Here is a 1,153,433-nt window from a genome sequence, read left to right on the forward strand (position 1 = left end):
AAACTATTATAGGAACATACTATGAGCAACTCTATGCCAATAAATTTGACAATCTGGAAGAAATGGATGCATTCCTAGAAACATATAAACTACCACAACTGAACCAGGAAGAAATAAAAAGCCTGAACAGACCCATAACCAGTAAGGAGATTGAAACAGTCATTAAAAATCTCCAAACAAACAAAAGCCCAGGGCTAGACGGCTTCCCTGGGGAATTCTACCAAACATTTAAAGAAGAACTAATTCCTATTCTCCTGAAACTGTTCCAGAAAATAGAAATGGAAGGAAAACTTCCAAACTCATTTTATGAGGCCAGCATCACCTTGATCCCAAAATCAGACAAGGGTCACACCAAAAAATAGAGCTATAGACCAATATCCTTGATCAACACTGATGTGAAAATACTCAACAAAATACTAGCTAATAGGATTCAACAGTACATTAAAAAGATTATTCACCACGACCAAGTGGGATTTATTCCAGGGCTGCAAGGTTGGTTCAACATCCGCAAATCAGTCAATGTGATACAACACATCAATAAAAGAAAGAACAAGAGCCATATGATACTCTCAATAGATGCTGAAAAAGCATTTGACAAAGTACAGCATCCCTTCCTGATCAAAACTCTTCAAAGTTTAGGGATAGAAGGCACATACCTCAATATCATCAAAGCCATCTATGAAAAACCCACTGCAAATATCATTCTCAATGGAGAAATACTTAAAGCTTTTGCACTAAGGTCAGGAACACGGCAGGGATGTCTATTATCACCACTGCTATTCAACATAGTACTAGAGGTCCTAGCCTCAGCAATCAGACAACAAAAGGAAATTAAAGGCATCCAAATCGGCAAAGAAGAAGTCAAATTATCACTCTTCGCAGATGATATGATACTATATGCGGAAAACCCAAAAGACTCCACTCCAAAACTGCTAGAACTTGTACAGGAATTCAGTAAAGTGTCAGGATATAAAATCAATGCACAGAAATCAGTTGCATTTCTCTACACCAACAGCAAGACAGATGCAAGAGAAATTAAGGAGTCAATCCCATTTTCAATTGCACCCAAAACCATAAGATACCTAGGAATAAACCTAACCAAAGAGGCACAGAATCTATACTCAGAAAACTATAAAGTACTCATGAAAGAAATCGAGGAAGACACAAAGAAATGGAAAAATGTTCCATGCTCCTGGATTGGAAGAATAAATATTGTGAAAATGTCTATGCTACCTAAAGCAATCTACACAGTTAATGCAATTCCTATCAAAGTACCATCCATCTTTTTCAAAGAAATGGAACAAATAATTCTAAAATTTATATGGAACCAGAAAAGACCTCGAATAGCCAAAGGGATATTGAAAAAGAAAGCCAACGTTGGTGGCATCACAATTCCGGACTTCAAGCTCTATTACAAAGCTGTCATCATCAAGACATCATGGTACTGGCACTAAAACAGACACATAGATCAATGGAACAGAATAAAGAGCCCAGAAATAGACCCTCAACTTTACAGTCAACTAATCTTCGACAAAGCAGGAATGAATGTCCAATGGAAAAAAGACAGCCTTTTCAATAAATGGTGCTGGGAAAATTGGACAGCCACATGCAGAAAAATGAAATTGGACCATTTCCTTACACCAAACACAAAAATAGACTCAAAATGGATGAAGGACCTCCATGTGCGAAATGAATCCATCAAATACCTTGAGGAGAACACAGGCAGCAACCTCTTTGACCTCAGCCGCAGCAACATCTTCCTAGGAACAACGCCAAAGGCAAGGGAAGCAAGGGCAAAAATGAACTATTGGAATTTCATCAAGATCAAAAGCTTTTGCACAGCAAAGGAAACAGTTAACAAAATCAAAAGACAACTGACAGAATGGGAGAAGATATTTGCAAACGACATATTAGATAAAGGACTAGTGTCCAGAATCTATAAAGAACTTAGCAAACTCAACACCCAAAGAACAAATAATCCAATCAAGAAATGGGCAGAGGACATGAACAGACATTTCTGCAAAGAAGACATCCAGATGGCCAACAGACACATGAAAAAGTGCTCCATATCACTCGGCATCAGGGAAATACAAATCAAAACCACAATGAGATATCACCTCACACCAGTCAGAATGGCTAAAATCAACAAGTCAGTAAATGACAGATGCTGGCGTGGATGCGGAGAAAGGGGAACCCTCCTACACTGTTGGTGGGAATGCAAGCTGGTGCAGCCACTCTGGAAAACAGCATGGAGATTCCTCAAAATGTTGAAAATAGAACTGCCCTATGACCCAGCAATTGCACTACTGGGTGTTTATCCTAAAGATACAAACGTAGTGATCCAAAGGGGCACGTGCACCCGAATGTTTATAGCAGCAATGTCCACAATAGCCAAACTATGGAAAGAACCTAGATGTCCATCAACAGATGAATGGATCAAGAAGATGTGGTATATATACAGAATGGAATACTATGCAGCCATCAAAAGAAATGAAATCTTGCCATTTGCGACAACATGGATGGAACTAGAACGTATCATGCTTAGCGAAATAAGTCAAGCAGAGAAAGACAACTATCATATGATCTCCCTGATATGAGGAAGTGGTGATGCAACATGGGGGCTTAAGTGGGTAGGAGAAGAATAAATGAAACAAGACGGGATTGGGAGGGAGACAAACCATAAGTGACTCTTAATCTCACAAAACAAACTGAGGGTTGCTAAGGGGAGAGGGTTTGGTTGAAGAGGGTGGGATTATGGACAGTGGGGAGGGTATGTGCTTTGTTGAGTGCTGTGAAGTGTGTAAACCTGGTGATTCACACACCTGTACCCCTGGGGATAAAAATATATGTTTATAAAAAAATAAAAAATTAAAAATAAGTCTGTTTGTAGCAGACTGACTGTTAAGGGAATTATTATTTGGTCTAACTCCTCAAAATTTGGTCTGAGCATCAGGGTGAAGGCAAGGAATTCCTTAGGGTCGTTTCATGGACAGAGACGACGTCAGTCGCAAAGAGGAAAGGTATCCTCAGTTCCTTCAGTTCCATTGTGCAAACAGTCACCCAAATGATGCAGGTGTTTGGGCATTAAGGGAAAGATGAGTTATGAGTGAGCAAACTAAAGCAGATGTGGCAGACAGTGGTGGCACCACCACAGGGAAAGCGAGGGGATTAGTTTATGAAACCTGTGTAAGAAGCACATTTGGAAGCAAGCCTTAGGGAATGGTTGAAGTGTGGTGATGCTTTCATTCCTGAAGCTATCATTTATTCTGTTAGGGATTCTTTTCTTAAGATTTCAGGCCTGTCTGTGCAATTCCAGGATTTATATATCTATACCTGATTTGTAAGATGCATTTTCAGCTGCATAATAACTGCTCTACCTGTATGACCTACTTGCACCTTGAAATCAGCATGAGCAATCCCAAATTTATTACTCCAGGTCCAAAAGCAGCAACTCCTGGTGACCTGCATGTTTTGATTAATGGCACACGCAGTCTCCAACTTACCCAGAATGAAACCTCAGAGACATCTCTGACTCTTTCTTATATCTCCTTGATAAGTTGAAAAATCCTCAGTTACCTCCAAAGCGCCTTTTACTTCTGGATGCTGCTTTCTATTTTCACTTCTACTACCTCCTTTTATTTAATGCCATTGACAATGACAGTAGCTGTGATTATTTGCTAAATGGTTCCTTATTAGGTGTCACCAGAGCACCAGGACCTTTCACAATTTACCTTATGCAATCCTCAACAAATCTAAAAAGAAGAAACTACTTGTAGTTTCTGTTTTCTGGATGGAGATAATGATCCCCAAAGAGATTTAATTATTTGCCTAATGTCACCAAACTAATAAACAATGGAGTCAGGAGTAGAGCTACAGCCTAGCTCCACAGCCTAAAATGTTCCACATGTGCTCATCTGGCTTCCATGGAGACGTGTGGCTTTCTAAAGCACAATTTAAACAGACTCCTGCCTGAATCTTGTCCTCCAACATACTTGCTCTTAACACTGATTTATCCTAAACATTGGTGTCAGAAAAGTTTTGTGATAGTGTGAAACTCCATTTATGTCAGCCTCTCATAAAACCTTCAATGGCTGTCCATATCTACTGAGACTGGTAAAACATTTCTCTCTGCAACTCCGGAAATTTAATGGTTTGGCCATAATCTACAGTTTTCTCCTTCTTACTGTCTATTTTTCCTGCATAACAGTTCCTGTGCAATCTCTGTAATTTTTCTGATATTATAGATCAGTGCCTAAAGTTCCTTCTGCCTTAGTTGCCATCCTATTGATTTCCTACTTGGTCTTCAGAGAGATTTTGAAATAAAGTCTTGATGATGAATATGTTTTTGAGATAATCTTGTAGAGGGCATTGTGTCTGCTGGGCTTCTATTTTTAGTGATGTCTGTACATCACTAGAAACCCTTAACTTCCTTTCGTGCACTTGCGTGGAAACTATTCAATTTATTGGAGAATAAATTCTCCTGGCATTGGACCTTGGCCTCTTTATTCATTTCCGTTTTTATTTTACACATTGATTCATTAATTATCTAACTAATTGTACACTGAAGCACACTGAGCTGACAGACAGGTAAAGGGAAGGTGTTTGATGTGGGAAATAACTGAGCAGAGGTGAAGAACATCAGGGGCTCGGGAAATGGAAACATTTAAAGGGGGGTGAAGTCATAAGTCGCATATGTACTCCAAAGTGGGAAGAGATAGATCAGGAATGCAGTCCTGTCCTGGTAGAGTTTGGGGCAATGTCAATTGTAGACTGGAGCTTGAATTAACTTGAATTAATGGGTGAAGCTACCAGGATGTTTTATCACAGTACAAAGAGTGTGGGACCAAGATATTTTGAGAGGAAAATGAAATACATGAGATTCACACTGGATGGCCCAATTTTATAAATGAATTGCCAACAAAGCCACCATCTTCTGGGGTTAAGGAAGAAAGAGCAAGTTGATGACTAAAAGAGAAAGGAACAAGTTTATCGTATCATATCCTGTGGGGAAGGAGAAAAGAACCCAACAAAAATGGGTGAAAATATTCATCTGCAGCAATAAGAACTAAAGGAAGGTATGGAAAATTCTAGCGAACCCAGTGAGCACGATTTTACTTTAAACCATAATGTTGAGATATTGAAACAATTAAGAAACATTAAGTTATGATATAACACCTTAAAAATTGTATAGAGACAGTTAATTTGGAATGTAAATTTTAAATGAGTACTGCGTTTTGTGTATGTGTGTGTTACACAGAGCCAGTTGTGGTACTATGTATATATTAGTTCTATGAAATATATTTTATAGAAGACAGGTGTATATATTTATAGATATATTAATTAAATATATAATATAATTAAATTATGTATTTTAATTAAACATAAGACATGCATATACATATGCATATTAAATGACAAATTACAGATGGGAGGATAAAGTAATAAAATGACACCTTTTCTAAAAACATTATGTGAATGCAGCTATTTATAATGAAAATGAGTATATATGACTAGGAAGATAATTCAGGCTTTTCTAGAATTAAACTTTTCTAGAATTAAAAGTTATCTTTTATCTTTTTTATTTACCTTTTTTATTTATTTGAGAGAGAGAGACAGAGAAGACATGAGCAGGGAGAGGGAAGGAGGCCGACTCAGGACTTACCCCCAGGACCTTGGGATCATAACCTGAGCCAAAAGTAGACGTTTAACCAAAAGAGTTACCCAGGCACCCCTAAAAAGCTATCTTCTTTTTTAATGATGATTATTTCCACCTGAAGGTGGACCTTGTTCATTTTTTTATTCTAAAGTCTTTCTCTCTTTCAACTTTACATCTAATATTTGTATGTACTTTCCTTTCATAAAACTATTTTTCTATATTATGTGGTTATAGCATTTTCCTAAATAACACTCACCATGCATATAATGGGCACTAATGAGAAGGTACCATTGAGCACTTCTCTGCACCCTTATTCCATATCATTTATAAAAGGTCATTTATGCTTGAAATGGACTTCCAGGCTCTCAGTCCTTGTCCTGTTCTTTATCATGGCTCTAATCAGGTATAACACTGCTTTATACCATTCTCTTTTTAAGTACACAAATTAAGAAGTGCTCAGTAAATCAGTCTTAAGTCTGCCCTATATTAATCTTACTCTGACTTTGGGCCTAAATTAGCTAAATCTGTCTTATTGCTTATGACTCATTCTTTGACTTTTATTACTTTTTTCAGTCCTTCAGTCATATCTGTTGGTATGTGCCACATGATAACCACTGAACTAAGCCCTCATGAGACAAAGATATATAGGATCCCCTGCCTTGAGGAACAAATAGGAAAAACTATCTCCTAGTTTTTGCAGGGCCCAATACTTGCCTTTATGTTATAAATGTGCTTGCTCTGTTTCCTTCTCAACCCAAGTACCAGAATTTTGACAGTTCTAAATTTATAACCAAGGTTCCACAATCCATTCATTACATAACCCCACCACTGGTTGGCCTCAATGCACTTACACAATGTACACTGGTAGTCCTTATTGGAATCCTTATTCCGGGGGTGCCTGGGTGGCTCAGTTGGCTAATAGTATGACTTCAGCTCAGGTCATGATCTCAGGGTCCTGGAAATGAGCCCCATGTCCAGCTCCCTTCTCCACGGGGAGTCTGCTTATCCCTCTGCCTCTCCCCCCTGTTCATCCTCTCTCTCTCTCAAATAAATAAAATCTTCAAAAAAAAAAAAAAGAGGAAACTTCATTCTAGATATTTATCCTTGACCACCTGACATCATCACCTTGCTCTCTCCATATCCACAAGGGGTCAGATCCCCAGCACTTTTCCAAAACTCCTCCAGAAATATCTAATAATCCTGCAGTTTTTTAGGGCTATCTCTCCAAGTCTGATTTACTGGTATATCCTTTTCTATCCTTTTAATTTTAAACAATTTCTTTGAACATGAAGCATATTACTTGTAGAAAGCATGCAGTTGATAATCTCATACTCTCTGCCTTTGGTCAGAATGTTAAATCTATTCATTTTTAATGTTACTATGGATATGTTTGGATTTACATCTGCTGTTTTGTGTTACATTTACATAACACAAAACATGTCACAAAACATGTGACATGTTATGCGTCTCATGAGTTTAGTTCCTCTGAGCCTCCTGTTATGCCTTCTTTTGTGTTAAGTGGGTGTTTTTTTAGTGGAATATTTTAATTCCTTTTGTGGCTTTTTGATTATATTTTTGAATTATTTTTCTTAGTGGTTGCTCTAGGGATCACAATATACATCTCAACTTATCAGATGTTTTTCAGACTCATACTTGGGTGTAAAAAGATATAGAAACTTTACTCCTATAATTCTAATTCTTCTCAACCATTTTATGTTATTCCTTTGATACAAATGTTTTATATGTGTTTCAAAATCCATGCATAGTTTTAATGATTACCTTATAAAACCTTACTGTCTTTAAAGATATTGGAAAAAAGAAAAAGAGTAAGAGCATATTTATAAAGTTTGTTATATTAAGAAACTTACTTATCAGGTCCCATATTTTGCTATTTCTTCCAAATACAGAAAAATTATTTTCAAATATTTTATTATTGTTAATAGAAAACACATCCAGAAACCTAATAAAAAGAGGAAATAAACACAAGACTTCTTTTGGCCTCGTTTGCCTACCTTCTATTTCATGTTATTCTTCATGGGGCTCTGAAGACTTTTTAGTCTCCAAAAAGTTCATTATTTAAATAGCAATTTTCTATTACTTTATGTCATAACTAAGGAAACTGTCTATGTAGATAATCATATTCTCCTAGAATTTCTTTTAAAGTATTTATCATCTAATTTTGCCAAATTATTTTGCCTACAAATAGAACCCAGTTATGACACTTATTCTTACGTTCATATGATGAGAATTATTTAATTAAAAGCTGTCTGTTGCCTCTAGTTATGGAATAAATAGGTCATGGGAAAAAAAAGTACAGCATAGGAAATATAGTCAATGATATTGTAATAGTGCTGTATAGTGGCATGTCAGCTATACTCAAGTTAAAATAATTTTTAAAAACAAACAAAAAATAAAAGCTATTATGTTTTTATTGACTTCCTATTGTACCTATAATTCTCTACAATCTTCACAATCTTTAGGTCTGCTAGTGATACAATGTTTATACTTTTTGTTTGCTTCTTATCTGTTTTCATCTAAAAATGTCTGAAATTTATCTTCATTTATGCTATTTATGCTAAATAATAAAATTCTGGATTCAAATTATTTTTTTTCTTCCCCTACCACTTTGAAGATGTCATCTCATGACTATTGGCATCCATAATTTCTTTTGTCGCTTATTTGGAGTAATGAGTATTTTTCACCTAGCTATGTGTTCACATTTTCAGCAATGTGAATATGATGTGCCTAAGGGGGTATGTGAATGTGTGTTTTTTAACCTCATATTGATTTGTGGAATACTTGGATCTGGGAATTGATACTTTTCTTCCTGTAGATTTGAATATTTTTACAATTATTTCTTCAGATATGGCTTTCATCCCAAAGCACTTGGGGTGGCTCAGTCAGTTAAGCACCCTATTTTTTATTTCAGCTCAAGTCATGATCTCATGGCCAGGAGATCAAGCCCTGCATGGGGCTCTGAACTGGGCATATAACCTGCTTAACAGTCTCTCTCTCCCTCTACCCTTTACCTGTGCTCTTACTCTATCACTAAAAAAAAAAAAAAAAAAAAAAAAGGCTTCCCTCTTATTCCATCCTATTTCTTTTCACTTTTCCCCTTTGGGATTCCAGTTATATATATCCTAGATACTATGATCATATCCTGTGTGTCTTTTATATTTTGTTTTGTGTCTTTTATGACCATGTCCCATATGTTTCTTATAATTCATTTTTTTTTCTTTTGGTGTTTTTCTGTTGCTCTATCTTCATGTTCATTAATCTTGTCTTCTGCTCTATAAAGTCTACAGTTTATCCCACCATATGATGTTTTTAGTTCTGAAATTGTATTTTTAGTTTTAGAATTTCTATTTTCTATTCATTATTCAACTCTGATGAAACTTCCCCCCTCATATATTTGATCCATATTTTCTTTAATTGTTCCTTTATTTTGTCTAATTATAACACACATATTTACTTTGAAAATGTTGTTCACTAAATCCAGTATCTGGATTGTCTTTGGGTCTGTTTTATCTCTCCAAAATTGAATAATGTTTTCCTGCTTCCTTATATACCTAGTTATTTTTATTATATGCTGGATATTTTAGAAAATACTTTGAAGAGTTCTTGGGTTATTTTAATATCCTCTAAATAGTATTAAGTTTTGTTCTGGGGTCTACTTACATTACCATTGGATCACACTAATTTGATCAAGGATTGCTCTAAAGCTTTATTAGAGAGGAGAGTTCTGGTTTGCCCATACTGGTTTGCCCTACTTTAATGGCATAGTCCTTATTTGTGTGATATGTCCTTTCTTCAATTTCTACCGAAAGCCTAAGTTGTTCATAAGGTGTCTCTGTTCCAGAAGGACCCAAAATCCCGTCTGTATCTCTTCACTATTTTGTACACTAAGAATTTCTTCTCTGCTCTCTAATCCTTGGTAGCTATTCTCTCCTAGTTTTCCAGAGATCCAACCATGTACTCACAGATTAAACGCCATCTAAAAGCAAAAGCTCTGAAAAAATTTTCCAGAGATTTTTAGGGTCAACATTCTGGGACCTCTGATTCCTGCCCCCAACTTTCTTAGTATCCCTGAACCGCAATCTCTGTTTTTTCCCTCCAGGGAAACTTACTGTTTAATTGGGTTCTGTTTTCCTTAGCTGGAATGTGCAAAAAATCCTTACAAAGAAATCTGTTAAACTTATGTTTTTCCTTGCTTTTAGGATCAGAACCTTTCATTGGTTACTGGATAACTCCCCGAAATTGCTGTTGTACATTTGTAAAATATGTAGCTTGAATATTACTTTAGCATGGAGGGTATCAATGCCATCTAACCCACCATAGCTATAAATGGAAGTGTTACCCCATTTTTTCTGAAGTCTCTTGCTCATTTACTCCATTCCCCCCAAGGATTTTACCCCATACCTCATACTAGTTATGGAGCACGCATGCTATTTATTGCCTATTGCCAGACTCACTGATGCTATTAGCTACATTTGTTTCCAGTAAATGAAAAATCTTGTCTTGATCTCTTCTTTTTCCATTGTTCTGTTGTCTCACATTATCATTCCTCATCCTACTTACAGTGTCTGTCTAAGTATCAGATCCTTTTTCTCTGAATCTCTGTAATACATTATTTAAAGATTTTCTATGTCTGCCTTACAGTGAAAGCTTTATCATTTTTAAAACTTAACTTCCTAGGAGGGATGAACTTGCTTTATATTGAATTTGAATTGGTTTGTATTGTTTCCAGGGAATAAGTTAAATACAACTATATATATATGTATATATATATATATATATATATATATTTTTTTTTTTTTTAATAATCTCTACATGCCCAATATGGGACTCAAACTCCCTACTACCTTGAGATCAAGAGTCACATGTTCTACTGACTGAGCCAGCCAGGCGCCCCTGATGCAACATATATTTTAACTTAATTGGTAACAACCATTTAAGTGAAATGTAGGAAGTAGAGAACAGTTTGCTGAGGAATGAGAAATGAGTAGGAAATGAAAATAGATGTAGATGTTGGTCTGTGAAGCATTGGCAGGAAATAGGTCGATAGCTAAAGCATTCAGTGCTCAAATGATTAATTTATGATTTTTCCATTCCTTAATTTAATTATTATTTATTGAGTACCTACTATATATTAGACACTGAGATGTGATAAAAAAGAAAATGAACACAAGAACTTATCCTCATGGAACATGTTTGAGTGGCATGTTTACAGTCAAACAAATATTTGAAGATATCTAAATGCTGGTAAGAAAGAACAAGTAACAAGGGAGAAATTGAAGGTGCTGGAAAAATAAGATAATTGAGAAAGTGAAGTCTTCGATGAGATGTAAATTGATGGGGAGCAGTAGTGCAAATCAGGTTTACTGTTGGCCTTAGGAAGGAGGAGACAGAGTAAGCATTTATACCTGATTTCATAATAATAATAACACTTGTAGATTGTTCCTATATTCCAAACATTGTTCTAAGCATTTTGATGCATTAATTCAGTTATTCCTCACAAAATTGCCCTAAAGTAGAAGTTATTATTCACATTTCACAGATGAGGAAACAGATCCCAAGAGAAACATGTCAAAGGCCACAGATAGTAAGTGGTAGAATCAGATGAAGATTCAGACAGTTCAGAAATGATTAAACTTTTGAGAGAATGTAATATAAAGATAAGTAATGTTGTAAAGAATTAAATTTTAGTGAAGAAGGAACTATAATGAAAAGCTCGGAGCTAGGAGCTAGGCCTTGTAAGTGCACATCAAATTTTTTCATTATTGTTCACCAAGTTATATGTTCCTTTCTAAACACGGCAAACAACTTCTATGGTTGTAGACTGATTTAGATAAATGAAGTGTCATTTGAACAATATTTCTGTGTATTTATTTGAGATTTAAAAAATGGTTCAAATATATTCTCTGCAACCAAGATTTTAAAATGTTAAGATACTATATAAACTGTTTCCTTGAGCACATAAAATAAAAATTGGATTAGAAACTGAATTAATTGATAGTTCACTAAGCAATAAAGTGAATTAAATATTGATCCTGAATACTTTAAGCATGAGAAACTAATTTGCATCTGAAGTTGATACAAGGTATGTCTTACATAAAAATCAGTCTTTTATTAAGAGAAATAATATAAAGATTAATAGAAGTAATTCTTAGTTTAATGAGTGCTAAAGAGGCATCAGTTGGTTGAGATAAGAAGCTAGTTCAGCACTGTGGGGAAAAGGTAACCTAGTAATAACTATAATGAGAGATTGATGACATTTGAAGGATTAGGAGAATAGGAGTTTTTGAGAGAAATTTATGAAAAACAGCCAGCTTTATATTTTGTATTTTATTATGTCTTCCTCTTGCTTCAGATGGTGACAATGGTAGAATCCAGAAAATGGGTCATCTTGAAATCCCCACTGAAATGTTTGAATCATGGGAAAATATAAAGTTGTGAAATGATGTGATCAGGCCTGAATTAAAAAGAAAGAAAAATCAATCCCATTATTTCTAAAGAATAGATGGACTGAAGAGGGGGATTAAAACTGGAAGGCCAAGAAAGTATTTAAGAGGTTATGGCAAAGTGCACTGGAACATAGTGATAACATTCATTAAAACAGTAGTGACAGTAGTAAGTTGGAGAGGAAGCAATAAATATGTAACTGATTGAAAAGTAGAATCTACAGAATCTGTGGCCAGTTGGAATGGGGCCATGGGGGACATGAAAGAATCAAACATGATTTACCAGGGTTTACACAACTGCATGCATAAAAGCATGCCAAAAATTATCTTGTGCTAGGTATTTTCCATTTCCTTTGCAAATACACCTTGCTCTGCTTTGAGAAGCTGACCTATGCAAGCTATTCTATACTCTTTCTTGCCTTTGACTTCTAATTTAGATTAAGTTCATGGGAAAAAGAAAGGACAATAGAAGAGAGTGATGTTAGTATATTTCTCTGGCTCCTCCTTTCAGTTTTACCTTAGGTCTCACATTTTATTTTTTCTAAAGATTCTATTTATTCACTTGACAGAGAGAGATAGCGAGAGAGGGAACACAAACAGGTGGAGTGGGAGAGGGAGAAGCAAGCTTTCCACCAAGCAAGGGACTCGATCCCAGGATTCTGGGATCATGACCTTAGCTGAAGGCAGGCACTTAATGACTAAGTCACCCAGGTCACGCATTTTTTCAAGGAAGGCGTCTTAACTTGATCTCCTTCTGAGGTCTAGTAAATACCTTATGTCCTAGGTCCAAAGGGACCAGGGTTAGTAACAGCTCTGTTGCTATTAGCCTAGGATGGTTATACTGTTTATTGTGGCTTCTCAGTGTGCAACCAAATCTCCATGAATAACCCCTCTGAATATAAGCATTCTTTAAATTTTACTAATTTTTTTTGCCATGCACTTCTGTTTGGGATCCAGACTGAAACGAGTATGATCTGGCTTCTATTTTAAAATTGTAATTGTAGAATTTTGCATTGCACCGAGATAGAGAAACAGGGACTTGATTTGTTCACTTGAAAAAATAAAAAATGGTAGACATCAGGTAATGATGGACAATGATCTCCAAGAAACTGAAAACAAAAAAGGAGAGCTCTATGCTTACTCCATCGCTTTGACTGCTGAGAGAGAGATTCCAAGCTAAGGTACAGGGAGAGCACTCAGCTGGAGGTAGAGGTGACAGTGCCGAGAGATTAAGGCAACTTGTGTTCACAGGACAGAGTACCAAAGAGGAGACAGCTGTATAGAAAAAGAACTCCAGCGAGTTCCCTACAGAGGGTCTCTCTCAAGTGTTTAATAAAAACAAAATGACTAGCTCATGGGTGTGAAGATACCCAGGACGTGAAGAAAGAACTATCTGGAAGCATTAAAGAGAACAGTGTCTAGCATCCAAGATGGCTAATGTAATGCAGTTGGTATGGGAATCCGATATCTCTTCAATGTAGAGATGTTATTGCCTTTGGAAAAATACCTAGAAGTAGGATTGCTGGATCATATGGTAGTTCCACTTTTAATTTTGAAGGGAAGATCATATTGTTTTCCATTGTAGCAGTACAAATTTACATTTCCATCATCACTGCATGAGGGTTCTCTTTTCTCCACATCCTCACCCATGCTTGTTATTTCTTGTTTGTGTGATAATAGCCATTCTAATAAGTATGAAGTGATAGCTCATTGTGGTTTTCATTTACGTTGTCCTGATGATTAGTGATGTTGAGTATCTCATCATCACCAATGACTGAGCAGAGTTCATAAAGAAGGAAATAAAAATGTTTCATAAGATATGAAATGCTCAATCTCTTTCATAATAAAATAAATGCAAATTTAAACAACACTGCTAATGTGTTTCATCTATGATCAAATTAACAAAAACTCCAAAAGTCTGACAGCACACTATCTTTATGAAAATATGAAGAAATGGGGACTTGATAACATTACTGATGGGAGCATAAATCAGTAAAAAAGGAATAGAGGCACTTACCAGAACAAAATAAGGACACAAATCTAGAACACTGACAACACCAAATGCTGGTGAGAATGTGGAGTAACAGGAATCCTCACTCATTGCTGGTAGGAATTTAAAATGGTACAGCTACTTTGGAAGATGGTTTAGTGGTTTCGGAGAAAACTAAACACACTCTTACATACGATCCAGCAATCATGTTCCTTGGTATTTACCCACAGGGGCTGAAAACACATCAGTACAAAAACCTGCACACAGATGTTTCTAACAGCTTTGTTCATAATTGCTGAAACTTATAAGCAACCAAGATGCTTTCAGTAGGTGAATAGATAAGTAAACTGTGGTACATCTACATGATGAAATATTATTCATCACTAAAAAGAAGTGAGCTATCAAGCTATGAAAAGACATGAAGGAAACTTAAATGCATATTATTAAGTGAAAGAAGCCAATCTGGAAAGGCTTCATAATAATATTATTCCAACTATATGGCATTCTGGAAAAGGCAAAACTGTGGAGACAGTAAAAAGATCAGTGGTTGCTAAGAGGTGGGTGGAGGAGATGAATAAGTAGAGTACAGAGGATTTTTAGGGCAGTGAACACACTATATGATAGCACAATGATGGGTACATGCCCTTAAACATTTTCCCAAACCCATGGAATATGCAACACGAAGACTGAACCCATAATGTAAACTACGTGCTTTGGGTGATAATGATGTGTTAATGTATGCTCATCCATTGTAATTAATGTACCGCTCTGGTGGGTTGATGCTAATGGGACAGGCCATGTATGTGTGGGATCAGGGGGCATATGGGAAATCTCTATACTGTCATCTTAATTTTGCTATGAACCTAAAACTTCTCTTACAAAAATCTTTACTTAGGAAAAAAAAGGATTGGAGGCTAATTAGGAAATACCCTTCAATATATTAAATATCTATATTATGCTTGTAAAAAATATCTTAGAGATATGTTCATATACAAGAAAAATGACATAACTTACCCTGTTTATATTATTAAGATATTGAAAACATCTCAACATTTGCATTAGTAGATGTGTGGTGGAGACACTCATATGGGCTCACCAGTATTATCTTATTTTTCTCTTTGTTACATTGCATTTATCATTCTGCCTATTTTTAGGGGGAACCAAGTGACTGAGTTCTGTGGGTCAAAAGAATGTGGTTAGAAATGATGTGCCTGATTTCTCAATTCTCCCTCAAAATCCTCTATTCTTCTATCTATACATAGTTTTTAAAATGTAGTGCCCTATGAGCAGAGGAGGTAGATGATTGAGAGTATTGGAATCAATAAGAATGAGTATAATATTATACTAATTATATTTTACAAATCATTAGTTTAAGCTCTATATTCTCTCTCAGCTTATGTTAATTAATCATCTTCCTATTGTTTTTTAAGTTTTCAGTAATAGGTATTGAATTTTATGGGATGTCTTTTCAGCTTATCCTTATGTTTATTAGAAAATGATATATTGTGTTGAATTATTAATAGTTTTTCTGATAAATATATTAACAATTACTACTAATATTACTCCTCCTCCTACTACTACTACCAGCTAGCAAATATTGAACTCTTGCAATTTTCTTTCTTTTTTTTTTTAACTCAGGCTTATGAAAATTTATTATTATCACTTTTTTGCTATCAAAATTTATGATCTTCGTCTTTCCTTCTTGCCTTTGTATAAGGCCAAAAGAGAGACATTGGCTACTTTTGATAACCTTAAAGCAAACTCCAGGAATGTCACTGACAGCATAACCTTTGTGACCAAATCCAGCAACCAGAACCTCATCATTTTCCTCATAAAAATCAAACAACCATCCTTGGGTACAAAGGCTGTGATTTTTTTGCCATTCTTGATCAGCTGGACCCTGACACACTTCCTGATGGCAGAATTTGGCTGCTTGGCTTCAACCCCTACTTTTTCCAACACAATTCCTTTTGCCTGGGACGTGCCTCCAAAAGGGCTGGCCTTCAGGGCTGTGCCCACAAGGGCTTTCTTGTACGGTTTATCATGCCACTTCTGATCTCGTCGGTGGCTGTGGAGCTTCCTGTCAGTAAGGAGACTGCGACACTTGCCCATCCTGCCGGCCCCACGGGCCTGAGCAAAAGAGTGAACTCTTGCAATCTTCCAGACACTATCTTAAGTGTTTTACAGCATTAATCAACCTAAATCTTCACAGCACTTGTTTGAGATACGTAACACTAGCCCTATATTATGAATAAAGAAAGGGAGTCATGTCAAGTTCAGCAACTTGACAGAATTAAATGTCCAGTAAGTGGCTGAGTTAGTCTTCAAATCTTCCCTTAAACATAGATTTATATTCATAAATTTATTAAATTACCTTGCATTCCTGAGAACTAATCTCACCTATGACTAAAAACTATTTTAATATACTGGTGAGCATATTTGCTTATATTTAACTTGTGATTTTTACATTTTTATCTATAATTGGAATTGGAATGTTAAAAAAATAAAATTTTGGTTCACTTATATTAGCTTCTTTAAATGATGGCAATAACTACTTTCTTACTCTGAAACATATGGTATAGACTAAGACTAAGTCTGCACCAGTAAATTTGAATTGAATTCGACTATATGACACTCTTAGATTGGAGATTTCAAGAGGTAATTTTCGTTGTCTTACCTGACCATAATCCATTCAGACTGTAAAATTTTCTTATGCCACATTTGGTAAAATATATTTTCCCATAGAATTATTCTAAACCTATATTCTTTTAACTAAAAAAAGTAGAATTTGTTTGTCAATAATATAGAAACTTTTCTTTTAAAAAATAATTTTTATCTAACTTGTAATTTGACATTTGCTTATTTAAATGGATATCCAGAGTGAGACTAGCATGTTCTGCTTTAAGAAAGCTTTCATTTGCCTTCATGGAGTAAAAATAATTAGTTTATACACAGAAGCCTTCCAGAATATCTGCTTTTCGTGTTCTTTATTAACACATAAAGAAATATTACTATCAGTCTACTGTATTAAAATTTTAACTTTAAAACTGTATATGTGAAACAAATTTAGTTTTAAATTAAAAGTTGATTTTATTGAGTTTTTGAAATGAGTTTTTTGAATTTTTATTTCTATATTTACAATTAGACATTTCTTGGCACTAGAAGGAAAATATACTCAAATGTTAGACAATTACAAAAAATGTTTAAAACATCTGTTGACCTTAAATTGCCATCATACTTAAAAGAAATGCTCATGTACACTAATTTCATTTTTACAGAAGTCTTTTAAAATTTCTTTCTTTTCCCAAAACATTAAAATACACTAAAAATAGCAGTGGCTCTATTTACTTGAAAAAGTATTATAATTTCTGTTTTGATCGTAATGAGTGCCTGTAAGGTATACTTTTTTAAGAAAAAAATACCTGATTCATCAGGTATCAGATCTGTTGGCACCTTCATCTTTGACTTCCAGCCTCTAGAACTGAGAAACAAACGCTTACTGTTGGGGGGGGGGTATTAATAAGATACATTAGTAGAAAAAGTGGGAAAGTTAGAGAAAAGTCTATATTAAGAAAAAGATATAATGAGGACTATATTTTTTAATGTAAAATTTCATCAAACAGTAATGTAACTTCAAATATACCAAAAGAAAATCTCTACCTGAAAGTTTGGGGGCAAGACTGGATGAATCAGGGGTTAAACTTGGGAGAGGGCTGGGGATGCTAACTTCTGGAAATGTGGCAACCCCAAGGTGGGAAGCCATTGACCTGCCTTATTTAACACCAGAGGGAGCCAAGACAGGAACTCATAAAGTGATTTGGACACAGCACAGAGGACTGCAGATGAAAAGTGTCTTTCTGTCACTGAAAGTGTATATAGTTTCCTGATTTAACAGAGAGGATAGACTAGGAGCAGGGTGGCCTGATGGGAGCCCAAAGTAAGTTAGGAAACATCACTGAGAAGGAAAAGTACTGAATGAGGAGGAGGAGTAAAGTGTTCTTTTTTTTTTCCCCAGGATTTTATTTATTTATTTGTCAGAGAGAGCGAGCACAGGCAGACAGAGAGGCAGGCACAGGCAGAGGGAAAAGCAGGCTCCCTGCTGAGCAAGGAGCCCAACGCAGGATTCGATCCCAGTACGCTGGGATCATGACCTGAGCCGAAGGAAGCTGCTTAACCAACTGAGCCACCCAAGTGTCCCTAACGTGTTGGGACAATTAGAAAATTGTTCAGCAATCAGCTGGAAAGTCTTCATTTAAAGCTAGAACTGATTGGGTAGTCAATATCCAAGGTTCAAATACGCCAAGTGAGTGAAAACTGAAGATCACTTACAAAGATACATTTATTTGTGTATCTGTATATTAAATTATGTTTATTACTCTCACAAACCATTAGCAGTAATATAAGTTCATGAGCAGTCAAGCTTGTCTTATTGACTTAGAAATTTAGCATACACATAATGAGAGCCTTTACTTAAATATGGTTATATGCAGACACACACACACACACACACTTACACACTTGTGTATGTATATTGTTTTCACAAGGAGGTGAACTCCTTGAGGTAAGAAATCACTAATTTCTCTTTTGTATCTATTATCACTTAATGTGTATCCTTTCATATAATGAGTTCATGATGACTGTATGCATGATACAGTTTGTTTTTATATAACCTCCGTACATTTGATTCTAGTATTTAGTACAAGCAATTTGCATGATGGTTTATACTATGTAGATAGTAAAATCACTGAACTCCAGGACACTGAATAATTGTTATACTAAAGAAAAGCAGGGTAGTATAAAAAGAAGGAATCTAGGGGAAAGAACTATTCATATCGCTAAGTTATTATTTTTTCTATAAAAATATATTCCAGTCTTTTCCTTAGTGGATACACTGTAATTTCTCCTGGCTAGAATTGGCAGTGCCCTTTTATTTACTCCTCTTACTTCTCATTTAAATATCACGCACTAGACTATCATTCTTGATTTTACTACTTTTTACTGCCTATGGGCTTTTCTTTCAACTCATTTAAAAGGCATTATGCTTTGATAATGGACTGTCTGAAGATGGAACTAAATTATAATTTTTTTAACTTCAATTTAATCAATGCCAGAGGCGACCAAGAGATATAGGGTTTCTCATGAAAAGTTCTACTCTCGTTGAACTCTTTATATATTGTTCTGTATTGGAAGACTTTCAGAGTCTATATACATAACTATGTGTGGACAAATATGTGAATATATTTGCAAAAGTAATTCTCTTCATTATAATTAATTAGCATTAAGACAATATCTTTGAATTTGTTTGGCTTTATTTATAGGATGAACATACAAGAAAGAAGCAATATTTAACAGTAAGAACACAGACCTCGGGATGTGGTAGATTAGCTTCAAATTCTTGTTCTGCTTTATTCTAGCTTGTAACCCTGGTGACATTTTTTTAACTTCTCTAAGTTACCCATCTGGAAAATGATGATGACAAGCTCTACAACTGAAGTTTGAATTAGATAACATTGTAAATCACTAGTCTTCAAAAACATTAGTATTCTCCTTAGAGAAAAAAGAGAGAAGCTGATGCTTTAAATAGAGGTCCTGTTTGGGTGCTTTTTCCCTCTAGAATACATAACAACCACAAGAAAATGGCATGTTTGCACAGCAACTTCATCTACTTATGAGTAACGTAAAGGGGAAGAGAAAAAAAAAAAGAAACAACTCAGGTTCAGTGAGAATTCCTAAACCCACTATAGGGTTATAGATCTTCTGATGACATTCTAATTAACTATGAATTTTTTAATGAATTTAACAATTACAGTCATTTCTGAAAGTATATATCCATTGCTTGATAGATTTAGCACAGATTTTAAACAAATATGATAGAGGGATTTAGTATTTCTGAGATGCATCCAAAGTGAAGTCTTTATTTTTCCTCAAATCTTGCCTCTTCAGTTTATCCCCAATTCAGTAATGATGACACCTTCTATCAAACTGTTGTTCAAGCCACTTATCTTGGATTAATTTTTGACATTTCTATTTCCCTCACCCTGCCATGTCCAATCTACTGTTAAGTCCTTTGGTTTCTCCTTTTAAAATAGAGCTTGAATGTGTCTTTTTCTCTCTATGCTGCCTCTCATTTGATCTGTTACATCAGCATCCTGCATTAGGTATTGGCTGCAATAATAGAAACCCCCAAAGTAACCATTGCTTTTAAAAGTTTGTTGTTTCCTTCTTGAAAATAAAAGAAACATAGAGTTAAGTAATCCAGAGTTGGCATGTTCATTCTATGAAGCTGTTGGAGAACCAGAGTCCTTCCTCTTCACCATTTGGTGTGATTCTCAAACTCATGGTCCATGATGACTGCAAGAGCTCCAGCCATCACAACCAGTAGTATGGAGGAAAGAGGGCAGAAGCATGTATTTCCTCTCTTTAAAGAAAGGAGAAAAAAGTGCACACAACACATCAGTTTGCATATCTTTGGCCAGAAATGAATTCCATGGCCTACTAGTTATAAGAGATTCTGTAAAATATCTTTAAGTCAAAATGACCAGCTAAAATTTAGGATTCTGTTTTTATCTGGTTCTTGTCTGCCTTTCCATGTAACATTGCAGCAAACTCCTAGTATGCCTTCATATATGTAAGTATATACTAAACTTTCACCACTGCATGGTCTTAGCCTGAACTATGTTCTCTGCCTAAAGGGTTCTAACTCCATTCCTCCCCTGGATAACTCCTTATCATTGAGGTTTTAGGATAACTCCTTATCTTTCAGGTTTTACTTTTTTTTTTTTTTAAGATTTTATTTATTTATTCAACAGAGATCACAAGTAGGCAGAGAGGCAGACAGTGAGAAAGATGAAAGTAGGCTTCCTGCTGAGCAGAGAGCCCGACGCCCGGGCTTGATCCCAGGACCCTGGGACCATGACCTGAGCTGAAGGCAGAGGCTTTAACCCACTGAGCCACCCAGGTGGCCCCAGGTTTTACTTTAATATCATTTCTTTGGATACATCTTCCCTGATAATCCAATCAAAATTGCCTCCTTCCATCAACCAATTTTTTTTTTTCCCTCGGAGGACTCCATTATTATCATAACACTAATTGCCAATGACATTTATCTGATTTTTTTTTTCTTGTTTGATTTCTACCTGCTTACTTTATCCACCACTCTAAAAGGCCTATGAAGGTGAGGACCGTATTTCTTTTTTCTCAGTGTGCAATGCCTAGACATAGTGATACTCAATGAGCATGAGGGGGGAAAAAAGGAAAAGGAATGAAACAAGGGAAAGATTAAGGAAAGAAGATAAGAAATATAAATTCTTTTGAAAACCCGGAGATGCTAATACCTTTATGGAATGATTGGTGGTTTGGTTTTAATCTTCTTATTAGTCATTTCTTCCCTTTTTCTTGTCTCAATTACAGTTCCCAAAAACGTACATTTAATTCAACAAATATCCATTGAGTTCACATTTATCTTAAATATGAAAACAATCAGAATTGTTTTTAAAGTGTTCTGCTTTGAAATAATGCTGATTTTCCAGATTCAGCTCTCCAGGTGAAGATAAAATGGATTGAATCCCAAAGTTTTCCTGCATGTTTAGACATTGCCTCCTAAGAAAAGAATCTGAATAGTTTTGGAGTCACGTTTATGGATTAAAGACTTGCAAATCTCTCTCTGCAAGTCCAGACACAAAAATACGAGGATTAAACTCCTGAATACCTTACAAAGTGCCCCATCTCCTGCTGTAATTGTTTGTAAGGAAATAAAAATACATTAAAAGGCCTTTTGCCTGTATGGTAATGTGTATGAAAGTGTTCTACTGAATATAAAATCACATATTTTCCCTCAAAATCAATCCAATTGGATTGAGTGTCCCTGAATACCTTATGAAAGTTTGTCAATCCTAAACATGTCTCTTAAACTTGCTTTGTGTTTAATTGTCAATAGTAATGTCTTATTTTGCCTTTCCCTGAATGACACTTTTACCTTCAGTAATGAATATAGAAAACTAATTGAAATCAATGTTTATCTTGAATAACATTAGGTTATTCTCAGAGCTCTTAGCTATTCTAGTCTGTACTTTGATTAGTTTTATTTAAAGATTTTTCTGTCATATGATGTTGGTGTACCATTTGGATTTTTCTCTATTTTTTTTCATCATTGATCTGGTTTTACTGTTCTTTTGGTTTGCCTTGTAGGAAATTAAAATTTCCTCTCATTTTACTTTCTACAAGCCATCTTTGAGACTGTAGAACATTTTTTTTAACTTATGCCAAAGAACACTTCATAAACATTGGTGAAACAGTGCACTGCCAATACTTTTAGCTGAGCTGTATTTTATTTTTAATGAAAGGATGTATTAGTATTCATGGGAGAGTATTATATATTTTGAACTCAGTCACATTTCCATTTGGCTGCTTTATAGAAATAATTTTTCTTTTTATGGGGGATTTATCAGAGAATTTTAAGAAAGGAAAAAGCCTTTGAAAACTAGTACCCTGCCACCCATACATTTTGAAGTAAGGGACATCATCGTACATGAAAGTTATTTTCACTTAAATAGAAGACAATTCTTCATTCACTAATATAATTACGAGAATGCATACTTAGTAATTCATGTGCCTAAAAATATAGATGCTATAGTAGGCAGAATAATGGCCTCCATAAATGTCGACATCCTAATTTCACAATCCTGTGAATATGTTAGGATTGTATTGTATTAGTTTTCTATGGCTGTTGTAACAAAATACCACAAACTTAGTAGCTCAAAACAATACAGTTTTATTATTTTATAGTTCTGGAGGTCAGAGGTGTAAAATGAGCCCACAGGGCTGCATTTCTTTGAAGGCTCTAAGGCAAAATCATTTCCAATCTTTCTTGGCTCACGGTTCCTTCCTCCATCTTCAGAATAACAGTTACAAATTTCTTTCTCTCTCACTCATTCTCTCACTCTCTTTTTCTTGCTTCCTTTATCTCCCTTTCTGTTGGTTTCTTTCCCTCTTCTCCTTCTCCTTCTCTATGTCTATCTCTCTGTCTCTATCTCTCCCTCTCTCTTTTTCTCTCAGACCCTCAAACCCTTACCTCCATTTTATAAGGACCCCTGTGATGACACTGGGTCCCCACCTGGGTAAATCAGAACGAGCTTCCCTTTCTGAGATCCTCCATTTGTAAAGTCTCCTTTGCTATGTAAGGTAACAGACTCACAAGTCCTGGGAATGAGGATGTGGATGGACATTTGGGAGGAGGCATGATTCAGCCTACCACAACTGCAGGTGGAGCTAAGATTGCTAATCAGCTGACCTTAAACTAGGGAGATGATTCTGGATTATAGAAGTGGGCTCAATGAAATGAAAAGGGACCTTGAAAGGAGAGAGGTAACCTGAAGAGTAGGTCAGTGTGATGCAACGTGAGGAGGATACAATCTGCTATTGCGGTCTTTGAAGAAAGGGATCTGGGTCCATGAGCTAAGGAATTCAAGGAGCCTGAAGAAGCTGGAAAAGACAAACCTTCCACAAAGCAGGACAAAGACAACCTTGACCACACACATAGATTTTAGCCCAATGAGACCCATGTGAAACTTCTGACCTATAAAACTGTAAGAAAACAACTTTTTGTTGTATAAGCCACTGAAACTGTGGTAATCGGAGACATTTGGCCAGCAGCTATGTTGGATGAGTCCTATATATCTTAGCCAAGCCTTTATATGACTACAGCATTAAGCAAAATTTTTGACTGCAACCTCATGAGAGATCTTATGCCAGAACTACCCAGCTAAATTAACCCCAGATTCCTGAACATCAGAAACTGTGTAATTATAATCAATATTTATTCTTATAAGCTGCTAAATTCTCGATTTGTTGCACAGTAGATAAATAATATAAAAATTGATAGAGGCCTGGCATATGGTAAGAATTATATATGAATGACTGGCATTGATGTTCTTCTCTTGAGGGCAAATGAATATATGTGTCTTATCTCCTCTACCCATCCCTAAGGGAATTCCAACAATCAGGAACGATGAAGAGTCAAATCTAGTTACTCTAGAATGATGAGCCTTCTTGCTCACACAGGCTCATTAGTGTCTCTGGTATTTCCTTAGGGCTCTGCTCACTTCTTAGAAGTGTCAGGATTACATTCCAGAAATGAGAAAAATGGAAAGTGGACATTTGAGGCCAACAGAAAGCTGCCTGGAGAAACTCACAATTAGCAAGTGAGAAGGGTAAAGTATGTGTGTGCGTGCATGTGTGTATGTGTAGACAGTGAGTGAGTGCATCAAGGATTCAACATGTTGTGGCGAATTGGATTACTTAATTAGTACTCAGGGTAAAAGAATTTGAGACTCTGTTAATTAAATAGGAAAGCAGGTTCAGGTCCAACCAAAAATTATAGAATGTCTAATTGTGGCGAAGTCTATTTGAAAAATTCTTCATTGTTATACTGTTATGCTGAAAAGAAATAAAAAATTTAAAAAAAGAAAGAAAAATTCTTCATTGTTGATCTGCTGAATAAGTAACTTTTGATTAGTTAGGTTTCTAAGGAACTAGTATTTAATAAATACTATGGGCCCAAGTTATTTGTGTATTCTAAATTTTGAGCAAATTAGGATTAAATTTGAAAGTACCAATAGCCTTTATTTTAGTTATTTTTCATTTACATAATGCTGCTCCTGAAAGTCTCAAGTTACTTAGTCTCCAGTGAACACAAGATTGATGTCATTCCTTTAAGATTCCAACTCCCTGGGCGGTTTAACCAGATTATGCTGCCATCCTATTTGCTTTTCTATTATATATTTTAAGAAATACCTGAAAATTTCCAAGCCCTATCAGCAGGCGTAACTTCATGTCATGAATGGGTAAAGTTAAGTCCTTTATTCCCTGCGTGAATGTGTGCGTGCATGCACGCGCCTGGCATACACACATGTACACACACACGCATAAATCTCTGTCAACTAAGTAAAACTCACATTCTGCTATATCATTATGTAATGACTCTGAGAAAATAATTAAATGAAAGGTAGAGAACAGCGACTTAACCCGATAAAAAAATCAGTATATGGGGGCCTTATTAGCCCTGGAATCCCTTTCAATAAGTCAAATAAAGATGCATTCTGCATATTTCCAAGCTTGAGGTCCTACAGCAGCATTTTCTGCTTCTAAACTTGCTTTTAAAAATTTGTTCTATATTTTTATTTTATTTAGGTGAAGTTCACATAACATAAAATTAGTCACTTTAAAGTGAACAAATTCAGTGACATTTAGTAGATTCACAGTGTTTTGTAGCCACCACTTCCATCCAGTTACAAGACATTTTTCTCATTCCAGAAGTAAACCCATTCTCATTAAGCAGTCACTCGCCATTTTCACCGCCCCTCAAATCCTGGCATCTCTCTCAGTCTGCGTTCTGTCTCTATGGATTTATTTGTTGTGGCTATTTCAAGTAAATGGATTCATACAATATATGAATTTTTGCATTTGTCTTTATTTAGTATGTTGGTTTCAGTTGATCTGCATTGTAACATGCATCAGTGCCTTATTCCTTTTGTGGCTGGATAATATTCCATTCTATGACTATATCACATTTTGTTTATCCATCCAATGACTGACAAAATTTGGGCTTTTGACTATTGTGAATAGTGCTGCAATAAATACATGAGTATATGCATTTGCTAGAGTACCCGTTTTCTATTCCTTTACATATATACTCAGATCATATGGTAATTTTATGCTTACTTTTTGAGAAACCATCAAACTGTTACACCGTCAGCAATGTATGAAAATTCCAGTATCTCCACATCACTGCAAAAACTTTTTTTTCTTTTTTTTAAAATAGTGGCCATTGTAGTGGGTATGAAGTTGTACCTCATTGTGATTTTGCTTTTCATTTTTCTGATGATTAATGAAGTTGAGCATCTTTTCATATGCTTGTTGGCGATTTATATATCTCCTTTGGAGAAATGTTTATTCAAGTTCTTTGCCAGTATTCTAAATTGGGTTGTCTTTTTGTTGTTGAGTTCTGAGAGTTCTTTATACATTCTGGATATAGGCCTTTATTAGATAGTTGATTTGTAAATATCCCCTCCCATTCTATAAGTTGTCTTTTCATTTTTGGATAACCAAAATGTACTTTTATGCACAAAAGTTTTTAACTTGAATGAAGTCCAGTTTATTTATTTTGTTGTTGTTGTTACATGTGCCTTTGGTGTCATATCTAAGAATCCATTGCCAAGCCAAGGTCATGAAGATTTACCCCTTTATTTTCTTCTAAGAGTTTCATAGCTTTAGATCTTATACTTAAGCTGTTGCTCCATTTTGGGGTAATTTTTATATATAGTGTGAGAAGGGGGTCCAACTTAATTCTTTTGCATTTGGATATCCAGTTGTCCCAGCACCATTTTTTGTAGAGATTATCCTTTCCCTTTTGAATGGTCTTGTCATCGTCTTTGAAAATCAATTTGCCTTAGATGGCTTCCTTTCCTTTGGACTCTCAATTTTATCCTACTATCTATATGTCTATACTTAATCAAGTACACCCTTTCTTAATTGCTGTAGCTTGGTAGCAAGTTTTGAAATCAAGAAATATGAGTCCTCCAACTCTATTCTTCTTTTTCAATATTGGTTTGGGTATTTGGGGTCCTTTGCATATCTTGGCCTTCCCTCCTAATATTTGTGAGGATTCAGAAGAGCAGTATTCAAACACAAGAGTAGGCTTTCTACATATATCACTTCCTTTCTCTCTGTTTCTCTTCTGCTGTCCTTTAATTATACACTTGTGTCAGCTTAAATCCAATATGCTAATTTGAAAGCTTCTCAATCAGAAAATACCCCCCCACACACACACACTGTATAGAGATAGGCCAGATTTGAGTGCTGAGTTTTCATTTTGTGCTGTGGCATATTAGCATATAGTATGCATTCTGGCTCTGGAAAAATTACATATAAAAGATTTCTCACTGCTCATGCTACTACTGCTAAAGTTTCTTGCACAGACAAGTCTCCATTCCCTTCTTCCTTTCTTGAAACCCTAAAATATATCATGAAAGTGAGAAAGAAAACTGGAACTACTTTCAGTTGTCTAGTTAGTGAAACTAAAACAAGTAGAAATATTAAACCAGCACCTTTTATGTAATGAGCTCTGCCGGAGTCTTCAGTAGATGAAAATATGTCAGTCTTTTACTATACTCTGTCCAAGGTACCAAAGCATTAGAAAGCTTAGAAATATTAATACCTTAAGTCTCTATTATCATTACATAAATTATTGGATTGCTGTAATTTTACTAACCTATGATTCTCATTTTAAGTAGCTTCTATTAAATTCTCAAAGAAGTAGTTAGGCTAGTGAAGTATCCCTAAAGTTGATGAGAACTCTGAAATAGAAACTGTGTGTTTTATTTAATAATACTGGTTGGGCACTTTTTATTAGTCTGCAAAAATAAGCCTGATTAAATGCCCTTTAGCTTGGCCTTTCTTATAAGGGTTTGTGAAAGTGTTGAATACACAGTCTGTGCATTAACTGCAGGACACATTCTATAGCACATACCTTATTCATCCTTCCAAACCAAATTTAGTTGGTGCAAAATTTTCCATAATATCCTATTGTAAAAATAATAGTGCAGGAAATGAAATACCATTAAAGAAACTTTTCAGGACTAGAATTCATATTTAAAATGATATAAATATCTAAGATATACAAATCAATTTAGTGTTAATTTTGGTTATTTACACCATTAGAAGAAGAGGTGGGCTTACAAATTACAGTAATTACAGTAATTACAAATTACAGTAGATATAATTTGTTCATGTATAGGCACATAATACTCTATTCAACAATCACCTATAGAAGGCTAAACATCTATGTTTACTAAATGTTTACATTAATAAGGTTATCCACTAAATAATTGTGGTATCTATAAAATATTAATATGTGAAATAAATGGAGAACACAGTGACAGAGTCATCTATTTAAAACACATATATCTCATGCTGGATAAACTTCTGCATAAGGTACTTGAAAAGTTTGCTTTTATTCAGCCATATCCTATTTGGAAACAGACAATATTTTACAAGTCAGTTCTGAAGCATACTAATTTTTAAGAGTCAATACAATGTGTATGTTTTTATTTTATGATGTCCATCATGTGCTAACACATTTGTGTTATCATCTTAAAGATTAGGTTAGCATTCATTAAAAATTTTTTTAAAGGTACATTAATACATTTTATTTCTGTTAGAATGCCTTTTAGGCATTTGCTGAGAGTTTACCTGGGAAAATAAAATTATAAATTGTGTTTGATAATAACTAGGAAAAGTAAAAGTTGGCTAGTTTTTCATATTTATAATTATCTGAATATCCAGAGATACTGTATAATAAAATCAGCCCTTGGACACTCTCCATGGTACCTTCTCACTGCCCCTTTAATCATAGTAAGAAACCTGTGAATAGATAATGTAATTGTTGTTGCTGAACATAACAAGAGCTACTGCATCTTTTTGACTCATTGAACTGGGTCTATGCATGTCCCCATCAATGCCATATACTTTTAATCTCTTGGTATGCTACAAAGCAAAATGCAATTGTAATTATTGCACAATAATTTCTCTAATTTATACTCATTCCAAAATGTTTACAATTTAATAGCTGTGGTTGGCATCTTATCTACTCTCCATTGCTATTGCATTCCTGTCCACCTCTCTGAAGACTGGTGGCACATTTTCCCTTCATATCTCTGTAGCAAATCAAGTGCAGAATGTACAACCCTTCAACTACTAAGCATCCTACCCACATTCACCTAAAATGGCAAGTTTTAGCCATTTTTAGCCATTTAGGTAGCCATCCTACCCACATTCACCTAAAATGGCAAGTTATAGAGAGCAAGCTCTCTATAAATATCCTCCATTTTACATCGTAACTTCTTTGAAAATAAGAACCAAAAGAAATCATTTGAGAAGCAAATGCAAACAGCATGAAGACAATCCTTTGTGGTTCCCCTAACACACATAATGAAATCTGAATTATTTTCCAACCACCATCCCTCACCTTTAATATTTGTCTTTTGTCTTCCACAGCATTGCAGTCACATTGACTCCAGTCAGTTCTGGGAATGGGCAAGCTCTTTCTGGTCACATGGCTTTTGCATGGGCAAGTTCACCTGCCCAGAATGCTTTTCTCTTCATCTTACACAGATAGATTCTTCTTTTTCCATTAGGTTTTTCTTTAAAAGTCAACTCCCTAGCAAGACTAGAAGTTAACTTTGGGGGGGAAAATGTTCTTTTCTTTGCATTACCTTTCTTAACTCCTTGTTTGGTCCCCTCTTGGGCTTTTTTGCAGGCAGCAATTACCAGTTCTCTTGTGTATTCAGTTTTATTGGCCTTTCTTCATTAGAAAACAATCTTTATGATGATAGGCTAGGTTCTTTTCGATATTCAATAAATGTTTATTGAATGCAGACATACATAAATAAATTAAATATTTAACATACAAAAAAGTAGGCTAAAGCAGTACAATCTCGAGCTAAATGGTGCTAAATACACTTGAATTTTAATCTCAACTTTATGACTAACTAGCTACAAGACTTAAAATTTTTTTTCTTGCAGGGGTGCCTGGGGGACTCAGTTATGCGGCTGCCTTTAGCTCAGGTCATGATGCCTGAGTCTCAGGATCAAGTCCTGCATCAGGCTTCCCACTCAGCAGGGGGTGTGCTTCTCCTCAGATCCTCTCCCCTCTCCTCCTCTCACTTTCTCTCTCAAATAAATAAATAAAATTTTTATTTTTTTTAAGATCTATCCTTTACCAACTGTATCATTAACTGTAGTCGCTCTACTATATACTACATCCCAGGACTTATTTATTTTATATTATTTATTTTATAATAAAGTTTGTACCTTTATAATAAAAAATACTTTTTAATAAAGTTTTTACCTTTTGACAACCTTCGTGCATTTGCCCATCCCTCTATCACAAGATACCTTTATAAGCCTAGAGAAACATTATTGGGAGCACAGATTATTTTAAGGTGTTAGGTTTTTGTTTTGTTTTGTTTTTATTAAAGATTTGCATTATTTATTTGACAGAGAGAGAGACCACCAGGAGGCAGAGTGGTAGACAGAGGGAGAGGGAGAAGCAGACTCCCTGCTGAGCAGGGAGCCCTGGGATCATGACCAGAGCCAAAGGCAGACCCATAACCAACTGAGACACCCAGGCACCCCAAGGTGTTAGGTTTTTACATAGGAAAGCTCTTGATTAAAAAAAAAAAAAAATCCTAAAGAAATGTGACATTTTTTCCTATTGTTAAAACTCCAAATTATCAAAGAGTCATGGTTCTCACAGCTTATTTCATGAACTTTTAGCAGTCCTATCACATTTGTTAGCCACATATCCCCTCATCATTGGCTCCTATGTAGTATACACTCAGCTTTTGGGTGGGATGAACATGGCTGGTGCCAAAAGAGATCATATTTGTTAGTTCTGGATCACTGAACTTCTCTATCTTTGCCTTCATTTCCATACCTATGAAACAGAGAAAGCAATACCCATGCCACGTTTTTCAGAGTGCTTCTGTGAAGTCAAGTTGAGGTAATGGATATGAAGACGCATTGACATTTTCAAAATTATACAATAAAAAATGTATCATGCTAAGTACAAAATGTAGATTCTGGGGGAAAAATAAAAATAAAAGCTTAAGTTTCTAAAAACAAAAAATAAAATAAAATAAAATAAAAAATTATATAAGTAAAAGATACTTCTCCAACCTCATCTTGAAAAATAATGACAAGATTTGAATACAGGAAGAGAACTTGGAAAAGTTTTAGCACGAATTGTAGGAAAATTAGTCCCCATTCTTCTACAATGAAAACAGTAGTGGAGAGGCAGATTGGAAAATGATTGTTCATGAAAAGAGACGGTGGGAAGATTGTTTTATAACACTTAAAGCATACAAGCTGCATTTTCAGGCCCCATTACTAAGAGAAGGATGGGCACTGCTTCCAGTGTTGGTGATACCTGGAGGATTTAACTCTCCTTTAAATAGAGGTGGGATAGATACAAAGTAGCTCAGCGACAGCACCAGGTGAAACACACTGTCACATCTAAAATAAAGAGAAAGGGGGAAATTAGAGCAACCTATTTTCTAGTTTCTTCCTTCTTCCACTTCCTTCCCAATTCCTTCACAAACTGTAGCTAACTGATTATACTGCTCTTTAGTTTTAAAATTCAGCCCCCTCCCAGAACCTCTCCTATCGATAAGGATTGGGGGAGCAGGGGATGGACAGGAGGAAAACCAGAACTAAGTCAATACCATAATGATTGTACACTGGAAGCATGTTGCTGTACAATATCGCCAGAGCCGCTTTGTTTATCAATGAACATCCTACTGCGTCCCCGAGATGTAGGTCAGGCTCATTGGAAAATATCAGCCGCCGATCGCATGCAGTCTTCATGATATTTCCAGACCGGGTGCGCTGCTGATTCTTGCACACTGGAGTGCGTCTGAGCTGCGTGATGGAGAGGGGACACCTGTACCTTAGGGACGCAGGTGAAGTCCGGTCTACCTTCCTGGTACTTTTCCTGGCGCTTCCTCATTCCCTCAGCCTCTCACTCTTCATCTCCATCTCCCCTGCTGTCTTGGACCCAAGCTCCTCTGCTAAACGGTGCTTTTCCCGCTCTCTCCTTTCTCCGCACCTCAGCCGAAGACAGAGTGCTCCACACAACTGGGCATGCCTAATAACCAGGGAAAGCTTGGGCTGCAAGAAGAAAGCGCTTGCACCTTCGGAGCGGCCCTCCCCTCTGCAGCTGCCTCCTGCCAGTCAGGCGATCCGACGTGCAGCGAGGCCCAATGAGAGTCCGCAGCCTTCGCGGGGGCCCGGCCTCTCCGGGCGCCACCACCAATGAATGGTTGGCGGAGGTGGGACGCGCCCTGTTCCCGCCTCTCCAGTTAAGGCCGCCGGTGTGAGCCGGGGCTCAGCGCGAGAGAGGGACGGCGGAAGAGACCGGCAGGTGTGGGCGCGGGGCTGAGCAGCCCGACGGCGGGAGTCGCAGTCGCTCGGTGCATGGGCCAGTGAGGACGCGCGGAGATCTCCTCGCCGCGGCGGAGGCGGACAGCGCCAGAGCAAGGCGCTGCCCGGCGACCCTGCGTCCGAGCGAGCGGAACCTTGCGCTTCGGCAGGGGACGGTCCGAAGTCCGCGCTATGGAAGAGGAGAAATATTTGCCTGAGCTGATGGCAGAGAAAGATAGCCTGGATCCATCTTTTGTGCATGCATCGCGCCTTTTGGCGGAAGGTAGGACTTGCCCCCACAGATGGGCGCAAACCACTGGCCGCTCTTCTCACCCGCGGCTTGGTTAGGGGAGTGAAGTTGGGGAGGGACGCCTGTCTCCTTCGCAGACACTGTCCCCCTGAAGATGCTCGCTTCAGAGCTCGGGCGGACCGAGCCCGTTCTTGGGGCGGGCAGCAGTGCTCCTTCTCTACGTCTTAATTTGGGGAAGACCAAAGCTACGAGACGTAATGGCAGTAGTGATGTGACCTGTTAGGGTCATTGATGGAGAAACCATAAAGTGTGGCGTGGTCAACAGGGATATTTTCACTTTGCAGAGGAAAGGGAAATCAGTTTGGGAGTAAATGGTAATCCGTGTGGTTTTCTAACAGCTTCTTAGCAACAAATCGGCATATATATATATATTTTTCCTTTCTTTCTTTCTTTCTTTCTTTCTTTTTTCTTTTTCTTTTCTTTTCTTTTTTTCTTTTTGCTGCATTTCGGAAGTGATTGTGATACCCTTTATCTAATTACAGCCGTTCCTATGGAAAGTCTTAGAATTAACCTAGATTAAAACTATGCATGTTCCTAAATGTTTGTGAATGTGGCAAAGGCTAAAGTGCTTATCAATTTATTTCAAGTGTGATGATTGGGTACTCTGAGAGATACTGGCCCCTGAGAACACTTCACAAGTGATCAACTGTTTTACCAAGTGTGCATTTTCTTTTGTGTTCCTGTAATGTTAAAGGAGATTTCATTCCCAGAGGAACATGTATATCATATTTTGCGTTGCTTTGAAAGATTGTTTAAACACACACACACAAACTTCTGTATGACAGAAATATTAGTTACTCTATTCATCTTGAAATAATGCCATCTATCTGGTAAAGATACAATATGTGTAGTTATCTACACATGCCTTTTTAAAAACAACTCCAGATTTTTTTTTGATGAATCTTTCATTAATAATGAATTGCTTTATCATCAAATTGACTACAATGCAGTTTTGTAGCTTAGGTTGTTATGGACTTACCTATACCAAAACTAAAAGTGACAACTTCCTCTTCCTTGGCCCTTCTGTATTAAAAGAAATGTTTTCTTTTTTGAGACCTAGTTGTACATGGAAGGAAAAATTGTAATCCTCCATGTAGAATTCAAATAACCACTTGGTTTGCTTAAAATTTTCATTTATAGAGTATTTATAGCACAATGAAATCCAAGTTATCTTTTTTCTTTTTGCATACTAAACAATTAAGATTTATAATCAAAATCTTGAACATGTGAAATGGCTAAACTGCTGCAAGGAGCAGGTTGGCTTTCCAGAGGATCTGGTAAGGTGAAAAGCAATTATGCCGACTACTATCGTGGTTACTGAATGAAAATAATAGAAATTAAGTTGAAAAGTAAAGTCAATTTAAAAATGAAGTTCTCCCTCTACTTTATTGAAAATAAGGATAAATGCATAAAAGTAATAGGAATATTGACAATTAATGAGTTAATAAATGCTTAAGGTTGTTCAAAATGATTTAAAATGCAATTAAGCTTTCTGAAATCTTTTATTTCAATATATCTTACAGAAGCATCTTTATTACGCTAATAATGTCTTTAAAATGAAAAAAAAAGTTACGAATTGATTATTTTCTCTGATCTGCTAATTGGAGTTCTCTTTGGGACAGTAGGCTCAATTCATCAGTCATTGATGGGAAGTTAGTGGAGTTGGTATATGTTTCAAAACCACCACACTAAAGAAATGCATATGAGAAACTCTTAGCAGAGTGTCTAAGTATTTCTGTGGTGGATGAAACAGTCAGAAAAGGCTGTGCCTTTGATTCTTTAACATTCTATCATTCCCAGAAACTTGATTTCTTGATACTTAGGAACATGTTTGAATGTACCTTGTAATTTAATTTTTTCCCAGTAGGGGGAAGCATGTCCTGCTTTTGTAAAGAATTAGGAGGCAAAAGCTCCTAAATAGAAAAACATCTAAGTAAGAAACAAAGAGAGGTGTTCAAATTTCAGAGAAATCATAATGAGGAAAAGAGAACAGAGGAGGTGATGATTATAATCATGGAGTATATAAAAATATATGCAAAAAATGCATAAGTTTTACATTAATTCTTTATTTCTACCTTAAGTTCTTTGTATGTACTTACTAAAGAGTATAAGGTGAGTGTCCTTTGGAATCTCTAATAAATCTTAACGTACATTTTACATTGTAGATCTTTCATTGTTTTTTCAAAGGCCATTTGCCAAAATTTCCAGATTTTGTTTCAGATCTCTATAGGAGAATATGTTGAGATGATTTTATTTCTCTTACCTGGAAATGCACTGATTGAAGGCAGTGGCTATAAATAAACCTGACATAGATATTCATTTGGAGAGAAGGTGCACACTGAAGTACATTTCAGTCAGTACTGTGCAGACAGTCTCAAGACTGAGTGAGCAATAAAAATGATCCAGATGATTCAGTTCTTCAGAATGATTTTCTGGAAGCATATATATATATATATATATATATATATATATAAAAGGTCAGTGATGTAAAGCAATGAGCTTTCACAGTGATTTATTTTGCATTTTTGATTGGTGATAAATGCAAGTCAGTGCTCGATTGCAACTACTTCGTAAGGCCATGGGGTTAAACATACTAGTTTCTTGATTATTTTGTTATTTTTATTGTAATTTGTTTTATTTCACTTGTTTCTGCTATGTGTTTTCATTAGGTATGAGTCTGTGAAAGCTAATGGGAGAACCCATACATTTTATGTATTTGATTGTTGCTTAGAAAAGATCTTGAATAATATGGTTTGAAGAGTGCTTATAATATATTTGATTAATTAAAATAATTTTCCTCCTGTGATTATAATATTGTTTAATTATCCATTTGTTATGGAAGGTGCTTTTGAATATGATAAAACAGCAAACTCAGCATGATCCTTAAAGTTCCACTCAGCCTCTGAATTTGCTTGCCAGATGAAATTAGATGAGGTTATTTATATCTACACTGCTTCTGGGAAGTGCACTAAACTGAATCCAGATACCTGGATTTTAATTCCACTTTTGCCTAAACAGAATGTTGATAAACTTCCCTTCCCCCAGGCCCTAGGCCTTGTCTCTGAAATTAAGGAGTTGGACTAAATGATGTTTGGGTTTCTTTGTAGTCCCAGTCTTAATTAGAATTATAAAGTTCTCCAGTCTGCAAGATTTCCTAACCTGACTTCTTCACAAATATTGGTAGATTCATCATTGTTTTGGTTGACTGATCAAATAAGGAAGTCAAATATTGCCAAATATCCCAATAGTTAATTAATTTTTTTTTTTAACATTAGGTGGTATTTTAAAATTTAGGTGAAGAGCATGGCCTTCCATCTAGGATTGGCTTTTGTGTTTGTAGGTATAGAAAAACTTTTAAAGCTATGAGAGAAACAGGAAATAATATTTATCACAAACGCTGACTGGTGGTGACTTAACTACATGTAGATTCTCAGTAAGGATCATTATTTAATTAGGTTGTATTCCTCAAAATTCTTTCCACAAAGAATAGAGAGTTCTTACATTAAAGAAAGGCATTGGTATAATGTCTAAAACTAGCATCTGATAAAAAAAATAGTATTCACGTGACTTTCCTTTTGATTAGTGTAACCCATTTTTTCTCCCTGTACATTTGGGATAATCTGGTTTGTTTCTTAAATAAAAAATAAAAATTAGTGAAAAAATAAATTTCAAGGTATTTTTGATTTTCAATTGAGACATAATTATGATATAGTGCAGAAACTTTGCTTTAGCAAACAAAACACTTCGGACAGAGTGTTGACACTTGTGTCTACCATGAAATATGGGATATGTCATTTATCTCTTCTCTGATTCTCCGTTTCTTCATCTGGAAAACAGAAAAAGTTGTATCTACCACCCCATGGTTATTTTAAGTTTAAAAAATTCTGTTTGTGATAATATAAGCAGTATTTTATACAAACATGTGTAGTATAGATCTTGTATACAAATATAACATAAACAAATTACACAAATATAAAATGATGCTTTTAAGATTTTCTTTAACATTTTAATGGTCTTGTGGACTTGACCTCAACTTGAAGCTTGGCTTTGTAAGAAAATGAGTACTGCCTTTACTCTTTGGATCATTGCTGAGTGAATTTTGAACTTACAGACCAAATTATGAAATAAATTGTCTTATGAAAAATTATTCCAATCAGGGTTTTTAAAACATCGTGTTCTGTTATGTTCCCAATGCTCACTTTCAGTGTTTTACTTGAGCTTAATTAGCCCTTGTCCCATCCATGTCTTTCCAGGGTAATTCCAAATCTCCTCAGGCCTCCTCATAAACCCACACATCCTTCACTCTTGGCAGCTGATTTCATCCTCTGTTTTAGTAGGAAATGAATATATCTCTTCTGATATTTTTCAACCTCCCCTCATCTAAAGACCTGCATAGTCCTTCTTATTCTCCTTCATTCCCAGAATGTGCTATGTTTCTTTTTTGTTCTAGGCTGACTTGTGCACCAGTATCCTAGATCCTAATGCTTATCGTGTCCTCCAGACTCATTCCATAGTTCTGTCCCTTCTGCAGTATCTCCAACTCCCTCTCCGCTCTTTTATAGTAGTAGCCTGTAATTGATCCAATTTGAATAACTTAAAAAAAATATTTTTTTTCACTTGCCAAAAGTAACCCAAATTTTCTCTCTCCATACTCCTTGTTTCCTTCAAGTTTCCAGTAATATTAGGCTTTACTTAGCTGCCTCACTTTCTCAGTTAACCTCTTCAAAGCTCTTCATTCTGGCTTCTGTCTTCTTCATTGTCCTAAAACCAGTGACCACGAGACAGAGTCGTCTCCGAATTGCCAAATCCAATAAAATCTTTCTGACCTCTCATCAGGTCTCTTGGCTGCAGTTTCCACGGTTGGCCTTTTTCCAGTTTCTTGGCTTTCCCCTTGGCTTTTAGGCACTACCATATTCTTGATTTCCTCTTCTCTGTTTCTTGTCCTCACCATCCTTTATCTGTCTTCTCCCCTCCCCAGCTATGCTTGCCAGAGTGATTCATTCAAAGTCAAAGTTTGACTGTGTCACACTTTTTAATATTCTCTTTGGGCAAGCCTCCTCTAACACCATGCCAGCAGCAGGAGAGGGGACATTACCTTAACACCTGCAGGTGGAGGTGAAAGTCCATGTTCCCCACTAGGGACCCATTGACACCATTCTGGCCAGAAAGAGGGAGGTGCACTCTGTTCCTGCTTCCTACTTGGGACTCCAGGGTCACCAGTAGGGTTGGGGAGGCCTCACTCCTGTTGGAGCATGATGAAAATTCCAGCAGAATGAGACCTCCGATACCACCCTGGCTTGGAGGGAGAAGGGCATCTTGTTACTCTTTGTAAGATGGAAGGCCAAGGTTTCTCCATGGCCTCCACTTCAGGACACATACTTACTGTGGGTGGAAATGAAGTCCCTGTTCCTCATCTAGTCTTTTCTGATTCCAGCCAGAGAGGAAAAATATGTCTCTTTACATTTGGGTGAGGTTAGAAGTCTAGGCTCCTCTATTTAACCTTTTTTGACAGAGGTGAGCACGAGATGCTGTTTTGTTTTCTTCTTTCTTTCTGTATTATTTGGCTAGAGAAGGATGTTTGTCTAAAAGTTTTCTATCTCTCTAGGTTGCTCTCTTTCTAGTCCTTTGGCTAGCAGGCTTCTCTTAAGGCTTTTTTTCCTCCTTTCTGTCTGCTTCTGTTGACTTTTCTGGTTTGCCAGCTTTTCTCGTACTCACTTTGATGCATCTGCAGCTCAAGAAAAATTAAGGAAATGACTCCCATCTCATTCTTGGGTCTTGTGATACCTCGCCAGCCAGCTTTCTTTTTTCTTCCTTTTGTTACCGAACCCAGAAGTCAGATCTGTGTGTCTGATGCACAGTAAGGCAATCTCTAAGTCACCAGGTTTAAAGCAGTAAAGGTTTATTCTCAAAAGAGCAGCCCAAGGAGAAGGCAGGGATTTGGTCAGAAATCTGCCTTGTCTTTGTTGAGCCTAAGGACTATGGAGCTAGCAAGGTATGTGGGAGTTAGGGCAGGTACTGGATGGGCCTTGAAACTTATTTACAAGGAGAGGCTCAAAATTTTTGAGATTGTGTGCTGTTTTGGACATCCAGGCTCCATTCTAGGACCCTGGTGCTTTATATTTGTGTCTGCAGAACAGGTGTTACCAAGTAGCCTCCTTCCCGGGTTCTTGCAGGTAGTATTGGAAAAAAATAACAAAGAACAAGGTTGATAATTTTTGCATGGCTATGGAGGAATGTGCCTATGTGCATCATTGAGATTATAATGAAGGAAAAGCCTAGAGTGGGTTGACATGAATAAAGAAGTGGGAGCCCAGACTTCACAGTGTTTTCTATGTTTATTTCATATGTAATATTCAGTCCCTACTTATTTGTGTATTGTAATTTCTTTCTTTTTTCTTTCTTTCTTTTTATTTTTTAAGATTTTATTTATTTATTTAACAGAGAGAGAGAGAGAGGAGAGAGAGATCGCAAGCAGGCAGAGAGGCAGGCAGAGAGAGAGGGTGAAGCAGGCTCCCTGCCGAACAGAGAGCCCGATGCGGGGCTCGATTCCAAGACCCGAGACCATGACCTGAGCCGAAGGCAGAGGCTTAACCCACTGAGCCACCCAGGAGCCCCTGTAATTTATTTCTTTAAAAATTTTCCTGTGAGAGGCACTTGGGTGGCATAATAAAGTACGTTGGACTCTTGGTTTCAGCTCAGGTTGATGAGATCAAGCCTGGATTGGGCTCTGAGCTCAGTGCAAAGTTTGCTTAATATTCTCATTCCTTGGGTGCCTGGGTGGCTCAGTTGGTTAAGTGACTGCCTTCAGCTCAGGTCATGATCCTGAAGTACCAGGATCGAGTCCCGCATCGGGCTCCCAGCTCTATGGGGAGTCTGCTTCTCCCTCTGACCTTCTCCCATCTCATGCTCTCTCTCACTCTTTCTCTCTCTCTCAAATAAATAAATAAAATCTTAAAAAAATATATTAAAAAAATTTAAAAAACCTCTCTCTCCCTCTGCCCCTCCCCTTCCTTACCTGGCTCTGGAGCGTGCTCTTTCTCTCTCTAATTCTCTCTCTCTTAAATAAATAAATAAATCTTAATATTTTTTTTTTCTTATAAATGCGTGTTAGGCATTGTACGTTCATATTTCATTAACTGGTTATATATGAATGAGAATGAGCAGGATAAACCCATCTGGATAACGGGCGCAATATCTTATTTCAAAGATGCTTTGAGACAGTTTCTGAAACTGAGATCAAAGTGATGTCTGGTCATTATTCTTAGTTTTTCTGTTTAAGTATACAATCTAGATTGAAGCTCTTTGTTTCCATAGCAGCTGAAGGGAAAGAAGTTTTAGATGTAGTTTTTGGAAACCCTTGGAAATAATTCTATAGTATTGCCCACTTTTCTTATAACCTCATTTGTTTGACACCTGATTTGATCTTTTTCTTTTTTGTCTGAATATATAAGAGATGTGTCTTAATTGGAATTATATTCTGATAACAGTTTATTTTTAAAAGCTGTAAACAGTGAAAGATTTAATAAATTCAGAGACTGAAATATGATTCTTTTTCTCACAAAATGGTTAATTTAATAAAATAAGTGTGATATGGAAATTGATTTATTTAAAATAATGGCATACAAGTTGATAACCGATTTGCCAAATTGTTAGCAAATACCTATGCTGTATGATGTCTTCATGTTCTCAATATTTTATATTTTGTTAATGAACATGATTGCATCTTTTATTTGGTAAAAACTTGAGAAGGCATAGCCAAGCATCCTGTTGCTCAACTATTATTAACTACTTTGGGAAATAAGTCATTTGTAGCATATCCTCCTTTGTCTCTTGCACACTATTTCCAAGCAGATCTTGCAGTAGTGAGGTAAGGAACATTTGAGAACACCAGAATGACAAATTTTTAGGCTGTTTACTATAGATACCCTGATAGTTTAGCTACAGTTTGGGATCGGATTAGGATTCTACTACATTGAACTATGTAATCACACATGCACTTTGATGTGTGTTGGTACCATTTGTCTGCAACATGTGCTGTTGGTATTTAAAGAGGTAGTAGATGTTTAGTATGTTGTTTTCTGAATAATCTGTGGGAGATTCAGTATATACATAAGCTACAAATAGCAGTGCATGGGAAGATCTGCTAGGTTTTACAGACCAATGATATCATGGGGATTCATGATTCTTGTTGGTCATGGTTTCCATAGATTCTTCTTCATTGTTGTCATTGCTGTCAACATTTATTGGGAGATTACTCTTTTGTCAGATGCCTTACTAGAGGTTTTGCATGCATTACCACAATTAACTCATCCATCAACCCTGTGTGATAGTTATTACCATCATCCTTGTTTTACAAATGGGAAAAATGAAAAATTAGGGAAGTCCATTTATCTCAAGTCACACAACAAATAAATTGTAAATCTGAACCCCAGGCTGTCTTGTCCAGAGATCACATGTAACCATTGCAGGGTACTGTTTCTGGTGAAAGAGACATAGTTTTAGTGAGGCTTTAAAAGAAGGGCCAATATTAATATGCAAAGTATGCCTAGGAGTTCAGCGTGGCTGTTGCCATTAATTTCTGAAATAGGTTCCTGAATGCAAGTATTGGATGAAATTACTTCACAATATTGTTACATAATTATAGCATATAAAAGGTTGGTGAATTTATAAGTGGGGAAATTTTCCTAAGTACAGAATTGGGTTAAAGATTATTCAGATAGCCTAAATTTTCCGAATGTCCTCTATTGTCAGTGGTCTCTGAGGGAGTTTGGTGATGAGGTGGCAAGGGACAAGAGAACATTTTCCACTTTTTTTTTTCTTTTTGTATCCCAAAAAGTGATTGGAGAACTTTGTGTGATTTGCTGAGGCATTTTTCTTTCCGTGTTTATTAGGAAATTACTTATATTTGCCGAATTCTTCTAGGGAAGGGCAGCTTTAGGTCCTCTCTTTGTGTCTTGAGGCAGTGTTGGTTTTGTTTAAAATTTGGAAGTGGGCAAATTTCACATGTGGTCAGAAGCAGATAGCTCAGCAACATGGCTTGATTAAAATGTTATCTGTAGGTTCTGCGGTTTTAGGATTTAATAACTTTGAAATGGAATGGTTGGTATTATTACACTGTTATCAGAAATGGCACAATTGATGCCTATTTCCTTTAAAATATTAAAGATTAGATTTTACTCTTCTAATAGAAAAAGCAGAATGAATGTGTTTTCTCTAGAGTGTAGATATTTTTAGCAGGTTTATAGAATTGTGTGTCAGAAAATGATGGGCCCTGGCTACAACTCAGAAAAAGGAGCCTCTGTGACAGAAACTCAGTAAAGAGGCTGAAGGAGAAGAAATTTGTTAATTTGACAATAGAGGGATGGCTAAAGTAATAGCTTCTTTTATTGAACTTAGGCTCAGGTCCTTGCATTATATCCCAAAGGTAGGTAATGCTTCACCTATATATGGGAGAAGATAAAGAGGCAGATTAGAGAGTAGCATACTCAATTTGGTTTTTTTAAGCAGTAAGTCAGAGGTTATATAGATGTTCAATTATAATATAAAAGACTGTCAAAAAGCAACTATCAAACATTAAACACTATTGAGTATTACTGGTTTAGGGGAATACGAAGAACATGGCTTAGATAAGTTTTAGAGGAGTTAAATATACCTGTAACTATAGAATTTATTGCTTCTTTTAAAATAATCTTCTCCAGGGCGCCTGGGTGGCTCAGTGGGTTAAGCCGCTGCCTTCGGCTCAGGTCATGATCTCAGGGTCCTGAGATCGAGGCCCGCATCGGGCTCTCTGCTCAGCAGGAGCCTGCTTCCCTCTCTCTCTCTCTGCCTGCCTCTGTCTGCTTGTGATCTCTCTCTGTCAAATAAATAAATAAAATCTTTAAAAAAAAATAATAATCTTCTCCAGCAAATTTAAGGAATTTGATACACATGCAGCAATACATTCATTGTGTGAAAGAACACTATAAAATGCAAATAGTGGATGAATGAATACATAATAGAAGAAGTTTCTTATATGTTTTTAGGCTTGTAAATATTACTTAAGTGGGAAATTTAAGTGAGTGTTAAGTTGAATTAGGTACCATTCATGTCTCCAGATAGTTTAAGTTTTTCTTTCTGGAAGGGAAAAAAAAAACCCAACCAAAAACAAAACAAAAACAAAAACAAAAAACAAAAAAAAAACCCAAAACTAGAAACTGTTTTTTTATCCATCCAAGAGCTGGTGGAAGAAGAGGCCCTTAAGGAATTGTGTGAAGATGAAAGAACATTTGATGTGCTGAGGCAGATGGCATTTTATTATATGATTCTGTTTTGGAATGGACTGGGATGATAGATGGCTGTGCTTTAAGCTAGTATTCTGAAATTGGTGAAAGATTGGAAATTATATCATATCCACATAAGGAAAATCAAGTAGAATAAAGCATTGCTATAATTAAAGGCCACTTAATGGAATTAGATGGAAGTGTTAAGTGTTTGAAATAAGTTGCAGTAAGCCAAATGGTTTTCTTTGAGTAGAATAAGTGTGTGTGTGTGTGTATGTGTTAAGCATATACTGGACATAGGTAATGAATGAAAAACAGTGCAGACTTGGTTCACTGTTTTTTATTATCTGTGCTCTACATTGCCATTGGAGACTTAACTTTAGATTGGGGAGGTAACAAGAGTTTTAGGCAATTAAATAAGGACACCTAGGTGGCTCAGTCTGTTAAACATCTGCCTTCGGCTCAGATCTGGGATTGAGCCCTGCAATGGGCTCTCTGCTCCACCGGAAACTTCCTTCTCCCTCTGCCTCTGCCTCTCTCTCTGTCTCTCATGAATAAATAATAGAAAAAAAAAAGAGTTATAGGCAACTAAATAATTCCCATAGCATCTGCAAAATGCAATCATAAAGTAAATAGATGATGCTTTAGGAGTGCTGGCTAGGGCACCTAAAGGAGTCTACGTGTAAGGGCCTATTCAGCCAGTGCGGCCCCACCCTGGTTGAACTGACATTTTGCTGTAAAACTTAAATTGACTGCCACCTGCCCAGGGGAACTTACTTAAAAACAAGTCCCAGAAACCAGTCCCAGGTAATAAAGGCCACATTCAAGGGTGGGTCAGGCCAGGTGGAGGTATTCAACAGTGGGGGCGCATACTGTCTCCTAGCTACCAAGAAATATGGGCCCTGCCCTTTGGGCACATTTTGAGTGCCAATTCTGAACTAGGTAATAGTATGGTTCAAATATCTACTAGGGTAAATTGTAATTCAGTTGGTCACCTAGCATCACTGTGGAGTTTCCCGTGTGTATTACAATCTCATTGGCCACCTGTGTGTGGCCAGGCCCAACCACATGACTTTTGCTCTATAAAAGTTAGTCTGGAAAGCAGGGAGGAGTCATCCTCTCTGTAGGGGTGGCCCCGACCAGTCTGTTTGATGGTCGGTCTGATTCCTGATGCTTGGCGTGAAATAAAGCTTTGCTTGGCTTTCATTTTGTATCAGTCTCGCTCCTTTAATCATGGACCCATTATTGGGGTACCCAATTTTGGGGGGACCCAACATACAGAAGTCATGGTTGTCTTCAGTAGGAAGGGGCATGTTAGTTGAGGTCTAACAAATAAGTGGTATATGGCCAAGATTCGGGGAAGAAAGATCTAGAAGTATACAGGGCTATAGCAAACAACACCTCCAAAGCCTGAAAAAAGAACATTTATTTGAATAAGTATAAGTTAAATGGGATATTGTGTTTTATAATAAGAAATACATACTCGGTTTTTCTTCTGTGTTCCTGTCAGAGGTCCTAAAACTTTTGGAATTTCCTGAGTACAGCCATTAAGGTCTTTTGTTATGTTAATGAAGTGATTTTTCAAATTTACTAAGGATGGGAGCTGTTTGTCAGGAAACTAACCCTGTGATTAGATGGCTATAACTTTCTCTTCCACTCCCACTGACCTTCCGGAAGGGAAAGGGGGCTGTGGAATCCATTGCCAGTGGCCATTGATTTAAGCATGTAATTCAGTCTCCATAAAAACTCTGAAGGACTAGGTTAAAGAGCTTCCTGGTTGGTGAACTCAAGGAAATTTGGGAGAGCACTGAGCTCAGGGAGAACATGGAAGCTCCTCAACCTTTCCCAGTACGTTACCCTGTGCATCTCTTCTGTCTGGCTCTACCTGAGTTATCTCCTTTGGGATAAACTGGTAATCTAACAACTATGATATTTTTGTGAGTTCTGTGAGCTGCTCTAGCAAATTAATTGAACTCAAGGAGGCTATGAAACTTCTGCTGACAGCCAGTTTGTTAGACGTGCAGGTAGCAACCTAGATTTGCAACTGGCATCTTCTGTCCAAGGAAGGGAGGATTGGAATCCCCAGCCTATAACTGGTCAGTCAGAAGTACGGGTAACAACCTGGGCCTGCAGTTGGTGTTTGAAGTGGAGAGGGCGCTGTCTTGTAGGATTAAACCCCTAACCTGTGGTATCTGATATTATCTCTGGTTACAGTGTCAGAATTGCTTGTGCTGTGTGGGAGGGAACTCCTACACCCACCCTACCCCACCCCCCAACTTTGGAATTGGGTCAAGAGATCCAAAAGATTAAGTATGTTTGGAAAATACAGTAAAAGAGAAAGCATCAAGAAAAGTGGGTGTAGGGGCGCCTGGGTGGCTCAGTGCGTTAAAGCCTCTGCTTTCAGCTCAGGTCATGATCTCAGGGTCCTGGGATCGAGCCTCGCATCGGGCTCTCTGCTTGGTGGGGAGCCTGCTTCCCCCTCTCTCTCTGCCTGCCTCTCTGCCTACTTGTGATCTCTCTGTGTCAAATAAATAAAATAAAATAATCTAAGAAAAAAAAAAGTGGGTGTAATGAGAATAGTAGTGGCTTAGTACACATATCCTGTAAACTACTGTGTTAAGTTTGGATTAATGCGAAAAGCAATAGTAAATCATTTAAAGGTTTTTAAAGGGGCAGATAGGACATCAGAGTTTCATTTAAAGCATAGCGTGGCTGCAGTGTTGGAGAATGGAATCAACAGATAAAAGACATAGGCAGGTCTTTGGATAGCTAAAGCAGCAATCCGGGAGAGAAGTTATGGTGACCTGAATTCAGATAATGAGAGACATGAAATGGACATAACTAATAGAAATTTAGCAAGTAAAAGATAAAGGTTAAGAATGGATAAAGGGTTTGAAAAATAAAGGGTGGTCAAGGCTGTTGTCTGGGTTGTTCCTTTGAAATAGTGGACTGGTTTGAAGGTGGTATCAATTATTAAGCTAGAAATTAAAGGAGGTTAATGCTGAGTTCAGGTGGATATACATACATAAACGTGAAAACGCACTTGAAGTGTAGGGTTTGGAGTAAGATATGTGCTACCTGTAATGGTTTCATTAGCATGTAGGTGATAACTGACTTTGGAAGTTAGAAGAGCTCACCTAGGGGGAGAGGATATGGAGTACAACAGACAGGAGATTTAGGATAAAACCCTGAGGAATGTCTGCATGTAAGAAGAGAAAAGAAAAGTCTGCAAAATTGACTAAAAGGACTTTCCTAGAATATAGGTAGGAAAGATCAAGTAAGTTCAGTGTCAGATAGAGTATTGGGATGATGAAGGATTTGGTTAATATTTTCAAGTGCTGCAGATAGGCCAATTAAAACAAAGATTATACATTTCTTTTTTTTAATATTTAATTTTAATTAATATATAGTGCATTATTAGTTTCAGGAGTAGAATTTAGTGATTTGTCAGGTGCATGTAACACCCAGAGCTCATAACATCACATGCCCTTCTTAATGCCTGTCACCTAGTTACCCCATCCCCCATCCCTCTCCTCTCCAGCAGCCCTCAGCTTGTTCCCCATAGTTACAAGTCTCTTATGGTTTACTTCCCCTCTGTTTTTATCTTATTTTATTTTTCCTTCCCTTACCCTATGTTCATCTGTTTTGTTTCTTAAATTCCCCATATGAGTAAAATCATATGGTATTTTTCTTCTCTGACTGGCCTATTTTGCTTAGCAGTAATACACTCTAGTTCCATCCATGTCATTGCAAATCACAAAATTGCATTTTTGATGGCTGAATAATATTCCACTGCACTACTTTTTAAAATATACTTATATATATTATATATTTTATATATTCATATATGTAAATTTTATTTTACATAGTATATATGTATAATTTTAATTTTCTTAAGTGCCTTTTGAAAGGCAGAAGTATACACACACCACATCTTCCCTATCCATTCATCCGTCTATGGATATCTGGGCTCTTTCCATATTTTGGCTATTGTGGACATTGCTGCTATATACATTTCTTCTAATGGATTTGGCAAAGAAGAACAAATCAACAGAGGTGATGAAGAAAATCTCAAATTTCTTCAACCTGAGGAGTGAATAGTAAGGCTATGAGAGAATGAGGTTGGAAAACTCTTTGAGAAATTTCAGCTTCATAGAGGACAAGAACTAGGAGTAATTTGTCAAACTATAAAAAATAAAAAATATTCAAATATTTTCACCTAAAAATAGCAATTTTGTACGGTTTAATATATGTGGGGGAGAGAGAGGCATTTAAGGGTAGTGGTTAACAGCATAGGTGCTGGAACTAGACTCCCCAAGTTCCAATTTTATTCTTATAATTAAAGCTCTGTATTATTTTGGGTGAGTTACTTTCACCTCTATATGCCTTTTTTCCTCATGTGTAAAATACACGAATAGTTCTAGGCTAACAAGACAATGACAGCCAAGTATTATTGTTTCTTTTGCTTACTTTAAATTACAATGTGATTCCTAGACTGCTCCATCATCTCTGTTTCCCATTCCCTCTGCTTCCACCTTGCTCCTTTTCTTAGCTTTACCTGGACCATCCTAATACAAAACTACATCTCATATCAAAAAATTGTCAGTTTAATCCCTACTCTTTTCCCCAGACTGTCTTTGAACTTGAGTCTTTCCTTACCCAAATCCATTGCATGCACCTGTTGTTTCGTTTGACTGTTCTTATTGACTTGCTGGCATATACAACTTCGTTGACCATTGCCCCTTTCTAGATATACTTTCCCCCTTGAATATGTGATTCTACCATCAATAGAGGAATTTACCACTTTCGTTCTAATCAGTGAAGCTGTGATGCACCATGAGCATAAGATGGGTGCCAAATCTATGATACTTCCCTTAAAACTTGTACTATGAGCATTTTTCCACACTGAGTAACATTATAATGTGAAAAGATACATGAGTTCATTTTAGGACCGGAGGAAATACTATGTTGGTCCTGAAAGAAAACATGTGCTTATGCAAAATTTTAATTATACATTTCAAGGTTAAACATTCCTTTTGAAACATTTATTGTGTGTGTGTGTGTGTGTGTGTGTGTGTGTGTGTGTATGGTTATTTCTTAGTCTGGAATGTGGTAAAACAGGTTTGAGTACTATTATAGCAGAAAGAACACATCAAGTGAAGTCAAAATACTAGTGTTTGAGTCCCAGATCTGCTATCTCTTTGCTTTGTGACTGTGAGCAAATTTCTAAATCTCTTGAACCTGTATTTCCTAATTTATCAAACAGGCAGGCTCTTATTGGCTATATCATAGCTCAACCAATCATCTCATGAATCCTATGCAAGGGTACATTTAGTACATATCCAATGGCAGAAATCAGTAAAGATTCTTATCTCTACTCCACTTTGCCTGGTTTGCTTACTTTAAAGATATTGAGGCAAATTTTATAAACAGTGAAATATGGTTTTTAGGTATACAATTTGATGACTTTTGATAATTATATAATCTTGTGTAAGTAATACTCTTGGCATAGTGGAGAACATTTCTTTCCCTCAGCCCAGAGACTTTCCTTACGACCCCTTCCCATTAATCTTCATTTCCTTTGCCGGCCACTATCGTGTTTTCTACTGTTTTAGATTACTTTGACTCTTCTTCAACTTTATGTAAATGGAATAATAGACTGCGTACACTTCCTTCTTAAGATCAGTGTTATTTTTGAAGTCATCCATAAGTGTTTTTGCACTTATCAATAATTTTTTTTTCTTGCTGAGTAGTGTTCCATTGTATAAGTATGTCATAATTTGTTTATCCAATCCCTTGTGGGTGGACATTTGGGCTATTTTTGGTGTTACTGTATTATAAATAAGCTGCTACGAATGTTTCTGTGCACTATTTTGTTGAACAAATGTTCTCTTTACTTGGAGTGGGATTTCACGGTCTTAGAATGTCTATGTGTAGTTAGCCTTATTTTATAAGGTATTGCCAAATATTGCTTTAAATCTATTGAAATATTTCACCTTCCATCAGTGATGTATGAAGACTCTAGCTGTTCCACTTCCTGGCCAACATTTGAAGTTCTGTCTTTTTAACAACAGTTATTCTAGTGGTTTCAAGTGCTAACTTAACCTTGGTGTTCGTTCGCATTTCCTTGATGATTGATGATGCTGAGCATATTTTCATGTACTTTTTGACCATTTGTATGTATTCTCTTATTTGAAATAATTCATTGGAATGTTGACAAATTTTATTTGGATTATTGATCTTTTTATTGTTGTGGGAGTTATTGATATGTTTTGGATTTTCATCCTTTGTTAGAGATATGTACTGCAAATATTTTCTCCCAGTATGTGGTTTAGCTTTTAATTTTATGAAGTGTCTTTGGAAAGGAAGAGTTATTAATTTTTCCTGAAGTCCAATATTATTTTTTTCTTTATGCTTAGTGTTGTTTGTATTCCCTCAAAGAAACTTTTGCCTACCTCAAGGTACCAAAGATCTCAATATTTTCTCTAGAAGCTTTATGGTTTTAACCTGTAAGTAGAAATAGAAGTGGTTTTTCTAGTTCATGTCAAGTAGGGTCACAGTGCTTCCTTTTCTTTTAAGATTTCGATACCCAGTTGTTTTAGAATCATTTGATGAAAAGCTTTAACTTTGCTCATTATTGTGTTTAAATGTTGGAAGATAGAATGCAAATAGGATGACTGTATAGTGCTTAAATGCATGAAATATAGGAAAAGATCATAATGTTTAAGTATGTGAACTGCCTTACAATATTCGCCCTCCCAAAAGGAAATGACTACCTTAGAATTATTAAGCATGATATGGGTTTATACTGTGCTTTTAAATTATGTATAACTTTGGTGCCTGGGTGGCTCAGTGGGTTAAGCCTCTGTCTTCAGCCCAGGTCATGATCTCAGGTCCTGGGATCGAGTCCCGCATCGGGCTCTCTGCTCAGCAGGAGCCTGCTTCCCCCTCTCTCTCTGCCTGCCTCTCTGCCTACTGGTGATGTCTCTCTCTCTGTGTCAAATAAATAAATAAATAAATAAAATCTTTTTAAAAACAAAATAAAATTATGTGTAACTTTATGAAATGTTTGCCTTTTCCTCATAATTTAGAACATGATCCTTGAAGAAATATGAATATGCTTTTCTTATTATTATTGAGAAGACAACTAGCTAGCCATCTTAGAGGCCTTGGTGTTTACTGAATCTGACAAGTATAGTGTTCTACCAATAAAGATGGAAGGTATTTGCTGCTTATGAGCAGTAGTGATGGCTATTAAAACTTGAACAGTTGCACAGTCTTGAGTTGCAGCGTAGGTTCTAGTATCACAAAACAGTAGGGTCTAGTGTACACATTAAATATTTCATTTAAAAAGGCCTTATAGTTTTAGATAATAGGTTATATGCCTTTCCTATTTTTTCAAGAAAAAAGCATGTTGTACTGAAACAATATATTGTGCAGAATTGACAACCTTACCCTGGGTGAGAAAGGTAGAAAGGTATACTGGTAGACGAACAGTGGAGACCTACATCTACATCCACAGTGATAGCCCATTTATTATCTCTTGATCTTCAATGGCCTAGTAACTGCCAGCATTGCTATCACCCTGAAATGTGACATAAAGTTTTTGAAATTGCCCAAGGGCGTAAGTGCCTGGTGACTTTACATTAATCCCTAAAGCTTAGGTACCAAACCACTATCATTTTGTAAACACGTAGGTACTCATCATGTCAACACTAATAACCAAAAGGAAGATTTAACAATGATCCAGACTGACAGACTAGAACAATGCTGGCATCTGACAAGGTAATTCTTGGGGGAGTGTGTTTATATGGGCAAGAAAGCAACTCCCTGAAGGAAAATGATAACGTTGTGGGGTTTAGAGATGCAGTGGACAATTTCTGTTTGCATTTGGACAGGAATAAAAATGGATTTAGATTCTATCAAGTGATATAGCATTGTGAAGTACCAAAATGTGTTCCCATGGGGGTATTTAGAACCTCCTATAGAAAGTTGTGAGAAAAATGGGGCTCCTGGGTGGCTCAGTAGGTTAAGCCTCTGCCTTTGGCTCGGGTCATGATCTCAGGATTTGGAATCGAGCCCCACATCGGGCTCTCTGCTCAGCGGGGAGCCTGCTTCCCCCTCTCTCTGCTGCCTCTCTGCCTACTTGTGATCTCTCTCTCTCTGTCAAATAAATAAATAAAATCTTTTTTTAGAAAAAGGAAAGTTATGACAAAAGGAAAAAAAATTATTGTTTTCCTCAAAGGATATAGATTGATATGTCCTTGGAAATGGAGATTTTGGTTGGATGACCCATGAATATTCATTTTATCTTATATTTTAAAAATTTCATCATGTTAGACAATTACTCCTTATGTTACCATAAAGAAAAATGGTTTTTGAAATTTATCTTAATAGTGTGTTAGAGTGTATGATTTATGTTAACAGTATAAAAACTTACTAACAGTGTCTAAGCAGTATATTAACAAAGAGATATAAACTCTCTTTCTATATATGTATCAAACTTTTACAGCATTAGTCAGTTTAAGATTCACAGTGAGTGAATAGGAGAGAATAAAGTCTCTGATGCATCTAATGTTTAGCATTAGTAGCTCATTTTGACCACTCACAATTAGAAATGAAAAAACAAGTACAACTTTCTTAGATGTAATTTGCTTTCTAGTCCCTAATACCAAATAATATATTGATGTTTTGGAATCTTCTCTAAAATTGTTTTGACCCCTGTTCTCTTAAAACCCCAGTCCCTTTCTTAGTGCTCTGTGTTACAGACCCTTGTTCACCTGGCTGCAACCAAATGGATAAGAGTGGCTACCTAACTCTTTCTGGTAAGAAATTGGCATTAAAACTGGGAAAAAGCCAACAAGTTTGGACTGGTTCCTAGTACAGAGGAAATGTAAACTCTGGAATTGTATGTCTAATCTTCCGACAGAGCAAAACAGATGTACAGAGTGAGGCCAATATGAGAGATAAGTTCCTGAATTTCCTTTCTGAGAATGTCAAGGGGCCCAGCTGTCCTTGTTTCCTTGAGACACTCCAGAATTTGTCCAAGATACACACTTTTCTGATAATTATTTAAGATAGCTCCAATTGCAACTAAAATAACTTGGACTAAGGGAAAATAGAACGGGTCCGAGTATAATAGCAATCTCTTGGGATGTTTTAGTTTGGGTTCCCATAAAAGCAGATCCTGAGATGAGGATTTGAACATAGGAACTTACTTTTACTAGATAATTGTCAGCATTGAAATGGATTAAAATGCCAGAGCAACTTTTTTAGTCTCTAAAGAGTTAGGATTTTTCTTTGTTTGTTTGAATGCTGGTAAGTCTAATTATAATTTTATGTAAGTTAAAATGCCTATATAATATACACTATTATTTAAAGTGTTTATTTTTAAAAACCTATTAATCCTAAGAAATGGAAATAAAGACAAAGAACACAGTTATTAGTTTGTCCTATGCTCTGTTGACATCTTCATTGTTAATGGTATGTTAGAATAAATATGCATTTTGGATTTGCTCTGTATTCCTTTTTGGGTGAAGTTAAGTCCAAACTTATTTACCAATAGTTGTGTGCATAATGTCTTACAATTTTCTCCAGAAATAGACCTTGAAAAAATATTAGAGTTCAAGTAATTTATTTTGGAGCTGCTCTCAAGAAATGGGGAAGTTAGACATGAAGGAAGCAGCCAAAAAAAAAAGGTTTGTTTTTTAAAGCAAATTATTAGTTGAGGCAACTGATGCTTAATCACACCAGGAAATTTTGGAAGCCAGCGTAAACTATATCCACACTGAGGGATGAAGGAGCTCTAGCTCTAGCTCTAACTCCTTCATCCAAATTTGATTTCACACCGAATCCTATTAGTTATTGGTTGAAAGTAGCTCCTCGGCAGCATTATTTCTTGATGTATCATTCTTGTCACTTGGGGCCCAAAAGCGGGCCCTTAATAGCCAGTGCTAGTCCTTAGGCAGGAAATTTATAGACCCTTGCTATTGGACGTTCAGCAGGTGTGCCTTGATATTGAAAGGATGAGGGAAATTAGGCGAGCACAGACTCTACCATGCCTCGGTTGCTATAATGTAATGGATGGTTACTTAATCCACTTTTTATCAGTTTAAGACAGACAAAACATGCAAGAATCCCTTGTGCGTCAGAAAAGAGTTGGCTAAATAAGGAGGCAGAAGGTTTGTCTACCCAACCTCTTCCTGCCCCCCGCAAAACAACACACTGATCGACACGAATGAGGTTTGAAGAGTGCCTCCTCTGAAATGTTTCTATATGAATGAACTTTAGAATAATGCTGCTCTTTATTGAACTGAGGCAAAATATTTTAGCTGCCTGATAACAGCCTGCCATATTACAAATCACCAAGGTTACAAGGTTACACAAGGTACCTGTAGAAAAAGCTAAATGAATTACTTCAAATAGTATGTTTGTATTCAAAGGGAAAAGCTGCAAATTTGGTAGTGACAGTCTTTTCTGTTGATTTCAAAAGGCCCATTGCCACACTTTGCCTTTCCATTTGCTGCTGGGGGTCGAAAGCCTGCCGTGAGCAGGTAAATAGAAGATACTCCTAATTGAGAAAGAAAATAAGAAAAGAATTTTTGTGAAACAGTCACAAGGTCTCTCATCTGACTATTGTAATATTTATAGACTCTCAGTTTGGTTAAACAAAGTGCAATTGAAAATATAACATTTAACTATAATTCGTTTTCTTAACCCCTCCTCAATTAATTTTCTTATTAGAAAAAAAATCCCATACTATTTGATCCTTTTTTATGTGTTAAATCTAGAAGAGTCTATCTAATTTAACTGCTAATGATATGCCTCAAAAAAGGCACACATAAACACATGTCTGTATACACGCAGATGGCATTAGGGGAGGGATACGGACACACACATATACACACATGTTACAGTAGTGCTGGTGTTTATTCCTATCAAGGTGGAAGCATAAGTTGGCTTGTAGCTGGGAGGAGACAGCTGCCCGTTCGGCCAGGGTGGTATGCAGGGGACAACTTTTTCAGTGGTTTGTTTTACCCTTACCTTGTGTCATTCTGATGGCTTACCTTATGGGCAAGATCAATTAAGTTCATTTTCTGTCTAAATACTGTTTTAGTGTATATTGTACCACAAATACTTTCAAGGACACCTCTCTTGGTTTACTTAACAGTGTTTCAGGTAAAACTTTTAGCTTATTGCTTCTCTGGTAGTTTGTGAACCCCAGCTCATTAAAAAATACCCTTCTTTTTACCGATACTAGCCAAAGTGCAAACTTCCTGTTATTATTCCATTGGGTCTATTGTGTTTAGAGTTTATTTTCATATTAAGTAGTTGAAATTGTTGGTCAGATTAGTGAGTAGGAGTAGGGACCTTGAAATACTTGCTATTTATTCAGTTCTTTGTCATGAGAAATTAGATTTGTGGGATCTCTGGAAAGACAGTACAACCTTGGATGACACTTTATCTTTGAGTTCCTTTTCAACTCAAAGATTCAGTTTTTCTAATAAGGAACAGGAAAAAAGATAGGCTCAGTAAATTGGATGATAAAGGAAATAATGAACTAAAAATGTAGATTAAAAAAAGAAAGAGGAAAAGGCAAGGTGACCAATCAGTAAAGTTAGAATTATGTGGTTATAAACTTCTACTATAATTATCTCAGTAATTACAAAGCCAATCCACTATCACATTTCACAGTGAGAAAAAGATAACTTGAAAGCTGAGAACAGTTCTGTGTGGGTTCTTGCAAAAAGGTCTGTAGGAATATGTAAGGCTGGAGAATGTAAAGGAATGTAAAGGAAGGTAAAGGAAGAGAATAGCCTACCTGTGTGTGATCTTTTGTAGTGTCAGAACCTTAAGGGTAGCTTCAGGAAGCCAACAAGTTAAATGTGTGAATCACTGTTTCTTCTGAAATGAATATAACAACTATAATATAGTGCATGGTAAAAAAATACTGATATATGTCTTTGGATCTTAGAGTATTTGATGACAGGAATGGGTAATGAGCATTTTTTGGTATGACATGTCCCTACCAAGAGAGCAGGTCCCTGAAAAACTGTTAATCGTTATTTTTTAAAACTGGCATTAAAGGGGTGCCTGGGTGTCTCAGTGGGTTAAGCCTCTGCCTTCGGCTCAGGTCATGATCTCCGGGTCCGGGGATCGAATCCCACATCGGGCTCTCTGCTCAGCAGGGAGCCTGCTTCCTCCTCTGTCTCTGCCTGCCTCTCTGCCTACTTGTGATCTCTCTCTCTGTCAAATAAATAAATAAAATCTTTAAAAAAAAAAAACTGGCATTAAAATCTCGGATGTAAAGGCAGCATAGTAAAGTTTCCAGCTAATATTTTTTCAGCAAGCGATATGACTCAATCACTTCTTATATATAACTCTTTTTTTTAAATTACCTGATTTTAGCTGATTATGAAGAGTATATATTGTTAATATCCTTTCATTTATTTGGCTAGATGCCCACTTAAGTTGTCGTATTAAGTCAGACTTAATTTATTTTTTTTAAAAGATTTATTTATGTATTTTAGAGAGAGAGAGTGAGAGAGAAAGAGCAAGAGCGAGTAGGGAGAAGCGCAGAGGGAGAGAAAGAATCCTGAAGCAGTCTCCCTGCTGAGCACAGAGCCTGATGCTGGGCTAGATCTAGGACCCTGAGATCATGGCCTGAGCCAAAATCAAGAGTTGTTTGCTTAACCAACTGAGCCACCCAGGTGTCCCTCAGATTTCCTTTAAATGAGAAATAATACATTGTTGGGTTTTCTTCTTTTTATTGCATTATGTATGTAGCTGTGTATTCAACCGTACTTTTTGAGAAAAAAAGCTTCCCTTCGTTCTTTTATTTGCTAATAGGACAGTGATGTCCTATGATTTTCATCCTGAGGGCTCAGATTTTATCTCTGAAATTAAAGCAGTTTCTGACTTGCACAATTGTGAATAACTTGTCTTAGTGCATGAATTAATTGTAAATACTACTCTGTGGGCACAGATATAAGAACAATGACTAGAGAGGTCATTTAAACCTAAGGCGTGGTGCACATTTTTGTAAAGTATTGAATATGAAGCAGTAACTAAGAGAATCTAGGAGATAGATAGGTGTTATTACTTAAAGATGCCTGATTTCATAAGTAGAAGAAATGTTAGCTACATAGCTTGTGAAGAGATTCTCAAATTTTTGTGTTCTAGAATGTAGTTGGGAAAAATATGTGTATGTTTGCAGTGGTCTTAGTGATGCAGTAATATTTTAGAATGGCAAAATGTGAAAACAATTGATATTAATTATTCCAGCTGGAATTAAGATATTATCACCCTGTTAGGCAAAAATAACATATTGTTTTCACTGCAGTGGACCTGAATCATGTGTGGATAATATTTGGTTGCAACAATATGCAGCAACTCATATTTTTAAAAATACTTAAAAATAGTATAGTTGATAATTTGTGTAATGGAAAAAAATGAGTTGGTATTACAACAGAGGATCCTGCTGGATCCTCAAAATGCCTAAAAAAGAAGCTGGGTCTTTAGTTATGAAAAACATTCCACATCTTATGCTGAATTATACATTTATAAAAATAATTTATGAAATTTCTCCAGAAAGTAAATGCGATAGTTTTATTATGAAAATTTTATACCACTGCATGTGCTTTTGAAAATTAGGTTGAACAAAATATATTTACTACAGCTGATGTAGAAAATGCAAATATGAAATTCTAAGTTACTAATGAAAACTTTCTTGGAAAATTCAGTGAGTGGCAGTGTATGAATATCAGGTTTGTTTCATACAAGTTTTATGTTTATACTTAAACTTTGATCTCTTGCTTTTTGTTTGTCTGCCTGCAAGTTTTAAAGGTAGGCATGATGAAATGTCAGTGTGACATAGGTAAAGCAGACTAAGGCACCAGTTTTATGTATATTTGATTTTAGAGAACATTTTCTCTCTAGAGAAAGTTCTTAATCTATTTTTTATATATTGTGGCTTATTTTTCTACTGAGGTTCATTCATTTACTTATAGTTACTTTTGTATATTACATATACATATAGGTGCTTTTGTATATTAAATATATGCTAATAATCTAACTTAGCAGGTATTTATCAAGTGTAACTATGATGCAAGCACTGGGCTAGATTTTAATACACCAAGGTGATAAAACAATTCCGGCTAAAAATAAACTCTTCAAACCCCATGAAATTAGAATTTCAGAATTTCACATATGGTGTTGGATTAGATTCCAATTGAGGTTTCATGAAGTTTTGTACATTTTATTAAAAGCTGTATTTCAAGAATTTAATTTTTAACTTTATTTCTACTTTTATTGTTTAAATATATAAATTAACATAAAATGTTTGATTTTGCTGATAGTGATAGGTTAGCCCAGTGACAGAACCTCAGATGGTATGGCTGATAGATGTGTTTTAATGTAATTTCAGTGGAAGTTCATGTGTCTGGTTATAACAAAACGGGAATTACTTTTAAGATTTAATTGATCTAAGTGATAGAAATGCACAGTGGAGTTCTGAGTCCTCACTTCTGATGTCTTGTACTAGAAGAGTACTGTATTTCCAGAGCTATCCAGATATTCATAGCTAAATACTGAGTATGCCTCCTGCCACTTCTTGATAGAATTAACAAAATAAATGAGGGGATTTTAATTTTTTTTTCAGTTTTTAAATAATTATATCAAAGCTTCAGTGAAAAACACTAGTACGTGCCCATGCCTTTAATTAGCTATTTATGGGGACTTGGGATAGAGAAAAATCTCATTGTTACCTGTTTTCAGAATATCCTCCAATTCATGGGCTATTTAATGCCACCAAATACAAAATAAAGATAGTAGTCATGAGCTTAGAATTAATGTTTGTTGGATTAAAATGAATAAATTCCACAAATTAATATATTTTTAGTCTATTACTTGTGGACCAGATGGATAATATATGATTTTAAACATTTTTGTTTATTGTTTATTTGAGAAAGAAAGTGTGTTCATGGGGGAGGAGGGAGGGACAGAGGGAGAGACTCTCAGACTCCAAACTGAACCTGGGCTGTCTCTCTGACCCTGAGATCATGACCTGAGCCAAAACCAAGAGTTGCTCACTTAACCAACTGAGCCACCCAGGCACCCCAATAATGTATGATTTTAAAAGTTCTTTCTTGCTGTGTAACTTACTTTGAATGGTAAGGAAAGATATTGCTTGTTTTCTGCTTTAAGAACACTTTGCTGGCTAACTCTGCCACTAATGGAAAATGGTTTATTTGTCTTCTATTCAAAGGTCTCTTTATTATATTAAGAGGACTGTAAGAACATACATACATCTCTTTAGTTTTAAGTCATTGTGTATAATGATTTCGGGCACAATTTTAGCAAGTAGTAATACATTTCTTATAAAATGGGAGTCACCAAATTAGTTGCAACTCACTGATACTGGTACACTTTTGCCAGTATGAAAAACACTGATGATCCTTTTGCTTATTCAGATCTAGCTCAGAACTGGTAAGCAGTTCCATGGAACTAAACACATGAAACAGTTGAGACTAGAAAAATTTACAAGGACAAATTCATGAAGGAAGTTAAGCCCTAATGAGTTGAATATTTATTCTTTTGGTAAAAAGAAATTATAGATCTTAGATAAAGAGTGAAATTATTGTAGTGGTTTAAATCTACTTAAACACTATTACTTAAACAATCATAGCACATTCATTTAGAATCTCTTATATTTTTTATAAAGCTATCATTATGGATTAATAAAAGCAAGTAGATCTGTTTAGTAGCCTAGAATTAGATGTATTGCTGGTGACTATGTTTCAGGAGGAGAAAATTCTGCATGTGAGAAAAGAAAATAAATTCCTTGAAACAGGACACTGGAAAGCAAAGGCTACACTAGCTATTGTGAATTGTTACTAATTCCTTTTCTTTTTTTAAAGAAAAAATATTTCTAGGGATGCCCAAGTGGTTCAGTTGGTTAGGTGTCAGCTCAGGTCATGATCTCAGAGTCCTGGGATCCAGCCCCATTTTGGGTTCTCTGCTCAGTGAGGAGCCTCTTGTCCCCCTCCACCTCCCCCTGCTCCTGTGCTCGCTCTCTCTCTCAAATAGATAAATAAAATCTTTTTAAAAATATTTCTTAATTTTGTCTGGTTCTTAAAAAATTACTTAAGTATTATGTTTGCTCATTATAATTAGAATAAAGGTGATAAAGCAATAGAAATGGAAATGGTTAGACCTGATACTTGAGGAAAACTTTTTAAACCGCCACAAAGGGATTGAAACTGTTCTGAAAGTGATCTTCCTGTAGAATATAGCTTCAAAGGCTGATACATTTATCTACAAGTATCAGTCTTAAAAGAGGTCACTGGGCATTTCAGGTAAAAAGGCCAGATGGCTTTTCTTTGGACAGGAGAAGAGAAGTAGAGATCAAGGACTGTGTGGATAACTGCTTGAGAATAGAGTCAAATTGTTACTTTCTCTGAAGCTCTGAGGGGTGACACACGTAAGAGTAGTACGGTTTAGGAGGAGTCAAAGATGGCTGCCACTGTGTTCCATTCAATCAAAGACACATAGTTTAACTCGGACTTCTGTGATAATCAGATTTTGTTAATGGGACCAAAATTATATCTGATGAGAAGTCCATTCCTTGCTTTTATCTAGAAGCCCAATGTATGTTAAATCTGAATTTCTATAGAATTAAGGTTCATGTAACTTCATTGGAGCCTCAAACAGAGGTAAAAGGATACATTGTATTTGCATCTTACTGATAAGAGAGCCAAGGTGCATGCAGCCAGAGCCATGCCAAACTGGGCTTGAATCCCAACCTTACTGACAGCAAAGCCTCAGTTCCGTGTGCAGCACCGTGAGGACTTTTGGACAGGTGCTGAGTAGCCTAATCATGTACTCACACTGACATGTAACAAATTACACTCTGTATAATGTTGACTGCTTAGAGCTACCTTGAAAACTGGGACTTTGTGCACAATACAATCCTGACATATATATTAGAATTCTGGAATTATCTATGATTGTCTTCATTGTGTTTTTAGTAATCCCAAGATTTTCTACAATGACATTTATTTCTCTTAGAATCAGAAAAATATTCCTAAAAGAAAACTACTATGTTTTGGGTTGAAGCTTTTAGTAGGCATAATTATTTGTCTATTGAAATGCATCCATTTTCCTTTCTTCATCTGTTAGAGCATAAGGTTGGTTTCTCTCCTTCAGTAACTGGGACCTTGAGAAGGGATCCATTGCCTCATTTCTCATTTTCTCCTCTGCGAAAAGGAGGCACTGCACCTAATACCTGAGATTCATTTCTGCACTAACACTGGGCATTCTTCAGAATGCTCTCTTATCTGAGAGGTCATCCCGATGTTGCCATGGCCAGAACTGGAGCCCCCCTGCCAAGGCACCCCAGTAGGAACACCACTCATTTCCATGAATTGTTAACTAACTAAACCTTCTTCAGGCTTGCGGGCACACTGGGTCATCCCAGGGATTGCAGAGCAAAAATGTTTCTTGTAATTAGGGGAATATTAAGAGATGGATGTGAGTTTATCTTTCTGGGAAAAAACCAGGGTGCTTGCTCTGTAATTTTTGTGTTTCTAAACAAGAAACCAAAAAAACCACAAACTTATTAGAGACCAGGTGAGTGAGAGGTTTATAAAGTCTTGAAGTAGGTCAGGAGGAGAGGGAAATGAGAGTAAATGGCTAAATTTACCTATTCAACTAATAAGCAAGCAAAATATAGACTTGCTTTTACTCAGTGGAGGAAATAAGCCAAGGATACAGGAAGATAAACTGCCTGAGGGTTTTTTGACACTAACTTAATAATGGGTTATTAAAGACAAATAAGAATTAGTAGTAAGTCAGTTGTCTCTTATTGGGGGGTTAATTGCCTCACAGTACTGTAAAATTAATCTACTTTCATATATCCTCATCTTTGATAGTTTTAATAAATGCAAACAGATAATATACCACTTGTGCAACAGAGAAGGCAATTAGTATTCGTTATGAAGCATTGGTTATATGCTAGTCAATGTTCTGGTGCTTTCCATCTTAAATCCATCTAATAACTCAGTAATAGAGTTGATGATAGAGATGACAATGGTAATTGTAACAGTGGCATTTTATTTATTTATTTATTTATTTATTTATTTTTGAGATTTTTATTTTTTTAAAGATTTTTATTTATTTATTTAACAGACAGAGATCACAAGCAGGCAGAGAAAGAAGGAGAGGAAGCAGGCTCCCTGCTGAGCAGAGAGCCCGGTATGGGGCATGATCCCAGCACCCTGGGATCATGACCTGAGCTGGAGGCAGAGGCTTTAACCCACTGAGCCACCCAGGTGCCCCAACAGTGGCATTTTATTGTTTACATTGTGTCCAGGAGAATGCTAAACTTTGTGATTGAGGTTGAGACCGAGGACCTAGACTCCCAGTAACAACACTTGCACTCTATGTTGTCTTGGGAAAAGTTTTTATCATTCTGTACACCTCCTTTTCTTTTCTGTAAAATGAATACAGTATTGGCCTAACATAGTAGCTTTGAGGGTAAATCCATATGACTCACTGATAAAGTTCATGACATACAGGAAAGGCTTAGTGAAATCATTGCTGCTTCTCCTGCCCCACGACCTTATTATCATTTATCTGCACAACATTGTGAGGGTGATATTTTTTAAGCCTCATTTGGGGAAACTGAGGATCAAAAAGCATAAATAACTGACCCCAAATCACACTGTTTATGTGAATGAATCCAAGATTCTCTTTTGCATCCTGAATGCACAGAAATGACTGCTTCGGTTCCCTGACCCTGACTACTACCTTATCATTGCTGCCCCTCTGACTGTTCTTGAGAAGAAAACAACTTAAATTCTTCAAAAGTAGTTGCGAGTGAGAAACTGGGCCAAACAGTAACAGGTGACAAGCTTTCCTGGGATTACAGAAGTCAGGTATCTGGACAGGTGCCCCGGTAGCTGCTGCTTGAAGTCCAAACTTCTTCCCTAGTCCTGAGTCGAAGGAGGTTTTTGGGTTGGTTTTTCAATTTGTGTCAATGCAGAATTTTACTAAAGATTCAGTTGCTCAACTTACCATGTCCTGTAAAAGTATGTAGGTTGGTTTTACCTGGGTATTATATTAGGATACCCTGTATTCATCTGTCATACTCCTGTATTAGGAGACAGAGCATTATGTACTAGTAAGTTCCGAAAGAGCTTGATCAAGATTCACAGGCAAAATCACAGGATTCACATTACTATTTCTCTGGGATTTCTTTCTTTCTTTCTTTTTTAAAGCATGAGGAGTAAGAGTAAGTACAGTTAACTTGGTTGTTAAGAGGGTTTAAGAGAAAGCAAGCTTGGTTTGAATTGCCTGGATTTGACTCCCTGCTCTGCAAACTACTGAAAGCAGGAGCTAGTTAACCTGAGGTTCTTGGTGTTTCATCCGCACCATGGAGACACCCATTCTATGTACTTCCTGATGTTGCAATGGGCTTAGCATTATGCTGGTACTGGTTTAGCATCCAGTCAACGGTAGCAGTTGTCCATTTTCTCTTATGTACCATATGGACCCCTGTTTGTCAAACTCAAGCTGTAGAATGAGTATTATTAACACATTGTAGAGTACATAGAACTTGCTGGGAAAAAAATAGTGGACATTTTTCTTTTTTTTTTCTGAGAAGCATGTGCTTTAGATTTCCAGTTATGGAGACATGAAAGAACTTCAGGAAGACCCATTTATAAACTGGAAACTGCCTGTTTATTTTTCTCACTTTATAAACTGCCACCATATGCAGTGATTACAGTTGCGTGGCCTTGAGTGGAGTTCACCTTAGCTGGAGTCTCAGGATTAGGTTACGGTTAGGTTATAACTCACTATCCAGATTTCAGGATCCATGGGAAAAAAACAACAGTAAATTTTTTATCACTAACACTCATTTAGTACTTATAATATGCCATATATTTTGTTAGCACTACATTATATATACACTGCAATTTACAAATCACTTTCCTTTTTAACTTTTTTAGCAAATAACATTATTATAGTATTATTATTATTATTATTATTATCCTTTTATTATTTTTTCATATTTTTGTTCCAGTAGCTTTTGTTTTGTTTTGTTTTTGAGTTTTTATTTACATTCCAGTTAGTTAACAGATAGTGTGATAATAGTTTCAGGAGTAGAATTGAGTGATCATCACTTAAATATAATACCAAATGCTCATGACGGCAAGTGGCTTCCTTAATAACCATCACCCGTTTAGCCCATCCCCTACCCACCTCCCCTCCATCAACCTTCGTATGTTCTCTGTAGTTAAGAGTCTCTTATGATTTGCCTCCCTCTTTTTTTCCTTCTCCTATATTCATCTGTTTTGTTTTTTAAATTCCCCATGAATGAAATCATACAGTATTTGTCTTTCTGATTTCACTTAGTATAATACACTTTAGCTCCATCCACATCATTGCAAATGGCAAGATTTCAATCTTTTTTATGGCTGAGTAATATTGCATTATATATCATTATACACACACACACAATATTGTGTGTGTGTGTATGTGTATATATATATATATATATGTGTATGTGTATATATGTGTATATATATATATACACATACACACACCACCTCTTTATCCATTCATCAGTCAGTGGATATTTGGCTCTTTCCATAATTTGGCTATTGTTGATGATGCTGCTATAAACTATTATTATCTTTTTAGAAACCCTCATAATCTATTCCTTCAGCTGCTTTCAGGAGTGCTAGAGCCTGCTGTCAACCTTCTCTAACCCTAACTGCCCATTGCAGTAGAATGAATTACAGTGTCTAAATCATGGCCTATTCAGTTCCCCCTTCTCTAGCCTTGTCTACCTTTCTCATCTAATTTCACACCACTTACATTCCATTGTTCACTTTGTTCCAACAGCACTGGTTTCCTTTTTCTTTCTTGACCATTGGTCATTTCCTGTGTTAGGTCCCTTGTACCATTTACTTTTCTGGGAAAGTTTCACCCCCAGAATTTTGCGTGGCTGATTCCATTTTATTGTTCTTGCCGCAGCCCAGAGTGGCCTTCCATGGCCAGTTTAAATCAAATGGTCTCTTTCCTCACCCTTCTCGGTCCCATTATCATCTTTTCTTTTATTGAAAACATTTGTCATAAACTTAAATTTGTTTACTTACGTGTATCCTTATCTCCTTTACACATTGTACATTACATAAGGGCAAAATCTTTTGTCTCTCTGATTCTCTATACCTAGAAAAGTACTTGGCATATATTAAGCATTCAAATATTTGTTGAATGAATGGATGCAGTTAAGAAAGGTTACGAAATGTGTCTATCATCTTGGAGCTAGTGAGGTGACAGGATTCAGTTTATTTGAATACAAGCCTATTGCTCTCTAAGGCATGGGGACATATAAAATGCATGAGCATCAATGGAGCAAAACCATAAATGTTATGATGTAATAGTTTTTTGACATTTGTTTTATTTTGTCAACCTTTTTGCAAGGAAGAAATGCCATACTTTACTTCCTATTGTACTGTTACTTCCCATGTGTATGAATTTCTGTCAAAGCTGATGTTCTGGGGCAGTCATATCAGTCTCTGTTAAAAGTTGGAATGCTTTCCTGTGCCAGTCTGCATGGCTGCTGACTAATGGGTGAATTCCCTACATGAACGAAGAACTCTGGTATATGATCCCTAGGGTTAGGTGTGTGGAGGAGGAAAAAGTTCCCTCACAGTTGTACCAGAAATAGAAAAGTTTTATTTCAGAAAAATAATGCTAATTGCAGTAGTTTGTAAGTCCAACATTCAAGTCATTTTGGTAAGGAAAAGTAGGAGGGCATTTGTATGTCGGGATTGGGTGAAAATATGGAGTCTAGTTACACAAACTTACTGTAATAATTATTACAGTGATTATAAATTATTACAGAATATTTTTATAAGAATCACTAGAAATATATTACAGTGATAATAGGATGATTTTTCTCTTCTTCATCCTCTTCCTTGTCCTTCTTCTGCGCATCAGCTTTATTCTTATTATAGATAATTATTAATTTATTTTTATTTATTTCTTATAGATAATTTCTTAGAGGAAATGGAACCTGAATGTTAAACAGCTTCCAAATTGTACATCTTGCAGTTTTATTAGAGAAAAAGAGGGGCACCTAAGTGGCTCAGTTGGCTAAGCATCTGCCTTCAGCTCTGGTCATGATCCTGGAGTCCTGGGATCCAGCCCTGCCCCTGTTGGGCTCCCTGCTCAGCAGGGACCCTGCTTCTCCCTCTGCCACTCCCTCTGCTCATGCTTTCTCTTTCACTCATCCTCTTTCTTAAAAAAAAAAAAAGAAATTAAAATCTTTAAAAAAAAATAGAAAAAGAAAGAGAGAGAAAGAAAGAAATGGCAAGAGAGAGAGGAGGTGAGAGGGAGGGGGGGAAAGAGAAAGAGATTGATTGCCTTAATGACTTTTCTGATCCTCAGGACTAAAAAATCCCAGAGAAGGGTCTCATAGACCCAACTTTGGTTAAGCTAAATCTTTTCTGAGGGAGGGGCAAGAGAACAAGGTTAATATCCTATGGGTATCCATAGTGTGAGTGTGCATAAATTATGTATAATTCATGTGTCAATATACATAAGGCAAAGAAACCTCACCTGATTAAAATGTGAAGACTATCTTGATACTCGAAAGCAGTACTGTGAGTCAAACACCTCACTAGAAATGGCATCAGGGAAATAAAAGTAGAAAATACTCACTGGTCTCAAAAATCTCATAATGAAATTTGGAGTACATAAAACAAACAATAATTTTAAAGGCAGAATGATGTTTTATATGCCCTTTATGGGATATATACGTATATTTGGGGGAGGAGCAGGAAGCCATGGTAGATTTTAAACAAGGGGAAAACCACCCAGCATTCCACTCTGAGGCTATTACTGATAATACATCAGTATGATATATATATCATATATAAGGCATTTATATACGCCATTCACGTTGTTTTATATTATAATTTGGTTTTTCAAAGTCATGATGATATTTTATATATGCCTTCTGGGTTGTTGTGATTACTTAACATTTTAAGTACAAATTTGTGATTCAGATTCAAACTATGAGTACATTAACCAGGTGAAGGCAAGGGACAAGTTGAAAATTTTTTGAAGTCTTCCTTTGAACTGGATTTTTAAGAAATTGAATATTTCAACTAGAGAGAAGAGAAGGAGCATTCATGCTATTTGTTTTCCCTTAAGTAATCACAAGTAATGTCAAACAAGATTTAAAGACATTTTAACTGTATGAAACTTCAGGAAAAATTAAAAATAAAATCAGTAGTAAATATTGAATTGATTCAACCAGAGGCCATTAAGCATTATGATTAATATAAAGATATTTTACACAGTCCCTTGTCTCAAGGAGATTATAATCAGTTTGATTAGAAATGAAAGAACTGGTAAACAAACAAAAATCCAGTTCTATAATAAGTTTTGAGTAAGTGTTCAAAGTAATGAGAAGGCATACCAGAAGTTGGTATTTATGGGTAAATGAATTAAAACATTTGAATCTGAAATAAGAAAAGTTTTAGACAAAGAGGTGAGATAAAATTGTTTTTAAGGGATCAGTAGAGAAGAGCAGTCATGTAAATTCTGGCTGGCAGGATGGTGGAATGAAACCATAGAGGAGGCCTTTACAGGTAGGAAGCTTTGCTGTAAACCCAGCAACCATGAAATGTTTCCTAGAGTAAATCTAGCACTCATAATACTGAGTGCTGTCATCAAGCAATGAATATTATCATTATTGTTTGTCAAAGCCTATTAAAAATATAAAAACCTTAGGGAAAGAACACATTTCTAAGACATTTATTATACTTTTCTTATAAATTCAGTCAATAAATATTATTATGTGAATTGTTATGCCAAGAATACTCACCTCCTTGGTAATAAATAGGTAGGCTACTCATTCATGTTCACAAATGTCCCACTGTGAGACATTACAAATGGTAATGGAACTGGATTTTAAATTACTCTGAGCATTTAGTCTTTCATACAATTCTTATTTTTCTTACAACTTTAAATATTATTTATTCTCTTTAAAACTATATTTACTGCTTTCTTTCTTAGTAATTGTGAATTCGAAGTAAAAGATGATAACATTTGTGGGTGCAAGAAACATCATCTATTTTTTGTTGTTTTTGAAAATTATTTCCACAGTGTGTAATTACACGAAAAGTAGAGTGTTAAGTATGTATATAGAGTTTTAGTATCTGGATTTGTTGGTAAGTTGACATCCTCTAACCCATTTGTGAGGATAACTGTACTACCTCATTGTTGTTTTCATTTATTAAAATCCCTGAGCCTCCTTGGCTGTTTCCACCAACTTGATAGATACTCTGTTTATTTAAGGAACTTTGAAAAATTGTCATAAGAGGCACTTTGGACTTAGGCTGTCTGGGTTTGAATCTTGGCTCTGTCAGTTATGAAATACGTGATTTGGGGCCAGTTGTAAACCTCTTTGCCTTCGTTTCCTTAGTTGTGAAGAAGAGGGTGCACATCTCAAAGGTGCTTCTTAAAAATTAAATGAGTGGTGATAAAGTTATTCATACATCACATGGTACATGTTTTGAGGTTTGTTTAAAAAAAAAAAAAAGAAATTCAAAGGTGCTAAAAGTGCCATTCCACCTGCCACACATTTTTGAACATTTTATTTTAAAATAATTTCTAACTTACAGGGAAGTTGTAAAAATGAAAATAGTACAAAGAACAAAGAACACCGGTATACCCTTTATCCAGATTCACACGTTTTTAAACATACATCATGTCTCTTTACCCCTAAGTATTTTAGCAGGGACATTATCTAAGATTAGGAATACTCTGTTCCATAATTACTGTTCAGTTGTCAACCTCAGTAACTTTGATGCAATGCTTTTATGTAATCTATCATTCCTAATACACCTGTATCTGCTGACACAATAATGTCCTCAACATTTCCTTCTCCAGTGTGGGATTCAGCTTAGGATAAGATATTCTGCTGAAGAGTTATGTCTCTTTAGCCTGTTGGATCTAGAACATTTTCATAGCCTGTCTTTATCTTTAATGACATTTTTGATGCATACAGTACCACAATCTTCCCCCCCTTTTAAAATACAACCTCTATTATTTATCATCTAATTCCTCTCTCCTTTGCATCCAATAAGCAATCTGTGGTGAGACACTCCAAGATCCCTCTAGATTTAGCATCCATGGATAATTCATGCCTGATACGATATGTACTATTATGATTAAACAATGATATTTTCAACTCTGGCACTCCCTCCACATTTACCAGGCAGCTTTCAGTATTCCACTGAAAACTCGAGCCCTCTTTTTTCTTTCCTTATTTCCCTCTTTCCTCCCTCCCTCCTATTCTTCCTTCATTTCTATATGAGCTCTGTTTTTCCACATTTGAAATCAAAATTTATATACATTTCCTAAATTAGGTTATAGAAATTTCTCATTAGAAGTTACCTATTTAAACACAATTGTAAGACACTCCAATTACCCTTACATAAATCAAAGCTAGTTGTATTCTCAGACTTGTATCTTATGGTATTTTTTACCGGGAATATCAAGAAAGGATATTATGCACATGTATAAATAAGTCTAAGGGGCACCTGGGTGGCTCAGTGGGTTAAGCTGCTGCCTTCGGCTCAGGTCATGATCTCAGGGTCCTGGGATCGAGTCCCGCATCGGGTTCTCTGCTCAGCAGGGAACCTGCTTCCTCCTCTCTCTCTGCCTGCCTCTCTGCCTACTTGTGATCTCTCTCTGTCAAATAAACAAATAAAAAAAAAAAACTTTAAATAAGTCTAAGCATGCTTTATAATTATAGTGTTCCATCAACAATGGCTGATCTAGAGGAAACTGTTTGTTTACTCTCATAACTAAGCCTTTATTCATCTGACAGGAGAGTCAGTGTGCTTCTGTATTCCCTAGGATAGACTTTTGAAGGTTTTCTGGGTAGCAGACTGACTACTGCCTGGGGAACTATTTCCATTTCCATTTAAGTGATAATAAAAGTGTTTTCTTCTAATTTGAATCTAGTCTTGAGTGCAAGAACAGAGCACTAGAGTTAATAAAAAGATAATTAAGAGACAACATGTGGGTAAAATTGGTGCCTCAGTGGAACTTCTGAACATACGAGGAAGCTGTCTTTTTAAATGTCAACTTCAATTAAATAAATTTATCATATTAGTTATCTGAGGCAAGACTTATTTTATGGAACTGTGCAGCATGGACTTAGTCATTAGAGAGTGGAAGGTCATGTTCTTTTCATAAACATGAAGGCCACTTTTCTGAATTATTCTACATGAAAATATGCCCTTGATAGAGAAATTGAACATATGTAATGTAACATAATGTATTGGATTGCACAGGGCAGCAAGATGGCAGTTTTCCATTTGGGTTAAATGGAAGCTTGTATTTCATAAACTATAATGGTGAAATGAAAATTAAATATTTTTTTGGTCTTATTTTAGTTTATTTTAGAATATATTTCCCATATAAGTAGTTGTCATATATTCTTTATTCTATAAAATATTGATAAATTGAGGGAAGAGAAAATTAGACATATTGATGTTGCTCCATTGTTGCTTGGCTTTGTTTGAGAAGAGTAGATGTTAACCATATAACTATCCAAATGAGATTTTGGTCCACTAATATATTTGATTCATGACAAATATCTTGTAATGTTTAATATACTACCTTAGAAATTGATGTTTAAAACTAACTTTCAGATTAAGGTAAGCACTCTATACTTTTCAAAATGTATGCAGAATCTACCAAAGAATCTACCAAAGAAGACATAGGTTGAGATCTTCCTTAATGATAAATGGATTTTTCTATATTTTTGATCATTGGGACTATAAATAAATGTGTAATGTCACATACATATATAAATAATTGTGGTAGTTAAGCAATAGTGGAATACTTTCCCTGAGAAATTTTATACATTTAGCCTATCAGTCACTTTAGAAAATTTTTATAGAAATGGCTGAATGAACATGTTTAAACCATCTTTTAAAACCTTTTTTTCAACACGAAGTTATAAAAGTTGATGAGACTTTTTTCTGCAGACATTTTTGCTAAATGTACAAGGTCAAAATCTAAAGGATTATTTATTCAAAATATTACATTTATAAAGAATGATAGCATTTAAATTAGTCTTGATTTGTCTTTTCTTTCTATCCCAAGTCTGTAGATGTCCTCATTCTCTTTTGAATATAGTCTTTATGCATTCATTTTAGTAGTCTTTAATTCCCCCATTGTGTCTTCCCCTGTTTGCAGTTGCGCTGGTACAACATGCTTACTTTTCAGTTATTTTCTAATGTCTTTTGCCTTTTGGGGTTTTCCTCTAAAATCAGGCAATTTAGTTGAGCTCTGCATCAGTCTTTCAAAGTTGAAGACATAATGCCATCAATAAAAAGGAGACTGCATCAAACATCCTGATGGGTCCAGATTAAAAAAAAAGAATCCCTTCTTTGTATTGACAGTTTTATCTAATTCTGTTAATTACTCATGCTCTTATTTAAGTAATTACCTCTTTTTTGTTTTTTTTGTTTTATTTTGTGAATCCTAGAAATAATGGAAGCTAGCATGGGCATAACCATGATTTATGGTAATTTGATTAAATTCATCATGTGACTACAAATCAGCTATAGAGTTAACAGATCTAGTGTAGGCCAATAACTACACTAGAATTATTAATTTATGTGTAACTTATTTCCCAGTTAGCATCTATCTGAAAATAATTTAGAGACTGAGATTTGCAATGGTATCTTTGTTTCAGGATAGCATTACATTAAAGAAAGCATAAAGGAAGACCATTTTTATTTTAAACTTTATTTTTTCAATGTTCCAAGATTCATTGTTTATGAATCACACCCAGTGCTTCATATAATACATGTCCTCCTTAATACCCACCCACCAGGCTCACCCATTCCCCCACCCTACACCCCTCCAAAACCCCGTTTGTTTCTCAGGGGCCACAGTCTCTCATGGTTCGTATCCCCTTTCAATTTCCCCCAACACTCTTCTCCTCTCCTTCTCCCAGTGTCCTTCGTGTTATTCCTTATGCTCCACAAGTAAGTGAAACCATATGATCCTTGACTCTCTCTGCTTGATTTATTTCACTCAGCATAATCTCCTCCAGTCCCATCCATGTTGATGCAAAAGTTGGGTATTCATCCTTTCTGATGGAGGCATAATACTCCATTGTATATATGGACCATATCTTCTTTAACCATTCATCTGTTGAAGGACATCTTGGTTCTTTCCACAGTTTGGCGACTGTGGCCATTGCTGCTAAGAACATTGGGGTACAGACAGCCCTTCTTTTCTCTACATCTGTATCTTTGGGGTAAATATCCAGTAGTGCAATTGCAGGGTCATAGGATAGTTTTATTTTTAAATTTTTGAGGAATCTCCACACTGTTTTCCAAAGTGGCTGCACCAACTTGCATTCCCACCAATAGTGTAAGAGGGTTCCCTGTTCTCCACATCCTCTCCAACATTTGTTTACTGTTTTGTTGATTTTGACCATTCTAACTGGTGTAAAGGTGGTATCTCAATGTGGTTTTGATTTGAATCTACCTGATGGCTAATGATGGTGAACATTAAGGAAGACCATTTTCTAACACTGTAGAAAAACTCTTCTTCATCCCCAGTGAAACTTCATTGAGTTTGAAAAATGGAGCTATTTTCCATAGAGACCTTCAAACAAGAAATTAATACCTACCTACAGCCTTCTTATTGACAGAGAAATGATGGTATTCTAATTGACTACAATTATTTAGTAGTACTAGTAGCTGCAATTTTTTTTTTTTTTTAAAGATTCTACTTATTTATTTGACAGACAGAGATCACAAGTAGGCAGAGAGGCAGGCAGAGAGAGAGAGAAGAGGAAGCAAGCTCCCTGCTGAGCAGAGAGCCCGATGTGGGACTCGATCCCAGGACCCTGAGATCATGACCTGAGCCGAAGGCAGCGGCTTAACCCACTGAGCCACCCAGGCACGCCCAGTAGCTGCAATTTTTAAAGCACTTTTTGTTCCTGTTACTATGCAAGTCACTTAAACCTTTTGTCTCTTTTCATAATGGGGATTGGTCTGTGAAGTAGGAATTATCTCTATTTTCTCTTACCAATGAACACTCTGAGGCTTAGAGAACCTAAGATAAAAGAGTTAGTGAGTGGAATAGCAAGGTCTAGAATCCAGGTTGGCCAAACCCCAAAAGCTTTTGTTACGCATGAGGTTTGCAAATAATGCAGCTGATTTCTTAAATTATGATAGTCCATATTATTTTATGCAAAATAAAAGAATTCTACAAAATCTCTTTTTCTTTTAAAGATAGAAATTCCTCATTAGTGTTAAAAGACTTCCAATGTAAGCATATGTTCTTTTGGTGTAATCTGTACTATAGTAGCAATAGAAATAGAATGTAAACTTAATAGTGGAGTTGTGGCCCTAGTGGCTAGATTAAAAATGTACCAGAAATGTGAACCACAATAGTGCTGTTTACCAGAAGAGTTAGGACAGAGAGGGTTGCTGTTTTCTTCAGCTTTTGGAGGAAGTTTCTCTCCCTTCTCTCTCAGGAGACAGTTTGTATGTAATGAATGTGTTTAGTATTGATCAGACAGCCTTCATCTTTATAAGGTATTGTTGATAAAATTATTTCAACTTAATCTTTTGTCCTAGGACTCAGTGATCTACAAATTTCCTCAGAAAAACTTAAAATAATTCACTGTCAGGTAATTATTCAGTGTTGTCATTTTTCATGTTTTTGACTGATAAATTCAGTTTCTTTTATTAAAATAATGCTTTCTATTTGATTCATATATTTGTTTGAAATTGAACTCAATTGAAAGGGGCATGGCAGTATAATATTTTGCTTTACCAAATTAGGGAAAATATTTTTAAAATCAGAAATCACTAAGGTATGTATAGATATATTTCCCTGAAAGCTTCATTAAAGATACATGAGGGTTCATTTTTCTTTTCCTACTTTGTCAGCATTTGAAAATGGCTCTATATTTTTCTTCTGAAAGCTGACTTTGATTAAATGCCCTGTATACTACGCACTGAAAATTTCTTACTTCTTTTATTTTGTAAAGCAGGATATTTAAAGTTGTATGCTGTAGATTGCAAAGAACAAGAAAAGAATTCCTGTTACATATCCTTCCAGGATCACTGATAAGAAAATCTGGAAAACCTCACTTGAAAAAGGAACTGTTAGCAGTAGAGAAGAGAGGGGAGTGGAAGTTTTTTTTTTTTTTTTTACAAAGTTATCTCAGGTTTATCTCAGTTGAGGAAATATGTTTTCTTTCTTTTTTTTAAAGATTTAAAAACAAATTATTTGACAGACAGAGATCACGAGTAGATAGATAGCCGGGGGTGGGGGGATGGGGGGGGCGGCGGGGTGGGGGTGGCCAGGAAGAGGCTCCCTGCTGAGCAGAGAGCCTGATGCCTAGTGATGCAGAGGATCAGATCCTAGGAGCCTGGGATCATGACCTGAGCCAAAGGCAGAGGCTTTTACCCACTGAGCCACCCAGGCACCCCATTAGGATTTTTTTTTTTTTTTTGACAGACAGAGATCACAAGTAGATAGATAGGCAGAGAGGGGGGGGAAATATGTTTTCTAAGGTGCAAAATCATGTAACTCCAGCTAGCTAATATAACTTGCTGAATAATCAAAAAAGATCTTTCTTGTTCATTTCTTGGAACTCCTGAGCCTGGCTGATTCTTTATCCTGGTTCTCTGGCTGTTAATCCTCCCTTATATACTTTTGGAGACAGGTCACTATAACAAAAACCCCTTACTTTAATATACATTCCTCCACTTTGATGAAATTCTTCCTTACATTGAACAAGATTAATACTAGCTTATGGGGGGATAATTTTAACAGTGATTTTTATGTACCAAATAATTACATTAAGATTTATAAATTCTCCATTTAGAACACATTATTTGGCACAAGTCCACATATGTATGTATAGGTGTGTGTGTGAAAGTCGTGACTGTCAAATTTTAGAAATTCTCAATAGACTGATATTGGCACATCATTTCTATTTTGTATTTAAAATACAGATTCTTTTAGAGATGCAGACAGACTTGTTTGAGCTGATTCTTGCCTGTAGTTATTTCAATAATCACATACATTGAGGCTAGAGCTTTGCTTTCAACTGGAAGTGCTTAAAGTAGTAACAGACATAAAATAAAATGTAATTATTTGATTTTAATTTTCAAAAGATTTTAGCCACTCTTTTCAATTTAGAGGAACTGCAATTAAAACAATATTCAGGAAAGTTTCATTTAGAGTAGTGAAGGTAAGATTTTCTTTGTGTAGTCTGCACAGGTTTGAAACATTCAATTAGAATTTCCTTTTTCAGATAGCTGGGCTACAGAGATGATATTGAGATTAAAATGCTAGAAAAGCAACCAGAAAATATGTATCTAAAAGTAGCAGAGAATACCAAGAACAAAGAGAATGCAGCATACCTTCTTAAGCATTAACAGGAAAAGAACATTTCCGAATTGCACTTTCCACCTTGTGTTCAGATATTTAGTATCAGTCTTCAAAACCCCTTCCAGATGGATGAATATGTTGGCTATATTTTTAGTGTTCTGGTGTATGAGCATCTTGGGAATAAGCCCTAGAACTCATAAAATGCCAGAATTCCCCTCTTCTCCTAGGCAGAAAGTGACCTTTCTTGGTGTAAGCAAGGGTTGAGCTTGTGGCTGTGTTGCTCGGATGACCATAGCCCTGAGGTCGTGGGGTGCAGGTACTTATCTGGCTGGCTTTGCCCAATATTCCACTTCATAATCACCGGAGGCTGCAGAAACAAGTGCTGAAACATGACAAGGCAAACCCAAACTGCTGTGTTCAGTAGAGATTACATTCTAAAGACATGAGATTTAGATGCAAATAGGCATAGTTCAGAGATCTGTAATGGAGATCTTTAGAAACAGATGTATTGTTTAATCTGTTTATACTTATCAGTTTACAGCTGGACTCTGGATTAATGCCATAGTGACGCAGTTCATTTACCTGCATCGATAAGAATATTGGATATCAGGAAAAAAACCCATTTCTTTCTTATATCTGAGCTTTATGCTTCCCCTGAGGCCCAGCCCATTGTCTTTAATTTATTCTCAAAATAGTCTTTTAATTGCCATTTGACAATGCCTATGTTTCCTTTGTTTACCTCATAATGTCTGTATTTGTCACACTTCTCCTCATTCTCCACCTTTTTTGTTTTTTAAGGTAACTTGAGACCATAGGAGACATTATAGACAGATGGATTTCAACTTCCTTTACATTCTTTTTTAAAATAACATTTGCCTAACAATGGAAGGAGCTATTTAGAACTAGGCAAATCCTATTCAGCTTTCCTCGACCTTAAGCTCTTTATGATATATAAAGACTTCCCTAACATAGAAAAATATGGAAATATTCCAACCTGTGTTTTTGATAGTCAGCAAAACCCAACATAAGGCACTGATAAAGCAAACAAAGCAAAAAGAGAATAATTACATGCATACATTTAGATGGAAAACCCTAAATACATTGTTAGGAATTTGGTCTTTTTTAAAAGTAGCAGATGACAGGAACAAGTAATGTTTTGTTTCGTTCCAGGAATGACCGGATGATTCAATAATTGGAAATGTGATTCATATAACTTATCAGTAATTGATAAAAAGGGAAAAGAAGATGTAAGATGCTCTTGAAAACTATGGAAAAAAGCTTTTAAAATATTCTATTAGATTCTTAATACACCGTGGTAGGACACTTCCTTTAGCTGTTAAAGATTCATGTCTACCATTTAGTGAACGTCTATTGTGTCCAGCTCTTGGCTTGCCATTTTATATACCTCTTAACCCATCCTTTCAGGAGTTAGACAAGGTAAGAAATGATAGTTTTTGTTTATCTATTTGAGAGAAACGGAGAGAGAGAGAAAGTGCACATGTGATTCAGAGAGGCGGAGGGAGAGAATCTCAAGCAGACTCCACTGCTCAGAGCTGAGCCCAATCCAGGGCTTGATCTCAGAACCCTGAGATCATGACCTGAGCTGAAAACAAGAGTTGGATGCTTAACTGACTGAGCCACCCAGGCACCTCACCAATGATATCTTTATATACAAAGATACAAAAGATTATGAGATGTAGGTTTGAACCCACCGAGTCTGACTCCAAAGTCCATACTTTTCCATTAGCCCCTTGTACAGCACTTCTGTTTCCTTATAAATTTTTTTCTTGTCCATTCGAATGAGATTTCTTTTTCCTTCTATTTCTCAGGTAGTTATTATGTCTTTTTTTTTTTTTTAAGTGAACTCCATGCCCAGTGTGGGTTTTAAACTCACCACCCCATGATTAAGAGTCATGTGCTCTACCATCTGAGTCAGTTAGGCACCTCTTATGTCTTATTTTGAAGTCTTCTGAACACATTGCTTTTACTTTACATTTGAAAGTAAAAGTAAAATGCAAGAAAACCACCCTGGAGGGTAGACATCTCAATATAATCAGTCCCTTTACATGTCTTCACTTGGTTTACAAACCTGACCAGCAGTGTGATTGTTTTCATTTTAGGTTTCTGTGTTGAGGCCACTGAACCTTAGTGTATGTGCTATCCTGGAGTACTGTTTATATTATAAATTTCAAATTGATCCACAAGACCAAATAACTACATCATGCCAATCTTTATGAAGAGATTCCCTGACCATTGTAGAAGACATTAGAAACTGAGTGTGTCTGGGCGACCTGGGTGGTGTGGTCCTTTGAGCCACTGGCTCTTGGTCTCAGCTCAGATTATGATCTCAGGGTTGTGAGATTGAGCCCTGCACTGGATTCTGTACTGAGCTTAAGTTTCTCTCTCCTCCTCCCTTTGCCATTCCTGCCACGTGCTCTCTCTTTCTCTCTCTCTCTCAAATAAATAAATAAAATCTTAAAATCTTAAAAAAGAAGAAGAACAACAACAGTAAGAAGAAACTGAGTGTTTCTGCCTCAGAAAACACTAGAATTTTCAAAACAAATTAACCTATTAAGGTGTGTATCCACAGGTATTTCTAAAGTAACTTAACGTTGTGCTCAAACGGGGCATTGCGTCTTGTACGTTGGACCCTGTGTCCCTTTAATTTCAGACTCAGAGACTAAACTGATGCAAAGCTCACAGGATGGGAAGGTGTTTCTGAAAAAATGATCTCAGTACAGACGCTGCTTCTCCCATACGTTTTGTCATTCTGTGAGGGTTATGGTTGTGGCACCTGACAAAGTGTACAAAAGCAAAGAGGCATGTCCTGCAGGTATAACATGAAGGCCAGCTTTGGATTGGGTTTTAAATCGTGTCAGTGCCATAAGGGCAGATGTCTTTAAAGAAACAAGAAAAGCGTTGGTTCTGAGAGAGAATACATTGTTCAGTTCTCTACTTGTGAGGACGTAATTTATAAAAGAGATGTGTGTCTTTCTTTCTTCTTTTTTTTTTTTTCTTTTTTCAGTGCTATCAAGTTTGACTTGTTTTGGAATAAAATTTGAGCCAGTTAACTCCTGGGGGAAAGAAAAAAGCTTTTTAAAACTAAGCCTTGATTTTGCTGTACTGTCAAAAGTTCTCTTATTTACGTTTAGTAAATACCATTCCCCTAAAGTTTTGGCTCTTGACCAGGACGGCAGTCTCCCTTGGGCACATTGGCAATGCCTGGAGACTTTTTGCTTGTCACAACAGAGTTATAAATTATAAAGTAGAAGTTTTCAGTTGTCGTGTCCAAGTCTGTAAGTTAGGATCATCTAAACTCCCTCATGTTGAAATACTACACACTGACATTTGGGAGATCCTTGAAACTCTTCCAACAAAATAACTCCTTTCTTAGAGAATAGAAGACCAATCTAGCAGAGCAGTATTTTCAGTTTATTATATATATATACACACCCATTTGTTCTTCTACTATACTTAGCTCACAATCTGATATTCTGCATAGTCATGATAACGATTGCTAACATGTTTTGAGCCATAACTGTGTATCAGGCACTCTATCAGTATTTTGTCATCCCCATTTGCAAATAAAAATTAAGCATACTGTATTTCAGTAGTTTATCTAAAGTGACATTTGTATTAATGGTGGAGCTGAGATTCAAACCATGTGGTTCCCACGGTTGCCTGCTGCCTCTCTGGTTCATTGCAAATACCTGTCTTCACCATTCTTCTGCAGGATAACTGAACACTGTTGGAAAAACAATCACACAGAGCTCATGGCCTAGTACGAGTGTGAATGTATTTTCCAACCTCAGCTAGTTTACTGGTAATTTATCTGTTATTTCCTTGTATTTTCAAATAAACTATTCAGCACCCTTCAGCACTTTCCTAAAGCTTATCCAGAGCTTCTTACCTCAATTGTATGACCTTATTTTTTTATCTTTTGTTATAGGAAAAAAAAAGGAGAAAAAAGATAGTCCAGGGTTTTCTATTAATTCTTGATGAGCACCTTCCTTTGTATCCTTGTATGTATCCAGCCTCATAATCTTTACTATTTCCTCTTAAGGTTACCATGAAGATACCAAAAAGTTAATCAAGCTTAAGCTTCAGGGTCTTTCTTTTATATGTTCTCTTCAAAGGCAGTCGAAAGGCTCCTAGCAATGTCTTTTCGTGGTTTTTTATGATGTTATAAATTTGCCAAAATAGGATGATTTTACCTTATTTTTTCAACAGGTTTTTTATTTTTTCATTTTGAAATACTTCAAACATGTAGAAAAGATAGAGCAAGAAAAACACCCATGCAGGAGAAAAAAGACGTTGATCTTAGTAACTTTGGGAATGAGCGCAGTCTGTATGATCAAAGGCAAAAGGCATTGCCCATAAGCACTGTATTCTACAGATAAAGTTGTGTCCCAAGGAGGTAACAGTCAGTAGTTCTGAAACTACTATATATATAGTGTACTGGAGTTGAACAAGGAGGTGAATGTACGGTGGATGGGAGGTGCCCCATTTCTCATTGCTGGAACAAGTGGCTGCATACAAGCAAGGAGAGAAGACTAGAAAGATCCTTGTAATGAATTTAGGTTAAAGACATCTGTATGAACTCATGGTTATCATAACGTGTGTTATGTACTGGCTAGAGACATTGTATGTTATATATTCATGATTAATATACACAGATGTGTATATTGCTGTGTTCTGAGAGAGCCTAAAGCAGTGACCATCGACGAGCAATAGCATACCCAGCAGTCAGATCTTGCTTTTCAGTAAGCTTCGACCTATTATAAAAGAAACCAGGGTCTTTGGGAAATCATTGATTGTAGGACAGGGGCAGGATATATACAAGGTGAGCCTGAGCGTCTTGTAGTGCTGGAAAGCAAGGGGAATTCTTTTTAAAAAAAACTCACAATAATGGAAATAGGTCAGAAGGACACAAGAACCACTGAAAGAACTCCCAGAGGCAACTATGGAGCAGTTCGAGTTAAAAATAAATAAATAAATAAACAAACCAGTCTTGGATGTTAATCCAAAATTTGAGATGATTCCACGCTACAATAAATAAATAAATAAATAAATAAATAAATAATTTATAAATAAAGAAATGGGAAAAACACAACCAAATCCTGTGCAAGAGAAATCCAAATAGTTAATGCAGATACTTTGTCCTCAAGAAGGAAGGAGTTGAAGCATAACTCCTCTTTTCTGAAGTAAGGGCTGTTCATAGTAACTTTCTCATGAAGAATATAGTATGGAAAGGGAGGAAAGTAACTTTACCGTGGGGATCCCTGAGAGATGCTACCTCACTCAGTTAGGCAATCCAGGTAAACATCAGTTGTGAGGTCACATTCATAATATGTATTCCTGTTATAATGTAGCAAGAATGTCATTTTAACTGTGTGGTATTTGTCCCCAAAACACATTACCCCGATCTAATCGTGAGAAAACTATCGGGCAAATGCCCATTGAGGGATATTCCACAAAATACTTGATCAGTACTCCTCAGAACTGTCAAGGTCATTAAGAACAAAGAAATCTGAGAAAATATCATAGCCAAGAAAAGCCTAAGGGGATTGACAACTAAATGGGATTTTATTATCCTGGATGGGATCATGAAACAAAGGACACTAGACCAAAATTAATCTATGTGTGTGTGTTTGCATGCATTCACGTATCTATGTAAGCATGCGTGTGTGGTTTTGTGTGTTTGTGTGTGTGTGTGTGTGTTTAAATAATCAGGTCATTTTCATACTTGTAATTCAAATCTAGCAATTCAGAGTTCTTCCCCACCTTCCCCCATTTCATATCACTATCTGCCTTCTTCCATAGTGAAAATTCTGGTTCCCCAAATATTGGTGTTTTTACTCATTTGCTCTGTACTTAGGTATATATGAATTAGTTGCAGAATTTCCATACTGATAACACTATCTGCAAATTTAAAAGGCTCTACTAATTAAAATTGAGATTGTTTGGCATTTCTTTTTATTCCTATGGAATATTTAATAAAGTTGTATAATCAAAGTACTCTAAAGTAGCTTGATTTATTGTATGTGTGTGGTTATAGTTATGTTATTAATTTGATACACATAAGGCATATTCCACTTTATATATGATTTTAGAACTTTTATTTTTTAATTTATTTGAACCATGTAAAAAACAGTCCTTTAGTTCCGTATTTTCCAGAATGTCATCTAAATTGAATCATACAACAGTAGCTTTTGGGTTCTGGTTTCTTTCACTTAGAAAAATGTGTTTGAAGTTCCACCCACATTTTGCATGAACAGATAGATTGTTCCTTTTTATTGCTGAGTTGTATTCCATGATAGGGATGTACCACAGCTTGTTTATTCATTCATCTAAGTTGTTTTGTGTTTTTTGGCAATTATGAGTAAATCTACTCTAGGTGTTTATTTTACATATTTGTGTCACTTCACTTGGCTAAGTTTTCTAGAGACTGATGACTGTGTAGTGTAGTAACTATATTTTTAACTCTAGAAGAAACTAACAGACTCCAGATAAGATGTTTTTTGGGGTGTTTGATGTAATCACCTTATTCGTTTTGTTCCTTTCTAGATGATGACCTAAAAATTTATGTTTAATAAAATGCTTTTCTTTTTATAAAATGAGACTATATTTTCTGAGAAAATATGTAAGAACTGAAATAAAGGCAGAATAAATGACTTACTTTTTTTGGAGTAGGTTGAAAATAATTCTACTGACATATTCACTTGGGACTTACAACACAAAAAAGCTTTGTTCTCTTTTTTCAAAAGGCAAACCTATGGCTTTTTAATTTATTTTTAATTTAAATTTTTTAAATTAAAAAAAATTTTTTTTAAAGATTTTATTCATTTATTTGACAGAGACAGAGGGATCACAAGTAGACAGAGCAGCCCAGGCAGAGAGAGAGGAGGAAGCAAGCTCCTGCTGAGCAGAGAGCCCGATGCGGGGCTCGATGCCAGGACCCTGGGATCATGACCTGAGCCGAAGGCAGAGACTTTTAACTCACTGAGCCATAATGTAGTATTAGCCCCAGGGGTACATGTCTGTGAATCGCCAGGTTTACACACTTCACAGCACTAACCATAGCACATACCTCCCCTATTTTATTTAATTTTTTAAAAAGATTTTATTTATGTATTTATTTGAGAGAGAGAAGAGGGAAAGCAAGCTGGGTGAGGAGCAGAGGGAGAGGGACAAGCAGACTCCACCCTGAGCCCGGAGCTCAATGCCCAGAGCCTAGAGCCGAGAGCCTCATCAGGACATTTAACTGACTGAGGCATCCAGGCTCCCCATACCTGTAACTTTTTAAAAGTGAGAAATGCTCCCAGAAAGATAAAACAAAATGAGAGAAAGAGATACATTCTGACAATAGGCAATTTTAACATTTCTACATAAAATTGGTGCTTTAGATGCCATGTTAGACAGAGGTAGAAGAAAGAGGTGAGTTACGTGGAAACAGTCAGATTTGATTTAAATGTGTACCTTTATGGGAAATAGTAATGCTTGTTTTGGTTACACTTTCTTACCTTCACTAACCGCATACACAAATAATTTCAGCCTGAAGATATTTTCATTTGCTGCACTTTATCTTTTCATTTTTTTTATTTCTAAAGACAGATTTACTTTTGGGATTATGGCATAGACGAACGGTGGCAGTTCATCGTAAATGCAAATTTAAGTGTCCCCTCAGTGGGTGGGATGGGGACAACAACAGCCAAACTAACACAAATTTAAACAGTATGATGAACATTAATCTAGCATAAGCTAGTATATGAGGTGTGAATTGGGTCTGTCTGTGCACCTAAGGCCTCTTGTAGAATGAATGCCTAGCAGTACTGAGTGAGATCCTGGAGCATAAAGAGGCTTATTTTTCTTCATTCATGGGTATTGCTGAACTCATATGCAACATGATGTATACCAGCATTACTGGCATGCAAATTATTCTATACAGATTGGTGTATGGAACTCACATTTTAAAAATTCAGATAGTTCTTAATGACATTTTCACCTTATATGCTAGCTTTTTGTCCTACTCATTGTATCTTGAGTCTTTTTTTCCCCAAATTTAATTATTAATGGTGAATGCATATAAAATGCATAATTACCAATGCTTTTGCTAATTTATGATTGGTATACAATATTTGCTAAGTTTTGAGTGTAAATTTGGTACTTCAGTTTTTTTGTTTGTTTGTTTGTTTTTTTACTTTACTGAAAAAAACCTTTGTCACTTTCTTGAAGAAGTCAGCCTATGATATGTCTTCAAACCATGTTGGAACAATGAGTACTTAGGGTAATGACTACTTTAAAGTAATGTAAGTTCTATTTAATACATGGAAGGGTTGACTGCACCAGTAAGTTAATAGAATAGTCTAGTTGAAGAACTTAACTGTTTTTTTTTAACAAAGGAAAACTTCTTCTCTAATATAGTAGAACTCACTACTTAGATTATATGCTATTTCAAAATGTAAACACACGCACGCATATATATGTATTTACATATATATATATATATATATATATATATATATATGAACTTTTTATGTATTTATATATCCCTGGGAAATGTAGTAAGGTCTATATTTTTTGCATTGTAGAAATCCCAAGCATTTTGAAACTACATAAATATTTGTCAGTAGTGACAAGTGACTTTCTTTTTAGTATCTATACAACAAATCCAAAATCAAATACATTGGCTATTTGTTCATAATATACTTTTTTTTTTTAAAGATTTTATTTATTTATTTGACAGACAGAGATCACAAGTAGGCAGAGAGGCAGGCAGAGAGAGAGGGAGAGAGAGAGGGAAGCAGGCTCCCTGCGGAGCAGAGAGCCCGATGCGGGGCTCAATCCCAGGACCCTGAGATCATGACCCGAGCCAAAGGCAGCAGCCCAACCCACTGAGCCACCCAGGCGCCCCCATAATATACTTTGTAAGACAGCTTTGATTGAACTGAAGATAGGATCTGTGACTCTCCTTTGTGTCTTTCCCTTCTGAAAAGTGTGTCCTCAAGGCTATTTTGTTGGAAATGCATGATCTTAAAGCTCTTTTTACTGATTTTTTTGACAAAAACATTAGATCCTTTAATCATACTCTTAAATTTTTATCATGATAAAACTGAGGTTCAGAGAGTTTTAATGATTTGTCCAAGGCCATGCAGTTGGGTATTGTTAGGACAAAGATAAAGCTAACTTATCTTGATGCCCATGACTACTCTTACATTAGATTAGGCTGTGACTTAGTTCTCTATGATATCTTAAAGATACGGGGTCTCTAAAAAGTGAGTGTAAAGATATGTTCATACATAAACATATATTTACATAAAGATATATTCATTAGCCTAAAGTCTCAGGTGTGATAGTGGAAAGTATCAACTGTTTTATGTATCTACCTATCTACTGTTGGATCAATTAATCAATTGATTTTACTCAAGTACCATAAGTAAAACCTATTTTGTTTCAGGGAAAAAAAAAAAAAAAAGCAGAGTGTTAGGCAAACTAAGTAAATTGGTATTATAAAATTTAAGTCAAAATTTATATACTCTTATCTCTAATTATTTTCCAAACTCAGATAATATTAAGCTTCTTAATAGTTAAGGATCATTTAAATATTTTTCTTCATATTCTACTTCCACTCTTTTCTTCACTTTCTCATAGATTTTTATGGCTAATAAATTCATAGACCAAGTTCTTAGAAACCTCCAAGTTTTCATCTTTTTAATATCATTCCTATTTAATGATTTTTGGTTTTTGTGAAAGTCTGATTTAGATCTTACCAAGATACTGCACTAACACTTCCATTGTAATTAGATGGAACAGTGATGGAATGTTTCCTCTTAGTGACAACAATTGGTGTAAGTTTTTTACCGCCTTTTATCACCTTGTGTGTATTATGAGTGAATTATTTTAATGATCTTCCCCTTTAGCAAGGAAATTACTTATTACAATAAGTAATTTCTACAGAATTCTCTCTCTTTCTCTCTCTCACACACATGTATTTGTTATGGTAGGTCAAAAAATAATTAGTAATAGAGAATTCTTTTGTAAATGAGTTAGTTGCTTATGCCAAGACAGTGAACAATTTTGATGATTACTGCCTTTAAGCCAGTTCTACAAACAAAAAGGGATGATGGAAAGGCCTTAAAAGTGATCTAATATTCTTCCTCTGAAATAAAAAATGGTAGTCTAAATAGGCCCTGTGACTTAGTCAAGATTATAATATTAGTTTAAAAAATCCAAGGAAAATCAGAATGTTTGAACTGTCATTTCTGTAGGTTCACAAAATTAGATTCAAAGTAATTAACAGGTTTCACATTTTATAAATCTCTGAGATACCCCATAGAAGAGTCTTGATATGTTGTTTGTTTTGGGGAAGTAGTTAGTGGTGAGGGAAAGAAATACTTCACTGATCTTGCCATTTGTTTGGATAAGTTTTAAATGGGATGAGAATGGTTTTCTATTATAATCTTTTAAACAAGTGTCCCTTAAAATGTTGTATTATTCAATCAAATTCTCAGGGTGGCTTCCTGGGAAAGTCATTTGGACTCTTCAGTGAGAAAACACAATAAGAGTATACATAATATCTGATCCCAGAGGAAATAAATGCAATTCTGGGACAAGAAGATAAAATTTAAAAATAAATTCTCTGTGATAATTATCCTAAGAAAGATATGAAAAGATAATGTGACTTCCAGTTTCAAGGTTGGTAAAATAGAGGCAGAATGTAGGCTGGTAAATAGGTGAGTTGGGGTGGATGGCAGGTTGTGGTACTAGTTGACTGAACATTATGATCCAAACAGTTTAAGAATATCAGGAAGCAATGGGAGAGAAACATAAAACAGAGATAAAAGGGAAGTGTGAATTAGAAGGTAGAAAAAGAGCAGCATGGGTAACATTTCTTTAATGATTTATCACCAGAATATTAAATATATGATCATTTTTTAATTAGGCGCTTAAGATAGATCGTGTAAGCAATTAGTCCAATGGTTTGTTGTTTTGAACTGGCTTAAAAAAAATAAAACAAAAAGAAAAAACAAAACAAAACAAAAAAACCTCAAAGCTAAAATAAGTGGAAACATCCTCAGTTTGTACCATAATAAGCATTCTATAATCTACGTTAAATCTTTTATTAAGTGTTCATCATTACCAACCAAACCATTTACAAACGAAATATTCTAATGTTTTTAAAATAACCATTTTATAGTTGATATTTTTGTTTTAGTTGGGTTTTGGTGCAGAAGGGAAATGGGACTGTACCCTGACCCAGGAGCTCACCTGTAATCTTTGTCAAATCTGTCTTGGCCGTTAGAGATGAGTAGATATATGATAGATAATGATTTTGCGATGGGGCTGGAAGCTGTGCTGGAGGATTTATTTTCAAGCACTTCTGTGAACTGGTCGCCACTCATTGCCCAAGTCAGAGAATGGGGCAGTTGGCAACAAAGGAACATTAAGGATTTTGATGACATTAATGACTATTCTTTCTAATAAACTTGTTCTCATTACTTTGTGGTTATTGAGTTAGACTTTCCAAACTCGCATTTTCCACTTTAACAGAGTATTTTTAAAACGGTATTTTATTTTATGTATTTTTCAAGATTTTATTTATTTGTTTGTTTGTTTGTTTGAGAGAAAGAGAGAGCATGCAATGCAAGTCGGGGGAGTAGATTAAGAGGGAGAGAGCATCCGAGGCAGACTCAGCACTGAGCATGGAGCCTGTAGCAGGGCTTGATCTCACCACTACAAGATAATGACCTGAGCTGAAACCAACAGTCAGACACTTGCTTAATCAACTGAGCCACCTGGGCATCCCAACAGTATTTTATTTTTTGAGTTTCAGATTGAGATATGAGAGGAGCATAGGATAAAATGTAATGCTTCTTGTCTTTTTCTTTGTATCCCCAGGACCTGGGATATAAAAAGTACTCAGTAAATATTTTTTGACTGAATTAATAAATTAGCTGACTATATTGCATTGGCCCTTCCATATGGAAGTTACATAATCTTCACAGCAAAAGTGTATTGTGGTTAGTAATAAAACCCCATTTCACAGAGAGAGAGGGCTTGTAGGAGCTTAGATGATTTATCTAAGGTTGCCTCCTCATAGTAGCAAACTGAGACTCAAATCCAGTTTGTATCTGGTACTCTTTTTCTCCAAACTATAGGTGCTAGTTTAGGGGATTGGTGGTTAGAGTTCTAGTGTTAATGTTGCTTATTATCAGTCAAACTGTTTTGAGCCATGCATTTAACTTAACTGCATTTTGTGTGTTGTTTCATATTCATAAATTTGGAAATTTAGAATACGTGCATAATTTCTTAAAAAAAACCTGCCTCTAAAATTATATAATTCTACAACACTAAACCCATGTTCAATTATTCCACAGTGCTTACATGTATATGGTGTGAGTTATGATAAAATCCTCTATTTAGAGTCTTATAAGACACTTACTCCAACTTAACTTTTTATCCTGAGATTTTTGCATAACAGTATGTACTGACAGTAGAGAACAATTTCCCCCCACTCTTGTAGTTTGCTTCCTGACATGATGATCTGTTGCTATAACCCTGGTCCTCTTGTGGATTCTGCCCCAGAAATGGACTGATATGACTGATTAATAAATTTGTGAATGCTCACTTCAGCCCCACCTGCTTTATTCTGGGAGACAAGAGCAAGAGAATTAGGAGAGAGCACACCGCTAGATCTGTTTCCCCAGAGGGCAGATCTTTGTGAGGCTCCATGTGGATTAATGAACACATTTAGTTTACAGACTTAACCTACATTCTCCAGCCTGGCCCCTATCGGCAATAACAGCAATATTTGACCCTCATTTGCAGTATTTATTTTAGTTCTCATTTTGATCTTAACTGAGCATGGGAGAAAGGTGCTATTTTTTGAGGATCCCATAGAGATCCTAACAGGACTTGATTTCATGGTTATTGTAGGCAGTTAACAAGGTGAAACCTAGTTTTCTGATCATGTCTCACTTTTATTGACTAGACCTTTGAAAACTATGCTATTCTTAAAGATACCATATATTAAATTTCTTTTCAATGTTAGGGGCTACTGGGTGGCTCAGTTGGTTAAACGTCCAATTCTTGATTTCAGCTCTGGTCTCAGTCTCGGGGTTATATGAGTTTGAGCCCCTCATTGGGCTCCATACTGGGTGTGGAACATACTTAAAAAAAAAAAAAAGATTCTTTAAAATGTTTAAGCTCAAGAATTAGCTGTACTGGTAGGCTATGAAAAATTGAATATTCAGTTTTGTGATGTTGATAGCTTTTGGAGGAAACTATTGAATTTCCATTTCATACTTGCACGAGGCTAGAAACGCTGAGATAGTAATGGAATGGAGGGACTGAGAAGGAGACTGTTGGATGTGTATAATGCCCACTTACCCATTATGCTTTCTTCCTTTCCAGTAGAAGCCAAATTTTGCTCTGCGCTCTGAATCTCCTTCACCCAGCTTGTGCTGAGGAAGCTATCCTTCTCACTGGTGTTTAGGGTGGGCCCAATTAGATCAATCATCACATGACTTTTTTTTTTAGCAACTGTGGGCAACCTAATGTAGTCCAGTAAAACGAAAAGGAATGACTAACGTCGTGGTTCCAAGAATGGTTTCTTTTTCTTCATGTAAAATGTGGTTAAGGAACCATGATTCTTTTTTTTTTTTTTTTTTTTTTTTTTAAGAACCATGATTCTTAAGTGCTTCTCTTTGGTGGGGTGACAGAGCAGGGGAAATAGGGTTCTCTGTGACCTAGTTTTACTTTGCTGGTGGGCTTTAGTTCTCTTGTTGGTTTGCTTTAATTTTAGGCTGTTTAATATGTCAAGTTATCAATTTCTTTATTAAAACCCATTTTATTGTTCTAAAACCAACCTCGTGAATTCTTGTAAGACATTTTGACAGAAAAAAGTTTCAGGAGAGAATATAATGGCCACAAGAAGATAGGAATCTATTTACCTGGCTCAGTCTGTGGAGGTGTGTTTAAATAAAGTCTTAAACACAGTACAGTCAGTAAGTTTTAGGAGTGTGTGTTTCAGGTATGTGGGTGTGTTTCAAATAAGTGTGAGCAGGTTTTAGATTCATGCGTGCATGTATTTATTTCAAGTGTGTGTTTTGTTTCTTAGGGAAAGTAACTGGTACTGTTCCTGTTTTAGAATTGCTTTCCTCAGAGGAATTTTACTCTGAGGTCAATGGCTTGGTCAAAGAACAGAATTTCATTTGACACATGTTGGGATTGCATAGGATGAAAATCATTCTCACTTGCAGAAAAGACTTATTTATTTGTTCAGCAGGTATTTATAAAGTGGCAATATTTACCACGTACTATTTTGAGCACTGGAACTAGAGGTCTTAAGCAAGACAGATAGTTTTTTTCTTCATGGATTCGTAGTCAAGATATGACAAATTCTCTGGTGCTACAGTGTTAGACTATCTGTACAGTTCAGGTCAATCTGAAATCTGTGAAAATATTAAAATGTTCTCTCCCTTCTAAGAATAATTACTTGTCCCAATAATAAATCCTTTTTTTTCATAACTAAAAATGATAGTGTAACCTAGATTCAATAGTGTAACTGCCCTCATGGAAGTATAGAACATGAACACATTAGAAAGGCAGATTATTTAAAAACACAGTAATCTAGGAAACTCTGTATCAGTTCATTACTGTACAATATGACAAATTAATATCTATAAGAAACATTTATAAGAATCCGTCAGGAGGCAATCAAGACAGATTGGTGTCTTGAGCATCCATCATAACTAGGTAGACCATGTATTGCACCTTATCTCAAACACTGGGAGTAAATGCCTCCAGAGAAAGCACATTCACCAGAAAGCAAAAACAAAGGAAAAATGAAAGATAATAAAAATGTTCTTTGGAAATTAAGGTGTACTACAAACAATATTTTATAATTTTTGCCAATTAGTTCTCAGCTGTCCCTAGATATGCATAATGTATTAGGCTTGATGCAGAGTACTGTTGGTGATTTTATTTTCCATACTGTTGAATATTCTTGGCATGTGCGGTTTTACTGGGGAAATTTTACATTTGTACTTACATGTGGACCTCTAAAACAGTGATTGGATTATGAGGCATGACCATATGAGGCGTGGACTCTTGTATGACCCAGAATAGCATTATGCATTTGCTTTGACATAAGTCCCAGTCAGTTATAGTCATCATGCATTTATAGGAGCTGCTGATCATAGGGTGATTGATTTGGGTCCTGGACTATTCAGGAAGAGCAAAATAATCAAACCAGTCAGATTCTTAACACATGTAGTTGTTAAATTCTTGATGATAGCAATATCATCTGATTTAGTCAAGCTGAAACATCATAGTTTGGGTTTTTCACTGACCTCCGAATTCGGAATTGATTTTTCTTTTTCCTTACTTTCAAAAGCTTTTGGAAGGTAGTGAATTGGGTAAATACACTTGACGTTAGCCAAAAGACCAAGAAGCACTTATGAATTGGGTAAATACGTAATAACATTTAAGCATTAAAATATAATGATTAAAAATTTCTTCTAAGTGCTAGGAACTATTTTAATTGCTTTCCACATGTGAAATTCTCTTAACTTGATGTAAACTAGCAGGGCTAGGATTTGATCACTAGCATGTGGTTCTAAATTTGGTGATAGCTACCACTGTATTAGATTGCTACAGTCTGCACAGAACAGTCTTTCTAAGGGAAAAGATTATTGTCCTATTACAAACTTGGAATTCCAGCTGAATCTTTGAGTTTTACTAATAGTTTACATAGATTCTAATTCTAACAGCTTCTTATCAATTTAGAGTCTGTGAGTCACTTAATGATGTAAGTACTGCAGAGATTTCATTTTGGGGCTTCTTCTGTCATTGTGTTTGTCATTTAATTTCCTGCTAAATTTACTCCCAAACTAAACAGAAACTGTTTTGTGACATTTTAATGAAACTTTTTTTTTTTTTTTGCTTTACTAATTTATGAACTTGCAGAAAATGAACAAAAGGGTGTTGAAAAAATGTAAAATATGCAGATAAGGCAAACTGGCCTTTTCCAGGTCTGCATATTGTATATGGGAGGACATAATACATTTGGATTTTCAGCAAACAATGAGTTTGTCTTCCACCAACACACCAATTTCAGAATCGTGGTCTCTAGGTATACATAGAGGGGATCTCCAGATTTCATGAAGATCATTGCGTTTCTCATGCCAGCGTGTAAAATAGGAAATAATTTAAACACTTAAATTTTTATTTAAATGGACACACCCCAAGCTGGTACAGTAATCCTCTCTTATACTTGTTACAATATATGATTAAAAGGCTCTTTCATGAAAGTGTGAATAGGTAAAATTATATTGAGTTTACAGAAGATGACATTAAGTATATCCTATTCTTCACAGCTTAGAGTTTTTCTAATATTAATTTTTAAATTCCTTATTCTAAGGGTGCTTTTTTGTCCAATCTAGAAAATATGAAAGAAAACAACACAAAATTACTATCACACGAAAATCAGAGGGATAAGAAAACCCTCCCAGACTGATCAGATTAGACGAGGGTTTCCCAACATGGCACCATTGACATTTTGGCCTAGGTAATTCACTCTTGCAAAGGACTGTTTTGCATATTGTAGGCTGTTTGACTGGTTCACAGACTTCTAGCTGCCATATTCTGGTAACATCTCCTTCAGTTATAAATTAAAAAAAAAAAAAATCCACATAGTATCAGATGTCCCCTTGGGGTAAAAAAATAACACGCAATTGAGAATTGACAAATTAGCCAGTATTAGAGGGAATATTGAAACCGAGAAAAACCCAATTTGAAGAGTAGACAAAACACTAGGAAATGTGTTTTGTTGTTTTTGTTTGTTTGTTTGTTTTATGTTGACATATCAGATATGGGTATCTTTGAGCATGCAACTTTTCTTTCTATATTTGGACCGTGAGTCATTTAATCCTTTTATTTGATGGCAGTGTAACTCAGAAAGTCACAAAATGGCATATAAAAGATTTTTACTTAACTAATTTCTAGACAGTAATGGTAGAAATTTAAATTATGCTTCCATTCCTAAACACTGCACTCTTAAACACTTCATATAAAATTTTGAAGATGGATTGGACTGACACCTGTTTAAATATTACATATACATAAATTCTAAACTCAGCACATAAGGAGAAAATTGTGTATGTCAAAGTAATTGTTGAAATCTATAGGATGGTGCCAGGTTGAAAAATGATATTCTGCCTGTTAGTAAGTCCTGAATAACTAGTGTTTCCAAAAATGTTAGGAAAGTTTAGCCATTTCTTCATCTGAATACCAGATGAAAGGGTTATGTTTAGGGAGTCATAGTCACGTGTATATCCACACCCTTCTCTTTCTCTCACACACACATGTGCACATATGCATGTGTTACACACGAGAATGAGCACACTCGTATACACACTGCATCCCATGGAGATTTGCAAAATACTAATACTGAGAGAAGCACACCCAATCCATTTCTACTACCTCTTACACAATTTCAAATTTTCCTTTGTTTTACTACTCAGTTTAAAACATTTTCTAATTTCCATTGTGATATCTTTCATCAATGTTTTATGAAGTATATTTCTTGATTTCCAGGTGTGCAGGGATTTCTAATTATTTTACCATTTTTAAATTTGTTTCTAACTAAATTTTATTATGGTAATAAACCACAGACTCTGTATTATTTCAGTTTGTTAAAATTTGTAAAAATTAGTTTTTGGCCCAGTAAAAGGTCAATTTTGTAAATTTGTGAACTTTCAGATGTGCTTGAATAGACTATTTTGCTAACATCAATAAAAATTAGTTGTCTACCTATTCATAAATTTAGGTTTCAAATTATTTTGCTCAAAATACTGATTCCCTTTTTTTCTTATCATTCTATCAATTTTTGAAAGGATCAAGTTTAATTCTAACTGTGATGGTGGATTTTTAAATTTTCTCTTATATATAGCACTATCAGTTTTTGCTTCATATACTGATAGTGCTATATATAAGAGAAAAAAGAGACCATGCAATTGTTTATTAATTTAGAGGTTTTATATCTTCCTGATAAATTAAATCTTTCATCAAATGAAGCAACTCTTTTAATCTAGTTTTTTGTGTGTGCCTTTTTGATACTAATATGACCATTCCAGCTTTCTTTTCTTTTAGTATATACATACTGTATCTTTGTATATCCTTTATTTCCACAGTTCTATTTCCTTAATATATAGGTTTTTTTTATAAACAGCAAACTATTAAGTATCTCTTTCTTTTTTTTTTTTTAAATTTTAAAGGTTTTATTTATTTACTTGACTGAGAGAGATCACAAGTAGGCAGAGAGGCAGGCAGAGAGAGGAGGAAGCAGGCTCCCCGCAGAGCAGAGAGCCCGATGCGGGGCTCAATTCCAGGACCCTGAGATTACGATCCGAGCCGAAGTCAGAGGCGTTAACCCACTGAGCCACCCAGGCGCCCCCAAGTATCTCTTTCTAATAAAACAATCTTTTTCTTTAAATTGGAGCTTTAATTTCATTTCCATTCAAAATAATCACCTATATATTTGCTTTTAAATCTGTCATAGTCTAAGTGCTTTCTATATGTCTTGTTTAGTGTCACTATACTTTTTCTTGCATTTTTTTAAATTTTATTATTCCATTTTTACTGTATTATGAAGTTATGTATTCTTACGCCATTCATTCATCTATTGCCCTAGAAATTATATAATAGCTAATGAGTGTGATGATAGTCTAATGGTAATTGCTAATTCCACTCTTCTCCTTAGAACACTTTAATTTCCCTTACTCCTGATATCCTTAATATATGATCTATTCACATAAATGTGTGCACGTGTGTATACATATAATTATATACAAATATGTACACTTAATATGTGTACCTGTGTATTTAAGTGTGTATATATATATTGTGTGTTTATATATGTTGCATATATATATTGCCCAGTAAAATCCTGTTATCATTAAAATTTATAAAGGTGATAAGCCATTTAGATTTCCCCATGTCGATAGTATTTCCATTGTTCTGCTTTCCCTTTGTGTGTTTGTGCTTTCATCTGGTAGCATTCTTCTATTGAGGAACCCTCTTAATATTTCATTTGCTTAAGCTTGTTGGTAGCAAATTCTGTCACCTTGGTTTTGGCTGATTGGCATTTATTTCTCTTTTTAAAAATACCTTTATTTGGTATAGAATTCTAGGTTGCCAGTTACTTTCTTTTCCAGTATTTGAAGGCTATTCTCTTGTCTTTAGGCTCGTATTGCTGTTACTGAGAACTTTTCTGTCAGCCTCATTCTCCTCTCGTCTTCTTTCCACTGACTAGTTATCATATATTCTCTTTATCTTTAATTTTTGCTATTTTATGCTGACATAGTCAGACAGGAATTTGTGTACACTGTCAACAGTAATTAATTTTAACACTTCATTTACTTGAATTACTTGAACTTTCAACACTCTACATTTTGGTGTTTTATGTTACCATAATTTTTCCTTTGGCTTTTAAAAACTAACCCCCATTATTAAAAAAGCAAATTATATTTCCATGTTATGTATTTAAGACAATTTGGCACATTTCCTTAGGCTCAAACTGTTCTAATCAAGATATCAGTTGGTTACTCTTCTAGAAAATATAGCATAGGGCGCCTGGCTGACTCTGCCTGTTATGCATCTGACTCTTGGTTTCTGCTCAGGTCCTGATTTTCAGGTGGTGAGATGGAGCCCCACCTCCAGCTCTGTGATCAGCAGGGAGTCTGCTTCTCTCTCTCTGACCCCATCCCAAAGGCTTGCATCCTCGCTCTCCCTCTCTAAAATAAATAAATTAATTTAAAAAATGTAGTTTAAATGTCCTTTTACTTATGAGCCAATCTCCAGTATTCTAGCTAATTTTCCACTCTGCACCCCCTTGGTACTTTACTAATTCTTATCACATTGACCACACTGTATTACCAATCACACATTTTGAAACAGCTCTTCAGTAATAAGGATTGAGTATCATTACTGTTTATATCCACAGTGCCTACCAACAGCATCTGGAATTTAGTAAGTCCACAGTAAATGCTTAAATGAATTAAAAACTTTTGCTACTCAGAATTGTTAATTGAGCATAATCAATGAAGTGGCATTGAAATATACCCCTTGAAAACAAAACCGTAAACCAGTTGTTAAAGGCTCTGTTTGTATTTTCAGCTTTATTTATTTGTTTATTTAGGAAGATAGTGTTGATTGATCAGGAATAATCTCATTCTGATTTTAGTGTGTGATTTCAGTTTGTGAGAGACTCAACTTCTTTTTGAATAAAAGCATAGAGATGTTTCTCCTGCATTATTTAATAACATGTATTATTCTCTTTGAACTGATATAGTGTTCAGAATAAAAATGTAGTAGAGATGTCAATGATAACAAGAACATAGTCTCAAATTTTGTTCTTTGACACTTTATTTTTTTAATTAGATCATCTTCTTTTGAGAGGATATTTCAGCCACACAATTTATTTTTTTAATTTAATTAATTTATTTACTTTAATACACATATAACGTATTTTTATCCCCAGGCGTACAGGTCTGTGAATCGCCAGGTTTACACATTTCACAGCACTCATCATAGCACATACCCTCCGCAATGTCCATATCCCCACCACACCCTCTCCTGTCCCCCCTTCCCCCAGCAACCCTCAGTCTGTTCTTTGAGATTGAGTCTTTTATGTATTGTCTCCCTCCCAATCCCATCTTCTTTCATTTTTTCTTTTCCTACCCCTCAATCCCTCCACATTGCATCTCCACTTCCTCCTATCAGGGAGATCATATGATAGTTGTCTTTCTCCAATTGACTTATTTCGCTAAGCATGATACCCTCTAGTTCCATCCACCTCGTCGCAAATGGCAAGATTTCATTTCTTTTGATGGCTGCATAGTATTCCATTGTGTATATATACCACATCTTTATCCATTCATCTGCTGATGGACATCTAGGTTCTTTCCATAGTTTGGCTATTGTTGGCCACACAATTTCTATAGTCGGTTAGTTCACCTCCTCTTGATTCCAACCCCTAAAACCACTGTTAACAGGTCTTGAGTTCATTTCAATAATAGTGCTTGGTTCTCCAGAGAATGAAAATCAAACATTTCTGGAAAAGTTTGTCCATGTACAAACTTCAGGCTCCTGATATCCAGCCAAGATTTAGGGATTCAGGCTTTTCCTCTTCCGTTCTGCTGTTCTGCTTGAAACTTGCTCTTCTAACATTGGGAGAAAAACTACAAACACTGAATAAGAAAACAGAAGAAGGAAGAAAAAGAAGTATGTTCAAATTATTTGAAGAAAGTGAAGCTAACCTTAGTTACACGACTTTTTTGCTTTGCTTCCTAAGCCCACCACCATTGCCATGCATCATTATAATGAATCCTATAGAACACCAGTCTCTCAGAGACCCTTAGAATAAATGTATTTTAAATGCTGAGGGTGTCTTACTCAGTCCATTTAGACCCCTAACCTTTAAATAGTTTATTGCTTTTATGGCATATAAACACCTCTGTATATTTCATAAGAATTTGCAGGTTCCAGGTCTAAAGCAGATTTGATATGCTCTGCTGAGAGATTTTAAAGGTCCACAGAACAAATCATTGTGTCACTAGTTTTATTTAGAGTTATCACTCAGCCTTATTCTTAATCACAGTAGTCAACATTTTGTCAAATGATTCCAAGTTGTCATAGGACATTTTTTGTAGCAGTATGAAGTGTTAATGTATGGTGATTCTAGTACTTGAAAATCACTTTTATTGAGTGTTCTGGAGATTTAAAAGTAAAATCCAAAAGGAGTCTTAAATAAAAATTTCTATAATTGATGTACAAGTCCTATAATTTATGACTAAACAAAAATTAAAATGTTGAGTCCAGTCAACATGTGATCAGCTCAACATGGATAAAAATACTAATATGTCCACAGTGCTTAAAATTAAAAAAAGATACATTGTGAAAATTTTTTAGTGTTATTTCTAAATGAGATTAAAGAAAAAAAAAAAGCCCTTGTGAAGATACAGTTCATGGCTTATGAAAGACCGTAAAATTGAAACTGAAACATAAAACTGAATTTACAGGGCAATAAGCCTGAGTAATATACATTGTTTAGATATTATCTGTGGTTTGAAGAAGACCCAATTTAAAGAAGATGAACCCAAACTATAAAAATGTCATATGTTTATTCTGGTAGGTTGGGGAGATTATGCTGAAATCTGTGAACTCAGAATGGCTTAAATTACTAAAAAGACTTTATTTTCTAATGTAAATACTATATATATTATTTTTGAAAAGATATTTTTTTCTTACTGTGCTTGGGGATGACATCTTGCCAGGACCTAGTATTTCTTTTCATGTGTAAGAATCGCCAATGATTTAGCACACCGGAATGCTCTCTATTTCCTCAGTCACTTCTGTCTAGGAGGAGGAGGAGTGGTTTAACATGGTTGAAGAAAGTACCGAGTGATCATAACCCAGCCTCTATTTCCTTCCTTTACAGAAAGTTTCCTTCCCATAGGAAATTTGTGTTTTTCTCTGTTCCTCTGTGCCCTAGAATTTAATGGGCAGCATTCCCCACCCTAGCGAGATGAGATAGCACTGCAGGTGATTAGGTGAGGAAAGAAGGTATATCGATTATAGGAATCAGAAATAGAAAATTCACTTGTTTGTGTAGCTAAGTTACATTTTTGAATTTCTACTTTATCAGTAATAACATGGTATTTTGCTCTTTGTAGTTCCTTACTTTTATTTCTCAACTGGTTCTGAATTTCCCTAGGGAAAAAGGATGCTATAAGAATCCTGTTTGCTTTCCAGGAGAACAATGACAAGTTCAGTGAACTTGTTTACATTTTTGTATATTTTAAGTTTATTTTCTTCCACTTATGTCTTGATGTGCATGTATATCTCTTTCCTTAAATTAACTGAATGAATAAATATTGTCAGTAACAAATGAAGAAAAAGTATATTTTGGGGGGCATTGATGAATGTGATTAAAGCTTTCAGCCAAGTTTGGGAGGAATGGAACTGAATGGAAATAAGAGGAAATTGATTATTGTGATCTGTTAAGAGCGGGGAGGGGAGAGAAAATATATGTGGGAAGTACTTATTGTCCAGCTAAATTCTGCTACTATAGGTAACATTTTATGTGGCACAGTCTTGCCAGATGCTGCTGAGCCAATTTTCTCTTTCTGGGTACTCAGAATAAAGAAGAAGAAACAGAAGAAGAAGAAGAAAAACTACCTTTCAAATAAGCTGCAGTTGTGTGAAAGAGTTTTGATCATGGGCATGAGTGAAAAGGATGTCATCGATTTCTAGGCATGCTTCTATTCCTTTTTTAATGACTTCAGTTAGCTGTTTTTCTTCTTTATGTCCAGGATTTAGTTTTTGTTATCTGAGGGAGAATTAGTCTGGCAAGATCTTACTCAGCCAGTAACACCAGTTAACTTCTAAATGGGTTTATAGTTCATCTAAGTTATTATTTCTGGGAAATTTTATTCTATAAATTTCATATTATTACAGCTTTCCAGGGTTACAGTTCTGTTTAGCATTAAAAGAAGTTCATAATATATCAATATTTCATACCTGCATTTATATAATCATGAACAGTGGTTCTAATATGATATATAATCCTTTCTTGCATATGGTAGAATGGTATAAAGTGTGTATAGTGGAGTTCAAAAAAATAAAAGGTATCAGCAGTTACACCAGTAATTTATTTTGCACAAGAAAATTTTGCCGTGGATGCATTTTCTGCAATATAAATCAAATCTCAAAAGTAAACAAGTGAAGGATCAAAAGGCATAAAACAGGATTTGAGCATACAGATAGAAAGATCTGCAAGGGACAGAAGACAAGGCTGTTCAATTTGCCATGGACAAAATCTTGGAGTTTGTTAGTTATTTTCTAAATACATTTTGTACTTAAATTAAATGCCAACATGTTTTATCATCCTGTTTGTCTCTTGGCATAAAACCTATTTGAGAAAACAAACACATATATATTAGAATTAGAAGTTTAAGTTATTCTTTTTCTTTTCCATTACAAGGATGGATATTATATTATTTCCCAGACTTGTTTTATCTCTGAAATCTTATAACTACAATCTGACTTCTTTATTTTCCCCCTTTGAGTTTACAAAATCTATTCTATGGAGGGCCAATTCCCTTGATAATTTTATTTATATAGTGTTTTCTTTTAAACAAATTTAATGTTCCAGGATGATACTTGATAAGGACTACACATTAACTCTTTGGCAAAGACTAGCTGATCTTTACAAGAACTCAGATGCTTAATCTATGACATGTTTATTTTTCAGAGATATCCCAGTACAAGAGATAAAAGAGGGGAACTCTTCGAACTCTGTGTGTGTGTGTGTCTGTATATTTAGAGAAAGAAAAAGAGAAAGAATTAGGTGGTGTTTGCAAAGCTCTATTTATTAGTTTGAATTTTCATTAGAGATGAAACTTTTTCGTACATTAGAGTGTTATTAAGAAAAGTTTTTGGCTGGTGATCTATATGTGGGGTTTTCTCTTCTATCCTTTTTTTCTTTTCTTTTAAAATTATTTTTTATTTTTTTATTTTCTTTTCAGTGTCCCAGAATTCATTGTTTATGCACCACATCCAGTGCTCCATGCAATACGTGCTCTCCATAATACCCACCACCAGGCTCACCTAACTTCCCACCCACTGCCCCTTCAGAACCCTCAGGTTGTTTTTCAGAGTCCATAGTCTCTCATGGTTCACCTCCTCTTCCAATTTCCCTCAACTCCCTTCTCCTCTCCATCTCTCAATTTCCTCCGTGCTATTTCTTATGCTCCACAGATAAGTGAAACGATATGATAATTGACTCTTTCTGCTTGACTTATTTCACCCAACATAATGTCTTCCAGTCCTGTCCATGTAGATAACAAAAGTTGGGTATTCATCCTTTCTGATGGAGGCATAATACTCCATAGTGTATGTGGACTACATCTTCCTTCTCCATTCGTCCGTTGAAGGGCATCTTGGTTCTTTTCACAGTTTGGTGACTGTGGCCATTGCTGCTATGAACATTGGGGTACAGGTGGCCATTCTTTTCACTATATCTGTATCTTTGGGGTAAATACCCAGGAGTGCAATTGCAGAGTCTTAGGGAAGCTCTGTTTTTAATTTCTTAAGGAATCTCCACAGTGTTCTCCAAAGTGGCTGCACCAACCTGCATTCCCACCAACAGTGTAAGAGGGTTCCTCTTTCTCCACATCCTCTCCAACACATGTTGTTTTCTGTCTTGTTAATTTTGGCCATTCTAACTGGTGTAAGGTGGTTTCTTAATGTGGTTTTGATTTGCATCTCCCTGATAGTGATGATGAACATTTTTTCATGTGTCTGATAGCCATTTGTATGTCTTCATTGGAGAAGTGTCTGTTCATGTCTTCTGCCCATTTTTTGACATGATTATTTGTTTCGTGTGTGTTGAGTTTGAGAAGTTCTTTATAGATCCTGGGTATAAGGCTTTTGTATGTGGGGTTTTCTCTTCTATCTTTATTTTAGAGAATAACTCAGATAGGTTCTTAACTTCATCTTTAAAGTCCACTGAAATAAAATCAGTGATTTTTATTGTTAATTGAATCAGTGTTAATTGAACCATTCATGTTCAGGTTTCTCTAATAAAGTAATTTGTCAATAACTCTTAATTGGAAACACATGAAGAAATATGACTTCTCTAAAAAGAGGTAATCTATTTGCTGATGACTTTTAAGAATACTAATATAATTGCTTTTAATTTTTCTATTGTGACTAGCATGTGCTTAGTGTTCATCAGGAATTTATTATTTAACCAGAGAATTCTTAAGAACACCATCTCTACTTTCTACCATTCTGTCCAGTAAAAGTAGATGATCTGATCTGCGATTCTTTGATGATAATTGTTCTTAACTGATAAATAGAACAAACTATTTGCAAAATTTCTTGCCTGTGTGATATGAGTCCTAAACTTTATGTAGTCTTCTCAATATCTAACAGTAATATGGTTAGAGAATGTGTGTCTATGTGCACATGTGTTCCGTGCTGTGCATGGGTACACATTTTTTGTACATGGGGTATGTAAGACTTTATACAATATGTACTTTGAGGAATGGTCTGTAAAGCACCAAGAATGAAGCTTATCCACTCTCACAGAATAATATGATGCCTCTATCTTACTCTGTCTTTGATTTCCTCTCTTCATATCTCCTTCCCCTTTGACTTACATTTCTTACATACCAGAAAGAAGAATGGTAGGAGATGTTGAGAAGTGCCTTTTGCTTTTTATATCATCCTTTTCTAAAGAATCATCTACTACTTCCTCCTCTCAGAAATCCAGTCCCTTTAAAATAATCTTTGAGTGAATGCTAGAGATGTAGAGATGACATTTTGATTAACTATATGATAATCAATTGGGGTGACAGATGTCAAAGACAGCTTACCTTCATATAATAATGTTTAGATAACAACAAAGTGTTTTGTGGATTCCTTTTAAATTTCTTTAGTTTTGTTTTTTGTTTTTTTTTGTACATCTTTTTTGTTGTTGTTGCAAAGCATCCTTCATATTTAAAATCCACCTTCCCATGGATTTTCATTTTGGCTTCAGGCAGTTTGGGAGATAAATTGGTCCAGTTGTTATTCACTCATCTTCCTGGCTAAAAAGGTATGAGGTTTTGTAATGTAAGGATGATGGTTCCAGTTTCTTTCAGTTCTGAGATTAAGCTGGTCGGTAGGACTAGCAGTCTTACTAATCATATAAACTAAATAGGCCCTGGAGTTTGTGGCTAAAACAGACATTTATAACACATATTGGAATACATCTCTGGGTAACAAATTATCCCATTTATTTTTTTTTTCATTTATTTATTTTCAGCATAACAGTATCATTATTTTTTCACCACACCCAGTGCTCCATGCAATTCGTGCCCTCTCTAATACCCACCACCTGGTACCCTGACCTCCCATCCCCCCACCACTTCAAACCCCTCAGATTGTTTTTCAGAGTCCATAGTCACTCATGATTCACCTCCCCTTCCAATTTACCCCAACCCCCTTCTCTCTAACTCCCCATGTCCTCCATGCTTTTTGTTATGCTCCACAAATAAGTGAAACCATATGATAATTGACTCTCTCTGCTTGACTTATTTCACTCAGCATAATCTCTTCCAGTCCCATCCATGTTGCTACAAAAGTTGGGTATTCGTCATTTCTGATGGAGGCATAATACTCCATAGCATATATGGACCACATCTTCCTTATCCATTCATCCGTTGAAGGGCATCTTGGTTCTTTCCACAGTTTGGCGACCGTGGCCATTGCTGCTATAAACATTGGGGTACAGATGGCCCTTCTTTTCACTACATCTGTATCTTTGGGGTAAATACCCAGGAGTGCAATGGCAGGGTCATAGGGAAGTTCTATTTTTAATTTCTTCAGGAATCTCCACACTGTTCTCCAAAGAGGCTGCACCAACTTGCATTCCCACCAACAGTGTAAGAGGGTTCCCCTTTCTCCACATCCTCTCCAACACATGTTGTTTCCTGTCTTGCTAATTTTGGCCATTCTAACTCTGGTATAAGGTGATATCTCAATGTAGTTTTAATTTGAATCTCCCTGATGGCTAGTGATGATGAACATTTTTTTCATGTGTCTGATAGCCATTTGTATGTCTTTATTGAAGAAGTGTCTGTCCATATCTTCTGCCCATTTTTTGATATGATTGTCTGTTTTGTGTGTGTTGAGTTTGAGGAGTTCATTATAGATCCTGGATATCAGCCTTTTGTCTGTACTGTCATTTGCAAGTATCTTCTCCCATTCTGTGGGTTGCCTCTTTGTTTTCTTGACTGTTTCCTTTGCTGTGCAGAAGCTTTTGATTTTGATGAAGTCCCAAAAATTCATCTTCGCTTTTGCTTCCTTTGTCTTTGGAGACATATCTTGAAAGAAGTTGCTGTGGCTGATATCGAAGAGATTACTGCCTATGTTCTCCTCTAGGATTCTGATGGATTCCTGTCTCACATTGAGGTTATTATCCCATTTAAATTATCCCATTTAAAATGATTAGATTTGATGTTATTAATGTGTTCATTTATATGTGTATATATGTGATACTTCAGTTTTTATATTATGGTTTTCATAGTTAAAAATTTTTTGTTTACTGATGTGTCCCAATCATCTTGAACAATGCCTGCCACATGATAGACAATAGTTTGTTGAATATACACAGTTTCTGAAATATGGATGCATAGATCCAAGTTTAACAATAGTAACTGTGGGATTATTTAAACTTTTCTGTTCTGCTCTTTGCTTTCTCATAGGTTATTCTTTTTCTGCCAATAACATTTGTATTGCAACTATAAGTGTTTTATGTATGTGTGGGTGGGTAGGTAGCTAGAAAAATAAATATTGTTAGGTGATAGTTTTAGACTTCATTGTTAAATGATGCATACTGCCTTAGCATTGCTTTGGTGACTGAACATGGAGAAGACAGATCAATAGCAATGTGTCTACACATGAAATGAGAACACTCAAAAAGTCAGTAGGGGGAAAATGACTTTCAACCACTTACCCATGCATCCATCTCTGTCTCTGTATCTAGGTGTGCATCTATCAATCGTCTACCTTTTCTATAACTTTGTATGTATTATATAGCACAACTTCTTTTTTAAAATTTTTTATTAATATATAATGTATTATTAGCCCCAGGGGGGTACAGATCTGTAAATTACCAGGTTTACACACTTCGCAGCGCTCACCATAGCATATACCTTCCCCACTGTCCATAACCCCACCATCCTTTCCCTAACCCCCTACCCCCAGCAACCCTCAGTTTGTTTTGTGAGATTAGGAGTCTCTTATGGTTTTTCTCCCTCCCAATACCATCTTGTTTCATTTATTCTTTTCCTACCCCCAAACACCCCACGTTGCATCTCCACTTCCTTATATCAGGGAGATCATATGATAGTTGTCTTTCTCCAATTGACTTATTTCGTATATAGCATAACTTCTTAATTTGTACTCGAATATGGATATATAATGTAAGTATGCATGTATATATGTATTTGTATCCCAAAAGCATTTAAAAAGGAAACCGGAAGGATTTGAGTAATGTTTTCAGTATAGTAGGATAGATAGAAAAGGTCAGGGGAGTTGCCAGGCTTCTGTGTTTTTGAGGTACTGACAAATAACAATGTTGAGTTGGGAGGTCAGTTATTAGTCAAAGTAGGTGTGAGAGTCTGAAGAACACAGTTTCTGAACATTTAACAGCACAATTCCTGTTCACTGATTATAAAATTGAGGAAATGGTATAGCTTTGTTATAAAATACTATTTCTAACTACAATAGAATGTGTATACTATTAGGAGTGTATAACCAGAATAAATACAAGCTTTATACTTAGTGTCGATTTCTTTTTAAGTGAGGTTATTTTCACATACTGCTTGGAAACTGCATTTTAAAAAAACAAATATTTATTGCATGTGCATTTAACTATGTAGAGTTTTTGACCCTAAGGGTTATTTAAACTTTTTAGATAGCCACAAGAAAAAAATATTTCTGAAATTAAGGAGATAAAAAACACATCCCCAAAATATTTAATTTTTGAAATTTAATTTTTGAAAGTGCACAACTTTGAAATGTGTAAACATTGACATTGCTGAACATTAGCTATCTTTTATAGAAAGAGTCTCCTCCCTACTAGTTTAAGTCATTATGCACAAATGACTTACAGTAGTGACTAATGGTTTAAGGTCATAGGACAGAATATTTTATTCTTCTCATCCATTTGTCCAAAGCAAAAGTGAAAGTTTGCTTCACAAATTAATTTAGTTTGGTTAGATGCATGTATTTACCCATGTCCCTGTCTTCTATTATTTATACCAGCCAGATGTCATTTATGTGAGGTCTTAAACTATCTTGGACATTTTAATATGAACTGTACACTATTGTTCCAAGCACCTTTAAAGATTCACAGCCCTTTCTGACAACTTTCAAAATGTCTTTCAAATGTCTGCCACATTTGCCACATTTTAATTACACCTATTCTGTTCTATTTTTATATAAGCTTCTTTCATCTGTTTATATAAGCTTTAAAATTCTTATCCCTACTCTAAAATCTGTATTTATAAATTCATGGACTTTGTCTCTACTAGACACACTAGAGGGCTTTTGTGTTTATTAGTCTGAAAGACTGGGCTCAAGAAAGCTCATTTTTAATGCTTAGTGTGATAAATACTTGAATTGGCAAGTACGTGGCTTACTAGAAGAGTAAACTCCTTTAGGACCCATTATTCTTAGAAGCAGTGTTCTTAGAGTAATCTTAAGGAACAGTTTCTGTAAATGATTGGTGATGTATTACATATGATGCTAGTTAGAATTTATACCGATTTGATTGTACCACAGCTTTCCCTCAGTAAAATACAGGTTTTCAGAAATACTATTTGATCTATGTTTACAATTGAGTTTGCAAGTTTTAACTTGATATTATGGTACATATCTTTATCACATTTTTCTCAGGTTGTGATGAAATTGTAGGGAAAATGTTAAGACTGTTAAATCTGCTTGCCTATCCAAGGGGCTTTGAAATTACATATACATGATAGATTTTTTTTATTATTATAATCTAATACTTCATTTTTTGAGGGAAAATTTCATGTTCTGAATCCTTATTCTAATTTTTTTTCCAGAGGATTAAAAGCTTATGTAGTTGCTCTAATTATCATACGAATTATTTTGTCCTTGGGATTTTTATCTTAAAGATTTTATTTATTTATTTGTTCGAGCGCCTATAAGTGGGGGCGGGGGGGGGAGCGGCGGCAGCAGGCAGAGGGAGAAGCAGCTTCCCACTGAGTAGGGAGCCTGATGTAGGATTCCATATCAAGACCCTGGGATCATGACCTGAGCTGAAGCAGACACATAACCAACTAAGCTATCCAGGTGTCCTGGAATTTTTTATCTTGTTTCATAAAATGCAAAAGAACAAAGTAGATTATAGAGTGACCAGCATGGTACCATCCTCACCAGACATGGGCCCGTGTTCTGAGCAATTTGCTTTATGGAAAACCCTGTTGTTCTCCTCTGGCTGTGCCTTCCCCATGAGGAAGGAGTCCAATAGGACCAAGCAAAATTTCTCTGCTAGAAAATTAGACTCCATTCATTTCTACATTCATTCAATGAAAATTTTTTGAGTGTCTAATAACCAATGACAGGATGCTATTATTATTTCACAGTATTCAAGTCAGTTGTACTACAACAACAACAAAAGAATAAGCTCTGCTTTATAACAAATGTGTTTATTTTTTAGGGGAAATTTTGTTGTGCCCATGTAGAGTCACAGCCCCTATCCCCATTTTCTAAAATATAGGTCTGAAATCCTCAAATCCCTGCCCACTTGACCTAAACCCACTTCTTGGACCTATTTAAGTTTATTCCTCAAGTCCGTCTTTCTGAGGGCAGACCTCATTGCTAGTGTATGAATATCTAGCCTGAAGGTTTCCAAGGAATTGGCTATATGCAGGGGATGTGTGACTGAAGCTTGGGCTGAGTGTCCCATCTTCCTGTGGACAGACCACATCAGCTTGGGCTGAGTGTCCCATCTTTCTGTGGACAGACCACATCAGCTTGGGCTGAGTGTCCCATCTTCCTGTGGACAGACCACATCATAGGTATGCATACCCTGAGCTGCTTCTAAAGTGTGGGTGATATATGGGTGGAATATGTGGTGTGGCCTGGATATCCATCTTTTCAAGGATAGACCACACACAGATGTGCCCACCCAGGGCCTAAGAATTCTAAGACATGGTTCTCTGCCAAGATGGAGTTTGGTGGTGGGATGGATGTCCACACAGATGTGTGAATGGCCTTTTTCAGTACTAGTTAGAGCTGAGAGTGAATCTGGCTCTTCCTATACCATTCTGTTTGGGCAGAGAACTTGGAAAAGTTCTGGACATCTAAATCTAATAAGGCAGTTAACCTAACTGGAAGTATATTTATCAGAGAGTAGTGTATACCAGCACAGCATTGAGTAGAGTTTGTCATATTAAAAGAATAGAACTTGGAGCGCCTGGGTGGCTCAGTGGGTTAAGCCTTTGCCTTCCGCTCAGGTTATGATCCCAGGGTCCTGTGATTGAGTCCCACATTGGGCTCTCTGCTCAGCGGGGAGCCTGCTTCCTCCTCTCTCACTCTGCCTGCCTCTTTGCATAATTGTGATCTGTCAAATAAATAAGTAAATAAATAAAGTCTTAAAAAAATAGAACTTATTTTATTGAAACTTTGTTAACTTGATTTATAACTTACAAATATTTAGATTTATGATATAGGACCTTCTTTTTGTATTGCTACCCCAGGCCCTACAAGTGATAGGAGCTGGTCTAAACAGTGGTTCCAAATTCTATTTTCTAAATACAATATTCACTTTTTATTAAAGTTTCGAGTTCTTTTTATTTATAGAATTGTAGATCCTACAGGGAATGTTGAAGTCCTTTGGTCCACGTCCTCCCCAAGATTAGAAAATCACTTTGTAGGATCATTTTTTACTATGCCTCTGTTTTAATATGTTTAGACATGGGCATCTTAACAACTTATGAAGCGGTGCTCCCAATTATTTCTTTAATTTAAATTAAAAAAATAATTTTTAAGATTAATCATGTTCTTATTTCCCTCCATTTGTTCAGTTGAAATAGGGCTCAGTGTCCCTATTGTCCAGCCTAAGCCAAGACTCAGTGCTGGAGCCATCTTGTCTACATGGAGACTTTCCTCTGGGGATGAGAATTTACTGATTATTCTTAGTTAGACTGTGCACAATTTATGTATCTTTATACACACCATTCATTTTCACATTCATTCTATGAAGATTTATTGAGTGTCTAACATCCAAGGACTTTTTTCATTCCTTAGCTTAGAAAAGATTCTCAGAATGTCATTATTTCACAGCATCAATTTCATTTCAGTTTTACCAGGAAAAAAAAAAAAAAAAAAGCTGTGCTTTATAAAAATGTTATTTATTTTTCTAAGGGAGGAAGTTTGTTTAATGACTAAGAAATTTCTCATTCAGTCATTGTGTCTTCCTCAAACTTATTTTATTAAGAACTTTGCTGATTTGGAAGAATAATGTAGGAATACTCTCTCTTTCAAAGAACTTATGGGGGGATTGGTAGATAGATTGTTAAGAGAATGCAAGTGCCAAAATGTAATTGACATAGAAAACCCTGAGAGATCTACACAAAAAATATTAGAACTAGTAACTAAAAAATATACAAAGGTTGCAAGATACAAGATTATCCAAAAATAAACTTATTTCTATATCAAAGGTGAAGGATCAAAAAATGAGTTAAGAGAATAATTCCATTTACAGTACATAAAAGGGAATAAAATACTTAAGAATGAATTTAACAAAATGTGAGGATTGCATGTTGAAAATTACAAAATTTTGTTGAAAGACATTTAATACCTAAATAAATGGAAATGCATCCCACATTCATGATTTGAAAGAGAAATTTTATTAAGATGACAAAGTTGCCTTATTGACCTATAAACTTAATGCAATCCCTATCAAAATCTAGCTGCTTTCATGCTTGTATAAACAGGCAAGCTAATCCAGGAATTCACATGAAAATCCAAGGGATCCAAATAGTCAAACCAATCATGAAAAAGAGGAACAGATTTGGAGAATTCATACTTCCTGATTTCAAAACTTATATACAAAGCTACAGTAATGAAGACAGTGTGGTATTGATGTAAGAATACATTGAAAGATCAGTGTAATAGATTTGAAAGTCCAGAAATATGTCTTCACATTATAGTCAATTGATTTTTGGCAAGGGTGCCAAGAATATATAGTGTGGGACAGATAATCTTGTTAAAAAAATGGTGTTGGTCCTAGGAAGATGTTGCTGCAGCTGAGGTCGAAGAGGTTGCTGCCTGTGTTCTCCTCAAGGATTTTGATGGATTCCTTTCGCACATTGAGGTCCTTCATCCATTTTGAGTCTATTTTTGTGTGTGGTGTAAGGAAATGGTCCAATTTCATTTTTCTGCATGTGGCTGTCCAGTTTTCCCAGCACCATTTATTGAAGAGAATAAATGAAACAAGATGGGATTGGGAGGGACACAAACCATAAGTGACTCTTAATCTCACAAAACAAACTGAGGGTTGCTGGAAGGAGGGGTTTGGGAGAAGGGGGTGGGATTATGGACATTGGGGAGGGTATGTGCTTTGGTGAGTGCTGTGACGTGTGTAAACCTGGTGATTCACAGACCTGTACCCCTGGGGATAAAAATATATGTTTATAAAAAAAAATGGTGTTGGAACATCTGGATATCCACTTGCAAAAGAATAAAGTTGGACTTCTATTTCACACCATACCCCAAAATAAAAATAAAATAAAAATTAACTCAACATGGGACAAAGACCTAAATTTAAGGGCTGAAATTATAAAATTTTTATGGGAAGTAATTTTTGTGACCATGAATTAGGCACTGGATTCTTACATATGTTACAAAACTTAGATGACCAAAAAAAAAAAAAGGATGTATTGGACTAAATCAAAATTAAAACTTGGGTGGAAATGATGCCATCAAGAAAGTAAAGAGAAAATATAGAGATTAGGAGAAAATTACTTGTCTGATAAGGAACTTATATCCAAGAACGTAAAGAACATTTACAACTCAATAATAAAAAGACAATCCAATTAAAAATGTGCAAAGGGTTTTAGACATTCCTTCATAGAATATATGCAAATTACAAGTGATCATATTAAAAGATGTTCAACATAATTAGTTATTAAAAAGCAAATGAAATTCATAATGAGATACAGCCTCACACACAGTAGGATGGCTAAAATAATGATAGACAATAACATGTGTTAATAAAGATGTGGAGAAATTGGAACCCTCATGCATTGCTGGTGAGATTTTAAAATGATACGGTAACTTTGGAAAACAGTTCTGTGGGTCCTCAAATGTTAAGCAGATAGCTACTGGAGGACTGAATAATTCTAGGAATCTATCCAAGAGAACTGAGCCCATATATCCACACAAAAACTTGTACACAGATGCTCAAAACAGCATTATTTATTTTATCAAACCAGTAGAAACAACCCAGATGCCCTTCACTCATATCCATACAATTTAATATCATTTGGCCTTTAAAAGGGCTGGTACATGCTACAAAATGATCTTGAAAATATAGTAAGTGAAAGAAGCCAGGCCTAACAGAGTACATATTGCATGAGTCCATTTTTATGCAAAGCTTAGAATAGACAAATCCATAGAGAATAGAACGTAGATTAGTGGTTGCCAGCAGCTGCCGCCAGAGGAAAATAAATAGTGACTGCTAATGGGCATAGGGTTTTATATATATATTTATTTATTTGGTGAATGAATTGTTTCAAAATTTGATAGTGGTGATTGTTTCACAGTGCTGTCAATATATTTAAAAAACCACACTGAATTACAACTTTAAAAGGGTCAATTTTATGGTGTGTGAACTCTATCTGATGCTTTTAAATGGAGAGATATAGATATAGATTTATGAATATATAGATATCTCTCTTGGCACCTGGGTGGCTTAGTCGTTTAGTGTCTGTCTGCCCTTGGCTCAGGTCATGATCCCAGGGTCCTAGAATCAAGCCCCGCATCAGGCTCCCTGATTGGCGGGAAGTCTGCTTCTCCCTTTCCCACTCTTCCTTTCTTGTGTTCCCTCTCTCACTGTCTCTCTCTGTCAACTAAATAAATAAAAAAATCTTCTAAAAAATATATAGATTTCTCTATATATCTAATATACATCTAATGTCTGTCTAGCTAATATCTATATCTACATCTATATCTAGATATACCTCCTACCAGAAAGGTAATTCACAGAATCCTGTCTAACTCACCTGTCTTGTTTTGAAGATACAAAACAACTTTCATCTGTAAAATATTTTTCGACACAGAAATACTTCCTCTTTTACCACAGCTGAGATTTCCGGATGAAGATACTGTGGTCAGCTAACTAAACAGGTTAAATCTGTGAATAATTAACAAATACGTGCTGTGTAAGACAGAGTGCCTTAGGCTCTCCCTTATCTTGTTGACTTTTCCTTCCTTTAGCTATACTTCTGAGGAGTCTCCAGTTTGAGACCATAATGTAAGCATGGTGCTTTTTCCTACAGGTAGATTCATGGACATCAAGAATCATAAAAACAGCAATAAAAGTATATCAAGTAATATTCTAAGCAATTTAGTTGTTATCACCATTAACACCAAGACAACAGCGTGAAGTAAGAATATTGTTATCTCCATTTGATAGATGAGGAAAATAGGGTCCTGTTTCTTAGGTTACTCTTAACAATTATAATATAGGATGTGAGCGATAGTGAAATTGCAGTAAAAATGAAGAAGAGATGAAGTAACAAAAAGAGAAAATATTTCAAATCAAGTTAACCTCAAGCTTTTTAAATCAAGGACCAAATAATTATGTTGAACCTGTCTACCCTACAGACATCACAGTCTATTTTTGCATGATAAAGTTAGACTCAACACGTAGCAGAATTGGAAGAACCCTTCTGATTTGTTAACGAGAAAAAAATATCATTTGCTGATAATGACACTTCAAACTAAAAGTGTAAATGGACTTGCACAAGGTCAAGTAATGGAGTAATGGTACATGTTAATAATAATAGTGGTGGTAATTCCAAGTTTCTAGTCCTATGAGTATGATAAAATGGATATATTTTAGCTACTTATGTTTGGCATGGGAATTGTAATGAAACATGGGCTTCATGTTCTAGGATATTGTCAAATGATAATGTGTGACAAAGAGAAATTAGAAGCTTTTCAACTGTTATTTATGTCTTCATATATTTGAAAACGAAAATGTCTCTCTGACAATGTGACAGGGGAAATGCAATACAGTGACAAAATAGAAGGAAAACAGCAGTTACACCATGGGTTCCTTCTGAGTAGCTCTGAGTGTCTGTTAAGGAGATAGATCTCAAGATCCCGGTTTCCAAGTCTACAGTCAGCCACCTGTTCCCACTGCATGTTCCTGAATGACCAATGAAAAGAGATTGTTTCCTGGCACGTTGCCACAGAACACATTCTGCTTTATCATATGATAACCTGTTGCATTTGTGAGACCTATGGAATCTATGGCAATTAAATTCAGACTGCGTGCCGACCAGACGTTGGTACCTTTTCCTCAGCAACAGAGAATTCATTTCTCAAGGATTTACTGCTTCATTGGTGAGGAGAAGCAGAGGAAGGCAGACTCAAAGAAAATAAAGCATTTCTCACTATATCTAAAGATATAGTTGAAGACAGACCCTGAGTGTGTATTTTGTTCAGGACCACACCATGGTGGTAAGAGGCCCATTCATAAGATGATACCAGTCTATTTTATCATATCATTTGCATGGGAATAACTAAAAAGAGGAATAGGAAGAACAAATGGAAAGTAGATCATCTTAAGCACTATAGAAACTTTGTTTTTAATATGGCCCCTCATTGTTTGACCTGATTTAGCAGAGGAATTTCTCTCTTTAGAATTGGTTAAAGATGATTGGGGTAAAGGGAAAAGGTTGGTAAATTTAGAGAATAGAAATTACCACAAACACCGAGTTCATAAATTATATCCTGTCCAATTTTTAAAACAGCCCAACAAAGTAGGAAGATATATATAGATATTATCTATATATATCAATCATATGTTATATGTCATATAATATAAACACATATGTATATATATGTATGTATTAATATACACAGACATATATATTTGGAATCTCTTAATTGCTTCTATATACTTATGTCATAATTGGATAACTGCATATATCAAATTCAGCAGTAACATTGATGCTCTAAGGAAGAGGGCTTCCAACTTATATTTATGACATTTGTATATACTGCATATAAATTTAGCAAATTCAATTTGCCTTTGATAGTTTGACTTACTGAAATACACAAATAAGAAATTAGGCATGATCTGAATAAGAATAAAATATTGTTTCACTGTGATACTTGCAATTATTGGTCACTAGATAATTAACATTTGAAGATAGGATGTTACTTCGCTTTTTCTTCTTCCCAATAACTTACACACAATATGACATTCTTTGTAACGTTTGCTGAGTGTACAAAAGTATTGGACGAAGTAATTGTGCCCTGGAACATGATGAATGTGAAGCAGGTCATATTCAGTTCTATTTAAATACCTTCTGCTTTGGCATATTAGGAATTTTTAACTCCAGTGAATAATAGCTCACCTTTATTCAATTCAGGAAAATTGATTTTCAAACACAAGGAATACCTAATGTAATTAGACTTTTGAACATCTTGAAAATAAATTAATACAAATTCAAGCACATCTGGGTGTAGTATTTCTGTAAAATTAGTCTAAATGGTGAATAAGTGCTGATTTAGATAATTATCACAGTAAAAGTAGACTCAGGAAAAGGTCTTTTAATATGAACTGAACCAATGCTGATTTAATTTTTTTTTTATTAATATAGTGTATCTACAGGCAAAAGTATATCTTTGGCAAAAGTGAAGTCTCCTTTTTTCCCAACACACACACACACACACACACACACACACATATGTTCTACTCATGCTTTAGAATAAAAATAGTTGAATATGAATATGAGAAAATCAGAAATATCAGTAATGACTGCAGTCTGTGCCCACTTAACACTAGTAATACATTAAAAAAATAAAATTAATTGAATAAAAAATACTGACACCTTATTTTTCCATATTTTACATGAGAATATTATAATGCATAACATATCAACTCAAAAGCTTTAACCAAGGGCGCCTGGGTGGTTCAGTGGGTTAAGGCCTCTGCCTTCGGCTCAGGTCATGATCCTAGGGTCCTGGGATCGAGCCCCGCATCGGGCTCTCTGCTCGGCGGGGAGCCTGCTTCCTCCTCTCTCTCTGCCTGCCTCTCTGCCTACTTGTGATCTCTGTCTGTCAAATAAATAAATAAAATCTTAAAAAAAAAAAAAAAAAGCTTTAACCAGTTTTCTAAAATAGAACCCAAATTACAGCTAAATAGCAATATATAAGTAACAATAACTCATATTTGATTGCAACATGCTTAAAATATCATATCCCACCTGGTCTCTGTCTCACAACTGGTCTCCCTGCCTCCTCTGGCTCTTCTACATAAGACTGCAGAATAGTCTTTTAAAAACACAAATCAGATCCAGAATCTATAAAGAACTTAGCAAACTCAACACCCAAAGAACAAATAATCCAATCAAGAAATGGGCAGAGGACATGAACAGACATTTCTGCAAAGAAGACATCCAGATGGCCAACAGACACATGAAAAAGTGCTCCATATCACTCGGCACCAGGGAAATACAAATCAAAACCACAATGCGATATCACCTCACACCAGTCAGAATGGCTAAAATCAACAAGTCAGGAAATGACAGATGCTGGCGAGGATGCGGAGAAAGGGGAACCCTCCTACACTGTTGGTGGGAATGCAAGCTGGTGCAACCTCTCTGGAAAACAGCATGGAGATTCCTCAAAATGTTGAAAATAGAACTGCCCTATGACCCAGCAATTGCACTATTGGGTATTTACCCTAAAGATACAAACGTAGTGATCCAAAGGGGCACGTGTACCCGAATGTTTATAGCAGCAATGTCCACAATAGCCAAACTATGGAAAGAACCTAGATGTCCATCAACAGATGAATGGATCAAGAAGATGTGGTATATATACAGAATGGAATACTATGCAGCCATCAAAAGAAATGAAATCTTGCCATTTGCGACAACATGGATGGAACTAGAGCGTATCATGCTTAGCGAAATAAGTCAAGCGGTGAAAGACAACTATCATATGATCTCCCTGATATGAGGAAGTGGTGATGCAACATGGGGGCTTAAGTGGGTACGAGAAGAATAAATGAAAGAAAATGGGATTGGGAGGGAGACAAACCATAAGTGACTCTTAATCTCACAAAACAAACTGAGGGTTGCTGGGGGGAGGGGGTTTGGGAGAATGGGGTGGGATTATGGACATTGGGGAGGGTATGTGCTTTGGTGAGTGCTGTAAAGTGTGTAAACCTGGTGATTCACAGACCTGTACCCCTGGGGATAAAAATATATGTTTATAAAAAATAAAAAATTATAAAAAAAAAAAAACACAAATCAGATCAAAGCCACGGTAAAATTCTTTGAACTCTTTGCATCACACTTAAAATAAAAATTCAGTATCATGGTGTATCATCTGTTGTTTCATAATAAATGACCTAAAAACATAGCAGCTTAAAATGACCAACATTTATTATCTCACAGTTTCTGTAGGTAAGGAATTTGTGTGAAGCTTGGATGGGTGGTTCTAGCTTAGGGTCTCAGAAGAAATTGCACTCATCTGAAAGTTTTCCTAGGAACAGAGTGTCTGCTTCCAAGATGTCTCCTGTGTATTACTATTAGCTGCAGGCATCTAGAATGTGGGACTCTACCTAGCGCTAGTTGAGTGTCTTCTCCATGACAGGGCAGTTATTTCCTCTAGACAAATGATCCAAGAAAACACGGAGGAAACCATAGAGTTTTTCATGATGTAGTCTCCAAAGTCATACACCATCACTTCTGCCATGTTTTATTCATTAAAATTGTGTTACTTCATCCACACACAGGCTACAAGTCCTTCATATTACTCCTTCTAACTCTCTCACCTTATCTAAACTGTCCTTGTGATAGTTGTCAAGAACGCCAAATTCTTTGCAGTCTTAGATGCTTTGGACTTGCTGTTCCCTCTGCCTAGAAAACTCTTCCTAGATGTTGATGAATTTAACCCCTCATTTAATTCAGGTCTCTGATCAAGTATTAGTGTATCCAGGAGACATTTCCTAATCATCTCTATCAAATTTCACACCCCTCCCACCATTTTCTGTCATTATGTTTCTTTGAAACATTTATACCCACTCAGATTCTGTCATAATTTACTTACTCACTTACTTTCTACTTCAATTCTATAAGATCCAAGGGGGCAGGGATTCTGTCTGTCTGCATTACCATAGTTTTTTGCATTACTGGAATGGAGCATGCTGCACAATAGGCTCTCAGTAAATATTTATTGAATGAAAGAGTTAATGGGTGAGAAGATGAATGATTCATTTCATGGCTAAGAACCAGCAAGCATAAATATGTATTCTGCTTTTGTTTTGTTGAGTGCAACTTCGTGTGTGTGTAACCTAGCAAGAACTAAAATAAAAACATTGAATGCATCCAAAGAAGGGCAAACCCAAGATTGTGCATGGATATATTTGGAATGAGTAGCGATAAAATATTCTATTCCTTTTAAAAGGCATTAATGTTAAACCTTAAGACTTTGTGTCTGGCAGTTAACTAGGTTGAGAAATAAAAACTTGACCTCTTGCCTTTTGTGAAGTACCACGGCTTAGTGTTAGGTGACAACACTATCCCAAAAACACATTTTTGATGAGGTCTCAACAAATTAATTCTATACCTGTTCTTACTATCACTGTGGGATTATGTTTCTCATACTTTGTCATTTTGTCCTATTTCTCATTTAAATCAATGCCTATGACATTTTAAACATGTACATAATGGTACTAGTCTGGTAAAGGAAACAAATATAAATACTGGATGTGCACTCAATAATTAATAATCTGCCTAAAGACTAGGTGTAAGCCTGTGGTAGTGTTGTCTGTCATGATGTCTTCTTTTTTTTTTTTTTTTAAGATTTTATTTATTTATTCAACAAAGAGAGAGAGATCACAAGTAGGCAGAGAGGCAGGCAGAGAGAGAGGGGGAAGCTGTGCAGAAAGCCTGATGCGGGGCTTGATCCCAGGACCCTGAGACCATGAGCCGAAGAGGTTTAACCCACTGAACCACCCAGATGCTCCATGATCTTTTTTTAATAAAGATTTTATTTATTTATCTTAGAGAGAGATTATAAGTTTGGGGGCGGGATGGGCAGGAAATGAGAGAGAGGAATAAGCAGACTCTGCCTGACCAGGGTTCAGTCTCACATGATCTGAACTAAAACCAAGACTTGGACGGTTAGCTGACTGAGCCACCCAGGCACCCCATCATGATCTTTTAATGATGGAAAAGAAAAGAGTTCAGTGAAACCTTATGTCCAGCCATCAAAGACAAGTAATAAAATTATAAGAGCTAATAATAATAACTCTTATTATGTATCAGGTATTATAACAAATTATTTTGGATAAACTTCTTTGACTCATTTAATCCTTACAGCAGTTTTATGAAGATATTATACCATTTTACAAGCAAACAGTGTGGCACAAAATTTCTAAGTAAACTAAGTGAACTCAACTAGTCCATGTATAGGATCATTGCCTATCACATAGAAAATTCTTAGAAAGGAATAGGTATCATCACTCTTGATGCTGAGTGTTCTACAACAAATAAGTAACAGATACAATTCTATATTATGAAGTTATGATCTTGAGAATATACTAGAATGTGCTTCCTAAGAGTTGTTTGCATTTTAAGGTAGGTTGGAGGGTGGATAGGAGGGAACAGATGAAGCCCAGAATGCTTTTACATGACTTGTCCAAAGCCATAGAGTTAGGGTGTGGCCTTGTGTTAGGACTGAAAGGTAGTTCTGATTGAACTACCTTTGAACATGTAGTACATGATTTGAATCATAGGAGTTCACAAAGAGAGAAATCCCTTTAAGATACTCTGTACTCCATGGGGAAGAGGAAATGTGAGCTGAGGCTTAACAGTGGTTGGAATTTAGATAAGTAGCCAGGAGAGGGCAGCAGGTAGCTATCAGTAGTTTCACAATTTTAGTGACTTCAGGGTATTAAAATGAATTAGTAGTTAAAATAGTTTGTAGTCTTATGGTTACTCTTGTTGAAAACAAGTAGTTGCATTATTTATTTATTTATTTATTTATTTATAAGTAGGCTCCACACTGGGCATGGAGCCCAGCACAGGACTTGAACACAGGACCCTGAAACCAAGACCTGAGCTGAGACACTTAATTGACTTAATTGACTGAGTCACCCAGGCACCCTTGGGTTGTTTTTAAATCAAGTTTTACAGTTTCTGTTTCTGTTTCAATTATCAAATTACTTTTGTAGGTACTTAAATTATTTGCAGAACTTTACTACTGATTTATCATTAGTAAATCGGAAATAATTGTTCATGCCTTCAATAAAAAGGAAAATATTATGCCATGTTTTGCAATATCCTCTCATCCCTTAAGACCTTTTGGAATTCGACTACTATTTACTCCCTCTGCTGATCTTGATTCTGAGAGATCCATTATTTGCAGCATCTCTTTTGCTAGCATCATTATGCACACATAAAGTTCCCTTCTTATTATTTAAGCTTTGTTTTGTAAGAAATAGCCCATTTCATTTTACCTTGGTGGGAAACACATATTTAGGACATAATTTCTTCTTTTATCTAGTTAGTCATTGGACTAAGTTCACAGATGTGAAAACGAGTAAAATAAATCTGCTCAGACGTTAAAATATAGAGGGAGACAGATTTGAAACATTATAATATCAAAAAATCATAGTTATTGCCTAATTCCCATAATGTCATTTGATAGATTTGCTTTCCTTTAAAAAAAAAGGAAATTTTGCTTAAGATTGTGTAGCTAGCAGGTGACAGACCTGCTTTTAGCATTCAGAGTTAACTCCAAAGACCAAAAAGAGAGCTTACAGAAATTTTGCATTAGTAGAGACTGTTGGCTTAATAATTAATTTTTAATACTGAATATTAATTTTAAAATAAAATGGTACTTATCACTTATTTCTGAGGTGGATTTGAGGCAGCTTATAATAAAGCATGTACAAAATAAGGGTAAAAATGCTATCACAAATTTAATAATCAAAAAGTTGTAAAGAGGGTGAAAAGGAAGAAGAATTACACAAGAAATCTTTATCCTAGGCTAGTTAGAAGAAGGTAAGTTTTCTTTAAAGACAACTCAGCTCTGAGCTTCCTAGAAGCAGGTGAGACAAGACATGAACCTTAGTTACCCACTCCAGAAGATATTTTATATAAGAACAAGTTGCTACATGGTATTTTTTAAAAGATTTATTTATTTATTTTAGAGAGATATAGAGAGAGAAAAAGAGAGAGAGAGAGAGAAAGAGAGAAAGCACGAGCAGGAGGGGCAGAGGGAGAGAGAGAGAGAGAGCGAGACAGAATTTCAAGGTCAATGTAGGGCTCTATTTCATGACCCTGAGATCATGACCTGAGCCAAAACCAAGAGTTGGATGCTTAACCAACTGAGCCACCAAGGTGCCCATGATAAATGATACTTTTAAGCAAAGTCTGGCTCTTTTTAAAAAAAATCATTTTTGTTTGCATTATTAAATAAAAGACTACACTGAGAACTGCTCTTCTTGAATTTTTATTTATTTTTTATTTTTTTTAAAGATTTTATTTATTCATTTGACAGACAGAGATCACAAGTAGGCCGAGAAGCAGGCAGAGAGAGAGGAAGGCAAGCAGGCTCCCTGCTGAGCAGATAGCTCGATGTGGGGCTCGATCCCAGGACCCTGAGATGATGACCTGAGCTGAAGGCAGAGGCTTTAACACACTGAGCCACCCAGGCGCCCTCTTCTTGAATTTTCAAATCCCCCCTTTTTCCTATTGTTCTCCTTCTTGTATTTATAGTATATATTACATTAGCTCTTTGAACTCCTGTTTGTTTATTTATTTGAAAAGGGAGATAATTGTTACCCCATGGAGTTATGCTGCTAAAAAAAATTACATATGTCAAAGTAACATTGATATTTCCTCACCCTTTCTTTGGGACTGAGATTTGAAAGTATATATATATCTTTCTGATCAATAGCAACAAAGCAAATTTTGTGCCAAATCATTTCCTCAGATTCTTTTATAGTTAATGTTAAGTTTATGTTTCACAACAAACAGTTGTTATTTATGGTCTATTTAGCCCTTCATTCTAGACTTAGATCTTTAGAATTTTAAAATGCAGGAATCCTACTGCATTATAGAATGCTGATGTCTAAGATTTTACATGGGGATTCTAAAGGACGATGGAAATTACTCTATATTTCACTCTTGTATTCTATTACATTAATTGATAAAAGCTTGGTTCTGCATTCAAATACAAACAGCAGAAAACATTTCTGCTTAGCAACTTAAAGGGTATAATTTGAAGGTGAAATAAGTAGGATAACCTTTGCTCAGTTTTATAACGTAAGTGTAAGTTGTTCATGCCTCATTTATAATAAGGACTTCTAATCACTAGGCAGTTGAACATTATTTGTATTATAAAGTCTTTTTGGAAAATACCCATAAATAAAAGAATTTTTTACAGCCTCTTATTGACTTTTGGTTTTAGACAAAGCACAAATTTCAAAATAACTCAATACTGGCATCATTCCCCATTGTTATATTTAAAGGTCATTTGTATTTTATTGGCAATAACTTGTTTTCCTCCCAGGCTAATTCTATGTTCTTTGCTTCAATATATAATACAATTATACCTTGCATGTAAATGTTCTTTTCTCTCATATTGCATTAAAAATTATTTTCAAAGTCTAACTGGAAAGTAAATGTATCTTGATTCTTTAAAATATCACTAGAGCTAGAAGTTATTTGAATTTTAGAACTTTTAAGTACTTGGAAGAGCATGTATTTCACTCATGAAAACATTTAGGCACACAAAATAAGTTAAGTATAACCATGTTCTTTGTAATTTGTTTGACTAAGAACATTTATTATTATTTAGTATATAGTTTTAACAAGATTGGTTATATGATTTCTTGGTGAAATAAATCAGCACGTGTGTGTACACTCACGCACACGATCAATGTTGTTGCTAAGATCACTTATTTAGGGACTGTCATTTATTTTTCCCTCTCTCCCTTCATTTCTTACCTATAGTTAGGAGAATATATCTTGCTTTCAGGATTTATCCTAAGTCTCATCACTAGTGACTTTTCAACCTCACTCATGTATACTAAGTCTCCCTCATTATTTCATGGATTTTACTCTTTTCCTTCTCTACTTAACCCTCCATATACTCTGTGAGGTAGACTATAATTCAAGAGTATTTATTCCCCAATGGACATTGGGGATGGTATGTGCTTTGGTGGGTGCTGTGAAGTGTGTAAACCTGGTGATTCACAGACCTGTACCCCTGGGGATAAAAATATATGTTTATAAAAAATAAAAAATTTTAAAAAAAGAGTATTTATTCAATTAATGAAAGACTAAATTCATTGCTCACATTGATTAGCTTTGATAGAATAATTCACATTCATCATAAAGTCCCTGGATCATGCAAAGCATATTCCTTGAAATGTCTGGGAAGTAATGAATTTATTTTAGAAAGATCACTTAAAATATGCAACTGCCCAATTTTTAAATATGGTTTTAAGAGAAAAGCTCATTTATGTTAAATAACTGATTTTTCATGAAACAAGATAATTGTGATTTCCCTGTTATTGTGTAATTATATGTCATTTTGTTTAAAAATATGAATCTCTATAATGTGCCAGTTACAAAAATAAGTTTAACCACAATAAAATATCTTGTAGAAAGCATTGCTATATAGACACAGCCTAGCACATCAATTTTATGGCTACTGATTTTTCTAAAATCTTAAGCCAGCTGTATTCTGGAGGTCAGAAAAATGCTATGTAGAAGTATATGGGAAACCACTGTTAAATACTCAACACCCAGTTTAGAAAGTATGAGTTATGGGCGCACCTGGGTAGTTCAGTTGGTTGAGTGATGGACTCTTGGTTTTGGCTTAGGTCATGATCTCATGGATGGTAAAATCCAGTCTAGCCTGGGTTCCATGCTCAATGGGAGTCTGCTGAGGGATTCCCTCCCTTAGCCCCTCTCACTATTGGGGTGTGTGTGTGTGTGTGTGTGCGCGCGCGCGCATGCGTGCACGCACACACGCACCCACATGGTCTCCCTCAAAGTGGACACATAAATATTTTTAAAAAGAAACTGTGAATTATGACTTCAGAAGAAATCATATATTATTAAGAAAGTGACTGGAATGTGGAGGTATGAATTCACACGTTCAGATAGAATCCCCTTCATTGAAATTTTATTCATATTTTCAGGATGAGTTTAATCTAAACTTTAAAGGATTTGACATTGTTTATACTTGCAGCTATAGAATATAATAAACTACAAATATAGGGCAGATACTAAAAATATTTTTAAAACATTAGCAAAATGAAAAGCCTTTCCCTTTTTTTTTTTTTTTTTAAGATTTTATTTATTTGACAGACAGAGATCACAAGCAGGCAGAGAGAGAGAGAGAGGTGAAAGCAGGCTCTTGAGGAGCAGATAGCCTGATGTGGGGCTCGATCCCAGGACCCTGGGATCATGACCTGAGCCGAAGAGAGGCTTTATCCCACTGAGCCACCCAGGTGCCCCAAAGCCTTTCTTGATACATAAGAATTACACAATATAATTCTTCAGTCCAGCAAGTTGCTTTCCCTCTTTCTCTGTAATGCTTTCTTAACCTGGAAATCAGTTTCTAGATCCCTCTTCGGTGAAATTTTGCCTTATGGCTCTAGTGCAAACATTGCTTTGGTCCTTTTAAATTTATTATATAATAATGAGAATAATAATAAAAACAACAATGCTTTTGACAGACACCTAAGCACCTTGCTCATATTAATTTAGTTAATTCTTACAATACACCAAAGATTCTTTCCTAATTTCTGTTATGCCCCAATAATGGGTCCATGATTAAAGGAGCGAGATTGACACAAAGCAAAGGTCAAGCAAAGCTTTATTTTGCACCAAGCATCAAGAATCAGACCCATGGTCAAACAGACCCGTTGGGGCTGCCCTTTACAGAGAGGACGACCCCTCCCTGCTTTCCCGACTAACTTTTATAGCGCAAAGGCCATGTGGTTTGGCCTGACCTCACATAGGTGGCTAATTGAATTACAATTCACCCCATGGTAGCCATAGAAACTAGCCCATCACCTTGGTAGCTATTAGACAGTGTGCGCCCCCACTGATCAGATATCTCCATCTGGCTTGACCCATCCTTGTATTTGAGCTTTATTACCTGAGGCTGGTTTCTGGGACTTATTTTTAAGTAAGTCCCCTGGGGGAAGGGGAGCAGGGACAGTTTAAGTGTTAAAAAACAATGTTATTGTTTAACCTCAATGGAAGCCTCTGGCTAAAATATAAAAATATAAAATAGGTCCTTATATTTTCCAGGTGTCAAACTGAGGCAGACATTTACTGCTCATATTTTAAAACAGTGTTTTGTCTTCTTGCTTTCTGTGTGTGTGTTTGTTTTTTCAAAGATTTTATTGATTTATTTGACAGAGACAGAGAGAGATCACAACTAGGTAGAGAGGCAGGCAGAGAGAGAGGGGGAAGCAGGCTCCCTGTTGAGCAGAGAGCCCGATGCAGGGCTGGATCCCAGGACCCTGAGATCATGACCTGAGTTGATGGCAGAGGCTTAACCCACTGAGCCACCCAGGCGCCCTGTTTGTTTTTTAAGCCCGAGTTTTAACCACTGTCTGAAACTAATTTTGTAGCAATTACTTCTCGTCCATTAAATCTTGCATTATTGTTTATACCTCTCAGCCTCAAAATCGATCTCTCTCCTTCTCTTTTCCACCCCTTTTCCCTCTACCTCGCTTCCTCTTTCTGCCTATCCCTCTCCCTCGGATCAGCACATTGAGCTAGTCACAGTCCTCAGTTCATGTGACATTATCATACAGTTCTTTTATGAAACAGTTTCTTGAATTGTAGTTTTTAGTGTTTCTTCAGTTTTATTGCTTTAGTTTTCAACTTCTCAGAGCTCCAGGTATATACACCTTGGTCATTACCTGTCTTTTATATCTTTCATGTTCTCTCACATCTTTTTAACTTTCTGATTTGATAGTGGTGCTTAATTCTTTCCTCTGATTTTATTTCTTTTCTTTTGACCATTTAGTCTTTTTTTATTTCTAGTTTTTCACTTATGAATTAAACTCTTTCTCTCTCGTTCACTCCTGAGCTTTGATAGCTCTTTATACATGTTCCTCTAATTTATTGGTTCTTACATAATACATTTCTATTTCTGATACATATGCCTCTTTTATTACTTTTGTACATTCCGTATCTTCCCCTCATTTAATATATATTTTCTACTTTGTTATGTTTCTCTCCTGCTTTCACGTTCTGTCAATATATTATTTAGTTCATTTTCCTTTTTTGTTTTCTTATATAATATACTTGTATGAGGTTCAACACAAACTGTTTCTCTTTTTAATGTTTAAATGAGAAAGTTTTGCCTGTGTTTTTAGGAGATTTCTCTTGGAATAGTCTCTTCAGCTGGGGTGTCATCCTTGCCTTATGCTCCTTGAGGACTTTGCTTGAAACAATTTTTCCCTCTCAGGAAGGGACTTATTCTTGAAGAAGAACATTTTTGTTTTCTGAGATTCTGAAGTGCTTGTGCTACTATAGTACTGCCAGCTTTTTCCTCAAGCATTGTATAGTCTCCATTGTTTAGGTTTTCCTCATGCGTTATATGGTCTCCATTGTTTACTTCACAATCACTCATCATTTAGAGCTTGTGTGGTCTTGTCCCAGTTTTTTGTTTTTCTTTCTTACTTTTCAGATCACAGAGAATTCTACATTACAGGTCATCTCTTCTTTTGAGGATAAGTACTTGCTTGAAATTTCTGTGTTCCAGGGCTCTTGGAGCTATCTAAATTTTCTTTTTTTTTCACACTCTACCTTATACAGGACCTAGTAGAGTTCCTACTATTTTCGGTTTTTTCAGAAACCCACTTTTTGATAGGGTTCTTATAGATTGTCTGGATTGTGAGGATGTTTTCAGAGTTTAAGGTTTTTTGGTTTTGTTTGTTTGTTTTTCTTATTTTATCCTCGGCATTTGTCTTGTTTCTATCTGTCGCGAGCAAAACCCCTGCGTCCGGCCAGGAGGTCGCAACGTGTAAAGAAGAGATAGAGAGATGGATATGATGTAACTCACTTGATCTTTATTGGGACGAGGTCCGCACCACTATCGTGGCCCGGTCATGGTCTGCTGACGTTGTTACAGAGAAGGAGACGTCACCTCACAATCTAGACAGAGAGGTCATAGCAGAAGTTGAGACTGAGAACCAGCGAGTGGTTGGCAATGAAACTGTCGGGGGGTGTCGGTAGCACCGGCGATGATGTTCTCCCGACAGGGAACTCGCTTCACCTCAGTCCAACCCGATGCCTCTTTATATACTGTGCTAAGTCTCCTTCATAACATATTACATCACCTATTTTTCTCATGCTTACACACCAAAAACATACACACGTCGTAAACATGTTTTGGTTTACGATATTTCGCACAAGTTAAAATATTTACAACTTGTTACTCCGCGCTAATCTTATCACTACACGCATATGGTCTAGGCTTACTTGCTATGTGGTTAGTTTGTATTTTGCCTGTTTTTCATTTTTGCCTGTTTTTCATTTAGTAGGGGTTTGCACTTACTACATATTATTTATTTATTTATTCATTTATTTATTACACTTTATTTATTAAAGGTTCGTACTCACTACACTATAGGAGAATTAGGTGAGGTTAAAAATCTAAGCCATTGGGGATGCCTAGGTGGCTTAGTTCGTTGAGCATCCAACTTTTGATTTCAGCTCAGTCATCATCTCAGGGTTGTGAGATCGAGCCTTTCATGAGGCTCCTCGCTCTGTGAGGATATCTGGTTGAGAGTCTCTCTCTCCCTCTTCCTCTTTCCTACCCATGCACTCTCTCACTCTCTCTCAAAAAAATGGAATGAATAAATATTTTTAAAAATATAGGAGCAGTTGGGTGGCTCATTTGGTTAAATATCTACTTTCAGCTCAGGTGAAAGTAGGTGATCTTGGGGTCCTTGGATCAAGCCCTGCGTTGGGCTCCCTGCTCAGTGGGAAGCCTGCTTTTCTTTCTTTCTCTGCCTCTTCCCCTGCATGTGTACTTTCATTCTCTCTCTCAGTCAAGTAAAATAAAATAAAACAAAAATTAAATAAAAAATCTAGGTCATTGGAGGGAAATGGAAGTCATAGAAATACATCTTTTCTGTTTGTGGGAATGTTCCTACCATATTTTATGGAACAAAACAGTAGAGTTTGGTCAAATTAAGTATGTGCATAATTTAGGAACCAAAATTCCACTTATACACATATTACAAAGAAATTCTTGCACACTTCTTTCATTCCAAGTTGAGCCCAGTGTAGGAAAAAGATCACATTGATTTACAGCTAACTTTCAACCCAACAGTAAAGAATATATACCCATTCCTGGTAATGTTTATAAGCCCTGACCAAAAATTTACCCACTAAGAATTCCTTCATTGAAGTCTAAAATTTAGGGGCACCTGGGTGGCTCAGTGGGTTAAAGCCTCTGCCTTCGGCTCAAGGATCCTGGGATCAAGTCCTGCATCCGGCTCTCTGCTCAGCAGGGAGCCTGCTTCCTCTCTATCTGCCTGCCTCTCTGCCTGCTTGTGATCTGTCCATCAAATAAATAAATAAAGTATTTTTAAAAAATCTAAAATATAGAAGTAATACTAACAATGCAATTAAAAAAAAAAAAGAGATTAGGGATGCCTGGGTGGCTCAGTCAGTTAAGCATCTGCCTTTGGCTTAGATCATAATCCCAGGGTCCTGGGATCAAGTCCCACATTGGGCTCCTTGCTCAGCACAGAGCCTGCTTCTCCCTCTTGCTGCCACTCCCCTTGCTTGTGCTCTTGTCCCTCTCTCTCTGCCTAATAATAAAGTATTTTAAAAAAAGAAATTAATATCAAAGTAGACTGGCTTTGGACATTTGGACATTTTTCTTATTTTATTTCTTTTCAGTGTTCCAGAATTCACTGTTTATGCACCACACCCAGTGCTTCATGCAATACGTGCTCTCCATAATACCCACCACCAAGCTCACCCAGCCTCTCACCTCCCTCCCCTCCAAAACCCTCAGTTTGTTCCTCAGAGTCCACAGTTTGTCGTGGTGTGCATCTGGACATTTTTAAAAGTGGTATTAAACACTAAACAACATTTTGAGAGTAACAAAATGAAATTGCCAAAATTCTGCAAAGATATTATTATTGAAACACAACTAATCAGAATAGACAGGTATAGCTGAAGAAGTTTTCTAAAGAAAATTCATAGCATTAAATACATTAATCAATAAAAATATAAAAAAGAAAATGAATTAATATGCAAATTAAAAAGTTTTATAAAATAAAATAAACCAAGAAGAGACAATTAAGAAATTATATGCCCAACAAAAATGAGGGAAATGTGAAACAAAGCAGAATTAAAAATTCCCTTCAAAGTATCTTCTTACCTGAAATCTACAAAAATCACTAACCAATATGAAGGAAGATACAAATAAGAAGAAGAAATCCTGTGTTTGTGAATTGGAAGACTTAATATTGATAAGATGTCCATAATACCCTAAGAAACCTACAGATTCAGTGCAATCCCTATTACATCTCAATTATTTATTTTTTTTATTTTTTGCAGAAATAGAAAAAAATTCTGAAACATGTATAGGATCTCAAGAGACTCCAAATAGCCAAAATAATTTTGAAAACAAAAGACAAATTTCAAGTGTCACACATCCTGTTTTCAAAATATGAGACATTGTAAAAAAATTGTATATTATGTGTAATACATTACACACACACACACACACACCCCACATCTTTATTCATCAGTCCATGGACATTTGGGTTGTTTTTATAATTTGGCTATTGTAAGTAATTCTGCTGTAAATATCAGGGTGCATGTATCCCTTCAAAATAGTATTTTTGTATTCTTTGGGTAAATACCTAGTAGTGCAACTGCTGGATTATAGGGTACTTCTATTTTCAACCTTTTGTGGAACTTCCATACAGTTTTCCAGAGTGGTTACACCAGTTTGTATCCCCACCAACAGTGTAAGAGGTGGGGGGGGGGGAGAGAGAGAGAGAGAGAGAGAGAGTCAAATCAAGAAATAGACTCTTAACCATAGAGAATAAACTGATGGGTATCAGAGGGGATGTGGGTTCAGGCATGGGTTAATTAGGTGATGAGGATTAAGAAGTGTGCTTCTGATGAGCACTGGATATTGTATGGAAGTATTGAATCACTGTATTGACACCTGAAACTAATATTGCACTGTACGTTAACTAACTGGAATTGAAATAAAAACTTTAAAAAAAAATCCAAAACTGAAACAATATATCTGTATGTATGTGTGTGTGTGTGTGTATTATATGATGTAACCCTAATGATGACCGTGTGATACTGACATGAAGACAGAAATATAGACCATTGGAACAAAATACAGGGCCCAGAAATAAACCCTTGTGTATATAGTCTAATGTTCTTCAACAAGGGTGCCAAGAACATACAATGAGGGAAGGACAGTCTTTTCAACAAATAGTGTTGGGAAAACTGGATCTCCACATGCAAAAGAATCAAGTTGGAGTCTTGTCTTAACACCATACATAGAACCTAACCCCAAATGGATTAAAGACCTAAAACTATAAAACTCCTAGAAGAAAACATAGGGGGAAAGCTTCAGGACATTAGATTTATCAGTGATTTCTTGGATATAGCCATTATCAAAAGAACAGAAAATATCAAGTATTGGCAAGAATGCAGAGAAATTGGAACTCTTGTGCACTTTTGTTCTGAATATAAAATGGTGCAATCATGGAAAATAGTATGGAGGTTTCTCAAAACATTAAAATGGGATTGCTATGTGATCCAACAGTCCCACTTCTGCATATATATCCAAAATAATTCAAAGAAAGAGCTCAAAGAGATACTTCCATCCCCACATTCATCAAAGCACTATACACTGTAGCTAAAAAGAGGGAGCATCTCAGATGTCTATTGATGGATGAATGGATAAAGAAAATGTACTATGTATCTACAATGGAATGTTATACAGACTTTAAGAAGGAGGAAATCCTGACACATGCTACAACATGGATAAACCTTGAGGATATTATGCTAATTGAAATAAGTCAGTCGTTAAAGAGCAAATACTGTGCTATTCTACTCATAAGAAGTATCTAATGTGGTCAGGCATAGAAACAGATAGTGAAAAGCTGGTTGCCAAGGCCTGTGGGAAGGGTATGGAAAATGAGAGTTCAATGAGTCTAGAATTTCAGTTTTGCAAGAGGAAAACATTCCAAAGATATGTTGCATAACAACATAGTAGACTTATCACTATTCAACTGTACTCCTAAAATGATTAAAATGGTGAGTCCTGTCATGTTTTTTTTATTATAATAAAAAAATATTTTCTCACTATAGCTTCTAGCTGACTAAAATGCCAGTGGATGCAAGGTGAATACACCCATGACCAAAAGTTAACTCTGTGGTAATGTCATACTTTTAGTACTATGGAGAGAGCCCCTAAAAATAAGACCATGAATGCTTTAAAAAATTCTTGAACGAATATGGACATTAACAGATAAAACATGAAAGGAGAACAGAAAATACTAAAATATGTGTAGTTTGACATTTAACATAAGCTCACCCTAATGTAGAATATGTTTTCCCAATAATATGAAGCTAAATTTTAAGAGAGACCATATAAACAAGTATAAAACAATTGTTCAACTCCTCTGCACAAAACTGTTTAGTTATTGCTAGATGATAATGGGTGCCTTTAAATTTTTATTGATACCTGTCCCACAAAAAATGTGCATTAATGATGAAGTAAAGAATTATTTTAAACTAAAATTTAGAAAGGAAAGGTGTTGTATACATTGTTTTCTCTGGTTTTAAATCAGGCAAATTTGGCTTATACCATCCTATGACTATGCATTTGACAAATATAATTACTGAGCTATTAGTCATGTAGATATGTCAAGAAAGACAAGATAACTCCTTGAAAGTATCAGAAGGGCAAAAAGATGTATCAACATTTCTAAAAGGAAAGTGTAGAAATGAGCAGAAAAAGCGTTGAAATGGTATTTTATTCAGCACCATTTCTTGATGGAAAATTTATTGGAATTAATCACTGATTGATAAAATTACAAACATCTGAAAATGCCAAGGGTAGTAGTTTTGTAGACAACAAATAATGACAAACAAATTCAGTTTATTTTATGGCAGAGTGACAAGGGGAAACCATACGTTTAGTAGAGTGGGGATTGAGTTGGTCTCTTCTGTGTGCCTCACATTACAATCGCCTCAGCAAAACTAGGAAGTATAGTATGAGATAGGATCATTTACGCAGAGGGCAGTGATCAGAAGTTCACTGTCAGTATCAGAAGACAGAATGAATATTCTTTCTTTGCAGTTGTCAGAGTTCTGTATGTAATAATTATATAAGGGATTGAAAAGCCTGAATAGAGAATGCTGCTTGTTTGAAAAAGACAGTCAGTTAAAGTGGCTTGTTAATAATCTGGAACAGAAAAGTAAGAATCTGATGCCATTGTTCTTAGTAGAAATTAGAGACATACTGCCTATAGCTTCTTTTCAAGCAGTACAGTTTAAGATAATTGTCTTTAGGAAAATTACAGCATATACCTGAAAAAAGTGATTGTAAATGACTTTGTGCAAACAAGGCAGTGTGGCATTCATTCCGCCAATCTGAGGAAGCAATGTAATCTTACTTCAGAAAGATTTTTAACAATTCCACATGAGCCAAATAAATAGTATGCTAAAAGATTTCCGTTCGGAAAGTTATAGGGATTTTATGTAAGGTATGTGAAATCATTTTGGAAAAGATGCTAATTACAAATAAAATAGCAAAGAACAAAGCTGTTAGATGCAATACAGTATTCCTTTTACCTCCAGAAGTAGTCAGATCTGTAAAAAATAATTGTTCAAAATGCAATATAAATTAGCATGAATTGAGAATTTCCATACTTAATGGGTATCATCACCTTTCTTTTACTCCAAAATTACAGAAACAGAATGCTTTTGCCCTATATCTAATAAAACTAAAAAAACAAGCAAAAAAATCCTGTCTTAATAGCTTTATTTATTCTTTATCCCCACACATAAATATGCATGTGTATGTTTTTATATATATATATATGTGTGTGTGTGTGTTCATTTTCTAATTTCTCATTTTTTGCATCAGAATATAGATTCCATGAAAACAGAGACTTTTTTGTTTTCTGTTTTGTCTGTGGTACCCACAGTAGCGGTTTAAGAATCTTTTTGGAATAAACTAATTTTAAAAAGAGAGAGTAGATAAGTATTGTACATTTGCTCAGAAAATATCCATTTTGGGAATAGTCTCATAAGGCAATAGTAGTGATTCATTTTAAACATACGGACAGATAATTTCATAATGATGAATATGAATGATAGCATTTACAGATTTAATCCTTCGAAAGACTTTGCTGTGACCCCCTTTTTAATTGCCTTTAAGTTTTGTTAGAATATAAAATAACATGCTATTTATCTTTACTATCCAATTAGATAATGGATGATTACTATTTTCCAAACTTTTTGTAGGAATAATCCCGAGTAAAAATGAAACATGTAACCTTAAAATATATTTTATTCTATTTATTGTCCCTAGGAAAGTTATGTTCATTTAGATTTTTTTTTATTGTTAAAGGGCATATATTTTTCCTTGTGTTTTGTTTGAAGATGCTAAAAATTAACTTCTTCATGGAAGACAGTCGCATCTTCAGTGCTAATTTTTTAGTTTAAGTTGACAGAGGACATTTTTTTTTTAAGATTTTTATTTATTTATTTGACAGAGAGAGACACAGCTAGAGAAGGAACACAGCTGAGGAAGTAGGAAAGGGTAAAGCAGTCCCCACCCCCCACACACACACCAACACACTGTGGAGCAGGGAACCAGATGCGGGGCTTGATCCCAGGACCCTGGGATCATGACCTGAGCTGAAGGCAGATGCCCAACAACTGAGCGACCCAGGTGCCCCCCCCCTTTTTTTAAAGATTATATTTATTTACCTGTCAGAAAGTGCACAAGCAGGGGGAAGTGGCAGGCAGAAGGAGAACAGGCTCCCCGCCGAGCAAGGAGCTGGATGTGGGACCAGATCCCAGGACACTGGGATCCTGACCGGAGCCAAAGGCAGATGCTCAAGGACTGAGCCACCCAGGTGTCCCAAAAGAGGTCATGTTATGTATGGTAGCAGCACGTCCATAGCTGTTAACAGATGTTTCAAGTCTATCAAGGGTCTTCAAAATCTCTTTTTAAGAAGTCAAGTAATAAGAATACTCATATTTATGATGACTACTCCTTTTGCTTACTGTTTTTTCTTTTTTTTTTTTCAGAAATTGAAAAATTTCAAGGTTCTGATGGAAAAAAGGAAGATGAAGAAAAGAAATATCTTGATGTCATCAGCAACAAAAACATAAAGCTCTCAGAAAGAGTATTGATTCCTGTCAAGCAATATCCAAAGGTACTGCAATATATGCTCTGTTCTCATGGAATTAAGAAAAAAATGATAAACATATGACCTGATGTTTTATTCATTGTCTTTCATGAATTAAATATTTAAAATTTCATTATATTAATATACACAAATATATGATACTGATACAGAGTAAAGAGAAGTCTTTGAAAGTACACCGATATGAACCGTTTTCACCTAAAGACCGTAGCACTTTTATTCCATGAATATGGGAAGCATAAATAGATATTTAATTATTATTTAACATGTAAATTGTTCAACAATTTGTCCAAATATACATACTCACTTGATTATGTTTTGGTTCATGTTACAATATATATTCCTACTATAAAAAAGAATAGAAGTAATGATACCAAATATACAGCATTAGCCAATCCACAGGAAATTATAACCAGGAAAGTAATCTAGTCTGTATTAAATCCTTAAATTATAACCTCTAATCTTCTGTAGTCAGGGTTCATTTATAAAAATAATTATCATACTGTTGTCTTGAGAGTACTTTTTCACTAGGCATTTGCTTTTCCTACAAGATTTCTATCACCAGAATCCTGACATAGCATTCAATGGCAAGGTTTCATCACTTACACTCATAGATTCCAATGGGTAACCAGAGTTTCTTTGTTAAATAAATTAAGTATGCTAACAATGGAAACTCAGATTTAAGCTGGTAATTTACTTTCTGAAGAATGAATTTGAAACAAGGACCATGTAATTATCTTAATAATAAAAATTACAGAAATAAATGCTTTAGTTTACCATTGTCTTCTAATATGATAAATTTTAGTAAATATTATTAAGTAGAATGTTGTGTTTATAATTATTTCAATAGGAATAAATTGTTACAGCCCACCAAACCGTAAAATTTAACTTTCAGATGAGGTTTTTGGGCATGCAACTGTTTTGTTTTTTGTGTTTTGTTTTTTTTTTTAAGCTATATTTACTCTATTGCAAGAAAGGTGCATTCAGTAGATTTATATTTTACAATTAAATTTTTAAATTTATTTCATAATCATGTGTTTATGAATATTAAATTAGGCATAGAAATGGACATGAAATGTTTATTTAGTAATGAAATGTGGGAGAAATGTGGGTATGAAGAACAATGTCTTTTTAAAGGAATTTGATTAATCCATTATGAAGTACAAGATTCTCTAAGTCATCTATTTAAATATTTATATAACTTGATACTGTTCCTCAGAAGAACACTTGTCTATTCTCTCGATATGGGAAAGCCAATGACAGGCTCAGTATCTCTTTCTCAATAAAATGCAGCTCTGTATTTCTGACCAACTCAGGTTAGCCAGGTGTGAAAGGCATTTCAAGCCCTGGTGGTTCTTCAAGTGACAGCATGAGTGATTTTATAGTGAAGATTGCCATAGTCTATATTTGATGCATAATGATGAATATTGAAACAAGAACACTGTATATTGTCTAATTTTTGCGTGAGATTTAATTTCACAATTTATGGGAAGATGATCAAATATCAAAACTATTTGTATTAAAACAGACCATATCTCACTAGCAAGTTATTGTACCTGCTTGAATATTTAGAATCACAGAATGTTTAAGCTGGGACTAATTTTTGAAATCACAGAATATATAAAACTTTTATTTTCCAAATGAGGTAACTGGGAAATCAAGAATTACTCAAAGACATATCTTCATTTTGCAGATGGAGATAGCGAGCTTGCTGTTATTATAGAGTCTTCACTTTTTTGGGGACCCATTACATTTTTTAACTTGATAAGTAATGCTCACATTTTTTATTACTTATTCATGTAAAATATGGAAGAATGTGAGGAATGAGGGCTCCTAATGATTAGGACTTTTATGGAATATTATCAAGTAACAATTTATGCCTTAGAAAATTTGCCATTTTTAATTGATGAATAGAATACTAAATCACTTTAAATTATTTCTAAAGGGATGTGCATTTCATACATCAGTTATCACAGTGAGAGAAGTCTTAGAGCCCTTTTACAGAAAAAGGTACTGAGAAACGGAATGGAACAGAATCATCTATCAAGTTGACCTACATTTGTTTTCGTTTGCTTTTAGAGTATAGCAAATTAAAACCAACATTCTGAAAACCATGTTTTATTTCAAAACTGGTGATTCCCTCCCGCTGAGTAATTATTGCCCACCTCTCACAAAAATAGTGGTGGGGTTAAGATTACAGTCACTGTGCTTGCGTCGTATTGGATGGACTTTTGGGAGCTGTAAAGTATGTGGTGTGGTGTGATGCTGTGAACTGTTGAGCAGAGCACAACAGTATTTATGGATTTAGAGTTTAATCTTTTATAATAAAAAGTGATTTATCCCTCAGGGGGGTATATTGGAGAAAGACCCACTTTTCACAACTTCTCTCAGAGCCTTCTCTCCCCTTGATGCCTGCTGTCTGTTTGATCCGGTAATTAGTGTGGGAATGACACAGTCCCCTCCAACAAAGGGCAATAAATAACTATGGGACTTCTTGAGGAAATGACCTTATCCTGACTTTACTACATGACCTTTTTGGATAGATTGGACTTCAGTTAGTCTCCAGTATCAAGTTAATTTGCTGACTTAATTGAGTAACACAAGGAATTGAAAGACATTTAAGATTTTGAATTACAGAAAATAGAAAAATACTGTCAAACACTTTAAGAATGATTTATCTAGCTCTCCTGCTTACATTTAATCACTCAATTTGGGGAAAATATGTCATATCAAATTATTATAATAAACAGCTTTTCTTATTTGTTTTTAATTTTTTCGTTTGCAACAGGATTAGTCAAGAAATAGACTATACACATCTATTGTTTACATTCGCAGATGTTTCAGAATCGGTGCAATTATTTCTTGATAGTCAAGTCTCCAAGGAGACATGTGGCATTATGTCCCTCTGTAATCATAAGAGACTCACACAGAAGATCCTGGAGAGATTTAGGCAGAAAACTCATCATCGTTAATGTGAATTCTTTCTTCTTAAATCCACACATACTATATTTCATAGTCTAATACACACTTACTTTTTAAAAATTTTACCATTTCCAACTGGTATGTATATTAGAATCATTTTACAGTCTCTGTCGGGCAAGCAGTGGTCATAACTCATAACGAGTTGTCTATAAATTCGGTCCAAGTAAATTTGGCCATGCCTTCTTGCATCTAGTTGTTTATTGTATTGGAAAAATGCAGATTGAGTTTCATCACTATTTAAAATGACTCCAAAGATTGCGTTATGATTTAGTGTTGACATGCAGAGCTATATGACATATCCAAGAAAAGAATAGAACTGTAGCTAGAGTACAAATTTGGTACGAAGACAATATTTATCGTTGGAAGTAAGAAAAATTACATGATTTTATGGTCCTCCACCAACAAGTGCCTTATAGGACCTAAGAAACAAAGATACATGTAAGTGGCTAAGGCTGTATTCTGTTTTATTACCGCTAGACATGCAAAAGGACAGCGTCTCACAAGCGTGGGCCATGAGTGGATGGGATATGCTGGTTGCTTGCAACTATACCTATTTAGCAATCGAACCTCTCAACGACTTTTAAAAGTATCTTTTGATGTTTCCTTCAGAATCCTCTGAAATGCATCAGACCTTTCCTTCAATTAATTTTGCCTCGAGGCCCACTTTTTATTTCCCAACTTGAGTTGCTGCCAACTTTTTAAAGCAGTAGATCTCCAGGAGTGTAAATCGGCCCCAAATTTGGCCCCTTTTAAGATCAAACGCAGCTACGTTACTGAGTGCTGCTTTTCAAATCAATTCCTTATGTAGATTAATGCAGAAAATTAAAGTTCCAAAGATGTTCAAAAGCACCACACTTGCCCTATATTTTGGTTACCCTGCTCAGTCCCAGGGAGAGGGGCTGCCTTTGTGCCTGGCTGGAACCAGTCTCTGAAACCTGGCATGTCTTCTCACAGAGCTTGTTTCTTTCTTTGTGCTCCAAAAGATGAAACCCAAATCCAAATTCTTGATGAGTGTTATTTTTTCTAACTTCATAAGTAATTATCAGATAACTTTAAGAAGAGGAAACCCGGTATTACTAGCTGTGGAAACTATGACCGAATATCAGAGCCAATATCACATCCTACAATCTGGGAAACACCTCTCTATTTTTCTAAGCAATGTGGTTTTCCAAAAGCCACTCAGTAGCTTACATCTTAAAGCTGTTTTATCTTTACCAGACAGAGACTATTGCATCGCATTGCTTTTTTACTTTTCTAAAGGAAATGGAAGAGAGGATTTGATGCGGACTTTGTGATTTCAATTTCATTCATATCAGTTACCTAGTCTCTCACCTGTGAATGTAAATCTCAATTGGAAAATAACATGACAGTCAGATTCACATTTTCTATGAAAAAGAAAAACGTTCCAAAATGCTATGGACTGCATTCTCTCTAGTAGAATGGCACCTGAAATAACTCTGTTTTTTGCAAAATTTAGAAATTTGCAGTAATATTATGTCTAGTCCTCATCTTTTCCAAGAACTCTTTCTTTTAACTAATGTACATCCCATGTATTTCAATATTATTTTCCATTTGGTACTTAAAGTTTTTTTCATCTCCGTGTTACACTGATCCGTGTGTTCCTAATCCTGAATTATGTTCTTCTCTCCACATCCTTTTTAATGGGTTCAGCACAGCCTCACAAAATATGTCCTCATACTTCTCGAAATAATCTCTCCTTTCTAGATCTGTCTAGATCTCTTAGAGGATCATTAGTCTGTTTTCCTCTGTTGTTTCATTTCTGCCAGGTTATTTCACATTTACCTTCAACTGGAAAACTGAAAACTACTTCAGAAGGATCATTAAAATGCAAGTGCCTTTGGAAATATGTGTAAACCTATATCCTGACTCAAGGGCTCCTGGAGAGTGAAAAGATCTTCCACCTCACGACCCTCTCTATAATCTTACCATTCTTCATTCACTTCCTTGTTCATTTGTTTAATTCAGCAAGCCTTCAGTGAGTTTCTGCACACCCATAGAACACAGATGACTCTTCTGTCATTTCTTTCATTGTCGCAGTAGAAGGGGCTTCTCATATAGATAGACCTTTAAAGGACTAGAGAAGAAAGATCACTTAAAATCAAAAGGGACTACATTAGCAGTCTAATGGATTCCCATATTATTATTAGTTTTGAAGGAATTATTGACATATGGAAGCAAGTGAATTTGATGTGAAATCAAACACTCTATATGTTGAGATTCTGCCTGCCGCTCTCTGCCTGCCTCTCTGCCTACTTGTGACCTCTCTCTCTTTGTGTCAAATAAGTAAATAAAATCTTTTAAAAATTATGTAACACAATTTAGATTTCTATCATTTTATAAGTAATTTCCTTAAATATATATGGATTTCACAAGGATATCACAAAAAAATAAAACATTGCAAGAATTGAGTTTGAGTATCAATGCAGGAGCTTTAAGACATTACCAAATGTTGTGTGCCCGTGTTCATAGCCTCGTTATTTACGATGGCTGAGAAGCAGAAACAATCCAAATATCCTCAGAAGCTAAATGGATAAACAAAATGTGGGGTGTGTGTGTGTGTGTGTGTGTGTGTATACAACAGAATATTACCCAACTTTAAAGAGCAATGAAATTCAGATACCTGTTATAACTTGGATGAACACTGAAAACATGCTAAGTAAAATAATCCAGACACAGAATAAATACTATATGATTCCACTTATATGAGGTACTTCATACACATGGAAAGTGGAATAGGTGTTACCAGGGGCTGTGGAGAGGGAAAAATGAAGAGTTACTGTTTAATGGATACAAAATTTGTCTTTGGGATGATGAAAAAGTTCTGGAAATGGATGTGGTGATGGTTGCACAACACTGTGAATATACTTAATGCCACTGAATTGTACATTTAAAAATAGTTAAAATAGTAAATTTTATGTTATATAAATGTATCATAATAAATTAATGTCACAAAAATACCAGTAAATGTATTTTAGTGCACAGTACAAGCAGAATAAATTACACCCAAATGTATTTTATTTCAGGGATGTAAGAGTGGCTGAATATTTAAACATACTTTTAAAAATTTAATGAATTTTAAAATAGGATCAAACATGATAAAGTTTTACAATAGGATCAAACTTGATAGGATCAAAATTGATAAAACAGATTTCTCAGCCTTCATGAAATGTAGACATATATCCTAGAGTAAGTATATATTTGTAATCAGAGTGAAAAAAATCCTTTATTCAATAAATATTGGAAAAGTAACTAGTGAAGCATTTAGAGGCAAAAGAAAAGAAAGACTAAATCTCTTGCTCATCTTTTCCACCAATATCAGTCTCAACTGGTCTAAGATTAAATGCAAAAAAAAAAAGTAGAATATATTATAGGAAATTTATTTAATGGGTTTCTAAGAAAGATGGAAAAATACTAAAGCCATAAGTCAACAATTAAAATATTTTATGACATAAAACTTCTGTACAAGCAAAACTGATAATGATGATTACCAAAATTAAAGATCACAATTAAAATGCCAAACTGGTATAACTATTTGAGAAATATTTGAAAAACAAATGATAGAATGTTCATTTCCGTCAGATGTAAGGGACTCAATTTTTCTAATTGCACAAGAAGTTGATGATACCAACAGATTGCTATCACACACGTACTGTTTAATTGAAATGATTCTGTTTTCTATCAGACTGACAAGTTTGATTATAACCAAAAATGATGTTAGGGTATGGGGCAAAAAATACTCCATAACCTGTTGTTCAGAACATTGAGATTCAGACATTTGGAGAAGCAGTTTTGCAAGATCAGTGAAAATCACAAAGGCACAGACTTTCAGAAGCAGTTGGGTATCTAGCAATTTATTTAAGAATTATATATTTACAAACATAAGTACTGTTAAGTAAAAGTATAAAAGATGATAATTTATTCCTCTTGAGTATAAAAGGAATATATTTACATTTATATTTGTATATATATATATATATATATATATATATATGATGCTAGATTATAAGTAAAAGGAAGGAGGCCCTTTTTTACTGCAGTCTGGTTGTGCTGTTTGAATTAGTGTTAATATGTTATTTTCCTAATAAAGATATTTTAAAAATAGTTTGAGCTAATGACAACATATTAAAATAAAAACAATTCTGTTTAGAATTTTTTCCTAGAACAGAGGAACAAATAATAAAAGCTAAGGATCACTGACTTTTTTTTTAATAAATGAAACACTTTATTTTGTAGTTTTTACATAGTTAACTCATTGTAAAAGTTTTAATAATTCATTCCTTCCCATCTTATAGACAAGGAAAATGAGACTCAGAGGAACTTACTTGCCAAAATCACATTACCAGGAAATGACCAATTCAGGATTTATATCCAGCTACTCTAATTTCACAGCTTCTTGTGAAATTAGAATACATTTCAATTAGGGGCACCTGGATGGCTCAGTTGGTTAAGTGTCTGCCTTTAGCTGAGGTCATGATCCCAGGGTCCTGGGCTGGACCCACATTGTGCTCCCTGCTCCCTGGAGAGCCTGCTTCTCCCTCTCCCTCTCCCTGCCACTCCCCCAGCTTGTGCTTGTACTCTCACTCTCTCTCTGTCAAATGAATAGGTAATGATACAAAAAATTCTTTAAAGAATATCTTTCAATCATTATAATGTAAGCAAATGACATCTTGAAACGTACAGTAGAAAATTTGACTCCAAACATGACTCCTCAAAATTTACTATGATCTTCAAAACCAAATAAAAATTTTGTCTTGATGAAAAAAAATCATATATTTCTTTTTCTGGTTTATCAGTAAGAGTGTTGCTTAAATGAAGCATGTTTTCTAGAACTCAAGTTTGCAGGAGCAGCTAACTTTAAAACATGAAAATAGTCTTTAAATCTGGGACCTCCCACTTAGAGAATTAAGGTTTTTTTTTTTTAAGAATCCAGTGCATATCAAACACTGCGCAAAGCACAGTGAGCTATTTTATTTCTTTAAGAATACTATAAAAGTCTGAAGAAGAAACCAAGTTTAAAAATATTTAAGGAGCTTTCATAAAGCCACGCAATGTATTAGTGATAGTATTAACATTGAAATTCATGTGTGTTTGTACTGAAGCTTCTCTTCTTTGCATTAAGCCATTGTTATAATTCACTTTTTTATAATATGAGGAGGCATTGAGATAACTCTGGACACAGACTGCTCAGATTGCAAAGGCCCACAGATGGAAAAGCAGATGTATTTCTCCTCTGGTGTTAAGTGAGGCAGAAATAATAGACTCATTAGTTGGAGTGTATCTCATAGGTCGTATGGTCTAATCTACCCAATTAGGAATCATTTCTAGAATATCTGTGATACTCATCAGCCTGTCTGTGAATACCTTTAGTGATTAAAAAGAAAGTTCAATATATTATAAAACAGCTGGATCTAATAATGAATAGATGTTGCTGTTTGAATTTTTTTTCTCATTGAAATATGATTTTTATCCTTGTAAGTTGCCATTAGTCCTGGTTCTGGCTTCTGCATCATAAAAAAAATCTCACTTAAAACACTTGATTCACAGTCTTAATTGAAGTATCACTGATAGACTGTCTTCTTTTGCCTTCTGGACACCAGATTTATTTTTATCTCCTGTTATAAAACTGGTTTCATTTCTCAGCCGCCTGCTCTTTCTCCTCTTCCACAACTTAATGCGGAAGTTTCCCAGGGATTCGCCGTGGTACTCTTCTCTATGTGCATTCACACTCCCTCGGTCATCTCACCTATGACATGGCTTTACATACCTTATAAACTGATGAACCAGTCAAGACCTGTGCTCAAGACTTAGATACACGGAGCCATCTACTTGACATCACCATGTAGATGTCTGGACGCCTCATATTCAAAAGATATTCTTCTGACCCCACGTGTCTCACTGGTTGGCAGTACCATTTATTTATTTGGTCAGAACAGAAACCATGGGCCCTCCTTGATGCCTTTCTTGCTCCCACACATCCTATCCAACCTGTCAGGCAAATCTGGGAGTCTTATCTTCAGAATACATAAAGAATCCAATAGCTCTCACCACTTCCACCATTACTTCCCTGGCCCAAGTCATCATTTTCTTTTACCTGGATCACTCTGATGGTCTCAGCCTCTATGTGCCTACAAGTTCCTTCATCTATCCCAATGCAAGTACTCATATTCCCTTTACCCTTCTCTAGTTTTTCTTTTTTCCATAGCAGGTATCACCTTCTAATTTACTTGATATTTTTATGGTTTCTCCACATTTGTATGTAAATGAAAAAATGCCAAGTCTCCTTGTCTTTCTCGATCACATAGAATAATGCCTAGCACATAATTAGGTGGTTTATAAATAATGGCTGAATGAATGTAGTGTAACTTCATAGCCTCTTTCCTAGGACACTCTCTCTGGAGGAAATACAGCCGACCCAGAACAAGGATCTCCCTATTCTCACCTCTTGCCTCTTCTTACAGAATTTTCAGGGGACCTATCACACTTGTAGGAGTGACATCACAGTTTCTCTCAAGGAGACCCAAGTATTGCTGTCTTCATTGAAGCCCCAGTGCTGTTCTAATCTTGCCAGAGAGAACCCAAGTACAAGAAGAAGGCAATAAGAGGGAAAATTTTACTCAAGTCTAATGCCTAGATAATCGGTTATTTTACTTAACCAAATTTTCTAGTTAAAATGAAGTTAAAGGTTAACTCAGAAATTAATTTCAAGTCATTTCTGAATATCATGTTACAGTTTTATTATTTAATTATCCATTTTTAGTAAGTGCAGTATATTGAACATCATTTGACCTTTTTCAAAAGAGCTTACGAGGCTTCCATATCATAATTCTGAATATTAATTCCAGTTCATTCATTCATTCAGGAGATATTTATTGAAACTGTATAGCGGTCACTTGGAATTTATCTTGTAAATGTGAAAATTAAAAAGATGCCTTTATGGATCTCAGGATGTCTTATAGTAGTTTTAAACAATTGTCCCAATATGGCTTTGTACTGGGATAGATCCTAAAGCTTGGGGACTGTATTAGTTTAAATGTAAACCTGAGGTCAGATTGTCTTTAAGAGTTTCCCTTTGAAAAGGAGACAGAGATATGAGAAAATAGGCCTTATTTGAAAACAAACAAACAAACATAGCAGGTAAGAGAAGGAGGGATAGGGTATTTGGAATGGAGGGTTGAGAGGAGCAAAGATCAGAGGAATGTTTATTTTACTGTCAAGTCCTCTCAATAGAGAAGCTTTACTTTATATGGAGATTTTTGCAACCTGGTAATTTTTAGGTCTGGCCTCTTTGTTTCTGGAAAGAAATCTGTAAGAATATATTAAGATGTAGCATTTTTGAGAGGCTAAAGAGAGCTGTGAAGAGGCAGTATAATGTACTGGGAAAATAATAGAATCTTGGACCAGATAGACCTAACTAAGTGTGAGTCACAGCTCCACCTTCATTCAGCTATGGCAGTGGAAAGTTCCATAACACCTTCGTCCTCAATGTTTTTCAGCTGCAACATGACTATAATGATATGCCATGAAGTTTCACCCGGGATGCTTGAGAATATATCTATATATTTGGCTTGTATCAGTACATGGTATAAGCTTGCAAAAGTATCATCACTAAGAAAAAATTAGTTTCTTCTCTTTTTTTTTCCACTCAGTAACAATCTTTTGGGTGGGGAAGCATTTACTCTGTAATAGGCTCTGTATATGTGTGACACAAATAATTGGAATTTTTCCCTGAGAATTCTGTAATACCATTCCTGAAAGGGAGGCATTAAGACATTCATAAAAATAGGGAGAAAGTGAATGAAAGGGGATAATGATTAAATTGAGGGTAATAAAAGTTTTATTTGTTGACTACTGTGTATCAAGCAATTTTATCTGTGATTTTATAGTACTACCTGATTTAATCCACTTAGTGTCTCTGTGGAATATGTACTATACAGAGAAAGAAATTAAGGCACATGGGCGCGTGGGTGGCTTAGTCGATTAAGTGCCTGCCTTCAGCTCAGTCATGATCTCAGGGTCCTGAGATGGAGCCCCGCATTGGACTTCCTGCTCCCCGGGGGATCTGCTTCTCCTGTGAAGCTCCCCCTGGTTGTGCTCTCTTGCTCTTTCCCTCCTCTCTCTGTCAAATGAATAAATAAAATCTTTAAAAAATTGATGCACAGATAATTAAACTGTTTAAAGTCACATAGACATTTAATCAGATTGAAGAAGAGAAAAAAACTTGTGCATAAATGTTATCTACAATGTTCATTTACAAACTAAATTTTATCCTTATTTATTTAAATAGAACTGTAAAGCATTGCTCACATACTCTCTCCACCTCCTTGTTCAAATGTTTAGAATTTGAGATTTAAATTTGTGGACTGTCATAGATTGACATTCATTCATTAAAAATGAATATTTGGCATGTGACATTAAATTATGAAATGAAGTTTATGTAACTATGTTGCTATAATTGAATTTTTACAGATTAAATCTGTGACTCATTGTGTACACCAGTTTGTGTTAAAATATGAGTACAAACTCTGACAGTGTATTTTGTTTACTTCCTATGTTCCCATCTGAAGACACATCTCTTAGAGGTAGAAATTGATGCTGCTGCTAGTTTATTTTTAACTATGTGTACTAACTAAGTGAGAGTGAAATGTTTTGTGTTTCACTTACTTGGATATCTGTTAACCAACAAATATTGAAGTTTCACAGAATTTTTCATTATCACTTGTGCCAAGAATAACTGCTCATTTATATGAAAGCCCGTGTAATGTGAAATTAGAAATCATAACCCATGGGCTTAGCTTGCATCACTTTTATTTTCTTCTTTTAGAGTAAGACATTATACTTAAAGTAATGGAAAAATTATTAAGTTTATGGTGTCATAAAAAGCTACAAAATTAACTTTTTAGAGTTAAAATCTAAATGCCAGAAAAATTTAATGATATACTTTTTTTGTTTTATAATTTGAGCAATAGAATCTAACAAAAAGCTGAGGAGAGTATTTCCTTCTCTGTACTCTTTTTTGTTGCAATTCAGGTAGAATACTAATGTTAGATTCAAAATAGAATTTAAATTTTAAGGTAAAATTGTAATGAGGAAAATTAAATTTCTGAAATGGTCAATGCCCTTCTGAATTTTCATCAAATTAAGAAAAAACTCAAGTTAATGAGCACTTTTGATAGTTTGGTTATCTGCTGGGATCTAGTTTCAAAGTTTTCAAATAATTTTTTATTTTATAGTTTCATACTAACTATGCAGTTGTCTTTATTACCAACATTTGATCATGTAACCAACCTATTACTCCATTTTGCTTTAGGTCAATCTAAATCTAATGAATTAGTCAAAGAAATATTTTATTGTAAGACTTAATGTAGTCCTCAAAAATTCTCTATGAAATCGACTGTTTAAAATGTAACTTCTCAGTTGATAAAAAAATAAATAGTACAAGACACACAAAAATGTACATAGTTTTGTGGAACTTGGGGAACATTTTTCACATGTTTATCATTTTTATATTTGCCTCACAGATGGTTTGAAATTATTAAAAGCTTCTTTACACACAGTGATTCTGAACCTAAGCTATCAGATATAATTGGATTGATTGCATTACTAAGAATCTTTTGTATTTCTGGTATGGATAGAATTGTTTCTGACTACACACTGGGAAATGTGTGGGGAAATGCATTAAGTTAACATACACAATTCTTCTGCCAGACAATATGTTGTCTAACTAGACAGAGAAATTGCTGCAACTGCATTTCACACATGTGATAAAGGAGTGAGCCCATTATGTACTCCGAAATTATGATGGGATTTTTTCCCCCAAGACACACCAGTGGGATAGAACACTCCAATTTTCACAAAAATGGAAAGATTATGCAGAAACTATCACTTTCCCCCTATTTCCATTCTTCTTGCAAATGACTTATGTGAACTCTTGTATTTTTGTAAACTGCGGAAGACAGATCTGGGAATAGCTTACTCTGTGCATTCTAAAAACAACCATATGAGAGGAAAATTGTTTTAGATTATATGAATAGTAATTTTACATTAAAGAAAAAAAATAATAGCCTAGCAATAAAGTTGAATAAAATGAATGCATGTGCATTTTGCTACTCTGGGTATTGTTGAGAGGAGAGCAAACCTACTGGCCTTAAAGTCTGCATATGAGGCAGAAGGTACATGCATTATGGTCTTTGGCCAGGTCCCTTATGTTTGCTCTATACCAGTCCCTGGCAATTCCCTCTCCTGCTGTGATCCTTAGAGCAATGTATTTGTTAATGACTTTTAAAGTCCAAATCTTTAGCTGATATTTTTTTTTTTTACTTCCAGATTTATTCAGTAACTTAGTTGACATCCTCACCTGAATGTCCCCAAGGCTGCTCAAACTCAGCAAGATCAAAACCAAATTACTTCCCTTTTCAATAGAGTTTTTTACTCTTCTCCTATTTCAGTGAAAGGCACATCATCGTCTTTGTTGAAGAGAGAGATTTGGGTATCATTTTTGACTCTTAATTTGACTTTATAATTGCCAGAGCCTGTACATTCTTACCTTCTAAGCACGGTTGAAGTCCATTCGTATTTCTCTAGCCCCACTCCTACCCCTCCTCCTCTAGGCTACCAACATTCTTGACATACATTTTTGCAGTAGCCTGCTGACATGTTTTGCAGAATTCAGTCTTCCTCCTTCTGATGTATTCTTCATAAAGGATCTTGAGTAAGTAGTTGTACATGTTGTTCTCCTGCATAAAACCCCTTAGTGTTTCCCCACTGCCTGAATCCAATCTTCATGATACTTCTTGTCTTATTTGAATGGTCTCACTGTTCCTTGAATCCCGTCATCAATTGCTTCTGTCTTTTGGTATATTTGTGCATGACTGATCCTTAAAATTCAAAGCTTTGTGTGGTTATAAGCTCAAATCTAAAGAAAATAAAGGTGTGTGGTGTTATATTCTTAAAACAGTGACCCTTCACTTGACATTCTTCTCTTCAGCATCATTTGTGATACTCTTTCAATTTTATCTTTTTTGTTTACACGATCTTTTTTTTTTTTACCACTTTATTAACTCTTAATTTTTTTCCCTACTTTTTCTTTTCGAGAGGGAAGAGGAGGGGCAAATGGAGAGGGATCGAGAGAGAGAGAATCTTCAGCAGGTTCCATGCCCAGTGGAACATGGAACTCAATCTCACGACCCTGAGATCATGACCTGAGCCAAAATCAAGGGTCAGACATTCAACAAACTGAGCCACTTGGACAGTGACTTCTCTCGCCTCTTAAGACGGATAGAAAAAATGGAAGCAATGCTAAGAAATGAATCCTTCCACAAAGAGATGTTAGCAGAGATTGAGAGAGCATATACATTGGAACCCTGCTTCTTTCTTCCATATATAGCTTAAATAGCAGAGCTTATATTATTTGCTATTTCTTAATTAAAATTTGATATATTCTTGAAGTATCTGGCTAGAAGTCCCATTAAGTTACTAAATAGTGAAATAATTTCAGAGCTTTTCATTCCTTTTTTCTTCTATTCAAATCTAGGTTAGAAAGTCATGCAACAGATGAAATAAGGCAGAGGAAACTAGAAATATAAGAGGGAGATCTTAAGAGAGAACATGAACAGAAGCCCAGTGACACCTGAGTGGTGTGTCCCGGGGGCCCACGTGTTTTTGTTCTACCTCTGTGCCTACATTTTCTGAACAAGCACTTGATCATGCTAAAGCCTTCTCTGATGCAGCCTCTCATTATGCTCCATCAGTACCTTGCTTGGCTTCCTCCATTTTGTCTTGTCCAGGAGGTATTGTGGTCATTTTAGTACAAAGATGATAATCCAGTGATAAAAGAGCTTCTGCTAGTGAAAAAAAGAAAGCAAATGCCTAGGATTCTAGTACCCCCAACTCCTTAAGAAAGATGTGTTTCGTGACTTCAGGGGAGGCGGGTGTGTAATGATTAAGTAGGATGTCTAGGACAAGACGTTTGAGATTCTTACCTTTGAAGTCATACTATCAGCGCTTTAGGCAAAGTCTGGGTGGAAGACTTCTGGTGGTTGCAAAAGAATCTCCCTTAGCTTATACTCATGATTCAAGAGAACGGAGTATAATTATGCCAGACATTTTCTAAAAAGCAAAAGAATATTCTTCATTAGGTTTAGTGAACAAAAAAATTGGGCATGAAAGAGGATTGAGTGAATTTGACAGTAGCTATTCTGCCATTTTGCCCATACATCAAGATGTACCTGTGGCCTTGGGAAATGCTGATCCTATTTTATAGTTTTCTCTCCATGTTTTACAAAAATAAATATTGGAATGAATATTTATATCATTTAACTTTAAATGCACACTTGAAAAGGGAAACCTTTTAAACCATTTTGCTTAGTTATTATTCTGTGCTTTTTTAAAAACAGTATAAAGACTGACATCTCTTATCTTTTCTTTCCTTTTTTTTCCCTCTTATCTTGGGGGCCATGCATTATGCTTTTTATCTTAACACCAGTCATAGCTCCCTGTAAAAGAAAGTGCTTCTGTGCTATTTGAGATGAAATATTAATGAATTCTGAAAATCTGACTCAGTACTCATCTTTGTTTTTCTTTATTAATAACCAGATTTTACTTTGCAATAAACAAGCCTTCAGGACCTTCGTCATTTGCTCAGCCTTAGAATTGTACAAGCACATTTGGATTTGGAATTTTTGCAGCATGTCCTGCTTAAAACACTAAACAAGTTATTCCCTAATGCTCAATTCATTCATAGTTTATGCTAATGAATTTAAGTCTTGGAAGAGAGTGAAACTAATCCTTGAGATATGACCTTAAAATGTGAAGTTTAATGTTTATCCCATTGAGCAAGCTACAAACTGTGAAATACTGTTTCACAATCCAGGGTTTCCCCTCCAAGCCCTTTATTCACATACATAATCACCAGTGTGCCTCACATGGGCCCAGCTCCGATGCTATCAGGTGGATCCAAAGTTCCATAGCTTTACCCTGCTGTGTTCTTGGTCTCTAAATATGCAATTTAGAAAGCTTGTAACAGGCTGAAGATATTAGTTTGTTTACTTCAGATCTGAGTTCTATTCCCTGAGTTACTTGTCATGCACAAGTTACTTCTGAGTCATTCCTTAGGAGTGATGTGTGTATGTGAATGACAGCCACAGAGCACACTCTTCCCGTGTATGCCATCCGTCTCTTCAGAGCAAGCAGGTGGTAAAGCCATAAATGAACCACAAAGAGGAATTTAGCCAGGTCAAGATTTGAATATAGATTTTCCATCATCATCTTCAAGACATTTTGGACAGTCTCCTACAAAAAGTCTGCATTTTTAAATTTTTAATAACTTGATTAAATGAGTGCTAGTACCCCACTCTAAGAGTCCTTCATGTCAATCATGTATTTTCTCAAGAGTCAATAGATTATTAAGTAAATAAAGTAATGCCTTTTCTAAAGCAAATGACTCAACCCCATTTGTCTTAGTATGCATAAGAATAAACAGTTAATGAATTCTTCCTGAGTGGCAGGCACTGTGTTTTTTATTTGTATTATCTCAGTTAAGCCTCACATAAGCCCCATGTGCTAAATATCATTATTTCCTTTTAACAGATGAAGACACTAATTTATAGAGAAGAAAAGTATATTGCCTAGTCTCATGCCTATCCATATATGGATATTTAAGATTCAACCCAGGCAGTTGGCTCCAGATGACATACTTAATATTCACTGCACTATTCTGGCGTATCTATTTTCCCTTCTTGTTAAAAATTTTGCCCATGTGATTAACATATATATCTCTTTCTGCAGATACAGCCTTTTTGTTCCATATGTTATGTGCCATCTTTATTCGAGATTAACACCAGTGCTGGATCTTAGTTAGGATAGCCTGCTGACATTTCTTACTTACGCTGTGCTATTGGAAAGTGTGTATATGTGTGTATATGTGTGTGTATGTGTGTGTGTGTGTACATGTACACATACCTGCCTGAATAACCTTTCTTTTTCTTATACTTGCAGCGACTTTAGTTCACCACCCACAAGCTTAAATATCTTGCTGCCACTTCCTTCAGTGTTTAGTTAATTTGCACCTCCAAGATACGTGTCATGGTCCATCTTAGATTATACAAGCCTGGAGAAGACTAAACTGCATTTTTTCTTCCTATACTCTTAGATATCTTCTTCTTGGTTAAGATTAAGGAAAGCTCTATTCCTCACTGAAGGGAAAAATCTTAAATCTAAAAGCAATCCTATTGTTTAATTTTCAAGAAAGCAGCATTTCAGGAATACTCCCAGAGAGAAGAAGATTAATACTGGGACTATGATTGTGAAGTGTAGAAAAAGATGGGTTTTATGTGACAGTATGTGAACTCAATTTGTTTTTTGAGCTAGAAGGAAGGAAGAGTAGTATCTATTGATTATACAATAAGGAGGAAGTTCTGATACAGTAGTTCTTATATCCAGTTTAGAGATGAGGAAACCAAGGCTAACAGAAATTAATTAAATACCTCAGTATTACATCAACAGTGTGTTGCTAAGGCAGGATTTGATGGTATGAGCCCCGAGTCCACATATGCTCCCTGTCTCTCTACTGCTGCCCTGTAACAAAGATGCAGGTAAAATCTCTTGGGAGGGTGGGGGATGAAAGTGACAAAGTGAAGCTGAAAGGAAGATTGTTCAGGGAGAATTGAGATTAAATTAAGATCAAGCATGAATTATAAAGGATTATCTTTGGCTTTTGAACCTGTGTAAGAACAAGATAAGAGCTGTCAGTTGCTTACAGAACTATACATTAAAATCGTTACCACATTGATTTGATGTCTTCCTTATAAATATTCACTGGGTTCTGGGAGTATAAAGATTTCTGTGGCACAGCCCTAGACCCTAAAGGATCAACAGACTCCTTGTGGGGAAATGGCGTTTACATTGAAGCAAAATATCTAAATAGGTGAAGACAGAGGAACCAACATTTTTTATTTGGGTGCTTTGAAAAATGTTTGTTTGGATCAAATTTTTTAAAAAAATAATTCATGTTTCAATCTTCAGTGGAACACCATTTAGAAAAAAAGGGGAACATTATGTTTTGGTGTTTAGGCATGAAAAAATGGGACTGCTCTTGATCAGAAATATTCCTGTACTACTTATTACTAGCAATGGGTGCGACCAAGGGACTGTCTTTCCCATATCTGTGATCGGTGGCCATCTCTATCACAGGGATACATGTAGTACCAACCCCCCAGGGTTTTCTTTTCTTTCTTTTTAAAGAATTAAATAGAGATAATGCATATAAGATACCCAACACACCTTCCAAACCATGGCAAGCAAGCTTCCAATGTATGCTAGAGTTTAAAATAAATATTTTACATATATATATATGGGGGGGCCATATATATATATATATATATATATTTTTTTTTTTTTTTAATAAACTCTCAAGAATGATCCCTGTCTCGACTCCCACCAACCACATGGTGGCAGCAAAAATATTATCAAGGCCATTACTTAAGAGGTGGACATTTATTCCCCCAAATGGTGAGATTGGAATGTGGTAATAAAGGAACCAGCACAACATAGCTGGGTTAAATGTAGTGTTTCCTTTTGGCTGTATGACTTTCTCAGAAAACCCCCTGCTCCTAGTGCTGATCTGGTTTGCCATGGATTTAGAGTGGAGAAAGGAAGATTATTATGAATTCAAGATGTACTACATGCCAGCCACAGAGCTAAATGCTTCACATCTGTTATTTCATTTAATCCTTTTTAACAATTTATGATGTAGACAGTATAACTTCACATGAGAAAAAGAAAAATTGAGTTCAGTTGGGTTAAATAGCTCACTTACCAATCAGTGCTAGTATATGTTAGATGGAAAAGGTTAGAACACAGCTTTGTTCAACTACATAGGTCTATATGGATGAAAAGATTTTTGATAGGTATCCTTCTGTAACCATGAATACCTTTAATGGGTTATTTCCTGAAAAAATTTTTTATGTGACTAATTCAGTAAGTTCTTACATGCTGAACCATATTATACTTGGCTTTTTGTTGAATTCTTAGAAAGTGCTTTATTTGTATCATATCAGTTAATCATCATCTACAGGCTCTGTAAGTTAATTTAATAAATATTTGTTGAACAAATTACTCTTGCACTATGCTAAGTAGCAGAACTAAAAACACCTGTAATAGTACTTGTTTTTGAAATGCTCACTTTTCCTTAAAAGACCTTTTAGCTTGGGAAGAAAACAAGCAAGCAGACACTACAGTGCCATGTGCATAGACCCTGTGAGGTAAACTGCACAGTGGTTTGGAAGCATGCCACTACCCAAAACTCCAGAATAAGGAAAAGCTCCTCAGAGGATCTGAAAGGTGATTTAAGACATTGAGGAATTACACATATAAAGAGGGAAGGAAAAGGGCAGTGGGGAAGGGGTAAGATTCTTCTAGGTATTTAAAGTGATTACCCAAAACCCTTTCTGTTTTTGTTGCATTGTTCTAAGTAACTTTGAGTGCAAATGAGAGAATTTTGGGTGCTCACTTTTTTTTCTCGCTTGTTTTAGTTCTTATAAGTTCTTGTGCTTACTTACATCATCATGCTTACCACATTGCGAGTCTCTGTTAATGTACTGAATCTTGTCTCCAAGACTGTGGGCTTCTTGGAGCTAAGAGCTGCCTTTTATGTCCTTGTTCTTAGTGCCAGGCTCAGCGCCCTGCTTGTAAATGGCAGTCAATAAATGCCTTGGCAGATTAACTAATTTATGTCCGTATTACAGACCTTGTTCTTTATAACTGTAAAGAGTAAGTACTAGAGGTTTTAGTCTATGGTTAAGAAAATAGACTGTTTAAAAAAGGATACCAAGGGGGCACCTGGATGGCTCAGTTGGTTAAGCAACTGCCTTCGGCTCAGGTCGTGGTTCCAGAGTCCTGGGATCGAGTCCCGCATCGGGCTCCCAACTCCATGAGGAGTCTGCTTCTCCTTCTGACCTTCTCTGCTCTCATGCTCTTTCTCACTCTCTCTCTCTCAAATAAATAAATAAAATCTTTAAAAAAAAAAAAAAGGATACCAGGACTTTGCTTTTATTTGTATATTGGCTATAATTGGTTTAAAAAGTATGACCAAAGATAATGCAGTTACAGGCAACTTTTTATTAATTTTCAAATTTTTGAGGTCAGTCCATTCAGGAAATGTTCAGATAAAAATGTATGCTAACCCATCAGCTATGAGTAGTACTGATGATTCCAATTTGCTTGTTTCAGAGCCTTGCAAAGTTTTACTTTATCCTGCGGAGCGTTTGTGTCCTTTTTTTATTTGCTCCTGGCTCTGAAATGGATAACATTTGTAAGAGCTTTGTGTTATCCTTTCATATGTAGACTTTTGGTGCTGAAATAAATTATTTAGTCCCTGGCTATTTGACCTCTTCAGGCCATGGGTTTAGGGAAAAGCAAAGAACCCTTGGTGTAAAGAAAAGAGATGTTATCAGCATTATCATGTACATACACACCCTTTCTTAACAAGACACTGTAAGTGGTTTAATGATTACATTTATCATCCCCTCCAGCCACTAAGCTTTCCATATTACCCCAAGGAAATCTATCAGAAATATTGGCAATTTCCAGGGTTTAATTTGAGTTCTTTGTTATTACACATCCTTCTTCTCACATATTATTTCTGTAAAAGTTCTTTGAATAGCAGCTTTTTCTTTTTCTTTCATGTGTGCGTGCATGCATTCTACAAGAGTCACAGGGCAGCTGCAGCCTAACTTGATTTTGGAAAAAAGAAAAGAAAAGACAATCCATTATGGAACCAAACAAGGTGAAATTAAGAAGTGTCCAATGACCAGTGACTTATGGGAAATAAGCTATTTTCTCTTTCTTTCTCTCTATAAAAGAAATATTGATAATGCAATTTGTAAAATCAGAGAATCCTAGCTTACTAAACATATTGCTGTTATTTGACAGATTTAAGGAAAATCTTCTGCTTAGTAGAGTGTTTCTGGGAAGAGGTAGGGAAAAAAAACTTGCTTACTTCAGTTTGGGCCATCTCCAAAGTCTTTGAATTCCTTAGATTGATTGCCCTAGGAGAATTGAAGCAACATACAGCAAACTTCTTTCCTCATGGGATTAGTGAACTCCATGAGCAAGAATAACTGAGACACCCAAAATGTAATTTCTGAAGAGGAACCAGTCTGAGGGCTAATAACTGTGTGTTTGTGTGATCATGTGTTCTTATGTTGATCTTATATAAGATCAATGCTCTTATGTTGTGAGCATTTTTAACAGTAAGAAAGCTAAATAACTGATTGTAAATACTGTTGGGGGTGGGACTTGGGCATAAAAGTACAGTCTTTAACAGCGGGAACTGCTCATCCCAAGATTCACCAGGTCAAAAGGTTAGAGCCTCCTACCAGTGGAGGAGCCTATGCAGATATTTTTGTATCTGCAAATAAATGTTTCTGCCAATGTTTCAAAAGTTAGCATTTTCATTGATGTATACATGTATATATTTCTTAACACTTGAATTGGGTCTGATGCAGAAGAGATACTTCATCTTTGCTGTTGGGGCTTAGTGCTGGGATTAGTCCTATACATAATTGTAATCAATTTAGAAATACTTTAGAAAGGTATAATTATGGGCACCTGGGTGGCTCAGTGGGTTAAGCCACTGCCTTCGGCTCAGGTCATGATCTCAGGGTCCTGGAATCGAGTCCCGCATCGGGCTCTCTGCTCAGCAGGGAGCCTGCTTCCTCCTCTCTCTCTCTCTGCCTGCCTCTCTACCTGCTTGTGATCTCTGTCTGTCAAATAAATAAATAAAATCTTAAAAAAAAAAAAAGAAAGGTATAATTATGATTTAGGAGACAGCTTTCTTTTGGTCACTTTATACATGTTGGCACATAGAGTTTTTGTGCATGTGCTCCTTTTATTTATCTTTTAGGGAAAATAATTTATTACTCTGTGGCTAAGAGATGTTGGCAGTAAAGCGAAGGCCTTGTAGTAGAGAATATATTGTATAGGAATGGGGATCAAATCTGTAGAGACTCTTGTAAAGACCATACTTCCAAGGTGAAATGTATAGAAAGAAATTTTAAACTTTTTAATTTTCTTCTTTTAAAATCCATCTATACAGTAGTTACTTAAAGGCAGGACAGTGAGGTCAGAAATAGCTGAGAAAAGGGATAGCAGTGAATGATTTCTTAAAATATTTTCTTTTGTTTAGGTGATTGAGACACTGGTCATCCAACATATAGTCAGTGGGGAGAGATTATGGAAACAGGGAGATAGTAAGAAAAATTTTAAAACTTTAGGGGACATTTTTTCTGTTTCTGAGGTAGTAAATAATAATAATTTATTAATAATTCATAATAATAAATGATATTCTGAGTGTAGTAGTGGACAGTTTTGCCTTATGGGTAGAATAAAGGAGAAATTACATGATAATTCTCAAGTAAAGAGATATCCATATGGAATCTGAGAACAGAGAGCTGGCAAAGACCCAGAAAAAACAGGCAGTGGTTTCATTATTTCATCAACACAATTACCAAACCCCATTTGAGAATCCTTTGCCTACTTCCAAGTTTGGAAGCTGAAGGGAAGATGAGTTTCTGAGTAGAATGAAAGAAAGAATGCAAAATAGAATCCAAGAATCAAAAGCAGTACAGTGGGAGGAAGTTTCATGCCCAGATGTGAGAGGCTGGACAAGGAGAAGACTAAGTTAGGAAGGGGGAAAGAGAGAACACTACACCACAAAAGCCTGCCTGATAAATAGGAGGGCGTTCACTCAAAGAAAATAAGATCCCTTCCTGTGGCCTGAATTGCATCCTCCCCCAAACTGATATGTTGAAACCCTAACCCTCATTACCTCAGATTTGACCGTAAGGGGAGACAAGGCCCTTAAAGAAGTGATTAAATTAAAATCAGGCCATTAGGGTGGGCCCTAATCCAATCTGGTGTTTTTATAAGAGGAAATTTGGATTGTGCAAGAGGGTGGCCGTTTGCAAGCAAAGAAGGGAGGTTTTTGAAGAAATCAGTCCTGACAACCCCTTGGTCTTAGACTTCTAGTATCCAGAACTGTGAGGAAATGAGTTTCTGTTGTTTAAGCCACTCAGTCTATGGTAGTTTGTTATGGAAGCCCTAACGAATACATCTGCCTCTCACAAAGCAATTGCATTGGAGAATGAGGAGTGGGGTGCTGAGATAAAAAAGGGAAGGAGATGGCAATGTTTGCACACGTCTTTCAATGTGCTAGAAATTACTGAATTGTACCTATAAAATGGATGGTATGTAAATATACCTCAAACCTAGTTGAAAACTTTATAATAAGGGTAACTAAGACTATAATTTCTTTCAGAGGATCAAAGAGAGAAAACTTCCTAACTCATTCTGTGAGGCCAGTCTGACTTAATACCAAAACCAGACAAAGACACTGCAAAAAAACTGCAGACCCATTACCTCTCTTGAGCATAGATGCACAATCCTCAACAAATTATTAGCAAATCAAATCCAAAATACCATGAAAGGAATTAGATACACACTACCACCAAGTGGAATTTATCCTAGCCATGCAAGGCTGGTTCAGCATTTGGAAAAGCAATTAATGTAATACATTGCATTAATAGGCTAAAAACAACAACAACAAAATCACATGATCATATCAATAGATGTAAAAAAAGTATTTGACATTCAATAACCCTTCATTAGAAAATTCTCAATAAACTAGATAGAGAGGGAAACTGCCTTAATTTGGTTAAAATAAATCTACAAAAACTCCACAGCTAATATACCTAATGGTGGGAAATTCAAAGCTTTCCTACTGAGATCAGGTACAAGGCAAGAATGTGAGAATGTCTCCTCTTACCACTCCTTTTTTAACACTGTGCTGGAAGTCCGTGTTAATACAGTAAGTCAAGGAAGGGAATAGAAGTCATACAGATTGGAGGCACCTTGGTGGCTCAGTGGGTAAAGCCTCTGCCTTCAGCTCAGGTCATGATCTCAGGGTCCCGGAATCAAGCCCCACATCAGGGTCCCTGCTCAGTGGGGAGCCTGCTTCCCCTCCCCTCTGCCTGATTCTCTGCTTACTTGTGAGCAGTCTGTCAAATAAATAAATAAAATCTTTAAAAAAAATAAAAATAAAATTAAAAATGTATTATCATTTAGATTACAACACCAAAATGAAATACTTAGGTATAAATTTAACAAAACACATACAAGGTCTCTATGAGGAAGACTACAAAACTCTGATGAATGAAATCATGGATAGGAAGAATCAATATTGTCAAGATGTCAGTTCATTCCAACTTGATCTGTAGATCTGACGTGATCTCAGTCAAAATCCCAGCAAGTCATTTTACAAATATCAACAAATATTTTCTAAAGTTTGTTCCAAGAGGCGTAAGATTCAGAATTGCCAACATGATACTGAAGAAGAACAAAATTGGTGGACTGATACTACCCAACTTCAAAACTTACTACAAAACTATAATAATCAGGACGGTTGGGTGCTGACAAAAGAATAGACAAATAAACCAATGGAACAGAAGAGAGGACCCAAATAGATCCCCATAAATAGAGTCAAGTGATCTTGCCAAAGGAACAAAGGCAATACAATGGAGTGAAGTTATTCTCTTCAATAAATGGTTCTGGGACAACTGGACATCCACATTTTAGAAAATGAATTTAGATGTAGACTGTTCACTTTTCATAAAATTTAACTCAAAATGGATTATAGACCTAAATGTAAAATACAGAATTATAAAATACTTAAAAGATAACATAGAAGAAAACCTAGATGATATTGGGTATGGTTATGACTTTTTAGAAAGGACAGCAAAGGCATGATTCACGGAATAAATAATTGATAAGCTGGACTCTTAAAATTTAAAACTTCTGCTCTGCACGGTATTAGAAGACAAGCCACAAAGTGGGAGAAAATATTGTAAAGGACACATCTGATAATGGACCTTTAATCAAAATACAAAACAAAACAAAAACATTCAAAAGTCAACAATAAGGGCACCTGGATGGCTCAGTCAATTAGGCATCTGCCTTCTGCTCAGGTCATGGTGCCAGAAATCTGGGATCAAGCCCCGCATCAGGCTCCTTGCTCAGGAGGGAGCCTGCTTCTCCCTCTGCCTGCTGTTCCCCCTGCTTATGCTCTCTTCCTCTTTCTCTCTGTCAAATAGATAAATAAAACCTTGGGAAAGAAACCTCAATAATAAGAAAACACATAAGCCAATTAATATATGGTCCAAAATCTTAACAGATATCCCACCAGAGAAAATCTACAGATGGCAAATAAACATATGAAAAGATGCTCCCCATCATGTTTCATCAGTGAAATACAAATTAAAACAATGAGATACCACTACATACCTATTGATTGTATGTATGATTGAATGGCCCAATCAGTCGTAGTATCACTGAGAACGCCCAATGCTGGAGATAATGTGGAGCAGCAAGAATTCTCACACCTTGCTGAGAATATAAAATGATGCACTCACTTTGGAACACAGCTTGGCGGTTTCTTGCAAAACTAAATATAGTCTTGAGATACGATCCACTAATTGTTCTCCTTGATATTTACCCAAAGGGGTTGAAAACATGTCCACACATGAACCTGCACAGAAATGTTTATAGCAGCTTTACTCATAATTGCCAGTTACCACTTTGGTGGGGGATGCTGATAGGGAGAGGCTACATGTGTGGGGGGAGAGGGCATATGGGAAATCTCTGTATCCTTCTCTTAATTTTGCTTTGAACCTAAAACTTCTCTGAAAACCACAGCGTATTTAAAAAAAGGGAATGAAGTTTTATTTGGAAATATCTCAGAATTTTAAATATCTGTGCTCTGCATGTGGGAAATTATCTTAGAGATGTGTTCATGTTCACAAAAAGTGATATAACTTGTTTATATTCATACAATATTGAAAAAGTCCTAAGTGTGTATCAGTAAATATGTGACAGAGACACTTATATGTGCTTACTAATATTATTTTGTTTCTTCCTTGGCCACACTATATTTATTATTCCCCCAGTTATTAGGTAGAACCATGTGGCCAAATTTTGTGACCCTGAAAACATTTTGCATGATATTGTAATGATGGAAATATATCATTATACATCCGTCCAAACCCATAGAATGTACAATACCAGTAATGAACCTCAAAGGTTACTATGGACTTTTGGTGATCCATGTAGGTTCATCCTTGGTAAGAAAAAATAAAAAAGTACTATTCTGGTGAGTGATATTGATAATGGGGGAACCTATGCATGTGTAAGTGGGGGTGTATATGGGAAATCTCTGTATCTTCTCAGTTTTATTATAAACCTAATACTGCTCTAAAAATAGTTTTAAAAACGTCCAAAATCTATGATGCTTTTTTCACATATTGATGGCTCAGTCTAAAAAGTGGAGAAATAAGTCCAAGTATGTGTGAAATTTATGATGTAAAAATTGGGCTTCTCAGATCATTTGTAAGAGATATTTTACTCAATAAATGACGCCATTGTAGTAAAATTACTTTGTCTCATAGTTTATCCCAATATAACTCAGTGTATTGAAAATTTAAATATATATTTTATAGTTCTAGACTGAAAATTTTGATAAAGTGAAGGTCTTTCAAAGAATTTTCTTAAGGTCATCTCATAATGAAAAAAATGATTTGAGAATTTTTGCATTAAAATTATAATGGCAAGGGCACCTAGGTGGCTTAGTCAATTAAGTATCTGTCTTTGGCTCAGGTCATGATCCCAAGGTTCTGGGACTGAGGCCCACATCAGACTCCCTACCCAGCGGGGAGCCTTCTGATCCCTCTCTGCCCCTGCTTGCTCTCTCTCTCTCTCTCTTTCTCTTTTGCTCTCTAAAGTAAATAAATAAATAAAATCTTTAAAAAAGTAAATAAATGAAATAAAACTGTAGGTCTGTATTTGTTGACAGAGAAAGATGTATTTTTAACTATTAACCGGAAGTTGCATAATAGCTCACACGGAATTTTTTTTTTTTAAGATTTATTTATTTATTTGACAGAGATTATAAGTAGGCAGAGAGGCAGGCAGAGAGAGAGAGGAGGAAGCAGGCTCCCTGCTGAGCGGAGAGCCCGATGTGGGGTTCGATCCCAGGACCCTGGGATCATGACATGAACAGAAGGCAGAGAGAGGTTTTAACCCACTGAGCCACCCAGGTGCCCCCCACATGGAATATTTGTAAGCACTCAGCCGACCACACTATGGTGTTTAGACTATACCAGTAGGCACCAAAGAAATGCTGATTTTTATTCTGTTATTTTATAATGTATGTGTTTTAATATTTAGCATTAATATATCATTAAAATATTATAATTAATGATGTAATTAATGTACATTTACTATAATTATAGTAAATCATTCAGTGTAATCAAACACCCCTATTAAACTCCCTGCACATCATCTTTTCAGTCCATGCATGCTCTCTCCAACGTGTCATATTATGTTTATTATGATGGCCAAAAATACCACTTCCATAGACAATGGACACAAGAAAAATTGATTCCGTCGTTCACTTCTCATCTTTTTTGGTCAATTTCTTGGTCATCTCCGACATAATGTAGACAACACAGGACTATGCAAATATTCTTCCTCTAGATTTATTCTTATTTCTAATTATGGCACTTGTGTCATTTCAGTTGCTTGCTCTAGTATTTGGATTTTATTCTTGACACCCTCTTCTTTCTTGAACCTCACAATAATTATAGTCCCTCAATGTAGTTGAGTTTGTCCATTTCTCTCCACCTATTTTGAGAAGTAGCAGCTGGGCTCCCAGCTTCCAGTCTTGTCCTTCATTCTCGTACAGTTTTCAGACAGCAGGCAGGTAATCATTTAAGAAAGATGAGTCCAATCATGAATACTGCTTGAAACAATTTGATAGCTTCCCAATGCACTAAAGAAATATCCTTAATGTTTGACAAGGTCTATCACATGGTTTCCCTCCCTAACTTCATGGACATGCTACTGTCTTCCATATACATGATTCTTCTTCATACGTTCTGTCACATGCAATCTTATCTCAGCCTTTACATTACCTTGCATCTTCTTTCTGGGGTATTCTTTTCACTCTACTTATCTACCCTCAAAATGCTTCTCCCTGAGATACTAGGTTAATGTTATTTTTGCAAAGGAGCCTTTCTCACATCCTTCAAACTACAGTAGGTAGGGCTGTCATCCATAAATGACAATGAATGTTGACTGGTAAGATGAAAGTGAGACCCAAATAAATGAATAAAATTGTGAAGGGCATGTAGCTATTCCACATGAACTTGGGTCCCCTAGAACATAGAAATTTCCATATCCAGGTATAAAGGAGCTTACAGATAAGATCATTGAGCCACTGTCAGAGTTTGCTGAAGAATAGAAACATGTATTCAGAGGAGCTCTGAGAGACCCAGTTTGGGGAAATGCCTGCTAATTTTTATAAAGCGTTAGAGGATAGAATTTATGAATCACTGACTGGTTGACTTGCTATCAATCCTGAATGCTATCTTCAAAGACTTTATTTAAAAAAATATATATATATATGTAAATAGTTAACATTTAAAACAGGGGAAAAAATGTGTGATTAGAAATAACTAGCATGGGTCTCTAAATGTAGATTATACCAAACTAGCTTTTTTGGCAATAAAATATAGTAGACTTAACAATCTTTTCCTTATTAAGGCATTTTATTAATTCCTTCATGATATAATAAAGAAATATGGGGTATAGGTAAAACTAATTGAGGAGACTAGTGCCTGGTTTTAATTTTCAGGTTTGATAGACATGTTTATTTGAGTGCTATGAGATACCTTCACTACTTTTGTGACTAGTTTAAATGAGGTGCCAAGAGTAGGCTTATCACACTTTGTTGTTGTTTCAAACTGCAAAGAATGCCTGTTATATTGAATAACTGAATTAAGATATGTTTTGTATCTTAAAAAGGGATAGATTTCAAAAGAGATAAATACAGGAACATGTATTTTTTTCCCAAACGTGTCATAATTCTTATCTATATAAATCCATAGTATACCACGGTTTTAAGAGCAGCATGGTATTCAGAATAAGTGAATCAGTAATCCTATTCTGTATTACTCAGGCTCTTAGTATATTACCTTCTGCTCTAAACCTGACACTCTAAAATACAGAGAGAAAAACTACCCTGAGACTTACCAAAAGGAATTACCATTATATGATTCAGAGTTGCTCAAAATCACCTATTATGAAGAAGAGTACATAGAACTGGAAATTTACTGTGTGAAAGAGAGGATTGCAGGGGGAAAAAATGTAGCAGTCTTTAAACTTTTGTGGTTGATACCTGAACATGGAACAAATGGGTGTTAAACACAGAGAGGCATTTCAGCCCCATATAAATAATGTGAATGATATTGACCATTGTCTTTAAACTGTTTAATATATACATTAAAATAACTTTATCAACGTTAAAATAGCTTATGTCTTATAATATAAAAACAGCAGGCTGTATGTATGCATGAGTTTAGCATAATAAAAAAGTGTGAGTAGTTTTTCAGAAAAAGAAAACTTTTGTGGGAAGTGTACAGTGAGTTAGGAATTACACCCATTAGCTTAATCACAATAAATTTGTATTACAGTGGTATCACATAAATCTTGTTATAAGGTGAATGAAACATCAAGTTTATGCAGAAACTTTGCTAAAGGCTTGGGATACATTTTCTCCTAGTTTTCAAGCCAGAGTGAGTCATTTATGTGACAGTTAGCTTTAAGGTAAACCTATTTTTGAACTTAAGGTTTTGTAGATGCTAAAGAGGTGATTTTAAAACTCAGTAATTAATACAAACTTAATATCTGTGTTTTCCAAAAAATCTAAAACCCTATTAATTTAGATGTTGAGGAAGGAAAATCAATTGTATATATACATATCAATATATTTGTATGTGTGTATATATATATGTATATTTGTGTGTGTGTGTGTGTGTGTGTATAAATTGATCTCTATCTATTTATAATGTATAATGTGTAAATGTTTTCCTGGATATATTTCACCACCTGCTTGTTTCTAATATGTAGATATTTAATTATAGGACTTAAGAATACAATTCTTTAAAAAAAATGTATAGCTTATATCAGCTTTAACATTTGTCTGTTCCTTCTTGAATTTATACACATAATATATCTTGACTTAGGATAGTCCTATTTCCTCGTTGACATGGAATTTCCTCTAATACTCATGTTGCTTATTCCATTGTGGTATTCTAGATGTTTACTTAAGTTTACAGTGTTACTGATGTTTACTTAAGAATAATTACATTGATTACATTTTTAGATGGAAAATAAACCTATAGTTACATATAAAACATGTTGCTTAGGTACTTAGAAGAGGTACTCATGTTTAAGGACAATAGTCTTAAAGAGTTCACTTTACCAAATATTTCTTTGGAATGAGGCTACATCCTGAGATCTGTGTTCTTTAAAAATAATCTGGGATCGGGCGCCTGGGTGGCTCAGTGGGTTAAGCCACTGCCTTCGGCTCAGGTCATGATCTCGGGGTCCTGGGATCAAGTCCCGCATCGGGTTCTCTGCTCAGCGAGGAGCCTGCTTCCCTCTCTCTCTCTGCCTGCCTCTCTGCCTGCTTGTGATCTCTGCCTGTCAAATAGATAAATAAATAAAATCTTAAAAAAAAATAATCTGGGTTCTTGTAGTGCATATGTAGTCTCTGGGTGTCAGTTTAGTTTATTAGAACCTAAATCAAATCATAATTTCAGATCAATAGGAACAGATATGTTCAGAGACATACTTTCTTTGGATGTTTTAAAATACAAATGGAATTGCCTTTGTAATCTGGGGAATGACGAGATCTACATTTTGAAATTTATGTTTCAAGCAAAACTTACCTTACTCCATACAATAGTAATAATAGTAATAAAATAGGATCACTACCCACTCTGCAAAGGTGTGAGTCTTCACTTGTCTTTTCCCAGAAGGAATATATTTTCATGTTTTGAAAACTGAATCTACATAATATTTATAGTTTAAAAAAAAAATCTTATCTGTAGGGAAAGCTGCACCAAATAGACTATAGCATCAGCTTTTGACTACCAAAAGTGACATGAGTATAAATAGAATGGAAAAGTATAAGAATCAGATCATCATACTTAATGTACAACACCAAATCTTTTGGACATATGACCATCCAAGTGTGCATGAGTAAAACAGCAGCTTATCGAAACCAGCTACAGGAGGCACTAATTGTACTCTGTCCAGAATGTGTCAAGTGTCCTACGTGAAGTACCTTCAAGTGGCAAGTTGAGGGCTTCTTCTCAGTCCAAACACAGATCGTGTCAGATGTACCAAGAATTAGTTACTTTGGGCATAGCCCTTGGCCAATGACAGATGACAGTTGGGGTTTCTTTACTTCTTAGGTGGATAACCTGAGGGATGTTCTCTGCTGTCTCACGGAGGTCCCCAGTGATACTGAGCCACAGCTGCTCTTAGCAATAACCTGATGATTAGTAGGCTTTCTTTCATTCTTTTTCTCACTTACTCCCTTCCCCAGTGCTCCCTAGAATCCCCTCCCAAATAAACTAGTCACACTAAAGCCTTTGTCTCAGTCTGCACATAGAGCGATCCAACCCAAGACAACTGCTTATTGACCCTTTCGGGTGTTCTCATTGACATTCATGTTAATATACCCGAGGAGATACAAGGTTGGAGAATTTTACACTGAGGGAATATTAGGCAGCAATCTTTCAGGGTACAAGACACATTTCTACCCATCAAAATAGAAATAGAAACCTAAAACAATAACAACAATTAGACAGGAAGAAGGCAGTGGTTTTTCATCCCATTCCTATTTTGTATCCTTGTGTGGACTTTGGTCTTTGACCTCCAAAAAACTGGCTAGAGTTTACCCACTGCTATTTTACCATTATCTTGACAGACTGATCTTACTTACCTGCCCTCATGAGTATCTTCTTCCTATAATTCCCACAAATTGAGTATAACCAGTCGAAAAGTGTAGAAATTCACTGGAGGAAGCAGTAGTAGATACAAAGAGTCCTAGGACTGTTGATTGTCATTTTTCTTTCTCACTTCTCATTTTTAAAATATTTTTTTTAATATTTTTTAATGTTTCGGGTTTTTCTGTATATTTTAGTTAGTTAACAAATAGTGTAGTATTAGTTTCAAGAGTAGAATTTAGTGATTCATCCCTTACATGTATCACCCAGTGCTTATCACAACAAGTGCCTCCTTAATACTCATCACCCAGCTAGCCCATCTCCCACCCACCTTTCTCCATCAGACCCCAGCTTGTTTTCTGTTATTAAGAGTCTCTTATCGTTTGTTTCCCTCTCCCCCGTTTCCCTCATGTTCTTCTGTTTTATTTCTTAAATTCCACATATGGTATTTGTCTTTCTCTGACTGACCCACTTTGCTTAACATAATACAGTGTAGTCTTTCTCTACTTTTGGTGAGTTAAAATGTATGGACTATTTAAAACCACTCAGGGATATTTCCCACTCCATATATTGTTTGACAAAGCATATTAGGAAAGGTAAAATTTTTAGCCCAGGGAAATCACACTAGAAAATATGCTTTAGATACAATACATTTAATTAAAAGTTCTGTAGATCAGCTTCTTTTCTAACTTAAGATCTAAGGGTACAGTTATTTTAGCAATCATGTAAATGAAAGGCACAAGAGGAAATCTGCCTACCTTATATGTTAATATGTGCCAGAGTAACGTGTGGCATAGAGTAAGTACTCAGAAAAACAAATAAATAACTAAATAAAACTTCATATACTCCATACATATATCAATACTGGCTATATAAAAATATTATTATTATAGAGCCTATGATGTAATCCTTAAAAAAAAACAAAAAAAAATTCATCTCATTTAAAAACTAAGCATTGTATTCATTATGCACAGGAAAGAGATATTTTGAAAAAAAGATTTGTTACTGTAAACAGAAGAAAAATGAGAAAAGCATCTGCTGCACTGAATTTAAACTTTATTTTGTTGAGAAAATTGAGGCCAACAGGCATGATCTCTTTCATCTGCCCTATCTCTAAAACCTAAGGACTGCTCCTTCATCTGTCACATAGAATGAAGTTTCCTCTGTATGCTTAATTTCAAGTCACTTTTCTTTTTCTTTTTGCTTGTCAATTCTCACATTATCTTCTCACAATCTTCTCTAGAGCCCTGTTTTATTAATATTGTTTGCCAACATCACCATTCTACAGACTTTCTTCTTAGTCAAAGTAAATATCTAAACCTCTTCCATTCAGAAAAGGAAGTATATATATCTAGCTGCTATCTAATATCTTTTCCCTCTTTAATTTTAGCTTTACAAAATAATTCTGTTCTCACTGTGGTCACCTCTACACTGCTGTTAAATTCCAAGTTCACCCTGTTCTGGCTTTCATGCTTATTTCTTCCTTATTCAAAGCTATTACACATTTTTTGAAAATGTTTAGCATCCCCCAATCCTGTGAATTAGATTTCAGTAGTTGTGACAATCAGAAAACCCTTCATATATTTTCAAATGCCCCCGCTCCAGGTGTAATGGTATCTTCACTGATTGTAAATCACTGTTCTTTCAAAACTGTCCTCTTTAAGCACTTTAGTGGTATTCTAGTTGTAATCACCATAGAATTTCTTTCTATGCAAGACTTCCATACTAAATTGTACACAGTTAATCCTGTCCTCCTTTTTAAAGCTTTATATTTCCTTTGATTGTAAAGCAGTGCATTTGCCACGTTCTCCTACTTCTCTAGTTATCCTCTTTGCCTTTTTCCCCCTCTCTTGGTCCCTTAATTATCAATGTTTCTCAGAGTTTCATTCATTGCATGTAACACTACATGAGTGATCCTTAGTGCTTTTGGTTTTTTCCTCTCTGAAAGTCTATTGACAGCTGTGGTCTTTTTAAGGGGGATGAGTGGTGGTAACATGCATATCACAAGCACAAGACATTATATCTATATTTCAGAAGGCTTAGAAATTCTCTGAAGCCCATTAGTGGACTTTTGATTTAAACTTTTGATCATCGATTGTCATTAACTATCCATTGATAACCCCAAAGTTTATATTATTTATTTCCATGTTTATTACAGAAGTCTCCCAACTGTTCCAGCCTCTAGTCTTGCCCCCAACGAATGCATCCTCCATTCAGCTGCCAGAAGTGTCTAAAATGGAAATCTGTTTGTTGGTTTGTTTAAATATCATGTAAAAGGATGCTTCCCATTCTTTGTACACTACCTGTCTCTCCTGCCATATCTCTTGTTATCTCTTGCACGTAAATACTTCTCATGGTGTGCATGCTATGGGCCAGAAACTATATCAATTATTTTGCCTTGTGTGTCTCAATAAGTTGTCTTGTTAAAGCCTTGCTAAGAGATTTGGAACTCTTTATGGAAACTACAAAAAGCTAGGAACTTAAGAGGAATTATGGGAGAAAAGTAATTATGAAGGAAAAGGTTTCCTGGGAAGTTTGTATCTTTAAAATTATGGAGTGAGATTAGTAGACCATAGGGTTCGGGTTATTTTTTATTCATATCCAGATATTTTAAATATTCTACATGGATATTTGAAAGTAAACAAGATGGGCAGAGTAGAAGGAAAACAGCTGAGAATGTGAAATCTCACATGGCAAATTTGAAAAGTGGAAGAGGCATTAGGGGGCAGTAGCAGAGCATAAACCGTCGGCAGAGAAGCTGGGTTGATTACTGCTAGCAGCCCTTATGGTTGATTGTCATTTAGTGAATGATTTGACTTTTGTCATGTTACTCTAATGGTTTAGAAGTCGGTGACCTTCCCATTATTCTCATAGAATCAAGTAGCTCTGATTAAGTGTATGGTGTATTGATAAAGGGTCTGTATAATGAGAACTACGTGGGTTGAATCAATATCTAGAAATGGGGTAATAAATGGTTGTCTTAATATATTTTCGTGTTCTTCTAGATTTTCATTATATATCAGTGATTTTTAAACTCAAACTAAAAAAGTCATTTTAATAAAATAATATATATTTCCACTTTTGCCTTTCCATTGACATCTACTGAGAACTTTTTCTCCCCCCTGACAATTTTTGCTCTTGGAAAAGTAATAAAACCTTAAACCAAAGGTTCCAAAATACTATGTTTTCAGATTGTTTTTCATCTTAAAAAAAAATCTGGGGGCACCTGAGTGGCTCGGTGGGTTAAGCCTCTGCCTTCGGCTCGGGTCATGGTCCCAGAGTCCTGGGATCGAGCCCCGCATCGGGCTCTCTGCTCAGCAGGGATCCTGCTTCCTCCTCTCACTGTCTCTGCCTGCCTCTCTGCCTACTTGTGATGTCTGTCTGTCAAATGAATAAATAAAATCTTTAAAAAAAAAAAAAAAAAAATCTGTTGTTTTCAGCACTGCCCATTACAGGATAAAAGGGAAGCATTGTTTTTGCTAAGAGAAAAGTGCATAGAAAAAATTACTTATGACTTCCCAGTACCCATTTTATGCACCGCCTAGGAATAATTTAAAATATCCAATTTTACACTCTTCCTGTAAAAACATACTGGCAGTTTGATAAGATAAAACATTAAAGAGGCAGGCTTGTTTATATTTAACTTTACACTTAGTTATAATGGCAACACATATAGTTTTTGGTGATATTTCTCTATTTTCCTTAAATCTTTCTTGAGGGAGTAATCTGTTTAAGTCATATCTGCAAAATATAATAGGTCTGGAAATTCTAGTTCACAGTCAGTTTCACACAGAACCATTTCTAGGTTTAATCCACCTCCTTGATGGTCTTGACAAGCTTCAGTTATTTGTTACTCTCTTTGTTTTGGCAACAGACTACTATATTAGGATTAAGTGAAAATGCTATATGAGCAACTCATTGTAGAATCACTTTTTTATTAGCTTCTGAATTGGTCACAGTAGTAAGAGATAACATTTTTGGTTAGGTTTTGCATAAGTAGAAATTTAGAGGCCTACTTGCTTTACAAATAACAAGAATTTCACATAAATCACAATTGATAGTATAATATTCTCCTGAAATATGGATCCTTTAAAATACAAAACGACTCTTATCAATATTGGTTTTATTGCAGAAGTGGCATTGCATCTTCAAGTGATCTGATTCGTCAAAAGTGCAAATGCATTCCAAGGGCACAAATGTTGAAAAACAGGTGCAATTACAGAATAATTGAAACTTGTCAAGATCACCTAGATGCCCGAGGAGGAGCATATGATAATCTTTATGCATACAATATTTGGAATCAAGAAGACAGAAGGTTATTGAGAGCCTTTGCATGCTATTGCATTGACTCCAAGTCTTACTCAGAATATAGTGATCAATCATGGTTGTGTTCCTAGAGCAGAGAAGAGTTAGCCCACAAGTTTAACATCTGTCGACTGTAGACCCAGGCAAAGAGGGAATAGGAAATGTGCACGTAAATGCAGCAGCAGAACAAACATACAGAGCTGCAGCCATCACAAGGTTGCAGGTTGTGAAATTTCTCATGTAATTTGAAGATCCCAACTAAATAGATCTCACTGAACAATAATTAAACCACTAGGAGGAAATGTCGTTCATTTAACTTTGGAAACATTAAGACATGAACTCAAAGATTTTAAATAATTTAAAGTAATTGAAAACTTAGGGACACCTGGGGGGCTCAGTGGGTTAAAGCCTCTGCCTTCGGCTCAGGTCGTGATCCCGGGATCCTGGGATTGAGCCCCGCATCGGGTTCGCTGACCAGCTTCGCCCCCTTTTTCTGCCTGCCTCTCTGCCTACTTGTGATCTCTGTCTGTCAAATAAATAAATAAATAAATATCTTTTAAAAAACTAATTAAAAACTTAAGTCAGAGATTCTAAAGTAGGAGCCTATGAAGTGTGTTCAATCTTCACAGTATTTAAGGAACAGTAATTACTGGACAGCATTTAAAACCTGAGTATTTTACATAGAGAATCTGTTTCAAAATATTGCTTTAAAAAAAAGTGGAAAAGAGGGTAATACTGACTTTTATAGCCTAACGTAATTAATCAGGTGGTGAAGTAGTGAGTCTTTCCTTCTGGTAGGTTATAACCCCCTTTTGTGTGCTCAAGCCTCCACCACACCCTATTGTTCACTGGCACAGAAGACAATTACCAGTTGTAACTTAATATGTCTTGCAGTGCTTTTTCATTTATATCTGGAATTTGCTCTCATTATTTTTAACCTGAATTACCTCTGAAGACTTTGAGATTGTAATTCTGCTCTAATTAAACTGATTTTGAAATTATATACCTCATATAGTTTATCCCCAGGAGACTGTCTACTTTAGCATCGAGAAATCTAGAAGATGAAACAAGCAGTCTCAGAATCTGAGAATTACACAGATTTAAGAAAGAGCTAGAAACCACTCAAATGAGATTTGGCATCTAGGGGCTCAGACCAAAGAATAGGAGATGGGGAAGAGACCAGGCCAACTTTGCAAGTACAGTTTATGAATTCTTACATATGTTACTGAAGAACTATGTGCTTTGCCTCAGAGAATAGAAGAAAAGACTGTGTGTCTCAATTGCTGTACTTTTAAAGTGCTTGGTGAGCACTTGGCAGGCAAAAGCCAGATATCTCCTACGATTGTGACTGTTTGCTGTGGTAGAGAGGCCGAACTAACAACTCACACTGACAATTTAACATTAGTGATAATCTTACATTATTATTGTTTTTCTAATGTTTTTTTCATAAGGGAGGAAGAAAACTCAATGCCTTAACATCATAAAATATGATTTCAAGAAACCAAATCTATCATCTAAGTAAAAGCAAACACTATTCTATTTGTGATAGTCATACAAAATTAAGATAATCTTGAATAAACTATAATGCATAAAAACATTTATATAATAATGGAATGCTGCTGAATCTTTAGCTTTAACGAGTTCCTCGTATTTAAAGGACTATGTCTCCTGATTGGAATCATTTACTGAAACTGCCTCTTCTAAGCTACGTATGATTTGGGGGGAAAAAAATCCATCTTCCTTAGTTCCTTTTTTCATGTCTAAAGTGGTTGTCCTCAGATTCCTTAGTTCACAAGAGTTGAAACAATGATGGCCTATGGATCAGATCCTTGACACATTTTGGTAAAGTGTTTTTTTAGACTCCTTTGATTATGTATTATCTATAGCTAATTTGTTTTATGTCATAGCCGAGTAGTTCCAAGAGAACATATGATCTGAAATCTCCAAAATATTTACTATCTAATCCCACGACTTAGATATTCAACTAATTTTTATGAATAAATCAGATCGAAGTAGACCCTGCTAATCTGGTTCAAAACTATCTGCAACTTGTATTAAGATGCATGATTTCTGGTCTTGGTGCTGGAATTCGTGGGAATTTTCTAAAATCCATGAGAAGGAAAGAAAGTAAGAGACCTGATCCTTTTTAAACACATTACAGTTGGTGGCGTAATGAACATCGTATTAGCATATTATATGTTTCTACCAGGTATCCTTCTGGAATGATCATAATGATCAGAAGGTTAACATGGTGACAAATTTATCATTTTAAGTCGGGATAAAACTGTAGAAAAGTTTCAATCAGTAGATTTTGATTCCTTCCAGATACTCAGGTTTCAGCTATATTGGCTGCCTGCAGTGGATTACAGATAATCCATTAAAGGAGTAGTGGTCAAACTATGGTTGCCTCAGGATCACAGGAAGGGCTTGTATAGACACAGATTCCTGGGCTCCACTTTTAGTATTTGTGACTCATTGGGGCTGGGAGAGCGGCAATTATTTGTATTTCTAACAAGTTTCCAGATGGTACTGATTCAGCAGCTTGGTCAAGTGACCACACTTTGAAAATCACATTAAGGTGTTCATTCAGTGATAAGAAAACAAGGAATATTCTACATGACATACTCGTCTGTACATTTTAAGGAAGATATTAGGTGACTCAGTAGTTTCCCTTTATCTGCAGGGGCATACATTTCAAGACCGCCCTTGGATGCCTGAAGCCCCAGATAGTACTGAATCATGTATACCATGTTTTTCCCTATACATACATACATACATTTGATAAAACTTAATTTATAAATTAGACACAGTAAGCGATTAACAACAGTAATAGAACAGTGGTAACAATATATAGTAATAAAAGGTACATGAATATGGTCTCTCTCTTGAAATATCTCATTGTACTGTACTCTTCTTCTGGTGATTATGTGAGATAATAAAATGCCTATGTGACAAGATCAAGTGAGGTGAATGCCTTAGACGTTGTGACATAGCATTAGGCCACTACTGACCTTCTGATGATAAGTCAAAAGGAGGATTATTTGTTTCCAGACTGTGGTTGACCATGTGTAACTGAAACCATGGAAAGCAAAGCCACAGATGAGACTACTATAGATTAATAATTTAAACAAAGGACAGAAACTTTAAAGCAATAGTAAAGACCTGGATCTGAGACTGGCTCTTTCTTGTATTTATCAGCCAATTAAAATCTCAATTTTCGGGGCACCTGCTTGGCTCTGTAGGTTAAAGCCTCTGCCTTCAGCTCGGGTCATGATCTCAGGGTCCTGGGATGGAGCCCTGCATTGGGCTCTCTGCTCAACAGGGAGCCTGCTTCTCCCTCTTTTTCTCTCTGCCTGCCTTTCTGCCTACTTGTGATCTCTGTCTGTCAAATAAATAAATAAAATCTTAAAAAAAAATCTCAGTTTTCTTTTATTAAATACTGGAGATGAATTTCAGTTTCTACCTATCTTATAGATGGTTTTATAGTATTATTGACTGCTTGACAATTTGAAAATTACTGTTAAAATGTAAGACATTTACAAACATTTTAAGACTATTAACTAGTTCCTAGCAATGTCATTCATTAAAATAAACTAGATCGTTTTGCTGATATCTATCCATAACTATCTACTTCACCTTATTCTCAATGTCTTGTTAATGCAGCTGTGATCTGCATCATTAGAAATTTTTATGTAGTCATTTGGAACACAGTCCACCATAAAGATAACAAACCATTCATTGAAAATGAGAAGTACTAGACACCTAATGTGTATGACGTACATCTCCCATTTACTTCTCCATTCCAGCTCCTGACTGCTGTCCTCCCTATTTTCTGCTATAGTCATGATATACATGGACTACATCAATAGGCTAATAGAGACTCTGGCTTCCCATTGGGTTTTATCAGTTAGGACCCCAGCAGGAAATTAGGGAGGAAGATAATGGAGAATGAGGTGAGGATATTTATTCCCCTGGTTCTTCTCTGATATTTCTCAAGATGGCTATGTTTCATCAGAGTCATTGTTCCTCTCGTGGAACCTGCTCTGTGGCACCTCTCTGCTAACCTCTGCTCCTTCCTCTCTTCAGACGTGGTGAAGGCACAGCTTGATGTTACAAGCTCCACATGAAGACTTACCTGGGTGACCCTTAGATACTACTTTTACCTGTCTAAATATACCTTTTAGAGTAAAGCCCTCTGAATTATTGCAATTTTAGTGGCTCTTGTTGCGATCCTAACTAATAATAACCCCTTACAGTGAAATTCTGAAATAAATATTATTCTACCATTTACAGATGAGGAAGCTAAGTCTCCAAGAAGTGTCTCTATTCAAACTCAATCCCAATGCTCAAGTATACAGTGTTTCTGCTACCAAATTTTCTTAAATGTTGGTACATAAAACAATTTCTTGCAGAGTTTGTGATACATATTTATTAGTAAGCTCCATCAACAAAAATTGTGAATTTTGGTAAATATGATTCATTTTAGAAGGGCACACTTTAGAAACACAGTTTTTCTTGGACATAATAATGTTAATAGCAATCTCATTACCTTTACGAATACTACCATTAATTAACATTTCTTATGTTCCCTATTAGGTAATATCTTTAAAAAATCATAAGGAAAAATATACCATTCTTACCTTTTTATAGACGAAGAAACTGATGAATACAGAATTTAAGAAACTTGCCTAAGGTTATATACCACAGAGCAGTGGCTCAGGTATCTGATTACCAGCCCATGCTCTTGTATACCCCACTATATATTAGACTTTTGGGACATTTTTTTTTTTAAGATTTTATTTATTCATTTGAGACAGAGCACAAGCTGGGGAGAGGGACAGAGGAAAAGGAGAAGCAGAATCCCTGAAGAGCAGAGACCTCTGATACCGGGCTCCATTCCAGGACCCTTGGATCATGACCTGAGCCAAAGGCAGATGCTTAACCAATGGAACCAACCAAGGCTCCCCCTTTGAGCCATTTTTAGGGAATTGCTACAAGCTACCAGTAGGTCCCCAACTTTACGGCCTCTCAATTTTCTCACCTTATTACATGTCTTTATTTATTATTCTAAGTGAATGATTCTATCATCATTATAATCCTAGTATCTCTAATTTACTTATGCCAAGGACTATGAAAGCAATAATACCACCTGCTTTGTTTGTTTGTTTGTTTTTCTTTGTTAATTTCATTAGACAGAATTACATCTCTACTAAGGATCTTGGAATCTATTTATTTATTTATTTATTTATTTATTTTTAAGATTTTGTTTATTTATTTAACAGAGGGAGAGAGATCACAAGTAGGCAGCGTAGTAGGCAGAGAGAGGAGGGGAAGCAGGCTCCCTGCTGGGCAGACAGACTGATGTGGGGCTCGGTCCCAGGACCCTGAGATCATGATCTGTCTGAAGGCAGAGGCTTAACCCACTGAACCACCCAGGCCCCCTGGAATTTTTTTTTTGAAATCTGGTTTTAGTAGTTACATACAGATAACATGTCCAGTATTAAAATGCATGGATGTTTTTTCAGCTGATCATTTACAAAGAATCTTGTCTCATTTTTTTGTTTTGAAATATTGTATATAAAATCTAGAACATTGGCTTTAGGTGATAATAACAACTTCATTCCATATTCCTGAATCTGAAGAGTAGTGTTTTCTTAATACTCTAGAATACTATTCTTTAACAGAACTTTCTATGATGATAGACATTTTCTCTCTGCATTGTCTAATGTATTACTCACAAGCCACATGTGGCTTTTGAAACCTTGAAATATGGCTAGTGTGACTGAGAAACTGAATTTTTAATGCTACTCAATTTCAATTAATTTAAATTAAAATAGTCATATGTGACTAGTGGCCATCATACTAAAGAACACAGTTCTAGAAAGCACATTAAACAGCAGTCTTTGGTCACTGACTCTTTAGTTGACATATTTAAAACAAATTTTAAATCTATTTTTTTTTTAAACTTGGAAGCGGCTAAGATATTTAAGTCATTAAAAGGTTTAGATCTTTTTCATCAATGGTTTTATTTCTATTGCTATTTAAATTTAACCAAGTGTATCAAAAATATATAGTTGGTTTGTGTATTCTATGTCTAATGACTTATTCTTTTTTTTTGTCCCTTTGTTATATGTTTTATGAGTGCATTTTTTGCACTTTGGAACTTTATTTTCTGTAGTCATGATGGATGTTGTCGGAGTACTCCAATATTTGAACAGTCCCCCATGAAATCATGACAGTTACCTATAAGAATGCAATTCAGTGTGTCTTCCATAAATCTTTAATCAAGTATATAACTTGTTGTGAGGTTTTAATAAAGTTGTAAACATAGGAAATTTAAAGCCATCATTTCACACTGTTTTAATCCATAAAACTTAGAAAAGTGGTTGTTATTTTATCTATCTGCAGCAAAATAGAGTGATTTTAACAAGCCTTGGAATAAATACATTGAATATGATACACATTTTTCAGTTGAATCTGACATCCAACCTCATGAATAAAAAAGGTCCTATTTATCATGCAGTGATATTCCTACACATCATATTTATCATGTCTATAAGGGAATAAGTTATTTCCTGAAACTCTCTTCTGTTACTACATAGTAATTATGTAATATAATTATAATCATGTTAAGTATATAAGCAGAATATAACTGCTTTGAATTTGTTTTTAATTTTATATTAATCTGTGTATTGGCTGGGATGTGGTTTTAAAATGTCGACATTCTTAATGTGTTCTTATAACAATTTTCATCTCGAGGAAGTTATTAATTCTGTCATGCCTATGAATATCTACATTAAAATATATTTAGAAAGGTATAAATCTTAAATTTATCAAGCTGAATGAAAATAGATAATGAGTTCATTCATCGGACAGATTTGAAAGGCAGTTATTAGTTTAAAAGACTGTGATACTTTCAATTTCTTTATAACATAATATTTAAGAGAAATTTGGAGTCTTTCATTTAAATAACGTTTATCCTAAAAATCATCTTTCCTACATTTCCACTAAAATATTATTAAAATACATTCTTAAGGAGAAAATCTTACACAGTGAATATTTGAATTCACAATTCACCTATATCCAGAATCACAGAGATCTATTCACCAACTATAAAACCAAAGGAAGTAGACTGTAAAATTCGGTAATAAGAATCATCTCAACCCTATGAAGTAGCTACTGATAATATCCCCAATTGCCAGCTGGGGAAATAGGAGCATCAAGTAATTTGCCCAAGGTCTTACAGGCAGTAAGGGGCAGAGTCTATTCTGGCTCCTGAGTGCGGGCTCCTAACCACAATTCTGTGTAAATACTTAACTGTCCCTGCCCCGGGGAAAACTATAGACTAATAGAGGGGCATAGGTTTATAAGCTTTTAAATGCAGGAAAGTTACTGGTTGTAGGTAGACTCATTGTAAGCTCATATAAAAGAAGAGAAGGAAATATTACTTCTATAAAAGGTGAGAAAGATAATAAGAGAGAAACCTTTTTTTTTAAATATTTTATAAACATATAATATATTTTTATCCCCAGGGTACAGGTCTGTGGATCGCCAGGTTTACACACTTCACAGTACTCACCATAGCACATATCCTCCCCAATGTCCATAACCCCACCCCTCCTCCCAACCCCCCTCCCCCCAGCAACCCTCAGTTTGTTTTGTGAGATTAAGAGTCACTTCTGGTTTGTCTCCCTCCCAATCCCGTCTTGTTTCATTTATTCTTCTCCTAAACCTTAACCCCCCATGTTGCATCTCCACTTCCTCATATCAGGGAGATCATATGATAGTTGTCTTTCTCCGATTGACTTATTTCGCTAAACATGATACCCTCTATTTCCACCCACGTCATCGCAAATGGCAAGATTTCATTTCTTTTGATGGCTGCATAGTAGTCCATTGTGTATATATACCACATCTTCTTGATCCATTCATCTGTTGATGGACATCTAGGTTCTTTCCATAGTTTGGCTATTGTGGACATTGTTGCTATAAACATTCAGGTACACGTGCCCCTTCGGATCACTACGTTTGTTTGTATCTTTAGGGTAAATACCCAGTAGTGCAATTGCTGGGTCATAGTGTAGTTCTATTTTCAACATTTTGAGGAACCTCCATGCTATTTTCTAGAGTGGCTGCACCAGCTTGCATTCCCACTAACAGTGTAGGAGGGTTCCCCTTTCTCCGCATCCTCGCCAGCATCTGTCATTTCCTGACTTGTTGATTTTAGCCATTCTGACTGGTGTGAGGTGATATCTCACTGTGGTTTTGATTTGTATTTCCCTGATGCCAAGTGATATGGAGCACTTTTTCATGTGTCTGTTGGCCATCTGGATGTCTTCTTTGCAGAAATGTCTGTTCATGTCCTCTGACCATTTCTTGATTGGATTATTTGTTCTTTGGGTGTTGAGTTTGCTAAGTTCTTTATAGATTTTGGACACTAGCCCTTTATCTGATATGTTGTTTGCAAATATCTTCTCCCATTGTGTTAGTTGTCTTTTGGTTTTGTTAACTGTTCCCTTTGCTGTGCAAAAGCTTTTGATCTTGATAAAATCCCAATAATTCATGTTTGCCCTTGCTTCCCTTGCCTTTGGCGATATTCCTAGGAAGATGTTGCTGTGGCTGAGGTCGAAGAGGTTACTGCCTGTGTTCTCCTCAAGGATTTTGATGGATTCCTTTCTCACATTGAGGTCCTTCATCCATTTGGAGTCTATGTTCGTGTGTGGTGTAAGGAAATGTTTCAATTTCATTTTTCTGCATGTGGCTGTCCAATTTTCCCAACACCATTTATTAAAGAGGCTGTCATTTTTCCATTGGACTTTCTTTCCTGCTTTTTCGAAGATTAGTTGACCATAGAGTTGAGGATCTATTTCTGGGCTCTCTATTCTGTTCCATTGATCTATGTGTCTGTTTTTGTGCCAGTACTATGCTGTCTTGATGATGACAGCTTTGTAATAGAGATTAAAGGAATTGTGATGCTACCAACTTTGGCTTTGTTTTTCAATATTCCTTTGGCTATTTGAGGTCTTTTCTGGTTCCATATAAATTTTAGGATCATTTGTTCCATTTCTTTGAAAATGATGGATGGTACTTTGATAGGAATTGCATTAAATGTGTAGATTGCTTTAGGTAGCATAGACATTTTCACAATATTTATTCTTCCAATCCAGGAGCATGGAACATTTTTCCATTTCTTTGTGTCTTCCTCAATTTCTTTCATGAGTACTTTATAGTTTTCTGAGTATAGATTCTTTGCCTCTTTGGTTAGGTTTATTCCTAGGTATCTTATAGTTTTGGGTGCAAATGTAAATGGGATGGACTCCTTAATTTCTCTTTCTTCTGTCTTGTTGTTGTTGTAGAGAAATGCAACTGATTTCTGTGCATTGATTTTATATCCTGACACTTTACTGAATTCCTGTACAAGTTCTAGCAGTTTTGGAGTGGAGTCTTTTTGGTTTTCCGCATATAGTATCATATCATCTGTGAATAGTGATAGTTTGACTTCTTCTTTGCCAATTTGGATGCCTTTCATTTACTTTTGTCTGATTGCTGAGGCTAGGACTGCTAGTACTATGTTGAGTAGCAGTGGTGATAATGGACATCCCTGCCATGTTCCTGACCTTAGCGGGAAAGCTTTCAGTTTTTCTCCATTGAGAATGATATTTGCGGTGAGTTTTTCATAGATAGCTTTGATGATATTGAGGTATGTGCCCTCTATCCCTACACTTTGAAGAGTTTTGATCAGGAAAGGGTGCTGTAATTTGTCAATTGCTTTTTCAGCATCTATTGAGAGTATCATATGTTTCTTGTTCTTTCTTTTATCAATGTGCTGTAGCACATTGATTGATTTGTGGATGTTGAACCAACCTTGCAGCCCTGGAATAAATCCCACTTGGTCTTGGTGAATGATCCTTTTAATGTACTGTTGAATCCTATTGGCTAGTATTTTGGTGAGAATTTTCGCATCTGTGTTCATCATGGATATTGGTCTGTAGTTCTCTTTTTTGATGGGATCCTTGTCTGGTTTTGGATCAAGGTGATGCTGGCCTCATAAAATGAGTTTGGAAGTTTTCCTTCCATTTCCATTTTTTGGAACAGTTTCAGGAGAATAGGAATTATCTCTTTTTTAAATGTTTGGTAGAATTTCTCCGGGAAGCCGTCTGACCCTGGGCTTTGGTTTGTTTGGAGATATTTGATGACTGTTTCAATCTCTTTACTGGTTATGGGTCTGTTCAGGTTTTGTATTTCTTCCTGGTTCAATGTGGAGGTTTATATGTCTCTAGGAATGCATCCATTTCTTCCAGATTGTTAAATTTATTGGCCTAGAGTTACACATAGTATGTTCTTATAATTGTTTGTATTTCTTTGGTGTTAGTTTGATCTCTCCTCTTTCATTCATGATTTTATTTATTTGGGTCCTTTCTTTTTTCTTTTTGATAAGTCTGGCTAGGGGTTTATCAATTTTATTAATTCTTTCACAGAACCAGCTTCTAGTTTCGTTGATTTGTTCTATTGCTTTTTTAAATTTATTTATTTATTTTTTTGTTTTCTATTTCATTGATTTCTGCTCTGATCTTATTAATTCTCTTCTCCTGCTGGGTTTAGGGTTTCTTTCTTGTTCTTTCTCCAGCTCCTTTAGGTGTAGGGTTAGGTTGTGTATTTGAGACCTTTCTTGTTTCTTGAGAAAGGCTTGTACTGCTATATATTTTCCTCTCATGACTGCCTTTGCTGTGTCCCACAGATTTTGAACAATTGTGTTTTCATTATTGTTTGTTTCCATGAGTTTCTTCAATTCTTCTTTAATTGCCTGGTTGACCCATTTATTCTTTAGAAGGATGCTGTTTAGTCTCCATGTTTTTTGTTCTTTCCAAATTTCCTCTTGTGATTGAGTTCTAGCTTCAGAAGATTGTGGTCTGGAAATATGCAGGGAATGATCCCAGTCTTTTGATACCGATTGAGTCCTGATTTAGGACCAAGGAACATTCTGGAGAATGTTCCATGTGCACTAGAGAAGAATGTGTATTCTGTTGCTTTGGGATGGAATGTTCTGAATATATCTGTGATGTCCATCTGATCCAGTGTGTCATTTAAGGCCTTTATTTTCTTGTTGATCTTTTGCTTGGATGAGTTGTCCATTTCAGTGAGGAGTGTGTTAAAGACCCCTCCTATTATTGCATTATTGTTGATGTATTTCTTTGATTTTGTTATTAATTGGTTTATATAGTTGGCTGCTCCCACGTTAGGGGCATAGATATTTAAAATTGTTAGATCTTCTTGTTGGGCAGACCCTTTGAATATGATATAATGTCCTTCCTCATCTCTTATTATAGTCTTTTGCTTACAATCTAATTGATCTAAGGATTGCCACCACAGCTTTCTTCTGATGTCCACTAGCATGGTAAATTCTTTTCCACCCCCTCACTTTAAATCTGGAGGTGTCTTCGGGTCGAAAATGAGTTTCTTATAGGCAACATATTGATGGGTTTTATTTTTTTTTTTATCCATTCTGATTCCCTGTGTCCTTTGATTGGGGCATTTAGCCCATTAACATTCAGGGTAATTATTGAGAGATATGAATTCAGTGCCATTGTATTGCCTGGAAAGTGACTGTTATTGTGTATTGTCTCCATTCCTTTCTGATCTACTACTTTTAGGCTCTTTCTTTGCTTAGAGGACCCCTTTCAATATTTTCTGTAGAGCTGGTTGGGGTTTGTAAATTCTTTCAGCTTTTGTTTGTCCTGGAAGCTTTTTATCTCTCCTTCTATTTTCAATGATAGCCTAGCTGTATATAGTATTCTTGGATGCATGTTTTTCTCGTTTAGTGCTCTGAATATATCATGCCAGTTCTTTCTGCCCTGCCAGGTCTCTGTGGATAAGTCTGCTGCCAATCTAATATTTTTACCATTTTATGTTACTGACTTCTTTTCCCAGGCTGCTTTCAGGATTTTCTCTTTGTCACTAAGATGTAAATTTTACTATTAGGTGACGGGGTGTGAACCTATTCTTGTTGATTTTAAGGGGGGTTCTCTGCACCTCCTGGATTTTGATGCTTGTTCCCTTTGACATATTAGGGAAATTCTTTCCAATAATTCTCTCCAATATACCTTATGCTCCCCTCTTTCTTCTTCTTCTGGAATCTGAATTATTCTAATGTTGTTTCGTCTTAAGGTTGTCACTTATTTCTTGAATTCTACCCTCGTGGTCCACTAGCTGTTTGTCCCTCTTTTGCTCAGCTTTTTCATTCTCTGTCATTTGGTCTTCTATATCGCTAATTCTTTCTTCTGCCTCATTTATCCTAGCAGTGAGAGCCTCCATTTTTGATTGCACCTCATTAATAGCTTTTTTGATTTTTAACTTGGTTAGATTTTAGTTCTTTTATTTCTCCAGAAAAGGCTTTTATCTCTCCAGAGAGTGTTTCTCTAATATCTTCCATGCCTTTTTCAAGCCCGGCTTGAACCTTGAGAATCATCATTCTGAACTCTAGATCTGACGTATTACCAATGTCTGTATTGATTAGGTCCTTAACCTTCCGTACTGCCTCTTGTTCCTTTTTTCTGTGGTGAATTTTTCTGCCTTGTGTTTTTGTCCAGCTAAGAGTATATGAAGGAGCAAGTAAAATACTAAAATGATGGCAGAGAGCCCAGGAAAATATGCTTTAACCAAATCAGAAGACATCCCAAATTGTTGGGGAGGGGGGGAGAAATGGATAAAAAGAGCAAAAAAAAAAAAAAAAAGAAACAAGAAAAGAAAACGATTAAAGAAAAAATATATATATTAGATATACTAGTTAAAAAACTTTAAAAAAGAAAAGGGTAAAAGTTAAAAAAAATTTAGCAGAAGAAGAAGAAAAAAAATTTGAAAAAGAAAAAAAAGTTAAATTAACTGCAAGACTAAAGAATCATGGGGAGAAAACCATGAGTTCCGTGCTTTGCTTTCTCCTCCTCTGGAATTCTGCTGCTCCCCTTGGTATTGAACCTGCACTCCTTGGTAGGTGAACTTGGTCTTGGCTGGATTTCTTGTTGATCTTCTGAGGGAGGGGCCTGTTGTAGTGATTCTCAAGTGTCTTTGCCCCAGGCGGAATTGCACCGCCCTTACCAGGGCCCGGGCTGAGTAATCAGCTCAGGTTTGCTTTCAGGAGCTTTTGTTCCCTGAGCGTCTTACGTAGAGTTCCGGAGGACGGGAATGAAAATGGCGACCTCCCAGTCTCTGGCCCGGAGGAGCCGAGAGCTTAGGGAACCTCTCAGTGCGCCCTCAGAGACAAGCGCCCAATGCTCCAATCTCCCTGGCCTCCGGCCACACTCCGAGCTCACCGAGCCTGCGACCTCTTCAAGGTAACCTTGAGCTGAGAGCTCACTTCTCATCTCTGTCTCTGTTGCCGGCTCCCCGTTCTAATACCTGTAAGCTCTGCGACACGCGGACACCCCCAATCCTTCTGTGACCCTGCGGGACCTGAGGCTACGCTGACCCTGCATGGGCTTCACCCCGGTTTAGCCTCTGGAGCGATGTCCCTCAGCGGAACAGAAGTAAATGTCCTTATTTTGTGCTCCGTTGCTAATGGCTTGCAGGGAGCCGGCCCCTCCCCCCTGAAGTGTATCTTCCCATCGCTTTGGATTCACTTCTCTGCCAGTCCTACCTTTCAGAAAGTGGTTGATATTCTGTTTCCAGAATTTCTGTTCTTCTCTTCGATCTCTTGTTGGATTTGTAGGTGTTTACAATATTTAGATAAGCTATCTAGCTGATCTCCTGCTACCTGAAGTTGTCTCAGCCTGCTACTTCTCCGCCATCTTGACTCCTCCCCCAATAGAAACTTTTTTTAATGTGTATTTTCAGTGGCTTCTCAGCACAACCCTTGGTGCCTGGAAAACTCTAGGTGTGAAATAATTGCCTGGTTGAATAAATGAATTAATCAGTCAGTGAATGGATCATTTAGTGAATGAGAAACTGTACAGAAAATCATAATCAGAGTGTTCAAGGGGTCTTGAAATATTATAAGGAAACTAGAAATATTAGGCTTGAATGGTAAAGATAGCCTCTGTATTAGTAAAAATTTTTCAGATATAAAAAAAATTTTTCAGATATTAAAGACTAAGTATATTTGTCCTATATGACTCCATAGGGCAGAAGTAGGGAAAATTAGTAAAAATTTAAGCATAGTAAATTTTGACATGAAGTAAGAAAGAATTATCTAAAAGTTGTTCCCATTTATATCTTAATTTATGAAATGTATGAAATTCATTTCATATAAGTGAAATATCTTAGTATAATAAAATACTTAGTATAATAAAAACTTCAAGTAGCATATATTAGTTTGTAACCTATTATTTTTTTTATTACTAATTGTTGCAGTAAGAATTTTTTAAAACATTGATCTCCTATTTTCTTAATTATTAAAGTTTAACTAACATTCAGTGTTGTATTAATTTGAGGTGTACAACATATTGATTGCGACAATTCTGTACTTTCCTTAATGCTCACCACAGCGTCATCTGTCACCATACAACTTTATTACAGTATTATTAACTATATTCCCAATACTATACTTTTCATCTCTGTGGTGTATTTATTTTATAAATGAAAGTTTGTTCCGCTTAATCCCATTGTTTTCACTCACCACCCCACCCACATCCCTCTGGCAACCACCAGTTTATCTACTCTATTTGAGAGTCTGTTCATTTGATTTGTATTTTAGATTCCACATATAAATAAAATCATATGGTATTTGTCTAGAGTAAGACTTTTTTATTTGACCAAATCAGTGATAAAGTTGGCCAGTTTAGGTGCTGCATTTGTCTCTCAAAAGCTTAATTACTTTTATATGAAGAGGGAGTTTAATAATATTAGAGAATTCCCATCACTGTGGAAGCCAGTTTGGCAATTTCTTATGAAACTAAACAAACTCTCAACATATAATCCAGCAATCATACATTTTAGTACTTACCTAAAGGGGTTAAAAATTTATATCCACACAAATACTTACATACAGATGTTTATAATAGCTTTATTCATAATTACCAAAACTTGGAAGCAACCAAGATGTCCTTCAGTCGGTGAATGGATAAATAAACTGTGATACTTCTAGACGATATTTCTCAGCATTAAAAAGAAATGAACTGGGGCACCTGGGTGGCTCAGTGGGTTGAAGCCTCTGCTTTCGCCTTGGGTCATGATCTCAGGGTCCTGGGATTGGGCCCCGCATCGGGCTCTCTGCTCAGTGGGGAGCCTGCCTCCTCCTCTCTCTGCCTCCCTGTGATCTCTGTCAAGTAAATAAATAAAATCTTTATAAATAAATAAATAAATAAATGAGCTATCAAACCATGAAAAAAACATGGAGGAAGCTTAAATATATATTACAAGGTAAAGGAAGCCAATCCAAAATCCATATAATTCCAATTATATGACATTCTAAAAAGACAAAACTATGGAGACAAAAGAAAATCAATGGTTGCTAAGAGTTGTGGAAGAGAGAGGCAGGTGGAGCACTGATTTTTAGGACAGTGAAAATACTCCAAATGATATTATAAAAATGCATATATTTTATTATATATTTGTCCAAACTTTCAGAATGTACAAGATCCTACATAACCAAAACAGTCTTAAGAAAGAAGATAGCTAGAGGCATCACACTTCCTCATTTCAAGTTATATTACAAAGCTCTAATAGTCAAAATAATATAGTATTGGCGTAAAAACAGACACACAGTTCAGTGGAACAGAATAAAGATCCCAGAAATAAATGCATGAATATATGACCAATTAATTTATGACAAAGAGACCAAGAATTTATAATGGGGAAAGGATAGTCCCTTCAATAAATGATGTTGGGAAAACTAGGTAATCACATGCAAAAGAATGAAACTAGACCGCATCTCACACCATACACAAGATCGACTTAAATAGATTAAAGGTGTGAATGTATGACCTGAAACCATAAAACTCCTAGAGGAAAAGTAAGTTGTAAACAACTTGACATCTGTCTTGGCAATGACTTTTTGGGATTTGACACCCAAAGCATAGGCAACAAGGGCAGAAATAAACAAGTGGGACTACATTAAACTAAAAACCTACATAGCAGGATAAAAATAGAAAAAAAAAATGAAAAACAAAAACAAACTAGTCAGAGGCTCTGAATAGACATCTTTCCAAAGAAGACATACAAATGGCCAATAGATACATGAAAAGATGTTCAACATCTTTTAATCATCAGAGAAACAAATAAAAACCACAGTAAGATATAATCTCATACCCATTAGAATGGCTATTATCAAGAAGATAAGGGATACCAGACAGTGCCTGGGTAGCTTAGTCAGGTAAGTGTCTTCTTGGGAAGGAGGGAGGATATGCCAGAGATCTACAAATAGGGATTGGTTCATTAAGGTACCATGCATGATTGTTGTTAAGAAACTATGAATATAAAATTCATGAGTCAGAGAAGAGGAGGGATGCAAAAGAAACCATAAAGACAAATGGCATTTATAGGTAGCAGGCAAGACTTCCACAAAGGCATTTTTAACCAAACCAAATTCTTTATGGATAATATAACTTGTGTGGGTATCACTGTTTAGAAGACTCAATTATCAGTGCTGAAATTAACCACAGTGGAAATTATTTTTTTGAATTACTAAACATCTACATGTAATATTAAACTACATGATCTGATGAACAAAACATCCAGTTCTTGAACTTAGAGAGTTGCTAGCTTTAAAACACGGGGTCCCCATGGAAACTTCCATATGCAATCCAAGATGATGGCTTCAGGGTCACACAGGAGAGTGTGGTGAGGAAGAGGGTTCAGGAAAGATGTGATAATAGAACTGATTCTGAAATTCAGCAAATTTTCATTGAATTAAGGAGGAGATTCCAGGAAAAAGGAGAGATAAAATATGTAAATAGGGCATGAAACTGGTTTGTGAATAAGAAACCCTGAAGGGTTTTGTGGCCCAGGGCACAAAGTTCAGAGTGGCATAAGTTGAGTGGAGCACTTGAGAGAGTGTGGATGACCACCAAGTCACTCAAGAGCCATGTATTCAAGGAAAGGCAAGGCAGGGTGAGGCAACCTTGGACTTTAGATGTTGTCAGGGACTACATCTATCGTGGAGGAAGTTAGAAGTTGAAAATTGCTTGAGGTTGGTGCTCAAGATTGACTTTCCAAGTAAACATTTACTTTATGACACCTGAAGCCAAAGAATAGACATCTTTCCAAAGATGTCTTCCATCCATGAAGCCAAAGAGGTGAAAAGGGCCCTTAGGCAAGAGCAGAAGGCCATGCTCAGATCCTTGGGGATGCCAATATTTAGAACCTTCAACTCCAAACAACAGATAAGTAACATGAGAACAGAAAAGTGTCCATCAAATTTAGCAGTTTGGAAATACTCATAACTTTGCCAAAGCCGTTTAAACACACACTGAGAAGGACACATACAGGGGGGAAAATAATCAATGTGATATTGTTTTATCTACCCACATCTTATCAGGCCTCAAAGGACAGTTTTACAAAGGACATAGGACATTTGTTTGTATTTTAAATGATAAATGAGAATCTGCCCAAAACAAAACAAAATAACAATAACAGAAGGAATAGTGTTCATAAGTGTCCACAGGATTGAGACTACTTCTACCTGATGTTGTCAAATAGCATTATAGGATTTGCACATCTGAACACAAGCATACAGAATGCATCACATTGAAAGGGATTATCAGTGGATAAGGTTTAAACATTTTCTTTTGTGGCCTAATGCTTCTTAAAAAACTAAATTCAACTTTGAACAAATGTAATTTATTATGCAATATAAAAGTTATGGATGGGGCCTCTGGGTGGCTCAGTCAGTTAAACACCTGCCTTTGGGTCAGGTCATGATCCCAGGATCCTGGTTTCAAGCCCCACATAGAGCTCACTTCTCATCGGGAAGGCTGCTTCTTTTCCCTTTCCCTCTGCCTCTCCCCCCACCCAATTTGTGCTTTCTCTTTCTCAAATAAATAAATAAAATCTTTGCAAAATATATAAAAATTATAGCATTAATAATTCTAAGGCTTTGGAGATTTGGCTATGTTGTTTGAAAAACAGAAGATACAATTTAAGGGTTCAAGATAAATTTGTAACGTGTTTTAGAAAACTTTAAAAAATATGATTGGAGTTTATCCTCAAGTAATTTGATGATGCTGATGAAGCTGACTTTGTTTAAATGGTCTTGCCATTCATCTGTAGTGGACACTCATGTTTAAGAGAATGCAGAGAGGACAGATTTACTGTGTATCATTAAAGCATGGAAATAGCCTCACAAAATAAGAAATTTGCTCATTAGAAAAAATTTTTTTCTGGAGTTTTGGAAGTTGGTATGCCTTTATCAGCTGCTTACATGAAGCAAGCCATTAACACACGCATAACCAAATTATTTTCCTCCAATTGATTCTGTCATTCTATTTTTAGTGAAATATCATCTCACCACCATAAGCCCAAGTGCATCCAGAAGCTTAAGACTTAGGAGTTTGGGGGCGCCTGGATGGCTCAGTGGGTTAAAGCCTCTGCCTTTGGCTCAGGTCATGATCTTAGGGTTCTGGGATCAAGCCCCACATTGAGCTCTCTGCTCAGCGGGGAGCCTGCTTCGCTTCCTCTCTCTCTGCCTGCCTCTCTGCCTACTTGTGATCTCTCTCTGTCAAATAAATAAATAAAAATCTTAAAAAAAAAAAAGTCTGTTTTAAGACTTGGGAGTTGGCTTTCATCTTACCTTTGCCATTTGTCTTTCTTCCCTTTGAAAAGTTACTTGCCCTCTCAAAGCTTTGATAAATCTTTATTTGTAAAATACTGAGTAATGAGATAATGGTAGCAACTCCATCCAGCAGCACATTCTAATTCTGACTTCAGGAGCAGTAATACTGGGGTGAGCTGGACCCTTAGTATCCTGCAAACTATAAACATGTCACCCTTTGACTGTCTTCTTCAAGACCTCATGTTGTGCATAACCTTAATATAAAATTAATTGTATAAATAAAAAAAGTTATGGTTTATATTCAAACTTGTTCTTTTGGGAGTAAAATAGACTTCTGAAATAGATCACAATAGGAACAGTAATTTTGAGAATGGAGAATTTACATCTATTTGTGGATATTTTTAAAAGAAGAGAGAAATTCAGAATCATTTCATCATACAGAATCAGAACCAACTGAACCACTCCTAAATTAAATAATTGCAAATGAAAGGGCAAGTGAGAAATAGTTTCAAAGGGCAGATGTGAATTCCTTCCATTAAATATTTATGCCAGTAAAAGAGTTCATTGACCCGGAATTATTAGATATTGAATGTGAGGTTTCTTTAATATTTGGACTCTTCAAGTTTTGACTTTTTTTAAAAAAATTAATGTAATTGTATATTGCAATCAACATGTACTTACTGTGGGTTTTGTTTATTTGATTAGGATTAAGTTGAGAATTTAGACTCTGGAACCAATGTGTGCTAGATTCCCCTTCAATTCCCCTGATTCATTGTAAAATGGGCATAGTAAGACTTTTAATGAGTTACTATAGATAAAATGCTACAACGATACCTAGTATATGATAATGTATATTAAATGTAAGCTGTCATTGTTGATAATACAGTTTCTGTCACTTAGATCATAATATAATTAGGTGATGAATAATACACAGAGTCATAGGCTTTTTTAAAACATATTTTATTTATCTATTTACTTATTTATTTATTTATCTGAGAGGGCAAGAGAGAGTGAAAGAGAGAGAAGGAGCAGGGGGAGGGCAGAGGGGAAGTGAGAAGCAACTCCCTCCTGAGCAGGGAGCCCAGCGTGGGACTGGATCCCAGGACCCTGGGATCATGATCCGAGCCGAAGGCAGAAGCTTAACCAACTGAGTCACCCAGGTGCCCAGAGTTGTAGGTTTTAAAATCTTCTACATTGTATTTCATTTAGTACTTTTTGTGGCTGATATTACTGCCATCCTATTTCTCAAATAAGGAAAACGGCTCAGAAAGGACTAGTCACCTGTTCAAGATCTCAAAACTATTCTATTGCAGAATTAAGTCACTAAAACATGCTCCTTTTCCCTTTTGTCAACTCACAATTGAAGAGAGGAGCCCTACTATTATTATTTATTTTCATTTATTTTTTTTTAAAGATTTTATTTATTTATTTGACAGAGAGAAATCACAAGTAGATGGAGAGGCAGGCAGAGAGAGAGAGAGAGGGAAGCAGGCTCCCTGCTGAGCAGAGAGCCCGATGCGGGACTCGATCCCAGGACCCTGAGATCATGACCTGAGCCGAAGGCAGCGTCTTAACCCACTGAGCCACCCAGGCGCCCATATTTATTTTAATTTATTGAAAGCAAATGTTTCTTGCAAGTGACATTTGATTTGGTCACTGAAGCTTTTTATTGCCTCTCATTAATTTCACAGAGTAGGAATCATTAATTTTTATTTTCTGTTGCATGTGGTTCTTCCAACTTTATTGACAAATAATTGACATGTCATTATAAAAGTTTAAGATGTACAATATTTTGACTTGATAGACTTATATTTTGTGAAGTGATTACTACAGTAGTGTTAGTTAACACTTCCATCACCTCACGTAATTTCATTTTGTGGTGAGAACATTTAAGATCTATCCTCTCAGCAACTGTGAAGTATGTAATACAGTACTGTTAACTATAATCCCCATGATATACATTAAATCTCTGGAGCTCGTTAGTCTTATGAGTGGAAGTTCGTGTCTTTTGACTGGCATCTTCCCATTTCCCCAGCTCCCTAGTCCCTGGCAACCACCATTCTGCTGTTCTCTTTTTTTTAATATGTTCAGCTTTTTTAGATTCCACACATAAGTAATATCATATAGTCATTCATTGTCTTTCTCTGTCTCACTTATTTCACTTAGCATAATGCCCTCAAGGTCTATTCACATTGTCACATGGCAGAAATTTCTTCTTTCCCATGGCTGAATAATATTCAACAATATGTATGACATAAATATGTAACTGTGTATGTATGTTTATCTGTATACCTATTTATAGATGTATGTCTGTCTCATACCTTCTATATTTAGTACAAATTGTTTCTATATCTTTGCTGTTGTGAATAATGCTGCAGTGATTATGGGAGTGCAGATGTCTCTTCAATATCTTATTTTTATTTCCTTTGTATACATAACCAGAATGAGATTTCTGAATTATATGGTAGGTCATTTTTAATTTTTTGAGGAAATTTTATACTGTTTTCCTTAGTGGATGAACCAATTTATATCCGTCAGCAGTGCACAGGTGTTGCCTTTTCTCCACATGCTCACCAACATTTATTATCTCCTTTTTCATGATAGCCATTTTAACAGGCATGAGATGATATTCCATTGTGGTTTTTATTTGCATTTTGCTGATGATTAGTGATGTTGAGCATATTTTCATGTACTTGTTGGCCATTTGTATGTTTTCCTTGGAAAATAATTTGTTTGGATCCTTTGCCAATTTTATTAATTGGGTTGTTTGTTCTGTTACCTATGAACTTGTATTAGTTTTATATATTTTGGATATTAACCTCTTATCAGATATATGATTTGCAAATATTTTTTCCCATTCTGTAAGTTTCCATTTTGTCTTGTTCATTATTTCTTTGGCTATATGGAAGCTTTTTAGTTTGATATAGTCCAACTTTGTTAATTTTTGCTTTTGTTTCCTTTGCTTTTGTTGCCAAATCCAAAATCTCATTACCAAGACCAAAATCGAGCTGCTTATCCCATATGTTTTCTTTTAGGAGTTTACGGTTTTAGAGCTTATGTTTGAGCCTTCAATTTTGAGTTCATTTTTTGTGTAGTATAAGGTGGAAGTCCAATTTTATTCTTTTACATATGATTATACAGTTTTCCCAGCACCTTCTATATGAAAAGACTATCCTTGCCCCATTGATTATTTTTGGCTTCCTTGTTAAATATTATTTTATATTATATGCAAGGTTTTCTTACTGGGCTTTCAATTCTGTCCCATTGGTCTGTGTGTGTACATTTATACCAGTACCATATTTTCATTACTATAGCATTATAGTATTGCTTGAGATATGGGTTGTGATGCCTCCAAATTTGTTTTTCTTTGTCAGGATTGTCTTGGTATTTGAGGGTATTTTGTGGTTCTGGATAAATTTTAGGATTGTTTTTCCATTTCTATGAAAAATGCCATCAAATTTTGAGTAGGGTTACATTGATTACTCAGTATGTAGTACAGACATTTTAACAGTATTAATTCTGATCCTTAAAGAGAGGGTATATTTCCACTTATTTGCATTTTCAACAATTTCTTTCATTAAAGTCTTACAGACTTTGGTATAAAAATCTTTTACCTTCTGGGTTAAATTTATTCCTCTGCATTTATTATTTTTGAATTATTATAAATGGATTTATTTCTTTTTCAAATATTTTATTGTTAGCATGTAAAAACTCAACTAATCTGTCTGTTAATTTTGTTTTCAGCAACTTTGCTGAATTTGTTGATTACTTCTGTTTTTTGGTAGAGTCTTTAGGATTTTCTGATATATATGATCATATTAGCTTCAAATGAAGAAAGATTTCTTTATTTTTGTTTTTAAATATTTTCTATTTATTCATTTGAGAGAGTTAGTGAGAGCATGAGCAGTGGGAACAGTTAGAGGGAGATGGAGAAGCAGACTCCCCACTGAGTAGGGAGCCCAACTCAGGGCTCAATCCCAGGCCCCCAGGATCATGACCCAAGCTGTGAAGGCAGACACTTAACTGAGCCATCCAGGTGCCCCATGTAGACAGTTTGAATTTTTCCTTTCCAACATAGATACATTCATTTCATTGTCTTGCCTAATTGCTTTGTCTAGGAATCAAGGACTTTGTTGACTAAAAGTAGTGAGATTAGGAAACCTTGTCTTGTTCCTGATCTCCACAACTTTGCTGAATATGATGTTAGCTGTGTACTTGTCATATATCCCTTTTATTATATTGAGGTATGTTCCCTCTTTACCAATTTCATTGAGATTTTTTATCATGAGTGGATGTTGGGTTTTTTTTCCAAATGATTTTGTCTTTATCTATTGAGATAATTATATGATTTTTATCTTTTATTTCCATGCTATGTTGTATAGCATGGATTGATTTGTGTATGTTGAACCACCTTTGTATAACAGGAATAAATCCTGCTTGACCATGGTGTGTGATCTTTTTAATGTAGTGAACTCAGTTTTCTAATATTGAGAATTTTTGAATTTATATTCATCAGTTGTTTTCTTTTCTATAGTTTTCTTTTCCTATAATGTCTTTATCTATCTTTGGTATCAGGGAATGCTGGCTTTATGAAATAAGTTTGGAAGTGTACCCTCTTCAAATTTTTCAAAGAATTAGATTAGGATTGGTGTTAGTTCTTTTTAAAATGCATAGTGACATTTTCAGATAAACCATCTATTAGGAGGTTTTTCATTACTGATTCAATCTCCATATTAGTAATTTGTCTGTTCAGATTTTCTATTTTTTCATGATTTAATTTTGATAGTTTGTTTCTAGGAATTTATTTATTTCTTCTAGTTTACCTCTTTTGTTGGTATATCACTGTTCATAGTAGCCTTTTATGGCTACTGTGTTTATGTGTTTATAGTCACTGTATTTATGTGATATAAATTCTAATATTTCTTCTTTCATATCTGTTTTTGTTTATTTCTGCCTTTGCTCTTTTTTTTAGACCAGCTAAAAGTTTGTCAATTTTGTTTACCTTTTCAAAATATAGCTCTTAATTTCATTGCTCTTTTCTATTATTTTTTTTATCTCTATATTTTTTTTAAATTTCTGCTCTGAACTTTGCTATTTCTTTTGCTGAATTTGGGCATCTTTTTTGTTCTTTTTCTAGTTTCTTGAGTTATAAATTTAGGATTTTTTAATCTTTTTTTTAGTGTAAGAGTTTATTGCTATTTTTTAAACTTTACTCTTTGAGCTGATTTTGCTGCATCCCATACATTTGATATGTTGCATTTTTCATTGTCATTTGTTTCAAGGTATTTTTAATTCCTTTTAATTTTTTCTTTTAGTCATTGGTTTTTCAGGAGTATGTTGTGTGGTATTACTTTTTTTAATTTTTTATTTATTTTTTTTATTTTTTTTTAAAGATTTTATTTATTTATCAGAGAGAGCGAGGGGAAAGAGCGAGCACAGGCAGACAGAATGGCAGGCAGAGGCAGAGGGAGAAGCAAGCTCCCCGCCGAGCAAGGAGCCTGATGTGGGACTCGATCCCAGGACGCTGGGATCATGACCCAAGCCGAAGGCAGCTGCCCAACCAACTGAGCCACCCAGGCATCCCACTTTTTTTTTTAAAGTAGTCTTCACACCCAACATAAGGCTTGAAGTCATGACCCTGAGATCAAGACCTGAGATGATATCAAGAGTCGGACACTTGACTGACTGAGCTACCTAGACACCCTGTGTGTTGTTACTTTTCACTTTTGTGAATTTGCTAACTTTACTTTTGTTAATGATTTCTCGTTTATATCATTGTGGTCAAAAAAGATACTTGGTATGATTTCAGTCTTCTTAAATTTGTTAAGACTTGTTTTTTGCTCTCTCACATGATTTAACTTGGAGAATGTTCCAGGTGTATTTGTGAAGAATGTGTGTTTTGCTTCTGTTGAATGGAATGTTCTGTCTATGTCTCTTAGGTCCATTTAGTAAAATATGGTTCAAGTCCATTGTTTCTTTATTGTTTTTGTCTGGATAATCTGTGCATTTTCCAAAGTGGGATATTTGAAGTCCTCTACTATTATTATATTGTCTCTTTCTCCCTCAGATCTGTTAGTATTTGATTAATATGTTTAAATAAATCCATGTTGGTTGCATTATATTCATAGTTGTCATAGCTTCTTGATGATTGAACTCATTTTCACTATATAATGACCTTTGTTTTTTGTTACTGTTTTTGGCTTAAAGTCTATTTTATATGATGTAATAGTAGGTACTCTCATTCTCTTTTTCTTTCTATTTGCATAGAACATCTTTTTCCATCCCTTCACTTTGATCTTATATCCCTTCCTTAAAATTGAAGTGAGTCAATTTTATGGATGCCTCTAGGTCAGCTGAGAAGATGGTGGAGTAGGAGGACCTTAAGCTTGCCTCCTCCCAGGAACACAGCTAGATACACCCATATCACCATAAATAGCCTTGGAAATGACTAATGGACTGGCAGGATAAACTCCACAACTAGAGGCAGGTAAGAAAATAGAAGAAGGTAGAAAGGCAAAGATGTGGCTTGGGAGCACATGAGAGATGTGGACTTTGACTGTCCACTGTGTGGAGGGAGCCTGTGGTACAAATATTGGAAAACAGACTTTCACACTGGGGAGCCCATGAACAGAAATAAGAATCTCCATAATATTTGCCTTTGAAATTGAGAGGGGCTGCATTTCATGAGTTCTTAATTTCAAGACCTACTGGTCTTAAACCCTGGACTTTTAAAAATCAGTGGGCTTGCCTTTGGGAGAGCATGGATGGCATTAAGAAGCAGAGTCCCTGCCCTTAAAGAGACACCAGTACAAACAACTTAGAACAAGCTGTTCAAAAAACACCTGCAGCAGATGCAAGGGAGAGTGATTTGCTTAACTCAGAATCAACCTGGAGAGAAAGATTCACAGGGACTGGGAGACCCCATGAAGAACAAAGGAGCTAGCAGGTACCATTGTTCTCCCCTGTCCCCAGAGTAAACAACAGCCACCTGTCAGAGACAGCCTAGCACCAGCACTCCTTATCTAACTTCCTTTCACCAAGCCCTGCCCCCGTGCTTTGGGGGAATCCACTTTTCCTGGTTGGGCTGGCTTCAGTCCAGGTGCATCAGGTACCTCCACCAGAAGACCAGTGCAAATCCTTTTGACAACGTATCTCCTGACCCACGTGTTCTGTGGGACCTTAGTTCTAGCGATGATAGGGGCAGGTCTCATTTCATAGGCAGACCACCACATACCTCGCTGCCCACAACAGGTAAAGAGAACATCTGCAAACAACAGGACTGAAGGAAAAAGAGGCAAATACCCAATAGCAAAGGACATGCAACACTCATAGGAGACACTACATAAAGTGCCAGACCCAGGGAACAGGCAACACTGCACTACAAGACACTACATGGCACCACAAAAAGAAAATAATGCAAATTGAGAATAGTCTCAGAGGACTCAGTGATTCTATCAAGCATAACATTTGCACTATAGGAATCTCAGAAGAAGAGAGATGAAAGCACAGAAAATTTATTTGAAGAAATAATAGTTGAAAACTTTCTTAATCTGGGGAAGGAAATAGATATCCTGATCCAGGAGGCACAGAGATCTGCCCAAAAATTCAACCCAAGGAGGACTATACAAGACACATGGTAATTAAAATGGCAAAAAGTAGTGGTAAAGAAAAATTTAAAGCAGCAAGAAAAAAGACCATTACATACAAGGAATAATCCATAAGGCTATCATCAGATTTTTAAGCAGAAACTCTGCAGGCTACAACAAAGTGGCATAATACAAAGTGCTGAAAGGAAAAAATCTCCAGCTAAGCATACTGTATCCATCAAGTCTGTCGTTCAGAATAGGAGAGATAAAAGAGTTTCCCAGAGGGGCGCCTGGGTGGCTCAATGTGTTGGAGCCTCTGCCTTTGGCTTGGGTCACGATCCCAGGGTCCTGGGATCGAGCCCCGCATGGGGCTCTCTGCTCTGCGGGGAGCCTGCTAACTCCTCTCTCTCTCTCTGCCTGCCTCTCTGCCTACTTGTGATCTCTGTCTGTCAAATAAATAAATAAAATCTTAAAAAAAAAAAAAAGAGTTTCCCAGACATACAAAAACTAAAGGAGTTCATGATCACTAAACCAGCTTTGGAAGAAACATTAGAGGGGACACTTTGAGTGTAAAGGAAGATGATTGGTAAGCGTCTAAAAATTTAAAAACACACACGCACACAAAAGGAGTACAAATAAATATTTCTGTAAAAATTAGTCAAGGGATTGATAAAAGCACGTAAAATATGACATCATCTACCTAAAATATGGGGAGGGAGAGTAGTAAAGAATGGGCTGAAACCATGGGGCGCCTGGGTGGCTCAGTGGGTTAAGCCTCTACCTTCGGCTCAGGTCATGATCCCAGGGGCCTGGGATCAAGTCCCGCATGGGGCTCCCTGCTGAGCAGAGAGCCTGCTTCTCCTCATCTCTCTCTCTGTCTGTCTCTCTGCCTATTTGTGATCTCTCTCTCTGTCAAATAAATAAATAAAATCTTTAAAAAAAAAAAAAAAAGAATGGGCTGAAACCTAAGCAGCTATGAACTTAATATAGACTGCTGTATGCAGAAGATGTTATATGCAAACTTAACAGTAATGATAAAACCAAACCAAATAAAAAAAAAAGTAATAGATATGCAAAGAATATCATTAAAGAAAGCCAATAAGCAATAAAAGAAAGCAAAAGAAAAAGGAGAAAAAGGTTAAAGAATGCCTGTAGAAGCCAGAAAACAACAAAAAGTCAGGAACAAGACAGGGATGTCCACTCTCATCACTTTTATTCAGGATAGTACTGCAAGACCTAACCACTGCAATTAGATAAACCAAAGAAGTCAAAAGCAACCAAATCAGTAAGGAAGAAGTACAAGTCTTACTATATGCAGATTGCATGATACTATATATAGAAAACCCTAATTACTCTACCAAAAAACTACTAAAGCTGATAAATGAAATCAGTAAAGTCACAAAATACAAAATCAATGTATAGAAATCTGTTGCATGTCTATACAGTAGTAATGAAGCAGCAGAAAGTGAAATTAAGAAAATAATTTCACTTACAGTTGCATTAAAAACAATAAACTATCTAGGAATAAACTTAACCAAGGTGGTGAAAAATACTCTGTACTCTGAAAAGTATAACACTAATAAAAGAAATTCAACACAACACAAAGAAATGGAAAGACTATTCCATGCTTATGGGTTGGAAGGACAAGTATTGTTAAGATATCTATACCACTCAAAGAAGTATATAGATTTAATGCAATCCCTATCAAAATACCAATAGCATTTTTCACAGAGCTAGAAAAAATAATTCTAAAATTTGTATGGAACCACAAAAGACTTCAAATAACCAAAATAATCTTGAAAAAGAAAAACAAAACTAGCAGTATCACAATTCCAGATTTCAAGTTAAAATAATTAAATCTGTACAATACTGACATAAAAAGAGGACACATAGATCAATGAACTAGAATAGAAGACCCAGAAACCCACAATTCTATGGTCAGTTAATCTTTGACAAAGAAAAAATGAATATACAATCAGGAAAAACACAGTTTTTTTTTCAAGAAATAGTGTTGGGAAAACTGGACAGCCACATGCAAAATAATGAAACTGGACCACTTCCTTTCATCATATACAAAAATAAACCCAAAATGAATTAAAGACCTAAATGTGAGACCTGAAACCATAAAAATCCTTGAAAAGAGCTCAGACAGCAATCTCTGATACTAGCTTTAGCAACATTCTTCTGTATATACCTTCTCAGGCAAGCGAAATAAAAGCAAAAATAACCTATTGGGACTGCATCAAAATAAAAAGTTTCGGGACGCCTGGGTGGCTCAGTTGGTTGGACGATTTCCTTTGGCTCAGGTCATGATCCCAGAGTCCCGGGATCGAGTCCCGCATCGGGCTCCCAGTTCCATGGGGAGTCTGCTTCTCCCTCTGACCTTCTCCTCGCTCATGCTCTCTCTCACTGTCACTCTCTCTCAAATAAATAAATAAAATCTTTTAAAAAAATTAAAAAATAAAAAAAATAAAAAATAAAAAGATTCTGCACAGTGAAGGAAACAAAAGGCAACCTACTGAATGGGAGAAGATATTTGCAAATTACATATCTAATAAAGGGTTAGTATCCAAAATACGTAAAGAACTTATTAAAAAAATACCCCCCAGATCTTGATAATTCAATTAAAAATAGGAGAAGACATGAACAGACATTTCTCCAAAGAAGACGTATAGCTGATCAGGAAGAGATGCTCAACATCACTCATCATTAGGGAGATGCAAATCAAAACCACAATGAAAAATCACCTCACATCTGTTAGAATGACTAAAATAAAAAACATGAGACGCAAGTGTGGGTGAGAATGTGAAGAAATGGGAACCCTCTTGCACTGTTGGTGGGAATACAAATTGGTGCAGCTATTGTGGAAAACAGTATGGAGTTTCCTCAAAACATTAAAAAATAGAACTGCCCTACAATCCAGGATTCCAGTACTTGGCATTTACCTAAAAATACAAAAACAATTCAAAGGGATACATGCACTCCTGTGTTTATTGCAGCATTATTTACAAGAGCTAAAGTGTGGAGTCATGGAAGCACCCCAGGTGTCCATCGACAGATGAATGGATGAAAATGTGTATACACATACACACACACACCCTGGAATATTATTCTGCCATAAAAAGAATGAAAATCTTGCCATTTGCAACAACATGAATGGAGCTGTAGTGTATAAAACTAAGAAATAAGTCAGAGAGAGACAAATAGCATATGATTTCACTCATATATGGAATTTAAGAAACAAAACAAATGAACAATGAAAAAAAAAAAGCCAGGAAATAGACTCTTAACCATAGAGAACAAACTGATGGTTGCTAGAGGGGAGGTGGATGAGAGAATGAGTGAAATAGATGATATGGATTAAAGAGTACACTTACTATGATAAAAAAAATAAAATCAAATTTAAGAAAGTATAAAAAAACAGTTTTCTTTAAAAAATGAAGTGAGTTTCTTGTAAGGAGCATATAGTTGTGTCTTGTTTTCATTTTTGTTTTTTGTCCATCCATCCACTCCATGTCCTTTGATTAGAGAATTCAATCCATTTACATTCAGAGTAATTATTGATGTGTAAAGACTTGGGAATGCCATCTTTTCCCCTCCCCCTGGTTATTTTGTAGTTCTTTTGGTCCTTCCTCTCTTGCTGCGTTTCTTTGTGAATTGATAGTATTTGTAGTGGTATGCTTGGATTACCTTCTTTTAATTATTGTGTATCTACTCTAGATTTTTGCTTGTAGTTACCATAAAACATCTTATAGATACAAGTCTATTTTAATACTGGTAACAAATTAGAAGGCATACAAAAACTCTTCTCTTTTATTCTCCTGTTAGGTTTTTATGTCACAATTTATCTTTTTTAATATTGTGTATTCATTAGCTGATTTTTATAGCTATATTTATTTTTAATACTTTTTTTACTGTAATCTTAATACTAAATTTAGATGGTTAATACCACCATATCATGCTATAGAGTATTCTGAATTTAACTTCTTACTTACCTTTATTAGTGTGTTGTGTATTTTCCTGTTTCCTCTGTTTTACTTGCAAATTACAGTCATTTAATTTCATCTTAAGAAACCTATTTCAGCACTTTTTGTAGTGCACATCTTAGGGGTGCTGAATTTTCTCAGCTTCTCTTTTCTTGGGAGAGTATTTATCTCTCCTATATTTCTGAAGGATAACTTTGCTAGTTAGAGTGTTCTTGATTGTCAATTTTTTCTTTCAGCACTTTAAATATATTATCCCCACATTCTCCTGGTCTGTAAGGTTTTTGTTGAAAAATTCACTGATAGCTTTATGTGGGTTTCTTTGTATGCTATAAGTTTCTTTTCTCTTGCTTTTTTCAGAATCTCTCTCCATCTCTGATTTTTGATAGTTTTGTTTTAATGTTTCTTACAGAGGATCTCTTTAAGTTGAATTTTTTTAGTGACATATAAGCTTCATGAACTTGGATATCTGAATCTCTTTCCAGATTTGGGAAATTCTGTCATTATTTCTTTGAATATTTGTTCTGCCTCCCTCTCCCTCTCTCCTCCTTCTGGAAGTCTAACAGTTCATAAGTTGTTGCTATGCTATAATTCATGCAGTCTTTCTTATTGTCTTTCAGTATTATTCCTTTATTCTGCTCTGAATGGATAATTTCAAAGCGCCTGCATTCTGAGTCACAGATTCTTTCTTCCATTTGATCCATTCTGATGTTGTTGCTTTCCATTGAATTTTAAAAATTTCATTCATTGTATTCTTCAGCTCTAGAATTTGTTTGCTTCTTTTTTTTTTATGATTTCTGTTAAACTTTTCATTTTGTTTGTGTATTATTTTCCGGATTTCTTCAATTGTCTTTCTATGCTTTGTGCTAATTCTTCGAGTTTCTGTGAATAGCTATTTTGAATTTTTTTACCAGGTATATTGCAGATCTTAAGTCTTTCAGATCAGTTACTGGGAAACTTGGTTTTTTGGTGGTGTCATGTTTCCTCAACTTTTCATCTTCTTTCAAGTTTTGTATTGCTGGCTTTGCATTTAAAATTGCAGTCACCTCTTCGAGTCTTTATTAACTACCTTTGGGAAAGAAATATCATCCATAAATCCTGCTAGTTCTCCTATTAGATACATTTTTTTTTCTTCTTTCTCCCTTTTGTGGCAGAATTCTTTAGCTTGTTTGCCTTCTCTTCATCCTACAACATGCCAGACCAGATGCTGACAGCTTCCTTTTTGTTTTCCCACAAGTGGTACTAAAGTTCAAGTTTGTGGTCTCTCCTTGGCCTACAGATTCAGGCCAGCTTTCTGTACATGTTTACTAGCTGTCAGCCAAAGCTCTCACCACCACCATAGGGAGTGGGTATAGAGAGCTAGTCATGGGTTAGGGGTGTGTGTAAGTAAGTCCTGCAGAGGGGGAGGTGGTGAAAGGGGGGTATGCAAACAAGGCATCCCCAGCAGTTTGAGGGATGACTCTCTCTCACTCTCTCTCTTTTTTTTAATTTATTCATTTGACGGAGAGAGAGAGAGATAACAACTAGCCAGGCAGAGAAAGAACAGGAAGCAGGATAGCTCTCTGCTGAGTAGAGAGCCCAATGCGGGGCTCGATCCTAGGACCCTGAGATCATGACCTGAGCTGAAGGCAGAGGCTTAACCCACTGATCCACCCAGGTGCCCCTGTGGGCTGTCTCTTGATGGAGTCCATGGCACATTCAGTAGTATTAATGCCCCTTTAATGCCCTCCTAAAGTCCTATCCATAGTCTCTTCTTGCCCCCAATTATTGGGAGTATTATGCAGTACTCTGAATATGGCAGGGGAGAAATGGGCTTTTGGCAGCATCCTGCATATCTGGAATAGTGGATGCTCATTCACATGCTGTCATTTTTCCCCCATGGGAGAAATCATGGGGTAAGAAGTTCTCTCTTGGTGCTGAGCTGTGCTGCCTTGGAGGAGTAATGCAGGTAAAATCAGTTTCTTCTACCCTCTCCAGTGCAACAAAATTGTGTATTTTTTTCTTCAATGATATGTTTGAACTTCTCTGCTGAAAAACCTGGACTTCCACAAAGGCTCTTTCATCTCTGGGTGATTGTCTAAGACAACATTTTTCAGAGGATCCTGGACCATGGCTCAAATTGGTAGGAGTCAGCTCACAGGCTCCTTCAGAATTCACAGCTGGAACTGAGGTTTTTGCCTGTACATGGGTGGGCAAGACCCCTGGGTTCCTTGGCATGTGGCACTGGATCACACAACTCCCACAAAGGCACTTTTGTCCATGGATGGATTGTTGTTAAGGGGGAAATATGATGAGAGATGTCTTTTTCAGCCATTAAGATCCACAGATGGGAATATTGCCATCTTGCTAGCTCCTGAGAGTCATTACTAATTGTATAAATTGTGATTATGTTAAGGTTTGGGATTTGCAAATTCTCTGTTAGTGAATATATTTTGTCAAATCTCTGATTCTTCCTGCTGATTTATCAGATAGCCCTCCTCAACTGATGTATTTTATTTATTTATTTATATTTTAAATAAAAAGTCTCTTGGGGGAGTTGAATGTCCATAATACTGTTGTTATGAGCATAGAAGCTGTGTAATTTTTTGAAAACAGCATTTGGAGAAACATGAAAGGATGATAAGGTTTGTTATCTCTACATAAAAATGACTTGCCATAATTCTTTGAAAGCGGTTATACCAAAACAAAGCAATATTTTAATTATATTTTTCTATATTTAATACTAAACCTAAAGGTACATTTCTAAAACCATTTTTCCAAATTAACATCTTATCATTCATATTGTCTCAGTGAAAAAATATATTTTCAGGACATGAAAAATTATATTCTCATCTGTCACCAGCAATTCAAACCTGGACTTTAACACTGTTTGCTCTTTTTTTCTTAATTTTAGGTTTTGCTTACTATGAGCTTAGATAGCAGTCAGTATGTCCCACGAAGCATTTGTTCAGACAGAGTGTGAGTCTTGTGACATAATGCATGCATGAAGAACATTAACCCTCGGGATGCCTGGGTGGCTCAGTTGGTTAGATGACTGCCTTCGCCTCAGGTCATGATCCTGGAGACTGCGGATAGAGTTCCGCGTTGCCGGGAGTCTGCTTCTCCCTCTGACCTTATCCTCGCACATGCTCTCTCTCACTGTCTCTCTCTCTCAAATAAATAAATAAATAAAATCTTAAAAAAAAAAAGAATATTAACTCTCAATTTGTTGATTTTTCTAGGTTTTAATATGTAATATACCACTCCTATAATGTTATAGTTTCCTTACATTAAATCCCATTAAATGAGATATTTGAGTCAGTACATCCCCCTGGACAGCTTCATTGGTTTAACCAAATAATGTCAACATATTTTGGATGCCACCAATTAAAAATAAATGGTACTTAAAAGGAAATGATAGCTAATTACATAGAAACGTGGGTGGTTGGGGGGGTGGATGAATGGATGGATGGATGGGTATAGAGATAGACATCACAATTTTGGTGAATGTTTTAGTTTTTCTGTGAAATATTTCCACTTACATGAAAATTCCAGGGAAAATATCCAGTTAAAGGTGATTTTGATGCATTGGCTGCTCTGTTATTCCAAGAATGTTTGTAATGCCCTCTTCGCAGAAGGCATGGTTTCTGTTGAAATTTTTGAATAGTCATTCTGGTTTGTCACCACACAATAGTTTATATAAGTGTGATAAAAATACACAGGAAGCTTACACAGTAATTTAGCATCTTTATTAGGTTTCCTACCGCCCTTCATTATATAACACTTTTCATTTTTGGAAAGGATTATTGTATAAGATATGGGGTTGATTTTATTACCTTTTTCTATTTAAGTTCCAGGCTTCTGTTTCACTCTCCTCATGAGAACTCAGTGAACAGATTTGCTGGTGTATAAATCCCAGTGGAGATGCCCTATTTATTCAGTGTTGCCTAAATCTTTTGTGCCCAAAAGATTTCTTCTGGTTTTATTGCTCCACTGTGATATTTTAATATTCTCAGGGTAGAGAGATAGATAACTTGAGCCAAAAGAATGCTCAAATATGCAGTAATCATTTGCCTTATCAAAGTTGCTATAGTATGTCTCTCCCATTAACTGAAGAAGTTGGTCAGATTTGGGGTTCACAGAATTTTATCCCAATTCTGTTAAGAAATATTGCAATTGTAAATGCCATACACAGGAGTGCTGATTCAGTTTAACTACAGACTTTCACATTTGTAATCATGATATAATATATGAAGTGAGATTTAAAGTGAATAAAAGGTGTTTCCTATTTTTTTTTATTGAGGTACCTTACCTTTATTACTCCCCAGATTTAAACTCTATTTTTTAATTAGTCACAATTATACAGTTATTTCTAACATATCAGTGATTCACAAAGAATGATTCCTGGGCCAGCAGTATCAGCTTCACTTGGAAACTTACTCGAACTACAAATATCCTATACCAGCTCAGACATCCTGAGAAACTCTGTGGTTGGCATTCAGCAATCTATTTCTTTCTTTTTTTTTTTTTTTAAAGATTTTATTTATTTATCAGAGAGGGGGGGGGAGAGCGAGCACAGGCAGACAGAATGGCTGGCAGAGGCAGAGAGAGAAGCAGGCTCCCTTCCGAGCAAGGAGCCCGATGTGGGACTCGATCCCAGGACGCTGGGATCATGACCTGAGCCGAAGGCAGCTGCTTAACCAACTGAGCCACCCAGGCGTCCCACAGCAATCTATTTCTTAACACTCTCTCTAGTTGAATCAGATACAGCTACAGTTTGAGAACTGCTGTAATAAATCATCTAACTTACCACAGGAAATTAAGTATGATAGCTGAAGCTTACAAATTTCCTAAACATACTGTCCAATTTCACAACATACTTACGGGACTTCACCATCAAATAATTTTATATAAGGTATGCTTTAACAGAGGCAACACATAGAATGGGCATTCAGAAATATTTGTTGAATGAATAAATGAATTCTGTGTAGACCTAGTTCATTTAGGCTCTATAATAGTATACCAGTTTTAGAATTTGAAAAAAATGACCCAATAGGCAGCATATTTGAATGCCATTATTTATATTTCAGGGAAGTCTTAATACATCACACATTTTTTTTCCCTACAATAGTAATAAACATAGATCTAGCTATGAATTCTAAGTACAAATGTGGATGCATTAACTTCCAAAAGAATCATAAAATATCTAAAGTAAATTTCATGAAAATATAGTAGAATTGATTTGCAACAACACATCTAGTATTGAACTGTGCTGTCACAAGTTATAAGCATTTGCTGGGGTTCTTTAGCTATCTATCACAGAAGAATAAAATAGTCACTTTATATATTTAATGGCATTATTACAAAGATCCATTATACTTAGAAGCAAGTTCTAAATTTTAACACACAAATATATTAGCTGAATAGGCTGTCAAAATGTACTTTACATTTTTTTCTGTTATTTTTAACAGGTTTTTTGAGTTAAAATTGATATACATGCAATATACTGTGCATATGTAACCTATACAAGTTTTTACATATATGTACACCAGAGAAACCATCATTAAAATCAAGATAATGACCTTCATGGCCCCAATTTTCCTGTCCCAAAAGATTCCATCATAGTCCCTCACTCTTACCCTTACTAATTCATTTTATTCATAGGCAACTTCTGTTCTGCCTTAGATTCGTTTGCATACCATTGAATTTGCATAGATTCGTTTGCATAGATTAGTTTGCATACCATTGAAATTTATATAAATGGAACCTTACAGTATGTGGGGCTCCTTTTGAGGGCAAGGGCTTGTTTTTTGTTTCTTTCATCCTGAATAATTAGAAGATTTGAATGGCAGGATTATATATTAAGTGTATGTTGGCATTTTAAGAAACTGTCAAATTGTTTTTCAAAGTGGTTGTATCATTTTATGTTTCCATAAAATCATTACCATCTCTTCCACATCATCACCAGAACTTGATGTGGTCAGTCTTTTTAAGTTTAGCCATTCTACTCAGTAGGTAATAGTGGCACACTGTGGCTTTAATTTGAAATCCCTTAACGTGTAATGATATAGAACATCTTTTCATATGCTTATTTTCCATCTGTACATCTTTTTGATGACTGTCCAGATCTTTTTTGCCTGTTTTTTTAAATTGAATTTCTTTTTTATTATTGAATTTTGAATTTGCCGTATGTATTCTGGATACAAATCCTTGATTACATATATATCTTGAAAATATTTTCTTCTAATCTGGCACTTTTCTTTTTATTCTCTTACACTAGTGTCTTCTGAAGAGCAGAATTTTAATTTTGATGAAGTCCAGTTTACCAGTGTATCACCCCTTTTATGAAACTTGTTTTTGGCTTCATATCTAAGAAATCTTTTCCTAACCCAAGGTCGTAAAGTTTTCTCATACGCTTTCTTCCAAAAGTTTTAAAGTATTAGGTTTTATATTAAGGCATATAACCCATTTTTAGTAAATTTCTATATGCAATTTAAAATTTAGATAGAAATTATTCTTTTCTTTCTTATCCTCCCTCCTTTCCTTCCTTCCTTTCTTTTTTTCCTCCCCTCACCTTCTCCTCCTCTTCTACTTGTCCTCCTTCTCCTTTTTTTTTGCGTGTAGATATCAAGTGTTTCCTCCACTAAGCTGACTTTAAACCCTTTGTTGTAAAATCAGTTGTCCATATATGTGTAGATTTATTCCTGGGCTCCGTTTTGTTCTACTGACTTGTCTGTCTTTATAATAAGACCCTGATAAGTAGTTTTACTCCTTCAACTTTGTTCTTCTTCTTTAAAGTTGTTTTGGATATTCTGGTTCCTTTGAATCTAGTTCCTTTGAATTTCTATATGAATTTTAAAATCCAGTTGTTAATTTCTATTTTAAAAAAAGCCTGCTGGGATTTTGATTGGGATTACATTGAATCAGTAAATGAATGTAGATGATGTAGATTTGGGAAAAATTGACATCTTAAAAATACTGTTTTCTGATTCTTGAGCACAGTGTATCTTTTCATTTACTTAAACCCTGTTTAATTTCCTTAGGAATATTTTGTAGTTTTTTACATATTTTGTCAAATTAACATCTAAGCACTTCTTATTTCTGGTATTTTAAATGGTTATTTTGAATGTCAGTTTTATAATATTCATCACCACTATACAAATACAATTTCTTTTGTATATTTATCTCAATATCCTGTTACCTTGCTGATCTCACCTATTGGTAGCTATTTTGTAGATTGCATTGGATTTTCTATGTAATTAGTCACATTATCTCTAAATAGAGTTTTACTTCTATTTCAATTCTGGATGCCTGTGTTTTCTTTTTCTTTCCTCATCTCATCAGCTAAACTTATAGGGTAAGTGAGTAGAAGTGATGAAACTAAACATCCGTGTACAATATTTTTTCCTCCAGTATAGTATTAGCTGCAGGATTGTAGAAAATGTCCTTTATACAACTGAGAAATTTTCCTCCTCTTCAAATTTGGTGAACATTTTTGAATAGGAATGGATGTTGGGATTTTCTCAAATATTTTTTTCATTATCCGGATGGAGTGATTATATTTCTCTTTTTCAGCTTATTAAGGTGATGGATGTATTGATTAATTTTCAAATGTTTAAGATAATCTTGCATTTTTGGAAAACAGACCTTGGTAATCCTTTTTATATATCATTCATTTCTATTAACTAAAATATTGTTAATAATTTTTGAATTTATATTCTTGAGGGATATTGATCTGTACTTTCCTTATATATTTTTTGTTTATGGTGTTGGGGTAATGCTGGCCTGATTGAAAAGGTTTGGAATTATTTGCCCTTCTGTAATTTTTTGGAAGACTTTATATATAATTAATATTATGTCTCCTATAAGTGTTTGATAGAATTCATCAGTGAAGCCATCTGGACTTTTATTTGTAGAAGTTTAACTAAAAAATACATTTTAAAAATTCATGTAGAGCTATACAATTTATCACTTTTTTGATGAGACATGGTAGTGTGTTTTCAAGTAATTTGTCCATTTCTTCTATGTTGTCAAATTTATAGGCATATCATTATTTATGTTTCATTTTTTTAAATATCTCTAGATTCTTTAATGAAGTCACTGCTTTTATCATGTCATTGATATTTTGTATTTTTTCCTCTTTTTTCACAACCAATTTGTCTGAATATTTATCACTTTTATTTATCTTCAGCAAGAACAACCCATATGTTCCATTGACTTTTCTTTATTATTATGACTTTTTGTTTTCTACTTCATTTATTTTCACTTGAGTTTTTTGTTTGTTTGTTTTGAAATTTTTATTTACTTGTTTGACAGACAGAGATCACAATTGGCAGAGAGGCAGGCAGAGAGAGAGGAGGAAGCAGGCTCCCCACTGAGCAGAAAACCCAATGTGGTGCTGGATCCCAAGACCCCAGACTATGACTGAGCTGAAGGCAGAGGCTTTAACCCACTGAGCCACCCAGGCGCCCCTTCACTCGAGTTTTTTTTTTTTTTCCCCCTTTTCTTAGTTTGGATTTAATTTGTTCTTCTTTTACCAGTTACTTAAGTTTGAACCTGGGGTTATAGATTTTGAGACCTTTTTCTCTTAATATAGAAACATATTGACATCAGTTTCACTTAAGGAGTCTTTTGGTGAGACTGTGCAGGTATTGATTTGTTGAATTTTTATTTTTATTCAGTTTGGAGTACTTTCTTATTTCTCTTTGGGTTATATTTTGACTCCTATGCTATTAAGAAGTGAATTATTTACTTTCAAAATATTTGGAGATAATTAAGGTGTCTATTACTAATATACAGTTTAATTCTATCGTGGTTACAGAACATATTTGAATGAGTTTAATCTGATTTGAAAAAATGGTCAGAGTGTGCGCTATTTTGGTAAATACTATGTGTACACTTGGAAAGAATGTGTATGGGCTATTGTTGGGTAAAGTGTTCTGAACCTTCAGTTACCTCGAAATGGTTGGTAGTCCTGTTAAAGCCTTCTATTGCCTCACTGATTGTCTGTCTTGTTAGTATTTTTGTTTAAACAATAAATTTGCCTTTCAAAGTGATTTTAAAAATGAATAGCTGATATATTTTCCTATATGCTTACTATTTCCAGTGTTCTTTGTTCTTTATATAGTTTCATATTTCCTCATGGTGTCATTTTTCTTTTGCTTGAAGAGCATGTTATATATTTCTGGTAATAAAGATCTACTGTTGATGAATATTTTTAGTTTGTCTGAAATTACTTTCTTCCACCTACATTTTTTTTTAATTTTATCTATTTATTTGACAGACAGAGATCACAAGTAGGCAGAGAGGCAGGCAGAGAGAGAGGAGGAAGCAGGCTCCCTGCCCCTCCACCTACATTTTTAAGAGATATTTTACCTTGTATAGGATTCAGAATTGAGTTTTTGTTTCTTTCAATACTTTTGAAAGTCTTGCTTCACTTTCTTCTCACTTGAATTATTTCTGATGAAAAATGTGCTGTATCCCTTTTGTTTGTTTCAACATATCTTTATTCTCTGGCTGCTCTTCAAGTTTTCTCTTCACCACTGGTTTCAGCAATTCAGTTATGTTGTGCTTTGGTGTATTGTTCATGTTTCTGGTGTTTGGTAAATGATGACCTTCATGCATTTGGGGTTTATGGTTTTAACAGATTGGAAAAAATCTTCAAAAAAAATTGGGGGGCACCTGGGTGGCTCAGTGGGTTAAGCCTCTGACTTTGGCTCAGGTCATGATCTCAGAGTTCTGGGATTGAGTCTTGGGGCTCTCTGCTGAGTGGGGAGCCTGCCCCCCCACCTCTGCCTGCCTCTCTGCCTACTTGTGATCTCTCTCTGTCAAATAAATAAATAAAATCTTATAAAAAATTTTTTTTGTCCACTTTTTGTACTTCAATTACATGAATATTTAGGCTCATGAAGTTGTCCCATGGTTCACTAATACTCTTTTAATCTATTTAAATTTTTTTTCTTATTGTGTTTCATTTTAGATAGTTTCTATCTGTATTTCTACCTATATAGCTATATCTTTGAGTTCACTAATTCCTTGCTTGGCAATGTTTAGTCTCTTTCTTACCCTATGCAGTCTATTTTTTATCCAACGTATTTTAGCTTTCATCTCTTGACTTATCTGGGTCTTCTAAAAATCTGTATCTCTAACTTTTTGAATATATGGAACACAGTATGATAACTGTTTTCATGTCCTTGCCTGTTAACTTTATCATCTGTATTAGTTTATTATCTGTATTATCCATTTCATTTGACTTTATCATCTGTATTAGTTTATGATCTGTATTATCCATTTCATCTGATTGATAATTCTCTAAATAATGGCTCATACTTATTGCTTTTTTACATGTTTGGCAATTTGGGTCAATTTTTGGTTGGATGCCAAATTATAAATTTAACATTGTTGGGTGTTGGATACTTTTGCATTCTTACAAATATTTCTGTGATTATGAGTTTTTTTTTTTTCGTTTTTGTTTTGTTTTGTTATGTTTTTGTCTGAACTGCAGTTGAGTTATTTGGAGATAGTTTGATTCTTTTAGTCTTGCTTTTTTTTTTTTAATTTTTAATTTTTTATAAACATGTATTTTTATCCCCAGGGGTACAGGTCTGTGAATCAGCACTCACCAAAGCATATACCCTCCCCAATGTCCATAATCCCACCCCCCCTTCTCCTAATCCCCCTCCCCCCAGCAACCCTCAGTTTGTTTTGTAAGGTTAAGAGTCACTTATGGTTTGTCTCCCTCCCAATCCCATCTTGTTTCATTGATTCTTCTCCTACCCACTTAGTCTTGCTTTAATAGAATGCTAGGCAGTCTTGGAGCAGTATTCAGTCTAGAGCTAATTATCCTCCATTACTAAGACACAGTCTTCCATATAGTATTGGTACTATATCCAGTATAGTATCTTTCTCAGGTGACTGTTTTCTTGGCCTCAGATAATTTCCTCACATTCATCTACTAACCAGTGTTATGCTGAATACTTGAGGAGAACCGTGGCTATTACAGATACTCTCATGTGAACTCCAGCTGCCTTGGTCTCTCTGGACTCTCAGCCTTGCCTCTTAAATTCAGGGAATGTAATGCATCTGCCAGGGATTTCCCTCCCTATCTCACTCCCTGGAAACTGTCAAGCAGTAAACTGGGGTAGACTTAGGCTTCACCTCATTTATTTTCTATTTCTCAGGGAGCTTTCCTTCATTACTTGATGAGCAGTATGTACCTGATAAGCACTATCTTGAAAAGTGTTCCCTTTGCCCTATTCATATATTTATATACACATATATGTATGTATATAATAATATGTACATATATGTATATACATATGTATATATTTTCCCCCCTGATTTATTTTTGGTAAATCCAATCCTGGTTTCTCTGTCTTGCCTATAACTTGAAAAGCTACCTGTCTTCTGGTTTTTCACTGGTAATTTTTTTCAGGATGTAAGAAAACCTGTATTTGAGGTACTAAAAATGTGTATCATTTTCATGTTTTATTTGCATAACTTTTTTGGTATACCTTATGCAACAGCTCAGTATTTGCCCAAAGGTGTATCTCAACATACACTCAATGGGATATCTCAAAATTACATTTCTTTCAACTATAGGCAGGGAGAAGTTTCATTTTTACTTGTAGAAAAGTAGAAAATATTATTGTTAATCTATCTCTGTACACAACCTCATTAAATTATACTAGAAAAGGTTATGGGACAACTGGGTGACTCAGTCAGTTCAGCATCTGAATCTTGGTTTTGGTTTTCCCAGGTCATCATCTCAGAGTCATGATATCAAATCCCATGGCGGGCTGAGTTCATCGCTGAGTCTGCTTGAGATTCTTTCCTTCTGCCCCTCCACCCCCCTGCTTGCACACTCTCTCTTAAACAAATAAATAAATAAGTAAGAATTATACTGGAAAAAGCTAGAATTATTGACTGAATAATTTTAGTGCAAATGGGCAAGTAGTTTTTTGCACTTGTGTTATCCCTGCCCTTCTTTTTAAGATTCTATTTATTTATTTGTTAGAGAGAGACAGAGAGAGAACACAAACACAGGGAGAGTGGCAAACAGAGGGGAAAGCAGCCTCTCTGCTAAGTAAGGAGCCCCATGCAGAACTCGATCCTAGGACCCTGGGATCATGACCCGAGCTGAAGGCAGATGCCCAACCGACTGAGCCACCCAGGCTTCCCTTATCCTGGCTTTTGCGTTTGGCTGTTATTCTGTTAACTAACATCCATTAGATTATTATTTGTTTCAAGTATTATTCTAGTGGTTGCTGATTATGTGGGGAAAAATTTGAATCAAAACAATTTACATTTATTTTTAAATTACCTATTTTTAATGATATAATTTCTAAAAATTAAATAGGCACATATATATTAGCCACTCTGTTATAAACATTTAAATAATTGCAGTCTGTTTTTGAGAATCCCTCAGATTATGTTCAAAGTTTGTGGATTTCTTAATTAATAAGGTTAAAGGATCCTGCATTTTAGAACCTACTAAATAATTACTGTAGAATATAGTGTTTTATCATTATTTATAACTCTAAAAATAAACATAGGCAAATAACTTGATTTAGTTATTCTAATTAAAGAATTTTGCTGAGTACCTGAAACAATGATATAACTAGTATATTTGCTTACATTTCAAGTCTTACAGACTCTGGGAAAAAGTTCTATTAATATGTGTAAACTTCATAATAGAGTTGTAATGCTTGTGTGTGCCTCTTGAAGAGTGTAAGATCATCTTATGTTAATTTGCTTGTTTCTTTGAGTTTCTGAAGATTTGTGGGGGAAAAAAATAATACAGAAAAGAAAAAGAAGAAAAGTTAAATGCGCTTGCATTGAATTTCAGGCCCATAATGATGAACTTTCATATATCAAAATAAACATCCTCTTAGTATGTCCAAAACTGAATTCCTGATTATCTACCCTCCCCACAAATTTCCTTTACTTTTAATTCTTCTATTTGCTCAGACCAAAACAACTTTGATTACTCTTTGTCCCAGACCCCATATTCATCAGTCAAGAAGTCTACGAACTCCACCTTTAGTATATATCAAGAATGTTTTTCGCTATGGTAGCCTTGTCTGAGCCTCTGTTATTTTCTTGCCAGGACCATTGCAATGACCTCATTTCCTTCCTTCTTGCTTTGTATGCATGCTTACATCTATTCACAGCAAAGCCGTCCAAGTGATTTTTTTTTTAAAGATTTTATTTATTTGACAGAGAGAGATCACAAGTAGGCAGAGAGGCAGGCAGAGAGAGAGAGGAGGAAGCAGGCTCCCTGCTGAGCAAAGAGCCCAATGCGGGACTCCATCCCAGGAGCCTGAGATCATGACCTGAGCCGAAGGCAGCGGCGTAACCCACTGAGCCACCCAGGCTCCCCCCAAGTGATCTTTTATTTTTTTTTTATTTTTTTTTTTTAAGATTTTTTTTATTTATTTATCAGAGAGAGAGAGGGGGAGAGAGCGAGCACAGGCAGACAGAATGGCAGGCAGAGGCAGAGGGAGAAGCAGGCTCCCTGCTGAGCAAGGAGCCCGATGTGGGACTCGATCCCAGGACGCTGGGATCATGACCTGAGCCGAAGGCAGCTGCTTAACCAACTGAGCCACCCAGGCGTCCCCCAAGTGATTTTTTAAAGTGGACAGTTACTTTCCTCTGCTCAAAACCTGTGGAGGTACCTGTTTCATTCCATAAAAACCCAGAACCCAGCAGTTGCCTGGAAAGTCTGTTTTACCCACTCTCCCCTCCTGAATCAGTTGCATCAAAAATGTGCTTGTTGACTTTTTTGGTATAACCTGAGATTGGCTGCTGCATCTAGGTAGAATGGTATCTTTTAGAACAGGATTACCTTTGGTAAAATTTTAATTTTTTTTTTGATTCTTGAAGCCTAAGTTTTCATACCTTGCATGTGTTTTATTTCTCCCACATTATAAATAAAAAATGAACTACCTGATCAACTACCTGAAGATTTTAAGCTCAAGGCTACATTATGAATGAGCTTTACTTCCTCTTCTGTAAAAATGATTTTTAAAATTCATGCTCTTTCAGGCACTAGAGATAGATTTTCTGCCCATGTACTTACAAGAAGACTGCTTGGATTGGTAAGTTTTCATTCTCATCAATTTACTAGTCTTTATAAAAATCTGCAACTGTGACACAATAGCTTTCATCTCTTTCTTTAATCTAAAGATTCTTACTTTGTGGCTCTTACCCAACAGGGTCTGAACTTGAGGCTGGCTGAGCAAAATAAACAAAAGTCCTGCTCCCAGATAGTTTACATTCTTGCACGTGATAATGACCGTAGCTAAATAGTTATGGAAATATTTAGTTATGGTAGTTTTGATGGCTTTTATCACAGGGACCCAGTCTCATCTAGAAAGTCACATATAACTTCCCTGAGGAAGTAAGATTTGAACTGAAATCTGAAATGTGCAAAGAATATATATTTGCAAATTCTAAGAAGGTTGAGGTAGATAGATAGATTTGTCAGGGAAGTCCTGAAGCAGGAAGATGTATAGAAGCTGGATAAATGTTGGCGTGTCTGGAGAATAAAGAACAATGAAGGGGGTGGTGCAAGAAGAGGTTGGAAACAGATAGAAGATGGAGACTGAATACCTAATAGATTGTTTCAAGTATTTACGTCTTCATTCTAATCATACTCTTGAAGACTTTTACTATGGGAGTAATATTTACCATTTAAAAAGTGGTCACACTGAAAGCCATGTGTATTGCAGATTTAAAAAAGTGAAGAATGAATGTGATACAACTCATTAGGAGGACAATCCAGTGTGCCAGCCAAGAGATGGTGGTTCTTGGGTTAGGGTGGTGACAATGGAGATGGAGAAAAGTAAAAGAAGGCTAGAAGTATTCAAGAGATAAAAACAGCAGGTTTGAATAGTGCTGCAAAACATAGCACTGTATCAGTGAAGACTTGTAGGTTTGAACTTTCACAACTACATAGAGTGTGGAGTGTAAGACATTTTACTACATTAGGGAATGTTGGCAAAGAATCCTGTTCACCGGATTGTGAGTTCTAACTTCGGGATATTGAGTTTAGGTGCTCGGAGATGAAACTTGGAGATGGCCATTGACAACTGGAAGTCCATATGTGGAGTTTAGAATAGATGCCTCTTCTAAAGATATGAATGTGACATCATCAGCACATAGACAGTCATTCAACCACGGGCATAGATGAAATAACATATCACTGAGTGAAAAAAGAGTGTCCATACTATAGTGTATCCTATTTTTAAGTATAAAAACTCTCTAAACTGCCCTTCTTTCAATTTAGGGTCTTGTTATAATAATTTATATTCCATTTTAAGAGTGTGAACTTTTTCTCTCAGTTGTTTGTAAATCTGACCTTTCAAGAAAATATTCTTTGGAAGGAACAGGCAGGCACTGGGCACGTTTGCTCTGTTATTGACTGGTGTCATTCTCATGATAACCCCAAAGAGAAAATCTTTTAAGAAAAACATAGGCTTGTTTGTGATATTCACTGGATTTTCATAGACTTTTTTTTTATGAATAGGAATTAGTATTGGACTAAGATGTGTAAACTGCATATAAACACCTGCTTTTTTAGAATCTTAAATAATTCTCTTCAAGTGGCAATGGTCTGTATGAGCAATTTGGTATTTTGTTTTGGAGTGGGGAAGGAGTGGTACACGTAAAATTATAACTTTCAAAGTGGCAAAACAAAAGTGTGTTTTACCATATCTCCTTTTGAATTTGAGTCTTAATGAGTTGACCCTAGTTTCTGATCTGAATGAGTACCCTGTATCCCTCCCATTACCCACATTCATTATAGATAGCAGATTCATATGTTTTTTCTTGTATTTATATTATACCTTTGTTATTTTGTTGATATAAATTTAATAGGTGCCTTGATAGATAACTGTATAATTGGTCCAATTCTCTCCCAGCAGAAAGAGTCCTGGAAATAACAATTGTTCCTTTTATGTCTCCTTTTCATCCATAGAGGTAGCTGTTGGACCTTCTAGAAAACCAGAGCTCTATGGCCTAGAATTTAAGACTATCAGTCACTCTGTTTTGAAATGGATTTAGAATCTTCGCAATATGCTTGAATAATTCCTTCCTCCGTCTATTTTTATACAGAAGTATATGGTCATCTCTGCAGTCTTGGGTCCTTATTAGAGTATTTTTTTTTCTTTAATAGGAGAATGTCAATCTTATTCTCAGCCATTAACCCTGTTTAAAAAATGTCAATCTTACCTTGATCAGCAACCTAGACTATCTGAATTCTAGACATTTGTCAGTATAACCTCAAACTTACTGGTTTTTAATACCTATAAAAAGCTTAGTTGGGGGAAATGACATCTACAGAGAATTTCCTAAAGCTTGTTCATTCATGTAGAAATTCTGAATTTTACCCTTGGACTGGCAGAAGCCACCCGAGACTTGTGTTTTGCATGCTACTCTTTCTTTTGACTTTATCTTACTTTACCTAAGGTCAGAGCAGTTTCTCCATTTCCTTATTCCTTATTCTATTTTATAATATATATTGTTGAAAGTTGCCTTATGTGTTTTTGACTAGTTTGTGCCTAATTTACTGAATAAAAAATGGAGGACCTTAATCTGTCAGTTGTTCATAGCTGAATATGAAATACAAATATTTAAACATCTCCTTATGCAAAAGATAAATGCTGTAAAAGGGCTTACCCTTCCATTGATTTCTCAATATTAAATGAACCAATAGTATAAAACTCTCCAAATCTTGCCATCAGCCCTTTCAGAATTAACCTGTCTGGTATTCCATAGTGGTTTTATCTAAATCAACCCCTGAATGGAAGCTAGAGGCTAGACAATAGATATATCCTATTTTATACTTTTCTAACATTCATATGCCTTACAAATTCACTGATAATTGATCATCAAAGTATAATTCCTTTTTCTGCAACAAAAATTAAATGATTATCTTGGCTTTTCATTGTTCCAATGCATTTTTCACTTTTACCTATAAATTAGAGTCAGAGAAGAGTGATTAATATAAAAGTCATTTATAAATTCATCTCTATTCCAGAGAAAGAAGGTTTTAGGAAAATTTGTAACAGGAGAGGCAGAAATATAATGAAATATTATGTTACCTTTGATCAGGTAGGTAATTTTTTTTTAATTAATAAACTTTATTTTTTGAGTCACAGTAAAATTGAGCAGAAAGTAGAGAGTTCTTGTATACCCCCATTAGGAAGGTGATTTCGATTAGTATGAAAATATCTGTTTTTCCCATAGGCAGAGGCGAGAGGGGAATAGAATAACATACATTAGTTCTCAACCATTCCAGCTTTAGAGGAAACTTTTTTAAACACAGAGTAAAGTTGCTCTGTGTAATGTTTGACTCGGGGGTGCCAATACTTTCTGATGTCAATGGGAGCTGAGAGAAAACATTTGAAACTGATCACCTATTTGGAAATGTTTATTTCCATAAAGTTATTACCTATTTCCAGGTTAGGTTCATTAAATCATTCTCAAGAATGTGATTTCATTGGCCTCTTTGTGATTATTGCAGCTCAATAAATGCCATGTAGATGACTTATGCAGTGAGATGTTGGGGCCAAACTCCAAATCCACAGAATCTGACTGGGGAATGAATACGGGGACTTGGATGGCTGCAGCCTATAAAAGACCATTGGAAACAGAATGGCAGAGGGAGCAAAAAAAAAAAAACAAAAAACCCTGGAGAACACATGAAGCAGGACTTTAGGAGATGTATCATTGGATGTGACAAGGCCTAGTTGTCAAGTAGGGTAATACTCCACTGTCTTTGCAGTTTGCTTCCTATAATAGCCCCACCCTGTGCATCCACCTAGAGGCTCCTTGATCTACCGAGGTTTCACTTAACCCAGAACCTGGTTAATAGTTATAATTGATAATTAGCATATAGTGAGCTTTGGTGGGCACTAGTCTTGATGTCTTATATGTAATCCTTAGAACAAGCCTTACCATTATTATCAACCTCGCTTTATAGGTAGAGAAATGGTGGTATAGGAATGTTCATTAATTTTTTTCAAGGACTCAAGAAGCAGAGCAAGAACAGGGCCAAAGTCAGCTGGCTCCAGTATCTGTAGTTTTTAACTCTGTACTTTACTTCCTGATGATCATGTGATGATGTGGAAATGGTACTTTTTCTGGTGAAAAATTAGTATCTATTATTATTATTAATTGGGAATTCTGACAACACACTTGCAACCATGAATGGCAAGCACATGGGCTATCAATGTAATTACAGAAAAACGCAATTTCCTGGAAAGAAATTGTAAAATGTCAACAACTTTCATTAGTGTGGAATGAGTAACTTACTTAAGTGAATTAATTTCCTAACTTTCTATTAAATGCCAATGGAATTACAGTTTCAGATGACTATTACTTTTATTTTCCTCATGAGTAGCACCAAGGTAATTAAATACTGATATTTCATGCTAAAATTATTAGAAAATTATCATTCTTTATGTATGTTATACAACCTAACTAGAAAAAATGTTGAGTATACTGATACAATTACATGATTAGCTTATGTGTATGATGTCAGTGACCCTTAGGACCAATTCTAGCTTTAAGGTTTTATGAATGTGCTCATCAGGTCCCCACCCTGGAGTATAACTTAAATGTACTGTTCAGTGATATCAGGGCATGGCAATGCTGTCCTTTTAGAAGAGTGCTGTGCTTTTAGTCGTCCAAACAGGCACCCAGATAGTACTACAGCTGTGTTCCCCATGTCAGAGCTGCCGCTGGGTTGCAGTGAAGGATGTGACACATTCTGCCATTCCCAGTTACCGTGTCACCCATACGTTGTAGGAATAGCATTATGCCTGTGGTATCTCTGTTTCTCATAGAAGCACCTGCCATTCTAACCCTACTAAGTGGTATTTAAGGTGCGTATTGGTCAGTATTCTTTGTGACATTTGCTAAAATCATGTACCTAAATGTACCTCAATCAGTGATGTTTCCACCTTCGATTTACCTGAGTTTGAAATAAAATTGACATCAGGAACATAGAATTCTGAGTTCCTTGGAGAAATTTTCCACTTAAATATAAGCTAGCATTTGTAGTGTGTATTTTCATCTTAGTAACTTCTATTTATTTTAAAATCAAACTGTTGGATAATAGAAATGGTATCTCTGTTCTCCCTGGCACATAAACATATTCAGGTCTCTTTGGATCATCATGCATGACTGGTGCTCAGTAAATGTTAAACAGAACCCTTTCTGTATCCTCTGGGGGTTATTGGCAGATACAGCACTGCTCCGTTATACAATTTATGCCCCAGAAGGGAACTGGCTTTGTTTGCCAATATATGGAGCTTAGAGTGCTGAGTACAGAACTGTTGACTACTACATATCATTGACAGTGATTGTTAATTTCTTTTGCTTTCTTGATATAAACGAATATTATCTATCTTTGGAGGCAATCACTCCTGGGGACTTAAAACTGTGAGAAGAGCCTATGAAAAATTCTAGACTCTTTCAAGGGTTAATTTCTTGGGTACAGTTAAGGAGTTCTTTCTTTCTTTCTTTCTTTTTTAAGATTTTATTTATTTATTTGACAGACAGAGATCACAAGTAGGCAGAGAGGCAGGCAGAGAGAGAGAGGGGAGGAAGCAGGCTCCCTGCTGAGCAGAGAGTCCGACGCAGGGCTCGATCCCAGGACCCTGGGATCATGACCTGAGCGGAAGGCAGAAGCTTTAACCCACTGAGCCACCCAGGCGCCCCTAGACCCAGAAACTTTATCAGACTTAGGATTAAGCCTTTTGGCAAGACGATGCCTACTGTATAGCCTTGTTTTTACGCTATCGGCGGTTGTTGATACCCAGTGCCTGAATCTGTTAGTTCATTGGGAGATGCAAATTGATAATTTGTGAAATCTTTCATTGCTTTTCATTTAATAGCTGAAATAACATTATAAATAAATGCTTGTACTCATCTACCATTTGGCAGAATAAGTGCTTGATTCTTTTACTTTACATACCTGTTTTCAAGGTAATAAATTGACTCCCTATCATTTTTCAAAGTTGGCAAATCCATTTTCTATAAAATGTCTTTATGAACTGGGATTAAACTATATTTGAGGGGCTTGAGTGTATTATAGTTTTCACACCTTTTGGAACTCAAATTATTCCATTTTGCACCAGTGGGAATTTTGCTCAGTTGATTTTTGAGTTCTTTTGACATCACTTCAGTATAATAGTCTTTGGTAATTTTTTCATTATCTGCTATGACCACAATTCCAGGTACCTTGTTGATTCTTCCACCCTCATTATGCTTTTCGTCCAATAAACTCTGATTTATCGTAGTGGAAAGCTGTACACAAAACTGCAGTCTTTGTGCTAGGAGTACGTATATGTTTGTCATTGTTTCTGGGACTTTTCAGGAGACAAGCACTGGGCATAGGAAAGGGCACAGAATTCTGTGGTGTAAGCATCATACGAGTTCTCACTGACACTCCCAGTGAAGGACTATGTGGGTTTTTTACTTACCTTTTTAAATATTATATCTATATAATATCCATACCACAAATGCTGGTTCTCCAGGTGTATCCCTTATGGTAGAAGGGATTTAACGTGACCCCCAGTGACCCCACTTCTGTTATTCAACCTCTGATAATCCTTTTTTCTTAACCACAAGACTTGTTTCTAATAGACAGAATATGGCAAAGGTGATGAGATGTCACTTCTGTGATTATATTATGGAACCTAAGTACTGTCTTGTGGGAAGACATACTGTAGAGATTCTTACGGGTTTGATTAAATAAGTGACCATATTGAGGAAGGCACAGGGCAAGGAACTTCTGATGGCTTCTAGGAACTGCAGGCAGTCTCTAGATGCTGAGCTTGGCCTCTCAGCCACAAAACCTGAAGTCACCGGTTTTATTCAGCTGTGAAGAACTGAACGCTGCTGACAGCCATTACTGTGTAAGAGGATCTTTCCCTGGTCAAGCCTTCAAAATCAAAATCCAGCTATGGCCAACCTCTTAACTGCAACTCTACACTCATACAACAAAACGCTAGACTCATGCCTGGACTTTTGATCTGTAGAAGCTGAGATAATGTGTGCTCTTTTAAGCCCCGGCACTTTCGCACTAATTGGTTATGCAACAATAGAAAACAAATAACATGGCCATACTTACTGACTGGCTTTATGCCATTTACATAAGCAGTAGTCTTAGAATATCAATTTTAATGCTACCCACCAGTGTGATCATTGCAAACAGTAAGTAAGTAAATAAATAAATAAATATCACATGTTCTTCCCTTTTCCACACATAATCTTTAATAACTGTATGGCATGTACATTATCAAAGCACACAGCTGTTTCTACAGTATACTTTTTTACCTTCAACTCTTATAAGCTCCAGGTCTGCACATTACTGTTTAATCCTTACTACCATTTCCTATTTCAAGGACTCATTACTTACTTGGGTTATCCCAAACTACTTCTCTGTGGGATTCTTCAGCAGGTGCTCACATGTTGAGTTCTTATGTGTTGAGATGAGTTTGATTATGGCATTTTTATGCTTGAAAAACCTGGTGGAGAAGAAATCCCTGGCTCAGGCTTTCCTGAGTATCTTGAGGATATTACTGCATTTTGTTTTTCTGTTATAGTGTTGCTGTTGAAAAGCCTGGTGGTAATCTCATTTTTTTCCCCTTATGAGTCACTTTTGAATAGATTTCAAAGAACTTTTTCTCTTAATTTGAAGTCCTGTAATTTTAACAGACATATTTTTTAATGTTGATTGGTGTCAGTATTTTCCTGTACATGGTATGTACTTTCAATATGTTGTAGCTTCTTTTTAATTTCAGAAAATTTTTCTAGAATTATAACTTTTAATATTTTGTTATTAAAAAATTCTGTTATGTTGCTTTTATTCTGTTATGTTGCTTTTGCTTTCTTGTTCAGGGAACCCTGTTTTTCCATTTGGATCTTCTTTATATATTTTCAGTACTCACTTTCTTTTTTTATTTTTTTCCATTTTATTTTATTTTATTTCTTTTCATTCTTCCAGCTGTACTCACTTTCTATTAAACTTTATATCATCTCATTTTTTTTCATTTATTTCTGACCTACTTTAAACATTTTTTCTTCTATTTTTCTTATCATTATCTATTATATTAATTTGCCTTTTTTTCTTTCCAAATTTGTCTAAATTTATTAAATGATTTTCTTTTTCTTTTATTTCTAATTTTTTCTTCAGTTAAAATAAATTATTTTTGAATTCCCTAATTCTGATTTATCTTTAGACCTAATATAAATTTGTTAATGTCTTTAAGGTTATTTGAAAGAATAAAGTACAATTTTGATATGTTTTGTGGCCATATATTTCTGGCATGTTTTTTATGTTTGTAGGAATCATACATGGTCTATATTCTGTTTTGAGTTATAATAACTGCATAAAATTTGACTTTGATCCTTTTCTGGTGCTCATTCATAAAATTCATGTTTTCTAAACTTTTAGAAGGAGGCATGGTTCATATGGGGTTTTTTAATTCACATAGTTCTCTATTTCTTTTTTTTTTAATTTGGTAAACTATTTGATATATTGTTTTTGTTACTTCTTGGCTTTCAAACCTTCTCTCTTATGTTTACTTTTCTCTCTTTGTTTATATTGTCACTTTTCTGTTCTAATTTTGATTCTACTTTTGGTAATTTTTCCTTGGTGTGACAGTCATCTCTGAAAAGAATTTTTGGTCAATTTTGAGAGAGTACTCCTCTTCAGAATTTACAGTGAATGCTCTGTACCCACCAGCTACTAGATTAGAAAGATACTCTTCTTTTTTTTTTTTAATTATTATTTTTAAATTTAAGTTCAATTAATTAACATAAAATTATTATTAGTTTCAGAGGTAGAAGTCACTGATTCATCAGTCTTATATAATACCCAATGCTCATTACATCATGGGCCCCCCCCATAATGTCCATCACCCAGTTACCCTAACCCTCTACCCCTGTCCCCTCCAGCAACCCTCAGTTTGTTTCCTATGATTAAGTCTCTTATGGTTTGTCTCCCTCTCTGGTTTGGTCTTGTTTTATTCTTTCCACTCTTCCCTTATGATCCTCTGTTTTGTTTCTTAAATTCTACATATGAGTGAGATCATATGAGCACTGTCTTTCCTGATTGACTTATTTCGCTTAGCATAACACCGTCTAGTTCCATCCGCGTCATTGCAAATGGCAAGATTTCTTTTTTCTCTTTTCTTCTTCTTCTTTTTTTTGATGGCTGAATACTCTCATTTTCAACTGTTGATCTCAAATTGGCCTGTCATGTTTTCCAGTGAATACCATTTAAATGTTTTGGGGTTCTCCTATTTTCAGATTTGTCACATACCCCATTGCTTTTCTCCTCTTCATGTGAACAATGTGCTGAAACAGATGCAGGCCACCAACATTTATGTTTTGTGGTTCTTGGAGAATCCTTGTGACCTAGTTTTGTTATGAGTCTTTCCTAGTGGTTTGGATTTGCTATTTAGTTGCCCAGTTTGTATTTGTCAGAACATTCAAGATTTCAATGCTATCACCACTCCCTCTACCTTCCAAAAATTCTCTGTTCTATGTGTTGCATCAGAAACCCAAATTTCTTAGTTTTCTCCTACACATTCTCTATAACTATTTGAGTCCACTAAACATACACCAAACCTTCAAGTCCTTCCACTCTTCTCTATTGCTCATGTTTCTGAATCCTTTCCTACGCAGTCAGAATCCTAGGATTAATTAATCACTTTGAAATAATCAATAGTGCTGTCATTTCCCTAGTTTCTTGTTTTTTCCTAAACAATTCCTGTCAATTACCTTTTTGTATTTTAAGCTGACTTTAATGCTTTTTAAATTTTTATATGTATATATTTATTCATATATATTTTATATATATATATATATATCAAACATCACCCAAAATTGAGAGTTGATAGATGCAATTAGACACATAATTTATAAGCTCTTTCAAACGTTAAGGACTAGTTTTTAATGTGCACTGGCAATCCTTTTTTTGTCTTTACTTAGCACTTACTCAGATTTTTCGTAGCAATCTAAATCACCACCAGTCTTCAGAAGCCCTCTAGTCTCCCCTTTCAGCTATTAACAGATTATATTTTTCACAAATTCTGAAGGAAAATAGACTCTATCATACAATCTCTTTTTCTTATTTCTAACACTAACTTTATTCATGCTAATTCTTTTAAAAATTTCCTTGCCATCCTTTCTTTTCAGTACCCCCGTGCACGCATTTTCAATGTATAATAACATTCCATGACCATGCAACCCCACAGTTAACCCTAACCCTAGCTGTAACCGTACCCCTCATTTTCTGTTTGTTTCTCAATACATTGTCATAAGGACTTAATCTCTCATCATTCTGCTGAAAATACATTCCCTAGTATCTCCCTTAGTTTCCTAAGAAATAAGTTCTATGGACTTTGTTCCTTCACAACACTTTGTTTGTATTTAATACAAGGGTTTATTTCACTTATCAAATTCAATTCTTTACTTCTGTATATTTCTGTATATTCAGTACTTTAATTGTGTGTTAAATAAAAAGGAGCAGAGATCTTCTGTAGCACGTTTTTCCATTAATTATTCTTTTTTTTAAAACTTTCTTTGCTTCCTTAGCAGTAATCTTCTCCATTTTTTTTTTAATTGAGAGAGCACAACAGAAGAGTGTGAGAGAGAGAGAGAGAGACCATGAGCAAGAGGAGGGAGGCAGGAAGTGGATGTGGAGGCGAAGAAGCAGACTACCTGTGGAGCAGGGAACCCAATGTGGGGCTCAAACCCAGGACCCCAGGATTGTGATCTGAGCCAAAGACAGCCACTTAACCTACTGAGGCACCTAGTCCCCTTACACATTCTTTTTTTTTTTTTTAAGATTTTATTTAATTATTTGACAGACAGATATCACAAGTAGGCAGAGAGGCAGGCAGAGAGAAAGAGAGGATGAAGCAGGCTCCCCGCTGAGCAGAGAGCCCGACACAGGGCTCGATCCCAGGCCCCTGGGATCATGACCTGGGCCGGAAGCAGAGGCTTTAACCCACTGAGCCACCCAGGCGCCCCCCCCCCGCATTCTTTTTAAATTCCTTTTGATGCTCTCTCTCTTCCATTTTTATCCCCACTCCCAGACTTTGCTGATCCTCAGCTGTCTTTCCAGTCGTTTTTATATTCTTATTTTACAGAGTCTTCCTCTTTCATGCATTGAATTTTGCCTTCTTTTCCATGTACATTCTTCATTGCCTTAATTCGGAACTTCATCTTATCTGGCTAACACTGTTTTACCTAGCAACCCTTGTAACCTTTGTATCTCAGTTAAATAATGTGATTATTTCTTCAGCACCTTCATATTCTAATATATCAAATATAATATCAGAATGAGTAGGTACTGAAGAGTATTTCTTTGGAATTCTTAAGTATAGAGTAGCATCTACATGTTAATTTCTAGAAACTTAATATGCAGATAATTTTATGATGCTGTTTCATTGTCAGATGTTTGAGCTTCACTTGTATGTACTTTAAATGTTTTGTTCTAATGATTTTTATAGACACATTAATTTACATGTGATGTAAGAATTTGGAATATACTGAATCATGTATCTTTCTTGAAGAAAAAATAATAGTTGTAATTTAATTTGTCATGAAAATCATGTTTCTGTAATGGGTGAAATAAGTTTAATGAACTATTTAATGGGAGAGCTTTTCTCAGCTAAAGCATATTTTGAGAAATGTGAGAAACCATTATTATAAATCCACATAATACTTCATTAAGACTATTAACAGAAAACACATTTTTCATCTTTAATGATGCAACATGAATAATTTCATCTATTTTTTCTTTAATCTTTGTTATTAGTTCAGAATAATTGTGTTGATTCCAGAGAAACCTCTAGGAGAATATTATTACTTCCTCTACTTGTCATTTAATCACGCCTTGGAGATATCTACTTAAACATCTTCTATATTTTCAGAAGTGGATTCTGAGTTCATATCTTTATATTCTCCTGGCTACCCATTGTTCTTCTGGGAAAATGCTGATCTCCACAGAGTTCTTACTCCTTGGTACATATATCATGGCCTTTTCTCTTTACTGAACCCTGCATGGGAGCTCTACTTTATTTCACCAAGAAATGGGAAAAATGTCTGCATTAACTGGGCCCTTATCAGCAGAGCTCTCCAGCATCATTGGATAATGTGGAATCCCCAAATATCTCTTTGGCTTTTGTAATGGTCTCTTGTTCTTCAGAAGCTAAAAGCCAATACTTGAAGGTGAGCAGGGGCAGACCTTAAATCACCCCCTTCAGCTGGATATTATGCAGATAGATACCAGAGGTAGATAAAAGCCTTTGCAATTTCCATTTTTTTTTCTTTATCTCTTTTGAGTTGCACCTGATAGGACTATATGAATACAAAGAAACCTATACTAATAGAAGGAGTACAAGAAAGGAATGACAAAATATTCGGTTTATAACCTTTTCTGATGTATGAAAATTAGAAATATGTTCTGTTTACAATGGAATTTGGTCCATGGTTACATCTTTTTTTTTTTTTTTTTGGTTACATCTTTCTTGATGATATTCATTTTTATCTCCGTAATTGTTTCCATAAGCTAATATTAAATTTGACAAACAACTGATATGGTTAGGTACTTTTGTGTAGCCTATCACTAGCCTATAAAATAGAACCCTCTCTATATAGTTTACCACTGAATCTACATTTTTCAGGATTCTTTTGATTACAAGTGACAGAAATTCAAACTGTGCTAGCTTAATCATAGAGAGATTTAAAAGGAGGATTTAAAGAGTATCCCATATGCTTAAAGGAAGGATCGAACATTCAAGTTTTGGGACATGAAGGGATCAAGCTGGGCTCAGCACAACTAGTAGACAAGACTCAAAGAGCATGAGAACTCTGTTTATCTCCTCTCTATTTTTCTCCAAGTTTTAGTTCTATTCTCTCCTATATATACCTACTTCATACATATGGCTGGAATAAAGGGTGCTTTGAGCTCTGAGTTTCCTATTTAGAGTTCATTCCAGAGGTTATACACTCTTGTCCAGTTTTCTAAAAATTGCCAAGAAGAACAATGACTTACATTGGCTAGGTCATGTGTCTATCCCTATACAAGTTAAATGTGCAAAGGTAGATGTGGTAGTGAGAAAATATGAAGTAGTTCCCCTAAATGGAAAAGTCCAACACAGAATATATTCACTGGACATTCTTAATGTTTATCCTTTAAATTCCCTTTTTCTCAACCCAGACCAAGACACAACATGCTTTATATTAATAAATATGTAAAATCTCCCCAATCATGTTTCTATAATACACAGTAGTATTGTGTCTTAGCTTCTTCAATAAACTAAGCGTTGTTTTTTTGCCCTTTTCCTTGTCAGAAGACTGCTTTTAATAATCTTTAGTGATTTGTTGATTGGGCCAGAATCCAGCTCCAGTTCTGGAATTCCATTAGCTCCCTCTTAAGGGATGAGTCCAACTTTGACTCAGTTACCTCCTAAAGTAGCTGTTTGAATGATAAATTTTCAGTTCCCATTGGCTGTAAAACAATTTTTTTTTCATTTTAAATCAACAGATGAATACCCTCAGTTGTTCTTGATTTATTGCAGTTCTGAGATTTAATTTTTTGAATTATTTCCAATAATAGCAATAACATTTCTATTTACCCTTAATATTTTGCTTAAATTAGATATTTACACCTGATTCTACATACATAAAGGAGAGGAAAAGTAACTTTAAATGCATGTAATTTTTAAAATTTTTCCCTCAAAAGTGTGTGAAAAGTTATAAACATCTGAATTTGGCAATAAAAAACCCTGAAACTAGCTACAAATAAGAAGAGACAAATAAAGAAACAAAGGAACAATTTAATTGTATAGTTTTACATTATTAGTAATGAAGATACTTAAAAGATAAATAAAGATAACTCAAAATTAAATAACTTGTTGAAAAGCTTTACCATTATATATGTTTAACTGATTTGGGAAGGTCCCTCCCTTCCTTCATCTGCTTTAACAGAGCACTTTATTTCATTTTATGTGTTATTCAGTTTTAGTTTTACACAGTTCCATTTAAGACACTTTGGTAAATTATTGTTCCCCCAAATATCTCTCTTTTATAGCATATTTTTCAACCTTTTCAAATTCACTGTTTAGGTACAATTTCAATACACAAGAAAAATCTCTTGCCCATTTTATATTAAGAAAATATTTTAATCCTCTTTATTCTTCAAAGATGAAGCCTAACTTTTCTCTAGAAGATTTTCCAACTAAGTTCTTCTACAACACCAGGGAACTCTATTTTTACATCCCTTTTTCATAATTATACATTCCTCAGTATACCTCTGGGTAAATGTGACATGGCTAGCTATTAGGTAAAAATTAGCTATTAGGCATAAGTTTAAAAAATACATCACCTTAACATTTGGTCTTCATGACTGTATTTGGTCAGTGTCTCAAAAGGAAAAAAGAGCACAATCAAAGGTAATGATTAACAGATGTTCATTGAAGAGGATTACACAGTATGGTCAGTGTTAAGGGAAACAAGGAACAATGAGATGTCCAGGGACAGTAATAATGAGGAGCCTTACTACTCCTGAGTCCAAAAGGCCAAGGGAAGAGAGAGAGAGAGACTTTGAGTTGTGGAAGATGGTTGCCAGACAAGAGCTGTGTCCTATGATAGAGGAACATAGCGCCAAATGAATGTGCAGCTAGGAGGGAGCCCAGAAAATACACGCTCTGGTTTCTCTGTCCTGTTCTCCAGTTATTTCAGTTGTCTCTCATTGGCTAAATCCAATCAGAAACCGAAAGGAAAGAACACGGAGACCTCAGGTTCCAGACTTACACAGAGAATCTCAGGGCACAGACCAGGACAAAGAAAAATTTTTAGGGTATCTGAATGGACAAATGGAGACTATCCAGAACAATAGTTAATATACAACATTTCAGTCCAGTTTGTTATCATAAAATATAACCACTAACATGAGGTCACTGCTTGAGTTTCATCACATATTTGTTTGAGGAAAACAGAATCTTTGATGCTGCCTATTTGGCTCATTTAAACATCTATAAAAATCTATAGGTTTTCTCTTCATTAATCCTCATGGTTATAGAGACCATTTTCTTCAATCCTTGTGCCTAATATAATAACTGCCCTTGATACGTTCTTTGATGTTATTCCATCAAAACTTTGATTCCATCAAAGGGTATATCATAGGTTTGGCTTAAGAATGAAATAAGATAATGGATATAAGACATTTAGCATGGTTATTGGCACATCACAAATAATCAGTAAATATTCATGTTTTTGGCTTTCCTTGAAGAATGCTACAGTCAATTGCATTATAAAACATGTCTCTGAAGGTATTGCTGTATGGACTTGAGAATCTTTCTGTGTAGTGCCATAAAAAGTTAATTTCACATGTTTTTATGTATTTTATAGTACTTGTGAATCTATTTATTGTAAATATATGCTTTTTTCATATTAGGAATATTACAAATTTTAACATCATCTTTCAATTAGCTTTGGCCACAAGAAAGCTCATTGTCGAACATGCTAGATCAGAAAACTTTTGGTGTCTCTGTGGTTGGCACATCTATAGGCACTAATTTTTAACCTACTTTGTAGTGTTTCATACAGCATTTTATTGTATGATTTTATTTGTAAAAGTTCCCTTTGTAAAATTAAAGGAGATTTTTGAACATATCAATGAATACACTTTCCTGAGACTCAGGTTTTAGTTATGTGCAGACTTCAGAAGATGTCTGTCTTGCTTCCATCCATCTTAGTATAAGCATTTAATACAATTAATACTTACCAAATTGGAAAGATCCTCAACTATTGTAGCTATTTTTCTAAATTTATGCATTCAACATTAGATTTTTCTTGGAACTTTCTGCAGTGACAAATATTAAGAGACAATTTAAAATTTTTGAATTCTTGATAAATGTTAATACATGAGTCCAGGCTGTATTTGATAAGACTAGATATGTAATAGCTGCCCACAGGATTTCTAACTTGTATTCTGGTGATTGTTAGTTAAAATAAAGCATCCTTTTTTTTTTTTTTAAGATTTTATTTATTTACTTGACAGACAGAGATTACAAGTAGACAGAAAGGCAGGCAGAGAGAGAGGAGGAAGCAGGCTCCATGGCTGAGCAGAGAGTCTGATGTGGGGCTCTATCCCAGGATCCCGGGATCATGACCTGAGCTGAAGGCAGAGGCTTAACCCACTGAGCCACCCAAGCGCCCCAAAGCATCCTTTTTTAATGATCATATCTTACAAGAATGGTTAATAGGACAGGATATTAAATTCATAGAAAAATCATTTTTCATTTAAAATGTGATATTAAAAAAGCCATAGCATACTAAAAAACATGGTGAAATGTATATCCTCATACAGAGAAATCCAAGACCTACTCAATTCACAGTGGACAGACAGTTATGGATCATGGTGAATAATTGTTTCTGCTTAGTTCATGGTGCAAAGCAATTGTTTTTAAATATGCTGCACAGAATTTAAGGGTAGACTTTGCCACAATGATTATCATCCTTTTGCAAGTTAGTGGGGAATAAAGTTTGCCTATGGAGAAGTAAGATATTAATGGGAAAGATTTTGAGAAGACATCAGTTAAAAATATAGCTGACTTGTTCTCTATGAGCAAGTCTCCCAACAATGACATACAAAAATGTTCCCTTTTAGTAGTAAATGCAAAAAATATTGATTTTCTCTAAAGCATGTCATTTGCCATTTTGCTTCAAAGCACTTTAAAACCTTTTAACACCACGGAAGTAGAAACTAGGGTACATTAAGTGTATTTTCTGTGGTGTAATTTTCTTCAGAATATTAGATCTTATGTATAGAATAATTATTACATTTCATGCACACTTTCATGAATTTAGTAAATTTTTCTTTCAATTCCTGTCATGACTTTTGTGGTATAAATAATCACAAAGAAGTTGTCCTATTTCCCTTCTTCTGATAAAGAGTAAATTATAAATTTAAAGTATTTGCTTTTAAAAGATCATTAGCGATTTCATCTTTATTTTGAGGAAAAGTGTTAAAACTTCTGTAGGTACCAGAGATGAAGTCATATTTGATGGTTTTAAAGCTTGATAATTTAAATAATCAAACCTGCTTAACATAAATGATAACATAAGTATTTTTAAATCTCTGATAAATCTGTGCACCTCTGATAAATATGTTAAGAACCTCCATAAAATATAAGCTTTTATAAATATAAATATTTATTTATATTTTACTCCTCAAATATGTTTATTTTATACTATTGTTCATTACTTATATGTTATACTATTGTTCATTACTTATATGTTCATTACTTATATGCAATCTCTTGTGATATTGGTCATAAGATTCTAAATCTATCACTTGGAATTCCCGTTACAGCTGTATTATGTTCATAAAATATGCCAAGGTGTTATGTGGTCATAATGAATTACAAAACTGCTGAAGACTACTTTAGGTGATTTTGCAAAAAGGTGTCATGCAAATATTCTTAGCAGCATTTATGAAGTCACTTTGCTGAAGACACCTAAAAATGGCATTGTAATTATGTTATATAGGTATCTTCAAATGTGTGTAAGATGTATTTTTCCTCATGTTTTAGACATTTAGAAAGATAAATGTCATATTTCTTAATTTTTTTAATGAGGGAGACACCGTGCCTGTTGATGTACATTTGTTATGTATTCGATTTGTGCACCAAGCTCATATTGCTTTATGACCTTTCTCTTACTAGACTGTCACATATTCATTCGTCAATGCATTCCTTCTGTCAGTTAATTAATAGAGCACCTACTCTGTGTTGAGCTGCCAAGTGTCAAGGTCGTTAATTAGGACAGTAAGTCAGAAGGTAACATTTATATTTTTATTCACTTATTATGACAGTGCAATCAAGGGGCCAAAAATGGTGCCAGCCACTTTTCTCCACAGAATAACACTGTAGGAAGATTAAGTGGATGCAACACAGATGATGTTGTTGTGTTCACACGAAGGAACCCCAACAAAAACTCCTGACTTTGTGGAAGCGGAGGCCTGGGTAGGGAGTGAGGAAGATGGAGAAAGGCCAGAAGTGGAAACTACTGAATCAAAACTGGGAAAATACTCATTGAAGACCCCAGAAAAGTAATTATTTGTCAAGATGCCTGAGACTAGAAATGCAGGTGTGTGTGGAGGAGCATGACTGGCCAGGTGGGCCTTAGTCCTTGACTGCAACTTCTTCCAATAAACTGCAATTCAGTAGCTGTGTACCAGCTCTGGTGTGGGAATGGCAGCTTCTCCATTGACATGAAACCTGCCAGGAGAAGACTTGTACTTGCCCATGGTCAGGCCTCAAAGATCATACATAAGATTTTAACCCGAAGCTAGACTTCTTGCTATGTGATGTGCACTAATAAGAATAAAAGGACATACTTGCCCTTCAGAAAATGAAATTTTGTCAGATATAACATTTTTTTTAAAACCAAAAATGCATTCTTTGGTAATAAATTCTATAACTGATACAAGATGTCCCACAAGACCTTGATGTAAATCTTCACTTGCTTATTTATTTATTTGTTCACTCAGCAAGTACTATTAAACACCTCCTTTATTTTAGTCACCCTGTCAGGCCCTGGAGATGCTACTGAACATAATAGACTTGCTGTCTGGACATACACCATTAAGTTTCTGTTATTTACAGAATTACGTTAAGATCCTTTAATCTAAAGCATTTGAATCTCTTAATTGTATGACCCCAAACTAATTCTCTACTGAAAGGACTTCTAAATGAACACCTGGCGTAAAACCCTTCCCCACACTTCACCACAACCAACACAACCTATTGATCTTTTAATACAAATTAGTGATTCGTTTCATGTGCCTTGACTTCCTAGAACCTTTCATGAACATCTCCTTAACTCCCAACCTCACCATCTGGCAACATCTCTCCATCTTCACGTAACTCTTGTTATTCCTTATCATAATGTGTATTGTATTAATTATTCCTTCATCTTCTTACTGTATAGAATCCTAGATCTGTTGAGATTAGACTGGTTCTGCCTTTTGGAATCTTGTTACAGCATGTTTGTCAGTGCTGTGTGTATACTAAGAACACAATATATATCAGTGTAATTTAATTCAGTCTAGTTTTTTAGCAGAAAAGAACACTCATTTAACCAAAAAGTTAGTTTGCAGTACATGAGGGCTAACAAATATAGGGGGTTTAGATGAACATAGATATTCTAAATTAATTTCATTAATAAAACATATTGAGATGTTGGACAGGAACCATGCACACATGGACTATGTACACACAGAAATGAGAACTAAAGTACACAATTACAACAAAAAAGTCCACATACAAAACTGATCAAAGATAAAGAAAAATCTCTCATTGCTCTGAAAAGAGAGAAATTAGTTATTGCTAGGCCACTGGGATGGTGTTATGTGTAAGTCAGAGCATGTGTATAGCCTTCTGGGTCTGGAAACTGAACGCAGGGGCTCTATTACCTACAGAAAGGCAATAGATTACCTTAATCAAGTCTTTCTTAATATGCCCATTGGCCGATATGGAATTGTATAAAGCATAAATTGCATAAATCCTGGGACAAGAAGAGTTACCAGCTAGGAAGGTGGGATCAGAAAAATCATGCCATTCAGGCAAGAAAGATTTTAAGCCTTATAGGAGTTAGGGTGGAGGAAAATCCACCTATATGAAATTGAAACCCCAATCCTGTGCTAAAAAAGTTGAGATTTAGATATATATTCATATGGTACATGAACCATAAACCATTAACATCATCATAAAATGTAAATATTTATAAATATTTGTATAGTATAGTATAAAAATGTCTGACTCTCACTTTCTCTCAGTCTCTCTCGCTGCCATTTTTTCTCTCTTACACACACACACAAGCTCATTTTAAATGATTACAGGAAGAAAATATGTAATCAAAATAATAATTTAAAATAAGTATGGAGGGGCACCTGAGTGGCTCAGTCGTTAAGCAGCCATCTTCCTCTCAGGTCATAATCTCAGGGTCCTGGGATCGAGCCCTGCATCTGGCTCTCCTCTCAGTCTGTGGTGAATCTGCTTCTCCCTCTCCCTGTGTGATCTCTCTTGCTTTCTCTCTCTCAAAGAGGTAAATTTAAAATTTAAAAAAAAAAAAAAACCAAAAAAAAAAACCTTTAGCTTGGACAGGGTCCATTGGCTTAAAAGAATCAAGTCCAAGCAGAAGAATCATTGAGTTTAATATATTGTGTTCTGCTTCTGGTATAAGAAGTTTCCTTTCAAATATATACTTCCTTTTACATTTTCTAATACAATTAAGTGGGTATGAAGAAGGACTTGAAATTTGAATTTCCTGTTTTCTTTTCTAACAGATCCATGTCTGTTTCACAGTTGAGGATTTCAGAACAGTAGGTAGGAATACTACCTATAGTCAGTTGAAAAGTAACCTGAGGAGTCTGCTTAAAGGACCCAATCTTTTAACCTATGTTCATCAGATTAATGCTATTTAAGTGAGCTAATCAAATTAACTTTCTTCTTAGTCTACTGCTGAATTAATATCTACCCTTAGGGAATTAAGACATATCCTTCTAGAATGATTAGGACTTTCCATATTATATACAGGAAAATACGAAACAATACAACAGTTTTTTTTTTAAATATTTTATTTATTTATTTGACACAGTGAGAGAGGAAACACAAGCAGGTTGGGTGGGAGAGGGAGAAGCCTGAAGGGAGCCCGATGCGGGGCTCAATTCCAGGACCTTGGGATCATGATCTGAGCTGAAGGCATACACTTAACGACTCTACCGAGGTGCCCCCAATAGTTGATTTTTTTTCTTACCTTGAAATTATAAATTTATTTAAATTTCTTAATGATCAAAGAATTATATTTTTAAGTCTGTAAAAACTGTAAGAAAGTTACAGCAAATTTTTTTGAGCAAAAATTTTACCATTTTTAAAAATTTTTTAAAAATTTTTTAATTTTTTATAAACATATATTTTTATCCCCAGGGGTACAGGTCTGTGAATCACTAGGTTTACACACACACTTCACAGCACTCACCATAGCACATACCCTCCCCAATGTCCATAACCCCACCCCCCTTCTCCCAAACCCCCTCCCCCCAGCAACCCTCAGTTTGTTTTGTGAGATTAAGAGTCACTTATGGTTTGTCTCCCTCCCAATCCCATCTTGTTTCATTTATTCTTCTCCTACCCCCTTAACCCTCCATGTTGTGTCTCCACTTCCTCATATCAGGGAGATCATATGATAGTTGTCATGAAGGACCTCAATGTGAGACAGGAATCCATCAAAATCCTTGAGGAGAACACACGCAGCAACATGTTCGACCTCAGCCGCAGCAACATCTTCCTAGGAACATCACCAAAGGCAAGGGAAGCAAGGGCAAAAATGAACTATTGGGATTTTATCAAGATCAAAAGCTTTTGCACAGCAAAGGAAACAGTTAACAAAACCAAAAGACAACTGACAGAATGGGAGAAGATATTTGCAAACAACATATCAGATAAATGGCTAGTGTCCAAAATCTATAAAGAACTTAGCAAACTCAACACCCAAAGAACAAATAATCCAATCAAGAAATTCACAGAAGACATGAACAGACATTTCTGCAAAGAAGACATCCAGATGGCCAACAGACACATGAAAAAGTGCTCCATATCACTCGGCATCAGGGAAATACAAATCAAAACCACAGTGAGATATCACCTCACACCAGTCAGAATGGCTAAAATTAACAAGTTAGGAAATGACAGATGCTGGCAAGGATGCGGAGAAAGGGGAACCCTCCTACACTGTTGGTGGGAATGCAAGCTGGTGCAACCACTCTGGAAAACAGCATGGAGGGTCCTCAAAATGTTGAAAATAGAGCTACCCTACGACCCAGCAATTGCACTACTGGGTATTTACCCTAAAGATACAAACGTAGTGATCCAAATGGGCACATGTACCCGAATGTTTATAGCAGCAATGTCCACAATAGCCAAACTATGGAAAGAACCTAGATGTCCATCAACAGATGAATGGATAAAGAAGAAGTGGTATATATACACAATAGACTACTATGCAGCCATCAAAAGAAATGAAATCTTGCCATTTGCAACAACACCAATAGTTGATTTTTAAGCTGCTGGAGCCTTGAGAAAACTAGATAACATCTAGGAAGCAGAAAAGCAATTAGCTGTTTTAAGCTGGAAATAAATGTATGCCTGTTTGTTTGTCTGTTTGTTTTAAAGATTTTATTTTTAAGTAATCTCCACACCCAACATGGGGTTTGAATTTACAAACCGGAGGTCAAGATGCACATATTCTACCAAGTGAGGCAGCCAGGTGCCCCTAAATGTGTATTGAGAATGTAGGTCACTGGGGTCAAAGAACTTTGTTTCATGTGCTTCGCTATCTCCAGTGTCTAGAACAGTGGCTGGCACATAGGAAATACTCTATAAGCAGTTCTCGAATGATTATGTCCTTACCAAGCATAAGCTCATATATTGATTTCATGACATGGTATAGAGAGGAACAAGTCCTATAAAGAACAAACATCTGTAGTTTAGACATATAAACACAGCTTACAAGAGATTTACATGACATTTAAATAAAAGATTTGCTTTAGAAATTCAGGATTCTATGTGATAGCACCATTTTGGTTTATTTAAGATTTTTAAAAAATTCTAAAGTATAAGAATATGGCTGACTTAAAGTGTTAGTTTCGTGATTATTCAAAAAAGCCAAAGAACTATCTTCTAAGTAAAAGCAGCAGATTAAAAAAAAAAAAAAAGTTATCTTCCTACATGTCACTATACTGAGTAAATAATCATCTACCTTTACAAATGACTATATGATCTTATCCTGTAGTACTCTAGAAACTTTTATTCAGACAGCCATACGTGCGGAGCAAGTTAGTGTTTGGGTTTGAACTGTGGATATAATTCAAATTAGGGCTGTTTGGTAATGATACTTTTCACTTAATGATGGTGATTTAAATGTATCTTTCCAAATCAAAATAACTTGAATTTGGAGAATGATGCCCTAGAGTTGTATAAATATGACAAAGACATGGATCAGGAAACATTTAAGGATGGTCCACACAGGATGAAAAACATTTAAAACACGACCAAAGGCTCTTTAGTTGTCTGTGAAAGGAGAATATGATTTACACACATAAATGCTGAAACATAGTGAAGAATTATTTGTAGCAGAACAAATGGGACATGTATATGTGTTTAAAATTATTAAATTATTTACATTGCTAAAATTATTAAAATTTAAAATTGTTAAATTATTTATGTTACTAAAATTCACATCTAATCATTTTTATCAGTATATTCTCAAGTTTCTTTGCTGTGTCTATAAAACATGGACTATCCTGTAAAATGGTAAAATGTTGGGTGATTTTTAACCTAAACCATGTTATTTGGATACTTTCAGAGACCAATATTGATTAAGCACAAAGTATACCAAATCACCACATTTTAAGGGACTCACATTTTTTACTTGTTATAAATCTTCTCTAACTATGTATGCTTTCTTCAAATTCATATACTTCCCTCTAAAGAAAGTGATCCCCAGTGGGATTTGGGGATCTTGTGGCAAGCAAGAGTAACTGCTCCTTACACTTGTGGTAAGCCTTTTTATTTAAACTGTTCTAGTTCATGTATGTGTTGGCATTTACTATTGTATTTTGAAATGTATAAATTCTGAGATAAAATCTACTGGTAATGATTGGTATTTTAACACAGAATCAAAATTCTTCCTAATTGCCCAATCCAATGAATGGTTTGTTTTTCTCAAAGTCTGGGCTACCTCTGTCTGTAACCTCTGCTAAAATGATCGCTTCCTCATTTCTCCATCTCTTGACTTACTCCTTCCATTCCTCACATCTCAGTCAGCAAGATGCCTTGAGAGTAAAAGCAGGTCATGCCACAGTTCACTTCCCCTATCCTCCACCCATTGCAAGTTTAGACGGTTCAAAATACCTTCCACTGCTTTTACCTCAGACCAAAATTCTCAACAGCGTCATGAGTACCTAAATATTTTTTCCGCGTTTGTCTCCCTTCCAGCTGCATTTCTTACACTTCCGAAGGGAATTTCTTGCTATTTATCAAACTTGTCATGCTCTTGGGGTTTCCTCATTTGTCATTCTTTCTGCCTGCAAAGTCTCCATAGAACTCTCTCACCTTCCGCCCCTGCCCCAGCTCCCCATACATCCCATCTCTGTTTCAAGCTAGGGCCCAGGAAGAGTTTTCTAAAGACCCCAGTTTCAGATTTCCATGGAATCCTAAACTTCTCCTAGCACGATTCTTGGTGTATAATCGTCATTTGATATGTATTTGGGGATTAAGCGATTTATTTTTTAAAAATCTAGCTTTCTTTTGTTTTTCCCGAAACTCGTCCTTTGTCTTCCTTCTTTTCTCTTCTAAATATAAGTGCTCCTCAGACTTCTCTTCTGGGCTTTTTTTTTTTTCCCCCTTAACCTTCTCCCTTAGTAATTTCTTGACTCTAAGTAGCACTTCTATGTAGAAAATTGCTGGAGCTGTATTTTCATATGTGTCTCTCGGTGTCTATATATGCTTGGCTACTAGATTTCTCCATTTGGAGGGCATCTGAAATAGAATATACAACAAATTTCCCTCTAAAACTTTTGCTTCTGTCTTCCACAGTTTTATTAATGATACAATATATTTTCAACCCTCTGGATGTATACTATATTTTGATTACTAATTCACGTTCCTTTCTTCATATTCCCCCAGCTGAGTAATTTTCCAGGTCTTAATGTGGATACCACCCAGTCTCTCTTTCACTTCCTCTCTGCTTCTATCTTTGTGACCACCATTTTACTTTATGTTCCACTATTATTTATCAAGGTTACACCAACTTCCAATGGGCTCCTTCATCTTTAGTTTTTCCCCACTCCACTACATCTTTCCCAATCTCCCCTGTTGAGCTTTTTTATGTCCCTGTCTTCTTTCCATGCCCAGCTTCTTCCTCCCTGTTCAAGATTCAGCAAAAACATCAAACCTCCTTAATTTCCCAATATGGAAACAATTTCTTCTTCCTTTGAATTCTTGTAACACTTAATATACTTCTGTTATGGCGTTTGCCAGTTTCTTTTAAAAAGTTTAACAGCCGGGAGGCCTGAGTGGCTCAGTGGTTTAAGCTCCAGTCATGACCTATGATCCTGGAATTGAGTCCCGCTTAGGGCTTCTTGCTCAGCGAGGAGCCTGCTTCTCTCTCTGCCTCTGCCTGCCACTCTGCCTGCTTGTGCGGTCTCTCTCTCTCACAAATAAATAAATAAAACCATTAAATAAATAAATATATATATATATATATATATATATATATTAGAAAAATAAAAAGTATAACAGTTTATGTACACTCCCTTTTCCCCATATAAGTTTCCTGAGGAAGTACTTATATCTGGGGTTCACTTTGTATCCCCCATACATTTCACAAGTTCTATGTGCTAACAATGTGTTTAGTAAGTAAATGAATTGATTTCATCCTGATTTTACATAAATATGTTTTTGAATGGCATTTAGCTTATGACAACATATTGATATTACAGTTAATGGTTAATTCTAAAACACTCTCTCCCCACCACTGTTTTCTTGAATACTCATCATTGTCTGTTTTGTTAAATTGAAAGTGGTCTTCTTTGATAGAGTTCTCTGTAAATTACAAATGGTATTATTTAATTCTACAGACATAGCTTGATATTTTTATGGTTGAATATAGCTCTGTTCCCTTGCTCACCACTGTCCTTTGATGATTGCTGAAATGAGTACCTGAAGTGTTGTCTTTTCCTGTCTGTTTATACAGGAAGAATATTTTTTGATCTGCAACTGTGGTCTCTCCCTGTGCAATCTGCCCAAATTTGTTTAACTTTATTTTAATGGCGACAAACACAAGAGTAGAATACTAAAGAATGACTTAATACTGAATTCCCAAACGCAGAACAGCAAGCAGCTCTATGAATTCCTACTGATTAAGAAGGGGATTCGTACTCAAGTCAGGAATAGGATGGAGATGAAAATAGTAGTCAAATGCAAACATAAAGAGATGTGAGGACAAGAGTAATTTGAGGATCAAGAAACGAGGGAGTTCAGACCCAGTTGTGGCATATGAAAGTAGAAAAATATGCAGGGACTAGTCGTTCAGAGATTCCTCACAAGTGGCCCTGGTGATCGGCCCTGCCCTTTTATCTTCACAAAGCAGATGTAATCTTAGTGCCCACAAAAAGAGAACTAAGGCGAGGTGAATTGCCCATTCTATTTAAGAACCAGAGCTGCTAGAATTAGTTTACAAACATTTCATTAGAAAAATAACGTTTTTTTTTTAAGATTTTATGTATTTATTTGACAGAAATCACAAGTAGGTGGAGAGGCAGGCAGAGAGAGAGAGAGGGAAGCAGGCTCCCTGCTGAGCAGAGAGCCCCATGCGGGACTCGATCCCAGGACCCGAGATCAGGACCTGAGCCAAGAGCAGCGGCTTAACCCACTGAGCCACCCAGGCACCCCACGTTTGTTTTTTTTTTTAAACAAGATTTATTTCATGCAAGTACTGATGAAGTATTATTAATCATGAAGAAACACATTAATAGAGAGGAAAGGATATAAAGGAAGACTGTAGCTTCTGGTGTATTCTATACTTAGAGGATGAATTGATAAACTTTGAAATAAATATGCCCAATATTATTGAAGTTTATTTTCACCTAATTTTAAACTGTTCTTGGGTTTACTCTGTTAAAAATGTCCCTGGGAAACCTGGATGGCTCAGTCGGTTAAGAGTCTGCCTTTGGCTCGGGTCATGATCCCCAGGTCCTGGAATCGATCCCACGTCGGGCTCCCTGGTGAGCAGGGAGCCTGCTTCTCCCTCTACTCTCCACTTGTGCTCTCTCTCTCTCTCTTACCATCTCTGTCCCTCTCAAATAAATAAATAAAATCTTTTTTTAAAAAGTCCCTAAAATAGGGGCGCCTGGGTGGCTCAGTGGGTTAAAGCCACTGCCTTTGGCTCGGGTCATGATCCCAGGGTCCTGGGATCCAGCCCCGAGTCAGGCTCCCTGCAGGGAGCCTGCTTCCTCCTCTCTCTCTGCCTACTTGTGATCTCTGCCTGTCAAATAAATAAATAAGATCTTAAAAAAAAAAATGGTCCCTAAAATATTTTTCTTAAAATGTCCCCAGTTTTATGAAAAGCACTTGCTTTGCCACAAATTATATTTTATAAGTTTACAAATCCAAATCCATTGAAATGTTTTCTGTTGGTTGATATTACTTGACATAATTTTAACATTTCCTTTTAGAAAAAAATTAAAAATCTGATTAAAATTGCTCAAAAGGTTTTTTGAGTTTAAAAGTTATTGCAAAGCAACTGTTCAGCGACTTAGCATAAATGAATTTGACATACACAAATATAATTTTCTTAAAACACATGTGGATAAAATACCTACAAACTATTTGAAGATATTTAACATACTGAAAACACAGCTGTGTTCACTCTATTAAGCCTTAAGAATCTTAGAGGTTCCCAATTTACTAAATTATTTTAAAGACACTGTTGTATAATATTTGAGTTATTTTCTGTGTTTAAGAGAGATTTTGTTTAAGGAAAAAAGGTTAGAACTAACTGTTTTCAATGAACTGATAATTCACCTGTCATGATTATGTCACTTGACTTTGGTTGAAGGTGGACTGAATATTGGATGAAAGCAGAGAGGGAAAAAATGTCTTATTAGAACAACTTTTTTATTGGCTATTTTCAGAATTTATGTTAAAATACATTTCCAAAAAACTAAGCACAATATAAAAAATATGTACCAGCTTCATTATTACATCTTATGTATTAAAATCTCAAAAAGAAGTGCTCTCCACTCTTTGGATGGAAGTACCTGCCTTTACACTAGAGGCGGCCATGTGAGCAAGGGTTTGTAAACATTTCTTCTCTCTACCACACTTATTGTGACATCATCCATGTAGAGGACTTGGTGCCCAGCACACAGTGAGCCTTTGAAAAATGTTAATTGTAACAAGTAATCGCACCCAATAATCATAAAAATCACAGTATATATAATAACTACAAAAATAAAAGTAATAATATAGAAATAAAAGAATGAGGGTTACTCACTATTTCAGTATAGGTGTCAGATACTCTTACAATTTGCTGAAAAAAATATTTAATAATAGCAACATACTTCATAAAACTGAAGTATAATTAACATACAGTGTTATATTAGTTATAGTTTTACAACATAATGATTCAACAATTCCATACATTATTCAGTGTTCATCATGATGAAGGTAGTTACCATCTGTCGCTTGAGAAAGTTATGACAATATTATTGACTATATTCCTTAAGCGGTACTTCTCATCTTTATTTATTTATTTATTTATTTATTTTTAAACAACTGGGAGTTTGTACTTCTTAAGCCCATTCATTACCCCTGTCCTTCCTCACCTCCTCTCTGGCAGCCACCGGTCTGCTCTCTGTATTTAAGGGTCTGTTAATTTGTTTTCTTGCAACCCAGTCACACTTGGGTTGCTTCCATATCTTTGCTATTATAAATAATATCTTTCAAATTGTTGATTTTGCTTTCTTCGAACAGCCCACATTTATTGAGCAATATTGTCTTGTATTACTATCTTTATTCTCCCCATTTACAGATAAGAAACTAAGGAACAGTTAAGTAATTTAGCCAAATTTACATAGCTAGTGAATTTCCAAGCCCATGTAATCTGGCTTCAGAGCCATGCTCTTAAGCATTATGCTCTACTTACTAACTGATGTTCGGGCATTTTACTTATCCAAATAATAATCAGGGGAAAAAAAGTTTTCTGAGTCATTCCTCGTACTTTGTTCCAAATGCAGATATTGGGGAAGTAATAAAATAATATAAGCAAACTTAAAGTATGGTAAATAAATACTTATTTGCAAAAGCAAATGGTGATTGTATATTTACAAATTTTAGAAAAACATTAGAAGGACTTCATGCTTAAAATGCCATGTAATTAATGTTACTCATAAAATATACTTTCTATCACTTTAAGTTAAATCTCTCATTATACAACACCTTCATTCTGTTGGATGTATGTGTTCTACTTCAAAAGGTAGAGTTTGTGAAAGAATTAAAAGGGATATCTCCCTTACAGTTTCAGAATTGGCTTCAAATTGGTCATTGGTTAGAAATGAAGCTACTGTACTGAAATAGAAGTGTTGGGAAATGTGTCACAATAATCAAGGTAAGAACAGAAACTTCTCAAGAGTATGGCCCACGTAATGTATTTTGTCAATAACCTGTCCTCTGCCAGGAAGGCATGACATGTTATGTCTTCCTTTCAGTCATAAGCATTCCCAAGGGAGACATCACTTTGAGTGATTTGTATTTTTCCATTTGATGTTTTACTACTACCAGTAAAGAGGCAAAAAGGTTCTGTAACAGAGTATTGAAGAGTTCAGTCAAATTTGTTTAACTGGGGGCACCTGGTGGCCCAGTGGGTTAAAGCCTCTGCCTTCGGCCCAGGTCACGTCCCAGGATCCTAGGATGGAGCCTGTTTCTTCCTCTCTCTCTCTGCCTGCCTCTCTGTCTACTTGTGATCTATCAAATAAATAAATAAAATCTTAAAAAAAATTATTTAACTGGAATTGATCTGATTTTTAAAGTTATATAATATTAATACATTCGAAGACTGTAATTTTCAAGTAGAGCCTAAAACAAAATAAAATGGGGACTCATGAACTCCTAAGTTAAAGTCTCAAATATTACCTGTTACTTTGGCAGCACCTGTATGTTTCCCTTTCATCTTTCCTATCCATTCCCAGAGGTTACCAAGACCTTGAATTTTTGTGTTTATTATTACACCTGTTATTTGAGGACTAGATTAACTACCTAAGCATTTATTCATAAATAAAAACATTAATTTTGCTTATCGGGTTTTATAAAAATAGTGTCATATATTTAGAGCTTGAATTTTTCACTAACATTTTATTTCTAGGATTTAATAATAGAATTTCATGTAGTTATGGGCAATTTATGTTCACTGCTGTAAATATTCCACTATCAATATGTCACAGTTTACTTAATGATTTGTACCATCGTGGTTTGGGGAGGAAAATAAGATCTACTCTCTATGTAATATTATAATCTATAATTTAGAACTAGCATGATGTTGGAAGAGATGAGGGATGGGACCTTAGGAAAATTGCCAGCCATAGGCAGTGAAGACTTGAGCCTGAAGCTTGCCAGAACTTAGAACCGGAAGCTTAGAGAGATCTGTGGGGCTCCTGTCTCCACACAGTGGGAGCTCATGTAGAGGTCCGTAAAACTGCGATGCTGAGCACCATGATTTGCCAAGAATAATGGACTCCAATTCATGTTAACCTTCTGTATCTCATGCAAATTCCTGTTATTGACGAAATCCACAAAAGGAAGTCTATGGGGGAGGGGGGTTTGAGGAAACACAGACGTGACGTATTGGTGTGGGGTTAAGTTCACCCCGTATCAAGCATACCATTCTTGAACTGATGGCTTTTCCCCAATTATTTTTACTCTTATAAGCTTTGAGACTTAACATTCTTGTACATGTGCTAAGACTTCTCCACAGAATATAGTAGGAATGGAATTGCTGAGACACCGGTTAAATACATTTATAGATGTATAAGACAATGCCAAAATGGTTATATCTTTTACATTCTTATATGAGTCTTTGTGGCTCCACATTCTGACCCATGTTTGGTTTCTGACTTCTTCATTTCTACCATCACAGTGTGTATAAAATGATGTCTCATTGTCATCTTAATTTTAAGTTCTAATGAGGTTGAAGTTTTCATGTATTTTTCTTTTACAATTCTTTCTTCAATAACATTCATGATTTTATCTTTTATCTATTAAGGTGTCTGTCTTTTCCTTACTGCTTATACTTGTTTTTGTAACCTAATACTTTATTGGTAACATGTACTGTAAATAGTTATCAAATTTGTGACATGTTTTCCTCTGCTTTGTGGTATATTTTAATAAGCACATATTTTTAATTTTAATCAAAATTTTATTTTTTAGTTAGCATATTTTTATGTCTTGTTTTAGAACTCTTAGGCATTATTTCCCTATATTTTTCTGTTAGAAATTCTAAAATTTTGCCTGTCACTCTCAATCTATAATCCATCTATATTTCTTTATTTTTTTTATTATGGTGTAGGAAGCAATTTCATTATTCTTATTATGAATAGCCAATCATGCTCTGTATTAGATAGTCCCTTCTTGGCTTAGTATATTAGATTCCTATTATTTCTTTAATAGCACAACAACTCAGTGGCTTAAAACAGATTTGTTGTTTTATAGTTATGTAGGTCAGAAGTCTAAAGTGGTTCTCATGGGCTGAAATTCAGGTGTCACTAAGACTGCATTCCTTCTGGAGGCTTTGAGGGAGAATCTGTTCCTTAACTCTTACAGCCTGGAGAAGCTACCCTTAATCTTTGTTCATGCTCCCTTCCATCTTCAAAGCCAGCACTTGCATCACTCCAACCTCTGACTTTGTTGCCTTCTTATTTAATTTATAAGGACATTGGGCACACCTGGATAATCCAGGATAATCTCTTCATCTCAAGATTCCTAATTTTGTCACAGTTGCAAAGTCCCTTTTGTAGGAGAACTTATTTACAGATCTTAGGTATTAGGGCATGGGCATCTTTAAGGGGACTTTAGTTAGTGATCTGTACTGCCCCTGTATCATATATCATTTAACATAAATAAGAGTCTGTTTCTGGATTCTGGATTCCATTGCTCTATTTTCTATCTGTGTTCCAGGACTATACATAATCATACTAACATAATTAATGATAGTGATTCTTTAAAATGACTCCTTGTATGTGATAGACATAGTCCTTAACTTGCTCTTCTGCTTCTGAATGTTTTGGCTGTTTTTGGACTTCGACCTTTTCATACAAACTGTACAACTAATTGGTAAATTAATCCAAATCCTATTGTGATTTTTATTAGAACTGTATAGAACCTATAGATATTGAAAATACTAGAAAATGAGACTTACTGTCCATGAATATAATCTGTCTCTCAATCTATTTATATCCATTTGACAGCTTTATGAATATTTTTATACATTCTTTAAAGGTTTTAATTATAAACAAATATATTCTTAGAAAATCTTAGTTATTTTATAATGATGCCATAAATGGTCTCTCTCTCTTTTTTAAATTACTAATTATACGTTGCTGATGTACAAAAACACAATTGATTTTTTTAAAATTGATTTTGTATAAAACACCTTGCTAAGCTCTTTCACTGATTCTAATGACTTTTCTGAAATTACTTTGAGCTTTTTAATGTATATAAATTATATAAACCTTGACTGGTATTTTGTTTCTTACTTTCTGACCCTTATAACATTTATCTTATTAGGTGACTTAAATCGTCAGTAGGGAATAAAACAAGAATGTGCGCCTTTACCTTTTTTTTGGTATTATTTTACTATGAAATATACAATTCTTATTGGGTTTTAATAGAAAGCTTCTATTGGGTTAAGAAAGTTTCCTTCGTTCTTCAGATGATGTGAGTTTATAATGATTGAAATTGAATTTCATAAAATTATTTTTCTTTTGAAATAAAATGTTAGCCTTTTTTCTGTCCAAATAAAATATTCACCTCGTTTTCTCCATTGTTAGTAGGTTAGTTACAATTAAGGGTTATAAATCTTAACCTACCCATGTAACTGTGATAAACATGACTCAATCATTATATATTTTTTGTATATACAGCAGGCCTTGATTGTGCTGCTATTTTGTTAAGTGGGTTTTGTTTCATGAGTGGATTTGCTCTTTAAATTTTCTTTTCTGGTTTGCTTTTACTATCAAGGTTATATTAGCCTGCTAACTGAGTAGAGGGATATTTCCCCATATCTTTCTCTGAATAGTCTGCTATTAGCTCACAACCTCAGGAATTTCCTGGGTGAATTTCAGACCTAGCCCCCATAAACAGAGGGTAAGAACAAACTGAGGAAAGAGGCAGGCCACTCCAGATTGATGGCTGAAAGGCTTAAAAGCAAGGGAACTTATAGAGGAGTCTCATCTTGGGCAGTTGCAAAATGAGTAGATCTCAGGACCTGCCCACCAGTATCTAGAGATTATATAGGGACCTTAATGAGGTTCAATCATGTACACAGTCCAGACGGTTCCATAACACATCACTCTTTCTCAAGGCTGAGTCATTGAAGTGGATCCCACTGTGGGATCAGTGGGCAGAATATAAATTCCAAGGAAAAGCCGGGGCGTAAAGAGCCTCTGGTTGCCGAAATCAAGGTGGTGGGGTCAATCGGCAATCACATCTTCTCGGTGACTCCTCCAACATCTGCCTAGACTGGAATGATATATTTCCTAAAGGTCTGTGATATTTCTTTGTACGACTACCTGGGATTAGTATTTACTTGTAGGACATTTCATTATGATATTATTTTTAAAATATTTATATGTTTTCATCCTTCTGATTTTTTTTTAAAGATTTTATTTATTTATCTGACAGAGAGAGATCACAAGTAGGCAGAGAGGCAGGCAGAGAGAGAGGAGGAAGCAGGCTCCCTGCCGAGCAGAGAGCCCGATGTGGGACTCGATCCCAGGACCTGAGATCATGACCTGAGCCGAAGGCAGCGGCTTAACCCACTGAGCCACCCAGGCGCCCCTTCTGATTTTTTTAATTGAAGTACAATTTACATACTGTGAAATGTACAGGTTTTAGTTCATGATTTGAGGAGTTTTGACAAAAATTTACCTATACTTTCAGTAAAATAGAGAACAATTCTAACATCCTAGTTGATTCCTTCATGCCACTTTCCAGCCAGTCCAGTTCTGGCCTTCTATTTTCCACAAGTGGCCACTCTTAGGAATTCTAACAGCATATATTATTTTGGCCTCTAGAATTTTGTAACAGTGGAATCTAACAGGATACATTTTTTTGTATCTGGCATCTTTTACTCAACATAATTGTGAGATACATCCATGCTGTTATGTTAATCAATGACTAATTCTTTCAATTTATATATAAACCTATTGATTTTTTCCCCTTGGATGGGAATTGGTTTATTTCTAGTTTAATGGTTATTGTGAGTAAAGACATTCTTGTATAAGTCATTTTGTGAACATATGCTTTTATATCCCTTAGTTAAATACCCAAATAGAATTTCTGGGTCATAGTGGAGCTCAATATTTAACTTTATAAATAATTGTCAATCTTTCCAAGACAGTTACTTTATTTTATTTTTTTATTTAAAGATTTTATTTATTTATTTGACAGACAGAGATCACAAGTAGGCAGAGGCAGGCAGAGAGAAAGAAGGGAAGCAGGCTCCCCGCTGAGCAGAGAGCCTGATGCGGGGCTCTATCCCAGGACACCGGGATCATGACCTGAGCTGAAGGCAGAGGCTTTAACCCACTGAGCCACCCAGGCGCCCCCAGTTATATTGTTTTAAACTGCTAATAGTGGCTGCTGTATTAGTTCCACATCCTCATCATTTGGTCTTTTTTGTTTTGTTTTGTTTTAGTAATATACTGACTTGATAGAGTTTTTTATAGATATAGATACTAATCATTTTAAAAAAATTTTAATTCCAATTAGTTAACATACAGTGTTATATTTAAGATACTAATCATTTTTTAGATGTATGCGTGGGGAGTATATTCTCTCAGTCTGTGGCTTATCTATTTAATTTCTTAATGGTTTTTGGATCAGCAAAAGTTTTAGTGAATGCTGTTTGAATGCTGTTTGCATACTATTAAGTAAATTTTCTCAGTTTAAAATTTGCAAAGGCATTCTTGTATGCTTTCTAACTAGCATTCTTAACATTTTGTTTTTATGTTCGGATCTTTGATAGATCTCAAGATAAAGTTTGCCTAAATGTGAGGTAGGACAGAAAAGGTTTTTTAGTGTTTGTTTTGTTTTGGGCTTTTGTTTGTTGCATATAAATTTCCAATTGTTCTAGATTCATTTACTAAAAAGATTTGCATTTCAGATTTTATTACTTATGCACTTTTGTTGAAAATCAATTTACCTTCTCAGTGTATAGTCTTTCTGACCTTTATAATATTCCATTTATCTATTTGCCTATAGGTAAGTAATCTACACTTCAGTACAATATTAAATAAATGTCGTGACAGCAGACATCCTTGAATTTATCCTAGATTTAGAGGAAAAGCAATTAGTCTTCAACCATTCAGTATGGTGTATTTCTTACTACAGGACTATAGATTTAAAATATGTATATAGAAAACCTCTGATTTAGAAGGCAGCAACTTAATTTTATTTATCTTTGTTTTTCATTTACCCAACACAGCTTTTGGTGCATTCTATAAGCCCTTTGTATTTTTTAAATTAATCAGTGAATGATTATCCAAGTTGTTTGTTGTGGTAGTGTTCCATTCAGTAGCTGACAACATACTCTCATAACTGCTCTTATTTCACCTGTTTTTTTTTTTTAAAGATTTTATTTATTTATTTGACAGAGAGAGATCACAAGTAGGCAGAGAGAGAGGAGGAAGCAGGCTCCCTGCTGAGCAGAGAGCCCGATGCGGGACTCGATCCCAGGACCCTGAGATCATGACCTGAGCCGAAGGCAGCGGCTTAACCCACTGAGCCACCCAGAGGCCCATTTCACCTGTTTTTAACCATGTTTCAGGATGAATGAACAAACTGAAAAACCTCCCAGAATTCCCCATTTAGAGAAGCTGTTTTGTATTATGTGGTATCAGTAGTGTTTTGAAGTTTTCCGTATATGGGATCGCATCTTTTGTTGTATATGCGATCACATCTTTTATTTGCTGATCCTTAGAACAACTCTTTTACATAGAGAATGTAAGATTGAAGAATAATTGAATCGCTTTATGTCTAATCATGAAATTTGGGATATAATGTTACAGGCACTGATAATACTTAATAAAAATGAATATTAACTTTTATTTTAAAAATCTATTTAAGGTACACCTTGGTGACTCAGTCAACCGACTGTCTCCTTTGGCTCAGGTCATTATCCTAGAGTCCTGGGATCTAGTACCACATCGGGCTGCCTGCTCACTGGGGAGTCTCTTTCTGTCTCTCACTCAATCTCTCTTGCAAAAATAAATAAATGAAATCTTTTAAAAATCTATTTAAAATTAACCTTTGCAATTTTGGAGGTGCATAGTCTAACATAATTGGTGTGTGTGTGTGTGTGTGTGTGTGTGCGTGTCTGTGTGTTTTCAGAAATCTGGAGAGAAAAAGCCTTTAGCAATTTTGTAAACCATAGTTCTCCCTGATTTCTCTCTTACAAGTGATTTATTTATTTGATTATGTAAGTAACATATATGACATGTTCAACATATTATTGATCTTGGCAATCCTATAGGAAGAGTCCTCCTTTTTAAAAATCCTAGATTAGAGGTCTGAAATAGTTTCATGCTTGTGTCTGTTGTGTGAATGGCATAACTCACTTCTGCATGGTAAAGTTTGAAAAGCCCATTACCCATCATTTATTTTGGGTGCAAATTATTACTTTTTCCCACTCTAAAACAATATTCTATTGATTTTGTTTCCTAGTTCAATTTTGTGGGGAAATTGCTCGGACCGAGAGGCAACTCCTTGAAGAGACTACAGGAAGAAACAGGTGCTAAAATGTCTATCCTGGGCAAAGGATCAATGAGAGATAAAGCAAAGGTACTGAACTTTGATTTTGATTTTTAACACATACAGAAGGTTACCTGTAACAGTCAGGGCCAAATTTACAAGCACATCTGCGCTGTTCTCCCATTGTTTCCCACGATTTTCACCTTCTGGGGCCACCTTGTTGCACTCTCAGTCAATTCCTCTATTTTCATAAAAATCAATTACCCCTTCTTCCCCCCCCCCCAGAAGATGTAATTTTGTATCTTTATTCTCTTTAGTCCTTTGTGTAGGTTGTTGACAACTCTCCTTACTTTTTCTGTGTCCTCTGTAGAATATTTCTATATGTCTATGCTCATTTTCTTTAATTCCCTGTCTCATCCCTTTTCTCTCTTCAACTATGTCACCTAATCACATCCATTGTATCATTCTCTCTTTTTATCTCTATGCTCCATTTCACTCTGACTTCCTACCCAAAGCAATTTCAAATACTTATCTGCAAATCTAAGAGAATTCCACTTATTTTCTGAAATGTTTCAGTGATGTTTAACCATTCACCTGACCTCAAAAGAACAAATAAGCCAAGAAAGATATGAAGTTTGATGTTTGAAATGATTTATTTCACATCTGAACTACATCATTCTCCCATTTTATAAAGTGATAGCAATTTTCTCTGTGTTAGAATTCATTGTTTTGGAAAATACCAACCATTTTTAGATATGTATTCATAAAGGACTTTTAAAATTCATTGAGAAAGGGTGGATATATTGAGGTGGTCCTATTTGACCAGGCCATGCTTTTCTGATTCAATATGTTACCACTGAAAATAAAATATTCAAACATTTATTTCTGACTATGGGAATCACATAGGAAATTGTTTAGATATTCTCTCTTTTAACTATTAATGTGAAATCTTAAAGAAAATTACAGTGGGAAATGTCACTGAACAGATATCTCATAGTATTATACTGCGCACTTCATACTGTATTTTTTTTTCTTTTTCTACACACCTTTTTAAGATTTAGATCAGGCATCATCTCCCCAACGGGTCTTTTCTGAAACTCCTGTGATAGGTTAATACTCCCATCACTTAACATAGTTTGTTGAAATTTTCTGTTTCTCTCATTAAACTGTAAACTCCTACCAGCCAGAGAAATAAAGTATTGAGTTTCACATACCCAGAGCATCTGTATAGGCACTCCCATATCTTCCAAAGCAAATGGGTGTTTATTGTTTATTCCCATATATTTGGAATTTTTTTTTCTGTTCACAGAACTTTACATTGGATTTCTTTTTCCTTGTGAGCATGTTAGGAAGCAGCATAAGTATTTGAAAATCTGGTTGGAAACAAATTTAGTTCTATTTAGTTTCCATTAGGTTTAATTTAGTGATATTAGCTGTTACTTAAACTCCAGTTTCTCATTGATTACTTTTTGGGCGATCAATCAGTTTGTCTTTGCTTCAAGCATTTTCACTGTTCCTTTACAAAATGAAAGAAAATGAAAACAACAATAATAATAATAATAATAATGTATTGTACTATAAACTACATTTTATAGAATCTAAATAAGACCTTACCTGCCAAGGGTGGTGGGCATGCAACTGAAATAAAGCCACAGACATGAATATGCAAAAGTCTACCTTAGGAAACATTTGATTAAAATAAAAATAAATCCTTGGTAAAATATTGATCACTGAGCTGCTATTTCACCTCTTCTGCATGATCTGATCAGGAAGGAAGATTTTATATGTGATTTTGTTCTTCTAACAAATAAATAGCTTATCTCATTCTTCAGTGGCGGCACATACGTATTTGTACAGCCACACAGGAATATATTCATGCATTAATTGCAGGAGTATTTGTTGCTGTGTTACACTGTGTCACCTGTAGTTCTGGTTTATGGTAATGAATAGGACAAAAATTTTTCTTCTCCTAGAGTTTATAACCCAATGGGAAAGATAGACAATAAATAAGTGAATAAACACATTTTAATAATTTTTATGTATTAAAATAATACAGATTGTTTTTCTGTGTTGTCTCTGCTATTACGATCTTTGTTTCATGATAAATAGGAGACATTTGGGTAGTTATCTAAATCAGGATGAAATAACTATGCAAAAGCCTTTCTTACACATCTGCTGTGTGCTCAACTGGAGATTACATATTATGCTATGTAGAAAATAAGTATTGGACAGGAGTTGATCCCTCACAAAACTTATAATTTAATTAGACATACTGATCTGTTTAATGCTTTCTTTAAAAAGAAGAGTAAAGAGTGACATTCTCATTGAATTTTAGTTTTACAAATCTAATAAGAATTTTTCAACCTTAGAAAAGCTTGAAGTTTTAGGATTTGTTGTAAGATCATTATAAAATTGCATAATACAGAAAATAGTTCTAGTGGTTTGGTGTATTAAGAAGATTCTAACAAGTTCAATGTTTTTATTTGTCTTATTTTGGTTTTGGTGTGTTTGGGGGAAACCTTCCTTTTCTTTTAGCTACACCTAGGCAGTAACTCTGTGAGCAGAGAGAGAAAACAAAAGCCAAAACAAAATGAGATGTAGTGATATTCAAGGGAATACCAGTAGCAAAATCCTACCTTATATTTAATATTTTAGTCCCATACTGGTCAGATCACTGAGTATGTGAACCCACATTTTACTTAGAACCATCCAGGAATGCTTGAACAGAAGCTAACTTTTACATAATGATGATAAAGATATTAATAGAGAAAATTAGAAAGTAATATATACAGTATATTTACAATATTTCAAAATATCTCTGGAAATTAACTGGTAGTTCAGAAATTTCTTTAAAGTCTGAGTCCCTCATACACCATATGGCCAACCAGTTCTAAATAACCACACAGCTGCCTGCTTCTCTAGCAGTTGCTTCCCCCCAAGCATTTGCTTCTGAGCAATCTTCAGGGGTAACTTACTGAAGCTTCGGATAGAGTGTTGCTATTTTTAGTGATGCTGATGGCAGAGATTAGTGAGCAAGAACAGAGGAAGCAGTGGTCTATAGGCTTATCTTTGAAAAGAGTGAGAAACAAACATATTATCTTGGAGAAAAAGGGTTTGAGAGGTTAGAGAAGACCAGACAAAAGCTGAGCACACCCAGAGAGAGGAAACAGCAGGAAAGGTTTAAAGCAAATTTCTTGCCTACCTTCATTGTCCTTAAATGGAAATCACAAATAGACATGTTGCAAGTCAATTATGTTGTAATGACAGGTGTTCTGGCATTTCTATTAATAAGCTTGGTTGAAATTATGGAACGCAATCTTAGAACATGCTGGTGACTATATATTAAATATAAAGTGCTGTTTGGTGGAGTTTTATTTGAAAATGTGTGATAATTCTCTAGGCTAGCTTCTCTCTCTTTGATGTGCTAATATCATGTGCAGTTTCTATTTTATAATCTATCTTCTGTATTTGGTGATGGCTACTTTAGTAAATCCTTTCTAATTTCATGGCAATTTGATTTTCATCAACAAAAAAATCAACTGAAAACCTTCAAAGTGATGCTGCTGCCTGGTGGGTGTGAACCCCATACCAATCATCCTTCTCTCATTTGGCTTCTGGGCTATGCCTCACATCAAACAGCACAGTTAGTCTCTCAAATCCTGAAGGAGCGAGGCCATGCTCACTGCTTGTCAGTCAGGCTGGGATCGGTTAGGTGGACTCCTGTTTCAACTTTTTAATATCCCCAACAACAAAGCAATCTGTAATCCCACAAAATCAAGAGCCCAGATTCTCTGATGCACCCTAAGACACTGCACCAGAGATCAACGTTTGCTTCTCCATTTTGCTCTGCAGGAGAGTGTGCCTAGCCCATTGTTACTTCCAACCAGAGAGAAAGGAATAAGCATTTTTTTTTTTAAGATTTTATTTATTTATTTCACAGAGAGAGAGAGAGAGAAGTAGAGGGAGCAGCAGAGGGAGAGGGAGAAGCAGGCTCCTCGCCGAGCAAGGAGACCGATGCGGGGCTCCACCTTAGAACCCTGGGATCATGCTTGACCTGAGCTGAAGGCAAATGCTTAACCAACTGAGCCACCCAGGCACCCCGGAATAAATGTTATTTTTGTTTAAGTATCACTTGAGTTTCTGAAGGACAAAAAGAGTAGATGAGAAATTACAGATAGGTGGGAATTTATTTTTGATTTATTCACTGCATTCTTCTGTTTCTTGGATCTGCATGTTGAGAAATCAGAGTAACAGACTGAGCGGTCCCACCTGAAGGGTAGCGCAGTAGCGCATGCGATATAGAAATAGTATGCTGCAAATACGTGTTTTGTGAGAAAACAAGGAAACTAGTTTCAATGATAGACCAACACAAGGGTGTTTCAACCTATGATCTATTTCAGCTATAGGGGACCAAACAATGAAAATAGGTTTGAGTTGAAGAGTGAAATAGATCATGATACTAGTGCGAAATCATCTCTTACATTAACATCTTCAACCCTCTTAGGTACAGTTTGTCATTCATTTTAGTGGATGACAAAGAATGAAAAGGGAAAAAAAATGCCACAAACCTGTCCGGGCTCAGTTCTTCATAAGCTTCAATGACAAAGCGTGAGCTGGCAATGTTTTGTATGTTGTGAATCAAAGTTACGTGTTACCTTAAATCATTACTTTCCTCTAGTTTGATTTTATTTACAATTTGAATTTATTTACAATTACACAAATTTATAATGGTTCTTGTCATTGAAGCCTGCTGTTAGAAAACTTCCAAGGACCTAACGTCTCGGCCATAAACCAAGGATACTGTACAAAAAATATATCTTTTAAAGTTACTAGTATAATAGTTTTTCCTTCATTGCCACTTGTCACTCATTATTTGGCCTGTACCCGTGTTTCCAGTAAGAAGTGAAATAAGGGAATCGCAGAATCAAGATCTCTCACACCACAGTGTGGGAAATTTTTATTTATTAAGCTGTTAAATAGAATGTAGGAAGGAACATTTCTAGACATTTTAAATTTTATAAGTCTATTGTATTAGTATACATTTGTAATAGTATATTTCCTTTCTGCCACTGAGAAAGCCTGTCCCGTTTTCCTCTGAGATGTACTGTCCACCTCAAAATACTGCAACCAAAATTCAAATGAGGTATCTCCAGTATAGAAAGGGACTGAGGATGTCTTAGAAATATTTTAAATAACATATTCTGTGGTAGTTTGAAACATGGCTGCAAATTCTTTGACATTTCTTTTAGAGAAAGATGAGTAGGGTCTAATTCTCTTCCTCTTGAATCTGTATAGTTTGAGTGGCTTGCTAGTAACAGAAAGACTGCGAGGAGGGGGTCACTTCAGGATTTCTGAGGGTAGGTGGGAAAACACAGAGCACCTTCTGCCTCATTTACAAGAACTCTGTCTTTTTTGGGAACTCTGAATTGCCTTGTTAAGGATTCTGACAATCTTACGACTGCCCCCTACCTCCCACTGTGAGGAAGCCAGAGTGTCACAGAGAGGAAGTCCCTGGGTAGGTACCAGTGGGAAATTCCAATGGAGCCCACCTTTGAGTCATCCCAGGCTAGGCGTTACACCTGAAAGTAAAGAATTCTCCAGATGATACCAGCTTCTAGCGATCTGAGTGACCACAGGCTGTTTGATTCTTCCTATCTGCAGCCCCAGGCTCTGGGAGCCAAACAAATTATCCCCATTGTACTCTGTCTAAATGTCTCACCTACAGAATCCATGCACATCGTCATAGTAACAACATGGTTGTTATTTTAGGCAACTAAATTTGGCATGGTTATTTATCTAACACTGGACAGCTGGAACACATTCCTACAATTTTATTTGTAAAATGCAAAGATTCTCAACATTGTGAACCATTGTCCAAATACTGGATTTGATCTCTTCTTGTGTTTCTACTGCCCTCTCATGGCAATTACTAAAGACTTTTAAGAATTCTGCGGTTTTGTGGGGATTTTTGTATTTGGTGTTTTGATATTTTTGTTATTTACTTACACTTTATTTTGAAGCATATGCCAAAGTTCTATCTCCAAGTTGCCAGTAAGGGAAGAGACTTCCAAGAAAGCAATGCAAAGATTTCCAGAACGTTTGACCTAAAAGGTATTAGGCTAGTCGGAAGGCTGGACTTAGAAGTCCTTGGTACCTTCGAATGTCTGCTTTAGTTACATGAGACTCAAGGTTAATTGGGCAAGTAATTCTAATTTCTCTGTTAAGCTTCTTAACTTTATTACAACCTGACAAAGCGAGTGCTCCAGCATTTTATCGGGGATGTTAGATAGATCCTAGAAGGAGATAGAAATGCAGCATACAGCAACTATTGCCCCAAACCAAGATTAGGACAGTTTTCTTTCTTAGTCTCTCTTTTTGACCAAGTCAGATGGCTAAAGATTTGTCTTAGCCAAGAAAAGGAGGACCATACAGCATTTTTGTTCTGAGAACATTAACTGAGCTTGTTGCTTCATCATTCTTTTCTTACATTTCTTATAGATGGTGGAAAATACATAAGGGATCAAGTTATAAAATATACCACCATGAAGATTACCTGCCGTCTATATAGGGACCCATTGACATTCTTTTCTTTCTTTACCAGTTTCCTATGTTAGGGAAAAATTTCTAAGAAGAATGCTAATGTGATTCCACACTGATACACATTTACATATTATGAATGTATTTTGTATTAGTGCTAAATATATGCTTAGTTGACCTCTCTCTATACACACACACACACACACACACACACATATACATATATATGTATATATAAATATTTTAAGTATTAATGCTGCTTTGTGTTTTTAAATTGGACCCAACCTTTGCTTTGCCTACACATTGCAAATTCCAGTAGACACATGAATAACCAAATCAATAGACCCATATGAATAGACAATGAATATTTTGGGTCTATATAATAGGCCAAATAAATACTTGGGTCCAATAGACCCATATGACTATACCATTGCTTTCACAGAGTTGGATATTAGAAAGAAAAATTCCTAAATAACTTTATTTTGCTCATTGTGAAAAATAATGCATTTTTCATTTTATGGATAATTTTAATGCCAAACCAAGTAAGAATGGTTATCCAAAAAAATGTTTTAAATAATGATATTTATACTCATAAAAAAGCCTTTGATAAAAAAAAGGGGTATTATTTATACATTTTTAGAAACATGGTGTGTTAAATGTTTGTTTTAAATGGTTAGAATTTGACCCCAGTATAAGCCTTGTTCTCTGAGGAGAAGCTTGGACTACTTGTTCTAGCACAGTGTGGGGAATTCGGAGATACAGTTAAGAGGATAATGGGCCCAGAGTGGGAATGTTACAATGAAAAATCCCGCACTTAACTCAAGTACACTATCAGCACTAATTCAGATTCTGAATTTCTTTAGTTGCGGTGATGTTTTTGACTTTGTATTCTGTTTTCTCTTTATTGTTTTTCTTTTAATTTCATAATTCATTCAGAAGTTGAATAGTACTCTAGTTTTATCAGTCATAAATATCTGAGTCATTCTTAGTTCAGTAGTGTTGTTGTGAATACTCGAAAATTTGTTTGAGCTCTTAACATCCCCTGATAAAAAGTAGAGAGATGTATTTTCTGGTTACAGTTCATGATGCTGCACAGAGCCCAAAGAAGGACAAAGTAGGCAAACTCCTTCCTAATGGATTATGTTCCTGAGTTCACGTTTGCTTTCTGTGTGTACTGGTTCATCAAAAGTAAAATCAAAAAGACTGAGGAAAAATGAAAAACCCAGGATACAAAAGAAATTTTATATATTTTGCTATGAACACAGTCAGTTGCACCAGTTGACTTATAGTAGCTGGGACAAAGTTTTGAATACTTCCAGGGATGCCATTCACAAGGCATTCTCTTGTGAACTGCACCTCTAATTGTCTGATACTGTTTTTCACCAGCACCAAAGCTAGTTACCAGAGTAAGCACACCAACTGTCTATATAGGAAACAATTCCATGTATGTTTTTCTTACTACCTAAATAACAGAAATCACCTCGACTTCTTATAAATATATTTAGTTTTACAATGTTATCTGCAAAGATATATATTGGTTTGTATATTTTTTGTGTAAACGGCACTTGTTTTTGATAATATTAACATCTAAATTTTTTTGCTTTTTGAGGTCAGGATTTTGAGATAAACTGTGAACGTATGCCAGTATTCTGCATGTGGTTTATCCCAGATAAGCCATGCCTAATGTATAGGTAGGTATATAATTGCTAACATCTACAATTCTAGCATCACTATGGGGTTAAAAAAAAAAAAAAAGGGCAAACAAAATGTAGCGATTCATTTAGAGAATTTGGAGTGTCTCCACAAGCTTTCATATTCACATTTCTAAGCTTTCTATACACTGCTTGCTGTTTCCTCTTTCTCAATAGTAGGCTGTTTTCTCTTCCTTTTGTATGTTTTGACAAATTTTTTTATTTCAATTATTTGGCATTTTTAGGAAATGTTTTCCCCAGTCATTCTTAATTTTCTTCCTTTCACCTGTCTACCTTAAAAAATAATTTTAAAACTAAAATAATTTAAAGTCAGAAAAAATTTTCCAGTGTTTGAATGTGGGGTAGCTCTCATTTCGAAAGGTGTGAGAGATATTTATTTCCTCAGCAGCACCACCAATATCATATTTACTTAAATCAAACCAAGTCAACAGTCACTACTACCAAACCAGGAGCATAAACAATAAAAAATAAAATAGTAAGACCATCAACTGAACAGACATAGTCTACCTTGTGCTGAGTTAATATTTCCAGGATCTCAATTCTATACCATTTTAGATTAAAAGTGATATCCACATTTAAAAAATAATAATAACAATAATAATCTTAAAGCATGCAGAAACTTTTATTTTGATTATTATATATCTTTTTTTCCATTTTTTTTTCTTTTCTTTATTATGTTCAATCCATCATTGATCTTTTTTAAAGATTTTATTTTATTTAAAATTAAAGATTTTAAATAAAATCTTTAAAAAGATTTAAAAAGACACTGAGAAAGAGAGAGAGCACATGAGCCAGGAGAGGGGCAGAGAAGCAGATTTCCTGCTGAGTAGGAAGCCCAATGTGGGACTCAATCCCAAAATTCTGGGATCATGACCTGAGCTGAAGGCTCAGGCACCTTGATTATAACTTGTCTTAAGGAAGATTTCATAATATATGGACTTTTTTTGAAGGCCTATAAAAATACTATTTATTGTCTTATTAGTGACTAAATGAAGAGACTTTTACAACTGAAAAGTCTCTCTAGAAAAGGAAAATACTTTTTGAGGGCTGACCCCTCAACTTGCCTAAGGCCATATGGTCATGGCTCACGGTTCAAACGTAACATGTACCTGGGGTGGGGGAGCACAACATCGTTCTGGAAGTCCCCAGATAAGGCAAAACTATGTTTGTTAGCAGCTCTGTATCTTTGGCATAATAAGTTGCTGGAACATAGAAATTAAACTTGAGTAATCCTTAATTTATTAAGGTGACTGTAGGGTTGTCTTAATTTTCACTGAACTGATTGGAGGTGTAGCATATGTGCTTTTATAGCATACATGTACCCACGCATATATATATTGGCTTATATAATCTTAGAGTTGGCAGAGAAGGTAAAGATGCTAGTTTAACTCATTAATTTTTATAACCAAAATATATTGTTCCCCAAGAGACAGTAATTTGCTTGAGATTCCTGGGAAATTACTAGGAAATATTTAATTATTAGAGGTAAAAAGGAAAACATAAAGATGAGGACCAGTTTTCATGAAAGTATCTTGCTTACGTATCTTGCTTAACTAGCAAATTAATTTCAAGGAACCATAACACTGAGAGGAATAGAACTTACTAAGTTTTCTCTTACTGTTTCATAAACTGTTACATCCAAGATAAGAAGAGAACAGACCCAAATTACTTTAAATAACATAAAATTACCTACAGGATGTAAGATTGAGTTGACCATGATTCTTCATCATGATCTAGCCTCTATAAAACTGAGTAGTTTAGATACAACTGATTTGTGAAAATGTTTTTATCTATCTTCTGTAGTGTTTATATTACATGCAGTGTGTACCCTGGATGGATGGAAAAAGGGAAGGGAGCACCCTTTGCTCAGCATGCCTGAGTTAGCAGGCTCTATGTTGGGGTTTAACAGCTGTCTGCATTTGTGAGAACTCGTGCAGAGAAGTGAGGGAATCACTTTGCCAGTCTAGTCCCATCCTTGGGAGAAGAGTAGAAACAGCATGGGCACTTTTGGGAAATCTTCCTGTCTTAAGAGCCCAGTTTCCCTTTTAGGAGGAAGGAGTTTTTCTCACTCCTTCATCCCTCTATAGTTTTAGAAGTCAAGAAATTGATGACAATATATTTAGCAGCACGTGTAATACCTTCTTCCACGTTGCTGTGAATTCTTGTTACAGTTATAAGCCAAACGTCGTTTTAGTGCAGGTATTTTTCCTCTAACCATTGTTTTATTTTGTTTTTTAAATCACCAAGCCTGGATCATATTTTTTTGCCTTGCTTTTATTCGGGTATAATTTACATATGTGAAAATCTACCCTTTTTTTTTTTTTTAAAGATTTATTTATTTATTTATTTGACAGAGAGAGAGATCACAAGTAGGCATAGAGGCAGGCAGAGAGAGAGAGAGGAGGAAGCAGGCTCCCTGCTGAGCAGAGAGCCCGACGTGGGACTCGATCCCAGGACCCTGAGATCATTACCCGAGCCGAAGGCAGCGGCTTAATCCACTGAGCCACCCAGGCACCCCAAAATCTACCCTTTTTAAGTGTACAAATGTGTATAGTCATGTTTGTATCATTACCATCCAGATAAAGAATACGTCTGTCACACCAAAAATTTCCTCTGGGCCTCATTTCATACACTGGTCCCTGAAGACCACTGATCTGCTCTCTGTTATCATCCTTCACTTTTTCCTAGAATTTCATAAATTGATTTATACTGCATACAGTCTTGCTTCTGAGTTGTTTCACTTAACATAACGATTTTGAGGATAATCGTGTTGTTGAATGTATCAGTAGTTTGTGTTTTTACATCACGGAGACATTTTCCATTTGTGGCTATACCAAAACTTGTTTATCCATTTATTGTATGGTAATTTAGATAGATTATTATGACTAAGGCTGCTCTGAAGATTCATATATGTCTTTGTATGGAGCTACGATTTCACAATAGAGAATCTGGGAATTATTCATTGAAAGTTAAAGCAGTAGGACATTTAAATAATCTTTTTCATTAATGTATTTGTCACAGGACTATATATTTTTAAGAAAGTCAGAAAGAAGTACTCCGAAAATCTTGGTTGTATATTTACTCTCCAATTTTTGGTATGGTTTACTTGACATTTGTAACATCTATTAGTTCTATGAAAGACTGTTTTATTAGTTATTCATTTTTCATTCTGCAAATAATCATTTCTAAATTAAGGTTTAGAGAATTTTTTTTTTCCAGCAGTACCCTAAATTAGGATACCAGAGTTCAGATGCAAACTGGAGATTCTGATTCCCTAGTCAGAGAGATGAGATTTGTTAGATAAATGAAGCCATCTGCATCAATTTAAATAGTTCTACCAAATTGATTCATGAAGTGTCTAATATTTCCATGTAATTAGCAGTGGCATTTTCAAATCTCTATAACTGAGAGGAAAATTTAACCTTCTCTGAAGAATTGCACACTCTAGGGTTGATACTTTAGGAAATTATATTGTTCTAAGGGAATACTCACCAAAGAATTACATCAGATTTTGAACAGATGCTGCAAGAACCCTGTTTTATTGCCGGTGCACAAGAGTGGTGATATTAAAAGTCTTCATCTCCTCCCTCGCATCTGATGTTAAAACAGATTTCCCATTTCTCAACTCTGACAGTTTAGTGGTGAATCTCTTGTGGCTCTTCCAAAAAAAAATTCTGCTTTCTCTTCTTTTCTCCTCTACTGTAAAATTAAACTCTAGTCATTAAGTTCAATGTATCTCTTTTTGTTGGGACTCTAAGGAATCTTTCCTCTAAGGGAAGATGGAGGGTTTATTTCTAAAGATAATATCTGTTTTTCTCTCACTCAAAGAATTTAATTTTTTAGTACAGAATTTTACATCTACATATACATTTTCACTTAAAATTAAATAAATGTGCAAAATCCATATATAATAATGATAGAATTTTATCTATAATTATATTAAATATCTATAAATATAGATGGTATTATCCATGAGCTTCACATCATATCTCATATAATTGCTTTACCAGGGGAAATCTTAGAGATTGATTAATTATAAAAATCCACAAGTCTGTTAAGATGCCATATTCCTGTTTCATCTTTGCTGTTAGATTTCTGATCTTTTTCTTCTTTGTGCTGCATTGATGGTACTGAATGCAGATGAGCCACCCTGCTATTTTATGTTATAGAAGATAGACATACTTAGATAATTAATCTGGAGAATGTTTGTCTCTCATGGCCTATTGCATGGGAGTTACAAATTAATTTCTAAAACTAGTTATGTTTTTTCATAATGTTAAGATATTCATAATTTTTTTAGACATTATAGTAGATGATAAGTATAGTTTACTCAGAAAATGTTGATTCATTCTGTGAAATAGTTTAATAAGAAGGATGTTAGATAAATTAGGCATGTATTGTAAATTCTCTGAAGGTTTTCTTCAGGGCTATACATCATCCATATTAAAAAACAAAAACAAAACAAAAACTCTTCTTTCCCAAATGTGAAGTAATAAATGCCAATGGGTTGACATTAATATGTCAACCTATTAATGTTGACAAAAACTATTATTGCTATCCCAAATATTTTATTGTACCTGCTAACTAAAACTTAGTTATGAGGTTTTTTTTTTTTTACATATTAACATTTTTAAAGTATGTGCTATCAAAAATAAGATTTGGATAATTATTATATGATTTCTAAACTACAAGGCATTATTACCCATACTTAGTGGAATTATAATATAGTTCATGACCATGGCTAACTTATTGGAGGATTGTTAACTGTTTAGTTTTAGGATATAGTTTCCCAAAATCCACCTGTGCATAATATGTTACCATTTTTATTGTTTGTCCAAATACTTTGACAGAATTCTAGATGTAGACTAGAACAAGTAACAACAAGACACAGAGAAAAATTAAAATTCTGACTTCTCAATCTTGGTTATCTTGAAGATATGTGTTACTACCTGAAAGCAGAGGATCTTGTGAATTTTCCCATGTGTCGACAAGCAAATTTTCACATTCTGCCAAAGTGATTAGTTAAGAGTTGAACACCTATTTATTTTATTTATTTTTTGACTTTTTTTTAGTTTTGAGTTTTTAAATTCTAGTTAATGTACAGTGTAATATTAGTTCAGAAGTACATTTTGGGGTTCATCACTTACTATATAATACCCAGTGCTCATCACAACAAATGCCCTCCTCAATACCCATCATCCATTTAGCCCATCATGCCCCCCATTTCCCCTCTAGCAACCCTCAGTTGAATATTAATTTATTTAGGCAGGTTATTTACTAATGTCTTTAAGGAAACAAGTTTCCAGGGGTGCTTGGGTGGCTCAGTGGGTTAAAGTCTCTGCCTTTGGCTCAGGTCATGATCTCAGGGTCCTGGGATTGAGCCCTGCATCAGGCTATCTGCTCGGTGGGGAGCCTGCTTCCCCTTCTCTCTCTCTGCCTGCCTCTCCGCCTACTTGTGATCTCTGTCTGTCAAATAAATAAATAAAATCTTTTAAAAAAATATAAAAAAAGATAAGTTTCCAGTAAGCATTACTAGTCTAATGTTGCACATACATACCCATATGCAAGCACACATGTCCTGATACTTTAAAAAGTACAATAAAAATATATCACTGAAAGCTCTGACAAAAGATGATGATAAATATAATAGATATATGATAAATATAATGTAAGTAATATATGAAGAGAGAAAATAAATAAAAACAATATAAATAAGATATAGAAACCAAAATACTCACAAATAAATCAGTATCTGTACCAAAACTATACAGTTATCCTCCACAAACCCCAAAATGCAGGTGGGTAGAGATAAAGTAATGAAAGCTACGAGAGCCATGTGATATCAGCATTTGTGGGGGAAAAGCAGAAAAAACCAATGTGGTGTCTGATGACACAAAAAAAGGAATATCCCCAAGTAACAGTATTTTGTCAGGTGAATCTAAGATTAGAAGCTGAACCTCGAGAGGTGTTTTTATACCTGGATTCATGGGTGAAGTCATTGAATCTACTTGAAGATCTGAAGATACTAGAAAAATCTAGGTTCTATGAACTCTTGAAATTCTAAGACAGAGCCACACAATGAGAAGCTGCAAGAATAGCCCCAGACAGAGCAAGGAAGAAAAGAGCAAAATAAATGGAGTATTTAAATTAAATGGATCGTTGAGTAGAGAAGGTAGATTTCAGAAAGCAAGAGGCTGTAATTTTTATCCCTTTGGAAAAGGAACAAAAGAGGGGGTGGTAGTGTTTACTCCACATACTAAACAGTAAAGAAAATCTCTCCTCACTTAAAAATGAGCAACAGAAAAGGATTTTGGCTACATTTCATTCATAGGGAGCTATTTTAAGAAATAGATGATGAAGCCTCAAAATGAAAATAAAAACAGACATGCACACAAAATAAGTAAAACATGTAATCACATATTTAATAGCAAACTAAAAAAAAAAAAAAGAGAGAGAGAAGTGTTGAATAATACCAGAATTATTTAATTGGGGAAAAGAGAGTTTCATAAAGAGAGATGATAGGACTGATGAAATTATTTTAATAAAAGTAAAACAAATTTCAGAAATAGAGTAAATTAAAAAAAACAAAACAATAGAATCATCAGTAAGATTATTAAATCACTGTGCTGTCGACCTGAAACTAATATAACATTTTATATCAACTACACTTTTAAAAATTCTAAAAAGAGTAACAAAAGAGCAACTAATAATTTCTTAAATTCGAATGTAAGTGGAGAAGGAGCTGATCAGAATTTGAGGGGTGATGTACATAGAATACAAGTGAAGAATTCTGCCATATGTACAGTAGGAGTTCTCAAAAAAGAAAAGTTAAGCAAAGGAACAGAATAAAAAGCCATAATAGAATGAAATTTTCCTGTAACTAAAATTAAGACTTGTAACTATGTACAGAAAGTGTTCACCGTGTACTTTGGGAAACTGGCCATAAGGTATTAGATAAAGCCTAATAAAAATAATTAGACTTAAAAAAAAAAAAGTCTTTGTTCATGAAAGCAAAAATACTAAGTCACTTATATGAGGTGAGAAAAAATTAGACTATCTCAACAATGGTTTCTGCCAGAGATAATCAACTAACATATATCAGATGTTTAAGGAAAGATAACGTGAACCAGGAATTTTTATTCAGCCATACTAACATTTTATACATAAAATGCTAAAATTTTTAGTAATGCACAACAACTAATGAAATATTGTTGCCATAAGTCCTTTCTGAGTAATTTACTGTAGAGAACAAATGTAATGGGTTTACTGGGTTATCCTTTTGATATATGGGTAAGTGACCAAAGCACAGCCAAGAAAATTATATATACAATTCTATTATTTGTGTAAGAAATGGGAAATATAAATATAACATAAACATAAGTAGGTAAATATAAACTTTGAGTTTGAAACATCTTGTCATAATAGAAATTAGGATATCTGTTTATTTCAGGTTTAGGTACAGAGAGTCTTAGAAGCCAACTCAAAATGGCTCCCTCTGTTAAAGACAGGACAATTTGAACATCAATAAGGACAATATATTTTTCATTTCGTGATAGAAGCATACAATTCCACCTATGAAAAATACTTGATTGGGGCACCTGGGTGGCTCAGTGGGTTAAAGCCTCTGCCTTCCGCTCAGGTCATGATCCAGGGTCCTGGGATCGAGCCCCGCATCGGGCTTTCTGCTCGGCAGGGAGCCTGCCTCCTTGCCTCTCTCTGCCTGCCTCTCTGCCTACTTTGATCTCTGTCAAATAAATAAATAAAATCTTTAAAAAAAATACTTGATTTTTATCAAGCCATTAGATCTAGTTAAAAATTTATATAAGGCATAGGAGAGGGAGGAACATGTTAAGCAACATAACGTTAATATAATAAGCAAAGGCTCATCTGTCCCAACAGTACCAGGGAAAAGGGTCTTGGTATCTTCTAAAGAAAAAGACGTGAGGAAGTGAGACAGTTTGAGAGACAACATAGAAATATATTAAAAAAAAATAAAAAAACTTAGGAAACATTGTGTCTGATCACAATATGTGTACCTAATTTCAATTCTCAAAATAAGAAACAAAAATGTAAAAAAATTACAAATGAATGAGTGAACACTAAATTGATACTATTGAAATTAAAGTTTTATTGTTGATTTTTATAGGTGATGATGGCATTGTAGTTATTTTATTTTTAAGTCTCCATCCTTTAGAAATGCATACTAAATAGAGATACACTTTTTGAGAGAATAAATGTAGATATGTGGAAGAACAGTTTTTTTAATCCAAAAATAAGATTATAAAATGCTTTTCTGAAGGTAAAAAGTGGTAATTGGTAATTATAAAATACTCTTCCCATAGATGGAAAGACACCAATATCTTTAAAGGTTCTTTCATGTAATATTAAAAGTTAGGAAGAGGAACTTGTAAGCAATTATAGTAGTAAAGTTGAGATAAATGATTAAGGGAAACATGCCAATTTAAAAGTGATTTCTGAAACAATAAAATTTAAATCATCATTAGCATAGACTTTTAGAAGAATTGTATACCATTGCCAGACTATCTCTAGAGTATGAAACTGCATAGGGACAAAATTAAATTTCAAAATTAAATTTTAGTTTTATTTAGTACATGAATTTGACAATATTGGCAAATTTAGAGAAATTTACCCCTCAATTTTATTTTTATTTTAGATATGAAAATGATTAATTTTTAATATTTTATTGATTTTTGTAAAATAAATTCTTATTTTATTCTGTAGTTTAATTGTTATTCTGGCTTTTTTACATATAGACAAATGGAGAGAGGTTTTTTTTTTTTTTAATTGTTTGTACGGATTATGTATCCCAGGTTTATATTTGAGTATTATTGGTATTTGTGAGGATCATGATAAATACTTTTAATATACTCTAATGGGTTACTGTTACAGGAAATTTTGCATTGCCACAATGGAGAGAGCATTTACATTAAATTACATTACAGGGCTACAATTAAATAGAATGATGAAAAAATAAAAGCTCAAAAGTTCAGAGAAATTAGATTCCTTGATAATCAATTCAAAAAATATGACAAACATAGTTTAAATAATGAAAAAAATGATTATGTTTGTAATATAACTAGTAAAGATTAATGACCTCTCATTTAGAAAGATGGATGTCTATAAATTATTTTACCTTGATAAATTGCTGCAGTAATATATTTTGCCTTCAAAATGTATCTGTGCTAAGTCATTTCAATTTTGAAGTTATGACTTTAAGTAGGTTTAAATATGGCAAAACTTCAGTAATTTATGGTTTCCTTAAAAAAATTATTTAAAGGAATTTTCATAGTGTGCTTCAGTTTCCTTGCATGTAGGCATACAGACCTTAAGAGTTACACAAGGGGCGCCTGGGTGGCTAAGAGGGTTAAGCCTCTGCCTTCAGCTCGGGTCATGATCTCAGGGTCCTGGGATCGAGCCCCGCATCCGGCTCTCTGCTTGGTAGGGAGCCTGCTTCTCTCTCTCTGCCTGCCTCTCTGCCTACTTGTGATCTCTCTCTCTGTCAATAAATCAATAAAATCTTTGAAAAAAAAAAAAAAGAGTTACACAAGATTGGGGTGCCCCGGTAACTCAGTTGGTTAAGTTTCTGACTCTTGATCTGAGCTCAGGTCTTGATCTCAGGGATGAGTTCAAGCCCCATGCTGGGCTCCATGCTGGGTATGGATCCTACTTAAGAAAAAAAAATAGAGAGTTCCACAAGATGATCAATGGGTGGAGTGGAAAGTAAATATTATAAGGCTTTTTAAAAACTTTTTAGAATGATATTAATATTACTTCAATAATATGTTAATTGAATTATATACATGTATCTCATCTATGTGTTTTTTATTTTATTTTTTATTTTTTAAAAAGATTTTATCTATTTATTTGTCAGACATCACAAGCAGGCAGAGTGGCAGGCGGCAGGGGGCGGAGGAAGCAGGCTCCCTGTTGATCAGAGAGCCTGATGTGGGGGCTCGATCCCAAGGACCCTGAGATCATGACCCAAGCCGAAGGCAGAAGCTTAACCTACTGAGCCACCCAGGTGCCCCTTTGTGTCTTTTTTAATATAAGATGTGCATGTTCAACAAATTATTTTGGTAAAAGTATATAGTCAATAAACTCAAATAATAATCTAGTGCTTTAAAGGTGCAAATAACTAAATAGATTCTAAAAACCTAATGGTGTAATTTTAAAGAACAACGGAATATAAGGTTAAAAAATATTGGTCTTTGGTCTTTGAGGCAGCTGACTGGCTCTGTGGGTTAAGCCTCTGCTTTCTGCTCAGGTCATGATCTCAGGGTCCTGGGAATGAGCCCCACATCCGACTCTCTGCTTGGCAGGGAGCCTGCTTCCCCTTCTCTCTCTGCCTGCCTCTCTGCCTACTTGTGATCTCTCTCTCTCTATCAAATAAATAAATAAAATCTTTAAAAAAAATTGATCTTTGGTTTTTGTAGCAATATTTACATTTTACAGCACGAATTCTTTGCATTCGTAAGTAATTTTAAGATTTACTTAGATATGCAAAGAATACTATTGATAATATAAAATATTCTCAAATTTATTATGTTTATAGTCTTACTCTAACTTCATTCATATTATAAATATATTGCTGACTGAAAATTTATTTTACATAATGGTACAAAATGTTGTGGAAACAATAAATTTATTTCCTTTGATGGTTTTTGTTGTTACCTTACTTTAGCGGTAAATGTATGATAATAAACATAATTTTTCCTTAATATCTAAAATTATCATATCTTTACCTATTTAATCGTTTCAAAAATAATAGTCACAAAATTAATAATTTTTGAGTAAATTTTTTTTCAAATAAAGTGCTGTTTAAGGCACATTTTTACAGCTAAACAAGAAACAAAAGTGTGGATAATGTCAATTAATAATGAAAAACAAATACTGGGAAGCAAAGTGGTCTTTGTGATCAATTAAGATTTTATAAAGAACATCTGTTCCAGAGCCAACATTAACTGAAGACCATTTGACATGAATCTGCTATAAGTGTTCTTACCATCAGACTTCATCATTTTGTATCAATTCCACAAAGATATATAAATATATGCCCACATTATTTCCTGAAGTAGACAAAAGTTGCCTGGCAAATTAATATTGTTTGACAATCTGACACACATTTCAATGTACTCAAGTTTTTATGAATCTTTCTTACACACACACTAGAAAGTAATTTTTAAAAATACATTCTCCCAATCCTTCTTAGATCTCCAGTTTAAGATAAAATGCAACACATTGTTTTGAAGGTACTGATGATACTGCATATTTATTGTTTCCCATATCCCATGTAGAGCTTCCTCCAGTATTTCTAAGACCATAGAAGCCTACCCTCTTGACCAGGCTTTTAAAATGTCTTTCTTGGAAATTAATTATAATGATGGCTTTATGCTACTTCATTGCAAAAGCTGTTGCCAGCATTCTGAGAGCTAACATATAATTTTTTTGCTACAATATAACAGGACAAATTATTGCAGAAAAAGAACAAAAATAAAGAACTTGAATTCTGAATAAAGCAAATATTATCTGATAGAAAAATATGTATACCATGCATACACTATAGAAAGATTATGTTGATTAAATGAGAATCCAGAAATTTAAGTGGACTTTGTTATTGATTGTTGCCTCAAAGCTGAGGTAATAATCCAAAGAAGACAATAAGTTTAGTCAAAATGAAACGAAATGGAAAAAAATCTAATGAAAAATTACAAATTATAATAAAGACAGCAATATATAAATTATAATTGTTCCTATCATTTTTTTTAATATACAGCACAAAATAATTTGCCCAGAATTTTATCTTTCTAGTAAGTTGACCAATATGATATATTTAATGTGTGGTTACCTAGGAATTGAAACATAATGGTATACACATTTTCTAGATTTATTGTTTTGATACAGATAGATTGGTTCACTCAGAGTCCTATAGTCTTAGCAAACCTGAGGATATTTAGAATATGATAAATTCCTACTGAAGTTGGCTAATTAAACATTTTCATTTCATGAAGAGAAATTTATTTTCCAATCTTATAGGTAATCCCTTTCCAAGGTGAAATCCTAATAACTGATTAAGAGTTTTTCTAATATTTGATGTAGCACATGAATAAATTCTCCTTTCCTTCATACAGTGCATACTAACTCTTTTCCCAAATATCATTTAGCTGTTTCCTTCAAGGGCCCATTCTCTTTCAGAAGATTTTGTTGTTATTTCCATTTTCTTCATTACAAAAGTTTCCTTTCCCTTCCACAGACTCACATTTTGTTTCTGTACTATGAATAGGACTAAAATTACACTTGAAGGGATTATATGATGTACTGTGTTAATCCATTTTAGAATTTCACTTCTTACACCTACATTTTAACCTTCAAGATGAAAATGTAGTATATTAATACATTTGGGGTGACATCATTTTGGTGACATTAAGAAGTATAAATGTGCATTTGGTTGGCAAGTAGATGACTGCTATTGGTCATGACTCATTATCCTGTCACAGACATGCTATTTCAATAGATTGGAAACTTACTCCCTCTACATATTCAGTCCAAATCATAAATTCTTCAGTACTGCATTTTATTTTCTTATAAGGTTCAGGGTGTTATTTTTTATAGCTAAATTATGATTTATACAAACTGTACTACATAGTTCTTCCTATTCAGGTGTTAGCAAGGTGCATTATTACATTCCAAATTAGGCTCTTTTAAAGTACTTGGTAATATTGAGGTGAATTGTATATATTTTTTAGTATCCTTGTTCTCCTTAATGTTTATATACTTTTTCAGTTTTGAGAAAGAATTAGATTTCTTTACAGATTAGTCTCAGAAGTCAGTGGAAAATATGCAATATAAAGGTTTTCTTTTATAAAGAGGGAGTTTGCAAAAATAAAAGATAATCCTTTAATATTCACATGACTTTAGTCATAAATCTAAATTTGTCTACACCATCAAAATATCTTTGTATTTCCTGGGCAAATTGGAAGGGATAAATTTAATTTTAAGAATGTGATTAAAAACCAACATAAGCAAATGGTTATCTTGATGACTATAAAGAGTGTTCTAAATTAAACACTAAATAAGCTTTGACCCAAGGGCTTCATTACCTTCCAGGAAGGAGAAAAAGTAAATTCTATTAAGTCACCTGGACATAGCTGATGGCAGTTTAACTGAAATAACTTTTAAATGTATAAAGAGGATTTATGAAAGTGCAAGGATATATCTGACCACTTAGGCTTATGCAGTGAGTAGTCATGAAATTGATTTAAACAAAAATCAATTTATCTTCACATTTAAAATATGCAGATCTTTGGATTATGTCCTACACTTTCAGCCATGTAAATGAACAGTTCTATATTTATTTGAATTGACAGTACACTCATATATTTATATACACTAGTAAGACCATAACTAAAAAAGAGAATATATATGTATACAGAGAGAGAAAGAGAGAGAGGGAGTATCATTCAGTAAACTTTTTAGTCCAGTGAACCAAAGTAATGAAAAAAGATTTGCAAGGCAAAATATAATCCTATGATCATTTATATACCACAACATCAATTTTATATTGGTATTTTGTCTTTTAGGAATTCATCTTCCGATTGTATACACCTACTCAGCTTCAGTCTACTTCAGACTGGATAACAAAATCCAAGGATTAGGTGAAAATTTTAGATCCACAGATATTAAAAGGAAAATAAGAAAATGTTAAAGCAACTTATGTCAATGAACTCTACAACTTCAGTGTAAAAGAAATATTCTTTGAAAGATATAAGCTGCCAAAGTTTCATTCAGGTTCATTAAAAAATAGGTAGCCTGATAGCCCTTTATCAACTAACAATTGAATTTGTTCTTAAAGGCCTTCCCTAAAAACTCAATGCCCAAGCTGCTTCACGGGTAAATCCTATCAATCAAATAAGGAAAGTATAATACCAATTCTGCATAAAATATAACTAAATATTGAGGAGGAGGAACTATTTTCCAAGTCATTCAATGAGGCTAGCATTGCCCTGATACCAAAATAAGAAAAAACAATGGGGGCGCCTGGGTGGCTCAGTGGGTTAAAGCTTCTGCCTTTGGCTCAGGTCATGATCCTAGGGTCCTGGGATTGAGCCCCGCATCGGGCTCTCTGCTCAGCAGGGAGCCTGCTTCCTCCTTTCTCTGTCTGCTCTCTACCTACTTGTGATCTCTGTCTGTCAAATAAATAACTTTTTTAAAAATAAGAAAAGACATTAACAAGACAGAATAAGAATGAAAACCCATATGATAATCTCAGTAGATGGCATTAAAACGATCTGTGAATATCTTAACACCATTTCTAATAAATATATAGTAAACTTGGGGGCACCTAGGTGGCTCAGTTGGTTAAGCGTCTACCTTTGGCTCAGGTCATGAGCCCAGGGTCCTGGGATGGAGCCCCACATCGGGCTCTTTGCTCAGCAAGGAGTCTGCTTATCACTCTCCCTCTGGGGCTCCCCCTGCTTTGCTTTCTCTCTCTCTGTCAAATACATTAAAAAAATACAGTAAACTTGGAATAGAAACAGACTTTTTCAATCATACAAAGTGCATCAGTAAAAAACCTGGAGGTAACATTATATTTAATCCTGAAAGACTGTATCCTTTCTCCCCCCAGGTTTAAGAACAAGATACCATGTCTGCTGCTACCATTTCCATTCAACATTTTACAGAAATTTCTAGCCAATGCAGTAGGGCAATACTATTTAAGGCCTCCAGATTGGAAAGTAGTAAAAGGGCCCTTAGACACAGATAACATGATTGGCTATTGAGAAACTCTATTGGGATGTTAAAAGAAGAAAAAAACAAAGAAAAACAAAAAACAAGAGCTAATAAGTGAGATAATGAGATTGCAAGATACACGGGTGCCTGGGTAGCTCAGTCTGTTAAGCATCTGTCTTCAGCTCAGGTGATTCCAGAGTCCTGAAATCTAGCCCCATGTCAAGCTTCTTGCTCAGAGAGAAGCCTGCTTCTCCCTCCGCTTTTGCCTGCCACTCTTCCTGCTTTTGCTCTCTTTTTTTCTCTCTCTGTCAAATAAATAAGTGAAATCTTTTTTAAAAAAATTGCAAGATACACATTCAACATACAAAAATCATTTTCTAAATTCTTGCAAAAAACAATTCAAAAATTTAAATTAAGAAACCGTACTATTTACACTACCAGAATAAATGAGAAATATTTAGGACTAAATATAATTAAAAATTTGAAAGAGCTATATATTAAAAATTACATTGATGAAAAAAAATTACATTGATGAAATTAAGGAAAACATAAATAATATGCCATGGCTGTGGGTAGACAGATTCATTAAGAGGTCAATGTCCCCAGTCTACATTTTCAACACTATCCCAAAGTTCCAGAATTCTTCAATGGTAAACTGATTCTGAAATTCATATGGAAATGCAAAGAACCTAAAACAGGCAAAACATATTTAGAAAAAAAAAAATAGAAGAGGGGTAAATACTATGTGATTCCAAAACATATAAATTACAGTAATAAAGACAATGTGGTTTGGGTGTTGAGATTTGACAAATAGATCATATTTACTATGCAATGTCAAGAAGGCCCAACCCTGAATTTTGTTTTTTTTTTTTAATTCAATTAATTAACATATGGTATATTATTGGTTTCAGAGATAGAGGTCTGTTATTCATCACTTATATAATACCCAGTGCCTATTACATCATGTGCCCCCCATGATGTCCATCACCCAGTGACCCAATCCCCCTGACACTGTCCCCTCCAGCAATTCTCAATTTGTTTCCTATAATTAATAGTCTCTTACGTTTTTTTTCTCCCTCTCTGGTTTTGTCTTGTTTTATTTTTTTTTCTATTCCCTTATGATCTGTTTTGTTTCTTAAATTCACATATGAATGGATAATGTGATAATTGTCTTTCTCTGTTTTATTTTGCTTAGCATAATACCCTCTAGTTACATCCATGTCATTGCAAATGGCAAGATTTCATTTTTTTGATGACGGAATAGTATTCCATTGTGTATATATACCGCATGTTCTTTATACATTAATCTGTCAATGGACATCTGGACTCTTTCCATAGTTTGGCTGTTGTGGACATTGGTGCTATAAACATTGGGGTACAAGTGCCCCTTCAGACCACTACAGTTGTATCTTTGGGTAAAGACCCAGTAGTGCAATTGCTGGGTTGTAGGGTAGCACTATTTTTCAACTTTTTGAGGAACCTCCACACTGTGTTCCAGAGTGGGTATATGAGCTTACATTTCCACTAACTGTGTAAGAGGGTTCCTGTTTCTCTGCATCCTCACCAACATCTGTCATTTCATGACTTGTTAATTTTAGCCATTCTGACTGCTGTGAGGTGGTATCTCATTGTGGTTTTGATTTGAATTTCTATGATGCCAAGTGATGTAGAGCATTTTTTCATGTGTCTGCTGGCCATTTGTAGGTCTTTGGATAAATGTCTATTCATGTCTTCTGCCCATTTCTTAACTGCATTCTTTGTTTTTTGGGTGTTGAGTTTGTTAAGTTGTTTATAGGTCTTGGATACTAGCTTTTTATGGGATACATTATTTACAAATATCTTCTCCCATTCCACTGGTTGCCTTTTGGTTTTGCTGACTGTTTCCCTTGCTGTGCAAAAGCTTTTGATCTTGATGAAGTCCCAATTGTCCATTTTTGCTTTTGTTTCCCTTGCCTTTGAGGATGTGTCTAGCAAGAAGTTGCTATGGCCAAAATCAAAGAGGTTGCTGCCTGTGTTCTACTCTAGAATCTTTTTTTTTTTTGTTTTTATATTTAAAGATTTTTATTTATTTATTTGACAGAGAGATTACAAGTAGGCAGAGAGAGAGAGGAGGAAGCAGGCTCCCTGCTGAGCAGAGAGCCCGATGCGGGACTCGATCCCAGGACCCTGAGATCATGACCTGAGCCGAAGGCAGCGGCTTAACCCACTGAGCCACCCAGGCGCCCTCTACTCTAGAATCTTGATGGATTCCTGTCTCACATTGAGGTCTTTCATCCACTTAGAGTTTATCTTTGTGTATGGTGTAAGAAAATAGTCCAGTTACATTATTCTACATCTGGCTGTCCAACTTTCCCAATACCATTTGTTGGAGAGACTGTATTTTTTCCATCAGATATTCTTTCCTGGTCTATCAAAGATTAGTTGATTGTAGAGTTGAGGGTCCATTTCTGGGTTCTCTATTCTGATCCACTGATATATGTGTCTGTTTTTGTTCCAGTACCATACTATCTTGATGATTACAGAATTTGTAATAGAGCTTGAAGTCTGGAATTGTGATGCCACCAGTTTTGGTTTCTTTTTTCAACATTGTTTTTGATATTTGGGGTCTTTTACTATTTCATACAAATCTTAGGCTTTGTTCCAGCTCTGTGAGAAAAGTTGATGGTATTTTGATAGGGATTGCACTGATTGCTCTAGGTAGCAAACACTTTTTCACAATATTTGTTCTTCCAATCCATGAGCATGGAATGTTTTTCCATTTCTTTGTATCTTCCTCAATTTCTTTGATGAGTGTTCTATAGTTTTCTGAGTATAGATCCTTTGCCTCTTTGGTTAGGTTTGTTTCCTAGGTATCTTAAGGTTTTGAGGACAATTGTAAATGAGATCAGCTCCTTAATTTTTCTTTCTTCTGTGCTATTGTTAGTGTATAGAAATGGAACTAAATTCTGTGCATTGATTTTATATTCTGCCATTTTGATGAATTTCTGGATGAGTTTTAGCAATTTTGGGGTGGAGTCTTTTATTCTTTCCACATAGAGTATCATGTCATCTGCAAAGAGGGAGAGTTTGACTTCTACTTTGCTGATTTGGGTGCCTTTTATATTTTTTTGTTATTGTTGAATTGCTGAGGGTAGGACATCTACTATGTGAACAACATTGGTGATAGTGGACATCCCTGCCGTGTTCCTGAACTTAGGAGAAAAGTTCTCAGTTTTTTCCAATTGAGAATGATATTCACTGTGGGCTTTTCGTAGATGGCTTTTATGTTAAGGTGTGTTCCCTCTATCTCTATGCTGTGAAGAGTTTTGATCAAGAAAGAATATGTACTTAGTCAAATGCTTTTTTTCTGCATCTATTGAGAGGATCGTGTTTTTCTTGTCCTTTCTTTTCTTTTCATTTTTTTTTAAGATTTTATTTATTTATCGGGGGGGAGCACAAAAGGGAGAGTATCAGGTAGAGGGAGAACCAGGATGCCCACTGAGCTAGGAGCCTGTTGTGGGACTCAATCCCAGGGCCCTGGGATCATGACACAAGCCAAAGCCAGACATTTCACTGACTGAGCCACCCAGGCATCCTTCCCTTTCTTTTATTTATGTATTGTATCCCATTGATTGATTTGTGGATCTTAAACCACCCTTGTAGTCCAGGAATAAATCTCACTTGGTCTTGGTGAATAATCCTTTTAATGTACTGTTGGACTCTATTGGCTAATGTTTCAGTGAGAATTTTTACATTCATGTTCATCAGGGATTTTGATCTGTAATTCTCCTTTTTGATGGGGCCTTTGTCTGGCTTGGGGATGTAGGTAATGCTGGCCTCATAGAAAGAGTTCGGACGTTTTCCTTTCATTTCTATTTTTTGAAACAGCTTCAGAAGAGTCAATATTCATTCTTCTTGAAATGTTTGCTAGAATTCCCCTGGGAAGCCATCTGGCCCTGGACTCTTGTCTTTGGGTGATTTTGATTAAGGCTTCAATTTCCTTGCTGGTTATGGGTCTCTTCAAGTTTTCTAGTTCTTCCTGTTTCATTTTTGGTTATTTATATGTCTCTAGAAATGCATCCATATCTTCCAGATTGCCTAATTTATTGGCACCTAGTTGCTTATAATATAATCTTGGAATTGTTTAGATTTCTACAATTGATGGTTGTGATCACTTTCATTCATGATTTTATTTACGTGGGTCCTTTCTCTTTTTTTGATACATCTGGCTAAGCTTTTATCAATCTTTTTATTCTTTCAAACAAACAGCTCCTAGTTTCATTGATCTGTCCAACTGTTCTTTTGATTTCTATTTCATTAATTTCTAATAGAATATTTATTATTTCTCTTCTCCTGTTGGATTTAGGCTTTATTTGTTGTTCTTTCTCCAACTTCTTTAGGTATAAGGTTAGATTGTGTATTTGAGATCTTTCTTGTTTCTTGAGAAAGGCTTGTATTGCTATATACTTCCCTAGGACTGCCTTGGCTGCATCCCAAAGGTTTTGAAGTTATTTTCATTTTCATTTGTTTTAATAGATTTTTAAAAAAAATATTTAATTTCCTTGTTGACCCATTCATTCTTTAGTAGGATGCTCTTTGGCCTCCATATATTTGAGTTCTTTCCCAATTTTCTCTTTGATTGAGTTCCAGTTTCAAATCATCTTGGTCTAAAAACATGCAGGGAATGATTACAGTCTTTTTATACCAGTTGAGACCTGATTTGTGACCCTGTTATGGACCCTGTTGTGATCTGTTCTGGAGAATGTTCCATGTGTACTCAAGAAGAATAGGTATTCTGTTGCTTTAGTATGGAATGATCTGCAAGTATTTGTTAATTCCTTCTAGTCCAGTGTTATTTAAAGCTCTTGTTGCCTTGTTAATATTCTGCTTAGATGATCTGTTCATTGTAGTGGGTGGGGTTAAAGTCCCCTACTATTATTGTATTATTATTGCTGTGTTTCTTTAATTTCATTATTAATTGGCTTATATAATTAGCTGCTCCCTTGTTAGGGGCATAAATATTTGCAATTGTTAGATCTTCTTGTTGGACAGACCTTTTGATTATGATATAGTGTCCTTCCTCTCTCTTATTACAGTCTTTGACTTAACATCTAGTTTGTCTGATATAAGGGTTGGCACGCCAGCTTTCTTTTAATGTCCATCAGCATGATAAATGGATTTCCACCCCCTTAATTTCAATCTGGAGGTTCTTTGATTCTAAAATGTGTCTCTTGCAGACAGCATATCAATAGGTTTTGCTTCTTTATCCAATCTTATACCCTGTGTCTTTTGACTGGGACATGTAGCCCATTTACATTCAGAGTAGCTATTAAAAGATATGAATTTAGTGCCATTGTATTACCTGTAAAGTCACTGTTTCTGTATATTGTCTCTGTTCTTTTCTGGTCTGTGTTACTTTTGGGCTCTCTCTTTGCTCCAAAGATCCCTTATAATAATTCTTGTAGGGGCAGTTCTGTGATCACAGATTCTTTCCATTTCTTTTTGTCCTGAAAGCTTTTTATCTCTCCTATTTTGAATGACATCCCAGCTGGAAAACATATTTTTCTCATTTAGCACACTGAATATATCATGCCACTCCTTTCTGACCTGATGGGTCTGTGTCCTGCCAGTCAAATGTTTCTACCCTTGTCAGTTATGGACCTCTTGCCCCAAGCTGTTTTCAGGATTTTCTCTTTGTGTCTGAAATTTGCAAGTCTCACAATTATATGTCAGGGTGTTGACCTCTTTTTATTGATTTTGAGGGGGGTTCCTTGTACCTCCTGGACTTGGATGCCTGTTTCTTCTCCCAGATTAGGGAAGAGCTCCACTATAATTTGCTCCAATATACCTTCTGTTCCTCTCTCCCTCTGTTTCCTCTTCTTCTGGGATCCAAATTATTTTAATATTGTTTCATTTCATTCATTCTCTCAAATTTTCACTTCATGATCCAGTAGTTGTTTATCTCTCCTTTTCTCAGCTTCTTTATTCTCCATCATTTTGTCTTCTATATCACTCATTCTCTCTTCTGCCTCATGTATCCTAGCAATTTGAACCTCCATTTTTTATATCATCTCACTAATAGCCTTTTTAAATTTCAACTTGATTAGATATTGTCTCTTTTGTTTCTCCAGAAAGAGATTCCCTAGTGTCGTCTATGCTTTCTTCAAGTCCAGTTTGTGTATTTATAATCATTATTCTGAATCCTAGTTCTGACATCTTACTTACTTCCATACTGATTAGGTCCCTGGCAATCAGTACTGCTTCTTTTTCTTCTTTTTTGATATGTGTTTTTCCATCTAGTCATTCTTACAGAAAGTGGTCACTTTTCTCTTTCTTTCTTTCTTTCTTTCTTTCTTTCTTTCTTTCTTTCTTTCTTTCATCTTCCTAAGATTTTATTTATTTAGGACAGAGAAAGAGAGAGAGCATGCATGAGAAGGGGGTAGGGGCAGAAGTAGGCTCCCTATTGAGCAGGGAGCCCAGGTCCCTGGTATTAAGACCTGAGCTGAAGGCAACCATTCAATCAACTGAGCCACCCATGTACCTCCAAATGGTCGCTTTTCTATTTGTAGAGTTGCAGCTATTTTTTTCTTAGAATTATGGCTGAGTTCACAGGTGTTCTGGAAGATTTGATAGCTATGTAGCTGAATTCCTGGGACCAGATGAAACTAAGATCTCCTACTCCTTTGTCATCTTGGACTCTCTCCCAACCCTGAGTGTTAGACTTAATTTCTAAGACACAGCAAATTAGCAAAACTGGATTACTATAGTACTATGTTAGCACACTCTCTAGAATTAAGCTATCTGACTCATTCCAGATCACTCACTGACAGTTGTTGTAGCTAGGCTAGTCACCAAAACTTTCGGGGCATCAGTTTTTTCATTTGTAAAATGGTTTTAGAAATAGAAGTATTCTGAGATGCCTGGAAGGCTTAGTCAGTTCAGCCTCGAACTTTTGGTTTCAGCCACAGTCATGATCTCAGGGTCATGGGATTGAGCCCTGTGTCTAGCTTCATGTTTAGTGTGGAATCTGCCTGAGATTCTTCCCCCTATCCTCACCCTTCTCCTCTGTTTCTCCCCTGCCCACATTCCCTCTCTCTCTAAAATAAATAAATAAAATCTTGAAAAGGGTAATAAATGATAGAACTAATCAGAGGGACCTGGGTGGCTCAATCAGTTGATGCTCTGACTCTTGATCTCAGGGTGGTGTTCAAACCCCTGGTTGGGCTCCATGCTGGGTGTGAAGGCTACTTAAAAATAATAATGATGATAGTGATGATGATGATGATGATCATAATAGAACTAACCTAATAGAGTTAGTGGACATATAAAATGAGTTAATGTGTGCAAAGCATTTGGAAAAGTAGTTGACAGTAGTTGACATGTGGTAACCTTTATATAAGTATTAGCTTATCTTTTTATTACTATATTATAATTACTGTTATTTTTATGTTCAGGAAAAAAGAAGCCATATTCTCCAGGGTACCAGGATACTGAATGGACATAATTAGTCAGACAGGAAAAAATCAGTTATTAACTTAATTTGAGATTATATAAAGTCTTTCTATTTTAGAAAAATATTTTCACATTATTCACTAATTTACTTATTCAATAGTACAGGTTAAAATATATATGTTAATATTAACTTAAATTGTTATGCTCTATTATTTTAATAATATAGTTTGTCAGACTACTGAGTTATAATTTTTTGACACATGTAAATTATTTTTCTAATGTCAGTTATATATGTTTTTTCCTAAAATTGAAAAGAATTTTATCTCTGACACTACTGAATATTGAGTCCAAATACACAATAAGCTAATTTATATTAAATAGGCAGTAGCAAAAAGCCCATTTCAATGTAAATCACATTTTGGTCATGGTAGATGCTGATCCATAATGGCATTAATTTTCAGTTGTTATAATGACGTTTCTAGTGGAACTGAGCACTAGAATTTTAGATAGATTTATTTTTAGGATTAATAAGTGCTGGAATAAAATCACACTTTTTATAATTTGCAGTGGGGAGTGAAGTTTTTATATCACATTTACAAGAAGCAAACTGATGTATTAAAAAAATAGCTATGAGTTTGCCCTCTATTATTATATAACTCAAATCACATTAATGTTCTGAACATGTTTAAACTTGGGAAATGTTTGCTATTTTGACAGTTTTCTTGTAGAAGGAAAAAGGCTATAATGTGAGTTGCTTCCAAATTGCTCTTCTAAACTAAGTTTATAGAAAATATATATATATATATTTATATATTATAAGTATTTATATGTTTGTGTTTATGTTATTTTATAATATTTTTGTATGAAATTTCCTTTCATAAGATAAGTTTCTATTTCATCATTTTGAAGAGGTAGCTCAGAGACAGTAAACTGGTATTTTCCCCCTCACATACAATTTGTTTGAATTCTCAGTATTGATGAAAAAGATTAAACATTTTTCATTTCTGATTTACATTTCTTTTATGAAATTTTGTGTTCTGAGTTAAAATTTTATGACACATGTTCTTTTTGTGATTCTTTTTATATTATTTTATAATGTTTTTCTGGACAAGTGTGATTAATCTACTTTGTCATTTAATCAGTTTCTATCTAAAGCAGATCTTACCTTCCTTTAAGGATTCCAAGATGCTACTGAAAATCACCTTCTCATGTTACTTGCAGTACAACTTCTTATAATTAAAGAATGAAAATTATTTGATAGAAAAAAAAACAAATAAATTGATTCCACTAATATATAGTTGTTTTCACTTGATTGTTTTGTTATGATTTGTTTAGTATCTCTTATTGGGACTTAATTCTTTCAAGTAGTAAAATTTGAGTGTGAGGAACTACAGCTTTATTCTGATTTCATATAATGTTAAATTGGGACACACTACCTTAGAAGTGGTAAAATTATGCTAAGGCAAAATTAAATAAGAAACACAGTTATGGCCACTGTCTCTGGCCACAATCTACTTGGACTGCTCAGGGTTGAAGAATATACATACACATATACATATACATATATATATATATATATATATCCTTCTTACCTGAGTACTTTACTTAATTAGATTTTTGCCAAAGCTATCAGTTATCAAGTATTTTCCTTTTTTTAAATTGATACACAATTGGCATACAATGTTATATTGGTTTCAGGTGTACAACATAATTATTTGACAATTCTATACATTAAACTATATTCACCACAATAAGTGTAATTGCAATTTGCTACCATATATTATTATGGCATTATTGTCTATATTCCCCATCCTATATAGTTTTCATTCCATGACTTTTTTATTTTTGTAACTGGAAGTTTGTAACTATTTATCTCCTTCACCTATTTTGCAGAGTCCCCCAAGCCATCCATTCTGGCAGCTACCAGTTTCTTCTCTGTATTTATTATTTTATTTGTTTTTTGTTTGTTTTGTTTCTTAGATTCCATATATAAATGAAATCTTATGGTATTTTCCTTCTCTGGCTGATTTATTTTACTCAGCCTACCTTCTAAGCCCATCTATGTCACAAATGGCAAGATCCTTTTTTATGGCTGAGTAATATTCCATTATATATACACCATTCCATTATACATACACCATGGCTTTGCTATCCATTCATGTATCACTAGACATTTAGGTTGCTGTTATAAATTGGCTGTTGTAAATAATGCTGCAGTATTAAACATATGGGTGTATATATGTTTTCAAATTAGTGTTTTCATTGTATTTGAGTAAATATCCAATAGTTGAATTACTGGATTATACGGTATGATGGTTCTATTTTTAATTTTTTGACGCCTCTCCATACATTTTCCACAGTTGACTGCACCAACAGTGCACAAGTGTTCCCTTTTCTCCACATATTCATTAACACTTGTTATTTCTTACCCTTTTTATATTAGCCATTTGGACAAGTATAATGTGATAATCTCATTATGGTTTTGATGTACATTTCCCTAATTATTAGTGAGCATTTTTTTAATGAGTCTATTGGCCATCTGTATGTCTTCTGTAGAATAATGTCTGTTCAGGCCTTCTGCCCATTTTTAATCAGATTATTTGTGTTTTTATTTGGTTTGATTTGGTGTTGAGTTGTGCAAGTTCTTTATATATTAGGTCTGAAGTATTTTTCTGAACACATATAAAGACAACAAAATGTTCAGTGCTTTTGTATTTCTCCCAATATGACCAGAACTCAATTTTCTACACTAATACATGAATGCAAATGACAGAGACTCTCGAGTTATTTGCAGAAATTACTGATGTGATGAAGCTTTTAAGGATGCTTGAATGTTATCATCCTGCCTCATTCTACCATTAAATATATTCTTGGGTTAAAAGTTGAAATTCCCAAGTATAAGTTGATAGGATCCCTGGAAAATGTGTGTGTGTGTGTGTGTGTGTGTGTGTGTGTGTGTATTCTTTTTTTTCCCCACTCTCTGGATCTGGCTATTTAAATTAATGATGAATTTAAAAACATATCAGAAAGTCTCAACCTGGGTGAAGGAAAACCAATTTGAGGGAGTTCAGAAAAAAGACTAATTACTCAGCCCAAATGGCCCCATCTACCTTCCTTGACAGTGGAGTGAAATTACTGAAGTCATCAGAGCAAGGAGGAAAATCCTCAAACAATTTAGCCTTTGTGATTCAAGAGGGGATGCTAACTGTACCTACCCTATGAGAAATTTAGAAATGGCATTAAATTTACCTAATTTTCTGATCTCGGGATAACAGTTCTGGCTGTCATTAGTAGGATTGGAAAATATAAAGGCTTTCTCTGTGTTTTTCAAACATTTTAAACCTAGAATGAACTGCTGTTTTTGTCATCTGCGTGGGCTCTTCTGTCTATTTCTCGTACCTGACCATGAAGCTGGCAGTGGAGGTGGTGAGTGGGAACACAAAGCACTTCACACTTTTGTCTGGAGCTCTGGAAATTGTCACTGCACAGGAGGATCACAGGAATTTTGAATGAAAGACTGGTCATGACAAGATGATTCTGACAAGGTGTTTCTATTAGAAGAAGGTAGACTGTAGTCTACTGACTAAGATGAATCATGGCAGAGTGTGAAAATACTACAGTAGACACAATTCATGCACCGCTGTCTCCCCAACTTTTACTACATCTTGCAAAGCTGAGTGGGCCAGGACATGGGATTGAGTCTGGGCTCTTGATGTTTCAACTAGGTGACCTTCCACAAAAGGTTTTCACACCACGAAGCCTCAGTTTCGTTATCTATAAAAGTCAAATTGCATAGATAGTAGATTCTTCTAACTCTATAATGTTGTCATATGCATTCTACTTGTGTATTAATCTATAATTTTAGCAGCTCTAAATACCATTGTACTAACAGTATAACTATTATTTAATTATGTAAGTTTGAGAGATGCAAAAAACAGGAAAGAATCACTTTTAAATGTGCCCCTGGCTGTGCTCATGTCATGCACATCCGACCCTGAACACATTTCATGATTATGATTTGTCATCATAAATGTTTCAAGTCTTCCTTGAATACATGCTAGGTGTGTTTTGCCAAAATGAAAAACTCACAGTAAGAAAACCAAGGCTGGGAAACTAAAGGAGATTAAATTTATCTTTGTTAATTAAGAATCATCCTAAATGAAATTAGATTCTTATTGTTTTCTTATAGAATGTGATTTATACATTTCATTAAATATATGACAGTTTTATGACCAGCTATCCAAAAAAATTACATTCAAATAAAAATATTTCATGTGTTGTATGACTAGACAGAAGTAAAATCTAAGATTTCTCAGTTCAGGAAAGAAGTAATTTTAGAATCCAAATTAAGTGTTGAATATTCGTTAAGAATGAGAGATTATTCAGTTAATCTTTGTTACTCTAGTAAAGGCAGTTAGATCTCTTACTGCTTAAATTACAATTTTAGGTCTTGCATTACCATATGAATTAAATTATCTTTTTTCCCTTTTTCTTTCTGTCACTCATACTCTGTGTAGCCAATAATATTATAAAATGTTTTAAAAGAATTAGATACAATTTGTTATGTCTAGACTGCCAGGTAACTTAACTGTTATTTAGATATTCACAGAACAATTTGGAGCTTGCATTTTGACAAGTTGTTGGACTCTTTTTTTTTTTTTTAAGATTTTATTTATTTATTTGACAGAGAGATCACAAGTAGGCAGAGAGGCAGGCAGAGAGAGAGAGGGGGAAGCAGGCTCCCTGCTGAGCAGAGAGTCCGATGCAGTGCCTGATCCCAGGACCCTGAGATTGTGACCTGAGCTGAAGGCAGAGGCTTAACTCACTGAGCCAAGCAGGCACCCCTGGACTCTCTTGATTAAACTAAAACTTTAATTAAAAAACTGAATACAAAACAAACAAATAAAATAACAAAAAACAAAAACAGAAAACAGGCTAGGAGAGACAAACAAACACACATATACAAAAAAGAAAAAGAAAACAATACCCCCCCAAGCCTTTCTGTCCCTAGGAAGACCGGAAGCAAGATCTCCTAGCATATTTATACTTTATTTATGAGGAACTATAAGAAAGAAACGCAAGTACGATTGATTCTTACCCAACAAATTTGGAACTAATATTTTATAGACTGAAAAAAATGTGTAGAACCCATTAAGAGTAATGATATAACCTAAGATTTACGTGGGGAAATAAGTAATATGTCTTTTGTTTAAATTATTTAAATATGTGTATAATTAGTACAGACACCACACACTTAATACTATGCTTTAATAATATTTTCTTAGAAATTTTAATCATTAGTGTCATTCATATCTCATTGCAACAACCCACTATGGTTTTCAGATTTTCAGTCAAAACTCAGTGGTATATACATAGCTTTGATACCCAGCAACAAACACCCTGCAGAACCAGGAGTGGGAAATACTACTTCCCTCTTTTCCATGGTCCCTAGTGCTAGCTATCTAACCTAGGCTGCTTCTCTGGGTGCTCCTCTGGGAGCTCCTTGCTCTGCCACTTGCTGTATCAGTGTGTTTTGGTGAAGTCTTTAGTATGTTTGTGCTCATAAAGATGGAAGTATTGCTAGCAAAGTGATACCATACAAATGGTGCCTGTGTTGGGCAGTGTACCCCAGCAGATACAGCAGATAGTACCAGCTTCACTGAATCATTATAAGGTGTTGACAGGATGAAATTTGTAAAAGTACATGGAACAGTGTTTGTTTGAGGGTCAGTTCATGTTAAAAGTTATGTCATTACTGTTGACAAGTTTGGACACAGGAAATTGCACAAGGCATCATCAGGGATGAGGTAAAAATGACCTCAGCTTGATTGGCAACTTTGAATGGAAAGAAAGATGTGTTAGAAATGCGATGTGTCTCTTGACTCCCTCAGAAATATTTTGGTGAGGAAAGAAAATGTTTTACTTGAGGAGACCAAGGTATCACGTAGGTGTTAACTGTAGGAAAAGTAGAGATTTTGTCTTCTTACAGTAAATATTAAGATTTTTCAAAAATGCAGGCTGGGGAAACATGGCTAAGAGCATATATTTATATTGTCTCACTCTACACCCATTTCAAGTCCCCTCTGCTTGAGGCTGAAGAGCTAACCTGTTCTCTGCAGGCTCCCTTACAGCCTGTGAGCCTGCCTCTTCCATTCAGACATCTCAGAAGCTCGGAGTCCAGATGGCTGTAGGCATGGAGGCTGCTTGTTCTTGCAAGAGTGGTGGTGACAGGTCTTATTTCAGGGATTGGCTGTGGAGGGGCTTTTGGCAACCCTTTGTGAGTGTGGTCAAGGCTAAACGGTGGACTGCGGTGGCAGTTTCACCAGAATAGTCCTGCGGTGCAGCCGGGGCGTTATTTCTCTCTGTGGGCTCCTCACTGGTTCTTTGGACATTTTAGAGAGCCATAGCTTTACCTAACAACTGTTTGTGAATACCCTTGTCACTACACCACCTGAAACTCTGATAATGAAGTCTGGTGAAATTTGTTCTCTCTCTCTCTGTCTCTTTTCTGTATAGGTATAGATATGGCTATGTTGACAATTTAAAATTAAGATACTTGTGTGATAAAAGTAATTTTCAACCCAAATTGACACCTGATTCTATTAGGGTTTCACTTAACTGAGTTTCATATTGATATTTATTGTATGTGACTATAGGTTTTTAATTAAATTTAAAGCCAAAATCCTGTCCCCAAACAAGCAATACGATATGTTAAGAAAAATAATTTCAGGGGCACCTGGGTGGCTCAGTCGTAAGCATCTGCCTTCAGCTCAGGCCATGATCCCAGGGTCCTGATATGAGGTCTGCATCAGGTTCCCTGCTCAGCAGGAAGTCTGCTTCTCCCTCTCTCACTCCCCCTGCTTGTGTTCCTTCTCTAGCTGTGTCTGTCTCTGTGAAATAAATAAATAAAGACTCTTTAGGGGCGCCTGGGTGGCTCAGTGGGTTAAGCCACTGCCTTCGGCTCAGGTCATGATCTCGGGGTCCTGGGATCAAGTCCCGCATGGGGCTCTCTGCTCAGCAGGGGGCCTGCTTCCCTTCCTCTCTCTCTGCCTGCCTCTCTGCCTGCTTGTGATCTCTCTCTCTGTCAAAGAAATAAATAAAATCTTTAAAAAAATAAATAAATAAAAATAAAAACTCTTTAAAAAAGAAAAAGAATTTCAGTGGCTGAATGTTTAGAACATGTTTTTATTTCTGCTTTAAATAGTTATATTATGAAATGAATGTTTTTAGTCCAAATTATCCAGATTCTTCAAATCGTTATTTTGATTTGTTAACTAATGTTATCTTCAAATAAAAGTAATTCATTTTTAAGATATAGTTTTCTTTGGCCTCCAATTTTGCTTTCTCTCATTGTTTCCCTAATATATTTCCAAACTGTCCCCCCAATCCTAAACCTCATTCCTATTCCACCATTACTACACTTGCTTTGGTTCTCTCTACATCTATGCAAATCTTATTTTCAGCTTTAGTCCACTAATATTCATCCAGTGTTTCATTTGTGCCTTTTAATCAGTTCCTTCTAAAATTATATTAATATTTTTGACCACTGGGTGAAGTATGGAAATATTGAATCACTATATTATACATATGAAACTGTGTGTTAACTAATTGGAAGTTAAAAAAAAAAAAACTAGGGTGCCTGGGTGGCTCAGTGGTTTAAGCCTCTGCCTTTGGCTCAAGTGTCCTGGGATCGAGGTCTGCATCAGGCTCTCTGCTTAGCAGGGAGCCTGATTCCCCTCTCTCTGCCTGCCTCTCTGCCTACTTGTGTCCTCTCTCGCTGTCAAATAAATTAAAAAACCTAAAAAAAATCTTAAAAAGCCAAAAAAATGTTCTATTTTTTTAAAAACTAGTTTTTTATGTTAATTAAAAAACTATTCTTTAAGTAATGCAATAATAATGGTAACTAACATTTATTACATGGTTGTTATTTGTCAGGTACTGTGCTAATAAATTTGTGTGTGTAATCTACTTTAGCCCTCACAACCTTATACCAAAAGTTCCTATTCTATACATGTGAAAACCGAGCCTTAGAAAGTTTAAGAAAGTTAACCAGGGCCACCAACTAGTAAATGGTAAAACAAATATGGGAACCTGAGCAGTATGCTTTAGAACTTTTGTCCTATACTGTTTCAATTTTATAGTAATAATAATAATAATACAGATAGATAGACTTTGCTAGGATTTTAAATGATACTAAGTATATCACTTTGGGATAATATGATGACAATAATTTTTTTTTTTAAGATTTATTTATTTATTTATTTGACAGAGAGAAATCACAAGTAGACAGAGAGGCAGCCAGAGAGAGAGAGGGAAGCAGGCTCCCTGCTGAGCAGAGAGCCCCATGCGGGACTCGATCCCAGGACTCTAAGATCATGACCTGAGCCGAAGGCAGCGGCGTAATCCGCTGAGCCACCCAGGTGCCCCAAGCCACACAGGCGCCCCTGATGACAATAATTTTGATAAAATTTTACTCTTTTCTGTTTTTAAAATTGTTATTTAATAAATAGGTTAAAATGTAGAGAGTGTAAAATGAAATTTTGTCGGGGTGTCTGAGTGGTTCAGTTCATTAAGCAGCCGACTCTTGGTTTCAGCTCAGGTTGTGATCTCAGGGTCTGGGATCGAGCCCTGTGTTATGCTCTGTGCTCTGCAGGGTGTCTGCTTCATATTCTCTCTCCCCACCACCCTCCCTCCAGCTCATGTTCTCCCTTTCTCTCTCTCAAATAAATAAACAAAATCCTTAAATATTTTTTTCTTTCCACTACCGTTTGGTCACACTATACCAATAAATTATGAATAATGCATTTAGGGTCTAATGTATTTGAAATAATTTAACCAGATTATCACTTACAAAATGAGAAGTACTCATTCTGTAATTTCTGTTCATTTTTACTACTAGGTAAAAATCATATTTGCTAAGTTTATTTGTGCCTCCTAGCTCTCCCAATTGGCCTTGTGGTCTGAATAAAATGCTTATAACCTTCCACCCAATGAAAAGGCCTTAGAAGCTTTGCCTTAGAAACTTTATCAGTAAGATGTGTTCCATAAGGCTCTCCTTCAAATTCCAAAGAATTTTGGTTCTGCAACCAGAATTTTCTAAAATGAAGAAGCTATTGAACTGCTAGGAGCAACTTCTTGATGTGATCCTCCCTCTTGGAATCCTCTCAGTTCCCTGTCCTTCCGTAATACCATCAATTCATTTCTTCAGCCAATATTTATTGAGGACTTACCGTATTCCACTAATAGTCTAGAATCTAGACACAAGAGCTATCACTTAAACAAGATAAATATTTTCTCTACTTTCATTTAATAGGCTAATTTCATTTAATTCTATATAGGGGTGTAGTAGAAACGAAAGAAAGCAGACAAGCAAGCAGACGAGAAAGCCTGTCAGGTTGTGGTAAATGCTGTGTAGGTAACTGAAATAGAGTGATGTGATCAGAATGCTTGGTTGACTCTCTAGATTGAATCGTCAAGAAAGACCTCTCTGAGAGAGTGACATTGAAGTTGAGATAATAAGCTGACTATGAAGAGCCAGCCAGGGTCGGAGGAAGAACATTACAGAAGGAAAAGCAAATGCAAAGACCAGAAGGAAGATATTTACTTGTGTATGAGACTTAAAGAAATTTGGCTAGAACCTTGTGGGTAAGGAAGAAATGTCGCAGGGTCAAGGACATTAGCAAGGATTGAGATCAAGTAAGATGTTCAAGCCAGAAAGAACAGTTTGAGTTTTACACTTAGTGAAAAAGGAAGAAGTTGAAATGAATCTGATTTGTATTCAAAACTCTGTTTAGTGAACAAGAGTGGTAAAAGAATTGCTGGTTAGAAACAGTACTGCTGGGGCGCCTGGGTGGCTCAGTGGGTTAAGCCGCTGCCTTCGGCTCAGGTCATGATCTCAGGGTCCTGGGATCGAGTCCCACATCGGGCTCTCTGATCAGCAGGGGGCCTGCAAAAAAAAAAAAAAAGAAAAAAGAAAAAAAAAATAAGAAACAGTACTGCTGTGGCCAGACAATGTACATAGTGGCGAGATGGAATGAGAGACCAGGAGAGAGGGAAGTTCGTGGCTTTTGAATCTGCAGGTCTAATTATTTACAAATGACGTAGTGAAGAAGACTGAATACCAAAAATAACCCATGGACTCTTGGGGTAATATAAGTAACTGTTGTCAATAGCGCTGTACTCATGATTAGTTGTAGGTGCCTTGCAGACATTAACATGCTCATGTCAAGAAGACAGTTGCTATGTGAGTTTAAAAGATCTGGGGAGAAGGCAATTCCTTGGTTCAGGTCAGGGAACATCTTAGATGCCATTTTCTTATTGCTTATTTTGTATGAACACCTCCTGCCACTTCTTTTTTGTTTATGTAAATATTGCCTTAAATCTGTTTCTAGGTCATTAAAAATCTATACTTCTCTTAGAAACAGTTTTAGCAACTCTGTATTTGCTGAACTCATTTTTTCATGGTAGATTTGAGAAAGTTTATAATAAAGGGAATGCAAATAGTAAACTAAAACAAATAGTAATAATGATGCATAGCTCACATTTATTGAGCACTTAGTATGTGTATATGTGTCAGGCCTTGCTACATGGGCTTAGAGAGGTCTGTTATCAAAAATAATAGTTGCAACAGCCCAGATAAGTAATTTCTAATAAAAAATGGGAAATCAAGACCATGAAGGAGCAAATGTTCCAGCCAATAGTATTAATAGTATCACTGTCATTGAACCCCATGAGAAACTAAGTGTCCTATAGTATATTTAGCATAATTCTTGTGGTTGCAAAGGAGAAAACATACTCGTTCTGCAAGGGAGGTAAGTATTTTCCTAGTACTCTACAATAGTTATCCCCCATGGAGTATTACTTAAGGAGTGTTATTTTGCCATATTTCATTGATTTTTAGCACACATATTTTTAATATTTTCACATCTCTGAAATTGGGGTGAATATTATGATTATGAAAAAACAAGAAGCAGTTGCAATACAGTTATCATTGTTTATGGGCTTCAAAACTTGAAGACTGTTTGGAAGAAAGCCCTGGGGATAATGATGAGCCATTCTGTTAAGAAATGCTGATTCATCGGGACTCCTGGGTGGCTCAGTACATTAAGCATCTGCCTTCTGCTCATGTCATGATCCCAGGGGTCCTTGTTCAATGGGAAGCCTGCTTCTCCCTCTGTCTGCTGTTCCCCCCTGCTTGTGCACTATCTCTCTGATAAATAAATAAAATCTTAAAAAAAAAAAAGAAAGAAATGCTAATTCATCAAATATTCCTGATGGCACAAAGATCATATCATGTTGTGTGATAGACTGCATTGATGATCCTAGTTATTCACTCTTCTCTATATTAATTTCTTTACAATGTAACTTCATAGCACCACCCATGTTGGGAGTATGTCAGCCTGCTTCGTACTTTGGCACTGGATCCCCATTTTGACCAAAGATGAATTAGTTTACATGGTGTTAACAGAGGCTTGAAAAGGAGATTGTTCTCTTGTATGTATGTCAAAAACATGAGAACTTTCTTAGAGTCAGCCTGATGGAAGTTGGGACATGTGGCTAAAACCAACCTCCACCACCCAGCCAATAGCCAGCCAGCTAACCCTCAAACAACTAAGTAAATTTAATCAATATCAGCAAATCCAACACCCAGCCGACTTCAGATATGTGAGCTAAATAAATGTTTATTGCTTTATGCCATTGAGTTTTGAGCAGCTTGTTACTCAGAAAAAACTGATACCTATAGAAGAAAACAGCCATCAATGATTTTGAGTTGAAAAATGACAGAAAATTCATGCTCTGAGTGTGAAAAAGTTTTAGGAATAACTGAACCAGTTTATTTTGCTAAAATTTTAATTTTTTGCATTTATATAAAGAGTTCTTTCAATAATATAAAATAAAAATTATAAGGGAGGAAGTATTTTAATATATATATATTTTTTAAGATTTTATTTATTTATTTGACAGACAGAGATCACAAGTAGGAGAGAGGCAGGCAGAGAGAGAGAGGAGGAAGCAGGCTTCCCGTGGAGCAGAGAGCCCGATGCGGGGCTCGATCCCAGGAAGCTGTGATCATGACCCAAGCCGAAGGCAGAGGCTTTAACCCATTGAGCCACCCAGGCGCCCAGAAAGCAGTATTTTAAAGTTAAATTGAGTATTTCTTCTTTTTCGTGTTGTGCATTAAATACAGGTCAGTCTTACAATAGATAGTACTCTTACATTGCATGTAGGTACCTGATTGTACCATTTCCTTGTTTATTTCTTACACTGAAGAAGCAAGGACTACCTCATATGTATCATTGGATTAATTAGACTTAGCCTTTTGGCTTGCACATCATTAAGTCAATAACTACTATTTCTATACAGCAAAATTATTAACTATTAAATAATTAGCATGTTTTCCTCACTATCACTGTCTCTTTTAACATGATTGGATAGGCTTCAGTGTTTAAAAAGTTGTTAATTATTTTACCAACTTTTTTTTTAAATTTTTTAATTAACATATAAGTATTAATAGCCCAAGAGGTACAGGTCTGTAATTCGCCAGGTTTACACACTTCACAGCACTCACCATAGCACATACCCTCCCCAATGTCTATAACCCAACCACCCTCCCACCTCCCTACCCCCCACCCCCAGCAACCCTCAGTTTGTTTTGTGAGATTAAGTCTCTTATGGTTTGTCTCCCTCTTGATTCCATCTTGTTTCATTTATTCCTTTCCTACTACCCAACCCTCCCATGTTGCCTCTCAACTTCCTCATATCAGGGAAATCATATGATAATTGTGTTTCTCTGATTGACTTATTTCACTCAGCATCATACCCTCTAGCTCCATCCACGACGTCACAAATAGCAAGATTTCATTTCTTTTGATGGCTGCATAGTACTCCATTGTATATATACCCCACTTCTTCTTTATCCATTAATTTGCTGATGGACATCTAGGTTCTTTCCATAGTTTGGCTATTGTGGACATTGCTACTATAAACATTTGGGTGCACGTGACACTTGGGATCACTACATTTGTATCTTTAGGGTAAATACCCAGTAGTGCAATTGCTGGGTAATAGGGTAGCTCTGTTTTCAACTTTTTGAGGAACCTCCATGCTGTTTTCCAGAGTGGTTGCACCAACTTGTATTCCCACCAACAGTGTAGGAGGATTCCCCTTTCTCCTCATCCTTTTTTTTTTTCTTTTTTCAAAGATTTTATTTATTTATTTGTCAGAGAGAGTGAGAGCAAGCACAGGCAGACAGAGTGGAAGGCAGAGGCAGAGGGAGAAGCAGGCTCCCTGCGGAGCAAGGAGCCAGGTGTGGGAGCCAGGACGCTGGGATCATGACCTGAGCCGAAGGCAGCTGCTTAACCAACTGAGCCACCCAGGCGTCCCTTTCTCCTCATCCTTGCCAGCATCTGTCATTTCCTGACTTGTTAATTTTAGCCATTCTGACTAGTGTGAGGTGGTTATCTCATTGTCCTTTGGATTTGTATTTCCCTAATGCCGACTGAGGTGGAGCACTTTTTCATGTGTCTGTTGGCCACCTGGATGTCTTCTTTGCAGAAATGTCTGTTCATGACCACTGCCCATTTCTTGATTGGATTATTTGTTCTTTGGGTGTTGAGTTTGCTAAGTTCTTTCTAGATTTTAGATACTAGACCTTTATCTGGTATGTCATTTGCAAATATCTTCTTCCATTCTGTCAGTTGTCTTTTGGTTTTGTTAACTGTTTCCTTTGCTGTGCAAAAGCTTTTGATCTTGATGAAATCCCAATAGTTCATTTTGCCCTTGCTTCTGTTGCCTTTGGCAATGTTCCTAGGAAGTCTTTGCTGCAGCTGAGGTCGAAGAGGTTGCTGCCTGTGCTGTCCTCAAGGATTTTGATGGATTCCTTTCTCACGTTGAGGTCCTTCATCCATTTTGAGTCTATATTCATGGTTGGTATAAGAGAATGGTCCAGTTTCATTTTTCTGCATGTGGCTGTCCAATTTTCCCAACACCATTTGTTGAAGGTACTGCCTTTTTGTCATTGGACATTCTTTCCTGCTTTGTCGAAGATTAATTGACCATAGAGTTGAAGGTTTATTTCTGGGCTGTCTATTCTGTTCCATTGATTGATGTGTCTGTTTTTGTGCCACTACCATACTGTCTTGATGATGACAGCTTTGTAATAGAGCTTGAAGTCTGGAATTGTGATGCTATCAACTTTGGCTTTTTTAACTTTCCTCTGGCTATTTGAGGTGTTTTCTGGTTCCATATAAATTTTAGTATTATTTATTCCATTTCCTTGAAAAAATTGATGGTATTTTGATAGGGATTGCATTAAATGTGTATATTGCTTTAGATAGCATAGACATTTTCACAATATTTGTTCAATATCTGTTCTTCCAATCCATAAGCATGGCACATTTTTCCATTTCTGTCTGTCTTCCTCAATTTCTTTCATGAGTACTTTATAGTTTTCTGAGAAGCAAGATTACTTGCCTCTTTGGTTGGTTTATTCCTAGTTATCTTATGGTTTGGGGTGCAATTGTAAATGGGATTGACTCTTTAATTTCTCTTTCTTCTGTCTTGTTGTTAATGTCTAGAAATGCAACTGATTTCTGTGCACTGATTTTATATCCTGACACTTTGCTGAATTCCTGTACAAGTTCTAGCAGATTTCGAGTGGAGTCTTTTGGGTTTTCCACATAAAGTATCATATCATCTGCAAAGAGTGATAGTTTGACTTCTTCTTTGCCAGTTCGGATGCTTTTAATTCTTTTTGTTGTCTGATTGCTATGGCTAGGACTTCTAGTACTATGTTGAATAGCAGTGGTGATAAAGGATATCCTTGCCGTATTCCTGACCTTAGAGAAAAAGCTCTCAGTTTTTCTCCATTGAGAATGATATTTGCTGGGTGTTCATAGATGGCTTTGATGATATTGAGGTATGTACCCTCTATCCCTACACTTTGAAGAGTTTTGATCAGGAAAGGATGCTGCACTTTGTAAAATGTTTCTTCAGTATCTATTGAGAGTATCATATGGTTCTTGTTCTTTCTTTTATTAATGTGTTGTATCACATTGATTGACTTGCAGATATTGAACCAACCTTGCAGCCCTGGAATAAATCCCAGTTGGTTGCAGTGAATAATGCCTTTAATATGCTATTGGATCCTATTGGCTACTATTTTGGTGAGAATTTTCACATCTGTGTTCATCAAGGATATTGGTCTGTAGTTCTCTTTTTTGATGGGATCTTTGTCTGGTTTTGGGATCAAGGTATTGCTCGCCTCATAAAATGGATTTGGAAATTTTCCTTCAATTTCTATTTTTTGGAACAGTTTCAGGAGAATAGGAATTAATTCTTCTTTAATGCTTGGTTGAATTCCCCTGGGAAGCCATCTGGCCCTGGGCTCTTGTTTGTTGGGAGATTTTTGATGACTGATTCAATCTCTTTACTGGTTATGGGTCTGTTCAGGTTTTCTATTTTGTCCTGGTTCAGGTGGTAGTTAATATGTCTCCAGGAATGTATCCATGTCTTCCAGATTGTCTGCTTCCAGATTTGCTGCTCTATAGTTGCTCATAATACATTCTTATAATTGTTTGTATTTCTTTGGTGTTGATTTTGATCTCTCCTCTTTCATACATGATTTTATTAATTTGTGTCCTTTCTGTTTTCTTTTTATAAGTCTGGGCAGGGGTTTATCAATCTTATTAATTCTTTCAAAGAACAAGCTCCAAGTTTCGTTGATTTGTTCTATTGTTCTTTTGGTTTCTGTTTCATTGATTTCTGTTCTGATCTTTATTATTTCTCTTCTCCTGCTGGGTTTAGGCTTTCTTTGTTGTTCTTTCTCCAGCTCCTTTAGGTGTAGGGTTAGGTTGCATATTTGAGAAATTTCTTGTTTCTTGAGAAAAGCTTGTACTGCTAAATATTTTCATCTCAGGACTGCCTTTGCTGTGTCCCACAGATTTTGAACCATTGTGTTTTCATTATCATTTGTTTCCATGAATTTTTTCAATTCTTTTTTAATTTCCTGGTTGACCCATTCATTCTTTAGAAGGATGCTGTTTAGTCTCCATGTATTTGGGTTCTTTCCAACTTTCTTCTTGTGATTGAGTTCTAGCTTCAGATCATTGTGGTCTGAAAATATGCAGGGAATGATCCCAATCATCTGGTACCAGTTGAGACGTGATTTGTGACCCAGAATGTGATCTATTCTGGAGAATGCTCCATGTGTATTAGAGAAGAATGTGTATTCTGTCCCTTTGGGATGAAATATTCTGAATATATCTGTGATGTCCATCTGGTCCAGTGTATCATTTAAGGTCTTTATTTCCTTGTTGATCTTTAGTTTGGATAACCTGTCCATTTCAGTGAGAGGGGTATTAAAATCTCCTACCGTTATTACATTATTGTTGATGTGTTTCTTTTATTTTTTATTAATTGTTTTATATAGTTGGCTGCTTTCATGTTGGGGGCATAGATATTTAAAATTGTTAGATCTTCTTGTTGGACAGACCCTTTCAGTATGATATAGTGTCCTTCCTCATCACTTATTACAGTCTTTGGCTTAAAGTCTAATTGATCTGATATAAGGATTGCCACCCCCAGCTTTCTTTTGATGTCCATTAGCATGGTAAATTGTTTTCCACCCCCTCACTTTATTTATTTATTTATTTATTTTTAAGTTTTATTTATTTATTTGACAGATGGAGATCACAAGTAGGCAGAGAGGCAGGCAGAGAGAGACAGAGAATCAGGCTCCCTGCTGAGCAGAGAGACTGATGCGGGACTCCATCCCAGGACCCTGGGATCATGACCTGAGCCAAAGGCAGAGGCTTTAACCCACTGAGCCACCCAGATGCCCCACCCCCTCACTTTAAATCTGGAGGTGTCTTTGTGTTTAAAATGAGTTTCTTGTAGAGAACATATTGATGCGTTTTTTTATCCATTCTGATACCCTGTGTCTTTTGATTGGGGCATTTAGCCCATTTATATTCAGAGTAACTATTGAGAGATATGAATTTAGTACCATTGTATTGCCTGGAAGGTGACTGTTACTGTATATTGTGTCTGTTCCTTTCTTGTCTACTACTTTTAGGCTCTCTCTTTGCTTAGAGGACCCCTTTCAGTATTTCCTGTAGAGCTGGTTTGGTGTGTACAAATTCTTTTAGTTTTTGTTTGAACTGGAAGCTTTTTATCTCTCCTTCTATTTTCAGTGATAGCTTAGATGAATATAGTATTCCTGGGTGCATCTTTTTCTGTTTAGTGCTCTGAATATATCATGCAAGTTCTTTCTGGCCTGCCAGATCTCTGTGGATAAGTCTGCTGTCAATCTATTATTTTTACCATTGTATGTTAAAGACTTCTTGTCCTGGGCTGCTTTCAGGATTTTCTCTTTGTCACTGAGACTTATCAGTTTTACTATTAGATGACGGGTGTGGACCTACTCTTTTTATTTTGAGGGGGGTTCTCTGCACCTCCTGGATTTTGATGCTACTTTCCTTTGCCATAATAGGGAAATTCTCTACAATAATTCTCTCCAATATACCTTCTGCCCCTCCCCTTTCTTCTTCTGGAATCCCAATTATTCTAATGTTTTTTCATCTTATGGTATCACTTATAGCTCGAATTCTCTCCTTGTGGTCCAGTAGTTGTTGGTCTTTCTTTTGCTCAGCTTCTTTATTCTCCATCATTTGGTCTTCTGAAACACTAATTCTCTCTTCTGCCTCATTTATCCTATCAGTAAGAGCCTCCATTTTATATTGCATCTCATTAATAGCTTTTTAGATTTTAGCTTGGTTAGATATTAGTTTTTATTTTCTCCAGAAAGGGCTTTTATTTATTTCTCCAAACAGGGTTTCTCTAATATCTTCCATGCCTTTTTCGAGCCCAGCTATCACCTTGAGAATCGTCATTCTGAATTCTGTATCTGACATTACCAACGTCCATATTGATTAGGTCCCTAGCCTTCTGTACTGACTCTTGTTCTTTTTTTTTTTTTGTGGTGACTTTTTCCATGTTGTCATTTTATCCAGATAAGAATATATGAATGAGATAATAAAATACTAAAAGGTTGGCAAAGACCCCAGAAAAATGTGTGTTAAGCAGATCAGAAGAGACCCCAAATCGTGGGGAGAAGGAAGGGGGTAAAAAGAAATTTTTAAAAAAGAAAATATATATATTTGAGTGATGAGTAGAACAGAGCTAACCACTTGATTTTGGGAGTATTTTGGTTTCTTAAAAGAAACTACCTCCCAAAATTTTAAAGAATGATATATATATATATATATATATATATGCACACACACACACAAATAAGGGTAAACATGATGGAAGATGGAATATAAATGTAAAGATGAAATTTTAAAAATTCTAAAACAGGAGTTGATAAGATAAGTTGGTTGGGAAAAGAAAGAAAAATAAAGTGGAGGGAATTTGCTCATGCTGGAGACTAGAACAAACCCTGTACTAAAATTAGGGTATATTTTGATCTATTAGAAGAGGTTGTATCCCAAAATTTTTTAGAAGAAAAAGTCCTATGTGTATAAGAAAGATAAAGTTAGATACAATGAAGGATAAAAAATGACTATAATAATAAAGGCTCAATAAGATTTGTTTTAAGAAAGGTATTGTTAAGATAAACTAGTTCAAAAACGTTAAAAGAGGAAAGAGTAAAAGTTATAAAAAAATTAGAATAAGAAAAAAAATTTTAAAAATTTAATTAACTTTACAGGACTAAAGAACCATGCGGAGAAAGCCATGAATTCCATGCTTTGCTTTCCCCTTCTCTGGAATTCCACTGTTCTCCTTGACCAGTGAGCTTGGTCTTGGCTGGATGTTCCTGCTGATCTTCTGGGGGAGGGGCCTGTTATAGTGTTTCTCCAGTGTCTTTGCAGGAGGTGGAAAAGGGGCCAGGCTGAGTAATCTGCTTCAGTTTGCTCTCAGGAGCTTTTGTTCCCTAAATGCTTTTCGTAGAGCTCTGGAGGATGGGAATGAAAATTGTGGCCTCCCAATCTCCAACCTGGAGGAGCCGAGAGCTTGGGGTCCTCTCCTCAATGTGCCCTCGGAAAAAGCGTGAATCACTCCCATCTCCCTGGTCTCCAGCCACACTCCGAGCTCACTGGGCCTGTGACAAAGCAGAAGAAACATTTCTGTTTCTGGCACACAGCCTGTTTGGATCTCCAAACCCAGCAGATTCCTGCAACTCTTCCAGGAGGGTTTCCCTGGATCTGCCACTTGTGGGGTCCCTGCTCAAAGAGCTTCCCCACTCTGATACCTGAGAGCTCTGCTACACTCAGACACCACTGATCCTTCCATGTCCCTGTGGGATCTGAGACCACGCTGTCCCAGTGAGGGCTCCAGCCTGCTTAGCCTCTGTAGTGATGTCCCTCAGTGGAGCAGACTTATAAAAGTTCTGATTTTGTGCTCTGTTGCTCTGCTGCTTGCTGGGAGCCAGCCCCTGCCCCTGTGGTCTACCTTCCCATTGCTTCAGATTCACCTCTCCACAGGTCCTACCTTTCAGAAAGTGGCTGATTTTCTGTTTCTAGAATTGGTGTTCTTCTCTTCGATCTCCTTTTGGATTTGTACGTGTTCAGAGTGGTTTGATAAATCCTCTAGCTGGTCTCCTGCTACCTAATATCATCTTAGCCTGCTACTCTTTCGCCATCCTGAATCCTCCCCCTCTTTTACCAACTTTTAAATATAGCAAGATATATGAAGAATAGCAAGAATTTTTGAGGTTGGCTGAGAAATTCATTTTAATTTTTTAAGATATTATTTATTAGACACTCCGTTTTAATATGAATAGAAATAAGTTTACTTTGCATCTCAAAAATCATTAGTTAAAATGCATTCTCTCTATCATGAGATGTTTGTTATTGGTTGAATGTCACTTAGCTGCATAATTATTGCTTTGTGTGTTTTTATTTTCATACGCATTGTTATTGCTTTGTAATGTTGATTCTAATACAGTGTTCATGTTTGTAAATAGTATCATTTTATTTTTCATGATGGTTTTTTCAGCATTACAGGAAGAATTATGGAAACCATTTCTACCTGATTCATTCTGCATTCTAGGTGCTCCATGAGTTTGGCATTTGTGATTCTAAACAGATGGCAAAATCCTGTAAAGTTCACTTTTAATAATTTCCTTCATACTAGCCTGGTTGTACTTTTTGTTTTGTTTTGTTTTGTTTTTTTGCTACTGAATTTTCCGCTTTATTTTTTTTTATATAATTTTTTATTTTTTATAAACATATATTTTTATCCCCAGGGGTACAGGTCTGTGAATCACCAGGTTTACACACTTCACAGCACTCACCAAAGCACATACCCTCCCCAATGTCCAGAATCCCACCCCCTTCTCCCAAACCCCCTCCCCCCAGCAACCCTCAGTTTGTTTTGTGAGATTAAGAGTCACTTATGGTTTGTCTCCCTCCCAATCCCATTTTCTTTCATTTATTCTCGTACCCACTTAAGCCCCCATGGAACTAGAGCGTATCATGCTTAGCGAAATAAGTCAAGCGGAGAAAGACAACTATCATATGATCTCCCTGATATGAGGAAGTGGTGATGCAACTGGTTGTACATTTTTAGGGGATAGCACAAGTTATCAAAATGTTACTGTCCTTATATGCCTGCTCATTACTTAATAATGAGCTCTTCATTAGAAACCACAAAGTGAAGACCTGTGTGGGTAAAGGAAAAAAATGTACAGCACTTTAAAGTGATATCTGTACTAAAAGAGACAGATGTGTTTGTTTTTGGAAAACTGGAGATGAGGTATGGAGGTCTTAGTTTTCTTTGCTGCAGATTTTTTTTCCTGATTTTTAAGAAGGTGAATTTTAAAAAAGCAAACATTTTGGACTTGCACTGTGTAATTTACAGTTAAACAAAGATCCATTTAATAATACATCAATGAAAACTAAAATCATCTTTGTCCTTTGTCACATTTTCCTGTGTTTTCAACAAAACACAGGATTCATGTTATATTTGTATATATATTTGTATATATGTATTTGTATATATCTCTTGTAATTCTACAATTAGCAATCAAATTTTAATTATACATTTTTGTTGTACTTTTTTCAATAAAACATTTCACATATAAGCTCAAGAATCAGCTATATTAGAAAAGTTGTTTTAACTTTAAAGAAAGATTTTGACTACTTTATAAGTAGATCTCTTATAAGAGGTCCAGAAATTGCTAAATTTTATATAAAGCTCACTGCACAGAAGATTAAAAACCTCTACTTTCTTATTATGTGAAATCATGACTTTTATTTTAATGCACAGTGATTGATAGTTTATCTGAACTACTTTTGAGAAAAAATTATGTAAAGGCAGAAGTGTCCAAAATGACAGGTTTTCAAGTGAGAGTTTATGAACTGATGCCTCTTGATCTCCATGCCTCCTGCTCTGTGCCACTGTATAACATTCTTAAACTACTGCAGTTTCTAATGTCTCCATTAAGCCTTGTCCAACATGGTTCCTGTCCTGATTTTTAGCTTCTATACATTTTTGTTCACTTACAGACATTGTCACATAGTTTCCATGTTACAATTTTATTTTGCCACTCAGTTATTCTTTGGGATTTTTAAGGTAAAGCTATAAGTTTCTAGATGACTGAAGTTATACTTTAAATGTAGCAATTCACCCAAAACAAAAAGCTGTATTTCAAGGGTGCCTGGGTGGCTCAGTGGTTTAAAGCCTCTGCTTTTGGCTCAGGTCATGGTCCCAAGGTCCTGGGATCGAGCCCCACATTGGGCTCTCTGCTTAGCAGGGAGCCTGCTTCCTCCTCTCTCTCTCTCTGCCTGCCTCTCTGCCTACTTGTGATCTCTGTCAAATAAATAAATAAAGTTTAAAAAAAAAAAGCTGTATTTCATCTATGTAGGAAGAGAGAGAAATCCCCTTCTACAGGCTTGGTGTTATAGGGCAGGGGGTTGCTAGTGAGAGAATGTTGACTCTGCAGTTTTATTCAGAGGCCTGCTATCTTTATCTGTTTTCTGAGGTTGAGAGTAATTATGATGACAACAGTAATGATTGTACTTAAGTAACTGATAGGCCATGGCCTTTACACCTTAGGAGAAGGCTCTGAAGGAGAAATCCTCGCCCTATTGCACAGAGGAAGAATCTGAGGCTTGTGAAACACTGAACAGTTTGTCAAATGTCAAGTCATAACTACCAGATGGCAGATGCGGGACTTAATATCAGATGTGTTCCCCTCGGCAGAGCTTGTGTTCTTCATCTGCTATCGTGCCATTAGAAGAGCCCTCGGTACAGAAATCGTTATTTATTACTTTAAACTGGGAAATTTTAATTTTTCAAATGATGTTTCTCCGATGCACTATTATCCTATAAAAACTTTATGTTTCATTAGTGTGGTTTTCAATATTGCTTTTCATGCATTCTGAAATTGAATTTGAGGGAAAACAAAAGTCTTTAGCAAAATACTCCTTCAAATGTAGGCTAATTTTTATCAGTTTTGGCTTTAGAGGGTTAACATTTGATGCTAATCATCCACTAAATCAGACACTGTACACTACGTAGATGTGGAATTCTCTGTATTGATTTAATTAAAATTTACAGACTTGTAATAAAGATAATAACCATAATAGTTAACTGTTGAACACTGTGGTCCATTCTGTGCATGTGTCTTTAGATGATTTAGGCTTAAAACAATTGCTCTTAGTTGATAAAAAACCCCAAGCATGTGATACGTTTTATTATACATTGCTGAGACAGGTTATACCCAGCTAAAAATGTTTACTTATTTGCTTTTGGTGACCTTGAATGAAAGTGATATTGTGTCCTAAATGAGAACTTTTATGATGAAGCAAAGAGTAAAATTCTGTGATATTTCAATCAAAAGATGTTACTTTTTTAACTTTTATTTTCCATATCTATATATGATCAGTGCTTGACATATTTTAACATAGAAAATTAGGAATTCATTTCTCTCTGATATATTTCTTTACTTTTGCAGATCTCTTCTACTCAATTTTGCCATTAAACAGTGGAGCTAGCACATGTATATTCTAATTTTATTCTTTCTCTAATGTCAAAAATGCCTTTAAAGGTATGACAAATGTATGAAGACAGCAGCTTTCTGGGTTTTGTTTTGTTTTGTTTTTTAAACATATGATTGAAGGTTTGACTTAAAGAAAAGCTTTAAGGGGATTCTGCATCCCCTTTTCAGTTACAAACTTACTTGCAGTGAATTTTAGTTGCTATACCTTAAAGAGTGAAAGATGTGGTGTGAGTTTGTTCCTTGTTAACATACCTCTATGTTTTAATGGTTTTATTCAGAATGTTAATTACACTCTACGTTTCACTTTCTATTTTTGATAGGTAATAATTAATTCAACAAATTAAAATTGCATGAGAATATAAGCATAAATAAAATGTGGTCTGTGGCATCAATTATCATACATCTGATGAGTTGAGCAGAGAAGTAAGTACACGCATAAATTTTAAAAAACAGATAAAGGATGCACATGTCAAAAAACAAAACAAAAAACAAAACAAAAATAAATTTTAAAACCCCACAAAAATGTAAAAAAGCTTTGAACAGCAAGTTTTTCTCTGGCATGTTGAGGAATGGTGGCAGAGTTGAGTGGTCATGAGGACTGTCCCACAGGTATAATTATAAAATCTGGACAAAATAATAAAAACGAAATTATTTAAAGGCACTTGGAGCTTTGTAAAAATAAGCTGCAGGATAATTAATTCTCAAAATCTGCAACTATAAGGGAAAAGAACTGTTGTATTAGTAGCTCTCTTATTGAGAAGGGTCCTAGCTCCCATGGCTAAAGGGAATGGTGGCAGAAAACTGCAGTATCATGTCAAGGAAGCAACTCGTTTTTGTTTTTTGTTTTTTTTAACTTACATAAATTTTATTGTGGTTAATATTGTCTGTCATCACTTTTTCCATTTCTTTTTCTTTTTTTTTTTTTTTTTTTTTTTTTTTTTTTTTAAAGATTTTATTTATTTATTTGACAGAGAGAAATCACAAGTAGATGGATAGGCAGGCAGAGAGAGAGAGAGAGAGAGAAGGGAAGCAGGCTCCCTGCCGAGCAGAGAGCCCGATGCGGGACTCAATCCCAGGACCCTGAGATCATGACCTGAGCCAAAGGCAGCGGCTTAACCCACTGAGCCACCCAGGTGCCCCTCCATTTCTTTTTCTTTCAATGTTGTCATATCCTTGTGTTTTGGTTGGGTTTCTTATAAGGGTCATGTTAGGGTAGCCAATGACATGGGTGGCAAAGAATTGCACAAAGAATAGAACTAGCAGGACAGAGTTTATTCACTCTCCAAGGGAGGCATCAAGAGAGATGTCTGTTAAGATGAGCCTTTTAAGGGGTTTTGAAGGACATGGGAGGGTTGCATCTGTGTGCATGAGGAGGGGAAAGGTCTACTCTGGCCAAGAGAGCAGGAGGTGGCAGGTTTTGGGGGTGGGGGGCTCTGTTTGAGACTTGGGAATGTGGATTGGGGTCAGGCTAGAGAAGAGTATGTTTTGTAGTTGGGAATCTACTTTTTGAGAAAGTAGGGCACCGTGGCCTAGGAAAACTAAGAGTTAGGGCCAAGCACTGACACCTGTGAGTTTTATCTGAAAGCTTGGCTGGGGAGGGAGCTTTTTAAACAGATTCTTTTCATATCACAAAGCTGGATTTTTTTTTTTTTAACTCAATCTGACAACTTCTGCCTTGTAATTTAGGATCTATATTATATTTATTGATAGATTTATACTAGTTTCCTTGTTAGTTATCTTGATTTGTTTTACTTTACTCCATTTCTTTCTTTTTTGTTTTCTTTGAAATTTCAATTAGAATTTTTTTATTTAGTTTTTCCAAAATATGTTTGAAAATTATATATTCTATATCAAGCTTTGTTACCTTTGAAATATTTACCATGCCCATTTACAGGATAAAGTTACTATTTTAACTCCACCAATAAGCATAGAAGGAATTAAAAACACCTCAATAATCCCTCCTAAATCTAAATTTTAGTTCTCTGCATGTATGCATGTGTTTGTATGGGCACACATGCTGTATTCCAAGCCATAATTTAGGCATTATTATTGTTGCTGTTGTTATTTTTATATAGTCTGTGTCTGATAGATTTGCCAGTGTGCTTACTTTGCCAGTATGCTTACTTCTTTCACTGCTCATTTCTCTTTGCATTTCTAGCCTTCATTTTGAGATAATTTCCTCCTTGAAGTATAATTTTAGCAATTTCTTTGGGAAAAATATTGAACACTTAGTTTTCAGTAACCTGAAAATATTTAACTTGTGTTTCTTCATGCAAGGTAATTTTTTGCAGATATAATTTTAGATGGACAGTTTTCCACTCTCAATCTCAGAGTCATCATTGAACACCTTTCTGGACTCCCCTGTTACCTTGAGGAAGTCTGTATCAGTCTCACTGTCCTTCGTACGGAAGTGGTAATCTTTCATTCCACTCTGGCTGCTTTTTCAGGTTCTTTTTTTTCTTTTTATTTCTCTTTTTTTCTTTTTTTGCTCTTTTACAATTTCACTACTATATATTCAGGATGGACTTCTATTATTTATCCCACATGTGATTCGTATCATTTCCTGGAGATTCTCAACCTTTAGAATATTTCTTCTTCCTCACTATTTTCTCCTGTGGACCCTGCAGTTGGACATAAGCGAGGCTGTCTCAGTCTATATTTCTCTTAATCTTGTTCTCAAATTTTTCATCTCCTTGTATCTATGTGTTATATTTGGTATAATTCCTCCAGTGTTTCATATCACATTATCTCTTAAGCTGTGTTTCATTTTTTAAAATTGACATATGACTAACATACAATATTGCATTAGTTTCAGGGGTACAACATGATGATGCTATATTTGTATATATCACAAGATGATCACCACAATGAATCTCATTAACATTGTCAGCATATATAGTTCCACAGAGTTGTTTCTTCCTGTGATGGAAACTAAGACCTATTTTTTTTTTTTTAAGATTATTTATTTATTTATTTATCTGATAGAGATCACAAGTAGGCAGAGTCAGGCAGAGAGAGAGAGAGGAGGAAGCAAGCTCCCTGCTGAGCAGAGAGCCCAATTTGGGGCTCCATCCCAGGATCCTGGGATCATGACCTGAGCCGAAGGCAGAGGCTTTAACCCACTGAGTCACCCAAACGCCCCTAAGATCTACTTTCTTGCCAACTTTCAAATGTGAAATACAGTATTATTAACTAAAGTCACTATGCTGTACCTTACATCCTAATGACTTATTTCATAACTGGAAGTTTGTAGCTTTTGACTCCCTTCACCCGTTTGGCTCAACTACTGTCCCAGTCTGTTCTCCGTTTGACAACCATCAATCTGTTCTGTTTCCATGAGCTTGGTTTTTGTTGTTGCTGTTTCTATTGTTTTAGATTCCACATATGGATGAGATCATATGGTATTTGTTTTTCTCTTTCTGACTTATTTCATTTGCCATAATGTCCTCAGGGTCCACCCATATTGTCACAGATGACAAGATTTCATTCCTTTTTTTAAATGCTTGAAAAATATCCTATTATATACATGTACCACACTTTCTTTATCCATTCGTCAATTGCTGGACACTTAAGCTGTTTCCATATCTTAGCTATTGTAAATAATGCTGCAGTGAACATGGGGTACATATATCTTTCAACTTAGTGTTTTCACTTTCTTCAGATCAAAATTCAGAAGCAGGATTACTGGATCATATGGTAGATCTATTTTTAATTTTTTAAGGAAGTTCTGTACTGCTTACCACAGAGTGCACCAATTACAATCTCACCAACAGTGCATGGGGTTCTTTTTTTTCTCCACATCCTCACTTGTTATTTCTTGTCTTTTTAATAGTAGCTTTTCTAAAGTTGTGATCTCTCATTTGGTAGTGATTTCCATTTCCTTAAAGATTAGTGACGTTGAGCATCTTTTCATGTATTGGTCATCTGTATGTCTTCTTTCACAAAAATGTCTGTTAAGATCCTCTGCCCATTTATCAATTGGATAAATAGACTTTTGTCACTGAGTTATATGAGTCCTTTATGTTTTTGGATATTAATCCATTGTTTTATATATGTCTTACAGATAGTTTCTCTGACGGTATGTTGCCTTTTCATTTTGTTGATGGTTTGCTGTGCAGAAGCTTCTGAGTTTGATGTAGTTCAACTTGTTTATTTTGGCATTTATTGCCTCTCCTTTTGGAGTCCTTCCAAAAAATCATCATCAAAACCAGTGTTAAGTAGCTTACTGCTTGTTCCTTTTAGAAACTTTATGGTTTCAGGTGCTATGTTCAAATCCTTAATCCATTCTGAGTTCGTTTTTGTGCATGGTTTAAAATAGTGTTCTAGTTTCCCAGTTTTGCATGAGGCTGTCAAGTTTTCCTAACATTATTTCTTGAAAACTGTTCCTTCCACATTGCATATATAGGCATACCTCAGAGATATTGTCAGTTCGGTTCTAGACTACTGCAATAAGGCAAATATCACAGTAAAGTGACATGAATTTTTCAGTTCCCCAGTGCATATACAAGTTCTGTTTACACTATAGTGTAGTCTATAGTGTGCAATAGCATTATGTCTAAAAAATAATGCACATATCTTATTTAAAAATACTTTATTGATAAAAAGTGCTAACTACCACCTAAACTTTAGGAGAGTCACGATGTTTTTGCTGGTAGAGCATCTTGCCTGTATGTTCATGGCTACTTACCAGTCAGGGTGGTATGTGCTGAAGGTTGGGGTGGAGGTGGCAATTTCCTAAAATAAGACAATAATGAAATTTGCCATATCAATTGATTCATCCTTTCATGAACAGTTCTCTGTAGCATGTGATGGTTTTTGACAGCATTTGCCCACAGCAGAACTTCCTTCAAAACTGGAGTCAGTTCTCTCAAACTGTGCTGGTGCTTTACCAACTAAGTTTATGTGATAGTCTAAATACTTTGTTGCTAACAATCTTCACAGCATCTTCACCAGAAGTACATTCCATCTCAAGAAACCACTTTCTTTGCTCATTCTTAAGAAGCAACTCTTCATCCATTCAGGTTTGATCATGAGATTGCAGCAACTCAGGCACATTGTCAGGCTCCACTTCTAGTTCTGGTTCTCCTGCTGCTTCCACCCCATCTGCACTTACTTCCTTTCTCTTTCTCTTAAGAGGCCACCTTAACTGACCTAATTTTAACATTGCTGGGTTTCAGAGAATAAGGAGCCCCAAGGAGAGGGGAAAAGCCTGGATTGGCTCGGCAATGGAGCAGTCAGAACACATACAGCATTTATTGATCAAGTTTGCCATCTTGATATGGACATGGTTCATGGTGCTCCAAAACAATTAAAATAGTAACACCAAAGATCACTGATCACAGATCACCATAAAAAATGTAATCAAAATGTAACACAGAAACACAGAATGAACTAAAGATCTTGGGAAAATGGCCCCAATAGGCTTTCTGAATGCAGAGTTACCACAGACCTTCAATTTGTTTAAACACACACACACACACACACACACAAGAAACAGAGTGTCTGTGACGCATAATAAAACAAGGTTTTAAATCAATGTTCTCCATTATGTTTATTGCCATAGTTACATGAAAAACTAATTTATATATATTTTTTTTATAAAAAAGGTTAAGTCAGAGGAGAATAGGGCTAGTACCATGAATGTTGTATTATATAATCAATACTAATAAATATAAATGCTAGCTTGGTGAAGAATGCTTATTATTTTATTCCCTGACCACATCTGGATGAAATTATTCTCTCTAGGGTGGAGTTTTAGCTTAAATTAATATGTTACTCTTCATTTCATAGAAGTTAGTAAATTTCTAACCTCCAAATATTATTTGAAATGATAATATGTTGGATAAGATTAGTCACCTAGTAAAATTACTGGGTAATTTCTGGGGAACCTGGGTGGCTCAGTTGCTTAAGCAGCTGACTCTTGATTTTAGTTCAGGTTGTGATGTTAGGGTCATGAGATCAAGCCCCATGTTGGGCTTTACACTGAGGATGGAGCCTGCTTAAGATTTTCTCTCTCCCTGTCCCTCTGCTACTCCCTCTCCCGCCACCCCCCCAAAAAAAACTATTGGGTAATTTCTTTTTAAATGTAATTTTGTTTTACTGTTATTGTCTTTATATTTAAATCTATTTGATAAATTTTTAAAAAATATTTCACAAATATTGTGAAATACTGTGAAATTTGAAGGAAGCTACCACTTGGAGATAGTAATTTTAGGATAGACAAGGACTCTTGCCTTAATTTGAATAATGAATACATGCAAAGGAAAAGAAGTTGGAAAATCAGTTGAAAAATATGTGTAATTTAGCCAAAACGTAAAGGGATAATATTTTATATACATTAGGTTTATCAATGAAAATTTCTGCATGTAAGCAGATGGTGGGATGTAGTGAATACACTAAATTCTCAGAATGATTTTGTAAAGTGCAGTAGTTGCCTTAGTTTTCCAACTTGTGTAAGAGTTATTGTCTTAAAATTACGTTATAGAATCTCATGTTTCAATTTAATATATAGAATAGAAAATTAATATAAAATTAAATTGTAAGAAATTTTACCTTTACTCTATCTCCTTTCTGTTACGACATTTGTGACTAAAGTGTAATTATAGAAAAAGAACATAAATTAAATGGGTCTTTTATGATAGCTGTTTCTATTACATTCTTTGTAATTTTATTGAATCAGTGAATTTTAAAATTTTATTGACTTTTATATTGATGAATTATATAATTTAAATTTTCAGATAACTTATTTTACAACAAAAAAAATAAACGTCATATATAATAGCTTAAACCAGAAAGATGCTTTTATAAAAGAGGAAAGTATGATTTGATTTTATATTATTAATATAATTATTCTAGATAGAAATGGTAAGAAAGATTAGTATTATGATATTTCATTAGTAGATTTTAAGAGGCATCAGAAAAGTCCCCCAACACCAAGTGAATAATAGATGTTAAAAAAAAAAAAAAGCTTAGCTCTTTCTTTATCCCTAATTTTTAGCAATAGCAATGTACCAAGAAAAGCACTCACATCCCATATAATCCTATTGCCTTTCACACATGATCCATCTTTAATAATAGAAAATTTTGGAGACTCATGAGGAAAAATATCAAACACCTTCATTTGAATTAAAAGAAAAAAACTGCTGGTTCGTAAAGCCCATAAGGGAAACTTAATAGCAAAATGGAATGGTTTCAATAGCCTTCCCTGCCTGAAAAAGGAAAATGCTCTAACTATTTGGTAAACGCCTTACAGAGATCAGGGAGCATTACATCTCCTGTGCTTCATCTAAAGTGACTACAGTGCCATAACGTGCTCAAATTTAATTTTCTCTTTGATCTGCTTTGCAAGTTCACTAGCTTCTTTCAAATAATTTCTCAAATAACCTTCTTTCAGGAAAAGCCTTGCCCGATAATCCACCTCTCTTCAAACTCAGTATGAAATAGACGTGTCAGTAGTAAGCACAAAGACGTTTGAAACAAAATCCAATAACTTTTCACTCCTGAGATTTGTTCACCCCGGTGTCATTTTAGTTCATCTTCTGTGTATGTCATTCATGTTTGTACAGATTGTCTTGGTCGTTTCTTGTCCAAAGGCCAAATTATTCCCCTGATATTCAACACACTGAATAAGTAATGCAAACAAAATCTATGAATGACTTGCATTAACATTCAAAAGTCAGTGTGTTTACCAACTGTCAAAATTTAATCTAATTAAGACTGTGATCCATTCTACCTCCCCTGAAGCTTGCTTTGTTGCTGTTTTTGTAAATCTTGGCTTTCTGTAATTTTTTTTTCCAACCTGGGCAATTTCACGTTTGCATTTTTACACTACTTTTTCAAAAGGAATGCTATTTTGCAAAATATTTTAATTTTTCCAATATATTCAGTGTTTCTAACCAGAGCAGCACAGTAAGTAGAGCCCCAATATGTAAAACAAAACAAAACAAAAGACAAATGATTGTGAGACTCTCAATTTTATACCATCAGCTTAAGAAATAGATTTCCTTAGTGATCCTCCATTCCCGGAAAATAGCATGTAACCTATTTGATAAAACTCTGGGTATACTTGATGGTGTTTAAACTTTAAACCAGAGACTACTGACCCATTAACTCCACTAATTAGGCTGAAACCTAATTTGCGTGTTCTTTAAGGACTTTGCCCTTGAGTTGCTCATCTGCTTTTACATTTCACTAACCATTTAAATTGTCCTTCTCAAGTAAGGTGACCAAAACACAATAAGCTACTCCAATAATATTGTGACTAATGCAAAAAAGAAGGCCTGCTTCTCAAATTCTCAAACACCATACATCATTCTTCATACATAAATGTTGTTACTTTTCCAACCAATATTCCTGGTGATAATTTGTTTAAGTTGTATTTCTCTGTATGTCAATTGAACATGTTTCTGCAGAACTTAAGACAATGTAGCAGTTTTTAGTAGTCATCAAACTCATTTTTTATTTTTGCCATTGAAGCACCATGCTTTCCCAATTTTGGATCATTTGAAAATTGTTAAGTCTGTAATTGAACATTTACAAAGACACTGATTAAATATCACAAATCTGTATGATGCTTGATTTGATACTTTTATCTCTTTTTCCTGTCCTCTCATTCCATACCAGGTATTTAAGTTCTCTTCCAGTTTAATTAGTGCATCTGCTGTTGCTTATTCTTTTAACAACAGTGTGATTATGAGGAATGGTTAAAAGGTTGCACGTATATTCCAAATCTAATTAACTGATATTTTGTTGGAATCAGTGTTGAGAAGGATTCTGAGGTTGCATTTGAGCTTAGAAGAAAAAAAAATCTAAGATCAAGGAGTGATGTTTACTGCGCCCTGTAACTAGGAAGATGGTAACATTTTTGCTACATGTGTGCTTTCACTGGATCTAAAGGAGGTTTTCTGATGTTCTTAAGCTAGAACTCACAGTAAGGAGTATGTTTTACATTATGACTCAGTGCACATGCACACGCATGCAACCACACACACACACTTCTGAAGATGTCCCTATCTAAATCCTGCAACCTGTAGGGATGTTACCTTATTGACCTTGTAGTAAAGGAGATTTTGCAGATGTAATTAAATTAAGGATCTTAAGAGAGAAAGAATATGCTGCATATCCCAATCTAATCACAAGTATCTTTCTAAGAAGTAGATAGGAGAATCAGAGTTAGAAAAAGTGAAGGTAAAGATGAAATGAGGAGATGTTAAGGTAGAATCAGAGGTTGGAGATCAGTTTTGTAAAGGAGGAAGGAGGAGCCACAAGTCAAGGAATACAAGCATCCTTTAGAAATTGGAAAAGCAAAAAACAAAAACAAAAAAACATTCCTCAACTGAAGTGTCCAGAAGGAATAGAGCCCTGCTAACATGCTACTTTAGATTTATGAGCTCAACAACTATAAGAGAATAAATTTATATTGTTTTAAGCCAGTAAATTTGTGGTAATATGTTAGATCAGTAATAGGAAACTAATACAATAATGTATAATTGAAACAAAAGTTTTACTGGATAGTTCTTACTACGTGTGTGTGTGCCTGTGTGTACCTCCTTATTCAAACATTAATATAGGACATGTTCTTTGATATTAGTATTCTACTGTATTTATTCTATTTCACTTTTTAAAGTGTCAGTTGAAACTCAATAAAATAAGGTCACTTACCCGTAATGGGTCTCTACCTGCAGTTTGACAAGCCAATGACCAAAGACCTGCACTTTAAAAACATTGGCTCACATTTATTTTATTTTCATTTTTGTGACAAATCCTACAGAATCTAAAGATTTATTATATATCCTAAGTTCTTTATTACAAATCCATAAATTCTACCACTTTTAAAAAATAGCACCACTTATTCAATGTTTAATTCTTGGCATTCAGTATTTCTGCTTATAAAACTGGACTTTCAAAATTGCATATCTCACTTTCAAAGCGTATCTACTATAAATGCAAATTATTATAAATCAAATCATTAGGTCCAAATGATGCATTTACTTATTAAAAGATAGCTTAAAGTATTCATTTGCACAGAAACCATGCTACACAATAACTTGGTAGTACCGAACAAAATTATTATAAACCTTAGAATCATATATATTTTTAGTGAGAGTTAAAAACTACTTCCTTTCTAGATATTTTAATTCTTTCTAGCCTTAGTTTGTATTTTGCCTGTACTACAATTTACATCAGCTATTTGGGCTCAGCTATAGTTTTATCAATGCTTATCTTGTTTCTGTCTTTGTCATTAATGAGAAAATAATTTGTTTAATATCCTTTGATTTCCACCATAATATAAAGAGCATTTAATCTTTAATTTTGTTTTTGCTTTTAATAATAAAAATATGATGTTTTCTATTTTATTAATATAAAGATTTTGTCAACTAGACACCATAACAAGTTTGAAGGGCAGAAAAAACTAAAAAAAAAAAAAAAAAAAAACCACCATAACTTTACATGATTTAATAGGCATATTGTCTTTAAGTGGCTTTAAAATTCAGTTTGTTTTAATATTACCAAAACCCTTTTGGGATAAAGATTTCTTTTCATTTTCTTTCTTTCTTTTTTTTTTTTTAAGATTTTATTTATTTATTTGACAGAGAGAGATCACAAGTAGGCAGAGAGGCAGACAGAAAGAGAGGTGGAAGCAGGCTCCCTGCTGAGCAGAGAGCCCGATGCGGGGCTCTATCCTAGGACCCTAAGAGCATGACCTGAGCTGAAGGCAGAGGCCTAACCCACTGAGCCACCTAGGCACCCCAAGATTTATTTTCTTATTTGAGTTGTTGTCTGAAATCAATGCAACATGCAGAGTTTAAAAAAAAAAAAAAAGTAATTTAAGCACTTTAGAAACTCATTGTGAGATTTAAGGAGGGTGGTCATTCTTTGGGGCAGATAAAAACAACATGTGCCTGAAGAACAGGAAAGGGGTATGGGGAAAATATCTTTAAGTTATGTCAACATTTTTGTTTATAATACTAATGCTTGTTCACTCACGGTAATGTGAATGAGTCCAGTCATGTTCTAGGTGTATTTTAAGTTTAGTGTGTTTTTTTTTAATTAATGAATACTTTCAAATTGATCTATAATTTGTCTTAGTGCAAAACAGAATTTTAGTCAGTACAGATGCATAAATGTAAGAAGTTCAGAAAGAAAATAAATGAGATATAGTCAAAGAAACGTAGATTTTGGGATGCCTGGGTGGCCCAATCAGTTAAGCTTCTGCCTTAGGCTCAAGTCATGATCCCAGGATCCTGGGATCCAGCCCCACATCGGCCTTGCTCAGTAGGGAGTCTGCTTTTCACCCTCCCTCTGCTGCTGTTTGTGCTCTCTCTGTCCAATAAATAAATTAAATTTAAAAAAAGAAAAAGAAAAAAGAAACATGGCTTTTGGAAATATGACTAAGTCTAAAGCTGGTTATATATAGTTAAAAAAATAAGTATGTACATACATGTTTATATCTAAAGATAGGAAAAAATTATACTTACATGAATAAACAGCAATTGGTATGATTTTGAGGTGAGTTTTTGGGGTAGGAGATGTCAAGAGGAAGAAAAGGATGCCGATTTACCCTGTAGTCTACAGATTAATTTCAAGGGGCATCGAAGTTTTTATTTCCTTTAGAACCAAGGTGGCCTGTTTAGTTCTTGGCATGAATTTGGAAAGCACAAGACAAAAGATAAGACACACAAACCAAATGTATTTAACAATATGCCAGTAAAGATGAGCAAAACAATGTTTTCTGGAACTTCTATAAATGTAATTTGGTTTAATACAATCACCTCAAGAAATAAAAGTCATCAAAGAAATTAAATTTCCACTCGGGGAAAGAAACCTCTTGTCAAATTGGCAAGTGTGGCCCACTTGTTTTTATTCATAAAATATGCAGGAAATTAAGCATTATTTAAAACAAAAATATATTTTTGCTTGAGGGAATTGGGTGCGTTCCAGAAACTTTTGACTAGACTCTTTCAGGAGCATAAGGAACAGCAACAAATATATTATGGGTAAAATTTTGTCAATGAAGTATGATTACAAAATAGTTGTTTGAAATACTCATTCACTGAATTAATCCAATTGCTTTTCACTCATTAAAATTGCCTCAGTGAAACTGCTTTAATGAATTTTTACTTCAATCACGGTCTTTTAGAATGCTTTAAACTTCAATGGGTCTCCTTCATTCAGGTTTTGAATTTAATATATTGAAGAGAAAATATACTTTATTTCAATAGTGCCACTGTAACCATATTAATTACGCTGATGTTAATCTACACCATAATTCAGTTTTAAAATTAATTGTGATTACTATAGCTTCAAACAATTTGAGTTACTTTGTCAAACATTAGTAAACCAAACATATTGATTCTAGTTGATCTGATTCTCCAATTTCTGTGTCCAAAGCATTTTTCACAGGCATTTTCAAGAACACCTAATGCCTCCTGAATGTGCTCTGGTCATTTGTCTGCTCTCTAATACTATGCATGTCTTGTGGGAAAGTACTCTTCATCTTTGGAGCATGGCAAGTGAATGTCATTAGAGCTTAGGAAAAGAACATATAACCTGGGTTGTGAGTTAGCTGGGAGAAAGCCCTGAGGGAACATCCTACAGACTCAGTGATAGATGTTGTGTCTAATTATACCCTAAAGAGCTTGATTGAAGATTAGGAGGATTCACAGCTAGTTGAACCCTCAGAGTGCTACTTTAACAGATTGGTGTTAAATTGGAGGAAGGTCCTAAATTGAGGCAAGATAATTTTACCACTGGACTTAGATGGGAATGTCAATATTGCGCTCACAAAATCTGCAAGAAAGAGAGCTTGGATGAAATGTTTGGGACAAACAGGTATAGATACACTTGAATGAGGTTCTGCAGTTGACTGATTCTTTCAATCAAATATTTTTAACAAATTTCAAAATGTCAGTGATGTTACTTCTGAACATTCGGCAGTACATGCGAGGTGTGCATCAACTACCGGTTCAAGAAGGGTTAACGGTGGGTCGGCCTATGTTGGCCAGTATTTATGATCTTTTCACCCAGGACCAATAGGATGATAATTAGTTTCTTTCTACTGTGATTAAAAAAAAAAAAAAAAGGTAGAGAATTTTAAAAGCTACATTTTTTTTAAGATTTTTTTTTTTATTTATTTGACAGAGATCACAGGTAGGCAGAGAGACGGGCAGAGAGAGAGAAGGAGGGAAGCAGGCTCCCCGCTGAACAGAGAGCCCCATGCGGGGCTCCATCCTAGGACCTTGAGATTATGACCCGCCCGAAGGCAGAAGCTTAACCCACTGAGCCACCCAGTCGCCCCTAAAAGCTACATTTTAAAAGGAATATTAGCAAACTAGAATTCATCAGAATGAATCCAGGATAGCAACAGGGGTAAAAACATGGTTCAACTTAGAAAACAAATGATGGAAATGTTTTAGGTTAAAAATATGTGTGTGCTGAGGCGCCCGAGTGGCTCTGTCAGTTAAGCATCTAACTCTTGATCCCTGCTCTGCTCATGATCTCAGGATGGTGAGATTGAGCCCCACATTCAGCTCCAGGCAGAGAGCAGATGGCAGGGTGCAGGAATAGGTGAGCAGACAGGGAGGGAGAAAGAGAATCTTAAGCAGGCTCCATGCCCAGCCTCAGTCTGATGTGGGACTTGGTCTCACCACCCTGAAATCATGACCTGAGCTGAAATCAAGATTCAGTTGCTTAACGGACTCAGGTGCCCTGATGAGATACTAAGGTTCTATGTGACTCAAGAGAGTAAAAGTAAGTAGTGGATGGAAGTTTAATTTCTAGATTTCAACTCAATTTAGAGAACTCTGTAAGAAATAAAGGTTCCTTGCATTGGAAAAAGTTACTTTTTCAAAGGGAAAACATTTCCATTTTGTGGTCTACCAACCATTCTTTGATATACTACAATTCAAAATATAGAGAATAGTTTTCTAATAAGAAGTGACGGGGGCTGGTGTATGGAGATTTTTAGCAAACTTGATTATAAAGACATTTAGGAAAATAGATACGACAGCCAAATATCCACTTATAGCAGAAAACTAAATTGGATATAGCGATATTTAAATAGTGATTTTTTTTCCTACTCATTTCAAATATATAGTGTCTTCATCAGAGTCCTGACATCAGTGTCTTCACTAGCCAATTTGGGGATCATCTAAAGCTTTCCCTAGCACCTCATTTTCATTCTCATGTTCAGCACTTTCTGAACCTCTAATTAAAAATTTCATCCCAAATCACAGATACCATTTTATAAGGCATTAAAACATTTTTAACATCTGTCCTGTAAGCAGATTAAACATGATAGCATTGCTTTTGAAAATGATCTTTTAAAAAGTGTTTACATAGCCAATTGAGGTGTCATATCCCCAGAAACAATTACACTTGTGCTCAATTCCTTTGTCTCCTTTCTTTTTTAACCAATATTATTAGGCAGCCTCTAAGTATCTTAAGCTAGTATGCATTGATTGAAGTCTTTACAGACTAATGTACCTTTCACAAACAGCAGGGTTTTTTTGTTGTTGTTGTTTTGTTTTGTTTTTCAAATGAAGCAATTGCTAAAGTCCCAAGTAGGAGAGTTTGAAAGACATGGGTTTAAGGCATCTCTCCATTAACAGACAGAAAACTGATAGGGAAAGTGGTGATGAGTCAACTTAACAGGAGACAGATACAGAATTTTGTAAATTGCCTGCTGATTTCTTTCCTTGGCACCATGGTGCTAATTAGCATTACCCTCCTCACGCACCCACAGGTCTCCCTCCCTAGGTTAGAGAATTACAGTCCAATTCCCCATTGAGTTTTACAGGGCCTCTACACTCAGATTCCACCCGCTTCTTCCACCTGAGATCATGTTGCACTTTTCACACACCCGCCTTGGACCGCAAACCTGCCTGGCAGGAGTTTTTGCCGTTCCTGACAGAAATGCACGCTTTCCTACTTCCGTACCTATAATGGTGGTAATTAAGGCTGGCCATCTACGTTGCTGTCCAAACCCGAACACTTTTGACATGAAAGTACTTACTAGGGGCGCCTGGGTGGCTCAGTGGGTTAAAGCCTCTGCCTTCAGTTCAGGTCATGATCTCAGGGTCCTAGGATCGAGTCCCGCATCGGGCTCTCTGCTCAGCGGGGAGCCTGCTTCCTCCTTTGTCTCTGCCTGCCTCTCTGCCTACTTGTGATCTCTGTCTGTCAAATAAATATAAAAAATCTTTAAAAAAAAAAAGTACTTAATATTAGCTATTAGGCAAAGGCAATAGTGCAAACCTGGACTCTCCCAGGGCAAACAGGGAAATGAGATTGCTGTGGTAGTAGTGCTTCTTCTCCATCTACTCCCGGGCATTTGCAAATCCCAGCCATCCTTAAAGCCCAGCTGATTCAACACCGCTTCCATAATACTTTGTAAATTATGAAAGTAGACATTAAATGTATTGAAAAGTAAAGCAAAAATAGTCACTTCAAGTTTGAATTACTCGTTTTCTAATATTTTAAGATAGTAGCAATTTTATCCTTTGAAAATTGAACAATGACCACCATTCTAATCTTCCTTCTCAATTAATTGTACCTTTTGCATTACATCTGACTACTTTCACAAAATTCAAGGACAAAGCCTCTCTTCCCCCAAAGAGACAACATGTCCCTGTGCACTTCAAAAATCTCTCTCATGCTTTCAGTCTTTACAGTACTCTGAAAAGCCTGATGTTGTTTGTCTATTGTCTTCCACTTCACATCTCATTTGCCTCCACTTTGCACTTTATTCTCTATGTTTAAGCAACACTGGCTTGCTTTCTGCTTCACACATGCCAAATTTTTCCTGCCTGGAGGAATTTTCTTTTATTCTTGACTTTGCCCACAATACTGCCTTCCTCTCTCTTCAGCTCTGTATAGGCAAGCACCGTATCATTATTCAGCACTACGCTCGGAGAAGCCCCTTGACTCCACCCTATCCAAATAATACTCTGCCCATCCTGGTTCTCCCACCCTTGTCTTTTGTTTTCCTTTATTGCACTTATAATATAATATATATTGCAGTAATTATATATGTGTGTATAATATATAATGTAACATATATAGTATATACAACGTATGTGTGTGTATATATATGTGTGTGTATGCCTGTGTCTGTGTATGTGTGTGTGTGTGTATGTAATTCTTATATCCTTTTGTTATTTCACTTCTTCCACTAAAATGTAAGCTCAGTGAGCAGACAGGCCTTGGATCCCGCTGAGTCTGTATATTGGAACTGTGCTCCTACAGCAGAGGGGCTCAGGAAATATTGCTGAATGCATACATATGCCCAGGAATAAAGTCACATAACTTTTCTTCCGACTTCTATCACTTACCGGAATTATTTTGTAGAGATGCTTCATCTGTCCCTGTAAGTAATGAGCTCTCTATGGTCAGAGTCTACCCAGAAAACTCATTTAGCAGTGTCTTCTCATGAAGATGCATTTTAAATGTTTAATAGGTAAATTAACATATATGTTAGTAATTATTTAGAGCACAACCATCAGTGCAATCTTCCGAAATACTTATTTTTCAGAAAAAAATCAGTTTGTTTCAAGAGGAGAATGATTAGATTTCCTTTTACCAGAGGCAGCCTCTAGAATAAAAGTAATTCACTGTCAATGCCTTGTCATAAAGTCCTGAACAGGAGCCTTAAGACAGGGGTGGCTAAAGCCTTGGAAACTCCTCTTTGAAGAATTAAGAATTCTTGAAAATTAAGGCCTCATTAGAAGTCCTTATTAGAAGGTCTTATTAATATTCTTGTGAACGCTCAGAGTGGGAACTTGTGACTTACCTGGTAATTTTCTTTCAGCATGCTGAGAAGTTTCTGGTTTCCGGAAAGCCATTGCCTTTCCACTAGCTTGTTCCTCCAGTAACAGGCTGTGAGGTAAACAGCAAAATATCCCACAGCTCAGAATCCAGCCTCAGGCTTGCCTTACTTCTTGTTGTGATACGGGATAAGATAGGATTATCAGTGTGGGCTTAACAGTTACCATTGAGCCAAATGTTTGAGTCAGTTGATTCCCTTAGATTTTGTCTGGCTTATTCAAAGTATTCAAAGAATCCTTTGTTTCCTTAAAAGTCAAAATGCAGATAATGTTAACCCATTGTGAGGTTTAAATAGATCTTAGGTGAGTGAATCACTAGTATACTTCCAGCACATTGTGGATAGTCAAGGTATGTTCTCCTCCGCCCCGCCCCCCCCCCCGCCCCCAGCAGAGTCTAAGTAGCAATGTTAGCACCAGAACAGCAAGACAATTGAATATATACCCTCACTTCAGAAAATGATGCATGTGGTTTTTTGTAGTTGGAGGACTGGAGGACAATTATAGCCCTCCCATCCTTGACCTGTGTTCTCCAGATGGATCTACCATTGCTGAGTGCCACCACCAGGGACACATGGGCTATTGGAGTAGCAATGGCAGGAGGAGGGCCATGCTAATGATGAAGTCTTAGAATATAAGTGAGGTTCAGTGGGGTGAGGTCCAGAGCTGATGACCAAGAAAGAATTCTTGAGACATCTTTGGTGTAAAAAGGTGGTTTATTAAAGCATGGGGACAGGACCCATGGGCAGAGAGAGCTGCTGCCCCGGGGCTGTGAGGAGTGGTCCATTATATGCTTGCAAGTTGGGAGGGGGTTAGGGATGGTGTAAGTCTCTAAGGAATTTGGGAAGGAAGATTTCCAGGACCTTGAGCTGCTAGCTATTGTTGGAAAAAGGTTATTCATTAATGGTAATAAAACCTTATGTGGGACCCTTTAGATATGTATCAGTGGGCCATATACTTGGGAATGTTTGTCACCCTGGATCTTGGAGGGTTTAGAGATAAAGTTTCTGTAGGAATTGTTAAAGTAGACTTACAGGATCCTGGTTGGGGTTAGGGGTTGGTCAGGGTAGGATTGCCCTTTGCCTTTAGCAAAGCCTCCAGGTGGAGGTAGTTGAGTCCCTAGAGGAATGTCACCCCACCCTTCTCAAGGGCTTGTTAGTGGGTAAGGAAATTCAATAATTTTTCTTCTGCCTCTGTTTCCCATATCACTAAGAAGAGACTTGATTGAAACTTCACAAAGTCTCTTAATATTTTTCTGTATATTTTCAGTGTTACAGGACAAACCCTCATTCTTTGAACTACTATGATTCCACTTTTCCCGTCTGTTTATGCAGCATGCAAAGATGTTTGCTGGCATGGGGTGAAAAAAGACTGAATCTAAACCTCCTTTAAACATAGGTAGGTGGTGATAAAATATTTTCAGATAATGACATGAAAATAACCCTCGTAAGTATTAGTAAGAGAGGAGTTCCTCTCCTGGAAAAGCTCTTTTCTGGGTGAAATGAGACAAGAGATGCACCAGCAAATAAAAAGTGGTATGAGGAGCCCACTCCAGATCCATAGCTCTTCCTTTCATACATTTTCTCCCAAAAAAATTGTTTCACAAATTAAAAAAAAAAAAAAAATTGCAGTAGGGCTTTGCACAATTTTGAATTGGCTTTGGTATTGAGGCAGATAGAGACTCACGGCTCCAGCCCCTTTCCATCCATGGCTCCCCTTTGCTCCAGCTGAGGCCAAGGAAAGACCAAATAGCCATCCCATTTGATAAGGAGTCCTTGCTCCTGCTGAGACAAAGAAGGGGACCAGTTGCCCAGTCCTGTTTGAATAAGATAAGAAAGAGAAACAGCCCCCTAGCTGATTTAGCACTCTCCTGACCTACCTTCACATAGATGATACTTCCAAGTGAAAGGGCCATTTGGCCTTGAGAGACTGGGAAAGCATCTGGTCCTTGAAAGACCTTGGTAACACCCTGTTAGCGTCCCCCATTGCCTGTAACCATAAAAACTCACTCCTAACCCTGTCCGGTGCTCAGTCTTTGGGAACGATCCCACTGAGCCCGCTGGCATTGATAAAGCTGTGTTCTCCCATCTCTCCGGGTGCTATTTGGATTTCCTCGGTCACCTCAGATTTTCCACAACAGTATCACATGTCCGAGTTCAGATTCTTGGTAAACAATCATGCTTGAAAGTTAGTTACAGAAGGGCTGAAGGGCGAGAGGACGCCCTTCCTTCCGTGTGCTCTAACCCTTACATGTTTTGAGTGTCTCTGGCTCTGGATTTGTATTTTCCAGCACTGATAGAACATTCCATCAGTCTGTAAAACAAAGCAGAGATGAACTCTTCAGAAAAAAATGTTTATAAAATTAGCATTCACTCACTACCACTTTCCTCTGAGACATTATCAAATTTTATTTTTCTAAGACAGAGTGAGGGACAGAACGGGAAAATGATCATGTGATAAGATAATTGCAATATCCAGAAGATCAAGTTCCTGTCCCCCATTCCCCCTGGGAAGTAGTTGTTATCTGTGCAACAGAAAGTATAAGTGTTCATTTGATTAAAACAATTAATACAAAAGTATATAGAGATTACATATCTTATTAACATTTAGATAGGATTTAAGAAGCATCACTTAAGTATATGCTGCTCTCATCTACCCATGCCCCTCCTATCTCTCTCTCTCTGTCTCTCTCACACACACACAGATGCATACAGAAAAACATACTCCATGTTTAAAAGATCCACGGATCAAAATATTCTGATGGGGGTTTCAGTCAATATTATAATATAATACCAAATATTTACAATATAATATTATTGAGATGTTACTGTTGAGAATCTGTGGAGCATTGAATCGTCTCTGCATTGCTGGTTGTGTGGAGTCTGACCCGAACCTTGCAAGAAAAACACAGGTCCACAGGGCTTTGAAAGAGGATGATGATTTCAGAGAAAGGTGAGGAGGGTTTTTTAGTGATTGGAAAATAATGTCTGCAAAAAGGATGCCCGAAGATGAAACATGAGCTAAGCCAGTGCCGGATTAGAAAGGTCTGCAGTGCCTTGTTGCAATTGTTGAATTTTAGGTAACTAGGGTATCAGCAGAAGGTTGTAAGCAGGAACTAATATGATCTGGAAACCCTTTCTTCAGAAAGCTAAAAGTGGCAACAATAAATATTCTTCTGTTGTGGCATTTATTGACCTTGAATCTATGCTATAAATTTGGATGCCCTTTCACACTGATACCAGGTATATTCTAGTCAGTGGTTAGCCACTTTATGGGTCCTAATGGTGTTTGCTTCTCAGTCTGGTCGCTTGATGAACAGCATAATGCATTTGTTCAAAGAAAAGCCTTCCATAGCATATCTTCAAAGGCCAAATTGATCCATCTGCTGCCATTGCATTACCAGTGGACAGCGTCTGCACAACTCCACGGGAACTTCTTCCACAACTTTTATGGCCTTTTTGTTGTCATTCTTGTTTTCTCTTCTCTGGCTATAGTCACTCCAGCATCCTAGGTCAAAACTGTTTTGGTATCTCTTTGTCGTATTCTCTACAGACACATCTGGTTGCACAAGATGTCTTCCCCAAAACTGATAGTCCATCTCTAAATTTTCTTTCAGAACCAAGCAGTTGGCCTGTTGCTCCCTGCCAACTGGGCTCTACCCTAGTATTTGGTTCTCTATTACTGGTTGGTGGTGACGACTTGTCCTTTCAGGATCATGAGGCTTGGAAACAACTCTGGCAATATCTTGCTGGGTAAAGATGGCTTTGCTGAGGTCACCTTGTCTAACTCACTAGTTGTCTTCACTTCTTCATTGGTTCATGGGCTTCTTTTCAGCGCACCTTTCCTCCTGGGTCCCATTCTAAATTCAAATGATGCCAGTCTTGGGCTTCAGTAAGCCTTTTTATCTTTGAGGCACCTGGGTGGCTCAGTGGGTTAAAGCCTCTGCCTTCTGCTCAGGTCATGATCTCAGGGTCCTGGGATCGAGCCCCAAGTCAGGCTCTCAGCTCAGCAGGGAGCCTGCTTCCTCCTCTCTCTCTGCCTGCCTCTCTGCCTACTTGTGATCTTTGTCTTTCAAAAAATAAATAAATAAAATATTAAAAAAAAAAAGCCTTTTTATCTTTAAGAATGCCTCTTCTTGAAATGGAAAACAGAATATAGGTACACTGAGAGTCAGCATACTAAATAACGTGATTTATGAAATATTCTCCATCTTTACCCACGTTCGTGCCAAACAACTTTTGTTTCACTTATTGCTCTTTTTAAAAAATATATTTTATTTATTTGAGAAAGAAAGAAAGAACAAGAGAGAGCAGAAAACATAAACAGGGAGGTGGGGGAGGGAAGGGCAGAAGCAGACTCCTCACTGAGCAGGGTCCTGAACCCAGGACGCCAGGATCATGACCTGAGCCAAAGACAGACACTTAACCATCCAGGGGCCCCTTGCTTATTGCTTTAATTGGAATATACTCAGAATTTTTATTTATATATTTGGTTTTTTTTTAAAAAAAAAGATTTTATTTATGTATTTGACAGAAAGAGAGAGAGAGATCACAAGTAGGCAGAGAGGCAGGCAGAGAGAGAGGGGGAAGCAGGATCCCCACTGAGCAGAGAGCCCAACACAGGGCTGGATCCTACTACCCTGAGACCATGACCTGAGTTGAAGGCAGAGGCTTAACCCACTGAGCCACCCAGGCGCCCCATATTCGGAACTTATTAAGTCCAATTCTAGACTAATGAGTCCTCTTGAAAATAAGCCTTGCCTTTTTGCATTAATGATAATCTTTCAGTGGACTTAATTCCAGGTAGTCTAAACATTGTATTTCTTGGAAAAGCATAAGAAGTGCTATAATTTATACCAAAATATTTAAAATAATAATCATCACCTTTTAAATCATGAGCATCCATGGCCCTGGGAACTTTGCAGTCATATCTTTTCTCAGTGTTGAAGAAGGGTTATTGAATACTCTCATTTCTGGAGTAGTAAATAAAATTATATATATGAAACACTTAACATAGGGCAAGGTTACCATATAACCTTGAGTTATGGATAAACATGTCCTTATTTCTAAAATCAAAATTTTAAAAATGAGAAGTCTACTGCCAATCATATTTTTCCCCTTTGTAAAACTAGTTCTAAAGGCTTTAAGAGTTTTTGTTTGTTTGCTTACTTTTGTTTTCATTTAAGTTCAGGGGTTTTACTTCAATGTACTCCTTAGATGTAGGTCTTTTTCTTTTCAATCCAGGATAGAATTAGGTAAGCCTTCATCATCTTTAAACTATGAAAATTTACTTCTATTATGTATTTGTTTGTTTTTGCCCTTCCTTGTGCTCTGTTTGTGGAATTCCTGCTAATTAACAGAGTAGTGTTGGGTCCAAGGTCAAAGGAATGAGACTGATACAAAGCGAAGGTCAAGCAAAGCTTTATTTCCCACCAAGCACTGAGAATCAAACTGACCAGCCAGGGCTGTTCCTTGCGAAGAGGCAACCTCTCTCTGCCTTACAGACTAGCTTTTAAGGGCAAAGGCCATATGGTTGGGCCTGGCCATGCACAGGTGGCCAATGAGATTGTAACACAGAGAAAGCTGCACAGTCATGCTAGGTCCCACACGGATGGCCAATTGAATTACAAATTACCCTATAGTAGGTATTTGAACTAGCCTATTACCCTGGTCAGAATTGGCGCCCAAAAGGCACCCAAAGGGTGGGGCCCATACTCCTTGGTAACTAGGGAGACAGTATAGGCCCCCACTGATTGAATACCTCCACCTGGCCTGACCCACCCTTGTATTTGGGCTTTGGTACCTGGGACTGGGTTCCAGGCCTTGTTTTTAAGGAAGTCCCTTGGGGGGGGGGGTTGGGGGCAGGGTCAGTTTAAGTTTTACTGCATAAACAACAAAATCACTGTTTAACCGGATGGCATCACTCTGGCTAAATAGGCCCTTACAGTAGCTTTCCTGGATCTGTCCTTCATTTCTGTTTTTCCTTCATGATCTTTATCTATTCATGTACTTTTTTGGCATTTAATTTGGCATTTAATAAATCCTGAGTTCAATCACCCTCTCTCTCCTTCATGGAATGTGCTGAATTGTTATTTGGGTCTGAGTTCCCTTAGAAAAGATAGTGTGTCAAGATTAGTTACCTGATATTTATTTGGAAAGAGATGTCTCTGGGAATCCTCACAAGGGAGCGAGGAAGTAAAATAAGAAAACGGAAGAAACCTGTATAACGTGCATTCTCAAACAAGTTCAGCCTGTGAGCTTATTTCATTGAGGTACTCTGAGAAAAGAGAACCTACAGATTACCTTGTCTAAGGATAAAGCAAGCTTGATTCTTTAGAAGCCAACTCTCCTAGTCACTAGTTGAGAGCTGCTCCTAGAGGGGGTTGATTCCCTGCCATTTCTTTCCTGCTAAATACATAAGTGGGGCTATCTCTCCCGTCCAGAGCAAGCCCTCTGGCAAAAATGATGAAGTTCTAGAACCTAGGTGAGGTTCCGTGGGCTGAGGTCCGGAGCCGATGACCAAGAAAGAATTCTTGAGACATCTTTGGTGCAAAATGGTGGTTTATTAAAGCACGGGGACAGGACCTGTGGGCAGGAAGAGCTGATGCTGCCTGGGGCTGTGAGGGATGGCAGGTGTAGTACCCTGCGGTTGGGGGAAGGTGAGGGAAAGGAAGGTTTCAAAGGAGTTTTCATATGCTAAAGAGGGCCTACAAGGTGCCGGGATTCGGAGGTCTCCGGGCTGGATCACTGTCTTTTAGCAAGCCATTAACATGAAGATAGTTGGGAGATTCCTGTCTTGTAGGATTGTGATCTCTGCAAGTTAACTATTTGTTTCTCGTTTAGGGCAGTCAGGGGTCAGGGGTGCCTGAGGAATGTTACACATATTACCGAGGGGAGCGGGTGGAGAGGGGGTGCAAGGTGCCAGCTTTTGCTTTGTCCTCAGCCAGCCTCCTGCTCCCTCATCAAAAAGGTGAATAAATCCTGGATGCGGGAAGGTAAGAGGAGGATATGGGCAGAGTAGCCACAGCATGGGTTACTATTTCAGTGGGTGATGCGGAAATATAATTAAAGCAAAATCTTTTCCCAGCCCAGAAATCCTTTCCACATAGCAGTAAAGAAAGTACTTTCATTACTGAATAAGCATTAAGGCACAATGCAGTGGACATCACAGGCAATCCACTGAGAGACGGCAAAGACAGAAAGAAATCTCACTCTTCCATGTATCCCAGGAGACAGAAACCATTACATACTGTTCTCAACATAAACAATAACTCCTCCTCAAGTAAGAAGTCTTGAAAGGACCCTTTGTCATAGAGTTCATCTTAACTTTATGTGGTTCATGGGGTGATTAGTGTTAGCCAGTCGGCTTCATCCCAGGGAAAAAAAAAACTTACTCCATCTTCATGATGGGAGGTGATTTTGCCCCTTGGAGCAAGGCAGCCCTGGAAGTTAGGCTTCTCAGTCCCACAGAAACTGGGAGACCATGGTGTTATCTATCCTGATGCTTACATTTCAAAGAAATGACTCCAAGTCCTTGAGAAATCAACTTCTAGGTAATAAAGTTAACAATAGGCCTATCTGGTCTTCAAAAGGATTTATGTCCATTTCAAAGAGAAGAGGATTTACAATCACAAGTTTTCTAAAGTAAGTGCTGTGAGAAAAAGGAGGGAAGGAACTCTCTTATTTTCAACAGGGAGAAGTCAGCCTCTTAAAAGCCTTTTTTAAAAATTTTTTTTTAAAGATTTTATTTATTTATTTGACAGAGAGAGATCACAAGTAGACTGAGAGACAGGCAGAGATGTGGGGGCGGGTGTGGGTAGGAGAGCAGAGACCCTGATGCTGGGCCCAGTCCTAGTGATGAGGGAACAGAAGGCTGGCTGAGGACAAAGCAAAAGCTGACACCCTGCAACCTTCCCCCACCCCCACTCCTGGGTGGGACATATGTGACATTCTTTGGGAATCTCCCAACTATGTTAATGTTAATAGCTTGCTAAAAAGGGAAAAAAAATGACCTTGACAATGGCAAGACCTCTGGTATCCAGATTCTTGTCCTCTTTAGCATATGAAAGTTCTATTGAAACTCTCAGAGAGAGAGAGAGAGAGAGAGAGAGAGAGAGGGAGGAGGAAACAGGCTCCCTTTTCCTTACCTCCCCAACCCCATCTTATAAAACCTTACACCCCTCACAAGACAGGGGCAGCAGCTCTTTCTGCCCACGGGTCCAGTCCCAGTTCTTTAGTAAACCACCGTTTGCACCAAAGATGTCTCAAGAATTCTTTCTTGGTCATTGGCTCCGGACTCTACCCCACCAAACCTACTTACATTCTAAAACTTCATCACTAGGACCCTGAGACCATGACCCAAGCCAAAGATAAAGGCTCAACCCACTGAGCCACCCAGGAAGCCCCAAAATCCTTTTATTTTTAATTTGCATTTGTTCTTACATTAGAAGTCATATCTTTTAAAACCATAAATTTTCTTTTTTTTTAAAGATTATTTATTTATTTATTTGACAGACAGAGATCACAAGTAGGCAGAGAGGCGGGCAGAGAGAGAGAGAGAGGAGGAAACAGGCTCCTGGCTGAGCAGAGAGCTCGATGTGAGGCTTGATCCTGGGACCCTGGGATCATGACCTGAGCCGAAGGCAGAGGCTGCAACCCACTGAGCCACCCAGGCTCCCCACAGCCATAAAATTTTTGTGTCTGCATTTTTATCTCCTTCACTGCTTCCTAAAATGTGTTTATTCAAGTGTTCATCTTTCTCCTTCTGCCATTCAATTGGCATGTGTTCAAATGGCATATGTTGAGATGTTCTGCCTGATTTTCTTGTCTATGGCTGCTAGTATTATATGCTATTTTTATTTGTCAACTTAGATGTGGTTGTTGAAATCAATTACTGCTGACATTCTTTAAATAGTGAGTGGAAGACACAGGGATTCCCACCCTAGTGGGCCTCTGATCCCAGTTTTCTTGGTTTCTCCTAGTCTCAAAGGCAGGGCAGGCTTTTTGGTTGCCTCTCAGCTCCTGAGGTCAGGGAGAACCATGACACTCCCATGTCCTTCCCCCATGAAGTGCACAGATCTCTGAGGACAGACTCTTCCCAGGATCCACTCCCTTTATCCGTTTCTCTCCACTGGGCTCCAACACTGCTTTCCAAGTGCATTCACTTCCCCTTCTCAATTCCCTCTGCTGAACCTGAATGGAGCCCATTTACATCCAGCTGGATATGGAAAAGAAGAGGCTAGAGAAGCATATTTAGAAAATTGTGTTCCCAAATGGTTCTATTCCACAAATGTTTGTGAGGATCTTAATTACTAAGCAAGTGACTTTTTACAAATATTTTTTAAAAAATTTTTAAAGATTTTATTTATTTATTTGACAGACAGAGATTACAAGTAGGCAGAGAGGTAAGCAGAGAGAGAGGACAAAGCAGGCTCCCCATTGAGCAGAGAGTCCCATGTGGAGCTCAATCCCAGGACCCTGGGATCATGACCTGAGATGAGCCAAAGGCAGAGGCTTTAACCCACTGAGCCACCCAGGCTCCCCTAAGCAAGTGACTTTTAAATAAAATGAGGGGATACAAGTCTTTCATATGTTAATTCAAGATGAAGACCTTGACCATTTGGTCAAGACCAATGACTTTCTTTTTCTTGAATAGTGAAGAGCCCTTTTATTGTATCTAGACACTCCATTCACTGTTTCAAACAACACACCTTCTAGTTTGAGAAGTTAGACCATTCTTGATTAATGTAGAATGTATGATTTGATGGTCTTGAATTGAGGTTTATACCCTCTAGTACCACTCAGCTACCAAACTCAACCATAAGGAATATTCTGGCACTATCCACTAATATGGTTTTAAAATCCTGACCTACTTTAGAAAATACCATCTTTGATTCCACTATGTCTGGTACTTCACCCTTCATGAAACTAGAATGGGTGTGGTGAGAAAAGATTCCCCATAGCTGAGAGCTATAACCTGGAAGAGCTCTTGCCACTTTGAATTCGAGGGGGCAGGAATTTGCAAGTGACAAACTGACAAAAACCTGAGGTGCTCTTCAGGATCAAGCCATTGCTTCTCTACCATGTATTTATGTGCATCCATTTGTATAAAAACACTTTGTGTGGATAAATTTTTGGACCACTAATTTGTACTGTCATAAAAGAATTTCCACATATGTGTATTTAAAAATGCTTTTAAATTGACAATTCAGACAAATCCTATTCAAGCCAAGGTATAAATAATAAATGTGTGTTTATTTGAACTTCTTAATGGAGAAAGCTGTGCAGACAATAGACTTATTTATTTCTAAAGAAGATTTATGTTAAAAGAAAATTCCCTGGGGCATTAAGAAGAAAAAGCCTGCAAAAAGCACTCTAGTAAATTATAACTCTGAGGATAAAATATGACAAAAATAATTGCTAAAGCAAAAACCACAGCATAAAACTTGCATGTACTCTATATCATATGTTTTCAACTTTTTTTTTTTTTTTAAATTCCTGTCACTGAAAGAACTACTCCTGGGAGAATAATTGGGATTTTCCAATATGTTAACTCTCTCAATTTATATAGAATTTTGAATATTGTTTTGAATTCTGTATATTTAGCATAATGATATTTAGTGATAGTCATATTAGATTAGTGCTTATTATTTTATTACTATCTTCATTTTATAAGGAGGAATTCAAAATCTGGAATAGTAAGGTCACTTGCCCACGTTTTATGCCATTAATTGGAAGAGCTGGGATAAGCTCTTCCAATTAGGAAGAGCTCTTCCAAAATGAAGACCTGACATGAGCAGAACCTGGTCTGTTACCTATCATGATATATGGTCTTTCAATGGTATATGATCCATGTGACATACTGTAGACAATAAATTTGTGAGTCATTTGAAAGTTAAAATTCAAGGAAATACATGGGGTGATGTTAATTTTTCCTTATCTTTCTACGACATGTGAGCTCTCTGGTTTAGAGTAATTTTCAAATATACATTCTCTTAAAGTTATACATTTAAATTAACTTAATAGGTAAACCAGCATTCAACCGATGTACTCTTACATCGAACCAACAGTTAATTTGAAACTTTTATAATTATATTTTTTCAAGTGAATTTAATGTTCATTAAAAACACCCATTAACATAAGAGTGCACTTTAGAGTTAGGCCTGCTAAATTCAAATCTCTTATTCACTGAATAATTGCAACCAAGTTACTTAGCTTCTCTGAGAAAAAAACCTTTAACTTTTTCTGAGGGTTTATAATGTGCCAGACACTGTACTTGGGATTTACGTCCATTATCTCATTTCATCTTTACATGAGAGACTTAGAGTTTCCTTATTTTGTAGATGAAGAAACCCAATCTCAAAAGAATATAGTACCTTTCTATAATAAGTATCAGGGCTATTAATTCAAATTGAGGTATTTCTAACTCCAAAATCTTTTTTTTTTTTTTTCACTTTTCATTACCCTCAGCTTCTTCCAATACCCCCCTAAGGGTTCTATAAAATTAAATGACATAATGTGTGTAAAATACACAGTAGCAGCCTCATTGTAGGTGCTTAAAGAGTAACATGAATAGTTTCTATTTTTAATTTTTAATTTTCCAAGTAATATATCCTAGTAGATACTCTGCTTGGAAAGTGGCATATTCTACTACCAAAGTCCTCAGTAGCTGTGAAGGAGAGTCATATGGTGAGTCATGAAATGTTGAAGATGTGAGAAAGCTTAAGTATCATCATATCTAACATTGTCTATTATTTTTTGTTTAGTGAACTTGTGGAACAATATCCTCTTACCCCAAACTGTTATATATAAACAGGTTTAAGTTGAGTTGATATGGTTGAGTGGGATGGAAAAAAATCCTCGTTTTGTATCCATGTGGTCCATGAGACACACCTTTCTGGAACCCTCAGGGCTCCACAAAGCACCATTTGAAAATTCCCTCTCTGTAACTTTCTCTTTTCTTGCATATGAAGAAGGCCACAACAGCAAAATATCTGATAAAATTTGCAGTTAGTAGAGGAGCTACGGCAAGAAGAGATATTACACTTGGTGCTTTCTATGTCCTGCTCCAATGCACTTTCCTGGACTCGGAGCTACATAAAAGTGTCTGCAGAAAAGCAGTTGTTTGGGGGCAGCTGGTTGGTTCTGTTGGTGAACCATCTGACTCTTGATTTCTGGCTCAGGTCATGATCTCAGGGTTGTGAGATCAAGCCCCGACCTGGGCTTGTGAGTGAAGCATGGATGCTGCTTAAGATTCTCTCTTTCTCTCCTTCTAAAAAGAAAGAAAGAAAGCGGTGGTTGGTATTTGTAGGATTTTTGAAATATTTGTTCCTATACATAGAAAGCAATACAAAAAATTATTTCAGTCTCTAAGATTATAACAGTTGTCGATAAGGTATTACTATAAATTTTGCATCACTGGGAACTTTCTGGATGCTAAAGTTTGCTGAGATTGATTTCTGGGAGCAAAGAGTAAGCACTGTACTTATATAGAAATTGATTCTCCTGAAATCGGAATGATCTAGTAAGGACTGATCCATCTGCCAATTCCTGAGGCACCTGGCTGGCTCAGTCAGAAGAGCATGTGACTCTTGATCTCGAGGTTGTGAGTTCGAGCCTCGTGTTGGGGTATAGAGATTACCAGCTGCCAATGCCATTATGCAATAAGGTATCAAGCCAAGGAAGGTCTAGAGAGGAGGGGCTATGGTAAAAAATTTGCTTATTCTAACTTGTTTAGGAGTAACACCACAATACTCTCTTGAGTTACAACCTTCTGTTGTTTTACTCACTTACACAGACTATATGCTTGTAATAACAGAACAAATACTTGATGTGGTGTAAACTGCAATTGCATAATTATTTGCTTACAAAATAAAATATCATTGAATATACATAGTTAAGACCTATACATTGTTATTCATTTAATCAGAGACATACTAAATATAATAATAATTTGGACATATTTTTCCTAAGCTCAAAATAAAGTCATACTAGTAAATATAGATCACTCCATTCCAAGGTTTCGGGACAATAAATGGTTGAGCATTTAAAGAAAACCTTAGCCTGAGGGGTACTTGGGTGGCTCAGTTGTTAAGTGCCTGCGTTCTGTTCAGTCTTCTTCCCAAGGTCCTGGGATTGAGCCCTGCATTGGGCTCCCTGCTCTCTGGGAGACCTGTTTCTCCTTCTCCCACACCCCTGGCTTCTGTTCCCTCTCTCACTGTCTCTTTCTCCCTCTCTCTCTGTCAAATAAATAAAGAAAGAAAAAATTAAAAAAAGAAAAAAGAAAAAGAAAAGAAAACTTAGCATGAGCAATAGAGTAAAGATTTCTTTTTGATAAAAGAAAACTGCAGCATGATTTTTACCCCTAAGTAATTAATTCAACAAGAATTTATTGAATATCTTCCTCATATTCTATCAGATACACTTATATATGAAGCATAATTTGGGAGATAAGAAAATGATGAAACAGATGTGTGTAAAGATAAATTATGAAATAGAATAATGATGCTGTAATCTAGGAACAAAATATTGTGCAAAAATCACAACTAATTAATGTAATTACAGAAGCAATTTTGAAACAGTAAAATCTCCCTTAACCTATATGTTTTTGGTTTGAAAGTTTTTTGATAATTTTTAAAAAGTTGAAAGGGGAATTATAAAAATATAATAAAATACAATAACAATAACAAATACAATAGGTATAAACAAGTTTGGGAACTAATGCCACTGACTCATGGTTTATAAAGTTTAGGCAGTAGGATCTTAACAATCAGATTATCATGGACATTTGGTTAACTATTTTATGGGGGAATAAATATTTGGCAATTGTGGTGAGTTGGTTAAGTGGTTCAGAGTAAAGACTACTTCTGTAATTAAATATTTAAGAGAAGAAAATATAACATATATATGATATCACATATATACATCTAGGTGAATACATAGGTGTTTAAAAAAATGATGGCTTGGGAGCGCCTGGGTGGCTCAGTTGGTTGGATGACCGCCTTCGGCTCAGGTCATGATCCTGGAGTCCCGGGATCGAGTCCCACATCGGGCTTCCAGCTCCATGGGGAGTCTGCTTCTCCCTCTGACCTTCTCCTTGCTCATGTTCTCTCTCACTGTCTCTCTCTCAAATAAATAAATAAAATTTTTAAAAACAAAAAAAAAAATGATGGCTGGGACATCAACAGAGTTACTCAGGTGTCCTCTCTGCTGGTAATGTGTGCTTTTTCCGGAGACACTGGAGAGACAAAATAACCCAAAATCTGGAGTAACACAAAGGAGGAATACATGATTTACATCATATTGAGAGCAATTTATAACATTTTTTTTTTTAGAAAATTGCCCAAAGCAAGTGAACACTCTTCTTAACAAAATGGAAACATTTTCTTTAACTAGAGTCCCACTTTAAAGAGCATTCTATTTGCATGTGTGTGTGAGAGATAAAAAGAGAGGTGGACAGAGACAGAGACAGATTCCAAAGGGTCATCCCAAGTAGCAAATGATGATCACCACTGTGACTTTTAACTGGTATGCCCTTTATTTCACTGAGCTCCAGTAAGTTGGACTTGCAAGCTTGGGAATTAGCCCTCAATAACTAAATTACTCTCTCTAATAGAGGTGAAAATAATTTGAAATTTCCTAGGAAATTCCAAGTGGGAGGAAAGAGTAATACAAACATTAGACACAGGAAAGAAAAAAAAAATAGAATTGTGTAATGAAGCAGGGAAGAACTTGTGACAAGAGAATGAGAATTTTTTGAGTTGCTGTAATGAGGTTATCAATGTGACCTCTTTGCTTTGTGCCCCTCTGATATTTTAAATGAAGTCTCTGTCACCCATAAATGATTCTTAACTGTGGATATTCTAAGGTACTTTAAGACATTTTGAGTTTTACATTACAACTAAAAGTTGGCAAATCCAGGGAGCATAAGGCTGGACTCAGGCTCACAACATAAGGGAACATCTAATCCTGTGTCCTCTTTGGGGGAGTTTGCCTTGAGTCATCTGAACTAAGATGAAATACCCAGTTGTAAGCTGACTGAAGTCTTTACTCCAGAATGGAATGTGGGTTCAGAGGGTCCCAAAGACCCTGCCCCTCTGTTGGACAAACTGTGCAGGAAAATAGAGAATGACCCTTCATGAGGTACATTTGTTTGAGGAATACAGCATGAGTATCCATGAGAAATTGTGCAAACTAATCTGAGCTCCACCTTAAATACTTTGGATAAATGCCTTGTTTGGAATGATGGTCCAAACAGAGGGTTAGGCATAAACAATGTGACGTGAGATCACTAGCATTTTTAGGTAAAGTCCTTCATAAAATAGGAGATGAGTAGTGAGAACCTTGAAAATAATAGAAAATAGCACTGATAAGCATACAGCTTCCTAGGAATCAGAACCTTTTAGGAGGGGAGAAGAAATTCGTATCATATGGGCTAAGTACATAAGCACCTGTTATCTCCTGTAGGATACCCTGGACAGCTCAGGGCTACATGGGACTGAATACCAGGAAATTGCTGAGAGACCACTAGCTATGATATTCCATAAACTACGCAGATACATCTATGGGGAAATCTGGACTTAGAAAATGTTTATTTACATTTATCATACCTATATCAGTACATACCAGTGTGATTAACCACTAGACCTGGTGTGAGATTACCTGAGTTCTAACCCAACTCCATGATTTATAGTCTCTGTAATCCTGGACAATTTTCTCTCTGTGTACCAGTCCCCTCATCAGTAGAATGAAGGAAGTAACATTATGTAGAATAAAGTATAGTTGTACATACAAAATTAGATAGCCTATGGAAAGTACTTTGCATACCCATGACCTAAGAAGCAATATTAAAATTATGATTTCAATTTCATTGCTATTACTGTAAAAAGATACTTGAAGAAGATACACTGAAAATGCTAATAGTGTGTCTTAAATTGTGTGGTTGTTGATATTTTTTAAGATATTTGTAGTTTGGGGGATTTTTTTCAAGTTTTCTTCAATGAACATGCTATTTTGAATTAAGAGGAAACTTTTCTAATTGTCAAATTATTTCCAAATCAGAAGCATTCTTTTGTGGAAGCTAAAATACAAGTGATAATTCCTAAGAGAAAGTTTTCTTTAAAATCCTTTTAACGATTTAACACACGAATGCAATTCAAATTAGACTCTCTTTCCTGTGATGCTATTCTCTGTAAAACAACCAGTAAAAAACTGATATGTTTTACTTATATTTTACCTTAGGGTACAACATGGGTGTAGAATGTTTGGGGATATGTAAAACTAGATTCAATATTTGTAATGACTTTGTTTTGAATTTCTCATGTTTAGCAGCTAATAATTGCGCTTGAAATAATTAGCTCGTGATTCCTTTGTAATAGCTGAACACCATAAATCGTGTTCTGAAGGTCAGCGGCTTAAGTAAATATCCTCAGTGGAATAAATGTACCTTTTTCATGGAAGATTAAATAATATCAACCGAATGTGCAGTCTTTTAAGCAGAATTCTAAATGACGTCATGCTGATTCACCTTCTAATATGTGCATCTTACATTCTTTTGATTTAGTCCCTGTGCCCTTTTCTGTGCTTTCATTAGATGGAGAACCAGTCTTCTGTACTGGTAACTTCGGACCAGTTCATGTCAATTTATACCCAAGATTTTTCGCTACCATTTCTAATTCCTTTTTTTTTTTTAAGATTTTATTTATTTATTTGACAGCGATCACAAGTAGGCAGAGAGGCAGGCAGGTGGGGCAGTGCGAGAAGCAGGCTTCCCACTGAGCAGAGAGCCCATGCTTCGGGGTTCCATCCCAGGACCCTGAGATCATGACCTGAGCCGAAGACAGAGACTTAACTCACTGAACCACGTTGGTGTCCCTACCATTTCTAATTTCTTAATCTTTTTCTTTACTTTTCTTGCTGTTATGTCCTCCTTTCTATCTAGTGCAACCTGCCACAATACTATGATCTTTGTTACAAAACACACAAAAAGATAATTGGGCAGAAACATAAAAACACTACTTACTGCCTCATTCATAATCAACTTATCAAATAATGAATTTACTACAAAGATAAACTTTTTTTTTCCCTCAAAATACATTTGGAACTCTTGTTTAAGAAATACCTCATGAGATTTTATTAAATTACCTTAAATGTACTTACTGGTTTCTGGACATTGGTGCGATTTGGAATGGCTGTGGTGTCTGCCCAGAGACAGACTTGGAGGTTCATGTTACAAATCCACTGGGGGTATAGTCTTGGCTTTTTTTTGTTTGTTTGTTTGTTTGTTTTTTCTTTTTTGTTTTTTGTTTTTAAAGATTTTTTTTATTTATTTGAAAGACAAAGATCACAAGCTGGCAGAGAGAGAGGAGGAAACAGGCTCCCCGCTAAGCAGAGAGCCCAATGTGGGGCTTGATCCCAGGACCCTGGGACCATGACCTGAGCCGAAAGCAGAGGCTTTAACCCACTGAGCCACCCAGGCGCCCTTGTCGTCTTGTTTTTGAAAATAAAATCTGGACGTTCTGGCAGACAATGGCTAGCTATTCACAAAATTAGATTTAATGAATAGGTATGATTTTAACTAGCCCTAAATGAAGACTGGGTGCAAAGATGGCTTGTTGTCATCCAGTCTCCATTCTCACTTGTTTCTGTCATAAATGAAACCCTCACACTGAGTCTCATGGCTGCTCAGTCTGAAACCACATTTATAGCTTCCATTGCATCGGGCCACCATGTGACTACACTTTTACCAAAGAGATGAAGAGCAGAGATGATGTATGAAACCTCTGGCATGTGTCCCTGACATAAGCTTTTTGCTGCTACATTTTCTTTCCATGGCCCCTGGAGCAGAATTTAGAAGTGATGGTAGACAGCCTCCTTCGTCAACAAACATGAGAATGATGTCCTCGGGGCCACTAGAGTTAAGAGAGGGGGAACCAGGATCCCTGGATAAGACCGCAGACAAGAACCACCTGCTCTTCCAGTTACTCACCGCTTAGACGTCTACTTCAGAAAGAAAACTCTTCTTCGCATTTGAGATACATTTATTTTGGTCTCTCTTGAAACAGCGCAGCAATATTTTAAAATACTACTTGAGAATGTAAGAAATAATACTTATTACTGTAAGAAATATGTGTAGCAGTTTTAGATTATAAAATGTCCTTCACTTTTCTCAAAATCCACAAAATCCTGGGGCCTCACTATTATTATCGAAGTTTGACAGGAAGAAGCAAAGGCCTGGGAACGTTTGCTCTGTCAAAAGTTACGCCAATATGTGAGTTCCAATATAACACACCTTTGAAGATACGCAATTTAGTTTTGAGAATAACCAGTAGTAGCTCACGATTGCTTCTGCTGTGTTAACTTTTATCCTTTGAAATCTTTATCACTGCTAACACCTACTTTACTGGGTCCTGGCTGAAATCCTGACCCACATGTGACCTCCAGGAAGTTTTTTAATAGCCAAAGACCTCAGTTTCCTCATCTGCTTATATAAAAGATGATGGGGGAGGGGAGAGGCAAATATTTTTTTAAATAGCAAGCTGCATTTTATTCATGAACATCAGCCTAGTGGCCCGACTGGAGAGTATCTAGTCAGGCTCATTATATTTGAGAACCTTTAAAATGAGTATTATTATTCATATTTGAATGCCATACCTCACGGCATGCAGACACTATAAAATCTGGCTAGCAAGAAGCCCTTGATAACCAGCGGGAAATCAGTTCAGGAAGTATGGAGAAGGAGGCAGTGTGAAGACTCCTGATTTAACCACCTGAACACTTAGGTGCAAGTGAAGCCGACCCCAGAGAAAAGGACCAGCTTGCCTTGCAGCAGAACCCCAAGAGGAAAGAAATGTTTACTACACTCTGTAAGTGCATAGTCATTGAGGCAAGTGCTTCTTCTTCCTAAAATGAGAAATGGGCGTTAAGAAAACCCTTTTAAGTAAAAATCCCTACGTAGAGATGGAAAGTAGGCTTAGGGATGAAGAGTGGACTACCAGGCTAAAAGGTGTTGCTGTTGGAGACTTTTGATTAGATGGGGGATGGACAGAAAAGCAAGCACACCTTCCCATCTCTTTCATGGATCCTTCATGTATTGAAATGATGGACATTTCTTCAGCTAAGCACACTAATATGGTTCATATAGTTAAGTTGTAAGAGATCAATAGCAAATTTGCTTTCTTTTATCTAGTTAAGGTTTACTCATGTTACTTTTCTAGTCAGTCCCCACATAAAACTAAAAATTATTTTGTCATTCAGGTTTTTTTAAAAGATTTTTTATTTATTTATATGACAGAGAGAGAGATCACAAGTAGGCAGGCAGAGAGGCAGGCAGAGAGAGAGAGGAGAAAGCAGGCTCCCCGCTGAGCAGAGAGCCTGATGCGGGGCTCGATCCCAGGACCCTGAGATCATGACCTGAGCCAAAGGCAGTGGCTTAACCCACTGAGCCACCCAGGCGCCCTTTGTCCATTCAGTTTTTATCCTTTGAAATTTAGTGGAACAACTACAAGTTTACTGGGGAGGGGAGTCAGGAAGAGTAAAACATAACATAAAACATTATGTTACTATTTTAAATGAATTTTGCTTCCATGAATATCCTAGACAAATGCAAATCTGGTTGCAAAATGAACTGGGTTTGAATCCCAACTTTGCTGAAGCAACTTGAGGTTTTTGAAACTCAGTTTCCTAGTCTCAGTTGTGAATAATGTGCAAGGTTATTGTGAGATTAAGAGATGTTAGGCATCAACTTCCTGGCACTCATTAGCAAAGTGTATAGATCAGGTACTGATTGGCTCTGCTTCTGTGTTGAATTAATCAGGCCACAGTAGTCGCTTGGGTACAGTACTACAAAAAATCTGATCTAACAGTACCATGTTGTTGGTTAAGCTGAGGAGATATAGCTCATGCAGAATGAATGCCAACATAATGCTTAGCTGCCATCCCTTTAATGGACTTCTGTTGACTAAAATGAGGCAGCAAATGACAGAGAAAATGCAGGTACAAAGGCAGATGACAGCCTGGGCCAGTGGGCACATAGGCTGGGAGATACGCCCTGGTTTTGCATACATTAATGGAGAACAGGTAACCTTTACACTGTTTCTCAAAAAATAGCTAGAAAGTGCTTGTTTTCTTTTCTTTTTTTTTTTTTTAAGATTTTGTTTATTTGAGAGAGATCTAGAGAGAGAAAGCATGCACAAGCTGGGGGAAAGGGACAGAGAAAGAGCGTGAGAGAAGCAGACTCCCCACCGATCAGGAAGCCCAGTGGGGAACTCGATCCCAGGACCCTGGGATCATGACCTGAGCCGAAGGCAGATGCTTAACAGACTGAACCACCCAGGTGTCCCGAAAGTTCTTGTTTTCTTAAAGAAGAGTGATAATCTTTCTTTTATTATCTGCAAAATATTACTCATCAGACACAAAAACAATCCTTTTCTTCCTCAATATAGTAGTGTATACTCAAACTTTAAGGCATTTCTGTAACTTATTTTCAGGGGTTTAGCATTTTCATTTAGCTGATTAAAATCCATTGTAGATGATAATTATGCCAGCTTTTTAGAAAAATCATTCAAACACAAAAATGATTTTAAAATCTTTAAATGGCTTGTACCAGATTTTTATTTCTCAAAGGGTTTCTACTTATGGAAAATTTGCTTAGATTATGCCCTTTTGTCACAATCTCAGTAAATGTTAAGTCAATGCAAAATGGGTGGATTTGTATTTCTAAAAATAACCTCTTTCACAGGAAGAAGAATTAAGGAAGAGTGGGGAAGCCAAATATGCCCACTTGAGTGATGAACTTCATGTATTAATTGAAGTGTTTGCTCCACCTGGGGAAGCTTATTCACGAATGAGTCACGCATTGGAAGAGATTAAAAAATTCCTGGTTCCCGTAAGTGTCTTTCATTTTTCACAAAGATGTTTCTCATAACTATTTTTTTAAGTGCACCTTTGATCGTCACTGACTTTTTAGATAGAGAGTCATGTGGCAAACTAGTTATTTGTGGAGTTGATAAGAAGGTAAAATAAAATAGGTTACATCAAACGATTAGCACAGGACCTGGCATGTTGCCACATACCCAAGGTTTGACCGTGTCCTCCATACATCACTAGTTCACAGTCAGGAAGAAAACGACACATAAACACATTGACACATAAACACAAATATGTAATTGAAGTAGTGTGCTTTTCTCTTGTGTCTGAATCACTTGGTAGTTGACATGTATTCTTGGTAATTATTCATTAATAAAGAAAGCATTTGCAGGTACAATGGGAGGGGGAAAGAGATTAGATATGTAATATTTGCAACAAGACAATAACGTTACTTGAAAATATCAAATGTACTGTTATGTGACATTATGCCAGGTGCAGGCTCATTATAAAACATAATGTAAAATAATCAATATTAATAGAGCCAGACAATTGTTGACATCAAACAAAAATTGGAAAAATAAACTCTTAGCACTCTATGAGAGCAACAGAGATCGTTCATTTAGTAATGCAGCAAATTCAGGGCCGCATATTGGGTAGAATTCTCTACTGATTTTCTAAGAAATAGAGGAAGGTTAAATGAATGAAGCTTTTATAACAGTTGACAATTTAGCATTCTAGGAAGAGGTCATTCAAACAGAATTGGCGCTGGGGCTTAGAGCTGGGAATAAGATAATTGGAAGAGAATGCTGAGTCTGGTTTTCTGGAGTGCCTGGGCAGAGGAGCAAGAGAGTAGCTAAGATTAATCTGTTCAATGAAGAAACACTGTAGATTTCTAAAGTAAGCAATAAACTCAGAGGAAATGGTAGGTAAGATTCATTGATTGGCAATGATTTTGAGAATGGGAAAAGGAAAAACAAAACAAAACAGAATTTCAGAACATAAAAGCATCAAAATCTAGCCACATAATGTATTGATGTGCCCAGCTTTAAAATTTCTGTCAAGACAAGGTTATGGAGCAGTCCCATACCACACTGATTATTTCCTAACTTTATATGCACACGGAATTTCTGCACAATTTATTTTTTGGTGCTTATCAGAACACCTTCCTAAATAGATCCAATATTTCATAAGCGTGAGGATGTTATATTCTCTCTTCCTTTTGCCTCCAAACTAAATGCCTCGTGCTGTTGGGTAAGCAGTTTTACTATACTTAGATCAGGCCTCTAGTGATATAGGTGGTGTAGAAAAAGACTAGGACTACCTACATTACTAATTCATTTCATGCCTGTAGACAAATAAGTTCTCAGGGCTTCAGCTTCTTTAAAAAGAAGATAATTATAACTGATTGACCTCTGTCACAGTTATTGTGAATATTAAATAGCATAATGTATATGAAAGGACATAGAAAATTATCAAGCAATACTTAAATGGATGCTTTTAATCTATTTTATTGTTATAGTAGATAGAATCTTGGATAGAATCTTGAGGTTAAATATGTATACTATATGTACACTATATAATTGCTACATATATATTGGATCTAAGTTGTGGGCTAGGTTAATCCCATTTTATTATAAATGCCAGTGATACATCTCCCCTATTTCTAGACCTTGTAATACGTGTAATTATTTCATGAGTAACTTCTCCACGGAACTATAGACCCCATGAGGACAGAGCTGGCAGTGCCTCTTGTATTCCCATCATTTAGCATCGTGCATGGCGCAATAATTATTTGTTTGGGAGTCTGACTGATGGAATGGTAGATTAATAGGCACCAAGAGTGATGCAGAGATATAACACCGCTACTTGGGTCAAGTTGAAAGCATAGTATCCCAAAATTAAGATGCTTTATATATACCCATCTGGCTGAGAAAGGAAAATCTCACATTGACCCATATAACCTGTTCCTGCCCACCTCTGGGAATCTTCTTTCTACCTGACCCACTACTCCCCCTCTCTGCTCCAGACATGCGGCTTTTCTGCTCATCTCGCACTCCAGACTCTCCAGGCTCACTTCTCACTGAGGGTCTTTAAAGATTCTTCGCCGAAACACTGACAGCTGTCATTTAGGTTGCTGCTCATGTTAGCAATGCAGGAAATTCCTCCCTGATCACACCGTCTAAAATCACCTCCCTACATTTGTACAAGCCTATTGTATTTTGCTCACAATATCACTGGCCCCTTAATTAACACTCCAGTTTACTGTCTTCTCATGCTTTGGCCCTCTTCACTTACTTAATTTTCCTCATAGCTTTTATAACCTGTTCTATATCTACACACATAAAATATATATTACTTATTCATTTATTGTTGGTTTTCCTGCTAAAATATAATGTCATGAGGGTGAGCATTATTGTCTAGTTTTACTGCTTGATTCCTTGTTTTGAACTATGCCAGACACATGGGAACATATAATAAATATTTTTTGTATGGGTGAATAAATGATTGAATGAATAAGTTTTTGTTCTCTTTTTAAAATTTTTTTAAAGATTTATTTATTTTGGTGAGAGAGGGAGCATACCAGTGTGGAGAGGGGCAGGGGAAAAGGGGGGAAAGAGAGAAGTCCTCTCACTGAGCCTGGAGCCCAAGGCAGATCTTGATCTCACAACCCTGAGATCTCAACCTGAGCCAGAACAGAGAGTCAGACTGACTTAACCATGCAGATGCCCCTGAATAAGCTTTTTAAAAAATAAATAGGGGCACCTGGGTTGCACAGTCAGTTAAACCTCCAACTCTTAGTTTCAGCTCATGTTGTGATCTCAGGGTTGTGAGATCAAGCCCCAGGTTGGGCTAAGTGTGGAGTCTGCTTAAGAATCTCTCTCCCTGGGGCACCTGGGTGGCTCAGTGGGTTAAGCCTCTGCCTTCTGCTCAGGTCATGATCCCAGCATCCTGGGATCTAGCCCCGCATCGGGCTCTCTGCTCAGCAGGGAGCCTGCTTCCCCCCCCTCTCTCTGCCTGCCTCTCTGCCTACTTGTGATCTCTCTCTCTGTCAAATAAATAAATAAAATCTTAAAAAAAAAAAAAGATTCTCTTTCCCTCCCCCTCTGCCCTCCCCACCCATGATCCACCCCCCAACTCATGCTTTCACTCTCAATAAATCAGTAAACAAATAATTAAAGAAATATCCTGATATCTCTCAATGTTGTATTGGCTAATTATACAATCGGTAGAAGTCCTACTTGATAAATTTTTCCCATTTGCCTTATTTGCCTCAGCACCAAGCAAAGGATGGCAACTGTCTACTTCATCTTTCTCTGGAACCACAGGGAGCAAACATGAACTGCCAGTTCTTCTTTTATTATGAAAAATTACTTGGTGATCCAAGTTTCTTTTGACATTCAATATTAAAGTCTATAGAAACGCTAACATATCAGGACATTAAAATTTACAAATACGATAGGTGAAGAATTATAGCCAGTAAGAGGTATGCTAGAATGATATAGAAAGCTAATGGAGAATAAGACTACCATCTACCATCTACAAAACAGAGTGTCTTTCCATGGTCACAGTTTTTATCCAGCATGTATCCAATGTGCCCTATGTCTGGAGGTTGTAGTTGTTTGAGACTGCTAACTTCGGAACATACAACATGTCATGAAATGTCTGAATGCTGTAAGCTGTTGGAAAGCAACACTGTTTTAGTACTTTGAATGAATTGTTAAGGGCAAAAGAATTATTATTACCTAGGGAGAAAATTTCTAACTTGCTGGTCTCTCCATCCAGTTACTACGGTCTTATCAAAACAAGTAGGGTGGCATGTCAATAAAACATCAATACATTGAATTCTCCTAATTTTTAATCTCTAATAGTTAGAGCAGATTCTCTATTAAAGTTTTCATTTATTGCTAATTTGTCTTACAAATACAGATTAAGCCTATTAAATCATTTGACAAATAGTGACAAAAAGGATTTAAAATCCAAAACTAATATATGTTTAGATAATGGTAAAGGCTTTCACTTTCCTTTATCGTCTGTAAAGGAGTAAACAAATGTCATTATTATCATTATTATATTTTATAATACTCCTTTCTCTTATAGTTCAGGCACTAAGCATGCCATCTATGGTTGCGCAGATCGCCTCCTACACAATGCTAGGGAACAACATTTACATTGTAGTTTATGAATGAGACCCCCTGGGATCCCTGAGTACAACTTCCCTTTTTCCAAACCCTTGTCAGCAGATTACTTTAAAATAATGACACTGTATTTCATATTTCTACGGGCTAACTCTCACCTTCAATTAGGTTGAGCTAGTAAATTATATGAATGCTTAATAATTAGCTCATGATCGAAGCACAATACGCTGTCTCAGAATTTATGAGTTAGTTGTTGACAGAATTAAGAGATTACAGTACTCATTTCTACCAAGCCCTGTCATGGCCCCAGAATCTTTCTCATCATAGTATGCTACACAGAACTAGAATATTATCAGAGTTGACAGAATCTGAAAAGTGCTTGTCATACCGGGATAGGTCTCTAATGATCATCGCTAGAGGCTTTAGCACTTAAAGAAAAGGCATTTTATATATATACACATAGGTAATATTCAACATAGAATACAGCATATTGTACATTAGTAAGAGAATACAATACATTAACATAACTCAACACAGAAAAAAAAGCATCAATCTATATTATTTCTTTCCTACATCAGATTGGATGTGCGTCTTGGTGACAGCAGTGATGCTTGAAATGGGGCAATTAGGGCATATTATATCATTTCAGGTTTGGGATTAGAAACCTGTTTAGGAAACCTCTCAGGAGTGTGCTATGGAAGAAAAGTAAATGCTTTTCCTCTTTAGAGTAAAAGCAAAGAGAGGACATTCTTGCCTTCTCTTTCTCAAAGACTGTCATCCTAGCTCTGAAATGGGAAAATGACATGATCATTATTAGCAATCACACAGGGAAGTAGATACAAGGAAAATAGAAAAGGAAAGCAGAGTATTTTCAGTCTAGGAGATGGAATATCTAGACTTTCATACACTGAAAAAATTTTTTATAAAGTTTTGAAAGATTATAAATATAAGAACATATTCCTGAAATTCATGTTATAATTTGATAAGAAGTAAAAATTCGGTCAGAGCACTTTTTGCAAGTGAATATGTAGGGAAAACAATGTATTAAATAAAAACCCCACCAGCCAGCAAAAGTAATGATAATTGGTGCAAGACCTATAGACAAGGTGGAGAATGCAGATACATTCTGGGGAGCAGGTGGCCGGAGTTCAGCATGTACGGCAACAGCATCTTACAGGCAAGGTAATGATCAGCAATAGCATAAAAAAAATAAAGTTCAATGTAGAGAGAGAAACAGAATCCATAACCTGGATATCATTCCCTCACTGCTGTGGTTGTTGTTAAAATGTTGCCAAGAGTTTCCTCAGATTGCTTCCTTCAAAACAATTGATTCTCTTTTCTTTCTCATAATTAACCATATTCTAATGGTGTGGTAACTAATAGCACTAAGCAAAAAGCCACATGTATTCATGTAATTATTACTTGCTCAGAAATGCTTCCTGCATTGCTATAGTTCTAGGATAATATTCTGAGTGTATTTGGAGACATTTGTAATCAACTCACATTGAGTATTTCTTCTTATCTGATAAGTTGTAATAGATAATACAGACCTATGACTTAGGAAATAATTACAATTATTACTTATTCTTAGAAAATAGCTAATAATAATGATTATCATAATTAATTAGAATAACATTAATTATAATAATATATAATTAATTAGAATACCACTGTAATAATATAATTTTTATTATTGTTGTTGAGATAAAGCCACTTTAGTGACCTTAGTGACTGACTTCACCTGGAAAGCAGATAAAAAAAGAAATGGATAACTACTGAGTTTGATTTCGTACACTCCTCATAGTACAAATAATCAAATGTTCACTTTATGAATCTAGGGCCAGGATGTGATCATCTCTTTTCTGTTTTAAGAAACAATTTTATCACTAATGATTTCTGGGCTCATTTGACGTCAGGAATCCCAATTCTTCAAGGCCACTCTTTTCAGGAGTTTTTATTGCTTTTTAGTTACCCAGTATCTTTCTCCTGTTTCTTTCACCATCTGGATTTCATCTTGATGATTTACTTCTTCCCCATTAACTGGCATTAAATCACAAGAACTGCTTTTGCAATACCAAATGTAGTCATTAGCATGAAGGTTTAGCATCATTCCTAAGGTTATCTGTATTTTTAAAGATCTGTGGTTCTTAAGGATACAGGTTTGATCTTCCAGGCAAAAATCTTCACCTCTTGGAGCACCTGGCTGGCTTAGTGGAGTGTGCAATTCTTGATCTCAGGGTTGTGCTTTCAAGCTCCATGTTGGGGGTAGAGATTACTTAAAAAATAAAAATATCTTTAAAAAAATCTTCACCTCTTAATGTCTTCTGATTCAAGTATAATGGAATTCGTAGAGGATCAAATAGAAATTTTATATTGTATTCAGAACATTTACTAAATGCTAATCCTGCACTTGTACACAGGTACATAACAAACATATGCCAATACTGACCTGAAAATACTTTTATAGCTGGATGCAACTTAAGAAGACTCATGATTTGGTACATAAAAAGAATTTGGTACAAAAAAAAAATGAATCACAGCAGAAAAATAACTCAATGATCAGAATCTGTTAAATAAACGTATAATTTTAACCAAGTCAATAATTTAAGTAAGTAGTATCAATGGTCTAAATAATGCAAGGCAGAAGATTTGTTTATATTCAAGTCAACAAATATTTCTAAACATCAAATATATGCTAGGTATGATTCTAGGAATTTGTGTTACATGCCACTGCTTGTGTATTTAATAACCTGAGAACTATCTTCAAGATTTAAAAAATAAATATTATGGAGACAGATTTAAGAGAGAAAGGGAAATGAGAGACCAGATTAGATAGTAAGGACAATATGGACAGTAGTATGACGGACCAGACAATTTTGATCAAACGGAAAGTGTTAATTCTAGAGTCAGCAAAATCTTGTCTCCTAAGAGGGGTTCAAGGTGGCAGTGTAGGAAGATCCTGAGCTCACAACCTCCTATGGACACAAAAAATTTACCACCACATGTGGAATAATTTCCTCAGGAAAAAAAAAATCTGAAACCTGGATGACTAAGCCTTCACAGCAAAGAAGAAAAAGACTGTGTCAAAATAGACAGAAGAAGCAGAGGCAATCCTCAACAAAATATTAGCAAACCATGGTCTTCCCAGGAAAATCCCCTTCCCCTGCCTAGGCACAGCAATCCACAGTTGGGATCTCAAAAATGCAACTCTTTTCCCTGAAAAGGGAGGGGTTTATGCTCCACATCAGGTACCCAACCCTAGATTCTGATCAGGACAGATGAGCCCCCAAGAAGCCTGGCTTTGAAAATCACTAGCAATTATATCCAAGAAAACCATAGAACTGTAGGAAATGTGAGAACTCACTCTTAAAGGGCTTACACATAAACTAACTTGTCCCACAACTTAGCTTATAAACACCAGTTGGATAAGCACTTGGACCATGTGTGAAGGAGACCCACTTACTTACTAATTTTGGGTGTCTGCTGGAGAAGCAGGAACTTGTTGGGATTCTCTCTGGGACAGAGACACTAACATTTGCCATTTTTGTGATCTCATTCTGACTTGCTAATACTAGCACTGTCAAACACTATTTTGGAAATTTCCTCTAGCCTGTTAGTGCTAAGAGACATGGTACTTTGAAATATAAACAAAATTGGCAAACTTTTAGTTAGACTCACTAAGTCACTAGATAAAATAGAGAGGACTCAAGTAAATAAAATCAGAAGTGAAAGAGGAAAATTACCACTCATACCATCATGTTGATACCAAAACTAGATGAGGGCACAACAACAAAAAAAAAAAAAAGAAAAGAAAATTATAGACCAGTATCCCTGATGAACATAGATGTGAAAATCCTCAACAAAATATTAGCAAACCAAATTCAGTAATACATTAAAGGGATCATACACCATGATCAAATGGGATTTATTCTAGGGATGCAAGGATGTTTCAACATCTGTAAATCAATCCACATGATACACCACATTAACGACAAGAAAGATAAAAATCAAAAGACAATTCAGTGTATGCAGAAAGCACATTTATAAAATCTAACCTCCATTTACAATAAAAACTCTTAACAAAGTGGGTATAGAGGAAAAGTACATAAACATATAATATAGGCCATATATGACAAACCCACCGCTAACATCATACTCAATGGTTGAAAAACTGAAAGATTTTCCTCTAAGATCAGGAACAAGACAAGCATACCCATTCTTGCCACTTTTATTCAACATAGTATTGGAAGCTGTACCCAGAGTAATAAGATAAGAAAGTGAAATAAGAGCTATTCAAGACAAAAAGGAAAGGTAAAACTGTTACTATTTGCAAATGACATGGTACTATATATAGAATACCCTAAAGTCTTCCCCCAAAAAAGGTGTTAGAATAAGTGAATTCAGTAAAATTGTGGGATACAAATTAAATAAACAGAAATCTGGCAGCTCTATACACTAGTAACAAACTATCAGAAAGAGAAATGAAGAAAGCAAGAAATGAAGAAATGAAGAAATCCCACTAACAGTTGCATTATAAAGAATAAATCTCCCAAACCCCCTCCCCCCGGCAACCCTCAGTTTGTTTTGTGAGGGGGTTTGGGAGAAGGGGGTGGGATTATGGACATTGGGGAGGGTATGTGATTTGGTGAGTGCTGTGAAGTGTGTAAACCTGGTGATTCACAGACCTGTACCCCTGGGGATAAAAATATATGTTTATAAAAAATAAAAAATTAAAAAAAAAAGAATAAATCTTAGGGTTAATTTAAACAAGAAGGTGAAAGACTATAAGACAAAGTTGAAATAAAATGAAGACACAATAAATGGAAAGATAATCTGTGCTCATGGATTAGAAGAATTAATATTGTTAAAATGTCCATGCTACCTAAAGCAATATACAGATTCAGTGCAATCCTTGTCAAAATTCCAGTTGAGTTTTTCACACAAGTAGAAAGAATTCTAAAATTTGTATGGAACCACAGAAGATTCCAATACCCAATGCAATCTTGAGAAAAAAGAACAAAGCTAGAGATATCACAGACTCCTTGATACTACAAAAGGTGTCATACTCTCTAGACTACAAAGCTAAAATAATCAAAGCAGTATGGTATTGGCATAAAAATAGATAGATCAGTGAAATAGAATTAAGAGCCCTGAAGAAAACCCACAAATGTATGGGCAATTAATTTATAACAAAAGAGCCAAGAACGTCTAATGGTGAAAAGATGATCTCTTCAACAAGTGGTACTTGGAAGACTGGACAGTCACATGCAAAAGAATGAAACTAAGTCACTGTCTTACACCATAGGCAAAAATGGATGAAAGACTTGAATATAAGACCTGCATACCTAAAATTCCTAGAAGAAAAAATAGTGATAAGCTTCTTGACATCAGTCTAAGCAATGTGGATCTGATTCCAAAGGCAAGGCTAACAGATATAAAAGTAAATGAATGGCACCGCTTCAAACTAAAAATAAAACTTACCCGCAGAAAAGGAAACCATTGTCAAAATAAAAAATCTACTAGATATTTGCAAACCATACATCTGATAAGGAGCTAATCTCCAAAGTGTGAAAGGAACTCATACAACAACAACAAAAACCCAAACAACCCTATTAAAAAACAGATGATCTGAACAGACTTTTTTCCAAAGAAGACATACTAATGGCCAGTTGACACATTAAAAGATGTCCAACATCAATAATTCTTAGGAAATTTCAAATCAAAACCATATTGAGATATGCCCTCATACCTGTTAAAATGACTATTATGAAACAGACAAGAAATAACAAATGTTGGAGAGGATGTGGAGAACAGTGAACCCTTATACACTGTTATTGGAATGTAAATTGGTGCAGCCCCTATGGAAAACAGTAGGGAGATGTATCAAAATGTTAAGAATAGATCTACCATATGATCCAGTTACTCCACTTCTGAGTGTTTATCTAAAGAATATGAAAATACTAATTGAAAAGATATATGCACCCCCTATGTTTATTGCAACATTATTTACAATAGCGAAGGCATGGAAGTAACTTAAGTATTCATCCATGGGTGAATGGATAAAGAGAATGTGTTATATGTATATACAATGGGATATTATTCAACCATAAAGAAAAAAAAATCTTGCCTTTTGCAAAAGCATGAATAGACCTAAAGGGTATAATGCTAAGTGAAGTAAGGCAGATGGAGAAAGACAAATACCATATGATTTCACTCATGTGTGAAATCTAGAAAACAAAACAAATGAATAAATAAAATCATGCAAAAACTCACAGGTAGAACAGATTGATGGTTACCAGAGTGAAAGGACTTTGTTAGGTGGGCAAAACGTGTGAAGGAAAGAGGTCAGTTGTATGGTGATGGGTGGTAATTACACTTTGGTGGTGATCACTTTGTAACATATACAAATGTCAAATTACAGTGTTATACATCTGAAACTTACATAACATTATAGGCCAATTTTATCTCAATTAAAAAAAAAAAAAAGAAAGGAAAAATCAATTGCTGATACCACCACCATACAGATAAGAGTCAGTTATGCAGCCAGGTGGAGAAAGTTCGAAAGATAAAGGTAGAACAGGAGATCAAGGTGAAGGGGCTGTGGAGTAAAAGAGAGTGTGTTTTGATTAGTTTCTTGAAGGTGTTGATAACCCCCAGTTAAAGAGTCTACCTCATAACAATTATCTTTTAAGAAATACAAGAAAAATGTAGGGAATGGCATATTCTAAAACTGGTTATTTTTGCAAAATTATGTATTCCTGAAATATATCTTCAACTTCTGTTCTAGCAATTAGTTTTTATTTTTCAAACAGCTTATTTTGCAGCTACGTAAGATACAACGTAAGCTTATTTTTGAATTGCTCTTCTTTGATTAACTGATCTCATTTTACTTTCAGCAAGTTGCAATGGGAAATATATTGACAGTTTTCAAACCAGATATCCAAGGGACTTGGAAGGATCCCTACTCTTCTAAGAAATATATCTTCTATCTCATCTCTAATCTTTTTTCTTTTTTTTTTCCTGGGCCCTTTCTCTGTTGCACCCAGCCTCTCCACAAAGCGTGTGTAAGGATGCATATACAGGTGACCCTTGTACAATGTAGGAGTATGGACGTCAACCCCACCCTGTGTACTTGAAATTCTGTGTATACCTTATAACTCCCCCAAAACTCAATTACTAACAGCCTACTACTATTGAAAAGAAGCCATTTCATGAGGTAGTCAATTAACACATATTTTGTATGTTTTGTATATTATATACTACATTTACAATAAAGTAAGCTAGAGAAGAGAAAAAGTTAAGAATCATAAGAAGATTAAGAATTGTTAAGAAAATCATAAAGAAGAAAAAAAATTTACAACACTGTGTCGAAAAATGCATATATAAGTGGGTTCAAACCCATGTTGTTCCAGGGTCACCTGTATAATTCCTTAAAATACAAATAGAAGTGGCTTACTGGATGGCCTGTACTGGATATGGTACAAATAGGAATTGGTTTTATTTTTCTGTCATTAGTGTTGTTCTCCCTTTCTATTCATTACCAACAGCGTGAGCAAATCACATAGCTTTCCATTCATTCTCCTATTAGAATCTTAATTTACGTAATTCAGATTTTAAGTCCAGTTATTTCCAAATTATGATTTCAATTTCAATTCCAGTTCAAACCTCCTCCCCAAATTTACAGTTTGGGGAGTAGCAGTGGGGGAAGGAGGCACGGTCTGCTCATCCATCTCCTCCTACTTTTCCATATTCCAGCTTCTAGCGCTCCCGCTCCCAGAGCTTGTGAATGGTCTTGGCAGGTGAGTTAGGAGGTGATAAGAAATTAGAGAAATGTGGGTTCTAAAACTGGTCCTGTGGTAATCTGGTTAATTTGAAACTATTTCAGTTATTTTCCTCAGATGGGATTTATGGATAACAGACTAGAGGAATTCCTGCTGTTCCTCAAGTACCTTGTTTTCTCCCTTTCACCCGAGGGAAGTCTGGGAGGAGGTGTGTTTTCACATGCAGTCCTTTCTCTCCGTGGTGTCTTGATGGTATTCTACCATCTTCTTGCTTCCAGGGCTTCAGGTGGGCTATGTCCTGTGTACCTAATTTCTCCTTTCTCTCTGAGAGCTAGAAGGATTATTTTACCTTGTCTTGGAGTTGAAGAATTGTACCAAAATATGCAGAGGTTGGGCCCTTTTCTTATCAACCCCGTCTGGAAATCAGTAAGCTCTTTCAATTGGCCGTGGCATTAGGTCTTCCTTTCAACAAAATGATCTCCTTGTTATTTATATATTTTCTTCTCTCTGTATTTTTCCTTTCTCTTCGTTTGAAACTCCTATGGCGCATAGCAAGTCTCCTGAAATTTTTTTTCTTCAATTGTCTTTTTCTATCAATTTGCATCCTCTCACCATTTTGCTCCTGTGTCCCAGGGGATACCTCCTCCATGGTCTTTTAAGCTACAAACGCAAAATTTAGCAGTGACGATGCTATCTTCCAGTCCCTTGAATTGTTTAGACGGAATCATGTAGATATTGTGCTTATTTTTTTGTTTTGTTTTCCATCTTCAGAAAATACTGGAACTGTATTGTCTTAGGTATTTCTTCTGCTTTTCTGTTTAGGTTTATTTCTATCCTCTCTAACAGTTTTATTTCACTGGGCAGGTTTTCTGACTGCTCTTGCTCTCTCCAGATGTTCTTTCCATTTTTTTCTTTCTTTCTTTCTATCTTGATTAGGTAATAGCACCAGTCAGAAAGTCAACCAGTCTTCCCCACATGGACCAAAAATGTAGAACTATGCAGGCCAGAAACACTTTCCTGTTCTCCTATCTCCTTTTCACCTTCCCAGATTTGAGGGCTCAGTCATTCTGAGTCATTCTAAAGTTTTCCGTAGCTTCTCGCTGACTAGGGATTATTGGCCTCTTCAGGTGAGTCTCTGTGGCAACTTCACACTTGGATGAAGTACAGATCTTTGCAACCCATAGTCTTTCTCAAATATTCACTCTACCATTGCCCTGCTGGGGTTTCCCTGCACTGGATTTCATGTACTGTCTCAACCCACACACAGTAAAGGCCTATACCAGTTCGTCTCTTAGCTAGGTCTCTCGGAGAACTCAAAGTCTGACCTGCACATGAACTTCTGAGCGTCTCCGTCTTTATTTCAGCCAAACTGCGCTACTGTGTTACAGCTGATAAAGAAGAAGAAAGCTGTATTAAGGTCACTACCTTCCTAGGATTACTAAGGTCTTCCACAATTAGTTTAATGAGTTTTCTTTATGTTCAACATATGGAGGAAAGCATCTAAAGTAACTTTATAGGTGCCAAAGATTTTAAGTTTGAACTCTGTACATCATGCGACACTTAAAAGATGAGTATTTTATTCTGTAATAAATCAGAAATTATGTATTTAAAATACAATAAAATTAAATATTTCACAAGAGAAAAAAATAATATTTCATGCATATGTACCCCTCTGAAAACTAGATAAACAGTAGTTTCCATGTTTTATATACAGATGTTGTTGAATTAATATGCACAAATATCAGTGAAGGCCTTGCCTTAATGGCAGAAATATTCAAGTAAACCTAGCTGGGAATTCAGAGCATTCATGTAAGTGATAAATGTGCCAGTAACAATTCCTATGTGCCATTAATAGCCAATCATGAGTGTAATATTAATTTTACTATGTTTTTCAATACAAACACTAAAATGCTAGTAGCATATTTCTACTCTTTTTGTTTAACTTTTGCCTGGGATTTTCTGTAAGGAAGAGATAGTGACATTTATTTAAATTCTACGACCTGCTAGGCATTCTTGTGAGTAGCTTATCGACATCATCTTTTGTTATCCTCCTAACAAGCCAGTGAATGTGTAATGCTTATTCTATAGATGAGGAGGTTGAGGTTGGGCAGGATGGCATAGCTACGTAAATAGCATGAGTAGCCTGGCGTAGCAAACCCTACCTGACTTTGAAGCCCTAGTTTTCTCACAGCAGTGCATCATTTCCACATTAGACAATAAAAGAGTGGAATGTCTAAGATTGGATCCAGTCAGACATCTGTATTTAGTTACAAAACTGTTGATAAGTGACAAACTAGATATGAATAAAACATAGAAAATATCACCTTTGTATAGCTCCATTTGGTTTTTACCATCGGATGTTTTGGGATTCTAATTCTGTATGTGTGTATGTATATACGTGTATAAAATAATCCCTTATGGTGTTTCTATGTATAGAACCAATGTGGAAATTTGTTCCTTTCCAGGGCAAACTTCTTTTGAGATTCCTGAAAATCCATTTACTCTTAGATTGCCGGCATGTTCCTGATGACCTTTGTTCCTTCACTTTCTCCTGAAGTTTGCAGTTTTAGGGCTTGGCTGCTATAATATGGAACTTTCAGTTACTCTATTAGAACAAGAATGATAGACTCTTAGAATTTTAGGAGATTCTGTTGTTTTGACTCCATCTTTGATGCAGGAGTCCACATTCTCCAACCAGTATTTATCTTTGTTTAGGTCAAAATAAATTTTGAGCACACAGATTCTTGTAATAATTTTATCCAACCTTACTGGTCCTATTGCCTGGGGCACATTGAAGGTGATACCAACCACCACCTGGTATTAGCACTCTTCTGCAAGATGAGTTACATTTTATCTTCTCTTCTCTTCCCTTCCTCGTACTAATCTACGTCTCATTTGAGAAAGTTGAAAAGCTTTAGAAAGTCATATTATAAGCAAGGGTAGATAACAGAATCAGAGTGTCATTCTTCTAAAAGTGAAAAAAGGACCTCCTACAATTAGGAGGTAGATTACAATTAGCAGGTACTCTCCTTAAACCCATAAAGAAACAAGCTATAGGCAAGATGAGGTTTCAGCTAAAATTAGTCCTCATGCAAAGTACAGACATCATCTTATCCCAAACACATTTTTTATTTTTTTAAATGTATTTCTTAATTTAAATTCCAGTTAGATAACATACAGCGTAATATTAGTTTCAGTACAATATAGTAATTCGACCATTCCATACAATATGCAGTGCTCATCACAGCAAGTGCCTTCGTTAATCCCCATTACCTAATCCATCCCCCACTCACCCCCCTCCCCCAGTCACCCATCAATTTGTTCTATATAGTTAAGGGTCTGTTTCTTGGTTTTCTTCTCTTTTTTTCCCCTAGGATTGCTGTTTTGCTTCTTAAATTCCACATAAGAATGAAATCATGTAATATTTGTCTTTCTCTGACTGACTTTTTCAATTAGCATAATACTCTCTAGTCCCATCCATGTCATTGCAAATGACAAAATTTCTTTCTTTTTTATGGCTGAGTAATATTTCATTGTGTAGACCACTTCTACATCCATTCATCAGTTGGATCCTTGGTCTCTTTCCATAATTTGACTATTTTTTAAAGATTTTATTTATTTATTTGAGAGAGAGAGAGCACAAGCAGGGAGAGCAACAGGCAGAAGGAGAGGGAGAAGCAGTCTTCCCACTGAGCAGGGAGCCTGATGCAGGGCTTCATCCCAAGACCTTGGGATCATGACCTGAACCAACGACAGACACTTAGCTGACTGAGCCACCCAGGTGCCCCTTGACTATTGTTTTTAATGCTGCTGTAAACATTGGGGTGTATATATTCCTTCAAATTAGTATTTTTTTTTTATTCTTTGGCTAAATACCTCTTAGTACAATTCTTAGATCATAAAGTAGTTCCATTTTCTAATTTTTTTTTTAACCATGGCTGGATATTTGTATTTTACTTTCTTTTCTTTTCTTTTCTTTCTTCTTCTTCTTTTTTTTTTTTATACATTTCTAGAGCTGCAGAACAACACAAATAGTGAAACAAGTACCTATATTCCTATTATCCAGATTTAAAACTTCTAACATTTTATCTTACCTACTTTCCTTTGTTTTTGTTTTTATTTCTTTCTTTCTTTTTTTTTTTTTTCTGGTAGTTATTTTTAAGAAATATAATATTACCAGCCTCCCATGGAACAACTCAAAAACACATTTAACTTTTTGAGGAATCTCCATACTGCCAAATACATTTTTAAGTATGAAACATACCTACTGTGTAAGAAATAAATAAAAGACCATGTGTAAGAAATATTCTTCACTTAGAGAAGTATACTGAATTATTAGAATTAACACTAAGCTAGTAATTGCACAAGTTTCTGATACAAGGAGAGCAACCCTTTAGAACTTAGATGCCCTAACAACAATACAACAAAACACAGGTCATACCCATACGAATGATAATGTCAATATTAAGTCAAAGAATCAACTTGAAGTTCGATGAGCAAAGATATTCTTTTTCCAAAAATTCAACCTTGTTACCCTGGAATTAAACCCAACCCATTTTGTCACAGGAAACATTTTCTGTGTTAAAGCGTTTATCCCCATGCCTATATAGACAAATTTTTAAAATTATAGATCTGTAAGGAGTTTTTAATCTCAGGGCAATTAATAAGTTTCCAAGGCAATTTAAATTTTGATGGTTATGAAGAAAATAATTGAAAATACTTCATTTTTGCCGATTCCCTAAAGCATTCTCAAAGCTGTGGGGTTCCAAAGAGGGTAGTTTGAAAATTACTGGTGTAATCCAACTCTCATTTTACCAATGAGAATACCAAAGACCAGCATGATTACCTGAGTTATCCAAGGTCAGGCAGGAAAAGATGAATAGGTCAGATGCCTCCTTATCAGGAAAATTATCAAAATAAGAAGGCCCAACTGCTAAAGATCTCTGATGTTCTGTTGAGGATGAAATAAGTCATGTACAGATGATGATCGTTGTGTGGTTAACATTAGGCTTTTCGATGTAGTGAACTCTGGACTTACTACCTTTCAGTAAGCATTTACCAACATTATTTTTAATGGCATGGCAGGCATAGTTTTCCCTTCCCATTCTTAGATACTCACTAATTCGGTAGTATCTTCATAAGTCTATTCTACTTGGGGACCTCTTCCTTGCTTTCACTTTCTTATTTTTATGGCACAAATGCATTATACTCTTAGTGAAAGAATTTGCTGTTGTTTTTAAACATAGGTAAAGAACTGTGACAGAGCTTTTATGGTAGGACTAGAAACATTAAAATAACATATTTTGAAATTATACATTGCCAGACACTCTAAGAAATATTCTTTCATCTAAGAGCAAGCTGATGCCTCCTTACATTATAATGTGGTCATTCTCACAGTTAGTAGTAATGGTTAATAAGGCAACATATTAAGATATATTTAGAAAGTACACTGCAAAAGGAAAACAAAAAAAGGACTGACACAATAATGAATATATGGTATTGGCTATTCTCAGAAATAAAAGCAAAATACCATTGGAAATTACCTCTTTGGAACTTCAGGGTCCTCTTGCTTGGGTAATGAGGTTATAGGTTTAAGTAATATTCCGTACACTGTGGAGAGAATGGTTCTACTTTAGTTAGACCCTTCTGGTTAAAGTGAAAAGTGATTTACTCAGATGAGATTTTATATATACACATAAGTGGAGGGAAGGGGTGTCATAATAAAATATCATATATATTTTTAATATTCATATTGTATTATAATAATTATTATGTTAACTAGCTATACACACACATCTCTGTGTGTCTGTTCACTTCTCAACTTCTTCCCAACTGCCGCTCTCCTTGTTTTCCTGTATATCACAACTTCTATTCAGTCATGGCTTGTGACTCCTTCGAACTTTGTTTTGCCATCAGAGCTTCACTTCATCTTGCTCCTGGCCCTTTAGATCTCTCCTTTGGGGCATAGCTCCCAGGGCCGCCCTTTGTTCTCCTTCTTGTATCAATCTGCGATTATAGATTCAAGGTGAACAGCTTGGAAAATTGGCTTAAATATCAGAACACTCAAATAAATGTAATTCTCTGCCCCAAATCTCATTGATATGGTGTTATATTTTTATAATTTTTAAATTTTATATTTTATAAATATATTTTACATTTTTATAAATATATTTTATATTTTTAAATTTTATAATTTATATGATTTTTATATAATTTCTTCACTTTTTTCCTTCCTTCCTTCATTCCTTTCTTCCTTTGTTTTCTTTTCCTATCCTCCTTACATTTCAGTGGAGGCATTTGTCTATTTTTTGTAGACATAGGGAAAGAAATCCTACTCTAGTCTAATAATTCAAACATAACACAATACTATAGTCGTAACTTCAGATGTATTGCTACATTTGTATGACTTTAACAACTAAAATTTTTTAAATTTTAGAAGAAAATAACGTGAATCCTCTTCTCCTTTAAAATGTATACCAATTAAAGTACATAATTTTTAATAGATCTTAGTTCCTAACACTACTCCATCCAATTAAAAAATACATATTAGGAATTGTTTGATAAATAGCCCTCATAAATTCTTAATGTTGCTTAAATTAGCTTGATATTTAGAAATTAGAAACATATTGATGAGTAAATGTCTGATAGTGCTACTATTTAGGGAGATGTTTTCTTTACATACAGGATAGGGAAAGGCAAAAAAAAAAAAAAAAAAAAGCAATGTCTGAACCAGGAACACCAGCCTTATTCCAGTAGTTTTAGGTACTCTCGGATCTCTTGAAGTCCACCTTCAACAGATGACATCAGGGTTGGAATAGTTATGCAGTGCTCATGCAGTTGGGGACAGTATTGAGAATTTGGAGGGAAAAAAGATAAATACGTGAGATGATGGATGTGTTAATTAACTTGCTTGGGGGGATCCTTTCACAATGTGTACATATCACATAATTGACTAAATATCTTACAGTTTTGTCAAGTATACCTCAATAAAGCTGAAAAACATAAACTATATGTTATTTATAAGACAAAAAAATAGAGAGAATTGGACTGTCACATCATGTGACATCAAACGGATTTTGGCTTCTTAGGATACTGTGTCATTCTTATTTTCTCCTGCCAGATAGATCCCTGATCACTCTGAGATGACTTTAAAATCAGATGAAACCTCCAGGTACTTTGCCCAGAAAAATGCACAGGCACATTAATATTTTACACAAAAGTCTGGGGGATTCACATTCACGGATCCAAGATTAAGGGGATCACACTAGAAACTGTCAAACTCTTGCTATAGAAGAAAATATAAAAATGCATGACTAAAACTGTATTAAAATGCTAAACTTATTAATATTAGAAAATTAAGAGAACTATATTGAAAAACACAGGTCAAAATTGCCTCAAACTACCTGAAGATAATTATAATAGAAAAGCAGTTTTTCCTATAGTTATCTTCTTAAATGAATGAATATTTTATCGTACAATGAGGTAATTTCATCACCAAACTGTAATTCACCATCTTTCTCCCTTCCAAATTTCATTTTAAGCAGAATACGAATGTCATATCACTTACAGTGCATTAGAATATATTTCATCCAGAGGTTTCTTCCCCCTAATATCAATCAAAAGATTTTGTCTGATTGAGCAGGAATAGGATTCTGTATACACTGAATAAATATGAGGTTCTACTGCCTATTGCCAATTGACCCTAAACTTCTTATTTAAATAACAAAATCAGGAAATGTAGCTCATTATAAAAAAATAGACAAAGTGGCAAAGAAACTTGACTATAGGTTATTTATTACATTTTAGATTAATTTATTGCCGTCACTCAAACTGCCACTTCCAGTTGCAGTGATGCTCTAAACATTATCCATCAGAGTATCAGTAGTCCCATGGCTTTCTAGTCTCCCTTACAAGAAAATGCCTTTATTCTCTAATCTCGAAAAGCTTTCCCACAGTCCAGAATATCTATATCTGTAAATTGTACCTATGATTCATTTCTGATGGGGGGGATAAAAATAATTGTATAATATTATAATGGAAGACGTGTTGCCTCGTATTGGTGACCCAGGTGATTGTTTTTAGGGTGTCAGCTTTCCCCCGGCCCCACATCCAGCCAGTCTGGAAAATATCAGTCCTCTTTCACTTTGTGCCCTCCATTTGCATACATTGGACCTGGGGTTATAGGGAGGAAAAGACCTGAAGGGAAAAATGTTAACCTGAAAACCAAGCATCTCCTCAGATCCCCCTTGACTTTTATTATCTGAATTTAAATAGTCAGAGATCGAGAAAGGGCAGGAAGCCTAATGTCCTTTCTTTCTCCCAGGTCTGGTGCTTGGCCATGACTGTAGCAGTCCAGAATCTGGGCCCTCTTGCCTCTTTGCTAGGCCTTCAAGATTTCACACCCGTAAGGGCTACGATTGGTTTTGGGGGCAGATGTTTCAAGCACCCTGAAATTGGCCACTGACACATGGCAAACCCTAAGCCCTCACAGGAGAGTAGGGAAAAACCCCATGAGCCCCTGTCATTTCATCTTAACGTTTCTTCTTTACATTTTCATCTCAATTTTAGAAAGTCAACATGAGAACCCTTTTCCAAACAGCATCAAAATTTAACTAACCCTCCTCTTCATCCAAGTGCCTAAGATTAATAAATTCTCCAAAATATACATTGAGGGACATCTGGGTGGCTCAGTTGGTTAAGCATCTGCCTTTGGCTCAGGTCATGATCCCAGGGTGCTGGGATTGAGGCCTGCATCAGGTTCCATGCTCAGCGGGGAACCTGTTTCTCCCTCTGCATCTCCCCTTGCTTATGTTGTCTCTCTCTCTGTTAAATAAATAAATAAAATATTTAAAAATATATATTTATACGTTGATATTCATAAATCATACATTTAATTCAATATACAAAATATCTAAATATTTCTGGGTATCCAGATGTTTACCCATGTGCAGAACAAAATGTACACATATTTGACTAAGGATTTTTTAATCCTGTTGACAGACTCTATTTTTGCCTAAACACCTGTGTGGAAATCTGCTTAAGTGGTTTTCTTTTGAAGCACATTTCTGCCACCGCTGTTTGGCTCATTCATCTGTTATTTATGTTACAACTCGAATGTCAGAATCACTTGAAAGCTAGACCAAGACAATGATTGCTTAATTAATTTTTTTAGATAACTCAAAGTCTTAAAACCACATTGGCTAATTAAATTCCTCAGAGTCTATTTTTAAAAAAATTCAAAAATCCAATCATGACTTGTAATAATAGGCGGTTAATTTCAGGAAGGGGAAAAAAAAGGTTAGCTTTCAGAAAGAGTCCGTCTATTTTCAGAAATTATAATTTGATTGATCAGATTGCTAGTGCAGTGCTAATATGCTGGAGAGGAGTATGAATTGACAGTGAAGGTGCTGTTTGCACACGTATCTATCCACTTTTCTCCTTGAAACCCAGCTCTCTGAAGTCAGAAATCAGAGCTGGATTATACGTTATAGGCGCATGCTGCCTGATCTGACTACATACACTGTTGGCCTCAATAAACATCGATTAGTGGAAGTAGCCTCTTACAGTGTGACAAGGTTAAAAATGTTAAACTAGATTTTTACATTTGCCAGATATTCTTCTACAATAATAAGTGTATATGATACGTGTGGGCTTTTATTTTTTTAAGATTTTATTTATTTATTTGACAGACACAAGTAGGCAGAGAGGCAGGCAAAGAGAGGGGGGGAAGCAGGCTCCCCACTGAATAAAGAGCCTGATGTGGGGCTCCATCCCAGGGCCCCGAGATCATGACCTGAGCCGAAGGCAGAGGCTTAACCCACTGAGCCACCCAGGTGCCCCGTAATGTGTGGGTTTCTAAAGAGCAATGTTATCCCGCTATAGCACCAAATTTGATACAGTGAACCATAAATGATAAACCTTTAGAATCATTCTGGATTTTTTCTCTGAATGAATCCATATGGTAGCGGGCTGCTGTCCAAGTGGGTCTGATACTTGGTATTGCAGTATCTACAGAGGGAAGGAGTGCATTTATGTACCTATAACCTGTCTTGAGATATCGTTACATTTCTTTTAGTCAACTGGAAAACAGAATTAAAATTGGCCATCCACAGGGCACAGTATGAGATTCGTAAAAGGTGTATTAATTTATGGAAAAGCCTATATAGTTAGGGATAAAGGAAGAAACAGAATTTCTGCAGGCTTAGTTTTTAGGATCTTGCTAAGATTATTATTCCAATATAAATCCCAGCAGTGGTTATCAAGAAGACCTTTGTCTTGGATTTATCAGGGCCCATACACAGCCTTTTACCTCGGTATGGAGGTGGAAGGGAAGACCTGTAAGATTCTGCAGGCTGTATGCTTCAAGCAGACTGAGTTAGGGAACTTCCTTAATTTAGACCTGGTTAGAACATCATTTCCCAAAATATTCTGTGGAACATTCATTCTACACAGTGGTCTGTGGGAAAAGAAGAAGTTAGAGGGTCCCTGTGGTCAAGTAAATTTAGAAAATGCTGTTGTCTTTATATCCTTTTCAGAGATTCATAGTCCAAATTACCATTTTAAAGGCTCTGAGTGGTCTGAAGTAAAGAAGTTGAACCAGCTGAGAGCAGTGTCATTTAGGGGGTGCCTGGGTGGCTCAGTCAGTTAAGCATCAGACTCTTGATTTCGTCTCAGGTCATGATCTCAGGGTCCTGAGATGGAGCCCCACATCAGGCTTTGTGCTCACTGGGGAGACTGCTTGGGATTCTTTTCCTCTCCCTTCCTCTCTGCCCCAGCCCCCACTCATGCTCCCTCTTGCTCTGTCTCTCAAGTAAATAAATAAAATCTTTTTAAAAAATGGCCTTTACCTCATCCTAAATTTTCTATATTCTCAGGTGTTCTCTTAGATTACTAAAATGCCATTGTTCATTTTTTCATAACCTAACACGTAAATCTGAATGCCATAATTTATAATTACCTAAACTGTGGCTTCACTTCATGCTCCATCCATAGGTAACCAGATTGCCATGGAACTTTCTCTGCTTTTGCATGTATTTGACAGCACCAGTGCCCTGTCCAAGCATGTTTATGGCCATTTTTTATTTCACTAATAAATAATAACCAACTCAAGGGATACTTGATAACCAACAAATTGCTGTTACCTATGTGAGAAATAAGAACAGAATGATTAACATGCTTAACTCGAGTCATTTCTTTTTAATCATATCTGGTTCCAGAAGAACAGACTTAAATTCACATATGTGATATCACATTAAAAATGTAAATTAGTTTCCCTTTTGATAAGCTGGAAATTTGGCCTTCAGAGTCAGTATTCTTTTTTTTTTTTAAGATTTTATTTATTTATTTGACAGAGAGAGAGAGAGAGATCATAAGTAGGCAGAGAGGCAGGCAGAGAGAGGAGGGGAAGCAGGCTCCCTGCTGAGCAGAGAGCCCGATGTGGGGCTTGATCCCAGGACCGTGAGGTTATAACCTGAGCCAAAGGCAGAGGCTTAACCCACTGAGCCACCCAGGCGCTCCCAGAGCCAGTTTTCTATATAGAGAGCAGGTGGGATATAGGTTGCATGTCTGATTTGTATAAAATGGGCATATTATCCTATTATCACAACCCAAGAGTTACCTGGCTGAGGTAACTTGGGTTGCTGTCTAATTGTCACAAAGCAGTTTAATAGTGATGGATGGTAACTAGACTTTTATTGGTGATCATTTTGTAGTGCATATAGTTGTTGAATTATAATGTTGTACACAGGAAATCTTTTCATTAAAGATTTTACTTATTTGTCAGAGAGAGAGAGTGTAAGCAGGAGGGGCAGTGCAGCAGGCAGAGGAAGAAGCAGACAGAGGAAGAAGCAGGCTCTCGGCTGAGCAAGGAGCCTGGTGCAGGACTCAATCCTAGGACCCTGGGATCATGACCTGAGCCAAAGACAGCCACTTAACCCACTGAGCCACCCGGGCATCCCCACCTGAAACTTAGATGATGTTTTATACCAAATTTATCTCAATTAAAACAAAAATGAGTCACCCTTGTAAGAAAGGAATCACTTTTTAATTAAAGGGAGATTTTAAAGCAAAAAAGAAAAAAAAATTACAATTGATGAAAACCATCATTTTGGGCATACATCCTCCAAATGTATTTATCATAATTTACCGATTGTCTTCTAACTAGAAAAAGATATAAACAAATTATAAGCATGTTCAGTGTTAGGAAGTTTAATGAATCTTCCACAACATTGTAGCTATACTTTCTATATTAATGAAAGGTAACATTCACTTGCAAAAGCAGATCAATAGACAATTTTGTGAAACCTTAACACTGCCCCCCACAAATGACTCCCTAACATCTGCAGCCCCTGAATTGGGAGCCAGTGCAATGGAACACAGAATTGGGGGCCACACATGTTATTTTATCTATGTTAGAATACTAGTTTCCTGAGAATAGTCTTGGATATGCCCACAGTTACTGCCTCATCTCAAGCTGATGGTAATGTTTCCTCCTACCAAGACAGGGATCCTAGAGAGACCCTTTATTGATTTTTATTGACGTTTATCATCCCTACCCATTCTTTTGTAAATCAGTGATAACCAAAACTATCTCTGTGTCAGTCAGTCCAAAGACTAGCTCTTTTGAACTTAACCACACACTTTCAAAGCATAGAGTTACACATTTGATTGGCAACACAAGAGACCTGCCCTTCAGATCCTGCCAGAGATTACAAACTCAAATGCTCAGCTGCCCAATTCCTATCAAAGCTTGGTTGTGAGACATAATGTTTATTGCAGATTGCCTGTAAGATAGGCTTGCCTTCAGATCATAAATAAATTCATGAATTACATTTCCTAGAGTATTTTCCATGGATCAGAGGTCCTAGAGGGTTCTGGCAAAGAACACACACAAACACACACACACATTTCTGCATAATCACAGTGCCCTGCAGACTAACATTTTATTTTTTTTTAAAAAAGATTTTATTTATTTATTTGACAGAGATCATAAGTAGGCAGTGAGGCAGGCAGAAAGAGAGGCGGAAGCAGTCTCCCTGCTGAGCAGAGAACCCCATGTGGGGCTTGATCCCAGGACCCTGGGATCATGACCTGAGCTGAGGCTTTAGCCCACTGAGCCACCCTGGTGCCCCCTAATATTTTATAAGATAGCCCTAGAAAATGTGCTATTGTATTTATTCCACGGCCTTCACATAGTCTTTTTACAACATGGCAGCCAGAATAATCCATTTTAAACTAAACCAGGTAATATTAATCCTGTGCTCAAAGCCCTTTGGCTCTGAGGCTCTTTCCTTCATGATGACTAAAACTTAAAGAATTTATGATGGCCTTTAAGATACTACCTGAGTTGCTCACCCATAGTTTCTCTTCAACCTCACATTTTGTGAGTCCCCTCTGCTTCTTCTGCTCTAGCCACTCTAACCTTTTCATCTCACCTAAAGCAAGTCAGGCTTGTTCCTAGTTCAGAGCCTTTGAACAGGCTTTTCCTCTGTATGAAACCCACTCCCCTTGATTCAGCATTGAAGACTTCCTCACCTTTTGCAAATCTTTGTTCAGATGTCATTTTTTCCCAATGAGTCCTTCCCCAAACCCAAAGCCCTTGAAACTTCCTCTTGCTTCCCTGACAGCACTCCTGATTTCCCTTACCCGGCCGCATTTATTGGCTTATCTTTTTACATAGTGCTCACCACGTTCTAAACCACCATGTAATTTGCTTAATTATTAGGTCTCTTGTTTGCTGTCTGTCTCTTTCTGGTACAATGTAAGATCCAGTGATCTCTATCTGGTTTATTTATTGAGAATCACCAGAACTAAGAAAAATGCCTGGCTCACAGTAAATGCTCAGTAAATTATTATTGGTTGAATCAGTGAATGAAAGTTTATTGTAGGTTGTTGTCCCAGCATAATGTAACGCTCACCTGGTTGCAAACTCAGGGAGAATTTCTCTTAGGTTTCTCTTTATCCAATGCCCACTTCCAAGTTATGAACTGATGTGAGTCCAATGGACAAAAAGCAGTGAACTCCCCACGAGGTTCAGTATTGTTTCAAATTATTGTTTTCTTCCTCTATCTGCATGATACATTTTAGAGTCCTCAAATAATGACTTCATCCATTCACGGGGAGAACAGTGTGGAGGGTGCTTATTACATCTTTCCCTGAGCTGGAGTCTCTCCAATTTCTTCTGCTTTTCTTCAGAATTTCTCCAGAATCTTTTCCAGTGTGACTCTTTACCTCATTAAGATTAAGGCTCTGGGCTCAAAATTTGGTCACAAATGTTTATAATTCCTTTCAAAAACAAATTTGTGTAGAGGAAAGAGCATTGGTTATTTTCAGAGGACACATTTCTTTGAGGTGCTTAGAGGAGTTTAGCTGTAGCTGAATTTCATTTATTTTAATGGAGACATACTGCTTCTTGTTGACGTGTTGCAAACTTGACTTTTCTTATTTATTTTATAAAACCCATCTGCGTAAGCTACTCATGTCTTTATTGATCTGAGGTTCAGTGTGTCTATTGCTTCTGAATTATCCCACTTTATTTGACCACAGTATTGTGGAAAACATCAAACCACACATAATTGTGATTATTAACAATCAGTTAGTCGAGTACAAAAACTCCCTGCTTGAGTGTATTTTTTTTCCTCCGTGTCGCTTCACAGATATAAATTAGGATAGCATTTTTATTTTCTTATTTGTAAATGTTCTAAAAAAATGGTAGAAGGCGATCGATACTTATGAGATTTTTAATATCCTTTAAACATCTATGCTTTAATATTTTTATTATACTGAACCACAGCCAACTTCCAGAGATCTACTTTTCTTTTTGTACAGTGCTCTCTCAGGACATAAAATTATCATATTGCTTCAGTTTGATTTTTCAAGAAACATTGGCTCATAAAGATCTCAAGGTTTTTTAGCAAGTGTAAATCTAAATTAAATACTTGTTTTTAAAACTACATATTCAGTGGGAGTTTATGCACATTATTTTAACTCTGAATTTGACTTATATAAAAGTTAAAATACTTTCAAAATAGGCACTCCTGATTTTGGCTCAAGCCACAATCTTAGGGTTGTGAAATCGAGCCTCACCATGTTGGGCTTACATGCTGGGTGTGGACCCTGCATAAGATTCTCTCTCTCTCTTCCTCACCCTCTGTCCTTACCTGCCCCTCAGAAATTATGAAAATAATCTCCAGGAATGCTGTCCAATATTATATATCCAATGTGTATATTAGCATATTCTTCTTCCATAAATTTTTTCAGCATGAAATAACACTTAGCAAATTAATAGAGTTATTTACTATTAATAACATTTATGTGAATATATGTATCATTTGCCTTAAGCTCTGTGTGGATTGCAATTCAAAATATGTGAAAATGTTGATTGAATCTAGATTCTATCTGTGCGATTAAAAGGGGAAGTAAAATATAGTTTTAGTATCCTGGAAATTTAATGACTTAATACAAGGAAATTGATTAAGCTAGGCTTCTACAAAACAAAAAGTGTGATTCTAAGTTACAGATTTTTTATTTTACCCTTAAGTTGTATCTCCTGATTGTTTTGGACTATAACAAAAGTATTTGGAAGGACTGCGAAGCTTTTGTTAGCTGTCTCATATCAGTAGAAAGATATGAGTCTAAAGAGACCAGGGACAGAGGACCTGGAAGTTGTCCGGGGTTTATAGAGTGAAGGCCAGATTGGGAAGATTTTTAGACTAAGTGAAAGCAGATAGGTTCTCTAAACCCAGGCAGGGAAAGAGACTTCAGTATACTGGAGATCAGCTCCAGGAAAAAAAATAAATAGGAGATCTAAAGGGGGACATCTCCTGAGCCCTGGGAATCACCACAGAGAGCTGTGAAGCCAAAGCTAGGTGCCTGAATATTGCAGAGAAACATTTAGCAACAAAGCTAAGTAAATTAAGACTGATTATAGTTTAGATTTTGTCCTCCAGTCTTGATTATTTCCAAGTCAAGGGATCATTACTTTTTTTAATGAAATCAGAATCAAGTTTTGAGCCAATTGAAAAGGAAAAACATTGGGGCGCCTGGGTGTCTCAGTGGGTTAAAGCCTCTGCCTTCGGCTCTGGTCATGATCCCAGGGTCCTGGGATGGAGCCCACATCGGGCTCTCTGTTCAGCAGGGAGCCTGCTTGCCTGCTTCCTCCTCTCTCTCTGCCTGCCTCTCTGCCTCCTTGTGATTTCTGTCTGTCAAATAAATAAATGAATCTTTAAAAAAAAAAAAAAGAAAGAAAGAAAGAAAAGGAAAAACATATATGTGGCTGGTATCTAGAAGCACAGAGGCAGGGAGTCAAGAAATAACAATGGTGGCATTTAAGCATGTTTAATTTTTTATTATAAAGCTAATGTTTACATTATTAGAATTTGTCTGCTAATATGGTTGCCATTGAATGCACACTTGACTTCCCTGTCAAATCTAAAACTGTATTTCATCTTACCTAACCCGTAACTGTCTTCATAGTTTTGCTTACACTTGGCAGAGTCTACTTTCTGTTACATTTTATATTTTATTTTTAGTCCTGTTATATAATTAAGAATAGTGGAAGCATCAAGAAACCAGACCGTATCATCTCATGAAACCCTTAACTGACTTTTCTATTAACTTTTCCAGTTTCCCTGCAGAAATGGTTTCTATCGATATTTTAATTTCATGTGAGTCAAATGACAGGAAGTAAAGTGATTTCAGCAGATGGTTGCTACAAACTACACACTACATTTCAGAATTGGTCTACAAAACTCTGCAGCTTGGCAGTGTGTGGTGGATCATTTTACTGTCTGTTAATGCCAAAAGAAATCTGGTGGAAACGTGTGTGCTTTTCCATTTAATTTATTCTCTGACTTTATTAAGAGCTACCAGACTTGATTTACTTGTGTCTGACGTATCCATAAAATTAAAATTCAAGAAGTTTCGCAAGTCAGTGTTTCCCATTTGCATTAACTGAAATTTCACGACATCTAAGATTAAATCTTTAAAGGAACTACTGATAGCTTTAAATAGAGCTTTAAATATTCTTTTCAGTGGGCATTCCTTTAATGTAGGTAGTTGAAAACATTGACTGTTGATGTGGTAACTAAGAGTATGCCCTTATATTTTTAGCCCAAATCAATATTTCCATTCTTAAAAATCTCAGCCAACAACTTTCTGTGAAGTAGGAGGCAGTGTTATCTGCTAAATGTCAGGATGGAGATGCTGGTCCAAGGCTAAGGAGACGTAAAAAAGTTTTAAATTGTTGTGGACAATGCTAGCTTCGGCAGCATATATACTAAATTGTTGTGGACAATAAGAGAGATTAGGCGAAGTCTAAAATGTTTGAAGAACCAGATGCTGTTGAAGTGGCATCAGTTGAGGTTATAATAGTGCCATTGACATTGGAGTGCATTTTCCTGCAAAATTGTCTGTCCCTCAGCTGTCCACAGTAACGTTCATGTGGATGGATACCAAGAGACAGAAATTTCGATGGACCCACAGTTGGGTTTGGGTCATGTGGGTTTGATGTAGTGGCAAGAGTTGAGAAAATTAAAAGCATTGTCAAGGGCATAGTTTGAATTCTAGATCATGGGGTCAAAGCTAAACAGAGGAGGGAGTAAAAACAGAAGACAGGATGACTATGAAAAGAAAATTAGAAAAGAAATTAGACTACTGTATTACATTAAAAAAAAGTGTTATAGAAATAAGAACACCTAAAATAGAATAGGAACAAAGTTGTAAATATGGATGGTGGTGCTTAAATGGAAAATCCAAGAGATTAAGCAATTCTAAGTAGTGCAAACCGAAGAGTATGACCAATAGAACAAGTCACGGGGGGTGCCTGGGTGGCTCAGTCGTTAAGCGTCTGCCTTTGGCTCGGGTCATGATCTCAGGGTCCTGGAATTGAGCTCAGCGGGGCTCCCTGCTCGGCAGGAAGCCTGCCTTTCCCTCTCTCAGTCCCCCTGCTTATGTTCCTGTTCTCACTCTCTCCCTCTCTCTCTCTCTGTCAAATAAATAAATAAAATCTTAAAAAAAAAAAAAAGAAAGAAAGAAAGAACCAATCATTAAAGTGGAATAGAAGTATAAATACCACTATGGCAAGAGCTAGGAAAATGGATAGGTCTCTATATGGCTATGTGAAATCTTTATATTAATGAATGGTTTGTTAGAAAAAAAAAAAAAAAGCATAGATTTTAAGGTCACAAATAAATAAGGGTATATGTAGATGGCTTACAGACAGCAGTGTGTGAAGAAGGGTGGCCACACGCCTTCACTTCAAGAGCACAGGTTTTTTTTTTTTTTAACCTGCCAAATAGGAATTTAATCAGTGGAAGCAACACTGATGAAGATGGAAGAAATGCACTTCTCTTTGTGATCTGGACAGATGCGCGAGGGACAGAAACAGCATATGCTAACTGGATTGCAGAGAAAGGAGAGCAGGCTCTAGTTAAGAAAATGTGGACTCTGTCCACCTAGAGATGGAGAATATATAAGATATTGTGTTCTGTTGTGTCTTTTGTTATATCACAAAAGTTGAAACAGAAAACAGAATTAAATGGTTTAGGTATGAATAGAGAGGTCAGAGGTTGGCTCAGGGCCTAGAATCATGAGAACATTTATGAATGAGAGTGAGGGGATAAAGGTAGATTATAGTCATGATGATGACATCAACAGCTGATGACTGTTGAGTGCTTGCATTTATAAGGTGCTGTTTTAATTGACTCACCTCAAACTTCAGATTAATCAGATCATGTACTATTGTTTTGAACTGAGGTACAGAGAGTTCTAGAGACTTTCGGCACACAGCTGAAATGTGAAGCCGGGAAAGATTGATGGAGTGTACCTTTATCTGCAATCAAGGTATAGGGATGTGTGGAGAATGGTGAATTTTCTTGGTCCTTTAAAAAAAAAAAATCACTAGCCTTAGTAACCCCTCGACTTTTCTCTCTTTTCTCTGTGTGAAGAAGGTGGGAGGGGGTTGGTGGAGTTCTGAGATCTGTTCCCGGAGTGCTGCCTGTGGCTCCGGTGTGGTGGCTGTGGTGGTTAGCAGCCTGGAGAAGCAGCAGACAATACACTGTTGGAAAGTGTTTGAGGTGTCGAAGGAAGAATGCCGTGACGGTGACCCAAAAATTCAAGGAGACAGAAGAGACAGTCCGTTTTCATTGGTGAACCATAGGACGTTCAGCAGTTTACGCTGTGAAAATTAATAAAGGGAAACCTCACTAACGTAGCCTAGGGAGTCTAGGAAGGGGAGCCTACCACTCAACATCAATTATAGGAAGGAGAGCCAATTACAGACTCTAGTGAGGTTTCCCTTTATTAATTTTCACAATATCCTGTGATGGCCTCTCAGTGCACTGGTTGATACTACATGGCAAAAGTCATTAACATAGATTTATGAGAATCAGAATTACATGTAATGGAAAAATTACATATATCGGTATATTATGCTTTGAATCTATAATAAGAGCTGTGTTTGGAGCATGAACTCTAGAGCCAGACTGCCTGCGTTCAAAGCCTCACTCCTTTGTTCACAAGCAATGACTTATGGGCAGAGTTAACTGTTCTGTGCATAGCAACATCATCGGTAAATTGAGGATAATTTTAGTGCCGTTCTCTTAGGATCTTTCTGGGTATTTAGATAGGTGATTGGCACTTAAAAGTACTCAGTAAATACTAACGATTATTATTTATAGGAGTATGTTTTTATCTATCTATCATCTACCTATCAATCATCTGTCTAATCTAATCTATACGCGCATGCACATACACACAGGACCCTATGGACTCCGTTCTGGACTAAGAAAGATAGGTGCTGAGGACTGTGGCAGGTGCTTCCGAAAACGACATACCACTGAAGCGTGCTTCTCAGTGCTGTGCCTGGTGGCACTCTGCGATGCCGGTGGCGCATCCCTCTGCCAGAATTTCTCTGGTACTATGTGACAGTCCTTGATTCTGTGGCAACTTTGTCCTGATGCCTGTTTATTCACTGTGGTGTTTCCATTGCCATCTGTTTCCTTTCCTGGTCCATTTTCTTTTTCCCTTTTTTGTTTCCCCCAGTTTAGAAACTTGTCGTAGGTCTTCTTTAAGTGAGTTGCTTACAGTGTTCTCTCATCTCTGCTAGCTGCAAAGTTAACCGTGGTGTCTTGCTTGTGTTTTATTTGCTTGTGGCCCCTGCCCTTCCACTCAGTCTTTCTGAGTCAGCATCTAAATTTGTTCTGTCTCAAGCTGCCCTTGTATCTTTGGAGAAGGCAGAGAGGTCGGGGCGCTCTATCTCTCCAACAGTATCAGCAAATTGTTTCGATTTCTTGAGCATGGGTGGGTCACACACTTTTTGCTTTCCTGTAGAATGGATTTCATGAACAGGACGAGAGAGGTTCATTTTTTACAATTTTATGGCTGAGAGCAGTACTTAATCGTTCGAGTACCTTGCTTTTTCAGTTGGTGGCTGAAGGGCATCATTGTCGCAGACAAGAGAGCAGCAGTGCCATAATGCCAGCAGTATTAAGTGAAGTTCTGCCCCTTTTGTCAAAGCTGAGTTGGTGTAACAAGAATTTCCCTCAGAGCGCTTTAGGAATTGTGATGATATTCCCAGATTCCAATTGACCTTTCTTTAAGTGGTTGTAATTCGGCATATGTTAATGCCTATATGGAAGAGGGATTGGAACAATTGCAAAAATACTTGTGGCTCTGGGGCACCTGGGTGGCTCATTCAGTTAAGCTTCCAACTGTGGCTTAGGTGATGATCTCAGGGTCTTGCCATCCAGCCCCCTCTGGGTCTTTGCCCTTAGTGGGGAGTCCGCTTGTCCCTCCTCCATTCCCCCTCCCCACCACTTGTGCTCACTGCGCACACTCTCTCTCTCTCACACACACTCAAATAAATGAATAAAATCTTTAAAAAAAGACTTGATGTTCCAATCTTTATTTTTCTAACGCTTATCAATATGTATACTAAGGACTTAGATGGTTTTCAAAATGCGTAGCATTGTTTGAAACATCATGCTGGATTGGTCAGAGTCAGAGTGTGTGGAGTCTTAAGCCATGATTCCCTCATCCTTAAAATAAGTAACAATAGCTTCCCTGCCTTTCGCTGGGCCATTGTGAGTCTCCAGGTACCTAATATATGTGAAAGTGTTTTGAATATCCTAGCTAAATTGTAAGATTTCACATTTAATGAACTATATAACACATTTTGGGAGTTTTCTAAGTTGAACCAGGTATAAACAGTTTGTTCAAAAAACTTTGAGTCAGTGTCATTATTCACAGTTTTTACAAATATAACAGAAAAAAAAAATCACCTCTAAAGTATACATTCCAGAGTAGACACGATAACCATATGGTTGCAACACAGGCCCCAGGGCAGTAGTGGCATGGAGAAGGAACATCCACACAGGTGATGTGAATTGAAATGGGGCCAAATGTTGAGTAGGGAGACTAAGCTGTTTGATGTATTTGTTTTATTTCATTTTATTAATGACAGTTGCAAGTCATGGCAACACTTTAGGAACATGTGTAATGCACTTGACACAACAGGCTGCAGTGAGCATTCTATATTCTCCAGTTCTCTTTGAAGTATACTGATAGGAAAGAATGACTGTACTTGTTTTGAGGATATTGTGTGTAGAAGAAGAGAAACAGATGTGAGTCATGGGATAATCTATGAACTTATTAAAAAACATGTTTAAATGGTAATTGTTCAGTGTGTGAATTTATGTTCAGTGCACTCAGTGAATAGTCTTAAAAGTCCAAACTGAAGAATAAAAATTATTATGGCAAGATGATGGCAAAAAGATCAGGTGGAAGATCCAGAAATGGTTTGTGATTCCAGCCAGTCTTTAGTGTGTGGGCACCCAAGCGAGTGGTCCTAGTCGGGTCACCCTTATTGTGCTTCTTGTTTATGTATCTTCAAGTTTGTCTTCTCGATATAAAGTTTGTAACTGAAAAGCTATCTCAGTCAGTACTTTAAAGATAATTAAAGTTATCAGTCAAAGTGAAAAAATGGAGCAAAGTTCTCTGCTATGTGTTATGATCAGTTGTTAATGAAAATGAACTAGAAAATGTTTATGGAACCTTTTGAATGTTGCTGCATGATCATCAAAAACATGCAGGATCATCGATGGCAATTACATCATTATTCTCCAATACAGTGTTTTGGGTATAATTATAGAATTCTCGTAAACAGAATTGGTCTGAGGAGTGGTTTCCTTTGATTGTACAGATAATGTTTGACTTCACTTTAGCAAGGCTATTTGAATTGCAAAAACTATAATTATAGAACCTTTCTAATGTGCTTTCTGAACTTCTCTGACAGTATGCCCCTCCCCACCCACCAAAAAAATCCTCAACAAGAGAATGAGGGATTACTTATGCAGACACTGATGTGATAAACACCTTTTATTCACTTCAGGTTAAATTGTGCATTTTAAACATGGCTGGAAATAGCTCTTTCAAGGTCACTTTATGGCCACTAACCCAAGATTGGTGCATCCTGTAAAAGTAGTCACTAATTTACACTGTATGCTGATTTTCTAATCCTGCCTTTGAATGTCTTCAAGTACCTCACTGTCAGGCTAATACATTTAAAGGAACTGGATGAGTGGGCAATCAAGAGGTATTAGCATGGCAGGATGTTGTACAAGTGTCCTATATTCTTGACCATGATGTTGGAAGGCAAGTTTTCAAGCCTCTTCTAAGAAAGGCTTGTGGGGGAGAAAATGGGGCAATACTAGACTATTTCTGGGACAGTACTGGTACAGAAAAAAAAAGTTGATTTTTTAAAAACTAAAATGTGCTGTTTTGCATGGTAGAAAAAGTAATTAGTAGATTGATAACTATAGATTATGCAGTCACTCCCCTCCTCTCCCCAATATTTTTGAAAGCCACTCCAAAGCCTTCTTTTCTAAAGGAGTTTACTCCCTATTTTCACCTGGAGCTGTTTGTCAATTTCAAGGCTACGGTTTTTCGAACAGCAAAAACACTTTGTCTACAGCAATTGTCTTTGAAAAACCTGCTTCTAATACAGATTCATTGATATCAAAGTTTTTCTCTTATTCTTTTCCATTTTTGAATGATGATTACTGTTTTGAAGCTTCAGATGAAAGAACCATAGAACAGAGCAGAAAATAGCATGAATTTGCCATCAGTCTCCATGACACATTATGCCTCCTGCTTCTCTAGGGGAAAACTCCGGAAGTTATGGAAAGCTTACCTTTCAGGTTTTGTGTATGCCTGTGATAGTTTTGAGTTCAGTCACCCCACATTTGGGCCTGGTAAATATTCAATAATCAGGAAAATAATATTAGTGAAATTTCATCACTATCAACATCACTAGAATTAATCTGAATACACGGCATAGTTAAGCTTGTTACATACTTATTAACAACAATAAACACACACACACACACACACACAACCACATGAAAAAAATGGTAGTGGAACTCAAATTCCTTCCCTTCTCCAAGGGGAAGTTTGACATTTAGCCTTACCTCAAGCAAGATCAACTTAAAGCAAATATCACTTAAAACCCTCAAGGGATATCATGTCTTACACATTTTAAGTCTTGTAAAGACAAATAATCCTACTCCAGGGAGGGCAATAAACCAAAAGCTAGCATAGTTGAAATAAGTAAGTTAAGGGAATTTCATAGAAAATACACTTTCCTAAGACTCCATGTAGCCTATATTAACACAAAATCCAGAATTACATCAACATCACTGATTGATGGGGAAACAGACGGTAGATCTATCTACATGCAGAAAAAAAAATCTAGGATTAAGAGAGTATTGCAACATCTGGAATGTTAACTTTTAGTGAGCATTTCAACACTCAACTCTCTTAATTCAGGAAATTCATTTCCTAGCATCTGTTTCAGAAGGAAATTGGTGATATCAGTAGTGATTACTATAAGCTCATTTACACCAGAGTAATATATTGAATTTTCAACATCAGCACTTACTGTTAAATAGCAAGCCAGTCAACTCTTGGAGATGTACTGTATCCAAGGGAAGAGCATTAAGACACAACCTAAAACAATTTTCAGACTGAGAAGCTATTCCAATAGTATATCAGCTGTCATCCAGTAAGCTTGCCAAAGACAGATGTTTCGTAAGATAAAGGAAATTTCAGCCACCCACCTTCCTGTTGATTCTGTTATTAGGCCTTTCTTTCTTTCTTTCTTTCTTTCTTTCTTTCTTTCTTTCTTTCTTTCTTTTTGAGAGAGAGAGAAATGACAGCTTTCACAGCAGCTAGTGTATTTCATTCCTTTCAGAACTTTCAACTGTAATAAAACACCATATTTTTGTTTTGAATATTGTGCTGATAAACTTTCTGCCAACTAAAGAAAAACATTTCATTTTTTAACAGTTAAACTAGCTATAGATAATATTATGTCTTTCTATTTCAAATTTACAACATGAGATAATAGAATTCTAGATAAAACAAGTTGTAGGTGTTTTTGCCTTTAGGAAGTTATTTTTAAATCTGGAAAATATTTGTATCTGAGAATATAAATAAATTGTTGGGTATGGGTTATTCTTTTAAAATTTAGTCTCAATAATTTTATATAAATATATAAAACAGTCTATCGTGCCTGTAAATATAAATCTATGAATAAAATTACAATGTTAGAATAAATGGAAATAGTCCCATTTGAGTTACAGAGTACACACAGAATGCCTGAGTGTGTGTGTATGCACGTGCATATACACACACAGACACACACACACATGCACTGATAGAACATTAATGTGATTTATAATGGCAGATTTACCAGTTCTTTATTTACCTGGATCGTGGCATTCTGTGTGCGATCTTAGTCCTTGCCTAAGTGAAAAGGCATTTCAGTATGAGTAACTAGTTACTATTATGGACCATAAATGGATTTCATGTATCCATGTAACTGTTCACAAATCCTGTCTTACAATGTTTCTTTCCTGTTTTTGCTTGGTAGTATCAATTCTTTTTATTTACACCTAATTCATTTCTTTTTATTTTGAGCTGTCTTATTTGACTTAATTTCACGTGGAAGTAATAGAAAGAAGATTAAAATAAAGGAAGGACATTCAAAACTAAATCCACAGAAATTCAGGCTACAGGGAACAGATAGTAACGCGTTACCAAAAAAATGTTTCTAAATAAATAAAACTTTACATGTAGATATCTCTGTGTGCACTTGGGTATCAAATTCAGGCAAAAATAAAGATGTGATTCAAGTGATACTTTTGTATCTTGCTACCAAAAACAAGTTTGCAGGAATGGAGAAAGAAGAAAAAAAGAAGTGGTAATACCTTGTGCCTTCTGGCTGTGCTAAACACATTTTTTTAGCACAATAAATAATTAAGTATTTTTATTTCCTTATTGTAATATTTTTACTATATTTCCTTATTGTAATATATTTCCTTATTATAATAATTCCTTTATTATAATATTTTATCTTCCAAAAATATGACAATCCTATCTTATTTTCATAAAATTTACTCATCTTAAAAATATGGTTTTAAAGTATTGAGATGTTTAGTGATAGTTTTTTATAATTAACAAAATATTAATTTTTAATAAAATGAATTTTAGCAAGACAAGTCTTCTTTTTTTTTTAAGATTTTATTTATTTATTTGACAGACAGAGATCACAAGTAAGCAGAGAGGCAGGAAGAGAGAGAGGGGGAAGCAGGCTCCCTGCTGAGGAGAGAGCCTGATGCGGGGCTCCATCCCAAGACCCTGAGATCATAACTTAAGCTGAAGGCAGTGGCTTAACTCACTGAGCCACCCAGGTGCCCCAAGACAAGTATTCTTATGTGTATTTCTAGGGTCTATATTGTTCATGTAGGTTGTTTAATAAGGGTACTACATTAAATTTTTTGGAGCATTCATTTGCCAGTACACATTATCAAAGACCTTCCTATTACATTTTTATTGATACATCAACCATTTTCATTGGTATTTGTTATCTTTACTTCTGATGAACAATGGAGTTACTATTATTTACCTCAAGACTTATAAATTAAAATAAGAATAGAGATTTTTGCCAATAATGTTGGCAAATGCTATGAATTTTTCTTTTTTTTTTTGACTTAATATCATTATGAATAGTATCACTTATGATTAAGAATATTGGTGGGGCACCTGGGTGGCTCAGTGGGTTAAGCCGCTGCCTTTGGCTCAGGTCATGATCTCACGGTCCTGGGATCGAGTCCCGCATCAGGCTCTCTGCTCAGCAGGGAGCCTGCTTCCTTCTCTCTCTCTCTGCCTGCCTCTCAGTGTACTTGTAATTTCTCTCTGTCAAATAAATAAATAAAATCTTAAAAAAAAAAAAAGAATATTGGTTCAGGAGCTCCTGGCTAGCTAGTCAATAGAGTTTGTGACTCTTGCTCTCCGGCTTGTGAGTTCAAGCCCCATGTTGAGGGTAGAGCTTACTTAAAAAAATATAGATAGATAGATATTGAGAGAATGTGCCAAGGGAAGAAAGAGATGGACTTGACTCTGAGTTGAATGTTAGGGGAACAAAACATTTTGCTATCACATCTTTCCTAGGAAAGTACTAGAATACTTCCACATGGATAGAACATCCTCTACATAGTCTGTGACAGCTGTTGTCTTTCTTTCACTATTTAATGAACCAGTATGTCCACTGGTTTCTTCCCAGTGTCTTACAATCAGCATGGAATTCTGTCCATCACATTGGTTCTTCAAAGAAAGGAGGGTCTTAGAGTCTAAAATCTAGATTCATTTCAAAGTATAAAGAACCAAATAGGATGTGGGGAAGATAACTTATGGTCATACCTACTCTCCTTTCTTCTAAGTATTTCAGTCTTTAAATTTCAATAGCATTGATTAAACCATTAGAAATCTGTATATTTTTAACCAGCTTCATTCAATCATTCATGAAAAAGGTGCTTATTAAGATTCTACTCTGTACCAAGCACTGGTGATGGAAATGTCAGTGTACAAAAGCTTGTAAAGATTCCTAAATGGATGGAGCTTATGTCCAAGCGATTGCTGGAGGTTAAGCAGGTGATAAATATGAAGTAAGTAATTTTGAATTCCACAGGAAAGCAAGCGATTTTGATTTTGGTAAATACAATGGAAAGTAGAGCAGGTTGTAGTGGACTGCATATGATAGAACTATGGTTAACATTTCAGACTCACTGGATACCTGCATGTGTTTACACAAAAATGACCAGCTTAATCCTACTGAGTTTTAAAATCTCAGCACCACTGACATTTTGAACCAGAGAATTCTTTGTTGCAGGGGCCAGCCTGTGTGTTGGAAGTCAGTTAGCAGCGTCCTTCAGCTGTAACCACTAGATGGCAGTAGCACACCCTCCTCCTCACTCAATATGACCGTGAAAAATGTCTCCAGACCATGATAGATGTCTTTTAGGGAGCAAAATAATACCCAAATGAAAACCACTAGAAAACATGAATGAGAGGTTTTTTGTTTTTTGTTTTTTTCAGAAGTTGTATCTAGAAAAAAACGTCGGCCTCTCTTGAGAAGGCACATTTCCATATACGCACTGCCGGCCGGAAACCAGTGCCGTAGAGCAACGATTTTGCCTTTTTTGTCTTTATAACATCCTCCCTTATATTTCTAGTTCGTCTTTTTGTATTTTCTCAAAGAGACACTAAATCCTTTGTAGAAAATAGTGGGTGTAAATACATTAAACTGCCTTTGTCAGTTCTCCCTTTCCTTTCCACTTCCCTTACCAATCTACTCGTCTGAGCTTTTATCCTTCTACAGTGGAATCACCCACGGCCTTCCTGCCTCTGTTCCCCATGCCCTGAGAGACGACACTGAGGATTAGCCTCCTCAGAGCAACAGTTTCAAACGGAACATTCCAACTTAAAATATCTTCAGTAAAGAACATTCAAACTCTCAAAATCTCTCCTAGGTCTTCTGATCTCTCATCTAATTAGTCTGCTCAAGGGAAGGCAGCAGTGATTATTACCTCACAATATACTTGGCACATTCTCACCTCCATAGCTTATCTTATTGCTTTTGACTAGAAATACTTCCCCTAACTTTTTAAATTTTCTAAACTTGTGGGTTTTTTATGTTACTTATTTAGAACAGTCTTAGGCCCACCACAAAATTGAAAAATGGTACAGAGAATTCTCATACACTCCACACCCACACCTACCCCCAATACCAAGTATTGATATTGGATAACCTCACCCCTACCCCCAATATCAAGTATCATTCACCAGAGTGGTACATGATTACCATTGACACATCATAATCAACCAAAATCTGTAGTTTACCTTAGGGTTCATTCTTGATATTGTATCTCCTTTGGGTAAATACCAAGAAGTGTGATTGCTGGATTGTATGGTAAATGTATGTTTAGTTTTGTTTAGTTAGGCAAGAAACTGCCAACTCTCTCCCCAAAGTGTTTGTACCATTTTACATTCCGATTAGTAATGCATAAGAGTTCCTATTGCTTCATATCATAGTCAGCCAGTGTTCCAGATTTTCACCTAAAAGGTGTGAAGTAGTATCTCTTGTTTTAATTTGAGTTTCCCTGATGCATTATGATGTGGAGCATCTTTTCATATGCTTATTTGCCATCTGTCCATCTTTTTTTTGAGGTATTAAGATCACTGGCCTAGTTTTTTTTTCTGTATTTCACATGAGTACCTTTTATCAGATTTGTCTTTTGCAAATGTTTTTTCCTAGTCTGTGGCTTATCTTTTATTCTCTTAAATTTGTCTTTTGCAAAACAAAAGTTTTCTTTTTATTTTATTGAAGTCCAGCTTTAATTACTTCTTTCATGGCTCAAATCTAGTGTTGTATCTAAAAAGGCATCATCATACCCAAGGTCATGTAGGTTTTCTCCAGGGTTTTCTTCTAGGAGTTCGATTGTTTCATATTTTACACTTCATCTCTGATCCATTTTGAGTTCATTTTTGCAAAGGATTAACGTCTGTATCTAGATTTAGTTGTTTGTGGGTTTTTTAGTTTGTTTTTGTTTGCTTGCATGAGGATGTCAGATTGTTCCAATACCATTTGTTGAAAAGACTGTCTTTGTTCCCTTGCTGTAATTTTAATTGAGGTTGCATTAAACTTATAAATCAAATGGGAAGAACTGACCTCTTGACAATATTGAGTCTTCCTATCCATGAAATGGACTATCTCTGCATTTATTTAATGATTCATTGACTTCTTTCATCAGTTTTGTAGTCTTCATATGACTCTTGTACAATATGTTGTTATATTTATACAGTAAGAATTTTAACTTTAGGGGATTCTAATATAAATACTACTGTGTTTTTAATTTCAAATTCCACTTGTTCATTGCTTATATACAGGAAAGCATTGACTTTTGTATATTTTTTTTAAAAGATTTTATTTATTTAACAGAAAGAGAGAGAGCATGAGTGGTGGGAGGAGCAAGGGAAGAGGAAGAAACAGACTTCCTTGCTGAGCAGGGGGCCTGATGCGGGACTCCATCCCAGGACCCAGGATCATGACCTGAGCTGAAGGCAGACACTTAACTGCCTGGGCCACCCAGGCACCCTTGACTTTTGTGTATTAATTTTATATCCTGCAACTTTGTTATAATTGCATCTAGGAAATTTTTTGTCAATTTTTTTGGATATTTTACATAGATGAATATGTCATCTGTGAATAAATAGAATTTTATTTTTTCTTTCCCAATTTGTGTATCTTTTGTTTCCTTATTGCAGTAAGTACATGTATCAATTACAGTGTTGAAAAGAAGTGGTTAGAAAACTCATGCTTGCCTTGTACCTGATTTTAGTGGAAAAGTTGTGAGTGTCTCACCATTAAGTGTGATGTTAGCTGTAGGGTTTTTTAAAGATAGTCTTTACCAAGTTCAGCATATTCCCCTTCTCTTAGTTTCTTGAGGTGTTTTGTTTTGCTTTTTTTGTTTTGTTTTGTTTTTTAATCATGAGTGGCTGACGGATTTTATAAATTGCTTTTTCTTTTTTTTTTTAAGATTTTATTTATTTATTTGACAGAGAGAGATCACAAGTAGGCAGAGAAGCAGGCAGAGAGAGAGGAGGAAGCAGGCTCCCCCTGAGCAGAGAACACGATGTGGGGCTTGATCCCAGGACCCTGGGATCATGACCTGAGCTGAAGGCAGAGGCTTTAACTCACTGAGCCGAAGGCAGACGCTTTAACTCACTGAGCCATCCAGGCGCCCCTAAATTGCTTTTTCTTAATCTATTAATGTGATCATGTGATTTTTAAAAAATCATCTGTTTATGTGATATGTTACATTAATTAATTGATTTTCAAATGATCAATCAGCTTTGCATAAATCCCAGTTGTTGATCCTACATAATTCTTTTTATATACTGTTGGATTCAATTTGTCTGTATTTTATGAAGGATTTTTGCATGAGAAATAACGATCTGCAGTTTTCTTTTTTTTTGGTAATATCTTTTTGTGGTTTGGTATCAGGATCACTTGGCTTTATAGAATGAGTTAGGAAGTATTTCCTCTGCTTCTATCTTCTAAAAAAGGCTGTAGAGAATTGGTATAATTTCTTCCTTAAATATTTTGTATTTGCCGCTCCCACTGCTTGTGCTCTCTCTCTCTCTCTCCCTGACAAACAAACTAATTAATTAAAAAGAGAATGCTTTGCAAAAGACCCAGGTATAAATTCTAGACAATAAAATAAACAGATTAAAATTAAGAAAAACTCAATGGGATGGGTAAAAAGGGTGGACCAAATACAACTGAAAAGAATCTGAGTGTATATAAAGGTGGATTTGAGGTGGTTATTCAGAAGGCAACGTCATGAGATGAAAAGAAAATCATGCTGGAAGGAATAAGTAGTTCCTACCGTGTTTAGTCAAAGTTCAGAATGGATCAAGAAAATGGATCAGATACACTGTTTGAAATACATTTTCTGAGAATTTTTCAAAACCCAAAACGAAATTAATTCTGAAAATATAAGCAAAAGTCCTGGAAATGATGTTAGACATATTTGTCATCTATAATGTATTAAATAAAAATTTCTAAAAAATAAAGTTTTTTAGGAAACTTCATCACCAAAACTAGATACAGAGCATAAAAGAATAATATTTTCAACCACTGACAGAAAATAATTATGATCAATTTTCAGTTCAATTAGAGGCTAAATTGTCATTCAAGTCAGAAGACAATAATGATATTTTCAGACATATAAACAAGTTTACCAGCTGCAGACCTTCACTGAAAGAGCTACAAAAGGTATCCTTCAGCCCAAAGGAAAACTGACATAAAAGAAAATGATGGAATGCAAGACACAAAGATGAGTCCAATATCGAGAAAGTATAATGCTCAAATCTAGAAAATTATTGACTTGAAATGATAAGAAGAAGAATATATGGGGGAATGGGGATGGTTAAAATAACACAGACTCAAATATAGGCTAACATTAAAACGAAAACTGAAAATGAGGTGGCAGTTCACGCTGAAGTACAAACATTTTCATGAGGAGGGAGAACTATGGAGGAGTGCCTGTGGGGTGGGCTACTGGTTTTGACGAATGTTCCACTGTATTGGAATATTCTGAAGTCATTTTGCATACTTAAAATGTATAATAGAAAAACATCTAGTTTTCAGATTACTACAGAGGAAATATGTGCATACTATAATTATATGTGCCCATAGATATTTATAGGTATTTATTTATATAGATAGATACTTATTTAAAAACAATCTTGACTGGAAACCAGTTGCCACAAGATTAGCAGAGTATACATCACTTTTTGTTTATGAGTGCATAGAGAGATGATAGAATAAGGAAAGTTTAAAAATTTACTACCACAAATTGGAAAGAATACACACCAAACAACTAGAAGCCATAAAATGGAATTGGGAAATTGGAAATGTTCACTTTAACATTGTTAATGTATAACCTATGCTGACATCTATATGATAAGATTGTTATTTTCTGAAGTTCTCTGTAGTTAAATATTCAAAATATCATTCTCTGAAATTCCCTGTGGTTAAATTTTGTTTCTAAAAATAAAGATGGGGTGAGCAGTCCTGCATTCTTGCTCTATCTTTGGCCTCAAGTAAATGTTTTTTTTTTTTTATTTGTTTGTTTGTTTTACCTTACTGGCCCTCAAATTTCATTAATTTCAAAATGAGTGAGTTGCACTAAATTGTCTCATTCATTTCCCCCCCCCCTTTGGAGGGGTAGAGGAAGAGGGAGAGAAAAATCTCAAGCAGGCTGCACACGCAGTGTGGAGCACAATGCAAGGTTTGATCTCATAGCCCTGAGATCACAATCTGAGCCGAAATCAAGAGTCAGATGCTTAACTGAACTGAGCCACCCAGATACCCCTCTGTCATTCAACCTTAATACATTGTGCAGAATGTGAATAATACTGAGGATTTAGCATCGTTGAGCCAATCAATTTCACTCAGGGGAATTTGCTTCCCTTTTGCAGCACAGTGTGCACAATTTCTTGTATAGTATTATAAAACCTCAGATAATATCCTCTATGACTGTAATTACCTAGGTGATAAACTATTAAGTATTCATACCTATTCTGACAGTCTCCAACACAATGTGTTGTGCGGGAATGACCTCTGAAGAACTCCCTGCTTGGATACATATATAATCTCCCTTTCTCCAGTTGCCTCTGCACTTGCATTTACTTTTTCTCTGCCTGATCCCCACGGAGTCATCCTTTTGCTGCTTCACACCTGTCATCTCCCTTTCTGCCTGTCCTATTGCTAGTCAAGGACAGCATGGACAGGGGTGACACTGACAATGGCAAAGGGAAAAAGAAGGATAAGTAAACTTTATATGCATTTTTCATTCAAAAATCCACTAACTTCTGCTAAATTCCAGGGATGATAACTCTCAGACCACATTTAGTGTCTCATGCCCTCTCTTTTTTTTTTTTTAAAGATTTTATTTATTTATTTGTCAGAGAGAGCGAACACAGGCAGACAGAGTGGCAGGCAGAGGCAGAGGGAGAAGCAGGCTCCCCGCTGAGCAAGGAGCCCGATGGGGGACTCGATCCCAGGACTCCAGGATCATGATTCGAGCCGAAGGCAGCTGCTTAACCAGCTGAGCCACACAGGCATCCCTCTCATGCCCTCTCTATAGAGGTCTATTCCTCAAGCCCAATCCTCAAGGTCTACCTGAATTCCTTTAATGAAATACTAAAGTCTTATGGAATAAGAAAAGAAGATATATGATAGCCCATGAGTTTACTAAATCTTCTATCCATTTCTATATCTTTTGAGTCTCTGCCCAAGTAAATCTGAGAGAATTCTTGAATTCCAAGTTTCTATCACTCAATTTGGAATTCTGATTGCACTTTCCCATTCAAAAAAAAAAAAAAAAGTAATACAACCTTTGGTAATGTTCTTAGATTTCTTTCAGTTTCTAAGACAATAAATTCTGGCATTCTCAACCAGTTTTCTGCTAAGAAAACTGATCTTTTAAAGTTAAAGGTAAATTTCAGTAAGTAGAAGCTACACAGGATTGCACAATTTGTAGAAAAAAGAGAATCTGCCTCTTTAATTAGATGGTACTTATTGGACATGTTTCTCTATGTTCTAGAGAGGAAATAGTGACCAGTGTTTACTTAATAATGCAAGAATTGCTTTGTCTGCAATGCCCTCTCAGAAGTATAAAACTATAATATTTAAAATGATTACCAAAAGTAGCAAACATATAAAGCTTCTTAAAATAACTTCTATGATTTTAGATAAACATATATATATATACATATATGTATATATATGTATATATGTATATATATATACATACTTAAAATTTCAAATAAAAATTTTTAAGTCCAATATTCAGATTTTTTTGTTTCTCTTTTGGTAATATTATTCTTTTAGCTTTTATAAACTTCCAAACTTTTATAATAGGTTCAGTTACTTGAAGGTTTCAGCAAGTATTTGACCATCAGAGGTATACAGATCCATGATCATACACTCATAATCAACTTTCTTTACCCTTTATTATATAACAATATACAAAGGAATCAGACCATATTTTCTTGTAGTGATTTTCATATGAGTGAAAAAGCTTTTTCCTTTTTTTATTAAAATTCACTTTTGCCCATTAGACAGATATATAGAAAATATTTTATTGTGTGTAGTCTGAATTCTTTGTTGATTCCTATTATTATGTAAAACTGGGAATGTTTATTTCAAATATATAAAAAAGTTGTTCATTTGAAACAAAAACAAATTATTTCTACTCACCTGAGTGGAAACATTGCATGTGTTAAGTTTGAATGATCTTCCTTTTAGTACAGAGTGTGTTGCTAGGTTTGGACGGTTAAATGAACTTAAACTCTACTGAAGTCTGGTACTTAGCTTCCTCCAGACAACTCATAAACTAACTTGCTTGAGTTAGCTCCCCCTTTACTTGCTTTAATTATGATTCTTTTTCCTTTTCTGTGTATATTCTCATTAAATTTATAGTCACTACCCTTCTGTCTTTAGGAGATTTATGGAGTCCATTGTCACCTGCCAGTTCATTTACAAAGTCTACCATTGGCACACAATGGTGCAAGTTAGTCTCCTTGAACATTTTCTGTGAGAATGCCAGTTCTAAAAGGTTAGCCATTTCTCAACCCTTCTGTTTTAATTATCTTATAAATAGACATGGCAAGCCATGGGATGGGTTTGGGAAGGAGGGGATTAAGTAATTGAATAATCCTGATCTTTTATTTACTGGATGAGAAAAACCAAGTAAACCCAGAGAGAGGACATGTTTAAGTTCATGCAAAAAGTGAATACAAACAAGCTTCATCCAGCAATTTTGAAGATATTATATATTTATAGTAAATATATTTAGAGTAACTTTCCTCTGTGCAAACATTTGTTAAAGGATAGTTATATCCTTTTAGCTTGTTAGTTTTCTGCTTATCAAATTTGTATCTACAGTACAGTTTCGTCATATTTCATGATAATGTTCAAGAACTTAATAACATCAAGGAGTCTAGCTAAATTAATCCATTTTGAGTAAGCAGTTTTATCTCTCCCTGTGATACATTCCAAATTGCTTAAATCTTCTCTGTATCTGGATTTTTCTCCCCACTTCTGAGTAAGTTGAGTGTGAATGATTGAAAAGGTCATAATAACCTATAGGTATTCAGATGGTAGAAAATGGCCTTTGGGCATTTTATATTGCAGACGCATATTATATTGCTATTAAGATGACTAAGTGATGGAAACGAGATACTTTAAAAATGTTCCCTAAGTCAAATTCATGCAGGTTAAAAAGAAAAAAAAAAACAACTGATGGCAGCTTTTGATTTTGGCCTACACCCACACATGTTAAAGACAGCTATGATGAATCAATCTGAAGAATTTGCTTTTAAGGTATAACTATCAGTAAAATTAGAATCTTCTTCCAAAGTTGTTTTTCTGATAATTACCTAAAAGAAAAAGACTTACAGTCATCTGATTCAGATAGAATATGACATCAATTAGGTACATTTCTTTTCACATGTATGATTGCTTTGAAAACTTAGTTTTAACACTTTTAAAAAATACCAAACAAAATTAGGTATTGAAAAATGATCTATAAGGCCTCCAAACGGAAATGGAAACAAAATGTCACTGGCACTTAGAATTTGCATCACTTTTTGGAAGTCTGATTTTTGCCAAGATGGCCAAAATACTATTATTCTAGAATATTTTAAAAATAAATATCTTCTCGAAATAACTGAACAAATGAAAAATGTTGGCCAGTCCTTTCGGATTGAGTATTTAAGCAGAACTACTACAACATTGTATAAGAAGACATTACCTTTCACTAAGGTATAATTTGATGAAACAGGGGGATAGCTGTTACACACTCCAGCATAGAAAGGGCACGTGTTATTCTAATGAAATGATAAACTCCTGGTGGCACCTGGCTGGCTCAGTCAGTAGAGCACGAGACTCTTGATCTTGGGGTTGTAAATTAGAGCCCCACATAGGTGTAGAGATTGCTAAAAAAAATTTTTAAAAACCTTAAAAAATATGACAAAGTTCTGAATTCTAATTTCTGATCCTCCAAGATTATTTTCTTTATGGCTTCCCACATTAGCACTTCTTTCCACTCTATTTTATGGCAACTGGACAACCACAAGGAGTATAACCACACTGTAGTCAGTGTTCCTAGAGACCTAAATTATCCTTCTTTGCTCAGTTTGGATTCTTTTTTGGCCTCCTTTAGAAGAAGAAAATTTGCTTATAGCAGTCTTAAAATTTTTGTCTAATTATATATGTAAATATGTAAATTAAAGCATGATATTTTGTAATCAGTAATAATATTTACTTTCGAATTTCACTTCCAAAGAGCCGCTATTTGTCTTTAAAAATAGTGGCAACAATGGAAAAGAGAATCAGACAAAAGATAAATTTTAAGGCCTAACACCTAGTTTTGTAATCTTTCCAAAGCATCCTGAAATCTGTTTTTCAGCTATAAATGTGATATAGATCATTAATTAATTTTGTCTTAAAAATGTAGGTGGAAAAGATATATAGTAGAAATACCAGGCATGATAAAACCTAGGAAAACATAGGTGACACATATGAATACTTGCTCTTCCTATAGCACAAAAATATAATGACCTGCATACAGTCCTCTTTTAAATCCATGTCATATAGTGCACCCCCGTAAAATGGGCATTTGTTATGTTTACATGATCTTAAAATACACTGGAAAGCATATTGAGAAAGCTTAAATAGAATGAATGAAGTAATTGCTTGAGATATTTGATCATTGTGAATAACAGTATGAATAATTTGGAACTTAAAATACTTTTGCCTCAACAGAATGGGCATTGTACAAATAGCAGACTCATATTTCCTCTTCACTAACCTGTTTCCACATAGCAGTTTTATGATTTTATCATGAAAACAGTGTTTTTCTCCTCTGGAGAGTTGAGAGTTGTAAATAAGGAGGAAAAAGCAATGATTTCCTCTAGAACTCATTCAGGTTTGCTTAGCACTGTATACTAAATAAGTTCCAGGGACTACAATTACTAAAGACGTATAAATTTGAATGTAGAAGCTGGAAAGAATTGCTGTATTATACACTGAATTTGAATAGGCAATCAAGATGTGAATTGATAACAATCACATTGTTTTCTATAGGAAACTTCCATTTTTCTTCGGCAATCTTAACAGTTATATGATGAGGTAAACACAAGAACATGGTTTGCTCACCAATCAAGCAGGGAGTAGCGCTTAGCCAGTATTTCTTCTGACACCAGAAAGCATTCCAAGTGTAGGGTGTATCCAAGATTGGGCAGCACTCACCAACAACAGTCAACAGTGTCAGTCTCTTCATCTGTGAAATAAATCCCAATAATTATCTGCTCTCATAGCCTACTTTATTTGTAGATCCAGAACTATCACACATTACAATTTTGTAGCTGATTGAAAAACAGCTGTAAGATTTAAAATAAGTATCTTATGCTTGTGTTTTTCCCATTTCTGTACAACAGATGTACATTATACAGTATTATGCATTGAAGCATATTTTTAACTATTTATTGTGAATTGAATCAACCAGCATTTTAAAAGTGATAGATTATGAATGTAGTCATACATTATGAATTTGGGCCACCAAATTGTTAGGGTGTTCAAGGGAGATTGGGAGTTTGGACAATCAATTCTTTACCTTCAGCATTTAAGGAATTTTTTACTTTTATTTAAAAAGATGTGATAGTCCCAGAGGGTTGACTTGGAGACCTAATGGAAGATATTTTCTCTTCTCTGTAATGCTCCGAGTAATAAGCACCACTCTTGAAGTTGTCAGTACCTGAAAGAGAGTAGTTCTCAAATTTTAATGAATAATACAGATATGAGTTCCTTTATGTTTTGTAGGGCAGCTTATAATGGAGATTGTTATGTCTCTTATGGGTAAAAACGGTGACTTGCTCATAATAATAACCCTGATTTAACATACAGTAGTTATTCTAATTGTTGGTAAAATAAGTCTACAAATCTATCATATGCCAGCCTACCTCTCTACATTTATTGTCAATCATCCCATCAATAAGGTAGAAAATATTTTTACTATTTTTATTATTGTTATTTTTATTGTTATTATTGTCTCTGAAAATTTAAACGTTTTTTTCACTCAGCTGTTCATTGACAAAGTCAGTAATCTAAAAAATCTAAAAAGTAAATCTAAAAAGTCTGTCCTAAGGGGCGCCTGGGTGGCTCAGTCTGTTAAGCAGCCAACTCTTGATCTGAGCACAGGTTGTGATCTTGGGGTCCTGAAATTGAGCTCCATACTTAGGGCAGAGTCTGCTTGCAACTGTCGCTCTCGCTCTCCCTCTGCCTCCCCACCGCTGTTGCTCACGTGCGCTCTCTCTCTCTCAACAAACAAAAACAAAAACAAATAAACAAAAAGCCCCACAAAAAACAAACAAACAAACAAACAAAACTCTACCCTATTCCAAATTTTAGGCAGTATTTTCCTATACTGGAGCTATACTGTGTTCAGCAGACACTGCTCCTTCCCAAAGAACTAGATGGTGGATGAGTGCTAAGCGTGATGGTGGTAGGGAATGAAGTCAGAAATCCAGAGACTTATTTGAAACCCTTTATCACAGTATTCATTTCTGTGGAAATGGGAGATCATTAAAATATGTATATATTTAAGAATCCAGGAAAATCCTGGTTAGCCTGTGGCCCATTTGTTTCTCCCAAGCTTTTGTTTCTAGATGACATGCTTCGCGTTCTTAGCTTTGACCCCCTCCGCCTACTTGCTGACAACCCCAAAAAGTCCTGCTTCAGATTCTCTCCTGACTTAGTTCCCATCCTACCTGATACCAAGAACTTCCCTGATCAATGATGCCAGGGTTCCCTGCTGCCTCATGGGACACCCTCCCTTGAAGACCCAGGTCGCTCTCCGGTTTGCTGCAGCTCCTCGACCACAGTGATTTGGATTTGAGCATGGGAAGCACCACTCTTGCCTGGGTTGGTGTCCAAATCTGTCCTCTGAACTTCCACTGGCGTGCTGTCCATCTCATCTCCCAGCATGTATACAGTTAGTACATCAGGATGGGCTTCTACACCTTCTTAGTCCATTGTCCTATGTAGCACTTGTACTCTACTTAAAAACAGTACAAAACAAAAAATGAGAGAACAAACAAACAAAATCCTCAGGGACTCTTTTGCCTATAGGATCAACTTTATATTCCTAAGAAGGACATTTTCACAATCTATTTCCGGACTAGTTTACCAAGCTCATTCCTTGCTCCATTTAAGCCCACCCACTCCCACACCACCAATGGTGTCCAGCAATGATTAGTACATTGCTAGTCCAGCAATGATTAGTACTTCTTACACAGTTCTTTAAAAAACCATAATACATTGTACCTTTGGACAGGCAGCTCCATGATGCTCTTTGCATCTTTTCGGTCACATAGAATCCAGCCCACGTGTCACTTTCTTCCTCAGCTATAATTCCTGCATACCCTTGGACCTCACCCTATAAACCCATTGTACTTTTATGTAACACCCAAACACTTTTCACAATTATTTTTACATAAATAGCTACATTTTAAGAATTATTAATAATTCCTAAGTAATTATAGACATATCATTTAATCTAAGTATCAGTTTTCTCATTTTTAAAATGTCAAAATATTATTACCTACTTTATAGGTTTGTGAAGATTGGAGATGTAATACATGCAAAACAAGTCTAGTACACAGTAAGTGCTCAGTGAATGTTCCAAGTAACATAATGTGCTTACCTCTATTAAAAATTTTATTACTCCAGGGGCACCTGTGTGGCTCACTGGGTTAAGCCTCTGCCTTTGGTTCAGGTCATGATCTTGGGGTCCTGGGATCGGACTGAGCCCTGCATCGGACTCTCTGCTCAGCAGGGAGCCTGCTTCCCCCTCTCTCTCTGTTTGCCTCTCTGCCTACTCGTGATCTCTCTAATAAATAAAATCTTAAAAAAAAAATTACTACTCCACAAAACTGACTTTCTTGGAGAAAAGAATATTTATCTTTGTAACTGCAAGAAATATCTTCATCCTGGCATGTAGTATGTACTCAGTACATTCTTACAAATTATTAAATTATTAATCCTTAATGTTTCTATGTCATTCCTTTTAAACCTGGTGTTGTTTTCTTTTCTTTCTTTCTTTTTTTTTTTTTTAGAAAGTTTGGATTATACAAATATCAATAGTAAATTGGATGATATAATTACTAAGCACTGATTTCAAACACTTTGGACTCCACTGCACATGATGTATACCTATAAAATAGCATCCACTCAACTATTCCGCCTTTTGTTAGAAATCTTAGTGATTACTCTTCTAGCAAGTTAATTTTGCAAGTACTAATGCAACCAATTCAATTAAAAGCCTACGTGTTGTTAGAGTCACCACATTACAAAAAAAGTTGCTCATTTAAGTGAAAGAATTAAATAGCCTAACATTACTAATAACAGTTTTAAACCCAATCCCGCAGTATTGCCTTTGGTTTAATTAATCAACTCTATTAATGGTTGACCACTTTACTCCCTTTACCCATACGGACTTAAGGAATGTGGTCTAATTTCAGCAACAGAAAAACAATGAGTGGTTATTAAATACATAGAAAGGGTTCTTCTCCCCCTTTATTTCTGAGCTTGATCTATCCGTCTGGATACCATGTTATTAGGCTACAATAAACGGGTTATTGCCTCATAACTGCTCTCCTCCTTCTGCCATGGTTTCCATCCTCCACACGGCCTACTCTCCATGATCCTTTTAAAGCTTCTGTCATATCGCATTTCTCCTCCATTTAAAACTTTCCAGTGATTCCTATTGCACTGGGGGTAAGGCCAAAAGCTGCTCCAGCCATACTCCATGATGTTCCATAAACATCACAGGCCTATTCCCACTGCCAGGCCTCTGTCTCCATGTTTCTGCTCCCATAAAGCTCTTCACCCAGATCTCTTCGTTTGCCACCTTGAAACTTTTTTTTTAATTAAATTTATTTATTTTTTTAAATAAACATATAATGTATTTTTATCTTCAGGGGTACAGGTCTGTGAATCGTCAGGTTTACACATTTCACAGCACTCATCATAGCACATACCCTCCCCAATGTCCATATCCCACCACCCTCTCCCATCCCCCATCCCCCCCAGTAACCCTCAGTCTGTTTTTTGAGATTGAATCTTTTATGGTTTGTCTCCCTCCCAATCCCACCTTCTTTCATTTTTTTCTTTTCCTATCCCCCAACCCACCCACATTGCATCTCCACTTCCTCATATCAGGGAGATCATATGATAGTTGTCTTTCTTCGATTGACTTATTTCACTAAGCATGATACCCTCCAGTTCCATCCATGTCATCACAAATGGCAAGAATTCATTTCTTTTGATGGCTGCATAGTATTCCATTGTGTATATATACCACATCTTTATCTATTCATCTGTTGATGGACATGTAGGTTCTTTCCATAGTTTGGCTGTTGTGGACATTGCTGCTATAAACATTTGGGTGCACATGCCCCTTCGGAGCACCACATTTGTATCTTTAGGATATATACCCAGTAGTGCAATCACTGGGTCATAGAGTAGCTCTATTTTCAGTTTTGAGGAACCTCCATGCTGTTTTCCAGAGTGGTTGCACCAGCTTGCATTCCCACCAGCAGTGTAGGAGGGTTCCCCTCTCTCCGCATCCTCACCAGCATCTGTCATTTCTTGACTTGTTAATTTTAGCCATTCTGACTGGTGTGAGGTGGTATCTCATTGTGGTTTTGATTTGTATTTCCCTGATGCCGAGTGATGTGGAGCATTTTTTCATGTGTCTGTTGGCCATCTGGATGTCTTCTTTGCAGAAATGTCTGTTCATGTCCTCTGCCCATTTCTTGACTGGATTATTTGTTCTTTGGGTGTTGAGTTTGCTAAGCTCTTTATAGATTTTGGATACTAGCCCTTTATCTGATATGTTGTTTGCAAATATCTTCTCCCATTCTGTCAGTTGTCTTTGGGTTTCCTTAACTGTTTCCTTTGATGTGCAAAAGCTTTTGATCTTGTTGAAATCCCAGTAGTTCATTTTTGCCCTTGCTTCCCTTGCCTTTGGCGATGTTCCTAGGGAGAAGTTACTGCGGCTGAGGTCGAAGAGGTTGCTGCCTGTGTTCTCCTCAAGGATTTTGATGGATTCCTTTCTCACATTGAGGTCCTTAATCCATTTGGAGTCTATTTTTGTGTGTGGTGTAAGGAAATAGTCCAATTTTATTTTTCTGCATGTGGCTGTCCAATTTTCCCAGCACCATTTGTTGAAAAGTCTGTCTTTTTAACCATTGGACATTCCTTCCTGCTTTGTTGAAGATTAGTTGAACATAGAGTGGAGGGTCTATTTCTGGGCTCTCTTTTCTGTTCCATTGATCTATGTGTCTGTTTTTGTGCCATCTTGAATCTTAGCTCACATGTGGCCTCATGAGGCCTTTCCTGAGTTGAGCCTATTTAAAAATTGAAATCACTACAACCTTCTTCAGAATTATCTATTTCCCTTCCCTGTTACATTTTTAAATATAGCACACATATCACATCCTTAATATTTAATATTGTACATGTCATCACACATTACTTACTTTACTTTTTTATTTGTCTATCGCTATTCCACCACAAAAATTTTAGCTCCCATCAGGCAAGGATTTTTGTCAATTCAGTTCACTTCAGTACTCCTGTGCTGATAATGTTACAGGGAGTCAGTAAATACTGATGAATGATCAATCAATCAATAAATAAAATGCAAGAATAATTTTGTTTTAATTTAATTTGATTTTTTCAGTGTTCCAAGATTCACTGTTTATGCTCCACACCCAGTGATCCATGCAATAGGTGCCCTCCTTAATACTCACCACCAGGCTCACCCAACCCCTCACCTCCCTCCGCTCCAAAATCCTGTTTGTTTCTCAGAGTCCACAGTCTCTCATGGTTTATCTCCCCCTCTGATTTCCCCCAACACTCTTCTCCTCTCCTTCTCCCAGTGTCCTCCGTGTTATTCCTTATGCTCCACAAGTAAGTGAAACCATACAATGATTGACTCTCTGCTTAACTTATTTCACTCAGCATAATCTCTTCCAGTTCCATCCATGCTGCCCTCTTCTTTTCACTACATCTGTATCTTTGGGTTAAATACCCAGTAGTGCAATTGCAGGGTCATAGGGTAGCTCTACTTTTAATTTCTCAAGGAATCTCCACACTGTTTTCCAAAGTGACTGCACCAACTTGCATTTCCGCTATTGGTGGAAGAGCATTCCTCTTTCTCCACATCCTCTCCAACACTTGTTTACTGTATTGTTAATTTTGGTCATTCTAACTGGTGTAACGTGGTATCTCAATGTGGTTTTGATTTGAATCTCCCTGATGGCTAATGATGATGAACATTTTTTCATGTGTCTGTAAGCCATTTGTATGTCTTCTCTGGAGAAGTGTCTGTTCATGTCTTCTGCCCATTTTCTGACGTGACTGTCTGTTTTTGAGTGTTGAGTTTGAGGAGTTCTTTATAGATATTGGATATCAGTGTTTTGTCTATAGTGCCATTGTGAATATCTTCTCCCATTCTGTGGGTTGCCTCTTTGTTTCCTTTGAAAATGTTAGGATAATTAAGCTAAATTATCATGTTCCAAGTTTTAAGTTATCATCTATTTTTATTAATGTATAATAATTAACATCATTTCTACTTAGAATTGAATTAATGAATAATCAATAATAAGTTGAATGAAATCTTTGGATAGATGTAATATTAAATAGCATATTTGGGGTCCCCTGGGTGGCTCAGTGGGTTAAAACCTCTGCCTTCAGCTCAAGTCCTGATCCCAGGGTCCTGGGATCGAGCCCCACGTCGGATCTCTGCTCTGGTGGGGAGCCTGCTTCCTCCTCTCTCTCTGCTTGCCTCTCTGCCTACTGTGATCTCTGTCAAATAAATAAATAAAATATTTTTAAAAAATAGTATATTTACATAACCTTAGTTTTCGTTAAATTTCTAAAAAGATTTATTTGTTTATTCATTTATTTATTTGAGAAAAGAGAAAGCAGAGTGGGAGGAATGGAAGGGCCGAGGGAGAGGGAGAGAGAATCCCAGGCAGACTCCTCCCTGAGCAAGGAGCCCAAGGAAGGCTAGATCCCAGGACCCTGACATCATGACCTGAGCCGAAATCAAGAGTTGGTTGCTTAACTGACTAAGCCATCCAGGTGCCCCAGTTTTTGTTAATATTTTAATGCAATCCAAGAGTCCCAGTTTTTATAAGTTAAAGACTTAAGAATGTTTATCTGACTAGACATATTTATCTATATAAGAAGAAAAACAAGTAGAGTAAAAGATATTAACAAAATCTTAAGATCAGTGTTAAACTTCAAAAATTCTAATGCTTGAGGGCACCTGGGTGGCTCAGTGGGTTAAACCTCTGCCTTCAGCTCAGGTCAGGATCTCAGGGTCCTGGGATCAAGCCCCACAACAGGCTCTCCACTCAGCAGAAAGCCTGCTTCCCCCTCTCTCTCTGCCTGCCTCTCTGCCTACTTGTGATCTCTGTCAAGTGAATAAATAAAATCTTTTTTAAAAAAGACTCATTTAAATTAAAAAAAATAAAATTATAATGCTTATTACAGTTTAAGGGTGAACAATAAAAAGGGTTATCTAAAATTTTTATTAGATTTATTATAAGTGATAAAAACTTGAACCTATTTAAAGTAGACAGTTTGACGTTTTAGCATATGCCTACATCTATGAAACAGTCACTAACTCAAAACAGAATACCTTCAACACCCACAAAAATTTTCTTATGGCCTTTTGTAAAAATCCCTTCCTCCTATAGCTCTCTTACCAGGGATCACATTATAGATTTGATTGAATTAAATAAATAAACCAATTTGAGGAGAATAGCCTAGTTATCAATATTGAGTCTTCCAACCCATATCTTAGCATATCTCTCTATTTATTTCGGTTTTCTTTAATTTCTTTCAACAAAGTTTTATAAATTTCACATATTTCACAAGGTTATTTCTTTCATATATTTTGTTCTGTTGTAAAGGATATATTTTTATATTTTCAATTTCTAATTGCTCATTTAATACACAAAATGCAATTTTATATGTATTTTATATCTTACAGCATTGCTAACTTTACCCATTAATGGCTCCTTTAACTTTTTAGTAAATTACATTGCATTCCTTACATAGACAAATATGTCATCTTCAAACAAAAGCTCTTTAACTTTTTTTCATTCCAATTTGAATGCCTTTTCTTCTCCTTGCCCTATTCCATTAGCCAGAGCCTACAGTATAACATTGAGTAGAAGTGGTGTGAACAGACTTGCCTTTTCCCTGATCTTAAGGAGAGTAATTAATTCAGTTTTAATCATTAATATGAAATTATTTGAAGTTTTTCATATATAATTTTTACCATGTTAAGCAAGTTTTCTTCTATTCCTGTTTTGTTGAACTTTTTGTTTTATTTTATTATATTTTATTTTATTTTATTTTATTGGTCTGAAAAGTGTCCCATGCTCTTCATAGTTCTGAAAGAGTTTGTGGAGAGTGAGCATTTCTTTGTAATTGGTAAATTTCATCAGTGAAGACATCTGAGCTTGAATTTTTCTTTTTGAGAAGGTTTTTAATCTATAAATTCAATGTCTTTAATAGATAAAATGATATTTGAGCTATTAAAATATGTAGTCTCCATGGAACTTTGGTAGCTTTTGTCTTTAAAAGAATTTGTCCATTTCATACAAGTTGTTGGCTTTGTTGGCATAGAGTTGGCTATAATATATTTTATTAAACTTTCAACATCTATAGAATCTACAGTGATCTTACTTCTCTTGGTTCCAGTATTAGTAACTCATGTCTTCTCTTTTTCTCTTCATTTTATTTTTCTAATTCTTCATTATTTCTGTTCATTTTGGATAATTTCTGTTGCTGTGTCTTCAAGTTTGCCATCTTTTCTTCTGTGGTGTTTAATCTGTCTTTTCTAGTACATTTTTCATTTCACAAATTGTAATTTTCATCTCTAGAAATTCAATTTTCAGTCTTTTATTTCCTTTGTGTCTACTTAACTATTTTATTAAATGGAATATAATTCATAGCAACTATCTTAATACTTTTGTAACATTTACATAAATTCTGCATCAGTTTCAAGTCATTTATTTTTCCTGATTATTGATCATATTTTACTGCTCCTTTGCTTGACTGGTAATTCTTAATTGATTGTTAGACATTATGAATCTCATCATAATAAATGCTGGATTTTTTTTTAATTTTTTATTTTTTATAAACATATATTTTTATCCCCAGGGGTACAGGTCTGTGAATCACCAGGTTTACACACTTCACAGCACTCACCAAAGCACATACCCTCCCCAATGTCCATAATCCCACCCCCTTCTCCCAACCTCCCTCCCCCCAGCAACCTTCAGTTTGTTTTGTGAGATTAAGAGTCACTTATGGTTTGTCTCCCTCCCAATTCCATCTTGTTTCATTGATTCTTCTTCTACCCACTTAAGCCCCCATGTAATGCTGGATATTTTTAATTACTGTAAATATTCTTGAACTTTATTCTGGAATGGTCTTAAGTTACTTGTAAACTGATCCTGCTGTGTCCTGCTTTTGAAGGTTTATTAGGGAAGACCAAAACACTGTTTAATCTAGGGCTAATTATTCCCCACTACTGAAAAAAAACCCTTTTGAGCTCCCTACCCAATATCCTGTGAACTGAGTGTTTTAGTGTGGTTTGTCAGCCTCCACTTCTGGTTCCATATGAGCAATACATACTGTTCCCAGTAGTCTTTTCTTGTGGCTGTTTTCTTGGCCCCAGATAGTTTCCATTCACACAGGCACTGTAAAGAACTCTGTTGAATACCCAAAAGGGATTCTCCTCGGATTTTCAAAGTTGTCTGTTTTTGTAGCTCTTCATTACTCTTTCCTGGGAATTCTAGACTCCTTGGTCTCCCTGAACTCTTAATAGTGTCTCTATAACTCAGGGAGTTTCTGGACTTTGCTCAGATTATTTACTCCTCTCTGTGCCTTGGCATGGATACTTTCTCAAGACAATATACTCTAGAGCTTACCCCATTTGTTTCTCATCACTCAGGGATCACTATTCTAAATTACCTGAAGTCCAGTGTTTTGAAACTGTTGGGTTTTTTATATCTATCTACCTATCTATCTATTTCTACTTTTGTTTTTTTTTTGTTTGTTTGTTTTGTTTTCAGATGGGGAGGTAATTCTGTTTTCAGTTACCCCATCTTGGTTTGAATCAGAAGTTTCTACAAATAGATTCTTAAAAATTATAAACAATAGAATAATGAATAGGCTGTTCAGAAAAGAGGTGTTCATATAAATATTCACTGTGAGATACAATTTTTTACCCATATAGGTGGCAAATAAAAAAAAAAGATGGTAACAAGTATTATTAGTAAAGTTGCAGAAAATGAGCATTTAATATCCTGTTGCTAGATAGTTGTGTGAATAATACAAGCCATTTTGAAAAGCCTGGCTGTGTGCATTAAAATTTTCTTAAAAATAACACATAATTTGACACAATGGTTCCTTTTCAGAGAATTTAAACTAGGAATGAAAAGAAACCATGTAATAAAATGATAATCATAGCATTGTAGTGACAAAACAGTAGAAAAACTTAAACATCCATAAATAGGAGAATGATTCAAATGTATTAATAAATCACATGTATGCTATGAAAACTTATGGAAGACTAATTAGCTACTCTACAAACATTGAGTTCTTTCATTGGCCCTGAGAAATTGCTATGTTCAGTTAAAAGAGAAACTTGCCAAGCAATATGAATAATAATATAATAATAGTAATAATATTTTTAAATAGAAAAAAAATTAAAGAACCATAGAAATATAAGTGAAAGGATAAACCCTATCCTATTTATTTTGACCTTCAGGAGGATGTGTTGAAGAGGTGTCATGGAAAGGTTATTAACTTTGTAAAAAAATTATTAATATTTTTATCATATTACTTGCTACACTAAATATTCTTTTAAAAAATAAAAACAACAATTTAAGAATCCCAAGAATGTTACCAACCACTGTCCAATATAATTGCTGAAATACACAGATACAATTGAAAGAAAATCAATAAAGAAGGCCACTTTAATGTGTATGTAATGAAATGCAAGAATTTAACAGAAATATTTTATTTGTCTAAGATCACAAGAGAAGTTACCTCGTTAAATGAATGAGATAAGAACACTCGCTGAGAGGTACCATTTAACATTTATTATAAAAACAAGGCACTGGAAATGAAAGGGATATTTGATAGTACTTTAACATATCCCATAGCTTTGGCCTGTGTTGCTCATTGCCCAAGGATATTGCCATGCAGTTTAAGATGAGACTAGTGATTGGAACTAATAATCTGGTACTTTATGTCTTTCTTGTTTATTCATCTTTCCTAAATGAATCAAATTTAAAATTTTTGTCTTGAAAATTTATTTCTTTTAAACTTTTCTTTGTCATTTGAGCTTTTTTTTTTTTTTTTTTAAAATATATCTGGCTTGGAAATAGGTAATGCCACTGCCATCCTTCTCCACCCCCACACCTCCCCCCCACCACCAAAAAAAAAAAAAAAAAACCCATTTGAATTTATGTTGACATTTTATTAATTTTTCCTTTAATGGAATAATTTGCATGAGTATCCTCTTTCGTTGTAAGTGTTTCATTTTACTTTTCTTCCAGCTTCATTTATACAAAAACTTTTTTTAAAAAGATTTTGTTATTTTAAAGAGAGAGAGAATGTCAGCATAAGTGGAAATGGCAGGGAAAGGGAGAAAGAAGCTCAGGCAGACTCTGCACTGAGCACAGAGCCCCGATACAGGGCTGGATTGCATGACCTTGAGATCCTGACTTGAATGGAAACCAAGTCAGATGCTTAACCGACTGCACCATGCAAGGGCCCCATGCAAAACCTTTTAGTCACTTTCTGTTGTTATTTTATTGGTCTTACCTAGACTCAATTTCATGCTGATGATATCATGTTCACCAAGTCTAAATAAACTAGCTCTGGCTGTGGACTCTTTAAGGATTGGAGCTTTTCCAGATATTCAGTTAAGAATAAGCTGCAGACTTGGTTGTTGGCTAAATGTACTTAAAAAGAAGCAGCCTGAAACTGACTCATGGCTATGAATCTTCCTGACTTTGTCAAATCTGGGTTTGCCTACATGTTCTCCCCCAAGGCCTTAACCTTCCAAGGATAAATGTAGTCAAAACCAGATTTATTGTATTTCATAATTTACTGTAGTCCTAAGATTCTCTACCACTTTAGAAAAATAAAGGATAAAATGTATTCACATACAATCAACACCTGAGGATTTCTTTTTACCTAAAATTCTCCTAAGAAATAAAATGATATAACAGACTTGCCTTATCATTTCAAATACATGGTACATCAGAATAGGGCATCCTGTAACCTGCATGGGAAAAATAATAGCTAACATTTATCACATGCTCAGTGTGTGCTAGACACCATCTTAAGCAATTTACATATGTTTATTTATTTAACCCTCCCAACAGCCATACTATTTTGTTTATTACTGTTATTAATCTCATTTTATAGATTGAACATTTAGGCCCCGAAAGGCTTAGCATTTACATTAAGCCACACAGATAATAAATGTTATTGCCTGAATCTGACCCAGGCAGTAGGACCACCCAGTCACATTCATAATTGCTACATGATGTTGTCTCTCCAGAGTCCAATAAAGACCATTTTATTTTTTGCTCATAGTTTTAAAACTTAATTCTTCTAAATATTGGCATGGCACCTAAAAATATCATGAAATCAAACAACTAAATGCTACCACTGTACAGTAATGCTACAATCATGTTTTTGTCTCCTTTAAGCTCTTTGGGTCTTGTATCATTTTTTTTTTAAGTAGAAATTGATTTTTGTTCCAACTCAAAATACATAAAAATAGATTTTTTTTCACACCACTGTTAGAATTGTGAAAGGGGAGAGAAAGATACTGAAGTGATATTTCACCCATACAACCCTCTGAAACACACAGTGATGGGATCCACACGGAAAATACCAGTCTTACAGCCCCCGGAGAGAGGGAAGGTCTTTTCTTAGTTCTCAGGCAGGCCGTAGTTTTCAAAGTTTGGAAAGGTGTGATGGTTTAGTAGTTACTCGTTTTAGATCTTAAACCACAGTGAACAGGACCAGAAATCATTCATAACAAGGAAATTAGACCAAAAAAACAACCTTTTGGAAGAGAAGACTAAATGAAAGATCACATCGTAGTCATATTTCTACAAATAGATGTTATGTAAAAACTAACCAGTACATCAGAGCTAGGGAAAAAAAGTGTGTGTCGGGGGGTCTTATGAATTGGCTGGTTTACATGAATAATTCTGACATAACAGTTTCATCTAATCACACTGTGAATTTAGATCTCATCAAGCAGTCAATTTCCAACATACCGACAAATGACTATACTGTCATTTATTGCCCATATTGTTATAATGCAAGCTACTCAACCCCATTTCTCCATGCCCTGAGTCACACTTCTGCTGCTCTTGCTAACCCTTTCCTGACTTCTTTAGCTATCTTTTGTATTTCTAAACATTTTTGCACAATCGCATATTTTATGTAAACCTCGGGCTGCTATGTGTTCTGCTTTTCTATTTACTGGTCCTTGCCCTCGGTTTTCATTGTCTTTGTAAGTGCCTACGGTCATGTACACATAAATGCACACTGTACAGATACACAAGCATGTAAATGAACATGTGTAAGAATAACATGTAGTTACCTAGACACTCCCAGTATCAGTTGAGTTGTCTTCACATCTGCAGAAATGGAGTCAGGTTTTAAGTCCATTTGGAGATAAGAAAATAGATAGTTGAGGGGCACCTGGGTGGCTCAGTTGTTAAGTGGCTGCCTTCGGCTCAGGTCATGATCCCAGGGTCCTGGGATCGAGCCCCACATTGGGCTCCCTGCTGAGCTCCCTGCTTCTCCCTCTCCTGCTCCTCCTGCTTGTGTTCCCTCTCTTGCTATCTCTCTCTGGCAAATAAATTAAAAAAAAAAAAAAAAAGAAAAAAGATAGTTGAGAGAAGAAAGGTGACTTAGCCAAACTAGAGCTCAGAATTCCTATTTCCAGGCCCAGAAAGTATCCTATCCAATTTATACATTTATTTATATCACCTGCTAGCTAGTAGCAATTTATTAGTCAAACAGCTGCCGTACACGTTTTACAGAATTGTCAAACACACACGTCCTCCACCACCCGTAACACCACCACCAGCAGCAGCAATAATACCAGCTTGGCAACAAGGGCAATGTCACATCCTTGGATTTCTTTTTCTGTTTTCAGAAATAACACAGGGGGGTTCCTGGGATGCCTCAATCAATTGAGCGTCTGGCTTCTGCTCAGGTCATAATCCCAGGGTGGTGGGATTGAACCCCACGTCAAGCTCTTTGCTCAAATCTCCCCACTCTGCCCATCTCGCTGTTCATTCTCTCTCTCTCTCTCAAATAACTAAATAAAATCTTAAAAAAAAAAAAAACCCACAATGATTCAGAAGGACGGCCCCCATACACCCCATGATAATGTGGAGATCAAAGGACTTGGAGCTCTGATTCAGAAATCTATGGTCTTTTGACTGCAACGTGCTTAATTTCTAGAATAGGTCCAGGCTGACAGGTTCTCAGACCTGGAAGAAACTAAAAAAGGAATAATTTAACTGGGATAAAGATGAGGGATGTAAGGCATTTAAAATGTTTTTACCACGAAATCCTGGTTGTGATTTGCCTCACATTCATCATTTAACCTCTGAGTCTGCAAATGGGGGTAATAATCCTCCAACCCTCCATCATTCACCGAGGTGCCATAAAGATGAATTTGGTCTGCTCCTGATGCACTTACGGCCCCTGACAGATTGGCAGTGCATAACAGAGGAGCTTTCAGTAGAGTAGCCTCCTACCTCTTGTGATGAGCAAAGAAATAATTGGGTAGCACCATGATTTTTGAAGCTTGCATAAATTGTTTCACCTTGATGAATATTGTCTTTATTTCCTAGCATCATGCTATCAAAATAATACCCTGATTGGTTTTTTAATAAACTTGATTCTGAGAGCAGTTTTAGGTTCACAACAAAATTGAGCAGAAAGTGCAAAGAGTTCTCTTTTATCCCCCGGCCCCACATATGCGTAGCTTCCCCCACTGTCCACCTCCGTTACTGGAGTAGCATATTTGTCACAACTGATGAACCGACATCGACATGTTATTGTCCCCTAAAGTCTATCGTTTACATTAGGGTTCACACTTGGTGGTGTACATTCTATGGCTTCTGATACGTGTATAACAGAGTATTGCTATACATGAAATGTTTACCCTCCCCGCCCCCAAATTCATATGTTGAAAACCTAACCCCAAGATGATGGTGTTGGGAGGTGGGACCTTTGGGAGGTGATTAGATTATAGTGGTGGAAGCCGCGGGAATGGGATTAGTGTCTTTGTAGAAGAGACTCCAAGGAAAAAAGATGGTCTGTAAACTAGAGAAGGTAGGCCCTCACCAGACACTTAATCTGCTGGCACCTCGTTCTTTTCACTATTCTATAAAATAGTCTGACTGCCTTAAAAATACTCTGTGTTAGTGTCCCCTGGGTAGCTCAGTTGCTTAAGCAACTGCCTTTGGTTCAGGTCATGATCCCGGAGTCCTGGGATCGAGTCCCACATTTGGAGTCCCACATTTGGAGTCCCGGGATCAAGTCCCACATCAGGCTCCCAGCTCCATGGGGAGTCTGCTTCTCCCTCTGACCTCTCCTCTCATGCTCTCTCACTCTGTCTCTCTCTCTCTCAAATAAATAAAATCTTTAAAAAAAAAATCCTCTGTGCTCCACCCAGTCACCCCTTCCTCCCCTTTCTACCCCTGGGAACTACTGATCCTTTTATTATCTCCATAGTTTGCGTTTTCCGGAATGCCATATAGTCGGAATCAGATAGTATGTAGTCTAAAGCTGCTACAAGCATGTGTGCAGGCTTTTGGGCTGACCTAAGTTTTCAAATCCTTTTGTAAATACCAAGGAACAGGATGGCTGGATGGTATGGTAAATGTATATTTGCTTTCATAAGAAACTTCCAAACTGTCTTCCAAAGCAGCCGTACCATTAAGTATTCCCCCCAGCTATAAATAAAGGTTCTTATTGCTCCACATCCTTGTCAGAATTTAGTGTTATCAGTGTTTTGAATTTTTGTCGTTTTAATAGGTACATGGCCAAAAATTGTTTAAACTAAGAATTACCTACTGGTATATGATGCTGACCCTGCTTTCATATGCTTGTTTCTAATCTGCATTGTCTATTCATATTTTTTGTTTATTTTTTAATCAAGTTGCTTATTTTCTTATGATTGAGTTTTGAAGACCCACTGTGTATTTTGGATAACAGTCCTTTATCAGATGTGCTTTTGCAAATATTTTTTCCCAACCTGACTTGTTTTCTCTTTGTCTCAAAATCCTGATTGATTTTTTTAAATTTACCCTGCATTATTTTTCAGATTATTTATTAGCTTTCAAATCAGTATTTGCATTTGATTCCGATCACAAAACTTCTTTGTAGGGGCCCCTGGGTGGCTCAGTCAGTTAAACGTTCTAGTCTTGATTTCAGCTCAGGTCACGATCTCGGGATCTTTGAAAAGAAGGCATCTGCTTGTCCTTTTCCCTCTGCTCCTCCACCACTCTCTCTTTCTCCCTCTCAAATAAATAAATAAATTCTTTAAAAAAAAAACAAAACAAAACTTTCTTTGTAAAGCTTAGTTAAGCAGGAGTTGGCAATTCTTCCAGTATTTATTTGTATATGTAAATACAATTACATTCTAAATAGGATAAAACAGAAGATGAGATAGCTAGGAAGTTTGCTGGCATCCCAGAACTTCAGTTGTGTTGCAAATAATTTAGAGAAATAGCAAAAGCAATTTGGTGAGAGTTGAATTCCCTGCTTTCACACGCACACCTTCACTTATACACACATCAATACTTTAGAACAATAAAGGTCTTTAAAATAATAAAGTTATACAAGTATTGTTTAAGCATTGTAGAAGAAGATTGTATGAGAATCCCTCATATCAAAGTCTAAACTTCAATATGGCTGACTTGCAAGGATCAGGCTAATTAAGTTGAGAATTAAGTGTATTTTAGAAACCCATGAAAATCAAACCTCTTGGAAGAATGTTTTTGTTCGTTATAAAATCAAGATTTGGTTATGTATTTCTAATCTATAAATTGTCTGGAGGGTGATAAAGGAAAGAGAACCATAGATCTGCTCTGTACTTACTGATGCTTTGGAAGCAATATCCGTGATAGTGCAGAAGACAGCCAATTAATGGCTTTTGTGGTTTGCTAAATGCCTGAGTAAAGTTGAGGTGTTTAATAACCACAAAAGCCCTTTACTGCCACTAGAGTCCTAAGATTCCAGTAGCAATTCATATTCTTGACCAGCATTAAAGCTGGTACAACAAACCAGAGTGTAAATCTCTTTTTAAAGCATTTTCTTTCTCCCTCCAGAGGAGTGGTTGGTACTATTTTTTAATTTCTTTTTGTTTCAATGACTTTGCAGTAAAGAGGTACATGAAATGAGAAGGTTTGCAAAGCAAAGTATCATTTGAATATGTGTTTTGTGAAGAAATTATTACATAAAGAGACAAAAATACAGCTACATTTCCTTGTGCACACAGCACCCGAATCATCTGTATTTCGATCCTGCAGTAGGAAAGTAAAAATTGAGTAGTCTGTCCTCCTTTTGAGATCCATGGCAGACTTCTTCATGAGGAAGTCTTGTGGAGATAGCTCGGGCATTATTTAACTGAATTATTTTGACCACTTTTTTATTTTCTACAGAAATAGAGCCAGAAATGACTTGTTCAAAGGCCCGAATCTAGTTTAAGAGCAAAACTTGAATTCTGCCCTTATTCCAACCTTCATTGTCTCAGGTCCAGATGGCTCTAAAAGTCCCCTCCAGTAACTGAATTTCTGTAGAAGAAGTGAATGACATTCCCCTGACTTCAGTCCCTCATCCACATTCCTGAGTGATCCTTCCAAAATCTGTCCATGCGGATGCCATTCTGTGAGTACTCATTATCCTGAGACACAAACCTCCGCTCTTCCAACCTGCACTCTCCACACACCCTTCTACTGTCTACCTCAGACATGAGGCTTTAGGGAAATTGCTTTATTGACTATTCTACCCCATCACTTTTTTTCGTCACTTTTCATGACTTCATATGTTCTAATCTTCCTGGATCGTTCTTTTTCACCTCTACCAAATTTCCACCTTTCTTTCTGATCCCTAAATGACGTCATGTAAGGACATTTATGTTTCCTCTTATGAGAAACAGATCATGTCTTTTGCATTTATTTATTTATTTATTTATTTATTTATTTATTTAGTAAGCAGGGTTTTTAAAGACAAGCTATCCGTATGGGATAGAATCACATCACACTTTTAAAAAAATCCCAATTTAGAAGGGCTTCTTGGGGCACCTGGGTGGTTTAGTGGGTTAAAGCCTCTGCCTTCAGCTCAGGTCATGATCCCAGGGTCCTGGAATCGAGTCCTGCTTCAGGCTTTCTGCTCAGCAGGGAGCCTGCTTCCTCCTCTCTCTCTCTGCCTGCCTCTATGCCTACTTGTGATCTCTGCCTGTCAAATAAATAAATAAAATCTTTAAATAATAATAATAATAAATGAATGAATAAATAAAAATAAAAAGTCTCCTTGTTTACAAATAACATTTGCTTTCCTTTTTTAAGAATAGAGAGAGATGAGGGAAACACATCCACTATCTTTCTCATGCTGTCTCTTTAATAAATCTTTAAAAAAAGACAAACTACCAGTTATTTCACTTCCATTTAAAAACTATTCTATTATACTAAGAATAAAGCCAAGAAGAGCCAGCATGGTCTGCCTTCCGCCTACTTACCAGACCTCTCTCATGCTCACTAAATTCTTGACATATGTGTGCCAGAATTCTGTCCATTCCTTAAGGAGACTCAGCTTCTTCCTGGCTCATGGCCTTTGCTTTCCAGCCACCTGAGAGACTAGTGATTCAGATCCTTCTCTATAAGGCTTCTTTACACTCAGGTCTCAGTTCGTAGTATATCTCTTCAGGAAGGCTTTGCCTGACATCCCATCTAAACCAACCTTTCCAAGCAGCCCTCGGTCATGTTGCCCTCTCCCTTTTTATCATAGCATATTACCATCTGAAATGAGCTCACATTTTCCTGGTTCATTTTTTTGTGGTCTGTTTTCCCATTTTAGAAGATAAGTTCAAGGAGGGCCATTTTGTTCACTATATTTGCAGCACCTAGAACAAATATATAAACAAATAAGCATATTTTCTATATTAATACTGTAGTGGTACTATATTTAATAATAATATACTTTTCATGGAAGAATGCAATAGTCCCAGATGCTCCCTTCCTGGCTCCTGGCCTTGTAGGTTTGTACAAGTTCCGTAGAAATCCTGCTTTCTGTCCTTACCTGTGAGAGGTATGAGTCTGTGCTGATGGTAACCGAGGCAAAGGACAGAAGCATTGTAGATAGTATGAGGATGTTGTTTGATGCTGCAATTCATAGGAAATAAAGCAAAACTGAAGTTCCTTTGGCCGGTCTCCACCTCTTGAGAGCCCATAATGTCTCCCATTGGGATGAAAACAAACCCAAGCATAACCTTCATTACAGAACATAGAACTAATGTTGTTGGATCCCAGAGCATGTTCTTTATAGAACAATTAAATGGTTGCCTTCTTTCAATCAAAGTTTGCAGAATAAATCTTAAAAGAGAGTGAGAAAGGGATGAGGGAAAGTTATTTATTTTAGGATTTTATTTATTTACTTATGAGAGAAAAAGCATGAGTGGGGGGAGAGGTGGAAGAAGATGGAGAAACAGGCTCCCTACGGAACAGGAAGCTGGACGTGGGGCTTGATCCCAGCCCCCTGGGATCACAACCTGAACCCAAGGCATACACCTAACCGACAGAACCGCCCAGGCTCCCCATGAATGCTAATTCTTAATACTACTACACCCTTGGTTTTGATGAAAGGGCTTGACAGACACGAGTAATTTGGTAGGGAAACCGAATGGTCTTGAAGTACCTGATATTGGACGTGATTCCAAGAAAGCAGGCATTACCTTTCCTCTTTCAGATGCAGGGTTAGAGATGGAAGAGATCCAAGAAATATTCCTGAAAGGAGCCCTGGAAATGGCCCATCAGTCCCATGTTTTTTGAGAGGATCTAGTGGCTTCCAGCAGCGAATCCTTTCTACAAAAAGATTGGTTCAGACAACCTGTGGTATATGTTCATTGTGTGGAGAAGGAGAGGGGGCTGCCTGACTTAGTGGATTCCAGTGCCCCTGAGGAGCACCATGTAGATGGCAGGTGGGATTAGGGAATCTTGGGAGAAGTTTGAGAACAGAGAGGTGTGCTGTCCCCCTTCAGAGGAGAAGCCAGCATGCTGGCTGCTCTGCACGGGCCCATGGCAACAGAGAACCCAAGTCATCGTTGCTCGACAATCTGCCCAACACAGAGAGGATGCAACTCAAGACCCATTCAGAGGCAGAACAAACCCACCCACAGATTAGTGAATACATCTTAGAGTCCATTAAAGAGCCTTAGTCAGTTGAGGAAGAGAAATCCAGCCAAACAATTCAACAGAGGTTTTTTTATTGATGCAGAAGCAGTGGAAGCAAGGAAAGGAAGAAAGGACGTGCACCTCACTCCTCTAACTCTAAACCCGTGTTCTTTTACACCTTGCAATTCTAATTTACTTCATGAGGATATGTGAGAACTTTCACATCATATTTTGATGCATCTTCCAATACTCCTTCATTGTATTGCACTCATATATCACAAGTCAATTCTTCAGATACTGACCAGGGAGCTAAAGTCTTTCATCAGGTGTGTGTTGGCTTCCTCTCCCGAGTACTTGGTAGCGGAGCTTCCAATACAGCGTTTGGAAAAGCAGCACTTTAATTATTTGTAAAGACTACTCTACTGTAATACCATTACATATTCAGGAAGGATACCATGGCAAGGATTTTTTAAAGGATTAAATGTGGAAGGAACTGGTAGCTGCAAGCCAAACAAAAGGATAACTTTAAACAAAAGAAAAAAGGGGGCATGTACAGCATATTTTATACTCAAAAAAGCTTCAAAAAAGTTGCCATGGCTGAGTAGGATGTTGTTTTCCTGGTTAAAAAACACAGAAGAAATCATTACAGTATTTTCATTTGGAGAAAAACAAAAAAATACTTCTAGGAGAGATTTTTCTCATGAGCCACCTATATACTCTTCTTAGTTAATACTTTTCTATCTAAAACAGAAATGTAAGGGCACCTGGATGGCTCAGTCAGTTAAGCGTTTGACTCTCAATTTTGGCTCAGGTCAGGATCTCAGGGTCATGGGATAGAGCCCCTTGTCGGGCTCTGTGCTCGGTACAGAGTCTGCTGGACATTCTCTCCCTCTCTCTCTGTCTGATGCTCCGCCTACTTGTGATCTCTCTGTCAAATAAATAAATCAATCTTAAAAATAAATAAGTAAATAAAACAGAAATGTAGAATTCGACATTCTACATAAAAAGGTGGCAGCTACTAAAAACATTTTTATAATATCAGGAATAAATTATTATTTAAGTCAACAAAAAGAAAAATGAATTGAGCATACACTGATTCAGAGCATATTAAGGAGGCTTCTCTCCTTGCCTAGAAAGAACGTTTCATGAACAGGTGCAGAGATCTACTCATCTGGAGGGATTTAGGCCTGTGGTTCAGGGACGTTTTTCCACTGTGTCTCCAACACCAACATCGATGTCTGGAACTTGCATGCTGCTCAGAAATACACTGAATAAATAAAATGATGATTTTTTTTTAAGATTTTATTTATTTATTTTACAGACAGATCACAAGTAGGCAGAGAGGCAGGCAGAGAGGGGGAGGGAGGGAAGCAGGCTCCCTGCTGAGCAGAAAGCCCGATGCAGGCCTTGATCCCAGGACCCTGGGATCATGACCTGAGCTAAAGGCAGAGGCTTTAACCCACTGAGCCACCCAGGTGCCCCCAAAATGATTTATTTAGCAAAACTCCATTAAGCACTTAAAAAAATCTAGTTGGTTAGGTGCATTACTATCTTAATATGTAAATTTTCTATGTCTGGGTGAAGTCCCAGAATTACAAGGTTATTAATAAAAAATCACCCACATGTACCATAGTCTATCAACTATGCAAAGAATAATGTTTTTCATGCATGGAATTTGCACTCTTCTCTAAATGTATCCTTATCATGATGATTTCTCTGTTAAAAAGAGTTTGGATCCATTGGATTGATGGTTCCAAACAGAACATTAGTTCTGTGTTAGCCTAGAGTTTGTTTGGTTTTTGTCTTCATAAATTAAGGTAGATATATGCCAAAGTATTGAATCAATGCCTATTTCAACTTAAAATTCAGAAAGAGCTCCTGTCTCATGTGTGCAGTAAAGTTGCCAAGGAATTTTGCTGAAGAAAATAGGGTTATTTTGGCTCTATTTAAATAAATGGAACTTGGTATTTTTAGAATGACAATCCAAATCTTTCATTTGCCATTATTTAAATATTTATCTCCTACCCTAAATCTGAATCCTTTAGTGCTCAATCAAAAGGTCTTGGCTCCTAGAGCTCATCTATCAGTCACCAGTGTTTGCAAATGTTTAATAAAATAAGATAGAAAATAAGTCAACTGTCCTGCAAAATAACTGCCTGAAATCTATATAGATATTGTCTTATTTGATGATTTTTATGTAGTGCACAATATGAGTTGGTTATGGGGAAAAATGAGAAAGCTTTCTTGAGTGACAGAAATTGTCTTCACTAGCAGTTCAAGATACAAAGTGCACGTTTTTACTTTGTGATATCTACATCTTTTGGCGAACAAGCTTTATAAAGCCTTTATCTAGACCTTATGCAGAGTCATGCACCAAACAGATTCTTAATAAATCTGAATCGACTGTTCTTTGACCACATTTTGTTAATGAGGTTTCCTGGTACCTGGGCTGATTAAAACTCACCCCGTGTTGGCTAAGCGCTGTTATCTAATAGCCTAAGATGTTTTGCTAAATAATATCCAGCACAGCACTAGTTGTTTTCCGAAAGAGCTTCCTACCCAGTCTAATTCAGCTACAGATTTGATATTGGCACAGGACCCATTACCTCCCAGACTTTCTTGTTTATTACTCTGGTGAAAGTGCCCTAACCTAATTGTTTGTAGGGGCTGAGGAAATCCCAGGTCTCTTTGTCATGGCCCAGCCAGGTTACAGTCTGCATTTCATTCTCCCCTGATGTCATCTGACAGTCTTGGCCTTGGTAGAGCTGAATATACGTTCACATGTTACCAGTGGTTATAATCACAGTTTTAAATGTGCAGCACCAGTGCCCATCAGGGTCTGAGAGGAGGGAATTTGGCAGGAGAATGGTCCCTTACTGTGCCCCCAGGTAGCCTATCTACACCTGGCATCACCTGGCATCTATAGGCAAGTGAAATAATCTTCCCAATTTGTATGTGGGCATCATGCCATTGTAACAGATGGACATGAGTGTATGTAACTGGGAAATTATGCATATACATTAAATATGCAGACTATGAGCATGAGTCCTTTCTAGGAACATCCAAACATCTGTCTGCTCTGAGCTTTTGTGTATATTGTTTACACCATATGCCGTCACAGTGGGAGGGCCTTGTCGGAAAGGCAAAAAGGAGCACGCATGAATTTCAGGGAAATTATTTCATAGGGCTAATTTGCCTCATCCTGAGCAAAAGGAACATGTAACAAGTATTGTGAATATCTTTTTTATTATTTCAAGGGGGCGATTTTTAAATTTTGGAGGCAAACAAGCAACATTTTTGGACATTATAGGAAAAATAAAATTAAAATTTGAATCAATCCTAAAAATGTTTTTGTATATGTGTGTGTTATTTAAGCCTTGATAGATTCATTTAAAAGTTCAATGTTTCAATCCCTTCTATCTGAAACAAAGCTGCAGATCAAACCCATCAGCATTTGTAAAGCGCCTTATAACTCATCTTCAAGGCAAAGGGTATTTTTAATGTGTGTATGATTTATTTTTAATGTGTGTATGATTTATTTATTGCTGGTATACCCAAAGCTGTAAAGCATTCTCTATTATTTGAAGTGTAAAATCCCAGTAATTTTGAATCTTATCTAAAATAATATTAACGTTCATCTGTAAGTATAACTCATTTTCTTCGAGACATTTATTTTCTTCTTTCTTTAAAATATGGGTAAGTTTTATTTAAAAAATTTTGTAATATTTCTGTTTCACATACCAGTTAAATACATAAGATTTTATTTTTATATTTATTATTTTATGAATTATAAATAATATGTTTATATCATGTTTGTTAAAATGTTGATTTTATTATTTATTTATCTCAAATGACTGGAAATTATTTTTTCCATTTTTGTTCATCCTGAATTGTCATAACTTAACCTTTCTTGGTCCCTTATGAACTTTTTCACATGCTTAGGGAATTATTTTTCTATCTCTATCTCTTTCTCTCTCAAAGGTCTTTTAATATCAAATAGGAAATAAAAAATACTAAAATAAATATAAATGCAAGTTATCATAATTACTACTTATAAACTTATATCTTTACTTTTCAGTGAATGTATGTGCTAGCTAATTGAGTGCTAACATTAAAAATGCCATAAAACTACAACCACCCATTCATAGTATAATTATTTTATGACTGCAGAACCTTAGAACTCAGTACCACTCAGATGAACTATGTGGTGATATTTTTTTTTAATAAGATAACATTTATAAGGTAAATTTGGAATATTTTGTTTACTTGTATCTTTAAGGTTCTATATAACTGGAAAAAATGATTTTATATAACTGAAGCATCAGCAAAACATGCCATAATTAAATGTTCAACTGGATATACTATTTTCAGGTAGACTCATGTTCTAGTTATGAAAGATTAATTCAAAATTAGATCTGTGCTTACTGAAGACTGGAAAAAGCGCTATAATATAAAATTACAGATTTAGGGTTTAGAAAATTATATTTATGTTATAAAAATAATCCACAGAATATATTCAGCCTAGAAAATATTTAGTATCAACTACCCTTACCTGTGGGCATTAAAAATGTTCTCTTCCATATTTATTTGCAACATGTAGATGCTTCATTACTATAAATGCAGTGGTGTATATATTTTGAGTATCTAATTAGAAGAACCTGAGTTTATTAAATGACCTTGTCTTTTAATATTTAATAATCCACATACTGTAGTTAATAAGTTAACTGACATCTTCAGTGATACAAATTTACATTAATAGTATGTTTAGAAAATTTTTATCACTGCATTATTTTACTAATCTCTTATGCAATCTTTGTGCTAATATTCTATTATCACAAATATGTGCGGATGACATTCTGATTTACTCTCCCAACCCAGATCTGAATTTCTAAGATAACCCTTAATGTCACTTTGACATTTTAAACCTTAGGTAATTGAAATCAACTACAAGGGGTGCCAGGATGGCTCAGCTGGTTAAGTGTCTACCTTCAGCTCAGGTCATGATCCCTGGGTCTGGGATTGAGTCCTGCATCTGGCTCAAGTCTGAATTACCTCTCCCCCTGCCACTTCCCCACACTGAGCATGCTCTCTCTCTCAAATAAATAAAATCTTTTTTAAAAAGACCAAATACAAATTCTCTACCTCTAAGCCTTTTTTTCCCCCTAATTTCTTCTTTTATCTGGTTAATGTTCTACTTCTAGTCATCTCTACAGTTAAAAATGTCTTTTGTCCCTACCTTTCCCAATCATATCATTCACTTACCAGTAGAAGACTCCTAAATTTTTTTGTGGTTGCCCGTATTCTCTCTCTCTTAACGCACCACACACCTGCACACACAGATTTTCATTCTTGCTGCAGTTTACCTGAGCCAACCACATTGTTCTGGTCTCCTGCCCAAGATATGGCTTGTGTCTGTCCACTCCATGACTCTTTCATATTGTCCTATTAAGTGAACTGTCAAAAAAATTGCCATTCATTGCCAATCATTGGCAATATGCCATTCATTTTCTTAAAAAATATCAATTACTACCGTTTTTGGTAATCAATAACCAGTTTCATGTTTAATCCGTATCTAACCATTTTTAAGTAAGAGAACAGCAAGTACTACAACTTAATCAGATTATAAGTTCTGTTGAACAAAATAAGCTCCACCAGCATTAACGTTAATACATTTATCAAAGCTCTCAGCTTTGTAATCTTAAGAACTTGGTTTTGTCAACACTTTGTATATCCATTGATACCAAATTGGGATTATACACATAAGGATTTTGATAGGGAAAATGTTCTTGTAACAAAAATAAATAAATAAATGAATGAATAAATAAATAAATAAAGGAGCAAAGGAAGACTGGGAAGCCCTCACATCACAATATCTGACCTAAAGGAAAGAGAAGTGGAAAGGCCTAGTCTCTTCTAGTGCAATGACATTAAAACCAAGTTCAGGGGAGCCTGGGTAACTCAGTCAGTTGTGTTCAACTCTTGGCTTCTGCTCAGGTCATGATCTTGGGGTTGTGAGGTTGAGCCCTGTGTCAGGCCCCATGCTTGGTGGGGAGTCTGCTTGAGATTCTCTCCCCTCCTCCAGTTTTTTTCTCCCCCATCTAAAATAAATAAATTAATTAATTAAAAAAAAAAACAAAAACACAGCAAGTTCAGTAAGGCAGTCAGAGAATCCTTGAGGCACAGACCGAGGCGTCCCGTGACTCCCCGGAATGGCCCTCTTTTAGCATTTTGACTATATCTGGTCATTGACTAGGAGTTGCTCGTAGGGAGCATGGCCTTGAGAGCAAGAAGATTTCAGAACAGAGCAACGGGGATTCCTAGTCAATTACATCTGTAGGTAGAGGCCTGTTCTTTTGACCACCACAACCCTGGAAGATGGTCATTTCTTTAAACAGGATATGTAGCTAGGTTCATAGAAAGATGGTCATTTCTTTAAACAGAATATGTAGCTAGGCTCATAGAAAACTTGATTGTATATCAACAATAGCTGTTTTGCTTACACAAAGAATTAACCCACAGTGTCAGATATTCATGTCAGTAAGATGAAGATTTTCTTCCTGTCAGCAGGTTTCTGTCTAGACACTAAATTCCAATCTGCAGATGGATCAGTGAACACCGACTCTGAATAAAGTATTTTAAATAGACATTTCAAACTCTAGTGACACTAGGGTATGACATTAGCTATATTTACCACCAGATGAGGGCTATACCTACCCCAAGAAATGTGTAGCTCACACCTGGACCTACACACCCTCCTTCGGACAGGAAAGGAGAAAGCCTGCTGAAGTAAGCCTCTCCGACTGGTCTCTCGTGTTCCACGCTGGTCAGCCCCCTCTAGATTTGTTAGCTTTTGCATAAAACAAACCACCAGAATGCTGGCTTAATGCACCCCTTTATTATTCCCATTCTGGGAGCAAGAAGGTGAATTGTTTTTTCAGTCTTCATCCACTTGACTCATGTTGGATGGTCTAGGATGACCTCACTCTCATGTTTGGGAACTCAGATGGGATGGTAAGAGGGAAGGGGTGGCTGGAGCCTCTCTCCACATGGTCTCTCTTTATCCAGAAAGCCAGCATGGGCTTCTTTACCTGGAGGCATATGTCTCAGTGACAAGAAAGGGCAAGTTCCAGAGTATGGAAGCACCTTTCAAGTCTTTGCTTTTGTCACCTGTCTTCTTGTCCAATTGGCTAAGACAAATCACATGGATAATACCAGAGTCAGTGTAATGGGATCTCTCTAAGGTATGGATGCAGGGAGGTCTGATCAAATTGGGAATTATTCTTTCATATTGTCTGATTAATACGTTTGCCCTCCCTGCCCCTTATTTCCTCCCCAGCCTCCTCCTCCCCCTCTTCTTTATGAGTATCCGATACATGAGACGACATCTACATTATTACATTTTCTGATTCTAGCATAAAAGTAGAATTTACATATATTGGATTCATCTCCAATGTCTTAGTTTTTCAATTTCAGGGTTGCCAACAATGAAAATCTATCTTGTTTTACAGTTAATAAGGACCCTGAGAGTTCATGGATCTTCTTCAGATAAGAAAACAAAATGATTCCCCTTACCAATTGGGACTATTACATCAGGAAATTACAGAATTAGTATTTCATTTTAATGATGGCTGGCCAGTTCACTCAGAAGTAGCAATTCGTCCCATTCCCTGATCCTAAGGAAATAATAGACATGTTTATTCTTCAGTTTGGTGGTTGCTTGAATGTGAAAATTAAGAAGTAGAAGTGGAATATATATATATTACAGTGGAAACTGTAATTTTCTACTGTATAGCTCTCTGTCAGCCAAGTGTGCTGAGCCCATTACGAGATGCTGAAGAGGATGAACATGAAAGCAACATGTTAAAAATAAGAAGATAAATACTTTGGAGTGACTAGTACTTCTGCTTGTAATCAAGGCAATTTTTGGAGCATGACGTAAAGCTGTGCATTAGAAATCCTTGTAGGCTGAATGCATCCCTGCCTTTTTCTGAACAGAAGTGGGTGGGTAAGGATACAAAGTATTTAGTTAATATTACTGTAACACATACATGCTGAGCTAAACCGACAACATTGGTAAGAGGATATATTTGTGTTTGGGGGCACACAACTGGGCTTCAAACATCATTTCTGTCAGCCTTCCCTTTACAGATATTTCTAGTGTCCACTTCTAGGCCTTTCTTCAGCACTAGCAAATCCACTACCATGATTTCACTTAAACATATATTTAGAAAAAGAATTTAATCAGTGGCCATTTGGTAAAAATAACCAATTTTTCAATTTTGTACTATTCAAGCAGGGGTATTGTATGGGGGGTGTGGGGGTGTGTGTTAATAAAAGGAGAGACAAGTAAGACTGATACTTGTTTTTTAAAGAGTATTCATTGTTAGGGACTCCAATCATTTCTTTGGGCCCATTAAAATGATGGACATATTTCCACACTAATGAAAGATAAAGTGCCTTTGACTTTGACTGAATCTCTGGTTGTTGCTGTGAAATTTACCTTTCACTGTGGCTATCTTTCCATCATCCCAATGCTAGAACGCCAGAAATCCCTTATTTTTAAGTATTGTCCGTCAGGTTGTTTGGTTGGATCACGCAGCTTCTCAGTTGTATGAAACTTTGCTCTGTGGTTTGTCTTTCTTTATGATTTTAACACAGCGTCTGCTCCGGGCCTTGAGACCACCCCTTTTTGGTTTATGCATCAGGAGGTGTTTGAGACTCATGCAGCCATCACAGTTTACACATACCATCCCAGGAGAGCTGTTTTTCAGTATTCCTTATGCTAATCACCACTTTGGTATATTCCACGATTTTGTTCTGTATTGCTGTCTTTCCTTTTCTGGCTAATACATCAAGTGATATCCCAGCACATTTCATCTGATTTCCTGCTGAGTACTTCCTTGATAAAAGAAGCAACTTCAATTTCTCTATATAAAAATAGGAATTTAAAGTATATACACTTTCTACATCACTTTAGATTTTCATATACAAGACTCCAGAAAATGGATGAAAAATGTCCTTTTGTATTGTTTTTGTTCAGCTCTAAGAACCCCCCATTCCCCATTTTAACTCATCAGGTCCTGTTTTTTTTTTTTTGTTTTTGTTTCTCTAGGACTACAATGATGAGATTCGTCAGGAACAGCTACGTGAATTATCTTACTTAAATGGCTCAGAGGACTCTGGTCGTGGCAGAGGCATTAGAGGCAGAGGGATCAGAATAGCTCCCACAACCCCTTCAAGGTACATTAGCTCTTACTTGAAATAAATTAACAGCAAACACGGATGGCAAGCCTTTGCCGACCTGCCCAGTGCCATGGTCACAGGTAGGAATAAACAACAGTGGCCACCACAATAAAAACCATGACAGTGGATGCTTATATAATGCATAAGCACTTTCATAAATTAACTCACCAAGCCTTCCATACCAGGCTTAAGTATCATTCACAGGTGACAGATTGAGGTACAGAAAGGTGTAAAGAATTTGCCCAAAGTTTCATAAGTGGTCTGACTCTAAAATTTCCAGGTAGGGCTCTTAACAACTATCCCAAGAAAATAAGAGGCATAAACCTGAGACTTTCTTCTTTGTGGTTCTGTGCTCAGGATTAGAGCATGCAGATGATACAATTCTTTGCCTTTTTTGAACCAGGATGATCTTGCATGAAGAGAAAGTTAAAAATGTGTCTGTGCCTTAAGTGGCCCTTGAATTGATAGTCTTTCTGGGTAGGTAGAGAGACAGGGATGAGGAGCTAGGAAGATAGATGTTTAGATAGATAGGGAGAAAATATCTGCGCCACTAGTCCAGAAAGGCATACTTCTTATATGGCTGATGGTAAGAGTATTGAAAATTCAGGTACATTTGACTTTGGAATGCCTTTGGTCAGCAGAGAGGATTTTATTTGATATTATTCACTTCACACACACACACACACACACAAAATTGGGATCTTTCTGCACCAGAATTTGTTTTGTATGATTCTGAATTACTCCAGCTTTCAATAGAAAGCATTGGTTTGTGAAGAGGTAAAGCAAAAAATACTCATAGCCTTCACACTGACTGTGTAATTCAGTCATTCTCTCTACCCTGTTAGAGTTGGCCTTCAAATCTCTCAAGGATATAGATCTAGAATATTATTTCATACACTGCATAGAAATCATCATTAGAGATTTTAGGATACTTTGCTGATTCAATTTATTTAATAAATTATGCCCCAAATATTGTCAGCCACCAGTGTCAAAAATCAGTTTTAACATTTAAACCATAAACTTCTCCATTTTGCAGTTAATCAGAAAAAAAATGATAAATATCCAAGTAAAATACAAGGCAATGGCTATTTAAAAATAAAATGTGTCAATTCTGAAAATTACATTTAACTAAAGGAAAACTTCTTAAAATCTTCCAGAGATTATTACATTTTTTATCCCCAAAGATGAACATAAGTGCTCTCTAATGCTAATTAGCTAATTATTGCTAAAAATTAATGTGACATAACTTTTTTTATGGACATACTTTTATGGAATCAGTCTTTTATAAAATCTTGTACATTTCTAAGCTCATCATGATGGGTTGTGAAATGATATCGTTACAGGTAATCTTAAATTGATTAAATCATGTGCCTTAAATAATGGAACTGTCACTTTTGTAATTCCCAAAATGCCAAGTTTTATATGGTGTAACCTAGTATATATTGAGATTTATATAGTGTAACCTAATATATATTTAGAAAGTCTACAGATGGGGAACAAGTTTTTTCTATTCTATATTCCTTGAAATTAGGACCATTTCTTAAAAAATACATTAACTAACTTTTGAGATTATAAATTCGTATTAATATATTTTATTTTGCTATTGATGCTCCTTAATGTATCATTATGTTTCAGAATTTCAGCAGACCATATAAGATTCAATTTCAGTACAGTTTCATTCTAAAATATTAATATTTATGGTTTAATAAAGAATAGTGCATTGTGGTCTAGTTTTTTAAGTGTGCTAGAAAAAAAGTGTTTGAAAGTTTTGCTTTTTAAGAACACATATATCATACAAATCTGATACTACCTAATGTTGAAATTTAAACCTCACTTCAATGCTATATTGATATCATTAATATATTAACGTTAATGATAGTAAATGGACCAGAATTCTGCTGTCTTCTATTTCAAACCACATGATGGAAAGTATCTACAGTTAAAAAAGAATAAGGAAACAGCTTTACAAAACAGAAGATCATATTGATTAGGAAGCTCTTGAAAACATGAGTTAATGGAAGCTAATTTGTATATGCTTAGGAAATTATGACTTTATTAAGTCATTCAATTACACTTATATAAGAATGGTGTCTGGGATATTTGAAAACTTCTATAATAATTTATTGGAAATATATTTAATTAAAGAAATTTTCATTTCAATAAATATAGGTATAAAAACTAATCTTCCAGTAATTGTGCATACCACAGAACAAAGCATTATGTCTATATATTATAATAATTTATAGTACATAATTGAAGAATTAGGATATTTGACATCTCTGACACACATTATCACTATATATTGATTGAGAGCAAACTGAGGAAAATAAAACATTAGGGGCGGATTTTGGAGGCTTTTGTTTACTACGATGAGAATTAATACATAGCACTAATGCAGTTTGTGAAAGACGGGGAGTAGTCATACTTGTTTCTAAGGAAGACTATTCAGTCTTCACTGTAAGTGAGAGAGAAGAATTAAAGCACTCAAAGAGAGACAAACAGAAAGACACTGACTTATGGCAGGGAAGCCAGTAAGAAGACGCTATTATCCAAGACAGAAATGAACTCCTTGGACTGTAGAGATATAGGACTAGCTTAGAGATTAGAATTTATAGGAATTAGTGCCCAATTAGATGTCGGAGAAGAAAAAATATTTGGCCCACGACAAGGATAACTCTCTGATGTCTAACCTAGTTAGGGATGAATGATATCATCCACTAAGATTAGGTGGAGAACCAATTTAAACAAATAATAAAATTATTCCTATAATTAATTCAAGGACTGTGGATTGCTCGTGTGACCTTAGCAGGTGACTTGTACCTTCTGTGTAACTTGGTACTCAACCTTTAAAGTATCTCAGGAATAACTACATAACAACGTCATCAAGGTTTTAAAATTAGATAATACATATAAGGCAGTGGTTCCCAAACTGATCTGCACACAAATCCCTGAGAGATTCCTGCCGTTTGAGATTGTGATTTAATTGGCCTGGTCTGGAATTTAGAGTTTTTCACAGTCTTCGGGAGATTCTAAATATTTCATATGCCTCAGTTTAACTTTTTTTTTTTTATGATTTTATTTGTTTATTTGACAGAGAGAAATCACAAGTAGATGGAGAGGCAGGCAGAGAGAGAGAGAGGGAAGCAGGCTCCCTGCTGAGCAGAGAGCCCTATGCGGGACTCAGATTCCAGGACCCTGAGATCATGACCTGAGCCGAAGGTAGCAGCTTAAACCACTGAGCCACCCAGGCGCCCCCTTCAGGAGATTCTAATAGACCCTTGAAAGAACCTCCAATATGAGACATATAATCCAGGGTATGGCATGTGTTAGAAAGGAAACAGGTAATAGTCATCATTAGTGTTAGAGAATGCAAGAGTCCAAAGAAGGTGTTTTCCAGCTAGTTATCAATGCACAGTGACATATGTAATAAGTGCAGTGGAATGGGGACTGTTTGGGTTTGGAAACAGGTAGGTTACTGTTAATCTCAGTCAAGATAATTTTCAACAAAGTGGGTAGGCAATAACTAGATTGTATTCAAAGACTTTCAAGAAATCAGAAAAATGAAGGATACTGTAGTGTAGATTCATCCAGGAATGGTATCCTAAAATAGGTGATGTGAGACTTCAGCTGAATCGGAGAAGACAGATGTGAGATTAAAATTCAAAGGAAAGGAAACAGCCTATAAGAGGTGTTGAGTCAGATTCAGGAGACAGGTTTCTAGGGTTGTGTCTGGGACATAACTGAGGGAGGAATAGGGTGAGAAATTACGTTTGTGTGAGCATCATTTTCTTTTTATTTTACTTTTATTTTTATTTATTTATTTTTTAGAATGAGAGCTTGAGTGGGGAGAGGGGCAGAAGGAGAAGGGAGAGAGAGAATCTCAAGAACACCCCCTGCTGAGCACAAAGCCCCACATGGGACTCAATCTTATGAACCTGAGATCATGATCTGAGCCAAAATTATGAGTCTGTGCTCAACTTACTGAGCCACCCGGGGGCCCTGAGCATCCTATAATTTTAAAGCAGGAAGAATTGTTACAGATTCAGAGATTCGATTTTACCCATTAGGGAAAAAAAAAAAAATCCACCTTAAGCCTCGGGAGTTAGTTATACGACTTACTTACCTCTGATTATTCAGTGGGATAGACAGCACTTGTGAATGTAGTGTAGATATAATTTACTACCCACACCTGGGCACTTCTGAGAGTGTTAAAATGCTCAACTGAACGGGAAGCTAGGACAACAGTTGTAAATCAGAACTGTTCTAGGCAAACCTGGACATATGCTCACCCTACTTAGGAGGAAACAGAGAGAAGCTTGGAGACCCAGTGAAGGTAAAATTGGTCTTTACATCCTTTTTCACAGATGTGTTTTATATTATCATGGTAATATAGTATAGTGTATTCTCAGCTACTGCTGTATTTGAAATGGGCACTGAGCCTTCTGGGTCCTTCGTATTTCACCTTCCCCAATCCAGGAGAACATTCTCGGTACATTAGACTTACAATAAATTGTTTGATAATTTCTCTATTCATCAGCTCTATAATCTATTTAAAACTTTTAAGGACTCTACCAGCATTCTTACCGTCCGCTCACAAAAGCTCATTTTCCGCAAGCAAGAAGAAGCCAGCTGACTGCTATTCATAGCTGAATGCAAAGCCTCCATCCCCCCGTCCGTGGGCACAGCCAAACAGTGTGATTGTTGACATCCCCAGGATCATCATTTTCCCCAAAGCTTTAGTGTTCCCGCTGAAAGCAGTGCTTTCTGGAGGCCAGCCTTTCAGACATAATAAAAAGTGAAATAACCATGCTTTTGCCCAAAGACTTCAAACACTCAACCTTTCCAAAGGCCTTGGAAAACCATAAAAGTTGGCTGCAACCATTTGATCTTAGGCAAGCACCGTAGTACAGAGCATTCAGTCTACTCTTTTATCTCAGAACCCTGACATATTTCACTAACACCGTAGTTACCATAGGCAAACAAATTATATTAGTGACTGTACCAGTTCAGGGGGTCGTATGCCCGATGACAAATCAGTGACAGGGAGTTGTGGTTTTAACGACCTGAAGCTTCAGCTACTAGAATAAGCAGAATGATATCACCGTGCTTCAAGTTCCACGTTTTATTAAAGTGTGAAAGTGCAGTCAGATGTTTTTTTTTTTTTTCCTTTGTAAATACAACATTGCACCTCACTGTCAATTACCTCCAGAGTGGAGGAGACATTGACATTCAGCAGTTCAGTTTCGTGGATGGTCCAGCGGGTCATGCAGGTTTCCCCTGCTATCCAGCATGCCTGTGAGACCTTTCATAAGCTGAAATGGCATAAAGCAAAGAAGCAATTACCATTAATTTATATGGAAATTTTTTTGAGTGTTCCCAGACCCCTGAAAAATAACCTCTCAGGCTTTTCTGGTACCTTAGGACACATCCTGGTAATGGATACACAAAATAAATGAAGATAAAGCACAGATGTTCACACAGTTCAAAGCTCTGAGGGCTTGGTATGGAGATGCTAAGTGTAGTTCTTGGGGAAGGAGCTTGGTGGAGACACTCTGGCTGCTTAGGGTACATGCTACCTCTGTACTGACTTGCTACAAAAAAAAAAATGCTCAACACTATTTTTACTTTTCACCTTTTTCATAAAAGTGGAAATCATCTTCTGATTTCTTTCAGTTAGCGAAAACAGGTGCCAATGTACATCTTTTGTAAAAGCAAACTTGGCATACGGTGAACTTTTAAAAAGCAGGAAATACTTTGTGGGTTAGCTGAAGCTCTGATATGGGTCTGCTTGGAAAAACTGGAATAAAATGAGAGTGGGTTGGTTTGTGTTCATTTTTTTCCCATTTTATATTAAAGCATTTTGCATGAGTTTCATTATGAGAAGTTATAGCCAACATTTACAAAATTTATTCTACCGTAGAGATCAAAATACTTTATACCCTAAAGAAACTCAATTACACACACACACACACATGCACGCACGCACACACACACACCCGGGAGCACTCATGCATACAGATAAATTTGGTTTTCTTCCTATCATATGGCAATAAGATGGGCATGCTATGTTTTAGTCTCTTTCTCTCATCCCTGATTTCTCATCTATACATGACCTGTTTCTCCTAGGGGCCGTGGGGGTGCCATTCCTCCCCCGCCACCACCTGGACGAGGTGTACTCACCCCTCGAGGGGCTACTGTGACTCGCGGAGCTCTTCCAGTGCCCCCTGTAGCAAGAGGAGTCCCAACCCCACGAGCCCGGGGGGCACCGACAGTGCCAGGATATAGGGCACCCCCTCCTCCAGCCCATGAAGCTTATGAAGAATATGTAAGTACCCTTGAGAAATCAGTGGGTGGGAAGAGTTCAGCTGGTTGGGTAATAGGTTAACCCTCAGAGACACTCAATACAGAGAGTCACAGAAAACAAAGGTCATTTGCAACAAAATTTAAGCAGTGCATTTAAAGGAGAGCATTTTGAGAAAACTTTTATTTTCCAGGTGCCATGATTGTTGGTGCCAGTTAAACAGTTTGCATTTTAAGAGTCAAACTATCCTGAGGTTTTCTTATTCTTTAGAAGATCATTTTTCAAAATGGATATAATTATGAATATAATGTAAATTGTCATATACTCAGAAGTTTCTTCTAGGACATGTTAAAGATGAGCATGAAAATCACTCAGAAGCATTTGACAGATACAATATAATTGCCTTGTAAACTTTGGTAAGAATGTAAGATCACGCGACTGGTCTTTCATTTAAATATCCTTGCTCTCTCTTTCACCATATGAAATATATGGGATTGGCAGATGTGAAGAATTCAAAAAATATAGAATGAGCAGAAGGAATGAAGTGTCTATAGGCATTCCCCTCCCTTCCCAACCACTGGGTCACGATATACACCCTTTGACCTTTCATCCAGGTTGTTAATATTCCACTGGTCACATGTATTCTAGTCCTGGTGACTAGAATATTGTGAAAATTATAAAAAAGGGACAGGTTCTTAATCACTTGTGTAACCATAGTAAATCTACTGTAAATGTTAAAGTTAATTGACGCAAGCCAGTCGTCATCTTATGAAATAGATTCATTTTACCTTTAAACTTTCGAGCAAGCTCATCCCTGGTCTGGGTGTTTATTTCATTGAACCGTGCACAGACATGCTGTCTTCTTAAATGTCCTCTGTGAGTGGTTACTCATTAAACATAAACTCTTAAATAATAATAAAAAAAACCAACAACATAAACTCTTCAAGGACAGTTACCATCACATGCTAGACACTCAAAACATATAAATGTTTAATGAACTGGTTAATAACAAAGTAAAATATATTCTAAAACAAAGTGAACATTATCGATAGGTGTCACTAAAAAATGTATTAGTGCTTGGAATATGTTAGTATTTAGAAATAACGTTATTGCTTAATATGGAACATTGACTCTATTTGCAAGAGTGAGAAAAATTAAGTTTAGAAATCCATTTCTACTGGAAAAGAAGAAATACATTCATCTAAAGTATGTTTTATGCCAAAAAAAAGTCTTTTATACGGTATCAGGTATCAATATTTAAAATCTTTCGACAATCTTAAAATTGCAAAATTGGAAACAAAATGTATTCTACCCTGTGAACAAGACTACAAGACAGGAAACACAGAGCCTAGTCTTGATTCTGCCATCTCTTTCCTGAGATATGTAATGTATGAAATACGAACTTGTTAAATGAGTGAACTAAACATCCACAACAGGGATGATGAGGTTTGGGGGGTTTCTTTTCTTTTCTTTTCTTTTTTTTTTTCAAGTCTCCAAGAAACCTTCTACCTCTGCCATCTTTATGTATATTGCTACTCTGGTGTGTTTTTATCTTCCAAATAGAAGTTTAAATAGTCAGATCTTACTTCAAAAACTTAAAGAGAGAGAAAACTTTTTCAGTTAATTGTGGTCAACACTGTTATTAACCAGAAAATGTATAGGGCATGTGAAATTTACAGGGCACTGTGAAAGAGAATAAGATTGGCAAAACATTGTAGCTTTGGTATAGCTAAGAAAACGCTGTAGCCTTCCATGTGCATTCCAATTTATAGTCAGATAAATCACTGGAATGCAGACCCAGTAAGAGTAAGCTACAAAAGCATAAAGAGTCTATAGCAACATGAATGAGAAAGTTTATATTCTCAATGGAAATCTAGGAGGAGGGTAGTTCTTAGAGTAAGGAAAGGAAACTATGTAAAGTCATATAATCTGAATTTTTTACTTAGATATTTGGGAAGTATCCAGTCCCTTTTATTTATTCACCCAATCATTGACTGAGCCTCGCTCTTATTGTAGGCACTGTCCTGAAAGTCCTGGAGATGTAGCTGTGAACAAAACAGACCAAACAGTTGCTTCCTTAAAGTTCACGTTTTAGCGGGAGGAGAGCAAACACATGTCACTGAGTGAACCAAGTAATGCCAGGTAGACATAAATGCTCTGGGGTTAAGTGGGATGCCACTACTGTACCATGGGCTGTCGGGGAAGGTCTCTGTGCTGGCAAGACTTGAACAATTGCATCACGAAGCGAAGGTCCAGTCTCAGGGGCTGCCTCCATAAAAGGCATCACTGGTAAAGGAAACAAGGAGTACAGATACCCTGAAATGGAACCTGCTTGGAATATTTGGGGAAAGCAAGGAGGATGTTACAGCTGGAACAGGATGTGTGAGGCAGAGGTGGTAGATGAGATAAGGTCAGGGGATGGACAGGACTGTGGGGCAGGAGAGTGACATGATCAGATTTATGTTTGAAGAGGTTTATTCTGCGGACATCTGGAGAACAGAATATGGGGTGGGCACAGAGTAGAAACAGAGAGGGGCAAGTGACTTTTTGCAGTCATTCCGCATGGACAGAATAATGGCTTGGAGGGGATGAGAAGAGATCGGAGTCTGAGAGCACTGGGAAAATGGTCTGTTAGGATTGGATGATGGGCTGGATGTAAAACCTGCGAAAAAAGAAACGAAATGAAATCTTTGTGAAGTTTCTGTGAAGTGCAGGTTACACTGAACCTTGAACTGAACAAGTGGGTTAAATCGAGGGGTCCTTTATTGAAATGAGGAGCGCCAGAGAGGGAAGGGGAAAATCTAGCCTGAGGGAACGTCAGTTGCGTTGCTGGAGGGAAGGGACCTGACCTGAGAGACACAGAGCTGCATCCCGAGGTTTGCATTCTCACCACGTCACTTGCTCTGTCATTTGTAAATACTCGGAGGCTTGGATTTCCCTTTCTACAGGAAAGGGGAAATGTGTTCATCTAACGTATGTTTTATACAGTATCAGGTATCAGTATTTAAAATCTTTAGACAATCTTAAAATTGCAAAATGAGAAACAATAAATATACTCTCCCCCATAAACAACCCTCAGGTCAGGAAACCCAGAGCCTACTCTTCTGCCATCTCTTTCCTGAAACCTAGTAGTTATGACATAAGTACCTATTGAATGAATGAATTAAAAGTTCACAACAGTGTGTGTGTGGGGGGGGGGGGGGCTGGTTCATATGAATAGAGAGTCATGAAATCCAGTAATAGCAATGTCATCAGGCCTAAAGAAAGGTCTAGAACAAAGAACCAGAAAATTTTCAAGAATCTTATATCTCATGTCTGTTCTTTGCATATATGTTTCTTCTTTTAATTTAAATTCAATTAGCCAACATATAGTACACCATTAGTTACAATGTAGTGTTCAATGATTGATCAGTTGTGTGTATCACCCAGTGCTTGTCACATCACGTGCATCTGATTTTATTCACTTAATCTACATACTGAATTTGCTGCCGTCTCTGATCAATGTTTGTCCATCCTAGGTCTGCCATATTCGTGACCAGTCCTTGTCACCTACAGATACTGACTGGTTTGTCCGTCTCTCAGTCCTAGTCTAGATCCCCAGCGAAGGAATGATGTTTACCCAGGCTTGTCAAGTGTCCAACACTAGTCAGTCAGCTATGACTAGAGAACAGTTTCTGGAAATTAAGTCTAGGATCTACTACTTCCCAGCCACCAGTGGCAAGAATAGGGTAAAGGTCAAGTTCATACAATATAAACATGTTTACTGGGAGCCCAACTCCAGGGAGAAGAAGAGGAGATTCTTTCTCTAGTTTCCAGAGAAAGAGAAAGTATTATGAACTTGGCAGATATCCTGAAATATATCTCCATTATCTTAGTCTTAGTAATAGGAAAAGGTAGATAACTTTTCTTCAAAAACCCCTTTATGCCATGTTTCATTAAAACCTGTCATATGTCATATTTTAATTTTTTCCCTATAAACAGTGAGTATGTACAGAGTTTAATGCATGGCTGGTAAGCTGCTGACAGCAATCTTTAAGGTCTCAGGGCCAAGCTCAGATTAACACTCAAGAGCTGCTCCTCTCTGCTCTAATTTTAAACTATTGATTCCTCTGTAAGGGGTAGGAAAAACAAAAGTTTAAGTGTCTCGGTAACAAAATAATAGCACCGTGCTGAGTTGATGGTAAAAATCTCCAAGGAGTTCTTAACTTTCAGATAAAATTTCTTAGAAAAGGTTCCCTTTATTATACATGACACTGGGAGCCAATTCTCTTTTCAGACTTTTCTTTCTCCCCTGCTGGGTCCCAGCACTAAATTTCTGACCACACAGAATGTATAGATGTAATCAAATCCACTCCTTGCAGCTTGCCTGACAAGCAACAGCTTACAGTAAATGAGATTGCTGTTTAAAGCCACCATTCGTGTTAGTGGAGTTTTAAAAAATGTGAATTTGTGTCTCATGGTTGCACATCCTAATCCAGACTTTAAATATTTTAAAGTTTCTTTTCACTGACTTCCTACTAAGAGGTACATTTAAATTTTACAGATCCGTCATTGTGATTAAAGTAGATGTCCGGAATTGAAGAGTAGAGTTCAGAAAATCTCCTACATGACAAAATATGAAGCTGATCAGCTCTCTCAGTGGATAATACGTTAAGAGAGGGTAAACCGAAACATGAATTTTTGAGTACCTACCAGGTTCCAGGCACTATATTAGTTCACTTAATCTCTTAATAAATGACGACCAGTTGTTCATGAGCTATTTTAGTAGATGAGGAAAGTAACGTTTGATATTGAGACTTGTGTGCCGTTTCCGGTCTCCAGATCTCTGGATCTCTGTCATCATAAGCTTGCCTCACAGAGAAGTCACATGCAGGAATACAAACCATTTGTGCTCCACACCTCCCATCCAGACCAAACATGACATCTAGTCAGTGTTTGAATCTCCTCAGCCATATTTAGGACATCCCCCATCCCTACAGGACTATCTCTGACTATGGAAAACTCAGTATCTTCAGAAACTAGGCGCTGGAAATATAAAAGCTGTGGTTAAAAAGACCTGTACTCTGAAAAACATGCCATCTAGTGGGAGAGAGAGTTAGTTTAACGATTAACATGTCCTATGAGATTGCTATATAGGACTCTTACTTTACTCTACCTTGTACTGCAAGTAATTTTTGCTCTTCTCTCACAAGATTTAATTAAGCATCCTAAAGGAAGAAAGTATTTCTTAAATTTATTTTATGTTTGCAGTTCTAATAGTAAAGTGTTTAGTGATAGCAATTGAATTGAACCTTCTTATAATATTGTTGGAAAGATGTTATAGCTGTGCACACTTAAGTACACATGCATGTTTTATATAAATATTAAACAAATAGCATATATTAAGTGTCAAAGAGAGACCACACTTGCTTCCAGTAGAGGGAGTTATCACCATGGCATTGGATGTTTTAGAAAACTTCTAACACAGCAAGGAAGATGGCAAGAGCAGACCAAGATGAGCAAGTAGAGCTTTGACAAGTAGAGAGAAGAGGTAGGAAGCTCCATGCAGAAAAGAATGATAAGGGGGAAGGCTAGAAGAGGGACCTTTCAAATCAAGTCTGAAGAATCCGAGAGAATGGTTTGGGGAAATAGAATTCATTTAAGATAGCCATAGACATAATATAGGCTGACCTCAAAGGCTGAGGGTCTAGCGTTACCCACTGTAATTAAAGGCTACCTAAAGATTTATGAGCAGAAGATAAAGATTTGGGGGAGTTTTATAATTCTCAATTGTTCCTAATTCTCAATTATTATGGTGGGTTGGAGAACAGTTAAGAAAGAGGAGATATTTAGGCAATCAACAACAATGAGGCTTAATGAGATGTGACCTTGACTTATGTAAGCATAAGAACGGGATTGGAAGTATCCAGGCCAAACACTGAAAATGGAAACAGTAGGGTTTAAGACAAGAACCATGAGAGACTATGGACTCTAAAAAACAATCTGAGGGGTTTGAATTGGCAGGGTAGGGGGGTGGGGAGGAGGTTGGGGTACCAGGTGCTGGGTAGTATAGAGGGCACGGATTGCATGGAGCACTGGGTGTGCTGCAAAAATAATGAATACTGTTATGCCAAAATTAAATAAAAAATAAATTAATTAAAAAAAAAAAAAGAAGTTATGAAAGGAATTGGAAGGACCAGGCAAGGCTCACACAAGGTTTGCTGTAGGAGGGATGAGAGTGGGACAGAAGGGAGGGCTGGAGTGGGGAGGGCCAGGCAGTGAACATGGACTTTGAAGCTGAAGAAACTCCTTTCCAAGGCTTACCCAGGTGCTCACAGGGTCGTGTCTCTGAGTTCCAGAAATAAATTCTTTCACCTGCTGTAAGTTGAGATCACTTCCTGACCTGTCACACTTGCCTTCGGTTGAGGTGATGTTAGCAGACAAGGCCATTTGTGAAATCATGGTACGTGGAGTTCATTTACTTTCAGTGTAGTTGGATATTTTATTTGTGTGATTAGGTATGGCTAGCGCTCTGTTACAGAAATGATTCCAGGAATACTCTTCCCGTCTCCCCTGGTGTCATGATACACAAGTCTTCATGGACACAGTTCTCACTGTTATTTAAACTGGGGACTCAGACACTGGTGCTGAAAATACGTGCTTAGTGGTAGAGAAACATGGTTCGAATTGTATGGGGCCAGAAATATTCTGTCAAAAACTCTTCCATATCATGACGACAGATCTGAGGGAAACTTGATAGAGGCTTCCCCTAACTTGACAGTAATCCTCATAGTCTAGAATGTAACCACTAATGAGTTGTGAAACCAAAAGAAACTTTCCAAACTATCGATTATAACAAAGATTTTGTCAACCAGCTAGAGGAAAAAAACTGAATTTCCTCTTCTCTCTACAGAAAATATGATAAAGTCATTGTCATAGTAAAGGTGATAAAAAATTATGCCTTCAAAAAATAGGAAAAATAATCTAGGGGTAGGTATATTAGGCAACTAGTTAATAAAAATACTGGACCATTTTCTGGATTTTGTGATGTTTGTATTTTCAGTTTTTAAAAATTTTCTAATTAGTTGTGATTGCTTTTGTCATTCAAAATATTCACTTTCATGCCAAATACATATTCATAATTTTGTAACCTTTTTTTAAAGATAGAATGCAAAATTGTATATCTTTAGGACCCACAAACTCTTGGTCTGGTCCCCATAGAAGAAAATAATGGCAACATTTATTATTATTATTATTTTTAAAGATTTTATTCATTTATTTGACAGAGAGGGAGACAGCAGGAGAGGGGAACACAGCAGGGGGAGTGGAAGAGGGATAAACAGGCTTCCCTCTGAGCAGGGAGCCCGATGTAGGACTAAATCCCAGGACCCCGGGATCATGACCTGAGCTGAAGGCAGATGCTTAACAACTGAGCCGCCCAGGTGCCGTGAGATACTCTCTTTTTAACAAAGATTTCATAGGAGAATTAAATGTGCAGATAAATGCACACAATTTCCAGAAGTGTCCATCAGACCATCACTCCCTATAAAAATATACTGACAACACAAATATTTGCTTAAACACTCTTTTGTAGCCTCTATGTTGGTGTAGCATAAAGACCAAAAACAAAACCCTCAGGTACACAAAATGGTTCCCTGTTTCCAAAGATGTAAGTCCAGTTAATTTTTAAATTACCTTGAATTTTTTCCAACAGTTAATACCCAGATACCAAAATGGTATATGGGGATACAACAAAGCAAGAAGCAATGTCAGTTCAGTGCTACATGAGAAATTTGTCTGCGTATAATCAATCATGTTAACCTAATTTATAAAATTCATTTTGACAAACTTTTGAAAAGCTTTTCTTTCCATCAGTCTTAACTAAGCCTATCAGCATGCAAGCCCGTCCTATCATCTGATTACAACTCTGAGGCATCCTTCCATTAACAATGAGAGAACTAGAAAATTCACTGGTAAATCAATAGTCCTTAAAATTTCCATAAATGAGTTCAGGCTGCCAACCTCCAATTTCATGTGTATGGAACATTTTTTGACAGGAGAGGGAAATAAGTATTAAATGATAATTGAAATCAATTCTTGTGCCATTTTTGTGGAAAGAAAGATTATGAGCCTGATCTATAATGCATTTTGAGGGAACCACGTGTGGTGGTTTTCTGTATAAAAGCCAAGAGCCTTCATCCAACGAAAGGAGATTTTTATTAGCGTTTCTAGATTAGACATTTGTATTCCATTAAACATTCTTGTTTGAGTTTCATGCTCTAGTCTCCTCTTAGTAGAGACTAATTTGCTGGAATACAGTGTAGGATTATTATTTTTTTTTGAAATGTAACTAATATTTAAACTAACCAAAACATGTGAAGGTAATGAAATTTTTTTTAACTAGGATGGACATAATGCTACTGTGGTTTAAACCTCCAGAGAAAGGTATTTAAGGACTATTAAAATACTCAATTATTGCCCATTAATATAAGGCAACATCCTCTGAAATTGTGTGCATTTTCCTTCTGAAGTTGAAACTTGAACAAACCATCCTTCTTCTAGCATTAAGTTTTAGATTTTAAGTCATTTTAGAACAGATGCAGTTTCTCCTATTGGCCACTTAGGATTGTATGCAATTGTATCCAAACCTGTACCTTATAATTACCACGATGACTAATGGCTTTTGTAACACTTACAAAGATGAAAATAAGTTTCCTCCATGTGCCTTTTTCAGTCAACTGTTAGCTGATGGAAAATGTTATAAAGTATTTTAAAGTTTTCTCTCAGCTCTGCTCCTACGATCTTTTTGTAGGGTCTGCTATAGACATAAGGAGGAGAGCCATGGCAAAAATGTCCCCAAAACTGCCTCTTCAGCCTTCACAAGTTCTACTGCTTTTTTTTTTTTTCCACATTACTTAGGTCATCTTATTTTCTATCTTTGCTTCATACACATGGCCCAAGGATTCATAACAAAAGTGAATTGAGCCTTAATTTCTTTCTATAGATATGTTGAGAGGCAGTGTTGAGTACAAATTAATCATTTTTATATCCTTTTTTTCTTCTGAGTTGATTATGATTTTGATGATTATGTCCGCACCAAAAAAAAAATAATAATAATAATAATAAAAAATAAGACTTACACAGGGTGACCGTCAGACATAAGAATCCTAAAATCACTTTTCTTTTGCTGGCCAAAAAGCAATGTTCTATGTGTTTTGTTAATACCACCCTTAAGGTTTTGTAGCAAACAGAACTTAGTTAAATATAACTTGCCTAGCTACTTAGATTGCCAGGGGCTTCTGCAGAAAAACCAAATAGGAGTGGCCACATAGGATTGAGTCCCTATCCATATTTTGGCTCTCTTTCCTTATGGATCCCCCCTGTAACTTGAAAATAGTAGCTGCTGAATCTTCCCATCCATCACGGATCTTTGTGATTATTTTCTGTATATCTTGTGAGTTAAAGGCACTGCTGGGGAAGCTGCAAATGTTCTTTGCAATAACTTTTAATAATCTCCACATTTGAATTAAGGCAATTTCTCTTCATTATTGGAGATAGGAAACTGTACTTTCCCTTTATATGAAACCATGTTATGGCTGAATTCTGCCTTATATTTCTTAGAAGCAAAGTAAAGAGTATGCCACTAGTGGGCTTTTTTTTTTTTTTAATATCCCTTAATGTATTATATTCATTACATTCACCTATGACCTATAAACATCCATGTAAAGTGATCTGGTCCCTATTTTCCACAGCCATGGTACTAACAAAGCTAGAGACCATTGGGGGCAGCCGGTGTGAGGGCTAGAGAGAAGGTTTGGAGGCAGAGAATGAGCAATTTGTCCTCTCAGGTGGTCTTTTCTTTCTGCTTCTCAACCCCCACACATAAGTCCAAAATCCCCCTCCCCTTTTTTTTTCTATTCTTGGTGTAAAAAAAAATTAAATTAACAAGCTCTTTGATGTGAGTCATGAGGATGTGTGTCATAGGGAAGGAAAGAAATTTCGCTTTTAATATTCTTGCTGTTCTTCCCCTCCTAGCAGTACTAGATGTAACTACTTGAAAAGAAAAACCAATGTCTTTTGCTGTAATGTCAGCCCATGTTGTAATTTCTGTTACATGACAATATTTTTTATTAAATAATATGGATGAAATTTATACCTTTGCAAAATAATAAATAACTCGCCAGAATAGTAACTGGTACCCACCACTGATATGTTCATCTGCTCCACACAAGTACAGAGCACCAGCTGGTGTTCATTCTGGCTGTTAAATGTTGTATGACTTCCACACTGGTGAAATTCTAGTAGAAATATAACGTAACAGACTTTCGCAAATAGACAAATTAACTCAACTAAGCTTAGAGATCAGGAGGATTCCTTAGCCAAACCATCAGGCCATTTGTCTGAGCCAGATGGCTGAACCGCACCACGACCTCTTCTGACCACAGCTGCAGCTGATGGCCCTTGTGACTGCAGAATTCCCAGCGCTCTGCCTGTCATCCTGCTGAAATCCATCACGGTCTCTTTCCTGGACAATGTGTCCCACATCTGTAGAGAGAATGGGATATGATCTGATGTATCTCTCCTACCTCACTTCATTTATATAGGGTCTCCTGAATGCAAAAGACCATCATACACTGTTGGATGTTACAAAGGGTCTTATCTAGTCCACTACTTTATTTTATGTTGAAGAAACTAAGTTTCAGAAAAGGGATGACTGATCTAAAGTCACAGCCCTGGTTTCCTGACTTTTCTTACAATACTTTTTCTAAAAGATGTTACCAAAAGAGCAGGAAAATCACAAATACACTCTCTCATGTATCTCCCAATTAACTAGACTCATCATCCAGCCCCATCTGAGGTTCAAGCTTTTCTAAAACTTGCAAGGAATACATCAAGAAGATGACATAGGAAAATGTGTGAGGGGCACTTGGGTGGCTCAGTGGGTTATGCCTTTGCCTTCGGCTCAGGTCATGGTCTCAGGGTCCTGGGATCAAGACCCGCTCTCTGCTGAGCAGGGAGCCTGCTTCCCTCTCTCTCTCTCTGTCTGCCTGCCTGCCTGCCTACTTGTGATCTCTGTCTCTCTCTGTGTCAAATAAATAAAGAAAAGCGGGGGGGAATGTTTGAGACCTCACCCTAAGTAAATCCACCAGTGAGGTTTATAGGGTCCAATGTTATTATGTCTTCCCTCATCAGATACCTGAAAACCTTCTAGAAGTCACACACATAATACATACGCATACACATACACACATGGGCAGACATACACGGGTACATATCCTCTGTATTTTTTTATTACTTTTTTTAGCCTCTTGACACTCCCAAAGAAACCAAGAGCAAAATATAAACAAAAGGGGAAGGCTCTAGTCTTCCTTTATTTATCAAAGTAGCTCCATCTTGGAAACAGTATTTCTCGAAACCATGTGAGAGTATCCATTTCTCATGATCTCCCTTCCTTCCAAAACCCTACCCAGCGCTACAGAGTTAATAGTTGTGGAGACAAGAGTCTAGTTTACTGTCACATAGAAAACATACCCAGGAGGTAGGAAAAGGTTTGAGGAGATATCTCTGTGGATTTAGTAGATTAAAAAGTGCTTACTCATTAAGCCAAAACTGACTCCTGCTTGAAACCAGATTTTTACCAAACATGTCTAATCTGTTTTAGCTGCCAAAAGTGTATTAAAGCATTTTAAGCAATAAACTACAGAATGGAATTACACACATAAAGCATTAACTATAAGGAAACAAAACATATATTTCATTTCATACCTAGATCACATTTAAGATTTTCTTTTACATAAGAAAATACAGTCTTAAAATTTGATACAGGATATATGATCATTTTCTTAGTGGCAAATAATGAGCCCAAATAAATCTACCAAATCCTCTTCATCTCAGAAAACAATCTCCGTTAAAATTTCTTCCCAAACAAACAGGTTTTATCCAGATGTATTCTCCTTTTTTTTCTATTGTAAGCTCCTTACAGGGCTTATAACCCATATTTTCTCCTAATACCACATCTTCAGCTTTCATTTCTAAAGCTGTCTTAAACCTTGACTCTCCCTATTGACCTATATGTTCGAGAGTCTTCAGTTATTTCCATTCTAACTGTACCTCTCTTCCTACACCCATGCATCTAAACCATTCTGCAACATCTCCCAAGTTAGGATTCCTCCCCAGTTGTCTACTTCTGTTTAGTTGAACCCCCACAACATAAAAGTCCTTTTTTGATTCTTTCTTTGTTTTTGTTTCAAATGCTAGACTCAGATGAGTTTTCCTAAAATTCTAACTTTATCTTGTCACTCCTTTGTAAAGAAACATCAAACTCTTCCTATTGCCTAAAATACAAAACCCCAAGTTCTTAACTTTACATACATAACATTATGAGGATATAAAGTAAGTGACCTCACAGGCTTGCTGTGTTAACTGTGTTTCATTTCCAAATGAGATTTTGACCAAGAATAAAAATAAAAATAAATCACAAAGCAAGAGAGAAAAATGTTAAATTTATATAGTGGTAAATTAGCAGCAACTTTAATATATATCAAATATATTCTTAATATATTAAAATATACTCTGCTGTTTATTCTTAATTGTATAATTCTTGATATATTAAATTCATATATATATTTAAAATATCAAAATGTATTGTGCTATTTGATTCAATTCAACTTAATGTTTATTGAATGCCCATTCTATAAGATGTTAATTTCCACAAGAAGAGGGATGAGGGATTAAAAAAGGTGGTCACTTTAAGGGGGTGTCTATTGTATTTTAGGGATTTTACATGCATAATCTCACAACAATGATGAAAAGTAAGCAGTATAATCCCCGTTTTTCCGTTAACGAGGTTTGGGTTCAAAGATTAGGTAAATCTGTCATAGATTGAAAGGTAGATAGCAGAGCCAGGCAGGTCTATCTTCAAAACTAACACCATGTTGGATATACAGATGTAATGGCAAAGCTCCTGGCTTTAAAAGGACGATAGGTGGGGCACCTGGGTGGCTCAGTGGGTTAAACCTCTGCCTTCGGCTCAGGTCATGATCTCAGGGTCCTGGGATCGAGCCCTGCATCGGGCTCTCTGCTCAACAGGGAGCCTACTTCCTCCTCTCTGCCTGCCTCTCTGCCTACTTGTGATCTCTGTCAAATAAATGAATAAAATCTTTAAAAAAGAAAAAAAAAAAAAGGATGACAGGTAACACACTTGGACCAAAATCAAAGCTTACAGGTGCAGGGCAGAATGTAATTTGTGAGAGGACTCAAGACTTCATTGTTAGATACATACTGGTATTTTCCTGACCTACCTCACAAACTCAGTATAAAGTAGTTATGACACCTGCTGGAAATCCTATTAAACTAAATGTATCTGTAATATTTTTTTATTTGCTTTGCTTCCACTCAGGTCAAAGAACTAATCAGTTCTAATGCTATTTGATACAGTGCAAATACAGGCATTTAGGGGAAAAGCAACCAATAATCTTCAACTTTATAGTAGTCAGGATAGAAAAGACTGGAGCAGTTAATATGCATACATAAAATTCTTCGGAAATCTAGAATATTAAAAGTAGCCAGAAAATCCAACAAAGATAATAATTATTATTTTAATAATGATAATGAAAACAATTACTATAATTAAGAACTCACTGTGAGTCTATATAGTTATTATATAGAGACACTATGCAAAGTTATTTACCTTTAGCATTTAATATTTACCACAGCATTATTATGTTAGTATTATTCCCATTTTACACTTGAAGAAACTGAACTTTAAAGAGGCTAAGTAGTATGCCCACAGTGAGCTAGCCAGGAAGTGGCAGGGCTGGTATATATAAGTAAGATTCCAAGGATAGTGCCCTTAGTCTCCAACCTTTCACAATATGGTAGTTAACACATGGCAGGTGCTTGCGGAAGTGCTTCACACACGTACACTCAAGTTACCTTCCCCGCAGTTCTGTGAGCTAAGCACGATTACTTTCTTAGATAGGAAAAATTACGTGTCAGGAGGTGTGCGGAAGCTGAGCCCACGTGATCCAGGTAAGGAGTGGCAGAGCTGAGATTTCACACCAAACAGACTGGCTCCAGCCCACCCTGCTCTGCTGTCTGTGGGGAAGCTTAGCAAAAATATCATTTGGACAGTTAGTTACAGATGATACCAATAGAAAAGAAATGAGCGGGATATTTAAAGGAACCATCTGGTAAATCTTCCTGGTCTATAGTGAACCAATAAAAACAAGGACTTTGCAGGGGTGTGGGGGAAACTTGAAAGATGAGTTGGGGCAAAGTAAATGAGTTGTGGGAAAAAATTACTGGAAGAGAATTTAATCATATGTTGTTAGGACTGACTGAAAGTTACTGAGGCATCTCAGGATCAAGGTAGCTGTGCTTATCAGCAGGGACTGTGGCAAGTAGCTGCCAAAGACAAGAATCACCATTGAGAGCCTATGTAATAATCTCAGTAGAAGTGCGGTAGATGAGAAAACAATGGGAAACATTATGGACGATAGAGTAAATTAATTAGACCAAACTAATTCCCGAATTCTCGTCATTGTTCAAAGGACTTCAGGTAATCTAAACATAGAATTCTATTCAATATTATTTACTTTTAGGCTTAAAAGTCATTTATTCCAGAAAATACTTGTTCTGTTTAAAAAAATATATATGGCAATTAGTTTCTTTTTCCATCTTTACTGAGTTATATCGTATAACACATATAACATATTTGTGACATACAACACGTAAGCACAAAGTATACAATGTCATGGTTACATACATGTATATATTACAGAACTGTTACAATAACATGAGTTAATGCGTAACTACTTTTGTGTGTGTGGTGGTAACATTGAAGATCTACTCTGTATATAATAAGTATTATCGATTATAGTCAAAATGCTGTACATTAGATCCCCAGATCTTATTTATCTTATAGGTGGGAGTTTGTCCTCTTTGACCAACATCTTCCCATTTCCCCTACCATCTCAATTCAATATTAGTTTTTAAATCCACCTCTTTTCCTTTTCCAGTTTATCTATATTGTGATAAAAGCTTCAGTTAGGAAACATCTTTGACGATTGTTTATGAAAACTACAATTTTTAATCAGATTTTAAAAAGATCTAGAAAAGAAAAATGATTTTTCTTTTAACTCTAAGTAAGAATATAATATAGTCATATCATGACTGCGGATTTTTTTCAGCCAAATGCTCTGAGCCACTCTCTGAAGAAATGTTTTAAGCATAATATCATAACACAGTGGTTTTTACACTATTTTTTTTAGAAACATCCATCTGTCAAAGGCAATTTTAGCCCTTGCCCCAGTTACATAATAGTGAGGAACAAGTGTTTTATTTTGTTTTGCCTGGTAGTTTTACATATTATCTCAGAAGTTGGTTCTCTGTTGGCAGGACCTCTGCAGCCCCTCAGGGGAATGGTGTAGGGCTGGGTGAGCTGGAAACCCCAAGGGAGCTAACCAGGCCGAGTCAAAGAGGGAAGCACAAAGCCCAAAAGCATTGCAGGTGAGACAGAGGGAAGAAAAACTAGAGCTTTTCAATTGCTGGAAAGATTCTTTTCCTCTTCCATATAGCCTCCATTGAATTTTCTACTTGTACTCCTAGGAGAGTATTTAGATGTTGTTCTATAGGAATTGTGGAACTGTCATTACCCATTATATTTTCTGGTCATTTCCAACTCTCTGGCCTCCTACCTTTTGTCCTGTTCCTTCCGGTTCTTCACACAAACCAGAATCAAGATATCTAGAGAGTCCACGGCGCTGCTGGTCCAGCGCAGGGGTCAGCAAACCTTTCCTGTAGAGACCCTGAAGGTAAACATTTTTGGCTTTGTGGGAAATACAGTCTGTGTCACAACTACCCAACTTCACCATTTTAGCACAAAAGCACTCTACACGGCGTGCAGGTGAGTGGGAGCCACAGCGTTTCTGCGAAACTACCACCATTGGTCCATGGGCCTTAATTAGCCTTAAATAGCTTCATTAGTCTACTGTATTTTGTATTTAATTAGCCAACCTCTAGTCTACTGTATTTTGTATTTAATTAGCCAACCTCTAGCCTCCACTGTATTTTGTATTTATCTCATGACGGACATCAGAATCAAATTTATAAGGAACATATTTGTGCAATGACCGCAGAAAGAAGACCCTGGAATCTGAGCCTCTGTGAATTACCTGAGGCGTCTCCTTTTCTCGCAGGAGCTGAATGTTAAAGAGGAGGGATAAAACATCCCCTAAAACCATATCAAATTCACTGCATCAGTCACCATCAGAGATGGAAGTTTGCATAGAATTATTTCCAATCTGAGCCTCTCCCGCCCTTTTCATTTAAAGATACATATGTGATGCGGCACACTGCCAGATTGCTCACTAAAATAGCTGAATACCATTAAAGAAAAAAAAAATCTCATTTTCAGCGGAGCTTCCGAAGGCTGGGTGATGGAGGCACTGTGCAGGGACATGTCTTACTAAGTGATAAATGAGCTTGGCTCCTCATAATTTTTAGAAGAATGTAGGTACAGTAATACCAATATTCTATAAAGCTACCTACTTCTGATGATAAATTCTCCTGTGTCACCTCACTGGTCGTGCTATGTCCCTGCCATTTGTAATAATCTAGTATTGTAAGCTGCTGTCAGATAAATATTCACACAACCACACCACTTGTTTTCTCCTGAAAGAACCTGTTAGCCATCGTGCTTTGGACAGACTCAAATTTAATGCATCCTTTAAAAAATGTATTTGGCAGTAAAAATGTTGTGAAAATTGATCTTGTTATAAAATTTAGCACCTTAGATTTGACATTAAGGCCACTTAGAGACTTCAGCAATCAGTAAGGCAGAGAGGGAACAACTGAATTTCAAGGTAATGGTTCGGAGGCCATAAAGTGAGAAATTGGAACAGGTTACAAAACCCCATCTTTCAAGTTGGTCATTTATTTGTCAACTACTCTAGCTCTAGGACACTCCACATATACAAACAAATAAATAAATAATGCTCGCTTGCTGACATTTTTCTTAAATCCCAGGGGAGCAAACCTGAGTCTTTTCAGATTGCCCCAACATGAGAGAGAATCAGCAGAAAAAAATCAAAGCTATGTAGCCAGTGACAAAAAGAAAAAAAGAATGTAATAATCTAATAAATAAGTACAGATGATGACAGTTCATTTTAAATTCGAGGAGTCGTAGCCAAATGCTAATTTGACTTCCGAAATAAAGGAATATAAAATTAACCATTACGGGCATGGAGCTTAAAGCATCAAGTTGACAAGAGAAGGTGAAAAGTCATATTTGTCCTTGATAACTGTTAGCAGCTTGATTTTAATCACATACGTCACAGTCATGACACAATTCAGTGGAAGGATAGATGTATTCTTGCATGGAAATGTGGAAAGTTTCCTGGTCAAGGCTCCCTCCAGTCTGTGAAGGACAGGTAGCTCCGGAGAGATAATTGCAATCCATTTTCCAGAGTTTCGGCTGGATCAGTCCTAACAAAGTCTGAATTGTACCCTCTATGAAGAGTCCCACCTTCAGGGAAGAGTGGAAACTGAGTAAAAGAGATTGGAAAGACTTTCATTTATTAGCACCTATGACATGCGTATATTATGAAGTGTTCTCGTTTACCCTGAAACTTGATTTTTATGGACAAGCTTGACTTCCTGCTTTATTTTCCCGCATATCCTGATTTTATAAACCCTATCTTCAGCCTGACCTATTTACTATGCCAGAACATTATATGCATTTTCTCACATTCCCGGTTTTACTCTATACGTAATTCTTTAAACTTTTCAAACACACACACACACACACACACACACACAAACTCTTATATTTGACGGGTGTACCTACCCTTCAGGTCCCCAACCCCGAATTCATACCACCGTTCCTTTCACACCTTAAAAAGTGATGTTTTGTTCAGTCCACCTTTAATGTAGTTAATTACATACTTGCTGCCTCTTCCCCTAGATTGTAGGCCCTCCGGAGGGCAGTTGTATTCTTGTTTATTTCCTACATTATTTTGAAAGCAGAAGTGGTCCATAAAAAATCAATGAAAGGAATGACTTTTATCAGTCTAGCCAGACAGCTGAAAAGAGATGTGGAGCCCCTGCCAGGGGAAGGAAGGATATAAGAAATCCCAGGAGGCTTTTAAATCACGGCATCGGTTCTGATTAGACTCCCAGACTAACACACGATGGGGGTAGGATGGGGAAGGCTGTGCCATATTCATCTAGGCTAACCTCCGCCTAACGTCCTTGTTCGTTCACATGTGCTCGTTCAGATCTGTTTGACTCTCATGGTTGAGATCTTTCAGATGGATTTAGATGAAGTGCTCTTCTTGTCACCTGTGTTGAGTTGTATATTCGTGTAACACACAGCTTTCTCTACCAGGGCCAGCGTTGTGGTGAAGACATTAAAAAAAGGCATCTTAGCAAATATTGACTAGTTACTGATTAGGTAAATAAAGTATTTGCTTAGCAGTAATTACCAGTTTTGGTGGAGAAGTGGGGTTGGGGGGACAGTACTCACATTCAGGTAGGAAGGGGCTCAGTGACATCAATTCTTGATCTAAATTGGGAAATTACTTTTGTACTTGTTCTGCCAGCTATTTTGTTTCATCCATATGAATTCTTACACAATATTGACAAATATTCTAAATGAGGCATTTTGTGAGAAAAAGGTGTCAATGATTAGATTTCTTAGGAAAAAATTACTTCTCAGTATTTATTTTTGATGAAGACATTTATTACTGAAGTTATTTTTATCCATGTGTGTAATGAATGTTGGTTACTATTTCTTATGTGAAAATTGTCCTATAAATGAATCAATTCCTCTAGTATTTAATGTAGAAACAGTATTATATAATCAAAGGCAATTTTCAAAAATTAAAAATTCAATAATCCCATTATCCTAATAGTTTCATTCATTATTCTTTATTGCCATGACAAGTTGCATGCCTATGAGATTTTATATCATTAATGTGTACAGTTGAAATAATAATATTCATAAAATAAATATGCATAAAACACACAGATTAAAAACTAAAGTGTTACCTGTCTCAAGTCTCCCATGCATCTTTTTTCAATCATATGCCCACAAAGCCTCTCAGATATAATATCCTGAGCTGAATAATAATCATCTCCTTGCTTTGTCACTTAAAAATGTAGCTCAAAAACACTTATATATGTATTGTTTAGTTTTGTTTCTTTTAAACTTTATAAAAAGGACTCAGACGATGCATAATCTTAATTTTAAGGTTTATTCATATTCATATAAGTACCTGTAGCTCGTGCATTTTCACCAATATACAAACCAGAATTTTTTAAAAAATCCATTTTATTGTGTATGAACATTTGGGTTCTCTCTCTCTCTCTCTCTCTCTCTTTTATTTTGCTTTTGTGAACAATACTGCCGTGAATGTTCTTGTGCCTGCTTCCTGGTGCTGGGCCACAGGGAATGAGAATGTTCAGTTTTTTTTAGATAAATTGCCATTCTAGGCAGAAACTACATAAATTATCTAGTATGTTATTATAGTCCTTATTACTCCACATTCTTACCAAATAACCAAATATGAAATCAGATTTTATTGTGGTTTTGATTTGCATTTTTATGATTGCTAATGAGATTTCTTATATTTTCATAAATTTATTGCCTGTTGCTCTTCTCTCTTTTGGGAAATGCATGCTTGACTTATTCCTGTATTTCTACCGGGTTGTCTTTTGCATTTATTTGTAAGGGTTCTTTATATATTCTAAATACCAACCCTTTGTCACTTCTATTTATTTCTTAAATCATCCCCGGGCTTGTGGGTCATCATTCATTCTTTTTTGATGTCTAGTGAATATAGGTGATTCTTTGAATGTGGCAGAATGTATCAATTTTCCTTTTATAGAATGTGATTTTTGTGTTTTTAACTAAGAAATCCTTTCCTATTCTGAGATAATAAGAATCTTTCCATAAGGTGCCTGGGTGGCTCAGTTGCTTAAGCGTCTGTCTGCCTTCAGCTCAAGTCATCATCGTGGGGTCCTGAGATCTAGCCCCACATCCAGCTCTCTCCCGGATGGGAAGCCTGCTTCTTCCTCTCACTCTGCCCCTTACCTCTCCCCTCAACCCCGTTCCTTGTGCTCTCTTCCTCTCTCTCTCTCTCCCTGTCAAATAAACAAATAAAATCTATTTAAAAACTCTTAAGAAAAATCTTTCCATAAGTTTTCCTTTTAAAAGAGTTTATTTATTTATTTGAGAGAGAGAGCGCGCACAAGAGTGGGGTGATGGGCAGAGGGAGAAGTAGACTCCCCACTGAGCAGGGAGCCCAATGAGGGGGCTCCATCCAGAAACTCTGGGATCATGAACTGAGCTGAAGGCAGACACAACCCACTGAGCCACCCAGGCGCCCCTAAAAAGGCATTGCTTTTCCTTCCACATCACTTGGCCAGGAACAGACTTTATGTATGGTAAGTGAGGAGATTTAGGTTTTGTTTTGTTTTGTTTTTTCCCCCCTTCATGGATCACCCATTAAATCAGTGCAATGTATTGAGGAGCCTAGTCCTGTCCACAATGTGTGATACAAGTTCTTTTACATATCAGGCTTTTATGTGTGTGTAAATAAATTTTCAAGCTCTGGTTTCCAGTTTTTCTTTTTGCAAAAGCTTAATTTTCATTGCCTGTAAATTAAATTCTGATGTGTATGCATCAAAGACCTCTGTTTCTTCTTCTTCCTAACGACCATCTTAGATTCCTTTGGTCCTGTTCTTCTTCATAGAAATTGAATTGATATATTATGTGGGACGGAATTAAAATCTTTATGAGATTGAGTACCCTATCCTGTAGATGGCATATCTATTTAACTCCTCCTTAATTATTTTCAAAAAGTTTCATCCTTTTTTCTCTCTCTCTCTCTTTTTTTTTTTAAAGATTTATTTGTTCATTTTAGGGAGAGAGAGCACAAGGCATAGGGGCAGTGGGAGAGAGAGAGAGTCTCAAGCAGACTCCACACTGTGTGCACAGCCCAACAAAGGGCTCAATCTCATGACCCATGAGATCATGACCTGAACCAAAACCAAGAATTTGACGCTTAACTGACCATGCCATCCAGGTGCCTCTCCTGCTTTTCCCTGTAAGTTTTCCATATCTTTTAGATTTAGGTGTCTTATATTTCTTTATTGCTTTAATACATGATGCACTTTTTAAAAATTATTAATATAATATATACATGTTATACATATATATGTATATATACACATATAATACATGTTTCCTTACTATAAAATGTCTAATTATAGATTTATTTTTCTTTATTCTACTCTGAATTTTTAAGATTTACTAAACATGTGGCTTAGCATTTTTCATCAGTTCTGGAAAGTTTGTAATTTCAAAAATTTCTTCTCATCCACATCTCCTGTCCCAGACATGTGTACAGCCTATCAAAAATCAAGCATTAGGCAGCATGCATGTAAGGAGATATTCTAAGGAAAAGTTTGGTCTCATAGTTTTTTAACTTTTCTGGAATCACACTTTTGAATCATTTGAGGATCCTAAGAATTACTTTATTTTATACCTGTGCATCTATAAAATTAAGTATTTAGATATATATTTTAAAATATATTTTGGGGACGCCTGGGTGGCTCAGTTGGTTAAGCAGCTGCCTTCGGCTCAGGTCATGATCCCAGCGTCCTGGGATCGAGTCCCACATCGGGCTCCTTGCTTGGCAGGGAGCCTGCTTCTCCCTCTGCCTCTGCCTGCCACTCTGTCTGCCTGTGCTTGCTCTCGCTTCTCTCTCTATGACAAATAAATAAAATAAAAAATCTTTAAAAAAATATATATTTTGTCCTTCTCGCTGAGGTCTAAAAAGCTTTCACTGAATTTCTCACCCATGGTCTTTCTGGAAATAACTTTTGTTTTTTTCCCTTTTCTTTATAAGTCTTTATCCACCTGTAGACATAATTTTAAACTTACAGTATCTATGCAACTATACAGTAAGTTGAATATACACCATATAGATGATATAAGTTGTATGAGTTCCTACGGAATGTGGCAAATATACAACTCTTATGTAGAAACTGCTATTATATATTACATTATAAAGTTAGTAATTTAGAGAAGATACAAATGAGTTCATACAATATATTTCTTTCTATATCTGACATTTCACTTAACATAATGCCTTCAAGATCCATCCATGTTGTCACAAATGGTAGGACTTCCTCATTTTTTATGCTGAATAATATTCTATTATATATCTGTATCTAGATATCAGCTACTTTATCCACTCATCCATCAGTTGACACATAGTTGTTTCTATGTCTTGGCTAATTGTAAATAATCCTACTGTGAACATGGGGATGCAGATATTTTTTTCAAGTTGGTGTTTTCATTTCCTTTGGATATATTGGAAGTAGAATTGCTGGATCATATGGTAGGTTTTATTTTTAATTTTTTAAGGATCCTCCGCACTGTTTTCCATTGTGGCTGTACCAATTTATAATCCCATCAATAATGCACAAGGGTTATCCTTTCTCCACATACATGCCAGTATTTGTTATCTCTTACCTTTGGGATGTTGGCTATTCCAACAGGTGAAAGGTGATATCCCATTTTGGTTTTAATTTGCTTTTCCCTAAGACTAGTGATGTTAAGCATCTTTTTATGTATCTGTTTGCCTTTTGTGTACCTTATTTAGAAAATGTCTATTCAGGTCCTTTGCCCATTTTTATTTACTTATTTATAACTTTTTTTTTCATTTTTTAAAGATTTTATTTATTTATTTGAGAGAGAGAATGAGAGAGACAACATGAGAAGGGGGAGGGTCAGAGGGAGAAGCAGACTCCCCTCCAAGCAGGGAGCCTGATGTGGGACTTGATCCCAGGACTCCAGGATCAGGACCTGAGCCCAAGGCAGTTGCTTAACCAACTGAGCCACCCAGGCACCCCCTTTGCCTATTTTTAATTGGATTATTATTATTGCTTTTATTATTGAGTATATTATTATGATTATTATATTATTAATATTACATTACTAATATTGTTATAATCATATTATTATTGTTACATTAATAATATTATTACTGCTATTGCCATGAGTCGTATGAGTTCTTTATATATTTTGGGTATTAACCCCCAATCAGTTCTAGTGTGCAAATATTTTTTTCCCCAGGAAGCTAATAGGTGTTTGTAAGGTAAGAGATAGTCTTGATATAATGTAGCTCAATAAATAAAACATTGTAAGTGCATATTTTCCATAAAATTTCAAGTGGTTATATCTTTATAAGGGTCAAGAGTCAAAATTTGAACTAAAATTCAGTTATAGGGTAGGTGTGAAGACAGAATATAGAAAAAACCTAATATTTAAAAATAACTATATTATCTCAGATTCTAAATTACTTGGCTGATAAAAATAGAAAATTAAATTTAAAAATTCAATATTGAGTAAGATATACCTTTATGAGTAAGTTTAGCCCTTTCAGATCATAAAGAAACAAAATGTTGGATTACATTATGTTGTTTTTTTGTTGTCATATTAATTGCAGGGAAGGTTCTTTGAAATACAGTATTAAGCCTGTCAGATACAAATGGGTGTTAAAAGGATTGTAGAATAGAGAGTAGGAATACAAACTTCTGAAATCCTCATTACGCTGTGTCAGAAATAGAAAAACCAACCCAATAGGTCTGGTTATTTAACAGTATGGCTAATTTAAACTCATGCCATTATGCCAATCTTGAATGCATTTAATTCTTCATGGTGAGTCCCTGTTACTTGACTTTTGAGAATTTGTTGGCTCTGGCATTTTTCAGGGATTATACGATTATAACATAACATGATAAAATTATAACATAACATGATGTAATATGAGATGTATCATAATATAATAAATTGAATAGATTTGTCATATACACAGAAGTATACCGTCAATGAAAAATCCACATAATGTTGCATTTTGTTCTTTAATGAAAGGAAGATTATTAGACACAAAGAATTTCAAAGGTTTACGGAGAGCAGGAATTGCACAAAATGATTTATAATCTCATTGCCATTACCCTGTTTGAGGTTTATGAGATCATACTGATCATACTGTTCCATCAATTCCAAAAACTTCAAGGGAAGCTCTGTGTATATAAGTTGCTGGGGTTCACTCTGGCAACAATACCTGTATCTTACTGTTCCTTAAAAATGTTGTGACAATTCCCATGGTTGTTTTTTAATTATGTAAAAAATAGTTATAGCTTTTATTATCCATGGAAAGATTGATTATAGATTCTTTCAGAACCCAGAAAAGATTATTTTGAAGAGACATGGAAAGAAAATAAGGTGTAATGCCAGCCTTTTTTTTTTTTTAATTTTTTATTTCTTCACAATACTTGCCTGTTCTTTACCATGAATGCTATTGATTATTTGTGACAATTTTTAATCTACCGGTATAGTTAAGTTGATGGCCATACAAAAAAATACCATAAAAAGTCATGTAAATTTAAGAGAAAGGTTTAATCATTTCTTGTAACATATATAGTGAAAGTTAGATCTTAAAATCCTTTTTACTCAATTTATGTAGTCACTACTATATATATATATATATATATATATATATATATATATATATATATATATATATATATATATAGTTTTACAAGACACCATACCGACTCAAATAACCTGGGAAGAAACCTTCTAAATCTGTTTTCTGCCAAAAATGTAAGAAGCACAAGAAATTCTCCAAGTAACGCTTCTCACTAAAGAAATAATCTTTCAAAAGAAAACAACTCTAATACAAGCTTTTCATCTCACCCAACAATATTATTCTTTTTTTTTTTTTCAGATGAATTAAAACCATGAAATTTAAATAGGTTTATAAAGATTTGGGGAGCTTCCTTCAAACTCAGTCATCTGTACCTAGTAAAAATAAGTAAGTGCCTATTGCAAAGAAATAAAAATGGAGGAGGCTTTGTTTCTGTTATTAGCAGGAAAATACAGTAGCCAGCAGGTTTCAGATGAATCAGTTACCTATTGTCTCCCTCACTAGCAGTGAAAATTAGGAGAAGAAAATGAATAAAATTCTAAAAGAATTAGGAAATTCAAATCAAGATGATTTAAGCCAAAGGAGACGCTGATAGAATAAGGAGGCAGAAGAAAAATTTAGAGTATATTGTAAAAGTGCCAAGAAGAGAACAAAATTTCATAGTTTGACTTTGACAACTGCATTTTGAAATTTGCAGATTTCTTGACACTGTGACCGAAATGGTGAGTTTTATCTTTAATAATTCTTCTCGGGGCGCCTGGGTGGCTCAGTGGGTTAAGCCGCTGCCTTCGGCTCAGGTCATGATCTCAGGGTCCTGGGATCGAGTCCCGCATCGGGCTCTCTGCTCAGCAGGGAGCCTGCTTCCTTCTCTCTCTCTCTGCCTGCCTCTCAGTGTACTTGTGATTTCTCTCTGTCAAATAAATAAATAAAATCTTTAAAAAAAAAAAAAAAAAAAAAAAAATAATAATTCTTCTCTATATCTGTGACCATGGAAATTCTGAATAGAGACTAGCTTGTTCAATCTTATTTTCCCTAGCCGGGTGGAGACATGTGAATGGGTTCTGGCCAATGTAAAATGTTCTATGAAGTTTCTAAAAATAATTCTAAAGACAGTGTAAAAGATCCTCTTCCTGGATTCTCCATTCATTCAGCCAGTTGTCAGAAAAGAAGATGCTACCACATCGACCTTGAGGTCAAAGTTGTGCAGGATAGAGCAACAATAATAGAAGGAGCTGACATTTAGAAAACCACATTGATCCTAAACCATCCACCTTGATTTTTAGGCAAAAAGCAATGAAATTTCATCTTGGTTAAACTAACTCTATTTGGGGGTTTATGTTTCCTGGCCCGCATCCTACTGGATACAGAGATAAAATTCAGCAAACATAAAATATTGCTTTTCTTCCTGCAGATGTGTATCAGTTAGCAATTTTATATACAGATAGATCCATAAACTTGTATATTTGATATACTACATTTGCTATATATGTTAGTATATATACACTTGGCATATATATGATGTATATATTGTATACATTTGATGTATTTTTGACATATATTCGATGTATATCAAACTGTTTAAGTAAGCTTTGCTTTTTTTTAAATTTAAAGATTGTATTTATTTATTTGAGAGAGAGACAGAGATAGCAACAGAGATAACAAGAGACGGCTTGACGGGGGGGAGGGGGGGGCGGGACAAACAGGTTTCCCACTGAGCAGGAAGCCCGATGTGGGGCTTGATCCCAGGACACCAGGATCATGACCTGAGCTGAAGGTAGATGCTTAACTGACTGAGCCCCCAGACGCCCCTAACCTTTGCTTTTCATTACATTTCTCCATTCAGTAGATTCCAGAAAGTCAGCAGGATGAAAGAAGAGAAGAGACAAAGGACTTGGTTAATATTTTAGCTCATTTCCTTCTAGTCCTTCTTCCAGTGTCTAGGCTTTTGGTGGCATAAATACAAGTATCTATATGCAATTTGTTACTTTTCTTCAATATGACGTAGTATTAATACATAATTTTAATAGCTGTAAGTTGTTAAGGTTTATGACAAATACATTTAATAGTTATAAACTAAGAATAGCTTTGTTAGACAACAAACTCAATGATTAGATTTGGAGGTAGGCACTAAAAAGCTGTCATTTAAGCAAAAACTCACTGAAATAATGTAAGGCCCAAGGAACAGAGAAAAGCTCTGCTGAGTCCATAGAAAAGGGCTGAATCCAAGACTAAGGAAAGTAAAGATACCCAATACCAGCTCTGTAAAGGCCAAAGGCAGGACAGACAGTCTGGTCACAGCTGAGAGCCCACTGGTCAAAGGCAACATCCTAATAGCACAGTATTCAAAAGTGTGTGTGTGTGTGTGTGTGTGTGTGTACAATGGTAAAGAGAACGGGGCCTTGACATTTCAGTAAGTTGTTCCTATTTAATTTGGTGTGGTGGCAGAGTTAATTAAAGTGATCCATAATAAACCATGGTCATAGTTGTAGGAGGTTTTTAATTTTCTATTATAAATAACAGACGTAAACACAATGCTGCCCACACACACACACACACACACACACTCAATTTATAGATTACTTCCATAAATCACTTAAGAGAACTAGAATTGCTGGCCCACATTCCATTTTATGTTTTTGTTATATCTCTTCATAAATTTTTCTTTAATCAAAGGCAGGATTTACACTGTATTAAAGCAAATAGGGGATTTTTTTTCGCTCAGTTTTCCAGGAGAGATTTTTAGATAAGGAAATAAAATAATCATATTTGTTTGGAGTTTGTTAATCCTAACAACACTGCAGAGGGTAGACGTGATTAGAGAAAAAATGGAAATGCGTGACGAGCAGGAAGGCTGCCAGGACAGCTGAGGATGGAAGACCTGAGGTCCTCAACCATGTTGTGGCCAGGGTACTGGTTCAAAGGACCATTCAAGAGGCATTTTCTCTTTCTCAGACAAATTATTTACAACCTTTGGGGTGCCTGGGTAGCTCAGTGGGTTAAAGCCTCTGCCTTTAACCTGGGATCAAGCCCCGCATCAGGCTCTCTGCTCAGCAGGGAGCCTGCTTCCTCCACCTCTCTCTCTCTGCCTGCCTCTCTGCCTACTTGTGATCTCTGTCTGTCAAATAAATAAATTTAAAAAAATTATTTATAACCTTCTTCAACAAGAACAGACCTGGAGCATATAATAAAATCCCTTTGGTAATGGCTTGTGATGTAGGTAGGAGAAGGGAGGTCAGTGTTCTAAAGCATCCTTGTTGCCCTGGGTTCTCTTAGAACCACCCCTGGGGACTGGGTCTAAGAGACCCACTACCGCTCCCTTCAGAAACATTGCCTCCACCTCCTCTCAGCAACTGTCTGAGCTAAACTGAGAGGAGCAATTCAATATTTGAAATTAGACTAGGGCTTGAAATAATAATAATTCAATTTTAATAGAAAACACTTTTGGGTGTTTTACATAAATTTTAGGCCAAATGATCCTGATGATTGACTCTGAACTTTTCAAAGAGCAGGTGCCTAAAATCCTTTGTGGAAGTGTGATTAATATAGGTTATAAGCATCCACATGGCTAGAGAAAGCTGGAAATATTTACAGAAGTCTTCAAACTGAAATAGATGAATTTTTCAGAAATATAAATGTATTTCCCAATAGTATAATAAAGATGACTATTCTTTTCCTAAAATATTAAGTATTCACACTTAGTGAAGCATGTAATAATAGTGATAGGGCTGGTCAAAAAGCAGGTGCCAGGGGAGTTTATTAAAGCTGAGCTATATTGGAAGTCTGACTTGTGGGTACGAGATTTTGGACTCGGTATTGATATTAGTGTTCCCACAGACATTAAGATGGTCCATGGATATTGGTTCATTTCCATCCCAGTCAGTGAGCCATGGATCTTCCCACAGTGACAGCTGGGCAGCATGCAATTCTCTGTGTCCACCATAAGGTGAAGATCGGTTCTACCAAACCTTTAAGCACAAGGGAGCTCTTAAAAGATCTTTCTCTGCTATAAAATTGTAAAGGGGCTTAATTGTGGTCTTGTGATTCGTATTAATAGCATTTTATGAATCTCATTGAAAGCTCCTTCTGTGTCATTGGGAAAGATTTAGTTTAAAAAAAAAGCCTCTTTTCTCTGAGGGGCATTACTTGTCAGGCCATTGAAATCCAAAGTCGGTGCTAAGGACAGCTACATTTTCTTAGACTTAGCAGGTTAATGGTTAAAACTAGCCTATTATTAATAATCCCCAAAAAGATGCTAATTTCTCTACTTTAGAGCTGATTAAGGAGATTTTTTAGTTGAATAAACCTTAAGGTTTTGTACTTTGTAAGTTATTTCTTTTATAAGGGAAATGTTTCCAAGTAGCATACTATTTATTAACATGTAAGCAATTTCTAAGTGATGTTTGAAAACAGAAATAATTCTTTTAATAAAGCAGTGTATTACTGTTAAAGTTTAATTTTCAAAGAGGCAAAATCATTACTGCCATCCAAATATGGGAATCTGTGCCAACGATTCTGTTTAACTCATAAATTAATGAGGGGGGAGCAGTGATACTGTGATCAGTTCAGGGAGCATTTGAGAAGTAAAGGTATTTATAGGCAGTTTAACAAAGAAATGTCAAGGCAGCTTAGAAACTGGTTAATTAGATACAAACCGGTTAGTATCTAACAGGCCATCAATCTTTATGGCTATCTGTTCCACCAGACAGAAATTATTTGCATCTCTACTGGAGAAAATCCATAAGTTAGCAAGCAAAATCTAGGACCTTTAATGAAGAGTAAACAGTGAGCTGAGCCAAATTCATCCCTAGATAGTCCTTGGGTAGCTGTTGCTTCTGTGTGATATTTGAAGAGTGTGCTGTTCATCTTTTTGCTTTTCTTCAAAGTTTTGAGTAATTTCTCTGGCAACGAGGTGCATAAATGCAAATGTATACGGAGATACATTTATTTGACTATTCAAAATTATACATTGTGTGTCTGCTTTTCAACTCAATGTAGGTTGAAAATATAAATAAGAAATTTATCCTATCTTCAACTAGTTCACAGTGTGAAAGGGAGATACAGACATCTTGGGATATATTTTGATAAACACAGTAAAAGAGATATGAATGAGTGATGGCCAGAGATTCTGAGGTGGGCCGGGCATGTCAGGTTTCAGTGATTGGGGAAGCACCTTAAAGGGATGACATGAGCTATCATGCATTGAAGAACAGATACAATATATCAAACTCCTGGAATCCAATAAAGAGAAAATAGACCTCCATCTCTCTTAACATACAGTTTCTGGAGCATTTCCTTCTGCCTTTATTTGTAGACGGAGAATTTTCTACCTATTAGCACAGTGCATACAACCTTGCCACCTGCTCGTTCTCTTGGATGTATGTTAAGCAGTTTTCTGTAGATTTGTTAAGCTTTAGGAGTTTGGATGTAGAAGGAAATAGAACAGTATGTTTCATAAATGGAGTTTCATAAAATGTGGGCTGCAGACCACCTGCATCAGAATTAGGAGACTTGTTTAAAAAGCAGGTTCCTGAAAGCACTTGCCCATGAATACCTTGCCATGTCTTGCACCTGTAACTCCTGTAGAGAGCCCCGCACATGATGCTACTCAAGCAGTTGCTTACGAAACTGAACTTGAGCAGCCAGTGCAGGAACAGATGGTTGGCTAGAGATGAGGAGTTAGAGATTACCAAAAGTGTGCCAGTAAACCAAGGAGAAGAGGAAGCAAAAGTTTCAAACAAATCCCCATTGTGAGAGGGCAGTGATTTCTCAGTGTAACAACAATAAAATCAGTTCATAACATTAAGCAGAAGCAATCATTTAAAAAGACTTTACTAAATGTTTTCTAACCTGTGGAATACAATTAAACAATTACATTTATTGCTCCAAATAGCATACGTCTCTCTATTAATAACTTCCAAATTGTTGGGGGAAATATAATTAAAAGCAAAATCTTCTCCCAATACAGAAATCCTTTCCACAAACATAGTACAGAAAAAACAAGCCAGGTCTATTATTGAACAAGCATTACACCAGAACATGCTGCACACCACAGGCAATCCACTAGAAGAATGCAAAAACAGAAAGAAATCTCCCCTTTTTATATAGCCAAATAGATACAACCCTTCCCATGTATGTTTCCAAGATAAACAATACCTAGTCATGGAGTGAGAGGAATTGACAGCACCGTTAGTCATTCATAGCTTATCCGAATTTTATCTGGCTACCGGGGTGATCATCCCTGTTGCCTAATTGGCTTTATCCAGAGGAAAAACAAACTTCTCATGAGGATAAAACAAAACACTCATAAGGATGAGTGTAGGTAGTTTTGCAACTTGGAGCAAGACAGCCACCAAAGTTACAATCCTGCCTTCCCACAGAAACTGGCATACAGGGGTGGTGTTCTCTCTCTTGATGTTTACATTTCACGGAGATGACTGCTGGGTCTTTGAGAAAGACATCCCTGGGTCAGAAGGCTGACAAAAGCCCTATCGGGTCTTCAGAAGGATTTATACACATTTCAAAGAGAGGAGGAAGTATTTAGAATCACAAGTTTTCACAGTAAATACCCTGAGAAAAAGAGGGGAAGGAAATCCCTTATTTTCACCAGGAAGAAGCTACCTCTCATTTTTAAGTTGTGTTTGTCCTTAACACCATAGAAGGTCAACACTGGGAGAAACACTGTGTGACCTTATAAGACAAAAGAAAAGTAGAACCACTTTCTTCATCTAGGTGAGTTCCTATGGTTTGTATTAAATGACCATAATATACTTGATATAAAATGAAATCTTCACTCAGTAAATGTTGAAATGAAGGTACCTTTCTCAGGAAAACTTTGTTAGTTATAATTTATTTACTCTCTGTCTCTACTGCACTAAAAACCATCATACATGAATTGCCATAACTGTCATTTCACTGGAACAAAATAACACTTTTATTCTATTTTTAAAAGACACCAAAGGGAAAATTATTGTAAATGTAATTTTTTCAATGTTTTGCTCTTTTCATGCTACAAATTACTCGATAATGGCCTGTGTTTATCAGGTATATTTCTTTTGCAAGGCCTTTATCTTACAGTATTAGAACCACCAGTTTTTGTGGTGTTTATTTTTGGAGTTCCTGCCTTATACAGGTGCTTAAGGCTTAGAAACAGTATCTTCTAGTTTTGAGAATTGAATTATAAATCTCTGTAATTACTGCAGGACTTCTTAGTAGACAGAGAAAACTGTATTTGCAAGTAGTATTTTTAAGTGCTAACTCCAGTTTCTGAGATGGGAACATATTTAAATGGAGAACTATTCAAAATAGAGCAAAACTCAGCTCAGGCAGACTTTTTCACCTCATTGGCAACAGGTAGACACCAACCGGGCACTGTGTCACCCGGCAAGAAGGCAGCGACATGTATGGGACATGGCAATACGATTCATTATACGGGAATTGTCACTTTGGTTGGGCTAAGTAAGGGTAGCAACTGTGGTTTAGGTTCCCTGTTAGATGAAAAATTGACATATAAGGTATTATCCATGCAAAATATAGTTTGATCAGTAGTCTAGAACTTGGTCTATGTTACCTTGCCTAGCAATGGTTATCACAGTGATATTAAAATACATGAAGGATGTACAGCTTCTGTGAAACTCTACTAGTGTTCCTTTGAAAGAATGGTGGAAAGAGATTGAGATCTTAGACTTAGTTTTCTCACATTCACAACGAATAGCAGTTAGTAAGGCGTATTCTAAAATTCCATTGGCATCAACTCTGATCCCAAAGGTGAGTCAGAACTGGGAAGTGATATATCCTGTGCCATCACATGCTACTGGAAAATAGGAAAATGCCTTAATATACATGTTTGCATCAAAAGCCACAAGTTTTTTTTTTAATAATTTTTATTTGTGTGGGCTCGTGTCAATCATACTTATCTTAAACAGATTCTATAAAATTCAAAATTCCCAAAGGAAGTATATCATGACATATATCATACTAAATAAACACTAAATAATTAAAATTCGTAGGGTTTACCTTGCTCTCTGTTCAGCACATTTTCTGTCTCTAAGCATGTAATATTTATGTAAACCAGCCTGTAGGGGAAACAAATGCAAAGTAGATACAATTTCTAAAGTAGGGATATTGAGCTGTGTTGATTAATTTAATGAACAAAAATTGACTGAACAGAGACCATGTTCAAGGCAGGGTGAAATAAAATGCTGGAAATAAGACATGAACGAGAGACAAGGAAGGTAAAGATAAATACTCCAGGAAAACATATAGCAGAGCATTTAGTACAATGAAAACGTAGTTTTGCATGAGTTCAGGAGGAGAGAGAATTGGAATATCAGGAAGGATATACAGAAGCTGTAAGTTCCTTCATTTAGCCATAGATTAGTTTTATCCATGACTTATTTACTTCTTTCATGTTTGAATTTCTCCTTCGTCTCAGGCACTCTTCTAGTCACTGGGGTTACAGCAGGGAACAAGACAAAGCTTTTGCTTTCGTGAAATTTCCGTGTTACCTATGACGGACGCGAGCCCTGGGAAAAGGATATAGTATCAACGGGCGCGGGCGGCGTGAAATGAATGTAGGCGGCCCGAGATCCCAAGGATCATGACAAGAATGTGCAAGAAAATAGGAAAGAGGAAGGAACAGATCCGGCGCCTGCACTATAAAGGACATACAGGAATTAGTGGAATGTGTGGTAGGAAGAAAAGTCAAAATACCGTCTTGGAAGTTATACCAAGATCAAAAAGAAAGTGGTGGTGAAGTTTTTTGAAGAGAGGAACACTGGAACAGAATGTGCTTTGAAGATTCAGTGTGTGGGGAAGTCAAAGAGGTGGAGCGAAAGGACCCACACCGGTTACGAGATCATTTTTACAGTCCCAGTGAAAGGTAGTAAAGTATCTGAAATCATAGAATAGATTTTGAGAAATATGGTATCTGAGGCTTTAAAATGTAGTTATTCTTGTCTGAAAGATAAAACTCTATCTTCACTGGACTTCCAGGACAGAATCAACACGTAAAAATAGCGTGATCCCATTCCTTCTTCCCCTACCCAAAGGCGACAGAAGAACCCCCCCCAAAAAAAACAACAGCAGCAACAAAAAAGCTTAGATTTTTAAACAAGTGTGAATGTTAGCGATAATTTAATTCTCATTATCTTAAACAGAAAAGATTGCCATATTAAGCGCATTAAAGAAATTCAAGCAAAGAGAATTAGGGGTTCATTCAATAAAAAGAGAGGTAAAAAAATAATAAGTGATAATTGGGGCATTAACAATTATATTTTTAAGGGGCACCTGGGTAGCTCAGCAGTCTGGGGGAACTAGGTTGGTTGGTAGATAGGTCTCCGTCCTCAACATGGAATCTGCTTGAGATTCTTCTCTCCTTTGTCCCTCTCCAGCTCTCGAGTGCTGTCTCTGAAATAAATAAATCTTTTTAAAAATTATATTTTTAAACGGAATCCTGGGATTTTTAAATAAAAATGCAGTTGAAATGTTTATACTTGAAATACTTCTCAAAAGAAATTAGTCCAAATAAGCTTTCTATGAGCATGTGGAAAAATAATGGCCTAACAACATCTAATACAAAGATGCTTATCACTTCATGAAGGCATCAATAATGTGTATTTTTAAAGATATAGTTCATGTACCATAACCTAAACCTTTTTAAAATGTAAATTCAGTGATTTTTAGTATATTGATAGTTGTGCAGCCAACACCACAAACTAACTCTAGAACATTTTTATCATTCCAAAAAGAAACAGTGCCCATTATTGGTCGCTCACAGTCCATTCTACTCTCCCTCCAGACCCTGGCCAGTGCTGGTCTACTTTCAGTCTCTGTGGATTTGCTTATTCTGGATAGTTCCTAAAAATGGAGTCCTACCTGTGGCCTTTCGTGTCTGGCTTCTTTCACTTAGCCTAATATCTCAATGTTCATCTATGTTGCAGCATCTGTGAGTACGTTGCTTCTTTTTAGGGCTGAATAATATTCCCTCTTGTGAGTATGCTACATTTTGTTTATCCATTCATCAGTTGATGGCAATTTGGGTGGTTTCCACTTTTTGGCTGTTATGAGTAGTGCTACACTGAACACTTGTGCACAAGCTTTTGGGTGGGTATATTTTCAATTCTCTGGGTATATACCCAGGAGGGGAGTCGCCAGGTCATACAATCACTGTGTTTAACTCTTTGTGGAGCTGCCAGACAGTTTTCCAAAGCCACCGCACCACTCTCTCTTCCCGCCAGCAACGCGCGAGGGTTCCAATTATTCCGTCCTCTCGCCGGCACTTATCATCGTCCATGTGATGTGTGTGTTTTGTCAGCAGATACAGAAGCTCCGTATGCCGTGGCTCACTGGTACCTTCTCCGCTTTTTTGACACATGGGCCAAGCTACTCAGTCGGGACTAGGAAGCAGGCAGAATCTCTCCCCTCTTCACTGTGAAATTTGGGTCACACACGCAAAGGGAATATAAACTGTCATTATTCACAACAAGTTTTGAATGTGAACGTGTGCGTCTCATTGAATAATGAAAACACGTCTCGCACAGCCAGGATGCCAGGCCCTGTCAGCCTACACAGCGGTAACCAAATTTGCTCTTCAGTATGTATGTCACTCTAATACTGCATAAGTAATAGCTATTAGATTCACATGCTCAACTGGCGCTCTGACCTTGTTTTGTCAGAGGTGGCAGCGCGAAGAACCTTAGCAGCTTTCAGATTGGGTGGCTAGGTAAACATTGCTTTCGGTTAAGATCCAGCGGGAAAGCAAGAAGGCAGCAATTTCCGATGTCACAGAAGCCAAGAACACATGGGGCGAGGTGCATTTTCTTTACACAGCTCAGGATATAAAGGACAGACATTCTTCATCTGCCAGTGCCAAGGCGGAAGGAACAAAAATGGGTTAGCATTGTTTAAAGCTCATAAACTGCAACCATAAATCAGCAAATTAGCTAATGATGGCCTCTGGGTAGTGATACATGATGGAAAACAAATGAGGAAAGGTACTCGAGCATTGCACTTGGTAGCTGCTGGAAAAATTAAAGTTCCATCTTCATAAAAAAACTGTTTAAGGGATGTTATAAAGGGTTGTGCCCTGGTAGCAGAACAATTACTGCTTCAAATGAGTATGTTTTATAATAAATGCTACCCCATCAACTGTGCTTTTCAATGCTAACTCTTGTAAATGATTCATACTGTTCCCAGGAAGAGGCAAGTGTGGGGCTCATTTGGGAAGACGCAGTCAGTCCTGTCTCGGCAGAGTGCATGGAAATAATGAGTGTTTAACCCATACTACCAAGACCAGGGCCCTGTCACCAGGAAGGACCCAATAAATATTTATTAATGAGGTTGCTTATAAAATCAGAGAGTGCCATTAATCTTTGTAAAACTAAATTAATCTTCTGGATCTTGTTTACTTTCTCTATCTATTTTGCTGCTTTATTTTAAATGTAATGATGAAATTTTAAGAGACTGAATTCTGTAATATTGCAAATATCATCAGGAAGTATTTGCTGATGATGTAAAGCACCTTTGTAGGAGAGGAGGAAAATTTAAAGACATGGAGCCAGCCCTTAGAAGGGCTGACAGTCTAGTAACCATGCAAAATCATGCCTAGTACTATATTTTATTATATATTTTCAGAGGACTTAAATGGCAGTAAGGGAGAGTAAGCTGTAAAGAAAGCTTAAATGGAGACTGGTAAGTTCCAGCTAGACTTTATTAGATGCTTGCTTTTCCTTAAAACTAAGGAAACTATTCTTTTCTTTTCTATTTTTTTTTTAAGATTTTATTTATTTATTTGACAGACAGATATCTCAAGTAGGGGGAGAGGCAGGCAGAGAGAGAGAGAGGAGGAGGAAGCAGGCTCCCTGCTGAGCAGAGAACACCATGCGGGGCTCAATCCAGGACGCTGGGATCATGACCGAGCCAAAGGCAGAGGCTTTAACCCACTGAGACATCCAGGCACCCAGAAAATACCCTTTCTTTTGATTAGTACAGCTAGAGCTGAAATGCCCTGAGATTTTAGGACCATAAGTTGTTTTAAGGGCTACTCCAAGGCTACAAATTCGGATTTATTTTGATTAAAAAATTTAGCTGTCATGTTTATTTCCAGGATTTAATAAATGCATGTGAAACAGGTGGCCCCCAGCAGTCACTGAGGCCTGTTGTTTGGGCTCCCGTGTCTTCGAGTAAGTTCATAGGGATCCTTTACTGTGTTATCAGGTGATTAAAGGTGGGGAGGTTGGAATTAGGGAACTACTTTCTCCTCCCACAGAGCAGCAGGATGGGAATCACAGTTCTCCTTCATTCAAACCTCAGCTTAATGAGCTCAGTGGGATGCCGACATGGGTGGACTTGCTACGGAATGCAGCCAGCACAGAAGTCACCAGTGGGTCCAGCATCACCGTGTGCCGTCACATATGTTGTTTTGGATGAGCAGGGGACTTCTCCCCCTGTCTCAGAGGGCACCCATAGCTGTTTTTATCTCTTTCATTGCCCAAACTCCTACGAGAAAGCCAGCTTAGCATTAACTAGTTAGAGGCAATTAGTATGATCTATTATCATCTTTTCTTCTTGTTGCAGAGAATTGTAACCTTCAAATTGTTCCTCCCTTTCCTTTTTTTTGTTTTTTTGTTTTTTGTTTGTTTTTAGCAAGCCCCGGTCCAAAGATCTGAATGTAGCCTTAACTCTTATGTGTTACATCAGTTATTAAGAAAATATGCTGTTATTAAAAGTACTGGGTTATGTGTTACCATTGGAATATATGGATTGAGATGTTGCCAGCAGCCAAACAAAATTATATTTAGGTTATCTACTTTTATAATGTCAAAAGTCATTATTTTTGATGATGTAAAAAAAAAAAAAAGAAAGATCCCTTGCTGCTAGTAGGACACGGGCAAACATATATTTTTAAATATATACGACTTTAATATCATTTTTAAGTAAATCCTGGGGTTTTTTGTTCAAGTTTCTACCCATTTAAATTGAAAACATTGTAAAAGTCATTTGAAAGTTCTTGGAAAATGGCCCTTCCTTTTCACTCACACAATTTTTTGGTTTTGTTTTCTTGCCCTCATAGTAATTGAGAACAAATATTATTATATAAAAGTAAGAAAAAAGACTAGATAGATAATTTCACTGAAAAACATTTTGCTTAAAATTAAGGCACAGACATTATGTGGATATTTTCATTACAAAATATTTGCTTCAACGGGAGAAGAGACACATTGGTCATGAACTTCTACACTCCTTTTCTCCTCCGTCTGTCTTTATCACCTGTTCTTAGTTCCTTCTTTCTACACCCATATGCTATTCGTGCTCCTCCTTTTAGGCCGTCTTTTTGTTTCTTTCCAATCTGAGTGTCCAAACACCTGTGGTCTTGACCTTTCACCAACTTTCAATAACTGATTAACACGGCAGTTCTTCATTTTTACATTTTTGCTAACTTTCTTATTCTACAAGTCATTTCAATTTTACTATTCTAGGAAGACCAAAACCATAAAACTTTTTAAAAAGCTTAGAAAGTTTATTGACTTGTCCAATCTCACAGAGAAAATAAGTAACCAACCTGGGATTTTAACCTAGCCACAATGGACCCTATACACTTGACTGTTAAGCACTTTCACCTCTTGGAGATTAGCCTTGTGTGCTACCCTTCACCCACCTATCCGTCTCCTTTATCATTTATTTAGTCTTTCACAAATGTTTATTATTTAGTGGTTTTCTACTAGCTATGCCCTTGCTAGGTGCAGGATATTCAAAGCAAAACAACTAGAAACAGTTGTGAAGTAGGGTAGGGTGATAGAGAAATTACATAGTAAAAAGTTCATAACTACAAATTATAATCTAATTGGAGTAAGAAAAGTAGATACTTGAGACAGTATAAGTGACTACTTTAGACCGGAGGCTCAGAGAACCTTTGTTTTTACTGTGGAAAAGGCTTTACTATGAGATCTGGAGGATGTGAATAATAAGTCAGTCATAGCAAAGGGAACAATGTTCCAGCCGAAGGAAAAGCATCAGAAAATCCCTCAGGTGAGCAAAGGGTTGGCCTATTAAGGAAATCTAGAGTTACTGGAACACTGTAGGAGGGTGGTGAGAAAGAACTCCGGAGAGGGAGGCATGGCTAGATGAGTCACAACTTTTACTCGTGCTGAATATTTTTTTAACCTTATGCAATAAGAAATCTTCGAACTTTTAAACAAGAGAATATATGTACATATTTGGATTTTTTTTAAAGATCACCCAACTTCAGCATAGGAAGTGAAACAAAGAGGTGAAGAAATAAGAACCAGTTATTAATCCATTATTTGGTCTCAAGTGAAAGATGATACTGTCTTGGCCTGCTGTGGTGATGATGGGGACCAAGAAATGTAGATGGGCTCAGGTATATTTCTATTTACAAACAATTCCAGAGCCTGGATAAATCACAGATAATTCTGGGCTTTTTTTTTTTTTTTAAGTTTTTATTTATTTATTTGCGAGAGAGAAAGAAAGTGCTCCTGAAATAAAGGAGGGGGGAGGGGCAGAGAGAAAGAATCTCAAGCAGACTCCCCACTAAGCTTGGATCCCAACTCATGGCTCCATCGCATAGCCCTGAGATCATGACCTGAGCCAAAATTGAGAGTCTAAAATCAAGGGCCAGACACCCAATAGACTGAGCCACTCAGGCGCCCCACAAATCTTCCTGGGCTTTAGTGTCTCCTTTATATCTTTCTTGGATTTTATACTGCATACAAGTTGAAGAAGGAAATAGAAATTAAGGAGTTTGGGTTTTTTAGAAGAGACAGTCAGATGCTTTCATTAATGTATTATGACAATGGTGTATATAATTATTTTGAGGTAAATTAAAAATAGAAATATTTCCAAGATATATGAAATAATATTGAGAATAATGTTCTTCGTTTATGAGAAGGTTAGTGGTATGATATCCTTTCCTTAATTTTTTATTTTTTTGATTTAATCATTACTCAAATATATATGTAACTTAAGAACTGTTTTAGTTTGAACATCTCAGAAATTAAGTTTGACAACATAAGCGTCTCAAAACAAAGTTAGTCATGTATTTCCAAATTTTTACATCACAACACTTGTAACCTATGTGGGGGAAGTATTCCATGTCAACACTGAACTGAGACCATTTGTCATTAATTCCTTTGGAAAAATCCACATGTGGGCAGAAAGAATCTGATCAGTGTGCTTCTTTCATGCCTTTCCCAAACCGGTCGTTCTCTTCCTTAGATCTTTAAAAAAAAAAAAAAAAAGTGTGTTGTGTTTAAATTCTCTCTGACTCATACTTGTACCGGAAGAGGATCTTTTTTCATTATCTAGGACTCAGATATGTATTTCCCTCCATGGCTGGCTGAAGGAGCAGCTCTTCATACTACTCCTGCAGATGTCCAAGTTCTTCACCTCCATTTCTGGTTCCAATGCTCTAGGTTCCTGAGTTGCTGAGTGAGGGTTGATCACAGAAATTGGTGAGGAAGAATGTTCCTATACACTAGTCAGTGGTCTGTTGCAAGGTGTTAATTAGTTATTTCTTCTAGAAAAACAAGACAAGACAAAACAAACAAACAGACAAAAAACAAACAAACAAAAAAACAAGGGACACCTGGGTGGCTCAGTTGTTAAGCGTCTGCCTTCGGCTCAGGTTATGATCCCAGGATTCTGGGATCAAGTCCCTCATCAGGCTCCTTGCTCAGACAGAAGCCTGCTTCTCCCTCTCCCACTCCCCCTGCTTGTATTCCCTCTCTCACTGTGTCTCACTCTGTCAAATAAATTAAAAACAAAAACAAAAACAACAAAAAAAGAAACAACAACCCACAAGTGGTTTTGGAAACTTTATCCATATCCTCCTGCTGCCATAAAATGGCAGTTGGTCTTTTGAACCTTGTAAGTTTTGAATCAGGAGCCATCCTTACTGATGTAATCTTTCCTTATCTCTACCCACCAATCATATAATCGTTACATTGAAGAGAAGGAAAAAGAGGACAGGAATATTCATTCTAAAGGAAATGTCTGAATGTTCCTAACTTACTCAAAAGCTGGCTGTCATGAATCCGTTGTTTGATTGTGACCTCTGCCAAAGCAGTCAGTGTCTCATGCCCAGCCGTTGGTGCCTAAGGAAGGGATTATCTCCAGAGTAAAATGTTTAGTGTATGACAGGTGCAGAAAAGCATGCAGAATCCTGTGTTAAAATTATATCCCACATATTCCCATTATTTCAGTAGTTTCATAATGTGGAACAATAATGTACACTTTGATTGTGACACTCAAATACTAATGCTTTGTCTTGAGTGAGTGATAGGACAAAACACCTGCTGATTTGTGAATTATATTTTGTGGTTGCTTTTTAAAAAGTTATAGTTAGCAATAGCATATCTACTTGGGTATGCAAGTTTTAAAAATAGGAAATTTGCCTTACATGGAGTCTGTGCACAAGGGAAATCTGAGGATGTGTACGGAATACGTGAAAAAGCTTCCTGCATTTAAGGTTAATCCAGAATGGCACTCTACATTTAGTTTATGTACTGTACCTTATTACACATTTAAGATCTTTTTTAAAAAAAGTCCTTATATCCCTGATCTAGAAGGACTGTGTCATGGATGAATGAATTCTGCTCTACTGCTCAATAGATAAATTCTTGAACTTCAAATAACTTGTTTTCTAATATATAAATGTTTTTAAAAATAGCATTCTATCTGCATATTAATGGCGGGAAAAAGGATTTTAAGTCTCTTGTCAACACCAACTAATTAAAGTGTAAATACTTGAGTGTCCCAAGAGTCATGGTGATTAAAGGTTGCTTAACCTTCACTGCTATTAGTCTATTGTCTGTATGCCTGTATATGTGCATATTCCATCTTGAATTTCTATCTAATAGGTCTAACACCATAGGTGTAACACTATCTAATAAGTGTAACACTATATATAGCCACAGCATCATTACTTTTAGCCACTTGACACTTCATCCTTACTAAATAATTGAAGAGAGGTCATAGACATCCATTTTATTTCTCTAGTTAGTTATAGCACTGATGTCTGAATACAAATTAGATTCATCTGTTGCAAATAACACAAGGCAGTCACAGGATTTTTCATGCTGCAGGCACATTTTTCTTATTTATTGGAAGCATTAAAAATGTGTCCCACCTAATTTTATCTGAGTAGATAGATAATAAAACATGAAAAATTTCATAAAGTTAAAAAAAAGGCAGATGGCTTGATCTTCCTGTCATTTGTCAGCTTTTCAGATTCATCCAATGATGCATGTATCTTTTATATGGAAAAATTATGAAACTTGCCTTATGTAGAGTCTGTGTATAAGGGAAATCTAGAATATATGGGATACACGAAGAAGATTTTTGCCTTCACTACCAAAACTGCCACACAGGGAGAAGAGGGTCCCAGAGTAGCTTGAATAACCACTTTGTGTCAAACAAAATGGTGGCAAAGAAGAGATCATGCTAGTTGATATTATTCATCAGACATATAAATGCCCTACTCAGTTCTTGTTCTATGTGGTAGATAGATAGTAAAAAGAAAACCAGAGAATCAGAAGACATTATTACTATTTCAGCTCCAGTCCTGAGTTGCGTGACTTGTGTGTAACACTTAAACCTTTATGAACCTCAGGATTATGACTTAAAATCTAAGGAGTGCAGTTTAACTTAGATAGTTTATTTAATTGCTCACAGTGTTTGTCTTTCCTGGGAAACTTTTCCAAGTTTAAAAATAATAACACATTCTCAGTATATGCGTGGAAGGCTGAGGAAATAAATAATGGTCATTAGATTCCAAAGTGGATCATTCATTCATAATGCTGCAGGATAGTCTTCATTTTCTTAGTATCTTAACAGTTCCGATTGGAGTTTGTCTTAGAAGTGTTGCATGTGTTACATGCAGTGACGACATACATTTATGTCTGTATTTTTGGAATCCAGAAATGATGTCAATACCGTTTGCTTTTATTGTCGGAAAGTAAACCAAAAATTTTTTCAAGGGTTTGGGAAAACATCACATACATTCTATGTTAAAAATAGTAAGTCCTTGTCTTTCTACAGTACCCTGTTCTGTTCAAAGCTTTTTCATATTCATTATCTCAGTAGATCCTGGCAGTGGCAGTGCAAGATGGCTCTAGCTGATGGCACTATCTCTGTGCCGCGGGAGAGAGAAATGCAACACTATGATTAATGAGCTGTGTCTACGAGGTTCAAACACAACTGATTAGTAAAGGATCCTTGACACTGACTCAATGATTTTTCTTACACCTCACTGCTACTGCAATTAAAACACATTAATAAGAAATATTTAAGAGAATGACTGTGTAGGCATAAGAAGAATGTTTTTAAGGAACTTTCTGCAAGGGATACAGTCTGCAGTTGTCACCTCCATCTGCGTGAGCCAGAATGTCAACGGTAGATGTTGGCTGCATCTCTACAGACTTAAAAGCTCCAAAATTCAAATGATGAACCTCAGCTCTTCTCACTTTCCTAATCAAATTGGCAAATTAAAAAATCTGACAAGAGTAAAATCTGTGATAGGGAAGGCATCATTCTGGCAGGAAAGAATTCCGGGGAAACACCGATAAACGTACTTCTCATCCCTTTGCTTTTGCTCAGTGTGGGTGCTTAATGTTGAAAAAAGTAAGGAAGAAAGAGAGAGTAAGAGATGAAGGAAGGAAGGGGGAAAGGAGGAGGAAATGAATTAAATAGCATTCCTATCAACAATTCATATATTTATTATTTTAAAAATTTACAATGGCAAGTTTTAATAAATCTTATAGTAAATATGACTCCAATCTATAACTAAACATAAAGTAGAATTGTATTTTCCTATTGAATTAGCCTTTTAAACATTAAAGACACCTGCTCATTAAGATTTAACCAACATGACTTATCGTCTATATACTCTTCCTAGTGAGAATTGGATGGTAAACTCTACCAACTATGAGAAGGCAAGCAAGTCTCTACCTCATGATTCTCTGCTGCTAAACATGATGGCACAGTGACATCTTTGCATTTGCTTCTAGAGTAACACACATAAAAAATGTAACTACAATAGATGCCCTTAAACCAAAAGGAATTAACTTTTGAGAATATTCTTTACTGTAATTATGATAAAGAAAATTAAAACAGAATCAGAACTACCAAAGGTGAAAAAACTCATCCTCTCTGCTGTTAATTAGTTTTATGATGCTAAGTGATTACATTTACATGTTCACTTCATTATGAAGTTTCATTGCGTCTTATATTTCATATGCTGATTAAACACATATTTTTGTTTTTAAACAACAATACTGAGAAAACTTTTGCATTCCAAAAATGAAGAAAATACACTTGGCCACACAAAATTGTTCTCATTATGTGATTCACTCTGTCTTAAGAGCTCTTCTTCTTTTTTATGCTATTAATGTTTAGTAATACGTACAGAAATGGTATGAATGGTTCAATAAAAGCAAAATAGAAATACTCCTGAGGCTAACGGAAATACAGGTGAAGTCTTGTTTGCATGGAAAATGAAAATAAAATGATTTTCCATTTAGAAAATCCACCCATCTATATAGATCAAGTCGTCACTATTGATCAGATGTTTGTCCATTTCTATGTTATGTCTGTGTGTAGACTTCAGCCAATCTCTGGTTGTAACAGTCATTTGAAAAAGGTTCAGATGAAGGGTAGAGGGCAACAGGAAGGTGAGAGAGACAGAAAAACGGCCAGAGGAAAGGAGGAACGGAGGAAAAGAGAGGAGAGAGACAGAGTTTTTCTTTTTTCTTAATTTTAAAGAAATTGAGAGTTGCTCAGGGATATTATGTTCTTTCAATAGGTTTTCTCAAAAAGTCCCAGAAATATATTTTGCTGGAGAGAAACTGGGCACAAGTTCAGTGTAACCGTAGTATTTTTCACACCAAAATGTCTGGAGCAGCACTTGCCCTTGGAAGTCATTAAAGCCTGTCTTGTCCAACTACCTCAAATGATGAATGATGGAGAACTATATGCTGGGGTTTCATTTAATTTGTATCTGGAAGGAATGTTACAGCTCACGACCAAATGTCTTCCAAATAAACACCTTGTTGATTGATGTGACGCATCATAAGACAGAAGGTTTTTTGAATTGGGAATATATGATAGGAGCTGAACATATGGTTTTATAAAGGAAAAGAAGCTCTTCCAGAATGTGTGAATGAAATAGCATTTTCAAAGCTATTTCAAAAATATTATATTTTAGAGATGTTAGCAATTGCCTGGCCTAGAATTTAATCAACAGCAAAGCTTTGAAAACACTCCAGGACAAAGAACGTAGATAATGTGAAAAATGTCACTCAGGCAAGAAAGCACTGCTAATACATTGTGATTCCGTGCCATAGAAATCACTCATACCAATGTCAATAATAGCTCCACAAACTGTAATTTCATACATACTGAGATATCTAAACAGCCTGCCTATTTTGTCTTTTAAGTTCTCTTCTGGGAAACCCTTGAAATAATTAAAAAGAGGTGGTGCTTTTTAGGAAAGTTGTAACCAAATGAAGTTGTCAAATTATGACTCGTGTGTATCAGTCTACTCTAGTTATAATTTATTAAGATATTTATAAAATTTACTTTCAACTTATTAATTGCTAAGATTAAATTAGTATTAATTTCAATTTACTATTTTAAACATAAAAATATGAAACCTAAGTCTGATCTTCAGCAACATTTAGGAGTTACATTCTTTGCTATGACTTAAAACAGAAATAGTTCTGATTCAATCATACAAACCCATTTAGACGCAAAGGGCTTTGAGACTCCCCCGCCCACCCCCCCGCCCACAGGTCTTTTAGATTCCAAATACACCAAGCGTCAGCAGCAGCCAGATCATGACTGGATACCATCATCTATCTTTGTCCTTCTGGACCATTCTTAAGTAGTTTGGTTATTATCAGCTGCCCTAATCCCTTACAACGTGCTAGTTGCTGAACATGATACTTAATGGCTTAAAACAGACTCTTAACAAATATTTCTTCATGTGATTCTCCTAGCAATCCTTGGAGAGAAGTATTCTAATAACCTGGTTTGAGGAAAACAAAACCAGGGCTTTACCAAGGCAAAAATGGCAGCTGAATTCAGTTTTCTTGCTGTGTTTGCAGCCTTTATTTACTTTATTATATTATTAACACTTTTGAAGGTAGTTGAGGATTTTTCACACACACACACACACACACACACACACAAAAGAGGGAAGAGACTTTTAAATTAGAAGGTATGCAAGCCATACTCCAAATCATAATTCATAATTTAAGTGGCCTTTTTTTCTAAGGCCAGGCTTGAGTGAAATATCCATTCATTATATTTTTTATCCATTCATTATAATATTTAGAAATAACTTAGAACATTTACTACTTTTCCATTTTATTAGTATACAAATATATTCACTTCATATAATGACTTATTATCCCTAATTATGGTTAGAGTATGTTTATTATGATTAAGATTGCCCTTGGAAATTGTTATGGAAAATTATTGTGTAATCAAGTTATTTCTTAAGTTATTCTTTACTGGCATATTTTGAATAGCTAGATAATTTCATCTGTTTGCCAATAAGGAATTTTTAAAAAATATGTTATCTCTATAAGATTTAAGATATTTGAGAAATTCCAGATAAATCTATTGACCATATCATGTGCATTTAATGTGCACTGAACATATAAATTATGTTCCTAAAAATACTAGAAGCTTCCCTCCGCCACCCCCCCAAAAAAATACAGGACGCTTCCAAGCTTTGAGTTATACCATAAGGTTTCTTATGTTAATCAGTTGCTTGGAATTCTTCTCTGGAAAAAAAAATTATAAATATTAACTACAATCTCAAGACATCCTTCAAAAGTTCCTTTTAATCATAGGGAAGCAAATGGTAGGAATATTTGGTAGAAACCTATAATATTTTATAAATTAAAACTAAGGGTATAGTTGCTATGAACGTTAGGGTGCATATGGCTCTTCTTTTCACTATATAACAGAGAAATGATTGAATAAATTGAAGTTACCACAAAAGCCAATCAATCAATCAATCAATCAAAGGGTACTTTATAAATCGTAGTGTACACAAACACACATACACGTGTCCTTTTGTCTTCAGAAATTGTGCAGTTGGTGATACATTAAGTATAAATAGATATGTTACTGTTTTATTATTTGAGTTTTTTATAGTATAATGTAATAGGATATTAATAACAAGTGAGCCATTTGATAATCTTCCAGAATTTAAACAGCAAAATGATATTGCTAGAGGTTCTTTAGGCTAAGAATTCCTTTGGTATAGAAACTACTGAACAAGTCATAAAAAGGCTTACGGAGCCTTAATGCTAATAACAAAGATTTACCAGATTTATAAAGAAGGAAATCACTGAGCCTCTGACCTGTCATTGTATTCAGTGCACTTTTAAGTATGGCAAGAAAAAACGTATTTGATCTAACTACATCGTTTCTCAAATTGTCAGATGTAAATTTTCCACATTCAAACATCCCTGAAAAAGAGGTACATCTTAGAGTCAAGAATTTAGTTGGGAGCATTTTATCCTTCCTTAGTGGTATATGAAATGATGGCCTACCTTATAACCATCTTAGATTTGATGAAATAAAGTGTTATCAAATCTCCAACTTATACACATCTCTCATATTTTTGAAATTGTATTATCATGACTAGTAATAAGCCTTTAGAGTGTATTACTACCCATAAGCATGCATATATTTATTTCAACTTCTCCTCTACCCTTGGCTCAGAGGTAGAATGGCGGGCTAGCTTTAATTGGGACCTAGGCCATGACATTAAACCTACACTGGGAAGCCAGGGATAGAGCTGCCAAGTTAAAGCAGACAGACTAATGAGAAGAGGTTGGACTGCCAGCTTCTTTGTCAATGAGAAAAGAAAGGAAGAGGAATCAAAAGCTTCAAAAAATAAATTCTATACAGGATGTAGAAATGCAGAATTCAAGAATAAATGGAGATTTCAACATCCTTCTCTCTCCATCACTTTAGGGAAAATTGCAGATAGGCTGCCAAAATTTTCTCTCTCTCACCAGTTATCCCTTCCAATTTCTTTTCATAGGCAGTGACTTTGGAAAGGATAAATTTGGAGGAGGCTTATTTAGGTATTAGAGAAGATCTATAACAATAACTCCTGAATTTACAGCTCTCAATACATCATTCCTGCACTTCCCTCCAGACTTGCCCTGAACTGGAAAAAACAACACTAACCACTCAAAAGCCAACTAAGCTGAAGTGAATCCACATTGGCTCCACCCCCATCAGTATGCCCTTGACCTTCTTATATTATCTACTTCAGAAATTTAATTAAAGAGGACATGGAAAGTGTGGATTCACATTGCAAAAACCCCATATTTCTTTTCTTTCAAGGTTCTCGAGATGTTATATGTACAGCAAAAACTTGTCTATTTTTTTCAACTTCTTTCAAAATAGATTCAGAAAAGTAAAATCCCAGTTGGTCTCATCTAGTCACGCACCTCTGTTCTCTCACTCTAGCTGAACTCTAAAGTCCCTTATGGTGAGTCCAATCTTTGCCCTTACTGCACTCAAGATTGAATATCATGTATGATTCCCCTTTTAAATTGATGCATTGTTGTTGACTCTCATGAAAATGATTCAGTACATAAGTTTATAGAGATGATTTTGTACTTTACTCCTGGCCTTGCTTACAATGAAACTATGTTTCCCACTATGCTTAATAGATCTCCAGATACATTTTTTAATAAATAGGATTACTATATTCTTTTATTAGATCCTTTTGATTTCTAAGCTGCTTGGTTTATCTTTCCCTGACACATTTTATTTACTTTTACTTACGTAAAGTCAATAAAAAAAGAGAACTACTTAGGATCCTCAGTTTCAGCTACACACACACACACACACACACACACACACACACACGATCTCAATAGCATTCTCTCTCTTCTCTCAGTGTTATATGAGTGTTAATTTAAAAGGGAATAGAGAATACTATAGACCAGTCTGGAGGCAAAGACTTAATTTTTCAACAGTTTACTTGCAGTTAGTGGTTTCCAGGATATACATTAATAATCCTAACCCATTGCATACTAACAAAAATGTTTTCAAATGCTTTCAGTTACAACCCAAGATTCATTCATTTATTAGGAAGACCTTCATGGAGTGACACTTACATGCCAGATATACAGTGGTATACAAATACAAATTAAAAACATAAGGACAAATGAAGGATAGGAAAAACATACAGAGATAAATAAAAGATTGCAGCTGATCTCAAGGGTCTCTCATAGGTGGACAAGGATGATCAGTGCAATAAATACTGTAACAGAGCTACAAGAAAGTGCAGGTGAGGAACAGAGCAGAATGGAGAGACCCGCGAAAATGTAGAAATAGTTACCTCCCAGCTGCCTGGGGCATACAGACAAGATGCACAGAAGAGAGGACCTTTGAGCTAGGATGGAGAATGAATAATACTTGTAGTGACTTAATCATGTTATGATGAGCTCTAGATATTTTATCAAATGCTAGGTTAACATTGAAATGGAAGAAAATAGATAACAATTAACCATACAAAGAATAATTAAAAGGCATTTACAACCCACCCCCCCACTCAGCCTGTAACCCTTTTTGCTAATCTGAACTTAACATTCAGGTGTTAACCCTGAAGTCACCTCCTCACAGAAACCGTAGTTGACACACAGATCTAGATCCGGTGCTCTCTTTATAGTCTCTTAAGATACCCCACACTTTTCCTTTACAGCCTTTATCCAAATTTGTAATTATATGCTGTCTGTTTATCTGTGCCCTGCTTCCTCATTAGATGAGGATAAGATGGCTAAATTCGATCCCTGGATCGAAGATTATATCCAGCCTTAAGGATACAGGCACTCCCGACGCTCTGGCAAAGGACAGAGTTCTGGGCCATCAGAAACTTCTTCCAGGTCCTCCTTCACAAATCAGACTTGTCCCAGAATAATCAGTGATGTCTCTAGGTGGGTCCTCAGGATTACCTTACAGAATAGGGAGCATTTAAATTAGGCAATATCTCCATTTTATATCAGCTATGAACTGAATTGTGTCCCCTCAAGATTCATTTATTTAAGCCTTAGCCCTGAGTGTGATAGTATTTAGAGATGGGGTCTTTGGGAGTTAATTAAGTTTAGATGAAGTCCTAAGTGTGGATTCCTCATGACAGGATTAGTGCCTTCTAAGTGGAGAAACCAGAGAGGCTGCCCTCTCTGTCTCTGCTGTGAGGACACAGTGAGAAGGCACCATCCTTGGGGATCTCATATCGTGCTGGTACTCTGATCTTGAACCTGCAGCCTCCAGAACTGTGAGAAATTATGTTTCTGTTGTGTAAGCCACCCAGTTAAGGGTGTTTTGTTATGGCACCCTGAGCAGATGAGCACAATACTCAAGAGAGCTGTGTAAGTTGTGTGTATTCTCCAGGGAACTATGCCTCATAAATCCATAGATTCTGGATTTGTTGACCATATATGGAATTTTTTAACCAGGGTCATCCTACCTAGCTCTTTCAATAGAGAAAGATCCCATCCTCCTAGCAAGTGGGATGTGTCTTACTTGATCTGGTAGATCAAGAAAACAAATTGGGTTTTCTGTCTTCTTTTTTCCTCCGGAGCAACACCCATACTCCCCTTCCACAAAGGAGGTGAAGGGATCACAGGCAGGGTGCTGTAACACCTCCGTGCCACGTGGGCACTTGAGGACAGGGGCTCTGCCTGTTTTGTTCACCACTGTTTATCTAGCACTTTGCACACTGCTTAGCACCTAGCTATTAAAAGAATGAATAAATTAATGATGCTGATCAACTGCTGTGTAAAATTATGACTTAAAATTGTTTGTTCTAAATATGCTTCTGTGAAGCTCCAAGAAGTATATTCTCCTTCTCGTACTCGATTATTTGATTCATTGTTGAACTGACTGTACTCTATTTTCTAATGAAGTAAACAGTTGGCTTACTTTTATGTAGTCCAGACTACTTCCTTGCTAAAATTATGTTCTCACAGATTTAGGGTCATTGAAGGAAAGAACACAGGCTTTTCAAAAAAAAGCAGCAAATATCTCTCCAGAGAACCACAGATTCTTTAGCAAATAAGCATTTTCAACCAGCTAGGAAACAATGAATTGCCCTATTATTTTGAAAATTCAACATGAGTTTCTTGAGAGGCCAGAAAGATCAAATTTATAATTAATTAATGAATCCTACCTGTATGGGCCAGGTTGCCAGCGTTGACCAGATGGAACACTCTCACATGTAATTCAAGAGAGTCAATGAAGGGACTGTTTCACGTAGGAATGGTAAAGCAGCCAGAGCTTACTGTCAGCAGGAAGCCTTTAAAACTCTGCCCTGAGGGCACAAGCACAAGGCAGTACTATGGACTATGTATCTAGTACTAGGGACCATGTTCCACTACTATGGAATAAAGCAGCCACGCAGTGGGGAAGGGGATGTCTCACAGGAGTCACTGTCAAAGCGGAGGAGAGCGGACATGGTCGTGGAGGATAAAACTCATCCCTTTCTCTTTCTCTCCTCCAATTTCTTGCAGTGCCTTCCATTGGCCTAATTAAAGAAAATGCTAGGAGGTGGCAGAGACCTTATGTGACACAATCTGTAGAGGTTAGCCTCCAAGGCACAGAGCAGAGTAGGTGAGGCAAAATAATAGGTATAGGAAAGCAAACAGAAAATAACTATCAGAACTCCTGAAAATGCCCCAGTCCTCTCTCTGAAGATCAGGGACACATCTGAACCTAAGTTAGGGGAAAAAGAGAACATTTGGAAAAGTCCCTTCCATCATTTGCAACCCACAGGTCTTCTTACATCTGTTTTGTCAGGGTAAGGAAGCCCCATCTCTTATTTTTGGAAGGGAGAGAAATCTTTCAAGTGGTGACATCCTAATCTGGCAGTGTTTCTTTAAAATGTTACTTAATAATTGATTTTATAGTGCTTACTGTGTGGCAGGTGTGGCTTTAAAAGTTTCAGCAAATACTAATTTAATTTTATCCTCACACAGTGATATGAAGTGGACTCTATTCTCTTCATCCTCATTCAGTGTGTGAGGAAACCAAAAGCAAAGAAAGCAAAGTGGTTTGCCCCCTAGTTCACACATCTGAACTGAGGCTCTTGGGCTCCATGTCCATCCTCTGAGCTTCTAGTCTTTTGTGGGAGACTTGTTGCGAGACCACATTCCCAGTAGAGATAAATTGTAAATGGTGACCATGTCAACAGATCAGAGGTGGTGATTTTTTTGCCCGTGAATTCTCACAACCCACTCAACCCTCTTAACTTGTTCGGAAGACCTTTAGAGAAAATGCATTTTCTACTCATAGTCAAAGCTACTGCAAACACCCTTCGAGATAATTTGGGTGTAAGTGTCCACAGACCAGGGTGCTACTGATCAGAGCCAAAGATTTAGAGGATTAAGTGAGATCAGAGGCAGAATTATGGCAGCCATTAACGTAACCAAATCTAACATGTATATTGTCAATCCCAAAGGCTCTGAGTGTGTTTCCCAGGATGGAAACACTATTTTAAGTTGATAATTCACTTACTTTCCTAAGAAAGAAAATGCACAAACTGTCAGATGATAATTCTTAGACAAATATAGTTTTTAAAGACCTCAATAACTTTTATAAAAATAGCCTTTTCACATAAATGAATTCCATTTTCAGAACGTAAATTATATCCTTTTCCAAATGCTTTTGGCTAATGAAATAATTTATCCCCTGATTTCAACTAAAATAAAATGAATATTAAAGTGAATACTGAATTAAATTTGTAATAAAAAGATGAGTCTCTGTGAAAATTTTCCAGAGAAGAGCTGTGAAATTATAGAATTTAAACACCCCAGCACAATAAATCTACCTAGTTTTAATACTGGTAAAGTGGACAGTCAGCCATTTGAATGACAGGACTATAATTATGCATTACTCTCATTTGGAAAATATATAGCAAATTTTATTTTTAGGGAGCTGAGGTTTCCAGTAAAGGTCTGGCAGTCATTTGCAGACAATCTAACAACTGAACCCAGACCACATCATAGTATCACCTAAAACAAGCAAATGATTTGATGTCTTACTGAAAGTTAAACTCCTAGTTATGTGTGTTGTATGAATTTTTAGGGTACCTTAATTTTCCTGATGTATTTGAAAGTGGCATTTCTATAATGTATGTCTTCCTGTGCTCAGATCCTTGTACAAAGTAGAGTTTGTGCTTTCAGTAGATGTTGACTAGACAAGCCATATGAAATAGGAGCACAAGTTTTATTCAGCCCAGAGCTTTCTTGGCCATAAACATAGGTGCTTAATGCTCTCAAAATATTCTTTGAATTTTTATTTTTATTTTTTTTTTTTTAATTTTTTATTTTTTATAAACATATATTTTTATCCCCAGGGGTACAGGTCTGTGAATCACCAGGTTTACACACTTCACAGCACACACCAAATCACATACCCTCCCCAATGTCCATAATCCCACCCCCTTCTCCCAAACCCCCTCCCCCCAGCAACCCTGTTTGTTTTGTGAGATTAAGAGTCACTTATGGTTTGTCTCCCTCCCAATCCCATCTTGTTTCATTTATTCTTCTTCTACCCACTTAAGCCTCCATGTTGCATCACCACTTCCTCATATCAGGGAGATCATATGATAGTTGTCTTTCTCTGCTTGACTTATTTCGCTAAGCATGATACGCTCTAGTTCCATCCATGTTGTTGCAAATGGCAAGATTTCATTTCTTTTGATGGCTGCATAGTATTCCATTGTGTATATATACCACATCTTCTTGATCCATTCATCTGTTGATGGACATCTAGGTTCTTTCCATAGTTTGGCTATTGTGGACATTGCTGCTATAAACATTCGGGTGCATGTGTCCCTTTGGATCACTACATTTGTATCTTTAGGGTAAATACCCAATAGTGCAATTGCTGGGTCATAGGGCAGTTCTATTTTCAACATTTTGAGGAACCTCCATGCTGTTTTCCAGAGTGGCTGCACCAGCTTGCATTCCCACCAACAGTGTAGGAGGGTTCCCCTTTCTCCGCATCCTCGCCAGCATCTGTCATTTCCTGACTTGTTGATTTTAGCCATTCTGACTGGTGTGAGGTGATATCTCATTGTGGTTTTGATTTGTATTTCCCTGATGCCGAGTGATATGGAGCACTTTTTCATGTGTCTGTTGGCCATCTGGATGTCTTCTTTGCAGAAATGTCTGTTCATGTCCTCTGCCCATTTCTTGATTGGATTATTTGTTCTTTGGATGTTGAGTTTGCTAAGTTCTTTATAGATTCTGGACACTAGTCCTTTATCTGATATGTCATTTGCAAATATCTTCTCCCATTCTGTCAGTTGTCTTTTGATTTTGTTAACTGTTTCCTTTGCTGTGCAAAAGCTTTTGATCTTGATGAAATCCCAGTAGTTCATTTTTTCCCTTGCTTCCCTTGCCTTTTGTGCTGTTCCTAGGAAGATGTTGCTGCGGCAGAGGTCGAAGAGGTTGCTGCCCGTGTTCTCCTCAAGGATTTTGATGGATTCCTTTCGTACATTGAGGTCCTTCATCCATTTTGAGTCTATTTTTGTGTGTGGTGTAAGGAAATGGTCCAATTTCATTTTTCTGCATGTGGCTGTCCAATTTTCCCAGCACCATTTATTGAAAAGGCTGTCTTTTTTCCATTGGACATTCTTTCCTGCTTTGTCGAAGATTAGATGACCATAGATTTGAGGGTCTATTTCTGGGCTCTCTATTCTGTTCCATTGATCTATGTGTCTGTTTTTGTGCCAGTACCATGCTGTCTTGATGATGACAGCTTTGTAATAGAGCTTGAAGTCCGGAATTGTGATGCCACCAACGTTGGCTTTCTTTTTCAATATCCCTTTGGCTATTCGAGGTCTTTTATGGTTCCATATAAATTTTAGAATTCTTTGTTCCATTTCTTTGAAAAAGATGGATGGTACTTTGATAGGAATTGCATTAAATGTGTAGATTGCTTTAGGTAGCATAGACATTTTCACAATATTTATTCTTCCAATCCAGGAGCATGGAACATTTTTCCATTTCTTTGTGTCTTCCTCAATTTCTTTCATGAGTACTTTATAGTTTTCTGAGTATAGATTCTGTGTCTCTTTGGTTAGGTTTATTCCTAGGTATCTTATGGTTTTGGATGCAATTGTAAATGGGATTGACTCCTTAATATCTCTTTCTTCTGTCTTGCTGTTGGTGTAGAGAAATGCAACTGATTTCTGTGCATTGATTTTATATCCTGACACTTTACTGAATTCCTGTATAAGTTCTAGCAGTTTTGGAGTGGAGTCTTTTGGGTTTTCCACATATAGTATCATATCATCTGCGAAGAGTGATAATTTGACTTCTTCTTTGCCGATTTGGATGCCTTTAATTTCCTTTTGTTGTCTGATTGCTGAGGCTAGGACCTCTAGTACAATGTTGAATAGCAGTGGTGATAATGGACATCCCCTGCCGTGTTCCTGACCTTAGCGGAAAAGCTTTCAGTTTTTTTCTCCATTGAGAATGATATTTGCGGTGGGTTTTTCATAGATGGCTTTGATGATATTGAGGTATGTGCCCTCTATCCCTACACTTTGAAGAGTTTTGATCAGGAAGGGATGTTGTACTTTGTCAAATGCTTTTTCAGCATCTATTGAGAGTATCATATGGTTCTTGTTCTTTCTTTTATTGATGTGTTGTATCACATTGACTGATTTGCGGATGTTGAACCAACCTTGCAGCCCTGGAATAAATCCCACTTGGTCGTGGTGAATAATCTTTTTAATGTACTGTTGAATCCTATTGGCTAGTATTTTGTTGAGTATTTTCGCATCTGTGTTCATCAAGGATATCGGTCTATAGCTCTCTTTTTTGGTGGGATCCTTGTCTGGTTTTGGGATCAAGGTGATGCTGGCCTCATAAAATGAATTTGGAAGTTTTCCTTCCATTTCTATTTTTTGGAACAGTTTCAGGAGAATAGGAATTAGTTCTTCTTTAAATGTTTGGTAGAATTCCCCCGGGAAGCCGTCTGGCCCTGAGCTTTTGTTTGTTTGGAGATTTTTAATGACTGTTTCAATCTCCTTACTGGTTATGGGTCTGTTCAGGCTTTCTATTTCTTCCTGGTTCAGTTGTGGTAGTTTATATGTTTCTAGGAATGCATCCATTTCTTCCAGATTGTCAAATTTATTGGCGTAGAGTTGCTCATAGTATGTTCTTATAATAGTTTGTATTTCTTTGGTGTTAGTTGTGATCTCTCCTCTTTCATTCATGATTTTATTTATTTGGGTCCTTTCTCTTTTCTTTTTGATAAGTCGGGCCAGGGGTTTATCAATTTTTTATTAATTCTTTCAAAGAACCAGCTCCTAGTTTCGTTGATTTGTTCTATTGTTTTTTTGGTTTCTATTTCATTGATTTCTGCTCTGATCTTTATGATTTCTCTTCTCCTGCTGGGCTTAGGGTTTCTTTCTTGTTCTTTCTCCAGCTCCTTTAGGTGTAGGGTTAGGTTGTGTACCTGAGACCTTTCTTGTTTCTTGAGAAAGGCTTGTACCGCTATATATTTTCCTCTCAGGACTGCCTTTGTTGTGTCCCACAGATTTTGAACCGTTGTATTTTCATTATCATTTGTTTCCATGATTTTTTTCAATTCTTCTTTAATTTCCCGGTTGACCCATTCATTCTTTAGAAGGATACTGTTTAGTCTCCATGTATTTGGGTTCTTTCCAAACTTCCTTTTGTGGTTGAGTTCTAGCTTTAGAGCATTGTGGTCTGAAAATATGCAGGGAATGATCCCAATCTTTTGATACCGGTTGAGTCCTGATTTAGGACCGAGGATGTGATCTATTCTGGAGAATGTTCCATGTGCACTAGAGAAGAATGTGTATTCTGTTGCTTTGGGATGAAATATTCTGAATATATCTGTGATGTCCATCTGGTCCAGTGTGTCATTTAAGGCCTTTATTTCCTTGCTGATCTTTTGCTTGGATGACCTGTCCATTTCAGTGAGGGGAGTGTTAAAGTCCCCTACTATTATTGTATTATTGTTGATGTGTTTCTTTGATTTTGTTATTAATTGGTTTATATAGTTGGCTGCTCCCACATTGGGGGCATAGATATTTAAAATTGTTAAATCTTCTTGTTGGACAGACCCTTTGAGTATGATATAGTGTCCTTCCTCATCTCTTATTATAGTCTTTGGCTTAAAATCTAATTGATCTGATATATGGATTGCCACTCCTGCTTCCTTCTGATGTCCATTGGCATGGTAAATTCTTTTCCACCCCCTCACTTTAAATCTGGAGGTGTCTTCGGGCTTAAAATGTGTTTCCTGGAGGCAACATATAGATGGGTTTTGTTTTTTTATCCATTCTGATACCCTGTGTCTTTTGACAGGGGCATTTAGCCCATTCACATTCAGGGTAACTATTGAGAGATATGAATTTAGTGCCATTGTATTGCCTGTAAGGTGACTGTTACTGTATATGGTCTCTGTTCCTTTCTGATCTACCACTTGTAGGCTCTCTCTTTGCTTAGAGGACCCCTTTCAATATTTCCTGTAGAGCTGGTTTGGTATTTGCAAATTCTTTCAGTTGTTGTTTGTCCTGGAAGCTTTTAATCTCTCCTTCTATTTTCAATGATAGCCTAGCTGGATATAGTATTCTTGGCTGCATGTTTTTCTCATTTACTGCTCTGAAAATATCATGCCAGCTCTTTCTGGCCTGCCAGGTCTCTGTGGACAAGTCAGCTGCCAATCTAATATTTTTACCATTGTATGTTACAGACTTCTTTTCCCGGGCTGCTTTCAGGATTTTCTCTTTGTCGTTGAGACTTGTAAATTTTACTATTAGGTGACGGGGTGTGGGCCTATTCTTATTGATTTTGAGGGGCATTCTCTGAACCTCCTGAATTTTGATGCTCGTTCCCTTTGCCATATTGGGGAAATTCTCCCCAATAATTCTCTCCAGTATACCTTCTGCTCCCTTCTCACTTTCTTCTTCTTCTGGAATCCCAATTATTCTAATGTTGTTTCGTCTTATGGTGTCACTTATCTCTCGAATTCTCCCCTCGTGGTCCAGTAGCTGTTTGTCCCTCTTTTGCTCAGCTTCTTTATTCTCTGTCATTTGGTCTTCTATATCACTAATTCTTTCTTCTGCCTCATTTATCCTAGCAGTTAGAGCCTCCATTTTTGATTGCACCTCATTAATAGCTTTTTTGATTTCACCTTGGTTAGATTTTAGTTCTTTTATTTCTCCAGAAAGGGCTTTTATATCTCTTGAGAGGGTTTCTCTAATATCTTCCATGCCTTTTTCGAGCCCGGCTAGAACCTTGAGAATTGTCATTCTGAACTCTAGATCTGACATATTACCGATGTCTGTATTGATTAGGTCCCTAGCCTTCGGTACTGCCTCTTGTTCTTTTTTTTGTGTTGAATTTTTACGTCTTGTCATTTTGTCCAGATAAGAGTAAATGAAGGGGCAAGTAAAATACTAAAAGGGTGGCAACAACCCCAGGAAAATATGCTTTAACCAAATTAGAAGAGATCCAAAATCGTGAGTGGGGGGAAAGGGGATAAAAAGAGGTTCAAAAAGGAAGAAAGAAAAAAAAAAAAAAAAAAAAAAAGAAAAAGAAAAAAAAAAAAAAAAAAAAAAAAAAAAAAAAGAAAAGAAAAGAATTTTTTAAAAAAAGAAAACACCTAAGAAAAATGTAAAAATATATATATATATATATATATATATATTAGATAAACTAGTAAAAAATCGTTAAAAAAGAAAAAGGTAACAGTTAAAAAAAATTTTACCCGAAGGCGAGAAAAAAAAAAATGAAAAAGAAAAAATTAAATTAACTGCAAGACTAAAAAAAATCACAGGAAAAAAGCCATGAGTTCCGTGCTTGGCTTTCTCCTCCTCTGGAATTCTGCTGCTCTCCTTGGTATTGAAACCGCACTCCTTGGTAGGTGAACTTGGTCTCGGCTGGATTTCTTGTTGATCTTCTGGGGGAGGGGCCTGTTGTAGTGATTCTCAAGTGTCTTTGCCCCAGGCGGAATTACACCGCCCTTACCCGGGGCCGGGGTGAGTAATCCGCTGGGGTTTGCTTTCAGGAGCTTTTGTTCCCTGAGCGCTTTCCGTAGAGTTCCAGAGGACGGGAATACAAATGGCGGCCTCCTGGTCTCCGGCCCGGAGGAGCCGAGAGCCCAGGGCCCCACTCCTCAGTGCGCCCTCAGAGAACAGCGCCCAGTTACTCCCGTCTGCCTGACCTCCGGCCGCGCTCCGAGCTCACCGAGCCTGCGACCGGTTCAAGGTAACACGGAGCTGCGAGCTTACTGTCAGCTCTGTCTCTGTAGCCGGCTTTCCCGTTCCAATACCCGCAAGCTCTGCGACACTCAGACACCCCCGATCCTTCTGTGACCCTGCGGGACCTGAGGCCACGCTGATCCCTAGTGGGCTTCGCCCCGGTTTAGCCTCTGGAGCGATGTCCCTCAGCGGAACAGACTTTTAAAAGTCCTGATTTTGTGCGCGGTTGCTCCACCGCTTGCCGGGAGCCGGCCCCTCCCCCCGGGGTCTATCTTCCCGTCGCTTTGGATTCACTTCTCCGCCGGTCCTACCTTTCAGAAAGTGGTTGTTTTTCTGTTTCCAGAATTGCTGTTCTTCTTCTCTTCAATCTGCCGATGGATTTTCAGGTGTTTGCAATCTTTTTAGATAAGCTATCTAGCTGATCTCCGGCTAGCTGAAGCAGTCTCAGCTTGCTACTTCTCCGCCATCTTGACTCCTCTCCTATTCTTTGAATTTTTAAAGTCATGCATCTCTTGTATTATCAAAACAAGGGGGAAAACAACTGTCTTCTAGGGATATGCTGAAGATAAAACTTCTTATCACCAAATTAAGAAAGGGTCAGTAATAGTCAACATTTTTACATGATTTAACATGGATTAAAGATCCAGTATTTTGGAGTGTGTTATTTCAGGCACTATTTCTTCATTAAGAAACCCATATACATGTTTTAGTGGTCCCTAGTTTCCCAGTTTTTATTTTGTTATCCCCAGATTTTGTGGAAGCCACACATTTTTGAAAACCATAAATTTGAGCAGCCTTTACTTCCAACACAAAGTCATCCAAAACACACATAAATACTCCAAAGGCAAACTATGCTATAAGGAAGTAACTATTTCTAGGTACCTCCTGATAGTGAGGAAAATAAATAATAGGCAGCCACTTCGATGTTGTTATACCATTGAAACCATTAAACTAGTCTGCTTGCAATGTGATCACATTCTGAGAGAAATAACCTCTGTCAGGATGGCATTGTAGAAGATATTTTGTTTCTGAATTTGCTCACTTGGGGCACTGGGCTATCTTCTATAAGTTCCATCCAATCTCCATATCTAGAAAGGGCTTCTTTAAATGAGAATTTTAGGAAGAATAGCAGTGATATGTTGTGAAAGACTGAACTCACATGCTTTATCAGGACAGAACATATTTAAAATACTTTAACTTAATAAAAAAATTATATAGACTTTTATGAAAGATTCCAATATTCATTCCTAATTTCTTCTCCCTAAAGAGCTGGAGAGAACCCTTAGGAAGAGCAATGTTGAATAGCAATGTAGAGTGTATGGCACTTCTTGACTGTAGCAGACATGGCTAATCCATCCTCGTGGTTCTTTTCTTATTGAGTCCTTAGGGGCTTGGAATCTACCTCAACTTGTAAACTGGGCAGACAACATCTATCAGAATTATCACATCATTCATTATTTAGCATTTATATGTTAATCTAGGCATTGTGTAAGGTACTAGAGATTCAACAGTGAAAAATACATACATACATACATACATACATACGAATGGCATCTCTGCTCCAGGAGCTAATCAACTGGTGGAACACAGTTTTAAAAGCAGCTAATTATAGTAAATTGTTTTAGGGATTCCATTGGAAATAATACAGGCTATCATGGATACCAGAGAAAAGAAAAACAGATTTCTCTTTAAAGGGATGGGAAACACAGGATATTGTTGGTTGGGATTCAAGCCCAAGTAACAGCTTAGAGAAGGAAGATTAGAGTCTGAGAGGAGAGAGCTCCTCTGTGAGACCACATTGCTGACCTGGTACACTCACAGAGTTGAACAGAAAAGCAAGATTACGGAGCAGAAATAGGTTAGACTAGAGAGTTAACCTGATGCTATGTAAATAATAAATTTGGGGGGTATTTTAGGAAGTTAGACATCTATCCTGAGAGAAATGTAAAACCATTAAAGGGTTGTAAATATTTTGGAGAGATTTCTGACTTCGTAAGGAGAATTAGTGAAAGGAAGAGAAGATGGGTGTGGGGGAGGGAGAGGACCACATTAAGAGCCTGACATACTGACCAAAGTGAGAGAAAATGCTGATCTACTATAAGGCAATTGGTACTGGGGATGAAGATAAGTGGAGACATTCAAGAGACATTTAGAGGATAAATTTGACGGAATTCAAAGTCAACCAGATATGGGAAAGGAGGAGGACAGATAGTTCAAGGATGATGCCTAGCTTTCTGACTTTAGAAACTGGATAAACATTGGTATCATTTATTGACATAGGCTTGACAGAATGAAGAACAAATATGGCAGAAGAAGATGAACTCAGTTTTAGGTAGACTGACTTGGAGGAGCTGGTGAATCAGCCAAAAAAAGGTAACTAATGGGCAGTGGGGAATACAGGTCCAAAGTTCATCAGAAAAATCTGGTTTGGGATCATACAATTAAAATTTATCCATAGAAATAGTTACTGAAGCCTTGTAACTTAATAAAGTCATTCTATTTAGGTTTAGGGATATTTTGAGAAAAGAGAAAATAAGAAAGCACCTCAAATAATAAAAACATTAAAGGGAATTCCTGAAAATTCTTTGAGAAGTTTCACCCAATGGACCAACTTGTCTTCTAGTTATATAAATGAAGAAAGTTTTATCTGGGGTGAGCATCCTAGCAGGTTCAAACCTTAGACTGCTCTAGATACCTGTCAATTCTGGACTTTATTGAATTCTTCCTGTACCAGAAATCCCCTTTCTTGGTCACTAGGAGTGCACAGTATGATTCTAGAGTTATATAAAGATGAAGATAGAAAGAGAAAAAAACAGTAATATGATATCTGCCAGTAATGGAAGCAGTCTAGGACACCCAACATCTCACTAAAAGGAATTTATTTTGTAAAGCTTTTAAGTGGGAAAATAAACTCATTGCAGTAGTAAAATGAGCTTCTACCTCTCATCATCATACTAACCTGTAGAAGTATAGAAGGAACATATAACAAGGAGAGATGAAAAGAGGAAGCTGTGAATAAAAGTTTCACATTCAACACAGATAAGCAATCTTAGAAATGCAATCTTACCTTTTGTACTGCTTTCAGTATTTTAGTTCATGGAGGCCTGCCTGTTAGCACTGATAAGTTTCCAGATGGATCCCAGATTTTTATGCTGTTTATATAGTGTCTCAGTACATTATGACAAAGGTGGTCCACAAAAGACATTTTCAAAAACTCTGAAGTCAGGGAGAACTGAAAGCCAAATATTGTAAGACAGAAATGATTTGAGTTCCTGAGGGGTGAACTTGTTTAACTGATAAGGAAATATAGAGGTCTCTGATAGTGCTTAATCTTAGGAAACTAAGGGAAAAGAAATAATATTACCAGGTTTAACCCAGATTTAATCAGCTCAAGTAGTCAGTGTATATAGATATCCCAACCCTTACTCAAATTCTCCTTACACAATAACGAGGAATCTCTTTGGTCCCATCAAGGGATATATTGCAAACTTGAGAAGAAGGACAAAGGATAAACATGGCGGCGCAGGTGCAGGCTTTGCTTCCCGCCAGCTACGGAGTGTTTAATGCCATTTAACTTGTCTCCAAAAACTGTTATGAAAAACCACAGCCCTAGTAAACACTCATTAAATGTGTTGCACATGCACAGAAGAGGCCATAAGAAATGAGATCTTTTCTGCAAAAGTGGGTTGTAAAAGTTTGTGATATACAAATTTCCATCAGAACAGTTACTGATACGGATGTGACTGCCAGAGAGTCCCTAAGGGCAAAATTATTTCAGACAGGAAGCATGGATTCGTTTTACTCTCTAAATACTTCATGTCTCAACAAACCTAAATTGATTTTCCAGAATTAAACTCCCCAAGATAGAGATATGTTAATCTAACTTTCTGCTTAAAATAGTTCTAAAGCAGAGTTTCTGTTCTATTACCTCAGGCCCTGTCAAACCCATCCTGTATCCAGCATTCGTCATCTTCCTTACAGTACCTCCATTCACCCATTGCTCAAGCAAAAAATGTAGAGTCATCCTGTATTTCCCTTTTTTTTCACTTTCCATATCAAATCTCTCAGAAAGTTCTGTTGATTATACTTAAAAACACATCCTCAACCTCCCATCCGCAGTATGGCCTGAGCTGAGTCTTAATCATCTCTTGCCTAGAATCATTAGGAGAATGGAAGTCTCCTAATGGCTTACACTCCTGACCTTCTCCAGTCAGCTGTGGATAACCCATTCTTCCCCCAGCAGCAGGAATTCTCAAGTATAAATTGAATGGCACTCAACTGCTCACAACTCTTCAACCCATTGTCACTTGACAAACAAACAAGTGAACCAATGCAAGTACTATTCACAGGAAACCAAGGCCTCTTGCTACTTTTCCTAGCGCACCTTCATTAATCGTCTTGTTTGTTCAGCCAATTAGCTGTGTGTGTGTGTTGAGAACAAATTTTTGGAAACAGATTATCTAGGTTTGCATCTAAGCTTTACTCCTTTCTAGCTTGGACAAGTTAGTGTACTTTCCTGTGCTTCACCTGAAAATAAATGATAAAATGGGATGTACTTAGGAGAGAGTTTGGAGATGCATTATGTTTGCTGAAATTCTTACATTAGTTCATTCTTCAGGACTTTGCTACCTGCTGTTTCCTTAAGCAGGATTGCTAAATCTCAGGTCTTGGTATAGCCATCTCCTCCTCATCAGTTGGGCTATTGAAAGATAGGTCCTTAGGATATCTTGCCTCATATCTCCTAACTTCATACAATTTTCATGTTCCTTTTCTTAAAGTTTGTTTATTATTATTTTTATTAACATATAATGTATTATTTGACCCAGGGGTACAGGTCTGTGAATCCTCATGCTTACACACTTCACAGAAATCACCACAGCATATAACCTCCCCAGTGTCCATAACCCAACCACCCTTTCCATGCTTCCCTCACCCCCCCAGCAACTCTCAGTTTGTTTTCTGAGATTAAGATATGTTTTGTCTCCCTCCTGATCCCATCTTGTTTCGTTTTTTCCTTCCCTACCCCCCAAAACCCCCACTCTGCCTCTCAAATTGCTCATATCAGGGAGATCATATAATAATTGTCTTTCTCTGACTGACTCATTTCACTCAGCATAATACCCTCTAGTTCCATCCACCTCATCACAAATGCAAGATTTCATTTCTTTTGATGCTGCATAGTATTCCATTGTGTGTATATACCACATCTTCTTTATCCATTCATCTATTAAGGGACATCTACATTCTTTCAACAGTTTGGCTATTGCGGACATTGCTGCTATAAAAATTCAGGTGCACGTGCCCCTTCAGACCACTACATTTGTATATTTAGGGTAAATACCCCAGTAGTGTGATTGATAAGGTAGCTCTATTTTCAACTTTTTGAGGAACCTCCATGCTGTTTTTCAGAGTGGCTGTACCAGCTTTCATTCCTACCAACAGTGTAGGAGGGTTCTCTTTTCTCCACATTCTCTCCAACATCTGTCGTTTCCTGACTTGTTAATTTTAGACATTCTGACTGGTGTGAAGTAGTATCTCATTGTGGTTTTGATTTGATTTGTATTTCCCTGATGCCGAGTGATGTGGAGCACTTTTTCATGTATCTGTTGGCCATCTGGCTGTCTTCTTTGCTGAAATATCTGTTCCTGTCCTCTGCTCATTTCTTGATTGGATTCTTTGTTCTTTGGGTGTTGAGTTTGATAAGTTCTTTATAGATTTTGGATACTAGCCCTTTATCTGATATGTTGTTTGCAAATATCTTCTCCCATTCTGTCAGTTGTCTTTTGGTTTTATTGATTGCGCCCTTTGCTGTGCAAAAGCATTTGATCTTGATGAAGTCCCAATAGTTCATTTTTGCCCTTGCTTCCCTTGCCTTTGGTGATGTTTCTAGGAAGAAGTTGCTGTGGCTGAGGTCGAAGAGGTTGCTGCCTATGTTCTCCTCAAGGATTTTGATAGATTGCTGTCTCACATTGAGGTCTTTCATTGATTTTGAGTCTATTTTTAAGTGTGGTGTAAGGAAATGGTTCAGTTTCATTCTTCTGCATGTTGCTGTCCAATTTTCCCGACACCATTTGTTGAAGAGACTGTCTTTTTTCCATTGGATATTCTTTCCTGCTCTGTCGAAGATTAGTTCACTATAGAGTTGAGGGTCGATTTCTGGGCTCTCTATTCTGCTCCATTGATCTATGTGTCTGTTTTTGTGCCAGTACCATGCTGTCTTGATGATGACAGCTTTGTAATAGAGCTTGAAGTCTGGAATTGTGATGCCACCAACTTTGGCTTTCTTTTTCAACAATCCTCTGGCTATTCAAGATCTTATCTGGTTCCATATAAATTTTAGGATTATTTATTCCATTTCCTTGAAAAAAAATGGATGGGATTTTGATAGGGATTGCATTAAATGTATGGATTGCTTTAGGTAGCATAGACATTTTCACAATATTTGTTCTTCCAATCCATGAGCATGGAACGTTTTTCCATTTCTTTGTGTCTTTTGCAATTTTTTTCATGAGTACTTTGTAGTTTTCTGAGTACAGATTCTTTGCCTCTTTGGTTAGGTTTATTCCTAGATATCTTATGGTTTTGGGTGCAATTGTAAATAGGATTGACTCCTTAATTTCTCTTTCTTCTATCTTGCTGTTGGTATATAGAAATGCAACTGGTTACAACATGGATGGAACTAGAGTGTATCATGCTTAGCGAAATAAGTCAAGCAGAGAAAGACAACTATCATATGATCTCCCTGATATGAGGAAGTGGTAATGCAACATGGGGGCTTAGGTGGGTAGGAGAAGAGTCAATGAAACAAGATGGGATTGGGAGGGAGACAAACCATGAGTGACTTTTGATCTCACAAAGCAAGCTGGGGGTTGCTGGGGGGAGGGGGTTTGGGAGAAGGGGGTGGGGTTGTGGACATTGGGGAGGGTGTGTGCTTTGGTGAGTGCTGTGAAGTGTGTAAACCTGGTGATTCGCGGACCTGTACCCCTGGGGATAAAAATATATGTTTATAAAAATAAAATTAATTAATTAAGAAAAAAAAAAAAGAAAGAAATGCAACTGGTTTCTGTGCATTGGTTTTATATCCTGAACTTAACTGAATTCCTGTAGGAGTTCTAGCAGTTTTTGAGTGGAGTCTTTTGGGTTTTCCACATAAAGTATCATATCTGCAAAGAATGAGAGTTTGACTTCTTCTTTGCTGATTTGGATGCCTTTAATTTCTTTTTGTTGCCTGATTGCTGAGGCTCGGACTTTTAGTACTATGTTGAATAGCCATGGTGATAGTGGACATCTCTGCTGTGTTCCTGACCTTAGGGGAAAAGCTCTCAGTTTTTACCCATTGAGAATGATATTGGCTGTGGGTTGTTCATAGATGGCTTTGATGATATTGAGGTATGTACCCTCTATCCCTACACTTTGAAGAGTTTTGATCAAGAAAGGATGCTGTTCTTTGTCAAAAGCTTTCTCAGCATCTATTGAGAGTATCAAGTGGTTCTTGTTCTTTCTTTTATTAATGTATTATATCACATTGATTGATTTGTAGATATTAAACCAAACTTGCAGTCCAGGAATAAATCCCACTTGGTCGTGGTGAATAGTCCTTTCGATGTACTGTTGGATCCTATTGGCTAGTATTTTGGTGAGACTTTTCACATCTGTGATCATCAAGGATATTGGTCTGTAATTCTCCTTTTTGGTGGGGTCTTTGTCAGGTTTTAGGATCAATGTAATGCTGGCCTCATAAAATGAGTTTAGAAGTTTTCCTTCCATTTCTAATTTTTTGAAAAGTTTCAGGGGAATAGGAATTAATTCTTCTTTAAATGTTTGGTAGAATTCCTCTGGGGAGCCATCTGGCCCTGGGTACTTGTTTGTTGGGAGATTTTTGATGACTGCTTTAATCTCATTACTGGTTATAGGTCTGTTGAGGTTTTCTATTTCTTCCTGGTTCAGTTTTGGTAATTTATATGTCTCTAGAAATGCATCCATTTCTCCCAGATTGTCAAATTTGCTTGCATATAGTAACTTATAATATGTTCTTATGATTGTGTTTCTTTGGTGTTGGTTGTGATCTCTCCTTTTTAATTCAAGATTTTATTTATTTCGGTCCTTTTCTTTTTGATAAGTCTGGCCAGGGGTTTATCAATTTTACTAATTCTGTCAAAGAATGAGCTCCTAGTTTTGTTGACTTGTTCTATTATTATTATTATTATTATTATTATTTGTTTGTTTCTATTTCATTGATTTCTGCTCTGATCTTTATGATTTCTCTTCTCCTGCTGGGTTTGGGCTTTCTTTGTTGTTCTTTCTCCAGCTCCTTTAGGTTTAGGGTTAGGTTGTATTTTTGAGACCTTTCTTATTTCTTGAGAAAGGCTTGTACCGGTCTATATTTTCCTCTCAGGACTGCCTTTGTTGTGTCCCACAGATTTTGAACCGTTGTGTTTTCATTTTCATTTGTTTCCATTAATTTTTTCAATTCTTCTTTAATTTCCTTGGTTACCCATTCATTTCTTAGAAGGATGCTGTTTAGTCTCCATGTATTTGGGTTCTTTCCCACTTTCCTCTTGTGATTGAGTTCTAGCTTCAGAGCATTGTGGTCTGAAAATATGCAGGGAATGATCCCAATCTTTCGATACCAGATTGAGATCTGATTTATGACCCAGGATGTGATCTATTCTGGAGAATGTTCCATGTGCACTAGAGAAGAATATACATTCTCTTGCTTTTGGACGGAATGTTGTGAATATATCTGTGATGTTCATCTGGTCCAGTGTGTCATTTAAGGCTTTATTTCCTTGTGGATCTTTTGCTTGGTTGATCTGTCCATTTCAGTGAGGGACTGTTAAAGTCCTCTACTTTATTGTATTATTGTCAATGTGTTTCTTTGATTTTGTTATCAATTGGTTTATATAGTTATATAGTTTATATAGTTGGTTTATATATATCAATTGGTATATATGTTGTTCCCATGTTAGGAGCATGATATTTAAAATTGTTAGATCTTGTTGTTGGACAGACCCTTTTAGTATGATATAGTGTCCTTCCTCATCTCTTACTATGGACTTTGGCTTAAAATCTAATTTATCTGATATAAGGATTGCCATCCCAGCTTTATTTTGATGTCCATTAGCATTGTAAATTGTTTTCCACTCCCTTACTTTAAATCTGGAGTTGTCTTTGGGTCTAAAATGAGTTTCTTGTAGGCAACATATTGATGGGTTTTGTTTTTTTATCCATTCCGATACCTTGTGTCTTTTGATTGGGGCATTTAGCCCATTTACATTCAGAGTAACTATTAAGAGATATGAATTTAGTGCCATTGTATTGCCCGTAAGGTGACTGTTACTGTATATTGTCTCTGTTCCTTTCTGGTTTACTACTTTTAGGCTCTCTCTTTGCTTAGAGGACCCCTTTCAATATTTCCTATAGAGCTGGCTTGGCATTTGCAAATTCTCTTAATTATTGTTTGTCCTGGAAGCTTTTTATCTCTCCTTCTATTTTCAATGATAACCTAACTGGATATAGTATTCTTGGCTGCATATTTTTCTCATTTAGTGCTCTGAACATATCATGCCAATTCTTTCTGGCCTGCCAGGTCTCTGTGGATACGTCTGCTGTCAATCTAATATTTCTACCATTGTATGTTACGGACTTGTCCTGAGGTACTTTCTGAATTTTCTCTTTGTCCCTGAGACTTGTCACATTTACTATTAGAGGATGGGGTGTGGACCTATTTTTATTGATTTTGAGGGGGGTTCTCTGTGCCTCCTGGATTTTGATGCTTGCTCCCTTTGCCATATTAGGGAAATTCTCTACTATAATTCACTCCAATATACCTTCTGCCCCCCTCTCTTTCTTCTTCTTCTGGAATCCTAATTATTCTAATATTGTTTCGTCTTATGTTATCACTTATCTCTCGAATTCTACCCTCGTGGTCCAGTAGTTCTTTGTCTCTCTTTTGCTCAGCTTCTTTATTCTCTGTCATTTGGTCTTCTATATCACTAATTCTCTCTTCTGCCTCATTTATCCTAGCAGTAAGAGCCTCCATTTTTTATTGCACCTCATTAATAGCTTTTTAAAACTTCAACTTGGTTAGATTTTAATTATTTTATTTCTACAGAAAGGGAGTTTATTTCTCTAGAAAGGTTTCTCTAATATTTTCCATGCCTTTTTCGAGCCCAGCTAGCACTCTGAGAATTGTTCTGAACTCTAGATCTGACTTATTACCAATGTCCGTATTGATTAGATTCCTGGTCATCTATATTGCCTTTTGTTCTATTTTTGTGGTGAGTTTTTCTGCCTTGTCATTTTATCCAGATAAGAATATATGAACAAGAGAATAAAATACTAAAAGGGTGGCAAAGACCCCAGAAAAATGTAAGCTAACCAAATCAGAAGAGATCCAAAAGCAGGGGGAGAAGAAAGGGGGAAAAAAGAAATAAAAATAAATAAATAAAATATTATATATATTAGACTGGTGAATAGAATAGAGCCACCCACTTGATTTGGGGTATATTTTGGTCTCTTAGAAGAAACTACCTCTCAAAATTTTACAGAGAGAAAAATGTATATATATACAAAAATAAGGGTAAACACAATGAAGGGATATAATATGATTGTAATGATGAAAAATTTTTAAAAATTCTAAAAAAGGAATTGATAGGATCGCCTGGGTGGCTCAGTAGGTTAAACCCTCTGCCTTCAGCTCAGATCATGATCCCAGGGTCTTGGGATCGAGCTCCACATTGGGCTCTCTGATCAGCAGGGAGCCTGCTTCTCTTCCTCTCTCTGCCTGCCTCTCTGTCTACTTGTAATCTCTGTCTTCAAATAAATAAACAAAATCTTCCCCCCAAAAAAGTTGATAAGTTGGTTGGAAAAAGAAAAAAAAAAAAAGAAGGGAATGTGCTTAGGCTGGAGACTAAAACGAAGCTATGTGCTAGATGAGGGTATGTTTTGATGTATTAGAAGAAATTGTATCCCAAAATCTTTCAGGAAAAAAAAACCTATATGTATACAAAATATAAGTTTAAATACAATGAAGGGATAAAATATGACTATAACAATGAGGGCTTAAAAATATGTTTTTTAGAAAGGTATTGTTAAAATAAACTAGTTAAAGAACATTAACATAGGAAAGAGGAAAAGTTAAAAAAAATTGAATAAGAAAACAATAAAATGAAAAAAAAAATCAACTTTGCAAGACTAGAGGATCATGTGGGAAAAGCCATGAACTCTGTGCATTGCTTTCCCCTAGCTCTTGAGTTCCGCTGTTCTCCTTGATTGGTGTGAGTTTGGTCTTGGCTTGATGTTCTTGGGTGATCTGTGGGAGGGGCCTGTTGCTGTGATTCTCACATGTGTTTGCACAAGGTCAAACTGTACCACCCTTGCCAGTGAACAGGCTAAGTAACCTGCTCAGGTTTGCTCTCAGAGGTTTTGTTCTCTGAACACTTTCTTTACCACTTTGGAGGATGGGAATGAAAATGGCAGCTTCCCAATCTCCAGCCTGGAGGAGCCAAGAGGTCAGGGCCCCCCACCTCAGTATGCCCTCAGAGAAAAGGGATCAATTACTCCTGTCTCCCTGGTCTCCAGCTGCACTCCAAGCTCCCCCACGCCTGTGACCGAGCATTTCTATGACTGGCACACAGCCCCGTTTGGAGTTTCCAAACTCAGCAGATCTCTGCCGTGTTACTCCTCTCAGAAGAGGATGGTGAATCTCCCCGGATCTGCCACTTATGGGGTTCCTGCTCAAAGAGCACTGGTCCAACTGTGCCTTGGATCATGGTTTAAGGTAACCTGATCTGAAAGCTCACTCTTCGGTTCTCTATAGCTGGCTTTTCCACTCCAACACCTGGCAGCTCTGCCACATTCAGACACACCTAATTTTTTCTGTGATCCCTCATAGGACCTGAGACCACACTGTCCCCACGAGGGCTCCACCCCCACTTAGCCTCTAGAGTAATGTTCCTCAGGAGAGCAGACTTCCAGAAGTTCTGATTTTGTGCTCCACTTCTCTGCCACTTGCCAGGAGCTGGCCCCTCCCTCCGCAGTCTATCTTCCCATTGCTTCAGATTCACTTCTCCATATGTCTTACCTTTCAGAAAGTGGTCAATTTTCTCATTTCATTTTTTAAAATTTTCCTGTATTTCTTCACCTAAGTTCTAGAGGAGTAGATACTTGCTTTCCTTAATAACAAAAGCACTATCTATAAGTAGGAATCAAATTTATTGTAAAGTCCTGTTTGGAAGACAGAAGAATGTTTGTATCTCATTTAATCTCAGGAAAAGCAGTGCCTTCAGTTACTAATCAATAAAACAAGAAACAAAATGTTGAAAACACAATGCAGCTATTATTTATAGATATCTCTGTATCTAGCATAAAAACATGGGCAGAGAAAAACTTACAAAGCCCAGCATTTGGGTTATATCTCTCAGAAAGAAGAGGGAGGGTGGGAATCCCAGCAGGGCTAAGTGAGCTACATAATTTTGTTTTATTTCCTTAAGTTACATTGTATTATACAATATTTTGATGAAATTAATAAAATTTTACATTTAAATTATCCATTAAAAGTGGTGAGAAAATACTCTGCCCTCAATCCTTCATTACTTCATGCTCTTTTGGACTCATTGGTCACATTTGTTGCCCTAAGAGCATTTGTATGATGAAATGATAATTTTATATTTTCCAAATTAAATACTGACTGCTTAAAAAAGGGCTAAAGGTTTCTCAAATGTTAAAATACTACACCTAAAATAAGCATGTTTAAAAGAAAAAGATGTGGGGAAAATTGAGAGAGAAGAAAGTTAGAGGATGTAGTTAATTCAATTATGTACTAAAGTTACTATTGCGGATATTATTGATTTTCCAAAATCAGTAAAGCAATTAACAGTAACATATATAAGTTTGTGCATTTTCCTACTGGGACATTATCCTAGACAACAGTTGCATTAACAACAAATTGTTGGATGGAGACAAGTCTGGGTGGTGTAATCCTTTGCTTTTTTTTCACTTTGTGGGTCTAGATACTTAATTTTAATGTCTTTCTACACTTAGCAGGTTCTGGAAGATTGGTGTACTAACCAAACCCAAAAGAAATAGATGAGTTTAATACGAACCATCAATTTAGCAATTTACAAAAGGAGGCACACATTTCCAATGAACTTTGTACCATTTCCATTGTCCATTATCCAAAACTGTCTGGTGATCATGGAAGAACAGCAAAGTAAAGCAGATAAGGTATATTTCATCTAGACCCCCTCCCAAAACATATAAAATCTCTCCAGCCCAAATAAAATCCAGAGTGGGTCTTCTATCCACTAGGTCCTGCAGGGTTCCTTGGTCTTTCAGGAACTGCACACAGCTTCACATTCCCAGGTTTGAACTGTTGGAGCTTCCACTTCTCTTTCTAGTCACTCCCTTTTTTCATCAGCTTATACTATCGTAACAACTTTTCATAACCTCCTAAGTGTCCCTAACATCCTTGTTTCTTTCATCCTTTCCTCCTCCCTGATGCCTGCTGTTCCTTTCTTTTACTTCACCATGCCTCCCCAGCCCAAAAACCTAATTTTAACAATGGGGAGGTCTTTTTTTAAATCTGACAGTAAAATGTCCTTTCTGAATTGGAAATGATGTGAAGAACTATAGAGCTGCATGCGTGTTATTTATCGCAGTAGATAGGGTCTTAGCAAGATGAACATGAAATAGCAGGTGATATTGCCATTGTAAATTGTGTGGTGTTCTCGGGAATTCTCCCTGTGATTCAGGTCTCTGGGTTTTGAGATGGGGGATAGGGGCAAATATGTTAAAAATAATAATAATAATGCCATTAATATGTGGAAGTTTTCAAAGTAGAGAACTACACATAGATAGCCCTGAGCATATCAGCACCGTAATTATAGTAACTCTGGCTCATCACCAATGTTTTAACACTTGATTTATTTCCTGTTCAATTTGTTCAATAGAGCCAGAGTTAATTGGTTTTCCAAATGAGTGTTAAAAATATAAAGATCTAGCTTCATTAAGTGGAGGCTATACTTATTATGCACCAGTGACTTGTAAGTCTATGTAAAGGTTACTAGGGTGAGCTGTTGGGGCATTGTATACAAAGCCGCAGCCTTGACTTGGTACTAATCTGTCTAATAACTAATACATATTGAAAGCCACAGTTGCTGGTAAAAACAGAGAGAGATTTTAGGAATTGAAATTTCCCCCAAACCAAATATATATTATTAAACACATTGTCTAAAAACATAGCATTCTTTTTCAAATATAATGTATTTTGTTTTTCTTCCAGGAGAGACATTTAGAATTTCCTACCGCAAAAGAGAGAGAGACAGAGAGAGAGAGAGAGAGAGAGGGAGAGGAAGTCTATGTACCAGTAGAGATTTAGCACTGTGACTTTTTAATCTACTTCTTAGCATTTCTATAATTGTCATTTTTCCATAGCACAGCAATGCATTTAATGTGATATTTGGACACAAGTGACAGAGGATTAAACAAAAAGAAAGGCAATATGTATTTGGGATAGTTTTGAACTTCTACACATGCACAAGAAAATCAAAAAGCAGTGATTTGATTTTCCAAAATAAGAGCCTTTTAAAAAAATAAGTTGAACACCATCATCAGTAATGCTATTTTCATTACTGTTAAACATAATTCTTAAGAAATGTCATCATCCTTTTGCAACAGAGTCATTATTTAGGGGACAGCATCTATATTCGCTGTAGAGAAACAAGAGAACTCAGGTTGTGTTTAGGAAAAACTTTCAGAAAAGCTGTATGGGAATAAATACTGATTTCATACCTTTGTTCTGCTGCCTAGTGTTTGGGCAACCACCTCCTTGTTTCTGGAGACCATGATAGAAGTATCAGGTAAACTGCCTTCATTAGAAACACCAAAATTGAAATCTACTTAACTTCTAGCCATGATATCAGTTGTGGAAAATACATGGTTTAAACCTGGACAACCCCGTAGGTTTAGAGGAATATTTTGAACATAAAAATATTAGTTTAAAGAAAATTCATGTAGGAGGATTCTAAATGCCACCTCATATGAATATGGTGAGTTAATTTGGTTTCATTACATAACATCTTGGCATTCTACATTTTAATAGATTTAGTCTTTAAGAGTAAACTAATCTTTCTTTGGCAAATTTAATTGTAAAAGTAGCCAACAATGTTATACTCATTTCCTAGGGCTGTGGTCACAAAGTACCACCAACTGGGTGGTTTAAAACAATAGAAATTTATTCCTTCATTGTTCTGGAAGCTAGAAGTCTGAAATGAAAGGGGCAGCAGGGCTGTGCTCACTTTGAGAATCTAGGTAGAATCTTTCTTACTTCTCCATCAGTGGTGATGGCTGGAAATCTTCATATAAGATCACTTTTACAGGTTATACAATGTATATTTTGAAGAACCCAATTCAGTCTGTAACTGTTTTGTGGAAGTACTTTCTCAATCAGAAGCATTGTGCATAATTATTTAACTCAAATTCATTTATTATTTTGGCAAGTGGGTAAGTTTGAGAAGTGCGTTATTCCATCATCTTAGATTATGTGGGAGGTGGTGAAGGTGAGGTCTGGTTCACTAAGGACGTTTTGATATTTGTGAGAGCTCTTTTTAGTTAAGGAGCATAGCTGAGAAATCCTTTCTTATAATAAAATCTGCTTTGTTTATTGATTCTGCTCTATTATTAACAAATATTCTAGTAGAACATATTTAATAATACATTCAGCAAGGTTTTTAATGTATTAGTTATTATCCACATAGGGTTTTAAGGTGGGTATCCAGGGACAGGCTATACAAAGCCTAGAGTTTATGTAACCTAGGTTGGAAGGCAGAAGTCCTCCAAAATGAAAGTGGAGTCCAGAACTCATTTGCTTGGTTGAGCAAATTAATTACACATTTTTCACTAAAAGCAAGGGCAAGAAAATTTTTCCCCTTAATAATTACTTCAGTGATAGAAATGTCCATGGAGATTAAGTCTGTACCAGGTTTCTAATAACACCAAGGTCATGGAATTGAAAACCTTGGGAAAAGTTACTTTCTCTCAAGCCTATGCCAACATCTTGCAAATGTAGAGTATGTCCAGGTCACTCTAAATATATGAATAGATGGGCAAGAACACATAACCTTTACTGAAACTTCAAGTTAAAATATGCACTTAGCTACTTATGGGTAAGTAATGGCATTTGGAGGAAGACAACATTATTATTTTCATCATGTCATTTATGCTCATTCTGTACCACCTGCTCTTAAACACAAACAAATGCTTATGATTCCAAATTTTAGGTAAAACTAAAATTTATTAGCTTCATGTACGCAGTTTTTAATAGTACTTATTTACTTAGGCCCACGAACTAGATTGTAGTCATTGATTTTAATTTCAGTCATGGTGGATTGTTACATTATATTATTATAGAAGGCAACAGTAGCTCAAAACTCTGATTTTTTGTTGACTAGGTAAACAACTGTTTTGCCTTGAAGAATCCATCTGACATATTTTTGCCACTTCAAAGAATCACAGAAACTCTCAACTGAATGGAGCTTGAAGGCCAGCTAGTGTAAATTTTTAGGCACATCTCCAAAAATGAATAAATAAATTCAATGCTCTCTTTCATTAATTTTGCTAGAGTTCAAGTAGACTAAACCCAAGGTGGAGCCGTTTGTTTAGCATGGGGTAGGAGTCGGGTAGGGCAGTCTAGCAGGCTCTGGACAGCAGTGGGAGGTAAGGAAAAGCAAGCAATAATGGTGGGATTGTGCCAAGTGAGTGTGATAGAACTACCTCTGTGAGCTGGGAGGTCACCAAGGAGAAAAAAAATATTTCATTGTTATAATTAGTTATAGTTTAGTTCAGTCCAGAACATGAATTAATTCCATTGAACCCTTCTAGGATTTGACTGCATTGATATTGATGAAATAAAAGCAATTCTGCTAGTAGCTAGATGATGAGCAGGGAACTGAGCATTCAAATAGAAACCATACCTTGCAAGAGTGTACTAAGATTTACAAAACAGATAAGCTGTACCAAGTAATGATGTGCAAGACAGATATCTAATCTCAAACTCTTTTAGTGTTAGTTCATTCAGACCTATCAGATCCAAAACCTACAGCAAACAGTAACTCCTCACAGATTCATGTGGTTCCAGCAATTCCTTAGTTTACAAATTCTGACAATCCCTGCCAGTCCAATGTATGCCTAGTTATGTGGTGTTCTTACAACAACAAACAAACAAACAAACAAAAAACAATTTTGTTTGTCTGTAATTTGGTTCCTGGTGGTCAGTTGGCTTTAATGATGTAATAGCAAGAATAATTCTTTTTTTTTTTAAGGTTTTATTTATTCACTTGATAGAGATCACAAGTAGGCAGAGAGGCTGGCAGAGAGAGAGGAAGGGAAGCAGGCTCTCCGCTGAGCAGAGAACCCAATGCAGGGCTCCATCTCAGGGCCCTGGGATCAGGGCCTGAGCCAAAGGCAGAGGCTTTAACCCACTGAGCCACCCAGGCGCCCCTAGCAAGAATAATTCTTAATGCAATATTATCCTGTCTTCCATCTGAGTAGTATCTGACTCATTAACTTAACTAACTTTTCATCTTGGATCATCCTTTCTTTTTTCAAAATACCACAAAGCTTTTTCCACTCTAACTTCTATAATTAGTCTTAGATTTTATTTTTTTGAAACTTGTATTTCCTTCTCATTTCCTTATCCATTAAATTTTTATTTTAAAACAGAATTCACCTAAATACATTTATATGAACACATGATATTTGATGGTAGACTAAAAATTTTTCACTGGGGACATAAATCCTATTGATTCCAAACTAGGTTAGATTTTGAGGGGTTCTCAAAATCAAATAGTAGATGACTGGTAACAAACTATGATGATTATAACATACATGTGAAAAATACACAAGAATATATGTATAAACGTGAAAATATGCTATTGTCAAGGGGGACTAAATTAGAAAAACATAAATGCTCGTATGTCAACAGTAAAGCTAAGGTTTTGTAACAATATACTTTTTAATCTTTTTTTTTTTTTTACTAACATACAGTGTATTATTTATTTCAGGGGTACAGGTCTGTGAATCATCAGTCTTATACAATTCACAGCACTCACCGCAGCATATAACCTCCCCAATGTCCATCATCCAGCCACCCATCCCTCCCCATATTTTTTAAACTGTTGTTTCTTTGTAAGGAGAATTTACATTACATGTGTATTTATTCTGCTTTCCAAAGTAGTGATTTGTCTTGTATTTTATCTTTTCATTGATTAGGTTGACTATTAAAATATGTTATGGATCTTTGTGATGTTAACGGTTCCCTTAGTAAAAAATATCCAAGTACATTAGCCATTAAATTATAAACTAGCTGATGGGCATTATTTTGCATTACTTTAATATTTATGCTAATTCTGCCACTAACTGTTGACTTTGGATGACTTATTTGGTTTATTGGCTTTTTTTTTAAGATCTTATTTATTTATTTGACAAACAGAGATCCCAAGTAGGCAGAGAGAGAGAGAGGAGAGAGGAGGAAGCAGGCTCCCTGCTGTGCAGAGAGCCCGATGCAGGGCTCAATCCCAGGACCCTGGGATTATGACCTGAGCCGAGGCTTTAACCCACTGAGCCACCCAGGCACCCCATTGGCTTTTGTTTTCTCTTAAATTACAAGATTAAATCGGCTGACTTAATGTAAAACTCCCATAAGGGGTCTGGCATTTAGCAAGCGCTGTCTTTGGGGTTTGTATTTATCACACATTTTCGAGGCCCTACCATGTAACGAGCACAGTATACAGTACCGGGAAGGCAAAGTAGATAGGACACTTTTAATGAACAATTCGTGGACTAACAATCTGGAGGACACAAATTCCCATGGGTTCTTTTAGACTGATGTATCTTCATGGTTGGAAAGATGTAAGAGATCAAATGCCTTCTTTGCAGAATTTTAAGTTGAATTAGAATTGCAGTCTAAATTTCTGTACTTCAGTTACTGTAACTGTAACTAAGAAATGTAAGACATTTAGGATTTGAAATGAGGTAAGAGATTACAGGAATGTGAAAAAATATTCAGACTGACATTTCATACATTTTAAGCTATTTTTTAAAAAATTACATTCCATTTTTTCCCTCTCTTAGTGATATGTATTTGGACTGAAGCAACATACAAATTCCTCTCCTCTGAAAGGAAGAAAGGAAGCCAGAAGTAGAAAATGTAATGATATTTAATAAAATTGGGCATAAAAATGTGTTTAAAGTTAGGCAAGAGAAATTTGTCACTGTGGTTATAAGGGAGACGAGCCATGAGAGACTGTGGACTCTGAGAAACAAACTGAGGGTCTTGGAGGGGAGGGAGGAGGGGGTGGGGGATTAGGTGATCCTGGTGGTGGGTATTAAGGAGCGCACGTATTGCATGGAACACTGGTGTGGTGCATAAACAATAAATCTTGGAACACTGAAAAAATTTTTAAAAATAATAATAAAATAAATAAATAAATATTTTAAAAAGAAAGTAAAGTCTCTAGCATTATCATGATATCCAGCAGTACAAAGGAGAATGAGAAACTAATTCATACAGAATCATGAAAGACACAAAGATTTTTTTCCCATACTCTAAGACACAAAGTTACAAATTTTATCACTTCAGAACAATGCTTTAAAGGAGACAACTTTTTTTCTCTATGTAAAAGACATAAAGGCTATGATATAGGCATTTTAATTCAGGAGCTAGAAGACTATTGATTCAATGATATTGGAACTAGAAAATGAAAATGTGACCAAAGTTGTACATGAAGAAACTTCACATTTGATCATGACCTGAGTATCATTCTCAAAGAAGTGAAAGTTGGAATTTTGTGACATTTTGGTAACTGGAACTGATAGAAATATAAAAAGCAGTGAGAAAAATGGCCAGTGGATTTAAGCCTGGGAATAAATAAATCATCCAAGGGAAGAAGAACCAGCTTGAGCAAACCGTAATGAAACTGAGGTATCAGGAAGCATGTTGGTTCTAGATGTCCTTCCCCTGAGTCTATAAAGAGCCTTCATTCTGTGCTCTTTAGGTCATACTGCATTGTTTTACTCTATTCTGACTTATAAGGAGTAGCTTATTGCGTTAATTTTCAGAAACTCTCTAAATGTTTTCAAACGTTTTTGGTGCTGAGTCAGTATTTCTGTTGTATCTTTATGTTCTTTTAAAAAATGGTATCTATTTAATAATCTCTCCAAAAATCTCTTCTATATATAAATATTGGCATTCTTTTTAACATGAATTTTCTTGAGATCTTGTGACATAAGCCATAGATTTTTTTCTCCTGGGATATATTACAAAATTTCCTTTACATCACAAATCTTTCTTTACAATGATGCAACTAAAAATCTTCACTCACCGATGCACTAGGATTTCCCCCATGAAAATCCTAGTTACAGAATAAAAATTGCTGCAGTATTTATTCATAGCCTTGAAGTGATTGAAAGGAAGAGGGTACCAGAGTAGGGTCTTGATGAGAATGTGTCAAAGAAGCTCCATCACATTTGTCAGACAATTTTTTGAGGCTGACATTTTCTGGGCACAATAGTTCAACCTGACATTGGTTTGCAAAGCTTAATAAAAAATTTTTTGCAAACCACATTAGTTCAGATATCAATAAAACATTGGCTTTGGGTTTCTTTATTGATCTGACATCAACTGAGAAGAAAGCAGGAATTTGAAGGTCAATGTTTTCTTGAGATATTTTGCAGGTGCCTATTCTGTTAACTGGCTCAGCATTAGAAGAGCTAAGTATTTCAGGCTTATGTATAGTAATATCCTTTTACATGAAAAGTTGCCCAAGTTTTTAGCTAACCAAATGTCAAAGCATATACTTGGGCAGTAAACTAATTGGTAGCAAACCTCATTAAGAATTCTGGATGCAGTAATAGCTTTTCTTCAATTGCCACTGCATTTAATGAGAAGCAGAACAACAGAAGCCACATTACTGGTCTGACAATTTGTTCTATTGATTTATTATGCCTGCTCTGCCACCATCTACATGAAGAGACTATAAAACATTAGTCTCATAGTGGTACATTCTGACTTCCGTGAATATAGTAAAAGGAGTCTAGTACTTAAAAGTGACACCATTGTTTGGTAGTTTACCTTTTTTCCAGTGTAGCCACTGGCTAAACCTCAGATAAGAAACTTGTGCTCAGGAAATCATTACAGATTATTTTAATCTCAATCCTAGAAGTTCAGAAATGGATGTTACATTTAACAAATTGCTTTAAACATATTTTATGACAAATTGAATTCAATTTCCTTTAGTTTTTCTACTTTTTTTCTCCATTCATTTCAGAGGAGAGGAATTTGTATATTGCTTCAAATATATAGGTATCACCAAAAGAAAGGGAAAAACAGATACCGAGGCACCTGGGAGGCTCAGTGGGTTAAAGCCTTTGCCTTCAGCTCGGGTCATGATCTCAGGGTCGTGGGATCGAGCCCCATAATGGGCTCTCTGCTCAGAGGGGAGCCTGCTTCTCCCCTCTCTCTCTTTCTGCCTGCCTCTCTGCCTACTTGTGACCTCTGTCTATAAATAAACAAATAAAATCTTAAAAAAAAAAAAGAAAAACAGATACAAATATATGAGATGGCAATCTGAATATTCTTTCACACACTTACAATGTCTTCCCTCATTTCAAATCCCAGAATGTCCTATTTTTCCTTTAGTTATAATTACAGCAATTTAAATCCAAAAATCTGGACTGTAAGTCATATCTAACCCAAGAAATCCTGCAAAGAATGTACTTCTCATTTATCTGCTTTCAGTGTTTTATCTTTAATGAGAACACACTCTAAAGATATGACTCCACTAATGACTCCTTTGGTGCCATTTTACAGAGTTATATTTAGACGAAAATAGATCATGTCACTGGGAGAAATCACATTTGCCCTTTGGTCAATACTTCTTCAGAAATCCAATGCTGAAGCTCAGTTTCATTGTAATTACACTGACTTCTAGTAAAAAACTTGTTTAATGGAACTAGAACTAGAATTCTGGATCTAGTTTCATGTTTATAACCTCACTTCATGTTGAATCTTAGTTTTATATTTTTTAGGCCCCATTTGAATGCTCAAGTTCCTACATAATAGATTAATTTCTGTATCCTTTTAGCGGACACACACAGAAAGTAGCTTCTTAATGTGATTGTTCTCTGGAAATAATTCTACCCGTTAATATTTAAGATGAATCAGTTTTATAGATTTAAACTGCTAATGGTAGTTGAGCTAATGCTCTCACATTTTCTTTGACGTATATATATTTAAAATCATGAAGTAAATAAGCTTGCCAGTGGGAATATTCCTCCTCAAATAAGATGCCGACCGAGTGATGAGATGATGCCCACTGAGTGAGCATTCAAGCAGTTGCTTTATTTGAATGCTTGAATGGGAATTTAATTTGTTCTTCAAATCCCACCCCCCCAACATGACAGTTGATTTAATATTATTATCCGGTAGGGGTCTTCTGGCTGGTTTTTTAACAGTGATGTGTGGTACCTTATTCACAAATGAAAAATGTTTCACCAAAATAGGATATTTTTCAGGAAGGTAGAGTACTTTCATCCTAAAGGAATTATTTCACATTGAAAAGACAGTAAGCAAATCACAGTAATTTAAGAAGTAGAATCTAGTTACTCTAATTTCTATAGAAATTAACCCATCCCTTGAAATAATAGAAGACAGAACAAAACTGGTAACTGGATGAAGCCAACTTTTGAGATTCAAACAGTGTTATCGTAGTAAGAAAATTTCTACTTGGGAAACCAGGGCATATACCAAAATAGAAACTTATAATTAAAACACATTTTTAGGGTGCCTGGGTGGCTCAGTGGGTTAAGCCTCTGCCTTCAGCTCAGGTCATGATCTCTTAGTTCTGGGATCGAGTCCTGCATCAGGCTCTCTGCTCAGCAGGGATCCTGCTTCCCCCTCTCTCTCTGCCTGTCTCTGTGCCTACTTGTGATCTCTCTCTCTCTCAAATAAATAAGTAACCCACATTTTTAATTAGTAGATATAATAATTGTATGCACTTCATTTTAACTGAATCCACTTTTCTATAGAAATATCTCTATATGTTTCCATTGCTGTATAACAAATTGCCCCCAAACACTGTGGTTTAAAACAATAACAACTGTTTTGTCTCTCAGAGGTTTTAGGGGCCAGGAATTTGGGAGTGGCCTTTGGTGTTCTGACTCAGGTCTGTTCTACTTGTGAAGTCAGATGGTGGCTGCAGGCGGGTCGGTGGGGATGTAAAGCAGCTGCGGGCTTCTTGGGCATCTCCTGTTTTCATGTGGACTCAGCGCCTCTCCAGGTGGTCCCTTCTTAGGGATTAATTTGGGCTTCCTCAAACCATGGTGGCCACAGGGGTTAGACTGCTTACTTGGCGGCTCTCAGGGCTCCCAAGGCAAGTGGCCCCACAGAGCCTCAGCAGACTGCTCTACCACTTTTTATGACCTCACTTTGAAAGTTCCCTAATGTCAGTTCTAACTTGGACCAAAGCCCTGCTCTGATTTTAGAAAAAGAAGCCTAGATTTCACTTCTTGGAGGAAGTACACCAGTATGACATTGTAAGAAAAGCAGGTGGATAAGAAATATTGTTGTATGTGGCTTTGGAAAACAAATTGTGTTACAGAAGCGGTGGGTAGACATAGTGTCTGAAGTCTGACTGCTTAGGGTCATGTCCCAGCTCTACCACCCCCACCTACCATACACATGTGGTTTCTCGTCTGCCTCAATGTTCTTATCTCTAAAATAGGGACAATGGTTGTGCCTGCCCTAAAGTGTTGTCACAAAGATTAAATGCGATAATATGTGTAAAATGCCATGAGCATGCCTGACATGTAGTAAGTATGATTAAGTGTCTGCTATGACCATTATTCAGTTGTATTTGTTCAAATAAGATTGAAAGTATGGGAACATATATGAGTGTGTGGGATTGATAACAAGTGGCGTGTCTAAGTCAACACTTCAGTTCGACAATCAGTAGGCTTTTAATATTTTTCTTTGCAAAGATGCCCCTGTGCATTCAGTCCCTCTCCAGAAGAGGTGCTAGGAAAGACCTTGATTTTTAGACTTCTTAATAAGCATTGTTTCCATAGGCAACAGGGCTGCCTAGAATTCTGTCTTTGGGTCTGAAAACAATTGGCAAATTGTCTTGTTTCCAATTCCCACTCACATCTAACAACGAAAGAATTGATTATGAGAGGAGGAGGGCAGCATGATTGAGTCCGTGATTCAGTAAATACATTTTGAATCTGGGAAAACAAAGTAAAAATTTAAATTAAGTCAGTTTTACAGTCAAATATGCTCACACCAAGGAACTTCTCTAATTTCCTTTCTTTTATCCCCACAAGCTTTTAAGATAATTGCTTTCAGTTTTTACATCTGTTCTTGATCAGGATGTAGAGATCCATAACTTTCTGTCTCTTTACCTTATCTCTCTTCTCTTCCTCTCTCTCTCTCTCTCTCTCTCTCTCTCACACACACACACACACACACACACACATACTTGATTTACCCTGCCATCCTTCCACCATTCCAAGATAGGGAGGGTAGAGGCATGGATGTAGCTGTCTTTAGGCTTCTCCTCCATGACCCATCCAGGCTTTAACTGAAGAGAAAGATCTGCCAATGAATAGGTGACAAAAAGGCTTTTCTGAAGCCCATGGCTACAAATTGTACCCAGAGAAAATGTATAAATTAGAGATAAAACACTGAAGAAAGGACATTTATAACTCCCCATCTCACCTCAAATAAAATCTGAAGCATTTTCTAAATCTTGCTTTTGGCTCTTAGGGATTTAAGAGTTCTTTGAAGTTCAGACCTCTTTGTCCATGTTTGGAATTAGAGTTAGGGTGAAAATATTGTAATTTCTTGTGCACAAACTTAATTGGCAAGAAGTCCTTAGTCATAGCATCAAAAATTAAATTAGTGTAACATGAAAGTGTTATTTGCACAATATTGAAGAAGTTCTGTTTCACATTATCAACTGTTGTGATACACAGAAAAGATGAGCAAAAGTCCTTACACTTCACTTCCCTCACCTTGAAATGGGTTAATGAAGTGACCAGTTTATTGACTAGGAGAATTATATCAATGTCCTATTTTTGAATGGTATACTTAGTAGATCAAAACAATACTCATTTATTATTTCATAGTTCTGTAGGGCAGAATTCTTGGTGGGCTCAACTGGGTTTTCTGTTTGGGGTCTCACAAGTTTAAAACCATGGTGTCAGCCTGGCTCTGATCTCATCTGGAGCTTGGAGTCCTCTTTCAAGCTCATGTAGTCATAGAAGAATAAATTTTCTCAGCTGAGTAGATTCTGCTTATCAGTCAGGACTCACTCTCAGATCCTGGCCATGTGGCTTCTTCAAAGCCAGGGTGATACAATGAATCCTCATGCTTTGGATGTGCTTTGGGTCTCTTGACTCCCTCTGTCTCTGACCTCAATCTATTACTAAACTTAAAGGACTCATATGATTAATTCAGGCTCACCAGGATAATGCCCCAACTTAAGATCCACTGATTCAAGACTTTAATGACATCTGTAAAATCTCTTCAGAGCAGTATTTAGGTTAGCATTTCATTGAATACCAGGAGAAATTGTGTGTACACCAGCAGCCAGGAATCTAAGGGGCCATCTTAAAATTCTACCTATTGTAAGGATCAAATGGAATCAAGCATATAAAGGTATAAATCCATTTTAGCAAATTTCCCAGAATATATAAACACTCAAGTGGTATTTATTATCATCACCATCACCATTCTTGCTATAAGGTTATCATCATCTGCAGAAGAGGGAAGAGCACACACAGTGACACATCAATTTTGGCTAAATGCAGCTAAACTGAATTGGGCCTACAGAGAGTTGCTCATTGGTCTTCTTTCTTTATCTGATATGCCTATGAATTATCAATTTAAGTAAATAAATGTAGAAACAGATATAATTCCATTAGACACCATCTTAAATAATACTGAATCACTGATGGTCAGCATGACTACTGTCACCTCCTCTGGAAAGCTCTGACTAATGTCATTTCCTTCTATCTTCCATCCAAGCTTAATTAGAATCATCTGTCTTCTCTTTTTATACTCTTTTAAAATCATCTGCTTTTATCATATTCTTTTCTCCAAGTAGTATTTGGACTCTTTAGGGATTAAAAAAAAATAATGTCTATCTTCTTCAGGAAATGTCCCAGCACAACAAAGATGCTCTGAGATTATCTGTTAAATAAAAAAAATAACCAATGGAAATTTGAGGAAAGATTGCTCTCCTATATTACATGCTATCCAAAATGAAAGCCAGGAAAAAATAATTGATTCAGTGTAATATACAGAATATGTAAAAGAATTAGATTATGTTAGAAATGGGAATAACTGCTGTTACTGGTTTTATTTACATAGATGCACTCATGAAACAAGTAGTAGACATGAAGGATATCTAGCATATCCACCCAGGATGTCCTAATAGGCAGGTGAGTGGGCTACAGCAACCCAGAATCTAGGAGCTGATGATATTTTGATATCCACAAAAGCAGTCTGCATTAGGAAGTAAGGTCACAGTCAGGTATTTAGAAGCAAGAGTACTATCCGAGTATGAAGGACTGACAAGAACAAGATGGTATCCCATTTCTAAAGAAGTAGACATTATAGGTAGAAACTAAAAAAGGAACTCTGGCAAAGGTGAACCAAAAAAATGAATTTCCATACCAAAGTATGAGATGGAGATGCCTGGGTCAGAAACAAGGGTTGACTGCCTACAGAAACAAGGATGGTCCTCATTCTGAGGAAATAGATACAGCCATTAGGTTGAGAAAGGTCCAGAACTGGGAGGATGCTGAAAAACAGCACATCAGAGTAAGACTTTTTTTCAAATGAGTTTGTGTTAAATTAGGTAATGTACTACTGACCACATTGCTATGCGACTACCCACCACTGTGGAAATAGATTATTATAGAAATTCCTTTTTTTTTTTTTTTATTATAGCAATTCTGAGACACAAGTAGCATTTGCTTTGCTGCTCATGGGGAAGGAACTAAGGGAGCCAAGGCACAGGAAAAAGGAGCAGTTGTGATCCCCTAAAACTCCTTATATTCATGGTGAAAGAATCTAGTTTAAAATACATTTTTTAGACAGGATCACCTGACTATTCTAAAAATATAATATGTAGCAACATATAATTCATCTGTATAGGATTTGAATCACAAAAACATGAAATTAGCTTCTTAATAATTTTCTTTGTAAAAGTTTTATGCCACGATTAACCAGGGACCAAGAATTTTGATTTTATCTCAAAAGATAAAGAACCTACAGACACTAGCACAAGTCCAAGCAGCATCATTGCAATTCTAAACTTGAAGTTAGGATGTAAAAACAATGCCTTTCTCAGTCATTCTTTTAGGCATATTATAGAGAAATTCTTATCACTGAGGGATGTGTGTGCATTTACACTAGCATGCATGTAACTTAGATACTGATATGTTCTATTTATTACACATAACTTACTACTTTATAACTTTCACATGCAATAACCAGTACTCATAAATTACATTTTCATAGTGCTACTGAACCACTGTGGAATTATGAAGTGTTGAAAATAGGAGGGGGTTGATGTAGAGGGACACACAAAGTAAAGATTAGACCTCAAACTTCTTACTGCCCATTCACCTATTTTGTTTCTTCTAAATATTATATTAGTACATTCCATGCCTCAGTGGGTATAATACAGTGGAGAAATTCAGAGTCATGGTAGTGTTAATGAAGGTTTTAGTTTTATATGTCAGGAGGATTCTTTTGAGAAACTCTTAATTGGAAGGGAACTAACTAAAAATAATCTACCAAAAGAAGTTTTGTGAGTTCTGTGCTTTATTATTTTTTTAAATTTCAAAGTAGAAATTCTAAGTCAATACTTTGTTTCATTAAGGTGTCGTGATGCTGGCAATATCTCTTGATTATCTTATTGAACATATACATTATTCACAAAACCATGAACTATGTAAAAGAAAGACCTAGTAAGCTTATAAATAAGAGTACTTTTCCTTTTTTAGGTTAAAGCAGTAGGACTTGCAGTGAAAAGCCCTCGAGATGTTCAAAATGATGAAATGAAAGGGGAAAAAAGGACATTTATATAGCTTGTGTCTCTGACTGCTTATGTATCTCTGACCACCTATTTGTTTTTAATAATGTTTTTTATAATGTTTTAAAAAAATGTATAATGTCTTGGAACAGATACCTTGGGGACAAAACACTGCAGCACTTAAAACTTACTGTACTGTAATTCATGACTGATGCTGCAAAGTTGAGTGAAAGAATATGTGGCCTCATAGATGTATCAAGTGCAGAATAGTTTGTCACTTGGTCCTTTGACTCTGTATTTGATGGCTGCTAAATATGCCACAAAAATGAAGGGTACCAGTCTTCATCAATTCTTTAATTTCTTTTTTATTTTTAGTGAAATTTAACAACTTTAACTTTGTAGCTATAAAATTACTTACTTAAATAATTAAATAAATGGAACTTTTTTTTCTCTTATGCATACATTAGCATATGTCTATCTATATACACCATAGACATAAACTACTATAAAAATGTATAGGGTTTTTTGATTGTTTAAGAGAGAACTATAGAGTAACAACTGAAAAACATAAAAAGCATAGGTCCAATTTCATGTTTTAAATATTAAATAAGTTAAAATGCCTCATTACCCAAGGCATTAACATAATAAGAAAGAAAAGATAATTATTTGCTTTTATGATGATTGTTGTGGCCAAGTAGAATAACCATAAAATTTATAATTTAGAAGTCATTCTAATATCATAAAATTCTATAGTTTCTTAGATTACCTTAGCAGATAGTATAAAAAGCATTTATACTAAAAACCATTTATGTTTTATACTTATGAACTAACTATAGTATTCTTTAACCAAACTAACCATAACTAATCACTCTTTTCTAATGATGTTTCATGGTTTTAAACAAATTTCACTGGTATAAAATGTTATCTTGCATTTTCTTTGCTGCTTTGGCAGTAAAAGCACAGATTGGGCACCTTCGTGCCCAAGAACATTAAGATGAAATAATTGACATTGCAGAGGGCTTTTTGTTTCTCCATTTGAGTGTTTCTATTCATATGCAGAATGAGCTATGCGTGTAGTCTGATAATAACGTGATGGATGCATCAAAATGAAAATGAAACAGATACTCATCCACAAACAAAAGTGCTTTTGTGGGTGTTGTGGGATCTAGCACCAGACACCAAAGGTCCTAGGATGAGTCTCACCCACCTATGCATCCAATAATAGGCAGACAGACATTTGTCTGTAGAACCAAAGGGTACAGTCAACATGTCAGATCTCTCCTGCCCCTGTTGGGAAAAAAATACCTGGAGAGTGTTGACCTAGGCACATACCCACGCACAAGAGAGAATTTTCTGAAGCCTAGCATTCCCTAGGAGAGATTCCAGCACAGCACTAAAGTGGGGAGGGGGGTGGATGGGATACATACTTATGTATATATATAAGCTTGGTCACAGAGGAGGCAGTTATATGAGAAACTTTCCTAATGCCACCCTGCCCACCAATAAAACTTTGCATGGGGCTGCTCTATCCAGTAGCAGTGACCTCTTCTCTGTGTGTGGTGGGGCTAGAGGTGGGGGTGTTGATTACCTGGACATCTCAGTTATGTGGGACATGGACATAGAAACCTATTTCTCTCCAGCAATACCCAGAGTGCTGAGGTGGGCCCTTCAGGAGTTGAAGGGAGAGAGGAGATTAGGAAAGAGGTAAGAGACTTGAATTTTGCAGACTACTCAATAGAAAGTCCAACCTCTAGCCCCTGGGAGTAACATACCCTGGGAACTCTGTACTGGGTCCAGGGGTCTGCAGGCACCTTCCCGAGGGGCTAATGTCACACCTCCCCCCACTCTGTGGCTGGTTCTTTGTGTGCACTCCTGAGTGCTGTGGCAAGAGAGCTCTTAAACAGATAGACACTCAGAAAATAGGCCAGGGTCTTCTGAGTAAGGAAGAAACCTCAGATTTGAGAGATAGTGTCATCTTCTAAAACAAAAGAGAGGTTTCCAGTAGCCTGCCTGGTGACTTGAAAGAACCAGAGAGGACACAAAATGCTGCCACAAGAGGGAGCAAGTACAGTGGAACAGGTAGGGGCACACAAAGATAAAAGCTCATCAAACAGAATTCCCAATCAGAAGGCAATTAACAAAGACTTAATGGGTGTCTTCCAACTTCAAGTGTGAAAGCAGCAGCACAAAACTAAAAGAATATGGAAAATCAAGGCAACAGGCCATCAAGATGCAAATGAACTATTTTGGAGAAATTCAGTGAGCTACAAGAAAACTCCGATGGTTCAAAAAAATCTTGAAAGAAAATATGATGAAAATGAAATTTTTGTTTTTCTGAAGAGATAGAAATCATAAAGAAAGGACCAGAGATTCTGGAGCTAAAGACCTCATTAAAATGAAAGGGAAAAAATGTAGTAAAACGGCATCTGCAGCACAGTAGAGCAAATGGAAGATAGAATAAGTGAGTTAGAGGATAAGAATTTTGAAATAAACCAGTTGGAAGAGAACAAAGGAAAAACAATAAAAAGTGTTGAAGAAAACCTACATGACCTATAGGATTTTGTCAAAAGAACAAATATTGGGATAACTGGGATTCCAGAAGGAGAAGAAAGGAAGAAGAGACAAGAAAATTTATTTGAAACATAGCTGAGAAATTTCCAAACCTGGGGAGAAAATTAGACATCTAAGTTTACAAAGCTAAGAGATCATTATTACTACTATCTCAATGCAAAAAGACCTATCCAAGACACATTATAATGAAACCATCCAAAAATCAAGGATAGGTAAAAAATAATTCTTTTTTTTTTTTAAAGATTTTATTTATTTATTTGACAGAGATCACAGGTAGGCGAAGAAGCAGGCAGAGAGAGAGGAGGAAGCAGACTGCCTGCCCTCTCAGAGAGCCCGATGCGGGACACGATCCCAGGACCCTGGGATCATGACCTAAGCCAAAGGCGAGGCTTCAACCCACTGAGCCACCCAGCCCCCCCCCCCCAAATTCTTAAGGCAGCAGGGCACAGGTGGTGGAGGGGAAGACTGTAACCTTCAAAGTAACCCCCATTAGTCTATCAATGGATTTCTCATCTGAGAGAGTAGAATGATATACTCAGATTATGCAAATAAAAAAAATGCCAGTCAAGAATACTCTAATCAGCAAAGTTATCTTTCAGATATGAAGGGGAAATAAAGACTTTCCTAGACAAAAGCTGAGTGAGCTCATCACTACGAGACCCACAATCGAGAAATTTTAAGAGGAGTTCTTCAAGCTGAAATCAAAAGACACTAACCAGTGAATGAAAACTTAAGAAAGTTTATAGCACACTGGGAAAGGTAATTATATAGTCCATCTTGGAAAATTCTAAATCTGTAATAGGATGGTGAGTTAACTAAACTATAGTATAAAGATCACAAGGAAAAGAGTACCAAGCATTTATAGCTACTATGATGTGTTAACAAATACACAAAACAAAAGAGGTTAATAATGACTCAAAAATATGAAAGGGTAGGAGTAAAAGGGTGAAGCTTTTATGGAGAATCAGCTTAAAATGGACCATTTTATCTATGAGATACCTTATGTAAGCCTCATGGTAACCACAAAGCAAAAAGCTAGCACAGAAGATAAAGAAAGGGGAAATAGAACATACCATCACATAAAATCACCAATTTACAAAGGTAAGCAAAAACAAAAGAAAAAGGAAACAATGGAAATACGAAACAATTAAGAAGATGGCATTGATAAGTCTTTATGTATCAATAACTCTAAATGAAAATGGATTGAGCAATCAAAATGCACAGAGCGGCTGGATGGATAAAAAAACAACATCCAACTATATGCTGTCTATAAGACTCACTTCAGCTTTAAAGACACACATTGGCTCAAAGAGAATGGATGGAAAAAGATACTTCATTTTAGCGGAAACCAAAAGAAACCAGGGATAACTATATTTATATCAGACAAAGTAAACTTTAAACCAAAAATGATAACAAAAGAAAGTCATTATATTGATAAGAAGGTCAATCCATCTAGAAAATACAACAATCAAAAATAAACATTGGGGCGCCTGGGTGGCTCAGTGGGTTAAAACCTCTGCCTTCAGCTCAGGTCATGATCCCAGGGTCCTGGGATCAAGCCCCGCATTGGGCTCTCTGCTCAGCAGGGAGCCTGCTTCCTTCTCTCTCTCTGCCTGCTTCTCTGCCTGCTTCTCTGCCTACTTCTCTGCCTACTTGTGATCTCTGTCTGTCAAATAAATAAATAAAATCTTAAAAAAAAAAAAAAAAATATATATATATATATATATATGCTTGCACTGGATACTGGAGCACCTAAATATATTAAGCATCTACTTACAGATTTGAAGAGAGAAAAAACAATTCAATAATTATAGAAGAATTAAGTATCCCACTGAGAGCAATGGTTAGGTCATTTTCCAGACCAAAAATCAACATGGAAATGATGGACTTGAACCATACTTTGGACCAAATTAATCCAGAAGACATTTTTAGAACACTATCCAACAGAAGTAGAATGTAGGTTTTTCTCTGGTGCATATGCAACATTCTCCAGTTAGACCATATGAAGGACAAAATCAAGTCTTACCAAATTTAAGGAGATTGAATTCATACCAGGTGTCTTCTCCAGTCACAATGGTATGAAGCTAAAAGTAAACAAGAGGAAAGCTGCAAAATATGCAAATGTGGAAATTAAACATTAAAATGGTTTCCTGGAAAGCCAGGGGATCAAAGAAAAAATTAAAAGCAAAATTTAAAAAAATATATTTCAAAACAAATGAAAATGGAAACACAATATGCCAAAACCCATAGATGCTGCAAAAGCAGTTTTGAGAAGGCAGTTTATACTGACAAATGCATGTTAGAAAATAGAAAAATCTTAAATAAACCACCTTACTTTACACCTCCAGAAAATAGAAAAAGAACAAAATAAGCCCAAAATTAGCAGGAGAAAGGAAATAACAAAGACCAGAGTAGAAATAAATTAGATAGAGCAGAAAAGAAAAAAGAAAAGTCAGTTAGGATCTAGTTGTTTGAAGAGATAAACAAAATTGACAAACCTTTAGCTAGACTAAGAAAGACTCAAGTCACAAATGAAAGAGGGGGCATTACAACTGCCTATGTATAGAAATACATAGGATTATAAGAAACTATTATGAAAATTTATATGGCAACAAACCAGATAACCTAGAAGATATGAGTATATTCCTAGAAATATACAATCCATCAAGACTGAATCAGTAAGAAACAAAATTGGAATAACCCAGTAACAAGTGAAGAGATTGAATCAGTAATCAAAAACCTCCCAACACAGAAAAGCCCAAACCCAGAGGGCTTAAATGAATTTTAGCAAACATTTAAAGAAGAATTAATGCCAGTCCTTCTCAACTCCTACTAAAAAATTGAGGAGAAACAAATGTTTCCAAACTCATTAAGACTAAATACCAAAGGCAGATAAGGAAACTATAGACCAATATCTCTGATGAATATAAGTGCAAAAATGCTCAAGAAAATATTAGCAGACCAAATTCAACAACACATTAAAAAGATTATACATCATGACCACGTGGGATTTATCCCTGGGATATAATGGTGGTTCAGTATGTGCAAATCAATCAGTGTAATAAACCACATTAACAAAATGAAGGATGGAAATCATATGATCATCTCAACAGATGAAGAAAAAACATTTGACCAAAACAGCATGCTTTTATGATTAAGAGCCTCAACAAACTGTGTATAGAAGGAACATACCTCAACAAAAGAAATGTCATATATGACACATTCATAACTAGTATCACACTCAGTAGTGAAAAATTAAAAACTTTTTCTCTAAGATCGGGAACAAGACAAGAATACCCACTTTCACCACTCCTACTCAACATGGTATAGGAAGTCCTCACTAGAGCAATTAGTAAGAAAAAAAAATACAAATTAAAAAAAAAAAGTAAAATTGTCATTATTTGCAGATGATATGATCTTACATATAGAAAATCCTAAGACTCAACCAAAGACTTGTAAATAATCAATGAATTCAATGAAGTTGCTGGATATAAAATTAATATACAGAAGTCAGTGCTGTTTCTACACCCTAGCAAGGAAACCTGAAAAAGAAATAAAAGTATCTCACTGACAGTAGCATCACAAACAATAAAATAACTTCAGAATAAATTTAATCAATGAAGTAAAAAATCAATACAATGAAAACTATAAGACCTTGATGAAATAATTTGAATTTCAGGGGAAAAAAAATGAACATGGGGTGTGAGGGAGAGAGATGCAAACCAAGAAACAGACTCATAAAGAACAAACTAAGGGTTACTGGAGGGGAGGGGTGAAATCCTGGTGGGGGATGGGTGAAATAGGTCATGAGGATTAAGGAAGGCACTTTTGATGAGCCCCCGGGATTGCATGGAAGTGATGAATCACTAAACTCTACAACTGAAACTAATAATATGTTGTATGTTAACTAACTGGAACTTGAATAAGTACTTGCAATGGAAAAAAATAATTTTAAAAAGACACAAATGGAAAGATACAGTGTTCATGGATCATAAGAATGAATATTGTTAAACATGTCCGCACTACCCAAAGCCATCGTTTGATCAATGTAATCCCTTTCAAAATTACAATGGGACGAATATCCAACTTTTGTAGCAACATGGACGGGACTGGAAGAGATTATGCTGAGTGAAATAAGTCAAGCAGAGAGAGTCAATTATCATATGGTTTCACTTATTTGTGGAGCATAACAAATAGCATGGAGGACATGGGGAGATGGAGAGGAGAAGAGAGTTGGGGGAAATTGGAAGGGGAGGTGAACCATGAGAGACTATGGACTCTGAAAAACAATCTGAGTGTTTTGAAGGAGCGGGGGGGTGGGAGGTCGGGGTACCAGGTGGTGGGTATTATAGAGGACACGGATTGCATGGAGCACTGGGTGTGGTGCAAAAATAATGAATACTATTATGCTGAAAATAAATAAAAAATAAATTAAAAAATAAAAAAATGTTTAAAAAATTACAATGGCATTTTAAAAAAGATTTTATTTTTTTATTTGACAGATAGAAATCACAGGTAGGTAGAGAGGCAGGCAGAGAGAGAAGGGGAGGCAGACTCCCTGCTGAGCAGAGAGCGTCATGCAGGGCTGGATCCCAGAACCCTGGGATCATGACCTGAGCCAAAGACAGAGGTGTTAACCCACTGAGCCACCGAGGCACCCCTACAATGGCATTTTTCACAGATACAGAAAACACAATCTGGAACTATGGAAACACAAAAGACCATGAAAAGAGCAAGCAATCCTGAGAAAGAACAAGGCCAGAAACATCACACTTCCTGATTACAAATTATATTACAAGTTACAATAATTAAAACAATATGGTCCTGGATAAAAATAGACCCACAGACAAATGGAACAGAATAGAGAGCCCAGAATTAAATCCCCACATATATAGTTGACTAATACTAGACAAGGGAAGAAAGAACACTCAATGGGCAAAGATAGTCTCTTCAACAAATGGTGTTGGGAAAACTGGTCAACCACGTGCAGGAAAGTGAAATTGGGCTCCTATGTTAAACCACTCACAAAAATTAACACAAATGGACTCGAGATTTAAACATAAGGCCTGATACCTTTAAACTCCTACAAGAAAACATGGGGAAGAAAATTCTTGACGCTGGATTGGGCAATGATTTTGTGGATATGACCCCAAAAGCCACAAGCAACAAAAGCAAAAATAGGACTACATCAAACTAAAAAGATTATGTGTGGCAAAAGACACAACCAACAAAATGAAAAGACAACTTACAGAATGGGACAAAATATTTGCTAAATATATACCTGTCAGATAAGATACAAATTATATCAAGAATTCATACAATATACAACAACAGCAACAATCTAATTTTTTAAAATTGGCAGAGGAATTAAATAGATATTTTTCCTAAGACATCCAAATGGCCAACAAGTACATGAAAAGATGCTCAACATCACTAATCATCAGGGAAATGCAAATCAAAACCACAATGGCATATCACCTCACACCAGTTAGAACGGGGATCATCAAGAAGAGATAGCAAGTGTAGGCTAGAATGTGGAGAAAAAAGAACTCCAGTATACTGTTGGTTGGAATGTAAATTGGTTCAGCCACTGTGGAAAACAGCATGGAGACTCCATAAAAAATTAAAAATAGAACTATCACATGATCCAGCAGTTCCACTTCTAACTATATATCTAAAGGAAATAAAAACAGGAGTTTGAAGATATGTATATACTCCCTTGTTTATTGCAGCATTATATACAATGGTTAAGATACAGAAACAACTTAAGTGTCCATCCATGGATTTTTAAGTAGATTAAAAATTTGTGGTACGTAAACACAATGGAGTATCGTTCATCCATAGAAAGAAAGAAATCCTGCTATTTCCAACAACACATAAGGATCTTGATGGCATTATGTTATGTGATACAAGTTAGAGAAAGACATACTGTTTGATATTACTTAAATGTAAAATCTAAAACAAAAAAAAAAAATGTAAAAGCTTATAAACAGTAGGATGGTGGTTATTTAGTTTAGGTTAGGTGTTTTGTTTTGTTTTGTTTTGTTTTGTTTTTAACCAGGGGCTGTCAGGGGCTGGGAGAGAATTGGGGATGTGTTGTTTAAGAGTACAAATTGGGAACTAGTAAATAAGTAAGTCCTGGAGAGCCAATACACACACAGCATTGTGCTTATACTCAACAAAGCTGTGCTATAAACTTCAAGGTTGCTAGGAGACTAGATAGTAATTGTTCCTACAACAAAAAGGAAATGATAATTATGTGAAGATATGGGGTGTTAGCTAAGGCTAAAGCGATAATCATATTACAATGTACAAATGTATCAAATCAATACATTGTACACATTAAAGCTACACAATGTTATATGTCAATTATATTTCAATTTTCAAATAAACGACCACTGTGCCTGGAGATTGTGTCACTAACCAAATCAAGAAATATTTTTTCAGTCAAAAGACTAAGATTGTTTCTACCAATGCATGCATTTTTGCCTGAAGTGTGTGTGTGTGTGTGTGCGCTTCCACGTGTAAAATATTGACATGCTATTATCAAGCTATTTTGTGAGATCAGTGAGTTGTTCTTACTTAGGAGACTATTATAATGGGACACTGTAATAATGCATGTGAGATATAGCCAGTGAGAGTAGAACCTGGCATTTCCAAGAAAGGACCTGATAGCCCAGAGGTTGGCAGTGGAAAAGAAAACACACTAAAATATTTGGAAGAGTGCCAGTATTTGCTAAGTGCTTACAAAGATATTTGTGGAACGAACACGATGAATTCTTGAAGATTGGTTACTATTTTTCTTTGTAGCAGGTCATGCTCATGTTTCTCTCATCTCTTCCAAGTTTAAGACTCTGATCCTATGTGTCCTTTTGATAAAGATGGAGAGATTAATACCTATATAACTGGGTTGTGATGAAAAAATTAATGAAATATATCTCAGATGCAACTAATGAGGTATTAGGATGCTATTACACATGGACTGGAAACCATGTAGCCCTGTGTTTGGCAATAGTATGTCATCTCATGGTGGACAGACATTTTCCTCTTCACTCAATTTCTTACTTCCCCTAACTGCAGCATAAAACAGAACTCCCATCACTCCTCCTCTTTTTGGTAAAAAATGTATGTTCAGCTGGGTATCTTCAGTGCTATTTAGTTGTTATTATTGTTGTTTTTTAATTGTAAATTTACAAAGAAATTGCTTAAAAACACATCCAGATTTTTTTGTTTTGTTTGTTTGTTTGTTTGTTTGTTTTAAGGGAGAGAGCATATTAGCAGGGTGGTGGGGGATGGTGGGAGCAGGGAGCAGAGGGAGAGGGAGAGGGAGAAGGAGAATCTTAAGCAGGCGCCATGCCCAACGCAGAACCTGACACAGGGCTTGATCTCATGAACCTTAGCTGAAATCAAGAGTAGAGGGTTAACAGGGCGCCTGGGTGGCTCAGTGGGTTAAAGCCTCTGCTTTCGGCTCAGGTCATGGTCTCAGGGTCCTGGGATCGAGCCCCGCATCGGGCTTTCTGCTCAGCAGGGAGCCTGCTTCCTCCTCTCTCTCTCTGCCTGCCTCTCTGCCTACTTGTGATCTGTCTGTCAAATAAATAAATAAAATCTTTAAAAAAAAAAAAAAAAAAAAAGAGTAGAGGGTTAACAGACTGAGCCCCCTAGGCATCCCCAGAGATGTTCTATTAAAGCAGAATCTTCTTCTCATAAAAGACTTCTTTTTATTCTCTATCATCACTTACATAATTTAGAAAACAGTGGTGATATTCGTTCTGCACATTTTGTTTTGCTTATATACTATATGACTATAAAATACAGGTAGTTTGGAAACTCAAGTTCATTATCAGCATTTTATAGAGTAATAAAGAATTATCATTAAGTAATATACAGTTGTCATCCACCATGACTTCAGCTGAAAACTGAAACCATCTGTTCTTATAAACATTGCTATAGCATACAATATATGGTGTTAAATTATATCCTTTTAGGGGCACCTGGGTGGCTCAGTGGGTTAAGGCCTCTGCCTTTGGCTCAAGTCATGATCCCAGGGTCCTGGGATTGAGCCCCACATCGGGCTCTCTGCTCAGCAGGGAGCCTGCTTCCCCCCCTCTCTCTGCCTGCCTCTCTGCCTACTTTTGATCTCTGTCAAATAAATAATAAATAAAATCTTTTTTAAAAATTACATCCTTAACTGAGGGTTGCTGGGGGGAGGGGGTTTGGAGAAGGGGGTGGGATTATGGACATTGGGGAGGGTATGTGCTTTGGTGAGTGCTGTGAAGTGTGTAAACCTGGTGATTCACAGACCTGTACCCCTGGGGATAAAAATACATGTTTATAAAAAAAACACTATTTCTAAAAAATGTTTGATTTAGTAGTTTGTACTCATCCAGTCAAATATAAAAACTATCACATTTAACTGACTCACTTTAAGTTTGATGCTAGATAAAAATTGTCTACCACTAAAATGTACAGATGCTTCAACAGTCCGAGTCATGCTAGTTAACATGCCATATGAAAAACATCCTCCTTCTTTCTGGAGAAATCAATTTATTTGACAATTATGAAGTTGTCATTAATGACCAGGAGGTCATTCTGGGCTGCAGTTGCTGAGCTCTGCCACTTACTCTGATCTCAGACACATTGTTGGATTACTAAGCTTCAGTTTCCCCACCAGGGAAATGGGTAATAACTGTACCTCCCAGGGTTATGGCGATCATCAAACAAAATAATAGATAAAATTTTTGATTCTCTGCTCAGCACATAGTGAGAGGTCAGTAAATTGAACTATTAATGTAGTATACAACGATTTCATTGTCTGGGTGCTGGCTAAGTTACCTTGGCCTAAGCCTCCAACTCTTGGTTTCCACTCAGGATTATGATCTCTAGGTTGTGAGGTCAAACCTTTGTCCAGTTCTGTGCTCAGTGAGGAGTCTGCTTAAAACCCTCTATCCCTGTCCATCTGCTTCTCCCGTCTTCCCCTCTCTCTCTCTCTCTAAAATAAACAAATAAATCTTAAAAAAAAAAAAGATTTCCATTGTCTTAGTACCATGCAACCAAAACTCTCTAAGACCTTGATTATTCTTATTTTGTAAGTTGATTTAAGCATTTAATATATCTAATGCTTTTTTTGACCAAAGGCATACTGTATGTGTGTTACTATCTTGGCAGCATGCTGAATTTAAATTAAAAGCAGTGTGTAATCATCACTTAGGTCAATTGTCGTTGCCCACTGCCATGTGAACTGTTCTTAATATAACATATGATATTAACACCTGGATAAATCAAAGGTAATGCTACAGTTGATGATTTTCATCTTTTTACAAGGTAATAGCTGGGAAGATCAGAGTGTACTAGGAACACATATATTATATGCATGTAACGATTAAAAAATAATTGTTTGATTTGGTTTGTGACAGCTATTGTAATTTGCAAAGAGGGTTGGTATCTCTGAATCAATTTTTTAAAAATTATTCAATAATTATAAATTACTTTAAAAAACTCTGACCATACACAGCAACATACATATATTATCCCATATTCATTTCTATTTTTTACATTTCACTTTTTAGATTTAGATCTTTATCTGAAACCTATTTTGAAAGTGTGGTGAGGTAGATTCATCATCATTTCATTACTGATTTATAATGTCTACATTGTCATATACCAAGTTTACATATATGCATGATCTATTTCTCAGCTTTCTCTCAGCTTTTGTTTTTATCCCTATATAAATACAAAGGTGCCAGTCACAAAGCCTTGTAGTAAGTCTTGAAATTAAGTAGAGAAAACCCCACACTACTCTTCTTAATCTTCAAACTTGCCTTGGCTATTATTGGCTGCTTTTACTTCCATATGAATTTCAGGATGTACACACATATGCATAAACATTTTAGGATTTTTTTTTGGAAGCCACATTTGTATTTGTAGATTACTTTAGGGAGGACTAAATATGATATGGAGTCTTTTTATTCAGGAACACAATATACTTCTCCATTCAGAATATTTGATACTAAATTCATACTTCTAGGGAACTTATTCATTTGGAGAGATTATTTTAAAAATCTTATTACGTTTTGTAATCACTTGTCATTCTGACTTTTCATGAGCAACAATGGAAGTAAGGTGACAGGAATGATATTTTCAAAGTGCCAAAACTAAAAAATTGCCAGTCCACCAACAGATCCTCATTAAAGAAAATTTTGAAATGATACAGAAAAAAATGATTCTGGATGGAAATTATAAATTTCAAGAATGAATAACAATATTAAAATGTGTTTTTAAAAGTGGACAAATATTAAGATAAAATAATGACATGATTACAATAATATAGAGCTTAAATATCTAAAACAAATTTATTTATAAATGAGTAGCATATGCATCAGGGCAGAGGGCAGTGGATGGAATTAAAGTGTTCTTAATATCCTATTTTTTAAGGTGTTCACACAGATATTAATCTTAGACTGTACCTTGATAAGTTAAGTATGCTAAATATGGCAAAATAAAGACTTCAATAAGTTAGGGAGATGCATCAAGAGTGGAAACCGAGGGTTCAACTTCCAAACTAGCAGACAGCAAAACATGAAATAAGGAAAAAAAATTCAACAGATAAGATAGAAGGAAAAAAGAACATATGAAGGACAAATCAAGAAATAAGATAGAAAGGTAGGAATGAAATCCAGACATACCAAGTAATTACAACACTTCTAAATGTACTAAGTCAAAAAAGATAAATATTATAAAGTAAAAGGATGGAAATACATATGTAATTGTTAAAAAGAAAAAAAACATTTAGTTATGTTAATATGTAAGCAGAATGATAGGTAGAAAAAAACATGCTAGGAAGAGGGTAACTTTGTAATGCTAAAAGCTTTATATATATCCGTAACTTGTAATGATTTTAAATTGCTTGCGGTGCACTCAAGAACATAAGAAGCACATTCTTTTCAGGCACATAAGATGATTTAGGAAGACTTATCATAAAAAGACTCCAAAGCAAATCCATCCTACTTCAAAGAACTCAGAGCATACAGAGATTTTTCTCTGACATCAATGTATTTAAAGCAATAAGAAACATTTTATATAACCAGTGCTTTGAGGAAAATATCCTAATGGATATTAGAAAATATTTTAATCCAATAATAATATTAATAAAAAGGCTACAAATTAAAACTTAGGAATGTAATTAAAGCAGTATTTAGAAATAAATTAAAAGCCTTAAATACACATTAGTAAAGTATACAGGCTTAAATTTAATGAACCAAGCAAGCATTTTAAGAAACAAAAACAAAGAGAAAGAAAATTAAAACAGTTCCAAAGAAAAAAGTATAAGAATAACAAAAGTTGACCAAATAGAAATATTTGTAAGCGAGGTTAAAAATACAAGGCAGAAGTTGATTTTTTTAAAAAGATTTATTTATCTATTTATTTTGGGGAAGAAGCAGAAGGAGAGGGACAAGCAAACTCCCCACTGAGAGGGGAGGCCAATGTGTGGATCAACCTCATGACCAGAGATCATGACCTGAGCCTGTATCAAGATGCAGCCAATTAAGCAATTGAGCCACCGAGGCGCTCTGATTCTTTGTTTTAAGAAGGAAAAAATAAATTGGGCAAACCTCTGATTTAAATAATCAAAAAAAGAGATAATTCACAAATCACCAAAATTCACAGTGGAGACCCAACTATGCGCAGTCAAATAATAAAAGTGTACTATAAATAACTTTATGGTAATAAATGGGAAATTTTTGATTAAATTTACAAGTTCCCAAAAAAATATATAACATGATAAAATTGTTTCATAATGAACACAGATGCAAAAAATCTAAACAAAGTATTAGAAAACCGTATCCAGCAATGATCATGATAATTTGACAAAAGAAAATATACCATGGGAAAATTAGGTTTATCCCATAACACAAGATAGTTTAATTTAAAAATCAATGAATGAACTCATCAGAAGAATGGATTAAAAGAAAAAATTCAAATGATTGATTTAGAGTTATTTTGAGGACCAGGTGGGAACAGTGCAAGGGAGGAGGGGTTTTTGTTTGGTTTGGGGGGGGTTGCGTCCCCCCTGCCCCGAGCTGAACTGCTGTTAAAGAATTATTCTTGCTGGTTCAGGCTGGCTGCTGTTGTATGCCTCTGCTTTTATTTAAAAGAAAAAAATCGCAAGTAAGGTGTATTGTGAGAGCCTTGATTAATTTCTTTAGCAATTGCTGCTTTATATTGCACTCGTTTGCGCATCTTTCAAGTCTAATGGATTAGAAATCTTGATGAAACTGAAGGGGAAATACTTCAAAATAGGAGGGAAAGGTAGAAGCGTACCTAATGAGGAAATCCTGGTAGTATTTTACTTTTACAAGGATCTCTATTTTATTTCTAATAAAAACATCTTTTGACAAGCACCCTTAATATGGAAAGTGCATTACTCATTTTGGTCAGTACGATCTCTAGTCTAGTTCTGGATATAAAATGCCATTGATTTTATGAGGGGTTATATGTTTAAATCAACACAGCCGTACCCAAACCAACATGAATAATAGGTAATTATACTTCATCTTTCTAAAATATCATTTTCCAAGAATTTCAAGAAAGTGTATAATAATAATCTCATGGAAGGGTACAATTCCTAATTAACATTGCGACTTACCCTTCTGTTTCATGAAAGCAGGTGATTATTAAAGTGCTCCGTTGGCTACCTTGTTTGTTTGAGCCCCCTCTTCAGAGTCTGAAAACAAATGGGCCTCCATCACCTGCTTCTTTATCTTGCTTTTGTTTCAAAGGAACCGTGTTTTTAAGATCTTCAGTATTTTTCCTTACTCATTACTTTTGAATCCTCTATGATTTCTGTCCTATCTAATGTCTCTCTTTGAGTTTTATCAAAACAGTGTGATTTCCAGAGAACAGGACTTCAGATCGTTTTTTTTTTCTTTCTTTCTTTCTTTCTTTGCCACTTTTGAGTTGTAGGGCTTTGGGCACATGGAGAAAATAAGATTAATTTTTAAGAATAAAGCAAGCATAATAGCACCTTTATTAGATAGTTGTGACATGAATGTTCTTAGGCGGGCTTTCACTGGTTACCAGTGTAAATGTGATCATGCATCCATCAAAGGTACTCCATTTACTAACTAAATTATGAAATTCTAACCCTAAAAAATTATCTTGAAAATTATTCTCTTGGTTATAAGACATATAGTAGTAAAGAAATTATGGCAAACCAGCACCATTATTATAAGAGCAGCCCCAAAGTCTGGACTTTGTGCATTAAAATAAAATTTTAGAAACATAATTTACAGTGGTCCCTAATTTATTGGATTCTTTGCAGTTCACTTTTGGCTAATCAGCATAAAGACATCTTTAAAACATGTGTTACCTGCCCGCTGTACAGACAGTTCCTTTCCAAATACTAATGCTACATTTTCCTTCTTTCTGTACTTGTGTGCTTAGCGATTTCACTTTTTAAATATTTCTTTATTCTTTCATATTTAATAATAAACCTGTTTATGTAATTTTGACTTTTGCTTTCCCTGCCAGTTACCCCGGTAACTCTGTGGACTTCTTGCCATGTCCATGTTTTTCTCCTATGCCTTTTTCAATCTTAAATCCTCAAGATTTGCCTTTTCAATTTACCGCCGCAAATTGCTAGTATCTACACATACTCTGCATCCATTGCATTTTCAGTAAATGCTAATGACTGAATATGTAACTTTTAAAAATAATTACTACTAACAGGATGTTAGTATTTATTGAGGATGATTAGATGCCAGCACTGCTGGGCTTACATAAATTACAAGATAACTACTCTTATCACAACCACTTTGCAGATGAGAAAACAGCCATACAGAGGTTAAAAACTTGCCTATGTAGGTGGAGAATCTTGTGATTCGAGCCCAAGAATTTTGAGTTTAGAAACCCTATATCACAATTAGATGTCAAATGTATAACAACAAATTGTTCTCACACTGATATTTTACATGATAAAGCAACATTTGAATTCCACATGGGGGAAAAGCTGTTCTTCCACTCTCATTACAAATGATTTGTTTGAACTGACAATAAGTCTAGAAATAATAACCACTCAAATCTCATCTAATAGCTATAAGTAATGGGATTTTTCAGTAATTTGTGTTCCCCCATACTTCTTTCTTTGGCCACAGATAACATAGGCCAGAATTAAAAACAACCAATATTTCAGAGCATAAAATAGCTGCATAGGATTTTCTTTCCCAACAACATCTAACTGTGGACTTTGTTTTCTATAACTTATGCAATCATTATTTTGCCTATATCTGTAAATAGAAACTACCCAAATTATTGATCACTGAATTAGAACACATGTAGAAAAATTTATCTCCAACAGAAGTATTAATGCAAGTTCACTAAAATACAGCATTTAGACAGTAGAGTGTCTCTAACAATGATATATATCTTGATGCACTGTGGACACCAGTGTGCTGTTACCCAGAGTTATGAATAAAGCAACTTTTTAAAAGCGTGCAGGTTTAGGGAGAAGACTGACTGCAGGATTCCTGAGCTGAGTTGAGATTATGGTAAACCTTTAGTGGTTAAGATCCAGTCTGCTTTTAAAAACATAGTTGTACAAAAGTAAAAGCAACATTACATTGCCATTTCCAAGGAAGAAGAGAATAACTTTCCTAAATGAATCTGATTGTAAGAAATCCAGAAATATACAATGATTCCAATTGGCACTGGGTCAGAAGACAGTTTTAGGCCTTAATATTATTGAAAAATACCAGAACTTTGGATTGATAATAAGTCAGGCCAATTTACCAAGTAAATAAAACAAACAGTAAACCAAAATCTTAGTAAGAGGAAGGATGAAGTACTTAGTGTGATAACTTTGACATCTTTTTTAAATGAGAGGCATTGATAAAGCAGAGTCTTCACTTTCTAAAGAAAATAAATCCATGGTTTTCATCTGTAATGAATAGCCATAGGAGTTCAAAGGTGTAAATTACTCGCTGTCTATAATAGCATCTGTCATATAATATTCTCAAAAGTTACAGGAAGATAGAAACTATGATCGTGGTAAAGTCATAAATCATTTCACTCACAATTTTATACTAAATAGAGATGGACACTCTTTGGCAATTAATTTTATTTCTAGAAATCTGTCCTAAGGAGATAATGAGAGAGGAGGTCAAAGATTTATATGCACAGATGTTCATTATGGCAGTATTTATAATAGCCAAATGTTGAAAGCAAACTCAAAGTCTAATAATAGGGAGCTGGTAAAATAATTCCTAACTACCCCATAATTTTGTGTACCAAAATAGTATTCTTTCAGGAATATTTAAAAGTAAGGAAAATAGCTTATTTTATATAATGTTAGTATAAATACACATATATATAATAACTATTATATACATATTTATTATTGATAATTATATAAAAATATATATGGATTTATGTAAAGGAAATGTGAGTCGTGAAATTTATGTAACATTTTGTATTGGATTATTTTTGGGTTACTCTGTTAAGAGAAAAGCAAAATAATTTCCTATTCCTATGCCAAACAATTCTGTGACAAATTCTGTCTTGGGAAATGGGGTGGTGTGGGTGTGTATGTGTGTGTGCACACGCATGTGTGTGTAGGGGGGTGTGGGTGTGTGTCTGTGTTTGCTAAGCAATACAGAGAACAAGTGAAAATATCTAAGCTACTGTTCCTACTCCTAGAAATTAAGACTGAACCAACCTAATACATTATATGTTTATAAAAAAATAATAATAGGTAAAATTTTTTAAAAAGATAAAAAGGCAAGCTAACGACTGAGAGAAAATATTTACAAACCATATTTACTACAAAACACACATATCTAGAGTGTTCAAAAAAAAAAACACCTCAAAATGCAAGAGTAAAAAAAAAAAGGCAATCCTGTTTTTGGACGAAAGACGTGATGTAGGAGAGCTGACAATACCAACTCCATCTTTGCGCCTCCATTTGGTTCCTGTTCGCGCAATGACTTCTCTCAGGACTATTTGTTCTGGGCCCCTGGGAGATTAATGCACATGCCTCAGAAATGACCACCAAGGTGAGGATGGGGGAGGCTTGGCCTCCCAGGAATCTGTTAGAAATAGCATAGTTTTCCCTTCCTGATGCATAGCAACTCCACGAGGTCTCATTAAAGGCTAGCCATCACTTGGGTGTATGCCAACCCTTTCAGGTCACTGCGGTCCCCCTTCCTCTCCACCCCTTATTCTATAAAATCTGTGGACTAGAATTTGTAAAAAAAAAATAGCTCTGCAGCTACATAGTTACCCTGAATAAAACACTGTGTAAGCTTAACCAACCTACCAAGACTAACTGCTTAAGCATAAAGACAGAATTCGGAAACTCTGCTTTGTTATTCCCACTCACCAATCCGGAGTCAGGTCATAAATTCTGCCTGATCCCAAATAATTCCTTTACTTGCAAGACCCACCTCAAAATCCCTCAGCCTGTGTGTGAAGACTATACATAGTCTGTTCTAATTCCCGTTTAAAAGCACTCATAAGCTTAGCTTTGCTTGACCCATCGGGTTACTTGATCTTCATTTTTTTAGCCGTCTTTTTATATAATCATGAATGATTTTTTTTTTAACATTTTGTCACTGAATTATTTTTTTTAATTTTTTATTTTTTATAAACATATATTTTTATCCCCAGGGGTACAGGTCTGTGAATCACCAGGTTTACACACTTCACAGCACTCACCAAAGCACATACCCTCCCCAATGTCCATAATCCTCCCCTTCTCCCAAACCCCCTCCCCCCAGCAACCCTGTTTGTTTTGTGAGATTAAGAGTCACTTATGGTTTGTCTCCCTCCCAATCCCATCTTGTTTCATTTATTCTTCTCCTACCCCCTTAAGCCCCATGTTGCATCACCACTTCCTCATATCAGGGAGATCATATGATAGTTGTCTTTCTCTGCATGACTTATTTCGCTAAGCATGATACGCTCTAGTTCCATCCATGTTGTCGCAAATGGCAAGATTTCATTTCTTTTGATGGCTGCATAGTATTCCATTGTATATATATACCACATTTTATTTTCAAAATAATTTGGAAATTTCTCCAGTGAACATGTGTTCTAATTGACTTTATAGCAAATTTTTCCTCTCCACATCCATTTTATTTTCTTTCTTTCTTCCATTCACTCTTCCTTTCCTCCTCCTTTTCATCATTTTGATTACATTCATTAAAAGCCTAGCAGTGTTTATACTTTTCAAACTGTCTTAAAGGAGTACATGGGGATGTGTGGGTGACTCAGTCACTTAAGCATCTGACCCTTGATTTTGGATCAGGTCAGGATTACAGGGTTGTGAGATTGAGCCCCTGTCTGGCCCTGCGGTCAGTGGGGAATCTGCTTGAAAGCTTGCCCCTTACCCTCTCCCTCTGACCCTCCCACACCCCTGCACATGGGCACTCGCTCTCCCTTACATAAATAAGTAAGATTTTTTTTAAAAGTAGAGTACTTGCTACCTACTACAGGAGGCTGTGTGTGTGTGTGTGTGTGTGTGTGTGTGAAAGAGAGAGAGAGACAGAGTCCTGCCTGTATGTGTATACGTGTGGCTCGGTCTGACTTTAGCCAAAGATCTAGTGAATAGGAGAACAGATACAAGTAATTAGTGGCTGAGTAAGTTCAACTGAGTAAAACTGAGAGGAGAAAGAGAAAAAGAGGTTCACAACATTGGACAATGGAAGCTCATTCCTGAATACTATTACTATTACTATATAGTCACAAAATGTGTGCATTTTTTTCCTTTGTTGACTGTGGAGGTGAGGGAAGGGTAACATTTCTTTTTTTGTGTTCTAAAGCAATTTTAATGTAGACAGTGTTTTTTAAACATTCACAAAAGTAAGAAGCTAAATGATCCTGATGCTTGCTTCATCTTGTAGTTGGAAAATATAATTTGAAAAAGAAAACCTCCTCCCTGTACCAATCCCATAGAAAATTATTTTTATAGTTTATAAGTCTTTATGATTTTTGTATGTTTATCCATATACCTATTTCATTTTTCAAAAAGGGTCCAGTTGCACTTTCACCCTACTGTATCTGTGGGATAAAGTTTGATACATATATTGCTGGATTCTAGAGTATATACAACATTAAATTTTTATAAGTGCTATCCAATTATTCTTCGACATGCTTATACAAATTTGAACTGCCGCAATCAAACAACAAGGAATATTACTTTTCCTGCATTGTGAATAATAATAGCTATTTGAAATTTTTGTTGAGGTGAGAGATGGAAAAAATAGCTTTTCATTTTTAAAACTTTGTCTTTGAGCATTAGATTCTGAGTAGCATGTCTTACATTCTATTTTTTTTTTTATTTCACTGCCTGTTAATGCCTATTTTTAAAAATTTAAAAAATTTATGCTAACTTAAAAATCCTAATATTGGTAATAATTAAAATGAATAACTAACATTACTGTATGGACACATATGCATGTGTAGTATTCTGTTAATAAACATTTTTATTAGATTAAACCATGTGCAATTACCATTTTCGTAGGTAAAAACAAAAAATCAACAGATATTGTCAACTTCATGATTCAACCTAATAATTCACCTAATAGTTCATATTTATGCATTTAATTATATTAAATACACCCATGTGTTACTTGGAGAATGTGCCAAATGTCAGGCTAATTTCTAGACTAAATTGATTTATGACACAAAATTGGTATGTGTTAAATCATATTCTGGGGAAAAACAAGCACTCTTACCCACAGCTTGAGCAATTTCTCACACAAACTACTAGTATAGATTTCTGATTTTACTATTTTAAAATGAATCTATATAGAACAACTGAATGACAAAGTCCATTTCTTGACAAAAGTCATTAAATGAAGCAAATTATTTTAAAACGTTATCAGTTGATTATTGTAATGATTAAAGTAATAAATACTTTTCAGGTTCTTTTTTTTTTAAGATTTTATTTATTTATTTGACAGACAGAGATCACAAGTAGGCAGAGAAGCAGGCAGTGGTGGGGGGGAAGCAGGCTCCCCGCTGAGCAGAGAGGTCTATGTGAGGCTCAGTCCCAGGACCCTGTGATCATGACCCCTGCGGAAGAGAGGCTTTACCCCACTGAGCCACCCAGATGCCCCACTTTTAATGAGAAGCTGTACCCAGAACATGAGGCTAAGATTGCTGAAACACTAAAAATACTTAGGGATATCTGTGTGTTTTCAATTTGAGTAATTTATAATTAAATAAATATCTAAGACTAAATATTAAGGTAGTTCTGGTTTAGATAAGTATTTTTAAAAGTCATGATTAGCTGGGAAGTCTATACCTATTGCTAGATTTAATTTCAGATTTCTTTTCTTTAACTGAATAGAAGAAACATACTTGATAGAGCCATTATAAGATTTGTTTTCATACTCTTTAATGAGATTTGAGTGCTGTGATTTAATTGCTTCAATGATTCACATTTTATAATCTAAAAGGGTGATGCCTGATATTATCAAGTAATTCTTAACAACCATTCATAATAATTAAATGTTTTATTTTCCTTCTAATATAGCAGTTCAGTAGTTTACATATGATTAATAACCAAGCTCCAGCTTGTATAGGTAATGATATACTTATTAATCTCCTACACATAATTCTACATAAAATAAAAATGCAATTAGTTTTAGGGTATAAATACGTGTTACATTGTTTTAAAGAAGATAACGGAGTACTAATTTTTTTAGTGAATAATATACTTATGTGATTTTGGTAAGGAAATATGATTTTATAATTTAAATTCACTTGTATAAAATTATTAGGAAAATATGTACTTTTAGAGCATAGGACTTGAGTTTTGAAGGCAGAAACTGTGTCTTTTTATCTTCTTCTGTTTCATTTATTGTCTTCCTTCAATAAATATAAATGAGCACTGACTACATGCAGTGTTAGAAACAAAAGATTCAAAGGCTTTCTCCTCCTTCTGGAGAGACTGACATGTAGATCATTACAATGCAACATGGAAAGTGCTGGGCTAGTGGGACATGCAAGTGTTTCTGCCTTAAACGACGAAGGTCAGAATTTACTTTCTATAAAGGGTGGTGTATGTGCTGGCTTGAAGGGTGAATAAATATGGATCAGGTTAAGAAAGAGAAGGAAGACATTCTAGGAGAAGGAGCCAGTTGTAGGAATGAACAGGAAATGAGTGATAGGAAGAAGCTGATTACAAATAAATTGTGTGATACTTTAGGCTGAGGGTTTTTATTCTTTCCAACAAAGTGATTTCATTTTGTAAAAATTACATTTTCTCTCCCACACTGTGGTACTTTTAAGTATTGTGCTCAATTATCACTCCCGTGTAGTAGCATTACACATCCATGTAATGGCCAGAGTCTGACCATGGACAGAGACTGCCCATGTGATTTGCTTTGGCCAACGTGATACAGTGAAACAGCGTAAGAAAAGACATAAAACGTGCTTGAGTCCTCTTTTGCTTCTGCCACTACCTCAGAAGGATATAGCCTGAGTATCCCTCTACGCCAAGAAAGATGAGAGACATGTGGATGCAGCCCTCAGCGTGGGTAAGTTCACCATGCCAAGCCTAGATCACCCCAACTACAGACAACTCATAGACACATGAGTGAAAAATATGTGCTCATCCTCGTGTGCTGTTGAAATTTTGTGTGGTTGTTATGCAGTAATAGCTAGCTAATACACAAATTTGAGCATAAATGCTGCCAACATAGTGGTCATTGTGAATTTTCTGAATTGAAAGACATAACTTTATCAGTTACAGCTTTTTGAGAATTATATTTACCCAAATTTTTAAAAATCATATCAAACCCTCACACAGGGGCATCTGGGTGGCTCAGTCAGTTAAGTGTCTGCCTTCAGCTCAGGCCATGATCCCAGGGTCCTGGGATGGAGGCCTGCCTCATGCTCCCTCTCAGCGGGGAGTTAGCTTCTCCTTTTGCCTCTGTCCCTCCCTCCTGCTCTTGCTCGCTCGCTCTCTCTCTGTCAAATAAAAAAAATCTTTAAAAGACAAAAAATAGGGGCACCTGGGTGGCTCAGTGGGTTAATCCTCTGCCTTCGGTTCAGGTCATGATCCCAGGGTCCTGGGATCGAGCTCCACATCGGGCTCTCTGCGCTGCAGGGAGCCTGCTTCCTCCTCTCTCTCTGCCTGCCTCTCTGCCTACTTGTGATCTCTGTCAGATAAATAAAGAAAAAAAAATCTTTAAAAAAAAAAATTTAAAAAAAAAAAAAAGACAAAAAATAAAAATAAATAAATCCTCACACAGTTCCCCTGGAACCGAAAAACAAACCAAAAGACTATAGCACAGAAAGGACTATCTATATTTGGGCCCTTCAGAAATGGCCTTTTATGGTCTATAATAGGAGAATAACACTAGCAACTAAAACCAATTTATTGATCTTCAACTCATGGGGTGGCAAATCCTGGCATGGCCACCCAATCTGCTCACTGGGATACAAAACGAAATCCTGCAGATATAATGAATAAAATGACAGATGCATTGTTTATAGAGGAAGATCATGTCCTCGAAAAAACAAGCAGGTATAGCTCATTGTCCACACAACAGCTAACCTAACGTGGCCCAGGTCCTGACAGCCAAACACAGCACAACAGTAGTAACCAGAGACTTTGATCTTCTAGAATGTGATAGAAACTGGGTTTCCCAGGCACTTGGGTGGCTCAGCTGCTTAAGCATTGCCTTTGGCTCATGTCATGATCCAGGGGTCCTGGGATGGAGTCCTGCACTTCCTGCTCAGTGGGGAGCCTGCTTCTGTCTCTGCCCCTCCCCCCTGCTCATGCTCTTTCTCGCTCAAATAAATAAAATCTTAAAAAAAAAAAAAAAACCTCTGGATTTTCAATTCTAAAAAATAAAATGGACAAAGCAAAACCTAAATAAATAAATAAATAAACAAAAGGGCAAACCAACAAGCCAACCAAGCAAAATACACTTCTCAGTTTCCCTTCCTGGAGACGTATACTTAGATACGCCCCTGCCCAACATTTATTCGAGATTCTTAATTTGGCACACAGGAATCATCAGTGCTCAGTAGCATGTTTATATTCCCTGGATAAAATTCACTTCTCTTCCTGTTGTGTAAAAGTTTTCAGAGTGTCTCTAAAGAGGATTTAAAGCTGCTCATAACAAGGCTTCTTCTCTCTCCTTGGAACACCAACAGCAGCATCTGCTTTCCATTTTTAAAGGCTTGAGAAAAGTAAAGAGCTTGGAAATATCTAATCTGGAAGTTTCCAGTTATGCTCATTTTATTTATTTTTTTTACTTATTTGTCTGTTTTGAAGGATAGGACTTACTGATGGCATTGAGGTGTCTACACTTAGTGCTATTTTGTGAAAAAGAAATTTGTAGAAAACATTTCTACAAAAATTTCTAGCCTGAGTTTAGAAGCTTAGATTTCTTAAGATTGATTTTATTAAAAGGGAGATTCAGTTTATACTGGGAATCTTATCCACATTGTATCAGTTTTTACTTTATTCTTTGTTTGCAAAATCATTCTATGTAAACATGGACTTGAGAGTTACTATAGGAATAAACTGTACACACATCTGTCTTAAAATGCTTAATGTCATTCCACTGTCTACAGATAGAATAAAGGGGAAGTTAGGTGATTCACATAAATAAAATTAAATTCCTGCCTTTGTGTCATTATGTCATATAAAAATAATTGGGCATATTTTCCTCGAATATGGGCCATATCTTTGGGATGGTCTGTTATAAATATTGGCTATGGCTCACATGATGGTCACTTTAGGAACTTTACCATGTGCCTCAAAACAAAGGCCATGGTTTTCTGTAATAAATGAATCTGAGGTACAGGGAGAGGCATAGATGCCTCATATGCAGGAAGATGCCACTGAGAGAATACAGAATGGTTTCACACAGGAGCCCTCAAGTGAAACTCAGAAGGGCAACTGACTGTAGACAGTTGGCTTCTCATATAGGCAACAGTGGGTAGTGACAGGTATATATTTATTATAAACAGCTTATTCTTTTCCCAAACAGCTAAATTACAGATTTCAGAAAGAAGATCCATATTTAGGTTTAAATGAATGTTGTTTGTTAAAAGGAAATTACTAGAATAAAAAGCTGGATTTTTTTTTGCAGGGGATGAAAATGATCCTGAATAGATTCAGTAAACTTGAGAAGTATTAATCACTTGTGGTAAACTATAATGTTACATATTTTCCAAGGCCAACAGGTGTTTTGTATTTGGTACTCAAGAAATATATTTTTTCCAATTTTGTTCTGAAAAAAACAATGTGTTTTAAGTTTAACTAAATTAAAGTACTCAGACCACAACTCCAACCATTGATTAAATAAAGCTGTCTCTTTATTTCATGGATTAAAATGTGCTGAGGATACATGATGTGTTTAAAAACACCTCTACTGTGTTTTTATAAGATGCAAAGGGTTAGTCTACTGAAATGCCACCCAGGAAGGAAATAAAGTACTCTAATTTGGTGAGTTTCTTCTACTTTTATGATTGGCTTCTGTCTATGAATGCTAAGCAATCAGCTTTAATGTTGGACAGATGTGGGTTTCATTCCCAGCCTGGACACATTCTAGCTATGTGATTTTGGACTTTATGCCCTAGTTTTATGAGGAGTAAAATGGGGATGGATGGTACATACCTCTTGGGAGTATAGCAGAACAAATTATGACATTTAATATAAAAAATGTGCCTAGAATATCATATCCATTGGATGTTAGCTATTATTGGTATTCATATAAATTTTAAGTCTAACTCGCTTATCATTTTGTTGATATGTTTTCAAACTGGGCTGTTTTCTCATTGGGTGGTTTAAGAAATATAGCATATTACATACTATCTAGTCAAAAAGTCTCAATTACTCTTTCATTTATTTTTCATTATGATCCACTCAAGAGAAGTGTATTATTTGTCACTATCCCCTACAGATTATCCCACTTTTCTTCTTCTTGTGATGCTACATACACTGATCTAGAAATCAATGTTTTTTTGAATTCCATGTTCCCATGCAGTCTACATCCTTATATTATTGCTATCTTTATTTAGATAAACATCCACCTTTACTATCATATTATCCCATACCATAGCAACTCTAAGAGCTGTATTTCTTATGGTTCCCATGGGAGAAGAGTTCTGAGATGGTGTATTTCAGATATTAGTAGGTCTCTAAGAAGTGAATCCAAGAAACATTATATAAATGTTTTGGGTATCAATAAAATAAACATTCTTATGTTACATTTGCATATTTAAATTAGTATTATTAAAGAGAAAAAATGTTCTACTATTGTTGATGGGTGGCAAGATAGGAAGATACTTAGTTTAGAAGCTGGGGTTATGATTGAGAAAATGTCTCCTAATATCCCAAATTGTCTAGTTAATTAAGTGCCCACTTTCCCCTCCTGAAAACAATTAGCAACTGCCCACATTGGGTAATAAGCTCACTGGAGGGGAAGGACATATTAGGGCGGAAAGAGTCTGACACACTACAAACAACACTAGTTGGGCAGGAATTGAGTGGTAGATTGTCTGTGAGCAAAGCACTGAGAAATAAGACTGCAGAAGTAAGCGGAACCAAATTGCTAAGGGTCTGAAATCAAGGCAGAAGGGTTTGGCTTTCAGTCAATAGTCAATCTATTCTTTCTGACATCTCGTCCTTTAAACCGATGGAACAAAGAGATCAAAAATAAAATCTAATGCCTCTTGACATTAGAGGATGGGGTATGTCATTTAGGATTGACAGTGGAGTGAAGGAATGAAAGAAGACACACACAAAAAAGCAACTGTGGCTGGTGGCACCAGATCCTGGCAAAGAGCAGACGGTCATCTGCGCTGTCTTTAGAAAAGTGTCCTTTATTCTGTGACACCTCTATCCACAGAATCTGTATTTTTATCTTTTAATTTAACTGCCTATTTTATTTTATAATATTCTCCTCTATAAGTCATGTTTATTATGCCCTCTGTTTGGAGAGGCACATGGTACTTGAATTTGCTGTCAGATGAACCAGCTGTGTGGTCTCAGGTAAATTATCATCACCTTTTTAAATTTCTTCAGCTGTAATTTGAGGGAAGAAATACTTGTTTCATTGAATTGTGATAGTGGGTTTACACATGGGATTGAGGATGAGAAAGAACCTTGCACATTCCTGGGCATAATAGGCAATGTCAACTCGATTCAAATGCCTTATTGCCAAATAGTGTGTCCGTGCATGGAATTTAATAAATCCTTGAAATTCTGACTTTTAGAGCTGGTATTAATATATTTTAGTAGTAGTTCATTATCTCAAAGACATATTCTGGTAAATATTTTTTAAACTATATGATGAATGATATAAAATTAAAATCTTAGAGTCATTCTTCTTACAACTAGGTCTTGCTCTATTTTATACCCTTAATATGAGTGCTGAAATTCTGGAAGGATACCAAACATATGTTGTTATGTTCTTTCCCAAATTAAAGAGGGTATTTCCTTTGAGGTTTCTATCACCAGAGAACATAGACATCCTAGGTAATTTTTTCCCCTCTCCACACTGATCTCTGGACGCTTTCATTGTGTGTCATCGTATAATTCCATTCTGTTCTTTCCCAAATGAGTAAGTAATAGTTAGAATGAATTTTTTCATTGGTTTGCCATGGTTTCTCAGCATTCTCTGCTTCAGTGTTTATTTGCAAATGAGAAGCAAAATAACATCATTACTCTTTTCCTATATTGGAAACAGCTTCTACTGTAACTCTTTGTCAATGGGTTAATAGCACAACATGGCAAAATACACTTTTTCCTTTTTTATTCAGGTCCTCTTCTCAATATAAAATTACAAATTTTTATTTTATCAAATCCAGAACAATTTTTAAACCATAAATACTTTCCGGTGGCCTCTACTTAATATCAGCCTAAAATGCAACATATCAAGCTGTAAAAATGGTCACATACAGCATGCCCTTAATAGGAAAATGCATTTTTGATATAAAAAAATCATGAAAGACACTGAAGAAAGGCTAGAAGTCAGAGACAGTCCACAATGATTCTTTCGCTTTCAGAGGAAAATGATACAGGTACACTTTGAATTAAAAGTAAAGAAATAGGTTGCTTCCAAATTCTCTGTAAATTGAATCAAATTTTAAAATCAGTGAGTTCACCATTTTAAGTTCTCTGTACTTTCATTGACAGCTGAGAAACAGCTTTTGTATTTTAATCACCTCTAGTAGTTCTATTTTATTAATCTAGTTTTGATCTAGTTTTTAAAAAATTTAATCTAAGTTTTAAGTTTTTGAAATTCTTAGTTGAAGTAAATCAAGAACGTGGAATGTGAAGTCGACATATGAACCAAAAGATAGTCCCTATCCACCCAAATTGTGCATAGAAATTCACAATCTGCACTTTCCTTGGAAGGATAATCATAAAATGATGTGTGGTTTCCACGTAAGTCTAAAAGGTGGTGAGTAAGGCTTCCCATATGCGTTTTAAAAGTTGTGATACTCTATTGTTACTGGTTTTATTTCAATACTGTATGAATCCTATGTGTTTTCATTGTGTAAGAAAAATATTTCCCTATAATTTTCGTTTTAGAAACTGCTCCATTTTCAAGTATGAAGGGGCTTCTTAATGATCTCATACCTGAAGCTGGTCAGAAATGCATGTCCAGAACAAACCTTCCAGGAACTCTTGGTTTTTCCATTATACTCCCCTCTTCCACCTCTGTTCAGACACTGTTCCAAATTCTCCACAATAATCTAAGAGACCTACATAGAATGCCTCTGTAGTCTAGCATTTAGAGTCAACATATTAAGGTTTAAATATTCATTTATTCGTATATTTCTAGGAATCAACATATTAAGGTTTAAATATTCATTTATTCGTATATTTCTTTATCCAACCAATATTTTTCAAGCCCTTTCAGTGTGCCAGGTGTGGAAGAAGACACGAGTGAGCTAAATTAGCACCCCTGCTGTTGTGGGTCTCCTTTCGCAATTCCTGCTCCCTGATTTTAGGAGGTCTCTAATTTCTCTGCTCAACTTGGGGCTTTTTCTTCTTCTGACTGAGTCCACAGGTGAGGAGGGACATTGAGAGGAGTTTATGCTAATATATATTTAGAAAGAACTTGGAACTCTTAGTGAAAGAGGAGATAGAATAGGCCCCAAAGACAGAACATAGAAGGAGGAGGTGAGATTTACAAAAACCAAGGGAGAAGAGGCAGAAGGACTGCCTTGCCCCGGACCTCACCCCTGCATCCAGGAACGTTTAAGGAGTTTGGAACTGGAAGAAATGTCAGGCTGGCTTACTATGAGAGGGCTTTGAGAAAACAGGCAGGAAAGATTTGGAAGGACCCTTTTCTGTTATAGCCCTCTCTGTGTTATTGCTACCTGTTTTAGAGGCCTTAAATGTCGATTGTTTTTAGGACCGTTGGCCCTGGATTTGAGCTTCTTTCTCTGTTGACACTACACTGAGACTCACTAAGAGGCTACCCTATTTTGCTGGGATACAGGAGCCCAAAAAGGATTCTTTTCAAGACAGAGAAAAAAAATGCAGAGTAAAAGTGACCAGTTTCTCCACAGAAAAAACTGAGAAATCATTATGGAGAGATTGCATAGGATTTCATTTTTCTAAGGCATTTCCCCAAGTTGCTCAACTCCTATTATTCTTATGGATTATGTCCTTGATATATGCTAGGCTAGTCACTGAAGTGTATGAAACATAACCAGTGAAAATTAACCCTTTCCCAATCATTCTCTTTTTTTTCTTTTTTTAAAGATTATTTATTTATTTATTTGACAGAGAGAGATCACAAGCAGGCAGAGAGGCAGACAGAGAGAGAGAGGGGGAAGCAGGCTCCCTGCCGAGCAGAGAGTCTGATGCGGGGCTCGATCCCAGGACCCTGAGATCATGACCTGAGCTGAAGGCAGCGGCTTAACCCACTGAGCCACCCAGGTGCCCCTCCCAACCATTTTCTATTGACATCTACAAGTTACTCATTTGCAGAGAAAAGTACCAAGAGTTTTCCTTCTTGTCCTCCCCCCTTAGACTTTATCTTTGATATTATATTTACATCATTGGATATTATAACTGATCTCTTATTTTTGTTAGTAATGACAGGTATCACAGAAGTTTTTTTGTCTGTTTGTTTGTTTAAGTCTAATGGAACAAACCAAATGTAGGACCAATTAGGTCTTGTCTAATTTTATGGTACCAAGGCACCCAGGTTTATTTGTGCAGATTAAATCAAATCTTCCAACTCCCAAATACAATGTATATATTAGTATTACCATTTTACAAAATGGAGATGCATTAAAGCCAAGATTCAAATTAACAGTTAATCTGATTTCAAATTTCATAATTTTCTACTCCACCATACTAATTTCCCAAACTTTTATAACCTGCATATGTAATGATCATTTCATTTAATATATATGTATTTATTTTATAGAATTTCCATCAGCAGGCTTTAAAGAATCTATGCTAGGTTATCTTTATTTGACATAAAGTCCAGATAAATAGTACCAAATACCTTAATGTAATGATTTGCAATTCTGTTTTATAAATATCCAGAGACATATTAGTTGGTGTGTACAAAATCTTTCAGATTAAAATGAACCATTAGAATTTTATAAATTGATACACCAGCATATTATTATTGTAATAAAAAACTTAAAGACTGTGTCACTGGCACAAAATCAAATAGGTGTTTATAGGAATTGCTAAGCAGACATGTATTTGTCTTCTAAAATATGTAATAGTCAAAAGTGTCAGTTAAATTTAAACCCAGCCACCTTGATTAATTCCAAAGGAGGCCAACAACTGTTATTGACAACATCTTTCTCTAATCTGCCTCCTTATTTGCATCATACAAGCATTATATCTCTTCACTGACCACACATTTTGAAGCTTAAAACAGTTTCTCTGGAAAGCCTTGCCTTAAAGGCAACAGAAAAAGCTATTCCTTATAGCATATGAAACTGGTCCACTAAAAATACAGTTAGGGAGAATATTTTAAAAGCAGAGATACTACAAATTTCATTTCCAGCATCTTTCAATCTTGACTATTTGCCTGAATCTTACAACTAAAAATATATTAATATTAATAACAAACAATACATAATACAAAAAAATCTTTGCCACTCAATTATTGAAGAAATTCTCAAAACTACTCAAGCATTTCTCCATGGCATTTCCCAGAGTGTCACTTACTGTCCATTTGTGTTGTATCTGTCAACATATTTAGATTTTATATTTAATTTGAAGGCGCTCTATCAAAATATTGGTTTTCTATAAGTTTTCCATGATTCCTTATTTCCATTTCAAATAAGTTAAAACAAGGAGTGTCATAAAATATTCAAAAATGTATCATTTTCTATTGTGTTGGTAATGGTTTTTCTTTTAAAAATCTTCCTCACACTGAAAAGAAATAAAATGGAAAAAAAATCATCCTCTCCAGGGTGCTGTTGGCTTACTAGTACCAAGGACAGCTGGGGCCTTGTTTTTTTGTCATTTCTACACTTGCTTGCAAAACTTCTGTAAGAGAACAATATAAACGCTTTTAGAAAAACAATTAGAAATCTATTGAATTTCTCTCACCTATAATAACTTCAGAATATTTAGGCAGACCATGTATAATTGAATTTTCCAATTAAGAACAGTACAACATTCATTTTCAATAGCTCATCTTTTTTTGATGTAGTTCAACATCACCACATTTTTTAAAAAATTTAAGTGTATGTTATTATTTTTTTTTAATTTTTTATTTTTTATAAACATATATTTTTATCCCCAGGGGTACAGGTCTGTGAATCACCAGGCTTACACACTTCACAGCACTCACCAAAGCACATACCCTCCCCAATGTCCATAATCCCACCCCCTTCTCCCAAACCCCCTCCCCCCGGCAACCCTCAGTTTGTTTTGTGAGATTAAGAGTCACTTATGGTTTGTCTCCCTCCCAATCCCATCTTGTTTCATTTATTCTTCTTCTACCCACTTAAGCCTCCATGTTGCATCACCACTTCCTCATATCAGGGAGATCATATGATAGTTGTCTTTCTCTGCTTGACTTATTTCGCTAAGCATGATACGCTCTAGTTCCATCCATGTTGTTGCAAATGGCAAGATTTCATTTCTTTTGATGGCTGCATAGTATTCCATTGTGTATATATACCACATCTTCTTGATCCATTCATCTGTTGATGGACATCTAGGTTCTTTCCATAGTTTGGCTATTGTGGACATTGCTGCTATAAACATTCGGGTGCATGTGTCCCTTTGGATCACTACATTTGTATCTTTAGGGTAAATACCCAATAGTGCAATTGCTGGGTCATAGGGCAGTTCTATTTTCAACATTTTGAGGAACCTCCATGCTGTTTTCCAGAGTGGCTGCACCAGCTTGCATTCCCACCAACAGTGTAGGAGGGTTCCCCTTTCTCCGCATCCTCGCCAGCATCTGTCATTTCCTGACTTGTTGATTTTAGCCATTCTGACTGGTATGAGGTGATATCTCATTGTGGTTTTGATTTGTATTTCCCTGATGCCGAGTGATATGGAGCACTTTTTCATGTGTCTGTTCGCCATCTGGATGTCTTCTTTGCAGAAATGTCTGTTCATGTCTTCTGCCCATTTCTTGATTGGATTATTTGTTCTTTGTGTGTTGATTTTGCTAAGTTCTTTATAGATTCTGGACACTAGTCCTTTATCTGATATGTCGTTTGCAAATATCTTCTCCCATTCTGTCAGTTGTCTTTTGATTTTGTTAACTGTTTCCTTTGCTGTGCAAAAGCTTTTGATCTTGATGAAATCCCAATAGTTCATTTTTTCCCTTGCTTCCCTTGGCTTTTGCGTTGTTCCTAGGAAGATGTTGCTGCGGCAGAGGTCGAAGAGGTTGCTGCCCGTGTTCTCCTCAAGGATTTTGATGGATTCCTTTCGTACATTGAGGTCCTTCATCCATTTTGAGTCTATTTTTGTGTGTGGTGTAAGGAAATGGTCCAATTTCATTTTTCTGCATGTGGCTGTCCAATTTTCCCAGCACCATTTATTGAAGAGGCTGTCTTTTTTCCATTGGACATTCTTTTTTGCTTTGTCGAAGATTAGTTGACCATAGAGTTGAGGGTCTATTTCTGGGCTCTCTATTCTGTTCCTTTGATCTATGTGTCTGTTTTTGTGCCAGTACCATGCTGTCTTGATGATGACAGCTTTGTAATAGAGCTTGAAGTCCGGAATTGTGATGCCACCAACGTTGGCTTTCTTTTTCAATATCCCTTTGGCTATTCGAGGTCTTTTCTGGTTCCATATAAATTTTAGAATTCTTTGTTCCATTTCTTTGAAAAAGATGGATGGTACTTTGATAGGAATTGCATTAAATGTGTAGATTGCTTTAGGTAGCATAGACATTTTCACAATATTTATTCTTCCAATCCAGGAGCATGGAACATTTTTCCATTTCTTTGTGTCTTCCTCAATTTCTTTCATGAGTACTTTATAGTTTTCTGAGTATAGATTCTGTGTCTCTTTGGTTAGGTTTATTCCTAGGTATCTTATGGTTTTGGATGCAATTGTAAATGGGATTGACTCCTTAATATCTCTTTCTTCTGTCTTGCTGTTGGTGTAGAGAAATGCAACTGATTTCTGTGCATTGATTTTATATCCTGACACTTTACTGAATTCCTGTATAAGTTCTAGCAGTTTTGGAGTGGAGTCTTTTGGGTTTTCCACATATAGTATCATATCATCTGCGAAGAGTGATAATTTGACTTCTTCTTTGCCGATTTGGATGCCTTTAATTTCCTTTTGTTGTCTGATTGCTGAGGCTAGGACCTCTAGTACGATGTTGAATAGCAGTGGTGATAATGGACATCCCTGCCGTGTTCCTGACCTTAGCGGGAAAGCTTTCAGTTTTTTCTCCATTGAGAATGATATTTGCGGTGGGTTTTTCATTCATAGATGGCTTTGATGATATTGAGGTATGTGCCCTCTATCCCTACACTTTGAAGAGTTTTGATCAGGAAGGGATGTTGTACTTTGTCAAATGCTTTTTCAGCATCTATTGAGAGTATCATATGGTTCTTGTTCTTTCTTTTATTGATGTGTTGTATCACATTGACTGATTTGTGGATGTTGATCCAACCTTGCAGCCCTGGAATAAATCCCACTTGGTCGTGGTGAATAATCTTTTTAATGTACTGTTGAATCCTATTGGCTAGTATTTTGTTGAGTATTTTCGCATCTGTGTTCATCAAGGATATCGGTCTATAGCTCTCTTTTTTGGTGGGATCCTTGTCTGGTTTTGGGATCAAGGTGATGCTGGCCTCATAAAATGAGTTTGGAAGTTTTCCTTCCATTTCTATTTTTTGGAACAGTTTCAGGAGAATAGGAATTAGTTCTTCTTTAAATGTTTGGTAGAATTCCCCCGGGAAGCCGTCTGGCCCTGGGCTTTTGTTTGTTTGGAGATTTTTAATGACTGTTTCAATCTCCTTACTGGTTATGGGTCTGTTCAGGCTTTCTATTTCTTCCTGGTTCAGTTGTGGTAGTTTATATGTTTCTAGGAATGCATCCATTTCTTCCGGATTGTCAAATTTATTGCCATAGAGTTGCTCATAGTATGTTCTTATAATAGTTTGTATTTCTTTGGTGTTAGTTGTGATCTCTCCTCTTTCATTCATGATTTTATTTATTTGGGTCCTTTCTCTTTTCTTTTTGATAAGTCGGGCCAGGGGTTTATCAATTTTATTAATTCTTTCAAAGAACCAGCTCCTAGTTTCGTTGATTTGTTCTATTGTTTTTTTGGTTTCTATTTCATTGATTTCTGCTCTGATCTTTATGATTTCTCTTCTCCTGCTGGGCTTAGGGTTTCTTTCTTGTTTCTTTTCTCCAGCTCCTTTAGGTGTAGGGTTAGGTTGTGTACCTGAGACCTTTCTTGTTTCTTGAGAAAGGCTTGTACCGCTATATATTTTCCTCTCAGGACTGCCTTTGTTGTGTCTCAGAGATTTTGAACCGTTGTATTTTCATTATCATTTGTTTCCATGATTTTTTTCAATTCTTCTTTAATTTCCCGGTTGACCCATTCATTCTTTAGAAGGATACTGTTTAGTCTCCATGTATTTGGGTTCTTTCCAAACTTCCTTTTGTGGTTGAGTTCTAGCTTTAGAGCATTGTGGTCTGAAAATATGCAGGGAATGATCCCAATCTTTTGATACCGGTTGAGTCCTGATTTAGGACCGAGGATGTGATCTATTCTGGAGAATGTTCCATGTGCACTAGAGAAGAATGTGTATTCTGTTGCTTTGGGATGAAATATTCTGAATATATCCGTGATGTCCATCTGGTCCAGTGTGTCATTTAAGGCCTTTATTTCCTTGCTGATCTTTTGCTTGGATGACCTGTCCATTTCAGTGAGGGGAGTGTTAAAGTCCCCTACTATTATTGTATTATTGTTGATGTGTTTCTTTGATTTTGTTATTAATTGGTTTATATAGTTGGCTGCTCCCACGTTGGGGGCATAGATATTTAAAATTGTTAAATCTTCTTGTTGAACAGACCCTTTGAGTATGATATAGTGTCCTTCCTCATCTCTTATTATAGTCTTTGGCTTAAAATCTAATTGATCTGATATAAGGATTGCCACTCCTGCTTTCTTCTGATGTCCATTAGCATGGTAAATTCTTTTCCACCCCCTCACTTTAAATCTGGAGGTGTCTTCGGGCTTAAAATGTGTTTCCTGGAGGCAACATATAGATGGGTTTTGTTTTTTTATCCATTCTGATACCCTGTGTCTTTTGACAGGGGCATTTAGCCCATTCACATTCAGGGTAACTATTGTGAGATATGAATTTAGTGCCATTGTATTGCCTGTAAGGTGACTGTTACTTTATATGGTCTCTGTTCCTTTCTGGTCTACCACTTGTAGGCTCTCTCTTTGCTTAGAGGACCCCTTTCAATATTTCCTGTAGAGCTGGTTTGGTATTTGCAAATTCTTTCAGTTGTTGTTTGTCCTGGAAGCTTTTAATCTCTCCTTCTATTTTCAATGATAGCCTAGCTGGATATAGTATTCTTGGCTGCATGTTTTTCTCGTTTAGTGCTCTGAAAATATCATGCCAGCTCTTTCTGGCCTGCCAGGTCTCTGTGGATAAGTCAGCTGCCAATCTAATATTTTTACCATTGTATGTTACAGACTTCTTTTCCCGGGCTGCTTTCAGGATTTTCTCTTTGTCATTGAGACTTGTAAGTTTTACTATTAGGTGACGGGGTGTGGGCCTATTCTTATTGATTTTGAGGGGCATTTTCTGAACCTCCTGAATTTTGATGCTCGTTCCCTTTGCCATATTGGGGAAATTCTCCCCAATAATTCTCTCCAGTATACCTTCTGCTCCCCTCTCACTTTCTTATTCTTCTGGAATCCCAATTATTCTAATGTTGTTTCGTCTTATGGTGTCACTTATCTCTCGAATTCTCCCCTCGTGGTCCAGTAGCTGTTTGTCCCTCTTTTGCTCAGCTTCTTTATTCTCTGTCATTTGGTCTTCTATATCACTAATTCTTTCTTCTGCCTCATTTATCCTAGCAGTTAGAGCCTCCATTTTTGATTGCACCTCATTAATAGCTTTTTTGATTTCACCTTGGTTAGATTTTAGTTCTTTTATTTCTCCAGAAAGGGCTTTTATATCTCTCGAGAGGGTTTCTCTAATATCTTCCATGCCTTTTTCGAGCCCGGCTAGAACCTTGAGAATTGTCATTCTGAACTCTAGATCTGACATATTACCAATGTCTGTATTGATTAGGTCCCTAGCCTTCGGTACTGCCTCTTGTTCTTTTTTTTTGTGTTGAATTTTTACGTCTTGTCATTTTGTCCAGATAGGAGTAAATGAAGGGGCAAGTAAAATACTAAAAGGGTGGCAACAACCCCAGGAAAATATGCTTTAACCCAATTAGAAGAGATCCAAAATCGTGAGTGGGGAGAAAGGGGATAAAAAGAGGTTCAAAAAGGAAGAAAGAAAGAAAAAAAAAAAAACAAAAAGAAAAGAAAAAAAAAAAAGAAAAGAAAAGATAAGAATTTTTAAAAAAGAAAACGCCTTTCAGAAAGTGGTTGTTTTTCTGTTTCCAGAATTGCTGTTCTTCTTCTCTTTGATCTGCCGATGGATTTTCAGGTGTTTGCAATCTTTAGATAAGCTATCTAGCTGATCTCCGGCTAGCTGAAGCAGTCTCAGCTTGCTACTTCTCCGCCATCTTGACTCCTCCCAAGTGTATGTTATTTTTTCAAGTCATTTTATGAATAAGTAAATAAGTATAAGCTAACTGAAGTCTTCTCCCATAAATTGAGTTTGCCATTTAGTACCTGCCCACAGGCTCAGACCTTTAAAAAAGTCTGGCCAGGCTTAAAAAACAGCATGTTCTGGGAGAAGACAAAATTAATCAAAGCTGAAACGACAATCCTTTGCACACATTCTGGTTCCTTTAGGCTGCTAGTGTTCATTTAATTTTTGCTGATTAGCCAAATCCTACCATTATGATGGTCATCAGTTGTATCAGGCAGCTTAGCCTGCCTGTTCACCATAACTAGAGGCTGAAATGTGCTACCAAGGGAAATGAAAGACAGCTTATATTTTCCAAAATAGTTTGGTGTTTTACAAATGCCAAGGCATGAATTATCTACCAGGAGCAAGTGACTTAGTGAGCTTGACTTCATCTGTACTTAGAAGGAGAGCTGTTTAGCTTTTAGTGTAACCCTAAAACCTAGAAGATAAAACACAGTTCTTAAATGTCAAAAAAACAAAAAACAAAAACAAAAAAACAAGAAAAAGAAAATTAAGAATGATAATCCATTTTAATTATATTTTCATAATGTATTAAATTATGAGATGCAAAGAGGTTCAGAATTACTATTAAAACTGCTTTTTGTGATACATTTAGAGAAGTGCTATATGAGAGGAATGGACCGACCATTTTAACTTTTGTGTTTTTAAGAAACACATAAAGGACAGAGTCATGCAGAAAAATGAATACAGCAATGTGGGAGCTCAGTTCTTTTGGTGTGGCAGTGTTCGATAAGGGATGTGTTAGTATCCATCATAGTTACCAGCATTGCTAACCTGTATATATGATCAGATGCCTAATTAAGAAGGTTTTGCTTTCTTTTTTGAATAGAGGCATAGTGACTATTCTTTTGTGCTTTATTCCACTGAATTCTTTGAAAACATTGGAATCCTTTGAACATTAAACTAGCTATATGCAAAATCACTGTTTTCATTAATATTTTAGGTAGCTGCTGACAGAATACTGTTGACTACACACAAGACTGAGCTTTCATTTCAGCCACATTACAATCATTTATTTAGAGCCAGTATTACTATATACATTTTATAAATGGCTGGAACTCATCCACCACAAGTTGATTAAGTAATTTGCTTAACATCATCTAACAGAACTGAATTTTATATTGGACTCTAACTAGTTTGGGAAAAGATATTTAATCCTTATGGACCATATTTGATACAGTTATAAAATGAAGCTTACAGCCTTGTGAGAGTTTCTAGGCTGTGATATAGGGAGGAGGGTCTCAGGTGGAGCTCAGCAAACTCCCTGAATTGAGCTGAGAGTCAAGGAAAGCTAAGGCAGAGAGAGATTCTAAGAGTACTGGACAGGACAGAAAGGCACAGTGAAATCTAGAATCTGCAGAATATTGATTAGCACACATATGTGAATAGATATGAGTTTGGGAAAAAGATTACTACTTAAAGCATCAACAGTAACAGTGTCCAGCACTTACACAGGACTAGGAATAGTACCTGCTTGTTCCCAATTTTCATACTATTCTTTATTATGAATGGGACATTGAGTAGAGGACATACGAAAGTCTCAATAGTGGGAAATAATAAGACCTAAACTGAGCACTGTTTTAGTCCACCTAACAAATATTAGAAGCAATGCTGAAAAGAAAAATTGGTTTCCATAATTAAACTGCATCCCAGAATGAAGCTCTAGAATATTTATATGAAACAAAATATCCAGCACTGAAAAGGTAAAACTCACAAGGCATGGCACTGAGTAGAAAATATCAGGTATGCAAAGAAGTAGGAAAACCACAACACATCACAAAGAGTAGAGCCAATAAAAACTCACACAGGGGGACACATGGGTGGTTCAGTGGGTTAAGCCTCTGCCTTCAGCTCAGGTCATGATCTCAAAGTCCTAGGAATGAGCCCCACATCAAGCTCTCTGCTCAGCAGGGAGCCTGCTTCCCCCTCTTTCTCTGCCTGCCTCTCTGCCTTCTTGTGATATCTCTCTCTCTCTCTCTATCAAATAAATAAAAATCTTTAAAAAAAACAATAACAACAACAAACTTACCCAGAATTTGGCACAGATGTTATAATTAGTAAACTAGGACACTAAAACAGTTGTTATAAGTATATACCGGTTGTTCAAAATGGTAAGTAGAGACATGGAAAGTATTTTAAAAAGACACAGGTCAAACTTCTCATTATGAGATGGAAAAGAAACTGGGTGGGATTAATAACAAATAAGACATTGAAGAAAAAAGGACAAGACACTGAAAAAAAGATTAATGAACTTGAAGACTGATAATATTACAGCAACTATTCACAAGGAAGCACAGAGAACAAAAAAATAAAAAGAGCACAGTGGATTATGGAGTAATTTCAAGAAGCCAAATACAAAGAAGTAGAAAAAAGAAATGAATAGAAAATTCTTTGAAAAAGACTTTAGCTGAAACTTCTCCATTTTCATGAAAACTATGTAAGCCCATACCTCTAGGAAGCACAATGCACCCTTAAGTACAAAAAATGTAGAGAAAACTGTTTTAAGCACATCCTAATCAAACTGATCAACCAGTACTAAAGAGAAAATTGAAAACACAGCAAAAGAAAAAGGACATACTATGCACAGAGGTACAAAGATCAGGGGAAGAGCAGATTTCTCTAAGGAATGACTATTCTTTAAGGAATAGTCATGTGAAAAGACAGTGGAGCAACTTTGAAAGTATTGGGGGAAATAAGGGGGAAAAGTCTGTCAGCTTAGAATTCTATACCCAGAAAAAAAGATCTTTCAAAAATGAAGGTGAAATAAACACTTTTTCAGACATACAAAAGCTGAAATAATTCACCAACAATACACTCAAACCACAAAACACTATTAAGATAGTTCATTAGGCAGAAGGAAAATGGTAATAGTGGATGGAAATCTGGATCTACATATGGAATGAAGAGCACTAGGTAAGTATAAATACACAAGATGAGCAAATATATAAGATGTTTCTCAAGATTTATATTGCTTAAAAACAAAATTGACTGAGATATACGAAAATAAATTGTATGATGATAGCATAACAGCATAGGGGAGAAATGGAAGTAGACTAATAGAAGATTCTTATACAATAATGAAGTAAGTATCACATGAAAGTAGACTGTGATAATTTAAATTATATACTATATAAAGACACAACCAAAATGACAATAGTAATAAGGTAACAAAGGAAATTAAATTGAATGATTAAAAAATACTGGATTAATTCAAGAGATGTCATAAAAGAGTTTAAATGAGAAGAACAAATGGGACATATTGAAAACAAAAATAGTAGTTGTTCCATAGTAGTCCCATAGACTACTACTTAGGAATAAAAAAGAATGAACTTTGATGAAAGCCAAAGCATGAATGGATCTCCAAATAATTATGCTAAGTGAAAGGTAAATGAAAAAGAGTGCATACTGAATGAATCCATTTATATAAAATTCTAGAAAATGTAAACTAATCTATAGGAACAAAAAACAGACTGGGGTTGCCTGGGGACAGGGCTTATCATCTTGATTATACATCCTTGTGTCAAATTGTATACCTGGAAAATGTTCTGTAGAGTGTACCCTGTGTTACTTACAGCTGAATAAAGCTATTAAAAATTCAGATGACAAGATCTAGAAGTGACAGGAAGGAGGAGGGATAACTATTTAAGAGGTATTTTTTTAGGTTCTCACATTGCAATAAAATGGATTGCTGTCTGTCTCCTGATCAGCATTCCCAGATCTGAATTATTTGCTGATTGATGCTATTAATTGTGCATTAAAGTAAATTTTTCAAAAGAATCTACTGATTTTTATGCATGAGCTCAAGTTGACGGCCTTGGGCACTGTCTAAGTTCCCAGGGCAGATATTTTCTTATAGGCTCTGGTTTGGGGAATATTTTTTGTTTGTTCTGCTTTTTTATTTGTTTGTGTGAATGTTTTTCTGTAGACTAGTTTTGATGACCCGTCAGCCTCAATAGGGACTTTTATCCATAGTCTAGGGCTAATAAGACTCCAAAACAGTGGTTCTCAAATCTCTCTGTTCATTACTGTAATCTGGAGAACCTTAAGAATTTCCCAATGCTCAGGCCCCTAGTACAGAACGATTAAATTAGAATCTCGGGATGAGGCCCAGGAAAAATACCAAGAGATTTTATTAATTTACTTTGATATCTAGCTTCTAAAGCATTTCTTTAGAAAGCACATTATACCTAACCCCTTGGTGTTCTATTTTCATACATCGCTGAACATAAAAATAATCTCTTATACATAGGATAACATAAATCTATACATGTCAAACAACTTCAGAGAAGAGAGTGCCTGGAAAAATTCCATGAAATATTAACTTGTTAGATGTAAAATATCATTTGGGCTCAAAGAGATAATGTTATACTAAATTCTACTATAAACTTGGTATTGAAGTCAAAATTGTAATGGAAATATCTGAAGGAAAAACTTCACATTGAAAATGTACATTCATTAACTCTGTGGGTTGAAAAACACTGCTATCATTACAATACTTTACACTGGCCTTCAAAGTTACAGTTTAAGAAACACTTCCACAGGGCACCTGGGTGGCTCAGTGGGTTAAGCCTCTGCCTTCGCCTCAGGTCATGATCCCTCTGCTCAGCAGGGAGCCTGCTTCCTCCTCCTCTCTCTCTCTCTCTCTCTGCCTGCCTCTCTGCATGCTTGTGATCTCTGTCTGTCAAATAAATAAATCTTTAAAAAAAAAATTTCCATGGCCAATACAGCATTTTCTCCCAATAATCAATTACAAAAATTTATAAAAACCATGAGCAAGGTCTATGTAAGATCATGTTTCAAGTGGGAAGAATCAAAGGAGCAAAGAAGTCTAAGACACAGTTACTTCTATGAGTTCCTAAAATCCTGCCCTTGTTGTGTCTTTAAACACAGTCTGGGTTTATAACTCTTGATTCTCCGACTTGTACCTAAATTTAGAGAAAGAGGAGGTCTGAGAAGTAATCACAGGCTCACCTGCTCACTTAGGGAACATGAAGTCCACAGCACACATAGGACTTCTACTTGGTGAGCTCGTGATACTGAAATGCTCTCTTGACCCACTCATGAATAATGGGACAGGTCCACATTTAGCATTTGAGCTGCTAAAAAATATGACTACAGAGCAGCAAGTGCCTATGTTCCCTGTCAAGTAGAGATGCCCAAAAGACAGAGAGATAGAAACTAAAAGACTAGGAGAGAGAGGGAAAGAGGGGAGAGAGTGAGGAGCATTCCTAGGGCTGCCTTTCCTTCTGGTCTGTGAACTACTGAATTCAGTATAGTTCTAGTTGGTTTGCAGACGCATACACGACCATGAATAAAATAGCTAATGAAAGGGAACTAAGAGCTTAAGTCCCAGTGAATTCTGCAAGTCTTCTTTTTAAGTTACTGTTATTACTATTTTTGCAGTCCAAAACACATCTTATTCAAACAGTATGATAAATCTGTCTCAGGAAAGCCTGCCCTGACTATCCTATTAAAATTTCCTCACCCATTGCCTGTCCCAAAAACTTGGATCTATTTTTTTTCCAGCTATCTATCTCCATATAGCATAATATATATTCAGTTTAATTACTTTGTTTATTCTTTCTCTCCACTATAAGCCAGCAACTAGACTATCATCTCAATTTATGGAGAGATTTTTGTTTTATTTACTTGTGTATCACAATTACTGAAATTGTGCCTGGCACCTTACAGACACTCCAAATACACTTGTCAAATGAAATAATTAGGTTCTCAGATTGTTAAAGTTTGTAATATTAGAGACAAATATTGGAGAAAGCTAATGGAATGAAAGTTTAAAAATAATGCAGTTGAGTAACTTATCTTCTTATATTTCAGTTACAATTGTGTTGGATATTTGACTTATAGAACAGCAGATTTAGCACCCTGATTTAATGGAAAAAGATTTGGGTTTAGAATCAGCTAACGTTGGGTTGAGTCTTGTCTGCTGTCTACTGATCTGTGAGGTCTTGAGCAAGTTATTTACTCTTCTCAGCTGCAAAATGGGAAAAGTAACCCTTATCTTGCAGCTGGGCAAACTGAGGAGACTGGGCCCACATGCCAGTCCCAGACCTGCGATGTCTTAAGACCTTCCCGCCTGCCTGTTAGGGCCTGTATTGTGTCTCACCCACCTCAAATTCATATGTTGAGGCCCTAACAACCAGTACCTAAGAATGTAACTAGATCTGGAGAAAGGGGCTTGAAAGAGGTAATTAAATTAAGATGGTATTGTTAGTGTGGGCTCTAATCCAGTATACCTTGTGCCCTTATGAGGAAGGAGATTGGGACACAGAAAGACACCAGGAATGCACACACATAGGAAAGGCCAGCATGAAGACACACGGGAAGACTGCCATGTGCAAGCTAAGGGGAAAGACTTCAGAAAAAACTAAACCTCTGACACCCTGATCTTGGGCCTCTAGCCTCCAGAGCTATGAGAAAACCAATTTCTGTTAAACCACCCAGTCAGTGGTATTTTGTTAGAGCAGCTCTCGCTAACTAATACCCTTTGCTCAAGTATTTTTCTGCCAGCCGAGTGGCAGAAAAAGTATTTTTCTTCCATCAGAGTGTGCCAATTTGCTTAATCCCTAGAATTGAATTAACAGCTCCTTACTCCTCTTTCTAGGTAAAATCCAGCACCATTCACCATTTAATTGTTATGTTTATTTAGCAAAAATGTGATGGATTGCATCAGGGACAGTTTAGCTGTGTGCTATTTAGCTGATGGTTCTGTCCCCTTTTCTCTGAACATCTTTCCCACCTTTGTGTCAAATTTGGGCTCTTGCAATAGGACACATATATTATCCCTAATGTAGAAATCAATATATAGAAACTATTAGTAGTGGCAGGAGTTTGGAAATTGAGTATAAATTTTGAAAAAGCAGGGTTATTCAAGAACTTCAGAAGTTGAGTCACTGGTCCTTTAGGTAACTAGTACTTTTTTTTTTTTTAAGATTTTATTTATTTATTTGAGAGAGCACCCACATGCATGAGCACAAGCGGGGAAGTGGGGAAGAAAGAGGGAGAGGGAGAAGCAGACTCCTAGCTGAGCAGGGAACCCAATATGGGGTTCCATCCCAGGACCCTGAGATCATGACCTGAGCCCAAGGCAGAGGCTTAATGACTGAGCCACCCAGGCACTGCCACTTAGAGCTTTACTTTAGAAATTATATAAGGATATTCTCAGTTCTAAAATGAGTATGCATAAAAGTAGTAGCCTCCTAACAGTAAACAGAGTAAGAGTAATCTATGTAAAGTGTTTACCACAGATCCCAAAATATGTCACTCAAAATTCTTTACTGTACTATGACATATTATAACATAAAATTTTATGTTTGTATATTTCTGTTTGCTTTGCTAATAATAGCAATAACATTACGATCACTACCATAGTTTACCTTGTTTTTACTACAGACTTAACACCATTTATATGCAAGGCTACTCAAGATAAAATCAGAAACATGGGAATTTGACCTTGGAAAGAACTATAAAATTTGTCAAATTTGACTATCCCTGGGATGATTTACTCTTTCCTAGTTCTTTTTTTTTTTCCTTGTTCCTCTTTGGTCATAAATGAGAAGAGAGAGGCAGTTACTCCCTGGTAATAGAGAGAAATAAAGAAATGTTAAAAAGCTTAGAAAGGAAATATAGAGGCATAGAATCGGAAGATGGATTTGTCTGGGATCACCTGATTGCTTTCCAAAGAAATGAACCAGAGCTGGTGAGCAGAGCATCCTGCTGGATTAGCGAGGTGAATGGGAATAACCAACAGAGCTGGTACCTAGCCATCACCATCGCATGAAAAGAACAGTAGAAGTTCAGAAAAGCCCACAATGTGCTTTGTGGCTAGAGGAGTCTTTCTTTCTTTCTTTCTTTCTTTCTTTCTTTCTTTTTTTTTTTTGGAAGAGCTTTAATCAAGGAGATTTAACAGAAATATAGGCAGTAGAATGGTCTGGCTTGTTCCCTTTGTTGTTCTCTATATTTACCAATCTTTTTACAAGCCTCACTACCATGATTCTGCTTCTTTCATTTCTGTTACCATTTACTCAAACAAAAGTAGCCTTTATTCACTGGTCTCAGATTTAAGCATGACACAGATTTTTAAAAACTGACCTTTCATCTCTTATGACGCTGTAATCAATCCCGACTTTCTTCTGCCTGTGTGTATATTCTCCTTGTGGCAAGAGTGTTGTTTTCTTGTTCTTGTTCTTTTAAAAAAATGGATACTATCACACATAACATGTTTCTGGTGACTTCTATCCTTTTCCACACAGTAATCTTATTTATTCTTAAAATAACTCTTCTCTAACATTATTAACTGGAATTTAAGTAAAAACATGAAAAATTAATTAAAAAAACATGAAACTACAAAAAAAATAATGAAGTTCATTTTGGAAAAAAAACTCTTCATTATCAATTTCATGAATGTTGAAAGCCTCCTCAAGCACAAAATTCAGAGGTCACTCTATTAGTTTATAAGCAGTAAGGAATGTAGCAGAACTGACAACAGAAGAGCTGCTTTAAAATAACCGTCTTTTAAATCATTGAAGATTCAGACATATGGGTCTATTTGTCTCCTCTTTGGTTAATACTTTAAAATGACTATAAGAAGGGCTTGCCTGGGTGACCCAGTCAGTTAGGCATCCAAATCCTGATTTGGCTCAGGTCATGATCTCAGGATTGTGAAATCGTGCCCAGCATTGGGCTCAGCACTCAGCAGGGAATCTGCTTGGGATTCTCTCTCTCTTTGTTTCTCTGCCCCTCCCCCTGCTCGCATGCTCTCGCTCTTCCTCTCAAATAAATAAATAAACCTTTAAAAAAATGATTATAAGAAGGATAAGTGCAGACTCAGAAAGTGTCTTACATTTCCCCTAACCTCATTGCTCTTTGTTATTGTTTGGATATTTGCATATTGAAATTTTCTCAGAACTATCAAAGATTATTATGTCACTAATGGTATCTTCATTTTAGTTGTGAATGCTCCCTAAAAAGTCAGTTTTTTGAACATGCCTCCAAGTTCTCAGTCCATTTCATTCATTAGAAAGCGAAATCACTCAAATTCAAAAGAGAAAATCAAGGATAATTTATACAATGAGATAGAAAAGATGAAGGCAGAGTGGATGGCAGATTCAAAAATCCATCATTTTTGCTATCAAAATGAAATCACTTATAAAGCCTAAATCCTTTGGTTTTTTTTTCTCCTTCTTTGGTTAAGTTTGAACTGAAAAGGAAAGCAGACATTAAAAAAATACTGGCAGCTTAGTATTTCATATATATTTATTCACTAAGTGCTTCAGTGTTCAGTATGGCACCCAGTAGGCACATATGGCCACTTAATTTTAAAATCAAAATTAAATTAAAAATTCAGTTCTTCAGTCACACCAGCCACATTTATACACTCAACAGTTACATCTTACTATGACTACCATATTGGACAGCACAAGCACAGAAAATTTCTATTATCACAGAAAGATCTATTGGAAAGTCCTGCACTAGGATACATAAAGTCGCCAAGTATGAAATACAATAGGAATTTTAGCATTATAAGCCAATGCAATGTTAAATTTGGAAAGAAATTAATTACCACAGAGTAAATGAATAGTTAATAGAATAATACAGCAATCTGAATGATCCTTTTATAGAAATTTGTGTATTTGATGATCCTTTGATATAAATGTGTATATGGCAAACTGATATTTTTAGCCCTAATAGCTAATGTTTGGGAGTTGAAATAGAACACATGAAAATGGTCAGTAAAGCAGAATGCTCTCTACCATGGTTTATGAAACCGTTTAGATTAAAGTTGCTCTCATGTAAAACTTAAAACACAGCTAATCTGGTTGCAATGAAGCTGCGGGGTTCCTGCCTGGTCAGACAGTTTGGCGCACTGCAGGTTTCCAACATACCTTGAGTCATGAATCCCAAGGAAAGCCTGAGCTTTAAGGGAGAAAAAAAAAAAAAGCAAATTCTGACCATAGTAGGTGAGAGTGGTTTAAAAAGTAGACTAGTAAAGCTCAGAACTAAAGCTAATTCCGAAGTGAGACCCCTCCCTACTCTATGTCAAAGTAAATATTTTATTATTAACTTAATGTGAATGTTTATATCTTCTCATGAAAATAAGTACAGCTGAAAGAGAAAAAAAATCCAGGAAAATAAAATAGGTAAATGCTGTCATGATTAAGAACAGGACGAAGTTTCAGATCAGAAGGTTAAGGATGAAAAGAAAGGCATTGTTACATCTCGCTATATTTCTAACCATAGTAATCTGTAAAGATTAGAAATGCTTTCACCTTTGGATAATAAAAGAATTTTTGTTATATACAGTGCCATATAACAGGAAAAAAAACACCACAAAAATGAAAATTACTTAACTGGCTTATATGAAATCATTATTTCATTTTGATATGCATTTGCCTGATGAATAATTTATTAGAAAGTGATAATTGTATAAAACTAAATACCAAAATTGCTTTATTTATGAATGTAAATGATAGGTTCTTAAATTGTTTTTTAATTGGAAAAAAATGTTACTAAAGATCAGAGCTCAAATAGTTTTGGGGAAGATGTACTGAAAAATATTAAACAGATACATCATGCCATCATACTCTCGTACTGCAAGCTATTAAAATCCCCGCTCCACAACCAAAATCATATTGCCAAGAAGTGTGGCAAGAGTCATTATGGGATGCTAAAATTTTAGATTCTGTTTTGTTTTGTTTTCTAATTTATCCCCTGCCGTCCACAGGTTGAATCAGATAATTTGAATCATATCAGCTCCAATGACGTTAACAACTTTTTAGGCCTCCATTTCTTAGATCCTGGAACAGCATCAACCTCAAGGCACTATGTAGATTATTGAAGGTAAAAAGACATTAAAAAAAAGAAAAGAAAGGAAAAGAAACTCTCCCCTTGTGTGGCCAGCCCACTGGATACCTATGATTAGAAATATATTAAGCTATGACAGTGCTGTGCTATTCATCTTTAACCTTTTGGTACTTATGAATGAAAAACATGAATTGTCTTCTAAAACTTGATCCTGTTCTTAATCATGAAGTGTTTACCAATTTTATCTTTTTTTTTTCTGTTTGGTGAGTTAGAAGGTCTTAGAGACTTATAACACTGATTTTAAAGCATCTGCTTTGGGTTCTATTCTGAAGCAGGATTGATGCTTATGATGCAAAGTACATAAAGCATCCATTTAAAATGGATCCCTTAGCAAACTAACATTCATTAGTACATTACTGTAAACTTCCAGTTTCATTAGTCATAGTGCTGTTCATTAATTAGATTGAACATAGTGCTGCCCGATCTGTAAAGTGTTAAAAGGCATTTATAAAAATGGGGTAGGGAAACCTTACTGACAAAAGAATCTTCTCAAGAAACACAAAGTTAATAATCTTTCATGGCATGTTAAGGGAAAATAACTAAAATATTACAGGATATCCAACCTAGGTTACACCATGGAAGCATTTTGTAAATAGCTACTACTTCCCTCTCTCTTCACCAAGCACCAAGTTGTATTATTTTTTATTAATCTGGGTTTGTGACATACTTTGTTTTATTATACAATTTTTTAACAGAAAATTAAAAAAACATGTTCATGAATAATACTCTATAGAGAAGGTCTTACAGTTCCTTTGGAGCCTTTAATTTCCAAAGAAATTAGGTCTCAGAAATATGCCATTTCTTTACCCTTCATGTAAAGTATACATATATATATATATGGAAAAGCTGATTAATAGCTACAATCTACACAGAAGATGAAGGTAGTATAGAATACTCCTTATTAGGGACTTATTCACTGATTTCCATAGAAAACTTTCTGAAAATTCAACTTTTGCCTCGTTGCAGAGTTAGGCTGTTAGGTGCAGTGACTCCCCACCAATTACGTGGACCCTTCTGTTGTAGGATGGTTTTGAAGAGATAATGACTTCCCGCAGCAAGTCAGTGAACTGACCTCCTGCATCAGTAACAAAAGCTACACATTGAGGGGTGTCCGTAGCCATGCGGCTCCAAACCAGCAATCTGTAATAGGCAGCCCTACTTGCAGTGAGAAAAAAAGAAATGGAAGTTACTATTAAAATCTCCTCTGCATTGTAAGAAATGCATCTTTACAGCACTAAATAGGGAATGCATGATTTAAAAAAAAATAGGGAGATAATCACATCAAAATAAAACTTTTAAGAAAAGAAACATGGGAAAGCATAAATAATCCATAATTTAGGAGATACTTGTCATAAGCATTGATCATTACATCTTATGGGAATACTGACTATTAAAACATAGACATTCTGTGTTTAGTTTTTTGTTCTAATAATATTTTATGTTTTTTAATTTGTATTATTACCAGGAAGTGTTATTATAATAACAAAAGATCATATATGAAGTGGATCTTATGCATTTTATGATATAACTCATTAAGTTAAGGAGGGAACATATGTTATAAGAATTAACCACACTTCATAAAGAAAGTTAAATGTCAAGTTCTGTTTGACCTGTTAATTATATTCAATACCATTAAAGGGCAGCATTTGCAAATTGCTTCTGTGCGTAATATTTTAGTGTTTAGTGACAAATTTATAATCTTGACCCTCATAATTAAATTACTTAATTCCGGAATGTTTAATGGTTCTTGATTTCATGCTTGTCTTTATTTTCTTCTTCTCTCGATTATTTTTGAAAATTCCATGTTATTTCCTTTTATTTTTACTTTCTTTTAATACCCACTGACCTTTTACAGAAAATAAAACCTGTAATGAGAATAATGACCAAACGTTAAACGTGCCTGTTAAGTTTAAGAATCTTCGATGAAAGTATAGGTATATACCAGAGTGAGGATGGTGTTTCATATCATTTAAATCCAAATGATTTTCTTCTGGAAGCCACAATAATTTACTAGCATCATAACACATTTTTACTTCTCTTTAGTCGATAAAAACATGTTAGTTATTATAGCTTCTAATACTAGTATTAGGTTGGACTACAGAAAATTGACTTTATGGCAATGTCATACGATCCAACTCAACTTTTTAAATATGTAAAATCATTACAACAATCATTAACAAAGTGTCAGTAACATAATTTAGTATTTTGAAAACATATGTATGCATGTCTACATTGCAGTCAGAGATGTTCTAAACTATTATGAGTGATAACTCCCTTTTTGAGGTACAAGAAATCTTCTGAAATTCCATAAATGAGCACTGATTAGCAAACCTCTATATACTGAGGAAATTTAATACCTAATCTATTTATGTTTCCATTTTTGCCAAGATGTTTTGGTTTGTTGTCTGTGGGTGGTAGAGAGCACACAGAGACAGCCAAGGATTCTCACGGTACAGGTCAATGTTAAGAAATACATTAGCATGGGTACTTTTACAATAGGCTTTCCAAGAAATAACATCTTCTTTATGAATTCAATAATGATTTTCTTTTTGGAGTGAGTTCTTCTTATAGAAAACATGATTCTGTTTATTATAGTGGATGCTTGTACCTTCCATTTCCTAGTGAGATAAATATCAATTAAAGAGGGGAGTGGGACTTCAAACACTGTGTTCACATAGAGCCTGCTGTAGCCTAAGCTTCTCATCTCCATAGACCGTCTGAACAGTGGTTGTTATTTCAACTGTCATCTATGTGCTGATGACTTCCAGAGCTCTATTTGTAGCCCAGACTATCTAAGCCTGAAACACCTATGTCCAGTTGCCTCAGACTAAGTCTCCAGGACATTGAGGTCATCTGCTGCTTTCTCAACTGCCTATCGGGAGAACATTTAATCGTCTTTGGAAGAAAATACCATCAGCCAAAGTTTTCACAAATTTCAATACACAACACTGAGGAGAGGGTTCACTGAAAAATTATAAGGCATGTTAAGATCAATATCAATTCAACCAAAAGCAAGAGGGAAAAAAATGAAGGCACTGATGACTCAGATGTTAGAGTTATCATCCAGAGGTTTTACAATAACTATGATTAACATATTCAAGAAAGTAGAGGGGGAAAATGGAGCCTCATCCCAAAAGACTTGGAATTTTTAAGAATTAAAGACAGTTGCAAAATGCAGATGTATATTTCGTCATTCCTCCGCTTGAAAGTTTTCCATGGCTCCCTTGCCTACAGGATACATACAGATAAACTCCTTACCATGTCACAGGAAGAACTTCAAAACTTCCTTTTATCTGTTTCTTGAGCCTGATTGCCTACCCTTTCATAGACATTTTGTGCTTTAGTTACATTCAACTGCTAACAGTTCCCTAACACCGGATTTCCTTTGATGTTGCCCGGCATTCACCCTTGATGTTCTTGGAAAGTGGAATGTTCCCACACCACCTGCTGGTCCATCTAGAAACAGAGATTTATCCACAAATAACCATCTCAATTAAGACCTTTCCTAAGAAATTCTTGCACTCATAGCACCTATTACATACTCTATTAAATGCTTTCCATAGGTATTTCAGTGTCTCAGACATCTACTGGTCTCATGTATATAGTAAGCTGAGAGTAGTGGTGTGCTACAACTGACTTTTGCTGGCTCACCAGACCCCTTGTAAAATGTTCAGAAATTTTGTGATTGGCTATTTGATCCAGCTATTATTAAAGATTAAATTAAAATTAAATAAATTATATGAAAGAGATAATATTTTCAGGTTCATCATATCTGATTATTTTATTACAATCCATGCTCTAGGTTATTTATGTCTGTTGCTTTTGTATGGTGAAAATAATTTATAATAGTGTGCTACTGTTTATCTCTTCCCAAATTTGTTGCTTTTCCATGTTGATATCCTGAAATCAGCCGTGATAAGACTATTTACACCACAGATACCAGCAAATGCCAAAAGCTAGACTTGATCTTTTGTTATTGATTATGTAGATTTAAGAACACTATGGAGAAAATATTAATAATGCAGATTTACCTTAAAATGGTATCATCCTATAGCCTGTAACAGTGTGAACAGAACACAAAATTTAGAGACCATTCTCCTAGTATGTAAAAGCCATTGTCCAACTCAGAACAACGTTGCTCACATAACTGAGAAATGAATAAAGCTGACATATGTATTTAAGATTTCCCTTTCATTTTACTTGCCAACCAACATGAATGAAAATTTCAAATGGCATTCAAGTCAGATTTAGAATGTTCATCAATACAAGGCTGTCTTATTTGCTGAATAAGATAGCCATCACACAGGAGATAGCATTCCATTGTCTTCTTGCTTCCATCATTTCTGTTGAAAAATTTGGCTTTGTCTCTTTTTGTTCACTTTTAAGATAATGTACCAATTTTTCCTGGATGCCTTTAAATTTTGATTTTCAGCAGTTTCATTGGGATATTCCTAGGTGTATTTTCTTTGTATTTATGCTAATTAAAATTCATAGAGTGCCTTTAAAAAAAGATGATAGTCATGTTTTATCTGTTTTGTGATTTATTATGGTATCATTGTAATATCAGAATTATAAAAACTGATTTTACAAGAGATAGCAAGTCACAATGAAATTGTATGTGTATAAAACAAAATAAATTAGATATTTTATCTGTACGTTGTGTGCTATAAATTTAATTTTAATATAAATTAAATATACAATTTATTATAAGTATAAATTAAATTTATATATATTTATATATTTGATTTTTATTTGCAAATTGTGTGGTTATGTCAGTCAAATTTATAGTGAAAATATATATACGTACATACCACACACATGCACATACTTTTTTGAAGAGGCATTTGTTAAACAGTTATCAGATCACACAGGCTGAGAACCTCTCAAAGACAGGAATTAAGTCTTATTCTTCTTTTATCTCTGTTGCTTGGATAATAAATTCAGTGATTAATATACAGTCTGGTGAAATTACTATTATTTTAAGCCTACATATAGAGAGAGCCAATATTATTTAGATTTGAAACCCAAAATTGGTGCAGAAATCATAGTTCAAGAAGGAGTGCTTAAACTAAATTGAAAAATTAGTAGGCATATGAAGGCAGAGAAAAAAATCTAAAGCAGATTTGAAAAGGGTGGCTTTGTATAATTATGTATTTATAGTAATGCACATCTCCCCTATAAGCTGCCTTGCCCAATATTCATAAAGTATATGTATAAAGTGACCTATATAGAATTCATAGGGAACTACAAAGAAATCATTCTCTTCTTTCACACTACTCAGGCCTTCACATCTGACTCCACTTCAAATTATAACTTTAGCAAATTGTAGAGGACTTGGTGAAGATCTGGAAAATAGCCAAGACTGCATTTCTTAAGGATCTTGTAAGGATCTTTTATTTGGTTCAAAGAATAGAAAACTAAAGAATTTATAACTTCACAAATATGAAGGAATTCAAGATAGAAGAGATGTTCTCCATAACCATGTTCCAGAAAGCAATGAATCTTTTCCTCCTTGGATATTTTGGTTTTTTTGTGAAAGATGCCAAATCATCTGGCTTCAGCTGGAAGGAAATAACATTAAACTTTTAATTGCAGAAGGTGTTTTTCTCTTTCATTGGGACATCGGATATAGAAAATTCTATTCTGAGACCCTGATAATTTAATTAGCATCTAAAACGGTCTTGGACCATCAGCTGTGGCTGGGCAGGCCGAGTTCAGGCTTGGGGGCCAGCTGCTGGCATAATCCTGCTGGAGGTGAGCAATGACATCATTGAGGTCACACGCAAGTTAAAAAATGTGGCCGCTGGTCACAAACCAGAAGCAGTAGAAGTAAAACTTGCAGATTTTGTTGGGAGTCCTCTATCATATTTCAAATCCCAATGGAGAAAAAAAAAAGTGATGGTCAGTGTTTCTTTGAAATTCTACAAGGAACTTCAGGCACGGGATACTGATGAGTTAATAAAGAGGATGTACAGAGTTTTCTTGGTAAATCACAAACCAGGATACAATGTCTCTTTGCTATATGACCTTGATAATCTTGCCGGCATCCAAGGATTCCATTGGGCATCAGGCTGGCATGTTGACATTAAATTGTTTTGCCTCTGTCTTTGAGAAATGCTTCTAATCCCAAGATGAGGGCAGAGAAGGAGAGAACGGTGCATTTATCTGTTAGAGGAATGGTGAGACCATGTATGTTTAGTCTAAAAAGGATAGCGTCACAGTAGTCTTCAGTACAGTGTTTACGGATAACGATGATGTAGTGATTGGAAAAGTGTCCATGCAAGAGTTCAAACAAGGACACACAGCCCCCATAGTTCCCCCTTAGCCACCGGGAACCTCCTCTGGAGCTGAAAGACACAGATGCTGCAGCAGGTGACAACACTGGCTCTATAACCTTCATTCCCTCACCACACCGAGGCCAGGGCTCGAGAAAGCACCAACAACCCGATCCACATGTCCTGGGACCACCTTCACTACCACCTCAAGTGCTCTAAGGCCTAGATTCACATATGATGTGGGCAAAACCAGCAACTTCCTCGAGGTGCTGAAATGTGCAGACACTGAGAAAACCGAAAACAGTCACAGGGAAGACCATTTTCATACCGCTAGAATTGGGAGCAGGAGGAGGAGGTGGCCGGCAACAGAAGGCTACTGGCTAATCATAGCTTTTCATATGGTGCGGCTTCAGGTTCTTAAGGGGTTCTCCATTTTGGTTCCATTTTGTACATGTTTGGAAAATAATCTGGAGAAATGAGCAGTGCTGGCAAGGACATAATAGTTCTCAAGATTTTTTTTAAAAAAGGAAAAAAAAAGAATTCCATTTGATCGACTTAATTCCTTTTCTTTATCTTCCCCCATTCCCCTTGCCTTCTTCCTCCTTTTCCAAGCTGTTGCACCTTGCAGTATGTCACTGGTAATAAATTGCAGGACAAAGCAATCTTAACTTGTTTTCTCCTAAGTATTTGAGTTCAAAACCCCTATATCTAAGAAATACACTTGGGGTCATTAATAAAGAAAATCTTTCTATTGTCAAAAAAAAGTCATAATTTTTAGTACAATTGTGTGAATAGGCAGAGACATAAGATAGTAATTTTCTTCAGGGGCACCTGACTGGCTCAATCAGAAGAGCATATGACTCCTAATCTCAGGGGGTGAGTTCGAGCCCCTCCTTGGGCATAGAAATTTCTTAAAAAAAAAAAAAAAGTAATTTCTTCAAAGGAAACAGCAGAAACAATGGAGCAAAAATGGGAAGAATATGTTTTGATTTCTTAGTTGATTATTCATATCTAAGTTGAATCTCATACAGATACTGACTGGCTTTGTAGGGAGCATTTCTATTTTACTGATTTATGTTAGAACATTACCAGTATGATTCATAATTTTACTTGTCCTAAGAAAACTATATAAACTTATGTCAAATGTAAGAAAACAAAAATAAATTATGTATAAGTATCCACATTTACTTTCCCTTTTACAGTAAGGACGATTACTTGGGGACCACTGCACTATATACCTTATGAAACTGTGCATTGCCAGGAAAGATTTTTGTATGTTTTACGGATTTTCTGTGTAAGACTTAAAAAAATAAAAGTGTAAGTGAGGAGGGAAGATGTAATAGCCTTCCACAAGCTAAATGGTAAAGCTATCCTTCATAAATGGAGATAAAACTACTACTTGATAAAATCATCATTTAAAATATTTCTCTTTCAGTGGTGACTGATTTGAGTCAATCCATATCTGCTCTGGGTGAGAATACTCTCCTTCATGCTAATTTAGCAATTTGATACATATTTATTAAGAAAATACTCTATGGAATAAACTATACTAAACACCATAAGGCATCTAAAAAAAAAAGGTGATTAAGTATGACATAGTCCATGTGTCTCAGGAGCTTCAATTTTAAAAAGTGAAAAAATTGTAAAAAAAAAAAATACAGTACATATTTGGTACTGTTCTAAGTACTGGTGATAAAAACAACAGTCTTTTAGAATTCAGAAGACAAGGGTTACCATAAACTTGAAAGAAGCAGGAAAATTTTCCTGAAGATTGGTAATATAAAATAACCTTTAGATATCAGTAGCATTTCAACAGAAAAAACAAGGAAAACATAGGAAATTTAGGGATTTGAAGACTCTGAAAATATGTACCTGAGTCCCACCTTGGCTCTTCTAGTGTGGGCCCACAAACACAAAAACAAAACAAAAGCAAAACTTGGCTTGCTTTCTGTTAGAAGCTAGAGCTTTGAGTCCAGAGTAACAACTGGGGGTCAATGAAGCCATATTTTTAGAATTTTGTTGGAGAACAATAGTATGGATGCTAGAAAAGATGTGTGCAGCCCCTGAGACACCTGTGCCAAATACAATTAATGCCCTAGTTACTGACCCAGTAATCCCCAAGATAGAGAACCAGACTGCCTGTCTTGTTCAACTATGGGAAATTCCAGCTGTCGTGTTAACTGTTGTTCTACCAGAGGGGAGATGAAGCCTTGAGTTGAGAACTAGGAAGCCTAAATTTCACCTGAGAACACAGGAGCCTCCCATATACACTCTAATGGTTGTTAATGTGTGTGTTGGAGGGGTACAGGTGGGCAAATAAAGTTATATATCTTATACTATGGCTGAAAGATTGATTTCATTAAGTAAAACAAAAGAATAAGAGATATCACATAAGACATAAAGGAAAGATTAATACAGCAATGCAGAAGATCCAATATCTCATTAGTAAGAGTACTAGAAAGAGAGAAGAAAAGTACAATGACATTTGCCAGAACTGGAGAACACAAGCTCACACAGTTGAAAGAGCTCCCTGAGTACCCAGCGTTCTGAATGAAAAGACACACACACACACACACACACACACAGGCAGAGCATTATAAAATTTCAGAAAACCAAAGATAAAATTTGTAAAAGCATCCAGAAAGAAAAAAAAGTGAAATGAAATAAAATAAAACTAGGTCACATACAAGTAGCAGGAATTCTCAGCACCAATATATAGTAATGAAAACATTCAATCAAAGCCCTCAAAAATTCTGATCGAAAACCATTTTTCAGCCTAAACTTCTATACTCAGTTAATCAATCTAGTGTGGGGTTAGAATTTTAAAATTTGCAATCAGATAAATGTTCAACACAGTATCACAGGTGCAGTATCCTTTCAAAAACATTGAAACAAAAGGTAATTATGAGAATAATCAAATTCAGAATATAGGAAAGTCTACAAAACAACTGGTTTAGACTACTCAAAAATGCAGAGTTATAGAAACCAATAAAAACCTGGAGGACTTTGATAGGGATTGCATTCATGTGTAGATTGCATTGGGTAATATAAACATTTTAATATTATTTGTTCTTTCAACCCATAAGCATGGAATGTCTTTCCGTTTCTTTGTCTCATCTTCAGTTTCTTTCATCAGTGTTTTACACTTTTCAGAGGTCTTTTATCTCTTTGGTTGCATGTATTCATAGGCATCTTATTGTTTTTGGTGTAATTGTAAATGGGATTGATTCCTTAATTTCTCTTCCTGCTGCTTCATTATTGTTGTGCAGAAATGCAATAGATTTCTATACATTGGTCTTCTGTCCGCGGATTATAGCATTTTTCACAGTGCTAGGACAAACAATCCTTAAGTTTTATGGAACCATAAAAGACCCCAAATAGCCAAAGCACTGTTGAAAAAGGAAAGCAAGGCTGGAGGCATCACAAGTTATATTACAAAGCTGTAGTGATCAAAACAGTATGGCACTGGCACAAAGATAGACACAGACACATAGATCAAGACAATATAATAAACCAAGAAATAAACCATAAGCATATGGTCAGTTAATCTTTGGCAAAGCAGGAAAGAATATCCATTGGGAAAAAGACAGTCTCTTCAACAAATGGTGCTGGGAATACTGGGCAGCCACATGTAAAAGAATGAAACCTGACCACATTCTTACACCATACACAAATATAGATTCAAAATGGATGAAAGACCTAAATGTGAAAGTTAAAATCCTAGAGGATTTTAGAAATTTAGTTAAAATCCTCACCGAGAACACAGGCAGTAACCTCTTTGACATTGGACATAGCAACAAAAAAATCTATTGGGACTATGTCAAAATACAAAGTTTGTGCACAGTGAAGGAAACACTCAACAAAACTAAGAGGCAACCTGTAAAATGGGAGGAGATATTTGCAAATTTCACATTCCATAAAGGGTTAGTATCCAAAATATATAAAGACCTTATAAAACTCAACACCTATAAACCAAATAATCCAGTTTAAAAATGGGCAGAAGGCATGAATAGACATTTTTCCAAGGAAGACATCCAGACGGCTAACAGACACAGAAAAAAAGTTCAAAATAGAACTACACTATATAATCCATAAATCACACTACTAGGTATTTACCCAAAGGATACAAAAATACTAATTTAAAGGGATACATTGATACTGATGTTTATAGCAGCACTGTGTACAATAGCCAAATTGTGGAAACAGCCAAGTACCCAATAACTGATGAATAAAGAGGTGTGTGTGTGTGTGTGTGTGTGTGTGTATATGTATACATATATGTGTGTGTGTATATATATATATATATATATATGATGGAATATTACTCAGCCATAAAAATGAGTGAAATCCTGCCATTTGCAATGATATGGATGGAGCCAGAAAGTATTATGGTAAATGAAATAAGTCAGAGAAAGACAAATACCATATGATTTCACTCATGTCAATTTAAGAAACAAAACAAATAAGCAAAGGGAAAAAAAGAGGGAAGCAAACCAAGAAACATTGTGTTAACTACAGAGAGAGCAAAAGTGATAGTTACAAGAGCAGGGGGTGTGTGGATAAAACAGGTGATGGGGATTAAGGGGGCACTTGCTATAATGGATAGTGGGTGTTGTATGGAAGTGCTGCTGCGATATATTATACACCTGAAACTAATATTACATTGTATGTTAACTAGACTCTTTTGAGAGAGAACGAGTACATGAGTGAAGGGGAGAAGGGGAGGGGTAACAAGAGAGAGAATCCTGGGTGTGGAGCCCAACATAGGGGGATAATTACAAAGAAATAATTCAAAATATATAGGAAGCCAAGAAAATAATAAAATGATTGAGCAATTATTAACTTTAGAAGAAACAAAAAGTATATGAACATAAAAAAAGAATTGTATTAACCTACTTGGACTCTTAGTGAATAATATTTATTATTGAATGACAGTGTAGATATTGGCTATTTAACAAAAGTAATGATGAAACTATATTAAAGTGTAGGGAAAAATGTAGAGAAGACTCTAAAAAACAATCCTTAGTAACCTGAATGGCTAGTCAATAGAAAATAATCAAAATTCATAAATCAGCAACATTAACCATATTACTTAATGCAAAAAATTAATGGTAGAATAACAGATGAAAAGACTTAAAGAGAATTGAGGTTTATAGAGGGACAAAGAAATAAAGTGCTGTTTTTTGTGCATAAATCCTTTAGTACTATTTTAAAAAATAATCTTATATGTTAAAATTAACTTTAGAATATTTAATTTTTTAATTCAACACGAACTGAATTCGAATAGTCAAAGATCAAATAGAGAAACGATCCCATAGTGCAGAGCAAAAATATGAGGAAAACCATAAGCAGTATAAAAGAAATTAAAGTCAGACTCAGCAAACCTCATATATAAATAATAGCATTATATAAGTGGTAAGCCAGATGGAGAAGTCATAAATAATATTTTAAAAACGTTCTTGGGTTGATGAAAAAAAATTAGTTTTCAGATTAAATGAACTCAAGATCTTAGTCAAAAATGATATGGAAACTTTCATGTCTACATATTTTTTGTTTAAATTTTTGAACATAATAGAGAGATTTATAAGCCTCCAGACTGAAGTGAAATTATGAATTGGTGGGATAGGATGGAAGTGCATTCCAGGGAAAGAGACACACCAGCAAAGGCCCAGAGGCAGAAAAATCAAAGGCTTTTTTCAGAGGTAGGGAGTAGGTGAGGTGGATGGCTAGGGTTTAGAGTATAGTCAGTGACTACAAAGGGAAATAAAAGGAAATTTCTCACACAGTGATTGGTAACTGGATTGTATGCTGCTAGTTTGCTTTCACCGTCTGCAGTGACAAATCTGCATTAGTTTGGGTAGCATTAATTTAGTTAGGTAATCAAACTCACCACCCACATTATCTTACTTAGGAGATTTAAAAACTGTAGAATGGACAACAAAATAAAGGCTCTTTGTGGGGTTTCTGTCTTTTTTTTCTCTTCCCTTCCTTCCTGCCTCCTATCCCCCCTCCCCAGTCCTTCCCTCTGTCACTTCCTTCCCTCCCCTCCCCTAGTCCTTCCCTCTGTCACTTCCTTCCCTTCCCTCCCCCAGTCCTTCCCTCTGTCACTTCCTTCCCACCCCTCCCCCAGTCCTTCCCTCTGTCACTTCCTTCCCTCCCCTCCCCCAGTCCTTCCCTCTGTCACTTCCTTCCCACCCCTCCCCCAGTCCTTCCCCTCTGTCACTTCCTTCCCTCCCCTCTCATATTTTCTTCCTTCCTTCCCTCCTACTCTTTCTTCTTTCCCTTTTTCTTTTTTCTCCTTTCTTGTTTGTTTGTTTTGCAATGGTGACTGTATCTTTTTTATTGAAAGTTGGTAACAATTTAAGGATCCTGAATTTTATAGTTTCAGTCATAATTGTGATTATTATCAGGGGGGAAAAAAACCCCAGTGGGGCTGTAACCAGCATGTTAACACCACCATGATATTAGCACACTATCTAACCATAATATTTTCAAAAATATTATTTTTAACTTCTTATATAGTCTTATAGTCTTCTTTAATATTGATTAAAATTCCAGATAAATTATAGGGTAGGTATTGCTATTTTAATGACATGCTGAGTTTAATTATTAAGCATTAATATCTGGTCCATGAAATATTAGTCAAGGTTATGAAGAAATTATTAGTCTAGTAAAATCTGATGCAGAGTAACTAACCAAACATAAAAACTAAATTAAGGTCACATCATTTAAAATCTCATTAAGCCAAACCAGATCTAAGTTAATCAAGTTGATTGCTAATAGGTCTTTCTACCATTTTCTGCCTCAGGGGTATGATGATGGCTACGGGGGTGAATATGATGACCAGACCTATGAGACTTATGATAACAGCTATGCCACCCAAACGCAAAGGTAAGGCATTTGCTGTCTAAAGCATCCTTCTCAGGATTATTTCTAATCCTGCTATTTTGTCTCTTGTATCTGAGTTCCTGTTCTGTTATATGAGAGTTTCTAGCAGTGGTTTTTCTCCATTGTCTTCCTGAATTATTAAGTTGTTTACTAGACTGAGAGATAAAAGATAATAATCTTAAAATTGTTAATAATAGCAGTGCATTATTTTAAAACTAGATGATTATCATAACTAATAAACTCATTAAGTAAGCTTGTATTTAACAAAATATTGTTACTTTTGGAGATTATTTTAGTAAATTCATAATTAACACAACAGTGAAACATAAGGCATTTGTTCAATGAAGTTTTTTTTTCCCAAAATGTAATTTTTATTTGTAAAATAAAAGATACATGAATGTTATTTGTACTCCTGAAAAGGGAATTTTATAAAACAGCCTATGGAACGAATAATTCCTTTCTGTTCTTGATGGACCTCTAAATGATTGTTGACTATATCTTTTCAGATTGATCACATTTTGAGATATCAATTTATTTTTACTTTTTTAAAGTCACATTTTTTGAGGTAGTATTTATATATAGTAAATTTTGCCCATTTAAGTTACAGAGTTTGTATGAGTTTGACAAATGCAAACAATCATGTGCCCACTATCAAAATTAACCTTTAGGGCAGTTAAGTCAACCCAAAATGTTTCCTTATGGCCCTCTATGGACAACTTTTCTCCCTCCCAGGGCTTGGAAACAGCAATCAGTTTTTTGCCATTACAATTTTGACTTTTCTAGCATGCCATATAAGTAGAAATGATATGATATGTAACCTTTTGAGTCTGGCTTCTCTACATATCATGATATATTTGATATTTATTTATTCATATCATTATGTGTATCAATGTTTTCTTCCTTTTTATTACTATGCAGTGTTTGTAAGGATGTGCCATAGTTACTACATTCACCATCTGAAGGACAAATACATTGTTTCTTTTTTTTGGCAATTATGAATAAAATTGTCATTAAACAAATGCATTCTTAGAAAAATCTATCTCCCAAATATTTTTTTCTGAAAAAAGTTACAGTCTTCATGGGAAAGTAGGAAAAGTTCCTATGATAGTTAAGTGATTCTCCCCTATATGTGATTGACAGAAACTATAGAACTAATTGTCACAAAATCATTACAGCATTGACCATTTATTGACCAACTTTAATGGGACCCAAAGAGATCTGGATGCTTCATTAAGTAATATCTGGGGGGGGGGGAGTGACAAAGAAAGAAACAACTTTAAGGTCATTATGGAGTGGAGGAAAAATACATGTAATGCATAAGTATGCATGTTGCGTGACTAGAAGGATAGCTTAGTGAAAGAAGTGAAAGGAAATTCTACTTAGAGAGAATACTATAGGCAATTAGGAAAAAGATGAGTGTGAATTGATACTTTTAAAGCTAAGCATAACATTATATATATATATATATATATATATATATATATATATATATATAACATATCATTAGGAAAATGACCATCTTCAACTTTGAGTAATTGCTTTATTTGTAGTATGTTACATAGAAAAGCCATCATGAGCTAAGAATTTATACCATAGGTGATATCTTAATAATCCCAGTTACATATCAAAACAGCACAATTATTTAGGATGGTGGAAATTTTGCATCATGTCACAGACACTGAATATTGTATGTGAATTGGCTACATATTTAAAGCATCTGCTAATATTTTCAAACAAATTGTAATTTAATCTTTGTATATTAGTGCATAAAAATGGTGATAATAAAGTATTATATCTTTTTTAGAAACTATTTGGTAGAAAAAAAAATTACCACACACTAAAATCACAACTAGGAGAGAGTAAAACAATTTCTTGATTTAGCTTTGTAGAGCTACATTCAGCTGATAGAGATTTTGGAATAATTTTCTGAAAGTGAGTGACTTTCAGCATCTTTCTTCTGCTAATACTTAAATGGGCTTAGCTAACCCTAAGAGACAAGGAAGAAGAAAAAATGGGAGATTAGGATAATTTATTTTTGAATATTTCAAAGGTGAATATTACAATAATTGAAGATAATTATGCATAAAAAGTAATAGAATAATTTCAGAAAAAATTGGTCTTGTTTTAATGAATCATAATTTATATGTAAAAAGATACTTTCTATGCACTTCTGCTACCTTTTCTTTTTCCTTTCTTATCTATTCCATTTTCTATGGCTAAATTCATCCCATTCTCCTAGGTCCAGCTCAAAGCCAACTCTTCCAAAAAGTTTTTCCTTAATCCTTTATTTGGGAATAACCTGGTTTTGCTCTGAATTTCAATAGCACCATATCTTTATTTCTCTATGGCTCTTTCTCTCTCTGTCCTACATGGGATCAATTGTGTACACATTACATATCACTCTTACTACCTTCCTAGGATCCTTGTCTGATACCCTCACAGTATCCAGTGTTGAGCCTTTTATAGGGTGTGTACTGAATAATGATTATTGAATACATGAATGTCAGACTTAATGTATACCTACACTATGAAGCTGTAAAATAAGAGCCTCTTCCCTCAAGAAGAATACAATATGCAAAATTCTATGTATTATATTCATTGACAAAATATTTATGTGTTTCTCAGATATCTTAGTCCTAAACCAGAATAGATAAAGAAATCAGGTCATGAAATTAATTAAAATGAATCTAATATTCTCAAAAAGTGATACTAATGTTCTCTTTTGCAATAATTATAAAATATCTATTTTGGTCAAAACATGGCCTTAATACTCATAGAGTTTCTGGCACACTAGAGGTTCTCAGTAAAGATTTGTTGAATAAATGAACAAAAGATAAATGAACGCATCAACAAATGAATGAAATTAACAACAGTATTTCAGAAAACTATGAGGATTTTTAAATATAGTACCAATTTGTAATAGAAATAGATAAACGCTGAGAAAATTCATGACATATGTATTAAATTCCTATATCTCGATTATTTCTCTTGATCCAACTATGCCAGGAGAAGGTAATATTAACAATTTAGTTAAATAAGCACTTATTAAATGATTATATGTGTCAGAAAGCATACTCACCATACGGTGACAATACTTATCTAAAATAATTTTTAAATATATTTTAGTATTTGCCCCTAACAATTTGTTTGAGGAATCATTTGCAAGCTGCATATATATTTAAATAAATATAAGTGAAACAACTATAGAGTGACCAAGTATTAGAAGTTATAAGTGAGAGAAAGTTCATTTTTTACAAGAATCAGTCTAGAACTGTTTTGTTTTGTTTTTTTTTAAATCAAGTGGTGCCTCTTTAATAGGGTTTTTTAAAGTATGATTTGGATTTATGGAGGAAAATGGAGAAAGTTTCTAAAGTGGAATAAAGAGAAATGTATGAGCATAAAACATCTCCATCATTTACAAACAATATGAATATTATTTTGGCACTGTCATGGTCAAAATCAGAAGAAATTCCAATTTAGAAGCTGAAGGTAAAGCAGTAAATTATGTGTGACTTAGCAGAACTGATAGAAAAAAATAAAAATCTTCAGAGAAAATGGTCTTTAAATGACTAGTTAGTCAGCATAGGTGAGGACAGAATTTGTGGAAATTATAAAGTAGAATCTGGCAGACACCTAAATGGAATAATTATATAATCTTCAATAAAGAGTCTAAGGGAGGTTCACAAGGTAACAACCCTAAAAAGGTTCACCTGGAGTTCAGAAGCTCTAACAACTTTAATTAATCCCCAGTTGTCTTGTAAGGTGTCATTAGTTCTGGAAATTTTCAGATGGATCCGAAGAGGGACTTCTCTAAAGATTCCTTAGGAGGCAGCTCAATGTAATGACATTATTAAGACTGGTAAAGATGATGATGATATGAGGGGTCTCAGACCATCTTTTTTCTCTTGCGCTGTGTCAATGAGGATAAAAAGTGGAAAAAAAAAATGGATTGATGAGCTTATTATGCAACCTTCGAATTGCAGGACTAGCATTGCAATTTCCAGGGGAACTCAATTATTTGAAGTCTTTGGCTTAAGACAAGTTCCAGCTGGTGATTAACAACTTTAATTGGACTCAATATTAAATTCTGTCCATGTTCTGATACCCAATATTTTATGTACTCCTCAAAGTCATTAACATTTTCAGAGATCAATCTTCTGAAAGTATGTAAATTCACATATGTTTTACATATGTATTTGTTGATTTTTTTATTACTGACGGTTAATTTTGATAGCTAAACTACTTGTCTAAGTAGTCAGTTCGTATTTTAAAATATGCAATAAAATAGCTTTTGTAATACTTCAATAAGAAAACATATTTTACATATTTACATATGTCACATCATTTTACCAATGAGTTGGTTTTTCCCAGTGCCCAAATTTTCAGGAAGAATCTATACCAAACCAAAGCCATACATGTTAAAAAAAAAAAAAGTTACTAACATTTACCTAGACTGAAACAGTGATACTGCAAATGAAAATCAAGAGGGATTTTGATCATTGATTCTAATGACAATTTAATTTGGATGTGAAATGTTAAGAAACTATAATTTTTCAGTGTAAAATTTTAACTGAAAATTGGTATAATAGGCAAAATATCATAATGGAAGACTTTGCTTTTTTTAATCATGAATCAGGTGAGGAATTCACTAGGAAAAGAATCTTCTGTAAATTACAAAGGAATGAGCTAGGAGAGCGAATATACTTATCTTTCTGATATGTAAGTTCCCAATGTTTTTCTAGAATGAAGATCACATTTTGAATATCTTTACCAGTCAAGGTCTACACAGTAGGAAAAAAAAAAGACACTCTTAAATTAGGATAATTTGAGGAGAATTTAATACAGGAACTATCTTCAGTGGCAGAATACAAGGGAAACCACAAGGAACAGTGTAATACTCTAGCACTAGGATCCCCAGGGCAAGGTGTTTGTTACCAAAATTAGGATTGAAAGGAGCTGAGATCTTTGATTCAGAATGGGAGCCATGGTCATTCCACAAAGAGAAAGTTCAGGGAGTTAATACCCTGACCTCATTCTCCTCCCTCTTTCAGTTTCCCATCTTTGCTTCCATTGGCTGAACCCATTAAGAGGCAGAAGACAAGAAACCTACTAGGTGGTGTTGCTGTTAGTCATCCCCAGAACAGGCTGGAGGGAAGAGTGGAAGTGGGAAGGCAAATGGAAGAGAGGCAGCACAGCATCCAAAAATTGTATCAGACTCCCAACAACTAGTAATTGTATATATTAGTATCAGTTGCTTATAGATATAAATAATGAATTTATTGAATTGTCATGGAAACAGTAATGCCTTTAAATGAATTTGTATTTTATTAATGAGAAAGCATCTAGGAACTAAAGAAGAAAAGTCAGAATACACAGTGAGCACACAAATACACATTTGGTGAACAAATTGCGTTCTTGGACTCCCTTGCACAACTTTTTAGCTCCTCAAGGGTCAGAGCCCACACAATGGGAACGACTGGTCTGTTGTTCAGAGGCTTGAAACTTGAAACTAATGATTCATGCTAACTAACATTAGTTTTATGCTGGCTGCTGTGCTAATTGTTGAGGCCACTTTGTCTCATTCAATCCTTGCAGTAACATTTGAGGCAGAAAAAACTGAAATTTAAAAATGTCAGGTGATTTTCCCAAGTTTATTCAAGTAGTAAATGTTGACTTCCAAATCATCTCTGTTAACTCCACAGGCCTTAGACATAGAGACTAATAAATAGTGTCTGAAAATGTAAATCGATTCATTGAGTCAACAGATTTCTGCTATTATTTGAACAAGCCACAGAGAATATGCACTTAATATAATAAAAATCTAGTAATTTATTTGCATGCTTTTGAAAAGTTTGGACCAAAGGAAAAAAATGCAATTTATTTATTTACTATTGTTTTTAAGCTATAAATGTAGTGCAAGTCCTTATATTTGATACTAAGAATCTACAGAAACCCTTCTAATGTAAACTTAAGTATAAGTCACTGCAGTTATCCAGTAATTTAATAAAAGTTATCATATTAAGTATGTAACAGTTTGTTCTATTCATTTAAGTGGTACTATTCAGTATAAAATGACTCACCCTCATTTTGTAATTCAATTCTCTAAATGTTTCAAACTATAGCCAATGATGAGATTGAATTTACAGAAGTTTATTGGATTTGAGATATTTTTCCACAGTTATTCTACAAGTTAGTTGTATTTTTCATACCATCTAGATATCTCTGCATACATGAACAATGGATTGGGTATTGCCTGGATTTACTGCCTCTAGATCGCCTAGAGACCTCTGCATACATGAACAATGGATTGGGTATTGCCAAGATTCCAGCTCTTGATACACAGTTTTTTTAGTCCTCATCTGGAATACTTATTTTAGGCATCTAGAATACTTGCTGTTGGTTTTAGGAAAGGAACAATGTGTTTTCTCAAATTATTCATTACATATTTATTGTATTTTTTTTATCATCGAGGGTTAATTTTGATAACCAAACTACTTACCTAAGTAGTCAATTTGTATTTAAAAATAGCAATAAAATATCTTTTATAAGTCTCCAATAAGAAAAGCTAGGAAAAACATTTTCCCTAGTCACTTGAATGACGAGTCTCCCAGGAAAACGTAAGGAAGTGTCCCAGTTAGTAACTGAAACCTGTTTAATCATTTACTGAGATCAGGATATGTCAGTAGTCAGTCATTTCTTCTCAGCAGATTACTTTAGAACTAGAGATACCCCTCAAAAGGAACAGGAAAGTACTGAGCAAACCATATGCAATCAGAGCTTCAGAAATGGGAACTGTTAGATCATCTTAGATTCTTGAAGAACATGATGTGTTGCAAAAAGCCTAGTATTAAAGCCAGTCAAAGAGCCCAAGGTGAAATTCTAGCTTCAATGGTCACTAAAGATACTTAGCTCCACACTAAAAAAAAAAAAAAAAAAAAAGTAACAAATAGTTATCAACATATTTAGGGATCATAAATGTTCACAAGCATATATAACTGCCAAGGTATAAAGACATGGAGTAGTGGAGACTGTGGCAAACTGGAAATTCTGTGCTCTGTTGAAAGCAACTATCTTCTGTTCAAGTTTAGGATACTATGGCCATATAGTTCATGTAGACTAAAGGGCCCAGGGGAGCTTAGATCCCCCCCCCCCAAAGAAAACCCGTTTTCCAGTTACTATTGCTGCAAAACAAACCATCTCCAAACCAAGTGGTATAAAATAACCCTCTTTGGGGCACCTGGCTGGCTCAGTCAGTTAAGCATCTGCCTTCAGCTCAGGGCATGATCTCAGGATCTTGCGATCAAGCCCCTCACTGGGTTTCCTGCTCAGCAGGAAGCCTGCTTCTCCTTCTCCCACTCCCCCTGCTTGTGTTCCCTCTCTCACTGTCTCTCTCTCTCTGTCAAATACATAAAAACATTATTTTAATTTTTTTTAAATTACCATCTTTATAATGCTCTTTCATACTTGAGGATTTTGTATATCAGGAATTCTAACAAAGGACAGCAGGGGTGTTTGTTTCTTCTTCCCTTTGTCTGGAGCCTCAGCAAGAAGACTCAAATGGTAGGGATGACTCAGTGGCTGGAGTGTGGAATCATCTGGAGATTCTTCTCTCATATATCTGGCAGATGATGCTAGATGTCAGCTGATAACCTAAACTGGGGCTACTGCTTGGGATGCTCATGTAGTACTCGATGTTGCTTAGGCTTCCTCACAGCATGGCAGCTGAGAGTGCCACATATGAGTATCCCAAAGAACAAAAGAGAAACTGTATTGCCTTCCACAACTTGGGCTCAGTCTGTTACAAGCAAGTTACAAGTCCAGCCAGATTCAAGAGAAAGGGTATTAGACCTCACCCCTCTCTGGGGAACTGGCACGGTTCAAGCATGGAAAATTGTATTGGGGCTGTTTGGGGAAACTATAACTAGCCACATCAGTTTTTCAGTGCATATTAGCAACTAATTTTTGAAAGTTAAACCCTCTATAGGTTAAACCAAATATATCTGTAGGTAGCCACAGTCACTGTTTTCTAAATTCTGTTCTATACATAAGCAAGAAGTCAGTATCCAGAAAATGTGTCCAAGGACATGGAATTAAGGAGTCCTTCCAAATGGCTATTTGAGGGCACTCAAATAGTGGTCTGTTAAAGACGTCCTGAAATCCACGAGTGGGCTGTTTGGAGACAATTAGAGAAGAAGACAGATATGCAAATAAACGTGTAACATGCAATGAGTACTGTGCTAGAAGGATGTGCCAGAGGTTATGAGAGAACATAGGCGGCCATCGAGTAGAGGGTAATGAGAAAGTACCAGAAGCTTTCTGAAACAGAGCTGATGCCCAGCTGTGATTTAATTGGGTTAAAAAAAAAAAAAAAAAACTTAACCAGGCAAAGATAATGTACAAAGACAAAGAAATGAGAATATGATTCATTACTAAATAACTACATGTCCTTCAGGTGAATCAAATTATAAGATAACTTAGGAGTAGTAGGGCAGTTATTACCTGAAATGATAGGAAAGGAACAGGAAGGCCTGGATTATAGCATTCCAGTGTAAGAAAAGAATGATTTTGGGGTAGAGTTTGAGGTTGTCATCATATCTAGAAGCTGGTAAAGCTGAATTTGTCTTTGGTGAAAATTATGAATTATGATCATCTTTTTTTTTTTTTTTTGCATCAGCCTGATTTGCTCATTTGAGCTCAGCAAGTTCTCTATTAGTTGTTATTTCATCCTTTCTCTGAATGATCTGTCTGCACTTCCATTGCTTTCTTTGGTTTCTAAATCAATTTGCACTTAAAACAAAAACGAAACCAAAACAAAACAAAACCTCCAGGTCTTACTTTTTTGTAGTTAAACACTAGTAATGAGAGAAGGGAGGTATTTTTCTTGAAACACCTGTGGTTGAGATGGAAAATACGGACTTTGTGATCATTAAATTATAGAGTGGGAAAAAAACAAAAACTAAAACAAAAACAAAACATGACACTTTAACTCCTGGGGGTACCTCAGAAAAGGGAACAGAATTTATTTCAGATGCATATGGAATAGAGCCAAAATAAAATATAGATATTAGTAAGTCTCCATAACTAGATTTCTTTTAATAATAATCTCAACATCCTATTTTACTGTTTCATTAAGGTTATTATGTATTAAGGACCTTCTATTTTCTAGGTGGTAGAAGGAGAATAATGAACTCTCTGATATATTTAAGCAGTTATAATACTGTGGACCAGATATTTCATATTCAGAATAGTTTACATTTTATAAGGGAAGTACAATGCATATATTATTATTGCATCTGTGCCACAAATATATATTAATATTACTGCATTGAAATAAATGAGTAACTATAGTAGGCAGGACATAAATAGCTATACATAATTTATCACTTTAGGTAAGAATTTTGTTGCCTAATAATTTCAGACACCCTATTTAAGAAGAAAAAAATTTGATTTCAGAGTTTTTGAATTTAGAATTCAAGTATAAATAATTGTAGATTTGTATTATATAATATTCAGTAAGACTGAATTATAGAAGATGTGTGAAAGAAGCAAAGAGAGGAGTCGAAGGACTAGTCAGCGAACACTTGACCATTTCTTGACCAAAGAAGTAAGCTGCTAATAAAAATAATACCATAACACAGAGCAGCTTGTGTATTAGGCACTTTATAACATGATCATATGAGGTAGACAGTTTTATCCGTATTACAAATAAAGAAACTAGGTTTAGAATGTTTACTTTGCCCAGGACTAGACAAGGATTGAACTGATTCCTGTCCAATTCCAAAGACTGAGCACTTTGTACTAATATTGTACTTTGTACTACATATTGCTTCCCAAACACTTCATTTTGTTTTTTAACACCTCAGCTTATTAAGAAATTCTCAAGCTGAAGTAATATCTTCTTCCCTGTAATCTCCATTTATATACATTGATCAGTAAGCAGCTTGTGAAGCTACACATAGTAAATCTAATTTTGATATACCTATCAGCTTTTCTTTATAAAGATAATGTCCCTCTATCAATATCCACAGTGTGATAGAGTGTGTTTTTTTTATTATTGTGTTATGTTAGTCAGCACACAGTACATCATTACTCTTTGATGTAGTGTTCCACGCTCCATTGTTTACGTGTAACACCCAGTGCTCCATGCGTTCTTGGCTACAATTCTTCATCCACTGCCCCCATGTGTGATTGTTCAGTATCTCTCACAAAAGACGTAGATTGTTTTCCTAACTCCTCACTATTCCATATCTTGCTTTGACTAATACAATAATGTCACATCTTAAGCCTATACATTAAGAGGACTAGGCATTTCCCATTTGCTCTCTTCCTATTGCCATGAGAAGAGCTTCTCTAGGTAGCTATTGTGCCCTTAGTCGGAGTTCTGTAATAAACACATGGGCAGTCCAAACCTCAAGGCCAATCCCAATTCCACCCAAGCTTGGTACAGAGCCCCCAGTGAGCCTAGATTAGCAAACCTCTAGCCTAACAAAAACACGTGAATTGTCTCATGTATGATAATAATATTTTGCGATTGTTTGTTAAGCAACATTATTGTACCAGTAACAAGCCAGTGTCCAGGATCAGGGCCCACATAAACATGGTTTTCCTCAACTGTTCTTGGTTCATCATGATTCCCATTTCACTATTTACTCTAGTTGTTCTCTCATAAAACCACTCCAGTTGTCCAAGCACCCATCTGAAGTGTGGCACAATGATCTTGAGGCGCATTATATCAGATGAAAGTTGACCGGTGCAAAGATACAGCATTATTATATCATTTGTAATAACGCTTCTTACTTTACTTCTACATCATCCTACCATGTGATTTTTTTTTTTAAAGATTTGATTTATTTGAGAGAGAGGGAGAGACAGAGATGGTGAGAGAGAACATGAATAGGGAGGAACAGGGAAAGCAGGCTCCCTGCTGAATGGGGAGCCCAGTGGTGCAGGGTTCCATCAAGGACCCTGGGATGATGACCTTAGCCCAAGGCAGAGGCTTAACCAACTGAAGCACCCAGAAGCCCATACCATGTGGTTTTATTAAGTGGCTATGTCACATTATTGGGTTTTATTGAATTTGTTTTCTACTGGAAACCTAGGTTCTCCCTAAATGAACTTCTGTCAAGCCAGTTCTAACACCATCCTGCATTGTTGCAATTGATTTTTTTAACCTAAATGCAGACATGTACATTTATCTCTGTGACATTTCACCTTGTTGTTTAGGCCTTCTTTTGTTGATTTGGAACTACTTTTTTGAATACTAATTTTTAAAATCAGAATAGTAGCTATACATCTTAGCATATCTTGTATTTCTTTATCAAGTACCTTTCAAAAAAATTTTTTTTAGAAAACAGAGTACCAAGGACACAGCTCAGCAGCAACCTTTAAATTGACATTGACCACTAATTAAAATTCTGTGAGAATAGTTATAAACAGTCACAAATCTACTTGGCAGGATTGTCAGGCAGCTTAGAAACTATTCACAAAGAAATTATGTAGTATTTTAAAACTACTCATTCATTTACTCAACAAGCATTCATTGAATGTCACTATTCTGTACCTACGTATTCAAAGCAAATAAGGCAGAGCCTGGATATCTATTTAATCACAATTAATGCAGTTTCGTGTGTGTGTGTGTGTGTGTGTGTGTGTGTTGTTGTTGTTGTTTTGTTTTTGGGTTTTTGTTTTGTTTTTTTACAAAACATGATCCTGGACTTCTGTATAAGAATCATCTGCAAATGAAATAGATCTTGGGGCCCCTGCTGAGGACAGCTGATTTAGAATCTGAAGAGTGGGGGCTCAGGAATCTGTATGTTTGGTACAGTATCCTTCTGATCTTATGCACATTAGCTACTGAGAGCACTGTGCTAAAGGAAGAGACAGATTTTAAAGAACATTCTGGAACAATCACAGCTGATCTACACAAAAATGTCCACAAGGTCTTACAGAGGGCAAGTGAGAACAGGTAACATCTTAACTGGTAACACTTTAATAAGAAGCCAACTGCTGAGCTGGATCCCAAAAGGACAGTGGATACCTTCTTAGGTGAAGAAGTGGAGGAAGCCCATTTAAACAGAAGGATGCCATGGTTGGAGGCATGGGACCATGAATGGAGACATGAAGTGGGAGACTCCTCTTCATGGAGTCATGAATTGTATACACTCCATGTATGTTGGAGTGTGGGGTTTGGTAATTACAATGTGATAGAAAAGGGATTTGTACGGCATACTAAAGAATTAGCATTCACAGTCAGGATTAGAGAAAAGAGAAACATGAAAATACACAATTACAATTCAGTTCATAGCATGCCACTATGGTGGTATACAGAGACACAGCCTCACCTGATTTAAGTTATATTTTGAGAGTTTTTGGAAGAATGTGGCTTTGTTTCCTCACATAAAAAAAATTATCAAAACAGAATCAGTTATTAATTCATATATTCTTTACCCAGACTTTGTTTTATTTATTTAAATTTCTAAAGTCTGGTGCATGAAAGCAATACTTTAATAAGTAAAACCTTCTTCTGGAACATTATACAACAGAGGTGAGATTCCATTTATGTTTGAGTGGGGAAGAACAAAAATCAGCATTAACACACAGCCATAGTGCGGCTTGCACCAATGAATTCAGTCTCAAAGTCAACTAGATTAGAGTATTGAAATAATTAGAAATTATGCTGATGTTTATAGCACTGAAATCTTACTGATACTCATAAATTATGATCCAGCCAAAAAGATAATGTGTATACAGTTGGAATTATGTCATTTCAAACTAGGGTTCGGTAGCTTCTGTGTACTTATACCAAGAGCATGTAACAGTTCATTTAATAATGTCATGTATCACTGAGCCTAATTAATCAGTCAGTTGAAGGTCTTATTTATAGAAAATAATTGCTATGTTCTAATGATAATTCCATGAAATAAAAGAGAAGATTAATGTTTTTGTTATAAAATTGCTCACCCTTCACTTATGTAATAAAGGGTCAAAGTAAGCAAAAAAATACAAGCCGAATTGGAAACAAATAATTAAAGGGTGTCTATAAAAAGAGGCCATTTTCAGACATGTATGTGCAGTGTTGAATCCAGATCAGCAAAAATATATTTAATGCATTTCTCTCTCATTTGGAACATAAGCTTGCACTCCTACAACACCTATTTTCTATACAGAAGATCATTGCAAAGCTGATCATAATTCTATACTAGATGTCTTATATAGATCATCTGCCTTGATCATTAACCTATGAGCAGAACAAATATGTCACTCCCCTCAAGAATAATCAGCCTGTTTTTCATCCTGTGGACATTAAATTCCATCAGCTGAAACTTAAGAGGGCATGTATGGTTATTTCCTGTTTCAGAGTATTTCAAGAAGATGGAATCACCTTCAGCATTGCAACCATTATGAATATGAAAAAGAAAATCTTTATGTCTATGACTTTATTGATTGGACAATTACCCATTATTAATATTTAACAAGTGCCTGCTATGTACTAGGCAATTATCATGGGGCTGTCACAGGTTTTCTCATTAATGCTTGAGGTAAATATTATCATTTCCATATTAAAGGTGAAGAAATTGAAGTTCAGAGAGATTAAATGATTTGTCCAAGATGACACACTCTATAAAAATGGAAAATAGCGATTTTCAATGTTAAGTTCAAATACTTCTCTTTCTATATTCTGTGTTATCATTTTTAGAAGAAATCCTTGTTTTCCTCCAAATGGATTAGGGAATGGACTGTGAACTTTTTCTGACTCATAATGAGCTACCTTTGAGTGAGAGACTTATATCTTTTACTTCTCAAAACAAATTGGCCAAGATAACTGCAGATGGTTATTATGTTATCTCTCTCCATCCATCCATCCATGTTTAATGTAGTTTACTAGTTATTTTTGGAAGACACAAATTTATATTCTATTTATACTAGTATATATTTACACTATATATTCTGTGTATACGCAAAACAGCTGCCTATAACACAATGCTATTGACTGAACAGAATGAATGAATGAAGAAATGAATGAATGAATGAATTTCTAAAATATTTTAAAACTATTCATCCAATCTTGATGGAATTCCAAAGATACTTTAAAAATATATATGTATCTAAAGCATTGATCTTTTCCCTTGTTAGAACTCTGAAAACTGTTGATATTAGAGCAGGGAAAAGGGTGTTTGCATTTTAGTTGAACAGGTACACATAAAAAGGAATGTATTTCATGTAATATTTTTGAGCACACACACACACAGAATGATCAACATATTTCAAATTTTAAAATATTTTAGGGTCACCTGGGTGGCTTAGTTGGTTAAGCATCTGACTCTTGATCCTAATCAGGTCTTGATCTCAGGATCATCAGTTCAAGCCCTGTTTTGGGCTCCATGCTGAACATGGAGCTTAGTTTAAAATATATATTTATGACATATATAGTTTTAAGAGAATTTTATTTCTTTAATATTTGTTTTGATTATTTCTGTATTAGTAATGTATAAGTTTGTCTCATATGGTTTCTTTTTACACAAGTTTTTATTTACTAATGAATGCAATGATAGTGATTTCCCAACAAAGCAAATGATCCTATATGTGAGCACTAATTTCTAGTATCAGAAAGATTAGCTTGTATGTTTTAATTCTCCAGTTTCCTTCAGAATAAAGTCCAATTTCTAAATGGAAAAATTCTTGAATGGAAAATGAAATGTATAAGATATGAATACATAATGGTGCTTAAGTAATGTAAGCTATACCTTTTTCATATTTAAATCTATTAATCCCAATGTTATTGCTATTTGTGATTTTAATCTCCAAGCATGAAATTAAGAATTTTAAACTATGCATAGAAGGATTCACTCATGATTAGCAGTTATAGTATATGTTTTCTTTCCTATGTTTTTTCCTTATGACTTGATATATCATAATTGTGTTTTATATTTACCTATTCTAATAATAATTCAGAGTATTTCATTTCTAAACCCTTGAAATTAATTGGTAGCAGCCCAGTTAATATTATGAGTCTTCATTTCTAACTACTGTAGTATTAATCACGACAGTGGATTCAGAGACCACCAGTCATTTGTGCAATTTAGTAATAAAATTCAAGTACATTTGGTTGCTTTTCAAAATGTACCAGTATGCTGTGATCATAATCTACTTGCTAGGTTTACAAGTTGCTTTGTAAGTAGCACTTTCATGGAACTTTATGAAATTTAACAGAAGGCTTTGATCACCATGTAAGTGGATATAAAAATAAGGAACTACCAATTTGCAATTTGAGGATGGGAGCTGGGCTGAAAACTTACCTTTACTTGACAAATATTTCTGGAACTACAGCATAAACGCGCCATAACTTATCTCAGCGTAAATGCTTAGGAGAGCAAATTTAAAGAGAGTTTACTTGCATGCTAAAAATAGTTGGAGGAGCATGATCTCAGGGTCATGAGATCCAGCCCCATGTCCGGCTCTATGCTGGGTATGGAGACTGCTTAAGATTCTCTCTATCCCTCTGCCCTTTGCCGCCCTGCTCACACGCTCATCCTAAAAAATTGGAAGTTATAAAATAATAATTCCTATTAATACATTAATCAAGTCCTTTATCCCTTTTTCTAAAATATTATTTTGTAGTTTTTACTTTTCTTCAATTGAGAAAATAATGAATGAAGCTTTAGTTAAAATTCATCTTCATCTAGTTGTACAGCTTCATAGACACAAACCTTCAGTCTACTCAAGCGTCAAAAAGAAGTTGAGATGAAAGACCACACAGCATAAACTAAGTGCAGCCCGAACTCACGAATGCGGGCGCTTTCATCTTCGGACGACCACAATAAACCGTGGTGTATTCTTAAAATGCTTAATTACCTCTCGTGATTTTTTTTAAAGATTCTATTTATTTATTTGACAGAGATTACACGCAGACAGAGCGGCAGGAAGGGGTGTGGGGAAACAGACTCCCCGGTGAGCAGAGCACAGGATGCGGGGCTCCATCCCAGGACCCTGGGATCATGACCTGAGCTGAAGGCAGAGTCTTTAACCCACTGAGCCACCCAGGTGCCCCTCTCTGGTGATTTTTATGTCTTACCAAAAGATCAGGCAAAAATTAAACAAAGTGTGGATCTTTTATTAAGTGCATCCTCTATTTTTCCCTCACTTGTACCAGTCTGGTTTGGTTATTTGAACAACCCTTATACAGCAGTGTTCTCATTTATATTATGGCCAGTGTCTGTCTTTGTAACTACTGAAGGTCCAAGTATTTCCTTGACAAGCTTGGTTAGTCTCAGTGAGTCCCAGTTAGGCAGCTCCACCATCCGTGTGGCTTCTCCTGCCACAGGGCCATGAACACCAACTGCTAGATTGTGAAGCCCTAGAGAAACTAAGGGTTGTTATGTAACAGGTGCTGGGGAAACAGCTAGATTATGGTGATGATATTATTTGGTTTCCTGGACTCCACTTTTCATCCTAACTTTTTCTATTGTGTTCACTGCTGTTTCATTAGTTGTCTGAGGGAATCGCTATGGGTCTGTTTGGGATAAAATACTCTTCTATCCATCAAAAAAGAACTGGAATTTTCCATTTCTGATTTTTTTATATTTTTACAAATGACCATTGATAAATTAATCAGATATTTCCCTGCCTCCTTTTACTCCGCTTATGTATATGTTATTTTCCCCAAATATTTATTAATGCCTATGGGTCTTGATATCAAAAAGCCAAAATTTGTGGAGAATTTTACTAACAACTAGATATTGTTTAATGAGTCATTGCAGCTAACATGATTTTATATATGTGCCAGTTCTTAGGAAAATTTCATCTGCTATAACCACCAGAGTAATTAAGTTCCAAATCACCAATAATTATCATTTTAATTAACACTTCCACAATTGTCACAATGTATTTAGATACCTTGATAGCTATATATTTTCTAAATATAAATATAAGAATCACAGTGAACCAAAAATTAAATAACCAGGTTGTGTTTATACTAAATTTATTTGTCTGCTTTTACTCACATTATTACACAACAGAAAAATGAAACTAATGTAATGAAACAGTAGCTTTCTGAAATAATGGCATGAAAAGCTTAGAGCCAACACTACAGTTTACTTTCTCTAGCCAAATCATATATGTTTTAAGTTGAAAAATAATGTAACAATATATTAAAATCACAGATGAACTGTCAGTTACACTACTTTTAAACTTTTAATCTGAATTTCATTCATATCAGAAAATAAACGTGTTTCATTTTTCACTGCTCCCATTGCTGTCAATATAAATAGACATCCCTTCTGAAGCATATACAAAGTTTTATAAAGATAATTATAGCAAAATGTTCTAAATTATTCATGTTCAAACACAATCATGTCTTCTTGAATTCTTTTGCTCAATCACTTATTCATTCAACAAATATTTACTGGATGTCTGTTCATTTTTAAGGTTTGCTTTAATTGCCAACTATATTATCAGTTATAGCTTATTAGTAAAGAGATCCACAATTCAGTGGCCCAAATAAGAGAAAAGTTTATGTCCCTCACACATAATAAAAATGGGTAAGTAGGTGGGTTCTGCTCCATGACACCATTTAGGGATCCAGGCTAGTGGAATGCTATCTTATTTTAGACTGCTGTCACAGAATATCATACATGGTGTGGCTTATAAAACAAAGACTTATTTCCTGCAATCCTGGAGGCTGGAAGTCCGAGGTCAGAGTACCAGCATGGCTGGATTCTGATGAGAAGTCTCTTACAGATTGCAGACCTCCATCCTCTTGTATCTGCACATGGTAGTAAGAGAACAAGAGAGCTCTCTGGTGTCCCCTTTTTAAGGGCACTAATCTTATTCATAAGGGTTCCACACACTCATGATCTAATTACTTCCTAAAGTCCCCACCTCCTAATACAATAACATGGGGGTTAAGATTTCAACGTATAAATCTGGGGAGACAAAAAGATTTAGTTCACCACACCATCACTGGCTCTAATCATTCACACTTCCAGTCAGTTACATAAAGGTTGAAAAGAAGTAGAGGACAAAGGACTTTACTTTTATGCAAATCATTAAAAAATTTTTACATATCATTCTGTACCTGCCCACCTTCCAATATAAGGGAGACTTATAAGGGAGTCTAGGAAATGTAGTCCTGAAGTGGTCAGTCTCTCTTACGGAAGAAAAGACAAATGGATTTCGGAGGGGAACAACTAGAAGTCTTCTATGTCCAGCCCTCTAGTCTTACAAATACGAGTGAATACCCTTCTTCTCATTAAAACAAAGATGCCTACTTTCTACCCAACAGAAGAAATCCAAGTTCAATTCCAATTACTGCAACCGCTGAAAATCCAGGATCTCTGGGAAATATACAGACTTAAATATTAGGTCCTGATTCTTTGAAGTCTGGCAACCTGTAAATGACAAAGAGATTAACGTTCCTGCTCTCAACTTTCTTCCCCAATATAAAGTGTCGGTAAAGGAACAGAATCATCACAATAGAAAATTCTGTTGGGAAACACTGATGGTCCATAGACAATAAAAATGATAAAATCTTGACAAGCTAAGACACCTAAACAACAACATTGAAATAATATTTTCATTAGTGCATCCGGCAGCCTTGGTTTTCTTTTATGGAGGTTGTATCAGATTTCCTAGAAGGTTCTTCTTTATCCTAATTGATAAGTGGTCTTATCCATAGCCACACCTGAATTGAGCCAAATATAGCATGTCCTTTTTAGGGAATTCAAATTTTATGGCATGCTTCCTGATTGTACATGTTCAGGGAAGTGAGGATTGTTTTAGGGATCATATATGAGAGTAAAATCTAATGGGATGAGATGAGGGCATTTTTGAACAGCATTCATTATCTCCTCCTATTGGAATACAGGAACAGCTGACTTCTCTAAACCTGTTAAGCCCCAAATTTCTGAACATTCTTTCATTTTAAATTACAGAACTGACACATAAATCAGGCAGAGATCATTTCTCTTAGCAAAAGTTCTATTCACTTTTGTTTCTCCTGGAAAAATGGCCCATTCTTCTTTAAGCTCATGACTTTTGTAAACCTTTCTAAAGGCAGCAGGATTCTGAACAACTGAGCTTTGTTCAGCTTTTTTCCTGTAGTGTCAAAATATACGCAGACCTGCGGTCTACTGCTCCAAGTTTTCACAGGCAATGGCGTAACAAAGCTTATTTGCTCTCTACCTGGCTGTATTTTTTTCCTTGCACTCTCCACCCTACCTCTAAGATTATGCCCAATATTGGGGGATTTTAATGGCATTTCTACACTTCTATGTACTCCTTTCTTTGTTAGACTTAACTGTTGTAACAGAAAGAGTCAAGTTCAATGGCTCAAACAAGATTAAAAAAAAAAAAATTTCTCCCAACAATCCCTGAGATCGGCAGTGGTTTACAGTAAATCTACCCCAACAGGAACATTTAGAGACAAAAGCTCCTCCCATGTCGCAGACCACCACTTCCTAAGGCAGTCTTTCTTTGCGTGGTAGCTGCTAGATCATCACTTGGACTGCATGCTGAGCAGGTGAGAGTGCACAGGTCCAAGATGAAGAGGTTGTCATAAAACTGGAAGTAACCCTCACATCTGTGCACCTTCCATGTTTCCTGGCTTAGTCACAGGGCACATCTAGTTGTAAGCATAGCTGAGGAATGTATTCATTCACCATTCAGCTTTTTGTCCATGCAACGTATTTTCCTATGGAAGAAGTGAGAAGTCATATTTAGATGAGCAAAGGTATGGACTCTGGCAGAGTCCGCTATGATTATCATCTATTATTTTGCATCACCCATTATTTTACAAATGTCTTATATGTCCTACTTTCTCCTTTGCAGAGTAGCTAAAAGTTAAAACTCCTTCTTGGTGTGTATGTACCATTGATGACCCATAATAATTAGAGTTCTTTTCTCATGGTCTCTCTCACTATTTTCTTCTTCCTGTTGCTTATCTTCATCAATTAAAATTAAAATTGAAATACGGTGAGACACATAGTTGCACCACTAGATAGTGGAGCTAGTGGTCTTTATACAGCATGCTGGGAAACGTAAGCACGGGTTTTCAGGGAAAAATTATTGATTGGGACGAAGGGAGAGAGAAGCTGCTGTCGATGTCTTCATTTTCTCTTCATCCCTCTAAATGGGAACGAGGCTTCTTAAATCACATTCTCATGACTGCCATTTCTTGATCACCTGGGAATTAATGTAACAACTCTCAGGAATTTACTACATATTAATGAGGGTTCTCAATTAGGTTATATCACTTCTATTAAGCGAAGGATGCGTAAGAAGGGATAAACATCCAGCTGATAGTCAATGACCTTAGACTTATACAGTCCCAGAGATGGGAAGAAAAACATATTGCCATGCTTTTTTCCTAGACAGTTTGTGTATAAACATTCTGGGCAATGAGGTTTAGGTTCAGTAGCCTTCTTCTTTTATTTGTTCTCACTATTTTACACTAAAAATTGAATTAATGCATTATGAGTTGCCTCCCAGAAAGATAAAGAGGGCCAAACTTCTCTTTATTTCTCTTTTTCACCTCTAATACATAGACCTGTATTATCTGTTTTGCTTCTTTTTCCTTACTGTCAGTGAAATCTGAATTGTTTAATATAATGAGACCTATGGGATTTCCCTGAGGGATAATGACAACCACAGAATTTTAGGCTTTTGTGTCTTTCTTTCAACCTAACCCTTTGGTATCTGTGGCTTACCCTCAGTCCTTATACAATTTAGTATTTGATATTAAGCCATTTTTCTCACCACACTTTATATAATTAAGAGAAATTAGTAATCTTGACATAACTTACAAATTTATTATGTATATAATATAAATCAGAAATTAAGATTCAAGCTGTAGATGTAAAATGAAGGAGCTTATTTGCAGGAAAAATACAGGGTCTCATAAATTATCAATGTAAGTATATTAATATAAGTAGCTACTGTTTATTCTGAGGACATCTCAGAAGCAAGTGGAATGGTCCCAGGAGCAGGAAGTGGTCAACGGTGTTAAACGGTGCTAATGTAAACCAAGGACCACCTCTCCACCACTAGATTTGAAATGTCAAGGTACTGACAAGAGCTACGTTATTGGAGACAACAGATTGGTTGGACTGTCTTCAAAAACATATGTATAAAAGGAGAGGCAGCGAAAAGAATAAGCACTTGTCTCTTTTCAAGAAATTTTACCAGAAAGGGGCAGAGTAAGGGGTAGTCATATCCCTGTGTGGGGAAGTGAGGGTTGAGAGAGGACTTTTGGGGGATGAAATGCAAGAATGCTAATGAGAATGGTGCCTTAAAGGGGAAAACGGTGCAGGACAGAGTGATGAGATCCGTAGTGAGGGAAGACTTGAAGCAACTTGAGTAAGAAATGGAGGAAGGACACCTTCTTGTCAGTTATTGAAACAGGGAAGCATCTAGTAAAATATTAAAGATAAATCACTTATCTATTTGAGAAGGGCATGGACAGGCTGTGGAAGGGCTAGAGGGGCATATAAATATAATTTCAGTGTTAGGAAGTGAAGATGAAGGGGATGCATATTTCTTAGGGTAACAGGGTTAAGAGCCATACACAACTGGGCAAATTGTCATCTTCTATAGCACTTTTTCTTGGAAATAGATCTTTATAACTTCCCTCTTGACAAATTTTAAAGTATTATACTTGTGTTTTAAGCAAAATTTGATTTATAAAATTGGAGGTTAGAGATAAAGAAGTTCTGAGGTGCCATGAGAAAATCATAGCACTCTTTGACAATAACCTGTATTTTTCTTCCTGAATTTTTTTTTCTTTTTTTTTTTTTTAGGATTGTATTTGATACCTAGAAGGTTCTCAGGATATTACTTTAGCACACATTTTGCTTTCAAATTCCATATGAGTTTCTGGGTTGATTCCTCCTGATTACAGTAGCATTGATTGCTGTCTAAATCTGTTGCAGTGTCCCTGAATACTATGACTACGGTCATGGAGTAAGTGAGGATGCCTATGACAGCTACGGTAAGACCTTTTCTTTACTAAATCTGTGAAATCAGAACATCCATCAGTCACTGACAACTCAGAAATTACTTCTTTCTACCCCCAGTTTTTACAGAAGTCCAGGCTAAACTGATTTATGTAATTCCAGGGTGAGGTCTGACATACAAGAGCCAGTACCAGAAACCTGGACAGATCAATTTTGATCGAAATTTCAAAAGCAATTAATCAAAATCATAGATCATTTTTAACAGCAACAGTGAGCATTTTGAACAGTGTCTTATATGTTCCACTTTGTCCACTGTCTGACTCATTGATTTGCCAACAATGCTGTGTCTTTCCTGCTGTCACAAAGATCATTGAGGAGTAATATAGTCAAAATTTTCAAAACATTTAAGGGCTGAAACTGCAGCTTTCAGGTTATTTTCTTGTAGCTCTTAGAAGTGCCGTATAACACTTGGCATAAGTATTAATAGTCAAAAACCATAAGAGACTCTTAACGTCACAAAACAAACTGAGGGTTGCTGGGGGGAGGGGGTTTGGGAGAAGGGGGTGGGATTATGGACATTGGGGAGGGTATGTGCTATGGTGAGTGCTGTGAAGTGTGTAAACCTGGCGATTCACAGACCTGTACCCCTGGGGCTAATAATACATTATATGTTTATAAAAATTAAAAAAATTTAAAAAAAAGAATAGTCAAGTAGCATGTCAGTCTATAAAATTAATTTCAAAAATACACTCTTTAATTAAAATACTACTTAATATTAATTTTAATTCGATTCAATAAGATGTATTGAGTATCCATGACATAACCCTATAGCATATCACTTTTGAAAGGTAGTCTCTTGCTCCTTAAAATACATATGCAATGTCACTGCTTGTCCATCTTGAAAAAGGACACTGATTTAAATGTTTTGGGCCCCAATTTTTATTGAAGTAATACCAAAGCCACTCCGTTCCTCTTTATGGGGAGCAGTAGAAGACATCACGAATGCTGTCTCTGGGTCCGCGGCTCCACGGTATGCAGGTGCGGCGCTATGCAGGTGCGGCGCTATGCAGGTGCGGGCGCCTCCCGAGGGTGAAGGAAAGGTCCAGACCTCCGGAGGAAAGGAGGAAGTGCGCCCTCGTTGAAACTAGTTACCTGACTCGCTTCTCCGGGTGGAGTATCACGAGGCCAAGCTCAGAAACAGGAGTAGACAAAATAGACAAATAACCCGTTCCCACGGTGACTGCCATCCATAAGCTGCTTACTTACATATATCTTCTCATTTATCTTTTATGATAAATTGAACTATTAACTGTTTTAACTCCATTTTGTAACGAGGAAACTAAACAACAGCGGTTAAGTCAATATGAGGGTACAGCTGTGGGACGCAGCTTCTGTTTTTAGAGTCTCATCGGTGTTTGGAATGCGATTAGTTGCTGCTACCACACACAAAGCACCTACCTATTAGGGCTCCATACTAAGCAATTTATAATGAGGATTAGGGATGATGGAAATAATCCTCATTAAGCACTCTGTGTATATCTACATAATCGAATCCCCACCAGAATCATACAAGGTACGCGCTCATATCGTCATCGGAGCTTCACAAATAAGGAGCTGAGGCTCAGAGCTGGAAGTAACCTGCCTGAATTAAACAATTCACAAAGGACAGCAAGAATGTGAATTCAAGCGTGTCTGATTTTGTTGTTGGGAGTGGGGGCAGAGTTCAGTGGACCTAGCAAGAAAGAACAGGATCTGGTACTTAAAACCCAAGTTTATTCTAAAGGAAGGATGTTGAGCTTGGTGAGATTTCTCTGAATCCTGCCAGCTGCTCTCCCACTAATCTAAGGGGATGAAGGTCTTCGAGAGTATTTTACAGGAAAAAATAAAGAATTAACCCAAAATGAGCACTAGGCTCACTCTCTCTCAGACTCCAGCTTCTCCAGCACCAATCAAATGAACATAATTTCCCTGCTGTGAGAGACGGGGATATTCTCCAAAATAATGGAAACGTATTTTCAGAAGTTATTTCACAGAAAAAATAAGCGATGGACAAGTTCGCACAGGTCTGCCTTAGTTGCTGCAGCATTCCCTTAGTTCAAAGGCGCAATGAGTAAGACTGCATTGTTGCAAGGATATTCCTAATTAAATAGGAATCAAGGGGTGCCTGGGTGGCTCAGTAGGTTAAGCATCTGACTTCAGCTCAGGTCATGATCTCAGGGTCCTGGGTGGAGCCCTGAATTGGGTTCCCTGCTTCTCCCTCTGCCCCTCCCCCTGTTCTCTCTCTCTCTCTCTTTCTCAAATAAATAAATGCAATTAAAAAAAAAAAGAAATAGGAATGAAGCCACATGCCTTGTATGACTACTTAGGATGACAAGTAAATAAGACACAACATGGGCCTTTCTTTAATTTATTCAACTGTGTGCATATAGGTATTTATAGGCTATGGAATATGGAATATGATGGCATACATAATAGACATGTTCCCTCCCCGGTTCCTACTGTCTGTTGTTGAGAAACCTATGGCTACATATTAAAAAAAAAAAACCTGTGCCAGATTATAAGCCATGTGATAGAAGAGAAGGTCAGAGAACATTACTCATGTAACAAATATTTATTTAATGGCTAATATGTGCAAGCTATTATACTCAATCCTGGAGATACTGTGGTGAACAACCTCTTGAAACTCCCATTACTCTTTATAAATCACTTTATAAAAATTGGGATATTTATTTGCAAAATACGGTCATTGCTTTTACACTTGCCACAATTTGAGGAAAAATCACCGCCATGAGCTTTACTTTATGGAATTACATGTACTAAAATCAATGGATAATATCTGACAGTGTAGCTCATAGTAAGAGATGAGTTTTCTGTTTCTAAGTATTTTTTTAAAGTTATTGCCATATAAGGTAATAGAGAAAAGTGTGTGAATGTAAACTATTATCTTTTCGGATCTTTTAACGGACATCCTGGGACCATGGTCAGGAGGGTGGGGTCCACCTCTCTGATCTATATGGGTCTTACATGATTCTATCTTGTTTCTTTGATTCTTCTCCTGCAGCAAAGTGTATAGACAAACAACAACCCCTTTTATTTTAAAAGCTACACCTGCCTATAAGCACAAGATTTCCTTCTGGGTCAAATTACAATTTACCAATAAGTACTTCTCAACATCCAGAAAGAGTTGACAAATTATTTTTAATAAGTAATGAGGAAAATGTCTGGTCAGAGATAAAAAGATATTAAGTAGGAATTTTTAAATAATAACTTCTTTTATTTTACCTATTTTACTAACTATAAGCTGCTTACTTACATATATCTTCTCATTTATCTTTTATGATAAATTGTCAGCCAAATTGGCCATATTCTTATTGTGGAAAGATTAGATACATGTACGTGGCTAAAAATAGATTGGTCTTTAGGGTCATGATCTTTTCTTTGGCCATTCAGATCTGTTGCCATTTTTTGACATTATTGAGCAAGCATCAATTCAAGAATGCACTTCACATTCAAGGTGTTTTTATTCTTTATTTGAAAATATTGATATGTCAACACTCTATGCGTTCTAATTTAGGAAGCCCTTCTTGATTTTCCTGTCAGAAGGATAATTGTTCAGGACAGAATTTATTAAGTCATTCTATTGGGGTCAGAATGATATTCCAGGGGCTGAAGCAAGGAAATCTAACTAATGTGTTGCAAGATTTTTTTCATGGTGTAGATCTCAAAGGAAATGATATGTGTGCAGCACAATGGGTTGAGAAAGAAGCTGCTCATGAGGCAGGATTTCAACAGCCCAAGGTCACCCCACTGCCCCAGAGCCCTCTCAGCTCACTATGAATCATCTGTGGTACACATTTGACCATAAAATAGGGACCAGAGACTCTGAACAAAGGCAACTATGTTTTGAATGATGCATATGTGAAATAGTTTTTAGAATATTTTTTTGCCACAGTGTTTCAAAATCAAAGCAGATACATAGTTCTGATTCACCTAAAAAAAATTTTTTTTCTTAGGCTAAAAATAGTACACATCTACTATAGAAAATTTGTTTTGCAAAAAAAGGAATTTAAATCATCCTTAATTATGCTATTATATGTATTCATTCTTTACTTTTTGTTATATATTTTGCCAATTTTTTAATCCATCATGATACACGTTTTATTTTAAAAGAGAACACAATGTAGACTGCTTTATAAAAATTCCTTTAAGATTTTCCTATCACTAAGTAAAGGTTTTCTTTTTCAGCTCTTAATCATTACAATTGACAAATGCAGAATTTAATATATTTTTCACATGTGCTATCAGAATTAACCACTAATATGATCAGTTGAAAAGGGATACTCCTTTTGTATAACCAAGAAATAACAACAATACTTGCAGTCAATCCACATAGTAATGAGATTTAAATTTTAAGAATTCTCATCCTCTCGTATATCTACAGACAATAGAAAAAGGGCCAAGTCAAAAGCTGAGAAACAGTGAGTGCCCAGCATCATCATCTTGAAATCTAATTAACAAATTAATATGCATTGTATACACTCAGATATTGGTATCAGGTTATTATGTGGAGGCAGCTTGAAGTACAGGCTTCGTGCTGATAGGTTGCTCATCCTATCCTATGCAAAAGGACAGATGATGAAATTTAAATGTGCATGTGGAGCAGTTATTTGGGGACTTACTCATCTCAAATACAGATGGATTTTTTTCATTAATTTTCCATACCTCACATAGTAGCTAATGTATTAACTAGCATCCACTTTTAGCTTACCTTTAAAGAACCGTTGTACCACCTTTCAAATCAGTAACATTTAAACCTTGCATCTCCGCTTATTCATTCATTTCCATTCTAAATCAATAATTCCTCTCTTACATTTTGGTTGTATCCTGGGCGCAGATACTAAGTCTCAGTGGGATGACTGTATTATTTTTTAAAACAAATAGCCCCAATCCTCAGTTTCCTGGCCACAACCCAGATTTGGACAGTAAGTGAAGAGTGTTACAATAAGTTGCCTCTCCTGCTCCAGTTGGTGGAAAGAACTGTGGGGCTAACAGGTATCGGGAAAAGGAAGAAGGAATGCTCTTCAGGATAATCGGGTCTCGCGTTTGAAAGACTCATGGATGGACTCTTTCTTTTAGGATTCCTTTAGAAATGGTTTGAAATAAACCACCAGAAGTAAAAATCCAGTCATTCAGTGTGATTCCTCACTCTGAATCTTCACACATTGTGTTTTGTGTTTCACTAGATTAAAATTGTATTTGTCTCTTTCAGGCCCATAAGTCATGTTGAAGTGACAGATAATGTTGACCTCAATGAAAATCCTGCATCCTTTTGGTTGTAATCACAATTGGATTATTCAAGATATTTCCATACAATTTGATATTAAAGATTAAACTGTTCTTTCTTGAAGCATTATAAATATAAAATTTTAAACATTAAATCCTTTATATAGATGCTAGTACTAAAATACAACATAAATAATTTGTATTCAATATTTAATGTATTAATATTTATTAAATACTTCATTGATCTTTAATTTTATTAAGATTTAAATTTTATGTTTCTGATAACTTGAATTTTATTTTGGAGCACAAATATTGGACTCACAGAAATCCAAATCAGTTTCTTCATTTTAAAAATATTTCTTAATTTATCAGAGTCATTATAATTGTTTTGGGTAAATCTAAATAGCTCATAATTCAATAAGCGTGCATTTTAAATATAGTTCCTAGATCAGCTTGGCTAAGCAATACTTCACATAGGAAACACCGTCTGAATTCTCTCTGAGACTGACAGCTAAGAATGGACGGCAATATTCTCTTCTCAGAGAAAAGAACTGTTTATTAAAATGTACTTAATGTACGAACTGAAGAGCTAATTACGCATCCATTCTTTAGTGGCATTTAAGATGACGGCTGTGTGGAAACAAGGAGGATAATATTAATACACTGTCTTGAAATGAATGAAAGCAAGAAGAATTTTGTCCCATATTCCAGGGCATTTGAGTGCTTCACTTCAAGACGATTGCAGAACACAAAGCTCATTTTGTTTTCAGAGGCAGGAATGATTATTATCCCAGTATGAAAATAAGCCCTGCATTGATTAATCTGTGAAAACAGCAAAAAGAAAAGGAAGCTAACTGACAGTCATGCCATCCATGTGATTCAAGAACAAATTCTGTCCATTTTTAATAGTATGTAGAAATATCAATTTGAGGAAATTGATTTTAATAAATGAAGGTAATCTTAACATGGGAAAGAATTTACCAGACATTTAAAAAACTCATGTATCCTAGGACTTATTTTTATTTTTCCTAGAACTTATTAATATTAAAGTTGTTACATGATAGGCTATTGAGAAAAATATCACTATGATTTATTCTATTTAACTTTTAATACAGATTTTTAAACTTTATTTTTAAAGTTATTAGATTTAAATTATTAGACTTTATTAGTCCTTTCTTTTGAAGGGCTAATGAAATGGTGCTTCTAAAGTATTTTAAAATTCACTTTTTAAATAAAGAATTTATTTATTTATTTGAGAGGGAGAAAGCACAAGTGAGGGGGAGAGACAGAAAGAGAAGCAGACTCCCCGCTGAGGAGGGAGCTCCTTGCAGGACTTGATTTCAGGACCCAGAGATCAGGACCTGAACTGAAGGCAGATGCTTAACCAGCCGAGCCACCCAGGTGCCACTAAAACTCACTTGTAAAATTAACTTAAGGCATAGTTAACTTTTTGGTCTTTCCTAATTCAGAGGTTGCAGTGAGATGGATATCTAATTCAACCAGTCTGGATAATAAATGTAGATTATGTTGTCTAGACAGACAATCAAAAGATCAGTGTCTTGCTACTCTATCTCTTCCAGTGTAACAGATGTATTAAAGTTTCCATTCAGTTTTAGGCAAAACTGGAACTTGCTTTACAATATTTCAGATCAGAGATTGTTAACCTTAATGACACATTTTAGAGCCACTTAGTTAATCTTGAAAGAAATATTAATGTCCTGTTACCACCCAAGATCAGCTTCATCACAGTCTTTGGAGATGAGAACTGAGGGCATCAGTTGAATAGCTTTCTAGGTGGTTGTTCTGTAAGCTAAAGTTGAGAACAAGTTTTAGATACATATCTGGGAGTATGATGAAAAGTGGCCTGTGATTTTAATATGAATGATCAAAACTGTGCCAGGCACCTGCATTCTTAAAGGTACCACACAGAGTTCTGCAAAGGCTATCTTTTGGAACACTGGGTACTTTATAAACAAATGTTATATTGTAGGACTTGGCATTTTAAATTCATTTTTTTAAAAAACTGTAGGTTTACATAATGGAAAATAGGATTTTTTCCCCTTTTTGAACAATTGTGTGCTGAACATTTAAATATCAAGTTTGACTTTGTCTAAAATTCACCCAACAGAGAGTTCACATGCACCTATCATTTCTCTTGTTTAGGCAATAAAACAAGCCATAGGAAAGTTCTTTTATCACTTTCTTTTCTGCTGAGTTAATGGTGCAATCATTTTAACTGATGGGGAGGGAAGAGTTCAGTGATTTACTGTCAGAATCTTGGGGTGTACAGATCATGTACTAAAAAGTAAATTCAGTATAATGATTTATATTTAGAATATACAAAAATGAGCTGTTTTTAAAACACAAAGTACAGAATATAAAATATAAAGCCAGAAAAACATTTTCTTGGCTACCTGGAAATAGACTAGGTAAGAAAAAATATATCCTGAAGGCATACAACCTTAGGGGGTCTTTATAAAATTTCCACAGTTCGGGTAGATTTTTATTTCTATTAATAGAGAGCATGAATTTTTAAAAGACAAAGATACATCGTTCTGAAATAAATGTGCAACATATTTATCAAATATGTCATAACTTATTGAATGATCCAATGGGAACTGATATATATGGATTGCTGGAAAAAATGCCAGTTGAAAATGTAATTATGATTACTGATGACTAATATCAGTGTCTTTTTATAGATTAGCTAGCTCTGCTGGTAACAAGATAGGCTGGGGGAGGGGGAGGATGGATCTAGAATACTTAGGTCAGTCTCTCTGGAGCCTGGCAACTGTGTAGGAACATTCCAGGAGACGTCCCCTCAGGATCAGGAGAGTGCAGCAGCAGGCGACAGCTCCCCTGGAAGCTGTTGGCATTTGAAAATTCTACCAGGATTTTGTCCAGTCATGGGCAAAAGAGCTAATTTCAGGCTGATAAGAAGGATGGGAGAGCGAACAGACTAGGGTGAGTGCCCAGAGTTCACCTAAATGTTGCAAGTCAGGGCTACAACTCTCCACAAAACTGCCCTCACTTCACACTCCAGTCACAAATTTGGAAGACTCTAGGCCACCCTTTCTTCTGACCAGCTGGCTACAACTTTGGAGTTCCCACTACCCACTCTGGTTTAATAACTTGCCAGAATGACTCACATAACTAAGGAAATGGCTCTAACTTAATAATTACTTATTAGAGCAAAAGGAAAGAATGCAGAATTAGGCAGAGACAGATACATAGAGCAAGGTCTGGGAGAGCCCCAAACATGAAGCTCTCAAAATCTTCAGAGTGGCACTATCCTCCTGGCGTACTGATGTGTAACCACATCCAAGGTGTTGCCAAGCTCATGCAAACCTCAGTGCCCAGAGTTTTTATTACAGCTTCTTTATGCAGCATGAACAACTGAATCATTTCCATCTCCAGACTCCTTTCTCTCTTCTCCAGATTGGGCTGGTATCATGCGGTTAATGCCCAAACCTTCTAATCTCCTGGTTGGCCTCTCAGGCATGACCAGGCCCCATCCTGAGTTGTCTCATTGGCATGAACTACCAGGTGTGGTCAGAGGAGCCCATCATGAATAACAAGACTTTCCCATTACTCCAGGAAATGCCTGGAGTTTAGAGGTTACTTCACAGTAACTGGGGACAAAGGGTAGCCCAAATTTTTATTACACAGAGGCTGAGGTAAGAGTGCCTACTCGGGAAAGCCAGCAGAGACATGTTGAGGCAAAAAGCACAAGAGTCAGAGCCAGTCAAACAGCCAGGTTAACATTTTGCTACACTTAAAACCTGGTTTTCTGTAACTCCTATAACTTGGTGTTGGTCTAAGAATACACTCTGGGCTCATTTCTGGTCTCAAGTACAGAAATGACAGGTGTTGGGTGGAGTAAGGCAATCAAATTGCTACAAATTCAGTCTCTTCGTCTATGAAGCTACGTCACCATGCCTACCTCCTTCACTGACTTGAAGGCATTATTGGAATCCTTAGAGAAGAGAATTATAAAATATCATTTTATATCATCATTCTTATTCTTCCATTTTTCTCATAAAGTCCACATGTATATTTTAAAAAGTCTATAGCTGAATTCTGCAGGTTTTTGATTGACTCCAGATTTTATTTGACAATTGTAGAAGAATTTTTTCAATTCAAGTCAGAAAACCTCTTGTATTATGTTCAGTTATCATTCACCATTTTTTCCCTATACCTTCAATTTTGGAAATCCTTTCTCTAACTGGATTCTTTATCTCCTTTTTACTTAGACAAGATCTTAACTCTAAAGTAAGACGATAGAAACACATTTATTTTAAAATATTGAGAACCACTGGCCTTTATTATTCTATAGGTGTAAGATATTACTCAGTAGAGTCAAGAATAAAATATAAGGTTAAATTTTAGTTATGTGTATAATAGGTGATAATTAGAAATGAAATGGTACAGAGTCATTATTAAATATGATAATGTGTAAAATGTGTAAGGTAGGGGCTAAAACAGAGTAGACAATATAAAAATAGTACCACCTGCAAGGTATGGGTAATATACTAATCACAGCATATTTGAATTACAGTGATTCTTCCTCACATTGCCAATCATGGTGGCTGCATCTTGGAATACAGAAGCTAGTAAAAATCACTCGTTGCAAGCTAAACTATTCGGCATGCAATTCATGTAATTCTCAAGTTTGTTGGTCATTTTTAAAAAAATCTTCCTGGAGCTCACAATAGAAATAGCAGTAATCCCAATAACTTAAGCTTAGCCACACAAGATAAAATTGTGAAATCGTGTAATGATTTGGAAATTAGATATATAAATGACGTAAATTTGGAGATACTAAACAAGAGTATGTATAAGAATGGAGAAAGGTTAAGAAAAATGGCCCTAGAATTTCCATACCTAGACTGAAAAATAGAAACTGGAAGATGATTTAATTCTCAGGTTATAAAACCCAGCCATGGCTACAGACCCACATTTTATGAAGGTGAATTAAAGTTAATAGAGAGATGTCAAGTATTAACTAGTTAAGCCACAGATGTACTTCAGAATTTTACCCTCAAAAGTTTCTACAGCTTTCCTCATTATAGATGACTCATATATTTATTGAATTGTCTTCCTGAATTTACCCATGAATATTTTCAATATGGAACACATTTTAAACAGTCATATTTGTTTCTTATGTCAACAAATGCACTTTGGAGTCAGTTGTTATTCATCTGTTTCATGGTCCAGGCAGCCAATGGGAAATACCTCCTTTTGAAAACCTCTTCAGGACTTAACCTAAGAACTTCTTCAAAGACTAAAATGAATCTCACTGGTTTTGAGGAAGATGTTGGTATTTAGGACAAGTTCCCCAGGAGCCAAGAGAAGCTCTTAAGAAGTCCCAAAAGACCCAGCTCATCTCTGGTTTTTGGGATCACTACCAGAAGTCATCATTATTTTTCTTAAGATGAATCAAAATAAATGATCCAAAAAACTAATCCATAAACATTAGCTAGTTAAGGAAAATGTAAGCTTTTCTTCAATATATCAAGAAAAATGAAATCATTCACTTGCCAAAATATAACAGGTATCTAAAGTTTGGATCTTTTGTACTTGAAACCTTTAAGTGGTTTGTTCTACTGATTTCTTCTGCTAACGGGTCCATTTCCATGCAAAAACAGAGGACCTTCCTTTTGAGAAAAAGATTTTAAAATCTGAACTATACTAACACTCCTCTTATTTCAAGACCTAAGAAATTTTTTTCAATGAGTATTGTAGAATACTTGTGCTTCAGATGATCACCAAAGTCATCAATTCTAAAATGAAGGTAGGGGTCAGATCATGTTAGGCTCTGGGTGGAATTTCTTACTAAGGAATTTGGACTTGAGCTTGAGTATGCTACCAGAGCAACTGAACAGACCTAATCAACCGTATTTAGAAAAGTCCCTCTGGCTAGAAGCTGGAGTAGAGTAGTATACACACACACACACACACACACTAGGGAATACATACATGTTTATATACATATATATGTATATACACACAGATACACATATTTTATAATGTATATAACATACATATTACAGCATATAAATATTTGATATACAATCATGGGAAGTCACACACACACACAAAAGAACTGGGTAGTCTGGGCAAAGATGAGAATGGCTTGCCATGGAATAGGGTTGGTGATGGATGGAAAGAAATAATGAGTTAAATACATATTAAGGAAGAAAAAGCAAAGCTTAATGACTGGTTAGAGTGACTGGGCAAAGGTGAGAGGATGCCGAGGGTTTTAGATGAGTAACGAGGCAGTTTCTATGTAGTAGCTTCAGTCTCTGCAATATGAAACTTGGGAAGAGCATTAAGTAATATGGAGAAAAAGATGAGTTTAGTTTTGGAAAAAGTTAACTTTGAAACACCTGAGGAGATGCCCCACAGGCAGCTAGATACGCACGTCAGAAGCTGAGAATGGTCTGTGACAATTAAAATTTGCCATCAGCATGTAGATGAAGAAACTTGCCACTTGCCAAAGAAGTCTTTCAGTAAAAAAAGAGGAAGAACCAGAATTCAAATGCAAGCCTAGCTACAAGACCCCTGGGAGTCCTATTTGAAGTGAAGAGATCCGAGGGAGGGCTGTGGCTTCTTCAATGGGTACAAAATGAAGATGTAAAATATTTAAATAGAATTAATGCATTCAATAAATAATTACAAGTTCTGCCATGTGCATCACAAAATTCTAGAGTTGAGAAAAGCGTGCTTAGAAAGGCCTAGTCCTCTGTTATTCTCTAGATGGATTATTCCAAGTGTTACTTTTTTCTAACAGGGAATATCTAATTAAAAATTTGAAGCAGTGACAAAAGCTGTAAGTGCTTTCCAGAAGGTGACTGAATTTCCTGAAAGCATAACTGTGGTGAACTCAAAGTTAACTCTTCTTGGAACAGAATTCACTAGGTTCATCTGTGGAAACAGATGCTGGTCATCCATATTTCCCCTTCAGTACTATAATGTTTTATCCTGTGTATCTTAAAACAATAAACTCTGCAATTACAACATAGTGGCAATACAAACTGTGTAGATAAAATTGTTGAACCATTAGGTTTCGATATCCCATTAATATTTTTAAATGTTCAGAACAGAGCAGACGATCTTTCTTTCTACCTTAGATGAACGAACACGTACATTTGCACCTTAACAAATTCAGTTCAAGCAGCCCACACTCTTGTTAACAAAATTAAAGCTACATTCTCACTCATTTAGCTAATTAACTGTTGTTGGAATCACCAGTTATTATATAATTCAAGGGAATTAGAATAAATGAAGTCTTATTTTCCAGGCAAGAAAAGAAAAAAGAGAGTGGGAGTCAGGATCTTCTTTCAGATGAAGGGAGTGATGGAAAATGGTAAGACAATTACAGATAAAAATTTCGGGTCTTCTGGGGCACCCGGGTGGCTCAGTTGGTTGAGAAAAGACTCTTGATTTTGGCTCAGATCATGATCTCAAGGTTGTGAGACAGAGCCCTGCATAGGGCTCCGTGCTCAGTGGGGAGTCTGCTTGAAAGTCTCCCTTTCTGCCCCTCCTCACCTTCTAAAAGAAATAAATAAATATATATTTTTTTAATTCTCAGTCTTCCAAATTCTGAGCTATAATTGTCTTATCTTTAAAAGGAAGATGACATTGGTACCTATCTTGCAGGAAAATTTTAAGTATTTGCTAATAACAGCATTGTGTTTGACCCTTGGAAGATGTGATAAGAATATTGATTCTCAGAAAAGATGGTTCTCATATAAGATGAGAATCTTATTTTCTTAATAGGATAGGTATTTAAAAATTAAATAAAGAAAACAGACATTGTCATAGTGAGTTACAACAACAGAACACCTAACCTAACCTATTCTCTTTGGGAACAAATAACAATAAAACAACATAGAAGTATTGAAGGGTGTTTTTAAATAGAATGCTATTCCTTAGAGAGAAATCAGAAATTTAACCGAGACCAGCAAACAGAGCGGATGAGAGTCAGGTGAATTCTAATCAACCTTGTAAATGCTCTTATATGAAACACTACTTGTTTGTAATAATAGAGCTTAAATTGGGCTTCCTGCTTTAGTTGTGGTTTCTGCATATTGGCTTACAGTATACCAAAAATAAATAGCATGAGTTCTCCCTTTTTGTTGTGGTAAATTAAAAAACAATTTTTTAGACTCTTTTTCAGATCTCAGATATATAAACAACTAGCTGTGTAGGTCTCGCAAATTGGACATAAGAGCTGTGCCCTCAGTCATCCGCATGACATCCTATATCCTTTCAGAGCTGATTCCTAAAATGAATGTACTCTGAAGGTGGCATTCTAAACCTACTTCTGGAAAAATAAAACACTGAAAGTTTACTTTGCATGTGTTTAAATAATGCTGATGTGTCCCAAATTTGTGCCTTGTTCCTATTTTTCAATTTCCCCACCAAGAACCCTAATGTTTATAGTATCTCTGGAAGAATCAGAAAACACAGTTTTGCAACTTTAAATATCATCCAGATTTTTCTTCCCCACTCTGAATGCCTCCCCCACAAAGTAGCTGGTTCTAGGGCAGGAGGGGGAGCACACTGAAAAATGCACACCACTAAATACATCTGACTGCCTTGAAAGCAGACTACTTGAGATACAGAAGCTTTTGAAGTCACTACAGTAACATTGAATGCACAAGAGTTACCTGGGTAATTTACAAGCCTTCATCAAAGTAAGATGTTCCACAGTGATGCCTATCAGCATGTAATGGAGATACACTCTATGGAATTCTGTAAACTTGACTGAACTGGGAACAAAATAAGTCTAAGTAGAAAAACAAAACAAAACAAAACAAAAACCTAAAGGTGGAGTCATGTTTTTAAAAGAAATATTAATATATTTCAAATGCATGAAACACTATAATCTAATTACAAACAATGTGTCTCTGAATAAGAATTCTGTTGTACTTATTTCTCAGAACTGATTTCAAGATTCCTTTTAGTTAGTAACATCATCTATTTATATGTAGCTTACAAATATTTGTGGTGTTCTTCCTATGTATCTGTCACCAAAGGGCTCTCTTTCTATAGGTCTTGGAATCCAGTTTAACAAGCCTGGGTGATACAAAATAATTAACATAAGAAAGTCTTCAAAGAAAGTGAGTTCTCTTAAGTAGGTTAAACAGTACCTGAATTTTTAGTTACACTCTATATTTGCTCAGAAAATTACTTCCTTGAGATGATTAGATATTAGAGCTCAATCCAAGTTCTGTTGAATGATAGAAATTAGTACTTCCCTCCTCTAGGCTTTCCCCAGCATTTTCTTCAAATATCAATTATAAATATGTGCAATCTATGCAATTTCATAGTAGTTTTGTCCTGTGATCTCTAAAAATCCCTTAGTATCCTCATACTCAGGGCTTAGTACAATGAATAGCATATAGGAGATCTTTAGTAAAGGAAAAAAAAATATTTAATGAATGCTTTATTTTCCTTCTTCCCTCCTTGTTTCATTAAAATGGTACATTAAAATCTGAATTGGGAAACCTAGAAATGGTGGGAATTTGATCAAGTCACTGAAGCTATTTCTCATATCCTCATTTTTTATTTCCAGATCCCCAATTTTACAAACCATCCCAGTAATTTCAACTTGGCAATTATTTTGCACATTCTCTGTGGGATAATTTGTTATCTAATTTGCTATTTCACATCCATAGTCTAGCTGGTGCTTCTCATATGACATAATGATACTGACAGCATCTTATATCCTTTATTATTTTCCAAGAAGACAAAGAAAGATTACTTCTAAATTTTATGGTCTGTAATGATTTTTAAAATGACATCCTATTACCATACCATGGGAATAGAAACCACTGTCAGGGACTCCAAAATTTGTATGAATCCCTAAAATATTTTATTCTATTTTATGTTATCTAATTTTATTTTATTTATTTTATCTTTTTAGAGAGAGAGAGTAAGGCGGGGGTATACAGAAGGAGAGGGAAAAAGAGAATCAAGCAGGTTCCACACCCAGTGTGGAGCACAGTTTAGGGCTCGATCTCACAATCTAAAGACCATGACCTGAGCCAAAATGGAGAGTCAGTTGCTTAACAGACTGAGGTGCCTCTCCCTAAATATTTTAAATTCATCTTATCTGCTGAATAGTAGAGCTCAAAGAAGACAGGCAATTTCCTAATCTATTCTGGGGGCTTTATACTTCAAATTTTAGGGAATTCCCATCATAAGGACCTGATAATGATTTTTCTCTTCCTATGCTTAAGTTGTTCCAATGTGCTAGGTTCTACGATGGACTTACATTAGAACTTCTTTGGATTTCTAAGAATCACTTCTATCTCTAATACCATGGTGGAGAAATCCAATGACAGGCACTGAGGGGACTGGCTGACCATATAAGTAAGGCTCAATGACATTAGAAGATGATGAAGGAAAAAATTCCATTGAGTCAGTACTCTCCAGTCTAGATCCAAAGAAAATAACTTTACTGAAAGAAGTTGGCTTGTATTATCATGTGGTAATTGTAAACATGTGACTATTTATAAATATTCTGATATTAGAAAAAATATAGACCAAGGAAATGTGGCACACAAAGAAATTAATACCTTTCCTGATCTCAATTCGCTATTATTATTGAGAATATGAATTAAGTGAAATAAATTCTTGATTCCTCTGTTAATGGTAAGGAATCTTAGAAAAATCTACAGTTTTCACCTGGGTAGGAATTCATTTTGGCTGCCTTTCTGGTTACAGTTATAGATTAGCAGTATTTCCCATTTCTAGCCTTCAGCAAGGAAGAAAGAACACAGTATGAATTTACATACAGAGAATTATAAGAGCACATTTTTGTGCAATGAGACTTGCTTTTGCACATTTTTGTAATTGGATTCCACTATGATTGTTTCATGAAATCCAGTTGAGAAATACTTTTGTTATTTAGCTAACTAACCTCTTGAGTAAGAAGTCTGACTTTAAAATATATAATATTTCTAGTTATAAAGCGTCTAAAACTAATGTCAAATGTCTTCAGCTCAAATATTACTGTTTTGTCAGTAATGACCAAACAATTCAATGACTGGTTGTCATTGAAAGCTCTTTCTGTCTCACAATTCCGTCCGTCTGTCCTTCCTTCCTTCCTTCATCCTTTATACATGCATACTTTGTGTTCAACCTTTTCTAGGCACTGCATTTTTTCCAGGCACCGAGAATACAGCAGAAAATAGTGACCATCTCCTTTTTAATGCTAGCCAAAAGTTAGGAAATGAAAGGTTTTAGCCCATAAATTAGCTGCCCTAGAGCTTTAGATAAAGTCTAGTAAAGCTAAACCAGTGGGTTCTTATCAAACAATGCGGTCTAGGGCAAGTCCCCAAGACTATGCCACTTTAAAAATTCTTTTTTTTTTTTTAAGTGTCTTGTCCCCCCTAAGATTGACTGATTGATTGATTTAAGATTTATTTATTTATTTGGGAGAGAAAGAGCACACAGAAGGAGAGGGAGAACCAGACTCCCCACTGAGGAGGGAGCCTGACATGGGGCCCGACTCAGGACCCCATGATCATGACATGAGCCAAAGGCACCCACTTAACCAACTGAGCCACTCAGGTACCCCCCCAGTTTAAAAAATCTGATGAAACTGGGGTAGCTGTGACAGCTCCTGCTGTCATTCTGTTCATATTGTTGCACTATATTACAGAAACCAAGAACATTAAGCTTCTGAGAAAGGATCCAAGACTTCCATTCCCTGGGAAAACTTGAAACTTCTATTATCCCAGTTTCTAAATCCCATAGACTACAACCGGGTATCTCTAATACTCTAGAACAGAATAAAGCAAAAAGTATTACATTCCTTTTGTTAAAAACATGAATAAAATGGGGTAGATTTTACCACCAGAAGACAGGGGACATTGGCATATTCTTGATCATTCATAGTTAAAGTGTAAAATTCGTATTATATAAGGCTGAGAAGGCATTTACTAGTTTTGCAAGCAGAATCCATTTTCCCTTCCAGTACATTTTTTTTTTTAAAGTTTTATTTAATTCCAACAAGTAAATACAAAGAATTCTTTTCCACAATCTGTCTGCTAAGAAAGTCTAACAGCTTAGGGGTAAACTCCCATCCTTAAGAGATCACATCAGAAAGACCAACATCCACAATCTCCAGCCAAAAAAGACAGCAAGATCTAGAGCAGGGGTCTGTAAATCTTTTCTGTAAAAGCCCAGACTATATATCTTAGGCTTTGCAGATGTATGGTCTCTGTCACAGTTACTCAACTCTCTCTTTATAGAGTGAAAACAGCCATAGACAATATGCAGATAAATAAGCATGCCTGCATTTCCTAAAACTTTATTTTAAAAAAACAGACAGCTTGCCAGTGTGGTTCGCTGGCCATAGTTTCCCAGCCCCTGATCTAAGTCGATCAGTATTCTGAGAAAAGGCAGTATTTCCTACTTTTATTTAAGTTTTCATTTCTATTTTATGTCCTATCAAATACTGAAATAAACTTAAGCACATACCTTAAATAGCAAAGAGAAATTTTTCACTTATCAGATAATAATAATAAAGAAGTTCTGATGAAGAATTTCCCCCCAAAATATTTAAATGCATTTTTTTTCTATTTGATGGGCTTTTATTATTTTTCTATATTGCACATCACTATCCTCTGCCTTATGTATAGCATAGTGAGTGCCGCATAAATTTTAATTATTGTTCTTCCTTAATCTCCCTGAACTGTGTACAAAATATGCTTAGGGGCACTTGAACTCTTCAGGGACATATGCCCCATCTACATCAATTGGCCTCAGTCTGCAGTTTTATGTCCATTACTATCACTATCCTTTATATCGGTTATCAGTGTCAGTGCATTTCTTTCTATCAATCTCTTTTTCTATGTCCGTACTTCCTCTCACCATAGTTCCATGAATGAAATCTGCTCTCAAATGAACACTGAATTTGGATTGGAAGACCCAAATAACTTAGCTTCAGGAGTTACATAAGAAACCAACATAAACCCCATATTAAGTCCCTGACCCTTTCAAGGAGGGCTACATTCCTTTTCTGGGGTCATAAACTTAATAAAGGCTATTTTCCACAACACTCAAAAGCTTGTTGGCTTGTTTCTTCTGTATGTTTTTTTTTTGTTTGTTTGGTTGGTTTGTGTTTTTTGTTGTTGTTGTTGTTGTTGTTGTTATTTTGTTTTTGGCTAGGTTCTAGAACATTCAGGTTACTGGAAATCTGATTAACAAGTGAGTGAGTTTTCTTAATGTACAAATACCCCTTTATTTTCAAGGTATTTGTAAAAACTGATGTGAGCATACTCTTTTGTTGATTTTACTGCGTAAATTTACTCTGTTCCATATCCTGTCTATCTCTTACTAACTTTGTCTAAGAAAATTTAGCACAAGGACCTCACCCTGTCCCATTTACAAACCATCGAGGGGAGCACTGGAAAATAGCAAGCCCCAGGTCTCTTTTCTAATCATTTGGTTTGGGAGACAGAGAACAGGCATTAGTCATTTTTGGTTTTGTTTTATATTATTTTAAGATTTCCAGGCGATTCTCAAGTTACTCAAAGACTAGGAACCACTGGGTTATTTTTGAACTCTGTATAAAGGATAAAATGAGGAGCAGTTTACACTGATACCCTCTTTCTTTTCTGTGGAACAAAAATTTTACACAGAATAAATGTAGACTTATCCAGGGACTTTAACTTTCTCTTCTGTGAAGAATGCCTCACAAGTTTAATTCCACGTGGCTACATTTCAAAATATATACTTTTTTGATGATCTCACCATGTGGAAAAGGTAGTAAGGCTTTAGCCATCAGTGTTGAGATCTTTTATTCTATTTTCCTTGGTCAACACTTACGTCTTAAATGACTGTTTTTGGTAACTGTGAAGCCACGTGAATGTTACTGTCTTTCTCTTGTTCATAGCACCAGAAGAATGGGCCACAACCCGCTCCAGCCTGAAGGCACCACCGCCAAGGTCAGCCAGAGGGGGATACAGGGAGCACCCCTATGGTAGATATTGAAGGTCCTTCTCACCCGTGACCTCACCTCAAAGACAATTCATAGCCTGTGGTCTCCACATAAACAGCAACAAGACAAGTAATAGTCCTTTTTTTTTTCTATTCTAGGGATAACTGCTCATGATTTCTCCTATATATTTCTTGTATTTCCCCCTATACTGTTGGTGTGACATTGACCCTAGTATTATTTTACAAAACAGACTAAAAAAGACATTGGCAAGCATTGTCTATAAACCATTCAGTAGGATGATATTCTCTTGGTTGTTTTTCATTGTTGTGTGTAAACTTTTTTTTCTTTTTTCTTTTTTCTTTTCTTTCTTTCTTTCTTTCTTTCTTTTCTTTTTTTTTTTTAAGAAAGAGCATGAATCTGTTAACAGATTTTGAGTCTCAATCATCTAGCAAAAACTTTGTTTAGGGTTGCTAAAAGGCTGTAATATGATTTTTGAACTAGCTGATAATAAAGTTGTAGATAAGATGTTTTAATCTGTCTTTTAATATCTGTCAGTTAGATGAAGATGTTCGATATTAAGTTTGTAAATTTAATTTTAAATGCTGTTTTAATGGAGTTGAAAACAAGCAGCTACTGTATGTATGTAGCTAACTGAATTTGTTCAGTGTTTTAACCTGTATTTGTTAAAAAAGAAAAAAAAACACACATAAAGTTCCATGTGTAAGCTACTCTAAATAGGAAACCAATTTGTCAAATATGTTTGCCATAACTTGTCAATAAAGCTGAAAACTTTTGTAAAAACTAAATTTGGAATTACTTGTTTTCTAGCTTTAAATGCCTGCTTTATTTCTTCTTCAAGAGATGCCTAAAATGTTTTCTATTTAAAAATTACAAAAATGAACCCAAGCTTGTTTTAAGATATTTGTGTAATACTTAAAAAATGTATTAATAACTTATGGTTGTTAAATAATTTAAAAGTTAACAAACTAAACTGTTACATGAATCATGGTTAGTAAACACTAATGTATAACATGTTAATGGAAAAAAATGGATTTAGAATAATAAATGGATTTTAAACTATCCTCTAAGCTTTATCTTGCTAAACACAAATTCTGATTGACTTGTTTGCATTAGCATGTCTCTCGTGAGAAAGAGTAATGGAGTATAAAGAGGTAAGATTACCACTTACCACTGTCTAAATGCCTAGTTCTTCAACCTTTGAGTTTCCCCGCACATTAAATATCCCATCCAACATGTAAGCATTGCGTAGATTCACTTTATTGTTTTCACTCAAAGGAGTGCGTGGACTTCATTTGCGTAGTTTATAACAATTTGTTTTGACAAACAAATCATCAGTGTCACTGGCCAGTTGTTGCTATTCAACCTCAAAAACTTTATTTGTAATTTTCAGTGCTAAATATCACCGCCCTTGAAGGCAGTTTAGAGGGCTGATATTTCTTTTGAGACTATCAGACTTGATGGCTGATGATTATTAAGGAAATATGTCGCAGGACTCAAAGGATGACTAAACGTTAAACAGGTAACACTAATAGTGACTCTGTAATTTTGCCTATGCAACAGTAATGTTAAATATTCTCAGTTATTAAGTTCCTGATAGTTAAAAAAGTAAACCTACAAAAACATAACAAATAGGTCTATAGGTTATTAAAACAACTAATTAACATTAACTAGAGGCACCAAAATTATTTTACAATATATAACCCTCAAGGCAATAAACAGAACTAAAATTAACAATAATAGTAATGCAACTCTTGCTAACATCAAACGTAAGCTAAATTTTGATGGAAAAAGAAAGCGAAAGACTTGATGGTAGGGATGAATGCCAAAACTGTTAATCTTTTAAATACAGTTTTTTTGTTTATGGTGGCTTTTGTCGATGTGATTGGTTTACTTTTTTGCTGCTAACCAGCTTAGGCATACTGCTGTTCAGTTTTTGCAGCTGGAGTTGCATGCTATAGTTTTATGAAGTGTGTGTCTGTCCTCAATTAAAATTGTAAATGTCTGCCTTGCAAAAATGCTGTCGAGTTATATTTAATTTTCTTTTTTTATTCTTTCTCACTATTTCAGGTATCCACAAGCAAAGAGCACATAAGTGAATAGCAGACGTGGTGGCTAACAAGGATAGAGGTAAGCTTATTCGTTATGCCCTCCAAGAAAGATAATCTGTTTACCCACATACAGCTGTGGCAGTGTGCGAAAACACCGAATGCCGCTTATTGAAACACCGCAAAGGTTTAGACTGTTGTCAAGGAACCGGAGGTATTTTTTTATCTTCTTCGAAATAAAGTGACGAACTTGTGTTTATTTGGTGGGGCTTTCTGAGCTGACTCAGAAGCTTATCAAATGAAACGTGAATTACTAGTTAATCTTCGGCCTTTTTTCTTTGCTACCGATTACTCTATATTAACTTTCCCTAATAGCACAAAAGAAGAGTATTCAAACTTTTACTCTGCAGTTTTAGGGAAAGAAATCACAATTGTTGGCAGAGATGGAGGAAGGGGGAAAGGGAAGCCCGTAACTAACTGCTCACCTACCCTTTGTCAATGAGGGTTTATTAACATTAACATTTATTTAGTCAATAAAAAAAATAACTAAACTTACCATTATTTTCCCCGGTTATGCCACCGGACTTAGTGATAAACTTCTTGTTTCTCATCTGCCGTTCTATTTGATTCAGCAAATATTTACTGAATTCAAAGCACTACTGAAAATTGAGACTTGATTTCTGTACACAAAGAGTAGAAAACTTGAGCCAGTACACTTCAGACTGAAAACAATGCAAGGGCATTTATGAAGTCCACAGACTGAGCTGAAGCTCAGAAAATTTCAGTGGCTTTGCCATGACATTTGAAATATGGCTGAAGCCCCAAAGTTCTTCTTATGAACATGGTCCTTTTTCTTTTTACTATGCAATTATCTGTAATACCGCGTAGCCTTCAACTAGCCCTGTAAGAACAGTATGAGAAAGCTTGGAGAGGTCCTAGCACCAGATGAGGAAGAGAGTGTCACCTAGCGAAGGGAATAGGTTGTGTCACTTCACGGAGTCCAAAAAGTTCCCCAAGTATTTCAGAGGAAAGCAGATCCATGGGCCCTGTGGTCCAGCTTCCAGAAGGCACAGAGTGAAAGCAAAGCCTAGAGAGGAATGGTCAAGTCAAGTGGTTGTCCTTGAGTGCTATGTTAAATTGTTCAGACTTTATGTGAAAAATTAAAGGAAGGCACTCTAGGTTTGAAGTAAACAGAGCTAAGGCAAGTATCCCAGAGAACCATGGCAATCTACACATTTAGTCAATCTTGTAATTATGAACTTCGTCTGGGAGAACTTTTCTAAAATTCAAACTGTTAAAATAACTATCTAAAGCTATATGAGCTTCAACTAATCAAGTCCCTTTGTGAAGCCACAGAATCAAAGTCAAAAGTTACAGAGAATACGGTTTGGAATTTTATTTATCAGTAACATTGCACATCTGATTTGACTCTTTAAAAATATTACCGTTTTTATAAACCAGGGGAGAAAGAATCTCTAACCCAGAAGTCCTGTATATTATTCTTCTTTGAGACTTTTTTAAACAATAGGCTTGATCTTGTAAAGCAATGAAAGAGAAACCAGTCACTGTTACTCTTTTAATATATTAATCAGTGTGTTTTTGTGGCTGCTGAAACTATTTTATTGTTGCTGTTGTTTTATCACCTGTGGCTTTCTCACCATTCAGACTACATCTTTGAACGCATTAACTCAGGGCGGGGCTATCACAGCAAAAACACCAGTGCTGAGCAGAGAACAGAACATTCTTGGCTATTGAGATAAAAATTTAAGAGTTTTTAAGCTCAAAAATATTGGTTTATGAGAAAGGGGATTTTGAGTTTCAGAGCTTGGATTTTTAGTAGATTTTAACCAGGACATAAACTTATGTGTTAACAGTAGATTTAGAAGTCTCCAAACAATCAACCAGTCAATGACTCATCCACCTTCTTCCATATATATTCTACAAGATAAATACTGTCCAAGTTGAGAAGAAAGCTCAAAAGGCAGCAATATCTAAGATATTAGTTTAAGATATTTGTATGGCCTAGAAAACGGGTTCTGTATATTGTATCAATTGTCCAACAAAAGCCTCAGGTAGGTTTGGAACACAGAAGGGACCGTTATCTAAAGTAGAGCCTAGGGAGGCATCAGGCTTCACAGAGTTCCCCCACACCAGTGTATACTTGGTGCTAGCCTGCAGAAGAACGTTTCTACAGAACGATTCTCCATGCTGGTAAGAGTGAGGCAGGTGTGGCAGGGACAGCCACACACACCACCACCTCCGCAGGAAGAATGGGCAGGTGCAGTGGCGTCAGCACGGACCAGCGCTGACCCAGATGTGCATGTAGCGTAGATAACGATGGGGAAGGGGACAGGATCCACTGCACTCCCACCCCCCCGACAAACTCCAAAACTAAAATCCAACCCTGGGAAAAAGAGATGGGGCAAAAATCGATCTCTGAGTTGATAAAGCAACTCCTGACCAAAATTAATTCATATTCAGCTGAGATTGTTTTTCTCCAACTGGCAGTCCGGAGACATAAGATTGAAATGAAGCTGAGATATAGAAAAATATAATTAAACATACACTGCAGTCGTTTATTGCATAACTTTGTTTGACTCTCAAGATAGTCCTAAGTGAATATAGTAGGTTTCTCTGGCAATGGGGAATGAGAGTTTGCCTAAGTTACTGGCCTTTCAGCAGAAACCTTTGATAAAATGCAGACTGTTCAGAGCGGCCCTAGCTAACAGACATTGATTCGCCCAGGCAAAGGTTGCCTTCTTCTCTTGTCCATATCAGACTATGACGCCGGGTCCCAACATCTTCGCTTCATGACATCATGTCTGCTCTCACTAGTCCTGAAGTGCCGACTCCCAAAGATGGCAGCCAGGAGGCTAGACCCACTGATCTGCAAACGTCCTCAAGTGGGACATTCACCTCTGCAAGTCATACAAACTTGCATGGCAAATCAAGGTTCCTAAATTACAGCGCATTCCATGCAACGGCAGCTTGAAGTTATTCGGGTGTATGGTCTATGCATTTATTCAGATAATGCTGTAATTCTTGGTACACTGATGATTCTGTGACAACTGGGAACTGTTGTTCACCAAGATACAAAAGGCAGCTGGTCTGGACACTAAACAAAGTATTGTAAATAGTACTAATAACATTAATATGTAAGAAAGTCTTTGCGCCTGCTATTTGTCCAATAAAAACTTTTACTACACTCAAGTATGATTAAATTAGAATCAATCTGATGCCACCTAAGGACCAAATAGTGATTTTAGGAGTTATTTGTAACATTTAGATCTTTTCACTTTCAGTATATTAATGGAATTGAAGCCATTTAACTTAGTAACAAATGAAAGCACTAATAGTTTTTAAGTAAATATGGCACAAAATAACATATTAAAGGTTCCCATGAATTCTTCTAAGGGAAATAGTTTTTTCCCAAGCTGCATCATTAAGACATTAATCTTGTGCCTTTATTTCTTCACTTAAAAATAAATAGTCTGGTATTCCGAAAACCACAAATGTCCCTTAAAAATGTAACCCTTTAACCATACAGACTTCTCTCCCATTATTTCTACATCTCTTGGTTAACATCACATAGAAGTTTTTAGATCTGTTTATTTTTTTTAAGGGAATAAAGAATGGTGATCAGTAATCCAAGTTGGCTGAGTATCAAGTATCAGTTTCAGTAGCAAGAGACCACCTGTTAACGGAAAACTCCATCCACTTGCCACTCTTGCAGGTTCCATAGGAAGGTTTAATTTTTTACTCCGAAATGTTCTGTAATACACAACTGAAAATATCCAATTGTATAATTTGTAAAATTTATTCATGTTTAGTGTGAGATTAGAGTATTAATAGTAACAATAATAATATTGGGCCATGTATTTTCTTTTTTTTTTTAATATTTTATTTATTCATTGGACAGACAGAGATCACAAGTAGGCAGAGAAGCAGGCAGAGAGAGGAGGAAGCAGGCTCCCTGCTGAGCAGAGAGCCCGATGCAGGGCTCGATCCCAGGACCCTGGGATCATGACCTGAGCCGAAGGCAGAGGCTTAACCCACTGAGCCACCCAGGTGCCCCGGGCCATGTATTTTCTGAGCATACCTTCTAGGCAAGGAACTGTTATTGTCACATTTAAAAAAAAAAAAAAAAAAACAAAAAAAACCTTACATGAAACATCTGTAATGCCTAACCCTATTTTATAGAACAGGAGGTTAAAGCCCAGAGGTTTAACAATGTCACACTACTAATACATAGGAAAGTCAATATTTAAAACAAAGTTTGATAACCCACACATTTCCCAAAATGTTATGGTGATCCCCAACTTTGAATGAGTTTAACTGAAAAGAGATTCTAAAATCTCAGAAAGCTTTAATATAATTTCTGTTCTTTAGCAATATGTGAATATTGACTAAAAAAGATTATGATAAAATATTTTAACTTAAATTACATCTTTATTTTGATCTTTGCTCAAATTTGTCATTCTTCCAAAAGTTCTGAGTCCATCATAGAAAAATGCAGATGAAAAGTATCCCTTTGTTGTAAAGCATGACTATTGTCTTTTGTAGAACAAATGAATTCACTGATAATCTAAATTCCATTTTGATGTTAAAAAAAAATTCACATGATTAAATAAGCAAGAAAGCAATTTCAGGCTTTTATTCTTCAATCTGTAAATCAGAACACAGCTTTAAATACTGAGAGTCAATTTCAAATCAGAAATAATCTTTTTGTAGTTCTTCACTACACAGTCATGTGTTAAGAACACAGGTGAAGTTATCACCCAATGCTAACTATTTTAAAAAGAATTACTTCCTATTATGTGTAGCATTTATCTGGACATTCTAGTTTCCTACTAAAATATCTGAGCTAACAGTAAAATCACAGTTCTTGTTGACAATCAGGCCCTGGCCTTCCATATTCAGCACAAAGATGAATTTCCTATCTCTTTACATGGAATTTATTAATTGGTACTAGAAAGATCATTTACAGTGGGAGAAAAAGGTCACTCTACTTGATATGCTGTTTCACATCTCAATCTCTTATACTTTATTGTCAGACAAATTGAGAAACCAGGAGAGGAAACTGTCTGATTCATATACCACTGGATACCTTAACAACAGGCAGCTTATCTGCTTTTATTAAAAAAAAAAAAAAAAAAAAAAAGTGCAGAGTGAGCCATCTTAAAAATTGGTAGTGAGCTTCTAAACACTAATTTAGTTCAAATTTCTGTACCATCACGTTTCATACTTCGCAGTAGAATACAGTGAATGATCTACTTATAAGAGAAATTTGGAGACTCTTAGATAATCTTGGTAGAGCCTCTGCAAGCAAATGTCAGAACTGGGGACATAGGTTTCCTGTCACCTGATGCCTCTCAGGATGACTTCTATCAGTAGGAAAATGTTCCTCCCCTTGTCTCATTCTGCCCTAACACACACATAGCATATTTCCCATATTCTAGCCTCTTAGCCTGCCTTTTTTGACATTAGGACATCTTTCAACTTCTCTGATACCACCTTGCCCCTCCCTTCCCAATGCCTTTTGTCATTTTCCCAACTGCACACAGGTATCTGAGAAGCCAAAAGAAAGGCAACTGATTATTACTAGGGAAAGAGCACTGTCCAAGCATTCAACAGAGTATCATGTTAAGAAATGTTTATTGTCTCCATTTTGAAACCAGTACATGCCCACTGTAAGCCAAAAAGGATGCCAAGAAAAAAAAAATCACATTGAATTAAAACAAATACAATATATATATATATCGTTATATATAAATTAACATTTATATACAACCTCCTATTTACCAAATCTTGAATTCTTAGTTATAAAGGGATGCAACGGGTGAGAAAATGTCTTTAATTAGTCTAAGCAATCTATTTCAAAATATAAACTTTAATAAAATAAAGTTTAATAAACTTTAAAAATAAAAAATAAACATTAATAAACATACTTAAGGAATTCACCAAGATATAATATCTGTGCTGGAGTAAACTGATTTTATTTATTTATTTATTTTTAAGATTTTATTTATCTGAGAGAAAGCATGAGCAGGGGGAGGGTTAAAAAGAGGAAGGGGAGGGGCAAAAAAGAGAGAGAGAAGCAGACACCCCACTGAACAGGGAGTCTGCTGAAAGTCTTGATCCTAGAACCCTGGAGTCATGACCTGAGCCAAAGGCAGACATTTAACCAACTGAGCCACCCAAGTGCGCCTGGAATAACACTAGTTATAAACATCTTTAAACAGAGAAGATTATATTTACATGTTGCATAAAGATCTTCTTAATGGATTAATGCTGAATTTTTAAACTGTTTCTTTCAACTTGCCTGTTGGAGGTTTAAGAATATAAATTAATTTATTGATTAGAACATAATTATTTAGAACTAACATTTGAACAGACCTGCTGCTTTAGGCTTTCTTATAAAGCAGTAATTTTTAAAATAAATAATACCACATTCCATCAGAGAAACTTCTCTGAATCCTTTTTATCATTGATAATCCCAAATAAAGTACAAATTGGCTTAACTTAGAGAATTTTTTTTTCTAATAAGCAAGTCATTCAGGTACAAATAATGGTGTTTCAGGATATGGCAGAATTGCCATGAATTGGGTTTTTTTTTTTAAGAATATATATATGTATGTGTGTGTGTGTGTATATATATATATATTTTCTTACCAAAAGTAACTCACACTCATGGTTGAAAAACTTAGAATGTACAATACAAATATGTAATGTAATTATCCCAAATCCATAATCCTAATCCTCAGAGACAGCTCTGTTAATAGCTTGGTTGGTATTCCTTCTGATTTTCTTTCTCTTCCTTTCATTCTTCCTCCATTCTTCAGCTGCTTGTTACTTATTTATTCATTTGAAATGGAATTCTGTTGTATACGTACATGCAATTTTAATTTTCAGCAGTGAGCTGAGTTTGTTTCTTTGTGAAAAAGCAAGCTAATACCTATTCCCATAAGGTTGATTTGTAAGTGGAGGATTAAAGATGCATTATTTATACTATGAAACTTTAACCCACAATAGATGCTCTACATTGTAAGCAAAATTACTTGAACTTGTGAAGCTTCAGTTTTCTTATAGGTAAGAGGGGGATAATAATACCACCTCCTCATAAAATTGTGAGATGTACAGGTGTGAGTATATCCTCCTCAAATTTAGTTAATACTCTCCCCCAAATTATTTTTCCTTAACTAAAAATTTTAACTTTGTGACACCTTCATGCTGTGTATCAAATGTATAAATAAAAGCTAATTTAATAAAAAAACATTTCATTATCCAAATCAATTTGTAGCTTAGATGTTTTTAAAATAATCTTTACCAAAATACTCAGCTAATGTAGGCCTTAGACTACAGATGTAAAAATGCTCACCATTATATTCATAAGCAAACATATCCTGGGTATCTTCTTAACAGGTAATAAAAGATATGTTTATACACAAGAATCTTATAGTAATGCTGCACATCTATAGCTTACACTGAAATAGAGGTAAAAATGAAAGTAAGACAAGTGATAATTTGGTACGTTGTTTCAGTAATGACAATAATATGAAGAAAGAGATCTTGGCACTAATGGCATGCATAAGACATATCAAGCACAGTCTTAACTATTTTTAGGAATTATTTCATCTATTTTCTCAATAACCCTATGATGCAAGTTCTAGGGTAACCCCATTCTCTAAATGAGCAATTCGGGCCCGAGACAGAATAAACTCCCCAAGGTGACATCACTGGGCAGTGGAGTGACATCACTGGCAGTTTAGAAGCAGTGACATCACTGCTTCTAAACCGAAGCAGTCACAATCAGAAACCTCTTCCTTAACCCCTGCACGTGACTACTGTCCCCTCTGATTTTGATTGACAAATTTTGTAGTGAACGAAGTTTGAGAGGAAACCAAAATGCAAATGTATAATTGATTCTTCAAGCCAGTAAAAAGGAATTAGAGGAGAGAATCTCTTATTATGGATGTTGCCAAGATTAAAGTCTGATGATAAATTTCTAAACACTTCTATACACATAAACCAAAATATTTGGAATAGCTCTTTTCCCTGGATTATCTAGAAAATGGGTCATGCATAATAACCCTAAAATCCATATATGTTGTCCCTGACTGTATTCATTTGCCCGTCTTACTTAAATAGAAACCATGTGTCTTTAAGTATAGAAGTTAGCCTTCATGTGAGGTTGAGATATCCTAAATAAGATAAAACTTCAATGAAAAGTGAAAATAAACTGGAAAAATATATTTCTGGAAGAATAGTAATGGTTACTTATTTGTTTACTAATGGCATGTTCTGTTGTATTGATTTGCCCCAATCTGTACAATTACAAAAATAAAATGGAGTTTTCCTTTGTTTAGAGATCAGTGACAAACACTATTGAAATGTATTTTATATTTTATTATACTTAACAATAGGACACCAGATGAAGGTGAACATGAGAGCAAGGAAAAAGAAAGATTCGGCAAGAACGTGAGGGCAGCTAGAAGGCTGATAGAGAGCCATTAGAAGTGCTGAGATGAAACAGGTAGCAAAACGAAAAAGGAGATAGACAACCTTTATGTCCTTCAGGGAATGTGATGTCCTGAGATCTAAAAATATTCAAAAAACACCAACATGTGCAACTTATCACATAAGTCAGTAACTTCAAAAAGTAAAAATATGCCATCCCTTTAGAACAAACACAGAACACCCCTCGACTGAATGTATCTGGAATTTCTGTTATCTTCTGTATCTGATTTGCATAAGACATTGCCATTTCCCCTCACTTTCACCAGCAGATTTTTTTTTTTTTTAACCACTCTGGAAAATTTCTATGTGTCCAATGTTGAATAAAGAACAAACATTTGCACCAGACTCCTACAGTGTATGTTAATTCAAATTTGTGCTTTTAGAAAGTTACGGATTACTACACATCATTTAACTTCAGAATCATTCAGAGATATTATAAAACAAGACCACTAAATCTATGAATTCCAAGGATATGCCAAAGTAATATTTATTATACTGCTTTGTAATACTGATGTTTGAGAGAGACTGTCCTCCAATCTATTAAAAGTTTTATAGTTTCATATACTATAGATTGGAGTAAAAAATAGACCCTGTTGGAAGAATTAACTCCATAAATGTTCTCAAAAAGAATTTATTATTTGTTCTATTTAGATTATTAAGAAGATGTCTAATGTAGGATTTTATAAGTGTAGTAATTAATTCTCTCAGGATTTATTTCTAAGGTGTTTATTTTCTTTTGAAGTAACAATCAAGTGACTTTCTGAATCCACATAGTTTTCCATCACTTACTCTATTATTCACTATATCACTCAAGGAAGCACTTTAACTAGAAATAATAGCCTGTGATTAAATGAAATAGGTTTAAAAGAAAGCGGTCTTTTCTCCTACCCACTTAAGCCCCCATATGTGCTTTGGTGAGTGCTGTGAAGTGTGTAAACCTGGTGATTCACAGACCTGTACCCCTGGGGATAAAAATATATGTTTATAAAAAATAAAAAATTAAAAAAGAAAGCGGTCTTATAACAACGTGCAGCTAACAAGTATTCAGGGGATGCAAACAGTCGGCTGAGCTAAATACATTGGTAGATGTCACAGAAGAAAAAATTTCATCAAGCACAGCAACTTCGTTGGAAGATACTCAAGATATTTTTGGGAAAGAATACCTAGGCTTTACCTTTCTCAGGGCAAAAATCTGAGCCCCCTTGGAAAAAGGCATCATGTTTTTTTTTTTTTTAACTTAGCTAGTATCCTAGACCAGACTGATGGGAGACATCTATTAAATATAATGAAATGAATAAATATCTATCAATTAGCTTTCATCTACTTTTGATCTTATATTTCATATGTGCTACTAGGATTATGTAAATTATTTTTATACGTAAAATGTTAATACTGTATATGACATTGTAAGTTCACACATTTGTATTTTTAAACATACCTATTTATTATGCCTTGAAACTTTTGAAAACATTTACAATTATATTATGTTTATCACAACAGCTCCAAGAAGAAAGCAAGTCAAATTTTCTTATCCTCATTTTAAAGATACGAAAGCAAAATTTCACAGCGTTAAGAGGTTTGTCCAAAATCACATGAAGTCTAAATGGTAGGAGTTGGGCTGAGACATTAACCTCTCCAAAATAACAATCTTGTTTTTGTAAATGATAGTGGCCAATAGTGGAAGAAAGAACAATCAAGGCTGTATGGGAAAGAACACTTTTCATTTACTAAATACTGTTCAGTTATTAAACATCTTACAATAAAACACATTCCCAAAGTATCGACACTTACTTTTACCTATATCTAAACATTTATGCATAACTTTAATAATTAATACTTAAATGTTTCCTTAACACATGGCATAATGAAGACTTTTTAAAAATAGCCTATTGGTGTCAGATGCATATGAAATTACTCAAAATCAAGAGCCTAATGATTACAGAACTACTCAATTTTTATAAAATTTTATACAGATTTTTGTAAAATCTAAATTAATAATTTTTCTGAATTTAGTTAGGACAGAATGGAATTGAAATTAATTAAGTGTAAAACACTAAGTAGGAAATTCATGGAAACATTCTAACTTGATTTATAACATATCAAAACTGCAACTCCCATTTCTTTAACATCTATGATTAAAAGAACTTCAAAAGAAAACAAAATGGGTTATCATTCTACCACTAGACAACAATTCGCATAACTTCGGCCATCCTTTCACTATTACTTACATTAGTCCTTCCATCTTAAAAAATAAAAAGGACTATATGACTATTGGATAATTGAGATTTTAAATGCCCTGTGAGTTTCTAAATCTAATCTTGGCTCAATTTGCAAAGGCAAAAAAAAGTCACTGCAATTTCCCAATTTTAAACCAAGCACCCTGTTTTTGAGAAAAAGATGCTGGAAGGTTTGAGTCTACATTATCCAGATCATCAGTTGGTCTTGATTTAATTTACTAAACAATTTCATTTAGCAGTGCAGAGATTTGGGCTAGTCCTCTGAAAGGATTCTGCTATTTGGTCCAACTTATCTCTGTCCAGCTTTGTTGCTAAAGTACATCACAAGCACCCAGGAATACCTATTTGTGCGAACCCACTGTTGAGTGAGTACATCAGATCAACAGGATTTACTGCTTTACAACTAAGCTGCTGTTGACACGGTACAGAAAATATATAAAGCATACTTAAAAGAGTCTTAGGCTTGCTCATTTCCAGGTCAACCTCATCCCTGAATTTGACACGAGTTCCTGAATTCCTGTTCATGTGGTGCGAGAGCTGGACTGTACTAGAACGCTTCAGGTGCTGGGGTGCTCCAAACCTCACAGATTTCTAGCTGACTGCTGAGATTGATAAATGCACTTTTATTAAACATATGTGACTAATGAAAATATTAGAGCTTATTATATAAATAAGATAACAGCACCTTAAGTTGCAAATAGTAAAATAAATACATGTATTGGATGATGAGATGATCCTATCTGCCTCACTTCCCCAGTGTAGGAGATGGAAGGGTCTAGGAATGTAACATAAAATGTAGACTTTAACTATACCTATGACGCCCACACACAAAGTAAGATACTGACATGCTACAGAGTATTTCTAGAGCATGCATTTAACTATAAAGAGAGTTTATTTGATTATGCTATTTGGTAAATATCTAAATGGACATTTCTACCCTTCTTAGGCTGGATTTGTTTTTAGCAATGTTAAAATATACTATATGGGCTTTATTTCATTGATTTCCTAATTAGAATTCATTATTATTGCAGTAGAATTATACCTGTTTCCCAAAATAAACTTGGCTGTTAACATTGATATATTGCAGTTGCATTCAGTCAATTTTATAGAGAGGACACATACCAAACTTCTCAAATAATTTACGTATTTAACTAATAATAACTAATATTTTTATTCTTAAAAGGGCCATAGACCTCAAAATATAATTATTTAGCTTATCAGACTATTGATTCATAAATATGGTAGTTGTTTTATTTATCTTTGATTATGTTTAATGTAGAAACAGATTAAAAAAACAAAACAAAACAGAATTTAGTAGGGGGCCTGGGTGGCTCAGTTGGCTGAGTCTTGATTTGGCTCAGGTCGTGATCTCAGGGTTGTGGGATCGAGCCCTGCCTCAGGCTCCATGCTTAGTGGTGAGTCTGCTTGAGATTCTCTCTCTCCTTCACCCTTTGCCCTTGTTCCCTCTTTCTCCCTCTCTCTAAATTAAATAAAGAAATCTTAAAAAAAAAAAAAAAAAAGAAAAGAAAACAGGATTAGGCAACAGAAATTTTAGGACAAGTCATAGTCTGTTAATTTGTAAATGACTATGTATTATGATGGAATTAAATTTCAAAATCAAATCACTGGCATGCAAAATAAGCTATGAATGATCTTTATAATTAAAAATATAAAAACAAAACCAAGTCTTGCTTATTTGTATAGAATATCGATTTCACAATCTTTAATTCTAGGTATACTAGTTCCTTCAGAAGATATTCCGACTTCACCAGAACTTAAGTAAACGAATAAGATTCTTATTTCAAACTGTAATGGAATTTGTTTAGTATTCTATTTTCTATGTCATATATTTCCCAGCATCTAATTGTACTGACTAGGCAGTTTTGAAAGTTTATTTTCTTTCTATTTTAAAACATGAAGTTTAGAAATAAGTTTTATTTATTAAAGTGATAATCAATCCAAAATAGGACACTTGCCAAAATTACCCAACAAACTGCCAACTACTCGTTCCACTTTGCATTTGTGGAGAATCTAAGCATTACTTATAAGTGATGTAATTCCTTTCACATTTCAAAACATGCCCTTATAATGGACTCAACAGAAAAAAAGTGTACAACATAAAACACTGAAGTATCATCCAATAGCCTGATTACTTTTAACACCAATGATTTATGTATTATTTTAACACAATGACACCCACAGTTTATTCCCATTATTCTATTTCCCTTAGTTTCCTCTACTCTAATTTTGACATATAAAAATCAGCTATAAGATAACTATGGAGGAGCGCCTAGGTGGCTCAGCTGGTTAAGCTACTGCCTTTGGCTCAGATCATGATCCCAAGGTCCTAGGATCAAGTCCCACATCAGGCTTTCCCTGCTCTGCAGGGAGCCTGCCTCTCAGTTTTTCTGCCATTCCCCTTGCTTGTGCTCTCTCTCTCTCTCTCTCTGTGTCAAATAAATAAATGAAATCTTTAAAAAAAAAAAAAACTAGGGAAACATATTATATAGATTTTTATTAGAATATTGAGGATTTATTATTTCATTCCTAATCAGTTAGGTAGAAGAATAAATGAAACAAGATGGGATTGGGAGGGAGACAAACCATAAGTGACTCTTAATCTCACAAAACAAACTGAGGGTTGCCGGGGGGAGGGGGTTTGGGAGAAGGGGGTGGGATTATGGACATTGGGGAGGGTATGTGATTTGGTGAGTGCTGTGAAGTGTGTAAACCTGGTGATTCACAGACCTGTACCCCTGGGGATAAAAATATATGTTTATAAAAATAAAAAATTAAAAAAAAAAAGTGGCTATCTTTTACTGAAAATACACTTTTAGCAATTTCACAAAGCTTCTAGCAAAAGAAGGTGTTGAATTAACACATTTTTAATCAACTAGTGCTTTCAGCGAAGTCTTTATATCAGGAAAGTAGAAATATTAGCAGGTAAATAGTTACAAGTTAAGAAAGTACTTGAAACACAAAAGCAGAGCCTTTTTTAATATCATAAACTAAGTCTCCCATTTGCCTTAGTCTGACCTGGTCACTTGTAATTCTAACCCTATTTTGATCTTCAGTTTGAAGGCAGGAAGGCTCAAGATACATAGACCATTTCCTTCTAGAACTTTGATTTTTCTGTCATTCTTACAGGAAGGGAAAAAGTTTCTGAATATCAATGTATGTTCTCTATTCCCTAGCTGATAGTTGGAGTTACTGTAAGAATCCTGGAAACTTTTTTTATAATAGTTGAGGTTCCATTAAACTTAGTTCTCAAATAGCTTTTTAGAGTTTATTCATCAAATAATTCAGGGTGTAAAAGTAGCACATAAACATTAATTGAACAGGCATTAAGCAGTATGACTGTTTGTTTTTGGTTGATGGAGGACATAAAGGTCCATACCCTGTGGTGGAAAACAATTAGGTCTTCCGATGAGCACGCCATTAAATATAGTACTACCAGACTTAGACCCGTTTCACTTTACTGAATAGCAGTCAGCCATAGTCGATGCCTGCCCAAGTTCTAGGAAGTCATATTTTTACTGTCATGACTTAGCTGCTTATAAATATTGTAGTCTGCCTCATGCCTTATGCTAATGGCAATGACAAATGGTTGTCATTATCTTCATTCAATCTCATAAAATACTTCCTCAGGAGAGACTGATCATAGCTAGAATGCTGCTTAAAGTTAAACTGTTTTTCTAAAACACAGAATATAAAAAGCACTTAAGTACAAGAGTTTGGATGGATAATTTATTTTGTTTTGAGTATGTGTGACAACCGCTACTGTTGTTAAATTTGCCATGAACTGAATTGATACACCATATGGGAATGCCTTAGAGGGGCCTATAGGTGTGATTGCACAATGCTCTAAATTGTTCCACTCATCTGGGACTATAGGTGAAGATGTGTGACTGAGAAGCCAGAAGATGAAATAAATCTGACACTGACTGGAGGTTCAGCGTTTGGAACGATGGAGGTGAGCCCAGTCATCTATTTGATTTCCTTAATGCACTCTGCTTACGGGACAGGTGCAGAACACTTCATTATGGCCCAAAAAGAAATGCTTAAATGGATCAAGCAGATCTTTCATCTGATAGAGGCTAAGTGGGACCCTCGGTGAATGTCAAACAAGTGAGAGACTTTTAGTTCTATTCTACATCATAGCAGCACAGCAGTTACGCGCTGATTCTCTATGTGCACGATTTTCCTATGTCTTGCATCTTCAGAACTTGAGGTTATGAATTTCTGTATTACAGAATAAAATCAAAACAAAAATCAACTAATAAGGAAATATATTTTGTCGAGGGATTGTGATGCTATTCACTTGATTTTTATTAAAAGGCAGATGGGGGACAGAAAGTTCCTGAGGAGGGGAAAGGTCATCCACTACATATGATACATCTTTATGGAGCTTGTGTCTAAAGAGTTATCTTTGTCAGCCTTCTCAACGTCACTTTTTTGTCTCAGAGGGAGAGTTCAGTGTAGTGGGCAGGAAGGACACTATATGGTGGGCGTCCAGTAAATGTCTGTCGAATGAAATGGGGTGGAAGGTGGAATGGGGCAGAGTGGGACAGACACAATAGACCGGGGACATGATTATTTGTTCCCTCCAAAAATTCTACTTTGTTTTAAAACAAAAGGAGAAATAAATGTATAGGATGGATGGGTGGGCAGTGATCTATTTGCTTCAAAATAGAAGCTTGTTTTCTTCTTCATGCAAACTTTTATTTAAAAAAAAAAAAATGTGGGGCTCCTGATTGACTCCGTTGGAAGAGCATGCAACTCTTGATCTCAGGATTGTGAGTTCAAACCCCATCCATGTGGGGTGTAGAGATTACTGACATAAATATAAACTTAAAAGATACAAAAATAAAAAATAATCTGTTTCAAGAGTATAAATTACCATGTATTTATTTGTTTTAATGAGACATGAAATGGGATAAGGGATTTCAGAAAAGTTTCTCTTGCAGGTAATTAAAATATTTTTTTTTAATTAAAGTGCACTTTCTGGGACCTAGTCAGAGAGACGTTAGGGACTTTAACCTTCAGCTAAGTTACAAATACTATAAAAACACCATGCCTCCTATTTTGTCTCAGAGGAGCTTGAATCTGACCTATATATATCATCTTTCCAAAGAGTTCCATGGAAATTTTTCTGCACAGTCTAACACTCCCTTAGGGATTTGTTTTTAGCTAGAGTATACATTGTAGATAAGGTGGCTGTGCGTCCTGGTTTATGCCTGTTGTCCCAGTGTAATCACTAAGAGTCCCGCCTTTCACTCTCAGACATGTCCCAGTATGGATAACAAATTATGGTAACCTTATCTATAAATAATAATAAAATGTTAATAATAATAAACTAACCGTTTTTGGAAGCTTGCTATTCGCCTGAGACTTTGAAATACTTTCCTGCATAATGAATTCTTCAGTAACCCAATGAGGGAGATACTTTATTTCCCTTGTTCTACAATTAAAGAAACAGGGATGAAGAGATTGACTAGCACGGCTCCTCTCATAGTGGGCAAACTGAAACCGGACTAAGATCTGACTCCTTAACAGCATAGGTCGGAAGATGGTTACACGATCTTCCTATTTGCTGGCTGAAATGAGTAGCAGGGTTTTACTGAATATATTCACAGACTATCAATAGTTTTAATTTGTTATTCTTATTAGCTATTATAAGACTGTATTTTTATAAGGCAACATACATTTTAAGATGCAAGAAAAGAGCACTAACTGAGCTAGGTTGTGGTTCAGGTATCACTGTTACTATACTAATGATAATAATGATATATTAAGTGACTAGTTTTTCTACACAGGGCTTTCCCTGTGTTCTTCTGACTCTTAAAATAGGTCTGTGGGGCAGAACATTCCAATCCCACGAATGTGTACAGATTGCTTTAGCTACTAGCCCTAAATTGCCTCTAAGGTTAAAAGGAAGATCGAGGATCATTTCATTTCAGCAGCCCTCCCAGCTCTGACATTCTCTGCCTAGACAGATGTCTCTGGGAGTAACTGGTTATCAGGATATAAGGCATGAAATCTGGACACTGAGGAAAATTCTTATATTATGGAAATATAAATATATGTGAGAATTCTTATATTCTTATATTATGAGATATATATATATACACACATATATATCATATATATGTTAGCTATTATAAATGTTTACTAAGGGCCTGTACTTTTTATACTTTTTTCTTTCATTTTTCTCCTCACCATAGGCCATCTGAGAAGATCACTTGGATTTGAACCAATGTAAGTTTAACTCCACTATGCTAGAAGTAGCATCTTTCTCTGAAACTCTCTACGGATTGCCCTAATTCAGGAACCTTTCTGAAAAGCAATATTAAATAAAGATGAATAAATGACATTTGCTTATAATCAATTTTGTTCCACCACTGTGTAAGAAATATAGATAGAAAAGCAGATATGATAGTATTACATAGAGGTTGTTGAGAAGAAATTCCTTTTTCAAAAAAGAAGTGTAGAAATTCTTACCAGTGCAGAGTAGGTTCTGTGTGCTACGGAGAACAAAGTAAATAGAAGTCCGTGCCTATACCCGAAAGATGCTTAAGGTTCACTTGGGGGTAGAAGAATATAAATGTACAAATATGGATTATAAGCTATTATAAAATGCCAAATTCTATAGTGTAACGTGAACAGTGGTTCTTAACTGGGAATACAATGTGTGTGGTGTGCTTTAAAAATACGAATGTTGGGACCGTATTTGCATTGACTTAATAAGTGTCTGAGGTTAGAGCCTGGAAATGTGTATTTTCTAAACTCCACAGGTGATTCTGAAGTGACTATGAAAAACAACCACTGATTAAAATATATGTGGACCATATTAATACGTTAATTATGCGGCTTTAAAAAGAAGTGGTTACTATGGGCTGGGATTTTAAAAGAAGGCTTCCCAGAAGAGGTGAGATTTGGATGAAAAGTCAGAGATGGACAGAAGGTAGGTGAAAGAGTTTCTTTTTTTTTTCTTTTACTCTTTTTAGCGCCCCACAAAATCTTGCCTTTAAAGGTTTTTGCCTGCATTTCAGATTCCTAGTAGGTTAACTGGATGATAAAATTTATAACAATAAACACTTGGAAATGTTCCATTCTCTTCTAATAGGAAACTCAGTTTTAAAGTCTTACTTGAAAGCTTGTGTATTATTGCTGGAAAGCTCGTATGTTATTATGGATTATATATTGATTATATATATGGGGGAAGATATATCTATATGTGGATATATAGGTAGATAGAGATGATAGATTTTACTACTTATAACAAAGAATTTTTGTCATAATTAGTAAATGCAGTTTAGACTACAAACTGCCAAGGACAAAATCTATACTTTATTCAAATTTGAATTTTTAAATCTTTATCATAGGGATTGGCACCCAAAATGTGCCGGACATATATTTGTTTGTTGAATGAATGAAACATTTAGATTTATTCCATCCCACCTTCTGTGTAGGGAAGTTTCCAGTGGTCTCTGCCTGAAGGATCGAGTATTTGATCTATGAAGGTTTTGTTTAGTTAATTTGTTTCCTGACCCAGAACCAATAATCTGGCAAAGATTTTCAACAATTGTTACTTTTCTTTCCCAATAAAAAGATTTTCCCAATAAAAAGATGGAAAAGGCAAAAGAGTCGCAAGCTGCAAGCTTCAAGGAGGGGCATTTCCCATCCATGTGTGTGTGTCCAGAACAGCTGGTAAACCCCTCTTCTTAGACCAGTCTCTCTGTGGAGGGCGACATCACTAAATCTGTCAGTGGGAAGGAAAAAGTCTTTATAAATAAGCTTTCCCAAGCTTTCTGCAGATCTGCTTTTTTTTTTTTTTTTTTTTTTTTTAGAACAGGCTTATTTTGCCATTGTTTTGGTTTGGGTTGTTAACAGTTTTGAAGGCGTGACTGTCAGAAAGATCACTGAGAATCTTTATGTTGCTGGATTACATCTTCCCAGCACCAAACAAGCTGAGCTTCCTTAGCATTTTGTGGTTGTGGTTGTGGTTGTTGCTGTTGTAAAAAAAAAAAAAAAAAAAGTCAGGGGATATTCATATTCTCCCTGTAGAATTTTTATAATACTTTTGGGAACAGTTTCATTGACAAGAAAAATAATAGGAAGAACAAAGAATAAACAGAAAATAAGAGACAGATGAGAAAAGAACACGATAACATGATGACAGAAAGCTCTGAATTTATTATTTATATATGTGTTTCGGAGAATAAAAGGGAAAATAGAGGCATCACATGGTGTTTAGTTGTGGACATGTATTTTTAATGTGAGACAGCAGTGACAGTAAAGGCAGATACTTATTTTTGGCATTAGAGAAGGGTCAGGTAGGATCCAGAAGAGGGAGCTTGGGCAGAGGCAGCAGAGGCAACTGTCACAGAACAGGACACCTGTCAGCTCAGCCTCAGTGGCACTCAAGGAAGTCCGCACTGCCCATCCCCATTGTTTCTGGTTCAATTGATGTGGCTCTGGGCTAGAGGGGTTTAAACAAATGTCCACTCTTGCTTAGAGGACTATTGGATGAACTCTTCACATGACTATACTCTGTAACACACAAATGGAATTCTTAGGTGGACCCAAATGCAAGACTACCAGATTGCTAATTGGAATCTTAGTAACTGTATTGGCTACAAAATAACCCAAGGAACTTTGGTTTGAGAAAAGACTGGCACCGGGCTCAAGGTTTGTATCTACTGATCATCATGAATAGCTGCACTTTTTCCCACCTCCCCTCTCCTCTCTCCATATGCTCCAGTAGCTCCTCAACCCAGACAAGCTTGATTATCATCAGCGAAAAACATCCCAACATAAACATGATTACAAAATTCATTCTAAGTAGTGACTGAACACTGAACATATCTACAACGGTTTAATTCAAATTGAGTTGCATAAAACATCTGAAAATAAAATGAACTTGCGTTTTAAGACTATTTCGAGAGTAGATCATCATATCCATGGCATACGTGTCATCCGGAGTACAACAGTAATTTTAATCAGCCACTGGTGTGCTAAAGCCGTAAGCCAGTGAGATCCAAATATCCACATCTCTTCTAACTAAGCATTCAGTGACTTCACTTTGGTATCTTGAAGTAGACCCTGCAGGGGCTACTCATACCATGGAAATTATCAAGGGTTTTGTCTGTCCCGTCCATTCAGGCTGGATGGATGGATACCACAGAGCCGGTAGCTTCTAAACAAGAGAAATTAATTCCTCACAGTTCCGTAGGGTGGGAGTGTGAGATGAGAGGGCGGCACTGTCCTGTGAGGGCTTCCAGCCTTCTCCTTCTATCTAAGGAACTCCGAGGAATCTTGTTTATAAGATCTCTAATCCCACTCATGAGGGCTCCACCTTCATGACCTAATGATCTCCCAATGGCCCCACCTTCTAACACCATCACCTGGGCATGAGGACGCCAACATGAATTCTCCGGGGAGAGAGGCAGACCATTCAGACCATAGCATGCTACAAATTCGAGTTTTGTTTTTTTCTTTTTCTTGCTCTCTCTTTTGCAGAAAGGAAGTGAGCCGGTTTACCAGCACATGACCGAGTTACATGCACATTTTGGAAGAAGAAGAAACCTAATATAAATATATGTCTGTAATTAAGAACACTGCTTGTTAAGAACATATTTAAAGAAGACACTGCTTAAGATGGATAGTATTTTGTTTGCCTGCTAGGGCTCATTTCTCTTATTATGCCAGTTAGCCACCCTGCCTCTCTTAGCTCCTCTCTCCTGAAAATAAGAATATAATAATACCTACATCAAAGAATCGTCCTGATGATTAAATGAGTTAACATGTGATACGCTTTCAAGGTGCCTGGCACAGGGGAGGTGCTTGATAAGTATTTTCTATTACTATCAGCAGGAGATCCAACTATATGGCATTTTATAGTCTTCTCCTAAAAGACTGCTTATTTTCAATGTTATTTTCCTTGTTGCGTTGTCCTATCTTTTAGAAGTCCATACCTAACTTCCACAAGTTCTGTGAAGATCCGTTAAATGAAAGCATATCAAATCACTTTGAAATGCATAAAGTACTATGTAAATGAAAGGTGGAATAATTATGTTAAAGGCATCATCTTGAATTTTGTTTATACTGCATCTTTGAAATGAGCATCAGATTTTTCTCCAGGCAGTTACGGCTCCTACAGAAACAAACACAGATGGTGCCCAAACCTCCTACTGAATAGTTGTAGGCAATGGCATTTATCAAAATACCGCAGGTCACTAAATGTGCAAAGACTCAAAACAAATCCCACATCTCAGTGTCAGGCCAGCATGGTAATTTAGGCAAATAAGCCTTTGTTTGATAATTCAAGGATCTTCTGATTTGTCAAATATACTAGCACAACAAACAGAAAATCCTACATGTAGGCTAAGTTTTACAAAATAGGACATTAAAATGCAATTTCTTTTAGAGAAAAAAAAATCAGGTTTCTTTACTGATGAGAGTTTCTAGCCAAATTAGAATGTATTTTGGGGATGTGCATGCAGATGTTCTGATTTTACATTGACCTTCTAGCCAAGCAAAGCAAAGAAAGAGAGGAAACATGACTTAAAGATAGGTCTTCTTCTACTCAAACCTTCTAAGATCCCAGTTTTTGGAGTGCAGGCTTCCTTTTGTCAGCCCCTAGTCCTGGGTTTCTATAACATAACTCTCTTGATGGGGTCATGGGCTTGTTTGCCCCTGGATCCATTCCTTGCCCTCCCTCTGGCTGACTGGGGGACAGGAAATTCTGATCTCTGAGGCTTCCTTTCCTAGAGCGCTGTCTCAGGGGAACTGTCGCTGGCTTCTGCCACTGGCACTTGGGAGTGGTGACATTGGGAGGTGACAAGAGATGGGGAAGAAGGGAGCAGTCAGGGCACTCTTCTCAACACTGTTTGCCTCTGGCACCTTCTCAGGCAGAAGCTGTGTCTCTTCCGTGCCCACCTCCTGCTGCTAAAGCCTGCCACGTTCCAGTTCTTACCTGGTAACGCATGGCTCCTAGGTTTTGGTACCCTCTTTTCATCCTGTGTCCCTCCAGCTAGGGTGGGTTATACCTTGCTCCTGTGGCTAAGTCTCCTGTCACCTCACTTTTCTCTGGTTGGCTTTCATCACCTGTTTTGTGCTTTAATCAATTCCCTGCCTTTGAATCCTCCGTTTAACGAATATTCAAAGTGAATCCCGTTTTTCCTGACTAGACCCTGACTCACCTAAGATCTGGCATAGGCTACCCGCTCCACTGAACTCTTACGCAAGAAACACTGCGCTCCTGGTAAGGATCTCACAGGTTCTTCCGGAGCGTGAACTCCTGCAGTCACTGTACCCTTTCAGCTCTTCTCCTTTCCTTAAAGCTTGAGTCTGTCTCAAGTCTGAGCTGCGCCAAATCCTGAGCTGGAGGCAGAGAAAAAGTGTTCTTCTTTGTTTCTGCGAAGCTTAGTGTCACCAGACTGTATTACACTGCTCATCCTAGTCTGACCCCTTCTTCAGACCACACCCTTCAAATTCGCCTCCAGGTGCTGATTCTCACAAATGGTAATACCCTTCCTAGCAAGTTGCAAAGGATGCCAGAATTCCCAGATTATTTCCATGCACATGAATGACGTGGAATGCAAGCAGTGAGCTGTTGCCCTTCTAAAATTCTGTCCCTCTGCTTTCTTTTCATGAAAGGAAGATTGGGCCCCAAACAATCCCGTGTCTTAAAATGGTTTTAGGGAGTTTAAATTAGTTCTGTGAACATCATCTCAACCCTGAAGTATCAAACTAGGGTTGTACGTCCCACGTATTTTTCAAACTTAGTTTGGACTCTGACATTAAAACACACCTTGATGCCGAGTTTCTAAAAAGACTATCCTAGGAGGGTTTTTCACATTTTCTCCTATACCTCACCCTATTCCATTGCTCATGCTGCTCCCCCTTCCTGAAATGGCCCTTTTCCCATCAATTCTCAATCAAATAACCATCTTTCTAGGAGTGTTCTCTACACTTTCCTACTCATCGTCTGGCGATGCCGCCTGTCCCCCGTTTGTGCCCCCATGCTGCATTCTATGAAATAGCTGCATGTCTCTCTCTGTCTTGACTTAACCTATAAGCTCCGAAATGACAGAACTACGTTTACTTTTTGTAGTCCTGCTGCTCCGTGACATCCTTGGCACTGAGGGATTATTCCAAAAATATTTGTTGGACTGTGGCTGAACACCCTGAAAGGTCTAAGGCCTCTCATGCCAGACAAAAATTAATTTTCAGATAATGGAATGATTGTGGAATGGCGTGTTTTGTTTAGTATGAGAGATATTTTAGTCACAAACACATAAGAGACACTTGCCATTTCACAAAATGCTTGTGACCCACATACAGAAGTGCCAATTTTTAAAAATTTTTTTAAAAAGATTATTTATTTATTTATTTGACAGAGATATAGTAGACAGAGCAGCAGGCAGAGAGAGAGAGGAGGAAGCAGGCTCCCTGCTGAGCAGAGAGCCTGATGCGGGGCTGAATCCCAGGACCCTGGGATCATGACCCGAGCTGAAGGCAGAGGCTTTAGACCACTGAGTCACCCAGGTGCCCCAGTACCAATTTTTATTAAGCAACATTGATAAAGAGGGAAATGGACACACAAGAGGAACAGTAGCTCCATAACGAGTTTAGAACAAAGCTTCTCAAATCTCTGCCTTGTTTATCATCCTTCAGTAGAAGTTGCATCTTCTGTGTTTGGGTTCCCAAATCTAAGCTCTTATTTTCAGTGTCCATCTAAATATATTCCCACTGCCTTCACCACCAATTAAGTAAATGTCATGGCTCTAACTCATTTCCTTTGAAAAGGATGAGCTCAGCCATGTTCTGTTTATTCCATTTATAATGGATCTGCTTGCACAGTTTGGTCCATTGCCTCCGGTGTCATTCCTCATGCATCTGTTTATTCTACCCAATTAGACTCAGATTTTTTTTTTTAAGATTTTATTTATTTATTTGACAGAGAGAGATCACAAGTAGGCAGAGAGGCAGGAAGAGAGAGAGAGAGGAGGAAGCAGGCTCCCTGCTGAGCAGAGAGCCCGATGCAGGACTCGATCCCAGGACCCTGAGATCATGACCTGAGCTGAAGGCAGCGGCTTAACCCACTGAGCCACCCAGGCACCCTAGACTCAGATCTTTGTGGTCAGAGGTACTTTAATATCTCCTCACAGCATGGTCACAACATAGGCTTGTGAATTAAATGTCTTCTACATTTCACCAATATCTGTGCTAATCTTTTTAGTTCTCTGTCAAATGACCATGTTGGTGTGTTCCCTCTGTGGTAGCCGCCATGGGCATTTGGTCATCCACACAGAACACATCTCTGAGCTCTCCCATTATTCTAGATCAGAGAGTCTGTGTATGAGGCTGGGCAGCACAGGGACTTCAAGCCTCCCTCTACCACTTTCCTTTAGAGCCAGGACTATCCTTAAGGTACCTCCCCCCAGAGACTCACTGTGGCTCTTGTAGTACCACCATCGATAAGTGATTCTCTGTCATTGAACCTGTTTGTTTCTGTCATAGCACTTAGGATAATTTATACATATACATATGTACAATATATGTAGAATAAGCACATGAGGTAAATGAACAAGTTAAATGTATACAAATATGTAAAATATATAGTAGATATAAAGTATATGCATGTATATGTATAAGTAATATTAGCAAAAAAAAAAAAACCCATATGTGTGAGTGTACGTATATGTGTGTTTTATGTTTTCATTTTCTCTTCCCCTCCACAGACTTCCTTCACCATGACTTGCTTCACCACTTAACGCCCAAGCCTAATACAGAGTCTGGCACAAAGTACATACTCAGAAATATTTGTTGAATAAATAACACGTGAATGAATGAAGCTATGAGAGGAGAGAATTCTTTCCAACCTTCATCACATCAGATCTTAAGTTGTACTGACCCAAAAGTGAAATGGGGAGAGAAACAGATGCATAGAAAAGTGAAGAAGTCAATGTTCTTTTCTCTACTCCGAAGTTTCATAAGACTTATAATGTCTCCTCCCAGAAGGAGGGTCCCAGACTTCTCCGTTTGTTTTTATCCAGAGGGAAGACAGAAGAAGACAAGAAAGTGTTTTCTGTTCACTATTGTTGGTGCTACCCACTAATAAAAACTACAAACATTTCAGCAAAAAGTTAACAATTTCCAAATAGTGTAGCCAAAAAAAAAAAAAAAAAAAGAATTGGACATTCCTACATTTACTGCTGCAACCTTCCGTTTCTTCTCTATGAGCACAATCCTAATATCATTAGGATACATCCATAGCAGGTACACCCACTAAAGAAAGAGCAGGACAGCATTACAGCCCCGAGCAACAGAGTATGAAAGCTGATGACAAGGACAGTGAGCCAGACCACCTGATTTCAAGTCCCCCATCCACTGTTTCCTAACGGTGAGATCACAGGCAGGTTGGCAACCTTGCTTTCTTTCTTAAAATGAAGACAATACTAATACCTAACTCACAGGGCTTCTTACTGGATTGAAGAAGATAGAACATGTAAAGCCCTTAGAATAATGCCTGGCACATAGTAAACACTCAGTAAATGCTCACTAATCATATTCTTTGTATTACTATTTTTGTGACAAATTCCAAATTAAGGCAGGTGTACATCTATTGCAGAATGGATAAATTCTCACTAAGACAGAGCAAGGGGAAAAGGAGAATATATACATATGTATAAGTATCCCTTAGGATAGAAGGGAGTATAGCCATAGATGCATTGGAAATATAAAATGGTATGATAGAAAGTGAGAATTTTAAGATTTTTTGTTATGTCCTCTTGAGCAGTGTTTCTTTCATTCTTACTCCTGGTAGAAAGTGTTCCTTCATATACCTTGTACATACCAAATAATGAAGATTACTATTCTTTTACCTTTCTTGGTCTAAAAGTTTGGAGATGAGCTGATCACAATCTACTTTTTAATAACCTTCAGCCAAAGCAAAACAAACAAAACAAAACACCTCAGCCTTGCTAAGGAATCACAAGTGATTTACTTCAATGATTTCAAACTTGTTCATTTAAAGTCTATTTATATCCCCCATAGTTGTTTGAATTCCTTTACCTCATCAAGAAAGGAATTAAAATTTCCGTGCTAAACTATGTAACATAAATAATTAACACTAACACCTTTAGTTTTTTTAAAAAGAGGAACAAAAATCCTTTTCTGCTTGACGGCACCTTTCCCTGCATATTTGTTCTTTATGAAAGTATGAAATGTATTTCATTTAACAAATATTTATTTAGTTTCTATTATGTTCTAGGCACTATATTAGAAACTCAATTAAAAAAAAAAAACAAAAAGGAGCAGTGAACAAAATGAAGTCTCTGTTTTCATGAAGTCTAGAGTCTACTGGGTGATAGACATTAAGGAAGGCCCGTGATGTAATGAGCACTGAGTATTTCATAAGACTGATGAATCACTCACCTCTACTTCTGAAACCAATGATACATTCTATGTTAATTAGTTGAATTTAAATTTTAAAAATGGGGGGAAAAAAACCCTAGAGAATAGAGAGGGTTTGAAGCAATAAACAAAATACATATATCTCAATTTATAATTGAGATCATTGTAGCCCCCGAAACAAATGGAGAGCTTGAGATAGGACAGTGAGGGTGGGTGGAGGGCAGGGTGACAGCTACAGAAGGCCTAGCTGAGGAAGTATCATTTAAGCAACACCTAAAAGAAGAAAAGAAAAGAGCCATTCAAATTGCTGGGAGAGGAACACATTTCCTGCAGAAAGAACAGCAGTACAGAGGTTGTGGTGTGAAAACAAACATGCACAAGTCACTGGGTCTGTAAACGGACACTGGTGAGGAACGGGAGTATGTGTTGTGAGAAGAGCTAGGAAGGTGAGATCACGCAGGGTTTTGAGACTGGGATGTTCTCAGTGTGAACCGGACACTGCTAAAAGGTATATAAACAAAGAGCTAGTGTCAACAGGATCTATGTTTCAAAAGATAACCCTGGTGGCTGTGTGGAGAATTCATGGAAAGGAGACATCAGTAAAATAAGAAGATAACCTAGCAGAGTATTACAGGAATTCAAGCACTCTAGAGCCGAGTGCTTACTTACTCTACTAGAGTAATTATTTATTAGAGTAATTACTTGAGTAATTAATTATAGAGTAAGCCAGCTTAGACTGGAGAGTCGGCAATGGAGATGTAGAGAACTAAATATGAGAGATGCTTAGGAAGCAGAAATGACAAAATTCGATTAATCAGAGGCATCAAATCTGGATGATAGCTCCATTTACTGAAAACTGTGGAAGTACTAGGAGTTCTGTCTTGACTGGGTCAATTTTATGATACTTACGTGACACCCCAATGTAGATGTTAAATAAGCATTTGATTATATTGATGTGAAGCTGTCATATAAATGAGCCAAAGATGGCCCCTGGGTCATTTCTTTTCTCACTGCAGGCTGAGACCATTCACTCAAAAGCCTGCCAGAGACAAAATCAAATTTTTACACATCCATTTATTTTTTAAATAGGCCAAACAAGCAGATTTTTATAGCCATTTAGAGCCTACTTATTTTGCATTTCCCTCAATCCTAGCCCTATCTAGGCCTAGCACTAGATAAGCCCCGGGGCCATGGAGACTCCAAACCCACGCCTCCCTTCTGAACTCTCTGACCCCAAAGACTGTCGAGTCACCAAGCAGCTACAGTGACACTGCCCACACAGAAACTTCTCGCCAATCCCCAGCGCTGCCCCAGCCCCCAGGAGATCCTTTGTCCTCCTCCCCTTCTGAGCAGCAGCCCTGGGCCCTTGTCTGTGGACAGCCTCCTATTGGGTGGGACTTTCCCGGGGAACCGATCAGTGCCCAATAAAGTTTGTGTGTGCTACTGCCACCTTGTGGTCATATCTTGAACCTCCCCACTAAGCTCAGAAGTCTACCTGGAAATAATTAACACAGACATGGCCCTGAGGCCCCAAGAGGCAATGACACTACTTCCAGAGGAGTCTATAGAAATAAGGCAGGAAGGCCTAGGACTAAATCTGAAATATCAGAATGTGAGATCTAGCAAAGAGGAAAAACATGCAAACATAGCTACTTGGTTAATTCCTACTCATATGCTATCGCTGAGGCCAGACACTAGCTCTTTTAAGACAAAACCCTCTCTCTTCCCTATTAGGTCAAGCTGTGTTAGAATGACTGCCCTCTTCTCTGCTTCGATGGTTTTTCTGTTATTGCTATCCCACATATTATTTGTTATTATTTGTCTGTCTCCCCGTGAGGCTGACCTTGAGGCAGAACATGCTTCACTTCTAAATTCCAGGAATTTACCACATCATGGATGGAAAGTGCAAAATAAGGGTATTCTTATTTCTCAACAAATGAATGAATTGCACAGTCTGTACTAGAATGGGTATAGGAAAAGCTAGAGCTGATAGTGTGGTGGCAGAGAGCTTCAGGTGCTTAGGGAATACTTGGGACATCTTTTGTTTCATGAGCATAGTATGGTATGGCCACTCCTCTTTCTCATTATGAAGTCAGATTCCACTCTTACCTACCTAAAGACGCTGGGACACCGGGCTCACATGTGTTGTACCTCTATACATACTCATATGTATATGTGTGTATCTCTATAAGTAGAGATAATGGAATATATGAAAATATTTCAAATAGTTAGGCAGCTAATTTCATAAAAACTCAAGATGGCATAATACTGAGGATCTTTTTAAAGTATACTTTAAAATATTATTATACTAGTTTGGTTTTGCTTCTTTATATGAAATTTAAAATGAAGGGGAAAGGGGGCATGTTAGGTCAATTTGTGTAAGATCTAATATGAGTCATATCTGAGACCATTTTCTATTCTTAATTGGAACGCCTTTTTGTGATTTCAGTGCTGTATCTTCTGATTTTCATTCAGAAAAGCAAGGCTGGTCCAAGAATGCTATGGATGCATTAGACCATTGCTTCCATATATTTTTTTACTAAGACACATGTTCATCATTCACAATTTGGCTTTTGAAAACAAAATGTAGTATTAGAGAAGTCTGTGACCTCTACAACATGGCACTTAATGACTAAGGTAGAATAAGCATTCACAAATACTTCATAGCAAAAAATAAATAAATGTATAGATGATGATGGAGGCTAATTAAGTATTAGGCATTTATATCCACAAAATATCCACAAAAAGTCTCTAGACGCATGGAGTACAATATATTCTGGTTCCTTAACTATGAAACAGAATTAGTTGTAAGACATAATTAATGAAAGTTTTGCAGTATAAAAGATAACTAACCAGCAATTTTTTGGATATTGATTATAAGAAGTACACTAATTTCCAAATTTAAAAAGTGTGGCTTATGTTTTTAAATTTAATTTAATTTAATTTAATTTTTAAAGATTTTATTTATTTATTTGGCAGAGAGAAAAATCACAAGTAGGCAGAGAGGGAGGAAGAAATAGAGGGGGAAGCAGGCTCCCTGATGAGCAGAGAGCCCAATGCGGGCCTCGATTCCAGGACCTGAGATCATGACCTGAGCCGAAGGCAGAGGCTTAACCCACTGAGCCACCCAGGCACCCTATAATGTTGTTTAAAAACCCTGTGTGTCACAACTAAACTGAACTGAATTAATTTCTATGTCAGGGAGAAATAGCAAATGTTTTAGAATTCTGTATTTAAGTTATGTAATTATCTATGATTATATGTAACTATAGATAATTATATATTAACTTACATAAACATTATGTTTTATTGACTTATTGGTATCTGTTGGTGAAAATATTGACTGGGATTGGTCCCTCCTTGGAGACATAAAATAAGTAAAATTATAGACCTAAGTATGAATATCCCACACAACAATTTATTATCATTTCTACTAGCAAACATATTTTCATGTGTTTCAGCATTTATAGAATGCTTTCACAATCATTTCTCTGTGATCTTATTTTATCTTTAGACCTGTAACAGTAGAGTTTCTACAGATGATAGAGTTGTACATTTGAATACGTACTATATATATATATATATACACACACACATACTCATTTTCTATTTGTTTTTTCCTGATAAAAGTTGGGTACAAAAGAGTACAATACCTAACAAATCTTTCTGTTTGCATAGGTGATGAAGTGTGTTTTTTGGAAGGTGAGGATGGAAGGTGAGGACTATGCTTGCCAAGAAACTTCAGGGAATTTTCGGAACATATGCAAAAGCGAAATTACAAAGACCATATTCTTCACAACTTTGTAAGTTCAAGAAATCAGAATAACTATCTTCTTAATAATGCACAGATCAATATGTTTTGAGGCATCTTTTTATAATTCCCAAGTGTGTTACATTTGCATACCAAGAATAATGTCCATATAAATTTTTTTCTTATATAATAAGTGGTCCTCCAGAGATGAGGAGTTTGTGTGTGTGTATATATTATATATACAAATATATATATATATATACATGGATATATATATATTTAACCCATGAAAAACAACACAGAAGCAAAAAGGTAGTTGTCCTCTGGGGGACAGACATATATTATGTTTTTTTTTTTTTTTTTTGGCCCTGCCTACTTTTTTAAATCTAGAAGGGCTCTCTAAACACAAACTATTGGGGTTTTAGTTTGGTTGGGTTTTTTTAAAGTTAATTTTGCAGCCAATTTTTTAAAACATTTATTTATTTGAGAGAGCAAATGAGAGAACACGTGTGAGGGCAGGGGAAGAGGGAGAGAAAGAATGTCAGGCAGACTCGCCACTGAGCCTGGAGCCCCACACATGACCTTCCCAAGACCAGGACCCTGAGATCACAACCTGAGCTGAAACCAAGAGTCAGAACCTCAACCTACTGAGCCGCCCTGGTGCCCTAAACACAAGGGTGTTTGCACAAGGTGTAATGCACGTGGTGTTCTGAGACTTTATTTAGTGTTCATCGTAGAGAAACATACCTCTGTTTACAGCACTGTGTGCTCTTTCATATTCCTGTAACTGGGAACTTCCAAAAGGAAAGGTTGCCTCTATTGGAAATATCAATACTTTCTCACGGGCCTAGGGGATTGCCCAAATCATGCTATTACTGAACAACTGAGCATGGTTTCAAGCACTTCGCAGGGGCTGACTTATTTAATCCTCTCGGCAACCTTAACTATCTCTGTTTTACAAAAAAGGAGATTGAGGCTCCAAGATTTTAAATAACTTTCCATAATCATACAACTTATAGATGTGAAACCAAATAAAAAATAAGAAACTGTTCAAAGCACACACATACCAAAATATGAGGGATGCTACCATCATCATAATCATCAGCCTAAATAGCAGTTTTATTTACATGGGAAATGGGAGTATTATCAGAGGTTATATAGAGAAAATAAGGTTGAGCCATTATCAAATGAGTTGGAAATGTAAAGTAAACATCTATTTTTTTTTTCCTGACAAATATTTTCCCAACACATTTGACTACCCAACTCACCTCAGCTGCTTTCCACATCCAATGCTTTCAAGGAAATGCTGTGCTATATCCTAAGGCTATCCATCTCCCAGGTTAAAGCCCCATGGACTACTCGAATACATTTCCTTCCAGAATTCTTTCCTGTCTCCCTCATCCCCAGAATAAATTTCTTTTTTAAAATATTGAAATTTCTGGGGCGCCTGGGTGGCTCAGTGGGTTAAGCCTCTGCCTTCGGCTCTGGTCATGATCTCAGGGTCCTGGGATCGAGCCCCGCGTAGGGCTCTCTGCTCAGCAGTTGACCTGCTTCCTCCTCTCTCTGCCTGCCTCTCTGCCTACTTGTGATCTCTCTCTTTCTGTCCAATAAATAAATAAAATCTTAAAAAAAATATTGAAATTTCTGACATACAGTAGTAATTAGTTGACATTTATGATATACTCTCTAACTAGGGAATTTTAAAAAACTATATATATATGCACACACACACACATATATATATATATATATATATATATATGCAGATCAGAACACAAACACACACACACACACACACACATACCAGATTTTCCACGTTCAAATGAGCTCTCTTTTAAGTGGCCCCCATGGGGAGCTATGCATCACCCAAATAATTTTTAAAATTCCTTTTGGGAGTTGGCTTTTAAGAACTACATCTAAAGGGACACCTGGGTGGCTCAGTCAGTTAAGCATCTGCCTTCGGCTCAGATCATGATCCTGGGGTCCCGGGATCCCAGGATCAAACCTCACATCAAACTCCCTGCTCACCTGGGAGTCTGTTTCTTCCTCTCTCTGAAGCTCCCCACTGCTTGTGTTGCTCTCTTTCCTCTCAAATGAATAAATTTTTTAAAATCTTAAAAAAACAAAAAGAACTACATAAGTATCCACATGAAATTCTCATCCTTTCAGAATTGAAGAATTTCTAGAAAGAATCAAAACTATTCGGAACCAATTAAAATTGAGACTATCAAGTAATGAAATTGATTTTCTTGCAAGACTTAGAAATTGGTTCTGAAAACAACTGCAAAAGTAGATTAGAACATATATGTTAGAATATGACAGTATTGTTTAAATAGTTGCACAGGCTGATGACATGCCTGCTCTGGGGAAGTAAAGGCAACTCATTACAGTATGTGAGAGGCTGTACATTTAAATGCCTTCAAACAAATTAAAAATATGAAATCCTTGGGTATATAAGACAACAGGTAATAAAGAAAATAATGAAAATAAATGAGTGTCCCACCTCACAGACAAATATAGAAAATAAAAAAGTTCACTAAAAAAAGAAAAAAGAAAAGCTTCTGTTATTGAAGTAAAAGATGGGTAAAGGAAATTATCTTCTGTTTGAGTCTTTTTTTTTTTTTTCAATCTCTTGAGGTGTGTTTTGGGTTATATCTGCTAAACCCCAGGGCTTCCCAGGCATGATAATAGAAAAATGACTAGGTCTGATTACAAGCAGACCTGGTTTTGAATCAGATAGACCATGTACAGAGAAGTTACCCAATCTCTCCAAGTCTCAATTTTCTCATCTAGACAGTTATTAAACTGAGAGGATTAAATGTGACAATGCGAAGATGCACTTAGCCTAACGCCTGGGATAGCCTCAAGTAAATGGTGATAATTTATTTGATAATTAGAATTTAAACACCATCAAGTTTAAATGTGTGAAAACACTGCTTTGCCTTGACTTCTACTTTTGCATAGAATTTTTAGTATTCCTTCTACCAGCTTTTTAACCAATATTTACTACACATATCCTAAACACAGACCACTGTGCCAGAGACTAGGGATACAAAGGTGAAATCAGTAAGTTGTGTTCTCAAAAGCTTATGATTGGAGAACTAAAGCTTATACCAGGTTATAATACCAGTGAGAGGAAATGGTCCGTGGAAGATATACATGAAGAGCTGTAGAATCTTAGGGAGAAAGTGGTGGATTCTGACAGAGACAGGAAAGACTTCAGTGCTACATGATGATGAAAGAAGAATTGGAAGGTCTCAAGTAAATATGTATGGAAAGAGAGGCTGTAAGTAATTAGAACATTAATAAACCAAAGAATGGAGACCCAACAGTGTATTTTCAGGGAAGTACAATTAGTTCTGTTGATTTACAGGTTCAAGTGCTTAAAAGAAGTTACACTGAGAATGTAAACTAGACAGATTGGTGAAGCCTGGAATGCTGAGTGAACAAAAATGGGCTTTTATGTAATAGGCAATGGTAAGCCACTGCAAGTTTTTGAACATGGGATTCGTATGGTAAGTGCCATATTTTAGGAAGCTTAATCTGGAACTATCCAATAGTGTGTGTTGAGGAGGAAAAGATTCGAGCAAAAAGACCACCAGGAAAGATGCTGAAGTAACCCACAGGGAAAGGGAGGTACACTGCTGTCAGTAGAGAGAAGGACATAGGGGCGGCTCAGTCCATTAAGCATCTGCCTTCAGCTCAGGTCATAATCCCAGGGTCCTGGGATCAAGTCCCACATCGTGGTCCCTGCTCAGTGGGGATTCTGCTTCTCCCTCTCCCTCTGCCCCTGCTCATGTGTTCTCTCTTTCGCTCACTCTCTCTCTCATAAGAGACTCTTAATCTCACAAAACAAACTAAGGGTTGCTGGGGGGTGGGGGGGTAGGGAGAGGGTGGTTGAGTTATGGACATTGGGAAGGATATGTGCTATGGTGAGTGCTATGAAGTGTGTAAGCCTGATGATTCCCAGAACTGTAGCCCTAGGGCAAATAATGCATTATATGTTAATAAAAATAATTTTTAAAATAATTCAAAAAAATTAAAAAGAAAGAAAAGAAGGAAGGAAGGAAGAGAGAGAGATGGAGAGACAGGTGGGCATAACAGTGACTGAAAGCTGAGAAGGTAAAGGGCTCTTTTGGAAGTCGTGTTTCTTTATCAAGCACAAGACTATAATTTAGATTTTATGCTTTGGGGGTTGGTTTGGGGCATGCTTTTGGAGATAACCAAGGTTGACAGCTTTTGGAGCTTCACTTGAGGAGCTGTGCAGAGGAACTTGTCTAGGAAAGTGGCAACAAAGATGGAAAGATAGTAATGAGTATGAGGGAAAGACTTGACAATACCAAGTCTACTATTGAAGTCACAAATTCATCTGTCTTCTCTCTTCACCATCTTTCTTTAGCATTTACTGTTTGGTAATGTCCTCAGCTTCTGTATCAACTTATCTGATCCCTGGTGTGTCTATTAAAGTTTTCCTCATATCATTTCTCTTCCATGGCATTAATGATGAGTGGATGCAGTTCAGCTAGCAAAGATAAAAAATTATTCTTTGCTTTTTACAGAGCTGTTGGTCATTCTTGGGATAAGAGAGTAAGTCATTTGGGGTCAGTGACTGGCTACTAGGTTGACACTAATCTCCTTCAAGCCAGACAGTTATGAATAATAAAAAGAGGGTCCTTAGAGAAGAGCAAATAGCCAGACTGACTCACTAAGCACCCAGTCCTCTGTACCATACAGAGGAGTAGGGCATTATACAACTAATGCAGTGTTCTCACATGGTGAGTCGGCTCATAAGTGTTGGGCTAAACATTTATAATGAAATTTTATCCAAGGCACTGGAGTCCCATAGAGTAAATATGTAAAATGACTGAAAGATTACTCTCTTACCATGAGGATGACTTAAAGGTGATTCTTCCAAAGCAATTTATGTATCTACCTGAACTTTCAGGGGAAATATTTAAACTTAAACTGAGCTAGAGTGAAACAGTTTAATGAACACTATGTAACTTTCACTCTGCTTCAGTGATTATCAATATTTTGCCAATTGTTGCCAAGTTTTTTTTATTATACTTAGTACTTTTAAATTGGAATATTTTAAATCAAATATCAAACATGTTGTTTGTAAATAATTCAGTATGCATCTCTAACTTGTAAAAAACTATTTCTGACATAATGAACATACTCCTGTCATACCACAAATCCTTAATATCATCCATTACCCATTCTATCACATATTTCTCCAATTATGTCACCGATGTTCCTTTACATTAGTACGTTAAAATCAATTCTCAAACAAGAGTCACACATCACTTTTGCATATTATGTCCATAACAGTCCTCCTTTCATTTACTCTTGACGTTTATTTGTTGGAAAAACCAATTTCATTTCATATTTTATAGCCAGGTTGCCACATTATTTTCTACTCCTAAAGCAAAACTGTCATCCATTCAACATCTATTCAACTATTGTATAATAGACAATTACTACATACAGGACAGTGTACTGGTGCTGAGTATACCCAAAATTGTCTGTAAATCATTGTCCCTATTGCTAGGACTTTACAATTTGGAGGAAAATGAAAAATAATAATGCGTAAATATAATGACAACAACGTGTCAGTAGTAGTTAACTGAGTTGTAGAAGATGCTATGTTTTAAAGGCAAAGGCATGATTTAGAAGATAAAGGGATTCTTTTTAGGGAAGCTGGCATGTGACACGGATGGTTTAGAATGGCCAGCAATTCAGAGACATAAGAGAACTGCATCCTATGATTGAGAAACTTGAGGGTGGAAAAAAAAAAAAAAAAAAAAGGAAGAACAAACCTTAGAGGTAAAGGAAGTAAGAGATACATTCAAGAGATTATAAATGAAGTGATTCAGCTGAAGCAGGACATTTCTGAAAGAAACACAGGTAAGTAGGGGGCAGATCTGGGAAGACTTTGAATGGCAGGCACATTGCTTAAACTTGTTCTTTAAAGCAGGGAACCACCACCTCCATTCATTTTTTCATATTTCAGAGACTGTGGGACATGATGTAAACATGGATATTCCATTAGTAAGCAAAATGCATCAGCTCATTTCATAAGGAAGCTTAAAAAACTGCTTATGTATTCCAATACCAATCATTTTCAAATATTCATAGCAAGTTGGCAAGGTAATTTAATGTTTTATTTTGCCCAACAGCTAGATGCTCCACTTAGAGGAATACAAACAAATTGAAGCTGATTTAACCAGCACATACTACCCAGCAGCTGAGAAACCTTCCTGAAACAAGGATTAATTGTTTGTGGCACAGTATATGACAATAACAACAACAACTCAACAAATCTACTATAGGAGAAATAGAAGGTTTCTATTAAGGATAGGTATACCAGCCCTGAAAACCTCAGCCTCATTTTTCATTACAATGAACATAAAGTGAAGTTTGTAATATGTCTCTTATCAACAATAGATACATACTGACCCACACGTTCTCTCTTTACCAGCCATAATGCCAGTTGATTTTCATCATTAAGAGATCTTCAAATGATAGATGAATTTTCAAAGCCTTCAAAGAAAGTGTATATTGAACTTAATGTAGCTTGATGGTAAGTGTTTTCTTCTTGCATGCTTATTCCAGGTATCCATTTTACATAGATTTTAAAATGTTTTTGAGTGCCTGCATATACCAGAGTTTGTGCTAGACTTTTGTGGAAATAAAATTCTGCATAAAGTGTGGTCCCGCTATTCTAGAGGCTTATATCCTAATACCGATGACCAAAGATAAACATATTCAAGTAAAATTATGGGAAGGATTGAGATAAAGGTGTCAAATTGGATTAAATTAGGTTTTTGTTTTTGTTTTTGTTTTTTTTACTGCCGCACTATCGACGTTTTGGATCAGATCATTCTTAGTGGTGGGGAGCTGTCTTGTATATTGTAGCATGTTTAGCACCATCCTTAACTTCTAGCCAGGAGATGCTAATAGCACCTTCTCACTAGCGACAATCAAAAATATCTCTAGACATTGCCCATATCTATAGACTGAGTGAAAAATCACCTGTTTTTAACCACTGTAGTAGATGAAAAGTGTGTTTTTTTTAAAAAAGACTTTATTTATTTGACAGAAATCACAAGTAGTCAGAGAAGCAGGCAGAGAGAGAGAGAGAAGGAAGCAGGCTCCCTGCTGAGCAGAGAGCCTGATGTGGGGCTTGATCCCAGGACCCTGGGATCATGACCCGAGCTGAAGGCAGAGGCTTTAACCCACTGAGCCACCCAGGTGCCCCGAAAAGTGCATTTTGTAAATGAAGAGAACTCATGGTTGGGGAAATCAAGGAAAGTCCACGGGGGGGGGCTGGTAGAAGTAGGCTGAGAAGAGTATTTTAGGAGTGGAGAAGATAGTGAGATAGTGGCCAAACTGGAGATTGGAAGCCAAGTGGAGAAGCATAAATTATGTTTGAGAGTCATGTGTAGCATTCAGTGTTCAAAAGGTAGTTAATAGAGAAAAACTGAGCAAGTAAAAAGCAATCGCATCATGGAGGTCCTTGATAGTATAAAATAGTTTTTCATTTTGTAGGGATGCCAATGGAAATACAAATGAAATGAATAAAGCCTCATTTGGAAATGTTAAAATGGCAGTTCTGGGCAGAATGATCTGGGTAAATGAGAAAGTCCATTTTAGGTGTGGGACTCAGTTAAGGACGTAATTTGGGAGAAATTGGAGAATCTATTTGTGGGAGATGTATTTCCCAACACAGGATGAGAGGAAAAACAAGTGAAGAAGTAAATTCAATAGCTTGCTTCTACATTTGATCTTCCAAATTGTTGTTGAAATTGTTTTCTCATAATAGAGTTGACACTTCATGACAAAGCTGATTGGCAGATGTGCCAAGATTCTCTGGGATTCCATGAAGTGGAAAGTTCTAACTGATGTTGCAGAGTTATAAAGGCAAAGATGATATTATTCTCAAAAATAACTCCCCAGTGACATAGAAACTATGAATCCAAGCATTTAAATAATCTTGCTGATAAAAAGTATTCAATTAAAATTCCAAGGCCTGGCCCAGAAATTTGTCTGCTAAAATTAATATTTATGCACATTAAGCTCTGCACCATTCAACCAGACTTTTGAAAGTCTCCTCATTTTTCTCATGCCTTTAGAGAGTTTCGATCTAAGTTTATCTTCATGATACATAAAATATGACAAGATTTGTGAAGACAAGACATAATTCAATTCTATGTGATATGCAACTATTGTACTTGAACTTCAGAAAACCCCATCTAAAGGGTTAAAATACATACTTTGTAAACTTACTCCTGATTCATACTGAACTGCTCATTTGCTCTGAAAACAGTTACTACATCTTTGAACATCAAAACCTCTCATATTGTGTACACACAATATGGTCTTACAAATAGGGAGACAAGGAAGCAACAAAGAGAAAGGCCCAGAAAATCATCACTCCCCTCCCCACCCCTATAGCTCTTTCCATCCTTGACCAAGTCATCTCTGACTTACATCCAAGAAAGGGGCATTTTCTGAAATCACAGAGACTTTCTAGTCTTTGTTTGCCAACAGGCTAGTATTTTTATTTTAGAAATTCTTAAACTTACATATTAGAAATTATGACACCAGAAAATTAAAATGCACTTTTTTGAAGAATATGGATGCATTGAAGTCCTAAGAGATTAACTGATAGGAAGAAATGAAGATCTTGGGAAATCAGTGAAAAAAAAAAATCAATCTCAAGCACAAGAGTTTTGAATAAGCAAACTCTAGTTTCATAATAAGCAGGGAATTAAATATTGGTGGAAATTCAAGAGAGAGCTTTTCTTCCTGGCAGTTAGATATAAAGTAGGTAATAATTGGAAGAAACTTGAATAAGTGAGACAAGTTAAGAGACTGATGCAATAATCCAGATGTTGTTCATTTATCCAAAGCAATTTATAAGGATCCTCAGTATTAATGGCACTTTATTAGATACAAATTAATGCTTACTTGAACTAGGGCAGTGACTACAGAAATGGAAATGATCCTACTGAATATTAATAAAATGATTAAACCAGCTCAGTGCCCATTTTTTCTTGAGGCCTTTATTCCTACATTTACTAGACTTTACCTATTTGAAATGCATCCACAGTTTTGGGATTCTTTCCTAAAATAAACTGCATTAAGAATCATGGGGAGAATTTTGCTAATAGCTGCCGATCAACTGCTTGTCAGTCTGTACCAAGATGACATATTTTTCTGAGTGAAACAGGACTGTGTTGTAAAAATGAGGGGAAGGAAGGAATGGTGGGGCGCAGTGCTACTCCCTCTAGGTTTTTTATCAAAGGCTCTATTTCTGTCAGTCACCAGAGAATTGAAATCCATCCCAGTCCTATAAGAATGCTTTTAGTGAGTTGTGAGTGTGTTCATTAAAAGAAATGAATGAGCCAAATGGCCACCATTATTGATCATTTCTGCCCTGTAGCTTTAGACTAGAAATGGTTTTCAAGGGTCCCAAAAGGGATTTCGAATTTTTTTTTTTTTTTTAATTTCATCTATAGCACTGTGGACTCAACTCATTCCAGCCACATCTGATCTGTTCCATCAGGCCATTGGGAGTAATTGTAATGAATAAAGGAACTGCATTTAAAATAAAAGACTCTCCCCCAACACACCAAAAGACTTTTTTAATCCTTCTGTATCTTTTTTTTTTTTTAAATTTTTTATTTTTTATAAACATATATTTTTATCCCCAGGGGGCCTTCTGTATCTTTTAAAATTTACCCACACTGTTAGAAAACTCAGTTGCAGGGGCACCTGAGTGGCTCAGTCATTAAGCCACAGCCTTTGGCTCAGATCATGATCCCAGAACCCTGGGATTGAGCCCTGCATCAGGCTCCCTGCTGGGCAGGAAGCTGCTTCTCCCTCTCCTGCTCCCCCTGCTTGTGTTCCCTTTCTCTCTGTGTCTCTGTCAAATAAATTTTAAAAAATATATTTTTTTAATTAAAAAAAAAAAGAAAATTCACTTGTAGTCCCACTTCTGACTTTGGCTTAAAGTATCAATCTTAAAAAAAAAAAAAAGCTAAATGGTCCAAAAGTCTAGAAATAAGGCTGAGAAGTGAAATCTCTGTCAGTCTCCTAGCTTATCAACATAACATTCATTACTTTGAGTTGTTAAAGGAATATTAATTACAATTACATGCTTTTTCAGTATTTCATAAAATGTTAAGTGATATAAATGAAATGAGTTTTCTTTTATGTTAAGTTCTTTTTGGAAGAAGAAAATATTTAAACACAATCAGTGGTTGTATTTGTCTATTTTAAATTCTTGTTTAATACAAAAATATCTCAATCTACATGTTCATATATACTCTTTTTTTATGAAGAAATATCCATGGACTCTCATTTTTATTTCCTCGATCTTACAGTTGACAAACATTTGTTGATACAGCTGCTTTGTGTTAAATGCAGTACAAGGGACAGGCTATGTGAGGGTGTGTAAGACGAAACTCCCCATTTTCAAGGAATCGACAATTAAACTGGTGCATGCAGAGGAAAGACAATTAAACTAGTAATACAGAAAATGTAAAAACTGCTATCACTAAGATGAATATTTAGGAGACTAATTAAGTCAGAGTAAGGTTTTGTATCCTTTTTCCAGTATATTTAAAATCCTGACAAAAAACTCAGAAATTTCCTGTGAAAAATGGTAACATGAACATGTGGCTTCTGTAAACAGTTCAATATCCTCACGGAATCTGCAGGGCTTCAAGGAAGCTGCAATAACTATTATCTTTTTACATAAATTCATTAACTATTTCCCCATTTTGAAATTCCTATGAAACCTTTAAAACCTACCATATTTTATTTGGGGAGTATCTTCTGAGTCAAAATTCTTGTTTTTTTCTCCCTCTATTTCTTTCCCAATTTTCTCCTAAGTAAGTAAATCTAGAAGCAGTTCTTTTATTTCACTGATAAATATGATTTATCTGCTTTTGAAAAAAAAAAAGGAAACATTGAAAAACCTGTGGTGCATTTTCTGCTTCAGTAAATGGGTCATGCTTTGTCAAATTCTGAATATATTAAGCTTTTGTGAAGTTCTGTTTTTCTCAAATACTAGGTTGCTACACTCAATATCAAAGGGTAATTTATTTTGTTCTAAGTAGGCTTTTACTCAGTTCAATTTTCTTTTTTACCTCAAATCATGAATACTTCAAAAAAGATAACTCAGATAAATTAGAATGTTTAAAGAAGGAGAATATTGGCTTTCATTTATATTTTCACAAATATAAATTTGTGAAACTCCTTCACATATGGAGATGATTATTTCAAATTGAGATCTGTAAGATACCTACTTTTTAAATTTTTTAGTGGCAGTGATGATTTTGACGCAATCCATACTGAAGGACAGTGGCCCTGTCAGAAAGTAACTTCTACCAATGGGGCGATCAGCGTTTGCCAGCCTCATAGGGACTGACCCTAAAGCATAGGTGCCAACAAATATAGCTACATATAAACGGAGGTAGAAAATATATATATAATCAAGAATATACCATTCACAATCATTTGCCTGAATGTTTTTAAATGGATCTTAACATTTACATTTTGTATCCAAACTATTTTTCAAAATTGTCTATGCTATAATCTTCTTAGGAGGACTAATATCATTCCATCAAACTGTCCAACTAAAATGATAGAAGGAAATATATACACATTCTAATTTGAGAAACATTTTGTTCTAATAAAGCACCTAGCACAGTATCTGGAATATCACAAGCACTCATTAAGTATTTCCTTCCCCTATTTCTCCATGATATTTATCATGATAAATTATTTTGAGTGGGCTTCCTTCTCATAGTAGGACCATTCCAAGTACCATATGACACATTTTTTTTTTTCTAAAGATCATTTGGTATTAAAATAATAGTTACCAATTACCAGGTATATTAAACTTCACCTCAACACGCAAATTTCTGGTGGCTAAACTCATGTTGCTTGGTGCAAGTCTTTTCATACACTTTAGCCATTCCCATTTTCTTCCAGAGTATTTTCATCACGCTGAAAAAAACAACAGCAGCCCTGTGAAAGAAATAAATGGGCATATAAGTGGACATTGATAGCTGCATCTGGGAACCAACTTCGACCCTCTCCATTTCATCTATTTCCATGTCTCTTTCAAATTTTGTATTTACATCTTCAGAGAGTTTCAGTCTTCAAACCAGTTATCAGTTGGGTTGTCTTGTTGATTGATTTATGGCTTTCTTCTCTCCTCCAGTTTCAATCAAATGCCCATTCTTGAGGAAAAAACATTTGAAATACACTCAGAATGCAGACTCACATGCTGACGATTTGTGTTTTCCCCACAACAATCATCTGAGATTCAGATCTCCGCTGTTTCACATGTAAGTGGTTGACACTGCTTCCCTCTCTTCCCCCAATCCCCTTTCACCTAATTGCCCTACTGCCTGAGAGCCTGCGAAGTATTTCTGCCATATTGTTCCTCCCAACTTAAAAACTTAACTGATCTCCCATTTCTATCAAATCAAAATTCCCCAGTTTGCATTTCAGGTCTAATACTAACTCATATTTGAAGGCCACTGATATATTTATTGTCACAACTCAGTAGATAGCCTTGTACACAAATTCCTGAGCACATATATTTGATGGTTAAATTTGGTTCAGCCCCTACTGTCTTGAAAATATTTTCTGACCCTTTTCCTTTGTCCCTGGTGTGGGTTAGGTACAACTCTCCTCTCAGAGTACTTCCAGCAAATCCGTCAGAAAATGGAACATACTGTATGGTCATCTTTTGCTTATATGTCTGTATCCCCCATTAGGATATAAGTTTCTAATGAGCAGAAACACGTCCTATTCATCTTTATAACTCTAATACCTACCAAAGGAAATGCTGAAAAATGATTACAGAAAGAAAGACATTTCTTAAGTGAGGGACTATATTTCTCATTCCAAAAACTTACTGATGTATCTCTTCTAAGTAAAATGCTGCCTTTATCTCCATCTCTTTCTTTGTCTTTCTCTTACCTTCTAAACTTGGATCAAATTGAACTTCTTGGGAAATAGTGAGATGTTCATCAAAGAAAGGGAGAGATAAACTTTAGCTTCCAACTCAAAATAATTTGTTTCTAAAACATTAGAGTCTAAAAATCACTCTGGAGTCTAAAAAGTCACCAAACCAAAAAAGACAAATAGGTAACATATGCAGAATCCTGACATAAGCCTCTAACACTCAACTCAGCCCTAGATATATGCCCTGAACTCCAATATGCCATTCTTTGCAGCAGTTTCTATCCCTCATACATAGAGCCTTGCTCTTCCCTTTTATTTATTTATTTATTTAAAGATTTTATTAATTTATTTGTCAGAGAGAGAGAGAGAGAACAGAGGGGGATAGGCAGAAGGAGAAGCAGGCTCCCTGTTAAGCAGGGAGCCTGATGTGGGGCTCGATCCCAGGACCCTGGGATCATGACCGACACTGAAGGCAGACACTTAACTGACTAAGCCACCCAGATGTCCCCAGATCTTCCCTTTTAGTGATATGATGTAATCTTTCCTTGCTTATCACTGTTGTCATTGTCTCCTGGCCAGTCTCCTCTTGCCCAAAGTCCAAGGACCCCTAAAACAGAAAACCTGCTCCACTGGTACCCAGTCTGCACTTCTTCATTGCAGACATCCATTCAGAATTTACTCTGCTCTGTAAGCAGACACTGTATTGTTGCCATAATACAACCCTTTATTGTATGTGACAAATTCCCCAAGAAAGCTTTCCTCAATCATATACCTCTGGTTTGGTTCTAGGTACTTTCCTCGAGAGACCGTCCTGCTCACTGCAGAAGACACTGGAACCTTCAATAGTTGGAGCTGCGGGCCCTCACCAGGAAGCAGTCTTTCATCTACAGTTTTGCTCTGCCTTTCACCCTTGAAATCAACTTTGGTACAAGCATGATCTTCAGCTATCAGACCCCATCGTACATCTGTAAAATTTGAAAATAAACAAGTGTCTAAAATATGTGCATACCTGTTTCTTTCTACTAGTCTGAATTCTTACCAGCTCAGTATAATGCTTAACAAAGAATTCAAAAAAGGCAGGAGTAAGAAATTTTCAGCCACTGTTTCATTTCATAGACCCGTCATGAGCACTAATGAAGGCACACACAAATTGTGTCTTTCCACAATGTCAGCTTCATTCAGTCATAAAACAAAGTTAATGTAATTACAAAGCAGGTTCGGGATTCCAAACTCATTGACATTTCACCATGTGATTAACTTGGGCTTCTTACATGGCACGCAGAGCAGAACACAGGACAACTCACACAACAAATAAGATACACAGGGGGAAGGAGGTTAACAGACCAAACCCTGCTCATTGGGCACACAGTTGAAATAAGGCCTCACTCCAGTCTGGGTCAGCTCTCGGCACTTACTGCTTGTTATGTTCAAGCAGTGAAGGATCTCGGTTCTATTCAGAGATCAGTCGGGCAGAGCCTTTGGTGGCAGCTGCCTTTTCAAAGTGGTCATACATAGAAATGTCATGTCTGAAGAGTCTGACAGTTTGCTATAAAAATCCTCCGCTTTTAAAGGGGATTTAATCAGTCTTGGGCCCCTGTGAACCTCCTCTACCTTTCTGTTTGCTATTGGTTCTGGGGTGTCATCAGCTGAGGCTGGTCTTGGGGATAATTCGTAGCTGCAGTATCCTTTACTACCTACATTATCACCTGACACAGGCCCTGTTGACATGAGTGACTCCATCTTGCTCTCTACAAGACCATTATATCAGTACATAATTCTGCTATCCCTTTGAGTTGATAGGAGTTAATTTGCAAATTCCCCACTGAGTGTTTTTAAATGTGTACTGACCCCTTAATGTGTAAATTGTTGAAAGAACTATCTGAGAGAAACCATTAAGTCAGGTGTAAGAATATGGAATCACTACAAGATTATATTTGACCAAGCAAGATCTGTAAAAAATGTACTTCTACCGACAGTAAGTAAACATAATGTGGAATCTTATTAGGAAATTTGAAATTTATCTAATAAATTTAGATCTAATACATCTAACATTAACATTTTTCAGAGAAGTAAGCTTTCACTACTCCCTTTATCTTTATTTCCAAACACATTCATCTCTATTTACAGATTAGATGTGCTGTACTTTAAAATTCAGCTTTATAATACCCTAGTTTTTCAATATTATTATTGATCTGTCTGTTTCAGAATATATAAACCTCTATAAAACAAATGCAGACCCCAGGACCCATTTGCCCAAAAGTAAACTTAGTCAACTCCCTGTAGTCAACTTCAGGTTTGATTTTTTTCTAAAAAGTTGTGTTTTGCTGACCAAAGACCATTTCTTCCTAAGGCAGGTCTCTACTGAATGAATGCTGAATTGTGCATCCTTCTCGATTAGTGAGAACTGAATCTTGTTTTTCTTCCCGTTGCCACAAAATAACAAAGATTGCCAATATTTAGTCTTTAATTATATATGGGCATGCAGGTGATTTAAGAAGATATGCTAAAGTAAGGACTGCAAAACTCCCTAAAAAGACTATATTATTTAAATACAGTTTAAGGCTTAGTTTCTTCCCTGTTTCCTGTGAGGGATGCCCTATTATGCTTCTAAGTGCATTTTTTGCTTCATTCCACGGTGGAAAATGTGAGCTTTTGTTGACTTTGAAGATTCAGGTGAGAAAAATTCAGATTAGAACAAATAATGAAAAATCACACGTGCCCTACTGAAGGACAATAAATTCTCCATAATTCCGGCTACAAAGAGCACAGTATGGAACAATACTACCTCTAAAGTTTCAGATATGAAAATACTGGGTTGATTAGAATAGCTACAGAATAAGTAGCTAAGGTATTTTCCCTACCTTCATTGTTTTTATAAATCAGGCTTGACTGCTTACACTAATTAGACAGAATAAAAGAAAAGTTATCAACAAACTGGAAATCTGATGCACCTTTTACATGTGTTAGTCCTCATGATCACAAGAAATTATATTACATTTGCCTGTTTTCAAAAGATCATGGTATGGTTTTTATTTTTGTTTTATTTTATTTATTTATTTTTTAAAGATTTTATTTATTTGACACAGAGAGAGCGAGTGAACAAGAGCCAGAGAGCAAGCATAAGCAGGGGGAATAGTAGGCAGAGGAGAAGCAGACGTCCTGCTGAGCAAAGAGCTGATATGGGGCTCCATCCCAGGACCCTGGGATCACTACCTGAGCCTAAGGCAGCCCCTTGACTGACTGAGCCACCCAGGCACCCCAAGACTGTTGGTTTTTAAAAGAACCTGGAATAATGTAAAATCCTAGGTGGTCCAGACTAAGAGCTAAATGAGAACTGCATACAATACACACAATAGGCCTACAGGGTGTACTAAGAGAACTCAGAGGTGAGAGCCATCCCTGAGGAATGGAGACCATGAAGGCTCCTGGAGGTGGTGCTTAGACAAGAGGTGAAGGAAAAGGAGTATTTCAGACAGGCAGGTGGCTCAGTGGAATGGAGAAGGGCCCATATTATTTGGGAGCAAAGAACTGGGTTGGAACAAGGGATTAATTTATGGAAGTAAAAAAAACAGAACTGAGGAAATGTGTCGGAACCAAGTTGTAGGGTTCCTTGGAGCAGTAGAGTTTGAACAGCCAGGAGATATTTATTAAACAAATAAATGATTGCCTGCCATGTGAGGGGTTTTTGCAGTGGGCACTAAACAGATTATCTCTGAAAAAGTTGTTGGATCTTGAAGAGAGGGGAAGAGAGATACATTCGACTAACAATACAGAAAAGAATGCAACAAGGATAGACCAGCTTACGTTGTAGTGAACTAGCCCAAAAGCAAAAAGGGATACAAGTGTGACAGCAAAACACAAAGTAAAGGAGATGCCTCTGAAAAACGTTACAAAGGAAGAAGAAACAGGGCTGAATGGTGGAAAATGTGGGAAGAGAAACAGAAAGTTCCACATTCATACATTGGTTGGCTATTAAAGGAGATTGTGCTTCAGGCTTTAAAGAATGTGCAATGCAGTTCTGATGCTAACAATCCAAATTCAGTCAAACTTCAAAGGTTAAGGGCACAGTCTCCCACAAGACTGCTCTCCCTTCAGCCATAAGCTCTAGGGTTCCCAGGCCACCCATCCTTGGGGCCGAGTGGCTCAAATTTGGAGCTGTGCACTCTTCCTTCAGGTTTGATAATTCATTAGAAATCATTCTAGTGAATTCTGGAAAGCACTAGATGTAAAGGATAAAAATCAGAATGAGCTCTATGAAGAAACATGCAGGAAGATGTGGGAGCTTCCCACTCGTAAAGCTTCTGTGTCCTCAAGATGTATCACCCTCTCAGGATATCGATGAGTGTCAGCCCCTCAGGAGGCTGAACTGAGCATCGTTGTACATGATTTTTTATTGACGTTTCATTACAGAGGCATGACTGGCAGAATCACTGGCTATAAAATTGAACTTAATCTCAAACCTCCTTCCCCTCCCCGGAGATCAGGCTGATGTCACAGGACTGAAACTTCTACTCATATGGTTGGTCTTTCCTGCATGGCCAGCCCCCATTCTGGCTCATTGGGTTGGCATAAACTATCTAAAGGCACTCCAGGGGTTATCTTATTAGCATAAACCCAGGTGCGGCTCAAAAGGCCCCCCAGAAGGAACAAAGACACACCTATCACTTGGACAATCCAAGGAGTTTAAAGGATTCCTCTAAAGAGCTCGGGACAAAGTCCAACCACAGTCTTTACTCCAGAACACAATGAATTTGAAATTAACTCCAGGCTCTCTTAGCTGGAACCTCAAGCAGACCGCTGAAGTTAGGAAGCAAACTAGAAAGAGAAAAGAGGACTAGTGATGCGACTTCGGCCACAAAGAAAGGTCACATGATATAGTTCAGGGTTCGGAGCTACTTAGCAAGGTCTACAGTCCTTGTCAAGAGTATATGCATGGGAAAAGCAACCCAAACATACATCAGAAATCAACCCTGGATCTGATAACAAACATTAGCATGAAGAGAAACAGTCCTTGCACCTTCTTTCTTGACCAGATGTCTAAAATACATACCTTTTATACACATGTAAAACAAATCCCTAAAGAAAATGTAATCTAAAAAAAAAAATACACAAATCCATAATTGATATAGTGGCAACTTAAAATACTTCGTTCTTGTTAGACAAATGCAAAAGTGATGAGGTCAGCATTATTAATGCCCTTTTATTTTGCACACTGGCTACCAGTAAAATAAACTTAGCTGTAATTACTCTATTTTTTAAAAAATATTTTATTTATTTATTTGAGAAAGAGAGAAAGAGTGAGAGAGAGCATGAGATGGGAGAAGGTCAGAGGGAAAAGCAGACTCCCCAGAGAGCTGGGAGCCGGATGCGGGACTTGATCCCGGTACTCTGGGATCATGACCCGAGCTGAAGGCAGTCATCCAACCAACTGAGCCACCCAGGTGCCCTGTAATTACTCTATTTTTGACATGTTTTCAGTTCAACTCACTGCAACAGATTACTGCCACTATCAGCTAAGTAGTAGATCAACCAACCTACTCCCTATACCTGCAATAATAACTACATGTATTTGCCTTTGAGGATGATTGTATCCAAATGAAAAACATTATCTTTTCTATTTTATTCAGTGACAGTGACTCAAGTGAAAACTATGTAAAAGATTTTTTTCTATTTCAAGTATTTATTATTCAACTTTTGAATGATCAGAAATGGATTCCAGAAAGAACACGCCTTACTTAAAAATAAGGTATCTATAAGTAGAAATGAGTTATATTATAAAATACACTATATTTGGATGTTGCTTCTTTATACTTCTATAATAGATTATGGATTTGGCAAATAATATAAATGAATATTTGTTATTTCAAATAAATAAGTACAGTATAATATATTTTTTATATAATCAGACCTTACAGGTATGCAAAATATTCATAGCTCCATGGTTAGGAGGTATCAGAAAATGGCTTAAGACATAAGCAATTTCTATAATGTATTAGAAACATATACTAACAGATAAGGACTTAAAAACAACATTTTTGAGTGCTTAGTTTGAATCACAATGATTAGAACTTATATAGGAAGCATTATCTAATGTCTCAGTTTTATTCCTGTGAGAAATAGATGCCAAGAATTAGATGTGCAAGTGATTTGCTGGAAGAAACGCCTGCAGAGGATAAAAAGAAGAAGCGAGATCAGGAAAAGCCTTCAGATGCTGCTGCTGATATCTGTGAAAGGAGAGAAGGAAGGAAGAAAGGTTGGGTAGTGGAGCAGTGCAGTGCCAAAGGAAAAATTGCACATAAGCAGAGTGTTAGATCAGGCCAGAATTACCTGGCTCTATATAGCACCTCTGTTGTCCTCCATTATGGGATGGGGGAAGCCCAGGAGAGCATGGGCTTTACAGGAATGCTACAATGGATACTAAAAGTATAGCAACAATGGGCACCTGGGTGGCTCAGTGGTTAAAGCCTCTGCCTTCGGCTCAGGTCATGATCCCAGGGTCCTGGGATCGAGCCCCGAATTGGGCTCTCTGCTCAGCAGGGAGTCTGCTTCCCTTCCAACTACCCCCCTCCCCCCCCCCGCACCTCTCTCTGCTTTCCTCTCTGCCTGCTTGTGGTCTCTGTCTGTCAAATAAATAAATTTTAAAAAATTTTTATTAAAAATAAATAAATAAATAAATAAAAGTATAGCAACTAGAGGTCATTTGCCAACTACTTCCTAGAAGGGAAATCCGCGTGGTACACTTCCATGACCACCACAGTCCACCCCTTGTATGTCTCATAAAATCTCTCCTTCACAGATTTCCAGAAAGTATCCATTCATTCCTGTGGATCTCTCTTCCTGAGAGAGATTTTAATGGCAGTATGTTAGGAGGACAAATCATAGACCTGTCTCTGTGGTTAGTCTTTGAACAATAATTGTAGGTCCTGCTGGTTTCCCTGGTGTTAGAACCCAAAAGCTTATTCTTGATGATTCTGAGCCATGCTCAATCCTACCTTTTTCAAACTAGGATTGCTGCATATGTCCACTCACTATTTTTTTTAAAGATTTATTTATTTATTTTAAAGAGAGAGAGAGAGAGAGCACATAAACAGGGGGAAGGGCAGACGGAGAGGGAAAGTGAGGCAGAGAAACAGACTCCCCACTGAGTGCAGAGCCCAACCCAGGGCTCCATCCCAGGATCCTGAGATCATGACCTGAGCTGAAAACCAAAAGTTGGAGGTTTAATTGACTAAGCCAGTCAGGCACCCCTGTTCACTCACTATTAAAACTGAATAAGGAATATCACAGGTTGTCAAAGTGAATCACCTGGAATCCACACATATTGCCTCCCTCATGAAAAATGTGGCCTTATATAATTCTGGAAAGTAGATTCATTATTGCAGCAGAGATGGTGACTGCCCTCCTTACCTGGTATTTTCTGGACACAAACTGTCTGAACTGCCTAAGTGGCAGTTGTAGCTTTTAGTTTTATGGTACCTCTGCTTTATTCCTTGGCAAGAGTTTGCCCCTTTGCAGCCTCGAACCACTAATGGAAAGTTCCACAGTGGAGTTAGGAGTAGACGGTAAATGTATCCATTCCTTTCCTACCTCTTGGTACTTGAGTCCACATATTCTTCCTATTTAGACTTCTGACTTAGTATCTACTATGTCCTTAAGTATGGCAATGCCTCTTCACACAGTATTGCCCTCAAGCTGGCTCTCCAATAGAAGGCCATTCCAGTATTCTGTGAGAAGAGGTGCCTCTGGATGGTGTGGTATATGATTCAGTCAGTGGATCCTGTGGTATCTGTCCATTCCTATACCACATTTATTGTCGTTTCTCTGTTGGGTGGTGGTGTGAGGAATTCAATGCCTATGGATCAGACTTTTAGTAAACCTCCAGATAATGGTGCTGTCTAAATATTTATTGGAAGGAAAGTCAGACCCATAAGTATATGCATATTTATAATAGATATCTATCCCTGTGGGAGTGAATTCCTGGACCTTTTGGAACAGAGCATCCCTAGTGTAACTGAATTGTTAACAAGCATTCACTTGGTATCTTTTGCTGGAAAATTGGACATCCAGATGTGGCAGTAGCTGGATCAGCTTTGGTATAAGTGGGAATCCATGCAACGGGGCCAATTTGTAGACTCCATCTCTGCCATGGTGACTACTTTGTTCATATGTCCATTACACCAGTTCTGGGGGCGGGTGGTTGATGACAAAGCTGGCTAAAGTCGTTAGCCAAATCATTTTGTGTACTTAGGTATGCAGTACCTCTGCAGTGGAAAATGATTTGTTGTTGGCATTGATTTAGGATACAAAAATCTCCAGATTCTTCGTCTCCTTCCATATGACTTTCCACATATTTCTATTCCAAATTGCCTTATCTCAACTAATCTAATCCTTTTATTTTCCAGTCCTAGGTCATTGCCACTGCCCAAGAATCTGTGTATGTTTTCACCTCAGATCACTCTTCTTTTCCTATAAAGTAGAAAACCATGTCAATTTCTTGCATTTCCACCCACGAGGAAAGATTATCCTCATCACTGAATTTCTAAGCCACCCCTGAATATTACTATAATGTAGCCAACATCAATTTTCAGCTTATATCCACATACAAACTGAACTGTCCATAAGCTGAGCTTAGGACTTTTTCCCTCTTTCAGGTGATCATATGGAATCCCAACCCCACACCCTGTCCTCCACAAATCAGGCTTCAGGTGCAAACTGGGGAAGGTGCACTGGTGCAATTGTGATGAGTGACATGGTGGTTTGGGATACCGGCTTATGCCTTATACTCACGTCCTCTAGTCATTCTCAGGCTCAACCAGGATGTACTATTTCCATCTTATGATGGAATACTGATGGGCCTGTTAACTTTATGACTTGGTGTGTCCAACAGCGCCCAGTTAAAATGAATAGTTCTGAATGCATGGTCCCTTGTTACATCAAGGACAAGGGTTCTGTCTCTACCAGGGCTCAGTAACATAGCAGGGGTGGTTTCTCAGGAGGTTGCTTTGTTGCAAATGGCATTGCCTTGCTCCCAAACCCCAGGGGCCCATATTGTAATTTTTCCACTAGGTCTTTTTATAAATCCCACACTGCATCATTATGTCCTACTCCACGGGATCTGCCACAAAGCCTGAAGGAAACTTCACAGTCTACACTTGCTGCATTGTTGTGATATCATTCCTCATTTTTACCTTCTACTGTGTGTACATGTTAAGCAGTTCCCATTTTGATTGTCCATCTATTCTGTCCCTAAAGATCCCACTAAACATTCCCACAACTCCTTGCAAGTCAAGGTCCTGTGGTTGTCAGTCATCCTTGCCCATCATTTTAGAAATTGCAAAGACCTAGCTTCGGGCAATCAAGCACTTCCAAATAGGCTCTATTTCTTCAAGACCCCTTATTCGTTCTGCTCTTACTGAGCCCCATTCTGTGAGTACTTCTCCTGCCATCATCTCTGGCCTGCAGAGGAGAGTTCTTAGCGATGCTGATACTCCTACTATGGGCACAATTTTTTTTTTTTTTGTAAAGATTTTAGTTTTTAGAATAGTTTTAGGTTCACAACAAAAGAGAGGAAGGCACAGAGATTTTCCAAATAGTATCTGCCCCTTCACATGCGTATCCTCCCCCATTATCAACATCCCTCACCAGACTAGTACATTTATCACCAAGGATGAACCTATATTGACAGGTCATAATCACCCACCACTGATGCATTCTTGACGGTCTTTTTTTTTTTTTAGATTTTATTTATTTGAGAGAGAGAGAGCATGCGAGGAGAAAGGTGAGAGGGAGAAGCAGACTCCCTGCCGAGCAGGGAGCCTAATGGGGGACTCAATCCTGGGATTCCAGGATCATGACCTGAGCAGAAGGCAGTTGCTTAACATCCTGCATTCTTGATGGTCTTAATGATGTGTCCTCGAGCCTCTGCTTGGTTTTCTGGTCTTACATTTCCGGCATGCTCACTTCTCTGAGCTTTTTTTTTTACTTCTTTCTCCACTACCAGGGAAATGGGTAGATCCACTCTGGCATGGGCTCTCACCTTCTCCAGGCTTCTAAGAGCCACTCTAACACTGACTTCACCATATCTCTGAGGGTCCTTGCTATAGTGTTAAATCCTAAAATTCTAAGAAAGACACCCAAGTCAGTGGATTCTTAAATATTTACACTTACATTCTGGCCACTTGATCAAGCTTCCTCAAAATCCAGCTTATTCTTTGGATCCATCTTTACAGCTCCTTTGGATGTAAAATCTTTCATCCATTATCAGGCTTAGCTCATCACCACTCAGATTATGCTGAGATTTAACCCGAATTTTTGGTCTAGAAGTCAGGAGAGGAGATGGGCTACTCTTCAAGGAACATCTGTTGCCTTATAGGGGAGAGACCCTTATAGTGTCTTTACTGATCCAGATGTGCTCTCCCTTAATAGAAAGGGACAGTTTCAGTGCACCTGGTTGGCTCAGTTAAGAATGCTACCTCTGATCTCAGGGTCATGAGTTCAAGTCTCATACTGGGTGCAGAGATTACAGAAGAAGGAGGACAAGGAGAAGGAGAAGAGGGAGAGGAAGAAGAAAAAGAAGAATAAGAAGAAAAAAACAGGGGACCGTCATAGATCCATGGCTACCACATTTCTTTTAATCTTTAAGAGGTAAATGTTATTATTTCTCCTTTGTAATGACGAAATTTAGCTCAGAGTCACTGACTGAATTTACAGAGCCATACATCTTGTAAAGCAGAACTGGAATGATAATTCAAAGCATCTGGTTCCAGAGCTATTGCCTCTCCAATAACAGACTATAATGACTAACACTCCGGTTCATTACAAAAACTCGAAAAGAAGAGATATTGTCTTAAATGTATAACATATATGAAATCTCAACAAAAATAATCACTAATATTACTAATGAATTAGGTCTTCTGAGCCTATTTATATAAAGAATAAGTGAGAAATTTAAAAAATAATTACCAAAGTAGGTGAGAAGCACCTCAAAGCACAAATTTTTATACAATTTTGATGTTTGATACACATAACTATAGTGTATAGTTTTTTAAATTAAGCAGTTTTTAAAAACAAAATAAATCCCACAAATCAAAAACTACACTACACACAAAGTTGGGGGTGGGGCGAGAAGCCAACAGCAATGAATGATTGTGGCAAGAATTTTTCTAAGAGATTCGTAATCACTATATATTTTATCTTTATAACCAAACCTATACTAATAAACTCATATTAAAGAGACTATAAGTCTTACTGCAAAATGACTGACTTTGATTAAAATTTCAATATTTTTAAAATTGCAAATTGACAAAATTTAGCTCACTTACTCTTATGAAGGAAAATAACTGAATTTCTTAAGGACAGAGAAAATGTTTGTTTAATGTGCAGCTGAAAATGAAACAGTGTAAAACAAAACAGGCAAACCCTCTGCCCTTATAGAGCTTATATTTTGGAGAAACCAACAAATAAACAAACAGACATATAAACAAATACTTAAGGCATTAAAGAAAAAGCTGTTTGTGTAAGAACTGGAATCAGTGATATAGATGCCAGCAGAAGATCACTGAAGAACTGCAACTTCCTGAGGGTTGAGGTACTGCCTAAAAAGTTTATCCACATTAGGACCAATCATTGTCTAACAGAAAAATGTCATGTGAAAATTAAAGTATTTAAAAAAAAATTTTTTTTTAAAGATTTTATTTGACAGAGAGAGAGAGATCACAAGTAGGCAGAGAGGCAGGCGGGGTGCGGGGGGGGGGGGAGCAGGCTTCCCGCTGAGCAGAGAGCCGGATTTGGGGCTCGATCCCAGGACTCTGGGATCATGACCTGAGCTGAAGGCAGAGGCTTAACCCACTGAGCCACCCAAGAGCCCCGCATTTAAAAAAATTTTTAAAAACCATCTTCTTCTTGAAAATTGCCCATGTTATACATACGGCCCAAAGAACAGCCCATGTGTAATGGTAGACTGAATTCTAAAATTTCTAAGTAACTAGCAGACCACCGTGTGAGAAAACTACTTCCCAAAGACACAGGCCCTGGTACCATGGGGCTCAAAATAGTACCTCACCGGGGCACTGGGTGACTCAGAGGGTTGAGCCCCTGCCTTTGGCTCAGGTCATGATCTCAGGGTCCTGGGATCCAGCCCCGTATCCACAGGGGGCTCTTTGTTCTGTTCTGCGGGGAGCCTGCTTCTCCTTCTCTGTCTGCCTGCCTCTCTGCCTAATTGTGATCTCTCTATATGAAATAAATGAATAAAATCTCTCAAAAAAAAAACAAAACAAAACAAAACAAAACAGTATCTCACCAATGACAGAATCAACATTTGTTAATGATTGATTCAGGAGCATCTATAGGAAATATGTGCCTTCAAAATATAATACTTGCTAAAAGAATATCATTAGTTATTATGACTAATAATGACTTTCTCCTCAGGTTCAAATTCCTTCCTAATTTTAAGAACTCATTCCGTACTGATGTGGAGAATAATCTGATATGAAACTTTATGAAAATCATGAAAAGAATAAGGAAATAAATGGCAAGTTGATTCGAGGTAGTGTTAAATTTTCTTGGAAAAGATGACAATTGGGGGAAAAGTTAAGATTTATTGCATATTTTTTGTCTTTAATTTTATATGGTATTCTTGAAAATCCAAAGTTGAGCAAAACAATGAAATTTTCTAATTATTTCTAGGGAATATGTGGAAATTAATGATTACTTAGTGTCTACACATAGGCAAACACTTCTTCATACAAATTCAATTTTATTTGTGCTTTTGTAGGTTATTAGCATTCATTTGGATACAGTTTTTGTTAAATTACTTTACTTAATGAGGTGTGGTATGAACATGATATTGCTGACACAAGATACTCAAAATAGATAGAAAATCAGAGTTTTCTTCAGTTAATAAGCTTTCAGAACAAAATAAATTAACATTCTTCTTAATTTGTATTTTTAATATTTAACTCTAATCACATACTCTAGTTTCCTAACATATCAAAGTAAATGTGGTTTGTAAGATACCAGAATGCTATAAAGCACTGCTGCAAGAAAATATTCAGAGGTAATTACTTTAATAATAGGTAGTATTTTAGAAAGAAGATCATCAAAATAAGATGATGGTTGAGACAATGAAATAGATAATCTGGATGAAAGCATAGCTATCCTTCAAAATCGATAACCAGAATATATGCAGACAGCCACCCTGATCACTGAGAAGGCTGAAATAAATCAATCTTTCATGCATCAGTCTTTAAATTCCAGGTGTAAAGTCCTGTAGGGAGACTAAAGTTTAAAATGTGGTATGAAATTAGTTTTACTGTTTCTAAGTTCTAAGACAAAACTTAACAATTACATATATCTAAATAGATAAGCTATATATTTTTTTAATTTTTTATTTTTTATAAACATATATTTTTATCCCCAGGGATAAGCTATATTTTTAAGTGTGTTTTTGAATTCCCAAAGTCCAATTATTTCTGGTGAAAATATTTAATTGCTTCACATCTGCATCTAAATTCACATACTCTAGTTTCCTAACATATCAAAGTAAATGTGGTTTGTAAGATACCAGAATGCTATAAAGCACTGCTGCAAGAAAATATTCAGAGGTAATTACTTTAATAATAGGTAGTATTTTAGAAAGAAGATCATCAAAATAAGATGATGGTTGAGACAATGAAATAGATAATCTGGATGAAAGCATAGCTATCCTTCAAAATCGATAACCAGAATGTCTCTTGTTTTGAAATTGGCTTCAACCAGGCTGTTTTGGCTGTAATCTCTTTCTTCTTTTCAGCATACATAAATTGGAAAAACAAACAGCTTCTCAATAAAATAACTCGTCCCTGAGAATTAAAATAGTCATTGAAACATTGATGGCTTTAGTAACTTCAGATCTAGCCTAATAAAAGAGATTTTTCCTGAATGTTTTAAAGTTTTCTCCACTTCAGTTGTAAAGTCAGGGAGAATGCTGGTAGTTGGTCTACTCTGTGCCTGGTACTAACTACGCTAGCTAAGCAGACTCTGTAAGACTGTTGATTCTTTAGACTTCAGTCTTCTTTATTAATATGTCCTTCAGCAGGGTCGTTAGGATTAAACAAAAGGAAATAAGGTAACATTGTACAAGTTTGATATATAGAAGTTTATCATTCATATTTGGCCTTAGCAAATGCCAAGGATCCATTCTAGGGTTTTTTTGTTTGTTTGTTTGTTTGTTTGTTGTTTGTTTTTTTAAAGATTTTTTTAATTTGTTTTTCAGACAGAGAGGGCAGGTACAAGCAGGGGGTGCAGCAGGCAGAAGGAGAAGCAGATTCCCCGCTGAGCAATGAGCCCAACATGGGACTTGGTCCCAGGACCCTGGGATCATGACCTGAGCTGAAGGCAGATGCTTAACCGACTGAGCCACCCAGGTGTCCCTCCTTTCTAGTTTATTAGTCAAATTAATTATGTTACTTGATCAACTACAAATATTAAAAAAAATAGTTTAGGCTATGGATGTTTTAGAATACAATAATATTTCATATATATTCTATCACCTTGTAACTAAAATGTTATAATGTTCTTACTAAAGGATCATCATGTTCTATTCTTCTAGCTAACTGCTCCCCAATAATCCTTTCCTCAACCTCACACACATAGCCATTGAGGTCAAGATGAAATATTTCAGTAGCTTTAAAATATAATGTGTCTTAGTCTTCCAGAAAGGGATTCAAACAGGGGAAGCTTTAGTGTATTTCAAAGCAAACAGTAAGCGGGCTCATATTTTCAAGTCGTCCTTTTTTTGCATCTAAAGCTCTCACCCTCATTCTACCCACTGGTGCTCAATGTTTCTGCTGATGGTTCAGAGAACATAGGAACATAAACACTTGTCTATAGTTAACTTCTTTCAGGAAGAAAATGCCATTTTGAGACAGAACTGTAATCTATGACTCAGGACTCTCTCTCAAATTCTGTCTCTTAAGAAATAAAAAGTAACATTTGGAGGAAAAATGACTGCTATTCTTTATAATACATCTGGAAAAATCTTGTATGGACTTTTCATAGACTTTTATGGATTGGTTAACTTTGAACTTGTCCAACTGACATTATAAATACTGTAAAAAAACGGAACAACAAAGCTAAACAGATTCCAACTATTTCTCTCATTTTTTCTTTCTTTGGCAGTTAATGTGTATAGAATATTATCTATCAATAACATCCAGTGATTCAGTGATTCCCAAAGAAAAAGAAGAAGGTATTTGACTTTAGAAATGGGAATGGACAGACTATGATGAGAAAGCAGCATTGTTGCTTGTTTTTTTTTTTTTTTTAATTGTGTTATGTTAGTCACCATATAATACATCATTAGTTTTTGATGTAGTGCTCCTTCATTTGTTTTTAGTTCTAATTTTTCATGTTTTTAAATAGTAAATGACATTCACCTATAATAACTCAAATAATATGAGCAAAGGAGAAGGCTCAGCAGAGTCCTGGTTAAGTTTATCAAATAATAATACATACTTAATGATTACTATGAGCTAGGAACTGTTATCTGCAGTAACTCATTTAATCCTGATATAAAGCATATGAAACATACTATTGTTGTTGATGTCATTCCAATTTTGAAGATGAGAAAACTGGGTTTTTTTCCAAGCCAAAGTTCACAGAGCTAGGCTGTCACAGAGCTAATATCCAAATGAAAGTCATGCTGTCTCTGGAGCCTAAACTCTTAACCCTGGTAAAAATCCCAAGTTCATGATTTTAAAACAAAACAAAACAAAAACTTCATTATACTCTTTGAAGACAATAAAGGAATCTGATGCTCACGACGATGCCTCTATCTAGAATGAAAAGTTGGCAGACCAAGTGATCTCCCCCATCTCACCATTCCTTTTGTCTGTATGTAACCTAGAATGTCTTTATTGGTCAAGACAATTTAAGCCCTACCCTGAAAGACTGAACAGGAAGGCACTGAAAAGATGAAACTGTTATCATCCCACATATTAAGGCATTATATTTAATCAGAGGAAATGAAGATAAAAGTCCTTAATCTTGTAGTGAATTGAGATTGTCAGACCAGGAAATCTTCAGAAGCATTATTATCCTTAGCAAGGACATTGAGAAAAAAGCAGATGTGGATCTATTCTGATAATCACCGTGTCAGGTGAATTAACAGCTGAGTCAGCCCAGTTACTTATGTTATCGCTAGAATCAATAGTCACTATTATTGTCTGTCTGCTTCCCACTCACCACCCCCACAATTATGGCAGATTACAATAAAGAGGCCACAACATGTTCAGTAAACAAACACAGAAAAGTGGCTTCAAATCCTGACTTTATTCTTAGTATGTGATTATAAGCAAGTTATCATTTGGGACCCTCAGTCTCTCAGGTCTAAAATGGGGCTACGGTACGACTGAAGAAGTGAATGAAATAATGGATCTTAAAGTGTCAAGCACTGTTTCTGGGTTAAAATCCGTCTGAATCAAACTAATTGGAGTGTAAATCCCCTTTATTATTTTTGGTCAAGTTGATGAATTAGCCCTGAAATAGACCAGTTAATCTAGGCGATAAAAAGATGACCCAAAACATCATGCGGTAAATTGCTTGAGTAGAAAAAGCCCAAATATTGCTGCCTGCTTGTTTGTTTGCAAGTTCAAAGGAAGAGTGTATACTTATACCATGGGTCTCTGTGGAATGCCAGACACCTTCTGGTGGCATTCATTTGGTATTCATGGAAATAGCTTTCTTCTAGTTCTTTGTGACACTAATTTACATTATCCAGTAAAATTAATACTGACCAAAGTCAAAGAACAGCTTTATTTAGAGTTACAAACATTAAAAAATAAACACATTGAGGGTTTCTTACAGCTAAAGAAAGCAAGATTATAGTGACTATACAAAAATAATTGTAAGGAGTGGATATAAGAAAAACAGGAAGAAATGTGGATTAGTGTGAAATCCATCAGTCTGACAGATGTGAAACCCGATTTCTGATCTAAGTGCTGTAATGACTGGAATGTGATTTTGCACAACTAATGTAATCTCTCTGAAACACAGCTGCCTTATCTGAAAAGTGAGGGAAATAAACTCTCCAGGTTGAGTCCCAAAGTCTCAAGCATCCTGTGATTATATTAAGGGTTGACAAAGAGCTCTTGTAAAATTAAATGTTATCAAACAGGAACATTGACTCACTTAAGCATCCAGAAAACATTTGCTGAGCACCTACTAAGTGTCAGACATTATTTTAGGAAAGTTGGTTACAGCAGGAAATATAGGCATACATTGGAGGTTTCATGGTTATGATTCCAGATCCCACAATAAAGCGAATATGACAATAAAGCAAGACAAATAAATTCTTTGGTTTCCCAGAGCACATAAAAGTTATATTTACCCTATACTGTAATCTATAAAGGGCACAACAGCATTATGTTTAAATATATATATACTTATTTGAAAAATACTTCATTGCTAAAAAATATTAACCATCATCTGAGCTCTCAGTGAGTGATCACTGATCCCAGATAACCATAACATATGTAACATAATGAAAAAGTTTGAAATATGGCAAGAATTTCCAAAATGTAACACAGAGACACAAAGTGAGCTAATGGAAAAAGGGTACCAGGAGCCTTGTTCAATGCAGAGTTACCTCAAACCCTCAATTTATATATATAAAAAAAAAAAGGACATTATCTGTGAAGGGCAATAAAGCAAAACACAGTAAGTTAAAGTTCCCAACTTCATAAAAAGAAACAAGAAACAAATTGGCAAAAACCTACATCTTAGATTGCTTTAGACTACTTTGCCTATGGGAATGAGATAATGTGGTGGTGGTAACTGTAATATTTAGGTCCATAAAAACAGAAAGGATGGGAAATCTTGAGCCCTGGAGGGCGATAGGAGCATGTGACTTTTCCATTTGGAAGTAGTGTGCTGGTACACAGCTCTTCCTAGTCCTGCTTTGCAATCCACAGTGATATTGAGTGATTTCTTCACTCTAAGAGCTCGTAACAAGTAAGCTGAGAGATATTAATGCATTTCTAGGAAAGACAGAACTCATGACTAGTGTCACAATCATCTCTCAACCTCATGCTCATCCCCCTACCCTTCTTCCCATCCATCCTTTCTTTATTCATTTATCCGTCCATTCATCCGATCACCTAGTCAATCAAATGACACTCACTGAGCCCCAATCTGTAGCAGATACTGTTCTGTGTCCTATATTATTTGGCAGTGTCCTCAAAGTGTTCATGAAACATCAGTGGTAGATCAGAAAGTGCAGAGATAAATGACTTCTGGGAGGTGATAGCCATAAAAAGATCTCCAAGAGATTAGTAACGGAACAGAGCAAACAATACCCTCTTTCCCTTTCTCCGTTAATTGGAACTCTCCTTGGAGCTTGGCTGGGATGCTGACGATAGGAATGTGAACCATTTTTCCTGATTATCATAGCTAGACATGATTTTTTTAAAAAGGATATGACTCCATTTGACAAACTTCTACATCCAAGATAATTTTGAAAGACTGGTCGTTTTATCAAGACATTTTATCAATATAATAGAGGGGGAAAAAGTACATGTAATGGGTATGACACTCTCATTTAAGTACTGGAAAAGACACCTGGGTCTGAATACTGGCCAATGACCTGGGGCAAGGTCTTGAGTTTTTCTCAGTCTCAGTTCCCTTTTCTGTAAATTAACAGGGTTTTTAAAATGTGTATAAAGTGCTTCACACATTCCCATTATAAGGTAAGCGCTCAATAAATAATAGATATTATGATTATTTATTAACTCTTTTTTTTAAAGATTTAATTTATTTGACAGAGAGAGAGAGAGAGATCACAAGTAGGCAGAGAGGCAGGCAGAGAGAGAGGGGGAAGCAGGCTCTCCACTGAGCAGAGAGCCTGACGTGATGGTGGTGCTCCATCCTGGGACCCCGGGATCATGACCTGAGCTGAAGGCAGAGGCTTAACCCCCTGAGCCACCCAGGTGCCCCTAATGAGTAACTCTTTAATGCCAGGCACTATGACACGAACATAAAGGCATTATTTCATTTATCCTCCCACCACAATGCGGGATGTAAATGTGACTATGCCCATTTTACAGCTGAGGAAACTGATTTACAGAGTTTAAATAACTTAGACCACACCACCCAGCAATACTGAGCTGATTAGGAAATTATGCTAAAGCCCATATTTATCCTAACAGACTCCATAGCCTCCCAAAAAGCCATCACTTAGTCTGTGTGTCTGTATGCTCTTCTTTCAACTCCAGTCTTACAACAAGACCTGTGGTCAGTGCTAAAAAATAAGAAATAATGTACAAAAAAAAAGTAATGTACAATTTGAGGGTCTAGGTAAAAGTGTCCTCATTAGCTTAATAAGGAGAGCAACTGAGAGATTTTGTATAGAGAGTGAGCATATACCAAGTATTCCTCTCTAGCAAATTATGAAAAACAAAACATGTAGAAAATCTTTTAAGATTTTTTTTTTAAGCTTTTTTTTCTAATCCTTTACTTTTACATATGACCCGAACAGGATAGATGCTATATATACTATCTAATTTATATACACACACATATATATGCACATATATTTATGATCTGATTTTATTAGCTTTCTCCCTTATGGTTGATGTAGTAAATTGTTCCTAAATGAAGCATGGTGCCAATATGCTTTAAAAAATAGAATCTATTGAGTGTGTCTAGGATTCACTGGTTGAATAAATTCCACAATGTATGCAGACTAGTCACACATTGAATTGCTACTTCTTTTCTTTCTTTAAAGATTTTATTATTTGAAAGAAAGAGATCTCAGAGAGCATGAGGAGGAAGAGGGGTAGATGGCAGGGTAAAAGGAGGGATGAAGGTTGGGGTAGAGAAAACCAGACAAGCAGACATCCCGGGGAGCTGGGAGTCTGACATTGGGCTCCATCCCAGAACCCTGGGATCGTGACATAAGCAGAAGCCAGATGCTTAAGGACTGAGCCACCCAGACGCCCTCGATTGCTACTTCTTTTTTAAAAGATTTGTTTATTTATTTATTTGACAGACAGAGATCACAAGTAGGCAGAGAGGCAGGCAGAGAGAGAGGCAGGAAGCAGGCTCCTTGCTGAGCAGAGAGCCCGATGCGGGGATCCAGGACCCTGGACCCCAGGATCCCAGGACCCTGGGATCATGACCTGAACTGAAGGCAGAGGCTTTAACCCACTGGGCTACCCAAGCACCCCCGATTGCTACTTCTAAAAAAAGGTTTACAATGCTAGGATTCACAACAAATTAAAAGGAAACTAACAATAGAGAGAAAAATGTAAGGTTTTGTCCTAGATTTTTCCCAGGGATAATTAGTAATCCCATCTCTTTGCTCTAAGACCCTCCATCGTATCTCTGTGAGGATATTTACTTTAGCCTTTTTCTTGACAATTGGTTTCTTGACAATTGTGTTCCCTTTCACAAGACCGATTTTTTTTTTTAAAGACTGATTTTTTTTTAAAGGTTAAGTGGAAGCTTCTTCTGTTCACTAGAATTTCTATACAGTATATAGTGTAGTTCTGATGAACATTAAGCTGTCAAGATGGGTTGACAAATGGAAGAGTGGTTGTAAGAATGAGTAAATATGAGAGAGAAGTTCAAGATACAAAACCCATGCCCTGCCCCTGCTGCTTGATTTTTATACAGGATTTACATGTTGTGGTTTTGATTTGCACTTAAACACATACCTATTTATCTATCTATTATTAAAATATGTTGTTCCTAAGGAGATGCAAAATGCAATTACCATATAGATACTGAATACAGAATTAGTTCCTACTACTCTCCACTGAAGAGATAACATAAGGAGCCCCCTTCAGTGTGAAGGCCTTATTGCCAAGTGTTCCCACTGTGATCATTACAATGTTGCTAGGTATTATCAACAAAAAGAACAGCTCCTGACACTGTGATGGTTTCAAACTATGCCCACAAATTCTTTGATATTCTTCTCTTCAAAAGGTAGAACTTAAGTACCTTCCCCTTGAGTGTGGGTTGTAATTCCTGACTTGTTTTTAACAACGTATAACTTAAGGAACAATGTCATTAAAGGCATTAGGAAGAAAAAAAGAAGGGAGGCACATTGTGTTCCTTCTTACTCTTGGAACATTTGCTCTGGGAGAAGCCAGTTGCCATGTTATGGGGACATTTTAGCAGCCTTCCGGAGAGGTCTACTTTATGAGGAACTGACCATGACCAGCAAAGGGTTGAGCCACCTTAAAAATAGATCCTCTGGGGCTAGTTAAGCCTTCAGGCGATTGTATCCTCGGCCAACATCTTGACTGCAAATTCGGGAGAGACTCTGAACCAGAAACAATATAGCTAAACTCCTGACCTAAAGAAATTATGAAATAATATAGTTTTGTTGATTTAAGCTGCTAAATTTTGGGATTGTTTGTTACAAAGTAATTGAAAACTAATAACATTGTTAAATATATTTTTAAAAACTTTTTAAAGCCATGCCATATATATATATATATATATATATATATATATATATATATATATATATATATATATTTTTTTTTCCCCTCCTAGAACTTCAATGTCATTTATGGAATACTTGGCAATAATCTAATGGGAAAAGATAGTATCTGGTTTTTTCCCAAATTTCTTTTCAAAATCTTTCAAATGGAATGCCTTGAAGTCTGGTGTTCCTTAAAACATATTCTGAGAAAGCATATTTAAAGCAAGTTTTCTCTGTTCTCACTGTTACTGAATGCTTTCACAAGCTTTCTTCTGACTTTTAAGGGTTATTTACATGTCTCTTGCCTAGAAGGGCCAAAGCAAACTCAACAAATAATTCATTAGTTATTTTCTACTTCCACTGATTAAGTTTCAAAACCTGCCTAAAACAACTGACTAGCTTGTTTTAGAAGATACTGAAATAACAAGCAACTTTTACAAACGATAATTATGAAGACTTTAGTGAACATAATGTAAAATTTTTAAGAATTTAAAATCAAATAGAATTGTGACAGCATGAAAATTGTATGCTCACACACACACTTAACGATACAAATAATGCATGGCATTATTCTTGTTTTAGCATATGGAAATATACAGAGAAGAGTTGCTAAATCTTCTTTCAACTTCTGTCATCTACCCAGAGGTAACCACTTATAGAAGTTTGGTGTGTACCCAACCTATCAGTCCTCTTCCTATAGTTATAGGCTTTTTAATTTTATATTTATACAAAAGAGATATTATATATTATATATATTATATGTATTATAATATATATGATATATTATACATTATGATATATTATACATTATTATATAAAAGAGATATTATATATTATATATTATATATTATTTATATAACTATTTAAAGTTTAACTATATAACTTCTAGATCTTTCTAGATTAATTCAAATATACCTACATCATATGGATTGACAGATTTATTTCCAGTTTTTAACTATTATAAACAATGCTACAGTAACACATGCTTGCTCACATAGCTTGTACATGTATGCAAGTACTTCTTAGAACTTGTTTGTAGAAGCAAAAATTTTGTGGTTAAAGAAGTTATGCATTTTAAATGCTAATAATTCATCTCAAATTGGTTTCTAAACTTGCCTTTTAACCTAAAATTGCACAAAGAAAACTTACTTTTCCATATTCTTTCTAATACATTAAAATTATTCTCCTTTATTTGCCTACATGACTGACAAAACATTTAGAACTTGTTTTAATTTGCTGTCCCCCAATTCTTGCAGTGTGCCATCATATGATTATTGGTGATTTGTATTTTGCTTCTATGAATTCTCCATGAATCCTTGTGATATCCTTTGGTCAGTACAGAATTGACCACAACAGGAAAAAAAAAAAAATGCAGTCTTAAAATTTACATTTTGACAGAGAGAAGAGAGGTACTATAATGCAAATGAGTAATATATATAAGTATGTCAGGCACTATGGAAAAAAATAACATAGGAAAGGGGACTTGGCAGGGTTGTTTTGTTTCCAATAAGATGATTATCTTCTGATAAGTTTTTGGTAGTGTTTGACATATCATGATAATAAATATTTGCCTACTAATAAAGGAACTAAGGATATCTTTTCTCTGTCAGTTTTTTGAAACCATGTTTGTGAGGCATATCATCACCATTTTTAAATTTATATGAGGTCAATGCTGTCTCTCTAAACTTTATGAATTCTGAATTTTGTGTATTGTTTAAGAAAAGTCTTCCATGTCACAAGATCATTATTAAAAGAAAAACTTTTCATCAAATTTTAACTCTCCTGGAAATTTGTCCATTTTTGTCTATATTTTCAAACTCATTAGCATAAAATTGTACAGAATTTCTCACACATTTTAATCTCCCCTGAATCTGTATTCATGTCCTCTTTCTCATGTTTAATATAATCTATTTCCATATTCCCTCTTTTTCTTGATGATTTATTCCAGAGGCTTGCCTATTTCATTATTTTTTCGGAAACCAGCTGGTTTTTCCTCTTGGCTTTTACATTTCATTATTTTTTAACCTGAATTAATTTCTCTCTTATTTTTATGAACTTATTTTATTGTGCTATATGTTCCATCCCTTATTTTTGTTGAAATTTGGGGGGAAATTCCTAGGTTAACCCCTAGCTCACAATTACGCTCTGTAGGTATGCCTATTTTACATCCAGTCCCTCTGTTATTTTTTTTTTTTATTTCAACAAACTTTGAATGTCCCAAATCTCTTCATTATTATTTTTCATGGCCATAATACTCTGCTGGAACTCCCCTCAAATATGATCTTGCTTATCCTCAGGTTTTCTACTATATTTGCTATTTCTTAATCTATTTTGTCAGGTGTTATTTACTTAATGTTTCTTTTAGTCACTCTTTCATAATGTGAATTTCCTTTAGATGCTTGGTGATTCTCAGCAATTTGATCGTATTTCAATTAGACACCTCTTGACTGCTTTGATGACCACATTTTGCCTCCGATGGGAGAGAAAGAGGGAAGGGCTGTGGTAAATGTGGGATGTGAGTTAAATAGTCTAATGAATAGAGACAACCCTGTCTTTCTTGAAAACCAACAGCTCCCTGTCATCTTGCCTTGATTTTATAATCACTTATGCTCTGGCTTTCAGCTTTATTTGTAAGCAAATAATGCCCAGACCACTGCTTGGTGAAATAGAGGAGAAGGAGGAAATTAGTTGCCCTAGGTGCACAAGATACAGCTCAGCAATGATCAACCTGTCATCCCAAGTTTCACCTAACAGTTTGTGTTCATTGCATTGGGCCTGGCTCAATCAGGACATTATCACTACTACTTCAGGAATATTTAGATCATGATTTATGTTTTTGTTTTCTTATGGTTATACTCCAGTAATCTACTCACCCTGGGAGTATCATCCGGAACCTTATGATAATCCTGATTGTCTAATGACATTCTGTGTAGTTTCTCCATATTCAGGGGTTCATTCACTGAATAAATGAATCTTCTCTTTTCCTTGGCTTTTAGAAGGGAGGATGAGTAGGTACAAGTTCTCAGTCTTTCATTTTGGTGCAGTCTCCCTATAATGATAGTTTTGGTGGAAAAGTGTAAACTTCACTATATCAATAATGAAGAACTTCAAATGCTCCCCCTCAATTTTAAGTCCCTGAAGCACAGAATGAGAAACAGCGATTTAATTAACTCCCCTCATTCTGATTTCATTCTCATCCAGGAACATTTTGTATGTGGCCTGGTTTTCCATATAGGTCTTCCTAGAAGAGAAAAATGCATAAGTGATGTACTTTGAATACTCCAATCTTTATGGTGGCAATTTCTTATTATAAATTATAAAGTAGACATTTTGGTTTGAAACATCAGTGTCTGGATTTTGTCTAGTGTGTCTCTTGCCCTACAGGATAGAACATTCCAGGTCTTGCGAGTAAAATCAAGTTTCTAAAAATTAAAGTTTAAGTTTAAGCTCAAACCATGGATGTATAGTGATCAAATGCCTAGATTTTGGTACCAAGCTATCTGAGCCTGAATTCTGGCTCCAACACTTAATCATCACAAGATCTTGTTATCTCAGCTTCCTTATCTAAGAGAGTAGCTAGACATAGAGACAGAAATTTGTAAGTATTAACAAAAAACATCAGAAAGAAAATTCACATAAGTTCCTATTATCCAAAGAAAACCTACACGATATAACTTGTTTCAAAGAAGCAAGATTCTGCTACATGGAACAAAGTTAAACAAGTATATTTAATATATAGCTTCTCAGATCTCTTAATGTGTTAAGTGCAACATGCTTGAGTCTTTAATAATGGGATATGATGTAGAGATAAACTCAGTTGACTCCAAAATTATTTTATTTTAGCGTATCTCACAGAACTTATTTCCTCAGAAAATACTTTGGGGAAAGGTGCACCAAAAGGAAATGTCACCCTGTCTCTTGGGAGACCATGGTCTGTCATGTGTCCAAGAGATAATACTGAGGCATCTCCATGGTAATAATGAGTTTTTAGTAGACAGAGCTGTCTAGAGTATACTCTATATAAGAAATTCTGCATAGCATAAGCACCCCATACTTCTAAGAGTCACCATCTTTTCCCACCACCAAAACTTATTTTTTAAAATCTTAGTCTCCCAGGCCCTGTGGTGTTGAGAATAATCCAGGAACATTGAAAAGTGGATTTTTTAAAATATTAGTAGGTCACCCAGGCATCTGCCTTCGGCTCAGGTCATGATCCCAGCGTCCTGGGATCGAGTCCCACATCGGGCTCCTTGCTCAGCAGGGAGCCTGCTTCTCCCTCTGCCTCTGCCTGCCATTCTGTCTGCCTGTGCTTGCTCTCTCCCCCTCTCTCTCTGATAAATAAATAAAATCTTTAAAAAAAAAAATTAGTAGGTCACACTGTTGGGTTTACTCAAGAAATATTTGTCTCTATTGTGGTCGCTATTCTGTGTTTCAGCACATGCTTCTTGGATACACAATACCTTGCCCATATCCAGAAGGAGGCACTTTCCAGGGTAGGTTTTTCTGTTACCATGGGGGGGGCTATTTTTGAACAGTTGAACATTTGGGAATTTGACAGGATAACATATCGTTGCCTCTTTCTACGGTTTATGGTTGGGACTGACTATAAGCTCTGTAAGGGATGTGAGAGGGATTATTTAGAGTCCTCTGTGGGGAAAAGAAAACTCCAAGCAAAACGTAACTAAAAGGATTATTTCTCAACATGTATAAATCTTTCTTTTGGGTAAACAACTTTTTCCTTTTCCATTACTAAATACCTACTACAAGGAAGACACAAGGTCAACCCCTTGGGGGCTGAGAGGCCTTGTTTCCTTAACTCCTACTCAGCTTAGAGCTTGTTGTCAAATTATATCCAAAAAATTTAAAAAGGCACTTTTGCATAAACTTGAGTGATACAGCTAGTTAAGAGGGTTTTTCGGTTTGCATTATCCTAAAAAACTTGCTAACTAAGAGAAGAAAATGTTATTATTGATGAGAAAATTAAGAGAAAATTAGTAGAACTAGATGCTGGAAGACACATTGATTCTCAACTACAGTAGGGTCTTTTGGTGTGGCTCCAAGAGAGGCGAGCTTAACCCACTGAGCCACCCAGGTGCCCTGAGCAAGATGTTTTTGACTACAAGTAAATAACACACAAACCAAATTAGTTAGAGAATAAAGGAATTTACACCACTAAAAAAACCCCAAGATTTTGGTTTATCTGACAGGCTTGATTTGAAAACTTAAAAGTGATTATGCCTTTCATTCTCATTCATTTCTCAGCTCTTTCTCAGTACTGGCTACATTATCAACAAGTTTCACCTCTGTGGTCCTGAGATGCTGCAAGGAGCTGCCAGAGCATCATGCTTTTTCACTCATGATAAGCAGAGAAATAAATCTTTCTGTAATTCCTAAATAAGAGGGTTAGGGTAGAGTTTGATTTAATCAATTAGTTGTGGGATTTTCTTGTTTGTTGTTTGTTTTTTTTTTTTTTTAACCATACCCAAAGAACCACTGAAATTAAGGGAATGGGATCATACCAGTCATTGAAGCTTGAAGTACTTGCATCATTCGTGAAGCAATGAACTATCTGGGGAAGAAAAAAATATCACAGCATTTTGAGTGCTGTTCCCACAAGAAGAAAGAATAGATGCTGGGTGAACTAAAAGCAGCAAGTGTCTATAAAATAAATTTCAACATAATTTCTTTGAGGAATCAAAAGCCATTTCAAGACTTCATAATTTTCCAGAGTCAATCTCGTGATTATTAATTATAATAAGGTGTGGTAGCATACATGAGGTCTGAAAAAGATCTTGCAAACCATATTATATTTTCTAAGCCTCTCATCTTAGAGAACAGGGAAGAGATTCAGAAAGGTAAATGACTTCTCCAAAGCTACAGTTAGTGGACACTAGAATTCTAATTTTAGTCAGTTTTCTTGCATTTCCTCAAATCATGATGAACTACTATTCAGTAGTAGCCAGTACTACTGAATTATTATTATATGAATTTTTTGAACACTATAAAATGCTTTCATCACTGGGTGAAGGCTTATAAATGATGGAATACCATTTTCCTCTGTTTTATGATTTTTAGAAGCCTTTTTAAAACCCACGGTTCTATCTGATGATTTCTCTAGTTCTGACGGACCACTTTTTTTGAATCATTCTTTTATGCATTGAATTAAAATTGGTCCCAGGAACAAATCCACAATGACTTTTAAGTAAAAGTGATTAGTTATATGTAGAATAATACTGCTTTCGTGTTGCTTTGCTGCAATACCCTTGTATGCTCCATAAAATCACATGAATTATAATTTCTATATTACTTAGTTTCCAATCAAAAGAATGCAAGAATAGTTTCAAAGAAAATTGATAATCTCGGTAAAAATTTACAGAGGAGGGGCACCTGGGTGGCTCAGTGGGTTAAGGCCTCTGCCTTCAGCTCAGGTCATGATCCCAGTGTCCTGGGATGGAGCCCCGCATTGGGCTCTCTGCTCAGTGGGGAGCCTGCTTCCTCCTCTCTCTCTGCCTGCCTCTCTGCTACTTGTGATCTGTCTGTCAAGTAAATAAATAAAATCTTTAAAAAAAAAATTTACAGAGGAAAAATCCCAAACATAAATGTAATATGAAGAGAAAATTTTCAGCAGAATTAAAAAATTTGCTTTAAAGTTTTCATAAAAAGAAACCACAACTCAGAGCAAATGTTTATTGTGATCTCTGGCTCAAATACCATTTCCCAGTACTCTATTTTCATTTCTTTCCCAAGGAGTCATCAAATAAGCCTGGAGAGTTTCTTTTACTTGAGATGGCCAAACAAGAAGTATACACTGACACTGATTTCATACCCTTATTCTAATATCATAAATGTCTTATTTACTTAGCATGTTTGTTTGTAAACCACCCACTATCCCAAATATCACTGAAATTATAGATGTAAAATCCTCACCAAATGCTAGCAAATCATTCCAACAATACACAAAAATAATAAACTTCATACTAAATGGGGTTGATCCCACAAACGCAAGTTTAGTTTAGCATGTCTTAGTCAATACACTATCGCATCAGCAGTTTGAGACAGAAAAGTCAACAATTATTTCAGTGCAAACTTTTAGTAAATTCCCATTTATATTTAAAACTCTCAGCAAACTAGTAGTAGAAGAAAACTTCATTAAACTATAAAGGGCATCCATGAAAAATTTGGAGGTAATATGATATAAAATAGTGAAATATTGAATGCTTTCTCCCTTAAGTTAGTAACAACACAAGGATGTCTTTTCTCATCACATCTATTCAACATTATACTAGAGTACTAGCTAATGTAATTGAACAACTAAAGATCATAACAAACACGAGGACTTGAAAATATGCCGTAAAATTATCTGTCTTTGTCATGCAGACAACATTAGCATGTTATTTAGAAAGTCCTAAGGAATCTACCAGAAGAGTACCAGAATTAATAAGTAAATTTAGCAATGTCACAGGATACAAAATCAATATACAAAAGTCAGTTTATATATATATATACATATATGTATATATATATATATATGTATATATATATGTATATATGCAATGAAAAATTTGAAGATGAAATTAAAAGTACCCTGTATTGGGTGCTGGTGTGGCTCAGTGGATTAAGCCTCTGCCTTCAGTTCAGGTCATGATCTCAGGGTCCTGGTATCCAGCCCTGCATCAGGCTCTCTGCTCGGCGGGGAGCCTGCTTCCCTCTCTTTCCCTGCCTACCTGTGATCTTTCTCTCTGTTAAATAAATAAATAAAATCTTAAAAAAAAAAAAAAAGTACCCTGTACAACAGCATTTAAAATATTAAGTATTATGCATAAATTTAATAAAAGATGTATAATATATTTACATTGAAAACTATACAACATTTCTGAGTTAAAGGGGCCTTAAGTAAATGAGAAATACACTATATTGGGACACATGGCTGGCTCTGAGAGTGGAGCATGCTACTCTTGATGCCTGGATTGTGAGTTCAAGCCCCACGTTAGGTGTAGAGATTACTTAAAAAAAAAATAAAATTTAAAAAAAAGAAGACATCTACTATGTTTCTGGATCGGAAGACTTGATATTGTTAAGACATTAATTCTCCCTAATTTGATCCATATACTCAGTACAATCTCAAAAAACTTTGAGGATTCTTTCTAGAAAATTAAAAGTTTATTTTAAACTTTATTTTAAAAGACAAAGGAACTCAAATAACCAAAACAATTAGATAAAGAAGAACAAAATTGAAGGATTTATTCTACCTGAATCTAGACTTACTGTAAACCATTAGTAATCAGTAAGTGTGGAAAAGGATAGACGAAATAGGCCAGTGGAACAAAACAGAGAAAGAACTACACATACCTGGTCAAATGATTTTTAAACAATGCTGTCAAAGTAATTCAATAGGGCGAATGAAGATCTCTTAAATGATACTGAAGCAAACATATCCATTTTTTTTTTAAAAAATCTAATTTCATTCATAATATTCATGTTTTAATTCCTAATAGTCAAAAACTAGAAGTAGCAATGTCTAAATGTCTACTAAAGGAAGAGTGGGTAATTAGTGTTGTCATTCAATGGAATATTACCCCACACTACAAAAGAAATGAATAAATTATACATACAACAACATAGATGGATCTCAAAAATATTCTGCTGAGTGAAAGAAGCCAGACACAAAGTACATACTGTTTGACCTCATGAAGTGCCAGAATAGGTCAATTACTCATTAGTGATACAAATCAGATCAGTGATTACTTCCCAAGGATAGGGGTTCACTGAAAAAGGGATGAAGGACTTCTGTGAGATAATGGAAAATTTCTGATTCTTGATATGCAACCTACTCCCAGAGCAAGAGTAAGATAGTATAAAATGTGGCTAAATATTAACAATGAGTGAATCTAGATAAAGAACATAAAAAGCTCATATTACTATGCTCACAACTTTTCTGTGGACTTGAAATTTAAGTAAAAATGTTTTTTTAAATAAAGTAATTAATTTTATCCAATCTTCATCTTAAAGAATTTAGAAAGACTTATAGTAAGAATATGTGCAAACTTATAATGGTATAGCAAGAATACATAAAATAAATTATAAATTAAAGTGGAACAATGTGGCCTAGAGAGAAACAGGACCAGTAAAGATGATTACAAATATATAGCCATATGTATATTTGAACTTTGAATGTACCTTGGTGCTTCTAAAAAAAAACCAGTAAGGGACACCTGAGTGGCCCAGGGTTTGGGGATTGAGTCCTGTAGTCAGCAGAGAGCCCTGTGCTCTTCCTGTCTCTGTCTCTGTCTCTCTCTCTCTCACACACACACACACAAGTGAATAAATAAAAACTGTTGAAAAAATTTAAAAATTTAAAAAATAAAAAGCCCAATAAAATACTGAGTTTTTCATAAGTATATCAATTATCATAAGGAATATGAAGAATTTATCTTCATCAGATTGTAAAAATTACACTAGCCTTACAAAGTTGGAAAAGAGAAGAGGTTTCCTCTCCTTTCCTAGGTTCCAGAATCGTTTACATGATACAGAATTTCTGTTCTTTAAGGTTTGAAGGAATTGCCTATTAAACCACCTCTTTTGTGAATCATTTTATTACTGGTACTTTGAACACTATTCTAGTTAATTGTGTGCTTAATGGCCTATTCAAGCATTATACTTTATTCTGAGTAAATTTAGGTCATTAATATTTTCCCAAAAGTATATAATTTACTTTTGATATTTGCTGCATCTATTTGTATATCACTGTTTTTTTTTCTTTCTTTTCTTACATTAGCTTTCAGATCTTTTCTTCATGTATTATTTCTTTAAATTAAATTAAATTAAATTAATTTAAATTTTTAAAAATCTCTTGGATTTGTTCATCCTATTGCATTGTCCATACAAAATCATTATTTACTGCTTTTATGCTTTTTCCTTCTCTATACTGTTTCTACATTTGCTTTTTTTGGTCTAACTGAAGCTGAATGACTAGCTCACTTATTTTCATGTTTTCTTTTTTAATGTAAAACTGTTTAGGTAAAGACTTTATCACTGATTCATTAAATGCTTCAATGTGGTTTTTATTTGTATGATTATAAGTTGCATTATTATATTTTTTAATTTAACATACAGTGTTATATTAGTTTTAGTCATAAAATATCATAATTCAACAATTCTATACATTACTCAGGGTTTATCACAATAAGTATATTATCTTTTAAAAAATCAAGATCCCATTTTTAGTGAGTTTTAAGATGTTTTCTTTTTTTAATTTTTTATAAGAATTTATTTATTTATTTATTTTTAAGAATTTATTTATTTATTTGAGAGAGAGAGAGAGTGAGAGCAAGAGAGAGCGCATGGTGGGGTGGGGAATGGGAGTATGGGAAGGGGAGAAGGCTTAGAGGAAGAGGGAGGAGCAGACTCCTGCTGAGCAGGGAGCCAGATGCAGGACTCAATCCCTGGACCCTGGGATCATGAGCGGAGCTGAAGGCAGACACTTAACCAACTGAGTCACCCAGGTGTCCCCAAGTTTTAGTACATTTTCTGGATCATGTCTAGATTCTGAATTGGAAGATGTGGTCACTACAATTTTTAATTTCCTTTCTTTTTCAGTTTTTAAAAGATAAGTTTTTGAAGATGTTCCATGGACATTTTAAAATAATGTATACTCTTTGATAAATGTGTTTAAAGCTTTCCATATATCTCTTTAAATAACCTTCTTAATGCTATTCAATATATTTTGATTTAGTTCGGTTGCCATATAAAGAAAGTGATGTTTTCAGATTTCTGTTAATTTTTCCTTATAGTTCTATGTTCACTTTATATTTTTTGTTTTGTTCTATTTCATCCATTAAATTTCATAGATTTTATGTCTTTACTACTTGGCTTCAAAATGTTTTTGGTCTTTAATTCCAACCTTACATTAATTTTGCCACTACTGCTATCTTTTATATATTTGGCTATATACATTATTTTTAAATTATACTTGCTGGTATCAGAAACATAGGCTGAGTGAGATAAATCATTAAAGAAAGTCTGTTATGGAACCAGAAAAGACCTTGAATAGCTAAAGGAAGGTTGAAAAGAAAACCAAAGTTGGTGGCATCACAATTCCAGACTCAAGCTCTATTACAAAGCTGTAATCAGCAAGACAGTATGGTACTGGCACAAAAACAGACACATAGATCAATGGAACAGAATAGAGAATCCAGAAATGGACCCTCAACTCTATAGTGAACTAATCTTCGACAAAGCAGGAAAGAGTGTCCAATGGAAAAAAGGCAGTCTCTTCAACAAATGGTGTTGGGAAAACTGGACAGCCACATGCCGAAGAATGAAACTGGACGACTTTCTTATACCGCACACAAAAATAAAATGGATGAAAGACCTCAATGTGAGACAGGAATCCATCAAAATCCTAGAAGAGAACACAGGGAGCAACCTCTGTGACCTCCGCCACAGCAACTTCTTGCTAGACACTGTTTCCAAAGGCAGAAAAGCAAGGGCAAAAATGAACTATTGGGACTTCATCAAGATCAAAAGCTTTTACACAGTGAAGGAAATAGTCAACAAAACTAAAAGGCAACCTACAGAATGGGAGAAGGTATCTGCAAATGACACATTGGATAAAGTGTTAGTACCCAAAATCTATAAAGAATTTATCAAACTCAATACATACCCAAAAAATAAACAATCAAGTGAAGAAATGGGCAGAAGACATGAACAGACATTTCCCCAAGAAGACATACAAATGGCTAGCAGAGAAAAAATGTTCAACATCACTCACCATAGGGAACCACAAATCAAAACCACAATGATATATTGGGAGCTCTCTGCCGCTCACGGAGCTCCCAGGGGAGTAAGCCGGAGGATGGTGGAAGCAAACGGGTCACACACAATAACTGAAAGCGAAAGCTGTTTATTAGCGTGTACCACACAATAGCTAATACAAGACAGACAACTCTAGCCACGTGGGTTAGGGAGAGGGCCCAGGGCACTCCCGCTCGATCCCCTTCTCTGGAGCACACCGTTTGGGTGCATCGACCGAGAAGGTGACTGATCCCCTCCCTGGAGCACTCCTTTTGGGTGCATTGACCGGGAGGATGATCTGAGCGAGAGTGTCCAAGAGCACACTCTGACAAGTAGAGGGCCAGTGCTGCTTATATTCAGTTCAGTCACTACGTCAAAGGCGTTTGTGGTTAATCTGCGGTCTGCTGCAGATGCGATGCTAATACTTCCTGGTTGCTTGTAGCACGTACAACACGTCCTGGGGGTCAATCTGTGGTCTGCTATAACATTTCCTGTATAACACTTCCTGGTTCATAACAGTTCCTGGTTGCCTGCTTGGAAGCTCTACAACAGTGGGGTTCATGCTCACAGGACTCCCTCAGATATCACATCACAGCAGTCAGAATGGCTAAAATTAATCACTCAGGAAATGACAGATGTTGGCAAGGAGGCAGAGAAAGGGGAACCCTCTTACACATTTGGTGGGAATGCAAGCTGGTGTAACCACTCTGGAAAACAGTGTGGAGATTCTGCAAAAATTTAAAAATAGAAGTACCTTATGACCCAACAATTGCATTACTAGGTATTTATCCAAAGGATACAAAAATACTGATTCAAAGGGACACACGTACCCCAATGTTTATAGCAGCACTACCAACAATAGCCAAATTATGGAAAGAGCACAAAAGTCCATCAACTGATGAATGAACAAAGAAGATGTGGTATATTGGGTTCTGGCTCAGTTGTTTAAGCACTGGACTTCTGATTTCAGCTCAGGTCATGATCTCAGGGTCATGAAACTGAACCCTATGTTCGACTCCCCACTCAGCAGGGAGTCTGCTTGTCCCTCTCCCTCTGCTCTCCCCCCAACTCTGTCTCTCTGTCTCAAATAAATATTATATATATATATATACTTATATACTTAAAAGACATGATACACACATATACACACAGTGAAATATTACTCAGCCATCTAAAAGAACAAAATCTTGCCATTTGCAATGACGTGGGTGGAACTAGAGTGTATTATGCTAAGCAAAATGAGTCAGTTAGAGAAAGACAAACACCATATGATTTCACTCCTATGTGGAATTTAAGAAACAAAACAGATGATCATAGGGGAAGGGAAGAAAAATAAAGTAAGACAAAAACAGAGAGAGAGGTAAATCATAAGAGACTCTTGACTACAGAAAACAAACTGAGGGTCACTGGAGAGGAGGTAGGTGGGGGGATGGGCTAAATGGGTGATTGGAATTAAGGAGGGCACTTGTGTTGAGCACCACGTGTTATAGGTAAATGATGAATCATTAAATTCTATTCTGAAACTAAATACTACACTCTACATTAACTAACTTGAATTTAAATAAAATCTTGTTAGATAATTAATTAATTAATTAAAAAGAAGAATGTTAGGTGATATTGAGGTTTCTCATAGAAGAATTGAACTCCCAATCCACAGGAAGGAAGGAAGGCAAACACCTCATTTTGAGGTCACAGAACAAGGACAGACATAGAGAGAAGAATACAGCATGTGATTTGGAAAGTATATGCTCACTAGCTTGCCTGAGGTGGAGAGTTTGAGTTGGGAATGAGTGGACAATGGGGATCATGAGGTCAGTATGATTCTCGGGCTGAGACTCGTGTTTCAGGTCTGTGGCTGCCTTCCAAGAAAAGGTTTGCTTTGGTGCCCCACCATCTCTAACCTTAAGAATACATGCTTGCTAAGGGCCTGAGGAGGCATTTACAACTTGTCTAAGAAGAAGATCCAACATTTCCAAACATTGGGTCCAAAGAGTCTATCCTTCACTACCAAGGAGGATCAGCTGTGGTCAGAGTTCCACGAACCCAACACAGAGTTAAGAGCCTAAGAGGAAGTTCTGAAGAAGGGGAAGTGAAGGACTGAGGTCCTCAGTCATGACAGAAACAGTTCTCTCCACCACTGCCAGGGCAGAGCCTGTGCTTGCTCTTGCCCAGTCTCATTCCCACACTCGTCCTTATTCTACATTTAAATCTGGCACGGGCAGCCTACCGCCTCCTCTCCCTGCTTCAGGGACTGACTAGAGCTAATATCTTGTGGCGTGCTGTCACACTGCATGCGTGTTTAAACAGGGATAAAACCATTACCGACCTTCTTCTTGGGCTGAGAGGAAATTACTAGTAACATGTAAATCACATGAAAAGTATAAGGTATTCGATGCAAATGGAAAGTACTAGCTAAATGTTGAAAAGGACAATGAGGAAAAGAAAAAGAAAGTCCTTTTCTCTTGCCTTCAATAAACTGGAATCTCCTTTATTTAATTGGTAAGGATAGTGTCATTGTTCCAGCATCTGACTGTAATAGCTTTACTACCCACAAATCTGTAAAAAGATAATTTTATCACATTAAAATATCTTATCACTACAACTATAATACAGATGCAATGGAGCAGCCACACTCCTCATTTGATGAATCCAATTTGGTTTTTATAAGGCAAATTTTTATTGGCAAATAAAAGCACTTTCAGATGAACTGTAGAATGCAGGGGCATTGGTATCTGGAACGCTTTATCTGACTGAAAGCTTTACACCTCTGGAGATACAAGCAGCTGACCTAATAAACCAGAGACTTCCAAAACTCATTCCATAAAAGTCAAAGCTTTTACAGCCACACTGTCTTCTCAATTCTAAATGCAATGATGACATGTAATTGTCACTATTATCTCTCACACACATATTTTTAACCACTGTACTGTTTTCCAGAATGGTCACTCTGAATTCTTCGGTGAAAATAAGCAACTAAAATACTCTTGACAAAATGATGATGCAGTGTGCCATTAATGAACTCCTTAAAAGATACACTGTTTTTCCCCTGTGACCTGACCCTTTGACCCCACCTCCACCATCTTCCTCTGTTTTCATTGCTTTAACCCAGCTGAGGACATGTCACGTTCAGCCTTTTTTTTCTAGGAGTCCAGTATCTTCTACCCTCATGACTTTATGACTTAAAGGTCAAAGTATAGAGTTGTTCAGTAAAATATTAAGAGTGAAGTTTTAGTAAAAAAGACGGACTTTACTTCTTAAGTAGTTCTCAAATGTCTGCCTATTATTTTGGAGGTTATTAACTTTGCTGTCAAGTTTAACTTTTGTGAAATAATCATTGAATTAAAAATTATGAAGGAAATACCCTCATTCCCTAAGATTTTTAACTTCCATGTTTGTCATGTTGAGATTATTTAAACAAAAAAAATTAGTATTTTGGCACCCATAATTAATGTTAATTAAAACATTAATGTTTTAAAAGATATTTTACTATAAGAATACTATTTCTAGGGCACCTGGGTGGTTCAGTCATTTAAGTGTCTGCCCTCAGCTCAGGTCATGATCCCAGGGTCCTGGAATCAAGTCCCACATAGGGAGCTTGCTTCTCCCTCTCCCTTTGCCTTCCCCCTGCTGTGTGCATGCTCTCTCTCACTCTGTCAAATAAATAAATAAATAAAATCTTTAAAAATTACTATTTCTATATTCTTAATTCTATGAGAAACACATATTGTATAAAGAACATTTTGGTTATTAGTATAATTCTGATGTTAGTATTATTAATCAGTATAGTCTAGTTAAATGGTTTTACCTTCAGACAGTAAGTCTCTATTTGATTTCTGGAAAGAATGTTCATATCAATCATATATATATATTATATATATAATATATATATATATATACACACACACATATCAATCATATATAATCTCATATATAATCCAAAGTCCTATAAGAAGCTTTTAACTTTTGTTTTCATGTTTCTTCAAAATCCAAAGTCTAGAATTGAGCAGGGGAATACAGTTTGCTGGTGTTGGATGTGACTCCACAATAGCGTGCTAATGTCTCTGACATTCTCTAGGCTTTTCCTTCATGGACACAACGTGGCCACTATGCATCAATGTTTATTCCTCCAGCACTTCCTCCTGAAGTACTTACTTTGTACAACTTTTAACATTCAGGCAGGCAAAGAAGGTGGTTTGGGTGAAGTAGCTGGTGCTGTGTGCACAGGCCTACAATGTTTACACTAGTAATAAATCAAATCACTACTTTAAACTAATCAGAAGAAGTGTTTGCACAGAATGGTACAACAACTTACAGATATCAATTCTTCCAAAGATAATCTATGAATCTAACTTGATTCTAACCAGATTATTTTTTTAGTAATTAACAACCTGTTTCTAAATTGTATATAGAAAATTGAAAGTTAAATTAAATAAAGAATTTTTGAAGAATTATAAACAAAGTAGGACTAATTCTATCCAACATCATAAGGTCATAGAAATTAAAACAATGTGGAACTGGTCATGAATAGACAGCAATTGAAAAATAGGGAGCCAAGAAATAAACTCAAATGCAGGCTGGAATTTAGGACATGACAGGCACCTTTCTGCCTAGTAAATGATATTAGGACATTTAGAGAGCTGTGAGTGTTTGTGTGGGGTTGGTGATGGTAGCAACGCTGGTTCTACACTCAATATTGTACTCCAAAATACATTCTATAAAAACAAACAAACAAACAAACAAACAAACAAAAAACCCTGATGTTTTAAAAGAAGCCTGAGTAGCAGAGGCCATTTGAAGTGGAATACAAGTATCAGATGCCACAAGAAAAAATATTGTTAAACTTGATTGCATAGGATTCTACCCAAGTTAGAGTAGCAGGGACCAGATTCATCTTTTAATCTAAAAAGTTAGACATAATATATAAAACATTAGTTTTCAGGACACTAGAATCAGGCCACAAATCACTACTTTCAACAAAGAATGATGCCTATGAAATGGGAAGCAAACTAGGCAAGCCTTAGTTTCTTCAAAGGTAAAGTTAGAAAGTATTTTAATTGAATGAAAATCAATATATAACCAATCAAATTTCATGTGAAGCTGCTAAAAAAGTACTTAGAGAGATTATAAGGTACATGAGGAAATTTGGGGGCAATGAATATGTTCACTATCTTGTCTGAAGTTATGGTATCACATGTGTATTCATATGTTAAAACTTAGAAATTGTATACTTTAATATGTACACTTTATTGAATGTCAATTATATCTCAAAAGAGCTATGGAAAAAACACATTTTTTAAAATTATGCAAGTATAAAAAAATGACCTTAGAAAAACTTGCCACAAACTACTTTAGAGAAACTCCAAGTTTCAAAAAATGTGAGCAATTCATATCACAATCATGGTTAATTTGCTTAATGTATAAAGAGCTACTATAAATTAATAAACAATAGAAAATGGCAAAAATATATGAACAGATTAGTGCAAAAAAAGAAGAAATAAATATGTGTGTTAAATAAATGAAAATGTGCTCAATTTCCTTCACAAGAGAAAAATACTAATTAAGACTAAAAAGCAGTAACAAGAAGATAGTTTGATAGTGTTAGATTGTGCTGATGAGGATGTAAGGGAATAGGGATCTTTATATATTCTTGATTCATTGTAGCAGTCTGACTGATACAACTCCTTGGAAAACAACTTGCCAATAATGAACAAATTTTGAATTTTGCTGATATATGTATCTGTACATACATATGTGTGTATATGTGTTTATGTATTTGCATATATTATACAGGTCCTATATATGTTTAGAATATGGCTGTGATGATAATCTGTGGATTACTAAGACATAGGACTCTATGCTATTTAAAACCTGAATTTTTTTAATAATTTGTATGTATTAATTGTTCCAAAAACATGTTAAAGAATTGTTTTTGGAAAACTTTGGGCTTTATAAAGTAAATTTAAACTATGTGAGACCATTTTTTTACTTTATATACAATTAGTATTTTATCTGGTACATTCCCAAATTATGTAAGATCCTAAATACTAATAAATGTTACAATGATATAAAGGAAGGGGCACCGGGGTGGCTCAGTTGGTTAGGCGTCTGACTCTTGATTTTGGGTTGGGTCATGATCTCAGGGTTGTGGAATCAAAACCCCTGTTGAGCTTCTCATTGGGCATGGAGCCTTCTTGAGATTCTCTCTCTCCCTCTTCTTCTACGCCTCCCCTTGGTGCACATACTTTCTCTCCCTCTCTCTCAAATAAATAAGAGAATCTTCTTTTTTTTTTTTAAAGGAAAACCATAAACCAGTATAAAATGGAACTTAAGCAATCATTAGCCCAACTCATATTATGTTGGAAAAAAGAGAGTTGTTTTATTTCACAAAGAAAAGTAATTCTCTTGTTGTATTAAGATGAATGTAACCACAGGTATTTACAAATATGATTGGAAATAAAGAGAACAATCTATGAAGATGCTTCAGAAATGGACAGAGAATTCATATAAACTTGCCGTAAACTTGTAATCAAAGATATAAGAGTCACATAGAAATTAATTCTAAAAATGTCACTAAGTACCAATGTGAGGTCTTTTACCTTGGTGGCTTAATTGCCATCTAAAGTGGCAGAAATATGGTAAGAGATTTTTGTTCTAGGGCCAATTTAGTAAGAATGTGTGAAAGAACTTCTATAAAATGTATAGAGCCAGTGTCAAATTTTTTTCCTAGGTACATTAAGCCACTATTAGCTTCTGAAGACATCTTTTTTTCTTTCTTTCTTTCTTTCTTTTTTTTTTTTTAATTTAAAACTACATCTTTCCCTCAAATCTCCTATCACTTTGCCACTGGAAGTCAGGCACATCCATCTTCTATGTTTTTACATACATCTCCTGAAATGCCTTCCCCACTACCAGAGTCCTATATGCCTACAAGGATCACCTTTAAGCATTTATTTTTTTCCTTTACATTGAAGGGTGTATTGATTCATCTAGCAAATTAAGACCATAGGATCACATGGGGCTTGAGCTCACCACGCTGAGATCAAGCCCTGAGCTGAGATCAAGAGCCAGATGTTTCACTGACTGAGCCACCCAGGTGCCCCCCCACATATTTGTAATTTTTTCAGCCTTTTGTCCCATAATGTGGGATCACAGATGTGAGATTTTAATAGTTACAAATATTAATAGTTCTTTATACTGGTTAGTAAGACATGAAAAGTGAATAAAATTTTTCTTACTACAGTATTCACATCCTCATCAATGAAATATAGCTTATAACACTCATTGTTTAATAAGCTCTTAAAAATAATCATGATACATTTTCTAGGAGTTGAGAGGGGAGAAACTAATTGTTAGTTGTGTTAACATTGTCCTACAGCCAATGGGGAGCCACTCTTCTTCAGCCGGACCAAAATGTAAAGAAATCTGAATTTTAAAAGGATATGGAAGCACTAATACCAAATGTTCAGACTTCCCATAGATCCTCTGAAGACCAAATTGCATATTTAGGTGGCTTAGAATTGAAGAAATCCCATTTAACATCTGTAGGCTAAGGGCAAAACATCCTTATTTTGTTGCAACAGCTATCTTGACAAAATGCAGTTAAAGAAAAGATGTGCTGGAAAATATGCTGGTGCAATCTACCTAGCCAGTATGTTCAGCACAAAACTCTGGTGAAGGCAGATATCAGAACCAAATGGGGTCCTGGATTTTCTTTCCATAACATTCAGGTTATTATATAAAATAAAAAGTTCTATGTAAAGCATTTGTAGAACTAAGTCTCATATGGAAGAAACAATCAAAAAGAACTTAGTATTTGTGTATGTATAAATATGCTATGTGTTCATTCCTTCATTCCACAAATACTTATTAAATCTCTTACATTCTAGGCATTATACTAAGAACAAAGAAGGTTTCAGCAAAGTCCCTATGTTGAGATAATTCTTTTATATTGCTACATGTGCTACATGTGCATAAAATATATCGTCACTATATTTTATGCTATCCTCCTCCGTTAGCCTGCAAGCTGCCTGAACCCATCTAGACTCGGACCACCACTTTCTACAAGATGAAGCTTCCAAGAGCCACCAGTGAACAGAAATCAGTCAGAGAACAACATCCATTTCCTTGGGACACAGAAATAAATGAGTAAATAACATTTTGTATGCCTGTCTCCCCATGCTGTTAGGGGGTGGAGGCTGCACTATCTTGTTTATGGAGTTTAAAGAGAATTACATCTTTTATCCAAGCTCTATTTTCTCCACTCGCTCTATACAAAATGCTAATTTTTTTTAAACAGATTTTATTTATTTATTTGACAGAGATCACAAGTAGGCAGAGAGGCAGGCAGAGAGAGAGGAGGAAGCAGGTTCCCTGCTGAGCAGAGAGCCTGATGCGGGACTAGATCCCAGGACCCTGAGATCATGACCTGAGCCGAAGGCAGAGGCTTTAAGCCACTGAGCCACCCAGGTGCCCCACAAAATGCTAATTTTATGATGAGAATGAAGAAAGCATCTATCTGGCCTTGAGATTTGGGCACTAGTGTTGTGCCTAAATTTCGAGACAAAGGGCTCAGTTCCTCAAGGCCTAAAGTCGCACCATAAAACAGAAGGAGGCTGAGGCAGAAGGAAATGTAAATAAAGTTAAATTTCCTCTAAACCTAAATCTTGCTTAACCGCCAGGATGACGCCAGGGTGACGCCGGCGTGGCAAAAGGTTAAACAAAGTTAAACTGTCAAAGTGGGGTGCATGATATGTATGTAGCTATGAAAAAGTGCCTTGAAAATGCTATATAAACCCTTGGCTTTGAGTGCTCAGGGTCCTTGTTAAAACCTGCGGCACCGGGCAGATACTTGGACCCCCGCTAGCTGGAAATAAACCTCGCTGTGTGACTTGCATTATCGAGAGTGTTCTCTAATTGAGGGATGGTTAACTCTGTACCCTAACACTAGCTTTAAATCTGAGCTGTTAAGAGGAACCAATGAAGAAACAATGGAGAGGCGGCTCCCAACGCCTGCTTTGGGACTGCACTGGGAGGAAGAAGGGAAAGAGGGAGGAGTAAGGAAGAAAGATTTCCTTCTGACTGCCTAGACCCATTCCTTGAGTGATTTAAGCAGAATTCTGGGCAGTGGTCCTGTTCATCCAATTAGGTTGTACATTTGGACTGATCATGCCTTTTATTATTTCTTTCAGAACACAGCTGGGTCAAGGTCACAGATAATCAAGGACTAGCCCTGGATTTCCACTACTCATCTCTTTTCCCCCAGGCTCCATATTGTGGTTCCCTGTTTCCATACATAGGTATTTATCTGAAAGTTAGTTGTACAATTTAAAAGTTTCATGTGGAGCACAGTAAGCTCTTAGGAGGAGAGGTGTTATATCAATTCAATAATGAGTAAATATTTGATGATCCACATGTAGTTTGTCAGCAGTGCTCCTGTCAGCATGAATAAAATAAACAGGCTCAGGAACCAACTGACCCAAAGGGATCACTACCGGTCACATTATTAATATGTAGGACTCAAGTCAGCAATAATTACATCATCCTCTATCATAGCCTTAGTTCTGTGCTTTCTCCATTTCGTTTTATTACAGCAGTTTCTTTGAGCAAGAGACACGTACACTTTGATTATCAGTGTGTGTGCTCTAAATTCTGTTTCCAGTGCAATCACTGTATAGCAATTCACACAAGGGGAAGGAACATCCATCTTCTCTTCCTTCTGATGGAAGAAGAGTTTTATTATACTCCATGTTTCCATTGAAAGTCAAGACTACAATTTATATGCTTTGTGCCTCCAAATCTTGTGCCCTTCTCCCTCCCTGTTGGCACATTAAATTCTCCACGATGGAAAAAAAAAAAAAAGTAAGTTATAGCTGAATTTCTATTAACACAAGGGATTTTCCTTTACTTCCTGGTTTTGGGGTTATATTTGTGGAAAGATAAGCACAAACACAATGTAGAACAATATAGATGTTCAGGTATAGAAAAGTATACCCCAATACTTTTGTATTCACCTGTGCCAGGACTGGGTTACTGTAACAGGAAAGGGGCCTCAAAAGATGAAATTTAACTAAATAAGTGAACAGTTCTGAAGGGAGGAAGAATTCACACTACTGTAAGATTCAAGTGCCTGCCCGTCAGGGCTGCAGGCAGGAGCAGCTGCAACACTGTGGGAGCACAAGAAGGGCCACTACAGTGGGATCTAGGTCAGAGGCTAGAACCCCCACACATGCTGGAATTGATGAAAGATGAGAGTAAATCAACAAAAAGCTCAGAAATACCTCAACACTCGATATTAAAGTCTACTATGAATTAGAAATTAGTTTGGCAGGCAGAAACCATGATGATACAAGAGAATTAGGCAGAGTGAGACTTCAGAACTTCAAATAAATAATCAATGGCCAAGATACTTACCAAAAAACCCAAAAAACAAGGCAAAGAAGGCTGGAAACCAAATATAAAGATCTTTAAAAATGGGGGCAATACTTGAAATTGACAAAGGAGCTTTAATGCCCTTGCATGCAAAAGTTGAAACAAATTCCCAGACAGGCGAGTGTTAGGGGTCCAGGCAGAAATCTGAAAGTAGAATCATTAAAATAACATATAACAAAATGAAATAACAAACACAGGCCTTCACATTAATTGAATGCTTCTTATGGGTCAGCCACATTTCTAACTGCTTTACATCTGTAATATGTGTTTTGAACAAGCTTAACTCCTGGGAGACAATCAGAATGCAGCTCTATTTTTTGTTTCCTCTCTCCAGTAAAATGTACTCAATTAGGGAATTTCTTCATGTCCTCTGGAAGAAAACTCGAGTAAACCCTATGAGTTTCCTGTCACTGACAATATAAAGCCCTGCTATCTCTTTATGTCATAAACCTATTCTCAGTTTAGTAGATTTTAAAATTCTGCTTTCCATGTAAAAAATCAAATTTTTCCATGTAATAATCAACTTAATAGGGAAGGGAGATGCACAGAATGGTAAGGAGGGCAGGAAAATTCTTATATGAACAGAGGTCTCATAAAATGACATCCTGTTCTCTGTGCCTACTAGACCACCCTGTCTGACCCTTGTCTCATAGACCTGCCAGCAGCTGCTCCCTCCAGGAAAATGGACTCCCTAACATCATTTCCTGTCTAATTAGCTCCTAGAAATCCTATGGTCCATATTCAGCTTCTCAACCATGTTGAGGCCTGATGGTCCTCCAAGAGTCTCCTTTGGTCACATCTCTCAACACACATCTACTCCACATCTGGTCCACAGGAAACATTCATGTATTTTTTTCTAGAATAAGGCTCAGTAATGCAATGCCAAGGAGTTCAATTTGACTCCACTCTGAGACCCAACTTCACCAGATTTCTAGGGTAGGAATAAGATACCAGTCTGCTCCTATGCCCCAAATCAGAGCACATATGTGAAGCTCTCTGAATGTTACGATTGAAGCCCTCTCCCCTGACCTGAGAGAGCTGTGGAAGCATCCATACTTACACACTGTTGACATGGTGTTAGAAGGCAAATAAAGAATGGCAGCTGCTCTCTGGAAGAGAATTCTGCTCATATATATCCTAATCTTCAATATCTGACTCTCTTCAATGATGTCATCATCTCACCTACTTCAAAATGCGTACAGAACATTCTATCTTACAAAATCACTTTAGCATCTCTTTTCTCTCTTGGTGTCTAAGATGAGATTTCCAAAATGACATCCTCTTAACACAGTTATTGTTTCATTTAGTTTTCATACACACTCTGTCCTCTGGGTACCCTTACCTCCATCTTGAAGGATCAGGAAACTAAGGTTAAGTAACTTGCCCAGGTCATGAAGGTAGTGAGTAGGAGTAGGGCTAAAAATTCAGACTTTGGAAGACTGACTCCAAAGCCTGTGCTCATATACACCATATTATATTGTCTCCCTAATATCCAACGGAAAGGCAAAATCGGGACATGAAAAGTATCAGAGCCTACCCTGATGTGATTTTTTAAAAAAGAAAGGTGTATGACATTATTCATATTGGCCCAAGAAACTGACCATTTTAAGAAGGGATATCCGGTTGAGATCCAGAGGACAGGCCATGCCACATTCTATCAGCTAGCAGATTATAGAAGTGAATTCTGGCCTGCAAACATAGTGTTCATTACACCAGCAGTTCTACTGCTCCAGAACCTTGGCCTTTTTTTTTTTTTTTTTTTTTTTTTTTTTTTTTGTCCTTCTGCAACTGTTGCATTGACTATGGCAACTATTTGTTTGGATTCCTTCTGATTAAAACATTACTAAATAGGCAGTAAGTAACACATTGCTGGCCCCCTAAGAAACAAAGACAACTATAGGCAATCAGCTTATCTCTGGCAACTCTGGAAAACTAGAGTGGGTTAATAATCATCCAGGTCTTGGCCGATTATGGATTATCACATTTTCTGATTATGATGATCAGCAGAAGCAGAAATTATTCTAAAAGGGAAAAGCCATCTTCTTTCAGAATGTGAACCTGGATTGGAATGAGCACATGAAACAATAAAATGAATTGAAGTCAGGGTATATAATGAATATCTTTGGAATATAATTTATAGAAGTATTACTTTAATATTAAATCTTTTGGAATCTCAATCACATTTTTATGCTTTACAATTATTTTAGCTTATTAACCCTAACAAAGAAAATGTCAAATATTCTATATAATATTTAGGAAAATAGGCCTATTTTCATATCATTAGCTTTCGCAAACTGTATTACCAAAGTAAAAATCATTTTGCACATTCTATCCCAAATCATTACCATTATAAGATAACAAAAATTAGTTTAGGGCATTTAAAAACTATACAGTTAATGGTGATTGTATGTAAAACGCTTCAAGCATCTCATACCTGATAGGTTCAAAAATATTTTGTATTGTGATAAATACATCTCATCACACTTGAACTGAATATTGCTATAGTTCATCACACTCTGATGATTGCTAAATCCATGATTAATTATTATAACTTGTTCTTGGTCTAAATGTCCACTATCAGATCAGGCTCAAAAATAAAGGCTGATGTACATTACTGTGTCTTCACAGACTGAAAAGAAGGAAGAGAGAGAGAATATGTATATGATGAGTGAGACAGAAGAGGGAAGGAAGAGTGAAGGAAGGAGTGAAAAGTAAAAGAGGAAGGGAGGGAAAGAAAGAGAGGAAAAATCTTAGCCATTCGTCTCAGCCCCATTTACCTTTGTAACCAAGGGAGCCTGGCCATTCCCCTGAGCTTGACTGAAATTTAGTGGGGTTTCTTCCTCTCTATAATTTCCTGACCTCCCTTTTCTTAGAGCATTTATTTTAGAAAACTTGCAATTCTAATTCTTCTCTGCCCCCTTTGAGATGTAAATCTTCTGCAACCTAGAATTGTCTTTCTCAAGAACCTGGGAGTCCTCTTTTTGAAATATAATCTGGGTAGGAGATAGTGCTGCGGTCTCCCGGTCTCTGTGGAAAGGGAGGAGATTAACCTCAATAAGCAACAATTAGCAAACACAGATGGGGCTAATCACATCCACAAACCTTACCCTCACTTTAAAATCTTCCCGTCTTTTGTTTCAGAGGAATTGAGTTCAGTTTCTCTCCTCTTTGCCATAGTCTTGAATAAAGTCTTCCTTTCTTATTTAACTGATGAGGTGCAATTTTTCGTTTACATTTGCCATTATTCTAACTTAAGCACATTTTTAATGAAGTCTCATTCCCTCCCCTCAACACAGGTGTGGCACCTTAGATCTCTAAGTAATTTACCATAGACCTAGTTTGATTGGCTCAAAGAATGAGGATATTGGGGCGCCTGGGTGGCTCAGTCGTTCAGTGTATGCCTTCCGCTCAGGTCATGATCCCAGAGTCCTGGGATGGAGCCCCACATCAGGCTCCTTGCTCAGGGGGAGGCCTGCTGCTCCCTCTCCTACTCACCCTGCTTCTGTTCCCTCTCTGGCTGTCTCTCTTCTCTGTCAAATAAATAAATAAAATATTTTTTTAAAAAATCAGGATATGTTTTGACTACCTGGTGTCCACCAGAGATAAGCCTGACTTAAAAAGGAAAAATGACATGTTCATTGAAAGAGCCCCTATTCAATATTAAAACATTATATAGAGTCATCTCCTGGAGTTGTTCGGTTTATCTCCATCTCCACAGCCTCCTTTTTCCTTAATAAATAGAACAAAAGACATACTGGTGGACATTTCTTGATCTGGTCTTGCACTTTTCCTCTTCCATGTATTCCAGAGGTGTGATACCATTCTCAACTTTCAGATATCTATGTCAGCTCTCTGCTTTGGAAAAAACCAGATCATTTATATTTTTCATAAAGGAGGGAGGTACTCATTAGAGAGCCATAAAATGCTATAGGCAAGCAATTACTTGGGACAACAGAAGGAACAAAAGGGAAGCCATTATGCAAATGTAAGCCATTTAAAGATGGTCCCACCCAGAGGAGATGATGTAAATCACTACTTTGTATACCAAGAAAGGTTGGAAAATCATTTCTGGACTTCTGCTCAGTTCATTCCAGTTCTGTTTGAATACTGTACTCTTAAGGGCAGAACTCTGTCTGATACTTTATAGTTTTCAGAGCACTCGGCAAAAAGACACAGTACATACTTAATAAAATGCCCATTAAACTGAATTTAAATGAATTGTCATGTTTATTAAAGTTAGGCATGTGAAAGTGCTGATGAGCGCTTTTTAGGGTTTTGACAAAGATTTGTTTTGTGCTTGGCCAGGGTATTTAACACAAACAACTACTTGTTTTCTCCAAGCTGATGATTTCATAGCAGTAATCACAGAGGTAGAGAAAATCTTTTTACTTGAACTGACTTTAATGAACACCACATGGAAAATAAAATGGACTGCAGGCTCTAACGGACTGTCCAAGGGCATAATCAGACTGCCATTCCTCTACTGCTGCAAGTTTCAAAGTTTAACAGGCAGTAGTGGAGAAGCAAGCTCTTCATTTATGTGCAAATGACCTTCAAAATGCAGTTTCACGTGCTGCACTGAGCTCCTTTAGTTCAAGTTAACTATCCCAGTCCCTCACAGGCTCTAACAGGCACTCTGCGAAATATTTTCTATGACTGAGCCTCAGTAATAATAGCTTTAAAATCTGTTTTAATAGACATTTTTTTCTGTACCTATTTTGTCTGAAAAGTACAGCTGCAAGTCTGTTTAGAAGGACGCCTATTTTGGAGGTAAAAAGGGCTGTAGCTTAGATTACCCTTGATTCCTATAGCCATATTCTTATTGACCGTGACTCTTATTTGAAATGCCTGTTCCTTCCTTCCATTTGTTAGTAAGTTAAATTGATTCTATCAGTGTGAAGATTAATAGAATAAAAGTCAGCGATCTTAGTTAAAATTCAATCCAAGATTAGCAATTAAGGTTTACCCCTAAAAATACCTTCCAGTTGAGGAACATAGGGAGATGGGATTTCATAGATAGCATTTGCAAAACAAATTCCCACTGAAAATATTTGCACCAGCTTTTTTTTTTTTTTTTTTAGAGGGAGAGAGGGATAGAGAGAGAGGAACAAGTAGGGGGAATAGCAGAGGGAGAGGGAGAAGCAAACTCTCTCCACTGAGCAGAGAGCCTGATGTGGGCTAAATCCCAAGACCCTGGGACCATCACCTGAGCCAAAGGCAGAGGCTCAAGGGACTGAGCCACCCAGGCGCCCCTGCACCAGTCTTTTAACAACAAAGTCAATGTGAAAAGAACAATAAAATGCAGCTGAGAAAGTGGTAACTTTTAAGACTGTCTTTTGAGCAATTCCACACAGAACCCTAAGAATAGCTATTATTGACAAGAAAGTGACCATGCCATCAACTGGTCACTAGTTGATCAACTAGCACAGGAGTAAGCTTTCTGGGGAACCAGTGTTGCAGAGACATAATTAAAAGCAAAACCTTCTTCCAACCCAGAAATCCTCTTCACAAAGGCAGTAGAGAAAGAAAAACACTTTTATTAGTGAAAAGTACCTGTCTGATCTACCGAAACCCAAAGGAGGTGGGTTTGAGTTCTCTCCCTGTTTTTGCTTCTCAGTCTAACGTAGTCCCTGATCTTGCTTGAAGTCAGGATAAACCTGACACATCCTCCCAAGCTGGAGATTTGACTAGAAAATTTGAGGAAAAAAAGTTAAATTTTGCATTTTTTGACTCTACACATGTGTAAGAAAAATGATCTGAATAAACCACATCAGATGATGTTATGGGAATTTTATATTGGATGAGGTCTACTATTTCAAGATTTCTTTATAGTTGGCTAAAACGTGGTGAATTTGGCCATTCTGTTTGATTTATAATGATTATATCTGTTAAGACATTATGTAAATTGTTTGACCATGAAATAATTGGGAGTATTTTATTGGCCAGAGAAGTGAGTTTTTACCCATGTTGCTTGGTATGTAAGGGGCTGGGGGCAGGGGGTGAGGCAACATGCAGATGTGCATACAGCAAGGACCAAATCTCTGGGAGGCAAAATTGCAGACTGGTAGCTTGAATCAACACCATCATTTTAACTAGATCAACCAGTAACTTCAATAGTGCCTATAATTAGCACCTCAATTCCATAGAATGTTCATCATTCTTATGTGTATCTCCTAAGCAGAAGTTGGATTGCTTTGGAATTTTAAAATCTTTCTTTAATCATTTACCAATTTTATTAATCACTTATTGTTTTTTCAAGTAAAAATCACTTTGCCTCAAGGTGAAAATAGTAATGATATAAATAAATAAATAGTAATGATATAAATAGTATATTTATATATAATATACTATTATATTATATATTATATATATATTATATTATATAGTATATTTATAGTATAAATACTATGAAAATAGTAATGTTTAAGGGGTGCCTGGGTTGCTCAGTGCGTTAAGTCTCTGCCTTCAGCTCAGGTCATGATCTGTGGGTTCTGGGATCCAGCCCCACATGGGAATCTCTGCTCAGCAGGGAGCCTGCTTCCCCCCTCTCTCTCTGTCTGCCTCTCTGCCTACTTGTGATCTCTGTCAAATAAATAAATAAATCTTAAAAAAAAAAAAAGAAAGAAAGAAAGAAAGAAAAAAAAAAACTTTAAGCAAGACAGTCTCTTGTTTAAAATGCTTATTCGTCTCCCCAGTGTTTATTTAGGGGAAAATGATAAGGTGAAGGTCTTGAAATATTCTTCTGACTCCCGACTCTCCAGGCATGGTGGCATGATTGACACCCCAGAAGATTTCCTAGACACTCCATTAGATAAGAAGCTAAGTAATGAGTTTCTCATAGAAATCTGAGGTGAAAGCTGTTCAATGGCTGGCTCAATGTTTTTAGCTCTTCAGCAGAAACATAAGTCAAGCTTATAAAGTGATAGCCAGGAGCTAGACCATCATTCCCAGCTGCTTTATCCTTTCCCAGGGTGGGTTTACTCTTGTCAGTTTTCTTGAAGGAGCTTCCTAAACCTCATTCTTGATATTACAGAGCCTCTGCTTCAACATGGGTTTTCGACATAGTATATCATGTCATTGGGAAAGGTGAGAGGGCAGGGTATACAGGGGATTATGTCAACTCATAAGTAATATGTATTGTTTGTAGTTAATGCCTCTCTCTCTCTCCCTCTCCCCATCCCCATGTCTCCCTTCTGCTCGGTATAAATTTACTGCTAATTTTTATACATATACATTAAACCATACTCAAAAACAGTATTTCTAGCATATTACAAACATTGTATGAGAAAAAAAGTGGTATGTGCTGAGTCAAGTCTGTTATGGACTGGAGGCGTCCTACTCAAATTTATGTGTTGAACTACTAACTTCCATGTGGCCGTATTTGGAGACCTGGCTTCTAAAAAAGTAATTATGATCAAATAAGGTCATAAGGTGGAGCTCTAATCTAATAGGACTAGTGACCTTAGAAGAGAGACACCAGAGAGCTCACTCTCTGCTGCACACACTCACCAAGGAAATGCCACATGGGTGCACAGAGAGAAGGCAGCAGCCTTCGGCAACCCAAGTAGGAAACTGACCAGAAACACCAGGCTGCCACCCTGAGCTCAGACTTTCAGCCTCCAGAACTGTGAGATTATAGATTTCTGTTATTTAAGTCATCCAGTCTGTGGCATTTTATTATGACAGCCCAAACTGATTAATACACTGTGTCTAGAAGTTTGTACTCTACCAAACACATAATGACATAGTATATTGAACCAGAACGTTTAATCTATTATTCCTCTGACTTACCTTGAGTAAGGTGATGACAGAGAGTTTTCTAATGGAAGTTTTCTTATGAAATTTTAAATATACTAATATTAAAATATCTATTATCTTTTGAATTATATATTAATAACTAGAAATACATATTTCATATTTGATCAATATATTTGATGAAATATGTATCAATATATTGATATATAAGATGAAATGTATTTATGAGATATAATGCAAAACTGATATAAAACTTTAAGAAAAAAATCAAATTTCAAATCAGTGTAGGTTATTGTACTAGGTTAGTTTGTGTCTTTATTAGGCTCAGCTGAAATTATGTATTTATATTCTCGGAGAACAGGTTTGAGTATTACCATATATATTCATCCTTACATTCTTTTTTGTTTGATGCATACAGATTTCACTTTACATTAGCTGTTTTTATTCAACTTTTTATGATAGTGTAACCTCCTGATCTTTGTTCAGTTTTTTTTTTTGTTGTTTTTTGTGGTGTTTTTTTTGCTGTATTCATAAAGCTAGGTTAAAAATAAGCATTTCAATAATTCCTAAAGATATGTAATTAAATGTGATGGACCTAGCTGACAAATTTAATCACCATATTAGTGCCTGGAATAAGTAGGCCCCTTAAGGAAAGAGAATGCTGTCAGCAGGGTGCCTGGCCAAGGCCTATTTATTCTTGGCTTTGGCACACTGTATAGCAGTGACTCTCAATCCCTGGTTTGCACTATGTGGAGAGTTTTTAAAAATACTGACACATGAAAACCACACTGGATCAAATTAAACCAGAGTCTCTGGGGAGGGAATCCAGTCCTAGGTTTCCTAAAGGCTTTCTGTATAATTCTAAAGCATAGCCAGAGTGGGATCAGTTGCCTTAGAGAGACTTGCTTAAACTCCTATAAATATGTCAGTTTTATATGTATTCTTCTTCCAAAAAAAAAGGAGTCAGTCTTTACCTGAATGGCAAAAAGAAATAGTGGAGAACAAAAGAATGAAACCAAAGTTGGTGATGTCAGGAAGAACACAAAAGCGACAAATGGATCAAAGTCTAAAATGTATTAAATAATGGTATAAAGTTAAACCATGTGTTTTAATGGTTTCTTTGTAACAGTGGTTCACAAATATTTGGTCTTGGAACCCCTTGATAGTCTCATAAATTAATGTGATTACATCAACAGATTTATACTATTTTTGAAATTAGTGGGGCTACCTGGGTGGCTCAGTCCATTAAGTGCCTGCCTTCGGCTCAGGTCATGATCCCAGAGTCTTAGGATCAAGTCCCCACAAGGGCTTCCTGTTCAGTGGGGAGCCTGCTTCTTCCCACTCCCTCTCCCTCTGTTTTCCCCTTACCCTTTCCCCTGCTGTGCTCTTTCACTCTCAAATAAATAAAGTCTTTTAAAAATAAATAAAATACAGATATTCATAACTTTTATATATATTAAGCTACTTACAAATAACAGTAATAAACCCATGACAGTTTCACATTAAAACATATTATTTATGAACAATTACTATGTTTTCCAAAACAAATATAATAAGAAGAGTTTTATTATTTTTATACATTTAATAACTGCCTTAATAGAGACAGCTGGATCCTCCTATTTGTTTCTGCATTCATTATATTGCTATATATTGTTTTGCTTGAGCTATATGAGAGAAGTCTGGCCATACACTGATAAGTGGTTGGAAGAAAGAGAAGTATTTTAGTAACCTTTTTAGATGATTGTGGATACTCTTCTTTGACACTTCACCAAAACAGGGCAATTGATAGTCTCAAATCCAGCTTGGCAATTAACTTTTAAGAAACCATGTTTCTCACAATGATCTTTTTGTACTGAGTCTATCTTATAGGTTAAATGGATCTTTTACCAATTACTTTGGTCAGTTGGAAAATATTGTTTCACTGAGTTATGCAGAGCTTCCCAATACTGCCTTTTCATTATGCAATATCAAAAAAAAATCACATGCATTAATATCACTCCTTATCTCATCAGAAAAGTCAGTAAAAACTGCAAAGTAGTCAAATTAATGGTGGCAAACACAAGTTTTTAAAAATACTAATTTTCATTTAAAAGTTCAAATACATACATTAACAAACCTATGTATTTTCCTGAAGTGATAGACTCACTTTATTTTTGAGAAAATGTCTGCCCCAACTCTCAGTACCATAGTTTGTCATTTTTCTTAGAGAGACTTGCTTAAACTCCTATAAATATGTCAGTTTTATATGTATTCTTATATGTATTCTTTATATGTTCCTTAAAGGAAGGAGTTCAGTTAAAAATGAAGCTAGTTCAGCTCACAGCACAGTGTGATTTCCTTAAGACAGACCAAGAACCTGAGTGTGCAAAGAAAGTGCTATCAGAAACCCCTCCCAATTTTATCATACAGAATATTAAAAAGACATGTAACTCAGGGATCAGTATTTAATAAAGTTAATAATAACCACTGCTTTTTCAAGGGTGAGTATTTAATAAAGTTAATAATATCCACAGCTTTACTTAGGGATATCCCTAAGTAAAACAGTGTGTGTGTGTGTGTGTGTGTGTGTGTGTGCACGCGCACACACATGTACTTCCTTTAACTGCAAGTGCATGGTGACGGAAAATACAACTACTAGTACAGTTTGGTGCCACCTCCTTGATTCATGTTCAAGTGCCAGCAGTTTTCTCCACTTTTGGTTTGCACTATCAGTACAAATGTCAACATAGCAAAAAATTGCAAATTCTTCTTCAATTAGCAATAATTGCATCTCAGATAAACCTCATTGGCTATGATACTGCCACTGCACAAAGCTTCATATTATTGTGAAAACTTTTTAACCAGCCACTGAAACAGTCTGGGGACCACCAGGAATCCACAGCTACGCTTAGAAAATGACTACTTTACAGTGCTACCTCAGTCCAGGATTTTGTGTTACAGTACAATCATAATAATATTACACTGTATTTGTTTATATTTTTGTATCAGTATCTTGTAGTTTTATAAAGGGTCTTCACAATACTCTCTTGCTATAATTATAGTGTAATAATATAAAGTTTTTAGCCAATTGATCTCGTAAACAATAACAATAATGAAGAAACTGAAATCAAATGTCCAGAAGTACAAATGGGATATAAATATACTAGCCCTTCTGCTATGTCAGAAAGATTCCAAAATATCCATAAAGTTGTTCCTTAAATATCTTCAGTGGGTGTAGTAAGATACCATTCTGGAAATTTCCATTGCCTTTTCCCCTATTATTCAAAGAGCACTCCTTACTACAGCTTCAACCCATTATACCATGTTCTGTCCTTATCAACTAATAGAATAATTGCTATTTAACTGTATAATACACCTTTATATACCTGAGAGCTATCATACCTTCCTTTAGTGTTGTTTCTCTGTCCAAGAGAGACAATGCTCAAATTTTCAGAACTCTTTGAGTTTTACAAATTGCCTATAAATTTTGTGGTGAATGTGTATATATCTATCCCCACTTATTAATCTGTATATTCCAAGTTTTCAGTTAGAAATTCTCCTTGAAAGTGGTGCCTGGGTGGCTCAGTGGGTTAAAGCCTCTGCCTTTGGCTCTGGTCCTGATCCCAGGGTCCTGGGATTGAGCCCCGCATCAGGCTCTCTGCTCAGCAGGGAGCCTTCTTCCCACCTTCCCACCCCCCTGCCCCACCGCCTGCCTCTCTGCCTACTTGTAATCTCTGCCTTTCAAATAAATAAATAAAATTTTAACAACAACAAAAAAGAAATTCTCCTTGAAAAAGACAAAATTGCCACATAAATGATAAGCACTTTGGTGGGAGGTTCTGAAATAAGTTCACAGTATCACATTGTGAAAGATTTTGAATCCTCCATACATAAAATTAAAAGAAAAAATAGTATCTTTGATTTTTCAGTTGTTTTATTGTGTATATATTTATAGGTTCATTTACATATGTGTGAAACTTCATTTGAAACTAGTATAAATGATCTATAAATAATATATGTAGGTATATACAAACAGATGATTAATCATTTATATATACATTGATGCAGTAGCATGTATGTGTATGAGTGGCTCTGTGTGTGGGTGTGTGTGTGTGGGGGTGTGTTGCCTGATGGAATTTCATTTTTTTCTTAATTTTATATTTTTATATTTTTTTCAGTGTTCCAAGATTTGTTGTTTATGCACCACACCCAGTGCTCCATGCAATACATGCCCTCCTTAATACCCACCACCATGCTCACCCAACACCCCACCACCCCCGTCCAAAACCCTCAGTTTTTTTCTCAGAGTCCACAGTCTCTCGTGGTTCATCTCCCCCTCCGATTTCCCCCAACACCCTTTTCCTCTCCTTCTCTCAGTGTCTTCTGTGTTATTCCTTATGCTCCACAAGTAAGTGAAACCATATGATAATTGGCTCTCTGCTTGACTGATTTCACCCAGCATAATCTCCTCCAGCCTGATGGAATTTCTAAGAATTTTTAAGTCAGGAACAGCTAGTTAGCTAAGTTTAATTTTGTATGTTTTTTACTTTTTTCTAAATTCTCTTTTACTTGCTCATGATTATTTGATAGTTCTTAAGTCCTTACACACCTATACCTCATTTGATTTCCTCAACAACCCTGAGACATAAGAGGATGTGGCTGGCAACTACTATTCCCCCCTTCTTCATTATCTGAAACTCTAATTTTCTTCAAGGTAGCAATAGCACAGTTTATTTCCCAGCCTCCTTTACAGCTAGAACTGTCCACATGATATGAATATGATCTATGGCCACTGAAATGTGATTCAAACTCTGCTGGGGAATCACTGGAAAAGTGTGGGCTACTACTGATGTAGGCTTGTCTCTTTTTCATTGTCTCTCACCTTTTTTGCCTGATGTTATGGGTGCTTTAACTGAAGTCTACCAATTATCTTGCAAGCATGAGGAAATACCACAGGGACACAGGGGTCTTGGCCTCAATATTCTTGGGCCACTCTATCTGCTCTGGCTTATCCTATTAGTTCTTATGTGATGAAAACATTATACACATTTTTGGTTACCTGCTGCAAAATATATTTCCTAATGGACACAGAGGGTGAGCATTATGAATTTATTTATATAGATAAGGAAATTGAGGCCAGTTTGTTTTATAGCTATAGGACTGGTACCTGGCAAATCACAAATGGGAAAAATCTGAAAAAGAGGATAAATCAGTCCCGTATACTTAGGGGAAGTTCATCTAATAAACATGTGAGATAGGGAATTTGTTTACCTTTTTTTAAAATTTTTTATAAACATATAATATATTTTTATCCCCAGGGGTACAGGTCTGTGAATCGCCCAGTTTACACACTTCACAGCACTCACCAAAGCACATACCCTCCCCAATGGGAATTTCTTAACCTTTAATCTGATTTGTTTATAAAATAAAACTCTGATTTCCATTACTTTCCTGCTTTCTTTTCACTAGCTTTTGTAAAGAGGTAGGATTACAGACCTGATGTATCTAGTAGAGAAAAAATAGTTGGTCAGGGCACCTGGGTGGCTCAGTTGGTTAAGTGTCTGCCTTCAGGTTGGGTCATAATCTCAGGATTCTGGGACTGAGCCCCACCTTGGGCTCTCTGCTCAGTGGGGACTCTGCTTCTCCTTCTCCCTTTCCCTCTGTGCTCCTTCTCTCTCAAAAAGATAATAAAATCTTTAAAAAAATAGTTGGTCATGATGAGCCATAACTTTCTCATATTTCTGACTATGTTTTTCTTAGACTATTTGACCTTCTTCAAATTCTCCATAAACTTTCATGCCATTAAGATTTTTCTTATCCAAGTTTAAGAATGAAAGTAAGGATTGGGAATAATACTGCTTTTAGTCCAACATTTGCTAACTAGGGTTTCTAAACTGTAGATCATGAAATCAATTTAGTGGGTTGTGATTAACAATTCACAAAATGAAATCAAATACAATATAAAAGAATGCAATGGAATAGAAATATCAGAGTATATCATAATGTACTAATGTTTTTTCAATAAATATATTCACTCATTTATCAATTCAACAAATATTTGTTGAGCACCTATTATATTCCTTGCACTGGCTTATATGTACATGTATTTACTGGGTCATGTAAAAATATTCTATTTGTGATTTAGTCACATTTATTTCAGATATCTGAGATCCCTCCCTATTAAGCTACTCCTTATGGGAGAATTATATTTCCTGCCCCATAGACATTGCATTTGGCTACATGACTTAATACGGTCAATTAAATCTTAGAAGTGATGTTTAATCTTCCAAGCAGAAGATTTAAAAGTTATCTTATCACTCTACCTCTGCTCTTTTTCTCTGCCATAAATTTGATAACATCTCATTAGAAACTGACCCATCGGCCTGGGTCATGGAATGAAAATAGCCTTCAGTAGGACTGCCGTCAATTCCCAATTATAGATGATAGGAGCAAAATCAAAGCTTTTTTTCTAAAAGAAGATAGAAACTTGAGGGTCATTTGCTGCCACAACCTACTGTGGCCTAAACTAACTCTATCGGCTTGACAGACACTGAACAAGAATGCCTTGGTGTGAGGGGAAAACACTGTGAGTGTGATTGCATGGAGACAACAACAGTAATCCTACTCCCAGGACGTGGGACAAAGGGTCTCAAGCCAAGAAAACCCAGTTATAGAGAATGATGTGTATATAAACAGAAAAGTGTATGTGAGAGTGTGATAAATAGTCATAAGGGAATACTGTGATCAGGAATGTTAATTATGAATACATGCAAATAAACAAATGAGAAGAAAAAAATTCCAAAACTGGCATCCATTTGGATATAAAAATTCAAAATAAGGTTATTTCTATGAACATCTTGCCATCTTTGACTAGATATCTTTCAGCACACTTATAATGTATATCATTAAAAATATGTCAGAATAATTTTGTTCTTTTGTTTGATTACCAAAATAAACTCCAGTCTTCATAGTTTCAGATTTGCACTGCCTGTTCTTATGGCTACAACATAATAAAAAAAAAATTACAAGGAATAACTGTCAGACCTGAGGATGTCCTCTCAGTTTACAAAAGCCTGTATCTCTTCTCCTTTGAAACTATAATACAGGTCTACTTAAAAGGTTTGTTGGGTCAAATTTTTCAATCTGACAGGTCTCCAAATTTGGCCTGATGCAAGAATTCAGTTAATGAAATTTAAAGCAGCCTCATTTTCATCCTTTTTTTAAACACAACTATGTATTAGAAATCTGGCAAAGGCTTCTGTCAAATTGAACTATTGAACTCAGGGCAGTAAAAGTCCCTCCCCAGGCAAGAGATTTAAATCATTTTCAAAGTTAATTTCCTGCTCCCAGATGGAGAACAAATCTAATTGGGTTTACTTCATTCTTCGGATGAACAGGAAAATGTCACTTGCATACTCAAAAAGGAAAACGAAAATCTCAGGGAAGGCAGTCTCTAATCCACAACACAGCAAACAAAGGTGATTCTGAAATTGAAAGTATGGGGTCATTTTGAATCTAAAAGCAGATCTGAATTTAATCTAGACAAACCTCCAAGCTTGCATCCAACCTAGTTTTGTTCAGAGTGTGCCTGTTCACAACTGAAATACACACATAGGAATTTAAAACTTCATTTTAAAGGGGGAAAGGGGGTGGAGGGGACACAGCTTCTAGTCCTAAAAAGGTAGTTGAGTAAACTGCCTGAGCTTTCATTTGTGAAATGAGGCTAGAACCTTCCAAAGCCCTATGGATGCTGGTAAAATGTTGCTCTTTATTGGCTACAGCTTCAATATAAGATAGGATGAGTTAATGTTTGAATCACAAAACAATGGGACTATAGAAAAAGTAAAATAAGTCTTCTTGTTCTTAATTTAAGAGCTGCTGGATTCTATTTAAAGGTCTGTTTCTATGTACCTAGGAAAGATTCACATTAGCTGTCACGCAGACACTGAGTACCTGTATCTCTCAACCGTGCACTTTCTTGCTGACAAAAGTGTTGTCAGCAAAGAAGCGAGTATGTCATTAGATCTTCATGAAGCAGGTTAACACTAGCTGGGCTTCTCTCTACCACATAAGGCTTTGCTTGACTTTCAAGGGAAAGATGTTACAATCTAAAACGGGAGACATTTTCCTAAGTGGCCTATTTAACTCCATCTCCGTTATTACCTCTGAAGTCAACAAGACAAAGAAATTATTCTGAATGCGCTGCAATACACTTGGTAGTATTAAAGTTCATTCTGACAAGCATAAAGCAGGAAAACAGTTATGCTTCAAATTGATGGTGAAGAAAAGACCTTCAGAGTTGAAGAAAGGATTTCATTCACTCTTTGTTTTCAATGTTAATTCCAGTTGTGGGATTCCAATTTATTGTTTAAAGTAAGTCTGTCTGTCTTAATCCATTACTTAATACAAAGCATGTCCAGACAATTAAAAATAAATTGTCTGTGTCTAATGAGCAGAATATTCAAAATCAATAACATAAAAATTGATAGATTAAAAAAAGAATATCAGGGATCTATTCTCTCTTTTGAAACACAGATGCTGCTCAGTCAAAACAAGGTACGTTTTAAGGCATGACCATGAGTCATGAATCATCACAAGCATTCTGTTGGAGCAAAAATACCAAAAGCAGAGAGGAAAAAGTAACAGCATTCTTGAGAACCTCATTCTATGCCAGGTAGGGGGTGAAGCACATTTTTTTGCCTGCAAAAATCTCATTTAGTCCTTACTGCAATTTCCATTAAACAAAATTCTAAGACAGTGCCTCCAGGGTCATAAAATAATGAATGGTGAATGTAGCCCAGCTCCTTACTAAAGAGCACTTATACTTTGTATGATACTATCACTTTTTTAGGAGGACTAAAATAGAATTATTTTGTTGTTCCAGAAGCAGGCAAATGTACAAAAATGGATGGAATATATTGAAAAAGTTTATCTTGAAAAATATTTGTATATCTTGGATAGAACTACACATTAATTAGCAAACTTGACTCCCCAAGCTTGGGGTTCTAATTCTGGAGTTGCATTAGATTATGGTAGGTTCTTTAATTTTCGCTGCAAAATAAGCTTTTACTAACCATTTACTTAATAGAAAATATGTGTGACAATAAATACACTTAAGATATAGGGAGTTTACTTTTTAAACTTTACACATATTATCGAATCATAAGGGTATGAGATTTCGAAGGATAAGGTTGCAAAAAGAATGGCATTCGTTTTTTACTAGTCAGTAAAAAAATTAAAAAAAGCTGTCGTTATGACATTAGGATGGTCTCACTATGTATATTATCTTGGATTTTTATTCTGTGTAGTTACAGGTTAATAATTTGCTCTCATCTACAGTCATGGAATCAAAACTTATTTGTATACCTTCAGTTAAAAAAAAAAAAACTGCCAAGATATTTGAAATTTGGCACTAGAACTGCCACAAGTAGAATCTGGCTATTAAGTATAATTAATAAGAAATAGCTTAATTAAGGAAAATGTTTCTTAGGCAGACTCTTAACAGTCCCAAGGACACAAGCTAAATCCTATGCAAATACTTTGCTACTACTGCATTTGGGCAGGACAGTTTTTGTTGGAAGAAGGGAGAATCCTGTGTACTGTACAGTATCATACATTACAAGGTGTTTGTGTTTGGCAGGGTCCCTGACCTCTACACATTCCATGCTAGTAGCCCCTGTCCAGAATGACAATGGAAAATGTCTCCCCACACTGCCAGTTGCAGAGTTGCCCTCAATTGAGAACCACAGCTCCATGTTTGAAGACCACTTTTTAAAAATAAACATCTAACGGGGTGCCTGGGTGGCTCAGTGGGTTAAAGCCTCTGCCTTCGGCTCAGGTCATGATCTCAGGGTCCTGGGATCGAGCCCTGCATCGGGCTCTCTGCTCAGCGGGGAGCCTGCTTCCTTCTCTTTCTCTGCCTGCCTCTCTGCCTGCTTGTGATCTCTCTCTGTCAAATAAATAAATAAAATTTAAAAAAAATAAAAAAATAAACATCTAACTATTTAAATTAAACGACATTTGCAGATTCAGCAATGGGTAGACAATAATGAGACCATTTGGAAATTCTTGTGAGTTGTATTCAGCCAATTTTCCAGGAAAATTACTTAAATTCATCAAGGAGATAGACTAGATATAATTCATTTTCCCCTGAAATTATTTTTAAGATTCTATGTCCCAGGCACTATATGCTACTGGAATTATACACTGAGAGCAAAATTTTTTATCTGAAAAATCATGAATGATAAGCTATTAGAAGTAGCCAAAACATTAAATAGGATGCCATTCCGTGTTTCTTAGCAGGCACAGGATGTATCCAGACTTGCCTCACTGCTCCATGATGTAATTCAACACACAAACCTTTTCTATTTCTTTGCTTGTCCCGGATGAGTGTGTTGGCTTTTTTCCTAAAGCCTTGTAGAGAGAAGGCAGTTTCATCGGGTGCATATTCACAGAAGGCAGCAAGAGGTAAGAGGCCACCGAATGGGTCTAATTCAGCCACATCTGTCCCCTTTTACAAGGTAATTAAATACCTTCTCAGAAACCTCATCAGAAAACTCCTGTTTAGAGCTTACTGGCCTCGCTTCGGTCCTTTGGCTGCATGAGTTGTTCATGGTACAGGCAAATTAAGGAAGAGTGAGAAATAGGATCATTATTACTGCCTAAGACAATCACAGCCCAAAACCTGAGGTGAAAAAATATCACCTCTTGGTTTCCAAATCCAACTTCTGTTAGCCGGGAAGTGGGGGGAGATTTGTGGCTATTAACTACACATGGTGAGGGTGACAACAGCAACAGTTAGGATCACCAAGAATAGGAGTGGCCACACTAGAAGGTGCTTATTGTGCTTATAGTGTGACAGGCATTCCTCTAACAGAAGTTTAAATTAGGTTCTATTATTACCTTTATTTTACAAATGAGGAGAGCAGAACCCAAAGTTGAGCAGCTTATGCCAGCTTACACAACAGGTATGTTTAGAATTCTTTCACTGGCTGCTAAGCAAAGGTTACTTTGATAAAGAACTAACTAGGTGCTTCATCACTAGTTACTTAACTGCTAAGAAACTGCTAAATAACATTTGCGTAGATGAGGGCATTTTTTACTTTTTCAATAAATAAAAATTCATGAATGTACCAGAAAATGAGAAGTGAAGAATATGTATGTAAGCAGCTGGCACTAAACACCCAGTTACAATGTAAAGGCACATATATATTTTATTAATATTTTTTTGAAATAATTTTGGAGTTTTTTATTAAGTGGACTCCAGCAGGAAAAACCGTACTAGCTCTCCTTAAAGATTACCATCTCTGGCTGGTATACCCAGCTGGAAAACTACTGAATTATATTTCATGCATATAATTAGTTGGTGATTGACTATGAGACAAGTAATAGCCACCATGTGTGTCACTGGAGTAATCCAAAATGTTATGAAGAAAATTCTTCTCAATCTTAGGGGGAAAAGAAAGATACAAGAGAAAGAAAGAAATAACTCTTGCAGGAGGAAACACTACATTTAAGTAAAAGATCTTTCCGAAGAGAAGACAGACACGGTGCCAAAACGTGAAGGCCTAGCTCATGGTTCAATTCTATTTTGTTAGCAGTTATTAATAGAAAATCAATTTTGCCAATGGGAAATGTAACATGATTAAATTTAAAAGAATTAAGTGCAACATCCTATACTTAGGTAGAAAGAAAAATCAAACAAAGCAACCCGCAAAAAATGGACCTCATGGTATCAGAATGGGAGACTGGAGCGAGACCAATAGGAAAGCAATTGATATGAATGCCAAGAAGAGCTTTCCTTATAAGCTTTGTATTAGCCAAGAGTGAAGATGAATGAGAAAAGCTAATGACATCCAGGGCTGGTTGTATAATTTGTACGACCCAGTGCAAAACGGAAATGAAAGACTTGTTATTCAAAATGTAGGAAAAAAATTGACCAAAAAATGACATAAAAGGGGTTGGATTTTGTTTGTTTGTTTGTTTTTTTCCTTCTGTGGTCTTTCTCACAATTTGTCATGATATCTTCTTTGCTTTTGAAATTTGTTCTGTAGGGGCCCTTGGGTGGCTCAGTGGGGTAAGCCTCTGCCTTCAGCTCAGGTCATGATCTCAGGGTCCTGGGACCCAGTCCTGCATCAGGGTCTCTGCTCGGCAGGGAGCCTGCTTTCCCCCTACCCCCTGCCTGACTCTCTGCCTACTTGTGATCTCTCTGTCAAATAAATAAATAAAATCTTTTAACAAATAAATAAATAAATAAATAAAATTTGTTCTTAATTTCATCTTAAGTAAAGAAAAACTAGAATTTTCATTACTTGTGTGAGTTTTATACCTCTTTAATTGTGAAATGCCAGTTTTAAATGCAAATAGGAGACCATTGAACTCATATGCAGAATCACCGAAATTTCAGAACTTGTGTTGGTTCCTATAGGTGTATGAATTTTGCTCTTATCAGACAAAGGATACACAACATAGAAGCAACTCAACTTTTTTATTTCAATTCTTGATATGCATATATTCTAACACTCTCTACTTCAGGCTTGCTGGTGGGTGAGGAAAAACTGGAAGGAATAGGAACTATGGGTTGCTCTTTTTTTCCCTTTCCTCTATATTTTTTATCGTAGGTGGTTGACTAATTTAGGAAATTTAACAAGAATACGGAGGGATATGGTAGCGTTTTATTATTAATGTTTCTTAGAATGCCATTGCCTTCTTTCTGCATTTGAAGCAAGCTCTGGATCAGACAGAAAGGGCGGTTTCCCCAGACGGTCAGTGCCCCCACTTACTCAGTCATTGATTTAACACGCTTCCCTTGTACTTGTTTGGAGTCTCTCTGCACTTCAGTGGATACTAAAACCACAAGAATTCTGTGCCCATGGGGCATCCCAAACACGCTTTTTGAATGGAGCAAAAAGGAATGTTGAACACACATTTTGCCAGAAACATATGCCCTCTACTGACACATGTTCCCCATCATCCCCTTAGATTTCACTTACAGAACACACGTTCAGAGATACAGTTAAGAATCTCCAGATACTCTCAGCGGATCAATAACTCAAGTGTGGGGCTCTTCTGAGCACTGCACCGAGCTGGTCCAACAGCACAGGTCACATGCTCATGAAGTCAGCTTTGATGACATTTTAACTTCAGGAACTTTTCTTTTTATAGTGTTCAGCTCAAGTAACAAAACAGAAAAAAATCTAGATCTTTTTTGGATGATAATACTTTTATTTTAGAAAGTTCCACACCTTTGAATGTTAACAGTCAAAGTTTCTTAACTAGAGTTCTTAAGTTGAGCACATTTGTTTTTCCTTTAAAGTGACTTTACAAAGCTCTGGTCTACTCTACTATATGCAGAGTAACTTAAGTTCTCAGAAAGAATTATTATTTTTGGAAAATGGTAGGGGCAAGGAGTGAGGCTTGAGTTGCACCTTATACCATATAATCTTCTAATTGTAAGGCTTTCTATTTCTTCAATTCTACTTTTCAGTATTACATCTATCATTGTAGTTTTATCTTTATAAGGCCATTCACCATGAGAAGTTTCTGAAATGCACATGAAATCATAGCTCAAAGCTTATGGAAGAGTCAGGACTAGAACTCAAAACTCCACTTTCCTTTATGTCTCTTGCCACTGAAACAGGCTATTAAAAAAATCTATTACTATGCCAGTCATTGACACAGGCACTCTGAATCATTTATGAAGAGTAGTGGTTATGCTGCCTTTGAATAGAATATGAGTCAACAGATTGGTTTCCATTTAACTAATTTAGTAATTTAAAAAATATCTTCCTGTTGTCTGTTCCTGTTTCAGCAGTATTAATCAATAGAATACCCATATAGTCCATTTTTCCCTCACCGTCACCCTTTCCTCCCTGGGGAGGCACTAATTAGAGAGAATGACTAAAATTTTTAAGGATCATTACCCACAGTGTTTCAGTGAATATAAAAGATTTTGCCTGCTTCTGAAAGTAGCAATGAGATAAAAGTCCTGGGGAAGAAAAGCCTCCATGGTTTTTATTCAGGGATGGTTGTGAATCTTTTACCTTACAAATAAAATATTAAATTTTGAAAAGTTATATGGATATTGGAACATTGAATACCTGTCATTTAGAATTCAATGTATATAAGCAGCATATGAATGTAAAAGGCATGAAAAGGTACTTGTTTCTATACCTAAGCATAACTAAAGTTATTCTTTGACAAGTGCTACAAATAGAACTTGAAAATATAATGTAGTTAGCATATGAAAATGGATTGTATTTCCCATGAAGAGTTATATCCAATGGGAAGATATGAAGATAGACCACATGATAAAACTAATAAGAAGGTTCAGGTAGTAAAAAGTACAGGAACTACTGTCAGGATAAATTAATTACAAACCTTTTCGATCTTTGGGTCCATGGCCTCCCTTTGCTTGGAATAGGTCGAGTAGCCCTCCCGTTATACCCGTTCACCCTCCTACTTAGAGAGAGATCACTGGGACTAGACAGATAAAGCAAAACTAAAAGGCAATTTTATCGGTCAGGGTTCACCAGCGAAACAGAACCAGAAGGTGAAGTTATGATTTCTCATAAGAAATTGGCTCACATAATTGTAGGAACTGGCAAGTTCAAAATCTGTAGGGCAGCCCAGCAGTCTAGAAACACAGGCAAGAGCTGCTGCTATCTTGAGTCAGAAATCTGTAGGGCAGGTCAGCAGGCTGGAAATGAGGCAGGATCTCTGTTGCAGTCTTGAGGCATAACCCTTTCTTTTCTGAGAAAACTCAAGTTTTTGCTCTTAAGAACTTCAGTTGATTGGATGAGCCTGACACACATTACCAAAGGTCATCCGATTCATTTAAAGCCAACTGTTTGTAGGTGTTAACCACACCTATGAAATACCTTCACAACAACACTTAGATTCGTGTTGGATTAAATTGCTACTAAAATGAGACATAAAATAAACTCACACCAACTTAAAAGAAAGAAGTTTACGGTTTATGATAATGATATATAGACCTGAAATTGGGGCTGCATAGTTGCGGGAACCAAGACAGAACTACGGGGTCTCACTACACCTAGATTTTTAACACGTTCAACATGATTTTTCAAAATGAAACAGGGAGTATCAAAGGCTGAGCACATTGCCTGGAATTTAGCAAATGCACAGAAGACAAGGATCAGTAGTTGTCCATTTTATCGTTTAAAGCATTTTTTTAAATGGAGATATAATTGATATAAAACATTATATTGTTGCATTATATTGTGTATTATAATCATATATACATATTATATAAATTACATATTATATAATATAATCATTATATTGTATACCACATGATTCAATATTTGTATATATTGCAAAATGATCAACACAGTAAGTCTAGCTAACATCCGTCACCATACTTAGTCACAAAATGTTTTTTTTCTTCTGATGAGTACTTTAGGGTTTTTCTTTTTCTTCTGATGAGTACTTTAAGTTTTACTCCCACCAACTTTCAGATATGCAACACAGTATTATTAACTATAGTTGTCATGCTGTACATTACATCCCCATGACTTACTTATTTTGTAACTAGAAGCTGGTACCTGTTGACTCCCTTTACCTGCTTAACTCACCCTCACTCTGTCCCTGTCTCCGGCAACCAAAAATCTGTTCTCTGTATCTATGAGATTGTTTTATTGTTATTGCTGCAGTTTTGTTTTTATTCCACATATAAGTGAGATCATGTGGTATTTGCCTTTCTGTGTCTCTGACTTATTTCACTTAGCATAATACTTTCAAGGACAACCCATGCTGTCACAAATGGCAGGACTTCACTCTTTTTTGATGACTGAATGAAATTCCACTGTGTGTAAAGAAAACACAGAGTTCTCTTTATCCATTCTTCTATCGGTGAACACAAGTTATTTCCTTAGCTTGGCTGTCATAAATAATGCTGCAATTAACAAGGGGGCATATATCTTTTCAAGTTTGTGTTTTTGTTTTCTTCAGATAAATACCTAGAAGTGGAATTGATGGATCATATGGTATTTCCATTTTTAATTTTTTGAGGAAACTCCATACTGTTTTCCACATTGGCTGCACTAATTCACCTTCTCACCAACAGTGCCCAGGGTTCCCATTCCTACACATCCTCACCGATACAGGTTATTTCTTGTGGTTTTTTTTTTTTTTTTTGAAACAGCCATCCTAACAGGTATGAAGTGATATCTCATTGTTGTTTCAATTTGCATTTCCCTAATGATTAGTGATGTTGAACACATTTTCATGTACATACTAGCCACCTGTATGTCTTCTCTGGAAAAATGTATATTTATATCCTTTGCTCATTTTTAAATCAGATTGTTTGTTTTTTGGTATTGAGTATATGAGTTCTTTTTTTAAAATATTTTATTTATTTATTTGACGAGAGAGAGAGATCACAAGTAGGCAGAGGCAGGCAGAGAGAGGGGGAAGCAGGCTCCCTTTTGAGCAGAGAGCCCAATTCGGGGCTCGATCCCAGTACCCTGAGATCATGACCTGAGCTGAAGGCAGAGGCTTAACCCACTGAGCCACCAAGGTGCCTGGAGTATATAAGTTCTTTATACATTTTTTAATATTAACTGCTTATCAAATATATGATTTGCAAATATTTTCTCCCATTCAGTAGTTGTCTTCGCCTTTTGTTGATGTTTCCTTTGCTGTGTAGTAGCTTCTTAATTTGATATAATCCTACTTATTTATCTTTGCTTTCCTTGCCTATGCTTTTGGTATCAAATCCAAAACATCATTTGGCCAACACCAATGTCAAGGAGCTTACCACCTACATTTTCTTCTAGGAGTTTTATAGGTTCAGGTCTTACATTAAAATCTCATGTCCAATTTTGACTTAATTTTTGTGTATGGTGTGAGATTATGATCCAGTTTCATTCTTTAGCATTTTGCTATCTAGTTTTCCCAACACTATTTATTGAAGAGACTGTCCTTTCCCCATTACATATTCTTGGCTCCTCTGTTATAAATTATTGATTCTGTATGGGTAGTTTTATTTCTGAGCTCTCTATTCTGTTCCATTATCTGTATGTCTGTTTTTTATAGGAGGTTGCCATTTTAAATACAGGTCAACCTTTGGGATATCCAGGTAATAATACACAGTTTGATATATGGCTCTAGAACTTGTATCAAGATGTTAATTTAGTCAGAGCAGCCTCTTCCAAGATTTGGACTGCATAATATGGAATATGGAAAGGATAATCTTGTTTTAATGAGGGAATAATGGAGAGAACTTACATACAAAAGCAGAGATGATATTATCTGGGCTGGTGATGGAGAATGCCCAAAAAAGGGGCAGGATTGAGGAACTATTAGGAAGACTTCATAATCCTCACCTCTGTGTTCTTCCCACCTCTTGCACTCATTAGCTCAATGATGGGGGGCTCTATCTCCCTCAAATCTCTAGTCTCTCTGTCTCTTCTGCCACTACTAGAATAATTCTCCTAAAACTAAAAAGTCCCCCTGCCATTCTCTGGTTTAAAATCCATCAATGACTATCCATAATTCTCTTCCAAACCTCATACTGTGTGAAGACTATGACTGCCAGACCCCTGCCTGCTTACATGGACTAAGTTTCAGGCATTTCTCTCACCTTTGGCATTGTATTTTTAATAGATATTGAACCCACTTCCATTTCTGCAAATACGCCTCTCTCTTTTGACTCGGTCTTTTCAACACCCTTCTATTTCTTTCTGACTTTTCTAATGCCCCACTAAAGCTAAACTGCTGACGAGCAGAAACCATGTCTTACTCTTCTCTGTACCACTGGTGCCTAGCATTGCACAAGGCACAGATAGGCACATAATTATACCTGCCCTCCCTTTTCAGATGCCAAATACTTTAACCAGCATCAGGAACTACACCTATTTCGTCTTTATATTTCTCACAATGTTGTTAGCAAAGTACTTTATACTTAGTTTCCTCAGTAAATTCTTACTGAATTTGGTGAAAGTAGTGATAGAACTATAAATCCTGATAATTACTTAAAATAGGGAAATTATATTCCAAGTGTTACAAAATGGGTATAAATGAGCCATATGTGTTGATTATATATGGGGACTGAATATGCTATAAAGTATAAAGTGCACATATGGTAACAAGAACACAACTCTACTGTATTACTCAATGTGACTCATGTAAACCTAATATGCTAGCAATAAATGTTAATTATACATTCAATTAACAATTTACTTATCCTTTTGAAACTTAAAATGATTCGAAGGGGATTATTTGGGTCTCTTAAAAGCACTTCCCTGGTAAATTTAACCAGGTATTTTTTCCTCTCTATTAATTTCTTTAAAGTGTACAGAGGCCAGCAAAATTATTCTATTGACCTCAAAGTTTGGCTCCTTCACTTCAAGAAGAGGTTCTGCATGGTTATAAGAGATGCTCACATACAATCAATAGTGCTTTCTTTCCAAAGGCTTTGTTTGGGTCCTTTGCTGTTTAGTCAAAATTCTGGATGTATTCTCTATCCTCTAATATAATAAAACACACACACACACACAATTCCAAAGTTACAGTGATGCAGACTGCAGTCAATTCCAGTACATTTTTATTGGTATTGTTTTAGGTCCACTTTCCTAATAATTTTAAGGGCATATCTTTGTGGGGTCCCTGGGTGACTCAGTCAGTTTTTTGGCTCAGGTCATGACTTCAGGGTCATGAAATGAGCCCTGAGTTGGGCTCTACCCTCAGTGCAGAGTCTGCTTGTCCCTCTCCTTCCCTCTCCCCACCCACTCACATGTGTGCCCACTCTCTCTCTCTCTTTTAAATGAATAAGATTTTTTTTTTTAAAGGAGCATGTCTTGGGATACTGTAGCTGTCCAGATCACTCAATAGCTCCTCAGCATTCCAAAGAGACTTTGTGTAGAACAAGTCTGTAGACAGTGTGGGGTCAGGAACTACTTAACTTGTTCATCATTCTCTCTAGTGCCTAGTATTACATATGGTACATTGTAGGTGCTTAATAAATGTCTGTTCACTGGAAACAGGTAGCATGGATTTATAGGACTGTGAGCATACATACTCCCTAGCAATATTAGTAACTCTCCAAAATACTTTGAAGAATAAAGATTATGGTACCTACACAAAGAAGCAAAAACAAAACAAAACAAAAACTGTGTTTGCACTAATCCTAATCCTGCAGTAGGTAGGGATTATCCATAGGAAAAAAGTGACATCCAAATTAACACTCACTATACGACAATGGAATCCCAGTACAGACATGGTACCTAACTCAGTTGGAGTAAAATGAATAGGAAAGAAAATCTATATACTGACATACACTTTATTGCATCAATTCTAAGACACATATTTTCCCATAATTTAACATCTCTAAGATAATAAATCATTTTAAAGTTAATGTTACTTATTGAAATCACCAAGATCTGAAGGAATGGAAGGTTGGTCCTTATTAGCTGAGTATGGTAAGAAGAAAAGCCACTGAAGAACTGCTTCAAAGCCATTATACAGGGGGCAGAGTCCCTCAGACCAGAAACAACAAAAATTTTAAGAATGGCAATCAGTTTCAAGCACTCTAATATGTGAGTTTGCATCAAATAGATGGTTCCCATGAACAAGAAAAAGGGAGCTGTACAATTTCCCTTGAGAAAGAAGACATCAATGGGCTTCCTCGGTAACTAGTTATAACTCAGGGATAGGTGGAATTTTCCAGTTAGCCTGAATAAAGCCTGGGAAAAGTGTTAGAAGAACAGGAGAGTCAACCCAAGATTTGTATGAAACTATAAAAGATCCCAGGTAACCAATGTAATCTTGAGCAAAAACCACGAAGCTGTAGGTACCACAACCCCAGATTTCAAGATATAATACAAAGCTATAGTAATCAAAACAGTATGGTCCCAACACAAAAATAGACACACAGATCAATAGACTAGAATAGAGAGCCCAGCAATAAGCTCACGATTGTATAGTCAATTAGTCTACAGCAAAGGAAGCAAGAATATACAATGGGGAAGAGATAGTCTCTTCTCTTCAGTTGGGAAAACTAGACAGCTACATACAAAAGAGTGAAACTGGACCACTTTCTCACACCATGCACAAACATAAAGCCAAAATGGATTAAAGACCTAAATGTGAGACCTAAAACCATAAAACTCCTAAAAGGAAACACAGACAGTAATTTCTTTGACATTGGCCTTAGCAACATATATATGGGTATGTCTCCTCAGGCAAGGGAAACAAAAGCAAAAATAAAATATTATAACTATACCAAAATAAAAAGCTTTTGCACAGGAAAGGAAACCACCAACAAAAGGAAAAGGAAACCTACTAAATGAGGGAAGATATTTGCAAGCAATATCTGAGAAGGGGTTAATATCCAAAATATATAAAGAACTTTATACCACTCAGCAGCAAAAAACAAACAAAACAAAAAAATAGAACAAAACAAAAAACAAAACAAAAACAAAAAAAACCCACAATAACAAAAAACCCCAATCAAATTAAAAAATGGTTAGAAGACCTAAACAGACATTCTCCCAAAGCCATAGAGATGGCCAACAGACACATGAAAAGGTGCTCAGCATCACTAAACATCAGGAAGATGCAAATCAAAACTATAATGAGATACCACCTCAAGTCAATCAGAATGACTAGTCAAAAAAGCAAGAAATAACAAATGAGAAAAGGGAACACTTGTGCACTGGTGGTAAGAATGTAAATTGGTGCAACCACAATGGAAAACAGTGTGAGGTTCCTTAGAAAATTAAAAACAGAAATACCATATAAGCCAGTAATCCCACTTCTGGGTATTTACCCAAAGAACCCAAAAACATTAATTCAAAAGATAAATGCACCCTTATGTTTACTGCAGCATTATTTACAATTGCTAAGATATGGAAGCAGCCTAAGTGTCTACTGATAGATGAATGGATAAAGAAGATGGGATACACTCATATAATGGATTATTACCCGGCCGTAAAAAAAAAAAAAGAGCTTGCTATTTGTGACCATAGCAACATGGATGGACCCAGAGTGTACATATTATGCTAAGAGAAATAAATCAGACAAAGACAAATATCATAAGATTCCATTTATTGTGGAATCTACAAAACAAAACAAATGAACAAACAAGCAAATAGAAAAAGAATCCTAAATACAGAGAACTAGCTGGTTAACCAAAGGGTAGGCGGATTGGGGGATGGGTGAGATAGGTCAAGGGAATCAAGAGGTACAAACTTCCAGTTGTAAAGTAAGTGAGTCACTTATTTCCAATTACAAAATAAGGAAGGGATAAAAAGTAATATAGTCAATAATACTGTAATAACCTTGTATGGTAACAGTAGTGACTACACTTACCATGGTTAGTGCTGACTTATGTACAGTATTACTGAATCAATATGTTGTATACCTGATACTAACATAATATTGTATGTCAATTATACTTCAATAATAATAAAATTTTAAATAACAAAAAACTGGAAAAAAAAAAAAAAGACCGGGGGATTTTTCAGGGAAACATAGTGTTTTAGATCTTCCTGTCATTCTCAACCAGGCAGCAGTAATGACACAGTTGCCATTGCCTGCACATAAGTAAATATGGTCATGGCTTTCATATTGTCATTTTAATTGAGTTATATTAGTACTACAGGTGGTACGTTTAATTACCATTTAAAATGTCTTTAAAAATTACATTACGATTTTGCACTGAAATGAAAAGTTGTGTGTTCAGACACAGAAGCCCCACAGCAGGACATATATTTAATAGTACAGAGGCAAATTTCTGTCCTAAAAGCAATGAATTCTATTATTTCTTTTCTTGGACATCAAAACCAAAGTATTTGTTGGCATTAAAGGAGAAAGACCCTATGAGAAGATAAAGATGTGTTATCTTTTTCTTCTGTTGACTATTACATGCCAGAAAAGAAAGTGCCAGCAACAAATTTTGTGGAACAGGTGTCAGTAGCTGATGAGGAAATCCCAGGGTTATAGTGGTGCACTCTTGAAAGAAACACTGCACTAGTAATGCTCTCTTGATGGCACAGAAGACAATTATCTTATGACAAAACAGATATATACTCTGGGTTTAAAGGGATGGAGAAAAATTATTCTAAATGTGAAACTGTTTTAAAAATATGTAAAGCAATTTATTTCACCAACTTTAAAATATGCACAATTATGATTTATGGTAAAACATCCTTAACAAAGTAATCTTTAAAAAGCTATTTCAATTAGTGTAAGATAAAAATTCTAAGAGCTAAAGTACTGTCACAGTTTAATGGAAAGCTTGTGTTTTTCTTCCTTTTTGAGTCAAATTGGTGTCTTATATTAGCAAACTTACATCTTATTTTGTTTCAATGTTGGCTGGATCCTAAACTATCTGGAAAATCCTGGGGAGGTAAGCGTTAATCAGAAATACAGAATCTAACTTTGGTGGTAAGAAGAAGAAAGGTAAATAAAAAAGATTAAAAGGCATTGAAAAGAAATGTTACATGTGACTAAAATAACAAACCACTGTCACTAATATAGTTCAATATAACAACACAAGCTGGGGCGCCTGGGTGGCTCAGTGAGTTAAATCCTCTGCCTTCGGCTCAGGTCATGAACCCAGGGTCCTGGGATGGAGCCCCACATCGGGCTCTCTGCTCAGCAGGGAGCCTGCTTCCTCTTCTCTCTGCCTGCTTCTCTGCCCTCTTGTGAACTCTGTCTGTCAAATAAATAAATAAAATCTTAAAAAAAAATACAAGCTGATCTTCAAAGCACTTCTAAGTGTGGAGTCCAGTCTTGGAGGTGTTTATCCTCTAAGAGTCCATCCTCTTCAGTGGGGTCTTGGAGGAAAGAGGGGAGAGTAAGTATCTATCGAAGCAGCTGATTATCTAAATCAGCTCTGTTGCCTCTTGGATTGGTACTAGCTACAGCCGTATTGTGATGTTGTTTCCCCCTGTACTTTAATGGCATCTACTGCTGTCTGTGCTAGCACTCAGCCCAGAAAAAGTACGGGATTTATGGGAGAGCTGACTCTATCTGACGCTGATGATGCTATGTGGCTAGGTAAACCATTCATTTCAAAGTGACAGAATATGTCCCTTGCAGTGGTTTTAGACCCGTTCCAATACCTAGAACAGCATTTTACTGTGCTACAAAATTAACTTAGACTGACTTTCATGACTCTACATTTTTCATTTCCTTCTGAGTTGCCACACCCTCTGGGAATCAGTCTAGCTCTAAATGATTCAGGCAATGAGGCTTCCATTTCTTCCCCTGGGAAACTAATGTACAGTCTAATAGACTGTTAGGAAATTGTTTCTGATATTCAACCTACATTTTCTTTCCCCTAATTGCATCCCATTACTACATTCTAAACAATTTTTCTTCCTTCTTTATACCCTACAGATTCTTGTCTAGGACCATTTCAATTCGGCAGGCTTTATAAATTGCATTGTTTTTGTTGTTTCTACTGGAAGTCAAACTTTCTTGTTTCTAGTTTTCTTGCTTGATAATTCTGCAAATTCCCTTGCTGCTGGCTGTTACTATGATAGTAAGAAGACTGCCATTTATTAATGGTCTGACCAGACAAGCATAGGAAATAGTACTGTCCTCTTATTTTGAATGCAAAAATTCAGTTACTATCATGATGGCTGTATATTACATCATCTGCATCTTTTCCATATACACACAATTTCCAAAAATTGATGTTATTTAAAGGATCTTCCCAAAATTATATTTTGATTTCTCTTATACAGTTTTTGTTTTGCATTCATCAGTGTTTTGTGTCCTGCACATCTTTTAGATCACCATTTTCCAGTAAACATCACATAAGTATACAACTTTCCCCAGTTTTATGGTATAAACAGTTTGCAAATAACAGAAATACACCTCAAAATAAGTATCACTAATCCCAAAGCTCCTTATTGCTAAATTCTGCCCCCCGCCCCCCTTTTTTTTCAATTTAGGGGGCCGGCCAGCTTTGTCTCCCGCTCTGTGCCTGGCACGGTGCCCGCCTGGCCCATGCAGGTTCCAGCATCTCCAGTTCTCCAAAGCCAGCAGGGGAGCGCGTGCACCAGTGAGGAAGACTGAGCAGACTCCCGCCCCACGTAGAGTGGCAGGTCCTAGACGGCGCACTGGGCCAGTGAAGCTGAGGAGCTGCGGACCAGAAACTGGGGCAGGGGCGTCGCCCTGGACCCAGTCCCGCTTCACAGAAAGAAAGAAGCCTTACCTCTCTTCTTGGTTTGTTTTGGTAATAAATGCATCAAAAATGTATATAATATTTTTTAATGGGTACATTCTCACATCTATTACAGTTAATTAGGATCTTAACTCAGTGATTGACTTCCATGACTTCTTTGAGCCTCAAGAATGGATATATGCTGCTGCTTCTTCTTTCTCCCAGAAACAAATAAAATGTTCTTTTCACTATAACTCGCCTTCTAATAATTCATTAAATATTTATGGGAGACTAAGCTTGAATTCAGGGCACTATAAATAAAGGGGGCAAAGCATTTCTAGACTTCAGTCAGCCTCTAAAATTGAAAACAAAACAAAACAAAACACAGACCACCCTAATGAAAAAGACTCACCCACTGCGGGGGTGGAGGGAGATGCCCTAAGGAAAGGTTTTTATGTGTTTTTAATGGAACCACAGTTTCTAAGAAAATCTTCTTAAGAGAGAGGACAGTTTTGAAAAATCTGCCACCTACTAAGTAATATTGTAAGGTGTCAAAGATAAATGTGTGTTGTTTACTGAAGGGTGATAATCTGACTTAACTTTAGAAAAACTGCCATATAATTAGTATTTTTCTATCTGAGTATATAACTTTACTTTAAACCATGACTGCAGTATTCAGAGCACAAGCCTTCCCACTATCCTTTCCCTGATCTTTCTAATTACCTTTCTTGCACAGCAGTGGAAAAGAAACTAGAAGCAAGATTCTTTGGGCCACATTCCCCAGAATGATCTGGGAGCATTAAAGTAGCACCTTGCAACCATATGAAGTACCAGCAAAGCTTTCATTTGTCCTACTTTCCTTGGAGGACAGTAAATAGGGGAAGCTTCCTCAAAGGGAGTCAGTCATATGGTTTTAAAAACGCCTATTTTTAGATTTTTATTTATGTATTTGAGAGAGAACATGAGGAAGGAGAAGCCAGAGAGAGAAGCAGACTCCCCGCTGAGCAGGCAGGCCCATACAGAACATGTCCCTGGATGTCAGGATCATGACCTGAGCCCAAGGCAATTGCTAAACCAACTGAGCCACCCAGGCATCCCTAAAAACACGTTTTCATCTTCTCCTTCTGTTTCTCTAGATGTGTTAGAAACATTCTGATAACGACAGACTTTGCCTCAGTCCTGTTTGGAAAACTATGAAGATTTTGTAAGAAATTTTTGAAGTATTCTCTTACAATATTTGTTGCTTTTTTTTTTTTCATTTTAAGGTAAATGAATGCACACTGCAAATTCTAACCTTGGGTATGAGAACTGATCAATAAAATCGATAATGATGACACTTAATACAAATTCAACTGTGTAAGTCAGAGAGAAGAGAGAATGGAAAAGAGAAAGAGAACAGTGTTGGTAACCTTTCTACTCACCGCATCAGAATACGGAGACCTGTGCATACATTTCTTCCACGGAGCATTGTCTCGATGAGCTAATGGCCTCTCATCACAAGAGGATATTGCTGTGCCAAATGTCATAAAAAAGTTTTATACTTCTTGACTTCACCTGGACAATCAGTTATGGATCCATTTGCAGCAAAAGTCTTCAGAAGAATAATGTATACACGCTATTTTCAATTACTTTCATGAAATTCTATTTTCCAATATTTTACTTTGAATTAATTTCAGGCTTACTCATGAACTGATATAAGAATAGTACAAAGAGGGGCTCCTGGGTGGTGCAGTGGGTTAAAGCCTCTGCCTTCAGCTCAGGTCATGATCCCAGGGTCCTGGGATCAAGCCCCGCATCAGGCTCTCTGCTCAGTGGGGAGCCTGCTTCCCCCTCTCTTTCTGCCTACTGCTCTGCCTAGTTGTGATCTCTGTCAAATAAATAAATAAAATCTTAAAAAAAAAAAGAATAGTACAAAGAGATCCTATATAGCCTTTGCCCAAATTCCCTATCACCTTTATCATTTGCACTATCATTTCTCTTACTCTCATATACATACTATTTTTCAGAACTATTTGAAATGCCCCTTAACAACTAAATATTTCAGTGCGTATTTCCTAAAAATAAAGTTAGTCTGTCACCTGATTACAGCTCATTTATCAAAATCAGAAAGCCAATATTGATGTAATATTATTATATAATCAACTGACCTTATTCCTCTTTTGTCACTTATTTTTTTTAAAAAAGTGTTCTTTAGAGCAAATACTAATACTAATAATTGTGGTCATGAATCTAATCAGAGATTTTTTTTTTTTTTTTGCAATTTCAGTTTACAGTTGTTTGTAGAAAAGGAAGTGGTTTTGCATAGCAAGCTTTCATTCTGCAATCATCCTAAACTCACATATTAGTTCTATTAGTTTGTTTTTGTAGATTCCACCATACTGTTTACATAGATGATCATTTTGTCTTGGAATGAAAAGTTTTCTTATTCCTTTCCAAACTGACTGGTTTTTGTTTCTTTTTCTTGCCTTATTGCACTGACTGGAACCTTTAATACAATCATGAATAAAGTCTTAAGAGTGCACATCCTTGTCTTATTCCAGTTCTTAGCAGAAAAGTATTCAGTCTTTCACCATTAAGTATGATGTTAGCTGTAGCTTTCTATAGACACCCTTTTTCAGGATATGGAAATTCCCCTCTGTAGTGCGTGGAATGATGGCCTCCTGAGAAACATGTGTCTGTTCGAATCCTTGCACCTGTGAGTGTTATCCTATTTGGAAAAAAAAAAAAAAAATCTTGGCAGTTACAATTAAGTTAGGGATCTTTAGACAAGAGCATTATGGATTACCCAAGTGGGCTCTAAATTCAGTAAGTGTTTTACAAGAGAAAAGGGGAATCCACAAACACACAGAGGAGAAGATGAAGTGAAAGACAGAGGTAGTCGGAATGATGAATCAAGAAACCAAGAAAACCAAGGAAAGCCAACAGCCCCCAGACTGGGAAAGGCACAGAAGGATTGTCCCCTGGAGCCTCCACAAGGAGTGCAGTCCTTGCTGGCACCTCAATTTTAGACTTCTGACCTCCAGAACTGTGTGATAATAAATTTTTGTTGCTTAAGTCAACCAATTTGTAATTATTCCAATTGCAATTTGCAATTACAGCAGTCAGAGGAAGCTAATACACCTTCTATACCTACTTGGTGAGAGTGTTTTTGTTTCTTTTAAAATCAGGAATGGACACTGAATTTAACAAAGGATTTTTCTCCAACTGCTTCCCTCCCGCCATTTGTTAATATGGTGTATTGCGCTGACTGATTTTCAGGTATTAAACCAACTTTTTATACCTGGGATAAAGCCCATTTGGTCATGTCGTATGACCCTTTCCTGTACTGTTGAATTCAACTTGTTAAAATTTTGTTCAGCATTTTTTCATTTTGTTTATGAGACGTATTGGTCTGCAGTTTTCTTGTATGGTATTTGGTTTTAGGATCTGAGTAATGTTGGCTTCATAGAATGAGTCTGAAGTATTTCCTCCTTTTAAATAATTGAAAGATTGTGTATAGAGTTGATATTATTTCTTCCTTAAACAGTTGGTAGAATTCACCAGTAAAGACATCTGGGTTTTGTAAGGAGCCCAACTCAGGACTTGATCCCAGGATCATGATGGGAGCTGAAGGCAGATGCTTTAAACAACTGAGCGACCCAGGCATCCCCAATGGCTTAGATTTTCTATTCTATATCCTATATTCTATACTACTCTTTTTGTGTGTGTGAAACTATATGTTCTGTATTTCTTCTTTTTTAATGTCTATTTCTAAAATGTTTTTCTTTTACATTTTTCTAGAGCATTATCAATTTCTTGCTATCTTTTCAGATTCCGTGATTGTCTAGCTACTTCACGTTGAAGCTGTTGTATTAGAGGTTTATGCTTTTCCTGCAAACCTTTGATCATTGTCTTAATTTTCTAGACTATTAAAAAAATCTGACAGTAATTTTTATCTTGTTTGTGACTCCATTTTTCTGGCATCTTCTCATCCGTTGGAATTTATTTATAACTTATTTATAAATTGCAATTTATTTATATGAATTTGGATTGCAAATTATTTTTTCTGTGTTTGAATGAAGTTGTTTGGGGGGTTTTTGTTTGTTGTTGTTTTTACTAATTAGTTAAATTGGGAAAATGTTCCTATATAGGGAGCAGAGAAAAGTCATAGTTTCACAAATTCATGCCTTAAGAGCTCCTTTTTCTGCTGCTAGTATGAATATATTAAGAAATATAGCTCTTTTTTGTTTTCATTTCTGTGTCTGGAGGCTAGGCTTGACTCAGAAAGTTGTCTAATCATCTTGCACAGTGACAGATGGTAGCTACACCGGAGCACAGTGTAGCCTATAGAGTCACTGAAGCACGCTGTTGTTCACCTGAAATATAATGTCACATTGTGTGTCAACTACACTCAATAATAAAATAGATATAATTTCCCCTGAATCTAGGCAAGAAAGAAAGGGGGGGGGGGGGGGGAGAGGGGGAAGGGGAGAGAAGAGGAAAGGAGAGGAAGGGAGGGAACAAGGAAAGAGGGAGGGAGGGAGGGAGATATCCTGACTCTCCCTCTGAAAGGCCCAGAATTTTAGACTTCCACATCATCATTCTCATGTTCAAAAATTATGTTTTGTGGTTATGGTATATCCCGAGGCGTTTCTCTCTTGGTCTCTTCTCTAGGGCTCCAATTTGTTCAATTTAGGTTCTGTTCTCAATAAAACAGCTTCTTCGGTTTCTTCTCTATCATCCTAAAAACGCACATTTGTTGAATACTTTTGAGATTCTTCAGGACTTGGGCTGCTTCACTAACGTGTGAGTCTTAGAGAGCACTCTATGATTTCTTACAGCTTTTCCTCCTTGTCTGTAATTTAGAGTCTGTGTGAAATTTTCTGTTTCACTGATTCTTCTTTATTTGCCTAGCTTCCCTGTGTTGAATTTTAGCTAAATCCCTCTGTATTCTGAGGATTGTAGGAATTCTGATCATCTAGCTTTGCTGAAAACAAAATCCGTTTTTATAAAAGGATTATTTTTTAAAATGTCATGACTGTCATATTCTTTCTGATGGAAAAGAATGCTTTTTAATTTAAATAATGTGGTTGGTCCATAAAAGAAAAAGTATAATACCTAAGAATCTGATGATGAAGTCAGGAAAACTTACCTTATGAAATAAAAATTAATTAAAAAATTTCATGATAACCATGATTATTTGTTTAATTCAAAGTATAATTTGTTGTTAATGCATTTATGTGTCTATATATATGATAAGAGTTAATGATAGATAAAATTTCTATAAGCCAGGGTCCCCTGGATGGCTTAGTCAGTTAAGCATCTGACTCTAAATTTTGGCTCAGGTCAGGGTCTCACGTTCATTACCTAAAGGTCGTGAGATCAGGCCCACGTTGGGCTCCATGCTCAGCGGGGCGTCTGAGATTCTCTCCCTCTCCCTCTGCCTCTCCCGCAGCTCATGCATGTACATGTGCGTTTTCTCTTCCTCAAATCAATCAATCAACCGATCAATCAATCAATCTTTTAAAATTTTCATAAGCCATAGCCTCACTTTTCAAGCTTCTTATATTATTGAGGCGATGGTAATAATAACATACATAAATAACTACTAGAAAATGCACAATAGGCTATTAAAGATAATTCTTAATTAATATCTTATGTAAGAGAGAACTATTCTGACCGAAGGAAGAAAAAAGGCTTCATGGAATATGTATTATTTCAATATAACCTAGAAAATGAATGGAAAGCCCAAGTTAATGTTTTTGAGGATGTGAGAGATAAAAGTAGGAATCCTAAGACTGAGCAAAGGCAAAAAAGTGAGAAAATTTAAGATGACTAGAATTCTTAAGTAGTAGTTATATGTAGATATAAACTCGCTCAGAGAGAAAACTCTTGAAAGTGTTACTCCAGGCAGTTCAGACCAAAACACATTTCAAAAATTAATACCCTGTTCATTTATATTATAAGAGAATGGGGGTTTATCCAAGTTCCATTTGGTTGAACAACCCTCAGCAGGGGTGTAAATACATTATTAGATACTGAGAAAACTGTTAAAAAATTAATGGATATTTGTTTTTCAGTTTAGAAATGAAAAAAGGAATCATTGTGACCTTTAGATCTGTCATTAACTTTTTTTTTTATCTCTTTTGGGGGAATGAACAGATCAATTAAGCAGAGGTACCCTCAATTTTAAGTACCATTTATTTATTAAATATTTATTTAACATCTACTTTTTTTTTTTAAGATTTTATTTATTTATTTGACAGACAGAGATCACAAGAAGGCAGAGAGGCAGGCAGAGAGAAAGAGGGGAAATCAGGCTCCCTGCTGAGCAGAGAGCCTGATGTGGGGCTCGATTCCAAGACCCTGGGATCACGACCTAAGCCAAAGGCAGAGGCTTTAACCCACTGAGCCACCCAGGTGCCCCAACATCTACTATTTGTAAGCCATTTGTTGTGTGGCTTATATTTTTCCTCCAAAAAAGAGAAATCTGCAAACATTCTTCTTTCTAACTCTTTAAACACTGGCTCTTAATCTTAGCTACATATTAGAATAAGAGGGATCTTTAAAACTAATGCTGATACCCAAGACCCCTCTCTACCAACTAAATCAGAACTTTTAGGGGTGGTGGGTCCAGGTTGAAATACTTTTTAGACTTACCCAAATGATACTAATGGGAAGCCAGGGTTGTTGAGAGCTACTATATTGACTATTGACTAGACAGCAGGAAGAGGGAGTGTATTACTCTATGGAGATAACTCATTTTGGGTTGCTTTTATCAGTATTTGTATTTGTGCTACTTTTCTTTAAATATACCTCTTCTTCAAACAAAAATGGTCCATATTTCTGAATAGTTTGGTTTAGGAGTATAGTCCATATTCATGGAACAGAATCAAGAACATTGCCTCATTAGCCAAAAAATTTGATGGATTAACAAAACTGAATAAAACCTGGATTTAGAACACAGGGCTAATAAGGCCATGGGCACAATCTTTACAAAGGACTATTGGCTTCATTCTACCCCCTGTCCACAGAACGTTCCCAACATTCAAAATGTTCCTTCTTGGTCATAATGAAGTCTAGGTAATGAACAAGAATAAATAACTGCAAATCTATCACCTCTATTGAAAGCATGCTCAGTTATTAGTCAAGAATGTGATGTTCATCTATGAAGAACAACACAAACTGAGAGGATGCTAATCAAAGGTGTAATCAGGTCCAAACAGATGCACTCTGACAAAGAATTAAGCACAGTCTGTAAGTCAGCCTAGGTACTGAAGAAGGACAATTCCTCTGTACCTTCCTTTCAAAGTGCCATGCTCTAATCTAATCTAAGTTGGTTAGATTAGAAATGCAAAATCTCAGATCCCATTCCAGACCTACTGAGCCAGAATCTGACTATAGCAGGATCTCCTGGTGATCTATGTGCACATTTAAGTTTGAGAAGCATTAAACTAGACTCATAAATTTGTAGCATCAACTCTTGCATCAATAATATAATCTCTGAAATCATTATGTTGCTTTAATAAGAGAAAATAAATATCTTCCTGAAACAACACAATCCCATTTCTCACTCAATAAGAGTATAACATCCTGTTAAAAATTAATATAATTAAAAATGGATTGCTATTTTTTTAATGATTACCCACGTTCTTTTTGTCCTCTTTTTTCTTGCACTACGGATTTGTGTTCCAAATGTTATTTATGCATCTCTCTTCCTTTGGTTCTACGTTTAACTCAAAGAATTTTTTTTAATCATAATTCTATTTTCTCCTCATACAAGACTTAAGAAAACAATTGTCAAATAGCTTAGTTTATTCTATTATTTAATTTCTCTAAGTATCTTGATAGACTACAGAGCCATTCCTATATATTATATATTACTTAATATTACTTAATACTATATACATAATACTTAATAATACTTAATACTAATACTATATTACTTAATACTATATATTACTTAATATTACTTAATAAACAGAGCTATCTAGTGAGCTTCTGCATTATTACTCCTTTATTGGAGAGGCCCCAATTACTTCTTTTTCCATTCATTCATACTAGGTTTCTTATTAAAAATTACTTTAAAAAAGCAACACCGTATCTCAAATATTAAACTTCCTAATTCAAAAGGATTTTATACTGCACTTTTAGAAAGTTTTTCTTGTCTAACATATTTGTGTAAACAAAATAAAAAAGCATCTTACAAAGTGAAATCAACAGCCTATTTCCTTGATACAGAGAAGACAAGATTTTTGAAAATTGATGGACTCTCATTTATCATCAGATTATGTGATGAGGCAAAGAGAGCAAAGCTCTGTTTTTACATTCTTCTATGGGTTAAAGTTTATCATCAGCAAGCTCAACATATCAGTGATGTCGTCCCTCACATGGCTTGTTAGTAGGCATGTGTAGCCTAGGACTCACCCCCACAACACAATAGTATCCGTCAATACTATAATATAGCTTAGACCTCTGTCTAGAACTCCCCCATCCCATTTCATTGTTTTAACATTTGCATATATTTATATAACAATCAGTTTCTTGTTCTTATTTTCTCCCTCTTCTCCCCAACCCCTCTCCTCTCTCAATCTGTTTTTGTTTGCTTTGTTTTGGGATAACTGTTTATCCAACTATATGTAAAGATAAGAAAAAGGGAAAGGGGTTACCGATGTTCTCCTTATTCTAAAGTCTTTTGGTTAATTCTCAGTCCTCATTTTACTCACTCTCTCAGCAGCATTTAATACATTTCATAACTTCCCTCTTCCTGAAACATATTCCCTTTCATGATGTCCTGTCTTGGGACTCTCCCTTCCTCACCTGCTTCTTCTAGCACCAAAATTAATTTCTCCTCCGTTCCCCTACCTTGACATTTTGGAGTGCCCTCAGAACTTAGTCCTCTCATCTACTCCCTTCTCCATCAGCATTTATCTATAGGTGAGCTCATCTAGCTCCATGCTTTAACTGCCGCTTATATGCAGAAGACTCCTGATATATTTTCAGCCCTCACTACTCCATCTCTAAGTCCATATATTCAATTGCCAACTCAACCTCTCAACTTTTATGTCTGATAGCTCTAGAAATTAACACACCCAAGACCAAACTTATTTTCCAGCCCCCCAAACCTGCCCTCCTCCTAGTGTTCCTTAGTTTGGTAAGCATAAGCTCCATACTTACAAAAATCTTAGAGATACTCAAGAGAATCTTGAGTTCTTCTTGATCACAATCCACATCCAATCCATTGATGATTCCTGTCAGGCCTGCTTTTGAAATAGAGAAACCTCATCACTTTTCCCAAATGACAACTACCACTCAGGCTCAACCTATCACTGTATCCCACCAGGTCTATTGCTAGAATTTTCTAAATGTTCTCCCTGCTTCTGACCTGGCTTCCGAAGTACTGATCTCAACACACCAGATATTTTCTTTCACAGCACAAGTCAGAGCTTGTCATTCCTCTTTCCTGTTTCATGCAGAGAAATCCCAAAGTCCTTATGATAGTACAAAAGTCCTTTTCCAATAAAGTTCTTACTACATTTGCAACTTCCTGTCATATCACTAGAATCTCATCCGGGCCTCTGGGCCCCTTGGTGAACCTCAGGCATGCCAGGTATACCCCAGGCTTAGTACCTACACACTTGCTATTCTCTCAGCTTGAACACTCTTACCTTACTCCTTCCCTTCCTTCAAGTCTCAATTCAAATATTATCTTTTCATAAAGAACTACTTTTAACCAGCTCCTTTCTTACCACCAATCCCTCTTCATCTTTTTACTTTGGTTTGTTTTTCTTCTTAGCCCTTATGATTACTGGTATTTTATGTCTAGATTAGCATATTGTCCATTTCTCCAACAGAATGCAAGAAGAGAGGCTTCATATGTCTTGTTCACTACTGTTTCCCTGGTATCTAGAATCTTAGAATTGTACCTACTCAATAAACGTAGTATGAAGGAAAACCTGAATAGGTAAGTGTAGAAAGTGCATGCAAAGGCCCTTTTAAAATTTATTTATTTTTTTTTGCAAAGGTCCTTTCTCAGAGACATAATAGTCTGTGAGGTTTGTGAATAGTGTACGAAGTTGTTTATAACTAGTGGACTTCTATAAATATGAGTTGTGATCATTGAGATTCTCTGAAAATACAATTCAAAAAATTACGTTTTTTAAAAATTTATAAACAATAACATCTGAATACAGGTTAAAACAACTGTAGAAACCACTGATTATACAAACACCTGTTAAGTTTCTTCTTTGTGTCAAGCACTAATGTTAAGCACTAGCACTACAATCAGGGAAACTGATATCTGACAACAAATTTTGGGGGGACCATAAGTGGAGAGCTACCTAAGATAATGTAAAGAATCTATATGTGACTTTACTACATAATTCTTCTCCTAGCCTCATTAAATGATTTATCCCCACAAGTGATGACAGTTGAGTGATATAAGTGTGGTAAAAAAGTCACAGCTGGAGGCAGGGCTGGAGTCATAAGGAAGTGCTACTTCTAGCCTAAGAAGGAAATCTCTGAAACATTTTTAGAGCAAAAGACAGTCTCTGAAGTTTGACAGCACTTGTTATTAGTATCATTTGTTTAACAACACAACAGACCCTCTGCCATTGTTGTCTATATATCTGTGCTCTGTGCTATTATATTACATCCTCTTGGAGGAGGGGTGTCAAGCATGGTAAATATATAACCTAGCACTCAATATATTCTTGTTACTTGGTTGAATTAGGAACTGGGCAAAATAACACAATAAGCTAGTAGAGCCATAAACAACATCCTGGATTAGTTTAAATCATCATCAAACATAAAATTTCCTCCTATTATTTAGAATCTCATAATCTCCTTTCCCCATGGGAGTGAAAATCTTTATGTATTTGAAAAGCCATAGAAGCCCAAGCTAGAGTTCTTAATTTTTTTTTTCAATCTAAGTATTAAAATAAGCCAAGAACATGCATCTGTCAAAATGACAGGTTGGATATGGACTTCAAATAATACTGTATTCTCACTTTTTTTCTTAATATCATCCTCCCACCTCAGACTTAGAGTGAACCAAAGTCTGGGATGCAAAGTAGCTCATTCATATTTTAATTCAGCTAAAGAGAATATGAACTTAATCCAAAACTTCCCATATAGTTGCGTTATGAATTTATAACTGCAGCTCCATAATTTATAGGTTGATAGGACATATTTCCAAAATAACCTGGTATGACTAATGAAACAGTGTGTTACAGTTCACCAACTGAATAGGTAATATAGTTACTGGCTTGATTTCTAAATCGCTAAACTCATCATGAGGATAGGAGAGCTGCATCTCTCTGTGATGGAAATAAAGAAGGAACACATGTGACATGAACTCCAATAGCATTAGGATTGAATTCCACACACCAGATATGAATTTAAGTTTGGAAAGGGATATAAGAACCCATTTCTAAATTTTCATATTTGGAAAATATTATCGGGGTCAGATTCCTCAATTCAAATAAAAATAATGATGATAATAATAATGCCTGTTATTGATTGGGCATTTAATAGGTGGCAGGCACTATTAGGAGCACTAACAAAAATATACTAAAAAACCCTAACAGCAAGATATGACTAGCTCCTACCTCCATTTTAGACACAAAGAAACTTCTTGCTTTTCATTCAACTGACCTTCTAGTTTAACAGTTCCTCTTCCTTTCGTACACACTTTTATATGTTTATCTTTGGCCTTGCTCTTATAATTAGAACATGACTTTATTTCTAACCTTATAAAATTTTCTGGTTCTTACTTTACCTCTTCTCTCCTGGCAGTTCTATTACCTCCCAAACTCTATTAGGATAATAAAAATATAATGCTTGAGGATCTACCATTAACTTAATCTCACAACAGAGAATTCTCAAGCTAACTCCAATTGGAAGAATGATAATATTTTTCCTTTAAAATGAGGGGACACATAAATTTAAAAGATTTGCCAAAAATACCTGACCCCCCACATATATTGAAGTATTATTCAATAGCCAAAATATGGAAGCAAATTAAGTGTCCATCAATAAATGAATGGGAGCTTTATGTCCAATAAACATGCTATTTGCAACAACATGGATATACCTAGAGGGTATTCTGCTAAGTGAAATAAGTCAGACAGGGAAAGATAAATACCATATGATTTCACTCATATATGGAGTCTAAAAAACAAAACAAACAAATAAACAAACAAAAAGCAAAATCAGACCTATAAATACAGAGACCAAGTGGATGGTTGTCAGAAGGGAAAGGGGTAGGGGAATGGGCAAGATAAGAGAAGGAAAGTGGGAGATCCAGGCTTCCAGTTCTGAAATAAATGAAGTCCCATAAATAAAAGGCTGAGCAAGGGAACATAGTCAATGATACTGTAATACCATGAATAGTAACTGATGGCAGCTACACTTGTGGAGAGCATGCCATAACATAATAGAGAAGTTGAATCACTATGCCATATATCTGCAACTAATTTAATATTGTGTGTAAACTATACTAAAATAAAAAATATTTAAAACCATTTCTGGTTAAGGCATATTTCACAACATATAAAATTCAGCCTATGGTCTCTGTTCCATATGCCAACCCTCATTCTCAGGCCAGAATCCACGTAAACAAATAACAGGTCTATCAAGCAAACCCCGTGGAGAGCCCTGAAGAGATGTATATATCTTAGAATTATTTTGTGATCCCATTTAGATCATATTTAGGGCAGATCACTTAATAGAGAAGGGTAAAATCTGGCATTAGATAAATCAAGTAGTTCAACCCATTTTGAGAAAGGCCCTATAATGCTTATACCAAGAGTAACACTGTAATGTTTCAAGCTTCTTAACTTTGTGTTGGACAGCAACTGAGGATGCTAGTAAAGAGAACGTGCAAACCAGATTTCTTTAGAGCACCATACTGTAACTGGGAAGAGAAGAATAGCTATTTGATCAATGAGAGAATAGTGTTTATGTCCTTTAGAGTTCTATGTCCTTTAGAGCTCTGTGCTATAACTGGGCAGAAAGGAATAGCTATTTAATCAATGACACAGTAAGTGTTTCTTACAAAGTATCTCCTCTTGTTTACACATAAAAAATAATTACTCACTTGAGAAGCAATCTTTAAAAACTTCCTTTACCTGGAGTGTTAACCTTGTATTAGAAAACAAATATGTATTGTTAGGGGTGCCTGGGTGGTTTGGCTGGTTAAACATCTGCCTTCGGCTCAGGTCATGATCCCAGGTCCTGGGATCAAGTCCCATGTCCAGCTCCATGCTCAGCAGGGGGTCTGCTTCTCTCTCTGCCTCTCCCCTGCTCGTGTTCACTCTCTCTTAAATAAATTAATAAAAAATGTTTTTAAAAAGCAAATATATATTGTTACACAAAGGAATAACAAATCCTAAAATCATTTTTTATTAATAATGATTCTCATTCAGGTATTTTGCCCCAAACCTCCAAATGCAAGGTCATTACAGCCAAGTCAACAGAAATAAGAGTTAATTAAGCAAACTATATATCTAGAGAAGAAAAGCTAAAGATACATAAATCTAAAAACATCACAGCAGAACAAAGATTCAAATGGGGGTGCTAAGCTGAAAAATAGATTTAGCTGTCTGTTTTCCATAACCAATTAACATTTTTATAAGCCAGTGGATAGGTTAAAAGACTCAATAGAAATATGTTTTTCATAATAAATGCAGCATTAAGTGATAAAGGAGAAAATGAAAAGAAAAATTGAAATGTTTGTCTTTCAGATTTTGTGGCTATGGTTCAAAAATATATTCTTTTAATGAGATTAAAATAAAAATTTCTAGATTTATAGGATTGCAAAGGGTTCTTCCAAAAGAAGTAAGAGTGACAGTAAAACAGCCTGTGCCTGGCTTGACTCTTTCCATTATGCATTATGCTTGACTCTTTCCATTAATCATTTCCTAACAATGGGCACACAGACTGAGGAAGTATGTTTACATTCATTGCAGAGATGAGATAACAGAGACTTGCTAAGGTTAAGTAATTTGCCTTCAGTCAGTTCTCATCAAACTTCAAGTTCATGTAATCTGACTCCTAAGATTTGACTCAATTATGTAATTATTCTAACTCAAAAAAGATAAAGAAATAGTTTGATGGCAATAGACAAATATTTTTTAAAGGATAGTTAGAATTTCTTCACCTGCAGTGCTCATGCTAAATACGTCTGGGTCTACAACATATTTGGACACTCGTTTAAATATATAGTATTTATGTGAATAATATACATAAGATTCAATATTAATTAAACACTTACTCCGTACCTGGTGCTCTTCTTCTTTTTATGTTTTTTGGTTTTTGGATTTTTAATCTGGTACTTTTCTAAAGGCTTTACATGGATAAGTCATTTAAGCCTCACAGAATTCTATATCATGGGTAAAATTATCACTCTCTTTTGACAGATGAGAAAGAGATTGAGGCTTCAGTTACATGCACATATTTCAACTGTTCAGGAACTATGTTTGGCCAGTGGCCACCATATTGGATAGCACAGTTCAAGATGGTCTCTTAAAGTTTAGCCTTTCTCTTCTCTAACCCAAGATATATAAACTGCTATCAAGATAATCATCCAAAACCCCACTTTTATAGCTTCATTCCTATACTTAGTAATCTCCCGTAGCTTTTTAATGAAGTGACCATATCAAATTCAGAATCCAAGCACACATCACAGTCTAACAAAGAATGTCCTTGCATTTCTTGAACCTAAATGTCATTGTTCTCTGCTTCCATAAAGCCCTGGATCCTTTAGTCAAACTAGTCTGTACATCCCATCTCGATCCTTCACATGTGTTTTTCCTCCCCCTATTAGCCCCATCTCCTTCTCTTCAATACTGCTGGTAGTCCACATTGAAGATTATAGTAATAAGAGGTATCATGGATGAAACTTATGCATGATTATTCCTTTATGACACAATCATCACTGGCAGTATCCCTTTAGTATAGCAGATGTTATGCATTTAATTTATAAAATATGTTGCAATTTATGCAATGGTTTGGACTTTTTTTTCCAATGTGAAAATAATCTATGTTTATAGTAGACCAGATTTCAGACATTTTGACCATGACCCATAGGCCACATTAATAAATGCATTTAATCCTATGAACCAACATACAATTGTGTGTGTGTGTGTGTGTGTGTGTGTTAAAAAGAAATATCTACATGAATATGAGTTGCCACAGTTTGAAAAAAACACTATTCTAGACTATGTCAGCACCAAACTTAGGTATTACTAGATTGCAATAAAAATCAAGGAAAAAGAAACAGGTTAATTAGGGCACAACTAGGAAGTATGAGTGTTAATCTAGACGATGATCCTGGAAACAGAAAGCCTGAAGTTCACATGTAGCAGAATTCAAGTACAAAGTTTAAAACAGGAGAAAAAAAGACAACTGCACTCACAGAGATAACAAGGGCCAATGTATGTGATAGAGGTAGGAAATAAGTAAATACTCAAAAATTGGTTAAGCAAGGTGCTCAACTAATAAACCCTCTAGGTAATAGGAATTTGAAGGGCCAGGTTTCATAACTTAAAGGAAAACTCGATGGGCAAAGAAAAGAGTATCAGAAAATTTAGGTATAGGACACTAAAAATACAGGAAAATTTGCTACTGATTCATAAGGGCAAGTTTCCTGGTTCATGAGCTATGCAGTTAGCCAGAGCTCTGTGCTCAGAGCTATGCTTGATTTAAATGCTTCGCTAACAATGTTTTGAAAATATGTTTGTTTGTTTGTTTGTTTGTTTGAGGGACAGAGAGAGAACATGCATGTGAGTGGTGGGAGAGGAGCAGAGAGAGGGAGAGAGAATCTGAAGCAGACTCCCTGCTCAGCACAGAGCCCAATGCAGGGCTCAGTCTCCGGACCCTGAGATTGTGACCTGAGCTGAAATCAAAAGTTGGATACTCAACTGACTGAGCCACCCAGATGTGTCCTCAATAATTTTATTTTAATTTTATAATTTTATTTTTGTCTTTAGTAAGTGAATTCCAGTGGGGCAATGGAGCATGCATGTGAATAGAGAATATACATAATGTGCATTAGGCCTATCCACCAGGCATAAACAATACTTGTGGACCCACCAGGCATAAGAGTTCAGTGAAACTCAAAGCAAGTACAGATTAAGTGTGTTACATATTCAACTGAATAAGCAGAGGCACAACAGCTCTAAGCAACCAGGTATTCCATTTTAACCAGAACTTGCTTCAAATGCATAAAGCAAGCAATGGAGTTCTAAGAACACAAATGATTAAGAATCATAATCATATCCTTTCTTACGCATGTTACTTCCTTGTATTATCCAACTAATTATGCTAAAAGATGGCATAGAAGAATAGAGAAAGATAAAATAACCCATAGTCCCCTTTCTTTTCAGTTGTTACTCACCCACTAATAAGCTGAAGATAAGCTGTCAATAGAATGCATGTGTCCAAGAAGTAAAATAAAAACAGTTTAGTTAGTTTTATGTAGCATTCCCACTGTTCTGGTAAGAACAAAATCCATATCATATGCAAATTTTGCACTTTTAGAGATTCTACATATAAGTTAAAGGCTCATATAGCTGTGTTAAAGCTGGTAGAAATATAAAAATGAATGGTAAGATTTGTAAGTTTTTTTTTTTTACTTAGAATAACTATTAGCATACTTAAAAAAAATCACCATGACAATCCAAAAGAGACAGCAGAAAAAAAAAATTAAGCTTTGTAGTTTAGTACCTTTAATGGCCCCTTTCCTGTTTTTCAAATAATGGTCCTATATTTTTATTTTTGCACTAGGTGTACAAGCTATGTAGCTAGGGTTGTCCACGGAATTTTTAAAACCCTAAAGTATGGCAACAACTGCAGGTAAGAAAAAAATAAATACACTTGGCTGAAAAGTACTACTTGCTGGCCCAATCATCTCTTCAGCCCACCCCATCCTCCACACATCTATACCTAGATAAATTTTTCAGGTTTGTTTGTTTGTTTGTTTTTAAAGATTTTGTTTATTTATTTATTTATTTATTTGTCAGAGACAGGCTCAGAAGCAGAATGGGGGGTGCTGGGGCAGAGGGAAGAATCAGTAAACTTAAAGACAGAGAAATCAGCCAATCTGGAGAATGAAGAGAAAACACACTGAAGGAAAAAGTGGGGGGGGGGGGGAGTACATCATCAGGGAACTGTGTTATCAAAGTCCCAGCAAGAGAGGAAAAAGATGACAGTGCAGAAAAATTACTGAAAGCATAGTGGAAATCTTTCAAATTGGCAAAAACCCATAAACCTAGGGAAGCAGAACAAACCCCAAACATGAAAAATTCAAAGAAACTGATGCCAAGAAAAATCATAATCAAACTTCTGAAAGCTAAATACAGACATCTAAAAATGATAGAATACCTTATACCTATAGTAGAAAACAATCTGAATAAGAGGGAATTTCTCATCAGAAACCATGGAGGTCAGGAAATTGTGGAGTAATATTTTTTAGGGCTGAAAAGGAAAAGAATTGTGAACCTTAAATCCTATATCTAGTCACCCTACCCTTCAAAAAGGAAGAGAAAACCAAGACATGCTCAGATAAAGGAAAACTGAAAGGATCTGGCATCTGCATACTTTCCTGTAAAAAGTTGCTGAAGAAATCTTAAATAGAAAGGAAAACAATAAAATAAGGTGTGTTAGAGGATCAGGAAAGAAGAAAGAACATAGTAAGCAAAAATATAGACAGCTGAGGCACCGGGGTGGCTCAATGGGTTAAAGCCTCAGGTCATGATCCCAGGGCCCTGGGATCAAGCCCCGAATGGGTCTCTCTGCTCAGCAGGGAGCCTGTTTTCTCTCTCTCTCTCTCTCTGCCTGCCTCTTGACCTACTTGTGATCTCTGTCTGTCAAATAAATAAATTAATATATATATATATATATATAGAGAGAGAGAGAGAGAGCGAGCGAGCTGAAACAGACTTTCCTTCTCCTCTTGAGAATTATCTTACGATTCCAAATGTATGTAGAGGAAGTATTTAAGATGATTATATTATAAACAGAAAAGGGTAAATAAATGCAAGTAGAAATTTCTACACTTAACTTGAATTGTAAAATGACAACATGAGGTCATCAAGATGAAGGCCATCAAAAACAAGAAAAGTCTGAAAAACTATCACAGCCAAGAGGAGTCAAAGGAGATGTGGCGGCTAGATATAATATGAAAAGAAAAAGGTTGGTAGGTAAAAACTAATGAAATCTGAATAAACTATTGACTTTAGTTAATAATAATGCACCAACACTGGTTTACTAGTTATAAACAAATGTAGCACACAAATGTAAAATGTTAATAATAGGGAAAAATGTGTGTGAGGAGCAAATGGAAACATTCTGCATTACTTGCTTAATTTTTATATAAATCTAGCACTGTTTTTAAAAAAGTGTATTAATGGGGTAGGAGTCAAGATGGCGGAGAAGTAGCAGGCTGAGATTTCTTCAGCTAGCCGGAGATCAGCTAGATAGCTTATCTAAAGATTGCAAACACCTGAAAATCCATTGGCAGATCAAAGAGAAGAAGAACAGCAATTCTGGAAACAGAAAAACAACGACTTTCTGAAAGGTAGGACCTGCGGAGAAGTGAATCCAAAGCGACGGGAAGATAGACCCCAGGGGGAGGGGCCGGCTCCCGGCAAGCGGCGGAGCAACCGTGCACAAAATCAGGACTTTTAAAAGTCTGTTCCACTGAGGGACATCGCTCCAGAAGCTACCCGGGGCAAAGCCCACACGGGGTCAGCGTGGCCTAAGGTCCCGCAGGGTCACAGAAGGATCGGGGGTGTCTGAGTGTCGCAGAGCTTGCGGGTATTGGAACGGGAAAGCCGGCTACAGAGACAGAGCCGACAGTAAGCTCGCAGCTCGGTGTTACCTTAAACCGGTTGCAGGCTCGGTGAGCTCGGAGCGCGGCCGGAGGTCAGGCAGATGGGAGTAACTGGGCGCTGTTCTCTGAGGGCGCACTGAGGAGTGCGGCCCTGGGCTCTCGGCTCCTCCAGGCCAGAAACCAGGAGGCCGCCATTTGTATTCCCATCCTCCGGAACTCTACGGAAAGCGCTCAGGGAACAAAAGCTCCTGAAAGCAAACCCCGAGCAGATTACTCACCCCGGCCCCGGGTAAGGGCGGTGCAATTCCGCCTGGGGCAAAGACACTTGAGAATCACTACAACAGGCCCCTCCCCCAGAAGATCAACAAGAAATCCAGCCGAGACCAAGTTCAACTACCAAGGAGTGCGGTTTCAATACCAAGGAGAGCAGCAGAATTCCAGAGAAGGAGAAAGCCAAGCACGGAACTCATGGCTTTTTCCCTGTGATTTTTTTTAGTCTTGCAGTTAATTTAATTTTTTTTTCTTTTTCATTTTTTGTTTTTTTTCTCGCCTTCGGGTAAAATTTTTTTTTAACTGTTACCTTTTTCTTTTTTAATAATTTTTTACTAGTTTATATAATATATATATTTTTTCTTTTTTATATTTTTCTTAGGTGTTTTCTTTTTTTTAAAATTCTTTTCTTTTTTTCTTTTTTCTTTCTTTCTTCCTTTTTGAACCTCTTTTTATCCCCTTTCTCCCCCCTCAAGATTTTGGATCTCTTCTAATTTGGTTAAAGCATATTTTCCTGGGGTTGTTGCCACCCTTTTAGTATTTTACTTTCCCCTTCATATACTCTTAGCTGGACAAAATGACAAGACGGAAAAATTCAACACAAAAAAAAGAACAAGAGGCAGTACCAAAGGCTAGGGACCTAATTACTACAGACATTAGTAATATGTCAGATCTAGAGTTCAGAATGACAATTCTCAAGGTTCTAGCCGGGCTCGAAACAGGCATGGAAGATATTAGAGAAACCCTCTCGAGAGATTATAAAAGCCCTTTCTGCAGAAATAAAAGACCTAAAATCTAACCAAGTTGAAATAAAAAAAGCTATTAATGAGGTGCAATAAAAAATGGAGGCTCTCACTGCTAGGATAAATGAGGCAGAAGAAAGAATTAGTGATATAGAAGACCAAATGACAGAGAATAAAGAAGCTGTGCAAAAGAGGGGCAAATAGCTACTGGACCACGAGGGGAGAATTCGAGAGATAAGTGACACCATAAGATGAAACAACATTAGAATAATTGGGATTCCAGAAGAAGAAGAAAGAGAGAGGGGAGCAGAGGGTATACTGGAGAGAATTATTGGAGAGAATTTCCCCAATATGGCAAAGGGAACAAGCATCAAAATTCAGGAGGTTCAGAGAATGCCCCTCAAAATCAATAAGAATAGGCCCACACCCCGTCACCTAATAGTAAAATTTACAAGTCTCAGTGACAAAGAGAAAATCCTGAAAGCAGCCCGGGAAAAGAAGTCTGTAACATACAATGGTAAAAATATTAGATTGGCAGCTGACTTATCCACAGAGACCTGGTCGGCCAGAAAGAGCTGGCATGATATTTTCAGAGCACTAAATGAGAAAAACATGCAGCCAAGAATACTATATCCAGCTAGGCTATCATTGAAAATAGAAGGAGAGATTAAAAGCTTCCAGGACAAACAAAAACTGAAAGAATTTGCAAACACAAAACCAGCTCTACAGGAAATATTGAAAGGGGTCCTCTAAGCAAAGAGAGAGCCTACATGTGGTATATCAGAAAGGAACAGAGACCATATACAGTAACAGTCACCTTACAGGCAATACAATGGCACTAAATTCATATCTCTCAATTGTTACCCTGAATGTGAATGGGCTAATTGCCCCCGTCAAAAGACACAGGGTATCAGAATGGATAAAAAAACAAAACCCATCTATATGTTGCCTCCAAGAAACTCATTTTAAGCCCGAAGACACCTCCAGATTTAAAATGAGGGGGTGGAAAAGAATTTACCATGCTAATGGACATCAGAAGAAAGCAGGAGTGGCCATCCTTATATCAGATCAATTAGATTTTAAGCCAAAGACTATAATAAGAGATGAGGAAGGACACTATATCATACTCAAAGGGTCTGTCCAACAAGAAGATCTAACAATTTTAAATATCTATGCCCCCAACGTGGGAGCAGCCAACTATATAAACCAATTAATAACAAAATCAAAGAAACACATCAACAATAATACAATTTTAGTAGGGGACTTTAACACTCCCCTCACTGAAATGGACAGATCATCCAAGCAAAAGATCAGCAAGGAAATAAAGGCCTTAAACGACACACTGGACCAGATGGACATCACAGATACATTCAGAACATTTCATCCCAAAGCAACAGAATACACATTCTTCTCTAGTGCACATGGAACATTCTCCAGAATAAATCACATCCTCGGTCCTAAATCAGGACTCAATCGATATCATAAGTTTGGGATCATTCCCTGCATATTTTCAGACCACAATGCTCTAAAGCTAGAACTCAACCACAAAAGGAAGTTTGAAAAGAACCCAAATACATGAAGACTAAACAGCATCCTTCTAAAGAATGAATGGGTCAACCGGGAAATTAAAGAAGAATTGAAAAAAATCATGGAAACAAATGATAATGAAAATACAACGGTTCAAAATCTGTGGGACACAACAAAGGCAGTCCTGAGAGGAAAATAGATAGCGGTACAAGCCTTTCTCAAGAAACAAGAAAGGTCTCAGGTACACAACCTAACCCTACACCTAAAGGAGCTGGAGAAAGAACAAGAAAGAAACCCTAAGCCCAGCAGGAGAAGAGAAATCATAAAGATCAGAGCAGAAATTAATGAAATAGAAACCAAAAAAACAATAGAACAAATCAACGAAAGTAGGAGCTGGTTCTTTGAAAGAATTAATAAAATTGATAAACCCCTGGTGTCGCTCTCAGCCCGCAAGAACGACCCGCAGACGAGGTGAGTGGCAAGATTCTTTTATTACTAATACTAATGGCGGCCACGCCGCACCAAGCACTTACAGCAGTATTTATCCACGAAGTTCACCCGTTCTCGCCCCCCTATTTGGCCAATCATAACGCTGTGCACGCAGTGTCCTTGTGGACCCTTATGTAACCATACAGGACTCTATTGTTCTCTAGCGGTGATCATGCGTTTATCTCTTGGCTCCTGGTGCTGTGTGCGTCAGCCACGAGCGCACCCACATCCTCCTAAACCAATCATTCTCAGTTCCTCAATCTTCAGGCACTCCCGTCTACGTGACTCCTTGCATCTGCTGGATGGCTCTCCACACCCTGGCCCGACTTATCAAAAAGAAAAGAGAAAGGACCCAAATAAATAAAATCAAGAATGAAAGAGGAGAGGTCACAACTAACACCAAAGAAATACAAACTATTATAAGAACATACTATGAGCAACTCTACGCCAATAAATTTGACAATCTGGAAGAAATGGATGCATTCCTAGAAACATATAAACTACCACAACTGAACCAGGAAGAAATAGAAAGCCTGAACAGACCCATAACCAGTAAGGAGATTGAAACAGTCATTAAAAATCTCCAAACAAACAAAAGCCCAGGGCCAGACGGCTTCCCGGGGGAATTCTACCAAACATTTAAAGAAGAACTAATTCCTATTCTCCTGAAACTGTTCCAAAAAATAGAAATGGAAGGAAAACTTCCAAACTCATTTTATGAGGCCAGAATCACCTTGATCCCCAAACCAGACAAGGATCCCACCAAAAAAGAGAGGTATAGACCAATATCCTTGATGAACACAGATGCGAAAATACTCAACAATATACTAGCCAATAGGATTCAACAGTACATTCAAAAGATTATTCACCATGACCAAGTGGGATTTATTCCAGGGCTGCAAGTTTGGTTCAACATCCGCAAATCAGTCAATGTGATACAACACATCAATAAAAGAAAGAACAAGAACCATATGATACTCTCAATAGATGCTGAAAAAGCATTTGACAAAGTACAGCATCCCTTCCTGATCAAAACTCTTCAGAGTGTAGGGATAGAGGGCACATACCTCAATATCATCAAAGCCATCTATGAAAAACCCACCGCAAATATCATTCTCAATGGAGAAAAACTGAAAGCTTTTCTGCTAAGGTCAGGAACACAGCAGGGATGCCCATTATCACCACTGCTATTCAACATAGTACTAGAGGTCCTAGCCTCAGCAATCAGACAACAAAAGGAAATTAAAGGCATCCAAATCGGCAAAGAAGAAGTCAAATTATCACTCTTTGCAGATGATATGATACTATATGTGGAAAACCCAAGAGACTCCACTCCAAAACTGCTAGAACTTATACAGGAATTCAGTAAAGTGTCAGGATATAAAATCAATGCACAGAAATCAGTTGCATTTCTCTACACCAACAGCAAGACAGAAGAAAGAGAAATTAAGGAGTCAATCCCATTTACAATTGCACCCAAAACCATAAGATACCTAGGAATAAACCTAACCAAAGAGACACAGAATCTATACTCAGAAAACTATAAAGTACTCATGAAAGAAATTGAGGAAGACACAAAGAAATGGAAAAATGTTCCATGCTCCTGGATTGGAAGAATAAATATTGTGAAAATGTCTATGCTACCTAAAGCAATCTACACATTAAATGCAATTCCTATCAAAGTACCATCCATCTTTTCAAAGAAATGGAACAAATATTCTAAAATTTATATGGAACCAGAAAAGACCTCGAATAGCCAAAGGGATATTGAAAAAGAAAGCCAACATCGGTGGCATTACAATTCCGGACTTCAAGCTCTATTACAAAGCTGTCATCATCAAGACAGCATGGTACTGGCACAAAAACAGACACATAGATCAATGGAACAGAATAGAGAGCCCAGAAATAGACCCTCAACTCTATGGTCAACTCATCTTCGACAAAGCAGGAAAGAATGTCCAATGGAAAAAAGACAGCCTCTTCAATAAATGGTGCTGGGAAAATTGGACAGCCACATGCAGAAAAATGAAATTGGACCATTTCCTTACACCACACACAAAAATAGACTCAAAATGGATGAAGGACCTCAATGTGTGAAAGGAATCCATCAAAATCCTTGAGGAGAACACAGGCAGCAACCTCTTCCACCTCAGCCGCAGCAACATCTTCCTAGGAACTACGCCAAAGGCAAGGGGATCAAGGGAAAAAATGAACTATTGGGATTTCATCAAGATCAAAAGCTTTTGCACAGCAAAGGAAACAGTTAACAAAATCAAAAGACAACTGACAGAATGGGAGAAGATATTTGCAAACGACATATCAGATAAAGGACTAGTGTCCAGAATCTATAAAGAACTTAGCAAACTCAACACCCAAAGAACAAATAATCCAATCAAGAAATGGGCAGAGGACTTGAACAGACATTTCTGCAAAGAAGACATCCAGATGGCCAACAGACACATGAAAAAGTGCTCCATATCACTCGGCATCAGGGAAATACAAATCAAAACCACAATGAGATATCACCACACACCAGTCAGAATGGCTAAAATCAACAAGTCAGGAAATGACAGATGCTGGCGAGGATGTGGAGAAAGGGGAACCCTCCTACACTGTTGGTGGGAATGCAAGCTGGTGCAGCCACTCTGGAAAACAGCATGGAGGTTCCTCAAAATGTTGAAAATAGAACTGCCCTATGACCCAGCAATTGCACTACTGGGTATTTACCCTAAAGATACAAACGTAGTGATCCAAAGGGGCACATGTACTCGAATGTTTATAGCAGCAATGTCCACAATAGCCAAACTATGGAAAGAACCTAGATGTCCATCAACAGATGAATGGATCAAGAAGATGTGGTATATATACACAATGGAATACTATGCAGCCATCAAAAGAAATGAAATCTTGCCATTTGCAACAACATGGATGGAACTAGAGCGTATCATGCTTAGCGAAATAAGTCAAGCGGAGAAAGACAACTATCATATGATCTCCCTGATATGAGGAAGTGGTGATGCAACATGGGGGCTTAAGTGGGTAGGAGAAGAATGAATGAGACAAGATGGGATTGGGAGGGAGACAAACCAGAAGTGACTCTTAATCTCACAAAACAAACTGAGGGTTTCTGGGGGGAGGGGGTTTGGGAGAAGGGGGTGGGATTATGGACATTGGGGAGGGTATGTGCTTTGGTGAGTGCTGTGAAGTGTGTAAGCCTGGTGATTCACAGACCTGTACCCCTGGGGATAAAAATATATGTTTATAAAAAATAAAAAATTTAAAAAAAAGTGTATTAATAAAAAATAGTGACAATACTAAATGCTGGAGAGACTGTAAAGAAACTAGATCATTCATACATTACTGATGTAAATGTAATATGGTATAGCTACTCTAAAAAAACAGTTAGGCAGTTTCTTAAAAAATGAAAAAAAGTTACCATCATACAACCCAGCAGTGGAACTCTTAGGCATTTGTCCCAGAGAAATGAAAATCTGTGTTCTCACAAAAACCTGTCCACAAAGATTTATATAGGCTTTATTCATAATGGGTCAAAACTGACAACAACCCAATGTCCTTCAGTGGGTGTTCCGGTAAGCACTGCGACATAGCCATAGCATAGAATACTACTCAGCAATAAAAAGGAATGCACTACTGATATAGGCAAGAACCAGCATGAAACCAGAAAATCATGCTGAGTGATAAACTACAACCCCAAAAGGTTAAATATTGTATATTGATTTATATGACATTCTTGAAATGAAAAATAGAGAAATAATGACCAGATTCAGGGTTGCCAAGGGTTGAGGTAGAGGTAGAGGTGAAGGTGGAAGGGAATGTGGGTGTTTATTAATGTGCAACAGGTGGTGATGAAAATGTCCTATATCTTGAGTGTATTACTGGCAAAATCCTGGCTGTGATGTTGTACCACAGTGTTGGAAGACATTACCATCAGGAGAAACTGGTTAAAAGGTACATATTATCTCTCTGTACTAGTTCTTACAACTGCATATAAATCTACAATGATCTCTAAGCAAAAAGTGTAATTGGGGGACACCTGGGTGGCTCAGTTGGTTGGACAACTGCCTTCGGCTCAGGTCATGATCCCGGAGTCCCACGATCGAGTCCCGCATCAGGCTCCCAGCTCCATGGGGAGTCTGCTTCGCTCTCTGACCTTCTCCTCGCTCATGCTCTCCCTCACTGTCTCTCTCTCAAATAAATAAATAAAATCTTAAAAAAAAAAGTGTAATTGGAAAAAAATATGGAAGGGTCTCCTCTCTTTCCATTAACCCTTAAGCTTACATGAACACACAAAACACAAAATTTTAGAAAACATTACAGGAAGTATATTTCATAGTGCATGTAGAAAGTGATAATTCATACTACTTTTAAAAGTAATTTATGGAACAGGCTATACTATAGAATATTAACTATTTTATAGCTAAATATCAAAATTATAGCAAACCACAAACACCACCTCTCACTGCACATGCTGGGCTTATACTCTTTGACTCCTGATTTTCCAATTACCAACCCTCAGAATACACATAAAGGTTAAAAATTTAGAGTCATCTTGATAACATTTCTCATATAAGAGATAAGAAAACAAAAACCAAGGAAGTATTAATGGGGTGGCTAAGGTCCCTTGACTAATTTGAGGCAGAGCTGTGTCTGGGACCCCAGTATCTGTGCTCCTAGACAATTGGCTCTCACACTCTAAATTTCTTTTGTCTTATGTAGATGGTCCTTATTTGCACCGTAAAAACAACTGTGCTTTTGCTGCTGGTTGGTTCTGTACTTATGGAAATCTGTAAAAATTTGTTTATTGATAATTTAAGGGAAGAAGCCTGAATTTGTTTCTTTAAATGTGACTTCTCTTTGCAGAAAGAGCATAAAATTATTAAGATAAAGTTGGGTTAATGGTGACATTTGAGTATAAATTGTACTGTATGGAACATGGTAATGGGCCTTCAAAATTGTAAGACTGATTTTAAGTGATCTTAAAATACTGGATGGAGCCAAGTAAGTAAAAATAACATTAGAGGGCATATTATTTTATAAGTCTTTAAAAATTGTTCCCAGTTTCCTATACACCATTAAGTATAACTCAAATGTAACTTGGCTCTTTCTGCCACTTCTGGGACCAGTTACAAACATTGCCACATTTTAAAAAATTCCAACTCCAAAAGCAATTATTTGCAGAAATTTTAGAGAAACCAAACATTTGGAAAAGTCTCAGAGAAAGAGAAGTTACAGAGCAACTAACATTTCACATTTTCTACTTGTCGTTGATTGCTATCCCTCTTTTCCTGAGGTTTTTTCATCCTTCAGAGCTGCTAAACAAATTTCTCTGTTTCTGATGTGTCTGTTTTCTGTCTCTGTCTCACTAAATATCTTTCTCTGTTTTCTTCTCTGTCTTTCTGCTCTCTTCTTTCACCATCCCTATTTTTATCACTCTCTCTTATTTTCTCTCCCTCCCCTCTTCTCCTCTTCCTCCTCCTTTCTGTCTCTTCCATCTATTGCCTTCCCAAAGCCCATCACCTACCCCACTGCATAGTTTTTTGCTCTTACCACTTTTCTTACAGGGTGCAGACTTCTGGAAAACACAATTTTCCATCTCATTAACATGTGAAACTTCAAAATCAAATCAGCGTTTAGTTGGTTGAAATAAAAGCACAACTATAGGATAACAAAAGCGTAAATTGGCTTTGCTTTTTGGCTCGCTACATGTCCTTTGATTAGGAACCAGATAATGACTTACTGGGGATTTATGTGGTGAAATGTGATGTGTGAAGCTAACAAAAGCAGGCAGAAAGCATGCTTCTTGGTTGAGCAAACACAGTAATGGCCACTGAGTCACAATGTGAGCACCCTTAACACAGAAAACGCCTTTAGTTCTTACTATATTTTTTCTTATTTTTTTTCCTTACTATAGGGTTTAGTAAAGCCACTTAAAATAGCACTATATTAAGAAAAGAACTTCCCCCACACAAAATCACATCAAAATCTCAGGATGACGGGGATTTCCAATCACAGGAGTTGCACACCATCTGTGATTTGAATCATGGTGATTTGGTTTAAAACATCGCAAAAGAAATATTTCCATAAAAATAGATCAATAACAGCTACCAAAATCAGGTCAAGGAGTCTGTAAATTCAATAGATAGAATAAATACAATTGTGTGCTGGCTGAAGGGAGCTTTACATATGGGTAGGAATTGGTCCCACTTGATCTCACCATTTCTATCATATATTCCTGCCAATCCCCTCTCAATCCAATTTTCCTCCTCAATGGAAAGTAGTTAGAGAGCACAATGGGTCTCTCCTTGTTTTGCTGATGATTAGGAGAAAACACTATAGAGCTTTGGGGAATAGTCAGGGCAGTGAGAATTTAAGAGGAGAGTGAAGGGATGGGAGTTGTAATCAGGTTTCTTTCATTCATTCATTCAAAGTCTGAAATTAACTAAAAAGTTATAAATCTACATCAGATGCTGAGGTAAAATGAGGGTGGTAAAAGATGAGGATGGTGAAACAGAAGCCCTAAAATCAGGTTCTTGAGATTCCCTCTTCCTGCTCAGCCCCTGCTCCCATTAGTTTTCCTCCAGCATCTTCTGTTTTACTTTCTTACTCTGTGTTGTAGGAGCACCCTTGTTACTTTATTACTCCCTCAGAAACTTCTCCCACCCCATAGTTACATATCCATAGAGATTTCTGATCCTTGATATCTCACAGTTTGCTTAACAGAAGCTTAGAAAATACAGAATTAATGTTGGGATTAATCAGCATTCTTTGCAACATTTTGTAAATGTTTGCTGGCCTTTAAACTTCATCTCCAAAAACAGAATAACTTAAATCATTGTTTTTCAACCTCAGCATGATTGATATTTTGGGTCTGCACATTTTTTGTGTGGGGGTTGTCCTGTGCATTGTAGAATTTTAGCAGAATCCTGCACTCTAATCCAGTAGAAGCCAGTAGCTGCCCCTAAGTCATGACAAGAAGAAATGATCTCCAGGTATCACCAAATGCCCCCTACGAGGCAAAAAATACCCGAGGTTGAGAATCCCTGGTAAAAACGATGATGACGACGATGATGATGATGATGATGATGATATGATGATGATGATGATGACGATGATGACAATGACTTTTCCATGGGACAGAAACTATTCTATGTGCCCTAAGCACACATGAGCTAATTTCCCTCCCCAACACATGAATCTTAATTTGGGGGAGAAGATGCAGAGGATACGCAGTTTAGAGACTGAAGAGCTAAATTTCATTTTGACTCTAACATATTCAGATGGACTCAGCAGTCTCTGACTGCCATTATATAAACTATTTAAAATGTCATTATTGTTTTTATAATTTTCCTTTAAAAGAGGTATTAACATATTGTTTTTGTATGTAGTGCACGTATGTGTCTATACATATATTTCTCTACTGACTTCTCATCAGAAAAAAAAATTACTTAAAAAAAAGAAATTTGAAAATTATTTCTTCTTTATAAGTGTTAAAGTTTAGGGAAGTAAGAGAAGTATCTATATTCATCATTTATCCAATGCTCTGAAAATACTACAGATTAGTAAAAAATAATCATGTTTAATAGACTGCCTTAAAATACAAAACTTAAATTAAACAATGAGAAATGATATCAGATACTCTTTGGGTTGCTAAATAATGACAATTTGCGGGTCAGTGGTTTTTCAATAATCTTATGTTTCCTTTAGCCACATATTGATTTCAAATATTCTGGTGTATAGGGAAATTTCTCATCAAGGAGTAGAATAAATAATCACCTAATGCTGGTACTATTTTTTCCAAGCTTGCTAAAGTGTTTGAATAAATCCTAACCACAAAAGTTTGATACTATTGTATAATAGAAAGGAAGTATTCTGAAATAGTTACAAAGTTTTAGTCCAGAAAATAGCCAAACATTACAGCTTCAATTCTTTCACCAAAATTCCTTGGAGAATATGGGATTAAGTCATCCAAGTGACATGTCCTTATATTGAGTTTGGAGGGTTTTTTGGCTGTTTGTTTGTTTTTCTCATTTTGTAATACAAATATATCCAAGAAGACTTAAAGAAATGGAATGTTTAGGCTTCTCTTTCACCTGACAACTTAATGTCTAAACTGATATTTTAAAAATCCAATCCACCTCTACTGACCAAATTATCATTGCTTAAATTACTTATGATTCATATTGTTAAACTATTTTGCATTTTTCTGAAGTGAGTTGGTTTATTCCATGAATTTTAATATATTTTTGGTTAAACATTTTTTAAGATGTGTGTGGTAAAATAGATATAACATAACATTTACCACTTTCGTCATTTTTAAGTGTACATCTCAATGGCATTAAGTACATTTATGTTGTGCAACAGTGGCCACCATTTCTCCCAAGAATTTTTTTTCAGCTTTTGAGCCAAAAATCCATAACCATTAAACAATAATGCCACACTTTTCCCTCCTTCCAACCCCTGGTAACCATTTTTCTTCTTTTTATCATCTCTATGTAATCTCTAGGAGCCTCATATAAGTGGAGTCATATAGTATTTGTCCTTTTGTGGCTGGCTTATTTCACTTAGTGTAACGTTTTCAAGGCTGATCCATGTTAGAGCACATGTCAGACCTTCCTTCTCTTTTATAAGGCTGAATAATTTTTCCATTATATGGAATGATATCTCCATTATATACCACATTTTGTTGATTCATTCATCCACCAATGAGCAGGACAGAGATGGGAACATCAATGAAATGTCAGCATGAATTGGGGGAGGGAAAGGAAGGAAGAACAGGGAGGAGGAGGAGGAGAAATAGAAAAGTCGGAGGAAAGAAAGACAGGAAGGAGGGAAGAAGGGAGAAGAAAGGAAGAGGGAGCAAGAAAAAAAAGGAAAGAAAGAAGGAACATTAAAAAGAGGAAGACAGAAAGATTCAGAGATAAAAAAGGTTGCTTTCACCTTTTGGCTATTATGAATAATGCTGATATGAAAATGTATAAATATCTGTTAGAGTCCCTGCTTTGAAATCTTTTCGATAAATACCCAGAAATGGAACCACTGGATCATATGGTAATTCTATTTTTAATTTTTTGAGAAACCACCATGCTGTTTTCCACAATGGCTGCATCATTTTATATTCTCATCCAGTGCACAAAGGTTCTGATTTTTCTACATCCTTGCTAAAATTTGTTATTTTCTCCTTTTTTGATAATAGTATCCTAATGTGATATGTGATGTAGTATCTCATTATGAAACTTATTTATACTTCCTTAATTATTGATACTGAGAATCTTTTCATCAGTTTATCAGCCAGTTGTATATCTTTGGAGAAATATCTATTTGAGTTCTTTGCTCACTTTTTAATCAAGAAATTTGCTTTTGGTGGTTGTGGTAATAGGAGTTCTTTATACAATCTTGATATTTACCCCTTATCAGATATATAATTTGCAAATATTTTATCCTATTCCATGGGTTATGTTATCACTCTGTTGACACTGTTTTTTGATACATAAGAGTTTTTAATTTTTTTTAAATTTCATTTATTTATTCGCACAGAGAGAGAGAAACAGAGAGAGCACAAGCAGGGGGAGAAGCAGAAAGAGGTTAAGGGAAAAGCAGGCTCCCTGCTCAGCAAGGAGCCCAAAGCAGGACTCGATCCCAGGACCCAGAGACCATGACCTGGGCTGAAGGCAGACACGTAACTGACTGAGCCATTAAGGCACCCAAGTTTTTAATTTTGATGTGGTCCAATTTGCCTATTTTTCCTTTTGTTGCCTATGCTTTTGATATAACCAAGAAATCACTGCAAAATCCAATGTCATAAAGCTTTTCCTCTATGTTTTTTCCCAAGAGTTTAATAGTGTTAGCTCTCATGTTTAGGTCTTTGATCAATTTTTGAGTTAATTTTTGTAAATGCTGTAAGGTAAGGACCAGCTTCACGGTTTTGCATGTATAGATACCCAGTTTTCCCCACAGCATTTATTGAAAGATTGCCCCACCCCCAAGGTCTTAGTGCCCTTGTCAAAAATCATTTGACCATATATGTGATGATTTACTTCGGCATTGTGTATTCTTTTCCATTCGTCTATATTTATTCCTTTATACCAGCACTACACTGTTTCAATAATGTAGCTCTTCAATAAGTTTTGAAGCCAAGAAGTGTAAGACCTCCCAATTTGTTTCTGTTTTTCAAGATTGAAACAGTCTCTTAAGATTTAGTATGAATTTTAGGATGGATGTTTTTTATTTCTGTAAAACAGTGTTGGGATTTTGATAGAGAATGCACTGAATCTGTAGATTGCTTTGGGTAGTATTGACATTTTAACATATTAAATCTTCCAACATAAAAACATGGGATATCATTCCAGTTATTTTTGTCTACTTTAATTTCTTTCAAAAACACTGTGAGTTTCAGTGTACAAGTCTTTTGCCTTCTTGACTAAGTTTATGCCTAAGGATTTTATACTTTCTGATGCTATTGTAAATAGAGTTATTAATTTCCTTTTCAGATTGTTCATTGTTAATGTACAGAAATGCAACTAATTTTTGCATGTGGACTTTGTATTCTAGTACTTTACTAAATTTGTTTATTAGTTCTAAGTTTGGGAGGGATCTATAGGGCCTTCTAGATATAAGATCGTGTTGTCTGAAAACATATCATTTTAATTCTTCCTTTTAATTTGGATAACTTGTCTTTTTCTTGCCTAATTCCAGGTGATAGAAATAGCAAGAGTGGGCATTCTTGTCTTGCTCCTTATTTTACAGAAAAACCTTTCAGCCTTTCATTATTGCATATGATGTTAGCTACGGGTTTTTCATAAATGTGTTTCTTATGTTGAGGTAGTTTCCCTTAATTCCCAGTTTGTTGAGAATTTTTATAATGAAAGGATGTTGAATTTTGTCAGATGCTTTTTCTGAATCAACTGAGATGATCATATCGTTTTTTTCCCCTTCATTATATTAATGCAGTGCATTACATTAATTGATTTTCAAATGTTGAACCATTCTTGCATTCGAGGAATAAATTCTACATGGTCATAGTGTATAATCCTTTCAACATGCTGTTGAATTCTATTTGCTAATATCTTGTTTGGGATCTTTGCATCGATATTCATCAGGAATATTGGTCTGTACTTGTCCTGAAGTTGTTTTTGATTCTAGTATCAGATGCACACTGGATTCATGAAATGAGTTTGGAACTATTGCCTTCTCTTCACTTTTATGAAATAGTCTCAGGATGATTGGTGTTATTTCTTCTTTCTTCTTCTTCTCCTTCTACCTCTTCTTTAAGATTTGTTTATTTGACAGTGAGAGTGACACAGTGAGGGGGAACACAAGCAGGGAGAGCAGAAGAGGGAGAAGCGGGTTTCCCGCTGAGCAGGCAGCCCAATGCAGGGCTTGATGCAGGGCTCAATGCGGGGCTCCATCCCAGGACCATGGGATCATGACCTGAGCTGAAGGCAGATGCTTAACAACTGAACCACCCAAGCGCCACTGTGTTATTTGCTCTTTAGGCTAGGAAAGGCGTCTGGCTGTGGGCTTTGCTTTGTTGACAGATTTTTGATTACTGATTCAATCTTCTTACTAGTTATAGGTCTCTTCAGATTTTCTAATTCTGCATGATTCAGTTTTGGTAGGTTGTGTGTATTAAGAATTTATCCTTTTCATCTAGCTTATCTGATTTGTTGGTGTACAACTGTTCTCACTACTCTCATATTCCTTTTAATTTCTATAATATTAGTATTAATGTAGACTCTTTCACTTCTGATTTTAATTATTTGAGTTTTCTTTTTTCTTTGTCAATCCAGCTAAAAGTCTGTCCATTTTGTTGAATTCTCAAAGAATCGACTCTTGTTTTCATTGATTTTCTCCAGTCATCCTATTCTTCATCTTATCTCTAGTCTAATCTTCATTATTTTCTTCCTCTTGCTAGTTTTATGTTAGTTTGTCCTTCTTTTTCTAGTTCCTTATGGTGTAAAATTAGGTTGTCAATCTGAGATCTCTTTTTTTATGTAGATATTTATATATATAAACTTCCTTACTAACACCATTTTTTGCTACATCCCATACATTTTGCTATGCTGTTTTTCATTTTCATTTGTCTCAAGGTATTTTCTAACTTCCTTTTCTATTCTTCTTTCACCCACTGGTTGTTTAAGAGTATGCAATTTAATGTCCCCATCTGTATGGATTTTCCAATTTTCCTTCTGCAGTTGATTTCTAGTTTCATTCTTTTGTGATCAGAAAATACACTTTGTATGATTTTAATCTTTTAAAATTTATTAGGACTTATTTTGTAATCTAACATACAATCTGAACAACCCTAGAACACGTTCTACGTACATTTGAAAATGTATATTCTACTGTTGTTGGATGGAGTGTTCTGGATATGTCCGTTAGGTCCCATTGTTCTATAGGCTTGTTCAATTACTTACTGATCTTCTGTCTGGTTGTTCTTCCTATTATTGCAAATGGGGTGTCCATGTTTCCTACTATTATTGCATAGCTACCTAGTTCTCATTTCAATTCTGTAAATGGTTGCTCATACTATTATGTATTTTTTCAAAGAAGGGGCTGTATTTATGCTTTTAAACACATGAAGCAGGTTCTGTGGCTGCCATGTGGGTATCTTATTCAGATGTCCCCTTCAAGAGAACCTGCCAATAAAGAACATAGCTGACTGACAGTCCCAGCTGCTGTACATTTGGATCCACCATTGTATTTAGTCAGAGAACACAATTCCTATGCCAGCCAATAACTGAACATGGAGAATGGAGAGATCTAGAGCCAAGCTACTCCTGTCCAGTGTGGGACTCCTTCAGTGGGCAACCTTTGCTTGGAGACTCTCCATTGGTTCGGCTGAGGCTTTCTCAGAAATGCATTATAGTCTGAAATTATTGCTATCCAATTCCCCTCCCTTCTGTTTCTCCTTTCACGGGTATCAGTCCTACACCACCATTGAAACATTTCTCTTCCTGCTCCCTCTCTCTTTACCCCTATAGGTGTTCTACTCTCTAAATCTCCTGTACTGGAATATTATCTTGGATTTTTTTTCTCAGAAAACTTGAGCTGACACAGCACCTCACTTGGAAGCAGAAAATAGTAACTTTTCCAGAACTGATATCATCTTCCTTACAAGTCTTTGACCCTCACTGTCCACCATACTGGGAGGGGAGTGACTTAAACTTATAAGTCTATTTTTTTCCTGAATATTCATTCTATTCAAAGTTTAAATCTTCATTTGGGCTTGTTTAAATGCCATCTTATGGAACATTCAGTCTTTTTAGGTAAGACAGATTTCCATACCACCTCTCTTCTCCCAAATGATATTGCCTATATGTGTGAAAACTCTGCTTGTCCTCACGGAGAAAATGAAAATGATGACAGCAGTACACACAGCAGTAATTGTGTAGTGTAGCAGCTAACATTTTAGAGACTTCTATGATCCAGGAACTATTATGGCTGAATTAATCTTTATAATTCCCTCATGAAGTATATCCCCCACTAGCTAGCCTGTTGAATGCTTTTTTGTGAATCAGAAAAAAGGTGGTCTTTCCTCAAAAAACTTTATTTCCATCTGTCAGAAAATTATTGCTTTATGTCGATTTCCTCAGAATAAGACATTTGACTGCCATCTGCTGGGAGATTTTTGTTAAAATAAATATGCAAACTATGTTATCTATATGTGAATGGAGCCTTGCTTAATGTGACATACTTATGCAGTATACAACCTGTATAACTGTATGTGGCAGCCCCAAGCTATAGACTAACACCTCCAAAAAAAGCATTTGCTTTCCCCCTATTACTATGTCTGCAATGGCAGTAGAGTGCTGGGGAATGTGATTTATAAAAGACAAGAAATGAAGCCATATAATTATAATGGTTTGAAAATATTATGCTAATTAGGTATATTTAATTTATTGTTGTGATTCTGAGCATGGCTAAATAAAGTAGCTTTCTATTTACTAGCTATTCTACATACTAGAAAGTTTTAGCTTAAATGAATGTTTGCATTATAACACATTCAAATAGCTCATAAGTTAAATCTGCTCCCAAAGTGAAAACATGGTGATTTTGATTTTCTCACAAGTAATAAAAAGTGAAATGGGGTGGCCAACTTATTATCTAATAGTTATTAAATATTACAATATGCTCTATATATATGAATTACCAGTTTAAAAGGCAATTTAACACAAGAAATATATTGGACATAATTTAATTCATTGCTTATACTTCAGAAGGTACTTCAGTATCCTATAATGCTTAAAGTCATGCTTATATACATAAAGTAAAATTAGACAGAACTATGTTAAAAATACTATGTTTGAGTTTTATGGCTGCTGTGATTGAACTGTGTCCCTCAAAATTCATATATGGAAGCCTTAATTCATCAATGGAACTGTATTTGGAGAAAGAGCCTTTAGGAGGTAATTAAAATTAAATGAGGTAATAAAGATAGGGTCCTAATCCTATACAACTGGTTGTCTTATAAAAACAGGAAGAGGTAGAGACCTGTGAATTCACAAACAAGAAATCATGTGAGCACACAGTGAGAAGATAGCCATCTACTACCCAAAGCAAGAGCTCTCACCAGACACCAACTCTGCCAACACCATACTCTTGAACTTCCAGTCTCTGGAACTGTGAGAAAATAAATTTCTATTGTTTAAGCCAACCAGTCTATTATATTTTGTTATGGTAGCCAAAGAAGACCAATACAGTGGCTAATTAGACCCTAAATCAATGATATTTTATTATTCACAGCATCTAGCAAATATTTCAAAAATTTCTATTGATATCTGAAATAGGTAGTTAGAACTTCATGAAGATTTTGAAGGCACATCACTCAAAACAAAATCTAAACGCCTAGTAAACTCTCACTTTTAAATAATCATTAGTCTGAAATTCTCCTGTTTCTTCATTATCCCATATTAGCAGCCTTTTCAGGGATCCCAGATCACTGAAAGACAGAGTACACAAAGTACACTTGTTACAGACAAAGTACACTTAATATTACACTCAGAATATTCAATTACATGAATTAAGTTTTTGTATTGCAGAGTCACTCATGAAGACCACAGAAAATGATGGGAAAATAACACTACACAGCGGTACTAAGGCCAAGGAGTAAAACACTGGACAAATCCCACTGTCTGTGTCCAGGCATGGTGGAAAACATATGGAAAGCAAGAACATATGTTTACCAATACTGACTTCCCCATCCCATCACCAAAAAGTAATCACTCTTTAAACGAAAACCTACAGGCATATGGAAACTACGGGAACTAGCCATTACCCAAGTGTTTGGTTCTTTTATACCCTAAGAAACCCAGTGCAAATTTTCCCTGAATGATCTTTACACTTCCGTATCACTTTAACTTGTTCTCAAGAGTGAAAGAGCAGCCATCAGGCTGGAAAAGAAAAGGCTAAAAAGCATGCAGTTCTGCTCACAATAGATTTTTACAGGCCTCACTGGAATTAATTACTGAAAACTTGCACATGTAGTAATTAATTTTATGCAATTCAGCACCATCTGCAGATACATTATTTTCATTCCAAACTAGTATAATTTGATGTGAAATTGAAATTGTTGGGAATTTTAGGAAAACTAAATCTTTGCATCTTTGTTTATATTAACCAATTAAATAAGGAAATTACACTTACAGAAAATGGTTCAGACAATACCATCTAGATTACCTCTTGAATGTTGAGAAAAAAAAAAAACACAAATTCCAAATGTTGTCCTTTGCTGTAGAGGTTATTTAATCTAACTAAAATTACTAGACCATAATGATGCATGCCTGCTGTAATAAGACCATACAGAGTTTTCAAAAACTCTACAGATTCACAAAGTTGTATAAAACTTACAAAGTTTATATTATTCCCATTCATATTAAGTAAGAATCCCCAGCTACTGCTCCCATAATGCCGGTCTATAGAGAGTAAGCATCTTCTTGTTGCATATATACTCCAGAATTTGCTCCCCAGAGCCTGATAAAAAAACTAATCACAAGAATATGAAGGAGAAGTAGAGTATTATTTCCCTTCTCTGCAGACTCCCTGCCTGGTCCTCCTTAGTTTTGCTGTCTCACCCTTTTGTAAGTAACTCTGGAAGAACTGTGAGTTATTAATGAGAGATCCAGTAACAGTTCTTCCAGAAGACATACAACATCTGTGTCATATTCATCTGTGTTGCTCTCAAGATCACTCCATGACAAAAAAGTTGAGATGCTGTGGGACAAGTTCTGGGGTCCACCCTGAAGTGTTCTCTCCCATTCCTGGTGTAAGGAGCACATATGCAAATGCATTTGAAGAATAAGGGTAGACATTCAAAAGTCTCAATCACGAAACATGTTTTCCTTATATTCAACTGGCAGTATTCACTACTCAGATAGAAATCAAAACTAACTTGTGGACAGAGATACACATTTTTATAGGTACAAGAGCTCACCTTTAGAAGTACAAATGTAGGATTTGGTTTTAAAATTATTTTATTTTTTTAAAGATTTGATTTATTTATTCGATAGAGACAGAGAGAGTGAGAGAGGAAATGCAAGCAGGGGGAGTGGAAGAGGAGAAGCAGGCTTCCCACAGGACAGGAAGCCTGATATGGGGCTTGATCCTGGGACCCTGGGATCATGACCTGGGCCAAAGGCAGACGCTTAACGACTGTGCCACCCAGGTACCCCTAAAATTATTTTAAATGTGTGGCTTTGTTTTTCCTTTAATATGTGTATTTCTTTTCTGGTATTATATACCTGCCTTCATATGCTGTAAAATAAGTAGCCAGAGAGGCAACCATATGTGAATAGCTGTTACTTCCTTTGTGTGTGTGTGTGTGTGTGTGTGTGTGTGTGTTTTACACTACCTTAAAACTTCTCATAGTAAATTATACAAGCTATTTCTTCATGGAAAAGGGGGAAAGTCATGAAACAGAATTAAATGATTGGTTCTGCAAATAAAATTTTTGTAAGAGACTAATTGTAACTTCCTCACTACTTAAATAAGCTTTTTACAATCAAATTAATTAAATAACTCTTATTCCTAAAAGTATAAAGGTGGTAGCAGAACAAATTCTGGGACTTTGTCTGTAATTTAGTCCCATAGGCAAAATAATTCATAGCAATTCTAATGCCATTCTTAGTGAAAGAAAGAAAGAAAGAAAGAAAGAAAGAAAGAAAGAAAGAGGAAGGTAGGAAGAAAAAGGGAGGGAGGAAGGAAGAGGGAAGTCATGTGGTTTCAGACATGTATTTAACTGACATTTATGGTAGGAAATTTCACCTAGAAACCTTAGGAGTGTGAAAACATGATAAGTCATCCATTTCTCTTTCTTGTACAGGTAATTTGATCTTTATCTCATTCTTTCACACTCCAAGACTGGAATGAAGTCTTTGTACTTTCTAAACTAAGTGATAAGACTGAAAGAAACAAAATCAAGAGGCTCAGGAGGCCAATTCTCCATGCGAGCTAGATAAAATCATCCAAGACTAAATCCTGTTACTGAACTAACTTGGCACAATTTAGCACTGATTTTGACATCAGGACTAAAGTTCACAAAATATTTTATCCTTTAAAGAAGAAATCCACAATCTTTGCTGAGAAACAGTTTGTCTTATTTTTTTGTAAACAATGTCTTATTGATCCATATTTTTTTAAATTACAAACTACAGCTATAGACATTGGTTAAGACATTCATTATTATGTTTGGACTTATGTCCTTTTTTTCAATACCTGAAGATAAACTAGCAGGTTATATTTTGAAATGAAAATGTTCATACATGCTTTGTTTAAAATATTTCTGAACTAGAACAACTAAAAATGCAATTTTAAAATACACTGATATATTGGAGGAGATTCTTTATCTCCCTTTTTTTGCACTCTAAAGTGTAAGACTGGAGTATAATGAGTGTAAAAATAGACTTTCCATTAAATGCGGCAAACTTATCCCTCTTTCTCTCCCTGAGTTCCATGCATGTAAATCCTCATGGATGAGAGAACAGGAAACATCAAGAAAAAATTTTTAAAAGATGGAAAACTAAGATACAACTGCAATAGCACAGCAAAGGAGTTGAAAGGAAAGTGCCTGAAGAATGAATTGCAACAGTAAGAGACAAGGCATTGGCATCTGAGAAATTACTCTGTGCTAAAATTTTTCCAAACTGAAGAGGTTCATTGAGGGTCCAATGGCAACAGGGCATATTATGGGCATATTATGGAATTTCAGAAACAAAACCTCTGACAGGAACTGAGATTTAGTCTAAATTTATGCAGATGAATTGAATCAAGTGTGAGGGCAAAATAAAAATGTTTTTAGAGATAAAATATCTATCTCCAAACATTTACCTCTCATGCATCCTTTCTGTAGAAGCTACTGGAGAGTACCTACCTCAAATCTCAAGTATAAAACCAAGAAAGAAAAACAATGGGATCTAGGAAACTAGGGGCTCAATAGAAGAGAAAGGTAAAAGGAATTCCCAGGACTTGTAAAGAAAAGCAAAGTTGTATGGAAAATTACTGGTGTAAACTAGCCCATGAAGCAGGAAGAATCCAGGAGCAAGACCTCCAAAAATGAATCTGATAAATTACTCTACCTGGTAGGTTATATGATGGACTCAACTCTATAAAAAATTACACTTAAGAAGTTTCTGAATTGTGTGCAAAAAATAAAAACTGAGTGGATAAAAAATTAGTGAATGTAAAAAAAATGGGTAAATGCCCAGGAAAAAATTTATAAAAGAAAGAAAATTTAATAAAAATACACTGTTTGGCTTAGCAATTAACAATATTTATGTAGGTCTGGTAAACTGCAAAAAATTCAATTAAAAATTCAAGTGTTGGGGCACCTGGGTGGCTCAGTGGGTTAAGCCTCTGCCTTCTGCTCAGGTCATGATCCCAGAGTCCTGGGATCGAGCCCCACATTGGGCTCCCTCCTCAGTGGGGAGCCTGCTTCTCCCTCTCTCTCTCTGCCTCTGCCTACTTGTGATCACTCTCTCTGTCAAATAAATAAATAAAATCTTAAAAAAAAATCAAGTATTATGGAAGGAGGCAAAGGTTTACAGAACAAAGGACCAATATCCTCACATGCCACACTGAAGGACAGCAAATAATGTGTAAAATGGAGCTATTAGAATTATTGATCATTACTATATTATTTAGAAATATGAATATAAACCCCCCCCCACATAGACCTTGGGAAGGACCCATTCCCATCCCCCAAGGATAAGTGAATCAGATTCAAATAGTTTGGGTTATAAACATTTTAGTGTTATTTGACTTTTCTAAAAATGTTCATGCAATGCTGTTATAAAAATAGCTAGTATTTCGAAACAAATACTTCATTCCAACTGTGCCTGTTTTAAGAAAAATACAAACTAATATGCAAGCAATACTAATGAAATTATCAATGTTACCAAAAAAATCCTTTTTAAAGAGTGCTTGTGAAAATTTATGAATATATTCAACTATACTCCATAATCAGGCTGTAAATCTAGCATTTCAATAAAAGTATATCTGAAAAAACTGTAAGTCATATTTTCAGATTTATAATATTCTTGTTTAGAAGAAGAAACATTTTAGAATTAGTTGTGAAGTTAAATATATACATCATTAAAGAAGTTTGAATTCAGCTCTGATGCTTCTAAAATAATGTACTTAAGAAATTACAAAAATGGGCTATTTTGGTATATGACATCATTATGTTTGCTAAAGAATAAAAACAAGCAGAAAATAATTAAAAGAGAAATCTCACTTAACATGTCTGTTTGATGAAGGTCTTGTTCAATTACAACAGGTAGCAAAATAAAGGTTAGCTAATATGGTACATGTCATAATCAGTACAACTATGGGTAGTTTTGCTAGCTGAATCAGATGTTAAACTGTAATTCAAAATATGTAATTATTGTTGACTTAAACCATTCATTGTCCTAAACCACTGTTTAAGTTGATCTAAACCATTCATTGTCAAATGTGTGCTACTAGTGTGTATTATTAGTTGACTAGTTAAGTTGATTCAAATTCATTGTCAGTGGGCTTCAAGCAATACCTTTGATTCCCATATAGTCAAGATAATGCCATTCCATTCATCCTTGACTATATCACCAACAGTGGCCAGCTTTCCCAGGATCATCATATACCATTGGTGACAAAGTAGCAGTGTGAGAATAAATCTAACTTAATATTTCTCTTCTAAAGAAAGAAAGAAAACAACATGTCCTATATTTATACAGTTTATCTTCATATATGTAAGAGAACATACTTAAATTCTTTTTAAAATTTTCCCAGTATTTTTTTTAAAGATTTTATTTATTTATTTGACAGAGAGAGATCACAAATAGATAGAGAGGCAGGCAGAGAGAGAGAGAGGGAGAGAGGGAAGCAGGCTCCCTGCTGAGCAGAGAGCCTGATGCGGGACTCGATCCCAGGACCCTGAGATCATGACCTGAGCCGAAGGCAGCGGCTTAACCCACTGAGCCACCCAGGCACCCAAATTTTTTCAGTATTAAATCTAAAATTTTGTCAACTTTAGTAATATTACCAATTATTTCATAGGATATTTTATCAATCAGGATCCATTACAGAAAAAGAAGACTCACTATTAGTATTTAAAGCAGAAGGGGTTTCATACCAGGGTTGATACACAGGTTATAGAATTGCTAAGAAGCCAACCAGGGATAGTAAAGCAATCCAGAGATTAGCAATTACCGGAAGATGGTACCATCTCTAAATTGGAGGTGCAAAGGATGGATGGTGATACCAGAGTCCAGGGGCCCTGGACTGAATGGGCCTGTCTGAAGAAACTAGAGCCAAAGATGATAGGCGGCTAATATAGAAGATGCCACTTAGAGAGATCGAGAGGGCAAGAAACACTCAAGCTTCTTTTGTCCTTTCTTCAAGTATCCCCCATTGCCCAAACACAGCTAGAACCCAGTGACAGGAGAGCCCCGGAAACACAGTCTATAGAGACCAGCACCATGACTTAGAACAGAGGAGGAAAGAAGAAAGTGATCTGAGGGCAAATAAGCCAAGGATTAGATCAAACACTAAATGAAAGATCTTTTATAAGAATTTAGGTTTGTCTAGTATCTTTCTTCTGAGGAATGAAGTCTCTACACCCTTTTTTCCTGAGGCTCTTAAAAATTTCCAAGAAGTAAATTTATTTTGAAAGACTATAATTCTCCTATTTTATGTAATGAAAAGCACAAATCAGAACTCTGGCATAAATCCTAACAGTTTATGTGTCAGGGAAAAATTTTTGTATCAATTATCTTCCATGTGCAAAGAATGAAATTTTCTATCTTGCAGCCTGGATATAAATAAACATATAATCCTTAAATATGTATCTTTTTTAATTGAGTCACTCATCTGTTTACCCAGGGGATCTTAATGAGCACTTCTTAGGGGGTGGAGGGGAGTGCATATGTAACCCAAGAGGCAAAAAGGAACAAAAATGTAGATGAGAATGCAAAAGCAGCAGTATAGAATAATAGTCAAGGGTCTGGATCTGAAGTCAGATACATGTGATGCTGGGAAAGTTTCTGAACTCTGTGTGCTTTGGGTTCCTCTCATTTAAAATGGGATAGTAATATTTGTCACAGGGCCGTTGTAAGCACTAAGTTTGATAATGTGTGTCTCCCATTGAATAGGGCAGTTACTCTAGTCATCTTTTAGTTGTATTTTTTAAGTAGACTCTCTAGTCAGTAATCTTTATTGCCCAGTTGTATTAAACACATTAAAATAACACAGTGAGCTCTCAATAAATGTCAACTACTATTATTACCATTTCAGTAATAAGTAAGACACAGATCATTTTCCTAAAGAATCTTAGAGGAGACAAGATTTAGATACTCAATTTTCATGTTACCCAGAAAGCAGCTGGTATATGTAAAGAGATACAGAGGCAGTTCTATTCTTGCCTATTAATGATTAAAGAATAAAAAGTTTGTTTCCAACATGAAATACCAGAAGTCTACAAAGAAGCTGAAGTTTGGGCCAAAGTTTAAAAGAGATGTACAATTTGGATATATATAGAGAAGTACAGAGGGAATCATGGGAACAAAAACATAAATGTGAAAATGTGGACATGCTAGGTGTCAATAGCAAATGTTAAGTAGGTACATTTGGGACAGAATATCCAGGGGGTGATAAGGGGTACTCGGAGTCAAATTTGCAAAGGTAAGGTAATTTCAGAACATAAAGAGTCCTCAAGGACTAGCTAGAGGGTTTGGGCTTTCAGAAAGCAAATAGGGAGCTAATATCTAGAGAGGCCTTAGAGACCATAATGGCATCAGTTGGAAGTATGAATTAGAGTGGAAAAAATAAAGGCAAGGATCAAAACACATTAGGTAGTTTTTGAAAAAAAAAAAAAAAAAGCCAGGAGCAATAATGAGAAGTCGAATTAACCAATTCTGTGCATACAAGTTTTGTTCTTGGATAAAAAGAAAACTCTAGCAGTACTATGGACCACGCCTAGAATTCAAGAGAGGCGGCATCCACAAGTAAGAATACAATCCCCTCCGATTCAGTGTCTCCTGATAGTTCATAACCATATCCTTCAACCCTTACTTTTCTCAGATAGAAACAATGCGGCAATTCTGTCTCAACATTATTGTGGTGTGTTCTTAAATTTAATCCAGACCTGACTTTACAGGGCAACAGCCTACTCACAGTTTAATCCAATAGCAGAATAAGGGTCACCACAAGCTTCCTTCAAATCCGATAGAATTCCAAAAACAGCTAATTTCTTCAGGATGTACAGTGGTGACAAACTATTTCTGACTATGGCTCAAAGCAATTTTCATCATCTTTAAGTGCTCAAAAGCCTGAACCTGGCTTTTCCTTCATTTAATTGAAAGATATAGTACATATGTATTCATATTCTGGTATAAAAGGATCAAAACAAATGAGTAAGGGTATTTTTTCATAAAATGCAGTGCAAGTATTTTTCCTTTTATCATTGAAGTATCTTAGTGGGTTTCATCTTTACATATAGCCAAAACAGCCATTGTCCCACATTAGAATCGAGGTAGGTTGACTTATTTTTTAAATGAAACATAAATTATACCCTCTGACCTCATGCACTACAATATTCATATGTATCTGACAGAGCATTCAGCATATTGGCATTTAATTAATTTTGTCTCTCTTTTTTCTAGATTTCGGTCTTCTGAAAATTGGGAACTATAACATATCCTTTACTTTTGTTTTATTTTCTGATCCAGTGCCTAATGAATACCTAGCAGACAAAGGGTATTATCAGAAAATGTTTGATGAATAAATAAGTGGAATATTAGTTTGATTTTTTCCTTCCATATTTTCTATACTTGTTTCTTCATTGAATTTGAACTACAGATTTTAATTATCTTATTTAGATGTACCTTTTATGAAAAATGGACTCAAAACTATGTTAGGAAGAAAATGAGGTATGAATTATACATTACATATAAATGCTGATTCTCAAGACAATTTCACATATGAAAGACTGAAAAATCTAGAACCTTTCCTATATAAAGGAGGTCAATTTTGTAATCTATCAGCAATGAGAATGGCATATTGAGACTTTACCAAAAAGGAGAATTCTGTTCATCTGGATGGGAGAAGTTGCTGTAAGTTCATTAATTTGTGGTGGTTTTTTTTTTTTTTTAAGTGACCCCATTTTTTTACTTTAATGCTACCCGTAGAGGAGAAAATCTCTAGTTAAGAAAAAGTGAATATTCTTTTATGGCATCTACGATGAATCTGATAAAGCTCTCAGTATCCAATTTCTCAATGAATCAATTACTAAAAAATCAGAAGATAATATTCACAACAATCATTTTACACTAGAATGAGATAGGAGAGGAATGAGAGGAAATCTCCACACATAATTTAAGAAGTAAAAAGATATTTAAAAAAAAGTTACACGTAGAAATACATATGAAGGAAAATGCTGTGTTACTTCTGGGGAAAAAATCTGAATATCTGAGAAAAAACTAAGGCCCTGGGAGTCATTTGACTGGTAAAATAATAAAATTGAAAATAAAGGAGAGATACAAAGGAGAGGGGTCAGATCAGGATAATTGTAAGAAGGAAGGAAACAAGACTGATGGTTACTATATAAAGGAGGATAGTTATTATGATGAAGATAAATTCAAAGGTAATCTATTGCTAAATATGAGGACACAGAAAAGGAGACATTGGGAAGAAGTTTATTTATGTGATTAATAAAGAAGGATCAGGATCAATGAGAAAAAGGACCACAGGTAATAAATATACTATTTAGGAAATGTCACTTCTTTTTTCACCAAATGACTGGGAAATCTCAGCCTTTGCTAGATTTGACAAGCAAATCACAAAGCAAGAACAAAAATAAGGTAACTTAAAGTCTCCTTTTGGAAATCATTAGACAAATTCTCTGTGAATTCAGATGTATGGTATGCTCTGTCCTTTAACCCAGACCCTAATAGTTTATATATCCTACAGCTAAGATTTTAAAAAGTAGCTATATTGTAAATATATCATATAGAAGTGATTACTTCTGTTTTGTTTGTTTTTGTATTTCCCATATATCCTGAAGACCTTTGAAAATTCTGCACTTGTAAACAAAGACGATTCAGTGGCTATTTGCCACGTGGTCACTTTTCCATGTGGGAGGTAAACTCCCACTAAAATTCCTACAGTGTGATAGCACAAGGCCTTCAGTGCTTAATTCCAAAAACATTCACTTCAAGTTTCAACACAAGAAGTGACGGTATGGCATGTTCTAAAAAATTCTTGTATCTTTTTCTGTGTCCTGAAAAATTATGCATGACCTCTAATTTGTAATGTGTCCATTAGGAAATACAGGAAACCAACCCACTAGTTTCCCAAAGGAGAAGAGGAATGTTGGATTTCCCTGTTACACTTTTACCACCTGTGTTATAAAGACAGAATCAGTTCATCTTGCCCTTTAGAAGCAGTGACCGGTCATTTCTAAAACTTTGATCTCTAATGTCACGTACTAAAACAGCAAGGTGAAGAGGGGTAGTGTCCACCAGACTTACTTTTTAAACAAAATAGTAACTTTACCAGTAGAGGGCCGAGACACCACTGAAGGCAATGTAGTATAGGATTATTGCCCATTATTTTGAGTAGAAAAGAGCATAGATGAATGTTCTTTATCTATGCATTCATCTATGCTTCCAATCTCAGGCCTGCCCCATGCTTATTGCATCAAAATATTCATTGTAGCAAGATATCCAGGTGATTACAAGGCACATTTAAGCTTGAGAAGCACTGTTATAATTTCTCTCTTCAACATCTGAATCATGACCTAGCAAAGTATACAAAAATCATTGATTTGGGTAGGAAGAAAGAAGGTATTCTCTCTTAATCTCTGTTGAAATGTCCCCAACATAACAGCATACTGAGATGGACAGACAGTAAATGCTCAATAAATACAATTCAATGCAACAAACCTTATATTCCCATCTACTCCAAGTCTCACCCAAGGTTACTGAAGCTACTTACCAAAGAAAGGAATGATTCTTAGGAAACTTCTGTTGTTTACAAAATATTCATCTATCCTGTCTCCCCACTCTTGGATTATACATGGATATTGACAGAAACTCTTTATGATGCTGTCAAAGAACAATAAAAACACCCATTTGTTTAAGCTGTCTTATATCAAGATTTCACTGCATGTACTTATGTTTTAGGAGACATTATCTGAACTGCATTTATATCTGATTTTGTAAAACAGCATTTTAATGAGGTTGCATCTTTGTGAAAAGTATAAAGGAAGACATATACAAACAATAGGCAAGACAGTGTGATTATGTAACTGAAAACACCAGTTGAATAAAAATAGAAGTTAAAAAATATTGTGATTCGTACCAGCATATTCAGACATGCAAATCAAAGAAACTTCATGTATACTGCATAAACCATGGCTGGAATTAACTTGTTCATCTATTAGTGTTTATAAAATCAAGCATTTTGATTAACAAATAACAAAAATAGTTTTTATCTGATGATTTAAATTTATTTAGATCTTTTTCCAGATATAAAGTTAAAGATTTCATCTTAAGGCATACTATTACACAAAAACTACTCTACCCTCCTTAAAAATGAGATAGTTATGTTTACCCATTTATTTTTAAATGAAATAATTTATTTCATTTTCTGACTTTTTCAAAAAGGCAATATTAATATTTCCATGGTATCATTCTAATTATGAAACTATCGATTTAAATAGTTTTTATCTGATGATTTAAATTTATTTAGATCTTTTTCCAGATATAAAGTATACATAAAATACTATGAAGAAATAATAAACCACAAATAATCATGCAAAAGTCAGCAACATTAAACATGTAAATGCTAGAAAACTAGAAGCCTCCGTAAATCAATTGAAAAGGTGATTCCAACCTTATAGATTAATTGCTAACCCATAAGCACTGACATACTGAGCACGGCTGCAGAATTGGAAGCTATGAAATGTTAGTTATTTCACTGAAGGATTTACGCTAACTTTTTAAAGTAAATTTTAGTTTGGATCAGATCCAAGAAGAACCCATACTTCAGTGAGGCAGAAGACTCTATCTCAAGAAAGAACTCCCCGTCCTCGAACGGCCCACTCTCACCCCTTGAATTTCCTCTCCTGAAAAATCTATGGCAAATACAGTTTTACTCTGAGCTTTTCAGAAATAAGTGATGATCTTATTGAAAAGTTAGGAAGTCAGAGATTCTTTAGAGAATTACTTTGTCCTCCAGAGAATTCTTGCAGTGTACACATATCCTTTGGGTGCTCAATATACATTTGTTAGAAGTTAGTATTATTGACTTGCTCTTAATAAGACTGAACACCACTAAATAACAGCTTAGAATTTAACAAGGACAACTCCATTTTCTTAGTCAGGTAGTTGAAATGTTATTGATTTTTTTGGTTTTCCTTGAGAAGATACATTGCTGAAAATATTCTTTATATATAAGCACTGTTAAATTGAAAACATTATACTAGAGGCACTCCCAGGGATTTACAAACCAGTATTTATACAAGGGTTTTTTGCTATATCTGGTTGAAGTCAATTAATATTTATGGCGAAGCCTGCAAAAACAGTGATCAAATAACTTCTAAAAAATGACAATTCAGATGCATTAGAAATTGCCATACACATGTAATTCTTAAAGATTGTTGAAAGATAAGGAGAATGAAATTGGTTTTACTAGTCTGACAGTTCAAGAATCACCATAAAAGGAGAAAATTTAACATTTAAAAAGTACTACAGTCATTAAAAGAGTAAGTTTGACAGGAATAAGCACAAGGTAAGTAGAACAGACTAGAATAAAGTAAGGTATAGGAGCAACAGTATATGAGAACTGAGTATATCCTAAGATGTCATTTCAAATTATTTACTTAATAAATCATCTTGTCTAACAGTTTATGCAAGCAAATGTACACTAAAAAATATGGACAGTTTAAAGATATAATGTATGAAACAAAGCTATTAAAGTATAAAAAAATTACAATTAATTAAATATTAAATAGTTTTAAAAACTAGTCCTGAGATGGGAACAGGTTCCTAAGCAAGGAATGATGCCCAGAAGCTATTAAATATTCTAACAAATTTAACTTTCCAAAATTTAAAGCTAACATATGATAAAAAATTTAAAAAAAATGTAAAGCATTGCACTGACAGAAAATATTTGCAATACATGTAACGAGTAGTTAATGTCCCAAATATACAAAACAAAACAAAACAAAACAAAAAACAAACCTTCCATTTACAAAGAACAAAAGAAAAATAGGGCAATAGAAAAAAAATGAGTCATGGATAAGAACAAATAACTCACAAATTCAAAATAATAACCAGTAGATTTTAAATAGGAGTTTACCTTACATCTAACCAAGGAAATGAAAATTATATCAAAATATCATACAACCATCAAAATTATTACTGGTTCATAAAGAAATCCACCAATGAATCATAATTGAAAAAAATATATTAATTCTTAGAAATAAGTACTTTTCTTCAGATGAGTGAATACACTAACTGTTCAATTATTATTATTATTTTTCAGATTGTATTTATTTGTCAGAGAAAGCACAAGCAGGGGCCACAGTAGGCAGAGGGAAAAGCAGGCTCCCTGCCTAGCTGGTTGCTGGATCCAGGATTTGGTCCCACAACCCTGTGATCATGACCTGAACTGAAGGCAGATGCTTAACCATCTGAGCCATCCGGGTGTCTCTCAATTATTATCGTAATGTGTCTACCTATGTAAGCATAAAAAATTCTGGTCTTGTTATCAGTGGTTCCTTCTGAGAGGATTAGAAGGATGAAGGAGAGAAATTAACTTCATTTTGTCTCTAAGAGGTAAGATTATGAGGAGATTTTCACTTTTTTGCTCATTTTCACATTCTGGAAATCCTGGAAATTAAATGTGTGTGTGTGTGTGTGTGTGTGTGTGTGTGTCTAGCAATGAAAATTAGTTTTCTTTGGGAAAAAACAGTGTGCTACATCAAACAAAATTATGCCTTCTTAGTATGAACAGAACTGTCCACTTTTCAAGAAAGCTTATTGATTTGGCTTGAAAAGAAATATTAAAAGAAATATTAAATCCAAATATCCTTGTAATAAATTTTTCTTTTCCAGAGAAAGTATGTAAAAGATAATAAGCTGGGGCAGCTGGGTGGTTTGGGGCTCTACACTCAGCAGGGAGTCCACTTGAGAATCTCTCTCTCTCCTTCTCCCTCTGCTTCTTCTCCTGCTCATGTGCTCAACCTCTCTCTCTCCCCCCTACTACTCCCCTCTCTCAGATAAATAAAAAAAATAATAAAATAAAATAAATTACATTAAAATAAAATAATAAAATAAAATGCTAATAAGCTTTGTTGGTTCTTCTGCTGGGGATTTGGAAGCTAATTTCTTCAAGTCAGCCATGTGCTAGGTAATGGTGTATTAATGAAAGTATTAATGTAATGGAAAGCAAAAACAGAACACAAAAATCACTTTTCTTGAACACAGTAGACGCCTATAAAAATAGATACCCCACTTTACAAGTAAGAATTTAAGGCCCTATACCTCTAATACAATCAGCTAATATAAACAGAACTATGATTTAAATTTTAAGCAACCCTAATTAATGTTCCTTTTCCCTTCTTTGGACCACATGTGTGTTATTGCATGTTTCTTGACATATTTCTTAAATATGGTTGAATGGCAAGCAGTATCCTTTTCCGGTTGTTCCTAGTTTGCCTTATGATGGTGGTTCTCAAACTTCAGTGTGCATGAAAATCATCTGGAGGGCTTGTTAAAACACAGCCTGCTGGACCACATCCCCGGAGTTTGTAATTCAGCCAGTAAAGGGTGGGCCAAAACTGTTTCACTTTTCGTAAGTTCCAAGGGGAATGCTTATGCTACCATTCTGAGGACCTCCCTTTGACAACCACTGTCTCATTGTGCGGCAGACACTGGGAAGCAAAAACTGTGTTTTCCAGATTCCCTAGCAGCTAAGGATCTGGATGTGATTCAGGTTCCATCGATTAGATGCCATCTCCTGGGATTTGGAGAATCCAAATCCAAATGGCAGAAGCTCATTTCACGTCCATTCTGGCTGTTTTCTGCTAGCAAGTGGGTGTCAAGAGAACTAGGGTTTTTCTACAGTAATATTCCTGTGTCCAGCTTCCTGCAGAGGTGGCAGCTGGTTACTGAGAGACCTTTGGAGTGGCAGTGGCAGCAGCAATAGCCCCCAAAGTGGCCCCATTTCAGCTTCCTATTCCCTAGAACATAGCATCAGCACTGGGATTCTCACTGGCACCTCAACTTCTGACTTGGCAGCAGTGGTAACTCCCTGACCGGTGGGTTCCACGTGTTTGGGAGTCACTTTTAAAGGCCTAGCCTAATTCCAGCTTCTTCCAGCCCTTTCAGTGATTTCCTAAGCACATAATTATCTCTCTACTTAAAATTCCCAAGGTGCTTTCTGTTCCCTCTAGTGACTCCTGACCCAATAGAAATGTAAAGATGTTAAGATAAGGTTCAAAAATAAGAATTTCTTCTGTGATTCAATCCTGCACAACCATGAGCAAATTACTCACTTAGTTTCTATAAATAGACATTTCTCAAACTAAAAATAGTTTACCATACTACCTAATAGAAATGCCAAAATATTTACAATAACAAAGGAAATTTCCCCAAACTTAACTATAATTGGGCAGCTCACTACTTCTTACAGAATACAGATTAGTCCTCAGATGATAAGACAACAGAACTGGAAGGGAGCCTAGAGGTTATCTATTCTAATTGCTCCTGCAGAAACTCTTGCCCTTGTACAGCAGAAAAGGACACTGAAATTCAGAAAACTCAAATGACAGCCTACACCCAAGTCCTGGACTTCAAATCTAATTCCTAACAGTTAGTAGGTTAGTTGGGTTATCTAATTTACTGTTAGAAATAGTTAGCACCTTATATACCACAATGTGTACATTATCATCTTTTTATGCTGATGTGTTTCCCATACCTTAGTATATTCTATATTATAGTGTGAGGAAAAATGTGTTTTATCAAGTGATGAGAAGAGATTGCATGGTTAGTTATATGCACTTTATAGTTTGTGGCATTTTTATAAGTCATCTCATAAACATTTTTAAATGATTCTTTTTTTTCCCCCTTTGAGTCTGTCCACAATCCTGTGGACATTAGTTACCATTTAGGGGCACCAGAATAAAATTCAGTATATATACTGTATCTACTCTTTAATCAAGACCTCAATGTGACTCACACCAAAAATTCTGTTGAGCTTCTGGAAAGAAAGCTCATAGTGATGCAAATTTATTTTTACACTATTTTTTATATTTATGAAGAAAAAAGCTACCGTAAGTCTTTAGAACCCACCTAGAAAAAAACTCAGAAATACAAAAATTGTATGAGTCCATTGAATCAGTGTAGTTAATGTCTATAAGATACCCGTGGGCTCAGAAATTATGTGCTCAGGAGAGAAAGCATACTTCTAGAAATCAGGGCTTTGTTCTCCAGGAAACAGTAAAGGCAGTAATCAAAATGAAATAAAGGCACCCAATGAAGATTCCCATAGGTAAAACTGCTTCCTAAGTGGATGTTTGATTGCTCTCAGCTTCTCCTTTTATGTTCGTCCTTCTACCACAAAGCCCATTCTCTGTGGCACTTCATAAGGTTGCTAATGATTTACTGTTGGAAGATGCAGGTGTCTAGAAGGGAGATACACAGAAATAGTGCAATTTTTTTTTAAATGTAGGAGTGTTGGACAGAAGTAGATTTTAAAATTCTTAGTCCATTACCTTTTTTTAAAAAAGAAGAATGCATTTCCCCTATATTCACTCTGGTTATCTTAAATCTATGTCTATTTTAATACCTGAGTATTATTACTATGCGGATTACTATAAGCAAGTTGTAAAGAATACAGTTTACCTTAGTATGTTCTTATTTCACTTTCATCTTTTTCATTGCCCCATAGGTTCTCCCACAGGGTCACAATCAGGGATGCTATTGTCATGGACTTTACTCAAAAATTAACCTCTCTCTCTTCTGGGCTCTATTAACACCCTCAACTATTCATTGTGGCTAATTTTACCTGCGTGTTAGAAGACAGGTCATCTAATAAACAACCCAGACTAAAGTATGAAAGACTAATGCCCCCCCCCATTTCCGTTTTAAAAGAAGTCAGTTACTAACTAAATGAGTTTCTAAATTGTGAAATTTTAATCTGATGGGCGAGACTAAAATTTTACTTCAAACGCAGTCTTCTTTTCTAATCTGATGGGGGAAAAAATTACCCACCCAACAGCGTATCTTATATATTGTGCTTCTCAAAAGTTATTTTTTGTTCAAAATATATAAACAAGAAAATATATCAGTTTCAAACGATAACAATTGGCAACCAACCTGAGTGGCAAGGACTTTGGTTGATGGCCAGCCATGCGCGGCAAGGACAATCATGATTCCAACACAGATCAATGTTCAATGATGATCCTAAATAATTTCTTCTATCCTGTATTTTAAGAGAAGAAATAGTAAAATTTAAGTACTTACGATATTGTCCCTAAATGGAAAAATCAAAGTTGAGCTCAATTTCCCTCCATCTGGTTTGTGAGGCTATGAACTCTAACACAGCTTCGTTCCCAGATTTCTGCTAGTGACTTTAGAGAAATGTGGCCCTTCAATCTCACAGTTACCGTATGTGAAGATGATGGCTTGGGGTTTTACTGTGCGGGGTATTTTCTTTCTCAAAATCAGAACTCATTTCTTTATAGAGGTCAGGATATTCACTAATGAATTCTTAGATAATATTCTTTAGGAATGTGGTGACGCTGTTAGTCAGCTAAGTCTAACAGGTCACCTACACCGAGTATTAAATACATTCTAAATATAGCCTGGACACAGCTAAGGTACTGCATACACTGGAGGTATTTAATGTACTTTAACATTCAAATGATATGTGTGCAAGCCACAGGAGAGAATGTATTCACTGGCTTTTGAACGCTGCTAGCTCTCAGTTCTGCTCTACCCTGCTGGATCCTCTCTCTATCCAAGACTGCTGCTTTTCTCTGAGTCTTCGCAATCCTGAAAAGCACACTTACGTATCCATCCCCCAAGTGGTGTGCCCCCGCTCAGACTGTCATTCAAGTTTCAGAAGTTACGAAGAGAGGGGCAAGGAAGAGCCAACCAAGAGTTTATGTGACCAAGAGCTTATTATGAGAAACCAGACATTCATGTGTATAAATCATCCTTCATCTATGCTCATTTACCATCCAACTGCAGAGCATTCTGGCTTTCTTTGGGCGGTTCGTCTACATTCTGCACCTTCCTTTCAGTGACCCTCTGCATCCCCTGCTTCCCCTTTCTTCACCTTCTGTTGGAAATTTGAGAAGTCTCATTTTATTATGAAGAGCAATTTAATGTTTGCTTGCCTTTCTTCTCAGCCCTCCCAGGTATGTCTAAGCCCCATTTTTCTCAAGCAAATGCCTCATTTAAGCATTTTGCCAAGCAAAAAAATGTCGACTTGAGGAAAATTATTCAATTCCTCTAAATTACAGATGCAAATACATTATCTATATTCTCTCTTCAAAATGTGAGTATAAATATATTTCTAAATACATTTATTGACACAAATATGTATATTTAAACTGTAATAATTAAATTTGGTTTAGGTTTACTATAACAAGTTATTGTACACAAACCAAATAATACTTACTTAAACTTTTTTTTATAAATTTACCTACCCACAGGTTTGGCTGGTTCATTGCTGATAGAATCATCTTGTGTTAGTACAAAAATTATTAAGGATCTGTGTTCTGATCAGTATATCCATAAAAGCATATTTTGATGTTAATAGAAAACAATGTTTATTATGCCTTGAAATAGGTTCCTATCTATAAGAAAGCCCAATAGTTTTGAACTATTAGCGTATAATTAAATGTCATGCCCAACCAAGTGAGTTTTATCTGAAGTAGCAGTCAAGGGTAGATTCTGAAAATACTTTCAGTGTATGTTCTTCCCCACATAAGTGACGGACTGCCAAAGCAACATCCATTGCTTCTGTCTCTGTAGTGAATGGAAAAAAGTATATATCAAGTTACTGCGGGTAAGTATGAAAGTACATATTTTATCAGAAAATGTTTTATACCATAAAACTTAGGGCCCCAAATCACAATGGAGATACTTAGAATCTTAATTATCCCTCTCGGCATTGATGATCACTTATCAATGCAAACAGCAAAGAAAAAATTATTTTAATTAATGTGCATATTAAAGGGAGGAAGAAACTATGCTTTCATGACTGATGTTCTCTATAAGAATAATTGCCTCATTAACCTTATGGTATCAACTCTGCCTCATTATGAAGGTCAGATGAATGGATTTATGTATTTCTAAGTAGCAGAAAATTTTATACAAAATATTGAAAGTGCTACCACTCCATTTGTTAGAGAGATAAATTTTAAAGGGCAATCCTAAAAATTAAATAAAATAGTCATAGAGCCCTAATATATAACATATACAATTGCTATTCCTTTATATTATTTGTGCAGAGTAAGTATGATGTGTCAGAATGGCTTTGTAAGTACACTCTTCAATAAACCAGCATAAACTACACACATTCTAGGAATAAAATATGATCAAAACAGAAGCAAAACAGAAGTGTTTATATACAAATTTTAAAGTACAAGGGCACACGTCCTAAAAAAAGAGTTTAGAATGGTAAGACAAAATATAACCATCACTCTGATTATACAAAAATTAAGTAGTGTGCTATTTTTAGGACATCACCTCAAGTAGTGTCAGGACTCTTGACCTATGTTAGATGAACATATCAATATTGTTTCCCAAAATTTTTAGAGGAAATTATCCATTCCATTGATGTTAACTCTCTCTACAACAAATTGAGCATGAACAAGAAATTTTTTACTGTAACTGGACCCCTAATTTCATAGAAATTGCTCAAAGTTAAGGAAAAATGGATTGAGTTTAAAAAGGCTAAGATGCTAATTAATACCTTCTAGATTTTCAAAGGTCTGGAAAAGTAACAGATTCAAATACTAATATTTCTCATAATCTAAAATTCTGTAACAGCTTTATTCATTATAGTAAAACAGGACAAACATGTACTTCTGTTTGCTTCAAAATATTCTTGAACCTGAATGAAAAAGTACCTCCATATAGTTGGATGCTTTTTTAAAAATTTAAATAAATTTTTAATTTTAGAACAGTTTTTATAGGAAATTTGCAAGGATAGTATAGAGTTCTCATATACTCTGTCTTTGGTTTTTCCTACTATTAACATCTTCTATTATATGGTACATTTGTCACAGCTAATGAGCAAACACTGAAACATTATTATTAACTGAAATCTACACTTTATTTAGATGTCATTACTTTCTCCCTAATGACCATTTTTTGTTCCAGGATCCCACTCAGGACACTGAGTTGTCATGACTCCGTTGTCACTCACTTAGTCGTTATGTCTCCTTAGGCCTCTCCTAGCTGTGATATTTCTCAGGCTTTCCTTGTATTTGATGACCTTGGCAGTTTGGAGGAGTATTGTTTATATATTCTGTAGAAGGTCCCTTGAATTGGGTTTGTCTGATCCTTTTCTCGTGGTTAGAGTAGGGTTATGGGTTTGGAGTAGGAAGGTCACACAAGTAAATGCCCTTCTCAACACATCCAGGGTATATGTAACCAACATGATTGTTAATGTTGACCTAAATTACATGACGGTGGTAATACCTGTCATCTTTCTCCACTTTCAAGCCTGGACAATTTTTAACAAATGTTAGTATGAGTTACAAGAGTTGAGTTTCCTTCTCTTGAAAAATAGGACATATACCCAGCTGTCCAATAAGGAGTAGGACTATTTCCCCCCAGAAGTAAAAGTTGAGAAGTCTCCAACTCTTTTCCAACACTCCTATTCAAAACTCCTATTCTCCCTGAATTCTCTCTTGCTAACAGAATAGACTCTGTGGTACAAAGAAATTGATGGATGATCTTAAAACATGTCTTAAGACCAAGAACTAATTGAGACCCCATAGTGAAGGTTTTGAATCACACTAAATTGAATTTATTTTTTAAACTTGATTTTTTAAAATAACTTCTGGATTTCCATATCATTTTTAGGTTAAAAGTCTGTAGAATGTCTAACTTACAAATAGTAGAGAACCTGCAAGCTCCAAACACATCAATAAGAGAAAATAAATAGTGGGCCAGGAGGAAACCTAAGGGAAAGAATTATGGCAGGATGGGGAGGGTGATGACGTATGGGAGGGAAAGAGTTGTCAGAAATTTATTTGCAAATAGATCAAAGTCATAGTCTCACAAACACTAAAGTTCCGCAGCCTTTACTAAGTGAATTGAAGATTGCTTTTAACTTCTATTATTGCACTAGTTTAAAAGCTCCTCACATTCAGAGGCTTAAAGTCTAGTAAGAGGAACAAGGAAAGACTAAATAAATGCAAGGATCACAGGAAGACTTATTATACTCATCTGACAGGAGGAAGTAGGTCCAGAAAGGTTCCATAAAGGTGCTACGGAATAAATACATTTCAGAAAGAAAGATAAACTGGATTAAAGAGGAATATAATAAATCTTTTGAAAGAATTAGTTTCTCCAAAAACACCTTCTGATGTGTTGTCATTCTTAGGTGATATTTTACATACACACACGAGACACTAGAATTTATACTTTTTATTAATACGCTCCATTGTGGTTTGTTGTGGAACTTGTATGTGTGTATATGGCATGTGTGTACTTCATTTGGAAAACATACCCCACTATCTCTTAGCAGAAACAGAAGACAAACAACTCACAGCATACAAGGGACGGGGCAGTCTGATTTCTCCAATAACACAAAGCTAAAGTGGGTCAAATGTGACTCAACTGAGATGACCTTACAGCTGTCTGCTGTTTCTCAAGTCAATAAAATGGGAAATACGATGAAAAGGATAGAAAAATATGAAAACTTTGTTGCCTTGGCCAGTTACTGACTGTAGGATAATCACACAAAAACCACAGAGACAAATAAAAGCTAAAATGGAAACCAGCAGATCATGTTGTAGGATATAATCTAATAAACACAGATTAAAGGTTAAGCTCATAAACTCCTAAAACAAAGTGTGGAGGTTCAGATCCCACCTCTGCCACGTCCTACGTATATGACCTATCTGTTCCTCCATTCATATATAAAACAAGGATAATAATAGAACCTATCCCATATCCATCAGGTAGTTGTAAAACCACCTTTAAATAATTTAGTATTTGTGATTTATTTAAGAACAACTCTAACACATAGTAAAATCACACAAGTGTTAACTGTCATCGTTATTTCTTGTCACTGCTCTATGTAAGCCCTCCAGAATTAAATAAACCAAGTTTGAGTTCTTACCAACTATGTGTGACCCTAGGAAAGTCATTTATCCTCTCTGTTTCCTCAACTTTAAAATGGGACTTCTGAGGAGTAAATAAAACCATGTATATAAAATCCTTAAGACAATAGAGGACACATTAAAGAGAACCAGTAATAGTGTTTGTTGTGATTATTAACATGCCATTAGCACTGGCCAAATAAAAAGTAGCAGGAAACCAAGTAAAGAAACGCTGCTTTAATGGAAACTGATAAACCTTAGCACCAGCTATAAATGTAAATGACTTTGAAGAGTCCAAGAAACCTATGGAGAGAGGGTACCATGCTGCTACTTTTGAAGCCACAGCAAATGCAGTTATTGTTGTTATTAAAACATATTTTATGAGTTAATATTTTGCTTTGAAAGCAGAGCACTAGATTGTCTAGCAGGCTGGTGTTTCTAGATTTGTGGGATGTGGACTGATGCAAAAGAAAAATTAACCTACAGAAAATTATTTGTATACGCAATGCTCTGAACATTTCTGGGCAATAGTTGAGTGTTAATTATCACCAAAATTAAAAAAAAAAAACTAAATTAGGTGAGGGAAAGAAACATCCTAGATGATTAGAAGTGACAATGCCTGATGCTCACGCAAGGCCAGTAATAGTGTTTGTTTCCAATAGCTAGATGAAATAAACTACATAGTTCATGGATTGTTGTGCAAAATACAGAGAAGGAACTAAACTCAGAAGAGGGGAATAAGTAGGCCCAGACAGAGAACTACACCATGCCCATCTAAGAAATCATAAAAATAAAAGACAAAATGATAAAATGGGTTCCAAATAATTTCCTTCTAGAAAAACTCAAGGACATTTAGTGGGGTACAAATATATTCAACAGAAATAGACAGAACAAATAGACAACAACAAGATAGTAGATTTACATATAGCCCATACACTGATCACATTAAATATAAATAATCTAAAGAACTCAACCAAAAGGCAGTTTGTCTGCTAGAACAAAAGAATAAGAACCAACTATATGCTGTATACATGAGACACACTTAAGTATAAAGATACAAATGGGTTAAAACTTAAATGGTGGAAAATAGGGGTGCCTGGGTGGCTTAGTCAGTTAAGCCACTAACTCTTGATTTTGGCTCAGGTCATGACCTCAGGGTTGTGGGATCAAGCCCAGCGTTGGGCTCCCCACTTACAGTCTCTATTATTTGTGCATCTTAAATTTGATGAAAGACATGACTATAAATTTCTAAGAAGCTTAATGAACTCAATTAGGATGAATCAAAGAAATCTACACTAAGACACATTACAGTCAAAATGTCCAAAGGCAGAATTTTGTAAGCAACAAGAGAAATATAACTAGCCACATACAAAGGATCCTCAATAAGATTACCCACAGATTTCTCATCAGAAATTATAGGCCAGTAGGTAGTATACTGCTATATTCAAAATGCTAAAATAAAAGACCTATGAACCAAGAATCCTACATTTGTCTTTTAAAAGTGAGGGAGAAATTAAGGATGAAGAATTCATTGCCACTAGACCTTCCCAGAAAGAAATGAAAGGACACTAGGCAATAACTGAAAGCCATCTGAAGAAATAAAGGTCTTAGTAAAGGTTAAAGCATGGGCAATTATATAAACAAATACTATTGTAACAATAGTGTGTAACTATACTTTTTGTTTTCCATATAATTTAGCAGACAAATATATTTAAATAAAATAGTTTAAAAGCTACCATTATTATAACTACAGTTTTGAACTCCACATTTTGTTTCCTACATAATTTTAAAGACAAATGCATCAAGAAATTATTAGTTTATGTTTTTTGGACACACATCTATGAAGATATAATTTTGTGTCATCAACAATAAAAAAGGATGGGCTCAGAGCTGTTAAAGGAGTAAAGGTTTTGTATGTTATTAAAGTTAAGTTGGTATAAATTGAAATTACAGTCCTGTAACTTTAGAAGGTTAAATGTAATCCTGTGGTACCAGTGGAAAATACCTATCGGATATACAAGAAAAGAAATGACAAAGGAATTTAAGCATTTCATTGTAAAAAATCAACCATACACAAAGGAAGACAGTATGCAGGAAGTGAAGGGCCAAGAAGCTGTCAGGCATGTAGAAAATAAATGGAAAAGTAGCAGAAGTCTTTTCTATCAGTAATTACCCAATTTATTTCATTTACTTAATTATTTATTTTTTAGTAATCTCTACACCCAACATGGGGATTGAACCCACTACCTTGAGATCAAGAATCACATACTCCCTTAGCTGAGCTAGCCAGTAATTACTCAAAATTGAATTGGATTACTCTCCTTCCAAAGTACCATGCAAAACAAAACAAAACAAAAAACTTTATTCATTTTTCTATAACAGTAGCTATTACTCAAATAAATAGTATTTTTTAAAAAATTTTATTTATTTATTTGACAGAGAAATCACAAGTAGGCAGAGCAGTAGGCAGAGAGAGAGGGGGATCAGGCTCCCTGCTGAGCAGAGAGCCCAATGTGGGGTTCGATCCCAGGACCCTGAGATCATGACCTGAGCAGAAGGCAGAGGCTTAACTCACTGAGCCACCCAGGCACCTCTCAAATAAATAGTATTTTAAAACACATGAAAGGAAACAGAATTCATTAAGATTTCTATATTTAAATAAATTACAATAATATTAATATTTTTTAAAAGACAATAATAGAATCTTGAAACCAAAAGTAGATTCTTTGAAAGCATTAACAAAACCAACAGACCTTTAATTAGACTGTGACGGCTAGTCATGTGTGTCGGTTTGGCGAAACTGATAGTTAATCAACAACAAACTCTAATCTATGTGTTACTACAAAGTCTGTATTGGCAATGTTTCTTTAGAATTAGTTTCTCTTACCAATTCATAAACCATCCAGGAAAAATGAGAGGAGATCCAACCTCTTAAAATCAGGAATGAAAGTAGACCATTGCTACTAGTGTTGCAGAAATAAACAGAATATAAGGAAATATTATGAACAATCGGACACTAACTAATTCAATAATTTAGAAAACTGATAAATTCTTAGAAACAAAAAAACTACCAAAACCAACTCAAGAAGAGACTATCTGAATAGACCTACACCAAGTAAAGAGATTGAGGGAAAAAAAAAAAAAAGCCAAGTCCAATATATCTTAGATGATGAATTCTACCAAAAATATAAAAAATCATTAATACCAATATTTCATAAACTCTTCAAAAAAATAAAATAGTATGAAACACTTTTTAAATTGTTCCCTGAAACCAGTATTACCCTGATTCCAATATTCCCTAAGCTGATCTACAAATTCAAATTAGTCAATAAAAATCCTACTTGCTTCTTTTTCAGAAGTGGAGAAGTTGGTCCTAAAATTCATATGGAATTTCAAGGACCATGAAAAGCCAAAACTGGCTTAAAAATAAATACCAAGTTGGAGAACTCACCTTTCCCAATTTCAAAACTTACTACAAATCTACAGTAATTAAAAAAACAGTATAGTACTGGCATAAAGATAGAACAATAAAAGTTGAGAGTCAAGAAAAAAGACTCATCTGTTTATAGCAAATTGATTTCAACAAAGGTGCACAGATCATTCAATGGGGAAAGTTAATAGTCTTTTCAATAACTATTGGTGGGACAACAGAATGTCTATATGCAAAAGAATAAAGCTGGCCTCCACCTCAAATGTATATAAAAATGAACTAAAAAATCGATGACAGATCTAAATGTGTGAGTTAACAACATAAAACTCTCTAAAGAAATCATAGGTTTAAATCTTTGTAACCTTGGGTCAAGCAATAATTTCTTAATATGACATAAAAGCACAACCAACAATAACAAAAAATAAATTGGACTTCATTAAAATTAAAACAGTTTGCATCAAAGGGCAGTAACAACAAAAAAAGATGACCCACAAAACAGGGAAAAATATTTATAAATCATATATCTGATAAGGGTATAGTATACATAGCATCTAAAAACATTCAGAACTAACAAAAGAACAAATGACCCAGTTTTAATAAAAAGAGGCAAAAGACTTGAGCAGACAATTCTCCAGAGAAGATATGCAAATATCTAAAAAATACATTCACAGATGCTCAATGACATTGGTTATTAGGAAAACCAAAACCACCATGAGAAATCACCTCACATCTCCTGGAATGGGTATAATTATTTTTGATGGAAAATAACTAGTGTTGGTAGGATGTAGAGAAACTAGAACCCTTATACATTGCAGGTAAGAATGTAATATGGGGCAACCTCTATGAAAAACAGTTTGCCAGTTCTTCAAAAGTTAAATATAGAATTACCATATGACTCAGCAATTCTACTTTTATTTACTCGAGAACTGAGAACATGCACGTACAAAAACTTGTACGTTGATACTCATAGCACCATTGTTCATAATAGCTAAAATGCAGAGACAACCCAAATGTCTATCAACTGATGAACAGATTTTTAAAAAGTTTTATGTATATACACAGTATGGAATATTATTCAGCCACAAAAACAGAATGAAGTACTGGATTGTCCATATAAAGGTGGACATTTATATGAAACGTCCGAAATTGGCAAATTTCTATAGATAATAGTAGATTAGTGACAGTCAGGGCCTAAAGGATAGAGGAGAATGGAGAGTGACAGCTTAATAGAAATGAGGTTTCTTTTTGGAAATAATGGAAATTAAACTGACTAACAATTCTTGGGCCATACCTCACATATAGTAGAGAAGAATCTCTGATGGTGAAGTTCTAAAATACGCTTTTGAATAACCATGTCCGGTGATTTTTATGTTCTAAATTTAATGCATATGAATAAAAACACATTCTTAGATTATATATTCATATATATTCTTGGTATACATATTATTGGAGGAATATGACTTGACCCATACTATAAGAGGATATACTAAGATGCTTTATAAACATTTTCAAAAAAGATAGTAAAGTTTATGTACATAATACAGCATAAAAAAGATCACAGTAATGACCTTCATGTTCTAAATACAATTATGATTGTTAGAAATATCTGAATTATATTCCAATTTCATTTTATGACTTCAGACAATCTAGATATTGTTTCTACCTTTATACATGTTAGGATGGTGGAAAATGTGATAAATGGTATTAAATATATTATAGAAGATGACTGGCCATCTATAACTCAAGTAATCAAGATTTCAAAAAATTCCTTCAATTCTCAGGTTCTGAGGAGCTGATTATGGCATTTGCATCTCTGGTCACCTTCTTGCTGTCTCTCCCTCTGCATTTCAGTGCTTGTTCACTCCTGAGAGTAAGCCTCAAAAGAAAAAGATAGAATTAATATCAACCAATTGTGGGGGCACCAGGGTGGCTCAGTGGGTTAAGTCTCTGCCTTCGGCTCAGGTCATGATCTCAGGGTCCTGGGATCGAGTCCCGCATCAGGCTCTCTGCTCAGCGGGGAGCCTGCTTCCTGCCCCCCAGTTCCCACCTCTGCCTGCCTCTCTGCCTACTTGTGATTTCTCTCTGTCAAATAAATAAATAAAATCTTTTAAAAATATATCAACCAAATGGGACTTATTAATAGCTCTGTTCATTTCTCACAGTGAGAAGAAAGTCAGGAGGATGGAATGGGACATAACTGTGATTACATAGAAGTAGAAAAGTATAGTTTACCAGCATGTTTCCAGGGAATAGGGCTACCTCAAGTATGTTTTTTGGCTAAATAAATAGGTATAGGGCCTGGACACATGCCAGTGAAGTGAAAGGTTTCAGGTAGTCTTGAAAAGCAGGGGAATTCCATTTGCTCACATTTATTCTTTTCTGCTCAAAATCAGTTTCATTGCTGATTGTGCTTCAAGAAAAGGTAAAGACTATCAATATATTTTCTAAAATGATTTTTTATAATTACAAACATATCATTCCACTATCACATTCCTTTGTCCTAATAACAGGGTGTCGTTTTCATCTATATTTATATTGTTAGAAGGACAGGTTTAGGCTCCGGAATGCTTGGGTTCAAATTCTAACTGTGCTGTGGGCCAGATAAATTTGAACAGGCTGCTTCACCTCTCGGTGCCTCCGTCTTACATGCATCATTTTATTTATTTATTTTTAAGATCTTATTTATTTGACAGAGAGAGATGACAAGTAGGCAGAGAGGCAGGCAGAGAAAAGGAAGGGAAGCAGGCTCCCTGCTGAGCAGAGAGCCTGATGGGGGACTTGATCCCAGGGCCCTGAGATCATGACCTGAGCTGAAGGCAAAGGCTTTAACCCACTAAGCCACCCAGGCGCCCCTTACATGCATCATTTTAAAATCACAGTGTTCTTGCAGATATTAAATAATGTATGTAAAACACTTATACACAGTAAGTGTAAAATGTTAACTATTATTATTGAATAATACTTTATATTTTTAAAAGAACTTTTTGTATTATCATGTGTAGTACCTTTATATTTAAGGGAACATGATTTTTTTTTTCTCCAGTTTCTCTCTTAATTAACAAAATAATGTTCATTCTACCTACCTAGAAAATGCAATAAATAATAAAATATGAAATAAATATGAAGGAATAAGATATGAAGAAAACAAAACCACCCAAAACTTCTAAAGACAATCACTATAAGTAGTTTTGTTTTTTCCTTTCTTTTTTTACATTCTGTGCATATTTTTGTCTCATTGAGATTATAATAAATTAAAACTATGTGATGGCAATACTCAAATTTTAGACTTCTGAGAGATGATCTATCAGTGTTATAGCTAATAATAAAGTCTAGGTCCTTTCATTTGAAGGGATATGTATTCTCCCTCATAACGATTCATTTTCAAATTGTAAGTGTAATAAAAAAGAATACTTATGCTCTTATTTCCAATGGCTTCCTATCATTCTTCTGTCTTTATAAACTACCCATCTCATTTGTTTTTTCCATTTCATGTACTCTTGATCCCTGCTTGATCTCTGCAGCATCAGTTAACCCAAGGCCACATATTCAGTGCCCCAAAAGTAGTCCTAGTGTTTTAAAATCACCATACCACAAATAATGCAATGATCTCATCACCAAGATTATTAATATTATTTCTCATTTTTTTGTCTGCCCCTCATTCTTAGCAAAAATATTTTAAACCAAATTTCAAATATAATATTATTTCACTACTCATTTTAGTATACATTTCCAAAAAAAATAAATCTTCTCTCATATAGCTGTAATGCCATTATCATATATAACCAAATTAACATAATACCTTGGAAAGTAAAATACTCAGCTCATATTAAAATTTCTTTGACTAAAAAATGTGCTTCACATCCGACATATTTTTTTAATGGAGTATAATTGACACATGATATTATATTAGTTTTGTGTAAAACATAATGATTTGACAATTCTATATATTATGAAAAGCTCACTACCATAAGTGTATTTACCATCTGTCACCATACAAAGTTATTACATTATTGACTAGATTCCCTATGCTGTAATTTTTATTCCCATAACTCATTTATTTCCTAAGTGGAACTTTGTATCCCTTAACCCTTCACCTATTTCACCCATCCACATATCACCCTCCCCTCTGGCAGCCACCCAGCCACCAGTTTGTTCTCTGTATTTATGGTTCTGTTTCTGTTTTTCTTTCTTTTGTTTTTTAGACTCCACGTACAAGTGAAATCATATGGTATTTGCCTTTATCTACCTTATTTTACTTAGGGTAAGATCCTTCCATGTTTTTGAATTTTTCATTCTTTTTTATAGTTAAGTATTATTCCCCCATAATATATATCACATAATTTGTATTCATTAATCCATCAATGGACATTTGGGTGGCTTCCAGATCTCAGTTATTGTCAATAATGTTGCAATCAACATAGGAGGGCACATATCTTTTCAAATTAATATTTTCACATTCTTCATATAAATATCCAGAAGTAGAATAACAGCATCACATGGTAACTCAATTTCTAGTTTTTTCAGGAATCTCCATACGATTTCCATAATGGCTGCACTAACTTACGTTCCCATCAACAGTGCATAAGGTTTCCTTCTCTCTACATCCTTGCCAAAACTTGTTATTTCTACTCTTTTTGATACAAGTCATTCTGACTGCTGTGAGATGGTATTTCATTGTGGTTTTGATTTGCATTTCCCTGATTAGTGATGTTGAACATCATTTCATGTGTCTGTTAACCATTTGTATTCCTCTTTTAAAAAATGGTTGTTCAGGGTGTCATGGGGAAGATGCCAGAGTAGGAGGACCCTAGGCTCACCTGGCCCCACACATTCAACTAGATAACACATCTGTGTAAAAAACAAACAAACAGAAAATGGGCTGAAGACTGCCAGAATAAACTCCACAACCAAATGTAATGAAGAGCCCACACAATGATGGTGGAAGGGCAGAAATGTGACTGGGAACTAAACAGATTCTCAGTACTCTGGCAGGAGGAAGAGATACTAGGAGGGCATAGAGAAGGGAGAGAAACAGATCCTGAGGCCTGACAACACAAATATGGAAGACAAATCCCCATAACATTTACCTTTGAAAACCAGACAGGTTGAATTTCATGAGTTCTTACAACTAGTGGGATTTTAAAATCTGGATTTTAAAAAAATCAGCAGGGTCTGCTTTGGGGGAAATCCAAGAAGGCAAGAGGAAACTGAGTCTCTCACCCTTAAAGACACACACAACAAAGAGCCTGCAGAGATACAGCACAGAAGCAAGTTTGAAAGGTGCCTGGGACATACAGAAGGGGAAGTTAATTACTAGTCTTAGAGCATGTCCTAAAGGACAGAAATCACTGGGGTGCTCCCTTGGGAAGAATGGAACTGGCAGGTGCCATTTTCCTTCCCTGCCCCACCCTCTAGCACAAACACATAGCTACTTGCAGGTTTTGTTACCTAATTTGCCAGCACTGCCACCTTGCCCCCTTTCAGCTGTGCTATACTTCTGCCAATCCATCCTCCACACCCTGCCTCAGTTCTGGCACTGCAGGGCCTCTTGCACAGAGGAAGGGCAACATGAAGGGCAGCTAGCACCTCTGACCCTGCCCCCTAATTGTGCTTCAAAGATTTGCCCTCTCCAATACATTTTTGTCCAGAGCCCATACAGGGTGATGCTGCAGGCCTAGCACTGAGCAGCCAGCCCCTACAGTGGCCAGCACAACTCCAAAGTGACTCTTGCCCTGGAAAGAAGGAATGAACAAGACACACTAGTCTGATAGAGACCCAGGAGTAGGCTGGAGGCAGAAACTGGTCTGACTGCAGGCTACACCTACCAGTCAAAGCTTCTCAGAGAACAGCACAGGGAAAGCTCCTGCAGTTTAATGGTGCAGCATCTCGACAAACCCCTGGTCTAACTCAACTCAAGTCCAAGGCATTCCACAATGAGTTTGCTATATAACAGGGACCTAGCATTGCCCACAACCAAAACAGTCCTGATGACTGGACTGAAAGAGAATGGAAAAGGCACACAACAGCTGGGCACAAATAGCACATAGGTGACACCCTAAGGGGCCAGGTTCTGGTGAACATGGGACACTACACAGCGAGACACTATAGGACCTCTTCTTCATAATGCCATTACTTTCAAGTGCAAAAGACTCATAGAAATAGACACACAGAGTTAGATAAAATGAGGAAACAGAGGAATAGTTCCCAGAGGAAAGACCAGGACAAAATCACAGCAAGAGACCAAAGCAAAATGGACATAAGCAATATGCCTGATAGAGAATTCAAAGTAATGATCATAAAGATACTCACTGGAATTGTGAAGAATGGAGGACCTCAGTGAGACTTTTAACAGTGAGATAAAAAAGTAACCAGAGATGAATAACACAATAAATGAAATTTAAAATACAATGGATGGAATAAATACTAGATGATACAAAACAAAAGAATGAATCAGCAACCTGGACAAAGGACTAATGAAAAGTAATCAAGCTGAACAGATGAGAAAAAAATAATTATGTAAAATGAGAATAGATTAAGGGAACTCAGTGACACCATTAAGTATAATAACAGTTACCTTGTAGGGATCCCAAAAAGAGAAGAGAAAGAAAAGTGTGCAGAAAATGTAGTTGAGGAAATTAAGCTGAAATATTCCTGAATCTGGGAAAGGAAACAGAAATTCAGATCCAGAAGTCACAGAGAGCTAACAACAAAATCAGCCCACCGTGGTCAAAACCAATACTCATAGTAAGTAAGATGATAAAAAGAGAATTTTAAAAAACAGCAAGAGAAAAGAAGATAGTTACATGTAAATGAAACCAAATAAGGCTTTCAGCTAATTTTTCATCAGAAAATTTTTCATTGGGCCGGAAGAGAGTGTCATGATATACTCAAACTGGTGGGGGGAAAACATCTGCACAAAAAGTAGTCTAACAAACAAGGTTATCATTCAGAATAGAAAAAGAGTTCCCAAATAAACAAAAGTTAAAGGAATTCATGACCACTAAACCAGCCCAAAAAGAAATGGTAAAGGGAATTCTGAGTGAAAAGAAAGACCAAGAGCAAGAATAAGGAAAATAGAAAGCACAGAAGAAGTAAAAATAAGTAATTCTGCAAAAATCAGTCAAGGGACTCACAAAATAAAAGGATGTAAAGTATAATACCATATGCTTAAAAAGTGGGGAGGAGAGAAGTAAGAGTGGGTTCAAAATGAAGCAATTTAATATAGACCGATATATACAGAATATGTTATATACAAGCTCAATGATGACCACAAAACAAAAACCAGTAATAGGTAAAAAATAAACGAGAAAGGAATCCACATATATCACTAAAGTAAACCAACTTATTGTGAGAGAAGAGAGCAAGGGAAGAAAGGAACAGAGAAATACTATGAAAACAATCATAAAACAAGTAACAAAATGGCAATAAATACATACCTATCAATAATTACTTTGAATTTAATGGTCTAACCACTCCAATCAAGACATATGGTGACATAATGCATAAAAAACAATGTATATGCTGCCTACAAGAGACTCATTTCAGACCTAAAGACAGTGCATATTGAGAAAGAAGGGATGGAAAAGCATTTTTCGTAGAAATGGATGTGAAAAGAAAGCAAGGGTAGCAACACTTATATTGTGCAAAATAGACTTTAAAGCAAAGACTGTGACAAGAAACAAAGAAGGAAACTTTATAATCATTCAGGGGACAATCCAACAAGAAGATACAGCAACTGTAAATACCTATGCGTGGAACATGGGAGTACACAAATACTTAAAGTAGTTAATAGCAAACATAAAGGAAGTTATCAATAGTAATACAATAAGAGTAGGGAACTTTAGCACCTCAATTACATCAGTGGACAGATTATCCAAACAGAAAATCATAAAGAAACAATGGCTTTGAATGATACACTGGACCAGATAGACTAAAACAGATGTATTTAGAACATTCCACCCTCAAACAGCAAAGTACACTGTCGGGGACTGCCTCCGGCTGGGAAAGTCCCCACCATTACAAGAAGGCGCTTGGCTCACTGCTAGCAAAATACGCTGCAAGTATACAATGAACTTTCTGGTGAAGCCCGCCTAAAGGAGGACATAGTTATTGGCTGTATCAAATTTAATCAGCATAGTAACAGGACTCCCATTGGCTCTCCCCATTGCTTGGCCCCTTATTGGTCACCCTGCTGTATATAAGCTAAGGAAGTTGATTAAATAAACGGAAATGAAGCATTAACACCATACCAGGCTCACTGTCGTCCTTGCGGGCCGAGGGCGACAAATGGTGCTGAGACCCGGGAAATATTAAGAAAAAATAGAAAAACCTTGCAAGGGAGAAGTCCACAGGTAAGCGGGGAAGGGACCACGATCAAAGTGGTGGGAATCTTGTACAGGACCGCAATAAGAAGCGGGGCGGCCTTAGAGCCGGGATTTAACAAGTCCGCAGTAAGAAGCGGGGCGGCCTTAGAGCCGGGATTTAGCAGCAAGTATACACGGAACAGCCATTAGGTTGGGATTCTAATTATGGGATCTGGACTGTCAAAGTCGAGGTTAGAGGGTTCCCTAAAGGACCTTCTAAAGGCCAATGGCACGCCATTAAAAATGAAAACTGCTAGGACATTCTTGAATACAGTTGAGACAGTGGCGCCTTGGTTTCTGGATGAGGGCTGCTAAATATCCCCCAATGGGACCAGTTAGGCGAGGATTTTAAGAAGAGGGATAAAAATAAACCATTGCCGCCGGGAACTTTAGTTATATGGACTCTAGTCAGAGGGTGCCTGGGAGGATATAAGCCGAAATGTGATTCAGTTATTCAGGAGGGCGCTGAGGCACTCGAGGAAGTGAAAGAAGAACGCTCATCTCTTGCTTCGGAAAGGAGTAGTTCTAGCGAAGGGGAAGAAGAAATGTCGGGGGAGGAGCAAGAGTGGAAGTTCAAATTAAAACCAGACCCTCCCTGTTCAGCAGTGACCCCTAATGCTCCGCCTCCTTACAATCCCCTGGCGGGGGAGATAACATGTAAATGTCATCCCTCTGCTAATGAGGATTGGAAGACCGCATGGAGGGGGGCCAATAGCAGCTCGATTTTCCCAGTTCTAGAGGACCAAAATCATCAACGGTATCACCAGCCCTTGGACCTTAAATTAGCTAAACAATTAAAGGAAGTGGTCATGCAGTATGGCCCTCAGGCAGCATTTACTATTTCTCTAGTGGAGTCCATAGCAGGCATGAATTTAATCCCCGAAGATTGGGGGAATTTAGCAAGAGCAGCCCTCTCTGGAGGGCAATATTTGGTCTAGAAGACAGCATGGCAAGAGCATTCCCAGGATGTTGCATGGCATAATGCCGCGGCAGGCAATCCACAATGGAATCTGGATATGCTTATGGGCATGGGGCCATACACTGGTAAACATGACCAACTGCAATACAACCCTGCCGCATACATGCAGATTGCGGCTGCCGCTACCAAAGCATGGAAAACCCTCCAGGGCAGTGGGGATTTGCAGGGTCAACTATCTAAGGTGATACAAGGACCAAATGAAGCATATGCTGATTTTGTTGCAAGATTGATGCAAACAGCTGGGAGAGTATTTGGGGATGTTGACACAGCCATGCCTCTAATTAAACAACTGGCCTATGAGCAAGCCAATAAATGGTGTAAAGAGGCCCTTACGCCATGGAAGGCTAAAGATTTAAGCACATACATTAAGGTATGCAGGGATATTAATGACAGTGTTATTCAAGGACAAGTACTTGCTTCAGCCATTACTCAAGGCCTTCAGGGCATTCAGCTACCCCAACGTAAGGGCACTAAAGGAAATTCTGGGGAATGCTACAAATGTGGAGCTCAGGGGCACTTTAAGCGACAATGTCCTGACAGCAAGGGTCCCCCAACAGTAAAGCAACCTGGCATATGTCCTAGGTGTGGCAAGGGTACACACTGGGCGAATGAATGTCGCTCAGTAAAAGATATTCAAGGTAATCCACTACCCCCAAGGAATTCAAAAAACGGGAAATGGGGCCCATCACCCCAGGGCCCTCAAATGTATGGGATGCTTCAACAGGTAGCCCACACGCATTACCCGCCGACAAGCCAAGGTGGGCTACAAAAGGAAGCGCCGAATTGGACATCCGCGCCACCACCAGACTTGTACTAATCCCCGAGATGGGAACCCAGGTGGTGGAATCGGATTTTAAGGGCCCACTGCCTGTGAACACTGTAGGCTTATTATTAGGGTGTAGCTCCACAGCCCTTGCTGGATTAATAGTACACCCCGGAGTAATTGATACTGATTATACAGGAATAGTCAAAATATTAGTGTCTTCCCCTCGTGGCATTATAGTTATCAGTCCAGGTGATAAAATAGCACAAATTATAGTGTTACCAAGCTGTCATAAACTATTCCCCAACACAGAAAAATCCCGTGGACAGAGGGGTTTTGGCTCCACTGGCCCACCCCTTGAATGTCTAACACTTGGAATGGAGGATAGACCTCTTTATTCTCTGTGGATCAGAAATAAAAAAATTTATGGGCCTTCTGGATACCGGGGCTGATCATAGTATCATTAATGAAGTTGATTGGCCAAAAGATTGGCCCCTACAAAGGGCTGATCAAACCCTTAGAGGCCTAGGGGTTGCCCAAAGTCCTATGTGTAGTGCTGCTACATTACCATGGAAGGATGATAAAGGTCATAGCGGCCTGGTTCAGCCATATGTACTTAAGATCCCTATATCTCTCTGGGGAAGAGACATTCTTACTCAAATGGACCTAAAATTGACTACTGAAGCCTTTTACAGTGAGAAAGCTCGAAACCTCATGACTAAAGCTGGATATTCAGGTGTTGGAGGATTAGGGAGGAAAAATCAGGGTATTACAAATTCAGTACCCCTAAGTAATTTTACCTCTGAGATTGGTGGACCGGGGTTGGGTTTTTCATAGGGGCCACTGAGCCTTTGAAAATTCAATGGCACAATGACAAGCCTGTGTGGGTTTCTCAGTGGCCCCTGCCCAAAGAAAAATACGAAGCAGCACACACATTAGTGTATGAACAACTTGTTGCAGGACATATAAAGCCTTCCACTTCACCATGGAATACTCCTATCTTTGTCATTAAGAAAAAATCAGGTAAATGGCGGTTATTGCATGACTTGAGAGCAATCAATGCCCAAATGGTTATCATGGGACCAGTCCAATTAGGGTTACCCTTGGTATCTGCCCTCCCCTCGAGTTGGCCTTCAATTGTTGTAGATATCAAAGATTGCCTTTTTTTATACCATTACACTCCAGTGATACCCCCCGATTTGCATTTACCATACCCACTATTAATCATTCTGGTCATGATCAGCGATTTGAATGGACAGTTCTTCCTCAGGGTATGGCTAACAGCCCCACAATGTGTCAACTTTATGTTGATCAGGCCTTGCAAAAGGTCAAGGAGCTCTATCCTTCCGTTTTGGTATACCACTATATGGATGATGTACTACTTTGCCATAAACAGGAAGAACAGCTTGAAAAGGCCCTTGTTTCCCTTTTCGAATGTTTCCAACAGTTTGACTTGAATATAGCCCCAGAAAAAATCCAAAAAACATCTATCAAGGACTATCTGGGCACTAGACTTGATGATACTAAAGTTAAGCCTTTAAAGGTAACCCTACAAACAGATAAATTAAAAACATTAAATGATTTTCAAAAACTCCTGGGAGATATTAACTGGATCAGGCCATACCTAAAACTCACTAATCAGGAACTACAGCCCCTGTTTGAGACATTGAAAGGAGACTCTGACTTGAACTCCCCCCGTATTTTATCTGAACAAGCTCGAGAAGCTGTTAAATTGATTCAAAATAGACTTGACACTGCCCAAGTTGATAGAATTAATTACTCTGAAATCCTATATTATTGTGTTCTTGCAGTAGAGCACACGCCCACTGCTGTTTTTTTTGGCAGGACGGTCCCATCTCCTGGGTCAATTTAGCTTACTCTCCAGGAAAAGTCTCCTTTTACATGGTATCCCAATGCCATAGCTAAAATTATATTGAAAGGACTAAAACTTAGCATCGCTGTATTTGGCAAACAACCTGACGTCATCCTAACTCCCTATACATAAGAGCAGTTAACTTGTTTAGCAGCATGTGACGATGATTGGGCCATTACTATGACTATCTCAACTGCAAAATTTGACAATCATTATCCGGCAAACCCATGGCTGCAATTTAGTCTTACTCACCCATTAATTTATCCAAGGGTTACACGTCAATCACCTTTGGATAATGCAAAACTCATTTTTACTGATGGTTCTAAGAATGGGGTGGGTGCTGTGGTTACCCAAGATAACACTTGGACCTTTTTATTTCAAAGCTCCTCCCCTCAAATTACAGAGCTATTTGCAGTCATTAAAACCTTTCAGTTGTTTCATGATACACCTTTTAACTTGTTATCAGACAGCAAATATGTTGTCCAAGCTGTCTCCATCCTGGAAAACGTAGGTCACATCAGCACCAAATCCACCATTACAGAAACTTTAAAGAATCTCCAACACATTATATGGGACAGAAAGGTACCCTTTTACATAGGGCATATCAGGGCACATACGGCTCTCCCCAGCCCCTTGACGGAAGACAATCGCACTGCAGACATGTTAACCAAAGAGCAATTTATCTTCACTTTAATGGAAAATATTCAACAAGCAAAACAATTTCACAAGCTATTTTATGTTAATGCTCTTACTCTCAGACTTAAATTCAACATAACTAAAGCTCAAGCCAGGGACATTGTAGTCTCTTGCAAAAACTGTGTTACCCTCTTGCCATCCCCCTCCTTAGGAGTTAACCCACGAGGCCTGTTACCCAACCATATATGGCAAATGGATGTTACTCACATCCCTGAATTTGGCAAACTAAAATATGTGCATGTTTCCGTGGACACATGTTCTGGTGTCATATTCGTCTCTATCCATGCTGGGGAAAAATCCAAAGATGTTATTTCCCTCTGCCTTCAAGCCTTTGCCGCTTGGGGTAAACCTCGACAAATAAAAACAGACAATGGACCTGCATACACCTCACAAGTATTTCACGGTTTCCTTACTCAACTAAACATTACCCTAAATCATGGTATTCCCTACAATCCTCAAGGACAGGCCATCGTGGAACGTGCCCACTTAACCATCAAACAAACTCTTTTAAAACAAAAAGGGGGAATAGGGGACACGTTCCGGTCCCCTAAAGACAAACTAAATACAATTCTATTTATTTTAAATTTTTTGACGCTCGATAAAAACGGTCAAGCAGCAGCTGAAAGACATTCAGCCTGTATGGATTCTTCCCCCAAGCCCTTAGTTCTTTGGAAGGATATCCTTACAGGACAATGGAAAGGCCCGGATCCTGTATTAATCTGGAGCAGAGGCTCCGTTTGTGTTTTCCCACAGGACAAAGAAGTGCTGATTTGGATTCCAGAGAGATTGGTCCAGAAGGCCCCTGAGAACAAGGATGAGGACAGAGGAAGCCGTGATCCTCCTACTGTTGTGGGGGACTCTGATATTCCCAATTCCCCTGACGGCGACACGTGAATTATGGGCTATTCTGAAGGCTTGGCCCTATCCTTTACCTTTAACTAATTCTTCCTTTATCTTCCCCCCCCCCGTTCTTCACTAGCTGATATACTGAGTGTTGGTTCTATTGTTCCTTTTTCTGTGCTTTGTGTTACCCCTGTAAAATTCTCTCAATTTAATAAGGCCAGCAATTCCTCCCAACAGCTCTCTTAGTATTTGCAGGGTACTTGGTCTGACGATTTTCAAAATTTCACACGAATCCTTCTGGCTGAGATAACTCGAGTAAATAGTATGCATGTGCAACCAGCTTCCCTTCCAGAGCTATTTCCAACATTCAGCAATATGTTCCAGTTCACCAAACAATGGGCTGATACAATTGGTCTTCTTGTCCTCCTTCTTATTGGCATTCTGCTTCTATTCAGAAACGTTCACCAGTGGAGAACATAGCAGCGAGAGCAGAGCCGAGCTATAGCACAAGCCTTTATGTCAATAGAGGCTGGGACATCTCCCCAGACATGGCTAAGCATGCTAGATCGGTAGTCAAAGACGGGTAAGATCAGTAGAGAAACATACCAACCTAAGACAGGACAGAGATCATCGATATCTCTGATGACGTCTGATGACGGGTAAGGATGTTTTCTGCTACTGACGACCTAAGACAGGCACGATCTCTGCCATAAAACAAAAAAGGGGGAGATGTCAGGGACTGCCTCCAGCCAGGAAAGTCCCCGCCATTACAAGAAGGCACTTGGCTCACTGCTAGCAAAATACGCTGCAAGTATACAATGAACTTTCTGGTGAAGCCCGCCTAAAGGAGGACATAGTTATTGGCTGTATCAAATTTAATCAGCATAGTAACAGGACTCTCATTGGCTCTCCCCATTGCTTGGCCCCTTATTGGTCACCCTGCTGTATATAAGCTAAGGAAGTTGATTAAATAAACGGAAATGAAGCATTAACACCATACCAGGCTCATTGTTGTCCTTGCGTGCCGAGGGCGACAGTACACATTCTTTTCAAGTACACATGGAACATTCTCCAGAACAGACCACGGGTTAGGCCATAAAACAAGTCTTAACAAATTGAAAAAGATCTAACTCATTCCATGCATCTACTCTGAACACAACACTATGAAACACTATCAACCACAAGAAAGAGCACAAATACATGGAGGTCAAGTAACATGTTATTGAACAATGTATGGGTCAACCAAGAGATCAGAGAGGAAATAAAAACAAATATAGGGAGACCCAAAATAAATAAATAAATAAGAAAAGAAAAAGAAAACACAATGGTCTAAAATTTGGGGATGCAGAAAAAGCCATTCTAAGAGGAAAGTTTATAGCAATATAGGCCTAACTCAAAAAAACAAGTAAAAGATAACATAAACCACCTAACCTTATACCTAATGGAGCTAGAAAAAGAAAAACATACAAAACTCAAAGCTGGGTCTCCTGAGACAAGGGAAACAAAAGCCAAATAAACTATTGAGACTATATCAAAGTAAAAAGCTTCTGCACAGCAAAAGAAACAACCAACAAAACTAAAAGGCAACCCACTGACTGAGAGAAGATATTTACAAATTACATATCTGATAAAGGGTTAGTATCCAACATATAAAGAATTTATACAACTCATCACTCTAAAAACTCATTTAGAAATGGGTAGACGACATGTTCAGACATTCTCCAAAAAAGACATATAGATGGCTAACACATGCATGAAAAGATATTCGACATCACTCATTATCAGGGAAATGCAAACCAAAACTACGAGATATCACCTCATACTTGTCAGAATGGTTAAAATAAAAAACACAAGAAACAACAGGTGTTGGCAAGGACGTGGAGAAAAACCCTCATGCACTCTTCATGAGAATGAAAACTGGCAGAGTCATGGTGACAAAAAGTATGGAGATTCCTCAAAAATTTAGAAATAGAAACAGCATATGATCCAGTAATTCCACTACTGGGTATTTACTGAAAGAAGACGAAAACACTAATTTGAAAGGAGATATATATCCCTATGTTTACTGAAGTATTATTTACAACAGCCAAATTATGGAAGCAGCCCAAGTGTCTACTGACTAATAAGAAAGATGAGGTGTATATATATATATATGCAACTGAATATTACTTAGCCATAAAATGAATGAAATCTTGTCATTCACAACAATATGGATAGAGCTAAAGGGTATAATTCTAAGCAAAATATATCAGTTAGAGAAAGACAAATACCGTATGATTTCATTCATATGTGGAATTTAAGAAACAAACAAACAAAAAAATGAGCATGGGAAAAAAGAGAGAAAGAGAGAGAGAAGCCCAAAAATGGACGCTTAACTAGAGAGAACAAACTGGTAGTTACCAGAAGGAAGATGGGAGAAGGTGAAATAGGTGATGGGGATTAAGAGTACACTTACCATGATGAGCACTGGGTAATGTATAGAATTGCTGAGTCACCATATTGTTACACCTGAAACTAACATAACACTGTTAATCAACTACACTAAAATTAAGATTAAAAACCTTTTTTAAAAGGTAAAAAATAATAATAATTAAAAGCCAGGGGAAAAAGGAAAAAGAAAAAGAAAAATGTCTATTCAGTATTAACTCCTTATCAGATATATGATTTGTTAATATTTTCCAACATTCAGTAGGCTGCTTTTTCATTTTGTTGATGGTTTCCTTTGTGTGCAAAAGCTTTTTATTTTGATGTAGTCCCACTAGTTTATTTTTGCTTTTGTTTCCTTTGCGTGAGGAGAGATGGCCCTACAGGCTGATGTCTAAGAGGTTACTGTCTACATATTTTTAACAAGCTTTGTTGTTTCAGGTCTTTAATCATTTAGGTCTCTAATCCATTTTGAATCTATGTTTGTGTGTGGAGTGAGAAAATGGTAATTTCATCCTTTTGCATTTGGCTGTTCAGTTTTCTCAACATCATTTATTATATATATTTTCCTAATTGTGTAGTCTTGCCTCCTTTGTTGTAGATTATTGCCCCTTTGTTGTAGATTACTTAACCATATAAGTGTGACTTTATTTCCAGTGCCTCTATTCTGTCCACTGATCTATGTGGCTTTTGGGGGGCCAGTACCATATTATTTTGATTAATATAGCTTTGTACTATAGTTTGAAATTTAGGAGCATGATGCCTCAAGCTTTGTTCTTTCTCAAGGGTGTTTTGACTTTTTGGGGTCTTTTGTGGTTACACACAAATTTTAGGATTATTTTTTCTAGCTCTATGAAAAATACTACTGACAATTTGATAAAGATTACATTGATTCTATAGGCTATTTTGGGTAATATGGACATTTTAACAATATTAATTGTTATAATCCATAAGCATGAAATATCTTTCCATTTATCTGTGTCTTTTTTTAGTTCTTTCATCAACATCTTATAGTTTTCAGAGTATACAACATTTTGATTATCACATTAATTTTGATTCCCAATTCACCTAAGGTCCTCACATTGCCATTAGAAATTATATCAGTTTATACCACTAGGAAGAACTAAGATGGTATTAAAATAGGATTAATTTGGTGTATTGTCAGTTTTAAAACTTATTATTTTCCTACTACTTCAAATCCCCACAAATAAGCTATGAGCACCCTGCTCAGGTGACCAAGAACGCCACCAGTGTAATAAGGCTGGCCCCTGCCATGAACTCCCCTTCTTTCCCTCCACTGACTATGACCTAATGACTTCAAATGCACCAATGAAATCCCTTCCTATTTTTTTTTTAAGATTTTATTTATTTATTTGACAGAAAGAGAGAGAGAGCATAAGCAGGGGGAGTGGCAGGCAGAGGGAGAGGGAAAAGCAGACTCCCCAAAGAGCAAGGAGCCTGATGCAGTACTCGATCCCATGAGCCTGGGATCATGACCTGAGCTGAAGGCAGATGTTTAATTGACTGAGCTACCCCTGTGCCCCCAAATCCTGTTCTATTTTTTGCTATGTATTCTACCCCAACTCCTAATAAAGACATTTGCTCACAAGTTCACCTTCTTCCCATTCCCTCTCCCTTTTCTCCCCACCTGCTTGGTTGAGCCTGGTCCCTCAGTGCTCCCCCTGCTCCCTGTGCAACCCCCTCTTAGTGGTGTTTGATGACTCTCTCTCTCTCTTTAGTACTATGTGTATGATAAACTTTTCCTGCACCTCTCCTGTGTCCCCTCTTGTGGTCACACCTGACTGAACATCTCATGAAAGAATAGAAACCAGTACACTAAGAGTCCATTATTTATTAGAATTAGAAAAAGAGAGAAAGTGGAATTAGACAGGAGGAGACGTACAGCCATGGTGCAACTGTAACAAAATTTCTGTCAGTCCAACAGAAAGCTCAGGAGCAAAGATTACTCTTTAGAGGCACCCTGTCTTGGCAAAAAAAGGCCAGCCCTTGTACAACATTCTTGTTCAACTCAGTAGCCAGAGCACAGAGAAAAGCTGAGGCTATCCTACAGGAACTCACATCTGGAAGCTGTCAGCTAGCCACACTGCTCAAAGGTAGGCAACAGCACTTTCTTTAAGGGGGACCTAAGAGGGACCTAAGAGGTAGATCCCTGCCACAGTTGTATCTTTTAAGTCCTCTCTCTCTCTCTTTTTAATGTCACTGACTTATTAAAGAACTGGACCAAGGTTCCTATAGATTATCCTACATTATGATTTTGTGGTGTTCTTTAACTTGTTTTTATTCTTCATATTCCTAATAAACTCTAAGTTACTTATGAAGGCTTAGTTGGATTAAGGAAACATTTTTTTTTTTAGGAAAATGTTTTTTCATTTATTATCCTTTTATATATTTTATACAAACACATCGCTTTTATGTATTTTCATACAAGCACACAAAATACTGGTTTCAAATAATTTTATAATCTGAACCATTCAACAAAAATAACTATATTTTCCACAGAATCTTCCAGAGAATATAGAAATATTTTTGTGAGATTAGAATAGCTTTGAAGTCAGAGTCCAGAAATTTATAGTATAAGTATCTAGAGTGACATATCTAGTTAAGTTTTGAGGGAGACAATGGATACATCAAGTTAGCTTTTGTTTCTTCTTTCTCTTCTGAATGAGCCAGCCATTGGTAGCAGGCATTCTGCTCCCTCTTTCAGGAAACATTTTTAATATAAATACTTCACAAGTGTTGCTTGAAACTCAATTGTTATCTATCTGTTAGGAAACAAATCCCTCTACTATAAACTTACCCACCAACTTGATGGGTATTATATGATGAAGGATTTATTATTAAGAAATGCAAAATCACAATTTTATAAATCTATCATTTCTTCTATTTATTATGGGATCTTCTATAAAGAATAATGTTCTCTTATCAATATGAACTACTTGGTTATCCTACAGTAGAAGTTATACAAGAAAAACAGAATTGTTTTCCTTTAAATTGCCAATTTTCAGGGCGCCTGGGTGGCTCAGAGGGTTAAGCCTCTGCCTTGGGCTCGGGTCATGATCTCAGGGTCCTGAGATCGAGTCCCGCATCGGGCTCTCTGCTCAGCAGGGAGCCTGCTTCCTCTCTCTCTCTGCCTGCCTCTCTACCTGCTTGTGATCTCTGTCTGTCAAATAAATAAATAAAATCTTAAAAAAAAAATTTCCAATTTTCAAAATAAGGAGTGTGTTCTAGTCAGTTCCGATGACCAGTGAGAAGTGGGTTTTATTTCATGGTTTTATTTATATTGCTTCTGCTTTTCTCTTTTTTGTGTCATATGAACTCATGGGTTTTGTTTTGACCCATATTTGAGAACAGAATTTCTGAATTACTGAATAAGAAGAGATTGTTTAAGTATGAAAACCAAAACTTAGCCATTTGTTCTAAATTACTCTCTACTGAAATTTTAAAGAAAGTAATGAACTCTTTCCCCTCAAAATTATGAAATACACAAATAAACATTTAATTCTTTCCCTCATATTAAGATTAAAAACCACTGTTCTAAATAATCTTCATTTTTTTAAGACAGTACATTCTTTTGGCTTTTATATACTATATGTCAAACCATGATGTTCCTCACTCCTCAAGAACCCTCTCCATCCTTTTGTATTTTTTTAACTTTTCATTTTGAAATGAATTCAGGTTCCGAAAACATTGCAAAAAATTAGTACGAAATATTCCAAATACCCTTCAGCCAATTTCCTTGGAACAAAGACTTGTGGCTATTTTGGAAAATGTGTCAAACTTGGGGAGAGAAGTCATTAATTAAGGATAGTGACGTAAGAGATTGAAGAATCCTGGGTCTTGAACAACAGTGGAACTGCCGAAGCAGTTGAGTACTGTCTGCTTCTGTATTGCTTGTTAATGAGAGAGAAATAAACCTCTATTTTGTATAGCCACTATTTTAGGCTTTCTCATATAAGCAGGCCAAATGAATTCAACTGATACCTAAGTCTTCTTGTATCCCATCTTCAATCCTCTCAATCCCATAACATCCTCCAATATATTGTTTACTCCATATTCATATTTACCATATTGAATTATCCATAATATTTCTAAGAAGGAATTATGTTCTGAAATATGGTTTTTGAATATACATACCAATAAGCAGACACTAAGACTTTTATACATACTTATGCAGTCTACAGCCTTTCTAAACCCAATAGATAGGTAATAAATTTACCTTGATTGTATGTAATCACTATCTCAAGGCCTCTTTGAACAAGAATACCTGTCTTTTGCCTTGAAATCAGTTGTGCTTTGACTATTCAGTAGCTCTCTATTTAATCAAAGTGCATCACAGATTCTCTATATTCTATTAGTATCGGCTGATCATTACCACCAGGTATTAAGGTGAGCAGAATGGAAATTACTGAAAGTTAATAAGTAAATAAACTATGAATGAGAAATATCAAAATGATTTTCTCCTTGTCTCATGGCTGGCAAGTTATACCATCAGAACTAGAACTTAGGGTTTCTGGCTTCTGTTCCCTATTTCTACTATTTTAATAAATATCAGAATAAGCATCTACATATAATAAAGACCAATCTGGAATAGAAAAAAAATCTTGCATTTTAACACATAATGATTTCCAAGTCCTTTAAAACATGTTATTTCCAGTATTTCATATGTTATTTATTTGCACTATATCATATTCAATTCAAAATAAGTAGCAATGTTTTTAATATATATTAAGTGAGGCATCATCTCTATAACAGCAAAGAAATCACATCATCTTAATCTACATTCTGGATGTTTACTAAAGAGGAAGCCATATTATTTTTTATGTTTGCAGCCAAGCTGATTTTGTGATTTTCCTATTTTTACCAGTTAATTGTGACCAATATGATAATATTACTTACCCCATAGAAATTTTTTACATTATGAGTGCCACATAATTTTAGCAAAAACTACTGTGGCTTATATTTATTTTTTATTTCCAATTATAATTCATAAGTCATATATAACATTTAAAATAAATTCTATTTGGCTAATTTGCAAAAGGTGGTTAGTAAAGAGTCCAAAGTAAACTGTAATAGTCACATGACAGTGTTTTCACTAACATAAAAAAAAGATGTTTTTTTTTTATAACAAGACACACACCATATAATCAGGGTATTCTGTAACTAAACCCAAATTTATATGTTTACTAGAACATAAGATAATTACTCCCGAATTGCCATGGAAATGAGGACATTTTAAGACCATCATCATTGAATCTTTATGACCATTTATGTTACAATCTTTCTATGTTTCAAATTTACTCAAATAGAAAAGTTGCTAGCCTTCTAAAATAATTCACAAATTTTTACAGTTATTACCTTGCATTAGTTCCCAGAAATGCAAAACTCATGCTTGCAAAGAATATTTCTAAGCATTTTTTTTTTCTCATTTACCATGTGCTTTGCAATGCAGTAACATTACTAGCATTTACAAATAGGAGCATATAATATAGAATACACATGACTTCCCTCTTTGGTGATTTTTCCTTATTTTTTTGGTCACATTGATCTACATGTAGCAAGACAGCTTGACTGAGAAATTAACTGTGTCTTTGTTTTCACTATTGTGATCTCAGCATGAAAAAAAAAATAATGTGAGAGGTTTGCCCATCTTCCTTCCTTGAAAATGAGGAGTCAGGGCTTTGGGTCTTAGAGATGAGTGTCCTCTGCCCTATAGTAGAGGGGTTTGTTTTTATAAATAGAGGATTCAGAAAGTACTGTGGATGAGAGAAGAGTAAGGGTATTAATGTTAACTGGTTGGAAGTTAACCTCCCTGAATAAGGCTGGGTTCCTTGAAACCATTAGCATTTCATTCTTCATGCAGCATTCCAGAAGTGGCACAGCCTCCAAACCATGTGTATGTCTGGCACTAAGCATCATTTTTGGAACCATAAAAGAAATCTCGTATCAAAATTAAACAAGGACAAAGTAGATGTTGCCATCAAAGAAATGTGCAATCAAATATATCATATAAATTGAGTACAGAAAGAAAACAGACTGAGCCCACTAGAGTTGTACTATACAACATAGTAGCTAATACTCACATGTCCCAATTTAAATTTGAATTTATATGGATTAAAATTAAATTAAAAATTCAATTCCTCATTAACACAAGCCACACTTCCTGACTACATATATTACAAAGCTACACTAATCAAAACATTAAGGTACTGGCATGAAAACATATATAAAACAATGGAATAGACTTGAAAGCCCAGAAATAAACCCATGCATATATGGTCAGCTAATATTTAACAAGGGAGGCAAGAATTCTCAATGGGGAAAAGATAATCTCTTCAATAAGTGGTGTTGAATAAACTGGACACCTGCCAAAAAATGAAATGGGACCCCTACTTATAGCACCCACAAAAAGTTAACACAAAATGGATTAAAGATTAAATAACAACACCCAAAATCATAAAAACTTCTAGAAGAAAACATAGGGTAAAAGGTCCTTGATATTGGTCTTGGCAATAATTTCATGGATAAGATACCAAAAGCACAAGGAACAAAAGCCAAAATAAACAATTGGGTCACATCATACTAAAAAAACTTCAGCATCTCAAAAAGAAACAACCAATAAAATGTAAAGGGAACCTACAGAATTAGGTTTACAAACCACATATATGGTAAGTTGTTACTATCCAAAATATATAAGGACCCATACAACTCAATAACAAACAAACAAAAAACCAAAAAGGCCCTCAATTTAAAAGTAGGCAAAGGACATGAAAAGACGCTTTTGCAAAAAGGATACACAAATAGCCAACAAGTCCATGAAAAGATGCTCAACAGCACTAGTTAGCAGGGAAATGCAAATCAAAACACAAGCAGGTATCACCTCAGAGCTGTCAGAATAGCTATTATCGAAAAGACAAGAGATAACAGGTGCTGACTGAGGATGTGGAGAAAAGAGAACCCCAGTACACTTTTGTAGGAATGTAAATTGGTGCAGCCACTATGGAAAACGGTATGGAGGTTTCTCAAAAAATTAAAAATAAAACCTGGAAACAACCTAAGCATCCTTTAACTGATTATATATAATATAATATAATATAATAATAATATAATATAAATACATATATGCATTATGTATATAAATATCCATTTTTAGCCATAAAATAGAAAATCTTGGCCTTATGACAACACAGTTGAACCTAAAAGGCATTACATTAAGTGAAATAAGTCCTACCCAAAAAGCACAAATAATGTTTGACCTCACAAATATGTATAATCTTAAAAAAAAGGAAACAAAAAAAACCTCCTATAAACAGAGTGGAGTGCAGACTGGTAATTGCCAGGAGTAGGAGCAAGAGTATATGGGAAAATGGGTGTGTAAGGTTTTATAGGCGAGATAAACATGACAACAGGAGAGGTAGGCGCCAGGCAAGATTTATTAAAGGCACTCTCCAGTGAAGTTTCAGGGCTCGGGAGAAGGGGAGCCAGGAAAGTCACTCTGGGAGGAGGTAGGCACTCTGCGGTGAGGTTCCTCCACTCCGAAAAGGGGGAGTCGAGGAAGTGGCACTGGGAGGGAGTTGGCGGGGGTCTTTTATGGGGCCAAAGTAGGGCATGGGTTCACATCCATATTTGGTGATCGGAAGGTATGGGGTGAGGACTCTTGATACTCCTGTTTCTCGCATAGGTATTGGGTTACTTATGGAGACATGACCTGGGTGTACACCCTTTTGGCGGGAGAGTCTAGGGTTAAGGAAGGGGGGGAGGGGACTGGAAGATGGTGGGCCCAGCGGTCATTTCTATTGTTCCTCCTGCATTCTGGGGACTGCCGACCCAACAGGGTGAAAATGATCAAAGGATATTAAACTTCTAGTCATGAAATATGTTAACTTCTAAAGATGTAATGATATAATGTACAGCATAATGACTATACTTAATAATGCTATATTGTGTATTTGGAATTTGCTAAGAAAGTAGATCTTACAAGTTCTCTTTGCCTATATATATATATTTAAATAATATATATTCATATACACATATATACACACATCACACATATACATATGTATCTATTTAGAAACTGTGTGAGGCCATGGGTGTATTAATAACTAACCTTATTGTGACAATCTTTTCACAGTATATAGTTTATCAAATAAGTACACTGTGTGCCTTAAATATATACAATGTTATATGTGTCAATTATATCTCAGTAAAGCTAGTAGGGGTGGGGAGGAAGAAGTCAGATCTAATCAATAGCCTAAACTCTCACCTTATGAAACCAAAAAAAAAAAAAAAAAAAGGAGGGGGGCATTGTAAATAAGCCTAAAGGAAAGAGAAAGGACATAAGATTAGAGGAGAAATTAAGGGAATAGGGGATAAAAGTTCAATAGAGAAAAATCAATGAAACTAAAAGCTAGTTCTTAAAAATATCTACAATTTGAAAGGTTTTTAACTATACTCACCAAATAAAAAGGAAGAAAAGATTCAAATCACTAAAATCAGGAATAAGAGAGTAGGCATTACTAGTGGACTTAAAGAAATAAAAAGAATTGAGAGGTAATCCTATGCACTACTGTATGCCAGTGAATTAAACAAACCAGATAAAATGGGAATATTCCTGGAAACAAACAAACTACCAAAACTGACTAAAAAAAAAAGAGAGAGAGAGAGAGAGATCTGAGGAAATTTATATTAAGTAAACAGATTTAGTTAGTAATCAAAACACTTCCCATAAAGGAAAGGCCAGGCCAAGATAGCTTAACTAATTAGTTCTACCAAACTTTAAAAATAATTAAGACCTATCTTTCACAAACTCTTTTCAAAAATGGGAAGGGAAGATTTCCCAACTCATTCTATGATGCTGGTAGTATTACTCTAATACCAAAACCACAGAAAGACATCACAAGAAAGGAAAACTGTAGAACAATGTTCTGTTTGAATATAGCCACAAGACTTATCAACAAAATGCTAGCAAAGTAAATCAAGCAACAAAGAAAAAGGATTGTATTTGATGATCAAGTGGAATTTATCAGCAATTCAAGATCAGGTAAACATATTAAAATCAATCAATGTAATACAGCATATAAACAAAATAAAGGGGAAAAAAACCAACATGATCACCCATCAGCAGATGCAGGAAAGCAATGGATAAAACCCATACCTTTTATGATAAAAAATACTCTACAAAATAGGAATAGAGAGCACTTTCACAACCTGGTAGAAGGCATTTTTGTGAAAAACCCCCAGCTATCAACATGCTTATTGGAGAAAGACTGGATATTTTTTCCTGAGATCAGGAACAAGACAAAGATGTCTCACTTGTACCACCTCTATGCAACATTGTACTAAAGATGATATTTAGGGCAATTGGACAAGAAAAAACAATAAAAGATATCCAAGATTGGAAGGGAAGAAATAAATTTTATTTATTTTCATATGACCACATCTTGAATAGAGAAACTTTAACAGAATATACAAAAATATTATTAGCACTAATAAACCAGTTCAGTAAGGTTGTGGGATAGGTATGCAAAAAAAACCCACTGCAATTGTATACATTAGTCATGAACATTAAAGCTACAGTAATCAAGACAGTATGGTAAGGACATAAAGATAGATAAGTAGATGAAAGGAACAGAATATGGAGTTAAGAGATAAACTTACACATTTATGGCAAACTGACTTCTGACAAGGCTATCAAACCAATCCAATAGAGAAAGAAAATTCTTTCAACAAACTATGCTGTAACAACTGGGTATCTCCATGCAAAAGAATGAAATTGGATTCCTACCTCAAATCACATACAAAAATGAGCTCAAAATGGACCAGAGACCTAAATATAAGGAATAAAAACTATAAAAAATCCTAAAATATAAGAGTAAATTTTTGTGTCTTTGAATTAGGTAATACTTCTTAAAATATGATACCAAAAGTAAAAATGCAAAAAAAACTAGATAAATTAGACTTCATAAAAATTAAAAACTTCTATGCTTCAAAGGATACTACCAAGAAAGTACAAAGACAGCACACAAAATTGGAGAAAATATTTACAAATAAAATAGAAAGTAGTTTGACAAATAAAAAACAGGCAAATAACCCAACTTAAAAATGAGCAGTGTGGTGATCATTTTGCAATATGTATAATTAGTGAACCACATTGTACATCTGAAAATAGGATGTTATATGTCAATTACACCTCCATTTTAAAAATGAGCAAAAAATATGAATAAACATTTCATATATTGCTGATAGATTTAAAAAATAGTGTGGCCTCTTTGGAAAACAGTCTGGCAGTTCCTCAAAAAGTTAAAAAAAAGAAAAAGAAAGATATACTATATAACCCAGCAAGTGAACTCTTACATATATATCCAAGAAAATTGGAAAATATTCACAAAAACATTTGTACTCTAATGTTCATAGAAGAATTATTCATAATAGCCAAAAAGTAGAAATAATTAAAATGTGCATCAGTAGATGAATGGATAAACAAAAAGTAGAGTATCTATCTATATGATGAAATATCATTCAGCTGTGAAAAGGAATTAAATACTGGTACATGCTACAACATGGTACGAATCCTGAAAACACGGTTAAGTGAAAGAAACTGATCACAAAAGACTCCCTATTATATTTTATTTATATGAAATGTCCAGAATATGTAAATCTATAGTGACAAAAAATAGAGTAGTGGTTGCCAGTGTTTAGGGGATTGTGAAATGTGAATACTATTCCTATGGAGTTGTTTTGTTTTGATTTTGGAGGGATGAAAACATTACAAAATAAACATGGCAATAGATGAATATACTCAATATACTAAAAACCCCTGAGTTCTGTTTTAAAGGATTGAAATTTATGGTATATAAATTTATCTTAGTAAAATTGCTTTTTAAAAAAACCTTAAGATCTACATGGAAAACTATGATGCACTATTGAGAGAAATTAGAAAAGATGTACCTAGATTGTGCACTATTATACATTCATGGATTGGAAAATGTCATTTTAAATGTGAGTGAACTATTTTCAAACATGTCTCTTGATTCAATGCAATCCCAATCAATTACAAGTTTATTCTTAATTTTTTTAAGATTTTATTTATTTGAGAGTGTGGGGGGGCAGAGGGAGAGGGAGAATCTCAAGCAGACTCCACACTGAGCACCCCTATTCTAATATTTATGTAGAAATGCAAACGCCAAGAAGAATAAGACATTTCTGTGGTAGAACACATTTTATATGTAGGTAGTCATATTTTACCAGATGTTTAACTTGAACATTATTTAACATTTTTAAAAACCATATTAATGGATCATTTATTCTTCTCCTACCCACTTAAGCCCCCATGTTGCATCACCACTTCCTCATATCAGGGAGATCATATGATAGTTGTCTTTCTCTGCTTGACTTATTTCACTAAGCATGATACGCTCTAGTTCCATCCATGTTGTTGCAAATGGCAAGATTTCATTTCTTTTGATGGCTGCATAGTATTCCATTGTGTATATATACCACATCTTCTTGATCCATTCATCTGTTGATGGACATCTAGGATTGGGAGGGAGACAAACCATAAGTGACTCTTAATCTCACAAAACAAACTGAGGGTTGCTGTGGGGAGGAGGGTTGGGAGAAGGAGGGGTGGGGTTATGGACATTGGGGAGGGTATGTGCTTTGGTGAGTGCTGTGAAGTGTGTAAACCTGGTGATTCACAGACCTGTACCCCTGGGGATAAAAATATGTTTATAAAAAATAAAAAATTAAAAAAACATATTAATGGAGATATTCTTGCATTGACACTTAGATGAACAGAAATGCCCACTGTTGTAGGGGCTCCAGCCAACCACAGGACCCAATATTGCTTCAGAAGAAATGAAGAGGAGGGGTAACAGCAACCATAGATGTCAAACTGTACCTGGGAAAGGACACTTCTGGATCACACAGCAAGACCTCCAAATCCCTGCCAGCAAGCTGCACAGACTCCCCCAGAGATGTCATTATCCTTACAATAACATGATCCCTTATTTTATACTGTTAAAATTTTTGAACCTGAATTATCACATTAGGGCAGACTTTACAGGGATTCTTCAAAAGCACTTAGAAAGGAAATAATTATGGAGAGCGGAGTGAGGTCTAGTAGCTGGGAAGGCAGTATGTGAGCATAGTTTCTGGTTACTGTAAGCATCTCCCAGAAGGCCTAGCCTTCTAACCTAATTTAAGCTGGAATGAGCTGCACCTCTGGGGATGCTTCATTCCCTTCAGCTATACATTCTCAAATTGTTGAAAACCCTCACAGTTCTAATACACAGGAGAAAAGGAGAAAATACTCCATCCTTATCCCGGGATCAGCCTTATATTTTATGTATCCTGCCTGAATGAATATTTATAAACTGTAGTTTACATACTGTACTATGTCATACTTTACTGATTTCACTCAACCTCTCAGCTGGTCACAATAGCTTGTACTTCTATTCTTTCAAGTCCTGTAAATCTATCCCAAACTTGACCTTAAGCCCTTGGTAACACTACATACTTCAATTCCTTTATTGGAAAATAGGCATAAAAGTATGTCGTACAAACTCTAACTATCACATGAGTATGTAAATACATCTCGTGAAGTATTTTCAACTACAAGGTAAGATTTCTATATTAGTTGGGCAACTGCTATAACAAATAAACCCTAAGCTTTCATTGACTTAAAATCATACAAGCTGATTTCTCATTTATGTAACAGACTGGACTGGGTTCAGTTGGTGAGGGGAGACAGTCTGCTGCAGTGATTCAGTGACCCCAGTTTCTGTTTCTGACATCAAAAAGAGGCTTCCTGAGTCCCCTCAGGCATTGGCATTTCCCTGGCAACACAACTAACTGAAAGGGAAACTGAAATATCGTTTTCTCACATGCCCAGGGAGAAGAAAAACCACTTTTATGATAGGCTAGCACCACAATATTAAAGCTATTCCCCTGATCACCTTCGATATCCCATTTTATATACAACCACTGAATTTGCATTCAGGTCAATTCAGAGAATGGGAGCAAGCTAGTATGAATAAATTGAAAACCAAGGGGTAACTGCCTGCCATATAACTTAACTCAGGTAGTAAAAATGGAATCCTAATAAAGAAAGGTTGGAAGTTGTTATTTGTCAAGTGGTGGTAAGCGAGTTGAGGGCGAGGTAGGAAGAAGGAGTATATAGGCAGCCTGTGGATCACACTGTGGGATGGAAAAGAGCTACTGCAATACATTTTTGAAAAATATGTGAATAGTTTAAAGGATCAGTGAGCAAGTGAATGTAAAAGCAGCGAACTTCAAAAAAGCAAATAAAAAACTGAAAAACAAAGCTACAAGCCACTCTAAAACATAAAAACCACCAACAAAAAACTGTCTCTCCTTGCCAAGGGGTCTAGTTTTTTAAAATTTAATTTACATTCAATTAATTAACACATAGTGTATTATTAGTTTCAGAGGTAAAGTTCCGTGATTCATCAGTTAGATATAACACCCACTGTTCATTACTTCATGTGCCCTCCATAATGTTCATCACCCAGTTACCCCATCCCCCACCCACCTACCCTCCAGGAACCCTCAGTTTATGCCCTATGGTTAAGGTCTCTTTTGGTTTGTCTCCCTCTCTGATTTCATCTTGTTTTATTTTTCCCTCCCTTTCTCAATGCTCCTCTGTTTTGCTTCTTAAATTCCAAATTTAAGTGAAATCATATTATAATTATCTTTTTCTGGTTGACTTATTCAGCCTAGCGTAATACCCTCTAGTTCCAGCCACATTGTTGTAAATGGCAAGAATTCATCTTGTTAAATGTCTGATAAATATTCCATGGTGTGTGTCTGTATATACACACACACAATATACACACCACATCTCCTTTACCCATTCATCTGTAACTGGATATCTTGGCTCTTTCCATAGTTTAGCTATTATAGACATTGCTTCTATAAACATTGGGGGGCAGGTGCCCCTTCAGATCACTACATTTCCATCTTTGGAGTAAATATCTAGTAGTACAATTGCTGGGTCAGAGGAAGCTCTTTTTTTTTTTTTTTAACTTTTTGAGGAACCTCTGTGCTGTTTTCCAGGGTGGCTTTACAAGCTTGCATTCCCCTACCAGCACTGTAAGAGGTTTCCCTTTCTCCACATCCTAGCCAACATTTGTTGTTTCCTAACTAGTTAATTTTATCCATTCTGAGTGGTGTGAGGTGATATTTCATTGTGGTTTTTAATTTGTATTTCCCTGATGCCAAGTTATGTTAAGCACTTTTTCAAACGTCTGTTGGCCATTTGTATGTCTTCTCTGGAGAAATGTCTGTTTGTGTCTTTTGCCCATTTCTTTTCTGGATTATTTGTTCTTTGGGTGCTGAGTTTGATAAGTTCTACACAGATTTTAGATATTAATCCTTTATCTGACAAAACATTTGCAAATATCTTCTCCCGTTCTACTGGCTGTCTTTTTGTTTTGTCAACCGTCTCCTTTGCTGTAGAGAAGCTTTTTATCTTGATGAAGTCCCAATAGTTCATTTTTGCTTTTGTTTCCCATACCTCTAGAGACATGTCTTGCAAGAAGTTGCTAAGGCTGAGGTCGAAGAGGTTCCTGCCTGTGTTGTCCTCTAGGATTTTGATGGATTCCTGGCTCACATCTAGGTTTTTCATTCATTTTGAGTATTTTTGTGTATGGTGTAAGGAAATGGTCCAGTTTCATTTTTCTGTATCTGGCTGTCCAATTTTCCCAACGCCATTTATTGAAGAGACTGTCTTTTTTCCACCGGACATTCTTTCCTGCTCTGTCAGAGATTAGTTGATCATAGAGTTGAGGGTCTTTTTCTGGGTTCTCTATTTCGTTCCATTGACTTATGTGTCTGTTTTTGTGCCAGTACCATACTTTCTTGATGATTACAGCTTTGTAAAAGAGTTTAAAGTCTGGAATTATGATACCACCAGTTTTAGTTTTCTTTTTCAACTTTCCTTTAGCTATTTAGGGTCTTTTCTGGTTCCATACAGAGCATAGTTTTCCACCACAAAATCAGTCTTGATAAGCCACCTATTCTTGGAGTGAAGAAGGGAGGGGGGGAGGGTGGAGAAGGAGGCAGGAACTGCTACCTTATGTCTAAAATATAACAAAGTAGTTTTCAAAAATTATCTTCAATATAGTTTTTTTCAGGATATCATCCATGTGATAAGCTAATCATATTTTAATAAGGTATAACATATGGTAATGTTACCCTCATGTACTTCCTTTGGAAAGATGCTAAGTAGAAATTACATCCCATTATAAATCATAATTAAAATGTCTAGCATTTATTGTAAGCTTAATCAAAGGTGAGATAGTAAGTATACAGTGTTGTACCTTAAACCAAGTTTATGGTATGCCAAAAAGGGAATGAAGTAAATGGGAGTCAGGTAACATGGGACCCAGCCCATTCTGAGGTTAAATAGTTGTATAAAACTGAATAATAGGGCAGTGCTTGGGTAGCTCAGTCATTAAGCATCTGCCTTCAGCTCAGGTCATGATTCCAGGGTCGTGGCATGGAGCCCCGAATTGGGCTCCCTGCTCAGCAGGAAGCCTGCTTCTTCCTCTCCCGCTTTCCCTGCTTGTGTTCCCTCTCTCACTGTGTCTCTCTCTGCTAAATAAATTTTAAAAATCTTTAAAAAAAGCCCTGAATAGTATGGGTGGGGGGATGGGACAACTGGGTGATGGACATTTCAAAGGGCACATGTTGTGATGAGCAATGGGTGTTACACACAACTGTTGTTGAACAATACATCTAAAACTAATGATGTACTATGGATTGGCTAATTGAATTCAAATTTTTAAAAAACCTGAATAATACTTCCTCCAAAGTTCTCTGATTAATAAAATGAAGGAAAAAGAAACATCTCCTAAGTGCTTATAAAACATCAAGTACCTTAATTACATAATCATATTAGGTATTTCAACATTTTCATATACTTATGATGCCCGACATCCCTTTAACTTATCTCTGATTTCTGTAGTTTTATGTGCAATCACTGAAGACAAATGCCCATATCCTGTCCTTTGGAGCAGCATTTCTAGAAGATAGTCTGACTCCTTTCAGAAGCCCATGGGAATTGACACCCTTTTACCTGGAATAATGAACTCCATAATAAATACTGTTGGTTCAACTTCCTTCTCAGTCTCATTTCCCTACATTTTTATTCCTATATTCTGGGATCAGGTCTCATATGTGCTACCTGAATGTAAATGTTTGACTTGGGCTCTGCTTTTGAAGGAACCCACCCTAAAGCCAGTATATTTGAATAATTTCATTTTATTTTATCTAAGGAAAACTGAGATACAGTCCAAAGTCACACAGCCAATAAATGACAGAGGCATAATGGTACAATTAATCTGCTATGATACAAATCTCATGCATTGATGTGACACCACTGCAGATGATCACTGATTTTTTCAGTTCTAATAATGTCTGAATCTTTTCATATTTATATGCATAATTTTCTCTCCTTTGTATTATGTTTCAGTATTATCAAACATTTACTGAATGGCTACCGCCATTACAGGTAAAATGGCAGGGAAAAAAACCCAATACTGTTTATATTCTAAATATGCTCACCATTTAAAACAGAAGACAGAGAATTTGACATTGAAAGTAAAAGCAACAAAAGCAAAAATAAAAAACTGACACTACACCACACTAAAATGCTACTGCACAGCAAAGGAAACCATTAATAAAATGAAAAGGCAATCTATTGAATAAGAGAAAATATTTGCAAATCATATATCTGATAAGGGGTTAATATCCAAAAATATATAGAGAACTCCTAAAATTTAATAAATAAAAAGGAATTTTATATTTTAAATGGGCAGAAGATCTGAATAGCCATTTTTCCAAAGAAGACATACAGAAGGGCAAAAAGTACATGGTGTTCAACATCACTAATCATCAAGGAAATGCAAATCAAAACTACAATGAGGTATCACTTCACATCTGTCAGAATGGCCATTATTAAAAACAAAACAAAACAAAACCAAGAAATCATTAAGTGTTGGCGTGGATGTAGAGAAAGAGAACACTTGTGCACAGTTTTTTGGGAATGTAAGTTGGTACAGCCACTGTGGAAAACAGTATAGAAATCCTCAAAACTTCTACATAAAATATCATAGGTATTTGGGTATTTATCTGAAGAAAATGAAAACACCAGTTCAAAAAGATATATGTACCCCTGTATTCACTGCAGTGTTATTTATAATACCCAAAATATGGAAATGACCTGTGTCCATTAATGAATGAATGGATAAAGAAGATGTAAGATATAAATATGTAGATATATGATAAAGAAGATGTGATGTATGTATCACATATTATATAAATAGGATGTGATATATATATATATCATATCACATTATATATATATAATATGACATGTAAAAAGATGTGACATATATATAATGGAATATTAGTCACATAAAAACCATGAAATCTTGTCATTTGTGACAACAAAGATGGACCTTGAGAGCATTATGCTAAGTGACATAAGGCAGACAGAGAAAGACAAATACTATTTGATCTCACATGTAGAATCTAAAAACAGAAACACAAAAAACCAAGCTCATAGATACGTAAGAACAGACTGGTGGTTGCCAAAGGCAGAGAGTGTGGGATGAAGAAAGGGGGTGAACAAACTCCAAAGATAGAAAATTTCAGGTCTATAATAAATCAAAGGGACCTAATGTGCAGCATGGTGACTACGGTTAATAAAATTGTGTTGCATATTTAAAAGCTGCTAAGAGAAATATCTTAAAAGTTCTCATCATAAGAAAAAAATTATAACTCTGTCTGGTGACAGATGTTAACTAGGCTTACTGTGGTGATCATTTCACAATGTATACAAAATTGAATCATTATGTTATATACCTGGAACTAATATTATGTGATATGTCAATTACACCTCAATTTTTAAAAAAGGAAGACAGAAACACACACATTTTGATGACTTATTAAAATATTTTTTCATTTATCTGCTGGGAAAAAGCCACTATTCTGAGTTTTCAGCATAAACAAAAGGCAACACATTCCCTATAAGCTGGGAGTAGATATCTTAACCTTTCCCCTCATGTCAACAGCAAAAAAACTGATATTGGATATGAAATCCTCTGAGATTTACACCATGATTTAAACAATGACCTTGCCTCAACTATTATTTGTTCCATACTGAGAGATGAAAGGACAGAAGAGAAGTATCACCAACTGTATTTTATTTCAGGAAGCATGGTATTGTTAAAGTATCATTTTTAAAACACTCAAATCTTAATCACGTCCATCTTATCACTGCCATAATCAGCCTGATGATGTTGTTGGAAAGCCCATGTTATCATTTTCTGATATAGTGAAATAAAGCTACCCATCATCGGGATAATTTCTGATTCTAAAAGTACATGGCATTCAAGAACAGATCCTATTCATTTCAATGTTTCTCTATAATGTAAAATACTACATATATATACTAATATTTATGAGTAGTTTTCAGCTGACCTTGTCGAGAAGAGAAAATAATAAGCTTGGGGGTATTTATTACCACAAGCCAAGAAAGGTAGTCTTAGATTTTTTGGTCTTAACACCATTGTGTGTAACTTAAACAAACTGCCCACTTATGGCATTCTTAAATCTATTTTCCAAATGGCTACATATTATTTTAATTTCTGGGCCATTTTCCCTCACATTTCTGCCTTGTTCTAGTCATCTCTCTCTTTCAAACAATTAGATACTGATCTTCATGTACTTATTATCATTTGGTAATTTTATGTGTTTCTTTGTCAAACTGTTGACCCCTTCTCACTGATCATTATTAAAGTCTGTGACAATATTTTTTTCATGGATAAAGTTCCAATGTCCCTCTGTTTCTGGCTTCCTTGAAGTGGGCAACAGGCACAGGAATGCGGCTGCAGACAAGAAGAAGCTATTCATTAGAGAACCAAATGATACCTCCATGGGTTAATTTGTGAGAGGCTTTTATTCATTTTATCATCACCTCAGAAAATAACATTATCTTATATAGTGAACTCTTTCTGTTTTTCACATGTCTCTAATATGGAATTGAAGTGATAACTGGAATTGGAGCACATCAAAGACAACAATAATATGATGATATTCCCCTATTTTATTTATTTATATCCCCCACCAACTTCCAAAATGATTTCATGAACCTTACAATAAAAGTGGAATGTGTACAGGATATTTAAAATAAGGATGAAAGACAAACCCAAACCCATATAGATATGGGAATATTTTCATGTACAAAGTAACAAAAATCGGTATGCCATATTCTTAATCTTCACCATCTAGAGAAACCTAAAAACTCCAAATAGATTCTGAAAGCCCATATTCCTACTAAAGTCAGATTACCACACATGACTAGCACAACTAACTGGTTAGCAATGGATCAGAATATAACTGCAGTCAGAAACTAATCTACCACAAAGAAACTCGGCGTTATTTGAGATCTACGGATTGAGAAACGAAGCAAGTAATCTAAAAACAGACACAGCCAGGGAGAACTAAACTTGGGAGCAACCTACAAGAAAGCCCGCCCACCCAAAAAGGTGTATTCCCTTTCCCTTTCATGCAGATTGCTTGACATTTTTCTCTTAACACTTTATAGTAGCTGAAGTTCCAAAACAGAGGTTCACTGAGATGATTATGTACCACCTTTCAAATGCAAATAATTTAGAAGTGTTAAATTTTTTAAAAAAGTGTTAAATAATTATTAGTCATTCACACTGTCATCTCAACTGTTCACTTTTGTTCAAAACAGAAAGAATTCCATACATTCTCTAATGGAGACATAGAGCTAAAGGGTGGGAGTAGTAGCAGTAAAGTAGGGAGACTAGAGCCAAGTAATTTAGGAACATACCTGTTTCTCTTTCCTTGCCTCAACCCCACATACTACATCAGAGTAGTCCAGAGGGACCCCGACCATATCACTGTGTCTGCTTTAAACAAAACCAAGATAAATGAAAAAATACATATCTACATAAAATAAGCCACTACTTCTTGGTATGAATTCAGGTCCTCTGTACTCTGGCCTCAAAAACCACCATCTTTAGGTATGGTGGTTTTGGTCACTGTTATCCTCTGTCACACACACTATAACAGTGATTCTCAAAATGTAGTCTTCAGATCAACACCACCAGCACAACTGAGGAATGCACTGGCAGTTCAAAGTCTCAGGCCCACCCCAGATGTACTAAATCAGAAATTCTGGAGGTGGAGCTCAGCCTTTAAACAAATTCTCCAGGTGATTCAGATGTAGCTGGTTTAAGACCCACTGCTCTACTCCATTCATTATTATCTAAATTCACTTTTCTTTCTTTGTCCTTGCTTTTACTAATGTTCTTTTCTCTGCCCTGAATTCAGTTTTTCCCCAACTTCTACCTGTTGAAACACTACCTTTCAAGGTCCCACTTAAATGCCAAGTCCTCCATGAAGTGTTTGCCTGAAAATGGAGCTCAATGATTACTGCAACGGAGGAAAATGTTTAATCAGTACTAGGCACATTCAGTTGATTGGCAGAACAACATTCTCTTCCCCAAAGGAGAAAATCCAAAATCTGTGCGTTATATATTATTTATAGAGGCAATCTTAAGATCCATGTTTTAAAAACTGCTTGTCTATCACAGAGTTTAACTTCTCCCAAGTATTGACTCTTTTTACTTTAGATTTGTTGTAGGCACACCCAAGTGTTATTCTTCACCATTCTGAAATCATTAGAATGATGGTTCTCAAACTTCAGCCTTAATTAGAATCACCTAGTGAACTTATACCAAGACTAATCGCTGGGCCCCACTCCCAGAGTTTCTCTTGCAGAAACTCTTTTATAGGGCAGAGGGTTTACATTTCTAATGCTAATGCTCCTGGTCTAGGAAACTCACATTGAAAATAATAGTTATGGAATAAAACCTAATCAATCAGCATTTTCCAAACTGACCTAATCATATAACTCACCTAGACCTCTTCTAAACATATTAATTGCCCTTTTTTAGAGGATCGGACTGAGTTGGGCTTGAGTCAAATCTCTGTGTGCTTAATAAGAGCCCCACATGATTATATAATCAGGCATGTTTGGAAAACAGTGTTGTGTGTAGCAGTAGAATATATGGTCTTCTACTACTGCCTTTATTTTTATAATAATGTTATTTATTTACATAATCATTGACAAAAGCATAGCTTTTAATTATATTTTATTACATTATTTTTTGTTATTTTATCATTTTTGTACTCTGATTTTTTGATCCCTTTAAGACCTGAAATATTTAATCCCCATGACTGAATACATCTCCCAACAAGGTAGATGTTTGTGGGAGGTATACAAAGAGAAGTATTTTGGGATAGACTGTATGTTCAGAACTTTCACTCCTCCCAGATATCTTCATCTTATTTTTGACAATGAGGACACTAAGTTTCACTACAGAAGTAAAAAATTAAATGGTCCCGAAATTAGCAAAAGTTTCAATTACACACACACACACACACATACTCACTGACTAGATGATATTCAACAATTTCAAGGTACTGAGAGAAGGAACTAGATCTTTTCAGCATAATCATATCTTGGTCTGCTTCCTTCCCTGAAAGCTAGAATTACTAAATTCACCCTTTCTCTAATAGGTACCCCTCATGTACTAAGATATACATCCAATCATACTTCCCTTGAGTTCTTCATTCTATGGGAATTGGTCTGCGGCAGTGCGCTCTAAATCCCTCACAGTTCATTTCACTGACTCTTGCTGCTACCACCCATGGACTGCTCACTCTACTTCTTGGGATAAAAAGATTTTCTTTCATCCTTCCTCAGCTTGGCTCCACAGTGAGGTCTCCATTTTCTCTGAGGGTAAATATTGGTAATATGTAAAATCTCACTCTAATTACCACTTTCATTTGCAAATATTGTTAATTGCTCAAAGGTAACAGAGTTAAGGTTTAATACATAGAATTAGAAGTGGTCTGTATAGAAATACCAAAAGCAACACAAGTCCATTAAGGAATACACGAAAATACTATTCATTTATCAGTCAGCTCTCATCACGATGATTCTCTGTAACAAAGAACCGCAAAACTCAGTTGCTTAAAACAAGAAGTTATTTATTTCTCCCTCACAGATCTATGGGCCAGCTTGAATTGGACAAGACTGGACTTTGTGTTCTGGGCTCCAGGTCTCAGATTAGACTCTGGTCTACTCCACATGCTATTTATTTGCCTAATACCAGTAGCCACCCAAACCATGCTCTTCTTAAAATAGAGCACAAAATTCAGGACAACTGAGTGGCTCAATAGTTAAGAAACTGCCTTCAGCTCAGGTCATGATCCTGGAGTCCCGGAATCGAGTCCCACATTGGGCTCCCTGCTCAGCAGGGAGTCTGTTTCTCCCTCTGACTTCTCCCTTTTCATTCTCTCTCTGTTAAATAAATAAATAAATAAAAGATCTTTAGGAAAAAAAGGTGTAAAATTCAAGTCAAACTATAAAGGTAAACTTAAGACTGCTGCCGTTGACATATATTAACATTCCATTGGCCAAAACGAGGTACATGGCCAAGTACAACCTAAAGAATAATACTTTCTCTACTCTATTACAGCATCTCTAATATTTTGTCTGGTGATTGTCATTCTTTCCTACTACAATCTATATGAGGATAGCAATGTCTGCTTTTCAATAGTAGCTATCACATAGCCTCTTAGGAACTCAAAAAACGCTCAGTAAATTAATAAATTAACAAGTACTACTATAAATACACACATTTACACAAATGTGATCACACTATCCACATTTTATCAAGGAAAAATGATTTTGATTGTAACCAAAAACATGACTAATAGTGGCATAAGTCATAAGGATATTTATTGTTTACTGAAGCAGTATGGAGACAGGTGCTCCAGGACCAATTTAGCAGCTCAACATGGTTCCAGAGACCACATTCTTTCTGTTTTGCCATCCTCCACATCTTGGTTTTTTGTTATCAGCTCAGTGGCTTCGTGGTCACAAGAAGGGAGCTCTAACTCCAACTATCAAATCCTTGCTCTGATAGTTAAAGCAGGAAACAGGATACATTATGGAGCTAAGAGAGGCCTTCTTCTCAGTCTCATCTCATCCTTTATCAAAAAGTGGAAACTCTTCCAGATTCCTCCATACTTCTCCTTTGATATATCCTGAGCCTGAATTTGGTCTACATCTACTCTTAGGGAAGGTCCAACCCACTTCTCTAAGTCTAAGTAAGATTCCATACCCAGTTCTAATATGTGCGTGTAGGGCATGAGAGTTCTCACACCACCAAGAAATTCTCCAACACCAGTAATATTGTCAGAATATTACTCAGCCATTTAAAAAGGGGGGGTTGGGACACCTGGGTGGCTTAGTCAGTTACATGTCCAACTCTTGATTTCCGGTCAGATTGTGACTTCAGTGTTCAGACTAAGCCCCACAATGGGTTCCATGCTGGGTGTGGAGCCTGCTTAAGATTTGTTCTCTCCCTCTCCCTCTGCCCCATCCCCACAACTCCCAAACAACAAAAAAGAAAGAATGGTATCTTGTCATTTGCAATAACATGAATAACCCTAGATGGCATTATGCTAAATGAAATAAGTCAGAGAAAGATAAATACTGCATGGTTTCACTTATACATGCAAGCTAAAAAAGAAAGCAAATGAACAAACAAGAAACATTCTTAAGTACAGAGATCTGGTTGTTGCCAGAGAAAAGGGGGAGGGGGGACATGGGCAAAATTGATAAAAGGGATTAAGAAGTACAAATTTTCAATTACAAAATAAGTCACAAGTATGAAAAGTACAGCATAGGGAATATAGTCAATAATATTGTAATAATGTTGTCTGGTGAGAGACAGTGAGTACATTTATCATGGTGAGCACTAAGTATGTATAGAACTGTCAAATGAATATGCTACACACATGAACAAACGTAACATTGTAAAATATATTTCAATTGTTTTAAAGTTTTTAAAAATGGGGAAATATTCCCCATACTCCCATTAAGATAAAAAAAAAAAACCACAAAAGTAATAAGTGTTGGTGAAGATGCAGAGAAATTGGAACCATTGTGTACTATTGATGGGAACATGAGATGGTATAGCCACTATGAAAAACATATGGTGGGGCACCTGAGTGGCTCTATAAGTTAAGCATCCACCTTCAGCTCAGGTCATGACCCTAGGGTCCTGGGATTGAGCCCCGTTTCAGGCTCCTTGCTCAGCAGGGATCCTGCTTCTCCCTCTCTCTCTGCCTGCTGCTCTGCCTATTTGTGCATGCTCTCTCTCTCTGTCAAATAAGTAAATAAAATTTTTACAAAAAAAAAAAAAAAAAGGAAAACAATATGGCAGTTACTCATAAAATTAAAAATAAAATTACCTTATGATCCGATAATTCCATTTCCAGGTATATATCCAAAAGAATTGAAAGCAGAGTCTCACAGAGGTATTTGTACATCCAAGTTCATAGAGGCACTATTCACAATAACCAAACAGAAGAACCAACTCAGTGTCCATTAATGATGAATGGATAAATAAAATACAGTGTACATATATGCAATGGAATATTATTTGGCCTTTTTAATTTTTTTAAAAGATTTTATTTGTCTATTTGACAGAGATCAAAGTAGGCAGAGAGGCAGGCAAAGAGAGAGGAGGAAGCGGGCTCCCTGCTGAGCAGAGAGCCCAATTGGGGGCTTGATACCAGGACTCTGGGATCATGACCTGAGCTGAAGGCAGAGGCTTTAACCCACTGAGCCACCCAGGCGCCCCTTATTTAGCCTTTTTAGAAGGAATGACACATGCTACAACATGGATGGACCTTGAAGACATTATGCTAAGTGGAATAAGTCAGTCACAAAAGGGCAATTATGGTATGATTCCACTCATATGAAGAATCTGGACTGGTCATATTCACAAAAACAGGAAGAATGGTGGTTGCCAGGGACTAGGGGAAGGGGGAATAAAGAGTTGTTATTATGGAGTTTGGGTTTTACAAGATGAAAAACCCAAGAAATAAAAGACAATGTTACATCAGTTTATATGTTCACCAACAGTTTATGAGAATTATTGTTTTTACATACTCACCAGTATCAGGTATTATTATACTTTTTTCGAGTGTATGCCAATCTGATAGGTTAAAAAAAAAGTACACTGTTGTTCTAATTTGCATTTGTTTAATTATAAATAACATTGAGCCTCTTTTAATAAAATTATAATTTTTCTGAGTTGCTCATTTTTTATTTTGCTGATTTTCTACCATGATGTCTGTGTTCTTACTAATATATACGAATTCTGAGATCATCATAGAAATTAGTCCTTTAACTATAATTTGGACATGCCAATTTCACTGTACCAACTTGGGAGGAAAACACCCCAGAGTTTGGGACCATCACAGAAGAGATATGTACAAGGAAAAAGCTTCAGGGGAATTGTCTAAGAGTCAAGGGTCTGCTGGATGGAAACATCAAGGGGCTGAAGTAACAGAAACAAAATTTCTACCAAGTACTGCATAGAAATGACTCAGATTATATTGATCCACCAGGCAAAATTATGATAGACAAATATGACCTTGGAAAACAAACTCAGGGATTATAGTGTTGCTTACCTTTGAATGTTCTACTTTGTCTACTATTCGAATACATTTAATTGTTTGCTCATATAAACAGGTTTAAGAGCAGACAGGAGAGGCCTCTCAATGTGGTACCACTGGTGGAGGCAGAATGTGCCATTTCTATACGAGGAAATGCCCTTGAAATAGCAGTATTTACCGACTCAAAACATTTGTTTTGATAAAACATTTTAAAGATTAGGCCTGTTATAAAACTAATGACCACATCCATATGTATCAGTCAGTTCCTTTCCCTAAACTGTTTTTTCTTGTACTTGGCTGGAGCAGGAGTATTGCTAATGAATTGCACAATAGGAGACCTTACTTAATTCATTATATGGACTCTTAATATGGTTGTAATAGGCAGAACAGTCATCATAATTATAGACATATAAGGTGTACAAGCAATGATACACTGATTACCTATGCAAATTCATGTAAAATACTAGAGAATGATCTGATTAAGTGTGCACGCATGCAAGACTAAGTGAAGAAAAATCTTGTCCAGCTATTCAAAAGCCTTAGCAAATGGTTTCAGTTTATAAAATAAAGCTAAGTAGTTTTTCTAGGAAGAAAATCCATACGATGAAACCTGCTTATCATATGTACTTTGTGTATGTTCTGGTATATAATGCCTGTGTTAATTTATACCAGAACAATTTTTTTAAAAAAATTTAGTAGTGACCAAGCCATGATTAGAATCTTGGTTATCCCACTCCAAAGTTTAAGCTCTTAAATATTGGAGGAAGTTAATATCTGACTGGCTCCTAAAAGAGTGAGAACACTGCCCTTAGTGGTCTTCCTTCTAATCTCCATCAATATATGTACATGACTATCTTCTACATTCATGGGAATATTTATGTCCATGGCTGTTACACTATAAACAATGGTGAGAGAAGAAACAAAGATCAGCCAATGTAATCAGAAGATCATGAATGAATGACTTTCAGCTCCTATTATTATAAACCAAACATGACTCAAACTCACCCTGAAAGCCTAGTAGTTCTTAGCTTCAGAAATAAAGAGTGCCTGAAGTCTGGGTTTCACAGCAATGCGGTAGCTAGCCTCCATTTCAAACAATACTATCCCACTAAAAAGTGATCATTCTGGAAGTGAAAACAGATATTTTACAAAGCAAATAGCTGGAGAAATCTGTATGTCTTATGTTTTTAGATTGTGAATCTATAGAAATTTCAAAGGGAAAAGTTTTCACTACAATATTTAAATAATTTCAATAAAGTGTACACATTTGTGAATGAAGTAAAATGGCATGGTCTCTCCTATTAATTTGTTTTGAGCTGAAGAGTTTAGAATGTGGCTAAAACACTCAGATTATTTATAATCCTGAATATAGGTAACTAATAAAGTAGGCTTCCAAGTCCAGTGGTTCTCTTAAGATTCCTCATCTACTGCTACCTGCTTAAGCAAGGTTATTCTGTACATGCTCACTATATGCTGTCAATTCCCAACATAAGATCAACATGTACAAAACCCCAATCCAAGAATGCAATATTTGCAAAGATAGGTAATTAACAGACACATGTCCTTCGATTACTCAATTTTATAATTGTGATGGTCTTTTACAAAGTGGTCGAAGAAAGCACTAAAAAGAAGAAAGAGAAGACACACCCATTTAGGGCCAGGTATTTCTAAACACTACATTAAGCACTTAACATGGGTTATTTCATTTACCTCTCCCAACAACTCTTTGAGTTAAACGTGAACTTTCCATTTTTAAGACACTGAAACTGACAGATTTTAATTAACAAGTCCCATCTTCCACAGGTGGGATTGGCTCTGTGGTCTGATTGGCTCTGCACAAAAAGATGAAAGAGCATTCCATGCTCATGGATCAGAAGAATAACCATTGTTAAAATGTCTATACTGCCCAGAGCAATCTATACTTTCAGTGCCATCCCAGTCAAAAGTCCACTGGCATTTTTCAAAGAGCTGGAACAAACAATCCTAAAATTTATATGGAACCAGAAGAGACCCTGAATTTCTAAGGAAATGTTGAAAAAGAAAAAACAAAGCTGGCAGCATAATGTTGCCTAATTTCAAGGTTTAATACAAAGCTGTGATCACCAAGACAGCAAGGTACTAGCACAAAAGCAGATACATAGACCAGTGGAAGAGTAGAGAGCCTAGATATGGATCCTCAACTCTATGGTCAACGAATCATCAACAAAGCAGGAAAAAATGCCCAATGGAAAAAAAGATAGTCTCTTCAATAAATGGTGCTGGGAAAATTGGACAGCTAAGTATAGAAGAATGAAACTCAACCATTTTCTCACACCATACACAAAGATAAACTTGAAATGGATAAAAGACCTCAACATGAGGCAGGAATCTATCAAAATCCTAGAGGAGAACATGGGTAGTGACCTCTTCAACATCGGCCGGGGCAACTTCTTTCAAGACCTGTCCCCAAAGGCAAAGGAAACAAAAGTGAAAATGAACTTTTGGGACTTCATCAAGATCAAAAGCTTCTGCACAGCAAAGGAAACAGTCAACAAAACAGTCAACCCACAGAATGGGAGAAAATATTCACAAATAACACTACAGACAAAAGGTTGATATCCACGATCTATAAAGAACTCCTCAAACTCAACACACACAAAACAGATAATCACATCAAAAAATGGCCAGAAGACACGAACAGACACTTCTCCAAAGAAGACATACAAATGGCTAACAGACACATGAAAAAATGTTCGTCATTATTATGTTGTTTTTCTCAAATAATCCTTCAGAATGAGGGGAGAAATGAACAGGTACCACTTCATAAATTTACAGAGTGAAACTTGCCATGTGTGCCAACCGAAACACACACAAAACAGAACCATTATGGATCCTCCTCTGTCAAACGAGTATGTCTTTCAGATTCAACCAAATTCTGAAGAATGGTAGTAGCTCTCTTCTGTGTTTACAGAATACTCATATCTTTTATTTTATAGAACTTCTAATATATTTCTTTTGGATTTTTAAATTTTATTTTCATTAATTTGTCCTGAATGCATGTACTACATCTTCTGGATCAGATACAGATTTCTTTTCTCACAGCAAATCGCACTGGTGCAAGTCTTATCCCTGAGGTAAGGCCATGATGGTTAATTGCCAGATCACACACTAAATTTAGGTGGCATCTCTCTTGTCTTCTTGTATCTGAAGTTGTTTCTCAGCCTTTGTCTTTCACGATATTTTTCTGGCAAAAAAAAAAAAAAAAAAAAAAATTAATGATACTCTTTTCACTTTCAAAAGTGTCCCAACTTGGACAATACATTGTATGTCACCTTATAAGTTCTGAGAGAAAATATTCCACGAATATTGCCATGTTTCTGCTTGATTATTGCTTTCTGAGCAAAAGGCACCAGCGCCTGGAATAAAAGATGATTGAATAGCAACCCTAAAGACAGAAAAAAGATGTATCTTCCCAGATCCATTTGCTTACATTGCAGGGTAGTAGAGTGGTACCCTCTCTTCCATCTTCTCAGAGAGGATTTGTTTACATTCCAGACCAAAGGTCTTCTTTCTCTTTCCAAAAGGGAGGATTGGCAGACAGGCCAGCCACCCCAAATAAACTCCAAGTTTCATATTTCAGAATTCTTCTCCTATGGTGCAAATCTGGCTCTTACCACATGGCCTGCATAGACCAAGATGTCAGAACAGGACAAGATGTTTTATGAGTAAAAGTTCTGTTCTATGATCCAGAGGTCTCATGTTTCTGCTGTGTTTTAACTTGTTAGCTTACAAAACCCCTCAAAATTTCATACTTAACAATCTGTCATTAAGCACTTAATTGAAATGTTATGAGGGGCACCAAAGAAAAAGGCCTGGTCCTTTTAGACTGGATTTATAATTCAGTAAAGAAAACAAACCTAAATTAAAATACAAGGAGGAAAAATGCAGTATATGCTATGGTCAAAAACTGGACTGTGGGAATATGCAGTGAATTATTATTTATATTAACTAAATTTCACTATTGATTAATAAAAAATCATGATGAGAAAGTAAAAATAAGTCAGGTAAATCTGTCTCACAGAAAAGATAATTTGTAGTGCACAGTATTTGATGGTCCAAAAACACATTTAGCTCAAACTTTTTAATTTTAATACCTGTACAAACTATTAGCCCTTATAATAAGTCAATTTGCATATAGTTATATACTTTACATTAATGAGCTGTTTACATATGATTTGAGAAATTTATGTCCTTGATTTGTATGCAATGGCACAAATGCACAATAGCTGGGAAACAATCTGTATTTTAGGTTTAAAAGACACACATATTTCAAACAGTTGAGTCCCAGAAACATCTATTTTGGGGAAAAGAAATCATCTTACAGTGGAAGAAAATTAAACCATGGTTTCAGACAGGAGAGACTAATTAAAAATTTCATTACATTGAGGTTATATTGATGGACAAGGAAACGGTTTCATACATATACTGAGAGAGAAATGGATAATAAACTCAGAGAAACAAGTTTAGCATAGAGCAACCAGAATAAAAACCATTGAAATAATAAAATCTGATGTGCATAAAATATTCTAATGCCAGTCTTGGATGAGATATTTATTACATTTTTCAGCTACAGAAAAATTAATGTTACAAACTCAATTTAAATACAATTATTATGAAATATCATTATAGAGATATTATATAAAGTTTTATAATTAAATTTTTTGTAAAGGTAACATTGTACCACTGATAGTTCAAATGCAGATTACATAACCGTGATGGTTAATTTTATGTGTCAATTATATTGGGCCAAAGGATGCCCAGATGTCTTGTTACATATTATTGTAACCCGTGTGTTTGTGAGGGTGTTTCTAGAAAAGATCAGCATTTGAATTGGTGGGCCGAGTAAAGCAAATAGCTCTCCCCAGTGTGAACAGGTATCGTCCAAACAATGAAAATAGAATAGAATCATGAAAAAATAGGGCTGAAACATCCAACATATGTATTTTTTTTTAAGAATATTTATTTATTTATTTGGCAGAGAGAAAGAGAGAGAGGAAATACAAGCAGGGGGAATGGGAGAGGGAGCAGCAGGCTTCCCGCTGAGCAGGAAGCCCAATGTGGGGCTTGATCCCAGAATCCTGGGATCATAACCTGAGCTGAAGGCAGACACTTAATGACTAAGCCACTCAGATGCCCCATATATGGTTCTTGATATAGGAAGATGTTGGGATTTGGAGCCAATGGCCAAGAAACAATTCTTGAGACATCTCTGGTGCAAAAAAGTGGTTTTATTAAAGCATAGGACAGGTCACCTGGGTGGTTCAGTAGGTTAAACCTCTGCCTTCCGCTCAGGTCATGGTCTCAGGGTCATGGGGTCAAGCTCACATTGGGCTATCTTCTCAGCAGGGAGCCTGCTTCCCTCTTTCTTTCTGCCTACCTTTCTGCCTACTTGTGATCTTTCTCTCTCTGTGTCAAAGAAATAAATAAAATCTTAAAAAAAAAAAAAAAAAGCACGGGACAAGACCCATGGGCAAAAAGAGCTGCATTGGGGTTGTGATAAGTGACTGTTACATATTTTCAAGTTGAGATGGGGTTAGGCATACCTCAAGCCTCCAAGGTATTTTGGAAACAAGGTTCCCAGGATCCTGAGGAGGCTAGCTATTATCAGAAAAAGGTCATTTATTACTGTTTAGTTAAAATTCAGTCATGAGATTCTTCAGATGTCTGTCAGTGGGCCATATGCTTGGAGGATGATTGCCAACATGTATCCAATGGGGGAGAGATAAAGGATGTTTCCAAAGGAATTTTTATATGTTAAAGTAGACTTACAGGATCCTGTGGGGTCAGGCTAAGATTGTTTCGTGCCCTTAGCAAAGCATTAACATCAAGGCAGCTGAGTTCCTAGAGGAACGTTGCTCTGCCTATTTCAAGGACGTACCAATGAGCTGTAGGTACTAAGGAAATTTGATTTTTCTCTTGCCTTTGTTTCCCACATCAGTTATGATATGTTTCCTCACAAAATGTTAGGGCTTCACAGTATTATCTGTAATACTTTTTAGCTAATAGGTATTTAATTTTTCAAAACTCCAGTTATCGTTTCATTGAAATAAAATGTCTGCCATAGGCAGAATGTCCTCTTAGGTAAATATACCTTCCAGGCTAACTTATCATGGGAAAAAAAAGATAAGTAATTTTTGTGACAAAAATAGCTATTTAAATTCATGTTTTACTGGTACGATTCAATATTTTCTGGGTGATGATACCTGTTATATTTAGTCAATGACCTAAGTATAAGGGGGAAAAAAGAGTGAAACGTAATATCTTATGAAATGTTGATAAACCTTAATATCAATGGCAAGAAGATGGTCAAAGGAAATTATGGAGAAGGCCATTCCCCATTGTTTCTTCTACTAAAGCAGAGAAATTATTTCTCTGAAAGCAAAAGGTAATAGCTATGGAATATCAGAAAAGGATAATCATTTATAAACCCAGAAAGGGGGTAAAAAGAAGTCGAAGAGCTGAAGGCAAGAGGGCAAGAAGAGAAAGGAGGGAAGTGATGGGTGGAGGGAGAGGAAAAAGGAGCAAGAAGGGAAGGAAAAAAGAGGTAAGGAATAAGGAAGGGGGGGAAGAGGAATGGAAAGAAGAAAGGAAAGAAAAAGGAGGAGGGAGAAAAGGAAGACAGAAGGAAGGAGCATCTCCTGAATCTTCCATTACATTAAGGAAAGCTCTGTTTTCAAATTTTAAACCTGGTCAGGACAGATCCATTCAGTTTTAGGTTGATGTTTGTTGTCTTACATATTCAATCCCATGTCCTTCCTGGCTGCCTACACGCCGCTACAACTTTTAGAAAGTCTTTCACGCTTAACTATTGCCTCCAGCCCATTGTCCTCCAACTGCACATCCAAGGAGTCTCACGGTGGAGGCTAAACATGTTTTCTTTTAAGAGTATGACAAGGAGAAATAGCAATGATGGGTAATTTGTCAAATGACACTTAAATTAAAATAGTAGAGAAAAATAATTTGGGGGGAGAGGTTGGTTTTTTTTCCTTCACAGTTTATATTATTACTGGGAATCAATGCTTATTTAATTATTTATTAAAGATTATTTATTTATTTAGAGAGCGTGTATGAGAGAGTGTGAGCAGGAACAGAGAGAGAGGGAGAGAATCATAAGCAGACTCCACGCTGAGAACAGAGCCTAAAGAGGAGCTTAATTTCACAACCCTAACATTATGACATGAGCCAAAATCAAGTCAATCATGTGCTCAACTGACAGCCACCCATGCACCCCTCAATGCTCATTTTAAATGATACGGCATAAACCTATTTTACAATATTATCTAATTTTCTTTCCTTTTTTAAAGAATCAAATACCTTGGAAATATCTGCATTTATTGGATGATTCATTCATTTAAAATGCATCCAGTCTTCTATGAAGTAGCTACCATAGCAACGCACCCTGCTCAGTAAAAGATGTACACAAAATTAAACGACACTCATTGAATATAGTTTTTTAATTCATAAGAGTGTTATTAAAATACAGAGAAAGTAATCAGGCAGAGTCCAGTTTCTGTACGGCGGTAAAAATACTTACGAAAAAATCTTTTCATGCTTTGGCTAACTCTCTGATTCAGGCTGAACAATGCACAAACCTCCACTAGTAGTAAAAAATACTTACATAACATTTCTAAATGCTTTCTTGTGTATTAGCTAATTTAAATCACAAGAAACAGTAGATAGCAAAGGTCGTATTGCTGATGTTTATAAATGAGGAAAATGAGACAAGTCTTGTTTATTGTTTAAGAACACACAGAAAATCAACGGCAGAAACAAGATGAAAAGTCAGGCTCTCTTGAGTTTTTCCCATTTGTTTTTCCCACTACCCTACACTTTTATATATTTTTGTACATGCAAAATCTTTTGCACGGTTGCATGAAAAGACGGTAATAAAATGACAAAATAAAGGCTAATTTTTCCCTTATAACTTAAGTGTTTAAAGAAGTCTTAGACAGGGGCACTGGGTGGTTCAGTGGGTTAGGCCTCTGCCTTCAGCTCAGGTCATGATCTCAAGGTCCTGAGATCGAGTGCCGCATGGGCCTCTCTGCTCAGCAGGGAGTCTGCTTCCCCCCCCCTTTCTCTGTCTGCTTCTCTGCCTACTTGTGATCTCTCTCTGTCAAATAAATAAAGTAATCTTCTTTTAAGAAAAAAGAAGTCTTAGACATTCAAATATCCAATAAACATTAATGAACTAAAGTTGTATTAAGCCCACATCCCTACCTGTCCTCTAGTGAGAATGTGAAGTGATTACATTCTTGTCCAAAGATCCAAGATGTATAACTGATCACTAAATAATTAAAAATATTATTTCTACTGTTTGCAGAACTATGTATGTATTAAGTAACTGTGATTGGTGATGTATGGTGGTTTGATCAAAGTCAAATAAATAATAAAGCAAGAACTTGAGTACATTTAAGATACAAAATATCAATTAAAAATAAGTATACATTAATAGTCCTTATTCATACCTGGTAATTGAATATGAATGTTTTAAATTTATCAAGGTCATATTAGTCAGAAAATAATAATTATTTCTGTCACTCACTTTTCATTCAGGTCCTTTCATAAATTATTACTCCAAAGTCATAATAGATCACTGATATAATGTAGTGAACAACGAGAAACCTCAGCAAATGCATTTTTGTCAATTCTGTGCTGATATAAGGTAACATACACATTTTTCAATTAACACAGAGCACAAGCAGATTTTTAAAAATCTGGGATAGAGAAATTTAATAATAAACAGAAACAAATGAAAATTATATAGAACGGAAAGTCTCTATGTGAGCAGTGTGTGCCAAGAGAGCCAAAGAAGAAAAAGCAAAAACCTTAACTTCCCTTTACCTCTTTGTCTATTGTCTGTTTCAAAATTCCAAGGGATGACTGCCTTACACCTTCTGGAAGATGCGCTGATGTGAAAACCTGTAGGATCCCAGGGCTGCAGCCTGTCAGCGCTTGGATTTAAGTCAGCTTCAGGTTCTTCCCCGGGAGAATTAGCACAAGAATGACTTGACTTATGTATTTTCAATGGATGCAAATGTCAACCTTATCACCAAGGAAGACATATGGTACCCAGTTCTGAAAGCTGAATTCCCTTTCATAATGAATTCAAATCTCCTGCTGCGATCGGAACTTGGTGCAGGGAAAGGCTGAGGTCAACGTGCCTAGAGGGTTGCTTCAGTGCCCCACGCAGTGCCTGGAGCTACCTGAAAATGTCAATTTTTAGAACATGTTTCTGCAAGTTGCTTTTACAAAAGTGTGTAGCTACAATAAAAGCAGAGATTTTAAAAAGTCATTGAATTTTTTTGGGGGGGGGGCAAAGAAAATCATATAATGCAGGGTCACCCAGTTAATGTGAAAGTGTCTTCTGCTTTTTTCCCAGATTTTCTTGAAATGTGCAGGGGAAAATTGCCAGTACATAAATTTTAGATAACATGAAATCACCATTGGATTTCAGCTGTCATACTTGGATAGCTGCTGGGGTTGTCTGGTTCTACAGAGGTGATAATCTGGCCTAAAGCTTTCTTCCTACACAGCCCACTGATGAACAAACTTGGTCAAAATCCCTACTTTTGCCCTGCGGTCCACCTAAACAGTTTTGTTCCAAAATTACAACTCCATTGTATCAGTTTGCTCAAGAGGCCATAACAAAACACCACCAGCTGGTGGCTTAAAAAAACAGAAATTTGTTTCTCATACTTCTGGAGGCAGAAAGTCCAAGATCAAGATGTCAGTAGGTTTGGTTTCTCCTGAGGCCTCAGTCCTTGGCTTGTAGAAGGCCATTTTTCTTGCTGTCTCCTCACGTGGTCTCTCTTCTGTGTGTGCACATATATGGTGTCTCTGTGTATCTCGAATTTCTTCTTCTTACAAGGACACCAGTCTGATTGGATTAGGCCTACCCTAAGGGCCTCAATTTAACCTAATCACCTCTTTAAAGGCCCTAGGTCCCCAAACTGTCAAATTCTGAGGTACTAGGGATTAAAACCTCAAGATATGAATTTTGACAGGACACGAGACAGCATAACATGCATCATGTGACATTACAAACTGGTTCCTATTATAACGGATCCCATAGGCAACAGTCCTGCTCAATCTGCAGATTTGCGAATCCTGGTCCTGTTTGCATCCTGAGTATTAAGCAACTCAAAGATCCGGTTAGTGGCCCTTGCACTAGTTTCCTGGTACAATTATTTCCCCACTTTCTATATTTTTTCATCCAGGATTTTAATTTTAATATGCCTATCACATAGTAATCCTTAACTAGTAGATCATGCAGTATGGCAAAACTAGTCCGGGTTTATACCCTAGCTCTCTACTTATTGCATACTGTGTGATTCTGGCAGGTTTCTATGTTCCAGTTTCCTCAAGTGTAAAATGGGTATAGTAACAATATATGTAATTCAGAGTTGTTGCTGGTAAATGAGTACAATAGTATGTAAATCTCTTTGCAGCAGACACATTGTAAGCACCATGTAAGCGACTGTTACATGTAAGCTAATTTTATGTAACCAATTTATATGATTTTTAAATGTCAAAATAAAGAAATAAATTTCTGATGAGTGTAGACTTTCAGAATACTATCTAAAAGACTGTAAATGCATACTTGTGTCAAAAATTTGTTTAATATTCTAGTTGATCAAATCTCACCTCTATTTCATAGCTATACTTGTTTTTTTTTTTTTATTTCCTTGTTTTCGGTGAAATTTCCTTGTTTTATTTCTGAATTTCCTTTATTTCTTCATTTAGGATAAATGTACATTATCTCTCTTATCGCTAGAAGCCCCCAGCTGCTTTTCTTCACCTCTCCAACCCTTTCTCCAAGGCTACTACAGAACTTGTCACCTAACTCAACCAATACTATATTAGCTATATTTGTATGGAAACACAAACTTGAGAATCACATGGCAATTACTCTTTTGGAGCCAGCAGGTTCGGTTCTTCCTGCCTGCTGCCTTATGGATGTTTAACTGTCAGGATCTATGATGATTTATATACTTTGAGATCTGTTTTTCATTTCACTTTGGGCTGCTCAGATCTGTGTCTGTGGAGATGATCTCCAGGCTTTGGTAGGATTTTCTTCTTTCAACATTGCTGATTTGAGCCTGTTTTCTCTATTACTGCAGCTGTGCTTCCTCCATAAGGCAAGCAACCCATACTTCATACTGTGATCTTCAGAATAAGACAGGGAATGCAACATATTCTGCGCAATTCCATCCTACACTCCTAAATAGACCCCTTGCCCATCCTCTCAAATGATAACCTTGTTTCTTGTTTCACCAAAAATAAAAAGTCAGAAAAGGCCTATCTTTCCAGCACCGAAACATCAGCTTGCATCTGTACCCAGGTCCTCTGTCTCTCTTCGGTTACAAGAAGCTATCACTGCTCCTGTCTACAAGATGACCCTTCCACAGGTGTACTGGATCCCAGGCAGCACCACCAACTCAAGGCCTTTGATCCTCTAACAATCTCCTTTTCCATATCATCATTTCTTCTGTCTCTATTGGCTCATTCTCATCAACAAATAAAATGTAAAGCCAAATATCCTTCCCTTCATCCCAAATCACTGCCCAGGGGTACTGTGTTGTTTCCCTGCTTCCCTCTGCAGTTAAATTCTTCTAAGGAATTATCTGTAATCCATGTTTCCACTTTCTCACTGACCATTTTCTCTGGAATCTACTGTATCAAGAATTTAGCCTTAACAAAACTCTGAAACTGACCCTCTGAAAGCAAACAGTGACCTCCCTGCTATCATCTCCAAAGTCAGTTCTCAGTTTTCTTATGTAACTTCTTAGTAGCAGTGAACATGGCTGACCACTGCCTGTTCTTGGAACTTTCTTTGCTTGACTTGTGCAGCATAAACATCCTATAAATATCACAAGCTTTAGAGTCAGGCAAATATGAACACAATTTCTGGACTTCCACCCTGTACCTGTTAGACTTCAGCCAAATTATTAAAGCTCTCTGAGCTAGTATTGGTATTTCTGTTTAACAACAAGCCACCTGGGCACTCCATCAGTGTTTGTATTTCTGTAAAACAGGGATAATAATACCTCTCCTCCTGTAGGGTGTAATAAGTATTAAAGAGTATTAGAACACCTTGGCTTAATTTAGCACCATATCACAAATACTCAACAAATAATAAATATTAGCATTATTATTATTGCTTTATCTGATTCCTGTTTTCACACTTCTGCTTATGTCTTTACATCTGTGTAGTAAAAGTAGTGTTTTTCTCTCTAATTACCTTCACCTGTGGAAATCCTACCACTTTCTTAAGATCCCTTTTCAATACAGTCTCTTCCATGAAGGCTTCTTCTTATATGCTTCTGAAGGACAGTGATTCCTTTCGATAAGCTGTTAATTATGATCCCCACAGCTGTTATTCATGAACACATCTTCTTTCTCTTACTAGTTTTAAGTTTCCAGTGGGTAAAACTCGTCTGTAAAATAAATAAATTAAAACAAAAAAAATCCTCACAAGATTCATAATTTGGTAATGTCTCAAGTTTGGAAAATTTTGTAAACATTTGGCCAGTATCGTAATATTACATAACCAAGGACTATGAAAAAAATTTTGAGCTTAAAGCAAACTTTATCTCGGGGTACCTGGGTGGTTTAGTCAGTTAAGCAGCCGACTCTGATTTTAGCTCAGGTTGTGATCGAAGGACTCTGGGATGGAGCCCCACAATGGGCTCCGTGCTCAGCAGGGAGTCTGCTCGAAAATTCTCTCTATCCCTTTGCCTATTCCTCTGCTCTTGTGCTACCACAAACGCATACACACTCCTTCTCTAAAATAAATAAATAAATCTTAAAAAAAAAAAAAGCAAACTTTATCTGTAATTATGGGAAGCCAGTGCTTCCAGCAAAATTAAATACTTGAAAGATCTACGTATGCCTGTAAAGACATCTTCATGTAAAGAAAGAGGCCATGAAGAGAGGAGAGACTGTGGAGGAGGAGAGACTACAAAGGATAAGGGAGAAAAGCAAGCCAATCCAGACTACCCCAGCTAAGGTACCAGCCATGTACATGAAGATGCCTTGGATCCTCCGGTCCCAGTCAAAAAATTCGGGCAGCACTACATGAAGCAGAAAACAAGCCACTCCTCTCGAGGCCTACCCCAGTTGCAGATTAAAAGTTTGTTGTTAACTGCCCAAGGCTTAGAAATAATGCTCTCAAAAGGAAATGATTCAAACTACTCTTCTGCAAAATCCTGTAGCATCACTTTCTATACTGTGTAGAACAAAATATCTCTCAGACTAAATTCTATGTAATATCCTTGAGAGGGATTTACTATGTCTTATTTATCTTTGCATTTCCCAGCCAGTATGATATTTTCTTGTATAGGACTCAATGAACACATCTGTCCCTGAGTGACTGGTTGGGTGGTCATATATGCCAATCACACATGCAAACTCTATACAGTTAGATAAGGAAAAGTCCCTCCTCACCCAAAGCGATCAATGTCCTTTTTGGCACCTTGGAGTATGCTGTATCAACCAGCTCAGCCCAAGGTGACGTTGAGGTATTCCTAACAGTATCGATATTTGCTACATAATAGCTTGAGCTGTTGAGATAAAATCAACCATTAGAATTCATTTATTTTTGGGCGCCTGGGTGGCTCAGTGGGTTAAGCCGCTGCCTTCGGCTCAGGTCATGATCTCAGAGTCCTGGGATCGAGTCCCGCATCGGGCTCTCTGCTCAGCGGAGAGCCTGCTTCCCTCTCTCTCTCTGCCTCTCCATCTACTTGTGATTTCTCTCTGTCAAATAAATAAATAAAATCTTTAAAAAAATAAAAAAAAAAAAAAAAAAAAAAAAAAAAAAAAAAAAAAAAAAAAAAGAATTCATTTATTTTTAGTTTACCTTCCGCAGATATATTTTAAAGTAAAATTGCTGTCCTAAAGTCCATTTTCCACTTTTTTACACATTCATTATCATTTTCCTATAGATTTTCAAGTATTTCACTGTGAAATAGATGTTTTTTTCTCCCAACATATGCATTCACAACAATGATGGCAGCAGCTCATGTTGGCTCCCAGGAGAGGTTTAGTATACCTCACAGCATGGAACTGGCCTTGTGGCATGAAGGGAATAAAATGGAGACTATACAGTGGAAGGAAGCAAGCAAAATATGGAGCAAACATGGGCAAGAAGGAAAAATACAGCACAAAGTTTCAGGGACGATAGCCCAACTCCTGGCTGACTATGAGCATCTGTCAGTAATGATGAGTCAGAGAAAAAGAGCAGGGGCATAGCTAAGGGAATGCGGTCAGAGAAGATATTCAGTGCCAGGTACGGTACGTCGTTAATTGGGTATATCAGTTACAAGCAGGGGAAAAGATGTGAAAAGCAGAAGCTGAACCCTGGCAAAAAGCTGTAGGATCCTCCTAAGTAAAGGCAGGTTAAAACTGGCCGCCGGGTGAGGGCATACTTGACAGATTGCTGTATTTTTTGGGAAGGGGATAGGAGATCAAAATTTCAGCAAGCTAGCATTTTTTAAACCCCCCAAATAACAAGTTTTTGTAAACTCCAGATCCCTCACCCCTTCCTCCATGAAAGAAGAGAATACTATTTTTGACTCTCTCAATTGGTGATGGTAATAATTACCACTTATTTTGGTTACTATATCAATCCAATAGGGAAATAATATCTCTTTTTGTGGATGAAAAAACCAAGGTCATGAAAAAGACACTTAGTCATCCAGGATTTAAACACAGGTCCATCGATACCAAGCTTGAGCTCATCCCACAGTATTTCCATCCTCTGAGAACTTCCGTTACTCTGCAAGACCAGGCCCCAAGGTAGTGGAGCAAGGAAGCCTGCAAGAGGAGGATGACTATTCTTAACAGTTTTGTTGAACTGGAGGTAGGGATTGACACTTACATTAAGATCAAATATTTACACTGGAACAGAATGACACATACCACGCCTAAAATGATAGGCTCTGAATTTAAGAAAAAAGAGATAAAACTCTAACACTGTGCTAAGGAATAGCACAGAGGACTTTAGGAGAAGTGAGGGGAAAATGAAGGGGGGCAGAACCAGAGGGGGAGATGAACCATGAGAGACTATGGACTCCAGGAATCAAACTGAGGGTTTTAGAAGGAGGGGGTGGGGGGACAGATGAGCCCGGGGGTGGGTATTAAAGAGGGCATGTATTACATGGAGCACGGGTGTTCTACACAAACAATGAGTCATGGGACACTACATCGAAAAACTAATGTTGTACTGTATGGTGACTAACATAACATAATAAAAAAAAAGAAAAACAACAACAAAAAACTATAACACTGTGAATTTGAAAAACAGTTTCATCAGGAAACACGGCTGCCAAAAAATATATATATGTACATGCTTATATACATACAAAGTAGCCACTTTTTACATCTTCTTATGACTACTTCTGGGTGTATGACTAGTAATGTGTGACAAAATTCTCTCTATAGATTCAATGATTGTGTCCCCACCAAATTCCTATTTTGAAGCCCTAACTCCCTATATGGCTGTATTTGAAAATAGGGACCCTAAGGAAACTATCAAACTTTAAAAGTCATAAGGGTGGAGGCCCTGATTTGAAGGATCAATGCACTTAAAGGAGAGATACCAGAGACTTCACTCTTCCTATGTGTGAACAAAGAAGAGGTTACAAGAGCACAAAGCAAGATGACAGGCACCCATAAGCCAAGAGAAGAGACCCCAGAATGAAATTACCTTGCCAGCTCCTTTATTTTAAACTTGCCAGCCTCCAGAATGATGAAAAATAGATTTCTGTTGCTTAAGCTACCCAGTCTATGGTATTTTGTTAGAGGAGCTAAAGCTGACTCATATATGGTTCATGCCCAACAATAAGGAAGAAATTAACAAACTCGCTCAGTTAACACAAAGGTTCCTTGTGTACATAAAACTGCTAATTTTTAAGTTCCTATTTTGGATCTGGTTTGCAATATTATGAACAAATATCCTTAAAATGTGGATTTTTCTTCTCCAATTGACACAGTATGGCACTCCGAGCCTACAAACAGTGCTCATCTTCATTTCTTTTGACATATTCCTTTTCTTTCAGGAGCCAGTCAGATATTAACTTCCTCCAATATTTAAGAGCTTAAACTTTGGAGTGGGATAACCAAGATTCTAATCATGGCTTGGTCACTACTAGCATTGAGCAAGCTCCACAACTGAGCCAAGACTTGATTTCCCTGTCTTTAGAAAGGGACTAATGATACTGACCTCATATATTTGCACTGTTACCACTCCTTCTACTGCTACTAGTTCTATTACTGACACTATTGCTCCAACAAGAACAACCATATAATGCACTATATATCAAGGGTTTACTATGTGCTGGACACTGGACTAATTGCTTTATCTACATGTCTACACTCTGACTAATCCAAATGCCAATTTTTCAAAGAGGTGGTATGTTGATCCGAATTGTACAGATGAAAAGGTTTAGAGGCTAAGCATCTTAAGTAATGCAACTGGTAAGTTCTGAAAAGCTAGGGTAAAAACCAGGATTTGTAGCATTTTCAAAAAGTGTACTCTCAACCAGCAGACAATACTGCCTATAATAACGGAATCAGCTCGTGTATGTAAAGTGTTTGGTACAAAGCTGGGAAAGACTGGAACCTCCCTAAAGCATTCTTGGAGCTATTTTACCTACAGCGAAGCCTTTTCCACCCTCCCCAGTCATTCACTGTTCTATGCTCTCCAAGTGAATATTGGTACATGTGTTCATATCTTTATCTTTCTGTACAGATCTTTACTGATCACCTTTTTGTTAAAATTAAGTGCATATTCGCTTCTCTTAGACCATGGGCTACTAGAGAATAAGAAACCTTATTCAAGCCTGTTACAACCTCGTCCTCACTACCTCATTCCTCTATCCAGACAGAGTTGTCTTTCTCCTTTAAGACCCTACTTTGCTTTAAACATACATGGACTATAGCCCCTTTCACATCACAGCTACTCACATTGATGCCAGTCTTTACGTAAAGGCAAGACATTCATCATACTCATCTCTACACTCAAGTACCTCCCACACTGTAGGAACATAATACATATCAGTGAATGGATGAGTTGGTATGTGAATGAATGTTATTTTGATTTCCTGATTGTGTCTTTTCTCTTACATTTGTTCAATAGCAATAAGTTATAAAAGCTCTAATCTAAAATCCTAACCCATGGGTTAAAATATAAACTGGAAAGAGATCATCAATCAGTAGAAAATATTATTTATATAATTGTATCAACTTTTATTTTACATCATTATATGTGAAATAGCAAACTCTGGAGGATACAACAAAAATACCTTTCATTTATACCACGCTTTTAATTTTCACAGTGATGCTGTGGGAAACGAAGTCTTGTTTCCCTCTGGCCTGTAAGTAAACTAAGGCTTAGAAAGAAGATGAAGTGATTTGCTGAAGGTCCCAGGGCTGGCAAGTGATGCAATTGGTCCCCAAGTCCGATTCCCGAATATGAAGTCTGGATTTCTGCATAAACTAGAGCTATCTTGATATATTACTTGGAAAATTTCTGAAAATCACCACCAAAATAAACTCATTAGGCTGAAAAGCTAAATAACTTGGGGGTGGGGAGGAAAAAGAAAGGAGGGGTTTTTGTTTTGTTTTGTTTTGTTTTTGTATATTCACTTAAGTTGTCCAGGTAAGATACTCAGATTTATAATTGTTTGAATGGCAGTTTTTTTCTTCCATCCTGCCATGGGTCTAGGAAATGGATGCCCTGTGCTTTTCTTGGCTAACTCTGAAAGAAAAGAGATACAGAGGCTCCTTGGCCCCATGGGCTGTGCCTAGGTATAACTTGCTGTGCCCAGGGCAAGTCAGCAGTTACACATGACTACTTATTCTCCAACCTATATGGTGGTTACTTAATAATGGAAAAAATTATTGAAAACTGGTCTCCAACTGTGTATAAATTATCTGAAAAAAATTTAAAAATTAAAATAAAAAAACTCACCTCAGATTCTAATTTTGCATTAATGTTACTTCTAAAACAGCATTACAGTTAAACATATACCGAGAATAAGTCAGTCTTCAAAGGCATAATTTTTATTGAGTGGTAAACCTTATGGTCTAAAGCTACTCTAGAACAAACCCACTCTGAAATCTGGTACCTAAAAAGAAATCATTTCTTAATTCCTGGAGTTAACTAATGCAGCTGTTCTGACAATGCTATTTGAATATTTGAAAATGTATTATGGAGAACAATAACTCATTCCCCCATAAATTGTTGCCAAACAAATGAACCCAAAGGCCATTAATGCACCAGCTGTTGCAATTAACCAATACTTCTAACTTGCTGATCTGGCAATATGTAATAGAGGAGAGATATAGGAAGCTGGGAATAAATGTGGAAAGTATTATAGAGATAAAGCTCAATTTAAAAATCCAGGATAGTAGGGGGGAAAGCACCTTACACCATTATATAAGCAAACACAAACCATGCACACTTCATGATGACCAACAATGTTTACATCTGGAATTCAGAACAGCTGAGACCTGAAGATACACATGGGGTCTATTCTTGCCAAATCACAGTGGGTTTGCCATGTAAATCAGTGAAGGTGACTGTAATGTTTGGTGATGTTTCATTCCATGATGTTTCAAGCCATAAACCTGCTATACAAAAGCAGCATGTTTCTGCCTATGCTATGGTTCTTATCTTGGATCTCTCTCTAATGGGGTGCTCCCAGCCTGTATCTCCATGTAAAACAATCTGTTTAGCACTTCTGGGCTGCTAAGACCTACTAAGCATGTATTGGATTTTGTTGTTATTGTTGTTGGGTATTGTATTTCTCCCCTTTGAACCTATGCTATGCTAAGAACTGCAGCTAAACCTACATGTGTAGAGATTAAAGCCAGGTCTGCTGTGGGCTTTTGAACATCAAATGGCCAGAGTTGTATAAGACTCAAGTAAATTGCATGGATCTTTTTTCCCCCTTCACGCTAGAAAACTGTACATTATCATTCTTGTGACTGTTTTCCTCCACTCTCCTGGTGATGCCAGATACCCATCAGAAGTGATAAACACTCTATCCCCAGAGATCATGTGTTCTAACCCATAGCAAAGGAGTAGTTGGGGCATAAATATGGGAACAGAGAGGTAGAAGGAGCACTGACAGGACAGGGAAAGAGGGAAAATTTGAATTGACCAACTAAATCTTTTGAGAAAAGGTCACACACATATCCTGACAAACAAAGATTATTTGCAGAAACAGTTCTGCTCTGAATCCCAAAATCTGATTATAAGCATGATCCGAATTTGATACAATTTCTCCATATTAAAGAAAATTTCCTGTGGAAATTGAACTTCTGTTGAAAAGAAAAAACCAATGCTAAAATGAAGCTGCTTCAGTAGAATAGGATTTACCACTTAGCTTCAAGAAGAGGAAGCCCAAGTAACAAAGCAATATAAGGAAGCCTCATTCTTACACAAGCTTTGGGACTTTGTAGCTGAACCACAGAATCAGTGAAGTTGCTTTTTTTTTTTTTTAAAGATTTTATTTATTTATTTGACAGAGAGAGATCACAAGTAGGCAGAGAGGCAGGCAAAGAGAGAGAGAGGGAAGCAGGCTCCCCACTGAGCAGAGAGCCCGATATGGGACTCGATCCCAGGACCCTGAGATCATGACCTGAGCCACCCAGGCACCCAGTGAAGTTGCTTCTTAATGAGGTCCCTTATGTTATTAAACTTGAATCTGTGTCTCCTCTCAGAAAACTTCACATTCAGTTTCCCAGACAAAATTATATGAACAATATGTTGTTCTGTGTACAATGAATGCTCAATAAATGCTATTGACTTGTCAACTGAACAAAAAACGATTCCCTGTGAGTCCAACATAAGTCTAAAAATATGAAGGTAAAATATATTTTCCTATCATATAAAATCCTGGAATTAGCACTAATTAGCACCAATTAGTAGGACACCAATTTGAAGTCACTGAACTAAAGTGCTTATAGCAATCAATTATTTTTGTAATATTTCTGAGACCTTCTTTTCTTTGTGTGCTCTAGATTTTCTATTCCTAGTTTTAGTCTTTCTAGTTTTCATATCATTCAGGGAGCAGAGAGCTCAGAAAATTCTTACTTCATCTATTCATCCACCCCTTGCTCTAGTCACTTACTTTGTGTCCATTTCTACACTTGAAGGGGGGAAATTAGGTACTGTTCATCAGGTGTAGATCACATATCTACTCTGTATCACTACATCAGGTGTAGATCATATATCTACTCTGTGTCACTACTTCTACATTTTCTCTTTTGTCTCAGGAATGCACACAAGTCTCAGAACTAACTTTTTCCTTTATCCAAGGTTATAGGTCTGATATGCTTTTAACAAAATTCCATAGACCTGTTTGGATCTCAAGTCTGCAAGTGGACACTAACATGGCTACAGCATACAGCTATTGCTTTAGTTTCTTGGAGAGAAAAAAAAGAAAGAAAAAAAAAAACTTGAAGAGATAGATGAAGGCAATCAAAAGAGGTCTTTTATTAGCTGTTCCCCATGCATATGTACTTAGCTAAAGCTGATTCCAACCCTCCATTAGAGAACAAAGGCCTATGTGATCAGGTTTTACAGATTATCCTTGAGAACACTGAGAAATGGTACACCTTATTCTCAGGAGCCCACAGTCACCAAGTTCTTGTGTATTCTTCATGGCCTCATTTCAAGTTTCCCAAATGCAATTAAGGTTATTGGAGTAGACAAGAACCATGTAGTCTGTCAGGTGGTTTCCTAACTTGATAAGGAAAGCCAGCCATTTGTCCTGGGACGCTTGCCCTCCTTTGCCAACTTTCATCAGCATTTGATGCAAGCATTTGTACCAGGCATTATCTCTGTGGCAATCAGAATTTAGGGCTATATTCGGCATAGTGGAAAAAAAAAAAAGATCACCAATGCCCAGAAACATATCTGCCACAGATTTTAAAACTCTTCAAGAAATACTAAAGAATTATTTTTCCTACTGGAATCCTATTTTTATGTTAGTTAAACATATATTTTAATTAACTGAGGCCTAGACAAAAGAGATTTCCTTAAACTGCAGTACTACTACTGCAAAAACCATTATGTGGGTATGCTGGTGAATCACAAATTCCAGCTATTATGGGAAGAGCACTCTATTAAAGTCAGGCTATTTTCTCTATTCATCTTTTTAAAAAATTGTACAATATATTAGTCTCTACAAGGATTCATTTTTAAGCCTAACAGAAGTTGTTAAGATATCACTTACAGTACCATTTAAGTGCTTACTGCTGAATCTGTAGCCTTTGAACACATACTGAATTATGACTCTGTCAGAGATGCACATCCCAGCCAAAGGGCAGCCGGGGGAGGGAGCCAGGGGAAAGAACAGCAAAGTACCCCATCTATATTCATTTGTTTGTCTCTACTTAAGTTGATTTTAATGTCAGAGTTTGCTTACACTTTTTACACTATGTAACATATTTCAAAGAGACAAGCTCAATTTTCAAGCAAAACAGCAGATAATGGCATCAGGGAGGCCTGCAACCAACAAAGGAAATATACATAAAGAGGACAAAACACAAGTTAAACGTTTGCATAAATAGCCAGATGGAAATGAGATTTCAAGTGGCCCCCCTACTACCTGGAACTGGCTTAGTACTATGTATTTTTAGGACACTTTCTGGTCATTAAAATGACATAGCATTACTATTATCTCTATTACACATGCTTATCAGTTAATAAAAACTTGAAATATGAAATAATTTGCTGGAAGCTACTTAGCAAGATAGTGCACAGATATGAAGGCCCTGTTCAGAGGAGAGCTAAACTATTTTGCTCATTTTAGAAACACAGAATACATTAATCACCTGATGTTGAAAAGGGGGTTCAAAGAGGCTAAACAGAAGTTTGGTTCTGAACTAAAGCTATATGAGAAAAAAAGCATGGTCTGCCTTATCTACTACTGTGTCATTAGGACCTAGCATAATGTAAGCTTGTTAAATGAAATTTTAAAAGGAAGAAATTAATTAATCAATAGAAAATGGAGGTTTCTGACCTATAGAAACTTGATAAGCACATGCACATTCAGTTAGAGTTTTAAGTAAGAATCTGGGAAACTAGGAATACATGTTTTCTAGTTTAGGTTTTCCTTGCCCAGTACCATTTTGGTTTTTTGTATCGGTCTTGAAAGGGAAGGAAGAAGAATACTCCTGAAAGGGCAGTATAGATGGCAAAAAGGATAAGCTGCTTATAAATTAAATTCATGAGACTTTATAACCAGGTTTGGCTGTGTAACCTCTGAAAAGGGTTCTGAGTTTCAGGCTCTGGAAGACAGAGCAGCCATGACATGCCCAAGAGAATTAGCAGAGTAAAGAATAATTGGGGGGAAAGGGACTTGACACAACCAATCTCCTTCAAGCCATTACTGTATTTGAAGTTAGGGGTTTTGTTTGTTTGTTTGTTTGTTTGTTTTATAAACTAAGAGAATGGTGAGTTCATGGCAAAGATGACTGCACTGCCTTTACTATCAGCTCTCCTGGCTGTGGGCAAAGGAGAGGTGGGAGGGGTGATGGACTAGGGGTAGAATTAGAAGAAGGAGATGAATGAAGATGAAAATGATTTGACCTTAAGAAGGAGAAAATTGTGGTGCTGAGGAAAAGGAAGGAAAGAAGGGTTATATGAAGATATTTAGATTAGAGTCTTAATATTTGTAAGTCACAGAACCCTTTGAGAATCTGAGGAAAACAATAAATATACAAACCAGAAACAAGTACCCACAAAAATATCCTGCCCATTATTTCAGTTTCAAGGGCCTTTTTAAAGCTATCCTTGCAAGGAAACAGGACTTCTGCATCAGATGTCTACAAAGACCCCTCTATCTCTAACAGCTATGACCCTAGAAAATATATTATTTAATCTGATGCCTTTTCCAGGATATCTTGAAGTCATTAACACAAGGTACCTTTCCTCTTCAAATGCCAGCACAAAATTATTTTTCTGTCTTAAATGTGCTTGTCTAAAGAAAGTCTGGATATTTCCTAAGCATACCCAGAATAAATGCCTGAGCCCATTCAAGGGACGATGCTATCTGAGAATCCCTGGTTCACCTCTCAGCCAACATCTCCTCAGCATGGTATACCCACAGGGCTGCTCCAAAGCACTCTAGATTGTCTAGACACAAATCCCTGGATTCCCTGTCTAAACATTGGGGCCAGAGTGCCACACCCATTACCCTCAGTCTTTAAGCTACCATGGAGTCTGACTTGGAGCAAGCAGTGATGGCAATAATCATGTCCTTATTCATACTGTCCAATAGCATCACCCATGAGTCTAATTAATGTCAGTTTAGCCACCCTATGTATCACCTTAAAAACACAGGATAAATGAGCTTGGTGCATTTCTAAGTGCATGCAGTAATTACTGCTCTGCTACCTACTTTACATTAGAGCAGTTTTAGTTACTTACTGGGATTTAAGGACAGCCCAGAATTCATTTCACAGTTGGAAGGATAACATAATGTCAAACACTCAGAAGGTGTAAGACACTGTGAATATTGTCTTCACTCTAATAGCCCCAACCCCTGGAACTTAAAGCGCATGACCAAGGCATTAAGTTATTTTCTGAAACCCTGCTGCTACTAGCTGACTCCACAAACATGCACTTAGCCGTATTCTCCCTAGGCTTGCCATTCTGCGGTTGTAAATAGATAGCAGTCAAAGCTATATTAACTCTTTCAGCTATACCTTCAACTGCAGCCACTGAACAGAAGGTATAAAAGCAGCAATTTACTAAATGGATTAGAATTATTCTCAACACTATTCTTGGAAAATGATGGTAAGCCTTAAAGGATGATAAACCTTCAAAGGTTTTAAAATCAAGGAGAAAGAGTATGAAAAATTTATAATACTTAGGGTTTCTGTTAAGTGTAAGAGCAGATACTGATTTTATGTTAGCTGGGTAACAAAACATGTATGTATCCTATTGTAAAAATAACTACATGAAAGATTTTTATGGATGGAGTAGTTACATAGTTCTAGTTGTATAATTAATTCCTTCCAACCCAAACTGTCAATTTCTATTCTCACTTTTAAATACAAATAAAGTATTAATCATAACATTTGATTCTATGTGAGAGAGATGACTCATTGGCAGTTGTGGAAATTATCAGAATAGAGTCAAACACTCAACACATAAGCTACATTATAAATTAGTAAGATAAGAGCAGGCAAACATTCTTATGGGAAATCAGAAAATGTTCTCATGCTTGTTGTTACTTCTTCCTGAATGTTACTCTCCAATCCTCGGAAATAATTACATCCCAGGTTCCTAATTCCCAGCTCCATAATTTGACCAATTTTGCCGTATTTGAAAGACCTTCATTTAGCATCTCTGAAATTTCATTATAATGCTTTTTCAGTCTCTCCCAGATCATTAATAAAGGCATTCTAGGAAGCCAGTCATCTGACGCACAGTAACCACTTCCTCCATACTCAATAGAGGGTTACTTATTAGCAGTCTCTGTGGTCTTCTAATCCTTTTTTATAGGAGTTCTTAATCCCTAGTAACATCTGAGCACAATGAAACTTAGAAAAACTTCAAACAGAGGGGCGCCTGGGTGGCTCAGTGAGTTAAAGCCTCTGCCTTCGGCTCAGGTCATGATCTCAGGGTCCTGGAATAGAGCCCCACATCTGTATCTCTGCTCAGTGAGGAGCCTGTTTCCTCATCCTCCCAGCATCCCCCCCACCTGCCTGCCTCTCTGCCTATTTGTGAGCTCTCTCTGTCAAATAAATAAATAAAATCTTAAAAAAAAAAAAAAAGAAAAAAATCCTTTTTAAAAAAAAAAACAACTTCAAATAGAGAAGTTTAATGGCTAACACACACATGAAAAAATATTCAATATCATTAGCCACCAGGGAAATTCAAATCAAAACCACACTGAGATACCACTTTGCACCAATTAGAATGGCAAAAATTAACAAGGCAGGAAACAACAAATGTTAGAGATGATGTGGAAAAGTGGGAACCTCTTCATTGTTGTAGGTGGGAAAGCAAGCTGGTGTAGCCACTTTGGAAAACAGTATGGAGGTTCCTCAAAAAATTGAAAATAGAGCTACCAGCAATTGCACCCCTGGATATTTACCCTAAAGGTACAGATGTGAAAAGAAGGGGCACATGCTCCTCAATGTTCATAGCAGCAATGTCCACAATAGCCAAACTATGGAAGAAGCCAAGATGCCCTTAAATTGATTAATGGATAAAGATGTGGCTCATATATACAATGAAATACTACTCAACCATCAGAAAGGATGAATACCAACCATTTGCATCAACATGGATGGAACTGAGGGGATTACGCTAAGTGAAATAAGTCAGACAGAGAAAGACAATTATCATTTGGTTTCACTTAAATGTGGAACATGAGGAATAGCATAGAGAACATCAGGAGAAGGAAGGGAAAAATGAAGGAGGGGGTATCAGAAAGGAGATGACCACGGAAGAGTATGGACTCCAGGAAACAAACTGAGGGTTTCAGAGGGGAGAGGGGTAGAGGGAGGGGTTAGTCCAGTGATGGGTGTTAAGAAGGGCATGTATTGCAATGAGCACTGGGTGTTATGTGCAAATAATGAATCATGGAACACTACATCAAAAACTAATGAAGTACTGTATGATGACTACATAACAATAAAAAATAAATAAATTACACATTAAATGTCACAAAAAGCAATGAGAACATTTTTAATCAAAATTAAATTTACAGAATTTAACCCCCCCAAAATAAAATAAATTTAAATTGCCAAATTTTGTGGTTTCATTGATCTTTCCCATCTTTTCTTAAGATGTCATTATAAAATGAGTATTCCATTACTATCAAACTAAAAAGTATCTGATGACAACAGAAGAGATTTTAGATGATAGCTAATCTAAACAAGTTTTATATTTAATTGGTATCCCAAGGTCAAGTCATTCAAATTGCTCACAAATATAACAGTTTCCTTTTAGACTTTCTTTTTCCTAAAATACTACAATATTCTAATTATCCCTATAGTTAAGTGTATGTTTTAAGATGAAACAACACATAAATTAAAAAGTAATACTGCTTGCAAAAAAAGGAATTGCTGAAATATATCCCTTCTCCAGTGTTTGACACATACTAGCCACTTAATGGGGTTTCTTAAAGTAGACTTTTTTAATATGGATGTTTCTAAGTAATAATATATGAAATGTTACCCTGTAGTTACATACAGCATTAATTAATTTTAGGACATTATTAAGAATTAGACAAACTCTACACTTGAGGAAACAGTTTCCACAAGAGTACCCTCACTTCAGACACTAGTTACAAGTTCCTGGAGTCCCAAGATCATGCTCATTTCAGACTAGCAAGTTACAAATTCACAGAATTCAAGAAAGCACTATACTTACAATTACAGTTTTATTATCCTGAAAGAATACAAATTAGAATCCGTGAAAGGAAAGAGAAGCACGGCAGAATCTGGGAGGAATCCATACATAAAGCATCTGGTCAGCATCTCCTATGGAGTCCTGGATAATGTCAAATCCTCTGGTACTAGTGTCTAAAGTGCAGAATAGTGCCAACCAGGAAGCTCACCTTAGCCTTTGGAGTCCAGAGTTTTTATTGGAGATTGATCACATACCACCAAAATGGCTGACTGTTTAGCACTAACCCCACCTGGACACTCAGGCTAATAATATCTTTAGTTGCCAGTCCCTAAGGAAGTCAGAACTGTATGGAATATTCCAAAGACCCCATTATAAATCACACTGTTACATTGTCCACAGCGAAAGCCCCCAAGCAAACAAAGATACTTATCAGATACATCATTCCAAAGACCTGGAGATCACCTCCCAGTAGCCTGTTTAGGTAAAGTTAATCCTTTGTTGTATGGACATTATTGTTTCCTAATGGGATGTTAGATATTGGATAGAAAAAGGATACTAAAATACAAACTTGCAAACAAATCTCCAATATTCAAGAATATTCAAGAATATTCCCCAATATTCAAGAAGAATTACATGCATAGGGTACCCTAAGCAGTTTTTGCCAAAGTATAAAAGCATAAAAGATGAAAAGTAGCAAAAATGATTAAAATTTGTTTAAAGAATCAAGCATATGATTAAAATAAAAGGAGCTAAAGGAAATTGATCCTGAAAAAAATAAAATTAAGAAAAAAAGAGTCAAAAATCTTCCCTTAAACCAAAACTAATTTTATCTTACAAATATTCAAATTTATGCAGGTCACACACTTTGTGATATTTCCAATATGAAAAATAGTTTCAGGGCAGTGAGAAGGGAAAAGTAAATTGGCTCATGTGAGAATAAAGTTTACGACTTTAGTTGGGTCTTTCAACCAACTGATTTTTAAAGAACACAAATGTGTGGGCAGCGAAAGAAAATTCACTTAAAAATTAATATATTGCCTGACTGAAAAAATAATTCAACATTTAGTAGCTCTGAAAGATGTAATCTAACTTCAATTCAGAGAGAACTTTTAAAATAGGATAAATAAAGCAAGAATTTTGGGGAATCAATAAGAACCACGTAAACTTCAGGCCTAAATTTGAACCACATAACTCTCTGGACACCCAGGCAATATAAAATTCTATAAATTTCTAAATAAAGCAAAACAAAAATAAAAGCAAAACTCTCAAATTAGGCATAAAATAAATCATTGTTAAATAAACAGTCTGAAATAGAGGAAAAACTCTTTAAGGAATTTCATGAAAAAGAATATTAACAAGCATTTAATTTCTGACATTATTTGTTTAATAAAATTTTAATAAAAAAAGCATCCAGGATTGTCTTGAATAAACAAAATAATAACAATAAATAAAATAAATATTGAATTGATATCTTAAAATTATTTAGGAGCCTAACCAATACTCATGTATTTTTTTACAAAAGTACCACCAATCAAGTAATTTATGCATTTTTTCAACATTTTCTCGAACTTATCCAAGGAAGTTTGGATAGTTGGAAAAATTTTTCATAACTTAGGAAATGTCACCCTAAAAATACCAGTAACTAAATTTAACAAATGTATTTCTTGACTTAGAGATGTTCTCAAATGGTAAGTGTTCCCTCTGATCTTATCAGAGGGAACGGAAACTTGTACACAGAAACTGTATCATTTTATAAGCGTATCTCTCTGTGACATGAACTATAAAGGAAGTTCCACAGCTTAAAAGAGAATCTGACTCCACTTAAGCCAGACCCTTCTACTACTCCCCATCTCATCTTCCTAAAGAAACTCAAACGAGTTTTAAAGTCCAAGAATGATTTAATAAATGAAAGATATACCATGTTCCTGGAAAGACTTAGTATTATTATGGAGCTCTCAATTCTCCAGAATTTAATCTATAAATTAAATGTAATTCAATTTAAAATTCAATTAGAGGGTTTTGTGTGTGTGTGTGTGTGTGTGTGTGTGAACTTTAGTGAATTAACTCTACAACATTTTTTCTAGAGGTATCAGAGAATTTTTTTTAAAATCCCAATTAAGAGGAAAGGGAAAAAAGCTACATGGCTAGCTCAACAAATATTTTCACAAAGTAAGAGTAATACATTCCAGTTTCTACTTTACACAATTCTATGAATTTTGTGTGGTATGTTTTTATAACTGGCATATTTTTAAAGTAAACATGAATTCACTTATAATAAAAAATCTCGGAAAAAATAATTCTTAGAAAAAAAGCTATGTCTTATATTTGAAATTTTGCTATAAATTAATACTTAGGAAAGAACAAGCTCTAGAAAACTAGATATAAGGATGGTGACTTTTCTGGAAAAAAAATCATTATTACTTATCTTCTGGAATGTGTAGAAGTATAAAACTTCTGTACAGAAGAAGCCATTTTTTGGGGCTAAATGCCTCTGTCAAAAGACACAGGGTATCAGAATGGATAAAAAAACAAAACCCATCTATATGTTGCCTCCAAGAAACTCATTTTAAGCCCGAAGACACCTCCAGATTTAAAGTGAGGGGGTGGAAAAGAATTTACCATGCTAATGGACATCAGAAGAAAGCAGGAGTGGCAATCCTTCTATCAGATCAATTAGATTTTAAGCCAAAGACCTTAATAAGAGATGAGGAAGGACACTATATCATACTCAAAGGGTCTGTCCAACAAGAAGATTTAACAATTTTAAATATCTATGCCCCCAATGTGGGAGCAGCCAACTATATAAACCAATTAATAACAAAATCAAAGAAACACATCAACAATAATACAATTTTAGTAGGGGACTTTAACACTCCCCTCACTGAAATGGACAGATAAGCCAAGCAAAAGATCAGCAAGGAAATAAAGGCCTTAAACGACACACTGGACCAGATGGACATCACAGATATATTCAGAACATTTCATCCCAAAGCAACAGAATACACATTCTTCTCTAGTGCACATGGAACATTCTCCAGAATAGATCACATCCTCGGTCCTAAATCAGGACTCAACTGGTATCAAAAGATTGGGATCATTCCCTGCATATTTTCAGACCACAATGCTCTAAAGCTAGAACTCAACCACAAAAGGAAGTTTGAAAAGAACCCAAATACATGGAGACTAAACAGCATCCTTCTAAAGAATGAATGGGTCAACTGAGAAATTAAAGAAGAATTGAAAAAAATCATGGAAACAAATGATAATGAAAATACAACGGTTCAAAATCTCTGAGACAAAACAAAGGCAGTCCTGAGAGGAAAATATATAGCGGTACAAGCCTTTCTCAAGAAACAAGAAAGGTCTCAGGTACACAACCTAACCCTACAGCTAAAGGAGCTGGTGAAAGAACAAGAAAGAAACCCTAAGCCAAGCAGGAGAAGAGAAATCATAAAGATCAGAGCAGAGATCAATGAAATAGAAACCAAAAAAACAATAGAACAAATCAACGAAAGTAGGAGCTGGTTCTTTGAAAGAATTAATAAAATTGATAAACCCCTGGCCTGACTTATCAAAAAGAAAAGAGAAAGGACCCAAATAAATAAAATCATGAATGAAAGAGGACAGATCACAACTAACACCAAAGAAATACAAACTATTATAAGAACATACTATGAGCAACTCTACGCCAATAAATTTGACAATCTGGAAGAAATGGATGCATTCCTAGAAACATATAAACTACCACAACTGAACCAGGAAGAAATAGAAAGCCTGAACAGACCCATAACCAGTAAGGAGATTGAAACAGTCATTAAAAATCTCCAAAATAAACAAAAGCCCAGGGCCAGACAGCTTCCCGGGGGAATTCTACCAAACATTTAAAGAAGAACTAATTCCTATTCTCCTGAAACTGTTCCAAAAAATAGAAATGGAAGGAAAACTACCAAACTCATTTTATGAGGCCAGCATCACCTTGATCCCAAAACCAGACAAGGATCCCACCAAAAAAGAGAGGTATAGACCAATATCCTTGATGAACACAGATGCGAAAATACTCAACAAAATACTAGCTAATAGGATTCAACAGTACATTAAAAAGATTATTCACCACGACCAAGTGGGATTTATTCCAGGGCTGCAAGGTTGGTTCAACATCCGCAAATCAGTCAATGTGATACAACACATCAATAAAAGAAAGAACAAGAACCATATGATACTCTCAATAGATGCTGAAAAACCATTTGACAAAGTACAGCATCCCTTCCTGATCAAAACTCTTCAGAGTGTAGGGATAGAGGGCACATACCTCAATATCATCAAAGCCATCTATGAAAAACCCACTGCAAATATCATTCTCAATGGAGAAAAACTGAAAGCTTTTCCGCTAAGGTCAGGAACACGGCAGGGATGTTGACTATCACCACTGCTATTCAACATAGTACTAGAGGTCCTAGCCTCAGCAATCAGACAACAAAAGGAAATTAAAGGCATCCAAATCGGCAAAGAAGAAGTCAAATTATCACTCTTCGCAGATAATATGATACTATATGTGGAAAACCCAAGAGACTCCACTCCAAAACTGCTAGAACTTATACAGGAATTCAGTAAAGTGTCAGGATATAAAATCAATGCACAGAAATCAGTTGCATTTCTCTACACCAACAGCAAGACAGAAGAAAGAGAAATTAAGGAGTCAATCCCATTTACAATTGCACCCAAAACCATAAGATACCTAGGAATAAACCTAACCAAAGAGGCACAGAATCTATACTCAGAAAACTATAAAGTACTCATGAAAGAAATTGAGGAAGACACAAAGAAATGGAAAAATGTTCCATGCTCCTGGACTGGAAGAATAAATATTGTGAAAATGTCTATGCTACCTAAAGCCATCTACACATTTAATGCAATTCCTATCCAAGTACCATCCATCTTTTTCAAAGAAATGGAACAAAGAATTCTAAAATTTATATGGAACCAGAAAAGACCTCGAATAGCCAAAGGGATATTGAAAAAGAAAGCCAATGTTGGTGGTATCACAATTCCGGACTTCAAGCTCTATTACAAAGCTGTCATCATCAAGACAGCATGGTACTGGCACAGAAACAGACACATAGATCAATGGAACAGAATAGAGAGCCCAGAAATAGACCCTCAACTCTACAGTCAACTAATCTTCAACAAAGCAGGAAAGACTTTCCAATGGAAAAAAGACAGCCTCTTCAATAAATGGTACTGGGAAAAGTGGACAGCCATATGCAGAAAAATGAAATTGGACCATTAACTTACACCACACCCGAAAATAGACTCAAAATGAATGAAGGACCTCAATGTGCGAAAGGAATCCATCAAAATCCTTGAGGAAAACACAGGCAGCAACCTCTTCGACCTCAGCCGCAGCAACATCTTCCTAGGAACAACGCCAAAGGCAAGGGAAGCAAGGGCAAAAATGAACTATTGGGATTTGATCAAGATCAAAAGCTTTGCACAGCAAAGGAAACAGTTAACAAAATCAAAGGACAACTGACAGAATGGGAGAAGATATTTGCAAACAACATATCAGATAAAGGACTAGTGTCCAGAATATATAAAGAACTTAGCAAACTCAACACCCAAAGAACAAATAATCCAATCAAGAAATGGGCAGAGGACATGAACAGACATTTCTGCAAAGAAGACATCCAGATGGCCAACAGACACATGAAAAAGTGCTCCATATCACTCGGCATCAGGGAAATACAAATCAAAACCACAATGAGATATCACCTCACACCAGTCAGAATGGCTAAAATCAACAAGTCAGGAAATGACAGATGCTGGCGAGGATGTGGAGAAAGGGGAACCCTCCTACACTGTTGGTGGGAATGCAAGCTGGTGGAGCCACTCTGGAAAACAGCATGGAGGTTCCTCAAAATGTTGAAAATAGAACTGCCCTATGACCCAGCAATTGCACTATTGGGTATTTACCCTAAAGATACAAACGTAGTGATCCAAAGGGGCACGTGCACCTGAATGTTTATAGCAGCAATGTCCACAATAGCCAAACTATGGAAAGAACCTAAATGTCCATCAACAGATGAATGGATAAGAAGATGTGGTATATATACACAATGGAATACTATGCAGCCATCAAAAGAAATGAAATCTTGCCATTTGCGACAACATGGATGGAACTAGAGCGTATCATGCTTAGCGAAATAAGTCAAGCAGAGAAAGACAACTATCATATGATCTCCCTGATATGAGGAAGTGGTGATGCAACATGGGGGCTTAAGAGGGTAGGAGAAGAATCAATGAAACAAGATGGGATTGAAAGGGAGACAAACCATAAGTGACTCTTAATCTCACAAAACAAACTGAGGGTTGCTGGGTGGAGGGGGTTTGGGAGAAGGGGGTGGGATTATGTACATTGGGGAGGGTATGTGCTTTGGTGAGTGCTGTGAAGTGTGTAAGCCTGGTGATTCACAGACCTGTACCCGTGGGGATAAAAATATATGTTTATAAAAAATAAAAAATAAAAATAAAGAATAAGCCATTTTTTATGTCCTAAATGTGTTCCTTCACTTTATATGTTGAGATATGTAAATATATAAAATTATCTTTCCAAATTTGCCTTATGCTTTCCTCTTTTACAAAATTCTGATATTTCCCTTTTACTGTGCAGAATCAGCTACTCCTTCATTATTCACCCCAGTGAATTCTGCATATAATTCTATTACTTATTGCTATTATTGATGGTGCCTAGATTAGTACATGATTATTCATAGTGAGAATGCAAATTTGTCTGTCCTTTTGGAAACCAATTGGCAATGCCTATTAGAAATATAAATTTTGATGCATAATACCATTTTGATTTGTAAATCTCCCCAACCTCATATATACTTTCTATGTTCAAGCATGTTAAACATCATCCTAGTGGCAAAAAGTAGAAAGAAGTTAAATTTCCAATAGAATAAAGGTTGAATAAATTTTCATGTAAATTTTATATACTTCTACCATGGAATATTATGCAATGATTAAAATAGTAGTTGCCATAGCTGCCTGGAAGGATTTCCATGAGGATATGATGAATGAAAAAAGTGAGAAGCAGAGAAAGGAATATAATATAATCTCAATTTGTAAAGCAACAACAAAAATATAACAATGTCAATCTAGTGTACATATTAGTATAGAGAAAATTACTGAACACCACAGAGCTGGTTGTTAACATGTGATACCTAAGAAAGAGAGATGTGGGGAAAAGGAAAGTCAGACAGAAAAATAAAAATAAAGATTGTACTTAGGCGAAACCTTAATCTGGGTATAGTAGACTGCATGGACAAATTGTGCATAATGAAAAAATTCTTGAGTTCCTATGATTAATAATAATATGTTGTCTTTATTACACAGCACTGAATCCATAACATTGTGTTGCACATCTTTTTCCATAAGTGAGATTGGTTTATAACACTGCTGCCCAACAAGATATAATGTGGGCCACATATATTTTAGTAACTAGATTAAGAGAAATAAACAAGTGAAATTCATATTATTAATATATTTAACCCAATAAACTAAAATGTTATATAAATGTGGTATTTTTCAACATTAAAGTAATTAAAAATTAATGAGATATTTCATTACTTTTTCTAAGTCTTCTTAATCTATATGTATTTTATACTGGAGTTTATCTCAATTTGGATGTTAATATTTCATCAAAAATATTTATCTACTAACAATGAAAATACAGAAAGGGAAATGGGAGAATCAATTCCACTTACTATAGCACCAAGAACCATAAGATACCTGGGAATATACCTAACCAAAAGATCTGTACTCGAGGAACTACAGAACACTCTTGAAAGAAATTAAAGAAGACACAAAAAGATGGAAGAGCATTCCATGTTCATAGACCAGAAGAATAAACATTGTTGAAATGTCTATATGCCCAGAGCAATCTATACTTTCAGTGCCATCCCAATCAAAATTCCACCAGCATTCTTCAAAGAGCCGGAACAAACAATCCTAAAATTTGTTTGGAACCAGAAAAGATTCCAAGTCACTAAGGAAATGTTGGAAAAGAAAAACAAAACTGGGGGCACCACGTGATTTCAAGCATTACCACAAAGCTTGATCACCAAGACAGCATGGTACTGGCACAAAAACAGACACATAGACCAATGGAACAGAGTAGAGAGTCCGGATATGGACCCTCAATTCTGTGGTCAACGAATCTTCAATAAAGCAGGAAAAAAATGCCCAATGGAAAAAAGTCTCTTCAATAAATGGTGCTGGGAAAATTGGACAGCTAAGTATAGAGGAATAAAACTCAACCATTCTCTCACACCATAAACAAAGATAAACTCAAAATGGATAAAAGACCTCAACATGAGGCAGGAATCTATCAAAATCCTAGAGGAAAACATGGGCAGTAACCTCTTCGACATCAGCCCCAGCAACTTCTTTCAAGACATGTCTCCAAAGGCAAAGGAAACAAAAGTGAAAATGAACTTTTGGGACTTCATCAAGATCAAAAACTTCTGCGCAGCAAAGGAAATTGTCAACAAAACAAAGAGGCAACCCACGGAATGGGAGAAGGTATTTGCAAATAACACTACAAAGGGCTGATATCCAAGATCTATAAAGGATTCCTCAAACTCGACACCCAAAAAACAGATAATCATGTCAAAAAATGGCCAGAAGACATGAACAGACACTTCTCCAAAGAAGACATACAAATGGTTAACAGACACGTGAAAAAAATGTTCATCATCATTAGCCATCAGGGAGATTCAAATCAAAACTACATTGAGATACCACCTTACACCAGTTAGAATGGCCAAAATTAACAAGACAGTAAACAACGTGTGTAGGAGAGGATGTGGAGACATGGGAACCCTTGTACACTGTTGGTGGGAATGCAAGCTGGTGAAGCCACTTTGAAAAGCAGTGTGGAGATTCCTCAAAAAATTAAAAACAGAGCTACCCTATGGCCTTGCAATTGCACTACTGGGTATTTACCCCAAAGATACAGATGTAGTGAAAAGAAGGGCCATCTGTACCCCAATGTTCATAGCAGCAATGGCCACAGTTGCCAAACTGTGGAAAGAGCCAAGATGCCCTTCAACAGATGAGTGGACAAAGAAGATATGGTCCATGTCTACAACTGTCCTTCTGATGGAGTATTATGCCTCCATCAGAAAGGATGAATACCCAACTTTTGTATCAACATGGACGGGACTGGAAGAGATTATGCTGAGTGAACTAAGTCTAGCAGAGAGGGTCAATTATCTTATGGTTTCACTTACTTGTGAAGGAATAACACGGAGGACATTGGGAGATGGAGAGGAGAAGTGAGTTGGGGGAAATCAGAGGTGGAGATGAAGCATGAGAGACTGTGGTCTCTCAGAAACAAACTAGGGTTTTCAAGGGGAGTGGCATGGGGGGAATGGGTGAGCCTGGTGGTGTGTATGAAGGAGAGTACGTATTGCATGAAGCATTGGGTGTGGTGCATAAACAATGAATCTTGAAACACTGAAAGAAAAATAAAATTAAGATGTTAGAAAATATTTACCTATATTTATACCATAAAATCTATGGTTGAAAAGATAGATTCATATAACCAAGTCATTCCAACCCTACTTAAGGTTTTCCAATGATTGAATCATGGGTCTTTCTTAATTTAATCAAAATGTTTTATGTTAAGTCTTTTATATCTTAATCAAATTAAGATGTTAGTTGAAGGCCACATTCTACACAGTGTATATTCAAACAGCTAAGCACAGGGCTCTTCTTACACCATTTCACACATAAGTTCCATACAGTTACATGTTAATGAAAGGAAGATAGTAGTTGAAGGACCCATTCTACACAGTGATGTTTCAAGCAGTTAACCACACAGCTACACCTGTATAATTATACACATAAGTACAAACCAGTTGCATCTTAATTAAAGCAAGATTTTTTTGGAAATATATATTCTACATAGGGTAGATTCAAGCAGTTAAACACATGACTATACCCATATTGATTACACACATAGGTGCAAAACATTTACATCTTCAGGAATATATATAAACGTTAGTTGTAAGATGCATTCTACACAAAGAACGTTAAAGCAGTTGAGCATAGGACTATTCTCATGTACTTCTACACTATAGTTAAAAACACTTATCTTCATGAAACAAGATGCTACCTGAAGGACAGTTCATATATGGTTTCTGGAGATTTTCTGGGTTCCTTTCTATCATTTTTGGTCTTTCCTTACCACTCAAAGAGTCCCCTTCAATATTTCTTGCAGGGCTGGTTTAGTGGTCACAATCTCCTTTAGTTTTTTGTTTGGGAAACTCCTGATCTCTCTTTCTTGTCTGAATGATAGCCTTACTGGATAGAGTATTCTTGGCCACAGATTTTTCCCATCCAGCATGTTGAATATATCATGCCACTTGGCTTGCCAAGATTCTGTGGAGGTATCTACAGCTAGCCTTACGGGTTTCCCTTGTAAGTTAGGGACTTCTTTTGTTTTGCTGCTTTTCAGATTTTTTTCTTTATTGTCTGTGCCTCCTGGATTTGGATGTTTCCTTCTCCAGATTAGGAAAAGTTTTCAGACATGATGTCCTCAAGTAAACCTTCTGCCTCCTTTGATTCTTTCTTCATCTTCTGGGACTCCTATAATACAAATGTTATTATATCTGATGGAGTCACTAAGTTCCCTAAGTCTATTCTCGTGTTCCATAATTCTTTGCTCTTTTGTTCAGTTTCATCATTTTCCATTATTTTATCATCCATATCACTTATTTGTTCCTCTGATTCTTTGATCCTTGTGTTTATTACATCCAGTCTGTTTTGAATCTCTGTTTTTGTAGTCTTCATTTCTGACTTATTTTTAACTCTTCTCTCTCTTCAGGAAGGGCCTCCCTGAATTCTTCCACTCTTTTCTCAAGGCCAGCAAGTATCCTTATGATTGTTGCTTTAAATTCTCCTTCTGGCAAATTACTTCTATTTGTTTCAATTAGCTCTCTGGCTGTGACCTCTTCTGGTGGTTTCATTTGGGATAAATTCCTCCATCTTGGCATTTTTTGTCTAAATCTTGGTCTTCTTCTGTGTGTTTAGAAAAGTCTATTAGGTTTCCTCCTTCCTGGTTTGATGAAGAAGAGGCCATACAGTTCTCCAGGGCCTGCTATAGCAGGAAGGTGTATGCTGTGTACACTCTGCTGCTGTGTTTTGGCTTCTCTATTCCTTGGGTCAGTCATTTGCAGAGGTTTTCCTTGCCTATAGTAGGCAATGTTTGGACGTTGGCCAGAGTGTGTTTCATTTTAATAGATGTGCTTTTGTCTGCTTATTAAATGAGACCTGATTCTATTTCCAGTAGAACTGAAGACTTGTAGAACTCTCTGGTCAGGAGATGTGGTGGGAGTATGGGTTTTTGCTGCTCTGGGGAAGGGGCCCACAGCACTGGGACGGAGGCACACTTGACTGAGAAGGTAAGTACCAGAAGACCACAAAGTGGTGGGACTTGGTTTAAGCAGGTTAGATAGCCAATACACGTGCTGTGCTGTTTACTGTAGGTGGTTCTGTGTTTATGCTGAAAGGCAAGGGAGGAAAATGATACCCACCAGCTCTTTCATCCCCAGAGAGGTGTCTCTATGAACCTCACCTCTCACAGATGTGCTGCAAGAAAAGAGAACAAGTTCACCCTTGTGAACCTTAAGCATTCCTCAGATGGCGCCAACTGCCCCCAGGTTGCTTGCCTGCCTTATCTCCAGGAGCAAGGCAGCGTCCTGAGAGCTCTATCCCAGCTAAGTCCACTAATGTTTAAAATTCCAGTTTGCAAGCACCAGAGGTTGCAAAAACACAAAAATCAGCCCCGCTTATTTTCCCAGCCAATGGCTTTGGGAAAGTATTCTCTTTGTGCATTCCTGTGTGTTCCTCTCTCTCTTGCCTTTCTCCACAATCAAGGCTCCCTTTCCTCCACAACATCTGCAGTCCATTTCTTCCCCAAATCATATCTCCACGCTTCCTACTTTCTTTGACGGGGCCTCTTCTCTCCCTCTAACTATGGCGTTTGTTCTGTCAGTCATCAGGTCAATTCCTTGGGTATTCAGAATGATTTGATAGTTATGTAGTTGTGTTCAAGATGAGACAAGCCTAGGGTCCTCCTACTATGCCACTATCTTGGCTCCTCCTCAAACTAATCAAAATTTAAAAACCTAAAAATTCAGTTCCTCAGTAGCACTAGGCACATTTCAGGTGCTCAACAGATATCTGCAGTGAATTGGACAGCAAAATCTATATACTTATTTTCCATTATTGCCCTATTATTCTATCAAGGTATCAATGTTTGCTATTCTCACAAAACTATGTAGTTTTACCACTTTTCTTGTCATTGAAATAATGTGCACAAGATTGCTATTACCTATATCTTGAAAAATGTTACAAATTTCTCTGGATAGTCAGGGTTTGCATCTTTGGTGAGGAGAGAAGTGTGAGAGAAAGAAGTTATTAAATTTTACAAGTTTTATTTATCCAAATTTTCTACTTTTTCATGAAACAATTGTGGTCATTAACAATTGTGAATTTGCTTTGTTTTGTTTCTTAAATTCCACATATGAATGAAATCATATGGTATTTGTCTTTCTGTCTGACTTATTTCTCCTAGCATTATTCCCTTCAGGTCCATCCATGTGGTTCCAAATGACAAGATTTCATTCTTTTATAATGCAGAATAACATGTGTCACATACACATACACACACACACACACACACACATAAACACACGAACATACTATAGCTTCTTTATGCATTCATCTACCAATGAACAATTAGGTTACTTCCACATATTGACTATTGTAAATAATGCTACAACATTAACATAAACATATATTCTTCTGGAATTGGTGTTCTCATTTTCTTTGAGTAAATACCCAGTACTGGAATTACTAAATCATATGGTATTTCTACTTTTAATTTTTTGAGGAAAATCCATAATGTTTTCCACAGAGGCTGTTCCAATTTACATTCCCATCAACAGTGCACAAAAGTTCCTTTTTCTCCACATCTTTGCCAACACTTGTTGTTTCTTGTCTTTTTTATTTTAGCCATTCTAACAGATGCAAGTGATATCTCATTGTGGTTTTGCTTTGCATTTTCTTGATGATTAGCGATGTTGAGCATTTTTAATGTGTTTGTTTGTCATTTTATTTCTTTTTTTGCAAAATGTCTATTCAGGTTCTCTGCCCATTTTAATTGATTATTTGGGGGGTATCAGTTTCATAAAATCTTTATATTTTGGATAGTAACCCCTTATCAGATAGGTCATCCAGTAGATTGCCTTTTTGTTTTGTTGATAATTTCCTTCACTATGCAAAGATTTTCTATTTTGATACAGTCCTAATAGTTTAATTTTACTTTCATTTCCTTTACCTAAGGGGACAGATCTAGAAAAATGTTTCTAAGGCCAATGTCTAAGACATTACTGCCTGGGTTTTCTTATATCCATTTTATGGTTTTATGTCCTACATTTAGGTTTTTAATCCATTTTGAGTTTATTTTTGTGTACGCTGTAACAAAGTGGCCTAGTTTCATTCCTTTGCATACAGCTATCCAGTTTTCCCAGTGCCATTTGCTGAAGAGACTGTCTTTTCCCTATTGTGTATTGGTGCCTCTTCTGTCATAAATTACTTCACAATGTATGTGTGAATTTATTTCTCAACTCTCTACTGATCTATGTGTCTATTTTTGTGCCAGTGCCATACTGTTTTGATTACTATAGCTTTGTAAATCTTGAAATCAAAATTGTGAAACTTCCAACTTTGTTCATTCTCAAGATTGCTTTGGTTATGCAAAGTCTTCTGCAGTTTCTTTCATATTTTGGTAGTATTTGTTCTAGTTCTATGAAAAATGTTGGTATTTGGATAAGTACTGCATGAAATATACAGATTACTTTGGCAAGTATAAACATTTTAACAATATTTGTTTTTCCAATCCATGAACATATAATATCTTTCCATTTGTTTGTGTCATTGCCAATTGTATTTTTTTCATCAGTGTTCATTCATTTCACATACTGGTGAAAAACTTAAAGGTTTTCCTATAAGATCAGGGACGAAGATGCCCACTCTCATCACTTCTGTTCAACATAGAATTGGAACTCCAAGCCATAGCAATCAGCCAACAAAAAGAAATAAAAGGCATCCAAATTGGTAAGGAAGAAGTAAAGCCTTCACTATTTGCAGGTGACATGATACTACATAGAGAAAACCTAAAAAACTACACCAAAAAAATTTACTAGAACTGATAAATTTAGTAAAGTCACAGGACACAAAATTAATATACAGAAATCTGCTGCATTGCCTTACAATAATATTGAAGTAGCAGAAAGACAAATTTAGAAAACAATCCCACTTATGATTTCACTAAAAACAATAAAATACCAAGGAATAAGCTTAACCAAGGAGGTAAAAGAGCTGTACTCAAACTATAAAATATATTGATGAAAGAAATTGAAGATGATCATCCTTCTTAAAATTTATATTTGCTTATAATACTTTTCTTACCAGTAGAATTTGAACATAGTTCTACATTTAACTTTTTGCAATTTTTATTTTTTAACCAAAGCACTTAGTATTGTAATAAATAACATATTCATTTCTGTTTAATGTAACAACTGAACTTTTATTTTTCCATCTTACTACATGATTAGTATTATTATAGTCTTTATTTTTTTCTTTTTTTAAATATTTTATTTATTTATTTGACAGAGAGAGACCACAAGTAGGCAGAGCAACAGAGAGTGGGTGGCAGGGGGGTAGGCGGGGAGGGAAGCAGGCTCCCTGTGGAGCAGACAGCCCAATGTGGGGCTCGATCCCAGGACCCTGGGATCATGACCTGAGCCAAAGGCAGAGGCTTAACCCACTGAGCCACCCAGGCGCCCCTTCTTTATTTCTTTTCATTTTCCTTATTTTTGCTGGTGAGATCAGGGTACTTATTTTTTTCCATGTTAACTTAGAAGTTGTATTGCCCTTTTCATTAGCCATTACCTTTCTTTTTCCAAATTGTGTGTGTGTGTTACTAAAAGATATTATTTCTGTCTCATTTCTAACTCAGATACTAAAATTAATACTCTATTAGTTTAACCTTTAATATTCAAGTCTTTAGCATTTCAGCATTTAATAGAATCTTTTACTTTGGCTCTCCATAAAAGCTCTGAACACATATGCAGTATTTAATTTATATTCCTCTTTACTTATCTTTTAAAACACTATTGTCTTATATTTCAAATTATTTTACTATTTACTGTTAACACTTCATGGTCTCTCATCACTCATTTACTACTAAAAAAAAAAGTTAATAGTTGCCTAGTGATGAACAATCCTTAAATTGCTGAAATAGATTATATATTTTTATGGTATATTATTATTTAAACACATGTCAATATTTTATTTCTTTCAAAACAGAAATATATTTATCTCATATATGATCTATGATATCCTCCTATTAATAGAGAAAACTGATGTTTGCCAGAGGGGAGTGAGATCAGGGGATCGGCAAAGTGGGTGAAGGGAATGAAGAGATACATTTTTCTGTTACAGAATGAACACATTATGGGAATAAAAGGTACAACATAAAGTTTGAATACCAGAGGGGTTCAATTTCATGAATTCATTCAAACAGTGGCACTTAAAATTTTAAAAAAAGAAAAATCAGCAGGCATGCTTCTGGGAGTGCCAATGGGCAAGAGGAAACAATACAAGCTCTTAAAGGACATCACAACAAATACTCCACACAGAGCATAGAAGTGCTTTGAAGTGCGTCTGGGGTATATAGGAGAGAGTTATTTACTAATCTCAGAGCCTGCCCCAAAGGGACAGAATCCCTAGGGAATTCCCCTATGATCAAAGGAACAGGTAGGTTCCATCTACCTCCTTGTCCCCCAGCATGAACATAAGGGAACCTGTAGGACCCACTCACTATCTAACTCACTAGCACTATGGCCCCACACACCACACTGTGCTTCTGTGGATCTGCCTTCTCCAATAAACTCTTGTCCAAAGCCCATACAGTGTAGTGTCACAGGCCTAGCAGTATGCAAGAAGCCCATGCAGTGACCAGTGCCACTCCACAGTAACTCTTGTCTCAGAAAGAGGGAAAGATAACCACAAAGACAAGAGACAGAGACCCCAGCAGGGGGCAGGAAGTAGAAACTGGTCTGACTGCAGGCCCAGCCTACTAATGACAGGTCTCAAGGGACAACACAGGACTGGCACTTTGCAGTTTGGTGCTACTGCACCTCTGGGAAATGTTTGATGTGACTCAACTCAAGATCAAGGCATCCTCAGACTGGCCCACTAAACACAGGGACCAAACACTGCCTATAATATGCAAAGAGAACCTAATATCTAATAAAGAACTTAAAGTAATGATCATGAAGATATTCACAGGACTTAAGAAAAGAGTGGAAAACATCAGTAAGCCTTTAAAAATGAGATAAAAAAGAACCAGAGATGAAGAACACGATAAATGAAATTTCAAATAAACAAGATGAGGCATGCCTGGCTGGGTCAGTCGGTTGAGCATCCAACTCTTGATTTTGGCTCAGGTCATGATCTCAGGGTTGTGATCAAGCCCTGCATTAGGCTCCATGTTCAGCAGGGAGTCTGCTTGAGACTGTCTCTCTTTCCCTCTGCCCCTCCCCCTGTTGCTCATGTTTGCACACACTCTCTCTCTCAAATAAATAAATAAATACTTAAAAATAAATAAAATACACTAAATAGAATAAATAGTAGATTAAATGAAGCAAAACAATGAACCAACAACCCGGATGAGAGAGAGTAATGGAAAGTAATCAAAATGAGCAGGTGAAAGGAAAAATATTATGCAAGATGTGACTAGGCTTAGGAAACATAGTGACAGCATCAAGTACAGTAACATTCACATTATAGGGAGAATCCAAAAGGAGAAAAGAAAAGGGGGTAGCAAATACATCTGAAATTTAATAGCTGAAAAATTCCTGAATCTGGGGAAGGAAACAGAAATGCAGATCCAGGAGGCAAAGACATGCCACACAACAAAATCTAGCCACGGAGGTGCACAGCATGACATACAGTGATAAGGAGAGAATTTTAGAAAACAACAAGAGAAAAGGACATAGTTACATGCAAAAGGACCCACATAGGGCTATTGGCTGACTTTTTAGCAGAAAATTTGCAGCCCAGAGAGGGTAGCATGATATATTCAACTGCTGAAAGGACAAAATCTACAGCCAAGAATATTCTATCCATGAAGAATATTCTATCATTCAAAATAAACATAGAGATTAAGCGTTTCCCAGACAAACAAAAGTTAAAGGAATTCATGATTCCTAAGCCAGCCCTATAAGAAATGATAAAAGGCATACCTTGATTGGAAAGGAAAGACCATAAGAAAAGTAGGAAGCACAAAAGCAGTGAAAATAATATATCTGTAAAAATCAGTCAAGGAGGGTGCCTGGGTGGCTCAGTGGGTTAAGCCTCTGCCTTTGGCTTAGGACATGATCTCAGGGTCCTGGAATCGAGTCCTGCATGGAATTGGCAGGAACCCTGCTTCCTCCTCTTTCTCTCTTTCTGCCTGCCTCTCTGTCTACTTCTGATCTCTCTAGGTCAAATAAATAAATAAAACCTTTAAAAAAAAATCAGTCAAGGGACTCACAAAAGTATGTAAAATATGATACCACATGCTTAAAACATGAGGAGAAGCAAAGAATAAGTTCAAATTTAAGCAATCATCAACTTAATATAGACTGCTATATAGAGAAGATACATACAAACTGAATGATAGCCACAAATCAAAAACCACTAATAGATATGCAAAAAATAACAGAAAGAAATCCAAGTATATCATTAAAAAAGCAAACTAATTATGAGAGAAGAGAGCAAGAAAAGAAAGAAATGGAGATAAAATACAAAAACAATAAAAGTAATAAATGGCAATAAATACATACCTATCAATAATTACTTTGACGTAATTTGACAAAATGCTCCAACCAAAAGATACAAGATGACAGACTAGATAAAAACAAAACAAAACAAAACAAACAAACAAAAACAAGATCAATCTATATGCTGACAAAAGAGACTGATTTCAGATCTAAAGACACTTGGAGATTGAATGTGAAGAGATGGAAAAGCATTCACCGTGCAAATGGAAGTGAAAAGAAAGTTGGGGTAGCAATACTTATATAGGGCAAAATATACTTTAAAATAAAGGCTGTAACAAGAAACAAAGACAAACATTAGATAATCAATCAGGGGACAATCCAACAAGAAGATCTAACAACTGTAAATAGTTATGCATGCAACATGGGAGCACCCAAATAGTTAAAGCAGTTAATAACAAACATAAAGGAAGTAATCAATAGTGATACAATACCAGTAGGGTGTTGAGTTTGGCCAGCAAACTCCGAGATGGCTAATGAATGAAGAGATTACTCTAGACACTTTAGTAGGAAAAAGGAGAGGACCTGGGAACCAGATGATCTACTGGCAAAAGGCCCTGAGCTAAGCTCTGTCTCCACTTTTATTATGAGTTTTATCAATATACCAAGCAAAAAAGCAAAACAAGAAGGAATGTGTAGCTTTAATGATCAAGACAATAATATATGAGGCAGTGTGTGATAAGTGCTCATGACATGAATGTAAGGCAAGGAGTTTGTGAAGTATGCGACCACCACAGGTGCTGTTCTTTCTTCAAAATCTAAACATTTATTCCCTAGACAAGAACCTTGAGCTGCAATAAGAATCTGGCTGCTTTCAGCCAAGAGACTTCAAAGGAGGCCCAGAGTTCCAGGCACTCTTCCTCTGCTTTTCAGTTAGTCTCATCCAGGGAGGCATATGCAAGTCAGATTTTATCTATCTAGGCACTGTGAATCCTCACAGTAGGGGACTTTAGCACCCTACTTACATCAATGGACACATCACCCAAACAGAAAATCAACAAGGAAACAAAAGATTTATATTCAACGTTCTACCCTAAAACAGCAAAGTTCACATTAGTTTCAAGTGCACATGAAACATTCTCCAGAACAGACCACAAATTAAGTCTCAACACATTCAAAAAGACCTAAGTCATTCCATGCATCTTCTCTGACCACAACACTATGAAACTAAATATCAACCACAAGAAAGAACACAAATAATGGAGGTTAAATAACATGTTACTAAACAATGAATGGGTCAACCAAGAAATCAATAAATTAAAATACAGAGAAAAAATTTTAAAATATATGGAGATAAATGAAAATGAAAACACAATGGTCTGAAATTCATGACATGAAGAAAAGCTATTCTAAGGGGAAAGTTTATTTCAATTCAGGCCTAACTCAAGAAGCAGGAAAAACATCAAATATACCATTTAATCATATACCTAAAGAAAATAGAAGAAAAAAAAAACACCCTAAAGCCAGTAGAATAAAGGAATTAATAAAGATCAAGGTAGGAATAAATGAAATAGAAACTTAAAAAAAAATAGAATAGATCAATGAAACCAACAGCAGGTTCTTTGAAAAGATCAACCAAATTGATAAACTTATAGGCAGACTCATCAAAAAAGAGCACGAGAATTCAAATAAACAAAATCAGAAATAAAATGGGAAAAATAACAACTGACACCACAGAAATACAAACGATCATAAGAGAAAAATTATTTGCCAACAAACTAGATGATGTAGAAGAAATGGATAAATTCCTAGAAACATACAAACTCCCAAAATTCAATCAGGAAGAAATAGATCATTTTAACAGACCAATTATCAGTAATGAAATTAAATCAGTAATCAAAAAACCCCCCAAAACAAAAGTATAATAGCAGATGGATTGACAGGTAAATTCTACCAATCATCTAATGAAGAGTTAATACCTATTCTGCTCAAACTATTCCAAAAAATAGAAGAGGAAGAAATGCTTCTGAGTTCATTCTATGAGACCAGGATTCCCCTAATGGCAAAACCAGAAAAAGATATCACCAAAAAAGAGAACTATAGACCATTATTTCTGATGAACATAGATGCAAAAATCCCCAACAGAATATTAGCTGACAAAATCCAACAATAATTTTTTTTAAGATTTTATTTATTTATTTGACAGATAGAGATCACAAGTAGGCAGACAGGCAGGCAGAGAGAGAGGAGGAAGCAGGCTCCCTGCTGAGCAGAGAGCCCGATGCAGGGCTCGATCCCAGAACACTGAGATCATGACCTGAGCCGAAGGCAGAGGCTTAACCCACTGAGCCACCCAGGTGCCCTCCAACAATAAATTTTAAAAATTTTTAAAATCAATCATCATGCTCAAACAGGATTTATTCCCAGGATTCAAGGATAGTTTAGTATTTGGAAATCAATCACTGTGATATACCACATCAATAAGAGAAAGGATAAAACCATATGGTCATTTCAGTAGGTGCAAAAAAAGCATCTGACAAAGTAGAACATCCATTCACAATAAAAACACCCAATAAAGAATGTTTAGAGGGAACATACCTCCATATAATAAAGGCAACATGTGAAAACCCACAGAGAATACTCAATGGTGAAAAACTATGAGCTTTCCCCTAAGATCAGGAATATGACAGAGATGTCCACTCTCACCACTTTTGTTCAACACAGTACTAGGAAATCCTGGCCACAGCAGTCAAACAAGAAAAGGGGATAAAAGGCATCCAAATTGGTTAAGAAGAACTCAAACATTCACTATTTGCAGATGACATGATACTATACACAGGAAAGCTGAAAAATTCCACCAAAACCCACCAGAACTGATGAATGAATTCAGTAAGATTGGAGGATATAAAATCAATGTACAGAAATCTATTACATTTCTATTCATTAATAATGATGCAATGGAAATAGAAAGAAAACAATCCTATATACAATTTCACCAAAAAACAAAACAAAACAAAAAAACCCTAAGAATAAACTTAACCAAGGAGCTGAAAGACCCATACTATGTAAACTGTAAGACAATCATGAAAGAAACTGAAGATGAAACAAATGGAAAGATATTCCATGCTCATGGATTGGAAGAACAAATATTGTTAAAATGTCCATACTACCCAAAGCTATCTACAGATATAATGCAGTCCCTATCAAAATACCAATAGCATTTTTCACAGACCTAAAACAAATAATCCTAAAATTTGTATGGGACCACAAAAGATCCTAAATAGGCAAAACAATCTTGAAAAACAAAGCTGGAGATACACAATTTTGGATTTCAATTTATATTACAAAGTGACAGTAATCAAAACAGTATGGTACTGTGGCACAAAAATAGAGAAATGGAACAGGAAAGGAATCCAGAGGCAAACCCATGATATGGTCAATAAATCTTCAACAGAAGAGGCAAGAATATGCAATCAGAAAGAGACAGTCTCTTTTACACACCATGTTGGGAAAACCAGACATCTACATTCAGAAGAATAAAACTAGACCACCTTATTTTACCATACAGAAAAATAAACTCAAAATGGACTAAAGATCTAAATGTGACATCTAAAAGCATAAAACTGGAAAAGAGCACAGGTATTAATTTCTCTGACATTGGCCATAGCAACGTCTTTCTAGGTATGTCCCCTGAGGTAGGGGAAACAAAAGCTAAAATGAACTACTGGAATTACAACAAAGTAAAAAGCTTCTGCACAGTGAAGGAAACAATCACAAAACTAAAAGGCAACCCACTAATGACAGAAGACATTTATAAATCACATATCTGACAAAGGGTTAGTAACCCAAAGTATATAAATAATTTATACACCTTAATACCCTAAAAAAAAAAAATTAAAAATGGGTAGAAGACATGTACAGACATTCTCCAAAGAAGGCATACAGGTGGTCAACAGACATATGGAAATATACTTAACATCATTCATTTTGGGGGAAATACAAATCAAAACTACAATGAGATATCATCTCACACTTGTCAGAATGCCTAAAATAAAAAACACAAGAAACAACAGGTACTGATAAGAATGTGGAGAAAGGGGAATCCTTTTGGACCATTGGTGGGAAAAAAAACTGGTGCAGCCACTCTGGAAAACAGTATGGAGCTTCCTAAAGAAGTTAAAAAGAGAACTAGCCTATGATACAAGAATCACCTACTGGGTATTTACCCAAAGAATACAAAAACACTAGTCCGAAAGGATATATGCACCCGTTTGTTCACAGAAGCAAATTTTTGAAGCAGCCCAATGTCCATTGATAGATGAGTGGATAAAGAAGATGTCGCATATGTATGCAATGGAAGATTATTCAGCCATAAAGAAGAATGAAATCTTGCCATTTGCAACAACATGAATGGAGCTACAGAACACAATGCTATGTGAAATAGAGAATGACAAATACCATATGATTTTACCTGTATGTGGAATTTAAGAAAGAAAACAAATGAACCCAGAAAACAAAAACCAGACAAACCAAGAAACAGATTCTTAATTATAGGAAACAAACTGATGGTTGGCACGTAGAGGGATGGGTGAAATAGGTGATGGGGATGGAAGAGTACACATACCACAATAAGTACTGAATAATATATAGAATTGTTGAATCACTATATTGTACACCTGGAACTAATATAACATACAATGTTATAGTGTATGAAAACTATACTGGAATTAAAATATTAAAAAATTTAAATCATAAGAGAAAATATAAAAATTTTTAAGAATTTTAATAGAAGGTACTACATAATTCATACATTTAGAAAGCATACAGTGTAAATGAATTTGAGAAATACTTACGAATATGAATCATTCAGGCTTGACTAAGATTGCTAAAAAAGACATAAGAAAAATATTTGATTCTTTATAGTAATTACCTCCAAATGGGGGGGGGGAGGTAGTCCTCTTAATTTTTTTTAAATGAAGATTGAGAAGAAAGAAGAAATGAAGACCCAGCATTTTATAAAATTAGTTTGCAGGCAATGTCATATACAGCTATTTTATACCTCTATCAAAGAACAGGAATCTGGAAGATTTCTACATCTCATCACATTCTCATCCCGTACCACTACTCTGTTAGTCATGAGAACTCTTTTTTTTCCCCCTTTCTGCTATATTGATCTAAGAGTTTTGGGGTTCTTTTGTTTTTTGTTTTTGTTTTTTCCATTCTCAACAGGTATCACAGATTTCCTATCATCCTTTTCTAAATTACAGCATTTCTTATCTATCTATCTATCTTCTAAGTGATTCTCAATCTGTCCATTTCTCTCAGGTACATCAACTACAGCCTTATTCAAGGTACCATTTCTAACATGGACTGTCTTGAAGGCCCCTAATGGGTCTGCCTAGAGCCACTAAATTCCCTTCCAATCTATTATCTTATGTTTCAGACAAAATGGTCTTTTCAAACTGGATATCTGATTATCAGATCATATTACCCTAACTTTCCCAAATGAGGTCTTGTCCCTTTCTAAGCTTCTTATTGCCCTTTAGATAAAGATAAAAATTCTTCAAATGGTTCATCAAACTTTGCAGGGACAAGTCTGTTTGTTTGTTTGTTGTTTTTTTTTAACAGTTCCTTCCTCCCATTTAGAATGGCTTCTCTTCCCTTTTCACCCAGGAGTTAACTCCTTCAGATATTAACTTAATCACCACTTTCTCAAAGAAACCTTTCCTGACCCATGACTAGTTCAAACTCCCTCATGGTGAGTCAGTGCACAGTATGGGCCTTTACCTCACTGCACAGGTCACAGTAGTCAATTTACATGTGCTTGGAGATTACTTGACCTGTATCTGTAAACCGGTTACACTGAAAGCTTTATGAATAAATAGACTCTCTCTCTCTCTCTCTCTCTCTCTTTTTTTTTTTTTGGCAGGGGTAGGAGAGTTCATATTTTTGTGACTGGTGTCTAGTCCTTGAGGACTACACATAAATAGTGGTTGAATCAATGAGTGAACCTTAAATCTTGATTCTGAAATTATGCAGGAATTATCCATAATCCCAGATGTAGTCTATGGTAACAAGAGACTGCAACTGCAAAAAGAAAAGAGAAAAGAAAACCATCTTGATCAAAGTAGAGTTCAGTCTGGGTCTCATAATTAGAATTCCAAACCTTTTTTTCATTCCACCACCTATCATCAAAGAGATTCAATTCTTTTAGCTTCTGATCCAAAACCCAGTTACACTTCTTATTTAAAAGCCCTTGGTAATTCAACAACCAATTATACTTATTTAATAACCCTTGATATTTAAATTCCTTTTAAATGTATATGAATAGTGCTTGAATTCTTAGTCTACACAATGAACAATCACCTACACCATTTAGTCTTTTACTACATGCTTTAAGAGAATAAAACCTAATTCTTGGTCTTACCTTATGCTATTTTCTTCTCAAAGCTGCATATTAAAGTTGCCATTTTAATGAGGAAACAAAAGCCAGATGCTTTAAAAAACAAAACAAAACAAAACACATAAACCCATTCAGCTGAGAGATGAACTTTTTTTTTCATTTTTATTTTCAGTGTTCCAAAATTCATTGTTTATGCACCACATCCAGTACTCCACGCAATATGTGCCTTCCATAACACCCACCACCAGGCTCACCCAACCCCCACCCCTCCAAAACCCTCAGTTTGTTTCTGAGAGACCACAGTCTCTCATGCTTCATCTCCGCCTCTGATTTCCCCCAACTCACTTCTCCTCTCCATCTCCCAATGTCCTCCGTGTTATTCCTTATGCTCTAAAAGTAAGTGAAACCATAAGATAATTGATCCTCTCTGCTAGACTTAGTTCACTCAGCATAATCTCTTCCAGTCCCGTCCATGTTGATACAAAAGTTGGGTATTCATCCTTTCTGATGGAGGCATAATACTCCATCAGAAGGACAGTTGTAGACATGGACCATATCTTCTTTATCCACTCATCTGTTGAAGGGCATCTTGGCTCTTTCCACAGTTTGGCAACTGTGGCCATTGCTGCTATGAACATTGGGGTACAGATGGCCCTTCTTTTCACTACATCTGTATCTTTGGGGTAAATACCCAGTAGTGCAATTGCAAGGCCATAGGGTAGCTCTGTTTTTAATTTTTTGAGGAATCTCCACACTGCTTTTCTTTTTTTTTTTTTTTTTTTTTTTTTTTTTATATTTTTATTTATTTATTTGACAGAGAGAAATCACAAGTAGATGGAGAGGCAGGCAGAGAGAGAGAGAGAGGGAAGCGGGCTCTCTGCTCAGCAGGGAGCCCGATGCGGGACTCGATCCCAGGACCCTGAGATCATGACCTGAGCCGAAGGCAGCGGCTTAACCCACTGAGCCACCCAGGCGCCCCTCCACACTGCTTTTCAAAGTGGCTTCACCAGCTTGCATTCCCACCAACAGTGTACAAGGGTTCCCATGTCTCCACATCCTCTCCTACACACGTTGTTTACTGTCTTGTTAATTTTGGCCATTCTAACTGGTGTAAGGTGGTATCTCAATGTAGTTTTGATTTGAATCTCCCTGATGGCTAATGATGATGAACATTTTTTTCACGTGTCTGTTAACCATTTGTATGTCTTCTTTGGAGAAGTGTCTGTTCATGTCTTCTGGCCATTTTTTGACATGATTATCTGTTTTTTGGGTGTCGAGTTTGAGGAATCCTTTATAGATCTTGGATATCAGCCCTTTGTAGTGTTATTTGCAAATACCTTCTCCCATTCCGTGGGTTGCCTCTTTGTTTTGTTGACAATTTCCTTTGCTGCGCAGAAGTTTTTGATCTTGATGAAGTCCCAAAAGTTCATTTTCACTTTTGTTTCCTTTGCCTTTGGAGACATGTCTTGAAAGAAGTTGCTGGGGCTGATGTCGAAGAGGTTACTGCCCATGTTTTCCTCTAGGATTTTGATAGATTCCTGCCTCATGTTGAGGTCTTTTATCCATTTTGAGTTTATCTTTGTTTATGGTGTGAGAGAATGGTTGAGTTTTATTCCTCTATACTTAGCTGTCCAATTTTCCCAGCACCATTTATTGAAGAGACTTTTTTCCATTGGGCATTTTTTTCCTGCTTTATTGAAGATTCGTTGACCACAGAATTGAGGGTCCATATCCGGACTCTCTACTCTGTTCCATTGGTCTATGTGTCTGTTTTTGTGCCAGTACCATGCTGTCTTGGTGATCAAGCTTTGTGGTAATGCTTGAAATCACGTGGTGCCCCCAGTTTTGTTTTTCTTTTCCAACATTTCCTTAGTGACTTGGAATCTTTTCTGGTTCCAAACAAATTTTAGGATTGTTTGTTCCAGCTCTTTGAAGAATGCTGGTGGAATTTTGATTGGGATGGCACTGAAAGTATAGATTGCTCTGGGCATATAGACATTTCAACAATGTTTATTCTTCTGGTCTATGAACATGGAATGCTCTTCCATCTTTTTGTGTCTTCTTCAATTTCTTTCAAGAGTGTTCTGTAGTTCCTCGAGTACAGATCCTTTACCTCTTTGGTTAGGTTTATTCCCAGGTATCCTATGGTTCTTGGTGCTATAGTAAATGGAATAAATTCTGTAATTTCCCTTTTTATTTTTTCATTGTTAGTGTATAAGAAAGCAACTGATTTCTGTACATTGATTTTGTATCCTGCCACATTACTGAATTGCTATATGGGTTCTAGTAGTTTGGGGATGGAGTCTTTTGGGTTTTCCAGATAAAATATCATGTCATCTGCAAAGAGAGAGAGTTTGACTTCTTCATTGTCAATTTGAATACCTTTTATTTCTTTTTGTTGTCTGATTGCTGTTGCTAAGACTTCTAGTACTATGTTGAACAACAGTGGCAAGAGTTGGCATCCTTGTTGTATTCCTGACCTCAAAGGGAAGGCTGTCAGGTTTTCCCTATTGAGGATGATATTCGCTGTGGGTTTTTCATAGACAGATTTTATGAAGTTGAGGAATGTTCCCTCTATCCCTATACTTTGAATAATTTTAATTAGGAACGGATGCTGTATCTTGTCAAATGCCTTTCCTGCATCAATTGAGAAGAGCATGTGTTTCTTCTCTCTTCTTTTATTGATTTGTTCTATTATTTTGATTGATTTGCGAATGTTGAACCACACTTGAATCCCATGGATAAATCCCACATGGTCATGGTGGATAATTTTTTTAATGTACTGTTGGATCCTATTAGCTAGGATCTTGTTGAGAATCTTGGCATCCATATTCATCAGGGATAATGGTCTGAAATTCTTTTTTGGTGGGGTCTTTCCTTGGTTTGGGGATCAGAGTAATGCTGGCTTCAAAAAAGAGACTGGAAGTTTTTCTTCTGCTTCAATTTTTTGAAACAGCTTCAGGAGAATAGGTATTATTTCTTCTCTGATAGTTAGGTGGAATTCCCCAGGGAATCCGTCAGGTCCTTGGCTCTGGTTTTTTGGGAGGTTTTTGATCACTGTTTCAATTCTTTACTAGATATTGGTTTATTCAGGTTGTTAATTTCTTCCTGATTCAGTTTTGGAAGTTTATAGGTTTCTAGGAATGCATCCATTTCATCTAGGTTGCTTAACTTATTGCCATATAATTGCTGATAATAATTTCTATTTCCTTGGTGTTAGTTGTGATCTCTCCCTTTTCATTCATAATTTTATTAATTTGGCCAATGGTTTATTGATGTTATTGATTCTTTAAAAAAAACAGCTTCTAGTTTCGTTGATGTGATCTACTGTTTCTATCTCATTGATCTCTGTTCTAATCTTGATTATTTCCCTTCTTCTGTGTGGAGTTGGCTTAATTTGTTGTTGATTCTCCAGTTCTTTAAGGTGTAAAGACAGCTGGTGTATTCTGGATTTTTCCATTTTTTTGAGGGAGGCTCAGATGGCTATGTATTTCCCCTTTAGGACCGCCTTTGTTATATCCCATAGGTTTTGGACTGAAGTGTCTTCATTCTCATTGGTTTCCATGAATTGTTTCAGTTCTTCTATGCTTTCCTGGTTGATCCAAACATCTTAAGCAGGGTGGTCTTTAGCTTCCAGGTGTCTGAATTTCTTCCGAAGTTTTTCTTGTGGTTGAGTTCCAGTTTCAAAGCATTGTGGTCTGAGAATATGCAGAGAATAAACTTAATCTTTTGGTGTTGGTTGAGTCCTAATTTGTGACCCAGTATGTGGTCTATTCTGGAGAAAGTTCCATGTGTTCTCAGGAAGAATGAGTATTCTGTTGTTTTAGTGTGGATGAATCTCTTAAGTCCAAAATCTCTACTCTGAACTGTTAACAACCTCTGAATCCCCCCAAAACTGTAGAAGAACTCTCTGATTGCCTAGCATATGCAATGGTAGAGCAAAGGCTACAAAAACTGTTCTGTACAATGGTGAGGAAAAGAATAAATAAAATTCTCCAATGGAGAGATAGGTAATGGCAAAGAAATTCGGGAAGATTTGTATAACCAGAGGCTACACAGAGCCAATTTCCACCTTTCATTTCCCTATATCATCCTTCTCAGAGACTCAAATCACATAAGTTACCCTTAGTAGCTTGGATTCTAGCAGGTATAGATTAGAAAAGATAAGTACCTGTTATCTCAATGGAGATCAAATGCATTTTTTGGAAACATCCTTATACACAGTGATTAAAGTCTTATACTATTGGGAAGATCATCAGGTATGGGATAGTGAGTTTAAAAGATTTTATTGTCTTGCCCTAAAAAAATGTAACTATTATGTAGAATATTTTATCAGTAGAAAAACACCCAACATTTTAAACAATTTATTTAATTTAAAAATATTTTCAAATATAAGCCATTAACAAACTTCAACTTGGACTGAAGCTTGGAAAATATTTGAATATCAGCATCAGAATCCCTGGTTAAGGCAGCAGCTCTCCCGCTTACTTAAAAAAACATTTTCTTGTTCACGAGAGCAATGTCCCCAATAGCCAAACTGTGGAAGGAGCCACAGTATAGTATATATATATAGTATATATGGACTATAAAGAAGATATAGTCCATATATACAATGGAATATTATTCAGCCATCAGAAAGGATTAATACCCACCATTTGAATCGACATGGATGGAACTGAAGGGTATTATGCTAAGTGAAGTAAGTCAAGCACAGAAAAACAATTATCATATGGTTTCACTCATATACCAAACATACGCAATAGCATGGAGGACTACATGGGAAATGAGGGAAATCTGAAGGGAGAGATGAACCATGAGAGACTATGGACCCTAGAAAATGAACTGAGGGGTTCAGAAAGGAGGGAGGTTGGGGGAGGGGGTAATAGGGCGGTAGGTATTAAGGAGGGCACATGTTGTCATGTGCACTGGGTGTTATACATAACTAATGAATCACTGAACACTACATCAAAAACTAATCATGTACTATACAGTAGCTAACAACATAAAAAAATGTCTTCCTCTTATTAGAAAAAGACTAAAATTTTTAGCTTCTTTTATGAATTCAAAAAATTTATCTATTTGCATAAACATAAATACAGTCTATCAATTTAATTTTTTAAAAAGTTACAAAGCTGTAATAACATTCAACATAATAAAACAAATGTAAATAGTCATGAAAAAGAATTGTTCTTCTGAAGAATTTTGTTCTAAAACCAATTATATTAGAGTATGTGCATTAGCTTGATATATCTCAAAATTTCAATAGTTTGTGATTATGTTCAAAATAAAAATATATTAGACCAAATTTTTTTTAATTTTATTTATTTATTTGACAGACAGAGATTACAAGTAGGCAGAGAGGCAGTCAGAGAGAGGAGGAAGCAGGCTCCCTGCTGAGCAGAGAGCCCGATGCGGGGCTCGATCCCAGGACCCTGGGATCATGACCCGAGCCGAAGGCAGAGGCTTTAACCCACTGAGCCACCCAGGCACCCCATAGACCAAATTTTTTATTAGACCTATTTCTCAGTGATTATTTTCTCTCATAATTAATGACATTTCACACCTAAAGATTCTATATAATCTTGTCAATGAAGTTTCTAAAACATTTCCTAAGAGATTTAAAATATTTATGTATCTTAGTTTGTGTATGCTTTTTTAAAGTTGTATAATTCAAATTCTTATGTTAACCATCTTGTATGAGCTATACATTTTCTCTACTTCTTTTATAACACTTCTTAGTTATTCCTAGATTATATCATCTATGTGATTGTATGTTGGAGATGAACAAAAAGTCATATCTATGAACTTTTTCTCTTCAGTACTTGGCAAAATACTTTTTCATGGTACCACTCACATTTGTTAACTACATTAATGAATCAATAATCACCAATTCTATTTTCATCCCGTACAATTGTGTTTAAAATTCTGAGTTACAAGGGTGCCTGGGTGGCTCAGTGGGTTAAAGCCTCTGCCTTTAGCTCAGGTAATGATCCCAGGGTCCTGGGATCGAGCCCCACATTAGGCTTTCTGCTCTTGGGGAGCCTGCTTTCTCCTCTCTCTCTGCCTCCCTCTCTGCCTACTTCTGATCTCTGTCAAATAAATAAAATCTTTAAAAAAAAATTCTGAGTTACAGATCATTTCAGAAGAATCTTTCTTTGGTGAGATCCCTGTAAATCACCTATTGCCATTTCCCTTCCCCCACGCCCCCAGGCTTCTAATGAACACTTTTTATTTCTTAGATCATAAAAATATCATTAGTAATAATGGTATCATTTCTTTAGGAACTTTTATTTGGAAATTTTTGTAGTAATTCAAATACCCAAACTTTTTGTTGATCCTCAAAAGTATCTACTTTTCTAAAACTGATATATCGACCAAAATGCTATAAAGTAGAAAGTTTTGAATATTAACGTATCTTAAGAACATAACGATAAAATTAACCCACATTTACTTAATTTTGACCTCCAGTCTTTCTTTGTAAGATCGTTAAACCACAGACGATATAAAACATTTTTACAAGGCTACTCTTGATTTTTAAAGTCTTTTTAAAAAGTTAAGAGCCAAGACAAACCAATTGCTTTGTTTCTGGCCAGCTGAGCAGCAATAACCAGAGGATGGTCATTAATCATCAACAAATTAGAAAGAAATCACCATGTCAAGTCAAAGGTAAAATCAATTACAGTGACAATTAAAGTACTCAAACATCAAACTCTAAAGCCCCTGTGGTTAATAGGCAGCCTAATACGACTTTATAGGGAATTCAAGCATGGACTTTTCCATAATGCAGAAATACAAAAGTAGATTTAACAAAAGGATATACTGCAATAATTGATATGTTAAGGGAAAAAGCCTCCTATGGCAATAAAGTTGACAGTGATTTGACCCACTGTTTTACTAATCACTGACTTATATTGCAGAAAGTAGTGGTAAAATATGTGTTGATTACAGTTCTTTTGCTTCAATCTCATCTTTGTGAAGAAAATTCCAAGCACTGTGCTTTGATGTTGGCGTCCAGCACCAAGACAAAATAAGTTTGCACAGAGTTACAGAACTAAACGACAACTGCATCACATTATACTGCCAACTGTTTCTTTCTCTTTGCTGAACTTCAGATGAAATCACCCAAGTGAGTAAGTCCAGAGAAATGCAGAATTTTACAGATCTGTGTATTTTCCCAGATGAGTTATATTGTTATTCGCAGTTCTCCTACATTCAACCAACGTGAACATTTCTTCTAAAATTCTGAAATAAGGTAAAATTTTCCCCAGTGAGTTCAGCAGAGAGTTAAGGAACTTGTTTCTGCTACCCCTAGTTGTTTAGTAGAAGATTAGGACCATTCATATTCAGTTTATCACAGTTGAAAGATGCTGCTACTTTTCTTCCACTTAATCTACCCTATGTAAGCATTTTCCTAAAAGATGTAACATTTCAACAGCATTTGGTGAGTTTATCACAGATCTGCTATGAAAATCAAAACAGCTGTTTTAATTCCAGTCTTATTACTGCTTTCGTGACTATCACAGATTAGTCACTTAACCTTTTTTCTTGTAAAATTTTTAACCTCTAAAGTGTGTGTGGGGGGGAGATCATTTCTATGTAGTAAGCAAAGGGCTTGAATAGATACTTGATTCTGGAAATGATCTTAAAATAGTAATTGAAAATAGTGTATTATTCAAATATATACTACATATAAATTTACTTGAATATATTAGTAACAGAATAATACTAATTTCCAAATTATCAGTAGCCAGTAGTTACACATAACTCAAAAACTGTTCTGAAAATAAAAAACCCCTGTGCTTGTTGTTGGCATCATTTTAATTCATTTTTTTTAACTTTAGTAACTCATTCTATGGATAAAATTGCTTTTAAAGACAAAACTATTCTTGGATTTGGATTACTGAGAACTTAGCAATGACCTTGGTATTCTCAGATTACCACTACATCACTGACTCAATGATCTATCCAGTACCTGCAGATCTCCACACTCCCTAAGCTCTATTCACCCAGTGCACCAGTAGTTTCACTGTCTGATGATGAATCTCCCCCATTTTGTGACAGTCTCATCTCTGTTTTAGCTACTCATGAGGAGAGAATGTGTTTGAAAATGTCTCAAGGAGCAGCAGAAGTAAAGATCAAGCTTATCTTTGTCCTTGTAGAAAAGAAGCTCATTCAACCACACTCTGAATTAAATGCGCTGGAATTCCATTGGGTTTCATGGCATGCGTGAACAAGCTATTTTACACATAATAACTCACTGACTTTAACCCTAAGAGGTGGCTAACATTACCATAACCATATCACAGAGGGCAACACAGAGGTCAAAGTCTTGTGCAAGATCACTCACTTCATGTCAGAGGTCTATATAAACCATAAAGTCTAACTCTAAAGCTCATTTTCTTTCCTCTTACATGAATATAGCTCATCATGAAAATGAGAAATAATCACTTTTATGTTTCAACTAGTAAATATTAACTCTGGAAAAGGTTTATAATAATTCTCAAGATCTTTCTATAATGAAAAAAGACCTAGTACCAATCTTAAACTTGTTCTATCACTTTGCAAATAGACTGGACATAAAATTAACCTCCCTACACAGCCCTTCAAATAGGCAGCTTACAAAATGGGGATAAAGATAATATAAAGAAAGCTTTCAGTCATTTAACAGATACTGTTTGGCTATTAAATGTCAAGTACTATTTTAGGCACAGGGGATGGATCAGTAAACCAAAGAGGAAGATCTCCGTCTTCATGAGGTTTACATTCTAACAGTGAAAGACAATACATAATGCAATAAATAAGTAAATTATATAAGGTGTTAAAAGATTACAGATGCTCTGAAAATAAAAATAGAGCAAAGTAAGGAGGGCTGGGACTTGAAGGGGAGGTAGGAAAGAAAACATGATTCACTGTGCTTGGGTCAAGTCAGTAAAGGTGTGGAGGGAGGAGGGACAGTATAAAAGGAGGTCAGAGAAGAAGCAGAGACAGTCAGATGGCATAAGGACATCATAGCCTTTGGCTTTTGCTCTTCATGAAGTAAGAAGTCAATTCAGGGCTCTGACCAAAAAAGTGAGAAAATCTTACTTACATTTCTAATAATCACCCATGTTGCTGAATCAATGGAGGAGAAGCAAAGGCAATGCAGGCAGAAAAGATAAAAATGATAAGAGGCTATTGTCCAGGAGACAGGTGATGGTGGCTTAAAGCAGAGGGTAATGGTAGAGGTGGTAATAGGTACTTGGATTTTGATGTAATGTCAATAGAACTTCCTGGTGAATTGGAGATGGAATGTGAGACAAGAGGGAGGATGGCTCCAGGGTTTGGTTTGATCAGTGGGAATGATGGAGTGCCAGTAACTGAGAGAGGTAAGGATGCATGCAGACCAGCTCTGGAGGGTAGATCAGGAGCCCAGTTTCAGGAGTGAAATTTAACATCCAAGAGGAGGCATTTAATTGGGCTACGTACACAAATTCAGGAGTTCTGAAGAAAGATCTGGGCTAAAGATAGAAATCTGTGAGTTACCATATAGATGGCATTTAAAACCATGAGTCTAAGTGAAGCCATGAAGGGAGTGAGAACAGAGAGAAAAGAACTGAACTTATTTGTCATTATATTTACAGTAAGCATCTTACATTCTTCTGGTAGAGATTTAAAGCAAAACAGTGTTTTTAATTTGGTTTGTTTTATGGAATGAGACAAGAGTTTTAGTGACTGGGCTCTATCTCTAATTACTTCTAATTTTCCTTTGGAATAAAAATCTTCACAGTTCAATGACATATAACCTCCCAATTGAAAACTCCAGCTCTCATATACACTTTAAGTCAACATCAATAAGCTAATCTGTTAGTACTACTCTGATAGTGCTAACAGTGAAAATGCAAAAAGCCTGTTTCCAAAAGTTGGATTTCTATTTCATAGATGCTCTTAATGCCCAATGGAAGTATTTCTAAGTGTTGACCCTCTCTGCCTATAAAGAAAAATCTCATAATAAGAAATTGAAACATAATAAAATTGAACTATAAAGAATATCCTTTTATTTTCCAGTAAAGGAGAAAAAATAATGGTGATTTAAACATCTTCATATAAAAAACACAGAGCCTTTGAACATGCAAATTGAAAATGAAATGTAGACTAAATGCTAATACCTTACTTTTTTCCCTGACAAGCATTTTTCCCCATATTCATTTTTAATGTCAGAGAATTCACAGAACTAAGATCTTTATTCTAAACCTCTAGAGCTTGCCTGAGAAAGTAATTATGTACGTATTTGTCAGAAACTGAACTAACAGCCTTAGGAATTTAAATTCAGCTACAGAGAACAGATAGATTCTACCAACACCCTGATCCCCACCCCTACCCTCTCAGGGTCAGGCATCACTCCAAACCAATTCTGGGCCTTTTTTCCTTTAAGGTTCAGAGACAGGACTAGGGAAAATTATAAAACTCAGTATAAGTAACGATGTGATAACATAACCATGCAAGTTTATAGTTAGTAGGCATATAAGTGGATTCAAGCTTTATGGAGACAAAATTGGCGGAGAGGTCCTACAGCTACTTGCCTCTGGTCCCTTTTGTGCTCTCTGTTTTCCCTCAGGAAGCTCCTGTCCAACTGTCCTGAGCTGATTTCTGTGGTGTCTCTGGATTAGATGAGTAGAATACAAGTCAACGGAGTACAGTTTGTCTTTCTAGCAAGCCATGATTTTTCTAACTCCAAGCTATATATTTTTTCTAATTATTGTGCAGGTTTCTTTTTTTAAATAACTTCTACCAGTCGAGGTCCCTGCAGGAAACAGATGGCACATTCAAACTGGATAATTTGAGGAGAGTTTAATAAAGCAACTATTTAGAAACCACATGGGCTGTAGTTTTTTGGACTAATTAATACACCAGCCTCACGTTCTCCCCACCCTTTACCTCTGAAACCATGGAGAAGGGAGACCACAGATGCAGAGCAAATGGGTTAACTGCCCAGACAAGTTTGGCTACATAATCTGTGGGTCTAAAACAAAATGAAAATGCAGGGCCCCTGTTTTGAAAACACTGTTAAGAATTTCAAGACAGTGACAACAGAGCATTAAGTCAAGGGCCCTTCTGAGTGTGGGATCCTGTGCAACTGCCTAAGTCATGTGTCATGAAGCCAGTCTGTTCCCAGGACACCCAGAAGAATGCATAAAGATACAGAGGAATCTGAAGAGCAAATGAACCTATCCAACACACATGTGTTGCTTTGGTTAGGTTATTTAAATATTCTAAACCTGTTAACTTGTCTATACAGTGACTACAACAGTACTCCACATTGCTATTCTGAAGATTAAATTAGACGGTACTGGCAATTTGCTGAGGCCGGTGGCTGGCAAAGAAAAAATGTTCACTAAAAATGAGCTATTACTATTGACATTAACACTAACTTAAGGTCAACATGCAGAGACATATATTCATATGTAGTTTCAATGGATAAGTTATGCAATTTCCATCATTTCAGAAAAATACCAAGTGTGTTTAGTAGTTTTGGGGAAAAACCTTTTATTTACAAAATTTTGAAGAATCCATGAATGTATGACTAATGAATATACATGCCATAAAAATAAAGAAGTTTTCTATCAATTTAACTATCTTCTTAACACCAAGGATATCAATATTTCATAAAGGTATCATAAAGCTTTTTACGGGAATCAGTGACTGAAATTTGGATAAACTTCCTTTCTTCCTACTTTTACCAAGATTCTCTTTATGTGAAGTCCATAAAAACTTTTCGTTCCTAAACCATACCTTTTCTCATCTCTGCAGCCCAACTGTCAACTTTTTCTCAGGGTCTTAGTTTTGCGTCATGCGTTTTCTTTCTTTCTTTCTTTGACAGACAGAGATCACAAGCAGGCAGAGAGGCAGGCAGAGAAAGAGGGGAAGCAGGCTCCCCGCTGAGCAGAGAGCCCCATGCGGGGCTCAATCCCAGGACCCTGAAATCATGACCCGAGCTGAAGGCAAAGGCTTTAACCCACTGAGCCACCCAGGCGTCCCATGTCATGTATTTTCTCCAGGTATTAAGTCTAGCCATGCCTGCTCCTAGATATGTGCATTAATTCTAAAGCCAGACAGGTCTCAGGGAGAATTCTGGTTTTGCTGATTACCAGTTGTTTAATTAAAGACTAAACTTCATGTTCTTCATCTATAATACTTGAGAATCAAATTCTTTACGTAGAGCACAAAACCTAATACATAGGAGGTACTCAATAAAATAGTTTCTTTCTTCTTTTCTGCTTTATTTTAAGTCTTTCTAACTTTATTTTAAACTCTTCAATGGAGCAATAATTTGCCCTGTGTAAGTGTCCTTATTCCATTTAACTGTGCTTTTCAAGACATGCTATTTTTATAATGATAATATATAAACAAATGTAAACAATCATTTTCATCTTTACTAAACAGTGAAAAGAAATGATACATAATAAAACAATATTAAACTGCTAATAAAGAGCTAAGGGCAAAGATTTATTTCTGCCATTGACTGTGTGGCATATGGAAATCTAGTTCTTATAACATTATTGTGAATCATATGATATTGATATAGAACTCAGTTTGTGAATTGACTTTTGTCTACAAACCAGGAGATCCCACTTAGCCATCTTCCTCAATAAAAATATATGATGACCAATGAGAAAGCATAATATTTTTATTTTCTACTACAGGTGCACAAAAAAGAATGTGTTGTGTCAGCAAAACTTGGTTCACCATAGTAACTCTGGTTTAACTCAAATTACTGTAAAGTCACAATTATTCAGAATCATTAAGAATCAAGCTGCACAGGAAAGCATTTTTTTAAAAGATTTTATTTATTTATTTGACACAGAGAGAGATCACAAGTAGGCAGAGAGGCAGGCAGAGAGAGAGGAAAAAGCAGGCTCCCTGCTGAGCAGAGAACCTGACGTGGGGCTCAATCCAGGGACCCTGAGGTCATGACCTGAGATGAAGGCAGAGGCTTAAACACTGAGCCACCCAGGAGCCCCAGGAAAGCATGTTAAAGAACAGAGTCTGGCCTCCTTTAAGACAGAGTTAAAATATTTTTGTATCTTCTCAAAATGCTTTTATTACTATATATTACCTAACCTTTTCCAGATGATTCAGGGTATGATGGCAAGCATTAATGACCATATTGTGCTTTAAGCACTAGTGCTCTTGGGAAATATAAAATTATAAGCTCCTTTTATCTTATATGAAAGGACCCAAACAGTCAGTATTCTCTCTCTCCCTCTTTTGCTCTCTCTGTTTCTCTGTGTGTGTGTGTGTGTGTGTGTGTGTGTTGGAGGAGAGGCATCTGTCTTTAGTGTTATTTATAATTAATTTTGGCTATTTTTGAATTGTCTCCTTTCTAGTTCTTGGGCCATATGCTGAATATTTGAGTTTTTGACATGCTTTACTACTTGGAACAAAAAAAAAATAATGTTAATTACTTTAAGTAAATATCCAAAAGATTGTGTTTTATTTAAAAAGCTTGAATAAAGTAAAGGAATAACTCAAGTTAAAATAATAAACTTAAATCCTACTAAATCACCAATTTAATCTTAACATATTGCTTCTTTATTCAACTTAGGTCTCTGAGTAATAAATGGCATGGTTTTCAGAAGACAAAGCAGCAAAAAACTGATGATTACAAAACACAAAAGTAAATATACCCATGTACTGAATGTATACATTACTTTCACTATATTCCACACAAAACTAAGATTAGAATTCCTAGCTGAAACAGGAACATTTGCTATCTCATTGTTGGATGATCCCTAGAAGACAGAACAATATGCTCCCATGTACTATCTGATTTTTAAAATGGTAGATTACAAGAATTTTACATTATAAAGGTTCTTTTTACCTTCCCTTTTTCCTGGCAGTCTTACAGTAGTCCTAATATATTATACCTGATTCTTTTTACTGTTGTGATTCAAGGTCACTCCATAAAAAATTTGCATTGCTGGCATACAAAAAGTTGAAGGTAGTTGCTGTCACCTTGAATAATTCTGCACATTTCTCTTTCTTCAAAAAAAAAAAAAAAAAAAACCTGTAAAGTGGCAGTGACTATTTTGTACCATGCTACTGAAGATTAATACTATAATCTGAAATTCTTGAGAAAACCCATTTTCTAAAATGATCGTGCCTTGTTGCAACAAAGAAAAAACTAAAATCTTCACACTGCATGGTAGGTGCAGATGGATAAACATAAGAAAGGAGTGCCTGACCTCAGCAGCAGAGGAAAGGCATTTCCAAGGGGAGGCTGAAAACACAGATGGTTAGTTCAGCTTCATGTCTAAAAAACATGTGCTGCCTTGAGGTAAGCAGGGATCTTTCCATGAGAGGCCACTTTTGGTTTTAAGCACCTCCAATTCTTCTGAAATCTTTCAACAATTTATACAGCTATTTTTACTTTGTCTTGCCTACCTCAATTCTGATGGCATTTTACCTAAGGAATAATAAATTTGTTTCATGTTCAACCCAAAATCTTTGCGTGTATTACACTTTCTTCAGTGTTGCTGCAATATGCCACCATTCATATGCAGGTGTACCACCCTATTGCCATGCTTCACTGGGAGCACCCATTTTCACAACAGCATGTTCTAGAATGTTTTCATTTATTTCCAATGCTGCTAAGCTAACACAAGTCCTAGTAACACTGTTTCTCTCTGAAAGTTGCTCTCCCTACCTTCAACAGAAATTAGCCCCTATCATCAGATAAAAAGCAACAAAAAATAATTCCTTTAAGCATTAGTGTCACTTTATAATTTATCCATTCAAAATATGTATCCAATTCAGAAATGTTCAATAAAAAACTGTTCCAGGCACTATATCAAGCATATAAATAAACCATAATACAACTTTTTTAAAAAAGATTTTATTTATTTATTTGATAGACAGAGATTACAAGTAGCAAGAGGCAGGCAGAAAGAGGAGGACGCAGGCTCCCTGCCGAGTAAAGAGCCCGATATGGGGCTCAATCCCAGGATCCTGGGCTTTAACCCACTGAGCCACCCAGGAACCCCCATAATACAACTTTTAAGTGTATTAAATAAGAGCTGTTTCTTCCAAATATAAACATAACATCAATGGGGACCTAACCCAAATTGGAGAAAGGAAGAAGTATAAGAAAATGATTCCTAGACTTGGTAACATGAATTTTAAGAATAGTAACAGTTGGGGCCAAAACTGTCAAGATTTGATCCTGTCTGCTTTTCCAGTCTCGTCTCCTATACCACCTCTCAGTGAACTATATGCTCAGACAATATCAAACCATTAGATCAGTTCTTTGTAAACACCTTGCTGTTTCACATTTCCAGTTCCTCATTCAGGAGCTTTTATCTCTACTTTTTAACTTTCCTCTCAGTCCTCCCTCCTTTATGTTCCCTCAAGCTTACTTTTCCTTCAAAATTTCACTGAGATTTAACTGCCAAGGTGATACTGCCTGATATCTCAAGTTGGGATAGAAACAACAGTCTTGTATTCTCCAGTAACACCCTGTGAAAATCACCTTTATGGTACATATGACAATATATTGGACCCATCTGTAACATAAGTTAATAGAGGATATGATCCATGTGATATTCTATTTCACATAGTACTTAAGTTAATAGAGGATATGATCCATGTGATATTCTATTTCACATAGTACTTATATACAATAAATCTGTTTTTTAATACAAAATGGTAAAACACCAAAAAGGAAAAAAAAAATACTTAGGAATAAACTCACCCATGTAGACCAAACACTTGAATGGTAAAAACTATAAAACATGACTGAAATAAATTAAGGAAACAAATAAATAGAAAGACATCTCATGTTCATGGATTAGAAGACTTACAATTATTACTATTATTAATTCAATACTACCCAAAGCAACTGACCAAATGCAGTTTCTATCAAAATCGCAATGATGTTTTTTGCATAAATAGAAAAATCTATCATAAAATTAATATGGAATCTCAAGGGATCCTGAATAGCCAAAACAATCTTGAAGAAGAAGGGCGTGGGGCGCCTGGGTGGCTCAGTGGGTTAAAATCTCTGCCTTCTGCTCAGGTCATGAGTCCTGCGATCAAACCCCGCATTGGGCTCTCCGCTCGGCAGGGAGCCTGCTCCCCGGTCTCTCCCTGCCTGCCTCTCTGCCTACTTGTGATCTCTCTGTCAAATAAATAAATAAAATCTTAAAAAAAAGAAAGAGAAAAAGAAAAAAAAGGGACAAAGTTGGCCATCTCACACTTCTTGATTATAAAACTTATTTTAAAAGCACATTAATCGGAATAGTATGGTACTGGCATAAATAATGACATACACCAATGGAAAAGAATAGTGATCCCAGAAATAAACCCTTGCATGTATGGTCAAAGGGTTTTTTGTTTTTTGGTTGTTGTTTTTTTTTGGGGGGGGGGTCAAAGGATTTTTGACAAGGGTGCCAAGGCCATTCAATGCAGGACAGAACAAATGGTGTCGGGAAAATTGGATATCTACATGCTAAAGTATGAAACTGGATCCTTATCTTGCCCAAAGACAAAAACTAACTCAAAATGGATGAAAGACCTAAGCACAAGTTAAAACTGTAACACTCTTAGCAGGAAACATAAGGGACTCATGACATGAGTTTATCAATGATCTCTTTGATATGAAACCAAAAGTATAGGCAACCAAAGAAAAAAACAGACAAATTGGGCTACATCAAAAGTGAAAACTTCTGTGCAGCAAAGGATAAATCAACACAGTGAAAATGCAACCCACAGAATGGGAGAAAATACATGAAAATCATATATCTGATTAGGGATTAATATCCATGATATATAAAGAAATTCTACAACTCAAAAAAAAAAAAAAAAAAGCAAGCAGCTCAATTTAAAAATGACAAAGGGCTTGCATAGATTTCTCCAAAGAAGATATATAGAAAGCAAAAAACATATAAAAAGATGCTCAACATCACTCATCATTAAGGAAATGCAAATCAAAATAGCAGTGAGATATTACATTATTAGGATAGCTACTATAAAAACAAAACAAAAACAAAAACAAAAAACAAGAACCCAGAAAATAACAAGTATTGACAAGGATGTGAAGAAACTGGAATCCTTGTGTAATGTTGGTAGGAATGTAAAATGGTCCAGCCATTATGGAAAACAGCATGGTAGTTCTTCAAAAAATTAAAAATAGAATTGTTATATGATCCTGCAATTTCACATCTAAGTATATGCAGAAAAAAACTGAAAGCAATATCTAAAACATATACACCTGTATTCAGAACAGCAATATTCATAATAACCAAAAGTGGAGGCAACTCAGGAGTCAATCAAAGGATGAGTGGATAAACTAAATGTGGTGTATATACAAAGCAATATTACTCAGCTTTAAAAAAGAAAAAAAAAAAATTGACCATGCTACAACATGGATGAATCTTGAGGACATTATGCTAAGTGAAATAAGCCAGTCACAAAAAGATAAATTCTGTACGATTCCACTTAAATGAGGAATCTAGAGTAGTCAAATTTATAGACACAGAAAACATATGATATCATGGTTAATTATATGTGTAAACTTACCTAGTCACAGGGTGCCCAGATATTTGGTTAAACATTATTCATGGTTTGTCTGTGAGAGTGATTTTGAATGAAATTAACTTCTGAATTGATAGACTAAGTAAAGCAGATTCTCCTCTTCAATGTGGATGGGCTTAATCCATTGAAAGCCTGAATAGAATAAAAAGGCTGCATAAAGGAGAATTCATTTTCTCTGTGCCGGACTGTCTTCAAGCTGGGACACTGGTGTTTTCCTGCCTTTGGACTCAAACTCAGACTGGAATTTATACCATTGGCTCTCCTTTTTCTCAGGCCTTTGGATCACATTGGAATTATACCATTGTCTCTCCTTGGTCTCGAGCTTGCTGACTGCAGATCTTGGGACTTCTCAGCCTCCATAATCATGGGAATCAACTCCTTATAATCTATCTCTTTTTTATTGGTCCTATTTGTTTGAAGAACCCTGACTAATATAAATGGTGATTGTCATAGGCCGAAGATAGAAAGTAGTGGGGAGTTACTGTTGAATGAGTACAGAATTCCGATTTAAAAGATGAAAAGAGTTTTGGAAATAGATGATGACAGCAGTTGTTCAACAATGTGAAAGTACTCAATATTCCTTAACTGTACACTTTAGAATGACTAAAATAATAAATTTCATGTAATGTGTATTTTACCACAATTATATAAATCTTTAGTCAATCCTACTGAATGAAACATCTTTTGGTTCTGCTTAAACCAATAGTTATCAAACTTTTTGGTCTGAGGACCCTTTTAAACTCCTAAAAATTAATAAGAACCCCACAGGACTTTTGTTGGTATGGATTTTATCTGTTGATGTTCAGGTCTTAGACATTAAGACTGAGAAAATTTAAAATATTTATTAATTCATTTAAAATAATAACAAACCCATTATATAAAAACATAACACATTTTATGATAATTAAGTATATTTCCCAATATATAAGTACTTTACTAGGTAACATTATTTTATATTTTTATAAATCTTTTAAAATACCTAGCTAAAATGAGACAGTTGAACCTCCCTATCTTCTACATTCAAGTTGGAATATTTTACTATGCTTGAAGAATTAAGAAAATCCAACCTCATACAAATGTATACTTGGAAAGGAGAATTTAAAAGTACTTAGGATAAGTATGGATATTATTTGATAGTATACTCAAATTCAATAAGAAGTAGTACCTAAATGTTAGTTGCAATGCAGAATCTGAAACCATACCAATAAACTTATTATGCTGTTATATTAAGTCCACTGGCCTATTTTGTGCTTTGAGTAGATCTTCCATCCCTGCATGATACACATTTTTCATTTAGAAAATATTGTTCACTGAGTTATTACTCAGCTCTTTCTAATGTTGACACATTTAATTTTTCAAAATTTAAAAACCACATTTACTGGGGTACCTGGGAGGCTCAGTGGGCTAAGCCTCTCCCTTCAGCTCAGGTCATAGTCTCAGGGTCCTGGGATGGAGCCCTGTATCAGGCTCTCTGCTCAGCGGGGAGCCTACTTCCCCCTCCCTCTGCCTGCCTCTCTGCCTACTTGTGTTCTCTCTCTCTCTCTGTCAGATAAATTAAAAAAATCTTTTTTAAAAACTGCATTTATTAATATCACCACTAACCTCATCAAAAAAAGTCTTCCTAAAGTGTTTGGAAATTTGATCAAAATTTTACAAAATTCTAATTTTCATCTGAAAGCTCACTCTATCATTAGCAACAAATACTGTCAGGGGTGTTCCCTGAAATGACAGGCTCACTTTGCTCAAATTTGAGACAATGTTTGCCAAATAATCAAGTCTGAATAACCCTAGTTTGTCTGTCATTCTTTCATGTAGAAAACAGTATTCTATGAAATAGTGGCTGGTTCAGCTTGCAACTCAATCACTCAAGTTCTTTTCCTCTAAACAACCACCATACTTTGGTACTTTGACATGCTGCAGAAGTGTTTTATATCTGTTCCCCATTTTATCACATAGAATATTAAAGAGAGGACACTCAATGATCAAGATTTTACAAATTTACCAATGTTTACTGCTTCATGATAAAACATTCTTAGATGAAAAGACTTTTTAAATGTGGATACATTTTTCTTAATGTCTTGAAGAATGCAATAACTATTTGCACACTTTGGTGCCACTGCCTTAATTTGTGCTATGTACCTGTAGTTTTTATTTTTGTACCATCAGTATAAATGTCACTATAAAGAAAAAGGCAAATAAATATTAATATTTTTTAAAGTATTTTTACTTTGCAAACCCTCTGAAAGGACTTGGAGACCTCCAGAGATCTGTTCGCCACATTTTGAAAACCATTGGTTTAGACAATACAGGAAGTCTTAGGACTTCTTAATATCAAACTGACATCAGAATTCAGAATCCTTAACCTTTCAAGTAGAAAATGAACAGAAGAAATGGAATGTCAAGAGAGTTGAACACAAACTTTCTCATCACCAGCCAGTACTAGAATCTGAAATGCATCACTGACTGTACTGAGTGATGTTCTTACTCTTGTAGTTCAGTGAGGACAACTCTCCAACATCACAACGTAAATTAGTCAGGAACTGAATCCTTTCTAAAGCCATTTGGTGGCATGTGACAATAAACCTACCAGATTCCCTTTTGTTTTTCCATTTACTGGTGAGGCCAGCCATGGCACTGAAGTAATCTTTCAATCATTTCCTATCATCTACCTATAAAGAGATTCAAAGATAAGCACCATAGAACACTTAAATTAATAATTACCAAATATAATGATGGGCTGACAACAACTTATACAATGGCAAGAGAAAGCATCTTTGAGGAGATAATATTTGATTTGAGCATCAAGACAGAGGAATAGCAAAATCATGGCAAGAAGGTCTGATGCAAATATAAGAGCAAGTCCAAAGGATCTGAAGCAGGACCAAGTTTAGACTGTTTGAAAAACCAAAGGGTGAGCAATGTTGTTGAACACAAATGGTGACGGGGAAAGCATAATGGGTTGAGATTAGAAAGGGGTAATTAAGACCCAGTTCATGAGGCATGGGGAAGAATTTAAATGTTATTCTAAATGCAAGAGTAACCTATTACAGTATTTTAAGCAAGAAAATAAGATAATCTATTTTAAACAGAATCCAAAAGGCAAAGAGGCCATTCTAAATGTAATGTGTCCAGAAAACTAAAACCTGGATCTGGTAATTTAAAAAGGCTTAGCACTGGAATATATTAGACAATTTTAATGTATATGGTAGCCTGAATAGCACCCCCGAAAGATGTCTGTTTTCTAATCTCTGGAACCTGTAAATATGTTGTTATATGGAAGAAGAGACATCATAGATTTAATTCAGGCTAACAACCTTAATATAGGTTATTTTGGATTACCTATATGGTCCCAATGTAGTCACATGACCCATTAAAGCAGGGAACTTTCTTGGCTGGAAGCAGAAAAAAATGCAGCAGAAAAGGAACTCGGAGACATTTAAAGTGTGCAAAAGACTCAATACACCACTGCTGGTTTGAAGATAAAGAGGTAATGTGATGAGAAATGTAGACAACCTTAAGTCTAAGGAGCTGAGAAAGGCTCCCAACCGACAGTCCACAAAGATACAGGGGCTTCACTGCTAAAACCACAAGGAACTGACTTCTGCCAATAGCTTGAATGAGCTTGGAAACAGATTCTCCCCCAGAGCTCCAATTAAGAGCCAAACTAGCTGACATCTTGAGGTTGATCCTGTAAAACCCAAAAAGAGAACCCAGGCATCTTGCCTAAAGAACTATGAGATAATAAATTTGTGTTATTTTAAGTTGTCATGTTTGCAGTAATTTTTTTATAGTGCCAATTGAAAGCTAATGAATATGATTTCATAGGTAAAGAGGAGTTAAAAAATAAAATAAAACTTAATAATTTTATTATAAACCTAAAGATGGCAAAGAGACTTTACTCATATCCCTGAGTCATAGTGTCTTAAATAAAATAAAATAGAAAAATAATCTCTGCATTTAATAAAACCAAGAAACATCTTTAAATCACAAAGTATAAAGAATACATAATGAAATTTGAACCAAATTTAGGAAAGACCATGAAAATTGCTAAATCTTGGAGAAGCTACAGGTTCCTTTAAAAGTTAAGTTAGTTGTCCAGAGAGGTCCTATTAAAAATTCTTTAATGGAGTGTCTGAATGCTAGACTGGAAATGCAATGAAGGGCACTCAGAAAACAAGTCAATAGTCAAATCCTCTTTCTATTCGACTAGGTGACCATCTAATCCCATGCAAACTCCAAAGGATCCATCACAGCACCTCTGCTCAAGTCCCACACTAGCATAATGGGTTGAGAAAAGTATAATATATAAAGACGTATGAAGCATAAACAATGAGAGAATAAGAAATCTTTGGAAAAACAATTTAGAATGTTTAAAAATATAACAAATTAAGGGAGACAAGTGATTAAAGAATATATGAGGAAAACAACCAAACTAGATACGTTACCTGGCAAAACTCAGGAAAGAAATTGATGATGACAATAAAACCATACAGAAATAAAGGACTTATTAGAAGTTGAAATAAATAAATTTAATGCTGCTAAAATAGGATAAGCCATAAAGTTAGACAAGCACACAAAATGAAATAGAAAAGAACACAAAGATAAAAGAAAATAGAAAGAACATGACAAATAAGGGCAATAGAAAAAGAGCCATAATTGGTGTTTTGAAAGAAGAAATCTCAGCAAATGCAATCAAAATTTCAAATATTTTAAAAGAAAAACATTTTCTAAAAAAACCATATATGCTAATTAGAAAGAAATTCTAAATTTCACTTAAAATTATGTAAGGGGAGATGGCTCAAGATGGCAGTGTAGGAGTATCCTGAACTTATCTCCTCCCACAGACACAACAAATCTACAGCTATATATACAACAATTCCCTCTAGAAAAAAAAAAAAAAACCTGAAAACCAACAGAAACCTACACACACACATACACACACACACACACACAAATTAAATGGCCACACTGAAGTAAGCAGTAGAGGCAAAGAAGCACTCTCACCAACAATCTAACCCCTGGGAGTGGTGACCCATAGTCAGCCATCAGGAAAAATCTCATAAACACAAAACTTTTTCCAGAGGAGTGAAGGATCTGTGCACCACATTACCACATTAGGCACTTCAACCCTTAGGAATAGCACTGGAGAAATGAGCCTCCAAAATATGCAGTTTTGTAAACCAATGGGGTGGGGCACCTGGGTGGCCCATTCAGTTCAGTGGCAGCCAACTCTTGATTTCTGCCCAGATCATGATCTCAGGGTCCTGGGATTGAGCCCTGCAACAGGATCCTTACTCAGTGGGAAGTCTGCTTAAGGATTCTCTCTCTGCCTCCCACTGCCTCTTCCCTACTCATTTGCTGACTCTCTCTCTCTCTCCCTCCCTCTTTCTCTTAAATAAATATGGATATTCATAAAATGTTGGAGCTAGAATTGGAACAATGATTATAAAGATACTAGCTGAGCCTGAAAAAAGCACAGAACACTAAAGAATCCCTTTCTGAATAAAAGAACTATGATCTAAACAGGTTGAAATCAAAAAGGGTATTGCTGAGATACAGTGGAGGTTCTTACTGCTAGGATAAATGAGGCAGAAGGGAAAATAAGTGATATAGAAGATAAAATTACAGAGAATAAAGAAACTGGACAAAAGAGAAACAATAACCAGACTATGAGGGGAGGATTTGAAGATCAGTGATACCAAGAGCAAAATAATATTAGAATTATTGGGCTCCCAAAGGGAGAGGAAAGAGAGGGAAGGGCAGAACATATATTTGAGCAAATTATAGTGAGAACTTCCCTAATCTGGGGAAGGAAACAGGAATTCAAGCATAGGAGGAACAGAGAACGCCCCCCTGCCCCACTTAAAATCAATAAAAATAGATCAACACCCTGATATATAATAGTGAAACTTGCAAATTTCAGAGATAAAGGGAAAATTCTAAAAGCAGCTTGATATAAGAGATCCTTAATCTACAAGAGAACTTAGACTGGCAGCAGACCTGTCCATAGAAACCTGGCAGACCAGAAAAGGTTGGCATGATATATTCAGAGTACTAAATGAGAAAAACATGCAACAAGAATACTTTATCCAGCAAGGCTGTCACTCAGAAAAGAAGGAGAGATAAAGAACTTTTAGGAAAAACAGAAACTAATTAGGAGAATTTGTGCTCAATAAACCAGTCTTGCAAGAAATTTTAAAGAGGAGCCTGTAAGTGAAGAGAGTGCCCAAAAGTAACATAGACCAGAAAGGAACAAAGACAGACAGCAACAGTGATTTTACAGGTAATACAATGGCACTAAATTCATATCTTTCAATAGTTACTCTGAATGGAGTAGGCTAAATGGTCCAATCAAAAGACACAGGATATCAGACTAGATAAAAAAGCAAGACCCACTGATACGCTTTCTACAAGAAACTCATTTTAGACCCAAAGAAACCTCCACACAATAAGTGAAGGTGGAGAACCATTTATCATGCTACATCAAAAGAAAGCTGGACTAGCAATCCTGATATCAGAAAAATTAGATTTTAAACTAAAGACTATAGTAAGGGATGAAGAGGTACATTATGTCATTCTTAAAGGGTCTATTGAGCAAGAAAACATAACAATTATAATTATTTATGCTTCTAACATTGATACAGCCAATTATATAAATCAATTAACACCAAAATCAAAGAAACACATTGATAATAATACAATAATAGTAGGGGACTTTAACACCATACTCACAGCAATAGACAGATCATCTAAGCAGAAGATCAATAAGGAAATAAAGGCTGCAAATGACACAATGGGCAAAATGGATGTCACAGATATATAGAGCATTCCATCTTAAAGCAACAAAATACACATTCTTCTCCAGTGCACATGGAACATTCTCCAGAGCAGATCCCACATTGAGTCACAAATAGGTCTCAACTGGTATGAAAAGATTGGGATTATTCCCTACATATTTTTAGACCACAATGCTTTGAAACTAGAACTCAATCGAAAGAGGACATTTGGAAGGAACTCAAATACTTGCAGATTAAAAAGCATCCTACTAAGGAATGAATGGGTCAACAAGGTAATTAAAGAAGAATTTAAAAAATTCACAGAAACAATGAAAATCAAAAGCTGTTCAAAACCTTTGGGATGCAGCAAAGGTGGTCCTAAGAGGGAAGTACATTGCAATAGAAGGCTTTGTAAAGAAACTAGAAAAGTCTCAAATACACAGACTAAACTTATACCTAAAAGAGCTGGGGAAAGAACAGCAAATAAAGCCTAAACCAAGCAGGAGATGAGAAATTATTAATAAAGATTAAAGCAGAAATCAATGAAATAAAAACCCAAAGAATGGTAGAAAGATCAATGAAACTAGAAGCTGGTTCTTTGAAAGGATTAAAAAGATTGATAAACCCCTAGCAAGACTTTTCAAAAGAGAGAGAGAGAGAGAGAGAGAGAGAGAGAGAGAAAGGACCCAAATCAATAAAATCATGAATGAAAGAGAAGTGATTACAACAATTCCCAGGAAATAAAATTTTAAGAACATATTACGAGCAACTATATGCCAACAAATTAAGCAATCTTGATGAAATGTATGCATTCCTAGAGACATATAAACTACCAAACTGAAACAGGAAGAAACAGAAAACCTGAACAGACCCATAACCAGCAAGGAAACTGAAGCAGTAATCAAAAAATTTCCCAACGAAGAGTCCAGGGCCAGATGGCTTCCCAGGGTAATTCTACCAACCATTTAAAAAACTAATACACTGTGCATATTTATTGTGTACTTTCTATCATATTCTATTCTTTAGAAAAACACAAATCTGGTTTTTAATCCTGGTTCTCTATTTATTGACTGGGCAAAACTGGTAATTTACTTAAAGATTCTAAGAAAATCCTTAATTTCATCATCTATTAAAAGGAGAAGTCAGGGCACATGAGTGGCTCAGTCAGTTAAGTGTCTACCTTCAGCTCAGGTCATGATCCTGTGGTCCTGGGTCAAGCCCCACACTGGGCTTTCTGTTCAGCAGGAAGTGTTCTTCTCCCTCTCTGTCTGCTGCTCCCCCTGCTTGTTCTCTCTCTCTCTCTCTCTCAAGTAAATGAGTAAAATATTTAAAATAAAATAAAAATAAAATGAGTGAGTATTAGCACCATAAGGTTATTTTAAGAATAAAATGAGTAGGGAAATGACTTAATGGAGAGAGGACAATATTGAATAAACTATATTCATATTAATAGTGAAAAAAGTAGCAACAACAGTGGAAGTTGTACTAGTGGTAGAAGTAGCAGTGAGATAGCATAGTTAGAGCAAAAGTTATTATAATTTTACATGATTTTTGGTAAAATACTTTGGATGGGTAAGCCTCTTTTTTCACTAATAAAATAGTTTTGATTTGGTTTAACATTAATATCTTAGAAAAAATTATTCAACTTTCATTGTTCTGGTTCAGTCATATGATGCAAAGTACATGTGACTTTGTTCATTAAAAATGTTTAAGATTTTATATTATATTACCATTTAGTCAAAGTAAATAAATGAATGTGTATTTTCAAAAAAAAAAAAAGGAACTAATACCTATCCTTCTGAGTCTGTTTCAAGAAATAGAAATGGAAGAAACACTTCCAAAATCATTCCATGAGGCCAGCATTACCTTGATCCCCAAACCAAAAAAAGACCACATCAAAAAGGAGAATGACAGACCAATATCCCTGATGAACATGGATGCAAAAATTCTCACCAAAATACTAGCCAGTAGGATCCAATAGTACATTAAAAGGATTATTCATCATGATCAGGTGGGATTTATTCCTGGGTTGCAAGGGTGATTCACCATTCACAAATCAAAAAATGTGACATATCACATTAATAAAAGAAAGACAACCATAAGATCCTCTTAATTGATGCAGAAAAAGCATTTGACGAAGTACAGCATCCTTTCTTGATCAAAACTCTCCACAGCATATGGATAGAGGGTCACACCCTCATAAAAGTCATCTGTGAAAAACCTACAGTATATATCATTTTCAAAAGGGGAAAAACTGAGAGCTTTTTCCCCTAAGGTCAGGAACATGACAGGGATGTCCACTATGACCACTGCTATTCAAGATAATACTAGAAGTCCTAGCCTCAGCAATCCAACAACAAAAAGAAATAAAAGGCATCCAATTTGGCAAAGAAGAAGTCAAACTCTCACTCTTTGCAGATGACATGGTACTGTATGTGGGAAACCCAGAAGACTCTATCCAAAAATTGCTAGAACTCTTACAGGAATTCAGTAAAGTGGCAGGATATAAAATCAGTGCATAGAAATTAGTTGTATTTCTCTACACCAACAATGAGACAGAAGAAAGAGAAATTAAAGATTCAATCCCATTTACAATTGCACCCAAAACTCTAAGACACCTAGGAATAAACCTAACCAAGAGGTAAAGGATCTGTACTCCATAAACTACAGAACAGTTACAAAAGAAACTGAGGAAGACACAAAGAAATGAAAAAACATCCCATGTTCATGGATTGGAAAAATATTGTTAAAATGTCTATGTTACCTAGAGCAACCTACACATTCAATGCAATCCCTATCAAAATACCATTGACACTTTTCACAGAACTGGAACAAATAATCCTAAAATTTGTATGGCATCAGGAAAGACCCCAAATAACCAGAGGAATGTTGAAAAAGAAAACCAAAGCTGATGGCATCACAATTCTGGACTTCAAGCTCTATTACAACACTGTAATCCCCAAGACAGTATGGTACTGGCACAAAAACAGACACATGGGTCAATGGAACAGAATAGAAAACTCAGAAGTAGACCCTCAACTCTATGGTCAGCTAATCTTCAACAAAGCAGAACATCCAATGGAAAAAGGACAGTCTCTTCAACAATGCTGTTGGGAAATTGGACAACCACATGTAGAAGAATGAAAATGGACCACTCCTTACACCACACATAAAAATAGACTCAAAATGGATGAAAGACCTAAATGTGAAAAAAGACTTCATCAAAATTCTAGAGGGGAACATAGGCAGCAACCTCTTTGACCTAAGCCACAGCACCTTCTTTCTAAACACATCACCAAGGCAAGGGAAACAAATGCAAAAATGAACTATTGGGACTTCAAAAATGAACTATTGGGACTTCATCAAGGTCAAAGCTTTTGTACAGCAAAAGAAACAGTCAACAAAACTAAAAGGCAGCCTATGAAAAAGGGGAAGATATTTGCAAATAACATAGCAGTTAAAGGGCTAGTATCCAAGATCTATAAAGAACGTATCAAGCTTGGGGCACCTGGGTGGCTCGGTGGGTTAAAGCCTCTGCCTTTGGCTCAGGTCATGATCCCAGGGTCCTGGGATCGAATCCCACATCAGGCTCTCCACTCAGCAGGGAGCCTGCTTCTCTGTCCCTCTCTGCCTGCCTCTCTGCCTACTTGTGATCTGTCTGTCAAATAAATAAATAAATTAATTAAATCTTAAAAAAAAAAAAAAAGAACGTGTCAAGCTCAACACTCAGAAAACAAATAATCCTGTCAAAAAATGGGCAGAAGAATGTCCCACATCACTTGGCATCATGGAAATACCACCTAACACCAGTCAGAATGGCTAAAAATAATCGCTCGGGAAATGACAGATGTTGGTGAGGATGTGGAGAAAGGGCAACCCTCTTATACTGCTGGTGGGAATATAAGTTTATATAGCCTCTCTGGAAAACAGTATGAAGATTCCTCAAGAACTTAAAAATAGAGCTACCCTAGGAGTGCTCGCTTCGCCAGCACATATACTACCCTAGGACCCAGCAACTACACTGCTAGGTATTTAACCCCAAAGATACAAATGTAATCATCTGAAGGGGCACCTGCACCCCAATGTTTATAGCAGCAATGTCCACAATAGCCAAACTATGGAAAGAGCCCAGATGTCCATCAACAGATGAATGGAGATAAGGTGATGCGGTATATACATACAGTGGAACATTACTCAGCCATCAGAAATAATTAATACTTAAACATTTACATTGACATGGATGGAAATGGAGGGTAGTATGTGGAATAAAATAAGTCAACCAGAGAAAGACCATTATATGGTTTCATTCATATGTGAAATATAAGAAACAGTACAGAGGACCATAGAGGAAGAGGGGAAAACTGAATGGGAAGTCATCAGAGGAGAAGAAAAACCATGACAGACTCTTAACTATAGGAATGAAACTGAGGGTTGCTGGAGGGGCGGTCAGTAGGGGGATAGGGTAATTGGGTGATGGGCATTAAGGCAGGCACACAATGTGATGAGAACTGGGTATTACATGCAGTTGCTGAATTACTGAATTCTACATCTGAAACTAATGATGTGCTATATGTTGGCTAACTGAATTTAAATAAATTTTTAAAAAAGAATAAGGGATGGGAGAATAAAAAATAAATAAATAGATCAGTCGATCAATAAATCAAAAAAAAAAAAAAAACACACACACACACACAAAGAGAACCAATGGGCCTTATGAAGGAGAAACAAAATTCTAGGGAATGAAGAGTCCATACCTACATGTACAGAATCATTGTCTCTGGAACCTGGGATAAAAGCATCAAATTGAAAAGCCACTAGATCACACATGAAGATTCATTTGCTAACATTAAGGCCTCTGTGGGATGGCAAAATCCTAAAGTGACTCTCTCCAAGGACAGATGAGCTGGTATGTGCCATCTCTGGCACTTTTCTTCTACCTTGCTAGTACTGGCCAAAGTGCTCCCTCCCTCCACATGGTTGGTGCCAGCACAGATGGATGCAATTTTTGCATTCTAACCTGCTAGCACCAATGAGAAAATACACTGCCCCTCCATGCAGCTCAGATGGCTGCCATCTAACCAGGTGGGTAAATGTCACAACAATCTGTGTGCTCCCATGACCACCACCAGACCTGTTAGCACCTCGCCCCACTGAGTTTCTTCCACAACGAGTGCCAGATCAGTGAGTATGTAGAGTTCTTACAGGGAATGCCCTTTGAGTGCCTAAATCTGGTGATCAGGGGGCATTATGTTTCTGGGATCCATGATCAAGGAGACAGTGTGAGAGACAACCAAGAAAAAAAAATTTTAAATTAAATAAGGTTCATTTCCTACATAAGCCCACTCCTTCAAGATTGGGAGAGACAGCTACTTCACCTCACACCTAGGCATACATTCAGAGTCAAGCAATGTGAGGAAACAGACGATATGGTACAAATGAAAGAACAAATAAAACCACAGGGAAAAAGAAAATCTTAATGAAACAAAGATAAGTAATTCATTTGATAATGAGTTCTAAGTAGTGTTTATATAGTTACTCACTGAACTATGAAAAAGACATGGATGAACACAGTAAGAACCTCAACACAGAGACATAAAATATAATAAAGGACCAAACAGAAGTCACAGAGTTGAAGAATACAAAAACGGAACCAAAAAGTACACTAGTAGTGCTCAACAGCAGACTAGATGAAAAAGAAACCCAGTAAGTGGTTTGGAAAATAAAGAAGTAGAACTCACCTAGAGCAGAAAAGAAAGAAAGACAGACAGAAAGACAAGAAAGAAAGGAAGAAAGAAAGAAAGAAAGAAAGATGGATGAAGATAAGAAACCTGCAGAACACTATCAATGATAGCATGTTAATATGTGCATTATAAGGGTTCCAGAAGGAGAAGGGACAGAGAAAGTTTCAGAAAGCTTACATGAAGAAATAATGGCTGAAAACTTTCTAACCTGGGGGAACGAAACAGACATTCAGATCCAGGAAACCCAGAGATCCAAACAAGATGAACTCAAAGAGACCAACACCAAAAAAACTACATTGACTCCTGAACAGCACAAGGGTTAGTAACTCCAAAACCCCATGTAGTCAAAAATCCACATGTCACTTAATTCCTAATAGTTTACTGTTGACCAGAAGCCTTACAGATAACATAAAAAGTCAATTAGCACACATCTCATATGTTATATATATTACATATTATAGTCTTATAATAAAGTAAACTAGAAGAAAGTAATGTTATTAAGGAAATCATAACTATGGAAAAATACATTTATAGTACTGTACTTATCAAAAAAGTCTGGATGTATGTGGACATACACGGCACAAAACCATGTTGTTCAAGGGTCAGCTGTATAATTACAATGTCAAAAGTTAAAGGGAAAATCTTAAGTGAGAGAAAAACAGCTTATTACAAAAAAAGAACCCACATAAGACAGAAATCAGTAGATTTCTCAGCAGTAATTTTGCAGGCAAGAAGAAAGTGGCATGATGTATTCAAGGTACTGCACAGAAAAAATTTCCAGTCAAGCATACTCTACTTGATAAAGTTATCATTCAGAACTTAAGGAGAAATGAAGAGCTTTTAAGACAAGCAAAAAGCTAAATAAGTTCTTCACCTCTAAAGCAATCTTACAAGAAATATTAAAGGGACCTCTTCATGATGAAAAGAAAAGGTACTAATTAGTAAAGTAAACATACAAAAGCAAAAATCTTATTGGTAAACATACAATAAAAGTAGTGAATTAATTACTAATAAAGCTATTAGGGAAGTTGAAAATAAAAGTAGTAACATGGGGCGCCTGGGTGGCTCAGTGGGTTAAGCCTCTGCCTTCAGCTCAGGTTAAGATCCCAGGGTCCTGGAATTGAGCCCCATATCAGGATCTCTGCTCAGCAGGGAGCCTGCTTCCCCCTCACTCTCTGCTTGCTGCTCTGCCTACTTGTGATCTCTGTCTGTCAAATAAATAAATAAAATCTTAAAAAAAATAGAAGTAGTAACAATAAATATAACTGTAGTAATTAGTTAAAGGATATACAAAATAAAAAGATATATAATGTGACATCAAAAACACAAAACTTGGGGTTTGCTAAAAATTCAGTTTAAGAATAAATTCAAACTTAACTTGTTATCAATTTAAAATAGACTATTTGCATGGATATGCTTATATATTTGAGCTTCATGGTAGCCATAAACAAAACCTATAGTAAATACACAAAAGATAATAAATAAGGAATTTAAGTAATACACTGTAGAAAGTCATCAAACAAGGAAGAAAGCAAAAGATGAGAAAAGGACAGAGACAAACTATAAAACACACAGAAAACAATTAAGACAAACTATAAAACACACAGAAAACAATTAACAAAATGGCAATAAGTACATACCTATCAATAATTATTTTACATGTAAGTAGACTAAATACTCTAATCAGAAAACATAGTAGCTAAATGAATAGGGGAAAAAAGATCCATCTGTATGTTGCCTACAAAAAACTCACTTCAGATGTAAGGACACACACAGACTGAAAGTGAGGGGATAGAAAAAGATGTTTCACACAAATGGAAACCCAAAGAAAGCTGGGAAAGCTACACTTATATCAAACAACATAAATCTTAAAACAAAGACTAATAAAAGACAAAGATAGGCACTGCATAATGATAAAGGGGCCAATCTACCACGAAGATAGAACATTTGTAAATATATGTGCACCCAACAGAGAAATATATAAATATGCAAAGGAAATAGTAATAGACCTAAAGGGAGAATAATAGGGACTTTAATATCCTATGTGCCCACTGGATAGCTTACCTATATGAAAATAGATTTCTAGTTGAAACCACTCTCCTTAAATCACACACTAGACCAAAGACATAGGAAACAATGTATTCAAAAACAGCAGCATACATGTTCTTCTCAAGTACACATGGAATATTCTCCAGGATAAATTATATGTTAAGACACAAACAAGTCTCAAAATAATTCAAGAAGGGGCGCCTGGGTGACTCAGTGGTTAAAGCCTCTGCCTTCAGCTCAGGTCAGGGTCTCACCGTCTTGGGACCAAGCCCTGCACCAGGCTTTCTGCTCAGCAGGGAGCCTGCTTTCCCCCTCTCTCTCTGCCTGCCTCTCCACCTCCTTGTGATCTCTCTCTCTGTCAAATAAATAAATAAATAAAATCCTAAAAAAAATAAAATTTAAAAATTAAAAAAAATAATAATTCAAGAAGACTGAAATCATGTCCAGTTTCTATTCTGAACATAATGGTAAGAAAACAGAAATCAATGAAAGAAAAAAATTGGAAAAATTACAAATATGGGGAAATTAGCAACATGCTACTAAGCAAAGTCAATAACAAAATCAAATGAAAAGTCATAAAATACTTTGAGACAAATGAAAATGGAAATACAACATACCAAAATCTGAGATGTAACAAAAACAGTTCTAAAAAGGAAGATTATACCATCACAAGCTGACCTCAAGAATCAAGAAAAATCTCAAAGAACAATCTAACTTTACATCTAAAAGGTACTAAGAAAAAAAACAAATAAATTAGAAGGAAGGAAGCACTAAAGATCAAAGCAAAAATAAATGAAAAAGACATTTAAAAAGACAAAAGTAAAGATCAATGAAACTAAGAGATGGTTCTTTGAAAATACAAACAAAATTGATAAATCCCTGGCTTGACTCAGAAAGGAAAAAAGAGAAAAGGCTCACATAAAATCATATTTATAGAGGAATTACAACTGATACTAAAGAAATATAAAGGCTTTTGAGACATTACTATTAAGAATTACACGGCAACAAAGTAGACATCCCAGAAAAATGGATAAATTCCTATAAACACACAATCTTCCAAAACTTAATCATAAAGAAATAGAAAGTCTTAATAGTCTATTAAGGAGATTGAATCAGTAATCAAAAACCTCCCAGTAAGAGTCAAGGATGAGATGGCTTGATACTGGTGAATTCTATCTACCAAACATTCAAAGAACATTTAATACCTATACTCAAATGCTTCCAAAATATTTAAAAGGTGGGAACGCTTTCAGACTCTTTTTACATAGCTGGACTTACCCTGATACCAAATTCAGATAAGGACATTACAAAAAATAAAAATTAAAAAAAAAAATTATAAGGTAATATCCTTGAGGAACAGGGATGTAAAAATCTTAAACAAAATATTAGCAAATGAATTCAACAATATATTAAAAGAATCCACAACCATAATCAAGTGAGATCTATTCCAGGGATACAAGAATATTTTCAAAATCTGCAAACCAATCAATGTCATATACCACACTGACAAAATAAAGGATAAAAATCCTATATGGTTATCTCAATAGATGCCGAAAACCATTTCACAAAATCCAACATCCACTTATAATGAAAACTCTAAAAAGAGTAGGTATAAACAAAGTGTAACCAAAATAAAGGCAATAGATGACAAACCCACAGTTATCAGCATCTCCAGGTGAAAAGCTGAAAACTTTTCCTTTAGGATCAAGAAGAAAAGGATGACAACTCTCACCATTTTCATTTAGCACAGTATTATAAGTCTTTGCCAGAGCAATTAAAAAAATAAGTAAAAGGCATCCAAATTATAAAGGAAGAAGTAACTATTTGCAGGTGACATGATTTTGCATTTAAAAAAAACAAAAGACTTGATCATAAAACTGTTATGTTTTATGAAAACATACATAAAAGAATGTTTATTGGAATTCCTGGGTGGCTCAGTGGGTTAAAGCCACTGCCTTCGGCTCAGGTCATGATCTCAGGGTCCTGGGATGGAGCCCCGCATTGGGCTCTCTGCTCGGTGGGGAGCCTGTTTCCCCCTCTCTTTCTGCCTACCTCTCTGCCTGTTTGTGATCTCTGTCAGATAAATAAATAAACTCTTAAAGAATTTTTTTTTTTTAAAAACAAGAATGTTTAGGGATGCCTGGGTGGCTCAGTCGGTTAAGCATCTGCCTTCAGCTCAGGTCAAGATCCCAGCCTCCTGGGATCGAGTCCCACATCAGGCTCCTTGCTGCGCAGGGAGCCTGCTTCTCCCTCTGCCTCTGCCTGCCTCTCTGTTTGTACTCTATCTTTCTGACAAATAAATAAATAAAGTCTTTAAAAAAATAAGAATGTTTATTAAATTTTTAATTCAATAAATTCAATAAAGCTGCATGATAGAAAGTCAATATATAAAAATCCATTCCATTTTATACATTAACAACAAGCTATCAGAAATTATGAAAATAATCACATTTATAAATATATCAAAAAGGAAAAAAATACCTAAGAATAAATTTAGCCAGGAAGTGAAAGACCTGTACACTGAACACTTTAAGAATGATGAATGAGGGGCGCCTGGGTGGCTCAGTGTGTTAAGCCACTGCCTTCGGCTCAGGCCATGACCTCAGGGTCCTGGGATCGAGTCCTGCATGGGGCTCTCTGCTCAGCAGGGAGCCTGCTTCCCTTCCCCTCTCTCTGCCTGCCTCTCTGCCTACTTGTGATCTCTCTCTGTCAAATAAATAAATAAAATCTTAAAAAAAAAAAAAGAGTGACAAATGAAGTTGAAGAAAACACAAAAAAATAGAAAAATATTCTATGCTCATGGATTAGAAGAATCAATATTGTTAAAATTTCCAATACTCAAAGCAATCTACACTCAAGGTATCCCTATCAAAATTCAGATGACATTTTTCACAGAAATAGAACAAAAACAATCCTAAAATCTATTTGGGCCCATACAAGATCCCAAATAGCCAAACCAAATTTGAGAAAGAAGAACAAAGCAGGAGGAATTATGCTCCTGGATCTCAGACTATATTACAAAGTTATAGTAATCAAAACAGTATGGTTTGGGCACAAAAACTGACATACAAATCAATGGAATAGAACAGAGAGCCCAGAAATAAACCCATGGTTATATGGTCAATTATCTATGACTAAGGAAGCAAGAATACACAATACAGAAAAGAGAGTCTCTTTAATAAATAGTGCTGGGAACACTCAACAGCCATAGGCAGCAAAATGAAACTGGACCACTATCTTACACTATACCCATAAATTAATTCAAAATGGATTAAAATGGATTAAAGACCTGAATGCAAGTTCGGAAATCATAAAACAAGAGAAAAAAAAAGAGGTGGTAAGCTCCTTAACATCATTCTCAGTAGTATATTTTTGGATCTGACTCCACAGACAATGGTAATAGTAGCAAAAATAATCAATAGGACAACATCAAACTAAAAAGCTTCTACACAGCATAGTAAACCAACAAAATAAAGACAGCTCACAGAATGGGAGATGATGATTATTATTATTAAAACAAATGATCTGATTAAAAAATGGGCAGAGACCCTGAATAGATGTTAAAAAAAAAAAAAGATGTACAGATTGCAATCAGTACATGAAAAGATGCTCAACATCACTCATCATCAGGGAAACACAAATCAGAGCCACAATGAGATAACACCATCCATAACAGTCACAATGACTATTAGTACAAGGAATAAGTATTGATCAAGATGCGAAGAAAAGGGAAACCTCCTACACTGTTGTTTAAAATGTAACTTGGTGCATCTTCTGTGGAAAACATTATGGAGATTCCTCAAAACTTTAAAAATAGAAATGCTATATGATCCAGAAAATTCACATTTGGGTGTTTAGCCAATGAAAACAAAAACATTAAATCTAACTGAATTATGCATCCCTATGTTCACTGTGGCATTATTTACAATAGGTAAGAGATTGAAACAACCTAAATGATTATTAACGGATGAACAAACAAGGAAGATATGGTGTGTGTATGTGCATATATGTGTATATATATACATATATATTATATATATTATAATATATATTATTATTATATATTATATTATATATATATTGTTCATCTGTTAATAAGCATTTAGGTTGTTTATATATATGTGTGTATATATATATATGTTTATATATGTGTGTGTGTGTGTATATATATATATATATATATAATGTAATGATACTCAGCCATAAAATAGAATGAAATATTGTCATTTGTGACAACATGGATGGACCTAGAGTGTATTAAGCTAAGTAAATAAGTCAGACAAAGAAAAATACTGTATTATTTCACCTATGTATTAAATCTAAAAAACAAAACAAACAAAACCCACAGATACAGAGAATAGAATTGTAGTTGCCAGGGGATGGAGTGGTTGTAGGAGTGAATGAAATGGGCAAAGGAGATTAAGAAGTACAAACTACCAGTTATAAAATAAATAAGTCATGGAGATGTACAGCATGAGACTATAGTCAATAATATTGTATTGCATATTTCAAAGCAGCTTAAGAGGGTAGATCTTTGAAATTTCTCATCACAAGAAAAAGGGCTTTTTGTAACTTTGTGTGAGTACTGTTCGGAGGTAATGAGACTTATGATAATCATTTCACAATGTATACATATATTTAATCATTATGTTGTACATCTGATGCTAATATAATGTTATATGTCAATTATATTTCAATAAAAGAATCTCTAAGAATGAGCAATGTCTAGATAACCTGATGAAATTGCTAAACTTTATGGGAAAAATATACCTTATGAATATCTAGGAAATAAAAATTAATCACCAATAATGAGCAAAACTTAGTCTGCCTTAAAATTTCTGCAAAGAATTTTATTTCACAGATGGGAAAGAGTAAATCAGTATTTATGGAGTCTGAGAAAAAGCAGTATCTGTAATATCTACCTTTAACACCTAATTTGTCATTCACTTAAAAGGCAGCAGTTGTTTTCAGATAAGCAAAAGTTTAGAAATTAAAATAGTCATGAATTCTTTTTTAAAAAAGAAGTCCACTCAATGACAAAAATATAATTAATCAACAGATCAAATAAAGAATCAAAGAATTCAGATATTGGAGAGTTATAAGGAACTGACAATGAACACTAAATATATTTAAGTACATAACTAAGAAAGATAAACTATGAGAATTACAGCAGCTAAATATAATAAAAATCTATAACCCTAATAATGAAAAAAATAGTGTGACAAAAATCCAGAAGTAGACAAAGATAAGCAAGAGATAAAAATGTACAGACTTATGATTTTATTAAATTTCATAAGAGGGAATCCAATGATAATGTTTAAGTTCGATTACATTATTAAAGAATAAGAATAGCCTATAAACATTCCAAATATATTAAGAGAAAATACAGATACATGTAGACACATAACACCAAAGAAAATACTGATGACACGGCAAAAGATATTTAACAAAAACAAGAGACTTCCCCTTACAAAAGTATGGTGGCATAGACATTCTGGAAAAAAAAAAATCAATAAAATGTTCATAGATGCCAAAAATAATTGACAAGATTCACTCTAAATCATAACGAAGTTCATACAAAAGTAAAAGACCATCTCAGCGTCCCCCTTCCCAACCCAAAAAGAAGCCAAAACCACCGAGTTAAAAGTGCTCCAGAGCCATGACTACCCTAGATGTTTCTAAATACAGGAAACCTAGGACCGGAGTTCTAATATTCATGTCAGGGACAGAAGATGGGGCCGTGGGCCCATGCAAGGCAGGACACTAGGCTCCTAGACTGCTCTACTGAGAGCTAGGGCCCTCAAAGCCTGCTCTTTCAGTAAAAGGATAAGCTAGAATTTAACCAGCTGGCCAAGGGAATGTAAGAGTAAATGTATCTGCTTTAGTCTCATACATTTAGGTAATAACAACCAAAGAGAATTCATAACCATAGCTCTCCCTTCAAATTGGTTTAGTGATCCCCAACCAAAACCATAACTTAAAGTGACACAGGGACTACAGTACTGTGGCAATCACACAGATAAAAAACAAATGTAGGAACAGACCTTATAATCAGATTTTAGTACTCTCAGACATTAAGATCAGTCAGAAACAGGGCACGTGGGTGGCTTAGTTGGTTAAGTAAGTAGCTGCCTTTGACTGAGGTCATGATCCTGAGTCCCAGGACGGAGTTCTGCATTGGGCTCCCTGCTCAGGAGGGAGTCTGCTGCACCTCTGACTCATCCCACTCTTGTGCGCGCTCTCTCTCTCTCTCTCATCCTCTCTCAAATAAATACAATCTTTTAAAAAAATTCTTGAAGATTAGTCAGAAACGAGTATAAAAAGGAAGTTTCCAAAATATAAAGAAGAACAAAATGACATCAGTGAAAGTCAGCAGAATTATCAGCAGAATTATCACCACAAAGATTTCAGCTATTGAAATGATCAAATCAAACTGCAAAAATAATTTTTAAAAATATTGAAAGAAATTAAGAGGAAGCAAAATATTTTGAAAGTACTTTTATAATCTTTATTTTGTGACAGGCATTGTTGTAAATGCTTTATCTCTATGTATTTACTCATTTAATCCTCAACAACTCCAAAGTTGGTCCTACTAATTTTATGGATGAGGAAATCAGAGTTTAGAGAAGTCAAGATGATGAAGTTCTAGAACCTAGGTGAGGTTCGGTGGGCTGAGGTCCGGGGCTGATGACCAAGAAAGAATTCTTGAGACATCTTTGGTGCAAAATGGTGGTTTATTAAAGCACGGGGACAGGACCCATGGGCAGGAAGAGCTGCTGCCCCGGGTTGTGAGGGTAGGCATGTTATATACCTTGCGGTTGGGGGAAGGGGAGGGGAAGAGATGGGAGGTTTCAACAGAGTCTTCACATGTTAGGGAGGGCCTACAAGGTGCCGGGGGGAGGCCTTGCCCTTATGGCTTGATCAATGTCGTCTTTAGGTCAGGCACTAACATCAAGATAGTTGGGAGATTCTTGGTGGGGTATTATGATCCTGCTATCATTTACATTCCCTTCTACCTCAGTCTCCTCCAGTTTATGGTGGGAGGGAGACATTAGGGCTTCAGGAACCGAGAGTTATTTGCCTCTGGAAATTTGTGCTATTGATAAGGTAACCTCCCTGTTTAGGTCTCTAGGACATCTGTAGAGCAAGGGAGATTCCTGTCCTGCAGGATTGCAATCCCTGCAAGTTAACTATTTATCGTTTTATGGCAGTCAGGGGTGCCTGAGGAATGCTACACATATGGAGGGGAGCGGGTGAAGAGGGGGTGCAAGGCGCCAGCTTTTGCTCTGTCCTCAGCCAGCCTCCTGCTCCCTCATCAAAGAAACTTGCCCTAATTTACATAGCATAAGTTATGGTACTAGAATCCAAATCCAAGGAATTTGGCTGCAGAATCTGTGCTAACAATTACGTTGTAAGCAAGGATTAAACATAATCAACAACTGACTGGCCTACTTAAAAAAAAAAAAAAAAGGACTAGTAAGCTGAAAATATAATAATCAAAGGTTAAAACTCAATGGTGAGTTAAACTGCAGATTAGATACAGCCAAAGAGAGAATTAGACCTGCAAGATAAAGCTAAATCATTAATCAGATTGCATTAGAGAGAGATTAAAAAATGTAAACCAAAGTTTAAGAAACATGGAAGAAATAGATTTAACTGTCTAGTAGCTATCTCAGATGAAGAGAATAAAGTGGAATAAAAACACTGTTTAAAGAGAAAACAGCTGAGAATTGTGTAGAATAAATAAAAACAAACAAATCTACAAACTCAGAAAGAACCAAAAATCTCATATTGCATATAAACAAATAAAGAAAGAAACAATGAGAATGACAAAATGCTAATTTTTGAGCTATAGAGAGGACTGGGAATAAGGATAGCCTAATTATTGGCTTCTCTTTTATTGTATTTTGCATTTGAATTGTCTCATTAATGAAGCAAAAAGTAAACATTTGGAAACATATTGCTTCAGTCACAAAAAGGCTCCTAAAAGCACCAAGAGGAAAAGGACTATACTTAAAATGAACAACAATTAGGCTGTTCATTAATTTCTCCACAGCAATACTGAAAGCCAATGTTTATGAAACATGGCTTTGAACAATGAAAGCCAGTGTTCTAACAATATCTTCAAACTGTTGGGACAAATGAATGGTCAGCCAAGAACTTTGCAACTAACTAAATTTTTATTACGGTGCTATGTTTTTTATAATCACATTTTCAGACACGACAAAATGAAAAATGTAAAACCAACAGACTCTCACTAACGAAATTTAAACAATGTTGAACAACGTACTTCAGTAAGAAATAAAACAATCTCAGAAGAAAGGTGAGCAAAGAAAGCATGTGGATAAAAATTAAGCAGTGACCATTTAAAAAAATAAGTACAGTAACTTCCCCTTACCTGCAGATGACGATGTTCCGAGACCCCCAGAGATGCCTAAAACTGTGGATAGAACCAAACCCCAGATATACTATGTTTCTTATGCATACATACTTCTGATAAATTTTAATTTCTAAATTAGACACTGTAAGAGATCAACAATAATTAATAATAAAACAGAACAATATACTGTGATACAAGTCACGTGAATGTTCTATTTCTCTCTCTCAAAATATTTTATGGTACAAACTCATCCTTCTTTTGTGATCATGTGAATAAAATGCCTGTGTGATGAGAAAAAGTGAGTTGAATGGTATAGGCACTGTGAGATAGCGTTAGGCTACCACTGATCTTCTGCCTTATCAGGGATCATCTGTTTCTGCACAGCATTCAACTGCCGGTAACTAAAACCATGGAAAGCTGACCGCAGATAAGGGAGAACTACTGTAATATTGCTTAAATTAGCAGATAAAAATAGGGGCAGAGGATTTCTGCTTCTGAAAATTAAAGAGTGGCTTATAAAGGTCTCTGATTAAATATATTTCAATTTAAAAAAAAAGAAAAAGTAACAAGAAAATTTGGAGGGAAAAACACAAAACAGTTGCTTGGAGAGTAATGGAGTTGAGGGGCTGGCTACCTTGAAGTAAACTTGATATCCCTACTACTTTTCCCCTGGAGACATTTGCCAATTCCTAAATGGCTTGGGGCTAGCAGACCAAGTAAAAGTGGTGACTCAAGTGTCAGCAATCTCAACAGGTTAGGCAGACAAAAAACTGAAGATCAATGATGGACATCTAGAACATGAGGGGTTATGGTCCCAGAGAAAAGTCAAATGAGAATAATAAGGCTAACTTTCCAGCTAACTTTTCCTAGAGACATTTTTTTTGACTCCTAATCTGCACAGGACAAGAGGACAGGGGAGCCAAGCAGAAAGTGACAGCCAAGCAGCTAATCATCAAGCAGAAGGTTTGTCAGACTCATCATACTGGAGAGACAAAAAATTAGACTATAGGGCTCACCAAGGACAAAAAGCCCTGGTTTACACGGAGTCTTCAAGTCCAATCCCTGATGGGCTACACTTTAGAAGCCAGAATTAGAAATCTTTCAAAGATTAAAACTCATTGTCAACTCAAATCCTCTAATCTCTGTTTGAAGTCAATTGCTTTACCCGTATGCTGACTGCTAGAAAAAGTCAGTTTTCTCTGGAGTATGAGATCATCCAGAGCATCTGCCATTTTTCACACAAAATGTATAGCATTTAGTTAAAAATTATGAGGCATGCCAGGAGACAAGATCAAACAGTCAAATCCTAAAGAAAAAAAGTAAAAAACTTATAGCTAATACACATAATGAAGTTATCAAACATGGACTTTGTTGTTAAATGTGATCAACTCACACAATATGATTTCTTGAAATGTACAATAAGATGAAAATATTTGCCAAGGAATAAAAATCATGAGAAGACAAATTCTGGAATTCCTAGAACTGAAAATATAATTATCAAAATTAAGACATATACAAGATGTCCAATACAGTGTTTAGTAGAAAGGGAAAGCTGAAGAACACTTATAAAAGGATACCTCCAAAATTTTAAAAATTATTTCCCTATAGAAGGGATCCAGGGAGAAGTTCAGAGGGAGGAATAGAGCTTAATTATACTTTTATCGTTAAGCTTCTTCACTACTACTTGATCCCCTCAACAATAAGCTAGTATTATTTCTATAAGAAAACTTATTAAAATTTAATATATACATAAAATTAACACATGCTTATTACAAAAAAATTTTTAAACTACACATTTGTAGCAAAAAATACACCTTTCTTCATAATGTCAACTCAAAAGAATAATAGCAGTAAACATTTTTTGCTTCATTCCAGGTTTTGGCCATGCATGTTTTTATAGTTACGATCACATGATATAGGAAGCAGAAGAATCCTAGGATGCTTTCTAAAATTCTTGCTCCTTCAATGTTCATATACTTTATAACTCCCTACTCTTGAGTTTGGGCAGAACTATGAATATGACTGGATAGCTGCTCCATTGACAAGGTAATGCCATGTAAGACTCCATCTTAACTGACTAGGGAGAAATTCTATTAGCTTTGAAAAAGCAAGCACCATGTTATAAGAGGCTAGGGTCTGAAGGTTCTGTAAATACAGACCTGTAAATACAGTTGGGATTTAGAGCAACTCACAGTCAACAGCCTACAACAAATAGATATATAAACTAGAACATAAGAAACTGAATTCAGCCACCAACCAGTAAGCTTGGAAGACACCCCAAATCCTAGCCAACAACTTGATACTAGTCTGGTGAGACTATGAGTAGAGGACTAATAATATGTGCCAGGACTCTTGTGGAAACTATGGGATAATAAATTTGTTTTAAGTTGCTAAATTTATGGTAATTTGTTATGTAGCAAGAAAAATTTAGTGCTATAAAAAAGTACTATAATCGGGGCGCCTGGGTGGCTCAGTGGGTTAAGCCGCTGCCTTCGGCTCAGGTCATGATCTCAGCGTCCTGGGATCGAGCCCCGCATCGGGCTCTCTGCTCCACAGGGAGCCTGCTTCCCTTTCTCTCTCTCTCTGCCTGCCTCTCTGCCTACTTGTGATCTCTGTCTGTCAAATAAATAAATAAAATCTTTAAAAAAAAAAGTACTATAATCAATTATGTAATAAACAAAAAAGAAATGTAGTAAATTTGCAAATATAGAAAATTACAGAAAACACTGAGAAGGAAATTGGACCCAGATAATCACACAATATTTTGTTTAGTTCATTAGTCTTTATCTTTTTATTGATAAATACTTTACTATGTATCTTCAAAAGGCATCATCTTTAAAAAATAATAACCATAATACCATTATCCCACCATAGTCTTTGTGCTTTTCCAAACTATATTTACTGCGATGATTAGTTTTATACCACCTACTTGGCTAGGCTATATTTCCCAGTTATTCAAACTTTGATCTAGGTGTTACTATGAAAGTCCTTTATAGATGTGGCTAATAGCTATAATCAATTAAATTCAAATAAAAGAGATTAACTTTGATAAAATGGGTGGATTTCATCCAATCAGTTGAAAGGTCTTAAAAGCAAAACTGAAGTTTCTTTGAGGAAGAAATTCTGCCTCAAGATTGCAACAGCAGCTTCTGCCCTAGTTTTCAGTCTGCTCTACAAATTAGAGACTTGCCAGACCCCACAATCATGTAAGCCAAATTCCTGAAATAAACACTGTGTGTGTGTGTGTGTGTGTGTGTGTGTGTGTGTGTGTAGAGTAGGTCCTTGCTCTTCACTAATCCTGTATTTGTGAATTTTCTTACCTGCTAAACTTCATTTGTAACCCCAAAATTAACACTCATGGCACTTTCATATTATTCCTGGATACGCAGAGAATGGCAAAAAATTTGTGACACCAGACACAGAGGTTATCAGTTGAGATCGAATAAGGCAATATCTCCCCTTCTTGTTTTAGCTCTCATACCATAAACAAACATCCTTTTCAAAATCTATTTAGTGTAATATTTCTGTTTGAGGTTTGTTTTGTTTTCCATTTTGGTGCAAGTGGTTGGTGATTTTACTTTTTAAAATGGCTCCAAGTAGTGCCAAAGTGCTTACTAGTATTCCTAAGTACAAGCAGGTTCTGGTGTGCCTTACAAAGAAAATACGTCTTAGATAAACTTTGTTCAGGCATGAAGTGCCGCGCATGAGGCTGTTGGCCCTGAATTCATGTTAATGCATAAAATATATTTAAAAATATGTCTTTAACAGAAATATGCATAAAACAAGGACAGATTGGCTAACAAAAATGTTGTGACCAGAAGCTTGGTGGAATTACCCTATATTTCCCCCTAGGAGTAATGGTTCATTATTCACTGATTCAGTGTCTGTAGAGACTACTGAATATAACTACAGTGTATAACAAGAATCAACTATGTGTGTGTGTGTGTGTATAAAATACTATTAGTTCTATTACTCTTAGAAAACTCTAACACACTCACCATCCTTCTCCTGGGAGATTCTGGGGCCCTTGGTTGAAAATTACTGGCAAGAATAAAGTACTATAATAACAAAGAGTATCCTGTATTCCTCTAGAACAGGGTTTGACAAACTGCAGTTGCCATTTGTTTTTATAAATAAAGTCTTATTGGAACATAGACACACTTGTTCTTTTATGTATTATTTACGGTTGCTTTCATGCTACAATGGCAGAACTGAGCAGTTGTGAAATTAACTATGTGACACCAAAATCTGAAAATCTTTACTACTTTGCTCTTTATAGAAAAAAAAAATGTACTGACCTCTGCACTATGATATTATTGTACATAAAAAGGCTGATAAATGTGGGTATGTACTGAACTTGATAGTAAATACATTTGTCATCAGATGATTTATTAATCTTTCAATTATAAAAATAGTTGATCCAGTATTATTTTTATTATTTTCAAAGATACAAAAAAACTTATTACTTAAGTTCTTTAGCAATGGAAATAGTCACCACGTTGCTCCATGTAGTTCAAATTTTGCAGAAAGATAAAGCAGAATAAAAAGACTCCTAGAAATTTCCCAGGTGTGTCAACTGCTTAGGCAAAGTTAGGTGAATTAGCCATAGTTAAGTAAAGCAGTAAAAGAGTGACAGTCCTTTTGTTTTAAATGGTCAACAATGGATATACAAGATTTATCTGAACTGTGCACTGAAAGACATGTCTCAAGAGACACCTTTTCTGGTGCTGAGAAACAAATGCACAGTAGCTAAAAGAGGTATGCGAATCACAAATTTATTTCCATTTTGTAGAAATTAAAAACCTTATGATCCAACTGCATTCCAGAATTTGCTTCTCTAATTAAGGCTAACTGCTGTAACTTTAGAAAGCCGTCAGAATGTTAGTTGCTTAACACAATTAAGGTTTACATCTCATTACTGTAAAGCTTGGTGCAGTTCAGGCAGTTCTTCTCCATCTTTAGCTCTGCCATCTGGAACAAGTGGCCTCATGATCATAACAGAGCAGAAGAAAAAGAGGGAGCACCCTGGCTCAAGAGACACATGTCACTGCAACTCACAACCCACTGATGGAAACTAACTACAAGAGAGGAAGGGAAATGAAGCAGAGGAGCTCATGGATGACTCACTGCACACTTACTATCTCTACCACAGAATTAAACCAAGTAAGGGTTGAGTCAAAAGGTCTTTGACCGTATTCTTTTGCCAGCTTCAATGTGCCTGAATAAAACTATGCAATATGGATCTAAGGTAATTCACTGTATAGGTCCTCAAATATATGAGATTGATTTTTCTCTTAATTAATTCAACAAATACTTTTAAGTGCTTACATTAGGTCATGCCATGTTCTAAGTTCTAAGTGAAAGTGGGTAATACAAAAAGATCTCAAATTTCAAGAGACATGCTTGAGGAAGAAGCAAAATAAATGATAGGTAGATGACAGATAGATATATAGATAGATGATAGATAGATATCTGGTAGATAGTATAAATGATTCAATAATTCAAAATGTTAAAGGTGGCAATTACTGCATAGGAGAAAAACATAGCAGAATAAAGTCAGAGAGTGTTATGACTACAGGTTACAGTCTGTTTAGTTTCCTACTGTTGTTATGATAAATTACCACAAACTCAGTATCTTAAAACAACACAAATTTATCATTTTACAGTTCAGATATTAGAAGTTCAAATGATTTTCACCAGTCTAAAATCTCAGTGTAAGCAGGGCTATGTTCCTTCCAGAGGCTCTAGGGGGAAAATCTGTTTCCTCTGCTAGCTTTTAGAAGCTGCCTGCATTCTTTGACTCATGGCTGCCTCACTCACCTCTATCTCTGCTGTCACATCTCTCACTCTGACCCTTATATTCCCCTCTTATAAGGACCTTTGAAATGATATTGGACCCCCCAATTAATCTAAGAATATCACTCTATCTCAAAATCTATAATTTAATCACAGCCCCAAAGTCTCTTTTGTCATGTAAGGTAACATACTCACAGGTTCCAAGAATCATGGTATGGATTATCTTTGGGGAGGACATTATTCAGCCTACCACATCCATTAAATAAAGTGGTCACAATAAGCACCATTGAGGAAGTAATAATCACACCACAATATAAAGGAGGAGATGGGGTTGGTCAAGTGCATCTTTAGGCAGAGGGGCAGCTATAGTAAAGGTCCTGTAGTAGAAGCACATCTACACATTCAAGAAATGCATAAAGAAAGGCCCATGTGATTGAAGTGAAGTGAGTTTGAGAGATGCGGTACATGACATTAGAAAGGTAATAAAAAATTATTTTGAGCCATGTCCTGTAACTTTCATAAGACTTGAGTTTTTCTGTCTTTGAAATGAAGCCACTGGAAAGTTTTGATTAGAGGAGTGGTAGATCTTATCACGCCGACTGCTGAATTGAGAATAGAATGCAATGAGGCAAAGGTGATAGAAGCAGGGAAACCTGAAAGGAAATATAAAAACAAAAACAGTACCAAAGTTCAATACACAGAGACTTAAGAGTTCAAGACTACTGCAATACATGAGACAGATAAGAAATCAGTCTCAGTTCAATGCCACTGAAACAAAAGATAGTAAAGTTTTTAAGAGCTCTTTAAGGCCATCCGTGTTTGCCAACTAACTGCACTGAAAGGAAGAGTATATTTTCCCTTATCTTCATGATAAGAGGTAGTTGTATAACTTGGAGCAAGATACCTACTAAGAAGGTAGATTCCTACCCGATCACAAAAAGTAGAAGTTAGAGGTGCTATCTGCTTGATGGTTACATCTCAGAGACAGCTCCCAAGTCCTTGAGAAAGGCATTGCTGGGTGGCAAAACTAGCAACAGGCTTTTAAAAAGATTTACATTTCAAAGGGGCAGAGAGGATTTATAACTACAAGTTTTCTTTTTATTATTAAGATAAAATGTATTATTTGTTTCAGGGGTACAGGTCTGTGATACATCAGTCTTATATAATACACAGGGCTCACCACAACTCATACCCTCCCAATGTCTATCACCCACCCAGGCTATCCCCCACACCCTCCCCTCTCTCAGTTTGTTTCCTGAGATTAAAAATCTCTAACGGTTTGTCTCACTCTCTGGTTTCGTTTTGCTTCAATTTTTTCCTCTCTTCCCCTCTGATCCTCTAGCTTGTTTCTTAAATTCCACATATCAGTGGGATCATGTAATTGTCTTTCTCTGATTGACTTATTTCAGTTAGCATAATGCTCTAGCTCCATCCACATCATTGCAAATGACAAGATTTCAATTTTTGATGGCTGCATAGTATTCTGTTGTATATATGTACCACATCTTCTTTATCCATTCATCTGTTGACAGACGTCTGGGCTCCTTCCACAGTTTTGCTATTGTTCACATTGCTGCTATAAACACTGGGGTACTGGTGTCTCTTCAAATCACTATATTCTTATCTTTACGGTAAATACCCAGTAGTGCAATTGCTGGGTCATAGGGTAGCTCTATTTTCAACTTTTTGAGGAATCTTCATACTGTTTTCCACAGTGGCTGCACCAGTTTGCATTCCCACCAACTATCTACACTATCTAGAGCAATCTACACATTCAGTGCAATCCCTATAAAAATACCACTGACATTTTTCACAGAACTGGAAAAAGTAATTCTAAAATTTGTATGGTGTCAGAAAAGACCCTGAATAGCCAGAGAAACCAAAGTTGGTGGAATCACAATTCTGAACTTCAAGCTCTATTAATCATCAGACAGTATGGTATTGGCATAAAAACAGACACATAGATCAATGGAACAGAATAGAGAACCCAGAAGTGGACCCTCAACTCTACGGTCAACTAATCTTTGACAAAGTAGGAAAAAATGTCCAGTGGAAAAAATACAGTCTCTTCAAAAAATGGTGTTGGGAAAATTGGATAGCCATATTCAGAAGAATGAAATATTTCCTTACAACACACACAAAAATTGACTCAAAATTAATGAAAGACCTAAATGTGAGTCAGGAATCCATCAAAATCCTTGAGGAAAACACAGGCAGCAACTTCTTCAACCTTGGCTGCTGCAACTTCTTGCTAGACATATCACCAAAGGCAAGGGAAAAAGGGCAAAAATGAACTATTGGGACTTCATCAAGATACAAAGCTTTTGTACAGCAAAGGAAACTGTCAACAAAACCATAAGACAACCAACAGAATGGGAGAAGATACTTGAAAATGACTTATCAGATAAAGGGCTAAGATACAAAATCTATAAAGAACTTATCAAACTCAACACCCAAAGAACAAATAGACTCATCAAAAAATGGGCAGAAGACATGAACAGACATTTCTGCAAGGAAGGCATCCAAATGGCCAGGAAACACATTAAAAAAAAAAAATGAAAAAACTCAGGAACATGAAAAAGTGTTCAATATCAGGCAGCAGGGAAATACAAATCAAAACCACACTCAGATACCACCTCACATCAGTCAGAATGGCTAAAATTAACAAGCCAGGAAATGACAGACATTGGCAAGGATGCAGAGAAAGGGGAACCCTCCTACACTGTTGGTGAGAGTAACTGTAGTTTATTATTTTTTTAAGATTTTATTTATTTATTTGACAGACAGAAATCACAAGTAGGCAGAGAGGTAGGCACAGAGAGAGGGGGTGGCAGACTCCCTGCCGAGCAGAGAGCCTGATGTGGGGCTCGATTCCAGGAGCCTGGGATCATGACCTGAGCCGAAGGCAGAGGCTTTAACCCACTGAGCCACCCAGGCACCCCAACTACAAGTTTTCTAATGCAAGTGCTCTAAGAAACAAGAGGTTGGGAATTTCATTAATCCTAAAATAAAAAAGTATCTCACCTAAAATTTAGTCCAGCTGAGAGGAATATTAAGGTCATCTTAGTCAAAGTAACTTAGGCAAAAGTAATGATAGTTTGGACCAGACAAGTAGCAGCTGAGGTGATGACAAGGAGATGGATTCTAGACACATTTTTGAAGGCAGAAGCAAAGGATTCCCTGAGAGACTGGATGTGCGGTTCCAGAGAAGGAGGGAGTCAAGGACAACGCCAAGGACATTCAACACATAACTTTACATGTGAACAACTGTCCCACCTTGAACTGTGTGACTTGGTAAGGTATCATCCTCTAAGAGGATACTCATAGTCATAAGGAGGAAATAAAATAACATTTGCATGCTGAAAAGTATCTGTCACTTGTAAGTACTCAATAATATCTTTGGTAAGTTCTGTGGGATTTATTTCATTATCTTTTGACAGTATCACAGAGGAGAAATCTGATACTTATCCCATGTCAGATAATTAATAAGAACATTTCTGGAATCTCAGAAAATTTGCCAAGATCTTCCTAGTATATTTCTCCTTTAATTATCTCTCCTGAAACACCATATTTTTTCCCATTTGTTTTTTAGATATATAGTTAATTTAGTTAATATAAGAGCTATCTGTACCCTAGTCTGCCCTCTCCTCTCTAATCTACATGAACCACATTCCATGCCAGAAGTTTTAAATTCTCTGTGGGGGTCTCCTTAGCTTTTCTATTATTCACTGTTTCTTCCAGAAACTAGGCAGAACTAAGTTTGAAAATATTTTACATTTTACCATATATCTTGCTGAATTAAAGGTTTTTGAACAAAAGAGTAAAATAATAAAATGTTGGTGTCAAAAAACTAACCTGGTGGTGTGCAGGATGGACTGAACTTCGTGACATCTATGGTGACACAAGCACTGATGGAGATTTTTTAAAAGGGCAAGACAAATAAGACATTTTGAAAGAAAATTCAAATTTTATAATAAAAGTAAATAAAAGCTAAAGAAATATCAATTATTGGCCAAATAAATTTTTAAAAATAGAAATACTACTAGGAGGAAATACTCACATAAGAATGCAGTGTAAAAATCAAAATGGGAGTCAGTGGCCAAAAAAATAGCAAATATCTAAAGATCTAGTAAAGTAAAATACAGCATTACAGGTAAGAACAAGTGACATTCTTTTCACTGAAAACTAATTGACTGAACAAATCCGCCAGACAATATAAAAAAGAAAAGCAGGATTGAATTAGCTGAGAACAGATGGCATAGTCACATGGACAGAAACCTATGAAATATGATCAGAAGTATTGGTTTCTATCTCACATTCAAGATGACCCATTTTTTAACCTCAGCCAAGTCATTTAATCTCTAAGTTTCAGTTTTTCCTTCTCTGTTAAGTGAGGTTAAGATACAAAATTGTAATTTGAAGGCAGAGACTCTAAAGGTCAAAGTTGGAAAACCTTAACAAGGTTGAATCCAGTACTACAATGGGAAAGAAACAATAGACTCATGAAAATAAAACCCACTGACTCAGTAAACTAACCCTGGATAAATAAGACTATCCCTCTGGAAAAGCACAGCTGGCCAACAAATCCCTGACTCTTGTCCACAGAGGCCAGGATGGTGGAGGATTTAGCAAGAAACTCCATGCTAAGAGTCAGGGGAAGTAGCCTAGCTATCCATTGCCTTGTGGATATTCTCTTTTCATTGCTAATCTCAGAGTCTCTGTGTTCAATAATATACAGAGATCTGCAGTTTTCCTTATAGGTTTGCTGCCTCCCTCTGGGCTATCACCTTACTTAGGAAATCAACATTTGAATGACACTGAATGGTGGTGTAGGAAAGAGGCAAGTAAGATGAAAAGCCCATTCCCTGCTTTCCAGGAGTTCAGAAACTAACAAAAGAGATGATGATTCTGCTCTAGGTCAGAACAAGAAATTACATATCAGTAATTTGAATAAAATATTTGAGCAGATATGAAAATGTGGCTGAAAGATGAAGTACAAAATTGGTATCACTTATTCTGTCTACCATTTGTTTCAAAATGTTTGTTTTTGCCATTCTGAGCTACATTGCAGTTCATTTCCAATCATGGCCTCATAATCTATAAGTGATGCTAAACATATTACTATATTTGTATTGTAAGGACCTATTTAGCCAGAACGCTTCCATCCGTTAAACAATAACCTTGTTGTTTAACCCTTAAATTGTCCCTGCCCCCCTCCCCTCAAGGGACTTACTCAAAAACAAGTCCCAGAAACCAGCCCCAGGTAACAAAGCCCATATACAAGGGTGGGTCAGGCGAGGTAGAGATATCCAGTTAGTGGGAGTCGCATAGTCTCCCTAGTTACTAAGGAGTATGGGCCCCACCCTTTGGGAGCCTTTTGGGTGCCAATTCTGACCAAGGTGATAGGCTAGGTCAAATGTCTACTATAGGGTAAATTTTAATTCAATTGGTCACTTATGTGTCACCTAGCATGCCTGTGGTGCTTTCTCTGTGTGTTATAATTTCATTGGCCACCTATGCGTGGCCAGGCCCAACCACATGGCCTTTGTCCTTAAAAGCTAGTCTGTGAAACAGAGAGAGGTCACCCTCTCTGTAAGAGGTGCGGCCCTGGCTGGTTAGTTTGATTCTTGATACTTGGCGCAGAATAAAGCTTTGCTTGACCTTCGCTTTATATCAGTCTCACGCCTTTAATCATGGACCCATTACTGGGGGACCTAACAGTATGATACACATTCACCCACAGTGCACATTCTAAAAACAATGTTTTCATATAAATCCCATAAACCTCCTTCTCAGGGATATTGAGAAGGGATATTATATTCTAAAGGGATATTACATACTAAAACATAATATTAAGAATTCTCCAAAAACAATAATTACACATTACTTACTTGAGTACACTGTATTTCCTTAACCACCATATGCTTTCAACAGGAATTATTTAAAAAAAAAAAAAATTCAAGGAAAGGAATATTTTCTTTAGGTTCACAATAATAATTTTACAAATATCATTACTTAAACTGAGACTATCAAACTGTATTATTCATGTTGCCTGGCAAAAAAACTAAGTAAAAGGAACATGACATTGATAACATAAGTATCAACTGATGCAACAGGATTATTAGGTAATAAAGTCACTAGTATTTTAGTTGGAAAAAAAAGTATGCAAGATCCTCCCATTAGATCCTAAATATAAAGTAAGTACTTTAAAAAGGTAAATAATTTAATGAATTATTCCACAAAAATGAAATGGAAAGCAAATCATAACTTATTGTTGTAATTTCCATGGGTGTTCAAATAACTTACATGTAAGAGTGAATTTTTAAGTTAGAAAAACATAAAAATAAATACTTATTAACTATCTGGACAAGTAAGGGCATTCTTATTTTAAAAGAAATGAAAATTCATTAAAAAATGGAAAGATATGACTACATTTAAAGAATCTAACCAAATAAGCAAAGTTGAAATTAAAAAGAAAAGAAAAAAATTAGGTGAAGTATTTTTAGAATACATTTACAGAAAATAATACAAATGGGCACTATATTTTTTTATTAGTGGTTCTTAACCCTTTTCATGAGCTACTTTGAGAGTTGAATGAAAGCTACTACAACTCAACTAAAAACAAACAAACAAAAAGGAAACAAAGCAAAATGCTTATATAAAAAAATGGCACACCATATCATGAAAATACCATAGACGATGTGAATCTGCTAAAGGTCCATAGACTGCATCCATAAGAACCTGGTCTTTATATAGAACATAATGAGAAATGTTTTTGAAACCCTAGGGCCTCAAGTAAATGCTCAAGTCATGAATTCAGGAAGAAGTTTAAGATGGCAGCATAGGAAGATCCTAAACTCACTTCTTCCCAAGGACACAACAAAACTACAGCTAAATTTGCAATAATTCCCTGTGAAAGAGACCCGAAAACGAGCTAAACAGCTAATCCACAACAAAGAATATAAAGCTGCATTTAGATGGGTAGGAGAGGGAGAGACACAATCTCACAAAAAGTCCTATCCCCTACATGACAACCCATAATCAGAAGGAAATCTCACAAAGCAAGAGTTCTTCCCTGAGCAACAAAAGGTTTGTAACCCACATCTGGCACATCAACCCATGAAACCTGTAGCAGAGAGATGAGTCCATAAAACATCTAGCTCTGAAAACCAAAGGGGCTCATATCTAAAAGAACCATAGGGCTATAAGCAATAGAGATTCCACTTAAAGGGCTCACATGTAGACTTACTTGCCCTGGGATCCAGCGCAAAAGCAGTATGAAAAGTACCTAGACCATGTGAGGAGATTCATTTGTTACTCTTGAAGGTTCTGCTAAAGGGGCATCAGAAAAAAACTCTCTCCAGGGACTGAAGTATGTGTGGGTATCATTTTGTATTCTACCTCTAACCTACTAGTGCCAGGAGAAATGGCCCACCCCTGCAACCACTCTTGTAGCCCTACCAAAGCCTGGGGCTGAGTTCCCAACCCCCACAGTGCTCCCACAGTCCCCTCCAAAGCCATACATGCATTCTACACAGGAGATGGCACTTGAGCACCTGGCTCTGACAGTCAGGTAGGATTGTTTCTGGGCATCACAGGTCTGAAACAATAAGAAACAGTTCTTGGCAAACTACCACTCATAGGGCACTACACACATAGCAGAGCAAACACATTCCCATTCATGCTGTGAAAAAAAGCTGATATACTTGTTCCAGAGCTTCAGCCTGAAGGGTAGGTCACAGGCTTACCACACATCTAAGGGCAATGAAGGTGCACTCAGTGAATACAGGCTAGGAATCCTAACTTTGTACTTTCTCCAATATCTCCCAGAAAAAACTTCACACACTCATCTGGAGATACAACTTTTGCAAATGTCACCAAGGGTACACCTCCAATTCACCTGGTCTGGAAACTGACGGGGTTTGCAACAGCAACTGCACAAGCCTATATATATTTGCATACCTTAAAACTATCTGCCTGAGGGCCTATCTTCCAATCAGCCTGAAACTAGGTGCTAACTGGGATCCCTACCTCTGCAACACTCACAGGTCTAAGGGTAGATAGCTATTTTGCCTAATAAATAGAAACAGAGAGAGTAAATCAAAATGAGAAAGCAGAGAAATATTTCCAAGTAAAATAACAGCAACAAAAATATACCTGACTGAAACAGATATGAGTAATTTACCAGATAAACAGTTCAAAGTAATGTTCATATGGATGCTCACCGAACTCAGAGGAAGAATGGATGAACCCAGTGAGAACTTCAACAAAGATATAGAAAATTTTAAAAAGTACCAAATAGAAGTCACAGAGCTGAAGAATACAATAACTAAACTGAAAAATACACTTAAAGTGTTTAATAGCAGACTGGATGAAGCAGAAGAAAGAATCAGTGAACTGGAAGATGGGACACTGGAACTCACTAAAATAGTAACGAAAAGAAAAAAAGAACTTTTAAAAAGTAAAGATAGCTTAAGAGACCAATAGGTAACATCCAACAAAATAACATTCACATTATAGGAATTCCAGAAGGAACAGAGACAAAAGGGTTAGCAAACTTATTTCAAGAAATAATGGTTGGGGCACCTGGGTGGCTCAGTGGGTTAAGCCTCTGCCTTCGGCTCAAGTCATAATCCCAGGGTCCCGGGATCAAGCCCTGCATCAGTCTCTGCTCAGTAGGGAGCCTGCCTCCCCACCGCCCCCGCCGCCTGCCTCTCTGCCTACTTGTGATCTCTGTCTGTCAAATAAATAAACAAAATCTTTAAAAAAAAATAATGGTTAAAAACTTCCATGAAGTTTTTCCAGAAGAAAACAGACATCCAGATCCATAAAGTGCAGAGCAAAAGCAGTTTAAGAGGGAAGATCATAGAGATGTAGGCCTACCACACGAAACAAGAAAAATCTCAAATAAATAATTTAGTTTTACACCTCAAGGCACTAGGGAAAAAAAAAACATTTGAAGCCCAATGTTAATAAAAGTAAAGAAATAATAAAGATCCAAGAAGAAATAAATGAAATAAAGACTAAAGACAGTTTAAAAGACCAATGAAACTAAGAGCTAGTTCTTTGAAAACCTAAACACTGACAAACCTTTAGCTTCATTAAATAAAAAAAAGAAGGCTCTAATAAATAAATCAATCTAAAGAGATGTTAAAACTTACACCAAAGAAATACAAAAGAGCATGAGACTACTATGAACAATTATATGCAAACTGGACAACCATGAAGTTATGGATAAAATCCTAGAAACATACAATCTTTCAGGATTTAATCATGAAAAACAGAAAATCTGAATAGACTGATTCCTAGTAAGAAGACTGACTTGGCACTGCCCAACAAAGGAAAGTCTGAGACCAGACAACTTCAGTGGTGAAGTCAACCAAACATTCAAAAGAGATTTAATGCCTATCCTCCTCAAAATCTCCCAAAACACCGAGGAGAAGGGTACACTTCCAAACTTATTTTATAAGGCCATCATTACTCTGATATCAAAACCAGACATACTATGGAGGAAGGAAAGAAAAAGGAAGGAAGGAAGGAAGGAAGGAAGGAAGGAAGGAAGGAAGGAAGGAGAAAAAGAGAAGAGAAAAGAAGAGAAGAGAAGATTAAATTAAATTAAATTACAGGCCAATATCCTTGATAAACATAAATGTGAGAATCCTCAACAAAATATTATCAAACTGAATTTAACCATACTTTAAAAGGACCATTCACCATGATCAAGTGGGATTTATTCTATAGATGCAAAGATGGTTCAACATCCACAAATCAGTTAACATAATACTCCACATAAACAAAAGGAAGGTTAAATACCATATGATCATTTCAAAAGATGCAGAAAAAGCATTTGATAAAGTCAATCTCTGTTCATGATAAAACTCTTAAAAAGGTGGATATGGACAAAACATACCTCAGCATATTAAAGGCCATATATGAAAACCCACAGCTAACATCATACTCAACAGTGAAAAAGTTGTAAGATTGTCCCCTAAGATCAGAAACAAGAGCGCCCCTGGATGGCTCAGTTGGTTAAGTGTCTGCCTTCAGCTCAGGTCATGATCCCAGATTTCTGGGATCAAGTCACGAGTTGGGCATCCTGCTTTGTGGGGGAGTCTGATTCTCCCTCTCCCTCTGCCCCCTCCTCATGCTCATATTAAATAAAATAAAACCTTTTTTTAAAAAAAGATCCGAAACAAAATAAGGATGCTCAGTCCTGCAATTTTTATTAAACACAATATTGGAAGTCCTAGTCACAGCAATTATGCAAAAAAGGGGATAAAATATATCCAAATTTGAAAAGAAGATGTAAAATTGTCAACCTTGTGTGGACATTTTATATAAAGAAAATCCTAGACTTGATCAAAAATCTGTTAGAACTAATAAACAAATTCAGTAATGTTGCAGTGTACAAAATTAATATACAAAAATCTGCTACCTTTCTATACAGCCACAAATTAAATATCAGAGAGAGAAATTAAGAAAATAATCCCATTTGCAACTGCATTAAAAAGAATAAAATAGGGGCACCTGGGTGGCTCAGTGGGTTAAAGCCTCTGCCTTCGGCTCAGGTCATGATCTCAGGTCCTGGGATCGAGCCCCACATCAGGCTCTCTGCTCAGCAGGGAGCCTGCTTCCTCCTCTCTCTCTGCCTGCTTCTTTGCCTACTTGTGATCTCTGTCTGTCAAATAAATAAATAAAATCTTTTTTTTTTTAAAACAATAATACTTGGGAATAAATTTAACAAAGGAGTTGAAAGACCTATACATGGAAAATTATAGGACACTGATGAAAGAAACTGAACAAGGAAAAAATAAATGGAAAGATATTCCATGTTAATTGATTGGATGAATTAATATTGTTAAAATGTCCATGTTACCCAAACCAACAACACCAAACAAAATTGAATACAACACCAAACAAAATCCCAATGGCATTTTTCACAGAAAGAGACCATACAATCCTAAAACTTGCAGAAAACCACATGAGATCCTGAATAGCCAAAGCAATCTTGAAAAAGAGCAAAGCGGGAGGCATTATGCTTCCTGATTTTAAGCTCTATTACAAAGTTCTGGTAATCAAAACTATCATATTGCATAAAAACAAACACAGATCAATGGAACAGAAGAGAAAACCCAGAAATACACCCACACATGTATGGTATTAATTTGTGACAAAGGAATCAAGACTACAAAATGGCATAAGTACAGTCTCTTCAATAAATACTAACAGAAACACTGAACAGCCACATGCAAAAGAATGAAACTGTAACACTATCTGACACTATACACAAAACTTATTTAAAGGAGATTAAATACTTGAATGTACCATAAAACTCTTAGAAGAAAACACTGGTGGTAAGCTCCTTGAGACTGATCTTTGCAATGATTTTATGAATATGATTCCAAAGTCAAGGGCCATAAAAACAAAAGTAAACAAATGGGACTACATAAACCTAAAAAGCTTCTGCACATCAAACAAACAACAGAAAAAATGAAAAGGCAATCTACTAAATAACAGAAGATATTTACCAATCATATATCCAATAAGGGGTTAATAGTCAAACTATATAAAAAAAACTCATACAACTCTAGAGCAAAAAAAACAAAGAATCCAATAGAAAAATGACAAAAGATTGGAATAGACAGTTTTCCAAAGAAGACATACAAATGGCCGAAAAGCACATGAAAAGATGCTCAACATCACTAATAATCAAGGAAATGCAAATCAACACCATAATGAGATATTACCCCCACACCTATCAGAATGGCTATTATCAGTAAGACAAGAAATAACAAGTAGTGACAAGCATGTGGAGAAAAATGAACCTTCATGCATTGTTGGCCTAAATGTAAACTGTTGCAGCCACTTTGGATAACAGTATGGAGGTTCCTAAAAAATTAAAGGTAGAGGGCCGTTGGGTGGTTCAGTTGGTTAAGTGTCTGTCTTTGGCTCAGGTCATGATCTCAGGGTCCTGGGATCAAGCCCTGCATGGGGCTCCCTGCTCAGCGAAGAGTCTGCTTCTCCCTCTCCCTCTGCCCCTCACCCCCGACCCCACTTGTGCTCATTTTCTATCAAATAAATTAAAGTACTTTTTTAAAAATTAAATGTAAAAATACCACATAATCCAGCAATTCCACTTTCAACTATCTACCCAAGGAAAACAAAAACACTAATTCAAAAAGAATTATGTACGCTTATGCTCACTGGAGCACTATTTACAATAATCAAGATACGGAAGCAGTCTAAATCCACAAATGGATAAACGGATAAAGAGGTGATCTACATTCAGCCATTAAAAGAATGAAATCTTGCCATTTGAGACAACATGAATGGATCTTGAAGGTATTATGCTAAGTGAAATAAATCAAAGATAAATACTGTATGATTTCACTTATATGTGGAATCTAAAAAAGAAAATAAGCAAACAAAACCCAATCTATTGACATAAAAAGCAGACTGGTGATTGCCAAAGGGGAAGGTGATGAGGGGTAGGCAAAATGGGCTGGAGGAGAGGGATCAAGAGGTATAAACTTCCAATTGTAAAATGAATGGGTCATGGATAATGCAATGTTCAGCATGGTGACTGTAATCAATAATATTGTACATTTTTTTAAAAGATTTTATTTATTTATTTTACAGAGAGAGATCACAAGTAGACAGAGAGGCAGGCAGAGAGAGAGAGGGAAGCAGGCTCCCCGCTGAGCAGAGAGACCGATGTGAGACTCGATCCCAGGATCCTGAGATCATGACCTGAGCCAAAGGCAGCAGCTTAACCCACTGAGCCACCCAGGCGCCCTGTATTGTATGTTTTTTAAAGTCATGAATACATAATCTTAAAATTAGCCTGATAACTGACATATGGAGAAATATTTAAGCAACATTATTAAGCCATGCAAATACAAATGATGAAAACTAAGAGGAGTTATGAGAGAAACTCATTCTCTTACACTGTCCATGGCAGTGAAAATCAGAAAAACCTATAAACCAATTTGTCACCGTGTTTTAAGTATCACAAAACTAAATCTCTTTAACCCAACAGTTACTTATGGAAATTACCATAAGGCAAAATAATAAATAGGGGAAAGAATATATATGCACATGTATACACACGCACCTTAATAAACCAAGTGGCTTGCACAGTATTATCCATAATAGCAGATGACGAAACCACGTACATTTTCAGGTAGAAAAGAATTTGACAAATTTTAGAACATCCTCATGAATTATATTATACCATCAAAATAAAAATACATTCAAATAATTAGTAATAGCATGGAAAATATGTATAATATTAAGGATTAAGGAAACAAAATTTAAATTACTTGGCACTTTTGCTAAATCAAGTGACATTATATGTGTCTCTCTTTAGACTTTGTATTGCTTCATTGAATTATTTGTCTCTTTATGCTGAAAACACTTTTGCCCTAGTTATTTAACTTCATGTTAAATCTTGAAATATATTATTAGTAGAGGTCTTCCAATTTTCTTCAGGATTATTTTGATGTGCCAGGCCCTTTGCATTTCCTTCGTAATTTAGGAGTCATCTTGTCAGTTCCTATAAGAAAGACTACTGGGTTTTTATTGTGATAACATTGAATATATAAATCAATTTGAAATAAATATTGTAATAGTATTGAGTCTCTGATCTCTGAATATATTTTCCATTTGTTTAGATCTTCTTTAATTTCTCTTAGCAATGTTTCATTGTTTCCAGTGTTTTCACTTGGTAGTAGCTTCCTACATTTTTACCATATGTGATGGTTTTAAAATATGTCCACAAACCCTTTGATACTCCTCACTTCAAGAGGTTGAGATTAAGTCCTCTTCCACTGAGTGTGGGCTAGATTTGGTGAGTTCTTTCTAATAAATAGAATATGACAGAAGTGATTATATGTAACTCCTAAGACTATGTAACACAAGGCACTTTGTAGTCTTCTTTTTGGATCTCTTGGATCACTTGTTCTGGGGAAGCCCTCTTATATATCTTAAAGACATTCTAGCAGTCCTATGAAGAGGTCTATGGCAAGGAACAAAGGCCTATTGGCAGCAAACAAGGTATTCAGACCTCTGGCCAACAGCCATGTAAGTAAGTCATGCTGGAAGTGGAGCGTAGAGCCCTTGCCAAGCCTTTAGATGATGATAGCTGGCCTACAACTTGTCTGCAATCTTGAGATACTCTGAGCCCAGAAGCACCCAGCTAAGTGACTTGTGAATTCCTGACCCCCAGAACTAGAAATCATAAATGTCATGTGTTTTAAGCTGCTACCACATTATGTAATAATTTGTTATATTACAATGATAACAAACACACCATGTATAAAAATGTAATTTTAATATGGGGGAGGGTATTTAAATATTAACATGTATTAGTATTAGTTATCTGGTTGGTGGGAATATGAACAATTTAAATATTATGTTTTACATTTCTATGTGTTAAAAATGGAAAAATAAACTATGACACACAGTCTCAAAAATTCTATCACCAATAATCAAGGAAGTTATTTTGCAAGGAAAAAAATTATAAACAACTTACTAGTCTTTAATCATACTATTTCTTTTAGTGCTTATACCTTATCATTACATAGAATTTGTAACAAAACTAAAAAAAAAAAATATATATATATACAGCTGTATGATTTAAATTTCAACTGTCCTTACTATTTTCAGCAACCAAAGTTATAGCAAGTTTTATGTTTTTTTTTTTATACATGTTCTTCTTAACTTAGACAACAGGAAATTTTGTCTTTACTGATGCCCTAAAATCCACAATGGTATAATAAGCAAGATATAATATATATATACATTCTATTTGATGTCTGAAGGTAAGGCAGTGTGTAAAAAAAAAAAATGCAGTTATCTGCCTCGTGACTCAATATACTTTACTCCATTTTAAGGACATACACACTTTAAGTACAACTGAAAATTGGCTTTTTATATCTTACTGTATACATATTTTTAAAAAAAACTATCATTATAAATCCATCCAAACTTTATAACACAGTAGGCACCAGAGAAAGATGGGGGAAAAGAACTGAATGAACTAAATCAAGTTGTCCAAGATTTAGTAAACCATCTATAAATAGGGTGACTATATAATTAATCATCTATACCAAGACATTTCTGAGAGTGAAAGAGGATGATAGTAATAATTAAGCTAGAACAACTGGGGTTGTTGTAAGCTAGAATAAACTGGGCTTATGCCAAGATATATTTTCACCCTATCTTTGAAACTGGAACAACATTTATCCAGAAAGTAAGAAAATTTTTTTGTCACCTCTCATCTTAAAACTCCAGGTAACTCACATCTAAGACCATATCTACAAATTTGATGATAGAATTTAGCCCATCACATTTAGATTTGCCGACTGTAATATACTTTTAATGAGACTGATCTTTTCACTATGGTTATGGGCAAGGTAACTGTCATCGAAATTAAGTACAGCCCATCTTTACAAATGAAATGTCTATGATCTTTTCAGCATTTTTTTGAAAGCTAATATCTCTGCCAGTGAATGTAATACTGAAGATTGGTACAGCACTTGAAAAGTATAATTATAGTTGTTAAATGCCATGAAATTTGAGCTAGGGAAGTGAGTAATCTTGTGAGTGCAGATGCTGTAAATGTGATCAAACTCGGGAAGTTAGAAAAGGTAATACATCTTTCACGAGAAAAGGTGGTACATCTTAAGAAAGCCAAATACAAACACAGATATGGTTCTAATAAATTGACACACACACTCAACACACACACGCATTTATCACTGTTTCCCCTGGAAAATATTATTTAAAATGCCATCTGGTTTGGATACAGTACAATTTCACTTCCACTGCCTGAGACACTTTCTCTTCTAATACAGATTTTTGAACTGTTTAATCTATTATCTAAAGTTCACAGTCAGTTTCATCTAGTTTAATTCAATTATGAGAAGTCATGGTTCTATTTTATATTTAGCAACTTAAACATTTTGAAACTATTTAAAAACTATTCTTGGAGGGTTGCAATAGTTTTCAATTGGCAAGTGCATTGAAATGCCTTTTAGGTATCATTCAGATTACTATTTTGGTTCTGCCAGCTTCCAGAAGGGCACTGAAATGTGAAAATGCAGATTAAATCTGAAAATATGATCATGGCACAAATAATCTTCTTTTCAGGAAAGGAACTACAATCTCCTTCATCAACAGGAGATTGGTAAGGGTTAAAATGGTGACTATTATGGGCAGATTAGATTGTATTCAAGGTTTTTATTTTTCTTTTTATTTCATCCAGAGTCATGCTAAACATAGAGGGCTCAATCAATCTCAGAAAGAATCTACTTTAGATTTCCTTCAAATATAAAATTCATTAAGTGACATTCCAGCCACTTAAAGTGGGTTAGTGAAGTTGTTAAAGTAGGGCTCACCCTTTCTGAAGGAAATGAAATAGGAAGCAGAGAGAGAAGGCAAGTTTCCAGAGCAGAGCTTTCCAAAGTATTTTCCACAGAATACTGATTGCTTAAGATGCTTTATGAAAAAGTAGATGTGCACATTCTAGAAATACCGCATATCTCAACTTTCTCTAAGAGATTTACATTGCAGATTTGCATGGCAAGTACCTCCAAAATTCTGCATCAAGAAAATCTGCTTCATTTTCTTTAGTTCTATGTTTAGCAAACTTAATTTAATTAAGCAATGCTGATAACAGGTTCTATGGAGCGTGAAATTTTTATAATTTAGGAGCCATCTTTACAAAAATAATACAAAATAAAATATAAAATTAATGACATAGTGTATATATATATATATATATATATATATATATATTCAGAAATCTCTTTAAAGTTCTTGGTGATTTATAGCTCTTTTCTTCTGATCTCTCTGCAGGCAATATACCAGAAATGTTTTGTTCCCGGTGGTAACCTTTTTTCTCCTCCCAACTGGAACCCTAAGAACTCTCAGCAACTTCCTATATTCTCATTGGTGTGTACAAGTAAAGGGTTTGAAGCTTAAACTTCATTACCTTAATAGCAAATTTAACTCTATGACAAGGTAACAAAATGAGGTTCCTGGACCTAACTCCAATGTATATGTTGGGAGGGAAGTGGGGGTGGGGTGTTTCCCATGTAACACCACGCATTTCTCAGATACCAGCAGGATGTCTGAGGATTCAACTTAATTCTGACACTATCTAACAAGAGATAGCATCAGATTCCACAGATTGAGAATTTAGTCCTGCAAAACTGCCTTCCCCCACCCCCAACTTCAGATGCCAGTTACAGGCCCAGGCTGTTTCTTTCTACCAACTGAATACAGACTAGAGGTTCCAAAGACCTCCTCCAATTCAGGATGCCAGTCCTAAGTCCAAGTTCAACAGGCTATAAATCAGAGCTTCCCACAGTCCTTCCCTGGGTTCCATTCATTTGCTAGAGCAGCTCTCAGAACTCGGGCAATCTGTCTACTTAACAGATTGCTGGTTTAATATAAAAAGACAACTCAGGAAGAGATTCATAAAGAAAGACATGAGAAAGAGGCCCAGAGCATCCATGCTCTCTCTAGTTGTGCCACTCTCCCCGAATATCCCTGTGTTCACAAACCTGGAGTTCTCTGAACCCTGTCCTTTTGGGGTTTTAAGGAGGCTTCGTTACACAGTAATGGTTGATTAAATTACTGGCCACTGGCATCAATTCAGTCTCCACACCCTCTTCCTTGGTGGGAAGGTGGCAGGTTACTAAAGTTCCAACCCTCTGGGCACCTGGGTGGCTCAGTTGACGGAGTGCCTGACTCTTGATCCCAGCTCAGGTCTTGATCTTAGAGTCTGAGTTCAAGCCTCACATTGGGCTCTATACTGGGCATCAAGCCTACTTTAAAAACTTAAAAATAGGGGGGCGCGGAGTCAAGATGGCGGGGAAGTAGCAGGCTGAGACTACTTCAGCTAGCCAGAGATCAGCTAGATAGCTTATCTAAAGATTGCAAACACCTGAAAATCCATCGGCAGATCAAAGAGAAGAAGAACAGCAATTCTGGAAACAGAAAAACAACCACTTTCTGAAAGGTAGGACCGGAGGAGAAGTGAATCCAAAGCGACGGGAAGATAGACCCCAGGGGGAGGGGCCGGCTCCCAGCAAGCGGCGGAGCAACGGCGCACAAAATCAGGACTTTTAAGTCTGTTCCGCCGAGGGACATCACTCCAGAGGCTAAACCGAGGCGAAGCCCACGCGGGGTCAGCGTGGCCTCAGGTCCCGCAGGGTCACAGAAGGATCGGGGGTGTCTGAGTGTCGCAGAGCTTGCGGGTATTGGAACGGGAAAGCCGGCTACAGAGACAGAGCCGACAGTAAGCTCACAACTCGGTGTTACCTTGAACCGGTCGCAGGCTCGGTGAGCTCGGAGCGCGGCCGGAGGTCAGGCAGACGGGAGTAACTGGGCGCTGTTCTCTGGGGGCGCACTGAGGAGTGGGGCCCTGGGCTCTCGGCTCCTCCGGGCCGGAGACCAGGAGGCCGCCATTTGTATTCCCATCCTCCAGAACTCTACGGAGAGCGCTCAGGGAACAAAAGCTCTTGAAAGCAAACCCGAGCGGATTACTCACCCCGGGCCCTGCTAAGGGCGGTGTAATTCCATTGGGGCAAAGACACTTGAGAATCACTACAACAGGCCCCTCCCCCAGAAGATCAACAAGAAATCCAGCCGAGACCAAGTTCACCTACCAAGGAGTGCGGTTTCAATACCAGGGAGAGCAGCAGAATTCCAGAGGAGGAGAAAGGAAAGCACAGAACTCATGGCTTTTTCCCTGTAATTATTTTTAGTCTTGTAGCTAATTTGATTTTTTTCTATTTCATTTTTGGTTTTTTTTTCTCGCCTTCTGGTAAATTTTTTTTTTAACTTTTACCTTTTTCTTTTTTAACATTTTTTAACTAGTTTATCCAATAGATATATTTTTTCTTTTTTATATTTTTCTTATTTGTTTTCTTTTTTTTAATTCTTTTTTTTTCTTTCTTCCTTTTTGAACCTCTTTTTATCCCCTTTCTACCCCCTCACGATTTGGGATCTCTTCTAATTTGGTTAAAGCATATTTTCCTGGGGTTGTTGCCACCATTTTAGTATTTTACTTGCCCCTTCATATACTCTTAGCTGGACAAAACGACAAGACGGAAAAAATCACCACAAAAAAAAAGAACAAGAGGCAGTACCGAAGGCTAGGGACCTAATCAATACAGACATTGGTAATATGTCAGATCTAGAGTTCAGAATGACAATTCTCAAGTTTCTAGCCGGGCTCGAAAAAGGCATGGAAGATATTAGAGAAACCCTCTCAGGAGATATAAAGGCCCTTTCTGGAGAAATAAAAGAACTAAAATCTAACCAAGTTGAAATCAAAAAAGCTATTAATGAGGTGCAATCAAAAATGGAGGCTCTCATTGCTAGGATAAATGAGGCAGAAGAAAGAATTAGTGATATAGAAGACCAAATGACAGAGAATAAAGAAGCTGAGCAAAAGAGGGACAGACAGCTACTGGACCACGAGGGGAGAATTCGAGAGATAAGTGACACCATTAGAAGAAACAACATTAGAATAATTGGGATTCCAGAAGAAGAAGAAAGAGAGAGGGGAGCAGAAGGTATACTGGAGAGAATTATTGGGGAGAATTTCCCCAATATGGCAAAGGAAACGGGCATCAAAATTCAGGAGGTTCAGACAATGCCCCTCAAAATCAATAAGAATAGGCCCACACCCTGTCACCTAATAGTAAAATTTACAAGTCTCAGTGACAAAGAGAAAATCCTGAAAGCAGCCCGGGAAAAGAAGTCTGTAACATACAATGGTAAAAATATTAGATTGGCAGCTGACTTATCCACAGAGACCTGGCAGGCCAGAAAGAGCTGGCATGATATTTTCAGAGCACTAAATGAGAAAAACATGCATCAAGAATAATATATCCAGCTAGGCTATCATTGAAAATAGAAGGAGAGATTAAAAGCTTCCAGGACAAACAAAAACTGAAAGAATTTGTTGGGGCGCCTGGGTGGCTCAGTGGGTTAAGCCGCTGCCTTCGGCTCAGGTCATGATCTCAGGGTCCTGGGATCGAGACCCGCGTAGGGCTTTCTGCTCAGCAGGGAGCCTGCTTCCCTCTCTCTATCTGCCTGCCTCTCTGTCTACTGTGATCTCTGTCTGTCAAATAAACAAATTTAAAAAATCTTTAAAAAAATTAAAAAAAAAAAACTGAAAGAATTTTTAAACACCAAACCATCTCTGCAGGAAATATTGAAAGGGGTCCTCTAAGCAAAGAGAGAGCCTACAAGTGGTAGATCAGAAAGGAACAGAGACCATATACAGTAACAGTCACCTTACAGGCAATACAATGGCACTAAATTCATATCTCTCAATAGTTACCCTGAATGTGAATGGGCTAAATGCCCCTGTCAAAAGACACAGGCTATCAGAATGGATAAAAAAACAAAACCCATCTATATGTTGCCTCCAAGAAACTCATTTTAAGCCCGAAGACACCTCCAGATTTAAAGTGAGGGGGTGGAAAAGAATTTACCATGCTAATGGACATCAGAAGAAAGCAGGAGTGGCAATCCTTATATCAGATCAATTAGATTTTAAGCCAAAGACCATAATAAGAGATGAGGAAGGACACTATATCATGCTCAAAGGGTCTGTCCAACAAGAAGATTTAACAATTTTAAATATCTATGCCCCCAATGTGGGAGCAGCCAACTATATAAACCAATTAATAACAAAATCAAAGAAACACATCAACAATAATACAATTTTAGTAGGGGACTTTAACACTCCCCTCACTGAAATGGACAGATCATCCAAGCAAAAGATCAGCAAGGAAATAAAGGCCTTAAACGACACACTGGACCAGATGGACATCACAGATATATTCAGAACATTTCATCCCAAAGCAACAGAATACACATTCTTCTCTAGTGCACATGGAACATTCTCCAGAATAGATCACATCCTCGGTCCTAAATCAGGACTCACCTGGAATCAAAAGATTGGGATCATTCCCTGCATATTTTCAGACCACAATGCTCTAAAGCTAGAACTCAACCACAAAAGAAAGTTTGAAAAGAACCCAAATACATGGAGACTAAACAGCATCCTTCTAAAGAATGAAAGGGTCAACTGAGAAATTAAAGAAGAATTGAAAAAAATCATGGAAACAAATGATAATGAAAATACAACGGTTCAAAATCTGTGGGACACAACAAAGGCAGTCCTGAGAGGAAAATATATAGCGGTACAAGCCTTTCTCAAGAAACAAGAAAGGTCTCAGGTACACAACCTAACCCTACACCTAAAGGAGCTGGAGAAAGAACAAGAAAGAAACCCTAAGCCAAGCAGGAGAAGAGAAATCATAAAGATCAGAGCAGAAATCAATGAAATAGAAACCAAAAAGACAATAGAGCAAATCAACGAAACTAGGAGCTGGTTCTTTGAAAGAATTAATAAAATTGATAAACCCCTGGCCAGACTTATCAAAAGAAAAGAGAAAGGACCCAAATAAATAAAATCATGAATGAAAGAGGCGAGATCACAACTAACACCAAAAAATACAAACTATTATAAGAACATACCATGAGCAACTATACGCCAATAAATTTGACAATCTGGAAGAAATGGATGCATTCCTAGAAACATATAAACTACCACAACTGAACCAGGAAGAAGTAGAAAGCCTGAAGAGACCCATAACCAGTAAGGAGATTGAGACAGTCATTAAAAATCTCCAAACAAACAAAAGCCCAGGGCCAGACGGCTTCCAGGGAGAATTCTACCAAACATTTAAAGAAGAACTAATTCCTATTCTCCTGAAACTGTTCCAAAAAATAGAAATGGAAGGAAAACTTCCAAACTCATTCTATGAGGCCAGCATCACCTTGATCCCAAAACCAGACAAGGATCCCACCAAAAAAGAGAGCTATAGACCAATATCCTTGATGAACACAGATGCGAAAATACTCAACAAAATACTAGCCAATAGGATTCAACAGTACATTAAAAGGATTATTCACCACGACCAAGTGGGATTTATTCCAGGGCTGCAAGGTTGGTTCAACATCCGCAAATCAGTCAATGTGATACAACACATCAATAAAAGAAAGAACAAGAACCATATGATACTCTCAATAGATGCTGAAAAACCATTTGACAAAGTACAGCATCCCTTCCTGATCAAAACTCTTCAAAGTGTAGGGATAGAGGGCACATACCTCAATATCATCAAAGCCATCTATGAAAAACCCACCACAAATATCATTCTCAATGGAGAAAAACTGAAAGCTTTTCCGCTAAGGTCAGGAACACGGCAGGGATGTCCATTATCACCACTGCTATTCAACATAGTACTAGAGGTCCTAGCCTCAGCAATCAAAAGGAAATTAAAGGCATCCAAATAGGCAAAGAAGAAGTCAAATTATCACTCTTCGCAGATGATATGATACTATATGTGGAAAACCCAAAAGACTCCACTCCAAAACTGCTAGAACTTATACAGGAATTCAGTAAAGTGTCAGGATATAAAATCAATGCACAGAAATCAGTTGCATTTCTCTACACCAACAGCAAGACAGAAGAAAGAGAAATTAAGGAGTCAATCCCATTTACAATTGCACCCAAAACCATAAGATACCTAGGAATAAACCTAACCAAAGAGGCACAGAATCTTTACTCTGAAAACTATAAAGTACTCATGAAAGAAATTGAGGAAGACACAAAGAAATGGAAAAATGTTCCATGCTCCTGGATTGGAAGAATAAATATTGTGAAAATGTCTATGCTACCTAAAGCAATCTACATATTTAATGCAATTCCTATCCAAGTACCATCCATCTTTTTCAAAGAAATGGAACAAAGAATTCTAAAATTTATATGGAACCAGAAAAGACCTCGAATAGCCAAAGGGATATTGAAAAAGAAAGCCAACGTTGGTGGCATCACAATTCCGGACTTCAAGCTCTATTACAAAGCTGTCATCATCAAGACAGCATGGTACTGGCACAAAAACAGACACACAGATCAATGGAAAAGAATAGAGATCCCAGAAATAGACCCTCAACTCTATAGTCAACTAATCTTTGACAAAGTAGGAAAGAATGTCCAATGGAAAAAAGACAGCCTCTTCAATAAATGGTGCTGGGAAAATTGGACAGCCACATGCAGAAAAATGAAATTGGACCATTTCCTTAAACCACACACAAAAATAGACTCAAAATGGATGAAGGACCTCAATGTGCGAAAGGAATCCATCAAAATCCTTGAGGAAAACACAGGCAGCAACCTCTTCGACCTCAGCCGCAGCAACATCTTCCTAGGAACAACGCCAAAGGCAAGGGAAGCAAGGGCAAAAATGAACTATTGGGATTTCATCAAGATCACAAGCTTTTGCACAGCAAAGGAAACAGTTAACAAAATCAAAAGACAACTGACAGAATGGGAGAAGATATTTGCAAACGACATATCAGATAAAGGACTAGTGTCCAGAATATATAAAGAACTTAGCAAACTCAACACCCAAAGAACAAATAATCCAATCATGAAATGGGCTGAGGACATGAACAGACATTTCTGCAAAGAAGACATCCAGATGGCCAACAGACACATGAAAAAGTGCTCCATATCACTCGGCATCAGGGAAATACAAATCAAAACCACAATGAGGTATCACCTCACACCAGTCAGAATGGCTAAAATAACAAGTCAGGAAATGACAGATGCTGGCGAGGATGCGGAGAAAGGGGAACCCTCCTACACTGTTGGTGGGAATGCAAGCTGGTGCAGCCACTCTGGAAAACAGCATGGAGGTTCCTCAAAATGTTGAAAATAGAACTGCCCTATGACCCAGCAATTGCACTATTGGGTATTTACCTTAAAGATACAAACGTAATGATCCAAAGGGGCACATGCACCCAAATGTTTATAGCAGCAATGTCCACAATAGCCAAACTATGGAAAGAACCTAGATGTCCATCAACAGATGAATGGATCAAGAAGAGGTGGTATATATACACAATGGAATACTATGCAGCCATCAAAAGAAATGAAATCTTGCCATTTGCGACAACATGGATGGAACTAGAGCGTATCATGCTTAGCGAAATAAGTCAAGCAGAGAAGGACATCTATCATATGATCTCCCTGATATGAGGAAGTGGGGATGCAACATGGGGGCTTAAGTGGGTAGGAGAAGAATAAATGAAACAAGATGGGATTGGGAGGGAGACAAACCATAAGTGACTCTTAATCTCACAAACAAACTGAGGGTTGCTGGGGGCGGGGGTTTGGGAGAAGGGGGTGGGATTATGGACATTGGGGAGGGTATGTGCTTTGGTGAGTGCTGTGAAGTGTGTAAACCTGGTGATTCACAGACCTGTACCCCTGGGGATAAAAATATATGTTTATAAAAAATAAAAAATTTAAAAAAAATTTAAAAAAATTAAAAATAAAGTTCCATTTATACAATGGAATATTTCACAGCCATCAGAAGGGACGAAAACCCAACTTTTGTATCAACATGAACGGGGCTGGAGGAGATTATACTGAGTGAAATAAGTCAAAGAGAGAAAGTCAATTATCATATAGTTTCACTTACTTGTGGTGCATAAAGTGTAACATGGAAGACTTTGGGAGAATGAAAGTAAAAGCCAAGTAGGGTAAATCGGTGGGGGAGACGAAGCATGAGAGACTGTGGACTATGAGAAACAAACTGAGGGTTTTGGAGGGGAGGGGGTGTGGGGATGGGCAAGCCTGGTGGTAGGTATTAAGGAGGGCACGTATTGCATGGAGCACTGGGTGCGATGCATAAATAATGAATTTTGGAACACTGAAAAATTCAATACAATACAATACAATAAAAATAAAGTTCCAAACCTCTAATCACAAGGTTGGTTCCTCTGGCAACTAGCCTCCTTACCTAAGGGGTTTTCAAAAGTCACCTCACTAGCACAACGAAAGATACTTTTGTTGTTCTTATCACAGGAAATTATAAGGGTTTTAGGAGTTCTCTTCCAGGAACAGGTGGAAGACCAATTATGTATTTATTATAAATAATAATCTCACAATAACCCTTTTAAATCTGGTTAAAAGAATGGTTTGGGGGGCATGTTCTAGAAAATGCCAATATATATAGTTTGATCTATGTTTACACCTTAAAAGAGTTGGAACTAAGCAATATTTACAATAGATGGTTGTAGTGCTATGAAGAAAATTAATTTAGGGAAGGGAGATAGAGTGCCAACAAGGAGACCAAAAATTTAAAAGAAGGTGGTCACGGAATGCCTTCCTGAGAAAGTGAACTGGAAGAGAAATCTGAGAACAGGAGGGTGACCTCCAAGCTGAGTTAGGAAAGACCAATATTTTGTCCTGCCAAGTGAGGACTGTTGTTCTGAATAGGACAATAGACGGAGCAGCAAGTAGGGACAAGGGAGCCTTTATTTAGGTATAAGAAATTGTGCTCATAGGACTGTTCTTATAGGTGAGGGTACATTTATGATACAGAAGATGGGGGGGGGAATTGCTCAATCTCACTGCCACTGTTTCAAAGATGTTTGAATGTCCAAAAATCATCATAGTTTTTTGATTCAGTAAAATTTATTATTTTTTTGTTATTTAGTTTTATTCAAAAGAATGTATTTCCCTATTCATAAAATTAAATAACCACACCACCACCAGCAAATCTGTAGAGTCATATTGAGAGTGGAGAGTTTGATGAGGGAACAAGTTAGCTGAGGATAAAGCAAAAGCTGGCACCCTACACCCCTCCCCCCATGTGATATGTGTGACATTTCTCAGGCACTCCTGGCTAGCCTAAAGGAAGAACAAATGATTAAGTCATAGAGAGCACAGTCTTGCAGAACAGAAGTCTCCCTCAGTTTGCAAATGCCTTAATGATGTACAAGGAAGAAGCTTCTTATTAATAGCTCAACTTCCAGAGACCTATCATTTAGTTTCCTAGAGCCCTAACATCACCCTCCCCTACATGAAATTGAGGGAGGCTGAGGCAAAAGGAAATGTGAACAAAATTGAATTTCTTTTGAGCCTGCAGCCCATTGACAAGGACTGTGTAGGAGGAATGTAACATTCCTCCAGGAAACTCCCAATTGTCTTCGTGCTAGTGCCTCATTGGAGGGAAAAGCAGTCTTGGCTTGACAATAACCAGGCCTCCAGTATCGTGAGAGTCTTCATACTCTTTCTGGACACCCCCTTTGTCCTCACCTCCCTAACTCCTGAGTATATTATCAGCCATTCCTTGGGATTACAGTGCGGCAGCTCTTTCTGCTCATGGGTCCTGTCCTTGTGCTTTAATAAAACCAAAAATGTCTCAAAAATTCTTTCTTGGTCATCGGCTCCGGACCTCACCCCACCAAACCTCACAAATATTCCAAAACCCCATCAAATTCACTGGACATTCCTAAAGTCCCAAAGATCATAAAGGGGAAAAAAAGGAAAAGAAAAGTACTCAAAACAAATCCAAAACCCATAATGAGTTTGAGGAGAAACATCACATGAATTTCTGTCTTCCCTCATTGTCAGCAGCAGATTAATTTCAGCAGGACCAAGTACAATTTAAGTAAATCCCTCATACCAACTCCAGCCCCTTAACTGTACCCTGTCAGCAACAATGAGCACACTGGAATCCTAAAAAAAGAACAAGACCTTTTAAAGTGCAGTGTACTCCTGGAGGGCAGTATAAGAGAATAATGATCTCTTAGTCCTTTTTCCTTCATTTCATCCCCATCTGGCAGTATGCTCCAGCACCCACTGGAAGAACTGGCCTGAGGAGCTCAGCACCCTGGTGGCTCAGAGGGAAGGCAGATATACACACAGAGATGTACACAATATAGAGGGTTGGTGTTTGTGAGATTAAGAAGGCCTCTCCCAGTTATTTGTATCTCCCAGGAGGCAGACTGCTCTGTGGACACATGGCTGGGTGGGTGAACTATGTCTTTGTTAGAACAAGAGGGAGACTTGTCCTTTAGCAAGACACAACCTGGAACTCAGGCAGACAGCCTATTGAGCAGAATGTCCATCTCCACTCACACCCTCAGGTGGGTTTTCTCATGCAATGCTCAAGCTGTTCAACCATATGCAGTGGTCCTGCCTAACTGAAAATATAAAGCCCCATTCTTTAGATCCAAGAAACACCCTGAATAGTGCTAAGAAGATAAACAACACAGGGAAAACCCTTCTGTTTCATTTTGGAGCAAATTCTTCCCATAATTAAAGGAAAACAACTCCAGAGAGACTGATAAATTTTTAAAAATCAAAGGAAAACAAAACAATACAAAAACACCAACATAAAAAAATAACGTAAAAGAAAAATGAAGAATATACATTATAAAATTCACCTCTATTATAAAAGAACATGTTAGACGACAATTCTTTTACATTCGCAATTAAATTAAGAAAACACAAAAGATGCACTGGGAAGACAACATACTGAGAAGTGAACAGTGTGACAGAAATAATCCTTAATAACATTATAAGCAGTACATAGTAGAAGTTACATGTAGAGAATGGAATTCATGATGAGCAGAATTTCTGAAAATTTATCAACACATATCTTAAGAAAATGACTAGCTCTTCAGAAATTCATAGTTAGGGTTACTGGTAGGGTTACTGGATGTTGTAGAGTATCCATGTAAGGTTTGTGTGTATGAATTTTCTGAAGCAATGTTCCTCCGATGGCAGCAGATCCATCCCATGTGTTCTTAATTTTTTTTTGCAATTTTAATCAAAACCTAATAAAGTCATTTTAAAATTTTGACTGAAGAATTTTCAATTTTATCTAGAAAGATAATTATGATAATAGGCACAGACAACATGAAAAAGAGAACCAAAAAGGAAATCTTCCCTATAGAGGAAGGAAAAACAAAATATGTGAAATTAAAACACCATTGTACTAGTGCATATAGATCAAAAAGATAAAACAAATACTAGGAAAAGACATTTATGTGGCAGAATTCAGTGATGGTCAACTAGTGAAAAAAATAGAAGCAGGGCTTGAAGGTCCGACAAGCCATTTAGGAGAAAAGCTGGTTGGAAAACATTGTCTCATTTGACACCAAAATAAATATGAAATGAACAAAATAATTAAATGTGAAAAAAGAAAAACAACAGTATAATAATGTTTAGGTGCATATTTTTATAATTCTGAAGTCAAAGCACTTGAGATGTATGAACCTAAATTAAAACACCCTAAGTAAAAATGTTTATGAGTTGTCCACCTCAAAATTTTTACTAGCGTGAATAAGGTCAAAATCCAAACCAAATAATTAAAGAAAATTTATAACCAATTCTTTAAAATTTGTTCAAAAATTCTTATATATAAATCCTAATTATGAATATGAGAAATATCACCATGTGTACAAGGGCAAGAAAAGACTGAAATACAAATAGCAGTAAACATAAATATATGTAATACTCCATTGGTAACCAACAGTGTTAATTTAAGTACCAATGAAGTCAGATGACAAATATCAAAAAGTATGATAGTAGTAGCTGTTGGTAAGGATATATGAACACAGGAACTATCATATACTATTGAGTTCAAAGTATAAATTAATAAACATTTCTGGACACAAATCAAAAATTTCAAATATAGATAACTTTAGATGTAGAGTTGCATTTTTAGAAAATTATTATAAAGAAAAAATAGGGGGCGCCTGGGTGGCTCAGTGGGTTAAGCCTCTGCCTTCGGCTCAGGTCATGATCCCAGACTCCTGGGATGGAGCTCCACACCAGGCTCTCTGCTCTCTGCTCGGTGGGGAGCCTGCTTCCCTCTCTCTCTCTGCTGTCTCTCTGCCTACTTGTGATCTCTGTCAGTCAAATAAATAAGTAAAACCTTTAAAAAAAATAGGTAAGTTGCATAAAAGGCATAAACAAGGATATTTTTGGAATACTATTCACAGTGAATAATTAGAAACAATGCAAAAATCTACCAATACAGGTACAGCATAACAAATTTTATACCACAGAACAGTTACAAATGATAACATAAATCATTTATTTATCACCATAGAGAATTGTCTGTATCATTAAGGAAGAATAAGGAAGAATTTAGGTTATAATTTGTATTCCTATGCTAGTGTGTGAATGCACATGAACACCATTATTTCTCTCAGTAATAAACTAACACATTTGTTTCTTGTTCCATCAACTATAGACAATATCTCTTGGCTTTCTTACAATGATGGTATGTGCCACCTTTCTTTCACCTTTCCCCCCACTTTCCACCTCACGACTTCTGTCACCTATACTTTTACTTTATCAAGGATGACAGTATTTATGTCCTGTTTTTTAACTACAATCAATGATTTCACATTTTGTGTTTACTGAAAAACAATAGTTCTTGTATTATTATGTACTTTGTAATTACAGGCTGTGAACAATAATTCAAAATGATAAAACTGCAAGCACTATATTACTGTTTTTCCTGGAGTAACTAATGCCTTTTTAAATTGCCTTTTTCCCCCATGCCCTTATCATATCCGTAGTTTCCTGTGAAACTGTCTTTTATAGAAACTCCCTCCCACCCCTCCCAACACAGAATTCGATTCCCTGCTGGCATCTTCGATCCTTGCATGCCACCCTGAGCGGCTCTTCTCTAGATGTGCAAAACCATGCTCTTCCTGGAACTTCAGGTCTCTGCTCTTCTGGATTATAGCACCTCTTTCTTGGTTTCCCTTTCTCTTTATTTTTTGGAATATGTCTTCAATTAACTTCCTAAGAAAAGGTGCTTAGGAAGTAAAGCTAATGAATCCTTGAATGTATGATATATATAGTCAATTAGCTCTCAGATTTTATTTATTCTTTGGGTATGCATTTTTTCATTCCTTCATAATTTTGAAAGCATTTTTACTGAGAGACTGAATATACAAATGGACAATGGCCACACCATATACAAAAAGAGAACTCTGATCAACAATCTGCAGCAACCAGACTAGGAAACCAATTCACTGTCTACGGTAATTGGTCCAAGAATCCAATCTACTTGGAAGAAGTCAGATCATGATCTCCAACAAACAATAAACCTGGGAAAAAATGGCCCAGTACAACCAGAACTTGATTAGTAATTGACAGCTTCTCTAAATTTTTATTCCCACTTTGTTTAGTACCAACCAAAAAAAAAAAAAAAAAAAAAAAAACAACTATTCACCCCCCCAACCATTCACATAAGATGCCTGGCTTCTACTTAGCCTGTCTACACCTTCCCCATGCCAACAGCCTCCAATCAGAGCATATATGAAGCCTTTCTTTTTTTCCACTATAGAGCTTTCCCACTCCTTTGCCTGCCTTTGAGTTTCTGCCAGGTGATAGTAGCTAATTTCCTTATTATAAAAATCTCTGTATAAATACCCTTTCTTTATTCTCATCTGAGTGGTCTTTGTTTACTTCTACATTGCACAGATTTCTAGAATCCAAGGCTGATAAGAGGCCTGATGACAGTGTGACTTTTTAAAAAAATAATAGCTTTTTTGGGATGCGATGTACACACAACATACAAGTCACCCACTTAAAGTGTATAATTCAGTGGCTTTAAGCATAGTCATAGAACCATGCAACCATCCCCACAAAATTGTATTTTCGTATCCTTCCTGTACCTACTAAACACTCTTTGTTTTCCCCCAACCTCATACCCTTAGGCAATCACTAACCTATTTTCTATCTCAATAGATTTGCCTATTCTCATCACACCTGGTTATATAATTTAAAAGGAGTGTTAAATATGAAATCTTCTGTGACTGACTTCTCACACTCAGCATACTATTTCCAAGGTTCATCCATATTGTGACATGTAGCAATACTTCATTCCTTTTCATGGCCAGATAATATTCCATTATATGGGAATGCTACATTTTATCCATTCATTAGTTGGGTTGTTGTTTCCATTTTGGGCTTATTATGAACAATTTCATTATGAACATTCAAACAAAACTTTTGTGTGGTATTTCTTTTCATTTCTTTTGACTATATACCTAGGGGTAGGAATGTTAGGTCATATATTGGTAACTCTGTTTAACCTTTTGAGAAACTATCCCACTGTTTTCCAAAATGGTATACCATTCTGCATTCCCAACAGGAATATATGAGGGTTTCAATTCATCCATAGTCTCAGCAACACTTATTATCTGTCTTTTTAATCAAAGACACAGTAGTGGGTGTTAACTGGTATTTCATTGTGGTTTTGATTTAGAATTCCTGAAGGCTAATGATGCTGAACATCTTTTCACATGCTTTTTGGTCATTTGTTTATCTTTTTGAGAGAGTTGTTAAAATCCTTTGTCCATTTTTAATTTGGATTGTCTTTTTATTGTTGAATTGTAAGGTAACCTGCTTTTTAACTTTGTTGTCTTCTTTCTGAAAACTTTAGCGTTTTCTCTTTATCTCTGGTACTCTGAATTTTCACAAGAACATGTCTAGAAATGTCTTTTCTTCATTTTGCTGGGTACATGGAAAACCTTCCAATATGAAAACTTACACTTTAGCACAGGATTGCCTCTTCTATTATTTCTTTGATCATACACTGTCCCCTGTTTTCTCTTCCAGGAACTTCTACTATTTAGGCGACAAACCTTGCATTGGTCCTTATACCTTTAATTTTTATTTTCATTACTTCCGTTTCCTGTTTTCTGTTCTTTTTATTCTATTTCCAGGAGATATGTATGATTTTTTTATTTATTTTTCTTATTTTTCCATCAGTTACATTATGTGTTCCTTTTTTTTACAGCATACTATTATCACTTAACAAATGTAGTATCTCTCTAAAGTATCTCTAAAGATACTAGGAACAGAGACAATTTTAAAGTCCTCTTCCATTCCCTGGATTAACTATTCCCTCTCTGGTCATTGTGGCAAATATTAACCTGGCTCTTTCTTTGACATTCCTCATTTGTCTGGTCATCCTTCACTGTCTGTTTGAATATAAGGCTAAGTCAATAGAAAATCGAGCTGAGTTCTTTGCATTGATGAGCAAGTCGGCCAACTTGCAGGTTTCATCTTATGTGGAACCTGTAGCAAGTCAGCAACTATGAATGGCTGAAACATTGAAGACTTCACTCTAAGAGGCTAATTTCTACAGAAACTATCCTAATTTTACCATTCTTTTTCAATCCTGTAGATAAGAAGTCGCTTTTTATTTTACCTATTATAGTAAATATACACACTCCAATAAAACGTACCATTTTAACCATTTCTAACTGTACAGTTCAGTGGTATTAAGTACATTCACCTAAAGTGGTGTGCAATCATCACCACTATCCACCTACAAATCTTTTTCACCATCCCATACTAAAACTCTGTACCCATTAACAAGTTTCCATTCCCCCATCTCTCAAGCTCCTGTTAACTACTGTTCTATTTTCTGTGTCCATTTTTATTTAATTTTTACTTTTTTTTTTGGAGGAATTTTTGGCTTTGAGGTTTGTGTCCAAAGGAAAAGAAGATGTGTGAGAAGTATTATCTAGTTATAGGTTTTTTACTTTTTTTTAAAGTGACTTTCACCATTAACCCCTTGTTTTTAAGATTACACTCATTTTTTGACTATTCTATCTGTAGATCACAAGTTGTATACAACTCTTTGGGTTTGTAAGGTACCCCTCTTGGCATTTTCTTTTCTTTTCTTTTTTCTTAAGATTTTATTTATTTGACAGAGAGATACGGTGAGAGAGGGAACACAAGCAGGAGGAGTGGGAGAGGGAGAAGCAGGTTTCCCGCCAAGTGGTGAGCCTGATGCAGGGCTCGATTCCAGGACCCTGGGACTATGACCTGAGCCAAAGGCAGATGCTTAATGACTGAGCCACCCAGGCACCCTGGGCATTTTCTAAGTTATGGTTTCTTCCACCCTTCTGAACTAGTACTACTCTTTTATCCATTCTTTATGTCTTATTAGATTTAATAAAGCTTTCACACACCATTGACTCTCCTTCCACTTCCTATTTCTATATTTTTCTTCTTATTACAATGAGTTTTGGAGCAAAGTAGAAGATATCATATGCTCAACCTATCATATTAAAACATAATCCTGGGCTAAAATTTTTAACCTCTCAGTATACCAGTATACTTAACTAGAAATGTAACAGTTTGTAACTAAAATCAGTATCAAAATTCAAAGAGGTATTTTAAAAGTAAGAAAAAAATTCAAAGTATTAAGAATCAGTGTATGAAACATATTTTTATACAATTTTTCAGAAATAAATTTAAATCCTAGACCACAGAACATAGTTTTTATAGCACAGATTCAAGTTAGTTTAAAATTATCTATTTTTGTGACCACATTTAATTTCTTTAGTGATTCTTTATTACTAAGGTCACCACAGAATATCACCTTGTCATTAAATGGGCACTTGCTATAGATTCATAAAAAATAATGATGATCACTGCATCCAGCCTGAGAAAGAGATCATACAGAGCAGTGAATGGAATGTAGTCTACGAAGTTCAGAAGACCTATTTTGAAGTCCAGATTTGAACATTTATTAATTTGGCCAATTTTCTCAGTGTCTCAAGCTCTCCTTCACCTGTAAAATGGGTTTAACATAATATCTATTCGTAGGACACCTGTGAAGAAGAGATTAAGTAAATATTATTTGGGGCTCATCATAGATGCTAAATAAACATTACCTGTTATTGTCCACAGCTGGACTACAGTATCCCTCTATATAAGTCTGGGTCTAAAACCAGCTCCTGAATCTTGGCATCTCTGTGCCTTGTTCTCTCATATCTAAAATGAAAATAATACTGAGCCTATATTAAAGGCTCATTTAAGGATTAAATTCAAGAATATAGATACAGGGTTTAAAAAAATGCTTTTATTTTCATCACCTGCATCATTATTATATAATTTGTTTCTCTAAAGCAGACTATATAATTGAACCTAATGCCTACAGAGACACTGTGAAAAGCTGGATATAAACACAATTTTTTTTATTGTACCACCTTATCATACATTCTCTTCCCTAGTTCCTCTTCTCTCCAGCCCATCTCAAAATATTTAAAATCACTTTAATCCTTATTTTTTGGACCAATATTATATATACAATATTCCACACTTGAATCATCATCAATGGCAAACAGAATCAATAGGTATCCTTTTCATCCTTAAAAACAAGTGAAATCTATAAAAAATAGTTCAATTTTAACTTCTACTGCTTCTACATTTCACTGAATTTTAAGCATGCCTTTTCTAAATTGCTGCCATATTATTCTTTTCTTTCAGTAAGAAGTAAAATTGTTAAACTTCACTGCAATTGCCGTTAAGAGCTTTCTAACATTTAATCTTAACAACTTGACCTAACAAAAATCTTTACTTCCACTATAGGGTTTTCTTACAAGTGGAAACACAGTTCAGTTTAACAGAAATTGAGTTACCCAGGGTAAGTTGCACTGGCTCCCAGCCAAAATGGACAAACAACTCAAATTTTATCCTGAGTCAGGATTTTTTTTTCAACCCTCTTGCTTGGAAAGTCTATTTTGATTACAATATAAATGCTAGCTATTATATAAGTAACATGATATTTTTGCTTTCCATTTTAAAGTATGTGTCTCTTGCACCTGCAGTTCCCTGTTCCTCGGCTGCTCTTCCCACTGTATCACCTTATGGCCCCCACTCATTCTCCAGATCCAGTTGCTACTCTAAATTACTAAGTTCCAATTAGTTACACACTCCTCTTGGCTCCCTCAGAACTTCATTACCTCACCATGGTCCTTACCACCATACATAGCAAATGTTAAACATTAATTCCCTCCATTGGACTGCACCTAAGGAGTAGAAGTCAGCATGGGGGTCCACTCTATATCTCCAATATTTTATGATCAATAAATACCTGCTGAAAGGAATTAATAACTAGTTCCAATGGAGAACATGAGCTAATTTCTTCTGCTCAGCATCTCCTCCTTTGGGGGAAACCACACCAAGACTCTTAAGAAAACCAAGGGGTGATATAAACCATGGTTCCAAAGATGGATGTATGGCCCAGGAACAGATAATCAGAGAACTCCAAGTACTTTATTCCATCGGTCACTGTGATTAAGTCTGGAATAGATGTGTGACTCAGTCTGGACCAAGAAGGGTCATCCCTCAGAATTTTGCATAGAGGATTTAGAAAAATACACTTTCTTTTGCCTTAAACCCCCAGATGTAAGAATGATATAAACTTAGAGTTGATGATGGCCACCTTTGCCACCATATAGGAAACACCAGAATGAAGATAGTCCAAAAATAAAATAAAATCAGAGCAAAGTGATAGCTCAAGACAAACTTCTGCTGATGTCATTTGAGTCTCAATTCCAGACATGACTAGAGTTCATTCCTGTGCTTTCCAGGTACATGAAGTTTTGTTTTTCTTAAGCTAGTTGACTGTCATTTCTGTCACTGGCAATTATCCATAGGATGTGGAGAAAAAGAAATCCTTATGTGTTGTTGGTAGGAATGTCAACTGGTATAGCCACTGTGGAAGACAGAATGGAGGTAACTCAAAAATAGAATCACCATATGATCCAGTAATTTTATTATTGGGTATTTACCCAAAGAAAACAAAAACACTAATTTAAAAGGATATATGTACCCCTTTGTTTATTGCAGCATTATTTACAGTAGTCATCATATGGAAACAACATAACTGTCCATCAACAGATGTATGGATAAGGAAGATGTGGTATACACACATACACACACACATATATCACAGGTATATATAGAGATATATATTTTCTCTCTACGATGGAGTATTATGCAGTGATAAAGAGGATGAGATCATGCTATTTGCAACAACATGGAAAGATGTAGAGGGTATTATAGTAAGTGAAATATGTCAGACAGGAAAAGATAAATACCATACTATTTCAGTCACACATAAATCTAAAAACAAAAACAAAAACAGAACAAATGAATAAGCAATAAGCAGAATTAGACCTAGAAATAGAGAGAATAAACTGATAGTTGCCAGAGGGGAGGGGGGATGGACAAAATGGGCAAAGGGTCAGGGGAGACACAGGCTTTCAGTTATGGAATGCAGAAGTCACAGGAATAAAAGGCAAAGCAGTGGGAATATAAGCATTTGTACTGCAATAGCATTCTCTGGTGACAGATGGTAACACACTTGTAAGCATAGCATACGGCATAGACAATTTGAATCACTATGTTTACACCTGAAACTAATGTAACATTGTGTGTCAACTGTACCTAAATTTTTTTTTTCAAAAATAAAAAGATATTTTGAAGACAACTATTTATTCTTGTCAAGGATTTTGCTCCAGGTATTGCACAAGATAGAGAGGTTCTCTGATATTCGATAGCATGAAAATAAACCATACTTATATACTAAAATCAATCATGAAGATCTACTGCATACATTCTTGAACTTTAATGTGCATAGGCATCACATAAAGGTATTTGTTAAATATAGGATTCACAGGATAAGGATACGTTCCTAAAGATTCTGATTCATCATGCCAGAGTGGGACTAAGAGCTCAAACTTTAAACAAGTATCATAGGTTAGTCTGAATTAAGTGGTATTTTGCTCCACTGAGGTAAAGGGAATTGTAAAAGATGATAAACCTCAGAGCTGACTCCTTCTTTGCAAGGTGAGAATTGAAACTAGCTTCCACAAAAGCAAATTTCAAAAAGAGAAAGTGTTAAAATTTAGGGCATTATTTTCTTAGATTCCATAGAACAAAAGATATTGAAGGCCACTTGTAACCAGAAAAACATAAAGCCCCAGTTCTATTCCTTTCTCATTCAGGAACTAGTTTATTTCTTTATTTTTTACTAAATGGAACATGAGAAATTGCCTAGAAATAATATGACTTCCTGAACCTTGTATCTAAGGCATAAAATCTGGTACGTTCTTAGAAACATAAAAAGTTAAAATTTCAGGGGAACCTTACAGGTCATTTAACCCAACCATTATCAGATGTTGGGCTCTTTTCTGCACTATTCCCTATAAGTCGTCATTCAATCTCTGCTTGAACACCTCCAATGACCCAGAACTCATTACTTCATGAAACAACATTTTTCTCGTGGTAAAATTTCATATTTGTTTGTTGGTTGGCTGCTGATTGATGGTATTCCCTTCCACTGGGCTAAAACCTGCCTCCTCTTTAAGGATTTTCATTAGGCTTAGGTCTGCTTACTTGGTTCACACACACACACACACACACACAAATATACAGATGTCTTATACGAAGGGCTTATAATTTGAAAAGTTATCAGAACACCCCCTAAACCCAGATTAAACACTGGTTTCTTCAGCATATCTTTTCTGCCTCAGTTTCTAGAGATGTTTCCTACCCGATAACCCTCTGTCCTTTCTTCTCCTACTTGTTCAATTTGTCCTCTGAGTTAGAAGATTTAAAGAAGGGTAAAACAGGTTATTTAATCTATGAGGATTAAAGTTACTCTTAATAAATTCTTAGTACATCATGCTCTCAACAGAGAATAAAGCAACCTCTACTTAACTGAGAGCAATAAACAAAAGGGAAAATAATAATCTTAATTGTTCCTCCCCTAAACTTCAGGCTTAAACTCCACTGCTGGGTGTTCTCTCACTTGAGCTGATGATGTGTATGCTCATACTGACGACCCTTGACACAGAATTGTCTCCTCTTCGGCCCTAACTTGTAGGAGCTTGCTTAAAAGGCAGAAGCAAGGAGGTGGAGCTGGGTATGACACATTCAGAATCCCGAAGTCAGGGCCCATTCCTCTTGCACGCAACTTCACCTACTCCTCATTGCTGAAGGCTCAACAAGATTATGACATCAGAAATGGATACTTACTTCCCACCATCTTATTTAATTTCTCATTTCAAGTGGGTCACTAATTTTACTAGATCAATAGGCATCTTATGAAGAAAGATAATTTTTTAAAAATAGGAAGAAAGCATTTTGGGGATTCATAGTTGTTATACTGAAACTAGGTTGTTTGGGGGGTTTCTTCGTTTCAGTACTTGTCATATGAAAACAAATTTGTTGTTTTGTTATCCTTTATTCATCTCCCAAGGTACAGAAGTTAGAAAAAGGTCCCCCGACTCAGATTTGCTTTATAGGCTGCAAAGAATTTCCATGAGCCTCAGAGTAGACCCTCAATTGGGCAAAACTGATAGCATCTAGTACATAAATACAGAATTTGGCCTTTACCACCAAAAAAGTATACAGGATATAAAGTGATAAGTGCTACAAGAGAAATACTAAGAAAGTATTGGAGAAATACAGACAAAGAAGAAATCATTTCAGGATAAAGTAATTAAGGAAATGTTAAAGGATATAGAGATGGAAGGACAAAACTTGGCAGGAAAAGGGAACTCTGTAAGAGGAAAAGTGGGGGAGGTAGCTTTATTCGTGTATTAATACTGGAGCTAAAAACAAAATATTAGAGCTAAAATAAAATTAGCCAAGAAGTATTCCACAGAGCCGGGATATTCTTCTTTTTAAAATGACTCACTAGCAATATTCTTAAAAGATGCAATTATTTTTATTCTTTGTGATAAAATCAATGAAAGAAGTTCATAATGCAAAGGAACTATTCCTTTTCAACTTAAAGGACCTAAAATGGAAAACACTATTTTACTACCTTTAGGCGCCATATAATGCTATCACTAACTTGTTCTTACTAAGATGAGTCTCATTTTGACTAGACAGATAAGAAAAAAAAAATAACACAAAAGAAATATAAAACTACCAGATTCATATTATATGACTCCAGTAAAGTTTACAAGCACAGGTTTATGGCTTAATTACTATTATTTCTCAAATCTTATTTTATGTGAAAAACTCTTAAGAATATTGTGCATATAATCATCATCATCACTTACTACACTGCTGACTTAGTAACCAGTATATGCCTACGCTTATAGATACATGTATAAGCATGAGTACATATAAGATATATGTATAATATTATTTGACTAACTGATAAGCAAATGCTAATGTCTACTAAAATAATTACCAACAAATTAGACATTGGTCATTTAGGATTTACTGATCTAAAAATAACAATTTGCCTTTTCTTACCATATCTCCATTAAAAATTTCTTGCATTGTATTAGTTCTAGTAATGGATTTTTAAAAAATCACAAACTTGTTTTCTCTTGTGACTTTCCACCTACATTCTTCTTTATATTGGCCATAAAATCTACTGACTTGAAATCTAGGATGTATCTTAAATAAGACTGTACCACAGGTAATGGTAAGAGTTAACTTTATTGAGTACTAACTGTTTGTTAGGCACTGTTCAAGGTAATGCGTGTTTTTAATCACTAGTCTTCTTAACAGTCCTTCAAGGTAGGCATCTTTATTATCCCCATTTGGGGAGGAAACTTAAGTGTGGAAAGTCCAGCCAATTTTCCCACAGTTGTGTATCCAGTAAGTGTAAAGAGTTTGGTTATATAATAGTAACTATTATACTATGCTGCCACCATACATATGTATATGTATGTATACATACATATATGTATTTAAATAATAAAATATATTAGGATTAGAATATATATCTACTAGCAATATGGTCCAGAGGTGAATCATACTAAAGAGAATACATTTTAGAATGAATTACATTTTTGAGAAACACCACTATTGAGTTCCTCATTACATAAGAATTGTGAAAATAATCTCTTTCATCTTTTTAACGCCAACACTGAGTATGGATCTTGGGCATATAGTTAGCACTCTTTAAATATATGCTGAATAAATAAAATATAATGAACTCAAATCCAGAGAATACCCACTTAAATTGCTATATCTTAAACTAAGAACGCCATAGCTTATGTTCTTACTGAAAGGAGGCCATGTAAAAAAAAAAAAAAAGCACAAGTTGTAGAATCAGACTAAAATGTGAAATACAGACACAAATACCCAAGAAAATTTATTGAGACTCTTTAAACTGCTTTATTTTTAAATTCATAATAATTACAACTGTCACAAATGTGTTGTTTGAGCATTAAATTTGGGTAAAGTATCTAGGAGATTCTGATATATAATAAACAGTTAAAAAACAGTAGTTTGTTTTCCCCATGGGAATTTTAGAATCATCTTAGAATTTTCCTTTTATAATTCCATTCCCTCTATCTAAAAATACCACCATTTATATAGTCTATTTCTGCCAGTTTTTCCCTTGGTCCCCTTTTTATTCTCACTGTCACCATTCAGCTTCTCTCTATACACTGTATGGAGAGTATCTGAACTGTTCATTAGATAGTCTCTCTGTATCCACACTATATCCTGTATCCACACTATATCCTGAAAGACAAAACTTCTAAAAGATTGTCAGCCACAACCAAAGAAGGCTGGAAGGGCATATGACCTATTCACAGCACCCTATGCTAAGAAGGACCGAACTTTAATGTTTTTCTATCACGCTCTTGAAATTCTTAATTTATAAACAAAGAGTTACACATGTTTATTTTTCACCAGACTCCACAGATTATGTAGACAGTCCTGACCATGTGCTGCCTTGTTTGGAAAATGAACAGTACATTTTCATTGTCTATTTAATCCAATGATACCCATTCTAGACCAGCATTCAAGGTCTTTTACAACTTGGCCCCCATGTGCTTCCCCAGACATGGCAACCACAGTTCAACAGATCTTTATTCTTTCATTTCCTCATCCATTCAACAAATCTTTATAAAATATTATGATGCTGTACATAGATTTGCAGAGTATACTTCTGCCTGCTTCTCCAACTGTATCTCATAAATCTCTCCCTTACCTAACTGCTTTAGCCAAAAAGCCCAATATTCATTTCCTATAACCTCCCTTAAAATGTTCTGCCTGTGGCATTTACTCCTCCATTCTTTCTGTTGAATCACTCTTTTCCCCCAATATTTGCATGGCTTGGCTTCTTATCTTACATCAAGTTCATAGATACCATTTTAGCAGAAAAGCTTTCCTTACCTCCTGTATTCAAAGTTGATAGTCCTTGTGATTTTTTTATAATAAATTTTGTTTACTTACTTCTCAATAATATTTTTTATTTTTATTTTTTATTTATTTTTTAAAGGATTTTATTTATTTATTTGACAGAGAGAGAGAGATCACAAGTAGGCAGAGAGACAAGCAGAGAGAGAGAGAGAGAGGGTTATATCTGAGCAGAGAGCCTGATGCGGGGCTCTATTCCAGGACCCTGAGATCATCACCTGAGCCGAAGGCAGCGGCTTAACCCACTGAGCCACCCAGGTGCCCCTCAATAATATTTTTTAAATGATCATGAAAATAATAGTGGTAGGGCAGTTGGTAATTTACATATATTAGCACATGTAATCCACACAACTCTATGGGATTGGCATTGTTCCTTCATGGCATCCAGTACAAAGTACATTCATTTGGAGTGTTTACTTCTTTATTTGGTCTACTTCATGGGATGGTGAATTCAATAAGAGCAGTGACCATGTTATCTTGGTTCACTGTTACATCTATCAGTTCTTAACACACTGAGCCACCCAGGCATTACATCTATCAGTTCTTGCACACAGTAGGGGCTCAATAATTTCTTACTGAATGATGTGTGTACTCTGTGCAAGGCACTGGTTTTTCTGTTACTTGTTATCCAATTGATCAAGAAACCTGGATAGTCTTCTCTTTCCTGAATATGTTAATAGTTTACTACAGTTTTTATTTTTCACTAACATTGGAACACACTCCATTCTGTTAAAAATTTATCCATCTAACACAACTCATTTTAATCTTCTCTGTGAAGCCTTACTTAAATATTCTTGCATTCTCCATCCTTTACTTTAGCAATCTTTGCTTACCTCTCCCTTCTTAATTTCCACAGCATATTATGCTTTTCTTACAATGCTTATATCTTGCTTTCCATTATAACTATTTTTGTATTTATCTTTCTTTTAAAAGATGACAAAGATTATATCTTGCTCATCTTTGTACTTAGTACGGCAGCTGGTATAATGTTTTACCCATATGAGATATTCAATACATACTGATTAATTAGAGTATCTCCACTAATATTTACATTTTGAGGGGATCTGAGCAATTATCACCAAATCTAAAATAATCCTAAACCATAATGATGCAACAGTGCATGCAACTAGATTCTAGCTATCCTTTAATCTACCTGAGGAATGGAGGATTTTTTTGGTTTGGAGGTTTTGTTTTGTTTTGTTTTTTGCTTTTCTTTCTCTTTTCTATTTTTTTGAAATCTATGCTGATGCAACATACATTTCTTAAAGGGTTCCCAGAGGCAAATTAGTTACCAATAATAAAAACAGCAGAAGAATCTGCTAGGCAGAATGAATGAGCATGGTATTTAGAATCAGATATGTCTAGATCTGTAAATATCACCCCCTGCTACCAGAGAGAAAAGCCTGAGCAATTAAATAGCCTATCTATTCCCCAGTTTCCACATCTGATATCTGAGGAAAATATCTCAGAGTTGATGTGAGGTTTAAAGGTAAATATATAAACCAATATATCAATCATTAAATATTAATATTAAAATCCCAAATTTAATTGTTTAAAAAATCTTGGTACAGATTTTGGGTTCAACATGGATGACTGAGTATATATGTTTATTTCCTCTTTTCCTCCCCAAAATAATCATAGATTATTTTTTAAGGCTAAAACCCCCAAGAGCAAATAAAATGAGAAAGGATTCATCAGCAGATTTGAAGTTCCTAAATATAGAAAGTAAGTAGAAGACTGACAGAGGGAGCTGAGGGAAGAAAACCATGGGCTATTTATAACACAGAGAGAAAAGGATAAATAAGATTGTGGGTTGTGGGATGGGTAGAGCCAGCTTAACCTGTATATCTTTAAGGAAGATACAGATTCAGAGAAAAGAAATGGTGGAAGGTTAAGTGGTGGGGTAGGAGTGAGACCAGGTGAACAATGGAGAAATGCTATTTTGAGGGAAGATGCTGCTGACATTCGAATCCCATTAGTTACTGAATCAATTTAGTGCAAGCTTAAACTAATGACACTTTCAAATATACAAGACTTCAGAATTCCTCTTGAAGAAGTTACTTGAAGGGGTGCCTGGGTGGCTCAGTGGATTAAAGCCTCTGCCTTTGGCTCAGGTCATGATCCCAGGGTCCTGGGATCGAGCCCCGCATTGGGCTCTCTGCACAGCGAGGAGTCTGCTTCCTCCTCTCTCTCTTCCTGCTTCTCTGCCTACTTGTGACCCCCGTCTGTCAAATAAATAAATAAAATCTTTAAAAAAAAAAAAAAAAGAAGTTACTTGAAAATATCCTCCAGCAAAACAAGGAAGGAAGCATAAGAGGAAAATTTATTGGATTCAGAAAAAAGAGGAGGCAGACTAGAATAGCAAAGGACAGAACCAAGATGACAGCTGGCAGCACCAGGTCTAGACAAGAGCATAAAGACAACAGACTCTGGAGGAAGATGTGCAAAAAGGGGACAACCTACATTAGAAGGTATGAATGATAACCTGGAAACCAAAGAATATTTTTAAAACCACAAAATGCAAGGGAGAAAAACTCAATTATGAGAAAACCAAACACTAAAATAAAATTATATCTGAAATATGAAACAGCAGTTAATCCAAATTCTAAGAGAAGATCAATGAGTGTCAAGAATAAAAATACAATGGATTTTAAGCAAGAGCCAGAATGAGTAAGAAATTGAAGGCATTGGTGAAAAGGACTTGTGATTTTTTTTTCCTAATAAGAAAATAGCAGGATAAACCAGCATGGAGTTCCAGGGCAAAAGGGACTATAAAAGCAGGCACAGTCCAAATATGGGGCAAACTCTAATGTGGAATGATGGACGGAATGTGGAAAAGAACCCATCTGAACAATCATCTGTGAGTGAAATAAAAGTCACAATACTGGAACCATGAAGAAAAAAGGAATCCTAGCACACCACTTGCTTTGCAATGAAGAATATTCCCATAGTTGTAATAATATAAATGTCAACTACCAGCTTTCAATTTTGATGATCAACCAACTACAATATTAATTGTAGTTACAAAACAGCAAATGTTTTCAAACTTCCCAATTTAAAAGTAAAACTAGATTAAGAGGAATAGGAAGTAGGAGGCTGAAAGCAGAAGCAGAGGCAGAAGCACAGGCAGGGGCCCTAATTTATTCATACAACAAACTGAGGAGCCAAAAGTTAATGGAACAAGAGACTGAAGTTAAGTATATATTATGTGTATTATTGTCTGCAAGGGTTAAACAACTGAGGAACTGAGGAACTAATATAACAATATTAGGCAAGGTAGATAAAGTTGGTGGGATTGGAAAGTGAGCTAAATCGAATGTGTTATTATAGGAAGTTGACAATAATGCCTACAGCTGATAAGGAAAGGAGTGGTACAAATAAGCTACATGGGGAATGGAGGAAATGAGTCTTAGACCCCTGAGAGCAGGCCTGGGTGGGAATGGGTGGGAATGGGTGTGTACATTCAGGAGTTACCTATATTCATAACGAACCCTTTTGTTCTATTTTATTTTTTGTTCATGTGCTTCTTAATTTAGATAAAAGAATTAATATAAATAATGAAGACAGTAAAATGTGCTATGTGGAGCCAATATTTCTTAGTAACAAAAGTGAAGTGATTTATAAAATTGTTTACATTGTTGAAAAGGGCAACAAACACACAAGCCAATTTTTGTGTATTTCTAATTTATTTATTTATTTATTTAAAAGATTTTTTTTTTTAAAGATTTTATTTATTTGACAGACAGAGATCACAAGTAGGCAGAGAGGCAGGCAAAGACAGAGGAGGAAGCAGGCTCCCCGCTGAGCAGAGAGCCCGATGCGGGGCTCGATCCCAGGACCCTGAGATCATGACCTGAGCCGAAGGCAGAGGCTTAACTCACTGAGCCACCCAGGCGCCCCTCTAATTTATTTTTTAAAGCATTCTTAAAGTGTGGCTATTTCTCCCCTAGACATTTGAATCTGAATAAAATATAAAATGGATTTAATAGTCACAGTTGAGGTAAAGAGGTTGTATCTCAAGGGGCCCATTGCTTCTTGATTTTTTTTTAACTGTTCAGTGTTGGCTTAACATCAGTCTTTTTTTCTGATAGGTCATCACTGCAATAGACTCACATAATAGCTATGCTTATAAAAGTACCTAGGAGAAGTTACCTGGTTGCAAAGAAGAAAGATAACTGTTCCAAACAAGTAATGTACAGAAGAGAATGCACAGAAGTGAGATTAGGGGATTCCAAAGGGAATTTCCTGCTAGGTGTCTGGCATAAGCAAAAACAAAGATGACTTCCATTATCAAGCTCAACAGAGAATCATACTTAGATTGGTTGACCATTAAAGATGGAGTCATTGCTTTATGCTTCAGGTTTTATTTTTTTTGGCCAAAGCTACTGAAGCAAATAGACCTTAGAAGCTTAAAATCTGTTTCACCTTAGTTACTTCACACAGATTTTCTTTGAAATACTGGACTTTCCAAAAAAGCCCCTTGTCATTTCTTTCCATAGTAAACCATTCTTTATATAAAACCATTATACTTTATAATACTCCAGTCTTCTGTATATACATACACAGCGTAGGCACTGAAGCAAGTTTTCAATAAAATGGCACTAAACACCATTATTCATATGAATTTACCTCACTAATTTAAACAAAGCATTTGGGGGGGGTCCCAATTTTCAGGATATTTAAATCAACTTTTCGCATTAATGGTGTATGCAATTATGCAACTGAAGTCAGAATCATAGCCGAATTTTAAAATCTATAATGATTTTCCTCATTGCACAAAATTATCTCATTTTATCAGAGATAATTTAGCCATCTCTATGGTTATGGATTTGCTTCCCACTCTTTCTTAATAGAAATCTCTTTAAATAAGGATCTAGCCTTGCAGTTGTATAATCAGCAGGTAAGGTTAAGCTGGAGAGACTACTTCCTTCTGCCTACACCAAAGATGAGTAACTTGTCAAAACACGACTAAAAATATTTGTCCTTAGTCAATTGCTCATAAAATCTGCAATCTCTCAGTATGTTCAACAGTCCTTATGATTTTTATTTTCTTTCTAGGATAGAGCTTTTTCACAGACTATATATTTATGAGAAATACTAATGCAATGAATGATACGATAGTATCAATTGTTAGAAAAAAATCTCCCAAAATACATATAATAGAGAAATGAATGAGAATTGACACTTGAGATAATATATAGAAAGGTAGACTGCTAGAGTCTGAGGAACTATTTTTGCAAAATGGTGCCAGACTCTTACTCTTATGTAGGAATCATCATTTCAATATTTTACAGATATCATTTCATTTAAAATTATATTCTATTTATCAGCATAGTACAAGATTCTAAATTTTCATTTTAAATAAATTTCTTTATTGTATAGTATGGCATAATAACCAGTTGGAAGATAATCTCCATTTCACTTGAAAGTTGTCTATTCTTTTAACTTAATAACAGAAGCATCCCTACCTTAAATTACATACCTTTGTCTTTGGCAAAGATATTTTTAGTTCAACTTGGTTAAGCAAACATTTAGCTCTAACTATTGCAAAGCAGAGCTATATAAACATGAAAGTTTCAAACATGAAGCAAAGAAATGCAAGAAAGTTGAGAAATATTTTTCTCATACATACTGATGGGAATTTTACAGCCAAGTCTCTCAGGAGTACAAATTTAAGGTTACGTATTAAAACTTTAATACTCTTTGATCCAGCAATTCCATGAGTTTAGCTGATAAAGCTTAAGCTTAGCTTAATAAGAAGGGGAATGCATGTACAAAATATTCACTATATGACACATTTTTAATTTCCCCTTTAAATGCACATGTCAAAATATTTTTTCCTTTTGCTACTCTCTTCACTTTGGGGTCATGTACATGACATCACTGTAAAACAAATTTACTAAAGGACAGAGTAGATTAGAGGATTATTAAAGAGAGGCCTTCAGAGAATTACTGGGGGGAAATTCTGAAAGTCTTGTAAAGAAAAGTAAAAGATCACAAAGAAAATAGGAAAATATCACTATCATAAGAAAATAGAAAAAAATTCTCTCCCATATCCTCCACTGACAAAGTACAGGATTCACAGTATATAAGAATCACATGCATCTGTGGTAGCTATGTCTACACTGAAGCTCATACGTCACTTATTACAGAAAATACAATAGCTTCAGGGATTACAGTATAAACATTCAGAAGAAATGCTAGTGTTTGCAACAAATTCAAAAGAAAAGGCTCCCACATAGTCACAACTAATAATCAAGTTTTAAGGAAGCAGCTAGCATTTTGTATAGCTACCAGAGAACATTTTCTTTTCATATTGAGTATAATGTTATGAAATTTGTAAAAGCACCTACCCATTTATTTCAAAAATTTCAAGAATGTTGAGTGGGATAGGGAAGGGTAATAGGAGAATGGTAAGAGGAGAGGAAATAGGAGGATGGAAGGATGGGAATAATACAACTCCACAGGCCAATTATGTCCGTCAAAATCCATAGAATTGTTTATTTTATTTTATTTTATTTTTTTTAAAAAGATTTTATTTATCTATTTGACAGACATAGATCACAAGTAGGCAGAGAGGCAGGCAGAGAGAGGGGAGGAAGCAGGCTCCCTGTTGAGCAGAGGCCAGATGTGGGGCTCCATCCCAGGACCCTGGGACCAGGACCCAAGCCGAAGGCAGAGGTTTTAACCCATGAGCCACCCAGGTGCTCCAGAGAATTGTTTACTAAAAGGATAAATTTTATAGTGCATAAATTATACTTCAATAAACCTGGCTTACAAAATAAAAGAAGTAAATTTTCCAAGAAAAATTTGATTAAGAATTCATCAAATTCCATAAAGTTCCAATTGTTGAAATGACTAAGATTAAAGTTCAATTCATAGTAAGTGTGATGAAATATTTTAAAATTTGATTTTTTTTTTAAAAGACACATTTATTCAGCGTCATGATCAGACTATTACATTTAGCAATCAACAGCATGGGTGCAAAAAAAAAAAAAATCTACATTAAAACCCTTTGTTGGAATGCTTTACACTGTCCACAGAACAGAAACTAAAATAGCCTGTTATACAATTAGTCACAAATACAGTCCTCGAGTTTTTTTGTCCATACACATGAGTATTGTCTAAAACATGTCTTCTTTGTAGCAGCTAGGCCCTGCCACCACTGTGCTTGGCTGAGTTCACAAATCTGTTGTAACCTGTAGCTTCCCTGTCACTTCTCTGGCTCTCCTCTCCTGCTAAGCTTTGTTTCCTGGCAGGAATTAAAACCTTCTGCCACTGCCATAGCTGCTGCTGCTGCTGGAGCCACCATAGCCACCTTGGTTTCGCGGTTTGGCGAAGTATTGGCCTCCACCACCATGAGGGCCAGAGCTTCTGCCTCCAAAATTGCCTCCTTTCATGGGTCCAAAATTTGAGGATTGATGGTTGTAATTGCCAAAATCATTATAGCTTCCACCACCTCCAGAGTTGCTTCCATCATTACCAAATCCGTTATAGCCATCCCCACTGCCACCATATCCACCACCACCTCGACTGCCACCAAAGCCACCTCGACCACTGAAGTTTCCTCCGCAACCAAAGTTGTCATTCCCACCAAAACCACCTCCACGACCACCACCAAAGTTTCCAGAACCACTTCGACCTCTTTGGCTGGATGAAGCACTAGCCATCTCTTACTTAGAGAGCGCTTTCCTTACTTCACAGTTGTGGCCATTCACAGTATGGTATTTTTGAATGACAATCATTACCAGAATTGTCTACAGAATCATGGTCATCAAATGTTACAAAAGCAAAACCCCTCTTTTTGCCACTGCCTCGGTCAGTCATGATCTCAATCACTTCGATTTTCCCATACTGTTCGAAATAATCTCTTAGATGATGTTCTTTAGTGTCTTCTTTAATGCCACCAACAAAAATCTTTTTCACAGTTAATTGGGCACCAGGTCTTTGAGAATCTTCTCTTGAGACAGCCCTCTTTGGTTCCACAACTCTTCCATCCACCTTGTGTGGCCTTGCATTCATGGCTGCATCCACCTCCTCCACAGTGGCATATGTGACAAACCCAAAGCCTCTGGAGTGCTTGATGTTCGGATCTCTCATTACCACACAGTCCGTAAGTGTTCCCCATTGCTCAAAATGGCTCCTCAGACTCTCATCGGTTGTTTTAAAGCTCAGACCTCCGATGAAGAGCTTCCGCAGCTGTTCAGGCTCTTTGGAGACTCTGACTTAGACATGACGGCGGTGGGAGGGGAGACTTTAACGATGCTTACTCGGCGGCGTCCACAGGCAGAAAGCAAAATTTGATTTTTTAAGTTCAAAAGTTTTAACTTAAATACTCTACTTTGGATTATGAGGTATCATCCCTGTCAAGCTAAAGTTTTAACTAGGTTATAAATGTCAATTGTTACTAAAGCAAACTTGGTCTCCGTGGCCTATCAGTTAACTAACTGCATAATAACTGATTTAAACAAACTCCTAAACTGAAAAGCAAGAGAAGAGATTTCTCATTCAAGAATAAAGTGAAAAAACTGAGTCACAATCAAGAGAAAGAGCTTCGTTGGTGGTAGTGGTGGCGTTAATTTTTTCACTCTCAAAGAACCAATGTGCACTCCCCCATTCACTTTTCTTTGTTTTTCATGCAGAAGACAATTAGAGGCCCAACTGGTTGAACAGAACTGAAATAAACAATACTTTCACAAACTAAGGACGAGGTGACTACAAGAACAATTCCTTAGCTGAAAATCCCACTGCCATAGTTGAGAGAAGAAAATACCAGCTACTTTGACAATGAATCTTGGAAGTCTAGAAGGAATTTACAAAAGAAAATTCTACTAAAAAGTTTTGTTGACTAAAGTATTAAGCTTTTAATGAAAAAGTTAAGATTTAAGAATGACAGGTAATTATATTCCAAAGTGCTTCCCTTTCAGGTCCTTGAAAGACAAAACTATTAAAACTCACTTAAGAATAAATAGATAACATGAATGTCATATATCCATTAAAAAATTAAATATGTTTAAAAATCTTCCAACAACAGGTGCTGGGATGGCTCAGTCAGTTAAGCATCTGACTCTTGATTTCAGCTCAGGTCATGATCTCAGGGTTGTGAGATTAAACCCCACACTGGCTCTGCACTGAGCGTAGAGCCTGCTTAAGAATTCCCTCTCTCCCTCCCCCTGCCACCACTCCCATACACTCTCATAAAAAAACAATAACAAAAACAAAAACAACTTCTATCAAGTAAAACTCTGAGCCCAGATGGTGTCACTGGTGAATTATACCAAATGTTTAAGGAAGAAACGGTTTCAATTCTACACATTCTCTTTCAGAATACTAGAAGTGGAGGAAATACTCATTTTCCTGAGGCTAGTATTACTGTTAACACCAAAACCAGATACATTATAAGAAAAGAAAAAAAAATAGACAACTATCCCTCAAGAATATAAACATATATCATGAACACATTCCAAAATCATTAAATATTCTTTAAAAATTCAGTTTTAGTAACTGCAAAATAATCCATGATATTAGATATACCTTAATCCTTTTTCTTATTATTGGAGGTTGTCCTAAAGTATTCATTTCTTCTTCTTTTCCACTCCAAAGTTGATGTACTAATTCTTGTGTGGTAAGACAGAGCCTGATTTGGTTCTCTCTACAGGGAATTCGTAATTGAGAGATTAAGAAAAGTGATTCCTTACCTTGGAAGCTATGCCCTTTAGGGGCCCATGGAGCAGCCATTTTAGAGTTCTATGTACTGGTGAGCAAAAGTACAGAGAGAACCTGGAGAATGGATCAAAAAAGGTGTTTTTTAAGTTTTTAATATTTATTTTTATTAATACCATCCTAAATGTACTCACAGGTTTCTAGAGCAAAGTGGTTTAATTATTATTTACTTTATGAAAACCTCATGATTCCTCTGTGCCTCATTTCTTAGGACAATGTGATGAACGCTATACCTTATCCAACACAAACATAAGGTATATATCATAGGCAAGAAAGCCAGAATAGTGAATCCAAGTGCTAAAATACACATTGTCCACTTTCCCTCCAGAGAGGAAAAAAGCCTGCTTCTTGGGAAGGATCCCAAGTTCCCATTTAAACATTCTGGAATACAAATGAATTTAATCAGAGGGAAGATAAAACCATTGTTTTCAGCTTTACAATCTGGGGATGTCTCCACATCCCAAAGCTCACCTTGTATCCTGAAATCCAAATACATATCTCTGGAATTAGGTAAATCTCTATGAAGTTCTCAGTTTTAAATTACCTTCCACTTTTTCAGCCAGATCCCAGGTTTCAGTAAAATTTGCTCAAAAATTCCCTAATACAAAAACACAAAAAATATTTCCTCTACAGCCCCACAAAAACCAAGCATGGACAAGAGAAGGTCACGCATCAAACAACAATATAAAGAACACAGCTGTCCTGGATACTGGTGGCTTTTTTTTTTTTTAGTTTTCTGTTTGGGCTCTCAAGGAACCAGCTGTACTTGTACCATAGGTTCCATGAAATATCTGTGAATGACTGTAACAATCACTCTCCCCCATTTCTTCAGCTAGCTACAGTGGGTTTCAGACGTATGAAGCAAAATGACCCAAAATGAGAAGAGATATTTAAGTTGTTTCTAATTTTCTGTTAACCTGAAAATATATGTAAATATATATTTAAAATATGATGGACTACATATTAAGTGGTATATATTCTTTAAAGTTCCTGACATCTATTAATAAATTGATTTTCAGGAAAGTTGCAAAAAGTTCATAATCATACAGAATGTACAAGGGCTCATTTTACCACATCATCTATTAACACTGAATATCAACACTTAAGACTGTTCTTCTGAGTTATAAAAGTGCCATCTCATTGCATGAGCTTACAGTTCTACATCTAAAAGTAGCTAGGTATTATCATACAATGAATATTTGCCTATGCTACAATCTATTCCTGGCCAATTGTGAGCCATGAATCTGTTGATTTTTGTGCCTACAACACATTATATATTGTAGTTTATAACACTTTCCTATATAATACTGCATGCCTGCTCATTACTTTTGTCTAGCTTCAAAAAACATAATAATGAGGCTTAGAATGTAATTACGTAAAACATACAAATTAAATTAGTAGTAATTCAGTTGTGTTCTAGAACACAACTTGGGAAGAGCTAATTATTAAATAATTTAGGAATTTTTGCCACGTGATTTTAAACTCTTAATATCTTGAAATCGGCCATGGTGGAAGTTTTTACACCATGGAATTCAGCAAAAGATATAAATCATGGTTCCCTTACTCTGCCCTCACAGAAAGCCAGTTGACCAGTGTACCGCTGGAAGAATTTACATTTAGTCATTCCATCCAATGTTATGTATTTCATATCTGCTTTTTCTGAGATTTCAGCAGAGTTATGTAGCTGGATTTATTTTAGCCTTATGTATTATTTTAGTTTATAATTTATTAGCTATTAGAATGGCTTTATTCCATTAAAATTATCAAATAACAACAACAAAAAAAAATGACCTTTTTGCAATTCCTCCCGCTATGGATAATGTACTGATCTGTCTTATTAGTTTAAATAGGTTTCCCAATAATTCTCTTGGGTTTCCTAGATAGATTATTAAATCATATGAAAATTATGATAATTAAATGTTTTCTTTCCAAAAGATACACTTCTTTATAATTGCTTCATTTATTATTCAACTACCTAGAATTTCTGGAAATGTGCAAAATAATATGAGTAGAGGGCATACTTGTCCCCCTCCTTGTGGTGTTTCATTGTTTACTATAATGCTCACTTTTAGGTTGAAGTGGGTCCTCTTTATTATATTTCTATTCCAAACTTTATGTTGCGGTATGTAGTGAGTGGTGGTACATTCATAGGTAATGGTGGTTGTTTTACGGTTTTCATAGTTGTTTTAAATCAGAAATAAGTTCTATGAATCTGTATGCCAGTGGATAAGAGCACAGTGCTAGAGTCCTATCTCCTGGGTTCTTGCTTTGCTATTTCTTTGTTGTGCAGCACTAAGTTTTTTATTTTTAAAAAAGATTTTATTTATTTATTTGACAGAGATCATAAGTACGCAGAGAGGCAGGCAGAGAAAGAGAGAGAGAGGAGGAAGCAGGTTCCCCGCTGAGCAGAGAGCCCAATGCAGGACTCAATCCCAGGACCCTGAGATCATGACCTGAGCCGAAGGCAGAGGCTTAACCCACTGAGCCACCCAGGTGTCCTGCAATTTAAGCTTTTCATGAAAATTAGAAATTATTATAACTTAATAAGGCTAGTAATTATTACTAATACCATCAGGAAAACTTCTAAAATTATAATTTTTCTCTAATTTAACATATTGAAATGTATTTCTTTAGTACTGCCCTTGCATTCCTGGAACAGAACATACTGAGTAGTGTCCATTTATTTTAATAACTAGTTGGTGTTAACTTGTTAGTAAGCTTTTGTTTTCTTTGCAAAAATAGATTATTCTATAGTTAGGGGAAGGTCTAAAACAGATATTCATATTAGCATTCTTTTGTCTTTATAAAATGAATCTGGGTTAAATTATAGACTTTTTACTCCGAAACCATTTACATGGCATATATCTATTTCATTCTAATATTATATAAACTTTCCTATAATGTCATTGAAAATTTTGTCCTTTTTCTTGATCAAATATACTAAAGTTTTATGTATGTTATAGGGTTTGCTCCAAGTAAAAAAAAATCTCTTTAAGTTACTTATTATTTCTATCTTATATTTCCCAATTTATTAATGTCTGTTTATTTTTATCATCTGTTTCTTTCATCTTTCTATTGGCTTATGTGTTTCTCTATTTCTAATTTCTCTACCTGAATGCTCAGCTCATTTATTTTCATACTTCCTTGTTTAGTAACAAAGCATGATTTATTGCATCCTTAAAATACATACTGAATTATCTGAGTCATTTTTCATTTACAATTTAAAAAATTAAATACACCAGTGATAGTATATTATGACAAGTCCTGCCGTATCTTCCACTTAACACCTATAAATGTGAATACTCACTATTAACCTTTAAAAATCAGGATTCACCCAAAACTGGAAGCAACCGTGATGGTCTTCAGTGGGCAAATGGATAAACATACTATGGCACATTTTATTATCAAATATTATTCAGTGAAAAAAGAGTAAGTTGTTAATCTAAGCAACAACATGGATAAATGCTATATGCAATTGTTTAAATGGGTATTGTCTAAAAGAAAGCAGGAAGTTTCAAAATGATATATACTCTAGTATATGATATCAGAATTCCCGTGAAATTCTGACAAAGACAAAAGTATGAAGACAGAAAATAGATCAGTGATTGTCATGGGCTTGAGTTTGTGGGAAGTTAACCGTGAAGCACAGGGGACTTTTTAGGGCCTGGAAACTTCTGTATGGTACTATAATGGCGGATACATGGCATTGTGCATATGTCAAATCTAGAACAAAGAATATCTGTGACAAAAGAATCTAGCTCTATTAGCTCAAAGTTTGACACATCTATCTTTCAAATCAAACAAACATCATTCACAGCCCCTATGTTATTGAGGTTTGTTTGCTTCCTCTATGGGAGTAAAAGAAGGCAAAATGCAGAGTATTAAACCCAGACTCCAGAATCAGATAAACCCATGTTTGAAATCCAATTCTACTACATACTCCCTAGTTATTTAACCCTTGTTACATTCCTTAAAATATCTAACACTGTTTCCTTCCATATAAAATGAGAAAAATAGTATTTACCTCGGTATTGTTACAGGATTAAATATTAATGTATATAAAACTCTTAGCTTGGACTATAGTTATATGCTCAGAAAACTATGTATTGTTTTCCACAATGACTGTTATTTCTCTTTTTATACATAATAATTTGAATTTTTAGACATATGTATCTTTTTTCTTTACATATAAATACATGATCCATAACTTTATTATATACTTATGCTCTTCCTAAATATTATATTCTAACTCTATTTCATTTGAAGTTAGTGTCAAAATTGCTTTATTTTTGTTTGATTTCCTGAAAAATCTTTGCCTGTCTTTACTTTTAATCTTACAATTTTTTTTTTTACCGTTTTGAGTTTTTCTCTAGAGATCATTTAACTTTTCTTCAATAGATATCCAGAAATAGTAAACAGAATAAAAGGAAAAAAGGCAACAACTAAAGGAAGAGATGATAAAAAGAGTTAAAGAAATGCTATATACAAGTTTTAGACAAAAATCTCCAGAGCAATGAATGACCAAAGACACACATCTAGTCCTTATAATAATTTAGAACTTCAAAGATAAAGTTCTAAATGCTTTCAGAAAGGTGGGGGGAAGGTATTACAAAGAAATGGGCATCATTTTAACATACTGTATCTCAATAAGCTGCATCTCAGAAAACAATGGAGCAATCATTTTCAAGTTCTGAAAATTTATGGAAACTAAAATTCAATATACAGGCATATCCATGAAATTAGATGAAAAATTAGATGAAAAATAAAAACATTTCAAGTTTGCATAAATTCCACAGTATTAACCTTTTGTTCTAATCTCCCATTCTCATCCTTCCTTAGGAAATTACTTGGAAGTCATTAGAATCCAGGGAAGGAGTAAATTAAAAAAAAACAAAAACAAAAAAAAATGGTAGATAATTCAGAAAAGATATATGATTCAGGAAGATAATTCAGGAAAGAGTGAACTCAACAAGAGGAAGTTGTGAATGACAGAAGCCAAGAGGAGCTGAGTAACTACACAGACTGGAGCAAGAAAATAAAAGGTCCTGTGTGTCAGCAGAAATCAAAAGGGGAACACTTTAAATGACCAGTATGACTGAAATGGTTAAAAAATAAAAGAACTAGGGTTAATAACATATTACCATGTATTTGAAAGTTTGCTGAGTAGATATTAAGCGTTCTCACACCCCCAACACACACACAGTTAACTATGTTATGTAAGGTGATAGATGTATTAATTATCTTGATGTTAGTAATCATTCTATAATAAACATGTGTATCAAATCATCACATTGTATACTTTAAAATCATAAAATTATATTTATCAATTATTACTCAGTAAAATCCAAATAAATACAATAAAAGTCCTTGAGACTATGATGAAGATTCATTTCACCTCCATGCTAGCAATAAAATTAAAGAGTTAGGACACTGAGTCACTTTAAAGGGTGGGGGAAAATGTTCTCCAGTAAATAATATTTACTGTCTACATAAAATAGTTACTATTTATTGGTTGTCAGCTTTCAGAAATAAATCTATGAATAAAGTACAGTAGACTTATTTTCAACATTATCACTTTCTATAATCCAATTGGATAGATAAAAGACTGCCTGGATTAGCCATTGCGTGATCTGTTTTGTTTCACTTTTACCTGTCTCTATCTTTTTGTGCTACCTCCTGGGAGAATTCTTTCAACTTCGTTTTCTAGCCCTTCAGCTGAATTGTTTTCTCTCAATTACATTTTTTCAATTTCTAAAAGAAAGAGGAGAGCTCACTGACGAAGTAAAAGTGTAGCTAACACGCTGGAAGGTGAAAGTGAAGAGAGAAGGTAGAGGGAACTCTTCTCTAGTTCTAAAAGGATATGGAGCTTTTGGCTACATATATTGGAACAGAAAATAGAAGTATAAGCAAATGATTTCATATTGGGGAGTTAACAATTTGCATCTTTCATAATATATGACCAGTAAATACATTCTAAGATTGATACATGGACTTAAAGGTGCATTATTAAGCTATATATGAAGGCAACAATCTAAGGACGTAAAAGCATAAATAGTTTTAAAAGTGCCTTCTGAGCATAGAATTGCAAGGCAGTTATGCAGGTTGGAGGACTGTCACATTTCAGTATAACTTACATTGGATTCAAAATTATTTTTATAGTATCCATTTTTACTTTGATATAAGAAAAAATGAAAAATTGAAAACTCTACTTGATTCTTTCACTTAGTAATATGAATTTAAGATTCATCCTTGTATTCTCATGGCTTGATAGCTCATTTCTTTTTAGCACTAAATAATATTCCATTACCTTGAAGTTCCACAGTTTATTTATCTATTCACCTACCAAAGGACATCTTGGTTGCCTCCATGTTTTAGTAATCATGAGTAAAACTGCTATAAGTGTCTGTCCATGTGCAGGCTTTTATGTGGACATGTTTTCAACACCTTTGGATAAACATAAGGGAGTGCAATTGCTGAAAAGGCTAAATACTGGGGGGAGGCAAGATGGCAGAGAAGTAGGAGGTTCTTTTTCAACTGGTCCCCTAAAGTGAGCTAATAATCTACCAAAGCACTCTGATCACCCATGAAATTAGCCTGAATTAGAATTATACACTTCTGGATCTTCTACGGGGGCAGAAGCACCCAGTGAACAGGTAAAGCAGAGTGGGAACATCGGGCTGATATGTGAAGATAAACAAAAGGGGGAGGAAGCCACCAGAAGTGACCCATTGGAAAGTAATACCCCAATACGAAAGTACCTTGTGATTGGGGACCAGCATTAACTTGGAGTCTGCCTGAAACCACTCAAAAAGAGCAAAAGATCTTAAGGGGAAATTGGTGGAATCTGGTGGTTAGAGACACGGGCTTAAGCCTACGGACCCACGACAGTCAACACTGGTGCTGTGCCAGAGAGTGTGTGGTGAAGAAGTCAAGCGTTGGTCCCTGAGCTGCCAGCTCCCTGGAGACCATTTGGGTGGCGGCATGCATGAGTCTGGTGTGAATACCAGCCGGCACTCTCTAGAACCGCAGCCTTTTGCACTCTGCATGCACACTGCAGGACAGGGGTCTGAATCGCACTCCACACCCTCCCCTGAGAGAGATCTGTGCAGGCGCCAGCAAGTGCTCTCTAGGACCTGTGAGAGTCTGAACACTCCCAGCCCAGGCCAGCGTGAAAATTTCAGTTTGCTATCCCCGGTTGTGACCTCTCCAGCAGTCTGGATCTGCCCAAAGAGCCACAGCAGAGGCAGCCGCTGGAAGCCAGCTCTCTGGACTAATACTTCTGGTGGTTTTGGTAGCACCAGGGTACAAGCAGGAGCTCCTGAGACCCCTGAGACTGTGACTAGGGACATGCTCCGCAGGTGGCAAAGGGCGAGTTTATGTGCTCTGAAGAACCCAGAGGAAAACAGACTGAGGCTTCTCTCTGAGACAGAGGTCTGGGTGCAGTTTGCTTTCCTCTGAACCTCCAAAGAACTGCCAAAAGCCGCCAAGGGGAGGAAAAACAAACAAACAACAACAACAACAACAAAAAACCTCCAAAGAACAAAAGCCTGAAAAACCGGTTTCCTCAGAGTCCAGCCCCCTGGGAGGGGGCAGGAGGACTCAATTCTTTCAAGACTGCCTGAAAAATCACGTGGCAGGCCTCTCTCCCAGAAAGCCAGCCAAAAAAAAAAAAAAAAAAAAATAGAGGACCACCACCACTGTTTCATAGATACAATTTTTATTTTTAATTCGTTCCCACTATTCACATTCTTTTAATTTTTTTAAATAATTTTTAACCTATTTACCATCACAATGGGATATTCAGTACAACAAATTCCATAATAACCTTTTAACTTGAACTTTTTGACACATACACCTACATTTTTCTTTTGCTTTTCCATTTTTTTTAATATTCATATAGAGATAAGCTTCAAGGTAACCCTCTTTCCCCAGTCAATACTACCCTATATATAAATCAGCTTTAATCCCACTTTATCTTGAGAAAGTTGAGTCCTTTAACAAAGATATCAAGATAGACCCAGAAAGAATCAAAATAGCCTTTCTTGCCCACACTGAGAATTTATAACCACCCTCCCATCTTTTTCTTCTGTCAGCATTTCGTATATTTGTTTTTGTTCTGGTAGTATATAAATCTTATACTCGGGGTTCATTTTGGCTGGGTTCTTTTTTTTTTTTTTTTTTTTTTTTTCTTGTCATTTGCTTTTGTCGGTCTTTTTGTTTGTCTGTTTTTGTTTGTATACTTTATAAATCTTACCTTTGGGGCCTATTGAGGCTGGATCTTCTCTTTTCTTTCTTTCTTTTTTTTTTTTTTTGTTTGTTTGTTTGTTTCCTGTCTCTCTCTCTCTCTCTCTTGCTCTCTTTTTTTCTTCTTTCTTTCTTTTTGCTGGGGACTCACAGTTGCTCAGAAGCATTCCAGAGTGCACCTTGCCTGGACCACGGTTAATACATTCAGCTACACATCCCCTCAGCCATCTCTCACCAAAAATGACTGTGAGGAGAAATGCCCAACAGAGGAAAAATTCAGAGACTGTGCCCTCTCCATCAGAGCTATTGGATATGGACATAAATAGTATGTCAGAAAGGGAATTCAGGCTAACAATTATCGAGGCAATGGCTAGGTTGGAGAAAGCCATTAATGACAAAATGGAATTGATTAGGGCAGAAGTGAAAGCCACCAAGGAAGATGTTAATAATGCTATCAATGAGTTCCAATCTAAATTCTCTAACAGCTAGGGTGACTGAGGCAGAAGATAGAATTAGTAATCTACAGGACAAACTGATAGAGAAAAAGGATTAGAGGAGGCCTAGAACAAACAGCTTAGAAGCCATGAAAACAGAATTAGGGAAATAAATGATGCCATGAAACGTTCCCACATCAGAATTATTGGAATCCCTGAGGGGGAGGAGAAAGGAAGAAGACTAGAGGATATTGTTGAACAAATTCTCCATGAAAATTTTCCCTTTCTGGGGAATGGAACCAGCATTCATGTCCTAGAGGCAGAAAGGTCTCACCCCAAGATCATAAAATCTAGAAAGACTTCAAGACACCTGATTGTGAAAATGATGAATCATAGTTATAGACAACCGCTTGACTTTTTGAAAGCAGCTAGGGGGAAGAGATTGATTCCTTACATACAGAGGAAGGCCCATCAGAATAATGTCAGACTGGTCCACAGAAACCTGGCAAGCCAAAAAGGGCTGGAAAGATGTATTCAGGGCACTAGATGAAAAGAACATATAGCCAAGAATATTTTATCCAGCAAGACTGACATTCAAAATGGGTGGAGAGATAAAGAGCTTCCAAGACAGGTAGCGTTTTAAAGAGTATGTGACCACCAAGCCGGAACTACAAGAAATACTAAGGAGGGTTCTATAAAAGAGGAAAAAAAGCCAAGAATATCATTGAACAGAAATTTATGAAGACAATCTATAGAAACAAAAACTTCAAAGGTAACACGGTATCAATAAAAATATATCTATCAATAATCACTCTCAATGTGAATGGCCTAAATGTACCCATAAAATGGCACAGGGTTGCAGACTGGATAAAATGACAGGACTCATCCATATGTTGTCTACAAGAGACCCATTTGGAACCTAAGGATACATCCAGACTGAAAGTGAAGGAATAAAGAAGCATCTTTCATGCCAATGGGCCTCAAAAGAAGGCTGAGGTAGAGATTCTCATATCAGATAAGTTAGATTTTAAACTAAAGACTGTAGTCAGAGATACAGAAGGACACTATATCATTCTTAAAGGGCCTATCCACCAAGAAGATCTAACAATTGTAAATATTTGTGCCCCCAACATGGGAGCAGCCAACTACATAAGACAACTATTAATCAAGATAAAGAGTCATATTCATATGACTACATTAATAGCAAGGGATCTTAACATGCCACTGTCAGTAAAAGACATATCATCTAAGCAGAAGATCAATTAAGAAACAAGAGCACTGAATGACACATTGGACCAGAAGGACCTTATAGATATATACAGAACATTCCACCCTAAAACAACAGAATACTTATTCTTCTCAAGAACACATGGATCTTTGTCCAGAATAGACCACATACTGGGTAACAAATTAGGGCTCAACCAATAACAAAAGATTGAGATTATTCCCTGCATATTCTCTGATCACAGTGCTTTGAAACTGGAGCTCAACCACAAGAAAAACTTCAGAAGAAATTCAAACACCTTGCTTAAGAATGCTTGGATCAACCAGGAAAGCATAGAAGAACTTAAACAATTCAAGGAAACCAATGAGAATGAAGACACTTTGGTCCAAAACCTATGGGATACAGCAAAGGCAGTCCTAAGGGGGAAATACATAGCCATCCAAGCCCCCATCAAAAAAATCAAAAAAATCCAGAATACACCAGCTGTCTTTACACCTTAAAGAACTGGAGAATCAACAACAAATTAAATGAGCCCTACAAAGAAGAAGGGAAATAATCAAGATTACAGCAGAGATCAATGAGATAGAAACTAGAGATACAGGAGATCACATCAACAAAACTAGAAGCTAGTTTTTTGAAAGAATCAATAACATCGATAAACCATTGGCCACACTAATCCAAAAAAAAAGAAAGAAGACCCAAAGTAATAAAATTATGAATGAAAAGGGAGAGATCACAACTAACACCAAGGAAGTAGAAACAATCATCAGAAATTATTATCAACAATTATATGCCAATAAGTTAAGCAACCTAGATGAAATGAATGCATTCCTGGGAAATTATAAACTTCCGAAACTGAATCAGGAAGAAATTGACAACCTGAATAGACCAATGTCTAGTAACAAGATTGAAGCAGTGATCAAAAACCTCCCAAAAAAACAAGAGCCCAGGACCTGATGGATTCCCTGGGGAATTCCACCAAACTATCAGAGAAGAAATAATACCTATTTTCCTGAAGCTGTTTCAAAAAACTGAAGCACAAGGAAAACTTCCTGATGCTTTTTATGAAGCCAGCATTACCCTGATCCCCAAACCAGGCAAAAACCCCACCAAAAAGGAGAATTTCAGACCAATATCCCTGATGAATATGGATACTAAGATTCTCAACAAGATCCTAGCTAATAGGATCCAACAGTACATTAAAAAGATTATCTACCATGACCAGGTGGGATTTATCCCTGCATTGCAAGGGTGGTTCAACATTCGCAAATCAATGAATGTGATAGAACAAATAAATAAAAGAAGAGAAAAGAACCACATGGTCCTCTCAATTGACGCAGAAAAAGCATTTGACAAAATCCAGCATCCGTTCCTGATTAAAATGCTTTAAAGTATAGGGGTAGACAGAGCATTCCTCAACTTCATAAAGTCTACCTATGAAAACCCCACAGCTAAATATCATCCTCAATGGGAAAAAGCTCACAACCTTCCATTTGAGGTCAGGAATACGACAAGGCTGTCCACTCTAGCCACTATTGTTCAACATAGTATTAGAAGTCCTAGCAACAGCAGTCAGACAACAAAGAGAAATAAAAAGTATTCAAATTGACAATGAAGAAGTCAAACTCTCTCTCTTTGCAGATGACATGATACTTCATATGGAAAACCCAAAAGACTCCACCCCCAAACTACTAGAACTCATACAGCAATTCAGTAATGTGGCAGGATACAAAATCAATGTACAGAAATCAGTTGCTTTCTTACACACTAACAATGATAATACAGAAAGGGAAATTAGAGAATTGATTCCATTTACTATAGCATCAAGAATCATAAAATACCTGAGAATAAACTTAACCAAAGAGGTAAAGGATCTGTACTTGAGGAACTACATACAGAACACTCATGAAAGAAATTGAAGACACAAAAAGATAGAAGACTATTCCATGCTCATGGATCAGAAGAATATACATTGTTAAAATGTCTATACTGGCTAGACCAAACTATACTTTCAATGCCATGCAATCAAAATTCCAACCAGCATTCTTCAAAGAGTTGGAGCAAAGAGGCAAGGTTGCAGAGAAAGGGGAACCCTCCTACACTGTTTGTGGGAATGCAAGATTGTGCAACCACTCTGGAAAACAGCATGGGGCTTCCCCAAAAAGTTGAAAACAGACTACCCTATGACCCAGCAATTGCACTACTGGTATTTACCCTAAAGATAGAAATGTAGTGATCTGAAGGGGCACGTGCACCCAAATGTTTATAGCAGCAATGTCCACAATAGCCAAACTATGGAAAGAACCTAGATGTCCATCAACAGATGAATGAATAAAGAAGAAGTGGTATATATATACAATGGAATACTATGCAGCCATCAAAAGAAATAAAATCTTGCCATTTGTGACAACGTGGATGAAACTAGAAGGTTTAATGTTTAGTGAAATAAGTCAGTTAGAGAAAGGCAACTATCATATGATCTCCCTGATATGAGGAAGTGGAGATGCAACGTTGGGGTTTTGGGGGTAGGGAAAGAATAAATGAAACAAGATGGGATCAGGAGGGAGACAAACGTAAGAGACTCTTAATCTCACAAAACAAACTGAGGGTTGCCAGGTGGGAGGGGGAAAGGGAGAGGGTGGTGGGTTTATTGACATTGGGGAGGGTGTGTGCAATGGTGAGTGCTGTGAAGTGTGTAAGCCTGGCGATTCACAGACCTGTACCCCTGGGGCTAATAATACATTATATGTTAATAAAGAATTTAAAAATATTTTTAAAAGACCTGGAGCAAACAATCCTAAAATTTGTATGGAATCAGAAAACATCCCAAATTGCTAAGGAAATGTTGAAAAAGAGAAACGAAGCTGGGGGCATCACGTTGCCTGATTTCAAGCTTTACTAAAAGCTGTCATCACCAAGACAACATGGTACTGGCATAAAAACAGACACATAGACCAGTGGAACAGAGTAGAGCGCCCAGATATGGACCCACAACTCCATAATCTTCGACAAAGCAGGAAAAATATACAGTGGAAAAAGGACAGTCTCTTCAATAAATGGTGTTGGGAAAATTGGACAGCTATGTATAGAAGAATGAAACTCAACCATTCTCTCACACCATACACAAAGATAAACTCGAAATGGATAAAAGACCTCAACATGAAGCAGGAATCCATCAGAATCCTAGAGGAGAACATAGGCAGTAACCTCCTCGACATGGGCCACAGCAACTTCTCTCAAGATATGTCTCCAAAAGCAAAGGAAACAAAAATGAAAATGAGCTTTTGGAACTTCATCAAGATCAAAAGCTTCTGCACGAGAAAGGAAACAGTCAATGAAACAAAAAGGCACCCCATGGAAGGGGAGAAGATTCTGTGGGTTCACAAAAGATTCCGTGTCATTCACAAATGACAATACAAAGGGCTGATATCCAGGATCTATAAAGAACTCCTCAAACTCAGCACACACAAAACAGATAATCATGTCAAAAAATGGCCAGAAGACATAAAGAGACACTTCTCTAATGAAGACATACAAATGGCTAACAGACACATGAAAGAATGTGCATCATCACTAGCCATCAGGGAGATTCAAATCAAAACCACATTGAGATACCATCTTACACCAGTTAGAAGGGCCAAAATTAACAAGACAGTGAACAACAAATGTTGGAGAGGATGTGGAGAAATGGGAACCCTTGTACACTGTTGGTGGGAATGCAAGCTGGTGCAGCCACTTTGGAAAACAGTGTGGAGATTCCTTATGAAATTAAAAATAGAGCTTCCCTATGACCCTGCAATTGCACTACTGGGTATTTACCCCAAAGATACAGATGTAGTGAAAAGAAGGGTCATCTATACCCCAATGTTCATAGCAGCAATGGCCACAGCACCAAACTGTGGAAAGAACCAAGATGCCTTTCAATGGATGAATGGATAAGGAAGATGTGGTCCCTATATACTATGGAGTATTATACCTCCATCAGAAAGGATGAATACCCAACTTTTGTTTCAACATGGACCAGAGTGGAAGAGATTCTGCTGAGTAAAATAAGTCAAGCAGAGAGAGTCAATTAGTATATGGTTTTGCTAATTTGTGGAGCGTAAAGAATAACACGGAGGACATGGGGAGATGGAGAGAAGCGAGTTGGGGAAACTGGCAGGGTCGGGGTGGAGATGAACCATGAGAGAATCTGGACTCTGAAAAACAATCTGAGGATTTTGGAGGGGAGGTAAGTGGGAGGTTGGGTGAGCCTGGTGGTTTTATGGAGGGCATGTATTGCATGGAGCACTTGGTATGGTACATAAACAATGAATTCTGGAACAATGAAAAAAAATTTTTAAAAATAAATAAAACTTTTAAAGAAAGGCTAAATACTTTACGATTCCACTCAATACAGTGAATTTTTAGGACCTGTGGAAAAACTCTGTGTGCTACTATAATGATGGTTACATGTCCTTATACATTTGCCTAAATCCATAGAACATATAACACCAAAAACACCAAGAATGAACCCAAATGTAAACTATGGACTTTGGGAGATTATAATGTGTCAAAATAGATTCACCAACTGTAACAAATGTACCACTCTGGTGGAATATGTAGATTAACAGGGAGACTATACATGTGAGGGTACAGATTATATACAGAAAATCTTTGTATCTTCCTCTAGAATAAATGATCCTAAAATTCATATGGAACCACATAAGACCCTGAATAGCCAAAGCAATTCTTGAAAGAGAAGAATAAAACTGGAGGTATCACTGTCCCAGATTTCAAGATATACAACAAAGCTACAGTAATCAAAAGAGTATGGTACTGGCATAAAAAGAGACACACAAACCAAGAGACCATAAAAAGAGCCCAGAAATAAACCCATGATCATATGGTCAATTAATATTCAAAAATTAGGCAAAAATATGCAATGAGAAAAAACAAAACAAAACAGTCTCTTTAACGAATGGTGCTGGGAAACCTGGAGAGCTACATGCAAAAGAATGAAACCAGACCACTTTCTTAAACCATACACAAAAATTAATTCAAAATGGACTAAAGACATAAATGTGAGACCTGAAACCATAAAATCCTAGGAGAGAGCACAGACAGTAATTTCTCTGACATTGGCTATAGCAACTTTTTTCTAGGTAGGTCCTCAGAGGCAAGGGAAACAAAAGCAAAAATAAACCATTGGGACTACATCAAAATAAAAATCTTCTGCACAGCAAAGAAAATAATCAAAAAAATAAAAAGACAACCTAATGAATGAGAGAAAATTTGCAAATGACATATCCAATAAGGGATTAGTATTCAAAATATATAAAAAACTTACACAACACCCAAAAAGCCCGAATAATCCAATTAAAAACTGGCAAAAGACATGAACAGAAATCTCTAAGAAGACATACAGATGGCCAACAGACATGAAAAGATGCTCAACCTCAGTCATCATCAGGAAATGCAAATTGAAACTACAATGAGATCTCACCTTACATCTGTCAGAATGGCTATAAGCAACAACACAAGAAACAAGAGGTGTTGGTGAGGATGTGGAGAAAAAGGAACCCTTTGGCACTGTTGGTGGGAATGTAAATTGGTGCAGACACTATGGAAGACAGTATGGAAGTTCTTAAAAAAATTAAGACTAGAACTACCATATAATCCAGTGATTCCACTACTGGGTATTTACACAAAGAATATGAAAACATGAATTGAAAAAGTGTTTATTGAAGCATTACTTACAATAGCCAAAATATGAAAGCCATCCAAGCATCTATCAACAGATGAATGGAAAAGAAGATGTGGTATATACGCTGTAATGGAATATCACTCAGCCATGAAAAAGAATGAAATCTTGCCATTTGCCATGACATGAAAGAACCCAGAAGGTATAATGCTAAGTGAAATAAATCAGTTGGAAAAAGAAAAATACCACAAGACTTCACCCATGTGTGGAATTTAAGAAACAAAGCAATGAACAGAGAAGAAAAGGGACAAACAAAAAACCAGGCTCTTAACTATGGAGAACAAATTGGTGGTTGCCAGAGAAGAGGTGTGTAGAGGGCTGGGTGAAATAGGTCAGAGGATTAAGAGTACACTTATGATGAATACTGAATAACAGTATATAGAACTGTTGAACTATTATACTGTACATCTGAAATTAATATAATACTGTATATTAATGATACTGGAAAATAAATACATACATATACATATATACATAATAAGAAACCTGTTTCTTGGCACTACAAGAAAGTCCAAGCAATTTCTACAATCTTTCCCAAAGCCTGTTTTCCCTACTGTTCTGATTCTTATATATAAATAACCAATGCTCTCACCCATTTCTTCCAAAAAAAAAAACATTATTTTTCCTACAAATAAGTTTTCTCTTGTCAGTCTCCCACATATAATGTTCAGAGACTTCATTTTCTTTTCAACAAAGTCTACATATCCTTCCAAGTCTGTTTTAATCTGTTTCTTACAAAAACTTCACAGTCCATCTGAGTCTCAAAAAAGTTGTGCTCTTTTTAACTACTAACTCAGGGGATAATCAGACTTGGATCATTTCAATGTATCGCTATTTATATAGCTACTTTCCCCTTATATTTTAAACTTATTATACATTTAATAACTTACGGATTGCATTTGTTTTTTTATTGTTCCAATAACAAATTATTTTAAACTGTACAGTTAATTTTTTTATTATTTTTTTAAATTTTTTATAAACATATAACGTATTATTAACCCCAGGGGTACAGGTCTGTGAATTGCCAAAACTGTGCAGTTTAAAACAACACAAATTTATTATTTTATATTCCTCATTACACAGGTCTTATGAGGCAAAAATTGAAGGGTTACCAGGACTGCATTCCCTTATGGAAGGTATAAAGAACACATTTCCTTGTTCATTCAGTTGGTTGACAGAATTCATTTCCTTATGATTGTGACACTGAGATCCTTGCAATCTTTCAGCTGAAGCCCATTCTCTCTGCTTCTAGAAGTCACCTACATTCTTTGACTCATGGACTCCTTACTCCAACTTCAAACTAGCCATGCTGAGTTGAATCCCTCTCATGCTTCAACCCCTCCTTTTATATTATCTCTCTGATCCAATCACAGAAGTTGTCTGCTTTTAAGTACAATGTAATTAGATTGGGCCTGCCCAAACAGTTCGGGATAACTTCTCATCTCAAATTCCACATACATCTGCAAAGCCTCTTTTGCAATGTAAGGTCATATATTTATCATAGGTTCCAGGAATCAGAATTCAAATATGGTAAGGACATGGGAATTGTTAGCGAGTCACGTAAAACATACAATATTTATAGATAAGGATACACCATAGACTCAAACTATCCAGTAATTCACAGGGTCTGATACTTTGTACATAAACTATAAAATATGACACATTATATACAAACTATACCATAGACTATACTATTCTATACTATAGACTCCTTGAGGTCCATGCAGTTGATAACACAGGGTCAAACACATTATAAATGTTAACATTTATATATTATTTGGCTTGTTATCATAAAAACTCTTCATCACCTTTATGTCAAATATTCCCCCTATTGTTTTCTCATTGTCTTTTGCAAAAAATACTACTACCTACGTTAAAGAAAATGTAAATAGGGCTGTAATTGTTAGAACATTTGTCAACCTGACACTGTCACAATTCCTCTAATCTTCTATAGCTTGTCATTTAAAAATCACTCTTTATTTTCTATTTATTCTTCTTCAAGCAATATTTACAGTATCTTCTTCAGTTTCTTTCTCTAACAGAATTATTGTCCTTGTCATTAAGCTTTGGAACTGAGAGATCTCAGCTCTTTGAGAAAGCTTATATGGATAGCAAGGAGTTAACAATGGAGTACAATTTGCTGTATCAATTTCATCAGAAACACAAGGATAATGTTCCCAGCTGTGGCATCTGACTCCTTCGCAATTTCATCAGGCAGCGCCAGCCATTATTGCAGAGTTCTGGGTTTGTCACAAGGATTAAGCTGCTGTGCAGCTGTTTCTGCTATCTTGGTGCTGTATAGTACAAGTTGGCTTTCAATTTTTCCCCTGAGTAATTCCTGTTTTCTCTCTATTCATATTTTGTTAAAATACCTAAGAGATTTGTGTCTAGATAAAGTCTGCAATGCAACACATGCCTTTAGAGACAGTATGCATGTACCGTATTAACATTCAATAGAATTTCAATGCGATTTCAACATGTTTTTTTTTGCAGGTAAAAGTAAACATTTTAAGTTTTTAGTGTTTTTGTTCTATGCATTTTTTAATTTATGTGCAAGTATAGCTTTTTATTCATAACAAGTCAATGAAATCTAAAATCAGTGCATTCCTCCTGTTAAATAAATTTTATAAATACAGAAGTTACTTCCTTAAGTAACTTTTCTAATCTACTGTTACCATCATCACATAAAACAGAAAGTGTTTCTTAGTAGAGTATATTTGGTGAATGTTCTCTTTTTCCTTTTCATGAATTCATTTGCTAACTGTGGTTGTTAAATTGCTAACTAACCATCAGTGTCAAAAGAATTGATCTAGAGTGCTCATTTTCAACTTCATTCTAATGTTCTCTAAGCAGCCTCATTCCTTCTGACAGTCTGATGGCTCCAAATAAGACATACCATAGAATCACAGATTTTAAAATTGTGATGGAACTTAGAAACTATATGGTCTTTCCACCCATTTTACAAATGATGAAACTGAGAACCAGTAATGTTGAAGCATATATCTAAAGTCATATAAATAATCTGTCACAAGACCAAGCCCAGAACTGTCTGTAAGTTCCAGTCCAGTGCACTTTCTGCAATCCTCAGTGCTCAACATAGTCCAAGTCCAAGTCCATAGTCCATGATTCTGGGTTCTACTCTTGTGTTTGTGACCCACTCCCACCTTCAATTCACTACATCCTCAAGCCACTTTCTTTACCAGGTCTTGCTCTCCCTCTATTCTGGTTCTGTCTCTTAGCCTTCCGTCCCCCTACCCTCTAAGACAACTCTACAGACACACTGGAGAGTGTTCTCCTGTCCTTTGGGAGCCAAAACAATGAACAGGTGCCCTCTACTAATAATGAGAAAAAAAAATCACTAATAGGACTCAGAAAGTTCGGAAATTATAATAAAATTTAGTGTTTTAGACCACATGCATCTTGAGGCCATACGCATCTTCTTAAAACAAAGAAAGGATGCTATATATATAGAATTTCTCATTCCGTTCTGCATCCCACCCTAAGGAGGCAGTATATGATGAATTTCACCCCCTATTCTGCATTTCACCCTGATGATTCAAGTCCAACCTTACTCTGAATGCCAACTTGATTCTTCTCTTTGAAAGAAATTATTATCACTAGTGCCTACACAAGGAGTTTGACTAGTTCTATTACCTCACTCATTTTCTTACTCAGGATATAGCGCCTATAATTTCCATTTCTTCAGCCATGTTAATTGAAAGTTTTGCATTTGATTTAGAAGGTGATTAATTGTTTCATTAGGTAACTGTTCTGAGTGGGGGAAGGGAAGACAAAAATATTTCTCTGCAAACTGGCTGTCACTGATGAAATCAGGTCAGACTCCATTAAAGTGTGGCACAGCGCCACAAATGGGAGATGTATACATTGATAAATTATTATGTTAAGAAACTTTAGGGCAATGGTATTCACATTCTTCAATTCTCTCAGGCACTGAGTTGTAAGGTAAGGACTGTGCATTTCTGAATGAGAGGAATGGTATTTCTTGAGATGATTGTAAATAAAGCAGTTAATAACTAAACGGTAACCTGGGAGAGAATCCTGCTGAAAATAATGAACTAATATTGTTGCTACTGGAAAAAATATTTGTCTCTGCCTAAGAATGAAAAAAGAGAGGGCAAATACTGATACAATCAGAATTCTCCAAAAAATAAGTGCAAGAAAAAATGTTTTCCTATTAACTCCTCCTCCTTTCCTATTGATCCCTACTAGTATCCTATTGTATGTAATATGATATATTAAGTAAATAAAAAAGAAAATAATGCTTTGAGTAAACAAAATTGTGTTTTGGGGGGTTTTTTAAAAGATTTTATTTATTTATTTGACAGACAAAGATCACAAGTAGACAGAGAGAGAGAGGAGGAAGCAGGCTCTCTGCTGAGTGGAGAGCCCAATGCTTGGCTCGATCTCAGGATCCTGAGATCACGACCTGAGCCAAAGGCAGAGGCCTTAATCCACTGAGCCACACAGGCGCCCAGGGCACCCAGGCACCTAGGCTCCCACCTGAGGCACCCAGGCACCCCACAAAATTATGTTAATGGGCAAAAATAGTCAATGTATATTAAGGTTTAATCATATGGCACTGGACAAAAGTTAACCAAGCCTTATATCGCCCTTGCTTGCTAAGAGTTTATGATCTAAAACAATAGTGCCAAAGGCATAAACTTTAAAAAGTCAGTCTGATTTATACAAGAGAGATTTTTTGTAATAGTTTTGTTAATTTTACTATTTGGAAATATTTTCAAGTCATAACACAGTGCTATTGAATTCCCTTACGGAAAAAGAGTAAAGGAAAGTAGAGGACAGTTGGGAAGAACAAGTTATACATTGATAAGATTGCAAAAAAAAAGAATAGGACAGAAAGCCAATGCACGATGTTGAATCTTTCTTAGAGTTAAGGCCTAACAAAATAAAGCAAATTCATCCAATAATGCTAGTTGGAGGCTAGGTCAAATCTCTATCCCTGCTGAACTTGTATCATTATCTCAGAACTGAGGCTAATATGAGGCAAGTATAAAATACCCATGTGTCCCACTAGGCATAAACCAGAAGAGACCTGACAGCCTAAACTGGTTTACAGACTCTCAGACTCCCAATTATCTCACAAATATGGACTCCTTCTAGGCCAGATCTCCTCTCTATAATTTAAACCAAATCAGCCTAACTTTCTGGAGGCCAAGGATAGAGCAATTTTTACCTTATGACAAGGTTTAATGTCAAAAAGGAATAAAGGGCAATGAAATTCTGTGGCTTGAATATAAATAAACATATAGTTCAATTGCCTATTATTAAATCAAACTTTACTAAGATTTTTTAAATCATGGTGAACCTCTCATCCCAATCAATACATTTGGATTTATCAGGCAGCACTAAGGTATGACACTCAGATAATCGGGTCCTCACCCATCAGTATACAGGTTGCATTTCAAAAAAGTCTACTTTCCTATGAAAACAAATAAGACAATAATGGAGGGAAGGCTGACCTAGAAATTGTTAAATAAATGCAAGAAACCTAGAACTGAAAAAAAAAAGTGGAAAAAATGGAAACTCTTCTATCAAAAAAGATAAAATTTAAACCAGAATAAATCAGTGTCCTCTTTTTCCTCCTATATAAAGTAAGTGTTAAATAAAATACCATTTTTGCTTTGTTAGTTATGGCTGAAGAATGATCTTTTTTTTTTTTTTAAGAGTACAAGAAACCCTTAGGTTTTCTATTTCTTTTCTAGCAAATCCAATCTTTTTTTTTCTTTTTACAAATAAAATTATACTTAAAGTGTATATTGTGGTGACCTGATACATAGATACATGTAAAAGAACTCCTACCATCTAGTTGACTAATATCCTACATCTTATATATTTATCTTTTTTTGTATGAAAACAGAATTTAAGTTATATTCTTTTAGCCAATTTCAATTCTACAATACAGTGTTATTAAATACTACAGTAGCCATGTTTTATATTAAACCTTCAGGCCTTTTTCATTTTATAGCTGCATATTTGTATACCTTTACCAACCTCTATTTTACCCCTAATGATTAGTATGATTGCATACCATTTCATCTACTAGTTTGCCATTTGTATTACTTCTTTGAAAAAATGTCTATTCAGATCCTCTGTCATATATTAATTGGATTTTTTTCCCTACTGAGTTGCAGGAATTCTTTATATATTTTGGATATTAACTCCTTATCAGATGTATGATTTGGAAATATCTTCTCCTATTCAGTTAAGTTGTCTTTTCATTTTGTCAATGGTTTCATTTGCTGCACAAGATTTCAGTTTGATGTAGTCCCATTTCTTTATTTTTGCTTTTATTGCTTTTGCTTTTAAATTCATTCTAAAAAATCATCACCAAAATCAATGTCAAGTAGCTTCCTACTTATGTTTTCTTCTAGGAGTTTTAAGGTTTCAGGTCTTATGCTCTAATCTAATCTATTCAGAGTTGTGTGTTATATATTGTGTTAAAGAGTGGTACAGTTTCATTCTTCTGCATGTGGTTGTCTGGTTTTTCCAATATTCTTTATTAAAGAGACTATCCCTTCCCCATTGTATATGCATGGCTCTTTGAAATCAATTGACCATATATGCTTATGTTTATTTATAGGCATTCTATTCTGTTCTAGTGATCTGTATGTCTGGTTTTATGCCAATACCATACTGTTTTGATTACTATAGCTTTGTAATATAGTTTGAAATCAGGAAGCATGATGTCCCCAGCTTTGGTTTTTTTCAAGATTGCTTTGTTACTTGGGGTTTTTAGTGGTTCCATACAAATTTTAGAATTATTTGTTCTATTTCTGTGAAAAATGCCATTGAAATTTTGAAAGAGGCTGCGCTGCATCTGCAAACTGCTTTGGACATTTTAACATTAATTCTTCCAATCCATGAGTATGAAATATGTTTTTATTTATTTGAGTCTCCTCCAATTTCTTTTAGCAATGTCTTACAATTTTCAGTGTACAGGCTATTTCCTTGGTTCATCTCCTTGGTTAAATTTATTCCTTACTATTTTATTCTTTTTGATGTATTTAAAAATGGGATTTTTTTTAATTCCGCTTTTTGCTATTTCATTATTAGTGTATAGAAATGTAACTGCCTTTGCTATATTAATTTTTTATCCTGCAACCTTACTGAATTTTAAAAATTATTTTTATTAACATATAATGTATTATTTGCCCCAGGAGTACATGTCTGTGAATCATCGGGCTTAAACAATTCATAGCACTCACCATCGTCTATACCCTCCCCAATGTCCATAACCTAGCCACCCTCTCCATTCCTCCCCTCTCCCCAGCAACCCTCAGTTTGTTCTGTGAACCTTACTGAATTTATTAGTTCAAAGAGTGTATTGGCAGAGTCCTTAGGGTTTTTTGTATATAAATCATGTCATCTGCAAATAGAGAAATTTTTACTTCTTCCTTTCCTATTTGGATGTCTTTTATTTCTTCTTCTTGCCTAACTGCTTTAGCTAGAACTCCCAGTACTGTGTTGAATAACAAGTGGTGAGACTGGGCATTCTTGTCTTAGAAACCCAGCACTTCTAAAACTGAACATTCATCCCACTTTATTTCTTCTGATAATTAGGCCTTCTCCCTGAATATGAAATACTCTCAAATATGAAATACACATAATATTTGAGTAATGGATTCTCTAGACAGCAACCAATAACACACGCTCTAAGTAACACAAATACCTATGAGTCCAAAAAGAAATATACCATAACTTCTAGTAGGTCCTAGGGAGTTATGTACATTCCCCAGTAAGTGTTTTTCAAGAGTCACAACACTACAAAAATATATTCTTCCAATATGAACTGCATAAATGATTTGTTTTGGTCTAAGAGTCAAAGCCATTTGCTTGGGTTGAACAAAACTATTTCATGAGCCAAGAGACAGTTTGTCCAACCATTTTCAGAAGCACATTTAAATGCCCTAATGTCCCTATGGATTTTTTTCTCCTCCAGTGAATTAGATCCAAGTTAATAGGAACCATTAAATCTACTTTAGTTCAATCTCTTAACTGAGTTTCTTCAAGTTGTTTCTTTTTCAGATGCCTTTTGAGATTTTTTTTTGTTCCATCAGAGTCACTTTGAATTAAAACCTTTGCTGCCATATGAAATGCGTGATAAACCAAAAACACCTAAAAATGTTTAGAGTTTAAGTGGATATGATCTGTGGGCTGACCATGTACAGTATTATATGAAAATGCAGTTTGATGCAATGTCTAATCTGCTGTGACATTCAGGTTTTAAGTGATGCTCATGGAGATGGAAGGATTGGCTCTACATATATCCCAACGTACACTGCTCTTCTGTCTGTTAACTTGCTAATGAACCATGATTGAGTAAAGTAATGAAGAGTTTACAGAGAGCCCCAGGAAACCAATTTCCAATTTTGTAACCAGCAGGCTTTAACTTCACTGCAGCCTTGGCTAATTTTGTCTGGAAGTAGACTTGGATACTAAATGCCATCTCTATCTTGTGATTCAGACAGACTTTTCTAATCCCCATATACTTGCTCATTAATAGATGCTTCTTCATAGATCTATTTTATTTCTCTCATTGACTATTATAAATAGACTGAGTAGTTAAAAGTTATTACAATGAAATATGAAATTTTTACCACTTTGAAAATTAGAAACATTGAAAAGAACTGATCTCTTGTCTGATCCACATAAGGCAGGAAATCAAATGTAAGAGAATTATAATGATAAAACTAAGCAAAAATTGTAAAACAGCTATGTAGTGTTTGCTTCTATTTTTAAAGGAGATTATTTTTAATGTCATTTAATGTGTACCAATTCATTCATTATAATTTTAACTTACAGCAAACTGCAATCTAATATCTTTTAAAAATACCCTTTATATACACAACAAAACTTCTGAAAAATAAGCATGGAAATTTGTAGCTGCTGACGGGCAAAAATGTGTAGGTGATAGCAATACCTCCGCACAGTAACACAGACAGGAGTATCTGGCCGTAATTTCAGATACACTGGGATATGTTTATGTGTCTCTGACTAATATTAATCTGTTTAAGAATCATTTAGGGGGCACCTGGGTGGCTCAGTGGGTAAAACCTCTGCCTTCGGCTCAGGTCATGATCTCAGAGTCCTGGGATGGAGCCCTGGGGCTCTCTGCTGAGTGGGGAGCCTGCCCCCCCACCTCTGCCTGCCTCTCTGCCTACTTGTGATCTCTGCCTGTCAAATAAATAAATAAAATCTTTAAAAAAGAAAATCATTTGGTTCCATATAAATACTGGCAAATATGAGCACATCCCTATTTAATTTCAAGAACATTGTCCCATTTTTTTTCTTTTGGTTATTAGAGAAGCGCCAAAGTGCAATTTATTTCTACACACACTCCTTAAAATTGACTATGCTTTTATTTAAAGTAAAGTGAGAGAAAACCCTTTTAGATCTGACTTTAATGACTCAAAGAAGGAAGTATTCTCAAAGATAAAGAAAAAACAGGACACTTCAATGCTGGCATGGTAAAAAGTCAGTATTCATCGATAATCACCAGGTAGGTGAATGAGGCAGGTTTCCTTCAGACAAGGCTAAAAATCTTTTAACTGGAAGACACAGTAAAGAACAGAAATAATTTCTCCCTTTATTCTCACTTCCATTAACTCATGCCTTTAAAAGTACCTATAAATGCTCACTCATCATCAAGAGCTTCTTCTGGTTAAATATATCAGAGAAATTGGAGTCTGTCAATAGCTTTCCAAGATGCGAACTACGCTACTCAGGAAAAAAAAAAAAAAAAAAGAAAGAAAAGAACAAGGGTCTTTTTTTCCTTTCTACTTTAAAGATGTAGAAAGTAAAATGCATCATCCAGATGAAAATGACTCTAGACATTCTAGCTATAACATTGTTATCTCTGAGATCCTTTTCCACTTGTTCCAGCTGAGTGAAGACTGCAGATCTCTTGGGGATAAAAATCTAAATGCTTCCGTGGCACCAAAAGACGCACATGTCCATCAGCATTAGCAAAGCTGGACATTTCTTTTGCATTTTCCTTGTTTGGATACAGATGACTATTTTTAAATCATACAAGAAGACAAGGTATATAAAGCTCAAAGCCTCTATATTTTCAATAACCTTTTTCAATCTTTAAATTCTTTTTTGCTTTCACAGTTCCATGCTTGTCCAGAGTCTAGCCTAATAAATACTGACACTCTTGGCTCAGTTTAATTAACAATGAGCAAGCTTTGTGAAAACACAGTGGGAGCACTGAAGCAGGGCCATGTAGTGCTCCAAGCATGCTACTGCCAATCAAGGATCTGAGTCCGGCTTTCAAAGGAGCCCTGATATGGTAAGATATTCTCGCAAAGTCCCTGCTGGCATGACATTTTCATTGAAAGTGCTTTTCATTTGCTCGATAATAATACCTGCCTACACATTTTATAATAATTCCAACATTTTAAATTTAGGAAACTCTCTAGAGTTTATAAATGCTTTCATGCATTATCTCACACAATTTATCTGTTTTGACATAAGGAAGAGTTGAGGCTCAAAAAAGAAAATGGGATTAATCAAAACCAGAAATCCACAAAGAGTCAAAGCCTGGATTTGAACTCAGATTTTCCAGCTCCAAGCCTCCATCTCTTCCTCATTTACAAGAGCTGCCTAGAAAGTTCAAGCACAGGTACACATGACTGTGACCATTGCACGTGAAGATGGAAGCCACAGGGTACACTTCAACCTTGTCAGTTCTAGCCATGGTTTTATCATTTTACACATAACTTAAGTGGCACAAAGAAATGTCGTAATAAATTTTAACTGAATAAGCTAAAGTATGTGAACACAGTAAACTGTCTTCATATTATATAATACTCTTTCTCACATCGTATAGATGTCAATGAAACAGATGTCAATGAAAGTATTTCTATTCTGAACTGTTCTTTAACTTGCCAACCTATAAACCATAAATGCATCACATACAACTTAGATTTTCTAAAGGAGGCAGACTGGGTCCTAACAATTAATATTGCTTATTACAAAACATATGGCAGTCCAAAAAATGAGAGAATTATCTCTAAGTTAAAAGCTATCCCCAAAAGAGTATAATATACTATAAATAATGATGTTAATACAGCAATATTTTCTGATAAGGACAGATTTAATTCCTAATCAGAATATCATGGCTTTTAGGATGCCTCAGTGGCTCAATCAGTTAAGCATGTCTGCCTTGGGCTCACATCATGATCCTGGGGTCCTGGGATCAAGTCGCACAACTGGCTCCTTGCTTATCGGGGAGTCTGCTTCTCCCTCTGTCTGCCGCTTCCCCTGCTTTATCCAACATTTAATTCCATAAGACTGTATCTCCATCTGTCATTCTACAACACATGGGTAAGTAAGGAAGAGATGTTGATTTAGCTAGTAAAATGAATGGCGGTGGAATCAGGGAATTTTTACACTTACTAGCACCAACAATACTCACACTGTATGGCTGGTACTGTTTAACTATTTCTTCATGAAGACAAGCAAACAGAGTTGAATTTAAAACATGGTACTCAGGGGTGTCTGAGTGGCTCAGTCAGTTAAGCGTCTGACTTGGGCTCAGGTCATGTTCTCAGGGTCCTGGGATCGAGCCCCACATGGACACCCACCCACCTACTCCCTTCCCCTTCCCCTCCCCCTCCCCTGCATGGACCTGCCCCTCCCCATGTGGAGCCCCATGCCAGGCTCCTTGCTCAGTGGGAAGTGTGTTTCTCCCTCTCCTCTGCCCCTCCCCCAACTCATGCTTGCATATACACACTCTCAAATAAACAGAATCTTTTTTAAATATATTTTTTTAAGATTTTGTTTGAGATAGAGACTGAGAGCAAGAGAGCAAGCATGGGTGGGGGGAGGGGAGAAGGAGAAGGAGAAGCAGGCTCCCCGCCCTGAGCAAAGAAGTCCAATATGGGACTGCATCCCAGGACCCTGAGATCATGATCTGAGCTGAGGGCAGACACTTAACTGACTGAGCCACTCAGGCGTCCCCACCCCAAAATGTAATATTTAAAAACACATTTAACAAGCATTGACAAGCATATTCCCTAGGCCAGACAGGAGAGGAGAATTAAGATGCATGAAGACAGACTATATTCACCTGATGACACTCAATTCTATATGATTTCCAAAGCTAAGCATGATTGTGTACAGGGAAAAACAGGGATGAAAGAAGTACATGGTGAATGAAGATGTGATCCTTGCCCTCACTGTGTCTTTCTGCAGCACTGATCCAGAAATTCGGTGTTTGATTGAAATAGTGGCATCTGGAGTTCCAGCCCTCCTCCACACATCCATGGAAGGCATATGCTTAGGGCAAGTATTAAAATCTTTTTGCTTCTACTCAGCTAAAGCACCAAAAATACAAGTTCTTGAAAGAAGCTGCCTGATTATTCAGTCATGGAGACAAAATACAATCATGGTTTGTCCTCACTCTGAATGAAGAATTACTTTCAAAAAAAAAAAAGAATTACTTTCAACAATTATTATGCTAATACAAGATTGTGAAAATCATTTCAATCATTGCTCTCAGATATTTACACACAAAATATATTTAACTCATTGGTAAAATTAACAGAAATTACTATTAAAATGTATTCTGTAGTAAACAAAAAGTCAAGGAACTGAGAGGTATACATTTCTACATAAACACCAAATATCATAAGAGAATGAAGTTTGTAAAAGCAGGATGACACAACCATTTGATCCACTAAAATTGAATATAGATACAAATACTCATGATCTTAGGCTTTCATTTTTGTCATACAATAGTCTATTTTTTATGTAATTTTTAAAGGACTATGTTTTGTACACAAATCCTCTGCTAATTGAAAATGTATTATGAAGGAAATGCATCAGTGAAACACTCTATCCATTTTCAGTAACACATTCAATGACATTTATAGAAATAGTTCTCCATTATCTACATTGTATTACTTGGTAAATTTAGCAGAAAGAAGGGGATGGGAAAATATGAAAACATGAAATGTGAAAATAATGAAACTTTAATGTAGCACAAAAACTGTGACAGATGTAAAGCCACAAAGAGTCATTAAATTCTTCCCAGTCCATCTCTTTTTATCTCCCTCATCCCTTCACTATCAATTATTCCTAATGTTGTTCCTTTTTCCTGCTAGACTTGTGGAAGCAATAATAACTTAAGCAACTTGCTTGTTATCTCTCCATCTAAACCAATCTCTGGCATTATAAGTATGACCCCTCCCCCCCAATCACATGTCATGGAATTTCTCTAAGTGAAGAAAATTACAGTAATTCTATCAGAGATGTTTTAGTCATTTTTTATAGTAGCCATCGTGTTTATTTTTAGATTCATCAAAAAAAAAGGCTAACATATTTTACTATAGTTAGATAACTACTTCCTCATAAATTTGTCCATTGTTTCTCAGACTCACAACATATTGCAATAAAAACAGTATTGGTCTTTTTAGCATGGATCAATGCATATGGAAAGAGCCTTAAGCTATACTCATTTGTCACTGTCAACTATAGATAGCCACCTAAATACACTTAAAATAAAATTATACTGGAGTTGTTTGATGCTATCAGCATTATTTAAAGTAATAAGAAATATTAGGTCTTTAGGGCCCAATTTTAAATTGTAATAGCTGACAAAGATGGTCATTCACCCACAGCAATACTTAAAGCCATTACTTAAATAGTATATAAAGAAGCAAATATCTTACAGTAGAAGCCTCTTTTCCTTGGAAGATTCTCAGTGCCAATATGCTGCTTTCTAAGATCTCAAATATGACTCCTAATCCCACAAAATCACAAGAAAAGTCCAGGCAAGAGGCAGTAAACATGGGTAATTTGTAGCTGCACGTTACTAAATAATGGTAATATTCAAGCATTTTATACTTTCTAGTAGGGCTGGGCCTGGGAATGGGCAGAATTAGGTAGAGATGAATACCTAGGAGTAAAGGATGTAGATAAGAAATATCAGAAGCTTCCTTTCCTCATATCCTTCCTTTGTATATATCACTAGTTGCAAAATGTATTTCCTAGAGGGGTTAAGCTTGGCAACCTCCAAATTTTAGGATCACCTCAGGAGGCAGAATAGCAGAGTAGCTGAGAACATATGTCTTAGAATTTATATCAGTTCTGGCATATATCTACCATGACTTTAGGAGAATTACATTCTTTCTGATAATATGTACAGTGGAAGAAGTCTAAAGAGTCTAAATCAGAGGCAAAAATCCCTGGTCATAAAAATTACTCTCCGAAATCCTTGTGTAGTTTTCTATTTGTGTTTTATAAATTATTTCCTTAAGTTCTTCCTCAAAGATGCTGAAAAAGCTTTCCTGGCCTATGAAGTAATCATGTTTTTCTTCTTTGTCAATGGATAGGACTTCCTAAAATTATACATGCTTTTCATTATCTTTTGTTACTAATGACTTCCAATGCTTTTACAAGGTGTATAAATTCAGATATGTATAATTTCATAGGAAAAGATTCCAATACTATGACTATCACATTTTTTCTCTACACAAGGCCATAGATTTGAATCATCTCCTTAGCAGAGGCTATTTAGTTGAAAATAGCAGAAACTCACACAAACTACTTCAACAAGGTGAAATTTGTTGTAAGGACACAGGAATAGCTTATGAAAATCATGGATGAGTGGTTCTTGTGAGTGTCTGGAACCAGCAAAGGAAAAGTGCTAGGAAACAGAAATTACTCTCTTTGACTTATAGGGAATTCAACTTGAAGACGCTTCTCTCTGCATTACCTGTCTACTCTTTCTCCCTCTCTGAAAACTAGGTTTCCCTCTTTTTAAGGATATTATAGATCAGTGCTTCCCCAAAATGAAAAACTCAGCCAGTGAAGACTGCAACTGGCTACTGTCTCAGGAATTCAAGCACTAGGAAAGAGAATCCTAATAGCTGAGCCTTGATTCAGAGCATGGGGATCATGTGATTAAAAAAATGGCTGTAAATGTTCAATCACATAGAGGAGAAAGATAAAAAAAAAAAAAAAAAAAAGGACTGTGAGTGAGGCAGATGCCCCCCATAATCTATAGTATGGTTCTTTCAAAATACCATCAACAGCAGATACTGTATACTTAAATACAGAGTAAGTAGGAATTCTTAGAGGAATTCCTCTAGGATTAATTAGCAAAGAAGCAGTAAACCAGATGATCACAAGGGTAGAGTTACCTAAATAACTTAAGAAACTTCCTTTGAGGTACTGTTCAAATATAGCTTGATTTTGTTTTTGCTTATGTAACTTGGTACGCTTCTTTGCTAATGACAATATTGGTTTTAAAACCCAAAGCAGTTAGTCAGAAATAATAGTCTGTTTCTAAAACAAAATATGAATCTTTAAAAACTCCAAATGTATAATAATAAGTGGTCTATCGTGGCTGTAGAAAAATATTTCATTTTGATAAATAGTCATGAAAATGTAAAATTGCATTTTTTTGGATTTATGACAACAGTTTATTACCTTGTAAATGGGATGCTGAATGTCTAGAAATTACATTTTCATATAAACTGCACTTCTCAAAAAAAATTACATGACTTCTCCCATCTGAACAAATCAAGAAAATACTAGGATATTTTATTCAATGTATGCATTAGTTTAATTCCCTCTAGTCACTAGCTTTTGCTTAATTTGCCTAAACAGTTAATATTTTCTAAGGGATAAACTATATCTGAATACAAGAAAAACTCATACAATTTGCCATTAACACTTCTCCATCTATGGCTTTCATAGTGGGAGAATACTGTGAATTTTTCAACAGGGTAAACGATTTTTTTTTTTTAAAGATTTATTTATTTGACAGACAGAGATCACAAGCAGGCAGACAGGCAGACAGAGAGAGTGGGGGAAGCAGGCTCTCCACTGAGCAGAGTGCCCGGCGCGGGGCTCGATCCCAGGACCCCGAGATCATGACCCAAGCGGAAGGCAGAGGCCCAACCCACTGAGCCGCCCAGGCGCCGCAGGGTAAACGATTTTTTATTGAAGTTTATAATAGTGCTTCAGTGGTAAACTTCAAGATGTCTTCCCTAAAATTGCCTGAGAATCTGTGTTTTGTAGAATATTCATTATAAACTTGCATAATTCACTATAAAATTTTTTTTATTTTTTCTGTGATGAAAACTAAATAAAGGTAATAAATGATCTGAAAAGCCTCCCCAATTAAGAGTAGTTACTATAATTTCTTAGTTTATATTTTGTAACTCACTATACTAAGTTCTTTTTATTTATGAAGTAATTTAATCCTCCCAATAATTGTATGAAGTAAATAGTATTATTACCTCCTTTGTAGATATAAGAAAGTAAGGCCTAGAAAAGTTAAGTACTATAACTAAGGTCTCATGGCAAATAATTGGTAAAGCCAGAATCTGACCCACATGTGTAGGATTCTAAACCCTTGTATTGATCTACTGCATTATAGTTTTGTGGGTCCTACAAATGGGTTTTAGTAAGATAAATAACTATCCTTGGTTAACCGGACCCTAGAAATAATGCCCTTGGTATTATTTTTCAGGCTTCCTCCTTTCTCAACAAGGCTAGAAGAATTCAACCATGAAGCACAGAATTTGTCCCAGGTCCCAGGTAAAGGGGCTCTTTGATTTACCTGTCCCAGGTAAAGGGGCTCTTTAATTAATGATAATTTACGTCATCATTATCCACCATCAAAGGATTACCCTTTCACTTCAGGTTGTATTTTTAATCTTTTCTTCTAGAAACTAAAATCTATTTCTCCAGGTAAATAAACCTGTCAGGCTCTGGACCTAATCTCTGAAAATTTAAAAAAAAAAAAAATAGGAAAATACCAGTCTCCCTGTAGATGCCAATTAAGGCAGGTCCTTGCTGTGCTGCTACAGCAACTGTGCCCTTCACTGAGTAGGACACACTAGGGTTTTGGACTGAGGCAACCAGACCTCAATGAGCCTAACTCATAAAATAGCTGAGAACATTTTCAAAGCCTCAACTTTATTTTAACTCATAATATTTTAAATACTTTTGGTGTACATTTGAGAGAATATACTACAGAAATATTTACTTCATATTTTTGCAGCAATTAATTCAACTCTTACATGTACATCAAGCACTTGCAATTTAGAATATCTCTTTGTAATTCCTGGATTTCTTTTTCTAAAGCCTGACATATTCAGAATATCTTCATTTTAATAGAATATTTGAGTCTTAATGAAGCAGTTAGAATGACCTCTTCTTAAGCTCAGACAAAATATTCACACCATATTGTCAAGTGACCTAGTTATCATCTTCTTATCCTTCAAAGACTAATTTCCTGCCAATTTGGATTAAATTTCTATTGCATAATTACCAAGAACCTCAGGAATCACTATACTCTTTGCAGTCTTAATCAGACCTTTAATTTTGCTTAATAACTTTCTGGCCCACAAGGATTGAAATATGGGATGTCTGCCCTATATCCCCGGAACTCCTCTAACTTCTTTTCCTAATGCACAAATGAGTGATTTGCTATATTTAGAACATTTTAAAAAAAATTTTAAAGGTTTTATTTATTTATTTATTTAACAGAGGGAGGGAGAGAGAGAGAGAATGAGTGCGTGTGCACGTACAACCAGGGGGAGTGGCAGGCAGATGGGGAGGGAAAAGCAGGCTCCCTGCTCAGCAGAGAGTCTGAAGTGGGGCTTGACTGCAGGACCCTAGGATCATGAACATTTAACTGACTGAGCCACCCAGGAGCCCCTATTTAGAACATTTTGTTCTCTGTATTTTCATGATGCTATAGAACTTTCAAGTTTTTCAAATTGAGCATGAAAACTGGTGACAACAAATAGCAAACAACAAACACACCATAGTTGGTTCAAGTTCTTCTCCTACACCAAACCATAGCTGGATCTATTCATTAATAAATTTTTATGGTTCTTTAAACAAATTATAGTGATCCAAGCATAATGCTGAAAGCCAGAAAAGGAAAAAAAAATCAAAGAATATGGAAAAACAGAATGACCCATTTTCATCTTTACAGAAGTCTTCTTTTTTTTTTTTTTAAGATTTTATTTATTTATTTATTTGAGAGAGAGACCGTGAGAGAGAGCATTAGCAAGGAGAAGGTCAGAGGGAGAAGCAGACTCCCCATGGAGCTGGGAGCCCGATGGGAGCTGAGAGCTCGATCCTGGGACTCCGGGATCATGACCTGAGCCGAAGGCAGTTGTCCAACCAACTGAGCCACCCAGGCGTCCCTACAGAAGTCTTCTAACTAGACTTACATTCATTCTTCCTATAAAAATCGTCTCCACACAGTAAATTATCTTTTTAAAAACAAAACCTGATCACATGTACTTCTGTTTAGAGTATCGAATAGTTCCCTATAATTTTTCAAGCAAGGCTAAATCTCTAAAATACCTAAAAGCAGATAATCTGATTCTTATCCACTCTACCAATATTACAGTACTGAAAATCACTTCCTGTTTCACCTCATTGGCCTTACTTAAATCTCTTCAAGATGCCACACTCCCTCTTACCACAGGACATTTGCACATGTGCTTTTGCATAGAATGTTCTCTCCTCATGCCCACCACCTTATCCTGCTAATTTCCCATTCATTCCTCAAATATCCATAAAGATATTGCTTATTCATAGAAACCTTCTTTGAACATCTCCCTTCAACTAGGTTACATGCTCTGACTTTTCCTAGAATAAGACTTCTATCATTCATAATTGTAACTGCAATTCTTTATGAACTCCCCTCACTATCATGAAGGCCCCAAGAAGACACAAAGCAAATCTGTTTTTATCATTTTATCCCTGTTACCTAGCAAAGGTCTTGGCAAATAAAAATACTCTTGTTGGTTAAATGAATCAATCATTGTTTGTGGGCCAGTCTTTTCCAAAACATAGGTCAGTAAGATCATAGTTTCTTGTATTCTATCTTTAGTGTGCCAATAACCTAGAACACTGCAACCTGAGCAATTCATTCTCATAATTTAGCTAAGGAAAATAAGCCTTTTCAAGGTACTGACCATAGTACTTGGATTTCTTCACATTATTATATTTTACTATACCATAATTGTGCTTTGGTGTCAAGGGGAAACACGACCATATCGCAAGACAACTGGGGCAAGCAGGGTGGCTAGAGGGTAGAAAGGAATCACTGCCCAGGAATATCTGTAGGAATACTAAAGAAGTCTGTCTCTAGGCTTCTGGTCAGCATCAAAGCAATGGTGAGAGCAATTCATAATCAAATCATAAGACGAGGTGTCAGAATCGGGGAATATGAAATGGAGAAGAGATGTAATAAAGAACAGCTGGGGGCCAGGGAAGAAGTTTTGATTTTAGGTGAGAGCCAGTGACTACCACTGTGCATCAGATCCTGGGTATGATGATCTGAAAAGGAGAGCCTGGGATCAATATAAGATCTAAGGGATCAGTTCCATGTTATCAAAGTCTTATATGATGATGACAGATAAGACCCTTAATATGGAGGGGGCAAAAACCCTTTGTGCAGTTCTTTCATAGCTCCCAAAATATGCAAATATTTATCAATTCTATGTATGAATAAGAAAGAAACTCCATTTTAAAATTCGCATTACAGTAATACCTGGAGACCAGAAAATACTGACAGACAAGACTTTTAGATTTTAGAAAACATACAAAGGTATGGACAAGCAATGGTAACAAACACTGAGTCTAAAACTTACACAAACTCTAATAGGCAATTCTACAAAACCCTGAATCTACACAAACACTGCAAATTTCATCCTAAATTGTGTTTTGTAATTCTCTGGTTCAAAAGCCAACTGTCTCCAAATTTTGTCACTTTAGATTCTCTAAATTCTTAGAAAAAAATATTGCTAATTCCTTAAAGGCACATTATTAGTAATTTAGATCATGCTATTTATCTATTAAATATTACACATCCTGGTAACACTTGAGTGACAGGCTGAATAATGGATTTCCAAAAGATATCTACACTTTAATCTCTATAACCTGTGAGTATTATCTTATACGACCAAAAAGGGGTCTGCACCTGTAAATGAGCTAAAGAGCCTGAGATGAGGAAATTATCTTGGATGATGAAGGTGCGTCATAAATGCAATCACATGACCTCTTATGAAGGAGAAGCAGAGGAAGATTTTACCACAGACAGAAGAGAAGGCAGTAGTACCACAGAGCAGACACTGGAATGATGCAGCCACAAACCAAGGAATGCCAGCGGCTACCAGATATTGGAAAAGACAAGATATAGACTTTCCCCTGGAGCTTCATGAGGAAGTGCAGCCTTGATTTGAAACTAATTTCAGACTTTGGCCTCCAGTAAAATGATGGAATAAATTTCTGTTGTTTTAAACCACAAATTTGTGGTATTTTTTATAGCAGCCACAGGAAGCTATTACAACTTATTGAAGTTATGTTATAATTTCCCATGAAGTAAGACTCAAGAAGTTGCACTTAGGGCACCATTTTGCTAACTCCTATAGAAAGAAAACTGTCTTCTCTTTTAGTTAATGAGGAAGCCTCCTCAGAAACCTTAGTCAGGGGTGCCTGGGTGGCTCAGGGGGTTAAAGCCTCTGCCTTTGGCTCAGGTCATGATACCAGGGTCCTGGGATGGAGCTCTGCATCGGACTCTCTGCTCAGCAGGGAGTCTGCTTCCTCCTCTCTCTCTCTCTGCCTGCTTCTCTGCCTAGTTGTGATATATGTATGTTAAATAAATAAATAAATAAATAAAATCTTAAAAAACAAAACAAAACAAAAAAAAACCTTAGTTTGGACACCCAAGAAATCTTTGTACATTTGATCATTCTTTCATGTTAAGTTTCATTAGACATCACAATCATTTGAGAGTTCAAACTATAGTTCAAGAAAGTACTTATACACTATGATTTAAAGCAAAGAAAACTATTATTCAAATTATCTAATAGTTGACTGTAATACAGATGCTCATCAGAGCACCAGAGAAACATGATTACAAAGAATACAAAATAACTTTAAGTCTTCCACAAAGATTTCATAAACAGGTAGTAAGAAGAAATAAGCCAATTAAAGATAAGCCCCCTGCCTACATTTGAATGGAAGTGAACTGGAAAACAATAGACCTGTGAGACACTAGCCCTAACTGAGGTGAAGGGCACCTGAGGGGAGACACAATGAGGAGCCTGACCACTCTTCACAGAATGATGCTGCTGATGTTGCATTACATTTATCTCGTACTGATAACTTGAAATTCAGTCCTATTCCTATCATCAGGATAGAAATGATAATCCACAGAGTCTTGAAAATCATATTCACTGAAAACTAGATCCATCAGAGGACATAAATCCTACACTGAAAGGCATTTTCCCTGGACCCACAGTTGGCTGAAGGGAAATCAGCAAATTGATATCACCTCATTCACTGATTTTTACAAAACAAGTAGGCTTAATCTTCTTTAAAGTGCCTGATACAAAGCTTGTTCAATTTAACTTCAAAGTAATGGTGTGCTAAGAAAGACTGATAAATTGGTCCAGAAACTCTTTTGTGACACCAAAATCTCTCCCCTCCAAAGGTATTCTGGTTGTATTCAGGACTGACTGCAATATCACATCCTTCTTTTTTTTATTTTTACTCTGACATACTATTGTTCAAGGTGAAGCTTACCATGAAGCATCTTTCCTAAATTCCTACCATAGCTAACACATTCCTCAACTCAATAGAGATGGTGACTACTAAGGTAAATCATATCTAATTTTCACCAGTAGGGTTAAGTTCAAATAAAGGCTTAGAAAGGCAGGGGCAATGTACGCTGGGAGAGTGGAATCCTAACATCCAACATACTTCTTCTCTATATATACTTACTTCATATCAAACACAATATAATTGACACCAAATTCACTTCTTCTCTTCTGCTTCCCCTTTAAACGGTTGCATCTAGTTATTCTGATTGATGACTCATCAATTGTTTCATTTTTTTTTTTTTTCTCCTTCATGCTAAAGTGATAACTTGGGTAAAGCACCAGTGGAATTACAACTTGGATTACTTACAAGCTATCAGCAGGAAAAAATATCCTTCAAAGCAGCTGAAAACTCTTCAAAGTTTATTAGCACTAGGACAAGGACATTTTACCAGTTGCCTATTCATCCAAATATTCAACTTGTTTCAAAAGGCAATAATAAAACCATTCTTGAACATGAGAAATGTTTTCAAGGAGAAATACCATAGCTGACTATTAACCTTTCTTATCAAGAACATAAAACACATAAGAATTTATTTATATGCTTATTACTAACATATCAGTGTTACAGACTACATTCAGGCTTAGTGGCCTAACAAGAAAATTTAAGTTTAATTTTTATAGATCAACTGTGGAACTGCAAAATCTTGTTTGGCAGTTTCAGTAGAAAAAAGACTTAACTCATATACTCTTGTCCAAAGAAAGTCCTCCTTTATGAAGAAAAAGATAATCCTTTAGCGAATCCTTCTTTGAACGAACAGTTTCAAGTAAGACACAAATGGTTTGAAGAAGGAAAATACCTACCCAACATCAGGTTAATACAAATAGAATCTGGTGCCCAATGAGGTGCTATTTGTCAGTTGTTCTAGCAACTTAACACTTGTAAATGTGATGAGTATCACCATTACAATGATAATTGTAGTTACCTTTTATTCAGTGTTTAAAATATGTGTGTGGGGGAGGGGGGCTAGTGGATCCAAAGCATCAAAGAGAAACACATTTGAATATAATCTACTAATAATGGAAGTGGGGGGGCAACTGACAAAAGACAGTGAGGGAAAGTGGATCTTCCTATTGACTGACAAGTTCTAGCTGTGGAAAAGGCAAGGAAAATTGAAACTCCTTATTTAGAGCTGGTATTAGAGACAAATAATAACAAAAGAAAACTACAACATCAAGTAAGGTGATGGTTCCAGTAAAGGGAAAACCCATTTTCAGCAGTCCTATCTCTCTGTCAAACACTACTTGTATGAGCAGTAGTTGTACAGTGTCATGGAAAGCAGGTCTTAGGCATATTCAGGAATGGAAGAATCAGGACAACTATTTTGGTTCAGATAGTTACAGCTTAGATAACAGAGAGAGAGCTCCATAAACCAAAGACCAGGTGTATAAAAGCTCTTCTGGCCTGTTGTCAAGATCAGCTTCATCACACCCCACCCCCAACCTATACATAAGTATTTTGCAGCAGAATAAGAAGCCAGAACAGAGGCTCAAATACCAACAAAAGAGAAGAAAGATACAAGCTATGTTTGTATTAGAAGGAAAATGCTCTGCTTTTTAAAAGCTCTGCTTAAAAGCTCTACTTTATTCATGATCTTTTACTTTTTATGACCACACTATGGGATCATTTTAATCCTCATTTTACAGAGTAAAACCATAAATGATGGGCTCAAGATCACCTAGGCAATGATTTGCTATCAGAATCTGAACCCAGGTCCAGGGTACTGGGTGCAACTCCTCAGCAAGGACACATGCTACGTTTCAGCTTCCCATACTTTTCATTACTGCCACACTTAGTTTACACAATTAATGGGAAAAGGATTTCCCAAAAGTTGTAAATTCTCTCTGTCCTAGGATAGCTGAATGTTGGCATAGGATTCCTCACTTTTAAATTATTAGTAAGTTTTAAATTTAAAATATCAAGACCCTTTTAGTATTGACTGTGAGGTTAAAGATTAAAGGAATTGTATTGCTGAGAATTTTTTGAATTTTATATGACAAACAACTCAATTAAGTTTAAGCCTAAAGAGAACATTTGCAAGGTGAAAAGACAAGGAGTGGATCTGGCTTCATACAGTGGTCCAAGGACCCAAATGCCATTGAAATGTTCTCTCTTCCTCTATAAATTTCATCTCTGTTTCTTTTAGGGCCAGCTGTCACCAAGGGGCTGAGAGGTATGACCGAAGGCAGCTCTAAGCTATCATCTTACTGCTACTGACAAGGGAAATTTGAAAATAAAAATAAGAGTTATTTCTCATGTTGCAAAGTTCCCAGGCAAGAATGATCTGATTTGGAAGTTATTACTACATCTTGGATACGGTAATTACTTGTGGGCCACAAGGAGACACTATGACTGGCCCGGGTTAATCACCTGTGGCCAGGAGAGGAGTCCAAAACCTGAATAAGGAGAACAGCATATTCATGACCACCTGAGAAGTTACCATGAGCAAGGCAACCAAACTAAGTTGAGTCTACCACAAACATATTTTATAATAGTTTTATTTTAGAAATACATATCAGATATGCTAATAAGGGTTCGGAGACCAGGTCTCAAATTTGGATGTATTTGGAAGAAGAGAAAATGTGATTAACTTCAAAAAAATAAATAACTCAGTAGTCCAAGAAAGAGTTGGTGGAGAATGTCTTTTGTAAAGTTACTTTGGTGAAAATAAAAGATGAGCACACTTGTAAGAATTTTAGGACACTTTATATCTGAAAGTGAAAAGAAGAGATCTGCTGGACAACTAAACTCAGCCTGTGCTTTTGTCACCATTTTCATCTCTTTTAAATTAAAGAACATAGGATTAAGAGTTAGTAAAACAAAACAAATGAAATGCAAAGCACATCTGTACAATGTTGTCAAATTAAGATGCTGTTGGTAATAAGATCTCTGAAAGGGCAATTAAATCACTGGAACCAATAAATCCAGAAGACATCTTCCATTCACTAGATTGTGAAAAGATTATGAAAATATTACAGTAAACAGCCATTGAAAATGTCTGGAATAATACCAAGGGGGATGTTAAACAACCATATTTTAAAGTTAAATGAAATCATAAAGGAAAATTAAACTTGAAAATAATTAATACCTATCATTATTCCACAAACTGTGCAAAATGCTGGCCATATACTTTCTTACTTAGTTCTCAAAATTACTTTAGGAGGTTGATGCTGTTATTATTCCTCATTTTAGAAACAGTATGTAAAGGTGCTTTAGAGTATAATGGGACTGGTTTGTTCAAGTCAGAGTGTGAGTAAGGGACACAGCCAGGAACTAAAACCAGGCTGCCTGATTCTAGTGTCTATACTTTCAACACTATCCTACAGAGAAGTATAATTAATGAAAAATATAAGGATACAGTAAAGTGAGCAAAAAGGCTCCTCTAATCTACAGACTGTTTCCACACTTCACCCTATATTCTGAAAAGAGTAAAAGCTTATTGAATCTGATATTCTAAGTGATTTCCTTTAGCCTGTACTAGCACACACTGGAAGACAAGCCAACCTACTAAAGAAGTCAGACCACATATTTCTCTCCTCCCTGAGATAACTTCCAACACAAAGTGAGAACCACAGGTCGACTAACAGCTCCCTACACCAAAAACAGGTTATGCTGTGATTGGTACAGTGTATTCTAGATGGCCTGGGTGTGCCTGGCTTCTTCCATAGTAGTGCTTCCTTTCTTACCCAAGAAGTATCCTTCTTCAAAGGGGCCAGAATCTTCAAGCTTCCTACACCTTCTCATCATTAAAACTTGCTCTCCTGAAAGTACAGACTAAGTCATACTAATAGGGAATAAAATAATAGGCTTAAATTTTTAGTAAAAAAAAAAATTTTTTTTTTAGTCAAATAAATAATTCCAAGGTAACAAAATAATCACACTCATGAACTGGTGACAGAAGTGTTTGGAGACTGGGGTGGGGGGTGCGTCATGGAATGAGGGTAGGGTAGGAAGGAAGTCAGAGAACTTTATAATACTTATAAAATCTATCTTCACAATTGCTTTGAACATGCAGCTCGCTCCAGTAGTACAGCTCCATAAAAGGGCTTAGGCAAAGAAATAGGACTGAAATAAGATTTGTATAGACTTCTGAAAAGCATATACAAAGCTAAAGACTGAAATACTTGAATACAATCCTAATGGTCATATATATGCCAGTAAAAAAACCTTATATTTGGACAAGTGTTCAAGCATATTTGTTGAGTAGAAGAATGAAGACAAATTAAACCTTAGAGATATAATACTGCTGAGGACATTGCTAAACTGCAAGGAGCTGAAGGGGGATATCTGGTGCTCACAATTTCTCAAGCCTTCCTGACACACCCAGAGTTGCAGCAAACAAGAACTGACCCCTTGGTAGGGTACAGTGTCTCCCCAACAAGGACTCATTTTGAGGTGGAATTCACTGAAGTTCTGACAGATTTGGAGTCATTTCCACTTTGTGTACATGTACAAACAGAATTAATGGCTCTGTAACTACCTTCTTTAGGTGTGGGTGCTCATTCCTGGGCTCTTGCACTAGACACACACACACACACACACAAATACATACATATATCTCACTCATAGATACCAGGAATCTACTTTGCCAGGAAAAAAAAAATAACAAGAAATAAAGTGGAGCTTGCATACAAACCTACTCAGAGCAATAAATAATGATGCACTAATATTGAGAACTACCAATAAAGAGCCGTTAGAACTCAACAACAATGCCAACATGTTTTGAGAGACAAATGATAAAATGCAAATCTGAAGTTTCCTATAAAAACAGAGTTAGAGAAAAATAAAATCTTTCAGACAAACTCTATTTTCCACATGTAAGAGAAGCAAAGAGCAAATGGATGGAAAGTAGATATCTCAGAAGTCTGTGAGACATGACAGCTATCTCAACATTAAAGCTGGAGTAGAAGCTATGATTTCAGGGGATGCTGAAAGAGTTGTGGAGTTGTGAAAGAATTTATAAAAATGCTAATACAACTGAATTTAGAAGCCTATGTGAATTTCAGAGGCAAAATATATTTGGATACCAACTTTTCACACAAATCCCTCATGATCCACCTATGATTGCTTTGAACTATTCTACAAGTAGGACTTTCTGATATTTTTCAAACTTGAGATCTTTGAAGTATTCCTTTGATTCTCCTAAGCTGAAGCAGGGTGAGGTGTTTTGAGGCCTTTAAACTCTCAGCAAGAAGTCCCAGCATACTTCAAAATTTTAGAAAGTGATTTGCATTATTATAACAAAGGGAGTTTTAAAAACAACTAATGGTTTTCAGACATTAATGGTTTTTAAGTAACTCCTGTCGTTCGCGGTTGTGTGTGTGTATGTTGTGTGTATCTTCAAGTTGCTGATTGACACAGAAATCAAAGCCAGTTCTCCCAAGAACTTTAATACTTACCTGAAACAGAAGATTTGTAGAAGGGCACTGGATTAAGAGTTGGAGGTCAAGGTTCAAAGCTCATCTTTTCAAATAACCAACCATATAATCTGTATAAATTTGTATAGTAATCACAGTTCTCTGGATTGTACCCCTCCCCAGGAAAAGGGGCTGGACTGAGCAACTGAGCCATGGTTCTCAAACAGAGAACTTTCCCCCAAAGTGCATTTGGGAAACTTGTGGGAGTATTTCAGTTGACACCACGATATCAGGTGAATTTGCCCTGGGATAAGCAGGGATACTAAATAGTCTGTAACGCACAGAACAGTTCTACATGATGAGTAATATTTCCACATCCTACAAGATTTTCGAATGCCCACCACACATTCACATAGGTGCAAACCTGTTTGCTTGTGATTATGCTTATCTAATTCAAGATATTCTGTTTTATATAATACTAATAATACACACCTACATGGGTGTCTGTGTGTTTGTCTGTATGTGCTTGTATCTGTATATATGTGTTGGGCAAAGTTCTCTGATATAATTCTACATCTTTTCCTCTATTTTCTTGATTACATTATTTTAAAATGTACATCTTTTTTATTTATTTTTTAATTTATTTTAAAATGTACGTCTAAGGGCACCTGGGTAGTTCAGTGGATGAGCATCTGCCTTTAGCTCAAGTTATGATCTCAGTGGCCTGGGATTGAGCCCCGGGTCAGACTCCCTGCTCACCAGGGAGTCTCTTTCTCCTTCTCCCTCTGCTCCTCCCCCCAAATTGTACAGATGCTCTCTCTCTCAAGTATATAAAATCTTTAAAATCAATCAATCAACCAATCAAACATATGTCTAATGTCTGTATCACTTGTAAGTCTGCTTGTTTGTTTTTCTTTTGGTCCCACTGGTCAGTATGCCAGATAATTTTTTACTGAATATTGGACATTAGATTTAAAGTCTATAGAAACTCAGAATACTATTTTTTTCCAGAGAGGATTTATTTATTTCTAGATAACAGTCTTTCAGGGTCCCAACTGAAAGCATGAGGAAATCTAATTCTTGACTCCCAATTACCATGAGACTTCCCAAAGTCCTGCTTAGTTTCTCAGGCTATTGGCAGCCAGTTTGTGCTCAGCTTTTTAGCATCTTGCTACTCACTGTTCATGAGTAACCAATATCTTGAGGGGGAAGGAGGTAAGGATATGTTCCCTTCTTTCCAGGATCTTGTCCCCTTCAATCCTGGCTCCGTTGGTGACCTGGGAAATGCTTTTAAACAGTTTCTTCTCATCCCCTGGTTTTTGGTAGGAAATCTCAACTGCCACAATTTAGTCAGTCATAACTGGAAATGAAACTCCAGCATGATTTTGAAATGCACTATAATTTTTTAGGAATGCAACTCCTATGGATATGAAGGATCACTACACTTTGTCTTGTTCTGAAATGTATTAACATTGAAATTCACATTATCGATGACATAACTAGTACTTGAGTCACCAAGACAAAACATGTTTGCATCAGTCTGCATTACTATTAGTGTATTTGTGATGATTCTATATGTATGTGTATAAATATTTAGTGTTTATTTCAAAATATTAAATAGAAAGAAAATTTTTCTTCCCTTAAATCCATAGTCCTCTACTGTAAATAGGTACCAGTATCTAAATACACTGTTTTATTTTCTGGCATAGTTGTCCCTCAGGAGCTATGAGTTCAAAAGGAGATGACATTTTAAACCCCCTCCTCCTACCCTATCTGGCCCCAGTTTCCATGCTTATTCAGATATAAAAATTCAAAGGTTCATTTAATGTTAATACTGACTCAGAACATTAAAAAGAATTCTCTTGAGAACTTCACCTGCATCTTCTCGCCTGAAAAAAAAGCAGGGCATCCCTAATTGTTTATGATAGCAAATATTAAAGACAGAGCCATAGTGGCACATGCTCGCTCCATGTCCAAGGTTAGGATACAAGGACAAAGGTGCTGAGTTTTCTTGGGGGCTAAAAAGACTGGGCTTCAGACATTTGAAAAGTACTAGGCTCATGAAAACCACTTACCAGAACAAGGATGTGCATAGTACACTCTTAGGAGCAAGAACTGAGGAGTGGATGTTCACTCAGGAGGCCAGAAAGTAGAGAAAACTATAGGGATAGAGGTTCCAGGAGAAGGCTGAGGAACAATGGAGGGAAGGATTCTATTAAGACCACCAAATCATCCTTTGAGGAAAAGAGTCAGCATTTATATATCTGCCACAGTAAGGCCCTCAATGCCAGATTCTAATGGGATTCTAATGGCAACAACCAAGTAAGACCTTGCTCTTTTCTTCTAGTTCCTCCTCCCTGCCACTCGCAGAATCAGAAGCAACAGTTAAGAGGTGGATGGAAAAGCAGGACAAACTCAGTGATGAAACAGGCTATATGCCACATCCCCTTTCCCCACGGCTGCGGGCTATGGAACCTAGGTTATACCTGAACTGGGCTTGGCAGGTACCGGGGTGAACACAAGAGGAGAAGCTTTAAACTATATAAAATGAATTTTTTAAAAATTTGGATTACATAGGATTATTTAATATCTAAAAAAGAAACTATTCTGTATTTCGAAGTGACTAAAAAGCTAGGAAATTTGCTACAGTGTCATTTAGAGCCTTGAAAGGGAGACTCAAGACTCACTATCTTTAGATATGGATCTAAAGATAGTGATAGGGAAAATAAAGTTATTTCCCCAAATGCATCCAACACAGCTTAGGATTTGCCTGATTATTTTGGAAAAGTGACGAATGTTAGTAAAGTCAGAATTCCTCATGTTATTCAATATATGAGAAAGAGTCAATAAGCTCAGGAATCAAAAGGATCTTGACTATACAAATAATTTTTAAATACTTTTTGAAAGTGTATTCATTTAAGTAATCTCTACACCCAGCATGGGGTTCAAACTCACAACCCTGAGATCAAGAGTCACACGTTCCTCTGACTGAGCCAGCCAGGAGCTCCAATACAAATTATTTTTTTAAATAATTGATATAAGATAAATATAATATTCTAAGAATTAAAGTTTAAGCAGTTCACTAAATATTTATTTCTCGCCATATATTAAAAAATATGTAACATGACTACATACACTTAAGAGTGTTCAGAAATTACAAGAACAGAAAAATAGCTTTAAAATCATAACTATAAGAGAATAGCTCTTATAATGCAGAGCAAAAAAGCAATTACAAGCTGAATGGTAAATTATCCCAACCTCTGAAGGAATTAGATTTGCCAATGGCAATCCTTTCATGATAAAACATAATCATTTCCTGTACTTGGAAAGTCAAGGATACATAAACATCATACTCATGATAAAATGCCCTCAAAATACCAGTCTTGCCACAAACACCCTACAGAAATTCCTACTGTATCTCTCAAGTAGGATGCAAGATAAACATTGGAATGATTTTTCTTGTACATTACCTAATAAAACTTTTAAATTCAAACATTCACTGAAATGTAACTTTCATACTTAGTCAAGAATTCAAATACACCTATCTGTTTAACTGAATGATGACTCAAAGTGAAAACCCATCACAGCATTCTTTAAAAATACAGTAAAGTGCCACGAGAAAGTAATTTACTATTCCACAGATTCAGTTATTCTCCAGACCTCATCACACCCCTTATATGCTCAAGGATACAGAGTGTATCACAGACACTATAAACATGGAAAACTCTGCAAGGTATTGTCACTAGGCTGGGACCACAGCAGCAACAGTGCACTAGTGCAGCTCTGCAGGAGACCAGATGTGCTGGTAATAAGACAGTGAAAATATGAAATGGAAAAAAGTAAAGATATTTAAAGAGGAAAAAAGCCACTAACAATAATCAACTAATTTAAAACTGAAGTATAAATAAATACATGAGCTCCAAACTTAATACACAGCAACAGCCCAAAACTTTGGGAAGATCACGAAAACCTCGGTACAAACAGATTCTATCAGCCACTGAAAATCCCATTACGCCTTTGTTTATTTGAGAGTTTTTTAAATTAATTGCATTTGAAAAATAATGGAATTTGTGCGTAATATGCTAACGTGAGCAGGGAATTAAAAATAATAGACGCATGAAGCTGGGGAAACTGACATGGCAATTATACTCTAAGAGCTTTGTGGTCTTTATTTCCAATATACTGCAGTTTCTATTTATATGATAACATGCAATGATTTAGAATCATAAACTTCATAAGCTGGAAGGAAACATAAAAATGAGCTGGAGATTTTACTTCAATCTTATTATTTTGTAAGAAAACTTAAACCAAAAATGAGATTTTCTGTGTCACATGATTAATGGCATTTATTCATTAATGTACTTTTTCATCACATATCCGATGGCCTACTAAGTTTAAGGCACTATCACAAAGAATTCAGAGAATACCAAGATGATAAAAATACAGCCCAACCATGCAAGACTTAGATACAAGAAGCAGAGATAAGACATTTTCCCACATAACTATTAATAACAATTGTTATACTGGGGTGCCCAAGTGTTTCAGTAGGTTAAGCATCCAACTTGTGATTTTGGCTCAGGTCATGATCTCAGGGTCATGAGACTGAGTCCCACATTGGTCTCCATGCTCAGCACAGAGTCTGCTTAAGATGCTTTTCCTTTCCCACCCCCTCTGCCCCTCTCCCTACTCATGCACACTTTCTAAAATAGATAAATAAAAACCTTTTAAAATAAGAATAATAATAATAATTGCTGTATTATAAGATCAACTAGAATGTATACAGCATCTTAAAGGGACTTAGAGTTATGGAGAAAGCAGAAACAGGAGCAAAAACTTCAGAAAAGCCAATATATAATTGAGTGGTGAAAACTGGAAAAGCTAGGAGAGAAAAAGGGGAGCATGAGCAATGGGGAGAGCAGGCGTTTAATTTGGCTTAGTTTGGTTGCATCAACAAGATCCATAATAAAGCTGAGGAGTTAACCTGAGAGCATATCATGAAAAGTCTAGAGCACCTTGCAAAGATTATTTTGTCAAAAATGAGGACCCCCAGAAGACTGTCACGCACAGGAGAAACAGAATCTAAGGAACAGTGCTTTAACAAAATTAATCTAACAGCAGAATATCAGATGGTTTGGATGGTCAAGATCTGGAATGGAAGTTTACTGCAAAAGTCCAAATGAAATAATAGTGTATGATGAGGGTCCTCGTGTGATAATTTGGCTCCACCTGTCTAGAGTTCAATTCAGGAAAAGAGATGAAAGCCACAGTTGATACTACTGATTGCAAGAGGATCTTGAGGGGCACCTCAAGACCTGCGCTGAAATCAAGAGTTGGATGATTAGGTCATGATCTCAGGGTAGCAAGATGAAACCCTATACTGGGCTCCCGGCTCAGCATGGAGCCTGCTTAAGATTCTCTTTCTCTTGGAAAGAAGGAAGGGAAGAAGGGAGGAAGGGAAGAAAAAGAGAGAAAGAAAGGATCCATGAGAGAAAAAGTGGGTCTGTGGGAGAAGAGGAGGATTCTAATCTGGAATACACCCATAGCAGAGTTTCTTATCTGAACTCAGATGTTTGGTATTTAAAGCTCATGTTGTCTTTCCCCTGTATCACACTGTCTTTCCTAAAAGTTAATTAGGAAATAATTCATTGCTTAATAGTTAACCATAATGAATTTGTCCTCTAGTTCTATTAGAAATTAGATCTTGCATCTCTTTCATGATCTTTGATAACAGTAACTTTTATATTTTTATTTAGTAACAATAATTTCATTTTACTAACAAAAATAATCTTAATATTACTTTTATATAAGAACAAATATTTATACAGTGCTTCTAATGTCCCATATATTGTTCTAGGTACTTTAATTTTCATAGCATTCTAGTACTATCTCCATTTCACAGACCAACACAGTGAGGCCCAAGGAGATTAAATACTCTACCTAAGGACATACAGCGAGTACCTGGGAGAGTTGGGTGCATGACCTGAGGCAATCTGGATTCATACTCCATGCTTTCAACCATTGCATATACCACCTTTCAGAGCCAAACACATACTCATTACCTCCAGCTAATCTAGCCCTTCCTAACTTTCCTAATAGCCTAAGGAGGTTGTGATGTTGCTCTCTTTCCTCCAGCTAAAATACAGAAAAACTTAACTAGGATTTTCTCTCTTCTCTCCCCTCCACCTTCCAGTTCCACTCCCTCCCTCTCCTCCTCTTCCCCTCTCAAGAGTCCATCTCTTCTGGGGTTTTTTGTTTTGTTTTGTTTTGTTTTGTTTTTTAAATAGGCTCACACCCAGCAGGGAGCCCAACAAGGGGCTTGAACTTAACGACCCTGATATTGAGACCTGAGCTGAAATCAAGAGTTAGATACTGTGACTGAGCCACTCAGACACCCCCAGAGTCCATCTCTTCTAATGCTGCACACAGAATCAGAGCTTTCCTCAGACTTGAGCCCAGCACAGATTTACAAAGTGATTTCTCACTGGCTTGCTCATCACTGGCTTACCTCCTCCCGCCCTTTTTTTTCTTTTCAAATCGCACATGGGAAAGAAGTAGAGTAATGAAGGCCTAAAAGAATATAGTGAGGTTTCTATACATCATACTTTTAATTTCATCATCTTCCAATATTCAAAAGATCTCTTCTTAAAAGTGACGCTGTCACATGCTTTTTATTAATTCCTTACCAACTCTGGAGTGAGTGCTATATATTTAAATTTTATCATTCTCCGTTGTGGTTTTTATACTGCGGGTGGGCCTACTGAACATTAACAAAGACATATTAATAAAAATCTATTAAAGACATATTATTTAAAAATCTATTGAAAACCATATTGACATGATTGACTATGGATTATTCAATTTTACATACTGTATATGTCAGGTAGTACCTTAAATCATCTCTAGAGCTGGCTATAATTCCTTAATGGAGAAGAGCCTGATCTTCCAGGGACAGGAGTAATTGTTTTTCTACCTTTCAAATCTCCATGCTACAACAGGAGATAAATTGAACTTTTGGAACAAGTAGCCCATAACAGACTTATCAGTGATTGAGCCCTATTTCTAGGTTTTCTCCTATATAGCACAAGCTCATACTTCTTACATCAGTACAGTGACACATGATTAATAGTGTGAGCAATCTACTATCTGTTATTTCTAATCTCCCTTTTCTCCTGAAAAGGTTCCCTTAGCTATCTTGCAGTGTTTTCCTTAGGTACCAAGGTTTAAGAAGTCGCAGTGATAGATTACATTTGTAAAAACTGTAAAGTATGAAAACCCATCCATGATATAATTATAATATCTCATGGGGGAGTGGAGATAAATGAGAGAGAACATCATCCTGAACCCCTTGCCTGATGACAGATTCACTGACTACAGATCATCTACAACATAGACCCACAAAGCTTTATAATTAGCAGTTTAAAGCACTTTATATTCACTAATTATGTTATCCAATCACCTCCCTATGGAAAATATTTAATAACTTGTTGACCTTAACATAAGAAGATTGCCCTGCTGAGCTCTATCCGTCTCCTCCAGTGCATCCATGAGTTGTTTAGTTAGCAGCAGAAAAGAGGTTGATCCTCTCTTTTTTCACCCAAGGCCCCTGTGACCAACAACAGCACCCTCACTGGTTTATGAGAGGGAGGACTACAGAAATAAGGCCAGGACAATGCACAGCCTTAAGAAAGGAGACAATGCAATTGGTTTCATTAGTTCTATGTACTAATCAGCTTAGGTACTACCACAAAAGACAAATATGGATGCTTTTCTGTATAAATAAAGCTATAAAATCTGAATTTTACTTTTAAAAATCTGGCTAAAAGTCATGTGCCTGCTAATCTCACCTTCTCAAACTTTTCTAGCATTGACTGAATATGATAAATTATAACTGGCACTAATTAATAAACATGGAGGAAATCAATCCTCTGGCAGTTGATTAAAGTTCACAGACATTGATTAAATGGTAGATACATGCAGGATGAGAAAAGAGAAGAAAAGAAAGTCCACAGTCACAAACGAAATGGGGACAGGAACAATAAACTCAGAGAAGAGTGGAGACGAAACTGCAAATGTGATAAGAGAAATATTGGTAGATACACTTAGAGAGAAAAATAAGAAAATTATTTTAAGCTACATCTTGTAAAAAATAGTTTAAACCCTAGCAAACTCTGTATAGGTAGCATGATCCTATCACCTAGACTTTTACAAGAAAAAGGAGACATTATTAGTAGATATCTATATCTTTCTATATATATCTATATCTTATCTATATCTATATCTTTATAGATACCATATATATATCTGTATGTATATATACATCCTATTAGTTCTGTTTCTCTGGAGAACCCTAATACAATAGTAAATCATGTCTGAAGTCATTTTTATAAGGTTATGCCTTCTATAAAGGACTTCTTTTCTCCTGTGGTGGAAGAAACCTTCATTAAAGGTTGCTATGACTTGTCCAAGATAACTAAAGCCTTGAATTCAGCTGAACATGGGACATAGAGAAAAACAGATAAAGACAGATTCCCAAGTTTTAAATTCTTACATATCACACTTTCTCCTTGGATACTAAAGTGTTTAATTTCATCAATAAGAGCAAACAACTAATGCAAAAGCAACTTCTACACCTTCTGTTTTTATCCTTGTTGTACCCCCATTAGGTGTCAGAAGGCAGGTAAGAGGCAGATAATTAAAACAGGGGCAGAATTGGGGCATGGGTCACCCCAGGAGTGTAATAACCTAAAAGGATGAGAAGAATTAGGGAATGTAGAGAAGTCAAATTCATAATGATGAAGGTTAAGTTAAAGGAAGTTAAAGGAAGGCCACAGCTGAAGTGAAGCCAGCATGAACAGCCATGAGTTAGCATGCAGGCCAGCTCCTTAAGGAGGCCTGGGCTAGAAGAATGGTTCTCATGTGTAGGAAAATTTGGTGGGTATAGAGTATAAGTTTGCAGGAGACTAGAAACTCTTCCTCAGGGGCACTTAGATGGCTCAGTCAGTAAGTGTCTGCTTTAGGCTCAGGTCATGATGCCAGGGTCCTGGGATCAAGACCCACGTTGGGCTCCCTCCTCAATGGGGAGCCTGCTCTCTGTCTCCCTCTGTCTGCTGATGTGATTTGTGCTTGCATGCTTGCGCTCATGCGCGTGCCCTCTCTCTCTCTATGTGTCAGGTAAATACATAAGAATCTTAGGGAAAAAAAGAGAAAGACAAGAAACTCTTCCTCATCTTCTTACACAAGGAATTTCCTGCAATCTAGCTTCCAGAGACTGGGAGATAACAGAGCTCAGTACTCAAGAGCTTGGGAATTAATTGGTTGTGGGTACAAATTCTGGTTCTGCACCTTTCTGTGCGATCTTGACTAAGTGGTTTATTCTCCATCAAGCTCAATTCCCTTATACAGAAAATGGGTATACTACTATTAGTTGTCGTTTGTCTCTTTCAAGGAAAGCATTGCCTGCTCTTTAAAAGCCCGGTATTCCTGGATGGATGAAGAGAAATGGATATCACTTAGAGTCACTAACTCCACAGGTCTGCTCGAGTACTAGTGGGTTTGAGTATGGAGGAAGAAGGAACTAAAAGGGAGGAAAAAGATATAGAAAAAAGACACATAAAACAATTGAGAGAAGAATACTAATTTCATCTATTACTAACAAGCAGTTTTCCTTGGATCCAGCCCTATTTGCCAAAACACACTGTGGGGCAATAAACACTAACCAATTGACTTGGGTACAAACATTTTGTGAACAAAAATCCTTTCTAGAGTTAAGAACAATGTTTCTGATGGAACAAATAAACCTAATGGTGAACTGCTGACCCTTGGCCTTCATGCCTGGACCTCATTTACATAGTACTACAACTGAAATAACCCAACACTTTAATGCAGTAGACCATCCTCATGAAAGACACAGAGCCATGTTTTCTTGTTTGCAGGACTAGAGTTCTGTATTGTTTCAGGACATCCTCCTTCCTAGAGAGTATTTTCAAATTATCATAATTGTATTTTAGCATGTGCCAGCAAGCATGACAACCTTTAAAATCAATTTGCACTCTTTAGTTCTTAATAAAGATTTTTATTTACAGTAATACCCTTCAAATTTTTGGCACACTCACCCCCTTATTGAAAGGCCAATCTGAATCTATTATTTTATGACTATAAGTGGTTTCATTTCCCTGAAGTGGAATGCCGCGTGCTTTAAATGTACAGTTGAACATGCAAAGCACTTAGAAAATTTAATTTAAAAGCCTTAGGTAAATGGTCTCTGAAATGAGCTATTTGTATCCTGAACTGTCATTAAAGACAACCTGTCAGAAGTTCATCCAATATTTCATTTTATATTATAAGTTCCATTAAATTTTCATAACAAACTGATAAGCACTGCTAATGTCACTTCCCTTTCAAAAGTGTACCTAAGCCACAAGTAGTTTTCCACTTAAGAAGTCTTACTCAAAGGTAGATTTTCGATCAGTGTCTATCACAGAAGCCAGGTCTGTCTATGAACCTAATTGCAAAAGTAACAGAAGATTTATCCTACCAGGTAAGAACTGTGGTCCATCCTGTTTAATATTCAGTCACTGATAATGAAGCCAAATAATGAGTAATTCAGAAGCGCCTGGCCTAGCTGTTCTAACAATGCTCACCAGAGACCTAAGCTAAATAAATTGCCCACTAGGTAAGTTTTTAATTTCATTTTATTGGCCCTGTATCTTCCTTATTATAATTTCAAGGACTGCCCGTAGTACTAACATGTAATTTGGCAAATGAGTCCATATTCACCTATCCAATTCCTTAATCATACTCTATCCACCACTGTCTATCATGGTTATATTTTAAAGTGAAATTACCTACTGGTAATTAATTGAAATAACCTATGGTTAAATTAATTATTACTTGTCTAATCAGCCATTATACTAATTTAAACTTTTAAAAGATAAGTAAAATAATCTAAAGAAGGTGTATATTCTATCCTCATATAAATCTTATACAAGCTTCTTTTAAAACCTAAAAGAAATACAGTACTTATATTATCTCTATCAGTAGTATAGACGTTAGAGTATAGAAAATCTAGTCATCCATTTGGGTTCAAAGAAAGCTAAAAGCTATGACAGCCCAAACAAAATAACCTCTCTAGCCATACTTGGACATATGGACTCAAAGAAAGGATTCATTGTTCATCGTCATGGGGAAAACAAATGGGTTTTCTGAAGACAATGATTTCCTGGGAAATCTATGTCCATAAACAATCCACCTACTTGGAAGCTGGCATGTGGATTCTACATACTTTTTTTAAAAATTATTTTTATTAACATATAATGTATTATTTGCCCCAGGGGTACAGATCTGTGAATCATTAGGCTTACACATTCCACAGCACTCACCACAGCCCCATACCCACCCCAATGTCCATAACCCAACCACCCTATTCCTACACCCCCCACACCCCAGCAATGATCTCTCTGATATGAGGAATTTGAGAGGCAGGGTGGGGGACTGTAGGGAGTAGGAAAGGAAAAAATGAAACAAGATGGGTTCTGGAGGGAGACAAGCCATAAGAGACTCTTAATCTATGCACTTCTTAATAAAAATCTAAACTAGAGCATTTGCAATGGCTGTAATAAGAAAATAACTACTGGGCTCACAGTCATAGATATTCCCAAGTACATAAGAAGCCTAAACCTGGCTCTCTGTGGTAGCTATGTATTTAAGCAAATACACTAAAATATAAAGTATCTTTTTACCTGAAACTTGAATGGGATGGAAATTTTATTTTCCTGCATTTATTCTGACTGCATTTTAAAATTTCTGACATAAAAGTTATTATGAAAATAAGAGAGAGGGGAAAGATTAAAAAAAAAAAAAGGGCTGAAGGGCGCCTGGGTGGCTCAGTGGGTTAAGCCTCTGCCTTCGGCTCAGGTCATGATCCCAGGGTCCTGGGATGGAGCCCTGCATCGGGCTGTCTGCTCCGCGGGGAGCCTGCTTCCTCCTCTCTCTCTGCCTGCCTCTCTGCCTACTTGTGACCTGTCTGTCAAATAAATAAATAAAATATTTTAAAAATAAAATAAAATAAATGTAAAAAGGAGTGATATGGTGGTTAAATATAGAATAGTGGTTATAGAATCTATAACCACTAGATATAGAATAGTAGCTAAATGAAAAGCTGTATCATTGTCAAACACAAAATGGAGAGTTTGAATCAGATCGACTTCCAAAAGTGCCTTTTCTAAAGGTGAAAATATCTGTGTGAATATGTGTATACATATACATACATGTGTAATGTGTAAACATACATATGTCATATATATTAAAATATTTTAAAACATTATTATGGCTAGATCCCTATTATGAAACTTCAGAAAATTAATGTTAATGATAAAGAATAAATACATAAAACAGATCATATAGCCTCCCACCTAAAACAGGAATTCTATGATTTCAATAACCACTACCTTTTCCTCATACTGACACCTAATTGAAAACAAAAGAGACTCTAAGAAGGATCTAAATATCATATAGAACTTAGTATTTTTAAGCTCTATTTGTAGCAATGCCACCAGTTAGGATTTGTAGGCTGCCTTTTCAAAGCACTTTCATTTATTTTCTCATTTTTCTTTCCAACATTCCTGTGATAATTTTAGAGGATAAGGTTAAATTTTGTTTTTTATAAATGGAAAAATAAGACAGACATTTAAGTGATTTACCCAATCATAACCAACTAGTGCAAGATAAGAGTTAGATTTGGCTTCCAATTTATAGTGCAGTGCTCTATTTTATAAATGGTAATAAAAACTTGATATTTCTCTATGGATTATCATGCAATTAACTATATATAATCCTTACAGCATTAGTTGAAATGTTTATCTGCAGTGTCTTGAACAAGTTCATATACCATTAAGTGGATAAGATAAGACCTAAGTTGATATCTTCTCATTTTAAACTAATGTTCAATTATTCCAGAAAGTATTTTATCTCCATGGTTGAATTAGGCCCAATATACTACTGCTTCTCTTTTGTACTTTTAATTCTACCTCTTCCAAGTGAGTCAGACTATTTTATAAATAGGGATGGAATACTTACTGCATAGTGGTTAAAAATGTGGGCACTATAACCAGATGGATTCAGTTACTAACTACGCATCCCCGGTTTAACGATTTATTTGTACCTTGGTTTTCTCATCTACAAGTAATGATGATTTTACTACCTACCTCATAGTGTTGTTGATATAAATAAGTAGCTAAGAATAGTTTCTGGCATATATAAAGTTCTTGATAAACTAGTTACATCAAACCAGTCATCTCTGGGTAAACACTGGGAGGCAATAACAATGCATGCCGCATACACCCATTGCTTATGCCCATATCAGGTATGATGGTAGAGGAAAGATAGCTATAGATTGCCCTCAAGAAGCAGTTCACTTCTCCCTTTCTTGCTATTTAATGAAATCATGAGTAACGGTTTTTAGAGAAGATTCCCAACATTCCCTCAAGATAAACTATATTCTTAGTAACTGGAAGAATGCACTCAATTTAGAAGTATACTGTAACCACTCCTAAGTCAGAGCAAGAATTTTGATAACTCACCATAGAGACACTGGTGAAACATTAATTAGGGTGAAAAACTTGCAATCTGCCAGATGTCACGTATGATCAAAATTCAGAACTGGCATCAAACACTAAAAGCCTATACCATTCATTTGAGTGGTTTGGTACTTTGTTTCTCTTAACCACAAGAGACACAGGAGATAAGAATGTTTAAGAAACATTCTATGTTAATAATATTTAACAATAATATTATTAATAATATTTAATTAATATTTTATTATATAAATATAATATTTATATATATTTATTTAATATAATATTTATAATATTTAAATATAATACAATATTTATATAATATAAAATATTAATGTTTTATTAATATTTAATAATAATAATTAACACTATGTTAATAATAGCAAAGGATGGATGCAATCAAAATAGTGGATTGACTGATTAGTGTTTAGATTGCAAAAATGCAGTTACAGCTATAGCTGTTACTAAATCACACTACTAAAAATCCAAAACTGAAGTTTACAAATACAACTGCTACACACTTGCCTCTATTAATTTAATTATGTCTTTTTTTTATTTCACAGGTTTTCCTAATAACATAATGATCAGAAGGAAAAGAAATGACAAAAGTTGGCAAGAATATGGAGAAAAGGAACCCCTGTACATTGCTGATGGGAATGTAAATTGGCACAGCCACTGTGGAACACAGTATGAAGGTTCCTTGAAGGATTAAAGATAGAAATATCATACGATCCAATCATTCCACTACTGGGTATTTACACAAAGAAAACAAGAACACTAATTCAAAAGATATATGCACCCCCATGTTTACTGTACCATTATTTATAAAAGCCAAGATATGGAAGCAACATTAAGTGTCAACTGATGATGGATAAGAAATATGTGGTGGGACGCCTGGGTGGCTCAGTTGGTTGGACTGCCTTCGGCTCAGGTCATGATCCCGGAATCCCAGGATCGAGTCCTGCATCAGGCGCCCAGCTCCATGGGGAGTCTGCTTCTCCCTCTGACTTTCTCCTCACTCATGCTCTTTCTCACTGTTTCTCTCTCAAATAAATAAATTAAAAAAAAAAAAAAAGAAATATGTGGTATATACACACACACACACACACAGGAATAATACGCAGCCATAAAAAGGATGAAGTCTTGTCCAATGGAAAAAAGACAGCCTCTTCAATAAACGGTGTTGGGAAAATTGGACAGCCACATGCAGAAAAATGAAATTGGACCATTTCCTTACACCACACACGAAAATAGACTCAAAATGGATGAAGGACCTCAATGTAAGAAAGGAATCCATCAAAATCCTTGAGGAGAACACAGGCAGCAACCTCTTCGACCTCAGCCACAGCAACATCTTCCTAGGAACATCGCCAAAGGCAAGGGAAGCAAGGGCAAAAATGAACTATTGGGATTTCATCAAGATCAAAAGCTTTTGCACAGCAAAGGAAACAGTTAACAAAATCAAAAGACAACTGACAGAATGGGAGAAGATATTTGCAAACGACATATCAGATAAAGGACTAGTGTCCAGAATATATAAAGAATTTAGCAAACTCAACACCCAAAGAACAAATAATCCAATCAAGAAATGGGCAGAGGACATGAACAGACATTTCTGCAAAGAAGACATCCAGATGGCCAACAGACACATGAAAAAGTGCTCCATATCACTCGGCATCAGGGAAATACAAATCAAAACCACAATGAGATATCACCTCACACCAGTCAGAATGGCTAAAATCAACAAGTCAGGAAATGACAGATGTTGGCGAGGATGTGGAGAAAGGGGAACCCTCCTACACTATTGGTGGGAATGCAAGCTGGTGCAACCACTCTGGAAAACAGCATGGAGGTTCCTCAAAATGTTGGAAATAGAACTGCCCTATGACCCAGCATTTGCACTACTGGGTATTTACCCTAAAGATACAAACGTAGTGATCCAAAGGGGCACGTGCACCCGAATGTTTATAGCAGCAATGTCCACAATAGCCAAACTATGGAAAGAACCTAGATGTCCATCAACAGATGAATGGATCAAGAAGAGGTGGTATATACACACAATGGAATACTATGCAGCCATCAAAAGAAATGAAATCTTGCCATTTGCGACAACATGGATGGAACTAGAGCGTATCATGCTTAGCGAAATAAGTCAAACGGAGAAAGACAACTATCATATGATCTCCCTGATATGAGGAAGTGGTGATGCAACATGCGGGCTTAAGTGGGTAGGAGAAGAATAAATGAAACAAGATGGGATTGGGAGGGAGACAAACCATAAGTGACTCTTAATCTCACAAAACAAACTCAGGGTTACTGTGGGGAGGAGGGTTGGGAGAAGGAGGGGTGGGGTTATGGACATTGGGGAGGGTATGTGCTTTGGTGAGTGCTGTGAAGTGTGTAAACCTGGCGATTCACAGACCTGTACCCCTGGGGATAAAAATATATGTTTATAAAAAATAAAAAATTAAAAAAATAAAAAGGATGAAGTCTTGCCATTTGTGATAACATGGAGAGACTCAGAAGGTATTATATGCAAAGTGAAATAAATAACACTAAGAAAGAAAATTACCATATGATTTCACTTATGTGTGGAATCTTTAAAAAAAAAAAAGCACAAACAAACAAAAACCAGAATCTGACTTATAGAGTGCAAACTAATGGCTACAGAGGGCAGGGTAATAAGGGATTGGGCAAAATGGGTGAGGGAGAGTGGGAGATACAGGCTTCTAGTCACAGAATGAGTGTATCATGGGAATGAAAGGAACAGCACAAGGAATACAGTCAATGATACTGTAATAGTGCTGTACAGTGACAGATGATAGCTACATTTGTGGTGAGCACAGCCCACTGTACAGAGAAGTTGAATCACTATGCTGTTGCTGTATAGCTGAAAGTAACATTGTGTGTCAACTACACTAAAAAAATTATTATTATTTCAGGGAAACAGAACAGTCTGTATAGGATTAAATGATAAAAGAGAAATGATAGGTACTTACTTAGAAGGCATTATAAAAAACAGATAAACCAAAAGAAACCCCAGATAAACAAATGGTAAAAATGGCTAGAGTATATTTTTTTAAGATTTTATTTATTTATTTATTTGAAAGAGAAAACACAAGTGGGAGAGGGAGAGAGAGGGAGAGAGAGAGGCGTGGTGTAGGGCTCCAACCCAGGACACTGAGATTATGACTTGAGCCGAAACCAAGAGTTGGATGCATAACTGACTGCACCACCCAGACATTCTGCCAGAACTGAATTTGTTGTCATAGAAGAAAGAGAAAGAATGAAAGAAAAGAGAGTGAGAAGAAAGGAAAGTAAAGGAACAAGAGAAAAAGAAAGAGGAAAAGGGGGTAGATAGGTGAAAGAAAATATCAGCCCCTGTATTCTATTTTCTAATACTAATATATTTAATATTTAGCTATTAATTCATTACATCTACTCATTTGAAATACAGACAGTAGAAGAGTAACTTATAGTAAGCCCATAAAATGGAACATTAACATTACTATAATGGTTTTGGAATACATCTAATGAATATTTTTTAATTTATTTTTAATTGAAGTATAGTTGACATATATTGGTTTAGTGTGCACAACCAAGAGATTCAACAATTATATACATTACATAATGCTCACCATGACAAGTAGTTACCAACAGTAATCACACAAATTTATTATAATATTATTGGCTATATTCCTTATGCTGTACATTCTATCCACATGACTTCTTTTATAACTCGAAGTTTGGACCTTGTAATTCCCTTCACCCATTTTGTCTATCCCCCCATGACCTTCCCCTCTGGCAACCACTAGTTTGTTCTCTGCATTAAGAGTTTCCTTGGCTCTTTTTTTTTTCCTTTGGTTTTGTTCATTGGTTTCATTTTTTTAGATTCCATGTAAGTGGGATCATATGGTATCTGGCTTTCTCTATCTGATTTATTTCACTTAGCATGATACCCTCCAACAGATTCTCTATTGTCACTGATGGCAAGATCTCGTTCTTTTTTATGGTTGAGTAATATTCCACTGTGTATATATACCACATCTTCTTTATCCATTCATCTATGGATGGACACTTAGGTTGCTTTCAGATCTTGGCTACTGTAAATAATTCTGCAATAAACATAGGAGTGTGTATCTTTTCAAATTCATGTTTTCATTTTCTTTGGGCAAATACCTAGAAGTAAAATTACTGGATCATATGCTATTTCTATTTTCAATTTTTTGAGGAACATCCACAATGTCTTCTATAGTGGATGCACCAATTAACATTCACAAACCATAGTGCACAAAGGTTCCCTTTCCTCCATATCCCCACCAACACTTGTTACATTTTTTTTATACTAGCCATTCTCACTGGTGTGAGGTGGTATGTTTTTGTGTTTTGATATGCAATTCCTTGATGATGGTATTTTATTTTATTAGGTATTTTATTCTTTTTGATATAATTGTAAATGGGATTGTTTCCTTATTTCTCCTTCTGATAATTCATTATTAGTTTGTAAATTGCAACAATTTTCTGTATATTGATTTTTTATCCTATGACTCTATTGAATTCATTTATTAGTTTTAATAGTTTTTTGATGGAGTATTTAGAGTTTTCCATATATAGTATTATGTCATCTATAAAGAGGAACAATTTTACTATTTCCTTGTATTTCTCTTCCCTGTCTGATTGCTATAGTAGATTTTCCAGTACTGAGTTGAATAACACTGGCAAGAATAGACAGCCTGATTTTAGGGAAAAACTTTCAGCCTTTCACCACTGAGTGTGTTTGCTGTGTTTATCACCTATGGCCTTTATTACCTTGACGCATGTTCACTGTATATCCACTTTGTTAACGGGTTTTATTATGAATGGAGGCTGGATTTTGTCAAGTCGTTTTTCTGCACCCTTTGAGATAATATAATTTTTATCCTTCATTTTATCAATGTAGTATATCCCATAGATTAATTCATAAATATTGATCCATCCTTGCATTCCTGAAATAAATACCACTTAATTGTGCTGAATGACCTTTTTGATGTATTGTTGAATTCAGTTTGCTAATATTTTGTTGAGGTTTTTGCATCTATGTTCATCAGGGCTATTGATCTACATTTTTTTTTTTTGTAGTGTCTATGTCTGGTTTTGCTATCAGGATAATCCTGATCTTGTAAAATTGATTTGGAAGTTTTCTTTCCTCTTCTGTTTTTTTCAGAATAATTGAAAATGATGTGTATTAACTCTTCTTTAAATTTTTGGTAGAATTCACCTGAGAAGCCATCTGGTCCTAGATTTTTGTTTGTTTAGAATTTTTTAACTACTAATTCCATTTCATTACTAATAATCAGTCTGCTGGAATTTCCTATTTCTTTTTATTCCATCTTGGAAGACTGCATCTTTCTAGGAATTTATCCATTTCTTCTAGGTTGTCCAACTCATTATTGTGTAATTTTTTGTAGTAGACTCTTAAAAACATTTGTATTTCTGTGGTGTCAATTATAATCTCTTAAATTCCTGATTTTGACACCTCTCTTTTTCTTGATGAATATGGCTGTAGGTTTACTTATTTTATTATCTTTTCCAAGAATCAGTTTTAATTTCACTGATCTTTCCTATTGCTTTTTTTAGTCGCTATTTCATTTATTTCCACCCTGACCTTTTTTTTTTAATAACTTTTTTTTTTAATATTTTATTTATTTGTCAGAGAGAGAGAGGGAGAGCAAGCACAGGCAGACAGAATGGCAGGCAGAGGCAGAGGGAGAAGCAGGCTCCCTGCCGAGCAAGGAGCCCAATGTGGGACTCGATCCCAGGATACTGGGACCATGACCTGAGCCGAAGGCAACTGCTTAACCAACTGAGCCACCCAGGCATCCCCACCCTGATCTTTATTATTTCCTTCCTTCTACCAACTTTAGGCTTTGTTTGTTCTTCTTTTTCTAGCTCTTTAGGTGTAAGGTTAGATTATTTATTTGAGATTTTTCTTGTTTCTTGAGTTAAGCTGTATCACCATGAGCTTCATTTTAGAGCTGCTTTCCTGTATCCTAAAGATTTTAAAATGTGTTTCAATTCTCATTTGTCTCAAGGTATTTTTTTATTTCTTCTTTGATTAAAGTCAAATTTACCCATTGGTTTTTAGTAGCATACTGTTTAACCTCCATGTGTTTGTGATTTTTTCCCTTGTATTTAGTTTCCAGTTTCCTATATTTGTGGTCAGAACAGATGCTTAATATATTTTTAATCTTCTTAAATTTATTGAGACTGGTTTTATGGCCTAACATTTGTTTTATCCTGGAGAATGTTCTATGTGCACGTGAAAGAAAAATGTGTATTCTACTGTTTTTGCATGATGTTTATATATATATACACACACAAACATATATTTATATATTAAAATATTTTTGTTACTATAACATATGACACAATTATATTAATTGTATGATTAATTTCATTATTATAAATATAAAAATATTTTTATATTTATATATTAAACATGATAGCTGTTTATATTTGTATATATTGGCTAAATACATCTGGCCTAATGTGTCATTCAAAGCCACTATTTCCTTATAAATTTCTGTCTGGATGATCTACCCATTGATGTAAGTGGGGTGTTAAATTCCCCTACCATTATTGTATTACTGTCAATTTCTTCCTTTATGTTTGTTAATATTTGTTTTATATGTTTAGGTGGCCCTATGTTGGGTGCATAGATATTTAAAATTGTTATATTTTCTTTTTGGATTGTTGGGTGCATAGATATTTAAAATTGTTATATTTTCTTATTGGATTGATCCCTTTTTCATTATGTAATGCTTTTTTCTTTTTTCCCTCTTGTTATAGTCTTTGTTTTAAAGTTTATTTTGCCTGATATAAATATTGCTATCCCAGTGGTTTGCTTTTTGGTTTGGGTTTTGATGATATATCTTTTTCCATCCTTTAAGTCTGCATGTGTCTTTAAATCTGAAACGAGTCTCTTGTAGGCAGCACAGAGATGGGTCTTATTTTTTTTAGCCATTCACCACTCCTATATCTTTGTATTGGAAAATTTAGTCCATTTACATTTAAAGTAAATGCTGATAGATATGTACAGTTGCCATCTTGTTAATTATTTCCTGGTTGTTTTTGTAGTTCTCTGTTCCTTTTTTTTTCTCTTGCTCTCACCCTTGTGATTTGATGACTTTTGGTGTTATGCTTCAATTACTTCTCTTTATTTTTTGTTTACCTCTAATGGGTTTTGTGGTTACCACTGGATTCATATGTAACATTTTATGTGTATAGTAGTCTATATTAGGTTGATGGGCACTTAAGTTCTAATACATATTAAAAGCACTAAAATTTTACTCCTCCCCCACCTTATATGAATATATTCATATTTTTACCTATTTTATTTTGTGTATCCCTTGATATATCTGTAGATACAACCGATTTTACTACTTTTGTGGTTTAGCCTCCATACTGGCTTTATTATAAATGATTAATCTACTGTCATTACTATGTATTTTATTTTTACATGTGAAATTTTTTCCTTTTATAACATTCTTACTTTCAGTCATGGCCTTTTCTTTCCACTTAAAGAAGTCTCTTTAACATTTCTTGTAAGGCCACTTTAATGGTAATAAGTCCTTTAGCTTTTGTTTTTCTGGAAAAGTCTTTGTCTCTCCCTTTCAGAATGATAACCTTACTGGGTAAAGCATTTTTGTAGCAGTTTTTTCTTTCAGCATTCTGAATATATCATGTCCCTCCCTTCTGGTCTATAAAATTTCTGCTAAAAAATCAGCTAATAGCCTTAAGGGATTTCCTTTGAATGTAATGGTTTTCTTTTCTCTTCCTGCTTTTAAAATTCTCCCTTTATCATTACTTTTTGCCTTTTAATTATTATGTACCTTGGTGTGGGCTTTTTTTTTGGTTTATCTTGTTAGGGGCTCTCTGTGATCCCTGAATCTTGGTATCTGTTTCCTTCTAGATTAGGGAAGTTCTCAGCTATTATTTCTTCATGCAATTTTTCTGCCCTCTTCTCTTACTCTTCTCCTTCTGGAATCCTTATGATGAGAATGTTTTTATGCTTGATGATGTCACAGAGTTCCCTTAACCTATTCTCATTTTTTTTTTCTTTTTGGTGTTCAGCTTAATTTCTTTCCACAGCCCTGTCTTCCAGATTGCTAATCCCTTCCACATCCTCTAATTTGCTGTTGATTCCCTATAGTGTATTTTTCATTTCAGTTAATATATTTTTCATGATTCTTTTTTTATATTTTCTATCTCTTTGTTGAAGTTTTCATAGAGAACTCTTCTCTGAAGTCTGATGAATATCTTTATGATGGTTACTTTGAACTCCTTATTGGTAGATGTCTTATCTTCATTTCAGTTACTTTTTTTTTTCTCTAAGTTTTTTTTTTTTTTTCCATTTGGAACATATTCCTCTGTTTCCTCATTTTTTCTGATCCTCCATGTTTTGTTTTGTTTTTTTTTTTTTTTTTATATATTAGGTAATCAACATCTCCTGCTCTTGAAAGTAACTGCCTTATGTAGAAGGCATCCTGTAGGGCTCATAGTACAACAGCTCCTTGCCCCCAACCACCAAGGACTCCAAGGGTGTCCCCCTTGTGAGTTACATGCACCCTTCTGCTATGACTGGGCTGTAGCTGCAGCAGGTAAGCTAGTGGGTGGCACTAGCCCTCAGCCCAGCTGTCAGCAATGACTGGTCATGACTAATGCATAACCCCTGGTAAGCAGAACTGGCCCCCAGTGCAGCTGGCTGAGAGACCCAGCTATAGCTGCTGCCAGCTTACTGGCAGGTGGGGTTTTCTCCTGGTACATCTGGCTGGAAGGCCAGGTTTTAGCTGCTGCAGGCATGCTGGTGGGTGGTGTTAGTCCCCAGGGCAACTAGCTGAGAGACCTAGCCACAAACGCTACAGGTGTGCTGTTGGGTAGAACAGGTTCCTCTCCACTTCAAGGTTGCAGTCACTTTGGAGCAGCATCATTCCTGGCCAAAGTGGTCCACCAGGTGTGGTGGATGGTAGCAGCTCTGAAGAGATGCCAGTCCCAACTAAGGCTGCCTACCAGATGTGACAGGTGGGAATCACTTTAGAGAGGTACCTGCCAGGGCAGATATGCAGCAGAATGCCAGAGCAGGGTGAATGGTGCTAGCAAGTAAATGAAGAGTGTCAGAACTAGTGTCAGCTAGGCTGAAAGGAGGAGAAAATATAGCATTTACCAGCATTTCCATTCCAGAAGAAAGTTCCTACAGGTTTCTGATCCTCTGGCACAAGCCCGAAAGTTAGTCAATATTCTCCTTCACGTTTAACCCAGGTGCTTTTCAAACTGCTTTTTCAGTGCTGAATCTCAGACCCAGTGATACAGCATGTTGGCCCTTTAATAGAGTCCCAGGTTCCCATAGTGTACCAGCTCTCCCAGAGCTAATCCCTTCTGATTTTCAAAGCCAGACATTACGGGGGTTCATTTTTCCAGTGTAGATCCCCCAGGTCAGGCATGCCTGATGTGGAGCTTGATCCCTTTACCCAAGGAGGATCTCTGTGTCTATGATATCCCTGCCACCTCATTAGAGGTCTGGTTCCCAACAGCATCTCTGACCCTTCAATTCTTCTTGATGTGCCTTCTTTTTATGTTTTAAACTGTGGAATATCTATTCTGCCAATCTTTTAGATTGCTTCAAGTTGCATTATATGTAAATGTAAATATACATAAATATGTAGAAATATACAAATGTATATTTGTTTTGAATTTACATATAATAAGCCTATATATATGCCAACACCTGAGAAATGGAGATGCATTTGATTTTTTTTCCTAAAGATTTTTATTTATTTATTTATTTGACAGACAGAGATCACAAGTAGGCAGAGAGGCAGGCAGAAAGAGAGGAAGAAGCAGGTTCCCTGCTGAGCAGAGAACCTGATGCATGGCTTGATCCCAGGACCCTGGGATTCATAACCTGAGCCAAAGGCAGAGGCTTTAACCCACTGAGCCACCCAGGTGCCCCTGGAGATACATTTGAACACTAGCACTACATTGACCTTGTGAGCTAAGGCAAACTATAGTGTCTATGAATTCTTATGGGTGGACAGAGGTACAAATTCCAAGGGTATTTTAAGGATTTTACACTCTATATTTTGTATCATACAAAAAGCAAGCAAAGACTGTTAATTGCAGAAAGGGCCTTTGGGAACTTCTTTGGCCTTGCATGTTATTTTAACTTGGGATCCACCTTTTTTCTCTCCACCAAGAGGTTTAATTTTTCAATTTATGACACTATTGGTATAAAGTCTGCCTCATTAGCTTGTGGGAGGTAGCTAGTCTTCATTAATTCAGTTCTCACATCATTTACTTTGCACACAGTCATAATTAGCTTCCAAATAACTTAGGTAACTTCAATAGATTTATGACTACAATTTTACTCTATAGTGCTTTTTTACTCCCTTCTTTCTTTTTTTGATTTTGTATAGAAATTAAAATTTAAAAGGACAACACTACCTTGGGGAGTGATTTGATGTTAAAATTTTTGTCATTCAATTGTCTTATATGATTAATGCACAGTGATTTTGGTATTTTAGTAATTTACATACCCTGAAAATCTGACAGAAGGGCAAGCAATTGATTAAAAAAAAAAAAACAACCTTTTAAAGTGTATCTTAAACTATAAATTCAAACAAAAAAGATATCTAAACCTCTTGCCAGTTCAGATACTGTATGTATGGCTTCAATCTATTTTAAAACACATAATGTTATATTTTGAAAATAGTTTTCACATGGGGCTTCTACCACATGAACAAAACAAGGCCATGTGTTGATATTGACATGGTGACAGACTGAAAACAAAAATTTATCATAGTAAGTTAAGTAGAAGTAGAACCTATCCATGTAGAAGAAGAATATATTTCTCTTTCTCCTGAATCTGGGCTCGGCCATGTGACTTCTTTGGCCAAAAACCCTTAGCAAACATGAGACAGAGACATGAAGAAAGCTTGCTCACTCCAGCATGCTCTTTCCTGTTGCTTTTGAGACCCTGAAAAGAAATCTTGACCAGCCTAGTAGAGGGTAGATAAGTGAATCAGTAACTTGAGACATCCAACCCAAGTGCCACACTTGTGATTAAAGCCACCTGGAACCAACCAGATCCCAGTTTACCTGCCAGTTGACTGCACCCACAAGAGTGAACTCAGAAAAACTACCCAGGTGAGTCTAGCCCAAATTATCCACCCACAGAATCATCAGTGAATGAACTAATGATGTCTTTCTAAACCTCTAAGATTTTGTATTATCTGTAAACACAGCAAAACCTATTGATAAATTGAGATTTCTTAAGGCATCATAAATTTCAAAGCCTCTCCTCAATAATAAGCATAATTTTTGAATAAATTAATCTATGAAAAAGTGGTTAAAATCGCCATGGAAACTGCCCTATGATACAACTTGAATGAACTCACCACAAAGCAACTAAAATACATTCATTAGATAACTACTGAATATGCAACATGATAAATATGGAGAATAAGTAAAGAACCAAATACAGCTGCTACACTTGAGAAGCTTACCCTGCAAGATCTCACTTCTATATTTAAAAAAAAAAAATCAAGAAATCTTACCTAGCTCCATCAAAAAAAAATAAAAATAGGCTATTTGTTTGACATTGTGAATTCCATACAATAAAACTTCTTCTCTTTACCCACAGGAAGTCTCTCAGGCCTTTATGAGAAATTATTTTGTCTAAATTTATGTATAACTGTAACAATATGGATCACTAGTTTCCAAGAAAAAAATCAGATTAAGACATCAAGTTAAAAAGAAAATTGCTTATAGATAGGCATGCTGACATCAAAGAGAACAATCACGGTAAACAAAGAAATGGATTGAAAACATAAATAACATATCCAATAACTTAGTAAACAAGGCATCTTAGGCCCTTGTAAAGTTCTGTCCTCCTCAGTGGTTCACAGTGCATCATACACACAGAACATTAGTTCATGTTCCCTGTGGTGATTTAAGTCTTCATATACCTGTTAATAAGCTTTTTTGAACATCTGCTGTTTAAAAGGGCCTCAGGACACCTGGGTGGCTCAGTGGTTTAAAGCCTCTGTCTTTGTCTCAGGTCATGATCCCAGGCTCCTGGGATCGAGCCCCACATTGGGCTCTCTGCTCAGTAGGGAGCCTGCTTCCTCCTCTCTCTCTCTGCCTGCCTCTCTGACTACTTGTGATCTCTATCAAATAAATAAATAAAATCTTTTAAAAAATAAATAAAAAATAAAATGGCCTCATCTAAAAATAATAATAATAATCTGATTCAAAAACAAAGGATCTGAATAGACATTTCTCCAAAGAAAATATAAAAAAGGCCAATAAGCATAGTAAAAGATAACTGACTTCAAAAATCTTTAGGAAAATACAAATCAAAACCACAATGAGATACGACTTCACACCCATTAGGCTGGCTGTTACCAAAAAAGCAGAAAATAGCAAGTGTTGACAAGGATATGGACAACTTGGAACCCTGGTACATTGCTGCTGGGAGCACATAGTGGTACAACCATGGTAAAAGACAGAATAACAATTATTTAATAAATTAAGCGTAGAATGGCCCACAATTCCACTTTTGGATAGTTACAAAAAAGAACTGAAAACAAGGACTCAAACAGATATCTGAATACCAATGTTTATGCTGTATTATTCATAATAGCCAAAATGCAGAAGCAACCCAACTATCTATCACCAGAGGAATGGACAAACAAACTGTGGTCTATGTATACAATGAGATATTATTCAGCCTTAAAAAGGATTGAAATTCTGATATATGCTATAACATGGAGAAATTATGAAAACCTAATGCTAAGAAAAATAAGCCACACCCCAAAATTCTATGACTCCATGGTATCTAGGATAGTCAAATTCATAAAGAAAGTAGAATGGTAGCCACCAGGTGTTGAGGGAGAGATGAACAGTTATTGTTTGATAGATAGAGTTTCAGTTTGTGATGATGAAACTTTTTGCAAATGGACAGTGGTGATTGTTGCATTACAATGTGAATATACCTAATGCCACTAAAATACATACTCAAAAATGATACATGGTAAATTTTATCTTGTATCTATTTTACTGAAATACAAAAAAAGGTCAGGGTTCTATTAGTTGTATGTATAAAAATCACTGGTAAAGAATGCCTAGAGACATAAATATTTGGCAAGTTTTCATATAACTTGCATTAGAAGCTTTAACAGCAAAGAAAAACCCGTATGATCCCTGAAGGATGGGTGAAGAACTTAGATGGATGTGGAATAAGAGCAGTGTGGAATAAGAACAAAGGCAGAGAGGCTGGAATAAACACACACACACACACACAAACAAACACACACACACACACAAACATACACACACATCCTCCTTCTTAGAATGAAGAGAAGCTGCAAAGGCGACTAGTGGGGATGGGAATAGGGGGATGTTCTTGTTATAAAAAGCCGTCAAAGCTAGCAAGGAAATTAGGACATGATGAAATTTAAATGCTTATCAATTTGCTAAAATTTTATTTTGTTCATGGGGGGAATTACATAATTTTTAAGAAAAATAATTCTAGCAATATAATTCACATCAAATGGAAAGGGGGAAATCTGCTGTTAGAGATACCTGTTAGGTGCTGCTCAGTAATCTCTGCATGAGGTGATTAGGACCCAAACTAGAATTGTGCTATTAGAAAGGTAAGAGAAATGAAAAATGTAAAAGACATTTAAAAGGAAAATAATGGAATTGGAGATTTACTAGAATTAAAAATAAATGTATCTTCCCACTTCATTAACAATGGCAAGTCTAAGTATATAGAATTATGATATGAAGACAATATAATTATAAGCCTGGAACACTGGGTAGAAAAAAAGATCTCAGGATGGAAATTAGGGCCAAGACTTTGCTATTTATAAGAAGTGCATTGCAAGAAGGAAGGAGAGTGGCAACAACCAGATGCTGGAAGCCACCATATCTCAGTTCCTTAACACATCCACCCTTTTATCCACAATTTACAAGGTAAAACAAAACTGAGACTAAAAGAGAATAAATACTTGTTTAACATCTTTCAATCAATAAGTGGAAGAGCACACTGTTACTTCAGTAAAGAATGCAAATGAAATAAACAGCTCTTCAATATATATTTTTGGACAAGAATGGAAATTTTTCTCAGCTACACAGCCCTATTCACTGCATAATAGAGCAGAAGCATGAAACTTAAATAAATTAAATATATTAATACTGAATCACAACATTGCATAGTACAGCAATAGTATTCCCAAAGTTTTTTGAAGTTCTAAGCTAGAACATGATAGCATAGAGTGTGTTGAAAACCGGTCATTGTCTAGCTAATACATGTCCATTTTTCAGCACAGCATATTCAAATAAAATGTGCTTTAGTTTAATGCTATGTTCTAGAACTGAATAAATAAAAATAGAATTATAATCCTAATTTTACTATCAAATAAACTGATAATATAATATGTAATTCATAAATTCTCACTGAGAATGCAATCTTTCTTAATATAGATACAATTTATAGGATGTGTTTTAATAATGTTGATTAATTGCTTCTGAACTATATGTTCTCCTTCATTCTTCATCTAATTATTAAACTCATTAATATGCACAAAGACAATTCAGATGTTTTAAAATGAACCCAAACTATAGAAACAAATCTATATTAGAAAATATCAGTCAGGTGTTGTGGATTTTTTTTGTTTGTAATTACACCTTTTATTAAAAAGGATACTCCCAATAATTTTGAAACACCATAAATAAAGACAATGCAAATGTCTCCAGTCAAAATTAGTACAGTAACAGGAGACATTCAAAATTCGCTGGGTCAATATTCCTACTGACTCATGAAGAAAGGACTCCAATCCCTGGAAGAATCCCCTGCCCAGGTAATTTTGGGAGTCCCTGTAAGGCAAAGAATAAATCTACTATTATCTGCTCCCAACTTTTCCTTCTCGAGGGCCGCCTTCCAGCATGAAAATCCCGTCCCTGCCATGGTTTCATGTATCTTGTGAATGTCTGTGCCCAAGTCAAGGTGCTCCCTTCTTGTGTTCCCAAAGTAGTAAGTCTCTGATAACTCAGAGCTCTACCCATTGCTGAAGTTGGAAAGAAGCCCCTCACACATCCTCTATGCAGTAATCTATCATTGCCCTTGGAGAAGCCTAGCTCCTCTCACAAGTATCATTTCTCATCCAAGCAGCTCCTTCAGCTTTTTCTTGCACCTCACTCTATTAGGGCTCAAAACTCCAAATGGGCTGTAGCCATTCTGCTCCCTCCATGGCTGATATTTATCCCACCTCAGTCTAAGGTGCTCCTGCAGTTAAAAAAAAAAAAAAAAAAAAAAAAATTCTTTCAGGGTGCCTGGGTGGCTCAATCAGTTAAGCATATGCTTTTGGCTCAGGTCATGATCCCAGGGTCCTGGGATGGAGCCCTGTATGGGGCTCCCTTCTCAGTAGGGAGCATGCTCCTCCCTCTTCCTCTGTCCCTCCCCCCAACTTGTGTTCACACACACACTCTCTCTCTCTCCCTCTCTCAAATAAATAAATAAAATATTTTTAAAATTTTAAACAATTATTTCTGCTTTAACCTACAACAAAATATCTTAGGCATATCAGTGTAAGCTAACAGATGTCCTCACGGGTTACCAGGATACTGGCTCAGCAAACAGTAAGATGTTTACTGTGATTTGAGCTCAGCTTTAAATGGTTATGGACTGAAATTATTTTTATAACTTAAATGTAACAAAACAAATACTCGAACCATAAACAAAAGTATAGTTATATAACATGATGTTACATGTCAGCATAAGGGGATTAAATATTAGCCAGAAATACTTCTTTCTCTATTTATTCATTCCTATTAACTAAAAGAAAATGAACCACTGTCTGAAATCACCTAAGGGGGGGCCGCTGGCTATTTCGAAAGCATAGTCTAGAAGTGATGAGCTGACACATTTTAATAAACCTTTTTATTCTCTGAATTTGAAATTCACTGCCTGCTTGGTTAGTTGGTCTCATATAAATCCTCTTTTCTTTGGTTTTACTTTCTGAGTAAATGCTTGCTACTTTGTGTGAGAATCCTAAAGCTTTTGGATGAGCTTTGGGGATAAAATACAAAAAAAAAAAATTCATTATTTTTCCCTATATCCTTTTTTAAAAGACCAAGGTAATTTGTTTGAAACAGAAAGGTATATTTTCCTACAAGGCAAACTATGAAATTATTAAAGTGAGTTGCACTATAAACATGTATATATGCATGTACAGAAAAAACAAAAAAAGCCTAAAATATAAACTTCTCAAAAAATTGTAGGAGTTTTGTGTATGTATGTGCATAACACACACTGAATAAAATCTCTTACCTCTCTCATACAGTATAATGTATTTACATATATATTCAGACTCATCAGGGATAAGGGAAGGTTTGCTTCAGTGTGTCTTTTTCAACAGTAGAGTTTACATATAATTCTAAAATTAAAGACAGTTATTTTTTTCTCATTTGGATTAATGGACTCAACTTCAATAAATTCAAAATGCAACACTTCTCACTAATTGGGTCCATTCAGGTATTTAAATATGCATTTACTACAAAAATTTAATGTTCTTTTTTTTAAGAGCTTTCATTTATTTTATTTTATTTTTAAATTTTTTTATTTATTTGACAGACAGAGATCACAAGTAGGCAGAGAGGCAGGCAGAGAGAAGGGTGGAAGCAGTCTCCCTGCTGAGCAGAAAGCCCAACGTTATCCCAGTTATCCCAGGACCCTGGGATCATGACCTGAGCTGAAGGCAGAGGCTTTAACCCACTGAGCCACCCAAGCGCCCCCCAAAATTTAATGTTCTATCCTCCAAATGAAAACAGTTACAAAAGAGAGTTATCTCAGAAAGTAGCTAGACGTTTTTCTGGGAAGAATAGAGAAGGTTATTTTTAAACCAAAAAAAAAAAAAAGTAAGATTCAAGATATTCATAATAAAACAAAAGCAGACTATTGGCCTATTGTATTTAAGATGAGTTTCAAGGAACTGAAAAAAAAAAAAATAATAACACGACTTGTAAAGTTCAAATTCCAGAACCAGAAAGAAATGGAGCTTGTGGTCATGCTTGCATCAAAACTGACTAAAATGTTGTATCTAAAAATAAAATGACAATATTTCAATGACCACTTATCAGGGAATTTATTATTAGAAGTAGAAGTCAATACAGGTTGAGGCATCAGAAAAAAATAACAGGTAACAACGTCTATGGTTAAGAAAGTATTAAACATTAAAGAAATTTTAAATGTGATTTAAAAACATACATTGCCCTAAAAATCCTAAACCAAAAAAAACAGAGAGAAAATGTTTAGGACAAGTAACAGAGATATTCCACTTGTCCTTTGGATGGCTACACCAGGGCAGAACTGAGAAAAATGTAAAGGTCACACTAATACACATAACTTCTAGAAATGGGCACAAGTAATTATTCATATTTCACTTGGAAAAACTACTTGGAAAAACTACTTAAGACTTAAAACTACTTATGTTAAACTAGTAAAAGTTAATTAAAAGTACTGCAATCCCTATGCAGCCTTCTGAGAAAAGGCCAAAGGATAACAGTTTTTCCCTAATGAACAGCAAGACATCTGTGTTAGTCCTTTCATCATCACTGCCCTCACCCTTATTCTTCCAATGGACAGCACTCACTTCCTGAAACTTTCCTTTAACCCTGAGCCTCCACTTCTCCAACATCCTCTCCCAATCACGCCATCCATCCTTATACCATGCTACACCCTCTCCCCAGACATGATCACAGGGATTTCGATTGGAACCCACTAAGTCAGAACTACCAGGGAAAACTGGACATCTCTTTCCCTCCTCTGTGTCATCATCCTTTGCTGCATGTGGAAAGAATCACAGGAGGAAAAGGTGTTCTTTTAACTGTCCTCCTTGTGAGAAAGTCTCATGAAGAAACCACGCAGATTAAATTTGTGCCACTTCTCATCTCAGAATCAGACTTCTGTACTAAACTAAAAAGAAGTGCTCAAAAAGAAGCAGCAACATTTGGTTGCAAGGAACCCTTCTCTCCTCCATTTTCATATATTCTTGATGATGTCTGAAATCAGGGTGCCCAAGGGGCCTTTCTTTTGATAATTAAAAGTAATGTGCTTGTGCTTGGGAAGTTGATTCAAAGTCAGGCGGGCAACTAGCATCTAGGACAGTTATCTACTTCTATAGGTAGGGTGTGGAGGAAGGTATGACACAAGAAAGCCTGAAGGAAAAAGTCTCTACTAAAGTAGAAACAGATTCAGAAAATGGGCTACTGGAGAGCAGGAAAGAAACTACATGTTACCGGAGAGGTCCCTAGAGGAAAAGAGGCTGTGTCAAGATGCTTCCTGTTATATTCAGCTAGAGATGCATACAACCATCTGAACAATTTTTGAAGATTTGTTTTACTATTTTTAAACACACTTTGCTATAAAGAAGCTTGTTTTAAAAATAATTTGTGGAAATATCACCATATTTATGTACAAACCCATACACACAAACACATCTACACACTGATTTAATGAAGTCTTGAACTCTATAAGCCTGAAAAACAGGGATGAGTGTAGAGGTTATGTATAGAACCTGACGAAGGTAAAATAACAGACTGGGAGTGAGAGACAAATTGCTGTTACATAACCCTTCCATAAGTTTTGTGGTAACTAAATGCAAACAGATGTACCCATTTGAATTGTTCAGTGAGCAGATGATATTTTTCAAAACTGTCAGTATATTTGTTTTTTTCTCCTTGTATGAAAACATTTATTGGTCATGTAAAAAGTATAGTCCTTTATATGTAGAACATTCCAATAAAACCTAAATGATGCTTTAAATATAATGATTCTATGTGATTTCATCTTAGTGAAGTCTATGTAAACATTTCTTCTAGTACAATGGTTGTGGACATGGAGAAATTTTGCCCCACAAAGAACATCTGACCATATCTGGGCACAATTGTGTCAAACTTGGAGGATTCTATTAGCATGTAAAGGCCAGGGATGTTCCTAAACATACAGCAATGCACAGGAAAGCCCCCTACAACAAAGAATTACCTGGCCCAAAATGTCAATAGTGTTTAATTAGAAAAACCTTCTCTAATACAATGGGGTACATATGCTAATTTGTGACTATTCTTTTCCTTTTACCTCCCCATTTCTCCATCTCCTACTGCAAATCCACTCAGAAGTCCTCATTCAGAATCTTATGGTCTTCACAATTTAACATGGATGCTTTGTACTATTTAATGTTGCTTGGTCATTTCTGTGGCTCTATACTACCATACAAAGGAAGGATTTCTGTTTTCCATATTCCTGATCACCTACTTCAGACCAGATAACTGTCTGGGTAAATCTACGCAAAAAAGCATCTACAGAAACTGGGAGCTGCCAAGAGGCAGAAACAACTTGCCAGGAAGTTCACACTCAAGAAATAATGAAGTTCTTTGTAGAACACTGAGCTGGAGTCAAAGGGCTTTATTAAGCAAAGTATTTATTAAGAATTTTTAATAGACACTACCCTACAACCCAACAATTGCACTACTGGGTATTTACCATAAAAATACAAATGTAGTGATCCAAAGGAGCACATGAGACCAAATGTTTACAGCATCAATGTCCAAAATAGCTAAACTATGAAAAGAACCTAGATGCCCATCAAAATATGAGTGAATAAAGAAGATGTGGTATATATCTACAATGGAATACTATGCAGCCATCAAAAAAGAAATTTTTTCCATTTGCAGTGATGTGGATGGAACTAGAGGGTATTGTGCTAAGCAAAATAAGTCAATTGGCGAGAGACAATTATCATATGATCTCTCTGATAGGAGGAATTTGAGATGCAGTGTGGGGGGTCATGGGGGAAAGAAGGGAAAAAAATGAAACAAGATGGGACGGGGGAGGGAGACAAATTATTAGAGACTCTTAATCTCAGGAAACAAACTGAGAGTTTCTAGGGAGTGGTGGGGGATGGATTAGGTAGCTGGGCTATGAACATTGGGGAGGGTATGTGCTATAGTGAGTCCTGTGAATTGTGTAAGACTAATGATTCATAGACTTGTACCCCTGAAGCAAAGAATACATTATATGTCAATAAAATTAAAAAAAAAAAAAGAGTAGAAAGATACATCTCAAAACTTTCCCAAACTAAATCACATGAAATTTTGGCAAAATAACATTATCATATCAATTTGAATATCATTTTTGCCATGTTCTTGGGTTCTTACTATTTGTGACAAGAAAATAAATATAATTTCTATGTAAGATAAAAAAAATCAAACTCAAATGTATGGTTTCCAGATACAATACAGAGTACATGGCAAATACTTGTTTTCTGAAATTCAAATTTAACTGAGGATCATGTAATTTTATTTGCTGACTCTGGCCAATGTGATGGAGATCATACCTCACTTGCCCTAACAGCGCACAGAAAATTCCTAATTAAAAATCTTAAAACTAATAAGAGAAAGGATAAGTAGCATATGATCATTTCAATAGATGCAGAAAAAGCATCTGACAAAATACAACATCCATCATGATTTAAAAAAAAGAAAAAAACCTTTACAAAGTGGGTTTAGAGGGAACATACCTCAACATAATATAAAGCCATATGTGAAAAACCCACAACTAAAATCATCTTCAATGGGGAAAAACCAAGAGTCTTTCCCCTAAGGTCAGGAGTAAGACAAGGATGCTTTAATTCAACACAGTCCTAAAAGTCCTAGCCACAGCAATCAGATAACAAAAAGAAAAAGCCATCCAAATTGGGAGGAAAGAAGTAAAACTTACACTGTTTGCAGATGATATGATACTATATATAAAAAAAACCAAAAGACTCCACTAAAAATCGGCTAGAACTGATGAATAAATTCAGTAAAGACAGAGGATACAAAATCAATGTTTAGAAACCTGTTGCATTTCTATACACCAATAATGAAGTAACAGAAAGAGAAATTAAGAAAACCCCATTTACAATTGCACCAGAAATAGTAAGATAACCTACCCAAAGAAGTGAAATACCTAGACTCTGAAAACTATGAAACACTGATATAAGAAGACATCACAAAGAAACTGAAGACAACACAAAGAAATGGAAAGATACTGCATGCTCATAGATTGGAAGAACAAAAAGTATCAAAACATCTATACTAGGGACACCTGTTTGGCTCAGTAGGTTAAGCATCTGCCTTCAGCTCAGGTCATGATCCTAGGGTTCTGGGATTGAGTCCTGCATCAGGCTCCTTGCTAGTGGGGAGTCTGCTTCTCCCTCTGTGTGCTGCTCCCCCTGCTTATGCTCTCTCCCTATCTCTCTCTCTCTGACAAACAAAATCTTTTCTAAAAATGTCTATGCTACTCAAAGCAATCTACATATTTAATCCAGTCCCTATCAAAATACCAATAGCACTTTTCACAGAATTAGAACAAAGAACTCTAAAATTTGTATGGAAACACAAAAGACCCAGAATGGCCAAAGCAATCTTTAAGAAGAAAAGCAAAGCATCCCAATTTCCACATTTTAAGTTATATTACAAGTATTACAAGGCTGTAATAATCAAAACAGTATGACACAAAAATAGATACACAGTTGAACAAAACGAAATAGAATATCCAGAAATAAACCCACAACTATATGATTAATTAATCTCCAACAAAGCAGGAAAGAATATCCAATGGGAAAAAGTCTCTTCAACAAATGATGTTGGGAAAACTGGACAGCTACATGTAAAAGAAAGAAACTGGACCATTTCTTATACTATACACAAAAATAATGCAAAGTGGTAGAAAACCTAAATATGAGACCTGAAATCATAAAAAAATCCTACAAGAAAGCATAGGCAGTAATTTCTCTGACATTGGCTGTAGCAGAATTTTTTTAGATAGGTCCCCTGAGACATGAGAAACAAAAGCAAAAATAAACCATTGGAACTACATGAAAATAAAAGGCTTCTGTACAGTGAAGGAAACAACCAACATAACTAAAAGACAACCTACAGGATGGGAGAAGATATCTGCAAATGACATATGTGATAAAGGGTTAGTATCCAAAATACATAAAGAACTTATAAAACTCAATATCCAAAACCCAATTAATCCAATTTAAAAATGATCTGATATGAACAGACATTTCTCCAAAGAAGATATACTGATGACCAACAGACACATGAAAAAATGTTCATTATCACTTAACATCAGGAAAATGAAAACTACAATGAGATACAACCTCACACCTGTCAGAATGACTAAAATCAACAACAGAGGAAACAAAAGCATTGGCAGGGATGTGGAGAAAAAGGAACCCTTGTGCACTGGTGGTAGGAATGAAAACTGATGTATCCACTCTGGAAAACAGTATGGAGGTTCCTCAAAAAGTTAAAAATAGAACTACCCTATGATCCAGCAATCACACTACCTAGTATTTACCCAAAGAATACAAGAACATTAATTCAAAGGGAAATATGCACCCCTATGTTTACAGCAGCATTATTTAAAATAGCCAATGTATGGAAGCAGCCCATGTCTGTAGATTGATGCATAGATATAGAACATGTGGTATGTTACATATCTATATCTATCCATATATATATATATATATATACACATTTATCTATCCATATATGAATAGATAAAAGATGAAACATTATTCAGCTGTAAAAAATAATGAAATCTTGCCATCTGCAACAGCAAACAGTATCATGCTAAGCAAAATAAGTTAGTCAGAGAAAGACAAGTACCATATGATTTCACTCATATGTGGAATTTAAGAAACAAGTCAAATGAGCAAAGGGAAAAGGAGAGAAAGACAAACCAAAAAACACACTCAACTATAGAGAACAAACAGATGGTTATCCAGGGAGGTGGGTTGGGAAAGGGTGAAAAAGGTGGTGGGGATTAAGGAGTACATTTGTGATGAGCGCTAGGTGATTAAAATAAACACGTTAAAAAAAATCTTAAAACTACTGCCCCAATATTTTTGTGGAGGGTAATTTTTTAAATGAGTCAAGGCAGATAGGAGTCTTTAGCCTATACGTACATTAACTTTTTAGGAACTGTGATTTGCTGAACGCGCATTCTCCACAATTCAGCAGGCTTAACAATGCAGCTACTTGATGCTCCCGCAGCCAGGTGTCTCTCTCAGCCATTGTTTGTGAGGCAAGTCTCCGCTGCCCCAGGTGTGTTGATTTGAAGAAGCCACTTATTCTCTTTTAAATGTGAGCAGCTCAGCAGGTTGAAATATAAACATTTTTTTTCAGCCAAGTTCAAAGAACATGAACAATCTACAAAGGACATAATCAAATGTCATCGAAATTGCAAAACCATAGGTTCCAGACCCTGCTAGATTTCAGTTTTGTGAATATTTCATCAACCATTTGAACAAGAGAGAGCAGCTGACCTACCTGGCTTAGTTATCAAAGGGATCTGTTGTTATCCTGTAATGACAAAAGTAGGTCTGCATGACAATTTAGCAGCAAAAGCCATTTCTTTCAATTTTATCCTTTAAAAAACTGCCAGGTAATTAACTTCACAGCAGTTTTGTTGGCAAAGTAATACTACAGACAAAATGAAACTTTCATTAATAATCGACCGTGAAAACTGTAGTTAAATGCTGTTGGGCTAATATAATCACTAACAGAAGTAGGCAGAGCAGAATGATTGTGAGAGGCTGGGGCAGAAGCAATCACAGGGGTGTTCCAGCTCCAAAGGGCTAACAGATGAAAGAAAATGGGAGATCAAAAACAAGAGCAAACTATTATTTATAATACCTGTATTTTCACATATTTATGGGCTAAACAATTGATGACAGTGTTCAAAGTCCAACTTGAATTTCCCTTTAAAAGACACTTACTCAAAAGTTTTTCATTTGTGTGAAGACTCAAATAAATAAGAAAACACACAAACATGATAATCTACAGCCCATCACAGCACATGACGAAATACCCAATTAAGCCACTGATAATAATAAAGCAAGCACTTTATTTCCATTTTAAGGTCTATGTCTTGTTCGTTTTACTGTCCTCTAACTAAGTGCTACTGACAATGATTACTTTTCCAGCTACTGTGTGACTTGGGTTTTTTTTTCCCCATACACAACCTTCTGAATAACTTCAGAAAAAAATAGTTTGCGTTCAAAGGAACCCTTGGATAAATAAAACCTTTCATCTACAAAATATGTGCAACTCCTTTTATGCAGAAAACAAAACAATAGGCAAAGGAAATAATTTCCTTTTCATCAAAGGGATGTATATCTCAGCTTCAGTATCTAGGTTATCCATGCAATTTGAGCAAAATCATGGAGAGTGGAGAGACTAACCTCACACTAAAGATAATTTCTTAGCTTTTTATACTTGCATGTTGTTAAAATGATGTGTGTTTATACTCCTTTGATCTGAAGATCGCTAAATAGCATCAAGTCTTTTCTACTGATAATTAAGTATCTTCAAGGATAAATAATAATTAAACTTTTTATTTTATTTTTTTTTTTGTAATGGTGAGACCCAGATACTGAACTTGCTACTAAACTGCTTTGGGCAAAGATCAGAAGTAGAAAATAAAATGTTCCACTTTTGTTAACCTGTTCTAAGTATCAGGCCAAATTATATCCTAGGGAATTATTTTTAATGAAATTGTTAAAAAGGAGAAAAGCAATGATGTTGCAGAAAAGAGATACAGGGCATGGATATAGTCATAAATAAAAATCTCTATTGCAAAGGATTTTTGTTGCACCAGTGGTGACATTAGAACGTCAACAATCTGTTTTGAACTGGTCCATAATTTTTGGTGCAATTCAGAAATAATTGCTAATGTGCTTCTTAACTTGCAATTTTCAGAGTCATAAACCTTAAAATTCACTCTGGAAATATTTGGGCTCTTTATTTTAAAATTTGAGAAAGAGAATGCCTGCTATCTTTTCTGAATGTTCTTGTTCAGAGACTAACAACTCTCTAGATCTGTAATAGGGAGGTATGACAGTCTGTTACACAAAGAACCAAGGGAGTATATAAAGAGCAGGAAAGGTAAATAGAAATGAGTACTTGGCTGCCACTCATCAAACTAATACAGAAAAAAACTGTGTTTTTTGATTCAAATATATTTTTTTTGATTCAAATATTTTAATCCCTGTTGATTTTTATATAAAATGAACAATATATAACTAGCTTAAATCACACATAGTCCAGTTATTTGGCCTTAAAATGAAAAAAAAATCATCTTATTCTTTAAGCTAAAATGCAATTTATTTATGAAGAAATATTTCAAATGAATAGCTTAACACCCAAACTCTGGAAAATATTTTATTATGAATAGTTTGTGAGGTTTCTTTTAAAGAACTCTAACAAAATATATTACTCTAACAAAATATATTATATTACTCTAACAAATTATATTACATTCTTTTTTCCCATTTAACAAACTTGAAATCTTTTTTACAAATCTAAAATGATTTTGGCTGTGATTATGCAGTTATACAAAGCCTGGCAAAATCATACTAATTAAATTTAAAATAAATGTCTAAGATAAATACTGAAAGTAAAATATTTTGCAAATCCATTTCCAGTCTAATCAGTTATCTTTCCCTCCAATGGGCTGAACAAGCACACTGTTAAATGATTGGCCTCAACCACAATTAGAAACCAGTTACCTGCCACAGGATTCAAGGCTTCATGTATTCTGGGCTCCTTGGCTGATAACTGATAGTAGTGGAAAATGACATTCCCACTTCCCATCTTCATGCTACAGCTACACATGGGATTACAGGAAGCATCCATACAAGATACCTCATATTATAACAGTCCTTAATCTGAGACATCTTCCTCCAAACACACACACACACACACACAAAGATCTATGTTGTTCTGTCTATGCAAATGGCTCAAGACCACTTCCTACCTCTCCTGTTATGAGTTTTTCCTATTAGAATGAAGAATTTTGGGTGTTATGACCAGATATCTTTCGTTAGATATAAGCCCTCAAAAGGCCAGACTTGGCTTATAAATATTGCTGCAACATTAATGTAAAGATGGCATACATTTTTTTGAGCTAGCATTTTCACTGGGTAAATACCGAGTAATGGAATTATTGAATTATGAATTAATGACAGTTCTATTTTTAATATTTTGAGGACCCTCCACACTGTTTTCCATAGTAGCAATACCAATCTACATTCTTACCAGTCATGCATAGGGGGGTTCCTTTAAATACACACCCTCACCAATACATTTACTATTTCTTGTCTTTTTGACTTAGCCACTCTGACAGGTGTAAGATGATAAAGTACTGTGGTTTTGATTTGATTCTCCTGATGATTAGTGATGATGAGCAGCTTTTCATGTGTCTGTCGGTCATCTGTATGTCTTCTTTGGAGAAATGTCTGTTCATGTCTTCTGCCCATTTTAGATTATTTTGTCTGGGATTGAGTTGTAATTATTTATTTATTTTAAAGATATTTATATAATATATACTATACATATATTATGTATTTTATATATACATAAAACTCCTTACTAAATATATCATTTGCAAATATCTTCTCCCATTCAGTAACATTCCTTTTTGTTTTGTTGATGGTTTCCTTCACGGTGCAAAAGTTTCTTATTTTTATATAGCCCCAATGGTTTACTTTCGCTTTTGTTTCCCTTACCTCAGTAGACATATCTAGAAACTGCTGCTACATCCAATGTTAAAGAAGTTACTGCCTATGTAGTAGGAGTTTCATAATTTCATGGTCTTTGATCCATTTTATTTTTGTGTATGGTATAAGAAAGTGGTCCAGTTTCATTCTTTTGCATATAGCTATCCAGGTTTCCCAACACCATTTGTTAAAGAAACTGTCTTTTCCCAACTATATATTCTGCCTCCTCTCCCATAGATTAATTGACCACATAAATGTTTGTTTGTTTCTGGGATCACTATTCTTCTCCATTGACCTATGTGTCTATTTTTGTACCATTACCATACTATTTTGATTACTACAAGCTTTGTAATATATCTTGAAATCAAAAACCGTGATACCTTCAGCTTTGTTCTTCCTTCTTAAGACTGCTTTGGCAATTTGGGATCTTCTGTGGTTCCCTATACATCATAGTACTATGTGTTCTAAATCTGTGAAAAATGCTGCTATTGTTTTGAAAGAGATTGCTTTGTAGTAGTATGGACATCTTAACAATATTAATTCTTCCAATTCATGAGCATAAAATATCTTTCCATTTGTTTGAGTCACCTTCAATTCCTTTCATCAGTGTTTTACAGTTTTCAGAGCACAGGTCTTTCACCCCTTTGGTGAAGTTTATTCCTAGATATTTTATTCTGTTTGGTCTGAACACAGATGGAATTGTTTTCTGCATTTTGCTATTACTGTATAGAAACACTACCAATTTCTGAGTATTAATTTTATATCCTGCTAAGTTTACTGCATTCATCAATTATTTCTAATAGTTTTGATGGTGCAGTCTTTAAGGGTTTCTATGTATAGTATCATGCCATCTGCAAGTAGTGACAGTTTAATTTCTGTCTTGCCAATGTAGATTCCTATTATTTCTTTTTCTTGTCTAATTTCTGTGACTAGGACGTCTAGTACTATGTTGAATAAAAGTGGTAAGAGTGGACATCCTTGTCTTATCTCTGATCTTCCAGGAAAGTCTCAATTTTTAACCATTATGATATTAGCTATGGGTTTTTCTTACAGGGCCTTATAACATTGAAACAGGTTCCCTCTAAACCTACTTTGTTGAGATTTTTTTTGTCATGAACAGGTGTTAAATTCTGTCAAATGCTTTTTCTCCATCTACAGAGATGATCGTATGATTTTATCTTTCCTTTGTTAATGGGTGTACCATATCGATTGATTTGCAAATATTGAACCATCCTAGCATCATGGTGAATGATCCTTTCAACACTTACAATATTTTCTAACTTGCTATGGAAAGAGACAACTGACTTTTGTGGCTGTGTCAAGACAAAATGATAAAATGACAAAAGAATTCCTATTTCCCCATAGAGTTTTACATACTTTACCTACACAAGGTCCAAATATAAAATCATGTTACTTCTATAACTCCATGAAAATTACAGTTTTATCTGTTATTTTCAGTCTAAAAACAATGTGTCCTGATAAGTATACCAAATATTTTAATCAGAATTATATGCTGTGTGTTTACAAATTATATATGCATGATAAGACAATGCTATATTTATTTCAGTATCCCCAAAACCCACGATGTTTATGAGATATGAAGTTACTCAATGTATATAAACTGAATTGATATTAAACACATATAAACTAGTAGGAGGAAGAGAAAGAATAAGGAGAGAAAAAGAGACCTATGTTGGCCAGTTGTATGTACTCATCTCCCAAGTAGTCAAAATATGCATAAGAAATATATTTTTAGGTGTAAGAAGTTGAAACCTGTTCCTAAAGTTTCCAACAAGAAAAACATACATATTTCTTCAAACATTCATATGGAAGGCCTATTTTAGGTAAAAATATGGCCTTATCATCCTCTGGAAATAATGTGTAATGAAAGAAGACAGAACCGAGGGTGCTGATTTACTGCTCTCTTAGGTGCCTTTCCTAGCTAGTTTATTAAGGTGCCATGAAAATGCCTCTGGAATAAGCCTGTTTCCTTTTTTTCAGGGAATAGTTATTCTTCTGACACTCAGCCATAGAGCACAGAGAGCAAAATATGGAAATAAGATGATAAAAATATTAAGTAAAATATGTATTTTTCTTCATGCTCCATTAGTTTAAACAAATCAATATTTGATCAACAGCAGGTAATATGAAATTATGCTATAAAGTTGCACTACCAAAAATAGTACCTGTCGGTGTTTATAAAGTCATTAGGCTCTAACATTATTTCAAATAAATTTTAGGAGACAAAATACTGCAAAACAATCCTAGTAAAGAGAAGGAAAACATTAACAGATTTACTTGGTTGTTCTTGTTAGGCAAAAAAATACAGAATTATTCTGATTAAGAAGTGGTCTGTGATTCCTACAATAAAATCTACAATACTAATGTCCAACGCTAGGACTGTGTAAAATTCTAGGAAGCTGGAAGTTCCTGCTTCCCTCCCTTCTTGAGGCCAGTGCAACTACTAACTGCAAACCCTAGCAGAGCAGCTGCTGCCTTCCTCCCCACTACCCACCCATTGCCCATAACACATACCAGCAGCCAGAGAGAGACCAAACAGACATGTGCCACTTTGTGAAATAGCACTGCCAGAGGAAAAAAGAACAAGACATAAGAAGACTGAAATTCAACATGACAAAAGACATAACCACCATGATTTTCAAGTTAAGAATTCAGTACATGAATTTAAGAAAAAGATGAAACTCCCCTTTTCTTAATCTCTTGGGCCACTAATTAGGCTCCCAGAAGGACAAATATCTAAAAACAAATACCTTCAGAGAGAAGTTAAGGGTCTTCAGTGCAGATCACAAAGGATAAGTGGTTTCAGAAGAAGAAAAAATGGAATTTCTCTGAATTGAAGAAAAACCAGAGTCTCCTAATTAAAAGAGCTCAGCAAATCCCGTAAATGTTTGACATAGATTTAACCACATCCTAGTACAGTTATCAATTTTTTTATGAACGATTCAAATTTTCAAAAATGAAGGAAAAAACCTTAAAACCTCCTAGGCAGAGAGTACCTGACTCCTACAATACAAAGTAAAACACCCAAATCAGAACATATACTTCAAGATAGGAGAAGATGAAAAGCCGAGGAAACAACAGTGGGAGTGGGAGAACATATTTATGTTATATAACAATATAATTACATATATATATCTCAGTATAATAATTACATTGGAAGACAAATAGTAGTAAGCCACTAAAAGTATTAGGTAATCTCATTAAAACTTAGGAGTTAGGTCTCACATATGCAAGTGTATCCCTTTCTAAAATACATGCCATGGTGGTACTAAGTTTACACCACATTCATGCACTTACTATAATACTGTATAATGTTATCCTTCATCCAGAGTTGGGATCTGTACACTCTGAACCATTAGCCTTTAGAAAATCTGAAGGTATTAATTTCATTCCAGAACATGCCAAAATGGATAGTCAATGAAGGAAAGACAAACCTCAAAGGCACGTGGGTGGCTCAGTTGGTTAAGCATCTGCCTTCGGCTTGGGTCATCACCTCCTGGGATGGAGCCCTGTGTCAGGGTCCCTGCTCAGCGGGGAGCCTGCTTCTTCCTCACCCCTCTGCTCTTGCTCTCTCTCTCTCTCTTTCAAATAAATAAAATCTTTAAAAAAAAAAAAAAGGACAAACCTCAATTTCTCTATATTCTCTACGTCTCAGATTAAGTGCATCTTTTCCTTGGTATAAAAGTGAGATATCAATGCCACACACTTTGTATTATTTTTGACATTTGGAGTATATGCTGGCCCTGGATATACCTCTCCTTTTAAAAGACAAGGGGGGAAATGGTGGAACAAATAAAAATGTTTGGTAGTATACAATAAAAAGATGAGCATGTCACAGAAAACCGAAGTATGTGTATGTCATACATTTTTTATGTATGACCTCAATTTTTTAAAAATGTAAATGACTTCAAAAAGAGAGGAAGCTAAAGATTAACTGATCAGGGGGAAAAACAGTCTAAACTGAAAGGCTACTTTTCTGAAAGGCAGAAGAGCTGGATGAGATAAAGATTTTAAGAACACAAAAATCACAGTCATTGAATTTAAAGTAAATGTCTTAGAAGCACTAAAGATCAGAACCAACAATGCAGAATCTAATTGGAAAAAGCTTTAGAATTTTACCTACAGTGCAGAAAGAATAATGAAGAGATAAAAAAAAATCATAAGAAAAAATAGTAGATATATAGGAAAGTGACTCATCAGTACATATAAATAGAATTACTACAGATGGGAAAAGAACAAATGGAAGCAAAATAGTACAAAAAGTTGTAATACAAGAAAACTTCCCTAAACTTACAGAAAACACATAATCTACATATTTAAAAGAACTCATCATAATTAAAGCAAAAGCAATGAATAAAGGCCAACTTCTGAACACACCTTGGTAAATTTTTCACTTTTAAGAATAAATAATGATTCATATATACCAAATGAGGAAAAAAAACTAGATTTCATATACAAAGTCTCAAAAAAAGAAGAATCAAGCCATCTTCATTAAAGAGTGAGACACAATGGAGCAATGTCTACAAAACTTTGGGTGAAAAAAGTTGAACCCAGAGGTCTATACTTAATCCTGTTAGCATTCATGAAGTCAACAGAAATGTATTCTTCAGTAATGCCATGGACTCAAAAAAAATTTTACTACATACACCAAAATCAATTTCCAGTATATTAAAAAAAAGTGTACAACAATGAAATAAAAAAGTACTAGAAGAAAATATTAGTTGTTATTCTCGTTTCATGATAAGAAAAACTTTTTAAGCATAAATACAAAGGCAGAAAACATAATTAAAAATGATAATAGATTTTGCTTGCAAAAATTAACTTGTACACATAAATATCAAAAGCCAAAAGCATATAAATGGAAAAAAATTAAGCCTGGTATAAGATAGCTATAGGGCTATCATTCTTAATGTAATAGGAAATTTCTCACAGTAGTGTGAAGAATAACTCAATTAAAAAAATAGGCACAAAATATGATCAATTAAATCACTAAAAGAAAATTTAAATTAATGCACTAAACATGAAAAAACAGAAATGATCAGCCATGCTTTTATATATCCACACACACACACAGAGGCAATTTTTTTTTAATTGGCAATGTTGACTAGAGTAGTGGGAAATGGACACTTTCATACCTATTTCATGTAATACAAGGTAACACAACTTTCCTAGAGAGCTTTTAGGGCAACATATGCTATTACTTTTAAACTTATGTGCACACTTCAACAGAAATTCCAATTTCAGAAAATCGCCCAGCAATATTTATTGTGGTCCAAAGTGTAATCACCAAAAATGACCAACTGTACTTGATTGTTTCACATGCTTCCAGAAAATGGAATACCATGCAGCTATTAAATATGTAGTAGAAGAATACCTAAACCCATGATGATTTTTAATAAATACTCAGTAAATTAATAAGCAAATGACTAACTGATTCAGTGAAAAACAGAATACAGTTCCACTTACAGAATACTAATTTCATTAAAATTATCAATATATGTATAGAAAATACATTGAAAAAGCAATTTAAATATCCAGACAAAATATTTATCATGACTATCTTTGAATGATGAAGTTATTGGTGATTTTGTGATCTTCATTATACTTCCACAAAAATTTTGATGATTATAGTAAGTATGCATTAGCTGATATAAGAGAAAAAAGTAAAAAATTTTATGTAAAGTACTGAGCACAAAGTAAGAAATCAACAAATTACAGGTATTTTTAAGCATTAAAGTGATTTCTCTCTTTAATAAAAAGGAGCTCATCAGGGTGCCTGGATAGCTCAGTCAGTTAAGTGTCTGCCTTTGGCTCAGGTCATGATCTTAGGGTCCCAGGATTGATCCCCATATCAGGCTCCCTGCTCAGCAGGGAGTCCACTTCTTCCTCTCCCTCTACCCCACCCTCTGCTTGTGTTCTCTCTCTCTCAAATGAATAAATAAAATAAAATTTTAAAAAAGAAAAAAAGAAAAGCAGCTCCTCAAATCTAAAGATGAAGACTATATTATAAAAAATATTTAGTGAGAATTTACCTTATATTAAACCTTATATTACTATTTTAGAGTCCTTTCCCTCTGGTACAGACTTATCGCATTATATATAAGATAGTGCCTAGTGTGTTTGAAACCACTATTACAGAGTTTCTCAAGAATTTGGATGCCAGTACATTTTGGGGGATGTTTGCAGGGCATAGTACAATACCTTTGGCTCATAATCCACAGGGGTAATCAAAAAATATTATTTTAAAAGAATATAAATTTATCACAGTCATATGATGGCACAGGAAATGATTTTTATATAAATTATTACCTTAAACTAACATAAATGAAGCCTTTATTATAAAAAAAATTTCTTTAGGCTATCAACCAGACATGAGGAGAAAGAGAAAGCATCCTTGCTTTCCAGGAACAGCTGAACACCCTTAAAATTCATGCTTTCTGTGTACTACGACCATTTCTTCCCTATACAGACACTATTTATTTTCAGGATAGGCATGCAATTGTACTATTCAAGTGTGTTCTGAGGGTTATAATCCAACTTCCTAGGCAGAAGTGGTATAAAAATAATTAGTTTTACAGAGCAAGGAATATCTACTACTAAAATTATATGGTGGCAATAATAGTAATCACAATGATCACAAACGCAAGCATACATCAGACCCAACATAAAACATAAAGTCAGCCCCACCTTGACAGATTTATCTAAACTTTATAGACAAGACAAATGAAAAGGAAGAGTAAGGAAAAATTATAAGTGGGAACTGAATATCCATCACAGAAAAATATCTGGAAATAGGTACATGTGGTTAAAATAAACAGATAATGATCTTTCAGTACCATAAAAACATCCCTTATCTTCCTTATTCGTGAACTCATACCATTACATCAAAACTGATATAATCTGTGTTCTCCCATTCAAGGTTGAAGTCTGTATATGCTGTACTGCTAGCCTGGAGACATTTCAGGAACTGGGGGAATGTCAGACAGGATGAATGCGTCTGTCATGAAAGGAAGAAAAATCCCAGTCTCTCCCCGTCTCTTGAGTTTTAAAGTGGATTTCTTCATTCAACTGTGCTTGAAACATCATTACTGTACATACTGTATTATCCTATAATGTGTAAATTTACAAATAAACACTTCAACCAACATATAACCTGTGACCTAAAACAATGACATACAAATACAAAGGGTTTTTTTTTTTTTTTAAGATTTCATTTATTCATTTGAAAGAAAGAAAGACAGAGACAGAGCATAAGCAGGTGGAGAGGCAGAGGGAGAAGGAGAAGCAGACTCCCTGCTCAGCTGGGAGCCTGACATGGGCTTGATTCCAGGCCCTGAAGATCATGACCTGAGCTGAAGGCAGACGCTTAACTATCTGGGCCACCCAGGTGCCCCTAAACAGAAAATTTTTAAAGTAACAATCAAAATGTCAATCTGTATAGGCATTTCACATAAACTTAAGAATAGATGCATTCATTTTTCTACTGTAAATTATGATCTATGATCATTTTATGAAAATATAAAGTTTATGAAAAACATTTTTAAAATAAATTCAAGAAACCTTAAAGTACTTTTATAATATTAATCCCAAGCAATGTGATTTTATCAAGCCTGAGGTAGATGTTACTATCTATAATCATCCCTCAATTTTTAGATAAAAATGTAATATCACTGTAATATATTATCCTTTTCTGTGTACCTAAATGAGTTTTAATTTTCCAAATTATATACCTTTGCATAACACAAAAGGTTTTGTATTTGTAAGGAATTTTTTGCAATGATAAAAATTAAATCAACACTAAACATTAAAGAACATCTGAATTTCAACAATATATAAAAATAAAACAAATACAAATTCAATAAAAAACAGAAAGAAATATCCCTCCAACTCTAATTGTTAATATATGATTAATAGAATTATAGTTGGTTTGTTCTCTTTTCCAAAGTTAATCTGCTGTCATCTTACTGTTTTGTGAGTAGCAGTAAGAATGACAATAATAATAATTCAAGTAATTCGCAACAATTTGTAAGGAGAGATAAAATAGGTAGAAGCCTCAGTAAGACAGCTGAAAAGAATCTCAAATTAATTTACCTCAAAACAAGGACGATAAAACTTGATACCATGTGGTCTGAGAATATTTTTAACCAATGCAACAACATACAAAGTAGAAGTAGATGGTATGTTTATTAGAAAGATAACTCCTTATTTTAATTGTTTCAGAAGTTCCAACCAATACAACAAAGCTGGAAACTCTTCACTTTTTGAAAAAAGACAAAGTGATCACTAGTTTTAAATATTTTGGTGTTCTATCCAGATAGCATATGAAAATGAACTGGAAAATTATTAGAACTCACAAAATAAATTATTTAATACAAATACTTGAATTCCAATAGCTTTCATATAGTCTTAGGAAATAATTTAAAAACAAGATAGAAAAAGATCCCACTAACAGAATCATATATAAAACTAACAAGAAATTCACAGAATTTATATAAAGAAATCCACGAGACTTTATTGGGAGAGGTAGATAAGACTTAAACAAATGGATACACATAACCATGTTCTTGAATGAAAAATACATTACAAAGATTTCAAATCTCCCTAAATTAATGTAGAAACTCAGAACTTCACCAAATGATTTTGAAGCTTAGCTGAGAGATCAAATGACCCAGAAGAAAACAGCCAAGACTAATTTGAACACAAAAATAATCAAGGGAAGTGTAAATTATCAGATACTAAAGCATATTAACAAATTCTAATAAAATTAAAAGCAAATTAGTGAACTATCCCAAAAGGTTCTCAATTACCTATTACTGGAAGTATTCGACTAAGAGATGTAATGGAAACAGTATAATAAAGAGAATCTTCTTATTGGGCCAAAGCTGTTCTGTGTCATTTTCAGTTTCCTTCAATGTTATATTCCATGCCTCCATACATGAACAATGATACATCAGATACTTCTGAAATACACAGTACTTTGTAGATAGAATTTCATAGTTTACCAGACAGTATTATAGTCATAGTAAGTATGTAACTGCTGAGCTTGCCTGCCTATAACTTGGGTGCCCCAACATAGCATAAAATGCAACCTACACATTTTCAGAGGGTACCCACCTAATAAGAGCAGGAGGTTCAGAAGCCTAGTGTGTCCCCTTCATGGCTCCCATCATTCTATATTATAGCCCAGGGGTTCCTTATTGCATATAAATGTATTGGTAAGAGGGTTGGAGTCAAGCCCCCCAAGTTTAATCCAGTTCCTTCATGACTGAATGTTGTGTTAGGAAGGAGCTGAAGCAAACCCTGTCTGAAGCATGGAATCAGCATAGTCTTCAGCTCATGGGGCAACTGCAGGTGCTAAGATGTTGGCCATCCTCACAGTGAAGCATCTTTAAGGGTACTGCCCAAGTCCCTGCTGTTACAGTTTGTTCAGTTTTGTCCTCTAATTGGTATGGGCCAGCAGCAATAGCAACTGCAATGAAAAACATAAGCTCTGTGGAGGTGAGATCCTGCCATACCATAAAGCTGTTCCTGAAGACTGAGCCAAGCACAAAATGGCAAAATTGTGTCCCCTGCTCTGGAGTCAGTGTTGGTGCTGATGCAGAGCTCACCGGCGCATACCCAGTGTCATCTCAGAAACTGAGCCCTCTCACCTTACCAGACTAAAGCACAAGGTGCTTTACTACCAGTGTTAGCCTTTCAGTTTACTTCCCAGACATATCTGGGGGTCCAAGCCCATTCCCAAAGTCCTGGATCCAGACACCCTCTGACATCTTCCACCTCAGAGTTCCAAAGCCTCATTTTCCCTAGTTTCTCAGATGAGCAGTGCTTCATTCTAGGTCTAGAAACTCCTTTCTCCCAGAATAGTCAGTGCTTCTCCCTTTGTGTGGCTACAAAATGTCCTCCACCTACCCTCTTCAAGGAGACAGTGCTCCATGAAACCAGCAGGATTGTAAATTCCCAACTTCACTGTGACACAGAAGCACTTTTCTCACTGAAGAAAATAAAACTGATGCAAATTTCATCTCTGGAATGATTTCTGTTCTCATCTCCCACAAATCTCACCATACTATACCATTCCAGGTGACCCTGTCACAAATTCAAATTCCGGGACCCTGACCTCAATCTACTGAATCAATACCTTAAAGAAAGAGTCTAGGACTAGACATTTGTTAACAGTCTCTGTAGGATTTAGATATTAAAGTTTAAGAATCACCACTCTGGGCTTTAATTACTTTACCTTTACCTCTTTCCCATTTCATCAGCATAAAACAATACTACACAGTTTTCATTATACTTTCTATTTCTGTGGCTCAGCAAGAACATCTTATCCAAGTTGAAAGAAGAGGATGAATAGAAAGGCAAACAGAAATGACAGCAGTGGCGATGGATAGAACTATCGGAAAGAGAAACAGCAAATTGTAGAGATTCCTTTTCATAGAAAAAAAGAAAGTTAGCAACAAGTTGAAAGGAGAGAAAGATGTATCCAGAAACCATAGAAGCACACTAACATCTTCGGCTTCATTCCCTTCACTCTCACAAGCAAAGAAAAAAACTGCATCTCCTGCTCCTGCCTCCATGCACAGTCTTTTCGCTGACTCCTCTGCTTAGCAGGTTATGCCAAGTGCTGGTTCACATTCTGCTTCAACAGTGAACAAAACAGACAAGGTCACATCAATATGGAAGTCACTTATCTAATAGGGGACATCAGCACTAAAGAAGCAAATACACATAATTTTAAAAGGGCAATAACTTCTAAAAAGAAAGGAGGAGATATGATAAGAGGGAATAATAGGATGGTACAAGAGAAGGCCTCCATGAAGAAGTGACATTTAAACATCGCTGTTAGACTGGTGAACTATGCAGGAAATGGGGAGGCAGGGGCTCCAGGTATTAGGGAAGAGTGACACAGACAGAAAGTAAATCAAGTGCAAAGGCTTTGAGGTGGAAATAAGCCTAGTATCTTAGAGTCTGCATGGTGGACAGAATAGTTGAAGAAAATGCACAAGGGGAAAGAATGAAGAGAGAATTTGAATCAATACTCAGAGATCAAATCATGCATGGCCTTAAGGCCACTGTCAAGCTACTTGGTTTTATTTTTATGTACCACTGGAAATCATTAACAAGTTTGAAGCCAGAATAGTTCATCTTTTTTTCTTTTGTAGAGACCACTCCAATTGCTATGTGAAAAATGGATGGAGGTAGCCAAGGAAGGAAATAAGATGAGCATTATAGGCAGGGATGATGGTTGGTTTGTTTGTTGCTTTTTATAAGGGTATTTTCTTTTGTGAAACCTGGGAAGGGAGATAGTACCAATTACTACATGGAAGTTGAACATGCTTGAGAGATTGCACTCAGGGGTTCAGTCTTGAGCGCATTATATGTAAGATACTTGCATAAAATATGAAAAATGCAGGCAGTGTAATATGAGCATCAGGAGCATGGAACTATGAACTGAGCTGGATAATAAGAATTTGAGTTATTTACCTAGAAATGGTACTGAAAACTATAAAAACACATAAGATGACCCAAGAAGAGTGCATAGTGAAAAGAAAGGAAGGAAGGAAGCAAGCAAGTGAGCTAAATATATATATATAAGTAAGTAAGTAAGACTGAGATGGAGCATGGGGCCTTGGTAACTCCAACATCAGAAGTCTGTGAACAAATAGCCAAGTCTATTTAACTAGTCCCAGAGAACTTGTATCAGTGTGCAATGCCAACTGCATCAACCAGATGAGAAGATTGAGAGCCCCCACTGTAGGACAAACTCTAAACCCTTCAGTTACATGTCCCATGCTATCAACAGATATTATTACCTGCTCTATGTGCATCATAGTCCAATAAATGTGGCTCAAGAAGTTACTAGTTACTATCATGTATCAGACATTATACTAGGCCACTTGCACACATTAGGAGAAGTCAGGGCTCTGGAAAATAATAACTAAGCACAGAGCCCAAAGTTTAAAAAACATCTATAATCTTGGTGCCAGGCAGCAGCACACCAACCTTGAAAAACAAAGACAACAAGGGATGCCAGACTCCAAATCTCTCTCCATTCAATGCGTAGAAGACAGAGTCCTCCCGTATCCTACTCAACTAAAAAAGATCTCAGGGTTCTCTGGAAGCCTTAAGAAGAAAATGCTAGACTTTGGCTGATAGGACAGAAGGGTACTCAAATGAGATATTATAATAGATGTAGTCAGATCAGTAGAGTGAGTCATAGGAGTTAAATAGATATAACAAGTGTTAAATAAGCTTATTCAGTAGGGTACAACCGAAAAATAGTCTTTTTTCCCTCCTTACTGTGGTCTTTCAATCTGTTCTTCACACTTCCATCCCTGTTGGTAGATTACAGTGGAGACAAGCTTCTATTTTACAAACAGCCTCCTAATAACCAGGACTAACATGCAGGAGGTAAGAGAGAACCATTTAAAACCGCCTGTCAGAATATAAGGCCACCGCATCAGGGGGAACTTATATGAGATATAATGAAACAGGAAGTCAGGATCATGCCTTTGAAGGTAACAAACCCCTTCAAATAAATCTTTTATTCTGATCAATCTACCCTGCAGATTTTCTTTTTATATGTGGCCCTTGTGTCTTTGTGGCTTTGGTCACTACTTAGCAAGTCATTCTCTTTAGAATATTTGCGATCTTGTCACCTATTATCTTTAGCATTAAGGATCCATCCAAGACTCTTGAACAACAAGATTGTAACCCATTAAACAAATCCTTTGTCATAAATGACATCATCCCCATTTTCCAAATGAGAAAATGGAAGCTCAGAGAGACTAACTGACTTGTCCAAGATGCAAAGAGGCAGAATGAGACTTGTTCCAAGTCCTGTCCAACCCCTAACTTTAATTATACTACAATGATACATGTTTGAGAAATCAAGCCAGATGTAAGCTGGAATCTACCCACCATATTAGTTAATCTGTACATAACAAATTAGTGATTTTTTTCAACCTGGGCATGGACTAAAACTACTTTTTAAAAATATGGATGCCAAAATCCCAATCCCAACACTCTGATTCAAAAGTCTGTGAGAGAGTTTATTAATCTGTATCTATATTCATTTTTAAAATGAAAGCCCCTGGGTTAAACTCTCACCTTTTATTTAAAATGTTATTTGAAGTTGTCTTAGAGCCTACTGGAACTCCTAGTGAATAAACCTGTTAAGAAATCTGCAAACCTAGGAATGGAAGCAAATAAAGGATATTTGTTTCAAGTAAAGTGAAGAAGCAAATTATACTGTTGAAGTACATGTCACTCAGGCACACAAAGAATAAGGAGGGTTCCTTCTATGAGCAAATTACAAAGCCAGCACAGAGGCAACTAAAGCAGTGATTATCAACTAACTTGACATCTGCCTGAATTCTGTCTGAATCTGATCAAAGTATAGCACAGGTAAATTCCTAATTTACCTTGCTCATAACTTCATCTCTTCAAAAACATTGGAACAACCAGGATTTTTTTAATTAAAATGGCATCTGTTAACATACCCTAATGCTGCCTCTGCTAATTCTTCACTAAAGTACTTATAAACACAGAGGAAAAGATGAAAACCTACCACCATCTAAAAGTTAGAACTCACAGACAACTTAAACATCTGGAAAGAATCTCCACAAAGCACAGGAAAGATTAATCAGTTTGCCCTTAAATGGAAGAATGAGTATGTTTTTTTCTCAAATTCACCTCCAAGTATAAATCTGAGAAGTGGATTCAGTCATGATTCAAATGAACAAAGACTAAAAAAGACAATCCAACTTCTTGTCTATTGAAAAGTACAGCCTAGATAAATAACACCTCTTCCAAAATGTTAAGAAGTAGAAAACAGTCAACATGAAACCTATAAAATATTATTTAACAAACTTACTTACTATTCAGAGATTCACTGGTATTCAGAGATTCACTGGTATTCAGAGAAAAAATCATAAATTCTTACAAGCTTTGATATCTACTTTTATTACTGCTCCATTCTAAAAAGCTTTTTAATCTAGGAGTTACTTGAGAATATATATGTTTTTTAGTTTTTAAACACATGTACTGTTTTATGCCATTTTCCTTTTATTGCTAATTTCTAATCAGATTGTTTTAGGATAACAGATGATGATCTGTATGATACATATTTTTTGAAATCTACTGAGACTACTTGTGAGCCAACAAATGTTAAATGTATACTTGAAAAGAATGTGTTTTATCTCATGTTAAAATTTTTGTGATTTTATCTTAGATCAATATTACTGCACTACAACCAATCCAGAGGTAAAGCAGTAAAATTACAAAATTTCTCATTACTAATAATGAGCAGGAAAGTCAAATCATGAACCAAATAAACTTGGTCTTCCAGACAATGGTTGAGCCCATTTTGGTGATTATAGGCTACATAAGAAAATCAGTGTTTCTAATTTTCTAAATCTAATGGATGCTCCTAATAACTAAAACATTCTTCTACAATACAATCAGATGAGATTCTAAAGGCTTGTATATTATCTTTAATAATAAATGCTAACATTTTATATCTAGAAAAAAACCCCAAGTTTTTAAGTAATTATAGGTTACACTTAGCCAGTAGCAAGTGTCCTCTCAGCCAGTTCAGACTCTGAAGTTGACCACTTCTGGATGGAAAACCAAATGATGAATTATTAAATAACAATATTAGACACACAATGATGTCTGCTTCTTGACAGCATGAAGAAACAGCTCAAGGTTTGATATATTTGTAGTGACTTCCATTCCTCACCAGAGAAGAGGTGTTTCTGCACTAATCATTGCCAGCTGCCATTACCATCCTGGAATAAGTTCATCTGGAAATAAGATACATACTCACACTTTTACCTGAACAGAAGATTGTTGAACTGTGTCCCCCTCAAAATTCATATGCTGAAATCCTAACTCTTTCACAATGTTACACACTTTCTTTAACAGGATCATTACAGATGTAATAAGTTAAGATGAGGTCATAATGGAGTAGTGTGGGCCCAATTCCACATCACTAGAGATCTTAAAAAAGAAAGAAAGAAAGAAGACTATGTGAAAAGATAGAGGTGTGGGAAGGATGCCATGGGAAGATGGAGAACTGGAATGATGCATCTACAAGTCAAGAACACCAAAGATTGTCAGAAAACCACCAGAAGGTAAGAACAGGAAAGAAAGGATTCCACTACAGATTACAGAGAGAAGATAGTCTACCAATACCTTAGGAGTTGGGAATTCCAGACCCTATAACAAGACAATAAATTTCTGTTGTTCTAAGCTACCTAGATTGTGGTATTTAGTTGCATCAGTTCTGGGAAAGTAATACACAAATGTCTGCAGATATTTCTTAGTGACTCTGATGAAGAGTTTGTAGTATCATCACAATGTAGGAAATTCAAAGTAATATTTGTTTTAATTAAAGCAGGATAAAAATCTAACTGGAAACAAGAATGAATATCTAGGTCTTTCACTGAGTGAAAACCTAGAAATTATTTGCATTCATTTTGCAATGCTCATTCCTAAAATGTCAATGTCTAGAATAATATTTCAGCATTTTTAAATTCCTAAATTAAATATACTAGAATAAAAATTTAGCAAACAATTAGCCTTTGTCTGATATGTGCCTGTCTTAAATGGTCTTCAAAATTTCTAATGCATTAAGCATGAGTTGTACTCTAATGCAATCTTAAACAAACTCATGAGACAATATATATGTATATGTAACCACATGAATCTTGAGGAAGGTTAACCCAACTTTTCCTTTGGATATCAAGTCTATGCATCCAGTAATGAGGTTGAGCAAGGGATAATTACTAGTGTGGAAGATTTCAGCAATCACTTTTTCAAAGGAAGAAATTAAAATTCAGAAATTGGAAATGACTATTACAACACACTGAACAGTAACATTCCTTTTTAGTAGTATATAAAAACATGTACATCATTAACCCATGCTATGATAACATTTCAATGAATTGAACTCATTTCTTTGGACTAACCTTTCAAGATTATGGACTGCCCATTATCAGTTTAATGGCTTTTTAAAATGTATAATTATATAGGCTTATAATATATATAATGACAGAGTTCAAATGTTATCAGTTTAGTCTTTTTTTGTTCTCCTGTTTACTGAATGGCAGAAAAGAAACTCTAATGTTTTCAAATAAAAAACTGCAAATGGCAATTTCACTCTTTACAGTAAATGAATTCATACAAGTTAAAACTCATTACACTACAAACACTAGTATGTAACATACTTCAGTGAAATTGGTTGTGTTCTAAGATACCACCTCCCAGCACTTCCACCAGCCTATGCCCAATCCAGCCAGCCATCCAGCCAGCCTACAAAGTCAGCCTAGGTGCCATGTGTCTGGAAAAAAAGTGGCCTATACCTGATCCAGAAGTCCTACCAAAATGGTCATGGTTTAGAGTGCACCCAGCTGGCTGCACTGATTTAATCACCCTGCCAAAGCAGACCCAGGGTTGCACACCTATGACCCCCTACCTCAGCCAACCTTACCTGCTCCAGTTCTTACCATCCTGACAAAGAGGCAATGGCATGGCTTACTCTAAGACCTCCTGGCCATTAGCTGCTCCAGCTCCAGCCATTCTGCCAAACCCACCAGGCACATGCAGTCTACACAGCAGATGCTCCTATACAGGGTCACTGCTTCAATACTAGAAGAGGGAGCTGTTCCACTTAACTTATAGAAATAAACACAAAATGTCAAACAAAATTAGGAGACAGTGAAATATGCTATGGAAAGATGGAGAACTGGAATGATGCATCTACAAGTCAAGGAACACCAAAGATTGTGCTACAGACTGCAGAGAGAAGATAGTCTACCAATACCTTATGACTTAGGAATTCCAGCCCCTACAAAAAGACAATAAATTGTTGTTGTTCTAAGACAGAACAACATAACCCTAGAAAAGAAAAGAAAAAAAAAAACCCTAATTAGAAAAGATAAGTAATTTACCTGATAAAGAGTTCAAAGTAAGTCATAAAAGATGCTCACTGAACTTGGGAACAAAACAGATGAACACAGTAAGAATTTCAGCAAGAGTTTAACAAATTAAAAAAAGAAGAAGACGGGGCGCCTGGGTGGCTCAGTGGGTTAAGCCTCTGCCTTCGGCTCAGGTCATGATCCCAGCGTCGGGTCTCTGCTCAGCGGGGAGCCTGCTTCCTCCTCTCTCTCTGCCTGCCTCTCTGCCTACTGGTGATCTCTCTGTCCAATAAATAAATAAAATCTTTAAAAAAAAAAAAAAAAGAATTGAAGGAGAAATAGTTTCCAAAAATGCAAAAACTAAAGGAGTTCACCACCACCAAACTGGTTTATAAGAAATGTTAAAGGGTCTTCTTTAACCATTAAAAAAAAAGGCCATAACTGAAAATAAGGAAATACGTGAAAAAGAAAATCTCACTGGTAATGTTGTGGAAGTTCTGAGGCAACCAAGAAACTCAAGTGGCACATGGAAAGCTGGGAGAACACAGTTTTATTAATGTCAGCAGGCTCAGTGGGATCACTCCCACAGTCTGAGCACCCAGTCTTTGTTGGGACAGATATTTGTGGGCAAACTAGGGATTTTTCGCAGTTTCTCACAGCTGATTGCCTTGGGGGTCACAGGGCAGTTCTTAAAGCTACATGGAAGTGACTTCGTGGAGAAGTGGCAAGTTATCCTCAGTGGTTCCTCATTTCAGTGAGATGGCCATTTTGGGCTTTTCCACCTCAGTAATGGCAAATGAATAGTAAAGGCAGTGGATCAGCCAATTAAAAAGCTAGAATGAAAATTAAAAGAAAAAATGCTGAAATCAACTATAATTATAATACATAGTTAAGGATATCCAAAATAAAAAGATGTACAATATGACATGACAAATGTAAAATGTGGAGGAGAAGAGTAAAAATGTAGTGCTTTTGGAATGCAGCCAAACTTAAGTGACTATCAGCTTAAAACAGGTTGATAAATGTGAATCCAATGGTAACCACAAACCAAACCTACAACAGATACACAAAAAAATAGGGAAAAGAACCCAAACATCATGCTAAAGAAAACTATCAAACCATAAGAAAAGAGACCTAGAGTAGAAGAAAGGAAAGAGAAGAACTACAAAACAACCAGAAAATAATTAACAAAATGGCAGTATGTAACTATTAATAACTACTTTAAATGTAAATGGACTAAATGCTCCCATCAAGAGATACTAGGGGGCTGAACAGATAAAAAAACAAAAACTAAAACTAAAACTAAAAAAAAAACCAAGGCCTACCTACTTGCTACCTACAAAAGACTCACTTCAGATTTTTTTTTTTAAGATTTTATTTACTTATTTAACACAGAAAGAGATCACAGGTAGGCAGAGATGCAGGCAGAGAGAGAGCGGGGAAGCAGGCTTCTTGCTGAGCAGAAAGCCGGATGCGGGCTCAATTTCAGGACCCTGAGATCATGATCTAAGCTGAAGGCAGAGGCTTAACCCACTGAGCCACCCAGGCGCCCCTCACTTTAGATTTAAGGGCATACACAGACTGAAAGTGAAGGCATGAAAAAAATCATTCCATGCAAATAGAAACAAAAAGGGAACTGGAAAAACAATACTCCTAACAGACAAAACAGACTATAACAAAAGACAAAGGAGGGCATTACATAACAATGTAAAAATATCAACCAAACAAGAAGAGATAGCATTCATAAACATGTATGCACCCAACATAGGAGCACCTAAATAAAGCAAATACTAAGAGATATAAAGAAAGAAATTGACAATACAATGAGTAGGGAACTTTATACCCCACTTACAGCAATGGTTAGTTCATCTAAACAGAAAATCAATAAGGAAACACTGGCTTTAATTAACACATCAGACCAGATGGACTTAATATATATATACAAAATGTTTCATCCAAAAACTGAAGAATACACATTTTTTTTAAGTACACATGGAGCATCCTCTAGGATAGATTAGAAATTAGGCCACAAAACAAGTCTCGATAAGTTTAAGACTGAAATCACATCAAGCATCTTTTGCAACTACAAAGATATGAAACCAAAAGTCAATTATAAGAGGAATTTCAGAAAAAAACACAAACACAGGGGGACTAAACACCATTTTACCAAACAGTCAATGGGTCAATGAAGAAATCAAAGAGGAAATAAAAAATACCTTAAGACAAATGAAAATGAAAACACAACTTTCCAAAATCTGTGAAACACAGCAAAAGTAATCTAAGAAAGAAGTTCATAGCAATATAGGTCTGCTTTAAGCAGCAAGAAAAATCCCAAATAAAGACTCTAACTGTACACCTAAAGGAATGAGAAGAAGAAGAATAAACAAAAATCCAAAGTTGGAGGAAGTCTCTTCAACAAACGGTGCCGGAAAAACTGGATAGCTAACTGCAAAAGAATAAAATTGGACTGCTATCTTACACCATATACAAAAATAAATTCAAAATGGACTGAAGACATGAAGACCTGAAACCATAAAACTCTTAGAGAAAACATAAGCCGTAAGCTCTTTGACACCAGTCTTAGGAATATTTTTTAGAACTGAGTCCTAGGATCGAGTCCCCTCCCAAGCAAGGAGCCTGCTTCTCCCTCTGCCTCTGCCTGCCTCTCTGCCTGCCTGCGCTCGCTCGCTCTCTCTCTCTCTCTCTGACAAATAAATAAATAAAATCTTTAAAAAAAAAAAAAAACTATTGCACAGCAAGGGAAACTATCAACAAAACAAAAGTTTAACCTACTCAATGGAAGAAGATATTTGCAAATCATACATTTGATAAGGGGTTAATACAAAAAATACATAAAGAACTTACACAACTTAATATCAAAAAAACGAAACAATCTGATTTTTTAAAAATGGGCAGAAAACTTGAATAGACATTTTTCTGAAGACCTACAGATGACCAAATGACACACGGAAAGGTGTTCAACATCACTAATCATCAGGAAAATGCAAATCAAAACCACAATGAAATACCATGGCACATCTGTCAGGTATAACTGACTATTACCAAAAAGTCAAAAAATAACAAGTGTTGGCAAGGATATGAAGGAAAGGGTACCTTCATACATTGTTGGTGGGAATATAAATTGGTGTAGTCTCTATGGAAAGGAATAAGGAGATTCCTCAAAAAATTAAAAATAGAACTACTATATGATCCAGCAATTCCACTATTAGGTATTTACCCCAAAAATACAAAAACACTAATTTGAAGGGATAGATGCACCCTTATGCTTATTGAAGCATTATTTACAATAGCCAAATTTTGGAAGTAGCCCGTTTCCCTTGATAGATAAAGAAGATGGGTTGTGTGTGTGCATGATCAAATATTACTCAGTCACAAAAAGGAATGAAATCTTGCCATCTGCAGTAATGTGGATGGATCTAGAGAGTATTATGCTGAGTGAAAGAAGTCAAATACTGTATGATTTCACCTGCATGTGGAACCTGAAAAACAAAACAATCAAAACAGAAACAGACTCATAGATACAGGAAACAAATTTGGTTATCAGAGGGGAAATGGGTTGGGGGACAGAGGTGGGCAGGCAAAATAGGTGAAAAGGATTAAGAAATACATACTTCTAGTCAAAAAATAATTAAGTCATAGGGATATAAAATACAGCATAAGGAACACAGTCAATAATGTAATAATAAATTTGTATGGTGACAGATTATAGTAACTAGACCTATTGTGAGGATCATTTTATAATGTATAAAAACATCAAATCACTATGGCAAGCACCTGAAACTAATAGGATATATGTCAATTATACTTCAATAAAAACATATTGCACAAAGTTATGAGGAAGAGGTCAAATTTACTTTTCTCATTAAAAATGAAGAGAAACAAAACACAAGACTGGTATCTTGGTATCTACATTATGATGGCTTTACTGTCACTCATATCAGGATTGAGATTATTGAAATATAATTTCAAGAATATTTCAATTAGGATATTCTTCAAATATTTTACATATTACTTTGAAGCTACATGTCATTACTAGTCATTGAAATTAAACATATATTAACATATATTAACAGGCTCATATGACTAGGAGCCTGCGATGATAAGCTTTATCCACATCTGTCATTAGGCTGTTTAAAGCCTACCAGGACTCAGCTCTAAGCCCTGGTTTGTCTTTATTCCTGGAATGTTTGCCTCTCTCTGAAAAATCCCCACTCACCTCTTTCAGGATTTAGTACAAACATCACCTCCATGTAAACTTTTCATGTTTATTTCTTATCAAAGAGCTCCCTGTTAAGGAATGAATAAAATAAACTGGAAATTATAGAAAGAGTGGAACATTACACAATTGTTCAAGTGAATAGCGTCAAGTATATCATGAATAAATTTCAAAACCCAATGTCAAAGCAAAACAAATTACTATGTAATTTTAAATACCCAAACAATAGTATCTACTTCATTCACATATACTTGCATTTATAAACAGTAAAAAATATGCATGGGGATGATACACATCAACTTCACAAATGTCATGACCCCTACAGAAAAAGGAAGGTGTATGAGAGCATGTATGAAGCTTTAGCTATGGTTGCAAGGTTTTTGTTTAAGAGTGGAATGATGATGATAAAGATGAGGAGGAGAAGGAAAAGGAGGAAAAAAAAGACGGAAAGCAGAGGGAGAACAGAGGTGAGAGATGGGAGGTAGGAGAGGAAGAAAGAAGAAGGGAGGGAAAATGAGGAAGCAAGGGGGGGGCAAATTGTTAATATATGTTTAATTTCAATGGTGTATACATAAGTGTCTGTAATATTTTCTTTATTTTTTATTATGATTTGAATATTGTTCTTTAAAATTTTAATCATAATGTAAAAAATAACTATAATCCCTCTATTAAATTTCAGGAGAAAAAAATCTTTACTGACTTGATCATGTATAGTGGTAAATTTAATAGTTTCCATTAATTTTATCCAATATATATGACAATGGCATCATAAAAATTATCAAAACATGCACTGTATTTATTTCTTATGTGTTTGGCTTTCATAGCAATCTCTGTGTGATAGGAACCTGGGATATCTTTGGCTACATGATTCCAACATCTCAGTCTAATGAATAAGATAAAAGTAGAATGCAGCAGAATATGTAGATAAAAAGGGGAAGGGAAAATCTCGGGTAACAATAAATAGGTAGGTAGATAGTTAAGTGTGTGGATGGATGGATGGGTGAATGGATGGATGGATGGATGAACAGATGGATAATGGACAGAACAAATTTAAGGGAATAAGTCACATTCTGTTATAAAGATGCCTAGAAATCATTTTCACCTGAGACATATATATAGACTGTCATCATTTGTTAAATTACTCAATGTATAAAGCCTATATATCATAAAATCATTTTATCAAGAAAAATATGAATTCTCTGTAGTATTGACAAATCATTCATTCATTCTTTCATTTAGTCACGACCATTGCCTACTAAAAACTTAATTATTGATTAGTTTGAACACAGTTTCCAAATGCTAAAGTTGATTTTATTCAAGTGATTTAATGAAGATTTATTCTACGCGACGGAGATGTTATTTTGGGAAAAATATTTCTATATTGTTTTACTGAAAAAGTTTATTTACTCTCCTCAGGTGTTAGTGTACTGGATGAGGATACTCTTCCTAAACATTTTTATATGCTCCATTAACAAGGTCTCTAAATGACAATAATAATTTCCATCAAAATAAACTTAAATGGACAGACTAAGCTTTTATTTGGGAACTATCCATCAGTCAACCACTATATGCTAGTCACTGTTAGAAACTCAAATTAAAAAATGAAGCCAATCCTTTCCCTAGAGAACTTTACTGTCATTTTTACCAAATCTATATTAATGGAATTTCCTTTTTTCCCTTCATACTAGAAGTCAATAGTTAGATTAAATAGATAATTAAATTGTTCACAAAATAACTACATCAACACAATATCTTTGCCCTCAAAAGAGTGTCTATACCACATTAGTTCTCAACTTTGGCTGTACGCTGTAATCATTTGTGGGACACTGAACAACATATATAAAAAGCCTGGATCCCACCCTCAGAGTTTCTGATTTAATTGTTCTTAGGTGCAACATGGGCACTAGGGTAAGGAAGAAGTTCCCATATGCCAAGGCTGCCTAGTGGCAAGCCCTCCTGCCTGAGGGCATAGCCTTCCATAATCATGGGGCTAAATGCAAAGAATGTTAAAAAAAAAATTTTAAATGAGGATATTCACTATATATAATGTATTTAGCTATGTTTCACCCTTTCTTTTCCACATCAACACTAAAATAAGAGCTGTTCTTTTCATTTTAATCCTCAGATACAATAACAATTCCAGAATTATAAACTTTCAACACATCTGTCCTTTCATTATCTCATCTAATCATTCCAACATCCTAAAAACCTAGAAACTTCAAACCTCTCCCTCTTCTACAAAGAATCTAGCATTTCTCCTTTCCTCAAGAGAGCTACGTAGTTAATTATAAAAACTGCTTTCTTCCTTTAGCATTTTCATATGCCAAAATGTGAAGAAGTAAGATGATGCATGTTTCAAACTGCCTCTAGCTATAAAGGAGAGAAAAAAAGTGAAATAGGCCTTGTAGGGGATTAAAAGGCTTGAAAAATCCACACAATAAGCCACAGTTCTTTGATTTCCACTTTCCTCTATAGGAATGAATATTAGGTACGATAATAAGTATGTCAAGGTCATGTTTACCTAATTCTAATGAAGCAAAGCATAAATTTCAAATTGTTAACCGATTGCAGGGAATGAGTGGATCTTTTTTTCTCCAGAAGGCAAGTAATTAAAATGGAAAAACGTGTTTAGTGTTAAAAAGAAACTAGAATGTTACTATATTAGATAAGGGAGCAGTCCATGACCACATAATGTCATTAAAGTGATCGGAAATTATGTGGTCCCGTAAATTGCTTTATTTCCCTCAGCAGAATATTAATTTCAGGTGAGTAATTTAAATTGCATTAACAGCGGACTCCTTAAGATGACACTTCATTTAGTCTTGAAAGTTGCTGCTGTTTAAGATATCCCCCCAGCCTGCCATTTCACACTGGTGCTAACTTGTGCCAGATTGTATATTGTTTTTCCAAAATACCATGGGGGTGTCAAATGCTTTATTGCAAACCTGCTGCTTTATGGGAATATGCAATGTAAATAAACCAGAGAGACACTTCTGTAAATTGCCCTATTTTAGATGGAAAATGTTTCAATTAGATGTATGAAATCAACTGACAGTTTTATGAGCCAAATCATTTTGGAAATATCCTTCACATACACTGGATATCATCGTATTTTCAGAGACCATATGGTATAAAGTAGATCCACAAGCTCTTCAAGGACAGGCAAACTTAAACTCATCATGAATCTTGATTCCAGTACCTGTGTCCCTTTCGCTATCAAATATCCAGGTAAGACAATTTTCAAAGTTGCTACTTTGGTGAAAAGTATAAAAAAAAAGTTTAATTATATGCCATGACTATTTTCTTATAAAAACAAGGTAAATGCATATCCCCTCTACACTTCTATGGACCACAAATCTAGTAATACAAATAGAGACAGACCATGAGAACCTGGGCTAAATAGATAACAAGGGCTACAGGGTAAAGGATGAGTTTGTATAACTGCTGCTTTGTGAGGACCCTTGAACATCAATTTATAACATGAATAATCTTTTGTGTGAAAACAAAATTTTCATGAATGGCTGAATGACATTATTAAAAGGTTCAAAATACTTTAACCTAGTAGCAAATATATTATACAATTGAAATTTACCTTTGACCTCCCAAACCCTTCTTGAGAAAAGGAAAAGTTATAAATCGGATACCAAGTCATTGGTTCAATCCCTCCTCTCTAACAGATAACTCTTCCTCTTCCACGTATTTTACAGCACAAGGTCTTTGCTTTCTCAATCAAAAATCTTGTAACTTGCTTTCCTTTTCCCCTAAAAATTTCCTGTTCTATTCAGCAACACCTCTCTCTTAACGCTTGTGCCTGAACTCCTGGATTTGCTATTTGGCTGCTGCTTTCCTTGCCTAACCGCTCTCTTCTTCTAAGCTATACCCATGCTGTTCAACTCAGTTGCCATGCTACTTCACTGTCCCTGACTGTTGGATGCCTCCTGAACTATCAACTTCACATATTCCAAGGCCATCTTCCAAGTAAGGAATTTCAGGTTGTGGATTCACCCCAGTCAACCACTGATTTGGCTGAACATGTCTCTCTCATTCTCATTTTCTGCAGGATGGAAGAGATTCTGTCTCTAAAAACTCTAGCTTTTGGAAAGAAGAAAAATGCAGCCTTTCCAGAAGACCACCCGCAGGAGTAGCCCTTCTAAACTTACTTTACCATGATTCATGTTTACTTCCCTGAGAATTATCCCTTCCACCATTATGAAACCACCGAGCTACATGAGGTAGCAAAGCTGCCTGCCACCCAAAGGGTCAATGCACATTCTCTAACACACTCAAGAGGAGAGATTTGAAAACTCTCAAATAAATGATGACAAAGAAATATTTCAGTTATATATCAGGAAACCAATATCCAAGCAAATTACATATAGCTATCTGAAACTCCTTAAATTATGGATAATCCAAAGCTAGTTTCTGTTAAAAATACAAGAAAAAAATAATCTAGAAAAAAAAGAACACATTCTTTTTCTTATGAAGGGGATGAGAATATGCCCTCCACATATGGCACTTTGGCATGATTATTTTGAGCTGAAGTCAATTAAGAAAGAATAGATACAAGAACTCTCTGCCTCCCCCTTTCTGCCTAAAAACAGGGTATAAACTTCCCTTTGTAAAGATGTCCCCCACCTTTCCCTTACAAGAAGGAAGACATGACTCATTGTGGTGACAGCACTGACTTAAACCTGGATAAACAAACCTTACTCAAATAACCCTTACCTTTCATTAGTTTCCTCCATATGCCTTCCCATAATTTACTATGCCTAGAATCTCAAATCCCTTTTCCTTTGTCTTATCACTTTTCCACAATTCATCACCCTGTATATTAAAATGGTATATAAGTCCTGGGCCTAATCATGTTTCTAGAGTTTTTACTTCTTTTCTGTGACACTCCTGTATGCATGCATAACAACCTTTTTTTTTTTTTTCACATGAAATTTTCATTTGTTGTTTAATCCACAAGCCTCATTCACTGAACTTTAGAGGGTATGAGAAAAGCTTCTTCCCTTTCCTACACTTACAGTAATCATAATTACAATCATATTTTTTAATCCTTCATCAAAAACTAGCAAAATGCTCCATAAACCTGGCATTTTTTCTTTTATAGTAATGAAATGATGCAAGAAAATGGAAGGAAAACATGAATAATTTTAAAACTGCGCTTGCTACGACATCTTTACTGTACTTTCTACCATGTGTATATTGCATTTATGATGCTTCTTTTAAAAAAATGTAAAGATGAGGACTACTCTAAATGAAAACGTCTTTAGTCCCAACCCTTGATAAATATCATCTGGGTCATAGGTCACTTTTATCTTGACACAGTGTGTAGTAAACAGCAGCAGGACCCTAATGACTGATGTTCTACTCACAGGGGCTGAGGAGCTGACAGCAGTAACACCACTTAGTCTCTGAGGAACTAAAGGCAATTTAAAGGCTTATTTAATTTAGGCTATGTTGAAATGACATTATAAAGTTGTAGGGAAACAGACTGTCACCTTATCACGACAAATATGGAAAACAAGGCTCCAAAAGAACAGAGGAACTCAGGTGCCAGAAGAGAAGAAGCTACTGCTTTAATATGCACCCCAAGCTGACAGAGTAAACTGTCAAGTAAACCTTCATTTCGACATGAATCTCCCTTGCCCTTTATATATAATGCTTTTAGCCCGAGGTGATACCTAAAGTGATATGTGCTCACCCCTTCAAAAATGGTCAGTCTATAACCCAGCTTTCAGAAAATTACTTTCCCAACAGAATATAGCTTCTTTTCCCAGGACATCTTCTAATTCTTAGAAATCATTAGGTTTAGACACAAAAATATGTGTGCTCCTTAGGGATCCTACTTGATAGAGCAGAAATGTTTAATTTGGGGGATAAAGTAAATATAACATAAAATTTACCATTTCTTATTTTTGAGTGTTGAGTGGCATTATATACATTCACACTGTTGTGTAACCATCACCACTACCCAAATCCAGAAATTTTTCATCTTCTCCAAATGAAATGCTGTACCCATCAAACAATAATTCCCCATCCCCCCCCCTCCCAACAGTCCCTGGTAACCATTATTCTACTTATTTTCTCTACGAAATTGACTATTCTAGCTCATACAAATTGATTCATAAATATTTGTTTATGTATCACTAATGTCCTCAAGTTTCCTCCATTTTGCAGCACGTAAAAGAATTTAATTTCCTGTTAAGGGTAATAATATGTATATATGCCACATTATGTTTATCCATTCATCTGTTAACTAATCGATCCCAGGATCCAGAGATCAAGACCTGAGATGAAGGCAGACACTTACTTAACCAATTGAGCCATTCAGGTGCCCCAACATACCAGTCTTTAAATAGACATATGCTTTCATGTTTCTTAGGTAAAAATATAGAGGTGGAAGGGTGGGCCATAGTAAGCATATGTTAAATTTTAAAAAAAAAATGGTTCAACTATTTCTCAAAGTGGGATACATTACTACCACTTTACATTACACCAGTGATGTACAAGAGTCTCAGTTCTTCCACAGTATTGCCAGCACTTAGTACAGTCTTAAATTTTAGCCATTCTAGTGTATTATACTATTTCATTGTGGTTTAATTTGCATTTCTCTGGGACTAATAATGCTGAATGAGTGTCTTTTCATGTACTCATTTTCCATCTGCAAATCTTCTTCAGGGAAGTACCTGTTGAAATCTTTTGTGCATTGTTTGGATAGGTTATTTCTCTTCCTATCATTAATTTGTAAGAATAATGCATGGTTTTATGGCCATATGATATATATCATATAATGGACATATGTCATATACTGTCAGACTAGTTTTACAAATACTTTCTACCAGTCTGTAGCTCAAATTTTCATTTTAACATTGTCTTTTAAAGAGCAAATGTCTGAACATTGATGAAGTCCAATGTCTTGATTTTTTTCTTCTGTAGTTTGTACTCTTTGTGTTATAGTTAAGAAATCTTGGCTAAACCCAAGGCTGCTGATATTTTCCATTTTCTCTTATGCATAATTAATATTTTAAAAATTTATATAAATAAGATACACCAAAACAGGAGGAAGACCTTAACTATCCAAACCCTACCTCAAATTAGTGCTACAGAATCTCTATCCTTAAAATCCCTATCCCTGATGGTCCTGTTGGCCTAAACAACTGCACTCTGAAGAAGGCTGACAATTTCATACATTCACAAAGACTAAGAATGGGCTAACAGAAATTGGTGTCTTCAATAAAAATTTTCCTTCAGTAATGCCTCTTCCACCAGCCCATCTTTCACCCAAACTTGTTCTTCTTTTTCAAAGACTGTTATCATTGTGTATAACTACTTTACTACTTAATGACTTCCTTCCTCAAGACAGAAGAACTAGAAAGTCCATTGACTCAAACTGCAAAGAAGTTTCTTGGGGAAGAGAAACTCATAATTCAAGAATTTCAGTCAAAAAGTCAGAAATATGTAATCCATTAACTAATAAATCTTTACAAGTAGAGTTAACCAGTGAATCCAATAGAATCAAATCAATTTGCCATCTTAATCTTAAAATACTGAATGAAAGCCACATGGAATAAAATAAAACTTTTACTTATATCTTTATTCCAAAGGACCAGTATAATTTAATAATTAATAAAAACATCCAAACATGACTGGGTGCCTTTGCACTTCTAAAGGGTAATATTCAAACAAATATGAAAATTTCCTTCCTTCTCTGAAATTAATTCTCATTCTCATTATCACTGTCTCTTTAATAACCCCTGGAAATAAGTAAAAAAAATATGCTTTTAAGCTAGTTTAGACAATAGTGACCAATTTATTATAAGAAAATACAGGTATCACATATAGCCCACGACAGACATAGAATGTTATTGATACCCGAGGCTCTTACCCTTTATAGCTCTACCTCAGGCTATATGATTTCACACATATGCTTCTCTTAGAATGTCCATTTCTTCACTAAGTACATTTCTCTGATTCATCATGTACACTGCAGATGATGTCTGCCTGACAACTATTTACTTATCTTTAAGTGACCAACCTATGGTGTTTCAGTATCTCTCAATCCCAGTTCTTAATTAGTAGGAGAAAGTACCCAATTGGTTCAGCTTTGTTCATCTAAAGTAACTAAGACCCAGAAGATAGGATCACAAGATACATACCTAACCAACAGAGCCCTTCTCTGTGTGTAAGGGGTAGGGAGGAGAGAATTCTCCTTTGAAGAGCGGATGACGAACTGAGGAAGTATCACATAATGTGTCCACTACACAAATGAATAAACAGAATTATAAAGTAGAAGTTTGAATGTTTCTAGGGATCAATAATTAATCTAGAAACAAGGGCTTCCAGATATCCATAATTAATGAGTGCTAAAAAACTTGAAGCATTATTCATATATTCTTGGTGGTTTCATCCTTTATTCATACCAAAAGATGTTATATATAGGATACAAAAATAATGGCCACACCATAACTGGGTAAATATTGGTTTTTCTAGCTATTGACTTAACAAAGACAACCAGAAAATTTAAAATATTCTAGAAATGTTGGCAAGATAAGACTTCAGAGGAACTCAGCAGGGGCCTTCTGGTTTCACTTCTGACATGCAAAATCTTGAGAGGTCACTCTCATCCTTACAACAATAAAAAATTGAACAAACTAAAAATGACTGATTTTTTTCTTGGACCCTTCAGAGAACTACAGTTACAGAGAAAAACCACCCCAAAACCCAGAGTGACAGGCATATCCAAAGATATAAAGCAACTGAGATCTGTTCCTAGATCAGAAGCCACTGAAACTACAAATGGCTAGGAGTACTTACATGGTAATTCTGAAGAATTGTTGGAGACTGAATGTGGACTAGTGGGAGAATAAGAAAGTCCCCACACTTTCACAGGCTTTCTCTCTAGGAATACCATATGCCCCCACAGTAAGGGTTTAAGAAAGATCCACCCTTGGCTTGGGCAGTTAGAGAGGAACTACAATGCCTTCTTTATAAAATAGACCTGTTCTCCAAGGAAAAGGGCTTTTCATAACTCATTTCTAATACCTTATCCCACTGAGGCAAATCAAAGGCCTCTTTACCCCAGGCCTTCCAGCCAGTTCAAGCCTTCCTCTTTCACGTGGTTGGGGGGATGGGGAACAAGCCATGGTTAATAGGTGTCAGGACTTCAAGGGCATAGATTGGAAACATCTAATTCTGAGATGGGGTAGTGGACAAGTTCTGCTTTATACAAGAAAAACAGTGTAAGACCCCAAGACATACATCTTCAAAAAGACTGAGTTTACAGAATGCTCCCTTTAAACAGACCTTACCACCATCACAAAAGGGCTCCAATAATAGCAGTGGATTATAGCTGAAAAAAAAACCAAAACTATGAAACTCAGACTATCTGAGGAGTTCTTAGGAAAACCTAAACACAACAGGAGAGACAAAAATGAGGACACATCCAGTTTTCAAGAGAAAAATTATATGCCAAAAACAAGGAAAGAATGTACTCTGACAAGCAAAGCAATCATCAGGATCAAATTCAGAAAGCTTGCATATGTTGGAATCTTTAGACAGGAAATTTTAAATAACCATGATTAATATGAAAGGGCACTAATAGAAAAATTAGACAACATGCAAGAACACATGGGTAATGTAAGCAGAAAGACTGAAATTAAAAAAGAATCTAAGGGAAATTCTAAAAATGAAAAACACCTTCAGTGACTTCAATGTAAACTTTAAACGACTGAGAAAAGAATTAGAGAACTTGAAGATAGGTTAACAGAAACTTCCCAAACTGAAATACAAAAAGAAAAGAAGAAAATGACAAGACACGAAAGAATCAGGAGATAATATCAAAGATATAATATATACATAATTAAAATACCTGAAGAAAAAAAAAGAGAACAAAGCAGAAAAATATTTGAGGTAATGATAGCAGAGAACTTACAAAAATTTAATGACAGACACCAAGCCACAGATACAGGAGGCTGAGAGAACACCAAGCAGATAAATGCCACAAAAAAGGATACCTCAGCATATCATATTCCAACTACAGAAAACCAAAGCCAAAGAGAAAATCTTGATGGAAACCAGAAGGAATGGGGGAAAGGGTGTCTTAACCTACAGAGTAATAAAGGATAAAAATTACAATAGGCTTCTGTCAGAAACCAGCAAGTAAAAGGAAAGTAGAATGAGTTAAAGTGTTAAAAGAAAACCACCAATCTAGAATTCTATATCCAGCAAAATTATCCTACAAAAGTAAAAAAGACATAAAGAATTTCTCAAAAAAAAGTGAAGAAATTTGTCACAAGCAGACAAGCCCTAAAAGAAAAAAGAAGTTATTCAGGCATAAAGAAATGACATGTCAAGATCTACATTTTTTAGAGAAGAAATGAATGAAAGTAAAATCAAATCTTTTATTTTTCCTTTAACTTAATTGACCTAAAAGATCTCTTTCTTTAAAGCAATAATAGTGAGGGAGGAGCAAGATGGCAGAGGAGTAAGAGACATAAATATCATCAGGTCCCAGCTGTTCAGCTAGATAGTTATCAAACCATTCTGAACAGCTACAAACTCAACAGGAGAGAGAATGGAAGAAAAGCAATTATAGGAAAAGAAAATCAACCACTTTCTGGAGGGTAGGACATGGGGAGAAGTAAATATGAGGCAACATAGGAGAAGATAGACTGTGGGGGAATGGGTCGGCTCCCAGCAAGTGATAGAGCAGCAGCACAAAATCAGAAGATCGGCAAGAACATCCAGCCAAGACCAAGTTCACTGATCAATAAGAACTGCAGAACTCCAGAGCTATGGGAAAGCAACACATAGAACTCAAGGCTTTTTTCCCATGATCCTTTATTCTTTTGAATTTAAATTTTTAAAAATTTTTTTTCTTATTCTATTTTTAAATTTCTCTTCTTTCCTATTTTAATGATTTTAATTATTTTATCTTATCAATACCTTTTAAAAAATCATTTTTAATTTTCATTGTTATACTCATATTTTATCCCTTCATTGATTTAAACTTATTTCATGGTATACATATAGGGTTTTTTTTTTTTCCTTTAAAATTGTGGGATACAATTTCTTCCAAGAGAGCAAAATATACCCTAAATCTAGCACATAGCTTTGTTCTTGTCTCCAGCCTGATCACATTCTTTCCTCTTTTTTTTTCTTTCTTCAACCAACTTCTTACCTTATCAATTCTTTCTCTAGAATTTTTTAAATTTTCATCTTCACAGTCATATTTCATCCTTTCATCATGTTTACCCATATATATATATGTGTGTATATATATATTTTTTTTTCTTTCTTTCGTTGAAATTTTGGGAGGTAGTTTCTTCTGACAGACCAAAATACACCCAAAATCAAGTGTGGGGCTCTGTTCTATTTACCTGTCTAACAAACATTTTATACACACATACACACACACACAATATATATATATATTTTTTTCTTTTTTTCACACATTCTTCTCCCCCCAGTTCTGTGTCTCTTCTGATCTGGTTAGTGTATATTTCTCTGGTCTATATTTTCATTGCTCCCCTTTTAGTATTTTCTTCTCTCATTCATCTATTCTTATCTTGATAAAATGATAAAGTGGAAAAACCCATCACAAAAAAAAAGAACAACAGGCAATACCAACAGCTAGGGACCTCATCAATACAAACATTAGTAATATGTCAGAACTAGAGTTCAGAATGGTGATTATGAAGGCACTCGCTGGGCTCAAAAAAAGCATGGACAATACTAGAGAATCCCTTTCTGGAGAAATAAAAGAATAAAAACCCAACCAAGTTGAAATTTACAAAAGCTAATATTGATGTACAATCAAAAATGGAGGCTCTTAGTGCTAGGATAAATGAGGCAGAAGAGTGAATCAGTGATATCGAAGACCAAACAATGGAGAATAAAGCAGCTCAGCAAAAGAGAGAAAAAAACTACTGGACCATGAAGGAAGAATTCAAGAGATAAGTGATACCAGAAGACAAAACAGTATTAGAATAACTGGGATCCCAGAAGAAGAAGGGATGGGAGCAGAAGGTATACTGGAGGAAATTATACCAGAAAATTTCCCTGATTTGGTGAAGGGAACAAGCATCAAAATCCAGGAGGCACAGAGAACTCCCCCAAAATCAATAAAATAGGTCCACAATGCATCATCTAATAATAAAACTTACAAGTCTCAGCGACAAAGAGAAAATCCCGAAAGCAGCTTGGACAAGAGGTCAGTAACATACAATGGTAGAAATATTAGATTACCAGCTGACCTATCCACAGAGACCCAGTAGGCCAGAAAGGACTGGCATATATTCAGAGTACTAAACGAGAAAAATATGCAGCCAAGCATACTATATCCAGCTAGACTCTCACTGAAAATAGAAGGAGACATAGAAAGCTCCCAGGACAAACAAAACCTAAAAGTATTTGCAAACACCAAACCAGCCCTAGAGGAAATATTGAAAGGGGTCCTCTAAGCAAAGAGAGAGCCTAAAAGTTACAGATCAGAAAGGAACAGACAATATACAGTAACAGTCACCTTACAGGCAATACAATGGCACTAAATTCATATCTTTCAATAGTTACTCTGAATGTAAATGGGTTAAATGCCCCAATCAAAAGACACAGGGTATCAGAATGGATTTTTTTTTAAAGACCCATCGATATGCTGTCTACAAGCTAATTTTAGACCCAAAGACACTTCTATATTTAAAGAGAGGGGGTGGAGAACAATTTACCATGTTAATGGATATCCAAAGAAAACTGGGGTGGTGATCTTTATATCAGACAAATTACATTTTAAGCCAAATACTATAAGGAGAGATGAGGAAGGACACTATATCATATTCAAAGGGTCTGTCCAAAAAGATCTAACAATTGTAAATATCTATACCCCTAATGGGAGCATCCAACTATATAAACCAATTAATAACAAAATCAAAGAAACAAATCAACAATAATACAATAACAGTAGGGGACCTTAACACCCCCCCTCACTAAAATAACAGATCATCTAAGTAAAAGATGAACAAAGAAACAAAGACTTTAAATGACACACTGGACCAGATGGACATGCAAATATATTTAGAACATTCCATCCCAAAGCAACAGAATACACAATCTTCTCTACTGCACATGGAACATTCTCCAGAATAGATCATATCCTAGGTCATAAATTAGGTCTCAAACGATATCAAAAGACTGGGATCATTCCCTGCATATTTTCAGACCACAGTGCTTTGAAACTAGCACTCAACCACAAGAGGAAAGTTGGAAAGAACTCAAATACATGGAGGCTAAAGGGCATCCTACTACAGAATGAATGGGTTAACCAGGAAATTTAAGAATTGAAAAAATTCATAGAAACGAATGAAAATGAAAATACAACTGTTTCAAATCTTTAGGATACAGCAAAGGTGGTCCTGAGAGGAAAGTATAAAGCAAAACAATCCTTTCTCAAGAAACAAGAAAGGTCTCAAGTATACAACCTAACCCTCCACCTAAAGGAGCTGGAGAAAGAACAACAAAGAAAGTCTAAACACAGCAGGAGAAGAGAAATCATAAAGATCAGAGCAGAAATCAATGAAATAGAAACCAAAAGAACAGTAGAACACATCAACGAAAATAGAAGCTGGTTCTTTGAAAGAATTAATAAGATTCATAAACTCCTGGCCACACTTATCAAAAAGCAAAGAGAAATGATACAATTAAAAATAATTAATGAAAGAGGAAAGATCACAACCAACACTAGAGAAATTCAGTTATAAGACCATATTATGAGCAACTATACACCAGCAAATTTGACAATCTGAAAGAAATGGATGCATTCCTAGAGAGACATATAAACTACCACAACTGAACAAGGAAGAAATAGAAAACCTGTACAGACCCATAACCAGTATGGAGATTGAAGCAGTCATCAAAACCCTCCCAACAAATAAGAGTCCAGGGCCAGACGTCTTCCCAGGAGAATTCTACCAAACATTTAAAGAAGAATGAATACGTACTCTCTTGAAACTGTTCCAAAAAATAGAAATGGAAGGAAAACTTCCAAACTCATTTTATGAGGCCTCCATTTTTTGATGGTTTGATTCCAAAACCAAACAAAATGCCTATAAAAAAGGAGAATTACAGTCCAATATCCCTGATGAAACCAGATGAACAATTTTTCACCAAAATACTAGCCAACAGGATCCAACAGTACATTATATGGATTATTCATGCTGACCAAGTGGGATTTATTTCTGGACTGCAAGGCTGCTTCAACATCCACAAATCAATCAATGAGATAAAACCCATTAATAAAAGAAAGAACAAGAACCATACGATAATCTCAATAGATGCTAAAAAAGCATTTGACAAAGCATAGTGTCTTTCTTGATCAAAACTCTTCAAAGTGTAGGGATAGAGGGTACATACCTCAATATCGTCAAAGCCATCTATGAAAAAACGACCACAAATATCATTCTCAATGGGGAAAAACTGAGAGCTTTCCCCCAGATCAAAAAAACAGCAAGGCTGTCCATGATCACCACTGCTATTCAACATAGTACCAGGAGTCCTAGCCTCAGCAATCAGACAACAAAAGAAATAAAAGGCATTGAAATTGGCAAAGAAAAACTCAAACTCCCACTCTTTGCGAATGATATGATACTTTATGTGGAAAACCCAAAAGACTCCACTCCAAAACTGCTAGAACTTGTACAGGAATTCTGCAAAGTGTCAGGATACAAAATCAATGCACAGAAATCAGTTGCATTTCTATGAAACAGCAAGTCAGAAGAAAGAGAGATTAAGGAGTCTATTCCATTTATAATTGCACCCCAAACCGTAAGATACCTAGTAATAAACCTAAACAAAGAGGCAAAGAATCTGTACTCAGAAATCTACAAAGTACTCATGAAAGAAATTGAGGAAGACACAAAGAAATGGAAAAGCATTCCATGCTCATGGATTGGAAGAATAAACATTGTGAAATAGTCAATGCTACCTAAATGTATAATTTATATTACCTAAATTTATATAATTTATATTACCTATAATACATTACCTAAAGCAATCTATACATTTAATGCAACCCTTATCAAAATACCATCAATTTTTTTCAAAGAAATGGAACAGATAATCCTAAAATTTACATGGAACCAGAAAAACCCCTGAATATCCAAGGGAATATTGAAAAAGACAGCCAAAGTTGGTGGCATCACAATTCTGGACTTCAAGCTCTATTACAAAGCTGTCATCATCAAGACAGCATGGTACTGGCACAAAAACAGACACATAGATCAATGGAACAGAATAGAGAGCCCAGAAATGGACCATGAACTCTATGGTCAACTAATCTTTGATGAAGCAGGAAAGAATGTCCAATGGAAAAAAGACAGCTCTTCAACAAATGGCGTTGGGAAAATTGGACAGCCACATGCAGAACAATGAAACTGGACCACTTCCTTATACCACATACAAAAACAGACTCAAAATGGATGAAAGACCTCAATTTGAGACAGGAATCCATCAAAATCCTTGAGAGGAACACAGGCAGGAATCTCTTCAACCTCAGCTGCAGAAATTTCTTCCTAGAAATACCACCAAAAGCAAGGGAAGCAAGGGCACAAATGAACTGTTGGGACTTCATCAAGACCAAAAGTTTTTGCACAGCAAAGGAAACAGTCAACAAAACCAAAAGACAACTGACAGAATGGGAGAAGATATTTGCAAATGACGTATCAGATAAAGGCCTATTATCAAAGCTCTACAAAGAGCTTAGCAAACTCAACACCCAAAGAACAAATAATCCAATCAAGAAATGGGCAGAAGATATAAACAGATATTTCCTCAAGGAGACATCCAAATGGTCAGCTGACACATGGAAAAGGGCTCAACATTACCACCATCAGGGAAATACAAATCAAAACAATAGTGAGATACCAGTAAGAATGGCTAAAACTAACAAGTCAGGAAAAAGCAGATGTTGGCAAGGATGCACAGAAAAGGGAACCCTCCTACACTGTTGGTGGGAATGCAAGCTGGTGCAGCCACTCTAGAAAACAGTATGGAGGTTCCTCAAAAAGTTGAAAATAGAGCTACCCTATGAACCAGCAATCGTACTACTGGGTATATACCCTAAAGATACAAATGTAGGGATCCAAAGGGGCATGTGCACCCAAATATTTATAGCAGCAATGTCTACAATAACCAAACTATGGAAAGAACCTAGATGTGCATCAACAAATGAATGGATAAAGAAGATGAGGTATATATATATGTATATATATATATACACACAATGGAATACTGTGTAGCCATCAAAAAAATCTTGCCATTTGCAATGACGTACATGGAACTAGAGGGTATCACGCTGAGTGAAATAAGTCAATCAGAAAAAGACAACTATAATATGATCTCTCTCATATGAGGAATTTGAGAGTCAGGGCGGAGGTTGTAGGGGGTAGGGAGGGAAAAAAATGAACAAGATGGGATCGGGAGGGAGACAAACCATAAGAGACCTTTAATCTCACAAAACAAACTGAGGGTTGCTGGGGGTTAGGGGGATAGGGAGAGGGTGGCTGGGTTATGGAACATTGGGGAGGGTATGTGCTATGTTGAGGTGTGTGAAATGTGAAAGCCTGATGATTCACAGACCTGTATCACTGGGGCAAATACTACATTATATGTTAATTTTAAAAAAGCAGTAATAGTGTACTGATTATTGGTTTTAACATATGAATAAATGAAATGAATGACAGCAATGCCACAACAAACATAAGGAATTAAGAATACTCTGTTAGAAGGTTAACTATACTCCATACAAAATGGTAGTGTTATTTGAAGATAGATTTTGATCAGTTTAAATATTTGTACTATAAACCATAAGATAGGCACTATAGTTTTTAAAAATAAGTTACTGACATGCTAAAAGAGATAAAATGAAATTATATAAAATGGTCAATTAAGACCAGAAAATGAAATTAAATTAAAAAAATAAAAAAATAAAAAGTTAAAAAAAATAAATAGAATGAAACCAGAAAATGCAGGAAAAAGAAGGAGGGAGAGGAAAGAGAAAAATGCAAGAAAATAGTTACAATCATGATAGATATTAATCCAACTATACTAATAATCATTTCAAATGTGAATAGTTTGACTAGATATTCACCTAGATATTCATTCTCTTACCTGCTGATTGAACTGAAAAAAATTTTAAAAGGGTTATATGGAAAATATTTATACCAACTCTGCAAATTTTCTGTAAATTTTTAAATATTCTAAAGTATTGTTTATTCAAAAATTAAAAGATTTAGGGGGAGGAGTCAAGATGGCGGAGAAGGAGCAGGCTGAGACTACTTCAGCTAGGTGGAGATCAGCTAGATAGCTTATCTAAAGATTGCAAACACCTGAAAATCCATCGGCAGATAGAAGAGAAGAAGAACAGCAATTCTGGAAACAGAAAAACAACCACTTTCTGAAAGGTAGGACCGGAGGAGTAGTGAATCCAAAACGATGGGAAGATAGACCCCAGGGGGAGGGGCCGGCTCCTGGCAAGCGGTGGAGCAACCGCGCACAAAATCAGGACTTTAAAAAGTCTGCTCCGCTGAGGGACATCCCTCCAGAGGCTAAACTGGGGCGAAGCGCACGTGGGGTCAGCGTGGCCTCAGGTCCCGCAGGGTCACAGAAGGATCGGGGGTGTCTGAGTGTCGCAGAGCTTGCGGGTATTGGAACGGGAAAGCCGGCTGCAGAGACAGAGCCGACAGTAAGCTCACAGCTCGGTGTTGCCTTGAACCAGCCACAGGCTCGGTGAGCTCGGAACACGGCCGGAGGTCAGGCAGATGGGAGAAACTGGGCGCTGTTCTCTGAGGGTGCACTGAGGAGTGGGGCCCTGGGCTCTCGGATCCTCCGGGCCAGTGACCAGGAGGCCGCCATTTGTATTCACATCCTCCGGAACTCTACACTCTACAGAAAGCGCTCAGGGAACAAAAGCTCCTGAAAGCAAACTCGAGCGGATTACTCACCCCGGCCCCTGATAAGGGCGGTGTAATTCCGCCTGGGGCAAAGACACTTGAGAATCATTACAACAGGCCCCTCCCCCAGAAGATCAACAAGAAATCCAGCCGAGACCAAGTTCACCTACCAAGGAGTGCAGTTTCAATACCAAGGAGAGCAGCAGAATTCCAGAGGAGGAGAAAGCCAAGCACGGAACTCATGGCTTTTTCCCTGTGATTTTTTTTTAGTCTTGCAGTTAATTTAATTTTTTTCTTTTTCATTTTTTGTTTTTTTTTTTTTTCTCGCCTTCGGGTAAAATTTTTTTAACTGTTACCTTTTTGTTTTTTAACGATTTTTTACTAGTTTATCTAATATATATTTTTTTTCTTTTTTATATTTTTCTTAGGTGTTTTCTTTTTTTAATTCTTTTCTTTTTTTTCTTCTTCTTTCTTTTTTTTTTTCTTTCTTCCTTTTTGAACCTCTTTTTATCCCCTTTCTCCCCCCTCAAGATTTGGGATCTCTTCTAATTTGGTTAAAGCATATTTTCCTGGGGTTGTTGCCACCCTTTTAGTATTTTACTTTCCCCTTCATATACTCTTATCTGGACAAAATGACAAGACGGAAAAATTCAACACAAAAAAAAGAACAAGAGGCAGTACCGAAGGCTAGGGACCTAATCAATACAGACATAGGTAATATGCCAGACCTAGAGTTCAGAATGACAATTCTCAAGGTTCAAGCCGGGCTTGAAAAAGGCATGGAAGATATTAGTGAAACCCTCTCAAGAGATATAAAAGCCCTTTCTAGAGAAATAAAAGAACTAAAATCTAACCAAGTTGAAATCAAAAAAGCTATTAATGAGGTGCAATCAAAAATGGAGGCTCTCACTGCTAGGATAAATGAGGCAGAAGAAAGAATTAGTGATATAGAAGACCAAATGACAGAGAATAAAGAAGCTGAGCAAAAGAGGGACAAACAGCTACTGGACCACGAGGGGAGAATTCGAGAGACATGTGACACCATAAGACGAAACAACATTAGAATAATTGGGATTCCAGAAGAAGAAGAAAGAGAGAGGGGAGCAGAAGGTATACTGGAGAGAATTATTGGGGAGAATTTCCCCAATATGGCAAAGGGAACGAGCATCAAATTCAGGAGGTTCAGAGAACGCCCCTCAAAATCAATAAGAATAGGACCACACCCCGTCACCTAATAGTAAAATTTACAAGTCTCAGTGACAAAGAGAAAATTCTGAAAGCAGCCCGGGAAAAGAAGTCTGTAACATACAATGGTAAAAATATTAGATTGGCAGCTGACTTATCCACAGAGACCTGGCAGGCCAGAAAGAGCTGGCATGATATTTTCAAAGCACTAAATGAGAAAAACATGCAGCCAAGAATACTATATCCAGCTAGGCTATCATTGAAAATAGAAGGAGAGATTAAAAGCTTCCAGGACAAACAAAAACTGAAAGAATTAGCAAACACCAAACCAGCTCTACAGGAAATATTGAAAGGGGTCCTCTAAGCAAAGAGAGAGCCTACAAGTGGTAGATCAGAAAGGAACAGAGACCATATACAGTAACAGTCACCTTACAGGCAATACAATGGCACTAAATTCATATCTCTCAATAGTTACCCTGAATGTGAATGGGCTAAATGCCCCTGTCAAAAGACACAGGCTATCAGAATGGATAAAAAAACAAAACCCATCTATATGTTGCCTCCAAGAAACTCATTTTAAGCCCGAAGACACCTCCAGATTTAAAGTGAAGGGGTGGAAAAGAATTTACCATGCTAATGGACATCAGAAAAAAGCAGGAGTGGCAATCCTTATATCAGATCAATTAGATTTTAAGCCAAAGACTATACTGAGAGATGAGGAAGGACACTATATCATACTCAAAGGATCTGTCCAACAAGAAGATTTAACAATTTTAAATATCTATGCCCCCAACGTGGGAGCAGCCAACTATATAAACCAATTAATAACAAAATCAAAGAAACACATCAACAATAATACAATAATAGTAAGGGACTTTAACACTCCCCTCACTGAAATGGACAGATCATCCAAGCAAAAGATCAGCAAGGAAATAAAGGCCTTAAACGACACACTGGACCAGATGGACATCACAGATATATTCAGAACATTTCATCCCAAAGCAACAGAATACACATTCTTCTTTAGTGCACATGGAACATTCTCCAGAATAGATCACATCCTCGGTCCTAAATCAGGACTCAACTGGTATCAAAACATTGGGATCATTCCTTGCATATTTTCAGACCACAATGCTTGAAAGCTAGAACTCAACCACAAAAGGAAGTTTGGAAAGAACCCAAATACATGGAGACTAAACAGCATCCTTCTAAAGAATGAATGGGTCCACCGGGAAATTAAAGAAGAATTGTAAAAAATCATGGAAAGAAATGATAATGAAAATACAACGGTTCAATATCTGTGGGACACAACAAAGGCAGTCCTGAGAGGAAAATAGATAGCGGTACAAGCCTTTCTCAAGAAACAAGAAAGGTCTCAGGTACACAACCTAACCCTACACCTAAAGGAGCTGGAGAAAGAACAAGAAAGAAACCCTAAGCCAAGCAGGAGAAGAGAAATCATAAAGATCAGAGCAGAAATCAATGAAATAGAAACCAAAAAAACAATAGAACAAATCAACGAAACTAGGAGCTGGTTCTTTGAATGAATTAATAAAATTGATAAACCCCTGGCCAGACTTATCAAAAAGAAAAGAGAAAGGACCCAAATAAATAAAATCATGAATGAAAGAGGAGAGATCACAACTAACACCAAAGAAATACAAACTATTATAAGAACATACTATGAGCAACTCTACGCCAACAAATTTGACAATCTGGAAGAAATGGATGCATTCCTAGAAACATATAAACTACCACAACTGAACCAGGAAGAAATAGAAAGCCTGAACAGACCCATAACCAGTAAGGAGATTGAAACAGTCATTAAAAATCTCCAAACAAACAAAAGCCCAGGGCCAGACAGCTTCCCGGGGGAATTCTATCAACATTTAAAGAAGAACTAATTCCTATTCTCCTGAAACTGTTCCAAAAAATAGAAATGGAAGGAAAACTACCAAACTCATTTTATGAGGCCAGCATCACCTTGATCCCAAAACCAGACAAGGATCCCACCAAAAAAGAGAGCTATAGACCAATATCCTTGATGAACACAGATGCGAAAATACTCAACAAAATACTAGCCAATAGGATTCAACAGTACATTAAAAGCATTATTCACCACGACCAAGTGGGATTTATTCCAGGGCTGCAAGGTTGGTTCAACATCCGCAAATCAGTCAATGTGATACAACACATCAATAAAAGAAAGAACAAGAACCATATGATACTCTCAATAGATGCTGAAAAAGCATTTGACAAAGTACAGCATCCCTTCCTGATCAAAACTCTTCAAAGTGTATGGATAGAGGGCACATACCTCAATATCATCAAAGCCATCTATGAAAAACCCACCGCAAATATCATTCTCAATGGAGAAAAACTGAAAGCTTTTCCGCTAAGGTCAGGAACACGACAGGGATGTTCATTATCACCACTGCTATTCAACATAGTACTAGAGGTCCTAGCCTCAGCAATCAGACAACAAAAGGAAATTAAAGGCATCCAAATTGGCAAAGAATAAGTCAAATTATCACTCTTTGCAGATGATATGATACTATATGTGGAAAACCCAAAAGACTCCACTCCAAAACTGCTAGAACTTATACAGGAATTCAGTAAAGTGTCAGGATATAAAATCAATGCACAGAAATCAGTTGCATTTCTCTACACCAACAGCAAGACAGAAGAAAGAGAAATTAAGGAGTCAATCCCATTTACAATTGCCCCCCAAACCATAAGATACCTAGGAATAAACCTAACCAAAGAGACACAGAATCTATACTCAGAAAACTATAAAGTACTCATGAAAGAAATTGAGGAAGACACAAAGAAATGGAAAAATGTTCCATGCTCCTGGATTGGAAGAATAAATATTGTGAAAATGTCTATGCTACCTAAAGCAATCTATACATTTAATGCAATTCCTATCAAAGTACCATCCATCTTTCTCAAAGAAATGGAACAAATAATTCTAAAATTTATATGGAACCAGAAAAGACCTCGAATAGCCAAAGGGATATTGAAAAAGAAAGCCAACGTTGGTGGTATCACAATTCCGGACTTCAAGCTCTATTACAAAGCTGTCATCATCAAGACAGCATGGTACTGGCACAAAAACAGACACATAGATCAATGGAACAGAATAGAGAGCCCAGAAATAGACCCTCAACTCTATGGTCAACTAATCTTCGACAAAGCAGGAAAGAATGTACAATGGATAAAAGACAGCCTCTTCAATAAATGGTGCTGGGAAAATTGGACAGCCACATGCAGAAAAATGAAATTGGACCATTTCCTTACACCACACACGAAAATAGACTCAAAATGGATGAAGGACCTCAATGTGTGAAAGGAATCCATCAAAATCCTTGAGGAGAACACAGGCAGCAACCTCTTCGACCTCAGCCGCAGCAACTTCTTCCTAGGAACAACGCCAAAGGCAAGGGAAGCAAGGGCAAAAATGAACTATTGGGATTTCATCAAGATCAAAAGCTTTTGCACAGCAAAGGAAACAGTTAACAAAATCAAAAGGCAACTGTCAGAATGGGAGAAGATATTTGCAAACGACTTATCAGATAAAGGACTAGTGTCCAGCATCTATAAGGAACTTAGCAAACTCAACACCCAAAGAACAAATAATCCAATCAAGAAATGGGCAGAGGACATGAACAGACATTTCTGCAAAGAAGACATCCAGATGGCCAACAGACACATGAAAAAGTGCTCCATATCACTCGGCATCAGGGAAATACAAATCAAAACCACAGTGAGATATCATCTCACACCAGTCAGAATGGCTAAAATCAACAAGTCAGGAAATGACAGATGCTGGCGAGGATGCGGAGAAAGGGGAACCCTCCTACACTGTTGGTTGGAATGCAAGCTGGTGCAACCACTCTGGAAAACAGCATGGAGGTTCCTCAAAATGTTGAAAATAGAACTGCCCTATGACCCAGCAATTGCACTATTGGGTATTTACCCTAAAGATACAAACGTAGTGATCCAAAGGGGCACGTGCACCCGAATGTTTATAGCAGCAATGTCCACAATAGCCAAACTATGGAAAGAACCTAGATGTCCATCAACAGATGAATGGATCAAGAAGATGTGGTATATCTACACAATGGAATACTATGCAGCCATCAAAAGAAATGAAATCTTGCCATTTGCGACAACATGGATGGAACTAGAGCGTATCATGCTTAGCGAAATAAGTCAAGCAGAGAAGGACAACTATCATATGATCTCCCTGATATGAGGAAGTGGTGATGCAACATGGGGGCTTAAGTGGGTACGAGAAGAATAAATGAAAGAAGATGGGATTGGGAGGGAGACAAACCATAAGTGACTCTTAATCTCACAAAACAAACTGAGGGTTGCTGGGGGGAGGGGGTTTGGGAGAAGGGGGTGGGATTATGGACATTGGGGAGAGTATGTGCTTTGGTGAGTGCTGTGAAGTGTGTAAACCTGGTGATTCACAGACCTGTACCCCTGGGGATAAAAATATATGTTTTTTTAAAAATAAATAAATAAATAAACAGAGGGAAAAAAAAATTAAACGATTTAAAAATGAAACCCAGATAAAACCAAGAGTCCATAATCTTAGACACTTTTAAAAACTCCTCCCAAAATATACTGCATTAAAAACCAATAGTTTTTAGTTCATCAGCAAATGCAGATTTAAAGATGGTATTGTATAGAGCAGCACTGTCCAAGAAAACTTTTTGTAAAGACAAAAATGTTCTGTATCTATGCAGGCCAATATAGTAACCACTAACCACATGTGGATATTGACCTCCTGAAATGTAGCTAATGTGACTGAGGAATTAAATTGTTAATTTTCTCAATAATTAATTAAATTTTAAACTCATATGGACACATGTGCCTAGGGACCGGCACATAAGCATTAGTCTCTTACACAAATTAAATGCAACTCTTCATTTACACAAGCAACTTACTCTCCTATCTAATTCTAGCATCAGTTTTCTCATATTTTATAGGTTCTAATATTTCAAGTTGGAATTCAGTGACATCATACATTTCAAAAAGTTTTGTCAGTCTCTACCAGCCTATCTATATAAGTATAATTTTGTAAGTATGGTATCCAAAGAGCAAAAAATAAAATTAATCCCAATTTTAGAAACACCTCATTTTCCCCAAATTATAGACTTCTATTTTCCTAGATACTCTCTAAGACCAACTTTCAGCTCAAAAACTGTCTATAAACTAAACTGTTTGCAGGGTGGATTCTGAGTATTATCACATCTTTAAAGCCTATACCATAGTACTACTGGCCTTCAGTTAAAACAGAAGCTCTTGGTCAAAAGCTCCTGAAATGGGGTAATCCAAATTTCCACTAAATTATCTCCCTAGAGGCACCTGGGTGGCTCAGTCATTAAGTGTCTTCCTTTGGCTCAGGTCATGATCTCAGGATCCTGAGATCAAGCCCTACATCATGCTCCTTGCTCACCCCAGAAAGCCTATTCTCTCTCTCCACTCCCCCTGTTTTATGTTCCCTCTCTCACTGTGTCTCTGTCGATTATTAATTAAAATATTAAAAACAAACAAATAAATCATATCCGTGAAGGAGAGACAAAGACTATGCTCAGTAGCACTGAAAGCAAGGACCAACTTCATGGAAGAGTCTTCATTGGTCATCAGGTCAATGGACTAATGGACTAGACTAGGAAATACAGGTTGTCTTATGTCAACTTAACCATTAGAAATGGGCAATTTATCTGCCTGAAACAGGGATAAAAGGCTATTTGTTCTCCAAGCATCGTCTTCTACTTCATGAAACAAGATCTTTATTTACCTAAAAACTGAAGACTATTCCTCTACCTCAAAGGAGTACTTACTGAGGTAACTCCAGTGAATACTTGTCTTTCTCTGCATGCTGAGAAGCCAAATTTTTCAACAAGAAATTTGGCCACAAATGAAAACCCTGTAGGTGACACTGACCCCAAAAAGTACTATCTCTTGGACGCAGAAGCCAGGAAAGCTCTGGTGACACACAGTGGACAGTCTTGCCCAATTCAGCTTCAGGTGATGTGGGAAAAGAAATTTCTATATAACAGACACACTCAATGTCATTCCATCATTGTCAGACAGGGAATATCTCTCCAATAGCTTCAGATGACGGTTCCTGGCATCAAATGGAAAATGAATTAGAAGTACAGAAAACTGTACTGTCCACAGATTTGATCAAAAAGAGGATGATTTGAAACTCATAAAAATGATGAGAGAGAAAGCAATAAAAGTATGATAAGATGTGGAGCTCAATCAATGAGGAACAAATTAAGAATTAGTTTTTCCCCAAGCTGTAACCAGAAAACCTATAACAGAAATAGTCAGAGACAAATTTGAAGAAAACTTGTCTAATCTGATAAAAGATCTTATAACTTAGTATAAAAGCCCAATAATTTTCAAGCAACTCTCAACCAATAGGCCAAATATCTACACATTTTGTTAACGTGCCCAATTAACAGCCTAAAACAAAGTCCATAATGCTCTACACAGAAATAAAAAACGTCTTCTCTACTAAGGAATATTAGTCTGGCCTGAGATTTTTTCCCTTTAAAACACTTAGTAACCAAAAATGTAATTTTTAGGGAGAAAAGGCTATAACCCACTATAACCCTGCCAAGATGTCATTCACATGTGAAGATAGTAAAAAGACATTTTCAGATACAGAGGGGATTTATATGTTCAGAAAACATACCACTATCATACCATTGTTTTTTAAAAGATCAAGGGCAATTACACTGGTAGAAAAATTTCTTTCACTTTCACATTCCCATCTCAAACTACAAAAACCATATTCCTGATTCAGCTCAATACCATCTTTCCAGGGAAGGCTGTGGGACAATTCATTTTGCCTCAAAACAATAAATGGGCTCCGAACATTCTCTCTGATCTTACTTTCTGACTCTGCTTTAACTGCCTGATTATGTGGCGTATACTCTCCTCTTCTTGGACTCCAGTGGTAGACCGCCAGTATGAACCTCCAGGCTTGGGAAAAGGATGCATGCAGTACATCTGTGCTTGCGACTGAATGGATAAATTCATTTCTGGGAGATAACCTCAGTGTTTTCAGCTATAATACTCTTGTAGATAAGAGATTTGACTTTGGGCATCGATTCTATCCTCTTTGTAGAGAATACTCCTGTAAAGTTGGGACTAAAAAACTAAACAATTGGTACACTCTTTGCGGCTTGAGTTTCCAGTGTGATTTAGGTTTGGACTATCAAATATACTCACCAAAGATGTGAAAAAGCACTAGTGTTGCAGAAGCCATCTTCTCCAGCTGCTGCTGCTATTTCTGCTAACAAGCATAATCATGGAAGTCCTTGGCTTTTCTGCGGGCAACATTTGCAGTCCAGTCCCTAGCTGGACTATGGGCTGCCTTTGGAGGTTTGGGAGAGCCTAACCTTCCATCTTTTTCTCTCCCAAGTTCTAAAGAATTGATAACAGACACAGGGAGCCAAGTGGGATCAGTAATGTCTAAAGTACATGGCTTTTTGGCTCCATTTTGCTGGCACATTGTGTAACAAGTGGATCTAGTTGTATAGTTAGCAGCAAGAGAAGCAGTTTCCTGATCATGGCCATGAGAGGATCACTCTGGAGCTGCATGCTTCCCGATTATAACAGAGCGAGAAGCTTCCTAGGTTGCCAGATTCTGGACAATAGCCTAGGAGGTGCTCTCTTACGCTCAACCTAGAATCTATTTCTTCAGTCTTTCTGATAATTTCATAAATTATTTAACACATTATAAATTTTTCCTGCTGAAACTAGCAGGAATAGATTCATTTTTCTACCACTGAATTCCCTAGAACTAAACTCTAACCAATACAGCCAAAAAGCCATGTACTTTAGACATTACTGATCCTACTTGGCTCCCTGTGTCTGTTATCAATTCTTTAGAACTTGGGAGAGAAAAGGTTAGGCTGTCCCAAACCTCCAAAGGCAGTCAACTAAGAATGACATCAAAACTAAAAATTTAACGTTTTAAACAATGTTGTTGCATAAAAGGACTGATGGTAAACACTAAAATCAAATCATTGACTATGCAAAATTATTATAAACATAATTAAAAAATGAGGTAAAAATCTCAAAAACATTACATAAAATATATGTAATATAAGAAGTATTAATTATTAAATCTAACCATTCAAATGACGTTCAACGCAAGATAAAATTAATAAAAATCAGAAATTTAATAATGGGTGAAAAATAAAAGTGACATAGAGACATTAAAAATACCATACAATTCTTACCAAAATAAAGATTTGAAATGTAGCTGGAAAGATGTCTTTAAAAACACAGTGAACAGGGGCGCCTGGGTGGCTCAGTGGGTTAAAGCCTCTGTCTTCGGCTCAGGTCATGATCCCAGGGTTCTGGTAGGGAACCTGCTTGGCAGGGAGCCTGCTTCCTCCTTTCTCTCTGCCTGCCTCTCTGCCTACTTGTGATCTCTGTCTCTATCAAATAAATAAATAAAATCTTAAAAAAAAAAAAAACACAGTGAACATCTTGTATGTCTCCTAATCATTGAAAGGAAAAAATGAAATAAAATAAATAAAACATAGTCCATCTATAGAAAAAGTCATAAAAGTAAGAAAATATTAGTCATAGTAAGGAAAGGTAAATCATAATATAAGATGACAACAGATCAAACACTTCAGATCACAAATGTGAAAAGTATAAATCTCTCAATTAAATAATAACGCCACCACATACTGCTTACAAAAGAAACAATAAAATTATAATGATTAAAATGGGTTAAAAGTAAAAGCCTTATGAGAAATATGTCAAATTCAAACCAAAACAAACAAACAAACAAAAACAGAAACAGAAACAAAAAACACCCGGAGCAGCATATGAATCTTCGACAAAGTCACATTTAAGGTTCAAATTAAGTAGGCAGAAATGGTCTTTTAAAAATCTAACCCACAAGAAGGGGATATATACTTTTTTTTTTAACTGTTTGTGGATATGTATTTGGTAGCAGCTCTTTAGCATTTACTTTTTTTTTTTTTAATTTAAATTTTGTCAGTTAACATACAATTCAATATTGGTTTCAGGAACAGAATTTAGTGATTTGTCACCTATATACAAACACCCGGTGCTCATGACAACAGGTGCCCTCCTTAATATCCATCATCCATCTAGCCCACCCCCTGCCCACTTCCTCCATCAACTCTCAGTTTGTTCTCTGTCATTAAGAGTCACTTATGGCTCATTTCCCTCTTTCCTTGTTACTTTCCTTTGAAGAGATACATTCCATAAAAACTAAGAAGTACCAGGAGAAACGTAGGCACACAATCATTTGTGAAGCTCATAAAATCAAGTTCTGGCAGACCATATTACTGTTAACATAAAAAACACAGACATTTTAAATACTACATAGAGGGAAAAAGAATATTTGTTCCTTGTAAAAAGAGAATAAACTTTCAAAAAATATCAATTCCTGGTTATAGTGTAAAAAGAAAGACACCTTTTTTGAAAAAAGTTGACAGACAACTTGTGTTAAGAATACTAAAATGTTTGTAATTATAAATCCAAAGACTTTATACAAATAAAGAAGGCAATTTTAGATACAGAGATATGCGTAAAGTTACCATTTGAATGCTAACTATGTCCCAGACCTTATGAGGGGAGTTTTACATATGTTTATATGCAACAATAATATAAATAATAAAAATAGGGAATGAAGAATTTTTACTAACATGGAACAATCACATAATGAAGGAGGATGCCAAACTAAGTAACAAGAATATAAGTTTTTGTGTATGTGTATGTATACATAAAAATAGCATGATCAACTGTGGCAATGTTGATGGTATAGTTTAGTACTCTAACTAGGAGTTGACTTGAGAAAACCTATTAGCTAGTTATGAAGAAGAAAGAAATGGCAGTTCAGCAGAAAATCTAATAAAAATAAAAACACATAATAAAAATCTAATATCACCATGACTTGTTTCTATCATACAAGGGACTGTTAATAATTATGGCCAAGACAATTAAAATTTATGTAACAGGCCAATCAGAAACACTGAAAAGGAAGAACTATATGAAGTTTGAATGTATATGAGAGGAGAAAAAACTACCCAAACTGGTTGAAACTGATTAAAGTATTAAACTATCATACCTCAGAGAAGAATTATTAGTATAAGACAAAAATGAATAAAGTCTTACTTGGAAAACACAAAATCTACAAGGCTTATCATGAGATAAGCACACATATACTGTTTTTGTAAAATCCAAAATGAACAAGAATCATCATCAGTAAATTAAGAGAGTAAATTGAGGAGTAGGATTATACTGAGAAGAATCCACACCCAAATTGACTATTGTCATTTAAAACTCTTGCCTTCGGCAGCTCCTCTATGAAATTTGAAATTTTGTTTTGAAATAACAAAAACTCATGCATGCTTGCAATTTGCTGTTCACTATGTTAAGTCCAACACATCTGTTTAATTCTTTCATCAACTCTATGTAGTAAATCTGATTAGCATTTCCCTTTCACAGATAATGCAACTACAGCTTAGAGAAAATTTTTTTAGTTGTCCAACTAGACAATGGTGAAGCCAGAACTTTAAACTCAGGTCCATCTAACTCTAAGCTCCTGCCTTTAACCATTTCTTTCCATCAGTGTTTCTTTACTGTAACCACCTTTGGCACAACACTTCAATTAACTCAAATCCAAATTAATCATAAAGTGTTAAGAGCAAATACGGAGCTAGAAATTATGCTTCCCTAAATTCTCTTCCCTGTATGTTTCCAGACTGGAGCCAGCTTAAATAAGAACTTTTTCAAGCAGACAGTGGAAGTGAGGTTTAGCCATGATTCTCTGAAGGCCACTGGGATAAAATGCAAGGATAGACTGCTACAGAGTTAGCATGAGGTTCCAGTTTGCCCTGGCTGTCCTCAGTCCTCCATACACTTCCCCTCAACAGCAGCCCCAGGCCCATCCACAGGCCTTTGATAGTGGACACACAGAGGCATTAGCTACCCAGAGTTTTGGCTCTCCATAGGTTCTTCCATGACCCTTCCCTTCCCAGTCTTACTCTGGCAGCTGGATGTCTTTGGATTTTCATATTAACTGGTTAATGATTTTTATTTTCTGATCCTTCAATTTCCTTTTTGGACCCTCTCTTTTCCAGCTCCTCCCATAGTTCTACAAGTTCTAACTCTTTTAATAAATCACTTCTCTCACATCCCATAATGGTTCTGCTTCTATCATTGAAGCTTAACTAATTATAAAAAATACATAACTTTTAAATATAAACTTATTAGAATATTTTAAATTAAATGTATTTTCAAAGACAAAATATTAAGCATGCAGGTTATAAATCCTAATAAACAATCTTTGAGGAATAAGAAAATGTTAAGAAAGGTTAAGTTAGGGGCACCTGGGTGGCTCAGTCGTTAAGCATCTGCCTTTCACTCAGGTCATGATCCCAGGGTCCTGGGATCGAGCCCCACGTTGGGCTACCTGCTAGGTGGGGAGCCTGCTTCTCCCTCTCCAACTCCCCTTGTCTGTGTTACCTCTCTTGCTATCTCTCTGTCAAATAAATAAAATCTTTTTAAAAATAAATTAAAAATAAATTTAAAAAAGGATTCATACCTCCTACCTTTTATTTATGTCAAAGCACAAAAAAATATTCTGATAGTGTTGACACTGAATTTTATTTCACTAATAAATGAGATAAGAGATAAGAAAATAAGTCATATTTCAATTAACAGGAGCAACTGAAAAATAATTCATATATTTATGGATTTCTTACTGTCTTAGTCCACTTGAGCTGTTATAACAAAATGCCATAGATTATGTGGCTTCAACAACAATCATTTATTTCTCACAGTTCTGGGGGCTGGGAAGTCCAAAATCAAGGTGCCCACAGGTTCAGTGTCTGTCCACTTCCTGGTTAACAGAAGGCTGTCTTCTTACCTTGCCCTCACATGGCAGAAGGAATAACAGAGATCTCTGCCATCTCTGTTAGAAGTACATTAACCCATTCATGAGGGCTCTATCTCCCATATTTGACCCATACTTACTAATACCATCATACTGCAGATTAGGATTCTAATAATATGAATTTGCAGAGCTCATAGACATTTAGTCCATAACACTTACTATCTACAAAGGTATGATATGCCCAAGGATAGGACATAAGAACAACTTACATTTGAGGCCCTTGGCTGGCTCAGTTCATTAAGCAGCTGTCTTTGGCTCAAGACATGATCTCTGGGTCCTGGGATTGAGCCCCACACTGGGTTTCCTGCTCTGCAGGGAGTCTGCTTCTCTATCTCTCTCTCTCCCCGTCTGCCCTTCCCACCGCTTGTTCTCTCTCTCTCTCTCTCTCAATATCTCTCTCTAATAAATAAATAAAACTCTTTTTAAAAAATTTTTTTTAATAAAAAATAGATTTTAAAAAAGAACATCCTAGTTTTGTATGAGACCCAAAAATAAAGACTGTACTCTTAGTTAATTTGTTACTAAATGAAAACTATATAGAATAAAGTTACATCAGGACACTATTACCAAGGCACCATGTCATTTTTCCAGATAAAACATCTACTCCCAGGGTGCCTGGGTGGCTCACTCAGTTAAGCATCTGACTCTTGATTTCAGCTCAGGTCATGATCTTGAGGTTGTGAGATTGAGGCCCCCTGCCCCACCATCAGGCTCTGCACAGGGTGTGCAGAGATTCCTGCTTAAAATTCTCTCTCTCTCCCTCTGCCTCTACCCCACCCCCCAAACAAACAAATAAAATCTACCCCCAAATATTTAGATGAAATAATATACCTAATTGTATACCTAGCAGTAAAAGATTTACATATGATCAGGACTGTGCTATAAAGCCCATCATAAGTAGCCTTGGTGTATAAGTATGTGTATGGATCTTTAGTTGGGAGCTGGTAAAGGTCAATTAAATTAAAAGTTATCTCAACAAATCAGTCAGTATGCTTTGGTTGCAAGGAAGAGACTAACTCAAATAGGTTTTTTTTTAAAAGTCGTATGGGGGCATTTATTGGCTCATGGAACTTAAGAGTCGAAGGACAAAGATGCTTTTGAACACACCTAGATCTAAAGGCTGAACCCATGTCTCCAGGACCCAGTCTCTTCCCAATCCTTTTCTGCTTCCCTCTGTGTTAATTTCTACCTCCAGGAATCCACTCCTGTCACTGTGACAACAGAGAGGACAAAATGATTGTCACCAGCCTCAGATTTACACATTCTTTTCTTCTCAACCAAAGCGGAAAAGAAGGGCTTCTCTCACCCAAGAAAGTGGACAAAAGTCCTAGACCCGGATTCCACTGGCTCAACCTGGGTCATATACCTATTCCTAAATTGATGCCTGTGGCCCAAAGGATATAAGCTATGCTGATTGGCTCAAGCTACCTGCCAAACTCAGCCACATCCAGACAGCATTAAAAATTAAAATAACAATAACAACAAAAATAATAATAATTAAAGGAATGAGGGCTTGCCAGATTCACAATAATGTTCACTACTGTTAGATTTCCCATTTGAAAAACCATATGAGAAATGAACTGAGATAAAGAAATGAATTTGGGGAACCATCACCCAGCTTCGCTTTTTTTTAATCTTGGTAACTGCTAAATACTCTGTTTTTCTTTAGCCGTGCAGCACTATAACTTCAGCCCAGTTGTCTGTGAAGTTGAGGAACACATCTCCCAGAAAATCTACTATCACTCAAAGAATACTGACTAGATCTGGCCTTGCTGAATGTCCTTACAATTTTCAACTTTTACAAATTCTTGTAGTAACCCACAAATTTCTAATCATTCTTCTTGACAGATCAGTATTTGTGATAGAAACTATTCTTAATTTTTATTTAAAATCTCATTTGCCAGTAACCTCATATATTTTTTAAATGTCTAGCCTAATTTCTTCAAATCTGCACATATCCCATATTTTTCTTGGCTATAATTAGTCACTAAGACTTATTAGCAAAGGAATAGCTCCAAGAAACTCTAAAATACAAGTCAGCACAGATTTTTGTTTTCATGTTTTTCTTGACTCTCAGAAAAGGTGTTTGTTTTTTCCTCCCAGAATAAGCCACCATCTTAAGTTTCCTCTTTTCACCCTTTGGAAATAGCTATTATTATTAGAAGGGAGCATTAGTATAAATTCTTAAAGTAACACATCAGAAAAACTAGGTTGAGTTTAGGCGGTCTCTCAATTCTATGACTCGCAGCAAAACTTCTAAACATCAGGAGAAAAGCAAGTTAAAACAAACCCTTTACCAGCTGCTACATGTGGGGTGGATCAATAACACTAACTGACAACTTTTCATATGAAATTCAAGCAGTCTGAAGTTTCCTTTTTCTATTCCCTGAATATCTGTTCTCTCCACTTCAAAGGGCCGTCTGCTGCAGAGCAAGGAGAGATGGTTCATACACAAGAGCACCTGTCTTCTGTTTAAATCGTAACATCCGGCAATTCTGGAGCTGCCAGGCAATGATAAAAGGGCACAGGGCTTTGATTGTTTATACTTCAATAGCAAAGGCAGAGGAGCACTGTGAATAAGGGCACAAGCTTAGTAGACAAGCGTTGCTGGGTTCCAGCCGCAGCTCTGCCCCCTACCACTCCTATGTGTGACCTTGAACAAATTACTTAACTCTCTGAGCTCTTCCTTTCCTCATATGTAAAATTAATATTACAATAACAATATTTCTCTTTCTTGGTTGGTAGGAGAATTAAGTGAGTATCCACTATAAAGTGCTTAACCAAAAACTTGCACTTTAAAATAACAGCTAACACTTACTGAGCATTTATTATGTGCCAGGTATAAAAAGCATTCGATTCATCTATTTATCCATTTAACAAATATCTGTGAGTACTTACTGTGTACCAGATACTGTTCTAAACACTAGGATATCAATGACCAAAAAATAGATTCCTTCCTATAGGAAGGAATATATAGTTTAATACTTCTTAAATAGCTATGAATATTATAATACAATTAATAAGCATAATACATCTAATATATAAAAACAATAATAATCAAAACAAAATAAAATTCCTCAAAGTTAATGATATGGTAAAATCTTGCCTAAAGTCCTTAATAGCTGCTGGCCTCTGCAAACACTTCAGGGATAATGGCCCAATGAAGTCAGCCAAGCAAACTTGAGGAAACAGAGACTCTCCTGCACCAGGGGTTCTGATATCATTTCACAGTTGAGTTCCTTCTGACTGGAGATAAATGAAAATGAAAGCAGTATGAAGATTTTCTGCAATGCTGAAATGCTACTAATGTTCTGAAGATCTAAGAAAATAGAGTAGACTATTCATCTTTCTCAGTTCCTACAAGAGTTTTAGGATAGTCACTGCTCTCCCACAATTTCAAATTACAGCGAAGGGCCATTTAGCAATATGCTAAGATTGAAGTGACATGTCGAGCAAAACCATGATTTGTTTCTATTCACTGGTATCTGCCCCTCTCACAAACAAAGTTAGATTTTCATTTCTGGACAGCATTCCTGCTCTTGACCTGAATTTTAAAAAAAAATATATATATACATATATATGTGTGTGTGTGTACATATATATGCACACATATGTACACATGTGTACATATATGTATGTATGTGTGTGTGTGTATATATATATAATTTTTAATAATATTGTTTTGGTTTTTTATATTTTAAGTAATCTCTATATCCAATGTGAAGCTCAAATTTACAACCCTGACATTAAGAGTCACATGTTCTACAGACAAAGCAAGCCAGGTTCCCCCTGAATGTATCTTGAGTATCAATCATCCAAATCATAAAGATCAGTTTCATTTAAAGCAAAGCCGCCATCATTGTGTTAATCTCTATCGGTCATTAGCTAGAAAAGAGAAAAAAAAGAAATTTCACTTGACAGAAACAATGGAACCATGTCCATCAGGGGCTAAAGGAGGGTACAAAAGGTGTTGGGCAAGCCATCAGGAAAATACAAATCAAAACCACAATGAGATACTATTTCACAACCACCAATATGACTATACTCAAAAAACAAGATAAAAACAAGTGTTGGTAAGAATGTGGAGGAACTGGAAGTCTCACACATTGCTGGTGGAAATTTAAAATGGTGCAGCTGCTTTGGAAAATGGTCTGCCAGTTCATCAAAAGAGTTAGTAAACTTAGAGTTACCATAGGACCTAGCAATTCCACTCCTAGGTATATACCTAAGAAAAAAGAAACCACATGTCCACACAAAAACTTGTACATGAATGTTTATAGTAACATGATTCATAATAGCCAAACAGTGGAAACAACCCACGTGACCTCCAGCTGATGAATGAGTAAACCAAATGCAGAACATCCATACAATGGAATATTACTTAATAGTAGAAAGGAATGAAATAGGGACAGATGCCATAACATGGATGAACTTTAAAAACATTCTGCTAAGTGAAATGAGGCAGTCCAAAAAGATTACACATTGTATGACTGCATTTATATGAAATGGTCAGAATATGGAAAATCCATATAGACAAAGTGGATTATTGGTTGCCTGGAGCTGGAAGGAGGAAGAATGGGGAATGACTGCTAATTGGTACAGCACTTCTCTTTGAGGTGAAGAAAATGTCCTAAAATTAGAAAGGAATAATGGTTGCAGAACTCTGTGAATACACTAAAAACGACTGAAATGTACATACATTGTTGAATTGTATGGTACATATATTATATCTCAATAAAGCCATTTTTTAAAGCACTGGACCCTGCAGGCAGAATAAATTGCCTTTACCCAAAATACTACTCTTTTTGTTGTTACTCAGTATTTCACTCCATGGTATGATTGCACAGACTTAGGGGAGAGCTCACTGTCCCTGAAATATCTCTTGTCCTTGCCCTACTCCTACTTCACTACCTTGTGAAATTATACCTTACCAACTTCACTGAACCTTCAGCTTAAATCTTTGCTTCTAAAAAATATTCACAACAGATCACTGAAAGATTTCTCATTGAACCTTATCAATCATATGCTGTTTAGTGTGAATGAGTTTGTCAGATCTTCTCCTGACAGAGGGATTTGGTTGAGGGACAGAATGATAAAGTGCTAAGGGATGGAGGAGAGGAGTCAAGATGGCGGAGAAGTAGCAGGCTGAGATGGCCTCAGGTAGCAGGAGATCAGCTAAATAACTTATCAAACCATTGCGAACACCTACAAATCTAACAGGAGATCAAAGAGAAGAAAAGCAACAATTCTGGAAACAGAAAATCGACCACTTTCTAAAAGGTAGGACCGGCGGAGAAGTGAATCCAAAGCAACAGGAAAATAGACCACAGGGGAAAGGGCCAGTTCCTGGCAAGTGGTGGAACAACGGAGCACAAAATCTGAACTTTTAAAAGTCTGCTCCACTGAAGGACATCACTCCAGAGGCTAAATCGGGGTGAAGCCCACGTGGGGTCAGCATGGCTCCAGGTCCCACGGGGTCACAGGAGGACCAGGGGTGTCTGAGTGTCACAGAGCTCGCAGGTATTAGAGCAGGGAAGCTAGCTACAGAGACAGAGCCAAGGAGTGAGCTCTCAGCTCGGTGTTACCTTGAACCAGTCACAGGTTGGATGAGATCGGAGTGGGGACGGAGGCCAGGGAGATGGGAGTGATTGAGCACTTTTATCCAAGTGTGGCCAGAGGCCAGGGAAACAGAAGTTATTAAGCACTTTTCTCTGAGGCCCACTGAGGAGTGAGGCCCTGAGCTCTCAGCTCCTCCGGGCCAGAGATTGGGAGGCCGCCATTTTCATTCCCATACTCTGGAACTCTACAGAAAGCGTTCAGGGAACAAAAGTTCCCGAAAGCAAACCCGAGCGGATTATCAGCCTGGCCCCTGGTAAGAGCAGTGCAATACCACCTCAGGCAAAGACTTGAAAACATGCCCCTCCCCCAGAAGATCAACAAGAAATCCAGCAAAGACCAAGTTCACTTACCAAGGAGAACAGCGGAATTCCAGAGGAGGAGAAAGCAAAGCATGGAATTCAAGGCTTTCTCCCCTTGATTCTTTAGTCTTGCAGTTAATTAATTTTATTTATTTTTTTTTCTTCTGCTAATTTTTTTTTACTTTTACCCTTTCCTCTTTTAACGTTTTTTAACTAGTTTATCTTAACAATACCTTTCATTAAAAAAAATAATAATAATCTTCTGTGAACCTTCATTATTATAGTCATATTTTATCCATCATTGTATCTAACTTTATTTTTTGTATACATATACGGTTTTTCTTCTAAGAAATTTGGGATACAACTTCTTTTAATGTTTTTTAAATTTTTATTTATTTATTTGACAGAGAGATCATAAGTAGACAGATTTTTGTCTGTGGGGCTCAATCCCAGGACCCTGAGATCACAACCTGAACTGAAGGCAGAGGCTTAACCCACTGAGCCACCCAGGCGCCCCTGGGATACAACTTCTTCTAATAGATCGAAATATACCCTAAATCTAGCTCGGGGCTTGTTCTAGTCTCCAGCCCAAGCAAATTCTCACCATTTTCTTTTTCTTTATTCTCCCAACCAACTTACTTTATCAACTCCTTTTTTAGAAATTAAAAAAAATTTTTTTCATCTTTATAAGAATATTCCATTCCTTCATTGTGTTTACCCCTATATATGTTTTTCATTCTTTAAAATTTTGGGAGGTAGTTTCTTCTAAGAGACCAAAATGCTCCCAAAATTAACTGGGTGACCCTGTTCTAGTCACCAGTCTAATATATATACATATGGGTTTTTTTAATATTTTTTCTTAATTTGTTTTCCTTTTTTAATTTTTTTTTTCTGAACTTCTTTTTATCCCCTTTTTGCCTCCCACAATTTGGGGTCTCTTCTGGTTTGGTTAAACCATATCTTACTGAGGTCTTTGCAACCCTTTTAGTATTTTATTTGCTCCTTCATATATTCTTATCTGAACAAAATGACAAGGCGGAAAAAGTCAGCACAAAAAGGAAGAACCAGAGGCAGCAACAAAGGCTAGGGACCTAATCAATAAGGACATTGGTAATATGTCAGATCTAGAGTTCAGAATGACAATTCTCAAGGCTCTATCTCGGCTTGAAAAAAACATGAAAGATATTAGAGAAACCGTCTCTGGAGAGATAAAAGCTCTTTCTGGAGAAATAAAAGATCTAAAATCTAACCAAGTTGAAATCAAAAAAGCTATTAATGAGGTCCAATCCAAAATGGAGGCTCTTACTGCTAGGATAAATGAGGCAGAAGAAAGAATTAGTGATAGAAGACCAAATGAGAGAATAAAGAACCTGAGCAAAAGAGAGATAAAGAAATACTGGACCACAAGGGGAGAATTCGAGATATAAGTGACACCATTAGAAGAAACAACATGAGAATAATTAGGATTCCAGAAGAAGAAGGAGAAGAGAGGGGAGCAGAAGATATATTGGAGAGAATTATTGGAGAGAATTTCCCTAATATGGCAAAAGGAACAAGCATCAAAATCCAGGAGGTGCTGAGAACCCCCCGCAAAATCAACAAGAATAGGTCCACACCCTGTCACCTAATCATAATATTTACAAGTCTTAGTGACAAAGAGAAAATCCTGAAAGCAGCCCGGGAAAAGTCTGTAATATACAATGATAAAAATATTAGATTGGCAGCAAACTTATCCACAGAGATCTGGCAGGCCAGAAAGAACTGGCATGATATATTCAGAGCACTAAATGAGAAAAACATGCAGCCAAGACTACTATATGCAGCTAGGCTATCATTGAAAATAGAAGGAGAGATAAAAAGCTCCCAGGACAAACAAAAACTGAAAGAATTTGCAAACACCAAACCAGCTCTACAGGAATATTGAAAGGGGTCCTCTAAGCAAACAGAGAGCCTAAAAGTAGTAGATCAGAAAGGAACAGAGACAATATACACTAACAGTCACCTTCCAGGCCATACAATGGCACTAAAATCATATCTCTCAATAGTTACCCTGAATGTTAATGGGCTAAATGCCCCAATCAAAAGACCCAGCATATCAGAATGGATAAAAAAAAACAAAACCCATCAATATGTTGCCTACAAGAAACTCATTTTAAGCCCGAAGACACCTCCATATTTAAAGTGAGGAGGTGGAAAACAATTTACCATGCTAATGGACATCAGAAGAAAGCTGGGGTGGCAATCCTTTTATCAGATCAATTAGATTTTAAAGACTAAAATAAGAGATGAGGAAGGACACTATATCATACTCAAAGGGTCTGTCCAACAAGAAGACCTAACAATTTTAAATATCTACGCCCTTAACATGAGAGCAGCCAACTATATAAACCAATTAATAACAAAATCAAAGAAATACATCAACAATAATACAATAATAGTAGGGGACTTTAACACTCCCCTCACTAAAATGGATAGATCATCCAAGCAAAAGATCAACAAGGAAATAAAGGCCTTAAATGACACACTGGACCAGATGGACATCAAAGATATATTCAGAACATTCCATCCCAAAGCAACAGAATACACATTCCTCTCTAGTGCACATGGAACATTCTCCAGAATAGATCACATATTGGGTCATAAATCAGGTCTCAACCGGTATCAAAAGATTGGGATCATCCCCTTCATATTTTCAGACCACAATGCTCTGAAGCTAGAACTCAATCACAAGAGGAAATTTGGAAAGAACCCAAATACATGGAGACTAAACAGCATCCTTCTAAAGAATGAATGGGTCAACCAGAAAATTAAAGAAGATTTGAAAAAATTCATGGAAACAAATGATAATGAAAACACAACGGTTCAAAATCTGTGGGACACAGCAAAGGCAGTCCTAAGAGGAAAGTATATAGCAATACAAGCCTTTCTCAAGAAACAAGAAAGATCTCAAATACACAACCTAACCCTACACCTAAAGGAGCTGGAGAAAGAACAACAAAGAAAGCCTAAACCCAGCAGGAGAAGAGAAATCATAAAGATCACAGCAGAAATCAATGAAATAGAAACCAAAAAACCAATAGAACAAATCAACGAAACTAGGAGTAGGAGCTGGTTCTTTGAAAGAATTAATAAGATTCATAACCCCTGGCCACACTTATCAAAAAGAAAAGAGAAAGGACCCAAATAAATAAAATCATGAATGAAAGAGGAAAGATCACAACTAACACCAAACAAATACAAACAATTATAAGAACATACTATGAGCAACTCTACGCCAACAAATTTGACAATCTGGAAGAAATGGATGCATTCCTAGAGACATATAAACTACCACAACTGAACCAGGAAGAAATAGAAAACCTGAACAGACCCATAACCAGTAAGGAGATTGAAACAGTCATCAAAAATCTCCAAACAAACAGGAGCCCAGGGCCAGACGACTTCCAGAGGAATTCTACCAAACATTTAAAGTAGGATTAATTCCTATTCTCCTGAAACTGTTCTAAAAAATAGAAATGGAAGGAAAACTTCCAAGCTCATTTTATGAGGCCTGCATCACCTTGATCCCAAAACCAGACAAGGATCCCATCAAAAAAGAGAGGTATAGACCAATATCCTTGATGAACACAGATGTAAAAATTCTCACCAAAATACTAGCCAATAAGATCCAACAGTACATTAAAAGGATTATTCACCACAACCAAGTGGGATTTATTCCAGGGTTGCAAGGTTGGTTCAACATCTGCAAATCAATCAATGTGATACAACACATCAATAAAAGAAAGAACAAGAACCATATGATACTCTCAATAGATGCTGAGAAAGCATTTGACAAAGTACAGAATCCTTTCTTGATCAAAAGACTTCAAAGTGTAGGAATGGGTACATACCTCAATATCATCAAAGCCATCTATGAAAAACCCACCACGAATATCATTCTCAATGGAGAAAAACTGAAAGCTTTTCCACTAAGGTCAAGAACATAGCAGGGATGTCCATTATCACCACTGCTATTCAACATAGTACAAGAAGTCCTAGCCTCAGCAATCAGACAACAAAAATAAATTAAAGGCATCCAAATCAGCAAAGAAGAAGTCAAACTATCACTCTCTGCAGATGATATGATATTTATGTGGAAAACCCGAACAGCTCCACTCCAAAACTGCTAGACCTTGTACAGGAATTCTGTGAAGTGTCAGGATATAAAATCAATGCACAGAAATCAGTTGCATTTCTTTACACCAACAGCAAGACATGAGAAGATAAATTAAGGAGTCAATCCCATTTACAGTTGCACCCAAAACCCTAAGATACCTAGGAAGAAACCTAACCAAAGAGGCAAAGAATCTATACTCAGAAAACTATAAAATACTCATGAAAGAAATTGAGGAAGACACAAAGAAATGGAAAAGCATTCCATGCTCATGGATTGGAAGAACAAATATTGTGAAAATGTCTATGCTACCTAAAGCAATCCACATGAATATTGAAAAAGAAAGCCAAAGTTGGTAGCATCACAATTCTGGACTTCAAGCTCTATTACAAAGCTGTCATCATCAAGACAGGATGGTACTGGCACAAAAACAGACACATAGATCAATGGAACAGAATAGAGAGCCCAGAAATGGACCATGAACTCTATGCTCAACTAATCTTTGACAAAGCAGGAAAGAATGTCCAATGGAAAAAAGACAGCCTCTTCAACAAATGGTGTTTGGAAAATTGGACAGCCACATGCAGAAAAATGAAACTGGACCATTTCCTTATACCACACACAAAAATAAACTCAAAAGGACCTCAATGTGAGAAAGGAATCTATCAAAATCCTTGAGGAGAACACAGGCAGCAACCTCTTCCACCTCAACCACAGCAACTTCTCTTTAGGAACATGCCAAAGGCAAGGGAAGCAAGGGCAAAAATGAACTATTGGGATTTCATCAAGATCAAAAGCTTTTGCACAGCAAAGGAAACATTCAACAAAACCAAAGGACAACTGACAGAATGGGAGAAGATATTTGCAAACGACATATCAGATAAAGGGCTAGTATCCAAAATCTATAAAGAGCTTAGCACACTCAACACCCAAAGAACAAATAAACTAATCAAGAAATGGGCAGAGGACATAAACAGACATTTCTGCAAAGAAGACATCCAGATGGCCAACAGACACATGAAAAAGTGCTCCATATCACTCAGCATCAGGGAAATACAAATCAAAACCACAATGAGATACCACCTCACACCAGTCAGAATGGCTAAAATTAATAAGTCAGGAAATGATAGATGCTGATGAGGATGTGGAGAAAGGGGAACCCTCCTACACTGTTGGTGGGAATGCAAGCTGGTGCAGCCATTCTGGAAAACAGCATGGAGGTTCCTCAAAAAGTTGAAAATAGGATTACCCTATGACCCAGCAATTGCACTACTGGGTATTTACCCTAAAGATACAAATGTAGTGATCCAAAGGGGCACGTGCACCTGAATATTTATAGCAGCAATGTCCACAGTAGCCAAACTATGGAAAGAACCTAGATGTCCATCAACATATGAATGGATAAAGAAGAAGTGGTGCATATATACAATGGAATACTATGGAGCCATCAGAAGAAATGAAATCTTGCCATTTGCGATGACGTGGATGGAACTAGAGAGTATTATACTTAGCGAAATAAGTCAAGCGGAGAAAGACAACTATCATATGATCTCCCTGATATGAGGAAATGGAGATGCAACGTGGGGGGTTTGGGTGGGAGGAAAAGAATAAATGAAACAAGATGGGATTGCGGGGGGAGACAAACCATCAGAGACTCTTCATCTTACAAAACAAACTAGGGGGGCACCTGGGTGGCTTAGTGGGTTAAAGCCTCTGCCTTTGACCCAGGTCATGATCCCAGGGTCCTGGGATCGAGCCCCGCATCAGGTTCTCTGCTCAGCGGGAGCCTGCTTCCCTTCCTCTCTCTCTGCCTGCCTCTCTGCCTATTTGTGATCTCTGTCAAATAAATAAATAAAATCTAAAAAAAACCAAAAAAACAAAAAAAAAAAAACAAAAACAAACTAGGGTTGCTGGGGGGAGTGGGGTCAGGAGAGGGTGGTGGGGTTATGGACATTGGGGAGGGTATGTGCTATGGTGAATGCTGTGAAGTGTGTAAACCTGGTGATTCACAGACCTGTACCTCTACATTATATGTTTATAAAAAAATAAAAAAATTATAAAAAAAAAAAGAATGTTAGCAATATAGAAAAGAGTAGCCTAGGTGAAGAGAAAAGGTATGTGAAAATGATATCATTATACAGGAGTAAAAAATTGCACATTAAAAAAGCAGTGCTAAGGGATGAAGGAAGAGGGCAAAGAGAAAAGGTTAGGGACATGCAAATTTTCATCTCAGTATTTTAGTACCACTGATCCTACTGCCTACCTGTCTTTGCTAATGCCCCAACCTGTTTCCTCTTTTTTTTCCTTTTCTCATCTACCAATCAATCCATAAAACCTCTGCACCTTGCAGAGCCTAACTGAAAGGCCACTTATACCAGAAGCCAAGATTGCATAAAATTACTACTCATTTTTTAATTTCTTCTGCTTTTGGTCCACATCTTTATTGATTTTCCCTTGAAATTACTTTGAAATTTTTTCATTCCATTTCACATATATTGGTTTCTTGCCCTAGCATAAAAAAATAGTTCTGTAACTTATCTATGTCATAGATAGTAGATAGACTTTCTTTAGAGGATCAACTCCAGTGGAAAATCAGGAGCTAGCTGAAAAGGACTCCAAATCATGTCCACCCTCAGTAAGGAGTATATTGCAATTAATTAGCTAAGTTTGCACTGAGCATGGGAGTGGGTGAAGAATAGGTATGTTATCCCTGAAAGCTATCATCGCTTATAGAAACTCTTGTTATTTGATATTTCCCTCTACCTTATAATTAGACATGATTTAACTACACAGTAGAAAAACTTTCTTCATTGTTTCATACGAGTACAGGTTGACTTGCTAGCAAAATCCTTTGCTAATAATCCTAATATTCTATACTCAAAAGTACTCTGTGATACCACAATATTTCATCTTTCCATACTATCTATGTGTCTTAGATCTTTTGACTTCCATTAACAAGAAAAATAAATTTAAATATATCTATAACATACTGTATAGCAGGCAATTGGATTGTTGGTTGTCTACCTAAAACTCCATCACTTTCATCCTTTCTTCCAGAGATAATAATGCTGTTCTATTAGCCATCCTTCTCCACAAGTCTCCATGATTAAAAGAATGCTGATGCCACTGCGAAACGAAGAGTTGAAGTCAGTTTGAAAAAAGCCAATCAAAAAAATAAAATAAAAAATTTTAAAAAAGAAGCCAATCATGACAATCCTATTCCCCTGCCTGGGATTTGTTTAAGCCAGGAATGTGATACAGTTCTGATGAGGTAAAGTCTCCTGGGCTAGGGGTGTCTGGGAAAGCCTTCTCTATTTTTCAAGACTCACAGAAATAGATATTCTTTCTCTGGATATTGCTGTGTCTAGATACTGTCCCCAGAACTGCTATAGACATCATGCTGTGGGTCTGAAAACAAAATGAGAGTGAAACAGAATAAATGATAAAGAGGCAGAGCCAAAGCCCTAACAACCTGTACATGGAGCGTTCCCTACCAATGGACTGCTTGTTAAAAGAAGTAATGATCCCAGTACTTTTTAAACCCACTTAAACTCAGTAAGACTTCACCCAAAATAATATATACTCATTCCAAATGATAGCTGTACCTACATATTTGACAGCACAGACATAAAATTTTGGTAATCAAAATAGTCTTTTCCAGGTATGTGTGTGTAATTTTAAATGTTCTTTCTAAGAATTCTATAAAGTAGCTCTTTTATAGGAATTATCATCTTCAATTAAAATATAAAGTAATTGAGACCTGACATGCAAGAGATCACACAACTGGAGTATATTCTTCATTTATTTCTCTAAGCCATCTGGCCTGGATCTAAGAGTGGCATTGCTGAGCAATATAATTAATTGTTCCATCCAAGAAAAACTTTGTGCCAGACATCAGTCTAAGGACTGGTGATATGCCTGAAAGAACCTTGATCTCATGGAGCTCTTAGTTTGTAGGGAAGAAATATCATAGATAGCTACTGGGAAAAAATGTTACACAATTAAAATTCTATTAAGCCCTGCAAAGGAAACAGACTTAAGAATTTTTAAGAGAATGTGAAAATGTATTACAGAAACCTAATCTGGATCGAGATATCAGCAGGTCTTCCTCGAGCAGCTGAGCTTAATACTAAGATATGAAGGAAAAAGGAACAGTATATGAGTATATGCAAAGCCATAAGTCAAGAAGGAGTTTGTGTGTCTCCAGGCAGAGAGAAGGTCCATCTTCAGGAACATCATGTTTGTGAAGATGTAGACCATGGGACAAGGTGATAGGGTCAGGAGTGTTAGGAAGAACGGGAAGCCACTACAGAGTTTTAATTAGGTAAGTGGTAGGATCTTCTTTATACTTATAAAGATTTGGAGGATGGATTAATGAGAGGCAAAACTGGAAGGTATAGATGTCATTATTGCCATACAGGCAAGAAATGATGGCGGTTTAGACAAACCTAATTAATTTCTCTTTCTCTTTCCTGTTTCTGCCACACAAATCCTCCTGCACTCCAAAGTCGTGTGTATCTCCTATCTGGGTAACAACACAGTCTACAAACCTTTACAGCATTGGGATTCAATTGCCTTTCAGCCCAAGATAAGTGTGCAAGAGTCACTGGGAAACCTTTCCGTGGGGCCAGAAGCATGAGTCACAAAAATGGATGTCTTGAGTGACAGGCCACACACTGTGCCAGTGTTGAGAAAGTGTTTTTATAAGTTAATTTTTTTAAATATTTTATTTATTTGTTTGACAGACAGAGATCACAAGTAGGCAGAGAGGCAGGCAGAGAAGGAGAGGAGGAAGCAGGCTCCCTGCTGAGCAGAGAGCCCAATGCGGGGGCTTGATCCCAGGACCCTGAGATCATGACCTGAACTGAAGGGAGAGGCTTTAACCCACTGAGCCACCCAGGCGCCCCTTTATAAGTTAATTTTCACAAGTTTGTGATGCTGGTCCACTCTGGCACAGGCCTGCTGCCGGGGGCCTATTGCCCCTGGGTATGAGGGCGGCCTTGCTGAGCAACACAATATGTTCTTCTTTTGTCAAAGATAAGCCAATTACCAAGTGTACACCTTAGCAGCTGAACGGACTTAAGTCGCTAATAAGTACAGGACTGCTAAATGCAAGCAGGTTAAATGTTGAGAAACAACCATTACGAAGGACAGTTCCAGTTCCAGAACAGACCTGCGGTCCTTCTCTTTAACAATTACACGGCAAATTCAGTTCGATATCAAGGACACTAGTGTGGCGATCAAAAGGCGGTGCGAGCAGCAGAGATGATTCACCCCTGTCCACGGGGACAGTCCACAAGGTCCCCACGGCTGCACTCAAGTCTGGGGGTGGTGGGCGCCGCACCTCCGTCACGGCAGCTGCGAAAACGACCAGAGGCCAGCGTGGCCCCGTACCACGCACAGAGAAAAAGGCAGGTGTGTTGTGTACTCACCTGCGACTTCCCTCCCGGCAAGGAGCCCGTGGCCAGGAAAGCTTCCCACGCGGTCTGGCTGGACCTCGGGGAACCGCACTCGGGAAGAGCTGTCGCCGTCGTCGCCCTGCGTTGTCCTGTGGGACCTGAAGAGAAGCCCTGGTGGCCGGTATCACCGCTGGCAGCACCTGGCCTCCTTCGTGTAGCTCCGCCTAGACGCGGAAGCCCGCGGTACTGAAGACCCAGCCGGAGCTCAGAACGTTGCTGCCACCCCTCCCTCCACACGGCCCCTAGGGCCGGTGAGCACCGCGTGGGGGAGACGGGGCGCTACGTAGTCTGTCGGGCTCGGCAGCTGTGCGGACCTGGAGGAGAGGGAGGTGGGGCGGGAGAAGGAGTATGGCGGCCCGCAAGAGTCAGGACAGCCCAGGACGTTACTTCTCTGGAAGTCACCTGGTCCATCCAAAATTGTTACTATTTCGGGTGGTTTCATCTTGAAGACACGTGTGAGACGATGCTAAACGGGAAGTTTTAAAACATTGGAAGGCTATGTAATTGCTTAACGTAAGAGAGCAATAATTAGAAATTAAATGAAAATATACAAAATGCATCATTATGTTCTGGAAAGGTCATGGAAGATGTTCTCACAATGCTAATGGATAGATGCGTGTATTAAAATCGTCAGCTCAAGGATACGCACTCTGTGTCTGACAAAATTAATCCTGTAGGACTAAGTTGGCCTCAAGGGGTTATATATCATGTTCATATAATGAACAAAACACGAGTCTGAATCATGACTGAAGATTAAAACTAAGAGGAAAGTAGAATAGAAATGTCATTGTAGTACATATCAATCTCCTCTGTCTCCTGATCCAAAAGTTTGTGAGACTTAAACGATTCAGTCATTTTTATCCAGAGATGATGATGGCAATAACAGGACTAACATAAAAGAAAACATATCTCACGAACTAGATGATGTTCTTCCCAAGTACCATCCTCTGGAAAAGTAGAAGCAACACTAAATAAAAATACCTATGGAACAGACCATGAAGGAAGAAACACTGCAGCAGATTCAGAGTTAAACACAGTTACATGACTGAGAAAAGCAAGAAAAAAATTACCAGTTTGATAATTCTATTGCCAACGCACCTTTAAAATGTCTTAAGTGATATCTCAGGAAATGTTAGTTGACCTTATTTCTTTAAACTAGAAGTTCTTCTTAAGGTATCATTTTAAATTGTGTAAATATACCAATAGGAACACTTCTGTTTGTAAATAGAGCCTGTCATTTTTTTTGTTGAGATCTTATCAAGATACAGCTAGAAGAACTGGAAAATGATCCTTTAGCTACTACTCTAAATGCCTCTGGCTGGAGGGGCCTACGTGGCTCAGTTTACTGGGATCAAGCCCCTGCTCACGCTCTCTGCTCAAAAAGAGCCTGCTTCTGCCTCTTCTCCCTGTTAGTGCTCTCTCTCTCACTGTCTCTTTCTTTCTCTCAAATAAATAAAATCTTAAAAAAAAAAACCTCTGGCCTAACTAAATGTGAATGGTATAATGTCTGAAAGCTAGGATAGTGTTTCTACAGATGGTGTAGCAGTTTATCCGAGGCTAAGAATAAGCCTGCAAAGAATACGATAGAGTTTGGAATAACTGTGAAGGAATAACTTAACAATTCTGGAAGAACAATATATTATTTAACTTTTCAAGCTGGCCTTGATCCTCTACAAATATATTTGAAATGATTATTACTAACATTGATATACCAAATAATGTTTCTAATTTTTCTGTGAAAATTTCCTTTCAAGAAGCCAAGAGCAGATGTATTGCCTGTGAAGGAAACATCAAAGGAAGGTGTATATAAAAAGAAAACAAAATTTTAAATGTGTTATTTCAATCTAAAGTAAAACTTTGAAATAAACCAGAGTTGTGTTTTGATGGGAAAGAAGTTAGAGCAACATCAGTTCCACTGAACCACAAAAAAAAAAAAAAAAAGGCGGTACATTAAGTACCTCCAACTAAAGAATGCTGTTTACTAATGAGGACCTGAACTACCTTATCATTAAAAAAAAAAAAAATTTACATGTAAGAATCTCTTAATGAAATTGTCACAGATTTTTGTCTGAAGTAAGTTAATTTTCTACTAAACTCAGCAAGTCTTTATCTTTCTATCATATTTTATGTATTTACTTTCTGGTATCAAACTGTCCTGGTTTTGAATTCTAACACTCACTTATTGTATGATATTGATATATATATATTTCCATTTTTAAAATGGGAATAATAAGATCTCTATAGGGATGCCTGGGTGCCTGGGTGGCTCAATTGGTTAAGCATCTGCCTTCAGCTCAGGTCATGATCCCAGGGTTCTAGGATCAAGTACTGTGTCAGGCTCCTTGCTCAGTAAAAAATCTGCTTCTCCCTCTGCCTGCCCCTCCCCCTGCTTGTGCTGCTCACTTGAGCGCTCTCTCTCTCTCTCTCTCTCTCTCTGAGAAATAAATAAATAAAATCTTTGAAAAGAATAACAATAATACCTCTATAAAAGAGTTGTTTTGGGAATTAAATGAGATACTATATGTCAAGCCCTAGGAATAGTGGCTCCTATATATGAAGTGTTTGTTCAATAAATTCGGCTGGCATTTATCATGTTAGCGTTACAATATTTTCAGCTTTTTTTAAAACTGTTACTACTTTAGATCAGGTAATAATTTGGTGAGCAAGTACAAAGTATGATTTCATTCATTTGCTTCAATAATTATTCTATACTTCCCACAAAAATTGTCACCATTATTATCATCACCCTATATTTCTTACTTTATGTGAGGGTATGGTTCTCTCTAATCCAAAACAACTATCAGTACATTGTGTTACAAATTACTGAGAATCAGAACTCTGTCCCTCTTCTCTGCACAAAAGCAGTTGTTACCTGATTAATCAACAGATGATTACTAATAACCCCAGCTCTTATATTATATATTTTTATTTTTTATCTTTTTAAGAAACTGTTTCTTTTCCATCAACCTTATTTCCATTTTCTTTGCCTTTCTAGAAGAGCAACTTAAGACCACTCGGTGGTTGTTCCTATCTATTCAGTGGCCTGAGCATTGGGAGCTGCAAACCAGTCTTCAGTGGCAAGCTGAGTGCTCCAGTCTTCAGTGGGAACCACTGAATAGGCACAGAGGGTACCTGTCCTCCTTCATACTAGTCTGTGACCTCGGGTTGAATAGCAGTGAACTCAGGAGCTGAAGCAGTCCATTCACCCTGATAATATTTAAAGCACAATTAAACATAAGCATGAATAACTGGGAGAGATATCAATTTCATTTTGTCTATAATCAAGTCTTGCCCACAAATTGAAGGTCCATTAATTCTTGTCTACAATGTCAAAACCGCGAACAATCTTATATTATCATAAAGATATGTTTCTACAAGGGAGAGAGTGTAAGTCAATAACAGAATAGCTATGCTTAAATCTTGCCTGTTTTTTAGGAGGAACATTAACATAAGAAATCAAACCTGCAATTCACCAAGAAGGACATGGTCTATATTGTCAAAGGTATTTATCACCTATAAGTGGGTCTGTAATTATTCCTCTCTAAAAAACAAAAGCATGGATTATATTTAGATAAAGTCTGACAATAAACAAAGAAATTGACAAGGATTGGAACACACCACCTTAATTCAAAAGACATAAAACCTTCCATAAATAACTTAAATCCTTAAATCGGCTATAGAATACGAGGAGGCATAGGGAAAAAGTTCAGTACAAAATACAAGGCAGATGATCTTCCTTTATAAATTATAGTTGACAAATATAAACATGTCAAAAATCCACAAATCTCCAATCCTCTGCCTCACTTCTTTAAAAATTCTACCTCAGGCAACCAAATTTCAAAATACATTATTTTTTTTTAAGATTTTATTTATTTATTTGACAGAGAAAGGGAGAGAGATTAGGCGGGGGCGGTATGAAGCAGGCTTCCTGCTGAATAGAGATGCGGGGCTCAATCCCAGGACCCTGAGACCTTGACCTGAGCCTAAGGTAGAGGCTTAACCCACTGAGCCACCCAGGCGCCCCCAAATCTATTCTTATCACTCAGTTTGATGGAGCTTTCCACGTAGTTTTATTTTACCAGATTTTTTACAGGGTTTTAGGAGTTGAATTTGATAAAATCACAAGTGGATGCTTCTGATTTTTGTTTCACCTGTCAATCACTAACTCATTTGTTTTTTGTGGTTTTATTTTGTTTTCTATTACTTTTGTTTTATTTGCTACCTAAAAGTATTTGTCAAAGCAAAAAGGTGATTTCCACATTTCTAGGATACTACATGTATCAAAACATTTTTTAACTTATCAAACTTGACAGGATATATGAAATTTCTCCTTAAGCTACAATCATGGACTGTGATAACAGCAGGTAACCAATATATGTTAAAGCCTCTTTGTTCCTCTTAGTCTTCCTTACCCTCTAATCTCATTAATCTAACCATGGGTAATATTGGTTCTGGTTTGTTTGTTTGTTTGTTTCCTAAGATGAAAATAAAGCATATTGTCTTTTAATATTTAATCCAAAGCATCCATCCTAAGAGGATATATGCAGAGATAGTTTAACATTAAATTATCTATATTGCTGGTTTTCAGGGAGGAAATGTGGCTAAAGTCTCCATTAATGTTCCTGCATCTTCCTGTAAAGGGGAAGGCCCATAGAGATAAGACCCACTGCAATCACTCTAGGAAATGCCTCCTTTAGTTTCACATCAGTCTTGGTAATCAGTGACCAGGAACGATGAATTCAGAAAGGTGGGCAAAATAAATAAATTATCATCAAGAAGACAATCAGCATGTGCCAGAAATACAGAATGTACTTTGATTGTAGTGGTAAATGTTAAGAAAAATCTCTGTCATATGAACCGAAGGTCTCAACAGCAAACCCAATCCTAATCTCAGCCAACCTTTCTACCTGTCAGCACAAACAATGAAAAATCCAAAACTGGGGGCGCCTGCGTGGCTCAGTGGGTTAAGCTGCTGCCTTCGGCTCGGGTCATGATCCCAGGGTCCTGGGATCGAGCCCTGCATCAGGCTCTCTGCTAAGCAGGGAGCCTGCTTCCTCCTCTCTCTCTGCCTGCCTCTCTGCCTGCTTGTGATCTGTCTCTGTCAAATGAGTAAATAAAATCTTTAAAAAAAAAAAATTCCAAAACTGAATATGGAGAACTGAATTTCAAACTTCTCTTACACTTGTATGATATAAAAATTCAAGTAATATTACTACATAGTGTCATGTCTTTCATGACCTCAACTGGCCACATTCTATATTATAGGACAGATGATGGATCTCATAATAAATAACCAGCGAGTTTAAAATCTGTCAAATTCATTGCTCCAGGTACAGAATTTTGTCCCAGATCTTAAAAGCTAAACTCATCCAGTTCAAGGTAGAAGTTCACAGTCTTCTGGGAATAATTCTTGGGTACTAGATGATGTTAATGAAAGAGACAAATTAGGAACTTTATCAAGAACTCTCACCATGAAGACAAGAAATAAAGGGTAATTGATTTAAAAATATATTATTTAAGGAGGAGGAGTCAAGATGGCGGAGAAGTAGCAGGCTGAGACTACTTCAGCTAGCCGAGATCAGCTAGATAGCTTATCTGAAGATTACAAACACCTGTAAATCCATCGGCAGATCGAAGAGAACAACAGCAATTCTGTAAACAGAAAAACAACCACTTTCTGAAAGGTAGGACCGGTGGAGAAGTGAATCCAAAGCGACGGGAAGATAGACGGGGGGGGGGGGGGGGGGGGGGGGGGGGGGGGGGGGGGGGGGGGCCGGCTCCCGGCAAGGGCGGAGCAACGGCGCACAAAATCAGGACTTTTAAAAGTCTGTTCCCCTGAGGGACATCGCTCCAGAGGCTAAACCGGGCGAAGCCCACGCAGGGTCAGCGTGGCCTCAGGTCCCACAGGGTCACAGAAAGATCAGGGGTGTCGCAGAGCTTGCGGATATTGGAAAGGGAAAGCCGGCTACAGAGACAGAGCTGACAGTAAGCTCACAGCTCAGTGTTACCTTGAACCGGTCGCACGCTCGGAGCACGGCCGGAGGTCAGGCAGACGTGAGTAACTGGGTGCTGTTCTCTGAGGGCGCACTGAGGAGTGGGGCCCTGGGCTCTCGGCTCCTCCGGGCCGGAGACCAGGAGGCCGCCATTTGTATTCCCCGTCCTCCGGAACTCTACGGAAAGCACTCTACGGAAAGCACTCAGGGAACAAAAGCTCCTGAAAGCAAACCCCAGCGGATTACTCACCCCGGCCCTGAGGGGCGGTGCAATTCCACCTCGGGCAAAGACACTTGAGAATCACTACACCAGGCCCCTCCCACAGAAGATCAACAAGAAATCCAGCCGAGACCAAGTTCACCTACCAAGGAGTGCGGTTTCAATACCAAGGAGAGAAGCAGAATTACAGAGGAGGAGAAAGCAAAGCACGGAACTCATGGCTTTTTCCCTGTGATTTTTTTTAGTCTAGCAATTAATTTAATTTTTTTATTTTTCATTTTTTGTTTTTCTTTCTTGTCTTCTGGTTAAAATATTTTTTTTTAACTTTTACCTTTTTCTTTTTTAAAGTTTTTTATCTAGTTTATCTTATATTTTTTCTTTTTTATATTTTTCTTATTTGTTTTCTTTTTTTTAATTCTTTTCTTTTTGTTTTTTTTTCTTTTTTTTTTTCTTTCTTCCTTTTTGAACCTCTTTTTATCCCCTTTCTCCCCCCTCACGATTTGGGATCTCTTCTAATTTGGTTAAAGCATATTTTCCTGGGGTTGTTGCCACCCTTTTAGTATTTTACTTGCTCCTTCATATACTCTTATCTGGACAAAATGACAAGACGGAAAAATTCAACACAAAAAAAAGAACAAGAGGCAGTACCGAAGGCTAGGGACCTAATCAATACAGACATTGGTAATATGTCAGATCTAGAGAATGACAATTCTCAAGGTTCTAGCCGGGCTTGAAAAAGGCATGGAAGATATTAGAGAAACCCTATCGAGAGATATAAAAGCCCTTTCTAGAGAAATAAAAGAACTAAAATCTAACCAAGTTGAAATCAAAAAAGCTATTAATGAGGTGCAATCAAAAATGGAGGCTCTCACTGCTAGGATAAATGAGGCAGAAGAAAGAATTAGTGATATAGAAGACCAAATGACAGAGAATAAAGAAGTTGAGCAAAAGAGGGACAAACAGCTACTGGACCACGAGGGGAGAATTCGAGAGACAAGTGACACCATAAGACGAAACAACATTAGAATAATTGGGATTCCAGAAGAAGAAGAAAGAAAGAGGGGAGCAGAAGGTATACTGGAGAGAATTATTGGGGAGAATTTCCCCAATATGGCAAAGGGAACGAGCATCAAAATTCAGGAGGTTCAGAGAACGCCCCTCAAAATCAATAAGAATAGGACCACACCCCGTCACCTAATAGTAAAATTTACAAGTCTCAGTGACAAAGAGAAAATCCTGAAAGCAGCCCGGGAAAAGAAGTCTGTAACATACAATGGTAAAAATATTAGATTGGCAGCTGACTTATCCACAGAGACCTGGCAACCAGAAAGAGCTGGCACGATATTTTCAAAGCACTATATCCAGCGAGGCTATCATTGAAAATAGAAGGAGAGATTAAAAGCTTCCAGGACAAACAAAAACTGAAAGAATTTGCAAACACCAAACCAGCTCTACAGGAATATTGAAAGGGGTCCTCTAAGCAAAGAGAGAGCCTACAAGTGGTAGATCAGAAAGGAACAGAGACCATATACAGTAACAGTCACCTTACAGGCAATACAATGGCACTAAATTCATATCTCTCAATAGTTACCCTGAATGTGAATGGGCTAAATGCCCCTGTCAAAAGACACAGGCTATCAGAATGGATAAAAAAACAAAACCCATCTATATGTTGCCTCCAAGAAACTCATTTTAAGCCCGAAGACACCTCCAGATTTAAAGTGAGGGGGTGGAAAAGAATTTACCATGCTAATGGACATCAGAGGAAAGCAGGAGTGGCAATCCTTATATCAGATCAATTAGATTTTAAGCCAAAGACTATACTGAGAGATGAGGAAGGACACTATATCATACTCAAAGGGTCTGTCCAACAAGAAGATTTAACAATTTTAAATATCTATGCCCCCAACGTGGGAGCAGCCAACTACATAAACCAATTAATAACAAAATCAAAGAAACACATCAACAATAATACAATAATAGTAGGGGACTTTAACACTCCCCTCACTGAAATGGACAGATCATCCAAGCAAAAGATCAGCAAGGAAATAAAGGCCTTAAACGACACCCTGGACCAGATGGACATCACAGATATATTCAGAACATTTCATCCCAAAGCAACAGAATACACATTCTTCTCTAGTGCACATGGAACATTCTCCAGAATAGATCACATCCTCGGTCCTAAAACAGGACTCAATCGGAATCAAAAGATTGGGATCATTCCCTGCATATTTTCAGACCACAATGCTCTAAAGCTAGAACTCAACCACAAAAGGAAGTTTGGAAAGAACCCAAATACATGGAGACTAAACAGCATCCTTCTAAAGAATGAATGGGTCAACCGGGAAATTAAAGAAGAATTGTAAAAAATCATGGAAAGAAATGATAATGAAAATACAACGGTTCAATATCTGTGGGACACAACAAAGGCAGTCCTGAGAGGAAAATAGATAGCGGTACAAGCCTTTCTCAAGAAACAAGAAAGGTCTCAGGTACACAACCTAACCCTACACCTAAAGGAGCTGGAGAAAGAACAAGAAAGAAACCCTAAGCCAAGCAGGAGAAGAGAAATCATAAAGATCAGAGCAGAAATCAATGAAATAGAAACCAAAAAAACAATAGAACAAATCAACGAAACTAGGAGCTGGTTCTTTGAATGAATTAATAAAATTGATAAACCCCTGGCCAGACTTATCAAAAAGAAAAGAGAAAGGACCCAAATAAATAAAATCATGAATGAAAGAGGAGAGATCACAACTAACACCAAAGAAATACAAACTATTATAAGAACATACTATGAGCAAACTCTACGCCAACAAATTTGACAATCTGGAAGAAATGGATGCATTCCTAGAAACATATAAACTACCACAACTGAACCAGGAAGAAATAGAAAGCCTGAACAGACCCATAACCAGTAAGGAGATTGAAACAGTCATTAAAAATCTCCAAACAAACAAAAGCCCAGGGCCAGACAGCTTCCCGGGGGAATTCTATCAACATTTAAAGAAGAACTAATTCCTATTCTCCTGAAACTGTTCCAAAAAATAGAAATGGAAGGAAAACTACCAAACTCATTTTATGAGGCCAGCATCACCTTGATCCCAAAACCAGACAAGGATCCCACCAAAAAAGAGAGCTATAGACCAATATCCTTGATGAACACAGATGCGAAAATACTCAACAAAATACTAGCCAATAGGATTCAACAGTACATTAAAAGCATTATTCACCACGACCAAGTGGGATTTATTCCAGGGCTGCAAGGTTGGTTCAACATCCGCAAATCAGTCAATGTGATACAACACATCAATAAAAGAAAGAACAAGAACCATATGGTACTCTCAATAGATGCTGAAAAAGCATTTGACAAAGTACAGCATCCTTTCCTGATCAAAACTCTTCAAAGTGTAGGGATAGAGGGCACATACCTCAATATCATCAAAGCCATCTATGAAAAACCCACCGCAAATATCATTCTCAATGGAGAAAAACTGAAAGCTTTTCCGCTAAGGTCAGGAACACGGCAGGGATGTCCATTATCACCTCTGCTATTCAACATAGTACTAGAGGTCCTAGCCTCAGCAATCAGACAACAAAAGGAAATTAAAGGCATCCAAATTGGCAAAGAAGAAGTCAAATTATCACTCTTCGCAGATGATATGATACTATATGTGGAAAACCCAAAAGACTCCACTCCAAAACTGCTAGAACTTATACAGGAATTCAGTAAAGTGTCAGGATATAAAATCAATGCACAGAAATCAGTTGCATTTCTCTACACCAACAGCAAGACAGAAGAAAGAGAAATTAAGGAGTCAATCCCATTTACAATTGCACCCAAAACCATAAGATACCTAGGAATAAACCTAACTAAAGAGGCACAGAATCTATACTCAGAAAACAATAAAGTACTCATGAAAGAAATTGAGGAAGACACAAAGAAATGGAAAAATGTTCCATGCTCCTGGATTGGAAGAATAAATATTGTGAAAATGTCTATGCTACCTAAAGCAATCTATACATTTAATGCAATTCCTATCAAAGTACCATCCATCTTTCTCAAAGAAATGGAACAAATAATTCTAAAATTTATATGGAACCAGAAAAGACCTCGAATAGCCAAAGGGATATTGAAAAAGAAAGCCAACGTTGGTGGCATCACAATTCCAGACTTCAAGCTCTATTACAAAGCTGTCATCATCAAGACAGCATGGTACTGGCACAAAAACAGACACATAGATCAATGGAACAGAATAGAGAGCCCAGAAATAGACCCTCAACTCTACAGTCAACTAATCTTCGACAAAGCAGGAAAGAATGTACAATGGATAAAAGACAGCCTCTTCAATAAATGGTGTTGGGAAAATTGGACGGCCACATGCAGAAAAATGAAATTGGACCATTTCCTTACACCACACACAAAAATAGACTCAAAATGGATGAAGGACCTCAATGTGTGAAAGGAATCCATCAAAATCCTTGAGGAGAACACAGGCAGCAACCTCTTCGATCTCAGCCGCAGCAACATCTTCCTAGGAACAACGCCAAAGGCAAGGGAAGCAAGGGCAAAAATGAACTATTGGGATTTCATCAAGATCAAAAGCTTTTGCACAGCAAAGGAAACAGTTAATAAAATCAAAAGACAACTGACAGAATGGGAGAAGATATTTGCAAACGACATATCAGATAAAGGGCTAGTGTCCAGAATCTATAAAGAACTTATTAAACTCAACACCCAAAGAACAAATAATCCAATCAAGAAATGGGCAGAGGACATGAACAGACATTTCTGCAAAGGAGACATCCAGATGGCCAACAGACACATGAAAAAGTGCTCCATATCACTCGGCATCAGGGAAATACAAATCAAAACCACAATGAGATATCACCTCACACCAGTCAGAATGGCTAAAATCAACAAGTCAGGAAATGACAGATGCTGGCGAGGATGCGGAGAAAGGAGAACCCTTCTACACTGTTGGTGGGAATGCAAGCTGGTGCAACCACTCTGGAAAACAGCATGGAGGTTCCTCAAAATGTTGGAAATAGAACTGCCCTATGACCCAGCATTTGCACTACTGGGTATTTACCCTAAAGATACAAACGTAGTGATCCAAAGGGGCACGTGCACCCGAATGTTTATAGCAGCAATGTCCACAATAGCCAAACTATGGAAAGAACCTAGATGTCCATCAACAGATGAATGGATCAAGAAGATGTGGTATATCTACACAATGGAATACTATGCAGCCATCAAAAGAAATGAAATCTTGCCATTTGCGACAACATGGATGGAACTAGAGCGTATCATGCTTAGCGAAATAAGTCAAGCAGAGAAAGACAACTATCATATGATCTCCCTGATATGAGGAAGTGGTGATGCAACATGGGGGCTTAAGTGGGTACGAGAAGAATCAATGAAACAAGATGAAATTGGGAGGGAGACAAACCATAAGTAACTCTTAATCTCACAAAACAAACTGAGGGTTGCTGGGGGAAGGGGTTTGGGAGAAGGGGGTGGGATTATGGACATTGGGGAGGGTATGTGCTTTGGTGAGTGCTGTGAAGTGTGTAAACCTGGTGATTCACAGACCTGTACCCCTGGGGATAAAAATATATGTTTCAAAAAAATAAAAAATTATTAAAAAAAAATAAAAAAAATATTAATAATAAGATGCAATAAGAAAATAGGTAAAAGAACTTTTTTAAAACGTGAGAAATGAACTGAATTCTCAATAAGCATTAAATATTAAGAGTTAAAAATACTGAGATAGACATGAGATTTGAGACATAAAGTCTATGCCAATAGAATAAAAACGGAGTGCAAAAGAGATAATGGATTTTTTTAAATGTTAATGTAGAAATAGAAAATGTAAAAATATGTAGGATTCAAGCTTAGAAACAGAATTAAGCACTAAATAAAAAAGTAAGTAATAGTAAAACTATAAAAGAATGGGAAAATATATTTGGAACAATGAAAATACTGTTTGAGAATTTAAAAAAATGTAAGACAAAAAATAAAATAAACAATTAAAAGCAGAAATAAAACATTTGCAGTCTAATAATAACCAACATTTCTCAAGTGTTTTCAATTTATTATTATTCCTCCTGATCATGGGCTGTGGCATAAATGAAAATTTCTATTTCTTTGTGTATATACTATAATCTCAACTTTATGAATGCTCCTCCTGAGTAACCTTTTGGCTTTTAACCATGATTGTCTCCTTTCTAAAATGTGGATGGCGTTATACCTCCTCAAAAGTCTCTCGTGAAACGCAAATGAGTTAATTCCTATAAAAACCTTAGAACAGTGGGCATCCCAGATTCAAGGAGAGGAGACATAGATTCTGTCTCAGTGGGGGAGTGGCAACATCACATTGCAAAAGAGCAGGTTAGGTGGGAGGTGTTGCGACCATCTTTTGAAACACAATCTGCCACAGGAAAAATGCAATAAAAACATACAACAATGATTACCAGAGCAAGTGGGTGAACACAGTGCATGAGATGGAATAAGGGGAAGATGGAATATGTAACTTTACATAGTTAAAAGAAAAATTTTTTTGGAATCAATTAAAAAACTATTTTAAGGAAGCCATACTTTCTTTGAAACATGAAACAAATATTGATTAAATGGGCAAATTTTTCCTTGGGACCATTGACTACATTTATGCTCCTTAAGCTCCATATCAGAGAACATCAGTTACAGAGAACATCTCACTCCACTTCCAGGTTTATGTTTCCCAACAAAACAACTGAAATTCCACCAAAACATCCTTGCAGTGTTAGGCCATTCTTCTGGAATCATACCACAATTCAAACATTAAGATCACTGTGTGTGATCACACACACACTCATCCTAATATATCTAGTATGCTTCTTATAAGTTATAAGTTGAGGTGAGAAATTAGAATCTCCTAATCATCTTTGTAAGATGTCATTCATATTTTCATACATAATGTCATATATGTTATTTTAAAAATATTATTAAAATATCTGATGCTTAAATATATTAAAAAACAAATACATGTCACTGTATGTTATTAACATCTGGAAAGATGGATGCCTACCTGCCCTTTGCTCAGATAAAACTTTAAGAAGATCCCGTTTTAAATTTCAAGGTCTCCTAACACATGGTTCTTGATTCAACTATGTAGAACTCAAGGCAATAATTCTAGCCTCCATCTGCCCCCAAAATGTATGAAACAAAACCTCAAATATAAAACCACAACTTCTCTTATATTCTTTTGGGTGACAGAGTAGCTGAGGCATGCTATCACTCCCAGGACAGTACTAGCCTCTATTTTCCTATGAAGCTCCTTAATCCTACTCAGTTCAAAAACCAAGGCCCCATGGAGCCTGAGCAGGGCGATGAGAGCCTTCTAGGACCCATCTTTGTCTCCTCAAATCCTGATTTCTGAGGACCTCTGCTAATCCCAGTGCATGGTTAGATCATACAGGTTGTTTTGATAGCAGGATTTCTGGGCTACTTTTTCGGTCAAAGATCTACTCAATAACTTACCAAAGATGCTATGGAGTAATGTAAGCAAGTAAAAAAATCAGGTTGAAATAAGCAGCTGTTACATAACAGAGTATATCACATGGGATCCATCTCCAGAAAAGTCAGTTGGCAATGAAAGCCCACTCTGGCTCTTCTAGTAAGATTTGATGATACCCATGTGCATTCCTGACTCAAGTGACATCACCTTATCCTGATTTCAGAACATAATGAATTATAGTCATTAAATGCTAATATAAACCCTGCAAGTTGGTGCAGCCACTTTGGAAAACAGTGTGGAGATTACTCAAAAAATTAAAAATAGAGCTACCCTATGACCTTGCAATTGCACTACTGGATATTTACCCCAAAGATACAGATGTAGTGAAAAGAAGGGCCATATGAACTTCAATGTTCACAGCAGCAATGGCCACAATCACCAAGCTGTGGAAAGAGCCAAGATGCCCTTCAACAGATAAAGAAGATATGGTCCAGATATACAATGGAATATTATGCCTCCGTCAAAAGGATGAATACCCAACTTCTGTATCAACATTGGCAGGACTGAAGGAGATTATGCTGAGTGAAATAAGTCAAGCAGAGAGAGTCAATTATCACATGGCTTCACTTACTTTGGAGCATAAGGAATAACACGGAAGACATTGGGAGAAGGAGAGGAGAAGTGAGATGGGAGAAATCGGAGGGCTAGACATATCATGAAAGACTGTGAACTCTGAGAAACAGACTAAGGGTTTTGGAGGGGAATGGGGTGGAGGGTTGGGTGAGCCTGGTGGTGGGTATTATGGAGGGCACGTATTGCATGGAGCACTGACTGTGGTGCATAAACAATGAATCTTGGAACATTGAAAAAATAAAATTAAATTAAAAAAATATATATATATATACACCTTACAGTTAAAGAAACCTCCAAAACTATATACCATATCAATTAGCATACTGAGAAAAAGTTTATTTGGGTTTTTTTGTTGTTTTTTGTAGCTCTTAATGGTACTTTCTCAACACAGATGAAAGGAAAAGTCATTAACATATGCAAAACGTGACCATTTAGTAAGGAAAATGATGTGTGGTCTAGGAAATTCCATGCTTTCCTTTGTGGTCACATCCACCACTGAGCTGCCATCCCTTCTATAGTATCTATCTTTTCAAATATTTTCCTTTAAAAGAAATCTCATTATGTCCAATACCTAGGCCAAATCAACCATTGCAGTGTATAATAATTTTCCTATATTTTCTGATAGGTGCATTTTACCATGACAAATACTGCATCTGGTGTTCAGTTACAGCAACTGGAAATGTAACAATTTTTACACCATCTCTCAAACTAATCAGAATGCTTAATGGCTTTTTAGATACACGTGGATGTAAGATCATGAAGTTCCAATAAGCTCGTACAGTAATTTTCCCCTTTTTATTTCTTCCTCTTTTTCTTCTCTTAAAAAAAAGTCTCAGAATCAAAGCCAAAGCAATTCCATCAAAGTGTTCTAGAAAAAGAGCCACATTATTACTCATCTGTCAGTCTAAATTATATGCCTCTATCATCCTCCCCACCTTGAAAATAGACTCTTTAATAAACACAAGAGGGAGAAATAAATAGGTTAACCAGGAGAAAGGTCATGCCTTGTCTGTTGTAATACAGTCTGATCACCCAAAGTGATTGATTTCTTAAAAGAATCCATATCTGTGACTCTTATAGACATCCTGCCATACTACAACCATCTACAAGTAGCTTGCACTTCTAAGGTCATTCAGACTGCTTGAATCCCTGTGGTTCTCTTAGGAAATCCAAGATGTTAAGTAGTTCCACGTTTTTTGTAGAGTGAGGTTTTCAGTCCTTTTTTTCCACTCAAGGAAAAAAGAAAAAAGGAAAAAGAAAAGCTATGAAAATGGAAGTATTAAATAAGAATGATTTAACAAAACTATGTATTTTTGCAAATCAATACTTTTGCCTCCATCATTAAGGTAAAATCAAGGAAAACCATTTTCATTATTATAATCAATTTATTTCTATTTCTATTTTTATTTCTCTCTCTCTCTTCCTCTCTCTCTAAAAAAAAAAAAAAGTGGTAATGAAAATTGAATACACTTGGCACTTTGACCCAGGCAAAACAGAGCTAATTCAAAGGAACCATTGATTATTTTTTACTGCTTTGTATTAAAACAAACACAAACAAACAAACAAACGAACAACCATTCTATGACTTCTCCTCCATTTTTATCTGGTACAGTTTTTCTTTGCTTCCACATAGATGGAATCTTTCTCTTCTTTTCCAGGAACACCATTATATAGGATTCCTAACACTGTCCTAAAATCAGCGAAAATAATAAGCATTGGGTTTCTACCACAGCAGCTATCTGATTTACCTTCTTCCTCAAATAAAACAGTATAAGAAAAATAAACCAGAATCAGAGAAAAGTAAAAAATTCATTCACACTATGCTAACTGTTTCCCATCTATTTTGTTCTGATATTTTTCATAACAGCCACTCTTCACTACCATTGTTACTAACACCACAACTACTGGTGATTATTTATCATGGAAAAACTAAAATTTAGTCCA

At 36.2% G+C, this 1,153,433-nt stretch overlaps 1 protein-coding gene, 1 long non-coding RNA gene and 4 pseudogenes across 6 annotated transcripts; 3 read left to right on the forward strand and 3 right to left on the reverse strand.

The window, feature by feature from the left end:
- Positions 1-15,787: 15,787 nt before the first annotated feature.
- Positions 15,788-16,220, reverse strand: LOC101690916 (annotated as a pseudogene).
- Positions 16,221-32,036: 15,816 nt separating this feature from the next.
- On the forward strand, positions 32,037-660,529 carry KHDRBS2 (KH RNA binding domain containing, signal transduction associated 2). 5 transcript variants are annotated; one of them, XM_045070404.1, is made up of 19 exons: positions 32,037-32,366; positions 131,314-131,441; positions 248,481-248,597; positions 339,494-339,640; positions 418,152-418,279; positions 424,409-424,607; positions 573,278-573,360; positions 595,281-595,339; positions 614,503-614,676; positions 616,636-616,695; positions 631,262-631,340; positions 633,592-633,625; positions 634,162-634,331; positions 641,116-641,777; positions 646,469-646,593; positions 649,915-650,018; positions 653,023-653,124; positions 658,780-658,906; positions 660,321-660,529. In XM_045070404.1, the coding sequence occupies exons 1-9, from the start codon at positions 32,276-32,278 to the stop codon at positions 614,598-614,600; spliced, it is 1,050 nt and encodes a 349-aa protein (XP_044926339.1). In that variant the 5' UTR covers positions 32,037-32,275; the 3' UTR covers positions 614,601-614,676; positions 616,636-616,695; positions 631,262-631,340; positions 633,592-633,625; positions 634,162-634,331; positions 641,116-641,777; positions 646,469-646,593; positions 649,915-650,018; positions 653,023-653,124; positions 658,780-658,906; positions 660,321-660,529. The 5 variants fall into 5 exon arrangements, with proteins under 5 accessions (XP_044926339.1, XP_044926340.1, XP_044926343.1 ...); XM_045070405.1 differs by lacking the exon at positions 649,915-650,018; XM_045070408.1 differs by lacking the exon at positions 595,281-595,339.
- On the forward strand, positions 565,940-566,948 carry LOC106003752 (annotated as a pseudogene).
- Positions 660,530-713,631: 53,102 nt separating the features above from the next.
- Positions 713,632-713,788, reverse strand: LOC123389277 (annotated as a pseudogene).
- A 269,970-nt stretch (positions 713,789-983,758) lies between these two features.
- On the reverse strand, positions 983,759-984,938 carry LOC123389274 (annotated as a pseudogene).
- Positions 984,939-1,084,348: 99,410 nt separating this feature from the next.
- On the forward strand, positions 1,084,349-1,095,353 carry LOC106003761. Its single transcript, XR_001176431.2, has 3 exons — positions 1,084,349-1,084,482; positions 1,093,623-1,093,732; positions 1,094,565-1,095,353. It is a non-coding gene; the product is annotated as an uncharacterized LOC106003761 (long non-coding RNA).
- The last annotated feature ends 58,080 nt before the right edge of the window (positions 1,095,354-1,153,433 follow it).

This window comes from Mustela putorius, unplaced genomic scaffold (genome assembly GCF_011764305.1).
Source record: "Mustela putorius furo isolate JIRA1106 unplaced genomic scaffold, ASM1176430v1.1 tig00003969_pilon_pilon_pilon, whole genome shotgun sequence".
In the NCBI taxonomy this organism is placed as follows: domain Eukaryota; kingdom Metazoa; phylum Chordata; class Mammalia; order Carnivora; family Mustelidae; genus Mustela; species Mustela putorius.

Coding starts and splice junctions, on each gene's coding strand:
- KHDRBS2 (XM_045070404.1), top strand. CDS start 32,276: ATGGAAGAGGAGAAATATTTGCCTGAGCTGATGGCAGAGAAAGATAGC. Junction 248,598..339,493: donor CAATGAGAGATAAAGCAAAG/GTACTGAACTTT, acceptor CCTCTTTCACAG/GAAGAAGAATTAAGGAAGAG. Junction 424,608..573,277: donor ATGAAGCTTATGAAGAATAT/GTAAGTACCCTT, acceptor TTTCTGCCTCAG/GGGTATGATGATGGCTACGG.